Source organism: Podarcis bocagei, assembly GCF_964188305.1.
Source record: "Podarcis bocagei genome assembly, chromosome: 2".
Classification (NCBI taxonomy): Eukaryota; Metazoa; Chordata; class Lepidosauria; order Squamata; family Lacertidae; genus Podarcis; species Podarcis bocagei.
In genome coordinates, this window is record NC_138126.1 from 30,939,600 (window position 1) to 32,035,210 (window position 1,095,611).

General features: G+C 44.4%; 4 protein-coding genes and 5 long non-coding RNA genes across 25 annotated transcripts; 4 read left to right on the forward strand and 5 right to left on the reverse strand.

The window, feature by feature from the left end:
* Positions 1–6,601: 6,601 nt before the first annotated feature.
* LOC308581713 lies at positions 6,602–43,387 on the forward strand. The gene is made up of 3 exons (XR_014005205.1): positions 6,602–6,669; positions 12,455–12,565; positions 43,211–43,387. It is a non-coding gene; the product is annotated as an uncharacterized lncRNA (long non-coding RNA).
* Positions 43,388–70,881: 27,494 nt separating this feature from the next.
* LOC308581775 lies at positions 70,882–73,341 on the forward strand. Its single transcript, XR_014005278.1, has 2 exons — positions 70,882–71,088; positions 72,039–73,341. It is a non-coding gene; the product is annotated as an uncharacterized lncRNA (long non-coding RNA).
* Positions 73,094–556,191, reverse strand: MAGI1 (membrane associated guanylate kinase, WW and PDZ domain containing 1). Of its 13 annotated transcripts, XM_081183948.1 has the most exons (26): positions 555,331–556,191; positions 304,371–304,487; positions 195,572–195,691; positions 181,565–181,771; positions 179,202–179,415; positions 176,720–176,802; positions 172,304–172,339; positions 164,280–164,337; positions 158,026–158,073; positions 156,606–156,706; positions 154,236–154,328; positions 149,776–149,961; positions 147,773–148,393; positions 129,076–129,107; positions 116,055–116,271; positions 107,170–107,247; positions 99,390–99,481; positions 97,229–97,421; positions 94,892–95,185; positions 88,405–88,608; positions 82,789–82,879; positions 82,586–82,646; positions 81,213–81,359; positions 80,390–80,528; positions 77,373–77,461; positions 75,296–75,496 (listed from the first exon to the last, which is right to left on the reverse strand). In XM_081183948.1, exons 1-26 carry the CDS (start codon positions 555,626–555,628, stop codon positions 75,440–75,442), a joined length of 3,876 nt encoding a protein of 1,291 aa, XP_081040074.1. In that variant the 5' UTR covers positions 555,629–556,191; the 3' UTR covers positions 75,296–75,439. The 13 variants fall into 13 exon arrangements, with proteins under 13 accessions (XP_081040077.1, XP_081040076.1, XP_081040079.1 ...); XM_081183951.1 differs by lacking the exon at positions 77,373–77,461 and having other exon boundaries at positions 73,094–75,496; positions 179,202–179,412; positions 555,331–556,188; XM_081183950.1 differs by lacking the exon at positions 77,373–77,461 and having other exon boundaries at positions 73,094–75,496; positions 149,776–149,958; positions 555,331–556,188.
* Positions 127,933–133,796, forward strand: LOC308581724. Its single transcript, XR_014005216.1, has 3 exons — positions 127,933–129,048; positions 130,186–130,272; positions 133,021–133,796. It is a non-coding gene; the product is annotated as an uncharacterized lncRNA (long non-coding RNA).
* On the reverse strand, positions 158,075–160,269 carry LOC308581766. The gene is made up of 2 exons (XR_014005264.1): positions 159,885–160,269; positions 158,075–159,052 (listed from the first exon to the last, which is right to left on the reverse strand). It is a non-coding gene; the product is annotated as an uncharacterized lncRNA (long non-coding RNA).
* Positions 556,192–616,838: 60,647 nt separating the features above from the next.
* LOC308581584 (tigger transposable element-derived protein 1-like) lies at positions 616,839–619,997 on the reverse strand. 3 transcript variants are annotated; one of them, XM_081184213.1, is made up of 3 exons: positions 619,681–619,997; positions 618,876–618,947; positions 616,839–618,708 (listed from the first exon to the last, which is right to left on the reverse strand). In XM_081184213.1, the coding sequence occupies exon 3, from the start codon at positions 618,680–618,682 to the stop codon at positions 616,982–616,984; it is 1,701 nt and encodes a 566-aa protein (XP_081040339.1). In that variant the 5' UTR covers positions 618,683–618,708; positions 618,876–618,947; positions 619,681–619,997; the 3' UTR covers positions 616,839–616,981. The 3 variants fall into 3 exon arrangements, with proteins under 3 accessions (XP_081040339.1, XP_081040338.1, XP_081040337.1); XM_081184212.1 differs by lacking the exon at positions 619,681–619,997 and having other exon boundaries at positions 616,839–618,699; positions 618,876–619,047; XM_081184211.1 differs by lacking the exon at positions 619,681–619,997 and having other exon boundaries at positions 618,876–619,047.
* A 23,916-nt stretch (positions 619,998–643,913) lies between these two features.
* LOC308579923 lies at positions 643,914–650,842 on the reverse strand. Its single transcript, XR_014004639.1, has 3 exons — positions 650,572–650,842; positions 647,888–648,018; positions 643,914–643,967 (listed from the first exon to the last, which is right to left on the reverse strand). It is a non-coding gene; the product is annotated as an uncharacterized lncRNA (long non-coding RNA).
* Positions 650,843–714,914: 64,072 nt separating this feature from the next.
* Positions 714,915–839,785, forward strand: SLC25A26 (solute carrier family 25 member 26). 3 transcript variants are annotated; one of them, XM_081184351.1, is made up of 10 exons: positions 714,915–715,035; positions 720,495–720,651; positions 723,678–723,787; positions 740,990–741,094; positions 742,977–743,024; positions 795,663–795,707; positions 809,284–809,353; positions 820,138–820,202; positions 822,369–822,442; positions 838,919–839,785. In XM_081184351.1, exons 1-10 carry the CDS (start codon positions 715,003–715,005, stop codon positions 839,013–839,015), a joined length of 804 nt encoding a protein of 267 aa, XP_081040477.1. In that variant the 5' UTR covers positions 714,915–715,002; the 3' UTR covers positions 839,016–839,785. The 3 variants fall into 3 exon arrangements, with proteins under 3 accessions (XP_081040477.1, XP_081040478.1, XP_081040479.1); XM_081184352.1 differs by lacking the exon at positions 795,663–795,707; XM_081184353.1 differs by lacking the exon at positions 742,977–743,024.
* Positions 839,786–842,645: 2,860 nt separating this feature from the next.
* On the reverse strand, positions 842,646–969,682 carry LRIG1 (leucine rich repeats and immunoglobulin like domains 1). The gene is made up of 19 exons (XM_081184000.1): positions 968,410–969,682; positions 910,434–910,505; positions 902,328–902,402; positions 879,365–879,502; positions 877,358–877,501; positions 875,674–875,817; positions 874,679–874,822; positions 872,417–872,560; positions 870,069–870,149; positions 862,722–862,793; positions 860,131–860,202; positions 858,436–858,599; positions 854,621–854,938; positions 853,122–853,403; positions 851,921–852,340; positions 850,244–850,369; positions 849,304–849,447; positions 847,599–847,901; positions 842,646–846,248 (listed from the first exon to the last, which is right to left on the reverse strand). Exons 1-19 carry the CDS (start codon positions 968,622–968,624, stop codon positions 846,064–846,066), a joined length of 3,243 nt encoding a protein of 1,080 aa, XP_081040126.1. The 5' UTR covers positions 968,625–969,682; the 3' UTR covers positions 842,646–846,063.
* Between the last annotated feature and the right edge of the window lie 125,929 nt (positions 969,683–1,095,611).

Below are 1,095,611 nucleotides of genomic sequence, written 5' to 3' on the forward strand. Positions count from 1 at the left end.
AGGGGCCTTCTAATGACATCAGTGGGAGTGTTTTAACTTTTATCGTCTGCTTTGCAGGTGAAATATGAGACTAAAAATAATCCCTTATAGGATTCCCCACTTTCATTCCAGCTCTGCTCTCCATTCTGCACAGTTTTCTTCCTTGTGCTAATGAAGTCAGTATTGCTGTACTGTCATGTTCCCCACCTTTGCCAGCAAAGCATTATGATGGATTGGCTCAAAAGGGTTTTAAATGTGATCCTGCCTGCCCAGTAGTTATAACTCGGGGACAGGATCACTTTGGAATAGCTCTCCGTAGCTCAAAAGCTTGTACATTCATACAATAGCAAGAAACTGTCCTAGGGAAAAATGATCTTACCTATTTTGCATATCTGCTCTCAGAAGCCAGCATTGTAACTGTGCAGTGAAACACCAGCCTCTCTAGCTCCAAGGATGGCATTATCTCTTTTTAACCACAAATTGCAATCAACTTCCTCTTGTGATTTCCTTTCAATACCCATTTAGAATGTATATAAACAAGACCAGCAGACAGAATTCTAACTGGAGCCCGCAAACTCCATTCAGATTAACGAAGGGCTGAAGAGTCTCAGACAATTCAGTTTGCCATACATTATCCAGCCAGTACAGAGGCAATGCATTTCAGGAACCGTTGACTCTCGGTCAAAGTGAGATGGCCAGCAGTTAATTAAAATATAACCTAGCTGGCCATAGAAACCCTGTATTAGCTTTTCCAACTGTGTCATTTGACTCGCAGTTGAATGATGACTTAGGGCCAGTTCACATATGGCCACTCTGTTCGTTGCTGTCTCTTTTCTTTCCCTTTTTTGGAAAGCCAATCACACAGGGAGCATGGCAGACAGGTAGTCTGAAATGTGCTGCTGATGATATAATAATAATAATTTATTATTTATACCCTGCCCATCTGGCTGGGTTTCCCCAGCCACACTGGGCGGCTTCCAACAAAACACTAAAATACAATAACCTATTAAACATTAAAAGCTTCCCTAAACAGGGCTGCCTTCAAATGTCTTCTAAAAGTTTGGTAGTTATTTTTCTCTTTGACATCTGGTGGGAGGGCCTTCCACAGGGCGGGCGCCACTACCGAGAAGGCCCTCTGCCTGGTTCCCTGTAATTTTGCTTCTCGCAGCGAGGGAACCGCCAGAAGGCCCTCGGCGCTGGACCTCAGTGTCCGGGCAGAAGGATGGAGGTGGAGACGATGAACAGAGTGAACATTTTGCTGTGCAATTCAACCCACATCAGGAAAGTTTGAGATGCCGTGCCAGAATTGTGACTTCTATTTGTGATTCAGACAACTTGTTCAGCTCATATGTGGTGTGGTCTGTTTCAGAAAATGTGGAAAGTTGTTTCCAGAGTAGTCATTTCATTTGCCCATTACACCCCGAGCCTATTCCAGAAGTATATGTAATATATACATCTCTCTATGGGTGTGGGGGCAAGTTAAAAAAATTCAAGAGTGTATTTTTTGTCACTATGTAATTAACATCTAGCATCCAGCTGGCATAATATTCCCACATTCTCAAATATATGAAAATGAGAAAACTTGTTATTGTAGCTAAAAATGCCTTTTGAGGCATACATTCATTGCCCCACCATCCCCATGTGTGCGCAGGGAGGAAACTGATGCAATTCATAATGGTTTAGCACATTTTACCCATTCCTGTCCCAGTACAAATACCCCTGCATTTCCTGCACATGAATGCTTCCACTTTCGTGTTCCTCCCACCCACCCAAAGTTGTACCATTGGGCTATGCACCCATACAATTATTATTTAGCAATACATTGACTGTGGGGAGATATGACAGCCATCTTCAAATATTTAAAGGGCTGTCATATGGAAGATGGAGCAAGCTTGTTTTTTTCTGCTCTGGAGGGTAGAACCCAAACCAATGGCTTCAAGTTACAAGAAAGGGAGGGGCCTATGCTGTGATAATGAAGTAGATTGTGGCGATCACACACAGGGCCCCCGGACGTTTGACGGTCTATTGACCCTGTGTCGCCACTGCGATTGCTTTTTCCGCTGCCACCACTCTGTATCTCACAGGGACACACGGAGTCCAGTCAGTTGTTAACATAAACAAATAATCAAGTTTATTTTTAAATGCAGGAACAAGCTTATGGTTTTAGTTATTTTTTCTCTTGTCAGTTTCTTATTCTTAGTTCCTAACACCACCAAACTGATTATTCCAACTATCTATCTGACTCCACCTAACAATTCCTCTCACTCTCTCACAATACAACTCTACCAACTCACACGTAAACCTCCCTCTTCCTTCTTCAACTCCCAAACCTCAACCTCAACTCAACTCAACTCAACTGACTTTCAAAACCTCCCACTCTAACTTTTATTCCCCCCTTGTATTCTCACTGGCCAATCACATCACACCTATTTTAACCCTTTCCTTATGACCCATCCTAGGAGGCAAACGCCACATAGATCAACAGAGCTTAACTTGGTTTTGAAGTAACTTCTGTTTAACAATTTGAAAACTTTGCTTCTCAGCAAAGGAGCCTGATGGACAATGATAATGATGTTTTATTTATATGGATCAGGTCAATGTCCCATTGAGCCCAGCATCCTGTTCTCACAGCGGCCAATCAGACATCTGTAGGAAGTTCGCAAGCTGAAGTTTCCAACAAGTTTGTTATCTCAGGTTGCAAGCTATGACTTTGTCCCTGATAGCAAGGACAGTGAGCACTTAGTGGTTGGCAACTTAGCAATTTCTTCTTTTTCTGAAGCTAAAACCAGCATCTTAGGATTGATGGAGCACTTTGGCACCACTGCCCGTTATCCAACCAATGTAGTCTTAACATTTATAACGGACTGGGGTGGAGGGTGGGCGTTAACCAACCCATAAAGTACTTCACTCCTAGTTATAGCTTGAGCTTTAGGATCCTGCATCCTCTGTCATATTGCTGAAGTGGCAAACATTCTTTACTGGCTGTACTTGGATAAGGATGAAATCCATCAATTAGCAGAGATAAGCATGCTATCACACTTATTTGGGCTATTCCTGTAAATCTTTCCTTAATGATCTATCGGGCACTGTAAAAAAACACCACAATTGCATTTTCAATGACCGTTAATTTAAGTGATCAATTCCTTTAAGGAATACTTCAATTGCATACTGTAATACTAAACAAAGACAGCAACCTGCATCATAAGCAAGTGTGTGGCCAAGACTGTGCTGCTGTTGATGTGTTTGTTTGTTGTTGTTGTTTTTAAAAAAGTGGAAGGCTCAGGATTGCCAAGATGCAGGTTCAGACTCACCTTGAAGAAAATCCGCATAGTGACTGCAAAGCCAGTGAATCAAATGATAGCAGGAAGTTCCCTAAAGGGATTGCTGGAAGGTTCTCAGAAATCAAAGCATGGAGCATCACATGGAAATTAAAAGACAATTTCTCGACACAGAAAATTTAGGCCCACTCACTTGTCTTAGATGTTCCAGCCACTTTCAGCTGTTAAAGATTGCTTCAGATATCAGAAGTGAATTGTGAATCTGTTTTTGCCCGTTTCCAGTTTTAAGGGGATGGTGGAGAAGAACTTGAAATAACTCCCTCATGGCTTCCTCTCTTGGATCTTACATAAAAAAATGCAAAGACCCAAACCCCATTCAGACATTCAAAAGCCGTCAAGTAATAAAGAACTATTCTCTTTGGCAATCACTCGTAACTGAGTAAGATTGTCTTCCATAAACATGGTTTGAACAATGAGTCTGTAAGTGACTGTTGAGGCCAATTCTAGAGCCACACGTCCTTCCACAGTGGGGACATTGGTTTCTGGGCGGGGGTTGATCATGATGCGGGTTTACCAAGCGTGCCTTCCTCATAGCACGTTACTCCCTTTCGTCCTGAGTTTGAGGGTCTTCAAAGCCCATGACACCTTTGGTAAAGGCTGTTCTCCAATTGGAGCGTTTGCAGGTCAGTGTTTCCCAGTTGTCGGGACAGTAGGGACACATAACGAACAGGGGACAAGACCTTTCAGGAAGAAGAGGAGCATATGCAAACCACTGCATGAGGCAGTTACAGGGGCAGTTAGGCTGGTGAAGAGGTCCTCACTTTTTCACCTTTCCCTCTGATGAAGCACATAGGGATTTTTCCCTCCCAACCTACCTAAACTGTGAGAAATCTTTATCTGCCACAGTGTTATGAATGTCATGACGGTCACCTTCAGGTCAAGAATTGACAAGTATGACAGCAAGTGAGAAGGAGCAGAGTCTGAAGAGCAAGTTGTGGCTCTTTGTGCTCAGTGGCCAAATACAGCTCCACAGATGAAAGGTCTGGTGCCTTAAACTGGAAATAATATGGGCCATCGAGAAAATATTCCTTTCTCAGAGCGTGGACAAGGCGGGAGAGCCACATGAGGTTCAAAGTTGAGCTTTTTAATCACCAGTGCCTCTCCAGGCAGCAAAGCACCCAAGCTGTGCTTGATCACATGGTTCAGATTTACCATATCTGTTGTTTTGGATTACAGCTCAGCCCTATCCATTACTATCATGTGTTACTTTGGAACATCCTCTAGACAACCCTACTTTGCTTAAAGGCATAAAAATGTCTTTTTCTGACTCATTAGGACTTTTTATCATCATTACTATGATCTTTAAATCATTTTTGCGTGCAGCAAATTTGGAATTAACTTATTGTAGACGAATGACCATTAAGTAAGGGGGAAATTGCCTTACTTCTGTGTGCCTTAGCAACAGTGATTTTGCTCTCCTGTTGCCATAACAACTGCAGCCTGCACATCAAGGTCACCAAACCCACTTTGCTTTCTGCCTGCAGCTACATCTGATGCCTTCCCTCTATGCCTCCTTTTATTGTAGATTTCATGAAGGATGGCTTGTTAGGAAACACACTTTTTCCACCTGGCATGTAAAGCAGACATAGGAAGATGAGGGTTTGCTGAACCATATTTAAGCACCTGATGTCTTGAGTAGCACTGATATGGTTTTAACCGGGAAACGGCCTCAGGGCGGGTGGGGAAGATCCTCAATTCAATATAATTCCTTTTAAAGTAAAGCACAAGCAAATCACATAAATCTAAACAAACAGAGATGGAAATTGAATTTGCAATTTACAACATGAAACATTAAGTGTAGTTTCCCCCTCCAATTAAAACCATTAAATTATTCTCTCTACTGAACATTGGAAACTGTGGAATACTGGCTTAGACCAGTGGTCCATCTATGTGGTATACTGAGTGGAAGTGGCTGTTAAGGGTTTCAGACAAGGTACATTCCTAGCCCTGCCTGGAGATGTTTGGGATGGACTCTGTGACCGTCTTCTGCATGAAAGGCAGATGTATTATCACTGAGCTATGCTCCTTCCCCAAATAAGGGAGGAATCAGTGAACCTTCCCTTGTATTTGGCTGTCTTGTTTCACACATTACAGAACATTTGTTACTCTCTTAGTATAAACTGTTTCCTCTCAAATCACCTCATGTATGGGGGTATCTCATATTTGCATTCATTTTTTTAACCTACCATGGAACCACCCTGGCTTGGCAAGGTTCCATCCAATCCTTTCTCTCAGGTCAATTAGAATCTAGGCTTTTGGAGAGTGCAAATTCCCACTTTGAAAAAAATATTAGGTAGGTCTTTTGGAGAGCCAGTGTGGTGTAGTGGTTAAGAGCGGTAGACTCGTAATCTGGCGAACTGGGTTCGCTTCCCCGCTCCTCCACATGCAGCTGCTGGGTGACCTTGGGCCAGTCACACTTCTCTGAAGTCTCTCAGCCCCACTCACCTCACAGAGTGTTTGTTGTGGGGGAGGAAGGGAAAGGAGAATGTTAGCCACTTTGAGACTCCTTAGGGTCCTGTATACCTGAAGGAGCGTCTCCACCCCCATCGTTCAGCCCGGACACTGAGATCCAGCGCCAAGGGCCTTCTGGCGGTTCCCTCATTGCGAGAAGTGAGGTTACAGGGAACCAGACAGAGGGCCTTCTCGGTAGTGGCGCCCGCCCTGTGGAACGCCTTCCCATCAGATGTCAAAGAGATAAATAATTACCTGACATTCAGAAGACATCTTAAGGCAGCCCTGTTCAGGGAAGTTTTTAATATGTAACACTGTACTGTTTTTAACACTGATTGGAGCCGCCCAGAGTGGCTGGGGAAACTCAGCCAGATGGGTGGGGTATAAATAAATTATTATTATTATTATTATTATTATTATTATTATTATTATTATTATTATTATTGGGTAGTGATAAAGCGGGATATCAAATCCAAACTCTTCTTCTTCTTCTTTTAGCTAGTCCGAAGGATACACAGAACACCCATCAAATGTCACATGGGTGGTGTTTGGGACAAACTGAAAACTAAGAAAATATCTACCGAAAGAGAATATTTAAATTATTAAACTGGGAGCTTTCCCCCGCACCCGCACCCGCCTTCCCATCTTTCCACAATGGTTTGCAACAGCTCATCATGGATGTCAAGGTTTCCACAGAAGGATGAGAGAAGGAAAGTGGGAAATGTATAATGTAAGGGTCTGTATGCAGCCAGCAGGCTCATTTGCATATGGTTCTGTGGAGAGGGAGTTGAGAGGGTGGAATTTTCAACTTGTGTGACAGTTGAAATGACAGTTACAACAGTTTTCCCTAAACTGAGGGCTCAGGCAGTGTGTAAGGGGAGCGTTACCTGAACACCTCAAAGTAACAGATAGGTAGCCGTGTTGGTCTGCCATAGTCAAAATAAAAAAATTCCTTCCAGTAGCACCTTAAAGACCAACTAGGTTAGTTCTTGGTATGAGCTTTCGTGTGCATGCACACTTCTTCAGATACCAAGATATCTGAAGAAGTGTGCATGCACACGAAAGCTCAAGCCAAGAACTAACCTAGTTGGTCTTTAAGGTGCTACTGGAAGGAATTTTTTTACCTCAAAGTAAGAATGAAAACTCAGCCTCGCCTCATCACACTTCCATGCTGAAATTCAGGTTCATCCAATAAAATTGGCTCACAGGACTTTGGGGGACAAACAAAGGAAAGTACTTATTCGCACAACTCATAAATGGTTTGTGGAATTCACATCCACATGATGCAGTGAGAGTCACAAGCTAGAATGGCTTTAAAGCAGGGGTAGGGAGGTTCAATCACTGAGGTCATAGAGAGACACCCACCTGGTGATGCCACATGCCTGCAAGATTTTGTGTGGCAGCTACTTGGAAGATGGTATTCAGTGAGATGGAACCTACTTTATGGAACACACTCCCTTCTGATATATGCGTGTGCCAACAGTTGATTGTTTTTAGCACACGTTTAAATCGCTTTTGTTCAGGCAAGCCTTTGGGAGTGGCGATGCTTCCATTTATTCTGATTTTGTAGGTCCTTCAGTTACTTTATATTTATCTTTATGTTTTACTTTGTATTTTGCATTGTATTCCCAGTGGTGCTGAGATTGTTCCATCAGCACAAGCATTTTTGCTTGTCCGACAGAACGATCTTCTGTCTCCTTCCATGTGTCTTATTGGCGCTTCTCCTGACCCTCTAGAACTGATCTTGGGGGAACATGGGGCCATGCAGAAGGAGAAGAGGGGGCAGCCCCATTGTGCTAAGGGAAATCGTTGCACTGACTTCCACTTGGACAATGACGTAGTTGCTTTTAATAAGATTCAGACCACTTGGAAACCCTTTGCATTAGTGGTCTATAAATTACCATCAATTGTTAAAATATATAATAAATAAATAATTTTCATGTTTTCATAATTTTCATGTTGCTGCAGGCAAACAGTGGGAGCTCTCTATTGACTTCATATCCTACTAGGCACTTTATGAAATCACCAGGGAAGTAGGAAGCTCGGCTTGTTCTGATGCAGCAATGTTCATCTTATGTTCATACACGTAAAAGGTTTTGTCTTGGTTTGGCAGGGTGGGAATTGTTTTGAGTGAGTGACTTAGAGTTTGGTGCCAGTGCTAGAGGTCAGGGCCCACTAGTGCACATCCAGTAATGTTCAAGGCCAGACGCAAAGCTTTTAGTGGCTGCGTTGCAGTTGATAGTTGCTTGAATGCTACAATAGGTTGTAAGCGTGGATGCCAACTCAGGCCAAGGCTACTAAATGTGTTTAAAGTAACAAACCTATCTCTATAAAATTCATAAAATCTCTATAAAAAACAACCTAGGAAACCCTAGCACAAGCGCATGGCAGGAACGTAATGTGGGGTCTACTTAATAATGGAAATTCCAGGGAAAGGGTTCATGTATCTTCCACATCAAATTTTAAATCTATTTCTTTGTTATTCATTGGATACTTTATCTTAGCTTATTTGAATTAGTTTTTCTTCTGGATTTATGAACTTTCTAGAAAGGATATCTGTATATGTTGATGACGAGTTAATAGTATTTTTTAAAAAAATAATGTTGTATCTTAATAGGCTTTTTAGAAGCATTTTTCAAAACAAGACTTGAGGCAGCACAGAGAGCATTTAAAACATGCAGAAATTTAAAAGCAAACCAATGGCCTACAACAATTATCATTTAATTGGCCTACATACAATTATCATAACTTGCTGCAAGACAGACCCAAAAAAGAAAACAACAGAACACCTCTAGTCATCACATACAGCTCCCAAGTTAAAACAGTACAACGCATCATCAGAGATCTACAACCTCTCCTGGACAATGACAGTTCTCTTTCTCAAGCTCTGGGAGGAAGACCTTTCATTGCCTACAGACAGCCACCTAATCTTAAACAACTCCTAACCCACAATAATACTACAACCAGACTTAACATGGACACTGGCACCAGAGCCTGCAATAAACCCAGATGCCAACTTTGCTGCCACATACACCCGGACAACACCATTACTGGCCCCAACAACATCACACATACCATCTCGGGACTATTTAATTGCTCATCGTCTAACATTGTGTATGCCATCAAATGCCAACAGTGTCCTTCAGCTCTCTATATTGGACAAACAGGCAAGACCTTACGCCAAAGAATAAACGGACATAAATCTGACATCAAGAATCACAAAACAGAGAAACCAGTAGGAGAACACTTCAATCTCCCAGGACATTCTATACAAGATCTCAAAGTAGCTGTTTTACTACAAAGGAATTTCAGAAATAGACTGGAAAGAGAAGCTGCTGAATTGCAACTCATTACCAAACTCAAAACTATGGAGAGACCTGGTTTGAACAAAGACATTGGATTCTTATCTCATTATACATGACTAAGCCATTTTTCACCTTCTCACCCCTTGCCTTTTCCTGGAAGACCTATTGCAGTCGTTAAGAGTCGTCAACAGGCTCATCTCAGCTATCTGCCAATCTCCCATTCCCACCACCCTTCTGAGTAATACCCCTCCCCACCTTCTCACAATATAGAAGGATCTGGCAACTTCTGTTTCAGTGTATCTGAAGAAGTGTGCATGCACACGAAAGCTCATACCAAGAACTAACTTAGTTGGTCTTTAAGGTGCTACTGGAAGGAATTTTTTTATTTTAACAATTATCATGTAATACTAAAACCACACACCCCTATAAAAATAACCAGAGTCATCAATAGCAACAGTAACTTACTAACAAAATGCTGATCAAAAAATTGCAGCATTCAGTTGCAATAATTTCTGAAGGACTTGGCTGAGTTCAATATGAAAAATATATGCTATGATAGAACCAAACTCCAACACTTTAAAAAGTCCCCTTGACTTCACTGGGGGAGTTAATTCCATGCTTCAGTTTTTACCAAGGAAATCAATGGGACTGAATATGTGGTGTGTACACAACCAGCACAGTGTCAAGAAGTAGTTCAATGACCAAGTAATCAAACAAAAAATAGCTGAATGGCTAGTTAAACACCTTTTCATATAGTTAGATGGTAATTAGAATTGATTTATGAACAATAGTTCAAACTGCCTAGCCAAACTACTTTTGGTGATGATTGACTACTACAGTTTAATTACTCAGAACAGCAATTACTTTCATTCAGGTGGAAGGGAGCTAATATTTAAATTATTCATAATTTATTATCATACTGAAAACTGTGGTTGAAATCCAGTGTTAGTCATGCTCAGAGAAGATCCAATGAAATCAAGTGACTTAAGTGAGGTCTGCTCTGGGTATATTACCAGATATCACCTTGTATAAGAAGAATACAGGCAAATTTGAAGGTACCAGCAAAGAGTCTTCCATAGAATCACAGAATTGTAGTGTTGGAAGGAACTCCAGGGGTTCATCTAGTCCAGCCCACTTCAATGCAGGAATCTCAACTAGATCATACACAACAGATGACCATCTAACCACTGCCAAAATGCCTCTGATGATGGAGATCCACTGTCTCCCAGGGGAGTCTGGTGAACAGTTCTTATTGCACACCAAGGCACCCGAGCCACAAAGTTCCTAGGAGAACAATAAATCACACTGACATTGAGTATTTTGGTTTATGGGTTCAAATAGGCCACAACTTTGTTGGTTACAGATGTGAGTGGTTTGGCTTAGGCATTGGGGTGAAGCCAGGCTATATCTTGACTCCTGCCCGTCTGCAGAGAGTCCACTTAAGGGTAAACCACCGATGGGGACGCCCTATGACTTACATCAAATAGGGACACCCCAAGGGTCCCCATAGTTCAGGCTTCAGACAGGATTCACACCCCAGATCCCTTTAACAGGATACCCTTACTGAGGAGGGGCAGGCGAAGGCCTCCACTGTTGAACAGCTCTTACCATCGGAAAGTTCTCTCTGGTGTTTAATTGAAATCTCCTATCTGTATCTACTAAGAAATAAGTCCCATCAATACTGGCCCAGTTGTGCCCATTTTCCTCCAAGGATGGGATGAGAAATCTCCTAATTTAGCATAGTGGGGAGTACATTTTCTTCATGCTTATCTTCACAGGGTTACTCTCATTCCCATATCCCGAGATATCATACTGAAGATTGGCCCATTGACTGATTGCCTGCCCTGCTCCGTTTGACAATCAGATAATGTTTCCCTTCCTTTCAGGCTCTAAAAAACAAGTCTTTTTCGTGACATATAAGAACATGATTTGGGTAATAAGAAAGAGCCTTCAAAAGCTTTTTGCACATTCCACTTCAGGGCTTCTTTTATTCTGTAACAAGTTTCCATTCTTCAGACACCACATTACCAGCCTCACTTAAACAATCCCATTCTGCATTAACAATTACCGGGCTCTTTGCCTTCGTTAAGAGGAACAGCTAAAAATGAAGGGCAGCTTTCCTGGCTGCCTCCACATGCTCGGTTCCTCGGTGGCTCATTTTGTTACATGGAGGGGCCTCCTGTCTCTGCAGGTACGGTGATTCATAGCTGCTCCAAGAATCTACTCTGAATGGTCTTCATGACACTGCTCATTCTTATCTGCCCCGGCTTGCTGCCCTATGGACTTCTTCTAACTTGACAACAAAATGACAAGTGAAAGACCATCATTTGAATTCTCACTCAATTTATCAAAGCCCTATTCAGGTATTTGTTTCTGTCCTGTGGTGACAGGCCAGCTAGCACAATCCCCTCAGCAAAACACCAGCAATGTCCGCCAGCTGATGCAGGATTGACACAATCTGAAAGGAGCTACCTCAACATATGTATAGTTTCATTCATGGGATGGACAGGAATCCTGGCTAAGCAGAATGAGGCAATCAGATGCCAGCTAGGAGCGTGGTCAGTGCAAGTGTGTTGGCAGGAATCTTACATACAATATGTTAGCATTCTGTGCCTTTGCAACAACTGTTGGATGTGTTGGGATACAACTCAGCTTGTGCTGTAGGCTAACATATCTGCATGGGAAGAGTAGACACAGAAGAACCTCCAAACCTCCTAGACTATCCCACTTGTGCTGACCTCTTGCTCTTCCTTCAGTGTTAGACTGATACTCTCAGGGTTGCTAGCTTCTTTCCTACGTCCTGCTTCTTCATCCTCACCTTGGGAGAGGAAGCATCTTTGTGTGTTTCTCCTGCTGAGATGAAAGAGCAAGTGTGGCTCTTTGCATCTTAGTTACATAGAACTGGGATCTTTCTTATCAAGTATGTGCTTCCTGCAATAAATAAATATGTCTTTTTTCTTTACTAATCTCATTCTGATGGTAAAGTGTGCTCCTCCAACAGGGATTGGGTGTTCTGTTCTGTTCAGGTTCTGAAAGCACCAATAATAACCTCACACACAAAAAGCAGCACTCTTAAATTCATTTTTTCTACCTTTCAAAGCATATTTCTATACTTTCTCGGAAATGGGGGATGAGGAAAGATAGACAATGCCTTGAGGAAGAAGAGATGCTAAAGAGTGCTTCCAGGGCTCAAGGGGTGAAACTCTTCTCAACAATTAGCCAAACTAGAACGCATCTAATTTGCACAAGCTATTTAGAGTACAGATCTCAGCCTTACTTGGCATGGAAAAGGAAATGTGTTTTTGTGTGTGTACAGAACCTGCAGAGGTGGGCATATATCATTTTGCACAGAAGTTAAAGAAAATGCATTTTCTGGCTCAGTTTTGCAGGTGGGAAAAAGGATGCGCAATTTTCCACAGCCTGATCTTATTTGGTGCTATCGCTTTAAAGAGGTATATCCTGGTAGCATCTCCAGGGCAGCTTGCAGCATCGGTAAGCTTTTGTTTAGACAAGTCTTTATAAACATTCTTCACATAACAATGAAAACGTAAAAGAGGCCCAAATGAATGTGTTGCTGTGACTGGTTTGTGGAACAACCTTGCTAATGTGGCAGCTCGTATAAAATATTTATAACCCACAGAGTACCATCTATTACAGCATGCAGCAGAAGAAGGGGGAAAAAGAGAACAGCAACATCAGCCTAGCATCTGCACACTCACTGGTGTCTGGAGAGAGGGGGATATTTTTAAATCAAACAGGGATCTAATGTATGCGACTGTCGGGTGAATTTCTTCCAGGTGGATGCCAGAGGAAGGGTGTGCTGGCAGGCATGGTTCAAATAAGAGAAGTCTCTCTCTCAAAAAAGTGAGAGGCAGCAGCAACAAAGACAATCCATGCATTTGATGGACTACAACACCCATCATCCCTGACTATTGGCCATCCTGGCTGCGGCTGGTGGGAATTGTAGTCCTCCAGGAGGATGAGCATCAAGCTGTGATGAGATACAGGAGGCAGGTGGAGGAAGATACATATCGGAGGAGGCAGCGATAAAATGAGTATCAGTCCTTGAAACATGAAGCTCTGGCTGAGAAATAGGTAAACAGGATAAATTTCAGTTGACTTATGAGTACACAAGCCATAGGCCAGGGCATAATTCAACCCGCTACGCACATTCTCTGTAATAAAACTACCCGATATTTCAAGCTGCCAGCACACAATACACACAGTCTTCAAAGGAGCATATAATCAAGAGTCAATCATATTCTTAAATAATCATAAAACAGACAGCAACGATCAGATATCCAGCAAGCGAGGTCCGTACACAGAAGCAGCCTTCATCACACAGAGCCACTGTGGGTGCTAGCGATGCTCATCTTTGCCCCATTCAACTGACTGAAGGATAAGGGGGTCAAAAAACAATGTAAGTTGCACAAAGGGATTCAAACCGAGGGAGGTATGATGCTTCAGCCGGTACAAAAGGTCAAACCAGGAGAACCAGTATTCAGAATTGAGTGCAACCAGTGAAAGCAAGCCAACTCATAGGGAGATTAAATGAGAGGAATTGGGGATAGCACAATGTATTAACCGAGGCTCCCTAAACCCTTTAATTTTTCCTGTGTATGTAATGGGTTGGTGTCAGAGCTGCTTGAAGATCCTAGCTCACAGAGGATCACGCTAGCCAGCGATCATTAAGTAAAAGTCTTTATTGAATTACAGTTTCCATTCTCACGCTGCTGCGCGCAAACTCTACGTCTAGTAGCTAGATCGGCGAAGCTCCGTCTGAATCTCCGCCCCTTGTGCACCAACTTAATATCCTAGCCTTGCTCCACCTTTTCCGCCTGACTGTCCTCCTCTGGGTCCCTCTACCCCCCGGGGCTTCTTCCTTCCGGGATTCTTCTGACGCTGACCCGGACCCTCCTGCCTCCTTGCGCCGGGCTTTAGGACCTGGTTCCCTTTCGGGGCTGCTTACTGCGCCGCCTTCCTCTGCATTTGAACTTGGCGCGCGCGCCCAACCTTCCACCTTCCTCTTAACCGTTTCTTCGCTCCCCGATGGAGGTGTGGCCACTCCTGACTCATGCCCTCCCTCCTGTGGTGAGCTGTCAGCGCTTCCCCCCTGGCTCCCTTCCTCTTCCCTGCTTCCTGGCGGTGACGCTGGTCCCGATTTCCAGCTGCTCCCCCCTGAGTCCCTTCTGGCTCTATCTTCCTGGGGTGCCCCCCTTGACTCCCCCCTTGCCCTGGCCACTGGTGCTCCTTTCTGTGAATCCTCTGATTCACTGGAAAGACTAGGAGATCTCGGGTCGTCGTCATCACTCATCTTTTCTTCTGCCTCCTCCCCTTCGCTCTCTGTTTCCTCCCTTGCCCGTGCCTCTGCTCCTAAACCCCTGACATCCATCCCCCCCTCGAAGCCCCCCATTCCCCCCTCCCCTCCTTCCGGTGCTGGAGCTGGGGGCTGCTGTTGCAAAGGGACGAACGTCGGATATCGGTCGCTTCCCGTGGCGGGCCTCCATCTGAAGTCTTCCGGTTCTTCCTCCCTGCTCTCGTCGACGACGGTCACCTCCGCTTCCATCTCTGTGCCGCCGTGCTCGAAACCAGGGTCGTCCCCGAAAATGTCCATGTCCGTCTCTCCCTCACTTCCTCCTGGCGGCGTTGCTCGTCCTGAGCATTCCAGCCACTTTCTGCGGAACTGCTCCTCTGGCCTATCGTCCCACCAATACGAGGGTTCTGAGGCGGATCCCGAGGGTGACCCCTCCGGGGAACGGACGTCTCGTGTCGGTTCCTCGTCCGAGTCGAACCCCCGGAACGTGCTGGTCGAAAGCGTGGGCGTGAAAAGCCAGTCGTCGAAAAAGTCTGCTGGCATAGGTCTATGTGGGAAGAGGGCATGAAACTCGTCTTTGAGCAGAGGTTCGTCTAAGGCGTAGCCCGGCACCCAGCTGTTCGCACTGGCCGGGGTGCCCTCCTTGGCGAGAAAGTATTCTACCCCCTCTTCCCCCCATCTGGAGTCCAAAATCTCCGTGACTTCGTTGATGCGCTCCTTCTGTGCCACTCCCGCGTGCCCTGTTCTGTCTCTGGCCGGACTCGGCGCCGTTCCGGGTTCCTGGAACCTGTGCGGTGCCTTGTAGGGAGTGAGCACCGATCTGTGGAATACCGGATGCATTCTGGAACCCTCCGGAAGTGCCAGTCTGAAAGCTACCGGGTTGACCTGCTCTTCGACTTGGTAGGGCCCCAGTTGCTTGTGCCCTAGTTTCTTCTTGGCCAACGACCTGGCCGGCACTGCGTGGGCTGCTAACCAAACCCAGTCTCCCACGTGTAGCTCTTCTCCAACCCTTCTGTGCTTGTCTGCTTGTACCTTGTATGCGTGCTTGGCCAGCTCCAGGTGGCGCCTCAGCTGATCGTGGACTTCCTGCAGCTCCGACGCGAACGCATCTGCTGTCTGCGGCTCCCCCTCCCCCATTCTTTCCAGTCCCGGGAAGGTTCTGGGGTGCCTCCCGTTGTTGGCGAAGAACGGCGTGACCCCCGTGGACACGTGCTTCGTGTTGTTGTAGGCGAACTCGGCAAGCGGCAGGTAATCCACCCACGTCGCAGGCTGTTGATTTGCATAACATCTCAGGTACTGCTGCATGATGGCATTGACCCGCTCCGCTTGCCCGTTGGTCTGCGGGTGTCTAGCCGACGCCAGGTTGATCTTGACGTTCAGGAAGCCCATCAGCTTCTGCCAGAAATTCGAGATGAACTGCCGCCCCCGGTCGGACAGAATAGACCGTGGCAGACCGTGAACCTTGAACACGTGGTCTATGAACAGTTTGGCGGTTTGCTCCGCCGTGGCCACCTTAGCACACGGAATGAAATGGGCCATCTTGGAAAACAGGTCCACCACCACCAGCACTGCCGTCTTGCCCCTTGAGCTGGGCAGATCCGTGACAAAGTCCAGGGCCACCCTTTCCCAAGGTTCGACCGGAGTTTGCAGCGGTTCCAACAGTCCGGCCGGCGGTTTGTGCACTGGCTTGGCCCTCTGGCAGGTGTCACACCTCGCCACGTAGTCTGCGACCTCCCCTCTCATTCCAGGCCACCAGAAATCCCTGGCTACTAATTCCACCGTCTTCTCCTTGCCAAAGTGCCCGGCCGTGGGCGCGTCGTGCAGCTGCTGCAGCACCTTGGCTCGAAGTTCGTCTCCCGGCACGTAGATGGCCCCTTTACGGATGAGCAATCCATCTCTTAGCTGGAAACCGTCGGCCGCTGCCTTGCCCCTTTGCACCTCTGCCATCTTTGCTTGTGCGAAGGAGTCCCCCTGCAACGCTCGTCGCACCGCCTCTAGGTCCACGGTCGCCGCGGCGCACGCCCACACTGTCGGTGCGAAGATGTGCATGGCGGCCGCTGGTGTTGCGTCCTCCAGATACTGTGGCTTACGGGAGAGAGCGTCTGCCATGATGTTGGTGTCCCCCGGGACATACTCTATTCGGAAGTCGAAGTTCGCAAAGAACTCAGCCCAACGTATCTGCCTCTGGTTCAGGAACTGTGCCGTGCGCCAGTGCTCTAGATTCTTGTGGTCCGTGCAAACCTGCACCGTGTGCTTGGCGCCGATCAGAAAGTGCCTCCACGCCTTGAACGCTGCGTGAATGGCCAGCAACTCCCTGTCCCATATGGTGTAGTTCTGCTCGGACTTGCTGAGCTTCCTGGAGTAAAACGCTCCCGGTCGCCACACCCCCTGCGGGTCTTTTTGCAGCAGGACCGCCCCCACGGCTCTGTCCGAAGCGTCTGTCTCCACCCTCATCGGCTTGCTGGGGTTGACATGAAGCAGCTGCTCTTCCGACGCGAAGAGACGCTTGAGTGCCTGGAAGGACTGCTCCGCCTGCTCTGTCCAAATGAACTTCTTTTTCTTGGAGCTAAGCGTGTCAGTGATGGCCGCCGTCTGCATCGCGAAGCCCTTGATAAACTTGCGATAGAAGTTCGCAAAGCCGACAAACCGTTGGACCTCCTTCCGGTTGCGCGGGCTCTTCCAATCCAACACCGCTCGAACCTTGGCGCTGTCCATGGCGAGCCCCTTGTCAGACAGCTTGTAGCCCAGAAAATCCACCTCCGGCACGTCAAATTGGCACTTCTCCAGCTTGGCGTAGAGCCTATGTTGCTTTAGCCTGCTCAGCACTTCCTTGACGTGTTTGTCATGCTCCTGCTGCGACTCCGAAAAGATCAGGATGTCATCTAAGAAACAGACGCACGTCTTGTAGAGAAGTCCCGCCAACACGTGATGCATAAATGCTTGAAAAACGTGGGAGCCATTTTGCAATCCAAAAGGCATAACTCTATATTCGTAGGTCCCCAGTGGCGTGAACATGGCTGTCTTCCACTCATCACCCTCCCGCATGCGAATGAGGTTGTACGCCCCCCGCAGGTCCAACTTGGTGAATACTCTGCCCTTCCGTACCTTTGCGAGGAGGTCGTCAATTCGGGGCATGGGGAAGTCCGATGGCCTCGTCACACTGTTCAAAATCCTGTAATCCACTACGAGTCTCTTTTGGGGCGTGTCCCGCTTCTTAACAAAGAATACGGGACTGCCCCCCACTGCCCTGGACTCCCGGATGAAGCCGCGCTGCAAATTATGATCAATGAACTCCTTGAGTTCTTGCAGTTCGTCCTCTGACATGGAATACAGTCTCCCTTTAGGCAGCGCCGCCCCCGGCAGCAGGTCAATTTTGCAGTCATATGGTCTGTGAGGGGGTAGCCTGTCTGCCTCCTTCTCGCAGAAAACTTCCAAAAATTCAGCGTACTTGTGGGGAATCGCTTGCAGCGTGCCTAGCAGCAGCTGTGACTCCTCTTCCTCTCCTTCCTGCCTGGGCACGATGCAGTGTTCAGCACAAAAGGAAGAGCCGAAGGTCAGCTGCCTCTGGTACCAAGCCATCGTTGGGCTGTGCTTGTCCAGCCAACTCATGCCCAATACAACGGGCGTGTCAGATAGTTGAGTGACGTTGAAGCTGATGATTTCCCTGTGATTCCCAAGTCGCATCACCATTGGTGGCGTCTGCTTCACCACTTGCCCCCCGAGCAGCTCCCTGCCATCCACCGTTACAACCTGCAGGGGCAGTGTGGCCGGCAGCAACTGCACAGCGTGCCTGTCGACAAAGTCCTGCCCTATAAAGTCCGCATTGCTGCCTGAGTCAATGGTGATTGGCACGTCTATGGTGATTCCAGTGGGCAGCTGGAGAGATGCTGTGAGCCTCACTACTGGTTTGGGCGGGAGGGGGTTCACGGGCTGTAAAATCTCTGGGGACTGCGTCACTAACACGTCTGGCTGGGCCCCAGTGCCTCTTCCTCCAGCCAGACTGCGTCGTTTCCCTGCTGTGGTCCTCCTTGCTGCGTTGCTGCAGTCACCATTGCTGAGGCTGCAGTGAGCTTGTGGGGCCTCTGGGGACACTCTTTTGCCATATGTCCTGGTTCCTCACAGACGTAACACTTCCTGTTCCCTCTAGGAGGCTTCGCTTTCACTGCTGCCGGTGCTAGGGCTCTGGTTGCTGACTGAGCCCTTGCACCTCCAACCTCCATAGGTTCGGCTCCTCCTCCTGGCGGAGGCGTGGATTGCGCCCGCGCTGCTTCTCTGGGAAGGAAGGAGGGGCCCCCGGCTGGTTCGCGCCCTCCACGCCCTTCGTCCTTCCTCCACGGACGGCCTTCCAGCCTCACCCCCACTGCCAGTGCCCTCTGAACGACCTCCTGGGTGGTTCGGGGTCTCTCCCCCCTCGCGATCTCATCTTTAATCGAGTTGTGCAGCCCCTCCCAAAAGAGGTCTCTTACAGGAGCCGAATCTCTGTCCCATTCCAGGGCACTGACCAAGGCGAAAAAGCGGGCATGATACTGCCTGACGCTGGCCCTCCCTTGTCTCAGCCCATGCACCTCCTTCCGTGCAAGATCCACGTCAATACTTGATAAAAAGCACCCATCCATCGCTTTAATAAAGGCATCCGCATTCTGGAGCGCCGGATCCTTATCTCTCCATAAATTACGTAGCCATGCTTTCGCATCCCCATGCAGATGGGACATGATGAACCCCACTCTCTCTTGTTCATCTCTAAAGTCTTTATGCAGCAGTTGCAGTGCGCACAGTACGTCGGCTCTAAAGTTGGGATACTGTTGCAGGTTCCCATCGAAGTGAGAGACCAGCCCGCCTGTCCGTCTCGCCAACCCAATTCCCTCCTGCCGGGGGGTCTGCTTTGTCAGCACGTCTAACCTGACCTGGAGATCCCTGCAGGCGGCAGCTGCCTCCTCCTCTCTCTTCCTGGATGCGAGAACCTCGGCGTTCAGTTGTGCCACTGCTCTTCTGAGGTCCTCTATCTGCTGCTCAGCCGTCATGTCGTCCGCCGTTCGTGAGCTCGCTAGTAGGCACCTGTTTCTCTCCCCTCCTCGAGGCTGTAGATGCCCACAATGGAGAGACGGAGCTTACTGTCAGAGCTGCTTGAAGATCCTAGCTCACAGAGGATCACGCTAGCCAGCGATCATTAAGTAAAAGTCTTTATTGAATTACAGTTTCCATTCTCACGCTGCTGCGCGCAAACTCTACGTCTAGTAGCTAGATCGGCGAAGCTCCGTCTGAATCTCCGCCCCTTGTGCACCAACTTAATATCCTAGCCTTGCTCCACCTTTTCCGCCTGACTGTCCTCCTCTGGGTCCCTCTACCCCCCGGGGCTTCTTCCTTCCGGGATTCTTCTGACGCTGACCCAGACCCTCCTGCCTCCTTGCGCCGGGCTTTAGGACCTGGTTCCCTTTCGGGGCTGCTTACTGCGCCGCCTTCCTCTGCATTTGAACTTGGCGCGCGCGCCCAACCTTCCACCTTCCTCTTAACCGTTTCTTCGCTCCCCGATGGAGGTGTGGCCACTCCTGACTCATGCCCTCCCTCCTGTGGTGAGCTGTCAGCGCTTCCCCCCTGGCTCCCTTCCTCTTCCCTGCTTCCTGGCGGTGACGCTGGTCCCGATTTCCAGCTGCTCCCCCCTGAGTCCCTTCTGGCTCTATCTTCCTGGGGTGCCCCCCTTGACTCCCCCCTTGCCCTGGTCACTGGTGCTCCTTTCTGTGAATCCTCTGATTCACTGGAAAGACTAGGAGATCTCGGGTCGTCGTCATCACTCATCTTTTCTTCTGCCTCCTCCCCTTCGCTCTCTGTTTCCTCCCTTGCCCGTGCCTCTGCTCCTAAACCCCTGACAGTTGGGTTGGGCTTCTAAGGAGACAATGCCACCCCAAAGGGATATTGTATCCCCTAACTTTAAAGCTCATTTCAGGTAATATAATTGTGAGGCGATGGGAAGTTTATGCCTGTCCTTGTTCATGATATTTCTGCACCTCCACAGACATAATAATAATAATAATAATAATAATAATAATAATAATAATAATAATAATAATAAATTTTATTTATATCCCACCCTCCCCAACCAAAGCCGGGCTCAGAGCTGTTAACAGTAAAATAATACAGCATTCTAAAATCAATTCATTATAAAATCAGTTCAAATCAAATTAATGGCAACCATTGGGCTAGAGTTCTGTGAGGATTATCAGAGGGGGTCAGGCTGTGCCTTGGCCAAAGGCCTGGTGGAACAGCTCTGTCTTGCAGGCCCTGCAGAAAGGCGTTAAGTCCCGCAGGGCCCTAGTCTCTTGTGACAGAGCGTTCCACAGCCGAAAAAGCCCTGGCTCTGGTTGAGGCCAGCCTAACCACTCTGTGGCCCGGGACCTCCAAGAAGTTTTTGTTTGAACACTGTAAGGTCCTCTGTGGGACATACCAGGAGAGGCGGTCCTGTAGGTACGAGGGTCCTAGGCCGTATAGGGCTTTAAAGGTTAAAACCAGCAATCTATAGCAAGAGATTTCTAAAATTCTGAATACAATGCAGCAGCAGTTTTAGAAAAAAGAAAAAAGAAATACCTAAAAATAAAGATGAGCCTTATCTGGAAAGGACCGAAACATTAATTGCAATTATTTTGAGAAATACGGTTGTTTCCACAGTGATACTCACAGCTAATGAGGTGGAGATAAATTAAGCCCCGGCCTGACAGATCTTTTACAGGGGGAGGAACATCTGGCATTCAAGAGCTACACCAATCAGGTCTCAGATTAATCTCTGCAAAGCAGCACGTTTCTCCCTTGCTCACTCTCTCGCTCTCCAGTCATGACTGCTGGTTCAGAAAATAGGTTGTTGAGTGAGCCACTGCAGAAATCTTCCTGTCATGAAGAACTCATTAGGTCAGCAATAAAGTGATTTATCAAAGTTTTGGATAGCAGCCACCGGCTTTGCCTGTACAACAGATTCAATTGTGATGCTTAAAAGCAAAAGCTTTACAAATTGCCATTATAATCTCATAAGTATGCCTCCTCCATAGACAGGTTGCTCCTGGCCACTGAAGTGGACCAAGCAATACAATCCTTCTTGACCTCTATTATGCATTGTCACCCATCCAGATGTGATCCATCAAGCTAAGTATTCATATTTCAAATTCTGATGAAAGGGAGATTGTGCTGGGGGAGTTCCTACAAGGCAAGAGATACTGAATAGCATATTATTACCTTCTCTCGAATGAACAGCATTGCTATTTTTTTTTTGTTTTGTCAAAGGCCTGTAAAGTATTGAGGAAAGGAACAGAGAAAGCATACAGGGGAAAGCTCAACCACAGGCAAATATTCATTTCATACACATAGAGAGGCTTGTACACAGAGAATATTTGATTTATCCTTTGCTACAGAAGCACTGCATACAGCTCTGGTGTCCCATATTCTCCCAAGCTGGCAAGAGATCTGTGTACCTTTAACACATATACATGCATGCATACAAAAAACAAATTATGAAGTGAAGCACATAGCGCATCCTAGGGACTTGCACACGCAGCACTTCTTAGGATTGACAAAGGTGAAGTGCTCCGTTCCTTGGAAGGATGGGTGTTTGACTGACCCATTCATGTCCAACATCTCAGGCAGATCCACAGGATTATTTGTTCCTCAAATGTCAGATCCCCACGGGTCCCAAACCTTGAGATCCAGAAGCCCTGCATTTGGTTGGTAGCAATCTGCCATAAAAGGGAGCTACTGATGCCTTATGCCTCTTAAGTTCTCTTCTTGCGCACCTGCAAGGCATCTAGCCAGGAGAAAATACTGCCACCTGCTACATGATGTGGCCTAGGCTGATTGAGCTGTTTCGTCATGACTAGTGGGTTTTCAGGTTTCTACAGAAACTTGCTTTGCTCTTAAATCTGAACAATTCTTACTTCTTTGTTTAAAGGCTTCTTTAGTTAAAAGCACTCTGTGTGCAACTGCCATCTATGCCAATTTACTTCCCCCACCTATTTGGCTGCCTGCTACAGTTCTGCACTGCTGTAGGTTCTGTTTTCTTCATTACACCTTGATAGACACCTCTTGTATCTGAACCTTTAGTCTGATAGGATCAGGGCATTAAGAACTTGCGGGTGCACCAACCTTGGTACCTCATCAATGGAGAAGGTAAAAGATAAAGGGACCCCGGACCATTAGGTCCAGTCATGGCCGACTCTGGGGTTGCGGTGCTCATCTCGCTTTGTTGGCCAAGGGAGCCAGCGTACAGCTTCTGGGTCATGTGGCCAGCATGACTAAGCCGCTTCTGGCAAACCAGAGCAGCGCACGGAAAGGCCGTTTACCTTCCCGCCGGAGCAGTACCTATTTATCTACTTGCACTTTGACATGCTTTCGAACTGCTAGGTTGGCAGGAGCAGGGACTGAGCAACGGGAACTCACCCCGTCGCAGGGATTCGAACCACCGATCTTCTGATCTGCAAGTCCTAGGCTCTGTGGTTTAACCCACAGTGCCAGCCGCGTCCCAAGTGGGTAGCACGTCTCCATTTCATCAATGGAGAAAGTGGAGAGCATTTCCAAAAGCAGGCCAATGCACTTCCAGAGAGTTCCATAGTAGGCACAACCTGGATGACCTTGAAGGACTTTGCCCATGGTCCACCTCACACAGCAGAGTGCCCCTCATGCTTGCCTTTCCTCTGACCCCCAGGTGAGAAGACAGGAGGGTGGAATGAAATGTCAGAGATGAGCCTCCAAACACATAAATGCTCAAGAGAACCTGAAATTAGTTAGAAACCATCTCACCCATCCCAATTGTTTAATGTCAAAGGCTTCAGAGGCATAGATTCAATCAACAATGAAGAGGAAGCCAAGGAGTAAATGAATTAGAAGTCACACCTTGCCTGCCATTTTTCTTCCTGGGGTGAGACATATCATAAAACATTTACAGTTTCTTTGGTGCTAGCAATCAATGTAAAGTGTCATTTGTATACAGCTCACATCTTCCCAAACTAGGGGAAGCCCTGAAAAACCTTCCTAATGTCAAGCAGTAATTGCATTTTTATAACATTAATCACCTTTTATCATTACTTTTCAATTTGTTGAGTCAAATGCCACATTTGCTAGCATTAGGCTTCTGTACTGCCTCTGCATTAATTACACAGACAGATTGAATTTGTTACCACGTTGTTAAGACCCAGCACATAAATAAAAATAAGTGGACTTCCTTTCTCAAGGTTCTAATAATAGGTTAGGCCAAGACTCCGATTAGTACTTGTCACATCATCCAAAGAGTATGATGAAAGCTTCTGGGGCAATGGGGGGAAATGGACTGTGAATTCAGAAATTATTCCTGCCACCTGAGGCAGTTCCTGGTGCACTTGAAAGACAAGGGTGGGGCAGTCATTACTATAGCAGGGCATCTTGCTGCTTTAGCTCTTTGGTTCCAGGCTTCTGGGGTGAAGAGCTTCACTGGTGACTTCTTTGTTAAGAAGACGTTAGAAGGCTGGAACAAGGCGTTCCTGCCTGTCCCTGATGTATGCAGACCTATCACACCCGATGTCTTAATGCTGCTTCTGCCTCAATTCTAGTTCCTTTGTTCTCCTTTCGCAGTTGTTTTCTGCTGTTGCTTTGGTAGCATTTTATGGGCCATTCTGGACTAGGCATGTTGCTGGATGCTATCAGAGTCATATTGTATGGACACTCCATCTTGTTCTGGGTATACAGAACAGCTGCTTCACTGGCCATTGGGATGCAGGGATACCTTTCGGCCCAGACTACTTGTCAGCGGGTGACAAGGCAGGGGTTGCATTGGGAGGGACTGTTGCCCACCTTTCATTGCCTGGAGGCAACCTTGCCTCACCATTTCGTCATCGACTTGGGTGAGACTGATTTCATCCAACAGACTGGAATCAAGATCCTTGCCAACATGTTGAATTCGGACACAGGGTCCAGGTACGTTATTGGTTTCGTTGGTGCTCTTGGAGTGACATGTATGAAAAGTGGTTGACCACCCCACCAGGGTTGATAGGGGCTACTCCCCCCCCCCAAAAAAAAAAGCCTGGTTAAAGGCTTTATTTTCTCTCACGGGGAGTATACATTCCACACGGGACAATCCATTCTGAGCTTCCCCACTTTTACTGGGATGGTGGGTGTCTACTCCTCTGTTATGGGTTGCGGCCTCTTCTTAGAGAGCTCTTTTTGAGCTATTGTTTGTTTTGGGAAGGGGGAAAACACACACAGACAAAACAAGAATTTGCATTATTATACAATCGCTCATTGAATTTCTAAACAAAAGACTTCCAATTCTTTTTTCGCCCTTTCGTTTGCTGTCTTATTTTTTTCTTTTTTATCTTTATGTGTGTACAGTGGTACCTCGGGTTAAGAACTTAATTCATTTTGGAGGTCCGTTCTCAACCTGAAACCTGAGACATCACTTTAGCTAACAGGGCCTCCCGCTGCCGCCGCACAATTTCTGTTCTCATCCTGAAGCAAAGTTCTTAAGCTGAGGTACTATTTCAGGGTTAGCAGGGTCTGTAACCTGAAGCGTCTGTAACCCGAGGTACCACTGTATGTATTTGTATTTTAATTCAATAAAGATGTTTTTGGAAGGAGGTGAACTAGCTGGAACTGTTTGCCTCCTGTGGATGTTAGTTCAGGTGGGAAAAACAAGTTAAGAGCTGGCGGCATAGTCATCTGAGGCAGGGGCGGGGGTTACTGGGCATGGATTTAAACTTGGCATGCACACTGACCCAATGGGGCCACAGTGTGCTTGTCAAGTTCTTATGCCCAAGGTGCTCAGAGCAAGTAGGAGGGATTCCTTCCTATCCTTTTTTCTGAGGCCATTGGCAATGCCAATAAACATGCCCAGGAATATGGAGGGACTTTATCCCTCCAGTAATAGTCTCCCTGCCCAGTCTATGTTTTGACCTGGTTAATCAGGTTACATGTTTTGTAGATTCTCTGAGCTGATATATTTTTAACAAACTATTTTCCAAAGTTGGTGTCCTAAGTCTTCTTTAAGAGTGTGATGGCAATATAAGCATACAATAGAGTTACAGCTATGTGAGAACACACCAGGGAATTTGTAATAATACGAAGAGATAGAACTCTTCATGATCCCAATATTTTCAACTAATTTATAGCATTCTCAGTCTTCTAAAAAAAATAACTATATAATTGTCTAATATTAAATATGAAATGTCTGACAAAGGTTTACTAGGAAAAATTATTATCTGGAATTCATAAGAGATTGCTGAAGTCTAAAAAGCACATGGATCGTAATTTTGAAATAAGATGGGAAAGTGTCTTGGGAACTCAATTATCTGAAGAAAAATGAGAAAATAACTGCTTCAGCTGTGTTTATGTGTGTAAATGTTTAAAGTTTATATTTCATAGAATCATAGAATCATAGAATCATAGAGTTGGAAGAGACCACAAGGGCCATCGAGTCCAACCCCCTGCCAAGCAGGAAACACCATCAGAGCACTCCTGACATATGGTTGTCAAGCCTCTGCTTAAAGACCTCCAAAGAAGGAGAATCCACCACACGCCTTGGCAGCAAATTCCACTGTCGAACAGCTCTTACTGTCAGGAAGTTCTTCCTAATGTTTAGGTGGAATCTTCTTTCTTGTAGTTTGGCTCCATTGCTCCGTGTCCGCTTCTCTGGAGCAGCAGAAAACAACCTTTCTCCCTCCTCTATGTGACATCCTTTTATATATTTGAACATGGCTATCATATCACCCCTTAACCTCCTCTTCTCCAGGCTAAACATGCCCAGCTCCCTTAGCCGTTCCTCATAAGGCATCGTTTCCAGGCCTTTGACCATTTTGGTTGCCCTCCTCTGGACACGTTCCAGTTTGTCAGTGTCCTTCTTGAATTGTGGTGCCCAGAACTGGACACAGTACTCCAGGTGTGGTCTGACCAGAGCAGAATACAGTGGCACTATTACTTCCCTTGATCTAGATGCTATACTCCTATTGATGCAGCCCAGAATTGCATTGGCTTTTTTAGCTGCCGCGTCACACTGTTGGTTCATGTCAAGTTTGTGGTCAACCAAGACTCCTAGATCCTTTTCACATGTACTGCTCTCAAGCCAGGTGTCACCCATCTTGTATTTGTGCCTCTCATTTTTTTTGCCCAAGTGCAATACTTTACATTTCTCCCTGTTAAAATTCATTTTGTTTGTTTTTGCCCAGTTCTCTAATCTGTCAAGGTCGTTTTGAAGTGTGATCCTGTCCTCTGGGGTGTTAGCCACCCCTCCCAGTTTGGTGTCATCTGCAAATTTGATCAGGATGCCCTTGAGTCCATCATCCAAGTCGTTGATAAAGATGTTAAATAAGACCGGGCCCAAGACAGAACCCTGTGGCACCCCACTAGTCACTCTTCTCCAGGATGAAGAGGAACCATTGATGAGCACCCTTTGGGTACGGTCAGTCAGCCAGTTACAAATCCACTGAGTGGTAGCAAAGTCAAGACCGCATTTTACCAGCTTCTTTACAAGAATATCATGGGGCACCTTGTCAAATGCCTTACTGAAATCAAGGTAGGCTATATCCACTGAGTTCCCTTCATCTACCAGGCTTGTAATTCTGTCAAAAAATGAGATCAGGTTAGTCTGACATGACTTATTTTTCAGAAATCCATGCTGACTATTGGTGATCACAGCATTCCTTTCTAGGTGCTCACAGACTGTTTGCTTAATGATCTGCTCCAGAATCTTCCCTGCTATTGATGTCAGACTGACTGGGCAGTAATTATTTGGGTCCTCTCTTTTCCCCTTTTTGAAAATAGGGACAACATTTGCCCTCCTCCAGTCTGCCGGGACTTTGCCTGTTCTCCAGGATTTCTCGAAGATGACTGCCAGTGGTTCTGAGATCACATCTGCCAGTTCTTTTAATACTCTTGGATGCAGTTCATCTGGCCCTGGAGACTTGAATACATCTAAACTAGCCAAATATTCTTGTACTGTCTCCTTAGTTATTCTGGGCTGTGTTTCCTTTGCTGAATCATTTGCTCCAAATTCTTCAGGTCGGGCATTGTTTTCTTTATCGGAGAAGACTGAGGCAAAGAAGGCATTGAGGAGTTCAGCCCTTTCTGTGTCCCCTGTTTGCATTTCACCATCTTCTCCTCTGAGTGACCCCACTGTTTCTTTGTTCTTCCTTTTGCTACGAACATACCCATAAAAGCCTTTTTTGTTGCTTTTAACCTCTCTAGCAAGCCTGAGTTCATTCTGTGCTTTAGCTTTTCTGACTTTGTGTCTACACGTGCTGGCTATTTGTTTGAATTCCTCTTTGGTGGTTTCCCCCCTTTTCCATTTTTTGTACACATCCTTTTTTAATCTTAATTCAGTTAAAAGTTCTTTAGATAGCCACCCTGGCTTCTTTAGGCACCTTCCATGTTTCCGTCTCATTGGTATTGCCTGACGTTGTGCTTTTACTATCTCCCTCTTAACAAACTCCCAGCCATCATGAACTCCCTTTCCTTTTAGTATTGCTGTCCATGGGATCTCACCCAGCACTTCCCTAAGTTTTATGAAGTCGGCTTTCTTATTTCTTATTTCAGAGACATTTCACACCTGAAAGGATAAGAAAAGTTAGGACCAAAAAAAAGAAAAAAGAAAAGAAAATTGTAGGATATATGGCACTGATAAAGCTGATTTCATGCATATTTTCTGGGAGTATCCCAAACTCAAAGTTTATTAGAAAGATATTTTAGTACTATGGGCTGAGCCACTGATTGCTCCACTCACTAACCCTCTTGCTATTCCCTGACATTAATGCCCTGGAGCTCCACACAAAACTCTGCTGTTGTTTAAAACATATTTTTTCTCCCTTTCCCATGTCCTTTCCTTTCTCACTGTACTCAAACCTCTGCTTCTTCCATTCGTCATCTGCCACATGTGAGAAAAATAAAGGATGTGGGTCCCTCAAATATTCTCTAGTACTTTACTCAAACTTCTGCTGTGGTTTAAACCTACAAACCTACAATCTTCCTCTCAGTTGCCTCCATCCCTGCTTCACTCAAACTTCTGTCATCGTTTTAAACTACCACTTTTCCCCTCTCTCAGTGTTTCCCTCCCCCTGCCTTCACACACCCATGGTATGGCCACTGCTCTCGTGCAACCTGCCTACTCTTGTACTCCCCTCCACTACCCTGCCTTTGTGTAATTCTAGGATTGTTATGGGGTGGCGCTGTGGGTTAAACCACAGAGCCTAGGACTTGCAGATCAGAAGGTCGGCGCCCATTGCTTGGTCCCAGCTCCTGCCAACCTAGCATTTTGAAAGCACGTCAAAGTGCAAGTAGATAAATAGGTACCACTCCAGCAGGAAGGTAAACGGTGTTTCTGTGCGCTGCTCAGGTTCGCCAGAAGCGGCTTAGTCATGCTGGCCACATGACCCGGAAGCTGTACGCTGGCTCCCTCAGCCAATAAAGCGAGATGAGTGCCACAACCCCAGAGTCAGTCACAACTGGACCTAATGGTCAGGGGTCACTTTACCTTTACCTTTAGGATTTTTATGAGGTACTACAAATTCTTAAATTGGGGCTGCACAGTGACAGCCTTACATTTTAATGTACATTGAAAGAAATTATGTGCTGTTGTTGTTTTTTAAAAAACACCATGGAAAATTCCAAATACAGTGGGACCTCCAATTGCAAATGGGATCCATTCCAGAGGTCCGGCCGGATCCCAAGGTTTTTGCAACCCGGGGATCACTGTTATACACATGTGCGCAGTGGTAGACCGCTTCGGCGCATACGTGTGTGGCAAAACCCGGTCAAATACTTCCAGGTTTGCCACTTTCGCAACCTGAAGTTTACATAACCCAAAGGTTGCGTAACCCGAGGTGCTATTGTATGCCACAAAGGGGGGGGGGGAATCTAATTATAAGAAATCCTTCATAGATCAAAGTAGCAGCTTCCATTTTCAGGTGTCTTAGTCCAATCCGGTATCTAATACAAGGTTCGCCAATGTGATGACCTCCAGATGTTGTCATGGTCAATAGTCATAGATGATGGGACTTGTAGTCCCAGAAACATCTGGAGAACAGCACGTTGACTAAAAAGAGAGAGAACCTGCTGTCTTTGAAAGGTTCACTGTGTCTAGGAGGACTCTCCTGTGTGAGTGTCTGAGGGCCCTGCTCTTGCCGCTTACCACCTACCTGGCCCGGGGCGGGGCCTGAAGCCTCACAGGGACTGCTGTGCTCTGCTGCCCAGGAGGACTCTCCTGTGTGAGTGTCTGAGGGCCCTGCTCTTGCCGCTTACCATCTACCTGGCCCGGGGCGAGGCCTGAAGCCTCACAGGGACTGCTGTGCTCTGCTGCCCAGGAGGACTCTCCTGTGTGAGTGTCTGGGGGCCCTGCTCCTTCCTGCCACTTACCACCTGGCCCAGGGCAGGTCCTGACGGGCCTCACTAGGACAGTTGCTGTTACTGCTGGAGGGGTGCAGAGTCCTTTTAAAATGTTTTAAAAGTTTTCTTTTGAATTTTTTGTATGTGGGGGGGGGTGGATGTTTATTGGGCCTGGGAATTTGTTTGATTTTATGTTTTTGTAATTTTTACTTTCTTTGCCGCCTCTATTGCATCTGCAGAAAACAGCAGCAGGAGACTTTTTCAGGTGGTTCACAATTTAGCGGAACCACCTACGACATCGGGGCCCAGTACGGGCCACATGATCTCCTGCAATGATTTTGCAAAGTTTTTTGCAGATAAAATCGCCCAGATTCGGGAAGAAGTAGACTCCACCGTGGGAGCAGGGCCAGGGCGGGAGAGTGCTAGAGTTCTGTCTAGTCAAGTTGTGTGGGATCAATTCCAATCTGTTACCTCCAAGGATGTGGACAGGCTGCTTGGACGAGTGAAGCCAACCACCTGCCTCCTGGATCCTTGCCCATCCTGGCTTATAAAAGCTAGCCAGGAAGGACTGGGCGACGGGCTTTGTGGGGTGGTGAATGCTTCCCTCTGTGAGGGAGCCTTCCCAGACCCGCTGAAAGAGGCAGTTATTAAACCGCTTCTTAAAAAACCATCTTTAGATGCGGCCACGATGGCCAATTATCGCCCAGTCTCAAATCTTCCATTCTTGGGCAAGGTGATTCAGCGAGTGGTTGCTGAACAACTCCAGGCACGCCTGGAAGAAGCGGACCATTTGGATCCCTTCCAGTCGGGATTCAGGGCTCATCATGGGACTGAAACTGCCTTGGTCGCACTGGTTGATGATCTCCGGTGAGCTAGGGACAAAGGTGAGAGCTGTTTCCTAGTTCTGCTGGATCTCTCAGCGGTGTTTGATACCATCGACCATAACATCCTTCCGGACCATCTTGAGGGGCTGGGGGCTGGGGGCACTGTCATACAGTGGTTCCGCTCCTTCCTCCTGGGCCGTGTTCAGAAAGTGGGGGGGGATGAGTGTTCAGACCCCTGGGCTCTCACTTGTGGGGTGCCTCAGGGTTCTGTCCTCTCCCCCATGCATTTCAACATTTACATGCAGCCACTGGGAGAGATGATCAGGAGGTTTGGGCTGGGTGTTCATCAGTATGCGGATGATACCCAGCTCTACCTCTCTTTTAAATCAGAACCAGTGAAGGCGGTGAAGGTCCTGTGTGAGTGTCTGGAGGTGGTTGGAGGATGGATGGCGGCTAACAGATTGAGGTTGAATCCTGACAAGACAGAAGTACTGTTTTTGGGGGACAGGAGGAGGGCAGGTGTGGAGGATTCCCTGGTCCTGAATGGGGTAACTGTGCCCCTGAAGGACCAGGTGTGCAGCCTGGGAGTCATTTTGGACTCACAGCTGTCCATGGAGGCACAGGTCAAATCTGTATCCAGGGCAGCTGTTTACCAGCTCCATCTGGTACGTAGGCTGAGACCCTATCTGCCTGTAGACTGTCTCGCCAGAGTGGTGCATGCTCTGGTTACCTCCCGCTTGGAGTACTGCAATGCGCTCTACGTGGGGCTACCCTTGAAGGTGACCCGGAAACTACAACTAATCCAGAATGCGGCAGCTAGACTGGTGACTGGGAGCGGCCGCCGAGACCATATAACACCGGTCTTGAAAGACCTACATTGGCTCCCAGTACGTTTCCGAGCACAATTCAAAGTGTTGGTGCTGACCTTTAAAGCCCTAAACGGCCTCGGTCCAGTATACCTGAAGGAGCGTCTCCTCCCCCATCGTTCTACCCGGACACTGAGGTCCAGCACCGAAGGCCTTCTGGCGGTTCCCTCACTGCGAGAGGCCAAGTTACAGGGAACCAGGCAGAGGGCCTTCTCAGTAGTGGCGCCCTCCCTGTGGAACGCCCTCCCATCAGATGTCAAAGCGATAAACAACTACCTGACATTCAGAAGACATCTGAAAGCAGCCCTGTTCAGGGAAGTTTTTAATATGTGACATTTTAGTGTATTTTTCATCTTTGTTGGAAGCTGCCCAGAGTGGCTGGGGAAACCCAGCCAGATGGGCGGGGTACAAATAATAAATTATTATTATTATTATTATTATTATTATTATTATTATTATTATTATTGCTAAGTTTTCAGTCCCAAAGATGTTTGAAATAGCTCAGTTTGTGCATTAGCATAACATTCCAGGTTTTTTTCTCTTTCATATTACTAATTGTCAGGGATTTAGGAGCAGAGGCAAGGCCAAGGGAGGAAACAGAGAGCGAAGGGGAGGAGGCAGAAGAAAAGATGAGTGATGACGACGACCCGAGATCTCCTACTCTTTCCAGTGAATCAGAGGATTCACAGAAAGGAGCACCAGTGGCCAGGGCAAGGGGGGAGTCTAGGGGTGCACCCCAGGAAGATAGAGCCAGAGGGGACTCAGGGGAGAGCAGTTGGAAATCGGGACCAGCGTCACCGCCAGGGAGCAGGGAAGAAGAAGGGAGCCAGGGGGCAAGCGCTGGCAGCTCACCACAGGAGGGAGGGCATGAGTCAGGAGTGGCCACACCTCCATCGGGGAGCGAAGAAACGGTTAAGAGGAAAGTGGAAGGTTGGGCGCGCGCGCCAAGTTCAAATGCAGAGGAAGGCGGCGCAGTAAGCAGCCCGGAAAGGGAACCAGGTCCTAAAGCCCGGCGCAAGGAGGCAGGAGGGTCCGGGTCAGCGTCAGAAGAATCCAGGAAGGAAGAAACCCCGGGGGGTAGAGGGACCCAGAGGAGGACAGTCAGGCGGAAAAGGTGGAGCAGGGCTAGGATATTAAGTTGGTGCACAAGGGGCGGAGACTCAGACGGAGCTTCGCCGATCTAGCTACTAGACGTAGAGTTGCGCGCAGCAGCGTGAGAATGGAAACTGCAATTCAATAAAGACTTTTACTTAATGATCGCTGGCTAGCGTGATCCTCTGTGAGCTAGGATCTTCAAGCAGCTCTGACAGTAAGCTCCGTCTCCTCTCAATTGTGGGCATCTACCACCTCGAGGAGGGGAGAGAAGCAGGTGCCCACTAGCGAGCTCACGAACGGCAGACGACATGACGGCTGAGCAGCAGATAGAGGAACTCAGAAAAGCAGTGGCACAACTGAATGCCGAGGCTCTCGCATCCAGGAAGAGAGAGGAGGAGGCAGCTGCCGCCTGCAGGGATCTCCAGGTCAGGTTAGATGTGCTGACAAAGCAGACACCCCGGCAGGAGGGAATTGGGTTGGCGAGACGCACAGGCGGGCTGGTCTCTCACTTCGATGGGAACCTGCAACAGTATCCCAACTTTAGAGCAGACGTACTGTGCGCACTGCAACTGCTGCATAAAGACTTTAGAGATGAGCAAGAGAGAGTGGGATTCATCATGTCTCATTTGCATGGGGATGCTAAAGCATGGCTACGCAATTTATGGAGAGATAAGGATCCGGCGCTCCAGAATGCAGATGCCTTTATTAAAGCGATGGATGGGTGTTTTTTATCAAGCATTGACGTGGATCTTGCCCGGAAGGAGGTGCATGGGCTAAGACAAGGGAGGGCCAGCGTCAGGCAGTACCATGCCCGCTTTTTCGCCTTGGTCAGTGCCCTGGAATGGGACAGAGATTCGGCCCCTGTAAGAGACCTCTTTTGGGAGGGGTTGCACAGCTCGATTAAAGATGAGATCGCGAGGGGGGAGAGACCCCGAACCACCCAGGAGGTCGTTCAGAGGGCACTGGCAGTGGGGGTGAGGCTGGAAGAACGCCCGTGGAGCAGGGACGAAGGGCGTGGAGGGCGCGAACCAGCCAGGGGCCCCTCCTTCCTTCCCAGAGAAGCAGCGCGGGCGCAATCCACGCCTCCGCCAGGAGGAGGAGCCGAACCTATGGAGGTTGGAGGTGCAAGGGCTCAGTCAGCAACCAGAGCCCTAGCACCGGCAGCAGTGAAAGCGAAGCCTCCTAGAGGGAACAGGAAGTGTTACGTCTGTGAGGAGCCAGGGCATATGGCGAAAGAGTGTCCCCAGAGGCTCCACAAGCTCACTGCAGCCTCGGCAATGGTGACTGCAGCAACGCAGCAAGGAGGAACACAGCAGGGAAACGAAGCAGTCTGGCTGGAGGAAGAGGCCCTGGGGCCCAGCCAGACGTGTTAGTGCCGCAGTCCCCAGAGATTTTACAGCCCGTGAACCCCCTCCCGCCCAAACCAGTGGTGAGGCTCACCGCATCTCTCCAGCTGCCCAATGGAATCACCATGGACGTGCCCATCACAGTGGACTCGGGCAGCAACGCGGACTTTATAGGGCAGGACTTTGTCGACAAGCACGCTATACAGTTGCTGCCGGCCACACTGCCCCTGCAGGTTGTCACGGTGGATGGCAGGGAGTTGCTAGGGGGGCAAGTGGTGAAGCAGACGCCGCCAATGGCGATGCGACTTGGGAATCACAAAGAAATCATCAGCTTCAATGTCACTCAACTATCGGATACGCCCATTGTATTGGGAATGAGTTGGCTGGACAAGCACAGCCCAACGCTGGCTTGGTACCAGAGGCAGCTGGTCTTCGGCTCTTCCTTTTGTGCTGAACACTGCATCATGCACCGGCAGGAAGGAGAGGAAGAGGAGTCACAGCTGCTGCTAGGCACGCTGCAAGCGATTCCCCACAAGTACGCAGAATTTTTGGAAGTTTTCTGCGAGAAGGAGGCGGACAGGCTACCCCCTCACAGACCATATGACTGCAAAATTGACCTGCTGCCGGGGGCGGCGCTGCCTAAAGGGAAACTGTATTCCATGTCGGAGGACGAGCTGCAGGAACTCAAAGAGTTCATCGATCATAATTTGGAGCGCGGTTTCATCCGAGAGTCCAAGGCAGCGGGGGGCAGTCCTGTATTCTTTGTTAAAAAGCGAGACACGCCCCAAAAAAGACTGGTCGTGGACTATCGCATTTTAAACAGTGTGACCAAGCCGTCGGACTTCCCCATGCCCCGAATCGACGACCTCCTGGCGAAGGTGCGGAAGGGAAAAGTGTTCACCAAATTAGACCTGCGAGGGGCGTACAACCTCATTCGCATGCGGGAGGGGGATGAGTGGAAGACGGCCATGTTCACGCCACTGGGTACCTACGAATACAGAGTTATGCCTTTTGGACTGCAAAATGGCTCCCACGTTTTTCAAGCTTTCATGCATCACGTGTTGGCGGGACTTCTCTACAAGACGTGCGTCTGTTTCTTAGATGACATCCTGATCTTTTCGGAATCGCAGCAGGAGCATGACAGGCACGTCAAGGAAGTGCTGACCAGACTAAAGCAACATAGGCTCTACGCCAAGCTGGAGAAGTGCCAATTCGACGTGACGGAGGTGGATTTTCTGGGCTACAAGTTGTCTGACAAGGGGCTCGCCATGGACAGCGCCAAGGTTCGAGCGGTATTGGACTGGAAGAGCCCACGCAACCGGAAAGAGGTCCAAAGGTTTGTCGGCTTTGCGAACTTCTATCGCAAGTTTATCAAGGGCTTCGCTATGCAGACAGCGGCCATCACAGACACGCTTAGCTCCAAGAAAAAGAAGTTCGTTTGGACGGAGGAGGCGGAGCAGTCCTTTCAGGCACTCAAGCGTCTCTTCGCGTCGGAAGAGCAGCTGCTTCACGTCAACCCCAGCAGGCCGATGAGGGTGGAGACAGACGCCTCGGACAGAGCCGTGGGGGCGGTCCTGCTGCAAAAGGACCAGCAGGGGGTGTGGCGACCGGGAGCGTTTTACTCCAGGAAGCTCAGCAAGTCCGAGCAGAACTACACCATCTGGGACAGGGAGTTGCTGGCCATTCATGCAGCGTTCAAAGCGTGGCGGCACTTCCTGATCGGCGCCAAGCACACGGTGCAGGTTTGCACGGACCACAAGAATCTGGAGCACTGGCGCACGGCACAGTTCCTAAACCAGAGGCAGATACGCTGGGCTGAGTTTTTTGCGAACTTCGACTTCCGCATAGAGTATGTCCCGGGGGACACTAACATCATGGCGGACGCCCTCTCCCGTAAGCCACAGTATCTGGAGGACGCAACGCCAGCGGCAGCCATGCACATCTTCGCACCAACAGTATGGGCGTGCGCCGCGGCCACCGTGGACCTGGAGGCGGTGCGACGAGCGTTGCAGGATGACTCCTTCGCGCAAGCAAAGATGGCAGAGGTGCAAAGGGGCAAGGCTGTGGCCGACGGTTTCCAGCTACGAGATGGATTGCTCATCCGTAAAGGGGCCATCTACGTGCCGGGAGACGACCTTCGTGCCAAGGTGCTGCAGCAGCTGCACGACGCGCCCACGGCCGGGCACTTTGGCAAGGAGAAGACGGTGGAATTAGTAGCCAGGGATTTCTGGTGGCCTGGAATGAGAGGGGAGGTCGCAGACTACGTGGCGAGGTGTGACACCTGCCAGAGGGCCAAACCAGTGCACAGACCGCCGGCCGGACTGTTGGAACCGCTGCAAACTCCGGTCGAACCTTGGGAAAGGGTGGCTCTGGACTTTGTCACAGATCTGCCCAGCTCGAGGGGCAAGACGGCAGTGCTGGTGGTGGTGGACCTGTTTTCCAAGATGGCCCATTTCATTCCGTGTGCTAAGGTGGCCACGGCGGAGCAAACCGCCAAACTGTTCATAGACCACGTGTTCAAGGTTCACGGTCTGCCACGGTCTATTCTGTCCGACCGCGGGCGGCAGTTCATCTCGAATTTCTGGCAGAAGCTGATGGGCTTCCTGAACGTCAAGATCAACCTGGCGTCGGCGAGACACCCGCAGACCAACGGGCAAGCGGAGCGGGTCAATGCCATCATGCAGCAGTACCTGAGATGCTATGCGAATCAACAGCCTGCGACGTGGGTGGATTACCTGCCGCTTGCCGAGTTCGCCTACAACAACACGAAGCACGTGTCCACGGGGGTCACGCCGTTCTTCGCCAACAACGGGAGGCACCCCAGAACCTTCCCGGGACTGGAAAGAATGGGGGAGGGGGAGCCGCAGACGGCAGATGCGTTCGCGTCGGAGCTGCAGGAAGTCCACGATCAGCTGAGGCGCCACCTGGAGCTGGCCAAACACGCATACAAGGTACAAGCGGACAGACACAGAAGGGTTGGCGAAGAGCTCCACGTGGGAGACTGGGTCTGGTTAGCAGCCCACGCAGTGCCGGCCAGGTCGTTGGCCAAGAAGAAACTAGGGCATAAACAACTGGGGCCCTACCAAGTCGAAGAGCAGGTCAACCCGGTAGCTTTCAGACTGGCACTTCCGGAGGGTTCCAGAATGCATCCGGTGTTCCACAGATCGGTGCTCACTCCCTACAAGGCACCGCACAGGTTCCAGGAACCCGGAACGGCGCCGAGTCCGGTCAGAGACAGAACAGGGCACGCGGGAGTGGCACAGAAGGAGCGCATCAACGAAGTCACGGAGATTTTGGACTCCAGATGGGGGGAAGAGGGGGTAGAATACTTTCTCGCCAAGGAGGGCACCCCGGCCAGTGCGAACAGCTGGGTGCCGGGCTACGCCTTGGACGAACCTCTACTCAAAGACGAGTTTCATGCCCTCTTCCCACATAGACCTATGCCAGCAGACTTTTTCGACGACTGGCTTTTCACGCCCACGCTTTCGGCCAGCACTTTCCGGGGGTTCGACTCGGAAGAAGACCCGACACAAGACGTCCGTTCCCCGGAGGAGTCACCCTCGGGATCTGCATCAGAACCCTCGTATTGGTGGGACGATAGACCAGAGGAGCAGTTCCGCAGAAGGTGGCTGGAAGGCCCAGGACGAGCAACGCCGCCAGGAGGAAGTGAGGGAGAAACGGACATGGACGTTTTCGGGGACGACCCTGGTTTCGAGCACGGCGGCACAGAGATGGAAGCGGAGGTGACCGTCGTCGACGAGAGCAGGGAGGAAGACCCGCGAGACTTCAGATGGAGGCCCGCCACGGGAAGCGACCGATATCCGACGTTCGTCCCTTTGCAACAGCAGCCCCCAGCTCCAGCACCGGAAGGAGGGGAGGGGGGAATGGGGGGCTTCGAGGGGGGGATGGATGTCAGGGGTTTAGGAGCAGAGGCACGGGCAAGGGAGGAAACAGAGAGCGAAGGGGAGGAGGCAGAAGAAAAGATGAGTGATGACGACGACCCGAGATCTCCTACTCTTTCCAGTGAATCAGAGGATTCACAGAAAGGAGCACCAGTGGCCAGGGCAAGGGGGGAGTCTAGGGGTGCACCCCAGGAAGATAGAGCCAGAGGGGACTCAGGGGAGAGCAGTTGGAAATCGGGACCAGCGTCACCGCCAGGGAGCAGGGAAGAAGAAGGGAGCCAGGGGGCAAGCGCTGGCAGCTCACCACAGGAGGGAGGGCATGAGTCAGGAGTGGCCACACCTCCATCGGGGAGCGAAGAAACGGTTAAGAGGAAAGTGGAAGGTTGGGCGCGCGCGCCAAGTTCAAATGCAGAGGAAGGCGGCGCAGTAAGCAGCCCGGAAAGGGAACCAGGTCCTAAAGCCCGGCGCAAGGAGGCAGGAGGGTCCGGGTCAGCGTCAGAAGAATCCAGGAAGGAAGAAACCCCGGGGGGTAGAGGGACCCAGAGGAGGACAGTCAGGCGGAAAAGGTGGAGCAGGGCTAGGATATTAAGTTGGTGCACAAGGGGCGGAGACTCAGACGGAGCTTCGCCGATCTAGCTACTAGACGTAGAGTTGCGCGCAGCAGCGTGAGAATGGAAACTGCAATTCAATAAAGACTTTTACTTAATGATCGCTGGCTAGCGTGATCCTCTGTGAGCTAGGATCTTCAAGCAGCTCTGACACTAATGTTGGCAACTGATCCTGTTTACAGTATTTAGCCATCTGTATTCTCCCCACAACTGGCAGTGTTATCAAACATCTATCCTCAGTTTCAGCATAGCAATTCACATATCCTAATAATATAGTTATGGGGTCACTAAAAGGTAATCCATGGGCACAACAGCACACTGAGTCACTCTCCCTTGCACCTCCCAATTCTTTATTTTTTAAAAAATGATTTTTTGTTTGGAGGGGGTGTTGCCCAGTTTTATTTTTGTTTGTATCGTGTTTATTTTGGGGTGCATACAGGAGTTTGGGCTGGGGGGTTCTAAGCATCACCATTTTTTCCTCTGTGAAATGGGTATTTTTTGGTACCCGTGACAGTTCCTTGGCTTTCCCAATGTGGCCCTGGGCCCAGAAAGGCTAGGGATACCTGCTATGCTTAAGGGACATTACAAAAATTTCATATTTTGCAATATTCTCATGCAAAACAAAATATCCTGCTATTTTTGTGCCATCTTACACTCCGGCCAAAAATGTTCCAGGTTTTAGAATTACTGTGTTAACTTGGCTCCAATGTGTTTTAAAATTATAATAAGATTATTTATTTAAGGGAGCCAACTGGGCTCTGTTCTAGGTTGCTCCCTATGCAGAGAAGCACAGGTGACATTCATGACTAGGGCAGGAAAAAAACCAAAGCTTTAGACTCTAAAGCTGAGAGTGTCATTTTTATAGTAGTTTTCAAATGCTCCAGATTCTGATTTCCCCCACTCCCTGTGATTTTATCTCTGTGTCTTTCTGTCTCTCTCTCTCTGCAGCTGCAACATATTTGCAAGGCGTTTTATCCCATATATTACCAAATAGTGTATGAGAGACGGAGCTGCTCAGAATGTGACATGCGGGGGAAGCAAAGGGTGCTGGGCAGTGATATAAAGGGCATCATTGTTACAGGGCTCCAAAATGTAACCAAGTATATTCTGTAAGCTACAGTCCTCCCCTGGACGTCGCAGTCAGGAGCTGCATACATAATTAACATCCCCGAAAGGACAGGGCTGGTTTGCATTTGCAAACCACACATGGATTTCAGCACTGAATAACGTTTCCAGAAAGTGATGCAAAACACAGCACCGCACGAAGCACAAAACAGGGCAAGCAAGGAATTCGGCAGCAGCTGAGGACAAATTATGCAGGCGGCTGGGTGCTCAGCCAAAGGGGCGAGGAAGCGTTATCGACCGGGTATGTAGAGTTTCTGGCCAACGTGGGAATCAAAGTGGTGACAGGGAGCCGAGAAAGGAAGAGGTAATTTAGCACTATTTTCCACCTCTTCCTTCCCTCCATTTCTTGTGGAGAGAAACCAGCCACCCCAGTAGGAAAGAACTCTGCAAAAGACTGACAGGATTGGCAGTTCCCCGGGAAAACTGGGTTTGAACAGGACACGCAAATATTGGTTTGTCCATGGGAAAATAGAAACCTATGGCAGATACAGTTTTGTGCAATTAGGCTGATGGGAATCATAGTCTATACAATGGTACCTCAGGTTACATACGCTTCAGGTTACATACACTTCAGGTTACAGACTCCGCTAACCCAGAAATAGTGATTCAGGTTAAAAACTTTGCTTCAGGATGAGAACAGAAATCGTGCTCCAACAGCGCAGTGGCAGCAGGAGGCCCCATTAGCTAAAGTGGTGCTTCAGGTAAAGAACAGTTTCAGGTTAAGAACGGACCTCTGGAACGAATTAAGTACTTAACCCGAGGTACCACTGTTTTGCTGTCTGGAAAATTTGAAGGGTCCCAGTTTAGGGAAAGCTGACCTGCACCCTTATTGACCCAATGTTTCTCTCAAAAAATATGAGGTACGGCAACAATAAACACTCTATTTCCTATTTCCAGCAGAAAAGCAAACAAAACCCAAAAACCTGTAATATATGAAAAAGCAGTATTGCTTTACGTTCCTATCGGAACCGCCATTTCCATGTGTATTTCCCACTTAGCACATATAGCCACTTCAGCTCATGAGAAAATCCTTTCCTATTTTATTTAAGCGTTCGGGCAAAGCATGCTTCATATCTGTCTTTGGCCCAACATCCTTGGAATGACAGCCGTTGCTCTTGCATCTGACAATGGAATCAAGCAAATGCCAGCCTGTCATAGTTCAATTCACAGTGGACAGATGGTTTATATATGAATAAAATGAAACCCCAAAGAAGGCTGAGTAGACTGTCAAAAGTCCACATGGAGAAGGACGGCTAAAGAGTTTGACATGAACTTGAGGAACCTATCATTAAGTCATGCTTCTCCTATGGACTCATTTAACCCCAATCCAGCAAGGGAGACACATTTGCAAAAACAGGTTTCCATGCGTGCAGCTGATTTGACTGTGCCTGCAGACTGTACTGCAATGGTCACCAAGGCTCCCCTGATCTGACTGGAGGTTTGTTTTTTTTTTCATTTGGATAGGGATATCCATCCTATCCACACCCGCTAGCAGATGTGCATGGCTTGAGTTATCGTGTGGCCTCAGGCAAGCCACATTTCCTCAGGTCACCATCTGTGACATTGACAGCTACTGCCCTGGCAAGGCTGTTGGGAGGAAGAAGACTCTGCAAACGTTTTTTCAAATCGAAATGCTTCGCTTAAGAAATAAAGCAGTCAACTAACAGCCTGGCTACATATTCCAGTGTGCAATGCTGGGAGCAGAGTGGGGACCACTTTCACCCCCAAACAAGGTGGGATCGTCATCAAAATCGAGACCCATCTGACCAAGAGCTGGTTTGTATAAAACAAGGAGGTGGTGTTGGTGCATCTTTGAAATCTTTTCATTTGGCTACTCTCAGTGGTGACACTGACGCATTGAATTGTGCCTCAGGCTCTTCACTTACTTCACATGGTGTTTGCTACCATGTGGGAAGCTAGGCCTCCGCAACAATTGCGGGCCAAATCAATATATGGTTTCCATAGAGGCTGCTGAAATTTGCTTTGATGAGACATCAAAGTGATGTTGAAAGTCATTTTTTAATATCATCAAGTCTAATCAGATAGAGACTCTTCATGCTAGGACGACATCATCCTAGCAAGATTCTCCATGCTGATAGCTATTAGGTTTAACTGAGAGAAAGGTACCTTTCAGACATTTCAGTCATGGAGTTACTTCATGGGATTCCTCTCCCACTCCAAGCCTCCAAGAAAGGTTGAAAGGAAATAGGGTCCCTATTTTAGCTAGAACAACAAGAACCTTGCACTCACTCCTGCTGCTCTGCAACTTAGACTGCATAACACCTTTCTTGGCAGTCCCACCTACCTTGGGGTGTGAATGAAAGGAGCAAAACAATTTGTTTTTGATCCTAGACAGACAGATAGACTTGAGAAAGCAGCTTTGCTTGCTCAGATGGTGATAAACATTGGGCTGTTGTATTGGTTTTATGGCCAGCGCTGTCTTTGATGCAGAGTAACTTGGAGACAATGTACTGAAAGGAATATTTTCTTTCATCTTTTAACATCCAATGGCAATCCCAAGAAGTTAATTGCAATGGGAAAATGTCATGCAAAGGTAAAATGAAATAATGCTTCATGATCCTGAGTAATTTATTTGACCTGCTCAGTTGCCTGCTGTCTCCTGGCAGGTTGTTGCTCCTATGGTAATATGATCTTCAAGCTTGTGGACTTCATCACTCTAGGGAACAAGATGTTAGACTAGATAGACCTTTGCTTTTCCAATCTGAGCTGGAAAGTGTGTGGTAATCTCTGGGGCTGGTGCCACTACAGAGATTTCATCTATTTGTCCTTTCAGTGACCAAACTGCTGGTGCAAGGAAAAATATAGAAAGGGGAATTCCTGGGTGCCAATGTCCAATATAGGCTGTTAGACCTTTAAAATATGCCCTTGTGAGTGCCAAAACTTCCCTCTAGCATAGAAAAAGACCATGCATTTGGTAATTTAAAAATGGTTTACTTACCAACTCTCCAAAGGTCAGATTCATGTGCTTTTCCATACAGCATTCAGAAAAAGCTGCACAGGAAGTAAAGCTTAGTTTAGTTCCAAAGTGGAGAAAATTCCTAAATTACGGGTATAGAAACCCAAGAGTGGCTTGTGAGAGCCATGCAGCTAAGTTGAAGGAATCAGCTTAGCCTCTTCACATGCTGAGTTCATCAGGGAGACTGGAAGAACAAAGGCTTGATAAGCCTAGTTCCTGCTAAGGTGAGCTAAGCGTGGCAGGACAGCTTACTCTGTGGTCTTAACCCATTCATGCATTTAATTTAGTCTTGAGTCAGATCTGCACCCTACATTAAAAGCATTGTTGTACTACTATAACAGTCTTGGCTTCCACCGAAGTATCCTGAAAACTGTAGTTTGATAAGGGTGCTGAGAGTTGTTAGGAGACCCCTATTCCCCTCCCACAGCTACAGGTATCAGAGTGGTTTAACAATCAATCCCATCCCACACACCTAGGTGACCTGCATCTTCCTGGTAAGTGGCATTCAGTCATCAGGCCTGAGGTTCCCTACTGATGATGTAGCTGAACACACACACACACACACACACACCAATTCATGCTGCAAAAGCATACAAATTCTTTTAATTTAGGATCAGCTTTCCAAATATAAATTAACAGCTGTATTCACAGTATGTCATCCAACTAATTCAGCTACTTGAAGAAGCCTGTTAGATCTCTCGGTGCACCGAGCAGCCTCTTCCTCTGATCCATTTTTCCTTTTCTTCTCCTTTTTAAATTTAGGGTGAAACAAGATTGTTCCAAGAGTCCAGCACAGCAGGTAAACTTGCTTTATGTTGCCTGTATGCTTCCCTGCAGCCAAGCGCATTTGCACATCAACAGTATTGCTTTGCAGCAGGGCTACCCAGTGACATTATCTTCAAAAGTACTTCAAGGCCAGTGGAACGCTGCGGGGAGCTCTGCTTTTTAAAAAAAATATATAAAAAAGCGAGAGCAGGAATAAAGGAAACCTCACAAAACTTATTTATGAATTTCCTTGGCAATGTTGATTCTTTTACCAGCCCTAGCAATAGTGATTAGGGCGGGAGTTAGCAGAGATTCAGGACTGCATCAACTCAATTTGCCTGGTCACCTTGCTGCGCATCAGAACATTTCAGCATCCTTGGTGTGCTTTGGGAAATGTTTGACCGCTGCGGAGGGCACTGAAATCTAAGGCTATGATCTGGTTTCTGTCCCTTCTCCTTACACACTGTATTTTTCAGCTGCAGGTTTTCAGCTGTCAAAGAATCTGACATCCCAGTTTTCAGAGCTCCACTGTGAGAGCAGTCTTGGGTGAGCCAGGAGCTGGGAACCAGGGGCTGTGGGGCAGAGCAGTATTCAGGACCCAGGAGTAAGTCAGAACCCAAGGAGAAAGCAGAAGGGAGGCAGGAATTGGAACCAAAAGGACGAAGGGGACAGGAGAAGGAGCAAGTCCGAATTCAGGACTGAAGAACAACCAAGGACATGGAACATGGCGGAGCTCAGGCACTGCCCATACTCCTTTCTGTCTGGAAGGGTGGAGGCAGTCCAGGGCCTGAGGTACTTCACCACAAAGCAGCCACCTGCATTCCATGGGGCAGCTGCACACAGATCCCAGCAGCTCCTACAGTACCATATTGGCCTGAATATAAGCTGCAATCCCACCCCCCCCCACACACACACAATTCCGACAGTGAAAAGTGCGGCTTATATTTGTGACCTTACAAAAATTACCCAGTATGCAGCCAGGAGCGTGGGGCAAACAGCACCTGCCCCACGTGTAGTCGCCCGTCCTCTCCCCCAAGGCCTGGAAGGGAGAAAGCGAGGGAGTGGCTTATATTCGGGTATTGTCTTTCTCTCTCCCCCCCCCCTTGACTTTTAAATGTGCGTCTTATATTTGGGTGAGGCTTATATTCGGGCCAATGCAGTATATTGTTGCAACGGTGACACACCAACCCCCAACCTCTGCCAAATTCCAGGGAGTTCCAGGCGCTCACCCAGGTTTCCAAGATGGGGCAGAGACTTTAGTGACTTTATGTGCATATGTACAACCTGAGTGTAAGTGGAGGGAGTTGCAGATCTTGCAGCATTGTCATCTCAAAAGTGACAATTCCCTGCTTCCCTCATGGAATCAGCCAGCTTGCGTCTAGAACAGCTAGCCATGCTCCCTAGTCTCTGGCTCGCAGTCTCTCCAGCCAGCAGATAAGGTGTTTCTGGCCCTCCAGCCCCTGCATGGAGTTCTAACCTGTCCAGCAGCTCATGGAGGATTCACCTTTCTTCTCCCTTCTTCTTCTCAGCAACTCCTTCCCATCATCTTGGCAACCTCTGTTTTGCCCAGACTCACACACCTTCTTTGATGTTTGGATGCCTGGCCAGTGTTTCATAATGGCCTACACCCAACCAGCATGGCCAGGCTAGTTTGCCTAGTCTACTGCTGCAGCCTGTATTTTCCCTTCAATATAAAAATATAATTCTGACATTCATTATTTTATTGGGTTTAGGGGGTCTCCCTCCCAAACGGCCATAATGTGGGCAACCACCTGAATGTCATGATTCCATGCATGTGTAGCTAAAGAGATAATTTAGAAGAGAACGTTAACTCCTATCCAGAGCGATTCTGAGGAGAACAGCACTGCGGGTGGGTTCAGAATAGAAAAGGGGGCTAGAGAATGGAGCATTCTGTCACAATTGCCAGCCACAGAAAGACCCACACAGCTGGGCATTTCCCCAAAACCATACATAACAGAATGCTCCTTTCGTTGTATCCCACTTGGTTAGACACACACCAAGCAGTCATGCCAGAATATCGGTTTAAGGCTGTTTAACCATCCGGCTTTAAGAGCCTAGAGAAAAGCCTATAAGCAGGCTATTAGATGTTTCAGATAAATAAACAAACAAGTTAGCAGGCTCAATAGGGAATGGAAAGGAGACTAGATGCTAGCCGTGAGGGGTAGACCCCACACATTCTCAAAACACTGCCTTACCAGTGGTTCCATAGACTCTTTTCTTCAGCAAACAAACTTCACAAATCCACCGCTTTTCATGCTTTTTTCTCACTACTTGAACAATCTTTGCATTGTGCTTAAGGATGCATCAGGCAGGAGATGTTTTTAATCATTGGTCTCCCAGACAATATGAACTAGGGGCTTTCATACAGCTGGTGAAGAAGAATTGCCCAGGATTTGGGGATAGGTAGGATGACAAATGAGAACTCTTCTGTTGAGGATCCAGACGACATCTGATGTAATGGGGGGGCTGTTTGCTTATGAGCATGTTGCTGGGTATCAGTAGAATGGCGGGCATAATGGTAGCACAGTATTGTTTCATGCCAGGAGTGGGGACCCCCGCACACAAGATTCAAATCACAAACTCAGCCATGGAGTTTATTGAGTAACCCATAGGGGGAAACTGACTGTCTGAAGGCATATGGGGCAGTGCAAGAGTGGGGGCAGCAGTCCATGCACACCACAGTGAGCTTCTTGAAGGCAATAAATTGTTGTTGTTTAGTCTTTTAGTCGTGCCTGACTCTTTGTGACCCCATGGACCAGAGCACGCCAGGCACTCCTGTCTTCCACTGCCTCCCGCAGTTTGGTCAAACTCATGCTAGTATCTTCGAGAACACTGTCCAACCATCTCGTCCTCTGTCGTCCCCTTCTCCTTGTGCCCTCCATCTTTCCTAACATCAGGGTCTTTTCCAGGGAGTCTTCTCTTCTCATGAGGTGGCCAAAGTATTGGAGCCTCAGCTTCATGATCTGTCCTTCCAGTGAGCACTCAGGGCTGATTTCCTTCAGAATGGAGAGGTTTGATCTTCTTGCAGTCTATGGGACTCTCTTTTTTTTTTTTATAAAATTTTTATTGGTTTTACAACATTTTTAAGAAAAACAAACAAACACAAAAAGTGACAGACATACATGAATAGTTTCAAACATATTTTCATAAACCTCTTTTCTTAAACTTCCCCATACCCCCCCTCTCTGCATCCCAATGTCCATAATTCAACTAGCAACTCCCAGTTGTTACTTTCTAATCTCTGTCATCTTAGTCCTCTTTTATAGTCTAGCCTTGTATCCCTGTACCCTTTTGCTTCTGAAAACCACAACACTTTAGCATTCATTAAGTTTATAGTAGTCCTTAAGATAGCTTTTAAATTTTCTCCATTCTTCTTCCACCGTCTCTTTTCGTTGATCACGGATTCTGCCTGTCATCTCGGCCAGTGTCATATAGTCCATCACTTTCATCTGCCATTCTTCCAAAGTGGGTAAATCTTGTGTCTTCCAATACTTTGCGATGAGTATTCTTGCTGCTGTTGTAGCATACATGAAGAAAGTTCTATCTTTCTTTGTCACCAATTGGCCGACAATGCCCAAGAGGAAGGCCTCTGGTTTTTTAGAAAAGGTACATTTAAGTACCTTTTTCATTTCATTATAAATCATTTCCCAGAAGGCCTTTATCTTCGGGCATGTCCACCAAAGGTGATAGAAAGTACCTTCAGTCTCTTTACACTTCCAACATTTATTGTCGGGCAAATGATAGATTTTCGCCAGTTTGACTGGGGTCATGTACCACCTGTAAACCATTTTCATAATGTTTTCCTTTAAGGCATTACATGCCGTAAATTTAATACCGGTGTTCCATAACCATTCCCAGTCAGCTGACATAATGTTATGTCCAACATCCTGAGCCCACTTAATCATAGCCGATTTAACTGTTTCATCCTGTGTGTTCCATTTCAACAACAAGTTATACATTCTAGATAAATTCTTAGTATCGGGTTCTAACAATTCGGTCTCTAGTTTTGATTTTTCCACCTGGAAACCAATTTTCCTGTCCTGTTTAAAAAATTCCATTATTTGGCGATATTGGAACCAATTTTCTACTTTATGCTTCAATTTCTCCTGACTTTGTAGTTTGAATTTATCTCCATCCTGTTCTAAGATTTCCCAATACTTCGGCCATCCGACCTCCATATTGAGTTTCTTCACTGCTTTAGCCTCCACTGGTGACACCCATCTAGGGGTTTTATTTTCCAATAGATCTTTATATCTTATCCAAACATTAAATAATGCTTTTCTAACAATGTGATTTTTAAAGGCACTGTTAACTTTATCATACCAAAGATATGCATGCCAACCGAAAGCATTATTAAAACCTTCCAGATCCAAGATGTCCGTGTTCTCGAGGAGCATCCATTCTTTCAGCCAGCAGAAAGCTGCTGCCTCATAATACAATTTTAGGTCCGGCAGGGCAAAACCCCCTCTTTCTTTAGCGTCAGTCAATATTTTAAATTTAATTCGGGGCTTTTTGCCCTGCCAGACAAATTTCGAAATGTCTTTGTGCCACCTCTTAAAACATTCCATCTTGTCAAGAATCTGCAAGGTCTGAAACAAAAACAACATTCTAGGCAATACATTCATTTTAATTACTGCAATTCGGCCTAACATTGACAGTTTCAAATTTGACCATATTTCTAGATCTTTTTAAATTTCTGACCAACATTTTTCATAGTTATCCTTATACAAATTCACATTCCTAGATGTTAAATAAACCCCTAGGTATTTCACCTTCTTGACCACAGTCAAACCTGTTTCTTCTTGAAATTTCTCCTTTTCCATATCTGTTAGGTTTTTCCCTAAAACTTTAGTTTTTTGCTTATTCAACTTAAATCCAGCTACCTGGCCAAATTGTTGTATTATTTCTAGGACCTTTTTCGTACTAGTGTTTGGCTCTTGCAAAGTCAATACTAGGTCATCTGCATACGCTCTTAACTTATACTGTTTAGCTCCGACCTGCACACCTTTGACCTGCTGGTCATTTCTTATCATGTTCAGCAACACCTCCAGAACTGAAATAAAAAGTAATGGGGAAATTGGACACCCCTGTCGTGTTCCTTTTTCTATCTTAAGTTCCTCAGTCACGACATTATTTACAATCAGTTTAGCTTTTTGTTCAGAATATATTGCAGCCATACCATTCTCAAAACCCTGACCTACCCCCATCCCATGAAGATTCTTCCTCATAAAACTCCAAGAAATATTATCGAAGGCTTTCTCCGCATCCACAAAGATCAATACTGCTTTAGTGTTTATATTCACCTCTAGCTTTTCCAAAATGTCTATTACATTCCTTACATTATCTGCTAGGTGTCTCTTAGGGAGAAAGCCTGCTTGGTCTCTATGAATCTTCTCCATCAAGACTCTTTTAAATCTTTTTGCCAAAATGTCTGCAAAAATTTTGTAATCCACATTAAGCAGTGATATTGGGCGGTAGTTCTTAAGTTGGGTCTTTTCAGTCTCTGACTTTGGTATGAGTGAAATATATGCCTCTTTCCACGATTCAGGTGCCCTTTTTCCCTCAAGGATCTCATTACAAACTTCTCTTAGTGGTTGAGTCAGCCATTCCTTCAGCGATTTGTAGTATCTGGAAGTCAGTCCATCTGGTCCCGGAGATTTGCCCAATTGCATATTCTGAATGGCAGCCTCTATCTCTTGTTCTGAGATTCTCTGGTTCAAATCCATCCTGCCTTGATGAGAGATGTTTCGTAGTCCATATCTTCCAAGGAATTTATCTATATCTTCCTCACTTTGCGGACCTTGAGTGTAAAGTTTTTTGAAATAACTTAAAAAGCAATCTCCAATCTCATTGGGTCCAGACATGTTCTCTCCATCCACCTCCAGGCCTGCAACTGCATTTAATCTCTGCCTTTTCCTCAGCTGCCACGCCAAAAGTCCGCCACACTTATCCGCCGATTCAAAAGTCCTCTGCTTCATTTGCTTTATCCTCCATTCAATCTCCTGGCCCATCAACTCCACACATTGTGTTCGATACAACTCGATCTCTCTTAAGATGTCCTGAGACTTTGGCCCTGTTCCCAATTTCCTCTCTCCCTCCTTTATCATCTCCAAAATCTTCTCTTTTTTCTCAGTTTGTTTTTTCCTCTTTATTGAATTTTGTTGAATCAGAAATCCTCTCATAACCGCTTTACCTGCATCCCAGATCACTCCCCTCTCCACGTCGGTCCTCAAATTTATTTCAAAATAGTCTTTTAGGGTCTTTTGGGCCTTCGTGAGAATCTCCTTATCTCGAAAGAGGGTGTCATTCATTCTCCATCTAAATTGACCAGTTATTGTGAGTTTCATCTCCATCTTCACGGCGTTATGGTCGGAGCAAGTTTTTGAGCAGATTTCCACTTTCTTAATCTTTGGAGCCAGTCCACTAGTAACCCAGATTTGGTCAATTCTGGTCCAGGTCATCATTGCCTGGGAGAAAAAGGTTCCCTCTCTCTCCAGAGGGTTCCTTGTTCTCCAAATGTCTATCAAGTCCATGTTTTCTGTCATTTCGAAAAAAGTCTTAGGGAGTCTCCCTTCTTTGGTGACTGTTAGTCTTTGTGCCTTGTCCATATTAGTGGAGACCACGCCATTCATGTCTCCCATGATTATCATATTGTAATCCAGATAGTCCGTCAAAACTTCGTGAAGTCTCTTAAAGAAGTCAGATTTGCCTTCATTTGGTGCATAAATTCCAACAACTAGAAATTTTTCTCCTTGTACTTGTATCTCCACAGCCAGATATCTCCCTTGTTCATCTTTAAATATCATTTTTGGAGCCCATTTCTCCTTCACATATATTACCACTCCTCTCTTCTTAACTTTGTCTGATGAAATAAATTCTTGTCCTAGCCTTTTATTTGTGAGTAATCTCCTGTGGGCTCTGGTTATGGGAGTTTCTTGTAAACATATCAAGTCCAGTTGTTCTCTATTCAATATATGAAATACTTGTCTTCTCTTCAAAGGCCCATTGAGCCCATTACAATTCCAGCTAAGGAATTGCAGCGCCATCTTGCTATTTTCTTAAGGCTCCTCCAACAGCTCCAAGTTGTTGCTCTTCTTCTGATGGTGGTGGTTTTTGTCCAAACGAAAGATTCAGGATATCCAGTGCTCTCCTCTGTTCTGCAAGTACGTCCACAGTCCCCTTCTGTAGGTCCTCCTGGTATCTTGCCAAAAATTTGTCTTTATCTTGAATTGTCTTTATTTTCACTTTCTTTGCCTTGTAGTCGAATGACAGTCCTTGTGGGAACTCCCACCTGAAACGGATAGAATTTTTCTTTAGCAAAAGAACCAAGTCCTTGTAGAAGTTTCTTAAATCCAAGATATATTTTGGGATGTCTTTGAAGATCTGTACAGCTGAATTTCCAATTTGCAAGGCCTTTTCAAAGTGTAGTCCTAATATTTTATCTCTTTCCTCCTTGGATCTGAGTGTAATCAAACAGTCTCTCGGTGTCTTTCTATCTTGCTTTTTACCCAGTCTAAAGGCCGTCGTAATTTTAAATTCGTCTTCCTCAAGGTCCCAGCAATCCACAAACTCCCGTGTCAAATATTCCGCAAGGTTGTCTCTTTCATTCTCCGGAATCAGTCTTAATTTTAAATTTCTCTCTTTCCTCTGTAACTCCCACAAGGCCAAAGTTGCATCATGCTCATAGACCTTCTTGGCAAGTGGCTCTAATTTCTCCTGTGTCTCTCCGGCAGTGGCTTTTGCCTCTTCGGCAATTTGGCGCGTGGTGGCGTTCTCCTCCACCAATTTATTTATAGATTCTGTATTCTGGTTTAATCTTGCTGATATTTCTGTTAATTTTTGTGTGTTCTCTGAAGTCTGTTTTGTCAAAGACTCCAGAGTTTGGTTTATCTTGAGCAGGGCCTCTGTCACAGCTTCCATAGAGACGGCTGCTCCTTTGTCTTGTCCTGTTGTTCCTGCTGATCCGGCTGTAGCGCCTGAAATTGAGCCTCTTTTCTTTGCCTGTTGCAGCTGCAGCTGTTGTTGTTGTTGTTGTTGCTTGATCTTGGCTCTTGTAACTATCTCTTCTTGTGGGCCACTCATGTCAAGGTCAATTCCCACGGGATTATTCTCCCTTGGAAAATTCCACTGTCTTAAGCCGTGCCAAGTTTTACTTTATCCTCTAGAGGGAGCAAATCAAAATGGCCATAGAACGGGATTTCCAAATACAAAAACAAAGGAGACAGTCCAAGATGTAAAAAAGAAGGAGATTAACACAGTCAAAGTCAATGTTGCTAAAGACTTATAACTTCAAATTGCCACAGTTGCCCAGTTTATACTGTTTCTTCTTATAATATACAGTGTTCAGGCACTGTGGAAACTTTGTATCAAAGTATCACTTCACAGGAAACAGTCAGTTCAGTGTACTAAAAAGGCAGACCGTTTCATGCTTTCAAATGGGTGAGATAGCAGAGGTTTTTTTTTCCTCCAAATTAAATCATGCAGTTGTTGGTCAGATTCACCTCCCCTCTGCCCTGCTTGCTAGAGGGGAGATCAAAGGTCTGAATGTCCGGTTTGTATGATCAAAGAGCAGGTTTAAACGGATGCAAGTTTAGAGTTCCGTTGCTTTCACTTTCATGCAGTCGGGGGGAGGCAGACTTCCTTTGCTTAAATCACCCCGTTTTTAGCCCAATTTCTAAAATTTAAAGGGTCCCGATTATTTTCCAGCTCTTACTCACGGGAATTCAGTCCAAATTTTCTTTTCAGGAAGGAATCGGCGCTCTCCGCTTATGGCGACGCGGCTTCACTTCGCAGGCTGGGTAGCGACTCTCAGCACCGCGCTCTCTCCCGATGTCGATCCGTAGCCTTTAAAAAGGCTCTTTCACGGTACCGGGGGGGCGCGAAGGTGCCCACCGAGTCTCCTTGCTCTCAGGCTTCAGCGCCTGGGATTTTAGGGGTCCCCCGCTCGCCGTAGCGGGTAAGACCCGAACTTGCGAAGCAGTCCTTCTCCGGAGCTCGGAGGTAGGACCGCCATTAAGCGCTGGCACCGACCGGAAGTCCTCTCTCAAGAGTCTCCTCCAGCACCATAATTCAAAAGCATCAATTCGGTGGCTTAAATAAGTAAATAAAATGTTTTGTTCCCAAAGTGAAGGAAAGAGAAAAGAGGGGTTGCTACTGTATATTCCCATCCAAGTTTCACGCTGACAAACAAAAATGTTTCTTCATCCACCTCCTTTTTTCTTCACCTCCTCCTCAGACTGGAGCTGAGGCGAGGCAATCGATAGGAGAGCAAAGGGGTGTCTCTCAAAGTGAGCTCATGGCAGTTTCAGTTTTGAGCAAACACTTGAATGCTTTCCAGTTTGGCTAAGGTGAATACAGCAGACAGCTTCAGAATGGAATTCTCTTGCTAGACGAACGGAAAGAGGTACCAAACACCTAGGCAAACAAAATACTCTCTCGTCCCCTTGCTACAGGGCCTTCTTAACTTTAGTTTCCACAAAGACAAGCCTGCCTTAATATATTGCCTGCCAGATGATCGGCTGTCTCCCTTGTCCCAGTTCCACCAAGGCATAGCTGGCAGAGCTATAACTCTCCAAAGCTCACCAAGGTAAGCAACAGAAATGCTTGATGCAGGATTTCAATTATAATTCTGAGCAGCGTCAAACATCTCAGACCCGGAACTCAAAAGCCATAAAGAGTTCAAAGGCAGCTTGCGAACTGTGCTCAAACTCACAGCAGAGTTATAATGGAGGAGCTTTCGCACTGTTCAACTTTCCTCTTCATCAACTGTAACGCCACACCAAGATCCCTCTCGGTATCTTTTGCCAGTGGCTCTTTTAAAGTGGATGTTATATTAATAATCCAAGAGCTTTTTCTAAAAAGAGTTAACCTCTCGGGATAAGCTCGGCATCACTGCCAACAGAACATTTCTCATTCAGGTTGCTCTGTCTCGTAAAAGGATGGAGGGGAACCGCAAAATGGAGGAGAGGAAAGGACAAGGGGGGGGGAGGGAGAGGAGATGGTGTCCACAAGGAAGAAGCCAGAGCAGGAGTTTCTGTAATAAAAGGATACCTAGTTAGCTAAAACGGTGTGGGGAGGGCTGTGTAGGAAATCAGGAGGTACAGCAGGAAAGGCTATTAATCCTTCATGTCTTCTCATCACGGTTCCAAAGGGAAACGGTGACCCAAAACAGTGTCATGACAGCCTTCAAGAATGCTGGCAGTGTGTGTTAGTTGCCAGTTCGGAACAACAGGAAGAGAGGTGTTTTACTTGGATGGTTTCTAAATAAATAGTATTCAAATCATGTGACTCCCTTCAGTTAAAAACTCAGAAACTTAGGGAGCATGAAATGAGTTGCTTCAACAATTAAATTGCACGCCCCTTCTCTCCTCTCTGCCCTCCAAATCAAGCGCTAATCAGGTATTCTCTTCCACCGATGATTACACCACATGATAAGCAGAGCAGGGACAAGCCTCTTGGCCCCGTCCTCTCCATTGCATTCCTGTAGCCGATAACATTGCCATCCATGTGTTGATGAGGCAAAGCTGGGCAGCAGAGAGACTCTTCCCTGCACACACACAAAATGATGCTGAGCTGTGGAACAGTGAACTGCAAACAGGTGCAAAAAAGTGAGTATTTTTGGGCAGGAATTTGGGGAAATCTTCAGGCTCTCCCTCCCTAAGTCAACTTTTTACAACAAAGTTGTTGATTTGTATGAAGGCCACAATGAGACTATCAAGCTTTATATTTAAAGTGTGAGGACCAGTGAGATAAAATTCCACCCTACACATTAAGATTCGGTAACTGGAAGGTTTCAACTTTTCTAGCTTTCTCTCATCCAATAATCGGTGTGTGTGTGTCCAGTTGGTTTTCTCATATATTTTTTATTTTTAAAAAAATAATATTTATTAATTTTCAACAATTTAAACACAACACTACAAAAAACCAAAGAAAAAACAATACAACAATACAATACCGTACAAAAAACACTACACAACACTAACACAAACAATTAACAAAACAAAACAAAAACCATTCAAAACACAATCCAATTTCAATATCTTATCTTTCATTCACATGTTTCCATGACCTCCTCACACCTCCCTTTTTGTCTTCCACTTCTATTAATTGTTTCAGCAATTCCTCTCCATCTTCCTCTATTTTCTATCCTATAATTATCTTAACACATTCTAACCTTATTTTCCCCTTTAATACCCTATTAATCTATCTATACCTAATTCCTTATAACATTTCTACTAAAGCCATATAACTTCATTCCAACATTTTTCTAACATTCATTAATTTTACAGCATTTCTGTAAGTAGTCTTTAAACTTTTTCCAATCTTCTTCCACCGATTCTTCTCCCTGGTCTCGGATTCTGCCAGTCATTTCCGCCAATTCCATGTAGTCCATCAACTTCATCTGCCATTCTTCCTGTGTGGGTAAATCTTGTGTCTTCCAGTACTTCGCGATAAGTATTATTGCTGCTGCTGTTGCATACATAAGGTTTTCTCATATTTGCCATCAACTAAAGCAGGCATGTCCAAAGACCGTTTCGGGGGCCTAGTCTGGCCCGCCAGTCGGTTTAATCAGGCCCCTGTGGCAGTTTATTTCCTGGGGTAAAATCCTAAAAAAAAAACACCTCAACAACTTCAATCCTAAAAGAAGCCCAACAACTTCAATCCTTTAAAAAGGGGGGATTTTTTTTTTGTTGACCTAAAAAAAGGTCAACAACAACTTTGGTCGGCCCTTTGGTTGGCCTCCACGGCCCTTCACTTCATTAAATCTGGCCCTCTTTGAAAAAAGTTTGGACACCACTGATTACTAAAGTATGCAGTTGTGCAGAGTGAGGTAAACCTGTGCCAGACATCTTGAAACATGGATTGTGTTCTCTTGTTTGGACTTTACATACACCTACAGTGCTGAGGTTCAAGAAGCTACTGAACCAGTCAGCAAGCTATCCTCTAAAGTGGCTGGGATGCGAAGGAGGACAGTTATCTGGGCTTCTCCATTGCCTCCAGTGGGAATGATTCGCCACCTCTTTTGCAGGCATAACTATATTTGGAAAAGGCCTGGTTCCAATTAAGTTTTGAGTGAAGCAATGCCACACACCCCTTGTGTTGGCATCCGACTTGCCAGCATCAGGGTTCCACCATCAATCCAGATCAAATCCAGTAAGCTGGTGTGTCATTATATTCTGCCAGTGGGATGGGATTTGTTACTCCAAGTTCAAAAGTTTGTTGTTCTAGACAAAGGGCCAAGACAATGGTATTCATAAAACAATATTCAGTGTATATCCCTAACAGAAGCCATGCTGTAAGAGACAGAAGATACTGGCGACACCAACAAGGCAGTGTGATGGGATTTACTAGCAATGCTGCAGACATTAACTCCAAGGAAGAATTGCTCTGTTTGTCATATTGCAGTGGGACTTCTGCAGCTCTCCCATAAAGTCCTGCAAACTCCACCAGCAGCTGCACCAGAGTGCGCATTTGCCAGTAAACATATGGCTGGAGCCAATCTTTATTTGAAGAATGCAAACCTATGGAGCGAGATATTGTTCCACAGCACCTGCAGGGCAGCTGAAAGACATCTAGCCAAGCCCAGATAGATAGATTCAATAGAGAGTGTGGAAGAGTTCGTTTCAACAGCACACAGCACAGCAAGGATGTTCCGAGTGTTCCACCCTGTGAAATATGTTGCCTTTCAAAAAGGATAATAGCTTTTGCAGCCTTATGAAGCATGACAGATGCAGCCTTGCATCTTTTACAGTGCAGAGCTACTAATATACTCTCTTCATTCTATGGCTAAGCTCTGCCTATATATGTACTCAACACATTCCCTTTTCTACTTAAGATTATGTTGCCCCATTGCCATTTGTCTATCAACACATCCCATTTCCTATTGAAGCTCACGTCACTGCTATTGCCATTTGTCTGCGAGATTCTCATAAAAGGCGCATTTCAGTTGCCAATAAAGGACATGAAGAAGTTCAAACACTGGATAGATAAAACAGGCACGAGTTGAACACAAGAAGAGACCACTGTTCTCACAATGGCAAATAGGGGGGCAGACCCTCTAGGGCTGACCTGAAGTTCCCAGGTTGGGCTGCACCCCGCCTCCTGCGCCCAGGTGGCAGGGGGAAGCCTTAAATCTCCAGGTGAACACCATAAGTAAGTAAGTAAGTAAGTAAGTAAGTAAGTAAGTAAGTAAGTAAGTAAAATGTTAAGAAGACTGTGGGAGTAGGGGGCGAGGCAGTATCCTAGTGCATATGGACATAAGTACTCTCCTCAATCAGACCAAAGCCCTATTCCCTTGTTGTGGAAAGCCCTCCCTAATGAGGTGTTCCTCTCTTCATCATTATTGGGCTTCAGGGTGGATTTGAAAACATTATTGTTCACCCAGACACTCGGTGGCCGTAGAATACCCTTCCTGGCAAGCTTAAGATCATTGGATGGATTAATGTTTTAAATTAACTGCAATTTTTGTGTGTGTGCGTGTGTGTGTGTGTGTGTGTGTGTGTGTGTGTGTGTGTGTTGGCTTTCTTTTTCTTATTCAGTTGTGTATCTGTTTAGCACCCTGGGCTCCTTCCTGGGGAAGGATAAGATATAAATTCAACCAATCAATGAAATCCAGAGGTATGCTGTTGCCATTGCAGCCACAACAGCCAGATATGGAGATCTGAGGGCATCTGGGGAAGGGATCTGTCATGCTCTCAGTGGCATCCTTGGAACCATGGCAGGATCCTAAAAGAGTGCTTGTAACAGAGATGATAAATAACCAATTTATTTTGTGACATTTCAAGAAAATAGTTAAGTTAGCCAAGCACACAAATTGAGCCCAGAGGGGTCTGACCACCACAACTAATCACCTCATTTAGTGTTTATTTTCATGAATGTTGCATAGTGGTATTCACAGGAGATTTTCATTGTGAATGAGACCGCTCACATAGTTTCAGTGTTACTTTATTATTTACTACACTCGTACCTCGACTTTCCTCATAAGGAAACCGAGGCAGCATACATAGTTCCCCCTGCCTCCATTTTATCCACACACCAAACTTGTGAGCTAGGTCAGGCTGAGAGATAGTAACTGGGTCACGTGAGCATCATAGACGAACAGAGATTTCAACCCAGGCCTCCCATTTGGGGATTCCCATTTGTGATTCAATTATATACCAGCAAGTCCAGGTTGTGCAATTAAAGTTGATTTGGCACTTCTGCACAACAAACTCATTTTCTCCAAAACTTTAACTCCAGACTTTATGCAATAAGGAAAGTGAGGGGAATAAGCACTTTCTTGACACAACGCATTCTAACCTCCCTGTAAACCAATCATAAAGATTGCTCAGTAAACAGCCAGTGTCATCTAACGTCCCTGGAAACTTGGTGTAAAGAAGTCTTAATAAACATGTTACTTGCAGGTGACCCTAGTCCAGAGGTCAGCAAACTTTTTCAGCAGGGGGCCGGTCCACTGTCTCTCAGACCTTGTGGGGGGCCGGACTATATTTTGAAGAAGAAAAAAGAACTCTATCCCCTCATGCCACTGGCTATGGAGAGTCACATGGCCATGTTGGTGATGCCCCATCAGACATGATGGCATTATGGATGAGTCATCACAGCCAACAGGGTTAAGCAGCAGCGTGGACAAATGAGGAGAAGGACAATGAGGAGAAATTTGACACTGAACAAGCAGCTGCCAGAAGAACAACGAGGTATCAACGAATATCGAAAGAACGCCAATATTTGGCAATGTATTTTTCACTAAGAAATGTAGCTACATCAAATGAGCAACTTTCAAAGTGAATGTAGAAATTAAGGAACATTCTGCAGAGCTCTAACCTTTCCCCAAGATCTAATGCAATATGGAGTGACCCGCTAACTGCAGCACACTAGAGCTGGTGGGGAAACAGGCATTTTATCTTCACGCTAATTAACAGAACATAGCAATCAGCAGTTGTCAAATATAGAGCCCCCACCCCTGTAAAGTTTATCTTAAAAAGAAAAATGCAGAACACAGTAGGCATTTTGAATTTCTGAGGGAATCTGCGACTTCAGAGGGTCTAAAATCAGTTGTTGCCAGGGAAATGAGCTGACAAGAGTCAGATATCACGAACGTTGTCAGGCCTGGCAAACACGACAGGGAAAAAATGGATTAGTAAATCCATATGGATTCCTAAGCTTCCCGGGTGCTGAAGATCCATCTAAAAGAATTAAGAAACAGTATACGCTTAGTGAGGCATCAGATACATCGCATTTCCGAATGTATTTCTGAATATGCATCTTCCTTAATGAGTATTGTGGCATTCGTACGGAGCCCCCGGTTGTCTCACAGACTATTGACCCGTACACCACTAATCCGCTGCCACCAACCAGGTCCTCCCCGGCAAATCACTTAGTCTCAGTCAGGTTCTTAAGTTAACAATGAAGATTGTAGTTTATTGCAAACACAAATAAACTTTAAATGCATTTGAAACGCTGTTACCCTTTACCCTCTTATTTTATTCTGTTTCTAACTCTTCTACCTCCCCTCACACAAGAACCAACTTGCACAAACTGTCTCTCTATTTCCATCTGTCTGCCAACTGCTCTCCCAACTGCCTTTCCCAACCAACCAACTAACTAACCAGCTAACTAAACCTTGGGCTAAACTCTTTTATAAACAGGTAGGCTCTGCCTCTGGCTTTTCAATTGGTCTACCTATTAACTCTTTCTCTCCCCTGTACAGACATTTTCAAAAGAACGGGCAAACGCCACAAGTGTCTTACCAGTTTTCCTTCTGATAGCAGACATTGAGCTATCAAGGCTGTAAATTTGGGTTGCTTGGAGCACGCAAGCAGTCAGTCTTTCAAGCCAACTTCACTGGCTGCAAGTCTGCATCTGGCCACAATTCAAAATGCTGGCAGTTGCATTTGGATGTGTTGCATCCAAGAATTAAGGGTCATCTCCCATATGATCCCACCCAAACTCTGAGCTCAGTGGAAATAGTCCTTTTGTGTGTTCAGTCACTGTATCAGTATACAGTAGATCAAAAGGGAGCAGGTGGCGCTGTGGTCTAAACCACTGAGCCTCTTGGGCTTGCCGATCAGAAGGCCGGCAGTTCAAATCCGTGCAACGGGGTGAGCTCCCATTGCTCTGCCCCTGCCCCTGCCAACCTAGCTGATTGAGCCAGTCCTTATCAGACTTCTATCACCATTAGATTACTTTTTGTTTGTTTGTTTGTTTGTAGACCTTTGCCTCCCATGTACTTTTTTGATCAGTTTCCACTGGTGTGAGTATTTAATTTTGATAACGTTACTTTACCTTGAGTGCTTCATCGTGAAACTGTAAGTTTGGAGAAAAATCTTGAAAGTGAATAAATAATTACCCCAGGTAGTAAGAACATGAAAATTCATTTACAAGGCAGAAAATATTTCAGCTTTCAAAAAAAAAACACCAAAAACCAAAACTACTGCCAAGATACATTGAGCACTTCACGTCCTACAGAATGAGAAGGACTGTCAAATTTGAACACGCACACACTATCCATTCCTTGTGAGTTTCCCCAGCACACTGGACTTTTCTAAATGTGCTTTTCTTTCTCTCATCTCCACCTGCCTGAATCTTAAAATATTTTACTGAGGCACCTCTCTCAGTGTGCCACCACTATCCAAGATCAAGCAGATGGCAAAAAGAAGAGGAATCTTCTATCTCCCCCAAGAAGCCATCCAGGCACCCACTTTTAGGCATTTTAATGAGCTCCCATCTTTAAGTGCTGAAAAGAAGCTGTACTTTAAACACTGAAGTTTTGCCCAATGCTGTTCTAAATTGCTGTTTAATTGAGTTAATCATTTTATTGATTTGTTTAGTATTTTACTGTATAATTATTTTTATGGGATTGATGTTAACTTGCATTGTAAAACTACACAGGGATAAACATTTGTGAAGGGTTGTACATAGATGCCTTTAACAAACAAACAAAATAAATAATTCTCACCTTGGTCTTTCCCTGAGATTAATGCCTACCTATCAGAAACATTGAACCAATAGAATTCCAGCCACAGATCATGCCAAATATCTATGGGTTGTGGAAGGGACAATGATTTTGAGCATTCAGGTAGAAGTTTTCAGGTGAGGGGGGCCTATGTGTTGTAGATGTGACTGTTGCTATAGGATAAACTCCCAGATGACCTTCAGCCAGAGAATATTGGTCACACAGATAGAGCCTGGGAGGTTTGTTCACTGTACTACTCTAGGAGAGACCTAGAGTAGTACGACATTGTCATTGTACAACAACTTCCATCATCGCTGACCACTGGTCCTGCTAGCTAGGGATTATGGGAGTCAAAGTCCAACAACAGCCAGAGACCCAAGCTCAAGAAACAGTGGATGCAGCTTTTCTACTCAATAAATAGTTGTTGCCCACCATATCACCTCTGCAACTGTTTCCTGACCTAAGAAATACTACACTAAGGAATTGTGAGATTATTGTGGATTGCATGTAGCCAACTCGGTTTCCCACACTTAAGCCCTTCATACGTTCCTAGACAGCATCTTAAAAAGCAGAGACATCGCCTTGCCAACAAAGGTCCGTATAGTTAAAGCTATGGTTTTCCCAGTAGTGATGTACGGAAGTGAGAGCTGGACCATGAAGAAGGCTGTTCGCCGAAGAATTGATGCTTTTGAATTATGGTGCTGGAGGAGACTCTTGAGAGTCCCATGGACTGCAAGAAGATCAAACCTCTCAATTCTGAAGGAAATCAGCCCTGAGTGCTCACTGGAAGGACAGATCGTGAAGCTGAGGCTCCAATACTTTGGCCACATCATGAGAAGAGAAGACTCCCTGGAAAAGACCCTGATGTTGGGAAAGATTGAGGGCACAAGGAGAAGGGGACAACAGAGAACGAGATGGTTGTACAGTGTTCTCGAAGCTACCAGCATGAGTTTGACCAAACTGCGGGAGGTAGTGGAAGACAGGAGTGCCTGGTGTGCTCTGGTCCATGGTGTCATGAAGAGTCGGACACAACTAAACGATTAAACAACAACAACAACAACAACGGTCCAGGGCTTCTGCCTGCACATCCAACCAACTTGGCCAGGCTGAATGCAGACGTGCTTTACTCAAAACAAGTTATGCGAGCCCAGCTTCAAATTAAGCTTTGGCAAAACTATGGCTTTCGTTGCCTACATTTTTGACAGTCCATTGCAACTTTAATATGTCTGTATGGTCTCTCAAATATTTGCACACCAAGTAGCTCTTCCTCTATGCTCACATATACAAACAGAGTAATTATTACAGAAGTTTTGCTGAACTTTGTGCAAATGAAAGCAGCTGGTTATCTTTCAGATAAATCCAAAATAGGTTTTGAATCAATGCAACTCCTTGATTCCGCTCCTCTTCCTGATCTTACATGACGCTGGGATTTTGCTCCAAAAGCATTCGAGGCATAACGGACGCTTTGATGAGTGCCGTTTGAAATCCATCAGCATTAAAGTCTGAGGCAAGACTTCTGAGAGGGCTCAGAGAGAATGAACAATTAGAGGCTGCAATAAGGCTGATCGAGACAAAGAATGTGCCAGAGAAAAGGAATTGGCTAGAGGTCGCATATCGAAAATGGACATGAAGAAAGGAGGCTAAACATTACAATGCACTTGTACGAAGGAGATCTGAGGTAACAGGACTAATCAAATTACCCGAAGTGAGCAGCAAAATACAGTAATGTACAAAACCTCATCCATTATTTGAGTAGCAGGAAAGCCAGCTTGAATATTGGGCTCGTGTTTTCTTTTTTTTCATGGTTTCTTCTTATTTGTTTCCTCCTTATATATGCCCTCAATTTACACAGGAGGTGCATTCCAGGGATCGTGCCTAAAGCCAAAATCGCGTAGTCAAAACACACTGGGCTCAATAGCGGGTAGGATTGCCAAAGTATTTTCTCCCAGACACTTGCCCCCTTTCTGCCCCCCCTTTTAAAAAAATAAAATAAATTGCCAAACACATAAAACTGAAGTGTAAGTTGTGGGCTTACTGTATCGCCCTTCTGCCAAGGCACTGAGGGCTGTTTACAATTTTAAAATACAAAAATGAATAAATGAACTAATACATAAAATAAGCCTGGAGGCATATTCTGTCAGAATATGCGCAGTTTGCAGACTTAACATATAGAATAAGAGAACAAGAAGAACATACGTTTAGAGAAGATTGGAAAACGTTCATTGAATATATGGGAAATAATTGTGTACAATAACGTTGGCAGCATTAAGATAAATTCAACAGTGTGAATAAGTTTTGATGGATGCAATAGTGGAATACTGAATGGTATAGTTTTTGTAAAATATGCAGGCATTTATGATATGTAAAATGAACCATGGAAAGAGAAGGGAAGTCATTGATATCTTAAGGATGTAAAAACGAGTATTTTATATTGTAAAACAGAAAATTTAATAAAAAATTATATGCAAAAAATAAAAAAAATAGGCCCTGAGGCGAGGCGACAGCCTGACTGGAATAGGCCCCAGTGCTTCCTTTGCCTGCTTCCCTCACTCTATTCTCCCTTCCCAAAGGACAGATGGTATCTGTTGGCCCTTGTGGGTGGCACGCGGGTGGATAGGTGACATCTTGCCAACTGCCACATATATCATTATTTCTAGGGCGCTCAATGTGCTAGGCATGATGCAAAGCTTAAACAGACAGGCTTCCTGCTGGAACAAACCAATCAAGAGATGGACTGGAAAGAATGGGGAGAGAGGGCACTCTGCCAAATGCTGGGACTGATAGATTAAAAAGAACCACAACTGGACTGGAATAATTTGAAAAGGGAAAAACTGAGACGGCAAAAGGGGGGGGCAGGGAAGAGAAGAAAAAGAAAGGAATGCAAATGTGAAATGAGAGGTGGGTGGCAAAAGGTTTTTTTAACAAGATGGTTCCAGTTTCAGAATAATAGTAGTAATGAAGAGAGTTCAGGCAAGGAGAAAAAAGATGCAAGGATGGAACAAAGATGAGGAGGAGTGAGGCCGTGGAGAGACTTGAAGGTCAGGAGAACCTGAAAAATTAATATGAAATGGAAGAGGAAGTCAGTGGAGGGAGCAGTTGAGAGGAGTAATGTGGTCAAATTGAGAAAGCGAAGAAAGATGAGATCGGCGAAAGAACTGAGCACAGGAATAAAGGGTTTGAGAGGAGAGTCAGGGAGCCCAGTTGGATAGCAGCCATTCTTCGGGCAGGAATAAATAGGGGCTTGGAGAGGAAATTTTGAAACAAAGTGGGGGGGGGGAGTAGAAAGGAAGAGATGGATTGTGGCAATATAATGAAGAAAAATGTGACAGGAAAGGTTCGGGCAAGAAAATAATACTGTCTTCTGGTGACCTAATACCTCATAAAAGAACATAAGGCCTTATACTAAATAAGGGCTTGTCCATACTTTGGCTTGTCCCATGCTGGGAAAGCACAGGTCTGAGGAGTTTCCCACTTGTCTCATGCTTTCTAGGGACGCGGGTGGCGCTGTGGGTTAAACCACAGAGCCTAGAACTTTCCGATCAGAAGGTTGGCAGTTCAAATCCCCACGACGGGGTGAGCTCCCGTTGCTCTGTCCCTGCTCCTGCCAACCTAGCAGTTCGAAAGCACATCAAAGTGCAAGTAGATAAATAGGTACCGCTCCGACGGGAAGGTAAACAGCGTTTCCGTGCGCTGCTCTGGTTCGCCAGAAGCGGCTTAGTCATGCTGGCCACATGACTCGGAAGCTGTACGCCGGCTCCCTTGGCCAATAAAGCGAGATGAGCACTGCAACCCCAGAGTCGGCCACGACTGGACCTAATGGTCAGGGGTCCCTTTACCTTTACCTTACAGGTTCTGAGATGCTCTCAAGCAACAGCATCTCATTCAACTGCTGCTCAGGCTCTGCCTGCTGAATGCTATCCTCTTCCTCTCCCGTTATTTCCCAACTTTTGCCCTCATCTCCTTCTGAGGTCTGTTAAATATACTCGGAGTCGAGTGTGAATTTCATGCTCTTTATTCAGCTCGTAGTAGCAATAAATGAATCTTTCCCCAAAACATGTAGCTCCATATACATTTTTACACAATGGGCCCTGCATGATTGGTTAATTCCGGGCTGCCCCTGTAGGCCAATCACTTCCACCTGGAGCTGGATTGGGTAGCTCCTGGGGACCAATCAGACTGCTGCATTCTGGATCCTATTGTTCTAGGAATCAGTTCAGTACATAACAGTCTCCCCTGTGCCAAACCACTCCTGGAGGTCTATGATATCTGCCCCTTCCTTCTCTCTAGATGATGCCTGGGTTGGCGGTCTCCATCATTCTTCCTCATCTACTCAGTCCCTGACAGGAAACTAGGCTTGTATTTTACATACAAAAGCTCTCTTCATAAGCTAGTACACAGAGCTCAACAGGAAATCCATTTCCCTCACCAATCAGAGCAATTATTCCAACAGATCGCTTTCCATTTCCCTCCCTTCAAACGTAATATTTAGAACGGAATTAAAATTGCACAGCCATTGATCCTGACATTTTTGTTGGTTCCTTGAGTAATTCAGCACCCACATGCCATTTAGGATCTGTGTCTTTGTGGTGTAGGAAGAAAGCACCTTTTATTCTTAAAATGACGTTGGTTTTATGTGAGGCAGCTCCTCTTTTTTAAATGGTGCATTTAAAAACACATTGGATATCACTTTGTCCCCAGGGGGGCCATTCTGGTGTGTGTGGAATACCTTAATAGGCATTTTACAGCTTCTTAACTGTCTCCTGCTGGAAAAATGTGAAGGAATATTGCACCAGGTTAAAAATACTAGAATTAATAGAACTCTTGAGAGCCTGTTGGATCAAACATCCCCTCAGCAATTGCTTAATGGCTTTATACAAATGCTAACGCCACGAACTGCCGAGAATACCTGAAATGTGCAGGTGGTCTCAGCAACACATTTAACATAAAAAAACCCCAACTGTGCATATGGTACAAAATATATTGTAGAATCTCAACCATTTGTAATGCACTTCAAAAACATGGAGTGACAAATGAGCTTTTCACAAGGTATAAGGGGGAAGAGAATGAATATGCGATTTGGCTTTTGAGTCTGGGCCACAATGGATGTCCCACTACATCAGGAATGGGCGGCATTAGCTCACCACAACTCCTCTGCCAGCAATGGGTGTAACTACTGTGGGGACCACAAACAGCACACCCCAGTGTTGCAATGGCAAGGAATATGGCATCCGCTAAGCTCTTCAGAGAGGGACGCAGGTGAAGAGGGACGCGGGTGGCACTGTGGTCTAAACCACAGAGCCTAGGCTTGCCATCAGAAGGTGGCGGTTTGAATCCCCATGACAGGGTGAGCTCCCGTTGCTCGGTCCCTGCTCCTGCCCACCTAGCAGTTCGAAAGCATGTCAAGTGCAAGTAGATAAATAGGTACCGCTCCGGCGAGAAGGTAAACAGCGTTTCCATGCGCTGCTCTGGTTCGCCAGAAGCAGCTTAGTCATGCTGGCCACATGACCCGGAAGCTGTACGCAGGCTCCCTCGGCCAATAAAGCGAGATGAGCGCCACAACCCTAGAGTCGTCCGCTACTGGACCTAACGGTCAGGGGTCCCTTTACCTTTACCTAAGCTCTTCAGATCTTCTTCAATGAGTTACGCAGGCTTCAATCCAACTGCATTCACCTGGGTCAGTTTATCAGTGGCCAGACGTGCCAACTCTAGGGGGCCAAGGTGTTTTCAGCCTCTTCAATATTTGTTGGAAGGTGGCCAGGCCCCCTCTATGTTGAGGAGGTGGAGGAAGAAGAAGAGTTTGGATTTGATATCCCGCTTTATCACTTCCTGAAGGAGTCTTAAAGCGGCTAACATTCTCCTTTCCCTTCCTCTCCCACAACAAACACTCTGTGAGGTGAGTGGGGCTGAGAGACTTCAAAGAAGTGTGACTGGCCCAAGGTCACCCAAGCAGCTGCATGTGGAGGAGCGGAGACACGAACCCAGTTCACCAGATTACGAGTCCACCGCTCTTAACCACTACACCACACAGGCCGAGTGTGAAACCAAGTGTGGCGCAGCTTCAGTGGCTGGCTCCTCCAGAGTGCTCAACCTCCTGGACAACATGACGACAGGCAATGTTGCATGCAGGGAATGTGCACCAGGCCCCCTTAATCTTGAGGACAACTTGTCAGTGGTGGTGAACAAGGCACTCAGAACTGCTCCAGTGCTCTCCAAGCACTCAGGAAGTGCTCCTGCAAAGATTGCCAAAACACCCCAGGACAACGCTATTGGCGTCACAGCAGATTCGGCCACCATCAATGCTGCTGGCAGCAAACTGAGCAGGTGGCTGGCGGAAGGAGCAGGTACAGGAGGAGGAAGGGAATCTAGGTTGGAATACCAGCAATTTATCGCACCAGCACTACATAGTGGCAGCGCTGGCAGAGGAGGTGCGGCAAATATCAAGCCTATTGGGGATCAAGCCCCTGGGACAGGAAAACACTAGTTTGCTTGACATAGTGAAGTGGCTGTGCAGAAAATGTGATGGTTGCGAACTCCGATGGAAGGGGGGATTAGGCAAACTCACAAAGGACAGAACTGCCAATAGCTACACAAAAGCAGAACAGAGCTTCCAAGTGCAGGCAGTGCCATGGAATAATAATAATAATATAATAATAATTTATTATTTATACCCCGCCCATCTGGCTGAGTTTCCCCAGCCACTCTGGGCGGCTCCCAATCAGTGTTAAAAGCAGTCCAGCGTTACATATTAGAGTAATCCTCGTTACTAGAAATCCTAGTTACTAGTCACTCTTGAACTAGTAGGTCATCTGTGTGGGAAGCAAAATACTGGAGTAGATGAATGTAAGTGTGGGGAGGGCCATGTCATACTTCAGATTCAGATAGGCTACAGGATCTCCAAGTAGGGTGGGGGAAGGCCTATTCTGAAAACCCGAAAAGACACAGCCAGTTCACTGTTGCAGATCATCCTTAGCTAGGTGTACCAATGGTCTGACTTGTCATATGGCAGCTCCCTCGGTTCCTTTGGTCTGATCCAGCAGTGAACTTCTTATTCTCTAATGCTTTTTGGGGAAGGAATAAAACACTAATAGGAATGCAGTTCCATGCTGGGTATTGTTGCAATTGCACCTGTTGCGGCAGATTTGACTTTCTTCTTCTTCTTCTTCTTCTTCTTCTTCTTCTTCTTCTTCTTCTTCTTCTTCTTCTTCTTCTTCTTCTTCCACAGCCAGGCTAATCTTCAAGTACCTGGAAGCTGAAATGACTAAACAGCTCGTTAAAAAAAAAAAAAAAGATTAAGCAGGTCCCCCAAGGAAATTGAATGAGTTTCCCACAATGACTTAGTTTGCCTATTGGCACAAAACACGTGGGGCTCCAGTAAAGAGATTCCTGTACAGCAGGTGTAGGGAAGCTTTAATCCTCCGTGTTGCTGATCTACAACTCTTAACGTCCCTGGCCATGGTTGTTAGGGTTGGTGGAAGCTGTAGTTCAGAAACATCTGGTGCACCAAAGGTTCCCCCACCCCTTGCCTTACACTCTTGGTGTTACTTTTTGTCTTTACTTCAAGTATCTAGATTGCTGCAATGTATGACTGATGGGTGTGTTCAACTTGGTAGGACCCAGAGAGTAGAGACGGATAGTGAAGATCTTAAACCACATTTAATCTTTCTTTTATGGTGCACTGGAGTCAATTTAACTAGGGTTTTTCTCACCTCCAAGAATGGAAAAAAATGTGAAGCGGAGACACAAAACTGACTAGGAGGATAATAGTGTTTATCAGAATTTCTTTAAAGAAGAATCCGGTCAGTACACACATTTTATCTTTCCTTTGTGGATTCTGATGACCTATAGAGGATTCAGACTGTGCTTTCTCAGATGACAACAACAGAGCATCTGCTTCCAATTTATCTCCCTTTCTTTTCTTTTCAGTAAGAACCCACAGAGGGATCTTTTCTAGCAAAGGACAGGAGCAACTTCATAAAGCTTTGAATTTTTGCACCAGGAACACACACACACACACACACACAGAGAGAGAGAGAGAGAGAGAGAGAGAGAGAGAGAGAGACTTGATTTCTAATCAACCTAATTGTTGCTTGTAACTCAGACTTAGTATGTTTTAAATAAAGATATATATTTAAGTCTTCTGTTTAGACATTAAGCATTGAAAATTAAATTTAATTATTTAATTTTATTGGGAACATGCCATTTAGGGAGCACTATGCTGCCTCCCCTGTGGCTTATAGACTATTTGCAGATGACTAAGCTTTTCTTCCTTCTGGTATGATATATCTATCAATTCAGATTTTTTGAAAACACTAATTTTGAGAGACCTAGAGAAGATTGAAGATCAAAATAACAACCTTTGATTCAACATAAGTAGAGATGGAAGGACAGTCCTTAAATAATTGGCCAAATAGAATTATATACTGTGTACACTATATACACAGGGCTTAATTTAGGACAGTGGTTCCCAGTTAGCTAAGTACTGTGGACCCCCAGTTTTTCAAAAGCCAAGGAATTGACCCCCTACTTTCAAGACTTTTGAGATCTCTATGGTAGTTTTTGCTATGCAAATGGGGCCACAGACCACCCTGGGTGAGTTATGCAGACCTTGTGGGGTTTGTGGACTACCAATTGGGAACCACCGATTTAGGAAGATAAGTCTGCTTAATAAAGCAGCAAAGATGTTGGTGTTTTTTCCCCTAGAAAGTAATACTACTTCATTTTTTGGCGTTATTATGTTATATGGTTTATAAAGTTCAGCATTTGTTTTGAATCTAGGAAAGGATAAATGTTTGCTTATATTTGATTTCAAGTTCCTTTCTGCAGACGGATTCTATATAGGTTTGCAGCCCATCTGCTATCCCAATTGTCCAGCTCCTGAAATAACTTTTCTTCTTTGAGGGAAACATTGATCCTTGATATGTTTGTTCTTAATATGTCCTTGTTTCTTTGTTGAATTATTGTTTGATCATTATACATTTCATTATGTTTTATGAGAAGAATTTTTAACTGAAGTTCTTGATCGTTTTCATGTATTCTTTTTTAAAAATATTGCTCCCTGAATTAAGATGGTAGCTTGAAATGTTTTTGTGTTTAAGATTTATACCATGGAGTTCAAAAAAATCAGACTCTTGCTTCTGCTGGTTTTGGGGGTTCTGTCTTGTGCTGCTACCCCTTTGGTGTAGTCACTGTTGGCCTGGGTTAGGAAATGAGTACACATCCCACTCCAAATACAAATCTACCAAAAGCCGTGAAGAAGAGTTTGGATTTGATATCCCGCTTTATCACTACCCGAAGGAGTCTCAAAGCGGCTAACATTCTCCTTTCCCTTCCTCCTCCACAACAAACACTCTGTGAGGTGAGTGGGGCTGAGAGACTTCAAAGAAGTGTGACTAGCCCAAGGTCACCCAGCAGCTGCATGTGGAGGAGCAGGGAAGCGAACCCGGTTCACCACATTACGAGCTCATCGCTCTTAACCACTACACCACACTGGTTATAGAGCTTATTGAAAAAAGTGTATCAGTGATGGTGGTCAAGGCTCTACTCACTGGCAAACCAAATATCTTGATATATAATTCTGCATTAGAATATTTGATTCACCTGACTGGGGTACAGCAAGAGCCTTCTGGGCTTCTATTGGTGCAACAGGTAGAGCACCACCAAACGCTTGACTGCCCTGAAGCTTAGGAACTGTACAGTGGTACCTCAGGTTACATATTCTTCAGGTTACAGACTCCGCTTACCCAGAAATAGTGCTTCAGGTTAAGAACTTTGCTTCAGGATGAGAACAGAAATTGTGCTCCGGCGACGCGGCGGCAGCAGGAGGCCCCATTAGCTAAAGTGGTGCTTCAGGTTAAGAACAGTTTCAGGTTAAGTATGGACCTCCAGAACGAATTAAGTACTTACCACTGTAGTTGGCTCTACCCCAGAATAATGAGCCACACTCTCTTTTATTTTTCCATTTATGCACGCTTTGAGTCATGCAAAACTCTTCATTCAGAACTTACCCATTTCTAATGAAGCACTAATCAAGCAAATGAAGCTTCAAGTGGAACTGGCAAATTTTTTGTTCTGGAGGTCACTCCATTCCTCTACCAGCTTTTGAGCTCTTTTCCAACCACAATTAAAGATGCTGGTTGGGAACCTAGGAATTTGCTTATGCCAGGCCAGACATTTTGCCCACCTAGTCCGGTATTGTTTACTTTGACTGGTAGCAGCTCTCCAGAGGCAGAGGTCCACTTGATCTTTCTAACTGAAGATGCATTTCTGAGCACAATTCAAAGTGTTGCTGCTGACCTTTAAAGCCCTAAACGGCCTCGGTCCAGTATACCTGAAGGAGCGTCTCCACCCCCACTGTTCTGCCCGGACACTGAGGTCCAGCGCCGAGGGCCTTCTGGCAGTTCCCTCACTGCAAGAAGTTACAGGGAACCAGGCACAGGGCCTTCTCAGTAGTGGCACCCGCCCTGCGGAACGCCCTCCCTTCAGATGTCAAAGAGAACAACTACCAGACTTTAGAAGACATGTGAAGGCAGCCCTGTTTAGGGAAGCTTTTAATGTTTGATGCATTGCTGTATTTTAATATTTTTGTTGAAAGCAGCCCAGAGTGGCTGGGGAAGCCCAGCCAGATGGGCGGGGTATAAATAATAAATAAATAAATAAATAAATGTTGTTGTTATTATGCCAGGGATTGAACCTGGGGCCTTCTTCATGCAAAGCACTTAGCTCTGGTCCTTCACCATACCATCGCTGCAGTCCCAGACTGTTAAGATGGGAATGAGGAACTTATAGCCCTCCAGATGTCACGGGACTCCAATCTCCCACTGGCCCCAGGGGGCATGGCAAAAGCTCAGGGATGATGGCCCTCACAGATCCAACACCTGGAGGGCATGGATCCCCCGTCTCTAATGTAAGGCCAGAATAATGTAAGGCCATCTCCTTGGTTTTTGGCGCTATCCACCCTGTGTGTTTAGTTGGATATGCCTTTCTGTGTGTCCTTCTGCCAGCTAAGGTGCTTCTGAGGACAAAAAGATTCCAGTGTTTGGCATCACCAAGTTGTGGAATGCCTTATCCCAAGTGCTTTTCTATTTAGGCTAGGCCCCGCTTCTTTGAATTACTCTCACATGTTGTGAAGAATCATTCTTTATTGGAAATGTCATGATTTCAGCATCTTAATGTTGGGCAACAAGTTTATAGGGATCTTAAGAGACGAGTTCACTTAAAACGTTTGGGTGTGAGTAAAGTCCCTGACTGAGGCCTGCACGGCATTCTTCTGAGGTAAACTGAAAGATGTAGAAAAGATCTTTCCTGGGCTTATAGCATGCTTAACATATTTCATAAAAGCAAATTGTGACCCCAGTTGTGCAAAACTTGAGGACTGAAAAAATAGCATCAAGCAATGCTATCAGCCTGCAATATTTTAAATGCACTCATACACAGAGAGTAATTACCTTGACATACCTAGTATTTCAACTTTATTTTATTAACCCCCACTAACAGCAGCTCTGACATATTGGATGAAAACCACTTTTAAATTTTGAATGTTATAAAATTAGAGCTGTGTTGAGAAAGAAGAAGCTACCTCTATGGGAGAATTGGATGACTAGACTGTCTTACAGGGTGCATGTGTCCATCAGGGCTTCATTTATCTTCCTTCCTCCATGTGAAAGAAAAGGAATAATCATTTGGACCTACTCTTAATAACCACCAGCATTTGAATGAGTCTTTGACCTTTTTATCAGTTTAGCTCATAAAATCATAAGAAAACTGTCACACAATTACTGCTTTGTAGCCAACCCAATATATTTAAATGTGTGGTCGAATTCATTATTCCACTCATGCCATGCTTTTTCTCCAAAGGGCCTTAGATGTGGTCCTTCCCCAGGCGGGTTGCACTGCTTAGACCTCTTCGCTCCAGCAATATAACTCCATTGTATACTGGATGGATCCAAGATCAACTGAGACGTTGCCCTGCTGATTAGGGATCCTAGTCAGAAAGTCACTGAAACACAAACCCAAGAAAGGAAAATGCATACAAGAGGAAACCTAGAAAGCTGCCTTTCATTGAGCGAGGCCATTGGTTCATTTAGTTCAGAATTGACTTCTGGCAGGAGTTCTCCAAGTTTTCAGACAGCCCTGGAGCCAGGAATGACCCTGGACACTCTACTGTTGACCTATGGCCCTTACGCTTCTCCACTGGCTATTAAAGCTGTTGTTTGATGTGATTTGGGGACACAACTGCACAATCTGCTGGTCTTCCACTGGTTCAGCCAAGACGCCCACATACAAACCTCTTCGTACCTCCTAAGGGAGTCTTGCATCCTTCTTTCGTCAAGTACTATATAAGGAGAGCAGGGCAACCCTGGGCGAGTCGTACCGCAGACTTTCTTCATCTTACCACTACAGCCATATTGTTTACTTTGTATGGAAATCTTTATTTGATAATAAAAATAGCATTCACAGACTCTTTCCTTCTTAGTAGCTACATCATATACATTGTGTTTTATCCCAAGGAAAGAATTTTATACTGGGTAAAGTCCACATCTACTTATAACTAATGTCATGTATAAACCCGATTAAGTCAAATAAAGCTATGAACAATGTAGTATTTATATATGCATAGTGTTTTATAAAAAAGATTGGCCCACAGACTGCTTTTCATCGACACAGAAGAGAGAGCATTATGACTATAGCACACTGCAAGAAATGAGGACTGAAGAAGAACACAGACCGCACACAAGTGCCTAAGGGTCAAACAGGCAGCCCCCTCCCCCCCAACCATGAGGAAAGATATGATATTCAAACCAACAAAAGCTTCAGTTACTTATACAGTCTCCTGTTTAAAACAGCTTTACATACCTGATTCAGTTTACATTAAAATATATCCTCATGAATCAATTTGTTCCATTTTCCCCCCAGAAATATAAACACTTAGCACATTCCCCACAGCTAAATTTTGTCATAAAGTCTCTTTTATATAAGAAAAAAGGCAACAGTTTTTTTGTTTTGTTTTCAACAGGCTCTATTAATTACAATTTAAACTCTGTACACACAATGATTGGCCATCTCTTTTTTTCCTTTTTCTTTACAGTACCATGGCAACAACAGTGATAGACTTGTAATCCTTACGTGTGTGTGTGTGTGTGTGTGTGTGTGTGTGTGTGTGTAAAAGATGGTGAAACAGTATACATGTACACATCAATGCACTGTAAAAAAAAAAAAGCAGCAGTCTTTAAACCTTTAGTGGTCCAATGGTAATGGCAAACATTTTGGCTCAGCTAGGCAGTAATCCATTAATATCTCATATCCGTACTACAGCAGACCTACCACACAAACTTGCCATTAAAAAAAATAGAACCTTGTATTGGTTTCTCCCCATTCTTTACAGTCCAGAAGTACAGCATATACTTGGTGTTGAAACCCCATAGCCAAACTTTCCAGCCACTGCTTTTAACAGTCCTCGACACATCACATTTCCTTTGCAAATGCACTTCTTTTGTCTCAAGTAAGTGTGGACCAGCAAATCGGAAAAACGAAACAAAACAAAAAACAGAATCCTAGAGAGGCAGCTCCATTTGGCAATAATAGTAATAAAAACATATAGCCTGAACTGAAGGCATTAAAACCCAGTCTGTGAAAGGAGCGTTTGTTCCTCAAAATGCATCTTGACTCAGGAACCAAAACTAATATAAATTTCCCTTCAGAGTAGACAAATGATATTGTCCAGACTCGTTTCATCCGCCCAGTCGAAGAAGACTCACAGTGGTGCTGCCTTTGTGAAATATTCAGTGTCCAGATAGAAAAAAAAAGAAAAAGATGGTTGATCCCATGTGTGACACAATGGCTCCCAGTCCTTGGCCACCTTGCTTCCTTTTAAAGGAGACCCAAAAGTACATATTGTTCATGGAACACACTATAAATTCCTTTTAACATCTTGTGCTGTGTGGATTTGTATAAATATCCTTCATCCTAATAGTAGTCTCTTCAAATAGTTCTTAATTTTAGCAATACGTTCTTTATATGTAAAGGGGGGGACACACCCTTCTACCACAGTAGTTCTCGGTTATTTAATTATAAACCTACTCTTCATAAGAACACTCTTCCTCCAACCCATCCTTTAGGAAATCCTACATAACGTCACTGCAGTGAATCGCAATGAGAGCAAATCAGTGTGGTTGGTCATAAAACCCTTAACCGTTGTTGGATCGCCCTCCAAATAACTAGGAAAGGGACAACAATGAAACAAAAAGTTATCAATGAAAGGTTTTATGCTCATTATGGTTACTGATTATGGAAGAACACAACTTTCATAATCCTTCAAGACTAACATTTGGCGACAATTTTTTTTAATGAATACATTGGAAAATACTTTAATGTTGTCATAAACCAGGCACAAGACTTGCACAAACTCTCATGATTCAGATTTCATTTGCACTGTTGCTGTTGGAGGCATCGGATGTGGGGAACTAAAATGGATTCCCAGTTTGCTACCTTCGCACTCTTGGGAACGCTGAATGCTGGAAAGGCCGCAGTTGTATCTTGAGCTTGCAAAACCCACTAGATACTGAGGTCAGTACTGCATTCCTTATAGGGTCGCCGTCTTTGCTCAGGGGGGTGCCTGTTATTTTTATTAGTGTCGTATTTTAGAGCGCGCTCTTCCTTCTCCCTGAAACCCACTCTATCATCTCTATTCCTTTTGTCAGGAGACCTCTCTCTCCTCCGTTCTGGGGTCCTCTCCCTTCTCCTGTCAGTTGACTTTGCCCTCCTTTCAGGGGGGGAGCTCTCCCTCTTCCTGTCAGGTGACCTTCGTTGATCCATAAGCCTTTCGAGCGACCGCCTCCTTCTGCTTGGTGAGCCATCCCTCCTGCGGGCTGGTGACCTCTCCCTCCGTCTCTCTGGAGAAAAGTCTCTCCTCTTCTCGTGTCTTTCCCTTCTCTCCAAAGTGTTGTCAGCACTCCTGGTCCCTTCCCTCCTCTTCTCGGGAGATTTCCGTTTTTGTCCATTGATCACCACCATCCTCTCCGGTTGCCGGTCTCTCCTGCCTTCTGGGGACCTGTCTTTTTTCCTGCCTGCTATGCTATTGCTGTTTTTAGAAGTTCCATTCCATGTGTGGTGCTCATTAGATTGTCTGCCAAACTCTCGGCTGCCTTTTGGGTCCTTAACATATATCCGCTTGTCTCCATGTTGTGATGATTTGTGAAGATCTGGTGGATAACTGGGCTCCAATGATGAGTGTTGTCGTCTGTCAGATGGCATGTTTTTCACTTCCGATACATTTTGTGAACCTGTGGCTGGACTGTTCCTGTCACTGCTGGGGTCTGAAAAAAAGACAACAAACATGTTTGGTATCGGCACCTTCGTCTTAAGAGTCTGACACCAGTCATTCATTCCTCAGGCTTCATTAGTGACAAAAACAAACAACTGTTAAGCAGTCAGTAGGAGACTAACTGAAGCGTTCGTTAATTTCAGAGAAACCGCCAAGGCTGAGGGCTGGAGATAAGCACTGCCATTTGTCCTGGCTGGGGCCATCTTAGGCCAGATTCTGGTCTCCTCTACATCAGGAGCGGGGGAATTTTAAACTTTCTCAGGTTCAAATGAGAATATGTTTACATAGTATGCCAAGTATACTCCGTCTAGCTGAGTATTACCAACAATGATTGGCAGCTGTTCCCCAGGGTTTTAGACAGAAGTCTTTGTTTGCCCTATACAGTGGTACCTCGGGTTACAGACTCTACTACCTCAGAAGTAGTACCTCGGGTTAAGAACTTTACCTCAGGATGAGAACACAAATCGCGCGGCGGCAGCAGGAGGCCCCATTAGCTGAAGTGGTACCTCAGGTTAAGAACGGTTTCAGGTTAAGAATGCACCTCCGGAACAAAATAAGTTTGTAACCAGAGGTACCACTGTATTTCCTGCTCTGCTTGGAGATGCTGAGTGTTCTGCAAGGTTTTACATGCCAAGGATGCACCTCACAACTGAGTTATGGCCCTTCCCTACCCTAATTCCTTTAGAATTAATAATATTATATCCAATTAATATCTCCATATCCTTTTCCTTTCCTTTTTGCCACCTCCCTGTGTTAAATGTCTGTTAAACAAAAGGAGTGTGTTTATTTATTTTAGGAAAAATTGGGAGGCAGGGAGGAAATGCTCTTCTTGGAAAGCTTAGTGTTTTATTCATATGGTTTTCTTTTAAGTGTACAAACATCTTGTTGAGTGATGTGCCTTGGAGATACAGATTTCAATGGCATAGCGTTTATACTATGACCCTTGCGTTCCTATTCTTGGAAACAGTAGGCATACAGCTTAACTCCAGTTAGTTTCAGTATATCATGGAAGTGTGGTGGGAACAATTTTGGTTTTGCCACAATGACTCAACTTAAACACACACAATGAGAGGCAGCAAGGAGGATGGGGAATGGAGAAGGACAGGATCTCATCTTATTAAAGCAATGGAAAGCTGTTTAGATGTGCAGAATGGAGCTCTTAGGAATATTAAAATCTCCTTTGCAACAAATGTACATGATGCAAGCTCAATGACATTGTAATGGCAATATGAAAAGCAAAGAATTGGTGCTAGAGTGAATTTTAAAATTTGATACATCATTTGCAATGGATGGTTGTGAATTGTTTATTATAAAAATGACAAACTATTGCAGTTAGGTTGCTTTGAGGGGTGTGTGTTATTTATATATACACAGATGTCTTCTATAAGACAATTTTATGGATTTTATATCAAGATACCCAACATGTGCCCAACAGGTGTTTTAGGAAAACTAAAATGACCAAATGCTTTAGAGTCCAAGACTCTTCTTTCTCTCCTCCTGTATATTAAATAAACTTCTGAGATGTGAGCTCTTGTCTTGATCAACCAGCTTAGTTTTGGTTTTGTGCAGGCCATTATTTTGATGCTTTCTAGGTGGAAACCATGTTCAAGTTTCATCTTATCAGCTGGCTTTCAAAAAAATAAAAATATGGAGGACCACGTTCTTCTCTTCTATTGATGCCAACTTATTTTGGTATCTTGTGGTCCGCAGTAGGAGACCGTGTTGCTCAGTGTACTTACAGTAATTCAAGGAACTGCAGGTTGCTCAGAATGAATTGCCGTATATACAGAAGTATAGCAAAGCGGAAAGCAATGTGAGAGAATTAGGCCACAGCACAGAAACACCTAGTATTGATTTTAGCTACAAACCGTAGTTTGATTATGGCCCATAAGGTAGAAGCAAGACTCCCCGAGCTTGTCATTTCTCATACATGCAGCGATATTAGGAGGTATCATCGCTGAGGAAGGAAGAGCCCGGCACCAAGAAAAGTAGGAGAAAGAGAAAGAGAAAAGTAGAATGTTTAGATACCCTATAATAAAGAGGAAAGAAAAAAAAAATCTTCATTTGTTTTTATCTTAGAATAAAGAAAAGTTTATTTTTTTTCCCAAGTCCGGATCACCCAGATATAAGGCTGCAGAGATAGCAGTTGTTAAAGCGACATATTATAATTAAACATTTAAAAAAGGTGATTAGGTAACCCAGACAACTAAAGCATCCATTCTGAGAGAGAGAGAGAGAGAGAGAGAGAGAGAGAGGGAGGAAAAGAGGAAGAGAGAGAGAGAAAGACGGAGGAGAAAGAGACATAATTGGAAAGTGAGACAGAATGTTAGAGGAAAACCAGTTAACATTCAACGACAAAAAGAAGCCCACGAAAGATCACAACGTTAAAAATAAGTACAAAACTCATTACAAAAATATACAGCCTCGTTAGAGAAGCACGTTCCAATCAAGTCAGAAAAATATCGGAACCTAACATATTATTTTTTCGAAGCAACTTGTTAGTGACTGCAGCAAACTGTAGATGCCTTAAGCCCCCCGAATGTTACAAGCACATAGCAGCAGCAGCAGCAGCAGCAGCAAAGCCCCTTGCTCAGAAATGGAATTGGTTACGTGATTAACATTTGTTACGTGCAGCCAAAAGACAAAGAAAATAAAAGAAGCTGCCCCACCCCATGCCCTGGTGTTGGGATTTTCATCCTCGGTGCAACAGACTTTCTTGAAGATGTGAAGCAATATTTTTTCCCCCCAAGGAAAAAAAACAACCCAGGATATATTTACGATGCTTAACATATGATACAATACTTTACAGCCAAAAGAGCATAGGAAAAGACAGAGTAAGAAAGAACATTACACAACTTTAGTCCTGCTGAAAGATGGCTAACAGAGTGGTTTGTACAAGAGAATTGCAAACACAAAAGAGCTTTGATTCATTAAGTACTACAAATGGATTTGAATTTATAGAGTGGAATCGGCCAGGCTATTCGGGCCCAGTGTAATTTTGCGGGCAATTGAGTGCACGGTCTTGAGTGTGTCATAAATAAAAATAGACGATGAGCCTATGTTTGATACATTCGCACTGTTCCTTTTTTAAACAAATAATTAGCAATTGGAGTGTGGGGTGTTTAGTGGAGATATCAACACCAGCCCAGCTTGGGGAAAAGCACTCCAGTGTGTCCGCAAGCAGCCTTACAGCTTCCTCTGACATTCTCTGTGTGTAAGGAAAAAAATCCCATCCCAGCACTTGCGGCATTGCTACTTCACGCCAAAGCAGCACCTGGCTGCCTCTGACAGAACAGTGGAAAGAACTCATTTATGTGTTGCCTTTAGGGAAGAATCTCACAAGTTGTTGTTTTTTAAACCATGTTAACGTCAACATGTTAGCTTGACTTTTTGAGGCGATTGTGTTTCTAGACCTGGCCTTATAAACAGTTTGAGCCTAGATCTACGGGCCTAGATCAGCCTTCCTGGTGCCCTCCATGTCTCCTCCAGGCCAACCATCAGGGATGAAGGAAGTTCTAGTCTATGTCTGGGACGGCACAAGGCTGACGAGGGCTGGCCTAGATTGTAACTCCTCACACCTCAAGTTCAACTTTTCAGGACAAGCTGGATTGAGACCTGGACACACGCTCAACCATTCACAAGATCAGTTCAACTTGGTGCAAATTTACTCTAAAAAGTCCAGCTTGTGACCCTTAAAATGTGGGACGCTCCCATCCACATGTGGCCTTGTGCTAACCAACCAACCCCTCCTCCATTCAGCTTGTGGGGGGGGGGGGAGAAGGACAATAAAGGGAGACTGGTTGGGACCATTGTAATTTCCCACACTGGGATAGAAGGAATATAATTTATTGATATATTATTATCCCGAATATGGGGAAGCATAAAGGACATCTCTGTTCATTTATGTGCTTATAACTCATAACTGGTTGGAAACCTGTTATATAGCTGGGGAAAACCCCACAATCCAGGGCATACCTTCAAATAATTATCTCAAATAAATAAGACAGCGTAACATTATATACAATATTAAGCCACCCAAAACCTCTACCTAGGGAACTCAAATACAGTGGTGGGAAAAGAGGGTCATTTAACATTGACCTTATTTATTTGTTTTTAAACCCTTGGCAAGAAAATTTTATGTGATCTCACCGGACATGACAAAACACTGAGAATGGCAAATTGAATTTGTTCATAGCTTACACAGTTGTGAACGAACAAACATTAAAGAAGGTGACAGGAGAGGGGTCCAAGTGTGTGTGTATATTTATATTTATATTTATATATATATATATTGTATTGCATACTTTTAAAAAATAAATTTATAAATATTTACATAAATATAAGGGGACAGTAAAAGCCCAGACACCATCTTGGAATTCATGCCTACGGTTACAGACAACAGCCAAGGACAAAAGCCAAACAAAGGCTACAGCTTCAGAAGTATAATACAGGATTCCCATTTCTGCATTGATCAGAAGACGAGAGAAACAATTCATCCGCTGAGAAAGAGTTTGGCACAGTTCAAGAAACATTCCTTGTTTGGTCGGACAGGATAGTAGGGTTTTTGTTTTTGTCTCTCTGGGGGTTTTTTTTGCCCTCTCTGATCACCAAAAAAATACTGCTTTGAAGATGATCTTGCCTGTACACTGTGCCCCCACAAAAGTCCATAGTAGCAAGCAAAGGATGAAAATGTGTAGAGAAAATTCAGCACAAGTGAGGCAATTAAGCCACTTGTTGCCAAGGTTGGTAAGACACTGGTGGAAAAAAAGAGAGAAAGAGAGAGGGGTGGGGGACAGAAAAGAATCCCCGCTTCAGATCTTGAGACATATCATTCATGGTGTGATGCCAGGAGGAAGAAAAGGAATGTTTTCATAGTTTGACCCACCATATTCTGGTACAGAGCCATCTCCACGTTTGAGAAACAGGCGAACTTTGCGGCCACCATTTTTAATTAGTTCTATGGCTCGGGCGTGCTTCATGTTTTTTGTGGTTTCTCCATTGATCTCCAGGATTTCATCACCGATCTGTCATAACAAAATAATCCATGATTAAAGAAAAATGCTGGAAGAACATGAATTTGGGCAATGTCCAATGCCCTTGTTCTGTTAGCACAATTATTTATAATGATGATGATGATGATGATTTATTTCTATGTCACCCATCTGACTGGGTTGCCCCAGCCACTCTGGGCAGCTTCCAACAAATCAAAACACCCAACACAGTAAAACATCAAATATTAAAAACTTCCCTATACAGGGCTGTCTTCTAAAGGTCAGATAATTGTTTATTTCCTTAGCACAACTGAATACAACTGCTTGTACAACTGAACTCTTCCCTTCTTTTCCTCCCACATGCGCCCTCCACCCTCCCCAAATCTGCCCCAGAAGGTTGAGGGGGCAGAAACCAAAAGCACTGCTTTCACTGTACATACTAGTACTGCTCAAACATATGATAGTTTTGCAGAGAACTGTATGGCACAGCATTCCTGCATTGTCCATACTATAACGGGCCACACATGAAGCTTATCTCAGGGCCCTAAAAATCACTGTACCGAGAGACCATCCTCTTTCCCCATGCCCACGCCTCCTCCAAACAGAGCAAGAGAAAGAGCAGGGAGCTGGGGGCAGAGATTCTGGTTCTCAACAGACTTTTCTTAGATCTAGTGAAAAGGGGAGCTCATGGAAAATGTTTTCTTTTTACAGACATACCCTCATTTTCCCGCATCTCTCAGCAGGACCGTCCTCCGCTAACCGCAGCACATAGAGATCCATGTTATATTCTCGGCCCCCTCGTAGACTAAAGCCAAACCCTTTGGCTCCTCTTTCAAGCTCAACTGTGTAAAAATCCTGGTCCGGCTAGAAGGGAAGTAATATGAAGCAGTTTGAAACCAATTTGAAAGAGATTACAATTATCATTATTTTTAAGTTAATGCGAAAAGTGCATCAAGTCAGGCTTGTTTTCAGAAGGAATCTATCTGCTCTTAAAGACCCAATTTAGGATCCCAAATTAAGAGCAAACGACAGTGACCTTTCTTTATTAATCTCATTCTGCATACAGAATTGAAGTTAACTACATAGTCATTGCAGTGGTACCTTGGTTTAAGAACAGCTTAGTTTATGAACAACTTGGATTAAGAATGCTGCAAACCCGGAAGCAGGTGCTTTGGTTTGTGAACTTTGCCTTGGAAACAGAACACGTTGAGTGTGTTCCATTTGTAAATTGAGTCCCCTGCTGCTATGGGAAAGCACGGCTTGGTTTAAGAAGGCTTTGGTTTAAGAACGGACTTCCGGAATGGATTAAGTTCGTAAATCAAGGTACCACTGTACTTACAATTGCTAGGAAGTCTCCTATGTGATCCTTAGGCATACTGCGGGTACATCATATATCCTGTTTTCTAATTATTATTGTTTTATATATTGAGGAATACATAGCTAAGAAAGATACAAAAATGTCTTCCTCCTTTATCCTTTCCATATTGTAAACTAGCACTCAACAGGGAACAATTGCAGCAATTTCTATGGCAATTGTCAGCAGAAGAGGTAACAGATATGTGAGGCCATAACAGTCAATGAAACATGCACAAAACCACCTATGGAAGGGATGACAAGGGAGCTACTTCTAGGGATCTCTTACGACGCTGAGTTTTTACCTTCTAAATGTAGGGCTTGGAACACAACTGATCACCATGGTGAAACTGAAGAAATCTTGCAAACCCACCATGAATAGTATCATCATAGAATATTCACCACCCTCCTCATCAATCATGAGTAAGCTTTGTCTGCTACAAACACATCTCTACTACAAATATGGTTGGGGCACCATTAGTGCACTTGAGTACATTAATTGGTGATTTATATTTTTCAGACAAGCTAGACGGAGGAAGGACATAGGGCAGAGATGTGGAAGCAGTGTGGCCTTTTGGATGTTGCTGCTGTACAAGTTTCTCTAACCCCCTAGCTGTGATGGGAGTGGGAGTCGAACAATTTCTAGAAGGCCACTGGTTCCCCAGTCCGCAATAAAGATTTCCTGCAGGCATGCAAGGGACAGCATAAATGACACAAATTGGATACGGATACCTTACCTGTGAGGCTGTGGGTGGTTTGAAATCGAATTGGGACTCTTGCTTTGGTTTTGTGTTGTTCCTGTTCAAATTGATAAGGAATGCGGAGGTGGGGAGTAGAGAGGGAGAGAGAACAGCGTCAGTGTTATGGTTAGGAAGATGCATGAGAAGTAAAAGGGGAAAGAGAAGATCAACACACTTTCAGAAATGAACATTAGGCTGACCTGGTCTCCTGCGGCATTTGTTGAGGAGTATGTGTGGTTGTAATTGTAGCAATTTTTTCTGCATTGGTCAATAAGGTTGCATTGGAGGATTCTGCAAAATAAAACAATGCGCTTTGTAAGGCAGGCTATTTCCGTGATAATGATTCACACACAGCTTTCCCTTGGCCAAAGTAACCCAAAGTCATCAAATACATTTTTAAACAACACGCTGCCCAACAAAGATTTGTACCAGCTCACATAATCTAGTAACAGACAGTGAATTATATAAGTGGTTGCCCCACTGAGTATTTATTTAACACCACACTGGTTAACAGATTGCCTACGAAGCCTTAATATATTAGTAAGGTGGGAGGGGGACTAGTGTATGTATGAAAATAATAGTGGAATTTCCCCTTCTTCCATCATGGCAGTGAACACATAATTGCATACAGCATCAATTTTAGTTGTATGTCTGGGTTTTTATCCTGGTTGTTTAGGGCTTTTTATGCTTTGTGATCCTGTGATCTTTATGCTTTGTGATCCTGATATCTTTAATATTCAGTTTGTCTCACAAGATGTTTTAGACCTCATGGTTGCAAGCACACGAGTGGGGGGGGGGAGGCTGTCATTCTGGCATATCCAAAGACATTTCTTTGTCACTTTTTGACTCACTCTCACCATTTGACTCCCGATTTAAACAGAAACACTGAGCAATATCAGCATGTTTAGCTTTCTGTTGACTTGATGATACAGCTGGTAAAAGGGATTTGTTACACTTCATAATGTTCAAGAGCTGCTTTTCAAAAACAAAAAAAGCTGATTCTATGAAGGGTCGAGACAAACGCTCCCTAATTTCAACATTCACTTTCAAAAGCAGCATTCACATGCACACAGCCAAGTTGTTGAAAAAATACTTTGCTGAACACTCACACTGTTTCGGTATTGTTTGGCAGCCATCACTGCCCTTCTTTTTTTCTTTGCCCTCCCTGTCCTTGCTCCCTTATGGTATATTTTATGGAAGTGTGTATTCAAATAAATAAACTATTAAAAAATAACAGTCCACAGTCACTTAATCCAATTGGCTTTGGTGACCTATGTGATTTTGTCCTTGACATCATCTTGTCTGATGTATTATTATGGTGTCTTTGATAAAACCACACAGGTGACTGTAGCCAAACTGATTAAGTCGTAGTAAAGGCAAGGGATGCCATGAACAATGATAGTAAAGAATGAGAAAATGTGTTTTGTTCTTCCGTTCTAAAGCAGGGGTGCTGTTGGCCAACCCTTCAAGGGCATGGCCAATGTCTTGGCACGTGTGAGTGCTCAACAGACATGCAGCCACACAAAAACACACATAGAGACATGCCTGCCTGTTCTTCCGCTGGTCTTTGGGGGAAGGACTTTCTTTCCCTTAACAGCACTGAGCTAGGAAGAGAACTTGAGAAACAGGAAGGAGAACTAAGACACCAGGAAGGAGAACTAAGACCTCATCGCAATGGTAGCATGCAAGAGAGAGAAGAGGGGCCTTTGAAAGAGGAAGAGGTTCAGCTAGTTTTTACAGAGGCTGGCAGACTATGTCAAGCAGCTTGTTACGGAGTACATGATCTGAAATGCCAGGGTCGTTCTTCACTTCATGACTGCAACATCACTGGCATGCAGGAATAGATGAGAAAATCAGAAATGCAGAATCTTATGGCACCTCAAGCACACTGCTTTTTAATGAGTTTATTAACTAGCTGCCAGTCATCAGCTAAAGAAATCAAGTGAATTATATGATTGACTCAACCAGCCCTTAGTAAACTTGCAGGTATTTTTTATATGTTAGTGATGAAATGTTTTTGCAAGAATTCTTTTTTCGGCTGTTTGGGAGCCAGAAGCCATTTTGTGTTAGGCCACACCCATGGTAGAAATCATTTGGTGGCAGTTGCCCTACAACAGCCAAGCAATTCAGGTCCTCAACAACTGAACTGGTTTGTATGCACACACACAAGGGATTGTCTCCAGTGTTAGTTCTATTCAGAGATGGTTTATTGAAATAATGGGCATGACTAACTTTGGCCCTTTAATTCCACTGGGTCTACTCTGAGTATAACTTAGTTGGATATGAACCAGTTTAATTAAGAGAGCATCTTAGCAGCCCCATGATATGCAATCAATTTCAAAATTGGACTCTCTACAAAAATTGGTCTCTTAAAAATTTTATGAATATTTCAGAATAAGGATAATATTTGCCTCAAACGAAAACAAATCCTTGTTTTCTCTACTGTTTCCAGACTTGAAAACAGAAAGTATATTGAACATGTATATTTGTTACAATACAGGTCTGACTGGCAAAACTCCAGACTGGCAGCTCTGACTATTTTGTTAATGTATAGTAAAATGGTACATTTGCTGAATAGTCTCAGAAAATAGTAAGGGTTGTATCCAGCGACAGTCCTACTCCAGAGTAGATCCATTGAAATCAATAGGCATGACCAAATTGTGGTCTTTAATTTAAAGGGATCTACTTTAAGATCTTAGTTGGCTGCAACCCTAAGTCTGCTGAATTGTTTAAAGAACTGAATCGATCTTTGAGACAACTTATTGACTTCTGGCATAGTGTAATAAAATCATTTGAAATACAGAGGTTAATTTCCCCCGATGTCTTCAGAAGTCTAAGATACAAACTGTCAAATCTCTGATTAATCAAGGTCTCTACAACTTGGAAGGATATTAATAGGGCAGGTGCCAGCAGTTCTGACATAAGGGGTGGACTCCCTTTGGAAGAAACAACAGGGTAAAAATGTAACAAATAAACAATGTATGCTTCTAAATTATCTTTTGTATCATTACACCAAAGGGCAAGTGGACATTTGTGCCTATTCCAGAAAAAAGGTAATTTATTAAGTTCTTTCCTCCTTGCTGCATTGCTAATAATTTGTTTTATTGTTTTACCATTTTGGGATTGTATTTTGGGCTTCTTAATAAGTTTGCAAATCACTCGTGAGGACAGAGTTGTGTATATGGGTATAAATGAAGCAAAGTAAATAAATCCAACGATTATGGAGATATAGTTTATTTGAAATGTTTATACCCTACCTATCAAACTTATAAAGTTCAAATCTCAGAAGCAATCCGAGATTTCAAGTCTGTGAAAATGCTGCCCTTTCAGCAATTGTTCATGGGGGCTTTTGAAAACAGGGGTGACATGTCTGTTTGATGACGCCCCCATCACATAGACAAAGCTAATAGTAACAAAGTCATTTCAGAGAAAACATGGAAGAACTCTAAAAGGCCCTTGCTTCACCCCCCAAATATGATGCCATACATCTAAGAATATATGGCACAGCGCTACTTTCAAGTTCCTCCATGTTATCTGCCTTTTCTTGGAATCCATGACAGGGATAATTGTATTCAAGGGTCTAAATATGTTTCTTAGGGATATACACGGATTTTGAAGCTTATAAAGCAGTCATATAACATAATCTTTCTTTCTTTCTTTCTTTCTTTCTTTCTTTCTTTCTTTCTTTCTTTCTTTCTTAGAATTCCATGGGCAGTTTACAACAAAAGTAGAAGTGTGTTAGTTTAATCACTCTGCAGCACGTAAAAGCAGAGTTGGAGTAAGGTGACCAGACAAATTCTCCTTCCCACCAACACCATCCCGTTGAGATCAAGGGACACCCGAATTACGGTACTTTTCTCTGTAGCATCTATTCTGAAATAAATGAAACACCTTAACTTTTATGGGCCTCTGAGAATCTGGAATATGTAAGCACATTCCAAAATAAGAACGCATCTAACGAAACAGTATCTTAAGATATGATGAAGCAACTTGCTGAATAAATATACTACCCTACTAACTCATGACGATGTAACTTTCTGTCCTGTGCTCTGTCCGTAAGACTACAAATCCTCAATCTGGTTCCATCTTCTGAAGCTAAAAAGCAAGCACTCTCGTGACTACAGAAAAGCTTTTAGAGTGATCTAAAGAGAAGAAACAAAGCTTCTTTTCAACAGGCGCTTATCCCTTTTGCTTCCTAACCTTCCTTTGCAACACATAAAACTTCCGGATTACACATAGCGAAAGGCAGAGAATGAGAGCCAGCTATCCTCGCGCAGCCATCCCTTAAGACAAAAGCAGATTGAAAACATGCAGGATGTACATTAGATTTAGTGATGGTATTTTAAGACTGCAAACAGAAGGGAAAGGGGTGTCAGTGATTCTCCAGAAAGAGCGTGTGTGATTCATGGCTTCTCAATGGAGTAAGGGACCACAAGAATCACATCTAGTGCTTTTCCAGATGATTCTGAGTATGTTGTAGAAAGAGTAGAGTTTATTCCAACCACATTCCTAATGGATTGTAGTCTCAAAGTCAATACAGTGTTGTGCTTCCAGCACAAAGATGTCACACCCCTGTAACAATCCAAGAACTGCTTCAGAATTTACTTATTCTGCTTCTTAAGAGTCAAGTTAACAAAGAATAAAAGAAGTAAGGAGGAGAAATGGTGAGACTTGAGTATATGGATTGTAGTCAGTAGGCAAGTAGATGGAAAGGAAACAGTGGTCATGAATGAAGGTTCACCAAACTGCAAAGGACCAAATTGCACCGGATCAAAAATATAAGCTTCCTCTCTCATGTCTGAGCTGGGTCCTGCTCCATGTACTCCCTATATGTACCTTTTTGCCTTCAGTTGAACTATCAAGCAACCATGAGGACTAAGGAGGGTTTTGGTTTTTTTAAAGTAAAGTTGAGATTTCCAGGGCATGTAATGCCGTACCAGCTTCTGTAGGTTGGCAAAATGCTTTAGAGTTATTACCACAAGTTAACACATCCAAATGGTTGGAACTATTCTTTAGGAGATGCATCTAAAACATGCTCCACAAGTTTCAAATGTCCCCGATTTCTGATAATCACCCCAAACTATTCCTAATGCTTAAATGGCCTTGCTGAGATGGAAGGAAGATCCCCAGTGGTTCATATCTCCAACCATGCACAGGCAATTAGCACTGAGCATGCTTTTGGAGTGGCTATTTGGAACGCATCTGATCGCTTAGTGCCAAAATGCACATCACTGGCACTGTGAAAGCACCAAGATGTCTTGTAGATCCTCTACACCAGGGCTTCCCAAACTTGGGTCGCCAGCTGTTTTTGGACTACAGTTCCCACCATTCCCTGACCACTGTTCCTGTCAGCTAGGGATGATGGGAGTTGTAGTCCAAAAGTAGCTGCAGACCCAAGTTTGGGAAGCCCTGCTCTACACCAATGAGGGAGAAAGAAATGGACAATGAGTGTGAGGGAAAAGGGTGTCCCAGCTAGGAATTAGAACTGTAAAGAGCCCTTCCATTCAACTAGAAAATTTCCATACACTACTCAGCTCCCACACAAAAAAGACACAATGTTGTGGGAGCAAAGTCCACTGCCCCCCCCCCAAAACCCCACCTGCCCATTGCAGCATTTCTATAGAAGGAAAATAAATAAATAACAGTACAGCACAAGTTTCTCTCAGAATATGCCCAGGGCTTTAGAATTGCTCGGACCACAATTTCCTAAGTCAGTGTAGCTCAAAGCAACTCAAAAGCCCATAAAAAGCAATGACCAACTATGATGGGAAGTGGAGAGGGTGGGTAGAGAAAAATTAAGAGAATATATACTTTACCATCCCCTGGGATAATGCGCAGAGTAACCATATTTCCCGCTTCTTTAATTAGGTTGACGATGTCCGAATGTGATTTGTTGGTGATGGAGCATCCATTAACGGCCAGGATCCGGTCCCCCACTTTCAGCTTCCCACAGCGGTCTGCTGGGCTCCCCTCAATAATTCGACCTATTTTGTGAGGCATGGCCACACATGCATTGCCCGCTTTTGTATTGATATTGCGATATTTATATATATATTTCGTGTGTGTGTGCATGTTTTTTGGTTTTTGTTTAACAAATCGTTTACATACGTTGGGAACGTGGTGAAGGGGGAAAGGAGAAAAAGGGTTGAAAAGGGAAAGAGAAGGTTAAGGGTTAATTAATTAATGCATCAAGCAAAAGTTATTAAAGGATAGCTTTGCTGCCAGTGCTCAAAACATTGGCAATTGGCTCTGGGAGTGCAAAGTAAGCCTCACAAAATTGCATTTCCTACATCTTCCTCAGTAATCCCCACTCCCCGCCGCCCCCCCAAAACACAAAAAATTCTCTCCCATTAACATGGTTGAGAATTGCACAGTTTCTTCAGATGAGTTGTGGTCCCCAAAATAAAATCACAGAGGATTTTAGTTGCAAACTTCAAGGTTTGCTGCTGTATGGAAATGCAACTCTATTGTTTTCCTAAGCTTGTAATATCTTATCATCGTCATCTCAGTCAGTGCCTGCTAAAGCTTCTGCCAATGTTTTGTTCTTTCTCCATTTTGAAAGACAATAATTCTATGTCTACCAAGGAATAAGGAAGTTTTGTTTGATTATTTTTTTAAAAAACTCATAGCAATCAGCACTATAAAATGAACACAGCATGGATAAAAGCAGAAGGGAACTGGGTGATGTTTTCCCCTCCTTTCTGAGGTAACTATCTGAGGCAAGGAGCAGAGTCACTACAGAAGGGACAGGAGGACTGGAATATATGGGTCGGCATTCAGCCACAACCTCCCATCAGCGCAAAGGTTTCCACTTGCGCAACGGGACTTTCCCCACCCCCTCTCCTGCGTGCGCACTGCACCCTCCCCAAATCTGCTCCAGAAGGTTGGGGGGAACCCCTAAAACAGATTTAAGGGGCATGCAGGGGAAAGGAGAGGGGAGGAGCACTTCGTTGCAAAAGCAGAAATCTGCGTCAAAGGAATGAGAGACTTAGCGCTATGACGAATTCCACCCACGGCCTTCCAAAGCCACTTGCCTCCAAACCATTTGATAACTCTTCCCCTTTGCGATCTTGGTAAAGAGTGGGTGGGAAATCCCCAAACCTGACCACAACACCTCTCAATTGCAAGCCAAAAATCTAAATGCATTTATTTGTTTTAGGGTCAGCCCCACTGGTTTCCATGGAACTCATTTCCAGGTGTTTGTGCTTAGAATTAGGTGTGGGAACTGTGGCATAACCAGGTGTTGCTGGGTTCCAATTCTACCATCACTGCCAACGGGCCACAAGGACTGGTTGCTGATGGGAGCTGGAAGTCCCATCAGATTTGGAGGATTACAAGTTCCCCACCGCTGGTATTGGAGAGCGCAAGAGAAAACGAGCAAGTGATCTGGGATGAATGTATTTTATTTCCGATCACCACCTAACACATATTGTGAATTGTAACAAACAGGTGAATTCTTGTTTCTTTGTTGCAGCAGAATATGAACACTTTAAGGGTTGAGTGCTGGCTACTTGTTCCCTTTACTCCAGTGATGGCAAACTTGGCCCTCCAGCTGTTTTGGGACTACAATTCCCATCATCCCTGACCGCTGGTCCTGTTAGCTAGGGATGATGGGAGTTGTAGGGCTGGAGGGCCATGTTTGGCCATCACTGCTTTACTAGAACCTTTACTAGAATTTAACCCGAAGGGATCAGCTGTCAGGAAATACTGTGCAGCCATGTGATCAACTTTACAAAATCACTGGGGATGATTCAGCCTAAATCAAGGCATATTCCAAAGGTAGTATTAACTGACCTACCCTGAAATCCACGAACAATAAAGTTTCTCAATTTCCCCCCACTGTTCCATTCATCCTCACAACGCTATTAGGTCATGCTGTTGCATTTCCACCCCTCTTCTCTCTCTATTGTACCTCCATTTTAACTGAAGGTGGAGAAACAGTGAGAAGCTCAGGGTTTCTGGTGGTGCTATGGCTGAAGTGTGATTTGGGCCACTGCCTCCTATTTTCAATATGCTACTCACTGGCACCATGTCGCATTATGAGGGGGTAACAAAAGTTGTAGCAAACGGGAGACTGAAATCTGTTAAAATGGGAGCAATGTGTGACAAGAGGTTTGTTAAAAGTACTTAAAATGTGATATACAGTGTAAAGTTAACAGAAACCTATTTTAGAAATATGCCTTCTAGTATCTTATACCAGAAAGAATACATACAACATTCCAGCAAAACTTTGGAGTTAGCACAAGTGGAGATATAGCAACTGGTGGCAGGCAAGCCCAGTTGTCCAAATGTTTTGGATACAAGCCAATCAAGAAAATAAAATAAATTTGGTGCCTCTTACTATATTGTTAGTATGAAGAAGAATAGCTTTCAGATTTTAACTATTCAATGCACGTTAAATCGCAGTGATATTTTGACAATACTGCAAAAAACAGTGCGTCTTTCAGGCTCGCAGAATTGGCTTCAGAAATTTTGCAACGATTTAACGGTAGGCAAAGCCATCACATGGATTAAGAGTCCAATGCGTAAGCCCAACTCACTCCACAATGCGAGGCTGGCACTGCATTTGGACAACAAATGCAAATATTTTTGTGATATAATTATTCTATAATAACTTAAAAGTAGAAGAGTGGGGGCGGGGGAAGAAGCAGAGAGAGCTGAGCAATATTTTTGGTCATTCTGTTAGTTTCTTTCTTTTTTAAACCAACAGCACTTTATCTTCAGTACAAGGGTGATCACTTTATGAACTACTAATCTAATGGATATATACTTTAATGGGGTCCAGAAGTGGACTTAACTGGCTGCAGGATTCTGGCTTTTTTCCTTGCTTTGATTCAGCCCGGGCCACTGGCTATCTTGACAACACTCATCTTTCAGCAAGACCTAATGTGCTGTACTGTTCTTGCTTCTCATCTCTGGCTTGGAGATCAATTCTGGCACTTGCCTCTATTTCCGCCAATCTACCGTTGGAATTTAATTTCAGAATACCAGCTCTGTTTGAGATTCCCAGATCTGACTTCTTGAGGAGAACTTTCAAGTCAAAATCTGCTGTCTTGACACTGCTTAGCTTTCACAGCACTTCCTTTCCACATTCGTGTGTACTTCTCAAAAGTTGCCCAAGGCAGATATAGAGACTAGCATTTAGTAAGTGGGTGCAGTTGAATCTGAATGTGGTCATATCCATCACACCTACGTAATTTTTTCCAAGTGGCTGGAAATAATATTCATTCATCCAAAGATATGCTTGCACTGCATTTTTATTAGTAGTTTGAAACACATGTTTATGCTGTGCTTTATCAAAAAGATCACAATGAAGGATGAGTTAAAATGGCAACATGAGGAAAAGCCTACTCACTAACAGAAGGCAGTATAACTGATGATAATTGGTCGTTATATAATTTACATTGGTGTGTATCACCCACTCCTGACTTTGTCACATGAGAGTAACTTTTATTGACTAATTCCTTAACACACCCAGACAACTAAATGAATACAATTTTGAAGTAGCTCAACCCATCTCAGCAGACCACCTCTGTGAGATCGGAATAACGATACAAAGAACCCTATGGGTATGAGTCACACACTTTGTAGCTAAGGGCAAGCATCTCATGCAAAATATAGGGGAGAAGTGTTTTCTGGGGAGCAGAAGGGGGGGAGTCAAGTCAAGACATAAATTTGCTTCCACATTGCTCATATTTCTAGCCACGAAAATTTATCTTTTCACAAATGATCACATTCATCATTCTTATTCTGGCTGATCTGGGCAAGCATAGGCTTTGGACCACTCCAATACATTTCACAACGGTTAATTAAGTTTTAGAGTAAAAATAATACATATATATGTGGAATGGTGCTCATGTGCTACACCATCACAAGGAAGGACTGTCTCCTTATGTTAGGCCCCTGCACCTCAGAGTTACTACCAATTTGGTGTGTCTTGACTGGTTCCGTAACTGTACTTGCTTCATCATCTCATCTGCAATGATGGTTTCTTAATAGCCATCACAGATGGTCAGAGAGGCCCTTTCAAAACTGAATGGCTATCCCATGCAATTCCAAATGTGCTTTTCTCTCCTCTGGGGACAGAAGAACTCTTATCTCTCGGAATTTGCAAAGGACCATTTAGCACAAGTGGTTCAGGAACCCCTGTTGTCATAATTAACCGAAATGCATGTTATATGTTGCAGGCAGGATTACTAAACATTGCCGGGTAAGCAATGCAACAAAGCACACCATATTTTAAAGTCTATTATAGTAAGTTTTAGGTTTAGACAAGTTAGAGCTGGATAACAGAAGAAATGAAGCTCTTCCCTAACCCAACATTGAGATTGATTTGAATAGACTCTGCTGTAATATATAGATTCAGGTATAAAAACAGGGGTAGAAAGAAGCTCTCCTATTTCTTTTTATGTCTGGGGGGTTCCTTCCAAGAACCTCCAGTTCCATCCCCGTGCCACATTTAGGATGTATGGGGCAGCTAATTACCATTGATGGATGCTTGAGTTAATTTAGATTATGCTTTCTCTGGTGCCTGGAGAAACAAAACCTGAATGGAAAGGACTTGCTGTGTGTGTGTCACATCTACGGTCCTCAGCTGAATGTTGAAGAGACACGTAAGACACGGCCACAGACAAAGTACGTTGGCGCAAGCATCCCACTTGTTGGCATCATGTTCTAAAACATGCCTTGCCCCCAGGCAAGGGCACCATGCCAGCACAGAACCCACAGGGGATCCAGGCTGCAAGAATACATACAATATACACACATATGCTGGTGTGGGGGTGAAGCACTTCTGAAATGTGATGCTGGCCGCATGGAGTGCTTATAGTAGTAAATGTTAAACTGAGATTCATTGGAACAGCAGGAGCCATTCCTTATCTGGAATGCCTATTGGCTGCCAGAGCTTGGAATAAATGGCATTTCCCAAATTCACAGGGTGGCCATAATGCGAGAGACAGCGGAGATACTGAGAAGGGGCCGTAAAAGTATCACAAACAAAATTTAAGTCTAGCATTACCTTCAGTGATTTCACGGGGCCCACTAAATGTCTGCATGTTTCACTTAATGGGAACTTGGGAGTGCATCCCGAAGATCAGTTAAATTAATATTTTAACAAAATATTTTTTTATGTCTATAAATGTGAAAGGGGCACTTTTTATTTTTTTTAAAAAACCCAGAGTTATTCGCAAGTACATATATAGAATAAAGCACCGTTTGTTCCCAGGGATAGCCATCTGTCAGAGAGGGCACTTGCGTTAAACTCAGGCCTACAGGCTTTGTCGCTGGAGAAGAGTTCAGTGAGTGACAACCTCCTCTACTACTGTCCTTACTCAAGAGTTCAAAATGTCAGTCTGCTTTCCAAAAAACAAAAACAGCCCCTCTCCTCTAATACAGCTTTGAACAAGACCCTGGAGGGAAACAACTCCCAAAGCTTGACTTTCCAATTAAACATATTAATTAAATAGAATAGGGAGTACATTCATGAACTGCAATTACTGTTTAGTAACTGTAATTATTATTCTCACTGTACAGAGGCAAATCAACTCAGGCTCTTTTCACAGTGTTGCCTCAGTGTTGGTCATAAATAAGTTGAGTTTTACTCGTGAGATACAACACCGTAAGAAGAAGAAGAAGAAGAGTTTGGATTTGATATCCCGCCTTTCACTCTCTTTAAGGAGTCTCAAAGCGGCTAACAGTCTCCTTTCCCTTCCTCCCCACAACAAACACTCTGTGAGGTGAGTGGGGCTGAGAGACTTCAGAGAAGTGTGACTGGCCCAAGGTCACCCAGCAGCTGCATGTGGAGGAGCGGAGACGCGAACCCGGTTCACCAGATTACGTGACTACCGCTCTTAACCACTACACCATACTGGCTCTCCATACTCCACACCATACTGAAATGAAGAAGACCTCACCCAGGTAATTAATGGTTATAACGAAAGAGTTGCTGAATTCAGCTGCCTCGATACAGGACAATGCAAGACAAAACTCCCCATCAAAATGGGACCCACTATGCCAGGCTTTCTCAACCTAGGCCCTCTGGATGTTTTGAGACTACAATTCCCATCATCCCTGACCACTGGTCCTGCTAGCTAGGGATCATGGGAGTTGAAGGCCAAAAATATCTGGTGGGCAGAGGTTGAGGAAGCCTGCAGTATGCAATGGGATGCACAAATCAACGGTGTGCCAAGCTAGTTTATGTACCTCGGAAACGTAGAGGCGCTTATGAGCGCAGGTAAAAGAGCCCCAGCCACCAAGGAAACCGATTAAAGAGCCAAAGCAATTCTAAGCACGTTCTGCACTTACCAAACGTCGTTCCAGCTTCTGGCCGGCTAACGGAAGACACGATGACAAAGCCAAAGCCTTCATTCTCTCCGCGGCGTATTTCCACATCGTAGGGCTGCACCACAGTGCTGACCACACCGCTGCCCCCGCCTCCTCCGCTGCCGATTCCGCTGGTGCTGCCGCTGCCGGAACTGACGGTGTTGAGCGAGTTCTGGCTCCCCTGCGGAGTGCGCTTCTCCTCTGTCAGAGAAGCAGGCTGGTTGCTGCTGTGGTGAGATGAGGCTGGGGAGGGGACCTCGTTCTCTGCTTTCGGAACTGTTTAGGAAAGAGGCAATCATCTCTCAACACCAAGAGATAACTGAACGAGTTGCTGAATTTCTAATTATGTGAGGGAAATATCAAGGTCTACATACTACAGTCATACCTGCGCTTACGTATTCCTCCGGTTACGTAAACTTCGGGATGCGTCAGTGACAAACCCAGAAGTATATTTCCGGGTTTTTGCCGCGTGCGCATGCGCCAAAACGGTCTCTCTGGTTGCGAAAACCTTGGGATCCGGCTGGACCTCTGGAACGGATCCCGTCCACAACCAGAGGTACCACTGTATAAGACTATCTGAGGGAGTGTTTTCTTCCATGTATTCCTCCCCAACAACCCCTGAGGCTTCCTTGAAATATGTCCCTTCTTTCTGCTGTTCTGTCAGCTGGGGCTTGGAGCACAGAGCACAGCCTGTTCAGAAGTGACGACCCACCTTATGAAATACTCTTTCTGGGGGGGGCATTCTGCCACCTCTTTCACTCACTGATAGCATGAAGACCTATTTATTCAGGAAAGAAAATATTTAACTGGGGATTTAGTTTTTTTCTGGTGGTGGATTTCATGGTGGATTAACACTGGGTAATCACACTTTTCCTTGGGGACTTTTCATGCCAATTTATTGTTTCTGTTTTGTTTTCACGCATTTTATTTATGGTATTTTACCTTGATTATTATTATTATTTTGTAAAGTCACTTCAAATAATTATGTACAGAAAAGAAACCACCACTAGTACTAAATATGGCCAAATCAGGAAGAAAAGGCACACTATAGCCAAATTGTATGCAAGGTTTTTTTCCTCCATGGAGGCATACTGCGCAGAAATTCGTGAGAAGTATGTTAAAAATCAGAAGGCAAATTTCCTTCATATAGATTTTGCAGGAAATATATGCAGGCATGAGACTGGATGGCTGCTTGTCCCTGCTAATGAATCTTTCCTGCACAAAATCATGCAGTGGTGTTTGTATTCTGCCTTAACTATTTCCATGGCTATCCCTCCATTATTATTTTTATGCAGAGGAAATGTATCAACACTGACTCTGAATATGCTAAAACATAGTTTCCTATAGGTCCAAAGACAAAATTAAGAGAATGCCATTGGGGAAATAATAATAATAATAATAATAATAATAATAATAATAATAATAATAATAATAAAAATTAAAAAAAATTATACACACTGCCCATCTTAATCATCCTCCCAAATCCACACCCACTGGCAATTCCAAGTCCATACTGACACTTCAATTGGGGGCCCAGCATGGATCATGCAATTCAATTGACCTGATGTTTGATATTGAGCTATGCCATTCCTATACTTCTGGGTTAGCACTAGCACACAGTCATATATGCAGGAAACTTGTTGGGAATAACCGGGGGGTAGCTGTTCATGCTAGGGAGGCTTCTCCGAAACATCTGCTGGATACAGATTGCTGGATAAATAGTGGAATCCCACGCATATCTACTCAGAATAAGACCCACTGAGCTCAATGGGACACACATCCAGGCAAATGTGTACATGATTATGGCCTAAATGTAGTTTAGTCAGCTCCAGCAAGGTCCTTTTTTAGGGCAGAACCATCGGCATCCAACATTAGGATTTGGATAACATGGCTAGGTAATAATGTGCTCCCTTGCAGGTAGTACTATAAAATGATTACCACTTTACAGGCCTATCAGTTTCACAATATTTTTTATCCTATAAGAGATTATCCTTTAAAATGGTAAATTGAAACTAAACCCAATGGGGGGAAACCCTTGGAAAGTGGCAACATATCTCTTCTAATCACCAGCAGTCAACTTCTCAGCTTGAAAACATTTCAGCCTATATTTATACCGTGTTCGAAAAGCCTCAAACAAAAACCAGCAAAAAAAACAACCCCGGGGTTAAAAAGCAAAATATAAATAACAGAACGGTGCATTGCTATTTTTTGCTAGAACCTGAAGCTTTTGATCTTTAGAAAGTAGTTCACTTTCATCCAGAGACAGGAGTAAAAAAGAGTAAAAAAATAAAAAACCCTGCGAGTCACATTGCAACCTACCTGTGTAAACCACTTTGCGCCTGACAGTCAGATTGACATGGCCTTGCTTGGCGGCCTGTTGCATAAGCTGAACTACAAGCTGGTGAGATTTCCCGACAACAGGGGTCCCATCCACGCAGATCAATTCGTCCCCAGATCGCAGGCGGCCATCGGCATCTGCAGCACCCAGTGGCACAATGTGACCAATGTAAATCTGCGAGAAGCATGTGCAGGTGCGAGAGAAGAATCGCTGTCAGAATTGCAGAAGAAGTGAAATCTCATCCCACAGCACCAAATCAGGACTGTCCACAGCCAGGGAACCTTATATCCCCTTGTGGGCAACTGTAACCAGGGGATGCACACCAGTACAAAAGGGGGCAGAAGAAGGGGCGTAGGGGACATTCCAGCCATACATAAGTCAGAGGCTGCTTAGACATGCCCAAATGCTCACATCTCTCCACCCAGGCAACCCAGAGGTTTAAGGACACATTCCAGCTGGGAAAAATACTCTGGGAAGTTGTGGGTCCACGGAGTTGGGGTATGACCGGGGAAAGTCCCAAGCAGCAAATAGATAGGCCTGGAGGGTTGCATTTGCCCACCAAGGTAGAGGTTCCTTGCCCTTGGTCTATACCCAAACATCTTCTAGCCAAGTGGACCAATGTAATCCAGGCTGTTACGTGACTACATCTGGGTCATGTCAGATGTGCCCAAAGGGCCGGACCCAGATGGATGACACCAGTGAGGCAACAATGTGGAAGGGATGGCAGAAAAGGCCCAAGGGGTCAGTCAGTGCCATACTTTGGTCAACTACCTTACTTTCCTAAACTTTGAACATGGAAGCAGTACATATTCTCTGAGCTTCCCAACAGGGTCATTATCCCCTTAGCAAAAGTATGTCCTAACTTTACTTATACAGGAGGCATATCTCTGCACTGCCCCCACTCCCGGTACTATGACAGAGGAACCTAGAGGCCTCTACACATGCACACAAGTTGATGATATCAGTTGACCATGTGAAGAAGAAGAAGAATAAGAAGAAGAGTTTGGACTTGATATCCCGCCTTTCACTCCCCTTAAGGAGTCTCAAAGCAGCTAACAATCTCCTTTCCCTTCCTCCCCCACAACAAACACTCTGTCAGGTGAGTGAGGCTGAGAGACTTCAAAGAAGTGTGACTAGCCCAAGGTCACCCAGCAGCTGCATGTGGAGGAGCAGGGAAGCGAACCTGGTTCACCAGATTACGAGTCCACCACTCTTAACCACTACACTATGCTGGCTCTCATGAAGGCTTCTGGCATGCCAGCAAATAGCCCATCATTGTATCATTCTCACAAAGTGAGAATTCCCCCCCCCCTCTTCTGAATGTCTCCACTTCCATGAACTACTGTTCCCATGGTGCAACACAGTTAAGAGAGCCATAGGCATGCAAGGCATCTTACAAATTACCTGTAATGACAGCTACAAATTTTGGGCTGTAGCCAACTAAGTCCAATGCGGAGTAGAACCACTGAAATTAATTATCCAGCCAGAGCAGCTGTTAACTAGGCTAGATGGGGCATTGGCCCAACTTGATAGAAGTCGCTTTCATATTTCCCGATGAACACCCTTCTTCAAAGAATATATGTATTGTATGACTTTGCCCGGGGGAAACGAATTCTAGAATTTTGATCCTGAGATTCATGGAAAGGCTCAGCAGATCATTACTAGCGCAAATCTCTAGACTTCCGTTCCTTTACCCATGATTGTGCCTTTCCTTCTCTATTTAACATGACATTCATTTTCTTGGAGAGTCCTGCTGAATGAGACTGTATTTATTCAGCTCAAGGGACTGGTAATAAGATCAGAAGCCTTGGCTCGAGTGTGACCTAAATCAAAGCAGCCCAAAGTTGCTAACATCTGTTGACGTTCTGGTCAGTAGCTGCTGCAAAACAGCTCGGGGGTCTAAGCCAGTTGATAGCAGAAATAGACCTCTATGTGAACAAAGATCAACACTCTTTGTAACCTTAGCTATTCAGAACATAGCTCAGCACTCTGTTCTGGTTTTGCTTGTTTTTAAAATCAAGTGGCTGAAAGGATGCAGATGAAATATTATTGGACACGTATTCTGGCGAATGCGGCTCTGGAAATTCCGGGGTAAAGAGATAAATAAAGGTAAAACAAGCCTAAAAACGTCAAAATACTTACAGGTTCTCCAGGCTCATTTCCACCAAGAATCCTAAATCCAAATCCAGTCTCTTTTCTCCATAGAAAAATATCCTGCTCTTGATAATCTGGAACTGCAAGAAAATAGGAAGAATTAATGCTTTACCACAGAGCTGACTTGGGGAAAAAAGCACATATACACAATGAAATCCCCTTCTAAGCAGACCATTTTACTTACGCTGAATGGCACCACATTACATAATTCTCAAAATGCATGTGTAGTTATCTATGATGTCCTATTATAAAATGGCTCGGCCTCTGGGGATTTCCCTGGACAGATGGGGGACAGCTGTGAAAGGAAAGACCCAACAACTTGCCTTTGATCTTGGGAGGAACTCTGCATCATACCAAGCTCCACAGGGTTGCACGGGAAATAAATCTTTATGTATGTACTTTTTATTTATATCTTATTTATATCTTATTTATTTATATCTGGCTCAAGGTACCAGATAAAGTCATGTCAAAACAATATTGCATTTGTCTGTACATGTCCATTACATATCCTGCCCCTTGCCTGCACATGCCAGGGATTCCTGGATTCCTGAATACTGTTCACACCAGATGAAGGGGATTCCAGTAACCTCGCTGTCTCTCGGCCCTTGCAGCTGACAAATCAAAGCAATGATCTTGCTTTTGAGGCATTTGCTTTGTGCCATTGCTCCGCTCCTCTTTTCTGGTTTAGAACAGCACCAACCTGAGATTCTAGGTTGGTGGAATAGTTGCTATAATACCCTTCTGATATAATATTCTCACAAACCTGAAGGCACCAGGTTTGTAACTTCCTAGTAGTATATTTAAAAGAAAGACTGAGAGGCGTGGGAACAAAATGCAACCTACTATTTTCTCTGCAAAAGAGAAGTGCAAATATGAGGAGGAGGTTAGAGGATCCACTGGGAAATTAGAATCCTGGGCAAGGAAAGTAAGGTCTGTTAATCTCTCAGATCCATAGTTTTGAAGTCATCTTTTAGTGTTAAACCGGGAATGTGGTTCCTCAATATTTTCTTGCTGCTTTACTGGATATTTCCTTCTTTTGCTTACAGACTTTAATGAGGCCCGCCACCAAGAAATACTGAAGCACCTTTCGGGATTTTGTGATTATGCTAAACAGTTTCAGAACAATCATGTTATTAGGCATAGTTTTCGTTTTAGGTTTGCGACTGGATGCAAATCAGACGTTTGCCTAGCACTCCAGTATTAGAACTCATCTGTTGTTAGTAATAAATCCAGGGTCCTTTTTGGAAATCACGAGCAAATAGACTTTTGTCATTATACAAATGAGGGTCTATAAAAGAGTGTAACTCCATTAGTAACATAAAACAGTTGATTTTCTTTTCATAAGGCCGGAGAGAGGAGAACAAATCCAGAGCTCTGCGCTGCAACGGCTGTTGTAATAATTGACATCTGCGCGACATTATTTCTTATTGTCAGCATTACTGCTATTGAATAATGCTATAAATAGCTGGAACAACTGGGCATAACCCTTGCAAAACCTCTCTTGCGTAAGCCCCAATGAAATTATTAGGAGCTTCTCTCTTCTATACACCTGCATTTGTTTTAAAAAATTACTTGCGTAAAGTTCATGTCTGCCCAATGACCATAACCAGACCTGCTTACATTCAGCAAGCTGGCTTCATTATGTGACCTCAAAAGAGCATGTCCTGGCCATCATATTAATGTCAAAAAGTTGTAGCAGTAGTCCTACACCAGTGATGGTCAAACTTGGCCCTCCAGCTGTTTTGGGACTACAACTCCCATCAACCCTAGCTAACAGGACCAGTGGTCAGGGATGATGGGAATTGTAGTCCCAAAACAGCTGGAGGAGCAAGTTTGGCCACCACTATCCTACACCAAATAGTCACTTGCAAACATACTCCAGGTGAAATACGATTACCCCCCTGGGGGGGGGCACTGAACTGTTCCCTCATAAAATCTTCGGGCACTTTTAGGTGACTGTGCGAGTGCGGTTCTGTGGTTTCCCTTCTCAGCTACCGCTTTGGAACCATTTCTACTCACCCAGCTTTTGCCTTTATCAAGCAATCAGATTTGGTTACATGATAAGAAGGTAAAAAGAGCCATGCTGGACCAGGTCAAAGGCCCAGTGAGCCCAGCATCCTGTTCTTATACCAGATACCCACAGGGAAACCTTTAAGTGGGCCCTGAGTGCAACAGTGCTCTCCCCATTTATTTTGTCCTGAATCTCCCAACAAGGAGTTTCACTGGATGGCGCTGGACTCTAGAGGGGCGGGGAACTCTCCCTAATCACATTCTCCACAGCATACGTAATTTTATGCTGCTCTATCATGCCCCTTTGGGACAGGGTGGCGCTGTGGGTTAAACCACAGAGCCTAGCACTTGCCGATCAGAAGGTCAGCGGTTCGAATCCCTGCGATGGGGTGAGCTTCTGTTGCTCGGTCCCTGCTCCTGCCAACCTAGCAGTTCAAAAGCACGTCAAAGTGCAAGTAGATAAATAGATACCACTCTGGCGGGAAGGTAAAGGGCGTTTATGTGCGCTGCTCTGGTTCGCCAGAAGCGGCTTAGTCATGCTGGCCACATGACCCGATAGCTGTACGCAGGCTCCCTCGGCCATTAAAGTGAGATGAGCGCCGCAACCCCAGAGTTGGCCACAACTGGACCTAATGGTCAGGGGTCCCTTTACCCTTTACCTTTATCATGTCCCTTCTTCCTCGCCTTTTCTAAAGAGTCCCCAGTGCTCCAACCTTTTCTCATAGGGGAGTTGCTTCATCCCTTTAATGGTTTTGCTTACCTTCTCCTGAAACCTTTCCCGTTCTACGGTATCCTTTTTGAGGTGTGGCAACCAGAACATAGAATTCCAAGTGTGGATGCACCACATATTTGTATAATGGCATTACGACATTATTAACAGTTTTATTTTCAACCCCTTTCCTAATGATCCATAGGATGGCATTTGCCTTTTCCAGAGCTGCCACACACTGCATTGCATTAAACTTTTCTTCCTAACATGGTGTGCTTCGATTTTTATCTAATTATGGATGAAAGGAAATATTTATAGAAGAATTTTATGGTATATGGTGGCGCTTTATGATTGTTTTCACAACAGCATGCAGTATTTGCCAATTATTGGCCACAGTTTTCTAGGGTAAGGAATTTACTCTATGGGCCAAACATCCCATTCAAGGTACCACATTAACCACTGAAATATAGAGATAAGCTACTGTAAAAGCCAGTTGCACCGACTTTCCGGAAGGTGTCAACAATTAAATGTAAAATGCACCAAAGCCCTAAGCGTCAAATGCAATTAACAAAGGTGATACATATTTGAACTGGGTTATTAATTATTTTAAAATGCAAAATTAATTTTGCCTACGAACTAACACCAGGGGACAACTTCAAATACATTTACTATTTATTGGGTTGTAGGGGACTGTAGCACTTTGATTAATTTTGGTATGTCTATGTGTAAAACTTTTCCATGATGTATACTTAAAGGTAAAGAAACAACTCTTCAAAAGATCAGATATCCAATTTCCATTAAAACACAAACATAAACACATTCTTTTAATTATTATTTTCAAGACCCCAAAATACATTCAACATAATTTTTGAAAGCCAGAAACATGTGTTAAATATGTGTGATTATAGTAAAATAATGTGAATAAAGCAACTGCTCTGCTTAGTGGAGCTGAAGGAGAAGCTCCCTATCAAAGACAGCATTCAACCCTGAAGGCTGTCCAATCAGAGAAAGCCCAGATAAAGGAGTCCAAAATGTAGAAGTCCATCTAGTCCGGTGATGGCCAAACTTGGCCTTCCAGCTGCTTTGGGACTACAACTCCCATCATCCCTAGCTAACAGGACCAGTGGTCAGGGATGATGGGAATTGTAGTCCCAAAACAGCTGGAGGGCCAAGTTTGGCCATCACTGATCCTAGAGCATGTGCTATGAGACTGTGACAAAGAATTTTCCTAGATCAAGGACAAAGTACAATGGTACTCACTCCTATCCCAAATCTGTGAAATGATGAATCAGAGGAAGTGAAAGACTTCAGGCTCCACTTTAAGACTCCACTTAAAATAATACTTAGGCAAAAAACAATTAAAACATGATTGACTCATCAATTTGTATTATGGTCCACCGGCAGAATGAGCCAGCACTAAGTCGCACCAATTGTGAAACTAAATTTGAAGCTTTCATAATCAAATCTGCACAGGATTATGGTGAGAGGTGGCCTGGTTAATAATAATAACATCAAATAGCTGCATCTATGTTCCCAGCATCGTATCAGTAGAATTTGTGTCAACCATGAATTTCCAGGTGTCTCTTTTGTTTCTCCATGATCAAAGACTCATTCAGAAACTGAAATGATCCTAAATGAAACACCAACCAGAGAGAGATGGCTCAAATGCAGTGTTCCATCTTGTCCCTACATGAAACTGCTGGTAGATTTGAGGATTTGGAAAAAGGAGCCATTGTGATGTTTAAAAGGTTCACCTCTCTCTCTCTCCATCTCTCTCTCCTTTTCATTGGATTTAGCAGAGGCCACTGAAGTGCTGAGCCAGTGCCCAGAATCAGTAATTGTCTGGATGAGGGCCAATAAACTGAAACTCAATCTCAAGGAGATGGAGATCAACCTGTTCTAGATGGGGTTGTACTTCCAATTCCGTGCTCTGCCACATTCATGACATCAAGCAGGTTTTGCTTACTGTTGGATCCACAATCATAGCATTATAATTCCCATCAGCTCTGTGGATGAAAGCTGCCATCGACTGAACACACCTGGCTCATGGAAGCACCAAGGAGCTTCTCGACATTTTCACTTAGAAAGTCAAGTTACTGTACTTTGACTGGGATGTTGGGGGGAAGCTAATGAATTTAAATCAGCTTAAATACAAGTACTGTGGGTTCCATGTATTGTTGATTTTATCACACCAAGCAGGTGCTATGCTGTCAGAACTGAACTCACAGTTTAACCTCCCTAAAAGGGGTCTGGCTGAGATTTCGGAGCTGCTATCCTTTTTCAATGGTTCACGGCAGAGGGTTTATTCAAGTAGGAACACCAAACAAATGCATAAACAAAAAGTATAGAAATGAAACAAGGCAGACATCTGCTAGTTTCTGCAATGTTTTACAGCCATTGATCTGTGTGCACACTTTGTATGCACTCTCATCTTAATTGATCAGTGTTTATTAAGCTAAAATATTTTTAAAACTCCCATGTATTAGTGCACTGAGCCATGGCTTAACAATCTTCTAAATACAATTACAGAATAATAAGGTGATAAATATCACGGAAGACCATAATTGGACTCAGTTAAGCCTTAGTTGCTTGAAGGCTGGTTTGCTGGAAACGGTGACTCTTGCCTTCTTGCGGCAGCGCAGTGAAAACAATGCAAGCTCAATTGCATTAAAATTGGCGAACTCTGACACTAACCTCTGACATGAGGTGGACCGCATCCTAAGTTAATTGGTATTTATCACTGGCTTTAGACAACCAAAGCAAAAGAAACCAGAGATAGATGGCAAAGGTTCTGTCCAGTGACTCACGTCGGAGCCTGGGCCAAACCAGTTGAGAATACACAGCTTGTCTGATAGAGGAAAAAGAGCTTCTGCTGGGCACTCCAGCGTGGAACACTTTTTGTCTCAGCATCTCCTCACACCTTTCCATTTGTCAACTCTACAGTGCTTCCCATCCGCAGCCAAAGCGTTGCCTTCTGTTTCTTGTTCAGATACAAATCTATTGTTTCAGGCTCTGTTCTCTTGAACGACATATATACCACATTATCATCACGATCTTTGTAAGGTTCAAGCTGGAGAGGATGAATTAGATCTCATCTCGAACAATGCTCCTCTGTTTGGGGCTCAAGCTCATCAGAGAGCTATTCTTAAATTGTAAAGGTAGCAGTCTGGTAAACAGGGCAGCTTTTTCATGACGACTACAGTGACAGTTTACACGAACTTTTGTTCATACGGATGTGATTTTATGTAAGGGAGTTGACATTTTCAAGGTTAAGAAGGGTGCTCATGCTGCAGTATTACTGTTCAGGATTTGTATGCTTAGTCACTCACTCCACTTAAAGATTCATTCATCGATCCTTGTGTATTTCATGGAATCTTTCTTTTACGGCTTTGCCTGCACAATTATTGTTTATCCCCCTGCTGTTGTGAATTTTAATTGTTGTACCCTATGGCTAGAACACTTAATGATAAATTTGGTTTGAAACAATCCAATCCAATCGAAAAGCCAGCATGTGTGACCCCGAAGCTATACTTTTCAGCCAGGGCTTTAAATCAATACAGTACAAGGGAACAAGGCAAGGAAGCTTCTAATACCCCCCTTTCTTTCATTAAGGTTGATATAATCCAAAACTGCATTCTGAACAAAATGCTATGTTAAGAGGACAACAGCACTCTGAAACACAAACACACACATGCACAACATACGGCACAACACAAACAAAAGTGGGACAAAATTCTTTTTGAAGACTTTTGCACTGATTGGCCCAATTTAATGGCTGACATTAGGAGTTGATCAGGCTGCCAGCCAACCAAAGCTCATTCCCACTTCTGACCAGCACATATTGTTTCTGCGTGTTTAGGATTGGGCAAACTGGGTGATCCTGAACTCATAGGATTACTGAAGATCAGCCACTGGATGTTGTTGAACAAGACTTGCTCTTGCTATGTATCTTACAAACACGTGACTGGCATTTTTCCTATATTTGAATATAGAGCCTAGCATGCAACATGTGGCAGCGGCAAAAACTAGCCACATAAATTGGAAGACATTTGTGAAGCCTGAACACAGTAAAGGTAAAGGGACCCCTGACCATTAGGTCCAGTCGTGGCCGACTCTAGGGTTTTGGCGCTCATTTCGTTTTATTGGCCAAGGGAGATGGCATACAGTCTGGTGAACCAGAGCAGCACATGGAAACACCGTTTACCTTCCCGCTGGAGTGGTACCTATTTATCTACTTGCACTTTGACGTGCTTTCGAACTGCTAGGTTAGCAGGAGCAGGGACCGAGCAACGGGAACTCACCCCGTCACGGGGATTCGAACTGCCAAACTTCTGATTGGCAAGTCCTAGGCTCAGTGGTTTAACCCACAGCGCCACCCGCATCCCTTTGTTTGCCTATTTACCACAGTATGATTTCTTTTCTACCACCGCAGGGGTTATTTTAATTTATTTTTTTCATCAAATTGTAAATCAGTGTTTGTAGACTGATTAGCACACTCAGAGGCTGCTGTGAATTGTCATAAAATACTTAATTCAAATCTAACTTAATTAAAATTTTGACTGCAGACCCCCCCAAAAAAATTTTTAATGGAAGGGACTTTGCTGTGTGTTTTAGCACAACTACTTCTTAATTCTAACCCCACCTCGCCCCGTGACATAAGTAGCATTTCTAAAACCAGTGGTGGCTTGAGGGCAATCCGTGTTGGCTCATTACTGCCATTCTCTCAAGGGCTTCATTGCAAAAGTAATAGAAAGAGTTTTGAACAGCTGATGAGAAAGAATGATCCCAGATGGATACAGGTAACCCTCCCCTATCCAATTGCTATTCAGGTAAAGCTTACACAACACAACAAGATTCTTCCCTTCTGCTAGATTACCCCATCTTGCTCTTTGGCAATGGAACATTTGAAGAAGGCATATGAAACCGTCAGTGCCCATCATGCTTCACCCTCCAACCCCACCTGACCCGTATGAATTGCCCCCAATCACAGACACTACCACAAGATGGACAACAAGACAGATAGATATAAAGCTCTCGGCTCATTCTTACATTCTCCAAAATTCGTGGAATTGATTTCTCTCTCTCTTTCACCCTTGCTCAGTCCAGTCGCAGGCGAAGGTGACATAGCTGTGAATATTAATTTTAACATTTTGCAAAGCTTAATGGGATTTTGTTTTCTTGTTTGTTCATATCAGTTTAGCGTTGACTGTTAACAGCTCTGATTCAGCTTTCATGCCCTTACTATTACAGAAAAGACTGCAGCTGCTAAGGATTAGAACAGACCTACCTGTCTTGCCAGGTGTATACAATACTGGCCTTATCTAATGTGGGAAATGGTTGAATATGCATCATTGTAAATACATTCAAACTGCGTTTCAGAAAAACTAGGAAATATTTGCCTTTTTTTTAAGTGCATAGACATTTGACAACAGACTTATCTTTTGGATTAGGAAACAAAACCTATACACACAAGAAAATTATACTGAATACTTTTCATTAAGTTGCTGCTTTATTGTGCTACTTTTAAAACTAAAGCTAACCAGTAGCTGCAGGAGGTTGAGTAAAGTCTTGCCTTGTGTCCCTAGAGCATCTGCTTAAACCAAATACATGCGGTAGTTGAAAATCAGATTCTACTATTATTTCATAATGCACATGTGTTCATGCAAGTCTAAGACAATGCATGTATTAAAAGTTAACCAACAATTCCTTATAGCATGAAGGTCTTGTTATTGCCGCGCATACTGGATATTCACATAATGTGGCTTCCCGTTATCAGGATCAAAATACACAAGTGTGACCTACAACACAACATCCAATCCTCATGTTCTATCAGGACCACTCCTATTCAGGGTTCATGTCGGTCAGCCATGCCTTCCTCCACGACACTCCACTATTTCCCTTTCCAAATGGCAGTCAACATTCCTTAGCTGTCATGCACAGAGCTCTTAAGAGTTCCTACCTTAGGTTGTGCTCCCCACCCCAATGAATGAATGAATGAACAGGCTGCTTGTACTTCTGCCATCACTGGGGTTCCCCCAAATATTCCAATATATTTCTGGGTTTTGGCTTCAAATCATGACATCAGCACTCACAACCCGAGTTTGTTATTTGAGGGAGAGATACTTGAGCTCTCACCCTTTAGGCCACCCTAGTGTACCCAAAATAAAACAATGTTTATCAGTACCTCAAAGCTCTTACTGTACCTCAATAGCTAGAATACATATATTTTGGCCCGCCAGTCACAAAGAGCAATTTTAAAGTCTTTACACTTGAACCTATGTTAAGCTTATGCCTGGGAATCATATAGAAATAAGGAACATAAAAGGCCCAAAGACCTCTAGACAACACAACCATGATCCAAAGTTTAGAAATGAACTAGTAAAAAAATAAACGAGCAAGCTCTGCAACAACTCTGCCTCTTGGTCATCAACAGAGGCCTGTTTTTTGGTAAAATGGCCAAAACTAACAAAGATTGTGGGTGTTTAAATGTAGGTGCTTTGTTTCCTAGCCATAAAATGGGTAAACACTCCCCCCTGTTACACAATTACTCCATTTTTAAAGGCTGCCTCATCAGCATTTCCTTAGTTACATGGTGCTCACATTTTCCCCACGCCTATTTAATTGTGGATGAAGGAATAGCTTCACGTGCTGCTTTTTATCTATTGTGTGACTGAAAATAAAATCCAAATATTTTTTTAAAAAAACCTGCAATATTTTAAAAGCTTTAGAAAGCCTCGACCCTGCTCTGCTTTGCTTTTAATTAAAACATGCTTAAGCCCTTCAAAGGGGCTCATTAACACATCTGCAATTCAGATTAATTCATTTTGTCACTGCTGTTTTGACAGATGGCCATGCGTAGGATACAGCAGCTCCGCAAAGCATGCAGGCAGCACAACAACAGATTGTTGCAATCCTCAAGGAAGTTTAAGACTAAAACAATAAATGAGAGAGGAGAATATTCTATTTTTTCCCCAAGATATAGGTCCACTTTTAAAATTCATGACCCTAAATTTGCCTTATTCTCTTGAGAACTCTTAATCTCTGAATAGGTAAAGGATACTTCTTGGAAATGATCAAGCCAAGAATTATGTCACTCATTATCACTTACAGAAATAGCATTTTTAAAGTAGTACGAAGGTATGCAAAAGAACAGGTGGCATGAACTTTAAGGGGAAGAAGGCAAACAGCAGCTTATCATCACAAGCCCACCATTTCTTAGAAGCTGCCATCTTAGTGGACAAGGTTCATGGAAGAAAAAGGTTCTTTGTTTTTTTTAAGGCATGGGCTTTAGTAGAATTTTACAACATTCCAATAGGACTGGCACACATCCAGACTAAGTAGTAATAATTATTCCCATTCCACTGAGGGAAAATTGAGACTGACTGAAGATGACGGACTGTGTGACTAAACTGTGATTTAGATCTTGGCACTGCAAGACTCAGAGATGACCGTGGTCTCTGAGACAAGTCTAAAGCAAGGTAGTTCTTTCTGTCTCCGCCATTAAAGGATTCCCCCACAAGGGAGGAATTCAGCATGACGCTCTTCTGAGCAATCTTTTCCCCTCTCTTCCCTGCCTCCCTTGAGCTGCTCTGGGGTTTCTCCAGACTCTGCTGAGTGACTTTGGGGGAGATGCATGAAGTGTGTGCGTGGAGAAAGGTGTGTGGGGGGGGAAGACCCATGGCACTAGTGGGAGCCCCTAAATTGCCTTTTGCTAGCTTGCCAGGTTAATTGAATACAGGCCAAATAAACCAACTTCATGTCTAGGACATGAAGTAAGATATAGTCCTGTGTGTTCAACTGAGGAAACATCAAAGAGATGAGGCTTCATGGCTCAAGCACTGGAGAAGGTCTTAGAAATGTGAATTAACCAGTGGGACCTGCAACAAAACATTGCAGTGCAAGGGTGCTCATTGTTCAGGATTCTGTCCACTCCTTTGGCCATTTTAATTTATTTTTTCTTTTATTTTGCTCTTGCAGACTTTGGGGTTCCCCCCAAAGCCTACTCACCTGAGTGTGCCTGGTTCCAGGTTGGCTGCAGAAGCAGCAGTGTTCCTAGCCTGGGCATTGGATATAGAGGAAATCGTGCTCCTGCTGTCCTTGGATTATTCCACACCAGAAACTCCTGGAACCTCCAAGGCCCTGAAGCATCCTAAGGACCAATGCCTAATTCCCTCCTAGGTCTCAGTGTCTGGCTTTGTTTAGGTGCAAATATTTACTAGACAGGTTCCACTAAAACTGCCAGCTTCTCTGATAGCTCTTCCAATCTCAGATGTATGTTGATCCCACCTAGAACCTATCCTCCTATTACAGTTAAAGAACCAAGTAGCATTTTAATCCCTGCAGTCATGAATAATGTCCCAGGTTGTCAATTTCACACCAGCAAGACAGTAACGGCACTAAGAGTTTTTTTGGAGAAGGGTGGGTGAGGAAAAGACAGTTGAACCTAAAGTGGGCATGTGGAAAACCACATGATCCAAACTCCTTAAACAACAAACAAACAACTCGGCCCACTTTAGAGCAGTGCTGTTAAACAGGGTCTCTCAAGTGCCTCCTGGGGCTGAATCCTGCACCGCCAGCTGCTTCTGTGGGAGCAGCTCATGTCCATCAGAAGCAGATTGGCTTGTTCTTGCGCAGGAGTACTTCTGCAACCTGCCTGGCGCTTTAAGAAAGAGGGAGCCACTATTTTTATTCCGCAGGATTATGTTATTGCCAGTATCTCCGTCTTAAATAAGGAAAGGACTGTGAGTGAAAGTCACTTCTGGGAAGACTGCCAGGATGGAGGCAGAGGCACATTGCTCCTCACCCTTCGAGGACAGGCTCATTTGCCTTTGCAGAGAAGACAGCATCCTTAATATGATTTATCTCCCAATGCCTTGGTAGATTTCAAACGTCAAATACCAATGCAGATCTCCTGCATGGATAGGTGTAACTCACAAAAAGGCTACAACCAATAAGCCCGTCTTTTAACAAGAAATGCTTCAACTGAATGCTGGCTTAATGACCAAGGCAACAGTGGGGCAGAAACAAGACACCCACACATGATTTCTGCTTGTTAAGAATTTCCCTATCATTAGCTGAAGTCAGGTTGTGCTCAGAATGCCTTTTTTAAAATTCAAAAGTCTGAGAAGTGCTTAAAGGAAAGACAGGTGTGAAATGAACACTGAGCCAAGGCTTTTTTTTTTTATCACCCCCTTTGCAAAAGAAGGCCACTTTGCAGAATTTTCTCCAGCAATTTTTTTTTTTTATGGCAGGGACCATTTAACAACCCTTCCCTGCCACACAAACACAGCAACTTGGAATGAGATTTGACCTGGAGTATCATGGAGGATGTTCCAAATGGTCCAATGTGCAGCAGCAAAGAAAGAAGGAAAAGGAGGTGGAGAGACCGAAAGACAGGGAAGTTGCGCTACCGCAAAGGCAAATGGCGAGCCCCAGCCCTAAAGACTATTGGAGAATTTCTACCCCACTGAGAAATTTGGTAAAATGGCTTGACAAATGTCAAGAGGCCATTTGTGCTCAGCTCTAGAGAAATGACCCTTGCAGTTCAGTGAACGTCTGCAGTCTCTTAAATGCGACGGTGTTTGAAAGATATTTGGAAGACTGCATGGAGGCAGCTGGTGACAGGAAAACTCTCAAAATTCAAATTGGTGTCCTTCTGGATTGTTGTCCAAATCAAAATTAATCACCACCGACAAATAATTATCAACTGGGGAAATTCATCTTAGACACGCAGTGCTTGAATTAATAGTAAAACGTGCATGTCAAGGTTACCATACCCTCTGAAATTTGCCTGAAAATTTGGAATTACTGAACTGGTGTTGACTTATTTAACCTATGGCACTGGTAATTTAATAGTATATGGTGTTGATTTTTGTTTAATCAACTCATTTTTAGAAAATTATGTGTTTGGGATCAAGCTCTTTAAGACAATGGTGAATTAAGGGCTGAATCCAAATTTTCTCAGGAACTCCAGGTCCTAGCTTTGTGGAGCTAGCTGGGAGTGTTTGATCGACTGCCTATTCAGAAGGTTCAAAGACAATGTTCTGAAGGATAACCTTTCCCTGGGTCTTCATATTTTAGGTACTCCTCTTAAGTTAATCTATAAACCCATGGAATGGCCTGGTTGTTCAGAAGGGCCCTAGTACATCCAGCATTCAGTTTCCTATAGCGGCCAGCCAGAAGTCCCATCTTTGATTTCAAACTGGGCTCTTCTTGCACCTTCAGTGAGAATCATACCTCTCCACCTCTCCATTTCTAAGCAAATTATCTGTAAGATACGAAGTTGTGTGGTTTGCAACTGCAGTAGACTAGAAAGGAGCTGGTCCCCAAGCAAACACAGTAAGCTAGCGAAGGACAGTGAAGTGCAAGGTGTCAAGTGGTACAGTGAGAAGCCAACGGAAAAAGGGTATGGGATGCATGCAAAACTTCAGAAATAAGTAGTCACTCAAAGCTTCCAAACTATTTGCACATATAAAATAAAATAATTTGCACATGCAGCAAACCTGTGGAGTGCCTCTGAAATGCATAAAACTTGCCATGTTGGTGGACTGGCTAGGAAGCAGTTGTGTCCTGCAGCACATTCCCAAGTTAATTTTTTTTAAAAGGCAGAACAGGCAGCAGTTAATACTGCTGAGCTAATCCTAATGACTAATTAGATAATTTCTAATTAACTGTTTAGTTGGTACTGAATAGCTGCAGGGGGTCACAGACAATGACAATGTGAGCATCCAGCTGGGGAAGGGGGAAATCCAGAGCAGTGGAAGTAGTAGGACAAGAGCACAAAAACCTTCACAAGTGATGCCGCCATCAAAAATGGCAAAAGGGCAGTTTATTCCCTCCCGTATTATCTTGTAGGGCTTGCATGTGTCCAGATATTTCACTGTTTTGCATTTGCCTGCTGTTAAACAGTAGGCAGCCAATGCACAATTTTCATAATATGCATCCTGAAATTGTTATCTACAGTTCAATATGTCAACCAGAGATACTGTCTGGCCACTACATATTTTTGGCAGTAAAGACTGAAGCATCTAAAGTGGTATTAAGGGGGGGAAAACCCACTTCCTAGACCCTCATTCATTTCCTAAGTAAACCCCCAAACTTATCACCATCCAAAACTTATTCTGCCATAGGCTGGGGAGGCTGCATTACAGAGGCCCTGGCCCCCCAGGAAAGGAAAGCCATTGATCTGCAAATTAAATTGGTAGAACCACAAAGGCGCTGGAGAGCAAACTCTCCCTTCTTTTCGCTGGGTTGTTTTGGCACTGCATCTGAATGCATCGAAATGACGTGCTGATCTATCTCCAAGGTTTTAGTGAGCTCATCCATCCATGCAGGTCTGCAGTTTGAAATGTGGGGCTGCTGAGGACTTTTATGTCCCACTCTGCCAAAGTTGGTCTCTTAAAAGGCTTGGGTAAGAAATCACTTTAGAAGAAGCTACCGTGAGTGCAAGAACCCCCTTTCTTTTTAAAGGTGGCCCTGGAGGAGTCTGCTCCACCTTCTTCAGCCCCAAAGTGGAAATAACTTCTAACGTTAATGGGAGGAACTCCACCGTTTTCAAGAACCGCCCTGCCCCAAACCCCAGCCACTTGCAAAGCATTTGCGCAGTGGTGCGAGTGAAAATACATAGACTGGTCCACAGCGGGAATCTCTTGGCTATTAATATTCCTCCGGACTGTACCTGAACAAGACTTGACGACCTTAAAATGCCCTTTCCTCTATGCTATCCAAACTAGGCCAGGCTTCCCTGTCATCTGCACATACCACATTTTTTGAGAGAGGCGTCCTTGCTGGTGCCTTATCCAGCACTCAGATGTCCCTCATGGAACTTACATAAGGTACTGACCACCCTGACCAAAGTGGCTCTTGGACCACTAGCCTCCATCGCCCTGTGGCTAACTTTCAAAGTGGCATTTCTAGCGGCCATTACATCAGCTCAGAGCGCAGCTGAGTTGGAGGCACTGTGGTGTTAGGAGACCTGTTTTCTTCAGGCAGATAAGGAAGCCCTTTGCCCAGACCTCTTCTACATACCCAAACTCAATTCTGCCTTTCAAAGAGCCCAAGAATTAGTTTTGCTTTTGTCCTAATCCTTCTCACCGTACAAAAAAGGTGTTGCATTAGTAAAGCATGAGAAGGAGATGTGATTTTTTTTTCTTTGCCAACTCTCTCTTTCAATGCAGCTCCCTGCAGCCCGCCCACCCCCCACCTGAATATCCATTTCATAGGGCTGAGGGACTGGAAGGTGGCAGGGGGGACTGAAGGAGGAATCGGGGGGGGGGAACCCTCTCATCTTACATTAGCAGATGCCCCTGCTAGATCAAAAGTAGTCCCACGAACAAAATGGGGGCACGAGATTTTGTGAAAACAATTCCTGAGAGCAGAAGATCGTGTGAGGATGGGTTGTGTATCCAAGCCATGCCCAGAAAAATAAGAAAAGAAATGAATGTTGTGAAGGAAAACAGAAGAAACACAAGATATCATGCTGCTAAAATACATTTTCCAGTATTTTCCCAAAGCCTCTGCTTCCAAGTTCTTCCCTTTTCTTTTTTTAATGACATTTTATGTAACAGATTCAGCTGCTCAGCCACTCAGATGACTCCAAACTATGCAGAAACCCCAAGTCTACAAGGTGAGCAGCGTTTTGTGATGGGAGGTTGCTTGAGAGCTGCTTCACTCTACGGGATGCCACATAACTCTACTAGTGTAACTAATGCTCTACAGATTGCAACTGAAGAGGAAAAGGAGGTTGATTTTCTTTGAAGAAAAGGGGGTTGATTGAAACCCATTTTGTATTCTCGGAGGCAAATCAAAACCCTGCTGAATTATTAGTGTGGTGCATCTATTAATAACCGACAATAAAAGTTGTTTACTGTATCTATTCGACCTCTGCATTGTTGAAATAGCACACAACGATAAAGGCAAGCATGGCTTGGCAGCATGTGGGTCAGCTAGGCAGTGCTGTCATTAATTCAGCAAAATTATTCCTTTGGCCTTAACCTTTATACCTGCAAACAGCGAGACTGAAAACTTTTTAAAGGACTTAATGCAGTGCTTTTATTCCGGGGGGGGGGGGGACACAGGGGTACGCATATCCCTAAACATTTTGTGAATCTAACTTAGGCCTCGCTGAGGGGCAGTATTTCAATACGAGTAGGATAATGAGAGTACCCCTAAAAGTTTTGTTTTTTTTAAAAAAAGCACTGACTCTCTCTCCCACTCTCTGAATGAAGGAATAACTGAATAGGCATTGAAAGGGCATGACATTCCTACAAGTTGCCAAGCCATACTACAATACTGTGAGGCTATATTTCAACTACTTCATGAATTAAGAGCTTAGAAGGATTGGGTCCACAAGTGTCTGCAGCACAAAGCTTGGAAAGCAATTTGTGCAACCTCTTATATTATGCTTGTCTGACATTTCCCCGTTCAGAAATTGATTTCTTTTAAAGAAGTAAACGCTGAAGAACAAGAAAAGATATCAATACTGGCATACTGCGCCGCAAAGTTCATAGATTCATAGGATTGTAGCGCTAGAAGGAGAATCATCGAGTCCAACCCCCTGCAATGCAGGAATATGCAGCTGTCCCACATGGGGATCGAACCTGCAACTGTGGAATTATCAGCACCATGCTCGAACCAACTGAGCCATCCAGGCTGACAGAAGCCAAAGCTCCTTCACCACCATCAAAAAATGATTAATGTCAACCACATGTAAACTGCTGGTCTCTCTGGCTCCTTGGCACTGTATTCACCCACCCCATGCCCATCTTCAGCAATGCTCAGCTTTGCTCACTTTCATCCTATCCAGAAATGAATAGACATATCTATCCCCCCCCCATTCTAGGGGAGGGGAGAGGGAACTCCCCTTAAACCAAGAGTTACAGAATGCAATGATCTAGAGCAGCTGCCAAAATAATGAAGTCTCCTTTGATACTCACGTCGGCTTTCATACATGCTCCTGGACTGGGCCCAGATTTTGAATGGATCTGGCTTCTTCTGCCCAGCGTTGTCTGGTTGCTCCGCAGCTGGTGCTTCGGTGGCAGGGTAGTCGGGAAGCACCTGGGTGCTGCGGACAGGTGAAGCGGTGTGGGTGCTGTGGTGGCTGGAGACGCTGTGCTGAGAGCTGTTTTGGCTGTCTTTCCTTTCAAGTGGTTGCTGTAAGGAAGGAAGCCAGAAAAGAAGGGGGAGGGGGAGGGGGAATCCCAAGAAGGTTAATGGCCTGCAACTGAGCCATTCCCCCACTGCTTTTCCTCTACGTTCAGCATTTCTGCGTGCTCCTGCGTAAATACATAAAGTCCCTCCTTGGGCTTCTACCATTTCCAGTTTGTGCTGAGAGCAGGTGAATTTCCCCAAGGATAGGCAGATGGAGAGACAGGGGGATGCACAAAAAGGGAAAGCCATTCATCACACACACAGAGAGAAAACCATGCAAGCTTTCATATGCCGACACAACACAAATCAAGGTTTCCTTATGCATTAGTATCGCCATATGTTTTCGCCCCCAGTTAAGAACACAATCTAAAATCTAGCAGCGGTGCAGAGCATCAGTCAGAACTGGACAATACCAGATAAATAAAAATGCTTCCTTTGACATGCATGCATGCTCATGCGCATTCAGGATTTCTCATGCATGCAGCACAGCCTTTTGCCTGCCACCAAGGACAGGTTGACCAGGACCTGTGCTGAACCTGAAGAAGTGGACAAACGAAACTCCATTACTAGAAATTAATCTGAAAGATACAGGCCCCCCTTGTTTTCTGTTCTGAACTCAACTTCCTCTAGGGAAACTCTGTTAGACACAAACACACACACACACACACACACAGACACACACCATGCACCCTCCATGTGAAAGCCATGCCCCATACGAATGGACCTGCAGCCAGATCCAAAGAAGGGGGTTGCAAATTCACGCAAGCTGTGATGGAGATGCAAGAAACAAAATGGACCAAGAGCAACATCAGATGAAATTCCCAAACAGATGAAATAACTCTAAACCAAAATTGGGAGTAAAGAAGTTAGGAGAAATTGGGCTGAATACTGTACTTAAAACTGCTGCAAGACTGAAGCATGCCAAAATTCTTTGCAACCTGGGAAATGATCTATAATGAAATGAAAAAGGTACTTAAATGTACTTTCCCTAAAAAACCAGAGGCCTTTCTCTTGGGCATCGTCGGCCAATTGGTGTCAAAGAGGGATAGAATTTTTTTTATGTATGCTACAACAGCAGCAAGAATACTCATCGCAAAGTATTGGAAGACACAAGATCTACCCACTCTGGAAGAATGGCAGATGAAAGTGATGGACTATATGACATTGGCCGAGATGACAGGCAGAATCCGTGACCAAGGAAAAGAGACGGCGGAAGAAGAATGGAGAAAATTCAAAAGTTATCTTAAGGACTATTATAAACTTGATGAATGTTAGAGTGCTGTGGTTTTTAGGAATAAAGGGATACAGCGATATAAGGTCAGAATACAGAGATGACTAAGATGACAGAGGTTGGAAAGGAACAATTGGGAGTTGCTATATGGACATTGGGATGCAGAAAGGGGGGGTATGGGGGAGTCTCAGAAAAGAGGTCTATGAAAAAAGGTTATGAAATTATACGTGTTTGTATGTCTTTTTAAGTGTTTGTTTGTTCTTTAAAATTCTGTAAAACCAATAAAAATTTCATAAAAAAAACAACAAAATTCTTTGCAACCTAAGCTCCAGTAAATGGGCAAGCGGGAAATTTAAATTCCCATGTCTCAATTTCCCTTCACTTCCACCGATTTCTATTAGAACATGAAGCATCAGACAAAAACTTCGTTGTGGGAATAATGTTTGACAACTCTAGATAACTGCAACTTTTGGACAATACATTTTACATAACATTGTCTATCTTCTTTTTAAAGTTAGAAGTGGTTGACCTGTGCCCTTTTCTAAGGTCACAAGACTTTACAATAAGCCAGTACTGGAGCAACGTTATGTCCCCATATTAAAACATTTGCCCCATGCAGGTATTCGAGAAGTATCACATAAATTACAAATAGTAAGTAGAATTCCCCTTTATTTTTTTATTTTAAAAAACCAACCCAGTGGTTTTCAAACTCTTTACTCTGGAAATCTCCGTCTATCGCTGATTTATCTGCCAAGGAACCATTGCAGAGGATTCCAGAACATTTCCCTGAGGTATGCTTAATGCTTAAGTTCACGTGGAGTGCTCAACACTCCTTTCGGACATGGTCACCTTCCAATGGAACACAGCATGCTCAACAACGCTCCCAATCCTTTCCTGCAGCAACTCCTTGTAAGTGGAGAGCAGTAATAAAAGGCAAATTGTCATTCAGGGAAGCCTGCGTGCCTTCACTAATCTTCTTGAGGACACTTAGCTAGGATTTCCAAAGAATTCCCAACAACAGAGCTTGAAAAATACTAAATTAAGCATCTGACTGCTCAAATATTCTTCACGTCCCCTCAAAGCATAAACATAATTTCGTATTAACAGAAGAGGAGGCGCACCCAACAGATAAAACACATGTAAATTACAAAGACTGCAGGCTGGAACCAAGACCTCTTTTACAAGAGATACAAACAAAAAAACAGGGCTTAGGGAAAACAGGCCTCTAATTCTGCAGCCCTATTCGTGGGCTACAATAGGTCTCCTCTCCTTTTCTGGCTGTTCTTTAGGGGAGCATCTGCAAATAGAGCGAAATATTCACCCAGCCCATCTCAGCAGGACATCGGGCAATGTTGGCACATATAATCAGGGCCAGCCCAATACATTTTGGCACTGGAGGTGAACCACAAAATGGTGCCTCTCCTCACCAGGGAAGAAGGGGTGAGTGAAGATCTAGACTGGGAACAAATCAACCTTACCCAATGGTTGAAGTGGGAATCAAAGCTGTCACGGTGGGAAGGGTGAGGGACTCTATTGGAATCACATTGGGAGGGTGAAGACCCTAGGAGACTCCAGAGGACATCCCCCGCCATCTCCTCCCTAGGGGTGGGAGGAAACTAGCAACTGCCCCTATGAATCCTGCCGCCCGAGACAGTCACCTCGCCTTGCCTCATGGGTGGGCCGGCCCTGCTTGTGATAAACCTCCATGCTATTCCCCAACATTTGTTCCAATCTCAGTGGAGCGAGGAAGGGATAAGCCTCCATTCTCTGGGTGCTACCTTCTCAGTAAGAATCACCTTGCTGCAGTGGTAGCTAATTAAGGTGAAAAATGAAGAGATAGCTACACATGTCAGTGGAACATGCAATGTGGCCCTTCCTCCACAGTCTCTGCATGAACTATACTAAATACTAGCAAGCAGGAGCAGAGCTGGGCAGAGAAAGCAAAGTAGCGTTGACTACCGCCACTTCACTAGAAGCTCTTTGTGACCGAAAACGCTGTGTTCTATTTAACAATAGTTTTGAATATAGCTGTTGGTTGGAGGGGCGTGGCAACTCCCGAGAGCAGAAATTGCTTCGGAACGCTTTATTAAGCTTTATTGATGTCTGCTGAAGCTCTTGACCCACCAATGGCATTTCTTTAAAATGATATACTCTCAAGTGACTTGAATTTGAAATTAACTCTCGACTTCAAATGACATTTTGAGCAGCGTGTGTGATATCTCCGATTTCTCCACCCGTGCTTTTCAGGTGCTTTAATGCTGTCGACAATTTATTTCCCCAGCAAATATGGCTAATTCCCACTTGGCTAAGAACAATAATATGGAAGTTTGGGACAAACACTGTGAAAACCACCTTCAGATATAGACAAATGTTCTTTCATCGAAGTACACTAGCATAAGACACTGCAGATACCCTTTTGGGTGTCCACACTCTTGCCACAGGAGTTATAAAGATGGGAACAAACCACCATCTATAATTGCATATGCCAAATTTCAGGACGACCGGATCAGAAAGATGGTTTGAAACGCCCTCGGCCATTTTGAAAGCTGGGTAGCAAAATAGGAAGTAAAAGATTAGCCCAGCCTTGCAGATAAATTGGGGTGGAGGCAGTTGTTCAACCGATCTAGTTACCTGAGCCTTTCTCCCTCATCCTGCTCCCTCTCTTTTGCACCTCCAAAATACAGTGAAGAAACTATTTCTCTCTCTCTCTCTCTCTCTCTCTCTCTCTCTCTCTCTCTCTCTCACACACACACACACACACACACACACACACACACACTGGCAACTTTTAGGACCCAGGTGCTGTTTCTCAAGAGGGCAGCCAAGGGGCAAAACAGCCTCAGTCTACCTTTCCCTCTCTCTCAGTAGCAGCATCACTATAGAGACTGAACAGATAGATGTTCATTCTCCCTCTCGCTTCCCTTTACTGGAGGAAAGTAGGGAGGCAGAGAAGGAAAGAGAGACCAATCTACCTGCCAGCTCAGTTCCACTGGTCCAGATTGACCCCGTGTCTGTCCTTCTCCTTTGCAGAGAGTCTTTCTTCCCTTCAATCAAACAAAACAGAGGTAGTCGAAATTTTAAAAATTAAAAAAATTGTCCAGTAGCACCTTAGAGACCAACTAATTCTTAGTTGGTCTCTAAGGTGCTACTGAACATTTTTTTAAAAAAATTCAACTACATCAGACCAACACGGCTACCTACCTCTAGACCAGTGATAGCCAAACTTGGCCCTCCAGCTGATTTGGGACTACAATTCCCATCATCCCTGACCACTGGTCCTGTTAGCTAGGGATGATGGGAGTTGTAGTCCAGAAACAGCTGGAGGGCCAAGTTTGGCCATCACTGCTCTAGGTGACTTAGGCCAGATGACTTGTGAGCTGGTTGATCCACAGAAGGGCCGAATCACACTAAGGCACCCTTTGCATCATTCTTCCCCCACCGCTGCATCAGCAGAGCTACCATGAGCTCAAAACCTTCCTGGAGCATGCAGCTTACACATCACTTTATCTTTGGGGTGGGAAGGGTGTACCTGCACCACATCAAGCCTCTGAGCGACTCAAGGGTGTACTAAATGATATGGTTTTGATCAAATGAATAAAAAATAAATATTTTTTAAGGCAGTATGAACTAGGGGCTTACATTTTAACACACCATGTGAGGCTTTTCTCCTTTGAGACGCTGCTGAAGTGGTATGGCAGCCACTTCCCCATGGGTTTATTTCATGTGGCTACTTAACACTGAAAGGTCTGCCTCTATGGGTGGGGCCCATTTCATGGGTCCTTCCCACACAGCAGAATCTGGCATTAGAAAGGGTGAAAGGGGACACAGTTTACTTTGCCCATGTGATAGCAAGCTTTTATTTTAGAATGATTTTAGCATGCATTCCAAGTGGGACATGGACACACTCTGGGGGGGCTAGAAACATTTCTCCTATTAGATACTGTCCCTTTTAAAGTCAGCCGTATTAGATGTTAGGCACCCACAATGGACATAGAGAAAAGAGAAGCTGCTTTTAAAGGCTGGAGATCCTTTTTGTGTGTGTGCAGCAGCCTGTTTATACAGTCAAGGCAGAAACTTCATTAAACTGGAAATGGAGAGATACAGAAACACATATTACCAGCTGCATAAATAAATCCATGAAATGTGTTTTTCCTCTCACAAGAGATCATTTCTTTGAAATCTGCAAATCTAGATTTTGTGTCATAAGACTAAGCAACAGAAACCATACTTAAGAGAAATTAAAAATTTAAGATAATGTGGAAATGCCAAACAATTCACTGAATTTTCACATATAAATCTTCAGGGGAACATGGGAAGCTGTGTTCTATTGACTCGGACTACTGGTACATCTATCTCAGTATTATCCACACTGCAAGTGGCTATCCAGGGTTTCAAGCAGAGACCATGGCCAGGCCCAATCGGGGATTACTGGGGATTGAACCAGGGACCTTCTGCATGCAAAGCGGATGCTCCCCTAAGATGCCACAGTGGTTTATCCCACCTCACAAGATGCATCATATGGACAGGAAGGGGCCACTATGGTAAAGGGTGGCACAGGAAACACCTAAGAAATACTAGAGTATTTAAATAAGGTGCTACTAGTCTGCCTTACTTTTACTGATGTAAGGAAGAGTGCAAAGGGTCATTTTATTTTTATACTTGGCTAGGAGAGAGAAGAAATGCCTCCTCATGTCCACACTGGGAAATCCTTTCAGATGTGCCAGATATCCAGTTGTGATCTGTGGACTCTTATTTCACTTCTGCCAGAAAGCACATAATCAAGTGCGGTCTGCAGATAAAATTGACAAGTTGTCTGTCTCCAAGCTTGCTAATCTACTGTCACGCCTAGTCATCTCACTTCATCCAAGACCCTGTTTCTTTCATTTTGTATATTTACGGACCGCATATATACTGTACACACCCACCATGGTTGAGGAGTGGAAGAGAGCCCATAGTTGTGGGAATCCAAGGGAGATGCAAGAAGGGAATTGTGGGTGCCCAAGAGGGCTTTGTCAGCAAAGGATGGACTGCCCAGTATCAGAGATGGGAGAGGGATTTGTTCCCTAAACCCAACAAGGTCCCTAAGAACATCACTTCACTTTCTGCTTTTTAAGTGAGTGGTATCCATTCATGTTTATGGAGACAAGTGAGCAGCAGTTAGCATGCACTCATTAGAGGACCCTAGGTGTCCTGAAGGAGGGCCCACCCTTAACAGTATCAGGTGGGCATAGCAGCAGCAATACCGCCTGTCATATTATTAAGTACTGCAGCCGACTCTGGCCATTTTAGTTCCCCCATATACCTCTGGAGCAACACTATGTCACAAGCTCCAGAGGAGGGGTGTCAGAGAATTAAAAGTGGCAAGTGCAAACCTTTCCTTTGCCAAGTGCTGAGAGGCCTGGTTGGTTTGGCAGCAGACCTCCCTAAGGGTGCTGCCCATTGGCAAATGCCCAATGCTGTGGTTGGCCAACATCGGAGCAGCATGCATCATCCAAGCACGGTAGGGTGCAATGGAAGCTCTAGTCCAGTTGTGAGGTGACCATGCTATGGGAGCCAGGGGAGTGTGGCATGAATTCATCTCTCTCTATGTGTGTATACACACATATATCATGTCTGTATATATCATGTCAACGTGCAAAAGCTATAGACAAATATGGAGGATTGCAAGCAACTAACTTTTACTGAGAGTAGACCCAATGAATGTAATAGATGCCAGTTGATAATGCTCGTTGATGTCAGTGGGTCCATTCTGTGTAGGCTGAGCATTGGCTACAACCCTTCAAACCACTGCATTGGTAGTAAGATGAACTAGATGACCACTGAGGTCCCCTTCAACTCTTATGCTTCTGCATAGTAATGATGTTGGTAACCTTCTGTGTACTTTAGTGTCACCAGAGATTTTGACTGGGATGGGGGGGGGAGAAGTGAATGGAATCAAGATACACTGCAGCCAAATCTCTAATGCTTCTCCTTTCTGTAAGCTGAAACCATGCAGCAGTGCTACCCTACAGGTCTGCAACAAATTATTGGGCTAAAGAAGTTTTTGCCTGATGTTGTGATACATTCCAAACATGCTGCTACCTAGAAAAGCGTAGCAGAGCTGAGCATCTATAGGAGAATGGATGAGGGCTCAGTAGACATATTAGCAAGTGACTACACCGAGATTCAAATGAAGGCCACTTTCAGCATGATAAACATTGTGAGAAAGGAGAAGGGGTGCAGCATATTTTCATAAAGGAAAGCTACCTTCCCCACTCATTGTCTCCCTTACTAGAATTTGGTTGCAAACTGATAATGCAGCAGCCCTCTTTGAACAGCTCTCTTTCCCCCAGATCGTCAGCTGTCTTGGGTATATAGTTCCTGGTGGACTACTCTTGGTTGTTTTTCATTCGCCTACGGACCCTCCTTTCTTCCTGTGTTGCAAAGAACTATCAGCACTGAGATTCCCAGCTGCTGGGGTCTCAGACTGGCAGCCACGATCTTTCTTCTTCCATTCACACATCCATTCATTCATAGGAAGCAAAAGACAGTTGGATCTTTGTGGAATGGGCTGACACCAATATTTTGGATCGTGGCAGCTGGGAATTTAGCTATTGGCACAGGCGGGTATTCCACAACAGCTTGCCAGTCTTAAAACAGGCTCGTGGACCCTCCTGGAGAAAAGGGAAATTTAATATCGTACTTCTTGTTCACTTTTTTGAGGGCCACATTCCCTTGTGGGTAATCTTCCAGGGGCCATTCTGGCTAGACAAAAGACTCCAGGAGGGCACGTAGCAAGTGGGATGGAGTCAGGGGAGGGTCACAGCCTGGGGTGCATCCTAAGGGCCAAAGAGGTGTGGGATTAATGCTTCCCACCGCTGATTGGCTAGAGACAGCCTGCACATGCATGATAAAGGGGAATGATCCTTCCACATGTTGATGTCTCGACAGGCATCTTTTATTTTCTTTAAAAAATCTTGCTACTTAATTTGAAATCACAGGTGCGCAGGGGTAGATAGGACACCTTAGGAGGCAGGTGCTTCTATGAGATTTACTGGAACCGTATTTTCCTGGCAGTGGTATACTTGCTAGGCTGTAAGCCTGCTTCTTAAGGTCTCAAGAAGGCAGCTTCTGCATGTGCCATAGAGGGGCAGATGGGGCTCATAAACCTGGGAAGGCAGCCCATCTAAGAGAAGTAAAACTCTGATCCTAAACCTCCACTGCTTTTCAGGGTATCTTCAGGAGAAGAAAAGACTAAGGAGTAAACCCCACACAAATCTGGAGTGGAGTCCCTAAAATGGTTGTTGGTGCCTTCCAACAACTCTTGCAACCAAACATATAGCTCTGCTTTCCCATCAGCGAGACCAAGAGAAGGGTCATTGCCTGGGCAGTCCAGGACCTCCATCCACACTGCCCAGGCTTGCGCCCCAGGGAGGTCACTTTGGTGCTGCTAATGCAGCAGTTTGACCCCCCCCCCCACCTCTTGAGACAGATGGAGGCCAACAACAATACATACACAGTTTGTGCCCTGGCATCAACCATACCGATACATTACATGCAAATTTGGCCTTCTAGTGATAATCATTACCTGCAAAATATGGCCCAGTTCACATGATGTGCTAAGAGAATCCCTAGCTTAACGGCCCTCCGAACCTCTCTCTCTGGCCCTTGGCCCTCTCCCCAGGCCATAGACCCTCTGCAGCCAGAGCCCTCGCTGGCCCTGTTTCACATTGTACTTGAGTGTTTTTGCCTGGCTCCTTGAACTTTGATAATGGCTATTGCTTGGCTGGATGGAGGAAACAGCGGCGTATTTAAGTGTGTACAGAATCTAGCCTTCTGCACCAAGGCAAAAAAAAATCTGCATTCATTGCTCTGCCCACTTTTGCCTCTGGCCCCGCCCACCACTAGTATGCAGCTCCCAGAAGGTAATGGCTGAAAAATGGTTTTCTACCCCGGGTGGCGCTGTGGGTAAAACCTTAGTGCCTAGGACTTGACGATCGCATGGTCGGTGGTTCGAATCCCCGCGACGGGGTGAGCTCCGGTTGTTCGGTCCCAGCTCCTGCCCACCTGGCAGTTCAAAAGCACTCTTAAGTGCAAGTAGATAAATAGGGACCACTTTAAGCGGGAAGGTAAACGGCGTTTCAGTGTGCTGCGTTGGTGCTGGCTCGCCAGCTGCAGCTTTGTCACGCTAGCCACGTGACCCGGAAGTGTCTTCGGACGGCGCCGGCTCACGGCCTCTAGAGCGAGATGAGCACGCAACCCCAGAGTCGGACACGACTGGCCCGTATGGTCAGGGGTACCTTTACCTTTACCCCAGATGTAGTGAGGCCACACAAACATGCAGGCTCCTGGAGAGGGCTTTGCAGCTGCCCTTGCTAGTCCGTTTTGCTGCCACACTGCGGTGAGCTAAATCAAGGCTTGGCTTGGTGCATCTTCCAACTTAGGACTCTTGGTTAACCAGTAAACTGTGGCATGAACAACTCCTGGCTCCAGCTGATGGCTAGTGAGTAGGGGGTCGTTCATCACAAGTCCTCGCATGGACAACACACGAAATCAAACCTTGGCTTAGCACAGCACAGCAGTCACAAGAACCAGGGCAAAGTGGCGGCGGAAGCTTCTCTGGGAGGCTGCAAGTCCATGCAGTCTCACTAGGTCACGATTTGTCTTAGGATGTTGTGTGAACCAGGCCTATGGCAGATCACTCAGTGGCAGGGGCAGCAAAGGAAGGGTCAAGCTGAACTTTATTTGAATTTAATTCAGAGGAGGAGGACGGAGGGGTGGGGAGAGAAGAGGAAGATCCCCCACCCCTTTGAATGCCGCAAAGGGCGTCTACACATTGCTTATAGCAAAGGAGCTAATCTATTATTGATCAAGAAATAATTAGTGCTTTAAGGGACTCCTGGAGAAAAACCGGAAAGGTGTAAGGCAAAAAGGAGCACGACCACAAGACCACGTAAGAAGCCTCAGGGGACTTCCGAGGGCTGACGCTTGGCATTTGCGTGGTCTGCGTCATCACACTAAGCTGTCAACATGCAGGCTTCTCTGAATAGCAACAGCCAGTGGAAATATTTCATGGCATTTTCAAGAATTGGATTCAGGGAACTCCCACATGGATTGGCACTGGGCGTAACATGTCCACAGAAAACTTGAACCAATTTGCTGCTCACAGCGTTCAGCAACGCCGAAGCTTCATTATTATTTTTCTACCTCTCCCTTAAAAACAAACAATGGATTGCTGAATATAATACTGTGTGTGATTTCATCTCAGTAAGATATAAGTGCCCTGGATTGGTGCGGACCTGCTCATTTTTCTACAGCAGGATACCACTGTCTCTAAGCACTGTATTATTTAGAAAAGAAAGCAGCAACACCCTCAACACAATAGCATTATAACATTAGCTGAACAACAGCCCCTTTAGAAATCTCTTTTTAAACAAGGAAAAACTATGTTGGGGGGGGGGATGTTCCTCCTAGAAGAGGATGGGGTCTGACTGGGGTTTCAAAATATTGTGAAGGAAATGAAGAAGAGGAAGAGGGAAGCAATGTGTCATCCAAGGATTCCATTTTCCTTTACTGACCAAAAAATAATAATATTAAAACAAAAATCCCATACAATCTCCTGAGGTAATCTGAATTCTGTTTGAGGGTGTGCGTGAGAGAGAGAGAAGAGTGTTGGAGGAATGGGAAGAGAAAGGGCTACAGAACGACACCTGTTTGTAAACAGTCTCTTTGTTCACTAGGGGAGGATTATCTCTAAACGGATTTAGGATCCACACACAGGATTTCAAAGCTCCTAATGTTATCACCATTCACTGGAGAGGCCGGTTCACGGCAACTCCAAATGACTGGAGGAGATTTTCTATAAGTTGATTGCAGTTGACTGCTTTTTTTCCTCTCCCGCTTTTCTTTTTCCAAATCAACCTTGTTAATCCATTCATTAGATGCGGCTTAATTAACAGGGGCAGTGAGACAAGGACGACGGGAAGAAGATGGGGAACCGATACCCTTCCCCCAATGTTGGTTGGTTTTTTTTTGTTTGTTTTGCTTGAAAGCTAACAGCTATCTCTCCTCTTCCCAAATACACTTTCTACATGTTTTACACACTGGCTTCTATTTTAACCAAAGGCTAAATTCCTCCCTGACTGTGACACAGAAGTAAACCCCATACGGTTTGACATTTGTGGGATTTGAGGCTGAGCGCGAACGCCGCTCTCCTCCCTTGCCAACGTTAATGCAAACTGACAATAGTAGAGGCCCGGGGTCATGTGACTTTAATCAGCGCGGCCCTAAGCCAGCAGAACCACATTAATTATTTCGGGGCTTTCTTTTCCATGGGCAGAGGGGGTGGGGGGAAAAAAAACTTGTATATCAAGAGGAGGAGGCTTCTGCTCAGCCTTCCTCTTTGGGTTGCTTCTCAGAAAAAGGTGGGGCATCGTAAAAGGTGCAGGAAGAGCCCCAGAGCCGACCGCCAGGGAAGTTTTACAGCATCTTGCATTACCGCAACAATCTCTCCATCTTCGGAAAACTGGTTGGTTACAGCTCCCCGCCCCCCCCCTGCTTTTTCTGCTTCTCCCCCACCACTGCACACTCTTCAAACAAATGGAGAAACTTTCACTCTGCAGCCAGTTAACTCCCTATAATGCTTCTTGATCTGTGTCACTCCCTGGAGTGGCAGAGTCCTCTGTTTTTAATTGTACTTTTCGGACAACAGCCTACAAGCTATTAGCCGGCGTGTCAACCAGGTAACCGTTCCACAGAGAAACAAGATCAGGACGGACAGGGGAATATTGATTCTCTCCCCTTCCCCCCCCCCCACACTCCCGCAGCCCTCCATCTTTCCTTTAAAAAGGCAATGGGCTGGGGGGGGCGGTTTGAGGGGGGGGAACCTACACCTGCAGCATAACGCTGCTCAACCCAGGCAAAGCCAACAAACAACAAAGGATGCCCTACAGAGAGCAGAAGAGACCGTCGGACATGCGAAAGGCTCAGGCAGGGAACTAGGATGATACTCGTAGCGTTACAAAAAGGGTTCTCTTCCCCGCCTCCCTCCTCTGTTGCTGCTGTTAGGAAACAAGCTTCAGGAATTCCCTCTCCCCCAATTATCCACCATATAGTGCATGATAAGGCTCAAAACGAGTGCAGCCCGTTGCTAGCGGATGCCATCTGAAAGGGAGGTGGAGTCTCCACACGCAATTGTGCCAAGAAGGAAACAATGGCATTTTCACGGGCAAGTTAAATGCCTGCGAAGAGCAGTCCACCAGAAGTAAGGCTGAATTCCGTCCAAGCCCACACACCCCTCCGTCTGCCCGTCCCCTCCAGCTCGCTGGACAAATCCTCTCCTGCGCCGCATTCTTCCCCGGCTAACCCCTGCTCAGCACAAGCCATGCAAAAGCGATCAAGTGCAGCGACAGAACCGCAACTTTCAAACGGAATGACAACCACCGGGGTGGGGTTGGAGGGGAAGGAGGGAAAAGAAGGGGAGCCCCACGGACCCACACAGTATATATATTTTTTATTTCGCATTTCCAGAAACGCCCACCCATGCCTCCGACAAGAAAATAATCAAACAGGTATAGTAGCTCTGTAAAAGTGCTTACCGACTTTGGGCTCTTCTTGGGGGCTGGCAGTCCTGGGGAAAAATGGCAACAAGGAGGGGGGGGAGAAAAAAAACAACAAACCATTAGCAGCATATAAATCTTACCTTCCTTAAGGGGGGTGGGGGGGAGAAATCCCTAGATGTATCATCCGAACGTAGCCATCTGCAGAGTTATGTCAGATTTTGCTCTAGCATCAGAGTTGCCAGTCTGTTCATATCGAATCAAAGCACAGCGTTGGAGGTTTGTGGGGGGGGGGGGTGAGTCGGAGTGGGGAGGGGAAAGAGAGAGAGAGAGCGAGCGCTTGGAGAAGGGAGGAGATCTATCTGCATTAGCTATGCTGACTTGTGCTGCAGCAGCCTGGAGGCTGGAGAAAGAAATTCACAGACCTCAGCGGCATGGGAAATTGAACACTTGGACAGAATCTCAAACGCTCCCCTGGATTAAGAGGGACTTAGCTCACAATTAAGCCAAGGATATTACCTTTTGACACGGCCGGCGTGTCAAATTTATCAGACCAATTGGAACGGTAGTGCAGAAACACAAGATTAAGACAGGCAGATAAGAGAGATGATCTGCTTCTACATACTTAAAAAAATAAAATAACGCGAGCCTTTTTTGGGGGTGGGGGCGTATGTATGTTTTCCCCAACACAAGCTTAGGAAAGCAAAAGCAGAAGCAAGAGAACAAAGAAGGGTAAGGTTTATCTCTAAGAAGGGTCAGATATAAATACAGATGCTCCTGGCAAACCCTTTAAGTTTGCTTCCAAGTCCAGTCTACATGATTATAGGCAGCGATCACCATCAACTAGTTAAGAGTGCAGCAGATTCACAATGAATGCAATGTTATTTTTGGATAGGGAGAGGTGAATGGATGGCCAGGGAGCAGAGGCAGGGAGAGATTTTTTTCTTTCTTTCACTCTCCTGGGCATTAATGGTGATGAAAATGCAAATGAGAAAGCATTTAATGCTGAGAGGGAAAGCCTAGAGATTTTACATTTTGGAGACAGACCCGGAACACTGCCGCATATCATTGTTTCTCTGACAGTGGGGAAACTGGATAAAAGGAGTCTCCCAGTCCCTGCCATTGGCATTTTCTTTTCTTTTTTGGTAGCACAATGTCCCATTGGAAATGGAGTTCATGCTTAAGGGAAATGAGTCTTAATAAAGGAAGACAATGTCCCTAAGCAGATGTGAGAAGGTAAGAAACAAATTACTTTAGAAATCAGGGAAACAGGAACTGTGGTGGAGCAAATAGCTAGAAGTGCTGTTTCAACTATGTGTTAAAAACTGCAAAGCAACTCAACAGTGTGAAATCTGCTCCCATTTTTTAAAAAACAACACACATAACATTATGCTCTCTATTCTTTCTATTGCTCCTTTAATGCTTCACGATCCAATGCTATGCAGAGATTGAAGCATGTTGTGTGAATGAAAAATTAATAATAATAATGATGATGATGATGATGATGATGATGATGATGATGTGTGTGAAGAATGGCTTCTGGTGATGTGCAACATGATGTCAGATGTCTACAATAAATTCGTATTGACTTATTGATATATAATAGATCTTTAGGATCAATATGGAGTAGTCAGCTTGTGCTCCTGTATATCAGTGATTTCTAAAACCTTAGAAATCACTGATATACAGGAGCACAAGGCTGGCCCATGATATCAAATATTTACTATATAGGAGCCAAACATGAGAAATGCTGGACTAGAGTGGCCCTTTATACGCTGATGCAGTTGTACTAAAAGCATTGTATTATACTGCAAATGTTCTATGTCTGGTATTAGCCAGTAATTGAGATACTTGTCTATAAATGATCTTCCTTAAATACAAGTGGGCCCCTGACAAAATTTCTTGTTGACATGGTGCACCTTCAAGCTTAACACTGTCTAAACATCACCCAATAAGGGCTTCCTTTTGCCCCACCCTCCTCCAGCTCATATGTTCATTTATTTTATTTTATTTTTACTGGAGTGCACATGCAACAGATGAATCTGTTTGCTGGAGCCACGTCTTACTTAGGAAACCTGTCAAGGGTCCTTTCCACGAAGTAGGCCGCTAGAAGGAAAGCAAAGGTGGTGGCCCACAAAAAGGAGCAAAGCAAAAGCACCATCCCAAAAAGAAAGCAAAGGGTTTGGTTTAAATATACACACTCAGAGGTTCAATTCTTCTGACAAGTCACTAGTGATGGACAGTCTACACACAACAGCTTCAGCTGATGAAAGCTGCAGATGACACTGCTAATAATTGTGAGCATTTGCATATAAATTATGCAAAGCAGCTCACATTCACTGTCTCTTAACAACATCCTTAAAATGGGCTGTTACCCATACTGCAGATGAAATGACTGAGGCTCATACAGAATGGGTTGCCCAAGTCCACCTGGGAAAGTTTGAAGCTGGAGGTAAAATCTGAACCAAATACATAGAGGTCCTGTGTCATACTCTTAGCCACTCCACTCCAACAGGTGCACATAATACACAAACCCTGCAACACACACACACACACACACACACACACACACACACAAATAATAATCTTCACTTCACCTTAGACCTCACAATCCCAGCCAGGGACTGATGGGGAGCCTCCCTCATTATTATTTCCTAGTCAAGGGTATTCTCAGTCCCCGCAAAATTTTCAAGTCCGCTTTCAGAGCGAAATTCTAGGATCGAAAAAAACTTTGGTTTGAGAAAAAGAGTCAAGGTTTTTTGTTTTTTAAATGAAATTTAATTACACACGAGCCCTGTTGAGGAGGAGGGCAGAAAATTTAATTTCATGGATCTGTTATAATAATAAGTCTAAAAATGAGCTGGAAGGAGTATGGATTTGGGCATCGTATATTGTTTTAGCTAGGAAGGCCTCTTGACTTGCTTTAGACAAAAAAAAGCACCTCCAAATTTATCTTATGTTACAAAAGATACAAGTGAACATTTTTTTTAAAAAAAGAAGCATACCACAAAACAGTACTGAGCACATTTGTAGATCTTAATCATGGCAACAAACAGGTCGTTTCCTACATAACAAGTTTCCCTCAACTGGTGTATGTAAAGTTTCAAAGATTCAACTCCTTACTTAGGTGGCAAGCCTATACCCACTTACCGGGGGGAGATAAACTCCAATGAACTAAGGCCCCTGCTCGGGCAGGTCCCTTCATAACACACCTCCATCACCTGCAAACCCTTCACACAGAAAATTTCACAACCTCTCCACACAAAACACATGTGAAGATACTTCTGGCACACTTCAAAAATGGATACAAACTGAGGAACACATCTCTCTCTCTCTCTCTCTCTCTCTCTCTCTCTCTCTCACACACACACACACACACACACACACACACTTCGCCACCCCCACTTTCCCCAGTCGGGAGTCAGCCATCTTTATTTTGGTAACATGCTCCTCATATGGCACTCACTTGCCTTTACTGAAATTATCTGTTTAAATGAGAAATAAAAAAAATCACACTTTTATGAACACACAGTTGATTTTCGCCAAAAAGGAAAGGCAATACTCCCGACAATTTGATATATTTTTTTGAGAAAATCTAAAACAGCAAAAAAGGAAAAATAAAGGTATGGTGTGGTGGGCAAAAAGGGATGGGGAGGGGAGGCCCCCAAAAGGGAAATTTGAAATTAAGGAGAAATGCTTGAAAAGCCATTTCTCAGCTTGATTGATTGATTTAGCTAGCTAGGTTCTCGCATAGACATTCTGGGTCAAAGATTCGATGGTTGGGTCAAATCTAAGCCTTGAAGAAGCTTTCCCAACTAGGCACCCTCCAAAATTTTTGGACTACTACTCCCGCCAGCTCTAGTCAAAATAGCCAGTGGCCAAGAATGATGGGAGTTGTAGTTCAACAATATCAGGAGGGCCCAAGATTGTAGAAGGCTGCCTTTGGCTGTGTTTCCTTTTCTAAGTTTACCTTTCTGTTTCCAGGGTCATCTCAACCTGCTCTGAACCTATGGGGCAGTGTGACACCTAACGCAACTTCTAATGAAAAAGTGTGTGAACTGACTCATTGACCTGCTGCTTGCTTGTGAGAAAGCTTGCAGCTCTACAATGGGGGAACAATCCTTGTCTCCAAGAGTCTGCTCAACTTTAACAGCTGACGTACCAGGAAGCAGAACAGAACAGAATATTGGCACCTGAGCTGCCTTTATCTAAGCCAGCCTTCGCCAGCAGGGTTGGCACTAAGGTCTGCTGCCCTCCGAAACAAAACCATATGCCCACCACACTATCACAAGGAGTTCTAGGAAAGCCAGCATAAGCCACTCACTATCTAAAGAGCTGGACCAGGTTGCAGCAAAATTCAGTGCAAGTTCCACCTCTATAAGTTCCTCCCAGTTGCAGTTTCCCATATGTATAGAATTAGATTATCAGTGAATCTGATTAAAACTGTGAGGTGTCGTGTAAATTATAAATGCTTTCTACATATCATAAATAGTAACGTTCTCAGAACGTTTTCATGCATTGGATAAATCCCAGAAGCAAGCAGGGTGCCTCAAGAGAGATGGGTGGCTTGCTCAAGAAAAAGTGGGCTCTCTATGAGGCGGTGCAAGTCAAAATGGGGAGCACTGCAAGCACTTCGAGGTAAACTGGCAATCCAGACAGGGGGATGCGGGGAAGTTTCAGGCCGGAATCTGCTGAAAGCAGAAGAGTTTGGATTTGATATTCTGCTTTATCACTACCCGAAGGAGTCTCAAAGCAGCTAACATTCTCCTTTCCCTTCCTCCCCAACAACAAACACTCTGTGAGGTGATTGAGGCTGAGAGAGTTCAGAGAAATGTGAGTGGCCCAAGATCACCCAGCAGCTGCATGTGGAGGAGCAGGGAAGCGAACCAGGTTCCCCAGATTACGAGTCTACTGCTCTTAACCACTACACCACACTGGCTCTCGAAGGAATGCCTCTTGACGAATGATAGCATCCGAGTGAAATGATGGGGAGAGGAAGCCACCACTGTTATGGACAGAGGGCAAAGTGGCAGGAATGGTTGTGACTCATAAGTCAAGCTTGTAATCGAAGGGGATGATTGTACCCAGAAAGCTAAACATTTTTAGCTCTTCCCCACAAAAAATATTTAAAAGTATCTAGCACAAAAGGCCACGGGTGGCGCTGTGGGTTAAACCACAGAGCCTAGGACTTGCCAATCAGAAGGTTGGTGGTTCGAATCCCCGCAACGGGGTGAGCTCTCGTTGCTCGGTCCCTGCTCCTGCCGACCTAGCAGTTCTAAAGCACGCAGTACAAGTAGATATATAGGTACCGCTGCAGCGGGAAGGTAAACAGCATTTCCGTGCGCTGCTCTGGTTTGCCAGAAGCGGCTTAGTCATGCTGGCCACATGACCCGGAAGCTGTATGCTGGCTCCCTCGGCCAATAAAGCAAGATGAGCGCTGCAACCTCAGAGTCGGCCACGACTGGACCTAATGGTCAGGGGTCCCTTTACCTTTACCTAGCACAAAAGGTCATGTACCTATATGTCTCACAATTTTCAGGATTCTTACGCAGGGACATCTCTGAAAATTTAAGAACAATTACCCACAAAGCAGGGAGACTGTGTGTGTATGTGTGTATGTACACACGCGCACGCACGCACACGCATACACGAACACCCTAAAACTGAAATGGTTGCCACTGCAGGAAAACCACTGCAGCTATCCTTCTGAAACCTGGCAGAATTCATGCACTCTGAAGAGGTAACCTTGCCTGTAAATTTCATCCCCCAAATAAACACATTATGGAAGTTTTCCCTTCTATCCCCCGCCCCCCAAAAAGCAAGTTAAACTTTAAAGATGCCCAGCACAAAATCCCCTTTTTTCAGTAATTCTGAATGCTTTATTTAGTTTAGAGACATTTAGTATGCCTGTATTATTTCACACACTTCTGTCAAAAGCAGGAGGGGGAGTGACAGCCATTTTTGATATCTCAATCATGAATGGAGGGAGAAAATGAAGGAGAAATTGGGCAGACTATGACATGTCTTGCTCTGAAACTGTTTGCCCAAGCACCAAACCGGGGTATCAATAGACTCCTAATATATTATAAACATGTATGGATTCACCTTTTATAGAATTGTGTTCTCTCTCTCACACACACACATACATACATTTGGTCACTCATTTGGACAGAGTAATCTCAGCAATGAGATATTCCCTAATTATTAATAATAATATGGCATCAAAGAAAAACTTTTGCATTTTTAAAATGAACAAGGGATTTGCTTATGGCACCCGGGTTATTAAATGTTAAAATGTAATAAACATGAATGACTGAAAAAACCTTCCCTCTCAGTGTTTGCCATTAATTCCAGCTGCCCCCCCCCCCAAATGAAAATAGCTGGGGAAAATTGGTGGGAAATATACACAAGCTACTGCTTGGCATTTCAAGGGCCCATGAATCTTGCAAGGGTTTTGCTCTTTGGCAGAGTTTGTTGCAGAACAAGCAGTAATTGACTTCTTACCAAAACAAGCTAACACACACGATTTGTATGAAAAAACACACATATACAACACAGGCGGTTTGCATCCAGACAAACATACCATCACAAGGAACAGCCTGGAGAAGACTTTCTTGTTAATACTTGCCTATAGAGTGGTGCTTTCTAATTTAAAATCAGGGCATATTTACAAGTGTAATTCTAGCTGCCAAGGACTGAGCCAGGAAATAAATGTGCCGCAATCTGCATTGTGTATTCTCAACTGAAGGACAAGGGGCAGCACTACCGGCCAACAAGAAACCACAGCTGAGGATTTCCCTGTGCATTTGGAGATTGGCAGTATTAACGCTGCCTTTCTTTAGCTGACTTCCATAGACACTGCTGTCCTTTATTAGGGTAGCAACGTGATGCCCTTTTGAAAATGCTGTGCTACAACTTCCATCAATCCCAGCAAGGAGGGCCAACGATCACAAATGATGGAAGCTGTTGTCCAGTGACATTAGGAAGGCATTGCACTTGCGCCTCCTCCTTTGTGTACTCTGCTTGAGCACATCCCTTAATCAAACATGCAGAAATGAATATGCAAAAGGTTGTATCTAATCAAGATCTACTCAAAGTAAAAAGGTAAAGGGACCCCTGACCATTAGGTCCAGTCGTGGATGACTCTGGGGTTGTGGCACTCATCTCGCTTTATTGGCCGAGGGAGCCGGCGTACAGCTTCCGGGTCATGTGGCCAGCATGACTAAGCCGCTTCTGGTGAACCAGAGCAGCGCACGGAAACGCCGTTTACCTTCCTGCCGGAGTGGTACCTGTTTATCTACTTGCACCCTGTCGCGGGGATTAGAACCGCCAACCTTCTGATTGACAAGTCCTAGGCTCTGTAGTTTAACCCACATCCATTAACTTCGGGGGGGGGTCTGTTCTGAGTAGAATTAGCATTGGATACAGCCCAAGGTTAACAACTGCATCGCCACCAATACTGAAAGGGGGATAGGTTTCACAAACAAGTATTTTTAAGCTAATGAATGCCACGGATTAGAACTGTCTCTGCTAGGGTAACAAACAGAAACTCCCCGAGAAGATTTCATTAGCGAGCAGCAAGAAGGTAACTTGCTGTAAATGTCATGCAGTGAAAGATGAGACTTAGCCTTTCCCTTGCCATCAGTCATTGTCTTGGGAGAATATAGCCAACTACCCAAGAAAACTTACTTTAGCATTTATATAGTAAGTTGATCATCATCACTAAGTTTGGAGATTCTGGTGTTCCTCCCCATTCTCTGATTTAACAGGGATGCATGGCAAAATGTTCACCCTGGAGGATGTTATAAATGTCCAGCTTGATAATGATTGCATGCATAGTGTGCATTCATCTCTCATCAAGGCTAGCCTGCAACATGACCCGAAGGGGCGTGCTGTAGAAAATGAAAGGGCAGCAGGATCATTACACTCCAGAAAAGCGTAGCATGGCATGGCGAAACTGAACAGGGAAACCTTTTTCACCCTCTTTCGCAACACTAGAACTTGTGGACATTCGATGAAGCTGAATGCTGGAAGATGCAGGGTGGAGAAAATAAAGATTTCTTCACACAGCGCATAAATAAAAAGTATGGTGTTCGCTCCCAAAGTTGGCAGTGATGGCTATGAACTTGAATGGCTTTAAAAGAGGATTGGACCATTTCATGGTGGATAAGACTAGCCATGGCTACTAGCTACCAAGTCAGCCCACTGCGTCCATCTCGCTCAGGATTGTCAACATTGATTGACAGTGGCCCTCCAACACTGGAGGAAGGAGCCTTTCCTATCCCTACCTGGAGATGCTAGGGACTGAACTAGGGCTCGTGTATACAAAGCATGGGGACGTGGGTGGCGCTGTGGGTTGAACCACAGAGCCAAGGACTTGCCGATCAGAAGGTCGGCGGTTCGAATCCCCGCGACAGGGTGAGCTCCTGTTGCTCGGTCCCTGCTCCTGCCAACCTAGCAGTTCGAAAGCACGTCAAAGTGCAAGTAGATAAATAGGTACTGCTCTGGCGGGAAGGTAAATGGTGTTTCCATGTGCTGCTCTGGTTCTCCAGAAACGGCTTAGTCATGCTGGCCACATGACCCGGAAGCTGTACGCCGGCTCCCTCGGCCAATAAAGTGAGATGAGCACCGCAACCCCAGAGTCGGTCATGACTGGACCTAATGATCAGGGGTCCCTTTACCTTTACTATACAAAGCATGAGCTCTATCACTGAGCAATGGTCCTTTTGTAATAGGAGAGAAGCATTAGGAGTAGATAGAGGTGGTTGGAGCACAAAGAAATGGAGACATGAGTGAATCGAAATGGTGCCCTCTACTGGACGGGAAGTCTCACAGCAAATAATTACAAACAGATCCAGCTCCTCACAGAAATAAAAAAAATAAAATAGAGGCTATATTCATTTCAGTTATCATTGTAATACGTTAAAACTTACTTTCTTTGCAAAAGGGAATTCATGCCCAAGACTAATTTAATATTCCTATCAGTTAAAGGAATCCTGTGTATGCACAGGGTTCCTCCCAAAAGAAGGGAATAGAGCATTTAAATGAAACTAATTATCACTGAGATTATCATAAACATCTGAACCAAAACATTTCTCTCATTGTTCAGTGCTCTTAAAGCCGTGTTTGGGAGCAGCTTCTTCTACTTAGCAAATGACACTTTGGGAAAAAGGATAATCACGCACTATTAAGCATTTCGTATGTAATACTTTTACTGTTTCATAATGACTTTGATGTTTTACTATATTACGGGGGAAAACTATCAGCTACAGAGTTTCTTGCTATATTAATAAATTCCCTTTGCACAACATTTGTGCTGCTCTCTGAACGGGGAATTTTTATTGCTTTCTAAAATAGATGGTCAGTCTGGAGTTCCATGAATCATGCTGGCAGCTACCAATATAATAACCTAAAGTAATTAATAATCAAGCTCATTAACCAATGGAACTTAAGACCTTCTTGAATGCCCCCTTTTCCTGATATTAATGCAAAACTAATCAACCCTGAGAGCTCATGGACCTCTGTATTGGCAGATCAAGACTTCAACATGAAAGGCAAACAGAGCTGGGTTGGCGATTCTACAGAAAGTTAGAACACTGGGTACATTCTGAGATAAGGGATGCCTCTCAGCTTCCCTGGGTACCTGAAAAAGGGAGACATTTCTATGTGTTTGTAAAACAGGGGCATCCATCTTACTCTAGACAGACAATAAAAGTGTAAAACAAATCTCTCACCACGTGGCCATGGAGCCAATGTAAGCTCCCTGTGACTCAGGAAATGCACGTCAATATGTTTGACTTCCAAGTGCAAAACAAGGAGCTCTTAATTATTAACACTAATGGTCAATAATGCTCTTTGGTGGAGAAGGCAGGAGGATACTAAACTAACTTTGCATAAAACGTTGCCAGCAGAATTTTAATAAAAGATTAGATGAATAAAGCCCCATTTCAAGGACTTTGTGAAAGTCAAAACGACTCCAGGCTTGGTACAAAATAAAAAGAGGGGGAAAGAAGACAGAAAGTCTGGATGGATTGGGGTTTTTTGGGGGGGGGGGTTGACTGCTTGCACAAGTAAGTCCTTTAGAAATGTGTTTTTTAAATAAAAAAATGTATACATCATAACTTATGAAGCACAGTGTTAGCTTTGTCAAGAGAATGCAGGTCCAGAAGACTGCCCAAAACATACATGAATGCAACTCATTTCTGGTTCTAATTCTACATTCACTTATCCCAAGCCAGAGCTCAGAACTCCTCAAAGTTTGCTTTTTATTTTATTTTTTGCATCTTCAAGTTTTAGAATCAGTGGAACTGAGCTGAAAGAACAATTTCTTGCAAATAATTCTTCATTGAAGGGCTAGTGATTAAATGGAACAGGGAAGTGGCTATCTTTCCACCATGCCGTTCATATTCAACAGGAAAAGACCAAGGTAATCAACATACGAGTTGTGAATCACCATCTACTGACTTCAGCTGTCTCCTTCTCTGTGTGCTTAGAATCATTCTCTTCTCGCACCAGTTGCAAACAGTTAGACCAGGCAGGAATGGGCAGAAACAGAGAAGCCACTCATGCTTGTACCTGGATGCAGGTGTCAGCCCTCTGTCTTGAACCTGGTGCTTCACTAATTCATTGCTGTGCTCAAACCACTGATGGACTGTTGGACTCAAGTAGGATGGAAGCATACTCTTTAATATTTCACGGTGGAGGAGGGACACAGTTGCTTGCACACTTGCTATGGGACACACAGGCTAGCTGCCTCAATGCCTCACCCAGCAACAGGTGAGTATGCCACTTGCTGTACACTATGCAACAGACTGTCCAAAACGGCTTAAAAATCCCAGAGGATGCTTGTTATGAAGCTGTCATATTCTGAGATAGTCCACTGTTCCATCTACTCCAGGGCTGTCTCTTCTGGCTGGTGGTGACTCTACTTTTTCATGCAGAGATCTTTCCCCTGATGCAGGGGGTCATGGTTCCCATGGAGCACTCTGATTCAGACCAGGAGTGGGAGGCATTTGAGTCTACACAGCACAGGCTTTGTGATGATGCCCCCCACCCCCATCCTGTCCCCTTGGATGTTCCCAGATCTACTGACAAGGCAGGAGACTCCCTGCCTTCTTCCCTACCTGTGAAGGATGAGGACGGCTCATGGGCATGACCTGCTCTGATGGGGGGGGGGTCAGAAAGGGATGTGCTTTCTCTCAGGGACTCTGCACCTACAGGCCAAGAATTCCCACAGGGACACAGATTTTCATGCGTAGCTTGGCCATTTGCCACCTCTGCTTACAAGCTTGGTGGGTAGGGCAGGGAAACTTGTTGGAACAACCTCGCAGCTCCTGTGAAGTTGCTAATTGTGAACTCCTGAATCTTGGTCCTTGCTCCTAGACTGGATGTGTAGATATTACTCCTTTGCCTTGTAAGACCATCTAGACTAGATTTTGCTCCTTCCTAGTCATGGAGTTTGCACTAGTAAGGCTGCTATAATAAAAATCAACTTCTTTACCTGTAAGCAAGGGCACCTGATGTTGGTTTTATGCAGGAATCAGGACACCAGGAACTTGGTGTCTTTTACATGCAAAGGACTTGTTCTACCACTATGCTGTGGCCTCTTTCCCCTCAATTAAAGAGACACCAGAAAAACAAAACTACCCCAGAATATATTATCAGCATTCAAAATACACCTCAGCAGCTGCAGTGTGTGAAATCACAGGCTGCACAGCATCTTTGTGTTAATGCACATGCTGTCTTTTTAGTTATTTATTTAATTTAGAATACCTAATTACCGTATTTTCCCATCTATAAGACGCCCCCATGTATAAGACGACTCCGATTTAAGAAAATGGGGGGGAGATCTAGCCGTGTATAAGACACCCCAAATTTTGTACTTTATTTTTTAGGGGGGGCGAACCTAGTCTTATACATGGGAAAATATTGTATATCCCATTTTATATCCCCAATAAGTTCTCAAAGGGGCTTTCAAAAAATTCTCACAATACCCACTTTATAACTTTTACTGATATGCCATAAATAAAACAGAGGCCAAGCTCTGATAAGTGTTGTTTCCTGGAGTTCTCATTCATGTTATTATCACGAGACCACTCCAAAAGGGAAAAAATGAGAAGGGCAAAATAGCGACAGCAGTTTACCAATTAAACTGTATGAGATAAAACTTTGTTTTCAACAGTGGCCAGGCTTCGGACAGCACACAAGGCCCTTATTGGTTGTTTGCCTCCCTCTACCTATGGAATGTACTTATTTCTTGCTTACGAAAAACCTTCCCCAAGCTGCTGCTCTTCAGGTGTTTTGGACATATAACTCCCATCATCCCTGGCCATTGCTTGTTTTGGCTGAGAATGATGGGAGCTGAAGTCCAACAACGTCTGCAGGGGACCAGACTGAGGAGAATGCCTCAGAACATGGAGTTGCAATCCACCTATTATGACTAATGGCTAATAGGTATCCATGCTCCATTAACTTGATTAATTGGGGAGGGGGGGTCTTCCTTAAAAAGGCATCGAAACTAACTACATCTTACGATGCTGAACACAATACATTATGTGTTGTATTAAGTGGGATCGTCTTGCCTGAACTCCATCTGCGGCCGGTCTGTTCAACAGGTAATCCCCAAGAGGGAGGGAGGGAGGGAGGGAGGGAGGGAGGGAGGGAGGGAGGGAGGGAGAGAGAGAAATTTCTCCCACTTTTCACAAAGACACAATATCAGCTTAAAGCTCGGGCACAAAGATGGGCAACCTGTGGCTCCTCAGAGGCTGTGGGACACCAACTCCAATCAGCCCCAACCAGTGCAGCCAAAGGTTAGGATGACAGTAGAGCATGAAACTTTTAATCTCAGGATCACGGGCAAAAGATTCTTGCATTTCAGGGGCTAGATGATCCTGATGGTCCCTTCTGACCCTAAAATCCTATGATCCTATATGGAGGGCCCAATGGTTAGCCTATATTAATGTAAGTGACACAAACAGCAACCGCAAACAAAAGCGAGCCTCCTCATATTTGCATTTTCCTAGCCCTCTGCTGAAAGGGAAAGGACTGTCCTGTAGATGAGGCAGGGAAGAAGAATTAAATGTGACTAGTTAAATTCAAATATCCGGTAATAGCCAAATCCCAAGACGCTGCAGAGCCATTCTCAAGAAGCAGAATGCACCTGCAAGCCATTTATGCCTTCCCCGGACAACGGATGTGCACTAGGGGTCCCGTGACTCACTCTGAGCAACTACTACAGCCATTTCCTTGAATCCTAGGCACATAGCTGTCAACTTTTCCCTTTTCTTGCGAGGAATCCTATTCGGAATAAGGGAATTTCCCTTAAAAAGGGGAAACGTTGACAGCTATGCCTAGGCACCTCCCTGAGCCTACTGGCGTCGTGCGTTTACGGGGATGCTTAATCAATCACTCAGCTGCAACCTTTCCAACCAAACTCAGCTGCGGCCTCAGTATTTCATGCTTCCCAAATTATGCACAGAAGCCCCTTGTGCTGAGTATAGCATGGCAATCTGCTCTCAGCAAGCCAGGATAAAATATGGTTGTCCTCTTAGCTGAGACAATTTAACGTCTGCTCAAGTTACCGGCATGTAAGGAATAGCTGGGAGAATGGAGAATATCATCTCTAGTTAAATCTGCCTTGTTTAATGCACAATATAAGGTTCTGCTGTGCCACCTTGTGTTATATCAAATCACATCTGATCTAAAACACCAGCACAAGGCTAGGGAATGCCTAGCAATAAAACACAGATAATAACTGAATTATTATTATTTTGCAGAAGGGCCCGTTACTGAAATTTAACAGTGTTAGCAAGGACTTTGTTTAAACTAGATGGTATTGTCCACTAAGCACCAAGAACAGGAACAGGGTCTTGTAGCAGCTTAAAGGCTATCAGATTTATTGTAGCATAAGCCTTCATGGACCAGAGCCCACTTTATCAGATGTATTTGATAAAGTGAGCTTTAGCCCATGAAAGATTATGTCACAATAAATCAGATGATCTTTAAGGTGCTACGAAATTCTGGGTATTTTTTTCCCCTGAGGGGGGAGTTCCAATGACTTACACAACTAGCCCTATGGAATTGGCACCAAATACTTGAGGTCTGTTCAAAGAACTTGGTTTTTTGTTGCTGCTGTTGTATAACCCAACAGAAACAGGACTGGCTTTGGCCACCTTTTCCTTACCCTCATTTCAAGGGTCTCTCCCACTTCCTGGTACTTTTAACCAACAAACCGCCAACATAACCAGCCGACAGCTGCATACCCAAATTTTGCACATGTTGCACAACAACAGTGTTATGCAAATGGAAGAGAATTTATTTCCACCATATTCCCTGCGGGCTAAAATTATTTTTCCATCTCAATTATACTAATTGCCTATTTGCTTAATTTTCTACAACAGTCTTCCCAGCTTTCCAAACTTCGTGCCAATTGTGCAAGCTTAGGAAATGGTATGAGATACTGTATCTGCAATTTAAATAATAGAATCATAGAACTGTGGAGTTGTAAGGGACCCTGTGGGTCATCTAGTCTAACCCAGAGCTCTCAAAATTCCTTGGGGGAAGCCATGGCTGTTTATAAAGAAGCACCACAGTGCATTAAAAGTGTGGCAGCAAACTCTTCTCCCAATTGCCTGATTCATACATTATAATCTTGATGCAACGGATACTTCAGAACACATGGCTGCTGATGGTACAAAAGCAGCTAGCTCTATGGTTCAATAAAAGTTCAGTCATACATTTCGACTCCTCGTTTTTGTGGAAACATGACAGCATAGCTGAAACCAAACAAACAAGACAAGAGAATTGCTTTATCCAAAACAGTACCCACATAGTTCTATTTCCAGGCACTTACTGTAACCTATGAATCAAACCTCGCTTTATTTGATGAGTAACTTTGAGACAGCATACGCAACAATATTGTGGGTTATAGGGTTTTATTTTCACACGGTGCTTTATTTTTCCTCTGCATCTCCTTCATTTACCTCCCTCTTCCCGTCCTTTAACCTGACAGGGTCTGTGGGCACAAGCAAGTCTAATATCGCAAGTCACAGCTCCAGATGAAGATGAAGATGCATTGTAGTAAATATTTTACGGGCTGCTCTTTCCCTGGCTATGCGCCTTGCATTTTAACAATCAGGCATAATTGTCAAGAGCAGACGAGCGGCTCGGAGCTGGCTGAGCTTTTCAAATCTATTACTCATCCATTTCTGATATTTTTCTGCCTTAGTAACCACCGCTGACAAAGTCTTTCGACAACTCTGAACACCAGCCTTTTGTGCCACGCAGCAGAGGACGCCTGCCGAAGCCGGCATGAACACAAGCAGCGTGTTAATAAAATAAACGCCTGACATCAAGGCGTCTCCCCGGCACTCTCTTCAGTGGACAGCAGAGGGAGAAGGAGGGAAATGCAACCACAGAATCATCTCCTTCAAGAGAGATGGGGAAAGAGTTCAGTCATAAAGGTGGAGCCACACACACACTTCTCAGAAGCGTAGCAAAATGATGAATACTGATACCCATATCAGGGACCTATGGCTCTAGAAAAGGAACAGGCAACAGTCGGTGGTTGTAAAAAGAAAAGAAGAGGAGAAGAGTTTTGGGGAACTGGGTGCTTCAGAAGGTGAAATATTTCTTATCCCCACAGGAATTAGCCGCATCAGTTAATGCTTCCTTGCCTATACAACTACTAAAAGACTCGTTTCTCTTTGCTACTCTTTGCTTTGATCGCCAGAAGCACAAGTCTAGAAACCACAAAAATCATTTCAAAACTTTGGGCTTGCTCTGTGTGTGCGTATATAATTTTTTACAATACAAATTGTATATGCAATTGCCTATTCTTCTAGTTAGCTCAGGCTTAGTGTGCATGACAGTACTATGCCAAATTATATTCCAGGTGCCAACTCTCCAGCCTGCCCTTTTCCCTGCCTTCATGCAAAGGCAGTAATGCACGCAAAAAAATGAGGCAGACACCATTAGCAGCTCATAAAATCTGTCATAATATCCTCTCCCCATTTTGGAATGGAGTCATCGCAAAGTGACTTCCAGCCCATATTGTCTATTCTCCAACCTTGTGAAAGTGCTCCATACAGTATACATAGGTAAAGGTAAAGGGACCCCTGACCATTAGGTCCAGTCGTGGCTGACTCTGGGGTTGCGGTGCTCATCTCGCTTTATTGGCCGAGGGAGCCGGCATATAGTTTCCGGGTCATGTGGCCAGCATGACTAAGCCGCTTCTGGTGAACCAGAGCACTGCACAGAAATGCCGTTTACCTTCCTGCCGGAGCAGTACCTATTTATCTACTTGCACTTTGACGTGCTTTCGAACTGCTAGGTTGGCAGGAGCTGGGACCGAGCAACGGGACCTCACCCCATCACGGGAATTCGAACTGCCGACCTTCTGATCGGCAAGTCCTAGGCTCTGTGTGGTTTAACCCACAGCGCCACCCGTGTCCCCTATACAGTATACATAGAAGTTACCAAATCATCAAAAACACTAGAAAACTGAGATGGGTCAAGCCATTACTGCTGCTTTGGGGGGGTGTGTGAATTGTCCTGATGTCGAGAACAGATGCATTTATTGTGCCGATGATTTCTAAAATCTCTGAGCTACTCAGAAGGTATGCATTGCGTAAAGAGGGCGTGGGATTGCCTATGATAGAGCACAGGCAGGCAGGAACAGCCCACCTGGTATACACCTGAGTTAAGAAAGCCCTGGAGTTGAAAAAGCCCCAGTAAACATGGCAGCATGTTTCCTGCCCTGTTGCTGGGAGAAAGTGAAACGGTTGGCAGAGATTGAGCTTCATCCACTCACAACGTAGTCCTTTTCTCCCTCTTCGCTCTTCCCTTCAGGGAAGTGGGGAGATAAACCAAGAAGCTGCAGTTAACCACAGCTTCTCAGGATGTGTAAAGTGGAAAAAAATAGGATTAATGGCTTCCGAACAAGCCTAGATTTGGAAGTCCACATTAAGCTCACCTGTAGCTTCCTAGTTTGTTTCCTGCTCATTCCCAGGAAGCAGGTGCAAAAGGACTGCATGTAGGTGAAAGCTGCATGTGTATGTCCTGGCTGTGATTACGTGAATGTAGACAGCTGATGTCGGGCAGGTTATGAGAAGGAAAGAGACACAGCTCGGAGGTGATTAGCCCTCCCTCCTCTCAGAAAAGTACTGAATCACTTTTCCAGCAGGTGGAAAGCATAATTAAGCACTGAGCATCAAAGCAGGGTGCATAAAAATCAATGATTTTTTAAAAAAGAAAAATGATTGTTTTATTTAAATCAGATTTCTTTTATTTAAATCTGATTTTTTTTTAAATTTAAATTGGATTTTTAAAATAAAATGATTTTGGATGAAAAAAAATCTATCTAAAGATAGTTTTCTATTTAAGTTGCATTATAGTCCAAAGGCTATTCATCAAGAAATAAGGATTTAAGTTTTCCATGTGTGCTAAAATGCAGTCTAAGGTTTGTTTGTTTGTTTAAAAAAAATTGTTTAACCACATCAGTTAACAAACATGGATACATATGCTATAATGTTATTGTTTTAGTTAAATGAATTGTTTCAATTGTTACTAAGGAAATGATTATTTTTCTCCTTCCAATAAAGTACAGCAGAAAAGTTGCCCAAATATAAACAGTTAACTTATTAAACCTCACAATAATTTCATAATTATCGGTCTATGTATTTCTAATAGTATAACCAAATCAGTAATTTTTGATATAACTGTAAAAACTACTCTGGAAATTTATTATTCCAGAAATGAAACCTTCATCTGGTTGTAAATATTAAGATTATACCAGCAAGAATGAGTCTTTCTGTAAAAAATAATAATGATTTAAATCAAGTCTTACTGACTAGTGATTTAAATCATGAGTTAAATCGTGATTTTAATCGATTTGATTTGATTTAAATCAAATCCACCTTTCTGGGGATGCAAAAAGTTGAGCATGGCAACTATAGCAAGGTCATAGCAATTCCTTTCCTTTGTTTCTGCAATAAGGTGATTGACTGATACGGGACTAAAATATAAGACAGAAATGAGACCGATAAATTAAAAACAAATAAATAAAAAATCAGTTGACTCATCATTTCAGATTCTCATTAAAACTGGATACCTGCAGTTTCTGATCACACCATCTCATTATACCCAGGATATATAATGAGGAAGTTTAAATGTCAACCATGATTCCCATTTCCATATGCAATTTGCTATGGGAAGATTAATACTATGTGTCATGTTCTTTTTCTAATGCATCGGTACGGATGCATTTAAAATAAAGTAAAAAATCGAAACTGCCAGGCTTCTAAGTATATGATGAAGAATCTCAATATTGAGCTTGCTTAACTATTCCACTTTCAGCGAGAAAACGCTTCTCAGCAATTCTGAGCCATATTGACTCGAGTCTCTTCCATATCTAAAATAAGCTTAGAATACCAGGGACACATCTTTTGTTATATTTCTACAGGGTTTTTCAAAACAATGATCCAAATGAAGAGGCAAATGACTATGTTTCCATCAGTCTCTGGTGGCTGTGTGTATTCAAACATATATGTTTGAAGCCAGGCATCTCCAACCTGGTATCACTCAGAAATCGTCGGACTACAACTCCCATCATCCCTGACCACTGGCAGAGGATGGGAACTGAAGTTCGACAACATCCGGAGAGCACCTGGCTGGGAGAGGCTGCTTTTAAGTCCATGCTGTTCTGTGTGAACGAAAAGAAAATACACAGCACACCTACCTCCTCGCTGTACAAGCAGTGTCACCTCACTTCCTTTCGGGCATTCGATAAGCATATCCACTACTTGGTTGTGAGTTAGATTCTGGACATTCTTCTTACTGACTTCCACTATAAGATCCCCTTCTTTTAGGCCTCGGCACCTTGGGCTGTCAACGATTTGCTTCACTCTCTGTCCCCCGCCCCCGGGACTGTCTGCTATAGTGAAGCCAAAGCCCATGGGCCCTTTGATTATATGTACAGTGATGAGTTCAGGTTGCGTCGCTATAGAAGAAGCCAAAGAGACGGTGTCATTGGGGTAGCCGTGGGATCCGTTCGAGGAAACCTCAGCCGGGCTGCTGGGCCTGGGCTCCTTCATCCCGTTTACTTTCCCCGTTTTGCTGCCGTGACTCGCCGGGGAGTCATAGTTCTCCTGCCCGTTCACAATGATCGGTTCTTTATCCAAGATGGCCACAGAGGTCACTAGGCTCGTGTTGGGATCGTCGGGGTCGAAAGGCAGAGGATAGCCTCGGCAGAGTTCTAGATCCACGCTGGCGCCAATGGGGATCGACTGGAAGATTTTGACAACTTGAGCGTGCGTATGGCCCAGCACACACGTGTCATTCACGCTGACGATAACGTCCCCTAGGGAGCAAGCGGATGAGAAGTCTGTGAATTTACAACGCCCAAGCCTGTTGCATCAGCATATCATGGCATGGGGACTACCTTAGGTTTGCTGAAGTGCATCTCCAGTCATATTTTTTAAACATGCATTTGACCAGCAAACACTCAACACATTTTGCTATGTCACAAGCTGTCTGAAAACCCCCACACTTTTATGGCAAGTTTTTTAAATTTTGTGTCGTGGGTGGTGGCTGTTTTAAGAAACGTTCTGCGCACACCTATTGGGCATGAGGCATCAAGTGCATTTGTCTTTGGATGCCTCAGACTTTTTAATGACTTTTTAACAGCAACTGTGAAGAGGAAAAGCACAGGAAAACCAAAATGGAGTTCTGTACAAACGACAAGCAAGCCAATGTGGTCAAGTGGGCAGAATTTAGAGTCCGGACCTGGGTTTCTCTGAATCCTCGGTTCCCTATCTTTAAAGTAGAAACACCATGAAAAACAAAGGTGAAGGATGAAATATTGACCGTAAGTTTGATTTAAGATGGGAATCCCTAAATATCCCCAGCGCAATGAAACTTTTATAAGAAGACACAGGCATTCGCAGAGGTAGTCGTGCAGACTAACTTACTGAGAAATAACTTCAAAAGGAGGGGAATCTTCTTTTAATTTCTGGAACAAAGTAGCTGGGTTCCAGACGACTACAACGCACTTAACTGCCATTCAGTGTTGCTGATTAGAAACTCTTCAATTACACCCCCCCCCAAATAAAACCCCCCCAAACCCACCTTATAACTGTGATAATCCCCTTGCTCGCCTGGATAGAAAGAAGTGTGTGGAGCTTTTACATGGCTGGAATGTAGCCTCCTGTAAAACGGTATGAGTCAAATCAACCCCAGCCAATAATCAGGGATGGCCAATAATCAGAGCTGTGGTCCATCGACATCTGGAGGATGTCTAGGAGCTACATAAAAGGGGTCATCAAATGCTTGCCAACCCCTTCCAGTAGAGTGCCATGTTTCAAATGGATCCCATCTAGGTACAAAATATTACTTGTCAAGCATACAACACTGTGACAAGCCTGCTTGTTTTGTTGAGCATCAGAAATTCATTGATCAAGTGGCCAAAAAATTATTGCACGCTTCTGAGTGCTTTAAAACACTTATATCAAGGGAGGCTTTATTAGCCTTGTTTTATAGACTGAGGTCACAGCAAACCGATACACCAGGAGCACCCCACCCCACCAATTCTGTGTCTTAACTTGCCATTTGACCTCAGATCTTCACGGTTTAAAAGCTCAAAAACCTCCAGTCTCTGGGCCACACCAGCTGCCCGAACCTACTAATATTACATGAGCGCAAAGCATTTTGGGAGTGTTTTTGAAGCCAGACTGACAACACTACCTGTTTCCATTTTGCCATCCAGTGCTGCAGGCCCATCAAGCACCAAGCTCTTTATCTGAAGAAATTCATCCGGTTCATCCCCGCCAACGACGGTGAAACCAAAACCCCTGCTGCTTTTCCTCAGTTTGGTGTGAATGAACTTCCCTTTCAGTTCAGATGGGTTCCGCGTGAAAAACGGCTTTCCTGCTGTGGAAGTTTCAGAAGTTTATAAACATGCCAAGGAAGGAAAGAAAGAAGAAAAAAGAGACAAGCACGCCTCTCCACTACCCCCTTTTCTTAACCTTTCGCAGCAACACTATGAACTCACATCTGAGGATGAGCAAGCTTCCAAGCTTCAGAGGGCTCCTTTTTTCCCCACGCAGGTGAGAAACTCCCGGGAAGCTCAAAAGATGGGAGTACATTCTCCCCCAAGAAGGAGGCTCAATTAAAATGCATTGCCGTGACCATCTCTCCTCGGCTGGAACTGTTACAGCAATTAATACAGTAACATCCAATCCAAAAGGAAATTAAAGGGCAGCGATACAAGTTAATTCCCACTGTAATGCACATCTTAATTGTAAAAGTGCTTTTCTTTTTAAAGCAAGACAACCTTATTAAGTACAGCCGGTTATTGTCAAAGGCCTGGCCTGCACATCACACTTAGCCAAACTATGGCTTAGTGCAAACTCATGAGTATCCAAGGACAGCTGGCTTGGCGCGCCAAAGTGTTACAATAAGCTCAGAGCTTACAATCTCCAAATGGAGAAATATTTGGCCCTCAGTTCACGTGACTTTAGAAATTGGCTCTTTGACCAGGATGCCAATCAAGATAGAACATCCACTGTAGCTGCCCATAACGCTACTTGGTACCCCCAAATTAAGATCAACCATTCAAGGCCCCACTACCTTGAGACACTGACTTTCCTGCAACTGCGTAGGGCATTTGTTGAACTAAGGTTCCAGCAGATGCCATCAGCATACTTAAGAGGGGTATTCCCCATATGGAACGCAAATGCATTTATAGAGGCAATCAGGTCAAGGATATTATGTGCTACCTGTGGATTTGCCCCCATATACAATGCCAAGAGATTTTTTAAAAAATAATCTATTCTTAACTAATCGCCCCAGGAGGTGACAGTCGAATTTTTAGCTGATAAAAGATCTAGAGATTACACACCTGGCAACCAAATTAGCTCTGGCAGCTAAGAAGCTCATTCCGGATATGCGAATGCTCTCTAATTTTTTTAATTTTATGCTGTAAACTTTTATAGGGTATGTCGTGCGATTTCAGAGCAAACCCTTGCCTTGCCCTTTGCTGTACATTGTAAAGGCTATGCACAATAAATTGACTGACTGACTGATTGATTGGCATCTCCTCTTTGATCCCCTCTGTTCCTTTTGGTTGCCACATTGAACTAAGGAGTGGTGTGTGTGTGTGTGTGTGTGTGTGTGTGTGTGTGTGTGTGTGTGTGATGGTTTATTTTGAGTGACAGTAATTGCTTTGTAACACACAGAATGTCCCTCTATGCACTAGCTGCAAATAAAAAAAAATAAAAAAATAAAAAAAATCAGGTGAAAGGTGTTAGTTAAAATCACTGCAGTTATTGTGGCGATTCAGAGGTTTAATTTAAAATCAAGGTGGATTTGACTTTGCTGGTGCCTCTGGTAACCTCTGAATTACATCATGGATGTTGGCTCACATTATGGACACATAATCTGTATTGTTTTATTGGTACTGTTGCTGTGGGTTTGCCGTTGCCTGTGGCTAGAACAATAAACTGATACCATACTGTCTGGAGCTAAGAGGGCTCGTGGTTAAGCTCTCTTCAAACTAACCATGAGCAATAACCAAGGTTGGCTTTCGGTTACAGGTCACGGTTAAGCAGAGAGCTTAACCATGAACCCAGGCACAGGCTGAGCCAAAGCTTGGCTCAGAATACATTAACAGACATAGCAGGTGTAAGAATATGGCAAGTGTAATGGCTTAGCTCATGCTAGATTGCCCTATACCAAAATAAAAAAATTCCTTCCAGTAGCATGAGCTTTCGTGTGCATGCACACTTCTTCAGATACACAGAACTAACTTAGTTGGTCTTTAAGGTGCTACTGGAAGGAATTTTTTTATTTTGCCCTATACCAAGTCAGAACACAGGCTCATCAGATACAGTATTGTCTGGCAGCTGCTCCTCATGTTCTTGAGCTGAGATATTTCCTGATATTACAGCATGCACTGAAGAGTGAATCTAGGCCCTTATCCATGTGCTCATCCACTGAACTATGGAGTCCTTTCCCCTTTAATTCCAGCCCCACCCATGCCCACAACATCCGTAGGAACCAATTTGCTCACTAGTATTAGAAATAACACCCCCCCCCCATTTCCTTATAGGGCTGCAGCCTCATGGAAGAATCAAGAAAGATGAATGCTTTTGTTCTTTGTGCAGCTGAAACTGAGAGCATCATATCTGATGAAAAGTGAGAAGGGGATACAAGGATGAACTGCTTGGAAACACGCACAGGAGAAATGCATAAGAGGGACCAAGAAACCACAGATAATGTTATGTTGGCATTGTCCCCTCGCAAATAGCCATGACAAATACGTCTTCCCCACAGGACAGCTATGGAATTGAAAGCTGCAGAAGAATTACACACAGCGAAGAAGAATACTTTTCAACACCGCAAGGGTGAATTTGGTATTTACAAAAATAGGTTTTTGCACACACCAGCCAAGGCGACAAGGTGATACATAATATGACTCTCAAGGGTGACTCAGAACACCAAAGCTTTAAGCGGTGCTAATTATTTTTGAGCCTGAATGGATTTTTGAAAGTATAAAATCACCAAGCAAGGAGATGAGTATGCCATGGGGAACCTCTGAAGAAGAGATAAGTTATGTATTTATTCACTTAAATTCATTAGCAATTTTGCCATTTGCATCTTTACATACCAGCAATAAAAATATGTTAATAAAATAATAAGAAGGCAGCAGAGTCGGTACTATTTTTGTGCCTTTTCCAACCTGACTTCATTTTTTCCAAGTGTTTCAGCCTGTGCAGCTTAGGCCCCAGTTCACACAATGGTTCTTTTCAATGAGCTGAACTCAACACGTTTTCCATGGACTGGCACATGCTGAACTTGTTTTCTGAATGGGCTCAACACATGCCGCCATCCTGACTCAACGTGTCCTAAAGAGGCATTGGCAAGTGTGCCGAAGAAGCGTGAGAAAGGCAAGCGCACAGAAGTTCCTTGCGCTTGAGAGCAGCAAGCTACCAGCATCTTCATGCTTCTCATACAATGGATAACTCCACCAGTGTATTTGTTTGGGGGCGGAGGGAAAAGCTTCAGGACAGGAAGTGAGCTAGTCCCAAGCTAGTTTGTGTGCGAGAGAGATTTCTTTGCACAGTCACATGCACTAGCACTTCTTGTTAAGTCACAGCTATTGGGCATGAGAAAGTACTGGTGTGGACCTAGCACTTGTGCGAGGCTTCAGTTCCGGGGGTTGGTGCACAAAGGGAAAATTGTGCAAAGTCAGGAACCCCTGGAAACCACCATGAGCCAGAAGCCTGCTTACTGGCATCCCACGATCTTCCCAGAGCCCAGTAATCAAGCAGGTGTCTTTTTTGCCTGCCTCTGGGATGTTCTCAGAGCCCTCACATCTCCTTCCCAGAGGTTGGTAAGGAAGGCGCAGCCAGGCTTATCGGGCTTTGGGAAGGCAGTGTGAGGGCTCTGGGATGCTGTTGGAGCCCTCCTGATCTCTTCCCGAAGACCAGTAAGCGAGGAAAACCCCACCTATCTAACTGGGTTGCCCCAGTCACCCTGGGCAGCTGTATTGTTTTAATACTTGATTGGGAGCCGCCCAGAGTGGCTGGGGAGACTCAGCCAGATGGGCGGGGTATAAATAATAAATTATTATTACTATTATTTAGCCACACCCCCTCACAAGGTTGTGATCACAGAGCGCTTGAAGGAGCTGGGTATGTTTAGCCTGGAAAAGAAGAGACTGAGAGGAGATATGACAGCCATCTTCAAATATCTTAAAGGCTGTCATATGGAAAAGGGAACAAGCTTGTTTTCTCCTGCTCTGGAGGGTACAACTAGAACCAATGGCTTCAAGTTGCAAATAAGGTGATTCCGACTAAACATTCGGAAAAAAACTTTCTGACAGTAAGAGCTGTTTGGCAGTGGAACAGACTCCCACAAGAGGTGGTGGACTCTCCTTCCTTGGAGGTTTCTAAGCAGAGGTTGGATGGTCATCTGTCATGGATGCTTGAGTTGAGATTCCTGGTAGGGACCACCTTCCAACTCTACGATTCTGTCACTGAGCTAAGAAGACCCTTCCTCTAACTGAAAATCAGGCAAAACCTTTCCCTGAACACTTCACCACACCCCCAAGGAAGCAAATCTTATTTGATCATGACACTCTCTGAATCATTTTTTCATTTTCTTCTTCGTGCGAAAGAGAAATATGTATTACATCAACTTACTTTGTACTGGAGCATCTCGAACTGTCTCCTGGTTGTTGGGAGTGTGGTTTGGAACGGCAGGAGGGGCAAGTGGCGGGTGCTCCGCTGTCCATTCTGAGAAAAGAAAACAGATGTGCATTGGCTTTTACTCTGTTGACCCCAGGGGGAAATCAGCAATCAAGAGGGACTCGACATGCCGACCATGATGGCTCTTCAAGTGCCTAGTCAACTTTATTTGCAACCCTACAGAAGACTTGTCACGATGGGAGTCTCTCAGAGCCTGCCCAACCATGGGAAGTTACGGGGGGAAAGTGATCCATCTCCCTAAACCAGATGTTGATGGAATCTGCCAGGCCCAGCCAGTATGGCCGACGGTCAGGGATGGTGGGAGTTGCAGTCCAACAACATCTGGAATCTGGAATCCTTGCCTAATGTGATCAAGGATGAGAGCGCAAGATTAACCACATGTTGGGAGTGTGGAAAATGAGGGGCAATGCCTGACTAGCGAATGGATATTTGTGGTCACAGAGGAGAGACAGATGCAGTAGTTGGGGTTAACCACCCATGCTTACACTGTAAGGCCACACACACAGCATTTTAGCGCACGTTACAACTCGTTCAACCTCCCATCTGAAATTGCCTTGCCTTTTATTGGGCCTTCGTTTATTTTGAATCTCAGACAAATCTATGGAGGAGAGTGAGCTTTTGTTGTATGTGGCAGATCATGTTTTTATGCTTGTTTTTTTTAAAAAAATGTTCCAGTCTCCTTGGCTCTGTTTTATACTGGCTATGTTGATGACATCGTAATCTTAAACGTTGTAAAATGCCCTGAGTGGTGGGGAAGGGTATACATGTTCAAACAGATGAAATAAACAATAACTGTAAGGAAAGGAGAGGCACTTAGTGCTGCTTGGCTTAGAGACAACTTGCCCATTAACCAGGCAATGCCTGGAACCGAGCTGTCTGCTGCCTTTGCCATTTTTCTGGAGATCAGGGCAGGTGGGGACAGCTTCTCCTTCCCATTGCAGCTCCTCATGATGTGCCTGAGTTCAACTAAGCTGATTATAGTTCAAATTCATCTGTGAACATGTGAGATTATGAAACTATCTCAAACAGAGGTAAACCACTGCTTTATCTAGCCTGGTCCTACCACCTGTGATAGCTGCTCTCCAAGCTCTCTCGCAGAGATGGTTCTTCCTGATATGACTTAAAAAAACAAACGGCACACACCTGGAAATGCCAGTGATTCCCGCCTGCAAGATGTGTGCCACAGGACTCTGTTCATCGCAATCACTGATCTTTCTTTGGCCACCTCTCAGTTGTCCACAGAGGATGGGTTTGTGCAAATACCCACATGGGTTTGCATCCTTTGAATTTGGAACTTTAGATCATGGATACTGAAATCCACACAGGAGAGAATGCCTTGTGTCGCACTTGCATTACTTCTGGAGCAGCTCTGTGCTTTAAAGCAGTTGCACACATCAGTTTCCCCCCTGAAAGTATTCACTGGTTTGTCTATGGTGAACACACAGCAGCAACTTGAGGAACTAGACAAGTTCTTTCTCATCCACAGACACCGAAGGGAGGGCCAGCCATTTTCAACGACAGCTTCCTGCTTGTTCTATTTTCTAATGCCTGCAATTTTGTCATTGGGTGCTGCAATAATGGTCAGCTGCTTGAAGCATTTACGCATTAAAACAAAAAGGGTATCTGAACCGTCAGCGTCTATTCACATATACTCTGTATTCTACTATGCATCCTAACCCAATAAACCAATAGAGTAAAGACACTCTAAATATGCTGGCTCAGTTTGCACAAATGCAAGCAATGCGACGCCAACGTGAATGAACAGACGTGTGGGTTCCCAAAGCGAAGATCGTAGCTATTGCACTCCCCACTGATTCTGCTGTTTGGGGCTTAGCCATGGTTTGGCTTAGCATTATGTCCAAACCCAGGCTCATGGTTTGCCTCTGCAAAACAAACTGTGAGTGGCAAATGTTGGTTACAGCCCGTGGTACGTAGTTCTGGGAACCTGCCATTTCGCTGCCTTTTGCGAAGCTGCCTGTGGACACTCTCAGAATGGTACTCTTGGTAGATAAATCACAACCTGCAGGACTCTGTATGGGGACTCTGCAAAGGCTGCATATATTTCATAATAGAGGCAAATGTAGTTATATTGGGACTGGTTTTTGCAGGCCAGGATTATTAATCAGTTCTGGTGTATTTCTGTCCATGCACTGTTATCTCTCTTCAACTGCGCCTGGCTCTGTATGGAAGGGCAGCTGGGCCTAGCCAGGAATTCAATAATTAAACAATACGAAACCTTAAGGAAGTACATGTGGTGTTTAGCAAATATTTCAACCCTGACAATTTTGCAGAGTAGTTGCCAACCTTCTGGTGGTTGTGGTGGTTGCTGCTGCTGCTGCTCAAGCTGTTTCTTCCGTTTAGCTTCCAGAACTGGGTTTTCATATTGTGTTTTCCGGTTGATGTGGCTAAAAAGAAAGATCGCCGTTAAATAAGGGAATACTTGGCGAAAACAGAAAAGAAAAAGAAAAAGAAACCTTAAGCAAGCTCAAAGACTCCTCTAACAGAAACGTGGCAGGGGGAGGAGAGAAGTCAAATGCAAGACCTGTGGACTTTGTGTCAGAAAGCTGCTCTAAAGGGGTGGGGAAATGTTCACAGCTTCTTATCTGGCATGGCATCTTGAAGAGGTAAGGCTAATTCTTTAAATACTCTAAAGTAGCAGTTTATCTGCGAACAATGATATTAAGGCAGGAGAGTCCATGCAAGACAGTCATCCGATTCTCAGATGTGCAGCCATTGTTGGGTTCAGCAGAGTTTAATACGGCAGCGATATCTCTAAGATATCTGAACAACATGCTATATCATCACAGTACATGCAAGCTACTTATAAATGCTCCGGAATAAACTTTGCAAAAGCAGACTGCAGAGAGGCTTAGCTGAAAGACCACAAACAAGCCACGGACACTATCGCTGCGAGTTAATAACCCTAGCAGAAATCTCCAAAAAAAATCAGCATATGGGGACTCCAAAGTCTGCCACATAAATAAAGGATGGGTGGCCGAAAATTAAAAACACCTGTGAAAAGGTTAGAAGAACAAAGCAACTCTGTTATCAAAAAGTTAAGCCAATAACTTTAAGCCATTAGTAGTCTTGCTACAGCCACTTGGAGATCTCGCTTATAGGTTACTTTAAAAAACAAAACAAAAACAAAACACAGCTCCGTGATTCCAAAGGCAAGAGTTCTTTTGAGCATGTTCATTTTCCCTGGGGTGCTCCATTGTTTTCAACGAACCTGAGCTAGAGTCCGACTGGCACTTCCTGAATTACCACATGGCCGTGCCTGGATAACCCAACGAAAAAGAAACACAATTGGTGTCTGTCTGCCTTTGGCACAGCTCCATTGAAAACAATGGGAAAGTGCGAAAACCTGGGGATCGGCTGGATGCAATCAGATGCAATTTTAGAGCCTGATCTGCTATGATGGTGCAGTGGTGGGTAGAATCAGGCCCTAGACTTTTTGAAGCACCACGATGGAACAGGTTTAAGGCGCTGTGTGAATGGCTGGAGTGGCACCTGTATCACTGCACTTGCCAAGGCTGTGGGGCACCGTGGCAGAGAGGAGACAAGGCTGCCAGCACCTCATCAAGGGCACCCTGGCAGCTTTTGAGCCACTAAGTATAAGAGCAGTGCAGGTTTCCTTATAAGCTAAATGCTGAAAGACAGGCCTCCCCTATTGCTCCCGTGTTTGTGCCTGTGCGTTATTCACATTAATTCTTTGGATACAAACCTTGAGCCCAATGCAAAGTTTACCCTCATGTCCATCTGGACTCCAGTCCTTGTAGCAGTTATAGAATATATAAACAAAAACTATTATCAAACAACAGCATTGCACTCACAGGGTCCAGCTCAGATTTCTTTTGGCTCGGCTCGTAATAGAAGCTCGCAACGTAAAAAAAAAAGCTATTAGGGAGAGGGGCTGCATTTGACAGAGCAACATTAATTTAATGAGTGCAATAAATGTGAAGGAAATAAATGCTTCCTAGGCTTCCTCTCTGTTATGAAGCACCGGGCTTGGGCCGATTCATGAGAGTCTCTGCGTCACTGCAAGCCAGCAGCCCCTTCTTGAGCCTATGTGGGACTCCAGTGCTGTGACCCACAGCTTCCATCCCAGACATTGGTGGGTGAGAGCACGTGAGGTTATTCGTAACTCTGTCATTCTCTCCTGTTTCTCAAGTGGGGCCATGCAGAGCAAGTGGGAAGAATGAGCAGAACTGCTTTCCCTATTGGCACACAGATGGATGGAACTGGAAGGAAAAAGTCCATTCCCTTCCTCCAGCTAAAAAACAAACCTCCCCTGGTAGCTGCACCAGATGAGTAATACAGCCGTTGTTGGCTCTTCTGCAGCTTCTCATGGGAGGCGCAAGTCCAGTTTTGGACTTGCATATTATGAACATATGAGCTGGTGTCAGTGTGAAGGACGATGTTGTTCCTGGTCTTGGAAAGCGCCAGCCTTGTGAAGTATGAAGTACTCCTCCAGAGGATGTACATATTGCTCAAATGCAGATAATGCCTCCTGGGGAAGACCTCGCTAATCTAAGTCTAGCAAGCCCCCATATTGCTATTATGCATGCTTTGGAGCTGGCCTTCAGTGAGTCCTTGTACTCCATTGGGTTGCTGGAAGGGGTTGCAAGGCTCAGGTCTGGGGAACAAATGCAGACCTCCAGGCCACATATCCACCCCCCGCTTCAGGCCACGCTGCTCATCGGCCCTGCTCCATGCCCTCTCTAAGCTGTTTCTCTTGGCTAGAAGGTGTCCTTGAAATATGACGATGCCTCTTGTTTTCTGCATGTGGAGACATGTATGGGTGTTAAAACTGCTGGCATTTGCATGGTTGGGATGCAGCCAACTGCATGCACCTGTTGCTCCAACCCCTTTTGCCTCTGGCCCTGCCCACCCCTGGGGGTTCCCCAAAATGCAAGGTGTTCCTCAAGCTGGAAAAGGCTCCCCATCCCTGGTATATGAGAAGCAGCTGTACAGGCAACAAAGCTGACTAACTGAAAAGTCTTCTTCCCTACCACACACACACAAACACACACATGCAAACAATGTTTAGACGCCTCTCCAAAACCTCAGTGTGAGAAATAATGCCTCACCATCCTATACTGAAAATGGATCTTGGACAACAAATGTGGAAGCCTGCCAGCTGAAGATAATCCAAATCTCACAAATGCAAAACAGTGAGTGAATGGTGATAAAAGTTTTGTCTTAGTTCTTAACCGCACTCGGCACTTCCTCAAAATAGGCTACAAGGACGAAGGCCTTGGAACAGGCAGGAAAAGGCCAGAAAAGTCAGCTGAAGTGTTTATAATGGGTTGAACTACTAGGAAAATGAGATACAAGGGTACATGTGGATGTACATGCATTATGGCGGGGTATGAATGCGTACACAAAATGAGTATTCTCTCCGTGTGCTTAAACTGCCACTAGCATGGAGGTTCTCGGGTTCATGGGTAGCAGTCAGGAGCAATAGGCCTGGTGGCTATATCCGGTCATTTTTTTTAGAAAAAAGACTAAGGCAAAAGTGAAAAAGTACCAGCATGACCTTATCAGACCTATTGCTATCTTCATCATCCACACAACTCTTACATATATGTTGATCCTACTTGCAGGTAGGAATGGCCAGATAAGGAGAAAAAAACCAACTGTGGATTCAAAGGAGGAAATGGCAATGGTCAGGCTTGGAATTGTATTATCCTGAACATGCATTCGTACTATTCATCAAATTTGATATTCTCATTATGCAACATATTTTCCCTATCTAAATAACGTGTGTTGAAAAAAGCTATCCCAGAACAGAAGCAATATAGTGAAGAATCAAATGGTCAGGGTATCAGGGGAGAAGTGAAATTACGGTGCGAAAAGCAGATTTGTGTGAATCCTACCTTTCTAGCTCCAGGAGTTTTCTGGTGAAATGAACGATGGCGGGCCTGCCACTTACACAAGGGCTCCATTGTGGGGGTTTGTGCACAAAGGCACACAACTGTGCACAGTCAGGAACCCCTGCAAGGCTGAGGGGTGCTTACTGGGGTCAGGGTAGGTTGCGGGAAGGTCATGTTGAGACCTGTGACATTCCCAGATTCCAGTAATCAAAGCACGGGGCTTTAGGAAGGATGCACACAGGCTCTGGAACGCTGTCTGGAGCCCTCGTACTGCCTTCCCAAAGCCCAGTAAGTGAGGAAAAGCCACTGGGTGTGTGGGAAAATGAAATTAAATAAATGGAGAGTGGGCTTCTCTCACTCTGCATTCATTCATTTGTCCTCCCACCAACACCACCAGCATAAAGTTGTGATTGTGCTAAGTAAAGCAAACACATGTTGTGGGTTTATCATATATAGATTTCAGCCTGCTGGTTTTTTGGTATGGAAACTGATATGGATGTTCTATGATCTACAGTGGAAGTGTGACTCTGTTGGTTCTCCCAGTGTTTTTTGGTACCATCGACCATGGGCATCCTTCTGAGTGTATGTTAGGGGTTCAGTGCTGAAGTCGCATTGCTGGGAGACAGGCCCAAAGGAGTGGATCTGGTAGATTGTTGCTCTTCTCCTTGGCCAGTGGCTAATGGGGTTCTGCAAGGCTCTGTCTTGCTGGCACAATGCTGTTTAACCTCTAAATGAAGCTGCTGGGAGAGGGCATCTAGGTATCTGAGATGCAGAGCCATCAGTATGCTGATGGCACCCAACTCTCTCTCTCTCTCTCATTGCAAAGTTGCTGCTCATTGGTAGCCATCAAAGACTGGATGGGGTGGAACAGGTTGAAGCATAATGCAGTCACAAAACAGAACTGCTGGCAGTCTGTGTACTGTCTAAAGCAGGTAGAGCATGTTCTGAGTGTGGTTACAGTCCACCAGAAAGATTCCATCAGGTTCGTAGCTTGGGTGTGCTCCTTCACCCAGTGCTGTTAAATGTGCCGGTGGCATCAGTTGCAAAAGGTTCCTTATTCCAGCTTCGACTGATTTGTCAACCAGTCCACCCTGACAAAGTCAGACATACCTCCAATGGCCTTCAGACGATGTGACCACTGTAACACGCTCTGTGTGGGGTTGCCACCGAAAAATGTTTGAAAATGGCTACAAAGCTTGAAACCAGGATGCCGACAAGTGCTAGCCATTTTGATTCTACCATGCCAGTTTTCTAAGATTTGCATTGATTTGTCCAGTCGCAGGCGACTCTGGGGTTGCACGCTCATCTCGCTCTATAGGCCGAGGGAGCCGGCATTTGTCCGCAGACAGCTTCCGGGTCATGTGGCTAGCATGACTACCACTTTCTATCTGTGCTCAATTCAAGGAGCTGGTGTTAACATTTTAAGTACCAAAGGGCTTGGAACTAGAGTAACTTAAGGTCTGCCTTCTCCCATACATTCCTCACTGCATGCTGTGATCATCGCCTAGAGTAGGGGTAGCCAACTCCTGAGGGACTGCAATCTACTTTCAGAATTAAAATCTGACAGTGATCTACCCCTGTTTTTAGGGGTTCAGGTAAAAGTTGTTGACCTTTTTTATGCCCATTTTGTTGGGGTTCTGTTGGGGGTGGACTTTTAAGAGGGAACAGGATTAGTCACTCACTAAAACAGCGCTGTGAAACTCAGCCTTCAGCTACAGATATCAGGAGAAAATCCAGGCAGGAGAGAAGGGCCGGGACTGGGTGCTCTTAGGCAAAGCAAAGAAAAATGAGCCCACGATCGACTGCAACCTCCCGGGGACATACCTGTTGGACATCCCTGGCCTAGAGCCTTTCTCTAGATCCCTTGATCCTGGTAAACAAAGCAGCAGTAAAGATTTCCCAGCTGTGGCCTTCCACCTGTGGAACGCCTTGCCAAGTGAGGTATGTCAGCCCTCATCACTGCATTGTTTTCAGGTGGCTGGGAAAAACTTGGCTCTTTCAAAAGCCCTTTGCATGATTTTTCTGGCATAGTTTCAGTGGCAATTATGAAGCATGGGGTAGCTTGGTTCTTATGTCCATAGAATCATAGAATCATAGAGTTGGAAGAGACCACCCATCTTGGCTAAGAGTCCTGGAAGATCTTGTAAGTCCCCTGCCTTACAAGCCTTTCCCACCTGGAGTGGAAGGGCAGGGCCCTGACTGACTCCAGCTACAAAAACTGAGGCTACTGAACAGACTCTTGGGCTGGGGTATCGTTTCAGGATTTTTGTTGCAGGAGGGGGTGTTGCTGTTATTGCTAATTTTTTGCACTATTAATTTAGATCTCAGTATGATTTATGTGGAAATTGTTCTGTTTGGTTGTGTGCTTTTTGATGTGTTGAATTGTTTAATTCTGTTTGGTTGTGTGCTTTTTGATGTGTTTGTGGCTACTTTTTATGTTGTAAGCCGCCTTGAGAATGGTGTCAATTATAGAAATACAATTAAAACATACGCGTGGTATGTCAATATTTGTTATTTTAATTGGAATTGTAATGTATTTTACTATTGCTTTCTGTTTTGGGTTGTAAGCCACCTTGAACGTTTCTTAGCAAAGTAGGCAGGAATGATGATAATAACAACAACTTCCAGAGGTAAACATGTACATACTTGTGCAATGTTTGTGTAGTTCCTCTTTCCACAGCAGCCCCTCATGCCAGGCTGAAAAACACTCCAAAGATGTCCCTGACTTCCAGAGTAACTTTTCCAGAGGCCCACGGGACTGTTGTGGAAAGGGAAGAACTAACAGGCCCAAGCACATGTGTCCAATGCTACAGACCAGCTCTTTAGATCCCAAACCATTGTTTCTCTTATGCTGCTTTCTCATGCTGCCAGCCAATTTTTCAATGAAGCAGAGGACTTAATATAAATGGATTATTTGTGCACCATGCATTCACACACACACACACACACACACACACACACACACACACAGTGGGTTGGAAGATACTGGAGAGATTTCTTAGTATGGTGTTTAATAGCAAAAAAAGAAAAAGGAAAAAGAAAGAGAAAAGATAAATATTTCCCCTTGATGTCTCCAGCAAAATAAATGTCATGTTTTAATTATACGGTTTGCTAACGTTGGAGTCCAAGGCACCGAGGCCATGAGTTAAAACAACAAACGTACACCATGAAAGGTTAACTCTTCCAACTAAAGAAAACACTGTGAGCTGAGAGATACCAGGGAGCTCATCTATTCATTTGTACATATAATTAAATATGCATTCTTGTGGGGGTTAGCAATGAAACTAAAATGGAATCTGAATTTCTTAAGGGAGAGAGCTGCCGTCTAAATCAAGAGCAAGGCAGAATTGGGGGGGTGGGGGAGAGAAGGAAGTCGTCCTTGTAAAAATGCTGCCCCCCTTTAAGCAACTGCTCACTGCAGGATTCCTTCTGGGTAATGTTTGTTTCCACACATTTGGAATAAAGTCACAGTAGTCATTTTGGCTACACTGCAACGCTAGCAAAAGCAGGAATTAAAGCCCAAAACTGTGACCCAGTTCAGTTAATCAAAGAAGATTCCTGTCATTAAGAATGCCAGTTTGCTGCCATATTCAGATAGTGAATCTGCGAATCCTGTGCCCCTGCTTTTCAGATGCAGGCAATGTTTCTGAACTGGCATTTACTTAGGAACCCAGGACTTAAAACTGAGGTCTGTATTGTCTTCATTTCACAGCAACTCTTTTCAATACTCGTTTTCATTAAACAGCTTGCACCAGACCGCTAATATATCATTCCAAAGCATACAGGAAATGGAGTTTCCCTTCACTGAGGCTGAATTTGTGTTTTCTCCCTTAATTATCACTAGGGGGTGCACAAGAGCAATGCATGAGGTACCCTCCTCTCTCTCTTTCCCTTTTCAAGCATCCATACTACAGAAAGAGCAAAGTATTTGCAGTTTTATGCTGCTAGCTACATATTGGCACATAGAACCACAGCCTGTTAACGATAAATCACTCAAGGTGGCTAAATTTCCAGTGACAAATGCCCAGCTCTAGTGGATTTCCACACAGTGGTTGGATCCTGCTATCTGCAGCGTGTTCATTACGGCGACAAAGTTACTTACTCTACATAGTAGACACCATATACAGGATCTTCAATCTTTTCCCAACCAGTAGGTAGTTCTGGAAACAAATGGATATTACTTATTTAAAGCATTTTACTTTCACTTGCAGATTTATCCTCCCCCGCTGCCCCCAACTATGTTTTCACATAACACTTGCTGATTATCCCAGAGCATGCAACTTTTAAGAATACGCTTTTTAAAACAATCTATTCACTCACTGGACAACACATTCATGGAAATGGCTTCTCAGGACACATTGTGCAGCTTAAAGGGTGAGGCACACACAGTCTCTTTTACCCAAAAAGGTAGTCTGTTGCAGTAAAATGAACCAAGATGCAACTATGTCATTCCTTTAGTGCAAAGGACTCCCACCTGTGCAACAGAACTTCTTGTTTTCTTCTCCTGGTGATCCCTTTCCCCAAATGCACAGGAGGCATGTGGGCTGAATATGTCATTTTGTGCAAGTGGGGTGCCCTGCCACCAGTGGCGTAGCGTGGGTTGTCAGCACCCGGGGCAAGGCAAGTAATTTGCGCCCCCTAACCCGTGGATTTTAGCAGGGGGCAGAGAGCTGCGAGTGCGAGCGCCCCCCCCCCCAGATGTTGCGCCCGGTGCGGCCGCCCCCCCTGCACCCCCCACGCTACACCACTGCCTGCCACTAATAGGAATAACTTTGCTGGATGCAAGCCCAACAGTCCTAAGGTACAGCATCAGCTTTCACAGGTCAATCTCCTGGGAGCTTTCGTGCAGCACTTAGTTCGGTTTCAGAAGTTTTTGTTATGGCTGTCAAAATGCATTTGGATGGACATTTAATGGCAAAAAGGCTTACGGAGCCCAGAAGGTAACAGGGCCCTGAAACAAGGATCAAATGACAACAGGCTCATATTCATTAGCTACGTCTGCAGAGCGAGATTTTTGAAATTCTTTACAATAGAGAGTAACACAGTTATATTGCAAAATAGGGGCAGCGTTCCCAGCAACGTCACATGATCTGGTGTCTTTCAACATGCCCAGCTGATGTCCATGTGAGCACCCCCCCCAAAAAAAAAGGCAAGTCCTCCCGCAGCACCTAGCAAACTGCTAATGTGGCCCAACTTGCAGCAATTTTCTCTTAGCTCTATCTAAGCACTTCACATTTCTATCACAACTGAAAGGGATCAGAATCCCGGTGCTGACAGCATAAATCTCTGTGCACGTGCAGTCATTTTATCATGTTACAAAACCTGTCACAAAATCATTATCCCTTAATCGCACCTTAAAGTAATTTTCAGTTTTACAACTGCGGGCTGGGGGGGGGGGGGACGCAGCAAAAGGAAGATTGCTCAGGAAAAGCTAAGAGCTCCACGCCTGCAGGCTTGCAAAGCTGGAGGCGTAAATACTTCTATAAGCATAATTAGTCAATGAAGAAAAACCATTTGAGCGTACATCGGAGTTTGCTTTTTTAACTTGTCTGTTTTGTTTTCTTTTGCTCTCAATAAGAGAGAATGGCGCGTCAAAAGGGCCACAGGCACCAAAACATGAGATTTGCTCTGAAGAAGCTCTACTTATCAGAAGCAAATTGCTACCTTTTAAAAAAAAGAAGGGGGGAAAAAGCTTAACTTGGGTACAGTGCCTAATAGCTTTAAGGAGGATGGGATGTGCCATCTTTTCCGAAAGGCAGCCATGAACAACCTCAGAAGACACGAATCCATCATTTGTCCTCTGTGGACACAATACAGATGAGGGCAATTGTGTGGGCTGTGTAGTCTGAATGATAAGAGCAATTCTTTCAGCTCACAGGAAACCTTTTCCAATGAATCACTTTTGCTTTCCCCAGTTTATGTGAACATCGCAAGCCAGGACTAAGAGAAGTTTCATTTTGAATAAAGCTCCTGATACTCCACTTGAGAAGGTAGGGGTGGGGAGGGTTACTTGACTGAACACTTCCCATATTGGGGGGGGGGACCCATTGTATATAGCAAAAGTTGGCACATGGGGGGAAAGGTTCAGACTTGCTGGGACTCCTAGGTGTGAACAATGCTCATGGTCATCTTTCAGGCTTCCCAAGGGTATCTGGTTGGCCACTGTGAAAACAGGATGCTGAGCTACTGACCTGATCCTGCAGGCTCATATTTTTACTGTAATATATTTATTTATACCCTGCCTTTCTCCCCGATGGGACTCAAGGCAGCTTACAGACAAAAATAAGAACCACTAAAAATACAATTAAACATTGAAAAAAATCAAAGCTACATACATATATAACATTTATTAAAACTATCCCCAACATGTTAGGTTCTTAAGAGTTAGCTAATGTGGTGCCATCCATAAGTTGCTGGACTTTGGCTGCCATCAGCCCTAAGCAAGCAAGGGTTATGAGAGTTGCAGTCCAATAACACCAGGAAGGCAGTCTTGGATCAGAGCTACATGCCTCAATAAGTCAAGCTTTCACAGGCAGGGAGTTTTTGACGTGAATACAAAACAAGAATTACTGTGTTGGAGCAAGCCAAACATCCATCTAGTCCAGTCTTTCTGAAACTTGGGTCTCTAGCTGTTTTTCCAACTACAATTCCCATCATCCCTGACCACTGGTCCTGCTAGCTAGGGATGATGGGAGTTGTAGTCCAAAAACAGCTGGAGACCCAAGTTTTGGAAACGCTAATCTAGTCCAACATCCTTTTTCTCATCCTCAGCAGGGAATATTAAAACACACACTCCCCACCTGAATTCTGACATAGCACACTCCAAATAGGGTTTTAACCATGGGCTCTTCCTAAACTCATAGGGTGAATTCAAAGAAAGAAAGAGAGAGTAAGGAGACACTCTATGCTCAGCATATCAGTGTCTTTTTCAGAATCAGACCGTTTCACTGAGCTTACCTATAATGGTAAAAAATAACCAGCATGAGAATTATTCTAAGACCACAGCAAGAAGCAATGTTTGTGAAATGAGCATTAGTTTTAACAGCACATCATATATGCATGTCTACTTAGAAGGACGTCCCTATAAGACTTGTTCCCAGGAAGCACATATAGGATTGCAGCCTTGAAAAGGAAAGAAAAAACACCCAAACCCTATTTGGTACCCTGTACAATCAAACGGTTGCGCAACATGAAACAGTTATCCAGTGTGCTATCGACAGGCTCCAGCTACAATGCCATAAGGACACAAATAGCTCCAGACTGAACAGCAATGAAACCCTTATAAACACACATGGGCTAATTACTCAAAATGTATGTTTGCAATGCGGAAACTGGCTGAAAATCAAGAGAAATTATTTAATGAGTTCTGCTCCACATGTTCCTTGTTTGCAAATAAAAAGCAGGTTTCCCTCCAACTTCCCCCACCCACATCTTTTTTTTTTTTTTAAATGCTATCCTTCTGAAGCACCTTTGGATTCCTTGAGATATAAAGAAAAGAAATGAAAGCCAGCGCTGACTGGGGGTAGAGGAGGAGTGGTTTGGAGGTGCATGTGCAAGAAAGGAAACACTTGGCAAAAATGATAAACTGGTCTTTTCTGCAGACCAGAAACAAGGGCTTTCTGGGTACAGCATTAGAAGACAATAAAATTGCCTCTCAGAAGACCCAAATTTTGCTCTGTAATCCTTCACCAAAGAAAATTGAACAAAATATGTTTTTCCCCCTTTTGTTAGAGTCACATGTGAGCTTAAAATCTGGGCTTTAAAAGTGCTTCCAAAGATATTACACCTTTTTTAAAATCAATGTCTAGGTGTCCAGAATACTTCCAAAATGTGGAGGCTGAAATGTCACCGAAGAGAGAAATCAGCTCTGGGTCTCTGTGTGTAGTACCTGTGCCATTTTTTTTTAAAAAATGTACCAAATAAAATGTTATTAAAATTCACCTTGGAGAGATTTGTCCCTGCCTTTTCTTTCCCTTTTTGATCTGAAGCATTTTGACAAACAAGTGCTAAGTTCCAAAAACAAACATCAATATTGAAATTGTAAGCAGTGTTGTTGATAATCCACCACAGAGGTGAAAGGTTGCCACTTAAAACATTACCAAAAAAAAGAAGCTTTCTTTGGGTTTCTTTTTTTCCCCTTTCTGCCTTGAATGATTTGCATTTTAACAGGTGTGCACAGGTTTGCATGCGGCTTCTCTGGAAATTCGCACTTAGGGGGGGGAAAGACGCACACGCAACATTGGGGAAATTGCAAAGCCAATTGGAGAATAAACTTCTCATACGTTGACTGGAGTATTGTTTCAGGGGTTTTATTGGTGGGGTTGCTGCTGTTTCTTTTTTGTATCTTTATTTTGCATCTTATTATGATTTATGTGGAAATTGATCAATTTTGTTGTGTACTTTTTGATGTTTTGTTTACGACTACTTTTCTGTTTGTAGTTATGCAATTTTTGGATGTGGTACGCCGCCTTGAGCGTGGTTTTGGTTTTGGAAAGGTGGCATACAAACAAAACGATTCGTAGAATCACAGAAACATAGTTGGAAGGGTCCCTGAGGATCATCTGGGCATCACCTCCTGGACTAGCTCAATCCTGCAACCTTGGCGTTATCAGCACCACATTCTAACCAACTGAGATTGACTGACTGATATGTTACTTTACTTCTTTCTGCCCATGCGCAAACACACAGAAGGTAGTGACGTTGGCATTTTTGGTTGTCCTCACCCTGAAGAAACTTATGGCTAATTAGTAACATGTGTGACAAGCAGACTGGCCATGATTGTATCAGTGTTGTTGTTTTTTGCAGATGTAAACACTGCCATTTTTAAAAAAAGATGGTCAAGTATGTGGGAAGGGGTGGGCCGAGCCTTGCTTTGTTCACCATGACTTCTAACCGTTAAGGCAGGGGTCAGCAACCTTTTTCAGCCGTGGGCCGGTCCACCGTCCCACAGACCATGTGGGGGGCCGGACTATATTTTTTTGGAGGGGGGGGCAAATGAACAAATTCCTATGCCCCACAAATAACCCAGAGGTGCATTTTAAACAAAAGGACACATTCTACTCATGTAAAAACATGCTGATTCCCGGACCGTCTGCGGGTCGGATTTAGAAGGCGAATGGGTCGCATCCGGCTCCCAGGCCTCAGGTTGGTTTTAATACAGGGGTCAGCAAACTTTTTTAGCAGGCAGCCAGTTCATTGTCCCCCAGACCTTGTGGGGGGTTGGATTATTATTTTTTTTTGGGGGGGGATGAACAAATTCCTATGCCCCACGAATAAATAAAAGGGCACATTCTACTCATGTAAAAACACACTGATTCCTGGACCGTCTGTGGGTTGGATTTAGAAGGCGATTGGGCCGGATCCGGCCCCCGGGCCTTAGTTTCCCTACCCATGTTTTAATATATATGCCGTGTTACAGTATTTACTGCTTGCTGCACAGTACCATGAGATCCCTTTGGGATGTATATTTAGAAATATAACAGATGAGTGAATGATAAAGTAGTACAAGCTCCAAATAGTCAGGGGCGCACAGCTGAGCTGCCAGAGAGCCACGGACCAGATGCAGCTCTCCAACATTTGTCCTAGAGCGTTTGGAAACGTGAACCGTTTCTATCACCTTTCATAGAGTTTAGTGCTTCGGACACCAGGGCGCATGCTGCAAAGCAGGCCTGCTGCTCAGCGTATGGAAGAAGAATTGTTCATGAAGTAGAAGGCTCAATGAATATCAAAAGCAAACAGAACACCCACAAGTGGGAGATGAACAAGTCAAAAGGGCGGGGTGCGCCCGCCAAACCCTGTCAGCAGAAGATCTGCGCGAGGGTTTTTCCACTTGCGCAAGGGGGCTTTCCCTGCCTCTGCTCCCCCTGAAACTGGCTCAGGGTGGGTGGGGTGGGAGAACCCCTCAGAACATAAGGGGGATTGCTCCATCTGGCAAGCGGATATGCTTGATATGCAGATAGGTTTGTGCAGATGGAACATTTGTAAAAGCACAACGTTGCATTGTATCCCAAATCTCTAAAACATGTTCGGTGGAAATCAACTTCTGTTTTACTCAGAGTACATCTGTTTATTGAGTATACACGTTTATTGATTTGAATGCTTCTACTCTGAGGGGGAAAAAAAGAAGTTTGTTGAATACCATCCCATAACCCTAAGTGCCAGAGGCAGCTCCTCTTTTCGGGTACCTGTCCTAAGTGTATCACTATTTTGCTCTACAGTGGTACCTCGGGTTAAGTACTTAATTCTTTCCGGAGGTCCGTTCTTAACCTGAAACTGTTCTTAACCTGAAGCACCACTTTAGCTAATGGGGCCTCCTGCTGCCGCCGCGCTGCCGGAGCATGATTTCTCTTCTCATCCTGAAGCAAAGTTCTTAACCTGAAGCACTATTTCTGGGTTAGCGGAGTCAGTAACCTGAAGCGTATGTAACCTGAGGTACCACTCTATTTATATTTGCCTTGTTAACATTTTGTTAGAGTAAGCTACCAATGCTGTCAGTCTTAAGGGATCAGCTTCCACCTCGGATTCTGAAAAAGTTCATTCTCTAAGTGGGACTGGATGCATTTTATCCTTAGTAAACACACACACACACATACAAATGCATGTGTCTGAATACTAAGGCACTGCACAGTGCACAGCCTGCCATTTCATACACTGCAGCTGCTGAGCTACATTTTGAAAGGGTGATAACATGTTGTAGGACAACCATGTTTCCTAATAGGCTTTAAAGAAAGGCTACACTCGTGGCTGCTGTATCAGTGAAGGACTAACTGTTGTGCAGTAAACGGATGCAGCGTACAACCAAGAGACTTCCGGGAGAGCTGTTTGGACAAACCGCTGGCCAGCTCCATAGTTAGGCAAATCAAGTCTGTGGAGGAGGTGTGTGATGCTGCACTCAGCTCTCTGCTCCTCCCTTCCTTGAGTCGGGAAGCAAACCACACGCCATCTCGAACAAGCTGCAAGCACTGGTTCAGCTGCAGGAGCTACTCAGCCACACCACGGTTTGTTTTCCCCACTCAGAGAACAAAGCGGAGCCTGCTTGGGAAGCGAACACAAGCACACAATTCATTCACAAACAAACCTCCCTAACTATGGTTTGTAGCCATCATTACATCCAAACGCAATCAAGTGTCTAATAGTGGATGGGGGACGAAGCAATAAGATATAATTGCCTGATGGTTTCAGAGATACGATGATGGCATCAGAACCATGCCAGCTGCAGATCTAGTCTAGCTCGTCAGGGTTAGAAAGGGCCATACTCTGGAAATAGAACCAGGCTTGTAATCCAGATTCTGCCTAATTTCTGGAATCGGTTCTGGATTCTTAATCCCCAATGCTAAGAGCAAGCTTGATGAAATATACAGAGTTCTGGCAGTTTCAGGTGCGGTTTAGGCCGTGTGGAAGCACAGATACCCCCCCTCCCAAAAAAGGGGGTACAAGAGAGGGCATAATGCAAAGTTGAGTCATGGCAGAAAGCAATCTGTATGCAAGCACTGGACCCTACACTATTATGGCGGCATTCCAGACTACTGTTGGATTCACAAATCAAGTACCCAACTTCAAATGCGAACTGAATATAAAAGCAATAGTGGTTAGCATTAATGAGAAGCATATACACATGTCCTGTAGCACAGAAACACTTTCAAACAGTGAGTTGTATCCAACCAAGTCATTAAGTGAGTGGAATGACTCCCGTTTCTGCACTGGTGCTTCCATCTCCTTGTACATACACAACCCCAACTGCTCCAGGGTTTTCCCCAACAATACAGAGCAGATTTGGGGCAGAGCGAGGGGGATTGCAGAAACAGAAGAGGGCAGAGAAGTTTACATTATGTGAGCTGAAGTCATTCTGCTTGTCCAATGACTTAGCCGGATTTGACCCAGAGTCATGTAGGGAAAAAAGGGTTGACGGCTCCACAAATCTACTGGACAGCAACAACCCTGCTTGAAAATGACATGCTTAAGCAAAAACAAGCAAACAAACAAAGAAAAGAAAACACCTTTGGTTACGACTATGTTAGATCTTGCTTGAAATTAAAAGAAGAAAAAAGTGATACAAAGAAAAGGATGTTAAAGCAGTTAACGGTGCAGTCCAACCAACGGTGCAAAAATGAGAGATGGATGATTTACCTAGTTCACTGTCCAGTTCCTCCGTGTGTACCCCTTCTTCTCCAAAGGAAGAGCAGTAAGTGAGATAGAAAAAAATTAAAAGAAAAATTCAGACACCAGCACCAAGCAAGAAATTCCTTCCAGTATACAGCAGAACCAACACCAGGTTTTGTACCAACCTAGCCCAAACCCATACGCCACGACACCTTAGTCAGGAGGGACACTGTGGCCACTGTCAATAATACTGAAAATATTATTTTTTTGCATTCCAAAAGGCTAACAACATGGATCTGCTCTCCTCCCACCCCCACCCCCTGGCTCAATGGGGGCTGTCTGGTCTTGTCAGTTTAATTTGCCAAATCTAGAACTTGGGCTTCCCATTCATTTTCGTCTAAGATGACTCTGCCTGCATATCCCTTTTGGAAAGTCCTTGTGACTAGGCAGAGCTCCAGTGCTTAACTCAGAGCCCTCGCACATGCAAGGAATTGGAGCCTCAAAAGGAAAGCTGGTGTACCTTCAACTATTACATTATCTAAATTAAACGACCACTTCATTTGTCCCCAAATAATTAACAACTAAACCCCAGTCCAGTTTAGCTTGTTCTTAAAGAAGAGCAGAACTCCATTAGAATGAATTGAGACTGCTCAGGGCCCATGCTCATAGGTTGGTGAACCCATCCAGCTACCTTTTCAAAGCCAAATAAATGGATAATATTAAGCTGGTTATTCAGGTGTGCTTTGAGAGTTCGATATACGTGTTGATTGCTGCATATTGGACTTTGGTCCTACTCTAGAAACTACATGCCTCAAGTATAAAGTCCTACTTTATACTTTATGGTTGCATTAAGGGACAACCACTTGCAGAGAGCTTCTATTAAATAAAGCGTAATTTAATCATCCATTTACTTATTGCATACCATTTCCATCTGCTAACAATGTTATGAATGACTGGGGATGTCATTTTGTCAAGAAACAAAATTGCAGCCAGCAAATGAAAGATGATAAAACTTGCAAGCAAATGATTGATAAAAGAATAATGGATTCGGTTTAGCACAAGTCAGCCAGAGAATCTCAGAATTTCTCCAAACATGAGATACATCAACGTAAAAAGATTTGTATTTTGTGGTTAGATTAATTCAAAACTGGTAATAGATAGCTGCCATATGGCAGACAGTGAATGCATCCAAAAATTATGTCCAGTTATATATTTTTCTAATGGTTATACCTGTAAAAATGACCTGCATGATTTTTAAACACTTGGCCAAGTTGGAGCGCCCAAATAACATACTTTTTCATATGTTAACAACCCAGAGCAAATTCCTGGCATATCTAGCTCAAAGATCTCAAGGAGTATCACTGGGAAACACCAGTGAGAACCAGGGTCAGTCAGAGGAGACCACAGTGGACTAGCTGAACTACTGCAGGATTCACCAACCTGTTACTCCGCAGATGTTTTGGACTACAATTCTGATCAGCCCCAGTCAGCACAGGTTGCAGTCCAAGACATCAGCATGGCACCAGATTTGAAAAGGCTGACCTACTAGGCCTGATTCAATATAAAGCATAATCACACCTTTATATACTCATATGCGTAAACCATGCAAAGTTACCAGTGTTATTTCACTGAGGTCACATTCCCATACTCAAAGTTGGAAATAATAATAATTTAAAAAAGGATTTCCCTTCATTTGCTCCACAGGACATCCTTCACAATTTAAAAAGAAGAAAATCACGGTGCACATCAAAATAAAGTAATGGTTAAGTATTTTGACATTTATACCCCCTGCCGATGAATGTATTCGTTAGCTACCCCATAGGCTGCAGAAAGTAAATTTGCTGAATAAAGGAGTTGCTGTACAATCACACGTCTACTCATTAAAAATGATAATACAGCGGTACATCGCAAGACGAATGCCTCGCAAGACGAAAAACTCGCTAGACGAAAGGGTTTTTTGTTTTTTGAGCTGCTTCGCAAGACGATTTTCCCTATGGGCTTGCTTCGCAAGACGGAAACGTCTTGCAAGTTTGTTTCCTTTTTCTTAACACCGTTAATACAGTTGCGACTTGACTTCACGGTGTGGTAGCCTTTTTTGAGGTTTTTAAAGACTTTGGTGATTTTTGAAGCTTTTCCAAAACTTTCCCGACACCGTGCTTCGCAAGACGAAAAAAATCGCAAGACGACAAAACTCGCGGAACAAATTAATTTCATCTTGCGAGGCACCACTGTACTGGGATATATTAATTGTGCCTATTTGCTGGAGTTCAGCACCTATTTGTTACCCTAGTTTTGAAATGGGAATGGCCAATTTGTGCAAGAGGACGGGAGACGTCGATGCCGAGGTAAGCCCAACTGAATTCAGCAGGACTTGCTCCGAGGGAAGGGAGCACAGGGCTGCAGCCTTGAGGCTTCTCATAAAAATGTGGTCTGGAGGCTGGGGTTAAAGAAACTACCATATTTTTCACTCTATAAGACGCACCAGACCACAAGACGCACCTAGTTTTTGGAGGAGGAAAACAAGAAAAAAAATATTCTGAATCTCAGAAGCCAGAACAGCAAGAGGGATCGCTACGCAGTGAAAGCAGCAATCCCTCTTGCTGTTCTGGCTTCTGGGATAGCTGCGCAGCCTGCGTTCGCTCCATAAGATGCACACACATTTCCCCTTACTTTTTAGGAGGGAAAAAGTGAGTCCTATAGAGGAAAAAATACAGTACTTAGCGTAGGGCAATGTGGGGAGTGCATTATTTGGAGGGTCACCTCCCATACACAGGCTGGTGTAATACAAATTTCAATATAACGGAAATGCTTCTTAAAAAGCCATTTTGGAAACAAATTCAAAAAAATTGCGATTGCTAGTTTCTGAAGAACAACTGTTAATGCATCGATCAGCTAGGGGCCAGGCTAGATGTGAGAGTAGCAGTATCATTTCATGTTCAGAAGCCTGCTGGAGTTATGTATAAATAGGGCTGAGAGCAGGGCCAGCCCACCCATGAGGCAAGTTGAGGCGACTGCGGTCAATGTTGGCGGTCAATGTTGATCTTTTCCCCTACCTTCCGCTTGTTCCTCATGTGGATCTTCCCTGATATCTTCTTCCCTGGGGACACCATTTTGGGGTCCACCTCAGGTATCAAAATGTCTTAGGCCAGCCCTGGCTGTAAGCGTCTAATTCTAAGCTCCAATGGGACATGAAGTTGGGCCTTCCTCACCTTACCTCTCCCAGATCACTTTTACCCCAGCGCTGCCTTAATACCCGATTCATATGCGGATGGGGAAGTGTATGAATAACTGTGCCTGCCACCATCACCTCTAGTTTGGTCCTGACACATAGCAATTTGACCTAAAAGTTAAGTTGAGGGTGTTTAACCATTTTGTTTCATTTTGTTTTAAAATGAACTTAAGAATCAGGCATGTGTTGCTGCCCCTTTCATTTTCTCTCCTCTCAACTTTCTACCTGTTGTTGTTTTTTAAATTGCTGTTACATGCCCCATTTTCTTCTCCGAAGTTAAATTAAAGTAGCCGGGTTTCTTGAGTTGGAAACTGGCTGGCATACTGAAGGTCTCAAGGGGTGCAAATATCAAATCTGATTTATGATTTCAATAACTGCTGGGAAATAACACTGCAAAATTGGAGTAACGTATATATACACACCTTTTATTTTCACTAAGATAAGCAATAATGACCATTGGATCAAAATGAAGTGATGAAGCTGCAGTATCCCATACACTGTATTATACAGTGTCTTAAGACTAATTGTAGGATTCTATAAGGATGGAATTAAATTGTCTTTTCCTTTTTTTCTTCTTTTTCAGTGGCTTCACCAAGGAGTAATTTTCAAAGCAGGATAATTGTAGCTATGGTTTTAGCTGCTGCTGCTTCTTTTAAAAAAGTAATAATAACTGGCTCAGAAAAGCTGCAAGGTGATTATAGTGGAAAAATCATAGAATCATAGAAGGGACTCAAGGGTCATCTATTCCAACCCCCTGCAATGCAGGATTCTCTGCTAAATCACCCATGACAGATGGCCATCCAACCTCTGCTTAAAAACCTCCAAGGAAAAACAGCAAGCTGAGCTCGCTGAATTGGACAATTGCTGAGGATGCTGAGAATGCCATTGTAGCTAAGTCTGCCTTCAGAGTCTCTATAGAGGCCAGAATTCTATAGCTGAGGGGCTATACAAAAATTATGCCACCTAGAACTTAGGAAGATTCTGCCCTGCATGTTGCCATTTAAAAAATGTTTATGGTACACATAGCACATACCCAGCAAGGGAAATCTGTACCAAGGACATAGTTTAGCACCCCCACCTGCATTATGATACAAATCTGGGCCCCACTGAACCAGCTGTGATTTTGAGAGGAGAATCCGGTTCCACTCATTCCTTTGCAACCTTAAGTTAGGTAAAATGTTCTCCAGATTTCATTTCAGCGCTTACTCTCTTACCGTCATCTTCACATTCTTCTAGAGGCTTTTGCTGTTTGTTCAGGCACCGTGGGTCTAGCCAAGACGTCGTTTTAGTGTTATGGCTGCAAACCGAAAAGGGAAAGGAAAAAAGAAAAAGAGACCTTTGTTAAAAATAAAGTATCAGTGACAGAAAAATAGCATGGCTCAGTTAAGGTGCTAGCATGGCTCAGTTAAGGTACTAGCATGGCTCAGTTGGTAGAGCATGAGACTCTTAATCTCAGGGTTGTGGGTTTGAGCCCCATGTTGCAGGGGGTTGGACTAGATGACCCTGGGGGTCCCTTCCAACTCTACAATTCCATGAAATCCATTTTCATTTAGAACGGAGCATAAGAATTAAACTTTCTAAGACATGGCTTCCAGTCTAGTCTCTGAAAATACAGGGAGAAAAAGGAAACGGTGATATTTGAAGATGCAATGGTGGTGGACCCATTTGGATGGACCTACCCACATAGACTCTGTTCCTGAATGATCTGGGGCAAATCTTTCCTCTTACAGACCACTTGAAAATTGTTGAGGGATGAGTTAGAATTGTAGAGTTGGAAGGGACCAGTTCAACCCACCCCGCCTGCAATGCAGGAATCTTTTGCCCAATGTGGGGCTTGAACCCACAGCCCTGAGATTAAGAGTCTCATGATCTATCCGAGCTCTAAGACGCAGGTCGGATTAAAGAAATGCCTTTTACACTGATAAGGCAGTATTGAAAAGTGCCAGGTCCAGAGCTAGCAATGTGCACATGGTTCTCCTCTGAGCTGGATGGCACTGCATAATAGGCCAGATGTAAACACAGCCCTTCAATGATCCTGCTCCCCCTACCCCAGCGGCATAGCTAGCTGCTCGGCCCCCCCGATTCAGTGCACATGTCCTGCAGCTGGGGGGCGGGGTGAACCAAGGCAGGGCATGTTGTGTGGAGCCTCTCCACAGCCTCCCCCTCAGCTGTAGGGCGGCTGAAGCAGTGGGCAGACGCATGCCCCACACTGCTTGAAAAATTCCTCCCACCGCCTCCCCCTCAGGAAAGACGCGTGGCTCAGGCACCCTGCAGGCCCCACGGTGTGGCACCCAGTGCCCCTCATCTCACCTAGCTACCAGTGGTGTAGGAAGGGGGGTGCGGTGAGTGAAGGAATTATTTTCTCTCTCAAAAAAAAGTGTCGTGAGCTTATTTTTTAACCCCCCCCCCCACATATATTTGCCATTTGTCACCCCCCTCAGTGATAACACTCGGGGCAGCCCGCACCCCCCCTTCCTACGCCACTGCCCTACCTCCACCAATCCGCCTGGTCACCTTTCTGACACATCTAAAGGCGTGGCATTCTAATTCTTGCAGCGAATACATCATTCACCTCCTTTCCTTTCAGTAACCTCGATGGCTCAAACACGGCCCCCGCTGACAAACAGGGAACTACATAGCATTCCGGTTCCAGTATCACTTTAAATAGCATGGCACAGTTCCTTCCGCAAGTCTCAAAGGGGGTTTGCAACACAACCTAACCCTCCTCTGAAATTATGTGGGGGCATGTACCTTTGAAGACTTCACTACTAAACAGCAGACCCGTTCTCAAAGGATGGGCTTCACAATCCCTGCCATAGATTATTGGCGATAGGAAAGCTGGAGTGGAAGGTCGCTGTTTCACACACTACTTTACCCACCCTCGCAATACAGAAGGCAAAAACCGTTTTAATTCTTTTGTCACTCCAGGGCAATTAATCTCTAACTGGTAAACCGGGGCATAGAAGTCCAGAAAGCAAGTCAAATTAACAATAATGGAGTAAAAGGGGTCTGCCAAGGTACAAAACATTTTATGTCCCAAGGGGATAAAGGGATTTTTATACAGTATTTGGATAGCCTTCAGAAGTGAGAAAACAAGATGCTTCTAAGACAAACGGTGGCAGAACTTCACAAGGTTCTGGGCCTTGTGATGAATGAGAAGCCAACTTTTTAGCTTGCCACGCTATGATTTGTCTGATATTGAGGGAAATGATGACTAACTTTTGAGAAGTGCAATGCATTACCCTCTACCGCCAAACTGTTGATGCTTTGACCTCCCAGAGAATTTAACAGGGGCTCACTTAGCTTCTGGTTTGTTTGGCAAAACAGTTTGATTGCTGCAGACAATAGTGTTTCCTAAATAAATTCCTCAACAATTATGCTTTTGTTTTCAGAATAAGCGTGAATGAGTTACGGTTAAACTGAATTTCAATGTGTGGGGGTTAGTAGAATGGCATTCAGTGCAATGCCCTTCTAAGTCGCAAGTGAGGGAAACCTGCAGGCCCCAGGAGAAAGGCAGCCCTTGGCCGTCCTTTGCCTAACTCCTTGCCACTTCCAGCACCACCACCAACCAGTAGAAGAAAGCCCCAAAGGCTGCCCGCACTGTGTCTAGTTCGGCCTCAAAAATGGTGCAAAGGTTCAACCCCTCTCTTGTTTATCTGCAAGTACAAAGAACACACAAGAAAATGATCTCTTTACTCTATAAAGTAGACTTCTCCATTTTCTGTATAGGCCATCTCCCAGTTTTCAGGCAGAGGACCCAAGTTTTCCTCTGCACAAGGAGGTAGGTATTGAGGGAGCTTCTGAGAAGGTTCCGTGGTGGGAACAGTGGTGATACTGCTATTATTCACAGATGGGGGAGCCGAATCTCTTGTGCTGTGTGTATTGTGCTCGTCTTGTTCACCAGAGTCTGCTGCAGAAGGACACACACACACACAGAGAGAATTAGACATAGTGATTATTAGTCAGTAGTACATTACTATTTTCACCCTGCTTGCTTCCATAATTGTTTGAGACACTTCGTAAAAAAAAACATGCAAGCTGGATCCACCAAGCTGGGGCTGTTTCTGAAGTAACCAGTGAGTAACAAAGGCTATTAGATCATTCAGAAATGGAGGCATGTACCGTATATACTCGAGTATAAGCCGACCCAAATATAAGCTGAGGCACCTAATTTTACCACAAAAAAACTGGGAAAACTTACTGACTTGAGAATAAGCAGGTTCACCACACCACAAACCTGGTGGTGGGGGCAGCGGTGGAGGAAGAACAAGCAGCCCAAAAGGGCTGCTTTCAGGCTGCTGGTTCCTTCGCCACCGCCACCAGTGGCAAAGGTGGAGGAGGAGGAAGGAGCAGCCCGAAAGGACCCTCACTCGAGTATAAGCCAAGGGGGGCTTTTTCAGCATAAAAAATGTGCTGAAAAAGTCGGCTTATACTCGAGTATATATGGTAATTACTGTATAGTTTGTAACTATATGCCTGTCTTGTCCTGTTGTTTTCACCCTTGTCTGTTTTATTTATTTTAATCCATATTTCTTACTGGGTTGTTACAAACCATACAGGAACTTTGCAAAGGGGGGGGGGTTTAGAAATGGAAGCATGTCACATTGGAAAGATCAGGTTTTAATACCACGTAGCCCATCTGACTGACTAACACACAGGGCTACTTGACCAACCCACAGATGAGATACACATTTAATTGTTCTACAGCATGGGTAGGCAAACTAAGGCCCAGGGGCCGGATCCAGCCCAATTGCCTTCTAAATCTGGCCCACAGACGGCCCAGGAATCAGCATGTTCTTACATGAGTAGAATGTGTGCTTTTATTTAAAATGTGTCTCTGGGTTATTTGTGGGTCATAGAAATTCGTTCATTTTATTCCCCAAAATACAGTCTGGCCCCCCACAAGGTCTTAGGGACAGTGGACTGGCCCCCTGCTGAAAAGGTTTGCTGACCCCTGTGCTAGAGGAAAGATGGGGGGACACATCAACCGAGGAAGGGACTAGGCTCATTATCATAATGCTAAACAGTGGTTTACTATTACATCCAGATGCAGCCTATGGCAAAGTTGCTTCTTGCAAACAAGCAAAGGTGCAAGTTCCCAAAATGAAGATTGGGGCCACTGCACTCCTCTTCCAGTCTTGCTGCTACTGGACTAGAATAATAGAATCACAGGACTGTAGTGCTGGAAGGGACCCTGAGGGTCATCTAGTCCAACCCCCTGAAATGCAGGAATCTCAACTAAAACATACACGACAGACAGCCCCCCAACTTCTGCTTAAAACTCTTCAAGGAAGGAGAGTCCACCACCTCCATAGGTGTCAAACAGCTCTTACGTGATTGCAGCCGCATAAAATGCCAAATGAAAATTCAAGTCCTATTTAATGTGACCTCAATCAATTAAACATGCATTCTGGTCCAAACCATGTTCACTCAGAAATCCCACTGCTTTCTGCAGTACTTGTTTCCAAAGATGTGTGCTTAGGATCATAAGACCCTGCAGATCTCCTAAATATTTTGCCCTTCATTTAATCAATGGCAGGATATTTTTAATATCTAACTCTCAAAGTAAGGGATCTGAAGTCAGCTGATTCTTGCAACAGGTTTCTCAGCTGATAAAGGAATATACTAGCGGGGATGAGAAAAACACAGTCGTTTCAGCTAGGTGCCAACTTCCAATTGTTATTTTTAGCCTATCTGATAGCTGAAAAGTCAAGAGATCGCACAGGCAACTACCTGAAGTTCTTTTCACATGCTCTGCCAAAAGCTGCGGTTCAAAGCCTTAACTGTCAAGTCAAAGAAATGGGTTCTGCTAAGATCACACTCATTCATATTGTTAACACAGGAAAATTCCTAACAGTAATAACTACAGACTTTTGTTGAGGGGAAGGGAAAAAGTAGCAAACGGTGAGCTGTGCATCCCTCAGATGCTAAAGATTTTGTGCATATGTATGCACAGGAATTTTCTTGAGAAGAACCACCAATTTGCACATCCCAATTCCTTCCCCCACCCCCGCCCACTGGTCGCCTCCTTCTTATACAAAGGCAAGCAAATAAGTTACCTGTAAAGCTACTGTTCATTTCAGGGACATCATCTTCCTCTTCATTCTCCGTATGCACTATGCCAGCATTTTGCATATCATTGTAAGACTTGGTTCGCTTGGGGGTCGACTGCTTGGAGCCGGACTGGAGGTTTTGCAAAGCATCAGTATTATTCACTTTCCCACTGAGGGGTTGGCTGGGAGGCTTGGGTGTTCCATAGTAGTTACCTAGGCAACAGAAAGACATTTGCGTGTTTGTTTGCTTTTGCAGATTTCGTGTCATTAAATATTTCTTCTCTCTTTTCTCTCCCACCACCACCACTCCCCTCCTCAGCTCCACCCGCCATAATCAAAGCCATTTCTCGTTCTTAATTAACAGGAACAAATATTGTTCCCCACCCCCACCCCTTCCTGCCCACCAACTGAAAGAAAAATCATTCAAAAGATGTCGGCTGTTTTACCTTCGTGAAACTTATTCATGTTTGAATTTTAAAACCAAAGAACCAAAGCCTGCCTTTTTGAGGTGCACCAGGCGTACAAGGACTAAAACAAAAGAAGACTGTGGTGAATTGGGGGCGGGGGGGGGCGGGGGGGAGAGGCCTTCATCTCATTACATTTGAATTTCAATTAGTAGCTTTGAAACACACACACACACACAGAGAGACAGAAGCACCCACATAATGCTGTGCCAGATTGAGAGTGAGCCCTGCATGAAATAAATAAAAAACCCTCAGTTCTTAACATCACCCAGAAAAGCAATGGAAGACTAGCATGACCTGCTTTAATAGGCATCCTCAATGGGTAGCAGTTAAACATTTTTTTATTTTTTAAAATAAAGTGCTGTCCCAAAAAAGGGGGAAACTTTGCCAAAAGAAAAGGGGAATGGCAACACGTGGCATCTGCTTTGCCAAGGCAGGCTTTTGGCTTGTCTAGGTCAGGGAGAATAGGGACAAAAGGCATCCGATGCACACATTTTTGGAGGCACACCCACCGGACATGCGTGCTCTACACACACACAATTACTTGGACACTGCAAACAAAACCTACATCAGAGCAGGTTTACAGGGGAGTCAAGCATACAAGGTGCCAATCCTTAAACTTAGACCACCATTGGACCTACAATTTCCACGGGTCCCTGGGAATAGGGATTGAACCACTCTGGGAACTGTAACTCTGTGAGGGTGGGGGGTAGGGGGCCTTAACAAACAACAGGATTATTTGGGGGAAGCCATGACTATTAAAGTGAAGTAAGAATGCTTTCAATGCAGGGTGTGGATGTGGCCTCAGTTCAGGCATCCCCAACCTCCGGCCCTCCAGATGTTTTGGACTACAATTCCCATCATCCCTGACCACTGGTTCTGTTAGCTAGGGATCATGGGAGTTGTAGGCCAAAACATCTGAAGGGCTACAGGTTGGGGGTGCCTGCCTTAGATCCTTCAGGGAACAGGGATGGGCAGAGAGACAAGGCTTTGCAGCCTCCTCCAGAGACATGCCATGTAACACGTGTGTGTCACACGTGTGACGTCATGTACGCACAATGAGGTGTGTGTCGTCCCCCCCAATGTTGGGTGGAACTCTGCGCGTATCCATATGTAAAATCCCAGTTCCATATTGTTTTACTTTCTGACCCTCGTCACAGTCCCCTCCCCCCAACTGCAAAGAATCCTGGGAAATGTAGTTTAACCCTCACAGAGCTATAACTCTCAGCACCTTTAACAAACTGCAGTTCCCAGGATTCTTTGGTGGAGAGGAAAAGAGGTGTGGTTTATATATACAGCATGTACGCAAACCAGAGTTTGCTCACACACTTTGGCCACACACTGTCTTGTTTAAAGCTAACAAGTGTTAACATTGGTGAAGATGTGATACTGTGCCGCAGTTTTCCCCCAAAAGGAAAGAAATGAAACTCATGTGAGACGGCATGAGGTCAGAAGTGGAGTGGGGGTTCAATCTTTTGCAGGATTCCTATCCACCTACGTACAAAATTCAAGTCCAGTTGAAGATGTGAGGGGAATGGGTACAAGCCTGATTTCCCTGTACATACCTTCACTGAACCCTGGACCAAACAGCACAGAGGAGTTAAAGAGTCAGGTTTAAAATGTATTAGAAATATCTACTGTACAAACAGAGGTTCATTGTTTGGAAGAACTATAGTTGTCTCAATAAAACCCTTTAGCAGATCCAAGACGTTGAGAATATCACAGAGCAAGGGAATCTTACTCTGAGTAAGGATTTGTAATATTGCCTGATTTTACTGCTGCCAGCGTTTTAGGTGAACAAGATTTACTGAACAATGTTGCATGGTGTTGCTGTGCTTCAGCTCTGAATTAACCTCTTAGTTGCGTAACTAAGTCAAAATCAAGCTATCAGCTCCGAATTATTTTCATATATAAAAGGAGTCCAGTTTGGGATAGAATGCTTCATTTTGCCACATATGTTGAAAAAGCAGCAGCACAAAGATGGATTGTATCTGGTGCATTCTTTCCTCTTCTTTTCCCATTCCTTTTTCCTTGTGTATCGTGTCCACTAGTTTGTGAGCCTGCAAACAGGGACTGTCTTATGCTTTAATATATTCACAGTGTTCTGAAAATGTTAGGGAGTATTAATAAGGTGTGTGTTTTTAACAACAGCAAACACATTGTTCTTATTACATTTTTCTTCTTTCCTTTCTATAATGAGCTTAGGTGGACATAAAGGACTCCCCCTGTTTACTCTCACAACCACCATGTGAGCTTGGCCAGACTAAGTAAGATATACCGTATTTTGCGCCCCATAAGACGCTCCGGCCCATAAGACGCACCTAGTTTTTTGGGGGGGAAATAAAGAAAAAAAATTTTATTTCCCCCCCAGGTGCGGGGCTGGAAGAACCAGGTTGGGGAACAGTGGGAAGGCACGCTCTGCCTCCCCGCTGTCCCCCGAGCTTGTGGGGCTGGCGATGGGGAGAAGTGCACCAGTCCCGCGATGGCAGGCAGCTCTGTGCCGCCATCCCGAGCGGGGCGGGACTTAGCGCACCGCTCGGGATGGCGGCGTAGACCTGCCTGCGGTCCCGCGACGGCAGGCAGATCTCTGCCGCCATCCCGAGCGGGGCGGGACTTAGCGCACCGCTCGGGATGGCGGCGTAGACCTGCCTGCGGTCCCGCGACGGCAGGCAGATCTCTGCCGCCATCCCGAGCGGGGCGGGACTTAGCGCACCGCTCGGGATGGCGGCGTAGACCTGCCTGCGGTCCCGCGACGGCAGGCAGATCTCTGCCGCCATCCCGAGCGGGGCGGGACTTAGTGCACCGCTCGGGATGGCGGCGTAGACCTGCCTGCGGTCCCGCGACGGCAGGCAGATCTGTGCCGCCATCCCGAGCGGGGCGGGGCGGGACTTAGCGCACCGCTCGGGATGGCGGCGTAGACCTGCCTGCAGTCCCGCGATGGCAGGCAGCTCTGTGCCGCCATCCCGAGCGGGGCGGGACTTAGCGCCCCGCTCGGGATGGCGGCGCAGAGCTGCGCTGGTCCCAGGAGCGCAGCCAGCTCTGCAGGGCCACCGGGAGCGGGGCGGAGCTTTTCCCCCGGCTCCCGGTGGCCGGGCAGAGCTGCGCTGGTCCCAGGAGCGCAGGCAGCTCTGCAGGGCCACCGGGAGCGGGGCGGAGCTTCTCCCCCGGCTCCTGGTGGCCGGGCAGAGCTGCGCTGGTCCCAGGAGCGCAGGCAGCTCTGCAGGGCCACCGGGAGCGGGGCGGAGCTTCTCCCCCAGCTCCCGGTGGCCGGGCAGAGCTGCGCTGGTCCCAGGAGCGCAGGCAGCTCTGCACGGCCACCGGGAGCGGGGCGGAGCTTCTCCCCCGGTTCCCGGTGGCCGGGCAGAGCTGCGCTGGTCCCAGGAGCGCAGGCAGCTGTGCACGGCCACCGGGAGCGGGGCGGAGCTTCTCCCCCGGCTCCCGGTGGCCGGGCAGAGCTGCGCTGGTCCCAGGAGCGCAGGCAGCTCTGCAGGGCCACCGGGAGCGGGGCGGAGCTTCTCCCCAGGCTCCCGGTGGCCGGGCAGAGCTGCGCTGGTCCCGGGATTGCAGGCAGCTCTGCGCAACCCTCGGAGCCGGTCTCCCGAGGGTTGCGCAGAGCTTCCTGAAGCCTGGAGAGCGAGAGGGGTCGGTACGCACCGACCCCCCTCGCTCTCCAGGCTTCAGCGAAAGCCTGCATTCGCCCCATAAGACGCAGGCACATTTCCCCTTCATTTTTGGAGGGGAAAAAGTGCGTCTTATGGGGCGAAAAATACGGTAGTGTTTGAGAGTTATGGCCTAGCAGACATTTGAAGCCAGGTCCCAGGCCAATACTCTCCTCAGTTCCACACCACATTGGCTTTAACATCTTAGAGAAATTCAGAATTCCAGGTTCAGGCCATGGGAGGAAGTTTATTTCCAAGTTTCCGTGGGGTGGAGGTGGTTGGGGCAACAGCCCCAATCTGCTTTTAAAGGACGGCTCCAAATCTCAATCCACCCTGTTCAAATCTCTGTAATGAAGCATAAAGTTTTCATCTCCACAGGAGGAACAGCACCTTTAACTCATCCTTCATTTTGAATCTTGAATGCACATACATGCATTATTGATACAAAGGAAACAACTTATTCTACTAAAAGCCTTAATGGGAATAAGGAAGGTACGGCAGACCCACTTTTTATTAAGAGAAGGTATTTCTGTGCTCTATATAAAGCCAGAAAAAGCAGGGGGTGGGGAGAGGGAGGGAGGGAGGGAGGGAAGGAAGGAAGGAAGGAAGGAAGGAAGGAAGGAAGGAAGGACCGACCAACACTTCATTGATCTTTTCTTTGCTCTGTTTTATAGAGGAGACTGAGGCTGACAAGCCTGTTCGGAAAAAAATCTCCAAGCAGGCTTCTCCTACAATGGCATAATCCCTCTAGTGCTGCTCTCGTTCAGCTCCCATATGTTTCAACAGGACTCTGAAGCCGTGGTTAACAAACGGGTTGGTATCCAAAGCAGTGGGTTTTCCACAGTAGATTTCCTCTCCACTGTACCCTCCACTGCACTCATTGTTCAAATTTCAAAACAAGTTTTCAAAATGGTATGATGCAACGGTAACAAGAGGTTTGGAAGTCTACATCCCGATTCCCATTCCTGGGCTGGGTTGAACAAATGAAATTTAGAATACTCCAACACAAGATTCCTAGCTTACTCCACAAATTCCTACTGCTAGATTTGCAGTCAAACATGTTGTTGTTGCTGCTGCTGCTGTTCAGTTCTGGGTTCCATTTTGGTCACCACTGAAGTTCTGCAACCTGTAACCCCACAGACTTTTTAGGAATGTCAGAATCACATTTTGCATCATAATTCAACATCACGGAAAAATAGACGAGGATCCAACCAGAACGTAAGAGCATAAGCGATATGCTTCCCTTTCAAAAGAGGGAACGAAGTTAACCTGGCTTCAGTCAGCAGCAGTAATTAAAGGTTAAGTTTGGTTTTCTAACAAGGTGGAGACACAAATGTCAAAACAGATGCCAAATGTTTCACTGCTGTGTGTATATGTCACCGACTGCAAGAAGAAATACACAGCAAAGCCTTGATAACCTTCTCGGAGGCAGTCTATTCTGTTTCTTTTTTCTCGATAATCATCTAACTGGTGGAATAGTTATCATGCTTCATCCTCTGTTAAAGGCTATCTCCTTTTCAGGTATTCATCCCTTTTCAGGTATTCATTTTTATAGGAGGGTGGCGGGGAAATAAAATGGAAGCTTATGGGACGGGGGGGGGAGCAATAAATACGCAAAATTAAAATGGCATGGAAATGTAAAAAGGTAAAGGTAAATGGCCCCTGGATGCAAGGACAGGTTAAAACTCGCTAGGGGGCAATTCTATCACTCATAAATGAAACATTCCTATTTTGTTAACTTTGACTATCCGGCAGCTAAAATGCTGAGCTGATCCAGAGGCCTGTTGTATGCGATGAATGTTGATGGGAATGCTATCCTGATTCCAAAGCCTCCTCCATTGTATCCCATTTGTTCTTTTCACCTCCTAATAATGTAAATTGCCTCAGTCAACCACTTAAGAAGCACAAGCACCACCCTATGATTTAGCACAACACACCCACTGCAAATAAGGAGAACAGTCAAAGCAAAGCGCATGTAGAACAAATCAACCTGCCGTCTGGAGACCTACTCATTCAAAGCTAAGAAAAGATCAAGGGGAAGGAAGGGGGAGGAGAGAAAAGGCATTCAAGGAAACACAGCACTACAGTGGTACCTCGGGTTACAAACACTTCAGGTTAAAAACTCCGCTAACCCAGAAGTAGTACCTCGGGTTAAGAACTTTACCTCAGGATGAGAACAGAAATCATGCTCCGGCGGCGTGGCAACAGCAGGAGGCCCCATTAGCTAAAGTGGTGCTTCAGGTTAAGAACAGTTTCAGGTTAAGAACGTACCTCCGGAACAAATTAAGTTCTTAACCCGAGGTACCACTGTACTTGGAGGAGAGAACCTAATAAAAATGCCCAATCAATATCTAATCATTCTCTTGGTTTGCACATGTATTTGCATTTCGCTGTGTATGCAAAAGTGATTTTTTTATTTAAACAAATTTATTAAAATCGTTTGGACGCCACCTTTTATTTCACAGAAATACTAAAGCAGTTTACAGAAATAATACAACAGGCAGCATATAAGAAAACATAACACAAAAACCGTATTAATTAAGCAGAAATATTATTATTGTCATTTATAAGAATAATAAATTACATGTATGGACTCCTGCCCTTCATCTGTAGCTCTCAGAGCAATTCGCAACGTGAAAATACAATATAGAAATAAAACAGTATGACTTGTAGTAGCCAGAAATGCTAAGAACTGATATGGCCAGAAAAAGCTCAGGTAACAACATAAGTTTTTAATTGTTGGCAGAAGCACCTAACAGTTGGAGCCCATTCCGCATCTATCGGATATTAATCTGCCACAGTTAGAATGCCTTTGATACTATTTTTCGTTTTATTTTATTTTATGTACCTGTAGCACCTGACATATAAAATAGATCTAAGTGGTGTGGGATGAGTCTAAAAAGACAAAATATGAAGCCTCAATGGAAATCTATGGAATGCCAATAAATATATACAGGTATCAGTAAGAGAACTTCTAATGTGCCTTCCCAGGCACCTCCTCTCATGATCTTGGCTCTGCCTTAGGACTCAGCCCATGAACCCTGGTTCTCAGCCAGAGCCCAAAGAAACCCACAAGTCACCCCAAAATCTCTCTTGACAAAGAGGGTCCCCTGAACCTTTTGGCCCCATCCTAGTCTCTCATTGTAGGCTGCCCACAGAAATCAATGAGTGGCACTCCGCACACTCAAGTCCCAGGCTACAGAGGGGTGTTTGTTTCATGGCAAATAGGACTCTGTCCACTGATACTTCTTTCTCCAGCCTTTGAACACCTTTTCTCTTCCAGCTGCACATTGTAGCGACTCTACTGGGAAGTCCGCACCCATGATTCATACAGTAATACAGCGGTTCCCAAAGTATGTCAGGGACAAGCTTGCTTGAGACTGAGTTTCTTCAACCAAGAACAACAAAAAACAGACCCACAACATCTTACATCTGACCATTTGCACAGCAGTTTCTAGCCATATTCATCCAGCCAAAGTTCAACTAGATTCAAGCGACAACAGAGGAGATCATAGCATAGGACACACATGGGGGGGGGGGGGTTTCACATGTAACACTAGACCAGGGATTTAATACTGTGTCCAGGATCAGGAATCTGTGAGCTTCCAGGCGTTGCTGAGACTCGCAAGTTCCCTCCAGCCCCAACCAATATAACCCAATGGGCAAGAATGATGGAAGCTGGAGTCCGGAGATGGAAGCTGGAGTCCGGAAACTTCTGGAAGCTGACAGATTCCCCTGTGCTACACTGGACTAAATGGACACCGGACATGTGCCCATCCCTTCTTCAATGCCTGGATAGCAATTCAGAAACATTTGATGAGCAGGTGTGTAGAACCGTTAATACAGGTATCATAGGAGGGACCACAAAATAATGTTATCATTTGTAACCTGCCCATCTAACTGGGTGGCCCCAGGCACTCTGGGTCCAACGTATATAAAAACATAGTAAGTGATGTGGCATCATCACATCAACATTTTCACCGCAAAGGACAATCAGTTAACTGTCGGGGTGGGAAAAACTCCACTCATGTCTTTGGTAACGTTTGGTTCCAGCCAAAGATAATTTGTAAGGTTTTGATGGAGTAGAAAATTGTTTACCATCTGTTAGATTGGTTGCTGTGTTGCAGGACTGTAATTTATCAAAAGTTAGTGAGTGGATTAGGTTTCACAATTTACCCTTTGACGCCATTTACACAGATCCACATTTATTGTTATCCTTTAGGCCCCTTTGGATAAGGCCAAGTTACCTTAGTTCCCCAAATATTATCTCAGGAATCCACAGACCATTAAATTATAGCCCAAATAGCAGTGCTGCAGTGAGCAGCATTCAGCTTTCTAACAACGCAGAATCATAATAGCTCCTTTCTCACGGTGGGTGGAATGAGTGGCCTTCAGTGGACAAAATGAAATCTCAACAATGCATTCATCATAACTTCAACTTTCTGAAATTAAAAGGCCACTGCCAACACTTGTCAAGGACAAATTGCATCGTGTTGGAAATAAGTTGAAAAGTAATAAAGACCAAAGAAATAAAAATCACCAACACCTTTTAAAAGCAGAACTTACACAACACCGATGTTATTTCAAAAAGAAAACTATCAAGAAGACGATGACTTTGGATTTGATATCCCGCTTTATCACTACCCTAGGGAGTCTCAAAGTGGCTAACAGTCTCCTTTCCCTTTCTCCCCCACAACAAACACTCTGTGAGGTGAGTGAGGCTGAGAGACTTCAGAGAAGTGTGACTGGCCCAAGGTCACCCAGCAGCTGCATGTGGAGGAGCGGAGACGTGAACCTGGTTCACCAGATTACGAGTCCACCGCTCTTAACCACTACACCACACTGGCATTTCCTAAAAAAGTTTTAAAAGAGCATAAGCATAAGGAGAAAATAAAATATTCCACTGCAATTAGATCTTGGTGATCTAATGGGGTTAAAGGGCCATTCGGATTACAGTGGTACCTTGGGTTAAGAACTTAATTCGTTCTGGAGGTCCGTTGTTAACCTGAAACTGTTCTTAACCTGAGGTCCCACTTTAGCTAATGGGGCCTCCCGCTGCTGCCTCGCCACCGCCGCACGATTTCTGTTCTCATCCTGAAGCAAAGTTCTTAACCCAAGGTACTATTTCTGGGTTAGCAGAGTCTGTAACCTGAAATGCCTGTAACCTGAAGCGTATGTAACCTGAGGTACGACTCTACTGAGTTGATCTGTTGTATAGAAACATTAGTAAGTACATCTTATGCTATGAATGGAAACTACCGTATTTTTCGCCCTATAGGACACACTTTTCCCCCTCCAAAAATGAAGGGGAAATGTGTGTGCGTCCTATGGGGCGAATGCAGGCTTTCGCTGAAGCCTGGAGAGCGAGAGGGGTCAGTGCGCACCAACCCCTCTCGCTCTCCAGGCTTCAGGAAGCTATCTGCAAGCCTTGGGAGCCCGCGGGAGCCTGCAGCCCGAACCGCGGGGAGCGCAGCGGAGCGCACCCTGGTCTTCGGGCAGATATCCGCAAGGCTTGAGGATAGCAGCCTATTCTGGGGGCTGGGTTTGGGGGAAGCTCGGGTTTCCCCCGCTGCAGCCCCACGCCTGGGGGGGGGGAAAATAATTTTTTGCCCTTTATCCCCCCCCCCAAAAAAAACTAGGTGCGCCCTATGGGCCGGTGCGCCCTATAGGGCGAAAAATACGGTAATTGCTCTGCTCCTGACAAAACTGCTCACCTTCCAAGGAGGGCGGAGTTGGAGGCTGGCCATGAGCACTCTCTGTGTACAGCAGGGGGTGTGGCGATGCCACCCGCCTCATTGGGAGTCCCGGCCGCGTCACGACCCATGGCCAACCAAACTGGATGACCGGGGGACGTGGCTCACCTGATTTAAACATCTGTGTGATCGGGGCTCAGTCTCCTTTTCTCCTCCTGCGTCGGATCTCCCGCCCTCTCGCCATATTTTCGGGCATTCGCCATTTTGGCCTTGCTATGGACTACGGTTGGGTCGCCTGTTGCGGGGGACAGGTAGGAATTTTCCCACTTGGCAAATTGGCTCCAGCCACAAGGTTTTCGCCTGCCTTGTAGCAATCGTCACAACTTTGTAAGGTTTAGCGGTTAGGCATTGGTAAACCTGGTTTATGGGAGGGGAGGTTGTGACCTTCACCTGCCCCTCCTCTTTAAGGGTATTCCGTTAAAGGGATCCGGGGGTGTGGATCCTGTCCGAAGCCCGGGTATAGGCTAGGGCCATGCCATGACCCAATCGGTGATCCTGGGCTGGGGGAGCTCACAGTTGATGTGCATCAACAGAGCTCCCCCTACTGGTGGTTGACCCTTATGAGACTATCTGCATGGTGGGCAGGAGTCGGATATAGTCGGTTCAGTTCCACTGCCTAAGCCAATACTGCTCACATCTGTTACCAATAAAGTCGCGGTCTTAATTATCCCATTAACCCAAAATATTGGTGTCTGTGTGTTTCATTATCTAAGAAATGGGGTGGGGCTTGGGGCCTCGCTATGCAATATATGCCACATCTACAACCACCTAATCTGTTCCATCTTGGTTCTGAGTCCTGGAAGACCTGCTCCTTGGGCCTGTAGGACTTTTTCACCTAGCCTTGGAGGGTGGGGTCCTGATCAATTCAGCTACAAAGGCTCAGTTATTGGGCTGGGGTATTGGTTAGTGGGTGGCGCTGTGGGTTAAACCACAGAGCCTAGGACTTGCCGATCAGAAGGTCAGCGGTTCGATCCCCGCAACGGGGTGAGCTCTCATTGCTCGGTCCCTGCTCCTGCCAACCTAGCAGTTCGAAAGCACGTCAAAGTGCAAGTAGATAAATAGGTGCCGCTCCAGCGGGAAGGTAAACGGCATTTCCGTGCACTGCTCTGGTTCACCAGAAGCGGCTTAGTCATGCTGACCCAAACGCCGGCTCCCTTGGCCTATAGAGCGAGATGAGCGCCAAAACCCCAGAGTCGGTCACGACTGGACCTAATGGTCAGGGATCCCTTTACCTTTACCTTTATTGGGGGTTTTTACGGCGGGGTTGTTGGGGAAGGCTGTTGCTGTTATTGATATTAATTTTTGTATCTTTATTTTAGATCTGATTATGATTTATGTGGAAATTATTCAATTTGATTGTGTATATATAAACAAAGGACCTATCCACATGATGCTTACACAACCCCACTAGGCGATAAAATGAAAGAACAACAGCCCCCCATCTCTGTTCTTCCCTCTCTCCCTCCCCCCTCTCCCCCCCATTGTACTTTTCAACTATTAAACCCCTCAATGGCCCAAGTAGCTGACTGTCTCTCCTGATAGCAGCCTGTCCGTGTCCTAAGATCTGTCAGAGAAAGCTTCTACATGCTATGTTTCAATGAAAGAGCAAGACTTCTTTGTTATGATACCATAACTGTATCATAACAGCTGTATCTCAGTCGTGTAGTCTCTCTGACGGTGGTTTACTGCTTTGCCAGTATTTCCACAGTTGTTATATTTTATAGTTGTATATTTGGCCTTGCTTTGTACACTACCTTGGCATCAAACTGATGAACGAAAGAGCCTAAAAAAAAATCTTTTAAATGGTAAATAAAATAAACAATAAACTATCTCAGAGCTCCTCCATTATTTGCAAAGAATAGGAAAAACTCAAGAGCACACAATCGAACAATCCTATGCATACAACTTCATGTGTAAACATGAAAACTGGAGTGAGTCGGTTTAGGGGTTGTCTGCAAGTATTTGCAAAGTTTCATAAATTTGGAATTCAGGCCTGAATTATTTTATTAATAAAAAAAATAATGAGCATGAGGTTCTGAAACACAATGGAACCCTTGACTAATATTCCTAAGGCAACTGAGTTGTTAATTGCTTCCGAACAGAACTAAATCTTCATTGTTCAAAATGTATGACTTCTTGTTGTTTTAAAAGGCCACCTTATTACATTTTGAACAGACCTCGACAGAAGTAATTAAAGATAACTTCTCCCTCTCCTTGACAAATCTATGCTTCATGCCCGGAGGATGAATCATAGCATCTTAAAATACTCTTAAGTGAAATAAACTTGGATGGGGTGGTACTTTACTGTGATACAAAGAAGCCTTGAGTGACTTGACAAAAATCTATAAATGCATTTCTTGTCCTGCCTCTGGAACATCAGCAGCCAACATGGTAGCTTCTGGATATTGTCGAACCACAATTCCCATCATCCCTGACTGGCTGGGGGGGGTGATGGGAATTCTTGTTCATCAACATCCAGAGGGCATTACACACACAAACACACACATGCTTACTGTTTATTAATATTATTACTCACCATTACAAAATCCTGAAAATAATAAAGATGTCCAACTTGCAGTCAAAAGCCAAGATGCTGAGTAAGCCATTAAAGTTGTAACAATGGTATCAATAGCTATGTTTAGGTAAGTTTTTGATATTTGATGAATGATTGTATTTTAATATTTTGCTGGAGCTGTCCAGAGTGGCTGGGGAAACCCAGCCAGATGGGCAGGGTATGTATGTATGTATGTATGTATGTATGTATGTATAAATAAATAAATAAATAAATAAATAGTAGTAGTAGTAGTAGTATTAGCTTTACAATTCTTCATCCTCACAACAAACTTGAAAAGCAGGTCACTAGTGATTCCCATCACTGCAACTTGTCAACTATAAACTCCTATAGCTGGGTGGGCACAGGACCTGTATATTTTCAATTCTCAGCCAATAATTCAGCATTTTTTACTGCAATTTTTGCATTCTTCTGTAGATTAAAAAGACAAACGTCATTACCTCTCCGAATCTCAGCTAGGAAGCCTCCCTAAGTTTAAGAAGTTAAGTTTATAGTCAGAAAAGCTCAAACACTGGCTTAATTCAGGCTAGCAAAAAGCAATCCCATTCAACTCAACCCAGAAGAAAGCTTCGCTAAATGTTACAGAACTTTCTCCCAGGTAAGTGTGTAAAGGATTGCAGTCTAAAAGGCAGCACTTGTCAAAGCAGCCTGCAGCACCATTAACAAACCAATACATCCAAAGTGGTTAGTGCAGCATCCGCCCAGGCAACCCAAAATAAGTAAATAAATAATGAAAGCAATAGGTCTTCATTAACTTCCAGCAGGCATTTGGATGGGACTGAATGTCAAAGTTGCCAGAGCTCTTATTGATGAACCCACACAGGCATATTTGCAGGATCTCTGTGGGCTGCCTGCCTATACGTGACAAGGCTCAATTCAAAGTGTTAATGCTGGCATGCTTGACTTGAATAACTTGGGGTCTAGGTATTTGAGGGAACACATCCCAACCCTGCAAATTAGCCAATCTAGATCATGAAATGGCGGGAGGTGGGGGGACACTATACTCAATGATGGCTGTGCAGTGACATAAGACAGGGTCTTCTCCATAGTGGCCCTCTGAATGTGGATCTCCCTCTCCTTAGAAGTATGGATGGCCCCTACACTTTTGGGCTTCTTATGCCTAATAAGAAGTGTTTGCTCATGCAGCCCTGAGGGGAATTTGTTGTTGTTGTTGAAAGGTTTAATATTATTCTCATGTTGTACTGCAGCTGTTTGCATAGAAAGATCCCTCTTTTATTGCTGCTTTTTAATAATTTTCCATTGTTGTGAATTGGGTTCTGTTTTGTGTAACGTTTTGGGATCTATCTTTGATGAAGAATGGTAAAAAATACAATACAATACAATACAATACAATACAATACAATACAATACAATCCTCAACACTGCCATGTTAATTCCTACCTTTCAAAACACTGTTTTAAAGCTTTTAAAGGGGGTGGGGTTGAAATGGTGCCATTATAAAAAGCAAGCGGTGGCCCTAAGTTTCCCAAAGAAGTTCCTCAAGCATTTCTAGAAGCTGTCCTTCATCACGGGGATCTCGTTGAGACCACAGTACTACGACATACCTTCATAGGTTCCCACTTCAAGAAGAGTCCCGCTTTTTTCAAGCTCAAGAAACTCCTGCACAGTCAGAAAGTTATAGTCCACACCAGGCACTTCTCCTTCCCGTGGAGGACGTGTTGTGCCTAAGAGGAGACAAAAAAGGGTAACAAAAATGACTTTTCAGGCTTCCTTACCACCATCAGGACAAAACAAGTATCATCGCATCAAGACATTACTGAGAGAAATGGAACCACGATCTTCTGGGGAAAGAGGCCACGTACCAAAGGGAAAAGACAAAGTGAAGTAGCATCATACATGAGTGTCTGCAACAACAACCATCCCACTCCAATCACAGTGCAGAGTCTAGCAGTGCCTTAAAAGATTTGCATTTTTTGCAAAATGGCATAAGCTCGCAGCAGCAGGTGATGCATTTCTTGGAAGCTGGATCTGTTGCCCCTGTGGGTCCTACTGCCTGAGGCAGTTGCTTCACCTTGCCTCATGGGTGGTCCGGCCCTGGCTCTGGACCAGGTGTCTGCAAGATACCTTTTAACTGAATCCATTTCTGGCCTTTGCAGGGAAGCACCATACAAATTCTCACCAATTCCATATCCTCTCCAAGTCAACTTATACTGGGGAACTCGCTTTATTCGATTTCACAAAGCTTTCCTCAACAACCCAGAACTTGCATGAAATATTTATTGGCATCCACCCCCACATTTTCCATCTGTCTTTTTATGACAATTACTAACGTTTTATCATCCTTCTCCGCCTTTGTTTACATTACATCAACACATCTGTCAAAATTGCAGACTAATTTTCTAAGGCATTTGAATAGTTCTACTTGTTTCAAGCAATTGCTCTTAATTTTCTGGGGATGCTGAAATCTGAATGTTGCAGAGGCTCTTTTCTATCAACGTAGGGTGGTCTGCTAAAACACTCTGTAAGAATTATGAATTCAGATGGGCTTAGATATGATGGGCTGGATCTAAAAGAACACGAATGGAAGGGGAGGCTGGAAGATGAGTTGCTTCTCAATGAAAGTGCTTCCTCGTTCCCCCTTATTTTTTTTTTTTAAAACAAATCCTCCCCCTTCCCTCTTGACACCCCAGACCACCCCATTTGGCAGGAACCCCTCATCTTTGGGAGAGTCTTTCTAGGGAGGAAGAAGGGGTGCAAAATTCACCTCCCATGCCTACTCCCTTAAGCCAGTGTTTCTCTGGATCCAACCCATTAAATATAACTAAGGGAAAGCTAAGTGCATCCATCTGCCATTAAATTCAGTGGAAGAGCTACACATATTAGTTTTCTCTACATACAACCAAAATACACACACACCATACATCCTTCAGGGGAGGGGAAATTCACAAACCAAGGCAGAGTATACTTGCACTGTTACTGAGATACAACTGTAGGGCTTTAAAGTTTCCATGTTCTACTTCAGCAATGAGTGCTCAGAGCAAAAACAAGCACATCTGAATCAGATGGAGTTTGTTCTTACAGGCACAAATTAAGTCCATTGCTCATCCAGAATGCTCAGAGAACAAAGAGTTGCCCAGGATGTTGATTTATTCATTCACACTTAGGATGACCCATTGCGTCTCATCTGGCTTTTTACTTGCGCTCTGAAGATAAATGCACCTAGAAGAGCCTTGTAACGTCAAGAAGCTAGTAACTTAAAACATACCAATTTCCACTGTAGCCTAAGATATAGCTTCACTGGCAAGTCCCTCTCATTTTGTGGGATCAACGGGGCTGCAAACGCCCACATTCTGCATTTTTGCGTAGCGCAAGGATTACTCTCGGCTTCACTGCATCTAAGCAAATGTTCCCAACGACAATTCAGAAAGGTAGTAAAGAAAACAAGGGGCAAGGGAATTCCTGCCTCCGCTTTTCTGTAGCGAAATGACAGGCTGCCGGCTGGACACACGCCTGACAGATGGCATTTCAAAGGGTTTTTATGAACCATCTGGGGTGTACACAATGACTACAAACCACACTTACTACCAACTCAGGAGGGTTTTCCTGTTCAATGTTATTTAAGAGGAGACACAGAAAAACAGGCAAACCAAATTCAGTCTCTTTTCCCCTGCAATCTTTAAATCGGCAATAAGTTCACCCTTTTCTCTGCTGAGTTCCTGAACAGGGAAAAACCCAAATTTCACTATTAATTTCTAAAGAACAGTGTCAGAGGCCACGACTCTACCTACTCTGAAAGGTTTTGAGATAAAAACCAGTTGAGCAACTGATTTCACACAAACAGTTTCTTTTTAAGGAGTAGTTTTGTCAAAGAGAAATTCCAGTTTCGAGTTTTCCTTTCAGCAAAAACCGATCTTAATTAATAGGGAATTTAGTAGAGAAATTAAAACATCAGATATTGAAGAAAAGAAAAGCACTTAAAATGCTCAGTGAGGCATTTTGCAAAATTTTGAAACCGTTTGAATGATAAAACTTTGAATAAGAACGTGTTCCCAAGCAAAAGTAACTTCATTAAAAAGCTAACTACTTGAAAGGAATCCAAAATTAGACCACAGTCAGAAAGTTATTCTGAAAAATCAGAGCTCTTGCTCACTGTCTCTCTCTGCTCTTTCTCAGCTATGCTCTTCTTTTGTTGTGCAAGGTTTCCTGTTAGGTTGCTTAATAAAAGTTGACACCCTGAGGCTAAATTAATCAGAAACTTGCTTACTGTAATATTAGAACAACACTTCAAGAAGCCTGCATTCAGTCACCTCAATTACTTTTGCATTATATTAAAACAACTATCTGATATTGCACCACAATTAAAGCATATGAACAGTCTTCAGAAAGCAGTTTAGGGATGTGCATGAACAAATGAGAACAGTTAGAGAATTTATGATGGGGCAGTTGGGACAAGTTAGGTTAGGTTTCCCCAGCCACTCTGGGTGGCTCCCAACAGATTAAAAACTGAATAAAACATCAAACATTAAAAACTTCCCTAAACAGGGCTGCCTTCAGATGTCTTCTAAAAGTCAGATAGTTGTTTATCTCCTTGACATCTGAGGGCTTCTTTAAGAGCTGTTGGTACTGGTCTTGTCCTTCGGTCTTTAACACCCCTGTCTGAAAGATCTCTTTGGTCCGGCCCCCCACAAGGTCTGAGGGACAGTGGGCCGGCCCCCTGCTGAAAGTTTGCTGACCCCTGTACTGGTTTGTCACCTGACATTAATCCAGAGTTTCCCAGCAGAGATTTAACAGGGGACTTCAGTCAGGACCTTCACTCCAAAGAACCGAAAAGGAGGAGGAGAGGAAGGGAACTTGGTCCCAACCCTTGTTTCTGGCTTCATAAACCACATGGACACGAAGCCTCAAAAGATCATCTGAACTGGGCCTGTACTTGTAAAATATTGTAAATGTTCCCAACTCTTTGGGATGAACCCAGTACCTAAAGTCTTCCAGGTAATCTAGGAGTCAGCTTACTTTCACCTGTAAAAACAGGGCTCCTTTGAGAGGAAGTGCAGGATATAAATTTAATAAATGATAACTGTTACTTCCCTGTGCTGCAGTCTGAAGACACTCTGCCAATATGTGTAGAGTTTCTCCTACTGGAAACCTGGAAGCCACAACCCAAAATAAGCCAGGCAAATTTTAAGAAGACCAACTCGGATAGACACATACACATTTCTTGAATCAGTTGGTCTTTCCTGGGGATCAGCCTCTGCCATTATGCCTATAACGTACACATAACTACTTAAAAACTAATTATTAAAGAAAGTGGGTGGGGAGAAGTGAATGGTACTCTATCAAATACATTTTCTTAAGCAGAAGAAAATTAAAGGCATGAGTGTCTTTTACCCAGATGAAAGACAAGGGTCATTTTTTGGGGGGAGGGGAGGTCCTAACAATAACCCTCTGGAAAAAAATTGTGTCCTAGGGTGGTACCACGGTACCCCCAGAAACTCACTTTTGGTGCCCACCAAAGGCCCCTTCCAATCCATTTGTGTGCTTTTAAATATTTTTAATAATACTTTTACCTTTGGCTGTGGTTGGTAGAGTGAATTAATTTGGATGACAGCAATTTAAACTAGTAAGGTTTGCATTCTCAAGCTGTGTAGAACAATGGTAAATGGATGTATTTTGTCTATTATCTCCCAGGAAGCCTTATGCCATAATATGCAGACCTTGAAAAGTATAAAATTAAATTTTTACAGATAGTGTAGTTGGGTGTGTCTCCCTACTGACTTCTTTGAATCAGTGATATAGTTTTACTCATCCAACTTGGAATCATCTGAGAGGGTCCCATTCCATCTCCACTTGGATATTATGTTCTTGTGGTTCTGAAAATCTTCAACAGCTCAGGGGATCCTGTATCATTTAAAGGTCACCCTCTTCAGCCATGTCATCTGATAATTTGGAAAGACTGCCTTACCTCTTTTGCATCTGTCACCTAAATCACAGTTAAATGGTAGGCAAGGGAGAAAGAGAGCTCTGCAGGTCTGCTGACGGCAACACGAAAATGGAACAGACAGAGACAACCTGCTCCATATTTCCAGAAAAGGCAACCTGATTAGTGGCCAGGCACAAGTATGAACTAATTACCTGTGACACATAATCAGAACTATCCCAATAAACTGTGACTAAACCCTGAAAAATGCACCCAGCTCCAACACCTCTACAGAGAACTCTTGACAACACCGACTGTGTTCCTAACAACCCAAAGATGTTGCATTGCTGAGCCAGTTTTTACCCCAAGGGTCAGCAAACTTTTTCAGCAGGGGGCCAGTTCACTGTCCCTCAGACCTTGTGGGGGGCCGGACTATATGGGGGGGATGAACAAATTCCTATGCCCCACAAATAACCCAGAGATGCATTTTAAATAAAAGGACACATTATGCTCATGTAAAAACATGCTGATTTCCAGACCGCCTGCGGGCCAGACTGAGAAGGCGACTGGGCCAGATCCAGCCCCTGGGCCTTAGTTTGCCTACCCACATCCAGGCCCTCTAAGAAGCTTAAACCAAGAGGATTCCTCAAGGAAGTCTTGCTCCATAGATTCGGGTCACATTCTGGGTCAAAGAGTCATGGAAACCCCACCCCACTCCAATATAGTTGGAAAGGGTTTGTGTGTTTCATGCCCACAACAATTTCTCCAGTTTGTAAATGTGCCAAGGACCCCCCAAAAGTTGGCACCCTGTAGTATCTTTCTTTCCTCTATTCCAATTTTCACAAGTGACTGCATCAAAACAGAAGAAGAAGTGGATCCATTCTACAGTGAGGAAGAAAACAGCAGCTCAACTTTGGCAGTGCTAAAGCCATAGCAGAAACAGTGGGAGTGGGTGGTGATTCTGGACTCCAACCCAGACCTCTTCCCCTCACTTTCGATGCATGCAAACTTGTTTATGTGCAGGTGGGAAGAGGAGTCAGCTGCTACCCGCTTCTCTCTACAACCCAGTGTACAAATGAAGAGGAACAGCTGCTGTCTGGAGAAGGGAGACTTCTGTTCCTCCTTGACTCCTGGCAGGGACTGTGAATGACAAAAGAACAACAGCTGTTGTTCCAAGGCAATTCAGGCTCCTAAGGGCATTTGCCCTCCAAGCAATGTCCACCATACATTGTAAACTACTGTCAGTTTGGTCCCTTTGCAAGGAGAACTACTTGATCCTAATTTCCCTAAAAGCTGAGTGAATAGATTGTAGAGCAGGTCTCTAAAGTCAGGCTTGACAAATTAATCGCAACCACACCAGTGCAATAGTTCAGAAGGGGAAGCAAAGGGCAAAAAAGTAAACGTGTGATATTCATTATACAGGATCTGGAGTATTAAAAACAGTTGGGTAACTACCAGTCCACTCATTTTGACTACAGTGGTACCTCGGGTTACATACACTTCAGGTTACATACGCTTCAGGTTACAGACTCTGCTAACCCAGGAATAGTACCTCCGGTTAAGAACTTTGCTTCAGGATGAGAACAGAAATCATGCTCCAGTGGTGCGGCGGCAGCGGGAGGCCCCATTAGCTAAAGTGGTGTTTCAGGTTAAGAACAGTTTCAGGTTAAGAACGGACCTCCGGAACAAATTAAGTACGTAACCAGAGGTACCACTGTATCTGCTTATATATTTATATTTGTAATGTGTCATCACGCAGCAGGTTAAAGCAACACAGTGGAAGCCTGCTTCTCTTTGTATGAGGAATATGCCGATTCCACTTCCTCCAGACCTGACTGGCAGAGCCCACTTTTGTCCCGGGATCTAGCCAAGCAGATCAGAGGAGAAGAAAGACAATATGAAATGGCAATCCCTTTAAAGAGAACCTAGGGAAATCCTGCAATAAAGGCGCAAGCAATGCAGGGAGAAAAGGTGCAAAGCTGATTGGGAAATGGGACAAGCCACTGCTGCACATCCGGATCCAACCTGATAATGACACACAAAAGCCAGCTTGGGGGAAGGATTGGGCAGAATGGGAAAATTAAGAGGAAAGATTACACACACACACACACACCCAGCAAGTGCTCACACCTCTGTAAAGAGTGCCGTTTCATACCCTGAGAATTCTTCATTGAGTACATCATTGCACCTAAAGGAACAGGTCACAGGTCTGAGTGGACAGCACAGGCCCTGCAAGCAAAAGCTTTGATCCTTGGTATCTCCAGGTAGGCCAGGGAAAGTCTCCTGCTTGAAACCCTGCCAATTTCAGTACAGACAGCTGCCAGTTAGGACAGACAACTCTGAGCAACATGGGCAGCTTTCTATTTCCCCATCACACACAGTTCCTAGTACCTGCTACTTCCTTCTGGAACAGCGAACTGGCGGAAACAACTGTATTGTCCCAGTCTATAACAGGAAGCCCAGCCAGATGGGTGGGGTATAAATAACATATTATATATTATTATTATTATTATTATTATTATTATTATTATTATTATTATTATTATTTCATGGCAGCACACAGTCCAACACTGCTCCTCATTGTAGACGAGATACCAATGAATTCTAAAGCCACAAAGCAATCAGAAGTAAGCAATGAATTTCCGTTCTGTCAACACACACGATAATAACAAAATAACAACCCTTCCCAGGGCTATTATACACACGCACACATCTGAAGTAAACCCTTAATTCTGTTACTAGGACAAATAACTGGTGGGCTTGTTACGACGACGATGCATAACAATAATTATAATCTGGTAGAATATTTATGTAATGGACATTCAGAACAATGTTGTAGAACTGCAGAGACAACACAGACCCCAAGAGTTGTCTGTTACAATTCATGCTCCTAAAGGAACATACCCATATCGGGAGTATCCCCAGCAGGTACCTACAAATTATTTCATTGTAGACCCCACAGGGTGGGAAGATGGTGGCAATGGTGTGATCACAACAGTGGGCTGTTAGATTTATATCCCTGGAACTTTGCCTGAAAGCAAGCAAGCAAGCTATAGAATGCCACCAGTTGAATGTACCGATTAGAACAATAAGGTTTCAAGCCAAGAGTCGGGTCGGTGAGCAGTCTTAGATGGTCTACAACTGAGTCGCTTAAAGTAGAACAAAGTGAAGCGGAAAATGAGTTCTACGACAGAAATAGGAAAATCAACGGTATCACTGGAAGGGAGAGAAGTCATGGCTTGGTACTAGATCGCTGATCTAGAAGGAAAGCAAAGATTTTCTGCCTTGGCCCCTGTTACTACCTTTCTGCGTTTAATTACGAGACCCACAATATACCAGCTTTTGCACTGCTGAACTTGTGTAATATTTTGGAGTGTTTCAACCAAATCTACTTTCTTTCGATGTAAACAGATCTCTGGTTTAGCTTTGAGTTTGGTAGTGTTCCTCAAGCTTTCTGAATTCTGCTTCCCATCTAAAAGAGAGTTTCTTCTGAGGATCTCCAACCCAGCCAACAAGCACCTGTTAATGTACAGAGAACCTAGCATGTGGCTATGTCTACAGCCTGCTCCTGTGTGCAAGGTTCGGTAGATTAGTTAGCAATCTCCTGCTGGAGATACAAAGCAGAATCTCTCTCATCCCATCCTACAGAAAAAAAATAATAATTGTGAGAACAAAAGCAGCAACTCTCCTTAAGCTCTCGCCATCCAAAATCACCCCGCAGGTTACAAATCCAGTGTGGATCTGTGAGAGTCTAGTCACTGTCATGTGGGGAAGGAAAGAGATTGCCTGTACCAGAACTTCAATGCTCCCTGGAATGTCACACTATCACCCCACACCAGAACCCTGTATGTGCACCTTGACTGTGAACTGCTCCCCAAATTATGAATGACCGTTGCATGGTGAACAATGCGCACGCTGTAAACAAGGGAGAAAGTTAAGATATTGAAAAGTGTTTGCGTGGTGTCTAGACATTAGACATCCTTTGTAAGTAACAGCAACATCAGTTTCCATTCCAGCATTGTGCAGAATGGATGCACTTAACTGCCAGCAAAATAATATGCCAAATAAATGCTACCTTGTGACAGAAAGCAATTAGAAGTCAAGGGATTACACAATAAGTGCCACAGAGTTAACTCCTTTTAAGCTTTTAGTGGAACAGGGTTCATATAGATTTAATTCATTTTTAAACATGCATTTTAGATCTAGGTTTTCTTTTATTTATTTTTTAAAAAAATACTCTTCCTGGCCTGAGGCTTTTAGGATGAGGTGCGAGATAAATTACTACTCCTCATAATTCCTAACATGTTTTTGCAATCAGTGCCAGCTAACCATACAAGCATTCTAAATGGTCACCTGGGGCAAGACACCAAATATTTCCCTTCAATATTAAGTGGCCAGAAGTGAATGCAGAGCATGATTTAAGGAGTGCATTGCAGGTTTCCCTTCAGATCACACAAAAAGATGCAGGGGCATAGCTTTGACTGAACTGCATGACCCAAGAGTTGAAATGCAGGATTTCCCTTCAACATCACAAAAGATCTTAAGAGTGCAATCTAGACATTTAGGATCACTAAATCAAAGGGGTTGACAACCTTTTTGGGTTCGTCGTGGGCATATATGCAAACTGGATAACACTATTGCGGCTACACACACACACATACACACACACAAACCCAAGCACACACTGCAATCTATTATGTTGGTTACAATAGCATGTTTCTTCCATGCCTATGGTGGTGGTGGTGGTGAGAAAATCCTCTGGGCACCAGTCAAAACATACTATATAATACTATTAATATTAATATGTGTGCCCACAGGCACCCCATTGGTAACCCCTTGCTAAATGTCTTTGGGTGTACCTGTTTAGAGTTCTGATTTCTCAGGCTGGGCTGAGACATTGTGATTATGCCCTGGGGGTCACCCAGTGGTTTCCACGTCTAGTGTCTGACACCTTGTCCAAGACATTACACAAGCTCCTTATTTATAAATTAACCAATAAATCGCAATATATCAAAACCAAATCTTGTGCAACGGAGCAATGCCACAGTGAAAGCAAGCATGTTAGTTAACTCTAGGGCCATAAAGACTTGTTTGGAGATGTAGACTTTCAAGGTTCCTTTATGTAATACGCAAACAATGGATTGATTGGGAAGGAACTACCAAGACCAGGGGTCTGCAACCCGCGGCTCCGGAGCCGCATGTGGCTCTTTTACACCTTTGCTGTGGCTCCGGGGCGGATACTAGCGAGGGGAGGAGGCACATTGTGCGCCCCAACACTCCCCACTGTGGCGGGCGCTGTACTGGCTATGACGTCGCATGGGGGCGGTCCGTGCGTTAGTCATGCACCGTCCCGACGTCACCTTCCCGCCCGCTGTCAGATCGGACATTAAGGTAAGAAACAATATATGCAGTGTTATATTTGTTTTAAATGTCGCAATGATTTTGCGGCTCCCAGTTGTTTTTTCTTCGGAAACGTGTCCAAGTGGCTCTTTTTGTCTTAAAGGTTGCAGACCCCTGACCAAGACAAAGGGCAGGCACAAAGTGATTAGTGGAGGTCACTAACTTTCCAGGAAGACCTGGAGCAGGGGTCAGCAACCTAAGGCCAATAGAGGTCATTTGACCGGCCCACGAGCTGCCCCTGAACTGAGTTGCCCACTCATGCGCTGCGCTAAACCAGAGCAGCGCAGTGTGAGGACTTGCTTCTGCGGCGCTGGAAATCACATCTGCGTATGCACAGATGCTGAAAATTGCATGCGCGCGTGCTCACACATGTGCACGATCCGGCCCACAGAGGGATCTCTGAGGGACGGATCCAGCCCAGGCAAGATAAACCTTGCTGACCCCTGACCTAGAGGATAAAGAGTATTTCAAGATCACCTTTACAATCTACAGAAAAACAGACAAGCAAATGACCAACGTGATTAAAGGGAAATTCAAACTATACTGAATAGTGAGCAGAGCTACAATTCCCAGAGTGGTTTAACAACCAATCACTCTCCCCAAGGAACTCTGGGAACTGTAGCTTGGGGGGGGGGGCGGGACAGAGAGAGAAACAGGGGTCTCCTAACTATTCTCAGCACCCTTAACAAACTACTATTACCCTGATTCTTTGGGGGAAGTCACAACTCTTGAAAGTGGAATTCTACTATTTTAAATGCATAGTGCAGGCGGGCACTGTGTCAGAAGTTGCCTGATCTGTACAAGGATGTCCAACCAGTAGATCGCGATCTACTGGTAGATCCCCAGCTGATCCTGCAATCCTTATCGTGTACAAAAGTTACGGAAAAAGCTCAACAACTCTGTGCAATCCTCCCCCCAAAAAGCTCAACAATTCTGGGCAATCCACCCACCCTACACGCACTCCTCCTCCCTCCAATGACAATGGGTAGATCACTGCCAGTTTTTTTATACTGGGAGTAGATCACAGTCTCTTGGGAGTTGGGACATGCCTGTGTTAGAAGTTGCCCCGTCTGATGAAGTGCAGAGTTGCAGGCAGCAGTCTTCTAAGAGAAGAAGCTTCCAACATTTGATAGCCTCTTCCGATCCAACATAACCACTGAATCTTCTTGGACAGGAAAGGGTATCAAAATCATCCTGTATCAACTGAATCTTGCCAGGTGTTCCTGAACTCTGGCACATTCCTGCATCCTTGGTTATCTTTTGGTCCTGACTCCTGCCCTTGCTCCTTGAAGCTTCCTCCTGGTTTTCCTGACTTGCTCTTCAGTCCTGACTACTGGCTGGGTCCCACAGCTCCTGACACACCCAGACAATGCCCTGACACAAAGCTTTCATATTTTTAAGGTGGGTGGGGTGAATTGTTAATTGAATCACCCCAACAATCTTCAAACTAGAAGCCAGCACTTTGCCTGCTGGCTGTCTATTTGCAAGGGGATTTTGTAACAGAGCGTTCAAAGCTGTGATTCCCCGTCTCTGGTCCAAAACAGCATTGTCCATTTGTCCACTCGTCTCGGTCTACCCCACATGTAGACCGGGACTATTTACTGAAGACTTGACATTCTCGTCGTCTCTGGCATCTCGACACCACAGCATCACATTTACAACCCATATTTATAGGGCTGCCTTTATTCAGTGCGCTCCTATTCCTGAACAACGAACACTAGAGACAACTTCTCTACAGTGCGCTTTCTTCCCACAGTGCAGAAGCTGTGAAATGCTATAAACTTAATGGACTTCCAACTGGGATAACCTCACTGGTTTCTTACAAATCTGTGGCTCCTGTGACATGCCAATTTTCAACAAGACGGACATCTGCTCTCTTCCTTTCCTTTTGGCTCTTATTCATAGGGAAGCCATTGTACATCTTGGCTCGGATAACTTGCAATTTTCTACTTGCGCAAGACTAAAGGAGCTGAAGTTGGATAGGGCAGAAAGAAAAGCAATTACGTAGTTCTCCACATTCAATACTCCAAACTGAATTACAACGACGAGGGAGTTTCACAAGCAACTGCGGCAGCTTGCCAAAGAACTGTTTTTATCAAGATTTTCTTCCTTATGCAGACACTTTCTATTTTAATTATCAATAAGAGACTACCTCTTCACCCATGATTAAGGGCAATTACTTAGATCATTTGTGGGCATTAATAATAATAATAATAATAATAATAATAATAATAATAATAATAATTATATTTATTGAATGTATATACCGCCCTATACCCGGAGGGTAGTTCACAAAAAAGATCACAATATATAAAATCAAAATAAGAACAATAACCCAATAATGCCCCTCAAAAAAGAGCCACATTTTAAAAGGGTACAGGATGTCAATCGGGTCAACCGAAGGCCTGGTCAAAAAGGAACCTTTTTGCCTGGCACCTTCATTTAGGTGAGCCATTTAGATGAACTTCATTTAGATGAACTTCCCTGAGGAGAGCATTCCATAGATGGGGAGCCACTGCAGAGAAGGCCCGTTCTCATGTTGCCACCCTCCGAACCTCTCAAGGAGGAAGAACACGAAGGAAGGCCTCAGAAGATGATCTCAGGGTCCGGCTAGGTTCATATGGAAAGAGGTGGTCCTTGAGGTATTGTGGTCCTGATATTAGGTATTCTAATCTTAGATATTAATAAACATACCACCTTTGCCAGCATTCTCACCTGCATCAGGAAGTATGCCATCATGTCCTCAGTGACTGCCCCACAGTTACAGAACACTCTTCCACTGGATTATTTTCTCTTGGCTTACTAAATCCAGAGTCTGGCCACCTTATGGAAGCATTTCAAGACCTTTGCAGCTGTATTAGATCTTGTTGCTGAGGTTAAGCTGATAGGACTGGAGCTTTACTTAGCGATGCTACACATATCCACGGCTGAGATGGGTTTTATTGTTCAAGCTATATCGTGAGTAATTTTAATATCATTGATATTACTGTTAATTATTGCCACTTGAAAACTGCAGTTTGGGTAAACAGGGAAAGAGATGTGCTAATACTGGACTGATTCGGGGGGGGGGATGAGTCTCCCTGCTCTCCACCAGCAGTGGGAAAGTGAAAGGGCCTTATAATAGAAAGTAAACCTCTAGACAGGGGGGTGGGGAACCTGTGGCCAATCACATGTTGCTGGACTACAACTCCAATCATCCCTGACCAATGGGCACACTGACTGGGGCTGATGGGAGTTGGAGTCCAACAGCATGTGATTGGCCACAGGTTCCCTACCCCTGCTCTAGCACATAGGCATATGGTTGGGCTGGGAGCAAAAGAGGTTTAAGACACGTTTTGCAGGGACTTAAAGAAGTGGCGACGGGAAGAACGAATTACTTTAGCTTACTCTCTTGCCACATCCAGGTTTCACATGGAATGGGGGGGGAAGTATGTATATCTTTCTGCAGTGAGAAGTTAATTTCACCCAAGGTAGAGAGAGGGAGTGCAGATTTCTCTGTAGGTGGCCCCTTTTAAGTGTAAGCACAAACAACCGAGTGTTGTGGAACAGCAGGAAGGTAAGAATTTACTGCTATAATCCACTATTCTTAGGCTTTAACATACCAACACTTTACGTGCAAAATGAATTATTTACAGTCTGGTTCCAGGCTACGCTATTCTTCTACATTTTTAGCTACAAAAAAATAAATAAATATCTCTACAACTATTAAATCACAATAAGGTGTTTTTTTTGGGGGGGGGAGAGAAACCGTACAAGGCATCCTGAGAGGCAAATTAATTCATCAGCTGATAACTCTCTTCATTTGCATCACTTCCTTCTACAGGGAAAAATTATATCATGATACATATAACACATTGTATTTCTGAGGCACTATTTCAATTCATTTTGTGTTATGTGTTACACTTTCTAGATGGATGAGTCACATTAATTATTATTTTTCACTCTGACTGCTAAGCCAAATTAGGCAGCTTTTAGAGGTGAAGGGGAAAACACAATTATTAATGCTTCTAAACATCTGCTAAGGAAAAATTCCATGTAGGCAATGGGGTTGAGGGGGGTGGGGAAGGCAAGGGAGGACCTTTGCTGACACAACCACAAAAAGATTTGGGCCTGGCATCTTTACTAAACAGTTAAACAGTTTCCTATACTGTAGGGACTGAAGTAACAAATATGGTGCCCTCAGTATGTTCTAGAACTACAACTCCCATCATCCCTTACCATTGGCTGTGCTCTGGCTGGGCCTGATGGAAGTTGTAGTCCAATACCTCTAGAAAGTGAAAGGCTGGGAAATGCTGCTCCAGGCTCTCTGTTACCTCTGAATCATGCTCAGCTACAACTTCACACACACACACACACACACACACACACACACACACACACCCCATAATGACACACATTCAAAGCCAACAAACAAATGTATTAGATCGGATAAAGGAGAGCCATGAAGCTTACTGGGTGAACACCAAGATTGCAGGTTGCATCCCCATTTGGGACAGTTGCATATTCTTGAATTGCATGGTATTGGATTTGATTATCCTCAGGGTCCTTTCCAATTCTACGATTCTATTATTCTATGATCATTATCAACAACAGTGGGCCAATACAGGCATACCTCCTTACAAGGATGTGGGTGCAGCTGAAGACAGCCTGGCTGCTTTCAGGGGAAGGAAGCCCCCTGCCACTCCCACTCCCACCCCTTCTGGCCTAATGGACTACAGTATAGTGTAAACATAACTTTTATGTGCACTGGGAAACTAACTAACTAACTAACTAACTAACTAACTAACTGTGTGACTTGCTTTATTCACTTTATTGTGGTGGTCAGGAACGGAACCTAAAATATCTCCGAAGCATGCCTGTTGTGAGACTAACGTGGGAGAGGGAGTACATTTTCCATCGAGCTTCTTAATAAATGGAAAATAAATCTATTGTCTGGAAGATTTCATTAATTTAGCTGGAGGAGCTGCAATAAAGTTCAATACAATAATTGCTAAAGAGCATTTTCAGTTTTGCACATAGAATAGTCAATAGATCAATGCTTCCTGTATGAAAACGTATTTTCAACAAAATCATTGGGGGTTGAAAATCAAGAACTGGCAGGTAAATGTAAAGAATAATAAACATCCTGCAAGACAACACCAATTTCCTCCTGCGAAGTGTTGTGAAAGTAATTTTGTTTTGTTTCATAATTTAAGCAAGAAGCCATTCATTTCTTGCTCTAAGAAATCTAGACTCTTTCATAATAGCTAAATTGAGAGATGGCACACACCTTAGTCTTCCTTCAAAACGTATCTGAAACCTAATACATTACCAGGTCCATAACTTCATTGTTCAACTGGTCATGTCAATACCTCAAACTTGGAGGTTCCCAACTTGAAGCCAAGGATAGCGTCACAGTTACCTTACAGAGGAGTTGTACAATTGCCAAGAATGCATGCAAAGCATTTTTTAAGAAGCAACTTGAGGGTGCATTGCAAGAGACTTGCTGCTCTGTTTCAGTGATTTCCTGAATGATCCACTTGGGGTAGTTGGGTTTGTTTCCCATGCTGATAAAGGAACCAATCTGCTCAACTACAGCTGCAACACGTGGCTAATAAAGTATGGTAAATGTATTATTGTTCGTAGTTAGAATATAATCCAAAATTTACAAATCATAAACATCATTATATAATGTATGTATAAGTCCATAAACAAGAAATAGTCAACGTAATGAATTGCTGTCAGGGAATACCAACAGTGTTTCCAGATTAAGTCAACTGTTTCAAAGATGAATCTTCGTCAGCAAATAATTTCTAATAAATTATCCATTCAAGTAAATGTGATACTTATAGACCAGTGCTCACTAACCAGTGTAGCCAACTGGTAAAGGAACCAAAGCATAGTCCACCCAGAAAATTGCTGGGTAAATGACAAAGTAGTGCCAAACAGCTGCCTGAGCCCCTCTGTTGGTGCAGAATTTGGGTGATTAACATGGCTGCGTCCACATATCATGGATACATCCTAAGCGTAGTTCAGCAGCCACAGATCAGCTCCACCCACACAATGCTGCACACATCACATTTTCCAGTAAATAAGAGACAGTGGAATTTGATAGCTTTGCCTCACTTGTCAAGTGCTGGGCACCACTATAGCTAAAACTGACGTGAGCTACTCTTTTTGCTGTCACAGCTGTAGCACATCTATAGGATCAGAGTGCCAAACTCTCATTAGGAATCCAGCTTAGATGCCTCTGCCAAAGAAAAGTTTGACATAAGACACAGGAGAATTCCGTTTTCCGGAGCCCGGATGCCAGGCGCAATCTGAGTTATTCACATCTCTGAAAATGAACTTGATTCGTAATGCTTGAAAATGTCTTACCCTGTCTGCGAGGATTTAAGAGCAGAACATGGCGTGTATCTTGCCACTGGCTAACTGTGGGAGCTCAAGCCGTCAAGCAGAATGCCCAAGTCACAGAGTACTTAAAGAAGATTTCCGTTTCACTTCAGCCTTACTTAAACATACAGGGCGGCATTCAATTAACCCATCCCACAAGTGCAGGGATTCCCACTTCCGCAAGGCGACTTTCACCCCATCTCTTCCCCCCGGTGTGAGCCCATGCTCTCTCCTAGTCTACTTCAGAGAGTTGGGTGAACCCCTAGAACAGATTTGGATGGTGCTCTTGGGGGGCTGGGGGGAGAGAGAAGGTGAATGTTCCATTACAGAAGCAGAAATCCTTATGTTGACAAAACAATTTAGCGCTATGTTGGATTCCACCCAAACTATTTCCCTTTTCTGTTCTACATGGAATATAGGGCACAAGGCTTGCCCTATTTTACTCAGTACACTTTGCTATAAAGAGTTAGCTCTCCACTCGAAGAAAAATACAGAGAAGCAGGGTTGGAAGAACTCAAAACCAAATGCTGAAAGGATCCAGCCAACCCTCAACATCCCCTTCCCAGATTACCATACAAGACCCAGGCTATGTTATCCAAGCAGAGAGCTTTTGTTTTTGTTTTGCAGAAAGGAAAGTTCAATGCAAATAGCTCAAGGTATCTCACCCAAGTAGGTAAAGGTAAAGGGACCCCTGACCATTAGGTCCAGTCGTGACCGACTCTGGGGTTGCGGAGCTCATCTCGCTTTATTGGCCGAGGGAGCCGGCGTACAGCTTCCGGATCATGTGGCCAGCATGACTAAGCGAACCAGAGCAGCACACGGAAGCGCCATTTACCTTCCCGCCGGAGTGGTACCTATTTATCTACTTGCACTTTGACGTGCTTTCGAACTGCTAGGTTGGCAGAAGCTGGGACCGAGCAACGGGAGCTCACCCCGTCGCAGGGATTTGAACCGCCCACCTTCTGATCGGCAAGTCCTAGGCTCTGTGGTTTAACCCACAGCGTCACTGGTAAGTCAAGTCAAAAACAACAGGGCAGACAAAATGCAAGAGTTAAAAAAACAACAACACCCAGATACCAAGGCCACTTGTCAGTGTTAGTTCACTTTCTGACCCTCAATGTACCAGTCACACCTCCGAGTAAAACCGATTGATGGAATCAACCCAAAGAAAAATTAAATAGGTGTCATCATCCTCTGCTAATGTTTTTCAAACTTTCTACTTGTAGCTTGTCTGTGGACCACTAAGCATCTATCATGGTCACATTCTGAGTGATAAATTCATGTAAGGAACTAGCCAGACCTGTGAGGCTCACCCTTATGACGCACGACCTCAGAGTGCCTTAGACACATCCAGCATTCACCTGAAGGCTGAAGAGATGGGCAAGCTATTTTTAAGGCGAGCTTGTCTGCTATGACTCATCTTAGCCCCAGCTAAGCTCTGAAGGATTCCTGGTTCCCCAAGAACACAGTCTGAAAGCGACTACCAGAAGCACAAATAATCTTTCAGAATGGGGGAAATACTGACTTGTTCCAGCCTTCCTTCCCACAAGCTTCACTTGGTAATAATTTACTTGAATAGTATTACAAGTAAGAGTTTCGGATTCTTGTCAAGACATTTTCTTCTTTTCTTTCCAGTTCAGTGGGAACCAACAAAGCACAGTTGGACAAGCTTTGTTTCTATAAGAGCACAAATGAAAGAGCGGCTGAATTAAATCTGAATATATCAGGCCTTCGTGGCTTTGATCCCTCCTGTTTCTAATTATAGCCAACATCACTGTAAACACCAGAATAAATAATGAAGTAATAGGCCAATGTGTCAAAACTCAAGAGGTATTTATATGCTTTCTATCCTCACAGTCCTTTGTAGGCAAAGTTAACAAGGCCACAGTCTTACATCAGTGTAAACGGAAATACAGGGCAGGGATTGGTGTCCTCGTATAAAGCAGTTTAGCGTTATTTCTATTTAACAGTGACTTGCTTTCCCAACAGTACTGGCAAACAGAAACCATGATAAAACAGCTAATGGACTTCAACATACTGGAGATGGCAGACCACCCCTCCTCCCAGAAATTTTACTAGAAGAAAAATCAAGAGGGGCCTTGTATGGTCCTTCCTTACCACTCACACAGGGATAAAGTGTCTGAGTAGGTTCTTGGTTCCTGCGCTGCTTGAAAATTCAGAAGTTTGGCGGAAGATTAGGACTAAAACAATTACCTACATTAAAAACAACAACCCTCAGTCCAGTCAGTCATGCTCCATAGCGTTCAGTAGGCACAACCAGTGTTTGGAATAGGTAAAGATTACCTTTTTACCTATAATTTGTGTTGATTCTCCATCCTCGTTGAATTACAGACTCCAGCTCCTCCTCCTCTACAGTGAATAACTCCCCACTCCCATATATGCAGCATATCAGAGTTCATTCAAAAATGCTCACTGCTCTTCTGTTTCCCAGGATCACATTGCACCAACAGAGTTCCTGGTCAATCACCTTCTGTCCAAAGCCTTGGCGAAGCAGGAGGAATTTCAGGAAAGCCAACAACCTTTTAGAGATTTTCTGAGCCAATTCTGCAGGCAGCAATTGTGCCCGATCAGTGAGATGATAAATACAAAATGAGAATGAATGGATGAATAGATTGTTCATTTTCATTCTCAGAGGAGGATATGAACCCGTGTTAGCCAATTAGAAGGCTGGGAACCGACGGATTGAATTGAACTTAACTAATATTACTCTTGATTAAATTACTTTTGTTTTTATGGGAGGGGACTAGAAGAAGAGTTAATAAAATCAGCTGAAAATCAATCGGCTGAAAAGCAACACAGCATCAGGCAAGTGGAGTCTGTGTAGTATATTTATGCTGTACATGCACATTCAACACCTTCTCTGGGTATACAATGCCCATGTTTCACACATTCTCCCATTTATTCAAACTGCGCACAAATACACCACATACCACCATCAAGAATGCCAGTGACTAGCAGTTGACTATCAAGCAATCATACCTTAACAACTCAGAAACTTGAGCCGATGGATCAATCAAGCCAACTGAAGTCAAAACTCTTCTCATTCTCAATAGACAGTGTGGTATAATGGTTAGAGCATTGAACTACAAACAAGGAGACCAGGGTTCAAATCCCTTTTCAGCTACAAAGCTCACTGGGTAAACTTGGGACAGTGCCTCTCACCATCTCTCTCTTAGGATTCTTCTAGTGAGGATTAAATGGTTAGTTGGCCATCTGTCATGGATGCTTTAGATGAGATTCCTGCACTGGAGAATGTTGGACCAGATGACACTCCGAGTCCTTTCCAACTCTACAAATTCTGCGATTCTATTAAATTGGGGGTGGGAGGGTGATCGCTACATGTCACTTAATAGTTCCTTGGAAGAAAAGAAAAGGTAGCAATACCAATAGATATGGGTTATTCAAAGGTCTGCGAATTTTGTGGATCTGCACTATTATTAAACTAAGCATGCTTCATTCATAGGAGCCCTGCTGCTGTGTGGAAATAACCAATTTGTTCCACAAACGATTCAGAAATGAAGTGAAGGACACAGAAGGATTTAGTGGGGAACACATCTAGAGGTTTTATGGACCTTTGCATTCGAGAACGGCTGGGGATAATTTTCTCAGCACCACTATATAGCACTGTAAGATTACTGAATGAGATTTAATATGGTTTAATTAAAGCGTTAGAGGGCATCTCAAATGTCACGCGGGCTATGGGACCTAAGAACCTGAATTCAGCATCACATTTATGTAAGTGGGAAGTAGTTTTGATGGGGAAACACTTGTACATCTCCACAGCACATTCCTCACTGAATTGTGACATTAAAAGGTCAATGGCAGCAAAGTCATGGAACTAGGAGGAAACTGCTGATGCAGCTCCACTACTGAAATGAAGTACCCCGGGCTGAGGCAACAGCACTCCTTTCTCTAGGAAAGGTCAGCCGAAACTATAAAACAGAATGGTAAAGCTCAACAAAGAAATGCATGGAGGCTGAAAAGTCCTTTCTGACAGGATTGTAAGGGTACTCATATAACGCTAGCTGGCAGGCATCACCCCAGGAAAGAGCAACCAACATGATCAAGGGTTTGAGGAACTCCACTACGAGGAAAGGTTACGGCATTTGGGGCTTTTTAGCCTAGGAAAAAATGGTAAGGGAGGACATCATAGAGGGGTATAGAACGATGCACAGTGTGGAGAAAGTGAACAGAGAAAAGCTATTTTTCTCCTCACACAAAACTAGAACATGCAGCTGGATGTTCAACGTATTCTTCACACAGGGCATAATTAAACTACGGCAACCAAAGTGTTTAAAAGTGGATTAGACAAATTTCATGGAGGACAGGCGGCCTATACATGATTACGTGCTACTATGGCCTCCACTGTCTCAGGCTGCTGGGAACCGCAAGCAGAGAGAGCGCTGTTGCTCACATGAACATCTGGTTGGCCATTGTGAGAATAGGATGCTAGACTAGATGGGCCTTTGGGCTGATCCAGCCTCTTATGCTCTTTGGGTGACACCCAGCTAAGTTCTACTCAAGAGTAGACCCACTGGAATCAATCAACCTAAGTTTGAATAATTCTATTAACTCTAGTGGGTCTGCTTTGAGGAGGATCCAATCCTTACAATTTCCTACTGGTATCTTGTGGAACCTTTTCCAGAAGATGGCCATGCCTTGGGTGGCTTAAAGGGGTCAAAACATCTTAACAATCAGATAATTCCCCTCCTCCATTTAAGTTGTTGCAGTCTCAAAAGACCCCTGCTCAGGCCTCCATGTACCTCAGTTAAGCCAGGAAGCTACTGCTTTACCAGATGGGTTCTCAAGCTTTCTTGCAAGTGAGTGTGTTTAAAGTTCACAAATCACAGACCTTCCAAGGGTCCCTATTTTCCAAGGACAGTCCCGAATTCACTGAAGCCATCCCAGTTTCTTATTTGATCCTGGAATGTCCCGCTTTTCCTTAGGACATTCCTACTTTCATTGGAGGTTATGGAGTTATGTGACCCCCTGAGCCAAGGAGATAAGTAACTATACAACATTTAGAAGACATCTTCAGCTGCATTGGGAAGGTGGTATTTTTAATGTTTAATGTTTTATTATGTTTTTATATATGTTGGAAGATGCCCAGAGTGGCTGGGGCAACCTATTTTCATTGGAGAAATGTTGGAGGGTATGAAATCATAGAATTGTAGAGTTGGAAGGGACCCTGAGGATTATCTAGTCCAACTCCCTGCAATGCAGGAAGAGTATAGGAATGTTGTGTTGTAAGCAGTTGTGGTTACCAGGACATTGCATCCTTCCCTTCGCATTGACCTCATACTGTACCTCCACAGGGAGTCGGATACAATCCCCTACACTGCACCTCAGCGCCAAGTTTCTGCTGGAAAGGGAACTTGCCAGAACAACAGGAAAACACTGGGTGTGCTCACATTTGCATGCAATTATGCAGTCCAGGCATTATTTGGTTCCCCACCAAGGAAATGCTTTAACCAGAATGGGGACTAACTGCTGTAAAAAGTGTATTACATTTATTTATGACATTTGTCAATGCCAAACAGACTGATGGACTTCCCAGCATTTATACAGCAAGAAAAGAAAATCCAACTCTGTGCAGATACAGATGAAATAATGAAAACACATTCACAGAGAGGAGAAACAAACATTCCTGTTAACATTTCAAGCATGCCACCTAGGAAACTGGCCAAGTGTCTTATCCACAAGGCTAGACTTCATATTTTAAACCAGAAAGTCATTTCTATGCATGTGGTTATGAACCTAGTACAGAGCCTGCAGAGTAAAATCAGAATCTCAAGCAATAAACACTGCTTTAGCTTCTGTTCGAGTAACAAAAATTAAGTACAGAGCTGGTTGCTCATTGCAACTGCATATCTAAACATGTCTCTATCATAGATTTCTGTAAGGGCATTATGATATTGGCTGTTTTCATTCCAATCCCTTTCCTGATAATCCTCTGCATGGAATCCGTTCAGATTCCTCAGTCTATTTGTGACATTGGGATTGTTTGCATTGGTTAAAAGTGGGACCATGAAAAACTATGGGGAAAGTGGGGCATTTCCACTGGTCATCAGTCACAACATCACTACTCAAAGAAGTAAGGTGCACACATATCACTAAGATATGTATCACTAAGCCATACAATGAAATAACTACCCACCCAGTCACTTGGAGAGGTTTCAGAAGGAGGACTTTGGTCTTCTCCATCATCTACTTGTGCTTTCTCTTGGGGGGACTTGAACTGGTTACACCCAGCAAACTATCCACAAATGAATCAAAATTCCACAGTTGCTTCCTTGTCTCTTTGCAAGCATCAACTATGGGAGTCAAAGCAACTTCTTTGATTTGTGAAGCTGTACTTGGAAAATGCTGAAGCCACCTGCCAGGTTGACAAGCAGGAAACAAACATTGTTCCTTTCAGACCACCTTCAACAATGGACAGCTTCAAGAGCCTGCGACTGTCAGATGCCCTATAAGCCCTTGCAGTTCCTCTCCGTTAACAAATGTGACTCACCTGCTGTACCACATGACAGCCAGAGGAAAAGCATTTCTGTCTGCCATTCCTTTATAGCTCAATCATAAAGGCAGAACCATCGTTCCTAAAGGCATCAGGCATAATAACTGGCACACGCAGCTTCATCTATAGAGCTAACTTGCAGCCATGATGTGCCCAGTTGTTGCTTTTTTCTTATTATTAACAGTTTTATGGAACAACACATTATTAAAGAAACAAAGAACGTCTGTATGACACAAATGGATAAAAAAATGTAAATGAAACCTATATTCAGCTCAAGTCTTATTACAAATACTGTGGTGCCCCGCAAGACGAATGCCTCGCAAGACGGAAAACCCGTTCGCAGGACGAATTTCCCTATGGGCTTGCTTCGCAAGACGAGAATGTCTTGCGAGTCTTGAGATTTTTTTTCGCTTCCCCCCCCCCCTTTTTCTAAGCCACTAAGCCGCTAATGGCCTTTTAGCAGCTAAGCCGCTAAGCCGCTAAGCCTTTAATAGCTGCTAAACCGCTAATAGCGCTAATCCGCTAATAGGGTTGCTTCGCAAGACGAAAAAACCGCTAGACAAAGACACTCGCGGAACGGATTAATTTCGTCTTGCGAGGCACCACTGTAAAAGAAACTGGATTTTTGAGGCTTAAACAACTCAACTGGCTATCAAGTCAAAATATGTCTACAAATCAGTTCCAATACTGATCTCACCTTTCAAGTAACTGAAAAACACAACACTAAATGGTAGACAGATATCTGACCACTGTGGCTACGATTATTGCCTTTCTAGCACTGCCGTATGGGTGGGAGGGTGGGGATGGATCCAGAAGAAGAAGAAGAGTTTGGATTTGATATCCCGCCTTTCACTCCCCTTCAGGAGTCTCAAAGCGGCTAACAATCTCCTTTCCCTTCCTCCCCCACAACAAACACTCTGTGAGGTGAGTGGGGCTGAGAGACTTCAAAGAAGTGTGACTGGCCCAAGGTCACCCAGCAGCTGCATGTGGAGGAGCGGAGACGCGAACCCGGTTACCCAGATTATGTGACTACCGCTCTTAACCACTACACCACACTGGCTCTCTGACTAGACTAGATCCAGACTAGACCTTGACAGGGCCTGCTGAATAATGATGTTCCCAAACCTCGTTATTACCCGATTCAGAATAGGAATTTTCCTAGCACATAATGTTGAGATGAAATACAAATTTAATGTTATTCTACCGTTCAGAATGCTAAAGAAGGTTTTGCACAAGAATAGAAAGTGTTAGTGTATTTCTATTTTTGCTTAAGTCTCAAAAACCCATTTGTACTCAAAAACAACTAAGGAAATTTTCTTAAGAATACAGGTCCTCTTTCTTCTTTGGCGATCACTCGAAGCCGAGTAAGATTTTCTTCCATAAACATGGTTTTAACAATGAGTCCATAAGTGACTGTGGAGGCCAATTCTGGACCCACGCGTCCTTCCACAGTGGGGACATTGGTTCCCAGGCGGGAGTTGATCACGCCATAACCGAAGGCCAGGAAGCTCCACAATCCTGGGGGAAAGGAGCTGTATGGTCCCCAAGTCTGCCTGGTTAGGAACTGAAGAAATGCCTATAGCTTTTGCAAATACTTTCTATGCATTATCTGTTACATATGCCCCCCTCAATATTTTCTAGACCTTTTCAGATTACGGTGAGATGGGGAAGAAGAGCAACTCAAAAGTCTTACCACATTAGGGCAACTAGCCTACGGCTCTCCAGAAGTTGTTGGACTCTGGTTCCCATGAGCTCCAGACAACACAGCCAATGACGAAGGATGATGGGAATTACAGACCAACACCAGCAGGAGAGCCCCACAGGTTAGCCATCCCTGCTGTAAATGAAAGTGCAATGGAATGCCATAGGAGAAGCCAGCATTTAGCAGCCAATTAAGAACTGCCAATGAAGAAAATGAACACTACTCTCCAAAGATACACTTTATTGTTGACCCATTCCTGAATGAAATTCGTGCCCTGATAAATTCCCTAAACCTCCCCTAAATTCTGTGGTAGGTTCCACCACCAGAAATTTTTCCAAATCTGGCAGAAACTGTAAAACACACACACTTAATTGTACTGATACTTCTTGTACTGTATCACAAATATCTGAGACAAAACATATTTTCAACACATGAGCAATCAGTTTTCAACAAGCACCACTCAAGCTATTGATCTTGTGATAGTGTCTGCTCAGCAAACAAAACACCTCATTGGTGATTCCACTATTTCTCAAGTACTGTTTCTGCTTCACATTGATGGGCTAGATGACTCCATCCATTATTAAAAGCACTTACACCTTTTTATTTAAGATATCTATGTTTTTTAAAGAATGGTTTGAACAGTCCAGGGTCTTGCTGAAGTCAATGCACATGGTATGTCCATCGTACTGGGGAAAATCCTTATTATTTTTCTGTCTATCATCTTGACACATAACACAGTCAACCTAATTAGCCACAAGAGCATACTTCCAATAACAGCTTCAGTTCCTATCGGTCACATTCTCTATGCAATACTGTAATTATGCAGGTTGTCTGGATTCCCTTATCTGCATGCAAATTATTTCCACATGCTATGCATTTGCTATAATGAAAGCATTACAACATGCGATGTATAATGAATCCGGTCCTTTTATGGCATCCTTGTACAATTAATTTATTAATATGCTGCCTCAAAGCCACCCCCCCCCCTGCCTCTAACAGTCCCAAACAGAAAACACAAGGCAGAATGGCATCCATTCACATACCGTATTTTTCGCACCATAGGACGCACTTTTTCCCTCCTAAAAAGCAAGGGAAAATGTGTGTGCGTCCTATGGAGCGAATGCAGGCTTTCGCTGAAGCCTGGAGAGTGAGAGGGGTCGGTGCGCACCGACTCCTCTCGCTCTCCAGGCTTCAGGAAGCTATCTGCTAGCAGAGGGAGACCCAGCTCTCCCACCGCTAGCGGAGCGCTGCATTAATCCCGAAGCTTGGGGCGTGCGGAGCTCAGCACGCCCCAAGCTTCTGGGTGCCGGCAAGGTCTCCGCTAGCCCTGGGAGAGCCCCGCGACGTCGCGCGGCTCTCCCAGGGCTAGCGGACCACTGCGCTAATCCCGAAGTTTGGGGCGTGCGGAGCTGAGCGCGCCCCAAGCTTCTGGGTGCTGGCAAGGTCTCCGCTAGCCCTGGGAGAGCCCCGCGACATCGCGCGGCTCTCCCAGGGCTAGCGGACCACTGCGCTAATCCCGAAGTTTGGGGCGTGCGGAGCTGAGCGCGCCCCAAGCTTCTGGGTGCCGGCAAGGTCTCCGCTAGCCCTGGGAGAGCCCCGCGACGTCGCGCGGCTCTCCCAGGGCTAGCGGACCACTGCGCTAATCCCGAAGCTTGGGGCGTGCGGAGCTCAGCACGGCCCAAGCTTCTGGGTGCCGGCAAGGTCTCCGCTAGCCCTGGGAGAGCCCCGCGACGTCGCGCGGCTCTCCCAGGGCTAGCGGACCACTGCGCTAATCCCGAAGCTTGGGGCGTGCGGAGCTCAGCACGCCCCAAGCTTCTGGGTGCCGGCAAGGTCTCCGCTAGCCCTGGGAGAGCCCCGCGACGTCGCGCGGCTCTCCCAGGGCTAGCGGACCACTGCGCTAATCCCGAAGTTTGGGGCGTGCGGAGCTGAGCGCGCCCCAAGCTTCTGGGTGCTGGCAAGGTCTCCGCTAGCCCTGGGAGAGCCCCGCGACATCGCGCGGCTCTCCCAGGGCTAGCGGACCACTGCGCTAATCCCGAAGTTTGGGGCGTGCGGAGCTGAGCGCGCCCCAAGCTTCTGGGTGCCGGCAAGGTCTCCGCTAGCCCTGGGAGAGCCCCGCGACGTCGCGCGGCTCTCCCAGGGCTAGCGGACCACTGCGCTAATCCCGAAGCTTGGGGCGTGCGGAGCTCAGCACGCCCCAAGCTTCTGGGTGCCGGCAAGGTCTCCGCTAGCCCTGGGAGAGCCCCGCGACGTCGCGCGGCTCTCCCAGGGCTAGCGGACCACTGCGCTAATCCCGAAGCTTGGGGCGTGCGGAGCTCAGCACGCCCCAAGCTTCTGGGTGCCGGCAAGGTCTCCGCTAGCCCTGGGAGAGCCCCGCGACGTCGCGCGGCTCTCCCAGGGCTAGCGGACCACTGCGCTAATCCCGAAGTTTGGGGCGTGCGGAGCTGAGCGCGCCCCAAGCTTCTGGGTGCTGGCAAGGTCTCCGCTAGCCCTGGGAGAGCCCCGCGACGTCGCACGGCTCTCCCAGGGCTAGCGGACCACTGCGCTAATCCCGAAGCTTGGGGCGTGCGGAGCTCAGCGCGCCCTAAGCTTCTGGGTGCTGGCAAGGTCTCCGCTAGCCCTGGGAGAGCCCCGCGACGTCGCGGGGCTCTCCCAGGGCTAGCGGAGACCTTGCCGGCGCCCAGAAGCTTGGGGCACGCTGAGCTCCGCACGCCCCAAGCTTCGGGATTAGCGCTCCGCTAGCCGTGTCTAGGCTGCGGATAGCAGCCTGCTTCCCGGAGCGTCGGGCGCCCTGAAAGCAGAGCTCCCGGCGCTTTGGGAACACATCCGCAGCATGGGGACCCTTGCAGGAGCTCCCCGCAAGCTTCCCCACGCTGCGGATAGCAGCCTGCCGCCCGGCGGGTGGGGCACCCTGAAGCAGAGCGCCCCTCGCGCCAGGCATACATCCGCAGCGTGGGGAGCCCTGCAGCAGTTCCCCACAAGGCTCCCCAAGCTGCGGATAGCAGCCTGCCGCCCGGCGGGTAGGGCGCCCTGAAGCAGAGCGCCCCGCGCGCTAGGCAGACATCAGCCAGCCCCACAAGCTCGGGGGACAGCAGGGAGGCGCAGCGCCACTATCCCGCTGTTCCTCGACCTGGTTCGGTTTCCCTGACCTGCTTTTGGGGGGGAAATAAAGGGAAAATTTTTTTCCTTTATTTCCCCCCAAAAAAACTAGGCGCGTCCTATGGTCCGGTGCGTCCAATCGTGCGAAAAATACGGTACCTACAAGCTAGTGGTCAGCAACCTTTTTCAGCCATGGGCCGGTCCACCGTCCCTCAGACCATGTGGTAGGCCACACCATATTTTGAAGAAAAAAAATGTGAACAAATTCCTATGCCCCACAAATAACCCAGAGATGCATTTTAAATAAAAGTACACATTCTACTCATGTAAAAACACCAGGCAGGCCCCACAAATAACCCAGAGATGCATTTTAAATAAAAGTACACATTCTACTCATGTAAAAACACGCTGATTCCTGGACTGTCCACGGGCCGGATTGAGTAGGCCTTAGGTTGCCTACCCCTGCTACAAGCCTTTCAGCTTATTTTTCCTTTAAAAAATCATACTGAAAAAGAATACTTCTTATTTTAGGGAAATACCTAAACCATATCTACACACACACACACAAGACCACTTGCTTCCACAGAAGTACTGCACTGAAGTGTCCCGAGGTGAGCAAATATACACCGATAATGCTCTGAAGGCTATGAGATGAAACGGTAATAATCAAATCAGCAGCTGTTTGCTCCTAGCTTTGACATTAATCATCAGCTGCTGCTGCTGACTAACTACTGGGCGCACCGCAGACAAGAGGAAGGAAGCTCAACAACAGGGGAGAAGAGCATCAGATCTGCAATCACATTGCAAAGAAATTTAGAGAGAAAATATATAATATCCGGAGTACCTAAGAGAGTGTTCGCAAAGGTGGGGAAACTGATTATAATCTAAGCATTTAAACTTCTGCTGTCTTTAAGAGATTCCTGCTTTGAATAAGCACACAATTCCACCTCTTCAGATTTCTTAGATACATTTGAGCTCATCCAGCCAGCTAGTCTGGGATGGGAATGCAATATCATGAATCTCGTCTGCTCTCTTTCTCCTCCTCTCCTGGCTGCCCTTGTGTTTCAGCGCTTTAATATCAAGGGAGAGGCATCCTCTGCTCTCCCAAAGCATGCAACAACATTTCACACTGTATCAGCATCATGAGGCTCAGATCTCTGCCTTTGGTCCTCTGTGCCTTTTGAATGTGGTATTCAGAGCTGGCTTCAGAGTGAATTATGCAATTTCCCACAAACCTTATTTGCAGTGATTAGCCTCTGAAAATAAAAATCAATATAGCACTTACTGCTTTTTCCTGTGCTCATTTTACGGATATGTTTCATTATATTCTCATTAATGGTGCTACAGAATTTTTTTAAATTGCTCTTTCTTTGGACAAATATATCAATAAAATTAGAGCTGTACGCGCATTAAGGAGAAATCACTTTCTTATATAAGGACTTAAGTGGCTCACGTGGTCACCCTCTTCAATGACACAGACCACCACTATTAAATTAAAATCTGAAACAATGGAATCAACTTCTGAGAGTAGGCATGTTAAATGTAAAAAAACAAACCTCCAACAAAACCCCAAACCACACATTTTTCTTCTAGATGTATCAATGCTTTATTACAAAACCACAAAGCATCTTGTTTATAATCAAGACTGACAGGGAGATCCCTATACCACTGAACAGACTTCATGCTTATGAACTCGCCACAACAACTTATTAGCCTTGGGCAAGCAAGATTCAGGCATTGTCGCAAATGTAAACACATGTCAGAGCAGCTCTGACATAATTTGTTATTTCCCCACCTTCAAATGGGCACACGTTTGGCCTCTCTCCCCTTTGGGATGGAATGAAGCCACCAACATTGCCAATGTTGCATGGCGACACATACATATTACTGGGACGGGCATGGCCTCACTCTGTTTAAGGTGAGTCCATTAGGTGCCTCCACGCCCCTCTTCTCTCAGTGTGGCTACCCATCTTCCTGCCCTATGGCTGATAATGTGGACTTCACTTGCTCATCCTTTAAGAAGTCTGAGCAGGGATTTTTTTAGCAAGGACTGAACCGGCCATGGGAGTCATCTTTTTCTCTTGCTGCTCACTATCTTTGCCTATCAGGTTGTTCGATATTCTCAATGTTAGGTGGGCCGGGGAACAACACCAGAGAGGTAGCAGTGTGCGTTTGGTGAACATCTCAAGGAAACTGGGATCCTAACCCATCCTACCCCTTGGAGGCAGAGGAAAGGGGCAGGCCTTGCCATGGGCTGACCTCTTCTGTTGACAGCTGCCTGCCATGTGGCCGTGTGAATGTAGGGTTCAGCAGAAGCCAAACTGCAGTGGAATTGAAACAGCGTTAATTGCAAGAAACACAGAGCAGGATAGAAACTCCTGCCTGCTAACATCCCTAACTGGGATTGGTGGTGACCTCCTTTGCCAGGTCTGCGCCCTGAGACAGGGTGCTCCCCCTAGCCTTTTTCATTTACAAATTATCATGGTTTTCTTTTACACTTATCATGGTTTGCTCTGCCTAGTTGCAGATCCTCATTTGCTTTAATAAAGTAACCCCCTTTAAATCCAGTTTTCTGTCATGTCTTCAGTTGGAGGGGGGGACCCCTCAAAGAATTTGGCATTTTCAAATTTTATAAAGCCCCCTGAATTCTTTGACTGCAAGAGAGCATACAAATTAATGTGTTTAGATCCACTGCATCTGTGTACAGGGAGCGCCACCACTTCCAGAACCTCAGTACATCCCAAAGTAGCAATTCATAAAGGATCTTAGAAATTCCGAATCCTCCCTCTTTTTTCGGAGGTGACCAATGGCTATTCTAGATTAAGTAAAGGTAAAGGGACCCCTGACCATTAGGTCCAGTCGTGACCGACTCTGGGGTTGCGGCGCTCATCTCGCCAAGGGAGCCGGCGTGCAGCTTCCGGGTCATGTGGCCAGCATGACTAAGTAGCTTCTGGTGAACCAGAGCAGCACACGGGAACGCCGTTTACCTTCCTGACGTAGTGGTACCTATTTATCTACTTGCACTTTGAAGTGCTTTTGAACTGCTAGGTTGGCAGGAGCAGGGCCCGAGCAACAGGAGCTCACCCCATCGCGGGGATTCGAACCGCTGACCTTCTAATCGGCAAGTCCTAGGCTCTGTGGTTTAACCCACAGCGCCACCCACGTCCCTAGATTACGCATGACTAAACTTTCCACACAGCTAGTTTTTAAGTGCTTAATAGACTATGCACACAGGGCCTGGAAGTGGCTAGTTCACTATAATAAGAAGCTGTCCCTATTCAGTTCCTCATTTATACCCAAGGAATGGAAGGCTGCAGCCCGCCAGTCCTGTCAATCTAGCTCGCCAGACTCACTCTAGGCCACTGTCCTCACCAGCTCTCTCTGCTCTGCACATTTTACATTATTCATCTTGCTATCCATCACCAGTAGCTGCTAGCTGGGTCTTGCATTCATATGGCTGGATTCTGCATTCATTTTGCTCTCTGCAAAGCAGTGGATCAGCCTGCTCTCTCCTTCACACATCTGGCAAAGTGGGCTCTGGTCCTCAAAAGCTCACACCACAATATGTTTGTTAGTTTTTGAAATGCCAGTCTCTAGAGTCAAGAATAGCTTGAGATCCAGGTGGATACAATATCAAATACAGTGGTACCTCGGGTTAAGTACTTAATTCGTTCCGGAGGTCTGTTCTTAACCTGAAACTGTTCTTAACCTGAAGCACCACATTAGCTAATGGGGCCTCCTGCTGCTGCCGTGCCGCCGGAACACGATTTCTGTTCTCATCCTGAAGCAAAATTCTTAACCTGAGGTACTATTTCTGGGTTGGCGGAGTCTGTAACCTGAAGCGTGTGTAACCCGAGGTACCACTGTATAGACTTAAGGAGACCAGATTTCAAAACTTGCTCAGACATAAAGCAGCTAACTCACAGGTTTGGTGAAAGAAAACTAAGGAATGGCAATGTAAGCTGTCCTTATGCTTGGAGGAATGGCAGACGCAAATAACAGGGATATACTATAACAACGGGGCCGAAAGGAATCCCTATGGAGATATAGCATGCATCAGGGTAGCAGGGTTAAAAAGTGGTTTTAGCAATTTCATTGCATTTTGTTGTTCAGCTCTGTTGAGTGAGGGCCAATAAGAGATTCAGTAGGGGACTCGGGGAGTGCTCTCATATTGCCTGTATCTGAAGCCCGCAGCGTTGTCCCTTGATAACATGAGTTGCTGAAACTGTTACGGTGAGGTATCACAGAGGTGACAGCTTCTTGTCAGTAGTTGCCGAGCCAATCAAATACAGCCTAGCTGGGAGGCGACTCAACTTTCAGAGCTGGCTGATTCAGTCACTCTGTACAGCTAAACTGGGGTGGGGCATGTGCTTCAGCCCCAGGAAGCATTTCCCTCATTGGCAACCTTCTGGGATCTGCATACGACAGTTAGTAGGTGGGAAGAGAGACTAAAGTGTGCTTGGCAAATGTGGGCAGAGTAGGCCACATCCCAATGAGAGATGTTTCTCCACATACACACACCACTAGCTCCATCCAGGCAAGCGAGTGGGGGAGCAATGGCCTGATCCACTTCCCCACCCCTAAGTCAGACTAATGGGTACCAGAGACAGGTTTCCCATGCTTTCAAAGGTTGCCCCATACCTATAGAATATGTTCCCCCAGGAGGTACATAAGTGTGCTCCAGAAAGTATGCATGACCCTTCATTTGTGATTTTTAAAGACTCTCTAGACATTTTTATTTTGATCGGCATCATATTAATTTCTAACACCTGCCGCATTTCTCTTTTGTTTTCATGCCACCTTGTAAGTAATTGTCCTAAAATAGCAGGGTATAAACATTTAAATAAATAGATAACTAAATAGATAACTAAATAAATAGACGGTCATTGAAGCAAATAGAGCCCCAAGTGTTTCAGACCTGTCTACAGCTGGGAGCTGGGGGCACTGTTATACAGTGGTTCTGCTCCTTTCTCCTGGGCTGTGTCCAGAAAGTGGTGTTGGGAGATGAGTGTTCAGACCCCTGGGCTCTCACCTGTGGGGTGCCTCAGGGTTCCGTCCTCTCCCCCACGCTTTTTAATATCTATATGAAGCCGCTGGGAGAGATCACCAGGGGATTTGGGTTGGGTGTTCATCAGTAGGCATATGATACCCAGTTCTACCTCTGTTTTAAATCAGAACCAGTGAAGGTCCTGTGTGAGTGCCAGGAGGTGCCTGGAGGATGGATGGCGGCTAACAGATTGAGGTTGAATCCTGACAAGACAGAAGTACTGTTTTGGAGATACGGGGGGCAGGTGGGTGTGTGGGACTCTCTGGTCCTGAATGGGGCAACTGTGCCCCTGAAGGAGCAGGTGCACAGCCTGGGAGTCATTTGGGACTCACAGCTGTCCATGGAGGCGCAGGTCAATTCTGTGTCCAGGGCAGCTGCCTACCAGCTCCATCTGGTACGCAGGCTGAGACCCTACCTGGACCCAGACTGTCTCGCCAGAGTGGTGCATGCTCTAGTTATCTCCTGCTTGGATTACAGCAATGCGCTCTACCTTTGAAGGTAACCAGACTGGTGACTGGGACCGAGACCATATTACACTGGTCCTGAGGACCTTCTGGCAGTTCCCTCACTGCAAGAAGCAAAGTTACAGGGAACCAGGCAGAGGGCCTTCTCGGTAGTGGCACCCACCCTGTGGAACGTCCTTCCATCAGATGTCAAGGAAATAAACAACTATCTGACTTTTAGAAGACATCTGAAGGCAGCCCTGTTTAGGGAAGTTTTTAATGTTTGAAATTTTATTCTGTTTTTATTGTTCTGTTGAAAGCCGCCCAAAGTGGCTGGGGAAACCCAGCTAGATGGGTGAGGTAGAAATAATAAAATTATTATTGTTGTTGTTGTTAATAATAATATTAATATTTCATATCATCTCTAAACTCAGTGCATTCTTTAACATGGCTTTAATATTTGTTCCTCTTTCTTTTTTATAAATAATGTTATAATTTCTATGGCTAAGAATAATCACACTGAAATAACACAAACCAAGTACTCTCCAAAAACACACGTATTTCAGGAAAATACAGTTTTAAGCACAGCTCCAAGCACACCCCTTGAATTAAAAGGATCCTAAGTGTATTCACTAAGCACTGTTTCCTAATTGAGGCTGCTATTCTATACCTGTGCACTTGGAAGTAAGTGCTATTGAAATCACTCTGATCCACCACTCTCCAACATATACTGAAAGCTGAACAATCCAACCTACATCTGATATCTCAATTCACATTTTATTCCTAAATAGTTTTATGTAAAAAATTAAAAAGTTAATACAGATAAGTTTTTATTTATTTATTGTTGAGCTGCATGTACAAAATCTTAATCTTAATGGACTTTGGGGTAACATTCCTCAATACGAATCCAAGCAGAGAAGGTAGATCTAACAATCTCTCTCAATGGGTTATCCCGTTTAAGCTGCACTCTTTTAAAAAGATTTGCATTGAGAAATTCCTTAGTTTACATGCCAATAGTTTACTGCCCTGGAAATCACAACTGACAAAAATAGCTTGCAGCACATTAGATAAAAGTTACCCAGAATTAGATTTAAGTACAATATCAACAGCTATGGGCTGCCGACATTCCAAAGAAAGGGGCAGACTTTTAAATTAGCCACATTTGGGCACAGCTATCCTAGCCATCCAACCGCAACTTATTTCGGTATGAAATGGTTATTAATGACACATTTCGTATGACTGCAGCTCACCTCTCTACAAAATAAGCTTGCGCAAGTTACGTGTGCTACTTACTGCTCTATTTAAGTTCTATCGCTGCCAGGAATTTGTGCTGTTAATGGAAACAACTGGTTGCCCAGTAGGGTTGGCACCGCGGATCAGTTGTGACTTCAGCTCATCCCAGTGTTTGCTTGGCAGAGCTATGCTGAGTTATTTATAGACACTCATTACTTTGCTACTAGTCAAGTCTCGAATCCCATTCATACACTTGGAAGCAAGATCCTCCTAAGTGTGTGTCACAGAATTCCAGTGCAATCTCTCCGGATGTTCTAGGGCAGGATTATTTTGTCTGAGGAAAATAGGCCAGGCGATTTTGTTGCCACTGTTAAACGCTAGAGAGAGTCTCAGCGAAGAGAAAGCAGAGTCCTAAATACACCCCCCATCTCTCTCTTTCTGATGGAGAAAGCAGTTAAGATTGAGCTAAAACTCCTGGTAGCATGACTACAGACAAGAACATACCGTATTTTTCGCTCTATAAGACGCACCAGACCACAAGACGAACCTAGTTTTTGGAGGAGGAAAACAAGAAAAAAAATATTCTGAATCTCAGAAGCCAGAACCGCAAGAGGGATCGCTGTGCAGTGAAAGCAGCAATCCCTCTTGCTGTTCTGGCGTCTGTGATAGCTACGCAGCCTGCATTTGCTCCATAAGACGCACACACATTTCCCCTTACTTTTTAGGAGGGAAAAAGTGAGTCTTACAGAGCAAAAAATACGGTATATTCAAGATGCAACTCCAGGATCTGCTAAAGGGAGGCACACCCGCTCATACACACTTTTTAACTACCCTTGGTGGTCTAAACATTTTCACTATTCTTATCAAACACATTATACAATTTCTGCTTATAGAAGGGGGGGAAAGGGGAAGCGATAACCATTTCCACCACATGAAAGGTGAGCAACCTGTTTGGCTCACAGGGATACATTATAAGGTCACCATTAATTTACATATGTTTACTGGGCATAATTTAAATTTCATAACATTTTAATAAACACAGCAGTTGCCAAAGTACAGCTAGAGGTCATATTCACTTAGACTTTTTTTATTATTCTGAAACTTTGCTCATGAATAAGTTACAATAGGCACAATGTAAGCTGGGGGAAATAAACTTCTTAGAGGGGGAGGGGAGGCTGCATCGGTCAATTAATTCCCCACGTTACGTTTACCAAGAGATTTCTCCCACACACACACACCCGCCCCAATAGTACAGTTTAAAATCTGGGCCCAAATATTTGCATCATTCCCCAGAATGCAGATGTGGCACGAGAGTCAATGGCCATGTTCCAAGTCTCTCTTTTAACATAGCAAGTTCAGCAAAGCAAGTTCAACATACAAGTTGGTCCATCTCAGTTCCAAGGTCCCTTTGAACTCAGTGGCCTGGTTCGAATATAACACTAAGTTATGGTTTATTAAACCAAAGCTTAAGCTTTTCATGTCAACCCAGTACACTGCTTGGTTTATTAACTATGGTTAATAAACTTTTGTTTAGTTAAAGGTCACAACCTTAGGCTGCTGACCCCTGGCCTAGAGTTACATGTGATTCTGGACTGCCCCCTTGACTATGGTTAAGAAATATTTATTGCCCCAACACTACAGAACTGTAAGTGATGAGCAGCTAAAAATTCAAACCCTGCAAGGATCAGCTGTTCTCACTTGTGCTTAACTATCCTGTGATGTAATAAACCAAGGTTTCAGTGACTGTCCCAGGTGCCTCAGCTTTAACCATGTTTTATTAACTATGGTTAACGTTAAGCCATGACTTAGTACTATGTGCTAAAAAGACAAGTGATTCTGTCTCAATCCTATTTTGTTGACACCTAACAGAAGCTTTTAAAAAAATTAAAAACACCACAAATTCAGTATAAAGGTTATTGTCCATAGTTTCTAAATGTAGGGTTGTGGTCAACACAAGTCAGAGTACACCCATACAAATTAATGGCCAAGACTAGCTTTTGTCCAGTAATTTCACTGGGTCTGCTATAAGTAGGGGTCCTTCTCCCTTTTCCTTTACTCTAAGCAGAACTTTGCTGAATACAATTTTAATTTTGCTACCATGATACTATGCTGCTATTACACACACACACACACACACACACTCTCTACAGATTTGTGTAATTGCCTTTTAAAAAGCCATCTAACCTAGCCATCACTTTGTCTCCCATAACTTAATATTATCATTACATATATTTATGGGATTGTTGGATACAGCAGCCCATCCACTGACAACAGAAAAATACTATTGCCCACAAAGAGGAATAAATGCACAAGTCTACAACTTCCCGAGAAAAGTTTAAATAAGAGACCGGCTGACAGTGCAAACCCCAAGAGGTATTGCTTATACTGTAAAATAAATTGTCTTGTGTGATTGCATCAGAAGGTAAGTTTCTGTATCCTGACAAGCCATTCATCACAGCTGCCAAAAGTTGGAGGAAAATAGCTGGGGTTACAAGAAGCTGACCTGAAACCCAGGGTGGCAATAGACCTGAATTTCTAAGCTATCACAAAAAAATGGCCTATACTTTATAGAATATGTGTTTTGCGTGCATGTTATCCCCAACCTATCTCCCATACTACTGTCAGCTATTTCTTCCTTATTAACACTGCGGCTATTGTGAATTACCCCGACCGCAAAGAAGTGTGGAGAAATTAGCAGGCAAGAACTGTGTAAGCTAAGCCACCCAATGCCACTAGTAGAAGGGCTGTTCTTACACAAAGAAAACAGAAAATCAGAGTGAATGCACCAAAAGCCATTCGGGGGAAAAGCACACTACAAATAATTCATTTGGTGTGGGATCTCCCCCACCGACAGACACAATCCAAAATTATGAGGAAGCCATGGCACCTGCAACAAAAACCCATGCTGCTGCTTTTATTAATAAGAGCCTCCAGTTATTTTAATTCCAAAACTCAAAAGCAGTGGGGTGTTGGGGAGGTGGGGGAGGGAAGTACAGAAGGGATGTGCTTGTACTATGCGAACAGAAAGCTGTGAACTGCAGTGCTTGGCTGAATATTTTATGACTGTGATCCACAGGGTATGCAATGTAATTCTGAGAGCTTACACTGCGCTACGTCGCCTGCATCATCAATGCTGTTTGCAGTTGCTTCACGGGAGAACAAAAAATATATTTATATATAAATGAAGAGGGTGAGCTCCGGCAGGAGAGAGCAGTGGAAATCTAGCATCCACTCAAACATAAAGAAGGGTCTTGTCCCTTGGACTTTTAAAATAAACATTACCAAATATTATCTTATATTGATAACATGTTAACGTAGCTGCCTTTATTAAGCTGCTACTTAATTATCTCATGGTACTATTGCACTCGCAAGCAAGGGAATATGGGTTCTGACATTTATCTTGATCTGTCTACAATGTAGGTAGTCGTGTTGGTCTGAGGCAGTCGAAATAAATAAATAAATAAATAAATAATTGTCCAGTGGCACCTTAGAGACCAACTAAGTTTGTTCTGGGTATAAGCTTTCGTGTGCATGCACACTTCTTCAGAATTGTCCACAATGTGTTGGTGCAATATGAACTCGGCCATTTAGTGTGGAAGCACCTGTGCTTCGCAATGCTTTGCCCTTCATCGTACTCTTGTTTAGACAAGCCTACCCTGATGCCTAGGAAGTTGAGGTCATTTGAATCTGTTTTAGTATTTTAACTTTTGTTATGATTTACAGTACGGTTGTGATTTCTCTCTCTCTCTCAATTTGATTGTTTTATCTTTTTGTAAAACCGCTTTGAGGTTTGTTTGTTTTTTTTATAACAATCAAGCAGTACATAAATGTTACGAAATAAAGACAGACATAAATAATATTAAAATGATGTTAATCGTAAACACACAGTGGCCCAGTCTAGATGTCACACCAACAGTCCAGAACTCCACTGTATGTTGCATCAGCCATGTGCCATGCATAGACAGACAACCCGGTTTGACAAACCAGTGTGTGGTATGAGCACTCCCAGTTTCCCTGGTTTGGATGTTATGACAAACGGCTTTGGCCTAAAATAAGAATCCCTGGTTTGTTAAACAGGCATGTAAGGAAAGGAGGGAATGGGGGGGGGACATTGTGTATTCCCAGTCCAACAAACCATAGCTTCCCAGGCCAGGATTGCAACACCTGAATTAGGGAAGTAAATCTCTGGTGCCTCTCAGTGCCAAACAAACCCGCTGCCCTCAGTCAATCATATACCATTAATGATTTTCTTTTCAATATGATTTTTCATTCCTGTATCTGGGCAAAACAACAGTGAAAAGGACCAAATGGTATTAAGAGAAAGGGCACCAAACAATAATAGTTCAGCAGTACAAATGCCTCTTAAGATTGTTATTAAGACAAAAAATTATGATGTGGCGAAAGAGACAGTTCCTCTCTTAAAACCAACAAGTGCGTGCACACAATTCATTTTGAATTAAACCCCAATTTAGACAGTTAAGGTTAGGGAATGTGTGCATGTTTACGGTCTTTAGTAACAGATACACCTTTCCTTTGAGATGAGCAGGGGAAAGCATATATGTGTATAAGGGAGGAGGGGACACTATCTAGCTTTACAGCCACCAAGAGATTTGCTTTGTAAAGGGAAATCATTTTGGTAGTGCAATGTAACAGATGGTATCATAGGTCACATGATGGTTTATGTTTTGGAATTTAACAAGCTATATGGCAGACTGTCACTGGAGACAATTATAGCAGGGATAGTAGAGCATTCTTCAGGAAGGAGTAATGCAATGCAATTCTGAGATGTGGGGGAATTTTGGAAAGCATCTGCAGCCAGTAAGTAAGCGGTTGGGCTACAATTTGGGTCAGAACTTTACAATCTCTCAACTACCCACAGCAGGGGGTGCTTACCCTTTCCGCACCCCCAGCCAATTCACCCTCGGCTAGCTCTCAGGGCAGTGGGCAGAGCACACGCCCTCTCTCCCTCTACTTTCACATACAGGCAGAAACATACACAGCTAAGATCAGCTGAGAAGGAGAAATTACTGTCCACCCTCCATTCATCAAATGGCCAGTCTGATAACTGGGGATGTGGTAATTTGCATCCCCATTAGGGTGCTGGACTTTGCCCACCCCAGCACTGTGCCTTTGAGGAGGGGGAAGGAGACAGAGAGAAATCTAGCAGGGTGGGGAGAGATCAGGCATCTGAACTGGGTGCCGGCCATCCCTGAGCTACAGCTTCCATCATGTGAAAAATTAATGAATGAGAAGTGGTAGCTTAGTTTTACTATGACATAAATAGGAGTTCAACTGGATGGTGAGCGATTTTACTACACCGGCTCTTTTCATGTCTCGATAGGCATAATTAGTTGGAAGCTTTTTTCCCCAAATGCCCTATTTTCTTTAAATGTCAGCATCACGCCACCCCATAAGTGCTTCCAAATTTTATTTTAAATATATGAACCTATGTACTATACATTAGGCTATGTATGCTGTGAGAAGGGGTCCAAATATCTCATCCCTATTCTCCGCCTTCCCCTGGATTCCCTTTTCCTGTTTCCTCTCAAGTTGTCACCGTCATCCCCAAGTCACTATACCTTATTCTAAATAAGCCAAAAAGCAAAAAATGGAAATGATCACATATTCTTCCCCTGCCCCCCACCCCCTGCCTTCCTCTGTTGTTTCCCCAAATCTGTTTTAGATTGTTGGCTCCTTGGGCTATCACTTTTTGTAAAATGTCATGTATACAGATGGTACTAAAAATATAAAACTCCTACTATATGAGAATGATCTTAAAGTTGGTTAGAGAACCTCAGGCCAGATGTGGCCCTCTAGGCCTCTCTAGAAGAGGAGGTTAAGGGGTGATATGATAGCCATGTTCAAATATATAAAAGGATGTCATATAGAGGAGGAAGAAAGGTTGTTTTCTGCTGCTCCAGAGAAGCGGACACGGAGCAATGGATCCAAACTACAAGAAAGAAGATTCCACCTAAACATTAGGAAGAACTTCCTGACAGTAAGAGCTGTTCGACAGTGGAATTTGCTGCCAAGGAGTGTGGTGGAGTCTCCTTCATTGGAGGTCTTTAAGCAGAGGCTTGACAACCATATGTCAGGAGTGCTCTGATGGTGTTTCCTGCTTGGCAGGGGGTTGGACTCGATGGCCCTTGTGGTCTATTCCAATGATTCTATTCTATGATTCTATTCTATGATTCTATGATCTGCACCTCAAGGGACGCGGGTGGCACTGTGGTCTGAACCACTGAGCCTCTTGGGCTTGCTGATCAGAAGGTCGGTGGTTTGAATCCCCACAACAGGGTGAGCTTCTGTTGCTCTGTCCCAGCTCCTGCCAACCTAGAAGTTTGAAAGCACGCCAGTGCAAGTAGATCAATAGGTACCGCTGTGGCGGGAAGGTAAATGGCGTTTCCATGCACTCTGGTTTCCGTCACAGTGTTCTGTTGTGCCAAATGTGGTTTAGTCATGCTGGCCACATGACCTGGAAAACTGTCTGTGGACAAACGCCGGCTCCCTCAGCCTCAAAGCGAGATGAGCGCCGCACCCCATAGTCGCCTGTGACTGGACTTAACCGTCCAGGGGTCCTTTACCTTTAATCTGCACCTCAAACCCCTTCTTGTTTTTCTGAATGGGGGGATACAGAGGTGTATATCAGCACGTGCAGAAAGCAGCCAACTGCACAAAGGGAAAATGTACCACCGTTGTTTCACCCACTCTTGCCTCTACCACCAGCGTGCAGCCCTCAGAAGGTTGACCAAATAGGAACATGGCCCTTGAGCTAAACAAGTTCTCCCATCCTGTCTTAAATAATAATAATAATAATTTATTATTTATACCCTGCCCATCTGGCTGGGTTTCCCCAGCCACTCTGGGCAGCTTCCAACTGAATATTAAAAACAGTACAGCTTCAAACATTAAAAACTTCCCTAAAGAGGGCTGCCTTCAGATGACTTCTAAAAGTAAAATAGTTGTTTATTGCTTTGACATCTGCTGGGAGGGCGTTCCACAGGGCAGGCGCCACTACCGAGAAGGCCCTCTGCCTGGTTCCCTGTAACCTTACTTCTCTCTCATGTGAAAAGTCAGTACTGTATATTCAACACCATGTGCAGGATTCCCTAAAAAATTGCTATTCCGTTATCCCATGATGGGCAACCTACTACGTATTGGTGTCTTTGAGTGTCTTCACTTGAGGCCTGCTGCCCACGTAGGATGAAGATGCACGGAAGTAGCACATTGGCTATAGCAATATTTTCCATTCAGAATCCTCCAGGTTTAAACATTATGGTTCAGTAATGCTTAGAGTTTCTGAGCGTGCTCCAAAATCAGCAACACACAAGTCCTATAGTTCTTCTGCAGAAGAAGCTGATGTGTAAGTAGTTGAGATTTAATAGGGCTGAGCATGTCATATTTTTTCAGTCTTTGGTAATGAAGCACTATAGGGCAAAGGATTGCCCAGTGCAATTCTGCAATCTCAGACTTAAATGCCCACAAATTGTTAAATAAGAGCATGAAACCAAAGCCTAAGTACAATTCCCATTTCTAGTTAATTTATTTCCCCACTTTAGTCTTTATTTTCCCATTTTCTGACCATTATCATGCTAGGCTTCTCAGCAACTCTAGGAACTGCTCTAATTTGTCAATTAAAGGGAAGCAAGAGCAGATGAGTTCTATCTGAAGGAGCAAAGGCTTCATACAGGTAAGGAGTGGAGAACCCTTTCCTTTCCCATCACTTGCCAGGGACCCTGTTATTCCAGCTGGGATCACTCCCAGTTTCTTAAGCAGACATTGGGGGTGGGATGCTTCCAGCTACAAGAAATTAAGCGGCAGCTGAGAATGAGTTTAGAGACCCTGATGCTCTCATGTTGGCCACTCTGGTTTTCTTCTTTAACCAGTGCACATCTGGACTTAAATCTATCACTTTGGTTCAGTTAAACATAACACACACATCCCAGACACGTAGAGCCAAAAGGCAATTATCCCTCCAACTAATAAACAATAAATACCATTCTTGAGCAAGAGTGAACAGATCACCTGGTACTATTTTTCTGAGCGCATAGCTACCATATGCACCACACCATTAGTAATTCATTCAATGCCCTTCAGACATGGCAGTATATGTTTGAGGTCAAAAGAATAGTAATCCTAGCCATTCTCAAGTGTGACACACCATGTTGCCAAGCTATTGTGGCAATATAAATTAAAGAAAACCAAGAATCAAGGACATGCAATTCAAATGAGCATCCGACAGAGGACGAGATGGTTGGACAGTGTTCTTGAAGCTACCAACATGAGTTTGACCAAACTGCGGGAGGCAGTGGAAGACAGGAGTGCCTGGTGTGTTCTGGTCCATGGGGTCACAAAGAGTCGGACACAACGACTAAACAACAACAACAAAACACAACATTTAGCGCAAAACAGTGGAAGAAACGGGATGTGGGATTGAGATATGATGCAAGGTCCCCTGAAGAGAGGTCACCACGAAGCAAAAGCGAGGATCATGAGAAAATGGAACTGTGAGATTCCAGTGCTAACCAAACCCCACATGGTATTGTGGGGCAGGTGGGGCACACAAAACTGACTATAGTACTTTCAGGTTTAGGAAAGATGCAAAATAAATGGGGCATTTTAAGAGGAAGAAGGTGGGAAGACCTATCAAGGAGCTGGTTGTGATTATTCTGTCCATCACTATGACTCCCCTGAGGAGTCCTTTATCACTCTCTGAGAGGCTTGATACAAACACGGGAAAACTGTTTAAGTTTGGGCCAAGTGTAATTACCACAAAGGCAGATGGCTTATGGGGCAGTCTCCACACCTGTCCTCAGCCCAGAGCCAAGCAGAAACAAAGGAGAAGGAAGGGGCCCCCAAGCATCAGTGTGGTAACATCCCTGAGGGCATTGGCTCTTAGTAAATTGTTCTTCCCTTCCCCCCACCCCCTCTTACAAAAACACACATTCACACCACTCCTGTACCAACAGCAAGTACAATGAGAAAGCAGCTTAATGTTCTGCATTTATGGAAGGGAGGAGGGGATGCATTTTTGCCAATGCCTAATTATGTGTATATAGTGGAAGAGAGGCAGCTGGGGAGAGGTTTACCTCTCTCCCACAACATTTAACAGAAGCACATTTGCCATTGCAAAGCACAAGTGCAACTGTAAAGGTATCTTCCAAGGATGTGGAAGCTTCTGATTAAACTGAATGGTTCCAGTGCAGTTGCAAATAGGCACATACTGGCATTATTATTATTATCATCATTGGGACCCTCTTGTTCCCTGAAGCGACGCCAAAGAAGGTTAGAACTCCAACGTGAAAAACATACAAGCAATCAAAAGTTATGTTTCTTTAAAGGCTAACCTCATGCTAACATGTTAGACCAAAGCCAGGTGCGAAACCTAAAAAAAAGTCACTCCCCAGAAATCTCTCACAGTGGTGTCATTTTCCCCCCTTACAAAAACACACAGAACACACCAAAAATCACTTACTATACAATTGCAGCTCTTTGCATTTCACCCATTTGCCTTTGAATGCATTTATTGCAAGCAGGGAACAAAGATTTGACATTCCAGAAATAGAAGCAAAGTATTGGCGATTGCTTAGCATTCAGTGATGAGCCTGTGGCAACAGAATCGTTCACACCCAGAAGGTGGAGGGAGCCAGACTGCTGGGAGTTTTGGCATTCACCACAGATGCAAGTTCAATATCGGATCCTTTTGCTTGCTTCTGCCCAAATACTGTATACCACACATCTCTCTCTCTCTCTCTCTCTCTCTCTCTCTCTCTGTGTGTGTGTGTGTGAGTGAGAGAGAGAGAGAGAGAGAGAGAGAGAGAGAGGTGTGTGACATCTTCAAACACTATGCTGAAATATAAGGAGAAAATTGCACTTCTTTTTTAATCAACTACCAGGCGATTTCGAGCCTGATTTATTAAAGCCACATCAAATACCACACCAGGAAAGACAGAAAAACCGTGGCAGAGTCTGCTGTTAAGAGGAACCTGAGAAATGCAGTGCTCATGAAGCCAAGAGAACAGCTTGTCAATAAATGGGGAGGGCGGAGGAGGAGGAGGAGGAGGGGAGGCAGGTTCACATAATACACTTTTGGCTAAGTTGACAGCCTTTTCCCAGCCTACAGTTTCTGAGCCGCCTTCCGCATCCTTCTGATATTGTGACTCAAAACCTACCCCAGCCTTCTCCCCAGACCACAAGGGTCAGCAGACCTGTTTCTTCAGGCAATAGACGGTTAACTCACAAGGGGGTGCTCTCTCTAGTGAAGCTGAAGGGGGTGGGGAGAGAAAGAGAAGAGGGAGAGGGAAGGAAAGGGACCGCACAATAGCGCGCAACACAAAAGGCCACCCTTCTCACCCTGCCTGCCTCTCCATTTTCCCCAGCTGACACCCAGCTTCATTCAAACAGCATCTTTATTTTTATTTTTTTTAAAAGCAAGCACAATGCAAAGGAAGGAAACTAAATAGCCGCGTACAAGAATCAGGAAAGGGAATGGGGGGAGATCGCTGGGGGAGGGGGTTGTTTCATCTCGCCCCTTCCATGTAAATATTGCTGTCTCCTAATTCTCCCTGGAAAATATTGTGTGTGTGTGTGTGCATCTGTATCATCTGTAAGCCACCAGTAGAATATTGCGATTCCCCCATATTGCATTGGGCGAAGCTGCCTCCGGGAGAGCAGTGAGCATCCTCGCTTCTCTCAGCAAGAGAGGCAACACAGTAGATAATCGCACGAAAAACATGGCTGGCTGGTGCATCGACAGATGCAAACAAGAACTTACCGACTGGGGCTTATTTAGAGCAGCACAGCATTCAAAAGGAAAAGGCAAACATCACCAGCACCCCTCACACCCCACGGCCACTCGAGAGCTGCCTCCCCGCTCATTAAAAGGGCAAAGAGCCTTTCGCATTTTAAATCAAAGTTTTGCTGCCGACAGCCAACTGCAGCCCGCCTGCCTGTTGGAGAAAGGTCTGGCCGATATTGCACGGCTCTCCTTTTGCATCGCAGCCTTCTTCTTCGCCCGTGCCTTCCGCTCACCCGTCACTCAATCGGAAGCAAAGCAGACGAGGAGATTGACAAAAAAAAAAAATCGCGAAGGGAAATGTTGTGGTTTTTTTTACCTGATTCCACGCAACTTCACCGGCGAGAGCGCGAGGCAGAGATTCCGGAGGTAACGCGGAGAGGAAAAGAGAGAAAAAACCCGGCGAGGTTTTCACGTCCCTCCTTTCCCCCTCCTCCTCCCTCCCCGCTTTTCGCAGTCCACCGTCTCATCTACATGCATCTGAGCGAGCGGTCGCCAGCAGCTGCTTCTTTTTCTTAAGCCCACAGGCAGAGAGCCCAGGAGTCCCCCTGCCCAGAGCCCCCGCGCGGTGGTGGGCGCGCACACCCCGAGCGCTGCTGCTGCTGCTGCTGCGAGGCGAGCCTCTCCCGGCCCTGCCGCGTCCCTCTGGCGAGCAGCGCCCGGCTACCTCCACATGGCCTTTGGATAAACGAGGCTCTTCTGGCACAGCAGCCACGGAGCAAATCGCGGCACAGCTGGGAGGTGGAGGGAGAGGAGAAGCTCTGGGCTGTGCTGATAGGTGAAGACAGCCTATTAAACAGGCAGCGGCAGCAGCATCAGGAACTTGTTGTTGTTGTTGTTGTTGTCATTATTATTATTATTTTGACGAGGGGCTGAAATCAGGTTTCCTCTCTCCTGGGAGACTCATCACCTGACTCATTCCAAATACAGTGGTACCTCAGGTACGTTTCAGGTTACAGAGGCTTCAGGTTACAGACTCCGCTAACCCAGAAATAGTGCTTCAGGTTAAGAACTTTGCTTCAGGATGAGAACAGAAATCGTGCTCTGGCGGCACGGCGGCAACAGGAGGCCCCATTAGCTAAAGTGGTGCTTCAGGTTAAGAACAGTTTCAGGTTAAGATTGGACCTCCAGAACAAATTAAGTACTTAGCCTGAGGTACCACTGTACCAGTTCCATCCTCGTTGCCTTGAAATATCTGGCACACAGAGTTGGAAGGGACCCCAAGGTTCATCTAGTCTGACCCCCCCCCCCCGCAATGCAGGAATCTGTGGGCTTGAGGAACATCAGGTTGAAGAGAGGCTGGGAGTGAGAGGCGCACCCTTCCGACCCTATTTCCCAGAGGCCATCTCCTATGCATGTTGGTTTTTGCCTTGCGGTATCTGAAGTTGCGCACATCCGCTGCAGAGCCCGCCAGCTAGCTCTCTTTTCCAACCCTTGGCTCTGTAGCCTCTGTAGGGTCAGGATGTGCCTATGTCAAAATAATAAATTTTGCTGAATATCTTTGAATTGCAGCGCCTATTGTTTAACAAGCACAGCCGCCATCTGTTGAGGGTGCAAAGCACCCTATTATAGCATTCTCATGTGTGTGTTTAAAAAAGGAAAAGGAGGTGATCAGCTTATACCCTTGCCTCAGAAGCCAATGCAAACAGGCTAATAATGGGGAATAAATACACCAGGATAGAAAAGTCCTCATGAAATGGAGGGCTGGGGAGAAGGCAGGGAGATGCAGATTTTGGCTAGGGACCTTGGTCTGAAAGAGTCAGATGCATTACAATGATGCCTTCTGCAAGCTGAGATTATTTGTCTCCATTACTTTATTTAAATTATCCCTACAATGCTTTATATACATCAAAGCAAAAACAAAGTCTCAGACAGGTAAGCCCTCTATTATCTTTTCAGCACCTTCCATTTCCAACAAGTCCTTTAAGTGGAGATTTTGTATACCGTATTTTTCGCCCCATAAGACGCACTTTTTCCCCTCCAAAAATGAAGGGGAAATCGGGGTGCGTCTTATGGGGCGAATGCCTGCAAGCCTCGCGCGCCCGGCAGGAGGTCCGACCGGGTGCGCGAGGCTTGGGGCGGCAGCCTGTCGCCCGAAGCACGGGGAGCCCTCTGGAGGGCTCCCCCTGCTTCGGGCGAGTGTCTGCAAGCCTCGCGCACCCGGCAGGAGGTCCCACCGGGTGCGCGAGGCTTGGGGCGGCAGCGGACTGCTTGCGCGCACCGAGAAGCTTGGGGCCAGCTGAGCTCAGCCCGCCCCAAGCTTCTCGGTGCGCGCAAGCAGTCCGCTGCCGCCCCAAGCCTCCCGCACCCGGCAGGAGGTCCCGCTGGGTGCGCGAGGCTTGGGGCGGCAGCGGACTGCTTGCGCGCACCTAGAAGCTTGGGGCCAGCTGAGCTCAGCCCGCCCCAAGCTTCTCGGTGCGCGCAAGCAGTCCGCTGCCGCCCCAAGCCTTGCGCACCCGGCGGGACCTCCTGCCGGGTGCGGGAGGCTTGGGGCGGCAGCGGACTGCTTGCCGGCATGCAGAAGCTTGGGGCGCGCTGACCTCAGCTTGCCCCAAGCTTCTGGATTAGTGCAGCGCACCTGGGGGGGAAATAAATTTTTTTCCCTTTATTTCCCCCCCTAAAATCTAGGTGCGTCTTATGGGCCGGTGCGTCTTATGGGGCGAAAAATACGGTATGTTGTCAAGTGTGGGGCAAGTGGGCGTGGCTTGGGTAAAAACAGCCTCCTGGGCCAAATTAGGACCCCCGCTGCGCTGGAGGGATCTCACTAGTGCCCTAAACAATCTGAGCAGTGGCAGGCAGCAGGAGTACCACTTGATGATCAAATCTTTGGCCAGGGGTCAGATACCGACCAAAAAGAGAAAGAAAATAAAACGAAGTCTGTCTGAATTTTCTTATGCAAATTTAAAATACTGAAATTGGCTAGTCCCACCACACTGCAAATAGCATTTTGAAACAGACAACTTTGGGTGGATTTGAGTTATATCCACTAACTGGTAGAGAAATACTACAAAGTATCAGCCAGAGCTCAGAATAAAATAACATCAACAACAACGTGAGACTAGAGTTTGTCTTGACAATGGAAGGATACTTAGCCTACAGAAAGGGTGGGAATCATTTGGTCTCCCAGATATTGCTGCACCAGAGTTCCCATCAAGCCATGCTAATGGGCTGATGGGATGTGGAGCCCCAAAACTTGGGAAGGGTCCCACATCCGCAGTACAGGAAAGCTTTCATTTGGCTAAACTCTTAGTTGCTCATTCAACCACGGTTTAGACCAGAGATGATCACTCCTGTGCCTTTATTAAAAGAATGCACACATGTAAACCTTCCGTATCTAAGATCATTGAAGTTGTGGCGAAACTAAACATGATACATTCATGTTCTTCAAGTTCAGGAGTTTATTGTTCTAGTCAAAGGACCAGAGAGACTTGTAGCGATAGGATTAAAAAATATTATTTATAATATTGATCATACATATAAAAGAATTGGGATAACTTCATTGGAGAAAATTCCAGATGGATGGCTAGCTACCATAGAACCACAATGATTTTGTTCTTCAATCACTGTGATTTAATCTTGTAGCCAACTAAGTTCTACTCAGAGTAGAAGCACTGGAATTAACGAACCTACAGCAGTCATGTCAATTCATTTAACTGACCTACTCTGAGTAGGACTAGCATTTGATACAACCCAGTTTTCCATGCTACTTTGTAGACAAGAACCATTCAAGTTGTTGACAGCATTGTACTTCACAGTATGTTATCACCAACATACTATATCACCAACCGCCACCAAGAAAGAAAATCTGTTTCTTTGCTCTCATTCAGATTCACAGCAACAGTACTGCTTAAACAATAATGAATAGTAACTAAATAGCCCTCATTAAAAGCTCTACTAAAAGTTGTCAGTATGTTTGATAACTCCCTTTCAATATGTAATTATTAAATATGCTGCCGAACAGCAGATTGATTTAGATGCTTTTATACTTATGCATTTAAACGTATTCTGATCGCATCTGAAATGTTTTCGCAATGGCCATTATTATTCACATCAGGAATTCTAATTGTAACACTTAAAAAAACAACAACCCCAAAGCATTCTACAGCCTGATGTTAAACAACACACTCTTGAAGTACATCACTATTATTCCTGTTTTATCCATTGGAAATTAAACTAAATTACGGTGTCTTGCTCAAGAATGAATGGCAGAGATACATGTTGAACCTAGGTTAGCACACTAAATTTACTACCATAAGAAGCGGTGGTGGCCATTAGTTCATTCAAGGTATGGTCTGAAAGCACATGATGGAACCACGGTACTGAAGCTGATTTAAAGCACATTTTCCCCACAAAGGATTTGTTGGGGGTGCTGGGAGTTGCAGTTCTGTTGAGGGTTCATTACAGTGCTTTAAATGTGCCATGCAGTGTGCATACAGTCTAAGCAAATCTTGGTCTGGTCAGTTCCTGGATGGGAGAAAATGTGGGAATCATCTATCTATTACCTTCACATTTAGTGACAAGCGGGATACAAAAGTTAAAATGAAAATAACTTAAAAACAGCTTCAGCAGGGGGCTGGTCCACTGTCCCTCAGACCTTGTGGGGGGCTGAACTTTTTTTTGGGGGGGGGGAGATGAACAAATTCCTATGCCCCACAAATAACCCAGAGATGCATTTTAAATAAAAGCACATATTCTACTCATGTAAAAACACGCTGATTCCAGGACCGTCCACTTGGAAGTGAAAATGAAGCAAGCACCAACACCCGAGAAAACCTTAAAAGATTCCTTAGAACCAGGACACCACGGCAAGAGTTTTTCACAGGATGTAGCAATCTGGCCCCTCTAAATTTACTTTCATAGGGGCTTGAGCAATGTCTCATGCAGAAAAGACCCCACACAAATATTCGGCCCTCCTACATCTGCCTCCTTTATCACATCTGTGCATTCACAGATGTCCTTAGTGACTCTCCCACTCCTATGCATTGCAGATGCAACTAAAGTGAGGAAACTGGTGCCCTCCAGATGTTGCTCGTATCATTCCCGGTCATTGCTGCCTGCTGCTGAAAAGCACCTGGGTCAGTTGAGGAGACCGGTGATGTAGCCGAGTCAGAGTGAGAACCCCTTCCAAGTCAGAACTGGGCCCTTGCCAGAGTCTGACCTGGCTCACAACTGACACTAGGCCTGCTTTTTACATTCCTAGGCCTTCTAATCTAAACTCTTTTATCGCTTTAGGGGCATTATGTTTTCTTCTACCTTAGCTTTTTGATCCTCGTCCTTCTAGCCCCTAGTATGTTGTGTGCTTCCTAAATGCTCTTATTGTTCTAGCTGGGCTCTGAGGTCCCTTCCAACTCTATTTGAAGGTTGGGTTATAAATTTCTATAATGCGTACATAACATTTTTAGCTTTGCTTTGCTTTGGATTGCCAAGAATATGCCTTTGATGTGCATACAGCTGTGTGCCATGTTATTGGATGTTTTACATAGCTTTTTTAAACCAGCAACCCATGCCCAAGCCCTAGGACTACCCTTAAGAAGACTTGAACCAGCAGTTTAACTACCTAAAAAAGTGGCTGTTCTGCCCCCCTCTTCCCTTGGGAGATTCCCACTCTTCATAGGAAGAGTGGCAATATTCTCAACTGCAGGAAAACATAAAATACAGATCATCTGCCAGTTTGGAAAGCGCTAGACGGGTGGAATTATGGGGTCTGGAAAGGGTAGTTTGGCTGTGACTGACTCTCTGTGCATATATACAGGAAGAGAAGGACACGCAGCACATAGTTCAAAGGGCTGCAGGGCCCCCAAATATCGTTTGGAACAGGAGCCGATGTCCTCTGCTCCATTATCACAGAATAAACAGCACAGAACAAGATATGCTGGCCTTCTGTTGTGCCCTTCATCAAAAACAAAGAGCCTTAGAGCATCAGTACCCCCTGGAGACTGATTTTTTTAAAAAAAAAAAACAAGTCTCATTTCAACTGCATGCAGATGGTTAACAGTACTTATTCCTATATGGTTTGGATTTTTGCTTTGCTTAGCTGTGGGGCACCTGAGACATCCTGCCAGCACAGAATACTGATAAGTAATCATGGATCCAGGAGGTCTATTACCTGCTGATGCCCTACTTCGCTAGTTGCAACAATGATGACGTGCTTCAAGAAGGAAGCAAACAGCATGGCCCTTGCCTAGTTTCCATATGCATTTTGAATTTGGCAAGGAGGTTTTTACATCGGTCAGCCTGATGAACGCTGGCACAGCTTACTTGACACATTTGGCTAGGGTTTCTGTATAATGCACTGGGTGTGTAAACGTAAAGGTACCCCTGGCCATTAGGTCCAGTCACGGACGATTCTGGGGTTGCGAGCTCATCTCACTCTATAGGCCGAGGGAGCCGGCGTTTGTCCACAGACAGCTTCCGGGTCATGTGGCCAGCATGACTACTAAGCCACTTCTGGCGAACCACAGCAGCGCACGGAAATGCCATTTACCTTCCCGCCAGTGTGGTACCTATTTATCTACTTGGACGGGCTTTTGAACTGCTAGGTAGGCAGGAGCAGGGACCGAACAATGGGTGCTCACTCTATCGTGGGGATTCGAACCGCCGACCTTCTGATTGGCGAGATTCGCACCTAGCCTCAGCCACAGTCTCCTTTACTGCCCTGGGCAAGCTGCTTTCTCTTTAGCCAAAAATAACACACAGGACTGCTGTGAAATGAAAAAGCAACTCTGAACTCTACAGGTGGCCTAACAAACAGGTCTTCTGCTTACTGTTGAATATTTTAAAATAAATTGCAGATAAATTTACAGAATAGATACAGAATACGCAGCCATTACAAATACTGGGAAATAAACGTGTGTGAGAGAGAGAAAGTGTGTGAGAGAGAGCTTTTTGTTTCATAAACTTCCAACTTTATTTTATTTATTTATTTCCCTTCCATCACCATAAAACCATAAGGTCCCAGGATAGACTACATTAAAATGCAATATTTAAAATGTGTGGAAGGCAGATACATGTCTGCAGCAGCAAGCATTTTTGTTTGTTTATTTATTTGTATCCACGGATGCTCCTTGTGTTTTTTGGAACCCTGGAGGGTTCTGAAATGGAGGGGGAACCTCCATGGATCCAAAAGCCTCCCCCACATCACAGGATTTCCATGAGTTGGAAGGTGATTGAATCAAATGGAGTGGGGTGGAGGGAAGAGCCAGGGTGCCTCGTCCCCTCCACCCTTTCACACATTTTATTCCTGACATAAAGTAAAACCTGTATGTAGCTATCCTGTTCAGTAGAGACTGGTGAATTCTGAATCTCTGCTAATGCCATTTATAGAGTGCCATCAATGCACATGATATGTTTCCTAAGTACGGTAACTTAATCACAACACGTAGGCTCCAAGAAGCTTACAAGTGAAATGTTTCTTGCTGGGATGGGGAGAAAATCAAAGGGAGGCATGGGTTAAAGAGGATTATAAACAAATCACAGACCTTAGGTTTAAACAAACTATCCTATGTTGCTGGCATAGATACCGTGAGACTTATTTAGAAACATATCCTAATTTTCTAGCAGTGGTCTATGATCTCTCATTTACAATGTTTTGTGGATATATTTGTATTTCATTTCAGATTATTATTATTATTATTATTATTATTATTATTATTATTTATTAATACCCCGCCCATCTGGCTGGGTTTCCCCAGCCACTCTGGGCAGCTTCCAACGAAGATTAAAAATACATTAAAATGTCATACATTAAAAATTTCCCTGAACCTTCAAATAATAATATATTATCACCACCATCATAATCTTTTTATCTTGATAATTTGTAAGGAGGAATTGACACATTTTAATATCTCCACATGGGTAATACCCCATTATGGGCAGTGCCCTAAACTTTCAGTCACCACTGCCCCACTGTAAGCCTGATTCCATATTGCTAATAGGAGATTCAGCCATTCAGAAACAGCACGCAATGGATTTTTCCTGGCTGTGGCAAGCTAGCAAGTGTGTCCCAAGCCTAGCCTTTCCCTTGGCATGTCAGTTTTCTGCGTACAGTCAGATGTAGGGAGAGCGATCAAACCAACCGTCTCCCCCAGCTGCATTCTTATGTGGTCCAGTCCCTGAAGAATTGCACCATGTGATTCTTTTTTTAGCATTTCAATCAGCTCAGAGACAAGTGAAGGTAAGATAAAGGCAGAGTCCACATTCTCACAGGGCTCAATTAACAATAATAAAGAAACATCTGATTCTAGTCACTGCAGACTACCATAAATTCTTGTCAGATCTTTCAGAAATATGGGCTTCCCAGGAGATGAGCAAGATACCTCACCCATGAAGGGTAATTATATCAGACTCCTTCTGTACAGAAACCATCACACACTTTCTGCCCATCAAGGTCTTTCCTGCAGGTGAAAGTCAGAGCAGGTTGTACCCAATTATATGTGAGGTTCCATTTACCGAGGGATTTTTAGTTCGTTTAACAAAATGAGCAAGGAGGCTTTATTGCACACGTAGTTGGTTATAAATCTTTGTGAATATCAAAACTGAAAAAAGTGTGGAGGGGTTTTTTCCTCTCCTAGCGATAATCATAACTGAGCGGACTTAAGATTAGACGTTTGCCTAATTATGATAATTCAACACACATTCTGGTTTCTCTCTTTTTCGCAACCCCTCAGGAAGTTTTATTAATACTGCTTGCTATGCGTTATTAAAAAGCTCATGACATTTGCAAGCTTTGAGGCAAATGACAACAGTACAGAGACCCTCACCAGCACCTAAGTCTTGTGTGCTCAGGCTTCCCAAACACTTCCCAAACAAGCCATGGTCAACATCTGCTCTGCAAGAGGTTCCCAAATCCCACTTAAAAAGGGATTCTCACTTATTGTGTCAATCGTGGGATGCAGCCAAACCATGGTTTAGTGTATACTATAGGTTCCTAGTGCAAAGTTCATGGCTGAAGTGCTCCTTCTCCTGCTGCTGCTGTGCTATCCAGGACTAAACTATAGTTTGATTTAACATTACAGTGGTACCTTGGTTCTCCTCCGAAAACCCAGAAGTAAGTGTTCTGGTTTTCAAATGTTTTTCAGAAGCCGAACATCTGATGCGGCTGTCGGCTATTGTTTCTGGGGCGCCTGCACCAATCAGAAGCTGCACCTTGGTTTTTGAACATTCTGGAAGTCAAATGGACTTCCGGAACGGATTAAATTTGGTGCTTTTGTTTTTCCTGTTTATTTTGCGTTTTCGTTTTTGAGGCTTTTTCAGTTCATTTGTTTTTGTGACTGTGTGGAACCCAGTTCAGCTACTGATTGTGACTGCAGAAATGGATAAAAGCCCCCCCCCCATCCAAACAATGACTATCATCAGTGCAGGTAAGGGAGGAGGAATCAATTTTAATTTTTATCATCTACAATACTGTCTTATTTATAGCACAGTCCATTGATTATTGATTTCTTTTTATGTATCAATGGTTTTGTTAGATAGTAAAATTCATGTTAAATTGCTGTTTTAGGGGTTGTTTTTAAGAGTCTGGAATGGATTCATCCGTTTCGCATTACTTTCTATGGGAAAGCACACCTTGGTTTTGGAACGGACTTCCGGAACAGATTAAGTCTGAGAACCACTGTACATCCAAACCAAGACTTGTGGCTTGCCTTGGCCCAGACAAAACTGGGGTGAGGAAGACCCAAGACAGGGTATTCCCTCTTATGCTATTCTTGTTGTGACGTGGGGTTTGTGATTTCAGCTCTCTTGACATAATATGCTGGAGACAGTTCTCTAGTAACACTTCTTTATTAAAGCAACAAGACTAAAGACTGGGGAGAGGAAAGCTACATTTATAGGGACAGGGAACTAGCAAGAAAGGATACATTTTGGAGGGAACCATATCAGGCAATCACAGTCCTGCCTTTTGGAGGAAACCAATAAGACAGAGGATCCAAATACAGCAGCTTAAATTAACCAATAGTAGCTGTACCCTTTGAAACCAAAAGGCAGTTACTTTACCCTAATGCAAATACAGACAATAATAATACAGATATAAAATCCTTTGACTCAATACACAACAATTCTAACTCGGCATTGTTCTCAGGGAGATACCAGTGAAGACTTCCTTCTCCATCCCAACACCTGTGCATTCAGATTCCCCCCACTACACCTTAGTACTGTTTTCATCTAATTTTTAATCCTTTGACTAATTGGTCTTACACTGTTTTATTGTACATTCATTGATCTGGCTGTCTTTAAAAAGGATGTAACTAGCTCTGAGAGGCTTTAGCTTGAAGAGCAGTAGATAAGTAACTTAAATAAAATACGTGGAACCAAATTAAAACCAAAAAGTAATACGCACTTCTATATGCTTTAGATGGTTAGCTTTAAAAATAGCCTGTTCTCCTGAACTCCTGAAGTCTATGCTGCTATCTATAACAACTTAGAAGCCTGGTAGACTGGTGCATGTCCAATATAATGACATCAAGCATGAGATACCTTTTGAGGCACAAAAATATATGTAGGCTACTGTAAAATGAGCCATTCATAAAGTGTTACAGTTGTGGATTTTGGTCCAGAGAGAAAAAAGACAGACGGAATGACTCAAAGTGACATAAACGCAGAAGAATTATTCCAAAATTTGCCTCTGCTCCAAGGGGTGGAAAATAGCGCTGTTGCCCAATTAAAGGTAATCAAACCAATTAAATTGCCTAAATTTGCATATGAATAAACAGTAATTCTGAAGGAACAAGTGTACTTTATTTGGCCTGTACTTGATATTTGCTTTGCTGTGTTAATTGCTTTTGCTTTTCTGGCCCTACCTGGGTTTTAGTGTATTGTATGTTGTTTTAGTTAGCGGCTTCTACTTTAATTTTCCAAGCTGCTGTGATATATTTACATAAAGCAATATACATTTTTTTCTTTAATAAAATAAATAAAATATATCCATTATTCTAACCAATTGTTGATTTAGAAAGCTATGCCACCCTTCACATTAAACACTTTCAGAGCAACACACAATGAGATGATAAAAAATAATATATAAAGCCACCACAAAGCAAAATAGCAGAAATGGGAATCAAAGCAAAACTAAAATTCATGTAGAACAGATAAATTCATGATCGGTCCTACTTATAAATTCATGACATTATATTGGGGAGAGTATTTGTCTAATACTGAAATGACACCAAAATTGGTGTGTCATGGCCCATCCCAAATAACAAAGTTATCTTATAGTTTGATATTTAACCCTTTATTGGCAAGAGAAACCCTTACAGCCATTCAAATCAAACCAATGGCAACCATTGGGCCAGAGCTCCGCAAAGATTGCCGAAGGAGGGAGTCAGGCTGTGCCCTGGCCAAAGGCCTGGTGGAACAGCTCTGTCTTGCAGGCCCTGCGGAAAGATGTCAAGTCCTGCAGGGCCCTAGTCTCTTGTGACAGAGCGTTCCACCAGATCGGAGGCACAGCCGAAAAAGCCCTGGCTCTAGTTGAGGCCAGCCTAACCTCTCTGTGGCCTGGGACCTTCAAGATGTTTTTATTTGAAGACTAGGTTTCTCTGTGGGACAGACCAGGAGAGTATGAGGAATTTACATGCCCATACATGTAGGAGCATGTAAGCCCACACAGGTATGTACACATCTACATGCTTATTATCCTTGGACTGCAACTCTGTCCAATTTAAATGTAGCCCCTAGAGCAGCGGTTCTCAACCTGTGGGTCCCCAGATGTTGTTGGACTACAACTCCAATAATCCCTGACCACTGGTCCTGCTAGCTAGGGATGATGGGAGTTGTAGTCCAACAACAGCTGGGAACCCAAGTTTGAGAAACACTGCCTTAGGCCCAGGGCGGCATAGCAGCAGCAGGACTGAAGGAGGAGCACTTATGGCCTCGATATTCACTCTGAGAACTTGCACGTTTGCTCACTAGGGCTAAGCCAAGGTTTGGCTCAGCAGTACATCCAAACGGCCACTGACTGCAAAACATTCCATCCTTTTAAATGTCTTTATGGGAGGAGTGGAGTCATTCCCTCTATTTGTCATATTTTACATATTTTTAATAGCGAATGCCTCCTTTGTTCTAAGTCTCCTCTTCATCCACTACATCATTTACTTTGTGGATAAGTCCTCTAATGCAGACAAATGAAGTTCCCTGTCACTGAAGTTAGAGGATGATTTATGCTAGCATAGCGAAATGAACAATAGCAAGTATAGAATATCAGGAGATGCTGAGCTGTTACCTTCAAGATAGGAGGTTCCCTAATAAGGATGGCATGGCAGGGCTGGAGCTGTACGGCAGAAGAAGAGGAATCCAAATTAAGCAAAAGCCAACCCCACTCCAAGTATTATTTATAGGCGGTCTAAATATAGACCAACTAGGAAGCTAGCTAGCCACATGGATTTTGTGGCAGGTTAACTCTGCTTTGGAATACAACGAATTATATGGACAAAATAGGGCCTTGATTCAGAGTTGCCAATAGGTGATTCTGAGTAGGACATTCATTGTACTTTCCCCCCAGAAAAGGGCCTTGCCTAAAGTCGGTCGCCCCCCCCCCCCACGTACCACAATATAAAATTTTGAAAAGTCTTTTTTTAATGGCGTTCGTTGGATTCAAGATAAGTTATTTTTAGTATTTATATATTGCCGCCTCAAAAACATCAGGGCACTATACAGTAACACAAAAACTTTTAGAATCAATTAAGATGACAGGCGACTCAAGAAAATTTTGAACAACTACTTAGGCCTGTCAGCATTAAAAAAAAAAAAAAAAAAATTCAAGAGACACCTGAAACTAAAAAGCGAGGGTGATTGCCTGCCACATCTCTGCTTGATAAGTGTTCCTAATTATCCCACAGTTATCAAATGGAAACTGTATTTGCAAACACAAAACAGTGAACTATACTGGAATAACCAAAGCAGAAGCTTGTGCAAATCTCAAATTATTACTTCCTTCTGTTTTAGTTTCTCTGTTAATACACACACTCAAATAAAGATACTATCAGAAGACGTTGCCAGGAAGAAGTTTGCCCTCTCCCCAACCCTCCTGGGAACATATTAGGAAATTAATTACCTGCAGAAAAGTTACCATGAAAGAGAATGCCCACGAGACTTTTTGATCCAAGTGACAAAAAATGAAGGTATTCAGGGTATGGACAGGGCATCCGGCCGGTGTTGTGTTCATATTAAACGGTGTACAAACCATTCTACTGCATAGCTTTTATTACAAGGATAGGGCATTCAGAGCTGAGCATTCAACCCAATAACCTACAAATTAGTTGCTTCAGTCTCTCACGCTGGTTTCCACTCACCATACATTTTTCTTCCCGTCCTAAGAGGTTTTTATATAGATGTCAGCAAACTGCGCAGTCATGCGAAGAAAAGGGAGAGAACTCCTTATGTCTCACAACTTGTTTCTAGCCCATTTAATTAGGCAAAGAGTATAAAAAAACACACAGAAAGATGCGTGCTGAGGGCTGAACAATATTTTGGTCAAGTGCCCTTACACAAAAGCTTGATCAGAAGGAAATGAGAACAGGCATACTTTGTTTCCACAGGATCCTACAGAAGGACAGTCTTCCCCTTCCTGATGTCCCTCCAGATGTTTTGTACTACAACTCCCATAATTCCTGATCAGGGGCCATGCTGGGTAGGGCCGATGGGAATTGTAGTGCAAAAGTATCAGGGAGGGCACCGGGTTGGGTGAAGTCTGCTGTACAAGATGCCTCCAAGTTGGGTTTATTGCCACGTGAACTCAAACAACGAGAAGCGGAGCTAACCGTTTTTGTGGCATCATGGGTGCACTGCTGATGGGACGAATTGGGACTCTCCAAAACCTATTTTGGCCATGCAGTAAAAGAAAGCATCCCATAGGACAAGCATGGGAAAGCCCAGCCTTCAGGGCCAAATTCCTGGCTGAAACGTGATCCTGATGACGCCTCTAGCTGTCATGGATGGGGAAATGGTGTGTGCGTTTGAAGGAATCTCTGTTTTTGTGTGGCTGCTATGTTAAGATTACCAGACGTCCCCGTTTCCCGGGGACAGTCCCCGGATTTACAAATCAGTCCCCATACAAAATCAATTGAAGTTCAAAAGCGTCCCTGGATTCACTGAAAAAAATCTGGCAACCTTATGCTATGTCGCCAATGGTACAAAGGTAAGAGTAACATCCATTACACTTTTATCTCTGGACCCACCCATGACTGGCATGCCCAGGGTTGCTCATGAGGGGATGTGAGTTGAAAACATTTCCCCAGCCCCTGAACCTTATATTCTTGAGCCAAAAGACACCCACCACTGAGGTGGAAAATCCATTTCCCAGAGAAGCACATTAAACATTTCTGAATTCCAGTCTATTACAAGGGACCTAATAGTTCTCTTATTCCAGAAACAAAGACCTTTTAAAAAAAAATGTTATCAGGTTTTTCCTACTCCAGTAAATGGGCATCTAAATACTTCTGCCTGTGAGGGTTGCTATAGCAACCACACAACGGGTGCAGCTTCCAGGGACCCCAGGCATCACCTAATGCGGGTTGCTGACCATGCTAAAGCAGCAACACATGTGGGCAGATGTCTGTAGATATTCTGATACTGGAGTGGGAACAGCTATAGAAGCAGCAGCAACCACACTGATAAAGGAATATAGAAAGGGGCTTCAATCACATGGTTGGGCAACTCCTGACTTCTTGGAACTACTTTATTTTTTACTTGATCCCCAAGATGCAGCTGCAAAAGAATGAAAGACACAAGATGCCTCTGAGGAGATTCTGAGCCCAGCAATTTGAGGCGCAAAATCCTTTCATTTAGCCAAGTCCACACCTGATTAGATCTCTTCAATTCAGCAGCCTAAAGCAAGTGGGGAAAATCATTTTGTTGCTGGTGATCGTTCGACAACTGAGAGTCTGAAACTATAGCAAATTGCCCAGAGATCTTCTGCTCCAGAGGGTAGCATTGGACTCAAACCAATGGCTTCAAGTTACAAGAAAGGAGATTCCTATTTAAAAAAAACACAGGAAGAACTTTCTGACAGTAAGAGCTGTCCAACAGTGGAATGGACTCCCCTGGAAGGCTATGGACTCTCCTTCCTTGGAGGTTTTCAAGCAGAGGTTGGATGGTCATCTGTCATGGATGCTTGAGTTGAGATTCCTGCATAACAGGGGGTTGGACAAGATGACCCTTCCAACTCTACAAAATTCTATGCTTCTAAGTTATTTAATATGAAATATAGCATCCATTGTGTGTTTCTTTTTTCTCTTGATGTCAAGAGGACACATACTCAATTCCTGAATACAATTCATAGTAATATTTATGGTGGCAGAAACTAATGAGATTCAGCTCTAATGAGATTCCCCATCCCTTAAAAAAATAGCTTTCCTTCCTTATACTTTATCCTTGTGGACATTAAAAAGCACAATTTTTATTTAGTTGGCACAGATCTGGGGAGAAATCAAGAACAATCCAGGCTGCCCAACTTTATTTGATGTAGGGCCACTTAGTGATGCAGCAGGAGATCCTACATATGTGAAGAAGAAATATCTAACCATTTTCTTTTCAATACAATGGTACCTCGGTTTATGAACTTAATCCGCTCTGGAAGTCTGTTCTTAAACCAAGGCGTGCTTTCCCTAATGAGGCCTCCTGCTGCCGGTGCCCTTCCACCATTCGGATTCTGTTCTTAGACCGAGGTAAAGTTCGCAAACCGGGACACTACTTCCGGTTTTGTGGAGTTCGTATACCGAATAGTTTGTAAACAGGACTGTTCTTAAACCGAGGTACCACTGTATGGAGGTTACATTTTATGATGCCAACAGTTGTATTAGACAACTTTCTACATTAGATTGGCTCTTTGCAATATCACCATGGTCACCACTTTCGCGGTCAGTATTCGCCCAACCTTAAGTAATAGATTCTGGGTTTGCAACTGCATTACAAAGATGTCTGCAAAAGTGACATGAAGGCTGACAACATCAACCCCACCATGAGGGGAGACAGACAATCAGGTTGTGTAACCATAGCAGTGACCAGGAGGAAGAATGACCACTGGGAGGAAGACAGAAAGAAGAAACGCCACGGGGCATCTGCAGCAGCACAACCAGATGCCTTCGTCTTCCCCAGCTGCAACAAAACATGTCTCTCCAGACTCAATCTCTATAGCCACAGCAGGCGCTGCAACCTTCCAACAGTTCGACTTCACCTGCAAGGCACACTCCTCCGTTGTCTCCTGTGACAGACAGTTGCCAACAATAATTTCAAAGCAGTATCAAGAATATAAATTAATAGGCTTTTTAAGGTTCCTAGGTACAGATCAAGTTACAGATCGAGTTATTGCCGACTGAATTTAGCTCTAGTTGCTCCACAGTTACTTTAAGAAAAATCTGATGTATTCAAAACTATACTCCCAAGGCTGAAATATTAAACCTGCTGAAATCAGCCGGAGATCTGCCAAGACTTCACCCACTGATCTCACTGGAAAAATTCTCATTGACTTCACTGGTTGCAAGTGTTTTGTGGAATGTATGTAGCAATCTCACCCTTGCCTTCTAGGTCAAGAGTGAAATGAATAGCAAACTGTAAAAGCGACAGAGAAAAACAGAAGCAGCCAATGGCGGACTCGCATTGTAAGAAACCCAAGATGCATCACTGCGAAGAAGCCCAATCTGAATGTTGGATGAAGCTGTAATAGATCCTTAATAGATACAGTTGTCCTGTGTTATTCAACAAATACATGTGCCCACGTGTGTAGAAACTGCACAGGGATCATAGTAACTACCAGAATAATAACTCTAACTGCACATATTTGAACTGTTAATGCCAAGTTTTTCTTATAGCTGCCTCCCTTCAAACTTAACTGGTTGATATGGCTGAGTTCTTGATTTGCGGAAATCAAGACTTGGGGGGCGGGGGCAAGGCTATTCTGAAACAGTCTCACATGTTGCTAAAGCAAAGACGCTTGGTGTCAGCTTCATAAACTAATGATTTAATAATATCAGGGAACAACTTATTTAATAATGTCAAGGAACATCTAAAATTACTGATCTCATTCTATCAATATTTGGAGTTTGTTCTTCTTGTACAAAAGTTGTGTGCTGAATCTTTTAATGACAGATTTAAGTCATTTATTGAAACACACTTCCTTTTTTGGATTTGGCTGCTGCTGGTTGTTTTGTTCTTAAAGGAAGTCTGGTTTTCACAAGCTTTTATTGAACATCACCATTGTGATAGTCATTATACTTTGTCAGTCTTAGAGGAAAGAATGTCTTTTTTCCCATTCACACCTGAACTCTAAAAATGGTTGCATTAGAGTTTTGTGGATTTAGCTTAACACATGAAAAGGACAGTCTGCCAGGCTATGAGACCATGCAGAAATAGGTTTTATTTATGCATTCTGTTTCTTGTTCTAATAGTGCAAATCTCACAAACTTATTTCGTGGCTCTCAGTGTCTTCCCAATGGAAGCATTTACAATTAGTCACTATGACCTAATCAACTATGACAGGAAAAGCCTCTCTGCAGGTTTGGAAGAACAGCAAATGTCTGTCTTTAACATTTCAATTACCATTCCTCCCTCAGCATTTACCACTTGACAGTGGTAAGGTGTGCCTATTCTGGGACATTTATCCCAACTTCATCCCCCACTAAAAGTGAAGAAGTTATCTGAGTGCATGAGTGAGTATCACCTGAAATTTTAATTCATAATGAATTCTACCAGAAATTTGGAAAACGTTAAGAACACAGAAAACGCTGCACTTCAAAATATAGAAATGACATTATTCCAAGATGTAATTCTGGATTATGTCTAAATCTGGTATCTTGAACCCTTCCTCAGAGCAAGGCATTCCAAGCGAGGTGGCCTGAATTGACATTCTGAGTCAGCATGCCTGAATTGCTGTGCTTTGCTATGATGGCTAGGAATCGGCTTTCTAAATTTACTTTGGTTACTTTTAACTCTGTTTTTTTGGGTGGGCAAAGAATTTATAAACACAGCAGCACTTTCTGAGACCATCCCTCCCAGAATGCCTTGCTTTGAAGAGCGACCCTTTTCCTTATAGGGAGTCATGTGGGCGGTGCTTTCACTCTGGAGATGCCACAGAAGACGGATGGGTGAGTGGCGGCTGGGCAATGCCTAAGAAAGTTGCAACCAATGTACCAGGTGGCCTATACAGTGGTACCTCGGTTTTCGAACATATTTTGTTCCAGAAGACCATTTGAGTTCTGAAACGTTCGAAAACCGAAAACTCAAGAGCCGACAGCTAGGCCTCAGGATCTTGCGCTCAGCAGAAGCAGTGTGGCATGTCCGACTTCCAAGGAGTGTTCAAAAACTGAAGCATTTACTTCCAGGTTTATGGCATGGCGTTTGAAAATCAAAATGTTCATGATTGGAGACATTCGAAAACCGAGGTACCACTGTATATTCATCCTAATAGCCAACTTTTTGTTGCATATTAACACCTCAATCAGGCTTGTACTGACATAGTTTGTACTGGGCACCCGTTAATCTGATATTGTTTTGATGGTGCTGTTTTTAAATTTATGTGATGGTTTTAGGCTTTACAGGACCCTATCCTGCAATCACTTTGTGATGAAGGGCAGGATACAAGTGCTTTTAATTCATTCATTCATTCCACACAGCTGACCACTTTTTCTTCTAACTGCCTGATCAGTTCTCAAGTCAACTTGCCAGGTAGAGTAAGTAATTCTCTGAAATCATCTTGCAGAACTCAACATTTTGCCAAGAGGAAACATAAAAAGAACAAAACCATGCGATTAAATGTGGGATTTATGCACATAAACTGATGTTTTGGTGCAGAGGAGACAAGACTCTATAGCATTGCAAATGGCTTGGAATTCTCCTTTTGGCAAGTTTATTCACTGAGGCAGCTCTCTTCTCAACTGCTCCATTCTACTCATGCTGATGAAAACACACCACCTTCTCAGTGTTAAGAAATGCCAACTCAGAAGGAACCTCAAATGAATTGTTATTGTGTCTCACCAAACTGCAGGAAAAAAATATCTATTCTTATGCCCATCTCACACAGTTTAAATGCTTGAACAGCAAAACACAAAAGACACGGATGAATCCAGCTATATAATAGCATGTACAAGCTCACAACCAAATTCTCCAGAGAGCGATTTCCTACAATAAAATATCCAGGAGATACAATGGACCATTTGAACCATCTGGCGATTCACTGAACACACTCAAAACTATACGTTTGTGGCAGCAAATTGCATTAAATGGATTTTCTTTGTCATCTATGGGCCACTCTCTTTTGCAAAAGTTTGCAGTGCCTTCACCTTGAGGCGGGTGGCGGTGGTGGAGGAGACCAGCATTCAGACTTAATGGCCATTAAAAAAGATGAGGGGAGGAAACAAAGCTGCAGAGAGCTTTCAGGTTAAGAATCTCCAAAGACCCCAAGATAGACAAGTGGCTCTGTCAGGCATCCTTAGTTTTATTCCCTTGATTTCATTGCAGGTTATCATCATTGGTCATTACTAATTACAATAAAATTACTGAATGAGTTAATTCTCCAAAATCTCAACATTTCAACAAAGAGTAGAATCGACTTTCCAAAACTTTATAACTTAATCTGGGTAATTGTTATTTTTCTCCTGCATCTAAGTTGTTTCAACTCTAACCTTGATGTTCCTGATATTTCCGTCTCTTTTTCATTTCAATTCTTTGTCGCTGTCAAGGAAAGATAGCCACAAATCATGTACACGGCCCCATTTGGACATCAGGGTGGCACCGTGACTTCCAATGGTACATTTACGTTGGAAGGAACAAAGGCTCAGGCATCACCCTATGCAAGCTTCATAGCTTGTCGATCTCTTTTGCACCAGCGTAGGAGCAAAGCAGATGTGACCAGGCAGTGTGACTTCTGGGTGGGACCAAAGCTCAGTGACTGAATAGCATACAGAAGATCTCAAGTTCAGTCCCCAGTATTCCCAGTTAGGGCTGGGAGAAATTTCTGTCTGAAATTCTGAAGAGTAGGGGTGGTTGATATATCAATATATCGTCCAAAACCGGTTTGAAGTCCATATCACGATATTGGTTTCATAATTTCTGATCTGGCAATATATTGCGAAACATTGCGTGTGTGTGCTATGCAAAAATCACAATGTGGGTAAAAACTGTGAAGCCAGCCAATACCTCTACATAGCTCCACCCTTATTTCAGACACTGTGATATACCAGTATATTGTGATGTTCAGTGGTGATATATCACAAAGTTGAAAACCAGATCCATCCTTATTTCAGACATTGTGATGTATCAGTACATCACAATGTTTAGCAGGTGATCTATCACAAAGTTGAAAACCAGATATCGCCCAGCTCTACTGTTCACCTCTACACAGTCCCATCCTTATTTCAGACATTGTGATATATTGGTATATTGTGATGTTTAGCTGGTGATATATCACGTTGTTGAAAACTAGAGCCACTGCCTGTGAGTGTAGACCATACTGAGATAGATGGACTATGTTTCTGCGATTTAGCACATGGCTTGTTTTCAGTAAGCCTTTACACGCAGTTTATTGTGACGTGCACTGAGCCACTGTTTGATCTTTCTCCCACCAACATTCCACTTCTTAAAGTTTAACTAGCAGCTCCAGTTTTATCTTCATTTCAGAGCAGGTATAGTTGAAACCTGTGACTACCTAATTTACATCCAAACCAACAAGAGACAGGCCATACCCAGCTACCTCAGTCTGAAGTGCAATATTCAATCTGGCCTGGGGAAATGTTGTTTATTTTTTAACATTTGTCACTTTTTCAGCCATAGCATCAATAGCTGCAGCGTCCACAACAGCTTTGGGGCAGGGGGAGAACAAATTTAGGCAACTAAAATCAAAACATAACAAGCTTTCCCAGCTAGAGATGAAAAGGTCTCTGCTTAGGTGTTTATATTATTCTATGTTGCTTTAAAAAAGGTGTTCTTGTACTGTTTTTAAAATTATTTTAGCTGTTTTAAAGAATATACCTGCAAATCACCTTAGGATATGTATGTGGAAAGTGTTTGCTGTTGTTGTTGTTGTTGTTGTTAACAACAACACATAAATAAAATAAAATAAAATGTAAACAAACACTAAAAAGGCCTGGGGGGAATAAAATGAATTGCTACCTGGTGCCAGGAGAAAGGCAAGTGCTGGGGAATCTGAAAAGCCTCTGGTCAACACCTGTATTGAGAACATAAGGTGAACCTTGCTGGTTTAGTGCCACACCAATCAAATGTCTATGGGAGACCCACACACAGGATATGAGCACTACAACACTCTCATTTGTGTTCCCCAGGAACTGGTATTCAGAGGCATTCCGTCCCCGATACTAGAGGTAGCATACACTTTGTGTGATTCTTAGTCATCAATGGTCGTATCTTCCAGGCATTTTTGGAGTCATTTCTTGAAACAATCATTTCTAAGAGAGTTGCTGCATCTTTCTCTTTATCTGTGGGGCACAGGAATTCGTTCTCCCCCCCCCAAAAAAAATATAGTCCGGCCCCGCACAAGGTTTGAGGGACGGTGGACCGGCCCCCTGCTGAAAAAGTTTGCTGACCCCTGTTATATACCTTTGTTTTACGTGACTGGGAACAGGGTGAGTTCCAGGGTTTGTGGTGCTTGTGGGTAAGGCTGTGTCAATGGGCCTCCTCTCTTGAGCGCCCCCATCTCTTCTTGCCCACCATTATCGCCACTGACTATTCACCACTACATATGGGGCCAAACAGAGGGGGATTTAGGGGTAGCACGGCCAGTTTGGCCGCACTGGGTGTGGAGTCTCAGGGGCACCACAACTATGATTTAGAATGGAGTGCGAGAGCTAGAGAAGCACCAAATTTTGGACTCGCACAGGGCGTCCCCAACGTCTGCCACTGGCCCACACCACGCCATCTCCCAGAAAGGAAGAGAGAGTGCAAGGATAAGGAAAGCAGAGGTTATAGTATCTTCTCTCCATTGTTCTAAGAGCATAGCTGTCAACGTTTCCCTTTTTTAAAGGGAAATTCCCTTATTCCGGATAGGATTCCTCGCAAGAAAAGGGAAAAGTTGACGGCTATGTCTAGGAGAGAACAGGCACGGGCCTTGTCATGTGCCCAATGATGTCACAACTGACCCTAGTCCTGCCTGATTGCTAAAGGGCACAGCCCTTGGTGTTCACATTCTGCATAGTTGCTGCAGAATACACTGTTGTACCTATGGCAAACATGAAAAGGAATGATATACACAACCACTCAAATGCTTTGACTTGCAGAGACACTGGGAATTAAGTTACTTGATATTGATTACTGAGACCACTCTATTTCGGAACTTTGGGGGTGGCACACTGCTGCAGTGCATCAGCTATGATTTGAGGTAGGAATTTTTATTATGTTCTGGAGTCACTGCATCCATCTTTGTGTACCTTTGCCACAGTGGTTCTGCAGTGTGCCACTGTGTAAATTCTTGCAATCTGAAAAAGCCAAAATACTATTGCAGTGCACTGCCTCAGTCCCCCCCCCCCACTTCCTCCTAACAGAGGAATAAGGTTGAGCAGAAAAGGGGATCACAGAACAGTCACTCTAAGTCGGTCCCTCATTATGAAAGCACCCATGGGAATCGTCAGATCAAAGTGTTCCCGTACAAAGAGTTTTTGTCATAATGGGGATATCTGGTTTGGGCCTTAGTGCAGTCAGATACTTTTAAAATTTCGGGAAATTCGTCAACAGGCTGCTGCTTAATAAGGGGAAATCATGCAGCTACTAAAGGAACAGGTCAGCAGGTAATTCAATGGGAGTGAGTTACTTTTAAATATTTTATACTAAAGGAACCCCACTGAGATAATGACATTCTCATTTTCCAACATGCCCTTCAAGTTGATATAACCAATAGTGATTTTTTTAGAGAAGCGAAAAATGGAACTTTATTAATACAAAGACCGTTCCACAAAGGATAATAATGTGATGTTTGCAGCTAGAGAAAGGATTTAAGAGCATCCAAAAAGGTGTCGGGTTCTTAAGATTACACACACTCACACAAACATGTGTGTGTGTGTGTGTGTGTGTGTGTGTGTGTGTGTGTGTAAACTTTTTAAAATATTGGAGTTGGATTATAAAAGGAAACTGGGAGAATGCTTTTATGTTAAATAATGCTCATATCAGCATATTAATTGCAAAGTTGTAACTTAGATGTAGAAAAGGAGAGCATGTTCAATTTTTGTGCCAAGGTGGTGGCGAAGAAAAAATCAAGTACTGTGGCTGTTTGACAGGTGCCCTATCATTTCCAGGAGGGATACAAAAGGTAAGCGATATGCAAACCCCAAACCTGGTTCAGGTGTTCCTTCCTACTGAGTTGTAGATTGTGGAAATTATCACATGTGCATTACTCTGTAGCAAACGTCTGCATTGTCCCAAACTAGGGCAGCCACCAATTAAATAAAACGTATCTGCTTAATCACATGAGAGTCAATTAAATCTGCAGAAGCTTGCATGTGAGAAAACAAATATTTATTTATAAGTGAACCAAGCAAACAGGCTCTGCATATGCAGGCATCCATGGCTCTCTTGGCTAGGTCACAGCCACCATCCCGCTGCCCAATACAATTTATGCCCATTTGACACCACCGCCCCTAATGGCATATAAAGGGCAGAGAATGATCCCCACTGGAACCATTTAAAGAAGGGTTTACTATCTGAAGTGCTTTTTTTTTAGGGGATACTCAAGGATAGGTAGTACCAGCACCTCTTTTTGTTGTTGTTAAAAAGTGTGGCACTTACTGTAACAACTTCATGGTGAGTACCGACACCTATTTTTCTATTTTTTAAAAAAAAGCACTGACTATTTGGGTTTCCTTATGTATCCTACTCAAGAAGATGGATGCTTCTTGATTCACCTTTGTTAGTGAATGAGCCAGTAGCATGTCTTGTTAGAGCTCTTCCTATAAATGGGGATCTTGCCATTATTCATGAGAAAAATCAACACTATAGCGCTTGCTATATATAAAGAGTGGCACTGGAAACCTCAGCAGATACGGAATGTCACTTAGCTGCCTCTACCATTTACCCTAAGCTTCTGGGCCTAATTCAAATTGTGGGCTTTGACTTAAAAAACATATGACATTACAGGCTTCTCTTCCCATCACTTATTTTACCTCCTCTCGCCCTACTTTATTAAGATATTCAAAGGAAGGCCAGTTTGTTCCTGGTGCCTCTAAGAGAAATCTCGCATATGGGAAGGAAAACATCCTTTCTGCTCAGGCATCTCCTTGGAGGAGAGGAGTTGTCTTCCTCTGCTTGTGGGCTTTTGCTTGGTGTGCCCAGCATAAAGGACAGAAACCAAGAGATTGAGATTGGTGGCGGCTACAAATATTACCGTATTTTTCTGTGTATAAGACTAGGTTTTCCACCTAAAATTTGGGGGCATCTTATACACAGGGACCACCTCCCCCATTTTCTTAAATCAGAGTCCCTAAAAATAGGGGTATGGAAGTGAGAGCTGGACCACAAAGAAGGCTGATCGCCGAAGAATTGATGCTTTTGAATTATGGTGCTGGAGGAGACTCTTGAGAGTCCCATGGACTGCAAGAAGATCAAACCTCTCCATTCTTAAGGAAATCAGCCCTGAGTGCTCACTGGAAGGGCAGATCCTGAAGCTGAGGCTCCAATACTTTGGCCACCTCATGAGAAGAGAAGACTCCCTGGAAAAGACCCTGATGTTGGGAAAGATGGAGGGCACAAGGAGAAGGGGACAACAGAGGACGAGATGGTTGGACAGTGTTCTCGAAGCTACTAACATGAGTCTGACCAAACTGCGGGAGGCAGTGGAAGACAGGAGTGCCTGGCGTGCTCTGGTCCATGGGGTCACGAAGAGTCAGACACGACTAAACGACAACAACAAAAATAGGGGGCGTCTTATACATGGGGGGCGTCTTATAGACGGAAAAATATGGTAGTTCACTAACAAGCCAAACCAGAATCTGTGGAACCCTGCCTAGAATTCCTTCTCACAGTATTCCAAATAACAGAGTGTGCATTACTGCTGAACGCTGCATCTCTTCCGGCTTAATTTTGTTGCCTTGTGCCCATGCCAGCCACAATGCATGTTGGACCGGCCACTTTGGTGACCCAAGGGATCTCAAAGAAAGTTCTGTCTGCATATAATTATAGAAAATGAGCAGCTTTTTTTTGGGGGGGTGCTTATTTACAATGGCAATTTTCATGGCCCCAAAATGTAGCTCATTGTAGGATTTGGGGAGAATTTACAGCAACACCCAGATTTCGTCTCTTTACCGTTTTCACTGAACTTCCACTACATATGACAGAGAAGACTAGTTCAGAAAACCACTGGAAAAACATACTAGTCTGGTAGTCTTCCTTAGCACCCTGGGCCTGTCAGCATTTTTCAAAATATATGCATCTAATTGGAGCCTTTGACATTTGCTTCTATCAGTTTTGTTGGCAGAACTAATGGGGTGTGGAAGATGTAGAATAGGAAATCTATTCCTCCTCTGCACCCTCACACTGAAATAGCAAACTGATTGATCCATATTTTTGAAAAGAATCTGCAGCTGATTAGTTAGACAAAATCTAGCAAATGCTCCTCCCCCGTCCCCAAACACTGAGGCAGTGAACTGTGTAAAAGGAACGAGTGCACAAAATCCATCATTTATAAAATATCTGTATTTGATTAGTCAAGACAAAAGGCTAACAGACAGCACAAGAGATTCAGACGTTATCATCTGAACGAACATGGCTTGGAAGAACTATAAGCAAACAGAGCGGGGAGGAAGGCAGAGAAAATTCTTGCCATCAGTGACAATTTCTTACCAAGATCTTCTTAAAAGGCTGGTACGCGTAGCCTTTGAAGACATCAAAGACCACAGAACTAATAAAACTATAAAAACACAAGGAATTATTACAGAGATAAATGGGGGGAAATTCTGATAAAGAGGCTTCCAATCAAATAGCTACTACAAAGTCTAAAGATAAAATGGAATTAAAAGTTCTTTGCCGTGCCACAATAATAATTATTTTTTATTAAAAAAAAAACTTCAGAGCAATTAGAAAGGCAGCACTCAAGCTTCATGTTCCGTTACCCAGGGATCTTTCAATCAGGAACCCGCATTTTCTAATTGGATAGCCAGATGACTCAGGGGTCTCAAGAGGTTTGTGAACTGCTTACTTATGCACAGCTGTGGCTCAATGCTCTTATTCCAGTTTCTCAATAAAAGCTCACTGGCATGCTTATATATTATTAGAATTAAATCAGCATTAAAAACCCAAAATCCTAATCCTGTACAAAATATTAAGAACATTATGGACACTGTCCACAGGCATGCAATCTACAATTTATTGGTAGCTGGTTGTGTTCCAGAGTGCCCCCCCCAACCTCAAAACAAATGTGCCAGTTGCACTGATTAGTATTTCATTTCTACCATTCTGGTAATTTTAGCAGAGCATGAGTTTCCCTACCCTTTTCCCATCCAGACCCACGCATATATACACAATTATAATTCACACAATTTCTCTTGCCTGGCTTGCACCTCCTTCAAAGGTCCCCAACCCAGGGAACAGAATCCAAGAGGAGAAAACTGGTGGCAACTACAAAATTTGAGGTGGTTAACAAGCCCTGCATCAAATTCCCTGACTGACAAGCTTAGCAGGTACAAATTCCAGACAATCCTTGTGTTTTTATCCCTGTTTAACTGTTCTTCTTTTTCTTCTTAAGGTTTATTCCATAACAGCTTAAAAATACAGTGTTGAAACACAAGAAGGGATTGCACAAAGCTCCCAGTCAGTGTGTAACTTGCAGGATAATACCGGTCATAGTTTGTCAAACCTTCCAAAACTGGAGCCAATACTAACAAATTCCCAAAAGATTTCCCAGGAAGCATGTCTGAATGACACACTCTTGTCTTCCAAGGAGGTCAGAAATTAAAACGCAGGAGACACAGTGGAATAATTGTTTGCCTGTTGTGTGTGGCTCATTTTCAATACTTTCCAACAGCCTAATTTTCTCAAGTGTTAAATCCTTGCAAACATGTCTATAGACGGGGGAGTGGGGAAGAGAAGAATTCACCCACTGTTTCCTAAGCCATGTCCACACAATTCTTCTGTTTATGAAAATCCATGGAGGAAACCAATTTGAACCTGTAGGCGCGGGGGGGGGGCTGTTTTGGCATTTGAAAAGGGCAAGGCAAGGGAGGAAGCCAACTGTGACACAACTCAAATCAGTTGCCTTTACAGCCTTTCATAAAGAGGATGCCTTCTGTCTGTTATGAGATAACCAGTAGAATATAAAGGAGCTCACAAGCAGGACCCAAGTCTAGCAGCGCTCTCTCTACTTGTGATTCACAGCAACTGTATTCAGAGACACACTGCCTCAGACAGTGGAGGCAAGTAGCCACAAGATAGCCTTGGTCTCAACGGATTTGTCTAGTCCTCTCTTAAAGTCATCCAAGTTGGTGGCCAACTTGCAGGCAGTCAACTCCACGGTTTAACCGTGCACTGTGTAAAGTACTTTTCTTTTCCTGAACTGAACCTTCCAACATTCAGATGGCCCCGAGTTCTGTTTACTGAGTTACTTGTTTATGAAATTAATTTTAAGGATCCCTGGGCAGCGAGCATTTTGAGAATAGGAGAAACACTTCACCCACTCTACTTACTGCAGCAGACCAAGTCCCTTCTTACTTGTCTTTTTGCTCAGGTTCTATTTGTGGGCTTTTCCATGGGCAACTGGTTGGCCACTGTGAGAATAGGACGGTGGATTGCATGGGTAGGCAAACTAAGGCCCAGGGGCCAGATCCAGCCCAATCGCCTTCTAAATCCGGCCCACAGACAATCCAGGAATCAGTGTGTTTTTACATGAGTAGAATGTGTCCTTTTATTTAAAAGGCATCTCTAGGTTATTTGTGGGGCCCGCCTGGTGTTTTTACATGAGTAGAATGTGTGCTTTTATTTAAAAAGGCATCTCTGGGTAATTTGTGGGGCATAGGAATTCATTCATTTTCTCCCCCAAAATATAGTCTGGCCCCCACAAGGTCTGAGGGACAGTGGACTGGCCCACGGCTGAAAAAGTTTGCTGACCCCTTGGTGATTGAATCCAGCAGGGTTATTCTTATGTTCTCATGCTCTAAACGAAAAAGGCCCAAATGGGGCAAAAGTTTCTCACAGGAGAAATGCTTCAATGCCTCACACAGTTTGGTAGAAAATGTAGAAGTGTTCTAACAAAGCAGCATCAGCTGTTGATTTGCTGATAGTTACTGTCCAACTCCAATGGAGACTAAAGGACATGGGGCATCAAGGTCATACATGAACCTCTGGTACAGAGCGTAATATTCACTTTCAGCCATAAGTGTAGTAGAGCCGTATACAAGAGTGGCACACATCTTGGCAATTTACAATAAAACTGGGGAACACTGAAGACGTCGAACTGGCAATCAATGCAGCTGGCACCAGCTTTTATAGCTTGGATGGGTTCCTGAACACAATCTTTTGGCCTGACATCAACTTATAACGATGCACCATTTTAGAATAATTTATTTGAAAGGTTGAAAACTAATTAAACCGATACACACAACATGAGAACAGCACATTAGACATCTCATAATAATATATCACTCTCTTAGGATGTTAGACAAATAGAAAAATAATTGTGGCAAGTTAACTAGTGGAAAAGCTGAGTCACAGAGCGAAAAGTAGCTTTTGTTTTGCTTAGGAAACACAGAATTAATTGGGACACTGGGAAATCTGCATTTAGTGCATATTGAGGCTTTAATAATAGGTAATGTTATATTTTATAATGCTTGTATTATATTTAATATAGTATTTGATATTTACAAAACTTTAATAAGGTGGTCAGTTTATTATGAAGTGAAGAACACATTGCCAAAAGTTTCCAGTGACGTAAAAGATGAGAGACAAAGGCTTAAGGAACAGCATTATCAAAACAGACATAGAGGAAGAACAGAAATAAATAAGAGCAGGCTGTGAAACTGGAGTTCTAGTTTCAAATGTCACCATAGGTATGGACTCTGCAAATATTTTTTTCAGTCTTGGCTCCCTATTGGAAATAAAGTGATGATAATAATATTGGCATACCTTTCAGGACTCTTGTAAGGATTGCTACATCATCACCATCACTGTTGTGGCTCAGAATCTCAATACAATTTTAGAACCAAATGTTAGGAAGGAGTTGTTTTCTACATTCAGTGAAGATCAGATTTATTTCTTTTTAATCACTTTAGGTTTACTGAACAACAGGTTTAAAAAGAAAAAACTTCAGTTCCATTGCTGAACTCCTCTTGTAGGTATGAAAATGCTGCCTAGAGGGATTGTGAAATCTCCTGTCTAGAAAAAGACGAAAAACCACCTGGGAGGAATAGGTGAGCTTTTTCTGAGAATTTCCTGCTTGGCAGGGGGTTGGACTCGATGGCCATTGATAAGTAGAACATATCTGAACCTATTTTTTATTTGATAATTTACGTTGCTTTTTCTTTTAAGTTTCCCCAGAGAATGAGTTTATTCTTAACATCTCTAGCACACCGTTAAGCATGAGAAAAGCCCGTTATAAAACTCTTCAGCTGCCTCAGGACTTCAACTCTACAACCCCACATTTTTACATGAAATCTCAACTGGAAAACATTTTTTAAAATGGACTGGAATCCCTAAGATTACAGCCTCCATTATGGGCTCACTCTGCATTCTTATGATTAAAAAAAAAAGACAAAACAGGCAATAATAATAATGATAATGATAATTTATTTATTATGTATACACTGCCCATCTGGCTGGGTTTCCCCAGCTACTCTGGGAGGCTTCCAACAAAATATTAAAATACAGTAGTCCATCAAACATTAAAAGCTTCCTTAAACAGGGCTGCCTTCAGATGTCTTCTAAAAGTCTGTCAGGCAAGAAAGGCACTGACACATTTCTCACATCAATCCTCTTACTAACTCTTGCTTGCTATGCCAGGAAAACCATAGTTGCATGGCGAGGGACCAGACCATTCAGGAGCATCAACCTTCCTGGTCAGTCAGGGGTTAAGCAATATGTGATAAACCAATTCTTATTTAAAAATAAAAATTACACCAGACATCTGTAAGCGCTCAGGTTCCTATAAACATATGCAACTAACCAAAAAATATTTGAATAGATATTAATTATATTTAAAAAGATTTTCATAACGGAAACTGCAATTAAGCTACAGGGATCAAGAAGCATCAGCAATTATGCTTTGGATATCTCAAGAGGACTGAAAATTTGCATTCAAAAGGTCTGAATATCAGGCCTTAACACCAGGATGCATCTCCTTTAAGATCTTAAGACTCAACAGCTTTTGAGAGGAATTTTAAACACATACAACTCAGTTTCATCACAAGGATATAAAAATCAAGACATTGTTGGAATATGAGTGTCAGAGCTTGGATGCTTCACTTTCGGGTACATGCAGTTTGGCACTTGTGATATGGTTTATATAAGGGCTTGCTCCATAGTAAGTCTTATTGGGATGGTCATAGAAAGCCCAACTGAGACACAGGACTTTCAGAAGGGTGGAACATGTGATTTACATGCAGAAGAATCCCCAGTTTGACTCCTTGCATCTCCAGCTAAGCAGTAAGGTAGCAGGCGATAGGAAAGACTTCTGCTGGGGAGGCCAGAGGGCCAATGTCAGTCATGGAAGACAACATGGTGTTAGATGGATCCAGAAAGAAAGCAGGTTCATAGGACTTTGCCCAAAGCTCCTGCATTTGGGGCACAATTTTTCTTCTTCCTGTCTCCTTTCGATGAACAATTCATTGCCTGGCAATTCATTGCACCACTGAGCCATTTTATTGTCCACGAATTACCTTTGTCACCGGATTTGTGTCAGGGATAGGCTGGATAATGAGGAGTGCTGGGAGGCCAGCCCAAGGCTGGGTTGCCATATTTCAAAAAATGAAAATCCTGACAGAAAAGTTGTTGCCATATTTCAAAAAATGAAAATCCTGACAGAAAAGTTGTTGCTTATGAGATCCATGGATGTGTATTGATGTATTCTTACAATATTACATACACTGGCATCCAAGAACAGTTTCTCATACCAAGCCAACTTCCTTTGCACAATGTGTTACTCCTCGATGCAGTGAAACCACAAGTGAAATTAGTTTGCGTTCCAACAATCAACTTCAAATGAATGGGACGAATCCTGACATAGTTCCAGCAGTGGTTTTCACGTAGCCGTGAGCCTTCCGCAACCCTATCTTCATTTAGAATAAGCAAGCTTTCTTCATCCATTTTCAAGCAAAAGTCTTTAACATGGTGTTCTGGTTCTATACTGGAACCTGAAAGTGTGAATTAAGGAGGACGACGACAATATAATATATGTGTGGAAAACGGCAGCCTTCTGAAATTCTAATGGATATTAAAAATAGGGTGAGGGTTTGACTCATTCCTGTATGCAAATGACAGCAGCTCAGGATTAGCTGCAGACAGGGAGCGTATGTGGGATTAACAAAGTGAAACCAGCCATCATACCTACTAGAATATTCAAGAGGGGGATCTATGCAGAGGATTTTCAGGAGAAGATTTGAGTGACAAAGAAATGGCACCACATTTCTCAACACATCACATCCAACCGTCTTTGTCAACAGCACAGATTTTTTAAAAAAATTATAATGCATGTTATTTTTGCAGGCATTTGTAGCATAAATTATTTCCCAGGCACAGTGGCAAGGAGTGAATGAAAGGCTGTCAAGGAAGGCACCCGAGTGGATCTTCAAAGTGAGCCACACTGATAGGACTTGGTTTTCTTTCCTTTTTTTTAATGACTAAAATCCAATGTAAGCATTCTTACTGTCAGGCAAGGAGTCAGAACCCTGAGCTAACTAATCAGCTTGCATTGCTGAATTAATCCCTTGTGCTGTTGTGCCCCGGCCCCTTTTTGAGACACTCTGAATGCTATGACAAGCCTGCTTTTACCACAGCATGCTATTTGTATTCACCAGGGTATATGCTCAGTCTGAATTTACAAATCTGGGTATTAATCTAAGTAGCATACACTTTTACGATCAATCAGTGTGTTTGTCTGATTGCAGATATAGTTGATTTGATAGACTCTGGAAAGGCGCGAACACCTGTTTGTTATTTAATGTGGGATGGAGTAGAAGCATCCGCTCCCAGCTTAAAGAATGTTCAGGATATGGTCCTTTCGATTCTGCTGTGAGCACTCTGAAAATAGGTTTCAGGATTCTAAGGTGGCGTTACCACTTCTGAATTATATTATTTTGAGCAATGAGGTTTGTTTAGCACTGTATTTAAATAAAGCTGTAACATTTTATGGGTTCTTTGGGTCATACCCTCTACACAAGGTCCGGTGAAAATAATTTTTAAACTTCCTCAACATATATTTATTCAATGGTAATTAACTTCTGGGGATTATGACTCCATAGCCACCCTTGATGGTGTCTTTTGTTCAGTTTCACCAAATTTATCATTTCTGTTCTTGATCTCCCCAGCTGTACTCCAGCAATAGAGCTTGTGAAATCTCGTCTCTCTTGGAGTTTTTCTTAACAGAGGTTTGTCCCTTCCTTCCCTCTGCAATTAAAGCACTTCTTCCCGCAACACTAATTATGGGAAGCTGATTTGATGTTATGTGGATTAAACTTAGTTTACACCAAGCTGCAAAGAATCACCTTTATCAGGTATGTTAAGAAGCCTTCTGGGATTCTATCAGCTACTGACAGGGAAAAGGACAAGATCTGGAGTCTAAGGAAACTCTTTGTTTAAAAATCTCTCACACTTATTTAATACATACATCAGTATGCAGATGACACCCAGCTCTACCTCTCTTTTAAATCAGAACCAGTGAAGGCGGTGAAGGTCCTGTGTGAGTGCCTGGAGGCGGTTGGAGGATGGATGGCGGCCAACAGATTGAGATTGAATCCTGACACGACAGAAGTACTGTTTTGGGGGGACAGGGGGAGGGCAGGTGTGGGGGACTACCTGGTCCTGAATGGGGTAACTGTGCCCCTGAAGGACCAGGTGCGCAGCCTGGGAGTCATTTTGGACTCACAGCTGTCCATGGAGGCGCAGGTTAATTCTGTGTCCCAAGTGGCTGTCTACCAGCTCCGCCTGGTACGCTGAGATCCTACCTGCCCGCAGACTGTCTCGCCAGAGTAATGCATGCTCTAGTTATCTCCTGCTTGGACTACAGCAATGCGCTCTACGTGGGGCTACCTTTGAAGGTGACTCGGAAACTGCAATTAATCCAGAATGCGGCAGCTAGACTGATGACTGGGAGTGGCCACCGGGACCACATAACACTGGTCCTGAGAGATCTGCATTGGCTCCCAGTACGTTTCCGAGCACAATTCAAAGTGTTGGTGCTGACCTTTAAAGCCCTAGACGGCCTCGGTCCTGTATACCTGAAGGAGTGCCTCCACTCCCATCGTTCAGCCCGGACACTGAGATCCAGCGCCGAGGGCCTTCTGGCGGTTCCCTCATTGCGAGAAGTGAGGTTACAGGGAACCAGGCAGAGGGCCTTCTCGGTAGTGGCGCATGCCCTGTGGAACGCCTTCCCTTCAGATGTGAAGGAAATAAGTAGCTATTTTATCTTTAAAAGACATCTGAAGGCAGACCTATTTAGGGAAGTTTTTAATATTTAATGCTGTATTGTTTTTAACACTCGATTGGGAGCCGCCCAGAGTGGCTGGAGAAACTCAGCCAGATGGGCGGGGTATAAATAAATTATTATTATTATTAATACACAGCTTCACAGTAGATCACCCATGTCCTTCAAACTCGAAAGCCACCAATTGCTTTTCTTTCATTGCCTTTACTTCTAGGAAATGTTGATTTAACTACAGATCTACAGAGCTATGGTGATCAGAAAGGGTGAGGAGAGTTTCCATGGTGAAGGGGGAGTGGGAGTTTTCCATTTTTAAAAAAACAACACCTGCTTTTTGCATTCATAGAAAATGTTTAATGTACACCAGTGGGAGGGGAAATAACTTCATCAGTTGCAGAATAAGCCTAGCTGGCTCAGACCATGTGGTCCAGCCTCCAGTTCTCATAGTGGCCAACCAGATGCCCATGGGAAGCCCAGAAACAGCGCTCTCCCCTCTTGTGATTTCCAGTAACTGGTATTTAAATACAGGTAGTGACCAGGTTAGGGGCATCCAATTGATGTGCAACTGTTGATGTGTGGGTCCCTTTGGACCCAGAATAAGGCGGAACAGGGTAGAGATGGAACGGGATGGGATACTCTTATACATGCTCTGCCGGCATGTGTGGAGACCAGGAAAGGAACCCCCCAAGCGAAACGGTCACCATCTGTACATGTTTAGCACTTTTCAGCATTTCTAGGGGTGTACTGGAGTAGTCCATGCCACCCCAACAGCTTTTCACATACCTGTAACTCTTTCCACATACCCACTGCCCACACAGCCCCATTGGTGGTGAAGTGCCAGCAGGAGAGCTGGCCACGGCTGCACTGGGAAGGCCTCCGACTTTTCCTTCCACCAATGGAGAAGGAGGTCCACAGTACTCAATATGATCCTCAGCTGCTCTCTCCAGTTTAGGGTTGCTCCCCGTGTCGTTCTCTGAATTACCCGTGTCACTCTGGCCATTCAAAGAAACAATGAAAGCACAGAGATAAGCAGCTTCCTATCACCTTGCCAACAAAGGTCCGTACAGTTAAAGCTATGGTCTTCCCAGTAGCGATGTATGCAAGTGAAAGCTGGACCATAAAGAAAGCTGATCGCCAAATAATTGATGCTTTTGAATTATGGTGCTGGAGGAGACTCTTGAGAGTCCCATGGACTGCAAGAAGATCAAACCTCTCCATTCTGAAGGAAATCAGCCCTGAGTGCTCACTGGAAGGACAGATCGTAAAGCTGAGGCTCCAATACTTTGGCCACCTCATGAGAAGAGAAGACTCCCTGGAAAAGACCCTGATGTTGGGAAAGATGGAGGGCACAAGGAGAAGGGGACGACAGAGGACGAGATGGTTGGACAGTGTTCTCGAAGCTACAAACATGAGTTTGACAAAACTGCGGGAGACAGTGGAAGACAGAAGTGCCTGGCGTGCTCTGGTCCATGGGGCCACGAAGAGTCGGGCACGACTAAACGACTAAACAACAACAGCTCTGGAAATCTCTGCCCCTGCCCCCTTGAAAGCTTTCTCACAACTCAAGAATCTTCAGGAAAAGGTGCAGGGTAAATATGTGGTGTAAGCAAGAAACCATTTGTCCAACTTTTGCTTTGCACTCTCATGTGGCCGAGGTCATCCTAGAATTCATCGCTGCACCTGGAATGCTAAGAACAGGGCAGGCACATTCCGATAACACCATGCTGCAAAAACACTAGAATATGTCAGTCAACAGGGGCAGATGACTGTAATATAGTTCATTTTAACTACTGCTCAATTCATGTGGAAAATCACAGCCCACCTCCTGATAGGTATGAGTCAATGGGATCATCTTACAATAGCATACCAGTTTCAAAGTCTTAACTTCAAAATACCTTGCACAATTAAAGGTGCAAATTATAGCCTATTCTTAAAGTTGCCCTCCAGCTTATCATACCCATAATTACCTCCCCTTTACTATTATCTTGTCCTGATCTAAAAGACTGACAAAGAATCCCCTCTTGAGTTAACCATTCATTTGCCAACTTGAGATACCAGAGGCAAGTAGAAGCACATCCACTACAACTGTGGATTTAGCCCAAAGACCAAACATTTCTGTCTGGCTTTTGTCCATAGTGAGGCCATAAAAGGGGTCACAGGTCCAAGCAAATGCTAAATTGCCATCTAGTTTAGTTTGCTTTTATACAACTTATACACGTTTCCTTTAGGACATTTTAATGCTCGCTTTAGTCCCCTCCATCTCAATGCTTGTTTTAAGAACTAGAGTAGAGAGTCCTACTGGGGCAGACCAAAGGTCCAACAGGTCTTCCATCCTTCTTCCCAAAGTAGTCCAGAAGATGTTTCCAAAAAGCCCACAAAGAGGGCTTGACAGCAACGGAGTCCCCCAGTTGCTCACAGCAAGTGATATTCAGTGATATACTGCCTTTGAAAATAGAGCCAGCATATAACTGGAGCTATATAGCCATCTTATAGCCATCATGGATAAGAGCCATGGATACAATGGCTGTATTCCATGAATATATCTAATCCACCTTTTGAGGCCAAACGAGCTACCATCTTAAATGAATAAATGCTCAACACAATTGATAGAGAAGGTCTAGAAATCCAAATAGGTGGATGGATGGACAGCATCCTATAATTTTTTTTGAGGTTGCCATAAAGCAGCTTGTTATATGCCACCCCAGCTTTGCCCGCCATGCCTGCCTTTTTATGACCCACTTCTACTTTAAAAGCAAAGCATTTAAGAAATAGATGTGCAAAGGCAAGGGCTTAATAATCTTGAGAAGCCACTGCCATTGGTGTCAGCATTAAAAATACATCACGCTTGGAAATATTGCCTGCTTGCACACAAGAATGATATTTAAGTAGCTCAGCAGGGTGGTCAATAAGCAGTACTAGTTGATATGAAGTGAGATGTGCAGGATTTGATTACAGAGGATCTCAAGTGGCTTGACCGTAATCAGAGCTAGTCTCACCAAGTCAATATGATCCACAAATCATAACTCATCTCTGAGAAGAAAGGTGTGATCAATCTTCATCCTCACAGGCAAAGCTCACAAGGCAGCGGGGGTGGCGGTGCAGGGACAGAATACCACCCTTGCTGGTAAGTTCAGTGCTGACCAATGAGGAAGCATCAGTGGTCTGCTACGGTCATAACTCTGCATTGTTTTTTCTATGTGAATTCAATTCACATAGAAAACAGACTGCATAGGGTTACCAACAGACATTACCATGCATGGCTATATATTCATTTCCTTTCCCCACTGCACTTAATGCACACAAAAGTCCCGTATGTTTCCTTGATAAATACATGCAATGTTCATAACTGAAAGCAGCATAAGCCCTGTTGAGCATCCAATTACCTATAGGCATCCTCAGTATAGGTACAACCTGTTAAGCAAGCTTTGCAAAGAAGAATTCTGTTTTTAACCGGGGGGGGGGGGGGAGAGAGAGAGAGAGAGAGAGAGAGAGAGAGAGAGAGAGAGAGAGAGAGAGAGAGACTGTGTTGCAGGAACAAAGCTGCCCATTTGCCATTCCGGGTCTTTCCCCAACAGCAGAATGGAACTCAATGCTCATAATATCTCAGAGTCGCAACCGTGCATTTGTGAAAGTGGGAGGAGACATGTCAACACACAGCAATACACACATTTTCCTCCTATAATCACCCATTATAAAACTGGTTAACATACCTATTACTACATAGGGCAAAGAGAAATTGCCCTCCCTCACCCCACCCCCACCCCCCAAAACCCCATCCTGAACGGAACCAGGAGATAATGTTTTATTTAACATGAATATCTTTGTGAGAATTCTAGATCACACAGCGTTCAGTGTGTGAAAACACAAGGCAATTTATTTTTTTAAGTAAAAATAGAAGAACAGCATATATAAAAGACGTGGTTTTAATTCTTCGGCTAACAAGAAACCCTGATCTATGTTAGCAGATCTACTTAGGATCTCCCAAGCAACAACACCAGCCCAGCATTCCTAACTGATATCAGCCTTCCTGGTTCTACTGCTTTTATAGGATTATGCATCGCAAATTAAAGCCTCTGCTGTCCCTTTAAGGAAACATCCAGTCTCTTCCCGCTTCAATAATTTGCTTGCCAGAATCAGGCACCCAAAGCAGGCGATCAGTGTAGCAGCTCACAGCTGTCTCCCTCACAGATCCAAGCTTCTTTCTGTAGGTGCTCCTTGCTGTTTCTCTCTCACACACATTTATCCCTCCCCACAAACCAAAGGCTCCTCATTTCTATATATATACAGACCACACAGGAGACCTAAAAAGGGGGGCTGATATTTGCACCCCTCCCTCCCAGCCAAAGCCCACAAAGATGCCTGAAGAGCAACAGCATTTTCTATTCCAACTGAATTGCTTCACACACACACAAGGAATTCCCTTGCACACCCCACCCTCATCCTTTGGCTACGCTGCAGGGGAAAACACAGCGCAAGGAAATACGTTTTGCACAACACCTGCCGGACCCTATTGAAATGCACGGGGATGTATGGATGGATTCCCTGCCCCGCTCCCTTGCCTCCCCCCCCCCCCCACCGCCAACAACAACCGAGACAGCATTGTTCTTCCAGTGTGCAATCCATTGGGCTGCTGGGCTTCCTTCGCCCTCCTCCCCCTGCAACCCCAAGCCGCTTTTGACATGTCTCCCCCCCCCCGCGCCACCCTTCCCTGGCAGGAGGAGGGGGTGTGCGGAAGCCCCCCCGCTACAGACTGACGACCACATTTCGGAATGCACTTCATTAAAATATAGCTGCCCGATTCCAACCTGCAATGCGGAGGCAAGACAAAGCGAGCGCCACGCTTCCCCTTGCATCTCGCTCAAAAGCCCCATTGTTCAGCAGGCATCTGGTCCTGATCTCAACCTATTCGTGCCCACTGACCCCGCTTTTCACAGCGCAACCCGTTCGCGAATGGGCCTCACGTAAAGCTTGCTTGATGAATTGTGGGGCGGGGGGGGGAGAGAGAGAGAGAAGAGTGGGGGGGGGAGAGAGAAGCAGCACTAGCCATCTGTCCTCCCAAGCTGAACTCAGACAGGGTGGCAGAGGGGCTGTACCTCCTCCCCCCCCCTCCACCTTTTCCAGCTGCCTCTCTTTCTCTCCATCACAACCCAAATTTCCCCATTTCTAGCTTCTGCTCCTATCCCCCTGGAGCTGGAGGAAGAACCTGGGCTTTTGGCTCAATAAAAATACCGCCACCGCCACCACTTGCTGCTTTTAAGCATCTCTTGCTTGGGCATCACACAGAGAGACAGAGAGCATTCCACACCCAGAACATGTACACACAAACACACACACACACAAACCAGCATTCTGACTTGCCTGGTCTTTCGCAATTCAAGCACCGCTACCAGATTAATCCTTCCTTTGTGAGATATTTTCTCCTGTGCATGTAAGGATCCTCAACAGTACTGCGGTAAAAAAGGGGGGATTTATTTTTTAAAAAATAAAAAAGGAAGGAAAGGAAGAAGGCAGGAAGGCAGGGAAAGCAAGACTCAGAAGTGGGAGGGGGTCAGGTGGGGGTGGCCGATGCTTACATGCATCACAGCTTTTGCCACATGACAGAAAAAAAAGAAAAGAGGGTTTTGGAGGAAGGTGGGGCGGGGAGAGAGACAGAATAAGCTGGTGGCGGCAGCTGACAGCACAGAAAAGGGGGAAAGAAGGAGCCTGCCTTTTATATTACTGGTGACATTTCTAACACATGACAACAACTTCCATCTGTGTTTAAAGCCGGGAGTGCGAGGGGAAAAAAGAGCATTACATCACAATTCCTTCTATTCCTTGAGGTGTCGGCACTGTAGGCCAAGGGGGGATTAAAAAGCACCTGTGTGTGTTGAAATGTGAAATACCTAGGGAGGGGTTTTCAGCCCCCCTTCCCCCCCTCTCCGCATCTCCCTTTTAATTTTCTCTCTGCCTTTGTCTGGGAGGACGCCCAGGGAAGTGTTGAAATGGTACTGCCCTCGATTGCAAGGCAACAGAACTAGAGAATGAATATATATGTATGCATGTGTCTGTAGCAAATGCAGCAGTTCGGTTTCTCTCCCCACCCCCTTCCCCAGATTTATTTTTAGGCCAAAACCAGGCATTCTTTTTTCTCTCGGTTTTTTTCTTTCATAGACATTTTGCTCCTCTCTCAAACTCTCATTTCCCAGAAGGACATTTGCTGAAACTTAGGCATGTGCGCGACGTTAAATAATGATGGTGTTGCTGATGATGGAGACAGGTTGCAAGGTTATCTAATTATTGTTGTGATTCATGAAGAGTCAAGCAGGTGTGTGCATCTAGGGTGATCTCCATCCATTACTCTACAATCAGTTCAGTGTTTTTTAATGGAGGAGTGGGGATCAAAATGAGGAGGGAAATCAATCCTAGTTCAAAGGCTGATTAACTGGACTGGCTGAAGGAGCTGGAGAATAACTAGGTGGGTAGCAGCCCTTAGAACTGAGGTGCAGAAATCCAAAAATCAGCATTGCCCTCAGGCTGAAAGGGCAGGCAATTTTCGCCTGCTTTTAGGGCAATACCAAAAATATCACTACAAGAGGGCAGGGGCACTTTTGGACATTACAGTCATACCTCGGGTTAAAGTCGCTTCAGGTTGAGCGTTTTCAGGTTACGCGACCTGGAAGTAACAGAATGTGTTACTTCTGGGTTCCGCCGCTCGCACATGCGCAGACGCTCAAAATGACGTCAAGCGCATGCACAGAAGAGGCGAATCGCGACCCGCACAGGGGTCCCGTTCGCATCCAGAGGTACCACTGTACTAGAAAGTTTTAGCAAAAAAAAAGCACAGGAGCCCTTCCTCTTCCCCCATGTCAAACTATTCATTTGAACTTTCTTGTATCTCTGCAGACCAACAGTCTTGAAATGCTTCGTTCTCCTCTAGAAACAGAGGAGGCGGCGCGCTCAGCAATGGCGGTCCTCTTCAGCTGCTGAAGAGGGGCTCCGCGGAAAAGGGTCGTGCGCTGCGGCACAGCGACGACCCATGAAGAAAAACCACTGGTAGAGTGAGCCAGTGGCCGTGGGATTCGGCGGGCACCAGGAGCGACCTCCGAAACGCAGAAGGGACCCCGTAAGGGGTTTCTGAACGTGGAGGGGGTAGCGGTGCTGTGGATCCATCGCTCTTTCCGCGGAAGTGAAGCCGCGCGGCTGCTGCTGATCAGCGCTGACCTTTCTTCCTTCAACAATCGAACTGAAACAACTTACTCGTGAGTAGGAAATTGGAAGCTTTCTACGAACTAAATTTGGAGAAATTTGGCTGAAAGCGGGAGACGCTAAAAAGGAAGTCAGTCTCCCGGCTCTGTTTAAAGTATTGAGCAAAGCCCCTTTAAAGCTGAAGCGCTGAAAGGAATCTTAAAAGAGTTGGAATTTATCTGCAAATTCGACCTTGATTGATTAAGAGTTAAAGAAAGGACATAACAGTTTTATAAGAGACAAATTTATGTTCCTCTTTCTTTTACCTTGTGGATTACAAATTTTTGAAACCCTGCTCTCGGTCTGACTGGATACAAGTAACATCGGTCTGCAGTAACTGTAGACAAAGTCAGAAGTAACATTGGGCTACTTTGTAAGCGGGAAAAGGAACTGTTGCAAGCACCTTGGTAAAGAACTTTTATTCTCTGCAGTTTAAACTTAAGGAGAGGGGTTCCCCCCCTTGTTTTGGATAATATTTTTTCTTTTGTGTGTAAGGGAACTTTTGGTGGAAATTTCCTATCCTTCTCCCTAACTTTCAGGGAGCTCCCCCTGCTGGATTGTGGATTTAATAGTCTCTGAGAACTGCTACTAGTCTTGGAATTTTCCTGCCTGGATGTTTACTTTTTCTGGAATTAATTTTCCCATGGGATTTACAATTTGACCTTGATACTGGGACAGCTGTGGAATGAGTGGCACAGCAAAAACAAGGGCTGCAGAAAGAAAAAAAGCAAAACAAACTGAACTTTTGCAATTAACTCTGCCTGTGCAGCCACGCAGATCATCTGTCCCAATTGTGACAGGTCTGCAGGAAGGACAAGCTATACAGCCTACTCTTGGAGAGATGGCTGCTGGAGGGATAGACTCTGTCTCTAAAGAAATATTGGAACAGCTGGCAGCACTGAACAAGAAAGCGGATGAACAAGCACTTAGGTTTGATGAACAAGCTGCTAAACTTGACCAGGTAACAGCCTCAATTAACAAATTGACAGACCAAGTTTCTAAAAACTCTCAGGCCATAGATAATATTGAAAAGACTGCAACAGAAAATCGGAAACTAGCACAGGAAGCAAATACAAAAGCAGACGAAAATAAAAAGAGGATAGAGGAATTAAGAGGCGAAGTCAGACCACTGAGTAGACAGGTGACTGAACAACAAGTGTACCTGTCCCTTGCAGAGCTGAAAAATAGGGAAAATAACCTCAGAATTAGAAACATCCCAGAATCAGAAAAGGAGGATTTGATTGGATTTTTGACAATAGAATTATCCAAATTCTGGGGTGTGGCAGAGGAAAAAGACTTTAAAATTGTCACCGCTTTTAGACTAGGAAGAGTGGCTAAGAAGGATAAACCAAGAGATTGCCTGATCATTTTTAGATCTAGGCAAGAAAAAGAAACCATACTCGGCTTGCATTTTAAAAATCCATTGGTGATCCAGGGAAAAAAGGCAGAAATCTTTAGAGATATACCAAAACAACTTCTGGACTTAAGAGCTACATATAAAGACCTAGCAAGCTTACTAAGAAACAACACAATCCCATACAGGTGGGAATTCCCTCAAGGATTATCCTTTACTTTGAAAGGGGTGAGGGTAAGAATCAGAACAGCAGAGGAGCAAGAAAAGTTCCTAAACGACCACGGGGAAGACCTTCGGAAAGGAATAGCAGGTGCCTGGCCACCTCCTCCGCCTGGATTGAATCCGGTTCCACCTCTAGACAAAAACGAAAAAGGAGACACCCCAGCAGGTAAATAATTAGTCCAAGATGTCTCTACAGCTTCTTAGTTGGAACATTAATGGCGCAAATTCTCCCGAAAGAAGGAAAAAGATTTTTCATATTTTGAGAAAAGAACAATTAGACATTATTTGCCTTCAAGAAACACATGTGACTAGGCTCCATAGGAGAGTACTAATTAACAAGAGACTAGGCCAAGAATTTATCTCATCAGATAAAGTAAAAAAAAGAGGAGTAGTGATTTATGCAAAGGAGGTCCTAGCACCAAAATTGATCTTTAAAGATGAACAAGGAAGAATTTTGGCGATTGAAATTCAAGCACAAGGAGAGAAATTTTTGATTGTAGGAATTTATGCACCAAACGATGGGAAATCGGAATTTTATAAGAAGCTACATGAGACAATGTTGGACTATATTGATTATACTAATATCATCCTGATGGGTGACATGAATGGAGTTGTCTCCACATATATGGATAAGTCTCAAAATCAGAACTTGACTAAAGATGGCAGACTCCCAAAGACCTTTTTTGAACTTACAGACAATATGGACTTGATTGACATCTGGAGAACAAAGAACCCTCTAGGTAAAGAGGGAACTTTTTTCTCTGAGGCCCATTTTTCGTGGACAAGAATCGACCAGATTTGGACATCTAGAGGACTGGCACCCAAGATAAAAAAAGTCGAGATCTGCCCTAAAACTTGCTCCGACCACAACGCCTTGAAAATAGATTTAAGACTTACACCAGCTGGATCCTTCAGATGGAGAATGAATGACTATTTGTTTAGAGATCAGGAGATTGTGAAGAAGGCCCAAAAAACGTTGAAAGATTACTTCGAAATAAATTTGAATACTTTGGTGGAAAAGAAAACAATCTGGGACGCAAGTAAAGCTGTGATGAGAGGATTTCTGATACAGCAAAACTCTATCAAGAAAAAACTCTGGAATGGTAAAAAGGATAAGATCTTGGAGAAGATAAGAGATGGCGAGAAAAAGTTGAGACTAAACCCAAAATCAAAAGAAGTCTTAAGAGAAATAAAATTCCATCAAGCACAATATGCAAAATTGATAAATCAAGAAGTTGAATGGAAAATTAAACAAATGAAACAAAGATCATTCGAATCGGCAAATAAATGTGGGAAGCTGCTGGCATGGCAGCTGAAAAAGAGACAAAAGTTGAACTTTGTTACCAATCTAGAGGTTGAGGGAGAATGTATTCAGAAACCAGAAGATATTAGAAAGTGCTTCCAGAGATATTTTAGAAAATTGTTTACTCAAGGACCCCAAGTGGAGACTGAGATAGATAATTTTCTAGGAAGTTATGGCCTCCAAAAATTAACACAAGACAAGCAAACAGCCCTGAATTACAAAATAACACAACAGGAGATTGAAAGTGCCATTCAGAACATGCAATTAGGCAAATCTCCAGGTCCAGATGGGCTTACCTCCAAATACTACAAGACATTGAAGGAATATTTGGTTCAGCCATTAATGGAGGTATGTAACCAAATTATGGAAGGAAAGGGGGCACCCGAATCGTGGAAAGAGGCATTCATCACCTTGATTCCTAAATTAGAATCTGAAAAGACTCAACTCAGGAATTATCGCCCTATCTCACTCCTAAATGTGGATTACAAAATTTTTACTAACATTTTGGCAAACAGATTGAAAAAAGTTTTAAATGAAGTAATTCATAAAGATCAAGCAGGCTTTCTCCCTGGCAGGCATATGTCTGACAACACTAGGAATATCATTGATGTTTTGGAGTTATTACAGACAAATCTGAACACGAAGGCAGTTTTGATATTTATAGATGCCGAGAAAGCCTTTGATAACATATCTTGGAAATTTATGAAGAAAAATTTGGAAGGGATGGGAGTGGGAAGGGCGTTTCAAAATGGTATTGAAGCAATCTATTCAGAGCAAAAAGCTAAACTGATAGTAAACAACGTGGTGACTGAAGAGTTTAAAATTGAAAAAGGGACACGACAGGGGTGCCCCTTATCACCCTTGTTATTTATTTCTGTCCTGGAGGTGTTGCTGAATATGATTAGGAAGGACCAGCGGGTGGAAGGAATACAGGTCGGGGAAAAACAATACAAATTGAAGGCCTTTGCAGATGACCTGGTTTTGACATTACAGGAGCCAGAGGCTAGTACAAAAAGAGCCTTAGAACTAATTTCTGAATTTGGTCGGGTGGCGGGATTTAAGCTGAACAAACAAAAAACCAAGGTTTTGGCTAAAAATCTGACACCTTCAGAAATAGATGGGTTTCAGAAGGAAACAGAATTAAATGTTGTTCCAAAAGTGAAATACCTGGGGGTTAACCTGACTGGGAGAAATTTGAATCTGTTTAAAGATAATTATGTAAAATGTTGGTCGGAAATTAAAAAGGATTTAGAAATATGGTCGAGACTGAGACTTACCTTGTCGGGCAGAATAGCTGCAGTCAAGATGAATGTACTGCCGAGAATGTTGTTCCTGTTTCAAACCCTTCAGATCGTGGACAGAGTGGAATGTTTTGGAAAGTGGCAGAGGGACATTGCGAAGTTTGTCTGGCAGGGCAAAAAGCCCCGAATAAAATTTAAAATATTAACAGATGCAAAGGAAAGAGGGGGGTTTGCCCTGCCGGACCTAAGACTGTACTATGAAGCTGCATCCCTCTGCTGGTTGAAAGATTGGTTCTTGTTAGAAAACACTGATGTCCTAGATCTGGAAGGGCATAGTAACGCTTTTGGATGGCATGCATATCTCTGGTACGACAAGGCAAAGTCTCATAAACTGTTTAAAAACCATATTGTCAGGAAAGCTCTACTCATTGTCTGGACTAAATACAAAGACTTATTCGAAAGTAAGACCCCGAGGTGGTTATCACCGGTGGAGGCTAAGGCTGTAAAATTTCGTAATATGGAGACTGGCTGGTTGAAATATTGTGAGATAATTGAAAGAGATGGTGACACTTGGAGGTTGCAGAGTTTTGAAAAACTGAAAGGAAAGGTGCGAGATTGGTTTCATTATGCCCAAATTTTAGAGATTTTTAAAAAAGACAAAAAAATTGGTTTCCAGGTGGAAAAATCAAAATTAGAGACAGAATTACTTGAACCTAAGACGAAAGTGCTTTCAAGAATGTATAATTTGCTGCTTAAGTGGAACACCCAAGATGAGATAGTTAAATCAGCTATGATAAAATGGGCACAAGACATCGGGTACAACATTATGTCTGAAGACTGGGAAAGGTTATGGACCACCGGTATGAAAGTTACGGCATGTACTGCCTTAAAAGAAAACATTATGAAAATGGTATACAGGTGGTACATGACCCCAGTCAAACTTGCAAAGATATATCATTTGTCTGACAATAAATGTTGGAAATGTAAGGAAGCTGAGGGAACCTTTTTTCACCTCTGGTGGGCGTGCCCGAGGGTGAAGGCCTTCTGGGAAATGATCTATAACGAGTTGAAAAAGGTGTTTAAATACACCTTTCACAAGAAACCAGAGGCCTTCCTCCTGGGCATTGTGGGCCAGAGAGTGTTAAAAAAAGATAGAACTTTCTTTTTATATGCAACTACAGCAGCAAGAATTCTTATAGCTAAACACTGGAAGGCACAGGAGTTACCCACGCTGGAAGAATGGCATTTGCAGCTGATGGACTATATGGAATTAGCTGAAATGACAGGCAGAATCCGAGACATGGGAGAAGACGCCGTGGAAGAGGACTGGAAAAAATTTAAGGACTATTTACAAAAATATTATAAGCTATATGAATGTCGAGAATTTGCTAAATGTTTTGGAAAAACATGCTTCAGTATTGAATTTGGTAAACGTTGAAAATTAAGTTAAGATTTCGAAATGTATAAATTGTGGACTATATAACTAAATGAAAACACAAAAACATATGAAATAAGGTATTAACTTGCTGTTTATTTTTATTGTGAAGAAAACAGGGGATGGGGGACGTGGGGAAGTCTGATCGATCATGAAAATGGATGTGAAAAAGTGAATCTTTTCTTTCTCTTCTTTTATAACTTTTTTTCTTTTTTGTAAAACTGCTTTTGATGTGCTATGGATGATATACCTTTCTTTTACCCTGGAAAAAAGCAATAAAACTTTATTTAAAAAAAAAAATAGAAACATAGGTAAAGGTAAAGGGACTCCTGACTATTAATTAGGTCCAGTCGCGGACGACTCTGGGGTTGCGGTGCTCATCTCGCTTTAATGGCAAGTCCTAGGCTCAGTGGTTTAGACCACAGCGCCACTCGCGTCCCTTCTAGACACACATGCATACTTAATTACTAATTTTGTGCCTAGTTCTTCCAACCACCTTGCTTCCACAAGTCCAGAGATGCTTGCAACTACTTACATGACCCTAATGCTGGCCTGCAGTATTCCCAAGCATACAAGATGGCAACATTTTCCACTGATGCTGCTGGCACCCTAACTACAGTCAGTAGTAGGGAGAAACCAAGCTGGGTGGAGGTGGGGGACACCGCCAATGCCGCCAACATCTATATCAGGCTGGTCAAGGGTTATGCTCAAGACGACTGTTTTGCCTTTCTCCTGAAATTTGCTTACATGTACATCAGCAATAGCTATAATCCTCTCTTTCTTTAAACTTGAGTGTGTGTTTTTCAACCCACCTTTCATAGCACATTGCCCTCAAGGTGGCTTACAAAAGTCTAAAGTGCATGTAAATAGCATTACCACGGCAAAAAGAAGCAGGTAAAGATTTTATTTTTCCAAGTAGAGCATGGTTCAGTGAAATGTGGGCTTGAATAAACAGTGGTTAGCCAACTAACATGCTCCATCCGTGCAAATATTTTCACTTTTACAATAGAACTTCCTCCTCCCCTGCCCTAAGTCCCCCTAAATCTCTTGTAGAGATTTGGGAAGGGCAGTGGGCACTTGTGGGACAAGCTCATACAGAAGCCTGCAGTCAAGACCATCACGTCTTGAATTGCCTATCCCTGGAACATTGCTTTGATTTTCCTGGTTACAGACCATTTGAAGCAAGATCATGTCCTCTTCTGCCAACCATATGGGATCCTCTGTGAGGGTCCTACCTGCTTACCAACATTTCTTAGCATCCCATGAGAATTGGGTGTTGGCTTCTGAACAGCCATTCAGGATCCTTTCATTTATAGTGAAAGTAACCATAGCTAAATGAGTAAATTACGTGATTTGAATGTAGAAGTTTCCATGTTCAATCCCTGACATGCCCTACTAAAAGATCAGGTGACAGGAAAGACACCCTAGTTGCGCGGACCAATTGCTCGACTCAATTTAAGGTAGCTTCATTTATTCATCCGATCTGACCCTTGGGTCCGCCTTTTCTGATGTTTGAGTCACACTTGTCTGTGCCTAGTTGTGGGCTCATTTACTAAGCCTCTTGGGAAATCAAGGCATACTTTGTACCCACATTATTAGCAAAAGTGGTACTGCTGGCATTCATGTGCAGACTTTCTAATCTGGCTCTCCTGGAAACTTCCCAGTTCTCCTGTTTTAAATGCCTCTCCAAGTCTTGGAGAGATGGGCCCACTTTCATGTGACCACTTGCTTGGGATTCCTGACTTCTCTTAATAATATAATAATTTTATTATTATTATTTGTACCCCACCCATCTGACTGGTTTGCCCCAGCCACTCTGGGCGACTTTCACATACAGTCAAACCTCGTTCTGCAGCCGCCTCCACTTGCGTCCGCTTCGGCGAACGTCCACGGCAAACACGGAAGTACTGGAACGGGTTACTTCTGGGTTTGCTGTTCGCGCATGCACAGAAGCGTGTGTGCAGACGTGGCACTTCGATGTGTGTCATTTTCGACTTGCGGACGGGCCTCCGGAATGGATCCCGTCCACAAAACGAGGTTTGACTGTATATGGAAACACTAAACCTTAAAAAGTTTCCCTATACAGCAGTGGCGTAGCGTGGGGGGTGCAGGGGGGGCCGGCCGCACCGGGCGCAACATCTGGGGGTTAGGGTTAGGGGGCGCAAATCCACGGGTTAGGGGGTGCAAATCCACAGGTTAGGGGGCGCAAATTACTTGCCTTGCCCCGGGTGCTGACAACCCACGCTACGCCACTGCTATACAAGGCTGCCTTCAGATGCCTTCTAAAGGTTATATAGTTACTCATCTCCTTGACATCTGATGGGAGGGCATCCCACAATGTGGGTGTTCTTTAGGGTGCCAATCCACCTCCATGTTTGTTGTTCTTGACTTTCAAGCTATAGGCCGGAGAAGACTGTCCAACTCCAAAAGCATATGCAGATTCTCACTGGCCCGAAGTCCTATGAGAGCCAACACATGCTCCTCCTTAGAAGTTGCTCTGCCCTATAGCTTATCAGCCAAGTGTGACATACATGCCCTCCAAAAGGTGCCTGATTGTCTGCAAAATCTACCAGGCCCAGCAAGGAGCCTTACATGTCACACGCAATGGTGCAACAGGAATGAAAGAAACTCTTATCACATAATGCCAGTTCAAGTAGAAAGAGCCTTGAAACAGTTCCAAAAGCTAACACAGGCTCTGGAATGTCTCTGGAAGAGCAGCTAGGGAGAATACTATTTAAGGGCTGCTTCTCACACAAAAAAAGGAGTCATGTCACAGACACTTTAAATGTCCTTTGCATGGCAGCTGTTCCATATGGCAGCTATATTTGGAAAATGCAGCCCTAAGTGCCATTAGTGTGTGGGTTTGGCACATGAATGGTATAGCTAGAAAAGTACTTGTTCAGGAATGGATGTCACCTCATAACAGGACCAGGATTTAGTGACAAATCTCTGACTCTTTCTATATAAATGCAGGGCTACAGAGTCTGGGGCTTAGACTTGGGAGCTGATAAGAGTAGGGAAAATGCAACTCAGCATACTTCAGGGGGACACTGCGATTTTTTAAAAGAACTCTGCTGGGGGAAACCTGCTGTGGAAATAAATTAATAATAATAATAGCAGCAGCAGCATAGACAACTTGGGAGATGCGTAAGCACATGTAAGCAAATTGTCTCCACCTTAGACCTCTACAGTTTCACTTCACCCAGTTAGGTCAAGGACAAAGGTATTCCCAACAGATCTCCAACCAACAAGAAGTTTATGGCAAGCTAGAAACACGAATGTTCTCAGGCAGAAGCTAACTTCTGCAATCAGACCTCTCTTGAGTTTCATCAGCACATATTGGAACCAATTTGCTTAGCATGTGGGAGCACCAAATGGAGAAACAAACTGTGAATTCACATTAGCTGAAAACTCAGCAAGATGTGGAAATCAAACACAGATGGTTCGCTTCAGATTAAAGGGTCAGTATTTCGCCTTCTCGTCTCACTTTACATTCTCCTGGATAATATTTAACAATCACCTTGGGTTCTTTCTCCAGTGAGTGTGGTGAGGACTGGATTTTGACACAAAACCACCAAGGAAAGCGCAGAAGCAAATGAGCTTCCATGCCAAGCAGAAGAACCTGCAGCAGAAAGAAAGCTTCTCTCTGCGAGGATTCACACATGCATATTTATTACTTGATGCTGCGGCATTTGAGCGATGACTTGCATGAGAGATACCAATTGAAGACCAGACAGCACAAATAGCCTTCTTTATTTATGTTTTGCTTGCTTGTTTAAACTTATTCCTCCTTTTACACAAATGTCTCAGCATCACTTACAAAGTAAGAGTACAAAAACGCAGCCCAAAAATATTTTAAACCGTTTCCTAATATGATCCCAAATACAGTATTCTTCATGCAGAATGTTCCTCCACTCAGCTGAGTCACTGACTGGTAAGTGATGGCATATTAAGCAACATATGTGAGTGCTTTCAGAAAAAAATTATTCATTCAGAAGTGGAAACCAGATTCTGGGAACTCTGAGATGGGACCATACAATCTAGCACTAGGGCTGTGCAATAAATCACCATATCATTGAATACCGGTATCAAAATAACATCATCATGATAAGCATTTTGAACAAGGCAATATATTCAGGTGAACAAAAGGTGGAGACTTAATAGCTTCCCAGGAGGGAGCTCAGCTGAACTGATACTTTACAGATACTTAGGAGATAATGGTGTTTCCAGCTTTATTTTCTCTCTCCCTCCTCCCTCCTAATCAAGCTTTCCTCCATATTATAAAGGGTTTTTTTAAAAAAATAAAGGAGACTATCTTTTTGCTTGTTTGCCCTCCCTCCTTCCCTTTGATAAAAAGGAAGAGTTGGTGAGATGGGGGGCGCTCCTGTGGGGCTTAAATGAAGGGGAGAATATTTAGCCAGCTGCCTTATGCTGAAATGGGAGGTTGGGTACTGTGTGAGAATGATGGGGAGGGTGTTTCTCAGTAAGCAGTGAAAGCAAATGTGTGTCTACTCACAAGCAAGCCCTAATGAATTCAATGGGGCTTACTCCCAGGAAAGTAGAAGTAAGTTTAGTTGAACTCAGTGGGGCTTACGCATGCACAGATTCCACTTACATGCACATGCACAGACCTCTGAGTGGGGAAGCAGATGCAACTTGACTAGTAAATCACTTAAACTACTCATAAATTAGTTGAAAATATATTAAATGTAATATATGGAAGTTTATTTCATATTTTTATTAATTCCACTACTTCCTTGCATTTCACGTCGCTCCAGCAGGGAGCCTTATCAAGGCCCTCGGCTACTGCGGGGAAGCAAGGCGCACCCTCTGCCACTGCGAGGAAGTACAGCAGGGCTTGCTGATGTGCTCTAAAAAGGAAAGCAGATCAAGACATTTGGAACCAGCTTGGCTGCAGGAGTTACAAGATGCCATTAAGGACTACATTCCAGATGGACTACATTCCAGTGGAAAGCCTTTCTCACTAATGAGTATAGCCACAAGGTAGCAGAGGTTTAGGATAAGAGTTTCCCTTTTCCTAGAATAGCAACCTTCCCAGGCTTACCAGCCCCATCCACCCCTACCTTCCCTCTACAGCACATGCAGAATCCACCTTCTTGAAGGTTGGACTATTGGTCTAATTCGCTCAATCCACCAGAGCTTGTCTTCGCATGCAGGGCAAGTCCCTAACTCACTGAGGGTTTGAGAGCCTTTAGTGGCTGCAGCATCTACCCTTTGGAATTCCTTTCTCTTGAATAACAGACAAGGTTACCTTTTCCTCTTTCATCAATTCTTTGACGTTGAGATCTTTCGCAGTCTACATCTGCATTGGAATTGTTTTCAATGCGTTTTTATTTTTATTATTATTTTAACAGTTTGCCACCCTGGGCTCCTCTGGGAAGAGGGGAGGGATATAATTTTAATGAACAACTAACTAATGCCACCAACTATGCTGGCATACGGCTGTGTACACACAGCCATTTAAGTCACCATGCATGGCTGCTGAAACAAACCAAACTCCTCTAAAAAGAGTTAATAAGAAATGTAGTTTGCCAACGGCGTTCTTTTCACATTCTCCGAACTCCTGGATTACGGCTGAGCTCATCCTTGTACTGAAGCACTCACCTGGTAGCCATAGGCAACAAGGAACCGCATGCAGGGAAACATTTGGGATTCTATGCAAGAGACTAAGTGGGTTCCTGGAGGAGGAGGGCCAGAATTGGCCTTATCAAGAGGCAAATGATGCAATTTCCTTAAGCAGCAAGGGCAGTGAGAAATTAGTGACCTGGCCCCTCTTAACTAGCTCATCTCATCTGACCAGCCCACTAATCCACCCAGACACCAAGGCTTCCATATGGTTCTTTAGAATCATACCTGGCCCCCTTCTTCAGCCCTGCTCTCACTCTTCCTCTCTCCCTGCCCACCTGTTTACTTGTTAACTATTTTGTTATTGCTAATGTAGCCGCCGCACCTCAGCCTCCCCCCCCCTCCCCAACCCCTTTCTCAGAGTGAAGTTGAGCAGAGCGGAGCAGCTGAGGCACAGTGTTGTCATTGTGTTAGCAGGAGTCAATGGGTAAGTGGGCAGGTTGGAGACAGACAGAGCCGTGGTGGAGTTAAGAAGGGGCAGCAGTGGTGAAGGAAGGAATCACCTATGGCTGCAAAATTTATTGCACTCTATGAATGGAGCACTCTGTCCCTCCTCCATAGGAACCAAACGGGCTGCGAGAGAACATAATCCCTCTCCTCTGCACCCAGTGTAGAAATGCAGTACTAGTCTGCTAGTCCGCAGCAGACTAGTAAATAAATTTGCAGGTGACTTCCTTTTGTCAGCTTATTTACAAGGTTGAGCGAGCTCAATATCTGCGGCATGTGATGCAAAGTAATTTATGCATGTCTCTAGCGGCTGCATTCGGATGCAATGTTAACATGTAATTTAGTTGGAAGACAAGCAGGACTATTGGGCAGCGGCTCCCACACTTCTCCCCCCCCCCATGCACCATATGAATATCGCTGAGGGTCCTGGCAGTCTAGAGGTTTTTCTGCCTCTTGTAGCATTTGTAACGCACTGCACTTGGTTATGTGTGCTTTCCTGTGTTGTGTTTCACTGCGTTACAGTCTGAATTCCACAGAGTTCAATCTGCAATGCGATAAAATGAAAATGTAAGAAACAAATCAGCAATAAACATGCAATATGAATGTGTAAAGCAGACAGGCCATGGACCACATGAACGAAGTCCGCAGGCCACAGTTTGGGACCCCCAACGATAGGAGATCAGAGCTCTGGCGTTCCTGCATCCCTATTGCCAGCCTCACCCTGATTAGAAGGTGCTATTTAAAAGACCACATTCCATTTCCCAGTCTTCTCTTCCAAAGAAGCAGGGTAGACACTGGGGTCCTTGAGAAGCAGTCCTCTGAAGACAGCAATGCTACATTCTCGGACCAGAGGGCCACTAACACCATAAACGTATCTGACAAAGCATTTCTGGGTTGGGGTCTGCCTACCCTTCCCCTTCTCGGCTTCTGAGTCCTCATCCTCATCCCCCCTCACCCTAAATAAGAGGAATCTGACTTCAGGATCATGACAGGTAGTTTAAGAACAAGCCTGGTCTTGCATACAAACCCATCCCCTCTCCTGGTGCAACTGCAAGAAATAGATTGCATCAATTTTCAACTGAGCGTGGTTACTCACTTTGTCTAAGCCAAGAACTGTCATTTGTATTTAGAGGGGGAACAAGACAAGATAATTAAGAACAGTCTGAAGCTGGCTAGTTCCCCTAAACTGCAGTTAGCGCTGACCAGTGCTTTTTTTTTCCCCTGGAGTACTCGAGGGTACGAAGTACCTGCACCTCTTTTGTTGTGGTTGTTAAAAAGTGTGCCACTTACTGTAACAACTTAATGGTGAGTAAAAGGTAAAGGGACTCCTGACCATTAATTAGATCCAGTCGCGGATGACTCTGGGGTTGTGGCGCTCATCTCGCTTTACTGGCCAAGGGAGCTAGTGTACAGCTTCCAGGTCATGTGGCCAGCATGACTAAGCCTCTTCTGGAGAACCAGAGCAGCACACGGAAACGCCGTTTACCTTTCCGCCGGAGTGGTACCTATTTATCTACTTGCACTTCGTGCTTTCGAACTGCTAGGTTGGCAGGAGCAGGGACCGAGCAAAGGGAGCTCACCCCGTCGCGGGGATTCGAACTGCCAACCTTCTGATCGGCAAGCCCTAGGCTCTGTGGTTTAACCCACAGTGCCACCCGTGTCCCTAATGGTGAGTACCGGCACCTATTTTTCGGGCGGGGGGGGGGAGAAGCACTGCTTGGCCTGGTTTTCAACCTCCTTTCTGAGAGCCTATGCGGTCCTGGTAAGCATTAGTTTGTCTTACTGTATCTTGCAAATAAGGCCTTTGTTGGGACTCAGACATAACTGTAACCATGGCTTACCGAACGCAAAAAGCTTCTAGACTTTTCCTTGTGGCTGTGCCAGAGCAGGGGCAGAGGGACATCCAAGCGCGGAGGCTACAGAACAGTTTAGATCTGCATGCAAACCAGGCCAATATCTACCTGATCATTTTACAATATACGTCTCATTTTCAAGATGCATTAGCCCTTCAAGGGCCATTTATTATGCATTCCCACTCTAATAATAATAATTTTCACAATTCTCGTTGAAACAGATGTGTCTCTTCTTCAATCACTAATTAAGTGCATTGCGGGACATTGCAATTCTTAAAAGGCTATCAGAGGAGGAACCCCCCCTCCTCCATTCTTAAACAAATCTGCTCTGGCAACTTCCCAGCAATCTTGACTTCATAACTCAAGGCCGTAATTATTCAAGGAGGACAAGTATTTGATTATGGATATTTCCAGAGTGTTATGACTTAAGCAGAGAGATTTATTTTCACCTTTAACAGAAGCAGAACTGAAAATATTTGCTTTATGTGCTAATTGATTTTTAGCAGCTGGACCTCTCTCTCCCTCTCTCTCTCTTTCACACACACTCGCAATATTCTCTTGAACCAGGGCAACTAATGTTCAGTTCAGCCATAAAACTTAAGGAATCAAGCAACTGAAGTACTTTCTTTCAATCTGGAGCAGCTCGTAAATTCCTAACCATATGACAATGGAGAAAACTTTAATAGCGTGAGAAACTGGGAGGCAGTATTAAACTGTGAGAAACTGGGAGGCAGTATTAAAACAAATGGAGAAAGTACATGAGAAAGCTGACATTCATTAGGCAATATTATAACCTAACACTGGGTTTGGGATGTGGTGTGCAGAAACCACCCTCCCACCCAAATCCTGTTTGGATACATTGACTAAAGTTCAGCTCTAAGTATTCTGATGCGACATCGGGTTCCGATGAGATCAATGGGGCTAACTATGCCAACTAACTAAGTATGGAACTATGGAAATACATTACAGTCGTACCTTGGAAGTCGAATGGAATCCGTTCGACTTCCAAAAGATTTGGAAACCAAGGCGCAGCTTCTGATTGGCTGTAGGAACCCGCGGAACCCACATCGGACGTTCGGGTTCCAAAGAACGTTTGCAAACCGGAACATTCACTTCCGGGTTTGCGGCATTCAGGAGCCAAAACATTTGACTCACAAGGCGTTTGGCTTCCAAGGTACTGCTGTCTAACTAGGCAAATTTATATCCAAGCTAACATAAGCTAAGGGAGAAGATGCAGAAGTAGGTGTTTGTGGAGGGAGAGGTATAAGTTTTTGGAAGGCAAACAGCATGACAACACTGGAAACCAACTGCATAAAAGGGTCCATCACCAGCTGTTGATCTTTGCTAAGCTATCACACTTTCCTTTACTTCTAAACTGCTCCTGAGCTCCATCTCATAAAAAAACTTTCCCCCCAGATGGCTATATGAAGCTTTAACCCAGGGGTCAGCAACCTTTTTCAGCCGCGGGCCGGTCCACCATCCCTCAGACCATGTGGTGGGCTGGACTATATTTTGAAGGAAAAAATGAACAAATTCCTATGCCCCACAAATAATCCAGAGATGCATTTTAAATAAAAGAGCACATTCTACTCATGTAAAACCACACTGATTCCCGGACTGAGAAGGCCGGGTTGAGAAGGCGATTGGGCCGCACCCGGCCCACGGGTCTTAGGTTGCCTACCCCTGCTTTAACCCATTCCATGTTGTGGTTCGAGGACCCGATCCCCGCGCAGTGGAATGAAACACAAGCACACGTGATATAATGTTAATGGGCAAGAAAAGGCCACAGCTTTATTGATTACAGCAAGTGAAAAGGTTGGCTTAGGCATGGGATTACGTCAGCTGACTCCACCCCCTCAGAGAGGGGTGAGTCTGAAACAAGGAGGGTTTATTCACCAGTAGGTGGAGCCTGTTGATGCTCATCCAACTATAGGCTCTCCCCTAATGTCACTGAGGGTCGTGCCATGGCCTCCCGCCAAGCAGGCATCGGACAGAATACATGACCGCCAGATTCCTTTAACGGAATACCCAAAAATTGAAGGCATAGGCGATGGCCACACTAGCCCTTCGACACCACAACACATTATTCCAATGCCTAACCTACCCACCAATACCACGAAAGTTGTGACGATTGCTACAAGGTAGGCGAAAAAACCAAAAAGCCTAATGCCAAATGGAAAAATTCCTACCAGGCCCCCCGGACAACCAGGGTGACCAACCTAAGGTCCATAGCAAGGCCCAAAGAAACTGAAACCCTGCTCTAAGGGAGTGGAGGGTGGGTGACTTGCGACGGGATGACGAAAAGTGAGGGCTGGGAGGCTGGCGCTGCAGCAATTTAGGCTGCTGTACACGCCCCCTTGAAGGCACCTGGTTAGGTGCCTGGCCGTGGGCGTGGGCGCCAGCCAGGTGAGTGGGAGGCAGGGGGCAAACGCCCCCTGCTTGAGGCGGAGTCCGGCTCCCGGCCACAACCACTCCCCTCTCTTGCAGGGAGGAGAGTCTTTCCCATGATGGAACTCCATGATTAGGCTTTGGGAGACAGCTAAAAAAGAAAAAAAAGCTCCCACTCCCTCTTGGTGCTTAGAATTCAATCGAGAGAGCATGCCACTGTTTTCTGCTGATGGAATATTACATTTGAGATGCATATCTTTACTACGTCTGAGATTGTAAAGAGCACTAATAACTCAGCATTAAGCTGCAATTTCTTCCCTCTTGGCCACTGGCTTTCCAGTCTCAATACCTTTTAGGACCACTTGAATACCCACTGCAGATTCCTCACAATGAGGACAAAGCCCTTTGGAAGCCCTTTGCGCGTCGTAATTATGGGAGCAAACTGAAGAGCACTGGGAATTAATAAAGAAACAAAGGCATCTAAAACCATCAGCCATCTTCCCACACTACTTACTGGAACGCTGCTTGGCAAGTGATAAAGAAAAACTTTCGAGATGAACTTCAGGGAAGTGTTCGCTCTGATTTTTGTTGTATACTCTTAATCTCTGGCCACTTTGAAGCCGCTCTTCAGTGATGCTGGTCAGCAGATGGGTTCCCCCTCCCCCAAAACATAACGAAAAATTAAACCTGAAATGGTTTGCTAGGCTGAAAAATATAATGTGGGTGGCTGCTAAAGGCAAAAACAAATAGTTGGGTGAAACCAACAGGATATAAAACTTATAAAGATTATTATTTTCAAAAAAGAAAGAAAGAAGTTCGCATTTTGAACTTATGAACCAGTTTTAGCTCAGTGCAGCAGCACAAATTGATAGAAATGCAGCAAGCATCTTAGGGAAACAGAAGTGAGTCTTTACACAACGAGTGCGGCAAGTTTACAGGGTGCAAAACACGGCCAGCTTTTCTCCCTCATTGGTAATGTGGACAGGCAGGGACCAGTGTGAGCTGAAATACTCCTCTGAGGTAGTAAATGTCTGTACACATTTACATAGAATACAGGTTTATTCCCTCAACAAGAGCTAGGCCTAAGATAACGCTTAAGAACCTTGGGGTTTAAGAACTAAAGCTTGAGAACTTTGTTTCCCTGTTTTGAGTTACGGAATGAAACAACGAGCACGGATAATGTTTTTCGCAACTTTTAGTCTTCAATTCTGTCGCCACCAGAAATACATCCTAGGTCAGGCATAGGCAAACTCTGCCCTCCAGATGTTTTGGGGCTACAATTCCCATCATCCCTGACCACTGGTCCTGTTAGCTAGGGATGATGGGAGTTGTAGTCCCAAAACATCTGGAGGGCCGAGTTTGGGGATGCCTGTCCTAGGGGCTTGGATAGTGTGGTCCTTTCTCTACCACAGGCAGAGAGGAGGATCTCTGGACGGAGCAGGAAGTCTGCTATCCGGGCATCCTCCTTGCAGTTGTACAAGCCTCTGAAGCTGACCCTCCTCTGCAAGAGCTGAAAGAAAACATTTCCATGGGGTGGGGTGGAGCAGGAGAGAATATGCCTCTGGAAAGACTAGGGGGGAGAAGAGGCTAGGCCAGCCTTGGAGCTGGTACCTTGGGGTCACTGGGAGAAGGGAAACTGGGGGTGGGGGGCAGGCCTCCCGCACTTTGGGCAAGGTTTGTCTTCCTTTGATTGTACCTCCCTTTCACTTGTTCTCTTAACTGCATTTATGCACAATGGCACAAATTGTATCTGCTGTTTTTACCCTCAAGATGGTTTCCTCTGTTAATGTGATTTGGGATTTTGGCTTCAGATTGGGAACTGGACTTCTCCCTACATCCATGTTCATATTTAGCTGCTGCATGTTGAACAGGACATACAGCGTCGATACGCGAGGGGTGCTCTCAACTCCAATGCACCATTTTAAGTCTTGGCTTTAACAATATGAGTTGAAGCTCTAATAATCTTTGCTTGGTTGTGTAATCGCGGGGCTTTTATACTACCAACAACATAGATTATAATGGTACCCAGAGTTCATCTGAGCATACAGCCTTCCTATGGGAGCCACCAAGTTGGATTTCACTGCGCATGGCACCACTTGGAAAGCAGATGAATCTATCTGCATAGAATATGCATACTGGAAATGTGAATAGTCTCAAATAAATAATAGGCTCACCACTGCCCTAGTTGCAGTCTGATCCTACAGACACTTCTCCAGTAAGGCTTTTACAGTGGTACCTCAGGTTAAGAGCTTAATTCGTTCTGGAGGTCCATCCTTAATCAGAAACTGTTCTTAACCTGAGGTACCACTTTAGCTAATGGGGCCTCCTGCTGCTGCCACACCGCCGGAGCACGATTTCTGTTCTCATCCTGAAGCAAAGTTCTTAACCCAAGGTACTATTTCTGGGTTAGCGGAGTCTGTAATCTGAAACGTTTGTAACCCGAGGTACCACTGTATCTATATTTATCTATCCCATTGCACACTAAGTTCACTCTCCCACTCCACTGCAGTTTTCTTTACTTCTGTTTTCGACTTTCCACTAGAATCCCTCTGTTTTTAACCTTTTCTATTTCCCCTACCTTTAGATCACCCTAAGTACTACCTCTCACCATTTTCACTCCTTTGGATAATTTCTCACTCATTGTAGCCAAAAATCGAGTACACAAATCTAATAAAACCAATACAATGAAAACCTAGTAGCACCTGCATGAGAGAATCTGTACTAAAAGGGCCTTCTGTTTCGTGCCCTCAGTCAGATTGCAAAATGGCAACAGAGGTGAATCTACAGTGGTACCTTGGGTTACAGACGTTTCAGGTTACAGACGCTTCAGGTTACAGACTCCGCTAACCCAGAAATAGTACCTCGGTTTAAGAACTTTGCCTCAGGATGAGAACAGAAATTGCGCGGCAGCGCGGCGGCAGCGGTAGGCCCCATTAGCAAAAGTGGTGTCTCTGGTTAAGAACAGTTTCAGGTTAAGAACGGACCTCCAGAACGAATTAAGTTCTTAACCCGAGGTACCACTGTATAAGCTCTTCTACACCTTAGCAACAAAACGACACCTCATTTGGGCTTAACTGCAGATAGGCTGGTGTGGTATCGCCTTGTTTCAGAAAGTGCCCGTTTGTCTTTCCTTTGCCATTTTTCACACTTGATTTAAACACAGTAACATATGCTTTTAAGTCATTTCCCCAGATGCGGAGATACAACTCAGCTGCATTTTTTAAAAAAAGAATTAGTTGATTTTGCTGCATTTTTCTTTGTAGGTTCTGGGAGCAGTTTTTAAAGGCTGGAATATATCAAGGTAGGCCGGCTATTAGACTGCTCCTCTACCACAGCTAAAGAAAGCCAAATGATCACTGCAAGAACTGTAAAGCTGCCTGTGGCTGCTCAGTTTTGGCCATGGCTGTTTTTCTTAAGTATGACGGCTCCTTCCTAATTCAGAAAAAGGCAGCGGGGGTTGTTGATCAATGCCGTGAGCTGCTCATTTTGAAAACAGCTATTGTTCCACAAGCATTTCTGTGGTGGTCAGCCAGCCCTTCTCCCCTGCTACACATGCGGTTTTATTGATTTTTGACTTTTGCAATGTAACATGTAACTGCACTACTTAGAGCCGAATTTTGAGGATTTCAAATGACTGGGGGGTGGGGTGGACGTAGAGGAAAGGACCCATTTTAGGCATTTTGGGCCATTAGTCGTCCGTTCAGCAGAGTCCTCTGGTTGCAGCAATAAGGATCAGCAGGCAGTTAAGGCATGCTCAGTTTGAGTGACCTTGTGAGCCTTTAACATGTTTACCACATAATCAGCAGGGAATTCCATTTTCAAAATACAAGACTTCATAATCCATTAGCAACAGAGATTGGCCCAGAGCACTGGATTTTCTGATCACGTGCATCGAGGAATAAAAAAATATTAGTATGCAGCAGCCAGATTAATCTTCAGCCCTGGAAAAATCTCCTCCCTCCCCTTGCCCTCCCCCACTTCACCACTTCCAAGTACCAAACAGCCATACATACAGTAGCTTCATTCAGTTTCAAGCCTGCACATTTTTATCACATCCAAAGCCCATAGGAAAGCTCCTTTGCAGAAAAACCGCCAGGGCGGAGGGGGAGGAGGAGAAGGAGAGAATGCTATTCAGCTAACTGCTCTACAAAGGTAAGTATTGCATAACAACCAACTCCCCCTTCTAGGTTTGTCTGTTGGTTATATAATTGCGAGGCATGAATACAGATGTTCATTTTAAAGCAAGAAGAGAATCGTCTCCCATTCGCAGTGTCACCACTCCCTTTCCTTTCATTAAAAACAGAATTGCAAAATGTATATTAAAAACAACAACATCTCCCTGCTAAACACCCCCTCCCCCCCCCAAATACACACCCGATTCTATAATCAAGGCCTTGGGTGAGATTAAAAAGCAAGCAAAGTAGTTTAGCTCACAGTCAAGTCCAATAAATCAGAGAAAAGATTCAAGTCGAGAGCATTTCAAAACGTAACCTTGGCAACGCAGAAAAATGCTCCAACAGAACTTAGGCTCGTTTTGCTTTATTTGTCGTTTCTGAAACTGGAACTGTAAAGAAGAGGAAGATGATGCAGCAAGAAAGTCGGCGGGAACCAGGTGCAGATCCAGGGGGTTCAAAGGGCACACGGCTCCCTATAGTGAAAGTTCTTCAGACCCTCAAAATCTGACACCAAGTACAGCTGACCACATGAAAGCAATTCAGCATCTTGTTTTTGTAAAAAGATATGTGGCCCATGTTGCCTTTAAAAAGGGGTAAGGAAAGTAACACATTTAGAATACAGTGGTACCTCGGATTACATACACTTCAGGTTACATACGCTTCAGATTACACACTCCGCTAACCCAGAAATAGTGCTTCAGGTTAAGAAATTTGCTTCAGGATAAGAACAGAAATCATGCGCCGGCAGCGCGAGGCCCCATTAGCTAAAGTGGGGCTTCAGGTTAAGAACAGTTTCAGGTTAAGTACGGACCTCCGGAACAAATTAAGTACTTAACCCGAGGTACCACTGTACAATAAAAATACCCAATTCATATAAAAGCCTAAAACATGTAACAAGTTTTTAAAAATTAATTGGGTTGTATGCTACGAAAGTACGGTAATTGCACGAGTGGAGTGTTTCTGTTCATGCAATGGAATTCTGCTCCTTTTTCTGCCTCCCCTCTTTGATGCGCTCCCCAAAATATACCATACTTTCCCGTGTATAAGACGAGGTTTTCTAATTATAAAATAATGTGAAAAATTGAGGGGTGTTTTATACACAGATAGTGCATAGGGTGGACTGGGGATTGGTTGGTGCGGCGAGCAGGAGATTGTCAGTAGTGATTGGGTGGGAGATTGGTGGCTGCGTCAAGGGATGGTGTCAACTGGCTGTCGCTGCGGCAATTGGGCGGGCGATTGGTGGCTGCCGGCGGCGAGCAGATCGATGATTGGTTGCTTTGACGAGGCATGTTAGTGAGCGATTTTCGGCAATCCCTCCCCCAAAAAGCTCAACAACCCTGGGCAATTCCCCCCCCCCCCAAAAAAAGCTGAACAAGTCTGAGCAATCCCCTCCATTTTCTTAATTTGGAGTCCCCCAAAATAGGGGGGGTGTTATACATGGAAAACTACGGTACTCTGGGGGCTCCCTCTGGAGCAGATTTGGTGGGTACAGAGGGTTGTGAGGGGAGGAAAGGGTAAGCAAGTTGCATTGTGGGAACATAGATCATTCTGCTTGTGCAAGTAATATGGCTGCATTCAGGTGTGGGGCTTTATTGTAATAGGGTTTTTTTTTGTTATAACATTCCTTCTACATTGCAGTACCTGTTGCATTATGGAACGGTGCCTTTTAAATCAATATACAGTGGTACATTGGTTTACAAACACCTCGGGTTACAAACGCTTCGGGTTACAAACTCTGCTAACCCGGAAGTGGTACCTCGGGTTACAAACTTTGCCCCAGGAGGAGAATGGAAATCGCGCACCGGCAGCGCAGCGGCAGGCCCTATTAGCGAAAACGCACCTCAGGGTAAGAATGGTTTCGGGTTAAGAACGGACCTCCGGAATGAATTACGTTTGTAACCCAAGGTACCACTGTACTACCACATCACGCTGAATTTTAAAGGCAGGAAAGAACTGTATGCCAGGATACCACCCCAAACTGTGTCACATGAGCGGCAGATCATGAAAACCGTGGGAAAGTTACAACACAAAACTCCTGCATTTTTCTGAGCTGACGAGGTTGCAAATGGATTTGTCTTTTTCTGGAAACAATTAAAACAGAGATGAGCACTAAACCTATGCTAGATTCTGCAACACTTCCAGAAGTGGCTTTTAAGCTGTGTGAAAGATCACATAAAACATGAATGTTAGCAGGTAAGGAAACGTCAGGAAGATGAACTAAAGTTTAACACCAACTCCGTAAAAGCTGGCCTGTCAAGATAAAGGCGATACAACACTTTGCAAAAGAGTCAGGATTAAGTATTGAGAAGCTTCCAATTTGCAGGGCAGTGATCCTGCCTTTATACATTTATTTATTTATTTTGGTTCAAACTGAAGGGCCCTCCAGATATCCAAGTATACTGGGGGAGAAAGTAACCAAATTGTTGGTTTGGGGTGAAAGGCGGCTTTTGAGTCAAAGGCAGCTTTTAGGTCAAAACCAACGTTTTTCATATTGTTAACAGGAACTTATGAAGCTCTCTTCATTGATCCACATTCACCATGGAACATTTGAAGCTGCCAAATATTGGGCCAGGTAATTGTTCAATCTAGCCCACTGTCATCAGTAGCCTTCCGTGGTTTAAAGCAAAGGTCCTTCTCATCACCTGCTACTTGATCTTTTAAACAGGAGATGTCAGGGATTTAATTTGGGACCTCCTATAGGCAAACCATAGGAAGAGTCGGACACGACTAAACGACTATACAACATAGGCAAACCATGTGCTTTAACCACTAGGCTGTTGCTCCCTAATTTCTTAACCTTCTCCATCCAAACACTCTGTGCAACTGGTGACAAAGCAAATCCAGCATTTTCTCAACCACCACCGGAAGCAAGCATCTCCTCCTAGTAAGAAAATTAAACAAAAAAACCCCACTAGGTTTCCACACAGCAGCCCCATTGGCTGTCATCAAAAAGTTAGCACCAAAAGGTTGTTTGTTTGTCTTTAGTTTTATTATACTAAATTCACTAGATGAATTGTTAGCTACTTACAAGGCACAGCGTGGCGATAAAGGTTATCTCTAATAGTCTGTTGCAGCTCGTGATCTGGAGATCCTTTCTGAAACCTCTGGTTTAGATAATGTCTCAGATCTTTGTTCAGACGACTTCCTGAAAGAAAAAGAAAGAAATCACAAATTGAGCAGAGAAGGGATTAACATTGCCAGCTCTAGCTAACATTAGACTTGCAATCTGCAGTTCCTCTGAATTATGGTATGCTGCTTTCATGTGCGTTTTCTGTAAATGGCTAATTACCAAAAATAACTTGCTGCAAACATGATATCTCCCTGGCTTTACAACCCCTCTTCCTTCCTGCTGGTGCTAAAGGGATTATCACCCTCTCTCCTGGCAATAGCACATATTTTTTCTGCACTGAGAGAAAAATGACATAGACAAAATGATGATGGGGGAAAATATTTTAAAAGGGAGAGCATTTCTTCTTCTACACAGCCCAAGGCTTGGGTAAAAAGGAAGGCTGGGCACACAGATTAACATAGCAGAGCTGCCTGGTCTTTAGTTGGGAAATACTCAAATAAACTGAAATTTGCAACCTCCACAGCAACTAGGTTTGGGTAAAGTCTAAACATCCACTGCTGTAACTTAGACAGGCCTCCAGGTTTCAAATCCTAGATGAGTGTTTCCCAAACTTGGGTCTCCAGTTGTCTTTGGACTACAACTCCCATCATCCCAGGCTAGCAGGACCAGTGGTCAGGGATGATATGAACTGTAGTCCAAAAACTGCCTGAGACGCAAGGTTGGGAAACACTGTCCTAGACGATAAGCAGACATTAAGCCAGAGCTCCCCATTTGAGACAAAACTCTGGTGTAAATGAACCAAGAACAAAGCACCAAAACCAGCACACAAATGAATGAGGAAAGAGGAAAGGCAAAGGTGTACACAAAGGTGTGCACTAAACCACTAAGTTCTACTCAGGGAGACCTACTGAAATCAATGACCCTAGTTTAGTCATGTTCATTAATTTCAGTGGGTCTAAACTTAGCTGAATACCACCCATTATGACCAAATCTACCCAGTGGGTTTAAACAGTAACATTTCTAGTGAAAGTTTGAAAGATTACAAGCTGAAGAATTGGCTACGCTTCCTAACAAGTCGTTTCCAACACCAGTCTGCTAAACTAATAGCAGTCCGCACATATTAAGGGTATCTTAACCAAGCAATGGGTTTCTTGATTTAATAGTCCCCAATATCTAAGCTGCAATTGCATCTCAGTTTTTCTGGTGACCAAGAAGGATGTATAGGTTTCTTTTAAGTCAAATATATTAGAAGTGTCATGAGATGTTTGTACAAGTAGGTGAAATATTCAAAGGCGAAATTGTGCAATATCAGCATACACAATTTATGCAGAATATAAATCACATATAGCTTCTTCTTCTATGTTCATAATCATATACATCAATAAATGTACTCATTAGTTATTTTGGTCATAGACCAGCAGGGACTTAATGTGCTGTAGTTAAAAATATGAATTTGAAACACTTAATTAAAAAAAAATCAAGGATCTTCTAAGTTTTTCTATAGGAACAGAACTCCATTAGAGACTTCCAGGACTAATCACTGTTCTGGGATTTGCGAAAGAGACATTTTTATTAGTCCTGTTGAATTCCCACTAATGAGCTCCTAGCAGGGCATGGGATCAGTCAATCCCCCCCCCCAAAAGGGGGGAGGGGCAACAATTAAGCAACACTTCTCTTTGTCACATACTCATCTATTTTTACACTTCCAAGAGTCCCACAAGGGCCCAGCAAATTCATTCTCCAGGCACGCGAAATAATTAAGCTGAAATGAAATTGTTCCACTAATGCAAACTCCCACAGGATTTAAGATACCTTTGCAAATCCCACTGCCACCCCCATTCCAGTTTTACCGTACGTGCTCCAAGAGTTTTCCAGGAAAAATAAGTACATTTGTTTTCCCTTAATTGGAACAGGGTGCCCTTCCACCCCCCACCCCCGTCACAGCCACATGGGAGCTACCTTTCATAGAATTGCAGAGTTTGAAGGGATCATGAGGATTTTCTAGTGCAGGGTTTCCCAGAGTTGGGTCTCCAGCTGTTGTTTTTTTTTTTGGGGGGGGACTACAATTCCCATCACCTTGCCTACAAAGATCCGTATAGTTAAAGCTATGGTTTTCCCCATAGTGATGTATGGAAGTGAGAGCTGGACCATAAAGAAGGCTGATCGCCAAAGAATTGATGCTTTTGAATTCTGGTGCTGGAGGAGACTCTTGAGAGTCCCATGGACTGCAAGAAGATCAAACCTCTCCATTCTGAAGGAAATCAGCCCTGAGTGCTCACTGGAAGGACAGATCCTGAAGCTGAGGCTCCAATACTTTGGCCACCTCATGAGAAGAGAAGACTCCCTGGAAAAGACCCTGATGTTGGGAAAGATGGAGGGCACAAGGAGAAGGGGACGACAGAGGACAAGATGGTTGGACAGTGTTCTCGAAGCTACTAACATGAGTTTGACCAAACTGCGGGAGGCAGTGGAAGACAGGAGTGCCTGGCATGCTCTGGTTCACGGGGTCACGAAGAGTCGGACATGACTAAACGACTAAACAACAATTCCCATCATCCCTAGGTAGCAGGACCAATGGTCAGGGATGATGGAAACTGTAGTCCAAGAACTGTAAGATTGGGAAACCTTGATCTAGTCCAACCCCCTGCAATGCGGGAATCTTTTTGTCCAACGTGGGGCTCAAACCCATGACCCTGACATTAAGAGTCTCATGATCTACCAACTGAGCTATCTGTTGATAAGATCCTTTCCCATTGTGGGTTTTCAGCAAATGATGTAAATATGTGGCTGCGGCACACTGCTTGGGCCTTGAGTGACCATTGTTTAGGAAAGACTCACATGATTCCACCATTCACATACTGCTCCCAGCAGCGCAGGATACCATTACAGAAGTGTGGCTCCTATGTGGCTATGGGCAGAAGACACCTGGGTCTTCTCATAACAGAACAACTTGCCACTGACGCTGCACTGCAACTGTAAATTCCCTGACATGCCTCTCCTCACAAGCAAATAATAATAATAATAATAATTTTTTATTTATACCCCGCCTATCTGGCTGAGTTTCTCCAGCCACTCTGGGTGGCTCCCAATCAAGTGTTAAAAACAGTACAGCGTTAAATATTAAAAACTTCCCTAAAAAGGGCTGCCTTCAGATGTCTTTTAAAGATAAGATAGCTGCTTATTTCCTTCACATCTGAAGGGAGGGCGTTCCACAGGGAAGGGCATCACTACCGAGAAGGCCCTCTGTCTGGTTCCCTGTAACCTCACTTCTCGTAATGAGGGAACCACCAGAAGGCCCTCGGGGCTGGACCTCAGTGTCCGGGCAGAACGATGGGGGTGGAGACGCTCCTTCAGGTATACTGGGCCGAGGCCATTTAGGGCTTTAAAGGTCAACACCAACACTTTGAATTGTGCTCGGAAACGTACTGGGAGCCAATGCAGATCTCTCAGGACCAGTGTTATGTGGTCCCAGCTGCCGCATTCTGGATTAATTGCAGTTTCCGGGTCACCTGCAAAGGTAGCCCCACGTAAAGTGCATTGCAGTAGTCCAAGGGGGAGATAACTAGAGCATGCACCACTCTGGTGAGACAGTCCACGGGCAGGTAGGGTCTCAGCCTGCATACCATATGGAGCTGGTAGACAGCCGCCCTGGACACAGAATTAACCTGCGCATCCATGGACAGCTGTGAGTCCAAAATGACTCCCAGGCTGCGCACCTGGTCCTTCAGGGGCACAGTTACCCCATTCAGGACCAGGGAGTTCCCCACACCCGCCTGCCCCCTGTCCCCTAAAAACAGTACTTCTGTCTTGTCAGGATTCAAGTTCAATCTGTTAGCCGCCATCCATCCTCCAACCGCCTCCAGACACTCACACAGGACCTTCACCGCCTTCACTGGTTCTGAGGGCCATGGGTCTGAGTCCTACATTCGACAAAATATCCCTGCATTGCAGGGAGTTGGACTAGATGGCCCTCATGGTCCCTTCCAGGTCTGCTATTCTATGATTCTACGTTCCAGAACCATAATGAGCTCAGCACAGTGGATGGTCAGATTGCAAGCACTGAAGCCCTAAGCCTATATAGGTTGAGCAGCAGTTTTCCTGTCTGAAGCCCTCCGTTCAATCCTGTCATTGCAATAAACTACTTTCCAGTAGCAGTTTGAATCATCTCCAACTGAAGGTTATGGACAGATTCTACGATTTAATTGGTTTAAAGATTTATATGCCGCCACAATGCCAAATGGCATTCAAGGCTGCAGGACAAAATTCTACTGAAAAATGAAGCTACCCAGAAGCCACAGAATATAAAACACAGTATCATACAAAAATGATAGAGAAGGTTATCTATTTCCAGCCTGCCATGGTCAGACATTCCAGCAAGAGGAGTTGGTTGAGTCCTATCCCACCTCCAAAGAATGAGTTTCTCAGGGTAGCTGAATAGGCAGTTGGCCGATTGGCAGAGCCTGGTGAACTGGAGGAGAAGGGAAAGTCAAGAGAATTGGACTCATTATGATTGTCTGCACTGTCACAAACAGCCCCAGCAGCCACACCAACATGACAGAAGCACTTAAACTCATGCCTAGCTCTGCATCTTAAAGGTAAATGGACCCCTGACCATTAGGTCCAGTCGTGACCGACTCTGGGGTTGTGGCGCTCATCTCGCTTTACTGGCTGAGGGAGCCGGCGTACAGCTTCCAGGTCATGTGACCAGAGCAGCAGAAATGCTGTTTACCTTTCCGCTGGAGCGGTACCTATTTATCTACTTGCACTTTGAAGTGCTTTCGAACTGCTAGGTTGGCAGGAGCAGGGACCAAGCAATGGGAGCTCACCTCGTCGCGGGGATTCGAACCACTGACGTTCTGATCGGCAAGTCCTAGTCTCTGTGGTTTAACCCAGCCTAGCTCTGCATCTTAGAACTTTGCAAATGGATCTTTGAGCAGTACATCTTGTATTCTGAGCTAATGCTGAGACTCTGTGCTGACTTATGGAATAAAGCTTTTGGGTTTCCTGGAGTCAAGAGTCTCAAGTATTGTGCCCGAGGTTACAAGGAACCAGGCAGAGGGCCTTCTTGGTAGTGGCACCTGCCCCGTGGAACACCCTCCCATCAGATGTCAAAGAAATAAACAACTTTGACTTTTAGAAGACACCTGAAGGCAGCCCCATATAGGGAAATGTTTAATGTTTGATGCCTTATTGTGTTTTTAATATTTTTTTGGGAGTTGCCCAGAGTGGCTGCAGCAACCCAGTCAGATGGGAAGCAGATAAATAATAACATTCTTATTCTTATTCATTGAGGGTAATAAATTTGCATGCTAACCTTGTCAAACACTTAAAAAATGATGATGATGATGATGCTTTTAGGTGCAGGTGGACTGAACACCTCTGAGAATGCAAAGCAAAAGATAACTACCAAAAACCCTAATCATCCATTTGGCTTAAACCATTTTATGAAAAGCTATTTCTCCTAACTGCTGATACACTGTACACTTGAGTGCTACATAGTTGCCTTGATGAAGCTAGAAAATAGTATGAATGTAGGGAACTCAAGCTCAAATGCCTCTTCAACTATTAATCTATTTTAATTACCTTGAGCAAGCCACGCTCCCTACCTCACCCAACGGAACTCACAGATTTGTTGCACAATGTAAGCTAATGAAAGAGGATTTTGAGAGAGAGAGAGAGAGAGAGAGAGAGAGAGCGCAATGGAGCACATGGAGAGAGGTAGTCCTGCAGGGGTCAAGCAATTTGTGGCTTTGTAAGTCTAAACCAGCATCTTTATAATTATATCTAGAAGGCTACTGGAAGCTAATACAGAACATCATGCATTGGCGACACTCCAGATGGGATGTTTCTTGAAAGAAAAGTGGAAGATGATGCTAAATCAGAAGGCAGCAAACTTCAAGATTAATCCCATCTGGAATACATTACATCAGTGTTTCTCAAACTTTTTCCAACCATGGCCCCCTTCCGATCTTGTTTCCTTCCTGTGCCCCCCATGGGCGTAGCCAAGAGGGGGCAGTTTCTCCTCCCCCCATAAGTAAAAATACATATCAATACAAATTTGAGGTTCCGTCCTCCCTAACAAAAATTCTGGCTACACCCATGCCCCCCCATCCTACCAGTAGAAAGGTAGCTATTTAAATATTTTATTTGTAAACAGAACATATTTCATTGATATTTTTTATAATTTATACAAAATACAATTACATAAAATGATAGGAACGTAAGGAAATATTGTTGAAGCAGAAAAACACATAGAGAATAATGGAGCTGGAAGGGACCCCAAGGGCGATCTTTCTAGTGCAGGCTTGCTCAACCTCGGTCCTCCAGATGTTTCTGGCCTACAACTCCCATGATCCCTAGCTAGCAGGACCAGTGGTCGGGGATGATGGGAGTTGTAGTCTCAAAACATCTGGAGGGCCGAGGCTGAGGAAGCCTATTCTAGTGCAGCTCACTGGAAGGACAGATTGTGAAGCTGAGACTCCAATACCTTGGCCACCTCATGAGAAGAGAAGACTCCCTGGAAAAGACCCTGATGTTGGGAAAGATGGAGGGCACAAGGAGAAGGGGATGACAGAGGACGAGATGGTTGGACAGTGTTCTTGAAGATACCAGCATGAGTTTGACCAAACTGCGGGAGGCAGTGGAAGACAGGAGTGCCTGGCGTGCTCTGGTCCATGGGGTCACAAAGAGTCGGACATGACTAAACAACAACATTCTAGTACAACCCCCTGCAATGTAGGAATCTCAGCTAAAGCATCCATGACAGATGGCCATCCAACCTCTGCTTAAAAACCTCCAAGGAAGGAGAGTCCAGAACCTCCCGAGGGAGATCCATCTTCCATGTATTATAAAAAATAAACAACACTTATTTGAGCCCAGTTATTTGACACTGAGGGGGAAACCTAAAGATACAGTCCGAAAGGTGCACAAGGAGTTCTGTATATATGGGAGAATTTTAAAAAGCAAATGGTCCTCACTGACATGGTGCAGAAAGATCTTGTCATCCCAAGGAACCCTGGCTGCTTAGATAAAAACACTACATCGCCACTCAAGCTTACCTGGGAGTAAGGCCCACAGAACTGAGTGTGGCTTTCTTTTGAGTATACAGTTATTCACTAGATGCAAGTAAGTAGCACCAGATGACCCTGCAGGATGCTGCAGTGATGTTTGTCTGACACATGCACACAAGTACTTAAGGTTCAGTCCTGGTTCCCAATAACCTTCCATATATAATTTCACAACATTGGTTTGAATTTTAAAGTCCAAAAGAACTCCGGAAGACTATTTCGTTCGGTATTTCCCCATTGCTTTCTCCCAATCCGATGTCCCCAAACGGTACTCTTCCAATGTATACAGTGGTACCTCGGGTTACTTACGCTTCAGGTTACAGACTCCGCTAACCCAGAAATAGTGCTTCAGGTTAAGAACTTTGCTTCAGGATGAGAACAGAAATCATGCTCTGGCGGCGCGGCAGCAGCAGGAGGCCCCATTAGCTAAAGTGGTGCTTTAGGTTCAGAACAGTTTCAGGTTAAGAACAGACCTCCGGAACGAATTAAGTACTTAACCCGAGGTACCACTGTAATTTTAAAACAACCTAATCAAGACATGCTTGTTCATATAAAGACATCCCAACTGAAAACTGCACAACTCCAGAGGAAATGACTTAAACCTGAGGGGGACTCCTCTCTACATGCCATTGCACCTTGGTGCACATCACCACTGTGAGTCCTTATTAGGACTGAATGGGAAACCCTGCAAGAGAACATATAGGAAATGAGGCACTCCGTGAGTTAAGAGGTCGCACAGTAGCGATTTGTACAGCATTCAGGCCACTGCAAACGTTCTGGTGCAGAAAGGAAACTTCATACATGCTGTTCCTGCTTGAGCAAATGGCACCCTTTAGAATTTTATTTGTTGGGTATTGCCAAGAACGGTTTCCCTTGTGAAGTGGAAAGCTTCAGGTGAGCACACACCATTTAATTTGTTTTTTGAAATTTATATCCTGCTCTTCGCCAAAACGATCACAGGGTGGGTCGTTTGCAGCCAATGTAGCCATCAAACACAACCGATACAGCAAAATCAAAACACATATTCCACCATCAGTCAAAAAAAAACCCCATCATACTCAACATATATTGATAACTGCTCGGATGCAGTCACCCTGTTCAGAACAGCAGCATCCAATAATGTTGGGGTTTTCTGGTGCATTAAAAAAAAAAGATTAACACAACATCAAGCATCTAAACTCCTGTTGCTGGCATAACCCTAATCCCAGGAGCAGATAACAAATGGCAACATTTTGTGCTATATTACTGTACTTCGCTCTGCTCCATCCTGGCCTCCCAGCTGTAGACCAAAAGTGATTATAAGTAATGGGGCTATAGAAGCCATTCAATAATTAGAACACTCACTGGCCTTATGCCAGCAGTGACAAAAGAGTGTGATTTATGTAAGTCAGGAATGTTACATCTGCCAGTCTACAGGCTGCAATATCCCTGTGGCTTTCAGGTCAAAGCTTCACACTGCTCAGTGAGATAAGGGGAAGAAAACAAACAAAACAGTATTGAATGGCCTGCTTCTTGTCTGCACAGTTTGTTTCTTTCTTTCTTTTTTATTTTAAAAAATGAAGGGGACTTGGGTGGGAAGGCTCTGTTAGGTGACTGCCGTATCTAAGATCAGGAAGAAATTTCTGTTCAGATCGTGCTGGTTAGTGAGAAGGTTTAGGGAGGTTTTTATGTTTGATGTTTTATTGCGCTTTTAATTCTGTTGGGAACTGCCCAGAGTAGCTGGGGAAACAAAGCCAGATGGTCAGGGTACTAATAATTTATTAATATTATTATTATTATGGCTTGGCTGGCTGGCTTGAATGTTGCATAACAGAATGAACCTGTTACTCTCTTCTCTGAATTGTGTCTCTCTGTCGGGACAGGGAGTGTGATCTGAATCACAGCAGATGCGCCGGGTTTTCTCTGATATGCCTTACACAGCATTATTTTGAATTTATTTTTTTAAAGATGCGTATTCTCCCTTCCTTCGCAGAATTGTTTTAGGACAGGTTACAACACACACAAAATACACCAACACAGAACAAAGTTAAAATATCACGGAAGCGGACAGTTTGCTTATATAAAATGTGGGCGCACACACACCCCTTCCAGCTAGCACAAGCTAGCAAAGCTATTTTGATTCAAGGCAAGCAAAAACAATTTCATACATCATTCATTCTCAAAAAACATGTTGATGACTGCAGTTGGTTTTGTGCTCGTGCTTAAAGAGGTAAAAATAAGGCCAGGAAATGAGGGCTTGAATAACATCATTCCACGTAAGATCTGGAACTTACACAGTTTTCCCAGTTCCTAAACCAAGGTCCAGGAGAATGTCTGGCATGCTAACAGCACACTTCTAATTCCTTGATTTGTGCTGCCAGAGGAAATGTGACTACCTACAGACTGTCGTGTGTGTGTGTGTGTGTGTGTGTGTGTGTGTGTGCAGCAGAGCAAACCATGGATCTGCTGATCTAAAGCTGCAAGGCTTTGGTTAGGGTAGTGGTTCTGCCAATCCCAAACCATATTTAGAATTGCTCTGTAATGGGCACTGCAACATAGTCTTATGCATGCTTACTTAAGAGTTCAGCAGGCTTTGCTCTCAAGTAAGTGTGCACAGAACTGCAACACTGCCATGTGTTATAGACAAATGGAGGGGTGGGGGAGATTCTGTTTTCATAGGATGCAATAAACAAACAGTGCTAGATTTAGGGCTTTATTGGTATGGGTGCTTTTCTTAGACCAACTGCTACTCTGGGCAAGCTGCAAATTGGACCTCTAGCTTAAGCACTGCAAAGGTGGGAGTGAAAAACATAGCAACTGTTTTATAGTGTGTGAATAAATATTTCATTGGGAGAGAACATTGGGAAATTGTGTCCATGGTATGATTATTTTCCACATAGTCATTCTGAGACGTTGGCACCCTATTTGCAACAATTCCAAAATTCAGACGCGGTTTCAGTAACGCAAGATTAAATATACTGCCTTCAGCTGTATTTGAGGGTCAATTTCAAAAAACTCTGCTGGAAAAACGCTTATGTCCATGTGGAGATGGCGGCATTGAGTCAGTGGGTCATGTGCTTCTAGCCTGCACTCTTTATAAAAATTTGAGCAGTGAGGTTATTACCCCTCTACTGCTATCCGTACCAGGTCTCCCAACCATTACTACTGTTTCATATCTTCTAGCAGATCAAGATAATCACGGGACAGCCGAAACTGCAAAACATTTAGCAGGGGCAATTAGAATAAGATCTATAATTTGATTATTGATGTAAACCTCCAGAATGTATTTTGTACAGTTAAGTTTTTTACCTCTATCTTCAGTACATTGTATTTTATTTTATTGCTACAGCTAGTGGCTGATGCAAATAAAGATTCCTCTCTGATTCTTTCACTGGGAGAGAACAGATCAGCTGCAGCTTCTTTGGGAGCCAGAGACACACACACACCACTTCACTGGTGTCTGAAAAAGAGACAAGCATTTGGTTCCAACTCTTTTCACCTCCTCCTTTCCTCTCTTTGAAGAATACTCATCAAACACAAGCTGATGTGGGAAAAGAGAGGAGAGGCATGCCTTCAAAACCTCTCTAGAATTGACACCAAAGAGTAGAGGCGAGCAGAGGTGAGAAAAGGGTGCCCAGGGGATCAAATGCAGGAGGGCATTTATCTGATTGAAATGAAAATATCTAGGACAAGCTTAAGAATCAGAACTGATCCTCAGGCACATCAAACAGGGGAAGCACTTGGGGAAAATCAGCACTGGGTGATGACCAGGGAGAAGTAATGGGCTGCGGGAAAAGGTGATTAAACCAAAACATACTTTGGGGATAATGGAAATTCTGCTACCTGCTTCACGAAACAGCGGAAGCCGCCAGTAAATGTGGAAAGCTGAAATAGCACAGGATACTTCCTTCTGCAATTGCTGCCAGGACACTGAGGGTTTTGACTGGGAAGAACGCAAATTTTGCTACATTTCTTAAAATAGTGGGAATCGCCATTATATGCCTATTCTCCGAAATATCTGAAAAGGTACAGAAGTGAGGTGGAGGTGAATTGCCAGGACACTGAGGAATTGTGAGTGAGTGGCAGATTCTCCCCTACCCCACCCAAAAAAATAACAACCACAATTTCTTTTTGGTGATGTAGAATAATTTCTGAGCTCTTGGCTCCACAGGGTGAATGATAGCCATCAGGCAGCACTATAATGGGCACCCCAAGACTGACACACAGGAAACCATACTGGTTCATTAGAGAAATTTCAGAATCGACAGCCAGGCAACATTAATAGCCAGGAAGCTTTTGAGTTCTCCTGAACTCTGCACCACACACTGAAGGCTTATCCAAGCCCTCTAGCTTCTTGTCATTAAAAACCCCCTGAAACATTCAGTGTGCATAAGCAATCCAAAATCATATACGATGATCAAGATCAACCCACTTTCAATGCCTTTGGATGTGCACACAGTAGAAACAAGAATGACCCATGCACATTTCTGGACTACAAACAAGACAGTGCGTGGTATGAAGAAGCATGACTCACCGATGCTTCCAGTCTGTGCCATTCTCTGGTGGATTAATGTAAACATACAGCTACCTGTAACTCAATATTGTACATTTCTACATTGCAGTGTCACAACTGCACTTTTATTTCAAAATTGCTCTCAACAGCGCTGCACTTTCCCAGATAAGGCAAGCAGCCAAAGGAATAAAAATTGCCAAAAGGTTCCAGTCCTATTCAGCACTGGCCATCAAATATTTAAGCTCAGCACGTAAATCGGTACAGCATCTATTAAGGTTAGCTGAATGGTACCTTGGTATGAGTCCATCAGCCTGATCCCATTCATGCTTCCTTGGCAGCAAATTCTGCACATTTCAGTGTGCCTTGGTAAGCATACATAGAATTCCACTCTTCATATACCCTCCCTGCAATTGCAACCAACCCTTGTGTTTTGCCTCCTTATTTCCACATGTGGTTGCAATTACTTGCCATAGATAGAACCTTAGCTTTGTGGGGGCTTTTGCAGCACCTGCCAAGCAAAGGCCAGTCACTGGGAGCCATATAAGCAAAATGGGTGAATTCACCCTTGAATAACCGTAATAAGAAGTACAAAAATTGCTGCAGTAGTAGATAAGTAGCCGTGTTGGTCTGCCATAGTCAAAATAAAAAAAATTCCTTCCAGTAGCACCTTAAAGACCAACTAAGTTAGTTCTTGGTATGAGCTTTCATGTGCATGCACACTGAAGAAGTGTGCATGCACACGAAAGCTCATACCAAGAACTAACTTAGTTGGTCTTTAAGGTGCTACTGGAAGGAATTTTTTTTATTTTAAAAATTGCTGCAGTCATTGCACATTGACCAGTGGGTTGTGCATTGTGCATAGACCAGCATCCTGCGTGGTCCAAGTCGGAAGATTCTGGATGTCACAAACGGAAAGAGCTACAACATTTGAGCTGTCAGTAGCTCATGCAGGCATAAGGAGCTACTAAACTTGTAGCAGTGCAAGTGGAAGGCACAACTGGGCAGCTGCCAGAGCCCATCTCCACAAGGGATCCACTATCAACCACTGGAGGCTTCTGGCCTGTTCACCTGCAATCTCTGGGCATACAATCTATTCCAAGAGTGGAAGGATAAGAAGATAGCTTCTTTCACTTCCCTTCTGCTTTCCCTCTGGAGGCAATGACTGGGCAAAACGTGAACGGTTGCTGAACCCACTCAGGGAGGGGGCCCACTGAGGGCATCTTGCCCAAGCCTGCTCCCCCCACCCCCCAAAAAAAAAATCTGGAGCTGGCACTGCATGTTCCCTTGGAGTCCAGATTACTCTTTCAGGAAATGTGTTGGCTGTACACAGAGTGGCTTGGGATATTTCCTTATTTGTGTGCCTGAATAGATATTTGGTTTAAATGAATACACAGGCACATATGCAAGTAGATATATACGCAAATAGATATATATCAATATTACTTCTTGAGCACAGGGAGTGTGTGTCCTCCCCCAAAGTTGTTTGACTCATCCAAGCTTCTGTCTTCACTGCCTGACCATCCTCTCCCGCCTGCAACACTGTGCAGCGCTGCTGTTGTGTCATCTCTGGCTCTGTGTGACTGCTACACAACCACCATTTTCACTACCCGAAGGAGTCTCAAAGTGGCTAACATTCTCCTTTCCCTTCCTCCCCCACAACAAACACTCTGTGAGGTGAGTGGGGCTGAGAGACTTCAAAAAGTGTGACTAGCCCAAGGTCACCCAGCAGCTGCATGTGGAGGAGCAGAGACGCGAAGCCGGTTCACCAGATTACGAGTCCACCGCTCTTAACCAGTACACCACACTAAGAGTTAAATGAGAGAAATGGGTGGGCGGTGACACTGCTGGCCTCTTTGCTGCTCATTCCAAGGAAGTGTACTCAACTCATACCAGGAGCAAATTGCAGGGCATTAAATACACAAGCAGGGAGAGAGGATGTCTGCAGAGGTGTAAGGAGCCCTGGCACCTGCTAGCCTAAACATTAGAAACCCGCCCCAAAGAATGAAACATCACCTACTCCAAGTATCTGCAAGATCGGTATTTATAAACATTTAATGCTGGCTCCTGAAAGGGACAGTGGCACTTTGGAACCCAACCATGTTTTGCAACCCTGAGTAATAGGGGATTTACATATTACATAATAGAGTAATAGGGGGAAAAATCATTTTTTTTACAATAATCAGAATCTAGAATGAACAGAGCCTGAGTCCACCTCTCTTCACACTGGATCCCTTTCGCTGTTTCCGTCCCCCAGCCACGTTCCCTGCCATCGCCATCGCAATTTACGTGTCCATTAAAACAGTGCTTTTGTCAGCAGCCCCACAGCCCCAATGCTCCCTCAGAATCATTAGACTTTCCTCCTAAAATAAAGCAATCCCCACCTGTTGTTCAACCAAACCATTTTATATTATTATTTAGGGAAGAAAGCTCTTTCTGGAACGACCAACCTAAAGCAATCTGTGAGCGCAATTCTCACCCAAAGGCACCTGATCTTATTGCAAAATCATACTGGGGGCAAATTCAATCGCCATCTGCCTGATAGCCTCTGTCTACTAAGCGGTCAGCGTGAGGCAGAAGATAGGCCTCTCTCCTCATTTTGGCACTGTGCTGATTCATTTTGTATTCACAGAAGGACATGAACCAGTCCTAGGGCCCGAGTCAGCCCAATACATTTTGCAGCCTGAGGCAGAGCAACAAACCCTGTCCCCACCTAACACCAAGGCCAGGCACATTATTGTGGCACCTGAGGCAGAAAATCTAACAAGAGCCTCTCTCCCTTATTGGCAGAAAAAATCAGAATCATAATAAATTGCTTTATACAGTATTGGAGGGAGGGATTTTTGTGTGTGTATTTACTTACTGATATTATTATAATTTCTGGTTGTTATAATGTGCTTTTTGAATTCTTTTACTAACTGTGCATTTTATACATTGAGAGGCAGTTTGGGCGTAATTGCTTAGAAAGGTAGTACAGTATACAAATAAACAGCTCATTGTTATGAAAACAGATGATGACCCATAACAAATTAAATAACTAAAGTTGCTACCCTTTCGTGACACCAAAATCTGGTTCGAGAGGCTGCTGCCTGACTGTATATAAGGGTGGGGCTGGCCCTATTCAGTCCCCAATATTCCAAATATATTTTCCTCTAGTACATGGTCCTGCAAACCCTACTGGGAGCGCTGACACCCAGTGTTACTACAGTGGTACCTCGGGTTACAGACGCTTCAGGTTACAGACTCCGCTAACCCAGAAATAGTACCTCAGGTTAAGAACTTTGTTTCAGGATGAGAACAGAAATTGCGGCGCAGCGGCAGCAGGAGGCCCTGGTACCTCAGGTTAAGAACAGTTTCAGGTTAAGAACAGACCTCCAGAACGAATTAAGTTCTTAACCCGAGGTACCACTGTACATCATTCGTCCCGTCCCCCCTATTTATTTAACAATTTTAAGATGCAAGAGTGCTTCTAAACAACTATTTTTTGAAGAAAAGTCTGAAGAAAGCAGCAAGGATCACTGAAGGAATCCTAGAATTGTAGAGTTGGAAGGAACCCTAAGGGTCCACCCTCTTAAATGCAGGAATAAGTTGAAGCAATGGCCAAATGGCTTGGTCTAGGACCCACATATCTTAGAAACCACCTTGCCTGTTACGTACCTCTCCATCAATTAAGTTCTTCCACTGGTGCCCTGCTTTGTATTTATTCTCTGCAGGGGACCCTGACAACACCAGGAAACAGCAGGCTTTTTCAGAGACTGCCTCAGGTTCATGGAACAGTCCCTAAGAGGTTTGGCAAAGCTCATTCTGGAGAGACATAAGAAGGGATTCCTTTGGGAAGGCACTTGGAAGCTGATGCAGAGCTTTTAATTTGGCTGTCTTTAGGGGTTTTACAAGATCATCACACACTTTCTTTTTCTAATTATTGTTCTAGGCCGCCACAAGTGCGGGAAATGCGGGATACAAATGTTTTATAAATAAACACACGGACATAAGATTTCTGTGCGTCTTGCCTGCAGCCGTTGACTGGCCTGGCTCAAACCAAAGGGACTGGAAAAGAAGGGGGATAACCAGCAGCTTTTCACATTGCAGATGAGCACAGAAGCACTTAACTCCCTCTTCTGTTGAAGCACATGCAACACACTCAAGCAGTGCTCAGTGAAATTAGCCAAGAGAAATCCGTTAACAAGCCTCTGCAAACAACACAGCCGCCCTTATTCCCACCCTTTGCTCATAACCTTCTCATACAGACCTTGTAGACCCTCCAAATATCCCTATTTTCCAAGGACCTCCCTGATTTAGAGAAGCTGTCCCGGTTTCTGGATTTGATCCCAGAATTTCCTACTTTACCTTAAAGGTAAAGGTAAAGGGACCCCTGACCATTAGGTCCAGTCGTGGACAACTCTGGGGTTGCGGCGCTCATCTCTCTTTATTGGCCGAGGGAGCCGGCGTACAGCTTCCGGGTCATGTGGCCAGCATGCTTCTGGAGAACCAGAGCAGCGCACAGAAACGCCGTTTACCTTCCCGCCAGAGCAGTACCTATTTAGCTACTTGCACTCTGATGTGCTTTCGAACTGCTTGGTTGGCAGGAGCAGGGACCAAGCAACGTCGCGGGGATTTGAACCGCCGACCTTCTGATCAGCAAGTCCTAGGCTCTGTGGTTTAACCCACAGCGCCACCCACATCCCTCCTACTTTACCTTATGATGTCCCTATTTTCATCAGAGAAGTGTTGGAGGGTATGGAGTTATCCGACCCCCGAGCCATCTGAAGGCAATCCTGTATAGGGATTATTATTATTTTTAAATGCTTAATATTTTACTATGTTTTTATATATGTTGGAAGCTGCCCAGAGTGGCTGGGGCAACCCAGTTAAAATGTGTGGGGTATAAATAGTAAAATTATAAATATGGAATGGGACATCCCTATTTTCATCGGAGAAATGTTGGAGGGTATGGCCTTCTGCATGCATTGAACAGACTGCAGTACTAACTACTCTATCTAAACATTTGACTTAATACCCTTCATGGGGCGGGGGGGGGGGGGAATCACTGAAGATGATAGCAGTAATGATGCAGCAATCAAGAAGAAAGGCAGACACCTAGGGGGATAACAGGAATACCAGGAGTGGAGGAAGTGGTTTTAACCACACAGCTTTCTAACCTGTGGCATCACTTTTTCTTTCTTTCTTTTTTACTGCTGCTGCTCTGTGGCCAATAACTAACACTTGTAATGAGCTACCTGGCTGAATTCCAAGGGGAATGGATTGAACATATATTTTAAGGTTTGAGATATTACAATAGTCTGATTTACCATATTTTTTCGTGTATAACACACCCCCATGTTTATATTTGGGGGTGGGCTCCAAATGGAGAAAATGGGGGGGAAGATTGTATCCATGTATAAGACGACCCACAATTTTGAACATAGATTTTAAATAAAAAAACCTAGTCTTATACACTGAAAAGTATGGTAATTTTCTCCCTTGGTTTGCCAATTTTCCCTTTAAAAAAGGAGCTCATTGCATCTTTGATTGCCCAATCCTACACACCTCTCTCCAAAGTATTTCATCTGCTCCCTTTTTACAGTGCGGCCACAACTTATGTGCAATTTTACTTGTGTGTCATCAGAAATAAATAAATAAAGGGGAGCAAAAAGCGAGCAAGGTTCCAGAAAAAAATGACATTGGCACTCCCACCCATCACTGAATCCAATGGCTTTTGACGATACACAATTTTGGCTTTAGGCACAATCTCTGGAACGTAACTCCCATGTACGTTGTCTAGGGCTTACTGTAAGCATACACAGGATTGCAGCTTGAATCTTCTGTAAGATTCAAATAGTTGAAACCTTATACCAACAATCTTCTCTCCCCCTCCCCACAAATTCCTATGCTGTAACATCTCCCTCTTTACCCGCTTCTCAAAAGCAGCCATCTCTTTTATAGTTATACCTGATTTCCAACCAAAATTTTAAAAAAGCAATAATGTTGCGCTTGTACTTTCCCTTTGTTAAAATTATATATATAAGAATCAATAATCCATAATCAATGGCTGTGGCTTAATATTTTATATTCAGGAGTTTCTTAGTATTAAGTTAGCTTTTAGCATGCATCCTGTCAGCTTAGCATTTTTAGCTGAATGGCGGTAATTTCAGGTTCAAAGTTTCCCATCGCAACAAACATAATTAGGCACAGTTATTTTTAGTTATCAGATCACTGTGGCAATGCATTCATAACCAGGTACACACTATTGGGTTCAGTTCTCATTGATTTTATGAAGAGCGAAATGTCACATGTCACATCCATACTTGAGGCGATGTAATTACCAAAGGTAAAAGACATTCAAGGCATATGAACCCATCAAACCTTTGTAAAAGTTAATGTTCCTTTTAAGGCTTTGAATTGCCTTATTTTGTAGAGTTATTCAGTATGAAATAACTGTTGTTACAACACTTCAGAGTTCCTTTCTCCCTGGAAGGTTCTGGTTGATGTTAAGATGTTAAGTTACCATCTTGCTACAGTTTTTCACTGGCAAACTGGAGGGTACCCACTGATGAAGAAGCATTTTCCATTACTGACAATGGGAAGGGCTGGGGTTATTTTTCTGTCAGTGGTTATTCTTTTTTTAGTGTTTATGGATTGTACCAGCACCCTTCACTGCCTTCCACTCTTCCCGCTACGAATGGATTTTGGGAATGATTAATAACAGAGGCTACAGTGAGGCATTTAATCAATCTTCCTTGCCACTTATGCCTTCCTGCACTGCACAATGGTAGCCATAACCCATTAAGTACATCTACATAATTTTTTTTCTAAATTAAACATAGCAGCACAGAGAGAAGAAGTTCCCTAGCTCCTATAGCTCATTCGCCCTCGTGCAGAAGAGTTACCCCATCTCTGCAGAACAGTCAACTACTTAAGGTAAAGGTAAAGGTACCCCTGCCCGTACAGGCCAGTCTTGACAGACTCTAGGGTTGTGCGCTCATCTCACTCTATAGGCCGGGAGCCAGCGCTGTCCGCAGACACTTCCGGGTCACGTGGCCAGCGTGACAACCTGCATCTGGCGAGCCAGCGCAGCACACAGAACGCCGTTTACCTTCCCGCTGGTAAGCGGTCCCTATTTATCTACTTGCACCTAGCGGTGCTTTCGAACTGCTAGGTTGGCAGGCGCTGGGACCGAACGACGGGAGCGCACCCCACTGCGGGGATTCGAACCGCCGACCATGCGATCGGCAAGTCCTAGGCGCTGAGGTTTTACCCACAGCGCCACCCGCGTCCCTAGTCAACTATTTACCCACCATTATTTGTCATATACAGTGGTACCTCAGGTTAAGAACTTTATTCGTTCTGGAGGTCTGTTCTTAACCTGAAACTGTTCTTAACCTGAAGCACCACTTTAGCTAATGGGGTCTCCCGCTGCCGCTGTGCGGCCGCTGCACAATTTCTGTTCTCATCCTGAAGCAAAGTTCTTAACCCAAGGTAATATTTCTGGGTTAGTAGAGTCTGTAACCTGAAGCGTATGTAACCCGAGGTACCACTGTATTTAATACCAACAGCAGAGCAAGTGCTGTGGAATTAGAGAAGTGACAGGGCACCGAATCACAAGGCCTTGGTCAGCGACTGATTTTAATGGCGGATGTCAGGAACCAGTGGCCAGCAAGGTCAGGGATCTGCCAATACCCCTGGATTAACACAGGAATGGAAAATGCCAGGCCTGGGAGCCGAAATGTGAACCTCCAGGATCCTCCCTGGGCTGCAATCCCTCCCCAGCCTTCTCCTCAGGCTACAACAATCACTGGCCCCGTTTTGTACCTTCCTTGAGTGTTTACACTTTGCTAGTATGCATCACTGAAGCCTGCTCATGCTTTTCCTTGCCTGGATGGAGGAGAGAGGGTGTGTGTGTGTGTTGCGACAGGCCTGCTGTACAAAGGTAAAACTAATGTTCATTGCTCCGTCTTTCGCTCCTGGCCCTGCCGCCTCCCCACAAATCAGCCTGCGTTCCCCAGAAAATTGCCTAGAAGGGAATGCACTCCTCAAAGTGAAAAGGGTCCCCTGTTCCCTGATGGGCATGTAACCCACCGCCAACCAGAGATGGTACTGAGGCAAGGGTAAGTCTGCCTCAGGGGCTTTGGGAACATTCTCCTTTTTCTGGCAGCGAGAAAAGGGAACAAACCATGGCTCCCATGATCCTTTGACCCAGCAGGAGTGAAGAGCTACCATTCCAAAATTTGTCCTCACGGCTAAAGCAGGTCGCTGTGGAAGCCTCTGAAGCAGTGTGAGTGGAAGGATGGTTCTGCAGGATGAGAAAAGCTGGCAAGTCTCTTGCCTGAGGGCCCACTTTGAGAAATGAGTGCAACATGGCAGACCAGTATACCAAGTCAGTATACCAAGTTTCTACAATGGCCTGCTAGCCAGCTATGTTGATAAGGTTCCATTTTTCCTCTCACATCAGGCTGAAGGACCTGCGGACTTCAAGTGTAAGGTTTCTATGAAAACCACTACCAAAAGGAGCAAACTGCGAATTCAGTATCACTTGCTACCGTTCAGCGCAGTTACAAAGTCTCATTCTTTCTGAAAAATTCTACCCAATCCTCACGTTCTTGTATTTTTACACAGCTTTCTCTCATAGCCAGTATGGATGCACATTGGGGCCTAGGCATCCTTCTTCCAACTCAACATATCAGCATTCAAATCAAGAAAAGAAGCCTCTGACAGGATTTGGTAGGTAAATCAGAAACACTTAAAACATATAAGGCAAGGAAAGCTTTCCGAGATAAAATACTGTAATGCAAAAAGTTAACGGTGCATTTAAAAATACCTATCTTTCAAATGTTTTCATCTTTAAAAAATAGTTAAAAGGCAGTCACTTACCCTGACCTTCTACAGGTATGATGCATTTTAAATCAAAATATATGAATAATGAATAAGTGGAGGAAACTGTTTGCAGAGAACAGAAACAAATAAGCACACTCCGTTCTCCAAGTGAATATAAAAAACTCGTTCCAGTCAAATGGGGATTATTGCAGAAGCAGCAACAGGAGTTACGGAATGGAGGCACCCAGAGATATTGCAATGAATTTTAATATCCCATCTGTACTCCTGCTGTATTGAGCACTCATTTTGCAGGTTTTGCTTCAATGGAGAGAACAGGAAAAAAATGTTCTTCTCCCCACTATTCCAACCTTTCCTTTTGATTCAAAGCCACAAAATATTCTCTTTGCTTGCTGCACTGAGACCATACCTCAAGGAGTAAAGACCAGAATTTGGTGAAAGAAGAATCACCATAAGGGAAAACAACACTTTCTAGCTGTTTTGCTTCTCTGTTGTACGTCATCATCTGCTAATGCTACTAACCTCCTGTAGGTGCAGCAGCCAAGCATGCTAGTGCACTGCAATGCCTTCAGAGACTGAAGCACACCATGGGACCTCTAAGTTGGTCAAACACAGACACACACAAAAGAGCTTTTTCCTTTGCATCATTTTCTCAGCCTCATTAGGATGCTGAGCAATTTTTTACCTTGCAAGGGAAGTGGCAAGTGCTTGGTATAAATAAAAGTGCAAGTGATCCGAACTACATGCAATGCCATTCTACAAAATCTATGGTGTGGATCAGGGGTGCCAACTTGAATAAAATATTGGGGGGCCCAGGAAAGCCCCAGCCTGTACACACACCATTTGAATGGCAATGCCCATCAACTTTAGAAAGTCCCCAGCCCCCTCAAATATTTTATTGGGGTGTCCGAAGCCCCTGTTGGCCCCCAGGCGCTGGCTCCTAGAGTGCGGATAAATACCACTCACTAGGAATCACAAGTGGGGGGAATTCTGCTGGGCTAAGGTCCTGTTAGCAGGATTCCCTTGGGCATCCAGTTGGGCACTGAGAAAACAGAATACTGGGCCTCTGGTCTCATCCTTTGCTTATGCTTGCACGTTTTAGACCGTCTTGAAGATTATGCTACAGCAGTTTCTTTTTTAAACGCAAATTATTAAAATAGCAAGCATCGTAATGGAGCACACATTTAGAATAGTGTGTGAAATTCTTTTCACCCGCCTTTAAATTGAAGTAGTAGTGCTGAATAAAGAAAGAGAGAGAAATGATCCTATCTATGAATCATCTTCATTATGAAGAAAGCCTCAAATAGCTTGATCTTGTACCTTACAGAATTAGATGACTGAATGAGGACATACCAGAGTTTAAAACAATTATGAGTGAATGTGGAAACTATATCCAATCTTGAAACAAATAACAGCAACACCAAAAAACTTCCACAAAAAATAAGTAGGAAGTGAAGTTAAAGACAAACGCAAGATCTTCACACAACTGTTTATAGAGCCAGTGTCTGTGGATCATACTGGCTTTGAAAACAGTGATGGAAATGCACTTATATAAGATTAACCGCATAGATTAGACTATCATTGCTTATGAGTTATGATAGGCAGAAAATGCTACTGCATTTACAGACACTACATCCTAGACAGATATTGCGAATAAAGAACTGAGGTTACATAAATTTGAAATAAGACAGAAAGCAGGGAGACAACACTTTAAGATGTTTCTCTCTTTCTGTATAATAATCTATGCATACAGAAAACTAGTTTATCAATAGGAGGTCTAGATTTTACCTCAGATATCTAATTTTATGGTGAAAGAGAACTTTCCACCCCTTTGAGCTTGAAACCCTATTTTAAACAGTGTCAGCATGTGATGCTAAACCATGGTTTTGTGCTATGAAATAAGTGGCAGCAAGGTCAAAGAACATGCTGAGTTGGAAATGTAAAGAGAAAGAGGGAGACTTTTATCATATGTGGTGGGAGTGTGACAAAGTAAAAGCATTTTGGGAACTGATCTATAATGAGTTGAAAAAGATTTTTAGATATACCTTCCCCAAGAGGAATTTTTGCTGGGTTTGATGGGAGAAGAAATTGCAAAGATAGATCAAAGACTATTCATGTATGCCACAACGGCGGCAAGAACTTTATTAGCCCAAAGATGGAAATTGCAGGATTTGCCAATGATTAAGGAGTGGCAGACGAAGATGATGGACTATGCAGAACAGGCCAAGCTGACAGGCAGAGTCCAGAATCAAGAAGACCAAAAATTTCAAAGGGACTGGAGTAAATTTATAGGGTATATGATTAATTATTGTAAAAATGTGAAGACACTGGCAGGATTGACCTAAATTATGCAACGAAAAATGATATGCTAAAACCTTCTAGACCAACAGAGACAGAGTTACTTATAAGGATTGAAAGGTCAGAAGGTGAGGATATAAAGTGCGATATAAAGACTTGAAAATAAAAAAACCTGTTGAAGGGATGGAGGTAAGTCACAAGCTCAGCAGAGCAAAGAATTTGTTTGTTTTGTTATTGGTACGTTGAAATATTGTGTTAAAAAAAGAAATCAATAAAAATTATATTAAAAAACAAAAACAAAGAACATGCTGAGTTCATGGACTCCACAGCCCATTCCCAATTCCTACACATAACATGTTTACTTCCAAAGAATGTTGTCTTGCCATGGCATGGCATACGAACCAGGAATCTTGACTTACAATAACTTTAGTTAGGGTTTGCTTAAAAAACCCCCAATAACAACCACTTCACACCATGGCTTATGAAGCTGGTTTTTCTGCTGTAAGACAGGATTCTGACCTGTACAGTGTGGCAATACAACATCCTTGAAAGGGAAACCAATGCCTCAGAAATCCCCTAACTGGCTGCATTTGAGTGGGAAGATTCAAACCCAACATTTTGTTCAGCTTGCCGCCATAGTGTTACACGTGAATGCAGCCAATTAGTGATCCTCTGCCTTTGGGGGGCAGTTTTAATTAATTTATCAGCAGCTCCGAAATGAAAGTATGTGTAGTGAAATTTTAATCTCTGCTTCTCACTCCTTCTATCTCACCTAATTTTTCTTTTGTATGATTTTTAACTGTTGTTTTTCAAGGGTTTTTTAAAAAGAAATAGCAAAGAAATAACCAATAACAGGTTTGATACTCCAAAAGAGTAGCATCCCTAGACCCATACTCCTCCAACGGTACATTTTTGCCAGGCTTTATTTTTTTCAAACTCAGACATGGATTAAGCAGCATTGTTATATATTTTATTTGAGCTTAAAGTAATGTATTATATTTGCATTTGCAACTCAAAGAAATCAGATCAGAGTGGATTTTCTTCCCACATGTGAAAATGTTCAAGATATTAAAACATTCATCATATTTAATGAATGTCTATATATCGAAGTGTGGATCTGCTGACGGTCAAGGCAGAACTCTCAACGTGCTGCTCATAAAAGGTGAATAATTACAAGGTTAAAAAAAGAATTATTCCTACATTAATATTAATAAATGACAGCACTGTTGAGCATTTCTTACCGCATGTCAAGAAAGGAAGGTATCTAGACACAGTCAATTCTATGCAGTTAAATGCTGTGAACTCTATACCAAGAAGCCAAGTATTACAGAAGTAAATAAATGTGTTCAACTATCCTTTAAGAATTTGGCTTACCTAAAAATAAGTGTGCCTTTTAAAAATTTGACTAGAGCAGGTTGTCATTGAAATTTCTTACAGAAACTTTCTGTAAGTAAAAAAAAGGTGTTCAAGGCTTTTCAACATTATATGATCAAAGAAAGAAGACTGGCCCAGCAGCTGTTGATGAAGCTTCAACAGTAAGAGAAGGAAGGAAGGAAGGAAGGAAGGAAGGAAGGAAGGAAGGAAGGAAGGAAGGAAGGGAGTCCACCCACTGTCCAACCAGAATTAAAGGGCACACAACATCCATAGACCAAAAAAAGGCTAAAGATTTTGCTCCACCTACTGGCTTAACTAAAGCATGCCAACCCATCACACAAGAGAGCCAGAGGGCTACAACTTCAACGATTGGGCACCTTCACCACAGTGAATTTCCTGCAGCTGGAGGAAATAGAGCTGAGCCAAACATGTTCTGAGATTCTTCCTCATCCCCTCCCTGGAAAAGGCCACCTCGTCCCGGAGAAATCGGGTCAAGCAACCCCCATCCGATTTCTCTCCCCACGAATCAGGTGGAGCACTTTGAGAGATCACCTGTGCACAACTCTAGGGAGGAAGCAAGTCATCTCAGACTTCTAAATCTTCAATTTACATAGACAAACCACAAACCTGGGTTTGGAGGACACACTGAGCCAAACCATAGCTGTGTTCCAGGCAGCGCATCGCCAGGATAACTTGCATGTTTCACAAAATGAGCCACAGAAGTCAAGCTGATGAAAGTCTCGGCTTCAAACACTAACTCCGAAAGCAAGTTCTCGTTTTGACAAAACCAAACCATTATCAAACTTCGTAAACTGGCAATTCCTGCATGGTGCATGGGCTGTGTCTGTTTTCCACAATATGCTGAGGCAAAGTAAAAAAAGAATATTTTATATATTTTCAGAAGACAGTGCACGGAGGAGAAATACGGGAAGGGTGGGGGGTGAGGTTTGCTTGTTGTTGTTGTTGTTGTTGTTGTTGTTGTTGTTGTTGTTGTTGTTGTTGCTGCTGCTGCTGCTGCTGCTGCTGCTGTTGTTGTCATCTTAAAAGCATAGCAATGTAATCTAGTCCAACTCAATGCAATGCAGGAATCTCAGGTAAAGCATCCATGACAGATGGCCATCCAGCCTCTGCTTAAAAACCTCCAGGGTTTTTAAATGTTCTTTGAGAAATTTAGTGGTGAAGCACCTCACAATTGCAGCACTTCTTGTCTTCGTCCTCTCTTGCTATTCAAGTTAAACAAATAAATAACCCCCTCCCCCTTGATAAAACACACACACACACACACACACACACACACACCACCCAAGTAAATTGGTTCTTTTATTATAGCCCCTCTGGGCCTGACATTTATGGTCGCAAAGTAGTGACATGCAGCAAATGCCACGATTCCTTGTTAATGGGAGATAAAATGGTCTGTAGCACAGACAAATAATTCTGTTTGTGTGTTTAGGCATTCATTGGCCATATACCCTCAGAACAAGGGCAGCACAGAGTCACAGTGGGAAACAGAAGATGGCGATAATGATAAAAGGATAGAGAATGACCTTTGAATGAAGCCCTGCTCTTGTTTTAACAAATCTTTTTAAACAAGTGAGGCTCTCTTAAGCCTTACAATCGAGCTATCCGTTCACCCAAAAGGAAAAGGAAAAGAATAGGGTTTTAAGACATCTGCCGCAATGCTCTTCTAAAACTATTTCACTTGGTCTATGTAATAACATCTACAAAAACATACACAACATACGACAAAAGCAACGGTTCAGAGTTGAGATTATTTCCAGTAAGTTCCAGAAGAAAACATACTGAATAAACAAAACAATCGTGTACATTTGAGAATATTCAGGATGCCTTTTACTTATACAGTGGTACCTCGGTTTATGAACTTAATCCATTCTGGAAGTCCGTTCTTAAACCAAGGCATGGTTTCCCTAATGAGGCCTCCCACCGCTGGTCCCCTTCCACCGTTCAGATTCCGTTCTTAGACCGAGGTAAAGTTCTCAAAGCGGGACACTACTTTCGTTTTTGCGGAGTTCATAAACTAAATCGTTCCTAAACAGGACTGTTCTTAAACCGAGGTTCCACTGTAATTATGAAACTGCACCAACTTCCCCTACATAATTAGAAAAAGGTCAGCACATAATGAAAACTATTAGCTGGAGAAGGGCAAAGAAAATCCAGGGAGAAATGAACCTCCCTCCCCACCTTAAGGCTCCATCCTCAAGTTTTTCCAGTGGGGGGAAAATGGTATTTGGGGCAGAGAAAAGACCAAAAGGATCTTAGGAAATATTTTTCCCTTTAGGAATAAATGAAATGCTTTTTAAGAAAAGGTTTTACTTAATCTGCAGTTTGACGATTTTTCTATAAGAAGAACTATAGCATACTGGAACTAATTTTAACTGTTTTTAACATATGGATTCACCTTAACTGTTTACTATATTAGAGACTTGCAGAAATTCATAAGCCCTAAGGTGGAAAATGAAGCTTTGGAGGAAAGAAGCAATTAACGACTTGTGAAAACCGGAAATATATGTAATGCTTTCTTATGAAAAAGGGGCATCACTTTGTAACTTAGTCTTGTATAAAAGATTGTACTATTGGGCTTATTTATTTATTTATTTATTTATTTTTCTCACCTGCCCCTTTACCATAACATCTGAGGGCAGGTTACAGCAATAAAATACACAATTTTAATTCAAATAAAAGTTCAAAGTATAAAACAAGAAAAGTAAAATAAAAACAGTTCATTCCCATTACACCTCAATCAACCCACTGATTAATTGGCGGGGGGGGGGGGGGTCCTCACACAAATTAAAATACTGGTGCCTCTCTTAGAAATTATGACCAGGCTAAAACCAGATAACACACAAACTCTGTTCCTCTCCGGACAATCCACTCCTAACGTTCCATCTAACTTTACTTCCAGCAACTCTTCTTGAACTTCCAGCTCAATAAAGGTACAGTGGTACCTCTGGTTATGTACTTAATTCATTCTGGAGGTCTGTTGTTAACCTGAAACTGTTCTTAACCTGAAGCACCACTTTAGCTAATGGGGCCTCCTGCTGCTGCTGCCGCACCGCCGGAGCACGATTTCTGTTCTCATCCTGAAGCAAAGTTCTTAACCTGAAGCACTATTTCTGGGTTAGCGGAGTCTGTAACCTGAAGCATATGTAACCTGAGGTACCACTGTATCTTGATGCACCCAGAAGCTTGCTTACCTGATCCCGTATTTGATCTGCTTTGCTTCTCCCCTCGCATTTTACGGTCACATATTGCCTACACACTGCATATTCACAATAATAAATTATAATAAATTACAAAATCATTTTAATTATAAAGTGATTGTATATAAATTATGCAGTGACTAAGAGCCCTATTAAATAATGATAGTGATTAATATGCATTGTGCAGGGCATCTGTGACCTTCAAAAGTAAAGATGAAATGTTTGTACACAACACTTTATTGCAAATTGCAAGTTATAGGATCTGAGTATTTCCTTCCCTGCCACAACGTGAGCTACTTTGGAACTCCCTCCTGTTACATATCAGGCTGGTGGCTTCTCTGTTGCCTTTTTGACATCTGTTCAGGACGTTGCTCTTTCAAGAAGCCTTCATAGAACCACAGAATTGTAGAGCTGGAAGGGACCGCAAGGATCATCTAATCCAACTTCGTGCAATGCAAGAAACAAAGGTAAAGAACCCCTGACCGTCGGGGTTAAAATTCTCCAATGACTCTCTTTGAAGTGGAGATTTTTATCCCAGTTGGCGTTAGCACTAGGACTTGAAATTGTTTTTATATAAGTAATTGTATTAACAATGCTGCTTTATATGGGTAGCACTGAATGTAGCACTAATCCATTCGTTTCATTCGTTTCTCCTTGAGCAATGGAATATCCCCTCCCCGCATGCCTAATCTTAAGGTCCCCCCAATGATCCAGAGCAAATTGGGGGACGGTACAGACACCAGAGGGGTGTAAGGCAGGAGGGGGAAATAACTGAAAATTGCCTACCTCCACCTCCATTTCCTCAAGGCATGCAAATTCAAATCTACATCATTAACCGAAGCTGGTCCCCTAAAAGCTTTTGGTACAGCTGCATCTCTTTACATCAGGGGAGGGAACCTTCCTCACCCCTCGCAGGCCAAGTCTGACAAGTAAGCAGACCCAACCACCTGATGTCACAGTGATGTCAGATGGGGTTTCCACACACAGGGATTTTCAGAAGCCACTTTCAAAGCACTATATATTATGCCATGGTTTAAAATGGACCGTTGATCAGCTGATCAGTACCCTTTTGGGCTGCTGTTAGTAGGAATGTGGGTGGCGCAGTGGGTTAAACCAGAGAGCCTAGGGCTTGCAGATCAGAAGGTCGGCGGTTCGAATCCCCGCAATGGGGTGAGCTCCCGTTGCTCTGTCCCTGCTCCTGCCCACTTAGCAGTTCAAAAGCACATCAAAGTACAAGTAGATAAATAGGTACCGCTCTGGCAGGAAGGTAAACGGCGTTTCCGTGCGCTGCTCTGGTTCGCCAAAAGAGGCTTTGTCATGCTGGCCACATGACCCAGATGCTGTACGCTGGCTCCCTCGGCCAGTAAAGCAAGATGAGCGCCGCAACCCCAGAGTCGTCCACGACTGGACTTAATGGTCAGGGGTCCCTTTACCTCTACTAGTAGGGCAGGTGGGCGTGGTTTGGCCAAAATGCCTCATGGAGCCATATGGTGTGGCCTGCCAGGCCTAAAGAGATTCCCCACCACTGAACCCATGCCATGTGATGACATTGCTTCATGGCAATTGTGTGGTGAAATATATCACCGAGCTGTACTGGCTTGCTCTCTCTCTCTCTCTGGACCTTTCAAGATAATGCAGTTTACTTCAACAGACCAACACGCAAATGATGATGCTCCAGCAGGCATTCCTAATACTGAGTTATAAGGACCCACATCTGAGCACTCCTTCGTCCCCTTTGTCTGAGGGGTAGTGAAGGATGCATTTCTGTTCTGTATATGCCTTCCCCCCTCAGGAGCTTCTGCTGACCTTTGGAAGTGCACAATCCCACGTCTATATGGCAAGTTGCACAGGATAGGATTTCTGGGGATTTAAAAAGCTGATATTAGGGAGTACACAGGGAGCACAGTTTTAAATTGCTTGAGTCAAGAGACAAACGGATACTAGATTAGATCTGAGGAAAACCTGTCTCAGGGGACAGAAGTATACTTTAAAGAAAGGAAAAAAAGAGTGTTCAACGCCATACATCTTGCATTAAGACAGGGGCTCAAGACTGAAAGAGTCAACAGATACCAGAGCAAGACTGGCACGAAACACAATTATGACAAAACCCACACCACAGCAATCCTCATTCTTTATTTAACCAAATTCATAGAACAGAAAACCCGTGCCACTGTCTTGACAATCTCTCGCTCTTCGCAATATCAGGACATAAAATTTTATGTATTTATTTATTGTTAATGGAAGGGAAATCTTGTTGCATATCTGGAGAGCATTTTTTTTTGTTTTTTTTTTTTAGGGGAAGGAAATTGAGACGCACTTCTGTTTATGAAATATGCTAACCGGGAATCTTAAATCCTACAATTTCAAATGACAATTGGGAGTTCATTTCCTTCTTGGCATTGATGAAATGTTGTTATATTATTTACAAACCAAATTTTACACACACACACACACACAGAGAGAGAGAGAGAGAGAGAGAGAGAGAGAAGGATGAAGCAACTAAAGTACTACCTTCAAGATTCTGGAAACCTATTCCCCATTTGTGCTCAACACCTGCTACAGCATTTCAGTCATGCACAGTTATTATTTTGGTTATACCGTATAGTCAAATAGTCAAGAGATCTAGTGCAGGAAAATAATATTTTATTTATTTGGTTTCATTTAGAAATCAATTCCCACAAATCATATCAAAGGGATAATAAAACCATCATCATCACCCAGTTTTTTAAAAAAGAAAAACAGAGGAAGTTGCCTTATTCTGGCCTTTCTCCATATTGTGCACCCTGAGTAGCAGCTGAACCCTTATATTCCCTGTGTGAGAGAGATCCCCATTATTTGGGAGCTAGATATGAGATAGCAGGTGTTCACTTAAGGGCATCCACCAAGCAGGGGCAGAGGAAGGGTGTGTGGTGGGGGCGGGCCACCCCGAGTGCCACCACTGAGGGGGTGACAAAATGCCGGGCGGCACTCACTGTGGGGCCTGGGAGTGACGCAGTGGCTTGGGCACCTGCAGGCTCCGTGCTGCCCCAAACAGTCCGCCCACCACCTCCCCCTCAGCTGTAGGGTGGCTGAGTGGAAGGAGGCAGGCAGACACTGCGGAGGCCCAGCGGAGCATCCTGCCCCAGTTGGCCCCACCCCTGGGCCCAATCGGCTTGCTCTGCCGCTGCCCCTATGTCTGCAGCATAATCAGAGACAGGGCTGTTTGCATGCAATCAGGTTATGCCTGAAACCCATTCACTCTTTACACTGCAAATGCACACACTTTACCAGTGGCTGCACGTAGATTGTAAAAGACACTGTGAACTTCCACCCCAACCCCTATACTGTTTAAAACTGGCTGACGGATTAAAAAAATTCCTATGCAAAAGTGGAAACCTGCTGCATGAACAGAACAGCACCGCGGGATACAACCCATTGCCTTTCTATGCATACTGGGCATGGAAAGAAGGAGAAGAGATGTTATCATCACCAGGTGATGCAGGGAGGTTGTATCAGTTTTCCAACTGAGCTTCAGATAGAATTCAAGTCAGCTCCATGTTCAGAGAAGGAGCGAACAAATTTTTAATAAGAGAATTCTATAAACAGAGGTAATTTCATTTAACACCATCCACCCAACCCCCCGCCTCTGCAAATGCAACACTCAAGGCAAAGTAAAAGGGCACCGCTATACAAACATCTCACCAAATAGTCTGCAAAAGCCCATCAATATTTTAGCACAAGCTCTCGGTGTGTACAGATGCACAGCATTTCCAATATTTGAACACCCAACACAATTCGAGTAAAGCAAACAGGGTTGCGGAACATTCAAAGAGCTCCAAAAGATTAATCTGAAAAGAGTTCCAGACAATTCTGGAGCCACGATACAAAAACGCCTGCCCATGTGAGGAAAACACGAAGTTATCGCAAATAAGCAAAATCATAATGGACTATAAACAACACCTCCCAGTCCATTCCAACCTGATGCTACAAAAATACTCCAGAAAGGAAGCTCACTGGTTTGACAGATAACTTGCAATCAGAAACAGATAGGTAGCCGTGTTGGTCTGCCATAGTCAAAATAAAAAAAAATCCTTCCAGTAGCACCTTAAAGACCAACTAAGTTAGTTCTTGGTATGAGCTTTCGTGTGCATGTGTATCTGAAGAAGTGTGCATGCACACGAAAGCTCATACCAAGAACTAACTTAGTTGGTCTTTAAGGTGCTACTGGAAGGAATTTTTTTATTTTGCAATCAGAAGGTTCAACCTCTGGCATCTATCTCTGTGTAGGGCTCAGAAGACAGCTTGGAGAGCCACTGCCAGTGTAGACAACACTGGGCTAGATCAAGGAAAGGGAAGTGAGCGTCCTATGTTCTCTATCTCTGTGGGTTCCCCTCCTAGCTTCACATCCAAACAATCACTTTGGGGATGGCCACGCCTTTTGAGAAGAGCCCATTCCAGATACTATGGCTTGAACAACAGTGCTTACATTTAAGATCACACCTCTTCATAAGAATGAAAAAGAAATTTAAAAATAACCTGAAATTTAAAAGCCACATTCAAGAGTTAATACAGTGGTACCTCGGGTTAAGTACTTAATTCGTTCCTGAGGTCCGTTCTTAACCTGGAACTGTTCTTAACCTGAAGCACCACCTTAGCTAATGGGGCCTCCTGCTGCCACCACGCCACTGGAGCATGATTTCTGCTCTCATCCTGAAGCAAAGTTCTTAACCTGAGGTACTATTTCTGGGTTGGCAGAGTCTGTAACCTGAAGCGTGTGTAACCTGAAGTGTATGTAACCCGAGGTACCACTGTACATGAATTAAGAAAGGAAAGCTCCAATTTTTGTGTGCTACATAAACTGCATACATAGAGCAGTAGAATGCAATGAAGGCATTCTTGGCTTTCCCCATGACAAAGGCCTATGGCACAAAAGTAAAGGTTAGAAGGCTTAGGGAGGCAGAACCATTTCATGCAAGAAATGGAGCAAACCCCTGCTATGCAGGAATCTCAGCAAAAGCATCCATGACAGATAGCCATCCAACCTCTGCTTAAAAACCTCCAAGGAAGAAGAGGAGTCCACAGCCTCACAAGGGAGTCTGTTCCACTGTCGAACAGCTCTTACTGCCAGAAAGTTCTTCCTGATACTGAGTTGCCATCTCCTTTCTCGTAACTTGAGGCCATTGGTTCGGGTCCTATCCTCTGGAACAGAAGAAAACAAGCTTGTCCCATCTTCCATGTGACAGCTGTTGAGATATTTGAAAATCACCATCGTATCTCCTCCTAGTCTCCTCTTTTCCAGGGTTCAGTCAAGTCAACTAGCTATAAATCCTGAAATCAAAAGATACACTACGTCCACAGCATCCCCCTGATCTACCAAGCTTGTAACGGAAGGAAGGAAGGAAGGAAGGAAGGAAGGAAGGAAGGAAGGAAGGAAGGAAGGAAGGAAGGAAGGAAGGAAGGAGATGGTACTCATGTCTGCCAAATGCACACTTTACATCTTTTGGTGTGAAACCCAAACATGACATGAGAAGAGGTTTACTGAAGCAGCAGCCTGACTGTCAGTCATCCACTATTTTTTAAAAGCACAGAATCAAGAAGTGCCTACATAATCTCCCTCTCACTAAAAACAAAAGAAAGCCCTAGGCAGCAAAGAGACAGGCTTCTGTTGCTAGATTTGCTGCTATTTGTAGGCAGCGAGAGCATGAACAGATTTAGGCTTTTCATGTGAGAAACCCGACCAGCTTCAGGGCAGCCGCACTGACCATAACTGCAGTTGCACCCTGCTCCACTTGAATTTTTTATTTTATTCTGTAATTGAACTGTCAGGCAAGCGCTTGACAGAAAAGTGTCTTGGCACCAGCAAGAGAGGTATTATATCCCAAAATGTATTAAGCATCATTACTTTTAGAATTGAATCTTCTACTGCTTGCCATATTTCTGACTCTAGCTTCTGAAATATACTTCAGCTCTTCTGAAAAAAATGAAGGTTTGCCTGAAATTTCCCCCGGATGCTCTGCATTCTCTGAAAAGTTTCCTCACACAGAACTTTTCCCACTGAGGCGGATTTGCAAAACGCTATGAGAGCAGCCTTTTAACGCAAACAGTGGACTTGATTTGTTCTGAAATTATGTGGAAAGCCCCTGTTTTCAGTGACACATCCTTAAGCAGACCTAATAAGTTGTCTGTTATGTACACCATTTCTGCCACCAATGTGGAAGAGAAAAGAGCCCAACACAAGCACAGAGCTGGACTGTGTAACAGCCAACACACACATCTCTACTGCCAACAAAGCTTAACAAGCCATCAGTGAAAGCCCTGCAGCCGTGCAAAAATAAATGGAATAATTTGGCACAGAGCAGAGGTACTTAATGACTGCTGACTTTAATCATTACTTGGAGATATGGCATGTTCCGTCTGAGATGGCAACTCTAATCATGGTGCCCTCCTCAGGTCGCTGAATGACAGGTCCTATCACCGCTGACCATTGGTCATCCTGGCTGAGCCGATGGGATTTCCTGTCTGACATCACCTCAAGGGGACCACACTGGGTACCCCTAGTCTTCCTATTGAAAACACACAGGTTGTGAGAGTTCAAGGCAGACCTCAAAACAGCAATGGCAACCAGTTGCCAGTGCTGTGAGCACACTTTTTTAAAAAAGAAAAGAAAAAAGAAATGAGGCCAGATGGCAATGAGGAGTCAGAAGAAACATTTCTATCAAACTCATTCAACCAACACCCAAAATGGAGCCCATAGAGACTCTGCTCTTTTACATAGGCAAGAACACTGCTGAAATGAAGAGTCAACATCTCCACATTTTATCCAGGGGAGCATCCCTAAGAAGCGTGACACTCATTTAAGTCTGGCCACACTTAATCTCACTCTCACAGAGTCAACCTTGAGTCCACACATGCAAGCACTGGGGACTTTGAGGTCTTCCTCTTTGACATTCAGTGACAGGATGGCCTCCCTTCAAAACAGGGAACGCAAGCCTTACAATTTAGACCTTAACAAAACACACAGTAGTCATATGCAAGGTGACATTTTAACAATTACTTTTGAAAAGTGTTTTTTTTTAATCAAGTCTCTTACTTTTTAACCACATTAATTATTATTTAGCTTTCTTGCCCATTCTTCATCATAAGGTACCTGGGCAGGTTACAGCAAGGTAAAAGTACAATAATTAAATCAGTTAAATCAATTTACAATCAAAAAGAATAGGGCTAAGAGTCAACACATTTATTCCACACAGTTTTGCATACTAACTGAACATATCTCTACCACCTCTTTTATTCCTACTTTAAAACTCAACACAAACAAGTCTACAGAGCTCATCCAAGCTAAAACATATCAGTCTGCCAAGTGCTCTGCCTTCCCAGCTCTATTCAACTTAGCAGTTTTAATTAAAATGGAATCATATTTCCACTGACACATTTCTGGATATTTGGGAACTGGGCACATTGTCACTCTATATTACCTGGCTCAAGGCATAGCAAAACTGTCCACCTTTATTTCTTTGATCCATCTGCTCATCCCTCTCACCTCCAGACTTGTCTTAATTTCTCGTTGGCTAAGTTTGGCTTGTGAACTAACACATCAATTTATCCCTCTGATAAGCAAGTGCCCTCAACAGTGCGTTTCATGAGTCACAATTAACAAAGGATTCACTCATGTCCAAGATTTAAAAAAAGAAGAAAAGAGGAAAGATTAACAACATGCATTTTCAAGTGCTGTATTTCCTGTCTCCCTCATGGCTGCTGCATAATGAGGACTGCGACGAGCAATTTACTTCCTGTAATTTAAAGTTTGAGCATTAAAACCTTTAAAGTTTGCGTATTAATTCATTCTCGTGTGAAATAATGAACCATTTGAATGCCGATCAGAAAAGCATCCAAGGCACTTCTGAATGGAAATGACACTGAATTAACCAGCGCTGCTAATGAAATATCTAGCCATCTTCAGCAGGGGAACACTGTATTGAAGAAGACAGGGAAATATTTCCAAATTCAAAACCACCTGGGTAAAATGTTTAAGAGGCAGAATCAGATTAGGTATCGTTTGTATACAACCATAGAAACAATATTTGCAGCCCCCAACATCAAACTTCTAGCTTCCTGGGATTCTTCCAGGCCTAAGGGGAACATAATCAACATCCTCTGCAGAAAGTGTTCAATTGTGAGGGACAAGCTCTTCCTGATAAACGTGACAATCTGTAGGAAAAGGTACAGAGCAAAGCCTAAATAGAATGAATGTTTCTTATCAGACACTCATATACATAGATAGCTTAGTTGGTTAGAGCCTGGTGCTGATAATGTTGTAGGTTCAATCCTCGTATGAGACAGCTGCATATTCCTGCATATTTCTGTGTACAATCAAGTTGCATTGGCATGCTAGTATCTTGCCCTGAACTCACAATACACAAGCAAGTAGTGAAAACATCTTCTACTTGGGGTGAAGGAATAACTGCAAAGACTATCTCCATACAGGTTTTGCAGCATATTGAGACAGAAAGAAGATATACATTTTTTTAATGTTATATGTGTACATTCAAAAATCAAAAGGGCTAGAGAAGTCCCCCCCCCCTTATTCATCAGGAACATTGCCTTGATTTTCAGAAACACAGCCATGAAGATAAGCAATCTTTATTCTTTCTAAAATTAATTTCTAGAACAGAGTGTTTTACAATCCCCAACTTCCTGGGACACAATAACTTGGTGGTGCAGGTCATCTTGTGAATGAGGAACTATTGTATTGTTTGAACCCAAGCCTCCCACGTCAAAGTCCAGCATTGTGGTCGCTGTGCTGAAACTGATAGTGATTCATGGTGACAAGGTGGAAACAAGCTCCTAATTCTCTTTCTGCAGTGTTCTTTGTAAATTTGCCGTGCTATTTTGTTCCAGTAAAATTGGGAAAGTATTCCCCCCTCCTTTTGTATACAAATCCACTGAAATATTTTTTTAAAATAATATTTATTACTTTTATAGATTACAAAGAAAGATAAAAAAGTAAGAAGAAAAAACAGCAGAGGGAAAAAAAGAAAAACAAAGAGAAGGAAAAAAACACACAATACAATACAATATATAAACAATACAAAACACAACCTAAACTCAAAACTAAACTCATTAAGCTAAACTAAACAAACCCCACTCCCAAAACAAAAACAATTTGAAAACATACATCATTTCTTTTCCATACTCTACCTTTCATTCCCTTGTTTCCTCGACCTCCTCACACCTCCCTTTTTGTGCTCCACTTCTATTAATTGTTTCAGCAAATCCTTTCCATCTTTCTCCATTTTCTGTGATATTGTAAATAACGTATTATTTTAACCTTATTTTCCATTAAAACTAAATTACTTATATATACTTAACTCCTTATAACATTTCTGTTAAACCCATAAAAAATAAAAAATCATTCCACCATTTTTCTATCACTCATTAGTTTTACCATAAGTCTATAAACATTAAATTTTCCAATCTTCTTCCACCATCTCCTCTCCCAGGTTTCGGATTCTGCCAGTCCTTTCCGTCAATTCCATATAGTCCATCAACCTGGTGATCTAATGTCTGAGGCTCTTAACTCTTTTCCAAGTCCCTTCTGCGGGTCTTCTTCCTTTTCTTTAATGCTAAAGGCCAATCTCGGGGAAATTCCAACCTGTCAATCCTTTCCTTCCTTCTGAACAAATCAGCTGAATTTCCATAGTTAAGACTACAGTCCATAAAGTATTTCCGGGTATATTTCAAAATTCCTCCAATTCCAAAGGCCCCCAAAACTTCAATCTCCTCCAGGCCCGAGTCCATGTCCCAAAAGTCAGTTAACCCCTGCATAGAGGACTCTTTCCAACTTTCCTTCTTTAATCCAAACCGGGATCCATTCCTCGGAGTCTGGCTTTTTCTAAATTCAATCATAGAAGGCCTCAACTTATAGTCTCCAATTTGCTTCTATAAATCCACAGATCTCACTTGTGTTATTTTATGTTCAACAACAGCTGCATTCTCCTTCTCCTTCTCCTCCTTCTCCTCCACCATTTGTCCTGCCAAAATGGGTTCCTGTACCAAGTCCTGAATTATTTCTGTGTTAGTATTTGCTTTTTGACTCAAGTTGGTCACTTTCTGTTCCAAATTATCAACTTTGAGAGTCATATCATCCATCTTCTTGTGAAGCTGTCCCAGTGAACAGCTTATCTTACATAGAACAGTCACAATGGCCTCTCCTATCAACATTTTTAAATAGTCCAAGGTCGCTCTCTGGTTCCCAAGCTCCTTTTCTGCAGCTGGAAATCCCCAGTTACAGTCCTGTTACAGTTTCAAAAGCTCCCTCTAGAGGGAAACAGTTTCCACTTGTATCAGTTCTTTCAAGCACAATTTCAAACATTAAAGATAAAATTTCAGTTACTTTCCCTCTTTTTTTTTTAAACGCAGAAAGGGACAATGGAAACAGTATCTTACTCTTGTTTAGCTAGCTGTCAAATCCGTTCTGTCAAAAGCACTCTCTCCAAACGTCATCTGGCAGCCCGTTCCCAGGTTCAGAGCAGTGGTAATTTGCTTTTTTCACTCTCTCCTGCAGGCTCACTAGATCCAAAATTTTCCCCTCTTCTCCTGCTTCCAAAGGGGGTTTTGTATCTTTAAACCGGTGGAAATTTGATCCTTTGCCAAAAGCTTTCAAAGGCTTTACTTATAACGTCTTTGTTTCAGTCTATTTACAAAAACGGGAGGCGGACTTCCTGTTTATAACCTTCCCGTTTCAATGCCAAATTGAAGTATTTAAGAATCCAATTTTCCGTTTTACTCACAAGTAGTTGTTTAAAGTCCAATTGTCCACAGAAAAAAGTCAGTGCTCTCCGGCAACAGCAATGCGGCTTCACTCCGTGAAAGAAGCAGTCGATTCAAAGCACCGCGCCACTCACCCCATGTCACTCCGGATCCCCAAAACAGGGTTTCCCTGCGAGTAGGGGAGGCGTAAAGGTGCCAGCCGAATCCCACGTCCACAGGCTTCTCCCGCCTGTGGTTTTTGATGGGTCTCCACCTCGCCGTGGCGGTTCAGACCCTGTTTTTCACGGAGTGGGTTCCTCCCGATCGGAGGAAATCCGCCATTGCCAGAGGCGCCAAGCCGGAAGTCCCCAAATCCACTGAAATAAATGGGAAGCAGTATCTCTATCATGGAGAAGCAATGGAGGCAAGAAAGAGGTTGTTTGGGTTTTGATTGTTATAAATCGTGGGTGGCTAACCCATGGTCTTGCAGATGTTGGTCTACAATTCCCATCAGCCCTGGCCATTGGTCATCTTGGCTTAGTTTGATGGGAACTAGAGTCCAACAACATCTGGAGGGCCACAAATAAATCACCCTGTCATAGATACTGAAGAAACCAAGAAAGAAAGGGAGTCAAACACATGAAACCACCATGTTGCAGTCTGTCAGATCATTCCTCCTGGAATGTGTATGCCTTGGGGCCATCTCAGTGATTTGGAATCAAATCAATGGATGACAGGTGGGCAGACACCAATTTATAAGGAACAGGCAGTTGGTCTCTTTATCCCCTTGTTAACGACATATTGATGGAATTCTGGCAACACTGAGGTCATTTCCAACGGATAATCATGCAGAAAAAGACTGCAGCACAAAAAGTGTGTGTTGGGTGCAGCTTGTTGTTACTTTAAGTGGTACACACAGTGCTCAACATTGTTCAATCATGGCCGAGGTAAGAAGGATTTCACTAGAAGTTCAACTTAAAAGGGTAAATTATAGGCCAGGGTCAGGAACTGGGCAGAGGAGGAATGGTGGAGACTGCCTCCTCATCCTGACCCTTCCAGGGAGGAGGAAGAGGAAGACAGTGTAGATTTAGAACAGGGGTTTGCAGGAGGTCACAGCTCAGAGGCAGATGAGAGGAAAAGTTGGGAAATAATGGGAGAGGAGGAGGAGAAGGCAAAACCGGAGCAGCAGCTGGCTGACACTATGTCATTAGAAAGCATTTCAGACCCTCCATCTCCCAGAACCTGGCAAGCCTTAAAATTAGGAGAGCAAAGAGCTCAAAGACAGAGGGCATGTAGCAGTACCCGTAGAGGAGATGATGATGATGATGATGATGATGATGATGATGATGATGATGAATGAGGAAGTGGGAGAGATAGGGGTGGGGGGGGGATATTCACTCAGGACAATGCCATTATCCAAGAGGCTGGGTTCTATAGCCTCTCTCTGTAAATATTGAAATAAAAAAGGACTGTAAGAAACTTTTCCTTGTCTTTATACCTTCCTGGGAAACCAGTCGGGAGCCGCTGACAGCACCCTGACAGCCAGTTAGCTGAAGCTTTGTTCTGGGAAGCTACCAAATATACAGAAGACCAGGTATCGCTGAAGCAGAGCTAGCATTGCTTCGGCAAAGATAAGTTCTGTCTCACTAAGCATTCTTTGAAAGTGTCAACAAGCATATAGATAGAGGCACTGGTGGAGGAAGGGGGTGCGTGGGGTGTGTTCCACCCCGGATGTCATCCCTGAGGAGGGGTTGACATTGCTGCCCCGCCCTCCTGGGACGCTCGCCACGCCGCCCCTGTTGATACCCAACTGTTCAAGGTAGTTAAAGCAAAACGATATTGGGATGAACTCCAAAATGACCTCTCCACACTGGGTGAATGGACAGTAGAATGACAAATTGAAATTCAGTGCAAATAAGTGGGAAGTGATGTACAGTGGTACCTCGGGTTACATATGCTTCAGGTTACATACGCTTCAGGTTACAGACTCCGCTAACCCAGAAATAGTACTCAGGTTAAGAACTTTGCTTCAGGATGAGAACAGAAATCACGCGACGGTGGCATGGCAGCAGTTGGAGGCCCCATTAGCTAAAGTGGTGTCTCAGGTTAAGAACAGTTTCAGGTTAAGAACGGACCTCCGGAAAGAATTAAGTACGTAACCAGAGGTACCACTGTACATTGAGCAAAATAAAAATCTTATTTTTTTAAATACGTGCTCATGAGGTCTGAGAGAATGACCAGGAATAAGACTTAGAGGTTATAGTGGACAGCTCAATGAAGATGTCAGGTCAGTATGCAGCAGCTGTGGAAAAACCTAATGAATGTTAGGGATCATTAGGAAAGGAATTAAAAAATAAACTGCTAGTATCATAAATATGCAACTCTATGGTACAACACATTTGGAATGCAGTGTAAGTTCTGATCATCTTACACCCTAAAGGGTATTGTAGAGCTGGAAAAGGTTCAGAAAAGGGCAACCAGAATTATCAAAGGGATGGAGCAACTCCCCTATGGGGAAAGGCTACATCATTTGGGACATTTTAGTTTAGTGAAAAGGTGTTTAAGAAGGGACATAGTAAGAGTTGTATAAAATCATGCATGTTGTGGAAAAAGTGTACAGGGAAAATGTTTTGCTCCCTCTCTCACAATGCTATAACCCACATTTCCCTTTTAGTTCCCAAGCCCAAAGACTCATTAATCAGTATAAAAAGAGTACAGCAAGCAAGTACAAAATTGGTTTTGTCATTGCTGAGTCATCCAACATCTATGTGTAGGTGCATTTTGGTCTCAGACATGCAAATATTATATAGATAAGCAACCACCCAATAAAAATCACGGGATACCACAAAAGCAGGCACTCGCAAGTGACACCCTGAACATCCAAGCAGCATATCACACGCACCACTGTAATCTTTTGCTAAATATTTAGAAAGTTAAGGGGGGGGGACTTGCACTCAACAGAAAATCTAATATAAGCAATGAAAAGAGTGCAAACATCACAAGCAACTGCCCTCCCTATGACTCGCTGATAAACTAAATCTTAAATTTATTGTTCCTAGAATTTGCTTTTGCTGAATAACCTCTTCAGACTGCAGCAACAAATGATCCTTTGTTTGGAAGCCTTATGAACCACTTCTGTTAAGTATTCGGCTGGTATTTAAGCTATGCTAGCTGGTGTTCTTTTGCTCAGTGCACAGCTTAGAAGAAAAGGCATCTGGAATCAAAAAGAAACAGCTGATTAAGTGCCCTCTGCCAAGCTTCTGTAATGATGTCTGTAGAGCATAATCTTTCCACGAGCCCCACAGTGCTGTCTGGATTGGGTCTGAATTGGCAGGCTCCGACACAGGAGGAGGAAGAAACAGCTGGGACCATCAGTTGGAGCAGGAGGGATCTCCCCTTTCTGCAACGACTTCAGCTGCTTCAGAAGGGGAAGCAGAGAGTCTGGTTCTTCCTCCCCACCCCACCCCACCTTTCCTGCAGTGCACAAAGTCTCCATGGAGGCTGGGGAGGGCTTGGAGCAGCCATATGGGGGGGTTAGAACCGCAGGAGGCAGCGACTGAACAGGGTTCCAAACAAGAGGGTGCAGTCTTGTCACCTAGAAGCAGACACTGCTTTTGCGGATAGGAACAGGCCCACCCACCCCAAAGCAATACATACAGTGGACCCTCCGGATACGAATTAAATTTGTTCCTGGGGTCCGTCCGCAACCCGAAAAGTCCGTAGGCAGAAGCACCGCTTCTGCGCATGCGGCGAAACCCGGAAGTATACACTTCCGGGTTTGCCACATTTGTAAAACGAAAGTTACGTATCCAGAGCGGTAGGTAACTAGAGGGTCCACTATATTTGCAACCCTGTCATTCCCACAAGGCAAGAGATTCTCGCCAATGAGCACTCCACACCTTGTCTTTCAAAGCTTGGTGGGCAGGGCATGGAAACTTGTTTGGACATCTTTGTTGCTTTTGTCCAGTTCTGAGCTTCTTGCCCTGATTGTGGACTCTTGAATCATGACTCCTGAGTCTCATGTCTGTTGCTGATCTTGTACTGTTATTTGCCTGAATAAAATTTTGTGTAAGACATACACACCCAAACTTACATATTTTGGGTGGGAGCCACGACACTTATTATTTTGATGAACAACTTCCCAACACAGTTTAAAAGATGGCCTTCAGATAACACAAGCATGAGTTCCTGGTTGGCATCAAAGCCAGCTCTCTCCATTGCTACCTTCACTATCCCTTGTATGTTCAATATTTGCTCAATAAGCAAGATTCCCCCTCCCGGGGATGTGGGGGAATCAATAAACAAATTACAGTTATGAATCTTAACTCTTAGAAAATGGTGAGAGACTCTTTCATTGTTTCTTCCCCTCCTATTCTTGGCTTCAAGTTAGATCAGCAGGATATTGCTAAATAAAAGCAAATTGTTGCTAAACATAAAACTATAAAACTCTATTAATAAAAAAGGATACTGCTGCTTGATAAATACATAGGCGTGCAGTGATATGGAAAGGGGAAATTACCCTGCTGACAGCAAACACAGCATCTATGGTGAACAAGAAGTATGTTTGATTTATTACTTTTACGCTGCATTTTTGTCCAGGGACACACAAAGTGACTTTAGAACCAGAGTTTCAGAGCTGAAAATGACCTTGGCAGGTCACCCCTTCCAATCCCTGTTCAGTGCAGGAATCACAGCATCCCTGACAGATCTCTGTCCAGCAAAGGAGAGAGCAGTACAAACTTTTCCACTTATTTGGCACACAGTGAAGTAATATAAATAAAACACAACAGCAGAAACACGATAGATAAAACCTAACACAGGTTAAAAGTCAAATACACAAAATGGAAGCAAAAACCTGAACAACAACAACAACAACAACAACAACAACAACAACAACAACATAGGTTTCCCAAATAGAAAAAGATGTCAACAGATGTTTAAATACTTAAAGAGAAGAAACCTAGGAAATCTCAACAGGTTAGAGAGACAGGATGCTGGAACAGATTGGCCAACATCCTGTTCCCCAAAGTGGCCAACTAGCACCTCCAGGAACCCCACAAAATGGGACTTGAAGGCAGTAGTCCTGCTTTAGATGAATAGAAACTTGGCCTGCATTTTAAATTCAGAGAATGCATACAGGCAAATGGCAAAAATACACGTTGGTAGGGTTTTCCTTTATGCATTTAATTCCCTTTTAAATCCATATATGCAAGCTATAGGCTACCACCAAATCTTACAGCAGTGAATCCATAAGTTAATTACGAGATTTATGAAAGAGTCCTTTGTCTTTCCTCCATCTCCTGCCAGTCAGTTACACTGGATGACCTCGAATTCTAGTTTGAGTAGTCCAACACAATTACTTGTATTGCACACAATGCAAATCCAGAATACTAGGTATATTTTGCAGGCCAGATCCTTGGCATCTGATGTTTGTGGGTGGGATTTATTTTGGCAAAGCTGCATTCCAGCATTAATTTACCCTGCTGTGAAAAGCTGCACCTTAAAATACACAAATTCTGCATTGCTAACATGTTCAGGGACATTTGTCTGTCTTCTGGGTGGTCTGAATCTAAACAAAGCTGTCAGACCCTCATTAGGAAACCCTGAAACACAATTATTTTTAATCACTGGCTGGCAGCAGAGAGGCATGGAGCACTTACTTAAGAGCAATTGGATGTGATGGATTCAAAGCAACACAGATGTTTTAAAACTCTTATGTAAGTTCTGGTCCACAACCAGAACTTGTAGGGTGTTCTGGTCCATTTGTAAGGCGTTACGAGACATTTGTTTCCTTTCCAAGTGACCTGTTCATTCATCCTGATTTACTTGCATAAGGCTCACACTGAGGTTAAATTATATCCAGCCTTTACTGAGCATTTGTACCAACTTGTTTGCAGGGCAAATTACAGGGCATAATTATCCTTCTGATTCTGCAGTTCTCCGAATTTTGAAATGCAGTTATCAGCTCAAAAAAAAATGTAGCTAAATATATTAAATGTGCATTTTGTACAAGTAAATACATTTAGAAATGTGTATATTAAGATAACATACCTATTCAAATACCTATTTTTTCTGATAAAATACTACTTTGAATATGGGTTTTAATGGTTTTTCTTTTTTTTAAATCACTAATGTGAAAACAGGACAGAACTGACTTATGAATGAACATATGCAAAGTCAACACAGCCTGGAGATAGACTGATACACATCCATTCCTACCCAGAACTGAAATTGATGATTACCAGGTGGGCCATTCACTTCTATCATATATGTATCTATGATCGAAACGATATATATATGTGTGTGTGTGTGTGTGTGGCTAATGCGGCAGGGAATTCTAGGATGATGAGAAACCTTCCACTTTGGTATGCTGAGTTGTTGGCAGTATTACTTTACTTCTCCCTTTCAAGGGTTCTTTTTAAAGGCTGGAATGATGCTCAGTAAGGAAAGAAGTTAAAAATCCTGTTCTTCTCTTTCACTGTAACAAAATCAATACTGGATGAACTTCAGATCTTCTGTGCTGGATTCTCTGCTGTGCCAAGAATCCCTGAACACCGAATGCAACAGAACAACCTTGCTTCAAAGAGAATATTTTGTCACCTGAGATGCAGCAAGGATCTGCTTCAACCGAAAGCAATTTAGCACCTCAAGTCTATTGCCCAGAAATCCCTGAATGATGAAGGCTTCTTCATCTTCTGTTATCACAGGGTGAGGAAGGAGGAGATTGCCTTGGTTTCTTTTAAACTCATAGTTTTGCAGAGCATACAGCCTACCAATCGTGAATAAAAGAAAAATTTCAATCAGCCAACACAGTCACCCTGTGGTAACCCTATATACCACTACATTAGAAGATAGTGCTATTGTTTATGTGGCCAAAATTGTTACCCTGTCTGCCCCTCCACACATGAGAGGTATCAGCAGAGAGAGAGAGAAGGGGGAGCAGAGATAACTGAATGAATGTTTGGTGTGTGTGTGTCACCATTTTTCTTTCTATTTCTTTTCAATTTTGGCACCCATCTGCCTAGTACTGACATGTGGCCCCAGGAAGTTTCATAGAACCATAGAATTGTAGAGTTGGAGATGATAATCTAGTCCAGTTCCCTGTAATGCAGGAATATGCAGCTGTCCCCTACGGGAATCGAACCACCAACCTTGGCACTATCAGCACCACACCCTAACCAGCTGTGCTATCCAGGCTGATGATGATTTCCCACAAGGGAATTTGCCATTGACCTGCAAAATCCACTGCTGCTCTAGCATGATGAGACGGCATCTGGCCCAAGTTCACCCAATGGGCCACAGAACTGGCCGAGAATTTGCCTCGGGCCTCCATGTTCTTAATAAACAGTTTAACCTCTACACAACACTGGCTCTTGCATTTTTGGAGTGTTCTTCAACCTTGGGTCCCCAGACACTGTTTGACTGCAACTCCCATCAACCTGACTATGGGCCAGGCTGGCTGGGGCTGATGGGAGCTGGGAGTCCAATGATATCTGGAGGGCACAGTGGCCACCCCTGCTCTGGCCTATGTTTCTGAGTTCCCAAGAAAGCAGAATATAGCATCTAACAACATTACAGCCCCAATACTCTTTCAACCGGCACTGGGCAGGGATCTGGCAGAGCTGAGTCTCTTAGAGGGCCTTTGAGGACACGGAAGAATATCGAGAGGACTCCTGAAGAGGGCCTGGCATCCTGATGCCTGCTTAGCCCAGAATGTTTAGTACTAGGGAGAAATTGGGGCTGGCAGATGGCAAGGAGGTGGATGGGGATGTACTATTTTACAACACATAGATGGCTACTTTATGAGATTGCTACTGAAGTGTCAACACTCAGCAAAGCCTATGGGCTGCAGATACTGCTTGCAGACCAAGAAATATCACTAGCAGGTTGCTGGCTGGCTTTGTGATAATATGGTTCGTTGAACACAGGACATACTGTGCACGCAAAAATAACTTTCCCAATTGAGAAAACATTAGGAAATTAAAGGTCTTATATGTAAAGGCCTGATATTCATCAACAGATATTGTACGCTGTCACTACAGAGTCGCCTAGTTTGCAGGGAAAGACAGCATTTGCTTCAGTTCTAGACTGATATCCACTGGACCAAAGACTCATTCGCGTAGAAGTAGGTGGCTGCCTGCTGCACAGGGCAAATGCAACAGGACAGCAGGTTCAGCTTTGCAGCTAGATAACTAAAATTAAGATTGCTTTTCTCATTAGTGAGGCTAGTGTAAAAATTCATTTCTCTCCAAGATTTTCAGTTAACTTTGACTGCACTTTGATCCAAGGTGGTTGCAAGTTTACGAGCTTGTAAGGCAGGCTTGATTCTGTGCGTGTCCAAGCATTGTTGGTCCTGATAAGTAAGCCTTAAAAGATAATAGATGCTGAACAGAGAGAGAACAGATACTGAAACAGTGTCACAGCTGAAAGGGGAAAGATGATGCACACTCCAACCTCAGACAACTTTGTTTTTCCATCTTTTCTGCTACCCTATTTTGCCAGAGAAGGCAAAATATATTCAGAGATGAAAATTATTCCCGTCTGTCTCTGGATTTTCTTATTCTTTTATGAATAACACACACTACCACAGCAATATAAGAAAACATATCCATATGCAATAGCCTTTTCATTCAGTTTGAGGTCTTTGCAAAATAAATTACTTTGCAAGCTAAAAGGTAAAGGTAAATGACCCCAGGATGGTTAAGTCTAGTCAAAGGTGACTATGGGGTGTGGCACTCATCTCGCTTTTCAGACCAAGGGAGCTGGTGTTTGTCCACAAACAGCTTTCTGGGTCATGTGGCCAGCATAACTAAACAGCTTCTGGTGCAACGGGACATCGTGACAGAAGCCAGAGCGCACGGAAACATAGTTTTGCCTTCCCGCTGCAGCGATAGCTATTTATCTACTTGCACTGGTGAAGTGGCCCAGCTGAGATCTTCTGAGAAAGAGTTAGTCCCAGACTGCTCATTGCTACTTCTTGATGAAACCTTGCGGTAACAGATCATTCTGAACCTCTACTTTTAAATTCAAATTTAAAGACTAAAGAAATAAGACCACTGTCTTTGGAGAACACCCAGTGAAAAGCTTTATGTAATGACATACTACTTTAAAGGACAACAGCGGGAGGGTTCACCCATAAAAGATAGAGGGGGAAACTAGTTTGGCGGTGTACACAATTTGACCTTAAGGCACATTCTTCCCCTCAAAGAATTATGAGTGCCGTGGTTTGTTAAGGGTTGCTGGGAACTGTAACTCTGTGAGAGGTAAACTACAGTGCCCAAAATTATTTGAGGGGGGAATGTACTTCAAATGTGCTTTAAAGGCAGGATGTGTACACAGCCTAGGTTTCAGCAAATTAGCCACAATTTGCAGCATTCAGAAAACACAAGTCCGTGGTAATCAAAAACAGAAGTGACAGCCTGCAATCTCTGTCCCTGTATAGTGATAGCCTGGCCATGGGTAATTCATGCTTTGGTAACTTCCAAGATAGATTACTATAATGTGCTCTGCACAGGGTCCCTCTTGAACACTGTCCAGAAATTGGATGTAGTGCAAAATGCTGCAGCAAAAATGCTAGCAGCAGCAGCAGGCCATGAGCATCTTAACCTGATCTTAAAAACAGCTACAGTGGTTGCTAATTGTTTTCTAGGCCCAATTCAAGGTCATAAAACCTCCTAAGTTTTAATCCTATTATTTTCTGCATGCAAAGCACAGAGTCTTCCTAGAGGCTCTCTGGGTACTGATGTTTTGAGGAAGCAAAGTCAATACAAGCCAGTTTGTTAATTGGCAGCTCATCTGCTATGGCATTATTGGAAAAGTAATATTGAGCAATCAATGGCATGCATCTGGGTAACCTTTGTGGGAGGCCCTTGTCATCATTTCAATTACATAACAGCCATTGCAATGCCTTCCCCCCATCAATAGCTTTAAAAATGTCAAACTGGGCACCTAGCATCAATATGGATAGCAAGGATGGAGAAAGCCGGCGCTAGGAGCTATAAATGTGGAGCGCTAAGAATATGCTCCCAACATCCATTGGGAAATGAGAGATAAATGGATGTACATTAAGGGCAAACAAAGTTCATGGTATTTCAATGAACATGTGAAATGGACCAAGTCAATATTTCTGGAGACCAGAGAAAAGACTCACTGTAATCCTAAAAGGGAAGGCACATTAGATATGTCAATATGTATACTATGAATTATATTCCTTGTCATACATGACCAAGAAATATTTCCCAAGTAATGAATTTGGGAGTTAGGGGGCAACATGGTGGGAGATCCAAGGTCCGTTCCACAACCCACTGCCTGCATTTCTCTGGCTTTGGGAAAGAAGGGATGGAGTTGTAAAACCAATATTGTGGTTTGAGAACAAGCCAGAAAATGAATCTTTGTCTGATCCCAGCTTGTTCTCTTTAACCATAGTTAAGGTTAAGCAAACCAAAGGTTTCCAAATATGGATGCCAGTGGACTACTGTAGTTTGCCCACAACTTCCAATATCCCTTTCACATCCACAAAAGACAAGGAGAGGAGGAGGTGTATGCAAGCCTTGTTCTCACTGGAGCTCGTTCACATAACTTGAAACCAGAATTTTCCATTACTTCTGCACCAGCCCGGAAAGAAACGTAGGGAGAGAATGAGTTATTTACACAACTTTTGGGACAAAGAGGAAACCATTTCCTCCTGATATATACACATAACATAAACTTTAGGAGGGACTTTCTGACAGCAAGAGCTGTTCAACAGTGGAACGAAATAACTCGAAAGGCAGTGGACTCTCCTTCATTGCAGGATTTTAAGCAGAGGTTGGGTGGCCATCTGTCAGGGATTCCTTAGCTGTGATGAACCTTGGGATCCCTTCCAACTCTACCACTCTAAGTTCTGCACAGAAGTAATTACTGTGTGATATCCCTATGTTAGGTAAGCCTCAGCTGAAAAATAACTGCCACAGATAAAGGGCAAACACTACAACACGTGAGAGACAGTTTCAGTCACCCCTTAAGTCTGAAGCTGGCCTTATAACTTAACACTTTGACAAAAGCCATATTTTTCCTGCTGTAATAAGTACAGTGGTACCTCGGGTTAAGTACTTAATTCGTTCCGGAGATCTGTTCTTAACCTGAAACTGTTCTTAACCTGAAGCCCCACTTTAGCTAATGGGGCCTCTCACTGCCACCGCGCGATTTCTGTTCTCATCCTGAAGCAAAGTTCTTAACCCGAAGTATTATTTCTGGGTTAGAGAAGTCTGTAATCTGAAGCATATGTAACCCGAGGTACCACTGTATTACTATTAGAGATAGGAGATAAGACCTGGTTTGTAATAATGGCTTTTTAAAAAAAGCATTTCTTAAGCACAGGTCTACTATAGGAAAAGGGGAGAAAAGTATCTGCAACTTGCATGATCAATCAAGTGTGCAAAAGCTTCATTTATGTCTGCAGCAGGTTGTGGGGAGGGAACTTAGCATTTGCTACACCTACACAGAAAGACACGCATGCACAAAAACACCAAGCTTTTATCTTAGCAAATCAAAACCATTTGTATAAAACGCCTAGTTAATAATAGCGTACTGTACAACATTACAGCTGGCAACTGCTGACACCGGCAAGCGAGGTCTCTACCAGAATCTTAACAGCCTTTGATTGACAGCTAGAATTCCTAACCAGGCTCAGGGGAAGAAGGAGAAAAAAGGATGATTTGTAAAAATAGAAAGTCTCGCAATACTGGAAAATGTTTGATTTGCTCTTTCCGGCTTTAAGAGTCAAATCGTCAATGTGTCCAGTGTCACTTCCATCTAGTTTAGAAAGGTGAAGGTCCTTCCTTCCTCTGCTGCAACAGAACCATCCATCTATTAATGAGGAGTGGTGGGGTACAGGTTCCTAAATTTTCGGCTGTGACAACAAGCTGAAAGGTTATAAACAGCTTATCTACTTTGTTCTATACCTCATGTGCTACTGTGAGAATGGTTAACAGAATGGTGCTTGGATGAGTCGTGTGTGTGTGTGTGTGTGTGTGTGTGTGTGTGTGTAAAGGTAACTGAATAAAGGGAGAAAGTGTGTTACACACACATAGCTTATGAAAAAGAGGGTGATGCATGTGATTTCTGATGTAAGTAACCAAACAAGAACTATACTTTATTTTAAGAGAATGGGAAAGGGAGTAAAACGGTATACCAGGGATCACCAGTGTTGCTCCCATAGCTGCAAGGGTGTCCTTGAAGCATCTGAGGCGCCCCACTCACTGCCCCATTGATCATAAGGTGATGAGGATAGTTGCCTCTTGCCCCCTGAAAAGTACATAGAGCAGAAGGAGGAAATTGGATGAGCGATACACTTTTTTCAGCTCTGTGTGCTTTCCAAAGGCCTAGATTAATTGCATGCACCTTCTCTCCTTCTGTCTTGGGGGGAAAGAAGTGATCAGAGGGGGGGCTGTCTATAACCTGTTGAAATATCCATTTCTTTTAAAAAATGGTGACCCTTTGCAGTAGACCATTGTTTGAAAGGATTCTTTGCTTAGGTACTTCAGAACCCCAATAAAGGTCTCCTTTTGATGTTTATCAAAACCTTAAGTTACATTGAAACTGTGATTCCTTTAACTTGACAGCAAAGCAAAGCAAAGCAAATCTGTTACAGATTTGTGAGTCAGACTTCTATTTCCATTAGGTTACTTGTCCCAGTACTGAAGACACATGTAGTTCAGAGCCCTCACGTCTTGGTCACCATTGCTCAGATTGCTGCTATGTCTGACAAAGAAGCAGCATTAGTTTCTGAAAGAACACTAAGGCAGCATATTCCCTGCAGTCATCTGCTCTCATCTTTCGCTAGTGGTAGTAAAGCAAGACTTTACTACAGCTGCAGAAGCCAACAATCATATGCAATGTTCCCAGTTCTGGAGCTCTTAAACTTGCATGGTTATTGACAGCAGGCAGTCACGGTCTCCTTGATAGCATTAACCCAACCTGTTAGCAAATGAAATATAACCGCATTTCCTACAGAACAATTTGAAAAGTTTCACTGAATCCTCACCTTCTTCAGATTTTGGTCCCCAGATGTTGATGGACTATGGACATAAGAAGACAGTGACAGCTGTTCAATAGTGGAACAGTCTCCTTCGGGAGGTTGTGGACTCTCCTTCCTTGGAGGTTTTTACGTGGAGCTTGGATGGCAACCTGTCATGGATGCTTTAGCTGAGATTCCTGCACTGAAGGGGGTTGGACTAGATGGCCCTTGGGTCCCTTCCAACTCTACAATTCTATGATTCTGTGAAGAGCCTGTTGAATTGAATAGCGTCCCATTCTCACGGAGGCCAACCAGATGTACATGGGAAGCCTGCATCCAAGACATGTGTGTAACATCACTCTGCCCATCTGTGGTTCTCAGCATCCAACATTCAGAGGCATATTACCTCTGGCAGTGGAGGCAGAACATAGAGATTGTGGCTAGTATCCATTGATAAGCCTTGTCCTCCCACCTCCCATCATCCTTCACTAGTGGCCTAGCTGCCTGGAGATGATGGGAGCCTTGAATACAGCAAGATCTGGGGACTCAATGATGGGGAACAATGCACTAGACCACATCTCTCCCAACTACGCCTAACCAGTGGTTTTTTTCTGGGGGATGCAGGGGTATGCATACCCCTAAACATTTCATGAATCTAAGTTTGGCCTCATTGCCATATTTCAATATGAGTGGGAAAATGAGAGTACCCCTAAACATTTTAAAGAAAAAAAGCACTGAACCTAACTATTTAAAAACAAAACAAAACATACGCCAAAATGCGGACGTACAAACTAGACACTGCGTAACTGATCAATAGGACACTGACACTCAGCACATCATATCTACGCAAAGGCATATCTGTAATTTGATCAATACCTGGGTCAGACAAGGATTGGGATGGCAGCCAGCTGGCAAAGGGTCAGTTAAAAACACTGACAGGGATAGTACTTGCTGCAAAACGACAGTAAGCAAAACCAAAAGCCATTAACTTTCCATAAAATGAGGGTCTTGCTTTTGCACGTCTACAGTCTCTTTCCCACGCCTGAACAGGGAGCAATCTTTGTTACGCCATTTCTTTTCCACTGATTTAACATTTGACAAAAATATGTTCCTTTAACTTTGGCAAAAGGGCGATACCTTCTAATCTGGAGTAGTGAGGGGAGGAATGAGAGCAGTTAGGGCAATATTCTCCACCGCCACTGAGATGAGAGCAGTGGTTCATGACTTTGGTCATAATGAGGCTCTACAGCACAAGGAAGCAATATTTCACAACATCCTTAACAGACCTTTCCTCCAGCTCAGCAGATATAAGGCTATCCTTGGAATTTTCTCTCTAAATCAGCTGCATATTGACTTCGCTGGTACAGTTAAGAACCAGGACTCATATGTGGAGGTAATGCTCCGCTTTGCGAAGGCAAACCTTGCACCAGACATGCAAAAGTATGTCAAGGAGCATTGCGTCTGCCTTCCCTGACCTTCTGCCTTCTTGGCTAGAAAACAGGTTTCCCCCCTGACCTTTTGTCCTCTCACAATTTGTTTGTTAGACATATCGCTTGGCTGGAGCATGACGGGGGATGCAGACATAATCAACTATCGGGGGGAAACATCTGAGGGAAACATCTGCTGACATGTGTATTTGCTAATGCTGAAAAAGTGCTTAGATGGAAATACGTTAAGTTCAGGGGGGTTTCACTACTGTTTCCAATTGTTGACTTCTGCTAATAAAAGGAGCCTCAGCAGAGCTAGCCAGCAGCTTGCTTGGAGCATGCTTGCCAGCGTGCTTCTGCACAGCTCACCTGCATTCAACCTCCTGTCATCTCTGTTATTCCTACACTCATATAAATATAATACTCTCAATTTATTAATCAAAGCAGGCTGCAGGATTATGAGATCTATCCCTCTAGCACCTTTACAAGTGAACTCCCCACATCAACCTTAACCATGATTAAGAGTTATGTCTGTAATGATCGTAACTATGGTTAATGTTAACTATAGTTTGCATATTAAGCAGGATTAGAAACCAGACCCTGAGGCTGACTGGCAGCTCTGGCTGACAAGCAACTCACACTGACCATAGTTAACTGTTTTCCTGAGGGAAGCAGTACGGCAGTAGTTCTGGGGAAACAGGGCTTCCCACGGTCCTGCACACACCATACAAATGAAAAACCACTGAACCATCTGTACTCAAAAAAGGTAAGGCTATAAAAGTAACTGTCTGCTATCGAGGTAGTCCAAAATCCACTTAGCCCAGTACTCTTGCCCTTGATCATGAGAAGCAGCGCCCAAACAGAATACTATCTCAGTCCTTCAAACCAGGATGCTTTAGCTCAGGGATTGGGTACCTGTGGCCTTCCAGGTATTGTTGGGCTCTAACTCTATCAATCCCAACCAGAATGGGCAATATTCAAGGATGATGGGAGTTGTAGTACAGCAGCATCCAGTGGTTCCCCATCCCTGATTTAGCTGGATTTATTGATGTTGGGTCATTTGCGCATGCCAATGTATCTGCTTGAGCTGCTCTAGTTCTGCAGTAAAACTATAACCAAACAATACTCTTTTTCCCTGAGCAAATTACCAGCTGAAATTTGGTATGCCAATAGTATCTGGAAGCGGCCTAGGAGTAAATTATATTTGCCCAAGGTTTCATTATGCAAAATCAAGCCTATTAAATATAGGCTTACGAAACAGACACATTGAATAGAAATTTTGAACGAGTTTGCAGACAAGTCATTATTACAAACTAATAACAGGCAAAGCTGGACAACATAATCAAACACGTAGCTTCAAAGTTCCGTATCTTCATAAATGACGAAACTCCTTTGATCTTATGGAGAATTGTAAGGCCGGCAATAAATGCCTCTACTTTGTCTTAGGATCAGTACAACCGGGGGGGGGGGATTAATGACATCTGCCTTCCTTCAAATCCATATTTTCACAACAGAAAGTATTTGAAAATAAAATAAGAAGATAGTGAATGTCCTAAATGAATATGAAAGATCAGCTTCAGCAAAGGAAAAAAGATTTTATCGCTTGCTGTTGAGATTATAGGGACCCTGGAAGGAAAAGAAAATTGCAGAGTAATGCTGAGAAGAAAGTCAAGAACCTGGAAAAATATGTATGGGGCTATAACTCCTGAGCTTTCATTATGTTTGATTTCAAGACAAAACTGTTATAAAGTCCTATTCCAATGACAACCCAGAGGAGATATAAATTATTAACACAAATGCTGACAGGTGCTAGAATTGTCAGGAGGAGACATAGGGAGACTTTTCCTGCGTGTGGCAGATTAGTCCAAACATGAAGCCATTCCAGAAAAAGCAACCTGAAGCAGTAGAAAAGCCATATCCAGGAATATGAAAGAATAGGGTGCTGCGTTTTAAATCTGATTGTTTCAGCATCGCTCTGAGAAGAGTTGAAATCTATACAGAACCCACTTAGGTGGTAAAATTGTGGACTGCCGCTGCATTATTAGAGGCATGGTTAGAGTAGGAAAGAGGGGCAAAACTCTAAAAGACAATGTCCATTACATAGCTGTCAACTGTCCCTTATTGGGCGGGAAACTCCCTTATCCCAGCTTCGTGTCCCGATGCTTTCCCTTATTGATGATGTCCCTTAAATTTCCCGGGTTTCAAAGGAAGCAGCTCCTCTCTCTCTCTCCCTCCCTGCCGGCCAGGGAGGAGGGAGGCTCCAACTGTGTTGCTTGGCTACGTTGCAGCCTTTGCTCAGCGCTTCCCAGCAGAGAGGTGACGGTGTTTTTCCTTGCTGCATCCCCTTTGCCGGGTTGCTGCGCTGTGGGAACCACCGCTTGAAGCTTCATTTGGCTGCTGGATGGGCTTTCTACCTTTGGCTCCGAGGGGCTCAGAAGTCGAACATACCTGTGCCAGGAAAATCCCTTATTTTGGCTGCTGATCCCTTATTTTTGAGGCTGCTGGCCCCTTATTTTCAAATCTGTAAGTTGACAGCTATGGTCCATTAAGAAATTAAAAGAGGTTAAACGTGCTTTTACGCTGCTGCAATGAGCAACTGTCTGCTATTATATTGGCAGTTATATTATTTTTTTGTAAATGAGAACCACATGATGGGATGCTGTGCACTATGTGAATTCTAAGTGGTAATGTACAAAAGTGACAATATTTAACTAAAAGAATGGAAAGCGGCTCAAACTGGTGAGGCATTTCGATAGCAATCTTACTAACTGAGCACTGCATTCACTGTATCTCACGACAACCCAACATATATCTTCTTTGATAAACTGGTCCCAGAGGGCCTAAGCCAGGGTGGTCCAATGTGCGGCCCGAAGGCCTTTTTCAGCGGCCCTCAGAAACATTTGATGCCCTCTCCCCAAGCCATTGTGCTGCCTTCCCAAAGCCTGGTAAGCAAGGCACTGGGCTTTGGGAAGGAGACGCAAGGGCTCCCCTACACAACAAGGCAGTGTGAGGCCTGTGGCTTCCATACTGAAGTACTCTTGTGGCCCACTCAGTATGAAAAGTTGGGCCGCCCTGATCTAAGCTGAACAGAAGGGGAAGTTAACAAGTCGCCTCTCCGCGAAATGTAAAGTGGCGCAGTTGTTGTAGGAGCAGCAGGGCTGTACTGAAATTTCCTCCTGCGTTTTTTTCAAACATTCTCCATCAATTTATGATACAAGACATTGCATTTTAAAATTATGAAATAAAGAGGGGGAAATGATGTAATTCACATGGATGAAGTGTGGGATTTTCATTGTACTTGAACTACTTCAAGGCGGCAGCGGTGTGTTTATAAGTGTGCTTTCTTGCCTTGTACAAATGAATAGGAACTGGAGAGCCACTCATTCCCCCATCCCTGATAATTAGAGCCGGGTGATGTATCGATATATCATCCAAAACCAGTTTGGAGTCCATATTGTGATATTGGTTTCATAATTTTGAACCTGGCAATATATCATGAATCCTGATGTGCGCGTGTGCTATGCAAAAAAATGCAATGTGGGAAAAATCACAACGCCTGCCAGTGCTTCTCTTAATTCCTGCAGCCCCTGTTAACTCTGCTGGCTCAGCTCTCCCCTGCCCCCCGCAGGGGGCAGAGAAATCACAAGAACAAAAATCGTGATGCAGGAAAAATCGTGAAACCAGCCAATGCCTCTACATAACTCCATCTTTATTTCAGACATCGGGATATATCGGGATATTGCGATGTTTTAGCTGGTGATGTATCATGATGTTGAAAACCAGATATTGCCCAATGCTACTGTTTGCCTCTATGTGGTTTCAACCTTATTTCAGACACTGGGATATATCACTACTGTATATTGTAATGTTTATATATCACAATGTTGAAAACCAGATATTGTGCAACCCACAGATAATATTATTTGTTGTTGTTGCTGCTGCCGTTGAAAAAATTAATGTTTTACAGTAAACAAATTAAGACATTAGCAGGATTAATGTAAAAACGTGCAGTATTGAATTTATATATGAAATGGAAATAAAATATAAAACAGGTTTAAATTGGGATATGCAGGAAATATAAGGAAACACAGAAAGAGGAAGAAGAAAGTCGACATATGATAAGTAAAGATGATTCTGATTGAAATGTTTATTTGTGATAAATGAAAATTATAAAAAAGAAGCACACCATGAAAAACACAATACAAAACTTGAAAAGAAAAAGGAAATGTAATGTTTTATTGCATTCCCTTACCTTCAAACTCAGAAGCATTTTAATTAAAAAGCATTCTCAGTTCATTTTTATCATCATTTCTCAAGACAATGGCACCAACAGCAGTACTACTGATGACAAAAATTGTTTTGAAAAGCAACCAAGCATGAATTGGCACACATAAGAACCAAACGTGTACATGCTTCTGCACGTAACAATTACAATGAACGAGATAGGCCTTATTTAAAAGATAAATCCCGAAAAGAGTTCAGAAGTGTTGAGATTTTTTATTCTCCAGGGATGGCAGTCCTGATTTTTTAATTAACTCTACTAATCCTCAAGCACGGAGCTTCAACATTTTTAAAAATTTATCTACAAATGGAATGGAATATGGAAACAGTCAATCTAGGTCCAATTTAAAATTGACTAATACTAATCTGTTCTGATAACCACCACCCCACACACAAATAAAGAGGGAGGAGATTAGCCTCAGTGAGTCTATTGCCATGGTTTTCTGACAAGCTTGGTCTGTGACTGAGGCAGAACCAAAAGACTTTAATGGTCTGGAATATCCTTCTAGACTTTGGAATGTCATACCCATCACAATTTGACAGAAAGTGGGTTAAGTGGGGTTTTTTAATAGTTTAAGTTTGAGACATAAACTTGCAGAGTGAGTTTATTTGGAGTGCAAGGAAGGCGACACACTATGCAGGTCAACCCTCTTGTTCTGAGAAACACCCCCCCCCCCAAAAAAAAGTGAAATTGCATAAGATCACGGCATCCAAAATGGCCGCTGCTATCTCGCAAGAAAAAAACAACGGGAAGATTGAGTCCTGGAAGATTGCGTCCTGCATTTTGCCGTCATGGAGGCTATGGCATCCCAGAACCCCGTACAATATTCAGAAGTACAAGAAAAGCATATGTGGTTATTACAGACCAAAGTATAACCAACATGCGCTTCCACTAAACGTTGATGATAGTAAGATTGTCCAAAGTGCTTCATTACTTCATTTTCACAGAACCTGTCAACTGCAACCAAGTTACACTAATATGCTTCCTAAATAAAGCTGTCAAATACCTCTCTTGAACTGGTCGGGATAAAATTGTCTTGGCACTATGCTCCTGCGTCACACACATAAACAATCGAAATCCACACTAGCAACATGGTAGTTGTCTATAGGTGCCTACCGTGAGTAAAAATGAAGCCTGTGAAACTCCAGAACTAGGCAGATATTGCAGGAAGTCGTGGGAAATGGAAACAGTGGATAAGCGCTTTTTTTTTTTTTTTTTTAGCACAAGAAAAGCAAGGTGTCACAGAGGTGAGGTGAAGCAGATCCATTTTGCAGTTGGATATGCATGAAATGTAATTTAACATAATAGAGCAAAGGTTTGGCTATTAAATTAGCTCCACTTTACCCAGGCTTGGTGAACCTTCCAGTGCCGTTTCTGTTCAACCTCCACACTTCCTTGTCAGAAGTAAGACAATTTGACAATTTCTTCCTTAAATGAATGGGTCAAAGATGGCTGCATCAGTGAAGCATACTCAGCCGGTATGACTAGTCAGCAGCTCAAGAGCTGCACAGGGGAGGAGAGTGTGAGGAAGGGGCGGGAGGAAAATTAGATATTTGGGGTTAGAGAGCACTCTGCCATAAGAGCGAAATTGCTGTCATCTCAAACAATCTGCCTCCAAGAGAGAGTTCAAGTATTTATGTAGGGGTGGAGTACAGTTTCTTGAGAGTCCTGAACCACCACAGCATAGTGACGGCAAGGTGATCCCAACCCAACAGATCTATAAGCTCATTTCATATGACAAGCTAACAAATATGCCCCCCACCTATTGTCAAGTAATACAGAGCTACATCTAAAGCGGAGCTAAAATTCAAGGGTGGCAAAAAAAGGAACTTGGTTTGGCCATTGGGGTGTGTGTGTGAAACTTCTTTAATTAAAGATGGGAGGAAACTCACTTCTGGAGCTCCCCCCCCGAACTCCCCACTAGAATAGCATTACAGTGGTATCTCAGTTTAAGAACAGCCCTGTTTCCAAACTATTCAGTATACGAACTCCGCAAAACCAGAAGCAGTGTCCCTGTTTGCGAACTTTACCTCGGTCTATGAATGGAAGCCGAACGGTGGAAGCGCACCGGCGGCGGGAGGCCTCATTAGGGAAAGGGTGCTTCAGTTTAAGAACAGCTTTGGTTTAAGAACGGACTTCCAGAACGGATTAAGTTCGTAAACAGAGGGTAGCCAAATTCTGTGTGATTGCCATAAAACTTAGGGAACAAGCTGTGCTATCATAATGATTAAGGCCTTAAATGATAATTTTAGGTTATATGTTAGTGACTAAGTTTTAATTTATATATTTTTTAACTGTTGCTATATCTGTATTGTCCCTGTTATACCTAATTGCAAATTCAAATGTATCCCTATCGTGTTTTATTACTTCCTTAATATTGTATGTGGGCTGGAACTGGTCAGTGACCGAAATAATAAATTCAGTTCAATACAGTGGTACCTTTGGTTAAGAACTTAATTCATTCTGGAGGTCCATTCTTAACCTGAAACTGTTCTTAACCTGAGGTACCACTTTAGCTAATGGGGCCTCCTGCTGCCGCTGCGCCGCCGCTGCACGATTTCTGTTCTCATCCTGAAGCAAAGTTCTTAACCTGAAGTACTATTTCTGGGTTAGCGGAGTCTGTAACCTGAAGCGCCTGTAACCCGAGGTACCACTGTACTCAGTAAACAAAGGTACCACTGTACTTCTTCATGTAGCTCAGGTGCCCAGCTTTGACACTTGAGACAGAAACAGAGAGAAAGCCGGGGCCCAACCCATCCTTCTGAGGCAAATGTTTTAAACTGTGTTTTTACATTGCTGTAACCTGGCCTGGGACCTTATGTTGAAGGGCAGGTAAGAAGTCCAATTTTAATAAATAATAATAATAATAGAAGAAGCAGAAGCAGCCATGAGTTGAAGGCTGCCAGAGGAAGTTCCAAATGTAGGCATCTACTTCCCTTCTTACCCCCAAATTTCATGCTCACCCCCTTCTGAAATCTCTGCAGCACACACCCAGTTCCAGCAGGTGTCTGAGTGTCCCAAGGGGTCTCAATTAGGACACCCGTCCAATCACATAGCTTCCTCTTGTCTCTTCGAGCAAGGAACAGTCCGGAATGAGCCTGTGCAGAAAGAACCAGGCAAGATTTTCCTGGGCTGGGATCACTGGGTGAATCATCAGGGATTAGGAGCATGGCTTTGCATGCAGAAGACACATAGTTCAGTTCCTGGCATCTCCAATTAAAAATGGCCCGGTAGCTGGTGCTGGGAAAAACCTGTGCCTGCAATCCTGGAGAGCGGATGAAGCTCAAGAGTAGAGAATTTTGATTTAGGGGAATAAATAGCCTGACCTAGGCAACTTCCTAGGCATCCTTCTTCCTTCCACACAAAATGAAGGAAAAAGAAAAGCGATAAATAAAGTTATTTTAAAATTGTGATTCTCAAATTCAAAATAAATGCATGGACAGTCAGTAGATTAGGGGTGGCAATCTTTTTTTAAAAAAATGGGCTGCATTATCTTGGGAATAATCAGTTGGGGCCTGCATTTCAGAGGTAAGTAGGGCCACTCCATCCCCCCCCCCGTACATTGTCTCTTGCTCTCTCCCCTGAAACTGCCTGAGACTGTTAGACTTAACCTTCTAATGAATTAAAAGCGTCCAGATGTACAGCTCCCTAGTCTGCCTGGTATGTACTGCACTACAGAGCGTTTTCAAAATTGCACAGAAAACGGTACTGTAACATCATTGCATGTGATGATTTCCTAAGTGGAGTATCTTGCACGTTGAGAACCCTCCAGGGGATATAGAGAAAATTAAGCAGCTTATTTTTCATTGCACCGGTTTGGTTCAGGAGCATGCCATGCTATCCGCTAGACATCGATTCCACTTGGATGAACCACCACCATAAAGTGTAATCTATAGTTTCCACTTTCCACTAATTCGTGGCATAAATACCAAGTGCAACATAGACAGGCATAGTTTGGCTTCATGTGATGTGAATCAAAGCTGTTGTTTTGAAGTTGTTTCCAAATGCTCAAGAAGAAAAGGATGAGTGTCACAGCTCACTGGATCATCCACACCATGACTTAGATCAGGAATTGGGAAAGTATGCTACGATATTGGGATTCAACATCCTCCCTCACCATTGGTCACATTAGCTGGGGCTGATGGGATTTGGGAATCTAACAACATTCGGGAGGTCAACTTTTGAAGCACTTTAATTCAATGAATGGCCTGCTTCACATCATATGAAGCCAAACCACAGTTTAGTGGGACTGTGCGAACTCCACACATGAGGGCTCGTACTTGCTTTGTTCTTCCTTATTTAATTCTTGCTGCTGCACCACACCATACTAAGCCAAGGTTTAGCTATGAATATAATCTGAACCCAGGTTCGAGGTTAAACTCTCTCCTCGCTAACCACAAATTGTAGCCAATGGTTTTTTTTCTTGGTTACAGCTTGTGGTTAGGGCAAGGAGATATTAACCATGAGCCCCCGGTTCAGACAACTCAGTAAACCAAAGCTTGGCTGAGCTCAGCGCAACCATAAAAAGGACTGGGGAGGAGAAAAGCAGCTGCAATCCCCTCTCTGAGCATTCCCTGAAGTCATAGTTTGGTTTCATGTGACATTTGAACCAGGCAATTATGTACCCTGTTTTCAGGCAATATTTCCTGCTGCATCATGAGCTCAAGGATTCAGGTGTAAAGCTAAGTTGGACTGAAAAATAAGTGTTTTGATATTCTGTTATAACCAGTCTACATTCTTGCCATGGATCTTCCAGAGTTTTCTAATTAAGAATTAGTTCCTAATTAAATACACGGGACGCGGGTGGCGTTGTGGTTAAACTACAGAGCCTAGGACTTGCCGATCGGAAGGTCGGCGGTCCAAATCCCCGCGACGGGGTGAGCTCCTGTTGCTTGGTCCCTGCTCCTGCCAACCTAGCAGTTCGAAAGCACATCAAAGTGCAAGTAGATAAATAGGCGGGAAGGTAAATGGCGTTTCTGTGCGCTGCTCTGGTTTGCCAGAAGCGGCTTAGTCATGCTGGCCACATGACCTGGAAGCTGTACGCCGACTTCCTCGGCCAGTAAAGCGAGATGAGCGCCGCAACCCCAGAGTCCGCCACAACTGGACGTAATGGTCAGGGGTCCCTTTACCTTTAATTAAATACACACACACACATTTAGCTTTTAAAAAAAACACCACCTCAGTCTCTCTTCCAAGCTGGATTAGCTCTGGAGAAAGACAGCGGATCATGGCACACTAAGATAAACAGAATCATTTCTGTATTTTTTTCCCCTCTTCCACTATTGATCCACCACCCTTAAAAGGATTTTCATCATTTCTTTCTTCAAGAGAGATTCTGGGAAGTTTTAAAAAAAGCTGCTTAATGGAGGCTACTCTTTAGGTAGCTGCATGCTTCTTTCAGCTCTGGTTTTAATGAACTATCACCCTCCTCCTTTCCCCACAAGCATCAAAGCTGCAGTGATTACCATGGAAACTAGCTTCAGAATAATAATGTGGGGGGGGGGGGAGAGAGAAGAAGAATCAATGTACTCGTTCGTCCAAAGCAAGCACACTGCCACCCACTGGGTGCTTGGGTAAGAATATCTCCAAGTATAAAATGAAAACACTTCTGGACTGGAAACAATGCATATACGTTTAGGAAATGCTATTACGGTTCTACAATCATTTCACAACCTTTTTTTGGCTTAACATTAAACACATTTGCTCTATCCAAAGGCCCGGATATATCCACTGCCTGCTACCTTCATGTGTGCTTAAGTAGCAGAGTGCTCAGGCAAGAACCCAACGCTTTAATACAGACATCAAACGCACAGCGCTGCAACTCAGACATCAAAACATGGTTAAGGGATTTAAGTATAGTATTTGGACAAGCCACTGTTTGCAATTCAGAATCAGAAACCATATTGCTGTAGACTTGGATAGTACGGTTTCTGCTAACCATGGTGGGGTGACTAAATAGACAAACCTTCGCCAAAGCTGTTTCTCTGCCTCCAGAGGCCAATGGACTTAAATGGGCATATTGACCAAATATACAGTGAAAACAGACAAGTGGGACTAAACCATTGTATGCCTGATTGTCTGGAACCATGACTGGCTCAGTTCACACATAACATTCAGCCAAACTATGGCTTATTGTGAATAAACAAATGTGCACAGCACATTTAGAAGATTACTGCAGCTTTGTTACTCCCCTGCTCCTGCTGCTATCACACAACAGAGAGCTAAGCCTTGGATTGGGCTAAGCACTGCATACAAATCTCAGCTTGTTGTTTGTCTCTCCCAAACCAAACCATGAGCCCAGGTTTGCATGAATGCTAAGCTAAACCATGGTTTGGGCTCCTGGACAGCAAGAATACCAGAGGAGGGGCAAAGAAGAAACAATTATCTGCACCAGCATGTCTGCCTGTTCGCGCTAAACCATTGTTTGGCTTAGTGTTGCAGGTCAACCAGATCATAGATTACATGTGTGGCTCGAAACATGGTTAACATAAACCATGGTTTGTCATGAAGCCTGAATGAAGTGATAGCTCTACACTGCTGGTGTGTTTTTTGTATGGGGCAGAAGAGGTTTGAGCAACAAATACTATACAGTGATTTATTTATTTTTAATGGGAGGTTCTGTCCATTTCAGTAGTTCCCTTTGAAATTATCTCCCTAATGGTTTGATAAAACTTGTGAAAACATGGTGCTGGCATTTGTGTGTGTGTGTGTGTGTGTGTGTGTGTGTGTAGATGAAACTTTTTCACACACACCCCAGCCCTTTAGATTTTAACTCTGTTCCTTGCTAGATATGTTTTTTGCTGCACAATTTCATTTGTTATTATTGCGTTTTCTTAATTTTCTTATTATGTATTTCAATTTTCTTGCAAGCCGCTCTGATATTCCTGCAGCTTGAAGAACCAGGGAAGCAAATCTAAACAGACAATTCAGTCAGGCAGCGCCTTTATTGGGATCAACCAAAATTCATTTATTTAATTTACTGCATTTGTAGCCCACCTTCCTTTCAAGAAGCTCAAGGCAGTGTATCACACCTGCCTCCATTTAATCCTCACAACAATCCCGTGAAGTCAGTAAGGCTGACAGATAGTGATTGCCCAAGGTCACCCAATGAGTTTCATGGCTGAGTTGGCATATGAATCTGGGCCTCCCTGATCCTGGGCCTAGTCCAACATCTAACCACTGCACCAGTGTCCCCTAACCTGTGAGTCACAATCTGGTGAGTTTGTCCCAAAGCCTGTGCCATTTTTGCTTCTTCAAATGTATTGCAGATTGCAATTTCATTTACAGAGACGACTCTTGAAGAAAAACAGCACGCACACACACACACACACACACACACACAGAGAGAGAGAGAGAGAGAGAGAGAGAGAGAGAGAGATAGGCTTGTTCCATTTTCTGTTCCTACTCCAGAAACTTTTCATACTAAAAACATTTCAAAAAGAAAAAACAAGTTTCTGAGATTCCCGCAATGTTGATTTGGCATTTAACAGTTTTTATCTTGTGATTTCCACACAAAAGCTTAGCTATTTTTTCTCCGTGTGGGCTTCTACATTTACACAGCAGGTTTGAGACTGAAACGCGAAAAGCTGACTAGACTTCACTTTAAAAAAAGAAAATTAGGCAGATGACGCAAGAGCATAATTTCGAACTGTTCTGCAATTACAGCTATAGCATTCAAAACATTCTCATACCAGAATTTCCTGCTTTTTAATTAATAAAGCAAAGCACTCAAATTAAACCCCCTAGAGGGGGCCACAGAGGGGAGACTTACTTATATTGATCTTGTGAATGTATCCTGTGGACCATTAAATCACAGGCAATTTCACTTGTCTTCCAGTACAACCTCGGACTAATTAATACAGGGATCCTCCCTTAAATTATTCCAATTGTCTAAATAACTAGCACCACAGGCTGATGAGGTCAACCATTTGCTAGGATCACCAAGACTGAACAAGCATCAACAGCACCCCACCATCTCATTTTGCATGAAGCATTCGGAAATAACAAAGGAGAGCATTCTCCATTTGTATATTCCTCCTCTTTCAGGTTAAAACAGCCAAGATCATGGGTAGGCAAACTAAGGCCCTGGGGCCGGATCCAGCCCAACTGCCTTCTGAATCTGGCTCGCGGACGGTCCAGGAATTAGCGTGTTTTGACATGAGTAGAATGTGTCCTTTTATTTAAAATGCATCTCTGGGTTATTTGTGGGGCCTGCCTGGTGTTTTTACATGAGTAGAGTGTGTGCTTTTATTTAAAATGTATCTCTGAGTTATTTGTGGGGCATAGGAATTCGTTCATTCCCGCCCCGCCCCCAAAATATAGTCCAGCCCTCCACAAGGTCTGAGGGACAGTGGACCAGCCCCCTGCTGAAAAAGCTTGCTGACCCCTGGCCAAGATCAAGCTTCCACATCTTTGGCCGCCATGTTGAATGTGCCACTGCCCTCTGATGAGCCTTCCTCCCATCCTTAAAGAGTTCCTGAGGTGGGCAGGGGGTCACCCAACAGCTTGCTGTGTTGGCAATGCTCTTCAGCCGCACAGTGTCCAAAACAGCATGTTCACCAGACCATTTCAAGCAAAGTGGCAGGTGGCAAGGGGTTTTTGGCTGCTCGGAAGCCCAGATGCCCAGAGCACCTCAGTGGTGATGCAGTCAAAGCAGGAAAGTTCCCAGGCACACAACTGAGATCCAGGCTCTGGCAGCTACAGATGCCAGGCTCTGGCAATCTACAGTGTGGACCTAGACCTAGCTGCTGGAAGTGTTTCTGAGTGTGCGCCCTACGTTCCCTTTCCCTTCTGCTTCGGAGTTCTACCGCTATCCCCCCCCCCCAAAAAAAAGAGGAACCCAGCTCCACGATCTTTGCAATAACCCTGTTAGACAAGTCACACTGCTTTCTAGTTTACAGATGCGGCTGTGATGCACTCTATTGCTCCAAGGACAAGACAATGAGCTATAATTTAAGAAGTCTGAGAGGTAGTGTAGGGCAATAGCTAAGCTTGTCAGACTAAGATAGCTGAAAGTCCCAAGCTGAAATTCAGACACACAGATGTGAAGACTTCGGGAGGGGAGAAAGAAAAAAATCAATTTTCCATTTTGTTTTCTCATACCCCCCCCCCAAAAAAAACAAATAGACGAGAAACCAAAAAATTAGGTTGCTGTTCTTTTTCCATTTTTTCATTCCCCCCACCTTCCAGGCCTTCACAACTCTATTCAGACGTGACACTCACTAAGTGTGCTTGAGGCAATCATCATTTTAAATTACCTCACAGGGTTGTTGTGGGAGCATAATGGCGGGAGCAGGGAGAGAAAATAATATATGCTGCCCCTGAGCTTCCTGGGAAGAAAGATGGATGAAAATGCAATAAATTAATTCCAGCACTGTCCAAGTCCACTGGACTGCAACAGCTGCTTAAACGAGGAAATTAAAAAATCTCCAGGGTGCCTATAAATTTGTAGGGTATTATTATAAACAACGAAGGAGGAAAAACAGGTTATATTACATAAGAACTGACCTTTATTGTAACTGCTGCCATTATGTAGCTATATCAATCCTTGAATAATAATAATAAAAAAAAGATCTTAAAATAGAGCAACATGCCAGTAATCAAAGTCGACAAGAGCAAACAAACTCTACTGCTGGTCTGACTGATCTCTCTGAAAACAGCATACGCCAAACTAAACAACTCACAAGGCTAGAGACTTGCTTTGAGGCTAAGAGAAATCTCTGAAGATTATGCTTAACAAGACCACTGGAAAACAAAAATTACAACCATAATATATTAGACAAAAACCCACGCCACAAAATCTATACAGAACTGAATGCGCAGTATGTGTTAATTTATTCCTGGTCCCTGGTTTAAGAAGGAATGGCTTTCTCCCACATTATTCATTAGTGAACATGCAATGTTATAAAGCACATAGCAAAATTTATGTGTACTTACAATGCATCCCTCGCCAACTATAAATCCCACATTTTACCGCAAGGAGATGTTCCTTGAGCTAATGTTAATTCTAATGTTCACTTTTAAAAAAAGAAATCAGTGCTATGTTCTGTCCCTTTATACTCCTTTTTGGCTGAGATTATTACAAAATATTAAAACGCAGAAAAAAATGATAGAACACTAATCTGCATTTGCCTTGCAGATTTCTTAGATACAGTTGTTACATAGGAAAAAAGGCAAAGAGATAAACTGAAGCTCCAGTGCAGTGCTCACATTCAAACGTCTCATTTCCAATCCTCCAAACCCATCATTTGGAAGAAAGGGAAGCTCCCACATCTGCCTCCCACATTCTACGTTGCCTTAAAGATTTCCAGGTTTCTAAGATTACCTGGCGTGCTCTGGTCCATGGGGTCACGAAGAGTAGGACACGACTAAACAACTGTTGTTGTTGCTGCTGCTGCTGTTTAATTGTTTAGTCGTGTCCGACTCTTTGTGACCCCATGGACCAGAGCACGCCAGGCACTCCTGTCTTCCACTGCCTCCCGCAGTTTGGTCAAACTCATGCTGGTAGCTTCGAGAACACTATCCAACCATCTCGTCCTCTGTCATCCCCTTCTCCTTGTGCCCTCCATCTTTCCCAACATCAGGGTCTTTTCCAGGGAGTCTTCTCTTCTCATGAGGTGGCCAAAGTAATGGAGCCTCAGCTTCAGGATCTGTCCTTCCAGTGAGCACTCAGGGCTGATTTCCTTCAGAATGGATAGGTTTGATCTTCTTGCAGTCCATGGGACTCTCAAGAGTCTCCTCCAGCACCATAATTCAAAAGCATAATTCAAAAGCATAAATTCTTCGGCGATCAGCCTTCTTTATGGTCCAGCTCTCACTTCCATACATCACTACAGGGAAAACCATAGCTTTAACTATACGGACCTTTGTCGGCAAGGTGATGTCCCTGCTTTTTAAGATGCTAAACAACAACGACGACTAAACAACAACAAAGATTACTGTCACTGTCAAAGAACAACCCAAGATTATAGCTATGCTCTATGGTAGTGTAGGAAGGAAGCTGAGGTGAAGTCTTTGCCTCAATCAAGACTTTCAATCATACTGAGGTCATTTAAGTTCATCTTAATTCTCCATATACCATAATGTGGGCCATTGGTGACTAAGACAATGGTTCAAAAAGCTTAAATCCTCAGAAAATGAGGAAGGGGAAGAACAGAAGAAATACATCAGAACATGGACCCAAAGTGCACTCAAATTCAGCACGTATGAATGTCATGCTAGAAAATTCCCAACACTTGTAAATTATCAGTGCATCCCCACCCATTGCCCTCTGGTTAACCCAGAGCCAAACTGGCTTCCACTCTCTAGTTCCCTGCCAAGCACAGTGCTTTTAAAAAGTATTATTGGTTGGCAATGTTGGTAGCATCCAGTTGTTGATTTTAATAATCTGGTTACATTATTAGATTATAATAGGTTCTCCAAGTGTCTGCCAGCCTAATATTGGGCATTAACTGTGCTCGTTCATTAAAGGGGACTCTGTCCATGGAATAAAAGGACAATTTGCAGCTCAGAAAAACTGATTAGAAGCCAAGTAGTTATGTGTCCTATTTCACATTCACCGTAATTTAGTATTATTTACTCTAGGATACAACTGAAGATTATCTCCATTCTAAAACTAATCTTGTTAAGTTTAATTTGACATAGCTATTGGTTTTATGGAGATATTATTGAGATATGAATGTGCTGTTTTATTTGTGTAGTGATTAAATTATATTAATAAGTATCCTAAGGCCCAGTTCAAAGAATAGTGGATATAGAATAATAACTTCAATGAAATCATAGTTGGGCTCATAATTTCCCCCCTTTCAAATTAATAAATTTAGTTCAAAACCTAGTGACAGCTATGTTTATGAATAGGCTAATGGGTTGCCACTTGTCTGCAACAGTTTTGTTCCAGATCAGGGGTCAGCAAACTTTTTCAGCAGGGGGCCGGTCCACCGTCCCTCAGACCTTGTGGGGAGCTGGACTATATTTTTGGGGGTGGGAAATGAACGAATTCCTATGCCCCACAAATAACCCAGAGACGCATTATAAATAAAAGCACACATTCTACTCATGTAAAAACCCGCTGATTCCTGGACCGTCCGTGGGCCGGATTTAGAAGGCGATTGGGCTGGATCCGGCCCCCGGGCCTTAGTTTGCCTACCCATGTTCAAGATCAACACAACTAGAGGAGAATCCCCAGAACTGATCTTCACAAACACAGCATGCGCTTGAGTAGAGGAAGCCAAAGTAATGCTGCACAGATGTTGCTGGCCAAAGGGGTACCATCCAGATGTTCGACTATAACTCCCTCAGACCTAGCTACCATGGCCAGGGATAATGGAAGTTACAGTTCAACAACTATGATGGCTATGCATGCACTAGATTTTAAGAAAATGTAGAATCATAGAGTTGGAAGGGACCCTGAGTATCATCTAGTCCAACCCTCTGCAAGGTAGGAATATGCAGCTATCCCTTATGGGGATCAAACCTGCAACCTTGGCGTTATCAGCACCACACTCTAACTGAGCTACCAACCAGATGTGTGTCCATAAATCTTGTGCAATTAGTAGTCTCCTGTCCCAGCTGGACTGAGAGCTGGTGAGCCACAAACCAAGGAGTCACCCGGCCATTGGCAAGAAGCATCAGAGAACAGGTGCAGTGGCGTAGCGTGGGTTGTCAGCACCCGGGGCAAGGCAAGTAATTTGCACCCCCTAACCCGTGGATTTGCGCCCCCTAACCCGTGGATTTGTGCCCCCTAACCCTAACCCCCAGATGTTGCACCCGGTGCGGCCGGCACCCCTGCACCCCCCACGCTACGCCACTGAACAGTTGGCAGGTTTACAGGACAAATTTGAAGCCTACAGGACTTAGCTGAGTTCAGAGCTGCAGAGCAAGTCTTCAACGGTGTTCTAATCTGACCTGGATATCTGGGTGATGGATGTGGAACCTACCCATAATGAGATTGCTGGAAGCGGGGCCACAGCAGATTAGCAGTGTTATCTGCTTTCTGTGCATGATGTCATAGGCACAATCTCCCCCCCGCCCTGTCCAGTTAAAGGATCCAAGGCAGCAATCCCTGCCCAAAGCTTTAGAGGGCCTAACTGCCAGAGTAGGCAGGTTCACATTGACTGTAACTTTAATACACTTTTGGGGGTGTAATTAGTAGAAATATAGATGCATGTGGTACAACAACTGCACAACATATTTTTAAAAATCTGCCTGTGTGAGCTCCTTTGTAGCAGTTTTGTACTATTGTGCCAATCCTAGCTTGAACCAGAGGTTGCTATTACAGTATATATATATATATATATATATATGCTTTCGTAGATTTTCACGGGTACAGGAATGCAGGTTTTGGTGTTTTCGGGTATCTTCCCGTGTAAGAGTTGGGGTGTCTAGGCGACGTTTCGACGAGGTCTCACTCGTCATCTTCAGGCTGGTGCTTTCGGCTTCTTGTTACTAGAACAGAGCAGGATCTCAGTGTTTGAGTTCCTATAAATACTGTTGAGGGGGTGTGGTGTATAGCCTCCAACGTTCTGGGCAGAGAGGAAGTTCCCAGGTTATTGTGCCTTTTCTTCTTTTGTTCATTAATTACTTGAGGGATATCTTGAGTGATTTCTTGAGTGATATTCTGAGTACCACTTAGGAGGGTCATTAGGTGTGGATTAGTTGCTAAAGCTTTCGTGTCTTGACCTCTTGAGCTTGTGAAGAGTTTTTCTGAGTTTTTCTGAGAAGAGTTTTTCTGAGAAGATGGCTGTACTGCACTTAGTTGTGCTCTGGCTTGGCTTCGTGTATAGGGGCGAGCTGTGGTTTTGTGCCCTGTGCCAGCCAGATCTGTGTAGGGATTGCAGGGGGGTGCAGCATCCGGAGGTGCCACTATGGTTTGGCTACTGGATGGTATCTGTAATTTATCTGTGGAGAGGGTCTGGGTTTCCTCTCTTTACCAACACATGAAAGAAACAGGACACGAAATTAATTTTGCAGATTCCAAATTGCTCTTTAACATGGAACATCACCACAAGAGAATAATCATGGAAGCCATCGAGATAGAGAAACACCCTCACAACATGAACAAGCGTGACGACACGTCCCGCCTGCCAGACATCTGGAAATTAGCCCTCCCCACAAAAACCGACACCAGAACCAGAGGCACACAGAACGCCATCTCCAATCAACCACACCAGACCCAAACCCAGACCCTCTCCACAGATAAATTACAGATACCATCCAGTAGCCAAACCATAGTGGCACCTCCGGATGTCAAGACACGAAAGCTTTAGCAACTAATCCACACCTAATGACCCTCCTAAGTGGTACTCAGAATATCACTCAAGAAATCACTCAAGATATCCCTCAAGTAATTAATGAACAAAAGAAGAAAAGGCACAATAACCTGGGAACTTCCTCTCTGCCCAGAACGTTGGAGGCTATACACCACACCCCCTCAACAGTATTTATAGGAACTCAAACACTGAGATCCTGCTCTGTTCTAGTAACAAGAAGCCGAAAGCACCAGCCTGAAGATGACGAGTGAGACCTCGTCGAAACGTCGCCTAGACACCCCAACTCTTACACGGGAAGATACCCGAAAACACCAAAACCTGCATATATATATATATATATATATACACACACACACACACACACACACACACACACACACACACACACATATATACATATACATATATACAACTGCTCAGTGTTAAAAGAATTCAAACCTCTTCATGGCCTTCTAAATGGACTTCTTGCAGCAAGTTGCAAAGTCTAGGTCTTTACAATATGCCAATAGACAGAAAGATGATAAATACAAAAACTACACTGGGTTGAAGAAGTGATCACTATCATTCTAAATAGACAGCACATCAGACTTTCCCTTTTTTCCTTTTTTGGAAACTTCAGTGAAGCTCAGATGGGTTACACACCATGCAATCCTGTATATGAATATTTAGAAGTCCTTCTGAGTTCAGCAAGAGCATACTGCCAGGCAAGTGGGTGTAAGATTACAGACTTGTAGATTTTGAGAAATTTTGCCATATACAGGAGACAATTTTCCTATAGACTAAGATTTAACTTAGCCTACTGTGAGCATCTTCAAGTAACATTGCTGGCTGATTCTATTATCATTGTAATGGAAACAACTTTCGAATCACTGTCACAAATCCATGTAGCCAAGCTTTCCAAAATCATAACAGACCAAATCTTAAAATAAAACAGTCAAATACTTAACATATGCACACACACACACATTTTATTGCACATATCAATCTCCCACGTTCATGTTCTACCTCCAATATGGCTAAACGTTCGTCCATTATATTTCATATCTCTGCAAAAACATTTCATTCATTAACATGCAGGAAATTCCACACTGCCAAATATTTTCTGAGCATCTGTTCAGATGACAGCTTGTCTGTATCTGCCGATACAGTGGCTAGCAATAAAAAAGAAAAAAGAAAAATTGTATTGACTGATCAAAATTAGTACTAACTGGCTCCAACAGAATAACTGGGCTTTAGCTTTGAATGTCACATTGAAAACGGAGCCCACAGCATAAGGCGATTCACACAAATGGATCCTTTCGTCCAAAGCCAAATTATTGCACAGGAAGGCAATTTGCAGGTTCCCATCACCATATGCTGCTGCCTCCCACATGGCAATTAGGCACAGTGGGAGAAGGTCCCATTAGTGAAGGTGGGACCTTTTTTCTAAGCCTAATTGCCATGGGGCGGGGAGGGGGAATAATGGGAGATAAACAGGCTTAAATGTGGGTGGGTGGGTGGATGTGAATACAGAATGGATGGATGAGACTGAACAGTGGTCTCTGCACTCACTTTTGATTTGGGCTTCACTAGCCCCAGCCATGGTTGGTAAGCTGCCACCCAACCACTTCCCCTTGACTTTAAACAACTTGTCTAACCCTTGAAGTTTAGACTATGGAAGGCCTCCTTGAGATAAAAGTCAGTCGTGTCCCCTTCCTGTTTGCGTTCACTAAGGGAGATGTCAAATACCTACTCTTTTACATTCCATTCCACCTCCTTGTGGGAACATCTGACTCAACAAGAGAGTGGAAGTCTTAAAGAATACCTGAAAATGGTGTCCTGTTTGGCAGGTCATTGCAAGCCCAGTTATGGCTTACTAGACCACAGCAACATGCTAACTCCAAGAGAGGAGTTTGCACTTACTGTGCTCCTCCCCAGGGTCATCTGGGCTCAGGATCATAGTTAATCTCTTTTCTAAACCACAAGGGGCAGGTGTTACTCCCTAACCATGCCAGTGAATACCACGTTCCTCAAGGCAAGTCTTGGGACCACACCCTTCACCTTTAAGGTGGCCTAAGGCTGCCTGGCGTGCTCTGGTCCATGGGGTCATGTAGAGTCGGACACTACTAAATGACTAAACCACAACAACAATAACAAGAAGGCTGCTCATAAAACCTTTATTATCTTATAACTTCCCACACCTACCTGACATAAGAAAGAGCAAAGCTCTGCTTAGTCACCTTACCCCACCCCCACCCCCACCCCACCCAGCGGGAATAACTTCAAGGAGTTCCCTCTGTAGAACTAGCAAAAAGATGTGTATCTGAAGAAGTGTGCATGCACACGAAAGCTCATACCAAGAACTAACTTAGTTGGTCTTTAAGGTGCTACTGGAAGGAATTTTTTTATTTTAGCAAAAAGATGTCATTACTCAAATGGATTTTGACACCTGAGATGAACAGACCCACCTCATTTCAGTAATTTTAAGTTGTTTTAAGCTTTTCAAATATTGTGTTTTAATTGTTGTAACCAGCCCTGGGACCTTGGAGCGAAGGCCAGGTGATGATTATGATTATTCCAGTTGACCTAGTTCAGTTCACTCAGAATACAATGAATTAATACAGGTTTCATAATTCTTTTAAGTTGCACATCCCTGGAGTGGTCCATTTATTATGGATGCTACTAATGGTGCCTTCAAAATATTATGCAGCCATTCTTGTAGTCATGGAGGGAACTACTTTGTAAGGAAGAATTTCCTCAAACAATCACAGTACAGAAATGATTATCCCATGACTGGAGTCTCTAAAATACCAGCCCCTATATATGACAAAGGAAAGTCAAGACTATTGCAGCCCACATACTGTATGTAGCATGGCTTGTTCACAGATTATTATGAGCAAAGGAACAATACAAAAATCCTGCTGTGATTTTTATGAACATCCTAGGAAGAGAGAAGAAGAGCAAGTCAAGAGACCATGGTTTTGCTACAATTTGCTGAGCCTTTCAACTCATTTCAATCCTTCATTTAATCCATGAGTTGGCTGATTCAGATAATCATTTTTATAATGACGAACTACTTCAAAACTCATCCTATGAAAACTGTAGTCACAAGGAGAGGCAGTAGTCCGTCAAAATAGTGCAGCAGTGGGAGTGGGGAAGAATTAAAAGTCATTTGTAACACATAAAGCTACCTGATGTCAGGAGCCAGAGTCAGGAGTAGGTCAGTAATAAAACAAGCCAGTGTCAGTGAAGTTACCTCTTTATTCAAAGAAACCAAAACAGTGATCACACCAGTAATCTTCCCAGTCGGTCTTGCCCCAATGAGGCAGTTGCGAGGATTAAAGGCCCCTGGCTTCCCACCACTCCCTAAAATGCCTCCCCCGGTTCCTTTTTCAGCAGCCTAAGGCCTTGTTGTCTTGTCTCTCTTTGCTCCACCCTCTTCATTCCTCTTCGTGTTCTGAGAGACCAGGAGGGAAGAGAGTTTGGATTTGATATCCTGCTTTATCACTACCCGAAGGAGTCTCAAAGCGGCTAACATTCTCCTTTCCCTTCCTCTCCCACAACAAACACTCTGTGAGGTGAGTGGGGCTGAGAGACTTCAAAGAAGTGTGACTGGCCCAAGGTCACCCAGCAGCTGCATGTGGAGGAGCGGAGACGCGAACTCAGTTCCCCAGATTACGAGTCTACCGCTCTTAACCACTACACCACACTGGCTCTTGTTGCAGCAGGAGGCGCAGACTCCCTGTATTCTTCCGCAGCCTGCCTTGTATCTGTCTGCTGGCCCACCTCCTCTCCTACCTCTGAGTCGGACTGTTCTCTGCCCCAGCCTCTTCTTGCTCACTAAACCTTGTTGCCTCTTCAGCTTCCAACACCTCCTCCTCCCCATCTGCTCCCTATGACCACACATTGTCATCCCACCACCAATCCCCTGGCTCTGAGCCTTCTTCCCTTGGGGGTTCCCCAGCTGTTGCCTCCCATCATTCCTCTGCATCCAGCCAGTCCATGACACCTTAACTTGAGGCAGAGCATTGAGCCATCTAGCTCAGTATTGTCTCCACTAACTGACAGCAGCTCTCTATGGTTTCAGGAAGAGGACATTCCCAGCTCTGCCAGAAGATGTGAGGAACTGAACCTGTTGCCTTACATGCGTAAAGCAAATGCTCTACCACTGAACTATAGCTTCTCCCCAGTCTGTTGCAGCAAAATGGTACAATTCACCTTCCCATGGAGAGCATCAACACAAATGTCTAACTCTCCATGTAGCTACAGTTACCATGCCAGTGTTCACTGTACCACATTCATCTGAAACCAATCAATGTGAAAAGAAATCAGGAACTGAAATTATATCCCAGGGCATTTGATGTATGAACAGGTAAATTAATTTTGATACATCTATTCCCCTCTGATACAAGCGCACACCTGAAGTGAAATTAAGTTGCTAAAAGTTGGTGGTATTCTATTTGTTTCCAAGGACCTGAGAACAGGTAAACTAAATGAGAATAGCTTGAATGATATTCTTAAAGCTGCAAACTTGTGGGACCAGAGTGAAAGCCTCTGAAAAAGGATGTGGCCTAGGACATAAGCAGCAGAAAGGGAGAGTTTTGCTCCTCTGTAGATACCTCTGAGAAGGTATCTGCAGACGTCCCTCACCTGCAGAGCACAGTAATCGGGTGGGTAAGTAAGGGGTGAGATCATCCTTCAGGTATCCTGATCAGAAACTGTATAGGACTTTATACACTAAAACCAGAATTCTGAACTTAGCAGTAACTTTGTCTGACATATTTCAAGTATATCACCACTATTCTTCAAAGCCAATAGTCACTTCATTTCAAATCTCTTCCATGAGAAGTCTTCAAGCACAGAATGTCAGTAAATTAGGTATGGAGAAAGTGAGGCCCTATGATGTTGCTGGACCAAAACTCTCATCATCTTTGACCACTGATGGAATTGGGGGTTAGACAACATCTAGAGGGCCTTAGGAATCCTCATCCCTGTAAGAAACTTTCTGGATTGCTTCTCAAGTAGTATTTATTTTTAAAGAGTCCACAGTATCTTCTATTCTCTTTGTGTTGTATTTTTATATGCGCGTGAGAAGTGGCTGGGAAAGATGGAAGGAGAAGAAGGCATGAATGAGCATGCAATGCGAGCTCTCATGATGTATACTTTGGGTTCCTATCTCAAATTCTTTCCTTCCTTGGAGGTTTTGAAGTTGGATGGCCATGTCATGGATGCTTTATCTGAGATTCCTGCATTGCAGGGGGCTGGACTGGATGACCCTCGGGGTGCCTCCCAACGCTACCATTATATGATTCTATGAGTCTCTCTCTCCTTCATAAACTTTTCGGTCTATCTTTTCTCCTACTGAGTTTCCCCATTTTCCAGCTGGAGACACACAGAAGGGTACTTAAGGGAGAGAACTGTCCTCAGTATGGAAACTCAATAAAATAATAGTAACAATAATTATATATCCACTTATCGATATCTCCTGGGTGGAAAACGTGTCTACCAGACAGTGATGGGGGGGGGACACACAAAATGCTGGACTATACTGCTGCTAAATATGATAGAGCTGTATAACGTGTTCATGGTGTAGAAAAGGTTATCACACTAAAACTTTGGGACACCCAATGAAGCTCAGGAGAGACAAAATAAATTACTTATTCACAGAGTGCTTTGTTAAACTATAGAATTCACTCCCCCAGGAGGGAGTGATGACCACCAAGTGGGATTAGACAAGTTCTGGAGGATAAAGCACTCAACGGCTAATAGGCATAATTCTACCCCCATTGTCAGAGTCGTACCAGTTGCTGGGGATCACAAGTGGCGAGAGAGCTGTTGTACTCAGATCCTGCTTATGGGCTTCTTATCCGGCTGGAGTAGAAGGACCTTTGACCTGATCCAGGAAGATTCTTCCTATGTTTATGTTAAATCATCAGGCACTTATCCACAGAATATAAAAACAGCTAATCTTAACTTCATAACCACTTCCAGTTGAATTAGAAGGCAATTTTTGGCCCGCCACTTTCTATACAATGTGCATTCTTCTTTTAACAGGAAATTGCACTCTTCTTTTCATAGGAAATTGCGCTAACTATTGAAATATTGATATGTCATTGACCTGCTTCCCACTTCCCTTCCCACAAAAATATCTAGCTGAATTCTGCCAGAAGAAACACAGCACGGTCCTGTTCCATCTCTGGCCTGTCAGTCTCCTCACAGTTTATATTTTACCAAACACTCCCTTAAGATATCTGTAATAATGAACAGCTGTTTTGGGTCCTGAGAGGGCGGGGGGAGTACAGCGTAACACATTACAGTCATACCTTGGGTTACAGACGCTTCAGGTTGCGTTTTTCGTGTTATGGAACGCCAAAACCTGGAACTACACGGAACTTCCGTGTTTCAGTGGTCGCACATGTGCAGAAGCGCCAAATCGCAACCCGCACGTGCGCAGGCGTGCAGGTGTGGGTTGCCAATGCTGCAGGTTGCAAATGTGCATCCTGCACGGATCATGTTCGCAACCCGAGCATCCACTGTACAGGGAAATCTACACAACTTTACCAGAAATAGATGAAATGGCACTAAGATGCCATTGCCCTTAGTGATGTCAGAATTTAAGGCACAGCTCTGCCTGCCTACTACTAATCAAGGAGGCAGACCCAGCCAAGGAGTTGTTTGTGTGTGTGTGTGTGTGCGCGCGCGCGCACGTGCATGCGTGTGTGCATGCATGCATGTGTGTGTATGTACCAAGTAATTCTGGGATGCTGTTAGTCATTTTCTCAGTTGGGGCCAGGCTCATGATTCTATACCAACAATCTATCAATGGGACAAGTCAAGAATGGTTTACAAATACTGATTCTGAAATTGAAAGTTCTGCTTGTATGAAACAGTCCTTCCCAAAAGCTGCGTTGGTGGGTAGGAGTGGATTTGCTGGCTCCCTCACAATTCTGCCAATATTTCCGCCCCACTCACTGAATGTGGTTTACTGCGTTAGGTTGCAGATAATAATTGCAGTGCATTCTGCCTGACCTCCTGATTTTAATTAAGTCTCTGAGCAAGACAGATTTTCATTTACCACCTTGAAGACAAGCTCAACTATCTCATAATTAATGGACAGCAATGCCTAACTTTTAATAACCTCCAAGATACGAAATTATTCCCGATGCTTGCTTTGCACCTCGGTCTACCTTGCACCAAGAAGATACACCAAAGTCAGAGCACAGAAGGCACTGCAAAGGGACAAACAAAATTACACTACTGTCATGATTTATACTGGACCAACAGGTCAAAAATCGACATCTCCATAGCTATAATTTTATGTGTTATCAAGAGATGTCCACTGAGGCACTGGGTACTCAACATTTACTTCAGACCATGTCACCCAATAATCACATCCACACCAGTACAAGTGTTTGCCATGTCGAGGAGGATTTTTCTTTTTAAGAAATACTTACAAGTGGGGTCCCTAATTTTGCGAGCTAGAACATTTTTGCATGATTTGGCAGCTTACAAATGAGAGTAAAGAAGAAGCATCTGTCAAGTCCCAAAGGCAGCTTGGCTCAGTGGAATGCAATTTCTTACCTGCAAAAACATAGAGAAGAAACGCACATTTACTTTCTACTCCACAGACATTAATAACACATTTACTATATTAAAACATATGCAAAATCAGCCCTTTCTGCCAAGCTCAGAAAGATGTCTGCATCAACTATTTTATACAGTATTAAAAATCCACACACATCTTCTAATTAAAACGACTTCAGAAGCATTTATATCTAGCCAGGCAGAAACAGGGGGGAAGGGGGAGGGATGCATAATCAATATATTTCTACTGAAGATACATCTCTCCACCGCCACCAGATGTCGGGTCCTTAAATGATTGCTACATTTTTCACACTTCCATTTTTCACATTTTCAGAAAAGGGAATTAGTATGTTTCACCCAAATCACTGATCTGAACCAGAATAAAAATGCATCTTTGGCCAAGCACAATGCCTTGCATAGGAACTTTTTAAACAGCACCACCAGTTCTTAATAAACTTGTTCTCCAATCAAGTGCTGGTGAAACTTCAAAGTGTATCAGAGACTGCCTTCCTGTTTCTAGAGCCCTCCAACCAGCTCTCAGTTGCACTGGCTTGCTCAACACCATCAAAGAAGCTGCACAGGTTGCCATCAAACGTTTCCAGAAAGACTATCACAGGCGGGAGATACAACCAAGTAAAAAAACAAACAAACAAACAAACAAAACACCCTGAAATTGCTGGCTGTCCAACATGGGTATGACTGAAAAGCAAGAGGCATGGTGTGTGTGACAAGCTTGTACCAAAGGCGGTTTAAGGGTTGCGAAACCAGTGCAGCCGCACTGGGTGCCACACTGTAGGGGGTGCAACAACACCACTGTAGAACAGAGTGTGAGAGGCAGGAGGCACTGTATTTTAGGGTCACACAGGGCACTGCTGAAATTTGAGAGCCCAAAGTCCGCCACTGCTTGCGTATTCCATGTGTGTGCAAGCACACAAATTGTGGTGGCTGTACCACTAGTGGCATGTGGCCCTTGGTGGGCTGATCAGCTGTCAACGTGGCCCTCAGGCTGAAAAAGGCGAGTAGCCTCAGCGCCAAGCCCTGTGCACACTGGCTTTTGTATTGTGAAAACACATTACATGTGACCAATAGCTTTTAATGTTTAATAGGTTATTGTATTTAGTGTTTTGTTCGAAGCCGCCCAGAGTGGTTGGGGAAACCCAGCCAGATGGGCGGGGAATGAATGAATGAATGAATGAATGAATTATTATTATTATTATTATTATTATTATTATTATTATTATTATTATTATTATATTTAAACAGAGAAAGCGAGAGATAGTGGAAGAGAGAGAGCACAGTTCCCAAATATATGTCTATCGCCCATACTTTTTACTGCAGGAAACATTCTTGCTGTGCATAGCATGGAGCCACCTTGAATTGTCAAAAATCCTCACGGTGACCTACTTACAAACATAGCACCCTTCCCTCTCTCCTATAGTGCTTCCCATCAAGTCATTTGGAGTACAAACGCAGACAGCTTTATGAGCTTGGAATCATTCCAAGCAATCATCGAGCGGTCATGAGCCAATAACTATGCTGCTAAGCTTGCAATGACATGAGCCGATCTAGTAATTAAGTTCATAAATTTTTATTAATCTTGTAAAGTTCCCATCGTGGCATGTAGCAAACATATTAAGTGACTAATAAATACCACAGACAAGAAGAATCAATAGCCTGCCATTAATGCATTACCAAGAAATGAAACACAAGCCAACAGGATACAGGCAACAGGTTGTGTAGTGCACATGCTGGGGATCTGGGGGGTGGAATTCTGCACTACAAAGAACCCATAATTCTGCTATTTAAAAAGATTCTGCGAATAACCACTTAAATGATGCTTTGTAAAAAAATTAATTAAAGACTTTTAATTATATTGGACAAAGAAGGGTGGGACTAATCAACATTGAGGATCAATGCTCACCAAGAATTGAACTGGTGTATAGGACAGAAGATCAGAATCTGTATATACCTGCTTTGGCCATCAGCAGTTCCCAATTACTGAGGACCCCCTATTTTTCAAAAGCCAAGCCATGGACCCCCTACTTTTGAAAATTTTGATAGTTCTATGGTAGTTAACTCTGCAAAGCATTTTTTTTTTAAAGTGGGGTAGCCCCTAATAATCAAAGGATTTTAGGTATACTAAAAAACAGAATAGGGTTGAGTGATATCTGGTTTTCAATATCGCGATATATCAGCAGCTAGCCATTGTGATATTCTGATATATCATGATGTCACGGAGATCGCATGGGTGGGGGGCGTGCAGATCAAGTGTGGGGATGAGGGAAGGAGCATTGTTAATAGCTGAGATCATCATGCGATATCGGTGAAGCCTTGAAATCGGCTGCCCTGCTCCCCTCGCGTTAGGAGCAATATATTGCTGCATACTGCCAGGTTAAAATCGTTATGGCGGTGCGATTTCAAAACCAATTTTGGCCAATATATTGAAAAGCTGCAGAGGGCTAAAAGAGACCATAAAATTTGTGATATTACCATGCAAAAATGACAAAAAATTAGTTGGGAGGGAGGCAAGGTATGGGGCTATGGACCCGCTGGGAGCATTCTACGGACCCTCAAAGGTCCCCAGACCCCTAATTGGCAACCACTGATCTACATAATCCTCTAATTTCAAAGCATGTATCAGAAACTTTCCTCCTATTTTCAGGTTTCTTTCTTCTTACCCAATACCCTCAGCCGTTATGAGGACCAGAATGTTCCTTCAACGTACAAGGGAACCTGAAGGCGCTGGCTGCACCTCTGTGGGGAGGGAATTCCACAACTTAGGAACAGCCACAGATAATATCCTCTCCCAGACTGCTATCCTCCACACATCTGAGGGTGGTGGAACTACCAAAAGATCTTAACTCGAAAGGGGGTCTGTAGGAAAGGACAAAATAAAAAAATTCCTTCCAGTAGCACCTTAAAGACCAACTAAGTTAGTTCTTGGTATGAGCTTTCGTGTGCATGCACACGAAAGCTCATACCAAGAACTAACTTAGTTGGTCTTTAAGGTGCTACTGGAAGGAATTTTTTTATTTTGACTATGGCAGACCAACACGGCTACCTATCTACTGTAGGAAAGGAGGCAGTCTTTCAGACATCTGGGATCTAAATCGTGCAGGGCTTTAAACACTAATGCAATCGTTTTGATTTGGGCTTGGAAATGAACCTAGTGCAGCTGTTTTAATGCAGGAATTGCATGTGTTCCTAGTGGAACCCTTCCCTAAGCTGTATTTTGGACCAGTTGGAAGTCTCCCCGTCTTCATATTCCTACATCTAGCCTGCATGAGCCGCTTAATTGGATAAGGAAGTAAAATCCTAGTCCTGCTCCCTGCAACTTACTTACAGTGGTACCTCGGGTTACATACGATTCAGGTTACATACGTTTCAGGTTACAGACTCCACTAACCCAGAAATAGTACCTCGGGTTAAGAACTTTGCTTCAGGATGAGAACAGAAATCTTGCTCTGGTGGCACGGCAGCAGCAGGAGGCCCCATTAGCTAAAGTGGTGCTTCAGGTTAAGAACAGTTTCAGGTTAAGAACGGACCTCCAGAATGAATTAAGTATGTAACCAGAGGTACCACTGTACTTACTTACTTACTTACTTGATTGATTATGAAATTTATATACCACTTTATGGTAAAAAACCAAAAACCCACCTCAAAGTGCTCTCCAAAAATACCTTCCTGCTGAGTCCATAATAACATGCTATCAAACAGTCTGCTTTTTCCCTGAACTCCCTTCATTTACTATACCATCCACTACTTGCCCATAGTCTATGTAAATTTGTTCCAAACTGGATGGCTGCACACTGGCAACCCCTTACACAGCCCAGAAGCAGAAAAAGGGCAGCAATATCTCTTTCACTGTAGAATCTGTGAAGCAACCAAGGCTGCTCATAAGTACAAGGAAGTGATGTGCATAATGCCATGATCCTGAAAACCACAAGGGATTTTCACTTGCCTCAGGCACACAGTTGTGGCCATGCATAAACCCAACATTTAGCCATGGGCATGTAACCAATCTCATGTTCTGCTCTGGGGAGGAAAATAAAATGTGCAAAGCAGAGCATATAAATACAGTGGTACCTCTGGTTATGAACTTAATTCGTTCCGGAGGTCCATTCTTAACCTGAAACAGTTCTTAACCTGAGGTACCACTTTAGCTAATGGGGCCTCCTGCTGCCGCCACGCCACCAACGCACAATTTCTGTTCTGATCCTGAGGTAAAGTTCTTAACCCAAGGTACTACTTCCGGGTTAGCAGAGTCTGTAACCTGAAGTGTTTGTAACCTGAGGTGTTTGTAACCCGAGGTACCAGTGTATTGAGAATTACTCCATCAAGAACGTCATGCCAGAGAGATGGTTTGGCTCTTCAAATCCAGGTAAGTCTCTCAGCAATCACCCTCTAACTTCATCAAGGCCCAAGGCATGTTAAATGCTGGAACATTAGCATCTGGCTTTTGTTAACCAAGCTCCCGCCGCCAAAGTCAAGATCGATCAAGCCTTATATACGAGGCACGAGTATTTATGAGATCTGTCTCTGTGCTTTCTAGTGGCTCTTAAAGCAGCAGCTTCTTAATGTTTAATGAGTACTTGCAGCAAACCATCATTAGAACAACATGCTTAAACTGTGACACATGTGGCAATTCCACTCTATTCTCTCCACTGCTTTGACAGTCTATTTGCCCTAACGGGAATTAGTAACTCACTCACTCTCTGTTTTGATGCAGTTTGCCTTACAATCTAAGTAGCCCTCTACCTTACATGTTCCTTGCAAATGTAGTTTTCCCCTTCATGGCACAGGGCTAAAAATATTATCAGTTAATCACAGGTTTTAAAATACCCGGGAAAGTGTTTCAGAAGATGTGAAGAGTATGTAGGCAACTCTTTTTAAAAAGGTTTTTGCAGACAATGGATTTAGCTGCATCACACAATCACAAGGAACCAGCTTCCATAAATATCTTCTAAATATCATTTGAACTTAAGGATTTATTTTAATCCTTTCTACCTGCCTATTTATGGCGTGAAATTACCATATGACTCATTCAAAAGGAGACAGTTCACTGACACACACAAATACCATCGGTTGACAGCGTTCAATCAAGGTAAGATCGCTTGATCGCTTCCCCGCTGAAAAGTGGAATCCTGCCTCTTCTGAAGAGCAAGTCTCATTTTTCATCTTAAAAAAAAATAAATCCATAAAATTTACAACTAGTTCCTAAGCATGTTTATTCAAGAAATAAGTCTGACTAAGTTTTCTGGGGAAGGCCCTACTGAATTCAGCGGGACTTACCTTTTAAGGGTTGAATCCAACAAAATAATTGTGCAAGCGGAACCAATTACATGAGATCAATGGCTCCTCCATCTCCCCCCTGTGCTGTCCCCCCAATCTGCTCCTGGGGGCTCAGTGAACCCTCAGCTGCCATTGCAGAAGTCACATTACACATACAATTATTTATTTGGATGCAATCCTTAGTAAGTATGCAGTGCTAGCATTCTAATTGCTGGTCTGTTAACAATAATAATGTTATTTATATCCAGTTCTTTCACAAGTGTGCTCTGCTTGTAATCCTAACATGCTTAGAACCATCCCCTGTCATGTTCCCACTCTCCCGCAAATGATGAAAGAAGCAGTGAAAACAAGGGCAAGATTTAACTTTTGTGTATTGCATCCAATCAGCTCCATATCGCACACATTTTGGGATATGTCAGAAACGATGTGCTTCAGGAAGCAAGCCAGGAGAGCAGTTCACATGAATTTTGGTCAGAAACAGTTGAGATACCTTATTTACAAGAAAGAGAAAATGAGGGTCATTTCCAAAGGGTGTTAATAATAATTTTAAAAAAGAAATGATGAAACAGGCCATCAAGTACTATGATTTATGCCAGCTTTTTGGGAGAAATCAATATTTAGAGAGACGCACAGTGTTTTATTGCTGCCATTTTTCATTTTACTGTGCTGCTAATATGAACCTTGCAGACTACAGAGAGGTATAAAAACAAGAGCAAGAGCAGTTAAGCAAATAGTGGGGTTCTATTTTAATTTTATTGTTTTGTACTAAAGGAGAATATTTCCTCTTTCAATGTAGGAGACGATTCAGTGATGCTTGACATCAAAAGGAGCTTTGGCAAATTATTAATTTAAACATTTATTTAGCTTTAATGCCCTGACTTATGCCAAATACTACGACTGGGTCTACTCTAAGATCAACACCCAAAATAGAACGAATAACATTTCATAAGAATACCTCTTTCCCCAAATACCAAGAATCAAACCAATGAAAAACAGAAAACAGAACAGAATCCAATTCTTGGTGGGAGTCACAATTTGGGAATTTGACTTCACCATCTGGACTCGCCAAAACCCAAAGACAGTCCTGGAACCTTTATTCACCCCACCCCACCCCACCCCAGCCACTCCTTGCAAATTCCTCCTTGCTTCTCAACTCCACTCTTCTTAATCCCCCTCCTTTGTGGACATCTCTCACACGCAACCTGAGAGGAGGCGGCAGGAAGTAGTCTGTACAACCAGAGTGCAATTCTGACTCTTCTAGATGTTACTCAAGAGCATGGATAGGCAAACCAAGGCCTGGGGGCTGGATTCGGCCCAATCGCCTTCTAAATCCAGCCTGCAGACAGTCCGGGAATCAGCATGCTTTTACATGAGTAGAATGTGTGCTTTATTTAAAATTATTTGTGGGGCATAGGAATTTGTTCATTTTTTTTTCCTTTTCAAAATATAGTCCAGCCCCCCACAAGGTCTGAGGGACCATGGATCAGCCCCCTGCTGAAAAAGTTTGCTGGCCCCTCTCAAGAGCCTGCCTTCCAGATCTGCAGGACAGGCTTTCCCCAAAGCTGACTGCCCTCCTCTCCCCTTGAGGAAAAATGTGAGGGGGGAAGCGACACCTTTAATAAATCAGTAGCTGGCATAGATTTATGGGCTTCTGGCACACAGTGAAGATTTTTTTGTCCTCTCATGCCTTCAGAGACAGTGTTTAGATTCAGTTCAATTTTGTTCAGCTTTTAGTCTTTACTTACAGCAGGACCAAAACTTAATGTAGGGGTTATGTTCCGGTGGTCCATGTACAAAGGCCCCCCAGGAACACGCCCCCACCCCCTTCATGACCATCCCTATTCTACTAAACTCTGGGCAGGTTGTGTGAGGCCTCTGGAAGGCTGGTGGTGGCTCCTGCAAGATCTCCCAAGAAGAAAACCAAGTACATAAAGAGCTTTTTCAGCTCACTGCCTTGCTTACTGGGCTCTGGGAAGGTTGTGGGCCTTCGCATCCTTGGGGATCCTGCCATCTTCCATTCTGTGGACAGGGCCAAGCCCTGTGTCGACATCACTGAGACAGGAATGCAAACTTGCTGGAAATGTTGGCTTGGGAGAGCACACCTTTGTTGGGAATTCTGCCCTGCCATGGGGTACCTACAATTCTCCTGATGCAGCACATGTCGAAGGCATTGAGGCAGGTGCCCATGAGTCGCTTCCAATAGTATTACGATCATGCCACAGTATGCTTACTGTTTAAAGGCATTCACTGCCTTTCTGGACGCAAATCCTCGTAGGCTACCTTACATGTAGAATCAAAATACAATCATGATTGAGTAGTACAGTGGTGCCTCGAAATTAATCCGTTCCGCGAGTCTCTTCGTCTTGCGTTTTTTTCGTCTTGCGAAGCACGGCTATTAGCGGCTTAGCGGCTATTAGCGGCTTAGCGGCTATTAACGGCTTAGCGGCTATTAAGGGCTTAGCGGCTTTAAGAAAAAGGAAACAAACTCGCAAGAACTTGCAAGACGTTTCGTCTTGCGAAGCAAGCTCATAGGGAAATTCGTCTTGCGGAACGACTCAAAAAACGGAAAACTCTTTCATCTAGCAAGTTTTTCGTCTTGCGAGGCATTCGTCTTGCGGGGCACCACTGTAGGGTTTGTGAAATGTGTTAAGTTTCTTAATGTCACAAGCTCTATGTTCCATAAAAATACAGTATAAAAATATAACAATTCACCAAGATCCTTCCATAGGGCAGTTGGTGGTAGATGGCAGGGAAGGAGCAGTTCAGATGGAGCAGGATTTTTGTGTCTCCTTTGCCTGCCTCCGGCGACATGGAGAGCTTCTGCTCCCACCTCCTAGCTTTGTGTACCTTTTGAAGATGAGGGATCAAAGGTCTTTTGGTCCTTGATCAAAGGTAACATCACCACAGTGTTGACTAACATAAGGCCTTAGCAGCTTGTTATTCCCATTTGTAACATAGCTGATGAATAAACTTCGCAGAAGAAGCGAATGCATAATTTCACATTTATAAGTTGCCTTCCAGTCCACTCGAGACACTAAGCCTTCAACAGATTCCTTGGAGGGTGTGTGAAATGCAAATGATTGCTACTGACCTTCATGGGAATGGTTCGTGTGTAGCAATTTTATCGCCACGGAACTGCTTTGGAAATATTCCCCCACAGATAGGTATGTCTCAAAAACATGGGTGAATGAAAGGTCCCTGCAAAATTCTTACAATTGTAAAGGATGATGTGGCAGAGTCCATGTGGAGTCCATATCCACGTTAATGTTTGTGTGTACATCATTCAGCGGTGTGTGGGGTGTTGGCGAAGGGGTTGCACCTCTGGTGGGCAACATGTCCTGTTCCTTCTGGGGTAGTTTGTCCACCTTTGGTCCCTACCCTGCACTCAGCTATCACCTGCGGCTCCCAGAAGCTTTCAGTATGCGACAGGGGCCACACCCCAAGAGCAGCTTCAGTTGGCTGGCTAAACCAGGTGAGGGTAGTCTCAAACCCTCAGTGAGTTAAGAACTTCCCTGCATGTGAAGACTGGCTCTGCTGTATTGAGTGGATGAGACCAAGAGTAAGTCCAGTGGTCAAGGAGGCAGTTTTTGCACGTGCTGCAGATGGAAGTGAGAGACAGATGGGGCTTCTCAACCTGTAAAGAGAGCCCATTTGGGAGAAAGAAAGCTCTGGTCCTAAACCTCTGCTGCCTTGAGAGATATCTTGAGACGAAAAGGCTAAGGAGTAAACCCAGCACAAATCTGGAGTCCCTAAGGTGGTTGGGTGGTGCCTTGTACGCCTCCTTCCAGCAATTCCTGCAGCCAAGCTGCTGCCAAACATCTTGCTCTGCTTTCCTTTGGACCACATGACCAAGGCTGAGAGGCGGATCTTGTCGTCTGGGCAGCCCAGGACCTCCATACACACTGCCCAGGCTTGTGCCCCAGGGAGGTCACTTTGGTGCTGCTAACACAATGGTTTAACTTCACCCCCAGATGCGCACTCCATTGTCTCTTGAGACATACAAACGTCAACAGCAGTGCATCGTTCATCCACAGAAATCCATCGAAAGCACTTCTGCTATACCTGAACCAGTGCTATAATGGTAGCACTACTACTATAAAGCAAACAGCTTCAGAACAGCAGGCACAGCTAAAGGACCAAAACAACTGCCCAGGGGTTTGAAGCCACAGAGGAAAGAGAAAACACACACACACACACACATTCCACCACCTAGATATGGACTGAATATTTGGAGTTAAATACCATTACTGCTGGATCTTCGAGAGCTGCTATTCTCATTTCCTATTTAAAGGTTTATATTTACATTATAAATCATCTTATTGCATTCCCCACAGAGCAATTTTAAGCACTGATCATAGCCTTTAACTAGTTTTGATATGAAATTTAAACACTGAAGAGTGGTAATAGTGCCATTAAAGCCATCTACATTTCTTTTCCAGAAAAAAGTAATAGTATTCTACAGAGCCATGAAAGAGCAAAAATGATTGCCATGTTAACCTGCGGTAATTACATTAATAAAGAGGGAAAGAGCACTGTAGGTATTACAAGGAGAAAAGAAATGCTCACTAAAATAACCTTGTCTAGATAAAACACACATGGCTCCTTTCAATGAATATTACACTGCAAAAACCCTGTTAAAAACTCAATCCAAATTATTTGAAAAAGATTGTGGTTACCATCTAGCCTCATTTACATCTGCACTCACTGTCAAAATTTCAATCCATTCTTCAAAAACAAAAGAATGCAGGGATAATATATATTATACTAGAGGCTTTTATTATATACGGTAAGTGGTATTGAATGTTTAAGATCAAATTCGAATTCTCAGACCTTTATTGGCATATACAAGATTCCAGTAGGGTTCAGTCCAATAAAATCACTCATCAAAACCTGCATCTAACACTTAAGTTAATGTTGTATAACATTCATGAATCCCCACTGCATGTCGCAGAAAAAATAAAATCTTGAAATGAAAGCTAGAGTTCAGCTAAATGATTCTGGAGGCACCTGTTAACCCTACTTACAATGGTTTCCAATGAGTTTTAGAAAGACCTGGCATCAGGTGCATTTACTTGAATAAAATATTGGGGGGTGGGGGCAGATAAGCCACTCCCCCAATACTTGCATGCCCACGGTCCATTTGCCTCCATTGGTCCCGCCCTGCTCAATGTAATGAGCCAAGAAGGGCAAGGGGGCAAACGAAGAGGTAGGAGGCCATGCGCCTCCAATGACCTTGCAAACATCTACATCCCCTCTGAATTGGTGATGCTACGGTTGTGAGCTTGAGACGTCCTACATACAAAACAGATGCCATGTTGCTAAGCCATTGTCACTGCCATGACCAGAGAACGTGTGCCTCTCTCTCTTTGCCTTCAAAGTCCTCAGCATTGGAAGAACATCAGCAAAAACAGAGGACTAGAGATTTTTGCTTGATTAGTTAAAAAAAAATTAATAAAAGCATTCAAGTGGCAAAAGGGCACTTGCATGCTGCATGTTCTTGGCCACTACTGTGTAAGTTCATTAAAGGGCATTCCCTGGATGTTAAATCCTCAACCATTTAATAGCTTTTGCTTAAAAATGAAAAAGCATTAAGAGCAACGTCACCCTAAGTCACTCAGCAAGCCCACTTTGTTTAGAAAGGAAGTTAGCTGTCAGATTTCTACTATAAGCTGTCACCATTGCATGAACAGCCTCAATTACCCAATAATCTTCTGTCACGCAGGGTGGCAACGAGGTGACCGCCTTCACACAAAAGACAACAGCAAAGAGGTGGAGGGGATCACTTTCAATCCACAAGCACTGCTGCGTTTATTAAGCAAAATTTTTGAAATGAACCTTTCCGTAATATCCATTTGCCATCAACGTGCCTTATCTACAGACATGAAACACGCATGACAATCATGTGGCATCATTCAACACAATAAAATTATCCATTTCTGGGGTTTCCAATTTAGGTGTTTGATATACTTGTTTTGAAAAGCCCCTATTGTCTCACTGACAGTCATCACGGTCTGCATTACCACTTAAAATTGTACCAATCTGATGGCTTCACCACATGCAACATGTATAGCCTGTCACTTGACATTCCTAACAGCAGCGGTTCTGGCAAGGAGAAATTCCATTTGATGCATAACAACTTCTTGGTGGCCAGCAGCAACACAACATGCAACATCATAATACCTGTTTCAAGCTGTATATAGAATGGCCCTGTCAGAATGAAAGAAAGAATCCATGCATGGACATAGTCTACACCAGGGGTAGTCAACCTTTTTATACCTACCACCCACTAATGCATTTTTCTTGATGGTGAAATTTCCTTACCGCCCACCAGTGCTCGATGGAAGGAGGATTCAGATTGTGCCATGGAACCCCCTACCGCCCACCTGAAACGCTCACTAGTGGGCTGTAGGGACCAGGTTGACAACCCCTGATCTACACTTTTAAAGAGATTTAGCCATGTGCCTGAAGATGAAAACACAATGAAATGCTAAAAGGTGGACTCTTCGTTCTAACCCATAATACAATGTGACAATACACAGCCCAACAAGACGACAAAAATCCACCAACAGCATACAAATCAATATGGCTAACATGATCCAAAACACCCACCCACCCCACTCACACATGAAAACAAAGACCACCACAGCCAACCACAAATGAATAACCACACCCTAGGCCAACCCCAACCTCTCTCACCACCAAAGGAACACAGCAAAGAATCTGCACAAGCAACGCTGACACCAAACCCTACATATAGTAAGTAAAATAGAAACATCGCCACCCGACCCCACCCCCACCCATCTTCCTCCCCCCTCCACCTTTTCCCCCTTTTCTTCCTAATGTCTCAACAAATGGAACTGATTTGTAAAAATGTTACATGGAAAAAAAATATGAGAGAGAGACGTTGCACACTTTTGTAAATCAACAAAATCTTTAATTTAAAAAAAATACAATGTGATAATATTTTACTCTATAATTACCAATTGCTGCAATAAGCTTGACTCGAGAATTTTATGTGGTGGTATCAGTGTCCAATACGACTGGAGATTATGTGAATTATATGATGGTGGTGCTTTGGCTGAGTGTTGTTATATGTGCATTTCACATATAACACTAAGCCAAAATATGGCTTAACTCTGGGTAGCCTGGAAGCAGGACAACCAGGACAGCACTCACACACTCATGATGAACCATAGTTTGTCTTAGGGATATGTGTGAACATACTGAAATGTGGTGGTAGCTTATAGCGGAGACAGGGATAATGAAGATAATGACGATAATGAAGGCCTGTGTCTTGTGGTCATCTCATCGGGCAGTAAATTTTTAGGCGATCACCCTAATGTTGTTGCTGTTTCTACCAAATTTTGCCATGTGCTTTCAAGGAGGTTAAAATCAACACACATTCATTCAACACCAGGCAACAGAATACCAAGAGCACGTTCATCTGGACTACAGAAGACAAAATACGATTGCGTCAGCCAACTGGATCTTTCCTCATATAACTTCATCGCCTGAGGACCATTTACTCCCACCAGTTTTTTGTTTTTTAAAAAAAGTCTCACACAAATCATGTTGGCTATGGAGCAGATCTTGTAGTAGAACCAAGTTCTTCGCTGAACGGTGGGAGCCTGGCCAACTGAGCTGGAGACAGCTTTGCTAAAAGGCCATGGATCCAAGAACAAAGCACTGAGCAAGCCATGACAGATGGAGCAGAGAGTTCTGGAATGCTGAAACCCATTGACAGGAGTGGGTGGGCGGGTGGATAGCAGAAGCAGGGGATCAAAATATTGCTTTGGCTTGTCACTGTTTTTCCTGAAGCTCAACGGCAAACACCAAAACAGCAAGCTCAGTACCATATGACAGATTTGTGCATTGCTTTTAATGAGTGTCATACGCCCCTCTCAGTTAACAGAAAGCATATGCCTGAGTGACAAGCTAAAAAAACACTAGACTGAGATTCTGCCATTCATTTCTCTGTCTCCAACCTTTTGCTTAAGCATTAATAAATATGGTGCATCAACGCATATAAAGGAGATCACAATATTTAGCACAGAGTACCTTCGTTCAGCTGCACTTTTATAACTCTGCTAAAGCAAAGTACTTCATACTGATGCCAGAAGAACTGCTTCATGAAGCAAACAGAAAGACTTGGATTGTCTTATTAGGCTATCAACCCCCTTCGTATTTTATTTTATTTTATGAACCATTTAAACAATCAGCGCTCTTCCCAGAAAAAAACTGGATCAGTTCCAATAAAATCAGGCCTTTTGCTTTTTCTGAATGTCTAACTTACATTTTCAATTTGACTATGATGACATTACAAGAACCATGGTTTTGTGTAACTGCAACAACAGGCACAAGTCTTAGGCTTCTGTGCATTCAGATATCACAAATGGGTCATCAGCAACAGGTTTATTTAACTTATCAAAGGGTAAATCCAGATTTAATAGGGGGAAATGCCAGGTGGCATGTTTAGGTCACTGACATCATGTTGACACTGGAAAAATTTGCATGCATGAACAACACTCACCTTCCTTGGCCATTGATCACCCTGCCCTATTACTGTGTTACAGAGGTTTATAGAGAAAGGGACAGAAAAACACAATGGCAGCTGCTCCGTTTTACACTTCAGCAACCATTAGTGCAGATATGACCTCCTCCATTATTGATATTGTGCCTACAACCCAACCAGATAGGAACAAAATCAATTCACATTCTCACTTCAAGTCAGTCTCAATTAGATTCAGAGAAGGTTCAGGCCTAGGCAGAAAAGGTCAGATGAGACCAATTTCTTTTTGGTCAGCCAGCTGAAGGTTGATATGGTCTATGCATTAACCATGGAATATTTGTAGCTAAATTCTACGCTTCAGACACCGCTCAGCCTGCCAAATACAGGAATGGTCATTCTCTGCGCGGAACTCAAAGTTAGCAGACCAAACTTTCGAGACATGAAACAGATCTAACTATGGACCCAGTTCAGCTGAAAGTAGACAACAATGGTTTGTTCAGTTGCTACTGGGCTACTGGTGGGGGCTTCCCGCTATGTTGCCCCCGCCCAGGTTCTTTGTACTTCTGCAAAACTGAGGGTTACCTCAAGTCAATTGGTACCACTCTTTTCTGTGCAGCTGTTACCAGTTTAGCTGAATATGGAATAGCGCTTATGAACTGGAATTAGAAAATAGGCTGACAAAATATATATTTAAATCTGGCTATGCGACCATGTAAAACACAAACTGTTTACAAAATACTGCTGGATATGCAAACTCAGTAAAATCAACCAACTTCACCTTACATATGTCAAAAAATTGCATACACTTTAAAAAGGCTAAAAAAGGCTAAAAAGTCCCCATCGCCAACTTCCTCCGATACCACAGAGGTCCACAGTAAAAGATTAGGCTGCATTGTTCAAGTGAGTCACTATGTGGTATTCAAATTTAGCTGAATACGCCCATTATGGAATCCCTCTAATGGGATGTGATTAGAGGTTTCCTGGTGATATTATTATTATTATTATTATTATTATTATTATTATTATTATTATTGACTGCCCTTCATCCAAAAATCACAGAGCATTTACAATATACAAACAAAAAAATACATAACATAGCAACAAACACAATACCCCCCCAAGTTTAAAAGGCCATAGATTGTTGTTGCTTTTTGCCCAGTGCCAAAAGATATGTAATGAAGGCACCAGGCAAGCCTCTTTGGGGAGAGCATTCCACAAATGGAGCCACCGCAGAAAAGGCCCGTTCTCATGTTGCCATCCTTCAGACCTCTTGTGGAGGAGGCACACGAATAAGGGCCTCAGAGGATATTCACAGAGTCTGGGTCAATTCATACAGGGAGAGGCAGTTCTTGAGGTACTGGGGTATGTCTTACTTAGGACCAAAAATGTTAACACAAATCCCAGATTGGCACTTCCAGCTCCCTAAGCAATGTCTAGTTGGGATAGAGCAACCAATGACACCTGAGTATTCATTTTGACACTGGCACAAGTTTGATACACTTTTACATTAAGGAGCAATTTTGAGGATTCATCTGTTGCTGGACATGTTTGTGGCAGAATTAGAAGAGAAAAATAAATGCAAAGATGGCAGCCCTTGTGGGTTACAGCTACAGCTAGGTGCCCACAACAAACTCACCAGGAGAATTGCTTCACTGGAGAGATGCAGCTGCTTCAATACACCACAAGAGGGGGCTTTTAAAAAGCTTAATGCCGAAAATTTATTTTAACGGCAGCTTCTGTTTATGAAACGGTCAGAGAGCAGAGAGAGACATCAACACATAGGATGATTTGTGTCCAAGTACAGTCAGCAGATAGTCTCCTCTAGACATTTTTGATAGATTTATGGCTTCTTTATCAGAAGACTGTCTCTAATCAAATTCAGCATGGGTGAACAAGTTAATACCCTGTTACCAAGGCATCAGTTACTGTAAATAAATATGAAATGTCAAGTCAATTTCTGGTCACACATAATCTTAAGGGTCAAGTTATCTAGGACTTCATCTTCACTAAAGGATACAATGCTGATCTCATTAGCTTTCCAAAGTTAATACACAATGTATTATTTGACTTCATTCATTGCTAGTCTTAAACCACAACTTCTACTCAAATAGATCTATATTAGATAGATTGATACATTTGTTATATAAATAAACAAACCGACAGATAAATAGATAGACAGCAAGAGCATAGTGTTAATGTTTTGTTAAAAGGGGGGGGGGAATCAAAGCAGAAATATATAGAATCCCCACTGGTTTCATCGCATTCACTCCAATTTCACTAGGCAATAGTGTTTCATAACAGTCATAATTTTAAAAACATGTGCCATGTGTAAACTCCACAGTATCTGATACTATCACTCTGGCACATTAGCATATTTACACTGTTCCTGCCATTCAGAAAGCAGGTAACTACCTTGCAGAAGCATCACTGGCAGAAGTTCACTAAGCTACGGGTGTGTGGGTGTAAAATGTATTAATTGCATTTATATCCCACCTGTGAGACTAGGCTGAGAGGGAGGAGACAGTGACTGGACCAAGGTCACCCAGTGAGCTTCATGGCATAGCTGTCAACTTTCCCCTTTTCTTGCGAGGAATCCTATTCAGAATAAGGGAATTTTCTTTTTAAAAAAGGGAAACGTTGACAGCTATGCTTCATGGTCAAGTAGGAATTTAAATCGTGGTCTCCGAAGTCTTAGTCTGACTAAACCACACTGGTCCACTGCAAGTACAGTGGTACCTCAGGTTACATACACTTCAGGTTACAGACTCCGCTAACCCAGGAATAGTGCTTCAGGTTAAGAACTTTGCTTCAGGATGAGAACAGAAATCGTGCTCCAGCGGCGCAGCGGCAGCCGGAGGCCCCATTAGCTAAAGTGGTCTCCAGGTTAAGAACAGTTTCAGGTTAAGTACGGACCTCTGGAACGAATTAAGTACTTAACCCGAGGTACCACTGTATTTCACAAACCTGTGGAGTCTCACCCACTTCTATGAGCAAAAGTGGTCACAGAAATGAAACCACGTTCTGCTACACTTAAAATATCGCTGCGCAACATGAGAGGGTACGAAGTGCTCAGATTCGACAGATAGAGGGAATCAGATTGCCAACTCTTGCAGCAGATCCTTGTCTTTAATTTGCAGGAGGCTTTTAATCGGTATGCCTGCCCTGAACCTGGAGGTTTAACACCAAGGTTTCATGACGGTTCACAAGAATTCTCATTAATGAAAGTAAGGCTACATAGTGACCCAAACAATCCTCATAAAAAATCCCGCAGCGTCTTTGGCCAAGGGCTGACTTCGGGAGACAACTCTGGCCTGGCTCTTTCAAGCCATTTTCTTTCACCCTCCATTACTTTTCCTTTAATCTCTTGTCAAGCGATTTCCGTCCTTTCCTTTCCCAGCTTAATTTACCACAAACTGCTCTGGTGGTCAAGCCGCAGAGTTCAGCTTTACAACGGGCGCTGGCAACCTCTGTGTCTTGCTGGGTTCCTCATGAAAACTAAAGTACTGCAGCCTCAGCCACCTATAAAAGGCTCGCCGGCAATGTTTTTTTTGAATGGCGTTTCCTGTCAGTTCTGAACTGCTGATTACGGAAGAGAATCCCCTATGCAGCCTTGTAGGTGAAGTCCAGAAATACTGAACTGCTCAGAATGTTTGTGGGCATGACAGCCTTGATCACTGTCACACAAAAATGGCTTGAAAAGAAGAGGAAATAAAACAAAACAAAGAATACTTCCAAGAGTCCTCTTGACTTCCCAAAGGTTTTCCTACACAGTCCTGTAAAATCAGCTCTTGCTGCTACGTGAAAACAACTGAGGGATTAATAAAAAGGGTTGCAGCTCATTTGCATGGAGAAAGTCCTAGGTCAGGGGTCAGCAACCTTTTTCACCATCCCTCAGACCATGTGGGGGGGGCAGACTATATTTTTTTGGGGGAAGTGAACGAATTCCTATGCCCCACAAATAACCCAGAGATGCATTTTAAATAAAAGGACACATTCTACTCATGTAAAAACACGCTGTTTCCAGGACTGTCCGCAGGCCGGACTGAGAAGGCGATTGGGCCACACCCGGCCCACGGGCCTTAGGTTGCCTACCCCTGTCCTAGGTTCAACCCCAAGCATCTCCAGCTAGGTTTGGGAATGTCCCCTCCCTGAAACCCTGGACAGCTGCTGCCAGTCAGTGCACACAATACCGAGCCAAATGGACCATTGGTCTAAGTATAAGGCAGCTTCCTGTAAGGAACATATGTCCTTGCATTAAGCAGTCGCTGTCGGCAACACCGCATGCCCCAAAGCACTTATGACCCACTGATGTGTCTCACTTTTGTGTGTGGGGGGGGTGTTGTTAGGCTTGGAGCAGCCTAGGTCACACAAATCCACACAGAAGTTCTATGCAACAGTCTGGTCCACGTCCCCATACACACATGCACACACAAAAAGATTACGCAGACCACAGTGTGCCTGTCTTTGTTTCCAGGTTCAATTTAAAGTGCAGCTTTTGACCTTTAAAGCCCTAAATGGTTTTGGAACACATTACCTGAAGGCCTGACTGCACCTGTACGAACCTGCCCAAGCTGGAGGCCCTACTCACAACTCATTAAAAAAAAGAGGACAGGTACCAGAGACAGGTACCTTTCAGTTGTGGGCCCCATTTTTGTTAAAAAATATATATATATAAATGTATCTCCTCTTCTCCTTGTGCCTTTTGACTTTGTTTCAATCAACTTTTAATTAATTTTTATCAATCAATGTGTCTTGTGTTGTTTTACGGAAGTTAAGATTTCATAATGATACTTTTATTATGTTTCATTACTTTTTCTCTACTTCCCTGAAAGACGAGACAGACATAGACACAGACACAGACACAGACACACACACACACACACACACACACACACACACACACACACACGTATGGTGGGATTCAACTAAAGAGTCCTGTATGTATGGTACCTCAGGTTAAGTACTTAATTCGTTCCAGAGGTACGTTCTTAACCTGAACCTGTTCTTAACCTGAAGCACCACTTTAGCTAATGGGGCCTCCTGCTGCTGCCGCGCTGCCAGAGCACGATTTCTGTTCTCATCCTGAAGCAAAGTTCTTAACCCGAGGTACTACTTCTGGGTTAGTAGAGTCCGTAACCTGAAGCGTATGTAACCCAAGGTTCCACTGTACAGCTCAAGGACCTCCGCGCTTGTGCAATGGGTCTTTCCCATTTCTCCTCCCCTCACCTGATTGGGGGGAATGTCAGGAGAGCACCAGAACAGCACATGGGGAAGAAGAGGGGGGATTGTTCCGCCTGGCAAACCTAAATGCTTGCAATCACCTGAAAGCGAAACTTCATTCCTCCCATAGCCTTTTGTAGCACCAGTGCTCTGCTTTCCCAGAAAGCCTAAAAAGAAACCTCGACAGCTAATCACTTGCAGGTTTTGTCGAGCCTGTAGCTTTTAAGCATTTGGAGTTGAAAGGAAGCTTGCATGCTTGAAAACGCCAGATCTGCTCCCCAACTCAACTGTTACAAACCTTCAGAACAAAACACAATAAATCAGAACCACGTTCTCACCATAATTCACTTCAGCTTCGGTGTTCAGCTTAAACCTGCTCGTACAGTGAAAACTCGACATTCCACCCTTCAAGAATATTTTTCATTAAACTGGTGTTAAACCAAGATGTAGATAAAATCCCTACAAACACTTGGGGTAAAGAGGGGCAAAGCAGTATCTAAATGTACTAGGGTTTGTTTTTTAACTAAGTCAACGCAGCTGTTTGGAGCTGTTTTTGCACAAACATGACAACGAACTGCAAGGAGATCACAGACCACCCCTTTCATGCAAATGAATACAGGGTTTGCAACTCGTTTCTTAAAAGGAAGCCTGCACGGATGCCAGCTGCAGAGGGAGCTGCTAGCTTATATTTGCAAACACAGCAGCAGCCTACTAAAGAGAGGAAGGCAGGAGCAGCTTGGGTATTGAAAAGAGGAATAGAGCCTTCTTTCCTAAGAGAGTATTTATTGTACAGCCACATTTCCTACGCCGATACATGCTTTGCTCAGAATCACGCTGCTTTTTTTTAAATTGAAAAAGAGCAACAAAACAAGAACAAAATAAATGTTTGCAGTATGGCTGTTCATCGTGTTGCATTAAAAGCTCTACTTCGGGGAGGAGCGAGGTGGTTCACACTCCTACCGGCACCTGGAATGTCTTCCCGCTACAGATTCGGCTGCTTGCACACCACCCATTTAAAGCACATGACTTCCCCTCTGCAGTTTCTTAAGGGTGCTGGGAACCGTAGCACTGCTAGTGGCGAACTGCAGTTCCCAGGATACTTTGAGGAATGCCACATGCTTTAAATGTGCTTAAAATGTATGGTCTATACACAGTCCGTGGTCCCTGATCCCTAGTGAGGCAAAATACATGCCATGCTTTGATTGAAGCTCTCGCTGTCTCCTCCTTCTCAAAGGGGCGATTTTGTTTTGTTTTGTTTTGTTTTGTTTTACTTATGGAAGAAGGAGAAGCAGGGTGGGGGAAAGATAAGGGAGGACTGAGTGATCCGTAGCGCCAGGCACTTGAACCAGGTTCGATTCCCTGCTCCTCCACATGCAGCTGCTGGGTGACCTTGGGCCAGTCAAACTTCTCTGAAGTCTCACAGCATCACTCACCTCACAGAGTGTTTGTTGTGGGGGAGGAAGGGAAAGGAGAATGCTAGCCGCTTTGAGACTCCTTCGGGTAGTGATAAAGCGGGATATCAAATCCAAACTCTTCTTCTTATACAGCACTGTTTTCTGAAGGAAACATGAACTCTGTATTATTTAGAATTGGGATCAATTCCTTTTGATCCACTGAACTTTACATAACCTTGCTTTAAGGGCCCAGTCCTGCTTCACCAGACAAAAAAAGGTCCATCTAGTCTGCCAGCATCTTGTTTCTAGCACCAGTCAACCCCTTCAAGCCAGTAACACTACCAGCTGTGGCTACCCAACAGGGCTGTTCCATATTACCACGCTCCTAGGTACTAATAGCAGAGTAATATGTCAGAGTAAGTCCTTATGTAGCCAACACAGCATCACCCATGTTCAAGGGAGTATCAGCAAGCTTGGAGGCAAACTCATGGTTTGCTATGGCTGTCTACTTGACTTTTAAAAATTGTTTTTAATTGTTTTTGTTGCATTCTGCACATGGTCGGCTTCTTTCCTGGAGCAAAAAGCAAGAGCATCATTCCAGGTTCCAGTATCTGAAATACATTACTCTTGATTCTTCATGAAATAGCATATACATTATTATCTTTCCCTTCTCTTTCAGAGCTGAACAGAAAAGGCACGTTGTGGCCCATAGGGAATGCACTATGCTATGTCCATTCAAAGCAGTACAGAGCACTCCTTTTCAGTCCGTCCAACTGGCACCAGATGTGTGAGGGCGTGTGAATGGGTGGATACACAGGCGGATGGAGTCCAAGTAACATTTCTCTCTTTCACAACGGTCCAGGAAGGGCTGCCAAATGCTAACGCAGCTCTGCATTTTACTAAACCAAACAGCAGCAAGCAGGCTGTGCAAAGGAAATCACATTCCCAGGTCAAGTGAAAAAAGCAGCTTTCTTTTTCCTTTTCCTTTTGTTTCGCAGAAGGGGAGAGTCTCCATGAGAAGGAGCTGAAATTCCTTGGATGATAGTGCAACATGAGTAAACCCAGGAAAAAAGAAAAAGAAAGCATGCGTATTCTTTTCTTTTTTAAATAATATTTATTAAGTTTTCAAAGGAAAAAATTGCATAAGTTAAAAAAAATAGACGAAAAGACAACAATAAAAATAAAAAAGAAAGAAAAAGGAAAATACAAAATACAGAAAAATAAATAAAAAACATTTTAAAAAGAAGAAAAAAACACATCAATCTTTCCATATCATATATTCATGTCCTTGCTTCCCTGACCTCCTCACACCTCCCTTTTTTGTATTCCAGTTCAGTTAGTTAATTCAGCAGTTTCTTTCCCTCTTTATTTTTATCTTAATCCTTTAACTTAATATAATATAACTGAGTTCTCACCTGTTATTAATCCATTTTTCATACACCTTTAAAACATTGCTGCTTAAACCACATAACTTCATTCTAACATCATTCTAACATTCATTAATTTTGCAATATTTCTGTAAATAGTCTTTAAATTTCTTCCAATCTTCTCCCACCGACTCTTCTCCCTGGTCTCGGATTCTGCCAGTCATTTCCACCAGTTCCATGTAGTCCATCACCTTCATCTGCCATTCTTCCAGGGTGGGTAGATCTTGCGTCTTCCAATACTTTGCAATAAGTATTCTTGCTGCTGTTGTGGCGTACATAAAGAAAGTTCTGTCCTTCTTTGGCACCATTTGGCCGACCATGCCCAGGAGAAAGGCCTCTGGTTTCTTCAGGAAGGTATATTTAAATACCCTTTTCAGTTCATTATAAATCATCTCCCAGAAAGCCTTAATCCTTGGGCACGTCCACCAAAGGTGAAAGAATGTACCTTCAGTTTCCTTACATTTCCAACATTTATTATCGGGCAAATGGTAGATTTTTGCAAGATTGACTGGTGTCATGTACCACCTGTATATCATTTTCATAATATTCTCTCTTAAGGCATTGCATGCCGTAAACTTCATACCTGTGGTCCATAACTGTTCCCAGTCAGCCATCATTATGTTATGTCCAACATCTTGTGCCCATTTAATCATAGCAGATTTCACCATTTCATCCTGTGTATTCCATTTCAACAGCAAGTTATACATCTTTGACAAAATCTTAGTTTTGGGTTCTAACAGTTCTGTTTCTAATTTTGATTTTTACACCTGGAAGCCAATTTTCTTGTCCAAATTATATGCCTCAATTATCTGATAATAATGAAGCCAGTCTCGCACTTTGTTTTTTAATTTCTCAAAACTCTGCAATTTCAGTCTATCTCCCTCTTGTTCCCAAATTTCCCAATATTTCGGCCATCTGACCTCCATATTAAGCTTTTTCTGAGCTTTCGCTTCCATCGGTGACAGCCACCTTGGGGTTTTGTTTTCCAATAACTCCTTATATCTTATCCAGACATTAACCAATGCTTTCCTTACAATATGGTTTTTGAATGCTTTATGTGCTTTGACCTTGTCGTACCACAAATATGCATGCCATCCAAATACATTATTAAAACCTTCTAAATCCAAAATGTCTGCGTTTTCCAGAAGTAGCCATTCTTTCAACCAGCAAAAAGCTGCTGATTCATAATAAAGTTTAAGGTCTGGCAGGGCAAATCCACCTCTTTCCTTTGCATCTGTTAGTATTTTAAATTTTATTCTAGGTTTCTTGCCCTGCCAGACAAATCTAGAGATATCTCTCTGCCACTTCTTGAAACAGTCCATTTTGTCCAAAATTTGCAATGTTTGAAACAAAAACAGCATTCTAGGCAATACATTCATTTTTATAGCAGCGATACGGCCTAGCAGTGAAAGCTTTAAATTTGACCAAATTTCTAAATCTTTTTTCACTTCAGTCCAACATTTTTCATAATTGTCTTTAAATAGATTCCCATTTTTAGCTGTCATGTTAATCCCCAGGTATTTCACTTTCTTAACCACTGTTAAACCTGTCTCATTCTGAAACCTGTCTTTCTCCATCACAGTTAAATTTTTCTCTAAAACCTTTGTTTTTAACTTATTCAGTTTAAATCCTGCAACCTGACCAAATTCTTGAATCAGTTCCAAAACCCTTTTAGTACTAGATTCTGGATCCTGTAACGTCAATACTAAGTCATCTGCAAAAGCATGCGTATTCTTTTTCAGGTAAATTGAAAACAGCCATAATGAAGCACACAAAGGCACACAAACGCTCTGCTTAAAGTTGTAGCTGACTTTGGAAGGATATTAAACTATGCCAAAACAGCAAACTCGGTTTTTAATCTTCTTGAAGCAACCTTTGTCTAAATAGAGGCGAGGTTTAGTCATTCCACATTCTGCCTGATGAGCAGCCCTGTTTAACCTAGAGACATGCACATTCCTGTACCAACAAAAGTTTATCTGGGCATCAGAAACTATCCCCATAGGTTAGCTAAGTTGGTTAGAGTGTGGTGCTGATAACACCCAAGGTCACAGGTTTGATCTCCATATGGGTGCATATTCCTGAATTGCAGGGATTGGACTAGGGGATCCATGGGGTCCCTTCAAAATCTATGATTCGGTATTTCAGCTGCTGTGAGCAGGCTGTCTCTCACACATTCCTATTATGTCGACATCACTGGCAGATGAAAAATTGCTCCGACAATGACGTTCGCTCGCTAAGATACAAAAATGCATCGTAGCAAAGGAGAAGAAAGCCAGCCAGAAAATAAATCCCTTCCCCTACCACCCAGATTCAGCCCCACACAAAGAATCTCTATGCCTCCCCTTTATCCCTCCAGACCAAAAAGCACAGAAATGATAGGCTTTGGCATTTTACGTTGGTTCCTTAATTACAGCATTTGATGTTATTTGTGGTGCGGTGGCAAATGCCTATGGTGGAGCTATGTGTGCGTCTGCATCCCAGTACAGAGGTATTTTGCACAGCATGACTGCTACGGGAAGCCCTGAATTATACTCTTCCTTTTTACAAGGAAGCTCTCGATTAAGCCACTCTTCGCTTTCTAACTCTTCGGTGAATACGCTTTACTCAAGAACCAAGGTTCCTTGCCGACTTCATTGATTAAAAGTCCTCTACTCGGCATTCATTATTTGCTCCGAACCTTTTTGCAGTGGACTTAGTTGTCAGGGGAAAATAGGTGTATATTATGTAAATATAAGAAGCAAAAGTCCTGCAAGATGCTATAGCATCAGAACTGCTTGAGATGGGACACCATCTTCATCAGAACCACACGGGCAGAAGGCTCTTTAAAACTTAACAGCAGAGTTCCAACTTTCGCTGCAGTGTCAACATGGACTAATACAAGTATCAGGTTTTTTTACCGCGATGGGGTGAGCTCCCATTGCTCGGTCCCTGCTTCTGCCCACCTAGCAGTTCAAAAGCACATCAAAGTGCAAGTAGATAAATAGGTACTGCTCCAGCAGGAAGGTAAACAGTGTTTCCATGCACTGCTCTGGTTCGTCAGAAGCAGCTTAGTCATGCTGGCTACATGACCCGGAAGCTGTACGCCGGCTCCCTCGGCCAGTAAAGCGAGATTACATCAGGGGTGGGGGAAACCCTTTGCAGGCTGAGGACCACATTCCCTTCTGGGGGCCGCAAGCAGGGGGGGGGCAGGGTCAAAGGCAAAGGTGGGCAGGCCAACCAATGTGAATTTCATCTTTGCAAACTAGGCTAATTTCTCTCTACACACAGGTGCACATCCCTCGTATCCTGCATCCAGGCAAGCAAGATTCACTGACAGAATTCAAAGGCTTGAGTTCAAGGGCACATTTTAGCCAGGCAAACCCTCTCAAGCTAGCTGCAAAGCAAGACCAGTAAGGTCTGTGGCCTGGGGGTCCCAAAGGCTGGAGGATTGCATTTGGCCCCCTGGTCTGACGACGGCTATATTTATTTGTCACTTGCTACAAGAATTTTTTTCTCAAAGCGACTTACATTTTTTTAAAAAAAGCATTCAATACCAAATCAAAATACATCGAAATATTAAAATACATTATTAACTAAAAGTGTCGGTGCCTAAAAGCTGATGGTGGTGGCACCTGATGCATCTCTCTGGGGAAAGGATTTCATTGTCAGGAAGGCCCAATCATGCGCTGCCATCCTCTCCACCTCCCTTAGAGTAGACATACAAAGAAAGTCCTTGGATGAAGCAGCACCTAAGGAATTGGGGTCTTTATTGGTCAAAACCTGCACTTGAACTGAGCCTGGGTGGACTATATCATGGACACCTAACAACCCCCTTGTACCAGAAACCCAATGATCACTACAGATATCTGCACACAAGTGTCCACTTGTCTATTCAGTGGACACTCAGGTTGTGAACATGATCTATGAGGGATGCATGTTTGCAACCTGCAGCATTCGCAACCCGCGTCTGTGCGCCTGCGCACGCACGAGTTGCGATTCAGAGCTTCTGCGCATGCGCAAAGCGCAATTTAGCACTTCTGTGCATGCACGACCGCTGAAACCCGCAAGTAACCCGTTTCGGTACTTCTGGGTTTCGGCGGTCCATAACCTAAAAAAACGCAACCTGAAGCATCTATAACCCGAGATATGACTGTACTAGACAAGCCCTACAACAGAGCCATAGGTGCTGCAACTCAGGACGGGTGTTCACACCTGAAAGACTGACATCAGGCTAGCCTTAAACTACAATACGCAGTGAAGGAAGAAGGGGGGGGGGTGAGATCAGCAAGGTCAGAAGAGAAGGTGACAAACCACCACTACAATTCCCAGCTAAAACCACTCCAACAATGTACGAATGACTCTACAGTTTTGGACAACAAAACTTCCTTCTCACCGACCTTAGGTGGGAGAACCTAAAGCAGATACTCACCAGCAACAACAGACCACACAATAGAGACACAAACGCAGGGGACAGAGCCTGCAATAAGCCCAAATGCGCAATCAATCCTCTTGTCTGGCTCAGGCAACATTGCTACAAGACCCGACAGTATCAGTGGCTCAGCAGCGCATTTCTGCACTCTACAGAGGAGAAGCAGGTCGCTCTCTACACAAGAGAATAAACGGATGCAAATCTGACATCAGCAATGGCAACTCTGGTGATGTTAAAGGAGCATTTAGCTGTGCAGCCCACAACCATGTGCATCAAATAGAAACTAGAGACTTTGCTGCCAGAGACAATACACAAGCCTTCAATTCTCTAAAGCCACAAAGCCTTAGAGGGAGTTCCAGAGGGCTTTGTGCCTAGAATAAGTTTTGATTTCTGTTTGATTTAATACAGCTGTTGAAAGAGCAAGCCAAATGGCACTTGGCCCCATCCACTGTCAGCTGCACAGAGGGACGGCCACCTTCGGTGGACAAAGGGGGTATTGTTTGGGTTGCATTTTCGTGCAAGTCGTCTGATCCAATGCAGTACACATTAACGAGTCAGCGCTTTGATTAAGACATGACTTATGCCTGTATGTAACTAAAAATAAATAAATTAAGATGCTAGTTAAAGAACGAAGCCTTAAGAATGACAGAAGATGTCCTACAATCGAAGCTAATGTAGTGCATGAGGCCATTATAATACCACCAGCGGCAAAGGAATAGTACCTTCCATTCTGCTGAATCAGAGGGGGGAAGCTGTGGCCTTCCAGATGTTGTTCAACAACAACTCCCATCCTCCAAGACCATTAGCCAGGCTGACTGGGATGGATAGGAGCTGGAGTCCGTCTGCACCTGGATGGCTGCAGGCCCCCCATCCCTATATGAAGAACTGAAATGCCTTATACCAAAGCAGACCCCTGTCCAACCAGCCCAGTATTACCTGCTCTTACTGACAGTGGGTCTCAACACGGGTCCTTCTCAACCCTACTACACCTGAGGTCCTAGAATTAGAAAAACCATGTACACATGTGCTACCACTGACATACAAGGTTACTTAAAAATCACACTTTGCAATTACTAGGACACCACCAATTATCGTTTTTACTAAAACATCCCCCCCCAAATTAAAACCTGCATGTGGCACTTGCCACTTGTGAACATGTGTTTATATTCCAGGATCCTAAAAGAACACCTAAGGCAGGAGTGGGAAATCTATTGCCCATTCATTTAATCATTGAGCTGCTAGTTCGCCACCCACTTCACTCTGCTCGGCTCCTGAAGTATTAGAGTTGGAGAAACTGGCAGAACAGACCATGCCATTCATAAACCAGTGGCAGAGCGTTCCTTGATGGTGTCTGGGGCAGGGCGCTATGTCTGAGCAACCCCTGCCCACTGGAGCTAAGCAGGACTGCAATGGGATGCCTGCCCAGTTGCATGCTGGGGAGCCCAGCTGGCTGCAATCCTGTACTCAACTGGAAATGAGTCCTACTGAAGCCAAAAGAATGTTTCTGAATATCTGCACAAGTCATTTCTAAATCCCCCCCCCCCCCAAATGAGCAAGTTAATTGAAGCCAATGTAACCCTGTCTGCAGTTAGCAACAGACCCCAGTAAAGATCTTAAGAGCTCTTTGAACTGGAGCTTTCTGTGAACATGTAAGATACAAGTTCTTATGCATGTGTGCATAGACAGACGTGCTAGCAAATCCAGTAACAAAACCTAAATGTGGAGAGCTTATGGTCATTTAATAATAATAATAATAATAATAATAATAATAATAATAATAATAATAATAATTCTATATACTGCCCTTCATTCAAAGACCATAGGACAGTTTACAAAATAAAAATACAAAATGAAAACACAACATACATTTCATATTAAGAACAACACCAAGGTTACAGGTTCAATCCCTGTAAGGGACAGCTGCATATCCCTGTATTGGAGGGTTGGACTAAATGATCCTCAGGATCCCTTCCAACTCTATGATTCTATGAGCTGAAGCTTCTATAATAACAACAACAACAATACCCCCCCCCAAAAAAAAACATTTTAAATGCCATAGATTGTTTAATCAACCCAAGGCCTGGTGTTCACACAGGAGGAGATGAAGGAGATGAAACGCTGGGAAACTCTGTGTGATTAGCTCTCCAGGAATACAATCCTCTAGCTAGGCCATTGTTTTTAAAGGAATTTGCACCGAGACAGCCTACTGCAGAAAATATTATTTTTAGCTCCCGTCATATAAGCTCAGACAATTCCTGCACTGTGCTTGTTTTAGAATTTAATATTAATTCATTCGCGCAAAAGAGAAATAGTCAAGTTAGAAAAGAAAAACGCTACTTCAAATATTTACATTTTTCTATTAGTTTGAGTGAGGATGGTTTCATGGACCACGTCATGCCATTAACAAAAGGAGGACTTAAAAATTCTCTGCTCTGTGTACACACAGTGAAGAAAAGACTTAGCCAAACAGTGCTCCCTGCAGCCATTGTTGAAGGAAGATAGTCCATAATTCCCAGTGGATTATGGGAACGAGACTGGTGCATGGGGAGGGAGACAGGAAAGACTTACCTGGGACACTATGGTATGACTTTGGGGTCAGAAGGCTGAGCAAAAGCTCCCCATAAGGGCAAAGCAGCAGTGATGGTACTGAGAGTGATGATTTAGAACTGAAAGTGATACAGCAGCCTAATTAAATAAGCGTCTCCCATTCCCAAAAAGAACATCAAGTAAATAGCTCCATTCATGCATTATACCTGTGAAAGGGGCACCTTTATTTATTTGTTTATAAAAATATTTATATGCTGCTATATCACAAATATATATCAATAAAAAATAAGATAAATCCATCTAATAAAAGCACAGAAAAAACAAAGTTGAAAAAACCAAAAAGTTTGAAAAACAATTGTTGAAAAGGGTAGCAAAGCCACATTGTTTCTCCAGGCCTGGTTCTAATATCCATGTGCTTAATAGAGACACCTGAGCAGGTTTGTCATATGCAGGTAGACTTCCATGGGAGATGGAGTCCCAACCGCACCACACAGTATTTGAACTCCAGCGGAGGCCTGCGCACATAGGCTTACCTGATTCAGGTGTGTCCTTGCTCAATGTGTGGATGTCAGGGGATGGAGGTGAAGAAGCTGCACTATGTCACGGGCTGGGGGAGGGAGACCAGCAGCATGGATCCATTTCGCTTTTCAGTGTGCGCACCTCCTTCACGCATTGGGAGCAAACATCAGCTTTCAAACATCAGCTTTCAAATACATTTTACTACCTCCCCCTGCAAAGACCTGTAAGATCACTTAGGTATGAATACATTTTACTAGTGCCATTGCACCCTACAGAATTATCGCTAGGCAGTGAGCCCCCCCCCAAAGGGGTGTTTTCTGCCATTGCCCCTGCAATCTGGAAGGCCACCTTCCCTCTGCCATAAGTGAAGCATCATTCATCAGTTGCTCCTGATGGGGCTGAAAACTAGGATTTCAAAACATATTTCAAAATATGACCATTAATTCGACTGCACTTTACAAGCACCACTGTATTGTCATCCACTCTTGTACATTTTTCCTTCCTAATGCTTACAGGTTACTGGTGCCACCTCTCCCTCTTATCAGTGTTGAAAGGGGGGGGAGAGGGAGGGAATTTTCTAATTAATTGCTAATTCTTCTCCAAGGCTGAAAGCAGCAGGGCTGAAGGTCAACGTGGAACAATTCAGAGACCACGTTAAAGCCTCCAACTGTCTGAGGTTTCATCGTTCCCTTCCCTTTCACAGCACAGCATCTCACCACCGCTGATACCTTTGCAGTGCTGACTGCAAAGGACACCTGATACGCTTTTCTACGGGGGAAAGCAACGTTGATGAGAAACACTAAGAGCTCTGCCTGTACATACATGGACCAATCAACAAGGCCTTCTATGCCAAGAAGCAGAGGGAGGGAGCCGCAGCATGAAAATGAAACTTCCATAGGTAAATCGAATATACAGTCGTATCTTGGATCCCAAACGCCTTGGTACTTGGACATTTTGGCTCCCGAACGCCGCAAACCTGGAAGTGAGTGTTCCGGTTTGCAAACGTTCTTTGGAACCCGAACGTCTGACAGGGCTTTCACAGCTTCTGATTGGCTGCAGGAGCTTACTGCAGCCAATCAGAAGCCGCGCTTTGGTTTCCGAACATTCTGGAAGTCGAATGGGTTCCAGAACGGACTTCATCCGACTTCCGAGGTACCACTGTCATTAGAAGGCGGCACAGACAGAAAAGGAAAACTGTGGGAGCAAGTTCCATAGTTGGACTATGCTGAGCGAAGACATGTTTTCTTTTACAGTGGTACCTCGGGTTACATACGCTTCAGGTTACAGACTTCGCTAACCGAGAAATAGTACCTTGGGTTAAGAAACTTTGCTTCAGGATGAGAACAGAAATTGTGCTCCAGCAGCGCGGCGGCAGCAGGAGGCCTCATTAGCTAAAGTGGTGCTTCAGGTTAAGAACAGTTTCAGGTTAAGAACGGACCTCCGGAATGAATTAAGTACTTAACCCGAGGTACCACTGTATATTCCTGAATCTTCCATCATTCAGCTTCACTGTATGTCTATAAGTTCTAGTGTTAGGAGAGAGGAAGAAAAACTTTTCTCTTTACATTCTCCATGTTGTGTATAATTTTATAAACTTCTACCACGCAACCTCTTAAGCACCATTTGTTTAAACTAAGAAATCCCAAACGCTGCTCCATCCCCTTGATCACTTTGGCTGCCCCTTTCTGAAACGCTTCCAAACTTCACAACACCCTTTCTGAGGTCAGAACCGTACACCGTTTCCCAAATGCGGTTCTGCCACAGACTGATTTGACGGCATTATGATATTGGCAGTTTTATTTTTATGCGTAAAAAAAGAAAGCCACGCTTGCTTAAATAGGATTAAAACCATTTTGTTGTTGTTAAAACTCTTCAAAGAATTAAAAGAGAAAACTCAGCATTCTTCTCACAGAGCGTGATGCTCTGCCGCCTAAATTCTATGCGCACCACATTTAAGACTTCGCAACTTCAAAAAAAAAAAGGAGGCTCTGGCATGTTGGGGGAGGAGAATTATTAGAGTTACCAGATGCCAAGGCTTGTGGTAGACAGTAGGGGTTTGTGCTGCTTCCCCACCCTGAAAGCGTATGAGCTGTAGGCTCCCTCCAGAGTTCGAACACAGCAACATCTGGCAAGTCTAGACATACAGGCAGATTGCAGTCATCACAAAAAACAGCACAGAGAAAGCGGACAAGAGCCATTTTGTCAGTTTCTTCCTTCCCAAACGTCGCTAGGTGACGTAGGAGGTTATGAAGACCAATAATGCATCTGGATTCTGTTTTATTTTCCATGTTCTCTCCAATTTGTGGCAGACTGGCTCATTAATAGGTGTGGCAACTGCCACACCCGCACGCCACAAACGCAAGTGAGACATGACCGGAGGCCATTGCAACGCTGAAAGAGGAGACGGCAAGATCTTCCTTCTTCAATTTGCTCTTGCCTGCTGGAGCAAGGGGGTTTGCTTTGCCCCACAGCAAGCAGGAGGATGGCTGGTCTAAGAGAAAGTCTGGTCCAGGAGAAGGAGCGGCTGGGTCATTCTTTGCTACTGCGGTGCTATTAAAAAGGGCAATGCGAGCTCTTAGGGATGGAATTTGGCAACTCTAGTAGGTAGGTCTATGTGTGAGAGATTACGAAGACAAATTCTAGAATATTAAACTGGCTTCCACGGTAGAATTGAACTGCAGGCATTCTGAGAACTGGACTGGTTAGGAGACGGTTTGCATGGTGTCTAGGAGATGAAGGCTAAGCAAAGAACAAAGTGCTAAATAAAGTCACAAGGTGGGAGAAAAGGCAGATCTACTTCACTGCAGAAGCGGGTCAGATGTTGGAATGCTCCCATGTGTGTGTCTGACTAATTCCACGCAAGAAAAAAAACCCACAGCATGCAGGAAGAAGAGCAGGCCACACCAGGATCTTTCTCTGGCTTACATTTTTAAAGATCTATTCTTCTACCTACCTGGTGCAGCTAACAAACTCCACTCCTTGCCTTGTTCTCTATCCCAAAACAACAAACCAACCTATGGTCACGTAAAGCATCCTCATTAAACACACGAGACCTAACCGGCTGTGTTCTTGGATAAATAAGGTATACAGTGGTACCTCGGGTTACATACGCTTCAGGTTAAATACGCTTCAGGTTACAGACTCTGCTAACCCAGAAATAGTACCTCGGGTTAAGAACTTTGCTTCAGGATGAGAACAGAAATCATGCACCAGTGGCAGTGAGAGGCCCCATTAGCTAAAGTAGTACCTCAGGTTAAGAAAAAGTTTCAGGTTAAGAACGGACCTCCGGAACGAATTAAGTACTTAACCCGAGGTACCACTGTACTATTCATTGTATCAAATTGTAAATTTCAACAAAAGTAACTCATAAAGTTCAACAAACTTCTTCTGCTTTGTTCGTCTGTTGAACTTTACGAGTTCAACAAACTTTATGAGTTCTTTTGCCCCCGCTTCATTTGCCAGGGACCCCTTTTGAAAAGGGCCTCAATAGCTTACCTCTCCCAATCCAAAGTTTCACCACATCCTCCAATCAGAATGTTGTCTTAATGGGAATATGTCAGGCTATGGACTTTTTTCTGTTCCTCGGCTAACTTTATTCCGCTACAAAAGCTGCCTCAGACCAAGTCAATTACCTGTCTATCCCAGGACTGTCTACTGCCATTTAGGATTCCCCTGCTCTGCGCTGCCCCGCCCCCCGGCTTTTCACTGGAGATGTAGGAGTTAAAATGTTGCACCTTCTGTTTGGTTAAGTGTATTCTCCACCATCAAGCTATGGTCTCTACCCTTACACATGGCTTCCTACCTGTATGACTGAATGAATTATGCCCTTTCCCAATTACTGCCCCAAACAACAACCACCTCAATCGAAACAACACATTACATGTTTTTAGAAGGCTTATCTCGGCAGCCACAGAAATAAATTCATCGAAGTATCCCCCAATTTCACCTTCCTTAAAAGTTGATAATCACATGCTCGTTAAAAGGGGGGGCCGGAGTTCAACCAGACCGAGTTATGAAAGATACTCATTAACATAATTTTTGTCTTTGGTGACAACAGGCCCATCTGCTGATCTGCAATCAAGAGTAAAACTTGCAGTGCCCGGTTACGTTTCATCTGGAAATTAAAAAGCGGAGCTCACATCCTCATACCACTTTCCCCAATTCCATCAATCCCTTTGGACAGGTAGCTCATTAATGCGGTCCCTTCTTACCACATACTGATTCATCCATAGGTCCATTCCATATTTCATATCCACCACAAAGAGTCCACCAAGGCCGTGGGTCTATGTAACCATGTAGTATGTGCAACATCTGAAAGCTGGTAACCTCATGCTAAGGTCAGCCTTGACTGGACAACAGCTGAGGTGCCTATCCCATTTAAAGCAGCAAGGTGAAACATCTGGAAGAAACCACACTGGCTAACGCTTCTTTATACAGTGGTACCTCGGGTTAAGTACTTAATTCATTCCGGAGGTCCGTACTTAACCTGAAACTGTTCTTAACCTAAAGCACCACTTTAGCTAATGGGGCCTCCCGCTGCCGCTGCACCGCCAGAGCACGATTTCTATTCTCATCCTGAAGCAAAGTTCGTAACCTGAGGTAATATTTCTGGGTTAGCAGAGTCTAACCTGAAGCGTATGTAACCTGAGGTACCACTGTACTTTAAAAAATTTACCCATCACCCTCAGCTGGAATACATATTAAGGAAGCTTTTCTTTTTTTAAAAAAAATCATTTACAGTCAAACCTCATTTTGTGTTCTGCTCTTGTTACGGACTTTCAGCTTATGAACGCGGCAAACCCGGAAGTGTTTACTTCCGGGTTCGCCACCTGCGCCCGTGCAGAAGCTATCCGCGCACTTCACACACGCGCAGAAGCAATCTGCGCACTTTGTGTATGCACAGAAGCGCTCGATCGCGCCACACACATGCGCAGAAGAGACGCTCTAGCTGCAGGCTTTTCGGGGTGTGAATGGCACCCGAAACGGATTAAGTCAACAACTAGAGGTTCCACTGCACAAGCAAATCATTGTCCTCTCATTTGGCATCTAGTACTTGAATTGTTTTAGTCCATTGTATGGTGGACAATTTAAAACCTATGTGTCTGGCCATTTTAGCACCCAGCTAAATCACATTTACAGTCAATATTAACAAAGTGGAACATTCAGACCCCACAACCTCTCCTGTGTGGGTCATATTGATCTCCTTGGTTTTGATCAACTTAATTAAATGATACGATCTGTATGGTACACATATATTGGCAGATTTTTAAAAAGCAATTTAGGACTAAGGTGCTCTATGCATTCTGCCAAAAGAACAATAGGCATTCTGCAGAATCAAAAAGCAGTTGTCACCACCTGACCCTGAATGGCCAGACTAGTATAGGGGACACAGTCTCCCAAACTTTGCTGAAAGGATTCAGAATAACACAGAAAGTGATTTTAAAGGAGATGGGTGGCAGGAGACCCAAGTTGGATTTTTAAATAAAGATATTTTTAAAAAACCCAACCCATAGGGTAGTAGTCAACTAACCTTTACTCAAAGTAGACCCACCGAAATAACTAAGGCCATGTACATGCACAGTTATTCATTCTTCATCCAATGTGCTCCCGCTGCAGGTTTGGAAAGCAGTGTGCCCACAGTGTTGGCCATAATCCGTATCTATCCCGCCTTTTCTTATGAAATACAGTGGTGCCCTGCAAGATGAATGCCTTGCAAGACGGAAAACTCGCTAGACGAAAGAGTTTTCCGTTTTGGAGGTGCTTCGCAAAACGAATTTCCTATGGGCTTGCTTCGCAAGACGACAATGTCTTGTGAGTTCCTGCTGGTTTTTTTCCCTCTCCCCCCCTTTTTCTAAGCCGCTAAGCCGCTTATCAGCTGATCCGATCAGCAGATAAGCCGCTAAAAGCCACTAATAGCGCTAATCCGCTAATCCTTCAATGGGCTTGCTTCGTAAGACGAAAAAACCGCTAGACGAAGAGAATCACAGAACGGATTCTTTTCGTCTTGCGAGGCACCACTGTACTGATGTTTCTCTGGGCAAAGTAGCATCGATGTGAACTGAGAAAAGAATAGCTTGGTTGTATCTTAAGCTGGTGAGGTGCACTCGGACTAAGTTAATATCAACGTGTCTACTCTTGATCAATACCTGCTGCCTTGCAGGACATCTTCGGGAGAAGAAAACCAGCTCAGAATGGTAAGTGACAAACCTGGCGCAAGAGGAAAAGAAATCAAATGGTAGGGAGCATGTGGGAGAGTCTAGAAGCTTTCCAGGGACTTCGGTGCTGGATTTTATTGAGGAAACAGCGAGTGAACTTGGATGATCTCAAACCCTCTATCTAACCAATTTTAAGAGCGTCAGATATGAATGTTCTGAGAGAGCCCCACAACTTGTGATCCTTCCCCAGACAAAACCCTAACGCCATCAAATCATGGCCAAATCTCAACTTCTCTCCTTTAGCAGACTTAAAAGTACAACTTTATGGCTCTATTTCCCCTCCTTATTCATTTCTAGATTCCCTTATCACCACACACTCAGCCCTGCTCCTATCATTAGTTGCTGCATCTGTTCCTCATTTGAAACCCACCACTTTGCTAATGCATGTCTTAGCAAAAGATTACTATATGCCAGTTTAATAGGTGGATGTCCTCCAAGGGCTGCCTTGTCCTCAATAGACACACGTCTGGTAGTCTTTGTTGGAGTCAACAAAGAACAAGATTACCAACGGCTGCGGGAGAAATTGCCAGCTAACATTACCCATGATACACTGGCATGCCATAAAAGCCACATTAATGGATGGAATGATAACAGTTTTGCAATGGCAATGCATTAAGACTTTTTGCACATATAGTTGGATGATATTTGTCTTCTACACACATTGAAAAAAGAGCAGGCCCGAGCGAGTCTTTTTGTAGGGAGTGCCAACGTAGATAAGAAGCAACCACAAGATGGCTAGCTAACTTGTTGCTCAACTGTACCATTGCAGACTGCAATTTGGGATTGGATGCCAGAATACTGCTTACATTAAATGCTCCCTTTCCCATAAAGATAAGGAGGTTCTAGGTCAGCTCCTACATTTACAGATCCAGAGAGGTTCTTTTTTTTGTGGAAGAGAGCATTCACTCACTTAATACACGGCTTGCAGTCTGAATTGATACAGTCCAGCCACCACTAAGGGCTTCTGCTTTTTCTGTGACTCTGTACTTTTCGGCTCTCAAAACAACAGAATTTTGTTGCTTGTGGCACCTAAATGACTAGACCCAGGACACCTTAAGGTAAAGGGACCCCTGACCATTAGATCCAGTCGTGACAGACTCTGGGGTTGTGGCGCTCATCTCACTTTATTGGCCAAGGGAGCCGGTGTACAGCTTCCGGGTCATGTGGCCAGCATGACTAAGCCGCTTCTGGCAAACCAGAGCAGCACACGGAAATGCCGTGTACCTTCCCGCCGGAGCGGTACCTATTTATCTACTTGCACTTTTGTGCTTTCGAACTGCTAGGTTGGCAGGAGCAGGGACCGAGCAACGGGAGCTCACCCCGTCGCAAGGATTCGAACCGCCGATCTTCTGATCGGCAAGTCCTAGGCTCTGTGGTTTAACTCACAGTGCCACCTGCATTAGGAGAGACAAAATGCCAAGGTTCTTCATAGCTCAACCCACCATTACTGTGGAGGGGACAACACTGCACTCACTCTCTTATAACAGTGACATGGGACCAAAGGTGCAGACAAACAGCTGCACATTCACCCTTAAAAACGCCGTAACAGGAACGATACCACTACAACTTAGTGTGGAACGGCCTCTCAGTCATGCTTTTGTAGAACTCGACAAGGAGGAGGATGGGGACAAAACCAGTCTGCCTGCCACTGGCTGTGGTTCGTCCGACTATGACCTCTCTGCCTTCTGCCCTGCCAGCCACCATGGGCACCAGCCACCAGGCATCACAGCATGAAGGAAATCCCTAGAAAACTGAGCTTGTGAACTCTGAATAAATTACAGTGGTGCCTTGCAAGACGAAATTAATTCGTTCCGCAAGTTTTTTCTTCTTGCGAGTTTTTCGCCTTGCGAAGCACGGTTTCCCATAGGAATGCATTGAAAATCAATCAATGCATTCCTATGGAGACCGTCCGGGGACAGAGGGGAAGCGCCACGCTCCTTCCCCTCTGTCCCCGGACCTGTTTTAAAGCAAGGGAAGGGGCGGAGGGGAGAATTGCTTCTCCCCGTTGCCGCCCCTTGGTTCAAAAGGGGTTCGGGGACAGAGGGGAAGGCGCGCGCGGGGCTGGCAACGGGGAGAAGCGATCTTCTCCCCACTGCCCCTTGCTTCAAAAGAGGTCCGGGGTGTGGGGGCAAGCTTCGTTTTGCGAAGCAAGCCCATAGGGAAATTCGTCTTGCGAAGCAACTCGAAAACGAAAAAAACCTTTCGTCTTGCGAGTTTTTCGTCTCGTGAGGCGTTCGTCTTGCGGGGCACCACTGTATTCTAAATCAATATGAATACCTGGTAACTTTCCATATATCAGTCTCTTCTGGATATCAGACATGAGGAGCTGTGGCACAGGGAAGGGGTAGGGTTACAGGGAGGCAAAAGGAGAGATCTACCAGGCAGTACAAATTGAACTTCAAGTCACAGGGGGAGGGCATGTCATGCAGGCATAGTGAAGTTTACTGCAGCGCCATCTTCCAAATGTGTTTGTTTTAAAGAGAAGAGGAAAGCTGAGGACTGTTTAAAAAAACAAATACACCTCTGCTGAGTTTTCACTGTTTTATTGCTTCATCCTGCTGCCCTTAAAAAAAGAAGAAGTTATAATTTGCTTTGGTTGTTTGGAATTATTGGGTTTAATCTGCAGCACTGTTTTTAATTTATGATAAAAAGGAAACGACAACGGGGGCGGGGAACAATTAAATAAATAAATGCATGGAAACTATATACATTTACTGACGCTTCAACTGTACCAGTTCTATTTGCTATATTTTAGCCTCTACCAAATTACAAACCCATAATCGTAACAGTAAAACAGCTCATTACTCGCTGATTTATGGTGCAGGTGCACAAGAAGGAATGTCGCTTACATTTGGAAGAACAGCAAACACAGCCACAAAGGTGACATTTTACGGCTGCGTGCATTTTATAAAAACTTGGAAGTGTGCTCAGGGAATCTGGACTCGGTCAGAACTACACACACACACACACACACACACACACACACATCCCTGCTGTCTCTCACTTTTCACTGACACTAGGTTTAACTTACGAAAGAATTATCCTAACAGACTGAGCTTCAGATCATAAAAGAGTAGTGTTTAAACTTGATTCCTTATTATATTAGTTGGTAGCTAAGGATGACTCTTCAAGCATAGGTATTTTACTGATGCAAACATTTTAAAACAAAATGTTAAAACCACAAAACATTTTAAAACCACAACAGGGTGAGATCCAGGAAGTCTCTGCTTTAAAATCTCACTTCAGTTCTAAACATCGCCCAATGACCTATCTCAGGCATAGGCAAACTCGGCCCTCCAGATGTTCTGGGACTATAATTCCCATCATCCCTGACCACTGTTAGCTAGGGATCATGGGAGCTGTAGTCCCAAAACATCTGGAGGGCCGAGTTTGCCTATGCCTGACCTATCTTGTGGTGGTGTTATGGGTTTACTTAGACCATCTTTCCTCAACCTGGTGATTTGGACCATAACTCCCATCAGTCCAGAGCATCCAGAGGACACCAAGTTGAGGAATGCATGCAAAGCTGTGGAAAAGAAGCCATACAAATGCTTAATAATACTGGTTTGAAAAACAAGGGAAGTTTTTCTAATGATTGGAAGCCAATGGTATTTTAATTTTGAATGAGAGGTATGAGGAGGAGGCATGTAACAGCCTTTTCTGCACGTGTGAGAACGGTAATGAGCAGTCCATTAAAGGGAAATAGAGAGATATAGTATCAACCCATCGCAAATAATTAGCATTGTGAACTGCTTTAGTCAAGTGGAAATCTTACACTATCCTTCCCCACCCTGTTACCCTCCAGATGTTCTGCACTACAATGCCTATCATCCCATACTATTGGCCATGCAGACACGGGATGATGGGAATTGTAGTTCGAAACAAGTGCAGGGCAACAGGCTATGGAAAGACTGTTCTACATACCATCAACCTTCCACTATTTCTCATTCCACCCAAGAGCCGGAAAACTTTTAATGGAAATCTCACTCGCAAAGGTGGATTTTGCACTCCAGCTCAAGCAAGCAAAGTGTCCTCTGCCAACAGACACAAAAACTGACCTTTTGAAAGCCACGAAGCTGTTCATCTGTTGCTATGAACCAGCTCCTCATAAATGCGCAATGCAAAAGCTATTTAGTTATAAGATGGCAAGTTCCCAGAGTTATGCTCCGAAAGTATAATTGGAATGCATGAAAACAATTAACTTTTAACTGCAAAAAAAATTCAATATAGAAGATGCCGTTAACTGGTTGGTTCCAAAGTACTCTATTTCATATTAATTTTTGACAGCCCACATGGGATAGCAGAGGGAACCAGAAAGTTTAAGGTATTTTAAAAGCTTCCCTACTGAAAAGCCCCTCCTAATGCTTTGACACAGCCTCACCATCACCAAAATATGTAGTGTCACCTAGAAACCTCGACAAAGAAACTGCACCTGGAATGTAGGCACAAGACATGTGTGTTGCAGCTTGCACACGTGCAAAAAATTTTCAAAAACGGGCAGCTCCACCAAGCTGCCCTGGGTGGGAATTTCCACATGCATTCAAAATCGCAGCTGTTGTGTTGGTGTTGTAATAAGTTGGGGAGGAAGGTTAATCTATATGGTGCCAGAGTCCCTGCTACTTCTTGGGGCCCCAGATCCTGGGCTGAAATCTAATGGAGCATTCCATTGTTGAACTAGTCAGGCATGTTTCTTTGTGAGTTAATAACCCTAAGGACACTTAGTGTAACAAAAGAGGTTGCTCTGTGCCAGAGGACAAATCGGTGGGCAGCCCTCTCCTCACCTGACTGGTGGTTAGAAGACAAAAGCCAGGGCCAGGGTTTTGTGTGAGAGAGCTGAGAGCAGGGAGAAGGTTGCAGCTGGAGAGACAGTACCATGAAGGACTTCTGCTGGAATCCATGGGGGAAGCAAGACCTTTTGGGGGTGCAAATGCTGTGATCCCCTCCATCTTTGAGTCAGGTTGTATATACATGCAAATAGTGATGTTAAATTCTCGAGAATATTCTCCAAAAGATTATTCTCGATTAATGAGAATATTAGAGAATTTTCATTTAAAATAGGAGAATATTCATCTTAATGCATTGAAAATGATATAATTAGTCAATATACATGCTTATTCATGGGTAAACATGTTCAGATGGCAACCAAAAACTGTACAGATACTTTTATTCAATGGGGCAATGCAGTGAATTCACATTATTTGATTTTTTGTTGCACCAAACTTGAAACTGAAAATTCAACGTGAATGACTCATGTTAATCACATCTCAGAACTGCCAATGGCGAATGACACAATGCCAAGTAATGTAACTGGATTTGTTACTTACACTGGCAATAGGACAGCTTAACTTATTATTTACTAGATTTTTTAAATATGGGTTGTAAAACTGGTTCTTACATTAGAATTTACAGTTTGTGGAGAATAGTCTAGGGAATATTCTCATACACACACACACACACACACACACACACACACACATATACATATGGATAGATAGGTATCTGATACTTTCATAACAAGGCACAAAGTACCTACAGTCGTACCTTGAATTCCGAACGCCTTGCGACTCAAACGTTTTGGCTTCCGAACACCACAAACCCAGAAGTGAGTGTTCTGATTTGCGAACGCTCTCTGGAACCCAAACGTCCGACGCTGTTTCCAATCGCGTGCAGGAAGGTCCTATGGCCAATCGGAAGCCGCACCTTGGTTGTCAAACGTTTTCGGGAGTCAAAAGGACTTCCGCAACGGATTCTGTTCGACAACCAAGGTATGACTGTATTTGGTGGTGAATGCAATAAGGTCAAGACAAAATAATAATAAAGGTACTCTAAGTAGGGTTGCCTCTCTTTCCCTTCACACACTCATGGCCTTAGGCAAATGCGACCCAGCAACAGATTGTTTCGCATAAACAGCTTGCTATTTCTGAAAACATTAGTGCTATTTTAAAACAATGAAAATGCATCTTTACCCAACAGCCTTGTGGCACAATATAATGCAAAAGTGCTATTCTCTGCAGGCAAGTATGTCATATGTATAGCATAAAGGTAAAGGTAAAGGGACCCCTGACCATTAGGTCCAGTTGTAACAGACTCTGGGGCCGCAGTGCTCATCTGGCTTTACTGGCCGAGGGAACCGGCGTACAGCTTCCGGGTCATGTGGCCAGCATGACTAAGCCACTTCTAGCGAGCCAGAACAGCGCACGGAAATGCCGTTTACCTTCCCGCCAGAGCGGTACCTATTTATCTACTTGCACTCTGACGTGCTTTCGAACTGTTAGGTTGGCAGGAGCAGGGACCGAGCAACGGGAGCAAAACAGGGCTGAGGCCAACACTTCACAGGTCTGATACAATAGGTGTTAGTCAATTAAAGAATATTTTGGAAGAAATTTGGAGGTCATTTGAGGTCTCTTTTTTTATTCAAAATTTCAACTGTAACAGAAACTTCTGTTTGTTTCCCATGCAGAGTTGCAGTTTCAAACCTGTGAAGCTTCTGGACCTCCATGGACACACGCACACATCAGTAACAAAGAACAAGTATATAGCTTCAACACGGCACTTTGTCAGAAGGACAGAAGCTAAATCTCCAGCAAGGGGTTGAGGATTTATACCTCTAATTCTAAGTGTTGCTAGCGACAACATTAAATCTGAGGCAGATGTTTGGACACCAGAACAAAAGAGATTAGTAATACTGGTGCGAAACTCTGAGCTGCTCATCTGCAAGAGTCAAACACACTTCAGTGTGCACACCCAAAGACAAAGCATGAGCGTTTGACTTGCCAAAAAACTGCTGCTCTGTTAAATGATACCCAAAACTGAAGACCTAACGTAAAATTGATATAGGCTTTTAAAAGAACGTATTATCTTTCATACCTTGTTTACTTTAGTTAGCATCACTACACACACATTGTCACAAAGCAAAATGCAAGAAAAAAGTGAAATGAACAGAATATATTGGACCATGCAACATATATTTTCTTCAAAATTACTAGAACTAAGCATTACTATTATTATTAGTTTAGAATATAAAATTCACCAGTTGAATGGAAGCTTTTGCCTAACTCAATGACTGAGTGATTTATAAGCTCCGCAACACTTTTGCCTTAATCCATAAAGTGGTGAAATACCTCCATCATACAAAATGGGCTGACACCAATCCAGCCCACTGAGGCTGCCATACTCTTCCTGCTGGAAGACTGCCCTGCAGCTGACTTGCCAAATAGGAGCAAAGGACTAGTGGAAGCCTTGGCAAGCTAAAATTGCCTATCATAAAGCATAACTGTCATGAATTAGGCAGAGACTTTGTTATCAGGAATAAGCATTGCCTGTTTTAATGAGACAGGAGGCATGTAATAAAATTTCATTTAATTTGGCACAAGAGTTACCTATTTTATGGAGACAGCAGATTTGTACTTGTTTCAGGAATGAAACCAACCCCAGTTTAAAAAAAAAAACCCACAACAAACTTGTTTCAACCCCTTGCTGTGAAAAAATGCCAGGTCTGTGCAGGAAAAGAGAAAACAAAGAGGGTATCATATGTATCCAACTAAGTCATACTCAGGGTGGATCCATTAGAATCAATCACTTTAAGTTGTTTGTCCAATGATTTCAGTGCGTCAACTCTAAGACTGACTGCTATCACTCTAAATCAGAACAGCAACAATTCAGCCATTCTGTGGATTTTCCAGAGTAAACTTTTGTCAGAGTAAACACAGTAAGTCTCATGTTGTGACATCTGCCCAATAAGCATGATATGCTGGGTTCATTCAGACTGTGTTAGTGCAGGAGAATGCCAGTGGCTGATCTAAAGGTAAAGGACCCCTGACAGTTAAGTCCAGTCGCAGACGACTCTGGGGTTGCGGCACTCATCTCGCTTTACAGGTCGAGGGAGCCGGCATTTGTACGCAGACAGTTTTTCTGGATCATGTGGCCAGCATAACTAAGCCGCTTCTGGCACAACCAGAGCAGCACACGGAAACACCGTTTACCTTCCCACCAGAATGGTACCTATTTATCTACTTGCACTTTTTAAAGTGTGCTTCGAACTGCAAGGCTGGCAGGAGCTGGGACCGAGCAACGGGAGCTCACTGGGTCATGGGGATTCGAACCGCCGACCTTCTGATTGGCAAGCCCAAGAGGCTCAGTGGTTTAGACCACAGTGCCACCCGTGTCCTGTGGCTGATCTACACAGAACCAAATCCTGTGGTGCTTCATAGCTGAAAACCAGGACATGCCCATGCATAAGTGACATAGCCAAGGTAGAAGAATCAAGTAATCTAGCAATGTAGACTGGTGTCACTGAGTTGCTTCCAAGGATGTTCCTGCAATGACTTCTGCTTGTACAGTGCAATTTCCCCTCCCTCTCCTCCTATCATATACTCCCAATCTTTTCTGGGGATTCTCCCAAGCTTCTGGACCAGACCATTTTTTGGGGGGAGGGAAGGACACGGGGAGTGTGCAGGAATGGGAGGGGAAGTTCCATTGTGCAAACCAAAGTCCTTTGGGGAAACTTTGTTAGATACAACCGAATGTAATCCAAACTCAGAATGTACCACATAGAGAAATGGGGAATTAAAAGCACATGCAAGCAGATGATTCTGGATGACAAAATTGATGAGAATTTATGCAGGCTGCAAACTACGTTGGCTACATGCAAAAGGCACATAGAATCATAGAGTTGGAAGGGACAACTCGGATCATCTAGTCTAACCTCCTGCAATGAAGAAATCTTTCACCCAATGTGAGGCTTGAACCCACAGCCCTGAGATTAAGTCTTATGCTTGAGCTACATTACTTTAAAATCATTTTACAGAAGCATAACACAGATGCACAGCAGCAAGTTTAAACATTTTGTGACTGTTTATTTTTATTTTATTCATTTAGAAAAAATATAAACCGCTTCATCAGGAGAGGAAAAAAAACCTTTTAAGCTGCGTACAAAAATAATAGAATTCTTGTTTTCGTTTTATTCTTGCTCTGCAAACCACAAGAGTACTCCTGTTATTGCTATATAAACGCAGTAAATAGTTTGCTTGGCTAGCCTCTTCCCATTACCATTATGCTGGCAAAAACTCAATCCCAATCGTAGCACTCATGAAGCCAGGTTCTGCTGTTATTTCTGCTGATGTTCTTCTATGCAATTAAGAACCGGCTGAGGATACACCAAATGACTTTCTTCAGCCATTGCTTCTGAGGAGCAAATAAAAGTTTTAAAGCAGGAATGATAGGCTGCAATCCCCAAACCCCCGCCCCCAACAGCCCACCTGAAGGTAGTTTAGCAACCTTGTTCTATTATTAAATTGGAACTCCTGAGCCATCCACTGAACTTCAAAAGAAAACTACCTATCTACACACAGTCAACAACAGTGGAAATTACCAAGGGCTCTGTCCGGAAATTTCCCCTCTGTCCATCACCAATTAAAGTCAACACTTTATTGCACATATGATTGATGTAGCTCGCAGGGTTGCCAAAGCATTTCCCAATGTGGAGATGGTTTCCTTACTGGAATACTCTGAACACTCCTGGCATGTGCCCGCAGGCTAGAGATGAAATAGCACAGGATGCAAGCAGAGGTGGGATCTGTGAAATGGGTCCATGGAGAGGGAAGAATTAAGAAGTGGGCAAGTGTTCTAAGGACAGGGGTGGGAAAACATTTCAACCCAAGGACCTCCTTTCTTCACGAGGAAGCTTCCTGAGGTTCCATGTCAGTGGCAGGCAAGGCAAAAGTGTTTGAAACAATCTTCCGGTCGGTGCCAGCGCTTAATGGCGGTCCTACCTCCGAGCTCCGGAGAAGGACTGCTCCGCAAGTTCGGGTCTTACCCGCTACGGCGAGCGGGGGACCCCTAAAATCTCAGGCGCTGAAGCCTGAGAGCAAGGAGATTCGGTGGGCACCTTTGCGCCCCCCGGTACTGTGAAAGAGCCTTTTTAAAGGCTCCGGAGCGGCATCGGGAGTGAGCGCGGTGCTGAGAGTCGCTACCCAGCCTGCGGAGTGAAGCCGCGTCGCCATAAGCGGAGAGCGCCGATTCCTTCCTGAAAAGAAAATCTGGACTGAATTCCCGTGAGTAAGAGCAGAAAAAGAATTGGGACCCTTTAAAATTTGAAAATTGGGCTGAAAGCGGGGAGGTTAAAATCAAGGAAGTCTGCCTCCCCCCGACTGCATGAAAGCGAAAGCAACGGAACTTTAAACCTGCATCCGTGAAAACTTTGTTTTTATTTAATAAAACCCGACATTTGGACCTTAGATCTCCCCTCTAGCTAGCAGGGCAGAGGGGAGGTGAAAGAGACTTTGGCAACTGCATGATTTATTTAAAAGAAAATTCTCCGCTGCCTCAGTCATTTAAGAGCATGAAACGGTCTGCCTTTTAAGACAATAGGACACTGAACTGACTTTCTCCTGTAAAAGTTCCACTGTGATACAAAGTTTATATACTGTTTGGCTACAGTACATCAGAGTAAGACGAAACAGTATCTATTGGGAAACTGTGGCAATTCGCAGCTATAAACTTCCAGCTATACTTGCTTTAATTGCGTTAATTTCTCTACATCTTTGGATATTCCCCTTTGTCTCTGTATTTGGACATTTTATTTTTTGGCCATTTTGATTTGCTCCCCCTAGAGGGTAAAGTAAAGGTTGGCACGGCTTAAGTCAGTGGAATTTTCCAACGGGGAACAGCTCCCGTGGGAAACGACCTTGACATGAGTGGCTCACAAGAAGAGATAGTCACAAGAGCCAAGACCAAGCAACAACAACAACAACAGCTGCAGCAGCAACAGACAAAGAAAAGAGGCTCAATTTCAGGCGTAACTGCCGGACTTGCAGGAACAACAGGACAAGAAAAAGGGACAGCTGTTTCTATGGAAGCTGTGACAGAAGCTCTGCTTAAAATAAATCAATCTCTGGAGTCTCTGACAAAACAGACTTCAGAAAATACACAAAAATTAACAGAAATATCAGTAAGACTAAACCAGAATACAGAATCTATAAACAAATTGGTAGAGGAAAATTCTACCACACGTAAAATTGCCGAAGAAGCGAAAGCTATTGCTGGAGAGACACAAGAGAATTTAGAGCCGATTGCTAAGAAGGTCCATGAGCATGACGCAACTTTGGCCTTGTGGGAACTACAGAGAAAAGAGAGAAATTTGAAATTAAGATTGATTCCAGAGAACGAAAGAGACAACCTTGTGGAATACTTGACACGGGAGTTTGTGGACTGCTGGGATCTGGAAGAAGACGAATTTAAAATTACAACAGCTTTTAGACTGGGCAAAAAGCAGGACAGAAAGACCCCGAGAGACTGCCTGATTACATTTAGATCTAAGGAGGAAAGAGACAAAATATTAGGGCTACATTTTGAAAAGGCCTTGCAAATTGGAAACTCAGCTGTACAGATCTTCAAAGACATCCCAAAATATATCTTGGATTTAAGAAACTTCTACAAGGAGTTAGCTCTTCTGTTAAAGAAAAACTCCATCCGCTTCAGGTGGGAATTCCCACAAGGACTGTCTTTTGATTACAACGGAAAGAAGGTGAAAATAAAGACAATTCAAGACAAAGACAAATTTTTGGGAAGAAACCAGGAGGACCTGCAGAAGGGGACTGTGGACCCAATTGCAGAACAGAGGAGAGCATTAGACATCCTGAATTTCTCGCTTGGACAAAAACCACCACCATCAGAAGAAGAGCAACAACTTGGAGCTGTTGGAGGAGTGTCAGAAAAATAACAAGATGGCTCTGCAATTCCTTAGCTGGAATTGTAATGGGATCAATGGGCCTTTGAAGAGAAGACAAGTATTTCATATTTTGAACAGAGAACAACTGGACTTGATATGTTTACAAGAAACTCATATAACTAGAGCCCACAGGAGACTACTTATAAATAAAAGACTAGGACAAGAATTTATTTCATCAGACAAAGTTAAGAAAAGAGGAGTTGTGATATATGTGAAAGAGAAATGGGCCCCAAAAATGATGTTTAAAGATGAGCAAGGGAGATACCTGGCAGTGGAGATACAAGTACAAGGAGAAAAACTTTTGGTTGTTGGAATTTATGCACCAAATGAAGGTAAATCTGACTTCTTCAAGAGACTTCATGAAACCCTGACGGACTATTTGGATTACAATATGATAATCATGGGAGATATGAATGGTGTGGTCTCCACTAACATGGACAAGGCACAAAGACTAACAGTTACTAAGGAAGGGAGACTTCCTAGGACCTTTTTTGAAATGACGGAAAGCATGGACTTGATAGACATATGGAGAACAAGGAACCCTCTGGAGAGAGAGGGAACCTTTTTCTCCCAAGCAATGATGACCTGGACCAGAATTGATCAAATTTGGATTACTAGTGGCATGGCTCCAAAGATTAAGAAGGTGGAAATCTGCCCAAAAACTTGCTCCGACCATAACGCTGTGAGAATGGAGATGAAACTTACAACAACTGGTCAATTTAGATGGAGAATGAATGACACCCTCTTTCGAGATAAGGAGATCCTTAAGAAGGCCCAAAAAACTTTAAAAGACTATTTTGAAATAAATTTGAGGGCCGACGTGGAGAAAAGAGTGATCTGGGACGCAAGTAAAGCGGTGATGCGAGGTTTTTTGATTCAACAAAACTCAATAAAGAGGAAAAAACAAAATGAGAAAAAAGAAAAGATATACATGGAATTGATGAACCAAGAGATTGAATGGAAGATAAAGCAAATGAAACAAAAGACATTCGAATCAGCAAATAAATGTGGCAAACTTCTGGCATGGCAACTGAAGAAAAGGCAGAAATTAAATACAGTTACAAGCCTAGAAGTGGATGGAAAAAATATATCTAAACCCAATGAAATTAGAAATTGCTTTTTGAGTTACTTCAAAAAACTTTATTCTCAAGGTCCGCAAAACGAAGAAGATATAGACAAATTCCTTGATAAATATGGATTACAAAAAATCTCTCATCAAAGTAAGATGGATCTGAACCAGAGAATAACAGAACAAGAGATAGAGGCTGCCATTCAGAATATGCAACTGGGCAAATCTCCAGGACCAGATGGACTGACTTCCAGATACTACAAATCGCTGAAGGAATGGTTGATTCAACCACTAAAAGAAGTTTGTAATGAGATCCTTGAGGGAAAAAAGGCACCTGAATCGTGGAAAGAAGCATATATTTCACTCATACCAAAGACAGAGACTGAAAAGACCCAATTGAAGAACTACCGCCCAATATCACTACTTAATGTGGATTACAAAATTTTTGCAGACATTTTGGCAAAAAGATTTAAAAAAGTGTTGATGGAAAAGATTCATAAGAACCAAGCAGGCTTTCTTCCAAAAAGACACCTAGCAGACAACGTAAGGAATATAATAGACATTTTGGAAAAGCTAGAGGTGAATATAAATACTAAAGCAGTACTGATTTTCGTGGACGCGGAGAAAGCCTTTGACAATATTTCTTGGAGCTTTATGATAAAGAATCTTCATGGGATGGGGGTAGGCCAAGGTTTTGAGAATGGTATGGCTGCAATATATTCTGAACAAAAAGCTAAATTGATTGTAAATAATGTAATAACTGAGGAACTTAAAATAGAAAAAGGAACACGACAGGGGTGCCCAATTTCCCCATTACTCTTTATTTCAGTTCTGGAGGTGTTGCTGAATATGATTAGGAATGACCAGCAGGTTAAAGGAGTGCAGGTCGGAGCTAAACAGTATAAGTTAAGAGCATTTGCAGATGACCTAGTATTGACTTTGCAAGAGCCAAACACTAGTACGAAAAGGGTCTTAGAAATAATCCAACTGTTTGGCCAGGTAGCTGGATTTAAGTTGAATAAACAAAAAACCAAAGTTTTAGGAAAAAACTTAACAGAGATGGAAAAAGAGGAATTCCAAGAGGAGACAGGGTTGACGGTGGTCAAGAAGGTTAAATACCTAGGGGTTTATTTGACATCTAAAAATGTGAATTTGTACAAGGACAATTATGAAAAATGTTGGTCAGAGATTAAAAAAGATCTAGAAATATGGTCAAATTTGAAATTGTCAATGTTAGGCCGAATTGCAGTGATTAAAATGAATGTATTGCCTAGAATGCTATTTTTGTTCCAGACCTTGCAGATTCTGGATAAGATGGAATGTTTCAAGAGGTGGCAGAAAGATATTTCGAAATTTGTCTGGCAGGGCAAAAAGCCCAGAATCAAATTTAAAATACTGACAGATGCTAAAGAAAGAGGGGGTTTTGCCCTGCCGGACTTAAAATTGTACTATGAGGCAGCAGCATTTTGCTGGCTGAAAGAATGGATGCTCCTCGAGAACACAGACATTTTAGATCTGGAAGGTTTCAATAACGCTTTTGGTTGGCATGCATATCTATGGTATGACAAAATCAATAGTGCCTTTAAAAATCACATTGTTAGAAAAGCATTGTTCAATGTTTGGATAAGATATAAAGATCTGTTGGAAAACAAAACCCCTAGATGGGTGTCACCAGTGGAGGCCAAGGCAGTGAAGAAACTCAATATGGAGGTCGGATGGCCGAAGTATTGGGAAATTTTGGAACAGGATGGAGATAAGTTCAAATTACAAAGTCATGAGAAATTGAAACATAAAGTACAAAATTGGTTTCAATATCATCAGATAATGGAATTTTTCAAACAGGACAGGAAAATTGGCTTCCAGGTGGAAAAATCAAAACTAGAAACTGAATTGTTAGAACCCAGTACTAAGAATTTATCTAGAATGTATAACTTGTTGCTGAAATGGAATACACAGGACGAAACAGTCAAATCGGCTATGATTAAGTGGGCACAGGATGTTGGTCATAACATTATGTCAGCTGACTGGGAATGGTTATGGAACACCGGTATCAAATTTACGGCATGTAATGCCTTAAAGGAAAACATTATGAAAATGGTTTACAGGTGGTACATGACCTCAGTCAAGCTGGCAAAAATTTATCATTTGCCCGATAACAAATGCTGGAAATGTAATGAGACTGAAGGTACTTTCTACCACCTTTGGTGGACATGCCCGAAAATTAAGGCTTTCTGGGAAATGATCTATAATGAAATGAAAAAGGTACTTAAATGTACTTTTCCTAAAAAACCAGAGGCCTTTCTCCTGGGCATTGTCGGCCAATTGGTGTCAAAGAGGGATAGAACTTTTTTTATGTATGCTACAACAGCAGCAAGAATACTTATCGCGAAGTATTGGAAGACACAAGATCTACCCACTCTGGAAGAATGGCAGATGAAAGTGATGGACTATATGACATTGGCCGAGATGACAGGCAGAATCCACGACCAACGAATAGAGACGGTGGAAGAAGAATGGAGAAAATTTAAAAGTTATCTTAAGGACTATTATAAACTTAATGAATGTTAAAGTGTTGTGGTTCTCAGAAACAAAGGGATACAGTGATACAAGGTCAGAATATGGAGAGGACTAAGATGACAGAGGTTGGAAAGTAACAATTGGGAGTTGCTATAAAATTATGGACATTGGGATGCAGAAAGGGGGGGTATGGGGAAGTCCGAGAAAAGAGGTTTATGAAAATAGGTGATGAAATTATACATGTATGTTTGTCCTTTTAAGTGTTTGTTTGTTTGTTTTCTAAAATTTTGTAAAACCAATAAAAATTTTATATAAAAAAAAAAGTGTTTGAAACAATGGATGTGACTCTCTAACTTGGTGCAGCAGGTCAACCCAAAGTCAGACATTTACAGACACATCTTTCCATCCTCCAAGTTACAGGAAATAATAATTTTTATTGATTTTAACATATAAATTATAAAATGTACCACGAAACTTATCACATATACAATCTTTTTAGACTTCCATCAGCACCTCTGATAATCCACCGTTTTATCCACTTCTTATACATTTCTTAACTTTATATTGCCTTTAAGTCTCTTAACAAATTATCCTTTCCTTTATCTCTTTTTGCAATACTTCCAATAATACTCCTCTCCGAACTTCTTGTAAACCTACAAACGTTGTCTGGTCTTCACAAATACTCATCAGGAAGGACTTTCTGACAGCGAGAGGCTTGTAAAGAGTTGTAAAGACTGCGGAGAGAATAACTGGGTGCACTCTTCCCACCTTGGATCAAATCTATGCTTCCAGGTGTCATAAGAAAACTGCAGAGATAGTGCAGGATAGTGCGCACCCCAGAAACGATCTCTTTCAGCCTTCTGGAAGAAGATACAGTGTTATAAAGACTAGGACTAAGCCTCCTGAGAAACAGTTTCTATCCAAATGCGATTTTGGTTCTAAATGCAGTGTAACTGTCAGGGAACTGGCATCAGTGCCGGAGGGAGAGAGCAAAAGCCAGATGCATTATAGAGAGCCTCCAGGGATCGGGAGAAGTAGCTCCTCTTCCGGGGAAGAGGATAAACGCAGGTCCAGTGGAGAGGAGGCGCAGACGTCGGAAATGGCGAGGCGGTCCCAGGACTCCTTGCCTGGGAGAAGCGAGGAGGGAAGGGGTCCTCCACTGCCCACGCCCTCTCTGCGCAGAAGGCATTCGCACAGAGAGGGATGGCGCAGGCTGGGCGTAAAGGAGCTTCTTTGTTGGAGGAAGTTCAAGAAACGCCCACTCACGGATTCTGCCAGCGATTGAGTCAGCCATGGGCGAGTGGTGCTCCGGACAGATAAAGTTTACTTTCGCAGCCAGCCAGGGAGATATTTGCCTGCTTGCTCACGAGCAAGCCCTTGGAACCGTAACAGTAACCTAGTCTCTGTGGGAGCATATTGTATTTAATTATGGGGTATCAGAGTTTTTAGGGGGTTAACCAGGCTGGGATAGCAGGCGTGTTGGTTTTTGAATGTCTGATGTAGATCTTTTCGATTTTGTTGTTCTGTATGGGACAATGACAATAAAGATTATTGTATCGTATCGAAAGTGGAATGAACTCCCACAAGAGGTGATGGATTCTCCTTTCTTTGACGTTTTTAAGCCGAGGTTGGATGGCCCTCTCTCATGGATGCTTCCATTGAGATTCCTACATTGCAGGGGGTTGGACAAGATGACCCTCGGAGTCCCTTCCAACTCTACAATTTTATGCTTCTATTCCATCTGGCTCAGAACTGTCTGCTGGTCGTGGCTCTCAACAAGCCCTAACTGGAAGTGCTTGTGATTGAACCTGCAGAGCATGTACTCTCCCAATGAGCTGCAGCTCTACAGCCTTGTCTCTGCTCAGTCTAACAGCAAATGATACATCATTAGTATTCTCAGGTTATGTGAGCTCCGTAATCATCGCAAACATTTACTGACCCCAGGGTAGAACCTATTTGTTTAAACATTTACATAGCGTCCCCACAATCTCAAGTGGGCGTCAAGACCTGAATCACTGAGCAAGGAAGCATGACTGAAAACCTACGGGAATAGCGGGATGGGTAGGCAAGGCTGTTAGTCAGCCAGAAAGACAGCCAGGAAATTAAACTGTCAATCATTAAGCATCTTTTAAAAGGGTCAAATCAGACATGAGAAGAATGGCAGTGGCATGCCTGGCGCTCCTATGGGGAGGCAAGGTGAGATGTTACTTAGGCGTGTGGCTGCCATTTTGGGCACCCGCCACACAATTAGCGAAACATCTACTTTGGCTCTTTGCATCCGCCTTTGAAAAGAAGAAAGCACATGAGACTCCTTGGCAGTTTTATAAAGTCTCTTTCACACTTACAGTCAGGATGTGTGCGTCTCTCTTTTTTTTTTTTCATTTGGCAGCTGCCTGCTGCTTTGTGAAACTTTGCTTCAAAATTACAGAAATTCAGATATATGGCAGATGAGACTCTGATTAGCTCTCGAGGCCTTATTATGCTAACGTGTGTTTGTGCATCGGGTTGATTAACTTGAACAGATTAGATCTAATTAGAAACTTTTTTTAAAAAAAAGGCCAACAAACACACACACACCACAGTGCTCTCTCATTCTGACATAAAAGTTTCCTAACAGATCTTCTGCACAGATTTCCCAAGGTTATTTTCAACAACAACAACAGAAAGAAGCCATCTGAGGCTGGTGAGAATTGTAGTCGAAAACATCTGGATTAAGCCAGCTTGGGGAAGGCTGGTCTACAGTACTATTACAATGAAAATTACACTCAGATACCATCTCTTTCATTCAGAACTAGAAACACTCCCCTTCTGCCCCGGGACCACCCATGCATGATAGATAGACTCTTTCATTATGCAGGTAGCCATATTTGTTTTTGGTATCTCCTATCATTTCTAACAACAATTAAACTTTTGGGTGCCCCCATTGGTGTCTCTCACGCTGATGGAAAGCCCTTTGATCTGGCGGAGACTTCTATCATCAGAACAGGGGTGAGAGGCTAATTTTCACTGTTCCAAAGGGTGATTCAACCCCCTGGAGCGATTTATTTGGTAGGGGGGCAGAGCTTCAGAGGAATAGAGAAATCAGTTGAAATTGCCTCTCCCTCTCTTCTGCTGATGGAAGCCTGAGCTAGATCAAAGAGCCTTTTGTCAGCATGAGGAGCACCACTAGACACCACCCTTTCTTGTGAGGAATAAATTGATAACGACTGTGGTAGGGCAATCAAATTTCTGCTCAAGAAATAAATGAGAAAGCCTTTTGCTAGGGCATATAATCCCATTCACACTTCCACTTCTGCAGTGGAACTAATCAAGCCAGGAAGCTTCTAATTAAACTCAGTTTCCTAGTTTTCTGAACCAAAGTCAACTGGCCTGTTCCAACGCTGGCAACCAGTTTGGATGAACTGGAAAACTACAGGTAATCAGAAGCTTGATTGCTCATGCCATAAAGGGAGGAGAGATGGAGCTATCTGTGTGGGCAAGAGGCTCGTTGATATCTTGGCTTGTTAAGCAGAGATATGATCATTCCAACCAGGTCAATAAATGAATTTATCATCATCAGCTTCTTCCTCCCTCCCGTGCCAGTGCATACTCACATGTACACAAATATGTCAAAAGACATTTCCTTTCAATGATTCATTCATGTTGACGCCACACTAGATGAGATGAAGTTGAAAAATCTTAATTAGGAAAGGCGTCACGGCTTGACACTGGTTGTTGTGGAGCTAATCCAGCAGCTGAGCTTTTCAATAGCAGCATTAGACTATCTGGCAGCTTTAAGCACAGCTCAAGCTGTTTAGAGAGAAAAATTCTACTGTATGAACTGTTTCACAAAGTTCATAATAATAAACAACACCTGTCCTTCTAGGTCAGATGCAGTGGACTGGAATAAATAAAACAGACGCCATTAAATGATGAGTATTGCCATTTGGGGGAAATTGTTCACTGCAGTTTTCTGTTAAGGGCTTTGCACGCATGACAAATTAGCTCAGATATTTACAAAAGAGTACCCAGGCATGATGAATAGGGGAGAAAGCAACACATCCTTGTCTTATCCCCTAAGGTAAGATTCTCAAAGAGTGAGACAGAAGCTTCTGCATGATTCCTACTGCCAATACAATTTTCTGACTGGGCCAGGAAAGAATGATCCAACATAGAAACAATGGGAACTTCCACATACTGGGTCAGACTACTCGTTCATCCAGCTCAGTATTGTCTACTCTGAGCTGCTGCTGGACTACAATTCCCATCAGCCACAGCTACCCTGGCCAATAGTCAGGAATTATGGGAGTTGCAGTCCAACAGCATCTGAAAGACACCACATTGGCTACCCATGGTTCTACTCTGGCAGGATCACAGACAGCGAAAATCCTGTAATATCACCTGCTATCTAAATCTTTCAATGAGAGATATCATGGATTGAACCAGGGACTCTCATTATGTTCTGCTCCTCAACTACAGTTTGTCCTCAACTTACAGTGCGATCCTATGCATGCCTACTTAGAAGCCACCTTATATATGAGTTAAGTATATATAAGATTCCAGCCTTATTATTTGCCCTCGACCCAAAACGCACATCTACAAGTCTACCAGCTATTAAGGAGCCAATACCAGAAGAAGTTTCAAAGTAGTTTTCAGGGGCAGCCCCCACACTCAACACATTGAACTGCCAAGTCTGGGCCTGAAGAACTCTGGCAGGGTTTGGCCAGGTAGCTGGATTTAAGTTGAACAAGCTAAAAACCAAAGTTTTAGGGAAAAACCTAACAGATATGGAAAAGGAGAAATTTCAAGAGGAAACAGGTTTGACTGTGGTCAAAAAGGTCAAATATCTAGGGGTTTATCTAACATCCAAGAATCAGAATTTGTATAAGGATAACTATGAGAAATGTTGGTCAGAAATCAAAAAAGACTTAGAAATATGGTCAAATTTGAAACTGTCAATGTTAGGCCGAATTGCAGTAATTAAAATGAATGTATTGCCTAGAATGCTATTTTTGTTTCAGACCTTGCAGATTATTGACAAGATGGAATGTTTTAAGAGGTGGCATAAAGATATTTCGAAATTTGTCTGGCAGGGCAAAAAGCCCCGAATTAAATTTAAAATACTGACAGATGCTAAAGAAAGAGGGGGTTTTGCCCTGCCGGACCTAAAATTGTACTATGAGGCAGCAGCTTTTTGCTGGCTCAAAGAATGGATGCTCCTCGAGAATACAGACATTTTGGATCTGGAAGGTTTTAACAATGCTTTTGGTTGGCATGCATATCTTTGGTATGATAAAGTTAACAGTGCCTTCAAAAATCACATTGTTAGAAAAGCATTGTTTAATGTTTGGATAAGATATAAAGATCTATTGGAAAATAAAACCCCTAGATGGGTGTCACCAGTGGAGGCTAATGCTGTGAAAAAACTCAATATGGAGGTCGGATGGCCGAAGTATTGGGAAATCTTAGAACAGGATGGAGATAAGTTTAAATTACAAAGCCAGGAAAAATTGAAACATAAGGTGGAAAATTGGTTTCAATACCGTCAAATAATGGAATTTTTTAAACAGGACAGGAAAGTCGGCTTCCAGGTGGAAAAATCAAAATTAGAAACCGAATTGCTAGAACCTACCACTAAGAATTTATCTAGAATGTATAACTTGTTGCTGAAGTGGAATACAGAGGAGGAAACAGTCAAATCAGCCATGATTAAGTGGGCACAGGATGTTGGTCATAACATTATGTCAGACGACTGGGAATGGTTATGGAACACCGGTATCAAATTTACGGCATGTAATGCCTTAAAGGAAAACATTATGAAAATGGTATACAGGTGGTACATGACCCCAGTCAAGCTGGCAAAAATTTATCATTTGCCCGATAACAAATGTTGGAAATGCAAAGAGACTGAAGGTACCTTCTACCACCTTTGGTGGACATGCCCGAAGATTAAGGCTTTCTGGGAAATGATTTATAATGAAATGAAAAAGGTACTTAAATGTACTTTTCCTAAAAAACCAGAGGCCTTTCTCTTGGGCATTGTCGGCCAATTGGTGCCAAAGAAGGACAGAGCGTTTTTCATGTACGCTACAACAGCAGCAAGAATACTCATCGCAAAGTATTGGAAGACACAAGATCTACCCACTCTGGAAGAATGGCAGATGAAAGTGATGGACTATATGACATTGGCAGAGATGACAGGCAGAATCCGTGATCAAGGAAAAGAGACAACGGAAGAAGAATGGAGAAAATTCAAAAGATATCTTAAGGACTATTATAAACTTAATGAATGTTAGAGTGTTTTGGTTCTTAGGAACAAAGGGATACAGTGACATAAGGTTAGAATATAGAGATGACTAAGATGATTAAGGTTGGAAAGTAACAATTGGGAGTTGCTATAAAATTATGGATATTGGGATGCAGAAAGGGGGGGTATGGGGAAGTCTTAGAAAAGAGGTTTATGAAAATATGTTATGAAATTATACGTGTATGTTTGTTTTCTTAAGTGTTTGTTTGTTTTTTAAAAATTTCGTAAAACCAATAAAAATTTTATAAAAAAAAAAAGAAGAACTCTGGCAGGAGCACAGGCATGAATGTCACTTCTTCTGATGATAAGGCACATGGAGGAGAATTGGAACTCACTCCTCAGAGAACTCCCAAGCTCTTCCAAACCTTGCCAATCAAACATCTGTTTCTACCCCTAAAGCCCAGTCAAGTTCCATTAGGAAGCATCTAATTGCATACCACTGGCAAGATACAGCCATTTTTTAAAATATAAAACATTAAGCCCATCATACCATAGCTATGGCTAATGTTATCCATTCGCCACATTAAATACACCTCTTCCTGGAAGAAAAAGCTATCTTGCTTCTGTAGAACATGCCAGGCTTTTTATCGCAACTGCAGACAGCAACCCATAACGTTGACGAATGCCTACAATGATCAGTAAAACACTTATCGGCATAGTGGTCCTTAGTGCTTAATTCCTAACATGCTGACGGAGCACCCTGATAAATAAAATTTCTCCCCTTGCACTTCTGAGTTGCAATTATGCGCATATATGAGCGAGCGCTCTTGGTCTTCAGGGCAACATGGGCTGCAGTTCCTTCATGAAGAAGTGGCTGCCCACTGGAAGTTCAAATCACCTCCTTTCCAGGAGGAGTAGCCAGCGGAAGTATGTGGCTGCACTGTCAGAACACCTGATATATAAACAGAGAGTCCTTCATGGTTCATCAAAAATGGATCTTTTTTTACTTGATATGGTATGTTTGTCTCCTATGCTAACTCAACTGAACAGCCTACAAAACACCCTTCTCTACAGAAAAGTATATGGAGAGGTTTTATTGAGAACTAAACGGACCGACCTTTTTCTTCTCATAAGGTAAAAGTAAAAGACCCCTGGAAAGTTAAGTCCAGTCAAAGGCAACTATGGGGTTGCAGCGCTCATCTCACTTTCAGGCCGAAGGAGCCAACATTTGTCCACAGACAACTTTCCGGGTCATGTGACCAGCATGACTAAACCTCTTCTGGCGCAACAGAACACCATGAAGGAAGCCAGAGCGTACGGAAACACCTTTTACCTTCCCGCCACAGCGGTACCTATTTATCTACTTGCACTGGTGTGCTTTTGAACTGCTAGGTTGGCAGAAGCCAGGACAGAGCAACGGGAGCTCACTCTGCCCAAGAGGCTCAGTGGTTTAGACCACAGCGCCACCCGCTTCCCTCGTCTTCTCATATGTGACGACTGAATGTGGCAGTGTATTTTCAGTAGTTCCCTGTTTTTTTCCTACCCCTCCTCTGTATCTGTGTTTCATTTTTCTATTTTCACATTTATTTTTATTCATCATAACCACCACTTTAATTGTATTCTGTATGTGTTTATGCCAATAAACTTTTAATTTTTTAAAAAAGTGAACCCCAAGGCCACATTGCCACAGACCAGGAATGGCCGTGGTGTCTCTTTTCATTCACCCTCATGCAACATGCTAGTTTGCATGTGCACAGCGCACTCAACACAGATTTCCGTGCAGCAGTGTGCATTTAATCTGTAACTACTGTTTTTCTTCTAAAGGAGAAGCACTACAGTGCACAATCCACAAGCAAGCCAGTTGGTTATGTGGCAATCACACATGTGAGCTTTTCGATACATGCATGCATGTGGGAAGATCAGGGGCAGCACATGCGCACAGTAGTGGCCTGTTACCTGTGACACAAAAGTCTTTGAGAGGCAGCCATAACTGGATACTGTCACAGTGGCAATTAAAGCAGGCATTAGAGCGAGTCAGGTTGCCATGCAGTCAATTGTTTGAGCAGGGTACCAAACTGGCTGCCTGCATATGTTATGCAAGTTTATATGCAATCACCATGTCCCCATATTTTATCCAGCTACACAGGATAAAATTAAGTGACAGGCTGGTGGGGAGATTTCCCAATTCCTGGCCCTGTGAAACTTGTCCACATTGTGACAATGGCTAGGGAGATCTTTTATCATGCCCAGTTCTTGTTTTAATTGTACAGGCATCTCCCAATTCATGTGGGGGTTACGTTCCGAGGCACCACGCATTTACGTGAAATCCTGCATATTTGAAACACCATTGGAAAAGCCTGCAAACACCCTCTAAACCTCTGGAAACCCTTTTAAAAACCAGCAGCACTTACCAGATGCCAAACCTTGTCAAATTCCACTGCAGTCGCTCCTTCTTGCTCAAACATCAACTCTCCACTGGCCTCAACAGTCAGTGCAAGGGTTGCTGGGATTGCACTTGCAAAGGCTTGTGGGATTGCTAGGCTGCTGGGTTTGCCAATGATTAACCTGTTTGGTACATAGGCCTCAATGTTTCTTCCCTGTGCCAAGCATTTTTCTTTTAAATCACCTTCTGCAAACAAACGTTTATACGCAGCAGAACACTGTTTAATTGGTGATGAGTCAGCTACATCATCAGCACACCAGAGACAGACAAACTGGAATTTATTCTTTTGAGTTTGCAGACCTTTTTTATGCAAGAGGGAAGGAAGTATTCATATGGGGAGGGGGTGTGCAAAGTGGTGTTTTGCTTCTTTGTGGCAAAACATTTCTATGCTATTGGAAACAATACAAAAAGTTTATTCTCCACCCTCTTATTCTGCAAGTCACCTGAATGTCATTGTATCTACAAGCTTTGCAAAACTGAAAGTGCTTCTTCAGGCTGGACAAATTATGAGGTGTTGGTGGGGGGTTTTTTTAGTATATACTAGAAGAACAAATTAGTTTTCTTGTTCTTCCCATTTCTCATCAATTGTTACAAAGGGCAGACCAGCCAACATTCTGCTTATGTTGCTGAAATTTCCCCTAATTTCTTTATAGGCCTTGGACAATGTTATCCATTAAGTGTGGTGCTCCTTTAAAAAACAACAAGGCCACTGTGAAAAACTTTTCCATGATGGAAGACATATGGGACCCAAGGTGCGGCTTGGGCTAAAATACCCAGTTTTAGAGAACCGAACAGCACACTGTTCACACACAGTGTTTGAAAAAGAAAGCACCCAGGAATTTTAGTTTCTAAAATAAAAGAGATCCCAGTTTTGTATTATGCTCACACAAGGTTATTTTAAAGGGGGATAGGATGGAGAGATGGGGACATTATTTTAATGGATACCTGGCAATCTGTTGACCTTAAAGTCAAGGATTTCCCAGTTTCCATTTAAATAATGTCCACTTCTGATTCTCATTCACATGAATTAGAAGAAGGCATCCTAAAGAACTGGAGGGTAACATCCTATTGATGATCGCAGAAGAATCCAGCAGAGGAATCAATGCAAGAGACAGGGAGGGGATGTTTGCCAGTTCCATCTCCCACTTTAGCGCCCCACCCCCCCAAAAAATCAGCTCCAGAACAGGGTGGACAGTGGTGTGGCAGATTGATGAGGAAGGAAAACCTTACAGATGTCATTGGCAGGGCCTGATGGAAGCAGTTCCTGGCTATGCCGATTCAGAATGCTATTCCTCTCTTCAGTCTGTCCCCGGAGATTGCGGGGCAGGCAACGGGGAGAAGCAATCTTCTCCCCGCCGCCCCTTGCTTTAAACAGGTCCGGGGACAGAGGGGAAGGCGCGTGGCGCTTCCCCTCTGTCCCCGGACGGTCTCCATAGGAACGCATTGATTGATTTTCAATGCATTCCTATGGGAAACCGTGCTTCGCAAGCCGAAAAACTCGCAAGAAGAAAAAACTTGCGGAACGAATTAATTTCGTCTTGCGAGGCACCACTGTAGCTTCAACTTGAGTCTCCCTCATTCATCTTGAGGTTCCAACTCAGGCCAGCAAGAGGTAGTGATAGCCCGTAAGTTGGATGGCGTTAAAATAGGACTGCACAAATTCATCAAGGATAAGGTTATCCATGGCTACTATTATAGTGCCGGGATGGCTATGTTCTTACCTCCACTGTTGGAGACAATATGTCTCCAAACACCAAGTGCTGGGAACCACAAGTGGGGAGAGCAGTGTTGAACTAAAGCCCTGCTTGTGGGCTTTCCCAGGGCATCTGGTTGGCCAACATGAGGACAGTCTTTGGCTAGATCCACCTGAGCTCATCTTATGCCCCATGCTAACCATTACACAACGCTTGACTAAAGAGTACTTATATTTATCAGTTAGCACATAATATAAATTTTCTACATTCCCCTAAAATGAGCTGCCATGCGGAACTGGTCAGCAAACAGCTCACTTATTGATTCTCCATTTCTCTTCTCAATACGTACGGCAAATAAGACACAGTGTCCTTCCCCAGAACTTTCTCCTCCTTGTCCTCATAGCCAAATCCTGGAAGGTGCCAGGAGTGACCTGGCAACCACCTATTTTGCAGCCATGGATAGGATGCAAAATTATACCTCTGTCCACAACGGACATATTTACAGTTGTCAAGGAAATATGGCAAGAGGGAACAGATACAAAAAGCTCTCATACCATTAAATGTAATCACTAAGCTATTAGCTTATTTGAAGAAGAGATGAAAGGATAATGGGCTGGCTTTGTGCAAGTCTCAATTGCATTGAAACACACTATATTTGTTTTTGTTTTAAGAACAAAACCCTTGCTAAATATGGAAATCTTTGCTTTATTTCATCCTGCGCAGGTGGGATTAGCAAGAGATTTGATAGTATTTGTTGTGATTTTTGATTTCCAGCACAACAATCCTTCTACAACCAAGCTGTGCCTATTACTTCTGCCCAAAGAAACAAGCTCTTCAGTTTGGTACAACCTTTTAAGAGGAAATCTATTTACACACTTCAGTTGCACATAAAAGGCAGACCTCTTCTGAACATGAAGCTTCCATTTACCCATCATGGTTGCTTAGAGGGTATTACATTAGTAGAGCAAGCAGGATATGGTTTGTATGGATGGGAGTGGCTTCAAAGCATTAGTAGGATTTGTAGGATGCTACTGGTGCCCTAGAGATCTAACACATACACAGGAGTTCTAACCAACTAATCCTACTTATTTCTTTAAAAAAAAGTAGGAGGAGATCACCGTTCTCTCTCATTCACACATACACAGAGACTTTCACAACTCTAACATTTATTCTGGCCTATTTTGCATGAGAAGAGAAGACTCATGAGAAGAGAAGACTCCCTGGAAAAGACCCTGATGTTGGGAAAGATGGAGGGCACAAGGAGAAGGGGATGACAGAGGACGAGATGGTTGGACAGTGTTCTCGAAGCTACCAGCATGAGTTTGATCAAACTGCGGGAAGCAGTGGAAGACAGAAGTGCCTGGCGTGCTCTGGTCCATGGGGTCACGAAGAGTCGGACACAACTAAACGACTAAACAACAACAACATTTTGCATGAATTATCTTGAATTCTCTTACCACTCACTATCAGTCCACCCACAGATGGACTGTCTATCAAACAATCGTGCCAACGCATAAAAGCATGTTATGGACCTGGTGTTACCAGAAATACTGCACTGCTTGCAGGATCTTGTTTTGCTTCCATTTCTAGTTAAAACAGGAAAAAAGAGATCATATCCCAAGTGCAAATCCCCACCATCACTGCCAATATACACAAACCAATTTGCTACTATGTTCAAAATTTACAACCACAGATCTGGTAAGAAACATAATTTTTAAAAATTAGACAATAATATCTTTCAATGCAAAAAATATATATTTAAAAAGTTCAGGTTCTCATACCACTTTTGCAGATCACCTTCCTAATACACCAGAATGTTGAACTCGATAGCAAACAAAAAATCCACCTCAAGGTTTTGTCCCAATGACTTAAAAAAAAAGGAGGTGAGAGGATTATTAACTATTCCAATCATTCCTTACAGCAGTTATAATGAAGTCTAGCCTTTCTTGGATTTCACTGCAGTCTTGGCAGCCGGCCACTATGCTCAGCCGCCAACAGGAGAGGCGAAACGGCTACCAGTTTTACAGAATGTGGCTAAGGAACAGTGCCAAATGCAAGCGTCCAAAAATCATGAGTCAGCCAGCATATATCATAAACTGATTTCTTTTTAAGTGTGAAATGATATGAAAACATGGGGGGGGGAATTCCCTCCTTTTCATGTGTGTTTCAGCTTTTAAGGCTTTTAACATTAAAAGGAAGACATGGGTGACAGCAAATCTCATTTCACTTGAAGTTACTATTAATTCTTTACTCCTTTCTAATGTCCTCAGTGGGACTCTGGCTCTTTCCAAGCACTGACAATTAGCTGATCCTTGATTCTTACAGAGAGCCCTGCTCTATGCTTTGACGCCTCAAAAGTCAGCAAATAGTCAGGGCTCAAAAGCAACTTGCAAAGGATTTCACAGGCTGATCCGCAGCCCCTGCAAACCCTTTTGGGGGGCCAGCTGCAACTTTTATTGCCCCACACCTGATTGCACATAGTGCATCAGGTATAGGGCAGCTGGGCTTGCATGGGGCTCAATGGCCTGGCAGGCCACATGGGGAGGCCTGGTTGGCCCATCCATCTCTGTGCTACAGTAATAGAAGAAGTACTCCACCTAGCTCAGTAACCCACCTAACCCACCTTGGGTTACATATGCTTCAGGTTACATACGCTTCAGGTTACATACTCCGCTAACCCAGAAATAGTACCTCGGGTTAAGAACTTTGCTTCAGGATGAGAACAGAAATCGTGCTCCAGCGGCACGGCAGCAGCGGGAGGCCCCATTAGCTAAAGTGGTGCTTCAGGTTAAGAACAGACCTCCAGAACGAATTAAGTTCTTAACCCGAGGTACCACTGTACGGTCAACTGCTCTCCAGGGTTTCTTCCTTATCCGTACCTGGAGGTGCCAGGGATTAAATCTGGGATATCATCCATACAAAACACAGGCTTTACCGCTGAGCTATGACTCTTCCCCTACCAGACTACTTGAAGAGTTTTTGCCCATCTCCTTACTCCAGTCTGAATAGATGAGGAGCTAGCTAGCAGAGTTTTACTAATTTGTTCACTCCATTTATGTACAGTGGTACCTCAGGTTAAGAACTTAATTTGTTCTGAAGGTCCGTTCTTAACTTGAAACTGTTCTTAACCTGAAGCACCACTTTAGCTAATGGGGCCTCCTGCTGCCACTGTGCAATTTCTGTTCTCATCCTGAAGCAAAGTTCTTAACCTGAAGTACTATTTCTGGGTTAGCGGAGTCTGTAACCTGAAAGGTCTGTAAACCGAGGTACCACTGTATTGCCTTTCTGCCCAAGAAATCCAAGTGGTTTGCATTTTATAATGATGTTTGTGAATCTCTGAGAAAACAATAGGAAAAGGGGAATAGGAAATGCAGATAACGGGCGCACACAGCAAAACTACAGGTGTCACATGACAGCAAGGAGTTGTCACTGCAGAAAATTGTTCAGAGTGGAGAATCTAAATGGAAGTTTGTTGTCGTTTAGTTGTGTCCGACTCTTTGTGACCCCATGGACCAGAGCACGCCAGGCACTCCTGTCTTCCACTGCCTCCTGCAGTTTGGTATGGAAGTTGGCCACAGCCAAATTGGTGGAAGGGTCCTCTTTGGCCCTTCTTCATATGAAGCCAATAACTAAAATCAACACACACTAGGGGGGGGATTCAATGTCACACCACGACAAAAGTTCTGTCTGTGCAAGCTTTTCAGCCTGCTAGATGGAATGATACCCCATCTCCCAACCCATAATTTCTGTAGTTCTGCCGCTACCTATCAGTTTATGAAACAGCAAGGCTCTTAATACCTGTGAAAAAAGACTCACATCTGGTTAGAGATCAATGTCGGGACAAAATGATAAAATTGCCAGCTTCTGATTTCTAACCAGCCAACTCCACCCCCCACCCCATCCCAAAAAAGGGTCATCATACTGATTTGGTTGCAGCCATGCCCCACTTCTTGTTCCTGCCCCATCCAAAAGGTAAACTTGGAACAAAACATAGTGAGCAGATTTCTAGGGGGTTGAAGGAGAACATATAACCCACTTGCTTTTTGCAGTCGGAAAATCACAGAAAGTAAGATGAAATCAAGGTAAGAAGTTGGTGGATCAAGTCAAAGTTCCCTCTGGTCCAGCATCATGTTCTCATCCTGGCCAACCAGGCGCCCATGGGAAGCTTGCAACTAGCAGGACCTGAGCACAACAGCCCCCTCCCCACTTGCACTGCAGCCAACTATCTCATTGTCTTTAGCACCACCTTATCCATGAAACCTGTCTCTCCTTTTTAATTTTAATGGTGAATATTCTTTATGAACTTAAATGTTGTGTTCCTTATATAAGCATGCACAATAAATCATTAGTGGCATTTTCCCCTGCCGAGTTAACTTCTCAGGTGTTTTTTTTGACACATAAAACTGGAACATGATAGTGATCTGCTAATGTACTAATTAATAAAAACTCCTCTCAATCATCAATTATGAACCCCCACGGACTTTTTTTTTGTTAAGCATTATTCACGCTGGCATTCCCTCATTGGCATCCAGTTTTCAGACTGTTGAACGAACTTGGTTTTAACCCTCCTCTCTTCACTACCCACGATGTTTGTTTTCAAGTATTGGTTTTTTAAGTAATTTAAATATTTTGTACTACCTTTCATATAGCATCCCAAAGCTGTGCACAACTGGTGGGGGAGAGAATCAATTGAATAAAATAAATATTGACACAACAGGGAAATCTACAAAGAATAAAATACCTTGGTGTCAAGGCTTCAGGGAATCCGATCCCTCCCACGGTGGCAGCCAAGGAGGAGAAAAACAAGAAGAGTCCTTTATTCAATATTCACAGAGAGAGAACGTAGAAATGCTGTTTCTCTTAGATAACACTGGTCAACAACAAATTTGTTGTCTGCGTTTTTTCAGCTGATTTAGGATGAATCTGATGCACTGAATCCAAAAATCACATTGGTTTTGCTCAATCAGGTCAAGTTTTTGAGCTATGGCCACATGTCATGTTTTTTACGTTTTTGTTCACATGTACGCTTGTGTGGAGCATTTTAGAAGAAGTTGATGGGGTTAAATGCCATGTCAAATAATTGTTTTGATTGGAAATGATTATTTTAATGACAAGAAGTATTCAGGTCCGATAGTTCTGGGTGATTATGTCGAAAAGGGATCAGTTTGAAGTCATAAAACCTCAAAATCTTCCATAAATTGGTGCGGCAAAGCATAAAGTTGGGGGATCAAAACTAAGTTAATCCTTATCTTCAATCAGCACGTCGTCCTGTAGCTCATTGTGATGAAATTCCAGTGCCTATCTTCAGAGAACTTCCTGACATAAGTGACGAAGATGCCTCCAGTGTTGAAGGACACTAAGAAGAAGAAGTGGTTCTTGAAGATGATGCTCCACATCCATTTTCCCAGAAGGAGTTGAATGATCTAGTTCGCGACCTCAGCTTGTCAAAGGACTCTGCCGAACTGTTGGCATCCAGATTGAAGGAAAAAAACCTTCTTTCTGACAGTGCTCGCATCAGCTTCTTCCGCAACAGGCATCAAGAGTACCTCCATTTTTTCTCGGAAGAGAAGGACTTGGTGTACTGTGCAGATATTGCGCAGCTTCTGCTCAAGCTTGGAGTGCCACAGTAGGAACCCAAAGATTGGAGACTGTTCATTGACAGCAGCAAGCAATCACTGAAATGTGTTCTGCTACACAACGGCAACCAGTTTGCCTCTATACCCCTGGCTCACTCGACTACACTAAGGAGAACTATGAAGCGGTGAAGTATGCGCTGGAGAAAATTGGTTATGATCAGCATAAGTGGTTTATTTGTGTTGACCTGAAGATGGTGAACTTTTTGTTGGGACAACAGTCTGGCTTCACCAAGTACCCATGTTTTCTGTGCATGTGGGATAGTAGGGACCGTGCTCAGCATTACACGAAGAAGGACAGGTCTGTGCGGGAGGAATTGGTGCCTTGCAAAAAAAGGACCGTCATCAACGACCCTCTGGTGGACAGAGACAGAATACTCTTCCCACCGCTGCACATCAAGCTCGGCTTAATCAAGCAGTTCACCAAGGCTCTGGACAAGGATGGTGACTGCTTCACTTACTTGTGCCAGGCTTTTCCAGGATTGACCATGAAAGCTGAAAGCTGGCATCTTTGATGGTCCTCAGATCATCCGTCAGCTCATCAGAGATCCAGAATTCGGAAACTCAATGAATGAAGTGGAACTGGAAGCGTGGAAGGCATTTGTTCTGGTAGTGAAGAACTTTCTTGGCAACAATAAGGCCAGAAACTACGCAGAACTTGTCGACAACATGCTGACTGCTTTCAGAAACCTGGGCTGCAACATGAGCGTCAAGATGCACTACCTATTTTCACATATGGACCGGTTTCCTGAGAACCTGGGTTCAATGAGTGATGAGCAGGGGGAGAGATTCCATCAGGACATGAAAAAGATGGAGACCAGGTATCAGGGTCGCTGGGACGCAGTCATGATGGCTGACTACTGTTGGACTCTGAAGAGAGACCTCCCTGCCACTGAGCATTCCAGGAGTTCCAAGAAACGGAAGTTCAAGCCCTGAAGTTTGAAAAATGGTGACGCAACATGCAATTTACGTATACTTACCTTTATCAATGCCCACCATTCAGTTTACAGTAAACCTGACCTGATGGAGAGAAACGGATGCCATTTCCTGATTCAGCAGTGTAAAAATACCCTAAATCAGTTGTAGAAATCTAGACAACATTCAAAAAGTAAAAAATTGTTGCCCAGTGTAATGCTATGTCCTACGGAGGACCTTATGGTCTAGAGGTCCTGGGCCACAGGGAGGTTAGGCTGGCCTCAACCAGAGCCAGGGTTTTTTCGGCCGTGGCCCCGATCTGGTGGAACGCTCTGTCCCAAGAGACTAGGGCCTTGCGGGACTTGACATCTTTCCGCAGGGCCTGCAAGACAGAGCTGTTCCACCAGGCCTTTGGCCAAGGCACAGTCTGACCCCCTCTCTCCTTCTGTAATCCTCATAGAACTCTAGCCCAATGGTTGCCATTAATTTGACTCTGAATTGATTTTAGAATGAATTGATTTTAGAACGTATTTCAATTAACTGATTGTGATTTTATGTAAACTGTGTTATTTTTACTGTTAGCCGCTCTGAGCCCGGCTTCGGCTGGGGAGGGCGGGATATAAATAAAAATTATTATTATTATTATTACTACTACTACTATTGCTCCAAGTCCCACCCCCACCCCCGTCTCTTCTGTTCTACATCATCCCTGCGCCAGCTAATCTGTGTTTTCTGCCTCTGAGCTTTCTGTTCTGCTACTCTCAAAGCACGCCGTGTCCTGGGAGGAGGGGGGGTTCAGGAATGCTGTCTAAAGACACTGAGTCTGTCGGCTGTCTCTCCCCCGGTGCTTCTTCTTCCTGCTCCTGATCTTCACCCGATATTTCCCAGCTTCTCCCCTCTGCGGCCTATGAGCTATGACCTTCTGCAAACCACTGTTCTAAATCTATACTGTCTCCCTCTTCTCCGGGAAGTACAGGGGGAGGGGGCAGACTCCACCATTCCTCCTCCAATGTCCAGTCCCTGAGAGTTGGCAATCCTGAGCAAATTAATATGCCACCTCCAGAAATAAAAACCAGCAATCACCTGGCAGAAGGTGCTGAAACACCATAGTATCAACATCTCTGAATTCCAGGAGTGGTAATTCCACAGAGAGGGTGCCACCGCGGAGAAGCCCCTCTTACTGCCCCACAGTTGTCTCTTGAAGCAGTGAATCATATGAGACGCCAATCCAACCAAAGCCCAAGGGAGGTTGGGCAATCATAGGATTGGTATCCAATGCTGCTGTTCCACTTCCACAGCATATTTCCACTTGTGCAATGGAACTCCCCCCTGCAGCCCCTTGAATATCCTCAAAATCTGCTCCACAGCATTGGGGGCTCCTCCAGAGCAGACTTTGGAGGCACACAAGGAGAAGAGAGGAGAGGAAGAGGAAACCCCACTGCAAAGGCAGAACTCCACTTGTGCTGCACTGTACACTTAAAAATAAGCTAAGTTGGGTACTGTATTTTTTGCTCTATAAGACTCACCTTTTCCCTCCTTAAGGAGCGAATGCAGGCTGCGCAGCTATCCCAGAAGCCAGAACAGCAAGAGGGAATGCTGCTTTCACTGCGCAGCGATCCCTCTTGCTGTTCTGGCTTCTGAGATTCAGAATATTTTTTTTCTTGTCTTCCTCCTCCAAAAACTAGGTGCGTCTTGTGGTCTGGTGCGTCTTATAGAGGGAAAAATACGGTATTTTTTAAATAGAGGTTGGATGGCCATCTGTCATGGATGCTTTAGTTGAGATTCCTGCATTGCAGGGGGTTGGGCTAGATGACCACAGGGACCGCTTCCGACTCTATGATTCTGTAAGTACTGAGGTAAGACCGTAAAGGCTCTGAAACCAATCTCTTGTTGCAATTCCTGCTTTTGCCGATCCTGGTCCTGGAAGTTCTTTGTTTTTCCTCCTGGACAGCTAGCACAGCAAGACAAAAAGAGTGCTGGGACTGGCAAGGTCCTCAAAAAGTAGAATAATCTTGTTTAACAAAAGAAGGGAGGGAAACCCACTCAGCTTTCAGACCAGGCAGAAGACTCCAGCCTGCACATACCTTAGACACATTAACCACGATCTCCGTCACAGGCACATTCTATTATATCTCCTTTCATGCCTCTGCCCCCTTGCCTGGCGCCACTTCCATCAGTATGGATAACTTGCGGTTATTAGGAGGCATTAGGAGCGCGGGAAGAGGAGAGGCACTGGAGACATCCAGCGGGAGGGTTTGGGGAAACCCGTCAAGAGGGAGTGGAGTGGTATTAAGAAGGACTTTGAAGAACGAACATCTCCGACTCAGAACCGCCCCCAGGTTGCACTGTTAATGGCTGTAAAATATGCACATAAACAGCTGAAAACCAGGGGATTCAGATGTCGGCAGACACCCATGATTTAATGCAAATAAAAAGCTTATGGTGTCTTAATTCTCCGGCAGAAGGGGAGAAAAATAAATCTGCCTGCATCAATGATCTCAGATGCTTCTGACATCTCACACAGGATATTATCATCCCTGCAGACTGATATTAAAAAGAAACAAAGTTCTCCTCAGTAAGATTCCCAAAGAAAGCCCAAGTGTTAAGTGTAATGAATGCCAGAGATAGCAAGAACTCAGGCTTTCCTCACCGATGGTCAGGCAGCCTCACTCTAGCGCTGCTTATGTACACAGGTTTTATGAGACCAACGGATTCAGCACAGGCCAGACAGCTCCAAGCCATCAGGTAACTCTAGAAGATGATCGCTCATACTGAGTAGGACAAAACAGGAGCAATGCAGGACAGCTAGAAAGAGTGATGCAGGACAGCTAGAAAGAGTGACCACTGTGGGCACCCACATATTAATACCAATGTCCTTTGAAAACAGCCTAGTCTAAGCTTCCTTAACCTAGTACCCCTCAAGTGTTACTTGACTACAACTCCATAGCTGTCAACCGTCCCTTATTTGGCAGGAAAGTCCCTTATCCCAGCGCTGTGCCGGCCAGGGAGGAGGGAGGCTCCAACTGTGTTGCTTGGCTGCGTTGCTCACACAATAAGGAGTATAAGAACGACTGCAGGGTGGAGCTTGCATGCCTTGTGCCACTCAAATCGGTCGCATTGCCTGGGGACTCGCTTTGCTCAGCACTTCCCAGCAGAGAGGTGACGGTGGTTTTCCTTGCTGCATCCCCTTTGCTAGGTTGCTGCGCTGTGGGAACCACCGCTTGAGGCTTTGTTTGCCTGCTGGCTGGGCTTTCTGCCTTTGGCTCGGAGGGGCTCAGAAATGGAACATGCCTGTGCTCGCAAAATTCCTTATTTTGGCTGCTGATCCCTTATTTTCAAATCTGTAAGTTGACAGCTATGCAACTCCCATCAGCCCAAACCAGCAGGGGCAGGAGTCAGAGCTGATGGGAGATGTAGTCCAGCAACATCTAAACAGCAGCAAACTGGGATTGGATGGAATGAAGATTTAGGGTCTCACAAAAAGAGCCTTCAGGTAAGCTATCAGTATTCACTTCCAGCATTGGCCATCCAGATACTTCTGGGAAGCTTACAACCCAAGCAGCTTGTCATCAGTTCCAGCATCTGCTTTCCTGCTTGCAAACATGGAGGCTCCAGTTAACTACCATGGTCAGCAAGCAAATTTTCAAAGCAGCCATTATCACAGATATTAGAGCAAGCAGCAAACTCTAATTAATATCACTCACCATTCCTGCCAGAGACTCCTTCAGGAGACAGATTGGCTCTAAATGAAGTGCAGAAGAAGCTGACAACATAGGAAACGGAGCTATGATTCAGGAACTGGCAACAGAGCTAAGAAAGTTGCGTAAAACAGGAAACATCGAAGGCCTTGATTCGACCCTACTCTTGTGATTGATCTCAGGAATGTTAGCACTAACTGTTTTGGATGAGACTGTTTTGTGGATATATAGCCTCTATTGGCAGTGGGTGTTATGAACACTGTGAAACCTAAGCAAACACGCGTAGGCATAGATGCATGATTCACTGTAATCTTTATCCTCGTGTACTTTTTCAGAGTACTATACTACAGCTCCAGACTCCACAAAAGCATGAACTTAGCCCGCCCCAAAGGGCTTACACGATAAGAGCGGAGATCTAGATTTCTTGCTCACAATGCAAGCTAAGGTCTGTACGCTTAAAATGATGGTCACGAGCATAGTTGAAAGGAACAGGAAAGCTTATGCCAAAACCAGCTGAACTGGACTGAAACATCTAGGCAGAGCCCCTGAATCACTAGCAGCAAAGAGGGAGCTGCTTTCTTACAGCAACTGCAGCCTTTAAGACGCATCTGAAGTGGTATTAAATACAAAGGAATAAATTATGGCTTTCCTGGAGAGCTGATGAACTATAACGGCAATATAGGATGCTTGCTTTACTTCCAACTTGTTTGTTCGCTACATAACATTTTGAAACCACTTTTTAAATTCAAGTTAAAAAACAACAACAACAAGAAAACCAAACTGTTATATCAATCAATCAATCAATCAATGGCATTTGCAACTCACCCTCATCACACAGTCCCAGGACCGATAGACGTACATCAATGCAACAATAAATACAACATCTCTAAAATCCCACACATACCATATTGGCCTGAATATAAGCTGTACCTTTAAAATTGGAGGGGGGGGGAGAGAGAGAAATTAAAAAATACCCGAATATAAGCCGCTCCATTCCTTGCTGCTCCTGGCTGCATACTTGGGGGGGGGGGAGCCTGGCTGTGTTGCCAGTGGCCTTTCCCACTCCTTACTCTCTCCCTTCCTGGCCTTGAGGGAGAGGACAGGGGACTAGGCTGGGGCGGGCACCGCTGTGCCGCGCTCCTGACGCTGTTTGCCCTGCACTCCTGACTGCGTACCGTAAGGTCGCGAATATAAGCCACACTTTTAACTTTTCACAGTCGGAATTTGGGGGGAAAGTGATGCTTATATCCAGGCCAATATGGTATATAAAACATGAATATCCTCAGCAAATTTAGTAATTAGCTGTCATGGACAGGTTGGTCACGGAAGAATGGTGGAGTGAACCAACTAGGGAAGAAGGCTAACTACCTGGGGATTGGTGGTAGAACGATGAGTGATCACAGGGAGAAGACCAGGAAGAGGAGGCATTGGAAGCTGAAAACGTAGCAGGGCATAGTGAGCTGGGACAGTTTGGGGCAGAAAGAAGTTCAGAATCTGAGGCAAAAGCCAGCGAGTGGGAGAAGGGAGGCCAAGAGACAGAGATGAGTCTGGATGGTGAAGAGTCATGGGTGTCTCCTCTCCTGTTGTGACAAGCTCCCGTTTCCCAGAACCAGAAGAGGGCTGAAATGAGCAGAGCAGCGACAGGCTGCACACAGAGACTAGTTTCTGTACGCTCACACATTCCTTTATCCAGGCGAGAAAGAAGCATTACAAGAGTTGAAGGACACATTTCAGCCCGGCAAAAGCACTCAAAAGGATGCAAAGCAAAGCAGGTGAGGGATGTGGTTTGGGGGAAATCCTGGGATCCAGGTAGAGAAGTCTAGAGTATTGGTCCCCAAGCCTGAGGCTTCTCATCCCTTGCCTAGAATTAAACAAGTGAAGAATGTGAATTTATTCAGGGTTGTTGTTTTTAAAGTAAGAATCATTACAATCTAAATACAACTTTTAAAAGCTCAATCCTGGGGCCATAGCAGCAGATCTTCTCTGTTATCCTCCTTATAAATGTGCCAGGGAGATTCATTTACAATCACAAAAGAGGAGAATTCAAATATAACAGGCTATTAAAAAGTAAAAGCCCTTAAGTTCTCTCCTGAAGGGCATGACTGGCTAGAGATTATTCCCTTCCTCACTCATGAGATTTAAAATCCCAGAGGTCTTCACTTAATGCTGCCGTAAAAGGTACCGTTGTTTAACACTAAGAGTGTGTCCTTTGCACACCTATAATATGTCAGCATTTCGTAGGATACAGGGCTTCTCCCCCCTCCTTTTTGTTGAACTCGTTTGATAATTCATTAATTGTTGCCGATTAAAAGTATGAACCACTGCAACTACTCCCATACAACCCACAGACAACATGTTGCACACCCCAGATCCACCCTACTAAAGAGGAGCCCTCTACCTGCAGCCTGAAAAAGTACATCGCAGAATTCTGCAACTCTACCCTGTGAAACCCTGGGACGCGGGTGGTGCTGTGGGTTAAACCACAGAGCCTAGGGCTTGCTGATCAGAAGGTTGGTGGTTCAAATCCCCACAACGGGGTGAGCTCCCGTTGCTCGGTCCCTGCTCCTGCCAACCTAGCAGTTCGAAAGCACGTCAAAGTGCAAGTAGATAAATAGGTACCACTCCAGCGGGAAGGTAAATGGCGTTTCCGTGCACTGCTCTCATTCGCCAGAAGCGGCTTAGTCATGCTGGCCACATAACCCAGAAAAACTGTCTGCAAACAAATGCCGGCTCCCTCGGCCAGTAAAGCGAGATGAGCGCCGCAATCTCAGAGTCGTCTGTGACTGGACCTAACGGTCAGGGATTCCTTGACCTTTACCCTGTGAAATGAGTACATCAGCTCTAGGTTTCTTGAAGGCCACCACTATCTAAACAGCCATGCAGATAGTTGCACAAGGCCTCTGGGATTTCTCGGATGAAACACTCCCAATGTGTTCTTATCCCTACACATGGCAAGCTGCTTTTGAAGCCAAAGGAGCTTTCAAAAGCAGTGGGTGATATGCCACAGTGGGCTTCTGCTGATCTGTGCTCCTTTGTTATTGAATCAGCCATGGAATTAACAAAGAAGAGGGGGGACAGAAATCTTGTATGACTTTGTTTTGGTGACTATTAATGTCACCACAGTCCTAGAGGAACACGTGGAACAGGCGAAGATGGGGAGTTTATGATGCCATAGATGAGTCTTCCTCATGACATGCATTTGGTAATTTAGCACTAGGAAAGATTCGGGGGCGGGGAGTTAAGTCAGTAATAAAGAGCACTTGGGTAAGATTAATGGTTTTTCACCACAAAATTCCCCTTATGAATGCTTAATCTAAATTTTATGCAGTTTTAGAGTGCCAAGTCTGCAGCTTAGAACCAAAATCAAAAAGGAATAAATTAGCTCCTTAATATCTCATCAAGATTACTGCCAAATTACCCTCACAATTAATGTTAAATCATATTTACCATGCTACTTGCATTTTTATATACGCATAACATTGTTTTGCCCTCCCCTTTACTCCAGGATGGGGAAAAGGGGGAGGGGGTGCAGCTCTATAGTAGAACATCTGCTTTGCATTCAAATGATCGTGGTTCAAACCCCAGCATCTGACTCTGTAGAAGACAGCTTTCTTACTCAGTATAAGCTTATGAGGTAAATGAGCAGGCAGCTTACAGTGATTTGGTAATTTTCTAGTTACAAATATGAAAAATGAGCAGGTTTTGGGGTCAGGGGGAGCACAAAAATAAGCAGCGAATTGTAGAGCCCGCAAAACAGTATCACCCTATAATATCCGGGAACTACATTTGGAACTACTTTTAATAAATAAAAATATGCATTGCCTTCCCCTAGCCTCTAGAGCTTTTGACAGATAGGTAGCAAAATCTAATAGTAGTGATTATTTCCTCCAGCAATAACAAGCACACAGAGCTTAAAGATGGGTATTGTATGTCAAACTACGGCAGCATCCATTTCAAATTATTTCACTCATCAAATGTACATGCACCCCCAGGAAAATCTGCATTACATTTAAATAAATGTGTTCTGGTTTGGATGGGATGATGCCCTCAACATTTAGGAGCTTAGTATACTGACCCTTCAGCAGAATTTGCCAAGAAATGCCAATTCTCTTTCCGGAATCCACAGGGGTTAGAAACTTGCGGAAGGAACTATCATCTGTATGAAATGCACCCATGTATGGATGAATACCCAGAAGGCTCCAAGGTTTTGGCATAGCCCAAGAGACCTGGTGAACGCAGTGCTCAAGTCAAAAGCCCATTACCCAATGCTATGTTGTTGCTGGGCTTCTCACTTCCACGGTCCAGCTATGCGTCTTAAGTACCGTATTTTTTGCTCTATAAGACTCACTTTATCCCTCCTAAAAAGTAAGGGGAAATGTGTGTGCGTCTTATGGAGCGAATGCAGGCTGCGCAGCTATCACAGAAGCCAGAACAGCAAGAGGGATTGCTGCTTTCACTGCGCAGCGATCCCTCTTGCTGTTCTGGCTTCTGAGATTCAGAATATTTTTTTTCTTGTTTTCCTCCTCCAAAAACTAGGTGCGTCTTGTGGTCTGGTGCGTCTTATAGAGCGAAAAATACGGTACCAGATCGGAGATTTGAAGATCCCCTGAAATACGTGAGAATCAAATACATGGGATTAAGCACACCTGATATTTCTCAATCCTATCAAAAAATAAAATTAAAATGCCCTTGTCATATGTATCATTAGTGGAGTCAAGATCACTTTTTAAAAAACAAAACAGAACGCCATCATCCTGTAATTCAGTGGTGTTTCCCATCAGCATCCCCCAGCACAAGCATTTCAGTCATAATACACTTAAAAGGACGTAAATCACAAGTTCAGTGGACACTTCGAAACATTCCCTAAATGGAACGTCGAGTGCATGAATGAATAATGGGTCAGATAAAACTGGTTCATCTATTACAATGTACACGCTGCAGGAGAGACAGAGAGAACACAGGAGTAGATCTATAATACCACTGTGTACTCATTTTATGTACATAATACATTTGCCTTCTGCCTGTCCTCGCAAGAGCTCTTCTGCACCCTGGTTTCCATTTTATCCTTACAACACAACACTCCTGCGAGGTAGGTCATGCTGAAAGACAGTGCCGTTCTGTACTGCAGTGGCAACTGCAGTACAATGTGCGGCAGCTCATTGTGATGTACAGTAATAACCAATCCAACCCCCCAGGAGAAGAATAAGTAAACCTGTAACTCAGGATAATGCTTCATGCATCTGATGAAGTGGACTTTTAGTCCATGAAAACTTCTAGTCTATGAAAACTTAAGCAATTGCCTTCTGGAGGTTCCCTCGCTATGAGAAGCCATGTTACAGGGAACCAGGCAGAGGGCCTTCTCAGTAGTGGCACCCGCCCTGTGGAACGCCCTCCCACCAGATGTCAAAGAGAAAAACAACTACCAGACTTTTAGAAGACATCTGAAGGCAACCCTGTTTAGGGAAGCTTTTAATGTTTAATAGGCTATTGTATTTTAATATTCTGTTGGAAGCCTCCCAGAGTGGCTGGGGAAACCCAGCCAGATGGGTGGAGTATAAATTTATTATTATTATTATTATTATTATTATTATTATTATTATTATTATTTTATTTTATTTTATTTTAGTATTATTATGATGGTGATGATAAATTTGTTAGTGTTTAAAGAACTGCAAGACTCATTTCTGCACAACTGCTGCAACCAGTACAAAGTAAACGCTTATCCTGTATCCTAATAGTCGGTAAATGTCCCCCAACCTGATGAAAAGAAAGACTTCAACAGACACAGGTTTTTTTGGCCACCCCATCCCAGATCTTCTGATGAGCTGCACAGGCAAGAGCAGCTAAAAAATATACCCAATGAAACATCACCTACTCCTCAGATCTCAGTGGGCACCAACCACACACACTTGCAGGAATATCAGTGCAACCACAAAGGCTTGAAACTTGAAATGAAGATTGTCTAGATGTCCAGTTCTGCATCCACTGTCAAATCTTGGCTTCGCAAGGTAATTAGTTTGGAGGGAAGCAAACTATTGATTCCAGTTGGGATGCAACACTAAGGCAAGACTTGTAGTTTGTAGCTCCTGCTAGGGGGCTAAATTCACAGCAAACCATCACCTGTGTGTGTGAACAAAACCTATAGGGCTTGAGGAGCTAAAAATTGGTCTGGTTCAAGGGAACTTCCTACACAGTTAATTTAGTATCCATTGCTGCTTACAGCTTATCACACAGCATTTGCTTTTGGCAACCATGTATCTGTCTGCAGAAGGATGCACACCAAAAAGAAATTGCCACCACAAAAAGTAATTGGAAAAGTCTCAGCCAGTTAGCAATTGTCACATCATATTGAACCAGTTTGGAAAGGAATGGAATGTATCATTTCCCAACATTCTTCTGCAAGCTTGATGTGAATAGGTCAGACACACATATAAGCAAAGAGATATCGGAGGGATGGGGCAGTGAAGAGGAGAGCGCTGAAACCTTAGGGAAAGGGTTAAAAAGAAAAATTGGGAGGGGGAGAAGCATTTAGCACCATTGCTAAAGTTACATACATTCCAAAATAACTTGTTGTCTAACACCACCTGTTTAATAATTAAAAAGGCACATTACCAAACTGGTGACTCTCAAATATTTACCAAGCAGATAGTAATAATGATATAATGATAATGATAACGATAACGATAATGATAATTGTAACGATGATAATGATTTTATTATTTATACCCTGCCTATCTGGTTGGGTTCCCCCAGCTACTCTGGGCGACTCCTAGCAGAATAGTAAAAACACGATAAAACCTCAGACATTAACAACTTCCCTAAACAGGGCTGCCTTCAGGTGTCTTCTAAAAGTCAGATAGTTGTTTATTTCCTTGACATTTGAAGGGAGGGTGTTTCACAGGGAGGGCGCCACTACCGAGAAGGCCCTCTGCCTGGTTCCCTGTAACTTCACTCCTTGCAGTGAGGTAACTGCCAGAAGACGCTCGAAGGAGGACCTCAGTGTCCGGGCTGACTGATGGGGGTGGAGACGCTCCTTCAGGTATACTGGGCCAAAGCCATTTAGAGCTTTAAAGGTCAGCACCTACACCTTGAATTGTGCTCAGAAATACATCGGGAGCCGATGAAGATCCTTTAGGATCGGTGTTATATGGTCCCAGGGGCCACTCCTGGTCACCAGTCTAGCTGCTACTTTCTGGATTAGTCATAGTTTCCGAGTCACCCAAATACTTTGGCTTATATCCAAAGCTGCAGTTCCACTCATGCAACAGTCTTCCTTCCCACTTGGCCCAATGAAACTTCCCCTTCTTCAGTTGGTGAGAGTGTTGTGCTGATGATGCCAAGGTTGCAGATCTGATCCCCATAAGGAACAGCTGCATATTTCTGCATTGCAGGGGGTTGGACTAGATGATCTGCAGGGTCCCACCCAATTCTACAATTTATGATTCTATTCTATGATGCCTCTGCAGCCCCCAAATCAGCTCCAGGGGGTCAGAGGACCGTCCAGAGCACACTTTGGGGATGTGTGGGGCAAGGAGAAGAGGGTAGAATGTTGCACAAGCAGAGTTCTGCTCTTGCAGTGTTGGATACAACCCATTGGCTTGCATGCATCTACCAGAGTTTGAGGTCTCTGCTTTACAGTGGTAGCCGGCAAGTAGTAGCCAAAGATCAGAATGCCTTCCAGAGTGGCATTCCATGGACACACAAGAGCACACACACACACACACACAGTCCTAGTTACTCACACCTTACTAGCAAACTGAATCTCATTACTTTCCTAGCATGAACTACATGTTACTATTTTTCCCAAATTGCAAAAACTTGGGAGCACAAAGCTTAAAAGTTAATTGCATTCAAACCACAAATATATGCTTGCCGATTTGTAGGAAAAGTCACATTTCGTGCATCCTTTGGCAAATACCTACTTTGGCAAATACACCACATTTCACAGTATCACAGTACAGTAGTAGTATTCCACCTTGCTGGCTACTGGATCATAAACCAGCTGTCGTTTAGTTTACAACTCCCACCATAGTTTTCAGCTCTCATATGCTGAAGCACATGGAATGCACAGATACTTCAGAGAGAGCTTCAGATCTGTAAAAATGCAGCCAATTCAGAGAAGAACAATAAAATAAACGTGTGCTTTGGGAAGAGAGAAACCTCACAGGAAAGCTGCCTGGTACCACGTCAGATCTGCTTCAGTGTTATCTACACAGTCTTTGCCAGCCTAATCTGGAGATGCTCAGGACTGAACCTTTGTCCTCTAGCATTCCCACAAAGCTATGATCCTCTGCCTTGCCGTAATTCACCAAGGAGCTTGTCTTGCACACACATACGCAGAGCCACCATGGAAACATATTCTAAAATGCCGAATGAGAGGAATGTTAGCACTGAAGAACAATCCTCCTGTCTTGTATGTGATATCGCACTCCAAGTTAACACCGCTGCGTGTGATTTTGGACCCCTTTGCTGTTAGATGTACCTTCTGTCCAAGGGTGCCAGGAAACAGTTTTAATTAGAAGGCTGACAACTTCCGGAGGAATACGCTAAAGTAACTGGCCTCTCAGCTACTTCGAAAGGATTGAACCAAGACTAATAATCTAAAACTGTGGTTCCCAAAGTGGGCACTGACCACCCTGGAGGGTGAGAGCTGGGGGTGAAAATGGCTATCGAACTTTCAAAAGCTGGCATCACTGATTCAAGGTAGGTAGCCGTGTTGGTCTAACGCAGACGAAATAAATTTTAAAAGTTTAAAATTGTCCAGTAGCACCGTAGAGACCAGCTGAGTTTGTTCTGGGTGTAAGCTTCCGTGCGCATGCACACTTCTTCAGATACACATGTATCTATCTGAAGAAGTGTGCATGAACACGAAGGCTTATACCCAGAACAAACTTAGTTGGTCTCTAAGGTGCTACTGGACAATGGTTCAAGTTCATCAGTTTTAACTGGATTTTAATAAATGTGCAATTAATTGTTACCACTTTGAATTTTATTGTATTATCTTTTATAGTGTGCTGTGCAAACCGCTATTCTGAATAATTATTTTTACAGGGTAGGGCGGGGGGCAGGGCAGGGGGGGATGAGTTTTTGGAAGTAAGGGGGCAGTGGCCCAAAAAAGTTTGGGAACTACTGATCTAAAACACAGGCATCAGTTTCCCTGTCTCTTGGTCCTTCCCTCTTGCACTTCAAATCTGTTAAAATATCTGGGCAGCTTTCTTTTTGCTGCTATGTAGACTGTGCTTATGCTGCACCGTAAAGGAACAAAAAACTTCATTTTGATTTCTCTCCCCTCTCCCCCATGAGCTGAAGCTTCTCTAACAAATGCATTCCAATCCTACTTTGCTGGTAAACAATGAAAACCTAAAATTCAACCAACACTTTACAGAAGACTTTCTCAAAACCCCACAAGCTATATAAACACCCAAAAGGTAAAATCTAGGATCACAGGCTAGCCTTGGTTGGAAATTATTTTAGTTAAGTTTGGATATGCCAAGCAAACTGACAGTGAATATTTGAAACATCACCAAGCCCAAAGGCAATTTAACAACAACAACAACAAAAAGGTGGGGAGGACAAAAGGGTTTCCAGCTCCATATAATTCCTGTCCTATTTTCCCACAAAGTACCATATTACTTTAAAAAGAAAAAGGCATGGGAACATAAACTGCACAACAACAACAAAAGAAAAAGCTACTCAGTTCCGAAAGCAACGTTAAACCTAGTTTCCCTAAAGAGCAAAATGCACACCAGACCTCCACAAAATATGGCCTTCCAACACGATGAGCCCAGGCTTCCAAACTTTTTTCCAAAAGGTAAAAATAATGTGCACTTGTTAAAAAAGAAGCTGCTCCGTAACTACCATTGTACTGCCATCCTACAAGTTGCACAAACGCACCGTGCACACTTAAAACCCATACAGCACAAAGCTTTGTAAGTGACCCTGAAGTATAGAAATTGAGCTGTGTAAGTAATCTTTTAACACCCAAATGCCCAGCATCTTAACGATCGTGGGATTTAACATGCTCTATGCTGTCAGTCAGCGCTCAATTTACATGTTTAACAGGGAAGAAAGAAAGAAAGAAAGAAAGAAAGAAAGAAAGAAAGAAAGAAAGAAAGAAAGAAAGCTTGTAGCTACCATAACTATGCCTAGGAGGTAAAACCCTCAACTTTGCATGCTAACGAAAATCTTTAATAAAAATACATTTTAAAAAAAACTTTGTGTGGTAACAGGATTTAGCTTAAAGAAGGGCACGTTCCCCCTCTAAGAGAAATAACCTGGGCTAGCAGCTTTTATTTTTTGACAGAAAACAGGTGTGAGTGAGGCACGCTGCCTGTGTGCGTGTGTGGGTGTGTTTGTTGTAAAACAAGAATTAAAAGTGCACGGCTTCTTTGAACGAAAACATTCAGTCAGAGTATTCCTGACATAATAGAATCATAGAATCATAGAGTTGGAAGAGACCACAAGGGCCATCGAGTCCAACCCCCTGCCAAGCAGGAAACACCATCAGAGCACTCCTGACATAATAGAAATATCCTGGCATGCTCTGAAGCCCATCTGCCTCACTGAAGAGGCTACCACCTGAGCACCAGCTCCTGGAGAACTTACCTGGAAAAATACACCCCAAATAAATACACACTGATATATATATATATGGGGAGAGAGAGAGAGCATACAAGATGGCTTCCTGACAAAAGAAGTCAGCGCAAGACAAAAGAAGTCAAACAATAAGCAACAGAATTTGTGAACAGAACACAAGATCTGTTTATAAAGAGGACGTTGTATTTCCGCAAAAGGATTCATTTTGGAGATGCCTGTGATAATATAATAATAGGAGCTTCTTACCTGTTTCTTCTTCACCCTTAGGATCTAAAGTCAAAGCCTGCTGAAGTTACTTTACAAAAAAACCAAAAATGGTGTGTTCCCCTTCTTTCCTTTCTGACTCCTTAAGGAGATTTTGAGCATGCCTAGAGCTGCCTTGCAACCCGGTTACTCAAAAGGAGGGGAGTTTTAGTGATGCACAACAAGCAAAAAGGGTGTGTGCACTTGTCTACGTGCATGCAGCAGACTTCCTGGCAAACCCAGAAACACACATGCCACCACAAAGCACGAATCAAAAGACACGTGGTGATTAATGTTAAAAGAACAGTCTGCTGGGACTCCATCGCGTTTTACTGGTATTCCACACTTGTCCATTCCTGCCCAATTTTCAGAATTCTTGAAGAGTAGCAGTGATTTGATATAGTTCCACTGGAATTTCAAGTTGAACAAGGAAGAGTTGTCTGGGGAGGCGGTGCTTTTCTCTCACACATAAAAAAGGAAAGTGCAGTGATTCATGTAGAGTCATGCACTTAGATGGGGAAGAGTGGACTTTTCCCCTTCAAAACGGTCTCCGTTTGAATTGCTTATACTGAAGTTTTCATTTTGTTCTAATTTGTTCTTTTAATACTCAGGCACTCCCTAGCAACAAACTTCTCTGGAAGGTTTGAGGAATGAATATTATATAAAACCAATAGTCATTTGTATCGTTTTCCTCTTTCACCTCATGGAAAATAAATCAGACACACAAGAGACGGAGAAACACTTGGTTTTATTTGCATATTTCATTTCATTCATGCTATTTCCCTTAATTTACGAATCATTTCCTGTGAAAGATCTCCAAGAGATTTAACAATAAAAATATCAGCAACAGACAATTTCCTATATTCATTTATAGTGTGCGTGTGTGTGTGTGTCTCCAATAAAGATGCAGAGAGCGAATGCACATTGCATTATAATATGCATTCAGTTTTGAATGCTGGCACCTTTTTGGGGGGTGCTGCACACACAACCTCATCCAAATGTTGTCCCTGCCCAACAGTATTTGTCAATCTAAAGCTGAAACGGTTATAATCCATTATTATTATTATTTTTAAATGGGATATTATAAACAAGAATAATGTTACACAAGCAAATATACCAATTTTCTCATGCCATTTGTATATCCTGTCGTTCAGTCCCAGCTCCTGCCTACCTAGCAGTTCAAAAGCACCCTTAAGTGCAAGTAGATAAATAGGTACCGCTTTATAGCGGGAAGGTAAACGGCATTTCCGTGTGCGGCAGTCATGCTGGCTCGCCAGTTGCAGCTTCGTCACGCTGGCCACATGACCCGGAAGTGTCTTCGGACGGCGCCAGCTCCCGGCCTCTTGAGCGAGATGAGCGCGCAACCCTAGAGTCGGTCACGACTGGCCCGTACGGGCAGGGGTACCTTTACCTTTATTACACGGTGGACATTGTTTTATTTCATCAGACATTTTCAGCCTGCACACTTCCTGAAAGTCTTCTGCTGACTTGCTGCTGCTGGATTTATATTATTTTAGACTTTTAGTCGCTGTCACTGCTGTAAAGCCAGTTTGACTGTAGTCAATACAGAAAGGCAAGGAAGGACATTTTGGTATCAATATAATAAATAAATCCTGCCAAGGAGGATGGACTCTGAGCCTTGTCGAGAAAAAAGGAAAAAGGACAGCAAGGATGTTCTGCCTGACAAGTCACGAAAATTAACTGGGCAGAGGTGTGACAACGGTGGCAATGTTCTGCCAGCCATCAAAATTCTGATTTGTGTCAATAGCACAGGCTCGTGTCCTGTATTATATACGGCAAGAAATAATTCTGCTCTATTCTACATCATAATACAGTTTGAAGCTGGCAACATGTCCTCATGTCAACTCTCAACCCCCCCCTCCCTCTGCCACCGGCGCCCAAATCTCATTAAGATGTTCCTTTGCACCGTTGCTCTTCAACCACAGAAGACGTCTAATAGTCTCCCTGCCAATCTGGTGAAGGCTTAATGCCTGGCGACAGGCAGGCATGGATGCCTACATCCAGAGGAAAGCAAACTGAAGCCGATCTCGTTCTAAATGATCCGACAGCTCCCTGATTCAAGATTATGTAATTTGGCTGCCAGGCACAATAAGTATTACCTATTTCCTTTGCAGGAAACACAGGCTGTTACGCCGGCAGGCTCAACGGATCCAGGATCAAAGTCACCATATTTTCCCGCTCTCTCTCTCTCTCTTTCTGCATTTTGTTCCTGTCCTCACTTCCCCCATGAGGCTCCCATCAAGTTGCATTTATATGTATGAAATGCCACTCCACACAGACACCTTCAACCAGTGGCCAGAAGCAAGCATCCAGACAGATTATTGTTCCTTACAGCCAGGCTGACATCAGTGGGTTACAGAAGGTGATCAGTGTGGAAACTCAGGACTGCTATCTGCATGGTCACAGACCTTGTTGTTGGGGGTGACCTCTAGATGGGGTGAGCCAACCAATTTCCTGTCTTGCAGCTACACGGAATTGCAGAGAGACGACAAGTGGGAGCCCTGAGTTAGTCACAGGAATGCCCTCCAGATGTTGCAGGGCTATCACTCCTATTTGCCCTATTCATGGGCCATGCTGGCTGAGGCTGATGGGGTCTTGAAGCCAACAATATCTGATTATGCAAATTCAAGTGAGAAGACTTTTTGCCGGCTAAAGCAGAAGCACAGCCAACTTCCAGCTCCTTTTCCTTTTCTGAAACACAGTTCTCTGTGTCACTAAAAAAAGTTTGCTTCTTTTTTTGCACTGTATAGTCCAGGCATAAGCAAACTCGGCCCTCCAGATGTTTTGGGACTACAACTCCTACCATCCCTAGCTAACAGTGGTCAGGGATGATGGGAATTGTAGTCCCAAAACATCTGGAGGGTTGAGTTTTCCTATGCCTGGTATAGTCAGTGCAAAAAATATGCAAACTTTTGAATTACACATACAGCTTTGCTTTAAATAATCAAATTTCAAGGGGAAGGAAGCTGCAAGCTACATGGCAAGTATATGTACCGTAGTTAATTGAACAGTTGTTAAGCAGTGCATGTTCTCTGGGGAGAAAGCAGTTTCCAGGCAAACAACCCCAAGCACTGCTCCAAACACAGCTTTCATTGCTCAACAAAGCTTTTTTGTAGGTCTTGCTTGTGATATATCTTTCTGTTTACAACTTGAAGTGTATAACATGCTACCTGTCTTCAGGACTGAAAGTTGAATATTTATCATTGTCATTGCCCTTGATAAAAAGTAAGGCATCATATCCAAGCCCAGCTCAGCTTTAAACGTCAACATAGCAGGAAAGGACACTTATATAAAAGAAATTGACCATGCTGAGTATCGAGCCAGGTTCCCAATCTGCCGTTAGAGCTCAACATCATCTCCTCCACCTCCCTTCCAGACCAATCAGCAATGCTCAAAAGACATGAATTCAACTCCTCTTCACACAGCAAAATCCTGAAAACTCATAGCAATGATGGCAGCTCCGTTTCTTGCATCTGGTGGATTGGAAGCCCTCTTTCAACCTCCAGCAGCAACCTCCAACAAAAACGGGAAAACAGAGCTCTGGTTGGTTATTTTGTTGCAATGCCTGGGGTCTGGTCCCCAGTGTATGTGTATGCATGCTCATTCATACACAAACATGCATGGATTCCTCGCATATCCCACTCTGCTAATCAACCTCTTGCTCTATGTGGGAGTTATCTCTCCACTGCTCGTAAAAAGCATTAATGCCTTTTGTCACTACTGGAAGAAAACAACGTTTCTCCATTTCCATGACTGTGCTATGCAAATCCAAAATATGGTACCAACTACAAATTCAGCATCTAAAACATCTTAACTTTTCTTTTTTTTAAAAAAAGGGGCTGGGTTAGAATGCATATTCCTAAGAAGACCAGGGATCACTAAAAAATAAAAGACTTCCAGCAGAACTGTTATATAGAGTGTGGTCTTTCCCAGTGATTAATGGAATTTCAGAAATTTCAGAAACGTGAAAATTTCCCCACATCATGGCAACCACAGGCTTCAGCTGCTATTGGCACCAAATTTAGCTTACCTTCGCACAGAAATTACGGTTCCCTGGTAGCATGTATACAAACATAAAAATTGGTCAATGTTGCTGAAGCGCTGCCTTACAATTTTCATTTACAGGCATCCATAGAAGGTTTACGAAGAATATTCTGCTTGAAGTCGATATACGTATGTGCACATGGATTACACCAGCCAATATCAGTATAGCCAGATGAAACAAACAAGGGGGCTTTCTGTCTCACTCTCTTCTCTGGACACTGCAAATCAGATAATGAAGTATTGACTATACTGATCTAAGGACAAGACTAATTAAGAGAAAATGTCCAGGGGCAAGGGAAAAAAACCTCAAGGGGAATTTTGCGGTAGGATTTAATTTCCCACCCCCACCCCTACTCTGTCTCTCTCCCTCCTTTCATTCCTTCACAGTTCTGTCTTCAAAGCTAGTCTGTTTCATCTTCCTAGGGGTAGTTAACAATTCTGGCCTACACTCACTTCTGTAGACAAGTCACCAAGAAGGACTAATTAGATTTTTAAACTAGCAGTTCCTAGGTTAAATACAGATCACAGCGTAAATTCATCATGAAAAGATCAGATTTTCCATATACAAAGTGTTGTGTGTGTGTGTGTGTGTGGTTTTGTAGTTACTCCCACTGCAGTTTATTCACTTCTGTTTCTGTTAACTGATCTACATTGTGCAAGAACTACAAAACTACAAAACTAAACTATTATTGTTATTACTTATTGAAATTATATACCACCCTATACCCGGGGTTCTCAGGGCGGTTCACAGAATAAAATCAAGATATAAAACGACAAAATACCTAATAAAAACAAAAACAGCAACCAAATACGCCCCCCCCATTTTTTTTAAAGGGCATAGGATGTCAATCAAATCAACCAAAAGCCTGGTTAAGAAGGAACGTTTTTGACTGGCCTGGCGCCTAAAGGTGTGCAATGAAGGTGCCAGGCGACCTTCCCTGGAGAGAGTATTCCACAGATGGGGAGCCAATGCAGAGAAGGCTCGTTCTCGTGTTGCCATCCTCCGAACCTCTTGAGGGGGCACACGAAGGAGGGCCCAGGGTCCAGGTAGGTTCATATGGAAAGAGGTGGTCCTTGAGGTATTGTGGCATAGCTGTCAACCGTCCCTTATTTGGCGGGAAAGTCCCTTATCCCAGCGCTGTGTCCCGCTGCTGTCCTTTATTGATGATGTCCCTTAAATTTCCCGGGTTTCAGAGGAAGCAGCTCTTCTCCCTCCCTCCCTGCCGTCCAAGGAGGAGGGAGGCTCCAACTGTGTTGCTTGGCTGCGTTGCTCACCCAATAAGGAGTCTAAGAACGACTGCAGGGTGGAGCTTGCATGCCTTGTGCCGATCAAATCCGCCTCATTGCCTGGGGACTCGCCTTTGCTCAGAGCTTCCCAGCGGAGAGGTGACGGTGGTTTTCCTTGCTGCATCCCCTTTGCTGGGTTGCTGCGCTGTGGGAACCACCGCTTGAGGCTTCGTTTGGCTGCTGGCTGGGCTTTCTGCCTTTGGCTCAGAGGGGCTCAGAAGTTGAACATACCTGTGTTCGGAAAATTCCTTTTTTGGGCTGCTGATCCCTTATTTTCGAGGCTGCTGGTCCCTTATTTTCAAATCTGTAAGTTGACAGCTATGTATTGTGGTCCTGATCCCAATACAAACTACAAACAAATGCAACTGCATTTTGAATACTGTGCAGAGTAAGAGGTAGAATGACAGAGTCTATAAAATTATGCATGACACTGAGATGGTGGATAAGGAAAAGGTTTTCCTCCTTCTCTCCAGGATTCCAAGGAAGCTGAATGTTGAAAGATTCAGGAAAGGTAAAAGAAAGCAGCTATTCCACGCAGCACACAGTTAAACTTTGGGAGGCAGTGATGGCCACCAACTTGGAGGGCTTTAAAAGAGGATTAGACAAATTCATGGGGGAGAAGGCTATCTATGGCTACTAGCCACAATGGCTACGCTCAGTCTCCACAGACAGAGGGAATAATGTTTCTGAGAACCAGTTGGTGAACACTGCAGGAGCAGAGAGCGTGCTCTTCTGCTCAGGTCCTGATTCCAACATCCGTGTTTCAAAAAAGGGTCCCCATTCAAATGGTAGGCTGGTAGAGATGCCTTCAGAATTAAAGTTTCTGGGAAAGCTGACAAGATCAGTCACTATAAAACCTCAGTCCTAACTGTGTTTACGCAAATCCCACAAATCTGAATGACACGGTAGCTGCGTACATACCATACATTTAAAGCACACTATCCTGGGAACTGTGGCTTGTTGAAGGTGTTGGAAGAAGAACTGTAGCTCTGTGAGGGATAAAGCACAGTTGCCAGGATTATTTGGAGGAAATGACGTGCTTTAAATATAGGGTGTTTACGCAGTTCCGTGCAAACATGTGTGGAAGCGCAGCCAAATAAATAGCTTGTTTTGATACCCGGTAGAATGAGGCAGTCAAGTCCCAAGATGGCAGAACAGACAGCCAACATTCAAACATCAAGTGTGAAATATCATTTATAAACAAAACAAAAAACAAAATAAAAGATTCCCCTATGCAAAAAAGAAGAAAAGAAAGAAAAGAAAATACATCTCTCCTTCAAATGGAAACCGAGCATAGCAGAGAAGGCTCAAACCTAGTCCTGTACCTATCATAATTCAGTGGTAGAGAGGACAATACTGACCTAAATGGACCAATGGGCTGACACGGCATAAGACAGCTTCTTATTTGCCTTGCATACAGAAGGTCTCAAATTTGAACCCCAGCATCTTCAATAAGGACTGCCTGGAAACCCTAGAAAGCTGCTGCTGACCACTAAAGACAATACATGGACCAGTGTGTCTGATCCTGTCCATGGCAGCTTCCTCTGTTCCAACTAATTCTCTGCTTGTGAAGAATTGAGTTTGTTTGGACAGCGAGTCTTCAAAAATGGCACCCCATCCACCACCTCAGGGCTCCAGCTCATTCTGCAGCTTCTAGACCTCCGGCCTATGTCTTTTTGCTGCAAACAGACTAATTAGTCAATTAGCAGTGCAAGTAAGTCTACTGCTGTTGCAAATGTTCATTTTATCTAGCTTTTCACATACAGTGGTACCTCGGATTACAGACGCTTCAGGTTACATACGCTTCAGGTTACAGACTCCGCTAACCCAGAAATAGTACCTCGGGTTAAGAACTTTGCTTCAGGATGAGAACAGAAATCATGCTCTGGCAGCGCAGCAGCAGCAGGAGGCTCCATTAGCTAAAGTGGTGCTTCAGGTTAAGAACAGTTTCAGGTTAAGAACGGACCTCCAGAACGAATTAATTACTTAACTTGAGGTACCACTGTACACAGAAACTCAACATAAAAGACTAGTTTCATAGTTCTGGGATGAGTTCCAATTAAAGTGGGGGGGGGGGAGAAACCCCACCATGTTTATACCCTTGGCCTCACCACCATGGCTTCCTCCTCTGCAACTAAGGCAAAAGTCACCCCGCCCCATGGCAGCAGGATTATCTCCCCCCTCTCGGTACATTTTTTAAAAAATTAAGCCAGGGCAAACACAGAAAGTAGACAGGGAGAATGTCTGTGTAAAGTGGAACTGTAGTATCAGCAGCAGAAGGCACAAAGCCAATCATACCATCCTGCAGAAAGCAACAAGAGCTTTTGGCGCCATGATATATCTGTGATAACTACCTCTGAATGTATTTCAGCCCCAGAGATTGATGATACAATCCAGGGCAGAGGATAAAACAACATTAGAAAAGTATAACCTCTTGACCGCATACTTGTGTGGCTGTCTCCTTTGAGTAGGAACAAAACACTCATCCCCCTACTATTGATGAGTGGCTCATAATAATCATCTGTGTATGGCACATTAGCAAATTTACTGTGATTTGCTGAAGTCAGAGAAGGAAGGCAGCAGGACAACACATTTCCAGAGAAACTGACTTGTATTCCAGACTAAAATATGTGTCGGACCTTACATTATTAGAAGAGATCTAACCATACCTTTTCCATTCCTTTTTCTATGTTAGTAGTTATAATTTCTTATTTTTATTCTCAACTGTTACGATACGCCTTATACAACTTAAAAAAAAAAAAATTGCCGTGACGGTAGAATTATTGCATTACATAAGCTGTTGTTGTATGAATTACCATGTTATTTATGCTAATGAAACTTACTGTATAAGAAGAAAGGAAAGTCACCTGAACTATTCATGTCATTCATTTGCTGAAGCAATGTGTTTTGACCTGGCTGCTCAAAGGAGGCAGGCAGGGAGCTGTGGTGATTCCTAGGGAACAACTAATTTCGAAGCCTGGGTGCCACTACCCCAAAGGCCTCCTCTTGCAAATTCATATATGCCCCCGTTCAGACAATGGTGGAACGGGGATTGGGACCTCATCTGTGGATCTCCACATGCTGTGGGTCCACACGAAAGGAGGAAGCACCTGGAACCAAACTGCTTTAAGCATGAAAAGCTTTTTCTGCTGTTATCACCTTCTTGCACTGCAAGATTCCCGTTCTCACCTGTCAACACGTTGAGAAAAATCAGGCTTTGCAAAGGGGTTGGGGGGGGCGAGGATTTAAAAGCACGGTTATCTCCTTCCCCAGCATCTCCTCAAACATCTTAAGGAGGGCTCATTATCTTAAAAGTCTGGGAAAGCAGTGTTTTGAATACCCAGCACAGCACAAAGAGAAGGAGGAGAAATGATATACATGCTAAGGGGAACAAGCTGGAACAGAATAACTTAGCAGAAAAAAAATGAGACAGCCCTGCAGCTACATAAGAGGATTATGTACAAAATCATCATAGGGGGTCCCTTTCTTTATTGCTGGTTTGAATAGTCAAGCCAGAATATATTAACTTGCGCAAAGTGTGCCTAGAGAAATCAGAGCTCACCTGTCCAACAAATTAGGAAGTAGAGACGCCATCAAAATATAGCTACAGGAAAACCTTTAAGCCCGCCATTATATTTCATTGTGACTGGAAGTTTACAGCCAAGCAGGTTCTGTCACATGCAGCGAACCCTCTCTATATGCTAATGTTCTGTTTATTTATTTATTTATTTTCAGGTCCAGAGCCATTTAGCGAAACTCAGATCAATCATGTGCTTTGCAGCGCTGCTGACACGCTGCTATATTTTATCCAGACCATCTCCAAATTAATGTTCGCTTTTCAGACCCGTGTTATGCCAAGCCCTTTGGCAACGCAGGTAAGCTCTCATCTGTCCCATGGATACATTTTTTCCCATACCACTAGGGGGTGCAGACAGAACTCTGTTGGAAAGAAATAGTTATGAGGTTAATAAATAATGCTTATAGTTGAATGAGCAATGAAACTAGCCAGCCAGCCGGCGGGGCTGACCAGCCATCAATTCAGATTTCCCAGGAACACAAAATGCTGCTTAAAACTCAGAAGGCACCTATATATTCTGTCATGTGTGTTGGTATTGGTTGCTTAAAAGTTTAGGAACACAGGAAGCCGTCGCATGCTGAGTCAGACTACTGCTCCATCTAGCACAGTCCAGTGTTTTTCTCAAACTTGGTTCCCTGACTGTTGTTGGACTACAACTCCCATCACCACTAGTGGTCAGGGATGGTGGGAGTTGTAGTCTAGCTGGAGACCCAAGTTTAAGAAACACTTGATATACTCCAACTGGCAGCAGTTTAAACATCAAGTTGGTAAATATTATTAAACATCAAGTTGGTACATACAGTTTTTATACACAGATTCTATCAATAATGTTAACTCAACATGAACTCTCATTTTGCATAACCTGCACCTAAACTAAATTAAACTCTGCAGGATGGTGGCTGCAACAGAGTTCTGTCAGCAGTTTGTAGTTAGGTACCTGGCAGCATCAGCTTTGAGATAGCTTGGAAAAGGAACAGTGTTACTGGGAGATGACAAAGGCATACTGGCGTGTGAGAGCCAGTGTGGTGTAGTGGTTAGGAGCGGTGGTCTATCAGCTAGTCACACTTCTCTGAAGTCTCAGCCCCACTCACCTCACAGAGTGTTTGTTGTGGGGGAGGAAGGGAAAGGAGATTGTTAGCCACTTTGAGACTCCTTAAGGGGAGTGAAAGGCAGGATATCAAGTCCAAACTCCTCCTCCTCCTCTTCTTCTTCTTCTTCTTCTTCTTCTTCTTCTGAGGAACCGATGCCTTACAGATTCCAAATGCCTCTGTGCATGACTGCTCTGCCGTGCTCAATGTGCGCATTTGTAAATAAACAGATATCACGGAAGTGCCGCAAGTCTCTGGCACACGCTCATCCAGAAGGAAACTAAATCCTTTAGCCCTGCCTCTGGAGTTTGTCACTGCATGTAACAGTATATGATCTTAGAAGAGAGCACGTGCATATCTGCACATAAATATTCATACAAAGCAAAGGGGAGAAAACAGTACAGGTGCATCCTGTATAAAGGGGGGGGGGACTTCCCTCCCTTGCACTGTAGCCATATTGTTGGAAATCAGAATCCTGGAGCAGTTGCAGTCTCAGCACCGTAGCTTAGGCAATTCATGGGACCATTTTCTACGACCTTGTGGTGGGTTCAAATGTCCTGCTGTTCCTGAAGAACTGTATGACCCCCAATGAAAGCAGAAGTAGTTCAGGATGGGTGGGCGTTGGCTGCCTACAGCCTTGGCTTAAATTGAAGCAAACTGAGCTGATTTCAAAAGGAGGTAAGAAAATAGCTATCTTTACCTGCTGGAACATATGTCTGTCTGTGAGCAGCACCTGTATCCCCCCCAAACCCCCCCCAAACCTGTCCACACAGTCTGGTGTCAAGGGAGAGGTAGAGCAGCCATGTGTTCTGCTTTACAGAAGAGAACCTCGGAAGTCAAAGTCTTTCCCACTATAGTGAAACGTACTGCATTTCTATTTTAACTTACTGTACTTGTTTACAAATTTCCATATGTGAAATGTTTTCATATGCACATTTTCTGCAAAACTCTGCCCTCTTCTCTGGCATAAGTGACCACCATGTTGTGAGAGGCTTAAAAACCTGTGTTTGTACGCCAGTGCAGATACATCACTGGGCAACAGATCATCGCACGGATTATATGTTGTGGGGTCAGTGCATAGTTGAGAAGCATTTGTGTGTGCCACAAGGGCTGGTGGGTGCTTTTCATACAGCATCTGATATAGATAGGCTCCGTAAAAACTGGAGTAAATGGCAAGGCACCACTTTAAACACGTTCCTGCTGCACATTACCAGCAATGACGGCCACGAAAGAACTCCGTTGTGATGGTGATGACAATATGCATTGTGAACTACCAAGTTACAGCTGCTTCAGTGGCACTGAGTGGCCTTATAAAAAAATACCTTAATAGGCACTCAAAGAGGTGCAACACTTCTAAGGCCAGAGGGCACAGCAAAAGTGGCAAGAGAAATTTCATCCAGTGTCATTAGGCCCATTATTACTGGCACTCGAAACTTGTATCTAGAACCAAGAACCTATTCAAGGTCCCTCAACCAGCAGAAGATCATGTTGTTGTTTAGTCATGTCTGACTCTTCGTGACCCCATGGACCAGAGCACGCCAGGCACTCCTGTCTTCCACTGCCTCCCGCAGCTTGATCAAACTCATGTTTGTAGCTTCGAGAACACTGTCCAACCATCTCGTCCTCTGTCGTCACCTTCTCCTTGTGCCCTCAACATCAGGGTCCCCAACGTCAAGTTCTTTCCCAGGGAATCTTCTCTTCTCATGAGGTGGCCAAAGTACTGGAGCCTCAGCTTTAGGATCATAGCAACCTCCAAAGGACATTCCCCCTTCCCGGAATGCCAAGATTAAGATCAACCAATAATATCTGGTAAGTAGAATGTATAGCAGTCAAAGTTCAGTTATATCTTGCGGTTCGGGTACAATGTCTGCACTGCTCACAACTACCTGAAGAATAGTAAGGAGGGGAACAAGGGAGAAGCCACACCAAATATCCTCTTAAGTATGTTTCCAAATTCATTTTGCATTTTTATAAGAACAAGGTAACTTGCGCGCTGTATTCCCGTCTGAATTTCAAGCTGGATATTTTTAATTGAGATAAAAACTCATCTGTTTTCCATGGTTACGGTTCCAGGAATAAAAGTATTTACACCTTTGGAAGGCTGAAACGATAAATTAAAGCTTGAATTCACAAAGGAGGGCATAAATTCTTAACTATTACAAGCATGAATGATGCCAGGGTTATCTTCAGTATTAATTGAATTTAGGTGCTCACTTCTGTTCAGTTTGGCCAGCTTTAAAATAAATGACAAAGTCTTTTCATGTGCACGCTAGACAAGGCTCTCAGGAGTTGCTCTTTTTTACCATTGCCGATTTATCCCTCTCTCTGTCTGTTTGTCTCTCTGTCTTTTTGTGTGTGTTTGTATAAGAACAAGCAAGCATTCAACCATGTAGCATGACCTTCTCTGAAATGCTGCAGGAATCATAATTTTGCAAACACACTGGTCCCAGACTCTTTTCTCCCCACTTAGAAGTTACAGCAGCACCAGAGCCATCTACTACAAACAACTTGTCACTAGCCATCAGGTTATCTGGGGCTCAAAGAGTAGGCCAGTGAAGAGAACACTCACTGCAGAAACTGTTGGGATAATCAGGTCAATTATCTACTGAAACATCTGCAGAGTGAGCAGCGTTTCTTCGTCGGTCTTAAGAGAGTGGACTTTACTTGTTGCAATCAGACACAGAGAGATGCTTGTAAGCAAGGAAATAATAAAATTGTTTATTGTAGGAAACACATAACTTGTATAGAAAAATTTCTAGTTGCAACCTAACCTAACTAGTTCACCTGTCGCGGGGATTCGAACCGCCGACCTTCTGATCGGCAAGCCCTAGGCTCTGTGGTTTAACTCACAGCGCCACCCGCGTCCCAATGAGCCGTCCACGACTGGACCTAATAGCCAGGGGTCCCTTTACCTTTGCCTAACTGGTCTAGAGAAAAAACAAGGCAGACGTGTTTGCTCCTTTGTTCCTCAGAGGAGAGTTAAAGATGACCTCTCATCTTGAGGTCTGATAGAGCAGTGTGAGGAAGAGGAAGCAGCACAAAGCCTAAAATGTATCTGTCTGAACAAGAAGATAGAGCAGGAAGCTGATAGGTTTAAGGTACAGCACAGGGATCATGTGGGAATGTGGATGTCTCTCACTCTGTCTGTAATATGGCTACATGTTTGCAGATCCATGTGCAGGGATGCATGTATCTGTGCAGAGCAGAATTATGTGCTGTAAGAAAAACTTAACCCTACATTTCCTCCAACCATTCTCCATCAATTAATGAGAAAGTAAATGAGAAGGATTTTATTTTTAAAAAGTTGTTGTTGTTACAAATAGAGCTATAATCTGCTGAATGGTAAGGAACCAAGCATGCAAAAAAAAAAAAAAAACCAGAATGCAAAACAACAACAACACAGAAACCATCAGCATAATTGTAAAACAAATTATTATTTACTCTGGAAATTATTATGTCTTCTCCCATTTTCCACAGTGTCAAGCAGAAATAGAAAAAGCTGAGAAAAAGCAGGGAGGAGGAACAAGTCTAAATGAACATTCATGAAACCGAATCAGTCTCTTTTTTCTAAGCTATCGCTATCAGATTCACTCTCTTCATATTTGTCATCATATTTATCATGGAGCTCTAGAAACAGAAGGTTTGCCTAGATTGCAATAAGCTTCAAGCCTTTCACACGTCAATTTCTTTCTTCATAGAATTGCAGAGTTGGAAGGGACCCTGACGGTCATGTAGTCCAACCCCCTGCAATGCAGGAAACGCAACACAAGGTCCTCCATCCAGTTCGAAACCATACCCCACACTGCTCAGCTTTGCAAATGTGCTAGCAGTTTTTATTTGGAATGAAGTATTCCCGAACACATACAAGTTTATTTCGCCTGCAGAAGATACAGGAATCCGAAAAAGGCTTTGGGGGAAATTGGGGGGGGGGGGAAATGTCGTCCCCCCTGAATTTTTTCAGGGTCCCCCCCTTCACATCTTTAGGCATGTGGACCTTAGAAGGCTGTTTGGGAGGGAACATGGCCCTTAGCACGATTCAGCCTCCCCCACCCGTGCCACAAGATGTTTGTTCAACAATGCAACGAAGCCTACAACTTTATTCTTAGTGCTTGTGGAGCATAATATTAGATCATGGTACAAAGAGGGCACAAAAGAGGATTTCGATTATCTTTCTCTTTCATATACAATTCTCAGCACATTGCTGAAGGTGAAGACAGATATTTGCAGCAGAGTGGCTTCAAGGGGAAGATATTTCCAGAGCCACAAGTTTCACTGAGAATCACCGGGAAACTTCATAGCGGTTTCCCTTCAGAAAACAGCTCTGAAGGCACGTGTCTCTAAGAGCAAGCATGCCTAAGCCTTTAATTGTGCCAAACAAGGCTTTGAGAACTGTCAAGTGCAGTACAGCGAGCTTTATTGTCCTTTTAAATAAGACAACAACCAGCCGTGAACATTTGAACTTTTAAAACACTGCATGGCGGTTTTAATAAACTATGCAGAATTTTTGTACGCTCTAATCTCTCCCTTAAAACTGCAATAAATATTTTAGTTGCAGCCATATTAACTTCATCATGTTGCCGTCTCAAGCCGTTGCATTTATGAAGTAACAGGAGACCACAGCCAGTTTTTAAAACCCAGCATGCAATAAAGTGTGACAAAATGAAATGCTTTACTTAAAAAACACCATCGTTTTCAGACACTTTGTACCATATTTATACTCGTTCCTCCTTCCACAGACCTGGGTTTTTAAAAACTATGCAGTCTGGGCAAGTAGTCAGTACAGCTAAAACAGAGTTAGCATAGGCTCTTTTTGGACCCAAAATCTCCCAATTGCCCTGCTGCCCAACATGCATCACATGTCATTTAACAGCCATGTGGCTGGCTCCCCTCAGTGACAGCTCACACATGGCTGACACTGAAAGATTCATGCCAGCTTGAGCTACAAGGTGATGGAACGATGAACAGTGAGGAGGAGAAAAGTCATCTTCCCCCAGCCATATAACTTGAACATAACCAGAGACCATACGGTGAGTCAGATCATTGGTCCATCTAGTTCAGTATCGTCTACACTGATTGGCAGCAGCTCTCCAGGGCTGCAGACAGGGTTCTGTCCCGCCCCTGCCTGATGATTGAGACTGGGAACTTCTGTAGGCAAAGGAGATGCTCTACACCAGAGCTATGGACCTTCTTCCCCACCTTCCACAATGTAGGAAAGCTGCTTACTGTTATTTGCTGAGACGAAGGGGCTTGAGTAATTTGGAGAAGCTATGAGCTATGCCGTGCAGGGCCACCCAAGATGGACAGGTCATAGTGGAGAGTTTTGCCCAAACGTGAACCACCTGGAGCAGGAACCGGCAGGCCACTCCAGTATCCCTGCCAAGAAAACTCCATGGAATTGATGATTTTGAATTATGGTGCTGGAGGAGACTCTTGAGAGTCCCATGGACTGCAAGAAGATCAAACCGGTCCATTCTTAAGGAAATCAGCCCTGAGTGCTCATTAGAAGGACAGATCGTGAAGCTGAGGCTCCAATACTTTGGCCACCTCATGAGAAGAGAAGCCTCCCTGGAAAAGACCCTGATGTTGGGAAAGATGGAGGGCACAAGGAGAAGGGGACTACAGAGGACGAGATGGTTGGACAGTGTTGTCGAAGCTACCAGCATGAGTTTGACCAAACTGCGGGAGGCAGTGGAAGACAGGGGTGCCTGGCGTGCTCTGGTCCATGGGGTCACGAAGAGTCGAACATGACTAAATGACTAAGCAACAACAAAGGACATTCTGATCACTCCTGGAAAAAAAGCATTTCCCAGTAGTTGGGAATCTGTTGCCCAACCACATCCACCTTCGCTCCCGACCCCTGGCCATGCTGGCTAGAGCTACAACCCGATATCCTTCCCCAAACCTGCAAATGGTGACTATGTGCACATTTATTTTTCCAGAGAATGTACCTCACTGTCAGACCCAGTCAGGGAAAGGACTCAGGAACCAAACAAAACTGGTTTTATGGACACAGGGCCTGAGCACATGCCCTACTGAGGATTTCTGTTGCTCTAAGCACCAACAGACACAAGCATCATGTCTTCTGCCCCAACTTGGCTTGAGAATCAGAAGGCAAGATTATGCTGCGGTTTAACATTTTATGAGAACAAGCTTTCATTCAAGTGCAATTTTCACATGAACTGCTATGCATATATTAATTTTCATTATTAGTGGCTTTTGGGGGAGGGAGCATTTCCTAATGCAGGCCTAATGGAGAATTGCTTTATAGCACACCAGGTTCCAGGAATTTGCCAAGTCTTAAAACATGCTGGGATTAACAGCCCCGAGGGGTGGGGGAGAGGGAGAAGGTAAGTGTGTTAGATCGATTCCCACACGACAAATACAACCTTTGACTTCCATGAGTAACTGTAGCAGTATTTCATACTTTAACCTTGATGGGCGCCCAGTCACATGAGCACCTATTTTCTGCTTGCCATATTTACAGCGCACCTACTAATGTAGCGATAAAGATCCATTACTGTTTAACCAGACTTTGACCGAGGCGTTTTTGTTAAGCAGACACTCTACCGTTTCAGAAACAGAATGACATAGCACAAACAGCATGTTTTCCCATTGTGAAGCAAGACTAAGACCAACACATTCCTGTACTGAGCTCACGGCCAATTTCTCAAGCATTCTCTGTGTGTCTCCTTGGCACATCTGAGAGTTGCTGGGAGTGGTGTGGGAAAGAGAGCCACAACTAACAACAGACATTTCCACAACCACTGTCCATCATGAACATAAATAATGAGGTCAACCATTTGGGGATTTCTTTAAAAATGTTAACACTGAAGTACCAACAATTCTGGACTTGGTTCACAGAGACTCAACAGTGTTTGGAGTCCTTTCGTTTTTAATCAGTCCGGAGGTGCCAGAAGTTTCAAGGAACATGAGCCCATCACAGGGATGGAAGAATGTCCAAGTGCTTAGATGATCCAGTCACCTGGGCTTTCCCAGTCCTAGGCTACAGGAAAAACCCAGGCGAGCCTGATGGCAAACTAACCCCAAATTCTCAGACTCCCATCTGTTTCCTTTTATTATTACGATCCACTAAAATGTCGGAAAGTAACGAGCCAGTTTCCAATTATTCAAGCTGGAAGATAAGCAAAACAACAAGAAAGGCTGAAAGGTTACTGACAGGGGATGAGCAGTAATCTCCTAGGACTACCTTTTTGAAAGGGCCATCCAAGGAGGAGGGGAACCACTGCCATGAGGTGTCTCTGTAGCAGGGGGCCTAACGGGGACAACCTGTGCAAAAGGACAGCATGGTTCACGATATCAAAAAGCTGCTGAGAAGTGCAGGAACATAAACCTGTTTGTACGTCCCTTCTGTCTTTTTCTACATGAAGGTCATCGGACAAGGCAACCAAGGTTGCTTCTGCCCCCCAAACAAGGTCTGAAATCCAGCTGAAATGGCTCGAGTCAGTTTCACCCAGAAGCGGCTGGAGTTACCTGACCTCCAACATGGCCCACAGAGCACTGAACTGATTTTAATACAAATTTAGCATGAATTTGCCAAGAGAGACAGAGAAAGAGAGAGAGAAACGTATGTACATGTATAATCACAAACGGAGAAAACTTTGTCAGTATTTGATCATCTAATCCAGTGATTATTGTATTTAATAAAGTGAGAACTGCTGTTCTCAAAAGCCTTCCCTCTGCATGAGAAAGAGGGTATCAAGCTGTCACTGTCATATCATGTGTCTAGGAAGTCAAAGCTGCTTGCCGCAGAAGAAAGCAGAATAACAATAACAAACTACAATAACAACAGCAACACATTTATATGGTGCCCATCTGACTGGGTTGCCCCAGCCATTCTGCGTGGCTTCCAACAAATTATAAAACCACAGTAAAACATCTAACATTTAAAACTTCCCTATACAGGGTTTCCTTCAGATGTCTTCTAAAAGACAGATAGATGTTTATTTCCTTGACATCTGACATGAGGGCGTTCCACATGGGTGGGTGTGATTACCAAGAATGCCCTCTGTCTGATTTCCTGTAACCTCACTTTCTCACAATGAGGGCACTTCCAGAACCTGCCTTGCATAACTGAACCTTCTAAAGGAGGTGAGACGACCAGCTCCATCCTCAGAAGCTGGCATCAAGAGTAGGCCCAGGCAGACAGGCAGGCAGAGACCCCGGCAAGATCTCCACTGACAAAAGAGCCTTGGGCCTGCTCCTCTTCTTCTATTTGTTTGTCAGCTTCTCACTCTGTTGCAGACACCAGTGGTGGCAAGAAGGAAGAGTAGATGTTCCTGCCTGCTTGCTCACTGGCATTCAGCCTGGCAAGCAAGCAGGTGTTAGCACTGATGTGAAAAGAACAGGAGGAGGAGCTGGTGATAAGGGCAGTGAGGAGATGGACTTAATGATGGAGGAGGCAGGTGTCTTGCCTAAAGGCCCTGTAAAACCTGGAACTAACGCTGCCCAACTCTGATGGTAGCTAGACAAGCAGTGAAAATACTATTACATGTGGTGGAAGTTTTTGACTTTGTTATCTTTTTTATTATTTGATGTTGTTTGGGTTTGGGTTTTTTTTTAATTCATTTGTGTCAGGAATGTGGAACTTGTAGACCTCCAGATGTTGCTGGACGTCAACTCCATCATCCACTGCCAGCATGACCAGTGACCAGGAATGATGCAAATGGGAATCCAACAACGTGCTCAGCAAAGTAATCCACAGGTTCTCCATCCCTGCTTTGTGTAAAAAGCTTTAAGGGTTCTTGCAAGGGCCATAAAACAGTACAGAAATTGTTTTATACATAAATAAACCTTCATCATAGGATAGCCGAGGAGGAGAATTGTTACCTATGCAAGAGGCATTAGAAAATGTTGTTTTAATGAAATACATCCTAAAACACTTTCAAAGTGCTATAAAATTGTTATTGTTAATGGGTAATGAATTGGCCTCGAGGAGGGCAACTCACAGTGACTAGTTGCACACCCAAAGAAAGTTTATTCAGAGTATGAAACATTTTTGCAAAAACGGCCAGTCATTTGGAAGGCTGCCAAGATCCCAGCTATGCTCCAATGCAACAAAAACGAGTGGAGGATCCTAGTCTGATCTTGTCTATCCATTCAAACTGCCTATTAGAATTGAGGTGACAACAGCATGAAATGCAAGTGTCTTCAAAACAAAATTATAATCTGGGGGGGGGGGGGGCAGAGACAGATACCCCTCTGCAGCCTGAAAAACTGGTTACAAAAACATAGGCAAGTTCTTCCAGAACATGAGCAGGCAACATTCTGTCTGATACGACACATTGACTATGAAAGGAAAATATAATCACATTAAGGGAAGATTTTAGCTCACTTGTTCCCAAGCGTGGCGATTCTCTGAGCGTTGCATTTCAATGGTATCTGACTGCAATAAGTAGAGGCTGTTATATGCTTTCTTTCAAAATTCTCTTGCTCTCCTCATTGCTGGGACCCTGTCTGCTAAAGATGGGATTTGCTGAACCCGTAGGCTAGGCAAAACTTTCATGTCTAGGCTGGATTCAGCTGGATGAGTCATCTCTTTCCTTGGACACTGCCTAGAAAAGCAGCTGTTTCCTAAGCTGGCAACACTACATAGGAGGCTCTGCAGGTTTTGGGGAGGGGAGGGGGAAAGGTCACTTCTGGGGAACTGTGGCAATGTCCTGTCAGCCAAAGAAAACACTCATTACTCTGCTGTATGAATCAGCAAAGCCAAGTTGCCAGGAGCTCTAGGTCTCCAAAGCCTATGCTGCTTGTAACTGGCTCCTGAGCACATCTTGTACATGCCGCTTCTCTGCACCGTTTTTGTTTGCTTTGCATGTAGCATAGGCAAAGGCATCCCAGCACTTAATTCTATTGCTACACAAAAGTAAGTTTTGATTATTTTAACAGGACCGATAGCCTATTTAATGAAGTTCACGGGTGGCGCCAGACCCAGAACGTGCTTATAAAAAAGGGACGCCATGTGCAGAGAGACTGGTATGGCTTTTTAAGGACAACAGGGCTCTTAAGGTACAAGTATCGTAAAAGGGGAATTCTCAGTAGCCTTCTAGCCAGCCGCTTCACAGACCTATTCCATACTTTTCTTCCAGGCTTGTGGGCAGAGAGATGCATAGAAAACAAATAAGTAAATGATTTCACGATACTTTCTCCAATTTTCCCATTCGGTAGTAATACCCTTCTGGGTGACATCATGAGTGCAGTGTTCCTTCTTCCTTAAACAAACAGCAATCTTCTGTGCTAGTAAGTGGTTGCTAGTCTCACACATTCATCCCCAAAGGACAATGAAAGCAACAGCAGGCAGTGCCCTCAACAATGGCCAGGAAGCAGTTCACGCAACACACAAAATGAAAATGCAGCAGCGTTCAATTCATGCCTGGGCACAGAAGGGGGGCGCCTCTGGAATCGTACAACTGTTAATAAGTCAATTTACTCTTTAGTAAGTAAGCTGGAAGAAGTCAAAATCTATATTCTGGTTGGATTCAGCGTTGAGTAGTTCCCATGAGAAGCAATTAGATTTGAAATGCAATGGAAACTTGAAAACAGAGCTTGTTAAATTAAGTCTGTCTTGTACCCATTGGTTTTGCTTTCCCTTAATCCAATATCCCGAAGATGCCAACGAGTGAATTACGAACTAAAAGAACAAAAGCTCTGATTAGCATTCCCAAGCTCTGTAGGAACACAGAAGAGATTAACACATTTGATTCCCCACTGTATATCCACCAAAAATATATATGCTTTGATGAGCCACTGGGATACAGGCAGCAAAATCCTTGCAGGATACCCGCAGCAAAGTCTGGACTCTGAGTTTCCAATATGTAAAATGGGAATATCAGCCTGCCAAAGAGAATCTTGGGTATAAATTGAGTCCTGTCAGTGAAAATGGCCAATGGCAACGGAGGACCTGCGGTCTCAAATTCAGCAGCACCCTGTGTGATGCCCAAATTCGGCAACCTCTGCCTCTCACACTCCATTCTAAATTGTAGTTGAAGCACCCCCTAGGACGGCTCTGCAACCAGTGTGACCGAACAGGTCACTCTCCCCTGAATCCGCCTCTGGCAATGGGAAGGCCTCTGATAATGAAGGCAGTGCATATCCATCAGGCTTAGTAACTGTTGATAGCCTTCGCCTTCGTGAATCCTTCTAATCCTCTTTTCAAAGCCATCCAATTGGTGGCCATTATTGCCTCCAGCAGGAGTGAGTTCTATAGTTCAACTATGTGCTGCAAGAATCTTCCAACATTTGGCTTCATTGGATGTCCATGAGTTCTGGTGTTATGAGGGAGAAAATATTTTCTCTATCCACTTTCTTCACACATGCTTTAGTACCTCAGACTTTCTCTTTCTGTCCCCACACTGACCACTTGAAAACTGGCAGGTCACTTGAGGATTTTTCGGCCCATTGTAACAATTGTAACTCGCCGTGCTAGGCACTGTGTGATTTTTATTTGCATTTTAGTGCTTCTTTTATTTATTATATTGTATTTCAGTACTATGTTGTTCAGTACTATATTGCTAGACACTGTGAGACTTTTAGTTGCATTTTAGTGCTTTTTTTTGTTTATTATATTGCATTTCAGTGTGTACTGCAATTTGAACTCCATAGAATTCAGTGTACAGTGGTACCTCGCAAGACGAATGCCTCGCAAGACGAAAAACGCGCAAGACGAAAGAGTTTTTCATTTTTTGAGTTGCTTCGCAAGACGAATTTCCCTATGGGCTTGCTTCGCAAGACGAAAACGTCTTGTGAGTTTGTTTCCTTTTTCTTAAAACCATTAATACTGTTAAAACCGTGCTTCGCAAGACGAAAAAATCGCAAGACGAAAAAACTCACAGAACGAATTAATTTCGTCTTGCGAGGCACCACTGTAACATGAAATGATCCATAATGCAATATAAGAAGCAATAAAGTTAAAATTAAAAATCAGTATGAATGTTTAATGCACTGAGCCTGCCATTCATAGCCAATGGTCCCGCTGTTCTACAGGCACACACTACAGACCAACCTGAATGAACCTCACAGACCACTTGCAGTCCATGGTAAAAAGTAAAGGTAAAGGACCACGGGATATCCAGTCCAAGGCAACTATGGGGTGCGGCACTCATGTAAACACTGTTTACCTTCCTGTCACAGCGGTACCTATTTATCTACTTGCACTGGTATGCTTTCAAACTGCTAGGTTGGAAGAAACTGGGACAGAGCAACGCGAGCTCCCCCCATCGCACAGATTCAAACTGCTGACCTTCCAGCTGGGAAGCCTAAGAGGCTCAGTGGTTTAGACCACAGCGTCGCCCACATCCCTTTGCAGTCCATGGACCAGTGTTTGGGAACTCCAAAAGAATATTTGGAAGCTTTGCCTTTATCTCCATGATCCGTAACATTTCCATGCAATGCAAACTGCAGTCATTTTAGAAGGTAAAAAAGAAAAAGAAAAATTCAAGGCTTTTTTGCTTTCCAATCCATCATCTCCAGTATGTCACCTCATTTGCTTTCCCTGAACATGTTCAAGGCATTCAAATACCAAGCATTCGGGCTATTCAAATGCCCACTTCCTCGATGGGAAAGTAACTTGGCCGGGAAAGTAATTGCATGATACACCCTTACCCTGTTTCTGCCTGCAGAAGATAGCCTGTGCTGTAGGGAGGGGAGAAATTTAATTACAATGCAACTGCATGTGGATAACCTGATTTACAGAAATAAAATTATGACTAAAATGGGTTTCACTGAAAACAGCTAAGACCATGAAGATCAACTGGGAATATGCCAGGGAATTAAAAAAGCGGGGATTTCTACTGACTCACTTCTACGGGTCTTGCTGTAGCCAACGGTTTCAATCAAAACTGCTTTGTGAAATTCACATTTAGTCAACAGCATCTGCTACAAACATACATGTAAAGGGCTGCCAGCACATTTTGCTCATCAGACTGCCATTTAGCTTCGACCAAGATCCCTGAATCATAGAATTGGAAGGGACCGTGAGGACCAACCCCCTGCAATGCAAGAATCTCCACTAAAGCATCCATAACAGGTGGCCATCCAACCTCTGCTTAAAACCTCCAAGGAAGGTGTAGTGGAACCACCACTTAATACCACCAATTAATAATGCGGCGGATCCACTCCCTATTAAATACAGTACACCCACCTCAAGGTACACCAATTACACGAATTCCTACAATTTACCACAGATTATCTAGTGGGGGACTTGTGTGAGGGGAAACTTAATGATTTAGAGTCTCAGGCAAGAGTTGATTAAACAAACTAGAAAAGTTTTATTAAACGAAACAGGTTTATGAAACAAAGTGGGTCAGGAAAAGCGTTCTTTCAGGTAGAAGTTAACTTGTTTGCTTTAACTCTAAGATGTCTCAGGCTCAAACACAACACAATTGGCACAGCTCTTCTTAAAGTTCAGTTACTAAAAATCAGGTGGTGGATGTTAAGGTTTTTAGGATAGATGGCAAAATGCTCAACTCAGCTTCTGTTACTTAGATATTACAGTTAAATATTTTCAACACCATACAGTTTCCTTCACAGATTATTACTGTGGTTCATGAGCGAGGGGCACTTCTCCTCAGGTACCCACTCTCTTAAGAATCCCACCTCTGAGATTTTCTAAATGGTATAACAGACCCAGAGGATCCCCTCACCCCTTGTTACTGGGTTGGGAGTCTTCTCTACCTAGAAGAACTCTCCCCTCCTGGCTGTTATTCTGTGAACTGCCCTGAGACCCCCGGGTATAGGGTGGTACATAAATTCTAACAACAACAACACTGAGACCCAGGTAGCCTGAATTCCCACAGGATCTACCTCTCCCAGTTCAGACTCAGCCCTCCCAGGACACTCCTGTCTGTATACCTTTCCCAGACCCTCAACCCGGTCTCCCTATCCAAGCTGTGAGGCTCTGTCCTCTCACTATGGATAGTCTCTTCAATGTGTATGTTTCACTTCACTCAGAACCAGTTCTCCTTATCTCACTCCCTATCTCCCAACCTGAAACCTGTCTAGCATCTCAAATGAAATCCTATCCCTCTTCTCAAATCCAGCACTATATCTCATCTTAAACCCAGCCCTATCTAACTCTCTCCCTCAGAAACTGCTCCTTTTATTTCCCCCCCACCCCCCAAAAAGTGCTGTACCCCACTGCTCTGTGGTCAGCTGACTCTGTAGCCAACCAGACTCTAGTCTGGCTCTGCTGTCCGTCACAGAAGGAGAGTCCACCACCTCCCAAGGGTGGCCTTATAATCTACCACACCCCAAACAACACACCCTATATTTAGTTTACACAGTCCAGCCCATTATCAGAACCAAATTACAGCCTGGCACTAGAAAACACAGGAAAACACCAACTCACAGTGAAACCGAGGCATGGATTTAATAGCTATGAATTGTACGTCTCACAAAGGTGTGGAGCTGGTGGTGCCACAGAGAGGTCAACATTCTTGTGTTTATATAACACAATAAATACACACTGAGACGCCTTAGATGCAACGGGGCTATGATCAGGTAAACTGCTTCACTACAACAGTTGTCGTTATGCCTATGGAAAGGACAGATTTCTTTTACAGCCTCTTCTGCCACAGTGGTGTTTCTAGAGGAGAAGGCTAGCTGATGAGATGAACAATGACCCATCAACTATGGAGCACTGGACCTGCCAAATACTCATGGGAGGAAACAAGCAGAACTTGAGTGCAACAGGACTCTCTCCACCTGTGATTTGCGCCAACTTGCATTCAAGACCGGCTCTGAGAAAGGAACCCAAATATCTTCCTCTTTACTGCTGCATATGTGTGAAGCTAAGCTAACAAGCATTTGCTTTAAAAAAAATTTAAAAAACAAAGAATTAAAATCCACATAAACCTCTCACCGCAGGTTGATTGTGGTCACCATTTAAAAGTCTGAAGTGTCCTTCAAATTAAGAACTAATTTGGCCAAATGGCCTGATTGGCTTTTAAAATCATTCCCAGGCGAGGCCTGGTCAATTACATTTTGGAGACAGTGAGCCCAGGTGTGCTTACAAGGCTGACCAGAGAGGCATGTTTATAAAGGAAATGCTGTTGCATATTAACAACGGTGGCCTTGGGAGCTTTGAGCTCAATACCAGCAGTCTTCCTGTCTCTAAGGGGGGTGGCCTTGTGTTGTTTTATCCTTTTCCAGGAGACCACCTCATTTGGAGGCTATGACTCAATTCCTGTTTTCGAAACAGCCACACCAACATTGCAGGGACACGCTTGCCCTTCTTTCATATATGGTTTCCCTATATGAAGACAACAGGAAAAGCAGGAAGCAGCACACACTGTGGAACAAAAGCTGAACAAAAGATTCTGCTAGGAAACTAAAACTGGCCAAGCGAAGCCCGCTTGTCGGTTTGCCTGTAGCTGGGTAGCTCCACTGAAGGCTATGTTTCTGAGAAGAATTTGGTACATTCATTCAGGACCCTGTTATGTGGTACAAGTTCAAAACCCAAACTCAGGCCTTGCCCTATTTTCAAGGGAATCTGGGAAAATGCAACCAAGCCCATGGTGTAATATATCATACCCTGCAAGTGCCCTGGAAAATCCTGAACATCTTGTTTTTTTCCTGTGAGAGAATGGCGGCCATTTTGGTCACCATGATCTCATGCGATTTTGCACCAAGATCTCGCCCCCCCAAAAAAACCTTTTTGCACAGCACCCCGAAACACGTGTTTTGGGGTGCCGCAAGAGCACAGCCCTGAAAACAGAACATCTTTGGGGCTCCGTGATCTTGTGGGAGTTCAGACAGGAGGACGCATATCTCAGTTTTGGGACTGAACATGTTGGAGGGTATGTAATATCTGAAACGAGGTTGAATAGATTGATTGTGAAACATGTGCCTGACACAGCGCCACCTTATACGAAGTCAGACCTGGGTTCACCTAGCTCAGTCTTGTTTACATTGATTGGCAGCAGCTTTCTGGGGTTTCAAACAAGCTTCTTTCACAGGCCTACCTGGAGAAGCCGTGGGTTCAAACTGCAACTGTCTGCATGCAAAGCACGCACTCAATCATTGAATAAAGGCTACATCATAAATACATAGGTGTGTATCCAATGCAAGGCTAAGCAACCATCTCATCTGTGCAAGGATTTCCACTTGCACAACTGTAATTCCTTCCTCCGTGCACCCTGCACCTTCTCCAAAATTTGCTCCAGAGGACTGGGGAAAATCCCGGCACAGATTTGCTGAAGAACAGAGAAAGGAGGGGAGGAAAGTCCCGTTGCACAAGCAAAAATCCATGTGCTAATGGAAGAGTTGCAATGGATACACCTCATATTTATCAGCTTACATTTTAAACACCTGCTTGCCTCATGCAACTTTTTTCAAGTGGGAAACAAAAGCTGTTGCACACATTTTAAAAAAAAACCCTAAGTTCAAACACCAAGTTCCACATTCAGGTCAGGAGATGCTCAAACAATGTACTTTCCCGAAGACTGCAGAACACTGATACTTGCAAATGCTGGAGTACTACCAAGTAGCAACATGGCACTTTGTTTTTTGGACTTATATCCCGCCTTCAAAAATAAAATCTCCCCCAAGTTATCAAGGAAAAAGAAGAACAATATCCAACAGTTAAAAGCACATCACCCCGTAAACAAAATATGTAAGACGTAGCACAAACAACCTAGCATTAAAAAGTCATGTGGAGAAGAAATATATTAAATCAGGTAGGGAAAGAGGCTCGGTACATTTCCCTGGGGAACCAAATGACATAACTACAGTGCCACTGCTGAGAAAGCCCTGTCTTCTTAACCTGCAATCTGATTTTGCTAATGACAGACCAGGCATGCCTTCTCACGCCAACTGCAAGGTATGGATAGGATCGTGTAGGTTCACTTCCTATTAATATAAGAACCAACTATTGAAGAATTGGTGCCTGAGTTTGTTTTTCTCCTCTTCCCTTCCTGTCACTTTTCCCTTGTGTGTCTTGTTTATTTGCTTTCGCAATGGTACGCCTATGGGCAAGAATCTGTCTTGCTTTGACTGATTGTGTGTAAGCCATTCTGAGAGGCATTTGGGCTGAAGAGGGGGTGCAAACGCTATAAAATAAACAAAGTGAAAATGATGTAGGCCGACATGGAAGAACACACGTTTTATTTATTTTTCAACTGACTGCATTTATGAACCGCTTCCCATAAAATATCTCAAAGCAATTTTGCAGTGAAAACTGCAACAGCAGAATAACGAAACGCAACTCCATCTATACAAACAATTAAAACCAACAACAGCAAAAAACCGTTTCAAAGACAACACATATGCAGATGTGAACTGTTTAAATAAATATGCAAGCGAGTGTGCACATGTGTTTGCAAAAAAAATGAAGACAGGAAAAAGGATTTTGTCATTATGGGAACTATTAAGACACGCAGAGGTTTGAGATCATACTCATATGCTGCTTCAGTCAGATTTCAAATCAGTGATTTTAAAAAACCCACCTTCAGTATGAAGTTCACAAGAGCAGAGGGAACACTTAAAAGTTCGCTCAATCTCAGACTCCATCCATCCCTAACGCCCTCTATAGAATTAACAGGCCCCACTTGAATGCTGTTTCTGTAACCATTCTTCCCACTTCTGTAATAAACCGCATGGCTCAAGCACCCTATCCCCATCTATCGACTCTGCACTACACCCCACCTGGGTGCCTCCAATTACTGCCGGCAGCATATAGTGACTCTTAAAAGATCCAAACATGTGTTCCTCATGTTCACATGGGATGAAGGGTAACAGGAATTGTTATATCTCAAGAGCTCTTGGGAATTTTAAAAATAAAAAACCTTGTAAAAACTGTGTCTTAATTCAGAATATCAAAAAATAAAAACACAGAGAGGAATACAGAGTTCCCACTAGAATGCACAGCTGTACACATGTTCCAGCAGGCCTGCACAGATGCTGAACTCTTGTTGGCAAGCAAGCAAACAGGTTTTACAACCTCATACACTGCTAGCTTGGGAGCGGGGGTTTCCCCGTATAGGAAATGATCAGTTTAAGCCCAGCTGCTATCATTTGCACTTCTTGTTTTCCTTATTTTAGCTACCAGCTTGGAATTTCAGGATCTAACAGTGAAAAACAAGGGTAGGGAGATGAGACAGACAAATTAAAATCAGAGGTTAGCCAACCTGGTTCTCTCCATATGCCGTCGGACTACAATTCCCATCATCCACATTCATCATAAACAGTGGTCAGCAATGGTTATTTTTATTTATTTACAAAAGGTGTTTCTATACCGTCACATCATAATATACATTAAACGGCTGTACATCATACAATGTAAAAGAAAATACAGGAGATCAAGTCTGGCAACCGACTAACAAAACAGCTGCAAATGCTTCTCAGCACAAAAAGTCTTCAAGAAATTCAAAAGCATGGATGCCTGCCGAATCCCTGCTGGAACAGCGTTCCATAGTATGAGAGCGGTGACTGGAAAGCAAGAAAAACAAAAAAAGGCACAAAGTTTCTTTCTGGAGGTTGACTAAATGAAATTTATTCATTAAGGAAATGCAGTCTCATTGCCACCCGTTCAGAACTCAAGCTCCATGCTGTCTTGAAAGCCAGAGTCCCACATAATGATGTTAAAAGTTTGTTAAATAACATACAGATTTTGCAAGGGAGGGAAGAGGTAAGGGGGAAATGCCCTAAAGCTGGACCAATAGCTGATCAGGGCGTTGAAGGCTGAAAACATTTCACTTTGACTACAATGTTCTAGCACCAAAGAGTTGCTCAGTTACAGATAAACTTGGCTTAACCTGATATCATTGACTGGGTACACTGCATAAATATAATGGAACAGCAAATTATTTCCAGGAAGGGAAGAATGGTTTCATTGTTGGGGTATGTTTGGTTTTGAGCCATTTAAAAATTCACACTTCCTCATTTGCATTAATGTATGCAAAAGGATGCACTGTTAATGATTTTTGCATATGCACAAATAAAGTTCCAGTCGTGCATGCACAAAATCGCTCCGTGAACCAGAAAGCCAAAAGGAGGAGGAGGGGTGGAGAGAAGATAGGGGAAGAGAAGTAAGAGAAAGTTGAAGCATGTTTTTAGATGTTTTCCATGCTTTAAAAGTTCTAAAATGCTTTAAAAGTTTTCCATGCTTTAAAAGTTCTAAAAGATTTTGAATTATTTTGAATTTTTTTGTTTTTAATAGTTTCATTTTGCCACTTTGGTGTCTGCTGCCCTAGTATCCTTTGGCAGGATAGACATTTTAGTAATATTGTGTTGTATGTCCTTTTCTCACGGATTTAATTTTCTTGTTCATTTTTATTTCACAGATTGTGCATGCTGCATTTGTGCATTTTCTTGATTTTTGCAAAGTGCCTAGGGCAGGGGTGTCAAACTCAAATTCATCGGGGGCCGCACCAGCAGTTTGGTCACCCTCAAAGGGGGTTGTATCGGCCTAAAATATTTGAGCAGGCTGAGACCCCTGAAGTTGATGGGCTTTTACCGTATTTTTCGCTCTATTGGACGCACCGGACCACAGGACGCACCTAGTTTTTACAGGGGAAAATCAAGGAAAAAAATATTATCCCTCCCCCCCAGCCCCAAAGAGCAACGGACAGGCTGCGTGCAGCCTGTCTGCTTCTCCCAGAGCTTCTCGGGGCTGCGGGGGAAGCCCGGGTTCCCCCACCAGCCCCAAAGAGCAAAGAAGCCAAGACAGCGCACGGGATCCATAGCCGCGCAACCTCTCCAGCCAGGAGCTAAACCTCTCCAGCGCGGCTAAAAAAGAAGACGACAAGGCAGTGAGCGCGATCCATCCCACTCACTGCCCTGGCTTCCTCTTTAGCCTTGCGCAGCATCTTTAGTCTTGCGCAACGGGATGGATTGCGCCCGCTGTCCACCGGGGCTGGACTAGATGACTCCTGGGGTTCCCTTCCAACCCTGCAATTCTATGACCTCGGAAGGTGTTTGGGGTCTCCACCACTGGAGGCTTTTAAGCAGCGGTTGGGGGACCATCTGTCTGGCGTTCTTTAGCTGTGATTCCTACATTGTGAGGGGGCTGGGCTAGATGACCCTCGGGTGGCCCTCCCAACTCTATACAGTCCTACAGTTCTGCAGCAGGAGATCCACAGCCACTTAGAATCATAGAATCATAGAGTTGGAATAGACCACAAGGGCCATCAAGTCCAACCCCCTGCCAAGTAGGAAACACCATCAGAGCACTTCACACAATGCCCACACCATCAGAGCACTTCACACAATGCCCACCATCAGACCACTTCACACAATGCCCACTCCCAATTTTCATCTGAGAGACATGTGGCTTCAGTGTCTAGGCAGGTACCCCCCTACCTGCCACACTTCCCCCACCCCACTTAAGCTAAGGGAATTCCTGCCCAGAGAAGCTCCCAGGTGAGGCAAGGGTTAAGATCTACCTCTGGTAGATCTCTTGCGGCTGGAGAGGCACGCAAGGCTAAAGAGGAAGCCAGGGCAGTGGGATGGATCGCGCTCGCTGCCCTGGCTTCCTCTTTAGCCTTGCGAAGCCTCCCCCCCCCCCCGGAGAAGCGCGCAAGTCTAAAGAGGAAGCCAGGGCAGCGAACGGGATGGATCGCGTTCCCTGCCCTGGCTTCCTCTTTAGCCTTGCGAAGCCTCCTCCTCTCCCCCCCCCCAGGCGCACAAGGCTAAAGAGGAAGCCAAGGCAGCGAACGGGATGGATCGCGCTCGCTGCCCTGGCTTCCTCTTTAGCCTTGGGAAGCCTCCTCCCCCTCTCCCCCCCCCCCGCTGGAGAGGCGCGCAAGTCTAAAGAGGAAGCCAGCGCAGCGAACGGGATGGATCGCGCTCGCTGCCCTGGCTTCCTCTTTAGCCTTGCGAAGCCTCCTCCTCCCCCCCCCCCAGGCGCGCAAGGCTAAAGAGGAAGCCAAGGCAGCGAACGGGATGGATCGCGCTCGCTGCCCTGGCTTCCTCTTTAGCCTTGCGAAGCCTCCCCCCCCCCTGCCAGAGACGCGGCAGCCCGTGGGACGAGGCAGGCGGCCTGCGGGGTCGCGCCGGTGGGGGACCTCCGGAGGCGGCCTCTCTGCTCACCACCTCCTTTGTGCTGAAAGGCAACGCGGCGCACAACCAGGCGATGGTGCACTGGACGGGCGAGAACGGCGGCTACGCGGGCCACATGACGAGGTCTGGCGGGCCAGATTCGGCCCGCGGGCCTTGTGTTTGACACCCGTGGCCTAGGGGATTCTGGCCAATGGGCAGTCAAGAAGCGGTGTAATCATACAAAAATAAAGGTTCGTGGATACATGCACAATGGATTTTTATTTTGGCATGCTTTCATCCAGGTGTTTGTAAAGTCTACTGCTTAGTCCCAAAACATGGTCATTACAAAACATCTTAATGGGCTTGCTTGTGGTGCAGATGCTCAATATATAATCTGAACTAGTAAAGGTAAAGGTACCCCTGCCCGTACGGGCCAGTCTTGACAGACTCTAGGGTTGTGCGCTCATCTCACTCTATAGGCCGGGAGCCAGCGCTGTCTGCAGACACTTCCGGGTCACGTGGCCAGCGTGACAAGCTGCATCTGGCGAGCCAGCGCAGCACACGGAACGCCGTTTACCTTCCCGCTGGTAAGCGGTCCCTATTTATCTACTTGCAACCCGGGGGTGCTTTCGAACTGCTAGGTTGGCAGGCGCTGGGACCGAACGATGGGAGCGCACCCCGCCGCGGGGATTCGAACCGCCAACCATGCGATCGGCAAGTCCTAGGCGCTGAGGTTTTACCCACAGCGCCACCCGCGTCTGAACAACTAGAAGCTACTAAAGCATCAGTTCTGGTTTTATTAGGAATCCCATTTGGGAATCAAGCAGGAGGCACACAGGTAGGAAAAGAAAGGGCTCTTCTCTATTCTGGTAGCAAATATTTTTTTTAAAAAAAAGCTGGTTGCTTTCACAAAGCAAAGTGTTGTGGCACAGAAGGATGCATTGGGAAGAGACATGGAAGAGACACACACATCCCTTTCCCCCCTGGGTTCTCTTGATTTTAATCCTTGCACTCATTCTTGGCAGCAATGCCTCTGCTTGGCAAGTTCCAAGATCCCAAAGTTGTCTCAGAAGAAATAAGATCCCGTCTGTCGAGGCAGCAGACCTGCTGTACATATCAAAAGAAGGGCAACTCCCAAGGCTGGGAGGTTTCTAGGCGGCCACACACTCTGGCGCACACACTGTTTACATGCTGTTGCCAAGGCTGAGAGGTTTCGCAACACTTATTTTTAAAGCAGCTCAGAGGGAGCGCTCCCCCAGCACAGGTGAAACTAGTCAAACCGGTCCAAATCCAAGGGATCAGGTGCACTGCGCTACAAGAGCAGCACTGGGAAAGGAGGCTGTTTTCTCTCCTTTTTAAAGTGCCACACACACCAGATACAAATGGCTACGGTAATCGAAATCCGTGAGGCCCAGTGAAAGACAGAGAGGAGAGCCGGGACTTGGAGCCTGAACAAGAATGTCCTGACAACAAATGACAAGAAGCCTTTTTCCAGCTTTGCAACCTCAGCTTGGGGACTGAGCCAGGGGGACCTCTTGGTCCAGGAGAATGGATGGAGAACAGCTCCACATCTCCATCATCCAGGCAGTCCACACAACAGAGTTCTAGCTTACTCCAGGGTTCCCCAAGACATTTTCTGTGGACTTCAAAGATCAACTTGAATGACATGAACAAAAGTGTCCTCTCAGCTTCCTGGACCATAATTCAACTTCCCACTGCACCACCAGTGTGTCACTGGTCTCATCCATAAAACAGGCATTGGCGATTGTCGTGTTGCAATGCCCTCTATGTGGGGCTTCCCTTAAGGCTGAGCCTTGAGCTGGAGCTCGTAAGGAATGTCACAGCAAGGTTGCCTTCAGTGAAAGGGCTGCCAACACGCTACCGAGCCAAATATAAGACATTTCAATTGGCACGTAAAATGCCCTGAACAACTTGGATCCAGTTTACCTCTGGGAACATCCTTCAAGGGACACAGGCTCTATGTATAAAGGGCCCCTGAATGTGTGTTGCTTGTGGGCAAAAAGTCACCCTTCCACAGGTTCAATCAACGCCAAAACAAGGCTAATGCCAAAAATCAAGGATATCAGTCCCACAGCCCCACCAAAGCCCAAGGCTCTTCATTAAAAAAAGAATCCGACAGACCCCTGCAATGAGACAGGAGGAACAAAGACTTTGTTTTTCAAAAGGGCACCGAAGACGTAGCTCTATCCAGAGAAGGTTATTGTTTGAAGAGAACTCTGGTGTTACTGTTTCTGGCCATAAGGATATCAAGAAGGATAAACTACCGCAAACTCGACAATGCAATGTTTGAATTCGTTCTGTATTTCACATCCTTGACAGACTTACAGGAAACAGTGATTCAGATCAAAAATAGAATGATACAGATCTGACATGTCAGGGTTTGTAGAGAGGGGGAGAGAAACCTGTCATGTTCCAAAGTAGGACAGTCCTTTTGTTCCGCAACAATGTAAAAAAGTCTGGCATTTTCAAAAATTGTAATAATAACATGATGGAAGGCAAATTCTACCAGTGCCTTCACCATAATGGGCTATGGCTTGACACCTATGAGGTTAGGAGAATAACAACAAATGTGTTACAGTCAAATGGTCAATATCCATCTAAAGCCCAGGTGGAACTGAATAAAAATCTAAAAGTTAAACATTTAATTATGAAGACAGAAACATATTGTCAAGCATAGACAAAAGCAGGCAACACAGAGACAATGCCAACGATTAATGCTAAGTGACATGCAATGATACTTTTGTCCTGAACTTTGCATTCATTTGACTCTTCGGTAGCATTATCCAAATATTCATATATATTAAAAAGGTCAAAAGTGACTCTTTGGATTTTGCCCAATTTAAACAACCTGCAGGAAATTGCTCCAACAGAGGAGCAAAAAAACCAACAGCCCTCAACTATGCTTTCATTGGCAGAGCACAACTATCATTAAAAGTTGACGCTTTGTGTTTCTAACGCTCCTGTTGTCTCGTTAAGGAGTTTGCATGATGGAGAAGTGAAGTTTTCACATTAGAACCAACTCACAGATCGAACATGTGCACTACATCAATTACTCAGTGGCTGGAGGCTTATTAGGACAAATGGAAGCTTAATTAAGTACCTGCTTTAGCAGTGCTATTGTTGTCTTACCTCTCAATGATTTAGATCACTCAACTTCCTTAAACTGCTTGTATTTCAGTTAAAATCAAGTTAAATATTCGAACTGAGAGCAGCTTTAAAAAGTGGAAGGGAGAGGAACATGAGTGCAACTTAAGGCAGGCTAGCCAAGGGCAGTTAAAAGCTATTTCATAGCAAACCAATAGCTTTTCAAGTCAAAGGGGAGAAGAGAGAGAGGGAGAGAGAGCTAATCATTCCTCATTTAAAATGCTCACATTCATCCCCTATCCACCCCACAGTGGTTATTTGTTTCTTCTCCCCTAAACTTCACTGATCCTATAGGAGATGGGTGATAAAACTCAACTTGCTGGTATTGAATTAGGAGCTGCTAATCTGTTCAAAAGGGACACGGGTGGCGCTGTGGGTTAAACCACAGAGCCTAGGACTTGCCAATCAGAAGGTCGGCAGTTCGAATCCCCGCAACGGGGTGAGCTCCTGTTGCTGGGTCCCTGCTCCTGCCCACCTAGCAGTTCGAAAGCACGTCAAAGTGCAAGTAGATAAATAGGTACTGCTCTGGTGGGAAGGTAAACGGCGTTTCCGTGTGCTGCTCTGGTTCACCAGAAGCGGCTTAGTCATGCTGGCCACATGACCCGGAAGCTGTACGCCGGCTCCCTCGGCCAATAAAGGGAGATGAGCGCCACAACCCCAGAGTCGGCCACGACTGGACCTAATGGTCAGGGGTCCCTTTACCTTTACCTTTTAATCTGTTCAAATGTCACCTTCCACAGAAGCTCTGCAGGAGTTTTGTTGTACTGCAAGGCATGGGGTGAGGGAGCTGGCATCCCTACAAAACTGAGAACGAGCAGAGTTTGATGCTGTGCAACATCCAGTTACATAGCTTTTGTTCAGGTGTCCCAGGGGATGACAGGGTGGGAAGATGGCATTCTCTCCCTCTACAACAGGGATAGTAAACCTGTGGCATCTCGAGATGCTGTTGGGCAACAAGTCCCTTCATCCCTGACCACTGGGCCATGTTGGCTGGCACTGAGGGCATTCATCACACACACACACGCACCACACACACACGCCATCATCTAGAGGGCCACAGGTTCACAATCCCACCCTACAACTTGGAAGCACTATCACCTCTTGGGAAGAAGCTAACTTTTTGAGTCCACTTTGCTAACTGGAGGAAAGGTTCTCTGGTTGCCCTGCCAGAGGAGTTGGCAAATAATACATTGGCAGTGCTCACCACAAGCGAGATGCAGGACTTTGGTAGAAGAATGAGTGGTCTTTGGCAGCTATAGTTGCCCTTGCCTCTACAGCCACCACCAAGTCCAGACAGCAGCTGTAGCCCTGGATTCATTTTAATAATCACATCTCTTAAGGTTCTGGGCAATCGTATTGCATTTTGTAACATGAAAAGTATTTTTCATCTCAGTTCCCACCAGGCCATGAAACATATGCATCCTTGTGCACTAGTGCGGGCCTTGCTTGCACAAAAATGAATTCAAGGGCAAAACTATTCTTTTTTAAAAAATGGGAGGAAGGGGAAAGAATAGTATTTTTAAAAATAGTATTTTATTTTATTTTTTAAAAAAGTGGGGGAAATCACCCTCCAGCCTCTCTCGGGAATCACTGCTTATTTATTCCCGGCACAGACTTACTTCTGGAGAGTTTTCCATAGCTCTTTTTCCCTAATGTAAATTTGCAAGAAACCCCTGTACCTTAAATCATACAAATCCATTTTATGGCTGGCTTCCAAGAACACCAAAGATCAGAGCAAGAGCTCTACAAAAGAAAGCAAAATTTGTTATGTTTCTCTGCGCTTTTTTTTTGCGCTCTTGACTGGCTGTCAAAATGATTGCAAGTGAAGTCTGGAATGATTAGCGTCACTGGAATCTCAGGGCACAAAAGCTATTTGTATTCCCCTACTTATCTAGTAATAAAAGCTCAAGCTCATTTTCCCCCCATTTGTCTCTGTTTCCCCAACTGTGGCTTTTGTTTTTTCCTTAATTGAGAAAGGAAAAAGCACCCAAATGCACAGGCAGGATACAATCAAGATCCCTATAATTTCAAAGGCGATTTTCTCAACATGCCTTCCCCGCAAACAAATCCCTAGCAGCAATTCAAAATGCAAAACTGTGCTGGGGGAAGGAAGAGGCAGAAAGAGCAAAGCAGAACTCAACGTTGAACGTCTTTTTCTTTTCCCTTCAAAAGCTGAACCACAAATCTGATCAAAAAGAGAGTACTTCTGGCCTCAGGTTTTCAAACACAAGGAAGCTCAGAATTAACTCGAAATTAACTCTGAAGCTCCAGTTACCCAAGGCCCCTCTATCCTTTAACATTTCAGCCATAAGACCACCCAATGTCTGGAAACCTTTTGCACAAAGTCTAAGCACAGCAGGGTATGTTAACAATCACTCAAGACAGGATATGTGGCTGAAATTAAATATACAGAATACATACGCCAAGTGTGCCACACTCTGCATACTTTCCTTAGAACTGAGATTTGCATTAACCTTGGCGGAATGTACCACTTGCTCAGGTTTCCCGTTAAAAAAAAGAGTGGCACTTCCAAAAATTCTGCTTGGAAAACGAAAGAAAGGAGAGCACCCACACGCTATAGAAGTTTGCTTTCTAGCTGCCCACAGAACTGAGTGCTGCACCTCCACAACCAAAGCCATTGTACCTGTGAAATTCTGTCATAGCCTTCAGTTTGATTTCCACACACTGTTAATTCCAACCAATTCACACATCCCAACCTAAAATGGAGTATAATGATCAACCAATGAAGTGTTTTAACAGAATGAGTCACGACTGCACTACCAGCTTCTACTTATTCTGATACCCCAGTCCCAAGGTGGGAGCCCTGGGTTCAAGTTCCCATGCGGAAAGTGTTGCTCTGAGGGTAAAAAGGGTACAGACCATGGCCTGAGTCCAAAGATCACCTAAACCAGGGGAAGCCAATGTTGTTGAACTACAACCCCCATCAGCCACAGTCAGTATCACCCATGATCAGGGACAGTGGAAGTCTAACAACATATTGCAGGTTCCACAATCGCCTACCTCTATCGTAGACCACAGTTTCCCAACACACAACTGTGGTTTGTTCCTAGGGTAGAAGCATTTCACTCTCTCACACATACAAAAAAAGGAGGAGAGGGTCAGTTTGTGAACCTCAGGGCTTGCCAAACTCCTCCCTAGTCACCTAAGACAGAAAGAGGGAACCTCTGGATCACCAAATGTTATTGGATGACAACTCCCATGATACCTGGCCCATCCATGCTGCCTGGGGCTAATGGGAGATGCAGGCCAACCACATCTGGAGGGTATCACATTGACTACCCATGCTGGCTAGTCCAGGAACATCTGGGAGAGCCACCCCCATCCCTGAACTAAGGCATGTCTTAGGTGATGGCCTCAACTGGGCCTAACTCTGTGTTAGGAGTCACTACATTGGTCATAAGCCAGCTGAACCCGGGCTGAGCGGGTGTGTAAGAGACAGAAAGTCAACCTGTTCTTCCTTCTCACTGATTCTTTCTTCATGCTTTATTTACTACTTCTGCAAGTTAGTTTGAGCCAGTTAGTATGAGCAAGTGTCTCCACATGTAAAGCCTATATACTTAGAATGGCTTTGTTTGCCATGAGTAATTAACTTACAGTTTTCCTCTATCCCTTCAACCAGAAGTCTTACCAGATTATTGGTTTTTTCTCCCCTGCACGCTGCTGCAAATATATTTACCAAACTCTTACAACAGGTTGTCTCAAGCTCTTTAGGAAAAGGGTGGGATTAAAATGTAATAAAATTAAGGAAATACACGCGCGCGCACACACACACACACACACCAAAAAAATGTTCGCAACAGCAGACTTGCATATGTAACTGCAATACTGGATGTAGGAAGTCCATGTCAGAACCAGTGCCATGTGAAATACGAGGGAGACCTGGGCTTTAAATCCTGGCTCAGCCACTGTGCTCACCAGGCAACGCTATAATTGCAATAATAAGAGGGGAGTAAGAACACCCAGGAATAAGGTTCCAAGTTCCATGAACTCATGAACTCAGTTAGTTCCATGTGGTTAGAGCGTATTGCTGACAACGCCAGGGTTGTTGGTTCGAACCTCATACGGGCAACCTACAGAGTCCTGCATCGCAGGGGGTTGAACTAGATCACTCTAGGGATCCCTTCCAACTCTGCAATTCTATGAATCAAGAGTAGATTACAGCTCCCACTGCTATATTTCCAATACAGTGGTACCTCTAGTTACGTACTTAATTCGTTCTGGAGGTCCGTTCTTAACCTGAAACTGTTCTTAACCTGAAGCACCACTTTAGCTAATGTGGCTTTCCGCTGCTGCTGCGCCGCCACTGTGCAATTTCTGTTCTCATCCTGAGGCAAAGTTCTTAACCCCAGGTACTATTTCTGGGTTAGCGGGTCTGTAACCTGAAGCGTATGTAACCTGAAGTGTATGTAACCCGAGGTACCACTGTAGAGTCCAGCTGAACGCTTCCAAAGAAGAGAAGAAAATGCACACACAAAGATTGTTTGTCCTTACATAGAAAGACAAGAAGTATATTGCTACTGAACATCGCCACTTCATCATCATTGTAATATAAATGTGGTGAGGATCAAGTATGCCATTTTTAAATAAATGTATTAGCAAATACCATAAAACAGCTGGTATGGTGCCAACAATAGCTCTACAATCTGAATAAGTTATATATATAAGTTTTCTACTGCAATGACCTTCTCAGGCACCAAAGAACAATCAGATCACAAGAAGCTTGGTTTTCACTGAGGATCTACTTTAAACAAAAATTCCCTACACGAAGATGCAGTTGCAATTCACAGGCCATTTACAACTCTTCCACAAAAGGGCCTGTCACATTTATGAAAAAGGTAGTTGACATCATTGCAAGCTATTAAGAAAACCCATTCACTACTTGGGTTCTTCTCTCAAATCATTCTTTTAACTATTCTTAAGCCCCTTGTGCCACATTATAATTTTATTCTGCCAACCTTGAACAGGCTACAAAAGTGGAAGAGAGAACAAGAAAATGAGAAGCTTATTATGCGCAGAATACAGACTCTAAGCACACTCATTTGGGAATTACGTTCTCATGAAATCAGCAGGATTCACTTCTAAGTAAATATGTTTTAGGACTGAGGTAAGAAATCATTTACAAATAAATTATACTGCGGTGAGTTCACACCTTCATTTTCATTGGGCTGTTTCATCAAAAGGAACCATGGAAATCCATAAGATTAAGAAGGATTGCTTTCCTTGCAGAGTCTCCAAGGACATTTGGATGTTCACCTACTCTAATCCAGGGCAAACACACACACACACACGGTTGGCTAAAATTATCTAATAAACTCCTGGCTGGGTTCATAACTACAACATGCAGACAAAAACCATCCATGAACTGCAAAATTGTTAACAGCAACCAAAGGCACTGAAACCCATGCCAGCCACAATCATCATTTAGCTAACTTCCAGCAGGTCACCACAGACTGAACCTGTGCATTCCCTGAACTCTAATCAAGACTAGTTTGCGGTCTTTGACTAATTGCTCTCAAATATGTGGTTGCATTTGGGTATCAAAACAGACCCAGGCCAAACTCTGAGCACGGGGGTTAGCGTATGATCAAAGGTCAAAAAAGGCTAAATAAATGTATGGCTGCCCCACGGCCAAAGTGTTGCATGAACATCCCCTGCCTCCTGGCAAATTGTAAATACAGTTGTACCTCGGAAGTCGAACAGAATCCGTTCCGGAAGTCCGTTCGACTTCTAAGCTCCTACAGCCAATCGGAAGCCACGGAAGCCCTGTCGGACATTCGGCTTCTGAAAGAACGTTCAAAAACTGGAACAATCACTTTGGGAGCCGGAACGTTAGACTCCCCAGGTGTTCAGGAACCACGGTACGACTGTACTGGCCTAGTTTGCACATTGTGCTAAGAGCAGCTAATGCTTAGTGCAAATGCATAACCCTCCAGGAGAGGAGTTTGTGGCCATTTCTCCCCTCCCCTAGTCTTTCTGGTGCTGCAATGAACTAAGACACAAGCCATAACACGGAACCAACCTTGGTCACAGCTCATGGTTAATTTAGAGAGAGCTAAACCATGAGTTCAACAAGGTGTGGAAGACAAGCTAAGGCAAACAGTGCAGCGGCAGAGCAACTGGGAAGGAGCAAAGTGGTCATGATCTCCTCTCTGAGAGCCCGCATGTTGGAGTTAAGGCAGGATTGGCCTTAGCATAATGTGCAAACCAGTCCAAATATCTTCTTCAGCCACAGAGTCGTTTTAAGGCCAATAGAACACTAATGGCCCAAATGCAAGGCTGTCTATATCATCATATTAAAATAGGCAAGCTTTTCTTTGGCCATCCAGGATTCCTAATCTCAAATGATAACAAGACTGAACCTGCCACCAGAACCTGAGAGTAAATTGAACTGAACACAGTGGGATTTAGATGCATAAGATTTCGCTGCAAAATTTTAAAATCCTCTCAGATTTTGGCAGTGAAAAGAGGAAAAGGTACATGGCAGGAAATACTAGGAAATGCCACATTTTCCTTTGCTGCGACATTATAGCAATCAACCAGAGTGAATGCCGGGAACTTAGACCATCTGTATTCTAGGTATTGTCAAACCGGAGGTTACTTCAGCTCAGTTTCCATGAATAACTGTGGCCATTGGTGATAAATGCTTGGAATCATGTATGTGAACTGATTAATATATGCACCGCGAAACATTCTGCAGAAGGCAGAAATACACGGACGTTTGTTTTACCATCATTTGCAGAATTACCTCCAGGATCGGGGCAGCATGCCTCCAAATACTAGCCACTGGGAAACTAAAGCAGGAGAGTGCTATTATATTCATGCCTTGCTTGTGGTCCTTCCATAAACTTCTTAATGGCCACTACGGGAAAACAGGACTGATCCAGCAGTGCTCTTATGTTCTCAGTTTATGCTATGTGGCGGATCATTGGAACAAATCAAATTGGTCCTTGGTTGCCTTAATTTGAACTTTTATATATATACAGTGGTGCCCCGCAAGACGAATGCCTCGCAAGACGGAAAACTCGCTAGACGAAAGAGTTTTCCGTTTTGGAGGTGCTTCGCAAGACGAATTTCCTATGGGCTTGCTTCGCAAGACGACAATGTCTTGCGAGTTCCTGCTGGTTTTTTTCCCTCCCCCCCCCCTTTTTCTAAGCCGCTAAGCCGCTTATCAGCTGATCCGATCAGCAGATAAGCCGCTAAAAGCCGCTAATAGCGCTAATCCGCTAATCCTTCAATGGGCTTACTTCGCAAGACGAAAAAACCGCTAGACGAAGAGAATCACAGAACGGATTCTTTTCATCTTGCGAGGCACCACTGTATATAAAAACATATTTGCATCCCAAAGGATGGTAGCAGGCTTGAAATACACACGCTAGACTCTTGACATTTCTTTATTGATGCAAATAAGTGTAGCCTGACATTTCCAGAAGTGCTATTATACTATAATCTTGGCAAAATTAGCAACACACACACACACACACACACACACACACACACACACACACGGAGCAGTTTCACAAAAAGCAGCAGTCAATCAGCTATGGGGTACAAGATTAGAAAGCTCCTTTCCTAATCACTGACTCTTGCTCTTTCCCCCAACCCCTTTTGACTGTTTGCTCTCTCTATTCACAGGAGAGGACAGTATTCTCTGCTGCCACCCTGTCACTAAGCAACCTCCCTTGGTCAAAGTGGCATGTTTCCCAAAGCCTTGTCAAGTTACTGTTGTTTCTATCTATGTGCCCATCTTCAGGGACACAGAGACCTTATCCTGGCCCATATCTTAAAGTCGCTCACCTTCAAAAGCCTTTTTCTACTTATACTTGCATGAACAGATCCATGCAAGTATAAGTAGACCTGCAAATGCAAACGTCCTGGCTGGTTCACAAACACATAAATGACACTTGATTCTCCGCTAAACATGTGAACTGCCCCCACTTGAAACCATTGCATTCAAGAGAATATGCACATCCAACTTGTGGTGCCTGCTCTCCCAACAGCTTAACTAACCCAGGGAAGTTGTTACAGTGGTACCTCGGGTTACATACACTTCAGGTTACAGACTCCACTAACCCAGAAATAGTACCTCGGGTTAAGAACTTTGCTTCAGGATGAGAACAGAAATCGTGCTCCGGCGGCACGGCAGCAGCGGGAGGCCCCATTAGCTAAAGTTAAGAACAGTTAAGGTTAAGAACGGACCTCCGGAACGAATTAAGTACTTAACCCGAGGTACCACTGTACTTCCATCAAATGCATGTGTGAACTGGAGGTAGGGTGTTCCTTTTTTCTACTCCCCATCCAGTCGTTTCCAATCCCCCCAGCAAAGAAAACAGTGTTTTGCTATAGATAATTCTATATCTACATGGTGTGCCGAATCAAATGGTAACTATTTGATTGCACTTTCTGACCCACAATGTCTGTATAAGTGAATACAGGCACTTATTAAAAGTTAAGGGCGACTTGCATCATCTTTTCCAACCATTCTCTTGTTTCTTCACCCATCCATCAGTTTCGATCCCCATGAATGTTGGTGCCAGCACAGCCATTTGTCAAACAGATTGAAGTCAAACCAGAAAGAGACTTTGTTTGCTATAACAAAAAAAAGCGATCCAACTGTCAGCTTCACAGGATATAGTGTGTGAACTCTTCCTTCTCCTTTTCCTGACAGGGTGGCATACCCAGAGGGCGAGTTTTGTCCTGAGTCAGAGATCAGCAGCAGAAGGATCAACCTGGTGTACCTGTTTCCAGGACACAAGCCAGGCACAAATGAGAGAAGAGAAATATTGTGGGGCCCAGCTTGAGTGGCACTCATGTGTTTATGACCAAGAATGAGAATACACACCGAACAAGGCACTGCTCAGGCTGTGCCTTGATTGTGCTCCCTTGGCATACAGTCCCCATTCCTAACTTACCGTGCAACTTTCATCCATCCTGACTGGTCATGGAAAGTGGCATGCCTTCAACTTTAACAGACAGAACTTTGTACTAACATTCCATGACATCACAGCAGCCGAGCCTTAAGATGGGTGCTCAGTCTCCGGACAAAATCCAGTTTATAGTCTGTTTCATGGAACAGGCTTTTTAGACACTTAATAAAACCCATTGCTCATGGAATTAAATAGCATTTCTTGTCCTGTTGTGGAGTGCTTTATTTACATAAAGACAGTTAGCATTTCCATTACAGTGGTATCTCGGGTTAAGTACTTAATTCATTCCGGAGGTCCGTTCTTAACCTGAAACTGTTCTTAACCTGAAGCACCACTTTAGCTAATGGGGCCTCCAGCTGCAGCTGCGCCGGAGCACGATTTCTGTTCTCATCCTGAAGAAAAGTTATTAACCTGAGGTACTGTTTCTGGGTTAGCGGAGTCTGTAACCTGAAGCATATGTAACCTGAAGCGTATGTAACCTGAGGTACCACTGTACAAACGTGTGCTACAGCATTCCTTTTTACATAGTGCATTTCTTCCTCTTACAACCACCTTTTTGCCCAATTTCAGCAGCTGCCTTGTCCCTAAACCTTGCCGTGCACAGGAGATTGTAGAACGATTTTCTGGACCCACTGCAATCAGGTGGCAAATCAGCAAGGCAGCTTTGCACTTGAGTTGTCACCATCTTGAGAAAAGTAAACCAGCATCATTCCAACCGTAAGCCATAGCATACCTGGAACTGTGGCAGGTACACTTGGAAAACTCTACCCAGCTCTAATCACTGCACCTCAACAAGGGTGCCGTAGAGATAGAAAAGCTGCCCCCCCCCCAAAAAAAGCAACCAAAGCGATCAGGGATCTGGAGCAACTTCCCTACAAGAAAAGGTTACACTTGGAGCCTTTTTTAAGTTCAGGGGGGAAAAGAAAGCAAAGGGGGATATGGTTAGGATATAGGGGAATGCATGGTGTTGAGAAAATATAGGGGGAAGATATTACTCAATCTTTCATAATGCTGAAATCATGGGCCAATCAAAGCAGCTGAATGGTGAGAGATTTGGGACAGACAATATGAAGTACTTCCCGACAGAGCAGTTAGTTAAGCTACGGAATCTGCTACAAGATACAGCAATAACCATCGATTGACGATATATATATATTTAAAGGGGGCTTAGACAAATTCATGGGGTACATTCTTAATCGTGATGCGACCCCCTAGGATCAGAGAAAGAATTCCTATGACCCTCACGTTCTGTTTGTGGGATTCCCAAAGACTTCTGGTTTTGCAGAGGAAGAAACAGGGTACTAGATTGGCCTCTGATCTGATCCAGTAAAGCTTATACAGGAGAGGTTTAGGATTTTCCTTACCACCAGCAGAACTGGTTTCATTCTGACAGCATGAAAACAGAATGCCACAAGAGCAAATGCACCCAAACCCCCAAACTCTGTCCTCACACGACTGTGTTGTTCTTTGGAAGTCCTTCATGACTATTTGGCTATTAAAACCATCTTCACATTACTTTAAAACTGCTGCGCAGAGTGTCCGCTCCCTCTCCCAAAACCATGCATTTTAAACCCATTTGCACGTTTTTAATTACACCTATATTAATTTCCCTGGCAATTTAAAGCTAACTTTTAGATTAGCAGTTCACACCATTCCCTCTTGCGGAATAAAACTTGGAAGCATGCACACTTTTTTCATGATGGATGGTTTTAATTAGACTGCATTCTCTTTGAAGTGCAGGGATCACCTAGAAGAATTCAGATCCTTCTGGGGTGTTTTTTCACCTTCCTGCGTATGCCTTGCAGGAGACTGTAGCGCTAGAATTTTTCAAGACTAGGCAGAGTCGCCAAAAGGAGGAAGAGGAGGAGGTTAGAGAAAGGGGTCCTGTATTTTCATCCACATGGACACCAGATGATGGTTTTAGGAACACCTGCAGAGTGACACACTTAAGGGTTCTTGGATTCTGCAACTAGCAGTCACCTGGCCAGTTGACACATTTGCCAAACACAATTGGGGAGGGTGCCAGAAAGCAGAATCAGGGTACTTAAGGACCAACTCAACCACATCTCCATGTCATCCAGGCACCAAATACATCACAAAGGCGGTGAGGGGGGAAAGGAGCTCAATCATTAAGAACAAAAGTGATACAGCAGATAAAATCACCAACAGAATTTACAGTCATGTAACTGAAATAAGGGACGCGGGTGGCGCTGTGGGTAAAACCTCAGCGCCTAGGACTTGCTGATCGTCAGGTCGGTGGTTCGAATCCCCACGGCGGGGTGCGCTCCCGTTGCTCGGTCCCAGCGCCTGCCAACCTAGCAGTTCGAAAGCACCCTCGGGTGCAAGTAGATAAATAGGGACCGCTTACTAGCGGGAAGGTAAACGGCGTTTCCGTGTGCTGCGCTGGCTCGCCAGATGCAGCTTGTCACGCTGGCCACGTGACCCGGAAGTGTCTTCGGACAGCCCTGGCCCCCGGCCTCTTAAGCGAGATGGGCGTGCAACCCCAGAGTCGGACACGACTGGCCCGAATGGGCAGGGGTACCTTTACCTTTACCTTAACTGAAATAAAAATATTTCCAATGTTCGGTGTATAAACCTTATTTTTCCATTCCACCACCACCACCACCAATATAAATATCCTGTGATTTGGGCTGCATATGACAACTCACTATATGTTTATTTAAATGAAACTATTAATGGAAGACCCTCCACGCTACTCTCTAGACCAGAGCTTTCCAAACTATGTGTCGTGACACGTGTGTTGGCTGCAGCGTGTAGGTGCGTCATGCAAATGCTCCCCGTGTTCCTCCAGAGGTTGGAAAGGGGGTTAGTTTAACCTCCGGTTTGTTAAGTAAAACTGAATTACTGTGTCACGAAATGATGCATGTCTAAAAAGTGTGTCACCATGGAAAGCTCTGCTCTAGGCCAGTCTTCAGCAACCCGGTGTCCTACGGATGTCCTGGACTACAACTCCCATCAGCCACTGTCAGCGCATCCTGGCTGCAATTGGTGGGAGCTGTAATTCAAAAATCTGGAAGGCACCAGACTGGTAGTCAGCCTTCAGATATGGGTAAAAGGTTGGAGAAGGAGGAATTGACACATGTTCAGATGAAAGCACACAGGCTTGTTTGTGCCTTTGGGAGATGCATACAATCAGAGCTCCTGATCATATGGAGGAACCGATCCACATCCAGTTAAAAAAAAGACCTTTCCCCCAATGCATGGAGATCTGGTAGGAACCACAAGGGCCAACATGTGCAGCCCCATTCTCCGGTTTCTGAAGGAGGACAGCACATGCGTGGAAAGAGACATGATAAACTGCCTTGCAGGAAGCAAGAGTGATGTCACCTCTGCCTTCGAGTCCTCATCCAGCACAGATCACCGTCTTTCCGCCAAATAAAGTTCCTCTTGCCTCACCGCAAAACACTTTGCTTATACTAAACAAATATCGCATATCCTCCACTGTAGACAAAACAAAAGCATTCCGCTTTTACAAATAAGAAAAAGGAGTGTTTTGTTTGGCCAAACCACAAATCAATAATCTGCTGGTGGGTGGATTCTCTCTTTCCCTTCAGGAGCAACTGGCTATTATCTCTATGGGTCTTGTGGCATTTTTTATTTTCACAGAGAGAGAGAGAGAGAGAGCGCTTTTCTTTGGCTGTTCTCATTACTCGCAGCAGCTCTGCACATTTCCTCTAAAGCAACGTAACCCGGCAACCCAGGAGAGGCTGCGATTAACTTTTTTTGACAGCAGGGACAGCGAAGCAAGGCAAGCCAACCCCTTCCCTGAAGACAGTTAAATCTCCATCGGATTGTCTTTATTGCACAGATTCTCAAAGCACCGGAAAGGGCTCCAAACGAAAACTACCGAGCCCCAGGAACAGATTCAGATCATAGAAGCCAATCACAAGCCATTTGGGAAGCTACTTTGAGAGATTCCTCCAGAAAAGTCCCCCAAAACCAAGTACAGTACTTACACACATTGAACTTGTGCACATTCAGCGTTACACACTTAGCAAAAATATTGTCAAAAAAATGAAAAAAGGGGGTGGAAAGGGGGCAGGCGACCAGAGGGGGGGACTTTGGCAATCCCACCCTCCATTGCACCCAGTGTGCCTAAATGATACGTGATTTGGCCTTTAGGTGCTATCCCCAGAACATAACCCCCACATAAGTCATGGGTCTTCCATACCCCAATCAAGAAGCAATGCAGCCCCAATGGACTTCATATGTTGTTGTTGTTGTTTAGTCGTTTAGTCGTATCCAACTCTTCGTGACCCCATGGACCAGAGCACGCCAGGCACTCCTGTCTTCCACTGTCTCCCGCAGTTTAGTCAAACTCATGCTGGTAGCTTCGAGAACACTGTCCAACCATCTCGTCCTCTGCCGTCCCCTTCTTCTTGTGCCCTCCATCTTTCCCAACATCAGGGTCTTTTCCAGGGAGTCTTCTCTTCTCATGAGGTGGCCAAAGTATTGGACCCTCAGCTTCAGGATCTGTCCTTCCAGTGAGCACTCAGGGCTGATTTCCTTCAGAATTGATAGGTCTGAGCTTCTTGCAGTCCATGGGACTCTCAAGAGTCTCCTCCAGCACCATAATTCAAAAGCATTAATTCTTTGGCGATCAGCCTTCTTTATGGTCCAGCTTTCACTTCCATACATCACTACTGGGAAAACCATAGCTTTTACTATACGCACCTTTGTCGGCAAGGTGAGGTCTCTGCTTTTTAAGATGCTGTCTAGGTTTGTCATCTTCATATAACAGGAGTCTATATTCCTGAGATGGGAAAGCCGTGACCTCCTGGATGTGGCTAGACTACAACTCTCAGCATCCCGGACAATTGGTCATACCAGCTGGGGCTGATGAGAGTTGGAATCCAATGACACCTGAAGAGCCACGAGCTCCCCATCCCTGCTATGTTATCTCAATAAAACCAGTCCGCGTCCCTCATCGTGCATCAGCAACATACAAGGAAACCAGATCCAGCACAGCTGTACTTTTGTCGCCACGCAACGCTCTTCTCGCTCAGCAGAGTCCTGAAATTTACAAGAAGCTTCTCCCAGAGGAATGCCAAGAGATGATTGCCAGCACACCTGAGATACAGTGCAAAGCTGGAAACCTAATTTTAGGTTGTGCAAGTGGCTGCAAGAGGCATTTTGAGATAAGAGATACCCTGAAAAGAATCTCGTCTTCCACTTCAGAGGTTCAGGCACAAACTATCACATTGCTTGCAACATATCAAGTAGTGTGCTAGGATAAGAAGGAACTCAGCCCAAACACTTCAGTAACGCAGGTTATATCCCATAAGCTGCTTTACATCCCTTAACCAGCAGGGGTGAGCATGGTTATAAGGTGGCCCAGGAAGCCCCTCGCTATGAGTTTTTTGTACTGTGCTCCAGACTTCGTGTCCCTTTCCCTCCCCTGTTTTCTTTCACCTTTTTTTAAAAAAAGAAAACTTGTCTGCAGAGCAGCCAAGCACACTTCAAAGGTACTCTGCTGGTGAGACACTGGCACCATGCATTCTTAATTTATCCAGAGGCATCTGTATAAAAATGAGCATATGCAAATTTTATGCAAATAGATGCCATAAGCTTTTGCCCCAAGTCCTTTAAAGTACCTAGCAACACCTCTGCCAGTAAAGATGCTTTTAAAGTCCTGGATGAAGGTTGAATACGGGAGGACAAAAATACAGCTACATGGGCATCAGCGTCTTTCCACTCATCCTCCCTCTTCAAATCTCCTCCGCCTAAAATCACAGCTTTGCATGATGGATTCTCAAGGTGGTTTGATGCTGTAATTTGCTATCCTGCATGTAGCTCCAGCTCTTTGGAACTCTGGAACTCCCTGCCTATTGATGTTAGTATTTGCTGTGCTCTTTTTGTTTACGCAAGCACATCCAGAATTCTGACGGTTTTTAGTTTATTGTTGGTTTCAATTGTTTGTTTGTTTTTAACGTTTTAAATAGTTGCATATAACTTTTTTATACTGATAATCTTATCGTTTAATTCTTTTTGTAAATGGCTTTGAGGTTTTATTACAATGGAGCAGCATATACATTTTATGAAATAAACAATGGAACGAACGAATAAATTGGGCAGTCTCTCCCTCTCTTTCTCTCTGATTCAGCACTTGCTTAGCAAATTCCCACCCCATCCCTGGTTCAAATGGGCCAGATTCGTGACCGCTGAATCCAGCAGAAGCCTACCCCATCTTTACTAAGAACCTGGTTGAAAAACCCATTGAATTTTGCAAGCATCACACTAGCAGAAGCTGCTGAGAGAGAGAGGAACAACAACAACAAAAAGAACAACAATGGAATAAATTCCAGAGAAACCTGACACACAGTTGAACTATTCCATTTTGGCTGGTGCATCTAAATATTTTAACAGGAGGGGAACGTCTTCATCACCATTTGTGTTTCTCCCTTCCCCTACATGAGAAGCTGTTGTGCCTGAATGAGACGCAGCGCAACGGAGTAACAAGGCACTATTGTACTCCAGCAAAAGGAGCCAGCTGGGCAGAAGAACAAACAAGAAGGGGAAAAAACTCCAACAACCCCTCTGAGTTCAATAGCAAATGGGAAAACTGACGCCTTTATACAGCCATGTTTTTCTATTTGGGAAACAATCCTTTAGGAATGGGTTATCAGCAGCTAATGACTGGTTTGTTACTTACAAGGCTTCAGATGAAGCGCGGGGTGGTTTAAGGTCTGTCACGCTGCGGTAATAAGCAAATAGAAGGGGATTACGATCATTACAAACTAATCATGCGAGTATTATATATATTTTAATTAGCATCTGCCGCTGCACAGTTCGAGCAGTTACGAGTTCTCTGCCATCTCATGCCTGCCCCTTGCTGCTATCGAGAGACTGAGCAGAGTGCAAGACTGGCACCCTTGAAGAGAAAAGGCACTGAGAAAATTGGAAAAGTTTGGGTCCTGTAAGCATTTTATCACATTGCCCATGATAAGCCTTCATCGAAGGCATTTGTGTTTTTCCTTTAAAGCCCTTAATGGTCCAAGACACATATAGCTGAGGCAACCCCACTTCCTTTATTAGCCTTCCATTAATCTAAAAGCTACAAACAGGGATCTGTACCAGTTTGGGGACATCCTTTTCCAACCTCCAGATATTTTCAGTCGCAAGTCCCTTCCAATGCAGCTAGAAGTTGATTTTTATCACTCTCTACTTGTTGCAGTGCAAATATGTGCTAAACCACATCAAAGCGTGAAAGGCAAGGCATATACATATAGATATGCACAGATATAGATATATTTAAACCACCAGGATTCTTGAAGTAACCTTTAACTTTAATACTAAATCATACACTGCAATCTCAGAGTGGGACACCCTTTCCAAAACAAAAGATTCTCTCTTTTGCCACATCTATTACTTTTCCAAACTACGAAAGTGGGTTTTTAAAAATCCCTCCAATGCTAGATGTAAACAGTTTAGCTTTTGTTTAGCTTGCAGAGCTATGAAGGCTTACATTACAGCAGAGGTCTTTAAGGCGTATTTGCTGCATGAATCAGAACAAAAAAGGCTGTCTTGTGAGTTATCTAGTCTCTATGCTATCAAACCCAAGACCTGAAGGTACCATAAGAAATTTACATGGGCTTTTAGTAGCTGCATCCCATTAAACAAACTTTACAGAGAGAGTGTGTGATTGTGTGCTAGGGTTTATCTACACTTCCCTTTCCTCTGCCATTTCCAGGCCCGCGCTTTAAAGCTCCAAGTCTGAGCATTCATATGTGGAGCTTCAAAATGCTGACCTGTGTGTCTGGAAAGAGCAGGGCAAAAGGTAATTGAGGATAATCCCTTAGACTTGGGGCTCTGGCACACTTACCTTTGGTCTGCACTTTCTAGGTGCAGATTCAGGTTTTCCAGGTCTGTGTCAGAGCGGCATGCTTGTTTGTTTGGCCCAACACTTTCCCTGGGAAAACCTGTGTTTTATCATAGAATCTGAGCAAACGGCAAACCCGATTGGTGTTCACTCTAATTCAGCAGTAAAACGTGGGTTTTCCTAGGAGAAGCACTGGGACACCTAGAAACACAGCACAAAAACAAATGCCGATGAGCCCTAAGACTGCAGCCCCACAACGTGAGTCAAACAAGGCTCAATGGAATTTTGCGTTGCACTCAGAGGAAGCAAGAGGGAGCATTGCAAGGCAGAGGAGATTCCCATGCTGCTCCAGTAAGCCCAGCAAAGTGCCATGCACAGTACTCATGTCAAATGGATAATGGGGGGGAAACAGGCTCTTTGGAGACCTATGGAACTCCTCCTCATATGACTTGTTTCACTGCATTTTAAATGCAGCAGCATGTTGTTCCACTAAACAGTGGATGCCTTACATAAAAGTATTCACTACTTTTGCCCAGTTGGTTTTGTCCAAGGATTCTCCATTATAAATCAGCCGATCAGTGTTGACCCTGGTTGCCTGCCAAAAAGTTACTCTGTGTAGCCTCAGTTTATCCATATTTGGCAGAAGATTATTCATCATCAAGAGAGAACAGTCTTGTTTGAAGCACTAAGTACATATCTCAAATACATTACATGCAGCACTTCCTTCCTTATGGACAAGATCATGGCAGGAACTCTGCAGTATAGCTGCCGTTGCCTCTTCTCTCCCCGCACCCACTCTGCCCGCGTGACGTGACACCGTCCTGCTCTGCCCACCTCTGCAAACCAAAGTAGAGGAATGACAGGAACTCGAAACTGCATTACTAACAGTTTCAGGGAGAGGAACGAGGAAACGAAGCAAACAAAAAGTCCTGTGTGCTTCCTCTGTGCTACCATTTCCAAATCCACTTAAGTAGAAAATGCCTTTGATGCCGCCAACACTCCTAATTCCTGCTTCCTAAAACATACCATGTCAGAAGGTTATGTCTTTCCGAAGAGTCACATCTAGGAGGCGTACAGAGAAGACTCCTAGACTTTGTGTTTCATCTGGGATGCTGTTGTGCCACTGATGGCACTTCACAGGTCAGCCTAAAGCAGTGGTGGCCAAACTTGGCCCTCCAGCTGTTTTGGGACTACAGTTCTCATCATCCCTGACCACTGGTCCTGTTAGCTACAGATGGTGGGAGTTGTAGTCCAAAAACAGCTGGAGGGCCAAGTTTGGCCACCACTGGCCTAAAGAGATCCTGGGGTAAAACTTTGGTCAGCCCTCATGGCCATTCACTTCATCAAATATGGCCCTCTTTGAAAAAAGTTTGGACACCACTGCTATATGCCGTTGTCAGAAAATGGTCATCCATCATGGATGTCAAAACCTGATCAGTTGAGTACTTCAGCACATAGCAAGGGCCTTGTTTGGTCAAAATCATCTTAGGTATATTCCACTACAGAATTTGTGGCCATCAGGACCCTGTTGCTATGAACGCTTTCAAAAACCATGTAACTGTAATAACCCGAAAGATTGCAGACGATATTTAATAGAACATAAAATGGCTGCTGTAATTTACTTTCAAGGAAACTAATTATTTAAAGGGTTTCTACCTCAACAACAGTTAGGCAATTTCACATCTCACCCAGTCCAAAAGCTCAATTCTAAGCCTTTCAATGAGTGGTATTAACAGATATGAAGCATTTATACAGTGGTACCTCTGGTTGTGAACAGGATCCGTTCCGGAGGCCCGTTCACAACATGAAAAGAGCGCAACCTGAAGCGCTGTATCTGCGCAGGTGCGCAGCGCGATTTAGCGCTTCTGCACATGCGTGAGCGGCGAAACCCGGAAGTAACCCCTTCCGGTACATCTGGGTCGCTGCGGGACGTAACCTGAAAGAACGTAACATGAAGCAAACGTAACGCAAGGTATGACTGTATAGCACCGAGCACTCAAATCACCACACATACATTATCTCAGTAACCTCAAGGGTAATAGATGGAAATACAGATGGAAAGCCAAGGTTCAGAGAACAGTAGTTTGCCCAAGAAGGGGTGGGAAATGCATGGCCCTACAAATGCTGGTGTCGCAACTTCATCAGCCCAACCAGCCTAATCAATGGCCCAGATGGGACTTGTAGCCCAGCAACATCTATCTGGAGGGCCTCAAGTAAAGGACCAAGGGTGTGTTCTCCATAGGGAAGGGGGAGGCAATTTCCAATTTCCTAGAGAGGTGGGCGTCAAGTTTTTAGTGGGTTTATTGGGTGGGGTGAAACTAATGAGTCCCAACAATGGAAGCCCTATGCAAGGACTTTCACTTGCTTCCCCAAAAAGGAATGGCGGGGGGGGGGGAGTGGGATAAACCCCAGGACAGCATGCAAGGGAATTGTGCCATCCGGCAAGTCAAAATGCCTGCCCTGGTGGAACAATGACCTTATCACAACGCTGAATTTCTCCCAGTTTTTATTCTCTTGCTATCTGTGTGGCACCTATACTAAATAAATAAAACCTAATGGATTTCTAATGGGACTATGCCAGAATAAAAGTTCTAATTGTCTTCACACTCCAACTTCTGTATGTTAACTGGCCTACTTAAGATTCTGCTTCTTACTCTTGGAACCTAAACCTGGTAATTAAGTTAGCTGGACACGGTACCTGGAAGTTATTTAGCACTCTGGAACTGTTCATCTACCAATAATCGTTAAGTGCTTTAATGAGATCCACAGTCAACTGCAGTATTGACAGTGACCATTTAGCTGCTCATTCTCCACCACACCTCAGCTCCCCCAAGGCACACCTGGGCCTGCTTCACAGCAGCATGGACAATACTCAGAACTGAACCTGTGCAGAAGATGCTTCGCTTAAGGAGTTGTGTGCCTGCACCCAAAGTCCTGTGTCATGCTGTGTTTTCCCCTTCTACAAATGACAAATGACAAAATGTCATTGGCATTTTGCAGGCCCAGCTAATCAAAACAAAGGGAGAGAAATGACTATGACAACCAGGAACACACCAGATTCTTCTGCTACATGGCCCATGGGTGCCATAATGACCTTGGTGTTTCTTAATGGGCCCCACAGAGCCTCCGAGTACTCCCTCCCCCCTTGGACAAGAGGTGGTGAGAAGGGTCACCTTGAAAAGTACATAGAGCTGAAAAATGAAATCAGAAGAGTGACTCTCTTCCCACTTCCTCTTTCATCTCTATGTGTTTTTCAAGGCTCTGATTTATTCTACTGAATCTGCCTTCTAACGAGATTCCTTAGTAAAACGAAGTGAATGTGCACACACTGTCTGTCTGTCTGGGGTGCTGATCCAGGGGATGGCAGGTGGGGGGAGATAAGTGACCAGAGGGGATTATGCTTATGGCAGTCAACCAAAAATCCAAATGTGCCCATGGGCTTAAAAAGGGTTGACAACCGCTGTTCTACAGGAAGAAGAAAGGTGTGCAGTGCAGCATTGTTTGGCTTAGCGGATATAAGATGCAGCAAAATTTGCTCTCCCATTGCTGTGTTCAAGCAGAATGCATGACTGTGGCTCAGGAACATTCGAAGCAAACCACTTGTGTTATAAAAATAAATATGTTATTTAAAAACCAACATTTTATTGTTGCACAAGCTGCTGGGACAAAGTGTTAATTGCCATCTCAGAATACTCAGTCACTTGAACAAGTCTCCGTAGTAATTTGGCAGCTTCTGGGGGGTTAAGAAAGTGGACATGTTTATAGCACTTGCAGCATCACTTATCATTTTGAGAGTACCTTGAAACTGGAGTCCAGCTCACCGTAAATAATTCTTCACTGTTTAATTAGCTTTTACACAGTTTTGAACTGGCAAGACTGTTAGTAGATCCCATAATGTGGCCTTTTGGTACCATCTTCCCTAACTGCAAGAGTTCATGTTCCAGAGCAATTTCAGGCTTCTAGTCCCAAGGGGTTGTGCAGCTGTGGGCTCCCAGATGTCATTGGACCCCAACTCCCATCAACCCCAGCCAGCATGGTGAATAGTCAAGGATCATGGAAATTGTAGTCAAGCAACAATCCCAAGGGGTTGTGCAGCTGTGGGCTCCCAGATGTTGTTGGACCCCAACTCCCATCAACCCCAGCCAGCATGGTGAATAGTCAAGGATCATGGGAATTGTAGTCAAGCAACACATGGAGAACCACTGGTTCCTACCCTACCCCTGTTGTAGACACTTGCATTTGTGAGAAGTATGCAAGAGTCTCTCTGCAGGAATTTCCTAATGCATGGAAAGGAATTTTGAGTTCATTCCAGCCACAACCTCATTTTGAGCCAGAACTACAGCCACTCCTTTTGACTCCTCTTAGATTCCATCCTGCCCTGTGTGTCCTACACAATCTCATGGTCTATTATCACTCTTTTCCAGTCTCTGTCTGCATGCAGAATGTCCCAGGTTCAATCCCTGGAATTCCAGGCAGGCCTGGGAAGAGACCACCATCCCACCCTGAGACCCTGGAAAGCTACTGCCAGTCAGAGAAGACACTACTGAGATAAAGGGACCAAGGGTTTGACTGGGTATACAGTAGCTTCTTATGTACCTGTTCTATTAGATTGCCAGTGTGGTATAGTGGTTAGTATGTCAAGACCAGGACCTGATAGACCAGGGTTCTAATCCTCACTCAGCCATGAAGCTCATTGGGTGACCTCGGGACAGTCGCCATCTAACCTACCCTACTTGACAGGGTTGTTGTCAGGACAAAACTGGGTGTGTCCCCTATGTCACTGGAGCAAAGGTAGACTCAAAGTGCAAGAATAACACATAACATCAAAACAGTTCAACCTTCTTTTAAGCAACTTATCAAAATCCATTTATTTTATAGATAGACAGACAGACAGACAGATGTTTAACTGCTCTAGTCACCTTTCCTGCTTTTCTGGCTTCCCCTCTTAACTACTGTACACGCTTTCAGCAAGGACATTGCCATTTCCATGCCAAACAAGGATTCAGCACGATGCTAAAACAGGACAAGAAGGTGGGATCATCCATGGAGATGGCACTAGATAGGGGCAAGATTACAGAAAATGTGCTGAGCATAGAAATAACGGGGAGGAGTCGTGCGCGAGATATTTGCTGAAGTTGTAAAATGTAAGCCCCTCAGACCGCAAACCCTTTAATGCTGTTTGATTTAGGGAAGGGGTGGGCAGAGATTTTGGCAGCAGGGCTCACTTCAAATTGCCAAGACTTGGTCCTGGGTTAAGTAAGTGCGTATAAACTGATGCTATGAGAAAAGCAGGCTAAGTAAAGTATTCTTTCTAAGAGAGACACATAACTTTTAATAGCAGCTTTGAATTTAAATCAGAAAAGAAAAACACATTTCTCTCTCTACCTGAAAGCCCACTTCGGGAAAAGATTTATGCAACACCGCATAAAAGTGTGCGCAGCAGAAGCGATGGGCTTTTCTGCCTTCTACTTTGCCACCGCCGCCAAGTCAACTCTCTAGAGCAGCATTTCCCAACCTTGGGCCTCCAGCTGTTTTTGGACTACAACTCCCATAATCCTCAGCTAGCAAGACCAGTGGTCAGGGATGATGGGAATTGTAGTTCGAAAACAGCTGGAGGCCCAAGGTTGGGAAACGCTGCTCTAGAGGCCTTCTAGAAAGGTGACACCACAAGTTGTTTTAGGGAGAGCTAGAAACTGCAGTTTCGAGAATGGTTTAGTGGCCACCAAAGGGGTTATGTGCTTTTCAGGTTATCTGCTCACCAAGACGGATTCTGAGATTTTCCTAAACCAAGGCACATTCCCAAAAATGAGAGAAACGTAATATTTTGTACCAGATGAAACTAGCCTGTTTGCCGCATAGAGCAATATGACAAGCCCTTTGCTGGGTTCCTATTTTACTGGTGGAGGGTGGGGAGGTTGAGAGGCCAAGTTCACAGGTCTGCTCTTGAATACATTCAATACTAAATTGCTAAGTGTACTTGAAAGGCGTTGTCACCTTTCAATATATCGCAAATACGTAGAGATTTGTGTTCCCAGGAAAATATCTGGGATATATGAAGCTGTCAGTTCATCGGTCCTTTTCAGTGCTGCCTACACTGACTGGAAGCAGCAATCCGGGACTTCAGAAACGGATGTCTCCTAGCACTGTTCTGAAGATGCTGAGAACTGAACCTGGGTGCTGCTGAATGCAAAGAAGATGCTCTACCACTGAACGAAGGCCCTTCACCAAAGGAAGGGTATCAATGCCCCTTGCCCTCCTCCTCACGACCACCACCTAAAGAGAGAAATCTCCAATTAGCCATATTTCCTATTATTTTTAAAATTGGGAATCTATGGTTACCAATCTGAGAGCAAACCAAGATGTTAAAAGAACTTTATGCTATGGTTTAAGATACTGGCTTGTTCCAAGCCTAATAGCAGTACTTTCCCAATTCAAGCGCAAGAAGAAATTATGGTTAACTTGAGACTTCTGGGGACAACTAGAGTTTGCCAAGAGGAGAGCCAAGGGTGGTTTGGGAGGCACAAGGCTCAATCATATTTCTGCTTATTAAGCCATTAGTAGTAGTAATACTACTACAGGAATGCGGGTGGCGCTGTGGGTAAAACCTCAGTGTCTAGGACTTTCCGATCGTATGGTTGGCGGTTCGAATCACCGCGGCAGGGTGAGCTCCCAGCTCCTGCCCACCTAGCAGTTCGAAAGCACCCCTAAGTGCAAGTAGATAAATAGGTACTGCTCTGGTGGGAAGGTAAACGGCGTTTCCGTGCGCTGCTGTGGTTCGCCAAAAGCAGCTTAGTCATGCTGGCCACATGACCCGGAAGCTGTACACCGGCTCCCTCGGCCAATAAAGCGAGATGAGCGCCGCAACCCCAGAGTCGGCCACGACTGGACCTAATGGTCAGGGGTCCCTTTACCTTTACCCTTAGTAGTAGTAGTAGTAGTATACCACCCTTCATCTGCCGATCTCAAGGCGGGTCACAACATATACCAGGGTGACTGATTCCTAGCACAGCTAACGTGTGTTCTGGGATCCCAGCCCGATCCTGCGTTTCCTCTGAAACAAGTTCCCTTCAGTTCAGTGCTGCTTACTCCCAAGTAATATAATATATTGAATAGTGGATCCCCTGAATGAGGTCAATGTATACATGCTGATATTTCCATACACACCTCTCAAGTTTTGAGCTACACCCTGAAGATATGAGATGCCTCTTCACTAGTGTAAAAAAGAAAAAATAACACAAAATATTAAATGTAAACCCTAGTCAAGGCAGGCAAGAGGCTTTTAAAAAGCAGTAACTCATTTTGTTCTGTGCAAAAAGCTCAGAAGCTTGTAAAACCGCGGTAGTAAACTTTAAAAGATGTACTGTTTTCACGGGGTTGCTGCTGGAGCATTTCCATTATCAGATGCGAGTAATGGAACTTTTACAGTTCACTAACACACTTGTACTTACAGACATCTTGTTCATGAGCAAAGAAACGTGTAACAAAAAGGTAAAAATCCACATCCATCATAAATTTTATATGCACTTTTCAGTTCAGAAGGACAGCCTGAAGTGGCCCCAAATAAAGGCTGTTTGTTATTCTGAAGGAGTCAGGTACATGTCAATTTTAACCTTCGAACACAGTCTTCCTAAATCAATTGGAAATTCCCTCTTAGTCACCAAAACTAAAACACTCTCAAATATTTATGTAGCTTATCGTTAACAGCAAAGAGCAGAATTAAAATCGGCTGTACGGGGCATACTAATAGCCCAGATGGTTTAACTAATTAAGACAAACTGATGGGATGGCAGCATCGGAACCCAATGTCCTCCCATGAAAACCAGTTTGGGCACATCTTAACAATCCTGATAAGAGCTTGCTCCCCATCCATGTGCCAAAGTTGTTCGACCACCATTATCCCCATCAGAGATCAATTCTCAGAGTTCCCCAAGAAGATGGATTGTTAAGCTACTCTGTGAATTGTAGGAACTGGGGTTTCCTAACAAATCTCAGTGCCCATTAACAAACCATAGCTCCCAGAATTCTTTGGGGGAAGCCGTCAGATCATAGTGCTTTAAATGTATGGTGGGAATGTGGCGTCAGATTATTCATCGACATCATGTGGTAGGAATCCAACGGAACTAAGTTTTGTTCTAAATGTCCTGGGCCTCCAAGTCAGCCTCATGGCATCCTGGAAGAGCTGGTGTAGCAGAAAGAGCCAGTCGGGTGAGACTCATGTCCCTGGTCCCGTAACCTCCCACTCAGCCATGAAGCTCAATGGTTGACCTTGAGCCAGGCACCATCTCTCACCCAAATGTGCCTCAGGGTCATTCCATATCAAATGATCCAATTTTTTACCTCATGTCATCCAATTTTCTTAATATTTTGTATACTTGCTGAATGATCAAAACTAAGTGTGTTTTGTGTGTGTGTGTGTGTGTGTCCCATTTTTTAGTTATGAGGGTTTGAAATTAAAAAAGAAGACAATTTTGGCCTTGCCAGACTACACAAAAACCTTAAAAGCTCAGCCCAGAATTGAGGTATTTCAAAACTAAAAACACTGATCTCTGCAGAACCTCATGGGCTTTAATATGATGTGTTACATGATGGACTTAATTTAAATTTTAAAGTTACAAAATTTAAAATAAAAAAGTGATTTAAAAAAATCAACATGATTAAAAATTCCAAAAAATGTATTGATTATTTAATATTTCTAAGTGCTACCTGCAAAATTTCATCTTGGGATCTCAATGGGATCACACACACACACACACACACATATCTCTCTCTCTCTCTCTCTCTCTCTCTCTGTGTGTGTGTGTGTGTGTATGTATACACACACACACACACACACACACACACACACACACTTATATAGTACATACATGTCTGCCTTATTGGGTTCTATTTAGGATAAATCGGTCTTCTTAGAGTAAAATATAACAGAATAAACAAGACTTCAAACTATAATATCAGTTACATCAGGCATTTCTTTAGAAAGTTATTCAATTAAAAGGTATCTGAAAAGCTAGTCAGGGTTCTCTTTAAAAAATGTGTTCCAGTGCATAGTGATAGCTTGCTGTTGCATGATAGTATCGAACTCAGTAAGTGGCTACAGCAAGTCCCTTTTCTCTCTGAATCAGTCCCACCCACCCACCCTTTTTGCAATATGGAGCCAGCGTGGTGCAGTGGCTAGAGAGCTAGACTAAGACCTGGGGGACCAAGGTTCAAGTCCCCACTCAGTCACGATGCTCAACCAGCATTGTTGTGAGGATAAAATGCAGAGGTACCTATTGTTATGTACGCTATTGCTTTCAGGAAAGGAGGTATATAAATGGGTAAGCATAATGTTAAAAGGACTGGGCTGTTTGTAGGTATTACTGCGGGCAAAACCACCTTTCCAAATGTCCAAACCCTCCAGAAAAAGTCCAAATATTATAACAGAAAATCAATTCATTCTCTGAAATGGATGATGGGATCTGCAGTCCAATTAACATCTGGAGGAAGAGCCATGGCTCAGTTGCAGAGCATCTGCCTTGCATGTCATTGGTCCCAGGTTAGGATCCATGGCATCTCCAGGTGTGGCTGGAAGACACCCTACCTGAAATCCAGGGAGCTGCTGCCAGTCAGTGTAGTCAATATGGCGCTAGATGGACTAATGGTCTGACTCACCATAAGGCAGCTTCCTATCTGGAGGGCTGCAGGGTCCCCCATACCTGCACTGGCTTTGGTATTGAATACAGCTTGCTGCCATCAAAATCCCTATTTGCACAATTCAGTGCCTTCAGCCGAGTGAAGGAAAAATTCAAACCATATGCATAGCACTGTGCGCCTTCAGAATCAGAGCAAAAGCAATTTTATTAGTTTTCTTTTTCTTTTCTTTTTAAAGCAAGCATTAATGACATTTCCCCTCAGGAGCAGAGCATAATAGTTATTTGGCCTGGGAATGTGATTAGAACGTTATAAAAAGAAGAAGTAGAAAAGAAAAGAAAACACTACTATAAAAACACACGCATCTCCAAATCTGTCTGTCCTACGACGAAGAATAAAGATCAGCTTAGGTCATACATTACGGAGAATTAAGAGCCAGAAAAGAGAGTGACACAGAAATATTGGAGGAGAAGAAAGCAATTTCCAAGCTGTTACGTAAAGAGGAAAGAGGTTTCATAATTGCCGGCTTCGGAGTATTCAATTTTAATAGCCAGAGATAAACAACCAGCCCAAAGACGGGGCTTTATATTCATTAAATAAATAAATATTATATACAACGTCCAATTCTACTTGGCTTAAGAGAATTTGCGAAAGGATTAGACAGGCTGATAGACAAAGAGGCATTCTCAATTATGTACAAGAATACATTGCAGACCGGGGGGGGCGGGCAGGAACCAGGCACTTCTTGAGGAAAGAATAATGTTCTTAACATTTGAGGCAGTAATGAAATATTTACCCCAAGGCCTCGCAACTCCTAGCAATCTCACGCGCTGGGAGGACCATGATGACTTAACTCGGCCACTACCATTTTGCATCAACCGCTGTAGGAAAAAGCCATTGAGGCCGAGTCAACTTTGAGCAGAGGTGTTGTACTTATTCTGGGGTGCCGGCCACCCAAAAAAAAAAAAAAAAAAAAGTTCTGTCGGCAGACAAGCTGATTTGTGCACGTGGATGAATCGAATGCAGAGCTATAAGGAGTGTAACCCCCTTTGGCAGCCATGTTTGGATGTCGCCCCATAAATCTACAGCAGGTGTGCAGACACTTTTTTTTTGTTTGAAGGCCTCATTGCCTCAGGGGACATGTGCTAGTGGAGCGCAGGATGAGGAGCAAAAGGGGCAGAGCAAAAGGAGGCCACATCCAAGTCACACAGAAGTCAGAGGTTCCTACACACCTCACCTAGGGCAGCACAAAGCATGATCACATCACACGCACATGAGAAAGGCATGGAGCAGTCTGGCTGTTCCCTGGGGAGAGTCCTGAGGACCATATCAAGAGGGCTGGAGAGTCACAACTGGGGTCTCAGGCCTGAGGCTCCCCACCGCAACTTCGAGCACATTAGGGAGCAATGTAGGCAAGTTCCTTCTCTCTGTGAAGAAGAACTGGGAAATGTGGACATTAGGGAAGAATTCAAGCACCCAATAGCATAAGCAGCGCCCTACCAGAGCTGGTCAAAGGCCCATGCAGGCCATCGTCACAGCGGCTAACCAGATACCTATGGAAACACCACAAGGAGGACCTGAGAGCATCAGCAAGTCTCCCGAAGAGAATTATTATTACACTGAAGAGCAACACGTCTGGTGCGTTCTGGAGGTAAAAGACAGTTCAAAACTGCACACTAAAAGCACACGTATGTTGACTGCCTGCATAAATGTAAGCAAAGCCTACATACCGACTGCCCACGGAGAAACGAAGCTGACAAGAAAGTGGGTGGTGGAGGGAAAAGAGAAATGGGTAAAAATAGACATGCCAAGCTACAACATGCCTCCAAGTTATAGCAAAGGCATCTGGAATGTCCTCAGATCCCCTTGGCTCTGCCTACCACCGTGTGCCTGTTTATGTGGAGACATTTCCTCAAGCGCAGCAACAGGGCAAGACCCAGTTCCTGCCAGCTTAGGCCACGTGGGGCACTGAGCCTCACGGGCTTGTCTACTGCCTGAGTAGTTGTTTTTAAAAGGGTTATTATTGCAAAAACACTGTTTTCCACTTGCATTCAGCAGAGCGAACTCCCAAGTATGACCCCACAATAAAAAAGGTCAGTGTTCAGAACACCAACCCCAAATCCTCCAGCACAACGGGTCTGATCCAGACTTAGCTGTGCTTAGAGAAGACCTGCAAAAATCCATGAGGCTTAACTGCAAATCTTCCCCCTTCCTCCACAGGCCTAGTACATATATGCGTGGGGGCAAGTGTCTGTGCAACTCACTGTTTGAAGTAATTCCTGTACTACAAAAAGAAAAAAGGGGTCAAAAGCTGGTGTTATAGCACTTACTACTATGAAGCAAACATTGGGGTCCAGACTGACTCCAGGCACCCTTTTAAAACACCATTTTTGGGGAACTGTATATAGAGGGCCAGGGCCAGATGGTACCTCAGGTTAAGAACTTAATTCGTTCCGGAGGTCCGTTCTTAACCTGAAACTGTTCTTAACCTGAAGCACCACTTTAGCTAATGGGGCTTCCCGCTGCTGCCGCGCCACCGGAGCACGATTTCTGCTCTCATCCTGAAGCAGTTCTTAACCTGAGGTACTATTTGTGGGTCAGCGGAGTCTGTAACCTGAAGCGTATGTAACCCGAGGTACCACTGTACTGCCCCCCCAGCTTTTCTTTAGTTTGATTGATTGATTGATTGATTGATTGCATTTCTGTCCCAGCTTTTTCTCTGAGGAGCTCAAAGTGACAGCATACATGGTTCTCCCTGCTCCTCATTTAATCCCTGCAACTGCCATGTGAGGTAAGTTAGCCTGAGAGACAGTGACTAGGCCCAAGGCTGCCCAGAGTGCTTCATGGCTATGCAGGGATTTGAACCCTGGTCTCCCACACATCATAGCTCAGTAGAAAAGCACCTGCTTTGTATGCAGAAAGTCCCTGGTTTGATCAACCGTGTCTCCAGGTAGGGCTGGGAAAGCCGCAAGCGAGCGACGTGGTCGGGAAGCCACTATAAACCCAATGGAAGACATTTGCGGTTGTCTGATATGCAAAGCACACCTTTATTCCTTCAGCCTTTTTCTGCATGCAAGTTTGCCTCGCTGCTTTCAGTGGGAAGACAATGAATCCTTAAAGACACCATTGCTTCCTCTATTAACAGGCACAGTGTGCGACAGTTTTGGCCAACCTGATGCCCTCTAGATGTTTTGGACTACGATTGCCATCAGTCCCAGCCAGCCAGACTGCAGCTGAAGGCCAAAACATCTGGAGGGCACCAGGTTGGCACAGGCTGCTGAACAGTACAATGGTACCTCGGGTTAAGAACTTAATTCGTTCCGGAGGTCCGTTCTTAACCTGAAACTGTTCTTAACCTGAGGTACCACTTTAGCTAATGGGGCCTCCCGCTGCCGCCGCGCCACCGCTATTCTCATCCTGAAGCAAAGTTCTTAACCCGAGGTACTATTTCTGGGTTAGTGGAGTCTGTAACCTAAAGCGTCTGTAACCTGAAGCATCTGTAACCCGAGGTACCACTGTATATCCACTGGACTACTCTCTTCCCCACCGCCTCCTTTTTAAAAGCATTTAAAAAGCTTTCGTGCTGCATTTTTTAAAAATGAACCTGTAAAACCCTGAATCCCTGCAACGCGAGCTGCACTCAGCCAAAAGAGAAAAGGAGTTGGCTTCTCTCGCACTGACCCAGCGGAACATTAATTGAAGCGAACATGAACAGCTATATGTGTGAATGTTCGACACAGTCATGTAGAAACCACAAACCTTAGGCCTGAGCCATGGTAAGTCAAGTGCACAAATGCCTTCCACATGCCCCCAAAGGGGGTGGGGGGTGGGCAGAGAAAGAGGAGCTAAGCTTTAAAAGGAAAAAAAAAACCCCAACATGGAAACCGCTCTGAGCAATTTGTCATTTTAGAATGAAACGGCGAGGCAAAGGAGAGAGACTTTAAGCAAGTTCAACGGCTCAAATTGTGGCTACCTATCAGGTTTGTTTATAGTTCTCAACTACAAGGCTTTCACATGTTGTTTAAAGTTTAATATAGGCAATTTGGAGGAAGCGGAATGCAAGGAGAGAAAGGAAGAGGCCCCCCAAAAAATCATCTTAAAAGCTGCATTCCAAGACTAGAGAGTCAAGGAATTGGCAGCAGTATAAAAGCAATTGTGGGGGAGAGGGACAGAATAGCCCAGAGAACCAGCTTATGCACAAGGAGGCAAACTACTGCCTAAGAAGCCAACAACTTATTGGGGAAGCAAGAGGAGGCCATGGGAAACACAGCTGTCACGCGGATTGTCAACAAAGGTTCACCTGTTCATGCATAAGTGCTCTGTACAAATGTCCATACATCCAACGGCAGGGCCACTGATTTATCTCCACAGCCCTTTGGGGAATTTTTTATTTTAACCTTCTTTTCAGATTGTCCATTCCATACTTCTGTTTCTGTAATGTGTTTTCCTTTTAATTCATTGTGGTTGTTTGGGTTTTAATTAGAATTTTGTACACCGCCTTGATACTTTTTTTTATCTTTCTGACAGTAAGAGCTGTTCGACAGTGGAACACTCTGGAGGTTGTGGCCTCTCCTTCTTTGGAGGTTTTTAAGCAAAAGTTGGATGGCCATCTGTCATGGAAGTTTTAGTTGAGATTCCAGCATTGAAGAGGGCTGGACTAGATGGCCCTTGGTGTCCCTTCCAATTCTATTATTCTATGAAAATAGAAATAAAGAAAAAATCTCTTCGGCAGAGGTGCTGCTGCACTCAGGCCCTTCTTATGGGTTTTACATAGGTATCTGAACAATTGTATCTGTTCAAGTCAACAAACAGCAGCAGCATCAATATGAGATGGGCAACACTGAATTTATCCACCAAGTCCACCTTCTTCCAAGGTCTGTGTATTTTGGACTTATTCAAGGATGCACTCTGTGAGGTAGGGCCCACTGCATAGTCCAAGAAGAGGCAATAAGCTGAGAGTGTTGCAATATAAATACTCCGGCATGCGGTGGCAGGGAGTTTGGGCACGTTGCAAGGACTTCATCCCTCCAGAGGCAGAAGTGACTTTGCACTCTGACTAGCAAGTGGCTTCAGAAATTTGGCTTCTGGTCTCCACAGCCACAGTCAACAGCAGGTGCAAGCAATAGCCCAGCTGCTAGGATGGCTTACAAACCTCCCAGCAGTGATTTCAGCCAGGAATAGATGAGCTCACCCAATAACAATGTCAACCAATAGGTATTAAAGCACATTTCTGGTTCAAGCATTGAAACACAGCAATAACTCAACTCTTACAGATGCCTGGTTTTATAGACTTGGTTCCAATTAGATCTAACAGCAGCAAATTATCTCATCAATCTTCATTCGAAAAGAGAAAAGAATGCTTCTTTATCTTAATCTGCTTTCCTGACCAGAGCTACATCTCTATGTTCCCAAATGAGACCTATGCTCAGGATGAACCAGCCTGGCTCTTCTTACTTGTTGAGGGTGGCTGCAAAGGAGGCACAAGGGCCACCAGCACCATTTATCGGTTAACATACCACAAGAGCTGCAATTAAGCATAAACTGCAGTTCTGCCCAACATGCAAGTCAGGCTCCTTCACAGTGATGCATCTTGTGAGAATGCACACACATCCAGCCTTCACCATTAAGCAGCTTTGGTTTTGCTCTATTACAGCTTTATATTGTTTGTGACGAATCATTTAGTGTCATGAGTTGCATTCATTATCTCCTCCATAAGAAGATCCCTGCTGGATCTGATCAAAGCTCCATCTAGTCCAACAGCTGGTTCTTACAGTGGCCACCCAGCTGCAGATGGGAAGCCCACGATCAGGACATTAGCACAAGAGCACAATCTCCCCACTTATGCCCCCAAGCAACCAGGATTCAGATGCAACACATCTCTGACCCTGAATGCAACATATAGCCATAATGACTAGTAGCCACCAATGGCTTTATCCACCATGAGCTACCTAATCCGAGGATCCCCAGTTAGATAGCACTCTACAGGCTCCTGTCAGAAAAGATGGCATTTGCACAAGTTCTCTCTGCCCTGATTTGTAAGAAACGTCATTCATAATTTAATAATTGAAAATAAATAAACGGTTTTTGATTTAAAAAAATTAAACACTATGCTAAACTCTTTTCTAAGAACGTGTCCAGCACAAAGAACTGAATGAAGCAAGCACACAATTTGTTTTTTCATTTTAACAGCCAGTTGTGCAGGATGCAGTTAATATTAACTTTTGTGAACTTGAAAGTTCAGGGTCTTATTGAACATTGTGTGCTCTGATACACAGAAGTCTTGTGCTTGCTGTAGAACGGCTGGTTTGCCTTTCTAGACAGAAAGTTGATTGCCAGCTTTCTATTCCATTCTCAGAAGGATGTTTGAAAAGTGGAGATAATCATCTGGAAACACAACCAAATATGGTGGGGAGTGAGGATTAACACCACGCAAATACCAAACAGTATCACTGCAGCATAATGCTGTTTTAGAAGTGGAAAAAAATGACTACTGTCTATATTATCCCTAAGAACAGCTAAATTATATACCAGATTATCTCAGAAGAATTTGCACATAACAAACAACAAGCCGTGCTTCCGCTGGTATCATGGAAAAAGCAACTTGTTGATCTCACTACCAAGACAGCTGAGGATTGTATCCAGCATTAGCCCTATGCAGAGTAGGCCCACTGAAAATAATGCACATGACTAACTTGGTTCCATTCATAGCAGTGGTGCTACTCCAGGTATAACTTGGTTGGATACAACCCTCAGTCCTTTGCACATAACACAGAGATGGAAGGGATGGGTATGAAGACAAGTCAGAAATGCACATGACTTGTAGAGTTCCCATTTCTGCCACAGACTTTCACATTGAGCGCAAAACTACACGTTTGCAAGACCTTCCCCCAGGCATACATCTGTCGTTCCTCCCTGCACTGCAAGGAGCAGGGCTTTCTTAGTAGTGGCATCTTGCTCCCTAGAATCTTGACAGTCTCTCAACCTGCCTTTGGAAGACAGTTTGGTACAGTAGCCCTTCCCGGAGCACTGCTAAAACTGGCTCACTTTTCTCCCTGCCTCTGTTTCAATGACTAGATTGTTATTTATTATACAACATTGTTGGTTTTTAATTTGCATTAAAGCCTGAAATTTCAATGTAAGCCACCTTGAGGGCCTCTTTGTGGGTGGAAAGGTGTGGTAAAAAGTGATTAAGAACAAATACAGATAACAATTTGATTGTGGCGAGCTTCTATAGTTATGCATTTTTTTAATTTAAAAAAAACCTCTTTGAAGGATGATCATGGTTTTTTTACCCCACCTTGTTATGAGAAAAGTGGTTCGCTTAAAATACTGGCCACAAGAATAAAAACGACAAGCTCATCTTTAAAACGACAATTAGTAGAGCAATAAGCAGCAGGTTAAAAAGAAAAACACAGAGATAAGACAGAAGAATGAAAATTGTGTTGGAACAGTATCTGGGTTCTTTCTAAAAGAGACACGGGATGGAGAAACAGATTTCATTATTGAGTGTATGGATTAGTGCACCAATGACCCAAAACACGTTTGTGCTACCTGGGCATTGCAAGCAGAATATGCATCAGGGCAGAGGGACAGAATAGGTTTGCCAAATCCCCTTTGCTGAAAATAAGCATTAAGTTTGCCTCCCATTACCAGTACGCAAAGCTCAGCGGCCCAGCAAAATTTTTGCTACTTATGCTTTTGTCTCTAGCACTCGCTCAGAGCATGTCCCCCAGCTTCTTATACAGAGCAGCAAACATTTCAGGAATGACAGTTGTTCAGAACTGCTAAATATTTGTGAGCTCTAAAAATTCCTCTACTTAAACCTCCAGCCTCTCTCCAGCCCAGCCTCCCAAGGTCTCACATACCACAATATTTGCCTGGATATCAGCTCGCAAAACCCAGGCTGAGACTGGCTGAACCACCCTCCATTTATACTTTTGTCATTGCTCCGGCCAATCACAAAGCTTTTATTCTGTAACCGAAAAGGGATCAATGTGCCTTTCGGAGCTATGAAACAGGAAGAAGTTCCAAGAGTTTGGGTTACACGCACACATGCCCCCCAAATTGCTTCACAACTGTTGAATCGATATCTTTTCCCACCACTCTCCATTCCTTCCTGAAGGCAACCCTCTCAAAATCCAATTGCAGAAGGGCTGTATAGCAAACATTAGCGATATCTATTTGTTTGCATCCACAGGTTGCATTAAAGGCTGGATTGCTTGACTTGGACCAGAGAGACCCGGGTTCCGATGCCTTAAAGCTATAGCACCTACCAGCTTGGGATACATTGCTCCCAAACTCTCTGGAAGAAGAGCAAGATCTGAAGCAATGCAGAAAACTAAACAATACTGTGCAGGAGAGAAAGCAAGCAACACCTTAAGCGACCTTAGCTGGAATCCTGCTTAAATTGACAATAATGCATTTATTATAATGTACAAGCAATGGTTGAGAAATGAGTTGCTCGAATAGAGTTTCCATCATCCACTGCCACTGGCCCCACTGGCTAGAGCTGATAGGAGTTGGAGTCCAACAACATATGCAAAGTCACAGGTCTGAGATCCCCAGAGATAAACCCTAGGCTTGCTGGTCAGCTTTAAGGAAAACACTGGATCTCAGATTCAGGTTCTTATGTAAGAAGATAGAGTGCCTAGGATTTATTGGAGCTATTATTAGGATCAGCGCAATTAGCAGTGCCGAGCATTTGTGAAAGTGCCTCATACTGTATACAAACATGGATTAGAAACCGCTCCCAAGCATCCAGTGCAAAAAAAAGGTGGCAGCTCTCCATCTTTAACTGCAGGCAGAAGAGGATGGTTGAAGTTTGCTGGGGCAATGGTCAATCTGCATTAACTGGTCTAGAGCACATGCAAGAAAAAGAGAAAGAAAGCCAGTGACGAAGATGGTACAAGCCATATTCCAACTTGCTTTCTAGGGAGGGGAATGGAAGCTGGGCTTATACATGCAGCAGAGCTGTACGGTGCAGCATTAGTGTTAGAAAGTGAGATATGAAAGCTAGGAGCTAAATAGCAACTTAAACCTAGGTTATGGGCGCAACAACAGAATGTCTAGGCGCACTTTTTTTAAAACAAGAACACAAAGCTGAAAATGAATGAACTGCTGCCAAAATATTATGTTCATTTTTCACGTGCTCTAGTCCTTCCCCTGACCACCCACCCTAATATTCTTAAGAGGGTCTCTTCTCCAGTCTTCAGAGAGCGGCTGGAAGTGGGGAGGCAGAAAAAGGTCCTTCTTTCCTTCTGCTGTGCAGTTTTAATATGAAATCTTAGGTGCAGTACTGCACCCAGAGCCCAGAAACTGCTCCCGCTAATGAAATCCCCTGTTGCAAAACGCACCTAGAACACTGGGAGTTTCGAACACTGGACTGTATTATTGCAGGTGAGAAAGTACCATTTCTTCAGGTTTCATGGAAGAAGAAGAAGAAGAAGAAGAAGAAGAAGAAGAAGAAGAAGAAGAAGAGGAGGAGGAGTTTGGATTTGATATCCTGATTTATCACTACCCTAAGGAGCCTCAAAGCGGCTAACAATCTCCTTTTCCCTTCCTCCCCCACAACAAACACTCTGAGAGGTGAGTGAGGCTGAGAGACTTCAGAGAAGTGTGACTGGCCCAAGGTCACCCAGCAGCTGCATGTGGAGGAACGGGGAAGCGAACCCGGTTCACCAGATTACGAGTCCACAGCTCTTTACTGCACCACAATGGAATCATGGAATTGTAGCGTTAGAAGGGGCCACAAAGGTCATGTGATCCAACCCCCTACTGTGCAGGAATATTTTGCCCAACGTGAGGCTCGAACCCAAGACCACCATGTTTTTTAAGCCAGTCCCTGCAGGCAGAAACCTAGCATAGCAAGCGAAAGCATATTTTCAAACTGCCTTCCTAAACTGCTAGTTTCCACCGTCAACCCCTAACATACAAGAGAATTCAGAAATTGTATTCCCCCCCCCACACTTTTATTCATGCCTCAACCTCTACATTCAGTTACCTGTGCAGATCCAGCTTGCAATATGCAATAGCTTAGCATTTGGTAAGCAGGAAGGGAGGAAAACCTAACTATACAACATAAAGTGTTTGCATCCTACTAAGTAGCACATAACTCCAGTGCTGGCAGCATATTTGCTAAACCAGCCAAGTATGTTAGGAGCGATCAGCCTCCTTTCCCAAAGTAAAAATAGCAAAACAACAGCATTTGGTAGCCTTTGTTCTGCCATCTCTTTAGAATTAGCCTTGCAGACAACCAAATGTTATTCTGTCCAGCTGCGGAGCCACCAGTTCAAATTATGAGGGCGTTCTATGCATCTTTCCAGGGTTCAAGGAAGCTGCGGTGAGGTTGAGCAGACCCCCAAACGCCAAACACAATTTACCCTCACGCTTGCAAAGAAGCCAGGCGTCCGTCTTTCCATTAGAGAAAGGGTGGAGAACTTGGCGCCCTCCAGATGTTGCTGGGATCCAACTCCATCAAAACCCAGCCAGCGGTTAGGAATGATGGGCCCAGCGATGCTAGCAGGTCACCACTTCCTCACCTCTGCACTGAAACTGCCAAAAAAACACACACAAAATTGGCCAGTGTCACAGAGAGACAGGAAATGACCTGAGCCAACCCTTGAAGGCTTTTCCACCCGCTTCCATCTGGCCACTGTGTGAACAGCTTGGTTCCAGGCTACTTGCCTCCAAGCTTCAATTCCTGGTGAAACTGCACCAGGCTGTAGCATCAGAGCCAGCCAAGGGGACTGGAAAAAGACACAGCATAGTAACTGAGAGCAAGGGGGTTGCTCACCTTGCAAAGCAGAACAGGGAATAACATGGCCATCTCAATGTGGAAAGCCATTATTAATGATCCAGCGTCCACTGCGAAACATTGCATGACAAATACAACATTCACGGCTTCCTCTCGCACGCCTCTCATTTTATACTGCCCTCTCACCAACTCAAGGGCGACGTACGCGATACCCACCACCACCGCTTGATCTTCACAACCAGCCTACGAGGTAGGTCGCTAAATAGCTGAGCAGGGGTTTTAGGCACTGTAACGCAATGGCTAATCTGGAGGAACGCCTAGCAATCTGCAAATGGTGTTTTAGTGGTTGGAATTGTATTGCCCTAAGTTCAGGTTGCTTTCCAACTGCAGTAGAGGATTTGTGCAGCCTCCAGGATTTGGAAACACTAAAATGCCAGTCAGCTCAATTGGTCAGAGCATGGTGCCAATAATGCCAAGGTGGCTGGTTCGATCCCCATATAGTCCCACCTGCATATTGTTGCACTGCAGGTGGTTGGACTAGATGACCCTTGGGGACCCCTTCTCTATGACTCTGTGATTATTCAGTCTCCAAGCTGAAATAGATAGGATCTAGAAATAACCCTGGAGCAGGAGCACTATTCAAGTTACTGAAGCACTGCTCACTGCCCCTTTATTGCCATGTTGCATTCCCAAGAAATGTAAATCTGCAATCATACTGAATCACAGAATCACAGAATTGGAGAGATGGAAGGGACCCTGAGGGTCATCCAGTCCAACCCCCTGCAATGCAAGAATCTCAACTAAAGCATCCATGGCAGGTGGCCATTCCAACTTTTGCTTAAAAACGTCCAAGGAAGGAGAATCCACCACCTCCCAAGAGAGACGGTTCCAATGTCGAACAGCTCTTACTTCAGAGCAGCAATACTTAACATTTCTAGCTTTCAAGCTGTCAATATCACTTTGGTGCAATCCTTATAACGAGGCTGTAATGCTAATTTTATTATCCCCATATTGCAGATTGGTGTGTGCGCGCAAGGAAAAGTGATTTGCCTGAGGCCACCTTGTAAGTTTCATGGCACAGGTGAGATTCGAGCAAAGTACTTCCTGATTAGTAGCACAACCTCTCTCTGCCACTGTGCAGAGAGTACACCAAGTAAACACTGAGTCAGAATTCAGTTTTCTACCTGCAGGATCCAGCCTTCCTTGACGTACATGCACAATTCACTCGCACCTAACAATGAAATCTGTCTCTCTCTCTTTCATTCCCTGCATTTAACATAACCACCCGTCATCGACTACCTGAATTCTACCAAACAAGAATTGCCGCCACAAGAGACCGTCCTCTGTCTCAGCAGCAAACTTCACAGAGAGCTCTATCCCCAGATCAAAGCGCCACAGTTCTCTTTTTATGCGCCGCCACAAGCTTATGCAGCAAAGATAACAAGCGTACGCACCATTCCCCATTTCACGGGCAGCTCGGCTATTGCAAAGTCATCCGTTTCAATTAAATTAAGCTCATCCTGCTCTGAAATGTCTTCTGCTTAGAAGCTGGGTGCCAAGCACAGCCGCCTTGTAAAGTCCGGCAAGCGTCTTCGCTCACAAAGTTGAGAGCAAGGAGAGGAGACACTTCCCTTCAAGAGCAATCACTTGCTTTGCCAGTCTTAAATGTTTGGCAGCCAGGAGGCTTGTATCTATTTGGCTTAGTGCTTCTAAGAAGCCAGCTCCTTCAGCCATGGAGACTGCTAATCTAAGCAGGCCTTTCTTGAGAGTAAGCCCTATGGAGCACAGTTGGAGTTAGTTCCCCGCTAACAATTGTACTGCAGTAATCTAATCCAATGGGACGCGGGCAGCACTGTGGTCTAAACCACTGAGCCTCTTGGGCTTGCCAATCAGAAGGTCGGCGGTTCGAATCCCCGCGATGGGAGTGAGCTCCCGTTGCTCTGTCCCAGCTCCTGCCAACCTAGCAGTTCAAAAGCACGCCCAAAAGTGCAGGTAAATAAATAGGTACCGCTCTGGAGGGAAGGTAAACAGCGTTTCATTGCGCTGCTCTGGTTTCTGTGTTGTGTTGCGTCAGAAGCGGCTCAGTCATGCTGGTCACATGACGCAGAAAAACTGTCTGCAGACAAACGCTGGCTCCCTCGGCTTGTAAAGCAAGATGAGCACCGCAACCCCAGAGACGTCTGCGACTGGACTTATCTGTCAGGGGTCCTTTACATATTCTTTTTAAAAAAAATCTCTAATCCAGAACATTGTCTGTGTGTGAGAGAGCCAGGGCAGCCCAATAAATTTTGGCACCTGAGGCGAACCACAAAATGGCACTCCCTCCTCACCAGGGAAGAGGGGATGAGTGAAGATCTACATCAGGAGCAAGGGGGGCAGGAACTAATATCTACATTGGGCTCTGCTACCTGAGGTAGTCGCCTAATGGGTGGGCCGGCCCTGCTGTCAACTGATCTTGAACTCATGCACTCAAGGCTGCAATACTAAGCACATCTGCTTGGAACCAAGGCAACATTCAATACATACACTTAAAGTGCTACAACACCACTTTAAGCAGTCACAGCTTCCCCCAAAGAATTCTGGGAGTTGTAGTTTGTTAAGCGTGCTGAGAGTTGTCTCTGTTCTACTCACAAAGAGGGACTGATTGTAAAACCACTCTGGGAAGGGGAGTTAGAGGTCTCCTAATACCGGTAATTCTCAGCACAAACTACAGTTCCCAATATTCTTTGGGTGAAGCCATGACTGTTTAAAGTGGTATAACCTTAAATGTATGGTTGCCCAATGAACAAAAAGAGACTTATCTCCAAGCAAACATGCTTAAGGATAAGGAAGCAAATGTCACAATTTTAAAGTGTATTTACCCCCATGTACCTCAGTTTGGATCCCAAGAGCTGGAGAGAGAAAAAATAGGCAGAATCCAAGGCAAGGGAAGCTGGAATTGCCCATGCTCTCTGAGAGCAACTCCCCACATGCATCCCAGCGGGTACATTACACACTGCGTGAAATGAGGCCCATGCACTTCTTGGCTTCAAAATCGAGTGCAGCCTATTTTAGTATATCTATGTCCCAAAGTTGCTTAGAACTTGGACAAAATGCAATGAATGAATTAAAGAGCCTCACACTTGAAGAAAACTGGCCTAGCTGGAGCAGAAGCCTAGCCTTTGCCTGCCTCTCTCCTCTTCATGGAATCGTTCCTGGTGACAGATGAGGTTCCTACACACTTTTTCCTGCCCTTCCCCATGGACCTTAAGGTCTCGTCCTATGAGGAAGGTCAGGGTAAGAGAAAGTGTTTGGGGTCCAGGGTCACCCATACCCAGTTTTCACAAGATGCTAAACAACGGTTTAACTTTATGAGGCTGAACTGCAGTAACCTTCTCTCCTCTCCCTCTCTGGCATGGCCACGAGACAGAGATCAGAAGTTTCTGCTTCCGTTTTAGCTTAACCACAGTTTAAAGCTCCCTCCAAAACCTAAACTCTGGCTAATTAAGTACGGTTAATGAAAATAAGCCAGCTTCGTAGATTGAAGTTGGCTTGTGTCCACTAATCATAGCTGAGATCACAGTTTGCTTGTATTCAGACATCATGACAAGCTGTGGTTAGTTTAAAGTGGAAGATGAAGCCTCCAAACTCATCCTCACAGCTGGGCTGGGGAGAACAGAGAGAGAACGCATAGTTAGTGTGCAAGCTCAAGGCTCACTGCAATGTGTCCTTGAAATGCTAAACCACAGTTTAGCATTACATGCAAACAAAGCCATAGCATAGTCTTAAGTTTCAGTGCATCTCATTTCAAAGATCCTTGTTTGAACTCCAGGTATAAAACCAGTCTCTTATTACTGGTGCCCCCCTGCCCCCAGCAAGAATAAAACACTCTTAAGCCTACAATCTTACAAGGAAGACTTATCAACGTAGTTATGATCAGCATGCAAGCTGAACAATAATACCATGGACAGACTTATTTTGCATGCTCAACCCTTCCATTTCAGTTTGTATTATATGTTATTTAAGAGGGTTTGCTGGATGGCTATTGCCCATCAATGTACCTTGCCTCTTCTATGAGTACCAGTTCTTGAGGGAAACATGCATAAGGCCAATGTTTGCAAGCCAAGAAGTTTGTACTATAATTTGCATAAAACGAACCAGTCACTGAATGTGTCCCTTCTGGTCACGAAATTTTGATCTTGCAGAATATATTTCTAGTAGTAGCTAAGAACTGCAATGCAAAGCTATTCTGAAGAATATATGACAAACCACATTAGGCAGTCCTATGTGACTGGGACAAAGAAGTATTGACAAACGCATTTTGCTAATACTAGATTAGCCCCAGAACTAATTAAGTCACTCAATTGCATTAAGGAAATAAACTCTGAGAAAAAGCTGCGAGAAGCCCAACCAGAAGATGCCAGAATCCAGATGCTATAGTTGAATAATGCATATTTTAAGAAGCATTTGCTAAAACCATGAAAAGAAGGGGGCAAGGAAGACAGAGACCCTAATTCAGGAGCAGCGAATGTGTTATTCAGAAGATGTTGGTGGGAACTGTGGTCCAACAACATCTGTAAGGTACCGGACTGCTGTGCAGCTATCCAGGATGCAAAGGGGATGTTTGGCAGGCTTCTAAAGCAAAGTGCTGTTGAGATCAAAATGGCAGCTAGAGTGGTAACTTATAAACCAACAAGTTAGCTCAGCCGGTGGAGCATGAGACACTTACCATAATTTCAGGGTTGTGGGTTTGAGCCCCAAGTTGAGCAAAAGGATTCCTAGAAGACCCTTCCAACTCTGCAATCAAACCCCTGTTCAAATCTTTGCCTGTACAGTGGTACCTCGGGTTAAGTACTTAATTTGTTCTGGAGGTCTGTTCTTAACCTGAAACTGTTCTTAACCTGAAGCACCACTTTAGCTAATGGGGCCTCCTGCTGCCGCCGCACCGTCGGAGCACGATTTCTGTTCTCATCCTGAAGCAAAGTTCTTAACCCGAGGTAATATTTCTGGGTTAGTGGAGTCTGTAACCTGAAGCGTATGTAACCCGAAGTACCACTGTAATATGAAGTCACTAGGTAAGCCTTAGCCACCTAGAGGTGCCAGCTTCAACTAATTCGTCCTCATCCTGGCCCTCCAAGAACTGCGCTACTCCACCCAACCCAGCAGGGTCAGACAAACACAACTGGGTATGATCAGCAATTTTAGTGACAACATTTAGTGACAACATCTCCGCACAGCTTCATGTAGATGTTAAACAAGATGGGGGACAGAACAGAATCCTGCAGGAGACCCCATAGGCTAAGAGCCAAGGATCTAAGAAAAACTCCTGCATCACTACTTTCTGGCCGTGGCCCTGCATGTAGGAGTGGAACAACGGTTAAGGTGGTGCCCTGCCTTGCTAACTACTAATGTTCCATAAGATGGTACCACTGTAAAATAGCTTCCTGGCTACACTTTGGACAGGCCCCTGACAAAAGCCACAGAGGTGTGACTTTGCCTTCACCAGCACCAGCCTGTACCACAGGGGTAAAGAACCTGTACCCTCCAGATGTTGCTGGACTGACCACTATAACGCTGGCCACGCTGCCTGGGGATGATGGGAGCTGGAGTCTGGATGGCCACAGGTTCCCGACTCCTCCGGTACCACTTTATGGGACGAGGCAGGAGGGATAGAACAGACTGGTGTTCTCATCAAACAGAAAAACCGTGGCCGTTCTCTGCTTGACTCACCCCGTTTCGCTTCCTCGCAAAATGCACTCAGTCCATATTTTTATCCAACGGTGGAGTTTAAATGCAGGTTGTCAAATAGTTGCTTGAAAGTTAAGAGGAGCTTCTGAGAAGAGGAGGCAGCAGAAGAATTGCTTTTTGGCCCTTTTTTTGCCACCAACCCAACAGGCCTCCTAAATAATAGATGGGCACCCTTTACTCCTAAAATGAAGCAGAAGATGTATAAATAATGAGAATAAAGTCTTTAGCGCTGAGAGGTTACTAGCTCTTAAATACTTAAAAGGACTTGCATTCTTAAAACAGCTCCATCCCAAGACACTTATTTTTGCTTTCCCTGTATGATCTCTCTGCTGCCCCTGTCGGATTTGGGAGCTCAGAGAGACGTTTGGATACATGACCATTTTAAGCTGAAAAAGCAGCAGGCAAATGTGGCCTCCTCTTCTCTTTCTAAAAACAAAACAAGACCTTACAACTGAACATATATAGCTGTATCTTTAGGACAGTATTAAATAATGATGTATTCACATATTTGTACACCAATTTAATTCACATTTCTACCTTTGTGTTATTCCGAGGTCTTAGGACAGGTGGGGGGGGGGGAGTCATCCTCTCCCTTTTTATAGCTGCACAAACACTGCAGTATAGTTGCGTTGTTCAAGGTGACACGAGGCTGTCCTCAGACCCAAGACTTGAGGACTCCACAGTCAAAAAACAGGACGCGAATTCCAGCTAATTATTTATTCCCTTGGTTATTTCATAGAATCAGAGAATGGTAAGAGTTAGAAGGGTTTTATTTAATGGAATATAAAGATGCATAAATGGGGTGTGCATGAAGGTACGTCTATAATTTTAAACACACGCAATGCAGCAAAATGTGAGCCAGTAAAGTGGTTAACGGTGGGTGAGTGAGGAAAGCGGGGAACCTGGGTTCAAATCTCCACCCAGCTGTGAAGCCCTCCTCGCAGGACTGTTAGGAGGATAAAATGGGTGCAGGGAGAGAGAGGGAGAGAATTGTGTATGCTGCCTTGGATGAAAGGAGGAGATATAAATGTACGAAAACAAAATGGGCCAGTGGTGTCTACCACATCACTGTGGATGCATGTCTAAACATAGAGGATATAATCTGGTAGAAGTGTTCCAAAGTGAATTTCAAGACTTTACAGAGATTTGAACCACACTCAGCACTATACACACTGCCACGGGCATTTGGAAAGGTTGAGGGCACAAGGAGATGGGAAAAACAGATGATGAGACAGTTGGACAGTGTTCTCGAAACTACTAACATGAGTTTGACCAAATCACGGGAGACAGTGGAAGACAGGAGTGCCTGGAGTGCTCTGGTCCATGGGGCCACAAAGAGTCGGACACAACTAAACAACAACAAATTATGCTTCATTTCCCCAGGCTGAATTTTGCAGGCTGACTTATAATACCCACACCTCAACCCTTCTGTTTGGGCACTGCAGCCTACAAATGAAGAACATCCCAGGACAACGATGTGGTGGTGGGACTACAATGAGTGGTCACAGGAAGAGAGGGGAGGGTGGGAGGTGGTGTCGGAAGCTGAAGAAGAGGACTTAGTGAGCAGGGGGAGTCTGTGGCAGAGAGAAGTCTAGAACCAGAGGCAGAAGCTGAAGCAGAAGCGGGAGGGAGGCCAAGAGGCAGAGATGAGTCAGGGTGGTGAAGAGTCACAGGGGTCCCACCCACCCACCCCCCACTCCTGCTGCAACAAGTTCCCCTTCCCACTGTTTCACATAACCAGGAGAGGAATGAAAAGGGCAGGAGAGGTTGGCCGCATGCAGACACAGTCTCCGATTGCTTGGGGGATGTCCTGGAGAGGAGGGGACTTATGACGGCTGTGAGAAGGCAGGGACTTTCAGTCTTGGTAACTGATTTTCACTGAATGAGCTGCTGTGCTCATTAGGCCCGATCCTCAACCAAGTCTGTGGAGATTGTGTTTTTGCTAATAAATAGCTAGCTCCAACTTTGAACTGTGTGATTACTGACTGACCTGCTCCTGTGACACTCTCCCAATGGATCTCTGTGTGGTTGAGTGCTGTAAGGCCTGTCTCCTTCCAGTCAAGAAAGGTATCTTCTGTGAGGTCACAGAAGTATCAACTTGTTTACAATATATCCTTTTCAGATGCATAAGCAGTGGGGGAAGAAGGTGTCTCCAATTTTAATTAAAGGGAGGGGGGGAGAGAACTGTGTACTGGCAGCTTGTGAAACTAGCTAGAAAGACTGAATTCTAAATTCAGGCTCTTGTTCTTTGGGAGACCGAAAACACATTTAAATTTCAAGTTTGTAAACAGCTTTAAACACACAAACACACACACACACCACACAACCACCAAGAGTAGTTAAATTATTTAATACCCTACATGGCAATAATTTTCAAACATCGGTTGCAATTAACACTGTAATTTGAAGGATAATTGCACTATGATCTGGCAGCCCCTAAAAATGAAAGTCTGCAGTATTATTTAATAACCTTATTGTGGAAAGCATAATCCAATTTTATCCCATTAAAGGATCATATTAATTCTTGAAAAATTGTAAACAAAAGCAACTGAAGCCAACACCAAAGAACACAAGGCAAAAAAAAAGTGTTAACTTGATCTTTGTAACAGCGAATGGCAAGAACCGTGCACATCAGTTCGCTGCTAAAGAGGATCCCTTTTTACATTCCATACCCTGGTAAATGCTTACAGGGAGCGTTCTCTCTGAGATTTTCAGCACCCAGTACACAGATGTCTTGTGTTAAATTTCACACCATGTGCAAGGGTATGCCAGCACTGAGCTCAATGGGTGCGTCACACAAGCATTCAACAATTAAACGGCTGCCGTTAACACAATGCATAGGTCTTTGGAACAAAATGTGTCATCTTTAATCAATGCTGCCTTTCCCATGGAAAGCATGGTTGGCAATTGCATTGTTATAAATCTGTACTTGCTGCAGAATAGCAGTTGCCAACTGGCAAGTTATGAACCATGAACAAGTGAAAAAGGGAACCATATGCAAGTGGACTACCAACTTTTCAGAGCACCACCACAGGTCAAGAGCAGAAACTGGAGGTTTCCTTGGAAAGAAACTAGGGAGACTCTACTCTAGAGCAGGCTGTCATACATTACACTCAAAAGGTTGTCTTCTGAAAAGTATACAGGGGTCAGCAAACTTTTTCAGCAGGGGGCTGGTCCACTGTCCCTCAGACCTTGTGGGGGGCCAGACTATATATTGGGGGGGATGAATGAATTCCTATGCCCCACAAATAATCCAGAGATGCATTTTAAATAAAAGCACACAGTCTACTCATGTAAAAACACGCTGATTCCCAGACCATCCGCGGACCCGATTTAGAAGGCTAAATCCAGCCTGTGGACGGTCCAGAAATCAGTGTGTTTTTACATGAGTAGAATGTGTGCTTTTATTTAAAATGCATCTCTGGGTTATTTGTGGGGCATAGGAATTCATTCTTTTTCCCCCTTCAAAATATAGCCCGGCCCTCCACAAGGTCTGACGGACAGTTGACCGGCCCCCTGCTTAAAAAGTTTGCTGGTATACACTAAGATTTGAACATACAGCTTTGTACAAGAGCTGGATAGTCCGAAATAAGAATCTACCTGGATTCGGCCATCCAGCACCTGCCTCTCATTCAAAGATGCTCTAATCTCTGCAGCTTCCACCGCTGCTCTTTGAGCACGTGCTTCCATAAAATTGCTGTTTTTTCCCCTTATTGTGTGCCATATGGTACTATATAATGGGAACTTATACAACAGGTGGCACAGTGATCCTGCAAGACACAATTAACGCAATAAACAATCTTGAAAAAGAAAATCGGCTCAACAGCAGCAAGGTAAAATTCACAGGAGGAAAAAAATGAAATTTTAAACTACACACTACAATATTGATCTAAACCTTCTTCCTAACTGGTCAAAAGAAAGAAAGAAAAACATAATTCATAAACTACTGATTGTCAGTTGTTCAGAGCATTCTGGCATAATTATAAAAAAGCCATGTACATCTGTTTTAATCTGCAAGTTTTGTAGTTTGAACACTAGATAATGTAACTAATCACTGCAGTAATATAAACCAGGGAGACATGCCTTTTTAAAAGGAACTTCAGCCAAGAACTTGCAAGCCAGAGCATCTTCCCAAATCCTGTATGTGTCATGTTTACATATACAAATGTCAGTAAGAAGAGACACATCAAAATCCTCAACAGCGAGAAACTTTTTAAATGTTTTTTTTCCTATAAAAAGGGGGGGGGGAGGCGGGGAGGTTAACCTGTTATGCATTTACCCAGCACAGGAATTTGGAAATCAAAACACAAAGAACTATTGCAACTATTTCTTACACTTTGGCTGCAGATGGTTAGAATATGCATATGGCCAGAGGTTTTGAGTTATCTGTTAACAAAAGTTGGCAGTTTGCTTCCCTGCATACATGAAGCTGCTGAAGGGATACAAAACTTTCACTGAAGCACTGATCATTATGACCCACCCTTCCTTCCTTAACCCAGTGTTTCCCAACCACTGTTCCGCGGCACACTAGTGTGCCGTGAGATGTTGCCTGGTGTGCCGCGAGATGTTGCCTGGAGGGAGGCGGGCGAGTCGGGCGGCGAGAGGCGGGGCGGCGGCGGCGAGGAGAGGCCGCCCAGCGCGGGGCTCTCGCCGTCTGCCTGCCTGGCTGCCTGCGAGCTCGGCGGGCAGCGCCTCCATCTGCAGCGCCCGCCTCGCGGCTCTCATTCCCTGCCCCTGCCAAAGCTCACCCAGCCAAGCCGCGCTCTCCTTCCTGCCTCGCTTTGCTGCCTCCTCCCCCCCCACCCCCAAAGCTTGGAGGTTCCCCGGCAAGGGGGAGGGGAAAAAATTGAAACTTACACTTTCGTGCGTCCCTCCCGGCGTGACGCTGCGCGCTGACGTCACGGGGCTGTAATGGTGGTGTGCCTCGAGATTTTCTTCATCAAACAAGTGTGCCTTTGCCCAAAAAAGGTTGGGAAACACTGCCTTAACCAACCCCTCCAATATATATATATATATATATTTCTTTTTCTTTCTTTTTTGGCAGTGTGTTGGAGGGGCACAAGAGGAGAAATTCAGACTATTGAAGACATCACATCCCTCCCAGACACCCTCAGGGGAAGCATGTCAGAATAAGTGCTCAGGGCAAATAACTTTTAAAGAGCCTGTTTCATTCGCATTGGTAAATGTAATTGAGCCTAACATTCCACAGCTGGCCTGGGTAATTAATGCCAGCCCTTGCACAGAAATCTACCATTACATCCTTCTGCTTTCACATACATCTCAGGGTCAAATTAATGTTGTCAAAGCAGCACATGTGACAGCAAGCAGAAAATAGGACCACTGTCTTGCTTCGCCGGCATGCTGGGTTTCATTTCTTTTGTTTCCTTAAAAAAAAAATTTAAATCAACCAAAAATAATCTAAATATATCACTGAAGTAAACTGATCTTCATGGGCTGTAACTTTAGAAGGATTGATTCATGCAGCGAATTAGAAAATGCAAGAGCAATTTCTGTTGTAAGAAAAAGAAAAATGAATCATAGAATCATAGAATCATAGAGTTGGAAGAGACCACAAGGGCCATCGAGTCCAACCCCCTGCCAAGCAGGAAACACCATCAGAGCACTCCTGACATATGGTTGTCAAGCCTCTGCTTAAAGACCTCCAAAGTAGGAGACTCCACCACACTCCTCGGCAGCAAATTCCACTGTCGAACAGCTCTTACTGTCAGGAAGTTCTTCCTAATGTTTAGGTGGAATCTTCTTTCTTGTAGTTTGGATCCATTGCTCCGTGTCCGCTTCTCTGGAGCAGCAGAAAACCACCTTTCTCCCTCCTCTATGTGACATCCTTTTATATATTTGTACATGGCTATCATATCACCCCTTAACCTCCTCTTCTCCAGGCTAAACATGCCCAGCTCCCTTAACCGTTCCTCATAAGGCATCGTTTCCAGGCCTTTGACCATTTTGGTTGCCCTCCTCTGGACACGTTCCAGTTTGTCAGTGTCCTTCTTGAACTGTGGTGCCCAGAACTGGACACAGTACTCCAGGTGAGGTCTGACCAGAGCAGAATACAGTGGCACTATTACTTCCCTTGATCTAGATGCTATACTCCTATTGATGCAGCCCAGAATTGCATTGGCTTTTTTAGCTGCCGCGTCACACTGTTGGCTCATGTCAAGTTTGTGGTCAACCAAGACTCCTAGATCCTTTTCACATGTACTGCTCTCAAGCCAGGTGTCCCCCATCTTGTATTTGTGCCTCTCATTTTTTTTGCCCAAGTGCAATACTTTACATTTCTCCCTGTTAAAATTCATCTTGTTTGTTTTGGCCCAGTTTTCTAATCTGTTAAGGTCGTTTTGAAGTGTGATCCTGTCCTCTGGGGTGTTAGCCACCCCTCCCAGTTTGGTGTCATCTGCAAATTTGATCAGGATGCCCTTGAGTCCATCATCCAAGTCGTTGATAAAGATGTTGAATAAGACCGGGCCCAAGACAGAACCTTGTGGCACCCCACTAGTCACTCTTCTCCAGGATGAAGAGGAACCATTGATGAGCACCCTTTGGGTTCGGTCAGTCAGCCAGTTACAAATCCACTGAGTGGTAGCATAGTCAAGACCGCATTTTACCAGCTTCTTTACAATAATATCATGGGGCACCTTGTCAAATGCCTTACTGAAATCAAGGTAGGCTATATCCACTGAGTTCCCTTCATCTACCAGGCTTGTAATTCTGTCAAAAAACGAGATCAGGTTAGTCTGACATGACTTATTTTTCAGAAATCCATGCTGACTATTGGTGATCACAGCATTCCTTTCTAGGTGCTCACAGACTGTTTTCTTAAAATGGGGAGGGATTAAAAATCCATCCTGTCTGAAAACATGGAGTGTGGACAACACTGAGCTAAATGGGACCAGGGATCCAATTTGGGATAAGGCAGCATCCTATGTACCTAGACATTCCATTTTTAAGTGTCAGGCAGTTCATACTTTAATTTCATAATCTCTGTAGCCAACGGCCTACAACTCAAAACAGACACAAAGCCATGCAAGGAAATGCAAGTTTTAATCACATTGTCAGGCTTTGGCATTTTTTACCCACATGCAAGGAAACACCGGTTTTATTTCGTCTCCTGTCAGTTTCACCACAGGGTTTTTGTAGGTTTCAACCTCTACGTTGCAAAAGCAAGGAGGATACCTACTGGCATCCGAAGCGTTCCATCAATTTGGAAACCTATTCTTACGGGGAAGCACATTTGGAGTTGGGGCCAAGGATGGGCTTGGCACTAGGCCTTCAAAAGTGGAAACAGGCATTTATTTCAGGGGCAACTCAATGTTACTTAACAAGCATAACAGGATCCTGCTTGAGGGAACGAGTGGCATTATGTTTAATGACAAACAAGAGTTTGAATGCTGTGCAGTGGGGATCTCCAAGCAACTAGAAGGCAATCCAACACTGCTTTTACAAGACTGGCCAACCAAAGACATCTTGTTGCCTGAGACCAGTGACAAGATAGCACCTTCCTTTCCATTCTACATACAAAAGCTGACACGCAATAGAGCCTTACTCATCACTGACAATGAGACAACATCTTCCAGTGTACCCCAGGGCAACAGACTAGCTTAGAAGTCTCTTGGGCACAAGAGCTCTACTGGCTCAAGCCAACGGCCCACCTAGACCAGCATTCTGTTCTCAAAGTGGTCAACCTATGGGAAGCCTGCAAACAGCACTCTTCCCGCTAGTTCACATCCTAAACTTTGCTGCTGCACCTGTGTGGGAAGGAGTCCCCTGAAAACTCTGCCCAACGGTAGGGCCGGTCCTTTTACAAAATAAGGGGGGGAGACAGACATCCAAACTTATTTTCTGTACCCGCCCCAAAGTTATTTTGTGGGAACCCAGGCAATCTGGAAGGGTCTGCTAAGTATTAGTTCGTGCCCATCAAAACATGAATCAAGATTTAAGAGTTCACAATTTTTGCTAAGAATATTTCCAGTGTGACTTGCAGTCTCTGTGTATTAAGAAGAGGCAGAAGCAGAATGGAAGACAGGATCACTGCTCAGCAGCATGAACAAACTCTTCCTGCTTCTATATCTGGCCAGCAAGTTCCGCAAGTTTTCCTGTAAGACCTGTTTGACCAGCAGATTGGAAGAGAAGAAATGTGTCTGTACAGTATGATGCCTCTCAGAGACTAATTCCTGCCTCCAAGCCCTAGGCTAAATAAAACTTTGCCATGAGACGCATCAATAAGTGTTCTAGCAGAACCACTGCTTATCACATCTGGTGCATCTCTCATTTAAGCATGGGAGACATCTACGTTAATATCTCTGAGCAAGAAGATACCTGGATGCCCTTTGGTACGCCTTACGATTAAATGCAAAGAATACAGAGTGGCTATGCAATGTTGAATGTTCTCTGTTAAAGCTGTTCTGTTTCCCTTATGTTTTTGTTGAAAATAATCCATGAACTAGTAAGTTTTATTTTATTTATTATTTATTATGCTGGGGGGGTTTTGCGATATACAAGCAACGTGAGAAGACTTGGTCTATTGATTTGTGTCATTTATGATGATGATGATCCTTATTTATTAAACACCATAAAAAGTTATTTTTAAAAAAGAATACAAAGAAAAATTGTTACTATTATTCTAATGTGTGGCCTGAAGTTTAGCACAGATAATATGCTTTAAATGTCTCCACAGCAAAAATGTATTTGGGAAAATTTATCAATAAAGCAGGCTCAATAGGAGTAAAGAAGTAAATTTTGAAATAAAAATAATTACATTTTGTAGAAAATCTAGCAGCAGCTATAATTTACCGCCCTACATTATAATTCCACAGTCCTATGTTATAATTCTACCAACTGTGACAGGCACTAACTACTGTAATCCAACTGCTGTTGGATGTCCCATGGGTAGTTTACACCCCATAGCACAAGTACACGTAACTACGTTTATCAGCTTTATCTACAAGTCATAACTTAAAGGTGCAAACAGGACTGAGATTTGCAGTTAAGTTCAATCAGCCGAACTTCTGAAAGCATTCAGAACTGACTGTCCAAGATCATGGTGCCAACTTGCATTGCACCTGTTGAAAGGAACCGTGGTCTAAAGGTTGCCAGGCTCCATCCAACAGCTTCTGAAAATCCACTCTGGATTTGTGTAGGGTTAACTCCTTAGCCCTTTCCCTAAAGCATATTTAGGATAACGTAAAGGCAGGTTGCCCGGCAGCTTTACTCATGTTCACAACAGCAAAACACAGGGAGAAAAGGGAAGCAAGCAGGGCTGCAAGACTCCACCAACAGCCTCCGAGGAGGAATGAGAAAGCAGCTTTCTTGGCATCTTTCATTTTGCAGTTGAGAGTAGAAGAACTGCCCTGCTGGATCAGCCTGAAAGGTTCTCCCCCTGCCTTCCCCTGCTTTAGACAGGTGTCTGTGAAGCACCATAAACAGGTGAAAGCTCTTACAGGTTTACTGCCTCTGGGAACTGAGGTTCCACTTAGCTATCCCAGCTAATAGCTGTTAACTAATCAGCTGGCACGATGGTGGTAGGCTGTGAACAAAAATTCCACTTGATAATTCAGGAGTTTGTTGGTGTCCAGGACACTTGCAGAAGTCAAGAGCTTTTCAGCCAATCCCCAGGCAATGGCCTCTAAGCCACAGAGAGGGGTGGACACCCACATTGCTCTGGGTAGGGTATGGTGGCTTGGCTTGCTTAATCACAGGGACAAAAGAGGAATAAGCACTATCCCTGGCTATGACCCCTAAAAACTTGGTGGATGCCAACCAGAACAGGCCAGAAGTGAATGTCAAGCGTCTCTGCATAGGCTATGAGGGATCCAGAAGCGTCCTGTTGCTAGGGAAGTCTGAAGGAAGAAATGTTTGGGATTTCAGCAAAGCAGAAAATAAACCATTCCTGGCAGGCAAGGGGGGGAGAAGGGGGGGAGAGAGAGAAATAATCCATTTCCCATGCAGAAATCCATGCCAATCTTTTGACATAAAGCAAGGGAGGCAGCTGGCAATCACATGCCTACACTTAAGAAACACACAGGCAAGGAGTCATCTTCCAGCAAAGCAGCCGAATGTTCCAATTCGGAGGGAGGAGTCGGTCTCTCCGGAAATTCCTCTAGGTCCAGTCAAGTGAAATATTTGTTTGGCTCCCTAATAGAGTTTGCCACCAGACCCAGGGACTCACTACTTGACAAACTGCAGAAGCCCTTCCCGGAACCATCTGTGGCCAGGGGCGCTGGTGCAGTTCTTAAAAAGAACATCTCCAATTGAACGAGAACTGCAGGCGAAAGGAGCCAGCACAAGCCGTAAAACTTAGAGCCGAGTCCCCAAGGGAGATGTGTGGAGGGTGGCAGCGGAGAAGAATGCAGTTTGGTTTACCCAGGAGAATCAGAGCATCATTCCCAAATAATTACTGCCTTGGCATCAAAACAAAGCAAAGATGTTCCCCTCAGTGTCTCTCTCTCCTAGGGTGACTCCGTTATTTTCAAACTGGCAGAGGGAGGGAGAGAGGGCGAGGAGAGAGAGAAAAGGCAGACTTGATTTGTGGCTGCATTTTTCAAAAAAATAAAACAGCAGCAGTAAAAAGCTCCCTGAAGGTGGCTTTGCCCATCGCAACTTTTGCAGTCAAAGACTGCAAAGAAGCCAACTCATTCATCCATATGGGCAACAGAATGATCACACACACACACAAATACAGTGGTATCTCGGGTTACAGACGCTTCCTTCAGGTTACAGACTCCGCTAACCCAGAAATAGTACCTCGGGTTAAGAACTTTACCTCAGGATGAGAACAGAAATTGTGCGGTGGCAGCGGGAAGCCCCATTAGCTAAAGTGGTACCTCAGGTTAAGAACAGTTTCAGGTTAAGAACGGACTTCCGGAACGAAGTAAGTACTTAACCCGAGGTACCACTGTAATCTTTTTTTTGGTAAGGGGGGCAGGACAAAAACACTTGAAGAGCACATTATTTTGGGAGACTTAAAAAAAACCAAAAAACACTTTGTGGTTCTCCAGCCTTTCTTTTTTTAAAACATATTAAGAGTTCCCTATTACTTATCTTTCTGTGTGTGATCTTTTAGGAGAGTAATAAAACTCTACTTAGACCCGATAAGCATCTGAGGCGCACTCACACCCTGCATTACCCAGCAATTTCCTTCCCATAGAAACCAAGCCCTCCCCTTTTCTAAACACACCAGCTACCACCCTCATTCGCTTCCCAAGGACCAGCCAAGTAGCTGACCTGGGAGGAAGCACACCTCCCACGCCACTCAATGCAACACAAGAGCTTGTTGGGTTTGTCCACTCCCAAGGCAACTTTTATAGCTCAAACAGCGTCCAACAAGTGGAAACCAAGCCTCGTCCAGGAATGGGACTGAGCAGCAGCAGCATCTTCTTCCTGTGATGGAAGGCATGGACTTATTCCTAGCACAGAACAAAAAAAGGAGGAAAGGAACCAATGGAGTTCCTCTTTCTGAAGGCTTGGCACGCTCTTTATAGGGCCACCTCGTATCTCAGGAACTAGGATTGGAATCTACCGTTCCAAACAGAAAAAGTCCCAGTCTTCCTTTGAAGCAAGAGCAAACTTTAGCTAGTTTTTTTTTAAAATACTGCTTTTACAGGTCTGAGATCCCAAGATGTATTCAGTTTTCTGCCTGGCATTTTTAAGGGATGTGTGTTGCCATCAGGGTTTTAAGAAGCAAACCCGACCTCACCCTACGGATGGGGCAGATTAGAAATTTTGAACCCTCTAATTTGGGGGTGGATCATAGCTCAGTGGTAGAGTTTCTGCCTTGCACACAGAAGATCCCAAGTTAGATCCCCGGCGTCTCCAGAGAGGCTGACAACAAAGCTTGTCTGAAACCTTGGAGAGTCATTGGGTCATCAGTAGAGAAGATTGCTGAGTGGGATGGACCAATGATATGCCTCAGTATAAGGCAGGTTCCTACACCTTCCTATCACTCCCTCCAGCACCAGTCAGTTCCAAGGCTCTAGAATGCAACAGAATTTACCCAACCCTGATGGGTGAACTAAATCAGGACTTTCACACCTGTAAAAAAAATAATAATAATCACTTGAAACAGAGCATGATGAAGTTCACATCGGGCAGATGTGACCTTGACCCTGACCTAGCAGAGAGCCATTTTACGAAAATAAATAAGTGAAATCTTGAGCAGGGTTCAGTCCTGCTTCCATTGCTAGGGGTCCCCAAATCCCATAGGTCACCTTAAGAATTCCCAGCACATATTTCTGTCCTGGCTAAAGCAAGGCACCTCTCTAGACCCACGTCTCAAAAGCACCTTTCCCTTCATAGAACCGTAGAACTGGAAGGGACCCACAGGGTCATCTAGTCCAACCCCCTGCAATGAAGGAATTTTTGGCCCAACGCAGAGCTCGAACCCACAACCCTGAGATTTTGAGAGCCTCTACTGCCTGAGCTACGCCAGCTCCATCAACCCATCACACATCCCTTCGAGACGGGTCAAGCCCGAGGTCCCCAAAGTGTGAAGACCACCGTAGTGCGTCGTCTCTGACTTTTTAACAAAAACCAGGCACACGGACTCCACACCGAGACCAGAAGCCAGTCCGAGAAAGAGCGCAGCTTCTCCTGCGCCACGAGCCCCGTTCCCTTGTCCGCAGACTCGGTGCACTGCGGAGGAGAAAGAGAGGCTCCCCCCCCCTTCCCCAAAAAACCGCCTCCAGGACCAGCGGGAGCCTCGCCGTCGTTGCTCCGTCTCAGGAGGCGGCTGAAGTTCGTTCGCAGCCCCGCAAACTTCCCCCGAAGTCACCGGCAGCACCCCAAGAAAGCCGGCAGTCGAGGAGACAGATCTCCAAGCGTCCTCCTCGCACCAAACCAAGAAAAAAGTGGAGGAATTCAAGTCCTGCAGCGGCGAGGCGCCCCTCGCCTCCGCGCCAAAGTCCCGCAAGCGCAATCCCCGCGTCGTCTTCGCCCCCCAACCCCGCACCATGCAAACCAACCAGCCTCTTCCCCCCCCCCGGCCCGCAATTTCCTTTCCTTTTACCTTGTCTGACGGCTTTGAAAAGGACGGGGTCCTTGCAGCTGCGGATAACTCCCAGCACGTCGTAGCGGGGCAAGCCCGACACCCGGATGCCCTGCACCTCCAACAAGAGCTCCCCTTCGCCCAGTTTCCCGTCGCCTCCGCCGCCGTCCTCCTCGGCCGTCGCCCCGACGTAAGGAAACTCTCCATATTCCGCTCCCCCCAGGATGGTGACCCCCAGCTGGCCCTGAGCCCCGCGGCTCACCGCGCACTGGTGCACCTTGGTCGTCCAGTGGTTCTTCTTCTGGATCACTTTCGACATGGCGCTGCTCGCCGAGTCCGAAACAACCACCACCAGCAGCAGCAGAAAGAGGGAGAAAGGCGAGGCAGGCAGGCAGGCGCGCTGGGGCCGTCGAGCCAGCCTTCCCCGGGCGCTGCCGGCAACTTTCAAGCCATCACCGAGCAAACTTCGCGCAGGTCCTGCCCGAAGCGGCGGCGGCGGCGGCAACAGCAGCGGCGGCAGCAGCGAGCGCCTCCTCCGACGGCGCCGCTGCCATCGAGCCGGCCCTGGTCCCTCAGCAAGAGTCCGGCGCGCGTCCCCCTCGTCCTGCCGCTTTCCTCTTTCTCCTTTCCTTCTTGCTCGGCAAGCCTCCTTCCCTGCGCAGTTTCCCCTCCGTGCGGCTCCGGGTCCCACCTGGGAACGTGGAGGAAGCAAACCAACCACCAGGTCCTCGTCCCCTTTCCTCCGGGCCACTTTCCCCGCGACTTCTTTTTCCCTCAGTTTCGCCTCCGAGCGAGCGCGGCTCCTTTAAGCGCGGGCGAAGGCGCCGCTTGTTTTGTTACATTTCACTCGGGTCGCTTCTTAGCAAGACCAAAGCAGAGCGAGAGAGCGAGCGAGCGAGCAGCGATAGGCACCGCCAGCGCAGGCGCCCGGCGCAAGCTCCTCCCTCTCCTCCTCCCTGGCCGCCTCCCCTTGGAGAAAGCGCGCCTCTCTCCCCGGCATGTGAGCGCGCACAGGAGCGCCGGCGGGGAGTGAAGCCGTTGCCCTTAAGGCTGAATTGCCCATAAGCAGCAGCCCAGACCAGAATCTAGGCTGGCCAGATGTTTCTTATTTGTCCCCTTTGTTTTCCGAGGCTGGCCCAGACGAGCGGCATAAAGGTCGGCGCTTGATTCCCAGAGTTGCAGCACATGTGTACTTTTTAAAAAAGTGAATGCCTATCTATCTATACACCCTTTCTGTTGCTTTATTGAGCCGGAAGGTGCACCACCTGAGACGAAATGTTAAGGCTGCACTTACCTCGAGAGTTAAGCTCGCTCATTAAAAAAAAAACGGGGTTGCTTCGAAAACCAGCAGACAATTGTGCTGCGATGATGCTAACGCTTTATTGACCATTGGATTCAGTTGGACCTACTTCTGAGTAAGCACGGTCAGGATTGTGCTGTTACTTAGCTACACCGTAATTAAGGGAGTTTAGTAAGAAGTACATGGAAGCATACATCCTAAGGAGTTGCTTTAAAAAAAGAGCGCACAGTGAGATTTTCATTGTTTTGACTTAGAGGAAATTTGTTAATTAGTGAATTTTTTTTACCTACCTTCTCTGTCTCGGGATATTAACATCTCGAAAGATGTAACCAAATTCTAGGGATGCCGTATTTCAAAAAGTAAATTTCCTGACCCTCAAATTGCTGAGCTTTTTATTTTTTTATTTTTAGAACAAACCCAAATTGTTGAACTTCTTTGGGTAAATCTAACCCCAAAATAGTGATTTTAAGTTTTTTGAGCTGTTCCTGCTGCTTTTTCCATCGTGTTGCCATACATCCTGGACATTTCGCCAGTTTGGTGAAACCCCACCCCCCACATGCTAGTTTTATACCCGAAAACCAGGAATTTCCCTGCCTACCAAATGCAGCAAAATTATATGTAATTAAATACTAGTTGTGATGTAGCATTAAACAATTATGGAAGCAATTTTCTTCCTGTTTGAGGGTGAAATTCTGATTAATTTGAATTCACAGAATTTGCAGCCCACGATCCAACTTCCAGAAATATTGGTGCACATCTACATTCACATAAACTGGGACAGCAACTACCACTTGTTGGGGGTGGGGAGAAGAGCTTCGGTTGAGCCACACATTATTGGTGATTGGTGCTACATGCATAGTCCCGAGCCAGGAATTGCACCAGTGTCATGAACAAACCTCGTAGACAAAGAAGGCAGTTCATGAGGGAAAGTCTTATTTCACATGAACATGATCATGTATTATTTATGAAAGCTTATACTGTAAAGCATACTTTTTTATTTTAAGAACAGCTCAACTGAACATCAGAAAATGAAAATAAAAAGTGGGGGGAGAAAAGGTTTCCTATATCACTATATTTATAATGCTACATATAATTATCTAATGTATAGATATTATTATTATCCAAATACATATATAAATAAAAATACTTGAAGAAACGTGTGTGTCAACTTTACCTATTTTGGCAACGACAGAGCAGTGGGGAGTAATTGTCGCTGCTGCGTTTATTCTCGGCACCCCCTGTTGCGTCTTGCAAGCATGAAATTCATCATTAGCACCCTGAGAATCTCATGGTGTGTGTACTGCAGACACACACTAAGCCAGTTTCTTATCCACTGCAACAGCAGGGATAAACACGGACACCTCTAGATAGTACCTTTTGAATACTGAGGCTATAAATGAGCTAATCAGGACTTCCAGATTGTTTGTGGGACCACAGCTGGTGCAGAAGGTCCCAAGTTCAGGACCAGCACCAGATTTTGGACCTTGAGAAGACTGCTTTGATATTCCCCTTATGGAGCAGTCCTCCCCCCCCCCCCCACCACCACCACCACAGCACCAGATGCCCCATGGGTGTACATTAGTGGGCAACTGGCAGCTGCAGCAGCAGTGCTGCCAGGGAGCCCAAGTGGCGATGGCTGCGGGAAGGAAAGGAAAGCTTTTTGTCCCAGTGGAGCCTGTGGTCAAGCTGAATTTAGCCCACCACTACCATGACACACACACACCCACACACACCCGGGAGGAATTAGTTCACACACACAAACCAAGCAGGATAGAACTCCCCACCATCTGCTGATGTGTGGGAAATATAAATTGTGCTTTTTCTAGCAGTAGGATCCAGCCACACCCTTTCCTGCACAGTACCCAAACACCACAAATGATGTCTGGTGTGATTCAGGGTGGCATGGGTTGGGGTCAAATGAGGAGGCCTGGCGGGCAAGCGGTGTTGAGTGTGTAAAAAGCAGTTCCCTATGTCCTTAAAAACACTTCTCCCTGCATGGCTCAGGGCAGCTTAAAGGTAAAGGTACCCCTGACCTTTAGGTCCAGTCGCGGACAACTCTGGGGTTGTGCACTCATCTCACTCTATAGGCAGAGGAAGCCGGCATATGTCCACAGACAGCTTCCGGGTCATGTGGCCAGCATGACTAAGGTGCTTCTGGTGAAACCAGAGCAGCGCACAGAAACACCGTTTACTGTCCCGCCGGAGCGGTACCTATTTATCTACTTGCACTTGACGTGCTTTTGAACTGCTAGGTGGGCAGGAGCAGGGACCGAGCAACGGGAGCTCACCCCGTCGCAGGGATTCGAACCACTGACTTTCTGATCGGCAAGCCCTATATATATATATATATATATACACACACACACACACACACACACACACACACACATATATATATATATATATATATATATATATATATATATATATTTGCTTTCGTAGATTTTCACGGGTACAGGAATGCAGGTTTTGGTGTCTTCGGGTGTCTTCCCGTGTAAGAGTTGGGGTGTCTAGGCGACGTTTCGACGAGGTCTCACTCGTCATCTTCAGGCTGGTGCTTTCGGCTTCTTGTTACTGGAACAGAGCCACTGTTCCAGTAACAAGAAGCCGAAAGCACCAGCCTGAAGATGACGAGTGAGACCTCGTCGAAACGTCGCCTAGACACCCCAACTCTTACACGGGAAGACACCCGAAGACACCAAAACCTATATATATATATATATATATATATAAAATCAGTTTTCACAGAAACCAATATCAAGTTATCTGGGGGTGGGGGGTAGGGTGGAAGTTGAGGCATTGGTGCTCTATGCAGTTCCATTTTCTCTCCTCAAGCCTATCGGAGCAAATTATATTGTAAGTGGGGGGGGGGGGAACGTTCTAAAGGTGCCATGTGATCATTCTGGCAGCTGGCTACAATTACTATATGATTCCAAGCTTTTCTAAAGTTTCATTGCAGGAATTGGAGAGGACAGTTGCTTTTAAAATCCTGGGATCTCTGGAGTTTTGCAAAAAAAAAAAAAAAAAATGAAATGAAATACATACAATCCACTTTCCTGACTTTGATACTGCAGCCTGCCCCCAGTCCCTCTCTCTTTCTCTATCTCTCTCTTTCTCCCATTTTCAGAAGCACTTGAGGTTCAAAAACAGCCAGGGAACAACCCCTGTTAAACACACACACACACACACACACACCCCATCACAACCGTTGGCTTTTGTCCACATCCCGCCCAGCTTCTTCCCTGTTAAAGCTGTATTTGAGCTGTAATTGGCACAGATCCGCCTGTTCATTATTTATTGATTTATTGTTTGGAGGCCAAGTGGTGGTTAATAAGATTACGAAATGATGGCCCCCTGAGACAAGGTTTAACAAATGGTTCTTTAACAAAAATCTGCGTAGTAGCCACTGATCTCCCCCCCACCCCCGGCATCAAATCTGGCTTGGGGCATGTGTACACCTATATGTGTGCGCGCATATATATATATGCACATGTAAAACTAGACTGCACAGCAAAACATTCAGAGACTTGATGATAGCATGAGCCAAACTCCTCTTAAAATTTAAGAATGTGCAGACATGAATTAGGATGGGGCAGAAGAAACCCAAAGTTCTATGTCCCAGGCCAAAGGACCACAAGAGTACAAATCACCCCTTAGAATGGCTTTGAGAAAAGCTATAGCTAAATGGCAGAGCACTTCTGCAAAGGGCCCCTGTTCAACTCCTGGCATCTCTTCTAGGGTAGTCAAGTGAAGAAAAAAGCTCATGCAATAATTTGCATAGAAGATAACGTTTCAAGTGGGCTGCATCCAGACAACACTTTCTTCCGCCTTCCTGACATTTCCTTACCTGTTAATTTCTACATTTTATCTTTCATATGATGTAAAGGAGCACTCATTGACATGTTTCCGGGAGGGTGAGCGTACAGAATCCATTTGCAGCTCAATGTAGGGGGGGAAATGCGGTTCAACCAGGGGGAAATGCAGCCCTTTCGTGTTGTAATTTCACATGGCGGAATTTGGGGCGGCATCCCAGCATACGATTCTCTCCTGCCATTTAAAATTTAGCATGACATGGCAGTATATTAATCCGGAACACAACAAGTAAGGTAAAGGGACCCCTGACCATTAGGTCCAGTCGTGGCCGACTCTGGGGTTGCAGCGCTCATCTCGCTTTATTGGCCAAGGGAGCCAGCGTACATGTGGCCAGCATGACTAAGCCGCTTCTGGCGAACTAGAGCAGCGCACAGAAACGCCGTTTACCTTCCCGCTGGAGCGGTACCTGTGGTTTAACCCACAGCGCCACCCGCGTCCCTCAAAACACAAGTACTGTAGAGTAAAAGGAACATTGAGGAATTGGGACGGAAGCACTAGCATTATAATCATGAAAAGTAACACAATAAACCCCTCATATGAATACAGCCTAAGTGTAGATTCTCAGGCCCTGTTCCCTCCGCCCCCCCCCCAAAGTTTGGTCATCTTATACTGGGCCAGGAGATAATTGGTTGGGAATGAAATTCAGATTCAAGCAGAAGAGGGAGAGGCAAATAGCTGAGAGAGGCTAAGGTCATCACCTCACTCATCTGGCAAGAAGACTGATATAAATATGGCTTTGTGGTCATCTGATCATTATGTTGTGGTGGTTGTTCAGTTTAGGCTGCAGCTGGCGTAGGATGCGGCTGCTAGGTCACTGAGTGGGCAACCTGAAGTGACCTTCTCTCACTGGTCCCGAAAGCTCTGCCCTGGCTGCCTGCACATTACCAAGCCCAATTTAACACCAGAATACAAAGCAAAATGGCTAGGGACTGAAGTAACTAACAGGCCCTCCAACGCCTTGACGGCAAAAACCACAACGCCATCTTCTTGTTTTCTCTCGTGAGAGAATGGCAGTCATTTTGGGCGTCGCAATCTCGTGCAATTTTGCACCACGCTTCTTCTCGGGGAGGAATCACAGCATGAAACCGTGCGAGATCGTGTAACCCGCCCCAGGACCTTAGTTAAGGTGAAGGACGGGGGGCAATGACAACGAAACAGATCCTCAGCCCTTTGGATCATAACTCATACATCTGAACTGCCAATCCAGTTGCAATTGTAAAGCAGAAGGACTGCCTGGTTATGAATATGCAAACAACATGATCTCAGGTTCAATCTGCCCACCTCACACAGTGGCTTCAAATGGCATACTTCACCGTCAATTCTCAGTGTGTAAAGATGGGGAAGTTAGTCAGAAATACAGCAAGAGCGGGGATAACAAAGAAGATAAGCATTTTGAGAATGCTCTAAATCTGGAAGCAGAAAGAACCCTGATGTCTCACAGGGCAAATCCTTGTTTATTTCTCTCCCAGCTTAAGCTTCTCCTGCTCTCCACCCCCACCCCACCCCCCTTTACGGGGTTTTGTTTTGCTTTGTGCTTTGTTTTAATCCTTAATTACAAAGCCTCCCTGCTGCCCTGGTTTGATCTGAACACCGGGAGACAGTGACCTCTCCCTCCTCTAGGCACATGCTGTATGGCAGCTGCTGTGTGGCCTCAGTGGATCTCTGCTCCATCCCAGAACTGCCATAGGCTGCGTACATACCACACATTTAAAGCATGTGACTTCCCTCAAAGAATCCTGGGAATTGTAGTTTGCTGAGGCTGCCGGGAACCACAATTCTGTGAGAGAGTACACTGTGGTTGCCAGGATTCTTCAAGGGGAGCAGGGTGCTTCAAAGGTGAACAGTACAGCGAACCTGTAAAGGTAAAGGGGCCCCTGACTGTTAGGTCCTGTTGCAAACAACTCTGGGGTTGCGCGCTCATCTTGCTTTATTGGCTGAGGGAGCCGGCGTACAGCTTCCGGGTCATGTGGCCAGCATGACTAAGCCGCTTCTGGCGAACCAAAGCAGCGCACGGAAACGCAGCTTACCTTCCCACCGGAACGGTACCTATTTATCTACTTGCACTTTGATGTGCTTTCAAACTGCTAGGTTGGCAGGAGAAGGGACTGAGCAACGGGAGCTCACCCTGTTGCGGGGATTCGACCCACCGACCTTCTGATCAGCAAGCCCTAGGCCTGTGGAAATCTGCAAACCTAGCCAACTCCCTTTGTCAGGGAACACGAAGCAATAAACAAGCAGGAGTGACAGGAGCGTGGTTTGGTGGGGAGAGAGAGAGAGAGATAGAGTCTGTTCCTGCAACAGGTGATCCAAATTAGAAGGAAAAGAGCTAAGCAACAGGCTGGAGGAGGAGAAGCAAAGTGAGCTGGGCTGCTTTTCCTGCTTGGAGAACAGCCCTTTCATTTATCAGTTCCTGCGATTTGCTTTGTGACAGCCTCCGCTGGGTCCGCAAAGCTCGTTTGGGCTGCATGTGAATGTCACATGCCCTGCCTTGCGTGCTGGAAAGAGCTGCTGCTGCCTCGCAAGAAAGCAGCCAGGGGAGACACTCGAAATTGGGATACTCCTGCCAAGTCACAGCGGGAAAGGCTGGGCTATCTCCAGTGTGTTTTCTTCCCCATCAAGCAAATCCCTGACAAATGGGGGGAACACAGAATCATAGAAGTGCAGACTTGGAAGGGATCCCGAGGGTCATCTAGTCTGACCCCCTTCAATGCAGGAATCTCAACTAAAGCATCCAGGACAGATGGCCATTCAACCTCTGCTTTAATAAGAAAAGAGCACACCACTTTCCAAGGGAGTCCATTCTGCTGTCAAACAGCTCAGGGCTGAGGTCTGTGTGGTAAAGGAGAGGGTGACTCTGAGAATGTGCAGAGTGCACTTCTATGGCCACTGAGTAACCATATCCAGATCCACCCATCTAGCATTAGATGTCGGTGTTTCTAGGTCAAGTGGTGTGACTTCTTTGAAGCCCTTCTGGGTTACATATTAAGCGTTCATTAGGAGCATTGCTAATTTGCAGTGGAATAAACAAACCATAAAGTTGACCCATATTTCACAGGCCCATTCTTTGTCTGCTTTAGTAAATCTAATCCTCTGTTGTTGTTGTTGTTGTTGTTGTTGTTATCCTCCACTAGTAGCTACTGATTATTACACCACAACAAAATGTTGCAGTGTGAAGTGCTTCTGTTCAGCCTTTTGCCCACTCTGTCCCATACCCATTCCCCTGTTTTATTCCTCCCCTCCTCCCACAGTCAGTGAGCATTCCAGCTAGCATTGGCCTGTCTTGAGGTTTGCTTGTTTTTCCCAGAACTCTAAAAAAGAAAGCAGTTCTAGTTCAAGTTCATTATGTCCGAAAGGGAACTAATTGCAGTTCCCATTCGGACATTTACAAAACAAATTTGTTTCCTTGGTTTCCAGGGAAGTTGCCAATGACACCTACCAAGGGTATTTTTCTTCAGGCCCCCTTGAAACTTTGATATCCCTCCCTTGTCTCCTCCTTACCCCCAATATCCAGGAGCCACAAAGAGTATGGAAGAATTGCTGGCAGCTCCCTTCCACTGACAGCTACGGGAAAAGTAGTAAAGCTGGTCCTCTTTGTGCAATATAAATTAATCATTAGCATTAGGTCAGCGGTTCAAATCCACTCAACAGTGGTGAGCTCCTATTGCTCTGTCCCAGCTCCTGCCAACCTATCAGTTCGAAAGCACACCAGTGCAAGTAGATAAATAGGTACCGCTGCAGAGGGGAGGTAAACAGGGTTTCTGTGTGCTCTGGCTTCCGTCACAGTGTTCCGTTGTGCCAGAAGTGGTTTAGTCATGCTGGCCACATGACCTGGAAAGCTGTCTGTGGACAAAAGCCTGAAGCAAGATGAGTCGCCTTTGACTGGATTTAACCGCCCAGGGGTCTTTTCCCTTTACCTACATATGCCAAACAAGGATACGGTTTGAGGCATTCAAGAGTCAAGCAAGTACATTCAGAGTAGGTAGGCTACAGTAGGCTTTCAGCTGCGTGGTGTGGAAGCAATAATCTCACAGGCCATTTCCACTGCTAACCATCGCTGCACTAATAGGACTTTCTTCTCGCAAAGGGGCAACAGGGTTCTTTGCAAACATTAATTAATGAAGCTCCAGAACACATAGGGGGATAGTGAAATGGAATCATTAAGGCCACAAGAAGCACTTCTCTTCTCAAGAGGAACTGCTGAGGTTTTTGTTTTTATTTTTTTTAAAAGAATTCTGTCAGCCTTGCACCTTGTAATGGGGGGGTCCACCATGGAATGAAAATTAATTTTTGTGCACATTCAGAATTTGGCAGAATTTCAAGAGTTGGCGTTGACGTTTTGCTTTTAAAATGTGTCCTTTTCACCTGGATAGCTGCTGTAATACCCAGTTCTGCCCCAAAGGGTTGCTGGAAAGTGATGGGGCTCCAACCCAACACTTCAAACATGGTTGTATGCGCTTGGTTGTTTTCTATATATAGGGGCAAAGGCATACAGTTTATGCATACTTAAATTAAACTCCATCAATCTGACCTAGAACCTGTGCTCAAAGACAGCAATGCTATCCTATTCATGCTGAATTTGTTCCATATTATACCCTTTCTCTTGCATCAGCTGTTTTATGCTATAGTTTCATGAAACTGTGTTTTTAAAAATGTTGTCCCTGAGTGGTGCATCTGGACTAGAGAAGGATGGTGGTATCTAAATGCCTGGGGAAAAAATAAAAAACCTCTAATTTCTTCTTCTTATTTCATTTTGCAGGGTCTGGTTCGTTATCTCAGGATTCAAGTCCTCTGCAGCTTGTCATATTGCATCATATTTACTTTAAGGCAAGATGGATGGGTACAATTGGCCAAATTCAAGAATAGCATCAATGTATGAAAAGCGTGCTGAGACTATGGAGGACTATGAAGGACAAAACTGAAATGAAATGGAGGGAGAGAGAAAAAATGTGTCCGTCTAGGTGCACTTTAATCAGAGGTGCAAACCTTATACAGTGGTACCTCAGGTTACATACACTTCAGGTTACAGACGCTTCAGGTTACAGACTCCGCTAACCCAGAAATATTACCTCGGGTTAAGAACTTTGCTTCAGGATGAGAACAGAAATCGTGCTCCAGCGGCGCGGCAGCAGCAGGAGGCCCCATTAGCTAAAGTGGTGCTTCAGGTTAAGAACAGTTTCAGGTTAAGTACAGACCTCTGGAACAAATTAAGTACTTAACCTGAGGTACCACTGTACTTTTCTCCCTGGGAGAAGTTGTAGCATTGTCTTCTTCTGTAATTAAGTCTGGTCATGTTTGAAACAGTGAAATACAGTATAAAGCTGAAGATCAATCTCATCATCATGTTGAGATACTCCAGGGTGTGTTTTATGGCTCCATTAATACACCGCTTGGGTGGCGGAAGTCAACCATGGTATGAATTAATGGTTCCATAAAATATGATCCGTAAGTTATTCCTTTTGACTTAAATAACACACAAACTGACAGTACGTCGGGCAGTTAATTTCAAATGCTACACAGCAAAATGACTTTCAGAAACCGCTCCATTGAAATCCAGTGCGATGGAGCCATGGATTCAAAGACTACCCCTTGGGTGAATCCATTGTGTGAATTGCTACCCCTCCGTCTCAGCTTCGCATCTGCAAAATGGAAAGGATAATGAACACTGTAGGTAGGGTTGGGAAGGTGAGCTGGACAAAATAATTATAGAGGAAGCTTACCATAGCAGGTGTTAAAGCTATGGTTTTCCCAGTAGTGATGTATGGAAGTGAGAGCTGGACCATAAAGAAGGCTGATTGCCGAAGAATTGATGCTTTTGAATTATGGTGCTGGAGGGGACTCATGAGAGTCCCATGGACTGCAAGAAACCTATCCATTCTTAAGGAAATCAGCCCGGAGTGCTCATTGGAAGGACAGATCGTGAAGCTGAGGCTCACAATACTTGGGCCACCTCATGAGAAGAGAAGACTCCCTGGAAAAGACCCTGATGTTGGGAAAGATGGAGGGCACAAGGAGAAGGGGACGGCAGAGGACAAGATGGTTGGACAGTGTTGTTGAAGCTACCAGCATGAGTTTGACCAAACTGCGGGAGGCAGTGGAAGACAGGAGTGCCTGGCGTGCTCTGGTCCATGGGGTCACAAAGAGTCAGACACGAATAAATGACTAAACAACAACAACAACAACAACAACCATAGCAGGTCATGGAAATACATGGGAAAGTTTGTGACAGATTTGGTCTCTGTCGCCTCTGTCTAGACCCCTTCCCACAGACAAGTCTATGTGGTATGGTGTTCACAGTGTCAGTGTAGGATCTGGGTTCAAATCCCTGCACCAATAATCTCTCTGTGTGGTAGTGGGGCTGAAACAAGCAGTTGCAGCATTTCGAGATAAGAGCTGTCAGGCCTGGGCCAGATAAGCTCAGACTTTGCAGCCCTGAGAAATGCACACATTTCACTGGTTGACCAATTTCTCCCACAGGATTAGCACGAGTATATTCCATTGGGTAGAACACTGGCTCAGTCCACTGTCAACTTGGAAATGTGGAGAAGCTACTGTGGCGTGGCGGTTAGAGTGTTGGACCAAGAGCTATGAGGCCAGGGTTCAAATCTCCCCTCAGCTGTGAGGCTCGCTGGCTGACCTTTGTCTCTCAGCCTAACCTTCCTCACATGTTTGTCATGAGGATAAAAGAAAGTAGGGAGACCCAAGAACGTCATTTTGAGGAAAGGAAATAAAAGGGGGGGGATATAAATGGATTAATAACACAAATAGCAACTTTCCCATTTCTCTGTTGTTGCACACACACTCCCCCCACCCACCCAGTATCCTTGCCTTACAGTGGTACCTCTGGTTACATACTTAATTCGTTCCGGAGCTCCGTTCTTAACCTGAAACTGTTCTTAACCTGAAACACCACTTTAGCTAATGGGGCCTCCTGCTGCCGCTGCGCGATTTCTGTTCTTATCCTGAAGCAAAGTTCTTAACCCGAGGTACTATTCCTGGGTTAGCGGAGTATGTAACCTGAAGCGTATGTAACCTGAAGCGTATATAACCTGAGGTGCCACTGTAATGCCATCTAGGCTGCTTTTGAGAGCAGGTCTGTACCTGCACTGATCTTGCTACTGCCTCAGAACTAAGGGCCCATCAAAGGAAAACTAGCCACTGAAATATCAATCCTGTGAAACTCTCCCAAAATGAATTAGATCTGAAAGGGTTCAGCAGCCAGAAGATGATCTATCTGCTTCATCTTCACGTATCCTGACCTCCTATAATTCATTAGTCTATACATTGGCTTCAACATCACACTCGCTTTCTTCTGTGCAAGTCGAGCCAGACAAGTTGACATTCCCGTAGGGTAATAAATGCTTTTCTGAATGGATTTTCTTTTTCAAAGGAAGGATGCCCAGTACAAGGAAGGCCTGGAACGAAATTCCCAAATGATCCAGAAAGCGTTGCAGTGACTGCAAATGGCAGCAAGTATTATGGCTGGAGGTACACTTGGGCCTGTGGAAGCATTTTTAATGGGATGGCATGCTCTCCATTTCTGCCAGTCCATCCTCAGCGTCCAACAACATCCACTTCTATAGTAGTGCTCCAGATGTCCTCTTTTTCGGCTCAAGATTTTTCAGCCCACTTCCAAGTGTTACTTTGGAAACAGCCAGGAAGGTGGACCAATTCATGGGTGAGAAGATGGTCGCCTCTAAGGACTGTAGTAGCTCAGTGGCAGAGCTTCTGCCTTGCATGCAGAAGGTCCCAGGTTCAATCCCTGACATCGGCAGGTAGGCGAGGAGAGAACCCTGCCTGAAATCCTGAAGAGCTGCTGCCAGTCAGTGGGGGCAATATTAATGGTCTGGCTCAATATAATGCACCTTCCTATGTTCCTAACCAATGGTCTACTAAGGCATTCTATGCATTGTATCTCTGCGACTGTTTTGGCTGTTCCCAATTAATGTGTTATTATAATTGCCAGCAGTGATTACTTGATCGTTTGCTGATATTTCCTTGCTGCAATGGGTTATTGAATTGATGTTAATGAATCGAAATTGTTTGCTGAACATTTAAGTTACGGCGTCGGATTCTAATTGTCCTAGGATGCGATTTTGCTTGTACGTTTTGTGTGGGTCGAAAGGTAGTCTATGCGCAGTTGAAACAAAATACAGTGGTGCCTCGGGTTAAGAACTTAATTCATTCTGGAGGTCCGTTCTTAACCTGAAACTATTCTTAACCTGAGGTACCACTTTAGCTAATGGGGCCTCCTGCCGCCGCTGTGCGATTTCTGTTCTCATCCTGAAGCAAAGTTCTTAACCCGAGGTACTATTTCTGGGTTAGCGGAGTCTTTAACCTGAAGCGTCTGTAACCTGAAGTGTCTGTAACCTGAGGTACCACTGTATTTGACAAAGAAGCGCTGTCACCTGACCAAAATAAAGTGGTACCTCGGGTTACAAACGATTCGTGTTACAAACACTTGAGGTAACAAACTCCGCTAACCTGGAAGTAGTACTTCGAGTTGAGAACTTTGCCCCAGGATGAGAATGGAAATCGTGCGGCGGCAGCGGGAGGCCCCATTAGCGAAAGCACGCCTCAGGTTAAGAATGGACCTCCGGAATGAATTAAGTTCGTAACCCAAGGTACCACTATATAGGGAGGCACTTCAGGGAGGTTGCTGAGTAGTGAGAGCTTGCAGTTTGCTTCCCAGGTTCCAGAAGGGAAGTAACTGTAATTAAAAACAGACCTGGATCAAATTAAGCAAGGGCACTGTTTAATGAGTAATTGTGATATATGTGTGTATTTTAATAGCAGAACATTTCTATATCCAATAATGACTAATATAACAGTACAGATCCATAGAAATTGACTCAAACAAATCCCGCTATTCTCATTGGAACTTACTTGCAGCATGAAAATATTTTCATAATAACAAACATAGGAAAAGTAGTCATAAACAATAAATAAAACCCATCAGAAAGTACACTACCAAACTGAATAATTTCTGCATAAATCATAATAAGATCTAAAAAGAAATATATAAAAAGCAATACCAATAACAGCAATAACAACATCTGCCCTGCAACAACAACAACAACAATCCAAACAACATTCCAGCACAAGAGTCTGTTCATCAACCTTAGTTTTTGTAGCTGGAGTCAGTCAGGGTCCTCCCCTCCCAGGCCAGGTGGAAAAAGTCCTGCAAGGCAGGAAGCAGGTCTTCCAGGGCTCACAGTCAAGATGGAATCCATTGTTGAAATGCCCTGGCAACTCAGGGCAGATTGACTATGGCCTTTACCACTTGAAAATGCTTATGGGAGGCACAAATTTGGTTCTTCGTCAATTTGGTTCTACAGTACACCCCGTAGAGAACACCAGTGATAAGGAGACAGGTAGAGTAACATGCTAACTTTCCACTAACAAGGGAGAGAGATGCATATTAACACCCCCGCACTGCGAAGTCCGGAAGGGGCCATGTACATTTTCTGAATAGTTTGATGAGTGCTACGTTTTTAACCACCCAGCAGCACCAGCCTCTCTGATTATATTTGTTTTGTAAACAGCATGGTGGTACTGCTGCTGCACGCTGCTTTCTCACTTTAGAAATCTCTGGGTAATGAATCAAACTTGCAGGTAGCTTCATTATTCAGAATATGTTAACAACAAGCAATTGTTGAGATAGTTCTTTGGTCTACGTGTGTGTGTGTGTGTATGTATGCATCAGTCATTTTGCTTTTTGCTTTGTTGACTGATTGCTGGAGGAAGGAATATTTGTTTTTCTTAACTACGTTTGTATTCTGCTGTTATTAAGAGATGCGTCATTGGCTGGGATGGCTTCTAGGTGACTGAGTTGCTGTTATTTGCCAGGAGGGGGAAGGAGAGGGGCAAAGGGACAAGGAGGGTGGTGGCCCTCTCGCCCTCATTGCCGGACAAAGAACTCAGACTCCCAGCTCGGTTTCTGCCAAAGACTTTAATGCGTAAATCAGATTGGTTGCAAGGTGCAGCGGGTTTGGAATAGAGGCACAATTCTTGGCTGACATCTGACAGCTCAGCCCTAACAAGTCCTCACATGCCCCAAGGCTCAGACCCTGCTCCTATCACTTTCAGTCAGAGTGTAACCCAACAATAATGACGACCGAAAGCTTTCTTTTTTACTGCACCCATCTTCTCAGTTAGGATGAGGAGCAGTTGAGCATGATCTTGATAAGGACATCAGAAGATCCCTACTGGATCAGGCCCGCCTAGTCCCGCATCCTGCTCTCTCAGCCAGCAACCAGGTCCCAATGGAAAGCCCACAAGCAAGACAAGAGCATTCTCCCCACTTGGGATTCCCAGTTGCTTTTGCTTCAGCACAACCAAGCGCCTAAGTCCAGGGAAGTGGCCTGGGGACAGTCTGGAGGGCCAAATACCTGGAGGTCCGCATTTGGATTTCCCACCAGGCACAGACACAGGGGGGGGGGCATATGGGCCACTTGGCCCGGGCCTCCAATTCCAAAGGGGGCCTCGGTCAGCATATTTATCTATATTTTCCATTTTGTCTTTATAGGCAGATACGGTTCAAGCCTTGAAATAAAATTATTTGTCAGCATAACTTTTGTGAAAATTATTCACAGTGGTCCCTCAGGTTAAGTACTTAATTCGTTCTGGAGGTCTGTTCTTAACCCGAAACTGTTCTTAACCTGAACCGCCACTTTAGCTAATGGGGCCTCCTGCTGCTGCTGCGCCGCCAGAGCACGATTTCTGTTCTCATCCTGAAGAAAAATGTTGGAATCTCCTCTGCGACCGAGCTACTCCTCCGGTCGAGCCTTCGGAATCTCCTCCGACGATGATTAACAACCTGAGCCTTTGATAAGGCTCCAGGCACGTTCCCCATTCAGCAGAGTATCAAAGCAGCAGAAGAGACGAGAAGTTTGAGCTACATTGCTAGGTTTTATTTCTAACTATGCAGATAGAAAAGAAATATACATGCTCTCTCTGCGTGAAAGCAGAGAGCAACTGAAACACAAAGGAAGAAGAAGAAGAAGAGTTTGGATTTGATATCTCACCTTTCACTCCCTTTAAGGAGTCTCAAAGCGGCTAACATTCTCCTTTCCCTTCCTCCCCCACAACAAACACTCTGTGAGGTGAGTGGGGCTGAGAGACTTCAAAGAAGTGTGACTAGCCCAAGGTCACCCAGCAGCTGCATGTGGAGGAGCAGAGACATGAACCCGGTTCCCCAGATTACAAGACTACCGCTCTTAACCACTACACCACACTGGCGTAGGAACAGGAAACCAGTAACATTACATCCGTCTCCTGTCTTCCGTGAGACTTCCAATAGCCTGGAATCTCTGGAATGCAAAACAGAGTCTTGTGACTCCAAGCACTGCACAGTGGCGTAAACAGAAACCAACACAACGTTCTTAACCCGAGGTACTATTTCTGGGTTAGCGGAGTCTGTAACCTGAAGTGTCTGTAACCTGAAGCATATGTAACCCGAGGTACCACTGAATATACCTACTTATTTAGAAGACTTCAATTATCCCCAGGGTAAAAAAAAGGGGGGTACATTATCTACCTGGCCCGGGCCTCTACAAGACCCTGTTTCCCACCCCAATCTAAAGCAAATATTCATGGCCATTGATAACACTGATATGTCTGACACATGCATAGAATTTTTACCTGGCCTATGAGCTCCCCTCTTCTAGCGTGTGACAGTATAAATCAGCGAGCGAAAGCACAGAAGATTTCCTTTATTTTGTTGATGTTGTTAGAAGAGCAATAACTATCTCTCTTCCCAATTCTGAAGTTTAGTTCACATCACATTAAACTTCCAATTATCAAGTCTAGCTCTTTGGTGATGCCAGAATTGAAAGTCTTTTACGAGGCAGATTGTGAGTGTGTTTGGTCATTAAATATCCCCTGGGGGTGCTTGCAGCACCCTCGGCTCAACTTCTCGGGCGCCTCTTGCGCGTGCATTCTTCCTGAGTGACAGCAGTTCTTTCATAATGTATTTTCATTCCTGCTACTTTATAGGAAACATTGCTATGCTGAAGCAAAACCAAGTGCTGCGCTCTGTCTTCCTGGGGTTTGTTTATGCCTTACGTTTTATGAGATATTGGCCTCAGAGTTTGTTCCGTCCTTTTGGGATTTTTTTTTTAATAAAATATTTTCATAAACAAGAATTAACTCCATAGGGGAAGCATGCAGTAAGAGCCACTAAATAATCAGAGGCTTTGTCTAGACCTCGGGTGTCACTGTGTTGTAAACAAACAAACAAACAAACAAACAAATAAATAATAGGTAGCTTCCAAAATATTAAAACAGCTGCATATATGGCGTAAAGGGACGCGGGTGGCGCTGTGGGTTAAACCACAGAGCCTAGGACTTGCCGATCAGAAGGTCGGCGGTTCGAATCCCCGCAACGGGGTGAGCTCCCATTGCTCGGTCCCTGCTCCTGCCAACCTGGCAGTTCAAAAGCACGTCAAAGTGCAAGTAGATAAATAGGTACTGCTCTGGTGGGAAGGTAAACAGCGTTTCTGTGTGCTGCTCTGGTTCACTAGAAGCGGCTTAGTCATGCTGGCCACATGACCCGGAAGCTGAACGCCGGCTCCCTCAGCCAATAAAGCGAGATGAGCGCCACAACCCCAAAGGGACCCCTGACCATTAGGTCCATCGTGACCGACTCTGGGGTTGCGGCGCTCATTTCGCTTTACTGGCTGAGGGAGCCGGCGTACAGCTTCTGGGTCATGTGGCCAGCATGACTAAGCCACTTCTAGTGAACCAGAGCAGCACACAGAAACGCCGTTTACCTTCCCACCAGAGCGGTACCTATTTATCTACCGTATTTTTCGCCCCATAAGACGCACTTTTCCCCCTCCAAAAATGAAGGGGAAATCGGGGTGCGTCTTATGGGGCGAATGCCTGCAAGCCTCGCGCGCCCGGCAGGAGGTCCCACCGGGTGCACGAGGCTTGGGGCGGCAGCCTGTCGCCCGAAGCACGGGGAGCCCTCGGGAGGGCTCCCCCTGCTTCGGGCGAGTGTCTGCAAGCCTCGCGCACCCGGCAGGAGGTCCCACCGGGTGCGCAAGGCTTGGGGCGGCAGCCTGTCGCCCGAAGCACAGGGAGCCCTCGGGAGGGCTCCCCCTGCTTCGGGCGAGTGTCTGCAAGCCTTGCGCACCCGGCAGGAGGTCCCACCGGGTGCGCGAGGCTTGGGGCGGCAGCGGACTGCTTGCGCGCACCTAGAAGCTTGGGGCGCGCTGAGCTCAGCACACCCCAAGCTCCTGGTGTAGCGCAGCGCTCCGCTAGCCCTGGGAGAGCCCCGCGGCTCTCCCAGGGTGTTAAATAGTGGGTTGACATAGCAGCCGGCACAGCGATTTCTTCAAGTAGCTCTTTATTAAGATAAGCTGGAATAGAACTGACTGCGAACAGCTCAGCCGGCCTGTATTTATAGGCAGCCGGCTGTCAACATTGTAACCACAACAGCTCAGAGTTCCCGCCTAAACTAACTGCCGCGGACCTGAGTGAAAACTATCTACAGACCTGAGTGAAAACTATATACAGTATCCCCCTGTTGGCCCAGGGTGAAACTACACTACATAACACCCCTCCCCACCGAGATAAGGCGTTAGTTACAATCGTAATGGTTTCCTTATATACAGCACTACGCGTAATGGTTCAATTAGGCACAAAAGCATATCGGTTACATTTCCCATACTTAGACCAACAGTGATACCTGTCCAACAACGTAGTCCTTTAAATGAGTTGGGCGCTTGGAAACTCTGCCAGACCGCCGGGGACTGGTAGCCAAGTCCGGAGGGCCACACAGTTCTCGCTGAGGCTGTGGTTCGACCCTAGGTGGCGTTGGAACCAACTCCCCTGGATCCGCTGCTGTGGGTGGAGCCTCCGCAAGTGGAGTGGTCTGAGTCTGTTCTGAGACGGCTTGGTTCGGCTCCACGCTGGCAGTTTGCGAGGGAGGTGTAGGTGGGGCCTCGCCATCTGTACGTGTCTCTTCTGGAGCCATGATGAGCTGAGAGTTCATGTTGTCTGGTTGCGAAGGGCTGGAACTCCGATGCAAAAGGCCCTTGTGGCCACCCCCTCCACACCCAGTTGAGCACCCGGCTGATGGTGCGATCCTGGGCAGACGCGGAGGCCACAGTGGCAGCCGATACAGGCGCTGCCGGAAGATCCTCAATCAGAAGGAGCGATGAAGCTGGAGCCGGGTCTTCCACAAATGCTGGAAGAGGGCAACGGCTGAGGGCGTCGGCATGGCCCATCGATTTCCCCGGGCGATGGATGAGCCGGTAGTGGTAGGCAGCCAGGAAAACAGTCCATCGCAGCATGCGTGGTGAGAGGACCGGTGGAGTTGGACGATCACCGGCGAGGAGGCCCAGGAGTGGCTTGTGGTCAGTGATGAGGTCAAAAGTCCTGCCATAGAGGTATTCGTGGAACCTCTTCACTCCAGCCACAAGTGCCAATGCCTCCTTGTCGAGCTGGCTGTAATTCCGTTCCGTCGGAGATAGTGTCCTGGAAAAGTAGGCGAGCGGTGCTTCTCTTCCATCTGGGAAACGGTGACTAAGGACAGCACCGATGCCAAAAGGTGAGGCGTCGCAGGCAAGGACCAGCGGCCTGGATTCACTGTACTGTACCAGCACACTGTCTGAAGAAAGGAGAGCCTTGACCGCGTTGAAGGCCGCCGTCTCTCGATGACCCCAGGCCCAAGGCGTCTTAGTGCTAAGGAGTCGGTGAAGAGGCTCAGCCACAGTGGCTTTGTGGGGCAGGAACATGTTATAAAAGTTCAGCAGCCCCAGGAATGCCTGCAACTCCGTTTTGCCCTTTGGGGTGGGGGCCTGCTGGATAGCGCGGATCTTGGATGTGGTTGGATGAAGGCCGGAGGCATCGATAAGATAGCCCAGGAACTCTACCTGTGGAACGGCAATCAGGCACTTCTCCCTCTTTACCTTGAGCCCGGCCTCCTGGAACCTGGTCAGCACGGCACGGAGGCGCTCGAACAGCTGCTGGTGTGATTCTGCAGACACCAAGACGTCATCAAAATATGGTACCACGCCCGGAAGCCCTTGCAGGAGACGCTCCATAAGGCTTTGGAAGATGCCAGGAGCCACACTCACCCCGAACTGCAACCGGCGGCAACGGAATGCCCCCCGGTGGGTGACGATCGTCTGGGCTTCAGCAGTGGCATCATCGACTGGCAGTTGTTGATAGGCTTGGGCAAGGTCCAGCTTAGCGAAGACCTTACCCTCACCCAGGGAATGCAGCAGGTGTTGGACAACAGGAACCGGATAAGCGTGCTGCTGAAGTGCCTTGTTGATTGTGCACTTGTAGTCAGCGCAGATTCTCACCGACCCATCTGGCTTGACAGGCGTGACGATGGGGGTTTCCCACTTTGCGTGGTCAACGGGCTCCAAAACTCCTTGGGCGATCAGTTTGTCCAGTTGTTCGTCCACCTTAGCCTTGAGAGCAAAGGGAACCCGGCGTGGCTTAAGCTTGATGGGGGCGACTTGTGGATCAAGGCTAAAGGAGATGGGCGTACCAGTATATTGTTCCAAGGTGACGTCAAAAACCTCGGCAAAGTCTTTGACCAGACCCTCAGTCTCTGCGTTAGAGATGCAGTTGATGCCGGTGACTTCCAGGCCGAGGGCATCAAACCAGTCTAGCCCTAGGAGGCTTGGCCGCTGACCTTCGACCACCACCAACCGGAGCAGGCCCGAAAAATCCTTGAAGGCGATCCGGAACCGGCCAACGCCTACCACGGGAATGTCGTTTCCCTGGTAGTCTCTCAGGTGTACGCGGTGAGAGTCGAGTTGCCTTTTGGATACTCTGGGTACCAGTCTTTTGATGGTGCTCCATGACACGACGGACAGGGCAGACCCGGTGTCGATCTCCATGTCACATGGAGCTCCTTCAATGAGCACCGTGACGTTCAGCTTGCGTCGCGTAGACGAGTCGGTTTGGCCAATCGTGGTTCCAGACGGGCAGCGGCAGTTGGTGAGAGCGAAACAACTTTCCTTGGCAGACTGGAGTGAAGACTTGAACTTGCGAGTCGATAAAGGGGGGGGTGTCAGACGGAGCCGATCGGCAGACCTTAGCGATGTGGCCCCTTCTGGAACACCTCCTACAGATGGCGTCTCTGAATCGACACTTGGCACGGGAATGGTCGCCTCCGCAGCCAGCACATTCCGGTTGGCCCTTGGACTTCTGTTGGAGCTTCCTGCGCTCCCGCTTTGTCTGGTGCACGTCATCGTCTTCACTGGAGGATGCCTCATCACTGCTGGCCTCTTCATGATGTACCGGAACTGGCCCCCTAGCAAGACGCGGGCTGCTGGACTTGCGGATCTCCTGGGCGGAGCGTTCAGCAGCTTCTGAGGCCACAGCCTCCTCAATGGCTTTCTGTAGCGTGAGGTCTGGCTTGGCTAGGAGACGCCGTTGCAGATGGATGTCCCGGACCCCGCAGACGATTCGATCCATCAGGGCATCGTCTAAGTCTCGGAACTCACAGTGCATTGCAGCCTGTCGCAGGGCGGTGGCGTAGTTGTTGATTGACTCCCCCTCTGCCTGGTTCCGGTGGTAGAACGCATGGCGGGCAGCAATCTTGGACGGCTTTGGTGCGTAGTGGTTGCGGAGCTTCTCTTGGATCGTGTCCCATGGTGTTGCCTGGACTGCTTCAGGCGCAACCAATGCTCGGGCCGTCTCAAACACCTCAGGCCCACAGAGGCTGAGGAATAGGCCCTGCTTCCGATCCACTGATACTGCTGTCAGCTCGTTGGCTTGGAGGTAGCAGTCGAACCGAGCGAGGTAGGAGTCCCATGACTCAGAGGCTGGCACAAACGGCGGTAGAGGCACAAATGAAGCCATGATTCCGATGCCGGCGTGAAGGGCGATGGATGGAACATAGTGCTCTAGCCAGAACAGACAGCTCTGAATTGGTTCTGCCCAGTGATTTCGCTCAGTGATTTCGCTCAGTGATTTCGCTCTGTGACTTAGCTCAGTTCAGAGGCTGGCCGCATCTGGCTGTGCTCTGATGTCCATCCAATCCCATCCTCGTCGCCAGTATTAAGTAGTGGGTTGACATAGCAGCCGGCACAGCGATTTCTTCAAGTAGCTCTTTTATTAAGATAAGCTGGAATAGAACTGACTGCGAACAGCTCAGCCGGCCTGTATTTATAGGCAGCCGGCTGTCAACATTGTAACCACAACAGCTCAGAGTTCCCGCCTAAACTAACTGCCGCGGACCTGAGTGAAAACTATCTACAGACCTGAGTGAAAACTATATACAGTATCCCCCTGTTGGCCCAGGGTGAAACTACACTACATAACAGTTTCCCTGGTAGTCTCTCAGGTGTACGCGGTGAGAGTCGAGTTGCCTTTTCGATACTCTGGGTACCAGTCTTTTGATGGTGCTCCATGACACGACGGACAGGGCAGACCCGGTGTCGATCTCCATGTCACATGGAGCTCCTTCAATGAGTACCGTGACGTTCAGCTTGCGTCGCGTAGACGAGTCGGTTTGGCCAATCGTGGTTCCAGACGGGCAGCGGCAGTTGGTGAGAGCGAAACAACTTTCCTTGGCAGACTGGAGTGAAGACTTGAACTTGCGAGTCGATGAAGGGGGGGTGTCAGACGGAGCCGATCGGCAGACCTTAGCGATGTGGCCCCTTCTGGAACACCTCCTACAGATGGCGTCTCTGAATCGACACTTGGCACGGGAATGGTCGCCTCCGCAGCCAGCACATTCCGGTTGGCCCTTGGACTTCTGTTGGAGCTTCCTGCGCTCCCGCTTTGTCTGGTGCACGTCATCGTCTTCACTGGAGGATGCCTCATCACTGCTGGCCTCTTCATGATGTACCGGAACTGGCCCCCTAGCAAGACGCGGGCTGCTGGACTTGCGGATCTCCTGGGCGGAGCGTTCAGCAGCTTCTGAGGCCACAGCCTCCTCAATGGCTTTCTGTAGCGTGAGGTCTGGCTTGGCTAGGAGACGCCGTTGCAGATGGATGTCCCGGACCCCGCAGACGATTCGATCCATCAGGGCATCGTCTAAGTCTCGGAACTCACAGTGCATTGCAGCCTGTCGCAGGGCGGTGGCGTAGTTGTTGATTGACTCCCCCTCTGCCTGGTTCCGGTGGTAGAACGCATGGCGGGCAGCAATCTTGGACGGCTTTGGTGCGTAGTAGTTGCGGAGCTTCTCTTGGATCGTGTCCCATGGTGTTGCCTGGACTGCTTCAGGCGCAACCAATGCTCGGGCCGTCTCAAACACCTCAGGCCCACAGAGGCTGAGGAATAGGCCCCGCTTCCGATCCACTGATACTGCTGTCAGCTCGTTGGCTTGGAGGTAGCAGTCGAACCGAGCGAGGTAGGAGTCCCATGACTCAGAGGCTGGCGCAAACGGCGGTAGAGGCACAAATGAAGCCATGATTCCGATGCCGGCGTGAAGGGCGATGGATGGAACACAGTGCTCTAGCCAGAACAGTCAGCTCTGAATTGGTTCTGCCCAGTGATTTCGCTCAGTGATTTCGCTCTGTGATTTCGCTCTGTGATTCAGCTCAGTTCAGAGGCTGGCCGCATCTGGCTGTGCTCTGATGTCCATCCAATCCCATCCTCGTCGCCAGTGTTAAATAGTGGGTTGACATAGCAGCCGGCACAGCGATTTCTTCAAGTAGCTCTTTATTAAGATAAGCTGGAATAGAACTATATACAGTATCCCCCTGTTGGCCCAGGGTGAAACTACACTACATAACACAGGGCTAGCGGACTGCTTGCCGGCACGCAGAAGCTTGGGGCGCGCTGAGCTCAGCACGCCCCAAGCTCCTGGTGTAGCGCAGCGATCCGCTAGCCCTGGGAGAGCCCCGCGGCTCTCCCAAGGCTAGCGGACTGCTTGCGCGCACCTAGAAGCTTGGGGCGCGCTGCCGGGTGCGCGAGGCTTGGGGCGGCAGCGGACTGCTTGCGCGCACCTAGAAGCTTGGGGCGCGCTGAGCTCAGCTCGCCCCAAGCTTCTGGATTAGCGCAGGGGTCCGCTAGCCCTGGGAGAGGCGCCCGGCTCTCCCACGCTAGCGGAGACCTTGCCGGCACGCAGAAGCTTGGGGCGCGCCGAGCTCCGCACGCCCCAAGCTCCTGGTGTAGCGCAGCGCACCTGGGGGGGAAATAAATTTTTTCCCCTTTATTTCCCCCCCAAAAATCTAGGTGCGTCTTATGGGCCGGTGCGTCTTATGGGGCGAAAAATACGGTATTTGCACTGGCGTGCTTTCGAACTGCTAGATGGGCAGAAGCTGGGACCGAACAACGGGAGCTCACCCCGTTGCGGGGATTCAAACTGCCGACCTTCTGATTGGCAAGCCCTAGGCAGGTACTGTCACTTTTTTCTTTCTTTTTGGCATCTGCTTAAAACATTTCTGTTTAGGCAAGAATGTCCAGACATGAAAAGTTATTTATTCATTTATTTATACATACCCTGCCCATCTGGCTGGGTTTCCCCAGCCACTCTAGGCAGCTGCTAACAGAATATTAAAAACACAATAAAACATCGAACATTAAAAATTTCCCGAAACATGTGCTTTATCTCTGTTGAGCTATTGTTTATTTTAATGGTCTTTTGAATGTTTTTAACTAGTTTTTGTTGATAATTTTAATCTTTTATTTTATGTTGCTGTAAACTGCTTAGTGGTTTTTCAGTAGCTGCGCCCCACCCCCCAAAATACCAAGTTGTATATAATTTTTGTTAAATAAAAGGAAGTGGAAAAGCCATGGTAAATTCAGGAAATCTTATCAGGGCTGAGCTCCCTTTAGGACAGCGATGGGGAATCTTGTGCCTGGGGCCTGACTGTGGCCCCTGAACCTCTTTGTCTGGCCCTTGGGAATCTGTCTAGGCCGCTCCTCCTGCAGCTATGCCACATTCCTCACAAGCCCTGCTTTCTAACCTCTTTCTGCCGAGCTGGAATGTTTCTTTGAACTCTAATAAAGACTCTTTCTTTCCTGAATGCAGCCTCCTGCAGAAACCTGCCTCCTATACAAAGGTGAAACTTGCAGTCATTGTTCTGCCCGCTTTGGCCTCACCCGCCACCAGTACGATATGCCTTGCAGAGGACTGTGCAGAAGGGAGTGATGCCCTCCAACTGAGAAAGATGCCCTAACCGTGCTCTAGGTGGAGAGAGAAGGTCCTGGAAACATCTGGATGCATTTATCACTGATTTGTTTTTGCAACTATATACCTGGCTGTTCTGCTCCCCAAAGCTCCTTATACAATAAATAATCTATTGCTGTACGAATGTACAGGTTGAGAAGGACATTGGGGCACATGCAAGCAAACAAAGGAGGAGAAACACCTGACGGGGTGGGAGTCGAACTTAGCAATTGTTGTTATTTAGTCGTGTCCGACTCTTTGTGATCCTGTGGACCAGAGCACGCCAGGCACTCCTGGCTTCCACTGCCTCCTGCAGATTGGTCAAACTCATGTTAGTAGCTTTGAGAACACTGTCCAACCATCTCGTCCTCTGTCATCCCCTTCTCCTTGTGCCCTCAATCTTTCCCAACATCAGGGTCTTTTCCAGGGAGTCTTCTCTTCTCATGAGGTGGCCGAAATATTGGAGCCTCAGCTTCACGACCTGTCCTTCCAGTGAGCACTCAGGGCTGATTTCCTTCAGAATGGAGAGGTTTGATCTTCTTACAGTCCATGGGACTCTCAAGAGTCTCCAGCACCATAATTCAAAAGCATCAATTCTTTGGTGATCAGCCTTCTTTATGGTCCAGCTCTCACTTCCATACATCACTACAGGGAAAACCATAGCTTTAACTATACGGACCTTTGTCGGCAAGGTGATGTCTCTGCTTTTTAAGATGCTGGATCTTAGCAATACTGGCCATCAAACTTTGCTCTCTTCTTTCCTGGATGCACTCTGCACACTCAGACTCAACTGCCTGCATTTCGGCAGGAGGATGCAACTTTCATTCTATATACTTGGAATAGCAAAGGTCCCACCCACCCTCATCTTCCTCAGATCATATGAAACCTTGGAAGACAGAGCCGCTATAATGGAAACAGCATGGCTGTAATAACGTACAGTGTAATAAAAGCGAGTGTCTGTTTTGCCGCAACTGCCAATGGCGTAGCGTGGGTTGTCAGCACCCGGGGCAAGGCAAGTAATTTGCGCCCCCTAACCCGTGGAGCCAGGTAGGGCAGAGAGCTGCGAGTGCAAGCGTGCGCCCCCCCCAGATGTTGCGCCCAGTGCGGCCGGCACCCCCTGCACCCCCCACGCTACGCCACTGGCAACTGCACATGTTGGGAAACTGCTGCTGCGTGTCGCAACTTCACAACATATGTAGTTGCGGCTGAACGGAGAGACGTCCTTCGCACACCGGTTATTTACTTATAATGATTTCTTGAAACCCACTCAATCAGGGGAGGTTGTATGAAGTCACACTTAGCTCAGTTGTGTCTACAACTGAAACCCAGCCAGATGGGTGGGGTAATAATAATAATAATTTGTTATTTATACCCCACCCATCTGGCTGGGCTATTATTAATATTATTATTATTACAATTACACTAACTGGCAGTGGCTACTGTCCAGGGTGTTCAGACAATAGTATTTCTTCACCCTACCTAGTGAGGCTGCAGATGGAACCTCAAACCTTTAGCTTTCAAACCTTGTGTTTTATCGTTGAGCTGTGCCGTTATCCCAAATGTTCAAGAGAAAAGGTACAGTGTGACACCCAGCATTGCACAAACGGGCTTCCACCTGCAGCAGGACTTCCTCCTCCAATTCCTTGTGTATGTGCAATTCCCCATCCCTACCCGAAATCTGTTTTTGGTCTTGCATTCCTCTAGATCGGTGGGGGGGACAGAGTCGGGGAAACCCCACTGTGCAAATCTGTTGCATTCACAGACAGACACAACTGGATGCCACCCTGTAATATTTTCGGTGCTTTCCATTTTTGTAAATGATGGAGAAGCAAGGCAAAGGTTTGCCTGTACCATTTGTCTCCATCACGAATTACTCCTTATAAATGCAGTTTTGAAGAGTGCTTGGAATGGGGATTTCTCTGATTACAGTATCGACTGGGATATCAGTATCTCGCGAAATAGCTGGGAGCAAGAGTCATTGCCGAAACCAGTGCTTTCAAGAAAATGTACTCTTGCCTAGCCCATGGTGGAAGCTGAAAATGCTCCCCCATTGTCTGATAGGATTATAACTTCATGGCTTGGTTTCCATAACTACAGCTGATCAATTTGCAGCTTATTGCATTGGGGTTTCACTCTCTTCATTGCCTTTCTGATAGCTCTATTTTCACCTGTCAGGCTCTTAAAGCGAGCAAGTTGGGATTTTTTGAGAGGGTAGAAAGAGGAGGAGGAGGAGGAGCTCTCTTCTTCCACCTAAACGGTTACTGAGCTGGACTTCTGCAGGCCTCCTCCCGATGACCTCTCTATCCAGCAGCCATACGGATTTGGTTGCACAAAGCTTTAAAGCAGTGTTTCCCAACCGGTGTTCCGCGGCACACTACTGTGCCGTGAGACATCGGCTGGTGTGCCGTGGGAGGGAGGCGGGCGAGAGGCGGCGGCGGCGAGGATCCGGCGGGGGTGGGGGGAGCGGGGGCCGTCGCGCGCAACCGAACTCACTTGGCGCGCTGCCGGCTTGTCCTCCTTCAACCCGCGTCGGGCCAGGCCTGCTCACGTCCCCGGATCCCCTAGCAGCAGCCGCACGCTCTCCAAAAGCGCAACGCTGCGCGCAACCGCTCGGCCAGCTGGTGCTCTGCGACTCCGCCCTTTCCCCTCCCAGCGCCGGAGGGTTCGCGCGACCGCAGCTGTTCCCTTTCGCAGCGCGCGGGAAACAATTCCAGGCCGATTGCCTTGTGCCGAAAAGCACCGCCTCTCCTTCCAGCTGAGGCCCGGGCCGCCGGCTCCCCGAATGACGTCACGGGGGCGGGGCTTTAATGGTGGTGTGCCGCGAGATTTTTTTCCGGTAAACAGGTGTGCCGTTGCCCAAAAACGTTTGGGAAACACTGCTTTAAAGCACATTCAAAACACGTTGCCCCCAAAGAATGCTGGGAACTGTAGTTTCTTGAGAGTGCTGGGGATTGCCGCTCTGTGAGGGGCAAACTACAGTGCCTAGCATTATTGGGTGTGTGGTTTAAAGGAATGGGGTGTGTGCCTGCCTGCCCTCTCCTGCCTTTCCTGCACAGCTTGCCGCCCCTGTTTGTAGACCACCAGAATCTTGTCTTGACGTGGAAGTCTTTTTAAGGAAGGGGAAGCTTGCAGTCCATATTTGGGTGAAAAATGGAGAGGGCACAGAGGAACTCGTTCTTCGCCCTGGGGAGAGGTCAAGAGGTGGAGAGAAGATAAGGAAGAGCATCTGCTCTGCGGGGGAAAATTAATAGATCTGAAGCCTCATCTGTACTATACATTTATAGCAGTATCATACCGCTTAAAAAGGTCATGGCTTCTCCCAAAGAATCCTGGGAGCTGCCATTTGTTAAGGGGGCTGAGAGTTCTTAGGAGACCCCTGTTCCCCTCACAGGGCTATAATTCCCAGAATTCACTGGGAGGAAGGATTGTTAGATCACTTTGGGAATGGTTAGAAACATTCTCATTCAAGTGGAATTGGAAGGTGTACAATGCAGACGTAGCCGCAGTTGGTTTCCATGCCGCCTTATGCTTGGACATCACTGTATACCTGTTCTCACCATTCACACAGAGACCTCTGCACTGTATAAATCTGATCTGTCGATCATCCATCTTTCTATTTCTCCCATTACTGTGCTTCCTGTGTTGGCGCAAGGGTGAGGGATGTAGGCAGATATGGGAAGATGCAGATAGGCCATTTTCTTGCACCAGCTGTCTTGAGGGGGTGGGCGGGGAGCAGCTGTCTTGAGCTGCAGCACACCAACACAACTGGTTGTGTCAGAAAGTATTATCCGATCCATTTGAGATCCCATCCAATTTGGTTAATGTAATTTAACTGTATGCAACAAAATTCCGAGGAGCTCTTTAGCACACATGTACACGCACACCATCTCTGCTTCTGCTAGGGGGAAAAAAATCACATCTGTGAATCACCAACATTTCTACAACAATGTGATAAGGCAGTTGGGGGGCTGGGGACTCATGAAAACTGTTGCCTTTCCTCTTGTATCTCTCCTGCTGAAAGTTGCCCATAGCACTCATCAGCAGGAACAGTGAATAAGCAGCTGATGTCCCTCCTCTGCAGAGCCCCAAACCTTCTCTGTACATATCTTGAGTACGTTTCCATCCGCTGTGCAGCCAGTAACTAACACATTTCTTTGCAAACCTCCTGGGGAATATAGCTTGACTGTGAAAAGTGCACTATAGAACCGAATTATTCCCCCCCCCCCCGTTTGTGTACATAATTCTCAGTGCATCTGGACAGGGATCTGCCCTTCAGCCTACAAAATATTGCATCTGATTTTCATTTGGTGCCTGCAGTTCCTTCCTGAGATAAAGCTTTTAATACTGCTTTGAGTGTTATGCGGAAGGAATGGTACGGCGGGCTGTTTATTTCATCAGGCTGCGCTGCTTTAGCTGTTGACTGGTCAACCTTCAGTTTTGTTCTAATGGACTCTGCTCTTGGAAGAGATTCATATCGTCTTGCCATCCTGCATGGGGGGGGAGGGAACCCTCTCAGAGAAAGAGCTGGCATAAAATGTGCGCTGCTCCTATCACCCAAACACAGTTTTGTAATTTGGGCTGGAGCTGGGTTTAGTTTGCAGTAACTGGAAACTTGGGGAGGGGAGGAAGGCAGGGTCTGCCTTTGACATGGGGCCAAATCTTTCTTTGGTGAAAATGGGAGCCTTGCCTTCGATTTCACTGGTCTTGGGCTGATCTACGCCAGTGAGCAGCTTTGGCCTTCTGTGCCTCGAGTGACAACGCAGTACAAATTAGTTACACACAACATATGGATCGCAATCTGTGCTTCCTTGCTCCCCTTCATGCTGTCAAATGAAGTCAGAGGCAGGCGATGGACACTTTAAGCTACTTATTTCCTTAGCAAAGAATGAGAGAGTCATCTCAGCAAGGGCATCACATTCCTGCCTGCTGCAAAAACCACCCCTCTTTATCCAGGGCAAGATTACATATAAGGGGTGAGGAACCCTTGGCTTTCCAGATGTTACTGGACTCCAACTCCCATAACCCCCAGCCAGCATGGCTGGTGTGCAGAGACAATGGGGTTATTTGGAGGATCACAGGCACCGCCCAGCTATTAATCCCCTGATCTTGCCATGATGTCAGGGGAAGCACACAGCCAACGCAAGCAGGGTTTGCGCCCTGTGCCGATTTGTTGATTGACGGTGGCTGGAAGCCTTGCTTCCATTAGGAGTCATCTCCACACAAGAGTTCCAGTTGAGAGTTCCTGTGTAAAAACAACCCCATCAGAGCTTGCATTTGGCACCATTAAAAAAAAAAAATCGAATATAAGCCCCAATTGCCAATGAACAGTTGGGACCACACTTTTAAGGCTGTGTGTGCACTCCCATTTACTCTGTATCCGACGTGCTCCCATTGCTGGTTTGGGAAGCAGGGTGCACATGACATTAGCCACAATTCAGATCTATCCTATTTTTTCATATGAAATACAAGTGTGTGTGTGTGTGTGTGTGTGTGTGTGTGTGTGTGTCCCCGTCCCACTTACACAGGGTTACGTTCCTGGCCTCTACGCATGTACGTGAAATCACGTCCAGTTGGGAAGCCGCTGTTGAGAGAGATTTTTCTCAGTAGATCCTGTCTTTCCCACCAGCCTTCCCCGGGTGCGATGCACCTTTGCATGCCTCCAGTGACCAAAAAAGTTGAGCTGGGGGGTCAGTGGGTCGGTGGCTGGGTAGCTCCCAGTGCCCCTGCACCACTGCAGGACCTGTTAGTCTTGGAAGCTGCTGGGGTTGGCTTCTTTTTTTATCCCAACCCCCCAAGAAAGAACGTTGCTGCCTGCTTGTTGGGTGGCAAGGGAGAGGGCAATGGTGATTGGAGGGCAGAGGGACTCTTGGATCCTGCTCAAGCGGACAAGCAAATGATAGGCAAGTGGACAGAGGGGCTGCACACACCCTGCTGGCCAGGAAGAAGAAAGCACAGGAGGGTGAATGGGGGCAACGAGAGAATCAGAGTGACAGTGCAAGCTGCCCCCCCCCACTCCAGCTCTCTCCCACTCTTGGTTTTGGCACCATTTCCCACTTCAAATCCTTTATTTATTTCACAGCGATGTGCATAAACATGGCCGTAGAATGCGTGTCAGTGGGGGTGTATGCCTGCACTACGCTTGATGTGTTCCTACCTCCCCAAAACAGCTTCAGTCTGTGTGTAGTCAGTAATGTGAACGCAGCCTGAGGTACCTGATGTTCCTTTGCAGCCATACCTGCCCCACACCTGATGGGCAGGGCTTTGGGGAAATGGCCTGCGGGGCTGAGGTCTCTCACCATAGTTCGAAGGAAACCCAACCTATGCGCTAACACCCCTCGTTGCTTGGAGACTGGGTTGTGGGGTGCGCCATTTTCCCGGTAAAGCTATAGGTTCTCACAGATGCCAAAGGGATGCATCTGGCTGGGCAACACCAGGAGAACTCTAATTAATTCCACATTCAAATTTATTTTGGGGTAAGAGCTAATGCATTTTAAAATCACAACCGAGCAGGATAAAGGAAACATTTCAGGATTCATGAACAGGAGTCCTACATTCCCCTCCAGTTCCGTCCTCACCTTCAAAAGGAATATTGTCAGACAGACTCCCTGAAGCATATCAGAGGCATTGCATCCAGATGGAGCCCATGCTTGTACGAGAGACGACTTTACCTTGATGTGGAAACTATCAGTTAATAAAGGAGGGAATTAAAGGCATTCAGGACATTTTTTTCCCCCAGATGAAAAATGCATGCCGTAAACCCATGGGCTTGAATGAAGCCCGATACCCATGTTTGATTAATTGACGGAGAATGTCTAGGATGAGAAAAATCTGTAACTCATATTTATAGTAGAATAACACATTTTGTGCCCATGTATTTAAAAAACTGGCATAAGAAAACTGCTGATGTTTATTAAGCTTATTGGTTGCTTCTCACAAGTGTCTCAATTTGACTTACATTAAAAAACAAACAAACACCACTTTATGGGGACCTAGGGTTCTGACAGCGGGTTGCATCCTGTGCCAATTCTACTCAGAGTAGACCCACTGAAATTAATGAACCACAGCCATTCATTTCAATGGGTCTACTCTGAGTAAGATACAGCCCTATATATGGCAACATGGGAAAGGACTTCCTTGGTTTCTCCAACAGGCTGATCAGGTGATTTGGGCATCTTCCTGTAGGAAGTTAAGGACACATACAGTGGTACCTCAGTTTACGAACTTAATTCGTTCTGGTCTGGAAGTCTGTTCTTAAACCAAAGCCGTTCTTAAACCGAGGAGTGCTTTCCCTAATGAGGCCTCCTGCTGTCAGTGCCCTTCCACCGTTCGGATTCCATTCGTAGACCGAGGTAAAGTTCGCTTAACTGGAACACTACTTCCAGTTTTGCGGAGTTCTTATACCAAATAGTTCGTAAACAGGGATGTTCTTAAACCATGGTACCACTGAACTCTGGTTCACATTCAATGTTCTACATGCAATGACAGAGAGCACACAAATAGGTCACCACATAGTATAAACTTACAGCCAAGCCCAACTGCGGTCTACTCAGAAATAAATCCTAGTGAATGTAACAGGCTTTACTCCCAGGTAAGCAGGGTTACGCATGCAGCCTTCATGTCAGTTATCTGACCCCTGAGCTGTCTGAAGGCAGCTGTGTGTAAAGGGAAGTTTTTAAAATGTGCAGTGTTTCATTATGTTTTCATATACGTTGGAAGCCGCCCAGAATGGCTGGAGCAACCCAGTCAGATGGGTGGGGCATAAACAGTAAAACTATCATCATCATCATCGTCATCATCATGGAACAGGAGATTCCTATTTTCATCAGACATGTCAGGTCCATTTGGAGAACTGGCTTTCAGTTCTTCTACAAGATGCTGATGGAGGCGGACAGTTGCTTAAACAAAGGATGTTGTTGCCAGACCAGAATACTGGATGCCAAGCTGGGGAGGGAGCCTTTTCCGAATGAACGCCGGGCCAGCAGTTCTGGAGCCATTCCAGAAAGAATCAGAGGCCTCTGGCATAGCAAAGGTTTCACCCCTAGTGCTGGTGTGTGTGTGTGTGTGTGTGTGTGTGTGTGTGTGTGTGTGTGTGTGTGTGTCTCAGGCATACAGGGTGGGATCCTAACATGGCCCGAGGATCTTGCTTACATGGCAAGAAATCTCCAACCCAGACAGGGGTCAGAGCTATGTGAACATACCCTAATTCAGCATAGCTCCTAGCAGCTCTTGCTAACTAGATGAAGCTAACGTGCTGAGAATTATACACAAACAAAACTTGTTGTGCCTAAAGTCTCACGGACCGGGGGGGCGGGGGGGAGCCTTAGCACTACAATTTAAAATATTGAAAGACGAGAAACAAAAAGCCAACATAGTTTTATAATACAGTGGTACCTCTGGATGCAAACGGGATCCGTTCCGGAGCCCCGTTCGCATCCTGAAGCGAACACAACCCACATCTGCACGTGCGTGGGTTGCGATTCGCCACTTCTGCACATGCACATGAGTGGCGAAACCCGGAAGCAATTCATTGCATTACATCTGGGTCGCCGTGGAGCACAACCCGAAAATGCTCAACCTGAAGCAACTTCAACCTGAGGTATGACTGTATTGCCCTGGCCCTATAATGTATATAGCACAGAAAGGCCTCAGCAGGGCCAAGGCATTTTGGCACCTGAGGTGAACCACAAAATGCTCCCCCTGCCAGGGAAGAAAGGGTGAGTGAAGATCCACATCAGGAATAAGGAAGGAATAGAGACCTACGTTAGGAACAAGGGTGGGAGAAGACTATTCACTGAGAGGCCACTGTAAGAGGCAGATCCAACCTCCAAGGAGCTGTTGCTGCCATCTTGGAAGCAGCAGCGGGTGATGCATTCCTTGGAGGCTGGAAGTGCTGTGGATCCTGCCATCTGAGGCCATTGCCTCACCTTGCCTGATGGGTGGGCTGGGGGTGGGTCCACTGTATTAAAAGGAACCTCTCTTCCCAAATGCTTTCTGAATTGAAGTAAGGCCAGAGATAGTCCCTTGCTCATTCATGTAAGCACAAACTAGTTCCGAGGCCTTTTCTTTTGGGGCATCTTCTCTGCAGCACTCCATGTTCTGGAAAAGTGTGACTCCTCTCTCCCTTGGAAGCTCTTCCCATCACTGGTGTCATGGTCCGGTCTACGGGTGATCGGAGTCCCGTCTGAGGACGTCAGGACCGGGGGCAAGATGGCAGGGTGGGAGCAGGAACGAGAGTCCAGAAGCCAGGGGTCAGGAAGCAAGGAGTCACGAAGTCAAGGGTCCGAGGGCCAAGAAGCAAGGAGTCAAAAGCAGGAAAGCAGGAAATAAGTTGCTGTGGCAAAGCGCCGAAAGGAAATGCTGACCTTATATCCCTTCCCGGCTCTTGCCACCAGCTGCAGTGAGTTACCAAGCGGCCTCACCTGTGTGGCTGCACCTTGCCTCTCCAGAACAAACTTAGGAAGGCCCCAGTCCTGCAAAGCCCTACTGGTCACAGGGCCTGGCTCCTGCACGCACTCCTGACAACTGGTGACCTTCTTTCCCTTATTAGAAGGTTTTGTTTGTTTGAGATGGGGGCAGCAAAGATACACCCATCTGCTCACTTGTTTACTTTTAGCTGTCCTCACAAGGTTTTCTCAGGGCAGTGACTCATCCTCACTGGTAGGTAAGCATTTTGTTGGCAAAAGCCAGGCATTCCTCCACCCCATCCATTGCAACTGTAGCCCAAATACTTTACTTTGCAGGATCAAAGCCCAGATGCACCGTGCAGAAGAAGTTGCTGCCACATCCACAGAGTGCTACTGCAGTCCCTAACTCACAGGAAAAGCCTTGCCATCCCTGAGGATCACTACCCTTAGCTCTGCTATTCTTGTCGTTGCAGCATCTGTCCTTATCCACATCCCGTCTCCCAGAGGCCAATCGCTTCCATGTCCTTCATACACCTTTGTCTCTCGGTGCCTGCAAGTTCTGATTGCCATAGTATCTGTCACCCTGACACATAAGTGATTAGCAGTTTACTGATTGCTGCTTTGATTGAGGCAAATTGAGAAAGACTTTCGCTAACATCACTTATGCCTTTGAAAGGCTTATTGCTTTGAAGTTTGTAAAATTAAGACTGTCGGCACACACATACACACACAGCAAAATTTAACAGCTGACGGATTTCTCTCAACACTTTGCACAAAGTTTTGTCACTTGGTTTTCACTCTTATACCCCTTTCTAAAGCCACTATGTGGTTGAATCCTAGGGGTCCCCAAAGCGTTGTACCTTGTTTGAGATTGTAGGACATAAGCAATAGCAAAACAATTGTTTTCCTGGGATCGATTACACCCGCTATTCAAAGTTATCTTTCAAACTTCTCTCTCTCTCTCTCTCTCTCCCTCCCTCTCTCTCTCTCTCTCTCTCTCTCTCTCTCTCTCTCTCTCTCTCTCTCAGCATTCCTCCTACACTTTAGAAATGTACATACACTCTAAATAAAAATAAAAACAGCAGCTCCAGACTATGTAAATGAAGGGTAAATTTTGGAAAACGCAACTGACCATCTCAATTTTTGTTTATTAGTTTTAGTTTAGTTTAGTTACCAAAAAAATTATCCTGGGACACTTCACAAATAAAAATGTAACATAAAATTCAGTTGCCTAATTAAAATACTATGAAGCCACAATAAAAGCAAAAAAAGGATGCTACTGTTTATTTATGTGCACTATATAGAAACAACTGTAAATATGAGAGGATGCTGTTTTTAACTTTCTAAGTCCCACGGCACTCAGCTGGACTTACTTCTGGGTAGATATGTACAGGATTGCATTGCACTGTTAATTAATTCATTTGTAGTATTTATGTCCTTCCCTTCACCTGTTTACAAAATAGTAGGCTGCGTTTAGTTGATATGCCCACACAAGACTCAGGCGGATCATTACATTCAGTGTATCAGGTACCCACAAACTGCCCAGCACCTGTGAGTACGGTAGCTCCCACCTGTCTTTTATCAGGTTGCCACCTCACTGGCAGCAGGATAAATGCTTCCCTCCGTGGTCATTGGAGACAACGGAGGCCTGCTTATACCTCTGAACATGTTCAGTATCGATAGACGGTATGAAGCATGCAGAGAAACATCAGCCAGAGTAAAGCATGCATGTAAGCACACTGCTGTGTCATTAAAGGCATATTAAATACTCAACAGAACAACACAGATTGCAAAACTACAATGTTGGAAGCAGCTGAACATGTGGAAGTTTGCTATATTTTCATTCATTCATTTTATTTACAGTGGTACCTCGTGTTAAGTACTTAATTCGTTCCGGAGGTCCGTTCTTAACCTGAAACTGTTCTTAACCTGAAGCACCACTTTAGCTAATGGGGCTTCCTGCTTCCGCTGCGCTGCTGCTGCACGATTTCTGTTCTCATCCTGAAGCAAAGTTCTTAACCCAAGGTACTATTTCTGGTTTAGCGGAGTCTGTAACCTGAAACGTATGTAACCTGAAGTGTATGTAACCCAAGGTACCACTGTATTTATTAAATTTCTACAACACCCTTCATCTGAGGATCACAGGGCGGTTTGCAAAGTAAAAACACCAAGCATTCAATTTATAAAATACTTACATATTGCAATTTCATTTTAAAAAATACAAAAGTTTACCACAATGATATATGCACAAAACTTATTCTATATGGCACAAAACTTACCCCCCCCCCTTTTTTTTAAAAAAAAGCAAACAAGCAAATCACCACGTATTGCAGAATATGATTCCCACCCCCACCCCCGAAATATTTCAATAAGCCTGGCGGCAAAGAAAATTTTTCAGCAAACGTTTAAGGTGAATATAGAAAACGGCAACTGAATCTCTATCAGAGGAGCGTTCCGTATTAGCACCTTGCCCTCTCTTCCAAGGAGGTCATAGCAATAATTTAGCCTCACAGCTATTCTGTGCACCAATGCCCTGCAATGAACTTTTGAGTCTGAATTTACCCACATCACAAATCGAAGCTCGGAGGCCACTGTGCTATGCTGGCTGCACACTTTTCCACGGCAGTGCTGCTCCAGAGCTGGAAGGCTATTCTGCAAAAGAATGGGAGGGGGTTTACATCTACATTAGCTATATAAGGGGAAAGCATTAGAGTTAAGGCTATAGGGTATATTCTTTATTTGGCTTCTCTATGTGTGTGGATAAGTAAAACATTTGTTTCCTAGGCTTTGCAGATTGGGAGTCGAGCATGATATAACAAGACAGGCAATAGATTATTCACAATAGCTTATTCGGCCGGGTGTGTTACCCTGATTTTCATAAAGATTTACATACCCAGCAGCACTGGGGATTTCTCATTTCAGTACTGCAGTTCCAAAGGAGTGGAAGAAGGCAAACACTCCTGATGCACTACTTCCTCTGTCCCTCTTTTTCAAAAAATAAATAAATACCCAGTTGAAGTTAGAATTGCAGCCAGCATAGTATTCCTTCTCCCCTCCCTCCTTTTCTGTTGTTGAATGAAGATTAAGAATTTTGGAGATGATGTGCAACAGCGCCACCTGCTGATACCTGGCAAAACAAGGCATGTGTTTTTAGTGATGTGCCCTGCCACCTTATTCTTTTCAAAATGGGGTTTTGATTGGATGGGGGAGGAAAGCGCATGTGATTTGTACTTCCTGTTTGAAAAGGAACTGACACGGGGTGCGAGCTCAAAACCTGTCTCCCCCTGCTGTGTTCATTTATTGTAATGCTATGCACCCTACAACATTTTGGGTCCCAAAACAGGGGTGTGCATTTTCACGCCCGTGCTCCAGTGTGAGTCATGTGACCCGCTCGAGTTCACAGAGCCCAAAAAGAAGCGCTTTCTTCAGGGCCATGCTTGCAAGATCACAGCATCCAAAATGGCCGCTGTGCCCTTGCATGAGAAAAATGGGGTGACCTGTTTTTTCCTGGGACACTTGCGGGGTATGTGCTATTTAAAGTGCATGCAAAGAGTAGGAACACCTTTGCACAGCTGCTCACTCTGGACCCAGATAATGTGTGAAGCCTCTCTGGTTTTGGCTGGACTTTTACAACCGGCGCTTAAGCCAGATTCTGCATTTTCCATGTTGGTAAAACAAATGGCTTGTTTACCTTCCCTCTGATCCAACTGGGCGGATGTACCTGAGATGTACATGTCAGAAAAATCAGCTGTGGGCAGGAAATAATCATTCCAGTCATGTCAACTGAAGAACAGCTGATTGACAGAGTTGCAGATTTCCTGGCTGCGGCCACACAGGCAAAGCGTAGCTGCTGCACATGCACACAGGTAGTTTCATAAGGATTGCAAACCACTCTGCTGGCTCAGACTATGCGCTCCCTGGGCTGTCAGGTGAGCCAGCGGAGGACCTGTGTGTGTAGTGCCTATTTGTGCAGACTGTTCCTCATCTAGTGAAGACAGCTGCTTCCCTGCACACCTGCCTCCTAGCTAGACGAAAGCACTGGCTAGAACTTAACTTTGATTTAAGGTAAGGGCTCCTGTGATTTCTGCTGCAGTAATGAAATTCGCAAGTGACGCAGTCTAGACTAAAAGGCATTCAGCATCTTTTAGCCTTAGGCTGTGCTAGATTTTTTTTTTTTTTTAAGAAAGCTTAATATACCTTGATTATTAGCATGACTCATCAGCACAACAGGATATGGAACCAAAGTTCTTGATCCATTGAGGACAGTTTGCATGCAGCTAACAAACCACCTATGCACCAGTTCATCCCATGGGATGAATCGTCTGCATAATCTGTATAAATTATTGCTCATTTCATTGGTAAGCACTGCAGGTAAAACACCGGTCTCCTTTCTCAGCTGCATCGGCAATCCTCTAACGAGGAATTACAGCTAGCTTTAGCCTTGCAGAACCTGATGCCTGCCTGTGTGTTCAGAGAAGAGCTAACATTTCCATTTGTAAATGAAGCCCGCAGTTTGTTAGTTTAGAAGCTGAAACAGTAGACGTGCTTTTTTTAAAAAAGGGGAACAAATAATAGCTCCAGGTTTCTACTGAATTTTTAAAGCAAAGCTCCCCAGAGAGAAAGGCAAGCGTTGCTTCTTAAAGATTAAGGGAGTTTGCAAGGGTCCTTCCAGGGCTGGATTGAGACGAGCTGACCAGCACTGCTTCTCTTGCAGTTGAAACTACAGGAGATGCTGCTGCCTGGGGCTGCGACCACATCCGTACCATCAAAGCACTATGACACCACTTTAAACAGCCGTGGCTCCCCGCAAAGAATCCTGGGAACTATCATTTGTTAAGGGTGCTGAGAGTTGTTATAAGGCCCCTTTTTGCCTCACAGAGCCACAATTCCCAGAGTTCTCTGTGAAGAGGGATTGATATATGAGGAGCATAAGTTGGGAGGACTCACAGCGCTGCCAGCCTAGCAGATCCTGTTCCTCCATTTGGTTTCTAGGTGGGTACCCAAGGCCTTAGCTCCGGATCCAAGCCTCTGGGTCTCCTAACTCCAACACAAAGCCATGGCCCTTGCTCTAAGCTACCTTTTACGCTCCTCAATTACATCACATCCAGTCAGTGAGGAGGCCTGCCTTCTGGAAGCATCTCCAGCTGTTCTCTTTAGTGGCTTGGCCATTCAAATCAGTCTCTTCCTCTACAGAATCCAATCTTACTGGTATAAAACCACAGGCTGTTTGGCCAGGGGAGGGGGACGTCCCCAAAGATGACATCTAGACTAACCCCCCCCCATCCACAACCTGTAGAAAGTACCCATCTCATTGGGTTGGTAACTTCCTGTTTCATATTGATAAGCTATTCTTCTGTATCCCCTGGTGTGGCAGAGAGCTGGCCAATAAAGACATTTAATGTAGCTGGCATTGGGCACAGTTGCAACCATCCTACACAGTAAAGGTCCCCACATGGAGAGACAAAAATCAGCATACAGTCCATTGAGGACTGAGCATACCCAGTGGGCACAGAATGCTGACTGATTGCAGAGCCCATTGAGTACTGAGCATGCTCAGTGGGCTCAGAATGCTGACTGATTACAGAGCCCACTGAGGACTGAGCATGCTCGGTGGACACAGAATACTGACTGATTGCAGAGCCCACTGAGGACTGAGCATGCTCAGTGGGCACAGAATGCTGACTGTGTGTATGTGGAATAGAGAGGCTGAAACACTGAACAGAAACGATTCATATTTTGCTGGAGGGCCCCCACTTGAATAATGCCATAGCTGAAACTGCACTTCACAGGGGAATGGTTAATGTATCTCAAATGGGCACTTCAAATACACACAGTGATTAAACCTAAAGCACACACAAACACAGCCATCCATCTACATAAATGATGCCACACTATCCTCCGAGCAATGGGATTTGTGGACTGTGTTTCTGCTTTATCCAAAATTATACTCGGGGAAGATGCCCCTGTCATGCTCTTGGCAAATCATGTTCTAAAACCACCTTCCTCATGCAAGCACTGTCTCAATTTGCTGTAAGTTTGTATTCTGACCCAATGTCATAGGAACTCAGCCTTGTGGAATCGAAGATGATTGAAAGTATACTCCCGGGGTCCTTTTTGAACGGTATGTATGCAGAGGTCTGGTTAATACGAAAGAGAAGGTATCAAACTACATGACTCCCAAGCCACTGGTGAAATCAATACCCATACATGGTCGAGAGAGGGAAAGGGCCATAATGAATTCAATCTGACACACGCTCTAATTACTGTTATGAGTTTGGGGTGGGGGTGGGGTTAGAGTGAATGCCTGGATTCCTTTCTAATTCCTGGAATAGCCAAGCTAGCCTCTTGGTGACAGGGAACAAAGGAAGAGGCACTGTGTGAGATGAGAAATGGGTGGGGTCCCCGTCCCCACCGAGCTGAGGGCAGTGAGTGGAGTAATGTGAGTGAGGCGGGGGGCAGAAAGCTGGGGACTGTGGGAGACACAGCGGTGTTTGATTTCTGTTTGAATCCAAGGCTTGCGGGTATGGCGGAAGCGAGAGCCCTCTTGGTGTGTTAATGCTGCGAACCCCTCCACCACAGGCTCAGGCTGTATATGTGTGTAAATAAACCATATATCCTAAAGACACCGCAGTCTCCGCTGTACCTCACTGTGAAGGAAACACGAACCCCAGGTAAGCGCCTGGAACGCCCTGGAATCTTGCGCCGCTTGGAGATTGGGCTGGCGTGAAAGATTACGTTCTCTTTTATTAGGAAAGTAACTTGCCAGCGCCTGTGCCTTCTAAGGTGTGGAAAGTTCCTAGGGAATGTTTTGGGAAATTGTGCACGAGATAAAACGCACACATACCCTGCACACAACCAGTAAAAAAAGAGGCATTGATAAAGAGAGGCATTGGCTGCTGATTTAGGGTTTGGGCTGTGATGTGCTAACTGTCCTTGCTAAAGCCTTTCAAGAGACCACGCCTAGGGCCGTCCTCTTTAAGACAGATAAGAGCAAGATAACACGAAAGGGCATGGCATGATAAAGATGTCACAATGACGGGCTAGAGAGCAGGAAATGCGCGTTGTTTTGAGTTTGCTGGGGGCAGGAGTTAGGGTGATACTCTTCTAATTCTTGGATCCGGAAAGGATTTGATTGCTGAATCAGCCCGGTAAGGGGCATAAAAGCTCCCTAAGTATGGGCCATTAAGGAAACAAAGAAAATGGCTCTGTGCTAGAGAACTAATGGATGGGACTCCCCTTCCTCACCTGGCTGTTGATGAGAAGGACAAAGCCCAGAGAGTTGTGGGTGAGGGCTAGAAGCAGGCTGGGCAGCTGAGAGACAGAGTCATGCCTGATTTCTGCTGGAATCCAAGGTTGTGGCTATGGGAGAAGCAAGACGTTCTTGGGGTGTTAATGCTGTGAGCCCCTCCACCTTAGATTCAGGGTGTATATATGTGCAAATAAACCAGATATCCTAAAGATACCACAGTCTCTGCTGTCCCTCAGTCCAAGGAAACCGAACTCTGGGTTAAGGGCCTGGAGCTCCTGGAATCTCACACCACTCAAAACATTTTTGTTTGGGGGGTGGGACGTTCAACAACATACATACATATATATATATATTAGGATGCTAAAGCAACCCAGGGTATAAGAGACATCATATCATGTTAAATACACTGGAAGGGAAGTAGTAATGTCACAAAAGTTCATTATTGCCTGCTCCAAAATGCAAATTGTCAGACAAGTTCCATCCCCTGAAGTTTTCTCTAGCTGGGATTGTAATCTTAGGTCATATGCACCCCCCCCCTTGGCAGCTCAAGCACAAGATATACACAATTTAAAACATAAAGTAAACCTCAAAAAATTTAAAACCTCAGAAATTTGGAATAAAAACACCAGAAAACACCAGAGAAGCATTCCTGATGCAAAGGCCTCTTAAAACAAAATGGTTGTAGGAAGGGCACCTGAAACTCAGCAGGAACAGTGCCTGACTGACCTTGTGGGAAGGAGTTCCACAGAGTTGGGCCTACAAGAGTCGTTCTTCTGGTCCACGGGGGACCTGTCATAGTGTGCCACTACTGTGATCAACTGGGGGACGTAGAGGGTAAGGCATTGCCGTTCACTTTGCTCTTTGAATTACTTTTCTATTTTTAAAAAAGCCCCTCTCTCTCCACTTGGCCAGCTCCCCCCCCCCCTTATTTCCCATTGCCTATTGCCTCATTTGGCTCTCAGTATCAACAGTGCCTTGGGAGCTCCAAGGGCAAGCCGTAGTGACCCTGCCACGTCCCTTGCTCAGAATTAGCCCGTGATGTATAGCATAGCATTTCTATTAGTGTCTTAGCAGTCTTACTCAGCTGGGAGATGTGTCGTTTCCCAAGGCTGTCTGGCTTGGGCTCTGCAAACTGAAATGTCACATTCGAGGAGAGCATAAAGCAATAATCCCTCACAGAAATTGCTCATTACCACCCATTCTCTTTAAGTAATCCATTTGCGAGCAGGCAGATGATAAGGGGCTATTGCTATCATTACCTCTGCTAATGTAAGATAGTAACGGAGTGTTCCCCCCCTCCAAGTGCGGATGTCTGTAATGAGCTGCAGAGTCCAGCCCTCCCCGATTCCTTTCCTGTACCATAGTATGTGTGTGAGTCCTGTTGTGCAGTTTGTGGGAGAACCGCTGTCACCCCCCCAAAAAAAACCACCCTGTTCTTGAATATAGTCATGGAAGAGAGAAAAAGCAATACATTTCTGGGGTTCTTTTAAAAAATACAGTACTGCATTAAAACAACAACAACAACATATAGCTATATCTGCACAGTACAAAGAATAATTTTGATCATGCTTGCAAGCAAAGGAATTTGTGCATTTGCCATGTATATCTAAGACTTGTATAGATCCCCAAAGGACTGCTGAAGTTCTCTCTCTCTCCTTTTAATATTTTATTTTATTTCAAGATTCAAAGTAATACTTTGGCACTCAGCAGTTATAATGCTTTTCTACGATATGAATGTCTTCCTGCTGCTAAAGTTCTCTGTGTCTGAAAACGGAACTGCTCTCAATGGTGCAGAACAGGACTAGGACACCCATGTTCTGCCCAAAGGCCACATTCCCTCATGAGCAACCATGAAGGGCCATGTGCCTTGATGGGCAGAGCCAGAGGAAAAAGTGGGCAGGGCAACAGATCAAATAGGAGGCTGCATGCCAGCAATGCAAAAGCCTTTTTTACATTTGTACAAATACACATATCCCTACCTACGTCTATCCAGGCAAGGAAGAGGAATGAACATAACCGAAGGACAGATTCCAGACAGGCAAAAGCACTTGAGGGGAGAGAACAGAGGAGGTCTGGTGTGGTGTGTGGCCTTGAGAGACAGGACCACTTCAAAGGCTTGATAGAGAGGTCTAGAGGGATGCCATTATGTCTGAGGTTTTCCACCCCTAATGTAGAAAAAAGGGAAGTGGGAAGTCTGGTTTCAACAGCAGACTATTCCCACCCACCCTCTAGGGCTCTGTGCAGTTTCTCTGTTCTGACACTTGGAGAAAACTAGGTTCCAACACTGCAAAGGACCATGGCTTGATGAAAAGCATCCAATGTGAGGGGCTGCAGAAACATCAGCACCAAGGATGGAGAGAGTCCAACCACCATCTCACGTGCAATTATTTTGCTGTTAAAACTGGACTCCAGAACCTCCTCCTTTCTATTAGAGCCAGTGTGGTGTAGTGGTTAAGAGCGGCAGACTCGTAATCTGGTGAACCGGGTTCGCATCTCCGCTCCTCCACATGCAGCTGCTGGGTGACCTTGGGCTAGTCACACTTCTCTGAAGTCTCTCAGCCTCACTCACCTCACAGAGTGTTTTTAGTGGGGGAGAAAGGGAAAAGGAGATTGTTAGCCGCCTTAAGGTAGTGATAAAGCAGGATATCAAATCCAAACTCTTCTTCTAACTGAGGCGGTTCTAAGTTTAAGCAGGTGGCTCACTCGCCACCACATCTATTCTGGGCAACTGTTAGCCAATACACTGTCCTCCAGATTGTTGGGTCTACAGTTCCCATTAACCCCAGCCAGCATCAGAAGTGTTGAGAGTTGTAGCCCTGCACATATGGAGAACACCACATTCGCTGTATCCAGATAAACAAGCAGACAGGGCTCCTACGGCTTTAGCCGATGTGGAAAACAGTGAGTTCTAGCAGGTACAGCTACACAATGATTAAAGTTGCAGGTTCTGTCGTTTGCATTTGGTCAGTCTACATCCACTCCTGATGCCAAAACTGGACAAGAAGTTGCGTAAGGCAACATGTGTGGTGCCAAATCTCTTTAGAGGTGGCGACGGAGGAGTGATGTTTGCTGCCAAGGTACCAACGCACATGCATCTGAAATCCTATCTTGATAGTCTTTCCTTCCCCCAGCCCCACTCTCCTTTCTCTTGTAGCCTTTTATATATATATATACATACACTATTGACTGTCAACCTTGCTGCAGCTAAGCATCAAGTGTGGCTCTACAAGAATAAAAAGATAAGCTGGTAACAGTAACAAGGTTTGCGCAGATGTGGGCAGCATACGAAACAAACTGCTGTAAAAGTAATCAATAGGAAGGAAAGGGGCTTGCGAACAACATCAACACAGGCTTGATAATACCACTTGATTTATGAGTCCAGTTTTAACATCACCCACACACCAATCTGGTTTTTTTTTGCAGCAAGGCAAAGTGGAAATAAATAACACCTTTCTAACTTGGGAACTTTTAATTCACTTTTAATTTAAGATGAGGCACGATCCACCAGCAGATGACTCAGCTCAGCAATGGGGAACCTATTGCTTTCCTGGTTTTTGTTGGACTACAACTCCCATCAGCCTCAGCCACCATGACCAGTGGTCAGGGATGATGGGAGGTGAAGCCCACCAGCATTTCCCCAACCCTGCTTAGAAAGTGACAGGGTGATTTGTCACAGAGGCACTCTATGGTCTCAGCTATGTGGACTCAGCTGTCCAACAGTATATGAAGCAGGCATTGGTACCACAACTTGGGTCCACAGCAGGTCCTAGATGAGCTTCAGTGATGTCAAAGAAGGATTCAGATTGAAGTGGCCAATGAAAGAAAGAAATAGCCAGACCTGCAAGGAAACCTCTTAGCTACAATAAAGAGGTTTTTCTGTGTGATCCAGGACTAGCCCATTCACTAGTTGTCAGACCGAGCATGCACACCGACCTAAATAACAAGGGGACTGTGCTATGGCTCACAGTGGTGATATGTGCAGTAGGAAAGGTCCAAGTCCTGTCCAGGAATGCAACTACCATTACTAGCAGGGTATGGCGTTGGATGTACCACGTGGGATCTGCAACAAAATGTTGCAAGGTGGAGTACTCCCCTTCAGGATTTCAGTCAGTCATGCATTTATTTATTTTTAATAGGATTTCCCATTCCTTCCCCCTTTCTGGACCACTCCCCCATTTCCTTCTTGTATTTATTGCACTTCTGCAAACCTTGGAGTTCCTTCAAGTCTGCTGATATGTCCCTCTTTGAGTTTGGATGGAGCTGTTTTGATCAACATTCAGAGAATGAATAGTATAAAGGATAAATCACTTGGAGAAGGCAAATCAGTCCTAGTGATGATGATGATGATGATGATTAATTTATTTATTTGTACCTCACCCATCTGACTGGGTTGCCAGCATGGAGCTCCAGTGAATAATTAGTGAAATACAGTGGTACCTCAGGTTACATACGCTTCAGGTTACACACGCTTCAGGTTACAGACTCTGCTAACCCAGAAATATTACCTCAGGTTAAGAACTTTGCTTCAGGACGAGAACAGAAATCACATGGCAGTGGCGCTGCAGCAGCGGGAGGCCCCATTAGCTAAAATAGTGCTTCAGGTTAAGAACAGTTTCAGGTTAAGAATGGACCTCTGGAACGAATTAAGTACGTAACCAGAGGTACCACTGTAGTTTCTCTGTGGTTTTCCAAAGTGTAAGAATCAGGTGAGATTTAACATGTTTACTGCCAAGATCCTAAGGCATGATGCTGAAATAATTTCTCAGCAGTTGTTATTTTAATCATTTCCCAACTTAAGAAGTTCTCTTCCTTCCTGTATCAGTATTTGTCAGAGACAGCTTTAATAAGATGAATGCCCTTGACTGGTCTACTTTGCATTCATTGGAATATGTGGTACCGAATCAATTTATTTATTAGAAAACCAATTTGCAACATGTAACACTTTTCCTCTTCAACCTCTCATTGGTTGTTCAAAAGCTGTTGGGTGTGTGTAGAGTGCCTCTTTAGTCCACCAACATCTATTTCAGTCAAAATCCTTCCTTTGAAAACAAAACACTTTCCCCTTCTCTTTCCTGTTGTTTTCCCTCTACTATTCCTTCTGCTCCGGCTGTTGTGTATTCCTGCCCTTACAGCAGTTCTTTGTGGCAGAATATTTTATGCCAGCAGTACTGAGTTCAGCCACTTTTACAGCAGCTGATTGCATAACAGACATGCAGCTTTCAGGCTGTAGCAGTTGCTTGCTGCAGCATCATCTAAGGCAAGGATAGGGAACCCTGTGGACTCCCCAACTACCATCCTTCTTGACTACTGGCCCTCCTGTCTGGGGATGATGGGAGCCAGAATCTAAAAACACCTGTAGGTTCATAGGTTCCCCATCCCTGATCTAAGAAGCAGCTTAGGTGCATTTCTTGTTCTGTTGCACCTAAGTTTGCTTCAGATTTTCCAGGCAGTTGTATATACAGTAAAGTGGTACCTCAGGTTACATTTGCTTCAGGTTACATACACTTCAGGTTACATACACTTCAGGTTACAGGCTCCGCTAACCCAGAAATAGTGCTTCGGGTTAATAACTTTGCTTCAGGATGAGAACAGAAATCGTGCTCCGGCTGCGCGGCAGCAGCAGGAGGCCCCATTAGCTAAAGTGGTGCTTCAGGCTAAGAACAGTTTCAGGCTAAGAACGGACCTCCGGAACAAATTAAGTACTTAACCCAAGGTACCACTGTACTAGTTGAACCCTGGAGTTCCATGGATTGTTGCAAGCTTCCCATAATAAAATATAGAACCACCACTCCAATTTTCTTAACTCCCAGGCTTAGCACCAGGACCAGCCCTACCATTAGGCAGAGTGAAGCAGCAGCCTCATTTGGCGGATGCTGAGTATGGGGAGCAAAATGTTGGAGAAGTGTGGTGAGTTTTGTTGCAGGACAGAGCTGTGTTTTCCAAGCAACCTGCCGAAGCTAGCCTCCTGCTCCTAGCAGTGGCTGGGGAGGCCCAGCCAGATGGGCGGGGTACAAATAATAAATTATTATTATTATTATTATAGTTACAGTGACGGATGCTGCTGCTCCATTACCAGCACGGAAGAGATTGTCACCTGCCATTCCTGCTGGCTTCTGTGCATGTCAAGGGAGACCACTAGGTCTGTCCTTTGCCTCAGGCAGCAAAACATCTTGGGCAGGCCCTTCTCACTACATATATTTATCATAGCTAGCATTCTAACAGAGCTTCAGAGATCATCTTCACCAAGGCCTCCCTCTTTCTCCACAGCATGACAGGAGCTGGGTCTGGCCTTGAAACTAGGACACTATCTCACCTCATCCCAATCAGTGCAATGCTCGAGTTGAAGTGATTCTGCTGATCTGAAACGACACAACTTCTTGCTTGCTTTTGGGCACATGTGGCTCTGCTCCTTCTCTTTAATCTGTTTTGAGCTCTACCAGGCAAACTGTTTTGTTTATGCTTGCAGAGGCTTGGACAATGGGCCAATGGCTTTAACTAGGTAGGGTCACATGGCTTTCTAAGGCCCACGACACCCCATTACCCATGCGTAAGATCTCCAAGTAAATTAGTCCACATAGCACAGAAGCAAAATACTGCACATACCCTTATTCCACATTATTTTAAAAACAAATCCTAACTCACCTCTAGACTATCAGGGATTCAAGTGCATACTAGAAATTTAGGCTTGCACAATTAAGGTGGATTAAATTTCTCTGTCACAATACTGCAAAAAAAAATCTGTTTGAAAAGTCTTGTGGTTAGGAAAGTGGAAATGTACTGGAAAATGTGGGGTGAATAAATGATGATTAAGAAGATGTATGAATACTGCGCAAGCAAATCAGGATGAATGTGTGTTGCTGCATAAGCACTCTGCAAATAACTCAGAATGAAGGCTCAATAAAAACTGACCATGGTCTAACCTCGGTGCATGCTTTGTGTGAGCAAATCAGAATCAATGCTCAATAAAGAGGTTGTCTGGAAAAACCCCTTTGGATACAAATGTTGCCGTTGCTCTCAGTTCTACAGAACACTGAAAACGCCTTCAGTGGCTGTGCCTTCATTGCTACTTTATAAAAGTCACCATTCGCAAACAACGATTCAAATATTCATAATACAGTGGTACCTCGGGTTACATACGCTTCAGGTTACACACCCCGCTAACCCAGAAATAGTGCTTCAGGTTAAGAACTTTGCTTCAGGATAAGAACAGAAATCGGGCTCTGGCAGCACAGCAGCAGCAGGAGGCCCCATTAGCTAAAGTGGTGCTTCAGGTTAAGAACAGTTTCAGGTTAAGAATGGACCTCTGGAATGAATTAAGTACTTAACCCGAGGTACCACTGTACGTGTTTGCATTGCATCTTGACCGAGCACAACAATTTTCAACAACTTTAAAATCAGTAGCTGCCCTGGAGAAAATAAGCCAACAAGTGACTTAAAATAAGACACTGGGAAATGGCTGTAACCCTGAAACAGATATGAACAAAATTCCCATAGTATTCTGCAACATGCTTTTAAAATGTACCAATGTTTTAAACAAAACAAAACATGACACTGTTGACACATAATAAATATGAATAGTAATACCAAATGCTGGAAGCATACTGTCAGGAAACTGACATCAGAGCAACAGGCGAAGGAGAGGCTCTCTGATTCTGCAGGGGGAGGAACAAGCACTAGGGGGAGACGCAGCTTGATGGAGGGGGAAGGAAATCAGCGTAACACCAAGGAGCCAGGAGAGCAAATGGGAGAAGAGGTGGAAGTCCTTGGAAGTCAGTGAGGAGAGCCCTGGTCCTCCACTACCCACGCCCTCCTTGCGCAGGAGACTCCTGCGCAATGAGAGGCGGAGACGATTGGGAGTCAAACAACTCTTATGCTGGCAATGGTTTAAGAAACGCCCACAGACAGACTCTGCGAGCGACTGAGGCAGCCATGCTGAGATGGGCTGTGCAGTCAGGACGGTTTAACCCAGGCAGCCAAGCTCCAAAATGGGACATTTTACGCACGAGTAGCTCCAAACCACTACACATACTAACTCGAGTGTCTGCTTATTGACCTGCTGGCAAGACTTAGGTAGGAGCCATTGCCATTGTCTGTACAGTGGTACCTCGGGTTAAGTACTTAATTCGTTCCAGAGGTCTGTTCTTAACCTGAAACGGTTCTTAACCCGAAGCACCACTTTAGCTAATGGGGCCTCCTGCTGCTGCTGCGCCGCCGAAGCACGATTTCTGTTCTCATCCTGAAGCAAAGTTCTTAACCTGAAGCACTATTTCTGGGTTAGTGGGGTGTGTAACCTGAAGCGTATGTAACCTGAAGCGTATGTAACCCGAGGTACCACTGTATAAGAGAGAAAGGGTGAGTTCATGATGAGTTCCGACACCTCTTTTTCTAGAAAATTAGCACTTACTGTATCCATGTTAATACGAAATACATTGCTATATTTCCTTTTTTTAAAAAGAAGGCTTAAAATATGTTTGTGTGTTACAATGTGTCTGTCATAATACAATATGAGTACCCAGCCTCACCTGCTATAATGTAGACTCAGCCAGTTCACCACAACAGAAGAATTACACTTGAAATAATTTTCTTTTAATAGCTTTGTTTGAAAAAACACAACAAGTGTGTCTCTTCATTGCCACTCCTGCTAGCCTGGAAGCAACCAGAGTGAGGCTGTACAAGGAACCTCATGCCGTCATAAATAAACAATGACCAACGGGACCATTACCTTAGATGGCTTAAGTACGTATTTTACATGGTTCACTAGGATGCGCCTTCCGCACTGCCAAAAAGAGATATTTAAAGCCTTAGCAGCATTACAGAGCCATTAATTTACCCACTTGATTTATCATTCCGTGCAAGGCATGTGACCGCCAGGTCAGAGCTAATTACTACACGCAGGGGCGGACGCAGTAACTTGGCTCAATTGCATATCTATTAAAAAGCCACAGAAGGCTTGTGGCAAACAGGATAGCTCTAGTTCAGAACATGGAAAGGATATTTGTCCAGAGTTGGCTAGCCAGGTCAGTCAATGCTTAAGGTAAAGGTAAAGGACCCCCTGACAGTTAAGTCCAGGCCCGAACGACTCTGGGGTTGCGGTGCTCAACTCGCTTTACTGGCCGAGGGAGCCGACGTTTGTCTGCAGACAGTTTTTCCGGGTCATGTGGCCAGCATGACTAAGCCGCTTCTGGCAAAACCAGAGCAGCGCACAGGAATGCTGTTTACCTTCCCGCCAGAGCGGTACCTATTTATCTACTTGCACTTTGCACTTTCGAACTGCTAGGTTGGCAGGAGCAGGGACCGAACAACGGGAGCTCACCCCATCGCGGGGATTCGAACCGCCCACCTTCTGATCAGCAAGCCCTAGGCTCAGTGGTTTAGACCACAGCACCACCTGCGTCCCTTATCACGGGCTTATTCACACATGCATGCCTGTCGTTTGATGGTTGCAAAAAGCACGTGACTGTAGGAAAATGGTTGTTTGTACCTACATGACAAGATGGATGCCAGGATGGAAATTTACTATAGTTTGACCTTTTGATACTGCAGGCTGTGTTAGGCATGATGAGCGTGTGATCGCCTCATGCAAGGAAGGTGATTGGTTCTTATTGTATGGCTTGATAATGGGGTGATCCCCATATATGGTGTTTGTCTTGCATAATTCTTGATACACTGTTGTACTGTTCTTAATAAAAATGTTGGGCTGCAGCTCCAGAGAGGCCTTTTTTCTCTCTCTCTCCTGAAGCTGTTAGACCCTTTACAAAAAAGCATCCTGGTGTGAGACTGATTTATTTTGTGACGAGCAGGCCCTCGTCAATACTGCCCTCGTCATTTGGTGCCCCGTGTGACTACCCTTGGACTCTACGTTGTTCCTCATCGTTCAGCGCTCGCCACGCGTCTTTCATCCGCTTCGGATCCCGGTGAGCGCTCCCTTTCCTTTGGACTTCGACTGATTTCGGACTTCGCGTCGCTGCGGCCTTCTCAGTGTCCACCACGCCCGGCCAGGGCTTCAGGTACCACTCATCCTCTCCTAGGATCCCGGTGGGTGCTCCCTTTTTTCGCTCCTTTTCATCCTTTGTGGATCCCTGTGATTTTTTTTTCACTACTCTTGCTATCATGGGGCAGTCTCTTTCAGCGCCACAAAAGAAGTTTTTTGATGAACTTAAATTTCTCCTGGCCAATAACAACCTTGTTGTCCTGGATGCTGATCTTAAGGCACTTATACAAGCTCTGGACACTCATTGCCCCTGGTATCCTCAGGATGGCACTTTGGATTTAAAAGACTGGGAAAAAATAGGACATTTTTTCCACAACCATTCTCAAATTGATGTAAAAATTTTGCATGCCTGGTGTAAAGTCTACAAAGCTATGTCGAGTTTAACTCCTGCAAATATCCTCCTGGCTGCCACATCGCCTGTTCCACCTCTCTTCCTGGCTCCTCCTTCGTCTTTGTCTCCCACGTTGGCTCCTTCCCCTTCGGCTCCTCCTGTCCCACCGCTACCTCCACCACCTTCTTCGCTTTCTGCACAGCCCTCTACCACTCCTTTTCAAGAATCTCTCCGTGCCGCTGCTCCACTGCTGCCTTTTGATTCTGCCACCCCAAATCTTTTTCCTGTGATTGTTCCTGGCGCCCCGGGGGGAGGCCCAGCCCGGCACGAGCAGTTTGATTTGAGATTCATAAAAGAACTTTACTCTTCTGTTCGGGACAATGGCCTACATTCTCCATACACTCTTGGATTGTTTGGCACTCTGTTTCAACAGAATCTGATACCAGAAGATATTAAATTGTTGGCACGTACTGTTATGCAACCTCATCAAATGATTTTGTTTGTACAAGCCTGGCACTGGGCTTGCCAACGTCGCGTCGACGGCATTCGTAATTATCTCAACAATGCTGCTCAGGCCGCCCATCAAGCTGCGATTGCTGCTGCCGGCGCTGCCGCTGCTCCCCTAGCTCCAGTTATGTTAACTCATTCAGATGTTCTCAATGGCTTAACTGGCGAAGGCAATTTTCTTACCATTGCCCAGCAGCTAGCCCTTGATCCCATGTATTGGGAAGCCACTACTGCTGCTGCTCAGGAGGCCCTGTCCGCCGTGCCTGATGAAAAGACCGAGCGTGATGGTCGTTGGGGCAGCGTCCGACAAGGCCCTGCAGAGCCCTATGGACAATTTGTCGATCGCTTGTATAACACCCTCAAGCGGCAAGTTCAGGACGTGGCAGCCCAAGAAGTGATCGTCCGCCAGCTCGCGTTTGATAATGCAAATGAGGACTGTAAGCAAGCGCTGCGCCCTTTGATGACAACGCCAAATATTGCCATTGCGGACATGCTTAAAGCCTGCCAATCAGTGGGCACTGAAACACACAAGGCTCGTCTTTTAGCCGCTGCTCTATCCTCTACAGTATCCCAGAATCCTGCCAAGGACAAAACTTGTTTTGGTTGCGGAAAAATGGGACATTTTCGTGCGCAATGCAGATCCACCACGCAGCAACGTCGCCCTAGCACAAAGTGCCCTATTTGTACGAAAGGCTTTCACTGGGCTGACCAGTGCCGTTCCGCCGTGCCTCAACAAAGTCAACATCAACAAAACCAGCAGACAGGAATTGGATAAAGAGTCACTTGGACCTGCCCACCTCCACTCTGTCTCCACGGTTTTCTGCCTTAACAACCGTGAACAACCATCTCCGCAGATGTATGGTGGACAGGATCCCTTCTCTTTCCATGGCACAGTTACATTTAATGCGTTGTTTTGCTGTTATGGGAAAACCCCATACTTTGAAAACTGACTGTTTCTGAAATACCTAATATTGTACATCAAGTATTGTTTACCTTAAATCATCTGTTGTACCCTCATGGAAAGAACTTTACGCCTGCTGAACTTCATTTCAGGAAAGAAGAAGTACTGCAGCGCCCTTTAGTGTCTTACAGGTTGCTTCCAGATCCACAGTGGAAGGGTCCAACTTCCTTGATTTCCTGGGGTCGCGGATTCGCTGCCATTGACGTGGACGGAGAAACACGATGGGTTCCAGCTCGGTGCGTTCGACCTTGGCGCTCTTCTGTTGCCTCGTCCTCGCCCAAGGAGACACCAACGCCTTGAAACCGTATTTTACACTGTCTGCCGGTGATGACCTCCCGCCTGACCTCGGTCCGCGTCGCAGCTGGAGACGTCACCATATTGATGCGCCCTGGACAGAGTCACCTTCCGCAGCTGTTCCAGTGTTTCCTGGCACGTTGAAAGGTCATCTTCGTCCCTACCGCATTGGCCCCCCTTCCCCCTGGGAAGCTACCATGACTACCAATCACCCCTCTGTGGACACTGTGAAGCGCCGCTTTCATCGTGCTGCTCTTTTGCAGAAGACCCAGAGACCTGAACTTTATCATCAGATTTGGACCAACAATACGTATGTTAGGGACATAAATCATTTTGCTTCTATACTTAATCTTTCCGAATGTTGGGTGTGTATGCATATTCCTCCTCAATCAAAAAGATCTGGCATATTATTGCATGGTATTCCAGTAAATGCTTCATATAAGATTAATAATAATATGAAAGATAATCGTACTAGTTCACCCCCTGTGTTTTTGTCGCTTGTAGAAATAGCATCTTATTGTTTTCTTTTCAACCATAATAGTAATAAGTTTTTAGGTCATTATCCATATTGCAATTGGACCTATGAGTATGTTAATGGATCTTCTTGTTTTCTTAATGTTACCACTATGAGTGGTAGGCCAAAAGTTTTAGTTAATAATGTCACGACCAACATGACTTATGAACAACAGGCTATGTGTAGAGATTTTTATGTTTGGTTTGATTGGATGAAGAAAAGCAGCAAATCTACATGTTTGCTTCAATCTGATTTATGGTTATTTTGTGGTACTAGAGCCTACAAAGAAATCCCCTTTGCCTTTTCTGGAACGTGCACTTTAGGAATAGTCATACCCTTGGTCTATAAATTGGACAACCTCCCAGCGGTTCGTTTGCGTAACAAAAGGGAAGTGCGATCATCTATCTCTCGATATACAGGGACAGCCATCTCCAGATCTCTCCTGCCCTCTTTAGGTGCAGGCATGAATTACCGTGATTTGCACAAATTGGCTAATTGGACTGAAGCCTTGTTTAATTCTACTATCTTGGCTTTAAAATTAATAAACAAAGAAATGTCAGAAATAAGAGAAGTTGCTTTACAAACTTTTTATGCTTTAGATGTAATCCTTGCTTCCAAAGGTGGAGTTTGTGCTTTAATTCATTCCCATTGTTGTATGTATGTATCTGATCAATCGGCCAATATTTCTGCTACTATTGATTATATGGAACAAATGATAGCCCATAATCCTTTAAATCCACCTGAAGGTTTTGATCCATGGGAATGGTTGTCTTCCTGGTTGCCTAATAGAGTATGGTTAAGAAAAATTTTACTAATTGTAATTTTGCTTGTTGCAGGATTCATTGTGTTGTGCTGCTGCATTCAATGCCTACCCTCTTTGTTTGCTCAATGTAGTACATGGTGGTATCGTCCAAGACCTACCACTGGAGTCACAAGAGGAATTTATATTGCAAGATATCAGCGTTTAGGAAATGAAACAAATGATTCTGATTAGGTTTTGTTAAATTTTATTTTTTACTTTTCATAAAACAAATAAGAAAAGAGGGCATGTAGGAAAATGGTTGTTTGTACCTACATGACAAGATGGATGCCAGGATGGAAATTTACTATAGTTTGACCTTTTGATACTGCAGGCTGTGTTAGGCATGATGAGCGTGTGATCGCCTCATGCAAGGAAGGTGATTGGTTCTTATTGTATGGCTTGATAATGGGGTGATCCCCATATATGGTGTTTGTCTTGCATAATTCTTGATACACTGTTGTACTGTTCTTAATAAAAATGTTGGGCTGCAGCTCCAGAGAGGCCTTTTTTCTCTCTCTCTCCTGAAGCTGTTAGACCCTTTACAAAAAAGCATCCTGGTGTGAGACTGATTTATTTTGTGACGAGCAGGCCCTCGTCAATACTGCCCTCGTCACGTGACGATGACTGAGGCATGAACAAAAGGGCCCTCCCAAAAATGCTGCATTAAAACCTTCAAACTGTCTCAATCACAATGCCTTCGAGTGCATTCAGTTCACACATGCTGCTGTCAATCATCAAATGTAAAGGGCTCTAATGACCAAAGTGAAAGAATGTATGATCCAAGCCAAAGCCTCAAAATATTTATTTGTAAAAACAAAAAAAACACCTCTAGTTGAAATGATAATGCAGCCAGCCATTTGTGTTATTGTGTGTGTGTTCGATAATGGCACATTAAACACTCAGTATTTAATAGTCAGACAAGGGTTTGCATAATGTGCATACCAGGTATGGACATTGATGACTGCATTGGTCTGTGTATATGTTTGTGTATGTATACTGTATATACTCTCTCTCTCTCTCTGTTTGTGTGTGTGTGTGTGTGCGTGGCTATAACTTGAGTTCAGTCAAGCCTAATAAAACACCATTGTGAAAATCAATAATAATTAAAGGACTGCTTACCTGACAGGGTTGATAGATCAAGAGTAAATTTAATGTTCTTTTCATTCCCTTGGACCCCTTCCCTCTGCCAGTGGCTATATATATGGCCTATCATTTCATTTGTGATCAAACTTGATTTAGGTTATTTCTTAGCTTTCTATACTAGTGGTAAAAAATACCCTCCCTCTCTAGCTATTGTATAACTCTAGAACATTTTGCCAGCGGTATGTTCATTGGTTTCCTAGATGCTTCCTACTGGCATATTTGTGGCCTACACATGCTACCCAGATGTGCAATCGCTTCACTTGAGCTTGCTCACAGAGATTTCATTTAAAATACATAGGCATTGAAAAATGCCAAATTAGTATATTGTATTATTATATTATAAAGTCATGAATTGTCAAAATTTTGCACAAATCCAAGCACAAATGCTGACAATCAAGTGGATTTCAGGAGTGTCTGAAAAGAGACACATCCCCCCCACCAATGGGCACACAACAGTGATCATTGCATTTACCTGATGGTCAGCACCCTCTTCAGATAATCACACAATTTGCTTTCGATTGCAATATTCACAAGTGCATGCTGATAGTCATTGACAATGTAACTCTAACCCTGTTGACTCAGAAGTCCTGCTGAATTAATAGGGGTTTACTCCAAGGTAAGTGGGATTAGGACTGCAGCCTAAATGTTATATGTTCACTGTGGTACAGAGATAGTCATTCATCTGAATAGCCTGCTCTTCCTCCAGGTGTCCGAGAGCAACTAAAATCCTGCAATGCAGGTGAAGCTAAGAGGGACTTGTCTGCAATCATAAAGTGAGCTTTCTGGATGAATGAGGGAGCTAAACCTGGATTTCCTACTCTGAAGTCTGACACCATAGCCATATATCACTGGCTGTCTTGTATTCAATACAAGAATGCTGTCTCAACACACGATCCTGCCATTAACATCTAATTCAGAAGACAAAGAACCCCATTTTGAAATTATACTGTCTTATATCTAGTAAGAGCAATTGCCAATTAGCTTCTGAGCACAATTCAGGCTACTGGTTTGAATGTCTAAAGCCCTTAAAAGATAAGAAAAAGTCTCTCTCTCTCTCTCTCTCTCTCTCTCTCTCTCTCTCTCTCTCTCTCTCTCTCTCTCTGCATGTGTGCACAAATATAAACAAGGATCCTCCCTTTAACTAAAACTCAATCGCTTTCAAGTTCACCTACATAAAGTGAATATGACAATGACAGCATCTTCAGCACCTCCCACGCCTTAGCCATAAATTCATAGCAGATTCTGGTTTATAGAATTCAGTGATCAGTATCAGAATACTTAGGATTCCCTTTTGCTGTCCTTAATTACTGAGCAAGAAAACCTGGGCACACTTCAGAGAGCGCCAGAAGGCTCCTTCTGCACGTTGCTGGCATCCATCTGTCTCGAGAGACAATGGAGTGCACCTCTGCGGGTGAAGTCAAACTGCTGCGTTCGCAGCACCAAAGTGACCTCCCTGGGGTACAAATCTTGGCAGTGTTTATGGAGGTCCTGGGCTGCCCAGATGACAAGACTCACTTCTCAGCCTTGTTGATGTGGTCCAAAGGGAAGCAGAGCAATACGTTCATTACCAGCTTGGCTGCGGAAGGAGGCGTACAAGGCACCATCCAACCATCTTAGGGTAGGGTTACCAGACGTCCCCACTTCCCGGGACAGTTCCTGGATTTGCGAATAAATCCCCAGACAAATTCCATCCCTGGAATGTCCCTGGATTTCATCTAATGTCCCCGGGGAAATGCAGCAGCAGCAGTCTCAGCAGCCCGGAGCAGTTGGCTCTGGCTGGCTTCAGGATCTGCTCGGAAGTCCCCATATTTTGGTGGCACAGGGGCTCTAAGATGCAGCTTCCGGGCTGCCTCCACCTTCCCTGACCCCAGCAACTAAGCTGTGAAGGGAGGCTTCATGCTGCCTATCGGAGCAGCCTCCCAACTCCTACTTTGGGGCAAGCAGGAGCGGGGTGGGGATCTTGCAGAGCAGTTAAGCAATGGGAAGCCTCCCTTCCCAGCTGAGGGATCCACGCCCCCTCCTACTTGCATGCAAGTAGGAATGGGAATGGGGCTGCTCCAATAGGAAGGAGGGCATCACACTGCCTGAGAGATCCCTGCCCCCTCCTGCTTGCACGCAAGTAGGAGTTGGGATGGGGCTGCTCTGAAAGGCAATGTGAAGCCTCACTTCCCAGCTGAGGGATCCCCGCCCCCTCCTGCTTGCACACAAGTAGGAATGGGATTGGGGCTGCTCCAATGGGAAGGGAGGCATCGCGCTGCCTGAGCCTCGCTGCCACCACCGCTCTCAACCCTCCTTCTCCCCTTCCATGCCTGACCTACCGCACACTGCTTCACCACCACCACCACCACTGAAGAACCAACAACTCAGGGGCTGCCCAGACTCATGGAGAAAGCCTCAAAGGAAGGGGAAACGTTGTGGTTAATGTCAAGGCAGCCGCCGCCCCTCTGCCAACACCATCGCTGCAGCATCAATGTCCCAAACATGTAGTAATTAATTAATTAAAGTGTCCCCGGATTCATTGGGGAAAAAAATCTGGTAACCTTATCTTAGGGACTCTACTCCACACGAAGCATGCCTGCAAGTGTGGAGGGACATCCCCGTAGGATCTCAAAACCCAGGCAGTTCATATGAGAGAATACGGTCTTTCAGATAGTCTGGACCTAAGCCGTATTGTGTTTGATTGTGCAGCAAACGATTTTATTAAGAAAACATATGCACCACGCTTCAGACAGCAGTCCCTCGGAGCATCTTAACATGCACTTTGAAACGAGGAAGTGACAACAAAACAGTAGCCAGTCCCATACAAACAGGAGCAGCAGAAAGCAATAAAAAGCCAGATTTAAATAATGCTGGAAACACCCTGGACTAAAAACTAAAGAGTCTGTGTATATAAAATATCTTTAACCCGTGCCAAAAAGGCATGGGCTAAGTGCCAGGCCCGCCTTCTTGGCTCCTGCATCTCCAAATGAAAAGGCCCAATCACAGATGTCACTTCCACACATGCGAAAAGGCCCGAAGAGGGTCTCCATGGAAGGTTTTGCCAGCCAGCCAGGCTCTTGTGAGAGGAAGCAGGCCTCAAGGACCTTGTTTCGGATCCATTCAAAGCTTCAATAGCAGGGGTGGGGAACCTGTCCCATCCTGAGGGCCAGAAGCGAAAGCAGGTGGAACAAAGAATGCTAATTTTACCTTTGTACAGCAGGCTTCTTTCATTCTTCACACACCCCTCTTCATCCAGGCAGGCAAGAAGCATTATCAGAGCTCAAGGGCACCTTCCAGTCAGGCAAATAACTCTCAAATTGGGTACAAAGTGAGGCCAATGAGGGTTTACCCTGGGGAGAAGGAGTGTGGGCTGGGCCTAGAGAGGGAAGGAGGGGTCTCCCTGGGCCTGAGATCCCGCATCCTTGGTTGAAACCAGCATCTTGTATTGAGCCCAGTAGCAAATCAGGCACCAGGCGGTGAAGTTTGCTTAAGGCTGGCAAGATGTGGTCCACAGACCCAATCGTAGTTCACGTTCTGTACTTTATACACCAGGCGTAGACAATCTGAGGCCTGTGGGCCGGATGCGGTCCAATCACCTTCTCAATCCAGCCCGCAGACGGTCCGGGAATCAGCGTGTTTTTACATGAGTAGAATGTGTCCTTTTATTTAAAATGCATCCCAGAGTTATTTGTGGGGCCTGCCTGGTGTTTTTACATGAGTAGAATGTGTGCTTTTTTGTAAAATGCATCTCTGGGTTATTTGTGGGCATGGGAATTCGTTCATTTACCCCCCCCCCCCAAAAAAAATATAGTCTGGCCCACCACATGGTCTGAGGGATGGCAGACCAGTCCACGGCTGAAAAAGGTTGCTGACCCCTGAGCTACACTTTCAGAGCAGTTATAAAGGGCAGCCCCATGTACAATGTTCTTAGCAGAAATCCAGATGCAATTTCACCAGAGCACGACTTACGGTGGCCAGGCTATCTTGGTCAAGGAAAAGCTGCCGCTGGTACATCCAGCTAAAATTTTTTTGGGTGCTACTGAGGTCAAGGGCAGTGCTGCAACCCCAGATCGTGAATCTGATCCTTCAGGCCACAGGATCCAAAAGTGCAATTCCTGCTCAGATTGCGCCCACCCAGTCAACGCCTTATCTTTAAAATGTTAGAAGCTGTGCTGGTTTCCTAAAGGAGGGGAACGACAGAAAGAAATTAGAAAAATTAATGCTGTTACCACCTTCGTTGATGCAGATGAACGTGAGCGGTAACGGGGTGACATTTTGCTGTTGAAGAGACAAAGCCCAGCTCTTTCAGTTATTAATTGAGCACATCTGGCAACATGTTTTGAAGTGTTCAAGCAAATTTCGGCAGATGCTTGAGAAAAGCCATGGATAACTTTGTCTTCCTGTCCAGTGGAAACACGCTTTGGTGTCGGATGCATCAGGTCTGCTCTGTGTGTTCTCTTATTTTGCTATTTTACCCCTTTTCTAGAGAGGGAAGTGGAAATATGGGTTACGGTTGCTTTTGATGGAAACCAGAACACTTTTTCCCCCTTACGAAAGCATGTTGCTGGGATGTGGCCTCTATAATAAAAGGATAATGTTTCACTGAAACAGGGGTTGGATGGTTTCATGCTGTCTGTGTGCTCCTCCTGTCTCTCGTGGATTCTCACTCTGTCCCACTCCCCCAGCATGGTCCAAGACACACATAAAGACAAATTCACAACTTAACTTTTGTTCTGTTTTAGTGTGAAGATGCAGGGATCGGTCCATTGAAAGTGTTCAATAGGCAGCAATTAATGCTTTCTCAATCTGGACTAATGCACTAAAATATTCATGTGGGAGATTGTTTTTTTCTGCAATACCAAGAGCCCTATTATAAAGATTAATAAGGGGGAAAGCTGCAATTACAGAAAAAATGTGCATTTTTATGTTCAAACAGATACAGATACAGTGGTGCCCCGCAAGACGAAATTAATTCGTTCCGCAAGTTTTGTCGTCTAGCGAATTTTTCGTCTTGCGAATCACGAAATCCCATAGGAATGCATTGAAAATCAATTAATGCGTTCCTATGGTCAAAAAAAGTCCAAACAAAGCCAAATTTGGTACAACAACAGTTTATTAACTGCTCTTTAAAGTCACACATACTGTAAAGAGCAGTTCAAAAATTGAAGGGAAAATAAATTAACTTTATAAACATGACAGAAAAACATTTAAAAATCAACAAAGTGTACAGTACATTTTCTAAGACTCTGGGGGACCACTCGAAGAAGGCTCCTCTTCCACTCTTTGCTTCTTGGTCAAGAACCTGTCCATAGTCTGCTGCTTCATCCGCCTTTTCAGCAGCTCCCTGAAAGGCGACATGACCCTCGTATCATAAAAGTTCCCAACGTCATGTGCCACGTGCTTCTCAGGGTGGTGTTGCTCTGCAAAAGTCTGCACCTCCTTCCACTTCAGGCAAATGTCCCTCAGTTTTTCGGAGGACAGCCGTTCCTCAGTTGCTTCCTCCTCTTCCAGTAAGGCCTGCTCCTGCGCAGCCTCTGCCTGCAGTTCGACCAGCTCCACGGTGGTCAGCTCGTCGTCGTGCTCCTCCACCAGCTCGCAGACGTCCTCCTCCGTGACCTCCAGGCCCATGGTCCTCCCCAAGGCAACAATGTCCTGCACCACTGTTGACTCTGGTGCATCAGAGTCATTTGGTGCCACACAGTCCGGCCACAGGCTGCGCCAAGCGCAATTCAAATTTCTCTGGCTGATCCCTTTCCAGGCCGTGGTGACCATCTTCAAGCAGGTGACGATGTCGAAGTGGTCCTTCCAGAATTCCTGCAGGGTGATGGTGGTGCAGTCAGTCACCTCGAAGCATCGCCTGAAAAGCTCCTTGGTGTAGAGTTTTTTGAAATTGGCGATGACCTGCTGATCCATCGGCTGGAGCAGTGGCGTGGTGTTAGGCGGCAGGAACATGATGTTGATGAAGCTGAACTCCTCCAACAAGTCCACCTCAAGGCCTTTAGGATGGGCAGGAGCATTGTCCATCAGAAGCAAAGCCTTCAGTGGCAGGTCGTTGTCCAGCAGGTACTGCTTGACAGCAGGGCCAAAAGCAAGATTGACCCAGTCCACAAACAGCACACGTGTGACCCAAGCCTTGCTGTTGGATCGCCACATGACACTCAGCCGCTCCTTGTCGATCTTGTGTCTCTTGAAGGCCCGTGGGTTCTCCGAGTGGTACACCAGCAGGGGCTTGATCTTCAGGTCGCCGCTTGCGTTGGCACAGAAGAGCAGGGTCAGACGGTCCTTCATGGGCTTGTGGCCAGGCAACTTGGACTCCTCCTGAGTGATGAAAGTCCTTTTGGGCATCCTCTTCCAAAACAGCCCGGTCTCGTCGCAGTTGAAGACCTGCTGTGGAACGTAGCCCTCCGTCTTCACAACCTCCAGGAACTCCGCTGCAAAGTCTTCAGCCGCAGGAACATCAGAACTGGCAGCCTCTCCATGCCTGACCACGCTGTGGATGCCAGATCTTGTCTTGAACCGTTCAAACCAACCTCTGCTAGCCTTGAAGACTTCTGGCTCGGCTGAGGTTCCTGGCTGTTCCCGGATGAGGTCAGCGTGCAAGGCCTTGGCCTTCTCACAAATGACGGCCTCAGACACTGTGTCCCCTGCACGCTGCTTCTCTTCTATCCAGATGAGCAGCAACTTCTCGACCTCCTCCAGAACAGCTGGGCGGTTCTTCACGATCCTGGTGACTCCCTTGGCTGCATCAGTCACCAGGATCTTCTCCCTCATCTTCAGGATGGTCCCGATGGTTGATGGATTCCTCCCATACTCCCTGGCGATGTCCGTCACACGCATTCCGCCGTCGTGCTTCCGGATGATGTCCTTCTTCATTTCCAGCGTCACCTTCTCCTTCTTCCTCTCGCCGGCCACCGCAGCAGCAGTCTTCTTGGGTCCCATGGCAGCACAGCTCTTACCTTCGTAAACTCAGAAAAAGAAAAAAAAATAAGTAATGTGCTTCAAATCCAAAAAATACAAAAGCACCCAGCCACCCACCACACAGAAATTAAAACCCAGAACCAAGGCCTTGAATCCCAAGCACCCCAATCCAAAATCCAAAACCCCCCAAAAAAGTTTTAAAAGTTCAACTTACCAAATGGATGCAAGAGAAGTTCTGGAAAAGCTTCAACAATCAATCACCGAAGTCTTCAGAAACCTCAAATGGCTGCAAAATAAGTTTTGGAAAAGCTTCAAAAATCACCAATGTCTTCAAAAACCTCAACTGCTCCCACAGACACCCACCCACCCACAATACAGAAATTGCAAACCCCTCCCCAACTGCTCCCCCAGCCCCTCCCCAACTGCTGCAAACCCCTCCCCAACTGTTCCCCCACCCAGACAAAAAAAAATTTCAAAAAATAAAAACATGGCCCAATGCTCCCCAACTGTTCCTCCAGCCAGCCAGCACTCAGAAATTCAAACTCAGAAAAAAAATTTGAAAAAAACAACCTTGTCCAATGGTCACAGAAAATCATAAAAATTCCCAAAAAAGGCCCACTAGCCCCCAGATTCCTGCAGAAACCTCCCCAACTGTTCCTCCAGCCAGCCAGCACTCAGAAATTCAAACTCAGAAATTTTTTTTTAAAAAAACAACCTTGTCCAATGGTCACAGAAAATCATAAAAATTCCCAAAAAAGGCCCACTAGCCCCCAGATTCCTGCAGAAACCTCCCCAACTGTTCCCCCAGCCAGCCAGCACTCAGAAATTCAAACTCAGAAAAAAAATTGAAAAAAAAACAACCTTGTCCAATGGTCACAGAAAATCATAAAAATTCCCAAAAAAGGCCCACAAGCTCCCAGATTATCGCAACCCCCCCCCACAACACCAAGTCCTTGAATCCCAAACACCCCAACCCAAAATCCAAAACCCCCCAAAAAAGTTTTAAAAGTTTAACTTACCAAATGGATGCAAGAGAAGTTCTGGAAAAGTTTTGGAAAAGCTTCAAAAGTGAGCAAAGTCTGAGAAAAGGCTACCAAACCACGTGCTAACAGTTGCTCCTCGAAGTCAAGTCGCAACTGCAGCTGTTCAAGCTAAGCACCCTTGGTTTTAACGGTTTTTAGACAAAGGAAACAAAGTCGCGAGACGTTTTCGTTTTGCGAAGCAAGCCCATAGGGAAATTCGTCTTGCGAGGCAAATCGAAAACGGAAAAACCTTTCGTCTAGCGAGTTTTTTGTCTTGCGAGGCATTCGTCTTGCGAGGTACCACTGTAGATAGCTATAGATAGATGGGTACCTAATATGGTGCCATCGAGATGTTATGGACTACAACCTTGATAGACAATTCATAACAATAGCCAATACAGTGGTACCTTGGTACTCAAACAACTTGGAACCTAAACACTGCAAACCCGGAAGTGTCGAAAGCTACACGTGTTCTGTTTTGAGTGCCACAGTTCTGTTTTGTGTGTTACGCTGACTGTGTAAAACCCAGTTCAGCTACTGATTGTGCGACTGCAGTACATTGTTTATTGCTTTCATTTTATGGATCAATGGTCTCAGATAGTAAAATTCATGTTAATTTGCTGTTTTAGGGGTTGTTTTTAAAAGTCTGGAATAGAGGAATCCATTTTGCATTACTTTCTTTGGGAAAGCACGACTTGGTTTTGGAATGCTTTGGTTTTGGAACAGACTTCTGGAACGGATTAAGTTTGAGAACCAAGGTACCACTGTACATGTACAAACAGTTTCACAACAGCAATACCAAAGGTGTGATTTATTCTGTGTCCCTGCTATGAGATGACTATAAAGATGTGTGTTTGAGGAATAAAGAAGCTGCATTAAGAGTCAAAGAACGCGAGCTTCTGTGGTCCAGGATTTTTTTAGTGTGCATTTAGAGCAACCCTTGGGTTTAGGATTAATATCATTATGGTCTAGAGTGTTTTAAGTATCAATCCCGCTTCCCGGAGTACTCAGGGAAATGTAGCCTGGGGTGGGGAATAGGTGTCTCTTAACAACTCTCTGCACCCTTAACAAACTACAGCTCCCAGGATTCTTTGGGAGAAGCCATGACTGTTTAGAATGTGTATGGTGCAGATGTGGCCTCTGTCAATAAATATAGATTTATTGAATAACATCTGTACACTGGTTGTACCTGTAAATTTCGCATAATAGGACAAATAGCAAGGGGGTGGGGAAGATGATTTTCGTAAGAAAAGGGCACAGTTGAAAAGGGATATGCTTCTCCTACTGGTGCAGCATTTAAACTGCTAGCACATTTGCAAAGCTAAGGAGGGTCTGCTATGGTTTCAAATTGGATGGGGGACCACATGTTGAGATTCCTGAATTGCAGGGGGTTGGACTAAGTGACCCTCAGGGTCTCTTCCAACTCTATGATTCTAGACTTATTGTCCCAATTCAAATTGCTCCTTGCTCCACCATGGTTACTAAAATCTGAAGAGATGAGTGAGTCTCTTGTCCCATCCAGTTAAGTCTTGAGAACAGAGCTAGTGATAGAGGATGTATCTTCCACCTTCAAAAGTGATCTGCCACATCTTTAGCAAGATGCCACCACTTTCCCTGCAAGTAGGGAGGTCAGAGAATTATGATGAAAATGGAAACAGGCGCAGAAATTTCCAGTGTTTTCTTATCCATTCAATGTCTGGAAGGGAAATCCAACATGTGAATATGATTGGTGTTCTCTGTTGTTGTTGCTTTCAGCTTAGCTTGCAAACCATGCATAAGTGATTATTCCCCCCAACTCCATTTGCATTGCCTTCCTTGAGTTGGGTGGGATAATGTAATTAATAATGTAAGTTGGGAAAGTTTGCCTTAGCGGACAGTGACGTCAATAATGTTGTTGTTGTTGTTTTGCAGAAGACACACTGTAGAGGAATGGAAACGATGCTGCTTTCAACCAGTACAGAACAGAACAGAACAGAACAGAAAACAGTGGCTCCTTATGCCACCTGTGAGTTCCTGTTTTGCCCTTGCGTAAGTAAGTGAAAGGCTAGCTGGTAATTCTCCAAGGGTCAACCTTGTCCCAGAGGCATCCAGTTGCTAACTCTTCCTCTAGAAGCTCTGACCTGTGGAGATTTGATCCACAGGTACCTTCAGGGTGATGAGGAAGATGGGACCAACAACAGGATTCAGCCCACAGAAACCCTCATTTTCAGTACTGAGGGACCTGACACAATTTTTGCACTGACTCTTAGTAACTTGATCTGCAGTGTGACAGCAGTACATCTGCAACTTTTCTCTAAAAAAAATAAATCCTTTATGTTGTTGTTGGGTTTTTTTTTAAAAAAGTGTAAATTGTAATGTAGTTTCCCCTAAAGGTCTGCAACTTATGGTTTTGATTGAAGTGAAGAAAATGATTTACTCTCAACATTTGATTTGTATTATATATGTCAATGCCCCCTAGGTGGGAAGGAGTGGGCACTCAGGGCTTGCTAATAGATTCCAGAACCTTTTTCTTGACAGTCACCAGTTCAAATTAAACCTGAGCTGTTGCTCTTAGGACTACTTCAGCTGCTGCATTTTTCTCTTACGTTCTTTGTGTAGAAAACAACCACTGGCTTGTATGAAATACAGTTTCTTTGCAAAGAAACACGTGCCACATTTCTTATTTGTTAACTTTAAGCACTTTAGGTCCTTTCAAGGCAGCAGACGACAGCAAATTGTTGGTATTTGTATTTCCAACCCACGCTTCAGTGGGAAGGTTCACAAACAATTCATTAAAATGCAACATATCACATAAAAACCTGATTGTCAGGGGTTCAGGAGCAGAGGCAAGAGCAAGGGAGGAAACAGAGAGCGAGGGGGAGGAGGCAGAAGAAAAGATGAGTGATGACGACGACCCGAGATCTCCGAGTCTTTCCAGTGAATCAGAAGATTCACAGAAAGGAGCACCAGTGGCCAGGGCAAGGGGGGAGTCTAGGGGGGCACCCCAGGAAGATAGAGCCAGAGGGGACTCAGAGGAGAGCAGTTGGAAATCGGGACCAGCGTCACCGCCAGAGAGCAGGGAAGAGGAAGGGAGCCAGGGATCAAGCACTGGCAGCTCACAACAGGGGGGAGGGCATGAGTCAGGAGTGGCCACACCTCCATCGGGGAGCGAAGAAACGGTCAGACGGAAAGTGGAAGGTTGGGCGTGCGCGCCAAGTTCAAATGCACAGGAAAGTGACGCAGTAGGCAGCCCTGAAAGAGAGCCAGGTCCTAAAGCCCGGCGCAAGGAGACAGGAGGGTCCGGGGGGTCGGCGTCAGAAGAATCCAGGAAGGAAGAGACCCCGGGGGGCAGAGGGACCCAGAGGAGAACAGTCAGGCGGAAAAGGTGGAGCAGGGCTAGGATATTAAGTTGGTGCACAAGGGGCGGAGACTCAGACGGAGCTTCGCCGATCTAGCCATTAGACGTAGAGTTGCACGCAGCAGCTTGAGAATGGAAACTGTAACTCAATAAAGACTTTTACTTAATGATCGCTGGCTAGCGTGATCCTCTGTGAGCTAGGATCTGGAAGCAGCTCTGACAGTAAGCTCCGTCTCTTAATTGTGGGCATCTACAGCCTCGAGGAGAGGAGAGAAGCAGGTGCCTACTAGCGAGCTCACGAACGGCAGACGACATGACGGCTGAGCAGCAGATAGCGGAACTCAGAGAAGCAGTGACACAACTGAATGCCGAGGCTCTCGCATCCAGGAAGAGAGAGGAGGAGGCAGCTGCCGCCTGCAGGGATCTCCAGGTCAGGTTGGACATGCTTACGAAGCAAGGGCAACTGACACCCAAACAGGAGGGAATTGGGTTGGCGAGACGAACAGGCGGGCTGGTCTCTCACTTCGATGGGAACCTGCAACAGTACCCCAACTTTAGAGCAGATGTAATGTGCGCACTGGAACTGCTGAAAAAAGACTTTAGAGATGAGCAAGAGAAAGTGGGATTCATCATGTCCCATTTGCATGGGGAAGCTAAAGCATGGCTGCGCAATTTGTGGAGGGATAAGGATCCGGCGCTCCAAAATGCGGATGCCTTTATTAAAGCGATGGATGGGTGCTTTTTATCAAGCATTGACGTGGATCTTGCTCGGCAGCAGATACATGGACTGAAACAAGGGAGGGCCAGCGTAAGGCAGTACCATGCCCGCTTTTTCGCTTTGGTCAGTGCCCTGGAATGGGACAGGGATTCGGCTCCTGTAAGAGACCTGTTTTGGGAGGGATTGCACGGCTCTGTTAAAGATGAAATTGCGAGGGGGGAGAGACCCCGGACCACGCAGGAGATCGTTCAGAGGGCGCTAGCGGTGGGGGTGCGGCTGGAAGAACGTCCGTGGAGCAGGGACGAAGGGCGTGGAGGGCGCGAACCAGCCAGGGGCCCCTCCTTCCTTCCCAGAGAAGCAGCGCGTGGAGGAGGGACGGAACCTATGGAGGTTGGAAGTGCAAGGGCTCAGTCAGCAGCCAGAGCCCTAGCACCGACAACAGTGAAAGCGAAGCCTCCTAGAGGGAACAGGAAGTGTTACATCTGCGAGGATCCAGGGCATATGGCGAAAGAGTGTCCCCGGAGGCTCCACAAGCACACTGCAGCCTCAGCAATGGTAACTGCAGCAACGCAGCAAGGACAACCACAGCAGGGAAACGACGATGTCTGGCTGGAGGAAGAGGCACTGGGGCCCAGCCAGACGTGTCAGTGAAGAAGTCCCCGGAGATTTCACAGCCCATGGACCCCCTCCCGCCCAAACCAGTAGTGAGGCTCACCGCATCGCTCCAGCTGCCCAATGGAATCACCATGGATGTGCCGCTCACCATTGACTCGGGAAGCAATGCGGACTTTATAGGGCAGGACTTTGTCGACCGGCACGCTGTACAGTTGCTGCCTGCCACGCTGCCCCTGCAGGTTGTCACGGTGGATGGCAGGGAGCTGCTAGGGGGGCAAGTGGTGAAGCAGACGCCACCAATGGTGATGCGACTTGGGAATCACAGGGAAATCATCAGCTTCAACGTCACTCAACTATCGGACACGCCCATTGTATTGGGCATGAGTTGGCTGGACAAGCACAGCCCGACGCTGGCTTGGTACCAGAGGCAGCTGACCTTCGGCTCTTCCTTTTGTGCTGAACACTGCATTGTGCCCCGGCAGGAAGGAGAGGAAGAGGAGTCACAGCTGCTGCTAGGCACGCTGCAAGCGATTCCCCACAAGTACGCAGGATTTTTGGAGGTTTTCTGCGAGAAGGAGGCAGACAGGCTACCCCCCCACAGACCATATGACTGCAAAATTGACCTGCTGCCGGGGGCGGCGCTGCCTAAAGGGAAGCTGTATTCCATGTCTGAGGACGAACTGCAGGAACTCAAAGAGTTCATAGATCATAATTTGGAGCGCGGTTTCATCCGGGAGTCCAAGGCAGCGGGGGGCAGTCCTGTATTCTTTGTTAAGAAGCGGGACACGCCCCAAAAAAGACTTGTAGTGGACTATCGCATCTTAAACAGTGTGACCAAGCCATCGGACTTCCCCATGCCCCGAATCGACGACCTCCTCGCAAAGGTACGGAAGGGCAGCGTGTTCACCAAGTTAGACCTGCGAGGGGCGTACAACCTCATTCGCATGCGGGAAGGAGATGAGTGGAAGACAGCCATGTTCACGCCACTGGGCACCTACGAATATAGAGTTATGCCTTTTGGATTGCAAAATGGCTCCCACGTTTTTCAAGCGTTCATGCATCACGTGTTGGCGGGGCTCCTCTACAAGACGTGCGTCTGTTTCTTAGATGACATCCTGATCTTTTCGGAATCGCAGCAGGAGCATGACAGACACGTCAAAGAAGTGCTAAGCAGGCTACAGCAGCATAAGCTCTACGCCAAGCTGGAGAAGTGCCAATTCGACGTGACGGAGGTGGATTTTCTGGGCTACAAGTTGTCTGACAAGGGGCTCGCCATGGACAGCGCCAAGGTTCAAGCGGTGTTGGACTGGAAAAGCCCACGCAACCGGAAGGAGGTCCAATGGTTTGTCGGCTTCGCGAATTTCTATCGCAAGTTTATCAAAGGCTTCGCTATGCAGACAGCGGCCATCACGGACACGCTTAGCTCCAAGAAAAAGAAGTTCATCTGGACAGAGCAGGCGGAGCAGTCCTTTCAGGCACTCAAGCGTCTCTTCGCGTCGGAAGAGCAGCTGCTGCATGTCGACCCCAGCAGGCCGATGAGGGTCGAGACAGACGCCTCAGACAGAGCCGTGGGAGCAGTCCTGCTGCAGAAAGACCCGCAGGGGGTTTGGCGGCCGGGAGCGTTTTACTCCAGGAAGCTCAGCAAGTCCGAACAGAACTACACCATCTGGGACAGGGAGTTGCTGGCCATTCATGCAGCATTCAAAGCGTGGAGGCACTTCCTGATCGGCGCCAAGCACACGGTGCAGGTCTGCACGGACCACAAGAATCTGGAGCACTGGCGCACGGCACAGTTCCTGAACCAGAGGCAGATACGTTGGGCTGAGTTCTTTGCGAACTTCGACTTCCGGATAGAGTATGTCCCGGGGGACACCAACATCATGGCGGACGCTCTCTCCCGTAAGCCACAATATCTGGAGGACGCCACGCCAGCGGCCGCCATGCACATCTTCGCACCAACAGTGTGGGCGTGCGCTGCGGCAACAGTGGACCTGGAGGCGGTGCGACGAGCGTTGCAGGATGACTCCTTCGCGCAAGCAAAGATGGCAGAGGTGCAAAGGGGTACGGCAGCGACCGACGGGTTCCAGCTGAGAGATGGATTGCTCATCCGTAAAGGGGCCATCTACGTGCCGGGAGACGAACTTCGCGCCAAGGTACTGCAGCAGCTGCACGACGCGCCCACTGCCGGGCACTTTGGCAAGGAGAAGACGGTGGAATTAGTCGCCAGGGACTTCTGGTGGCCCGGAATGAGAGGGGAGGTCGCGGACTACGTGGCGAGGTGTGACACCTGCCAGAGGGCCAAACCGGTGCACAGACCGCCGGCCGGACTGTTGGAACCGCTGCAAACTCCGGTCGAACCATGGGAGAGAGTGGCCCTGGACTTTGTCACGGATCTGCCCAGCTCGAGGGGCAAGACGGCCGTGCTGGTGGTGGTGGACTTGTTCTCCAAGATGGCACATTTCATTCCGTGTGCCAAGGTGGCCACGGCGGAGCAAACCGCCAAACTGTTCATAGACCACGTGTTCAAGGTTCACGGTCTGCCACGGTCTATTCTGTCCGACCGGGGGCGGCAGTTCATCTCGAATTTCTGGCAGAAGCTGATGGGCTTCCTGAACGTCAAGATCAACCTGGCGTCGGCGAGACACCCGCAGACCAACGGGCAAGCGGAGCGGGTCAATGCCATCATGCAGCAGTACCTGAGATGTTATGCGAATCAACAGCCTGCGACGTGGGTGGATTACCTGCCGCTCGCCGAGTTCGCCTACAACAACACGAAGCACGTGTCCACGGGGGTCACGCCGTTCTTCGCCAACAACGGGAGGCACCCCAGGACCTTCCCGGGACTGGAAAGGATGGGGGAGGGGGAGCCGCAGACAGCAGATGCGTTCGCGTCGGAGTTGCAGGAGGTCCACGATCAGCTGCGGCGGCACCTGGAGCTGGCCAAACATGCATACAAGGTGCAAGCAGACAAACACAGAAGGGTTGGCGAAGAGATCCATCTGGGAGACTATGTCTGGTTAGCAGCCCACGCAGTGCCAGCCAGGTCGTTGGCCAAGAAGAAACTAGGGCATAAGCAACTGGGGCCCTACCAAGTCGAAGAGCAGGTCAGCCCGGTGGCTTTCAGGCTGGCGCTTCCGGAGGGTTCCAGAATGCATCCGGTGTTCCACAGATCGGTGCTCACTCCCTATAAGGCACCGCACAGGTTTCAGGAACCCGGAACGGCACCGAGTCCGCTCAGAGAAAGAACCGGGCACGCGGGAGTGGCACAGGAGGAACGCATCAACGAAGTCACGGAGATTTTGGACTCCAGATGGGGGGAAGAGGGGGTAGAATACCTTCTCGCCAAGGAGGGCACCCCGGCCAGTGCGAACAGCTGGGTGCCGGGCTACGCCTTGGACGAACCTCTGCTCAAAGACGAGTTTCATGCCCTCTTCCCACATAGACCAATGCCAGCAGACTTTTTCGACGACTGGCTTTTCACGCCCACGCTTTCTGCCAGCACGTTCCGGGGGTTCGACTCGGACGAGGACCCGATACGAGACGCCCGTTCCCCGGAGGGGTCACCCTCGGGATCTGCCTCAGAACCCTCGTATTGGTGGGACGATAGACCAGAGGAGCAGTGGCGCAGGAAGTGGCAGGAAGGTCCAGGACGAGCAACGCCGCCAGGAGGAAGTGAGGGAGAGACGGACATGGACGTTTTCGGGGACGACCCTGGTTTCGAGCACGGCGGCACAGAGATGGAAGCGGAGGTGACCGTCGTCGACGAGAGCAGGGAGGAAGAACCGGGAGACTTCAGATGGAGGCCCGCCACGGGAAGCGAACTGTATCCGACGTTCGTCCCTCTGACACAGCAGCACCCAGCTCCCGCACCGGAAGGAGGGGAGGGGGGAACGGGGGGCTTCGAGGGGGGGATGGATGTCAGGGGTTCAGGAGCAGAGGCAAGAGCAAGGGAGGAAACAGAGAGCGAGGGGGAGGAGGCAGAAGAAAAGATGAGTGATGACGACGACCCGAGATCTCCGAGTCTTTCCAGTGAATCAGAAGATTCACAGAAAGGAGCACCAGTGGCCAGGGCAAGGGGGGAGTCTAGGGGGGCACCCCAGGAAGATAGAGCCAGAGGGGACTCAGAGGAGAGCAGTTGGAAATCGGGACCAGCGTCACCGCCAGAGAGCAGGGAAGAGGAAGGGAGCCAGGGATCAAGCACTGGCAGCTCACAACAGGGGGGAGGGCATGAGTCAGGAGTGGCCACACCTCCATCGGGGAGCGAAGAAACGGTCAGACGGAAAGTGGAAGGTTGGGCGCGCGCGCCAAGTTCAAATGCACAGGAAAGTGACGCAGTAGGCAGCCCTGAAAGAGAGCCAGGTCCTAAAGCCCGGCGCAAGGAGACAGGAGGGTCCGGGGGGTCGGCGTCAGAAGAATCCAGGAAGGAAGAGACCCCGGGGGGCAGAGGGACCCAGAGGAGAACAGTCAGGCGGAAAAGGTGGAGCAGGGCTAGGATATTAAGTTGGTGCACAAGGGGCAGAGACTCAGACGGAGCTTCGCCGATCTAGCCATTAGACGTAGAGTTGCACGCAGCAGCTTGAGAATGGAAACTGTAACTCAATAAAGACTTTTACTTAATGATCGCTGGCTAGCATGATCCTCTGTGAGCTAGGATCTGGAAGCAGCTCTGACACTGATGAACATCATAAACCTAAAACAACAAATCAAGAAGGAACAAGCAACCATCTCCATAAGCTGGAAAGGCAAACTAGGTCTTAACTTGATATCTGAAACCAATAATGTAGGGATACCTGCGTCTCCAGTGGGAGGGTGTTCCACAGCCAAGGTGCCATGACCGATAAGCCCCTGCTGTCGCACAGGAAATTACAGCTGTGGATGGAGCTACAAACAGAGCCTCTCCTCTCACACATGCTGGCAGGTAATGGGTGTGGCGCTCCTTCAGCTACTTGGATATCAAGCTGTAGAAGGCTTTATAGACCAAAGTGAGCATCTGAAATTGTGGCTGGTGGAATCAGGCAGTAATTGCAGAGCCTTAAGGGCCAATGAAACAGGATCCCACTTGGTGGAATCAGTAAATAAACTAGTTGCTGCATTCTATATCAGCTTAGCTTCTGGAAAGTCTTCAGCGGCAGATCTATGTAAAGCGCACTGCAGTAGTTTAACCAAGAGGTTACCTGAGTACATGGTAAATAAATGGCAAAACAGAACAAGAAAGCATTATTAACACTTTTAAATGCTTGCAAAATTCACAGACAACCAACCACATTTAAAAATAAAGAACTGCCAGCAAAAAACAAACCACAACAGTGAAGCAGTAAATCAGCTGTGTAGCCAATAAAATCTTATGAATTAAAAATACACTTGGCACCAATAACTCTTCAAAGCCTCTTTGAAAACCAAAGGTGCTTCCCAATGTGGGTAATTTCACAACTTTCAGTCAAGTATAATAGCATCCCTTCTTTCACATAAGTCCAACCCCTAAGATGCACAACAGCCCATTTGTACCTGGGGAAATGGCACAGCTGGTCCAAAGATAGATTTTCTGATCTCTGAGAAGAAAGAAAAGGGGAATGGAACAAGCAAAAAAAAAGGGAGCAGCATATTTTAATCATGACATCATGCAGAAGCCCCATAAGAAGTGTGTGAACAAAGTTTGGTTATTCCACAGTATATGTCCAGTGTGGAAAGAGGACAATATGGAAGAGGCTAATTGGGGAGTTCCACAAATTATGGGCCACTGCTAAGAAGGCCCTGTTTCTAGTGCCTTGCAATCTTCAAAGTAGGCCAGCAAGGAGGACCTGTGTGCTGGGATACTGCCAGGGAGATAAAGTCTATCATGGCCCCAAGCCGTCTGCCGGACGATCCATCGACCTCTGTTAGGCACGCAGTATCAGCAATTAGCGACACGAGTTTCTAGAAAATAGCTTGCCACATTCCAGAGCTCATGCACACTCCATCAGCAGATAATTCACAGCAGAGGTCGCACTCAGGAGAGCATTATTTACAAGTTTATTCAGCGTTGGTCAGAACAAAGAAAAACATGACTGCCTGCATCAGTGTCTCCAGACACAGAGAGAAAACGAAAGCAATAGGAAACATAAACATCCTGTGAACAGGAAATGTGCAGACTCTGTGACTCACAAAGCCTGCTCCCTTTTAAGGTGGAACGGAAATATCCTGACATCCTCCCCCTTTCCGTGTAACCTGTAGTACCTGTGGTTCAACCCAATTGCAACCTTTGTACGTAAACCTTAAGTTGTTCTCTGTTAACAACCTTAGACAACAGATCAGCAGGAATTTCATTTCCTGCCATGTAGGACACCTGAATGAGTCCTTTCTGAATACACTCTCTTGCATGATGTAGCTTAATCTGCAAGTACTTGGTTCTTTGCTTGCAACTCTCCGAGTTCAGCAAAGCCAAACACAATCTATTGTCTTGATACACTTGTATAGGACATTTCACAGAAACTCTGATGCCCTTAAACAGTTGCATCAACCATTCAAAATCCATGAGTGAAAATGACAGAGCATTGAGTTCTGCTTCACAGGAACTTAGGCTCACTGTCGTCTGCTTTTTGCACAACCAGTCGAACAGGCAATGGTTGTACATGTAGCACACTCCAGAATTGCTTGTACCATCCGTGGTGTCACTTCCAAAACTTGCATCTGCAAAGATTTCAAGACCTCCAGTCCTCTGACTGGTGAACCTCAGCCTGTAGTGCATAGTCCCTTTCAAATAGCGGGCTTCAGAGCTTTCCAATCCTGAACAGTAGGATTGTTGGCATGTCTGCTAAGCAGGTTAGCGCTTACAGCTATGTCAGGTCTTGAGCATCTAGCAATGAAATTCAACTTGCCTAGAATGCATCTGTACAGCGTTGTGTTAGAAAACGCTTCAGCAGTACTGTCTACCTGGTAACCTGTCACCATCGGTGTGTCTGCTGGGTTTGCATCAGCCAAATTCAACCTGGTTAATACACCAGCAATTTTCTGTGTTTGGTGTACCAGAAAATTACCTGCTTGGTCCCTCTCCACCTGCAGAGAAAGATAGTTGGATACCTCACCAAGATCCTTCATGTCAAAGTGCTCCTTCAGCTGAGCTAGGGTGCTTTGGTAGAAAGACTGATTCTTCCAAAACATCAGAAGATCATCAACAAAACATAAACAATACAGTTTGTTTTGCCCCTCCTCCTTGACAAACACACATGGATCAGCTTTGCCCTGGTGAAAACCTAGAGAAAGCAATGTCTCAGTGAGTTTTGTGTTCCAACACCTGGCACTCTGCTTGAGATCATATAAGGAATTCCGCAGTTTACAGACCATTCCCTTCTGTATCTGCATTCCATCAGGTGGAAGCATAAACAGCTCCTCCCCCAAAATCCCGTACAAAAAAGCTGTATTAATGACATGATGGGAAACTGTGATGCTGAACTCAAGGCACAGTTGATATATTCAGTACAAGATGGATGCATACACAAATATGTATCAAAGCTGGGAAATGTTAATGTAAGAAGCTATCTATGACTGGGTTTTCAGATGCATACTCTACCTGTAATGAATGGGTTTATATTCTCTGTGGAGAAAAGAATCCATGCAGTGGATGACAGCATAGGGCTTAAGCACTACAGATGAAATCAGTGGGGCCTAATGTGGTTAGAAGTGCTGGGCCCCATATTGTCCTATGTTTTGATGTCTGCAAGCTCTGCAAAGATTCAGTCTGTGGATCCTGAGCTCTATTAACAAGCAACGTTGCATCTCAGCATTTAAGGGTAGCCATCTTTCTGCATTTCTCTGTAACAAGAAACAGAAGGTTTCACCGTTCCCTGTAGTGCTTCCTCCCTGTAGAATATGTGTTCAAATATTAGTCTAGGGAGCAATATGGAATTCCAATCACTGTGTGCGCCAGGATAGATGTGCTGCAAATTCTCAAGTTAGCTCCCCACAGATCTTCGGTGAACGGCTGAAATGGTGCCACTTTGACAGGAAGGAGTGGCTGCCCGGCCTCCTCGTTTGCCTACAAGAGCTCGACTGCAAGTCGTTCAGTTACTAAGAGAGTACAAATGTGTTAACTGCACCCGCCTTATGATTTGTGTATGTTGGCGTTTAGCTACATTGCCACAGGGACGTTATGTGATAGTGCATGGGAGGAGAGGCACGAGGGCAGACCAGCCCTGTCCTAAGATGTGGCTTATTCTATTGGAGAGAGAACAAATAAAAAAATTTAGCCGAGAACCTTTGAGTTGTAAAGCATTCCTGGAATTCTAGGGGAGTAAAACTTTTGCAGATGTTCCTTCTGTTTAATGTCCCACTCTGCTTCTTTGTCATGCCTTTTAAAAGAAGGGGGAATGGAAGCAAATGCAGCATTGCGGCTGATCATACCAGCACCTGAGAGGTGGGCTGTCTGGTTTTTGCTCTTTTTGTCATTAGAAGAGCTCTGCTGGATCACACCGAGGTCTCATCCAGAGATCATTTAGTTCAGCCAGTTGCCGCAAGTCAAGCTGTAGTTACAGGGAGACCTATACTAGCAAGGAAAGTCTGTTCGGCTCTTGAGAACCATCCACACACAGCTGTTGTCATCCTAACAATGCAAAGAAACTCAGCTGAGGATGTGATCTGCTGTCTGGAATGCAAGGGCCCGGTCAGGATTCATCTGCTTCAATTCCAAAACAAGGAACACCTCTTAGTATTCGGCCTCAGTCCAGTATACCTGAAGGAGCGTCTCTACCCCCATTGTTCTGCCCGGACACTGAGGTCCAGCCCCCAAGAGCCTTCTGGCTGTTCCCTTGCTGTGAGAAGCCAAGTTACAGGGAACTAGGCAGAGGGCCTTCTCGGTAGTGGCACCTGCCCTGTGGAACACCCTCCCACCAGATGTCAAAGAGAAAAACAACTACCAGACTTTTAGAAGACATCTGAATGTTTAATAGTTTATTGTATTTTAATATTCTGTTGGAAGCCGCCCAGAGTGGCTGGGGAAACCCAGCAGATGGGTGGAATATAAATAATTTATTATTATTATTATTATTATTATTATTATTATTATTATTATTATTATTATTATTATTATTATTATAGTTCCCACAACAGCTGAGAAGGAACACGTTGCAGCTCGCAAGCCTCTCTTTTCCACCTGGCAGCGGTGATCCTGAAGCAGGTTGTTTCCTTTCAGTGCTATGAATCGGGATCCAAAACCTATTTTGTCCTCGGTGTAAAAAACTAACCCAAGCGCTAGGAGTTTAGCAGAAATACAGTGCAGCTCCTCTCTAGCATGACTTTTGAAATGCATCTAAGCAGATGTTGGAGATTGCATATGAGTGTGGTTTTACTGTATGGTTTGCAGTTAAGTGTAATATCACTGATGAAGGGAATGAAACAGACGACATCTTCAGCCCTTTCTGCTGCCATTACACCTTTAATTCTACAGTCCATCCTAACCTGCTAACCTGTGATCCTGGTTGGAATAGGTCTCCCTGTAACCACAGCTTGAATTGCGGCAGCTGGCTGAACGAAATGATCTCTATCATTCTGCAATTGTTATCCCATCCCTTGAAAAGCTTTGCTCCCTGATTTCCATTGATCAAACCCTCTCTTTAAAAAAGAAAGCCTAGGAGCTGGCCAGTTGGCAGAGCTACAATGCAAGTTCCATCTATGTTTACAGATGTGCTAACTCTGAAGGAGACATATTGCAAGGGCTCCGATACTGAAAGATAACAGCCAGTAATAAAGATGATTGGAAAAGCATTGCCGATAAATATCCCGAACTCCAGGATCCTTTTATTATGCAGACTCTGAAAATTCAACATCAAAAGGGAAAAGAATACTGTTGCTGTTGCTCTTCCAACATCCAGTCATCAACTGATGACCAGATCCAGACCTTGCATGGGCTCCTCAGTCTTTAATGCATAGAAATGAAATTACACCTGGCTTTGGCTAGTTCTTAGGATTATGCATTATTTCTGTGACAGGGGAAAGGGGCACCTGGAGCAGAAGATCCTGCACAACCTTTAAAGATAAGAGCCTTTCCATGTACACCTAAATTGCGCTTAAATTTCACACTGGTTATTTGACAACTCTTTCCCTGTGATGCGTTTTCAAAAGAGAGAGAGGAAAGGATAGGATTACCTCCCAGCTGTAATTCTGGAGTGTTTGCAAAAGAAGGCCAGAACCTCCGCAAACACTTTTTTAGCCCCTTTGAACCAGAACATAAGAAGAGCCTTTCTGAATCAGATCAAAGTCCTGTCAGCTCCTGCATCCTCTTCTCATCGCGACCAACCAGATGCCGTTCTGAAGCTTGCAGGCAGGATATTAGTGCAATAACACTCTTCCTACTTGCGATTAGCTGCAGCGGCAATTTGCGTGCTGCTTCCAAAATTGGAACCAAACCACTTTCTCGTTTGAAGAGAGAGGATTCCCTTGTTGGAGTTTAATAGGGTTACAAGGCCAGAAGAATGGCTCTGTTTCCACCACCACCTGATATCGGCTCTCTTACCCAGTTGCCCCAAATTTATAGCCCTGGCTAGTGTTCCACAGCTGCTGCTGCTGCTGCTGCTGCTGCCACCAATTAGATCAGGATGTCCTCCTTTGAAAATACATGGAGGAATAGCCTAGCAACTAGGCAGCACTCAGTTCCAGAGAGTAGAAATCTGAAAGAGGGATTTTGGACAGTTTATCTGCCGGGAATGAGGAATTTTGCTAAGGGAGTGGACAATGGTTGGGGATTGCGGGGGAGGGAGGATGTGGGATTTTTGCTAGCAGAACGAGCTGTACTCTCTACTGTTACACAAGTGTTTTGCAAAAGCCTATTTAGTAATGGAAGAAGTGCTATGATGAGCAAAGGAGCAAGCCAGAATGAAAAGTTGATATGTTTCAGATGAGGAACTTTTTTGAGGGGTACTCGGAAAAGTAGACTCTCAAAGCCTTTATGCTACATTGTTCTGACACGTACTGGTTGAAAATGGCTTTTTAAGGCAAGGGTGGGCAAACACCTGCCTTCCAGGACTACTGAGGTCCACCAACCAGAACTGGGGCAGAGTAAGTGGGAAGAAGGCAAGCTAAGAATTCAATGGTAGAGTGCACCTGATGACATGCTTTGCCCATAAATCTGCAGTTAGTGCCAGAACCAAGCTGACAAAGGAGGCAAAGCAGGTTAAAATGAAAGGCAAGACCAACAGATCAGGGGCAAGATTGTCCTTCTCAGACAATACATAGAGTTTTGGAAATACATACAGTTCTCGGAGGATGTAAGGGACATTTACTTTAGGTCATGTGCCACATGATCGTAGAATTATAGAAAATGGCATGCCTCCCTGTGGCGATCACACAGGGTCCCTGGACATCTATTGATCCCTGTGCCACCACTGTGCTTGCTTCCCCGCTGCCACCAACCCGTTACTCTCGGGTACACACTGAGTCCAGACAGTTGTTAAAATTAAACCAAATAAACAAGTTTATTTTATAAGTATTAACAAGTTTATGGTTTCTCAGATAATATTCTTGTCAGTTTCTTAACCTTAGTTTCTTTACCGGCCTATACCTTCCTAATACCTTCTGACTTATTATCTCAACTGTTTGACTGACTCCTCTTAACAGATTCCCTCACTCTCTCACATCAGGCTAGCCCAACCCACAGACTTATCCTCTCTCTCTTCTCTAACTCCAGACTAACTTCTCAACCCCCCTAACTCTAACTCCTCCCCTTGGGCTCCCATTGGTTAGTCATTTTACAATTAGTTAACCCTTTCCTTATGAACCCAGTATGATGTCACACACCTAAGAGGGCAAACGCCACACTCCCTCCCCCCCAAACGCATGGTAGCAACAGATAATCCGCACAGGGCACAGGAGTGTGGTTTTGCCCTCTGATGAAACAAAATGTGCTCAAATGCTTCTGGTTTGAGTTAAAACCTCCCCCCTCCTCATTGCAGTGCCAGCCCACCCATGAGGCAAGGTGAGGTGACCACCCTGGGAAGCAGGATCCACAGGGGCAGAAATTTCGATCTCCAAGGAATGCATTGCCCGCTGCCGAATCTGCTGCTGCCTCATTCATTCATTTTACATTTACATGCCACCCTTACGTTAGAAGGATCTCACGTTCTGTACGTGGTTCTCCTTCTCCCCATTTGTTCCCCACAAGAGCCCTGTGGAATAGGTTAGGCTGAGAGATGGTGACTGGCCCAAGGTCACCCAGTGATTTGATTGGGGATTCGAACACTGCTCCCTCAGGTCCTAGTCCAGCGCTCTAGCCATTACACCATGCTGGCCTTGGCTGCCCTCCACCAATGTTACCTCTACAGAGGCCTCTTAGCAAATAGGAGCTGCTGCTGGTCTCCTCCCACCCTAGTTACCAATGTACCGTATTTTTCGCCCTATAGGACGCACTTTTCCCCCTCCAAAAATGAAGGGGAAATGTGTGTGCGTCCTATGGGGTGAATGCAGGCTTTCACTGAAGCCTGGAGAGCGAGAGGGGTCGGTGCGCACCGACCCCTCTCGCTCTCCAGGCTTCAGGAAGCTATCCCCCCAGCCCGGCAAGCTCCAGGAGTGATGGCGAAGCTGCGCAACCTCGCCTTCACTCCCGGACCCCCAGCCCCGAGGCTAAAAACGAAGCCAGGACAGCGAGCGGGATCCATCCCGCTCGCTGTCTTGGCTTCTTTGCTCTTTGGGGCTAGGGGGGGATAATTTTTTCCCCTTTATTCCCCCCCAAAAAAAGTGCGCCCTATGGGCCGGTGTGCCCTATAGGGCGAAAAATACGGTAGATCTTTATTCCCGCTGTAGATCTTTGCTCACTCCTTCTTATCTGGTCAGGGGAGAAGAGACCATTTTGTGGTTTGCCTCAGGTGCCAAAATGCCTTTGGCTGCCCCTGCCCCACTGCCATCCCTCCAAATGGTCCTACCCAGTGGAAAATATATTTGGAATCTTTGTTAAAAATTGACTATGTCCACCTTATAAAAATATATTCAATGCTCCCCCCCCCCCGCCCTGAGTTTCTCTGTGAGGCAACTGTGTTATTGTGAACATTAGAAAAGCATAAAAGACATAAAGCAAACCAGAAGCCCAACTCCCATCAGCGCCAGCCAACTTAACAAATGAGGAAGATGTGGTTGGAGTCTAACAACATCTGCAGTGCCACAGATTAATGACCCTGGATTTAAAGCAGGGTTTCCCAAATTTGGGTCTCCAGCTGATTTTGGACTCCAGGTCCCATCATCCCTGACAACTGGTCCTGCTAGCTAGGAATGATGGGAGTTGTAGTCCAAAGACAGCTGGAGACCCAAGTTTGGGAAAACTCTGATTTAAAGGTTAGACTGAATCTCAAGGAAATGTTATCTGATAGTATGGATAGAAATTGGGAGTCAAAGGCCAGCGTGGCTGTTTAGTTGTATGACTTTGTTTTCTGCAGATATGGATAAAGAATAAACTGCCTTGCTGTCCTTTACCGGTGATTGTCCTTGTTTTGCTGGTACACGAAATATTGGAATTTAAAGCGACCATGTGGGCATAATGAATCAAAACTGCATTCAAGTGCTATTGATTTAAATAAAACGACATATAAATCTTCATTTGGAGCCCATTTGCAGAAAATAACTACAGACTCCTCAAAGTCGTAAAATGAAACCAGTTGCAAATATGAAAAAAAATAAAATCCTTTCCTGCACTTGGCCTCACCCAGAGACTACAAAACGATGTAACAAACTGATACGTGACTTTGTCTTGCCAAAAAAGCAAAAGAGCTTCTGTACTTGCTAAAATTCCATCTTCTACTTGGCTATTAAAGGTGCCCTGTCCTTTTCTTTCCTTTTTTCTGTTTTGCATCTGGACTCCTACTGATAAATAGGAGAAGAATTAGAATAACATCACCAATACATGGATTTTTATAGCTTAACACAAGCAGAAGATTGTCCCTGCCTTGAAGCCCATATAGTTTACATGGGTAACCTGGGACTCAGCTATACAGCTACAAATAAAATGTTTTAAGTGTGTTGTAAAGTGCAATATACAAATGTGAAACTAGATGGCGATGGTGAGCTACGGCAAATTCAATATATTTTTCAAAACGGTTTTTTTTTTAAAATTTCACAGTGTTTTTTTATGTGTGTAGATTCCACCCAGGTATCAAAGAAGGTACTAAATTTAAAATTACGGACCACCCAGTATATGGTCTGAAGGTTTATGAGGCTATCATCTTGCTGAAGCTAAGCTGGCCTGCATCTGGTTTGTGAGTATAGGAATATAAGGTTAGAAATCTGATGGTGATGATAAATGTTGTCATGGTGGGATTCATATGCAACAAGATAAAATAAAAAAATTAAATAAATAGATTTTCATATGTAAGAAACCAGTAAAACAACTGTCTCATATCAGCCATTGGTACCTATTGATAACAAGTTTTCAACATAAACAGGAAAAAGATTTCAGGGGGGAAATCTCCCTGGAAGCAAATTAATAGCTCAATAGTGATTTCTCCCAGCAAAGCAAGTATATGAAAGCAGCCATAATCTAGTGAAAACACAAAAAATTACATTGGTGATCAGGGATAAACAAGTATTGGGTGATTATATCTCTCTGTTACAATTGCTTTTAATACAACTATTTTATGCTATTATCAACTGTATATTCTTTCTCTGTGTCTCTCCCATCCCTTTGTTTTAAAATGTTCTGTGTTTTAAAAACATATTTTTAGCTTACTGTTGATTTTACTGATCTTTGAATGTTTCTAAATACCTGTTATTAACTGTCTTTTATTGATAATTTTAATGTGTCTGGGTTTTTTGTTTTTTTTTTGTAAACTGCTTAGAGGTTTTAGTATAATCAAGCAGTATATAATTTTTGTTAAATAATTAATTAAACAAGATGTGTTGTGAAGCTCAATGAGCCCATGAAAGTTTTGGAGTCTTGGTAGGGTGGTAGAAAACTGGCAAGTAAAATAATCTCAGCAGCGACAGCCCTACCGTTAGGCAAAGTTGGGCGATCGCCTCAGGTGGCAATGCTTAGGTCCTCCTAAGCCCTCTGACCATTCCCCTCTGTTGGAGGGTAGAGCTGTATATTCAACATGGCATGTCTTTGTCCCCATAAACAAGGCTACTGCCTCAAGTATGATGGAGGACACAACATCACTGCAAGTACTGAGTTGAGATGCAGGTGCCAGTTCAGTCAACATCTGGATGTGGATAGCGAAAGGCTGCCATTTTGGGCTTCACCTCAAGAAACAAGATATCTAAGTTATAATAGTATTAGTAATAATTTATTATTTAGACCCTGCCCATCTGGCTGGGTTGCCCCAGCCACTCTGGGCAGCTAAACAGTTGAGCCTTGTTATTATTATTTACCATATTTTTCGCTCTATAACACGCACCAGACCATAACACGCACGTAGTTTTTAGAGGAGGAAAACAAGAAAAAAAATATTCTAAATGAAACAGTGGATGTATGATTTTTGTGGTTCATGCTGTGGCCACAGACATGTGATCTGACAGTGAGTTTGGAGTAGCCCAATGCAAAAATCCTGAGGATCCATGTGGATCCATGCTTTGTAACCACGTTTTTGCACCATTGTGGCCCCAGGCCACAGTGGGTGCGTGGTTTTTTTGGTGCAGGCTGTAGCCATGGACATGTAATGTGATCTGATGGTGAATTTGGGGTGACCCAATGCAAAAATCCTGAGGATCCATGCTTTGTAACCACGTTTTTGCACCATTGCAGCCCCAGGCAACAGTGGGTGCGTGATTTTTTTGGTACAGACTGTAGCCATGGACATGTAATGTGATCTGATGGTGAATTTGGGGTGACCCAATGCAAAAATCCTGAGGATCCATGTGGATCCATGCTTTGTCACCACGTTTTAAATGGGGAGGGAAGGAAAAACACAGAAGGGACAAGGAGCACAAGAGGGGTGTGCGGAGAAGCAGCTGGCTAAGAATGCAGGGGAGGGGTTTAACGGGGTGGGGGGGAGGAAAGGAAAGCAAAAGTCCCCCCCAAGCCAGCCCTCTCTCTCTCTCCCCCACCTGCATGTTTTTCGGCTGCCTGCGAGTCCCTAGAGCACGGAGAGGAGGAGGTGGTGGGCTGGAGCCTGCACGCAGTGTGACTAGGAAAGAATTAGAAGGAAGGACTCGATCCTTTCCTTAACCCTCTGCTTGCCAGGAGGGCAGGGGATTCCCTGCTCTTTGTTGAGTTTGAGCAAACGCAGCAACAGAAGTGGGTGGGCAGTAAGACCCTGAGGCAGAATGCAGGAAAGCAGCAGCTTCTGCCTTCCCTCCGCCCGCCCACCCAATCTTATTTTTGCCTGAGTTTTGCCTATTTTTGCCCCTGCACTCCGGCGAGTCAGCTCCAGGGACCACACATTCGCTCAATAACACGCACAGACATTTCCCCTTACTTTTTAGGAGAAAAAATCTGTGTGTTATAGAGCGAAATTTACGGTACGTATTTGAACACAATTACTACCCGATCTAGAAAACCACAGAGATAGATGTTTTGGTATTAGCTACGCTGCATAATCTTGTTTCATAGCGATTTCAGGAAGCTCTTAAGTTAGCCTCACACCCCACAAGATGACAAATCTGCTTGTTTTTATAAATAGGCTTCCTTAAATGTGAGCCTAAAGAATAGCTCTGGAACATTTTAGGCCAGCCAAAGTTGGCATTCTTCTTTATTATTGTTATTAAGTGCTCCGAGAAGAAGGGAACATTCTGATAAATATTCACAAAGTGAGCCAGATCAATGCATCTTTAGAATGTAGCTGTTTACAAAAAGATGTGGTCATGTGACTCCTGATGTTTGAAACCTGCTATAACTCGATAGATTAATGCCAGCAATATATCATGGGCTGCCGGGATTAGAGAGATGAATATGAATATTTTTATAGCTTCTGGTACAGAACGTACCAGAAGTTCCCCCCACTGTCCCCTCCCTTCTGTGTCTTTGCTCTCATAGTTCACTCAGCTTTTTATTGCATCCAAAGTTCAACTATAAGTTAAACACATAACTTTTCATTTGGCTTGTAGTTCCAGCAAGGAGAAACCCCACATAAGAGATCCAGAAGCACTCAAACTAACAGAATGTGCACCTTGTTTCCATTTGGGGTTTCTTTGACTTCCCTTTTCATTCCCTGGACCTTGTTGCTCATTCAGCAGCTAAATCATCATCTCACTGGTATATGAAGTCTGGGTATAAAAACCAGCCTCATAACTTCACCCTTGCACTTTTGGATAAACTTATTTCCTGTTTTGCAGGCAGTACCCTGATTCTTCTGTGAATTACATCTGAATTGCACCCAAAGAATTCAAGAGAGATATATAACACAGGAACGGCTCAAGCCATTTTGCCGCTTGAGATTCAGGACAAAATGGTGTATTCCCCATTCTGTGCACAAAAACCTGGTACAGTGGTACCTCGGGTTACATACGCTTCAGGTTACAGATGCTTCAGGTTACAGACTCCACTAACGCAGAAATAGTACCTCGGGTTAAGAACTTTGCTTCAGGATGAGAACAGAAATCATGAGGCTGCGGCGCAGCGGCAGTGGGAGGCCCCATTAGCTAAAGTGGTGCTTCAGGTTAAGAACAGTTTCAGGTTAAGAACAGATCTCCGGAACAAATTAACTTCTTAACCCGAGGTACTACTGTAGTTGAATCGTACTTCAGCACTCGTGATGGACTAGAGTTCTCCACCACACCCCAGAGCAGCAAGGTAGCTTGGGGGCTACAGGGCACACATATCTAGCCACTGTCCTCCCCTCAAAATTTGCTGCCTGAGGCAGCTGCCTCACTCTGCCTCATGGAAGGGCCAACCCTGGATATACAACTCCTCCCCTTCCACCCAGTTAGGTAGGTTAAGCCCAAGCTCGCTCCGTGAACCTACCGGGGATGTGAACCTTGGTCTCCTCAGCCTGTGACTAACACTCTGCTGCACTGTGCCATACTGGTCTAGCTGAATGATTCCAAGTACATCTACAAATGCCTACATGAAACTACTAGAGGGTTCCCCCCCCCCCCGAATCAAAGCATGTTGCAATTAATATTCTGATGACACCCGCTTCTATCCTTCCATCAAGTTCTGGGGAGGTGGCAGAGCTCTTGTTGTGTCTGCAGGCAATGATGAGCTAACAAGCTGAGATCTAATCCTTATAAGAGAGAGATCCTTTTGTCAGCAGCAAAGTGGATACAGGATTGCAGGCTGTCTGGGAGGGGATTGCCCTCCCCTTGATAATCAGATCTACAGCTCGGGAATGCTTCTAGACCCAGCATTATTTCTGGATGATCAGACATTGACTGTGGCCCAGAGTGCTTTTTGGTAGCTTTGGCAGAGAGCCAGCTGAGGCCTTTTCTGGAGATGGCAAATCAGGCCACTATCATGTTCAGGTTAAACTATTGGGTAGGATTCAACTAATGAGTCCCGTCAGTGGAAACCCTGGGCAAGGACTTCCACTTGCACAGCAAGGCTTCCCTCCTCTCCTCCCACTGCACTCCAGCCCCAAATAAAGATGGGGAGGGGTTGGGAGTACCCCCAGAACAGTGCATGAGGGATGAGGAGGGGTCATTCCAACTGGCTTGCAATGGAGCAACCTGAAGTTTGCAACGTTGAATTCCTCCCATTGTTATCAACTAGGGTTGATTGCATTTGACGAGTTTGGAAAATGCAGATACTGTACAATTCTGCTGCATGCTGTAGTTCATTATTATTCCATCTCCACTGCTTCTTAATGGGAAGGGAATTTTTGCTTCCTCCTGTGACTCTCATATCGATTGGAGAACCTGCATCACATATTTGAACTGGAAGAAATGCTCCCGTTTGTGCCAGTGGAGACTTTTCTGCATTGCTAAAGTTTGCATATCCTCAAAAAAGGGTGTTTTTTCCAACTAAACATTGATTAGGAAGAACTTTTGGATGGTCCAAGTTGTTTGACAGTGGAGCAGAACCCCTCAGAAGGTGATGGACTTTAGTTCATTGCGATCTTTTGTGGGATATTGTAGCAATGGGTTTGCTGCAGACAACCTCTGACAGGGTCATTTCCAAATCTGTTTCCTTTCCTCCCTCTCTTTCCACATTGCCTAATGTAGATTGTAAAAGCTTAACGGGATGCTGCCTATATAAAATTCTAAGAAGACAGGTATACTGATGGCTCTGTATAAAATATAAACAACCATCACCCTTTTTCTGCAAGTCAATTCTCTGCTCCTTATTCCTCACACCCACCCCGTTTAGTCAGTTTTTTTTCCGGTTTGCAGGAGGCTTATTAAGGTTCTGTGTACAACTGCCTTCTTAAATGGGTAATTGATCCTTTGATAAATGGTTACCGATTCTTAACTAGTCAATTATTTGTTTAAAGGCATGATTTATTGCTACACTCAGAACCTTCTGCGGATGACTTTATAGTGCTGAGTGAATATCTATTCACATTTCCGCCCCAAACCCAAGCTGGCATGTTTTCAAATGCTTGATACAATTCATATGGAAACTCGAGGCTTCCCATGTATCTGCCACAGAGACAGCAAAGCGTGGTTTCACTGGCAAGTCTCGGTTAAGTCTTATGAGGAGCGAAGGGGACAGATGTGCAGCTCCCTAAGCCGACCGTTGGTGGAAACAATCTCTCTGGACCCACTGCAAAACACAGAATGCGCACCAGCCTGCGTGTAAGAAAGGAAGAGGCAGGGGAAATCAGTTCGTGTCTGTTTGTTCCCTATGGAACTTGTGAGGTTGAGAGAATGAAAGGGCTTGCAAATACCAAGTGCTGTTCAGTGACAGATGCACTCCATGCAAATCAAACTCTTTAGCAGGCTATAATATTATTAGTGCTATTTTATATATTCAGCGCTGCTGCTCCAGGTTCCAGTACTGCTACTTCGCCTGTGCTTTGGGGAAAGCACAAAAGTGGAATGTAAAGGGCATTTGTAAGGGGGGTGGGGGAAGCAGTGTATAAGCATATGAAAGAAAATAAAAATAAATCTGGGGAGGTAACATAATCTTGCACCAGCTAGGAACATTATGGGATGGGTTTCTCATTCTATATGGTGGTGACTGGGGAGAGAGCTGTGGCACAAACCAACAACTGTGGCAAAGGTTTCTTGGCAGTGGACAGGATCAAGCTGTAAGATCGCAAGAGGCAAGGCTCAAGGTGTGCAATGAGGCTCTTGTCTTCCCCCAAGCCCTTGCCAAGAAATTATCTCTTGCACCCATTTCCTACTCAGTTGCATCAGTTTCAATAGGCTGTTGACTACTGCCATTTCCCCTGAACCCCACTCTCCTCTGTTGTATCGTCTCCATTCCTGGCTGCATCCCCACCCCCACCCCATTTTGCAGGGGTTGGGGGCACAGACAACATGCTGTGCATACAGGAATTTCCAGGGGCAAACCCTAGTGTTAACAGGCTCAGGTAGCAGACGACAGGATTGACTTTTGCCAGCAGCTGCCAGTTGGAGGGGGCAGCAGTGGGCTAGGTCAGGGGCGCTCAACTTGTTGCCTTCTAAATCAGGAGTTCCCAAAGTATGTTCTGTTGACCACTGATGGTTGTGAGCTTCGTTCAGGAAGTCTGCAGCAGCGGCTCTATCTTATTTACTTATTTCATTCATTTATTTTTATTCTCTTCTTTGCTTCTTATATATCTAATTATATTTTATTGCATTGAAACCAAGGTCTGCTTGATCCAAATTTCTTGGCAGTAGTCCTAGGAGCCAGGACATGCTAGATCACCTGTTGGAGGTCAGCCAGTGGTGGACTGCAGTCTTCCTAGGTTTGTTAGCTGATAGCAGGGTGGGCTGGAATGACTGGGACTTCTCTAGTGCTCCTTGATGTGCAGAAGCCAACCGTTGAAACCATGGGTAGGCAAACTAAGGCCTGGGGGCTGGATCTGGCCCAATTGCCTTCTAAATCTGGCCCACAGAGAGTCCGGGAATCAGCGTGCTTTTACATGAGTAGAATGTGTCCTTTTATTTAAAATGCATCTCTGTGTTATTCGTTCATTCCCCCCCCCGTACAGTCCAGCCCCCCCACAAGGTCTGAGGGACAGTGGACCAGCCCCCTGCTGAAAACGTTTGCTGACCCCTGGTTGAAACTTTTCAGTGAATAGAAGCTGTAGTGCGGCCTGCATGACAATCAGTTGCTCAAGGCATAGCTTTAGGGGTGATAGTCATCTCTGTTTTACTCACAGTAGGGCCCTTTAAATTAATGAGCATGATGCAGTTAGGTCCCTTAATTTCAGTGGGTCTTTTCTGAGTAAAACCTAGTTGAATACCACCCCATATAATTTTATTAAAAATAGCACAGCACATTACAGTTGCTAAACAACCGGCAGAAAAATTATTAAGTCAGAACCTTCCCAACTTTTCATGTTGGTGACGTACTTTTGAGACATGCATCATTTCATGAGATAGTAATTCAGTTTTAATAGCAAACCAGAGGTTAAACTAACCCCTTTCCAGCCCTGGAAGGAGCGTGGGGAGCATTTGCGCGACACACCTACACACTGCAGCTGACACACTAATGTGTCATGACACAGTTTGGAAAGCTCTGCCAAGATACACAGTTTGGAAAGCTCTGCCAAGACCCTCAGTGATTTTCTAGTGGTCCAGGGCAGGGTGAAATTAGGGAGCCACTGCTGTTGGATTCCATCCCACATTGCCATGTCCCAAGATCAGAGATGATGGGAAATGTAGTACAACTACCTGTGGAAGGCACACGTTGACAGTCCGTGGGGCAAGGTAGACCTGACTTTGTAGAAGGCAATATTGTATGCTCGTATGCTTGCGATACTTAACCCTCTGTTCTTTGTAAAAAGCGACACAGCAGTGAAAGAGTTGTCAAATGGAAGGTGCCTGTCGATATGGTAATACAAGCAAACTTCACGCTACTGTTTTAACAATTGCACTGTGTGGTTTCTGACAAGGATTTCCATGAATTTTCGGATGCCTTAAGCTTTTCTGTCTTTTACTTTCCTTTTTCTTTGCTGATAAAAACACGATTACTCTTGAGACCCCATGTTATCAGTTTTATCTTGTGCACTTATAAAAAACCTGGGAGAGGTTTCCTAGGATCTATATTTCTTTTTCACAGTTCCTATAATAGAGTTGGTAAAGCAGTGGCATGTTGAAATAGATATCTAAAGTTCAGAGGGGAGATAAAAGCTACAGTGACAGGGAAAAGTTCTGAATGTGCTAAGGGATTTATGTATAGGGCTCGCCTCCCCCCCAGATGTGAATGAGGGATACCACACGTGGAAGTGGCTAGTGGGCTTCAGGTTCAGAGGTACCCTGGGAATTCTGAAATGCTTTTGATGTCTCCATCTAGCTAATGTGCACATCACCCCCATCACCCCTAAAACAGTAAAGGCAGCCCTTTCAGGAAAACCACTAAAATTTGGCAGTATTCAGCCCCTCAGAAGGTGGTATCGTGCCTGCAAATTTCATCTCATTTAGCCATTTTTAAAAGTTATATATGGCTCCTATAAATAAAGAAAGACAACTCTAAATGTGCCTAGCACAAAAATTCCTGGATCTATTTATCTGGAATTTGGTCAGCTTTATCCACTCAGATTGGGATAATATACTAGCACATTCAAACCAATTTTGTGGTGGTGGGGTAAAGGTAAAGGTAAAGGGACCCCTGACCATTAGGACCAGTCGTGGGGTTGCGGCGCTCATCTCGCTTTATTCGCCAAGGGAGCCGGCGTACAGCCTCCGGGTCCTGTGGCCAGCATGACTAAGCCGCTTCTGGCAAACCAGAGCAGCGCATGGAAACGCCGTTTACCTTCCTGCCGGAGTGGTACCTATTTATCTACTTGCACTTTGAAGTGCTTTCGAACTGCTAGGTTGGCAGGAGCAGGGACCGAGCAACGGGCGCTCACCCCATCACGGGGATTCGAACCGCCAACCTTCCAATCGGCAAGTCCTAGGCTCTGTGGTTTAACCCACAGCGCCACCCGTGTCATGGTGGTGGGGAAACCATGTTCAAATGCACAAAGCTTCAGTTTTCCCAGATAGGACTTGGATGCAAGCTGAATCAGGCAGCTTCCAAATTGGTCCAAACACAAATTGGGCTGTATTCTCAAGCAGCAAACCAGGATCTGAACTGCATCTTGTGGTTGGTGTACTGGACATAGCCTGATGTGTGATTATTAACTGCTGAAAAAACTTTCAGTGGCAATTTCTGGATGTGCAGTAGCATGAAACCACCTAATAGCTACTGGTTTAAAATCTAAGGGTGGGATTGATGGATATTATTTCATGCATTCTTTCGTCTCCCACAGTACACGTGTGATGCCACCACCTTTGGTGTTTCAAAATCCAACCTCAGGCACCATCTTTTGTGTGAAGCCTTTGGCTAGCCTTCCGCCCCCAGTTTCCTTGCCCCACTGTAGCAAAACCTAAGGCTGTGCAACTGGAACAACTGCATCATCATCTTCATCATCATACCCCACCCACCTGCGATATCACTTCCCCTGCTTATGCCTGCCTCCACTTACCTCCCTTTCCTCAGAGTAGGCTGGTCCATTGGGGGGAATGGGGCAATGCTCCACCAGCTTCAGCCACCTGTCACCTGCCTGCCTTCTTACCTGCAACCAGTGATGGAGTGGCTGTGCCTTTCTTTGACTCTGGCTGCACCTTCTTTCTGTCCTATTGGCTCCAATGGGCACCAACAACCACTGCCTCTGTTTACTCTATGTTGAATTTTGGATTGTAGCCTCTATTGGGGGGGCAGGATTACCCATTTGCACTCTGTAAAGAACCATGCACAGTAAACCAACAAGCAACCTAATGTGTCCCACAACATCCTATGGGTTTTTTCCTTTGTTTTGTTTTGTTTTTGGTAGTTTGGGCCTTAACAGGTAGATGTTATCCATTTAGAGATCGGAGTCAATTCTGGTTTTAGTACGGAGGCGCTACAAAGTTTTGGACCACCTGGAGCAAGAAGCTTATGCTCACACGCACCTGCCACGTGACTAGCTCAGAGACTAACTTTATTAATGCAACCAACTTCCTCATCTCACTGTTATTAAAGGTCATTTCCCCTGAAATTTATAGTGGCGGGGAGCGCAGCAAGCTATATTCTGAGAGTAACGTGATTTCCTCATTACCATTTATAATGCCACCAGCAGGAAGGAGACTCATACATTTCCCAAAGTTGTCACAAATGTGGATGGAGGAATGGACATAGCTCAGAGAGTCTCTTGAAAGGGAGATGACAGATCTTGGAAAGATGCTCTCCTGTGAGCTTCGTGCTTTGCACTCCTGCAGGTTGGAGCTGGGAGAATGGATGAAGAAGAGGTACTGGCACAAAAAGGAAAGAGCTTGCTGGAAACATCTCTGCTCCCATTCATTCTCCTCAAAACCCTGCCCTGCACATTTCAAGTATGTGCTAAATATCCAGACATGGACAGAATTTGCTATTTGTCACCCAACTTTTGGCAGATTTTTATGCCATCTAACTGCCGTTTAAATTAATGCCACTTCATGTGAATGGTATTTCAGTACTTGATGAACTGTCAATATGCACTAATTCCTGGGGATCATTCCACATGGAAAGAGCCCTGCAAAGGTCTGTCTGGTCCGCCATCTTGTTTTTAACACTGGAAAACCGGATAGCTTACAGCAGGAGTGGAGAACCAGTGGCCCTCTGGACTACATCTCCCATCATCCCTGACCAATGGCTGTGCTGGCTGGGGCTGATGGGAGTTGGGGTCCAACAGTATCTAGAGGGGCCAGAAGTTCCTCACCCCTGTCTCACAATCCAGGCACAAAGATACCATATTTTTCCTAGGTATAAGACGCCCCCATGCATAAGACGGCCCCTATTTTGGGGGACTCCAAATTAAGAAAACACCCCTCAGCACTACCCGTGTATAAGACTAGCCCCAATTTTAAACCTAATTTTTTGGTTTAAAAAAAAAAGCTAGTCTTATACACGGAAAAATATGGTAAGTAGCCTTCCCACATCGTTTGTCCCCAGACTTCCGGAGCTGGAGGAACGTAGCTGTTAGCATGTTAGACTGGGAGCTGGGAGGCCAGGGTTCAAATCCTGACTCATCCATGAAGTGACCTTACACAAGGTGCTATCTTCTCACAGCAGTGCTGGCTCTAGGGGAATCTTCTGGGCTCCCAGAACTACAACTCTCACCATCCCATTGGCCATGCTTGCTGGGGCTGATGGGAGCTGTCATTCAGCAACATCTTGTGGGCACACTTGGTGTGGAGTCCCTAAGATGGTTGCATGGCGTCTTGTATGCCTCTTTCCATCTACTCCTGAAGCCAAGCTGGGGCCAAACGTATTGCTCTTCTTTCCTTTGAACCAGATCAACAAGAGCAAGAGTCTTGCCTTCTGGGCAGCCCAGGACCTCCAAACACACTCCCAAGACTTGCGCCCTGGGGAGGTCACTTCGCTACTGCAGACCCATCGGGTTGACTTCACTCCATTGTCTCTCAAGACAGACAGATGCCAACAATTATATATGTTCAACATCACCTTGGAAAATGACCTTTCACCAGACACAATGGTTATAGGTACAATGAAAATAACGTGAAGTACCCTTGAACAGCTGGGCTACTTCTTAGGGCCACATAAGGACAACTGCTGGTCAACCTGTTCTGATCAGACCCAGCCAGCATGCACAGTGGTTGGGGAGAATGAGAGTTGCAGCAACATCTAGCGATGTTGCTAGATGTTCCCTGTTCTTGCTATATTTCAGAGATAGGGAGCCTCTGGCCCTCCATAGGTTGTTCGACTACAAACTCCCCTCATCCTTGTCTATTGATGGGAGCTGGACTCCAGCAATATTCAGAGGACCACGGATTTCCCATCACTACTCTGCGTCATATTAAACCTCTTTAGTTCTAATACCACCCGTGGACTGGCTTAATGGCGTGCTATTTTCTGCTCTAGCAATCTTGGCCGCCAAAGTGAGTGAGAGCAGACAGTGAGAACAAAGATCTATAAGGCCCCCGCCAAGTTTTTAGTGATAATTCAATCTGATAGCAAACGCGGGGATGAAAACTAAAGATGGAACACAAAAAAATTGAATTCCTTTTTATTTTAATAGCAAGACTGGAACATGGCATATTTTATCTTTCCTCATGACAAAGATTAGCATGAGAATGGCAACACGCTAGGATAGCATCTTATTTCAGGCCCGAGGCTGTAATTTCAAGTCCCTCTTGGCAGTTGGCAGGCAAGCCGTCTGCAAGGAGGGGTATTTAAAATTCATGGCCTCTGCTCCCAGCATTTATAGCATCTTGAGATCACCTTGACGAAACTTTAGACCTGCAGTGCTATGCAGTATCTCTTTGAAACTAATTCCACGTAGCTTGTTTTGATGTGTACTACCAGCTGTCGTGTCCTCTGCCGCCCCTACCAAATACTTTGCTGGGCATGTACCTGTTGCCATGACCCAGGTGCATGCCATGGGGAGAAGAAGGCCAAACCCAGAGCCCAGCTCCGTGCTCTCCATTTCCCACCCGGCATCACAGTGGTGGGGAAAGGATGCCCGCACAGCCCAGCCCGGCCTAGTGTGCGAACGCTTGTGCACTGGGTGGGACATGTCATGTGACATCACATGATGTGTCAAGTGATGCACACATCCCCAATGTGGGGGGCAAGTTGAAGTCCCCTGCTTGAAGGAAGGACTTCTCCTCAGAGCCTGCACTCTCGACTGGCACCTGCCACTAATTTCACTTGAAGGAAGGACTCCTTCCTCAGGGAGAAGCCTGGGCCTACAATCTTGACTGAAACCTGGCAGGAGCTGGCAGGAGGGTGAACTGTCGGTGGCTGTGGGGACAGTGTCCTGTGATGATGGCAGGAGCAGGCAGTTAGAGGCAGTTGGGGGCCATCTGCCACGCTTTCCAATTTGCCACCTGAACCACATGGCTCATCGTGGCTCGTGATAGGGCTGGCCCTGGTTTGGAGCCAAAAGAGACTTGAGTAGCAGAAGCTTTGGAGGCAACAGTGACGAAAGGAGGCATGGCAGAACTATTTTGTATTCAACTGGTAGGACTTGATATCTGACATGAGAATGCTCTGTGTTCTCTTGAGCCTCTGCCCATGAGGCTTAGGGAGAATTTAGAGCCTCAGTAAAGGAACATTATCATCTTCTTTTATGAAATATGAGATTTCACACACAGCTCCAAGGTAGGTTTCCTCTGTGTGCAGCTTGGGCTCTGCCCATATGTGTTTCATGCTCTGACAGCCACAAGGCTGGATTTATTGCATTCAATGTCTTGCTTCCCATTCGCCTGCAGCTTCTTCAGACTGGAGCAGAACCACTGCTTGCTGATCCAGGCAATGGTGGTTGTACTGTATTACATTCACTCTGTATCCTTTACACAGGCTGCTTCTAGAGTGGCATCCTGAACACAACATAGTACTCACTGGGTTCTTAACTCCTGAACAATATCAGTCCTTGCTGTAATCATGACTGACCCTTGAAATATTGGCCTAGTGGATCACCGCTGCTTGTAATTGGAATACCCTGCCATCACACCTGCAGCTGCAGGCACCCAGGTTCTGCTGCTGCAGGCGTCAGTGCAGAGCTTGCTAGTTATATGTCTCTGGGCTGATTGAAACGGCAATTTGAAATGTCATCACTTGGGCTGCTAGTCTCTAACCTGGGATTAAGATCCATTCAACTCAATGGAACTTGCTTCTGAGCAGAAACTCATGGGATCGTGCTGTTAATGCCTTGCGGTTTGCATGGCTGGCGTGCTTCCACTGAAGAGCATCACATCTGAGGTGACATACAATTATGCAAAAGTTCTATTCAGAGCATTTTGATCTGAGGTGCTGCACAAATGTGTTTCATGCACGCAGGTCATCAATTTGATGTCGCAACTGTCAAATAATTAACTTGCATAAGTGAAAAGTTCCCTCCTGCCTCTCTTCGGCTGTCGATATTTCTTTTGCAGTGTTACAGGAAAAACAGAAAGAAGCACAGAGCCCCTTCCTGATTTTGGGTTTTCTGATGCTGTTCATACAAGAAAACAGTGGTTATTGCCTGTTTTGCTTTTTTGTTTTTGTTTTGGAAAACAAAACCCCCACAAAAAATAAAAATAAAAAAATATTCTGAAAACATCCACAACTCTTTTTAGAAGAACCACTGCTGGCCTCCCTCAGCACAGTGTATGTGTTTATTTTCTCCATCTTCCCCCACTTCCTTTAAAAATTATTTTTAATATGACATATTGTGTTATTCTTACATGTGATGCCCCAAGGGCAAAAATCTCATTGATTTTAATGCTTCTGGACTGCACCCTTCTATTACCGGGGATGCTGTTTCATTTTCTTTTTCACTTGGCTGTCAACTCTGGGTGGGATATATTTGTCACAATGCTGCACCATTCTGAGTTTGAAGTAGCAAGTTCCTTTACCAGTCTTCAAGTCCAAAAATAAAAACCATGCATCAGGTTGGATCTAAGTTCAGTTAGAAAAAATGTCCAAAACACCTAAACATTGTTTGGCATGTTAAAACAAAGGGCATTTCTGTAAATGCCCATAATTCAGTCTGTTTCTGATGTTCAGGCACTTTGTGCCAAGGCTTATGTATCTGAAACTGACACCTCCCACACCCAACTAAGTAGGTATCAACAAGCTTGGGGGAATTCTAAGGTTTGCAGAAGTATAAGGAAATCCCCAGAAAAGAAAGCCCCTAAAACAACTCAGCAAGGACTGAGCATACTCAGCAGTCACAGAATGCTGACAGGAGGTTTTGTTTTTTTAGGGGGTGCCGGTGGGTGTGAGGAACAGGATGGAACTGAGCATCTGGGGCTCTGAACAGCAGCTCCCCATGCTGCAACATGTTGTTACAGGACAAATAGCACAATCCTATGCACAGCGCCATGCGGGTGGTGCTGTGGGACGCGGGTGGCGCTGTGGTCTATGCCACAGAGCCTAGGGCTTGCCGATCAGAAGGTCGGCGGTTCAAATCCCTGCGATGGGGTGAGCTCCCGTTGTTTGATCCCAGCTCCTGCCCAACTAGCAGTTCAAAAGCACGTCAAAATGCAAGTAGATAAATAGGTACCACTCCGGCGGGGAAGTAAACGGCGTTTCTGTGTGCTGCTCTGGTTCACCAGAAGCGGCTTAGTCATGCTGGCCACATGACCTGGAAGCTGTCCGCGGATAAACGCTGGCTACCTCGGCCTATAGAGCGAGATGAGCGCCACAACCCCAGAGTCGTCTGCGACTGGACCTAATGGTCAGGGGTACCTTTACCTTTATGCACGTTTACTCAGAAATATGCCCCATTAGACCCCCAACAGCAGCTGGAGAGGAGGAACAGCTTGCCATCTCCCTGCTCTGCTTCTGCTGCTGCTCTCCCTGAAAACACAGGAGATGTTGGACCATCTCTGGAGGAACAGCAGCTGGCCTTGATGCCACACTTCTGGGTGAGGAGATGGAAGAAAGCAAAAAAACAACAACCCCTGAATGATGTTGAGGCTAGGGAATGGGGTGTCCATGCTGAATTTTTGTTTTTTATCTCCTAGTTTATGAAAATATTGTTTGATTATTGTTAGTGTGCTGCCAATGTTTTCTGCCGCTGTTATGGGACAGGGGGAACTGGTGGGGTTTTGTGGGGGGGGATGTTAAATGGAATATTAATGTGTTATATGCCTGCCCCCTTTTCTATGGTATAATGTATTTATGCCTATTGTGTTCCAACGCAAGCTGTTTGAAGACCCTTTGGGTGGCAAGCAACTAATAAGTTCAATAATAAATGAGTGGTGCTCATTGCTGTTTTCTAGCGGATAAACATGCTTTGAGCTGGAGCCATGGTGCCCCATACAACGTTGTGCTCCAATAGAGAAGGTCCTGGTCAGAAATGGATGAGCACTTGGGGGTGCTTTCGTCAGGGCAAAGGATCTTACTTCCCAACCCCCCTGCTGCCCCAACAGCTCTAAAGGCTTTTTTCTTGATGTTGCTATTTATGAACACTGATACAGGTGAAAGTCTATTGTGCTCTGTGTCTCTGTCGGAGTCAACAGAGTTATTAATACAGTTCAGTAACACATTTATCTTCCAGCTTTATGGAACAAGAGATGAAGTTGACTCGGAGCTGGCACTGACAGGCTGCACTGAAGTATTTACTACCCTCTCCTTTCCTGCTGAGATGAAAAAAAATAATGGCAGAAGCTCAAGTTCCTTTGGAAAGGATGCTTCCCCCCCCCCCACACACATACCTTGCAGCACAGCAGGGCTCAGTAGTCCCATATTCTGCTGTATTAAATGTACCCACAGCAAACACCACCGGCCCAATTCAGTTATTTAAATCCCTTAGACCAGAATTCGTCAACCTGGTGCCCTCCACCTATTGTTGGACTCCTACTTCCATCAGCCCTAGCCACATTGGCCAAGGTCAGGATGATGGAACATGTAGCCCCAAATATCTGGAGGGCACCAGGTTGGGGAAGGCTGACTTGGATTGGCAAGGAGGATGGTTGCTGTAACCCTGGAGTGCTGTTCATTGCTAGTTATAGTTTTCGAAAGGGAGAAAAGGGGAGGCCACATGGGGGAACAAGGGCAGACACCACAAGAGCAAGGTTGTCAGAGACAATCCCATACCCTCCAACACGTCGAGGCAAAAGAAACCGGGATGCTGCCTTCTGGGGCTCCCACACAAGTCAGGTAATCTGTGTCAGATTTCAGCCCCCAAAGACACTCTTTTTGTGGGGCTTCTGCCAAAAATGCAACATGCCCACAAGCAAAAGGTAAAAGGTAAGGTAAAGGACCCTGGACAGTCAAGTCCAGTCAAAGGCGACTATGGGGTTGTGGCGCTCATCTCTCTTTCAGGCTGAGGGAGCCAGCATTTGTCCACAGACAGCTTTCCAGGTCATGTGGCCAGCATGACTAAACTGCTTCTGGCGCAACGAAACACCATGACGGAAACCAGAGCGCACAGAAATGCCATTTACCTTCCTGCCTATTTATCTACTTGCACTGGTGTGCTTTCGAACTGCTAGGTTGGCAGGAGCTGGAACAGAGCAACGGGAGCTCACCCCATCGCAGGGATTCAAACTGCCAACCTTCTGATTGGCAAGCCCAAGGGGCTCAGTGGTTTAGACCACAGTGCCACAAGTAAACTGAGCGGGAACCAAGGATGGTGAGTTGGGGTCCTTCAAACCTGGGTCTAGCGCTGCCTAGGTGAGTGGCGTCCTCAGTTGCATTATGCACATGCAACTGTCCATGGATGGATTCCTCACTTGCAGTTTTGCTGAATGTGTAGCCTTCAGGTTGTGGGCACAGCCCTGTTTTCTACCAACTCACGTACTTGTGTACTTACGGCGGGCGACGCTGTAATGAAAGTTCTTGACTGCAGCCTAAATATTTGGCTTGTTTTTCCAGACTTCTTTTGTGTCAAAGCCTATCTGAATGAGCAACTTGGAAAGCAGGGGAGACAGAAACAGGTGGAGGAATAAAAAAGGGGGGCTTACTTTTACTGCTTTCATTTTTTTTTTTTTTTGTCATAAATCAGCTTACAAATTCTAGCACGGCAAAGCTCACGCACACTATCGGAAAAGTAAATAAAAGAGCCATTTTCCTTCTGCGTATTTATAGCCCTAATAAATTGCTCCCAGAGGAGCTGGCTATAGCGTAACTGCACTTTAAGAAATAGATGCAGGACTGAGTGCCATCAAACAAATGGCTTTGTTATTAAGAAGCCCCCCCCCCCAATGTTACTATCAATGGGTCCGCAATGGTCTATAGACTCCGTGGAATATAATTTCGAAAGCTTGAAATTAGGGAAGCACGGATTCCATGCCCCACACCCACCCTCTGTTTTTGTATGCTTGCAATAAAGCATTGAAACGAGCAGTTCTATACAATCAGCCCCACCCAGTAATTTTTGCATAAATAAAAATAAGAAAACACTTAAAATGATTCCTAATGCCAGCACTGCTGCTAAGAACAACCTTTGCTGATTATTCTCTCCCACCGGCAGTCGGCATGCAGGGTGCTCCGCAATACAATTAGGGCTCTGCAGTTGCAGATGCTGTACACCAGAGGGGAAAACAATGCCAAGATCACTAACTTTTTCCCAAAAGAAGTGATGTGCTTTTAAGATAGGGGTGTTGGGGAACCTTTTTCAGCCAAGAGGCTGCATCTGCTAGTGGGCCAATAATTGTGGGGAAGGCTATGCCAGCAGAGCATACAGTAGTATAGGACAGACAAGCCACATAGGGGTCAGAAAGTTCTAAAGGTAAAAAGGTAAAGGACCCCTGGATGGTTAAGTCCAGTCAAAGGAGACTATGGGGTTGTGGAGCTCATCTCGCTTTCAGGCCGAGGGAGTTGACATTTGTCCACAGACAGTTTTCCAGGTATGTGGCCAGCATGACTAAACCGCTTCTGGCGCAACGGGACACCATGACGAAAACCAGAGAGCATGGAAGTGCTGTTTACCTTCCCACCACAGCGGTACCTATTTATCTACTTGCACTGGCATGCTTTCGAGCTTCTAGGTTGGCAGGAGCTGGGACAGAGCAACGGGAGCTCACCCTGTCGTGGGGGATTCAAACCGACGACCTTCTGATCGGCAAGCCCAAGAGGCTCAGTGGTTTAGACCACAGCGCCACCCGCATCCCTTGAACCCATGATATAAGAATGTAAGAAGAGCCTTCTGGATTAGACCAAGGGCCCATCTGGTCCAGCATCCTGCTTGCACAGTGGCCAACCAAATGCCTTTGGGATCCCAGCAATCAGGATTTGAGGACAAGAGCACTGTCTCCTCCTGTAGCTTCCTGTAACTGGTATTCATAGGAGAGCCCCCCCCCACCCCTGAAGTTCCCTGCTGAGCATAATTCAAAGTGTTGGTGCTGACCTTTAAAGCCCTAAACGGCCTCGGTCCTATATACCTGAAGGAGCTTCTCCACCCCAATCGTCCAGCCTGGACACTGAGGTCCAGTGCCGAGGGCCTTCTGGTGGTTCCCTCACTGCAAGATGTGAGGTTACAGGGAACCAGGCAGAGGGCCTTCTCGGTAGTGGTGCCTGCCCTGTGGAAATAACTATCTGACGTTTAGAAGATATCTGAAGCAGCCCTGTTTAGGGAAGCTTTTAATGCTTGATGTTTTATTGTGTTTTTAATAATGTTTTGTGAGCCACCCAGAGTGGATGGGGAAACCCAGCCAGATGGGTGGGGTATAAATAAATTATTATTATTATTATTATTATTATTATTATTATTAATCAGAGCTGACATACAAACAGACACATGCCACTTCTCCTGGCAGGCGTGACAGCCTGACATAGACTCAGCCCAACTTGCCATCCCCTGGGGTTCTGTGACATCATGGGAACCGTACAGGATATCCTTAATGTCTCCATCTGTCAGATGAGAAATGGAGAGCCTTTCCAGGCAATCAGTTTATAGCAACAAATGCGCAGTCGTCTTCCCTCAAGGGAGTACTTCAGTTTCAGGATATTGCATTTTCTCAGCACTCGAACCAACCGTGCGCTGTTGCCGGGAAAATGTAGGTCCACTGCTCTTTGGGAGGACAAGTGTATGAAGTAACATCGCCCGTGACATCGCTGATGGGAGACCTGAAAGCTTATAAATGGGTGCTTAAATCCGGGACAAGTCACCTGGAGGCTAAAGTGTGAAACAGCTCCTCCTTGGTTCCTCCTTGGTCAGCATCCAGACTTTTGTTCAAAGCACTTAGTTGGACCTGCTCCCAAGAAGTAATGGACAAGGGCTTTTGTTAGTTTAATGGCTTTGGATGCCTTTATTGTTGCTTTAATACGCTGGGTTTGCTGGGGATTTTTTTTATTGTTGTTGCATTTTCAAAAAGTGATGTCGGAAGGCTTCTTTGGCGGTATTATATTGTAAAATGAAACAGAAGGAGGAGGAGGTCCTTTCCAGATTTTTGCCTTGAGATTAATTAGGGCTAAAACAGAGCACGTGTTGATCACGCAGTCTTGAGGTTCATCCATTCTGCTGCTTGTCCCATGATTTCTAGGCAAAGGTCTGAGAGGTTTTGCTTTCCCCCCGCTGCTTTCCCTGGGAAAACCTGCTGTTTACCACTGAATCAGAACAAACGCCAATTGGGTTTTCTGCAGAAAATCCTATTGAGCCCATGCAATAAAACACAGACCAGATAGTCATTGTGCATTCCATGTTCCTGGCATGAGCACAGAATCCACGAGACAACATAGACTCATAGTATGTAGGGTTGCCATAAGTCCAGAATTTCCCAGACATGTCCAGGATTCAAACGGAATTTCAAAAAATCTGCAAAATGTCCAGTTTTTTTGCCAACCAAACCAGGAAATGTGTGTTTGAGTATATCAAATTCCCCCCAAAAAGCTCAGCAACTGATTTTTACTTCTTAAAATATGGCAACCCTACTATGTCCCGATGGTTGCTCCGAGAAACTAAAACACTCAGTTGTGCCAGTTGTTTGATAACTAATTAAACTCTGAATTTTCTTTCACAGTCAAGGCTTGAGGGAGGGGGAGAAGCTGACCCAGAATCAGGTTTTGGCTAGGCCCATTTAAGCCAGGCACTAAAACCTCACACCTAAATTTACCCACATTTTTGTATTATTATTTTTTAAAAAAACAGCCCCTGTGATTTACTGTAAATTGCAGAGCATGGCTGGTTTCCCATTAGGTTCTGAAACATCTTATTAAAGAAGAAAAAGACAAAGTGAGGCCAGCCATAGCCTAGGGCTGGTTTTATTCCCCATCTCTTGCAAACCTGGACACTGCTGGAATAACAAAGGCAGCCAAATACAAGTACTGTAAATAAGATTTCTGGGGAAAGGGGTGGTGCTTGGAGACCATTGGATCATCTGTCTCCCATGCCTGCCCCCTCCCCTCCCCATTTCCCCCCTCGTGCAGGTGAATTCAGCAGATTTACAGCTTTAATTAGGAGGTTTTAGGAGAAGCAACCCTTCTGTAAATATGGTTGCTGGGTCTATGGAGTTTGGGGTGTGAAAGTATGCAGTGATGCATGTAAGTATATCTTCAGTTTGCTTTTATCTCCTCCCAGCCCTTCATTAAGTTGACTTTGCATGGAGGCACTTGTTTCCCACCTACCACAAGTGACAACAACAAAAGGGAATAATTCCCAATCTGTCTTTTGCTGCATTATCTAATAAAGCAGCAGAGATTAGCTTCCTTGCAGTGTGCCTACCTTAATTAAGCATGCTGTGCTTTTTCCTGGCAGTAAAGCTTAACATATCTGATCGGTGTAAAGAAATTGTAATTTGTATCACTAGCTAGTCTTCCTAATTTTTCTGTATCGCATTAAGTGGGATGGGGAACCATACTGATTCACAGCAGTGGGATAACTGCTCGGGACTAGGATGCAGGGTGCCAGTGTTTCAAAACAAGCTTCTGAAAGGAAGGGATAAAGTTAAGTCCATTGTTTTCAGGATGGAGATGTTGGTTCAAGAGATGCCCCCCCCCCCCGAAAGCAGGACAGGCAAGTCTGACATAAGTCTTTGCAAAACACTAAAATGAGAGGTGGTGACAGACATTTACAACTGAGGCGCAGTTAGGGTTGCCATACATCCAGAATTTCCTGGACATAGCAGGAATACTGCAGTCAGAAGCAGTATCTGGGCGGAAATGGCAAAAATGTCTGGAGACCCAGGTTGCATGTTGTCTGCAACCCATGATGGCAGTGTTTGGCGACATTAGCTGAACAATCCAGAGTGCCATATAGGACTTTTGTGAGCATCAAGTCTGTGGGATGGGTTTTAACAGGTAGGAGAGGATATATTATTTGCAATTTTTACCTCCGGGTGCCCACATGTGTGTTGAACAGAGTTTTAATATCCCATCCTTGGCAGCAAAAATTAAAGCTATAAAACCTTGTTTTCAGCAAATCCAGCTATGAAACAGTCTGGCTTCTCCCTTCTGCCCCTGCTTAACAAAGAATCAGACAACAACTTGTAAAGTCGGCTTAAAAATAAGATTCACGTTATCACTGGTTCACAGCAATGGCAGCAGTAAACTGGACTCAATGTTATAAGAAGAAGAAACATTTAGTCCAATTTACTTGGTGTGGTGATGTCACAATTTTCAGTCTTTTCCATTGGCTGCCAATGGCTGCAAGGAAACAGAGAACAGTATCGGCTTGACTTATCACACATAAGGTAAGTTCTGCTAGTCATTATGGAGGACTAGACATGACGTGGCCTTTTTCTGTGGACAGCTGTGTGTTTACATCACATCTGGCTTGGCCTTCACCAAATAACTGGTGCTTAACATCTAGGTATTGTACCTCTCTGACTGCTGCCTCTTAACATGTCCACCACTCCTATACTAGAAAGGGATGTTGTTTAACCTCTGATTTGCCCATGGGTATCCCATTTGGAGATGGCCTGCCCAACCATGCACACCTGAGTGGTTTGTGGCTCAGTCACATAAGAGGATGCAAATTTTCATCGCTGGAGCCAGGACTTGCTGAAGCTAAGACCTTGGATGTGACTTCCTGGGCCACTTCCAGGTTGTCACTGTTTTGCAGGTATGATTATATGCCAGCAAATTTAGGTTGCACAATTAAGGTGAATTTTTAATGGTGACACATGTGCAAACAAATCAGAATAAATGCCCAATAAACAGCCCACAGAGTATAACCTCTGTGCAAATAGATCAGGATAGATGCTCAATATAAAGCTTGTCTGGAACATAGTTTTGTGCTAATGTTTAGATTTAGGATTTTTGATGTTGTAATAAAGAAAAGAGTGTCTTTGTGTCTAAGCAGAATATATTTTCATCACCTCTGAATAACTGCAGCCCATGATACATAGCTGGGATTGAGAACCATGGGCTTCTGGGTAAACCCTGCATGCAAATTATAGTTATTCACCCTGGAATATCTGCATTTTTAAAAATAAAAATTTTTCCCTTGAGTTTATGCTGAGTCAAATTCACACCTGGCCTAATGGGAGATCAGTACAATTGTTTTCTTACACGGACAGTGAACATGGGTCCTAAGAGATCGCAAACTATACTGCTACATTTGCATATGGCACAAGCATAGATGGATAGCAAAGCGTACCGAGGCAGGAATGTTATCCAAAACCATCTCCCTCACTTTGTAATCTGTCGCTATTCTGAGTTATGTTCCAAACAAACACACACGCTGTGATATATATGTGAACCTTCTTCACCCTTCTCCAGAGAGCAGGCACAAAACACAGTAAAAATGCTGTATTCTTTTCCAAGACTAAAATACTAGCTGGAAGAAATATTGCACTAACAGGAGTTTGCCATTGCTGAGCCAATACCTGTTGCTAAGCGATACATCTTGCAGCAGAGTTAAAGTTAGATATTCTAAAACAGATTTTGCAGAGAGAAATGTAAGTTATGGCAACTTACTCTATGGAAATGATTTACCTATACGCCGATTCCATTCCTCATGGCCTTTGCAGTTGCAACCAATGGCAATCATTTCTAATTATACAGAGTTAATCTTAGGTTAAGCGAGCTGCAAAAATTATCAACTTTCCGCTTCCCTACAACTCCAGCATCTATCCTGTTGTTTCTTGGCAGACCAATTCTGTGCTACAAAGATGTCTGCAAATGAGACATGAAGGCTAGCAACATCAACCCCATAGAATCATAGAATCATAGAGTTGGAAGAGACCACAAGGGCCATCGAGTCCAACCCCCTGCCAAGCAGGAAACACCATCAGAGCACTCCTGACATATGGTTGTCAAGCCTCTGCTTAAAGACCTCCAAAGTAGGAGACTCCACCACACTCCTTGGCAGCAAATTCCACTGTCAAACAGCTCTTACTGTCAGGAAGTTCTTCCTAATGTTTAGGTGGAATCTTCTTTCTTGTAGTTTGGATCCATTGCTCCGTGTCCGCTTCTCTGGAGCAGCAGAAAACAACCTTTCTCCCTCCTCTATGTGACATCCTTTTATATATTTGAACATGGCTATCATATCACCCCTTAACCTCCTCTTCTCCAGGCTAAACATGCCCAGCTCCCTTAGCCGTTCCTCATAAGGCATCGTTTCCAGGCCTTTGACCATTTTGGTTGCCCTCCTCTGGACACGTTCCAGTTTGTCAGTGTCCTTCTTGAATTGTGGTGCCCAGAACTGGACACAGTACTCCATGTGAGGTCTGACCAGAGCAGAATACAGTGGCACTATTACTTCCCTTGATCTAGATGCTATACTCCTATTGATGCAGCCCAGAATTGCATTGGCTTTTTTAGCCAATGCAATTGGCTTTTTTTTGCATTGGCTCCCCCCCCCCCCCATGTTGGAATATTTTGCAGACAACAGCAGTGCCTGGAGACAGACAGGTCATGTATCCACAGTGGCCAGAGGAGGAATGACTGCCGGGAGGAGCCCAGAGAGAAGGATCGCCACGGTCCATCTGCAGCAGCACAACCGGATGCCTTCATCTGCCCACCTGCAACAAAACATGTCTCTCCCACATTGGTCTCTGCAGCTACTGCAGGCACTGCAAGCTTCTCCCAAACAAAACATGTCTCTCCCACATTGGTCTCTGCAGCTACTGCAGGCACTGCAAGCTTCTAACAGTTTAACTTCACCCCCAAAGGTGCACTCCTCCATGGTCTCCTGAGACAGACGGATTCTAACTGCAACTGCATTATGATGTACGGTATTTCTCCGCAAACCAGCTTCAACCCAAATTGGGGAAAACGACAGCCTAGCTGCGTTTCAGGGCGGTAATGTGTACACAGCTATAGCTTTAACTCTGAATCAGCTTTGTGGAAGCAAATCAGGATTAATGCTCAGTAAATGGGTCACCAGGGGGAGCTTTGTGATTTGCACGTGAAAGGGGCTTAGGGACAATTGCTGTCTCTTTTGTTGCTCTTAGCTCTGTGGCAAAGGTAGTCATTCAACTGGTAAAGCCTTCCCCTTACAAGCATGAAGCACCCCAACGGCAGGAATAGCTTTGTTGTTAAATATATACTGTTCTTGCAGCCAGGAAAAGGAACAAAATTTGCACCTGGCGGGGAAGTGGAAGCCTAACTATTTATGCCTAGCACCTTGGTTAGAGTATTATCTCTCTACAGTTTTAGGCAGGTGCAATAGGTACACTTGAACTGAACTGTATGTTACCACTATCCAAGGCAATTCTTAAGATGTATATGTAAAAGCGACTATGGGTTTGTGACGCTCATCTCGCTTTTCAGGCTGAGGGAGCTGGCATTTGTCCACAGGCAGCTTCCCGGGTCATGTGGCCAGCATAACTAAGCCGCTTCTGGTGCAACGGAACACCGTGACAGAAACCAGAGTGCACGGAAACGCCATTTACCTTCCTGCCACAGTGGTACCTATTTATCTACTTGCACTGGCATGCTTTCAAACTACTAGGTTGGCAGGAGCTGGGACAGAGCAATGGGAGCTCACTCCCTCACGGGGATTCAGACTGCCAACCTTCCCATCATCAAGCCCAAGAGGCTCAGTGGTTTAGACCGCAGCGACACCTGCGTCCCTTTGTATATGTAAGCACACATGTGTGCATGTGACTGAGAGAGAATGTACATGCTCGTGTATGTAAGTGTGGGAGGCCTCCACAGGTATGTGAGTTGTTGTGTGCATTACAGATAGGTTGTGCTTCACAGTTTAATTAGAAAAGTACTCTTCCAAAGCTAAAAAAAGTTCAAGATCTTTCTTTTAGAAACAGTGAGGCCGTATATTATAGGTCTGTTCAGGGCTATAGTCCAGCATTATCGTTCAGCTAGGATTCCACAACAAGTCTAGCAGTGTACTCTGCAGATAATATTATACAGTTCTATCTTTCTAGTTGGCGGCTTATAGTAGTAATCTTGAACGACATAAATGTTGGCTTCAGCTACAGATCTCTCATTAGCAGGCAGTTGATGTGTCCATACGAGCAGCTGCTCTGCAGAGAAATTAAAAGAGAGAATAAAAATATTTTTTCTTCAGTCATGATCATGTTCGCTTTGCTGGTAAATAGTAATATTGTCTCCTTGCTCCACCCCACAAAAAAAGGAGTTTTATCAGCTGGGATGTGTATGGAATTCTTCCAATCCAGTTTCCCTGCTAGGATGAATGGATAGATAGACAGATGATAGATGTCACAGACCAATAAAACTGAGGCACACAGGATAATTAACATAATACGGAAATAAGATTCACAAGGGAGCCACAGGAAAATTTACTTTACCATCTGCTTCCTAATTTGTACTGGGGGTAGGGAAAAAAATTAGGTACCTGTTCAGTAACTTAATAAGAATCATCACTTAAACAGATACCAGAATTTCAGTGGGTCTTCCGGGGAGAATTCTTAATAAAAGAACCATCAGCCTTTCTCCCGGCTTCTTATACCAATTACAAGATTAAAAAACGTGGCCCACAGAATCTATTTTCCCAATTCAACAGTGACAAAGGCGGAATCTTATTAAACCAGCTAGTTAATGAGTCAGAAGGCAGAACGAATGAGCATAAATGCTGTCCTGTATTTGTAAATAGTTAATGTCTGCAAACATGAAGCTCTGGAAATTCCATAATCTGGAGTATAGTGGACAAGCTGCAATTCTCAGCTTTGTGAATCTAAGTTTGGCCTCATTGAGGGGCAGTGTTAAGTTGTGGGTGAACATATCAGACGACACAGCGATTCGTCAGACAGCTCTTGTTTATTCACAGGCCAGAACTAAACTGAACTGAAGGGTTCAGCCAGCCTGCTTATATAGAGCTCCACTACAACACAACAGTAACAACTTTCTGTAACTATCCAATCACTGAACATCACTTTCAATTCCTTATTTGCATATGTGAACCTGAGTGAAAACTATCTACAGTATTCCCCTGCTGACCCAGGGTGAGAACTTCAGTACATAACAGGCAGTATTTCAGTATGAGTAGGAAAATGAGAGTACCCCTAAACATCTTTTTAAGGGGAGGGAAGCACTGGTTAAGCCTAACTTCTGGGAGGTGGGTGGAGGCTGCGTGGAGCCGCTATATGTTGCCCTCTGCTTGTGTGGCTGCCAGCTGCTGACCAACCTCTGCTTTCCCTTCAGGTACTTAAGGGCACACCTGCCAGAGGCAGCATCTCTGTGATGTGCAAAATCAGCCCTTAGCAAATGCACATTGCATGGAAGAGCATGGGAGTCTCTAGTTGAGCCAGTCTGCTGGGTGTGGAAGAATGCTAAAGGACAGGCAGCCACCTGAGAAGATGGCGACTGAGAAAGAGGGCAGATCTTTTGCCTGACACCCATAGGAGCCAACTCCTAGGAGCTGAGCTCCCTTCGCCCCCCTAGTAAAATATTTGAGGGGGCCAGCCTCCCCCAAAGTAGTTGTGTGTCCTCACCTGCCTCCTTCTCCAGTATTGTTCCTGTTAGTGGACTCCTACATGGGCTGTTAAGAGCGTCAGGAGATGCAAAGTCCCAGAATTGTGTTCCTGGCATTTGGCTTACAGCTCAGGACCAGGTTACTTGAGATACTGCATTATCCCCTATACTCCCACTGTGGCCTGGGGGAGAGATTTTCTCTTGCAAGTTCCAAATATCTCAGAAGCTTGCTGCACAGTAACTCTGAGCAGAACTTTTAGTGTGGCTGCCCCTGCTCTGTGGAAGAGCATTCCTGTTGAGATATCACAAGAGCCCATGATCAGCACTTTCCAGAAACAACTGAAGACGTGTTTTGTGCCCATGGGCTTTCCCAACTGGATGAATGGGTCCTTCAAAAAATTTTAAGCGCTTTAAATTACATTATGTGTAAATCGCCTTGAGACAATGGTTTAGAAGGTGATGATAAATTGATGATGATGATATTTATAATAGAATTAAGAACCTGTAATACAAGAATGCTTGTACGGACCCAATGACTGATTCTGTCGGTCAGTGGCTTATATGGATCCGGCTCCTGGTCTTAGAAGGTTATAAGGATGGTGCTTGTAGATTTCCTTATTTCTCCAGAACTTCCTCCCTGTGATTCAAACACTATTTGCCACCATGCTACTACATCACAGTTTAGTGGCACAGACTATCGAAAAATGGTTTGTTTGCATTCATTAGTCTCTGGCTAATTTGATTCCTGCTGGCACCATGTATTCAGTCTTAAGAGCCAAGCACAGTGTTAAGAAATCTCGTCTCCTGAATGGGCCTTCAACACTTTTCCCCAAGATACTTCGTTTATCAGTGCCTGACTTGCAGAAAGCCATTCTGATTCATCTACAGCTTATTTTTGGCTAAAGGATGGGTTATTCGTCTTTTCTTCCTTGGTCTCCATATATACATATACATATATATATATATATATATATATATATATATATATATATATATTGCCAGATTTGATGCCAGATCTTTAATTAAGATTTGATCTATGTACAGATTGTCTCTCCCCCCTGGCCTGCCCCCAACACATTCTTCAAATCTATTTTAAATGGAACAACTCCCAGTATTTCATTTCTCTCTCCCTTTCTCCCCGCCACCAAACAAATCCCTGGTTTCTTCCTTGATTTATTTGGGCCTCTTTCCTTTTCGACATTAAACCTACCCGATGAGAGGGAAATGACTGCAGGAGAGAGGGCCTGATCCTGATCCTGCACACCATTTGGAACTGCAGCCCTTCCTGCTGTCGTTCTACTGAGCTTATTCATATGAAATGGTTGGCTTGGATTAAACATCCGAATACCTGCTCTTCAGGGAAGTTAATGTTGGCTCTAGGCTCACACAAAAAATATCTGGAACCCTTGATTAAGCAGCACCACACTTGCTTGCCCTTTACTTACAGAATGACCAAATTGTAGAACTGGAAGAGATCCGAGGTTCATCTAGACCAACCCCCTGAAATGCGAGAATCACAGTTGGCCATCCAACCGCTGCTTAAAAACCTCAAACAAAAGAGAGTCCACCATTTCCTGAGGAAGTTTGTTCCGCAGTTGAACAGCTCTTACTGTCAGAAAGTTATTCCTGATGTTTAGTCAGAATCTCCTTACTTGTCACTTGAATATGGTTGACAACCATATGTCAGGAATGCTCTGATGGTGTTTCCTGCTTGGCAGGGGGTTGGACTCGATGGCCCTTGTGGTCTCTTCCAACTCTATGATTCTATGAATCCATTGGCCGAGGTCCTACCTTTTGGAGCAGCAGACGTCAAGCTTGCTCCATCTTCCATGAGACAGCCCTTGCATTGCTTTCATAGAATCGCAGAATTGTAGAGTTGGAATGGGCACCGAGGGCCATCTAGTCCAACCCCTTGTGATGCAGGAAACTCAACTAAAGCATCCATGACAGGTGGCCATCCAACCTCTGCCTAAAAACCTCCAATTAAGGAGAGACCACCACCTTCCAAGGGAGTCTGTTCCACTGTCAAACAGCTCTTAGCCTCAGAAAGTTCTTCCTGATGTTTAGTTGGACACCATTTTCTTGTAACTTGAATCCATTGGTTCAATTCCTACTCTCAGGAGAAAACAAGCTTGCTCTTGCGGTCCATAGACCCAAAACCTTTAGGTGTTTGAAGACAGCTATCATATATCCACTCCTCTTCTTATTTAGGCTGAACATACCCAACTCCCTCAACCATTTCTCATCAGGCTTGGTTTCCAGATGTTTGATCATCATGGTCACCCTCCTCTGCACATTTTCCTCATCATCCTCTTAGTGCTGTGGTGACTGAAGAAACTAGTTTTGCTGACTTCACCCCTTCTGCCCTTCCAGGGAGTTATCGCAGACACAGGAACATTTCCCAAGAACAGGTATTTCACCCCGTAAGAACCAAAGGCTATTTGGAATGGAATGGAATCTTTTCCTTTCTCTTCCGATGCCAGAAGCAAACTAACATGCCTCGCTTCATTTTATTTTTATGGTGGAGGTTTCCTCTGATTTACAATCGCAGCCTCGGCTCTTAATGTGAGGTGACCTGTGAAATGACTCAATAAATTATGTGTTCTGGAAGGTTCAGCCCAATCTTATCGCTGGGGAAGGGGAAGAAGGCGTGAGGTTTGGGGAAGCCAACAGTTTTAATGCCCCAATCAACAAAAAGCTGAAACACTTGCAACATGTAGTCTGATAGTGAACATCTTAAAGTAGACTTTGCCAACCAGCTGTTTTGGACTGTAATTCCCATCAGCTCCAGCCAGCACATGCTGCCAGGGGCTGATGGCAGTTGTAGTCCGAAACATCTGGAGGACACCAGCTTGGGAAAGGCTGGGATAGGCAATGGAGGATCTGTGTTGTTGTGAAGATGCCAGAGTTGTTGCTGTTATGCTAGTGCAGTATCGCTTTGTACAGAGTTGGCAATGGCTGAGCTAAACCAAAAGAGAAGATGTCAGGAAACCCAGGGCAGTATGGAAGACTTTATCTGTCTAACAGTGACTAACATTTCTGGAAGAAGAAGAAGAAGAAGAAGAAGAAGAAGAAGAGGAAGAAGAAGAAAGGCTGGTGAGGAAATTGATGGGTTCTCATTGGGATAATTGCCTCCAGCTTTGCAGGCTACAGTAGGAGTAGGCTAAGTTATTGCTAATCTTGAGCTTTAGTTCTTTGTGAAGAATGAAAGTCAACAATGAAGCACAGCGTTTAGTCAATAGCCGTAAATAAAAATTATTTCCTTCTTAACCAAAACAGAAAACGAGGAACTCTGCCAGGACAACAACCTTTATTTTATCCTCTTCAGAAGGTCACCAGAATGTTTCAGGTTGTGGTGGTGATCAATTGAAGTGGGAGAAAATAGAAGCTAAGTTTCTCTCAGGTGCTCCCAAGGCACTCAGTACTGACAAAAAAATTTGGCACTTTCCAAAGGACCTTAAGCAATGCAATAAATACAACCTGTTTTATCCAAGTAACCTAGGGGGGTACCAAATGCTCAGATAATTAGAGTTCTAGCTGAAAGAAGTGATATTTATACGTTAACTTGGCATGGAAAGATGCGGGGAAATACGCGACACTCTTCTTTGACTGCTTCCACACTCGTGCCAAGCCCAATGTCTCTGCCGATTGAGGAACATTGCACCTTGTTGGGCTGTATATATAGCTACAAAATTAACATTTGCTTTTGGAAGGCCTGGGTTTCCATTTCGGATCTAACACAGACTCCCTGTACTGGGTTTTCTTTCAGCTTTGGTTCTCCCATCTGTATAGGGAGATGATGCAGGAGTGGTGGCAATATAATGCAGGAGGAGTATGCATTTAAAAACTGAGATTGAAGCTAATCATCTAGGACAGGAGAAGCCAACATGGTGCCCTCCAGGTGTCTTGGACTACCGCTCTGGTCAGCCCTAGTCAGCATAGCCAATGATCAGGGATGATGAGAGTTGCTTTTGCCCACTCGCTTTTGCTCCGCTGACCTTTGGAGGATGCCCAAATTTGAATCCAGTGCTTGAGCTGAAATAAGAGCCCCTACTCCGGCAGTAGAAGACAGCAGATGCACTGTTTGATCCATCATTAGACACAGTGAGGACTAATTTTAAAAACCACAAACAGATGAAATGAGCAACACAGTGTTTGATGTTTGATGATTGGCAGGTGGGTGGGGTCCACCAGGCAGGAGTGGCAGGGCTGAACTGAGGGACATGGAAGGCCAGATTATGTTTGTGGGCTGAAGGTTCCTCACCGCTGCCCTAAACAGACCTTGGTACTCAAACAACTTGGAACCCAAACACTGCAAACCCAGAAGTAAGTGTTCCGGTTTGTGAACTTTTTTCGGAAGCCAAACATGCTCCGTTTTAAGTGTTATGCTTCTGATTTGAGTACTACACTTCTGTTTTTTGGTTTTTTTTAATAAGATATTTATTAAGATTCTCAAGAAATTACAAAATAGAAAAAACAAAAGAAAAATACAAAAAAGAAAAATACAAAAAAATAGTTAAAAAACAATTCGATCATCACATATTTTTCATTTACTTATTTCCCAGACTTCCTCACACCTTCCTTCTCTGTATTCCAATTCAAATTATTATTTCAGCAAATCCCTCTCCTCTTTCAAATCCTTTCCATAATTCATAATATTCTGTCATCACATTACCTTAATCTATTTTCATAAAACTGAAATCTTAATTTTTACCAACTTCTCCTACCATAACATTCTTACCTAATTCTTTAAACATTTGTTTTGAGTGTTCCACTGAGGTCTGCCTGTTTCTGTCTTTTTGTTTTTGCAGCTCTTTTTGTTTTGTTCTTACGACTGTGTGGAACCCAGTTCAGCTACTGATTGATTGATTGATTGTGTGACTACAGTACATTGTTTATTGCTTTCATTTTGTGGATCAATGGTCTCGTTACATAGTAAAATCCATGTTAAATTGCTGCTTTAGGGGTTGTTTTTAAAAGTCTGGAACGGATTAATCCATTTTGCATTACTTTCTATGGGAAAGCGTGCTTTGGTTTTGGAATGCTTTGGTTTTGGAACGGTCTTCTGGAACAGATTAAGTTTGAGAACCAAGGTACCACAGAACAGAACAGAAATATATTAAAAACACACACATACAGTCAAGTCTTACCATTGATTAATATTGGAAAGAAAAATTCAAATGACTTTGGATGTTTCCATAGGTAACAATAAACACATTTTGCAGTCTAGAATTGATCAGCTAAGAGTGTTGGATAGAAAGCTGATGATAACGACAATAACAAACAATAGCATACTGTGGCCATGTGCCATTCTGGTATCCTGCTTTAAAGAAGACAATGTCTTTGAAGGCATTGTCTGTCTGAAGGACTATGCAGTCCAAGTCTGCTTCAAAGATAAAGAAGGTGAAACAGGGTCCCTGGCATTGCCTGCCAACACCTGGAGAGCAGACTGAGCAGGTACACAGGTTACCTGTTGCAATCTTCCACACCAGGTGACACATATTCTTTTTCAATTTGAAGTATAGTGATTATTTCTACATTTGCAGCTATGCCTATAAATTAACATATGCAAATTTATTCTGTGTCCTTTTTTTTTGGTGACATAATTAATGAAGTGGCTCTCCTGAGTAATTATGATGATGCAGATTTAAAGTGTTCAAAGCGCTTCACAAACAATGTCTCAGTTATCTAATCTAATTTTTATTTTATTTTTTTTTAAAAAATTACCTTTTCAGTTGAAATAACTAGAAACTGGGGGAAAAAATCATGGTAAGCATCATTGGTGAAAACAGCCTCAAAGAAACATCCTGATCCACTCAAAGCAGGCCCAGTGTGAATGATCTGAACATACGGCACTTCTTCAAAGCCAAGTGTCAGTTCCTTAACATTCCTTAACATTTGCCATATCTGTTTCTAAGAGAAGGCAGACATTTTGCTAGGCACAGCTGAGTGAGATCCCTGCCCTGTACTGAGAGCACTGAATTAAACCTTTCACTTTGGTTGCCAAGGCAAACTCTAAAAGATCCTGCAACATTTTCTGGCAAGCAGATAAAAGAACTCCAGTGGCATCGCCAAAACGTCCACCCTTTCATGGATACGGTTTATAACTATTGTGACTACATGAACTTTTGCTGCGACTATAGCAGCTAGTTGGAGTTGGGGACGAGCGAATCTGACTGTTTCGGTTTCTCTCCTCTCTCCTCTGTCACACCTTCCATTCATCCCGCTTCCTCATCAATCTGCGGTTCATTTATTTATTTTAAAGACTGCATGGAAAGCCATATGCATTTTCCTATGCATAATACAGTGATGCCTCAGGTTAAGAACTTAATTCGTTCTGGAGGTCCGTTCTTAACCTGAAACTGTTCTTAACCTGAGGTACCACTTTAGCTAATGAAGCGTATGTAATCCGAGGTACCACTGTACACATTTTGAAAAGCCATTTCCCCTAACAGAGTGCATTTTTGTACGTTCTAAAGGAGATAACAGATCAGTTTTTACTAATGCATTTTAGTGCAAGTTTCCTAATATAGGCTATGCACTCGGTGTGTTGGGGTGGAAAACTGCATAGCAAAATTCAGATAAGTGCTAATTTTGAAGGAAGAGCTGTGTTTCAATCCATGTACAGTGGTACCTCGGTTCACGAACTGAATCCATTCAGGAAGTCCGTTCTTAAACTGAAACCTTTCTTAAACTGAAGCGCTCCTTCCCTAAGGAGGCCTCCCACCACCGGTGCCCTTCCACAGTTCGGATTCCGTTCTTAGACCGAGGTAAAGTTCTGAAACCAAGACACGATTTCCAGTTTTGCGGAGTTTGTAAACCAAATCGTTCTTAAACCGGACTGTTCTTAAACTGAGGTACCACTGTATTGAATCATAGAATCATAAAGTTGAAGGGGACCCTGAGGTTCAACCCCCTGCAATACAGGGATTTGCAGCTGTCCCTTACGCGGATCAAACCTGCAACCTTGGGAGTTATCAGCACCATCTGAGCTGCCCTTCAATATTTTGGTGCAGGAAGTGTGAATCTTCTCTGTATCATTTCAGTTTTAGTATAAGCACTACTGAATCAGTGTGAATTAGGTAGATTTGCAAATTTTAGTGTGAAGCCAACAAATTCCTCTCCCCTCCCTGGTTGTGGTTGGTGAATAGAGGCAATACCACCAAAGTATGTTGGGCTGCATGATTTAGTTGCCACCCACTTAACTTTTTTTTTAAAAAAATATGATACCCTTGCTAGAATTGCCTTCATGTAAGGAAGCCTTTTCAGAGTTTGAAAAATTAGATATGCAGCAGTTATCTGTGTACTACATATTTCATTCTAAGCCGCTCTTGTCATCTTGATCAACAGATATCTTACAAGCACCAAAGATTTCTGATAATAAACTATGAATTTTAACCAGGAGATAGGGGCAAAATTCAACATTAATCATACTCAGATTAGACCCCTTGAAATAAATAGACTTGCAACTAATTTAGGCATGTTAATTTCAATAGTTTACTCTGAGTAGAACTTCTGGCTACAACCCTATTGTTTTTATGTGGCAGAAATAATACCAGTCAGAAAAGATAGCTCTAATATTGCTGCAGCATGTGAACCTTGGCAACAGGAGGCAAAGTCAGTTCATTCTTTTGAAGCAGCTTAATTGATGGTTTTCCCTATATCCTACTTGTAGTATTGTTCCTGGGTATTTCCATGTTTTGTATGGTAAATGGGTATGGTGTGTTGCATTTTCTCTTGTAAAGTTTGTTGCTTTTTACACCACACATGTAAAAGACATTGCCTTAGGAATCTTACGGCAAACTTCCTTGTTGAAGTGAATACTTTAACTATTAGGAAAGCCTTCCTCCTCTGCATTCCTCCTCAGTAAGGATCATACACTCACTGAGAAAGAAGAAAGAGGGGTTTGGACCTCACAAATCAGCCAGGCACGTGTTTTTAATTACCTCTCTCTGTGCAGGCTCCAGTTTGTAGAATGAACTGGTTGGACGCTGTTAATGGGGAATGGACTTCTCTGTTGTTGCTGAAAGTACTTTTACAGAGTTTGGTTTGCAAAGTTCCCAAATGCCAATACTTTTAAGCAAAACAAAACTATCGCCCGTGTGAACAATATGCCCAGTGGTTCCAGAAGCCAGCAGTCCGTCTCTTTCCTAGCCGAAGTGTTTTATGCTCTTACACAGGGAGGGGGTGTGGATAAGGAATAAGCACATAAATTGCCCCTGGAAGCAATTTCTTCCATGGCTATCTTTATCTGTCTTATCTATTCCTAAAGGGACAGAATATATAGATTCTAATCAGGCCTGCCTGTTCGTGTCAGGCATTTCAACAAGGCCGGAGGGGGAAAGAGAGACTCGGCCTCCTCGCATCCAGAACTTTGCCTTTGTGTACAGAACATTCCCTAAAGGGAAACCTCCTTCACTTCCTCAGATCAGAGCGGGGAATATTGATATGCATGGTCGGACTCTGTGGGTCTGCATTTTGAAAACGGACCACTGGCGAGAGAAAGAGAGACAGAGAGATGTATGGCCCAATTTTCACACAACCAAGTGTTTCCTGCTGTGTTGTTTTAAAACTGCAGATGTGTGACTGTCTAAACAGATAGCCTTTTAAGGGTTATGCCAATAATCTGTAGATGGAGTTGATTCGCCCGCAAAGTCCCCAAGGATTGGAGAAGAATCAAACTATTTCAAATATGAATTTCTGAGGCCAGTTTCCTAAACAGGCATGTGGAGAGGGGTGATCCAGCAGTAGGGGCAAATGTGAAGTCCCTCACCGAAAGTTCCCGAGATAGCTTTGCAGTAATAGGATAACAGGACAGTCCCGCCTTTGGTTCTGTGACTGTTAAGAGAACAGGAAACAGAGAGGAGGAATAAATGGACACTTCTCCCAAAGGAGGGAATAAAAAAGGAGGGTCTCCCCCAAAAACATTTTTTAAACATTCATAAATGATCCCTTGTGGCCCAGATTCGTTCCTTTTAACCCTCTCACAGGGACAGGGCAGCCCGGCCTGTTTCGCCCCCTGAGGCAAAACGAGAATTGCTGCCTACTTCTGCACCCCACTTCTGAAGCCATGATGTCCCGGCTCTTGTGGAACTCAGGAAAAGCTAGGGTGCTCCTCAAAGTGTTACTTCTCAGCTTTTTCACCCCAAGTGGGCAGAGGAAACAAGTGGCCATGAACAAGAACACAAGAACACCCCAGCTCTTGCTGAACTTGGTGATGTGTTTCTGCTCTGATTCTTTGCCCCGGGTGTGTGTGGAGAGATGAGTACAGATTCGTGCCACTGTATTCTGTGCCACTGTATTCTGCTGTGCCACTGTATTCTGCTCTGGTCAGACCTCACCTGGAGTACTGTGTCCAGTTCTGGGCACCACAGTTCAAGAAGGACACTGACAAACTGGAACGTGTCCAGAGGAGGGCAACCAAAATGGTCAAAGGTCTGGAAACGATGCCTTATGAGGAACGGCTAAGGGAGCTGGGCATGTTTAGCCTGGAGAAGAGGAGGTTAAGGGGTGATATGATAGCCATGTTCAAATATAGAAAAGGATGTCACATAGAGGAGGGAGAAAGGTTGTTTTCTGCTGCTCCAGAGAAGCGGACACGGAGCAATGGATCCAAACTACAAGAAAGAAGATTCCACCTAAACATTAGGAAGAACTTCCTGACAGTAAGAGCTGTTTGACAGTGGAATTTGCTGCCAAGGAGTGTGGTGGAGTCTCCTACTTTGGAGGTCTTTAAGCAGAGGCTTGACAACCATATGTCAGGAGTGCTCTGATGGTGTTTCCTGCTTGGCAGGCGGTTGGACTCGATGGCCCTTCTGGGCTGTGTTTCCTCTGCTGAATCATTTGCTCCAAATTCTTCAGGTCGGGCATTGTTTTCTTTATCGAAGAAGATGAGGCAAAGAAGGCATTGAGGAGTTCAGCCCTTTCTGTGTCCCCTGTTTGCATTTCACCATCTTCTCCTCTGAGTGACCCCACTGTTTCTTTGTTCTTCCTTTTGCTACGGACATACCCATAAAAGCCTTTTTTGTTGCTTTTAACCTCTCTAGCAAGCCTGAGTTCATTCTGTGCTTTAGCTTTTCTGACTTTGTGTCTACACGTGCTGGCTATTTGTTTGAATTCCTCTTTGGTGGTTTCCCCCCTTTTCCATTTTTTGTACACATCCTTTTTAAATCTTAACTCAGTTAAAAGTTCTTTAGATAGCCACCCTGGCTTCTTTAGGCACCTTCCATGTTTCCGTCTCATTGGTATTGCCTGAAGTTGTGCTTTTACTATCTCCCTCTTAACAAACTCCTTTCCTTTTAGTATTACTGTCCATGGGATCTCACCCAGCACTTCCCTAAGTTTTATGAAGTTGGCTTTCTTAAAGTCAAGAAATTGAGTCTTAGTATGCTTGGCTGCTCCTTTCCGCTGTATAGTAAACTTCAGAAGAGCATGATCACTCGCGCCTAATGATCCTTCCACTTCTACCCCACTAACCAGGTCATCAACATTGGTTAGGACCAGATCTAAAATGGCTGTTCCTCTTGTTGCTTCTCCCACTTTCTGGACAATGAAGTTGTCTGCAAGGCCAGTGAGGAATCTGTTTGACCTTATGCTCTTGGCTGAGTTTGACATCCAACAAATATCCGGGTAATTGAAGTCCCTCATTACTACTATCTCCCTTCCTTTTGCATGCTTGGCCATCTGTTCCAGGAAGGCATCATCTATGTCCTCCGTTTGGCTTGGGGAACTATAGTAAACTCCCACAATGAGGTCTATGTTATTCTTCTCTCCCTTAATTTTGACCCAAATGCTCTCACTTTGGCTTTGAGGTTCTAAATCTTGGATCTCTTCACAGGTATACACATCCCTGACATATAATGTCACTCCTCCTCCTTTCTTGTCTGGTCTGTTTCTCTGAAATAGATGGTATCCCTCCATTATTACATTCCAATCGTGGGACTTATCCCACCAGGTTTCAGTGATGCCTATTATGTCATATTTAGTTTGCTGTACCAAGAGCTCAAGCTCATCTTGTTTATTTCCCATGCTTTGCGCATTAGTGTACAGACATTGAAGTCCATTAATCATTCCCCCGTGTCTCTTATTTAAGGATTTTTTCCTCCCACCACTAGGTCTGCATGCTGTTTGCTCCATTTGGTCTATGACATTTGTGTGTTTTTTTGTTTTTTTTAATAAATATTTTATTAAGTTTCCACAATAGACAAGCATACATAGACAAAGAAAATCACAAAAAATACAATACAAAAAATTACAAACATTAAACACATCAAGAAAAAAGAAAAAAGATAAAAACACATATAATAACAAAAAAAAAACACAAAAATTCCCTCTTTCTTAATTAGCTTATTTTCCCGACTTCCTCACAGCTCCCGTTCTTGTATCCCTTTTTAAAAAATTAATTCAGCAAATTCATATCCTATTTAATTTATCTGTTATTGGTCCAATCTTACATTTTACTTTGTTGCTAAAGCCCCTGTGGTTCATTTCAATGTCCTTAACATTCATAAATTTTACAGTATTTCTGCAAATAAATTTTAAATTTCTTCCAATCTTCCTCCACCGTCTCCTCTCCCTGGTCTCGGATTCTGCCAGTCATTTCCGCCATCTCCATGTAGTCCATTAGTTGCATCTGCTAATCTTCCAAGGTGAGTAGATCTTGTGTCTTCCAATGCTTTGCGATGAGAATTCTTGCTGCTGCTGTAGCATACATAAAAAAAGTTCTATCCTTCTTTAACACCGATTGGTCTACTATGCCCAGGAGGAAGGCCTCTGGTTTCTTCGGGAAAGTATATTTAAATACCTTTTTCAGTTCATTATATATCATTTCCCAGAAGGCCTTGATCCTTGGGCACGTCCACCAAAGGTGAAAGAATGTACCTTCAATCTCTTTGCATTTCCAACATTTGTTATCGGGCAAATGATATATTTTTGCAAGCTTGACTGGGGTCATGCACCACCTATACATCATTTTCATTATATTTTCTCTTAAGGCATTACATGCCGTAAACTTAATCCCGGTGGTCCACAACTTCTCCCAGTCAGCAAACATGATATTATGACCTATGTCTTGTGCCCATTTTATCATTGCCGATTTTACTGTTTCTTCCTCAGTATTCCATTTCAACAGCAGGTTATACATTCTCAAAAGTATCTTTACATTGGGTTCTAGCAGTTCTGTTTCCAACTTTGATTTTTCCACCTGGAAACCATTTTTTTTAATCCAAGTTATAAACCTCTCTTATCTGAAAATAATGTAGCCAGTCCCGCACCTTCTCCTTAAGCTTGTCATAACTCTGCAATTTCAGTTTGTCACCCTCCTGTTCATTTGGTCTATGACATTTGGATGATCATCTTCATCAATTGATAGACTCCTACCTTCAGGAGCACTGTCTCCCTCAGTAGTGCCATGGTTGGAAGACCCCCAAGTGTCTGTACAGAGTCTGATCTAAGTGTCTGTACAGAGGCAGGTAGTCTCTGTTACTTACTTAGGACTAGCAGAAAACTGCACAATGAGTCATAACAGGGCTTTCTCCCTTCTAACACCATTGGCTCTGGCGGTTAGGAGAGCCCCAATAACAGTATATAGGGGGAAGGAGACGTGAGGGTGTTCCATATGACTATATTAGAGCCAATCAGACGTCAGAGGCTTCTATACTCCCTGCTTCTTCTTCCTTTATAATCACTTCATCTTCCATCCACCCATCCAAGCAAGCAAGAGGCATTATTGTCATTCATTATCACATTCCAGTGGCGTATGCATCAAGGACTATTGATTGATACCTGGCACAATCGTGTGTGGTCAATTGCATTAGCTGAGAAACTCACTTGTCAGATTAGAGCAGCTAAGATATGTAACACTTTCTATGCAGTCTGGCACCTTTGTACAAAGGGAGAACCCCAGTCACACAGCAATCACTGGAGAGATTTGTTGGAATAGTAAACAATGGGTGATCGATCACATATCTTATGCATGCCATTCTTGGGCATAAGACAAAACACGTGTTGGACTTTCATTCTAATTCTTGTTACAAAGGTTGGATTTGCACTCATGCAAGCTTCAATTAAAAACAACAACACAACATTCCAGCCAGGCAAGAGCACTTGAGGAGACACAGACCAAGACTGTGTTAAAGATATGAGTTTAATGTTAATATATAAATGCAACAAAGTAAAGGTGGAAGTTTCCATTCAGTTTAAGTGATGACTCATCCCTGAACCCTGAGCTGCAATCTGTCAGCAGAATATGAAACCTGAGAACTCAGCATCCGAGTCCAAGCTGAGCGATGTGGATATAAGCAACTTGCTTGTATAGGATCTCTCTCTGGGACCAGAGAGAGGAAAGTTATTGAACTTCATAAAGGACTTAAAAGACGAGAGGGTCGCATTGCTTTCTGTTTAAAAGCTATGTGTTACTTTGTATTCTGCAATGTTTATTTTTAACTATCGTATTTTAAGACCATTCTGCAGTAAAGCTTTGGAACTCATTCTTGTGGTAGAGAGCAAATTCATTTCTACTTGGCACAAGAACCGGATCAGGGGTTATGTTTGCAGCAATTCTCCCAGTGTGGAGAGGGGTATAGCCTGGAGAGAATCAAAATGGCCACTTAGGGAGATCTGGAGGGACATATCTGGCCCCTTGGCCTCAAATTCCTGCTCCTGGTTTAAGGCAAGCCTTGATGATTAATGCAAATACCCCTCTTGTTGGTTTACCATTTCCTCTCTTGGCTCTATTTGGCTGGTTTCAAATAAACAAGTCAAGCTGGTTCTTGAGACCTTAGCCAGCAAACATTTAGGTTGCTGCGAAAAGGAAGGAAGAGCCCAAGTCTGTTTGTTCACACAATGCAACCAAGGGCACCTCCTGCTATATAATCTCTTAAAGTGTTTGGCAGTGTTTACAGATGGATGATTAGACATTAATTAGCGCATAGATGGGGAATCAGATGGGCTGCCTGTTCCCAGTTCTCTATCCTGGTGTCATTCTGTGACCTTGGGGCAGCCATTTTACCTCCCTGGGCCTGCTTTCGCCCACCCACACCCACCCACCCACCCACCGGTCCACTGGCTGGTGTTTTCCATTCTAATTTTATCTATCTTATCAAGCAAACTTAATTAACTGGAAAGGAATATAAAAATGGTGCAGTGGGATTATAGGAAAAATATTATTTCCCATCTGCTTAGTGCTGGGTCCTGGTGGTTTCTTGAAAAGACCTGAAATTAGAGGCTAGCAAATGGGTCTAGGTGATAGATCAAATATTCTGAAGCATAGCTACGACCCTTGGCCAGCCGGCCAGCCTGCCTTTCCTTCTTGTTCATCTATCAAGCAGGGAGAAAGAAGGATTTTAACTGTCCACACCACACAATCATTTCCCACAATGTATGCAGGCAACCTCCCTTTCAGGCACGACTGATATGTGCACGATTGCGCACATGCGCCAAACCCTGAAGCAACCCAGAAACGTCATAAAAGACGTTACTAAAAGGGCGTGACGGGGGCAGAACATAGTGTTGAAATTTCATGTGATTTCACGCATGCAAGCAATGGCCCTGAAGTCAGTGCATGGAGTTTGTGGATTTCACTAGGAAACCCCCCCATACTTTTCCTCCTGTAATTTGAGCATTGTTTCTTTCTGCAACACACATTTATTTGTTTGTTGATCTGTAACAATTATTTCCCAGCTTTTCCTCTTCTTATTTTCGCAACGCCACTGTGAGGGCAAGAGATAGTGACTCGAGGTCACTTGATGAGCTTCATAGTTGAGTTAGGATTTAAATGTGGACCTTGCAGGACCCCAGTCCAACATTCTAAACCACTGCAGTGTTTCAGGCCAGCGAAACCAGAGATGGTTGCTCTGAAGTAGCCACTCTTAACATAAACCTTTATTGGCCACAGGCTGCTTTCTTGAGCCCATGTGGAACCAGGGAGCTTTGAAACTACAAAGAGACATGTCAGCTTGTGATCCTGAATTTCTCTCCGACGTTCTGCTTTTATTTTGGGTGGTTTCATCTAGGTGGCCGATTAGTACAGACAGCAACAAATCTCTTGACAGCAACAAATCTCTTCCTCTTTTGTTGTCTGCCATGTGGTTCTTCTCCCCTTATCGAGTTGCACCAGGGGAATATTTCTTTAAAAAGGAGAAGAAAAAGAGATTTTGGCTGACTCACTGTGGGTGAATTATGTCTTTGGCCATAATGATTATAGTATGACTCAGCTGCTTACAGGCACATCAGGTGAGAGGACAATGTTAAATAGCTCCTGCTTTTGACTTGAGCATCATCTGCTGGCTTGTAATTGAATTAGTGCCATCAGCTAGATACAGTATTGAAATATCTGCAGTCTGTGAGGTTGTGCCAGGCTACCTTCTCCACTAGAATAAGGAGGGAGGGAGAATGCACAGTTAGGTTCACTCTGTATGTTTTTGCTATCGTTTGCAATGTTCTCTTTGTTTTAGCACCAAAAGATACCAACAAGACATACTAGCACTTGGAATATCAAATAAAGTCAGTGTGGTGTATCAGATGAAGGCCTGGGAAACCAGGGTTCAAATCTCCAGTCATCCCTGGAGCTCACAGGGTGACCTTAGCCTGCTCACTGTCTCTCAGGGTTAACCTACTTCACAGGGTTGTTGTGGGGCTAAAATAGGAAGGGGGAGAACTGAACACCACTGTGCTCTAGGGAGAAGATGGAATACCATTGCAAATCATTATAATATAAAGGGAACTGAATGGTGGAAGGTTTGGGACAAAAGGAAGTGTCTTTTCACACAGCACTCAGTCAAACTCTGGAATATGCTGCCGTAAGTTGTCGTGATGGCCAACAACTTAGAGACACACACGTAAACCTCCTAGCATGTTAGTGAAGGGGCTTTTTTGAAAGTCCAAGGTCTGTACCAAAACTTCCAAGCAAACCGGAAGTAGCAGTAAATGTGAAAAGGACCCAGGGGTTTTGCAGGACCACAAGCTTAACATGAGTCAACAGTGTGATGCAACAGCAAAAAAAGCTATTGCTATTCTAGGCTGCATCAACAGAAGTATAGTGTTCAGCTCAAGGGAAGTAATAGTGCCAGCCTATTCTGGCTTGGTCAGACCACACTTGGAATACTGTGTCCAATTCTGGGCACTGCAATTTAAGAAGGATGTTGACAAGCCGGAACGTGTGCAGAGGAGGGCAAGCAAGATGATCAAGGGTCTGGAAACTAAGCCTTACAAGGAGCACTTGAAGGAGCTGGGTATGTTTAGCCTGGAAAAGAGGAGACTGTGAGGAGATAGGATAGCCATCTTCAAATATCTTAAGGGCTGTCTCATGGAAGAGGGAGCATGCTTGTTTTCTCCTGCTCTGGAGAGTAGGACTCTAGGCAATGGCTTCAAAATACAAGAAAGACGATTCCGAATAAACATTCAGAAAAACTTTCTGACAGTAAGAGCTGTTTGGCAGTGGAACAGACTCCCACGGGAGGTTCTGGACTCTCCTTCCTTGGAGGTTTTTAAGCAGAGGTTGGGTGGACATCTGTCATGGATGCTTTAGCTGAGATTCTGGCATTGCAGGGGGTTGGACTAGATGACCCTCAGGATCCCTTCCAACTCTATGATTCCCTGAAACTGGTTCACTTTCAGATTGCTGTAGTGTTAGTAGCCTACTGCCATTTCTCAACTAGGACTCAGCACTTGAAGGGTGTGTTCTAGTTAAGGAGATTATTATTAAATCTTATTTGTATATTTTAAGCATCTTTCATGCATTGCTCCTGGTTCTTAAGAGGAAGCACATTGCACAGCCTGGGCAGCCTATGGTTGCCATGGCAACCAGCTGCGAGCTTCTTGCATCGCTTAAAGGAGAAGTAGAGAATGGCATTTAAGGTCTTTTACAGGGATAAACCCTTTACAGCAGAGGCTCAGAGCAGCGCTGCGGACTTACTGCACCCGGTGTAGTAGATCTGAGCGCTATCTTCTCATACTCTATTAGAGGAAAAAGTGATTTAGAGCCCTGCGTTGGTCAGTTTTCAGAAAAGGTGATAAACTAGCTGCCTCCGGTGGTCCTGGGAAGCCGCTGCCGAAGACTAGCATGCAATTGGTTTGGGTTTTAAAAATAGATGTTAACATTGCAGTTGCCCTGCTGTGCCTCTGGGACGAGGCTGCTAGTGGCAGACAGTGGGACAGATTAAACAGCTGCCTATGGCTACGCTGACCAAAACAAATGCCATTTCTAAAGGGAAAATGCTGCCATCTCTTTCCCTAAGGATAAACAGTAATTCTAGTGCAAATGGCAGACCATACCTTTCCTCGTGCAACGATTTGTGGGCCCTGCAGCACTGTGAGAACGGCTTCAGGCATCAAGTTGCATTGTAAAGTTTAACAGGTATATCTTGGACCCAAACCAGGAAACTTTGTCTCTGTGTGCTGCTTCACTGTGTGATAAGTCACTGAACTGAAGTTGAACCCACACCACACAAAGCAGTATCATGTGATTTCAAACAGTCAAGGCTTTGCCCAAAGAATCCTGGGAGCTGTAGCTTGTTAAGGGTGCCAAGATTTGCTAGGAGATTCCCAGAGCTACAATTCCCAGAGTTTTCTGGGATGTAAAGCAAAGCTGGGAATAAACTAGTCTGGACCACTCTTGAAAACTGTAGGGGAATAGGGAAAATTGGGAGGGGAATAGATCCTTGCTGTCTGATGTTTCATCCTTCCACTCCTCTTATATCTATGAAGAAGAAGAAGAAGAAGAAGAGAAGAGTTTGGATTTGATATCCTGCTTTATCACTACCCGAGGGAGTCTCAAAGTGGCTAACATTCTCCTTTCCCTTCCTCCTCCACAACAAACACTCTGTGAGGTGAGTGGGACTGAGAGACTTCAGAGAAGTGTGACTGGCCCAAGGTCACCCAGCAGCTGCGTGTGGAGGAGTGGGGAAGCGAACCCGGTTCCCCAGATTACGAGACTACCGCTCTTAACCACTACACCAATACACCACACTGGCACTCACTACACCACACTGGCTCTCTCACACCAGGCTTTCCCCCAACTCTCCGTGTATTTTCTTGCCTTTTTGAGCATTATGTGGAATTGACTTGGACACACGAAGTGGCGTTTGGAGAATACGCAGTAAAAGGTGTACTAATTGTATCCATCCATTGTCACTAGGAGCATTAATGCAAAAGTAGTCATAACATTCCTTATTTAAAAAAATAATAATTTATAACTATGGTTATACTCTTCAAGTGCTAGTGAAATTAATATCAGTATTGATATATTTTTCTCCACTGTCATTAAAAAAAAACCTATTAAGAATTATTTAAGTAATATACCACTTAATGCAAGACAACAACAACATTCTAAGTGGTTTACAAGTATAAAAAACCAATTATGCTAGCCTTAAAATATAAACATCCATAATTAAAATAATAAAACAGTTCCATTAAAAACAGGACAGTTATTAAAAGAGGAGACTCAGGTCATTATTACACACTGAGGGGAGTAGTGGAAATAAGCACCACAAGAGATAAGGCTATAGTATTTAATTCTCCCTGGGTAATTTTGTTCCCAAATACCTCATTCCAGACCTTTGCATTGCTGCCCTCGACACTTAAGCATCATGACGACACAAAAATGTTAAATGTTAATAATGAAATAGCCTAACCCAGTCCTTAACCCTTGACCTTCCCAATCCTCCAGCACGTCCTGTTTGTTTGTTTATAAATAAATATGGTACAAGTCTATTTGCAAATCTATTTATTTAAATGATTTCATTCATCCCTTCAAGGCAGCACACAGATGCATTGATTTACTAGGAAATATCCCAAGTGAACAAATTTGCAGACAACAGCCTATGCCCCCAACAATATCGGACTCTTTCTACACGCCTGTTATCTGCAGCAGACCACAGAAACAAGAATTGTCAGATAACTTTAAAAAAGAAGCAAACTAAAATAAGTATGGTGATATGACTAACAGGAAAATAAAATGTGAGCATGTTGCTATCTTGCTGATAGATGCTCGCAGCTGGGAAGCTAAAGCCATCAGGAACTATGAGAAAGGTAGGCACAAATGTCAGCTTAGAAACATAAATCCCCCTGGGCTTCTAATGTCTACAATCATTCTTCCTTGGGACAGGATGATTATCCAGGTGCAACTCGGAAATATTGGGCTATACAGACAAAGCTCAAACTGGGATATCTGTATAGATATAGATATATCTGTAGCACCTTAGAATTTCATGCTTTATTCAAATGCCCCCTCCCTCATTTAATCAACATGTGAAGGGGAGAGCAAAGCTGAGCACTCTCACTCCATCTCACCCTCACCCTCATCCGGTACAATGTATGGAGGTTACACCAACATACGCCCCCAACATGACGTGGTCCAAATCCGGGACACTGTCATCCAGGTCCGAAATTTCGCATGAGCCACTGTTGGTCTCATCTGCTCAACCCACCCAAGCCCATCTTTGCATGCAGGGGAAGTCCCTAACTCAATGATGGTTCGAGACCCATTGGCGACCCTCACCTAGGTTAGCCGGCCAGTCGAAGCCAATTCCTGGTATGTGGTTGCTGTTGCATGCCAACAGGTGAGAGATGATGATGATGATGATGAGTTTGGGTTTGATATCCCGTTTTATCACTACCCAAAGGAGTCTCAAAGTGGCTAACAATCTCCTTTCCCTTCCTCCCCCACAACAAACACTCTGTGAGGTGAGTGGGGCTGAGAGACTTCAGAGAAGTGTGACTGGCCCAAGGTCACCCAGCAGCTACATGTGGAGAAGCGGAGACGCAAACCCGGTTCCCCAGATTACGAGTCCACCGCTCTTAACCACTACACCACACTTGCATCTCCATGCTGGAGATGAGTGCAGGGTGGGGAGCAAAGGTGCACAAACTACCCCAGAAGTCACATGACCTGGGGAGAAAATGGCTGCTCCCCCCCTTTTTAAATGGAAATGAATATAAAACCACTCATTTCATTGATTCAAAGTGAATTAAATAATAATGCAAAAAAGCAAGGTTTTTTTTTGCACCAGTCATCAGCCTGTAGCCTCCACAACTTGTATTGAATGAGTCTCACTGTATATTGTGGCAAAGTCGCTTTTCCCTTCAACCTTCCAAAGTCTCAGTCCTTCTGACAGCAACTTGACTTTGATTTGCCCTGATGCTTTTCATTAAGACTCAGAGGGTATTCAGGGCATAGCTCTGTCATTCACACACGGAGCCTATAGGACGTTGCCTTTAATGCTTCCCGGTCTCTTCTCTCGCCACCCTGTAACCTTATTCTACATCATTATTATTTACTCAGCGTCAGAATCCTCAGACTCTTGAAGATGCATACAAGTGTTTTCATTATTTGAAAAGATTGCTTTATCTTTTCTGTATATAATTGCCCCACAGCAATCCATTTATGCTGATTCCAGGCATTGCTGGGATCTCAAGGGGTTAGCAGCTACCATGAAGGAAATAATGATCTCTAAGGCGGTAAAAATAGCACACTGAATGTTCAAAGCACATCACATACAGTCTTCTTTAGAATGCCCCCTCGAGATGGGTCAATATTACCATCCCGGTCCTGAGATCTTAGAGAATATACCATGTACAGGGCCAGCCCTACCATCTGGCAGCGTGAGATGGCCACCTCAGGTGGCGGATGCGGAGGGGTCCAGAGAGAACAGAGCTCAGTATGCCATGCAATGTTCCTTGCACCCCCTAAACTAGCCTGCCACCTTCAGGTGCCATGGAAGATGATGCTCCGTCAGCATTGTTCAGGTAAAATTCAAGTGCTAGTCCATATGGAATGGGAGGGAGTGCCATCTTGTCCTTTGCCTCAGGCAGCAAGACATCTTGGTCTTGCCCTGATCAGTCAGGAAGCAAGACAAGAACTGTCATTGTCGCTCTCCAACAGAAACCTCTTGATACAACTAAGTCCAGCCCAACCTAGTGAATAAACCATATGATGACATGGTCAACATATCTGTTGTGTTATTAAAGGCCCCATTTGCACTGTACATTTAAAACAGTATCATACCACTCTAACCAGTCATGGCTTCCTTCAAAGAATCCTGGGAACTGTAGTTTGTTAAGGGTGCACTACTCCTGACCCATATTCCCCTCACACAGCTACAGTTTCTAGAGTGGTGTAACAGTCCATTCCTCTTCCCAAAGAACTCCGTAAAGTATAGCTCTGTGCGGGCAGTAGGGGATCTCCTAACAACTGCCGGCACCCTTAACAAACTACCCTTTCTATGAGAGGAGAAGCCATGACTGTTTAAAGTGGAATGACATGGCTTTAAATGTTTAGTGCAGATGGGAAGTGAAGAAACAGCAACTAAATAAATATGTGCTGCTGAAACATCTAGCATGATACCTCTTCCATGATAACAATCCCTTCAGCCCATGTGCTCTTTCCCTCTAGGCCCAGTCAGCAGCAACACCCAGAGGGAGAGGAAAATCAAGGTTGCTGCTCCTTCTCTTTGCTGTTCACAAATCTGGCTGCAGCTGGTGAACAGGAAGAAGTAGCAAAAAGCAGCAGAGGCTCTTGGGATTGGCTGATACATAGGTCTTGGCAAGCACTCATGCTACCAACCTGTTAGTTGAATAGGATCCAAAATGCAGCAGTCTGATTGGTCCTAGAACAATAGGATTCAGAATGCCGCAGTCTGATTGGTCCTAGAACAATAGGATTCAGAATGCAGCAGTATGATTGGTCCTAGAACAATAGGACCCAGAATGCAGCAGTCTGTTTCGTCCACAGGGGCCACCCAATCCAGCTCCAGGTTGAAGTGAATTCGCAACCTGATTGGCCTACAGGACAATCCCAGAATTAGCCAATCACGTGGGGCCCATTGTGTAAATAATGTATATAAAGCAGACATTCTGGGGGAACTTCCATTCCTCCTCACCACTATGAGCTGAATAAAGAGCATGAAATCCGCTCTCAACTCCGAGTATATTTCACAACCCATGATGGCAGCTCTGTATCAGTCAAAATTAACAATGATACACAAAAAGTGTAGAATAATGTCACTATGTGCTATGAAGGCCACTTATCACCCTTCATCAAAACTTCTTCCAACATGTTGACTTTCAGAAGTGCTGAGGCTGAAAAACTAATCATCATCATCATCATCATCATCATCATCATCATCATTGATTCAGGTAGGTAGCCGTGTTGGTCTGACACAGTCAAAATAAATACTTTTTTTTTTTAAAAAAATGTCCAGTAGCAACTTAGAGACCAACTAAGTTTGTTCTGGGTATAAGCTTTTGTGTGCATGCTCACTTCTTCTGTTAATGATTGCAATTAGTCCTACAGGAAAAAGCAAGGGATAGTATGCAGATGATCATGATCAACAGGTTTGCCATGCCCATTGAGTCAATCACCCATCTCCTACTACTCTTCTGAGTAGTTTTTCAAGGTGGTTTTTCAGATGCTGCATGTCTAAAATGATTTGGCCCATGAAAGACCTTAGGGTGTGGAAATGCCATCTTGATAATGTTGCTTGGTGGGGCTGTGAAGACTGGAATTGAGAATAGCCAAAAATGTGCACATTTGCAAGGGAAGTTCAGGAAACACAGGATTATGAAGATCCATCTTGTCCAGCCTTTGCATTTTGGGTGCGTGTGTTTGTGTGTGTGTGTGGGGGGGGAATGTATGGATTTAGCCTCTATGATAAACTGATTTAACAAAACTGTGTGTTGCCGCAGGTAACTCAGAATGAAGCATGAGCTGCATCTAGTGGCAAAGGAAGGTAAAGCCTCAGCTGATTGTTTCTTGCAGAGAACTCCTTTCCCAGAACTGGAGAACGATGACATCAAAGAACTGAATTAAGTTTCTTGGGCCACAGGACTAACTCCAGCCTGAATTATGACCATGTTGAACTATGTTTTCGTGTTGAAAGGAGATGAAAGTTAAGCTCACTAGTTTGCAACAGAGATTTTGAAAGAATTATTTGGAACATATGACATATGAAAATGTATGCAGATTTGCTTAGCCAGTTGATTACAGTTCCATAGCTATCAACTTACAGATTTGAAAATAAGGGACAAGCAGCCTCGAAAATAAGGGATCAGCAGCCAAAATAAGGGATTTTCCAGGCACAGGTATGTTTAGCTTCTGAGCCCCTCCGAGCCAAAGGCAGAAAGCCCAGCCAGCAGCCAAACAAAGCCTCATCAATAAGGGACAGCAGCGGGACATGGTGCTGGGATAAGGGACTGTCCCGCCAAATAAGGGACGCTTGACAGGTATGTATAGTTCCCAGTATTTATAAAGTTAGGCTTCTCAAACCAGGCATTTTTTTTTTAAAAAAAAAATACTACTACTATTCCCAGTAAGTTATTTCTAGGGCAATGGTCGCCAACCCTTTTAGGTCCCCAGAGGTACATTTGAAATTTTGAGAAAGTACCAAGGAGTAAGCCCCATTAAACACAAAGAGACTTACTTCTGAGTATACATGTATACTGTAAGGTAACTATATAGTAAATTCTTAATGAGTGAGTGCATAGCAGGAGACACACTTAAACCTTTCTTGTCTTTTGTGGACATGTGAGATTTTTTGCCACCACTAAAGGAGAGAGGTAGACTCCCATTTCCTGGTGTCCAAACAATCCATTTATCAATCACAGCTCTGACTTCACTCATTGGCTAAAAACATTTGACGGGTGGGAGCAGAGCAGCCAGGCTGGCTTATTCAATAAGAAATCTCTTAAAATAGTGCCTGTATATTTTGTGGCACAACCTCCTTTTAGGAGGTCTAGAGATTTATTTATTTTCAAAGTGAAAGTTCAGAGCCTGGGGCCACCATTCAGTGTATCAGTGAAGACCTTTGTGGGTGCCATGGTGCCCGTGGGCTCCAGGTTTGAGATAGAAATGCACTGAATGCCAGTTGTTTGAAACAGGTTTGCCACAGGCACCTGGTTGGCCACTGTGAGATCTAGTTGGACCATTGGCCTGATCCAGAAGGGTCATAGAATCATAGAATCATAGAGTTGGAAGAGACCACAAGGGCCATCAAGTCCAACCCCCTGCCAAGCAGGAAACATAAGGGTCTTATGTTCTTAAGATAATTTTTTCTTACACGGTCAATGCAAGACTTTCAAGCATTTACAGTGGTACCTCAGGTTACATACGCTTCATGTTACATACGCTTCAGGTTACAGAGTCTGCTAACCCAGAAATATTACCTCAGGTTAAGAACTTTGCTTCAGGATGAGAACAGAAATTGTGCTCCGGCAGCGCAGTGGCAGTAGGAGGTCCCATTAGCTAAAGTGGTGCTTCAGGTTAAGAACAGTTTCAGGTTAAGAACAGACCTCAGGAACAAATTACCGTATTTTTCGCTCTATAACACGCACCCAACCATAACACGCACGTAGTTTTTAGAGGAGGAAAATCCGTAGGCATGCCACCCGTAGGTATTCCCTCCATAACACACACAGACTTCCCCTTACTTTCTAGGAGGAAAAAAGTGAGTGTTATGGTGCAAAAAATACGATAAGTACTTAACCCGAGATACCACTGTATAATATGCTGAACCTGAGCCCTCCACAGAACACTCCCCACCCTATATTAGTTAGGGGCAATCCCATTATATCTTCGCACAAAACTCTCTGAGATAAGTTGGGCTGGAAAAGGAATGGCTGCCCAAACTGAGCTACATGGCTGACCTGGGATTCTCAAATCGGCATTTCCACAGATACAATTAGGACCCAAACAGAAGCAAACAAAATAACGGAACAGAGATGCTGTATGGCGCTTATGTGTCATCCTTCAGCAACTGTACCTGTGCCAAGTCTCCCTTACCAATTCTTTCAACCCTTTTTGTGCTTAGCATCATTTTTTTCCAGACCCAGGACCCACCTTTATCCTAAACATGCATTTGGAGACTGAATTTTTAATCCCTGCTGTAGTGTGTCCATGTACATCCTTCCTGAATATCAGTGGGTCTTGTTTTTACAATGGAGAGTACGGATTTTGAAACTGTAGAGGTGCAGTACCACACCAATCTAGAAGGCTTGGCCACAGGCAAGTATTGCTAATAGAAACAGGCAATAGAAAGCATCAGGGAGAACAGGCAGAGATAAGGAAAAGGAAAACAGATAAAATACTTCTAACTGTTCAACTCGTTCTATTTTGAGACACTGGTTCTAACGTTTGAGAGCTACTGAGCTAGGTGATCACATCATGATAAAGGACTGTCAGTACTTCCAAGAATGGGCAACAGTGGACCACTTTCCATAGGCACATCCCCTCACTGCCTCCCCTGCACCTGCCTGGATCCTAAACACTGGTGTGTGTTTTTTAGTAATTTAGAAAGAGTCAATGCTAGAAGAATTCAGGTGGGCAGAAAGTCAAAGGGATAATATGCTGCTTCCTTTGAAGCTACGTTCTACTTGACAAGTTGTTTTTTTAAAAAAGGCTTCTCCAACTTTAGCTCCTCATAGGATTAAATATTGTAAACTTGTCATGATTATCCTTCAAAAGATACAGATGGGCAATTAAACTAAGTGAAGAGTAAATGTTCTGGTAATAGATGATTGCTGGGGTTTGACCAACTGCTCTCACCAGTGGTGTAGCGTGGGGGGTGGGGGGCAAAAAGGCAGTTGTTAGGGGTGCAAAATCTCAACACCTATTGCTGCCTCAATGCAGCTGTTTGCTTCCGTCACAGGCTCCGTGAAAAACGGCTTCTCCATGCGAACCAGTAAGTGACTTCTCCATATAATGGAACAACTCTTATTTTCTAATCTCTGCAGCTGCGATCTCCTGAGTGACACAGATGCCATTAGGCAGTTGAATGCACATGCATACTTCATCCTTTCCCCTCTGCCACGCCACACAGCCCTGGGCACTGGCAACCCATGCTATGACACTGCCTCTCAGAAGTCCTTGGGCAAGCGGCAGTCCCTGAGAGAAAAGGAGAGGGAATATTGGTTTTCAGTCCACACGCCCTAGGCCAATGGGGCTGCGCAGGAGAGGCTGCACTGCTCTCCAGCCTTCTGACCATTCCAGATCAGTGCTGCTTACCAGGAAGGGAAGGGACAAGGCAGCAGCCTCAGGGAGCAACAGATTGGCTCTACCACAGTGCCCACTCGGTGCCAAGTTCCTGCTCTCTTGCTGCTTCCCTCTTGGTAAGCAGTAGTAACGTGGCACATTTGGAAGGCAGGACAGCAGGTAGCCCCATTTGCCACTGTTGTGTGGGGGGGGGGGAGCAGAAGAAAAATTACTTTCTATTGCTAGATCTACGGCTAGATCTCTTGAGTAATTTGCAATAGATCAGAAAGGCTTCTGCCTCCCTTTTTAAAAAACAAGCAAACAATACCAAAACCAAAAAGAGCTTTGCCTTGCTTCAAACTGAGGCTGCTGAGATGAAGGAAGCTTGAAGGGCAGGAGTGGACTTTCATATGAGACTCAGTTCTGGGGCTGAGTATGTGGCTCAGAGACACCTTGTTTCTTAACGGCAAGAGGATGTTGCTCTCCACTTGCGAGAAACTATTCTGCACCTGACTGGTGCATCTCGGGGTTCTAGTAAAAGAAATAAGAAGACATAAATCCTGCAAACCTGAAATTCTGCCCACTCCCAGTATAGGGCATATTGACATTGTGTTTGCAGTTGTAGAGTCTTAGGTTTAACGTTCATCAAAAAAAGGACTTCTCCACACAGCCCTTTTTCTAACTAACTTTTTGCCAGCCCTTTAAGAAGGAAAATCTGTAGCCTGGCACTAAAACGCTAGATGGCAGACTCAGACCAGCCAAGTCAAACGGGGGTTTATTAAGCAAGAGTTCTGAGTTTTCCCTTTGCTAACCAAAGTGGTTACTAGGAAGAGGTAGCAACCTTCCTGTCCTGTGTACACCTGACAAATAAATACTTGTGTTGCCCTTCATCATCACTTAATTACCATAATTTATTATTTGCCCTTCACTCATTGAAAAAAAGTGAGGGTGTACAGAACTTGCTACATGGAGATTAGCGAAGAAGGATAATAAAATCTGATGACACACTAGAAGCTAAGGAAGCTGTGCTTCCTTAGGATTCCTTCCTTCCTTCCTTCCTTCCTTCCTTCCTTCCTTCCTTCCTTCCTTCCTTCCTTTCTTTCTTTCTTTCTTTGCATGCAGTCCAGCAACAGATTTGTCACAACAACCAAAATGTCACAAAATAGTGAGCAAGCTTTCAAATTCTCCAAAACCAGACTGGATGTTAAATAAAATTTGGGGAAAGTGGAAGAGATAAAACTTGACTTGGAAGTTATGGCCACAGTGGGTTGTATCCAGCATTAGTCGTACTCAGAGTAAACCCATTGAAATTAATGGACATGACTACCTTAGATCTATTAATCCCATTGGGGCTACACCACATAAAACTTGGGATACAAGCCCATATCTGCATTTGGTCACCTTTATACAGGCTTGCCTAGGGGAAAATCCCATTGAAGTAAATGGGGAGTGGATCTGAGCAGATATGTGTAGGACTGCATGCTAGTCACAATTAAATCTGCCATCTTCTCCATCTTAAAACCATGGCAAACTTTGTGGCTACACCACCAAGCTGCTTTTTTACTCTCTCTCCATGCTCCTATTTTGCTAAATATCTGACCTGATGAAGAATTTCGGAGAACCTGAAAGCTTGGTCGCTATTTTGGTTGGTCCTAAAGCTGTTGCCCCAATTTCAGGTTTTAAAACACAGAGTGTTACTCTAGTCCTTTTGATCCAATTCTAAGCTCAGTGAAATTCCATTGTTTGCTCAGAGAACTGTGGGATCAATGGGACGCTCAGGTGTTCAGCAATTCTCCCCTTACACATCCACATTCAGTACACAGAGCACTGTAACATAGGAAACTGTCTTATACCAAGTCAGATCATTGGTTCACTTAGCTCAGTATTGTCAGCAGCTCTTTGGGATTTCAGCCAAGAGTCTTACCTAGCCCTGCCTGGAAACACCGCATAGGAGAGACCAACATTATGATCTGCGTGTGCCATTTGCTTTGGTGCCAGTATGTACAAGCCTAGGCCATTGGGCAATGCATGTAAGTTGGAGGCAAGGTTGAGGTGGCTAGGTTTGCTGTTGCAGTCAGACCCCCCCCCCATACACATATAGTGCGTGGTCCACTCTGCCCCTGATGTCACCGCACCATAGAATCTCTAGGTACCTACCTGCACATGCAGATTGCAGCTGCTTGGTATCCTCATAGACCACGGTGTCATAATTAGTTATCTTCTTTAATGCTTTTGGATGTAGGATGCGAAGGAGGCAGAAAATCTTAATGTGAATTTTAAGGGCTTCTTTTAAGTGAGCAAATAAATAGATCTTTAACTTGAAAACGAGCCATTTGCATTCCGCAGAGTGAGCGGCGATATAATACAGGGCGAAATCAGGAACACATTAGCGGTAACTTGGCCATTTCACAGTTTCAACAAATAGCAAGCTATTATTGATTCCTATACATAAGCGGCGAAAAAAAGAATTACAAAACTTTTCAGGAGACTGAAAAGCCAATATCGACCGGCCCGCAATGACATTTAGGAGAGTGATGCTTAGCTGATGAAAATAAATAGCAGTAAAATAGCTTCTCACTTGTAATTTTTATCTAATATTGTATGAGCTCGGCAGGCCTTTGCAAGTGTCATCTTGTGCATCATTGCTGACTGGGAAAATGAGCAGAATGAGCAAAGGATGGGCTCTGGGGATATCGCACCTGAGCTACCGTAGCTACGAAGAAAGCTATCAGCTTGATGTATGATTTTGTTCTATCAAGCTCTGATTAAAATATAAAAAGCATTGGGGTGGCTGCATACGGTTGCTTCCCACCCACCTCCCACCTCCATACATGTACAGATACAAACCTCCACTAGCTAACCTGAGCTGGAGTGAGGAACCATGACTGCGGACAGGTGCTTTGATAAACAAGGTTCTTCCTTCCTGCTTGAGGAACCCTGCTGGATCAGGCCAAAGGCCCATCTAGTCCTGTGCGTTGTTCGCACAGTGGCCAACTAGCCTGCAGAGCCTGCAAGCAGGATCTGAGGGCTCCTCTATGCTTGCGAATCCCAACCACTGGCATACAGAGTCATCTTGCCTCCAACGTTGGTGGTAGAACATGTGGCTAGCAGACACCAATAACCTGATCCTCCACGGCTTTGCTGAATCTTCTCTTAAAGCCATCCTGGTTGCTGGCCATCATTGTGGGAGTGAATTCCATAGTTTTGACTACATGCTGTGTATGTTCTGAATCTTCCAACGTTCAGCTTCATTGGGTGGCCCTGGGTTCTGTCTACTTTCCTCTATCCGTCTTCTTCCCACTGTACATTTTATTAGACACCTCTATTGTGTCCCTACATGGCATTTGCCAGTCTCCTGCCTTCTGTCTGTGTGTTCACATTGAATGAACAGTGTTAAGTTGTGGGCAAACATATCAGACGACACAGTGATTCTTCAACAGCTCTTGTTTATTCACAGGCCATAACAGAACAGAACTGAGGAGCTCAGTCAGCCTGCTTATATAGAGCAGCCTGCTTATATATAGAACAACGTAACTGTTGCAACTTTCTAAAACTATCCAATCACTGAACGTCACTTTCGATCCTTCATTTGCATAACTATCTACAGTATCCCCATGCTGGCCCAGGGTGAGAACTTCAGTACATAACAAACAGGACAGCTACCCATCTGTCATGGATGCTTTAGTTGAGATTCCTGCATTGCAGAGGCTTGGACTAGATGACCCTCCTTCCAACTGTACAGTTCTAGGATTCTACAATTCTATGAAAGAGGCCCAAGGCTCACTAGGGAGTCCACTCCCACTGTTTGAGAAACACTGTTCTGATATAAATTGCATCTGCTGAATTGGGGTGGGAGAGCACCCAGAAGTTATCCCTCACCTGGCTCTGCTCATTTAGCTTCGATGTGTCAAATTAATTTCGCCCACGGGGGTAATAAAACATCATGGCCGTATATTTTTGTAAACACCATCTGATTTAGAGAGCTGCGATTTCTCTTAACAATCAAAACTTGAATAGGGCGCAGGTTGGTTTGAAGAAGCAACTGAGCAACACAATTTACGAAGCAACTGAGGCGTGTAATTGAGTTTGTCAGGGTAATTGTATTTTGGGAAAGAGAGCATCTTTTATTTTTTTTAATTGCCAGAGAGTCTTGTATTTAGGGTGCTGATTAATTCTATTAGAGGAATTAATTAGACAGAGAGGGGAGTTGTGTGTTATAGATTACATCTAAATCATTGTAAGCACTGTATCTAACTTCACATTGCTAATTCTATGTACAGGGAGGGGGAAAACACGCAAAGCTGCTGTGGGTGGTTTGCACTCATTAATTAAGAGGGCTCTGCTTCCAAAACAAATAAGCTTTAGCTTCCAGACCAGTTCAAACTGCTGATGTTAACCTATAAAACTGAAATGTTGGGGGACTGGATTACCTTGAGAGACATCTTTGACTATGTGACTCTACCTGCACATGAAGATCTGCTTCAGAGGCCCTGCTTACGATCCCAAGGTCATTGTGAGAGGCAGGACCTTCTCAGTTGCAGCCACACAATTTTAGAACTCCCTTTCTGGTTGATTTATGCTTGATCCCTTTGGTGCAGGTTTTTAACAGGGTCCAGAAAACCTTCACAGCTGCCATTTTCTTAAGAGTGCTACTGACTCGAGCGATTCAACCTCTTCCTCTGGCCCATGTCAGGGACTGGGCTAAAGAGGAATGGAGGAGATCCCCCCCACCTGCAATTTCCAGAGAAGAGGGAGACAGTATAGATTTACAACAGTGGTTTGCAGAAGGTCATGACTCTGAGACAGAAGAGGAACAAAGCTGGGGGATAATGGGGCGAGAGGAGAGGAGAGCAGCAGAGCTGGAGCAGCTCGTGGGCACTGAAAGTAGGAGAACAGAAAACTCAGAGGCAGAAATCACAGATCAGCCAACACAGGAATGACGTGTAATAGGAGAGACAGAGGGAGTGGGGCTTTACTCAGAACAACACCGTTACTGAAAGAGAGGCACCTTTTCTAAGCCACTCTCTGTGAATATTGAATAAAAGACTTGGTAAGAACTCTTCTTGTTTATCTGATTCTTGGTTGCCCATCGTGGGAGGGATTGGATTCCCTGAAGCCTGGCAGCCCAAGAGGCCATTTTGGCTAAGCTACACTCACCTACCCTATGCCTGATACCATACAGGGCATCAGGTGTGGACCAGGTAATGACTTGGCTCACCCAAAAGGGGCTTTGCTGATGCCACCATGCGCACCTTAACCATCAGCCAGCCTGTCACACCTGGCCCATGGAAGAGATAGCCATCTGCCTGCCATCCAAATTCCACACCCCACTCTTGATATAATGTGCTTAAGGTGCCTTGAAGCTATCCAAGGATGTTGCTTTGACACCAAGTGGGTTTACTATAAACCCTGGTTATCATTTCCATAATCCCAGGTAGAACTCAAGTACTGTTTCACTACCAACACCAAGTATTGCAGAGGGGGTGGTTTTGGCAATGGAAAACCCTGCATTTATTTCTTCTGTTGTGGGTTCTTAAAAGAAACAAGTATTTTTTTTAAAAAAAATATTATTATTTTTTCAAGAATTTAAACACTACAAAAAAAAGAACCATACAATATAATACAAAACAATACAATACAAAAACACTACATAACACTAACACATTAAAATAACAAAACAAAACAAAACAAAAACATCAAACAATTTCAATATCTTATCTTTCATTCACTTATTTCAACGACCTCCTCACACCTCCCTTTTTGTATTCCACTTCTGTTAATTGTTTCAGCAATTCCTTTCCATCTTCCTCTGTTTTCTATCCTATAATTATCTTAACACATTCTAACCTTATTTTTTCCTTTAATACTCTATTAATCTATTTATACTTAATTCCTTATAACAATTCTACTAAAGCCATATAACTTTATTCCAACCTTTTTCTAACATTCATTAATTTTACAGTATTTCTGTAAATAGTCTTTAAACTTTTTCCAGTCTTCTTCCACCGACTCTTCTCCCTGGTCTCGGATTCTGCCAGTCATTCCCACCAGTTCCATATAGTCCATCAACTTCATCTGCCATTCTTCCTGGGTGGGTAAATCTTGTGTCTTCCAATACTTCGCGATGAGTATTCTTGCTGCTGATGTTGCATACATAAAAAAGTTCTATCCTTCTTTGGCACCAATTGGCTGACCATGCCCAGGGGAAAGGCCTCTGGCTTCTTCAAGAAGGTATATTTGAATACCTTTTTCATTTCATTATAAATCATCTCCCAGAATGTCTTAATCCTTGGGCATGTCCACCAAAGGTGAAAGAGTGTACCTTCAGTCTTGAAAGAAACAAGTAGATGCTAGATGTTGATCTGATCCAGCAGAACTCTTTATGGTATTCATTTCCTCAGTTCTACCTAAATTTATCAATAAGGAGGACTGGACCAAGAAAGGAAATAGGGATTTCAGAAGCTAGAGGAAGGAATTTCTAGCCACCCAAATCCGAGTCTTACATTTGATTTTCTGCCACTCAAGTGCAGTGGGGTGATGATTAATCCCAGAAGCCCAAATAGATGCAGATAGGAGTACCACCCACATTTCCTTTGTGTATCTTTAGCTTAGAATGATATTTCAGCTGTCCAAATAATCTCTCCAAACTCTTGTTTTTAATGGGGGGGATGGCAGCAAGAGTATTATTTCAAGCAAATTGCTAGTTCTGCACATCGGCACTGCCATTTCCTGTGAAGTAATGCTTGAGAGTTCAGGGTTAAGGATAATTGCCTTACAAGCTGAGTTTCATTACGATAGGGCGGATATTTCATTACTGAGTATTGCAAGTGAGTCCTGCAACCAAATGTTGCAGCGTGGACATCCATGAACCACAGCAACTCCTCACTGCTATCCATATAGTCTGTACTGATGCTACACTGAGCATCTGGATGGGCACAGTGGAGTCCGATCAATTCTTCCCAGGTTCACCCACCCAGGCAGAGAGAGAAATTCCCTATTCACCAGGTGTTGCTAATACATGCCAGATCAGGATCAAGTCATGGATGAGCAAGGACATTAAGCATTAAACATTAATTTGGCATTAAAGCAACAGAATATGCAGGCTGATGGACACATGGCTGGCTGACTTAGAACAATGTGGTGGTTTTTTAAAGCTCCTGTTTCCAAAAACTTCTCCTTTACCTGTGATGTGTTGATGACATCTTTACTACCTGGATTTATGGATAGGAGGCAGTTGTGCAGTTGTGCCAGGATTTCACCCGGCCGTCATCCCGTCTAGGCACTACTGCACAACTACAGTGGTAACTTGGGTTACAGACGTTTCAGGTTACAGACTCCACTAACCCAAAAATAGTACCTTGGGTTAAGAACTTAGCTTCAGGATGAGAACAGAAATCGTGTAGCGGCGGTGCAGCAGCAGCAGGAGGACCCATTAGCTAAAGTGGTACCTCAGGTTAAGAACAGTTTCAGGTTAAGAACGGACCTCCAGAACGAATTCTCATCCTGTTCTCATCCTGAAGCAAAGTTCTTAACCTGAAGCTATTTCTGGGTTAGCAGAGTCTGGAGTCTGTAACCTGAAGCGTATGTAACCTGAAGCGTATGTAACCTGAAGCGTATGTAACCTGAGGTACCACTGTACAGCCAAGCACTATGAATTGGCCTCCACAGTCACTTACAGACTCACTGTTAAGACCGTGTTCATGTAAGACAATCTTACTCAGCTGTGAGTTATTGCCAAAGAAGAAGAAGACGATATAGCCACTTCTGTTCACTTCTGTTCAGACTCAGACAGAGGTGCACAGCTGAAAAAGGTATTCTTCAGACTATAGTACCCATCCGGTTGAAGTAAAAACAGATCAACAAAGCCATATTATCATTCAGGAACAATCTACTGCAGGACAGCCCTAGAGGAGCAAATGGCAGAGCATCACTTGCTGTAGTTTACAGCTCCCAGTTGAAACCACTCAAAAGTATCACCAATGATGTGTCGTGAATTCCTCGCGGCGCTTTTAGCAGAAACGCTCAGAGTCCCAGGTTTCTTTTCAGTGCAGTCTTTTTAATGTGAGCTATATACAGGTATTTACAAAAACAGTCCATACAGAGTACCTGCACCTTAAGGCAAACGAATACTCTCCACCACAGCACCACCACACCACAGCACAACCACTACAGCACAACCACCACAGTTACTGTTGAACAGGCTTTCCTTTTTAAAACAGGTGATAGCCAATCACATTAATCACACTCCTGCTGAGTCACTCTGACCCAGCACTTCACAGAGTATTGCATCATCCTGTTGAAGCCTGCAGACTTACTCAGTATCCTGCGAATCCCAACATGATCTACAGCCCCTCTTGCACAATGAGATTTCTGTGGCAGTCCTGCTCTTGCTTACAGACAGCCCTCCCCTACCTAAAACAGCTACTCAACAACAACAACAACAACAGGCCACACAACAAATATACAGGAACCAGACTCTGTGGCAGACCCTGATGCCAACTCTGTCCCCATGTCTGCTCTGGCAACACTATTACAGCACTCAACAATGTGACCCACGCCATCAGGAATTCTTTCCCCTGCTTTTCTTCCAATGTGACATATGCCCTCACCTGCCAACAATGCCTTCCTGCTCTCTGCGCAGAAGAAGCAAGCAATGTCCTATGCAAAAGAATAAATGGACCCCGCTCTGATGTCCGAAATGACAATACTGAAAAACCAGTAAGAGAATATTTCAAAATCCTAGGACTTTGTAACTGACTTTGATGGATTGCCAGGGCTTGCTGGTCCTTGCTGGCTTCTGGACCTTTAAATACCCCCTGATCTGCACTAGCAGGCACCAAGAAGACTCCTGAGGAGAACACATTTGGACATTGCCTGTGTGAGAAGGAAGGTGGGTCACTCTCCACCATCTGGCCCACAGAAGAAAGAACCCCACTGCTGTGCCCTATGCGGAAGGGAGGGAGAGGAGACTGAGAGGGGTATAGAGACAGGGCACAGGCTAAATAAGGTGCCTCTACAAAGATTGGGGAAGGGTGGTTCTTGCCTCCCTGTTGGATGATTCAGGCTCTCCCCCCTGAGCTTCATCGGGCAGGGCCAGAGAAAGGCTTGTCTAACCCCCACTGCTCCCTGACAAAGCACAGGAGCCCTGGATTTAAGTTTGCCAGGGGCACTGAGGCAGAAGACCCCTGCCCTCTTTGGGGAACAGCCTTTGGGGAACCCTCAGGCAGCTCTGGGAGGAACCCAGCCAGTTGGGACTTGCTCCTGAAGAGGCCAAAGATGTAGACACCATGGACACAACACTGGGGAGAAGAGGTCTACAAGAGCTTGGAGCTGGGAGGAATTTGGACAACATTTCCAGAATTAAGCCTGATATACAGCTGACCAGATGCAAGCTGGCTGTTTCTTGTGATCCCTTTGCCAGGCGCGGTTCACAGAAGGCATGGAGAATGCACTCTTTGATGTGATCCTTCCCCGGTTGGCTGGGGGTATGACATGCTGACCTTAAGGTGGCTATCCCTGAGCAAAGGAACATCAAAGGGAAACCGCAATGTGAAACCCACTGAATTGCAATACATCAAGAGGTTCAGCGCTTCGATTTGTGGACTGGGCTGGCAGAATGGATATTCATCACACAACACGTGTGGTACCAGTGCCTGGATGTCTGTGATATGAATGACCACTGTTAAAAACATAAACATCATTGCTTGTACTTTCCTGCATTTCCTTCCTTCTGGCATTGTTGTTCACAACATAGAGAGATACATCAAAACCCCGTATTTGCAGGCTTGCAGCTCAGGACAACACTTCATATATCTGATGAAATGGACTCCAATCCACAAAAGCTTATGCCATAATAAATTTATTGTGCCTTCTTTAAGGGCCTGCAAGGCTCTTTATTGGTTTTGCTGCAAGAGACTAACACGACTACCCCTCTGGCAGGCAGAAACAAAAGGAATGATAATAATCACCTAAGGAAGACATTCATTCTAGATGCATTTCAACTTCATAATTAATTAATTAACTAACTAATTAGACCCCACACATCTGTCTTGGTTTCCCCAGCCACTCTGGGCGGCTCCCAACAGAATATTAAAAACATGATAAAACATCAAACATTAAAAACTTCCCTAAACAGGGTTGCCTTCAGAAGTCAGATAGTTGTTTATTTCCTTGACATCTGATGGGAGGACATTCCACAGGGTGGGCGCCACTACCAAGAAGGCCCTGTAGCTTCACTTCTCTCAGTGAGGGAACTGCCAGAAGGCCCTCGGCGCTGGACCTCAGTGTCCAGGCTGAACGATGGGTGTAGAGATGCTCCTTCAGGTATACTGGGCCAAGACCATTTAGGACTTTAAAGGTCAGCACCAACACTTTGAATTGTGCTTGGAAATGAACTGGGAGCCAACATAGGTCTTTCAGGACCAGTGTTATATGGTCTCGGTGACTATGTTCAGCCATTATGGTTGTGCTATGGATGATGTTGCCTACTCATAGCCGGTCTGTGAGCAGATTCCCATAGAAGAGGAGATGAATCTTATATCACTTCACTTTTTAAGAGATGAGTAAACCTCCCCACTCACTTTTTGCTGGCATATAAGGGTCACTCACATAGAAACAAATGCACCTATATGTAATACAGTTCTCTTGGACTATAAACAGAAAGCTCTAATCTTAAAAATAAAATAAAAATCTAATCGTGAAAATCCTCCAATTCATTGTATGTTAGATAAGTAATAGTGTCATTTATCCACGCTGAATTAAAAATAACAGGCAGGTACCCTTAACCTCAAACAGCAACAACAAAAAATGTTTGTGGATCAATTGCATAGATTTTTAACAGAGCACAACTAAGTGCTGTATGCTTTTGGGATTGCAACTTTAGCCTTAGATTGTCCTGGGCATCCAATAAAGTACTGGAATCCAAAGCAAACTGGGATAATAATAACTTGCACCATTCAAGTCTTTCTATAATTACTAAAAAATTGACATCTTCATTAATCATTTTTTCTTAATGAATTCAGAAACAGGTGTTTCTACTGTTAAGCACTCTGAGGAGCCATTAGCTCTCTGGCTGGCTGTTCCCCCCCATCTGTTTGGATTATATCTATAGCAATTAGCATTTCAGCCAAATCACTCTCATCTTCTCCCTTCCTTTCACTGCCTAGAAAATTTAATAACTCCCAGATTTCTTTGCAAGGAGATTTTGTAAACAGCTGTGATTCTTTTGATATGTAGCAAGTGGCACAACTAGAACGATGTGCATTCTGTATAGCTCTAGGATTGGCACGAAAGTGTAGTTTTCAATTATTTATAGCAAAAACGGTGCATCGTGAGAACCTAACTTTTTAAATTTATTATTTTTTTAATAAAATATTTATTAAGGTTTTTTAAAATAATACAGTAAAAAATAAAAAAGAAAAAGAAAAATACAAAATAAAGACAGTTAAAGAAAAAAGACACATATTTTCTATCACTTATTTTCCTTTAACTTATTTCCCAGACCTCCTCATACCTCCTTTGTATTCCACTTCAAATTATTGGTTCAGCAAATCCTTACCATTAAATTTTAACCCATTTATAACCCTTTTTTCATATTCTCTTAAAGCATTACAGCTGGAAACCCCTTAATTACTATCCAACATCATTCTATCCTTCATTAATTTTACAATATTTCTGTAGATAGTCTTTAAATTTCTTCCAATCTTCTTCCACTAACTTTTTAAATTTAAAACAACGACCAAGTTCCTACCTCTTGCTTCTTCACAGAATGGCCAGAAATTGTGTGAGCAGCACCTGACAAAACTCAAGTTCTATTTAACACTTCAGGGCATGTGTTGCTGTTTTCATTTGCAAAGTGCTTCACAGTGGGTTTGCTTTCACAGAGAAAGTGAAGCTGGTTAGCTTTTAAAACAGAGGACAGAAGCTGAGAAAGAGTGTCATGTTCAATACAGGGTAATTTGCTCATGCCAGAATTGAAACCTGAACACAAAACTGCAAGAATCAAGTCCAGCTCTTTGCCCAGTGGGTTTGCTAAAGTATTGAGACCTAGAGGAGAATTCCAAAGAAATTCTAGAGGCCAGATGTTAAGACTTTAGTGTCCACTTCTGTTATGTACTGAAGTTCTCACCCTGGGCCAGCAGGGGGATACTGTAGATAGTTATGCAAATGAAGGATCGAAAGTGACGTTCAGTGATTGGATAGTTTGTATGCAAATGAAGGATTGAAAGTGACGTTCAGTGATTGGATAGTTTTAGAAAGTTGCTACAGTTACGTTGTTCTGGAGCTCTATATAAGCAGGCTGGCTGAGCTCCTCAGTTCAGTTCAGTTCAGTCTCTGAATAAACAAGAGCTGTTTGAAGAATCGCTATGTCGTCTGATATGTTTGCCCACAACTTAACAACTTCAATTGACAACAACTACTGCCTGCCTGTTGTTCCTGCAACATACCTCCTGCTTCTAATTTCCCTGTTGCAAATCCACTGTTGCATTTCCCAAACTGAGCTATGCATTTCATCACTGCAGAATCATGCGGAAGAGAGAGTGACGTCCTATAGGTTGTATCCAACACTGCAGCTGCGTTGGCACGACAGGCTTCTGTGGGTTCAGTGGAGCTTCATCTTCTGCCCCTCCAACACCCCCACATGCCCTCAAAATAATCTCTGGAGGGTTGGGGGATCCTCTGGAGTAGAAGTCCCAGTGCCTGAGTGGAAACAAACCATGGAATCCCTTTTGCATAGCTGTCAACGTTTCCCCCTTTTTAAGGGAAATTCCCTTATTTTGAATAGGATTCCTCGCAAGAAAAGGGAAAAGTTGACAGCTATGCCCTTTTGGTGTGCAAATGTTTGCTTTGGCATTTGTACCACATACAAAATGGATCAGGGTCTTGCAGCAAGTAGCCATGGTGCAGCAAAATTGGATGCTCCTGCCACACAATACATGTCAAAATGTTTATTCGGCTTTACGCCCATCATAAAGCACAACACACAAAACAAATCAAATAAAACAGCGGTCTCGTACAAGCCACAAGTAATATAACACAATTCACAGCTCACAAGGACAATACATGTGTTAGCCTGGGTTCCTCTAGACTCCGACTCCCATCAGTCCCAGCCAGCATGACTGGGATAATGGCTGTTGAAGTCCAGCAACATTTGGAGGGCCACAGGTTCCTCACTCCCACTGTAAGCTGTTGCGGTACTCTTGGTTGGTATTGCTCCACAGACAAACAAGGCTGCTCCCTGGAAATCTGCTATGCAGGCAAGCTATTACAAGTCACGTTCCACAAGAGCTTGATTCCAGCATAGCTCATTAGGATGAATGGAAATCTTCTTTGTGTGTGCATAAGAATCAAGAGCAATGATGAAAGGTCACCTCCTCAACAGAAATTGCTGCTTAGCTTGTGTACACATTTGCTCTCAGCGCCAGCAGTGATGGCAGGCTTCATTCACTTTAATGAAGTATGTTTATGAATGAACCTTTTATGCCTTAGCCAAATCAAATATGAAGCGCGGGGTGGAGGAGATCCTTGAGCTGAGCGAATGAGTCATAGCCAAATTTCAATGTCTGTCATCCTCAGCTGAAAAGGCTGAGATAAATGATGAAAAACTGGGCCAAGAAGAGGATACATTTCCATTTTTGTTCTGCAGAGAACAGCTTGTTATCGTGTTGCAGGGCCGGTCCTCCCATTGGGCAGACTGAAGTGGCTGCCTCAGGCAGCCAGTCCCAGTAGCATGTAAGGGTAGCAAATGGCTAGCTAGTTATTTACTATATTATTGTTATATTTAACTGCCAGGAAGAGGGAGAGACATTTGTGGAATTTTTCTGCCTGAATAATTTGGCTGGCCTTGGGTGCAGAAATGGAACTAGGTTATCTTCGCACCCATGGTAAACAACATGAAATGTTGCCATAAGCCAACCCCTGTATTTTATGGTGTTAAAAAACAAACAAACAGACTAACAACAGTTGCAATGAAATGGCAAACAGCAAGCATGTATCATTTAAACATTTAAATATATACTGCAGACCAAGAAAGAGCCAAGAAGATGCCTGTATGGTTAATAAGTGGCAAGAGGGCAGCTTCTTTTAAAAACTGAACTTTTCTTCAAATAAGGAGAGCAAAAAGGAACCCAAACTTTGACAAAAGAGATGCAAGCAGTTAATAAGAAAGGCACCTTGCACTTCTACCTGGCTTCTGAAACATCTGCCCAGCTGCTGTCAGCTTACCTTTGCACATCATTTGTTGTTGTTGTTGTTGTTGCAACAACAATAACTGTGTTTCACCACCAGCTCCAATAACATTCAGCATCACCCGCTATACAGTGGTACCTCGGGTTACATACTGTCAGAGCTGCTTGAAGATCCTAGCTCACAGAGGATCACGCTAGCCAGCGATCATTAAGTAAAAGTCTTTATTGAATTACAGTTTCCATTCTCACGCTGCTGCGCGCAAACTCTACGTCTAGTAGCTAGATCGGCGAAGCTCCGTCTGAGTCTCCGCCCCGTGAGCACCAACTTAATATCCTAGCCTTGCTCCACCTTTTCCGCCTGACTGTCCTCCTCTGGGTCCCTCTACCCCCCGGGGCCTCCTCCTTCCGGGATTCTTCTGACGCTGACCCGGACCCTCCTGCCTCCTTGCGCCGGGCTTTAGGACCTGGTTCCCTTTCGGGGCTGCTTACTGCGCCGCCTTCCTCTGCATTTGAACTTGGCGCGCGCGCCCAACCTTCCACCTTCCTCTTAACCGTTTCTTCGCTCCCCGATGGAGGTGTGGCCACTCCTGACTCATGCCCTCCCTCCTGTGGTGAGCTGCCAGCGCTTCCCCCCTGGCTCCCTTCCTCTTCCCTGCTTCCTGGCGGTGACGCTGGTCCCGATCTCCAGCTGCTCCCCCCTGAGTCCCTTCTGGCTCTATCTTCCTGGGGTGCCCCCCTTGCCCTGGCCACTGGTGCTCCTTTCTGTGAATCCTCTGATTCACTGGAAAGACTAGGAGATCTCGGGTCGTCGTCATCACTCATCTTTTCTTCTGCCTCCTCCCCTTCGCTCTCTGTTTCCTCCCTTGCCCGTGCCTCTGCTCCTAAACCCCTGACATCCATCCCCCCCTCGAAGCCCCCCATTCCCCCCTCCCCTCCTTCCGGTGCTGGAGCTGGGGGCTGCTGTTGCAAAGGGACGAACGTCGGATATCGGTCGCTTCCCGTGGCGGGCCTCCATCTGAAGTCTTCCGGTTCTTCCTCCCTGCTCTCGTCGACGACGGTCACCTCCGCTTCCATCTCTGTGCCGCCGTGCTCGAAACCAGGGTCGTCCCCGAAAATGTCCATGTCCGTCTCTCCCTCACTTCCTCCTGGCGGCGTTGCTCGTCCTGAGCATTCCAGCCACTTTCTGCGGAACTGCTCCTCTGGCCTATCGTCCCACCAATACGAGGGTTCTGAGGCGGATCCCGAGGGTGACCCCTCCGGGGAACGGACGTCTCGTGTCGGTTCCTCGTCCGAGCCGAACCCCCGGAACGTGCTGGCCGAAAGCGTGGGCGTGAAAAGCCAGTCGTCGAAAAAGTCTGCTGGCATAGGTCTATGTGGGAAGAGGGCATGAAACTCGTCTTTGAGCAGAGGTTCGTCTAAGGCGTAGCCCGGCACCCAGCTGTTCGCACTGGCCGGGGTGCCCTCCTTGGCGAGAAAGTATTCTACCCCCTCTTCCCCCCATCTGGAGTCCAAAATCTCCGTGACTTCGTTGATGCGCTCCTTCTGTGCCACTCCCGCGTGCCCTGTTCTGTCTCTGGCCGGACTCGGCGCCGTTCCGGGTTCCTGGAACCTGTGCGGTGCCTTGTAGGGAGTGAGCACCGATCTGTGGAATACCGGATGCATCCTGGAACCCTCCGGAAGTGCCAGTCTGAAAGCTACCGGGTTGACCTGCTCTTCGACTTGGTAGGGCCCCAGTTGCTTATGCCCTAGTTTCTTCTTGGCCAACGACCTGGCCGGCACTGCGTGGGCTGCTAACCAAACCCAGTCTCCCACGTGGAGCTCTTCTCCAACCCTTCGGTGCTTGTCTGCTTGTACCTTGTATGCGTGCTTGGCCAGCTCCAGGTGGCGCCTCAGCTGATCGTGGACTTCCTGCAGCTCCGACGCGAACGCATCTGCTGTCTGCGGCTCCCCCTCCCCCATTCTTTCCAGTCCCGGGAAGGTTCTGGGGTGCCTCCCGTTGTTGGCGAAGAACGGCGTGACCCCCGTGGACACGTGCTTCGTGTTGTTGTAGGCGAACTCGGCAAGCGGCAGGTAATCCACCCACGTCGCAGGCTGTTGATTTGCATAACATCTCAGGTACTGCTGCATGATGGCATTGACCCGCTCCGCTTGCCCGTTGGTCTGCGGGTGTCTCGCCGACGCCAGGTTGATCCTGACGTTCAGGAAGCCCATCAGCTTCTGCCAGAAATTCGAGATGAACTGCCGCCCCCGGTCGGACAGAATAGACCGTGGCAGACCGTGAACCTTGAACACGTGGTCTATGAACAGTTTGGCGGTTTGCTCCGCCGTGGCCACCTTAGCACACGGAATGAAATGGGCCATCTTGGAAAACAGGTCCACCACCACCAGCACTGCCGTCTTGCCCCTTGAGCTGGGCAGATCCGTGACAAAGTCCAGGGCCACCCTTTCCCAAGGTTCGACCGGAGTTTGCAGCGGTTCCAACAGTCCGGCCGGCGGTTTGTGCACTGGTTTGGCCCTCTGGCAGGTGTCACACCTCGCCACGTAGTCTGCGACCTCCCCTCTCATTCCAGGCCACCAGAAATCCCTGGCTACTAATTCCACCGTCTTCTCCTTGCCAAAGTGCCCGGCCGTGGGCGCGTCGTGCAGCTGCTGCAGCACCTTGGCTCGAAGTTCGTCTCCCGGCACGTAGATGGCCCCTTTACGGATGAGCAATCCATCTCTTAGCTGGAAACCGTCGGCCGCTGCCTTGCCCCTTTGCACCTCTGCCATCTTTGCTCGTGCGAAGGAGTCCCCCTGCAACGCTCGTCGCACCGCCTCTAGGTCCACGGTCGCCGCGGCGCACGCCCACACTGTCGGTGCGAAGATGTGCATGGCGGCCGCTGGTGTTGCGTCCTCCAGATACTGTGGCTTACGGGAGAGAGCGTCTGCCATGATGTTGGTGTCCCCCGGGACATACTCTATTCGGAAGTCGAAGTTCGCAAAGAACTCAGCCCAACGTATCTGCCTCTGATTCAGGAACTGTGCCGTGCGCCAGTGCTCTAGATTCTTGTGGTCCGTGCAAACCTGCACCGTGTGCTTGGCGCCGATCAGAAAGTGCCTCCACGCCTTGAACGCTGCGTGAATGGCCAGCAACTCCCTGTCCCATATGGTGTAGTTCTGCTCGGACTTGCTGAGCTTCCTGGAGTAAAACGCTCCCGGTCGCCACACCCCCTGCGGGTCTTTCTGCAGCAGGACCGCCCCCACGGCTCTGTCCGAAGCGTCTGTCTCCACCCTCATCGGCTTGCTGGGGTTGACATGAAGCAGCTGCTCTTCCGACGCGAAGAGACGCTTGAGTGCCTGAAAGGACTGCTCCGCCTGCTCTGTCCAAATGAACTTCTTTTTCTTGGAGCTAAGCGTGTCAGTGATGGCCGCCGTCTGCATCGCGAAGCCCTTGATAAACTTGCGATAGAAGTTCGCAAAGCCGACAAACCGTTGGACCTCCTTCCGGTTGCGCGGGCTCTTCCAATCCAACACCGCTCGAACCTTGGCGCTGTCCATGGCGAGCCCCTTGTCAGACAGCTTGTAGCCCAGAAAATCCACCTCCGGCACGTCAAATTGGCACTTCTCCAGCTTGGCGTAGAGCCTATGTTGCTTTAGCCTGCTCAGCACTTCCTTGACGTGTTTGTCATGCTCCTGCTGCGACTCCGAAAAGATCAGGATGTCATCTAAGAAACAGACGCACGTCTTGTAGAGAAGTCCCGCCAACACGTGATGCATAAATGCTTGAAAAACGTGGGAGCCATTTTGCAATCCAAAAGGCATAACTCTATATTCGTAGGTCCCCAGTGGCGTGAACATGGCTGTCTTCCACTCATCACCCTCCCGCATGCGAATGAGGTTGTACGCCCCCCGCAGGTCCAACTTGGTGAACACTCTGCCCTTCCGTACCTTTGCGAGGAGGTCGTCAATTCGGGGCATGGGGAAGTCCGATGGCCTAGTCACACTGTTCAAAATCCTGTAATCCACTACGAGTCTCTTTTGGGGCGTGTCCCGCTTCTTAACAAAGAATACGGGACTGCCCCCCACTGCCTTGGACTCCCGGATGAAGCCGCGCTGCAAATTATGATCAATGAACTCCTTGAGTTCTTGCAGTTCGTCCTCTGACATGGAATACAGTCTCCCTTTAGGCAGCGCCGCCCCCGGCAGCAGGTCAATTTTGCAGTCATATGGTCTGTGAGGGGGTAGCCTGTCTGCCTCCTTCTCGCAGAAAACTTCCAAAAATTCAGCGTACTTGTGGGGAATCGCTTGCAGCGTGCCTAGCAGCAGCTGTGACTCCTCTTCCTCTCCTTCCTGCCTGGGCACGATGCAGTGTTCAGCACAAAAGGAAGAGCCGAAGGTCAGCTGCCTCTGGTACCAAGCCATCGTTGGGCTGTGCTTGTCCAGCCAACTCATGCCCAATACAACGGGCGTGTCAGATAGTTGAGTGACGTTGAAGCTGATGATTTCTCTGTGATTCCCAAGTCGCATCACCATTGGTGGTGTCTGCTTCACCACTTGCCCCCCGAGCAGCTCCCTGCCATCCACCGTGACAACCTGCAGGGGCAGCGTGGCCGGCAGCAACTGCACAGCGTGCCTGTCGACAAAGTCCTGCCCTATAAAGTCTGCATTGCTGCCTGAGTCAATGGTGATTGGCACGTCTATGGTGATTCCATTGGGCAGCTGGAGAGATGCTGTGAGCCTCACTACTGGTTTGGGCGGGAGGGGGTTCACGGGCTGTAAAATCTCTGGGGACTGCGTCACTAACACGTCTGGCTGGGCCCCAGTGCCTCTTCCTCCAGCCAGACTGCGTCGTTTCCCTGCTGTGGTCCTCCTTGCTGCGTTGCTGCAGTCACCATTGCTGAGGCTGCAGTGAGCTTGTGGGGCCTCTGGGGACACTCTTTTGCCATATGCCCTGGTTCCTCACAGACGTAACACTTCCTGTTCCCTCTAGGAGGCTTCGCTTTCACTGCTGCCGGTGCTAGGGCTCTGGTTGCTGACTGAGCCCTTGCACCTCCAACCTCCATGGGTTCGGCTCCTCCTCCTGGCGGAGGCGTGGATTGCGCCCGCGCTGCTTCTCTGGGAAGGAAGGAGGGGCCCCCGGCTGGTTCGCGCCCTCCACGCCCTTCGTCCTTGCTCCACGGACGTCCTTCCAGCCTCACCCCCACTGCCAGTGCCCTCTGAACGACCTCCTGGGTGGTTCGGGGTCTCTCCCCCCTCGCGATCTCATCTTTAATCGAGTTGTGCAGCCCCTCCCAAAAGAGGTCTCTTACAGGAGCCGAATCTCTGTCCCATTCCAGGGCACTGACCAAGGCGAAAAAGCGGGCATGATACTGCCTGACGCTGGCCCTCCCTTGTCTCAGCCCATGCACCTCCTTCCGTGCAAGATCCACGTCAATACTTGATAAAAAGCACCCATCCATCGCTTTAATAAAGGCATCCGCATTCTGGAGCGCCGGATCCTTATCTCTCCATAAATTGCGTAGCCATGCTTTCGCATCCCCATGCAGATGGGACATGATGAACCCCACTCTCTCTTGTTCATCCCTAAAGTCTTTATGCAGCAGTTGCAGTGCGCACAGTACGTCGGCTCTAAAGTTGGGATACTGTTGCAGGTTCCCATCGAAGTGAGAGACCAGCCCGCCTGTCCGTCTCGCCAACCCAATTCCCTCCTGCCGGGGTGTCTGCTTTGTCAGCACGTCTAACCTGACCTGGAGATCCCTGCAGGCGGCAGCTGCCTCCTCCTCTCTCTTCCTGGATGCGAGAACCTCGGCGTTCAGTTGTGCCACTGCTTTTCTGAGGTCCTCTATCTGCTGCTCAGCCGTCATGTCGTCTGCCGTTCGTGAGCTCGCTAGTAGGCACCTGTTTCTCTCCCCTCCTCGAGGCTGTAGATGCCCACAATGGAGAGACGGAGCTTACTGTCAGAGCTGCTTGAAGATCCTAGCTCACAGAGGATCACGCTAGCCAGCGATCATTAAGTAAAAGTCTTTATTGAATTACAGTTTCCATTCTCACGCTGCTGCGCGCAAACTCTACGTCTAGTAGCTAGATCGGCGAAGCTCCGTCTGAGTCTCCGCCCCGTGAGCACCAACTTAATATCCTAGCCTTGCTCCACCTTTTCCGCCTGACTGTCCTCCTCTGGGTCCCTCTACCCCCCGGGGCCTCCTCCTTCCGGGATTCTTCTGACGCTGACCCGGACCCTCCTGCCTCCTTGCGCCGGGCTTTAGGACCTGGTTCCCTTTCGGGGCTGCTTACTGCGCCGCCTTCCTCTGCATTTGAACTTGGCGCGCGCGCCCAACCTTCCACCTTCCTCTTAACCGTTTCTTCGCTCCCCGATGGAGGTGTGGCCACTCCTGACTCATGCCCTCCCTCCTGTGGTGAGCTGCCAGCGCTTCCCCCCTGGCTCCCTTCCTCTTCCCTGCTTCCTGGCGGTGACGCTGGTCCCGATCTCCAGCTGCTCCCCCCTGAGTCCCTTCTGGCTCTATCTTCCTGGGGTGCCCCCCTTGCCCTGGCCACTGGTGCTCCTTTCTGTGAATCCTCTGATTCACTGGAAAGACTAGGAGATCTCGGGTCGTCGTCATCACTCATCTTTTCTTCTGCCTCCTCCCCTTCGCTCTCTGTTTCCTCCCTTGCCCGTGCCTCTGCTCCTAAACCCCTGACACATACGCTTCAGGTTACATACGCTTCAGGTTACAGACTCCGCTAACCCAGAAATATTACCTCAGGTTAAGAACTTTGCTTCAGGATGAGAACAGAAATCGTGCTCCGGCGACGCGGCAGCAGCAGGAGGCCCCATTAGCTAAAGTGGTGCTTCAGGTTAAGAACAGTTTCAGGTTAAGAATGGACCTCTGGAATGAATTAAGTACTTAACCCGAGGTACCACTGTATCACTGAAAATAAAAATTATTTATTTTAATAATGTGTACACACACACAACATTAATCATGATTTGCGTTCCCACTTGGAGCAAGGGCCCCACTCACCCTATCGCAGTTCTGATCCTGCATGGGTGCTGTGCACGATGCCTAGGATGGCAGAGGAGATGGGGACAGGATCTCAGTTACTGTTCCTGGCTCCCACTCCCTCAATTTTGAGCTGATAGCTTTCAGATGGTCCTTAAAACATAAACCCGGAATTGCCATGATTTAAATCGAGTCATTGGGAAGGGAAAGATCAGGAGTAGGTGCAGATCTCTTTGCACCGTTTCACAAAAAGCAGAAAGGTGGTCATTTAGGTTACAACTATATTTCCCAAGGGGACGTGGGTGGTGCTGTGGGTTAAACCACAGAGCCTAGGACTTGCTGATCAGAAGGTCGGCGGTTCGAATCCCTGTGACGGGGTGAGCTCCTGTTGCTCGGTCCCTGCTCCTGCCAACCTAGCAGTTTGAAAGCATGTCAAATTGCAAGTAGATAAATAGGTATCGCTCCAGCGGGAAGGTAAATGGCATTTCCGTGCACTGCTCTGGTTCACCAGAAGCGGCTTAGTCATGCTGGCCACATAACCCGGAAGCTGTAAGCCAGCTCCCTTGCCCAATAAAGTGAGATGAGCGCTGCAACCCCAGAGTCGGCCACGACTGGACCTAATGGTCAGGGTCCCTTTACCTTTACCTATATTTCCCAAGGGTTTTTTTCAGCAGTCAGTCAGCCCCAATTGCTGGTGTTTCTTGATCAGGAAGAGAGGAGAGGTAAAGGTTCATTTCCGAAATTGTCATGAGTCACACAACAAACCAGAAAAATGAGTCAGCTACAGTCATGGTTAGGGAAGAAAGACTATTCACCTCAAAATGATAACAAAAAGTTAGTCTTAAAATGAAGAGAAAATTGCAGTAACTTGAAAGAGTCCACTTAATATTTTTGAAAATCCTTTGTGGTAAAAAAATTAATCATATTGATTGGTCTGTATCTGGAAAACTACACAGAGCAGTTTTGCACTGAAGTTTTTTTTGTTAAAGGTGGTTATGTCAATGTGATGGACAAGAGCATTGGGGTGGTGGTGGTGGGGGGGGGGTAAGGAAGCATCACTCAGAGACAGAGAATGTGTTTTGCATGCACAAGATTTCAGCTTCAGTCTCAGAATCTTAAATCGGCAGGTTCAGGTAGCAGGTCATGGGGAAAGACCTCTGCCTGTGACCCTATAGCAGCTGCCAGTCAAAACAGACAATATTGGGCTCCAGGGACACATATCTGGGCCTGGTATTATAAGGCAGCTTCACATATTTCTTTCTAAAAACCCTGAGTATGTCTCAGTTCTAAACATCAAATGAATTCTACACAGAATTAAATGCAAAGCCCTTAGCTTTAATTTTTTACAGTGTGGTAAGTGAGGCTATGAAGTTATAATGCCTCATTTCTCTGCATGGTATCTGTAACTGAACACAATCTTTGCAACTTGTGAAGAGGAGCAATGAAAACCTTTGCTTAAATAGCTAAACAGCACACATTCCAAGTCCCCCTTTTAAATGCTATTGTTAATCTGCTTTATTTAGACTACCTGTGAATAGTTTTCATCAAGATTATTACTGCAAGAAGGGAAGCCAGGTTGGAATTAACTATTATGCTTAATAAACTTTAGAATTCTGCTTCTTCTGTGGCATTATTAGCTGAAAGATTTCCCTAAAATGCAGTTCAGTTTGCCCTTTAATCCATCCAGTCCTTTAAGCTGTTAACTTTCCCTCATACTGTAATTTAATAGGGTGGGTGGGAGCCGCTTCATTATCTATCAATTATCCTTTATAACGTGCTCTCTTTTAAAGGGCGTGTAACATTGCTTAATAGCACACATACACGCACTACTAAATACTGTATGCCATAACACAATAAAGATAAAACATCACCCACACACACGACCAACAGGTATTTCTCGTCTACAGTCCAAAATGGATTATAGGCATCCTTCTGTTATTTAATTTTTTTTTATTAAATATTTCTTAGTTTACAAAAATACGTGCATTGTCTCTTTTTTCCAAGTTGCGTTTTCTACAGATCAGTTTCCTTTGTAGTGAGACATTAGCACTACATGCCGTATTAGAACGGTCAAGCGACAGAGGAAGGTGCCAAGGGCACAGAAAAGAGGGCAACTGCTTCACCGCGGCTTCGCTTTCCGACGCCGCGCACGCGCCTGCTGCAAGCGCTCGGCCGTGTGAACTCTTCGTTAGCAGAAGCTGATTGGGCAAGCGCTGGTCATGTGACAGGCCAGGGGGTGGGGCGGAAGGTTTCAATATGGCTGCGCCCATGTGCAACGAGTATCGGGTGTGTTTACAGCGTGCGGCTGACGTTTTGTGCGCACATGGATCGAGGGGATTTCTTGGTCTCCCTGACGGTGAGAGAAGGAAACGCAAGCAGCGTTGCCGGATTCAATTAAGGAAAGGGTGGGGCGGCGGGGGTGGGCATGAACGACCCGGTGGTGAGATTTTGTTCAGCCTAAAGGCATTTACAGAATTGACCCCCCTAAACTGGAATAAAAAAAATAAAAAAATTGTCCGGTAGCACCTTAGAGACCAACTTAGTTTGTTCTGGGTATAAGCTTTCGTGTGCATGCACTCTTCTTCAGATACCTAAACTGGGATCCTAAACTGCGTTCAAGGTTTTGTGCGTACAAACTGTCCTGTCAGTCTGTTTGGCAGAGATCTTGTTTTGCTTTGCTAACTATCCTCAATGTAGTAGATAGGTAGCCGTGTTGGTCTGCCATAGTCAAAATAAAAAAAATTCCTTCCAGTAGCACCTTAAAGACCAACTAAGTTAGTTGGTCTTTAAGGTGCTACTGGAAGGAATTTTTTTTATTTATCCTCAATGTGTCTAGCTTGGCTTGTTTGTGTGGGCTTCCTGAAGAATCTTAAACGTTCTGGGAGCCTCCAGGTTTGTTCTCCATCTTGTGGTAGGTGATCAGAACGGCAGAGTGGTGGTAGAAGTCGGGCTTACTCCTAAGTAAGCATGGTTAGGATCGGAGCCTGTGTTTGTGTGTGTGTGCGCATTGAGGAAAGGAATTCAAATTATGTAGTTATGGCTGATTACAGATATGTGATGAGAAGCTAGAAGGATGTTGGTTGTCAAGTGATGGTTAAAAAAACCCACTTACAGTGCCATCCTATCTATGCCTGTGTACTCAAAAGTAACCCCCACTGAGTTCAGTAAGACTCTGGAAAACTGGAAATTTAAGATTGCAGGATTTGCAGCCTTAACTCTGTAGGTTGTCAGAGCAGTGTATATGGGAAACTAGTATGTATGGCTCAGTGTGAGGTAGAGAGCATTACAGTGTAGTTCTAACAATGTCTTCTCAGAAGTAAGTCCTATCAAATTCAGTTGGGTTTACTCACAGGTAATTGGGATTAGGGTTGCATCTGTAAACCATAAACATAGGTTGGATAGAACCCTGCTTTGAGCAATTCTCAAGTTTTCCACTACAGATTGTTCTCCTTTTTTAAGAATACCAATCTCTACAGAATAAAATTGCAGAAGTGTGTAAGGATATGAATAAGGGATGATTTCTGGGTATGAATATGCATACCTGACTTTTTTCTTGGCAGTTATCTTGTTTGAGGAGAACATATATAAAATATTAATTTTTTAATTTGCGATTCATGGCACTATACTGAGTAGCTCTTGGAGGTCTAGAAAGATTTAACAATCCAATCCTTAGCATATTTTTTGGAAGAAGTTCAATACAATTTATTTTCTTACAGTTGCAGGCTTCATGCAAATTTGGGGAGGATTTGCAGGCCCCCAAGCAACATTTTATCAGCCCCATTACAGACTAGTAGCTTTATATCCATTGTAACACATCCTGCATTTATTTGTGTAATAACATGGAATTGGATAAGTAAATAACATGACCAAAACAACAACAACAAAAAACCCAAACCCAAACAAACCCCATACTGTACTATAGGCCTAATCTATAATTTAGCCTAACTTTTCTCCCCCACACAGTAAAGGACTTGCGTGGCCTCTTCCTTGCTGAGCATTTTGGACTATCAGGTTCCTGTTTAATTCTACTGATTTTCATTCTCTTTCCTTGTACAATTGGCATTTGGTGGCTTTTAGTTATAACCAACCGCCAGCTTGGGAGCATGCCTTGTAAATCTATGTTTTTTATCCAGTTTTAGAAAAACAAATGTATTGTAAAATAAAATTAACAAAAATTAGAAACATTGAACATATTATGTTGCCAATTTGGCATAACATTGTATCACCTCAACGAAAATAGCAAGTTTAAAAGCTCTTTGCCTTGTGTGTGCGATTTCAGCCAGCCACCAAGCATGTAAAGCTGAAATTGTGCAAGTTAAATGCGCACAAGAAGTGAGTCAGCTGTATAACAACTAGTTAAAGTAATAATTGACCATCGCTATTTCTCAGTTCTCCATTTGTAAGTTGAGAATATGTTCTTATGAAGCTACATTATACTATTTAGCAACAAGGTCAACTTATAGTCACACCCTATCAGATGCTGGCCTTTTATTGTTTTCTCTGACTGTCAAGGTTTTGGCAAAGCTGTTTCCCTTAAGTTCCTTTTAAAATGATGGAGATTGAACCTGACAGCATGCAGCAGATCATTCACTGTGCTACGGGCTCTCCTCAAACATTTTTGAAGTTTAACAGGTCCAGGCTCCTCACCATCACAGCCCTGAAGCAGACCCAAACTAGAAACTCTACACACAAAGGTGACAGAACACATTCGCCTTGAGCTGCAAAGGCAATTGCATGCAAATATTTCTATTTATCAGCTTTCAAGCTGCAGATGTAGCATTGCAAAGGGGGTGACTAAATCCCCTTGTTGTGATAAAAACAAAACAAAAAACCATTACGGTTTTCCACAGATGGAACAAACAGCTAGATATTTGTGCTCTCCTGCAGATGCTCCATTAGCCACTTCATGAATTTAAATTATGTTTAAGATACAGAAGTTTGAAATCCAAAGAAGCAATTAGTAACTTTTGATTCATGCTTTTTGCCAGGTGGCTAGATTAAAATCGGATCAATTTTGTTTTCTCCCTTTTTAATCACTTGTTACAGATAAGAATTGTGATGGAGAAGAAGCTAGAAGGATATAACTTGCAGGGGGCTGCAAAATCAATGCATGCAAAATAGCCAAGCTGATTAGAAGAGTAATTAACTTATTGATTAAAACTTTAACTGTAGCCAGTGAGTCCCTCTTGAATGGTATGGAAAAGAATATCGGAAGTGGGGGTGGCTTCCCTGGGCCTCTGCTATCAAGATATTCAGCAGTACTTTGTGAGCTGAAATTAATTACTGTTTGATTTATTTTCAAAGAAAATGAACATTTGATGTATCTTTGGGCCTTGGTTTGGAAGAACATGCTGCTGATGTGTGTGTATGTATGTGTTTTAAGACAACACCATTTAATTTTGCAATGTGGTAAGGAAGTCTTGCAGGTATGTTATCAACATTTTAGTAGCTTATTGAAATCCTTATTAGCCCACCTAATACACATTACACTTTGAAGATGGCTTGGGAACTGCAGCTGGTACAGAATGCAGCAGTTAAAATGCTTGTGGGTGGCAGGTGATCCTATCACACCAATTCCTTACTATTTATATTGGCTTCCTGATCATTTCTAAGCCCAATTTAAAGTGCTGGTTTTGGCCTTCAAGGGCACAAGCGATTGAGGGTGAACCTGTGGCCCTCCAGATATTGCCTGTCACCCCTGACCATTGGTCAAGTTGGCTGTCACTGATGGGACTTGTAGTTCAGCAACACCTGGAGGGCCACAAGTTCATCTTCCTTCCTAAATGGTTTGGACCGGGTTATCTGAAGGACTCTCTGCACCTGTATAAACCTGCCAGAACTTTAAGATTTGCACCAAAGGCCTTGCTCTTTCTCGCCCACCAGTGAAAGCTGTTAGACTGGAGGGAACCAAGAACAGGGCCTTTTCACTTGTGACCCTGTACCATTAACATTCCCTTCCTAGAGAAATGCCAAAGGCCTTAAAGTCATTTTTATTCCAGCCTGTGTCTGTCTGAATTTTGTGTGCTGTTCTTTTAAACCATGTTATTGCTGCTGCTTACAAATTAAGGGGTTGGTGGAGTATTTTATTGCTGCGATGGTTGTAGCGATGTTTTGTTTTTAACTTTGTGAAAACCACCTTGTGAGGACAGTGTGCCCTAAAGAGTGGCTTAAAAATCTTCTAAATAAATAAATAGCTTCTTGGTATATTTTGTTTGGCCAGTTGGTAATGTAGTCTTGTCTGACCTGCCTGTGTCTTTGCAGATTTGAAATAATTTGAATCGGTTAAAAATAGCTGCATGAGAGAGATACTATACACAGGGCCTGTGTTGGTCCTATTTACAATTTGGTGCTTAGTATAATGCTATCAATTCATAAACATTAGCTATCTGTTCATGTCCCTTTGTTGCTGTTCCTGCATACTTGTATTCCACAGCAATTTCTTATGCTAACGGCATATCCTTTCAACTACAAGAAAGAAGATTCCACCTAAACATTAGGAAGAACTTCCTAACAGTAAGAGCTGTTCGACAGTGGAATTTGCTGCCAAGGAGTGTGGTGGAGTCTCCTACTTTGGAGGCCTTTAAGCAGAGGCTTGACAACCATATGTCAGGAGTGCTCTGATGGTGTTTCCTGCTTGGCAGGGGGTTGGACTCGATGGCCCTTGTGGTCTATTCCAACTCTATGATTCTATTATTCTATAATATGTGCATATCATCAAATTTGCAGATGACACCAACCTGGGAGGGGTAACTAATGCCACGGAAGACAGAATCGGGATTCAAAATGACCATAACAGATTGGAGAACTGGGTCTTCACTAACAAAATGAATTTCAATAGGGGCAAATGTTAGGCAGGAATAACCAACTGTACAAATATAAAATGTGGGGCACCTGGCTTACTAGTAGTACATGTGAAAAGGATCTAGGGGTTTTTAGGGGACCACAAGTTTAATATGAGTCAACAGTGTGATGCAGTAGCAAAAAAGGCTAATGCTATTGTAGGCTGCATCAACAGAAGTATAGTGTCCAGATCAAAGGAAGTAATACTCTATTCTGCCTTGGTCCGACCACACCTGAAATACTGTGCCCTGTTCTGGGCATCACAATTTAAGAAGGATGTTGACAAGCTGGAATGCGTGCAAGAGGAGGGCAACCAAGATGATCAAGGGTCTGGATACAATTTTAATCTGTCTTTGAAAATGTTGTTCAGCAGTACTAGTGGGTGACTAGTACTCTTAAAAAAAAATCAAAACCCCTACTCGCCCTTGTGGAAAGAAAGTTATGGGGCAAAATGTACAGGTACTGTCAAAGAGATTTCTGTGAAATGAAAGTGAGTGGGGTGTGGCCACCTTTTCTATTTTTCCTGGTAGTGATGAATGTTCCCTGCCGCTATTAGATACAAGTTCCCCCTTTCCTCTGTGTGTATGTGTGAGCAATATTGTGTGAACTCCAGAATCAGGACCACCAAGGATAAGGTTATTGGGGGTGGTTCTCCTGATTTTGTTTTATGCTATGCTCCAGGTTCTGAAGCTATGGCTTAGAGTTGGCTTAATATCCTGTTTTGCTTGCAGACTGTTAAAGCAGCGTTTCCAGGTTTGCCCTTAAATGGAAGCTAGGGGTAAAACCTGAAACCTGGTTTGTTCAGCTGCTTGAACAAAGGGAGGAGCAAAGCAGCAGAAATGAGGCTCTGTGCGCCATTGCACGACGTGTACATTTTCTGGTTTACTAAACTGAGAAATTAATCATGTGAACCTGCCAGTATTCTGTCTCTCTCCACCTCAGTTAACATGAAAAAAATTCTTTTCTGTTTTGAAGGCTGGTGGCCTAGCTGGAGTGTGTGTGGACCTGATATTGTTCCCCTTGGATACAGTCAAGACAAGACTGCAGAGTCCTCAAGGATTTAAGAAAGCTGGTGGCTTCCGTGGTATCTATGCTGGTGTTCCTTCCACTGCTGTAGGGTCCTTTCCAAATGGTAAGGAGGCCGTTTATATGCTCTGTATTTGTGATCAATGCTGCTGCCTCTTAACTAACCGCTCTTTGGTTTAAGGCCTGAACTTTGCTAGTACTTCTGAAAAAATGCTTGAAGGCATCAAGATGGTGTGAAAATGAGGGCTCTTATCTTTTGGATACTATTATCCTTCTCTTTCGTGAGAGAAATCAGACCAGATAAAATTTTGGATTTATCTAGAACATGTGGTTCTCCAATTCCCCCCCCCCTCCAGACCACTTGGAAATTACTGAGCGTCTTGGCAGACCACTCAATTATTATTTTCCTCCACTGTGGGAATTGTAAGGTTCTGTGCTAGATGCTGGATGGTTTTCAGTTGTACATTTTGCTCCTTTTATTTCTTATACTTGTGTTTTATTGTATTGCATTTTGAATTCCCTATAATTCTATGGGATTCAGATGGTAAGCCTTCTTCACAGACATGCCACAGACCACCTGAATGAAACTTACGGGCTGCTGGTGGTCTGCAGCCCACAGTTTGGGAACCCCGGATCTAGAAGTCATGGTTATAATAATCATAGGTAACACGTTTACAAGTGATGAAATGGATGTAATCCTTGCAACAACCCAGAGGCAAGTCCGTATAATTGTCTCCATATTGCAGGGGAGGGTGTAGATGGGGACTGAGGCTTAAAGAGTGGATTCTTAAGACCGCCTTGTAAGTTCATGGCCTAGTGGAGATTCAGACAGGGCACACCCTCATTGTAGCTCAGTCCCTTAACTGCTGTGGGCCGGATTCAACTAACTGGTTCTCCTCCCCTGCATGCCCCGCCCCCCCCCAGAGCCTGGGTTTGGAGAACAACCAGAACAGCACAGGGAGAGGAGAGTTTGCTTCGTCAGTGCAAGCCTTTCTGCCCACACTGACAGAGCAGTCTCCTCTGTTGCTTTGTTGAATTCTTCCCTCTGTTTCACATTTAGCCCAGTATTGTCTACTCTGTGCATAGCTGTCAACTTACAGATTTGAAAATAAGGGACCAGCAGCCTCGAAAATAAGGGATCAGCAGCCAAAAGAAGGGATTTTGCTATTGTAAAGAGTTACATACATTGGTAGGATTGACAGATGCTGTCAATCCGGCATGAGGTGGTTGCGGCGCCGCAGCAGCCGCTGAAGCGCCACCCTTCTGCGTCCCTCCCCATCCCCTCCTCTTCCTCCTCCCTCAGGCCACCTCCTCAGCTGCCGCCACTGCTGCCACCTCCGGGCTCGCGGGCGGCATGGGCGAGAGTCTCACTCCCTCCCTCCCCCCTCTCAGGCGGGGAAGGGCCGATGAAACTCCTCGCGCCAGGACGACGGCGCCATCACGCTCTCTTTCTCGCAGCGGACCTCGAGCCGCTGCTTCCCTCCCAAGCCGGGCGAGCATGAAACCTGGGAAATTTAAGGGACATCATCAGTAAGGGACAGCAGTGGGACACGGCGCTGGGATAAGGGAGTTTCCTGCCAAATAAGGGACAGTTGACAGCTATGACTCTGTGGTTTTGCTTTTTAAAACCATAATTTTGCTATGTTCAAATGCTGGGAGTCCGCATTGCAGTTACAAATTTGCTGTTGCTGCTTCCCCAGCGCATATCACTAGAACATGGCTTAGTGTTACATTTGAATAGGCTTGCTATAAATGTTGAATGAACTTAAAGAAGCAGGGTCAAGCAATACCCTTACTCTTTCTGAGCACTTTCAGCTTGACTTCTGCTGGTGGATGTTATTGAAAGTTTACGGAAGCATCCTCGGGCACCTTCAAACCTTCCCAGCCCTTCATAAGATGATATGAAAATTTTCTCTTCTCCATCGTCTCTGCTCTTATCTCCTTTTGGAGATGATAAGCATCTTTTGATTAGCAACAGAGGGCGACAGACGGAGGAGCCCTGTCACACAATTAAAAACTCTTCCTCTTGGCAAAGTTCACTCCTTTTGTTCTGTACCGTTTGCATTTTTACAGCACAATCCTGTGCACATTGACTCAAAAGTTCAGTTCAGTTGAGCTCAGTCGGACTTACGCACAGGTTATTGTGTAATTGGATTACAGTGTTACATTCTGAAATGCTTTCTGTTTATTGGGATGCAGGAAGACTTAGGTACAGTGGTACCTCGTGTTAAGTACTTAATTTGTTCCGGAGGTCCATTCTTAACCTGAAACTGTTCTTAACCTGAAGCTCCACTTTAGCTAATGGGGCCTCCTGCTGCCGCTGTGCCGCCGGAGCCCGATTTCTGTTCTCATCCTGAAGCAAAGTTCTTAACCTGAAGCACTATTTCTGGCTTAGCGGAGTCTGTAACCTGAAGCGTATGTAACCTGAAGCATATGTAACCCGATGTACTACTGTATTTTAAACGGCCTTTGATTGGACAGAAGGCAAATTTTTAGACCCCTTTTCCGTGCAAAATACTGTATTCACATGAATCTAATGCGCACCTTTTCTGGCCAAATTACGTTGTGAAAATTAAGGTGCGCATTGGATTTGATGTTGCATTAGACTCGAGTAAATACGCTACTGCTGTGGTTTCAACATCTAACTTTACTTTTATGCCACCGTTTTTGTATTTTGCATTTGTGGCTTTTAAAGGAAAAGGGAATATTTACAATACAAGGTGACTAGAGTTGGTGTTTCTGAACACCTGGAAGTCTGACTTGAATGTTGAATTGCTCATTCATGTACAGTCTGCAGTCTAATTCCCCACCTTTCTTTTAAAACTTCATTGAGTTTGCAGTGTTTGGGTTCCAAGTTGTTTGAGTACCAAGGCGTTTGAGAACCAAGGTACCACTGTAGGTTTTTTCCTAGCACTGCTAGAAGGCCACTGCCTTCTCCCTGCTTCTGGAGATTTTCATTCTGAATGATGTGTGGTGGGGCAGGGATTTTGTCTGGACACTTGCCTTGGGCGAGATGCTAGGAGATCTTCACCTTATAGCACCTGAAGTGTAGTCGACATTGCACCCATCGTTTCATGTGCTATCGGAGGGGACCCCTGTGTAGCTTAATGGACACTCTGTCTTCTCTTTCAGCTGCCGCCTTTTTTGCCACCTACGAGTTTACAAAAGCCACGCTCCGCAAAGATGCCTCTCCATATTTATCTCCTCTCACGCACATGCTGGCCGCTTCCTTGGGAGAAGTAGTAAGTAGAAGTTTGAATCTGTTTTTCAAAAGAGGGGGATGGGGGAGAGTGGGCAGATGTACGCCTGAATGAGGGGGTCATTTTGCAAGGGATTTCTGCCACCATCGGCTGCCTAGTGTAAGCTTTGGAAGGTCAACAAACCCATTGGTAGCGTTGATCTATATCCAGAGGGACAAGATGCCTAAGTATCACGAGGTCTAAAGCAGGGCAGGTTCGGTATCTGGAGTGTTTATATCCTGCCAGTTAACTGAAGATCTTGAGGCAGCTTTAAAATATATTTAAAATGCAATAAAATGCACAAGAGTTACTATGCTGGGGGGGGGGGAATTCTATGTACCCTACTTTTTCGTGTATAAGACTAGGTTTTTTTCTTTAAAAATCATGCTAAAAATGGTGGTCGTCTTATACATGGGTAGGTCATAGGGTGGACGTTTGATTGGTTGCTGCCATGGCTGTTAGCGGCTATTGTGCGTGTTATTGGTTGCTGCGTCAATGGGTGGTGTTGATTGGCTGGTGATTGGGCGGGCGATTGGCAGCTTCTGCCGGTGAGGGGACAGACGAGAGGCAGATTTTGCAATGCGTGCGAGTGAGCGATTTTCGTCAACCTGCCCTAAGAAAAGCTGAACAACTCTGTGGATCCCTTCGCAAAAAAAGCTGAACAACTCTGTGCCATCTCCCCCCATTTTCCTAAATTTGAGTCCCCCCAAATAGGGGGTGTCTTATACAGTGGTACCTTGGGTTACAGACGCTTCAGGTTACAGACTCCGCTGACCCAGAAATAGTACCTCAGGTTAAGAACTTTGCTTCAGGATGAGAACAGAAATTGTGCAGCAGCAGGAGGCCCCAAAGTGGTGTCTCAGGTTAAGAACAGTTTCAGGTTAAGAACGGACCTCCGGAACGAATTAAGTACTTAACCCGAGGTACCACTGTACAACAGAAAAGTGTGGTATGTTTTGCCCTGGTTCTCTGCTGGCCTGAAAGTTTAAGCAATTGGTTTGTGTTGAAGTCCTCCTGGGCCAGGACTTTGTCATGCTGCTGCTGCTGTCTTTCACAGCCTCTGGCGGTAGATGCAGGAGACACTTGTGGCCTGCCCTCCAGGGAAACATGGCAGCCATGCATCCGTTGCTTTCCACTGAGCCCTTCAGAAAGAGTTGCAGTGCCTTGGATGGACCATGTTATTTCTAGCAGGGTGTGGGGGGGGGGAGGAAGGAGTTTGCAGCTTCAGTGATACCTCAGGTTACATACGCTTCTACTGGGGCTTCAGGTTATAGACTCCGCTAACCCAGAAATAGTACCTCAGGTTAGGAACTTTGCTTCAGGATGAGAACAGAAATTGTGCGGTGCCAGTGGCACGGTGGCATGGGAGGCCCCATTAGCTAAAGTGGTACCTCAGGTTAAGAACAGTTTCAGGTTAAGAATGGACCTCCAGAACGAATTACCGTATTTTTCGCTCTATAACACGCACCCGACCATAACACGCATGTAGTTTTTAGAGGAGGAAAATCCGTAGGCATGCCACCTGTAGGCATTCCCTCTATAACACGCACAGACATTTCCCCTTACTTTTTAGGAGGAAAAAAGTGAGTGTTATGGGGCAAAAAATACGGTAAGTTCTTAACCTGAGGTACCACTGTACTGTGCTATTTGAGGCTTCAGGATCCCATTACTTGTTAAGGGAAGCATATTCTATAGAGACCTCCCTTAAAACAGTTACGTTTTAGGGCGACGGTCTCCCTGTTAAAGCAGGACTCTGTAGAAGCCTTCTAAAATGCATATGTTTGTGTGGGGGGGTTTTAACACATCCTTCCTCCTTTCTTCTTCTTTTTGATAAGAAGCCAGGCTGCAAAATATTTGAATTTGGAGTTTGGTTCAGTTTCCTCAGAGGTGAGGCAAATGAGGGGGAGAATCATTCCCCTCCTCCCCACTCCCTATCGATTCTTACTTGATTGATCCCTCCCCCCTTTTGGCGTGTCCCAAATTGCACACAAAATGGTGAAAGTTGTAATTATAGTTTTATTGATTAGTCATTAGGTTTTTAATCAAGCCGTAACCACTGGGAAAGGCTATTATTTCGACATTCCTCCAAATGTCTTAATTGCTTGGTTGCAACCAGCGGCTTGTCTGTCGCTCTGCAAGGAATGAGTCAAAAGCTCCAGTAGTAGTAGTAGTAGTAGTAGTAGTAGTAGTAGTAGTAATAATAATAATAATAATAATAATAATAATAATAATAATAATAAATTTATTTATACCCCGCCAATCTGGCTGGGTTTCCCCAGCCACTCTGGGCGGCTCCCAATCGAACATGAAAAACACAATACAGCATTAAACATTAAAAACTTCCCTAAACAGGGCTGTTGTGTGCCAGAATCATGAAGACACCTCTCTTAGCATGTTCTGGCCAGCTGGGCTATTGCCAAATTGCTGCCCTTCTCTAGAATGCAGGGCTGATTAGGAAATTATTGTGTCTGTCGTTTCTTTTGGATTCCTAGGCACCTTTGGGAGAATTGATTTTCTATCCTGTGGCAAACAGGGGCGTGCCCCTGCAGGAGAGCCGCCTTTGCAAAATTGGTCATTGCCGCTACCTCCGTTATCTCCCCGGCTTTGAAGCTGGAGGCGCTTCAGAGCCATGGGATTTCATGTGAGTAGGGAAGCAACGCTCCCAAATCCTGTTGGTTACCACCAGCTGGACTCAGCCCTGTCTTTTCCTTTACAAGTGCAGAGTGTGGACCTGTGCTGGTTAGGTAGATGCACTGAGAGACAACTCCAGATCTATGCAGGGCATCAGCTTTTGGCTCCTGATTCTAAGTGTGTTTCTTGAGGGTTCTGACAAAAGAATGGAGAACTAGTGGGTTGCATGCAGAATAACACAAGCGGTAGATTCTAACTGGAGTAATAGAATCATAGAATTGTAGAGATGGAAGGGACATTCTAGCCCAACCCCCTGCAATGCAGGGATTTTTTGGAGAGGGTTAGGGGAATATTTGGGGTAGTAGTAGTAGTAATAATAATAATAATAATAATAATAATAATAATAATAATTTACTATTTATACCCCACCGATCTGGCTGGGCCTCCCCAGCCACTCTGGGCGGCCTCCAACAAAATATTAAAATACAATAGTCCTTCAGATATTAAAAGCTTCCCTAAACAGGGCTGCCTTCAGATGTCTCCTAAAAGTCTGGTAGTTGTTTTTCCCTTTGACATCTGGTGGGAGGGTGTTCCACAGGGCGGGTGCTACTACCGAGAAGGCCCTCTGCCTGGTTCCCTGTAACTTTGCTTCTCGCAGTGAGGGAACCGCCAGAAGGCCCTCAGCACTGGACCTCAGGGTCCATCTTGATGTCATTAAGAATCAAGATGGCTTCAGAATTGCTCCCCTGTACAGACATGTGGTTTATACACTTATGTATGTGTGTTTATCTCGTGCACTTATGAACATTTATTCTATATTTGAGACCTAAAAATTCTTATAAGAATGGCACCAATCTTCCCGGAAGCGTACAACTTCACAGGAGGGAGCGGGTGGCGCTGTGGTCCAAACCACTGAGCTTCTTTGGCTTGCTGATCAGAAGGCCGGCAGTTCGAATCCATGTAGCAGAGTGACCTCCCATTGCTCTGTCCCTGCTCCTGCCAACCTAGCAGTTCGAAAGCCTGCCTGCACAAGTAGATAAATAGGTACCGCTGTGGCGGGAAGGTAAACAGCGTTTCTGTGCGCTCTGGCACTCACCATGGTGCCCCTTTGCGCCAGAAGCCACATGACCCAGAAAGCTGTCTGTGGACAAATACCGGCTCCCTCGGCCTGAAGCGAGATGAGCGCCGCACCCCATAGTCGCCTTTGACTGGACTTAACCATCCAGGGGTCTTTACCTTTACAACTTCAGAATGCTGACTGAGCATTTTTGTGTTCAAATGTTCACCATCACAAACATTTCTGACATATAGAAAGCTGTTGTGTCAGTGCAAAGAGTTATAGGCAAGACTGCTCCATTTCATGCTAGCTTTCCACATTGCAATCGGGTCTCTCTGTCATATAGGGACAGGCATCTGGTCTGAATCAGATCTCAAAAGTGTGGGCAGGTTGGAAGCACCCCTGCTCTGTAAAGCTTGAGCAATATGGCCAGACTGCGTATCTTGGCTGGATCTCCTGTATTTGCAAATAATCTCCAAAGTGGGCACTGTACCTTGAGTGAATTGCACATGAACACATGCTCCGTAAATGCGTTTTGTGTACAGGGATTAAGCTGCCATGTCGTAAAGTCATTGAAGCACTTGGCTGCAAAATCGTGATGTTCTGCAAGTTGCAGAACCTAGGCCTCGGCAGGAGTTGTCTCTTGAATGAATCATGCTAGCTTCTGAAATATTCATGAAGTACTTGAGACTCTTTGTGTTCATGCAAAAGCTGGATGTTCTGCCAGGGCTCCTCAACAGCATCGCATTTGGCCCCCCAAAAAGGGGGGGAGGGAGGGGCTGCAGAGAAAATGTGTTTTCCTGCCATTAGGACCTGGTGGAGAATACAGAGAAGAAGGGCAGTTATAGTGGAAGGAAGCTCAAATTAAGGCTGCAGCTGGAAATTGACTGTAAATAAAGATGAATAGAGGCAGAGAGCTGCAGATGCCGCCAGCAGATTAATCACACAATTAAAGGCTGAAACCAGCAAATTAGAATCTGTCAGATACATAACCAGCCAGCCAAGGAATTTCTCCAATGCCTACCTTTTTACACTATCATGTATTTCTTTCCTGGGGTGTATACTCCTCCACCCCACCCTGGCTGCTCCAGTACTTGGATCTCCGACCTGTTGGCAAACTCTTGTTGTTTATGAACATTTTTTTAAAAAAATAAATAAAAATGCATACTTTTTGTGGACTGGTGAACAGGATGGTACTGCCTTTGTGAACCCGTCACAAGGGAAGCCCCACACAGAGCACATTGCGGTAGTCCAAGCATAAGATTACCTGCACCACTTGGGCCTCCATGGAATAAAATGGTTCCGATGTCATGCAGTTTATGCTTCCCCAATAACAAAATGCAATATTTGCCTCAAAGCTGGCATGGCAACAGCAGCATGCACAATGACCTGTCCGTCAAGATTACCCGAGTTATCCAAGTGTGCAGCCCTGAACAGCTCAGCTTGGCCCTCATCTAAAGGGCTGTTCCCCTGTGGGCTCGCCCACCCGCTAAGAGGTTGATTGGAAAACGCACTTGTCACTCCAGAGACACACTCTCACTCTGTATCAGAGGGTCCCCCACAAAGCCAGGGTTCCCCAACATCTTTTATAAGACTATTGGGTAGTCAGCTCTGATGAAGCCCAGTCTCCTCCTTCACAATCTTATGGCGGACCTGCCATAAGATCCACTGTCCTGTAATATCACATATGAGCTTTAACTGCTGATGAAGCCCAGGACGGCGAAACAAGGCCAATATTCTGGAAATCCTTGTCTTAGACTCTGTGAAAGGATTCTGTGGAACTTTAATAACCTTTCGTGTGGATTGTTTGGACCTTATGAACAGACAGGTGGAATTACAAGGATGGACCTTATGCATGAACTGACTAGAGAATGATCCGATCCACTGGGTCTTCTGCTTTGTTCGTTTGTTGAAATTTATGAGTTACTTCTGTTGAAATTTATGATTTGATACAATGAATAGTATACCTTATTTATCTAAGAACACAGCCGGTTATGTCTCATGTGGAAAAACATCCCAGCAGTGTCTTTCCTTGAGGGAAAACCTTTGATACCCATTATCCAAATAACCAGCATTAGTTTTCCCTAAAGCGCAAAAGCGTTTTGCAATCCCTATCCGAATTGCTTCAAGCCATGTTATTACTGCCCGCCATCTTAAAAGATGCAGAGCTTAGAAGCAGTCGGCACGTGAAGCTGAGTGGCTAAGCTTTAAATTTGGCTGGAGAGTTTCTTGGTCCGAGCTTGGCAATCTGTCCAGCCCATCTTTTCCTCATCTCTTCCCCCTGCGGATAACTTCAGAACGTTTTATTCCTCCATACTTCTGATTCTGCCGCAGGAGCTGTGGAAGTATATGAAAGGGAAGCTAGGTCATATTTTTTTTAGGATGTCAGAAGCGAAAGAATTAGACCTTTGGTGACGCTGGCAGCCATCTGTCTGCAGGCTGTGTCTGCTGCCTCCCTCGGAGGCCGAGGGTGTGGGTTCACGCTGTGACAGGAGCGCAGATATATCTTTGTCTCTGTCATGAGGCGGCGGCTGTAATGCGGATGGTCTTTTGAATCATTCTTTCTGATCACATCCCAACCTGCCTGCCTCTGATTAGGTGATGAGCCGATGAGATAAAAAAGGAGTGATGGATGATATCAGCCTGTGATAACAAGTTCACATAAAACAAGTTAAAATGATAAAAATTCCGGAGTTTGAAGGAGGAAAAAAGGTGCTTTTGAGGCATACTTACTTTGAAAGGTTCTTGGAGTTTTCTGCCGTTGCGTATGTTGAAGTTTTTAATAAGAGTGAAAGGATTAGATTTCCTGCCTCCTCTAGCCCCTGGCAAAATTGGTAACGTTATATTATAGTGTGTATGTGTGTGTGTGTGTGTGTGTGTGTGTGTGTGTGTGAGAGAGAGAGAGAGAGAGAGAGAGAGAGAGAGAGAGAGAGAGAAGGGGGTGGGGGTGGGAGAGGGTCCTTATTTGCTGAGGTGCCTCTAGGTTGAGCTGAATTTATTAAGTTAGCTCGTTTATCTGTAGGCCGCTTTTCTGGACAAAGCCTCTTCTGGGAGATGCATATCTGCGCTTGAAAATGACATCCCTGTCTGTACCTGCTCTTTCTTTCTTTCCTGATTATATGCAGCAAAAGCACAGCAAGGGCTGTGACTGCGATGGCAATTGTACTCCACCTGGTTGCCGCAGTCTGAAGCCAGGCCTGCGCCTGCAGCTGAATGAAGGGCTGGAATGGGTTTTCTATCGCTTTTGAAAACAGGTTGGGGGGTGTTACTCCTGCAAGCAGGAAAAACAGCACAGTAGGCTAGCAATTTTTCTCTTGCAAGCAATTGTGTGTGTGTGTGTGATTCTAATACATCATCTTCAGCCCGTGGTCCAGCCTCATCTCCATTTGGCATCCCAGACCAATGCAAATGTTTTGACATCAGGGTCAAAGATGTTAACGGGCAGTGTGCGGGGCAGGGAACCAAACTTGTTATCCATAAGCAAACTCGGAATGGTCTTCCTGTCACAAAAATTTACCGATAACTTTGCAATTTGGTCTGCTACCTCTTTCTCACAAGCTGTGTGCACCAAGTGACCTATTATCCAAATGTTGTTTGTCCTCCTTCACCTCTTCCTGGTTTTATTCGGCTTCAGCTATTTTTGTTCCCCCATGTGTGCCCTTTGTAGCACTGTGGATGGTTTGGAAGAACAATGGGAACTCAGAATTCCACCGTTTTCACCTGTGCTCTCTTTGCTTCCGCCTTTCGTCCCTCTTGGTGCATGACTCCCCATTCGCTAACCAGCCCTGTAGCTTTCAGCTTCTGTTCTTACAGAGCATTGACTTTGCCTTCGCTGAACAAGACTGTGTCACCAGGTCAGTGTTTTCAACAACTTCCACTCTAGCCACTAGGACGGCAACTGGTAACGGGATACACTAAGGCTTGATGCTTCGCTGGGCCAGAGGTTGCTTGTGTGGCTTTGGGGCAAGGCGCAAAAGAGGGGAGAAAGATGGAGAGAATATGTACATTTCATTTTACCCTGTGCATGAGGCTTATAGCAGCTCTTCCTATTATCATACTATCCCTGCAGAACGAATACGCTAAAGGCTACGGGAGAGACAGCTGGCATAGGAAAAATGGCAGACAAGAGATAATTGCCTATAATGAGACTTTAGCTGCTTTAACTGCTAGTGTGCTAGCCAGGGTTAGAAACTCAGATATATAAGCTAATTGCCAAATGGCACCTTAAACCTTGGTTACGGATGCCACAACGGAATGTCTAGGCACTTTTTTTAACACTGAAATAATAATAATAATAATAATAATAATAATAATAATAATAATAATAATAATAATAATTATACCACTTTATATTTTAAAGGGAAAAAGTCTCAAAGCACTTTGCAACACATTAAAACATCAAATAAAACTTTAAAAAATGTCGTTGTAACATGAACAAGTTGATCCTGGGACAGAATATTGCAGGGTGGGATGCTTCTGCTCATAGCTGCAGCCTTGCACATTTCAGGATGCTCCCTTCCACCCCCTCTTGGTCCGTCCCCCCCGTCAACGTCCTGTCACCACAGGACATGCTCAGTCCCCACGGAGCTTCTTGTGCTGGTGGTTTTGGATTCTAAATTCTGCCTCCTGATATCTGTGTGTTCCCTTGACCATTTCAGCTACATAAGGATCTGTACTCATAGAAAGGCTGCGCTTCCACCCTTGAAACTCTGGACATTTCAGCTGGTACAGAACACTGCAGCTGGACAGCCTGCTGCTAACACAGCGCTTAAAAGCTTGCACTGACTGCCCACCTGTGTGTTTCCAGGCCATGTTCAAAGTCCTTGCATTAATTTCTGAGGCCTTTAACAACGTGGCCCCAGGATATCGCAAGGGCCATCTGATCTCTTATATATCAGCTTGATCACTGAGATACTTGGGAGAGTTGCTGGCGGTAGTCCCCTGTGGCTCAGGCTCATGGCTACTAGATACTGTGCATTTAGTGTAGCTGGTCGAAGCCTATGGAACTCCCTCCCACCTGAGCTTCAGGCACAAAACCAAGACTTTCTTATTCCAGCAGGCATTTTAAGAAAGTGTTTTGTTTTATGATGAAGTTCTATTCCCTTTTCTGTGGGTAAAGGGACCCCTGACCGTTAGGTCCAGTTGTGGCCGACTCTGGGGTTGCAGCGCTTATCTCGCTTTTTTGGCCGAAGGAGCCGGCGTACAGCTGCTGGGTCATGTGGCCAGCATGACTAAGCCGCTTCTGGTGAACCAGAGCAGCGCACGGAAATGCCGTTTACCTTCCCACAGGAGCGGTACTTATTTATCTACTTGCACTTTGACGTGCTTTCGAATTGCTAGGTTGGCAGGAGCAGGGACAGAGCAACCTGAGCTCACCCGTCGCCAACCTTCTGATCGGCAAGTCCTAGGCTCAGTGGTTTAACCCACAGCGCCACCCATGTCCATTTTCTGTGGGTAGTTAGGCTGCATATAACATCTTAAAAATAAAATAAAATAAAATAGATAAGGAGTTCTTTGTTTGTACATGCAATACATATCCTCCTTGCCTACCCTGCACCACCAGATGAATTCCTAAATCTTTATTTGCCTTCACTGGAAGCTGCAATTATACTTTACAGGCATTTGTATAGCACACATTTTAAGTGTTTGGAACAGTTCCCATATCTGTAATCCTTACAACAGCCCTGTAAAGTAGGCCAGTGTTTCTTTTCCTCATGTTGCATAAAGGCGAGTGATATTGAGGAATGTTTATATCATTACAATGCAAATCACAACTGATCTAGAGCCACAAACTGCTGAAGTGTGTATTTACTGGAGTCTGTTTTTTAAAACAAACCAAAGATATGTTCTGATATTACTGAATTCTGTAACCTGTTTTAAACGGATTGCAGTGCAGTCTTGAGCACTAGATGGCAGCATTGGTACACTTATTGGATCCTGTATATTTAAAGCATATCCCCATTTCAGGAAAAGGATGAGTCCTAATTAACAATTTCTGACACCTGAACAAATGTTTCGTCTCCGAAAAGCAAATATGCTTTCCTTTTCTAGCTTGTTACTTTCCTCCAGATAGTATTTGAAATTAGTTGGTACTTCTACGTCCTGCAGGAATGCATACGTGCGTGTTCAGTAGATTCAAGAACAGCAAAAGAAAAAGGGGAAACTTTTCTCATCATTGAATTCATAATTGATAAGTGTTGGAAGATGTGGCGATAGCTACGTGGTTAGATCAAATTAGAGACCGTAACTCTTATCAGCTGCTGTTGGCTGCAGTGATGAAATAGAACGATCAATTTCAGAGACAGTAATAGCAGCTTGGTTTCTGTTTAGTGCGATTTAAAAAAATAAAATAAATTATTTTTTTATAAAAAAACCCCCCTCCAAACTGGTTTAATGCAAATTACAAAGCAAATACAGTTCATTCTCCTTGTTTCTGGTTGGAACGGGCTGCAGTTGAGTGGGGTGGGGGCTTATGACAACTCTGCAATGTTGTTCACACTGAATACTGCAAGTGAGTGTTGGGAGCTAGAGTCAGGGGCAGGCAGCAATAAAACACCCAGTGTCAGTGAAGTTAACTCTTCATTCAAAGAAACCAAACCAGCAGAGGCCAAGTGGTCACAGCAACTGTTCCCAGTAGGTCTTGCCCCAGTGAGGCAGTAGCGAGGACTGAAGGTCCCTGCCTTCCCACTGTTCCCTAAGTCTTCTCTTCTCCTGGGTCCTTCCCCACCAACATGAGACTCCTTCATTTTGTCTCTCTTTGCTCTGCCCTCTTCATTCCTCTTTGTGTTCTGGGAGACCAGGGAGAGGTGAGCTGGGGTGGATCTAGACACAGGGTAAAAACGCTATAAATAAGAAATTAAATCGTTACAACAGAAGGCGGGGGGGGAGCCTATGTAAAAATCCATATAAATTCATTTTTGCTCTCTGGCACCATCTGGTGATGCATGTTTATAACACGTTCAAAACCTATTATTATTATGACAGTGTAGCTGAGTCCCTCACAGTCAGAGGGGAGACTCCCTGGCTTCTTCAGCAGCCTGCCTCCTCTCTTCTCCAGCCTCCACTTCTGCCTCTAGTTCTGGACTGCTCTCTGCCCCAGCCTCTTCCTGCTCACTAAACCCTGATGCCTCTTCAGCTTCTGACACCACCTCCTCCTAGTCTGCTCCCTCTTCTCCCTCTGACCACTCACTGCTGTTCCACCACCAATCCCCTGGCTCTGAGCCATCTTCCCTTGAGGGTTGCCCAGCTGTTGCCTCCCCACTATTCCTCTGTGCCCAGCCAGTCCATGACAGTGGGTCACAGTAACCCTGAAGTGTGATTCATCAGCATTAGACTCACATTGCCCCTTGGTGGGGATGGGATGAGCAAACCAACTCTGCATTATCATCCATTACTTTTAACGCTATTTATCTGAGTAGGCTAAGAAAATAGTAAACAACAGCCCAACAGTTGTTCACTGTTATACCAATGTTGCAGGTTGGGAGGTTCTGCTTTGAAAAAGTAGATAACAACAGCCCTGCAGTGAAGTTCGTTTACCATTCCCAACTATTTATTTTATTTTATTTTATTTATTGAATTTATTTACTGCCCTATGGGACGCAGGTGGCGTTGTGGTATAAACCACTGAGCCTAGAGCTTGTCGATCAGAAGGTCAATGGTTCGAATCCCCGCAACGGGGTGAGCTCCCGTTGCTCGGTCGCAGCTCCTGCCAACCTAGCAGTTCGAAAGCACGTCAAAGTGCAGGTAGATAAATAGGTACCGCTCCGGCGGGAAGGTAAATGGCGTTTCCGTGTGCTGCTCTGGTTTCACCAGAAGTGGCTTAGTCATGCTGGCCACATGACCTGGAAAAACTGTCTGCGGACAAACGTCGGCTCCCACAGCCAGTAAAGCGAGATGAGCGCTGCAACCCCAGAGTCGTCCACGACTGGACTTAACTGTCAGGGGTCCTTTATGTTTACCTTTTTACCACCCTATACCCAGAGGTCTCAGGGCAGTTCACAGAACAAAATCAAAATATAAAGCCACAGAAAATATAATCAGAATAAAAACAACAGCCCAATAAGACTCCCCCCGAACCCCACATTTTAAAAGGGCATTTCAATCAGATTAACCAAAGGCCTGGTTTAAAAGGAACGTTTTTGCCTGGTGCTTAAAGGCATATAATGAAGGTGCCAGGCAAACTTTCCTGGGTGAGAGCATTCCACAGACATTGAGCCATTGCAAAAAAGGCCCATTCTCATGTTGCCACCCTCTGGAACTCTTGAGGAGGAGGCACGGCAAGAAGGGCCTCAGAAGGGCCCCAATATGGAAAGAGCCGGTCCTTGAGGTATTGCAATCTTGAGCCGTTTAAGGCCTTAGAGGTCAAAACCAGCACTTTGAATTGGGCCCGGAAACAAATTGGTAGCCAGTCGTACCAGGATCGATGTAATATGCTGAGACTGTCTTCCCTCATTCTGGCCGCTGAATTCTGTACTAGCTGATGTTTCCGAACCGTCTTCAGAGGCAGCCCTACGTATAACGCATTGCAGTAATCTAACCTTCAGGTTACCTTTCAGGTTGCAGCAAAAGTCGTTCTAGTTCAATTGTGCCCCCAGACCCCCTTCCAGGAGGGCAAATCAGTTTCATGAAGAAACCTCATGCTCCCTTGAAACAAGATGCAAGTTACAGCAGGGAGTCCTTGTTTGATGTCAAATTTTCTTTTTCCCCAACCCTCTCAGCTGCAGGCTCAGCTCTCTCTCTCTCTCTCTCTCTCTCTCTCTCTCTCTCTCTCTCTCTCTCTCTCTCTCACACACACACACACACACACACACTCACACACACACGATATTTTGTTGCAGGGCCCTGCTTGTTTTTTTGAGTACAGTGGTACCTCAGGTTAAGAACTTAATTCGTTTTGGAGGTCCGTTCTTAACCTGAAACTGTTCTTAACTTGAGGTACCACTTTAGCTAATGGGGCCTCCCGCTGCCGCCGCACGATTTCTGTTCTCATCCTGAAGCAAAGTTCTTAACCCAAGGTACTATTTCTGGGTTAGCGGCATCTGTAACCTGAAGCATCTGTAACCCGAAGCGTCTGTAACCCGAGGTACCACTGTACTAATTGCTGGGTGTAGGCAGAAGGGGAAGAAAGAAGAGGAGAGTTGTACTCTTCAAGCCTTGCAGGGGGCTTCCCAGAAGCTTCAGGCTGGCCAGTCTGACAGGATGCTAGGCTAAATGACTTGGATCCAGAGATTCCTGGGAGATTCCAGAGATTCCAACTTCACCCATGAGGCAATCAGGATGCTGGTTTAGTTTAAATGGTTTAGTTTAAAGCCAATGCAATTGCTGAAGAGTGCTTTCAAGTTAAATCTGAATGGGGCCTGTATATGTGTGTGTGTGTGAGAGAGAGAGAGAGAGGGGGGGGGAGAGAGGGAGAGAGAGAGCTGGGGTCAGGGGGAAGAGAGAAGCAGAGAATCAGGGTCACTCATGATGTAAAATGAACAAGCTATAGGACAAGCCTGCTCTGCTGAAAGAAAAGAGAAACTACATTTGTTGCTGTACTACTAGGTTTGGAACTTCAGCTGAAAAGCCTTTATTACTTTTTATCCCTGTTTTTAAAAAAGCCTGCACACTTTTCTGCCCCGTGAGGGCAAGATGTACACGTTTACGGTGGAGCCAAGCAGCTATAAATGGCACACAGGTGCTTGACAGAAAGCAGAAAGAAACAATAATTTGTTCCGTGCATGGCGAAAAGCACAGCGAGGGTCTGTCTTTGCTTTAGCGGAAAATGGCTTCCCAGAACCCTTTTCGGTGACTGAATTCATTTTTCCGTGACTGGAGATCAATGGCCTCCGTCTGCAAAGAATGGTTGAGAAAACAATTTGTATCATACAGATTGCTGATTTCCACACCCCCTTTTAATTGTGGAAGTTTTCACGTGCGAGATTAGCGGGAGAGGAATGAGTTAGGCCCCCTTTTTATCATTTTGCCCTGTGTCTTGAAAGCAAATAGGAGACCTTTTCTTTTTCATACTTCAAACTTGCGAGGAGGAAGCAAGCCAAAGCCTGCTTCTCTCTGTCGGCTGTCTCTGAGAAGCGCTTGCAAGAAGAACGCAGCAAGTCCAAAGTTCAGATGTAAAGTGAAAATGTCACCTTTCCGCCTAGGATGGAACAACAACCCCCCTTGTCTTTCTGCACAAGAGTGCCATATAGAACCAACCTGACAACAGAATGACATTAACTTTCATACCACTACAATGTGTTGCGCTCTTTTTCTCTTTCGCTCTCTCTCTCTTTTTGTTCCTGTGCAGTGAAATAATTCCCTTGTAGCTCAAATTCAAATCTAAAAGACATCAAAGTATAATATGAAACAAAATGGAAGGCACCGCAAGTGTCTGAGAGAAAATAGAGAGAGACACATTACTTTGTAGCTTCCCCTCTCATGCCAAGATTGCAGCGCCACAGAAGTCAGGAAGCCACAGTAGGTGCCTTGAATCCCCTTGGTAGGTTAGATTGTTTTTCATCTGTAGTATTTCTAAAGTCTTCCCCCCCTCTAGTATTAAGGAATACCATTAAAAAGAACCACACCACAACTTAAATATAAGGACATGGTGTGTTATGAAGCATGAAGTTCTATAAATATTTATGCCAAACTACAAAAAACCATTGACGGTTCTTATTTTCTCAGTCATATTGGGGTCATTTTGTTGTTTTTGACCACTGGGATTGAAGAGCGCACACGGCTTTGTACCTTTTTTTAGAATGACATTTGGGTATCCGCGCATCTCTCTCTGGCTCTTGATGAATTGATTTCATTTCACAGGTAACTTTGAAAAAGCTTGGACTCAGAAGTCAGATCCTACACCTCGTTGGCCACCAACTTGGTGTAAGCTGCTTAGACGTTGTTTCTAAAACTTTTGATGCTGCAACGATCCCATGCGAAATGGGAACTAGTCCTAGTGGGACATGAACATGAGTTCAGTTTTGAGCAGGAAATAGAGTTGAGTTTTGGTTCCAGCCCTATGGTAACTTTTTGTGTGTGGAATGCTTTCCCAGGTAGGCTTACCTGTCGACTTCATTAAATAAATTCAGGCGCCAGGCACAAACATTCCTCTACAGCCAGGCCTTTGGCTGATGAAACAGTCTATGGCCTTGAACTAATGTATGCTGTTGTGCAAACTAAAAAAAAAAGAAAAACACTTTTTAAAAAAACAACAAAACAAAACACAAATGTATCTGAAACATCTCAGTCAAGGGGGGGGGGGGATCCATAGTGATTGCCCAAAGGTGGAAAAAAGAATCAGCTCCAAACAAAGAGAACTGGCAGCAAAAACTACTTGAATATGCAGAAATGATGAAACTTACTGGAGGATTAAGAAATCAAGAAGTGAGAATTTTTAATCAAGAGTGGGGATCATTTATTCAATATTTAAAGAACTATTGTAAACAGCTTAAAACTTTAGCAGGACTGATATAAACACGTGCAGATGGCGATGTTGAAATTCTAAGTGTAAGAGATTAATTATAATTAGTTTTTAATGTTGGAAATGTAGAAAAAAAGAAGAGATAACTTATGTAACAGCAGAAAGGGAGGGAGGGAAGTCAATGTCAATGTCAAATGTGTAAAAGAATATCTGATATCTTCTGTAAAATGTGTGTGTGTGTGTGTGTGTGTGTGAGAGAGAGAGAGAGAGAGAGAGAGAGAGAGAGAGAGAGAGAGATGAATCAGTTGGATCTGGGTTGTTTGGGTCTGTCTGATCTATTGGAAGATAGTTACTGGCATAAGAAACTACCTTATGCCAAGTCATACAATTGTTCCATGTAGCTCGGTATTGCTTACACCAGGGTTTCCCCAGCTTGAGTCTCCAGCTGTTTTTGGACTACAGTTCCCATCACCCCTGACCACTGGTCCCACTAGCTAGGGATGATGGGGATTGTGGTCCAAAATCAGCTGGAGACCCAAGTTTGGGAAGCCCTGACGGGCAACCACCTTGAGATGGTGGGAATTAATTGGGGCCAATTAATTAATTGGGGCCTTCTGCACACCAGGCAGATGCTGTACCATTGAGCTTTGGCCCTCCCCTTCTTAGTGAAAGCCCTTATTAGAAAAAGCCCTGATATTGGTCTTGTAACTGGCTTTGTACTGATCAGTATCGCAGCATGGTCCTTAGGTCTTACAGTCTCTGTTGCCACTCTAGCATCACAGGGGCTATGGCACCCCCCCCCCAAAGGCTTTCAGTGGTGCTCTTTCTGGGCTGCTGCCCCAGAGCCTGAGCTTTCATTAAAAAAAGAAAACAAGTCTCTAGCCCTCCTAGAAAGAAAGCTATGGGGCGAAATGTGTAGGTAGCTTCTAAGCGATATATGTGGATTGAGAATGATTGTGGTGTGACCACCTTGTATATTTTCCTCCAGTACTGCATGCTATTAGACAGCAAATGCATTGTGTGTGCGCACGCGCAAAATTGCATTATTGTGTGATCTCTACAACAGGATCAGCCAGATACAGCTGACACGCCTCATGGTAAGCATGAGGTGGTTCGGGGATGGCTGTGTCTACCATTTTGTGTTATATACTGTACTGCCCTTGGCGGGCATTTTGTGTTGTGCTGTTCCCCTTATAGCATCAGTTTTGTGACTGTCACCGCTGGCACTCTCTCTGAATTCAAAATGGGACATGGGAATAGGCACCATTACAGGCCTCTGAGTAAAAATACTTTGGATTGGGCAGCATGTTTGCAAGGCAGGACAGGATTGAAGGGAGAGGACCTTATTAAACAAAATTAATTCCAGGTTTTCCTGGAATAGTATTTGTTTAACAGGGAGTTTAGCTGTTTTGCTTATGAGGATCCAGCTCAAAACTTTCAGCTTCGAAACTCCTCCTGCGATACTAACCCACAATAGGAGTCATGGTAAATTGCCTTCCAAGCAATTGTGCAATATTAGGAACAAATTTAGGGACAATATTAGGAACAAATTGAGCAAGATGCAGGCAAATTTAGCCCCTTGGTAATATTGTCTTGGTTGGTAAAAGGGTTTATTTACAGCCGGAGGAATAATTCAGTACAGATTAATTCTGTGTGATATATACTCTGCATTGATGAATTGCAGGATATATTTGAGATGAGGGTGTCCTCATACCATCACACATTTTGAGCCTATAAATTTGATTAAAGTTGCTCTCTGTCGGTCACTAGATGGCATTGCCTGCCTGTGTTCTCAGAAAATGGAAGTGTGTCCATGTTGAGCTGTCAGAGCTTCCCAAGTATTTGCTAATATTAGAAGGCTGCATACTTGCTGCCTGCCTGCCTTTCTCTTTTAACAAAACCAATTAATTCTTTTCTCCAAATCCAGCATATTGGCTTTTTGGATGGATAGAATGCTTGGCAGAAAGACACAAAATGCTTCTTGAGGCTGTTTGGAAAGACATAAATCATACCTTGTTTTTCCTTTTTTAACAAGAAAGGGTCTCTGGTTAACAAAACGGCATCTAGAAGCAGGGTGAACTCTCTCGATTTCTTACTCAAGTTTATGTTGCTTTTGCAGGTCGCTTGTCTAATACGGGTTCCCTCTGAAGTTGTGAAACAGAGAGCACAAGTTTCTCCTTCTTCCAGCACCTTACGGATCCTTACCAATACTGTATGCGAAGAGGTATGAACTGAAGCAATAATATATTATTCCTGTGCTTACCCCTGCCTCCACTTCTATCTCCTTATACTGTGGTTTCCCATGTGTCAAAATTGAGCTTTGTAAGCTCCTCAAGGCAGGGACCTGGCCTCTGCAGTGGATAAATAAACCAAAAAGCAGCTTTTAGTTAAGGAGAGCTGCTAATTCCTTGAGAACGGAAAGATGTTACTGTATGCTCCAGAACGTTAATGATTCCCAAAGTCCTTCTGAACCAGATATTCAAACTCCCTGTTGGTCTCTTACCAAGGAGTCTGCAGAAACCCCAGGGATCATATTGCCATTTTGTTAAAAGTAGCCCCCGTTCAAAAGTGTAAAATGGCGAGTTGAGAAAGTAGTTGTTCTGGGTTGGGGTGTGCAGATTGGGAGGTTTGCATTGTTGCAGTTTAGCTACGCACTTTTTGAAGAAGTGCCTTGTTTTGTGAGTTCTGAATATTCCAACCTTCAACTTCATTGAATGGCCCAGAGCAGGCATAGGCAAACTCAGCCCTCCAGATGTTTTGGGACTACAACTCCCATCATTCCTAGCTAACAGGACCAGTGGTCAGGGATGATGGGAGTTGTAGTCCCAAAACATCTGGAGGGCCGAGTTTGCTGATGCCTGACCCAGAGTGTCTTCTAAGAGGAGTTTTTTGGGTGTGTGTTTGTCATGGGCAAGGATTTAGCTTGTTTAACTGAATTTTGGATGAAACTGGAGGATGACCAGACAGATCAGCAAGAAGCCTCAAAAGACCAGCAAATAAGCCAAAGCAGGTCATGTGAAGAAGTATGGATAGGCCTGTGATGTGTCCAGAGCAATGAAGCAGCTTGACTTGGCTCTCCTCGTCTTCTGTCTTGACATATCCACCTTGGTGTGGATGTGTTCCTAGGATCTCCCTTGGCCAGTTCTGCAGGAGGCTGGATTGACAACGACATGGAAGTAAGAAGTCATACTGACAGGAAGCTGGTGTTGTAAGAACACCAGTGGACCAGATCTGTGCAATGCACACAAAGTATTCTGGCACTCTTCTGAGAGCCTTTTTTTCTTCAGAGTGGGTCTGGAATTATTGTGTACGATGCCTGATGTGGACGACCAAGTGGAGATCACATACTTGTTGCCTGGCACAGATAAGTTTGCGACCTTAATGTTGCAGGATTTGTTGTTGCAGACCAGAAACTGAGAAGAAGTTCATCAAAGATAATATGGCGGGCTGCAAAGTTTGATCGGCAATGTAATATAGTAACTTATTTGTGTTGGCCTCTGTTTTAATATATCTATGCATAAATTGGTTTTTTAATGGTATAGCGTGGTATAGCATTCTGTATAGCGTGTATAGGACATGTATTTCTTTTTGGTGGTGGTTTAAATGACCATGATGGTTGGAACAACAAATAAAATTGATTGCTCTTCAGAGTGGGTATGACCCAAAGCTGTTAAATATTAAGGGTTATTCATTAAATGTTTGGCTGTCCACCAGCCTCAAAGACTCCCTTCCTCTGTTCCTGTGCATTTGGAATACCTGATGGCTCTAGATACCAGCTATGCATGGCAAGAATGTGTTGACATATTTCTATGCCTTCCCATTCTTCTAACTTAAGAATGCAATATATTATCTTTTTGATGCACCACTGCGACTGATTATTTTTTAGTAGCCGTTAAGCAAGTTTTGAAAGTGGGGATAAAGCCCTCCCATGTTGGTAAAGCTAGGGAGACAACCTATAGTGTGTTTATAATCAATATTGTCAATTTGCTGGAAGCCTGAGCATTACGCTTAGTAAAGCTGTAATACCTGCCATGTAATCATCCGTAAATTGCAGTCTTTGCTAACATAATTCCCGATCGCTGAAGTTTTCTCTTGTTTATTCGCAGGGTATTCTGGGACTCTACCGAGGTTATAAAAGCACAGTATTAAGAGAGGTAACACGCTTCCCCCCTCCCCTTTTAAAATGATCTATGTCTTTTGGATTTCCTTCAGTGATTTCTTTTTCTCCAGATGTGTTATGGTAGTAATACAACTGAAATGGAAACGATGACATTTTGTAAGCAGTTCTCACTCGTGCTTCCCTTTACCTGGCCCTCTCGGACAATGCCTCCTTTAAACTTCCATCTCATAGGGAGAAAGAGCCAGTTCAGATTTAAATGGAGAGCCTGTGCTGGATCAGGCCCATGGCCCATTTGGTCCAGCATCCTACTCTCACAGTGGCCAGCTAGATGCCTGTGGGAAGCTTGCAAGGAGGACATTTGAGTGCAGCGCACTCTCCCCACCTTGTGATTCCCAGAAACTGGGATTCAGAGGAATGTCGCTTCCAGCAGCCGAGGGAGAATGTAACCATCTACCATGGATAGCCTATTCCTCCATTGTGCCGTGAGCCCCTTTAGTACTATTAAAAACAACAATACGAACATCGGCTCCCATCTTCGTTAGGGACTGTGGTAATCTCCAGGACGATCTACTGCATTTTCCTTTTATCTGGGCTCCTTGTTACTTTGGAAGCTGCCGCATTGTTCCAGGGCAAACTCTGTTGATGTCGTGTCAGGCACTCGCTGGCGATGCTTCGTAACGTCGTAGGTGAAGAAGAAACAAAACACACAGGCCCGTGGGAGCATGCGAGAACAGCGTGCTTCTAAGAAGTTGGCTTGGCATCTGGGACAAATTTTAAAACCTTACATAGCAATAACCTCCTGGATCAGTCCAAGGGCTCATCCAGTCCGCGAGATCTGTAAGCAGGAACCGAACACAAGAACATCTTCCTGTGGCTTCCAACTATTGATATTCAGAATTATTTTTTCCCCTCCAGCCATGGACGCAGAGTCTAGCCATTGTGGCTAGTAGCAATTGGTAGCCCTCTGCCCCTTGAATTTGTCTAATCCCCTTTGAAAGCCACCTGGGTGGCTTCTGTGGGAGTGAGCGCCATAATTTAACTACGCACCGCGTGAAGATTCAGGCAGCAGGTTGGCAATCTGGAAGAAGAGAAGGAGCATGCCATCAGTATAATAGAATTATAGAGTTGGAAGGGACTATGAGGCTGATCTAGTCCAACCCCTTGCAGCGCCAGTGTGGTGTAGTGGTTAAGAGCGGTGGACTCGTAATCTGGTGAACCGGGTTCGCTTCCTCGCTCCTCCACATGCAGCTGCTGGGTGACCTTGGGCTAGTCACACTTCTCTGAAGTCTCTCAGCCTCACTCACCTCACAGAGTGTTTGTTGTGGGGGAGGAAGGGAAAGGAGAATGTTAGCCGCTTTGAGACTCCTTCGGGTAGTGATAAAGCGAGATATCAAATCCAAACTCTTCTTCTTCTTCTTCTTCTTTTTGTCCAATGTGGGACTCATACCCATGATCCCGGGATTAAGAGTTTCACGCTCTAACAATTGAGCTACGCTTCCCCTAATCTCAAAAGTTGTTTCTTCCCTATCCCTTCTTTTTCTCCCTCCATTTTGTTTTGAAGAATGGGGCCTTAATACTGCATTAATGAAAAATAAAATGGAATAACAACAACTTGAGCAAGCTCCCGATTCTTCAACCAGCACACAGTTTATACTGTTGTCTGAAGTGCCAGTTTGCTAGCATTCCTTCCAAAGTTTATTTATTCCTTTAAAGCAAGGGTAGGCAACATGGTGCCCACCAGAAATTGCTGGGCTACAACCTACCCCTTCCCTGAGCCCAATGGTCACATTGACTGGGGATTATGGGAATTGTAGTCCAACAACATTTGGGAGGGCTCCACAGGGGCTACCCCTGCTTTAAATGCTTTCTTCTGTGCACATACAGACCACCTCAGGTTTCAAACAAAACAACAGGAGCTCCATGTCCTGTGTAAATACTATCACATAACAATAAGAAATCCCACAGTTAGTCTAGCTCTAGGTAGTGGGGAATGGTGATGAGGATTTCTTTGTTCTCGTACCTCTCTGTGTGCCGGAGGGGGGGAGGGGAAGAGTTATTTGTTTGAAGAGGTGACACCTGCTTTTCTCAAACGTAACCCCCACTATATCTTCATCCTGTACTTATTTTCTGCCTCACTAAGCACATGTTACTTGTTGCGATTTCATCTGGTTTCAGGCAAGGAAAAGAAAAAGGGCAACAAGGCTTTTTGATTTCTCTGAGGGGTTCTGAATAAATGAATAAAATGCAACTGCCAAAGAATACTGATTTATTATTATTATTATTATTTGGCATACTAACTGATAGATAAAACGCACGGCTGCTACTGGATGTTATTCTCTCTCTCAAAAAAAATATGTTTTTTGATATGTGTCAGGTTGGTAATTAATTTCTGGTTGGGTCTCTTAGCACAGTTACGTATGTGACCCTGCCAAGAAAAACTCTTGGGGGCTCAAAATGGCAACACTTTGTTGGGGCCCTTTCCATTATGTAAATTCACAAAAGGTCCTTCAGAGCCATTTTCAGTCGAAATATTGCTCCCCTCACCCCACAGCTTGAACATCTACCTTAATAGAATGAATAACAAATTATGGTTGAATGAGATTCACCTTCACTTCAGATTGAAACAAATTGTGAATGACCAGCTTCTCTTAAATTTAACTCCAGTTTTGTGTGTCAAAATGGCACTCTTTTACCAGGGAAGGAAAACAGTTGTGTGCACACAATTATACACACACACACACACACACACACACACACACACGTTGCCCAGGGATTTTTGCACTGGATGGGAGACATGCTGTGAACTGTTAGATACTTCACTGTTCTTTTTGTGCACTAGTTTCATAACTAGATGTGGCAGGAACCACACACTTCTCCTCTTTTTCCTGTCCCTGTTTATCTGAGGAGAAACAAAATCCAGCATGATGTCACTGCAGCCCAGCCAATGGCAGCCAGTGAAGTGTCGTGGAGGCGGAGACCTTGCCACAAGGTTGACCTTGAGCTACGTGGTGCAATTTTGTTGGTGTTACCAAAACCGGGAGAGGGAACGTGGTGATGCTGTCTTTGGCAGCACATATACAGCTCCCATTGCATGTAATTCAATTTATTTATCTATTTTTATGTCTCTGAGCCTGCCGATAACATTTTCTCCAGGTTTCTGTAGCAGCAAGATTAAAACCTGGAAGATGACAAGGTGAGAAATTTACACCTAAGCGTCCTAAAATATGGTCTTTTGGCCGCTGCTTAACCAATCCTATGCAAATGTAGCAGTGCAGAAATGAAGTTTAGTTAATGGAGATCGGGAAGAATGGGTGCTTTATGATGGTGCTGTAGGCATTGGGAACCCAACTGCATACAACAGAAGTGAAGGATTTTGACACAGCTTTGCCTGAATTTGCAGGACTGCGAAAGCAAATCGATGTGTGGGGTAGATCTTGTGCAAAGTGTGAGCATACTGATAAAGCCAATTGTACAGGGAATTCTGCATTCATGATCTTGCAGTTTGGTGATGACATCTATAGCTCCTCTGCTGAAAGTTTATCCTGGTAAGCTGAGCCAGGCTTTTCCATTTCTGGAGAATTCATTTTATTAACTATGACCAAGGAGAACATCTGTTAAAATTCCATTACATTTAGTTCATGGGAAAAAGGGGGCGGTAAAGGAGGGAAGCCCTCTCCGATCCTAAATTCTCCTTAGACTTTTCTTTTTTCCTCTGAAGCTAACATTCTTTTAACAGATGTCTGAAATGGACATTATAATGAATGAAAACTTAGCATTGAAACTAGCCCTTTACGCAACTGCAGCTTTCACCGTGGTTTAGGTGTAATGATTTATTCTGCATAGTAATAATGCAATTAACGCTAACACATCTTGCATTATTTAAATTGCTTTCTTCATTGCTGCGAATCTGCAATAAGCCTTCTCAGGATCCCTCAACGTGACTTAGAAGATTTAATTTTTTTTCAGAAATGCAGTGAAAAGACTAAAATGTATTGCGGGCTTACTGAGCTGTTTTCCCACCCCCACCTCATACCAGGTCTAACTTTGCCCCTGGGTCAAATGCTCCACATGCCCCCACCCACTCACTGTCCCCTTGGTCACGAAATGGTGAGGGTGGTTACTGTCTGTACCCCCCCCCCCCGGAAGTATGTAAAGCTGCAGAAGTTGGAAGAGTGATTCTTTCCCCCATTTCCTCTTTCAACTCTCTGTGCTTTTCCAAGCTCATATTCATTCAATTGGTTCTGACTGGGTTGTTTGGAAAACCAAAGTATGTGTGTCAACATGCACTTTCTCTTTCTGTGTCCCGGGGGGTTGGGTGGGGGCGTGTGATCTGGTAAGGTGGGAGGGAAGGAACCAAAAGGCGGTGTCCACAGCACTTGCATCAAAGTCGAAATGCACCCACAGGCCTAAAAATGTTGGTGACCTTAGCACAACACGTTAATCCGGAAGGTTTTTTTGTTAATTGGAATTTAAGTATGACCGAGAAGGGAAGACACCAGACAAAAACAATCCGCTTTCCTTTGGGTCTGTGGTTCTGGAGCAGGCATAGGCAAACTCGGCCCTCTGGATGTTTTGGGACTACAACTCCCATCATCCCTAGCTAACAGGACCAGTGGTCAAGGGTGATGGGAATTGTAGTCCCAAAACATCTTGGGGGGGGGCCTGAGTTTGCCTATGCCTGTTCCGGAGTGACAGAAGAGCAGGTACAATCCTTGGAAGAAAAATCTTTTCCTAAAGTGATGTGAGCTATGATAGCTGGCTTTGATTTTTATTCATCTGCTACTCAAGGGCCGAACCAAATAGGAAACACTGGAGGATTATTACAACTTAATATCTTTCAGATGCAGTGTTTGCAACTGCTGTGATCAACACGTGCGGTGGAATTCTATAGTAAGCATACGCAGATGGGCCATGAAACGAGAACTGGGCTCATGTTGCACTTTAAATATGCCTCTCCATATTGAACAGGTTACCTGTATCAGGACTTTCTCTGCAACTGCTGGGCCCCTAAACTTGTCCCCCTACACAACCAAAGAAAGAAACGGCAACATAGGTTTGCTGGGCCGCCACTCCATTCAATCTTTTGGCTGTTTTGTATGAGTTGCATGTGTGCAAAGACCCGAAGGCAAACAGTGCAGTGCCACTTTGGCTTTGGGCTCATTTTGTGGAATCGTAGAATTGTAGAGCTGGAAGGGAGCACTAGGGTCATCTAGTCCAACCCCAACTTGGGGCTCAAACCCACAACGCTAGGATTCAGAGTCACATGCTCTATTTCATACATAACATTAGCTTCAAACATGAAAACTTTGGAAAAGCAGCTTTTAATACAGTGGTGCTTTGGGTTACAGATGCTTCAGGTTACAGTCTCCGCTGACCCAGAAATAGTACCTTTGGTTAAGAACTTTGCTTCAGGATGAGAACAGAAATTGTGTGGTGGCAGTGGGAAGCCCCATTAGCTAATGTGGTACCTCAGGTTAAGAACAGTTTCAGGTTAAGAACGGACCTCCAGAACGAATTAAGTTCTTAACCCGAGGTATCACTGTATAGTATGGTAGATTTCGTCACTGCAAATTTAGCCCCTCATAGGGTTACAAGTGCCTATAAGAACATGACTGACCTGAAAAAACACTGGAACCACCGAAACTTGATTTCCGTTTTTCAAAAGGCTAACATGATGTTGATGTCACCCATGAATTGTGCCACAATTTAAATAACTGCATGAAATGGGGAGGACGGTTTGTGGCCTTTGGATGTTGTTGGACTACAGTTCCCATCAGTCCCAGCCAGCATAGCATGTGGTCAGGGCTGACAGGAGTTGTAGTCCAACCACAGATTCTCTACCTCTGGTGCAAAACATTTTCCCTCCTGTGCCGAGAGGCAAAGTTTTCGTTTTCAGTAAGATCAGCCGTGTGACACCATCTTTTTTATGTTCACAAGGAGTTCTTAGTACATGGGATTTAAAAAGGAATTTTCTTTCATGGAGCAATGTTTGCTCTTGATTTAAGTTGGTGGAAAGCTTCCCATTTTCTTCCTTCCGTTCAGATTTAAGTTATCTCTGCAGGCATACTCACTTGCTCCATGCACCAAGGATCGGGACCTTAGACTCTTTGTCAAGCAACCAACATTTTTTTGGGTTTCCAAGGAATTTAGACGGCTATCACAACACTGAGAGAGGAATGTGGAGGTGATGGGTGGATTGAAGAGGCAGATTTGGAATCTAAATACTCTGTCAGAAGCTTCCCTTAAATAGGTATTGTTGTGTCTCAACTGGGACACAAACTGCTCCCTCCCTCCTCCTCCTCCCTGTGTGAATTGACTTCCTTTCCAGGTTAGAAATAACTACAGTGGTGCCCCGCAAGACGAATGCCTCGCAAGACGGAAAACCCGCTAGAGGAAAGGGTTTTCCGTTTTTGAGCTGCTTCGCAAGACGATTTTCCCTATGGGCTTGCTTTGCAAGACGAAAACGTCTTGCAAGTGTTCCGATTTTTCCCCGCTCCCCCCTTTTTTCTAAGCCGCTAATAGCCTTTTAGCCGCTAATCCGCTAATCCTTTAATAGCCGCTAAACCGCTAATAGCCCTAATCCGCTAAGCCGCTAATAGGGTTGCTTCGCAAGACGAAAAAACCGCTAGACGAAGAGACTCACGGAACGGATTAATTTCGTCTTGCGAGGCACCACTGTATTTAATATAATGATGTCTGAACAGCTGTGACTGCAGTTTTGCTTCTAAACCAGAGCCTGAAGAAAGATTCATCTGGGTTTCAGTCTCTAGTTTAGAAGCAATCTAGAAGAACCTTTGGCTACACTGGAACAGCTGTTGCCATTATCGCTGACCAGGAAAAGGAAAAGGTATGACCCCAATAGAGTCTACTACTCCTCGTTCCTAGCTCTGTTTAATGAGATATTTCAACTGGAGATTTGGGAACCATTTGATGAGCTAAGTACAGTGGTACCTCTACTTACGGCCGCAATCCGTTCCGGGGTGCCGTTCGCACCCTGAAAAGTCCATAAGTAGAGCGCCGCTTGTGGCCGCTTGTACGCGTGACGTGAGAGATCGCTCCTGCACATGCACGAAGCAGCGAACCCGGAAGTAAACACTTCTGAGTTTGCCGCGTTCATAACCTGAAAAAATGCAACATGAAGCAAATGCAACTCGAGGTATGACTGTATGTGCTCTTCCATATATTGATGCCTCCTTTGTAAAATGCCCACTGCCTCGACTTTTAAGCCAAGCCGTGAATTCTGTATTCAATCTGTAGTGTGCCTAAATAATTTGCTTGGACTAGTTCTTTTTGAAGGTGGAGGTTTATTCAACGTAGAAAATTTAGCTCTGTTTGCTAAAGGCAACAATTTTGTATTTTTAATTGTAAAGCCAATTTGAAGGCTTTTCAGTCATGGGGTCTCATTGCACTAAAAACAACAAGAAGAAAACGAAGTAGGGTTGAGTGACAATTCCTTAACAATACTCTAGAGGGTGCCTGATGTCTGCATTGTTTGGAGGTGTTTAAACCACACGAGGTCTTTATCTTTACATTGGAGAAACCTGTTCAAGCTACTTTATCCTTTGCTTTACTTTTCGTAGAAGAGAACTCCATATTAAACCCAAGCCACTCACTGTGATTTGCTTGACTGAGGGCTTTAGAAATAAAGAAACCAAGCAAGATGTGGATTACTATGTTTTATCAGCTTGGTTCTCAAACAGCTGAATTTTCATGGGAAGCGGGTAAAAGAGTCTTCCAAATCTTTAGTTCTTGCCTCACTTTTGAAATACCATTTAGATAGTAATCCCAAATCAGATGATCTAAAAAAAACAAAACAAATTGGGATGCTTCAGAAACAAAAGGTTTGTCATAGCCTTTGGTGGCTATGAATTTGATAGCGAGGGCCACCTTTAGTCTGCTGAAAAATGATTTTATCTTAAGTCTGTTTTTTAAAAAAAAGCTCAATAGCTGTTTTGTCCGGATTTTCACTGTTTGAAATATGGCAACCATAAAACCTTGTGAGCTTCGCCCCCTCCCGTAAAGTGGATTTTCAGTTGTCTCCAGCTGTAGTTGAAGCTGTAGAGCAATTGAGGTTGTCTTTCGGAATAATCACTAAAAAAAAATTCAATGAGCAGCAATTCCCTTGAAACTGGTCACCCCGCCCCCATCCCCGGTGCAACCTTGGGTAGGTTTTGTGAACATTATGAAGCCAATTAATTGCTAAATACTGATAAAAAAAAAATCTTTTAGGTGACTTTTTAAAAGTATGTTTTGAAAGTGGTGGTGTTTCAGAAGCTGCTAATTTGTGTGAAACCAATTGCATATGTTACTCAAGTAGTCTGGCCAGTTCTCCTCAAAAGTAATCTTAACACCTGCCTATTTTCAACTGAAAATTAATTTCAAGCACCCTTAACCCCCCCCCCCAAATTTACACTTGCCAGTCATCTTTAAAGGATATTTAAGGCTGGTATATGGGGACCCATAGTTGAAAAAGGCTGATCTAGACAGAATAGCCTCATCTAGCTGGTGCATTAATCTGTGGAGATAGTTAAAGACTACAAGTGACGACTCATGAGAGACTTACTAAGTCCACAGAAGTTACCATGCCCACTGAGGACAAGGGGAAGCCCCCTCCCCTGTGACCAGCATGGAAATGCCTGCTTCTTGCGTCTTAGCAGGCCACTAAAAACAAACAGTTTTTATATTACACAGAAAGATGGAAGTGTATGAAGCAATCTCCCAGTCTTCTACCAGCCTGCAGGTTTTCCACCATGGTTATAGAAAGTCTTTCCTTCCTTGTGGCTTGCATGAAACTGAAGTGGGCTAGTAGAGAAGGGATAAGGCGGCCTAATCTTTCCTCAACCGGTGTGCTTGCTTGTCTGCAAGGAATTCTTAGTCACCTATAGCTACCAAGTGAGCTGTTAAATACAAGATTGGCTACCTGCCGGGGATATTGGAAAGCTTCAATAGATCAACTGTTTTAGACAGTCACTTCATAATGTTCCAAAATTTCCTCACTCCTTTGTGCTTGCTAGCATAACTCTATAGGATTTGACCAAGCAATGAAAGTAATTGGATTCTAGGGCACTTTCAGACACGAAAGTAGACTGTCTAAAACAGTTCAGCACCAAGGGCCTTCTGGCGGTTCCCTCACTGCGAGAAGTGAAGTTACAGGGAACCAGGCAGAGGGCCTTCTCGGTAGTGGCACCCGCCCTGTGGAAGCCCTCCCATCAGATGTCAAGGAAATAAACAACTACCAGACTTTTAGAAGACATCTGAAGGTAACCCTGTTTAGGCAAGTTTTTAATGTTTGATGTTATATTGTATTTTTAATATTTTGTTGGAAGCAGCCCAGAGTGGCTGGGAAAACCCAGTCAGTTAGGTGGGGTTTAAATAAATTATTATTATTATTATTATTATTATTATTATTATTATTATTATTATTATTTCATTAACATTAATTACACCCCCATTTCAACGTATCTTATTTCAATGTATCTCTGCTTGAATAATAGTAGTATGGTTTCAAGTATCATTGTTGAGTACAAGGTCTAAATCTGTACTGTGAGAGCGGCTGGACCTTCCTTAACTGCAATGTTATTGCTTAAAGAGATTGATTTAAAATTTGCATTCTGCGAAAGGCAATGTCTTCTACAAGAATTAATGGGAAGAGTACTGTTAATGTTGCATAACCTGCACAAAAATGACTTCATTCTGGCACTCCATCAGTATAATTATATGTGTTTTTGTATGTTTGTATATGCGATAATATCCTTGCACGTGTACTATTCCCAAATCCCCCTCACAGATGACTACACCTTTTCCTGCCTTTCCCCCCCTTTCCCCTTCATCCCCTTCTTACCAAGAAAGGATCACAGCCATCAAAATTGGCAAGCGTTAAGCATGATAATTAGTTCAATACACTGACCAATTCTCTGAATTACAAGTTCAAAGGAACATGTGGACATGGATGAAATCAGATTTTGGCATTTCTCACTCTGATTGTTCCAGGACACTTGGAGCTTCTTTCATCTGTAAATAACTGATGGGTTTTAATGCCTGGCTCAAAATACTTCAAACACGTTTTGCAAAGTTTTGTTTTTAGTCTTAGAGCTAATTTTATGTCACAGCTTTGAACCATATTAATGAAATTATTCATGTTTTTGTGATTTCAAGGAGTGCTTGTGGATATTTTATTTTTTATTTTAATTAAGAAGCTTTTTACTCTTGGATTAGTATGCAAGGCATATGTCTTTGTACTGTGTTATATGTTTCCCCCAATTCGTTAGTTTAAAAGGCCAGATGGTAAATTCAAAATATTATTTCTTAATCTTTATTTCCACCCACCCCCTTCTCCAAGGAGCTCATGCTTCCTTCTTTCTTCCTACAGTGAGGTGGGTAAGACTTGAGATAGAGTCACCCAGTGAGCTTCATGGTTGAAAAAGGATGTGATCCCAGTTTTCCTCAGTCATAATCCCTATTCTCATCTTCTAAGCATGTTTGCTGGATGCAGAGAATGCATGAGAACATAATAATAGCCTGTTGGGCCAAGCCAATGGTCCATCTATCCCAGCATCCTGTTCTCACAGTGGCCAACCGGGTGCTGGTAGGGGGTCCGGTAGTTGTTGTCTTTGACATCTGGTGGGAGGGCGTTCCACAGGGCGGGTGCCACTACCGAGAAGGCCCTCCACCTGGTTCCCTGTAACTTGGCTTCTCGCAGTGAGGGAACCGCTAGAAGGCCCTCAGTGCTGGACCTCAATGTCCGGGTAGAACGATGGGGATGGAGACGCTCCTTCAGATATACTGGACCAAGGCAGTTTGGGGGTTTAAAGGTCAGCACCAACACTTTGAATTGTGCTTGGAAACATACTGGGAGCCAATGTAGGTCTTTCAAGTCTTAACACCATACTGGCTCTTGCTTTCTTGAATCTTCTTTAAGTGTTACCTCATGAAAGTTGTGCTCTTCATTTAATGGTGGATTTGGGCTGAAAATTTGAAAAGGATTAAGCCCCTCCTGATGGCAGAAAATTGAGTGGGTCACTGATCTTTAAGGGTTTTCTCTGTGCTGCTGCGATGTGCACACTCGAGTAAGAAGGTTCCCCAAAGTTTTAAGGCGATACTGTGTTTTTGTAAAGGCAGGGTAACTTGAGTAGGAAGAATAATGGCTTGCTTCGAAAGTGATAGCCTGTTGGTTGGGAGAACCAATTCTCGGACTTCAGTTTGTTTCAGCTGCTCTGGTTGATTTCAGTGGGACTTGGAGCATTTTGTGGATTGGGGTTAAGAATTTTACAACACTAGTGTATGCCAGTGTATTTCTCAAATGTGTGTCCCAAACGATTTTGTGGGCTACAACTCCCATCATGCCTAGCTAGCAGCACCAGTGGTCAGGGATGATGGGAGTTGTAGCCCAACAACAGCTGGGGACCCAAGTTTGAGAAACACTGCACTAGTGGTTAAAACTTGTTTGGATCTTTCTTTCTTTCTTGGCTGATCCTAAACGGCCCTAATTTTTGCTTCCCTGGTCACAGGTGGTGAACATGGAGGGAAGATTTCTCTAAGTGTTGGAGCGTTATTAACAGCGACATTCAGGGACCTGTTTTTTGTTTTGTTTCCCTTGCACCCCAGAAATTTCCAGTATTTTAATTTGGGTGATTTTGGCCAAAAATTTACGCCCCCCCACAAGCATTACAAGATCTACAATGAGTTATAACTGACGTGCTGTTTTTCTGCTGCTAACTTCCAGTGGCTGGATCTCCTCTCTGTTCTGTCTTTGTTCTTACTGTTATTCCCAGCAGTATACCATCTGAGGTAATCATATTACAGCGTGTCAGCTGCAATTATAACTCCCCATATTTACATCTCTAGTCTCATCTGTGTTTACATCTATGCTTAGCTAGGCAGGGCACTGCACAAGTGGTGTGTTGCATGTGTCCTGAGCGTAGAAAAAAGTACCATACTAGGTATAATGTCCCCTTCTAGAATCTACACATGTATGGAGATAAGTTCTGATAATGCCCTTATCTGCTTTGCGGGTAGGATGAATACTGTTGTTCATATTTGGTCATACTTAGGCTGTACTCAGCCTGCAACTTATACTTAACCTGTGTTTAAAGCCATTTGTTTTACGTCACCTTGAGTACAGATATATTGTAGAAAGGTGACAAATTAATTAATGTTTAAAGTAATCGTGCCTGGGAGCTGGCTTCAGTAAGGCTCCCAATAATTTGCCCAAGCAATTTTTGAAACCGTTAACCTTTTATTGGTTCCCTCACAATTCCTTCGAAAATGAGAAAGCTGCTGTTTGATTTTGATTTGTTGAAGGAATAAGTTCTTTAACAAGTTTTGGACAGAGTTCAGAACAAATTGCTTCGCTGACCCTGCTCCAGAACAAAGTTTCAGTAATATGCTTAGAACTTGCTTCGGTTCATTCTCTCTCTTTCTTTTAATGGCAAAGTACCACAATTACCACAATGCATTGTCTACAAAGTAATAGCCAGGTGGGCAGCTAGGGGAAAAACTGTGCAAGTAGAGGGAACATTCTGGAGTGACGTCATCCTGTTAGAATTCTTTTCAGTGTTGGAACAAATTCATCTCACACCTGCTATGCTTGGCAGTCAACTTCATTTCCATCTCACTGTGGAGTGGTGGGGGTGGGGGAAGGGGACAGAATTTAGAAAATACCTTTAGAGTGGTGCCTGTATATTTTGTGTGTGTGAACGAACACACACACACACACACACACACAGCACATGGTATGCAAGGAAAGAGTGAAAAGAGAAAGAAGACTGAAAGAAATAAGATTCTGCCTTCAAAATAAAATGGAAAGACTGAAAGTCAAGGATTTAAGTAGTGGTGGGGCTTAGATATTCTCCTCCAGCCCCTAACCTCTTCTACAGACTGACTTTTTCCATGTGCGTAAGCAGGCAAGGCCTGCAAGCTACTGGGTTTGAGTTTTGAGGGTTCCTCTCCAGGTGTTTCTCATGGATTGTCTCAGTTTTATTCCAGGAATGAGTAAGAGATTAATTTCTCTCTCTCTCCCATCCCCGCTTCCAATTTTTTGTGTCTCTCCCTCTCAGCTGTCATTTCCCTCAGCCATCATTTGTCACAGTTCTCACCTCCACTGAGAATTCTCCTCCAGAAATTGGGTAGAAACATCCTTAATTCATGTAACTGAAAACTAATTACTAATGTAACTACAAGGCTGTTGCAAATTGGTGGTCTTTATTTGAACCAGGAATATGGTTTGGGGGTTTGTGTGTGAGAGACATTTATTTTTGAAAAGGAGTGGTAGCAGAAGGAAAAGTATGGTAGGCGGTTGGATGAGGTGGGCATAAAAGAGGGACAGAGAATCCCGTTAGATAGTGAAAGCTGAACACTGGAAAAGTTTGTCGCTTATAAGGTCTAGGAAATTGCTTTGATAAAGAGAATAAGCACATGAAATCATTTCCTTTGCAGATTCACTGGAATTCTTCCATGATGTAAGGTTTATGTAAAACAGCCCCAGGTGGTACAAGAGAGGTACAGCCATGGACTTTGGATAGCTGAAATCAGTGGTTGCACTTCTGGTTTTAACACAATGTGTTGTTGTTGTTTAAATGATATTTATTAGAAGTTTAAAGATTACAGAAAAAAGAGAAGAGGAAGAACCTCCTGACAGTAAGAGCTGTTCGACAGTGGAATTTGCTGCCAAGGAGTGTGGTGGAGTCTCCTACTTTGGAGGTATTTAAGCAGAGGCTTGACAACCATATGTCAGGAGTGCTCTGATGGTGTTTCCTGCTTGGCAGGGGGTTGGACTCGATGGCCCTTGTGGTCTATTCCAACTCTATGATTCTATGATTCTATGAAAACAGTAAGAAATTTAACAGAACATACATTACAATAGATAAAAAGAGAGACATAAAAAACAATACAACAATACAGCAAAAAAACCAAAAACACTAAAACACATCCAATATTCCATATCTTTACCTTTCATTTACTTGTTTCATCGACCTCCTCACACCTCCCTTTTTTGTATTCTAGTTCAATTCACTATTTCAGCAGATTCTTTCCATCTTTCTCAATTTTTGTTCTATAATTTATCTTAACGGTCTAACCTTAATTTTTTTCATTTTAGCCCATTATCAATCAGCTTTTACTTAATTCTTTATTACATTTCTGCTAAAACCATATAGCTTCATTCCAGCATCCTTCTAACATTCATTGATTTTGCAATGTTTTTGTAAATATACTTTAAATTTTTTCCAATCTTCTTCCACCAACTCTTCTCCCTGGTCTCGTATTCTGTTATTTTTATGTTTCACTTGTCAGTGTCTGGAACAAATAGCTAAAAGGGAACCATTCCCCCCTCCCCCTGTAATCTTCTATTTCTTTAAGACATGTTTTGTTGCGTGGAAAGAGAAACACCATGTGGAATGTGTTCCTTAACAACTAACAAGGCATTTCCCTTTTCTCTTTAATATAAAAATGATTTGAAATGTGATTTTTATATGAGGAATTGTTACAGGAAAGTCTCATCAGATAGGTGGATGGCAGGTAAATCCCAAGGCTGTGCGAAGCTGAATTTGCTGCTGCTGTGTTTACATTTAGTTGAAGGGGGTCATTTTTTAAAAATCCATCTTGTCAGTCAGTCAAATCTTTTTGCTTAAAACCACTGGCCATCACAAAAATAAAGAAATTCAAGCCATTTTGAGGTACACTTTGGCATAACTGATCCCTAGCACGCCAGACCCAATGTTGTCCAATGAAATTTTATCTAAATTTTGTCCATTGGGCTGCTAATGCAAACAGAAACCTTATACTGTATGTAGTGTTATAACTAACATAACCAGGAAAGAATTCCAGGGGAATGTCATAATATGGTGCTGTTTCCCTGTAAAAGTCGATAGTAGAAACTAGCCATAAGAGGCCTTGCTCCAGTTCCTGAAAGTTTTGCAAGTTGACAGACTCAGTGCCAGCATCTACGTTCTGCTTCTCTAAGGATTGAAAAATGTGCAAGCTTGTTAATTTGGTCATTGGGGTCTTTATTTTCTTTGCGTACAGCTTTTGGGCTTCAGCTAGGACCACTTTGCCTTTGCCTAGTGAAGGGTCATTTGCTTTACAAGTCTTTGATGCTTGCTATATCAGCTGTTTTCCTCCCAGCATTTATGGTACAGCTGTGTAGAGGCTCTTTTCATCCATCCATGCTGATAATTCATTTGAACTTAGGCATCCAAGAATTTAACCATTCACTTCCTGCAATTGGGGAAAAAGCGGTAGGATGGGTTTTGTGGATTAGAATTGTTCTCCACTAAGAAGTCCCAACATTGAGACTGAACATATAAAAATCACGTTCGCAGATTGTGGGTTGTATCATACTTAGAGTAGACCCATCAGAATTAATAATGACTAATTCAACTCCATGGATTTCTGTGAGTCTATACTGAGTACAACTTACTTGGGTGAAACCCCACATTGTTTCTTCAGATAGTTATTACAGTACAAATCAGTGATTGAAGTAGTCTATAGAATCAAGGTTTTTGGTGTTGTGAACAAATGGTTTCATGGCACAGAGAAGGAATTTGTAAAAAGGAAAAGAAAAAAAGGGGGGTTATGGCTGCCCCAGCTATTGCCAAAATTGCAATCTCACATTGAAAGCAGCCAAAGAGCTGGTGCTGATTATTCATGCAGATTGTCACTGATTAGTTTCTAATTTCCTACTTCATTACAATAAAAAAGAGATGATTAATATCAATTACAATAGCAGTTTCTCCTAATAACCTTACATCATCAACTTTGATTCAAGTTAAATAAAAGAACTTCGGGGGGGGGGGGAGAGCAAATGCGAAGAAACAAACAAACAAAAATCAAATGAATAACTTACGCGTTGCTTTTAAATGACACCTAATACTGCATTAGCACATACGGCATCTTGTACTTGCATGTTCTAATAAATTATGAAAGTATTTTCCATACTGTTACCAATGTTGTTAAATTTTAATCATAGATATGATGCCTTAGACCCATGATAGTCAATTCAACAGGTGTATTTTACGAATTACACCTGATAGAAGCCAGTTGCAAATTAGTTTTTATGAAAGTAGCACATCTTTAAAGATGATGCACCTTACAACTGGAAATGACTCGTGATATTCCTTAAACTGATCATTATTCTCTCCCCCCCCCCAACTCGTTTCCTTTTTTGGATTGCTTGCACTTAGCAACCTGCTTTTTCATTTTCAGAGTACTTCACATAAACTGTTTTAAACACATGCATCTACTTGTTCACCATAGATAGCACACAGATTTCTTGAGAAGTGCAGTGGCTTGTATCACCTAGCAGAATTCTGGTTGCTTGATTATATTATGTGGATGACACAAGGCAGACTCTAGAAGGGCTGTGTGCTATAAGGAGTTAGGTTTTAATGCATTTCCCCCTGACAAAATGTCTGGATTTTTATTATATCACAGGCAAAATGAACATAAAAAGATCCAACTGGATCACGCCAACAGCCCATCTAGTACATGAAGGGCCAGGCCTCCCAATGTTATATCCAAGTGTTGTTGTTGTTGTTTAGTTGTTTAGTCGCGTCCGACTCTTCGTGACCCCATGGACCAGAGCACGCCAGGCACTCCTGTCTTCCACTGCTTCCCGCAGTTTGGTCAAACTCATGCTGGTAGCTTCGAGAACACTGTCCAACCATCTCGTCCTCTGTCGTCCCCTTCTCCTTGTGCCCTCCATCTTTCCCAACATCAGGGTCTTTTCCAGGGAGTCTTCTCTTCTCATGAGGTGGCCAAAGTATTGGAGCCTCAGCTTCACGATCTGTCCTTCCAGTGAGCACTCAGGGCTGATTTTCTTAAGAATAGATATGTTTGATCTTCTTGCAGTCCATGGGACTCTCAAGAGTCTCCTCCAACACCATAATTCAAAAGCATCAATTCTTTGGCGATCAGCCTTCTCTATGGTCCAGCCATATATATCCATATATATATCCAAGTGTAGCACTTGATTTTTTCCCCCCTTTGGGAATGAATGGCAGCCATTTAGTGATGGCACAAGAAAAGAAAAATCACATGCAGAAGGAGCAAAGCATATTTCTAGAAAAATGATAGTATATGTTAATGACATAGTCCAGCAATGGAGGGGCAAGTGGGAGGGCAAGCACCTTGTGTTTTAAAGGGGGCACTTGTCCCCCGCCCCCCCTCTGGTGCTGCCCACACAGCCATTCACTTACATTGAAAGAAGTGACACTTGTGCACTCGGGATCATTATTGTGATGGGTGTGAAACTACTCCCTCACCCCTGATGGCCCAGCAGTTAAGAATTAAACCTACTCCCATCTAGGAAATCCGACCAATTCTTTGCGTAGCCCCATCCTTGGTTCTGTTTCTTGGTTGCTGTAGTGCAGTGCGTTTACAAAGCATTTCTGAGAACTCTGGGATTGCACACTGTGAAGCTGGGCAATAGTGGACAACCTTCCCCAAAAGACAGCTCATCCACAGTTACTAACGTGTGAGCTGCAGAGCGCTCACTTTCACATAAGGCACCACAAACATGACTGAGTTGACACCCTAGAACATGCCCCAGAATTATTTTCAAGACTGAAAGGGCTCATCAACAGAATAATCCTTATAAGCTGCGCTTGCTTGGGCATGAAGGAGCTCACATGAAGCTTTAGGTTCCGGCATTCGCCTTTATACTGCCAGGAGAAAGACTCCTGAAGAGCTGAATTTCAGTTTGTATGATTTCTGGCTTGTTACTTAGAAACCAGAAAGTGTGTTGTTAAACACACTGTTCAGTTTCTAAATAAGCTAACTCCAAACCCAGGTTCATGAAGCTGGCTTGTGAAACAAACCAGAATTTGGTTTTAAACAGCAAACCCTGGTTCGTCTGTAGTGGCAAGCAAGGTTTTGTGGAAACTGAAGCTAAAGAAGTCCTCATCCTGGCTCCATCAGTGTGTGTGTCAGGAGGGTGTTGCAGGAGCCAAAGACTTGTAGCCTCTCCTTCCTGCTCAGGCGCATAGCACTAAACTGTGGTTTAACATTGCGTGCAAACTGGCTCTTCCACCACAGACTAATATGACTCCTTCTTTCCCTGGATCTTCTTGTTTTTCTTAGAAAATTTCCCTTCTTAAAATCTAGTGTCATGCAAATAGTGTTCCTTTTAATTACAAACGAGCCAGTTCATTCTCACTAACATTTTGTAAATATTAGTCAGATTTTGTCCTCATTAAGTATCAACAATGACGGTATCACTCTCTTGCAAAATAACCAATACTTTGATGGCCAAAAACAACAATCTGAGTATAAGCAATATGACATATGTTTGTTGGGCCTCATGAATGTGAGCACTTCAGGAGCCAGAGAGGCAGGAGCAGCCAAGTATATTCAGTTTTGATTTTCAGGCAAATATATGTTGCCTTGCATGTTGTGCTACCTCTTCTCCCTTTGCATTAAAGAATTAAGGGTACAGTAGAGATTGTATACACAACCTTATGGTATTTAGTTCTCTGCTTGCAATGTTACTCAGATTTTTGTTTTTGTTTCAAGAGGAGATGTATCGTCAGAATCTCATTTCTTGTAATTTGAATCCTTTGGTTTTGGTCCTACCTCTGGAGGAGCAGAAAACAAGCTTGTTCCATCTTCCATGTGACAGCCCTTAAGGTATTTGAAGGTGGCTATCATATCTCCTCTCAGTCTCCTCTTTTCCAGGCTAAACATGCCCATCTCCTTCAACTGTTCCTTATAAGGCTTGGTTTCCAGACCCTTGGTCATCTTGGTTGCCCTCCTCTGCACATGTTTGTCGTGCCCAGAACTGGACACTGGACACTAGTTGTCGTCTGATCAAGGCAGAATAGAGCGGTACTATTCCTTCCCTTGATCTGCATAGTCTACTTCTGTTGCTGCAGCCTAGAATAGCATTAGCTCTTTCTCCCCCCCCCCTTTTTTTTTGCTGCTGCTGCATCACACTGTTGACTGATGTTCAGCTTGTGGTCTACTAAGACCCCTAGATCCTTTTCACATGTACTGCTGCCAAGCCAAGTGTGCCCCGTCTTATATTTATGCACCTGGTTGTTCCAGCCTTCACGTAGAACCTTACATTCATATGTATATTAGCTGGGCTATTAAGAGACAGTCCATTTTCCTCCCATATATGCGGAATCATTCGGCTGCTTCCTTCTAGTAAGTTGAGCATCTGAGGAAAGTGACTGCAGAGTTTCCTACCCTCCTGTAAGGGGACGAGTCTCTTGCAGCAGAGCAGTTGGCTGAGACCTACCAGCTTGCGCCCATCTGTTGGCAACCATTGTTTGATGTACACACTGCTTTTAGATACAGAAGGTTGTCATGTGTATGGAACATGTATTCCACTGGAGGAAACGAGCATTGCCATTCACTGGTTTCAGTTTTCTTTATACTATCTCTCAAGGATATGTTTTAAAGTAAATTCAAGCTCTCCGTCTGAATCTGTTGGCCACCTGATAACATGTTGTGTGTACATACACACACACACACACGAAGCAGTTTCTCCTAAGGGAGGGAGAAGATGGGTAAAACTAGCATGCTGTCGGCTTTTAAAAAGTGTTCAGTAGGTTGAGGTGTAGTTTCAGTAATTTGGAAACGGATCTTTTATTTCATATTAATTTTATGACTGATATGTGATCTGTGTTCATAGTAGACACAATGGTTATACAAAATATGTCACTGATGGATTCGTTTGGCTGAGGCCGTTTCAAAGGTGTTCATACTCAGTCTTAAAATTGCTTCCCTTCGACATCCTTTCCTGCTGATGAGTTTGTGTCTGTCTCTCTGTGTGTGTCATTCATGTGGGTGGGATTGGTTCCGGTTTCACCTACTTGATTGGAATCCTTGAAGTAACCTCAATGGACATTTGACTGCGTATACAGTCAAAATGCGCATACAATCAGTCCAGGTATGTTCCTAAAATATTCAGTCTATAATAGTGTGCTGTAGGAGATGTAGTTCTCTAAACACTGCTCAGTTTGGTTTTGATAAAAGGAGAAAGACGGCAAATATTAATTCATCAATTCCTTATCTTGCTGCTGTGATTGCATGTGATTTATATCAACTACAGAAGATTTTGCAAAAACTTTGCTCTTATTTCAGTCATCCACATGCTTAAATTTTGACTGACCAGTTTGGATTGATCTCGGCATAACTAATCTAATATGTATGCAGTCTATAGGCCAAGACGAATACCTTCCTTCCACAATCTACTGGACACAGGCAAGCTTTCCCTCTAAACTGTACAACCATGATTTTTTTGTTTCCCCCCAATCTTCAATCCATACTGCATCTGGTAGGGAAAATTCCACCGTCAGTTTATTATGTCTTGCGTTCTCTGTATATGTCTGTCTGTTGCTGTCTCTTGACTCTCTTTCATTGCAGTTTGGGAGTTCCAACTCCTGTCCCTTTCATATCTGAATCATAGAGTTGGAAGAGACCACAAGGGCCATCGAGTCCAACCCCCTGCCAAGCAGGAAACACCATCAGAGCACTCCTGACATATGGTTGTCAAGCCTCTGCTTAAAGACCTCCAAAGGAGGAGACTCCACCACACTCCTTGGCAGCAAATTCCACTGTCGAACAGCTCTTACTGTCAGGAAGTTCTTCCTAATGTTTAGGTGGAATCTTCTTTCTTGTAGTTTGGATCCATTGCTCCGTGTCCGCTTCTCTGGAGCAGCAGAAAACAACCTTTCTCCCTCCTCTATGTGACATCCTTTTATATATTTGAACATGGCTATCATATCACCCCTTAACCTCCTCTTCTCCAGGCTAAACATGCCCAGCTCCCTTAGCCGTTCCTCATAAGGCATCGTTTCCAGGCCTTTGACCATTTTGGTTGCCCTCCTCTGGACACGTTCCAGTTTGTCAGTGTCATTCTTGAACTGTGGTGCCCAGAACTGGACACAGTATTCCAGGTGAGGTCTGACCAGAGCAGAATACAGTGGCACTATTACTTCCCTTGATCTAGATGCTATACACCTATTGATGCAGCCCAGAATTGCATTGGCTTTTTTAGCTGCCGCGTCATACTATTGCCTCATGTCAAGTTTGTGGTCAACCAAGACTCCTAGATCCTTTTCACATGTACTGCTCTCAAGCCAGGTGTCCCCCATCTTGTATTTGTGCCTCTCATTTTTTTTGCCCAAGTGCAATACTTTACATTTCTCCCTGTTAAAATTCATCTTGTTTGTTTTTGCCCAGTTCTCTAATCTGTCAAGGTCGTTTTGAAGTGTGATCCTGTCCTCTGGGGTGTTAGCCACCCCTCCCAGTTTGGTGTCATCTGCAAATTTGATCAGGATGCCCTTGAGTCCATCATCCAAGTCGTTGATAAAGATGTTGAATAAGACCGGGCCCAAGACAGAACCCTGTGGCACCCCACTAGTCACGCTTCTCCAGGATGAAGAGGAACCATTGATGAGCACCCTTTGGGTTCGGTCAGTCAGCCAGTTACAAATCCACCGAGTGGTAGCATAGTCAAGACCGCATTTTACCAGCTTCTTTACAAGAATATCATGGGGCACCTTGTCAAAGGCCTTGCTGAAATCAAGGTAGGCTACATCCACTGCGTTCCCTTCATCTACCAGGCTTGTAATCTGTATGGTAGCTAGAGAAAGTTATGACAGGCACAGCTTCATCCATTACAATGCTACTGTTGTGTAGGAAGCCACACCTCCTGGCACCATTCAGTTGGGTCCTGGGCCTTTCTTAAGGCTGGGCCAAGGTCAGGATTCAAGTACTGTCTGCGTATTTGCTGGGGAGCTTCAGTGTCATGTACGAATCTTGCATTCATAAAAGCCAAATTTAACAATTTTGTGTCATTGCTTAGCTCTTTGCCCCCTGCCACAAACTAAATTTACATTTCTTTGTCCAACTGGGTTTTGGGGAGATGTTTTGAAATGTTTGGGGATTTTGATAAATAACATTTTTTTGTGGGGGGGGGGTCCTGGGAAAAGGTATTTGAACTCATAGAGAAGTACAGAGTTGTGAAAATGTGATTGTAGGGAGATGCAGACTGAGGGATTATGTAAGGTTTCTTCGTTTGCTCTAGCAGCCCAAAGAAAACTTGAGTAAAATGGAGTCTTGTGTTTCAGCTTGGTGTCTGTTTGCCCCTCCGAAATAAATTTTGCTGACCATTGGGTTTAGCAAATAAATTTGATTAACTGGACTCTAGTCAGTGTAATTCTCATGGTAATTCTTTTTTAAAAAGTTAACGTTATTTGGACTTCACATAACTTTACAATCCATAACAAATTGACATTGTGAGTTAAGACCAATCAATATGGTGAAAATTTGTTTTCATTTTTTTAAAGCACAAAGCGCATTGCAAACAAATGAATAAAAATTATTTTATCAAACAGCTAAGAGATGCCTATTTTAAAACACGCTGTACTATGCACTTTTAATTACAGCTAAAATTTGACCTTTGCCTTTTCCATTACTGCTACTATCTGACATTGCGTGATGTATTTCCTTTGCTCCTATTTTTGCATGTAATCAGATAAAAAGGTAAAGGACCCCTGACAGTTAAGTCCAGTCGCAAACGACTCTGGGGTTGTGGTGCTCATCTCGCTTTACTGGCCAAGGGAGTCGATGTTCATCTGCAGACAGTTTTTCCAGGTCAAGTGGCCAGCATGACTAAGCCACTTCTGGCAAAATCAGAGCAGCGCACAGAAACGCCATTTACCTTCCCGCCAGAGACGTACCTATTTATCTACTTGCACTTTGACATGCTTTCGAACTGCTAGGTTGGGAGGAGCTGGGACCGAGCAACGGGAGCTCACCCCGTCGTGGGGATTCGAACCACTGACCTTCTGATTGGCAAGCCCAAGAGGCGCAGTGGTTTAGACCACAGTGCCACCCGTGTCCCTGTAATTAGATATCACTGCCTAAATTGTGGGGCATAGACCTGTTACTCCCAGTTCACCATTTATAGCACATGTGGGCAACCTGAAGCCCTGATACCACATGTGCCCCCCAATCCTTATTTTGTGCTTCTGACATCTCCTAAAGCAACCTTCTGTTGGTTTTCTCCATATTTTTCCTGTGCTTTTAAAAGTTTTTCTCTTCCACACTTTCTATGTAGTTTCAGGATAATTAGTCCAGTGTTGTATTTAATAAAAATAATGCTTGTATGACCTGAGGACACTCCTTCCCGAGCTATCAAAGAAGAAATTAGTAGGCTTCTGCTGAGCTTGTATATAAAACATATTACATTTAGAAAGAAATTAACTTTCACTTGCTCTCCAGAACAGTAGCTCTATTGGGTCTAATAATAATAATAATAATAATAATAATAATAATAATAATAATAATAATAATAAAAAATAATAATAATACAGCTCTATATGCTTGTTTAAAAGTAATCCCATCAAACCCAGTGGAACATTGCCCTGCATAAACCTGAGTTGGATTGTGAATTCTTACTTGGGATAGCCACTGTGAATATTGAACCAGAGTTGTGTTAATTCCGGATTAGTTAATCCATATTGCTCATCATTGACATATGGCCCTCAGGATATAGTCTCAAAGGGAATATGGCCCTTAAAGCCCACCCCTTTTTTACAGGGTAAAGATAAGTGATCTGCACAACTGCTAGAGGTTCTCTGTACTAATCTGTTGGTGAATGCTGACTAGTTTTAATAAAAAGCATTTTGTTTGAACCTTCCGTGAGAGAGAATTTAGGTGTGTCCATCTTGGGGTCTAATTCAAATACATCCATGTGCTAAATCACCAAATGGAGAGAATTTGCTTCTTGGCATGTACAAACTATCCCACCAAGCATCGCCAGGATTTCCATTGAGTTGTCTAAGGTCTGAGCCACATGGCTAAAGCCCAGCTCTAAATTTACTGGGCCAGTGGCTCCGATCACGAGGTGGAAGAGGAGATGGTGGCACTTGCTCCTCCTTGATGTTATCACCCAATGTGTGCTGCATGCTTCAGGCAGAGACTCCTACGCAGAGCAGACTAATCTATGCCATTCTTCCCTACATGAGAAATGTGTGACGCAACGCATGTGATAGCAACCAAATTTCCTGTGGCTTGGCCTTAAGTCTGTTTAATCTGGCTGTTTTTGAGCTGCGTGAATGTATCTCTTTTCAAAGTGTTTGCTAGCTTCGTTTGCTTGTGCAGCTGATTCATTTTGAACCCCAGTTAAGTTTCCAGTAAGGTAAAGCAAATATATTATAAGGTACAGGGCAAGTAGAGAAAAAATAATTTCAGTGTGCCAAAAGAAATATGTCTGTTCTTCCTTCCAGTTCAGTTGGTTATTTCCCCAACCATTTAACCGCTTAGGACTGGGGGCGGGGGGGGGGGACATTAACTTTTACAGTTTCTATTTGTCAGGTGGCAAATTAAAATCTTTACCAGACAGGCGTTCACCAACTGTTGAAAAGCTGGGAGGATTACGCCTGTTTGCTTTTGTCTCTCCATGTCTCTAAATAATTGATCTTAAAGTGGTGAGGGGGACATATCTCCTTTCATCCACTTCCAACCCTGTAAAAATGTGGTCAAAGAGATATGTAAAAGGGAAGAATTTTGTTTGCCGATGATTACTCAGTGGTGTGCCGTGAGCTAAAATCCCAGCAATCTAAGACCAAATGTTCTGTACTCAGAATCTCTTTTACAAAGACGATGCGATCTGGCGAATTGCACAAGGTGAACTCTTGTGGTTCCAAGAGTGTTAGAGCAGGGAGAGCTCAGTAATGGCAGAGAAACGTGGTGAAGCCTGAGGTCACCTGTAAGCCAATCGCTAATAATAATAATAATAATAATAATAATAATAATAATAATAATAATTTATTATTTATACCCTGCCACTCTGGGGAGCTTCCAACAAAATATTAAAATACAATAGTGCGTCAAACATTAAAAGCTTCCCTAAACAGGGCTGCCTTCAGATGTCTTCTAAAAGTCTGGTAACAATCCGTTGCCAGCTTTTATATTTTTATATACCAGAGGCCCATCTAGTTCAGATGCCCGTGGGAAGCCCACCTACAGAATATGAACCCAACAGCACTTTCCCTTCCTGCAATACACAGTGACTGGTAGTCAGAGCTTCTGACACGGAAGGTAGCTGTAGGTAGTCTTATCCTCCATGAATTTGTCTAATCCTCTTTTTGGCCAAGTGGATAGCCAACACATCAGGATTTATTTTTTTTAATGACCCCCCCTTCACTTCTCACTTCCTTCTGTGGCCCCCTAACCCCTCCCCCATTTACGCATTTTCCACCTGTTGTCCCCTTGGAATATCTTGGGGGTGCCATATGGCCCCCAGTTGGGAAACACTGGTTTCTACTGTAACTGGAATGCATCTTGGTGGAGTCCTCAAGAACTTTGAGATCATAATATGTACTTCAGTTAACTAGGAGTGTGGGAATTTACATTGTTGACATACTGCAGTTCAGATAAACAAATTCATGAACTTTTTTTTTAATTATTTCCAGGAAAGGTATGAGGCTAAGGTTTATTCAAATCTAGAGTCTTGTCTGTCAAAGCAGATTCCATAGTATATTATACTGAATTCCTAAAATAACTGAAAAGTGGTATAAATGAGAATCGGGCAGCTGAAATATAATAGGAAAGACCGGCATCTCTTTCTCTATGTACAGGGAACTGTAAGAGGGCTGCCCCCACAGGTCATAAGTTTGGCAGTTCACTGATGGGGGAGGCTAATTTTAGATCCATCTCGTCAGTAGAATATAACTGTTTTAAAAATGCTCCAACTGTTGTGTTACAGAGTTCTTATAATGAAACAGTTGGGGGGGATTTGCTTTTGTTTAATGCCTCCTCTTGTTGGTCCTCTGCTTCAGAAGTGACATTTATTACCCCCTCATGTTGCACTGTCTTCACTGATGGACCAGCCAGGAACATATCCAAAGCTCTCATGCGGTGACTTAGGATTGGCCATTTGGGAAACTTGTGTAGTTATGACACCTTGTGTGTGTTCTTGTGTCTTTCCTATCTAGGCAATATAGATTTATATTAGTTGCCAGGTGGTCCACGTTATACTGGACATAGGCCGAAGTTACTCCCAGGTAGGGTTAAACGTACCCTTAATAACTGAATTAGAAGGTGCCTTATGTGAACACACCTGCTGCTTCTCAGTACAGTAGCCAGTTGCCTTAATGCTACTTTCCTTGAGTTTTGTCCATGTCTATTTCCTGTAATAGAAGCAGAAATACAACGGAAAGCTGCAAGATCTCAGTTCGGTGATTTATTTGCATAGCAATACACACACATATATAATCAAATTTATTCCTTTTATAATGCTTTATGATGCTTTTCTGATGAGTTTTTCCTCTCCCTTTCCCACCACATACGTAGCATCCTTTCTGTAGCTCCTTGTGGTTCAAGCAACAGCTTGTCCGAGTTTTCATTTGCTGTAAGCTCCCTTTTATTCCTCCCCGTTTCACGGGGCTGCATATTTGTTTCCCACAGTTTTCTGCATGTTTGTCTGAAATGAACCATGAAATGATTCAGTGCCGGCATGTGTTTTCAATAACCAGGGAATGTGGGCATATGGAAGGGAGAAGAATGTTCGGTTTGATGTTCAAAGCGCATAACATGGGGTTAAAATTCTCCGTGGATTTTTCAGTGCCACTCTTGGCTAGGGATAGTTAATTATTTTAAGGTTATGTAATGTCTTGCATGAACAATCTGTAACTTTCAGTAAGCATTAGATGAGTTGAAAATCAGGGTCATGAACTGGCAATTCTTTATTTTTATTTTTAAAATAAAACTAAACAAGTTCATAAGGTTGACAAGAGAGAGAAAGAGAAGACCACTTTTCAGACACTCTGTGTGGGTTGCTGTGATGTTCCAGCTACAAACCCACACATGAAAGCAGCCTTCTCTCTACAGCTAATCCTTCTGAGAATTCTCATATTCTTTCAAATGTCCTGGGGATATGTTGTCTATGCATAAAGCTGAATTAGGAAATTGACTGCAGGTGGAAGATAACATTTTTGACACCTACTGCAAATCAGAAATATAATACCCATCTAAATCAGAAGGTGGTCATTGAGACCCTCAAGATTAGACTATCATAAGAATATAATACGAGCCTGCAGGATCAGGCCAGTGGCCCGTATAGCCCACCCTTCTTACATCCTCAGCCAGGAAATGCATCTCAAAATATGGAAAAGTGCAACTACCGAAGGATAGCTGTGTAATAATAATAATACTAAGAAGAAGAATTGTACTCCGCTCATCTGACTGGGTTGCCCCAGCCACTCTGGGCGGTTTCCAACAAATATAAAAGCATAACAAAACATCAAACATCAAAAACTTCTCTATGCAGGGCTGCCTTCAGATGTCTTCTAAAAGTTGTATACAGTCATAACTTGGAAGTCTAAAGGAATCCATTCCAGAAGTCCGTTAGACTTCCAAAACGTTCGGAAACAAAAGCGCGGCTTCTGATTGGCTGCAGGAAGCTTCTGCAGCCAATCGGAAGCCATGGAAGCCCCATCAGACGTTCGGCTTCCAAAAATAGTTTGCAAACCAGAACAGTCACTTCCGGGTTTGCAGCGTTCGGGAGCCAAAACATTCAAGAACCAAGCTGTTCAAAAACCAAGATACGTCTGTAGTTATTTATATCCTTGACATCTGATGGGAGGGAGTTCCACAGGGTAGGTGCCACTACTTAGAAGACCCTCTATCATTTATTAATCCAGGAAGGGTCGGGTAAGAAACTTAGGTTGGTTCCCCTAAAAACGTGCACTGAACAAAATCTTTGAGCATCCTTGATAACGAATAATAATTTAATGCTGCTTCTTGTGCTCTTTGCTTAGAGAGGATGAGTTGCTCCTGTCCTCTCTTGTCACAAGCTGGCTCCATAAATGGAGAAATCTCGAGCCGTTTTATTTAGTTTCACAATGGCTAAAGCAGCTGCTGCCTTATAAATATATTTGTTTTAAAATTTCACTTAATGTTTATAGTCACTTCGGGAGACATATAGTAACTAAAACGTATAGCCTGCGTTTAGCTCGTGTGTGTGTGTGTGCGCTTAAATTGTTTGGAAGGCATTGAAGCACATGTGGCTTTTTTCAGGTGGAGATATTGAGGGGAAATGAGAAACTGGGGTCACTGTATGAAGTCTGGGGAGGTGGTATTGATTCAGCTGTTTGTTCGTTTCGTTCTATCCAATGAGATGATTTGATAGTTGGATTCCTGGCAAGAGTGGACAGCAAGCAGGAGTTTTACGCAATGGCAGACCATGCAAGATCAAATGCTGGTTGAGGTAGCAGCAGTAGTCCTGTACCATAGAATTGTATCCAACAAAGTTCTAGTTAGAGTTGTTGTTTGTTTAGTCATTTAGTCGTGTCCGGCTTTTCGTAACCCCCTGGACCAGAGCACGCCAGGCACTCCTGTCTTCCACTGCCTCCCACAGTTTGGTCAAACTCACGTTAGTAGCTTCGAGAACACTGTCCAACCATCTCGTCCTCTGTCGTCCCCTTCTCCTTGTGCCCTCAATCTTTCCCAGCATCAGGGTCTTTTCCAGGGAGTCAGAGTATACCCATTTAACTTAATGAACCTAAGTTAGTCTTGTTTGTTAACTTTGGTGGATCTACTCTGCTTAGGCTTAGCATTGCAGGCAACCCACAATCATCAGTAGAAGCGGAGCTGCAAGCTGAGAGGACAGTTAGTGCTCAAGTGACACATGTCGGTAGGAGAGGAGTCACAGAACTGCCTAGGTATAATAGTGTTTTGCTTCCACTGGGTAGCTTTTAGAAAATTCTTCCTGGGTGCCACCTTGATGGCAGGGTGAGTTGTGGGAGTAAAGAGGGTGAAATCTAATCATGCATGAGCAGACTTCCAGTTCTACAGCAGGACTTCTTCCCTGCATCTCTACCTTCCTGCAGATCTCTGCACTTCTCCAATATGCTCTAGAGTCGTGGTTCCCAACGTGGGGCACATGCCCCACCGGGGGGGGGGGGCAATTCGAGAATGAGTCATTAACAGTTAATGGCCTTTTAGGCTTCCTCCATGTGAATAGGAATTCACTTTTTGAATAATAAGAATTACTGTATTTTTCGCTCCATAAGACGCACCTTTTCCCTCCTAAAAAGTAAGGGGAAATGTGTGTGCGTCTTATGGAGTGAATGCAGGCTGCGCGGCTAAGTCAGAAGCTAGAACAGCGAGAGGGATCACTGCGCAGTGCTCCCTCTCGCTATTCTAGCTTCTGGCTTAGCCGTGCGAAGCCTCTTCAGGGCAGGGAGAGCCTTCATCCTGCTGCCCTGAAGAGGCTTCATGCGGCTATCCCAGAAGCCAGAACAGCTGTGCTGTGCAGCGATCCCTCTTGCTGTTCTGGCTTCTGGGATTCAGAATATTCTTTTTCTTGTTTTCCTCCTCCAAAAACTAGGTGCGTCTTATAGTCTGGTGTGTCTTATGGTGTGAAAAATACGGTATATGTCTCAGGGGGCAGGCATCAGAATTTTAGAGATGCTTAGGTGGGACATGGCCAAAAAAAAGGTTGGGAACCACTGCTCTCGAGAGTCCCCCCTCCACCTTTTGTGTGGGTGTAGGTCTGTGGGAGCAGAGGAAATAAAAGTCCAATTGGAGAAGCAGAAGCGTGTTCCGCTAGGACAACTGGATATCACTCAGAGGAACTGGAATCTGGGGACAAGTGGTGAAATATCTCAGACTCATCGTTCAATTTATTTCAGTTCACGGAATCTGATCATTTTCATTTCGTAATTAAATGGTTTGGAAGCTTACATATTTTCAGTAGAAGTTTTAACTTGTTAATTGGTTCTTCTGCAAATTGTAGTCTAGGGACCTGTTCCCATGAAGGGCTGTGCGGAATGAATGTCTTATTTGCCTCTTCTTATTCAGGTGGAAAAATGAGGAAGGCCTCTGTTTTTGGATTCACTTTTGTTTCTGTGAATGCTGCTGAGAACATGAACTGGGAATTAATCTTCATTACCTGCAACTTGCTTGCGTCATTCGTTTGAATATAATATGACCCACTGGGTTTGAGTTCTTTTTCCTGAAGGAAAAGAGTTTTTGGATTATTCTATGTGTTTTGCCTGAGCTTTTAGGAATCTAATTGCCTATCATTAGATAATTACAGGGAAAAACAAAAACTACAGGTGTCACAGCTTCAGCAGCTTAAAATCTTAAAATTTTCATTCAAGTAGCTGTCGTAAGGGTTGAATTCTAGTGGAAGGTAATGAATTGCCCAATAAAATACACCCTCTGACAGCAGGGTGGTAGTTGGGAATTCATTTGCAGCCCCTGTTCAATTGGGAGCTCCTAAAAACCGCAATTATCTTGACGGAGCTGTGAATCTCCATGCAGGTGCTTAAATGATTTATACATAATAGGCTTCCTGTTGTTGTTGTTTTTGCTTACTTGCGTGGCTGCAGCTGCAGTTTAGTAGGACAAAGTGTCGAGAACTTACAGAAAACAGAATTCTGGGTCCGATTCCTTTAAGACGTTATAGCTATTCTACATGTAAATACTTTTTGGAATGGATAACTTTGGATTGTTTCGCTTCAATTTGAACCACTATATGTAGACAGGGGCCGCAATACTGGAATAACAATTCTCTAAACCTTAAGCAGCATATGAGGGCAAGGAGATCACTGCACAGATTTCAGGACAACATCATATAAAATCTTAATAACCTATTTTAGAATGGAAAACTGTGTTTGTTCTAAACTACCAGTTGTACCATTGAAAACAGCTTTTCGTGGCGAAATGACAATGTTCTGCTTTTGAAAGCTGCCTTTGAGAATAATAATGATGTGGGAATAATGAAAAAGTTTACCTTTCTGTTGTAAAGTGCATAAAAACAATGTACTGATTTCCCCTCTTGAGTTTTGCTGGCTGTATTTTCTTTCTTTCTTTCTTTCTTTCTTTCTTTCTTTCTTTCTTTCTTTCTTTCTTTCTTTCTTTCTTTCTATTGTAAGGCTAATTTATAGGAAAGGTTTTTTAAAAAAATGAGCAGAGTTAAGTAGTTGAGCCAATGCTAACAGCTGGTATTATTTTGAGAGGAGCTGTTGTTAACAAAATAGTCCTGTTGAGGTAATTGATTTAAGGGAGTGAAGAAGCTTCACAAGGACCAATATGAATGAGTATTGACTATTGTGAGATGCAGTACGAGCGTAAAGAATAAAAGCTTCTTCATATTTAATTTGCCAAATATATATACATACCTGTACTAAGGGTACTTAGGATTGCAGCCTAAGACAAATATATGTATATGGCAAAGTGTGTACAGTGGTACCTCGGTTTAAGTAAAGCCCTGGTTACGAACTATTCGGTTTACGAACTCCGCAAAACCGGAAGTAGTGTCCCGGTTAGTGAACTTTACCTCGGTCTAAGAATGGAATCTGAACAGTGGAAGGGCCCTGGCAGTGGGAGGCCTCATTAGGGAAAGCGCACCTCGGTTTAAGAACGGTTTCGGTTTAAGAACGGACTTCCGGAATTGATCAAGTTCGTAAACCGAGGTACCACTGTATACAGATTAGACGGAGTTTCAATAAAGTGTTTTAACTTTTTCTTTTAAAGTTTACTACTGGAATGTTGCAGGGGTGGGAACCTGTGGCTGTCCAGATATTGTTGGACAACTCCCATCACAGCCAGAATAGCCAGTGGTCAAGAACGATGGAAGCTTTGGTATAGGGTGCAATCAAGTTACACACATATACCGTATTTTTTGCTCTATAAGACTCACTTTTTCCCTCCTAAAAAGTAAGGGGAAATGTGCATGCGTCTTATGGGGCGAATGCAGGCTGCGCAGCTATCCCAGAAGCCAGAACAGCAAGAGGGATTGTTGTTTTCACTGTGCAGTGATCCCTCTTGCTGTTCTGGCTTCTGAGATTCAGAATATTTTTTTTCTTGTTTTCCTCCTCCAAAAACTAGGTGCGTCTTGTGGTCTGGTGCGTCTTATAGAGCGAAAAATACGGTAATCACAAGGAGGCTATTTTATAAAACGTGTCATCTATAGAGATAGTTAGCTAGTTTGGTCTGAAAGCTGGAAGTGTTTGAGAGTTCCTCTGTTGTCTTTCCCAATAATTCAGCATGACAGAGCAGACTTGTTTTGTTGGGCTCTATAATGCTAAAAATACAAGAACGTTACTCCTAGCTGAGGAAACCTTACATTGTTAGGAGGCAAAACACTAACTGTTTTTGTGTTATTTTATTAGAGGTTACTCGTTTTGTTGGTGTAAACCACTCTTAGCAAGGCAGATGCATTTTAAGGGCAGGATATGCATTTTTGAATGAAATTTATTTCATTTCATCTATTTGTTTATGACTGCTTATGACTGGAGATCTCAAATTGGTCTACTGTATGCAAAATACAAATACATAAATACAGTAAGCCTGCAGCTTACATGCATTTAACTTGTGCACATTCAGCTTTACACGGCTGACAAAAGCAATGTAACTAGTTAAAAAGGGGGTGTCATTCGGGGGGGGGGGAGACTTTGGCAATCGCAATTGCAACTGCACCCAGTCCAAAATTTTAACTTAGGTGCGATCCCCAGAACATAACCCCTGTGTAAGTTTACTGTACTGTATACAGTGTGCAGAATTTCAGATTACTTTCATTAAGAAAAATCTGAATACATAAATGCATGATACCTATATTCAGAATAACCATATTGGTATAACTAAGGCTGGAGAAAATTGCTAGGCAATTTGGAATGAATAAATGAATGAATGACCTGACTACCTCTTGGCTATTTCACACTTAACACATTTAACTTCCGCAAACTTCTGCCATGGCAAAAAAACTGACAAACATACAAATAATATTTTACAGGACAAATAATTCGTATAGCCTAGGAGTGGAGAGTCTGTCGTCTTCCATATGTTGCCAGACACTGGCTCCTATCAGCTGCATCAGCCAATGGTGAAGGGTGATGGGAGTTGTAGTCTAATATCATACGGAAGGCAACTAGTTCCCTGTCCCTGCCATAAAGAGCCAGTTGGAAAATCCAGGCCAAGGAAGCTAGACAGTTTTACAGTCCCAGAACAAAATGTATGGGAGCTACCACCAGCTGCTACATGAAGCTTGAAAAACACTGGTATACTCTGTCAGGGCCGGCCCAAGACATTTTGGCCCCTGAGATGAACCACAAAATGGCTCCTGTGCCCCCCCCCCGCTAAGTAAGAAGGGGCGAGTGAAGATCTGCATCAGGAAGAAGGGGGAAATAAAGATCTGTATTGGGAAGAAGGGTAGGAAGAGACCAGCACCACCACCTCTTTACCAAGAGGCCATGTAGAAGCAGCATTGGGAAGTGGGCTGCCAAGGAGGCAATGATCCGGCCTCCAAGGAGAGCACCACAGCAATTGCTGTCACCACAGCAGCAGCAGTGGTCAATGCATTCCTTGCTGCCCCCTGGATCCTGCCACCTGAGGCAGTTGCCTCATGGGTGTGCCAGCCCTGTGCTCTGTTGTTTAATATTATTGAAGGATCATACAATACAGCTCAGGGCCCAAGTACAATGGCATGCTACCTGTGCTCTAGCTGGAAAATGCTTCAGCTTTCGCACTTGGCCAAAATGTACCTTTTTGGGGTTATTCCACAGAAGCCTTTCCCCAAGTCTGCCGGAGCCAGTCCCTTGACGATGCTTTTCCTGAGCAGTGTCAGGACCGGCCGTCTTGACTGGAGAGTAATTTATGATGGTCCTCTCATAATATTGCTTTTCAAGGTCAGCACTTGCTGAAGTGGCCTACGAAGAGATGACCATTTAAAATATTTCATTTGATGCTGTCATTATGGAAACTCTGTGCTTTAGTTTATGGGAACTGACAAACTGCAGACAATTTATGGCGGCCAAGACGTGTTTGTGGCTCCTGCTTATCCTTAACAAGCCCAGGTTTGGATAGCGGTGTATAAAAATCTCAGCATAAACGCAAAGGCTGTTTGCTGCTATTAAGCCCCACTGAAGCTTATTTTTACTGGATTATAGAATTTTTAGAAGCACTGTGGAAACACGTTGCCCAAAACATAGGAGGCAAAATTAAACACCCTTGGAATGCAGCTGGGAGCCTGAAGATGTCCATATACTCACTGCTTGCCCTGGTTTCCTTGAGATGTGGTTGCCCTTTCGTAGGCACTCATTTCATCTCCAGACCATTTTTAACAGTACACATTGCAGAAATGACTAAATGTTATGACATGCCCTGGAATAACTTCAGTTCAGCTTGTATAAATTCTACATGTGCGGTGCTTTTGGAGCTTGGCAGGTGGAATGTTATTGTGATTTTATTTAGCTGTCCTGACATAGTAAAGGCTTTTGCCATTTATCTTATGGCACTATGTGTTCCAGAGCAAGCAAGTAAAAAGTTTTTTTCTTTTTAAGATCAGTCTTTTTCTTTTTTCTTTTTAAAGCAATTGCACGGGGAGGCTTCGAAGTGTCTGGACAAGCAGAATGAATGCTCCTTGTGTAGTCCAATGTGGCCTTTTCAAAGTGTGAACTGGACCTTTCAAGGGAGGCATGAATGGGTTGTTGGGGGAGTTAGTTATGAGCTTCAGGCAGCAGAAAAGGCTAATGCAGCAGTCCCGGTGTGATTTAATGGATCGAATGTCGGACTAGGACTGGAAGGATCTCGATTCAAACGTCCCCTTGGGTCACTTACAATCTCTCAGTCTCACACACAGGGCTGTCGTGAGGATAAAATGAACAAAGGCAAAAGCATCTCAGCTGCTTTGAAGGTTGGTTATGAATGAATGTATTGCACCTCATTCCCTTTGTTGGTTATCAGTGCCATGGTCTCCAGAAACAAATACAGTGGTACCTCGGGTTACAAACACCTCGGGTTACAAACACTTCGGGTTACAGACTCCGCTAACCCGGAAGTAGTACCTCGGGTTAAGAACTTTACCTCAGGATGAGAACAGAAATCTCGTGGTGGCGCAGCGGCAGCGGGAGGCCCCATTAGCTAAAGTGGTACCTCATGTTAAGAATGGTTTCAGGTTAAGAACGGACCTCCGGAACGAATTAAGTTCGTAACCAGAGGTACTACTGTAACATCCTCTCCCCACCCACAAGGATTTCCTACTACTACTACTACTTCCGGGTTAGCGGAGTCTGTAACCCGAAGTGTTTGTAACCAGAGGTGTTTGTAACCCGAGGTACCACTGTGTTTTGTGTGTCATTTGCTAAAGGATCAGAAATTGAGATTTCTTTTGGAAGGGGGGCGGCAGGAGGAGAAGCAAGGACTTGTGTTGAACCCTGGCTACTTACAAGGTTGTAGCATTGTAGCAGGAGCAACTTAGATTAGACTTTTGGATCTGCCTCCCAACTCTATGATTATGTGTTTTGTGTGGTTGGGGGTCCATTCTCCTGTCCTCTTGTTTCTCTCCTCATATGTACTCATATCCTGCTCTTAAACAGGTTGAAGAGTGGTCACACATTTGATCAGGTTCATAACTGTTTGGCTTTGATATATCTCCAACCTGTTTAAGAGCAGAACATGAGTATAATAAAACAATATTTAAAAACACCAGGAAGATCCGAACTACAGATTGTAGAATAAGAATGGGGGAGGAAGAGAGTTTTCCTACTCTACAACTTTTATACGCCTGGTGAAAACTTTTCTGTTCCCCCAAGCCTTTGGAGGCAGTTAAGAGTACATACCTCAACAATGCTCATTTTTAATTTCCTTTTGCTTTTAACTTGTTTTTAACTTCTTCTTATTTTACTGTCTGGTTTCATGTTTTGATATTGTTGCAAACCGTTGCAATAGGGGCATATAATTATTCTAAGAAATAAATAAACAAGAAGGTATTCTCAGCATTTGGGAATTGCTCTCGGAGTGATATATGCATTACTTGGCAGTGCTCGCACAGTGCAGACCGGAGATGTGAAAGTTAAGCCAATGACACTGGAATGCGTGTTGTTTTCACTGCTTGAAAAAACTTCTGCGATAAACTTCTCTGCCACATGATGGAGATGACGGTGCAAGATAAAATGAGCATGATTTCTCTAGCTAAAAAAAAAAAGTCTCAGAGAAGGAATGAATCGGGATTTACTCTATCCACTATTGTGCAGGGCTCACGTGTAGTCATTTGCCTTTCTCCTCAGTTTTCTTTTTAGCGCATATTTCAGTTACATCAGCGCAGACAAGAAAAGACAGCAATAAACGATCAGAATCAGTGCAGCCTCTTGGGATACTTTGCTCCTGCCTTCGGAATCATTCTAAAACTGAAATTGTGTTCCTTTGAAATTTTTATTTTACTGGCCACACAAAACAGGGGAGGTGTCAGCAGACTTGGGGTGACCCTGAAGTTTGAAGAAGTTGTTTAGAAGAAAACACTAAGGGGGAGGCACTCCCCAAAAATGCTCAGCGGGGACTGAGCATGCTCAGTGATCATGGAATGCTGACAAGTTTAGGGTGGGGGAGAGAATGGAGTGGTATGACTATAGCCCTGAACTGAAGCACTGCACATAGTGTTTTGTGGCAGGATCCCTTCCATTTGTATTGTTACATTTTTAGGTTTTAGGTTGGCATCTGTCTGTTTTAGGAGACAATGGAAGAATGTGCCTTAGGCGGTGCAGTCAAACATTTGAAGAGTTAAGAGCTGTAAAGACCATTAATGAAATATACAGTGGTACATCAGGTTACATACGCTTCAGGTTACATACGCTTCAGGTTACAGACTCCGCTAACCCAGAAATATTCCCTCGGGTCAAGAACTTTGCTTCAGGATGAGAACAGAAATCGTGCTCCGGCGGCAAAGCGGCAGCGGGAGGCCCCATTAGCTAAAGTGGTGCTTCAGGTTAAGAACAGTTTCAGGTTAAGAACGGACCTCCAGAACGAATTAAGTACTTAACCTGAAGTACCACTGTATAACAGAATAAGGACATGGATGGATTTTTATTTTAGTCTGTTAAAATCTGGGGTGCTTTTCTGTGTAGAGTTTGGCGTGCCAAGACCACTGATTTCATTTTAAGTTCCTTTCACTAAGGTGTGCCCAAGTCTCCATAGGGTTGGACTGCTGGTGTTGCCTGTCGCAGTTGTACTAAGTGAGCATGACCTTGTCAAAGCAAAGCTCTTTCCCAAGCCCATCGCTTCAGTGGATGAGCTAAGCACATGCTTAAAACGCTTCTGCTGAAATCAGAATGACTTCCCATATCTAATCAAATCCAAAATCTCCACTCAAGTGTTGGACATGGCCAAATGGAACAATAGATTGCGATCCTCAAAATGCTCATTTTGAGAAGGTGCTTTTAATGTAAAGCTTTTTGGGTGGAAACGTTTTGGTTGTGAGAAATAATGGGTTTCATCTTCAAATGCTAAGGTCCTTGCCCTCTTCTCTTACATCTGTGCTTCAGAAGTCTCTCTTTCCCCACCCCCTATGCTGTGTTCGATGCTCAAAGGGCTGGCTGTTACAAGGTTTTGGTTTTTTTCCTCTGCTGTGAACAAAGTTTTGTCCTTCATGGTCCTAAACTCAATGCATGTGCATGACTTAAAGGCATTACCTACCAATAAATAGGAGATTAGCTGCGGCTTGTATATTTCCTGATCCCTCCACATTTTTTCAGATGGCTCATTGTTATCCTGTTTCCTTTAACGATGGGACACTCTAATGAGTTTGCCATCTGACATACATCTGCTTCCTGTTAAACAATACCTTCATTCTTCCAGAGCTGCTAAACTCATCTGTTATCCTATGAGATTTGTATCTTTGCCTTGAAAACAGCAAGTACAAGTGGATTGCTGTATATTCAGTTTCTCGGTTGGGCTCTTTTCCCTCTCTGCATATTGTCACACTGTTGTAAGTGACCATGGGAACATGCTGAAAATGCGTAATCATGTAGAAGGTTACAGCTTATTTACATCTTTTGGAGGCGTGTCCCTGATAACATTTCATAGGCTGCTTCGTGAAATCAGGGGCGCATTGTACTGACTCCACAACGATCCAAAACTTTACAAATGTGATTTGTGACTAGAAATCTGCCAATATTTTGGACTGCAACTGAAAGCTTCAAAATTACCATGTTAGGCTGCATCACAAATCTAGTTGCCTGTGTTTTATGTACCTAAGAAAAAAATCTTAATACTTAGATTTAAGAAAATCATGAAATTGTAAAGCTTCATAGTTTCTTTCCCTCCTTTCTCTAACACTAAAGGTAAAGGTAAAGGTACCCCTGCCCGAACGGGCCAGTCTTGCCAGACTCTAGGGTTGCGCGCCCATCTCGCTTAAGAGGCCGGGGGCCAGCGCTGTCCGAAGACACTTCCGGGTCACGTGGCCAGCGTGACGAAGCTGCTCTGGCGAGCCAGAGCCGCACACGGAAACACCGTTTACCTTCCCGCTTTGTAAGCGGTCCCTATTTATCTACTTGCACCCGGGGGTGCTTTCGAACTGCTAGGTTGGCAGGCGCTGGGACCGAACGACGGGAGCGCACCCCGCCGCAGGGATTCGAACCGCCGACCTTTCGATCGGCAAGCCCTAGGCGCTGAGGCTTTTACCCACAGCGCCACCTGCGTCCCCTTTTAAGAAAAATTCTAGCCCCAAAGGGGGGAAATTGTGATACGAATGTTATGGTTTTAGACATATAGTAATGTTCATAACTGCACATACATAGATCAGTACAGGAAGGCAAACCTGGAACCATTTTGATTCCTAAAACTGACCAAATCCTTTCTCTGCAAGGTTAAAAATGGAAAAGCCTCCCCATTGTCTCTTCCTTTAATCTGTGTTTGAATAAGGTGTGACCCTGTGACCTGGCCCAGGAAATAAGTATTTTAGCATTACAAAAGAATGGCCAGGCTCCCCAGAAAATCCAATCAAGGAACCTGCTAGACAGGAGATAAACAAGGAGAAGAGAAAAACAACATTTAAATTTCTGTGATGTAGGTGGGATGTATCTGAGGGGTGGTCTTAGGTTACACCCCTTCTGTGATGTATGCATAATGTTTCTGGGGGTGGTCCTGATCTAGAGAAGGGGAATTTCAAAAGTCTTTATAAGGCCTTGCAGGCCATTGTTCTGGGTCCTCTTCCTCTCCTGCGTGTGAGGGGGGTACCCTGTTGCAACAGATCAATAAAGATCAAGCTTACTAGCTGCTTTGCTTCTCAATATTCTCTGGTTGGCCTCTGTTATTTTCTCCTACCAATAGGGAACCTATGTAAGGACTCTATATGGGCTCTTGGATACCCCATAAGGGAAAAGGGCATATTTTTATTTACAACAGAAATCTCTAACACTAGGGGATGTCAAAGAGAAACTGTAGCTTGATCTAGAATTCCTTCAACATCTGTGCTGTATCTCTGTCACCATCATTTGTAGATTTATTTTAACTACATTTTTCTTCTTTTTTGGAAACTTATTTCAAAACTGCTGAATAAGGTTTGGAAGGTTGTATTTTAATTTTATCTTAGTACTATGCCAAAGGTTGTCCGTCCCCCTCCTGTGAAACAGACTTCCATCTTTCTGCTTCATTCTCTGGGCACTTGAGAATCTCTTCAGAATTTTGGCGGGTACCCACTTTGGGTTCTACCTTTTGCATGGGTCAAGGCTGTGTGTGTTTTCTTTTTCCCACAAGTAAATATTTTCCCAGCACTCTTGAAGCCTCCTAGGCTGTGTACACTTCCTGACTTAATTCCTCCCATCTCATGGTGTCTTTCCCCTGGGCTTTAATCAAAGTGCAGACACCTGGGAAGGCTGCAGAGTGAAGACCGCTGGTGAGATTATTTGTAGAATGAAAGAAAAGACAGCCAGAAACATTCCTTGGCAAGCTGGAAAGTAAGGAATACACATCAAAACCCCTGCACGTCACTCATGAAAATTTCACATCAATTTTCTCCTTTGATTTTTCATGCAACTTATTTTCTCTTGTTGGATAATGGTTGGGGGGGGGGGGGAATCAAAGGATATATTTTTGGCGCAGCACTTATATTTATTGTCTGAGCTCTGTCTCTGTCAGAAACCAGAGCCAGACTAAACCATAGATGACCAGTCAACAGCAAGGGCAGTACAAGTAACATAGGAAGTAGAGATTTGTGTCACACTTGGATGTGGCGCATGGTTAGATCTAGTCTTGTGCCTTGTTGCTGCTTATGTCCTTGCACATTAGGCTGAAGATAAAACCACGCTGCATATGTTCTGTAGAATGTTCTCCCCTTGGAAGTCTTGCTGACCCCATCTTAAAGTCACCTGCTTAACACCTGGCTTTTTAGGGGTGCTTTGAGGGAAGCTGACCACCATTAGCATTGTTCTCCTGCTATGCTTTGCGGGTAAGCCCCTTTCTGCTTACATCACATTATAGATTTCAACTACATTATTGGTTGCTATAAAATCCTCCAATTCAAATTATCTGAATAAAAGTAGAATATTTTCAATTTTTTTCATGTAAATAAGTGAAATAAAGTGTCTTCATCTCATTCAGTGACCTTGGTTACGTTTTCACTTTCTATTATTCTTTTGAATAGTTCAATGAAACTGTTGTGCTGGGGTTTCCCGTTGAAATTTCAGCCCAAATGATCTTGACTAGTGACTTTGGGCTGCTTACTGGGAGGTATGTATACAGTGATGTTTTGATATCTAGCATCTTATTTATTTCTGTGATCTCACTAAAGAGTTCCTTCAGCCTATCTTTTGTTCTTTTTTTAAATTAACTTTTTAATCCTATTATGGGTGAAGAGGTGTACTTGGAGGACAAAATATACACTGCCTCATATTTACTGGGACATGATAATTGAAATGAGATGTTGCTCTATACAGAAAAAAAAAGTTGTGGAAAAATGTTATGTGGCACAAAAGGGACAGGTGAACAGGAGCAAACAAACAAACAAACAAAATACCATCTTGGTGTTTTTAAAATCACCACAAATGTGAATAGTACATCTGGTTGGTGAGGTTTCTGTGTCCTAGGGCATTCAATGGAATTGAACTGAAACCTTTGATTCTCCCCCATCCCCTCCAAAATATTTCTGAGAGTCAAAGCATTTCCAGATGGAGGGCATTTAGAGTGTCAGGTATGCTAATTGAGCATGTCTGAAACCCACAAACCAAATAGGGGTTGTGCTGATCTCTCCCAACTTGAAGGCCAGAAGATATATGCTGTTGGCAGAGAAGGGGTGGGGAGTGATGGTGGCATGGGGTTGTGTATGAGATCCAGTCGCACAAGGATGTGGGCTGAAAGCCTATGGCAGATTATGTCTGACAGACTAGACCAACCTTCCGCAACCAGCCACCCTCTAGGCATTTCAGACTACAACTCCCATCAGCCCTAACCATTGATGGGCTGCTGGGAGTTGTATCCTACAACATCTGGAGGCCACCAGATTGTGGAAAGCTGAACTAAACTGTAGGCTTAATACAAGGTTCTGGCAATAGGAATGCAGGAAATTGACTTCTACTTCGTCCCACCATTGGCCCATCTAGCTCACTGTTGTTTACCCTGAGTGGCAGTAGCTCTCCAGGGTTTTGGACAGGCATCTCTCACAGTCCTACCTGGAGATGCCGGGGTTGAAGCTTGGATCTTCTGTAGGCAAAGTGGATGCTCCACCTCTGAGATATGGCCCATTCCTTAAATATAATTTCTTGGGAGACAAGAAATTGAGGAAAGGTGGGATTATGGTGAAGCTCACGGGGACTGTGATCCAGTTAGCTGAAGAGCAAAGGTCTATATCCTGAAAGAGTTCATCAACGTTTAAGAATGGAGTGGCTTCTTCCTATACACTGCAACCTTGCAATATGAATGAGGGCCACGAGGCAATTGGGAAGGGTGTGGCAAGTGGCTTGACTTGTATCTACTCGTCGGAAATCATTGGCCACCTCTTCGTCTTCAGGTTTCTTGTTCTGTTCCTAGATGGTTGAACAGCCTTGCGCTTTGAATTGTTTTCCAGCCTTTGTGATGATGACGTTATGGAGTCTTTGCACAAGCAAGATCTGAATGCCTTAATGAATAACCTTGCAATTTCTTGGAATGCTTAAATACAGTTACATCTGTACTTACACGAAGGTCAAGTTCTTCAGGAAGCCAGCAGGGTGTCTTGCCCTGTTCTGTACATGAAGCAGATAATTCAAGATTCAAAACGTATACTACTCTCTTCACTCCTAACCAGAGATCAACTGCACTGTGGGTTGGTTTGCTGCAGGCCACTCAAGGACTTGTTGATCTGCCCTTCTGCATTCCAAAAGTTGGGAGCTGTTGGTGCTGTACTAGATAATCTGGTTTAGTCCATATACCGGAAAGTGCAATATAGGTTCTGCCTGTGCCATGCTGCTTCTCTGTTGCTTTTTTGATGTGCAAAGCCTGTTTCCCATGCTCCAACCTTGGTGCAAGAAGCTGGAATGAGAATCCAGAGGGAAACCAGGTGTATCATGTTCATGCTCATTGTTATCCCCTGACATGGTGGAACCAGAGAGCTGTGGCAAAACTGAAGAGGCTACTGGCTGTGATTGAGCTTTGCAGGCCATCAGCTGGGGAAGAAGAGGACAGGCTATAAAAATACCTGACTCTTACACACTTTACTTAATTGCTGGCAAAAATGTCCTTGTGCAGCTCTCTTAGAAGAACTAATTTAAGAAATGGCTTAGTGCATTTTGTGATACTTTAAAAAAAATTCTCTGGGTCTTGGCAATCACCCTCTGTTCCTTTTTTCCCAATTCTTCCCTTTTATTTCTTCTTTTCTTGATGTCCTCTGGGCAAAGTGGGGAGGGGGAAACGCTTCTTGACCATATGGGGGCAGGCAGCCCCTCTGCCTGCCTCTCACCCATTGCTTTAATTGAGACCATTTGTTTGTTTTAATTTAACCATGTGTTAACTGCTAGGATGAGGTATTCAGGATCTCCACAGAAAAACAAAGCTACACCTGTTGGACTAAACAAAGGCCTTCAGTACTACGAGGTGAGCTAGTTCTCTCCTGAGGCTGTTTATACAGATCTCCTCTTCCAGTATTTATTTTAGAGTTTTGCAAAGGGAGATAATTTGGAGGGCAAAGCTGTCCTGCTTCAGAAACAGACAGAACCTGAATAAACAAATGCTTGCTGCAGATTAGTAGGAACATCTGTAGTTTTTAGATTGTTTTGAGAGCACATACCATTTCCCCCTCTCTTTTTTGTGCTCTTGTTTGTCCACCCCACCCCCCTTACTCAATTTTTTTATGAAGGGTAACAAAGGATGGGGGAAGAAGGTGCAGCTGCGCTGGGCATGACATGCCACTGTTTTAACTTTAAGTTTTAAAGCCTCAGCAGAAGAGTAGTTTGATTGTATCTTAGAAGAGAATAAAGCCACATGCAGATTCCAGCCATGGACATCTGTTTCCTCTTGATGTGGAAGAATTCTAGCATTTCGGAGGCTATTTTGGATCTCAATGAGTATGCCTTTCTCCTGCTTTTGCTACTCTTCGACATGCTTTGCCTGCTACCTTCCTTCCAAGCCCTGCTCTGCAGTCCATCAAGCCCGTTGTTAGGCCATGTTGTTTATCCACCCGTTTTGTAAGTTAGGTTTCCAAATTGTCTCCCAGCTTCTTTTCTCACTTGTGTAAACTGACTGCAGCGGCATCTTTTCATACTTGAGCGTCCCTGGAGCTTTTCTTCTGAGTTCGCAAACTTTACTGTCAAATGGTATAGACAGTTGAGGCTCCTTACAGTATTGTACTGTTAAGTCAACATGCCGTGTAAAGCACAGAAAACTCACATAGCTAGAATGAATAAATATTCAATTCCCATCTCCTAGGTGTTGATAAGAATGCATCAGAGAGTTTCTGCAGTTCCATTCCTTCCCATAAGTGCAATAAACTTTCCCATGCAAACATTGAGATCTGGATTAATTTGGGATTGAGGCAATATATAGGTCCTAGTTTGGGGACCATTGGTGTTTCTTTGACCTGGTAAGAAGTCAGTGAAAGGCACCTCTGAGGCTTGTGGGTTATAGTTCCGCTGAACTATAAATTGTTTGGCATAAATGATCACTCATAAGTAGATCAATAAATAGACTTTTCATAACCAATCTAGAGTCAGGGATGAGTAGTGAAGTAGCCAAGTTTGCTGACAATACTAAATAGTTCAGGGTTGTTTAAAAGAGAGAGATTGTGAGCAGGTCCAAAGGGTCATCTCCAAACTGAGTGAATTGATGGTAAACTGGCAAATGCAATTCAGTGTAAAGACGTGTAAAGTGATGCATATTGTTGGGGCATACTCATGTGGTCTGAACTAGGGGTGACTGGCCAGGAAGCAGACCTTGGGGTCATAGTTGATGGTTCGATAAAGATGCTGAACCAGTGTTGCGACTGGTGCAAAAAAGGCAAATTCCATGCTAGGGATCATTGGGAAAGAATCTGAAAATAAAACAGCTGATTTCATAACGCTCTTATACAAATCTGTGGCACAACTACATTTGGAATACTCTGTATATTTCTGGTTGCTCCACCTCAAAAAGGATATCGATCTTGATGAAATTCCCCCACCCCCTTTTCTGGTTATTTTAAAGTTGTGAAAATAAACATGACACTTGAACTGATTTGTTTAGCATCATGTCTGGTTTGGTTCTAAGTAGGTATATATTATATGTGTAGGAGGAGAAAACTTTTACAAAGTGAGAACAAAAGGACAAGCAGTGCAAGAGACTGTGTCACGTTCCTGTGCAAAGCATAAATGAGTACAAAATCCAACCAAAAGAATACAAGATCCGATCAGAATGAGTAGTGAGACCTGTTCCCATGTAGAAACTAGTGGAGATAAATTTTCATAGCAAGATGAGTAGCATAAACAAACATCTAAGGACCCATGTGGTTTTTCCTCTATTAAAATAATACAGCTACCTCTCTGGAATTTGTCACAAAGGGAAGACTGTTTGGTGTGTGTGTGTGTGTGTGTGTGTGTGTGTGTTCTTTTTCAGGACTGGAAATCATGAAACCCTACTATTAGGCTCAGAGAAAGGCAGATATTGTTGGCCCAGCCAAATTGCTGTAGCCGGAGAGCATGTTCAATAGTCAAGTGCTAATTTGGTGACACAAATTTGGTACGCTTCAGAAATAGATGCTGTTTCTCTTGAAGCAGGGACAGTTGGGGAGTATAGGAATATAATCTTAAACAACATATACCATGTGCTACCATATATAAAACAAGACTGAGTTAATTCTCAACAACAAAAGCAATAAAACTGGCAGCATTTGCTGCCACGAGTGGGATGAATCTATTTCTTATTATCAGTATTACAGAGTTAAAGTATATGTAGCTAAGAGAAAATTGACAATGTTAATCTGTAAAACATTCTAGGATAATTGATGTCCGTCTGGAAGTAATTCTAGTGTTAGTCAACTCTGCTGAATAATCAGTAAAGCTATATAACATCAAGCCAGACAGGCAGAGAGAGCTGGTATTCTGGTGTCTGTTTTCTGTGAACATTGTAGGAGAGTTGATGGAGCCAGCCAGCATTTTGCTGGCAGAAAGTTATCCACATGTGCGGAACACATTTTCACTGTTGTTTTAACATATTTCAGGTGTAAATATCAATGCTTGGCAGGGCGTGATGATCTTCTGTTTCGGTGATTTCTCTAGGAAAATAATCACAAAATGCAATCAGTTCACAAACCACCCCAAGACATTTTAATCACCCTAATTGTGGTGGAGCTGTAAAAGGCTTGCGGTGAATCCAATCAATTTTTGTCACTCTTCGAATGACCTCGTAAAGAAAGCGGTCTTTGTATCTGTGACTCCGTGTTTGGGCCTCCACTTTTTTCTCTTTCAAAGATGGTGTCAAAGTGTAGTTAAATAATAATGAAAAAAGATTTGGAAAATGCAACATTTTCTTAAAATGTTTGTGTGAGATTGCAGTTTGTGAAATGCATCTAGATTCTTATTTTAGTTTATTCTTCCTGCATGTGAAACTTTTCGAACACTTAGGGAAAGCACTGTATGCATATTAACAATTAATTTCTATATTAATGACCCAGATGTCTGTGAGCACACAAATGTGAGTGGGTCTACTTCTCCTCCCCTCCCCCCTCAATTGCACTTGGAATCACCAGGTGACGACCTATCAAAAGTCTGAGGTGGATGGGAAGGTCATGTTGGTGGGTAAAGAACCTGCTGCTTTTAGCTTGGGAAGACTGACCCTCTGCTCAGCACCACAGCTCTCAATCTGGATTTCTGGGTCATTGTGGCTTCAGAAGCCACTCCTCTCTGTTTTGCTTGTTGGAGAATTCCAAACTCACATGGTAAGCTAAGCCCATGGTACAGAATTCAATCAGTTCTAGATAGTCATTGTGAGAAGTGGATGCTGGACTAGATAGGCCTTTGGTCTGATCCGACAGGGTTAAGTTCTTAACATTCTCACTGTTGGATAGATAGCTTGCGAGCAGTGCTTTGTCTCTCTCTAGAAAAATAGATGTGGTTACAGTAAGTGCCACACTTTTTAACAACAACGAAAAGAGGTGCTGGTACTATGTACCCTTGAGTTTCCCATGAAAAAAAAAACCTGTTCAACTTCCATGGCAACAGACTTCATCTTCATCTTGAAACTAGCATTTCCCTGTTGTCTGGGAAGCTCAGTGTGAGATTCACGGTTTATTTAAGGAATTGTGGTTTATTGGGGTTAGTAGGGAATCCCTCCTGTCTTGTCCTCCATTTTGAACACTGATGAGCTTGCTATTTGGTGACGTTTATTGTCTGCATCAGGAAGCATTTACTTCAAGGGCCATGTTTTTGTGTGTGTGTTTGTTCTTTTGTTGCTGGGGAAAATGAAAGGGGAAAAGAGAGAATTACACAGTTGTGTGCTTTGGTGAGGCTAGGGTAGAGTGGCCAAAGACATGAGAGAGAGGGAGAGAGAGAGAGAGAGAGAGAGAGATTAAAAATGTTAATATTTGTGTCAAGTTAAGCCATAATTCACATCAAGAATAGTAGAATGGGTTACAATTCATTGGTAGAGCATCTATTCTGCATGCAAAAGGCCTCTGGTTCATTTATAAGCATCTTCAGACTGGGAATGTATCATCTGAAACCACAGAGAACTGTTGCCTACCATTGTAGACAATACTGAGCTAAATGGACCATTGACCTTGTTCTGTATGAATCAGCTTCCTTGTGTGAGTGTGTGATTTATATAAACATATTGTATCTTTTTGCTCTGGGGCTAGTTTAAGGATCTATCCTTGGCTTGGATGTCATTTGCCTTAGTCCTCTGAAATCCAGCCTGCATTCATTGCCCATACATTTTCAAGCCTGGGTTGTAAGCCCACATGGCTAGAATGTGAAATATTTAAAAATATTTGTAAGCCAAAAATCTCAGGATGTTGAATTTTTCATTTTGGATGGCGTAATGTTGGAATTGGGCTTGACCTCATTCTGGTTCCATGCAAGGGCAAAACTGCTTGTTCTTCTACCCTAGCCTGGGCACCCCCTATATATAAAATATAATATTGCATTTGCTTTTTCAGGCCCACTTAATTCTTGTTTAGGGGGAAGGCATCCTTTTGCAAGTCTCTATCTCCTCATAAATATATTACGCCTTTTGCTGTAAAGTGAACAGGGCTTTGGCACCTGAAATTGGGGGCAGGAAGAAAGTTAATCTCAGCGCTTGAGTTTCATGGCCCTGATAAATAAGAACCATGTTTGACCTTTACTGCGGGTCTTTGAGATGCCACAAGGGAAATTCTTCCTTGTTTGCGATGACAAACTTCCTATGAGATTTCAGTTTGTCAGCTCAATGTACAGCAGTGACATTGATTTCTTCTCACTGCCACTTCCTGCCTGACTAGATAACAAATTTCCCGTGGCAGGTGTCTGTCAGGCTAAGTTTTGCCTGGCAGAGGAGTGGTGTAGATTCATTTATTAATCATTAGCTGCAACATGATGAACCAGACAATAATCTTTAACTCTTGTGGTGTTGAAAAACATGGAGGGGGATGTAGAGTGATAGAGACCTTACCGCCTACATGGTAGGAATTTATTGAGGGAAATTATAAGTATAGACCAGGGGTCAGCAAGCTTTTTCAGCAGTGGGCCGGTCCACTGTCCCTCAGACCTTGTGGGGGGCTGGACTATATTTTGAAAAAAAATATGAACGAATTCGTATGCCCCAGAAATAACCCAGAGATGCATTTTAAATAAAAACACACATTCTACTCATGTAAAAACACCAGGCAGGCCCCACAAATAACCCAGAGATGCATTTTAAATAAAAGGGCACATTCTACTCATGTAAAAACATGCTGATTCCTGGAAAGTCCACGGGCCAGATTTAGAAGGCGATTGGGCCGAATCCGGCCCCCGGGCCTTAGTTTGCCTACCCATGGTATAGACGAAATACAAGTTGCTAGTGCTTTTTCAGAACTGGCTTGCATCTCCGTATACCGTATTTTTCGCCCTATAGGACGCACTTTTCCTCTCCAAAAATGAAGGGGAAATGTGTGTGCGTCCTATGAGGCGGATGCAGGCTTTCGCTGAAGCCTGGAGAGCGAGAGGGGTCGGTGCGCACCGACCCCTCTCGCTCTCCAGGCTTCAGGAAGCTATCCCCCCAGCCCGGCAAGCTCCCAGAGCGATGCCAAAGCTGCGCACAGCTTCGCCATCGCTCTGGGACCCGTTCTGGGGGCTGGGATTGGGGGAAGCTCCGGCTTTCCCCGCCCGCAGCCTCGCAAGCTCCGAGAGCGATGGCGAAGGTGCGCTCACCTTCGCCAGCGCTCTCCGACCTGCTCTGGGGGCGGGGGGCGGGGGAAGCTCAGGCTTCCCCCGCCCCAGCCCCGCGCCTGGGGGGAAAAATAAATTTTTCCCCTTTATTTCCCCCCCCCAAATCTAGGTGCGTCCTATGGGCCGGTGCATCCTATCGGGCGAAAAATACGGTACTCTATAAAAGTGTGCTTTCTCCTATTTTAGTGGGCAGGTTTCTCTAGAGAACTGCAGATTATGAAAATCAGAGAAAGGCAAATTACCCCTTCCAACTTCATCTCTGTGATCCAGAAAAGGGTTATAGTCCAGACCTTCATAAGATGGTGTGATGGTTCAAACATGGGAGTGTTGAAATATGCAGTCTGGGAAAGCTTCATGGCTGACTCAGTTCTTAACAAGAAGCATAGGGAGGTTAAATCTGCACTCTGTAAGCTTGTACCCAGCAGGAGATATTCCCTCAGGCTGCTGCAGATGAGAAGATGGGAAGCCACTTAACTCCTCCTCTCCCTCTATTGCTCCTATTCCAGGTGGATATTTTTGAACCACCATGCAGCTTGCAGAATTGGTGCCCGAGTCTGCTTCTTTTCATCCTCCCTCCTCATCCCACTTTCCTTGGCCTTTTAGATTATAATAGGTCTGCTGGCCGGAGGAGCTGCCATGTTTTGTTTACTGATGTCATGGCAGCTCCAACAACCTTTTCAGCTTGAAAAATGGGGTGAAAAATAAGTAACTGCAAAATCCCACTGCAATTGCTCTCTTATAGTTTCTAAAGTAGCTCCAGAAGAAGGGGCAGCTAACACAGTTGGGTAGCTACAGGGACTGGAGTAGTTTTCTGAGGTGAACTGGTGTGAAGTGTGCTGCAGCACAAATTGCAAGATCAAGGACGGATCCCCTGAGGTGCTACTGTGGAGAAGACAGGGATGTGTACAAGGGGAAAGGCGTGAAGGCTACCGTCTTACCTCAAAGACTGAGGACAAGTTATTGAGTGTTGAGCCCAACTTTGCCTGGGAACTGGCATTTGTATGGGAGGGAAAGGAATCAAAGCAGTGTTGCCTCACCAGTAGGCATGGAGTGCATCTCTCTGGCCACTAAGTGAGTGCCTGGAGGCGGTTAGAGGTTGGATGGCGGCTAACAGATTGGGGTTGAATCCTGACAAGACAGAAGTACTGTTTTTGGGGGACAGGAGGCGGGCAGGTGTGGAGGATTCCCTGGTCCTGAATGGGGTAACTGTGCCCCTGAAGGACCAGGTGCGCAGCCTGGGAGTCATTTTGGACTCACAGCTGTCCATGGAGGCACAGGTCAAATCTGTATCCAGGGCAGCTGTTTACCAGCTCCATCTGGTACGCAGGCTGAGACCCTATCTGCCTGCGGACTGCCTCGCCAGAGTGGTGCATGCTCTGGTTATCTTCCCGCTTGGATTACTGCAATGCGCTCTACGTGGGGCTACCTTTGAAGGTGACCCGGAAACTACAACTAATCCAGAACGCGGCGGCTAGACTGGTGACTGGGAGCGGCCGCAGAGACCACATAACACCGGTCTTGAAAGACCTACATTGGCTCCCAGTACGTTTCCGAGCACAATTCAAAGTGTTGGTGCTGACCTTTAAAGCTCTAAACGGCCTTGGTCCAGTATATCTGAAGGAGAGTCTCCACCCCCATCGTTCTACCCGGACATTGAGGTCCAGCACCGAGGGCCTTCTGGCAGTTCCCTCACTGCGAGAAGCCAAGTTACAGGGAACCAGGTGGAGGGCCTTCTCGGTAGTGGCGCCTTCCCTGTGGAACACCCTCCCACCAGATGTCAAAGAGAACAACAACTACCAGGCTTTTAGAAGACATCTGAAGGCAGCCCTGTTTCGGGAAGCTTTTAATGTTTGATGTATTATAGTATTTTAATATTCTTTTGGAAGCCGCCCAGAGTGGCTGGGGAAGCCCAGCCAGATGGGCGGGGTATAAATAATAAATTATTATTATTATTATTATTATTATTATTATTATTATTATTATTATTACTAAAGGGTGTTCTTACTCTGGTAGCTGGATCAATCACTACACCCCTTTCTCCCAAGAATTTCACTGAGTGACCTTACTCAGGACACTGCCTGGCTATATTGCAAAGGTTTTGGTAGGAAACAACAAGCTTTCAGAACTAGAAATGTTATGTTCATTCTCTGAACTGCAGTTGAGAAACCTCAATACCACATGTACCACAATGTCACTAGAGGCATGAGATTCATTTGTTGCAGAAAGGCCTGTTTCCTCACCTACGGTAGTTAAGACAGAGAGTCATAGCCATGAAAAATAAGAGCTAGTATCACAACAAACTCCCATTTTATTATGCTGGCTTACCATTTTTGGAAGTTGAAATTGAGACACATGCAGATGGTGATGTGGACAGATAGCCAGATGCAAGTGGGTTTTTTGAGTGAATATATTAGATTAATGTTAAGCGGTTACATCTGTTTCTTTGCTGTTTTGTTAAAAATGTATGTATTGGGTTAGTCATCTTCATAAAAAAAAGAAAGAAAGCGTAAACAATGCATGCCAGGCCTCTTGAGTGCATTTTAGAATAACGCTAAATTAAATGTCACAATGAATGGCTGGCTCTCAGCTTCACTCTTCCTTGTTGTAAGTCTGTATAGATTTAATAGGACAGCTACAATCTATGATGTAAACTTGTATGAGCTGAAGCCTGTCATGTTGACAGTCATAGTATAATAATGTTTTACATTTAAAGTTTCTAGCGCCTTTGTAGAAACCAGTTTTTGGAAAAACACATTATGGACATGATAAAATAACGCACATGATAAAATAACAATGGCTGCAGTCCAGCGCACAGTTAGGCAATGCTTAAACCTTGTTGAATTCAGAGGGACAGAGACAAAAGTACCTTTATGTTGATGGTGTCCCATAGAAGCAGCAAACAAGGATATGCCTGTAAGGATTAATAATAAGATAGGACAGAGAAAGTTTCACTAAAGTTTGTGGGATTATTTCATACTGTTTTGTGAAGGGACAATTTAATGGCAAGAAGCTAATATCTTTATCCGTAGCTTCTTAATCTTCCAGCAGAAAATAAAGGTTTACTAAATGTGCAGTAAACCAGATATCTCATCACAGCCTCACTGGCCCAGAGTGATTTCACGCAATCTCTGTTCCACACCACAAAGTGGTGGTCTTGGATTTTATGAATGGATTTCATGCGCATTTAGCTGCCCTTTGCTCATGCACAGAGGGAATTCTTTTTGGAGACTGGCTGTTGGGCCATGGGTTGCGGAGCTGCAAGGAGTGATGAGCAACCAAGCATTTGTTGTGTCTGCTCGCAGAACTGAGTGTCTATCTAAAAGAGGCTATAGAAAGTCATCATGTGGTGGTAGTCATTGGAACCTTCCCAAGGCTTCTACCACTGTCAGTCAAGCCCTTTAATATTTGGACGAGGAATGGAAAATTTTCACCTCAACCATTTATATTTTTGAAACCAGAGGTTGAAAAGAGGGGCAGACAAGTATTTGGGTGCCTAGCCATGGCTGAGTGATGGAAACGTTAGATGGCTAACCTCCAGAGTTGCATTTTCAAGTGCTGACAACTTTGGTTCCCAAGTTATTAATAACTTTCGGGACTGACTCTATTTCCAGTGGTCAGTATTGAGGTGAGCCAGATATCATAAATATAGTTTCCCTTATAGAGTGTCTTTAAGTCTTCGGTTTAACCTAAGCCTTTGTGACTGCGGAGCTCTAAAGCTGAGCTGGCAGTTCTTTGGCTAGCTAGATTTCTGTGCATAGCTTCTAAACCATCCTCTGTATGGCTTTGCCAGATGTTGAGTCAAACTTTCAAACTCACCATACTAAGATGGTGCCAGTTATTACTCTTAGAGCCCACCCTCATTACAATACGTTAACCTCTCGGCAGGGAATGTGCTAAACAGAGTCAAAGGTTCTGTAGCAAAACCAGCCATCTAACAAGGCGTGTGCATAATTTAATCCTCCAGGATTTATAAATTTAATAAGCTACAGTTCAACAAGTGAACAGTAACTTCCCAATTTAGAAAGCCGACTAACATGCCAGCATAATTTTTGCTTATATGACAGGTGTTTTTTCCCCCCTTTTCTCTCCATTTCCAGATTCCTTTCTCCCTTGTACAATTTCCTCTGTGGGAGTCCTTAAAGGTAAGTCTCTCATACAAAGGTTTTGAAAGTGAAAAATATAAATGTGAATGTTGCCATTTTTAAAAATAGGTAAAATAAATGCAATGCAAAATTCAGTTGGGGACAAATCAATGGCCGAATGGTGATTAAGACCAAGAAAGACTAACCCTGAAAAACGAGTACAGGAACAAGGGGAGGTGGTGAATGTGAGATCAATGTAACCTATGAGTATGCTGCACGTAAATTTTGGCTAGATATCTCAGGGGAAAACTAAAACCTGCTTGTGAGGTTTGGTGGATGGACACAGTCTCATCATACGCCACTTTATTTTCTTTCCAAGTGTCACTGTTCTAACACACTGGGCTGTACCCATGACAGAATTGCATTGCTGACACCATACTGCACTACTGTTTCTCATAGTTTCTTGTGAAGTTTGGGTGAAATAAAAGAAACTAGCGCCACCATCCTGTGCTGCCTACTCAGAGGTTCAGTTCTCATTGAGTTCAGTGGGACATACTCCCAGTCAAGGCTGTGTAGTGGGGTGGCTAACCTTTGGCCTTCCCGATGAGATGTTGCTGGACAGAAAAGATAATGGCAGTGGCAGCTCTGAGAGAAAACTTCCATTATCTCTGATCATTGAGGGAATCTGACTAGCACTGATGGAACTTGGAGTTCATCAACACCAGGAAGGTGGCAGGTTAGCTGCAGGCTGTATAGGATTGGAGCCAAATTCTTTGTGGCAGCTTCAGAATGCGCACCCTGTAAGTGCTTGAAACAACCTAGAATGTTTGAAGCTAAATTAAATTGCCAATATTTCTCTACTCGTACTCCTTCAGCCCTTATTCCTCCCCTCCTTCCTGGATGTAACTCCTGCCCACGGTCTTAAGTGTAAGCTAAATGATCAGTGCTGTATATTCTGGGCTTAATGTGTTATATCATTTGGGTTTTAACCAAAGGGAAAGGAATTGGTTGCAAATCCTGCCCGCCTAGCCTGTAGTAATACACGTCATCAATTATTATCTGTGGTCCCGGAGAGATTTTTTTTGTTTAGGGTGGTTTTATAAGCCAGTTCCTCTTTTAAATGAGGCATTGCGCTATCTTCTGAGGCATAGTTAACTTAAATTGTACTGGTGGTTTTGGAGTTGAAGCCACTGGCCCACTTGGAACTTGACGGAGACCACAAAATAATTTTACATAAACCACCAAACTGCTGTCAGATGCTAGTAAATTTCATCCACTACCAGGCTTTTGCTCAAGGGACATGAAAAGAAACGTGAAATATATTTTCTGTTCGAAGTTACCCTGCTGGAAGAAGCCCAAAACTGTAGCTTCACATAACTCAAAAAGAATAGTGTTTCTAATCATGCTTGCTTTATTCTTGATTGAATATTCAGTATGGATGGATTATAAAAAAATTCTCACAGTAATCTAGTGCAGGAGTCCCAGTCCAGTGCCCACACATGCCATGCCATGGTGCCCATTAAGGCCTTCATTATTGCCCCAGGGCAAGGGCCCCAGCTTTATTTTTTATTTTTTAAAAAAGAAGCCTATAGTCCTTCTAGAAATAAAGTTATGAGGCATAATATGCATGAACTCCTTTAAGCCATTTCTGTGAAATGAGCCAGCCTGGCTGCTTTTGCCTGTCAGTGTTTTAGCTTATGAGTGAAGCTACAGATGCGATTGATAAGTGAATTGTTTGCACACCAGAGTTCTAAACTGCTGCTGTTTTCTTTTGCTCTTTAATACACTTTTCCTGCTATGGCCTTATTTCCAAGGCAGAAATTCAACATGTTAAGCCTTTTCTTGTATGGAAAAACAGTTATGGGAAAAGTTTCACCATGACTGTACCCTCCTTATTGTGTTATGCCACCCCCCATGGCAGCCATTTTGTGACTGGCACCCTGAAAATTCAAAATGAATCCCCCCCGATCCAAAAAGGTTTGCAATCCCTGATCTAATGGGACATGGTGGCAGAAACTTTAGGAAATACAGCATTATTCTAAGCTCTAATATTATTTGATAAAGAATGCCTTTGTAAGTGAAAGAGTAAATTTGAGATGTTTTGAAAAATAAAGAGAATGTCTCTTTTTGACATTTGATAACTGGAATTTTCATTCAAAAACACCTTTGCGAATTTTGTTTTGGCTTAAAAGGGATTGTAACTTCCTGAATTATGAATGCTTTGGGTATAATATTGACAGAAAGCCATAAAGAAACTCAAAACATTTAAATAATTTTATTTATTTTAAATATTAATATGTCAAACAATAGCCATGTTCTCACTGCTTACAATACAGATTGATTAAAAATACATCAATCCACAATGCATGTAACAACAACAACAACAACAACAACAACAACAACAACAACAACAACAACACCAGTCAGAATTAATGGATTTTAAAGTCCTGAGAAAATAAAAAAGGTATTTGCCTTGAGCTGAAATTATATCAAGGGTAGTTTCCAGGCATGCTTCTCTGGAGAGGACATTCAGTAGCCCCATTGAAAAGGTCCTTTCCCCCAGCAACCATCCACCACACCTCATCTGGGTGCATGTGGAGGCAAGCAATCATTCAAGAATCCTAGCTCCAAACACGAATAGCTTTGAGCAGGCTTCCTCAACCTCGGCCCTCCATATGTTTTCGGGCTACAACTCCCATGATCCCTAGCTAGCAGGACCAGTGGGCAGGGATGATGGTAACTGCAGTCTCAAAACATCTGGAGGGCCAAGGTTGAGGAAGCCTGGCTTTGAGTGTCACAATCAGCACTTTGAATTGGACCAGGAAACAGAATGGGAGCCAGTGAAACTGGCAAAGCACTGTTAAAGGATAAAAGAGCTCCTGAAACTGTGGACTTCTGAAGGACTGCAACTCATCCTCCTGGCTGAACTCACCTGGACAGATGAATCATAACAGTACTTCTGTCTTCTCTATATTGAGTTTCAGTTTATCCACCCTCATTCAGTCCACTACCATGCCCAAGCATTGCTTCAGCATCCCAGCTACCTCATCTGTGTTCAGTAAAAAAATAAGAAATAAGCACCATTCAGGAATTCTGCATTAAGTTTGAGTGTAAATGTACAGGAGAGTGTGTGGACAAGCTCAGTAGCTTCATCTCAGTTGCTCTTCCAGTTACCCTCCAGTCTGAAGCGGGAGTTATTCATGGAGGCTCCCCACACATTTTGAAATACCACTGAAGATGCTTTGGTAAATAGGGTGTAGAGGAAAGTTGTCTCAGAGCAGGAGTTTGCACTGCCAGGCATGTGGGACCCTTTTCACATGTTTTGTCCCTGCATTCTTCTAACTTGTGAATAGTCAGGCCTACAAATTATGCAGCCCACACAAAAGCTGATGGATTGATGGTTTTCTATTTATGTTTTGCAAAGAGGTGCATCTTCGACCTGTTTCCCTCCTCACATCATGAAAAACATAGAAGTTTAAAAGGCTAGGCCAGGCATCCCCGTACCCAGCCCTCCAGATGTTTTGGGACTACAATTCCCATCATCCCTGACCACTGGTCTTGTAAGCTAGGGATGTTGGGAGTTGTAGTTCCAAAACATCTGGAAGGCCGAGATTGGGGGTGCCTGGGCTAGGCCAATGCCTTGAGTGGCAGTATCCCAATCTCATCTTTGGAGGTCCTTCTCTTTTGGCTAGGCAAAGAAAGGAGACCAGGCCCCTAGTATTTATCTCAGAAATCCAGGGATTTTGTACTTGCAATACGGTCGTACCTTGGATCCCAAATGCCTTGGTACTTGGATGTTTTGGCTCCCTAACACTGCAAACCCGGAAGTGAGTGTTCTGGTTTGCAAACGTTCTTTGGAACCTGAACGTCCAATGGGGCTTCTGCGGCTTCCGATTGGCTGCAGTAGGAAGCCAATCAGAAGCCGCGCTTTGGTTTCTGAATGTTTTGGAAGTCGAATGGACTTCCGGAACAGATTCTGTTCGACTTCCAAGGTATGACTGTAACAGTGTGGTTGATTTTTCACATCCTCAATTCCTTGTGGGCTTCACAAGGCCTACAGTGGCTTAAGCACCCACAGTCTGTGGTAGCTCACCAGACCAGGCCTTAGCTTCAAAACCCCGAGATTTCCAGTTTAGAGTGATGTGCACCTACTTGGGAACTGCTGAATCTATTACTAAGAAACATATCAGGTCTTATGAAACCAATTGGCTTGTTTATGAGGTGCTTTTTGGCAAAGGTGTCTGTCATCCGGGCATCTGGGAATCGTCTCAACCTTTAGGATAACTTCACTTGCCTTATTTGGAGTCTGCCGTGATACCATAGTGTTGTGGCAGCTTTCCCTTAAGTTGTGTACTGTAGAACTAGCCCAACACAGTAATTGCTAAACAGGGTATAATTTTGTTCTGGACAATGGAGATGACAGCATTAAGGGGAGGAGGGAAAGAGCTACCGTGTGCTTTCCAAGAAAAACCCCAACCACATTTAAAAACAGGAGTGTGATGTAGTGATTCTCAGAATACAAGGCTGCTTTAGGATACATTCAAGATGCTCTGGAGGTGAAATGTATTGTAAACATAGGGCATGAAGTACACTGGTGGAATTCAGCTCACAAAGTAAATAGGCAATTGGGGTTTCGGAGAGAGTGTAATCTAAACAGTTTATTGCCAGTAAAATTCAGATAACTTGAGTAATAATTCCTGAGCCGGTGTCTGGAGGCAGTTTTGGGGTGGAGGAGGACAAACAAGCTGAAGCTTCATTCAAATGAGACAGAGGTGCTATGTGTCAATTGCTCCAGTATTTAGCTGGATCTGGATGGGGTTGCTCTCCCTCCGGAAGACCAAATTCATAGAAATTCAAGAGATTACAGTAGCTAGGTGTGCATTTTATCACCGTAAGCTGATATACTTGGTGCAGCCCTCTCTGGATATATTAGTTCATGCCTCCATTACTCATATTCTGGTTACATCCAGGCTAGGCTACTGCAATGTATTCTGTGTGGGGCAGCCTTTCTTTCATGAAACACCTTTTCCTTTTCTTGCAAAACCAGCACTTCCCATTATTATTCCCCACCCCATCATTTTGCTTATCCATGGAGACCAATGCCACTGTAACTTCATTTTAGTACAGGTTTCTCTGTCGTTCTTAGCAACTTTCAAATCCAAGCTGAAGCCAAGTAAGAAACTCCATATTTCTGGGCACCCCCTTTGTAAAACCCTTTCCCATTTAACCATATACCTATGTTGTAATTCATTAAATTTATGGGTCAAGCAATTGGTCCGATTTAGAGAAAACATTTCTACTTCATTTCTATGCTTTTAATTTAGAGTAAATGTTGGGTTTTTACTATATTGTTCTCTGTCCTCTGTTTAGATCTTATGCTTAAATTGTGTGCTAAATTGAAATGATTCTATTGTGCTTTTACTGCTTTTTTATTGTACTTTATTGTCTATTTTTCAATGCTGATAAATGTCTTAACTGATGTTTATTATCATCTCTGAAAGGATGGCTTGGGATAACCTTTTTATTTTGCAAGACAGTTTATAAATCTGTAAAATGAATAATAAAATAATCTTTTGCGAGATGTTGATCTAATGGCTGCATGGACCTATGAAGAGGCTTAATATTTCACAAATTATTTTAGCTTGCAGGTGTTAACACTGAAGCCCTGGCTGTTACTATAGTCCATTTGGGCAAGAAGATCTGTAGAGTGGGCTTCTGAGCTGCAAAATTACTGCTGCCAGGGAAGATGAATTTTCAAGTGTTTCAGACACTTGACTTAAAAAAAAAAGAAGATATTTCTAGATATCATGGTCAATAATTGGGCAAGGACTAGATTTTAATATGGACCATTTATATGAACCATTTTAGATATAGGACGGATAGGTGCTGTAACTTAACAGAATGTAAAAGTGGGCCACAAACATTTTCAGGTAGGCAGTTCCATCTCTACACCATTACAGTCATATCTTGGATCCTGAATGCCTTGATACGCAGACATTTTGGCTCCCAAATGCCGCCAACTTGGCTTCCTGCAGCCAATCAGAAGCCGCCCTTTGGTTTCCGAATGTTTTGGAAGTTGAACGGACTTCTGGAATGGATTCCATTCGACTTGCAGCGTTGAATTCAGTGGCATGTACTTTGGAATAAACATGCATTTGATTAGGATGTACAGCAGTTCTTGATATGCAGCCCAAATAGGTTCAGCTGCAGCTTGGAGCCTCTTTTTTGCTTTCTTCTTCCCCCTCAGTGGTTTGAGCATATTCAGTCTGGTGCTTAGAAATGGATTCGGCGTGTTTTGCTGTCCTAACCTAATTAGGTATTCTAAAGTTTAGAGGAGAGTGAAATGTTGAGAGTCTAAGCAAAACCATTCTCAGATGCTCCTGTGTCACAAGCAAATTCCTCTAAAACGGTATTGCACCCATTAGTATTTTTATTCTGTTGTTAGTTTTAATTTATTAATTGTTTTTTCAAATCTTAGCATATCCAATACACACACACACCGTTTTTAAATACGTTATTGGCTGTATATGTAGCTATCCGTTTTAAAAAGCCTTAAAATAGTTTTTACTGGGTGGGCAAGCGAAGTTTGTCCCACATTCCTTCCTTCTCTCCCCCCCCCCTCCATTTCCCTTTTCACAGCTCCCCCTCCCCCCAAGGTAGCTTTTCATTTCTCTTCTTACTGTTCCTAGTGGCATTTAAGCCCAGGGTAGATGAAACCCAGACAGGGCCTTAAACCCATTTCCTTGCAAGCTGTGCAGTAAGCGTTCTACCATTCCCTTCTCCTTCTTGGTGTAACGACTCTGCTTCTTTGGGGGATTAAGCACTAATCGTTCGGTTACACTAACGTGTCTGCCATTTGCTGAGGTGCCCCTTCACGGAAACCAGATTTCTAGTGCAGCCTTTCGAGGCAGGTGACGTCACTTCCAGCCAATGGGGAGTGTGCATTCCATTTGCCGAATGGTTGCCCCACCCCCACCCCAGGAAAAAAAGAACAATATAGCCACAGCTGCTCAGCAAACAAACCTTACTTCATCAGTGTCACAATAACTGTTATTCACAGTGGCTTTAGAATACTGTCAAAGACATTCTTGCGCACCATCTGTAAGCTGATGTGCACTTGGAACAGTGAAAGGAAAGGAATTGCTTTGCTGGCTGAGTTAAAACACCCTTTGAAAATGCTCAAGAGTTTGGAAACAGGCTCCCAGAGGCTGGATGCACATGAAGTTTATTCGCTGGTTTGAGCCCTGTTTTCAGAATGGGAAGTGATCCGGTTTCTAGAAAGTTTGTGCATGCCTCGTTCCAAATATGTCCTGAATTCATTCTAGGCTCCAAAGCCTGTTGCTCTCCCTAGAGTGCTTCTTTCCTTAGAACACTAGTTTGGACAGGACTGCAAGGCAGGCAGATTAGTTCTTTCCTCCTCCTGAGCAGGAATTCTCCATGAAGAGTATTGTTTTTCTCTTTGCAAAAGTATCCAAAAGAAAACAGTTTCCACACTGCGAAAGGGGGCAGGGAGGTGAATGCAATAGCTTCTCAGTATCCAGGATGGTAGGCAGACGCTTGGAGGAGATCTCGTGGGGGAATCCAGCCCAGCCCTTTGCATTCGCAGGGCTAACCTACTTCAACAATCCCTGGTAGATCACCCAGTGCTAGCTGAAATTGAAAGCCCGGCGCAACCCTTTGATATGTTCATAAATAGGGAAGAGAGGGCCTCTGAGCATGTGCAGAATTTGAGATTGGGGAGGGGCTACTCACTGCCAGTGCTCACTGGAAGGACAGATCGTGAAGCTGAGGCTCCAATACTTTGGCCACCTCATGAGAAGAGAAGACTCCCTGGAAAAGACCCTGATGTTGGGAAAGATGGAGGGCACAAGGAGAAGGGGACGACAGAGGACGAGATAGTTGGATAGTGTTCTCGAAGCTACCAACATGAGTTTGACCAAACTGCGGGAGGCAATGGAAGACAGGAGTGCCTGGTGTGCTCTGGTCCATGGGGTTACGAAGAGTCGGACACGACTAAACGACTAAACAACAACAACTCAGTGCCAGTAGACACAGCTCACTGCCAACTCTCTATTGGGAATTCTGCCGTCGAGCATGTGGGTGGCAAAGTGTATGTAAACAAGGCTATGGTGAGAGAAGAGTTAGTATTTGGAGGGCAGGTCACCCAAAAGAACCTAGGTTGCTGTAGTTGCTATCTAAGATAGCTAACATAGTGATCTAGGCCTCCATTGTGTTCAAGTAAACTCATTTCATTTGTTGTTGGCATCCATCTGTCTTGATAGACAATGGAGGAGTTCCCCTTGGGGTGAAGTCAAACTCCCTCCCACCCCCAGATGTTTCAGATGTTTTCTAAAAGTTGTGTAGTTCTTTATCTCCCTGACGCATTGCACAGGGAGGGTGCCACTGCTGAGAAGGCCCTCTGCCTGGTTCCCTGTAACTTCATTTCTCACAGTGAGGGAATTGCCAGAAGACCCTTGGAAGTGTCCGGGCTGAATGATGAAGATGAACTTATATGAAGGTCTCACTTTGGTATTTCTTTAAAAAAATAACAACAAGCAAACACAACTTAGCATACAAGTGACCTAGGAAGCTAAGGAGGGCCTGGGTTGTATGAGTTTCCATGTGTTTCAGCCAGAAGATTTATTTCCAATTTGTTATTCATAAGGGAAGAGCGCAAGATTGGGATGGGTCCTTTGAAGTGGAAAACAAAGTCTTCTATTCAGTCTTGGGTCTAATAGAATGCACATGACACAGGCTTGGCATCACAGCCTGTTTTAAAAGTGCAGCGCTTGTCATCTTTGCTTTCCAGTACTGGGAATGCTGGTGGGAATGGGTATTGCCCTGAAAGAAAAACACGGCTAATTATTTCCTGCTGTCTTTAATAGCGCATGCCTGGAGCAATCAGACAGGGAATCATTAGAGAGAAACAAGATGACCAAAGGCTTGTGTACTCACACTGATACCTTGTCAGTGCAGTTACAGTTTCAGAGTTAATTGGACCCAAAGAAAGGAAACTTCCGTAATGAGATGCACTGCCAATTCCCTTATCCTCTAAATGCTTTTGTGTTCCCTGGGTTTATTCAGGATGCCAAAGTAATAGTACTGTTGCACAACTGTGTAGGTCCTCATATAGAAGGTCATTATTGCTCTACAGTTGATCAGATTATACATTTTACTTGCATGTGCATCTTGTTGGACTCCGCATCTTTCCTATTATTGATGTGTTGCTGAGGCTGAGAGATTGGAACCGCCCAAGAATGGCACCCGCTAACTGATTGGGGTCTTGAACCCAAATCTCTCAATGCCATGACACATATTTTTATATCACCAGTTCAATATAGTAGACATTAGCTGTTTTCACTCTTCGCATTCTGCTAGTTATATTAACCTTTGTCAGGAATGTATTTAAGACAAAGCAACATCTCTTATTAGAAGGGGTGTGCTTGTCCTATTGTTTGGTAGAGTGAAGCAGCCACAGAGTTTGGGATACAGTGGTGCCTCGCAAGACGAAATTAATTCGTTCCGCAAGCTTTTTCTTCTTGCGAGTTTTTCGTCTTGCGATGCACGGTTTCCCATAGGAATGCATTGAAAATCAATTAATGCGTTCCTATGGAAACCGCCTTCAGACCAGGTCCGGGGACTGTCTGTCCCCCGACCTCTTCTGAAGGCTGGGGGGGGGACAAGGGCTTTTCTTCCCACCCCCAGCATTTTAAAAAACCCCGGGACAGCGGAGGACTTCTCCGCTGTCCGGGGCGATCTTAAAATGCTGGCGGGCGGCATTTTAAAATCGCCCGGGACAGCGGAGGACTTCTCCGCTGTCCGGGGCGATGTAAAAGCCCCTGGGAAAGCAGGCAGGGGGGACAAGGACTTTTTCCCCCCGCCCGCCTTCAGAAGAGGTCCTGGACCTCTTCTGAAGGCGGGCGGGGGGCGAAAGTCTTTGCTCCCCCCCCCCGCCTGCCTTCAAAAGCCGTCCGCGATAGCGGGAAGCTCTTCCCTGCTATCCCGGACTGCTTTTAAAATGCTGGCGGTGGGGAGCAAAGCCTTTCGACCCCCGCCGGCCTTCCTGGACCTCTTCTGAAGGCCGGAGGGGGGGAAAGGCTTTGCTCCCCACCACCAGCATTTAAAAGAGGTCCCCGGAGATTTCCCTATGGGCTTTTGTCTTGCGAAGCAAGCCCATAGGGAAATTCGTCTTGCGAAGCGCCTCCGAAACAGAAAACCCTTTCGTCTTGCGGGTTTTCCGTCTTGCGAGGCATTCGTCTTGCGGGGTACCACTGTACTATGAATTGGCATCTGGTTGACCTCTGTATGAAATAAGGATGCTGAGCTAGACAAATCTGGCCTGGTCTGATCCAACAGACTCTTACTGTGTCCTAATTGTTTTTTATTATATAGTTTTTTATTATATTTTAATCATCAGGAAGGGTGCTGCCTGGATTTTCAATCACCGAAATGTCTTGGGCAGGCATCCCCAAACTCGGCCCTCCAGATGCTTTGGGACTACAACTCCCATCATCCCTAGCTAACAGGGATGATGGGAATTGTAGTCCCAAAACATCTGGAGGGCCGAGTTTGGGGATGCCTGGTCTTGGGCCACATTTGGGCCAAGATACGTATGTGGCCAGAGCTTCTTAGGAATGCCATCCTATCACAAACCACTAGCAGTAAGAAGGGGAGAATTGCAGTAGCTGAGAGTTCTCTTATCCGGCAGGAATTACTTCATTAATGGCTTTAGTTTTCAGAACTGCAGCATGCTTATTCCCACCAGCAGAGTTAGAAAATGAGACTTCCATATATTATCATGTTATTGTCGTGATAAAGATGGGAGAACATCTCACGGGGACCTCCGCTTTCTACTTGCAGAATAGGATTATATGTGAAAGCAGTGCTTTAACGTGCAATTTTTTTTGTAACTTTCAGAAGCCGAAAATAGTGCAAACTGGGAAAAAATAGATATTTTTCTCCTGCATTTCTCCCCAAGCAAAGCATCTAAGCATCTGTGTTCTACCTCCACTATTGGAGACAGTGCAGTGGTACCTTGATTCTTGAACGCTTTGGTACTCAAACAACTTGGAACCCAAACACTGCAAACCCGGAAGTAAGTGTTCCGGTTTGCGAACTTTTTTTGGAAGCTAAGCATGCTCCGTTTTGAGTGTTATGCTTCTAATTTGACTGCCACACTTCCATTTTGAGTGTTACGCTGAGGTCTGTCTGTTTTTGCTATTCATTTTCCAATTTTGTTTTTGCAGCTCTTTTTGTTTTGTTTTTGTGACTGTGTGGAACCCAATTCAGCTACTGATTGATTGATTGATTGTGTGACCGCAGTACATGGTTTGTTGCTTTCATTTTATGGATCAGTAGTCTCATTTTATAGTAAAATTCATGTTAAATTGCTGTTTTCGGGGTTGTTTTTAAAAGTCTGGAACGGATTAATCTGTTTTGCATTATTTTCTATGGAAAAGCGTGCCTTGGTTTTGGAACGCTTTGGTTTTGGAACCGACTTCCGGAATGGATTAAGTCTGAGAACCAAGGTACCACTGTATGCCTCTGAATGCCAGTTAGTGGGAGGCGCAAGTGGGGGAAATGCTGTTGTACTCAGGTCCTACTTGTGGCTTACCCTTGAGTGTTGGAATAGTTGGGTGAATGACTTGATCCAGCAGGCTGTGCTTATATCCTCATCTTACGGGAAAACACAGCAACATGGTAAAAACAAGCAAAATAATAATATGCACCGTATTGAAAAAATCATCCAGATCTAACCAATAAATAAAATATGGAGCATTGAACATAAGCAGGAACCTTTTCTTTTTTTAGAGAGAGAGATAATCTCAAAAATGGTTGGCAATTGAAATATTTTACTTTGGGTTTTCGTAGACTTAGCCGGATGGGATGCAGCTATTATTCTATAATCTTCTCCTTCCTGTTACTCGATGCATTCATTTCCTCTCTTTCGCACATTTCACTTTGGGCCTCCCTATGAAAAGGAGGGATAGGATGGAACTTATTAGGTCATCCACGTCCAGTCTTCCAGTGTAGGATTATTCCCTGTGGTATGTTCCCAAGTGCTGTCTGCTATGGTCTATTTTTAAATGATCCAGAAAACAGGGTTTTCCCTGCTTCCCTGGGGAAGACCACACCACAATTAAGTTGGCCTTGCTGCGAGTGGATTTTATTATTTCCTCTTGGCCAACTTGAATTCTCCTTTGGCCTTCATCCCCTGGACTGCTCCGAGTTTGGCTGTAGGGTAGAGTAGTCCATTATTAATGGCTCTTGTTTTTCTCCATTTAGACTTGTTGCAAGTAGTTGCCATACACCTTAGTCATGGGTAGCCTAGTGCTTGCAGTTTAGCACAGGGAACTTGGAGCCCAACTCCAGACAGAGGCATGCTTCCATCCATGAGTGTTTGTGCTTTTTTCTCTAGCTATGGAGCAAGCTCTACTTCAGCAAGCCTTTGCTTTTCCAACTAACACATTACAGTGGTACCTCGGGTTAAGTACTTAATTCGTTCCGGAGGTCCGTACTTAACCTGAAACTGTTCTTAACCTGAAGCACCACTTTAGCTAATAGGGCCTCCTGCTGCTGCTGCTGCGCAGCAGGAGCACAATTTCTGTTCTCATCCTGAAGCAAAGTTCTTAACCTTAAGCACTATTTCTGGGTTAGCGGAGTCTGTAACCTGAAGCGTCTGTAACCTGAAGCGTATGTAACCCGAGGTACCACTGTACTTGATTAAAGATTTTGCACCCTTTCCCTTTAAAACAATTTAAAAATTAACCATTGTTCTTCATGATTGCCACAAGGGCCAGACAATCATTTCTATGCGGAGCCGTCCGGGGGCGTGGGGAGCAGGGGGAAGTTGTTTCACAGTTGTTACAAGGGGCAGCCCATTGATACTCTGCACAGCCGGCAATCAGATTAGAAGTTTCTGTCTAAAATGGGGTGGGGGTGGGGTAGGGGTAGAGTATAGATCCACTTCTCAAAGAAATGTACATCTCTGGGTTCAAAACGTAGCTGCAAGCTCAAAGGGTTGCCTCGGTCATACTTCCACATCTGTAAAATGGGAGTTTTATGACCTACATCATAGTCAATAAGGCCACTCTTGTTAGTGGTACCTGTGTTGTTCACCTTGGTTTCAAGACTGGGCAATTTAGCAGTGGGTGACAAAATGCTGTTGCTGCTGCCCCTCTCAGCAGCTTGAGGAGACTGTGTCTGGGTATGAAGTAACACAACGGGAAGCCATTTGGAAATGTTTTTTGTTTTTGGCAAGTACATATGGATTGGAACTCACTCCTGATATTTTTCCAGGGTTCTTTTTGCATTGCTTTATCTTCCCAAGAGGAAGAAAGATTCAGGCTGTATCTGTAAAATTGCATTGCTCCAGGCTGAAATGAATATGTACTTAACTCTCTGCAAACATGCCTTCGCTCTTGCTGTTCCATTTATCTTTCCCAGACCATCTACTTTTTTTGAGCACATAAGGTCCTTCAGTTTGTGTATGTGTATGTGACTTATCACATAATTGAAAATGCCACAAACAGCTCTTTAAAACTCCTGTTTCCACCCCCCCCCCCAAGGAAGAGGAAGACCCGGCAGATATACTAATTTTTAATAACTTTCTCCTCTCCTATCTCTTTAAACACAGGATCTCTGGTCATGGAAGCAAGGACACGTGGTCGATTCTTGGCAGTCTGCAGTCTGTGGAGCTTTTGCAGGTGCAAAGGATTATATGTTATCCTGGGAAATGCTAAAGAAGAAAGGAAGGGAGGAGGGAAAATGTGCAAATCTATTAAGGCGAGCAGCACAGCAGCATTCTTTTATAATTCCAGTTTGTTTAGAGCAAAGAAAATGGATCTTGCTGTGCGTGGAAGAGGGGGAAAGAAAGGGAAGCACAAAAAAGGTGAGGTTAGGGAACCCAGGAAAGGGTGTCTGTTTGAAAGACAGCCAATTTGTTTTTAACAAATTTCTGTTATTGAACAAACAGTCCCTGTCAGTCAAGCTCTGGGATTATCCAGAGGTTGAGTTGTAAAACCCTCGGCGCGAAGAGACTGCGTTTGGGTGCGGGTTTGTGCAGCTGTCTGCCCTGAGCTCCTCTTGAGGGTTTTCAATAAGGGCCCATGATTCACTGTTCATGTGACAGCTCTGACAGCACTCTAGATTAAGTAGAGTCAGGAGAACAGAATGTCTAAATGCAGCAGCCTGCAGGCGGAAACTTTCCACGGAGGAGAACCGGAGGCTGAAACATCTGGGCAGTCTCCGGACACTATCCCTGGAATGAAGAGTGGCAGGACGTGCTCTTGGACGATTTATTGCAAAACAAGCTGGAAGTTAATTGAATTCTTAAAGAGCCACCTTGCCTTATTCTAACAGCCTGCTTTAAAATAACTTCCTTTAAGATGTCACAAGTGGCTCATCCCACACATCTGACAAGGAGCAGGGAGGGGGAACTTAATGGTCTGATAGAAATCTCAGGTTAGTGGCTGCTAAGGGTGGAGTGGCAAAAATCTTCTTTCCAGAGTGTGTACAGTGCGAGGGTCCAAAGTGGTCATGGTGAATGGCAAATTGTGAATAGGCACTTTTGGATTGACCCAAAGTAAAGTAGACACCATTAAATACATATACATATATAAAGATTGGCCCATTTATGATAAATTAAAAAATAAAAGGTTGTCTTTTTCCAAGGTATGCAGTGGAACCATGGAAATAGCCATTTAAATGAGTTGGTAACCTACTCATACAGTTTAGGACAACATGTGGCAGCCTATTTTAGAAAATCCCTCGTCTGTCTATCCGTTCCCCATGATATTACAGTAAAAGGTAAAGGTACGCTTGACTGTTAGGTCCAGTCGCAGACGACTCTGGAGTTGCGTGCTCGTCTGCGTTTGTCCGCAGACAGTTTCCGGGTCATGTGGCCATGTGGCCAGCATGACTAAGCCGCTTCTGGCGAACCAGAGCAGCGCATGGAAACGCCATTTACCCTCCCGCCGCAGTGGTACCTATTTATCTACTTGCACTTTTGGTGTGCTTTTGAACTGCTAGGTGGGCAGGAGCAGGGACCGAGCAACGGGAGCTCACCCCATCGCGGGGATTCGAACCGCCGACCTTCCGATCGGCAAGTCCTAGGATCTGTGGTTTAGACCACAGCGCCACTTGCGTCCCCTTGGTATTACAGTATTTCATTCCAAATCCTTATTGTTGCTGCTTCTGTATACTCAGACCGCATTCCTGTGGTGCTCTCCTTTAATGTGGATATAAGTTTTATTGAAATTAGAAGGCCTTCTTTCCTTATTAACATGTTTAGAATACAGTGTCTGTCCTTTGTTTCCTGCAGTCAAGTCGTCCCTTTATTCCACTTCTTGAACCCTGCTGCTTATCTAGCATGCCTGCTGCTTATCTAGCATGCCTGCTGCTTATCTAGCATGTCATGTCATGTACTGGGAGCCGCCCAGAGTGGCTGGGGAAACTCAGCCAGATGGGCGGGGTATAAATAAATTATTATTATTATTATTATTATTATTATTATTATTATTATTATTATTATTATTATTTTATTATTATCATCATCATCATCATCATCATCATCATCATCATCATGGTGTCTTGCATCCAGGAATGCTAGGCCCCACTTTCTGCTTCGAACCATTGCCACCATCATCTGCTTCATTTCCAATTTCTTCAGTGCGTTCAGGTTACCTACTACGTGTGACACATCTATTTGGGCAGTTCTACTTGTTGTTGGTAGCTACATGCCCTTTGTAGCTATTGCCACTTCGATTCCCTTCTTCCCACTTTATAATTATTGGGACTGCCCCTGAAAACAGCCACCTTTGTACTTGTAATGGTAAAGGACCCCTGACAGTTAAGTCCAGTCGTGAACGCCTTTGGGGTTGTGGCGCTCATCTTGCTTTACTGGCCGAGGGAGCCAACGTTTGTCCGCAGTTTTTCTGGGTCATGTGGCCAGCATGACTAAGCTGCTTTTGGTGAAACCAGAGCAGAGCATGGAAACGCTGTTTACCTTCCCGTCGGAACGCTACCTATTTATCTATTTGCACTGCATGCTTTCGAACTGCTAGGTTGGCAGGAGCAGGGACCGAGCAATGGGAGCTCATCCTGTCACGGGGATTTGAATCGCCGACCTTCCGGTCGGCAAGCCCTAGGCTCAGTGGTTTAGACCATAGCACCACCCGCGCCCCTTTGTACTTGTTTATAGTCATATTAATATCAGTTCACTTGGTTCGGCTGGTGTGTTTTTTTTTGGGGGGGGGTGTCTTTGTATTGTGTTGTTTCCACTGGAGCAACTCCACTAGTGTTTGGAGGCATTTGAAAGTAGCTGATCTGAGAAACAGTTCTCAACATTTGTGTGTGTTTGTGTGGATGACATTTTTTGAGATTTCCTCCACAACCTCAAAAACTAGAGTAAATATGTCTTGGGTCTGAGTTGCTTGGATGACCAGATGATATATTCAGACACTATATACTGAATTGCGCTTGGAATCATTAGCAGTAGTATTCATGTGCTTTCTTGTGTGGCATATAATTGCCTTGAAAGAACCATCTTCTGTAAATAGACACTGGTGTAGGGTCATAGCTCAGCATGATATGAGGAGTGATGGCCTAGGGGTATTCTGGGCCCCTTCTATGAATTTTCAGCTTTCATTGAAAGAAAAAGGTATTTAGTTCTGTTCCTTGGAAAGATATAAGGAAAATTCTACAGGTAATGTTTTACCTTTTTGCTTTCCACATCCTGACAAGCACTAGGCATTTCACATTTGTTAAATAACATCAAATGTCACCAATATTTCAGACAATAAATTTATGTTAAATGTAACCTCAAGCCTCAGCTTTCATTCTGATTTTGTTTCAAGGCTCTACCATTATTTTCTGGTCTCAGAAGTGGGGAAAGGAACATTTTTGGCTGTCATTTTGCATTACGCCTGCCATTTTGAAACCAGACCACATGCTGAATATTCTGTAGCACTTTCCCAAGCCTATAGGATCAGCAAACAGTTTCAGTATGATTTTTGTTTATAGTCTCCTTGCAAACCTGTGGATGATTGGATACCGTTCTGACCATTTTCCACTGACGCCACACTCCCCCAATATGCTTTCTCACTATAAATATCTGGCTAAGGACCTTTGAGATTTTGTAAGGGCTTCTCGGTACGTCTTGTGGAAAGTGCTGTGTTATGTGCATGAAGTTGTGTAGATGTTACTTTCTTAAAGGTTAGCTGGGAGGCAGGCATCACCTGTGCTCTCTGCCAGAATGCTGTGGCCCCAGCAGCTGTCCATGGATTCCAGGTGCTGGATCTGGCCATAGCCTGCCTGGTTGGCACGTAAATCAGGGCCTGTTTGGTGTGGGGTTGGCTTCTTTTAATGCCAAATGAGATGTGCTGGTGATGGGAACTCAAGCATCTCCCATGTTATCTTCTCATGCCCCCACAAATTCAGGCACTGTCCTAGCTGCAAATCCAGAACCAGACCAATCTGAAGCCTGAAATGGTGGGGGTGTGAGGGATCGCTTTAAGGTGGGAGAATGGAGAGGCAGTGCTCTGTTCCTCTCTTGATGCAAAAGCAGACCCCTTTCTTTATGTGACTCTCCTGCCCACGTCTAGCTTTGCCATACTCTAAATCTAGAATTTGTACCCATAGGCCCAGAGACAGTGCTCTCTTGACTTCCAGTGCAAGGACTGTTGCATTAATGTAAGAGTGAGAATTATGGTCATGCAAAATGAAATCCGGCGCAACAGTTGCATTGGCAGAAGTTAGGTGTGCAACGGGACATAGCAATCTGATGCACAATGAGCCACAAGAACGACAGCAGCTTCCTGCTCCTTCTTTTTCACAGGCCATTGAGCTAGTGCGTCTAGTACAATGTTGAGGGGACTTCAGCATTTGAGTTCCTCCCTAACAGACTTGCTATGTCCCCCTCAGGATTAACTTGACCTGTTGGTTTCCTACTGCTGGGAGCATGGTATGACCTGGGTGGAAAGTCCTTTCTGGATTTGAAATGCTGCCTTTCCAAATTACTTCCTGAAGCAGTTGGAATGTATATTAATGGTTGCTTAGCAACAAGCCAGATTCCCCACCTATCTCCACTTTCATGTCCAGACTGTCCCAATCTTTTAATATGTTTTGGAAGATGGGGGGCGGGGGTGGGACCTCCTTTGTTTTGTTTTGTTTTGTTTTGTTTTGTTTTGTTTTGTTTGTTAGGTTAGATCCTTGTTGATCCCCCTTTCCCCTCTGACACATCCAGCTCCTTCAGACGCAACATGTCTATATCATTTGTGGAGAGGAAAAGTGCATACACCCGCACGCCAGTATAAAACCATACGTAAACATTATGGTTTATAAGCATAAAGTAAGTCAAACCATTGCGTGAGAGTTATTTACATTTATCACCATGTTGCAGGTCTCTTGGAAGGAAAATAAAAGTTTATAAGCCCAAGCCGCTAGCCAATCCTTAATCACGGCTATGTTGCCAATACCACAAAGGCTGTATTCAGACACTATAACTGTCTGAGACTCCCTAGCTGCTCATGTTCTTTGCGTTACCACAAAATTTACTTAAAGCCTTTTAGAGGTCAGAGGAGAGAAAAAACATTAAACACGATAAACACAGCCTTCTGTTTTGAACTGTTGTGTTAACCAAGAAAAAATACTGGATCCTTCCCCCGCCCCCTAATCGTAATGTTGTCTACTTGGCAGAGGGAAAACAAACATTAGTGTTAAGTTAAATGGCCAACACTATATTTTTGTTTAAATGCTTGCAAAATTGCAGTGGTGGTTGAAGTAAACTTTCTTCGATGCTTTACAGTGCAGTGCTAACTGTGTCTACTCAGTGTGTCCCATTGAAGTGTGTCCCATTGAATTTAATGGGGCTTGCTCCCAGGTGAGTGGGGTTTCGATAGCAGCCTCAGCTGTTTGCAATGTATTTCCTGGGGCCAGCTGATTATCTTTGCTCACGGGTCTAGGAATACAGCACATCTTCTCTAAAGCCATAAACTAAAAGACCTCAAATGTTGTAACTTTCTCTCTTCCCTGCTCTGCTTGTGAATGGTCAGCAGCAACTCACAGCTGCTGGTGAGAGACCTTTGTCTTATACAGTAAGGGAATTGTTTTGTTTACTTGCTGAAGGAAGTCAGGATACTTTGAAATACTGTTTTCCCAGAGGGTTTTGTTTTGGTACTCTGTCCTTAGCATTAGGCAGCTCAACAGGTGGGGGTGATTGATCCAGTCCATCTTGGCATATCTTACAGTGCACAAGATCTATGGCGTTACCTTGATGCATTCGGAGAAATTACCGTGTTAAAACCTGTTGTCTTCCCTGCTTCGTGCTGTCATCTGCCTTTATTAATCACGGGCATCTTTGTCGAGGCAGAAATGTATCGGAAGTGAAGACTGCGAACAGTACAATGCTAGCGAAGGCTTTTTTGTGCAATAAACCTGGACAGCTGCCTTGGTTTCCCTTTCTGATCTAATTAGCTCTGACAAGTTTACAGTGGTGCGTTTTGAGAGTCTCCTTGCCCATACAAGGTATAAAGGCAATGATGAAATCTTCTTTTAGAACTGACTCTTTACAGATGCCCAAGACGGTTCTTCCAAACCTAAATTGGTTAAATCGTTGCAGATGAAATGCCCCATCCTGAGATTTCTTCCTTCTATTATGAGTTGAATCTTCCTTTTATAGACTAGCCATATCTGCTGACTAACTGATTGCATGTCCTAAGGATGCCATGCAGCTCTTCTTATGGAATGTGAGCTTTCAGTCTGATCCACAGCCAAGTGCAGGTGGATATATTGCTCTGCTCTCGTTCTAGGAATCTCAAGAGTGGGGTGTCTCAAAGTGTGGGGTGTATCTCCTTTCAAGCTGCACTGTGGCGTGGTGTCAGGTGTCCTGACAGAGTCTGCTCAGGAAGACAGACAGGTTACGCATCAGATTTAGGAGGGGGGACACCCTCCTTACCTAGAATTGTTGTTTGTTGGTTTTCTCCCCCCACCATATGTTTTTATTACAGTATTTTTCACGAGTAACAAAAGTACATACATTCACTTTGAGACATTATTGTTATCGGCAATATGGGGTTGAGGCGGAAAGAGAAGTGTGGAGAGTAAGGGGAGGAAATAGTAAAAAGGGGTGGGGAGACAGTAATCTTTCATTGTTTTACATTATATATGAGTGGATCTTTTGTGTCAGCAACACGCGAGTAGCAGTGTTAGAAAATGAGATATGAAAGCTAGGAGCTAAATGGCACCTTAAACCTAGGTTACGGGCGCAACGATGGAATGTCTAGGTGGGCTTTTTCAATAAGAAGAATACAAAGCTGAAAATGAATGAACTAAAACATTATGTTCATTTTTCACGTGCTCTAGTCCTTCCCCTGCCCACCCTCCTAATATTCTTAAGACAGTCTTTTCTCCAGTCTTCAGAAAGTGCCTGGAAGCGGGGAGGCAGGAAAAGGTCCTCCTTTGCTTCCACTCTGCAGTTTAAATCTGAAATCTTAGGCACAGTTCTGCACCCAGAGCTCAGAAACTGCTCGCGCTAATGAAATTCCCTGTCGCAAAATGCATCTAGAAAAAATGGGAGTTTTAAACACTGGTGGGTCGGTATTTTATTTTTGCTGGTGAAGTGAGAGACCAGAGGGCCCAGGGCATGGATGGTTGTAGTTAATTGGTTGCAGTGTGATTTGTGTGTTGATTCCAGATGGGTGGAATTTCATTCAGATTATGGCAATCTGTTAATAATTAAGTATATGATACCTTGACATTAGCTGATAATTTTTCAATATGTTTGTTCTTCTGGTTTGTTGATCTACCAAAGGCTCTCTTCGTTTCTGTGCTCATTGGTGTCCTTTTGAGCTCACCTTTTGTTGCCATCTTGCCTCCGGTCACGTAGGGATCTTATGAAAACTCTGAAGTGCCCATCCACCCCTTTCACTGCAGAATCTAGAATTAGATTCCTGTGGAACACCCTCCCATCAGATGTCAAAGTGATAAATAACTACCTGACATTTAGAAGACATCTTAAGGCAGCCCTGTTCAGGGAAGTTTTTAATCTGCAATATTTTACTGTATTTTTGGTTTCTATGGAAGCCGCCCAGAGTGGCTGGGGAAACCCAGCCAGATGGGCGGGGTACAAATAAATTATTATTATTATTATTATAGTGCATCCTCTCCGATGTGCAGATGTCATTACTCAGTATCCACAGTCCCTCAGGGGTGGAATCTGCTGTGCCAAGAGCCGTGGTGGTGCAGGCTGCGCAGCACAGCAAAACAATTGGGTCACACCAGTGCATAGTTATAGCAACACTTGGTGGTCACACTGCTGCCATGTTCTGAAGTCAAAGCAAGGAGCAAAACAAAATACGCTGTCGTTTGACAATGCCACTTCCTCTGAAGTCATACCTTGAGTGCAGTTGGAGGGAAATGCTGGTATCTCTCTTCCCCATCCGCTAGCTAGCTAAATTACAATACTTGCATATGTGATTCCTCCAGTTTCTGTTTATAACATAAAGACTGGGAGCAGTACCCAACTAAGTAACTGTCCACTGGCCCTACACCACCCCCAAATCTGCACAGTGCGGGTTAGGGGAAGCCCCAGAACATCTTTAGGGGACATTCAGCTAAGCGGAGAGCAGATAATGTTTTGTTGTGCAAGGAGAAATTCTTGCACTGGCAGATTGTTCCCCTTAGCAGTACTTTGAATACAACCCCAGGAACTGGTGATTGTGGACTTCTTGTCAGTTCCCTGATCCTCTGATACACGTAAACTGGATTATCCGCAGCGTCATGGAAACCCAGGGTCTGAGCTCAGTTGACCATGTTCCATGCATGTTGGCTACATGAGCTGCATTTCGTTGCTCCGTACAGTTTGTTTTACCTGTTTGAAGGTGGAAACTTGAGTCTATGAAGCTTGCAAGACCAGGAACCCTTCCAGGTTTGCTCAAAGCCTAGTTCGGGTTGAAAAATGCTTTTCAATCACTTCCAGATTTAAATATCTGTCTCCTGCCTACACTTTGGAAAAGAACAAGCTTTCTATATTCCATAAAACTGGGAGGAAAAGACAACTATTTATAGCTACTTCCCAAGACAATGCTCTGGGCTGGACCTTTTGGAACATGTACTCTGACCTTGGCTCTGAATTTTCTGCACACTCCTTAGAAAGGATCTCGCTTTTTTAACCGCTCACTGCTTTTCTCCTCTATCCTTTTGTTCATTACCTCTCGCCCGTTTAATAGCTTGCGCTTTGGTACCGCACTGCTTGGGTGACACAGCCAAGAATTCATCCCCTTGGTTCTGAACATCCTGGCATGCACTACGTTACCTTTGGTTTGGGAGAGGTGGTGCTATTGCTGTGGGAGAAACAACCCGCTTCTCTCGGCACTGTGTTGTTTCTTGCAGCCAGAAGCGTGATCTGTGTTCCTGGCATCATGCTACATGTTTTTTATGGGAAGGGCTCAGGACCGCAATACCTCAAGGGCCTCCTCTTTCCATATGAACTTACTCAGACCCTGGGATCATCTTCTGTGGCCCTTCTTCTTCTGTCTCCTCCATGAGTGGTCCAGAGGGTAGCAACACAAGAACAGGCCTTTTCTGTGGTGGCTCCCTGTTTGTGGAATGCTCTCCCCAGGGAGGTTCATCTGGAACCTTCATTATACATCTTTAGGCACAAGGCAAAAATGTTTCTAAGATGGGCTTGATGTAATGTGTTCTCTGCCTCTCCACAGCTTCTGGGGTTAGCCTAGCTGTATGGGTGGCTGCAGTGGTTAAATCTCTGGTTGCCACAGGCTCTTCTCCTTTCCTAGAAGTTTATGCCTCCTGTTTATGCTCTCCTGTGCCCCACCCAGAGGGGACCTGCCTCACTGCTGTTTTTCTTTCAACACATCCAGTTGTGTCAGGAGCAAAGCAGCAGTAAATCACACTGAACACATTGGAGTTAACCCTTTTTTAGCAAAAACAGAATCTGCACAGAAGTGCCAGGCCTAATGAGCACAGCAACTCATCTCCGGCAAGTCTTGACCCCATGAAGAAGTTACTGAGACTGAAGGTCCATGCCTCACCACTAAGTCCCCTGCTCTCCAGGGGTTTTCCTAAGCAATCTGAGACTGTGCCTGCATGAAGCTAACTTCTCCACACTCTTCATGCCCCTGCTGGTTCTGGGATGGGGAGCTTGTGGCAGCAGGAGAGGGAGACACCTGTGCCTCTTCACCAGCCAGACTCATCTCTGCCTCTTGGCCTCCCTCCTCTCCTGCTTCTGCTTCTGCCTCTGAATCTCTGCCCTACTCCTTCTCACTAGGCCCTGTTTACCCCTTCAGCTTCTGACACCTCCTCCTCCCAGGCTTCTGTCTCTTCTTCCTATGGCCCCTCATTGTTGTCCCACCACCAATTCCCAGGCCCTGAGTCTTCTTCCCTTGGGGGTTCCCCAGCTGGTTCCTCCCACCATTGCTCTGCGTCCAACCAGTCTTTGGCAGATTGCTTTACCCATATGTTTGAGCTGAGTTCTAACAAAACACTGCTAGGACAGTCTTCCGATCCCTATAACTGTTGAGTGCTATCTACACCGGTCAATGATGTGGTACCTTGTCCCCGGCTCATTGTAGAAAGGTTTCTGCTATTTCCTGCTCCTTACTTGGCTGCTCTAATGATAGCCTCAGTCCATGAATGTACACATTTGGATGTCCGTAAATGGAGGAAGCATCAGCTGATTAGGGAGAGACAGAGTCGGGGTTGTGAACTTCTAGTTGGTACCTTGTGCCCTCTAAACCTGGGGCCATAGCTCAATGGTAGAGCACATGGTTTGCATGCAGAAAGTCCCAGATTCAATCACTGGAATCTGCAGATCAGGTAGCAGGTGATGGAACAGCTTCTCCCCTGCCAGAAACCCTGGAGAGATACTGCCAGTCAGAGTAGACAACACTGGGTTAGATGGACAGATTAGTAGAAAGCAGCATCTGCTGGGTTGTGGCCAACCAAGAGTAGATCCTCTGAAATTAATAGATCTAAGTTAATCATTCCCATTCATTCCAATGATTCTGCTCTGAGTAGGATTAACAGGGGATTCAGCCATATGTTTTCAAGTGACAGCTCTAGAGTCCTGTCCCTGGGAGTACTGGGCAAAAATAAATTGAAATCAGAAATCAGCTTGAAGGAGTGCACTGTTTTCACATGGTAACACTGATGTCATGGATGCTTTAGCATTGCAGGGGGTTGGACTAGATGATCCCCGGGGTCCCTCCCAATGCTACAATTCTACGATTCTTTGTCGGCTCCAAAGAAAGGAGTCTGAACAAAAGGTTTTAAAAATAAATGTGTTGCAAATGATCCCACAATCCAACAAGACTGTGGCTTCAGACAACCTATGCCCAGATTCTGAAGTGAGAAACAAGCTGTAAGCATTAATAATGAAGTGGTTTTGGCAGAAGCTGTGGGAACTATGGGGCTGTGTAGCATGCATATTTAACAAACAAAGTCTTGCTTGTGTTTGGCATTTTTATATGCTCAGGTGGATTTGCAGCTGCAGTCACCACCCCTATGGATGTAGCCAAGACAAGAATTATGCTGGCAAAGGTAAGAGCTCGGAGAACAGTGCGAGGCTGATTGACAGGTTTGCAGGTTAATAGCACTGGGGGGTTTGCGTAGTAGCAACAAAATCAAACCCAGCACCTTCTAAGGGTTTCTTTTCTTCCATTTTAAGTTTGGGGTCTCTGTCTCTCCAACTCTGGTGCCCCTTTTTCTGGCTTTCCCTGCCACCTCTCGTTTCTTTTCCCACTCAGCTGCTGCTGCTGCTCCCCAAAGGGCTTCCCCAGTTGGTGCTTATTAACTGATCTATTAATTTAGATTTATAGGCTTGGCTCGTTCCTGTAACTCGGGGCTGGCAACTGCTTCCCCTAATCCCATTTATCCTTGAGTCAATACACCGAGGTGGACCAGTGTTATTCCTGTTTTTCAAGTGAGAAGCAGAGACTGAGTGATGGTGGCTTGCCCAAAGCTGTGCTGCATTAGGCTGGGATTCAAGCCCAGATCTCTCCCAGGTCCTATCATGCCACTCTGCCCATCTGAGCCTGACACCTCTTTTTTCTAGACTGAATTGAGAAAAATAGCCTTAGCACTGTGCTCCCACAGCACTTCATTCTAAGCACCAGGATCTTGCACTTCAACAAAAGAGAGACGAAGTGGACATGTGCATTATTTGCCAGTGTGGTGTAGTGGTTAAGAGCGGTAGTCCCGTAATCTGGTGAGCCGGGTTCGCTTCCCCACTCCTCCACATGCAGCTGCTGGGTGACCTTGGGCCAGTCACACTTCTCTGAAGTCTCTCAGCCCCACTCACCTCACAGAGTATTTGTTGTGGGGAAGGAGATTGTTAGCCGCTTTGAGACTCCTTCGGGTAGTGATAAAGCGGGGTATCAAATCCAAACTCCAATAATAATAATAATAATAAATGACTTCATCTGAAACCAGTGTGACATGCTGGTAAGAGTGTTGGTCTAGGACTGAGGAGACCTGGGTTCAAATAAGCACTCAGCTATGACACTCAAAGACCAGTCTGCATCTACTGACCTACCTCACAGGGTAAAATGGGGGGTGGGAGGTGGGGAGAACCTGTCACGCTGAGGAAGGGAAAACTTAAACATGTTGCAGAGTTCCCCCAAAATAGACCAGAGGCGATTGTACTTCATCCAGCAGAGCTTTACTGCTATTGAAGGCAAATGAGCATAATGGTCACAAATCCAATACATATAGGATTGGCACAGTCCATAAAAAAATCCAGTTGCAGCACTTACAATAAAACTTACAATACTTATAAGACGAAACCTTCACACTACGTACGGAACAGAACAGAACACCAGAACAAAGAGACAGTAAGCTCAGGCTCCTTTTGGCCTTACTATTATAGTTAGCATGACCTTGACAGAAAGATAACAGAATAATGATAATAATAATAATAATAATAATAATAATAATAATAATAATAATAATAATAATAATAATAATAATAATAATAATTTATTATTTGTACCCCGCCCATCTGGCTGGGCCTCCCCAGCCACTCTGGGCGGCTTCCATAAAAACCAAAAATACAGTAAAATATCACACGTTAAAAACTTCCCTGAACAGGGCTGCCTTAAGATGTCTTCTGAATGTCAGGTAGAACCAGTTTAAATCAGCTGTACTCAGCTTCTCAGAAGGAATAACCCAAACAAGAACCTTCTGCCTGTTTCTTTCACATAGAAAGAAACCTTCCAGAACACTCCTGAATTAAGCAGAACAGGAAAGATCTCTACACATCAGATCAATACTTACTGTACTACAAACTGCAAACTGACAGAACCATGTACAGCACCTAGAGTTTTTTGGAGGGAAGGTGTGACACATAAATGAAAATAAATAAACAAGCCAGCTTGGGAGCAGACCTTTGTCTTGGAAGAAGTACCTTGGCTTGCAACTCTTAGATTCAGTCCTTCATGGATGTGTGGTGGTGTGGAGAAGATGCCCACCCGCCAAATGCAGTTGAAGTGGAATGACATAAAAAGGAAACCAGCAGTCATTCCATATCTATGGAGCACAGTGGTAGTTCATGCGCCTTGCATGCACAACTTATCAATTTAAAGGGCTGCAAAAGACCTTTGCCTGAGACTTTGGAGTAGAGGTAGACAGTAGTGTGCAAGACATCCCAGTGGTCTAACCTGATATGAGGCAGCTTCAAATGTTTATCTGTGTGCTTCTTCTATACAGACCGGCTCCAGAACCGCAAGTGGAAATGTGCTGTCGGCTCTGCATCAAGTATGGAGGACCCAAGGGATTTCTGGGTAAGGATGGACTGGACACAGGGGAAATGTCTCAGCATTGTAGCATTTGAAAATGCTGCCTGGGAAGAAGGTGGGTTTCACTTGTAACACTGGGGGCCTTTATATTTTGCTGCAGAAAGGCACCCCCCCTCTGTTTAATGTTTTCATCTGTGCTGCTTGGTGACAGATAAGTTGTAAGAGGAATGAGTGAAACTTAAATTAGTACTTTTCAAGCCAGGTGTGCAGCAGGCACAGCACTAGAGCAAAATGTGGGCAAACAAGAAAGATTCAGCTGTTTTTATTGTTCAACAACGTACACAAAGTAGTAATAATAATAAAGAATACTTGACGAGAAGTAGGGGAGGAAGGAAGACCCAACAGATCGACAGAACAAATATTATGTGGCTAGTATTTGTTTTGAAGAGGGTTACTTGAAAAATAAATAAATCAGTGTTTTGCAGTGGCCCAAAGGGTTTCCATGGAGTTGTGATCAGCAAAGCGGGGTATGGGTTCAAATTCTAGCTTGGATTAGTGAGTTTATATTTAATAGGTTTAGTATAATAGCATACTACAGCGGCTCCATAATCTTTGCTTGTCATTTGCACCCTGTTTGTATATTTATATGTATTATGGTTTACTTGTAGGTTTAGTAGTTCAGGGGGTTAAAAGGAGAAGACCCCGAATAGCCTTTCTTTCCAGCTGCCTCCTTTCTTTCAATCAGTAATCGCCCTCTGCTTTGCAAAACTTACCGAGTAATAACAGTCTTTTCTTTCTATCCTCTCTGCCAGAGAATAAGTAATGGGGTTGATATTAGGCTTCACTCTAAAAACAAATAGAAAGCTGGGAAAAAAGGAGGAAATGCTAATAATCATTCTGGAACAGGCCTGCTTGCAAGCTTCTGTGGAGGCAAAGGTTTGTTGAATTAGAAGAACCTCAGAGATTATCAATTAGACTCCTCTGGACGGAGCCACGTTGCTCTTACAAACATTTCATTTAAAAAGAAGTCTAAGTTAGGGCCAAACTTCGATATAACATTAATTGCATCATCATCATCGTCGTCATTATTATTTATTGAATTTATATACCTGGAGGTCTCAGGGCAGTTCACATAAAAAGATCACAGTATATAAAATAAAAATAAAATCAATAACCCAATAATACCCCCCCAAAGCCACATTTTAAAAGGGTATGGGATGTTGATCAGGTTATAAAGGCCTGGTTATAAAGGAACATTTTTGCCTGGCGCCTAAAGGTGTATAATGAAGGCGCCAGGTGAACTTCCCTGGGGAGAGCATTCCACAGATGGGGAGCCACTGCAGAGAAGGCCTGTTCTCGTGTTGCCACCCTCCGGACCTCTCGAGAAGGAGGCACAGGAAGAAGGGCTTCAGAAGATGATCTCAGGGTCCGGGTAGGTTCATATGGAAAGAGGTGGTCCTTGAGGTATTGTGGTCCTGAGCCATTCACTCATTCATGCAATTAATGAGTGCACACTTTGTTGTTATGTCAACATGAGCTTTGGGGTCGGCTGAGCAACCTTAGGACCATGGATGGTGGGTCACATCCTCCCATGGTCCTAAGAAAAACCACACCTCTGCAAGATTCTACACTTTGGCAGGAATAACCAGTTGCAGAAATATAATATGAGGGACACTGGCTTGCTTGCAGTAGATGTGAAAAGGATCTAGTGGTCTTAGGGGACCACAAGCTTAACATGAGTCAATGGTGGGATGCAGCATTAAAAAAAAGGACTAATGCTATTCTAGGCTTCACCAACAGACATGTAATGTCCTTCAGGGACGTTTGGAAGTTGCTGGCATTGTCGAGGTGCAGCAGGCCACAGACCAGCCACCTGAGCAAAGATGCTGCATCCATAAATGCCTGGGACGTTGCTCCCTCTGAATTATATTCACTGCAAAATGCCATCCAAGGAAACCACCTGACTTCATGGCTCTCTAGACTGGCTGTAGCACAGTAAATAAGAAAGATTCTAAGAACAGGCACACACAGTTGCAGCTGAAAATTAAATTTCATTGAAAATTAAATTTCATTAATTCTGTTGAAAGGCCCTAGACCTACAATCACCCTCCTCTCTCTCCCTCTCTCTCTCTCTCTCTCTCTCTCTCTCTCTCTCTATAGATATATGTCTTCAGAATTTTTCTAGCTGGGGGGGGGGAATATAGCTCTGATTAATCTCTAGGCAGGGAGAAGTAGCAAGCTGGGGCAGCCTCAAGAAAAGTCTTGGAAAGGGTGGGAAATAGGAAAGACCAGTTCTGCCAGGCCTGCTGCCAATTATAAATCTATTAATCAGAACAGTAAAAGTGTCAGGCTCTGTGCCTGTCTGAAACCAAGAATGACAAATGCCTTATCTTGCGGATTGACACCTTATTAAAACCAGAAGGGCGCATTGGGCTTCCTGTTGGCACCTCCACTGTGGGCCAGCAAATTAACATCCCGTCCTGTCAGGGGAGAGAGAAAGAGAACTAACAGCAGCAGATAGGTGTCTTGGCAGTGATATAATAGGAGATTATAACAGGAGATCAGAGGGGCGTAAAGCAGACATACGCTTGCGCTGGTTTTCTTCTTCCAGATGAGAGGCTGCTCCCCTGTTTTGTGCACACTGGCACTTCTTTGCATCATGTTCCAGGCTGTCTGCATTCTGCAGAGTCAAAAATCCAATGTGGCCTTTTGGTATCTGAAGAGTCTCCTCTTCCAGTTTTAGAGCACTCATGGTTTTGGATATCGGATTCAGAATGTATGGGTAGTATTTAGTTGTGAGGTTGCAACTTAGAGACAGGCTTCAAATTACATGTCCCTCAAAGCCTCTTTAAAAAACAACAACCATGGAACACCATTTGCTGTGTTGCTCAGTTGTTGGAAACTAGAACTGACTAGTGGACAATGGAGTTCTCTATGGTGTTGTGGACTTCGTTCACTTTAGCTGGCAGATGTAGGAGTTCCCCAGGGTTGGAGGCAGAATACTGGTTGAGAGGGATAGTTAAGCAAATAAAAAAAGGAAATGGTTGATGGAGTCCAGTGTTGTAGGCCGCAATCGGTAGGTGCATTCTTACAGTGAGAGCCAGTGTGGTGTAGTGGTTAAGAGCGGTGGACTCGTAATCTGGTGAACCGGGTTCGCTTCCCTGCTCCTCCACATGCAGCTGCTGGGTGACCTTGGGCCAGTCACACTTCTCTGAAGTCTCTCAGCCTCACTCACCTCACAGAGTATTTGTTGTGGGGAAGGAGAATGTTAGCCGCTTTGAGACTCCTTAGGGTAGTGATAAAGTGGGATATCAAGTCCAAACTCTTCTTCTTTTCCTTCTTCTTACAAAACTGCATGCCCATCCACACAGTGGTCTACACGTGCTTGGAAGTTTCTTAAACTGCTTTCTCAACTCAGCAGGGCATTCAAAGAGACTTGCTCTTGGGAAATGCTGTTGGATAGATAGCCCCACAAAGACTCCCGTGGATCACATCTATAGTGTCAGCATCTGGCACTGAGATGCATCTTTTGACGCTTCCGTTTTGAGACTGGGGTACCCACCCAAACCAAGGAAGTGTGACTCAAGCATTTCTCTAGTGAGAGCATTGCCATGAAAGTACTGGGAGACAAGCATGAGAATGATTTTTAACCTATGATATGACAACCTGGGTGGGTGGATAAAGATCTGTCAACACATTTTAGTGTCTGAGGGAGCAACACCCAAGCACCCAAACGCTGAGACTTTTAGACGTGATTTCAGTAGGCCTTCTTTCTCAAGTGAGCTTCCTTTTGGGTGGTAGCCTTAATAGATTTTCAAGTCTGCCTCGGAATGAGGAGTGGGAAGTGGTCTCACAGAAAGCAATTTGCAAATGACAGTGGTCTGCTGCATCTCATATCAACAAGCACAAAAACCTGCCATTAGGAAAATCTAGACGTGGCCTTAGTGTTAGGTTTGGGGCAGAAATTTGTCAGGTTTGTATTTTTTGTGTGAACCTGCATAATTTTCATTTCCCAAAACAATGCAGAAACCAAAAGACAGTGACCTTGCGAAATTCAAATTTTGTGACCCAGTTCTCCAACTAAAATGTGTGCCAAAAAAAAAAAAAAGATTGCATAGGTAAATGAAAATAAAATTCAAAGCTTATATTATAATAGAGGATCTTACTTGCAAAAATGAATGCATGAATGCATATATTAAGAAAAATTGGCACAAAAATATGTACTCACTTTCATGTGGAAAGAAAACTTCACAAATTGATGTAAAAAATGAGTTTAGGGTTTGAAAAGTGAGTACCTGAGGGAGATTGAAAATGACCGATTTGTCCATCTCTGCTTAGAATTCAGGTGCCACCCCTCTTAAAGTTATCCCTGTATGGAAGATGGTCATGGTTAACCGATGACGGAATGAAACCAGGGTCTTTCTTTGTGATTTTGAGATTCAGTGAGGCATGCGGGTGGTTTAGTGTGTGGATAATGAAGTAATAATGTGCCATTCTTTTGTCAATGACATCATCTTTCACAAGGAGTAGGTGCCTGTTCAAGAAGATGGTCTTTCCCAATTAAACTGCCTCAGCCTCCAAGGAAGATGACAGCATTTCTACAGGGAACAATGGTGCTCTACCACAATATCTGCCCATGGAATGCTCTGTCGGTACTTGCCTTGTTACAAATTACTTGGCTTTAAAGCTGTAATTATGGTAATAGACCGAATTGCTGTCTAGTGAAACCATAAAACATTTCCATCTGCCTGCCGCAGCCCCGAAGCAAAGATCATTACCACAGACAAGTGCAAGTGCAGGAAGGAGGTGAACTGAGCTCTGCATCTGACTTAGCAGTGGAGGAAAGAGAAAACTCACCAATACCTATTCGTGAGTTGGCACCAGGTATCCAAAGACCCACAGAATTTATCAAGGGGCTTTGGTCTTTACAGACAAGTCTCATTGCTCGCTAAAACCTTTGTTGTAGGAAGAATTCTAATCCAATGGGGATGTGTAATTTTCCTTGCTGAAAGGCTGTTGGAATAATTTAATCAGGTTAGAAAATCCAGGCTGATTATTATTATTATTTTTATTGAAGCGGGGAGAGCTGCGGTAACATTTGGCCTAAGTCTAGTGAGCATTTTCTGCTAGGATTATGAGAACCTGGTTTCTTTAAAGGAGCGTATTGAAAGCGTACAGTTGGGAAGAGGTAAATATTACATATGTAATGGAGCAGTGAATGGCCTGTGCATAGGATTACTGGAGCAGCCTTGAGACATAAAAAAACCTATCCCCATAGAGGATTATATCCTCTTTCAGAAGTGCTGAAATCCAGACCTTCCCATCACCATTTTCCCCGAGTTGAATTTGCCTTCAATGAGCAGAAAACCTGAGGCCAATGGGCAGTTGATTGGGAGATGGAGGACTTAAACATGACCATCTTTCTTCCTGTTGGTGGAACAGCCTCACACTACAGAATTTGCTGCAGGAACTCAAGTCGCGAGATTTGGGGTGCACCCAAAGCTGTCTGTACACAAACTGAACAGACTTCTGCTGCTGCAACAGAGCTTCTTTCCCCCTGCCCCCTGCAGCCCTCCTTGACTCTTAAAATCTGCTTGGGGGGGGGGTGTCCAGTGTAGATTTGTGGAGGGTGCCGGACTGCAGTAGAGAAGAAGAAGAATTTGGATTTGATATCCCACGTTTCACTCCCCTTAAGGAGTCTCAAAGCGGCTAACATTCTCCTTTCCCTTCCTCCCCCACAACAAACACTCTGTGAGGTGAGTGAGGCTGAGAGACTTCAGAGAAGTGTGACTAGCCCAAGGTCACCCAGCAGCTGCATGTGGAGGAGCAGAGGCGCGAACCCGGTTCACCAGATTACGAGTCCACCGCTCTTAACCACTACACCACACTGGAGTAGGAGAGGAGAGGAATGTTGGTTTTTCCTTGTGCAACATTGTTTTTTTGTCTTGGTAAACTGGGTATTTGTTTTTTAAAAAACTACATAACCATACATAGAGGGTTTGTGGTGATGGGAGGATTGTTGCAAGAGTTTTGGGATGTATCAAAGTAATCCCAAATCCTCCTGTGATCCCAGGGCACAACAGAACAGTATAGCAAACACAAGAACATGCGAGGAGCTTTGCTAAGTTAGACAATTGACCCATCAAGTCCAGCATGCTGCTTCTCACAGTGGCCAACCAAATCCCACTGGAAAGCTCTCACGCAGGCCATGAAGGCAACATCCCTTTTCCATTGTTGCCACCTAGCAGCTAGTAATTCTAGGTGTGCTGCCTCTGAAACTGCTTGTTCCCTGGAGCAGCTATGACTCATATCTATTGACAGTTCTATCCTCCATGAATTTGCCTAATCCCCCTGTAAAGCCGTCTAAGCCAGCAGCCCCCACTGTTATCTTGTGGGAACAAAGTCTCTGCCTCCCTTGTTTGATGTGTATGGAAACACTTCCTTTTGTCTGCGTTGTATCTCCTGTCCATCAGTGTCCCCGGATTACCTGAACTTCCTTATCCAGGGGACCAGAAAAAAGCTCCCATCTCCATCCACTTTCTCCACACCAGAACCCAAGTAGCATAGGGCAGACTTGAGTGGGCTAGGACAGATTTCAAATCCTCACAAAACCACGAAGCTTGTTTAGGGCATCTTTGAACCACACACACTCTCTCTCAGCTTCACCCACCTCACAGAGTTGAAAAGAAGAAGAAGGAGGAGGAGGAGGAGGAGAGTTTGGATTTGATATCCCACTTTATCACTCCCCTTAAGGAGTCTCAAAGTGGCTAACATTCTCCTTTCCCTTCCTCTCCCACAATAAACACTCTGTGAGGTGAGTGGGGCTGAGAGACTTTAGAGAAGTGTGACTGGCCCAAGGTCACCCAGCAGCTGCATGTGGAGGAGCAGAGACGCGAACCCGGTTCCCCAGATTACGAGTCCACCGCTCTTAACCACTACACCACACTGGCTCTCTCCAAGGGCCTTATGTATGCATCATGGCCTCTTCTTCCTCCCCTCTTCCTTCCAGCCCCCTCTATCCTGCACTGAAACACCTTGAATCCAGCAGCCTTTTCTGATGGGAAGAGGTCTCCAGCCTGCTGCTCTCTTCCAGGGTTGCTTCCCGATTAGTTTATTGCAGAATCAGTGCTACGCTAGGAAAGAAATCTACGCAATGTCATCGTTATAATAGTATTGTCATCATACTATTCTAATTTACTTTTATTGCTACTTATAAGTAATAGCAATATTTGTATAAATGCTAGTCTTAATTATTTGTTGACATTTAATCCACATTTCCTCTTCGCTCTGCAATATCGTTTCTGAAATGGATTTCAACGTTTAACCTGTGCGGTCAAAGTGAGGTCAAGGATGGCTGATTTCTTTTTAAGGCGCTGGGAAAGCAGGTCTTGCACCTCCTACATTTCCTTACAACATATGTAAAGGAATGAATGCCACTGACCATGTACAGAGTGTACAAATATTATTATTATTATTATTATTATTATTATTATTATTATTATTATTTAGTGTCATTGTGTCCTTGCTGAACAGCACTTGGCACCCACAGAAAGACAGATTGTCTTTGTTGGTGAGAGAGAAAGTTGAATCCCCAGCACCTCTCATGTAGAAACTTAGTCACTCTGCATAATCAGTTATTGAATTCATGCATTTTTCGGAGAATGCATCAACACACCCATCCTCCGCATTTAAATTCGACACATACAGCAAAGCTTTTAAAAGACAGGAAGCACCTGCTGCTTATTGCCCAGCAGGTTTTGAACAGATACTCATTCAATCTCTCATAAACCAGAATGGAAAGAATTAATTATTTCAGCCAAAGAGGACTTTTCATTTGAGCCAGGATCCACCACTGGAGCTTAACGTGAGAATCTATTTTTAGTGCCGCCAGCTCATTCCAGGAAATATATTGCTGATCATATAAAGGATTGCCTTACGTCACTCCGTGGGTCACAACCAGCCAACATGTGCTTGGAATTAGGGAGAACCTCTTCCGTATGTCAAAGGGGTAGGGTGTGAGCCAGTGTTATATAGCCTGACAGATCCCCGCACTTTTTTTTACATTTTTGGTGTTCTCGTTGGCAAATTGTTAATTCACAGGAAAGCTGGACCCAAATGAACTGGTCTAGAAGCAAACAGCCCCATTGTGTGGGAGTGACAAATCGCTTCTTGACTGCCAGGTTGAATTTCTCCATCTCTCTTCCCCAAGATTAGGAAAGGACTGTAGCCTCCCAGTCCACAATGCTGCCACCTGCCCTTTGAACGAAACCTTTACTAATGGCAGAGCTGTACCTTTTAAATACCTCACTAGCCTTTGTATCAGTTTCCAGACTGGTAGCTGCGTTAGTTTTGTGCACCACCACCAACAGAGCCCCGTGGCACCTTAAAGACTGACAGATTTATTATGGCATAAACCTTCATGGATTGGGGCACTTCAGCAGACGCAGATTCTTGGGTGGCAGATATATCTGGAGGGCGTAAAGGGGGCGGAGAGAGATGCGAAAGTTGGGGGTAAAATAGCAATGAAATGCAAGAAGTCAAGTCTGTTACTATTTACCTGTTTGAAGTATTTACAATATGCCCGAAGAATGCAGGTCAAAAATGTGCACAGTCCCAATGAGAAAGTAAACAACAACAAATAGAAATTTCAGTTACTGTCAGGGGTTTAGGAGCAGAGGCACGGGCAAGGGAGGAGACGGAGAGCGAAGGGGAGGAGGCAGAAGAAAAGATGAGTGATGACGACGACCCGAGATCTCCCAGTCTTTCCAGTGAATCAGAGGATTCACAGAAAGGAGCACCAGTGGCCAGGGCAAGGGGGGAGTCTAGGGGGGCACCCCAGGAAGATAGAGCCAGAGGGGACTCAGGGGGGAGCAGCTGGAAATCGGGACCAGCGTCACCGCCAGGAAGCAGGGAAGAGAAAGGGAGCCAGGGGGGAAGCGCTGGCAGCTCACCACAGGAGGGAGGGCATGAGTCAGGAGTGGCCACGCCTCCATCGGGGAGCGAAGAAACGGTTAAGAGGAAAGTGGAAGGTTGGGCGCGCGCGCCAAGTTCAAATGCAGAGGAAGGCGGCGCAGTAAGCAGCCCCGAAAGGGAACCAGGTCCTAAAGCCCGGCGTAAGGAGGCAGGAGGGTCCGGGTCAGCGTCAGAAGAATCCCGGAAGGAAGAAGCCCCGGGGGGTAGAGGGACCCAGAGGAGGACAGTCAGGCGGAAAAGGTGGAGCAAGGCTAGGATATTAAGTTGGTGCACACGGGGCGGAGACTCAGACGGAGCTTCGCCGATCTAGCTACTAGACGTAGAGTTTGCGCGCAGCAGCGTGAGAATGGAAACTGTAATTCAATAAAGACTTTTACTTAATGATCGCTGGCTAGCGTGATCCTCTGTGAGCTAGGATCTTCAAGCAGCTCTGACAGTAAGCTCCGTCTCGTCATTGTGGGCATCTACAGCCTCGAGGAGGGGAGAGAAACAGGTGCCTACTAGCGAGCTCACGAACGGCAGACGACATGACGGCTGAGCAGCAGATAGAGGACCTCAGAAAAGCAGTGGCACAACTGAACGCCGAGGTTCTCGCATCCAGGAAGAGAGAGGAGGAGGCAGCTGCCGCCTGCAGGGATCTCCAGGTCAGGTTAGACGTGCTGACAAAGCAGACACCCCGGCAGGAGGGAATTGGGTTGGCGAGACGGACAGGCGGGCTAGTCTCTCACTTCGATGGGAACCTGCAACAGTATCCCAACTTTAGAGCCGACGTACTGTGCGCACTGCAACTGCTGCATAAAGACTTTAGAGATGAACAAGAGAGAGTGGGGTTCATCATGTCCCATCTGCATGGGGATGCGAAAGCATGGCTACGCAATTTATGGAGAGATAAGGATCCGGCGCTCCAGAATGCGGATGCCTTTATTAAAGCGATGGATGGGTGCTTTTTATCAAGTATTGACGTGGATCTTGCACGGAAGGAGGTGCATGGGCTGAGACAAGGGAGGGCCAGCGTCAGGCAGTATCATGCCCGCTTTTTCGCCTTGGTCAGTGCCCTGGAATGGGACAGAGATTCGGCTCCGGTAAGAGACCTCTTTTGGGAGGGGCTGCACAACTCGATTAAAGATGAGATCGCGAGGGGGGAGAGACCCCGAACCACCCAGGAGGTCGTTCAGAGGGCACTGGCAGTGGGGGTGAGGCTGGAAGGACGTCCGTGGAGCAGGGAAGAAGGGCGTGGAGGGCGCGAACCAGCCGGGGGCCCCTCCTTCCTTCCCAGAGAAGCAGCGCGGGCGCAATCCACGCCTCCGCCAGGAGGAGGAGCCGAACCTATGGAGGTTGGAGGTGCAAGGGCTCAGTCAGCAACCAGAGCCCTAGCACCGGCAGCAGTGAAAGCGAAGCCTCCTAGAGGGAACAGGAAGTGTTACGTCTGTGAGGAACCAGGGCATATGGCAAAAGAGTGTCCCCAGAGGCCCCACAAGCTCACTGCAGCCTCGGCAATGGTGACTGCAGCAACGCAGCAAGCAGGACCACAGCAGGGAAACGACGCAGTCTGGCTGGAGGAAGAGGCACTGGGGCCCAGCCAGACGTGTTAGTGACGCAGTCCCCAGAGATTTTACAGCCCGTGAACCCCCTCCCGCCCAAACCAGTAGTGAGGCTCACAGCATCTCTCCAGCTGCCCAATGGAATCACCATAGACGTGCCAATCACCATCGACTCAGGCAGCAATGCGGACTTTATAGGACAGGACTTTGTCGACAGGCACGCGGTGCAGTTGCTGCTGGCCACACTGCCCCTGCAGGTTGTCACGGTGGATGGCAGGGAGCTGCTCGGGGGGCAAGTGGTGAAGCAGACGCCACCAATGGTGATGCGACTTGGGAATCACAGAGAAATCATCAGCTTCAACGTCACTCAACTATCTGACACGCCCGTTGTATTGGGCATGAGTTGGCTGGACAAGCACAGCCCAACGATGGCTTGGTACCAGAGGCAGCTGACCTTCGGCTCTTCCTTTTGTGCTGAACACTGCATAGTGCCCAGGCAGGAAGGAGAGGAAGAGGAGTCACAGCTGCTGCTAGGCACGCTGCAAGCGATTCCCCACAAGTACGCTGAATTTTTGGAAGTTTTCTGCGAGAAGGAGGCAGACAGGCTACCCCCTCACAGACCATATGACTGCAAAATTGACCTGCTGCCGGGGGCGGCGCTGCCTAAAGGGAAACTGTATTCCATGTCAGAGGACGAACTGCAAGAACTCAAGGAGTTCATTGATCATAATTTGCAGCGCGGCTTCATCCGGGAGTCCAAGGCAGTGGGGGGCAGTCCCGTATTCTTTGTTAAGAAGCGGGACACGCCCCAAAAGAGACTCGTAGTGGATTACAGGATTTTGAACAGTGTGACTAGGCCATCGGACTTCCCCATGCCCCGAATTGACGACCTCCTCGCGAAGGTACGGAAGGGCAGAGTGTTCACCAAGTTGGACCTGCGGGGGGCGTACAACCTCATTCGCATGCGGGAGGGTGATGAGTGGAAGACAGCCATGTTCACGCCCCTGGGGACCTACGAATATAGAGTTATGCCTTTTGGATTGCAAAATGGCTCCCACGTTTTTCAAGCATTTATGCATCACGTGTTGGCGGGACTGCTCTACAAGACGTGCGTCTGTTTCTTAGATGACATCCTGATCTTTTCGGAGTCGCAGCAGGAGCATGACAAGCACGTCAAGGAAGTGCTGAGCAGGCTAAAGCAACATAGGCTCTACGCCAAGCTGGAGAAGTGCCAATTTGACGTGACGGAGGTGGATTTTCTGGGCTACAAGCTGTCTGACAAGGGGCTCGCCATGGACAGCGCCAAGGTTCGAGCGGTGTTGGATTGGAAGAGCCCGCGCAACCGGAAGGAGGTCCAACGGTTTGTCGGCTTTGCGAACTTCTATCGCAAGTTTATCAAGGGCTTCGCGATGCAGACGGCGGCCATCACTGACACGCTTAGCTCCAAGAAAAAGAAGTTCATTTGGACAGAGCAGGCGGAGCAGTCCTTTCAGGCACTCAAGCGTCTCTTCGCGTCGGAAGAGCAGCTGCTTCATGTCAACCCCAGCAAGCCGATGAGGGTGGAGACAGACGCTTCGGACAGAGCCGTGGGGGCGGTCCTGCTGCAGAAAGACCCGCAGGGGGTGTGGCGACCGGGAGCGTTTTACTCCAGGAAGCTCAGCAAGTCCGAGCAGAACTCCACCATATGGGACAGGGAGTTGCTGGCAATTCATGCAGCGTTCAAGGCGTGGAGGCACTTTCTGATCGGCGCCAAGCACACGGTGCAGGTTTGCACGGACCACAAGAATCTAGAGCACTGGCGCACGGCACAGTTCCTGAACCAGAGGCAGATACGTTGGGCTGAGTTCTTTGCGAACTTCGACTTCCGAATAGAGTATGTCCCGGGGGACACCAACATCATGGCAGACGCTCTCTCCCGTAAGCCACAGTATCTGGAGGACGCAACACCAGCGGCCGCCATGCACATCTTCGCACCGACAGTGTGGGCGTGCGCCGCGGCGACCGTGGACCTAGAGGCGGTACGGCGAGCGTTGCATGGGGACTCCTTCGCACAAGCAAAGATGGCAGAGGTGCAAAGGGGCAAGGCAGCGGCCGACGGTTTCCAGCTAAGAGATGGATTGCTCATCCGTAAAGGGGCCATCTACGTGCCGGGAGACGAACTTCGAGCCAAGGTGCTGCAGCAGCTGCACGACGCGCCCACGGCCGGGCACTTTGGCAAGGAGAAGACGGTGGAATTAGTAGCCAGGGATTTCTGGTGGCCTGGAATGAGAGGGGAGGTCGCAGACTACGTGGCGAGGTGTGACACCTGCCAGAGGGCCAAACCAGTGCACAAACCGCCGGCCGGACTGTTGGAGCCGCTGCAAACTCCGGTAGAACCTTGGGAAAGGGTGGCCCTGGACTTTGTCACGGATCTGCCCAGCTCAAGGGGCAAGACGGCAGTGCTGGTGGTGGTGGACCTGTTTTCCAAGATGGCGCATTTCATTCCGTGTGCTAAGGTGGCCACGGCGGAGCAAACCGCCAAACTGTTCATAGACCACGTGTTCAAGGTTCACGGTCTGCCACGGTCTATTCTGTCCGACCGCGGGCGGCAGTTCATCTCGAACTTCTGGCAGAAGCTGATGGGCTTCCTGAACGTCAAGATCAACCTGGCGTCGGCGAGACACCCGCAGACCAACGGGCAAGCGGAGCGGGTCAATGCCATCATGCAGCAGTACCTGAGATGTTATGCAAATCAACAGCCTGCGACGTGGGTGGATTACCTGCCGCTTGCAGAGTTCGCCTACAACAACACGAAGCACGTATCCACGGGGGTCACGCCGTTCTTCGCCAACAACGGGAGGCACCCCAGAACCTTCCCGGGACTGGAAAGAATGGGGGAGGGGGAGCCGCAGACAGCAGATGCGTTCGCGTCGGAGCTGCAGGAAGTCCACGATCAGCTGAGGCGCCACCTGGAGCTGGCCAAGCACGCATACAAGGTACAAGCAGACAAGCACAGAAGGGTTGGAGAAGAGCTCCACGTGGGAGACTGGGTTTGGTTAGCGGCCCACGCAGTGCCGGCCAGGTCGTTGGCCAAGAAGAAACTAGGGCATAAACAACTGGGGCCCTACCAAGTCGAAGAGCAGGTCAACCCGGTAGCTTTCAGACTGGCACTTCCGGAGGGTTCCAGAATGCATCCGGTATTCCACAGATCGGTGCTCACTCCCTACAAGGCACCGCACAGGTTCCAGGAACCCGGAACGGCGCCGAGTCCGGCCAGAGACAGAACAGGACACGCGGGAGCGGCACAGAAGGAACGCATCAACGAAGTCACGGAGATTTTGGACTCCAGATGGGGGGAAGAGGGGGTAGAATACTTTCGCGCCAAGGAGGGCACCCCGGCCAGTGCGAACAGCTGGGTGCCGGGATACGCCTTAGACGAACCTCTGCTCAAAGACGAGTTTCATGCCCTCTTCCCACATAGACCTATGCCAGCAGACTTTTTCGACGACTGGCTTTTCACACCCACGCTTTCGGCCAGCACGTTCCGGGGGTTCGACTCGGACGAGGAACCAACGCGAGACGTCCGTTCCCCGGAGGGGTCACCCTCGGGATCTGTCTCAGAACCCTCGTATTGGTGGGACGATAGGCCAGAGGAGCAGTTCCGCAGAAAGTGGCTGGACTGCTCAGGACGAGCAACGCCGCCAGGAGGAAGTGAGGGAGAGACGGACATGGACATTTTCGGGGACGACCCTGGTTTCGAGCACGGCGGCACAGAGATGGAAGCGGAGGTGACCGTCGTCGACGAGAGCAGGGAGGAAGTCCCGGAAGAGTTCAGATGGAGGCCCGCCACGGGAAGCGACCGATATCCGACGTTCGTCCCTTTGCAACAGCAGCCCCCAGCTCCAGCACCGGAAGGAGGGGAGGGGGGACTGGGGGGCTTCGAGGGGGGGATGGATGTCAGGGGTTTAGGAGCAGAGGCACGGGCAAGGGAGGAGACGGAGAGCGAAGGGGAGGAGGCAGAAGAAAAGATGAGTGATGACGACGACCCGAGATCTCCCAGTCTTTCCAGTGAATCAGAGGATTCACAGAAAGGAGCACCAGTGGCCAGGGCAAGGGGGGAGTCTAGGGGGGCACCCCAGGAAGATAGAGCCAGAGGGGACTCAGGGGGGAGCAGCTGGAAATCGGGACCAGCGTCACCGCCAGGAAGCAGGGAAGAGAAAGGGAGCCAGGGGGGAAGCGCTGGCAGCTCACCACAGGAGGGAGGGCATGAGTCAGGAGTGGCCACGCCTCCATCGGGGAGCGAAGAAACGGTTAAGAGGAAAGTGGAAGGTTGGGCGCGCGCGCCAAGTTCAAATGCAGAGGAAGGCGGCGCAGTAAGCAGCCCCGAAAGGGAACCAGGTCCTAAAGCCCGGCGTAAGGAGGCAGGAGGGTCCGGGTCAGCGTCAGAAGAATCCCGGAAGGAAGAAGCCCCGGGGGGTAGAGGGACCCAGAGGAGGACAGTCAGGCGGAAAAGGTGGAGCAAGGCTAGGATATTAAGTTGGTGCACACGGGGCGGAGACTCAGACGGAGCTTCGCCGATCTAGCTACTAGACGTAGAGTTTGCGCGCAGCAGCGTGAGAATGGAAACTGTAATTCAATAAAGACTTTTACTTAATGATCGCTGGCTAGCGTGATCCTCTGTGAGCTAGGATCTTCAAGCAGCTCTGACAGTTACGTATAAAACCACCGGTAGTGACCAAAATAAAATACAATAAAATAATTAATTATGCATTAGTTGTGGTTTTAGGTGGCAAATATGGTTCGCTAGAGGGACGCGGGTGGCGCTGTGGGTAAAACCTCAGTGCCTAGGACTTGCTGATCGTAAGGTCAGCGGTTCGAATCCCCGCAACGGGGTGAGCTCCCGTCGTTCGGTCCCAGCTCCTGCCAACCTAGCAGTTTGAAAGCACCCCTAAGTGCAAGTGGATAAATAGGGACCGCTTTATAGCGGGAAGGTAAACGGCGTTTCCGTGTGCAGCGCTGGTGCTGGCTCGCCAGATGCAGCTTCGTCAAGCTGGCCATGTGACCCGCAAGTGTCTTCGGACAGCGCCAGCTCCTGGCCTCTTGAGCGAGATGAGCGCGCAACCCTAGAGTCGGTCATGACTGGCCTGTACGGGGAGGGGTACCTTTATCTTTACCTATGGTTCGCCAGAAGCGGCTTAGTCATGCTGGCCACATGACCTGGAAACTGTGCACCGGCCCCCCGAGTGAGATGAGTGCCGCAACCCCAGAGTCGGTCACGACTGGACCTAATGGTCAGGGGTCCCTTTACCTTTACCTATTGGTGACTTGGGGTACCCTTTCTCTTTCCCTTCTAGATTTGTTCAGTAGCAGATTGTTCCCAGATCTGGCCTTCCTTCACTGCTTTCCTACTTTGTCGAGTTGGGTACCGTAGTCTGAGAAATGCCTGATGGAAATCCTTAATTTGTAAAGCTACAGACAACAAATCAGTGCCAGATTTACGTATAAGCTAAACAAGCTGTATCTTAGGCCCCCACTCTCTTGGGGGGCCCCCAAAAAAATTAAAGGAAAAAAAACACCTGGATGTACATTTTCAAAATATAAGATAAAAAACAAATAAAATAAAGCCTACATACAGCAACAGTGTTTTGTGTTGTGTAGGCTCCTATGATGTAAGTAATGGGCCCCACCTGCTAGCCTGCTCCCTGAAATATCACTGGTTTGCTCATTTCTATATATAGGGTGCCTACATTCTGCATGGACTGGTTGCAGGGCAACATGTGCAAATGGCTTTAGATACCTATTAGGTCCATAAATTACCATGTAGCATATATTCAGCACAAAAACCAGTGACAATTTATTGCCGACAAAGGACAGCTGGACATAGAAAGGGCCCCATTACCTTCAGGAGCTTAGGGCCTCATCAAATCTAAATCCAGCCCTGCAACAGATCCAAATGTATGTGGTTGTAGGCATCTTGATAAGAGACTTAAAATAATCTTTGCTTCTCCCTTTCTCTCTCTCTTTTCAGGTTGTTTGCAGGCGTTGTCCCTCGAATATCTGCCATCAGTCTTGGAGGCTTTATCTTCCTGGGGATGTATGACAAGATACGACGTTTGCTCTTGTGAACTGGCTCTGGGACTCAAAAAGGAACAGCTGAGGAGCTGCTCCCTCCCCCCTTCTCCTAAGGAAAAATATGCACATTGGTGAAGTTATTCATTTGCCTTCCCACAAGTTTATCTCCCCGCAGGCCCTGGGTCCTGCCTCCTGTGGCTCAGCAGCTGTTCAACAGCCTGGACTCTATTCTCACTATTATTTAAAAAAAGAAAGAAAGAAAAGAAAACCCTTAATTCCGTTTCCCTAGTATAAAATGTCCCTGTATGGAAACCCCTGTTCGAGTGGTGAGCTCATTGGAAGGAGCATGCCAAGAAAGGCAACTTTGGGGGGCAAACGACTCGTTTTATGGGCTCCAGCCTTGTGCCTGAAAGGCATTATTATTAGAACTCATTTAGGGAAAATGATGTGCAAATGAGAAGAACATGGCCTGCACGGCATGGAAGGAATAAAAGGAGCACTCGTTTGTTTTGTGAGACCAGCATCACAGCATTTAAGTTACCTCAGGCCTGCCATGCTCCAGAGGACAGAAGAAAAGAGGACAGGCGCAGGGATTTCTTTCCTTAAGAGAGTGTGTGTGTGTGTGTGTGTGTGTGTGTGTGTGTGTGTGGTTTGAACCCCATTTGGAAAGTTTAGACCACTGTTCCTACCTGCAGGTGCATAGCAAGCATTCTTGCTTGGATAAGCAAGGCTGCCTTTTTTAATTAGACTCAGATTTCTCCAGTAAAAGTACAATGTTGTATTATTTTACTGTCTAACAAGGTTGCCTATGAAAATGAAACAATGCTCTTGGTTTTTCTACCCGCCTCCCACCTCACGAGCAGCACAGTCTTGCAGAACGTGAAGAAGGGGAGGGGGGTGACAAACAAAAAGGGGGGGCGATGGGTAAGGGTGCCGTTTACAGCCCCTTTTATTTGAGGAATAGTGCAGCAAGCCAAGCAAGAATTGGTGGGCATGTCCTGGAGGGAGTGATGGGTTGCAGTCTGTGCCTCCAGTCCTCAGGGTAACATAGTGAGTTGAGCTTCTGATTTTTGTACGCTGCTTGGTAACCACCTGTAAGCGCAGCTTGCGAAGCTGCTTACAAAAGAAAGCTGGGTGCAAAGTTTGCTACTTGCACGTCTCCGATGCCGTCCCTGAGAGATGCTGTCCGCTTTGCAGCTTAAGGCTACGCTCGGATGTAAATACACTGGGCGGGATTCACCCAATGAACCCTGCCAAACAGACGGCACGTGCAAAAGACTTCCAACTGCGCAAAGGAGCTTTCTCCCCTCTGTGCTGGGTGTCCGTGTGTCAGGCGAACTGCATGCTGGGGGATCGTGCCCAGGGCCGGATTTAGGTTTGATGAGGCCCTAAGCTACTGAAGGTATATGTCCAGCTGTCCTTTGTCAACAACAAATGGTCGCAGTTTTTTCTGTTGAATATATGCTACATGGTAATTTATGGACCTAATAGGTATCTAAAGCCATTTGCACATGTTGCCCTGCAACCAGTCCATGCAGAATGTAGGCACCCTATATATAGAAATGAGCAAACCAGTGATATTTCAGGGAGCAGGCTAGCAGGCGGGGCCCATTACTTACATCATGGGAGCCTACACAACACAAAACACTGTTGCTGTATGTAGGTTTTATTTTATTTGTTTTTCATCTTTTTTTCCCTTTAATTTTTTTGGGGGGGACCCTCAAGAGAGTGGGGCCCTAAGCTATAGTTTGCTTAGCTTATACGTAAATCCAGCACTATCGTACCACTTGGCAATTGAAATGTTTGCTTGGGCAGAACATTCGTCACAGTGTCTCATTGAATTCTAGCCATTTACGGAAAAGCAAACAGAAATAACACAGATTAAAGGGCTAAATGTTCATCAGGTCTTTAAAGTTTAATATTTAAACAGCCTTGGCAGTGAATTGAAAGAAGCCATTGAAGAATAATTTTTGTCACCTGCCCTTATCACAAAGCAATGATCTAGATAACGTTTGTGTCATGTTCTACCCAGGCAGGAGATAATCCAAAGTTCCAGAGTTCCTGGGAAACACACCATTCCCCCACATAATATAGATGCTTAAGTTGGAGATATAACTACTAATTAAGTTTTCTTGTAGACACAATGTTGTGCCAATAATCTTGCTCAGCAAAGCAGGATCAGATTTTCAGATGGAACGTTCAAGAACTGCTTTGTTGGCTCGGAGTAAAAGCTTGTCTATTCCAGCATTCCAACAGCCCTCTCTCTCTGTCTCCTGGAAAACATCCTATTTTGTTCTCATCGTCTGATGCTTGGATTTACGCTGCCTCTCAAACATACAAGGTTCTAGTCAGCTCTCATGGGCAATAGCCAGAGAACTCTTCTTCAGTGCCATGTAATTTTTAGAACCCTGTGACTTAAGCCATCTTGTCAACCTCCCCCCCCCCCCTTTGAATTATGTCCATTACAAATATGTTAAGTGAGCTTGTGTTGGATTTCAGTGACATCTACTGAGGGTTCAAGCATGCCTGGATACCAAAATACGAAAGAAGAGAGAAGTCCAGAGTTCCTTTTTGTCCAATTTGCTTCATGCCCATTTGAAGCCATGGCTGCTAGTTATTTTCCATCAAGCATTTCCTGACCTGTTCCCAGTTGGGTATGTGCTTTGTATGTCCTTTGTATCAACACAAGCCTTCTCTTGCCTTGCCACTAATGCTTGAAATGTGTTGCGTGTGCCTGCAAATTGTCCTTTTGCTCACAGTTCATATTTTTACAGACCTTCATCTTGAGACATCCCCTCATTCTATAGCAGTTCTTCTGCAAAACAAAACAAAGCCAATAATTTAGCAGTTTCTTTTGAAAGTATTCCCATATATTGCGAGGGTGTTAGAACAATGTTTCTGATTGCTCTTCATAGCAAGTGAACTTTCAGCCCGGTTTAAGAGGTAACATGTCATGGTTTGGGAGCAAAAGTAGGCTTTGTAGGGAGGCTTAGAATAAGTGTTGGATCTTTCATGGAAGAGGGTGAAGGGGAGCTCCAAGCTGGGAGCGAACTGGTGAAGAAGATACAGTGGAACCTTGGTTGTTGAACATAATTTGTTCCAGAAGACAGTTCAACTTCTGAAACGACAACCGAGGCACAATTGGCAGTCGGCAATGTCAATGGAGAAAATGGAGAAATGATCCTTGGAAGCCATTCGACTTCTGAGGCACGTTCAAAAACAGAAGCATTCACTTCCGGGTTTTTGGCGTTCGGCTTCCGAATCGTTCAGCTTCCAAGACGCTCGAAAATTCAGATTCCATTTCATATGGTGAGAAAGACTGAGAGAAAGCTGAGTAGGGCGTGCCATATAACACTATTGATGGTGGCAAAATGGCACACTGCCAAATTCCCCAGTCGCTTTTGCCCATAAGATTGGCCCATGGTGACAGAGAGAGGTGTTAGCAAAACCACCTAAAAACTTTACTTATCAATGATAATGAAAGTAAAACCCTCTACCTATTTGCTCTTAAGTAAGTTCCACTTTGGCTCAGTGGGACTTATTCTCTAGTTAATTGTGTTTAGGATGGACTGCATATTAAAAAGGAGTTTTGCAAATTCCACTCACATAGCAATGTGGCATTTTCTCTTAACCCCATTCACCCACCCAACAATAATCACAGACCCTAATCAAAACAGAAACCATTGATATTATAAATGGGCGTTTATTAAAGTCACTTCAATGCCATTTGTTAGGACACTTCCAATATTTTTACAATGTACTTTGTCAATGTACAACATTGTACCAAAATTTTCTAATAAATAAATAACTTTGTACACAAAAGTAATACTTCCTCTTTCACAATGCCTCGCAGAAGCAGCAGATTCACATATTTAGTGGAAGTAACAATATTATTTAAACAGTTAACAGTATGCAAAAATACAATATTTTTCAAAATGTCAGCGTGGCAAGTGTGCTTTGCATTTCCGATGATGATACCTCCCCCACCCTTGCATCTCTCTATCAACTTAGCCTTTGTGAGTCTACCTCTTCTTAGAAAACATATAACATATTCCCTTTCTGTACCACCAAGAGGGAAAATGCAGTCTGATCCCCACCTCAATTGGCTACTCGTCTCCTTTTTTAAATTCACTGACTAGCTGCAAGTTGGCACTTCACATAATTAGCCACCTACCAGAAAGTGCAAGTGACTCTACCATCAGGAAGTGATAGAGACAGGTAGCTGGCTAAGTTATGCATTGCTTCAAAACGGTCAGCTTCAGCTAAAAACGCAGATGGCAAAACTCGTCTCGAGTCTTTTGTTTTTGTTACCTTTCTCCTTACACTCCTGGGTTTTGAGGGGCCTTGCTTGACAAACCCATCATGGGCTGCTGGGTGGGAAGTAGGAACTCTCTCATTGGAGGTGCAAAATAGCCAGATGTTTGCAGGCGCTACCCAGGCTTTAAGAGAGCACTCTGTGTGTGTCACTGGCTTTTCCATTTCGTGGAAAGCCCACAATACACACAAACCTATATATAGTAAAATACCCACCGGAGCCAGGCCACAAACATCTAGTTGCTTCCTCTGGAGCTGCAATAGAAGAGGGTAACCTAAGTAGAATGAAGCAACGTTAACACAGGGGTGAGGAGCAACTTGCATTTTAATCTGGCCTTGCAACGCCGCCTTCAATGATATTTGTTGTTGAAAGATGCTGGTGAAAGAAAATAACGCAATGCCTTCTTTAGAACTGGGAACAATCTGAGCAAGGGAACACCAGAACCAATCCAAAGACACTATGTTTAGAGCTAGCTGAAGCCCACACTTGTCTCCTGCCCCGTAGGCAGAATTGGGCCCAGAATCCTTACGTAAGCGCCTACAATAATCTAAATGTTCTTGCTTCCCACGTTTGCTCCTCTGAAACTGGCCTTCAAGTCATGGCTACGAATAATAAAAAAGATAAAACACAAAATGTCATTCTGCCCCTCTCCGTCTTAAGTCACAAACGAAATGTAACTTTATATTAGCAGAGCCTGAACTACAGAACTTGGGGGTAGAGAGGAGAAATTTTATTCACCCATGTGAATAGGCATCAGGAGAAGCAGCAGCACTTCTACAGACAAAAAGAACGCTCTCTATATTTAAGTTTTGAGTAGAACTTTTTCCTGTGTGTTCACATTTTTTTCCTATGTTTACTTTTTAATAGTGCTTTAGGTAAATGACAGCTCTCAAAGCAGTGTTACTTTAAAAATGAAAGCAGTAGCCTAGTGTGGTTGCATCCTTTAAAAAAAATTTAAAAATGCCCTGGAGGACCTAAAAAAAGACGATTCAAAATTCAGAGAAGTTTCTTTAAAAGCAAAAAGAGCAACTAGCTAAAAAATCTGGAGTCAAAGCCAGAATCCAGAAAAAGAAAACCGGGTCTTTTGTGTGCAAACGGATTCTTCTGTGTGTCAGATTACTGCGTAAGAAAGCAACCAGGCCTTTTGAAATATCCATAGACCGTGCTAAAATGGCAGAAGGAAAAAAAATTGTAGCTTTCAGAGCAAAATATGGTCTGCCAATCAATCCTCTTCTTTTTTATGCTTGTTTTAATGATGTTCCACTAGTGCAGGCATAGGCAAACTCGGCCTTCCAGATGTTTTGGGACTACAGTTCCCATCATCCCTGACCACTGGTCCTGTTAGCTAGGGATGATGGGAGTTGTAGTCCCAAAACATTTGGAGGGCAGAGTTTGCTTATGCCTGCGCTAGTGCAATGAACAGTTCGCATTTAGATAGGTACACGAACGTTGCAATCCTGCAGAGGGGAAGGGCTGTAGCTTGGCGGCAGAGGATCTGCTTGGCTTATAAGAAGGTCCCACGTTCCATCCCTGGCATCTTCAGGTAGGGCTGGGAGTGACCCTTTTCTGAAGTGCTGGAAAGCCACTCCCAGTCAGTGTAAACAGGACTGAGCTAGGTCTGCCTCAAGTAGGAGGCAGCTGCTTACATTCCTCCAAGGCTGCGTGCATGCTAACATTTGTTTGAAGTCAATGGGATGTGTGTGTCTGTATCCCAGCATTTGCAACAGGAGCTAGGATGTAGAAAGAACTTGCAGCCCTCTTCTCCCTTCACAAGCCCGATTGCGTGGCATGGGAACCGTGCCAAAGTACATCTGTTTAATAATGGTACCCACACTCTTGTCTTCCTTCCCTTTGTTTCAAGGAACATAGTCTTCTTCAAATGTTCCTGGAGCACTTTTGCACCACCTCTGCCTAAGCAATGCTAAAGCAACAGAGCTCAGTTTAAAACATCCGAGGCAACAATCCTGCACGCTTACCTGGGAGCAAGCCCCACTGAACTTGGTAGGGCTCACTTCTGAGTAGACGACAGGATTGTGCTGTAAGTGCAATATTTCTAAGGGGATATTTGAAATAGCAAACCAATTCAGCACTTGCTATTAAAGGTGGGGGGGAAAGAGATTTCACAAACAAGGTCTTGTTCCAGTAAGAAAAAAATGTATGAGTCTGTTCTTTTTTCACCTAAGGCACCAGAATGATTGGGGGATTAAAAAAAACCAACACAAAACAGAACACAGAAACCTAACAGCAACCTTCTAAGTGAGAAAAACCTTGTACGTTGTCATTGTATAAGTTCACTCAGTTCCATCATGCACCAAGGAATAAAATAACCTCTGTTAAAAGATATAATATAATATATATATATTTATATATTTAGATAGATTTTTATATATGAAAACTCTTATGTACAATTTTGTTATCAAATACTTTTCACTTTACACAAGAACCTTTTGCATTTCTGTGCTTTATAATGCAAGCCAGCGTGTGAGCCACGGATATTTCCAGGAAAGTTCTGACACTATGTACAAGCGGGTGTTGCGTTGATAAGACTTCGTTCCCCCACGCAAGCTTGCTTCTTATACCTCATCTTGTTTCCCGTCTTTCTTTTTTTCCCTATTCTTTGAGGAGCTATCAGTTCAGAACATGAGGTAGAAGTAGCCTAGATAATTTCGTGCAAAGAAAGAAATTCTGTAGGTATATATATATATATATATATAGATATATATATATATAGGATGCTCCGTTTTAATTTGCACATAGCAGTTTTCCCTCAGTCTGTTGCAATCTTTTCAGTGGCTCAATTCGTGAAGGGAGTCGCGTGACCTTGGTAAGTGTCCGTTGGAGAGAAGCGCCTGTTTGGCTTCGCTCTCTGATAGCGATAGTTCAGCAGTTCCTTTCAGATGCCTCAGTGAGCCTTCAGAAGGCAGTAGAAAGCCACAAGGCTCCAAAGATTTCGCTAAAGGCTGTGAAGAACCTGTAAAAATAAAAAATAAAAATCCACTGTTAGCTCTCTCTCACACGTTCAGTACACGCACCTGCACATTTAGACCTAAACCAAACTTAATTAAAAAGTAATTTTAGTTACAAATGCCCGTAAATCTCTATTTTAGACTTTTTGCCTCCATGATTATTTGCATTTGTTGGGAGCAGAGATTCAGCTTCATCTCTTGGCTTTCATGTGATGCAGGATGGTTTGCCAATTTAGAACACACCCCACAGTTCCCTGCAAGTGTTTCCAGGAAGTGAGCTCCGTTCCAGATTGGATGCACACAAACACTGGTCACTAGACTCACCAAGGCCACCATCAGGTCAGAATGCACCCCAGGTTCTTTGGTGACGTTGCAGGGATGCAGCCATTGTCTTCTTATTTTAGGCACTTCTCTCCCGTGCCTCCCAACCAGCAACGTTCTGGATGCTCCTCCACCGCGCAAGATTCCAAGCGTTCTGGATGCTCCTCCACCCCGCAAGATTCCAAGCGACAAGACCAGAGTGTCCTGGTTATGTGTCATGCTATATTTCCACAAAAGGTCCTGTGGAAATATATTTGGGGCTGCTTGCCTGCCGGCCTGTGTGACTCCAGAACCCATGTTCTGGAACGCGACTCTTAATGGGATTGTTTGCAAGAGCAATATGGGCGTATAAGAATCAGGGCTAAAGAACCATGCCTGGCTTAGGAGCAAATATACCGTATTTTTCGCTCTATAAGACACACTTTTTCCCTCCTAAAAATAAGGGGAAATGTGTGTGCATCTTATGGAGCGAATGCAGGCTGCGCAGCTATCCCAGAAGCCAGAACAGAAAGGGGGATCGTTGCTTTCGCTGCGCAGCGATCCCTGTTGCTGTTCTGGCTTCTGGGATTCAGAATATATTTTTTTTCTTGTTTTCCTGCTCCAAAAACTAGGTGCATCTTATGGTCTGGTGTGTCCTATAGAGTGAAAAATACGATACATTACATCCATTTTCCAAAACCTTAACAGGCAGGTGCAATTTACTAGAGGAGGGATAGAGAACCTGTGGGCTTTCCAGATGTTGCTGGACACCAGCTTCCATCAATTCTGATTACTGGCCATGCTGACTAGGGCTGGAGTTCAACAACATCTGGAGGGCCACAGGTGTTCCTATCCCTTTACTGGAGCACTTAGAAAAGTATCAATAGAATGGTAAAATTGGAAGAGACAATGAGGGTCATCTGGCCCAACCCCATGCAATGGAGGAATCTTTCTTCCCAACGTGGGCTTGAACCCACGACCCTGAGATGCCAAGAGTCTCATGCTCTACTGGCTGTAGTAGGAGGCATGTCAAAGAGATTAAAACACGCACGCACCTTTGCTGTCCGGCTGAGGCGGTGTGCCTGGGCTAGCAGCTGGCATCCTGTCGTGATTACTGGGGTAGATGGTACTGCTGCCATCTGATTTTCTGCTGCTTGCGCTCCCGTTGCACTTTAGAGGACCTTGACGGTTAGCAGCAGGTATGCCGTCCTGCCTGCTGGACTCTTTGCTTTTGGAAGCATTTGGAGGCACAGTCTCTGTAGGCAGAGGGCCGTAATCTGGATCCTTGGGGTAAATGGTGACGCTCATGCTGTCAGTGCTCCCACTGCAATCAGTACACACAACTGGCAAGCTGTAGCCTGGAGGGAGAAAAGGCAGGTTATTATTCTTTTAAAGCAACCATGACTTAGAATTTGGTGGCAGTGATGCTTCAGACAGAATAGGCAATGGTAGCTTCAATGACTGACTTGTCTTATTATATGCCCTTTTGTTCCTCACCATAGCTAGGATTAGGCATATGCTGTCATTCTGAAAGCTGAGCATTTTAGGATGCTGGATTATTTTAAACAAAAAGCAAGCCACTGTCCCTCATGATGGTAAATGCTATGAAGCTACTGCTCTAGTGAAATATCAGAAGCTGGGGGAGTTATTGAGTAAAATTCGCACAGGTCAAACACGGGATGACAATACTCTGGACAGTTTCTTGCCTCTCCTTTTGAATTACAAATAAGCCACGTATTGCACTTAATTTTCAAAATGGTGCACGTCACAGAACCCAGATTTTTGTGAAGTAGGATTTGGGTGGCCTTAATGCTAATGCATCATCTCCATCACAGCATAAGAAAGGAAATAAATAGATGCTGATTCAGGAACTTGGTTCTCTGATGGTCAGATAAAAAACAGCAGAGGAAGGGCATGATGTGAAGCAGGAAAACACCAGTCCTCCACCTGCCTGCTGCTTTTCAACTGCAACTCTTGCTGATTCCCCCCCCCTCAAGGGGGAATTAAATATATGTGTTTAGAAGGGAAGGGACTGCAAGAGGGGAAATTGGTACACAGGACAAGTCTTAAGCACCTTGCCTCCTACCCACAACTTCTCTGCCCATTTCTGCCATTTTGCTGCTCTTTGTCAATATATAATGCATCTTTGCCAATATATAATGCATGTTTACATTTTTATTTGTTTGCAGTTCAACTGTGACCAATTAATTGGGTAGACAATCACGGGCCGATACAACCTTGTGTGCTGTTGTGGACAGCAAACTTGAGAATTACACTTAAAGAGTTCAGCACAGCCCAAAAGCTGATTATCCTTGCTAAGGAGAAGTGAGTCAATAAAAGGTATTATTGAGCCATTCTGGATTACAGCCTTTACAGAGATTCTCTCATGCCACTATCACTGAGAGGGGCAGGGCCCACAAATAGGCATGAGGAATAATCTTATATAGCTCCTTACTCATTTTGGTGAGTAACTGCCTAAACAATTCATGCTCTATAGATTCTACCCAGCTTTCAGACAAAATAATAATAATATGATCCTTTCACAGCTGTTAAGACAACTGCTACTTATGAATGAAGGTGGCACGAAAATCTAGTTGGAAACCAGGAAAAGTGGGGTTTTAAACGAAGTGTGTATATAACTGTTTCAATATAAAATAAAAAAATTCTCTCAATGTCTAAGAAAAGGCTGCTTTGATGTGCTCGTGGTCTTTATTAAAGTGAATTTTCCAAAATGCTTTCGCAGATTAATAGGTTCCATACCTGTCTTATCTGCAACGAGTGCCCTGTCAGCTATATCATCTCCTTTCCAAACTTCTTTACTGTATCCTAAGCAGAGCTTTGGCTGTCGGTAAACGGGGTGAGAATCAACTTCTGTATCTTGCGCTACATCGGTCTGGCAAACCCCTGCAACAAAATGACAAAGTGACCAGATGTACAAATGTCTGCAGATAAGAAAGATAAATACATCAGCTGTCCGAATCGATGGAAAGGGAAAACCAGAGGTCCACAAAACCGGAAAGGTCAGTTTGGTGTTGAAACATCTCCATGCACACACACAGTGAAAGCTAGTGTAGCCGGGAACATCTGCTCAGGAAGTCATGGTTTAGTCATCTTTTATCTGTAAGCTGAATTATATGTTTATAAAAATTATAGGAGCTCTTTGATGTCTATACTATTACTAATGAAGCTTGTCTTATGTGCTCCAACAGTTCTTCATGCAGAAGAGTAGCAGTTTTGAGAAAGGTTTTAAGCCTAGCTCTGCCCTTGATATGTAGCTAGTTTTCTATGTGCAGGAATATTTGCTGTAAGAGAACACCCAACAATTCACCCCCCAACCTTCAGTCTGAAATGGGACAGTCCAGGAAGGACTGGACCATGTAATTTCAGTGAATGCGCAGATAGTCCCTTAAGACTATAATTCTATACCCGTTTGCCTGAGATTAAATTCAATTAAACTCAGTGGGCTAAGTGGACAGACATATTATCATAGGGGTGACAAACTTTTTGCCCTCAAAAAGTGGTTAGACTGCAGCTCCCATCAGCCTCAGTCAGCATGTCCAATGGTCAGGAATGATGGAAGCCATAATCCAGCAAATAATTATGGGGCCTTGATGTATATAGGACCTTGATGTATAGGATTGCGTTATTAAGAGAAGCAAAAGGAGTACAGTGTTGCCAGACAGCAGAGTTCCTCCCATACCATTGCTCTGTATGTGTCCATTGGGCTGTTGGCCATTTTCCACCCTGGCCACTGCTTCTTGCCGTTCTGAAAGTGTCCCTTGGGAGGACAGATAGCTTGGCACATCAGGAGGCACAATGGTTTCATCTGGAAATACAGGGAAAGGAGACAAAAGCGAAGGGCTGGCGTTAGAGCACAAGATTGGTGTTGAAACTAGAGAAAAGACTAGATCTGGACACTGTGCACTTGGTTACACTCCATCTTAGAACCAGGCTATTCAGGAGCCATCTGATCAAGTTTGGGAGACTACATAGGAGGACTTCTTTTGCTCTTTGAATGAAAATTTGCCCTTGGTCCTCTTTAGAGTTTTAGTATCTGCAGAGAACAGTATTCTGGAAACATATCTGGTACCTGGTGCTCCTTCAAATCACTTTTCTGCTCCTGTTAAATCTTCCAGCTGTTCTCTGACAGAACAGATTCTAACATTTCATCACAGGGAACATCTCCAAGCTCCTCAGCCCAATTTTTTTTTAGTCAGCAATATCAACACAAGTTATGTATATGAAACTTGTTCTGTTTTCAGGCATCCCATAGACATCTGACTAGCCATTGCTGGGAAAAGGATGCTGGTCTGGCGATGCCTTTGGTCTGATTCAGTAAGAGTCTCATGTTCTTAAGTCACTGAGATATTCCCACTACTTTAGTTCAAAAGAGGGCATGCAGTTAGCTTTACCTGCTGGCTCAATCATGGCCCACAAAAGCAGCTGACGGGCACTCAGCGAATATGTCAGAGAACAAGATGTGTCTCCCTTCAAAACCTAGCAGGCCTTCTTATGCGGGGATCGTGTTTCAAGAGCTGGAGCCAAAAAGTTTTATTACAGATCATGCAGCCAGCAACTTATTTCTGCTGATTTTATTCTACAGTGTACCAACACGGTTCTAAAATATGTGTCGTGTGTCATCGTTTCTCAAGTGGTTCCTGGATGGTGCAGCCTTCACTTATGAGAAGCACCTCCCTTTCGGTTGACAGGCATGGCCTCCAGGAAGAGCTCCCAGAAGGGCCCTGCCCGGCTAGCTGACAGCAACTTTCTGGCAGTGCTTGTATCTGAGTTGTTGCAACACTGCTTTTGAGTTTTCGGTTGAGCAGCTTGTTTCCTTGGTACTATTTCAGGCAGGAACTTGACCGCAGCTGCAGTTGTGCCCCAACTCCAAAAAGCTGGAGGATAAGAACTTTTTTATGTTTTATCGTTTGCGTTTGCTTTTTTGCATTTAGGATGCTAATTTTTGTTGGGTGTGCCACCCAGAAACCCAACAGGACTAAGGGAAGTCTGTGCGTGTTTTAATAAATAAATAAACTGGGTGTTCTGGAGGAGAGACAGACACCCAAGAACATTTAGGGAAATGCTGGGCGTTTAGCCAAACGACAGGTAAAAAAGTAAAAAAAAATAAATGCTGGCTACGTTCTGGGTTTGCAAAATTCCTGGGCAGTAAGAAGAGGCGTGAGAACCAGGACCCTGCCTGTAAACCATGCAAACGGTGAACAATTCCACCTGGGATACCTGGAAGCACTCTTTGTATCTGCAGTAAAGTAAGCCAGCTATGAATGCTGGTTACACGACGGGGGGGGGGGGTGCTTCAAAAACTAGCCCCTTTTGATATGTTTCTGGTTACCCCCCCCAAAAAAGACTCTGGGCCTACCTGTGTTTGTGACACTGTATTCTTCGCTTTTCTTCCTGGTTTGATAGATGATGCACACCCAAACCAGAGACGTCAACACAATGCTGCAGACCACAGCAATGATGATGATCCCAACGGTGGTGCCGTCTTTTCGGCAGCCGAGCAAGGGCAGCACGCTCACTTGGCTGTGCGCCCGTTCGGTCCCAACAGTGTTCGATATCTCACAGGTGTATTTCCCGGCATCTTCCATCACAACGTTCCGGACGATAAGCAGCTGTTTGCCTGGGGTAAAGTGATGCCTTTCAGTGACCAGCAGAGACTGATCGCCCTTCAGCCATGTAATGCGGGGAGGTGGACTTCCTGTCGCTTTGCACTGCAGGACCACAGTTTCGCCCACAGATACAACACGATCTTCCAGTGGGTGAACCAAGCTCGGAGTCTCTGTAAGGATCCAGAGAGAGAGATGTCAAGCCTACGGGAAATTCATGCTACGGGCTAAGCCTCTTGACTTCAACAGCACAGTTATGAAACGAAGGCTTTGGACGACACAGTGTTTCTTTAAGAAACCTGAACTCGCTCAGTTCTGGGCTGCCTTTCTGCCTTTCCTTGCAACAAATAGTAACGGCTGAGGTATACCTCTCAATATACTCTCCATGGTAAGGAAAGAGTTTCCACTTTTCCCCAATAAATATTCAGCTACAGGTGTATGTGTGCACATCTAAATGTATGCAAACATGACAGATTCAAAAAGACTGCAATAATAGTGCCACAACTCTCTTCTCACCACGCCCCAAAAGAAAAGCAAGGCACAATACTATAAATCAGCCAGGCTACAAGCCTAACAACAGGGAACTGGCAGTGATATAGCAGCAGAAACGCCCGAGACTTCTGGTATTGTAACTTTCGGGCTTCTAGTGTATTGATACATGTCTCCAAGGTTCTATATTGCAAGGAAACCAAACTTGTTTTCTGATAAATACCGTCCAAAACCCCCAGGCTCCAGCCTACAAATTCTTATAACCCTTTGTTATCACCCTCTGCCCATCCCAAACAGAGTTAACTTGGGTCCTCTCTGCTGTCGCTATCTACGCCCATCCATTATTGACAATGGTGTCTTAAAGCACCACAACTTTGAACTTTCTAAAGGGACATCAGTATAAAATTAATGCATCTGCAATGAATGGCCCAGACTTCCCCTCCCAAAGGAAGCAAATTTCCTTACCTAGCACAGTCAGGGTAGCATTTGCTGACACAGAACCAGCAGAATTCTGAGCAGTGCAGCTGTACATCCCCATATCCTCTATCTTCACGTCCGTGATGAAGAAGACATCATCGTCAGGCATGACGTGCATCCGGCGCTCGCGAGCTGCAGGGAAGTCAGTGCCTCCATCTTTCTGCCAAGCAATCTGTGGGGTCGGGTGGCCTTCGGCAGCGCATTCCAACCGGGCTGTTGTCCCTGTCCGGGCTGCAATGTCATGGGGAGTTTTGAGGAACGATGGCAACACTGTGAGGGACAAGGAGAATTGAGAGTAGCAAAGATTCTTGAAGAACAACAGCCATCATGCTTCCAATGTTAGAATTTAAAATCTATCCAGTGTCGTCATTGGCACCTTTCTGTCTGAAGAGACAATGGAGTGCGTCTCCGGGAATGGAGTCAAACCACCGCGTTAGCAGTGCCAAAGAGACCTTCCTGGGACGCAAGCAGTGTGTATGGTGGTCCTAGGCTGCCCAGATGCCCAAACCACCCTCTCAACGTCGCTGGTGTAATCCAAAGGAAAGCAGAGCAATAGGTTTGGCACCAGCTTGGCTGCAGGAGTTGCCGGAAGGAGGCGTAAAAAGCGGCTCTTGGGGCCTCCACTCTGGATTTGTGTAGGGTTTGCCTTTTCTTTTCCCCAAAATATCCTGTAAGGCAGTGGAGGTTTAGGATCAGCGTTTTCCTTCTAGATTGGCTACCTTCCCAGGATGACAAGCCCTGCCTACCCCTCTCTAGCATGTGCAGAAACCACCACCTTGACGGCGGCACCCACTATCGGTCTCATCTGCACAATCTGCCGGAGCCTGTCTTTGCATGCAGGGGAAGTCCCTAACTCACTGAGGGTTTGGGACCCATCGGCTACCCTCACTTGGTTTAGCTGGCCAGTCAAAACTGCTCCTGAGATGTGGCTGCTGTTGCATGCGGACAACTTCTAGGAGTCACGGGTGAGAGCTGAGTGCAGGGTGGGGACCAAAGGTGAACAAACTACCTTCAAAAGGTAATACTATCATGCATCAGGGAAGGGTGCAAACTGTGGTTTATAGAAGCATCCTGATGCAATTTGAGTCATTGCTTTTCTTCAGGGCCTTAGTTTTTTAAACACAGGCTGACCTGCCCTTTGGGCATGTGTGCTCTCCCTCTTTTGGTCACCGTGTGTTAAAATTAATCTCCAAAATTTTAGATGGTTATGTAATTTTAGCCCTAGCTATGAAACTCCTGCCAACATAGCAGTTTGAAAGCACGTCAAAATGCAAGTAGATAAATAGGCACCACTCCGGCGGGAAGGTAAACGGCGTTTCCATGCGCTGCTCTGCTTCGCTAGAAGCGGCTTAGTCATGCTGGCCACATGACCCAGAAGCTGTACGCCGGCTCCCTCGGCCAATAAAGCGAGATGAGCGCCGCAACCCCAGAATCAGCCACAACTGGACCTAACGGTCAGGGGTCCCTTTACCTTATGAAATTCTTACCATTCACTGTGAGCTGAGCTTTGTGAGAATAGGTAGAACCAAAATGATTGGTGATGATGCACTGGTAGCACCCCTTGTGGTTGAAAGAGACATGACGCAGATGCAGAATGGTGGTGAACCACACCACACCATCTCTGGTCCGGACATGGGCAAAGTTCTCCATCTCGGCATGGTGCAGAATTTCGTTGTCCTTCTTCCAGGCAAAGGTCATGGGGGAACTACTGCTGCTGACTGCCGAACACGTGAAGCGGATGCTCTTGCCCAGAACAGCCATTGTAGTTTCCGGCTCAACGATAATTTTGGGCTTGGGGAAATCCTCTGAGAAAAGAAAACAGAATGCCAAAGCATTTTCGGTTTAGAAAGATGCCGTGGCCACGGGGCATTCAAATCTCAACACCTTCCCAAGGCGTTAAGTTTTCCTATGTGGAAGAGCGCTAAGAAAAGTGGCTGTTCATCCAATTCCTGGCCGTGCAATTCAAATGCAGCAAAATGCTCAATACCTACACATAATACGAGCCTGGGCAGTTGCATATTGAGTGTTTTCCCATTGTAGTTTCATTTTACCGTAATTATAAACTGAACAATTCTCGGGTTTACAGAAACGTGTGATTGCCTGTTTGCAAAAATGAAGCAATAGGTAGCACCCAAAATACCAGAAGGAATACCAAAGCAAATCTTCCGAATTTAGGGCTGGTGCATGGAATAACCTGGCGTGAGCTAGATATAATACCAAATGGGAGACATATGGCAAAAAGGATTGCCATCAATCCTCTGGGTGAAAGGAGAAACCAGTGCTTTCTACTGACTTACAACTGAACCATCTGGCCAATTTATTTTAGGAAGGGGGCGGGGAAATTCCAAGGTATGCAGATATATATATATATATATATATATATATATATATATATACACGTATGCACGCGCCACCTTATTTCCATCTTGCGTCAGCTGGTCCCTGAGAGATGCCCTCCAAGTGCTGCTACCACAGGCTGACAATGTTAATTTGTTAAGAGTTACAGCAACTGTTGCAATTAATGTCACCAGTGACAAGTGCTGACAGGCAGGATAGCATCCTGGCACAAAGACGTCGAAGGAACGGCAGATGTAGCTGGTTGTCACCCTTCCAAGGCAAAGAGGCTTCTGCTCTTGAGGCCTGACATTGAGGGCTATTTGGTTTAGCTGAGTTCCAAGCAGCTTAATTTATTAGTCACACAAAAGGCATCTCTGATTTCAATGTTGAACGTTTTCCCCCCACCCAAAAAAAACACAGCCATTACCAATGGAATGGAGAAACTCAATGGGCAGATTAAATCTGAATGGGATTCAGTGGCGAAGAAAGGAAGAGGTTTGGAATGCCAACGTATTACATTATTAAAGGCAGCCTGAGAGCGGTTCCGAAAGATGGAGAAAGCACATGGTACAGTTTTCCCCTTCCCAAACAGTAGGAGTGTAGACTCCAGCACCTTTCCAAATGTTGTTGGAGTACCATCAACTCTAGCTAAAATAGCCAGCACTCAAGTATGATGGGTGTTGCAGTTCAATATTGATAGGAAAGGCTAGTTTCCTCACTACAGCTGCATTATTTCAGATCACATTTGTGTGTGTGTGTGTGTGTGTGTGTGTGTGTGGAGGAAGGGACAATCCCCCAAAAGGCTGGCATGTCAGAGGGAAAGGCTTTGATCTAGCCTTCTCCATGACATAATCGATCACACGGTATTTTTGTGCGTCTGAGTTGGCCCTGTGGGAACGATACAAAAGAAAATAAGATTACAGAGCTCACAATGACGTCAGCGTCCAAATACCTGAATAGGTGTGATAAAGGAAGGTGATTTTAAGATTCACCAACACCAGTGGAAGAAAAGCAACAAGCGACTCATGTGAGGGGAGGCAGAAAACTGACATAGGACGTGTTCTCTTTCTTGTTGCCTTCACTCCTAACTGTTAAGAACAGCTGAACAATGGAAGAGACTACTCAGATAATTTGTGGAATCTCCATCCCAGGATTCAATATTTTTTTTTAAGGCATTGATGGATGAAGACCCACTGAAATGGTTTGACTTGGGGGTCAAGGGAGGCAGGGAAGCCTTCTACTGAAGAAGGAGTAGATTGCGTTACTCTCAAAATCCCTCTCTACTTCGTAATTGAATTAACATCAGTTTGGCAAGTCAGGGCCCGATCAGCTATGACATGTAGTAAATGCCACACGCAGACAGGCAAACGGTCAGTACAGTTCAATATAGTAACACTGACTGCAACAGAAGCCTCAGGTGGAGTAGAGAAAAATCCTGCCTGCCCATTCACCCTCTGGCATGTGGTCCCAGCTTCTAAGGCTCTCTAAACACTATTTCCGAATTTATCTTCTCCTTCTCTCTCCCAGCTCCCACCAGTTGGAGCAATCCTGGCAGTTGCTGCTGAGCCAGGCATTATGCCAGAACTACGTACATCTGGGTTTGCCAGGGCTGAGAGCATAAGGCTGCCTGTATTGCTGAGAAGTGGAGTTCTGTATTAACCCACATTCTCCAACCTGGTTCCCTTCAAATGTTTTCAACTACAACTGCCAGCCCAACCTAGCACAGCCATGCTGTTCTTAGTCCAAAACACACAGAGGACACCAGCTTGGGAAAGGCTGTGACAGGCCCTTTGCTCTTGAGTTTGGGAAGCATAACCATAACCTCTCATTTACGTTCTTATTCATGGCTTGGTTTCTTAATCCAAGTGCTGCTGCTTTCATCAACAGAGAGTGACCTTAACTTCATGCAGTAAACAAGGTGCGGCCACAGCCATTGGTTGCTATGGGTGGGTAAAACTGTAGCATTATCTGAGCTGCTGCCTATGGATTTCCTAATCAGCTTTTAATACACGCACAGCTGGAGGATGAGATCATCCGAGCAGATGAGATGTTCCTGTGTTCTGAGCAGGTGTCTGTATATTTGCGCCTATCTGATTGGAGAGTACAATATGGACATACTCCAACAGGGATGATGAATGGGGCTTTCAACGAAAGTGGAGAGATCGTCCTGAAGCTGCTATTCTCAAAGCTAGCAATGCCCGACAAATCATGACAGCTTGAATTCTACATCAATAAACAAGCTGAACAGAGGGGGAAAGTTTCGGGGAGAACCCACGACCCGTTCAGTTTAAGAGGAAGAAAGTATGAACAACTGCGACTTTGGCTGTGGCTCTACGCTTTTAAACTATTTCATTTTAAAAGACAAAAAAAGAAGCACGTGTGTATTCAGCTGTTCTCTATTTGCCACGCTGGTTTGCAATCTTTCCCTGAAGCAGCAGCAGCAGCAGCAGCAATGAAAAGGCTCAGAGAAGGACTATTCAGGAGAAAAGTGTTAACACGACGTCAGCTAGCTTGAGTGAACATTCCTCCTACAGACACACTGAAGGTCTACTTGTGCTGTTGAAAGGTAGTGCAAAATAATAATTCCTAAAGCTGAAGAGACAAGATGAAAATCCTATGCCCAGGCAATCACTGTCCCATGAAAACAAGATTGAAATGGAGGAGACACTCGGGAATGTCTAAAGTTCTCTTTACTACTTCTACCAAAAACTTCCCCATGTCTTATTAATGCCCCCCCCCCCGCCTTTGGGAATCGCTGCTCCAAATACATGCTGCCACACACTGCCAATTTAAGTGCAGTTCTGATATAAAACCAGCTCTGGCCAGTGAAGAATTTAAATCCTATGTATGCTCCACTCCACTGCATACAGAAGAACAAGCTGGCCACAAAATATACAAACATTCCTGCGTCAGGGCTTGCCCTCCAAAGCAACCTCAAGATTACCAAGCTACGGCCAAGACTTACCACACACAAAACTTTCTGCAGCCACATCGAAAATGCTTCTGCCCTTTAATGACTCTGGATGGGCGCAGGTAGCTTCCACAAAAGGCTGCAGTTCCCTGTTGGTTAACCACTGCGGCAACCACTTCAGCTGACAATCACACAGGAAGCTCTCGCTGTTTATGCGGCTAGAGGGAAGCAAACAAAATGCAAAGGGGGGGGGGAATCTCTTGTGAATCTTGAAAGGGAATTTTAATGCAAACGGCAACCCAGATACTGACAAACGAAAAAATAATGGCTGCTAATAGGGCAGCCTTCCTGCCTTATATATACAGTGGTACCTCGAGTTACAAATGCTTCAGGTTACAAACTCCACTAACCTAGGAGAGTTACCTCATGTTGAGAACTTTGCCCCAGGATGAGAACAGAAATCGTGTGCCGGAGGTGCAGCGGCAGCAAGAGGCCTCATTAGTGAAAGCACGCCTCTAGTTAAGAACAGTTTCAGGTTAAGAACGGACCTCCGGAACAAATTAAGTTTGTAACTAGAGGTACCACTGTACACTGATCCCAAAGGAATCCGCGGTGGTGGTGCCGAGCGGCGGGGCAGCGCGTGCAAAAGGGAGGAGCGCGAGACAGCGGAGGAGGAGGAGGCCGGCATGTCCGGGCAGCAGCAGCAACAACAGCAGCAGCAACTCCCGCCGCCGCCCCCTCCTCCGCCCGCTATCGCCGCCACCACCACAACAGCCGCCGCCGCCTCAGCTGCCGCCGTCCCCCAGTCCCTCGCTCTGCTGCCTCCTCCCCCCCCACCCCCAAAGCTTGGAGGTTCCCCGGCAAGGGGGAGGCAAAAAAATTAAAAACTTTCACTTTCGTGCGTCCCTCCCAGCGTGACGCTGCGCGCTGACGTCACGGGGCTGTAATGGTGGTGTGCCGCGAGATTTTTTCCATTAAACAGGTGTGCCGTTGCCCAAAAAAGGTTGGGAAACACTGCTCTAAACTATGTTTTAAGTGAAATGGCATCTAATGGGAAAGTTCTTAGTTGGTACAATTCATAAGATCTTGGACAGGTGTATGCGTGTCTACACACACGCACACATGTTCACCTGGAAAGTGAGCTAATAAATTTAGATCCTGGACAACTAATATTGCTTGAACATATGGTAGAGCATAAAGCAGCGTATTAACATTGGAGGGGGGGGGGAGCCGGTTTGGAGATTATCATGAGACAGGATGTTTGGCAATGTACTAAACAAGATCCCACTGATGCAGCTCAAGAGTTAGATCTGCTAATGTAATTTTCCCATCCCTGAGAATAAGTGGGCACATGGATCAAATTTGAAACCTGCTTATCACTGAAATGTCAGCATGCCCGAAATGTAGTTATAAAAGGAGAGACTGGTTTGCCACCAGAAATTAAGTAAGTCACTGACTGCTCTGTAAGGCTTGGGAAAAGGAGCCTAGATTTCCTGAACGGAGATGGATAAGGGCACAGATGCAGCCCAATGAAAGGACTGCTGAGAAGATCCTGTTTCACTTGTTGCTGAATGTGAAACGAGTCTCTGACATCTGCTCTAGTGTAAAAATAGCTTGTGGGGGTGGCAAGTGGAAAGCAGCAATAGTGGGAGCGTAGCTGGGGAGGGGGAGAGCAGCCGCGGGGGGGGGGGGGGGGAGAGGCCGCAACAGTGGGCCAAAGATTACAGGAAAAATCTTAACATTACTTACAGCTCCTTCAGGTTCTTCAACTTAGCAAATGCATCCTCCTGAACAGAACGTATTGCATTATTTCCAAGATTCCTGCAGAAAATAAAGCATTAAAAGAAACCAATACATATAAGTGTTAACAGGTTTTTTTTTCCATGTCAGTTTAGTTCCTATCAAATGGTTTATAGGTCTGCGCTCCTTCATAATATTGCTACTCCTACTAATCAGAAGCTGTGTATAAATCAGGCAAGTGAACTAGTATATGTAAACAATGATTTATCATGATAGGAATGGGGGGCTCTGAGCTTTGGACTCTCCCACCCCCACCGCTACCCCTCCTGCCTGGCCATGCTGAGATCTGAGGTTTTTGCTTCTGTTTACGATTAAGCGCAGTTTAGCATTACATCTAAACCATGGTTTGCTGAAATGAGTGAACCTCGTGATACATGACACAAAGATTAACCACAGTTTGTTGGGTTCAGACGTAATGTTAAACTGTGCTTAAAAAAAAAAGAAAAAGCAAACGTTTCCAATATCCATCTTATGGCTTTACCAGAAAAAGTGGGAGTGTGCAATGTTTGACTGTGGCTCGTTCAAATCAGTGGCTTAGTGGCTATGTCTGTGAATATTACTAACTACAACTTTCCACGGCACCTAAACCCAACAAACTGTGGTAAGTTTTAACTTTGGAAACAAAACTACTTCAAGCCATAGCATATGAAGCAGGCTCACTTTCACTAAAAATAGTTAAATGTTTGGGGACTGGACATAATGCTATACAGTCATACCTTGGAAGTCGAACGCCTTGAGAGACGAACATTTTGGCTCCCGAACGCCGCAAACCCAGAAGTGATTGTTCCAGTTTGTGAACATTCTTTGGAACCCAAACGTCTGCAGCAACTTCCGACTGGCTGCAGGAGCTTCCTGCAGCCTATCAGAAGCCGCGCCTTGGTTCCTGGCAGACTTCTGGAATGGATGCCATTCGACTTCTGAGGGACGACTGTATACTAATTGCTATAATTAGTGTGGCAGTTTAGATCTGCCCATGGAGTGTGTGAACCAAAGACCAGTTTGTCCTTAACTGAACTAATCACAACGTTAATGACTTCTTGTGGATAGTCGTTTTAAATGTGTGCAATTGTGTTGTTCCTGAATCGGAAGTGTTCATTAAAACAGCTGGCATCTGTAAGATGTCTTTAAGATTTTATCTGACCAACGGTTGAAAAGCTACATTTAAGATAAGAAGCTTATGTGGCCATCTAAAACTCTCCTTATTTGAAGAAGATCCCCGATGAATCTAACTCCTGACGAGATGTGGGGATAGGAAAAGGAAGAGCTACTTCCACCACATCCCCCCTCCCACCAAAAAAATCCAGCATCAGCTCAAAGAAACAGAGTGCTTGCCATTTTCAGTAAGAAAACCAGCTCTGCTGATGCCCGATTAAAGAAACCTTCATTACACCATGACCTTTAGCGGCTGACTATTATGGTTATGCTGGGTTCTTCTCACTGTATGGTTTATACCTGCTTTGAATAAACACTGCGAAGGGAACTGATGTTTTAAATGTTACTAATGTGATGAGTTGCAGCCAAAAGATTCCGTGCAGAAATGAAACTGTCTTCCACTTTCCTCTCCCTGCAAAGAGAGGAACCTCGGGATCTGGCCAGACCTCCGGAACGGATCCCATTCGCAACCGGAGGTACCACTGTACTTGCATTAAATAATAAGTATATTTTTTATTTGTTTGTTTAAAAAAAATCTGCTGCCCAATTAACTGGGAATAGTTTGGCTTTTTTAGGTCAAACAACTTATTGCAAATTTGTCATGTTCCCAATGCCAGTAAAGGGAGTGGAAGGGAAGACAGAAATATGGGGAGGGGGCTGAACTTTTGAAACGTTTCAAGCCTACAATATGGCAGTGTAAGGATCCATAATGCAGACATGGAGGCAATGCAGATGAACGTGCCACTCAGTCAATGTTACCAGCCGATACTGCTTGCGATATTGAGAGTTCATTTCAAACAGAGAGAGGTTATCCGTCAAAGCAAAAGCAACACACATGTGCACCATTTCCTTGCTGCTGGTTGCCTTACAGCTTGCTTGGCTTCACTAGCAAAATAAACGGAGAGGGACTCCTGTGGAACTTGTTCCCTCTTGCATTTTAAACACAGAGACCCAGGTGGAGAGGAAGAACGGAGCGAAGGATACTACCCCAGGATATTAGCAAAGGCAAAACAGAGTGTGAGAGCAAAGGGAATAATAACAGGTCACATTTCCCAGTAGGTTAGAATTTTTGCTGTGCCTCTTGTCTTAATAAATAAGATATACTCCGTTGTGCATTATTTTTTTTAAAAAATAAAATAATAGCATGCAAATTGGCCATGTGTTCTATAACTTTCTTCCTGGCAGGGAGAAGAAGAAAAAAGAGTCAACGTTGGAGCTGACTTATAATGAGAAGGAAGCAGCTGGCTCTCACAAACGGACTGGCTTCTCAGCTTACAAAGATGCTATTAAATTGCTCGCAGGCCTCTCCAGCAGCCACTTCTGGCAGGCTTCCCTTCTTCCACCCAGCCACTTCTCTTCAAAACTGCAAAGCATTGTGGGTTACTCACAGGTGTTCCAGGGCCTCCAAGCCTGAGAATGCCTCCTTGGCCACAGACTTGATCTTGTTTCCAAACAGAGTTCTGCAGTTTCAAAACACCCAGCGTCAGATAAGAAGTTTGGGGAGGTGGGGGGGGAGAGAGAGAGAGAGAGAGAGAGAGGAGAAAAAAGGAAAGAAAATGAAAAGACCCCAATTAGCGTGGCTCTATCTGATGAAACATCCCCATGTAAGGCACTGGAAATACGATCTGTGCAGATTAAGGAAGCCGGAGTATGCGTACTCTCCCCCCCCCCCTTCCCTGAAATTAAATACTTTTATCTTTATTAGAACTTAATAGTGATGATAGCTTTACACGGGGCACGCTGTGCTGAATTAAGAAACGCAGGTTCGTTCGGGTTGCCGGGGAAAGGGGAGTCAGAATATGAGTTGACCTTCAGTTATCAGAAAGAACACGGTTTAAACGAGACACTGGATTCGCCTCATTTCACTCCTGATCTTTTCGCAGCTGGTAATAAATGGCTCGCAATAGAGACCCAAATAATCCTGTGACTTCCTTGCCACACATCAGGTGGGCAGGGATGGGGAGAAGTCCTGATAGGCTTCTGAAGAAACAGCTAAAACCATCACAGTGGATTTAGGTGATGCTCCAAGGGACAAGGTATCTTTGTCCTGCACACATCCCCCTCATCCCTCTAGAGACTATTTATTATGCACCTAAAACAAACTAGGCACTTTAGAGCATTAAAAGATATAAGGTGTCTTAGAGCAATGCCCTCTGCCTAATAAAGCACTTTATTGTAGAGTTTTTTTTATTTATTTAACAAAATGTACTACACCTTTTAATTGTCAGTAAAATCTCTAAGCAGTTGATAAAAGAGCTCCTTTTATGCTTCCCATCTGATGGTAAATAACTGACCCTAACCATTCCACATGTTTCTCCCCCCCCCCCCCCGCCGTGAAGAATTGCATGGAGTAATTAGCTTTTTTAATTAAAGAGGGGACAATTTGTGTGGCAGCTGAATATGGATTTCTGTGACCACACGACACACAATGTGCTTTTAGGTAGATCATTTCTCCCCTGCTTTATCCCCATTAATTTGTTTCCAAACGAATGCACTTGAGTCTGTGACTGAGCCAGGGTGGGAGCCTGCACTTTTATAATATATAGAAAACTCATTTTACTACCTGAGTCCAGGCCAAAGAGCCATGATGACCAAAAGGCTTGGTATTGCTAGCTTCTGCCATTCAAAAACGTTGAGTCATTATATCCCCAAATCCATGTGACTTGGCAAGCCACAGTCCCACTGCGACATATCATGTGGGTTTAGTTTTTAGCCTTCTAACTTTCTGCAATATGCTGCTGCCACATCCTCAACCATCCTCCGCAGCATGAGAGCTAGCAAGTCTGCTTTAAAAGTAAAAGCTATTCAAGTTACATTAAGTTCCAAGAGGTAACGTTTGCTGCTTGGTTCCACCCTCCTCGTACACACAGAAATGCAGTATGGAGGCATTAGACCTGGCCTGGTCATGAAATCAAATCTGGATTCCCACAATCTGGTAAACGCTTTAGGGACTTTCTTATGTTGCTTGGTGTCTTAATAGCTGGGACTAAACTGGCACAGAGGTATCCTGTTATTTATATCTGATTTCTAGTGTTTTCCTTGGGTTGTTTTTTTAATGTAATGTAGCCTCATCCTGATTCCTGATGACAGAAGAGATTAAAATTCTACAATAAATCAACTCAGGAGTATTATATGATGAGTCCTGGAATGCTTATTGCATTTCAATTTTCACTAAGAGTATCCCGGTAACTCTCTACCCTGAATAAAGATGTGATGAAGCATGACAGCATGCCCAAGAATATGGAAGACTATGGGAGTCAGGAAGACACCCCACCTTGTGAATCTATGACTGGAGCAATGTATAGATTCTGGGATAGGAATTCACCTGTGAGTAAACGGAGAAAATCAAAGCTGTCTTCTTTAGATATGCTGCTCTATCTTGCTAGATTTCTCACACAGTATTCTTAGTTGCTCATATTCAGAACCTATATGGTTTCTGGCATTACTTTATCAAGGCCAGTATCTAGAAGTGGTGAGCAAACAGGCGGGAAAGGTTATGCAGCTCTCTTATTTCGGAACAAAACTGCACATCTGGCAATGTCCTAAAAACTGGAGGCAACAGGCTGAATGCAAACCGAGGGTGAAATTCAATGTTGTGCAGACTGTTCCACTGGGCAAGCAGAAATGTTTGTGCCAATGGTGCAATCTTCCATCTCCTCTCCCTGTGTGTTCCATGCCCTCCTTAAACCCGTTCTGGGGTTCCTCCAACCCTCCAGAATAGATTTAGGTGGCATGGGGGAAGAGACACGAGTAGACCTCATTCCGTGGATGCAACCACTTAGCTGAATTCCACCCCATGTGCCTAGCTTGGAACAGATGTGAGAGAAAGTTACCCTACTAAAGATCTTCCAGTCTGTAAAACCAAGACCCCACTGTTGGAACTGATTCCGGAAATAAAACATTGGGCAGGGTCACCTCATAGCAATTCAGTTTCCATAAGCAAACTGCACGTGGACAGACAGCTCTACCTGGGCAAACTAAACATGTGGTGCTACTTGCAAATGGCCTGTCATTTCCAGAGCTGGGAACAGCCCATGTAATTATCTTTGTAGTTTATGTAAGCAACCCGCACATGTGGCCACTTCCACATAGAACACACCCTGCAACTTTCAGATATGCCTTTTCTAGCACATTGCTTCTCAGCCACACCTAGCCAAAGCTAGTGGATCAGACGAGGAGTTGGCAAACAGTACGTAGGAAACGGCAACTTGGCTGCATGAACTAACTATCCCACGTACGCCAACCCAAGCCTTGTCAATGCTTCAGCTCCTGTGCTTCTTCTCAGTTTAGTCCTTAAAAGCAGCATTTGGGTAAAAAGCTCATACGTCTGTTCTCCAAGACAGGTATGTATGCTATACGTAACCCAGTACTGCATTCTCACAAAACTGTGTCTCAAGAGGGCAAATAATAATTCCAAAAAATAAATAGAACTGGAATACAAAAAAGGGAGGTGTGAGGAGGTCAGGGAAGTAAGGAAATGAAATGTAAGGTACGGAAAGATTGATGTGGTTTTTTTTTAATGTTTATTATCTTTTTCTGTATTTTGTATTTTTGTATTTCTTTCTTTTCTCTTTTTGTTTATGTAATCTTTTCTTTGAAACTTTAATAAATATCATATAAAAAAATAATAATTCCAATATATATATATATATGATGACCAGACGAGAGGAGCTAATTGCGGCTTGAACTTTTGAGGGGCTTGGCAAAGATGTTTGGGAACCCCTCCCCCCCTCTAAACAGTTTAGGGTTAGCCTGTGCTCTTCCTGATCCATTGTTGAGATGTGATGGAGTTAGGTCATGTCCTCACTTCAGATCATAAGAAACGGATTTAGTTGCCATGGTTTCCCTCAACGGAGCACTGGGAACTGCAGAGGTGTGAGAAAGCCAAATTTCTGACAAGAGTATTCTGAGCACTTTTCCCTGATTATTTCCAGGAGTTCCGTAACAGGCAGCTCTATCATTGGGGACTGAAAAGGGAACCAACGCCCCTTTTCAAGTCATTATGGTAGCCTGAATAATTAGACTGCCTTCTGTCTCTTTTTGTAATATATGGACCAATCGTCTGACATTGTATAAAGCAGCTTCCTAGTTGGACAAGTCCTTCCACGTAGCTGACCTATTTTCTGCCAGCCCTGGATTTCAAGCTTTAATTCCGGTTGCATGTTGGCTGCTTGCTAGCTGCTGCTGCTGCTTCCCATCCCTGCTCCAAAAAAAGTAAACACAATAGCTATCTCATGGGAAAGAAGGAAACTAGTCCACATAGCCGACTATGTGGAAGCACCCTGTTGCCTGGCTGCAGTCCAAACAGAAACGTGGTAGTCCAAAGCATTATGTGACTCGACTCGGACTCCCCTTCTTCGCTCTTAAGCCTGAACTTTATGAAAGGCTTTCTCTGAACTTGGCTGAGACCCTACTGCACAGCCCTGTGTGGCCTAGCTGAGAGGATAGACTGCATCCTCAGCTCAATACCAGATAAATTAAGCTGGTTTTAGTTCCTCAGTGATGGTCGAGCCTGCCTCTTTATTGAGGTCATTGTCCAAGGAACAGTAGCCGATTAACAGGGACAGAGCCTTCTCAGTGGTGGCACCCAAGCTGTAGAACAGCTTCCTGAGAGACATTCACTTGGCATCATATAGTTTGGCTCCCAAGTAAAAAAATCTCTTATCTGGAGGACTTTTTAATGACAGGTAATTGAAGGTTCTTCTGCTCTCCTTCAGAGGTTTCGATCGTTTGAATTTTAGTTCTTTCACTGTGTTCCGTAGCATTATATATATATTTTTTAATGAAAAAACAAGATTTGCATTTCTTATGCTCCTTTTGGCCTGCTTTCCACTTGCCTTCTATTAAGAAGAGAGGTGGGTATTTTGAATACAAAGTCTCAATAATCAGTAGGGGTGAGCAGAATTGCCGTTCACCCTTCTTCCAAGGCACTGTTGTAATGCAAGGCCCGCTCCCCCCCCCCCCAGTGTGAAGGGCCTCATCCATAATGCAGGGAAGTCTAGCGAATTGGCCTGCCCCTTTCTCCCCGTTTAACACCTCCGATATGCTGAACAAGGCACTGCAGGGCTCGTTGAGAAACCCTTTCAGAAGCTTATCCACAACAGATCAAAAGGGGAGCAGCTTTTAAAGCAATCTCCAAAGTGCTGAGGTAATTATTAATTCATTCGAAGGTTTCCTCCTAAGTGGGTGCCCACACCCCACCCCACGCCTCCCCCTTATGCTAATCCATTTGGTCGACAGTCTAAACACAGGACCCTGCCTGACGGAAAAATAATGCTTATCATATATCCAAGTTAACCTTTGATGACTTTTTAATGAATAGCTGCAAATAACCCACCAATAATCTAACAATTACGGTCTAAAATAAGTCGTGAGCCAAAGAGTGAGTGCGTGTGTGTGCTTCTTAAACTATACCACTTCACACCACGGACTCCTCTGAGCTTATCAGCTGCTGACAATTCACCGAAATCTTAAAATACTGCACTTACACCAAAATGGAGGGGGCGGGAAGAAGTGGGGTATTAATATGATTTTGCTGGCATGGCTACAGATTAGGCTATGGCTATGCATTTTCCCAGAGAAGGAGAAAACGCCAGAGTCCGTTTATGGAGTTGGCAAAATCTGGGTTCTGTGCCCTTTTGTGGTTGCTTGGCAACTGTTTTAAAGGGTTCCAACAACTTCCAATTTGAAGTGAGGGAAGAAAGTCACACACACACACCTTTCAGCAATGGCAATACTTATTTCTAACCAAGTGTGCCAAGCTGAAGACTGTTCCAATAGGGTCTACACACTCTGAAATAGGAAGCTGGGAGCCAACCACCTCAGGCCCAGCTGCTAGGTTGCCTCTGCAAGCCTCCCTTGCTTGTATGCAGGATGTGTGGCTTTTGAGAGGTCAATACTTAGCTTATCTGATCCCTTCTGTTTTCTAATCCCAACCAAGTCCTCTCGGTTCAGTGCCTGATCTTGGGTGAAACTCAACCTGTCCAGCCTCTTGTGACAGGCCCATCCTGTAACCATTTCAGGAGCTACTTCCTGACACGTGGTTCCTACCTACACATGAGGCCCTGTAAAATGGGACCATCGTTTTGGAGTCTCCATGTTGCCCTGGGGCTTTGCTGCTTTAAGAAGCACCTGAGCCTTACTCTGTTACTGCAGTACAATTCAAGAATCTTCCTATAAACTGACCCATTGCCTGCCTACTCCTTAGCTGGAAGAATGGGTTAAACAGTGGGAGTGATCCCTCTTCTTGAACTCTTTACCATCCTTATGTTACATGGCGGGGATGGGGGAGAAAGTTGTTGTTTTTGTTTGTTACTATGGCATGGTTTTGTTTTTGTGGTATATTGTAAGCCGCCCTGTGAGCCTCAGATGAAGGGAGGCATATAAATTTAATAAAAAATAATTAACAATAATAATCTCAACACAAAGGAGAGGCTTGTGGCTTGTCCTGGATTCGGAATTGCAACATGAAAAAAAAAGAGAAAAATATTCATCCACTACCGTGTTGAGATTTCCACTGGCAAGCATGGGTGGAGTTGATACTGAATTTCACCATATTCTATGCTTTGCTGTGGTGAAATGGGCAGGGCAGTCATCAACACAGAGGTATTTGGGTTTTTTTAATCCCACCTACAGTGGCGCTGTGGGTTAAAGCCTAGGACTTGCCGATCAGAAGGTGGGCGGTTCGAATCCCCAAGACGGGGTGAGTTCCCGTTGCTCGGTCCCTGCTCCTGCCAACCTAGCAGTTCGAAAGCACGTCAAAGTGCAAGTAGATAAATAGGTACCGCTCCGGCGGGAAGGTAAACAGCATTTCCGTGCACTGCTCTGGTTCACCAGAAGCGGCTTAGTCATGCTGGCCACATGACCCGGAAGCTGTACGCCGGCTCCCTCGGCCAATAAAGCGAGATGAGCGCTGCAACCCCAGAGTCGGCCACGACTGGACCAAATAGTCAGGGATCCCTTTACCTTTACCCTAAAGCTAAAAGGAGGGAAATGCTTTGCACTGGAGCTGGTGTAAAGTCAATGAGGGCATGGCCATAGAAGGGAGGAGCACAATTGTATCATGTCCTAAACCTCTTCAATCTATACTGCGTACTGCAGAGGATGCAACATAAGTATGCATCTCCCATGTGCTGCCATGTTTCACTTACTACACTCATTTCAACTACACCCATTTCAACGGTACAGGGCAGCTATACAGCCTGAAGTGATCCACCAGCATATCCGGAACTTCTGCCAAACCCTATAGCCTCTTTACTAATGGATCTCAAGTGTAGTGTTGTGCCTACAGTCCACAACCCAAGTACATTTCTGATAAAATCAGCACTGAACACCAAAAACAGAATTTCTACAAAGTCTACAGCATTCTCAGGTTTGTTAGCACATTGGCAGATGCTGAACAGCAGGAAATTAGAAATTCGATAAGAGTATAAAAAGATATTGGGTTTTGTAACTAATTTACAGTTCAAGGTTGATATGAATAAAAGAACCGCATGCAATTCTAAGAATCCCAAAATCATTCAGAGAAACGAAACCATGACTAAGACATATGCTGCACAATGAAAACATTTAACGAGCACCCAGGAACTACGTGCAACATGATCTTCAACAGATTCTTCCCCTTCTGCCTTTCCATTGCTAAAAGATATGCTATGCTGTGTTTAGCGCAAGAAGAAAAAAGGACTGTACAAAAACCACCCTTTACAAAAAACAAAAAAACATCTTAAGACACTCACAGCATGCTTAAGTTTTTCAGCCCTGTAAAGGCCCCGCTGATGTCTTCTATTGTGCCTGAAATCTCGTTATGGTCCAGATCCCTGGAGGGAAGACAACAAAAGAAAACCCGCAATCAATTTCGCAGTTTGTGAGCAAAATGTTAAAAGAGCCTAAGGGTAACCTTTAGGAAGAGTTTACCAAAGGGCTCTTCTTTTGTCCCCAAGGCATTAAGGCTTTTATCAGGACGGCCCAGTACTTGCAGTAAAAGAAAAAAAAATAACCTTAACTGAATAGGTCTAGCCTCTTCCATACTGTTTTATTTAATAATAATTTTTAAAATCCCAAGTGAAGCTGCTTCTTGCTGTCTCTCTATGCCTCAAATAGATTTTGGTTTCTCTCCTTCTGGTGCCCAAGTTGGGTTGTTGTTGTTTTTTTCCTTTTTTCTTTTTTTGCTGTCAGAGCAACAAAGGACTGGGGCTTTATTCCAAATCAGACAAAAATCAGGAAGAGAACAATCAAAGCCACAATCACTGTGCCAGAACTGGCACGGAGATTGCATCCCAAGCATAAGGGTGTTTCCTGGGTGTGTCGACACAGATGTGGCTATTGGAAGGAATTCTGTGCAGATAGAAGCCAAAAGAATAAATAAATGATGTAATCAACACACCTGGCTAGCGTATAAACAGTGGTGAAACAGTGAGAGGGAAAGAAGCAGTGCCTAAGCAAGCAAATATGGCAACGTCTTTAAAAAAAGTTCACTCAGTGAGAGACCAGGTTACATCAGCAGAATTAGCAGCAAACCTTTATTTCTTTGAGCCACACTATCTTTGGTTTTACACATGCCACAAAGGCAGTTTTACTCCAATCAAGGGTCCTCCCTATTCCCCCTGCTTCTCTTTTTGCAAATTTATCTTTGGAGGAGTGGGAAAAGGCGCACTCTCGTAATGTCATATTAGCTAATGACATTTTGGGAACCTTGCACATGATGAGTGAGATTTCTGCAGCAAACTTTTTTAGTTAGTTGGTTGGTTGGTTGACCTCTACATTGAATTTTCTATAAAAGGACAGAGAGAGAAAAGGCATAGCTTGTTGCTATGCTGGTTCTTCCAAAGGAACCTGAAATGTCTTTTAATGCCAAGGGATGAAAAGTTTGGGGGGGGGGGCGCATACTTTCACACACAAAGTATAGGGATTCAGTATTCCGGCCCAGTTTTCCTTGCATTCAACTTTGCTTTCTCCCAGCCCCTGTTGCCAATTTCCTATTCTTTCTGGCTGGCTGGCCCTGAATGCACACTGCCTTGTTAATCATTCTGCTGTGAGGTCCCTGGGCCTGACCTCTATTTGAATAGCTTCGCATTTCAGCAGTTTCACACCCACCAAAGGCTTGTCAACAATAGGCTGTAATTAAAGCATGCCCGGCTCTTTTTCACCAGGTGCAGGACCCAATGGGCCTTCTTCTTGATTCAATTAGAACTTTGCTCTCCCACCCTCACTTTCTCTCTGGGCAGTGGACACAAAAGGCGACCCACGAATTAGCTGCAATCCAAAACAGCTTTTTTTTTTTTGCTTTGGGAAAGTCTTTCGTCCTTTTCGGTGCCAGCTGCCTAGGAGAAGGGCCTTTCTGAAAGCATGCATGGGACCGAAAAGTGGTTCTCGGAAAAGGCAAAGGAACATAAAAGCGCTTCCTCCCTCTGCTCGATAAAAGGAATAAATGGCTGCACAGCGCGGTAGCTAAGGAGAGAAGTTCTTGCTTCCTTTCAAATAAGCCAGCGCCGCAACAAAGCTTAGAATATAATAATAATAATAGCAACAACGAGCGTTGTTCATTTGTCTCAAATAAAATGTGTGTGTTTCCTTTTGGGGGAAAAAAAGAAAATTAATCCCATAGACGCTGGCCACAGCGCAAAACCATGCCGGAAAACTGGCACTAAGGATTTCATGACACTGGGGATTAATAATTATGCGTGCATAATCACAAGGCATTAAAAGCCAAGATAAATTGTGGGAAAGAAGCAGCCACAGCATCGCTAGCTCCTATATATTCCAGCTGAGAATGAAGTATTCCATCAAAGACAGTAGTAGTGTAACAGGGTTTTGTTTTGGGGTTTTTTTAGTCACACTAAGCATGGGAAACTGGAAAGGGGACCCTTGCTCTCAGGCAGGAAAGCTGTACCAGAGACAAGTAATCTCCCATGCTACACCAAGCGGACTTCAGATCAATGGCAATCCTCACTATTTATGCTATGGCTTTGTGTCTTATTGAAACAGAAAAGAAGAAAAAGGACGCAAGCAAATATGAGAAGCAGTCCCTTTTGTTGCCCCAGGGGCCAATCTAACGGGACAGAAAAGGTAAAACTGAAACACGTACAAAAGTCGCAAGCTTTTGAGTCCTTTGAACGCTCCCTCGGCAATGTGACTGATGTAGTTGTGGCTCAGCTGAAGTATCTGCAGGCCCCCCAGGTCTGCCAAGCTCCCCTCATCCAGCCTGGTTAGGTTGTTAAACGACAAGGAGCTGAAAACAAGAAGCAGAATATCAGTGTAAGTTCTCATTTGTTTCTTTCCCATAGGCTCCACTCTGCTTCGCAGCATCCATGTTCCAACAAGAATGGTTATGTAAATCATATCATCAACACTGCGGGGGGGAAAGGTCCAAACTACCTCAAATAAGCAAAGTGTATCGCAATAGGGTCTTCCTTGGGAGTGGCCCCACAAGTACAGAAATCAATCCGTTCTGGAGTTAAGCAGGCTCTCTTGTAGCCTCAAAGAGCTACATTTTCACTTAGGCCTTGGATGTATAATATAAGCTAGGGTCCAGTTACAGATAGGTAGCCGTGTTGGTCTGCCATAGTCAAAATAAAAAAATTCCTTCCAGTAGCACCTTAAAGACCAACTAAGTTAGTTCTTGGTATGAGCTTTCGTGTGCAAGCACACTTCTTCAGATACACAGAATGGGCTTGTGTATCTGAAGAAGTGTGCTTGCACACGAAAGCTCATACCAAGAACTAACTTAGTTGGTCTTTAAGGTGCTACTGGAAGGAATTTTTTTATTATAAGCTAGGGTCATACACTAGTGCTGCAAACAATGAGACCAACTGGGTTTTACTGCTAGCCTTAAGGCTTTCCTTAAGCAGGAGGGGACCTTTACATTTTGAGAGCAACATCTTATTTCTACAAAGCAACGTAAGAAACATTTTATTTTCATGAGCACGCTGTTATTTCAGAGTGTATTATTATTATTAATTTTGCCTACTTCTAGATCTCTGCATTTTTCTTAAAGATTTGCCCCTCACCACCACTGGCATGAAAAAGAAGAAAAGGCGTCTTGGGTGTGCATGAAAGTTAACAGCATATGCCAAAGCCTAAGTCAAAACAGACACATTTTTAAGTACTCAGAGTGTCATTCCTTGGCAAATAAGCTGTCTGTCTTTTGTAAGCATGAGCAAAGGCAGCAGTGGTGCAATGAAGAACACTGGAAGAAATTCAGGAGAGATTAATGGCTTTCAAGAAGGCATGGGACAACATACATTTGGTTCCTAAAGAGGCTGGAGTGTTGAATTATGAAGAAATGGCAGCCAGTCAAAATTATTTCTTCACCTGCGATGAAAGAATGTTTCAAAGGGTGGGCAGGGGAAGGGAGAAAAAGAAATCCAATGCCAGCAGGTAATGCTAAACTTGATTTTTTTTTGGGGGGGACCCTTTCCTTTGATATTCTGCATAGGTGTTTCCTGTCAGAACTGGCAGAGGCATGTTTCTTTCCTGACGTCATCTGCAGATAGCCAAGAGCAAACTTCAGAATATCACTTCAGAATATCCATCATTATAGCTGTAGCCAACTGGAAAGATGCATGTGCCTAGCACACATTCTAACACTGCTTTCTCCACTCTTTCTGCATATTTGAAATGCAGCAAGAGCAAGCAATTGCCAGAGCAGTGGACAAGGCAGCAGGTTCCTAAGCCAGGGGAAGATTTATTTAAAATATTTATATACTGCCTTTTAATCCAAAATTTCAAGGCAGTTAAAAAAAATATAGGAGAAGCAAAACCATTTTTTAAAAAAATCAGCAGCCAATGAAAATTAAAAGACAGAGAGTTTAAAATACTTAAGGTGGTTTTTGTCTGGCAACTCAAGGACAGCAAAATTGGAGTCGGGCATACCACCTTGTAGAACGCATGTCACACCATAAATACATTTTCCTTTGCTGAAACAGCTATCATTTCTGATGAAGAGAATATATGGAGAAAGGCATCCATTGATGATCTTCGAGTGCAAGCAAGATGGCATGGGAGGAGGCAGCCCTTCACCTTCTTGGGTCCCAAACCATTTGGCAACAGCCCTTTGAACTAGGCCCAGAAATGAACAGGCAGCCAGTGAACTTCTTTCAAAACTGGTGGGGCATGATGTGATGTGCGTGAGCAAGTGCCAGTCAAAACTATGGCTGCTGCCCGCATTCTGCACTAACTGAAGTTTCAGAAATGTTTCCACAGGCAGCCCTACACATACAGCACACTGCAGGAATCCAAACAGGACATTATGAGAGCATGGATAAAACGTGCCAGGCACTGGGTGCATTTGCCCGTTAATAGCTACTTTCACTGCCGCCCGTTAGCAACTTCAGGAGAGACAACTCACAGTTCGCTCAGCTTCTGGCAGAAGCGCCATCCAGCCGGGTTGATATGGGAAATCAAGTTGTTACGGAGATGGAAATGCTGGAGGGACCCAAGTCCATACAGGGAGCCGCTGTTCACCTCTGTGAGGGCGTTGTACTCCAGATTCCTGGAAGCACGGCCAGTTTAAACATATTACACACCAGTTCACATCTCACATGCATGTACTTAAAGAAGCAAAAAACAACCCATGTACAAAACGCCACATTTTTTTCTTAATTCCCACCTCCACTCCACCAGCCCACAATACCTCTTAAGACCAAGAACATGCCACCTTGGTCTTCCCCAAAGCCAGCTGCCAGCTTTAGCGTGTCATTATTTTGGTTTGGTCCCAGAGGTACAGTAATCTCCCATTAATGCCCTCCTTTCTAGGCTAATAGCTCAATCTCAGGCAGGTGCATTCAGAAGTAAGTTTCACTGTGTTCAATGGGCATGCATACATAAGCTTGTGGCTTTAGAGTAAAAGTCACAGAATCATAGAATCTTACAAGTTGGGACCCAAGGGTCCTCTAGTCCAACTCCCTGCAACACGGAATCTCAGCTAAAGCATCCAAGACAGATAGCCATTCAACCACTGCTTAAAAACCTCCAAGGAAGGAGAGTCCACCACCTCTTGTGGGAGTCTGTTCCACTGCCAAACAGCTCTTGCTGTCAGAAAGTCCTTCCGCATGTTTAGTCAGAATCTCCTTTCTTGCAACTTGAAGCCACTGGTTCAAGTCCTGCCCTCCAGAGCAGGAGAAAACAAGTATGCTCCCTGTGCCATGCGACAGCCCTTAAGATATTTGAAGATGGCTATCCTATCTTTGTAGACAAGAGGTGCACTTTGGCTATCAAGTCAAAGTGCATCTCTACAAAAGCCTTAGTACACCAATGCTATTGTAAGTTGCACGCCAGAATTGCCCACCAGGCATCTGCAGCACATGCCTGGAACTTATGAGTAATAACCATCTTTTAACTTACAGAACTTGCATTTTGGCCAGACCCCAGAAAGCACCATCGGTCAGCTTGCTTATGTTGTTTCGCTGGAGCTTCAGAACTTCTAATCTGTCCAGTCCTTGAAACGTCAGGCCATCTATCAGACGAATGCGATTCCGGTTCAGCTCCCTAAAATTGCCAACAGCACAGAAGGGTGTTAAAAGACCATTGTTTTCCAGTGGGTTGAAGCATTGTATCCAAGTGCAAGGTATACACAGCCCTTTGGTGAACAGAAGAAACTTCTGGGTCCAACCCTATCGAGACCAAGACCACTCTCAACATTACTTTGAGCTTTTGTATTAAGAGTCTCTGGACAGCTACAGAAATAATTTAATTGAGGTTGCCCAGAGAACAATATTTAATGTGCAACTATGAATGTAGCAGAAGAGGCTACTGAAGGGGCACTGCTGATGAGGTGGCCTTCTGAGCAGTGAGCATTGCTGCTGGTTCTTGAAAAAGGGATGGGAAGTAGGGAGCAATGTGGTGGCAGAAAAGTCAGGCAGGCTCCATCCCCAAGCCCTCTCCTTCGCAGGAACCAGCAGTAACGTTCACCTGTGTTCAGAAGGCAGGTGAGCAACGCTGCCCCACCTGTGCTGCCCTACGGATCACTACTCCTACATACAGTAGCCCCTCCATAGCTGCACAGCATTAGAAGCTGTGAATGCCCTAAAAATATTCAAAGAAGGTTATCACAGAGGAAAACTGAACTCCAAACCCGTTTTCTGCACAGGATTTGCAGTGAGGGAAACAGGAATCTTCTATGAATCCACTGTTTGAACAGGTGACCGGTTACTTTCACCGGAGGGAAGTGCCTGACCGAAATCCTACTTGTTAGCTTGTGTAAAATTTAAGAGAGATTCACAAGTTATTTTGTCTCTGCATATAAAAATCTCCATTGTGTTTTTTTAATGTCAATTGAAATCATATACTAAATGGTGCGCGATCCAGCCTTTGAGTCGGGTTCCAAGCGTTTAGAAAGCAGCAAGCGAATGTTGAAGCCAAAGGTCAATTATCTGCGCACAAAGCACCTTCGCAGATGCAGATGTGTATTTGTGATCAAATGCAGCCCACACTACGCTCTGACTGCCCAAACAACAACGTGTGTGCTAACTCATCAAAAGCACCATTTTGCCCATCTAAATGTCAACCACACACTTTAACAGCCTTCCCTTGTTGTAGTTTTATTACCAAATAAAAGACCCATGTGTGGTCTTGAAAACAGGGTTTCGAGAAAGCCCTCTGACCTAATTCGCTTTCACTGCCCTCTTGTGAAACAAAGGGAGTAACAAAAAGGAACGAGAAAAATAAATGCACCGGCTGGATTGACAAGTGCAGTTCTAAGTTCTAAGTAATTAATGCTGCTATTATTATTATTATTATTATTATTATTATTATTATTATTATTATTAGTTTCAGATTACTCTCCCAACAGGGCTTTTTCTCTCTTTCTTTTTTAAAAAAGAAGTCAAGGCCATGCAGAACCACCAGGAATAAAACCCAACCTATTCCTAATTTGCTTTATTAGGTGTCACCATAGGGCCATTAAAATATAGTTTATCCAACATTTTATGGACGTGAAGGAGGATTGCATTTGGTGAGCATGTCCTCAGGGAACGTTTGTCTCCATAAAGTTTGGTTGCCCATAATTAAACTGCACATTTCTACTCACAGTTGTGTTAGCTTGGGCAGCTTGAATGCTTTAGCAGGAAGCTGGGTGATCCTGTTTTTACTCAGGCGAAGCGTTAGAAGGGATCGTGACAGGCTATCAAAAGCCTTGGTCTCCAGGATGCTGATTCTGTTGCTCCCCAGGTGCCTGTAATAATTCATCACAGAACATTTAAACGGCTGTGTCAGAGGTATTGGCTGTTCACTCTTTATCTGAGTGGCTGGTGACATTAGACACATCGTGTGTTTTTTATTATTTTAAAAAATCCAATGTCCCCCCCCCAGACAAGACAAGCCAATTTTTCCATTAGCACAATTTAGACAGCTGATGATAAGAGATCCCCAGAGGGACCTCAGCACCTTCAACCTCCCAGAGGAATCAGTAGCTGACACATCCCATGTCAGAAGTGAAGGGGTACAGAGCAAACATATACTATAGCCTAGCAGGAAGAGTGCAATTATTGGAATTTAGCATCTATCTTCAGTTTGACTTAAATACTGGCTCATACTACATAGCTTCTATTCTTGGATGCGTTTTTGTTTTTTGTTTTAACAGAACCCAAAGTCCATCAAACAGAGCCAAGTGCAAAATGAGGGCTTGCAGGATGGCAAAGCAAGATGCAAAAGGCTGACTCAGGAGGAATAGTCAATTACCTGTATAAACACTGACAATTGTGAGCCAGTGTTGGAGAACAGCCTTTACCAAAGGTGTCATGGACTTTGAAGATGCTCAAACTCAGGACAAAAGGGAGAAACGTGCTAAGAGGAAGGCACATTTGGCAAACCCTCATCGTTATCAACTCCCACCCGGAAACCTATGTCCCCACTGTGGAAGGACGTGTGGATCCAGAACTGGCCTTCACTTCACTGTTAAGACCATGTTCATGGAAGACAATCTTACTCAGCTATGAGTGATCGCCAAAGAAGAAGTAACCCATCAACTGGGATAATTAGGATACACAAGTATAAATCTCCATCCAATTTGCTGCACACCAGGTGATTAAAATAGCCTAGCCTGTATGTGTGTAAGGAGGTGTGGGGAGAGAAGAGCCTTTTGTTGTTGCTATTGCTGAACAACTGACAATCAGAATCCCTAGGAATTCATCCAGTAATCTAGCCAGTGGTATTTCAATCTATGTTCTGTCCACCCCTACTCAATTTCAATAATGCATAGTGAAAAGTGAAAGACACAGTATTCTTAGCACTCAAGTTTCATTTCACAGCATTAAACGTTGTAGCTCTTGAGGGTCACATAACGCAATGTTTACAAAAATATGTCTTTACCAGTACAAATTTTTGCCTCTGAGCTTCTGCTGCAGACCATTTTGTAGAAAATAAAAATCAGAAAACCGCCGCACATCAACGTTCAGTATAGTTCAGCTGTGACATAATCCAAGCCAGAAGTCACAATTTGTCTTTCTCCTTTCTTTATAAAAACAGACATTTACAACCGTGTACAACCCTGCAGCACGAACATTTTCATAATATGTGATGCAGTAAAAAGAGAGCAGAGAAGTTTTGATTAAAAATCCCATACAAATAATTGGCACTTGGCCTCTCTCTTAGTGGTGCACAATCAAGCTTCTGTGGCTCATTCTCTTCTCCAACTCCTGCTCTCCACTGCCCCCCCAAACCCTGTTCTCTTTGCTACAGCAAGTGGGAATAAGAGAATGCAGCAGCCTAGGAACCAAAGACCCCTGCCTTGGATTACTGCTGTGTTCAGCTTTCTTGCTCCATCATATGTCTGTTTAAAACTGTCAGAAGAGAGCAAGCGAAAGGAACAACAAGGAGTTTTTTTTCAACCCACATCATACGTAATGTGATCACTTAAAGAACTGAGATAATATGCGCACACACACAAAAGGACAAGCAACACACAACTGATTTATAATCCATCCCTGTAATCCAATTTTAAAAGAAATAGGTTTTAAAAGTCAGCCTTTGGTGTATAAACAGATACTTTCCCATAAAATGTTTAAATAAAGTGGGGGTGGGGGTGGGGAGAACTTACAGGTCCTTTATACGAAGCCCCACTGGAAAACAGCCACTTCGGATTTCCGTGATGTTATTCGAGCTCAGATCTAACGTTCCCAGGGCAATATAGGGCTCCAGTTGGCTCGCTTCAATGCTGGAGATCTTGTTGCGATTCCTGCAATACAGAAAGAAGGAGAATCTGACATAATCCACTTTTCCCTCCCTTGTGCATCTAATAAACAAGTCTCCCCTAACTTGTTTGGCTCCAGGATGGCATGCAGTCCATTTTATGGAGACAATTAGATTAGATTTTTATTATTATTATTACTATTTGTAAAGGTATGAGAATACCTTTTATTAGACAGGTATATGCTGGCATAGACAAGCTTTCAAGTTACACAGCGCAGCTCACCAGGCAGAATAGGAGGAAGACTTCAAAGCTATTCGTTTAGATGTAATACAAGAACAAGGCCATATGAGAGGCCTCCTACCTACAAGCTGGGTCAAACGGAGCAAAGTTATGTAAATTCTTTTCAGTCACTTCCGCTATATAAAACTATGCATTGCCCAGCTGGAATGACACAAGGCAGGTGTGTGTGTATAAACCTACTGGAATTTTGCAACATATAAGCCAATGGTCCATCCTCATCAGTGTGTGGTTACCTGCATTTGACGGAAGCACCAGAGTTAGTCTAAACTGACTCTCTGTGTTGATCGGAGACCAGAAGCCAGGAATGTGTAGTGTGAGGAAACAGTACCGATACAAGGGGGCAGGGGTCCACAGAAGAATCTTATTTTGTCACCAATGTCGGATAAGCCACTTTCATCAACCTGATTTGGCCACACTATAGGCATCTAGGACCATTTAAGTAAAATCAACCAACCATACTCGAGCGCCATTTCTGTCATAAGCACACAAAGCAGACCCATAGGCAGTTGGGACCCATTGCAGTGCCACCCTCTGTCCTAGGTGGACCTCAACAGCTTCCCCTACTCCCACCAAGCTCAACAACTGACCTAGTTATGGTCTAACTTGGCTGGAGAAAATTATACTAAATGTGAGGTGGTTTTTTGTGGTTATTGTTTAGAGGAGATGGAGCTGTTAATTAAAAGAGCTCCACCACCATTTGCAGAGTGGGGTAAGGAAATCAGCCAAGACTACAACCATGCTAGTTTGGGTGTAGCCCAAACTACATTGATTTCTATCTTGTCACTCGTCCACCTACTTGCCATTTAGAGCCTATTCAAGTTGCACCATCGGTTGTCATCGTAGGGGAGAGCAGGTAGGGTGACAGTCAAGATTGCACCTTGCAGCAAACAAACACCCAGCCTTCCTAGCCTCTGCAACACCATACCTTTCCCAAAAACTGTCGTACCTTTGAAGTCCATTCGACTTCCAAAATGTTCGGAAACCAAAACACAGCTTCTGATTGGCTGTAGGAAGCTCCTGCAGCCAATTGGAAGCCCCATCGGATGTTCGAGTTCCAAAGAATGTTCGCAAACCAGAACAGCCATTTCCGGGTTTGCAGTGTTTGGGAGCCAAAACGTTCAATTTCCAAGGCGTTCGGGATCCAAGGTACGAGCATAATAATGTGCTGGGACTTTTTAGCATTCGCTACATGAAACTCTGATTACTCCACATGGACAAGCATTCCACTGAAGTCCTCCAGTATATGCTATTCACAATTCACATCTCTACAGATGAAGCATACTGACCTTGAACGCTTTGTGCAAGAGGCACATATATCCTGTTGCCCTTCAAAATGTGCAACCTGGTCTTACATGTGTTAACCTGATAGTAAGCCCCGCAGAGTTCAATGCGACTCAGTCTCAGCTAAGAGAGCCTTGGTGAGTCTTGCACTTTCTTGGGACACAGATGACATGCAGACACCACCCTCCAAACCTCCTTATATCAATGTACTTATTTCTTAATAAGGTGTTACATTATTGTTCACAATTTGAAGCACATGTCATAGTAAAACAAAAGGTAAGAAATGTGCCCATGCGCTAGAGGTGGAGTGAGAAATGACAGAGCAAAACAGGTGGGGCTACTTCAAAAGGATCATGGCTTTTCTAGGAATACTGGAGTATCCCTTAAGAGAAGCTAAGGTTACACCTTAATCCCAGTGGGTAGGCCGGTGCTAAACGTCTTCATGGTTTTTTATTGATAAATCTTTTTGGCAGCCTTTTCCACAAGTACAAGTGGGAGGGGGAAGACTTTCCTTCCGCAGGGTGAAGGCTATTTTTGGTTTGCCATGAGGAGAATGGGGAGGCAGGGGGAAATTGCACGGTTGGCCTTCATCTAGTATCAGCTTTCAGCATTGGCCCGGCTTTGTTAATTTAGGGAGTTGGGGGTGGAAGGAAGCCTTAATACAGCAAAAACCCCATTAAAGCACCACCTGCTATAAGCATCAAAACCAAAAGGAAGCTTCAAACGAGAGGGGAGCTCTGCACCTCCCTTTTCGTTCTATTAATATTCAGATATGTACATGCGGAAGGAGAACAATTAAACCACCTAGAAATGCCTTCTACCAGAGGACATGCAAGGTCTCGTGATATAAAGGGCTGCCAGACCATGACTGGAGATCTAGATCAAAAAGAGGTCACATGGGATGAATCAAGCACTGTTGCTAGGAATGGGCCTTCTGGCTTTCGGTCTCTTAAGCAGTCGCTTGCTTAGTCACAGCCAGTTTCAACTTCTACATTCTATAAAAACCATCCAGATCAGCCTTGCTTCAAGAGGTAGCCATCCCAGCAACATGCCAACTGAGATAAAAGAAGGGTGCAAGAAAGAATTCAGGATTTATGACCACACTGGGAGAGGTTTTTTGTTCACGGTGTTGCTATTTTACTTTTATGGTTTGGTGCGTTAAAAATGCCCTAACGATGCTCTGCTTATGTTTCATAAATGTAATGGATGTAAGTAAGAGACGCTATCCCGAAACCTAAGCCCACCTTGAAAAATGGGCAGGTAGGGGGAAATAGGTGAGGGAAAGGTAGAGATGGGAAGTTGTGCTACAAAATGTTTGGAAGAAACTATTAATAATTGGAAGGAGGAGGGGAAGCAGCAGCAGCAGACTCTAAGCCCAGCTGAGACTGGTTCCAACACACCAGTCTGTGCATAATTCCAACCTAAGTAATGTTCAAACTTGCATCTACCACTCTATCTTAACTGATCAGCATGCAGAGAGGCATATTCATGATCAGCTAAGGAAACACATGACAGCTCCCAAACCATTTCAGTCCATTTGATGTCAGATGTGTATGGTACTACAGATGGATATCAAGGGAATCAAAGTCAGCTCCTCAGCCTCTATAGGCTCTGGGTGATGAAACATCAAACAGGGACCATCATCTGAGGGAAAGCTTTTCAACAAAGCCCGTTCAAGTTTTGAAAGCAGAAGCGTCACCGAGGTGCACACTCTCTTTTTCTTCTGCATGGTCTCCAATCCATACCTGAGGGTGGTCACACATGAGGCACTCTAGATGGATCAATATGGGAGCTGCAATTCAGCAACATCTGGAGACCACCGCGTTGGCTATCCCCTAGTTTAAGGACACAGATCTGTGTACTCTACCAGCTGCAATAGTGGGTCAATGTAATATATATGCTTCCCACTAATCTGCATTAAGAAAAAAACACCTACGAGCAATGTTCCTTGCTCCACACTAAAAGCCTCTGCTGACCCTTTAAGAGTGTAACACTTCGAAAAGGAAACTGCAGTCTCTTTAAGTATGTTCTTCAGGCAGGAAGTGAGTATCCGTAAAAGTAGCCCCCACTTTGTGCTCCGAGGCCACCGAATCACTAGTTCCCAAGAGAAAGCTTGGCAGATTCTCAAGCCCCATTGCAGAGAGGCTGTTTGTTCAGGTGGAACTCACATACATAACAAGAGCAGGCCAGGGGCTGGATATGCACTCCTGACATGCTTGGGTCAGCCGCTGTACGCTGCACACACCAGTCTCTTAATTAGCTGCAGCACTGGCCCTGGAGCGAGATGGGCGATATGCTTGCTTTGTAACAAAAGGGAGAGAAGCAGGCCAGCTCCTACCCTAATCTCCTGTCCATAAGGAACCATTCCTCTCCATAAGACGGGAAAAGAACAGTCCGTAAATACGGCCTACACAGCAGTACAAATACGACCAGGGTTGATGCTAAGGGGTGAGGCTTAAACCAACTGAGCTCTGGCAGAAAAGATTTCCCACCCACCTCATTGTTTAGCACTGTCTCATAACCAGGGGCAGGGGACATTTTTTCACCCCAAGGCCCACGTTTCCTTCCAGGTAAACACATGGTGGCTACATGCCAGTGTTTGGGCCGGCTCAGAGGCAAAAGTGGGTGCAGCTCATCCAATCCACAGATGACACCAAACTGGGAAGGGTAGATAATGTCACAGAAGACAGAACCAAGATTCAAGGTGACCTTAATGGTCTGGAGACCTGGGCCCAAACTCACAAAATGAATTTTGATAGAGACAAATGTAAGGTTCTGTACTTAGGCAGGGAGAACCAGATGCACAAATATAAGATTTTTTTGAGGGGGGGAGCACCTGGCTTACTAGCAGTACATAAGAAAAGGATCCAGGGTTCTCAGAGAATCACAAGCTTAACATGAATCAACAATGTGATGCACTGTGTACATTTTTGCCTCTGTACCGTAGGTTAGGATATACACACACTCTCACACGTATTCCTCTCTATCCTATCCCCAAGCAGCCAGCAGGCATCATCAGAGTCCTAGGGTTGTGGCTTTACTGTGGCATGGTGGGCTCTAATCCACAAAAGCACATGCATTGTTTTTTATGGTGCCACAAGTCTTTGCTACGGAGTGATGCCAGAATAGCTTGTGGAGGACTGCAGAACACTGTTTGCTTACGTGAGTATCACCTTCGTGCTACAACTTCACCGCCAACCACCTGCATTTTGCAGCACAGGAAAAATCAATAAGTTTTGCATAAGTGGGAATTCCAACCATCAATGCTAGGCAGAGCGAAAGTCCACAGCAGGAACAAGGGAGTGGGTGGCGACAGGACACCAACAGGCACTAACAGGAGGTGGAAAATTAGGTCAATGAACTGATAGCATGGGACATTTCATACTTCTGTTTACTTCCTGGCACCTGGCACAACAGGATCCTCCTGCAAGTTAGAAGAAATGAGCCACAACAAACTTCCTGCAAGCCTGTTAGAAGGCTGAGCTGGCTCAATGGACAAGCCAGTTTATTCGGATCAAAATGAGAAGACAAACCAAGATTCAGGTAAACCGAAAGCAAATCCTTTGTCTGGAAGTAAATCCCTCCAGCTTGGGCACATAGCAATAAACCCAGGTTTAGGGCCAGGTGTGAATATGGCTACTGATTTCTCTGGCATAGCTCTTCTGCAGTGAACCTTTGTTATTCCTATTTTAGAATTCAGGAACCGAGGCAAACCTTGAGTTTGCAAACTGAGCATGGGTCCCCTGTTGATGAAAATGGATTTGAGCCATCAACCACGATCTTCCGTTTGGCCCACAGGTCAACAATTGATGGGGTTCAACAAGGCAAAGCTGGCAAAAGACGCCACACCAAAATCCTATCTCCTAGTCAGGCTACCTTCCCCGGGTGCCTGTCAGCAACTACACAGCATTGACAGCGCCCAATTAAGCATGATGAGTTTCCAGCGTTTCCTCTCTTGACTTTGACAAGAGTAAACAAAAGCTCGTTTCTATTTCTAGGTTGCTGTATCTCAGGCAGCCTCCATTAGGGGGACTCCTGGCTATTTAGTAAGTGTGTGAGCCCATGCACGCACACATAAGCTCATTGATTACCTCATTCCTGGGTTACATCACTTTAGCCTTCGCACCACAAGCCAAACAAGCTACACAGGAAGCCTCAGGTGTCCATCTCATGGGCCGGCAGCCCAAATGTTTTTCCAGAGTCCATGTGTGGCAAGCCACCACACAGGAGCCTACACATTGACTCCGTTCACATCCCCACCTGCCTTGCCAACCTCATCTGACCAACATGAAATTCACACTCTGTTTGAACAGCTGCTCAGAACCATGATTTTAAAAAGTAAAACAAAAATCCTACTATGATTTGTGCCAAGCATCCCTAGGCCTTGGTGACTAGAGGTTAGAGCAGGGCATCAGACTGGGCATCTTCTTCTCCCCTGCCCTCTTGGTTCAATGTGTAGATTCAGGGCCCTGACTCCAGGCAACCCCCCAGGGCCGTCTCCCTAAACTACAGTTATACCATTAGATGCCACCAAACTTAGGTTTACACATTTTTATATCAAAGCATAATAGCTGGTAGTCTCAGACTCTATAGAAGGCATGGCCAGACTTGGCCCTCCAGATGTTTTGGGACTACAATTCCCAACATCCCTGACCACTGGTCCTGTTAGCTAGGGATGGTGGGAGTTGTCGTTCCAAAACATCTGGAGGGCCAAGTTTGGCCATGCCTGCCCTATAGAATCATAGAATTGTAGAGGATCATCTGGTCCAACCCCCTGCAATGCAGGAATCTTTTTGCCCCCTGCAGGGCTCAAACCCATGACCTTAAGATCAAGAGTCTCATGCTATACCAACTGAGCTACAGAAGGCAGGCTGGTATTGATCAAGGGCAAAGTCAAACTATGGAACTTGCTCCACTAGGAGGCAGAGAAAGCCACCCACTTGGATGGCTTTAAAGGAGGATTAGACAAATTCATGGAGGTAAAGGCTATTGATGGCTACTAGCCATGATGGCTGTGCTCCACCTCCACAGCTGGAGGCAGCAATGCTTCTGAATACCAGTTGCAGGAATCCACGGGAGAAGAGTGTTCTCTTGTGCCTATGCTCTCCTTCTTGCCTTCCCAGAGGCATTTGATTGGCCACTGTAAGAACAGGATGCTGGACTAGATGGGCTATTGGCCGGATCCACCAGGCTATTCTTATGTTCTTTGCCTAGAGAAAATCCCACTAGACCCCTCTCCCTGTAGTTTATGAGCATTGCACCAAATGCATGTCTGAAAGCCAATATGCAGTGCCAATGAACAAAAAATCCAGTTGAATGAATGGCCAACTATGCTCTTCTACCCATTAATATCACCTTAAGGATGTAAAGTCCTATGCCCATTTACCTGGGAGGAAGCACCATTGAACTTCATAGGTCTTACTTCTGCGAAAGCACGGACAAGGTTGCACCCTTAACTCAAATAATTACCATTTTTGCTTGGCCATACTTGAAATGGCACCACGAAACCTGAGGCAGGAAAAGGCTTGATTCGAAAGGTATTATTCTCAGTGCTGAAGAATTTATCAGCTCCATTGCTTCTGAAGGGTTTAGAACAACCAGAAATCTCCAAGGTAAAGCCTAGCAAGCTTCAAGTCAGTGACACTGGCCTGATTTTTTCAGAGAAGAATAGCCAGATAGCTTTCAGTTGTGAACAAAAACTGTATCTCTCATCATAAACCTGTGGCGTTTGGGGGGGAAACATTTTTTAAAACCTGTTTGGTCCAATAAAAATATAGTTATTCTAACAAATATCCACGTTCTTCTTTATAGCTAGAATGTCATGTGGTTTTCAGTGTTTGTTGTTTTAAATAATTAAAACTCTCTCTCTCTCTCTCTCTCTTTTGCTTTATGGGGAGCAGTTTTCTAAGCCTTTAGCAATCTGTCCCGCGGCTGCCGTTAACGCAGATTAAAGTGTGTGTAGAGATAGGGCAGAGCCTTAGTCTACCAACAAGCAGAAGAGAGATGTATCTACCACAAAATTACAAAACCTGTTGCAATTTCAAAGCAAATTGTGATGCCTCTCTTGCACTCATAATTACTTTGCTCGTTGTGGGTGAAGCCGCTTTCATTGTGCTTTTTATCGAGGAGCTGATACAGGTCCACTTGGGACCCAAGAGGGCAGAAAGTGCTTTCTGAAGGGACTACTTGTAATATATTTCTCTGACATGATGAACCATGATATGCTTAAGGTGCAGATCCCAAGCTAAGTGCGGACAGCTATGGGGTTAATTCAAAAATTGGAAAATCTTAGCTGACCGCGCATGTGAACACTCATTCACTCTCTTTCACCTCCCAAAGATGTACTGTTAGAAGGCAGTTAATGGACATACCCTGCTCTGGCCAGCAGATACACGGGGCGCGGGGGAGAAACAAGGAGGAAGAGGGATGGGAAGTATCTGGTACGCTTACATTAGGTCTTCTCCACTAAGGCTGCAAACCCACTCCAACATACCTCAGATAAAAATAGTGTCGTCCCCCCACGCCGCTGCCTCCAAGGCAGAGGCCAAATTAAGCAAGCCAGAGCCAAGACGTTCTTAGGGGCATTCAAGTGACCCGGATCTCGTTTTCATACAAACAGGAAGTGCTGCTTATTGGATGGGGGAGGAGGGAGAGGGAGGCATGGAGCTAAGAAATGTGTTAGAAACGCATGGATCTGAACTCCCAGCAGTACGTTGAAACGCTGTACTGAAGGGAAATCGGGATCTCCATGTCACCGTGAGAAGCCGTGATGGATAAAGGGTTTTGGCGACGGTCCTGGGATTTTTCAGGGCAGTTGGACAGTACGAGGCTGCAATCCTGAACATTTGCACTGCAATTCTCGAGGTTTTTTTAGCTAAGGCACCAGCCTCTCCAGTGGCGCTTACTCCTTAGTAAACATGTCCAGGCATGCATCTTTAATGGGGCAGATCCAGCACACATTTTCCTTTCTCGGTGATCACCGTTGAGCTTCTTTTTGAGCAGCTGCTTGTAGGCTTTCCTGCTGAAATCAGATAGACAGGGTGGGGCTTCGAAAGGGCAGCCCTTCACAGGCAAAAGGAATCTCTGTGTAAGCAACTCATAACCTCCAGGGATTTAATCAAGTGTCTCAACTGCTCAATCACCATTTCTCTAGACAAAACTAGATTTCATGTAAAAAAAAAAAAGGGGGGGGGAGACACTGATCAAAAGAAAAAAGTAAAACAAAAACAAAACTCTGTTCCCCACAGGCCCCACCCTGACTCTAGCTACATTCAGCTGAAGATACGGAATTTGGGGTTTATCACAGTTCAGAACTGAAAAACAAAGTTTTTGGGGAGGCTGCTTCTGCTTTTGGATCCTAGAAGAGGCACTGTTGTATGAGCTTGAGACAAAACGCTTAGACAACTTTTACACACCAGTTCCCCCCTCCCCAACCCCTTAATATATCATATAAGAGGGAGCCAAATTCGGTACATGTCACTGTGCTGGAATCTCAAGCTCTTTCCAAAGTAGGAACTCTGCAAGCTCTAGGAACAATTATGCACTACTCAGTCTAGCAGGATATTGGCTCTTCTTTCTTGGATTGCTGTGGATAGAGGCTCTCATTACATAATCAGGCATGCAGACTCATATCCAGAGCCTACTTTGGGACTGGGGGCAGGGAGGGTGAAACTCTACACAGACAAAATCCAGCGTGAATGTTTGCAGGGCTTTCTTGCTTGGCCAGACAGAATATGGCTACGTTAAAAGAACAGGCATTTTTGAAGCCGGAAGTGAAATCTATGGGGTATGCTAGATAGAAAGCTAGCTAGATTTCTATGCTAGGAATCTATGGGGTATGCTAGATATTCTAATCTCAGGCAAACTGCTTCTTTTTTTTTTCTATAATCACCACACAATTTAATGTGCTTGGAAGGTACAGTTAGACTCAAGAGACTGAATGGATAACAATGAAAGCAAAACGTTTCTAGCTTATTTCTGACACACCACCAGATCAGACGTAATACGCTGAGTTATTAGGAACTGGGCAGCAGAAGCCTAGTTCCAAAGACAATGGAGCACGGCTGTTCCATTACGCTTGGAAATGGAGAGGCCTAGACGAAATACTGCACCAGATGTCCAACTTGATTTTGCAAGAAAGGTGTTGCCAAACTAGCGCAAGTTCAGAGAGCAGGAAACATGGTTAAGAAGAGATGGGTATTCTGCTGCAGAAGAGAAGTCTGCGGCACCATATGCACCTATTTAGGAGAGCAAGTGTAGAACAGAGATTTTCTACCTCAATGAGAACAGTGTAGAACAGAGATTTTCTACCTCAGTGAGAAGGCCTCTACTAAGCTAAGATGTAGAGCAGCCTTCCCCACCCTGGTGCCATGCAGATGTTTTAAGACCGTAGGTCTCCAACTCGCAGATCACGAGGCTATCACAGCTGTTGCTGTCATGCTGGACTCCAGCTGAGGCTGACCAAAGGAGGACTACATGCGGTGTCTGGGCGAGAGCAAATTCTTCCAATGAGACACTTGTTTTATCAATTTCCATGAGTGCTGCAAAGTGGCAGGAGAAAGGAAAGAAGCTTTTTCTATAAGGAAACATTTCTACATCACACTCAGTCCACATCCTGGAATAGGGATGGGTCACGGGGTAGTTCCTTGCTGGTTTCCATTTTGTTATGCTAATGTTATGCTACATATATTGTTCTGCGAATTACCATTCTAGGATTGATAATGTGTCTTATTGGCACTATTAAGTATAAACCAAAAACTAATATGTGAAAGTGGGTCCTGTGATGCTGGTTGGGAGAGTCATGAGTTGGGTCTCGGGTCTGCTAACAGTTGAAGACCACTGTTTTAGACTACAACTCCCATCATCCCTGATCATTGGGTCATACTGACTATGGCTGATAGGATTTGCAGTCCAAACACAACTGAAAGGTGTGAAGTTGGGAATGGCTAGTGACTTTGCCACTATTTCTATGGCAGATATAGTGATTAACCTCGGATGCAAGTCACCCAAAACAAGGGTGCCAGGTAGAGTCTCCTATCTTGGTTTAGAGATAAATCAATCAAAGGATACCTTTTTCTTTTTAATTGCTAATCCTCTTTGAAGGAAGAGGAAGGGAACTGCATGGCCATCTTTAAAAATATTAACTTTCAAAGATTTTGCCTAGTCTCCTGAATACTGTTCTGACTACCAAGGATACGAATGCAGGTAAGAATAGGCTGGGGGGGGGGGGAGAGAGATTTACCTCCATGTTTGCAGCTTTGTTAATACTATCTCAATCACTTTAGGCTTCTGTTAACACTTTCAGGACATACAAGATAAAACGTGGCTAGCTGATCAGCTATAGCATGGAGCCTGCTCACAGGCTGTTGAAAGGCCTTATCAATGAGAGTGTTGTCAGAAAAACTGCAAGACAGCATAGCAAGTGAATAGGCCATCTTTGCTGAGTTTCCTACAGCCCTGCTGAGTGCATTCAAACTTGGGGGGCACACATTCCTTTTGGAGCAGAACAGTCCCATTACCATAGAAAATGACCCACGAGTTAAATGACCCACGAGTAACATTCCTTTATAAAACTAACATCCTTCCAACGCCTGTGCAAAAACAGGCTCCAGAAATCTTTTAAGCGAGTTTAGAACTGGGGGAAAACAATCACTAACCATACAGTAAAGATCTATGTAACAGAAGGTCCCCAACTTGGTACTTCTGCAAAAGCTTCAGAAAGCATGAACCAGCAGCCCAACCAGCAGAAATCTCTCTGGAACAGCTACACAAAATTACTTCTTTAGCTGTTGCCGTTCCGAAAAGGAAATGTGTTAATTGCTATAAGGCTATATATATGGGGAATGGGGGGAGAGAGGAGATGAGGAGGCTAGCGTTTATTCATCATGACCACACAGAATACTTTCCACATACACTCAAGCAAACAGTCGTACTCTTTCACAAAACCGTTGTAATGTAAGACATGGGTTTGCAATAAATGGACGGCATAACTGTGGCTGACTCTTAAAAATAATAAAAAAGGTTCTGCTGCTGCTTCTATGTACTTTTGACTTTTTAAAATCTTACATACTAACAGAGTAGTCATTCTCCTGATGCTTAACCTTATGCAGCCAAAACGGCACTGTCCGCTCAGAGGAGCGAGGTATCAGCCAGATTGGCAGAACTCCAAAATTTGCAGAAGTACAAAATGTTGGGGGGGGGGACCTTAAGTGTATATTAGGCAGGTGAGAGAGAGAGAAACAGCCCAGGGAACATTGAGCATACAGACCCCTCCAAGTGTCCCTATTTTCCAGGGACGTCCCTGATTTAGAGATGCCGTCCCAGTTTCTGATTCGATCCTGGAATGTCCCGCTTTCCTTAGGATGTCACTATTTTCACTGGGAAAATGTTGGAGGGTATGGAGTTATCCAACCCCCGAGCCGTCTGGAGGCAATCCTGTACAGGGAAGTTTTTTTGGGTTTTTTTAATGTATGTTTTTTATGTATGTTGGTAGCTGCCCAGAGTGGGGTATAAACAGTAAAATTATCGTTATGGCATGGGACATCCCTATTTTCATCAGAGAAATGTTGGAGGGTATGTTTATAGTCACTGGACAAAAACTGCTGACTGCTGGAAGCAGTGTGTGTGTGTGTTTTCCAGGGAGGGGTGCAAAGAAGGAAAAGGAATGGCGTATCCTGGAAAGGGGCATGGGTGGGTGCTGCACCTTGACAGAAGCACTCTACAATGCAATGCTTTGCTGCAATTCCCACTTGTTTATTCACTACTTGCCAGCCCTTCCACACCTTAAATATTTTGTACCTTCGATGTGGAGTCAGGGCGAAATGTTTTATTTTATTTTCCTAGTGTATAATTCAACATTAAATGGGCTTGACATGCACAACATGTTTTCTTTCAGCCACTTGCACTCTATCAGTACATATCTCTCACCAATAGCATTATGCACTTGTTTCAGCGGTGGGTGGGGAAGGTGGCCTGGGGGGAAAAACAAAAAATGAAAGATCCTATGTACGGGCATGAGCTTATCACTTCTCTCCTTCACATTCACAGCCTGCACTTCCAACTTTTTCTGACGTTGCAAAACTTCACGTTTCACAGATCACAACATGATATTTACATCACATTGAGCTAAACGCCAAGCCACACTTGCTTTCCCACAATCCAACTTATACTGGGTAATATTGTTCTTGTTTTCAGCAACATCACCATTATGGGACCAGGGCCTTAATTACAAGTAATTTTAAAAAAGAAAGAAAGAAAGAGAAGGAAAGAAAAAAAAACCCCACCTCCACAGCTTTAAAATAAAATCAGAACAGGGGGATGGATGGGGGTGAAAAAGTCTATTATAATTCAAAATACATGCACCTCTACAACAGTTAAATACTCAAGTTTCTTACCGAACAATTTGCTTTAGACTTCTCCAAAGAACGAGGCAGTATTAAATAATGAAACAAACAAAATACCCAGTTTAGAAATGACAGCAGGTCAAAATGGTTTCAAAGATTTAAACGAAACAAGTAAACTGGAGACCACATCAAACGGCAGCTTTGTTTTCTTTTATAAGTGGGGCCCTATAGATGGGCTACTGACAAGAAAGTTAAATACAGGGGACCAAGAGTTGAGGCAAGAGATAGTTCGGCTTTCTTCACAGGGTGTGTGGTGTGTGTGAAGTGACCTTTTGATTGTCCCTATGAGCAGGGCAAGATGATTTATGCACTAGCAAAACGGGTAGCCATTTTAAGGGTTGGCAATGTGTGGAGGACAGGCCTCTATATTGAAAGACAGACCCCCATCAGGATTTCTGAAAGGGGTGTGTGGCTACCCAGGGGCAGTGCGTTCTCCCAACCAGAAAGATGTGCTTTGCTTTTTCCAATATTATAAGTTAACTGCAGCCATTCAAGTTACGTAGGACGAAAAGGAGGGCCCAAGACCACCACGGCCGAAGTTTGGAGCCTAGATCTGTGTGCCCCGATGGCATTCCTGGGTCACACTCAAGTGGGCCAGAGTGTTGAGAACTGGGACGTTGACAAAGGCAGGTAAACACTGTTCCAAGAATGACGCTATTCCATTTTCACTGTGTAAACAAACCTCTCTCTGCTTTCTATATACTTTGATGTAGATGCACGACGCAGCTTGGCTGCAGACAGGAAGGAACAAGTCCCATAAGAATTCTTTATCAATACAGAGCACCTGAAGGTGTTTTTTTATTAAAATATTGGCCGTAGAAAATCAAGGACTGTGCGCCTTGAAATTATTATCATTATTACTATTATTTCGCCCAGAGCAATCTGAAATAACATGGAGCTGCGAGAGAATTCTCACCTCCAGTATGCTAAGCGACAACACACCTTTGTTATAAAATTCAACAGCTATTTACATTTGAAATCCACCCAGACTATGAGCGAGCTACAGAGGAATTCTCTTTGCAAGCGCTTTGTCCTAGCTGATATTTATATTAGATTAGACAATCTCCTGGCAGGTAGAAAGATTGCTCTGTGTCACTACAAGCCAAGCATGAGGCTGCTTTGCAATCAGATATTACGAGTTGCAAACCACCCCAGTATCAATCCTTCACTTGGCACAGATATTTCCACACGCAAAAAAAAAAAGCCCTAAAACCAAATTGTGCAAGGAAACAATTTGCAGGGAAAGAACAAAGTATGCCACCAAAGGTGGGATACAAATGCAACACACAAACACAAACTGCTTATTGGGTTTTAAAATCCAAGGAATTTTAGGGACCTTTCAGTTTTAAGATTCTAATTTTATAGCCTCAGGGAATTAAATTTATACGCTGCTTTTTCACTCTATGGAGGCTACCAAATGCAATATTCTTCACAGAACATAGGAAAGTGCCTTATACCAAGACCATTGGTCCATCTAGTTCAGTATTGTCAACATTGACTGGCAGCCGCTTTCTGGAGTTTCAGACAGTACTTAATTTGGTGGGACGAATGTGCATCCCACATGAGCTTACCTAACCACTACATTTCCCTGCCACCATCTATAATTAGGTAAGTAATGACTTAAGAGGAAGAACTTTTCAGTTGTGGCACTCTGCTTATGGAATACCCTCTCCATGGAAGCTGGCCTGGCGGCAACTGTGATATCATCCCAAATCCTGGCAAACAGATTTTCATTTGCCCAGTTCTTTAACAGGTAATATCAATTTTATCTGCTTGGCTCAAGTTTCATGCTGGATTTTTATACTGCTGTCATTCTGCTTCCCCCCAATGATTTAGCTTGGGCATTGTGAACCTTGGGCCCTCTGGATGTTGCCGAACTACAACTTCCATCTCCCTTGGCCTTTGGCCATGCTTGCTGGGGCTGATGGGAGTTGTAGTTTGGCAGTATCTGGAGGGCCCAAGGTTCCCCACACCTGGCTTGATTTTTTTAAAAAAATAGATAGACAAGTGGGTTAGTCAGGAAAGAACAAATACATTCTTGGTGGTTTCTCTGAGAGGAAGAGCTCCTGCTTCTGGGAATATTCCAAAACCTTGGAAAAATCTGGATGCATTACAAGTCATGGGGTGGGGTTCATCTGTTCATGGATTTCAATTATCTATTGTATTATGTAGCATACAGGGTAATAGACTGCCCAGAGCTGTTGGAATTAGGCAGGCTCAACATCTAAATCCATGTTTCCCAGTCCTGGGTCTCCAGCTGTTTTTGGACTACAGTCCCTCATCATCCCTGACCACTCGTCCTTCTAGCTAAGGATGATGGGATTTGTAGTCCAAAAACAGCTGGAGGCTCAAGTTTGGGAAACACAAGACTAAATAAATAAAGCACTGCCAGCATACCATTGGCTGGTGAGTAATAATGATGATTTGTGATGTCACCGTTGGCATAGAAACTATGTGCCCACAGAAGTGAAAATGCTATCAGGTCAGTATTAAGAGCATGGGCATCTGAGAGAGCAGGCAAACATCTCGTGTCCGGCTGGGTCATCAAACCTGCTCAACTCAAAAGAGCAACTCTGTACAGCCCTGGGTAAGGTTGTCTAGTGAGCTGCTGCAAATATGTCTCACAGCTCCACTGGAACAACGGCTGCTCCTGAGAGCTCATCCCAATCCAACAGGGCTGTACCAGAACAAGCCATGGGTGGTTCTGTTGCAAGTGACAACATGAACCAGACGGACGACCAACCGATGGATCAACTGTCACTGTCCGTCACAAAGCTGTCCTTACGCACGGCTAAAGACGACGCCTCTGAGACAGCAACCGACGACTTACCAGACAAACAAAACGGTTCGGGCGACTCCTTCTCGGAAGGCCAAACATCAACTTCGCCAGCGAACGGCGAACAGTTAACCGACTCCGAAGTAATCGTGGGCAACCAGAATGCGGATGACAGCCCGGTGAACAAGGAGCTGCAGGCTATTCTCCAGTGGATGGTGGCTTCTCATCTCAATGTGCCCAACCTGACCTTCATTAATGAAAACGACAATGAACTTGCTAAGCTCCCGCTGCTGGCTGAGAAAGCCGGGAAGAAGGCGTACACGGTGGGAGACATTCTCCAAGAGGTAAAGAAGTACTTTGTGCAACAGCAAATGGAGCCCACGGTGGGAAGTGCACCATCATGCGGACTTCTGGACTGGCTGCTTGCGAATTTGTAATAGGTCAAGCCTCCCTGCGCCCCCTTGTCTTCCTGTTGCCTTAACCAAGCCCAGGTGCCCAAACCATGCTTTCACATGAGCAGCGGATTACATACTCCGAGCGCCATTGGAAAGCCACAATGCACTGAACTGAACTTGTCGCTACAATGGTAGCCGGGCAAGATCATCAATTAAAAACCAAAAAAAAAAGCTAAAAAGCGAGATGTGGAGCCAGGCTATTTTATTGAAACTTTCAGACACCACTTGATATGTAACAGGCTGAATTACCACACCCGACAGCTGCAACAGAGAGGAGCTGATTTATTTGATGGTAGAGCTAGTGTGCTGTAAACTAGCGATGGGAGGGCTCCACTCAAAAATATGTATTTAAGTGTTCTTGGGAAATGCGAGGGTGGGGGGGGGGTGTCTCAAGTTTATCCAAGGTTTTCCAAGAAAGCTAAAACAAACACCTCAACCTTCTTCCCAAGTACTTCCAAAGAAAGGAAAATGGGTGTCGGGGTGGAGAGATATTTACGATTTGATGGTGTGTGTGAAACAGTGACAGGGAGACAGGACATGTTTTTCTAGCTTCTCTTCAACAGGAAAAGATGCTCTTGGCCATGCTCAAGACCATCATTTCATGACAGGGAGCATGGGGTCTTTAGTTTCTTAGGCATCCCAAACTGAATAGGGAAGCAGAAAAAGCTGCACATTCCATGTTCCTTGTAATTTACTAATCACACTTGTGGTTAAAACAACAAATTTATCCATGGGTGGGTTGCAAAGTTCTCTCCTGGAGAAATAGCCATTCATTTATTTTTTGCCAAAAGGAAGAGGGGTTCAATAAGCTCTCCTGTTGAAAGAAACGGGATGACTGTGGACTGGATGGATCAAGCCTACAATAAAGTAAATGTTCACAGTCAGTTGTACACCAGGTTCGATCTGCCTAGATTCCCCCCTGGACTTTTGCTTTCTTAACTAGACAAGACAAGTTGTTTAGGTTAGCCTTCAGTGTACCACACCTAAGCATCTGTGCTACGCATGAAACCTTAGAGATCACCCATTAAACCTGCCGTTTAAAATCATTCATAGGCTCCCTCTCCCCCCCAAGATCCTTCTAAATAAAAAGTGGAGTTGGCAGATTTCAACCTTTTTCTCTAGGCTAATCAAACTGGATTCCTTCCATCTTCCTTCCTAGGATTTGGACTTAGGCTTTCACCCCTAGGTCAGAAATCAGGGATGATTGGAGTTGTAGTCCACAACATCTAGAGCGCACCATGTTTGCTACCTCTGCCCTGGATCTTTCCCCACATGGGCTCTCCCATGATACTGATACTTGCATAGAGAGCTTGGAAGCTCTGTTTAAAAGGTCTTTGTATACAAGAAAGCTTCACACCCATGTATTTTGAAATACCAATGGCAGAACAGATTGTTTACCTCCCTTTATTACTTCTCTGGTTAAACTGCAGCTTAATGTGGAAGCACCTCTACCAGGCATAGGCAACCTTTGGCCCTCCACATGTTTTGGCCTACAACGCCCAAGATCCCTAGCTAACAGAACCAGTGGTCAGGGATGATGAGAATTGTAGTCCAAAACATCTGGAGGGCCGAAGGTTGCCTATGCCTGACCTCTACACTAACAAGTCTGCAAAGATGACTAATGTTTTACAAGAGAAAGCTATGCTCTGTTTGGCAGCTGTGCAGCCCTATTGATCTCACTCTGACACTGAACACTTTGCAGAGCACCGCTGTGTTCTTTACGAATTAGCTAATCCTGTTTTCCACTCCTTTGGTCAAAAACAAAACAAACTTGGAAACGCTCTTAACTCTGCTTGTGACTTCTTCCTATCCAGTGCTTTCTCTTAGCAGGATCATAATGCTGGAGGAGCTCAAGAATGTAGGATTACAAGTGGCAAGCTGTTGGGTGTATTGGGTGATAAAATGCCTTTGTATTTGATGACTGCAGTAAAAAAAAAAATGTCTAGCTAGATTCTCCATTCTAACCCTACTAGAAAAGCAATGAACACCAATGTTAAACTTATCCATGTTTCTCTGGCGACTGCTGTTGAGGGTGAAAAGGAGATGTGGGGAAGGGCGAAGAAGTCACCATTGGCTACGGCTCCCCAGTATGTGGCTCCTACCTAGTGGAAAGCAGGTCTTCAGAGTGTTTAGCATTACATATATGCATAGCAAACACATCTGCCGTGCGAAACATCAGTCAGTCTCCCAATAGGTGAAACAATAAGATAGGTAAGAGATTGTGGGTTGTGTTAAAAAATAATAATCTTCTGCTACCTGGTTTTTGGGGACTTGGGTGTGGTAGGGTGGAAACTAGCAGTAATTCAATGAACATAGCAAGTTCTCACCTTCGTTTTCCTCCCGACTGGGAAAAATGGGCAGGCAGCTAGCATTCAACTCCAGAGACATACAATAAAAAACATCACTACTATTGTCATTGTTGTTATCATCATCATCATGGAAACCTAAGCCATATCAAGGAATTGAGAGTCTGCACCTTTTAAAAGTAACTATCAGCTGGAAGAGTCCCATGGACTGCAAGAAGATCAAACCTATCCATTCTTAAGGAAATCAGCCCTGAGTGCTCAATGGAAGGACAGATCCTGAAGCTGACGCTCCAATACTTTGGCCACCTCATGAGAAGAGAAGAGTCCCTGGAAAAGACCCTGATGTTGGGAAAGATTGAAAGATTGGTTCTTACACTCCTGAGATACCTAAAAAATGGTGACTACTTTGCATCATCTTTACATCTGATAGCCACACAAAAGATTCAAAACAGTTTCATTTAACTCGTCGGATCACAGTCTGAGCATCTCTGGGCCATTCTTCATTTTACAAGGCTCTAGGCCACATATAGATAACTGAGCACCCACAGACCAGATACTCCCCATCCAGACCAGCCTGCAGCTTTTCCTCCTAGCATTTCAATTAGGCTTCCAAAAATGCTATTGAAGTCAATAGGGTGATTTTTAAGCCAACTGGCCGAGGCTTGATATCATGGAGTAATACAACTGGGGAAGAAAGACACATTTTGCTTCACAACTGCCGCACACCAACGCCAAAAACACCATCACCACCCCTCATTTAGGTTTGGGGAAAGGACCTACTGGTGCCAATAGGAGGGGTTCCCCCCTCAAGCCCAAATCCCACCCCTTTCAATTATACACACAGCATTTAGACTTACGAAAGACCCCTCCTGTGGACTCTAAAAAGAGGTTTTTAAAAAACCAAGCAGAAAGCCTTAATTGCACCAGCGAGGAGAATGTGTGAGCGTGCATAATTGTGTACAAGTCCCCATGTGTGAGCACCTGTGCATGTCAAGTGTGTGCCTGTGTGTATTAAGAGCATGTGACTGTGTGTGTCTGACTCCAGCCCCTCCTGCAATGCAGACTCCACCAGGGAAATGTGGTACTCTCTATCCCACATCCAGGGTGCAGTGAAAGGTTTCCCAGTCCTTCTCTAGGCCTTATTTTGGTTTCTGAGTCTGGAAGCTAGATTCTGGTGCTCAGCGTTCCACCGTCACTGCCAACAGTATTGGAAATGCAGGGTCCACCGGGACCCTTAATAAAAGACCTAGGGAGTTAAAAACACTAGAAGATGGAACAATAAACGTAGCAGAGGGAATTCCACAGCTACACATTCTCTGAAAACAGCTGTAAATAACTCCCACATGTTCTCTTCTGTGGACTATGGTTAAATAAAATTGCTGCGAGAGAAGAATGAGAAAAATGCTCCTGCCTGTGTAACTTTAGAATTAGTACAGATGGCTATCAGAATCTGGTTCCTACACTTTGAGTTTCCTGGGGTAGAACAGTGACTGTGTAGCATTAACAGTTGTTAGCATCCAAATGTCTTCACAGGCCTGACTTTGGTTAACTCAGATACAAATTGTTTTCTTCTGTTCCATGAAAACCCTCCCCAACTGTTTGCTGGTGTCGGAGATGAACCGCTTTGGCAATGTTTTCAAAGCAGAAAGGGAGAAATATAAAAATCTGCTCCCCAGTGAATAATTAAACTTTATGCTGAGTCTCAAAACATTGCCGCACAGATGCATGTGGGATGCCTGGCTGTAGTAGCAACACCTGACTTTCAGCAGCAAATTGAACATGAGAAGTTGCTATATACAAGACAAGTTGCAGGATCATCAAAATCAGGCCAGAAAATACAACAGGCCAAAAAACCCCCAATCTTTTATCTAAGGAAGCGGTATGGGCAGTGGTGGTGGTGGTGAGAGTTTAGCTGGAATTGTGCAGGGCTTTAATTTGTTTATATTTCACACCCAAGTCTGGAAAATAGTCTCAAAACTTGCAAGGAACACATGCAATGGTTGAGTACTAATCAGAAAAGCAAAGGGTTGACAGGTTGTGCCTTGCATGGGCTGGGAACCAAATCAGTCCCAATGAGCACCTGAACAGCAAATTTAAACCATAATGTAGATTGGGGGGGGGGGTTTCCTAAACTGTGGTCTGTACACTATCCATGGTCTGCGGCATGTCTGGATTTGTGGCTGAAGACAACACCTCCATCACATTAAATATTCACATTGATTTTTTAAAAAATTGTATTTGTCTTGCTTCTTTTATTCCTTACGTGGCATCTTACCGTATTACAATTTGAATTCTATAGAATTACAACAGCTACATCGGGGCGGTAAACCCATCAAGTGGTCCGCCAAGACCCTCAGCAATTTCCAAGTAGTTTGTGAAGTTTGGGAACCACTGATGTAGATAATAAATCACTGCCACTGAAGAATAAAAGGTGGTTTAAGCATTCACTCTGGTGACAGCAAAACTTTAAACTCTGCAAAAAAATGGAGAAATAAAGCCGGAGACATCTGAGCCTTCGTCTAGTTTGCCCTTCAGCGGTGGCATATTGGGGTGGGAGGTGGGGGGAGCAGCAAAATACGCTCAAAATAATGGACCCTTAAGTATCTAGATTTGACTTTGTTTTCTTTGAAATATGAACTATTTGGGGGAGGGAGGGGGAGGAAGACATGATCACAGCTGCCAATTTTGACCTGAAAGATGGAACTCTGCAGCTTTCCATATTTTAGCACAGTCTTAATGGAAAAGTAGGAATGCAGCCAATTTGTCTTGCTCTCTTATGTACTCCATGTAATTTGTGGGGGATTAAACAAATATATCAAGGTCACTTCACATCAGTCAGAAGCGCACAATATTTCACAGGCTGTAGGAAGCCTTAAGCTAGGACAGCCCAGCACTGGAAATATCTAACTAGGACTAAAGTTGACAGCAGTGGCTAGATGTGAGGGTGCTAAGCAATGATGCTGACAAACTGCACCCTTGTGCAACTATCTTATTAAGAGCCTCCTCCCCCTTTTAATAACAGTGTTCACTTTCATGCCTACCGATTGATTTCATGTTGTCTTGCAGGAGTTATCTCAGCACTATAAACAAATGCGCTAGCCCACAAGCAATACAACAACAGTTAAACCCAGGCTTCCTCAACCTCGGCCCTCCAGATCTTTTTGGCCTACAACTCCCATGATCCCTAGCTTGCAGGACCAGTGGTCAGGGATGATGGGAATTGTAGTCTCAAAAACATTTGGAGGGAGCCTGGTTAAACCTAACGGTGGAACCATGGCATCACAAAGTAAAAATGAGAAAAAGTGGCACCTAATCAATGCAGCAACATCACTTGATCATCTCTTGGGAGGGGTGTGTGGCTGTGAACAGGCCTATGCCTCAGTCATGTGACACACAACAGTGGGGAACATGCCCAAGTCTAGGTCTTAGTTCCATACCATGCTGAGTGTACAGTCTGGGCTCGATGGACACCATGTATACTGCACGTTCCACTCCAATATCATATTCTCTCCCAAGACCTTGCATGCCTCCTTTGAGGAACTGAATAACAACAGCCACTGACCAAGTATGAAAATGACTGGGCTCAACTGCAACCTTCAATCAATATGCAAATGGAAGCAACATCGACTTTATATTTCTGAAGCTTGTTGTCCTGCTTAACTATGAATTTGGGCACCCTGAAGATATCGTAACCCAAATTCTTCACGACGGTTCCCGAGAAAAAGGGGCAAGCTTTCATCTGTGTTTCTCTAACGTGGACACCATTTTGACTCAAGATGGTGGGTGTAGCCTTTCAAGACTGCACTGATGGTAACCACCCATTTCAAAACCGCACAAGTTCTTTGGGTTTCTTGGAATTCCTGAGCAACGTCAGGTACAATAAAATCTGGAAGTGCACAATGAAGGGGAGGAATACGATTAGGGTGGCAGAAGCAATGAATCTATGGAAATGTGTTTTATTGAGGTCCAAAGCTGATACTGCATATCTTTCTTCAGTCACATATAGATGAGGGAAATGTCAGAGCTCTCCCTTTAGATCAGGGATGGGGAACAGATAGCCCTCCTATATTCTGTTTAACTCCAGCTCCCATTGGCCCTACCCATCATGTCCATAGTTAGGGGTTATAGGGGTTGGTCCAACCCATTAAGCATGGATGATGGGAGTCAAAGTTCAGCAACATCTGGAGGGCCACACCTGTCCGACAGCATTTTTAAGAGGCATGAACATAGGGATGAGAAATCTACATTGAATCCCGAGTGTTCTAGAAAGCTCCAGCTTTCTACACACACACCCTGCACAGATTCCTGAAAGAAAGAATATATCAACAGGCATGCTAAACTGAGACTTACAGGTACAGAGAAGTTATGTGGGCTGAAGCTGCTCCCAGGGATGGGATGGCTGTCAGTTCATTGTTATTCAGATGCCTGGAAGAAACAAAGAACAATAATTTTAAAACAAAAAAGCAAAATGGCACCTATGCCAGCCCGTGAGAAAAACAAATTACAAAATCTCATTAGACCAACACATTTATTATTATTATTTATTAAAATTGCATACCGCCCTTCATCTGAAGATCCCAGAGTGGTTCGCATCATAAAAATACAAAATACAAACACAACATACGTAATAAAACAGGCAGCCCTGTTTAGGGAAGCTTTTAATATTTGGTGTATTATTGTATTTTAATATTTTGCTGGAAGCTGCCCAGAGTGGCTGGGGAAATCCAGCCAGATGGGTGGGGTATAAATAAATAAATAAATAAATATATTATTATTATTATTATTATTATTATTATTATTATTATTATTATTACTACTGCAAAACAAACCAATAACCTTCTTCCCACATACACATTTAAAAGGTCATATAATGTTTAATCTACCCAAGGCCTGGTTGAAGAGAAAGGTTTTTGCCTGGCACCTAAATATATGCAACGAAGGCGCCAGACAAGCCTCCCTAGGGAGAGCACTCCAGAAACGGGAAGCCACCACAGAAAAGGCCCATTCTCATGTTGCCACCCTCCAAGACCTCTCGTGGAGGTGGCAACCAAGATGTCATAAAATAACGCACAAGCTTTTGAGTACACAGAAATCAGTGCATGTTTACATAACGAGCTGGGAGTCTTCTAGATCGGGTCCGTGGCCTATCTATAGTCCAGTATCCAGTGTTTTCAGGGGCCGACCAGATGCACAGAAAGGTGGAGCTGAGCACAGCAGCCCTCTCCACTGGTATCCAGAAACATTACTGCTCCTGACCATGAAGGCAGAACACAGCCTTGCCCTCCAATCCTCTTCTAAAGTCATCCGAGTTGGTAGAAATCACTGCCTCTTGTGGGAGCAAATTCCACACGCTCCATGAAGAAGTATTGTCTTTTATCTCTCCCAGAGGTGGTCATCCAACAGTGCAACCAAGGCCAATTATGCGCTATCTGAAGAAGTACTTTTAGATGTCCTGAATTTTCTAACATGCAGCTTCACAGGATGCCCACGAGTTCTGAAGTTGTGTGAAAGAAGGGGGGGGGGGACTTCTCTCTCTCCACATTCTGCACAACATGCCTAATTTTATACACCTCTACCAAATCTCACCTTACTCACCTTCTCTCTAAACAAAAAAAGCCCCAAGTGCTCTAACATTTCCTCACAGGGGAGTTGTTTACCCTCTAGTCTGGATGAAGGGATTCAGAGAACCGTTTGCACACTATTATACACTATTGGTCGTAACTGCCCTGAGGCGAATTTAAAAACAAGCAGCTCTGAAACGAGGTGTGCCCATTTGGCGAGCCTCGGATAGTCGTTTTGCTGTAAGGATGAAGCTCGATTTCGGCTGTCACCATCAACAACAACAACAACCTGCATTACCTTGAAGCCTTGATTATTTGCAGAAAACTATTCGTTCGGCGCTTCCTGTATCTTTGCGACTTTCCAGCCAAGTCTCTGCCAAGAACACTTGTAACAGAAACCCAGCTGCACATTCCATGCCTACTTCAGTTATTGCTAAGACATATTTATGGAACGGCAGCACATGCCAGGTCCCCATCAAGGGTGGCCAAACTGCAGATCACGAGACACATTCGGCTCCCGGAGATTTCAGAGCGCAGCTCCTGTTGCCGTATTATGCATGCAACCTTTCCTGTTTTTCAAAGGAGGGGAGAACTGTAACCCCCATATGGCATCTTACTCATGAACTTAATCGAAGTGGGAGTTACACACAGCCAAGAATGTGTTTGAGTAGTAGTCACAAACTCTGTGGTACCTGACAGAAAATTCGGGCGGAGGGGCTGGGAAGGGGGCTGTATGACTAACTATTGGTGTACAGTGGTACCTCGGGTTACGAATACAGTAGTACCTCGGGTTACATACGCTTCAGGTTACAGACTCCGCTAACCCAGAAATATTACCTCGGGTTAAGAACTTTGCTTCAGGATGAGAACAGAAATCATGTGGCAGCGGCAGCGGGAGGCCCCATTAGGTCTGGAATGAATTAAGTTCTTAACCCGAGGTACCACTGTACCTTGGGTTACAAACATTTTGGGTTTCAGACTCCACTAACCCGGAAGTAGTACCCTAGGTTAAGAACTTTACCTCAGGATGAGAACAGAAATCGCACGGCGGCAGCAGGAGGCCCTATTAACTAAAGTGGTACCTCAGGTTAAGAACGGTTTCAGGTTAAGAATGCACCTCCGGAACGAATTAAGTTCTTAACCAGAGATACCACTGTACCTTGGAAGGCAAAAGAGATAAGAGAACCATGCAGTCTAGCAATCTTCTCTGCATGGCCTTTCCACACATGGAGGAGTTCTTGTGCCCCACTTCGAGTGTTATCCCATAAGCAGGGTTGCGTGCCGAACCAGCCCGGCCACTTGGCAGAATGAAAGCAACCTGCTTTGGGAGGCACCATGAGGAGGGCAGACAGATGAAATCTGGAACTGGTGTCAGAATGGGAAGGGAGGGTTATGCCTGATCGCAGAAAGCAAAGTGTCTTGGGCCCACGCTGGCTGTGTACAGTCAGTGTTGCTCTGCCTGTATCCCGTAAACATGCAATTTGAGATACTGACTTGAGCAACTTGAGAGACAGAGTCTTCATGTTTAAAGTGCTCAACTATGATGCAAGCAGGCCCCTCCCTTTAAAAGCCCCCTTGGTTTCAACAGGAGAGGTTGAAGCACAAGCTCAACAAAAATCCACAGGGCTTAATCCTGCACATATGTGAGCCAAAGCCAGTCAATTTGAAGGTTGCACTCCAAAGCTCGTTTTTTCCTGGGAGGAAGCCCCATTGAACTAGCAGCACATATTTCTGAGTAAACATGCACAGGATTCCAGTGCAAATCCTGCTTATTTCAAAGGGAAATGGGAATGTAAAGCGATCGTGACTTTTTAAACGCTTCATTTCGGCTGTTACTCATTGCTTCAGTTGCAAGAGACGTGGGCTTCAAAGTATACAGGGCAATAACTGGTGAAATCTTAGGAACCCAGGAGAGGGAACCAGTGTGGTGAGCCGCTGTGGTGCAGTGGTTAAGCATTTTGGGCTAGAACCTGGGAGACAGACCAGAGTTCTAATCCCCACTCAGCTATGAAGCTCTCTGGGTGACCTTGGGCCAGTCCCTCACTCTCAGCCCAACCTACCTCACAAGGTGGTTGTGAGGATGAAATTGGGGAGAAGAACCATGAAAGCCACTTGGAACTCCTTGGGTGAAAGGTGGAATATACGCGTAATAAAATAAACAAACAAACCAGAGTTTTCCCTTACAGCCAAGGGTGTCCACCACATATTTTGCACTATAGGTCCCGTCGCCCCCTGAATACGCTGGCTGGTGATTAGGGGAGTTATGAGTCTAGAACATCTGGAGGACAACAGGTTGGGGGGGCAGCTTGCTCCAATTGGCAGCAGCACTCTGGGATCTCAGGGAGAAGAAATGACCTGGGACCTTCTGGATGCAAGACACATGCCCTTGTACATGTGCTGCAGCCCATTTTCTAAAACAAACTACAGTCGTAACCTTGGAAGTTGAACAGTATCTGTTCTGGAAGTCCGTTCAACTTCCAAAACATTCGGAAACCAAAGCGCGGCTTCTGATTGGCTGCAGGAAGCTGCTGCAGCCAATCAGAAGCCGCGGAATGTCCCCATCAGATGTTTGGCTTCCAAAAAAAGTTTGGGAACCAGAACACTCACTTCTGGGTTTTGATCGTTCGAGAGCCGAAAAGTACGAGTAGCAAGGCGTTTGACAGCCGAGGTACAAGTGTAATATGTTTGAAATATGCTTATTCGCCATTGGAATCTATTTGTCTCAATCAGGAATTCTTTTTGTACAGGCCTCCACATTCAAAAGCAAATTTTCATGCAAAGCTGTAGCTCCTTGTCTTTAGGTAAAAGGCTGAAATAAGCTATATATTTAAAAAATCCTGTTAAGAAAATAAACTTCTGGAAATGATTTGAAGACATTTGCATTCAAACAAAGGCAAACTAGGATTATGTAAGGGGTGTGTGTGGAATGACTGAATGAATATGCAAGTCTTTTCTAAAGGTGTGTGTGTGCAGAATTTGTTAAGACAGAAGCTTCATAACTTGTCATTCCATTGCTGCGCTACCAGACAGAAGAGAACATCCGTCTCAGTAGCATAGGATTTAAATTCTGTCAGTGAGTGGAGTGAAAGCTGATCTGGGTCACATAGCATGCTCTGTTCTTGGTTTAAAAACCCCTTGTTTGTGTGTCGAATTAGTCAATTAATTACCATAATAACAGTTGCTTGTCTGGCAGACTGAAAATTGCCTAAATTTCCTGGCCTTCACCCTCCGACCAGCAATTAAGGAGAGCAGCAGTGGGGGAATTAAGAGGAAATATTTTGACTTTCTGCCTCAGAACATGTTAGAGCTTCTAATTCTAACAAGGAAATGCATATTTGGTTCTCATTTATTTACCCTTTAGGTTTTCAGATCCACATAGCTTAAAAGTTGTTTGTTTGGATTTATGGCTCATGATATCCTAAAAGCTCTAGGGAGATAAGTCTGAAGAAAGAGAGAATGAAGGCCTCATGTAAACAAATTTCAAGTCTCTTTCCCCCTAATCTCTTTAAGACAAGCCTGTCCAGATCCTTAGAAAGTTGAGGCAATTTAAATCTGTTTTAGTATTTTAACTATCATACTGTTGTGATTTTTTTCTTGATTTTTTTTATCTTTATGTAAACCGCTTTGAGGGTTTTTTAAACAATCAAGCAGTGTGTAAATTTTATGAAATAAACAAAAGAAACAAATAACTCCCTCAGAAGCTTGATGCTTAAAAAGCACTACATTAATTTAATGGAATAAACAAATAAATAGATCCTTCAGAAACTTAGCACTCAAAAATCCTGCTTGGGATATCAAAATGGGCTTGTGCTAATGCGAACCAATTCTTCTGAGTCAAGGAAACTGCCCCAAGAACCGCCACAGGTTTGGAAACCCTGGGAATAGTGCACAGTGTCCCGAACCATGTAGCTAATTTTCAGTAACTGCTCAAATAATGTTCTAAAGACATCGTTGCTTCAATCCAGCTCTCCCTTGCAGGTGTATGCATTATACATTCTGCGCATGAAACATAATTAAACTATGGAATTCAATCCGACAGGAGTCAGTAATGGCCAGCGACTCGGATGGCTTTTAAATAAAGAGGATAAAACAATTCTACTGAGGAGGCAGTTATCGATGGCTATGTTCTACCTCCGCTGCCAGAGGTAGTAGGACTCTTAATACAGGTTACTAGGAATCACAAATGGGAAGAAAGTGATGTTGCACTAAGGCTCTGCTTGCGGGCTTTCCACAAGCATGTCCTTTGCCACTGAGAGACCAGTGTGGCTAACTAGATGGCCCAGCGGCCTGATGCAGCTCCTCAGGCCATACAGACGTCCTTGTCTGTGAAAAGGAGCAACTGTGCACTAAGGGATGAGCACACACACACAAAATCAAAATACAGTGGTACCTCGGGTTAAGTACTTAATTCGTTCCGGAGGTCCGTTCCTAACCTGAAACTATTCTTAAGCTGAAGCACCACTTTAGCTAATGGGGCCTCCTGCTGCTGCCGTGCCACTGGAGCACAATTTCTGTTCTCATCCTGAAGCAAAGTTCTTAACCTGAAGCAATATTTCTGGGTTAGCGGAGTCTGTAACCTGAAGCATATGTAACCTGAAGCACATGTAACCCGAGGTACCACTGTATATGGGGAACCTTGTTTGTGGAGGAGCTCCATGTGAGTACCGCAGCACATATGGCGCTTCTGACTGGTACAAACGGCTGCATTCGTGGAGGCTACAGAAGTGGAGAGGATTTTAGTTGCATCTGACAAACAGGAGACTGGTGGTGCAGGTCTGCAGTTTTGTCAGAACTTGGCAATCTCCCATATATCCTAGAGCTTGGGCCACGAAAACAAACGGTTTCAAGACCTCGGTTGTTATTTTACATTGTTCCAACAAGACGTTTTGCTGTAACGTGCGTTGGGTAAGTGGCTTTGGCATCTGGTCTCCAATGTCCCTCAAAAAAAACCCCCAAACACACGTTCGCAAGCAAGCAAAGGTGACCACTAGGTGTCTGGTTGGAAGCTGTCTTCTCTAGCCCCTTTGATCGTGCTCCTCTGTGCGGTAAAGAAGGGGAGGTGGGAGTGCCACTCAGTATAAAATATTTACAGCCCAGTTGCCAGGCTAATGTCATGCTGAAATGGATCCTGCTCAAAAATAGCACAGTTCTCTTGAGGATTCGCTGAAAGGCACTTAGATTTATTTATTTATTTTTACTCTCTCTCTTTTTTTGTAAAAAGAGAAATGTTTGGGAAAGAAGCTTTACTCAATTTGCTACTCATTTCTTTTAAAAATTGATAGCAGAAAATCAAATCTCTCTCTCTCTCTCTCTATATATATATATATGAACAAGCATGTTTTTTTTCTCATCTATGAAACAGAACACTGTGCTTCCTTACGCTAGAACCCCATATTACCGCCATATAGGGGTACTATGGCAAAGACAATTACCTCCACGTTCAGATGACACACCCACCCGGGTCCTGTAATGCTCAGGATGGCTTCCTATGCTGCACATCAATGGCTGTCAAAACTTGGCTTGCGCCCCTCCAGAAGCTGTTGGGACTTCCAACTCCCATCTGCCTCACCCGGAAAGGCCAGTGGTCTGGAATGATGGGAGCTGTAGCCCATCAACATCTGCAGGGATGCAGGTTCCCCATCCCCGCGTAAGTGATCCTAAAGGTGACAGGGGAGAGACAGCAAGAGCTCAACATGCGGGTGCTGAATTTAAGTGTCCTCCCTGGGTCATGCGCAATGTGTCTATGGTGGTTTGGCAGCACCTCTCCAAAGTTTCAGGTGGGAGGTTTTTAAGCAGAGGTTTGGATGGCCATCTGTCATAGATGCTTCAGTTGGGTTTCCAGAGCTGCAGGGAGCAGTACTTGATAACCGCCAGGGTCCCTTCCAACTCTACAATCCTACGATTCTATGACATTCTCAGACCTACTTGGGGCTGTAAGGGATTGAACCTGAAACTTTCTGCATGCAAGGCAGTTGCTCTACCACTGAGCTACAGTGGTACCTCAGGTTACAGACACTTCAGGTTACAGACGCTTTAGGTTACAGACTCCGCTAACCCAGAAATAGTACCTCGGGTTAAGAACTTTGCTTCAGGTTAAGAACGGACCTCCAGAACGAATTAAGTTCTTAACCCAAGGTACCACTGTACAGCCCTTTCTTACATAAACCTAATGCCTTTTTCACAGCCTTCCACCTGAATATAAGCTACAGTAAGAGACATGGACCAAGATCCGGTATGGGAATAAACTTTTACAAGCAAACTTAACATTTCTCTTTTCTTTCCTGGCTTCCACTACCACAAACTGGTGCCAAAGCAATCTTTCCACCACGCTACTAAACCCCAAATCTCCACCTTGTCTCGCAGACAAGCAAACAGAAGGTGGGAGGAGAACGAGTTAATAATTCTGTAGTACAGTACACTACACCTTTGTTTCCCCGAGAGATTCGGGGGGGGGGGGGAGGTTAGCATCAGATGTCCCAGCTGAGCCCATTCCGCCTTGCCAGATGAAAGTGTATCCACACAGCCAGGTGTGGTTACCTGAACTACTCTGGCTAATTCCAACTTATGAAATGCACAGGCAGAGTGGGGTAGAGACAAAAGGAGGCAGACAAAACATCAATGATTTCCAATAAATGTATTGCGGTTTAATTGAGATGTTGTGTTCCGCTAATTGACTGCTTAATTAAAAAAGAAAAAGCATACAGGTACAGTATGAAAGAAAAACAATGGCTCAGATTTAATCTGCTGATGCAAGCTAGCAATACAATGAAAGCATGTCACGGGAAAGTATACATTTTGCTGCTGCCATCCCAGCCGGAATCGAAGTGAAGGCGGCACGGGGAGGGGGTGGGGGGGAGAAGCCAAGATTAAAGTCCTTTCTGAAGGAAATACTTACACTTCCCGTAGGTTTGGCAGGTTAGAGAAATCAGAAGGATCAATCTCCGTCAACTTGTTGTGGCTCAGGTTTCTGTTAAAAATAAAGAGACAGTCGAATCAGCATACCTGGCAGTCACTTCACTCAGCAAAAATGTGGCAATTTTAATTATTAAGGGCTTGCACAGCAAGATTAGTTAGCAGTGTTTTATATATGGGGATTTACCTGTGAGTGCACACAGGAGGAAAATGCACTCTGCTCACCAGATTGGTCCTTCTACATAACAGGTGGAGAAGCAGGCTCCGTTATTTGAAACCAGTTCAATACCCAGCCACCTAAAGCTAAGCCTAATATTTAAAAAGTCTTTACAGCTCTCTCCAAAAAGGTGCTCAAGTCTTTACCAAAGGGAGCATGATCATGCAACTGTGAATCTGCCAAGAACATAATGACATATGTGGCAGCTTCCTATGTTCCTAAGAGTCCTGCCTAGATCAGATAAAATTGTCCTTCTAGTCCAGCAACTTACTACCAAAAGTAGGCATCCTAAAGCTTTTAGGAGGCTCAAGCAGGTCTTTGCCTCTCACACTGGTAACTGGTATTGAAAGGCTGACTTCCTCTGAATGAAATTCCATTTAGCTACCATGGCAGATAGCCCTTGATAGACGTATGTGTGGACTGGTTACCTATTGCCCTGTATGACAATGGGGTCAACCCAGAGCAAGACCTTCGAGGAAGATCTTAAAATTCAGCCTTTAGTGAAGGACTTTGTCAAAAGCTTTCAACAAGTCCACAAATACGTCTACCAGATCACCCCTTCTATGGAGAAGAACTCCAAAAGGTTGGAGAGGCAGGGATTCCCTTTGCAAAAGCCATGTGGATTCTTTCCCAGCGTGATGTTTCTTCTATGTACTTCAAAATTCTTGTTTTAATAATGCTTTCCATCATTTACCCAGGACAGACATCAGACAAAACAGGCTCGCAGTTTCCAGGCTCTCTGCAAATCCCTTTTTTAAAAAATTGGTGTTACATTGGCAACTTTCCAGTGCTCCATCAAGGAGACCAATTTTTGTGATGGCCGCATATTTTTGTTAGAACATCAGCTATTTCCCATCTGCGTTCCTTAAGAATTGTTGACCTGGTTATAAGTCCATTTAACTTCAGGTCATCATCTCCAGCGGGGAGGGGGGAGTCGGCCAGACATCCATCCAACTTCTACCACAATGAAGACCAAAGACAAAAGTGTAAACTACATGATTTCACTGTCAGAGCATAGCATGCAGGAGATACTGAAAGAGTGTCACCATCTACCTTAAAGACAGCAGGCATACAGGAAAAGATTCTCATTAGTATGCTGGAACCAACCAGAATTTTGCTTGCTATCTATCTATCTATCTATCTATCTATCTATCTATCTATCTATCATCTATCTATATTAAAAGCTGCACAATCATGACATGACTGAGACAAAGATTGAGCCACTCTTAATTTCAACACTATAATGAATTTCAACTGTAACGGGCTTGGGCACAGGTGAAGGGTTCTAATGTTAGCTCTAAAAAACCACCGTGCATGCAGGTCTGTCTATGAACCAATGCAATCCTATGTCTGTAATTACTTAGACGTGAATCCCTCTGTGTCCAGTGCTGCTTACTCAAATATAAGTGTTTAATACAAGCATTTGACTCAAAGGATAGCCAACGTGGTTCCCTTCCAGATGATCTTGGACTCCATCTCCCATCTCCCAGCCAGCATGGCAAATAGTGAAAGATGATGGGAGTTGTAGTCCAACAGCATCTGGAAGCCACCACACGAACTACTCCTGCAACTTCCTGTGCCGCCTACTAGAATTCATACCCAAGGTTAATTCCCCCCCTACCTCAACTAACTTGGTCAGCCATAACAAAAGCTAGAGGTTAGATTTCCAAAGGAAAGGCTTTTAATTCCACCAGGGAAAGAGTGGTGGCTATCCCCTGGCAACCTCTCGTGTGTGTACTTTCAAGTCAGTCCCTTTTCTCCACCTTCTACATCCTTTTCGTCTGGCCAGTGACAGCATAACTTCAGATTTTCTGTTAAGTGTGACATTCTGAGCCAGTCTTATTCCCCCTAGTATGAAACAATAAATCCTTGTAGACTAGGGCAGCAGGAAAAAAAGAGAGCAGCAAGGATGATTGAAAGCAAGGTTAAGGGATAAGCAACTAGCTTCAGAATTAGATATCTTCAGAACTGATAAACGCAAGTTATTTTGCAAAATGTTGATCCACCAGAATGAAATGTTAAGTAGACTGCAGCGTAATCTTGCATTATGCCTTCTGGTTACAACTCCCAACTTCACCCTGCATTTCTGCCTTAACAAGTGGAGGAAACAAACGTGCATATCTTGCGTTATTTAAAAAATATATAACATCCCAGGTGCCAAACAGTGGGCGCTGTTGTTGTTGTTTTAAATCACATCGCAATGGAAATCCATTACACCAGCATTAATGCCAGAAGCTGGCTCAAAGCAGGGGATTTACGCATGTCATTTCCCCTCCATCCCATCCATACTTCTTGTAAAGGACTAGGTTTCCTCTCCAGGCTGGAAGCAGGCAGCACTATTATGGCCCGCTGGATCAGGCCAAAGGCCCCTCTATCCCAGCATTCTGTTCTCACAGTGGCCAACCAGAGGCATATGGGAAGACCACCAGAAGGACTTGAGCGCAACAGCACTCAACTGGTTTACAAAGCCATAGTGCCTCTGACAGTGGAGGTAAAACACAGACACCGTGGCTAGCAGAATTCAGAGAATATTTAAACAAAATATACCCAATTTTTAATGCTCTCCAAGGTGCTTTGAAACCTAAATCAATACATCCCAAGAAATGAGAGTGAACAAAAAAACGCAATTTATCCAGATTACGATGACAAAGAATGCCTTCCTCAAATGCATATGCACACACCACAAAGTCAAGTCTGAGCTCGTCAGAGAGACAAAGAGGGAAATGGGCAGGTAAGGGAGCATATCAGCCCTGGAGTCAATAATTCTCCCCAAAAGAATGCACAACATGAGCAAAGAGTGAGACACACTTGTGTAAGTAATAGCAGATGTTCCGAGAGTTGCAATTTCATTCATATGTCTCACAGATCTGAATGACTTCATTAAGCTCCAAGGTTCTAAAAGAAACAGAAATGTTTGTTTGTTCCCATAAAAAAGGTGGAGGGGCTTCTTTATTCATTTGCCTACTTATATATTACTAAAATTAGATGTCCTGATCTCAGTTAGAATAACATAGGGGGAATAACAATCCTAAAGCAAAGCAGTAAGAAACATCAAATTAAGCCTCCCAGACCCAGGTTCTAGTCTGTAAAATGGGAATCAAATAGTGGCATGACTGAAAAGGATTCTTGGAAGAAAAAGACTGACATATCTTTCTGCAGAATTTCTACCTAAAATTATGCCAATAACAAAAGAGCTAATTCTATATGCCCTGTATTCCTATGAGTAATTACAGTATGAGATGAATTTATCTTTTATTTTTCATTTGAAGACAACCAGGAAGTCAATACAGCATGCAGACACACACAAATCTCAAATCTTGTATATCTTGTACAAAATGCATGGATCCATAAAGTCATAGTTCTATTGGATTTATTTTTTGACTCAACAAGTTGAAGGTTTCATCAGATTAGCTCACAGACATGTACCCGTCATTGCTAATTCAGCACACTTTATCCAAAACGTTTTGGCACCTTTTGCTAACAGGAGAGAGACAGCAAAAGGGGAGGGGGGAAAGTCTAGGAATGTCTGCTAATGCCAAACGCAGCTTTCATTAAACACTTTGTCAGCCTTTGTCCTAACACAACTTTTCACCGTTTCACACACAAAAGGAACCAAAGGGCCCTTGAACAATCAAAATCTCGCAATAGAAATTCCTCTGGCTAATCTGTCGAAAGATAGCTGCCTAGTCTGCAGCTTTACTGAATAGGCACCCCACCCAACCCCAAAAAACAATCTCTTGCAGATGCTTTAAGCATGGCAAAACAGAGCACTGTGCACACATGGCTGGATCTGAATGGAACAAGGGAGGGGAAGTCACTGAGTTGCTTATGAAGGGACAAGTGCATAGTGGAAAGCCAACAAGAACCCCTTCTTGGAAAAGCTTTTTTCAAAACAGACTGTGGCTGAACGTCAAACCTATTAAACCCGTTCACAGATTCTGAGAGGCCAGATATGAATTCCCTTTCCCACTCCCTACTGCAGGGTAAAATCAGAAAAGGGGAAGCTGTAGGGAAAGAGAGCATGCCTTTTGTCAAAAAATAAAAATGTGTAGCATACAGTAGTCAAACAAGCTACCCTCGAAAAGTTTCCTAAAAATGATTCTATGTGCAGAATTTAAGACAGATCTGCTCATGGGGAGAAGTTACCTAATTTGCCCAAATCTGAATTGTTGGAAATCGCAAGGTAACAAGAAAAGAATTGGTGCTCAATACATTTTAGACCCTAACATTGGTTAGAAGTTACATCATGTAATCAGGTACATGAAATAGCCAGGCTGGTGAAAGTTCGCCTTAGAAAATAAACTTGCTGCTTATCCTCTTCTCCCAATATCCTGCAATGCACTTTCCTGCGGTTTCCTGCATTTATACTAGCCAGCTCAGTGCTTAAACGCTAATCCCACAATAAACAGTTGCACACTGATTACAAGGGGGGAAAGGACTCAGTGCAAAACTGCGAGTCTCCTTTTTTGTATTAAACATGTAACTATGGATCCAAGCATAAAAGAGGGCATAGTGAGATGGCATTGGCTGCCCCACCCCTCGGTAGCTGCACATTGAGTACAAAAGAAAGAATAAAAAACTGATCAGCATCTGATCCAACCCAGAATAGGTCCTGTCATTCTTAAACTGGTTTAGGAATTTTGGGACTGGAGAACAATAAATTCTATGGATAAAATGACTTCCTCCAGTCTAGTCCAGTGGAATGAATCCACAACTGGAGCTTCTGAAAGCCTGTGTTGAAGTAGAGTTAATGCTTCACTTTTTACTAACAAAATATCCCTGAATATGTGGATGGCAAGCAAGAAAGAAGTTTCAATTCCATCCATTGTCCTGTTTCATATAGTCCTTTTCCAGTATCCTAAAGGATCTCTATTCCCCCCACCCTGTCCGTATCTGATTCATTTTCTCTTCCACTTATCAGAGGATTAAAAAAGTGAGTGTTTGGGACTGTATTCTTCAAACAGCACATAGTTCAGCTATGGAACTTACTGCCACAAGACGGGAACCAAAGATGGTCACCAAAACGTAGATTAGATTTAGGGCAGATCCACACCTTACATTTAAAGCACATTCCAATGTAGCTTGCCCCACCACCCCCAAGCCACAATTCCTAGGATGCCTTAAGAAACTAGTTCCCTGGCTTCTTTGGGGGAAGATGTATTTTAAACGTGTTTTGAGTGTACTTTAAGTGTATGGTGCCGATCGGCCCAAATTCCTGGAGGATAAGGCCTCAATGACTACTTGTCACAATAGCTAAAAGGCTGCTGGACTAAATTGACCTTAGGTCTGATCTGGCAGGACTTGGATAGAGGAAGCTGTCTTATACACAGTTAGACCATTGGTCCATCTAGCTCCATGGATCCATCTTGTCAACACTGACTGACAACAGGTCTTCAGGATTTCAGAAGGGGGTCTCTTTCCAGCCCTACCTACTTAGAGATGCTAGGGAGGCGGGTGATGCTGTGGTCTAAACCACTGAGCCTCTTGGACTTGCTGATCAGAAGGTTGGCGGTTCGAATCCTCACGAGGGGGTGAGCTCCCATTGCTCTGTCCCAGCTCCTGCCAACCTAGCAGTTTGAAATCACGCCAGTGCAAGTAGATAGATAGGTACCACTGTGGCGGGAATGTAAATGTCTATCTGTGTGCTCTGGTTTCCATTGTGCCTGAAGCAGTTTAGTCCTGCTGGCCCATGACCCAGGAAGCTGTCTGTAGGCAAATGCCGGCTCCCTCGACCTGAAAGCGAGATGAGCGCCGCAACCCCATAGTTGCCTTTGACTGGATTTAACTGTCCAGGGGTCCTTTACCTTCTACCTTCACCTGCTAGGGATTGAACCTGGGACCTTCTGTATACCACAAGCACGTACTCTTCCACTGAGCACAGCTTACTCACTCGGTTGCTACCTTGATGATCTGTCACTAGGGCTCAGACACTCTATCTGTCAGGGTTCATGAACATTGTATGTGTTTGTGTATAGGTAGGCAGAATTTTGTATAGGAGCAAGTGAGGAACAAATGAAACCCACTGAAGTACAGGTGCATCTTTAGAGCAAAATGCCTTACGATTCTGCACTCCAAGGGGACAAAGCAAGACCAAAGAGAGAGGCTTACAAGCAAACCTAAGAAAAAGTAGGCATGGGATTATACTACCAGAGACCTTCCATCTCCTGTTTTGCTCACAATATAACAGCCCAAAACATAGGCTGCCATTAACTGCGAGCTACAAAAGACATCTCATCAGGACGCCACGCTCCTCTGCTTCAGAAACCAGAGCAGAGTCAAAGACTCCATTGTGCGGCAAACAGAGGCATACATTTGCCCGTTCTTAATTGCAGCAAATAAAGTGAAAAATTGCTAGTTCTGTTAATCGGCATTGCCTAAAGAAAATGATTTCTATTCACCCAGTGATGACTGGCAAACAGGATGAGGGACTTGAGAGGGGGCGGGGTTGGGGTTATCAGCAAAGCTAATAAAGGAAAGCCAATTCAGAAACCTCCCTGCTGCTATGCCCATTCAGTTTGCAAAGCACACAGCAACCTGAATCTGTTGCAGCTCTGCTCCAAAAGGTAAAGCACAATGCTGATAATATCTGTCAGAAGGATGCTTTCCACCATGAAGCTCTACATAAAAAGAAATTTGCCGGATTACCCGCTATTGCATCATAAATAGTGACACAGTTCAGGAGGGAAAATAGGGAGGGGAGAGGAGCTGGACCATTTCGGTTTTAATTGTGCAGAAGCTGCAATGTTAACTACCCCCAAAGCTAACAGACAGGACGTCTGAGCCTTATGTTAAAAACAAACCAAGATATCCAAACCAACAACCAACCCCACAAGAGCAAAACGAAGCCACCTACTTTGCAAATAAATTTATTGCACAAAGCATAGTTTAATCGTTACAACACTGGCAAGTCGGAATAAAGCTATTGTCTTGAGTTAGAACTGTGGCCCCAGCCAAACTTTTCTCCAATCACAGAGTATGGACTTCTGTGAAAGTGAAACCGCAAAGCAATCAATCATTATTACCCTTTTCGAGAGCAGGCACTGTACTTACTAGGAGTGTTTATACATCTTTCTGGGAGCGACTCTCTCTCTCTTTCTGGTCTTAGTTAGCTATTAATACAGAAAGGTCTCGCCTGAGCCTCCCTCCCCTCCGCAGAAAAAAAAAGAGTGGAATGAAAAAAACCTCACAAAATAAGATCGATTAAAATTCACAACACCTATGGGGAGGGGTTGCATTTGTAAACATGATTCGTGAAAACAGCTCGCAGAAGTTTTACAACTATAAATATGCTTTCTCGTTGTGTTCTCAGCTTGACTGGCAGCTGTGATAATCTTCAGAGGCCCTTCGTTCTAGCTGTTCTCATCTCTGCAAGCAAGGCAACTAGTGACAAGGTTGCTTCAGTGGTGGCTATGGAACTATGGAACTCCCTCCCACTGAAGTTCTTCCTATTACCAACAGCATCAGACAAAGGCTGCCAAGTTCACCATGACTTGTTGCAGAGGATTTATGACTCGGGCTGTAGTTTTTAGGTACTTAGTTTGTGTTAGCATTGCTGTTAGCAACTGGCACTGCTTTGATTTGTGTTTCCAATACAGATTGCATCGGTTTAAGGTGGGAGTCCCTGAAATTAGTAACACCTGCACCTTTAATATGGTGCTTTTTTATTCCAACTGAAAATACCTTATAATTCATCCTTTTCTGAGGCATCCAGGTAAGAGCTTATGTACACTTTGCTAGAGAAGTGGCTAACCTTTTTGGCTCCAAGGACTGCGTTGCCTTGAATCAAATCCTCTGGGAGCCGCATGCCAAAGCTTCTGCCAAGGACAGGATATCAGATAAAGTCCCATATATTACCAAGGAAGTGACTGACTTTTTTATATAAAAAAATGTTATGCACTTAAGAGCTCAGCTGATTGCCAGCATTAACTAAACTGGAAATGCAGCACTTTTTGTTGCTTTTCTTCCTTATTATTTGTGGTCTATTATTTCAACCTGAACAGATCTTATGGCCGTAATAAAAGACGGGCTGACTGTGATTGACTTGCTCTTTGTCGCTGCGTTCTCATGGCTTCATCCTTTTGCTTTGACTTCTCTCAGATTGTTAGCCTGTCACTTTGCAGCAGAAACGCTTTAAATCAATAAGTACCGCTTGATGACTTGACTTTGTTTGTTTATGTGTGCCAGTGCAGGCAATTTCTCATTTGGAGCGTGTCACTCTTTCTATTTATTTAAGACTTCCTACCCCAATTTCTTTACCCAAAGAAGGCACCCAGAGCAGCTTACGAAGATTAGCAGGAAGACAGTCTCGGCCTACACTCTAAAAGACACAAACACGGGAGGAAAAAAACAAAGAAGAAGAAGGGGGGAAAGAAAGCTCAGGGATAAGTTCTTAAAGCGGCCGTTCTTATAATGACCGGCTAGGGTAGAAACAGATCAGATACTGTAATGGAAGGGCAGCCACTAAGCAACAGGTTCAGAGATGGCCAAAGGCAGCTGATCTCTCAACCAAGGAAACAGAATAGGCCTGATTTTCATCTCTCCCTCTATTCTGCAACCTAATCCAGGCTTTGTTGTGGTGTATGATGTTGAAATTTAAAAGGTTTTATTAGGACATCTGCGGGCCTGCAGCAATGTTGTCCAATGCTTCACGGTGAGCCATAAACCACAGCTTACCACCAGGCATTGGCAAACTCAGCCCTCCAGGTGTTTTGGGACTACAACTCCCATCTGTTGGGATACTCCCAGGGAGACAAAGTCCATCATGGCTCCACGTCGCCTCCGGACGTCTATCGATCTCCCGTAGACACGCAGTATCAGCAATTAGCGACACGAGCTCCAGAAATAGCTTGCCACATTCCAGAGCTGATGCACGCTCTTTTCAGCAGATAATGCACAGCAAAAGATGCACGCAGGAGAGCATTATTTAAGTTTATTCAGCGTTGGTCAGAACAAAGAAAACATGACTGCCTGCTTCAGTGTTCAGGCACCAAGAGAGAGAAACAAAAGCAACAGAAAACATAAACTTCCTGTGAACAGGAAATGCGCAGACTCTGTGACTCACAAAGCCTGCTCCCTTTTAAGGTGGAACGGAAATATCCTAACATAGCAAACAGGACCAGTGGTCAGGGATGATGGGAGCTGTAGTCCCAAAACATCTGGAGGGCCAAGTTTGCCTATGCCTGGCTTACCACGGACAAGGCACTGTGCTACTTGCATGCTGCCAAATCACTCTCCATTCCCTATTCCCTCTCTGGAGTCAGAAGCAATAACAACAAGCCTGGGCTTGCTGTGGGATGTGAACCAGCACTGATGGTTTGTTTTCCCCCAAAACAAACCATGAGCGGTAAACTGAGGACAAACCATGGCATACTGGTTGTGGCTTGTTTTGTCAGAATCAAGCCATCAGGTTCACAAGCCATGGTAAGCCCAGGCTCTTGGATTTGTTGCTCTTGCTTCCAAAGGCATGGACATAGTGGTCGTTGAGTAGTGAGGAGAAATCAGACAAAAAGTACCTGCAGCAGATATGACAAGATTTAAAACCCTACTTTGCTCCTTCTCATGGTGCTCCACACCATGAAGGCCTCATCACTTACCTAACCATCTGAGTATTTCGACCCCACTTGAGAACGCCAGGAGAAGTTCCAAGGGTGGCCAATAACAGATAAAGCCAATAATTAAAAACATAAACTAAATGTTAGCAACTAATGCAGACCAATGCAGAAGAAGTAACTTTAAACATCACAGGCAGGGTGCATAATGCCTGTATCAGTGAAAGCTAGCTTAAGTTAACACCAAAGATAGCACTACGCTAGTGCATTCTTCAGTACCAATTCAGACAGTCCTGAACCCCAGTATAGTCTTGGGCCTCATTTGCACTATTCATTTAAAGCAGCATCATTCCCCTGTAAACTGTCATGGATTCCCACAAAGAATCCTGGGAAGTGTGGTTTGTTAAAGGCGCCGAGAATCCTACTCCCCTCACAGAACTTCGATTCCCAGAAGTTGCTGAGAAGGAGGATTAACCATTAGACCACTCTGGAACTGTAGCTCTATGAGAGGGGAGTAGGGGCCTCTTAAGCATGGGTAGGCAAACTAAGGCCTGGGGGCCAGATCCAGCCCAATCGCCTTCTAAATCCGGCCCGCAGATGGTCCAGGAATTAGCGTGTTTTTACATGAATAGAATGTGTGCTTTTATTTAAAATGCATCTGTGTTATTTGTGGGGCATAGGAATTCGTTCATTATTATTTTTTTCAAAATAGTCTGGCCCCCCACAAGGTCTGAGGGACAGTGGACTGGCCCCCTGCTGAAAAAGTTTGCTGAACCCTGCTCTTAAGAAATCTCAGCACCCTTAATAAACAGCACTACCCAGAGTTCTTCTTTGGCGGGAAGCCAAGACGGTATAAAGGGGTATGGTACCGCTTTAAATGTATAGTGCAGTCTGTAAACTCTCTCCTTCCCACCCCCATCCAGGCATGCCACAAACCATTAGTCCCTGTTGCATTTGTGGTACAGATTGGCTACTCGTGATTTATGCTGAAAACCACATACCATAATAAACGGCACATGGGGAGGTACAAGGTTTTAATCCCAGTCTTAAAAAAGAAGACATCATGACACAGTCTTGTTTTTCTTCTGGTTTTCCCCCCCATTCCCTCTCCTTAAAAGTATGCGCGCTCTCTCTCTCTCTCTCTCTCTCTCTCTCTCTCTCTCTCTTTGCAATTATGAACAGGACTTTGATGACCAAACATGTTTGTTGTGATTTTCTCTGATTAAGAAACGAAACCCTAATATTGGCAGTCTTAAATGGAGGTGTACAGCTTCTACAACCGTATACAGTGGTGCCCCGCAAGACGAATGCCTCGCAAGACGAAAAACTCGCTAGACGAAAGGGTTTTGCGTTTTTTGAGCTGCTTCGCAAGACGAATTTCCCTATGGGCTTGCTTTGCAAGACGAAAAACGAAAACGTCTTGCAAGTTTGTTTCCTTTTTCTTAACACCGTTAATACAGTTGTGACTTGACTTCAAGGAGCAACTCATAGAACACAGTGTGGTAGCCTTTTTTTGAGGTTTTTGAAGACTTTGGTGATTTTTGAAGCTTTTCCAAAACTTCTTTTGCAGCCATTTGGTAAGTTAAACTTTTTGGGGGGTTTTTGGATTTTGGGTTGGGGTGTTTGGAATTCAAGGACTTGGTGTTGGGGAGGGGTTTGCAAGAATCTGGAAGCTTGTGTTTTTTTTCTGCATTTTTATGATTTTCTGTGACCATTGGGCCACTCTGCTTTTTAAAAAAAAAATTCTGGATTTGAATTTCTGTGTGGTGGGTGGCTGGGGGAACAGTTGAGGAGGGGGTTCTTCAGCAAGAAGCAAAGAGTGGAAGAGGAACCTTCTTCAAGTTGTCCCCCAGAGTCTTAGAAAATGTACTGTACACTTTGTTGATTTTTTAATGTTTTTCTGTCATGTTTAGAAACTTAATTTATTGTTCCTTCAATTTTTGAAATGCTCTTTACAGTATGTGTGACTTTAAAGAGCACTTAATAAACTCTTGTTGTACCACATTTGGCTTTGTTTGGACTTTTTTTGACCATAGGAACGCATTAATTGAATTTCAATGCATTCCTATGGGATTTCATGCTTCGCAAGACGAAAAATTCGCTAGACGAAAAAACTCACGGAACAAATTAATTTCGTCTTGCGAGGCACCACTGTACCTTGTCTCCTTTTCAGAAATCGATGCCCAATAATGTAGTCACAGTTGTGGTGGGTTTTTATTACTAATAAAGCACCAGGCAATTTAAAGAATCCTGAAAATTGGCAATTGTAAGGAACCTTACTAATTTTCATCCCCCCCGATGGTCCCCCAGAAAGCCTTGAATTAAAAAACCCCGCTAGAAGTAGAAAGCTCCATGAAGAGATAGTTACACTAGAAAAAGAATTTTCTCAATATGTATACTAATACATTTTGAGCTTTCTGTTCTTTACCTTCCAAAGGTACTATCAATGTGACTTTCCCCCCAGTTGCTGTTTTTCCAAAGGGGATTAATATATTTCCATTTACTCATTTATCCTTAGGGGGCTTTTCGTCATATATCTTATGTTTATGAGCCTATCTGAAATATAATGAACAACGTCTGCATTAATCAACTTCATTCTTTGCATTATGGGAGTTAGGTAACAGATTAAGTGCAACACTGTGATAGGCAGACAAACAGACAAAAAGACAGACAGACAGATATATCAACTTATGTTGGCACAACAAGTACTGTATGCCCTTTCCTGGACATGGATAGCTTTTCTGCCACAACTCATGCATTAGTAACCTCATAACTGGACTACGGTAACACAATGTAGGTAGGGCTTCCCTCGTGACTGGTCCAGAAGGCTGAGACCAGGTTGCTGAGTGGAGAACCCGGACACACAAACGTTACTCTCAAGCTGAGGGAACTACACTGGCTGCCAATTATCTACTAGGCCACGTTCAAGGTCTTGTTATTGACATACAGAGCCCTGAGCAACTTGAGACCAAGGGATCTGAAAGGCACCTCCCCATATTCAGACCTGCTCAACCACTTATGGACGATCCGGGGGGGGGGGGAGTCTGTTGGTGGTTTTATGCCCTACAAACTATTGTAGGACAGTGACCTAGAAGTAGGAGTTTTCTATGGTCTCCCTCGCAGTTGGAAACACCCTCTCCTCCCCAATTCATGAAACTTTTATCTGTTTTAGATGCCACCTGAAAACGTATATATTTTGCTGAACCCTAAAGTTGGTTTTCAATACCTCTGTTGCTGCATTTTATTATTTTATATGCTGGTATAAAACCAGGATACCTGGTTATGTTATGTTTCATTTTATTTATATATATATATATATATATATATATATATATATATATATATATATATAAAACATAGTACTTAACAGCCAACAGTCTATAGATTTCTTTTAGAAAATAAATACACTCAGAAGAACTGCAGCAAACATTCTGAAAACCAGTTCCCCTGAATAAAATAACCATCCCACATACCCTTTGATCACTGTTGTTCAGACCAATCATTTTGTTGAATTATCACTTCCCACTCCTTTTAAAAAAGAGCAGCAATGCCACCGTACACAAAACCAGCATAAGTTAGCTGCATAAGCTACTGGAAAAAACCATGAGATGAGCTTGCACACTCATCTCTGTAGCTATATCTCATGTAACACAATGAAAAACTTGCCATCTTGAAAGGCAGGTTTTCCTGAATCACAATCTTTCACTTTTATTACCAGCTATTTAACATTTCATTTTAGCCCAAACTAATTTGTAGAGAATTTTGTGCCTTTGCTTCCTTCAAAGTACTGTGTTTTTTAAAAAAAAAATCCTGGCAGCACATCAGCATAAGATAAATCAAGTTAAAACAGGATCCATTTAGCAGAATCAGAAGTTGAATACTGGCTTGGAAACCTAAAAAGGAATGCAAGGGCTTCCCCCCTCTTCCCCATCCCTTTCTATATTGAGTCATCCATTTATTTTAAAAATGTCAAACCTGATATATAGCAATATAGATATACCTTGAGGGATCTCGACACCTGTGTGTGGGTGTATATATCACAAGCATAAATTAGTTAACAGATCGTTTGTCATTGCAGCTGTTCTCTGATATCTGATCAGGACTGGGAAGTTTAAAATAAGTATTAAAAAATCAGCAGGATGTTAGACCCCAGATTTCATGGGAGATAGTCAGAGCAGCACAAAATTTTAATACCGTGTGGGAAGATAATATAGGAATTCTAGTCTGGATCTGTTTTTAGGAGTCCCTTGGAACACACGTCTCATTTTCGACACAGGTGAGATATACTTGTACAACGAGATGTGAAGCTAGACATGAGAAATTGGGTGGGTGGGAAGGAAATGCACATGGTGGTTTCTCAACTAACCACGTAGGTTGTATCCAACGTGGCTCATGCTTGGAGAAGACCCACTGAAATTAACAGACATGACTAGTACAATTTCAGTGGGCCTCCTCTAAGCAGAACTTAGCTGCATACAACCTTTAGTCTCCAGAATGACAAAGGGTGCTCACATCAGTTCAAAACCACACGATGCAGCTATGCCTACAGTCCCCTTTGGCACACCATGTTTTGAACATGGGAAGCACTGCAGCTCAATGGTCAACCACACAGAAGGTCCCAGATTCGAACCCTGGCATCTCGATGGCCCTTGTGGTCTCTTCCAACTCTATGATTCTATGATTCTATGATTCTATGACAGTGTTTCCCAACCGGTGTTCCGCGGCACACTAGTGTGCCGTGAGACACCGGCTGGTGTGCCGTGGGAGGGAGGCGGGCGAGAGGCGGCGGCGGCGAGGATCCGCGTCGAGCCGGGGGCGGCTCCGCGGTGGTGGTGCCGAGCGGCGGGGCAGCGCGCGCAAAAGGGAGGAGCGCGAGACAGCGGAGGAGGAGGAGGCCGGCATGTCCGGGCAGCAGCAGCAACAGCAGCAGCAGCAACTCCCGGCGACGGCTCCTCCTCCGCCCGCTATCGCAGCCGCCGCCGCCTCAGCTGCCGCCGCCGCCTCAGCTGCCCTCGCTCTGCTGCCTCCTCCCACCCCGGCAAGGGGGAGGGAAAAAACGTTCACTTTTGTGCGTCCCTCCCGGCGTGACGCTGCGCGCTGACGTCACGGGGCGGGGCTTTAATGGTGGTGTGCCGCGAGATTTTTTTCCAGTAAGCAGGTGTGCCGTTGCCCAAAAACGTTTGGGAAACACTGTTCTATGACTGGGAAAGACTCCTGCCTGAAACCCTGGCGTGCAGATAACACTGGGCTAGATGGACCATTACCTAAGTTCCCAAATGAACAGGATCTCAAATGGTCCAGATTGCAATGCAGACGGAACAGCTAGCTTATGGGGCTGCCCAACCTTGTTCTCATGAAAGAAATCCGTGCTGCTCAAAAACTTGCCCACATTTTCAGGCAGCTGGGAAACCACAATGGCAAATTCAGATCTTTTATTTGAGAGCAACTAGCAGCCAGTGCTATAACGATACGCTTTCCAGAGGCCTCTTTAAAAAAAATTATTGGGCCTCCTTTTCAAGTTCCTTCATTCATATGAAGCCAATAGGGAGCTCTTTTGATCAAGCATGAAAACTGTCTTGTATGTCTCTCGAGCTGCAAAAACTGATCTACGCATAACACAGAATGAGATGGAGGACTCTGGAGGCAGATCTGTAAACTTACATTATTTCGTATTTCAACTAGAGTGACATATTTTTGAAAGCTCTGTCATCTCCAAGCATCCACGGGTTCACCTGCCAATAACCCCGCTACACCTTGGTGAGCAGGACAACCAGCAACCATACAGACCCTTAACCTGCAGGTCTTATTTCCCCTGCATTTTTCAAGCAGCTAAGAAGCAGTAGGTTTTCCTTTTAAGCAGTGGGAGACTTCTGCCTTTACTTACCTTCTCCATATCCTGCACAGGGGAAGGGTTCGGTGGCAATCATAATGGGTTGTATGCAGTGCTTTTTCCCCTAAAAAATGTTTAGGGGTACTCTCGCTTTGACGCAAGAAAATCACTATTTTATAGTTCAGATCGGGGACAGTAAATGGACAAAAGTGCAAAGATTCACAAAATGTTTAGGGGTATGCGTACCCCTACGCCCGCCCAGAAAAAAGCACTGGTTGTATGTATCCAATGAAGTTCTTTTAGCGCAAGGCCATCTGCCTGTGCAACAGGACTTCCTCACCTTGCAACTCCCCCACCCCCAAATAAATCTGTTCGGGGGGGGGGGCCACTTCTGTCTGGATTTGGATTTGGAGGAGAGAGAGAGGAGAGGACTGAGAGCCAGTGTGGTGTAGTGGTTAAGAGCGGTAGTCACGTAATCTGGGTAACCGGGTTCGCGTCTCCGCTCCTCCACATGCAGCTGCTGGGTGACCTTGGGCCAGTCACACTTCTTTGAAGTCTCTCAGCCCCACTCACCTCACAGAGTGTTTGTTGTGGGGGAGGAAGGGAAAGGAGATTGTTAGCCGCTTTGAGACTCCTGAAGGGGAGTGAAAGGCGGGATATCAAATCCAAACTCTTCTTCTTCTTCTTCTTTTGTGCAAGCAGGAGTCCTTGCACTAACAGAATGACCTCATCAGTTACAATCCAATGTCTGGCTACCAACACAAGGAGGTTTCTTATGATGACCTATATTGACATTTCATTTCCAGCTTGCTACGTATGTCAAATCTATGAAAAATAAAACCTACAAGTTTTTACTTTGTTTCTAGCTTTTTTACCTTCTCTTTAGGAGCTTTTGCCTTGCAAGGTCTCTGAAACTGATGTGTTTTTTCCAGCAGTTTGTAAAGAAACAAGTCCTTCGAAAGGACACTTAAGCTGAGACGCATTGGGCTAATTTAACAATAAACATTCATCCTTTCCAGCATGTTTCAGATATATTTAAATAAAACAGAGAAATGCATTACTAGCAACTTTAGACGTTTTAATTTAAAAAAACAAAAAACCTATCCAAGTATATGGCTCAATTTAACAGTCCTCTGGAGAACTGCTATTGCGACACAGGGAACACTTACTTAACGTCACAGTCTTTTCAAATTAATATCCAGAAGGAAAACACAAGCGCCTTGGCGACAAAAGTGATGTAACCAACTCATTAAGCAAATACGCACACAATGGTAACTTGGCACCCAAACATTACATGCAAAACAACTTCACATGTCAGGTGCCATAAACACCACAGCCTAGCAGGCGTTTAACAGCAATCTATGAGAGACGGGTGATCCCATTTATTAATACAGTGGTACCTCGGGTTAAGTACTTAATTCGTTCCGGAGGTCCGTACTTAACCTGAAACTGTTCTTAACCTGAAGCACCACTTTAGCTAATGGGGGCTCCTGCTGCCGCCGCGCCACCAGAGCACAATTTCTTTTCTCATCCTGAAGCAAAGTTCTTAACCTGAAGCACTATTTCTGGGTTAGCGGAGTCTGTAACCTGAAGCGTATGTAACCTGAAGCGTATGTAACCTGAGGTACCACTGTACACCATTTTGTTGACATGATGTGGGAATCACAGCTTTACCACCTCCTTTGGAAAATGGACACTCATTTAACTCTTAATGCCTTCCTGATTTCAGTACACACAACACAGCCTTCTGCCTCATCCTTAGACTCTAAAAGATGACGTCTTCTCAACAAGAGTATGACAGCGCCATTCCAGCCACCCTCCTTCACCTCCCACCCAGTGTTAGAAACTCAGATATATAAGATAGGCACCAAATGGCTCCTTTAGCCTAGGTTATAGTCACCACAGGGGACGCGGGTGCTGCTGTGGTCTAAACCACTGAGCCTCTTGGGCTTGCCAATCAGAAGGTCGGCGGTTCGAATCCCCACAACAGGGTGAGCTCCCATTGCTCGGTCCCAGCTCCTGTCAACCTAGCAGTTTGAAAGCATGCTCAAAAGTGCAAGTAGATAAATAGGTACCACTCGGGCGGGAAGGTAAATGGCGTTTCCATGCTCCGCTCTGGTTTCGGTGTTCCATTGCGCCAGAAGCGGCTTAGTCATGCTGGCCACATGACCTGGAAAAACTGTCTGCGGACAAATGCCGGCTCCCTCGGCCTGTAAAGAGAGATGAGCGCCGCAACCCCAGAGTCGCCTGCGACTGGACTTAACTGTCAGGGGTCCTTTACCTTTTTACCTTTATAGTCACCAAAACATAATGTCTACTTGTCATTTTGGGGTAAGGTAGCTCTAAAGTCCTTTTTTTCAAACGATGGACTGACTGTGATTGATTCTCAGTTAAAAATCTGGCTGGTTCAGAGGACAACCTTGAGCTAGGTTAAGAGCTTTGAGAACTTAAAAGAAGAAAAGATTAAGGTAGGTAGCCGTGTTGGTCTGACACAGTCGAAATAAAAAAATTAAAAAACTGTCCAGTAGCACCTTATAGACCAACTAAGTTTGTTCTGGGTATAAGCTTTCGTGTGCATGCACACTTCTTCTGATATCTGATCCAGGGACATATATACTGGCCTATTTTTCTTCTTCTTTTTGCTCCTGCTCAAGCTGCACAGAAAAAGCAATTTGGTTCCAGAAATTCATTCTGATTGTGCAGATAAAACATAACTGAATTCTGCAGGATGGGGTATTAGTGTGTGAAAACAGTCCAGATCCAAAGATCCGCCGATGGTGGAGATGGCAGGTGCCATCCTGGAACCCAGGCATCTTCACTTGGTCGCAAGTGGTCGAAAGCCAGGTGCAAAATGCGCCCGGCTAATTTCGAACACTTCTCCCACCGCGCTCGCACCCAAACCCCAATCCTCTAAGAGGCTGGTGGACTAATGTGTGAATGTAGCTCCTGTGAGAAGCAGAGACAAATGGCAGTTCAGACACTTCCCTCCGCTTTCCATGGTAGAAGAAAGGGCAAAAGCTTGCCATTCCAGCATGCAAAGATTGTCACTGCTGGGCCCCAACTGAAAAGTGTCCAGGTTCCAGCGTTTAAATGCTTTCAAAATATGAACTTTTGAGAGGTGACTCATTTCAAAGCTCACCCTTGACATTTCTAGGTGAGCCATCTGTTTGAGCGCTACTCACAGTCAGAAGGAGAAAAGCGGAAAGCAGCAAGAAACTCACGCATTTATATATAGGGAGAAGCCTCCTCCAATGTGGGGACTTTGTGCTCCCAAGAGCTTTTGCAGTGTTTGTTTTCTGCAGCACATGGTTTGGAAATGACCGATTTAATCAGTATATGCAATGTGTGGCAAATCAATTGCAAGCTGGAAATGAAATGTCAATATAGGTCCCTATGATGCTCCTGCTGTTGTGAACTGTTTTTTACACTTTTTTAACAGTCTTCAAATTAAAAAGGTGGTTTCTCACGGCGACGCACACTGACATTTCATTTCCAGCTTGTTTTTTGTGTCAAATCTAAAGCGCATCTTGCACTGCACATCTGTGCCACAGCAAGCAGGAAAAGCGAACTGACCCTACCATTCAACTCTAGCTGGCCAGGCTGCTAACCAAAAACTTTAAATGCGCACCAACTGCAAGCAAGCCCATTTACTCTACATTTGCAAGCCCGTTTACTCGACAAGCCCTTGCAAGGGTATTTAAGCCTCACTCCCCGACACCAACATTACAGCAAGGGGGGGGGGACTTTTGAAATCAAAACTAAGGGTGCGTTTCAAGAAGCCAGCAAACCTCTGGGATGATGCTGAGAACGCTTCACGGTACAAGAGCATTTTGCAGTCGTTCTCCAGGCTTGCAGAAGGCAGCCCACGAGGTGGGAAGGGCAGGTGCCATTGGTCCTGCTGAGGATGTTTATTAATATATACCCACCCCCATCCTCACCAGAGCAACCAGCCCAGCACCAAGGGCATGCAGCAGTTCCTGGCTATTTGGAACGAAAGCTACAGGCCCATTTCCTAGCAAATCCCACAAACCCAAAGCAACACCTCCAGCTCCTGCAAAGCAACTGCAGTGAATTATCTCAGCCCAGTTGCCCGTATCTCAACTGTCGGGCATTCAGGAATCTATCAGCGTCCCCCGCTTGACCGCCTCCTCCCCACACTCCCTGGGCCTCGCTTCTTGCCTCCGTGAAGCTCAGACAGACAGCAGGCCCTTCACACCTCCCTACTGTAAAGCTGTCCAGAGCAATTACCCTACTTCAGCGCAGATAGGCCTGAGAACACACAGCAGTCTAATTTATAGCCGGTGCAGCCACAACAGGAACAGCAGGCTGGCCCCGGGGGCAGAGGTGGTAGGGAGGGGGGACATGAAAGCTGCCGGGGAAGTGTGGCAATGGGGAGAAGACACAAGAGGCCTGCACAGCCTTGCTTGCGGAGCTGAAAGAGAGCAAGGCGTGCAAAGGAAGGTCCTCCTCTGACTGTCGATTTCTCCCCAACGCTCCCAGCCCCACGGTTACTCTGGCATGTTCCCAAGCACGGCGTAGTGACTTTAGGGTGTCGCCACAGCACCAATTCCCAACAGTCTTGGGGCACCGTAAAGACCAACGGGCACATTACAAAATGAAAGCTTTTCGTCAACCACCATCCACTTCCCTCAGACTTCCCTCTGACAAAGTGGGCTCGATTCCAGGAAAACTTGCACCACAACAAAATCCGTCAAGTCTTTAAAGGCGCCTCAAGGATCTTTGCCGTTATTGCTGCAAGAGACTATCGTGACTAGCCCTCCTCCGGAGATTTTTAGCAACCGTGCCAAGTTGAGCAGGGAGGAAATGGATTCCTCGCCTAACACCCCCACCTCTAGGCCACTTCACACATTAAAGATGCACACCTGGGTTGTTTAAGTGTCATCCTGTGTGACGTGTAGGTACACTCCTCAGGGAGTGTATCCCTGCTGTGTGTATACTTGGGCACAAACCCAGGTTTGGCTTAACGTGTGAATTGGACCAGAGTTTTCAACAGTTTCTCAACTTCAGTGCAGGATCTTCACCTATGTGGAGTCAAAGATCAGAATTCTGCCATTCTGAAGGCTAATTTCTGCAAGTTTACTGCACCTCAGAATATATGGTGCAAATGAAGCAATTCCTTCATAATTTGAAGGATTATATAGTCATCTGTAGGCAGGTGTTACTTTCCATTTAAAGACAGAAGTAGTTAGGGAAGAACAGGTTGGACTCACAGGAAGCTGGAAAGGGCGAAAGAGCAGGTACTTGTACATTCGTACCTCAGTTTAAGAACAGTACGGTTTAAGAACGATTTGGTTTACAAACTCTGCAAAACCAGAAATAGTGTCTTGGTTTGAGAACTTTTCCTCGGTCTAAGAACAGAATCCAAACAGTGGAAGGGCACCAGAAATGGGAGAAAGCATGCCTTGGTTTAAGAACGGTTTCAGTTTAAGAACGGACTTCCAGAATGGATTAAGTTCATAAACCAAGGTGCCACTGTATAATGTAGCAGAGGAAGGTTTGCAGAACAAACTTGCAAACCTCTCTCTCTAATCAGCAGAGCAGGAATGGGGAACTCAGGAGTTTGAAAAACCATTCCCAGCATTCTCCAGCCAGCATGGCCAATGGCCAATGATGATGGAAATCGCAGTTCAAAACATCAGGAAGGCCACAGGTTTCCCATCCCTGCATTAAAATCTCTTTTCTAAAATCCCATTGCATTTGACATATTAAGAAAGCATACATTTCACAGAGAGTGTGGGCTCTTAGGAATCCTGCGGACAAATTGGCTTCCATACCGAAAGCCAAACTGATTGTGCGATAGCACAACCCACACAGTAGAAAATTAAGGTTTGACGGACACTGGCAATCTTTCAATCTACACCTCTTGTAGACTCAACAATTGATTCATCAATTTAAAGAATTTTCATGCCACTCTTGAGCGAAAGAAAGGCTCCCAGGTTGGTGGCTTATGGATCACTATAAGATAGGCAGGCATAGAATCTATAAAAGACACAGCACAAAAGGAAGAGTGGACTGAGACGGAGGAGGATATATGCAAACTCAAGTGCAAGATCTTCCAATGACTATCTGGGGAAGAAAAACTGAGGAAGAGGAGAAGTAAGAAGCTGCTGGGTTCTCAGCGGTACTGATGGAAGTGGCTCTGCGTCCCTTCTCTTATGCCTTCTGCTGCAGCCTAATATAATGGCGGATGCCAGGTAACAACAAATGGGACAGGTTCAGCTGACAGTTCTTCAACACTGTCAAGTTAAGACTGGTTGTTCAGTGAGCATCCTAACAGAAAAATAATCGCAACTCAAAAATTGCCTCATTTCTAATATTTATTTGCACTGGCCGTTTTTAATGCTAAGCCACAGTAGACGGATTCAGATGCTATGTGAATTCAGACACCGTTTTGAAAGTCACTGAATTCTCAGATCTGCAATCACATCTCTCATACCACAAAAGAAAATGCCAAATAGCTCCTGAAAGGCTATCGGACATGGACACCCTTATCCACAACTCCAGAGCACAGAGATTTTTCAAGACTCTGAAACAGGAAATCTCTATGGGAGGGTGAGAAAGGAATCAACCTGAGCCTTTTGAAGTCCAAGAATAATTCCCTCCACTTTTTTGGGGGGGGGGAGGACACCAACACCACCATTTCTTCATGGCAGCTTAAGAAGAATATTTGTTAAAAAGTATGTGTTACCCAGTGAGAAATCGAAGTTCCCATATTTAGGAGAGAAGTTATGTCCATATTGGGTAACAGACACCGCAGCTCTATTACATAAACGGATTTATATTAAGCCATTTTGTAGATATTCCAGGCTGATTCTGGTCTACCTGATATTTCCAGACAAGCCTCTGAAGACAGAAAAGAATCCTGTCTGCATATTACAGCTGCACAGTAAAAATACTTCAAGGTGATCCAAACCAGATGTACCATTTATGTACCAGGTAGAGAGGCCTGTACACGATTTTTTGGGTTATATATATGCGCAATACTATGGCCTCCTAGGCCCGATGCGGCAATGAGAGGATTTGCACCCAGGTTTAGATTTCAGGTAAACAATAAATTGCCACTGGGTCTCAACAGAACTGTCTACTGGCACAGTTGGATGTGCTCAGCTTTGGCTCCCTAGAGCAGAAGCTGAGGCATCAAAGACATCCACTTGTGCAATAAACTCCTTTCACCAAGATCACTTCACACTTTGCAGAGTGCAAAGTTCGCCACACTGATATTGTTGGCTCTCCCACTTGCTGGCTCCTGGCAACCACCGCCTCTGCTTGGCTGTTCATTAATGCGCAATCCGTACATTAAAGGCTTTGCTCTGTGGTTCTAGACAGGGCGATGTGTGTGAGTGTTTTAATGGGTTATCCCCACTGGTGGTGTTTCTGTGTGAAACAAAGAACACTTTTTCTGGCTTTATTGCGAGAAGCAATCTCATAAAAACCACGGGCACCAGCACATACCATTTAAACCAGCAAACTCGCAAAGATTTCACACAGAATTTCAGTCTCCAACCTCCACCCTGACAAAAGATTTTACCGCACAGTCTGCAGCGATGTGCCATGTCCCATGCTGCTCTTGCCCACTTTGACAGGAGATTTAAATTTCTTTAAAACCATTCACACCCATGCAATGCCGTGACATTTGTTACACTACCTATTGGGAACAGGGTCCACAGATGAAAGCAGAAAAGGCAGCAGATCTCTTGTTCAGTTCAGTCTCACGAGCAGGAAAATTATGAAACAACTCGTCCACCAGTCCAAAAAACTCCAAAGAACCACAGGCATACTGAGGCTATTTTCCACTTGAAAAGTGATCCGTATTCCATTACACCTTGAGAACAGCAAGTGGTGTTTTTCAAAGGTTGGTACTGATAACCAAAGAGCCATAAATTTTTCAGCAATAAAACAGGAGTTCCACAAGGACACATTATGGCCTACTGAAGTTGAGTAAGGCTATAGCAGCGTTTTCTCAATCCCCACGAAGAACCTGCTGTAGTTTGTGGGGTGGAGACCAACTGGCATACCTGAAACGTCAAACTATACATAGCTTCTCAAGTCTTGGCAGGAAAACGGGAATTTACACCACAGCACTTTTAAAGAAATATATTGTAAAGGGGGGGGATAATAAAGGGAGCTTTTGACTCATTTGAACCACTTACGCTTTGCATGTTCAGAGCATTCTACATACGTACATTCATATACAGCGTTTCAGTAGCTGCGTAAGATGGAGTAGTCCTATATTACAGAATGGGAGCAGAGGTGGATTTAGGGGAGCATGACTGGTTCGTCCACACTGGGTACCAAGCCAGAGTGTACTGCAGGGAGCGCTGCAACAATGACAAATGATGGAAGGGGAGAGGCGAAGAGGCGCCAAATTTTGGTGTCGCACGGGGCACCACTGAAATTTTGAAGCTCAAAGTCCACCACTGAGGGGAGACCAATAAGGCAGCCATTTTAGCTAAGGCAAAGGCCAGAGTTCACCGCACAAGTGTTCTCACAGAATGCGCATCTTGAAAGTTGCCCTGCTATGAGTTTAGTTAGCGGGAGGCTTCATTACAAACTCAGTCTGAAGCAGACTGTACAATTATTATCATTTTTAAGCCTCATCATGTTATTCTCACTCTGCTGAAAGCAACCATCACTCTCCATCCTGAGCACTTCCTTTCGAATCTCCAAGGAGGCAAGCAAGCAAGGGAGGGGAAACAGCGAAGACCAGGGACTCAGCTAGACTGGTAAAGGAAAAGCGATTTATACGCTTTGCATATGCGATATAACATTGTGCCACCAGATGGCGATGTGGAGTCCTGTTTTTTCTCTACCTGTTTTCCCTGTTCAAATTTACAACGCTTTAAGAACTGAAACGCTTTTTTGATGTGTCTAGATCCAGCCCTAGACTCTATTTCAGCATTGGCTGGATCCATTTCCACTGTTTAAATTTTTGTTTCCAAAAATTGGACCGGCTCCAAACCATAAGCCCCTTTGTCTTGGCTTTCTAAGGATTAGCCCACCTTTCCTTTTCTATGCTATCAAGAGGTTGATTGAGATGCTAGCCTTCTGTGGATGACTGAAATAAGCTCTCTGAGGTAACACTTTTGCCCTGATACCCATGTCAGTGAATATCCCACACAATCTCAGGACTCTTTCCGCGGTCAAACTGTTCCTTAAAGCTATTGTTGGCAGCCATCTATCTTGAAAGACACAGGAGTCTTTCGCTTGCCTGGGCTGAGTGTATGGAGGTCCTGGGCTGCCCAGACAACAAGACCCCCCTCTTGGCCCAAAGGAAAGCAGAGCAATACGTTTGGCACCAGCTTGGTTGAGGGAGTTTCCAGAAGGAGGTGTACAAGACGTGATCCAAGACCCCGCTCTGGATTTATGTAGGGTTGAGACTCCTTAAAGCTACAGTTTAATGGAAATAACCTTCCCCGTAATATGCAATGTCAAAGAGGGTTTTGCAAGGGTGAGTGTGCACCCATGAAATCGCCCAAATCCATACCTGACCACGTGTTTCCATCTCACACACAACCCCCACCTGATTCTCTGCTTTCTGACCCAATGAATGCCTTGGGGCATTTGTGTTACGGAGAGTCCTTGAAGCTCCCATTCTTTTGCCCCGAACCGACTAAACACAGCACTTTGTGGGGCTCTCTTGCCATCCTAGTCTCTGCTTTCAAAAAACAGAACAAAAAAGTGTCTGCTTCCTTTCCACTTCACTTTTCATCTTTTGGGGTCTTGGTGATGACCTTCCCAGCACAAACACATTATGAACCTTTTCCATCTCTCTGGGATAAAAACAACACCACGATCTGTTCAACATCTGGCGATGTGAATGGAGAGATTACATTAGATCAGCTAGCCAAACATGCACGTGCAGCGCAGGGTCGGGGGGGGGGAACAGTGCTTAAACCCCCCAAAAGTATGCTTTATATTTATAAATGATTTAGTGGATTTAGCTCCTAACATGGACAATGGGCCCACTCTTTGCTCCAAACAATCAAGAGACAAACTACGCCCCACATGGCTCTGCAGCAGCAAAAGTGAGAAAGGACAGAAGGTAAGAGAGAAAGTGGAGACACTAAATGGCTCTGGGGCCAGATCTAATTTGCACTTTAGTTACATAGAATCATAGAATCATGGAAGAGACCACAAGGGCCATCGAGTCCAACCCCCTGCCAAGCAGGAAACACCATCAGAGCACTCCTGACATATGGTTGTCAAGCCTCTGCTTAAAGACCTCCAAAGTAGGAGACTCCACCACACTCCTTGGCAGCAAATTCCACTGTCAAACAGCTCTTACTGTCAGGAAGTTCTTCCTAATGTTTAGGTGGAATCTTCTTTCTTGTAGTTTGGATCCATTGCTTCGTGTCCGCTTCTCTGGAGCAGCAGAAAACAACCTTTCTCCCTCCTCTATATGACATCCTTTTATATATTTGAACATGGCTATCATATCACCCCTTAACCTCCTCTTCTCCAGGCTAAACATGCCCAGCTCCCTTAGCCGTTCCTCATAAGGCATCGTTTCCAGGCCTTTGACCATTTTGGTTGCCCTCCTCTGGACACGTTCCAGTTTGTCAGTGTCCTTCTTGAACTGTGGTGCCCAGAACTGGACACAGTACTCCAGGTGAGGTCTGACCAGAGCAGAATACAGTGGCACTATTACTTCCCTTGATCTAGATGCTATACTCCTATTGATGCAGCCCAGAATTGCATTGGCTTTTTTAGCTGTCGCGTCACACTGCTGGCATGAGGGCCACCACACTGGAACACTTCATCTATGGTAGGATTATTGTGAAAGCGCCGTCTCAAACGAAGCCCACGTCACAGCATGGAGAATCAAATACATGGAAATAAGACTCATTAGATCCAAAACAAGGTGAGGCGGGAATCTAATCTATGCTAGAACAGTTTCAAAACTATCCTAGCACTAGAACTCGTGGACCTCCAATGAAGCTGAACTGTGGAAGGTTCAGGACAGAAGAAAGGACTTCTCCATGCAGCACATGGTTAAGGAACTCACTTCCGCAGGAGCCAGTGATGTCCACCAGTCTGGATGGTTTTAGAAGAGGGCTGGACAAATTCATGGAGGATGAAGTTATCAATGGCTCGTAGCCATTATGGAAATGTTCTGCCTCCACAGTCAGAGGGAGCAATGCTTCAGAGTATCAGTTGCCGGAAACCGCAGGAGGAGAGAGTGCTTGGGTCCTGTTTTGAGAGTTTCCCACAGTCACTGGGGCGCCCCACTGTGAGAACCAGATGCTGGACTAGATGGGCCATTGGCCTGATCCAGTAGGCTCTTCTTACGATCCAAAACAAAACCCAGAATCCGTACATGAAGAATCAAGTATGTGGATACAGAAATAGTTAGATTCCAAACAATTAAAGTGGGAGGGTCTTGTTTAACAAGCTTGTTTGTGTTAGCTTGAATCTACATACAGAAGTTCATTCATCGGTACCCTGTGGTTCAGATGGAGGCTATCACACGGGTTAAGAAGTCTTTAAGCAGATCTTGGATCCTTGCACTAAGCTAAGTTCAGTATATGTAACTCACATTCTGCTTAACACTGGACCATTAAAAGTGTGCAGGTCACAAAACTGCAGCAGATATTGCATACTCGACAATTAGTAGCAAATGGGTGAATAAAAGCACAGAGCCAAGGCAATAAGAAAATTATCTCTGGCATTTATATTTGAGGGCCCATTATTTGAAGATGAAGCTATCAACCAAAGTACCATTTTAGTTAATTTTTGTAAGTCATCTTCGTCTTCAATTGCCACAAACCCCAGCCAGCATGCCCAATGGTCGGGGACTTTAGAAGCTGGGGCTTAACGGCAGTAGCATCCAGACAACCGCTGGTACCCCATCCCTGACTTACCAGTAGATGTTCTTAATATCACAAATGTATCCTGCAGACTAAAATGACAAAAGCAACCCAGGAAACCCATAACCTAAGACCCTCAGTGTTCTCAGCACAATTTATCTCAACAGCTTCAGATGTTTCGCTACCATATGCACAAAATATGTGAATATGCCCAAAACTTTAACGTACGTGTGTGTGTGTGTGTGTGTGTGTGTGTGTGTGTGTGTGTGTCTTTAACGGGACTTTTTAAAATATGAGATTCCTAACTCTACAAATGGTTACCAGATGCAAAGGAATTTGTAAGTGATTCATCTATCATGCTGATGAGTGCATAGACAATGAAATCTGGGTGCAGGCAATTTCAGAAAGTATCTCTCCTTTTTGAGGAGGGGGATGTGGGATGGGTGGGAAGAAAGGAAAGGAAAAGCCAGGCTGATTGGCTCAGCTGAACAAACGTTTGTTTTCAATTATATTTCAGATTCCTTTAACAATAACTGTGTGGCGTCTGGCACCAACTCATCACAGCTTTTGAAGTGGTTCTCGGCTTTTAACAGAAAGGGAAGGGAAGAGGCGGAGGGGAGTCAATCAGCAATTTCAGCTTTTTAAGCTTCAACTTTTCCCACAAAACAAACATTAAGAACAGAAGGCAAACTTCCTAGCGAAAGATGTACATATACAAAAAAAAAAACACGAGAGCGGGAGAATGGGAATTATTTGTTTTGTGAGGAGTATATAAGCTAGGTGCAGATCACAGGAACAGGCTGCTCATTCTAAAAAAAAAGGGGGGGTCTGCTGTAATATATAGACCAAAAAGCGGACCCTAAACTTCAGTCTCTGCAGATATGTCCTACAAAGGGTACAGAGGACTTATCTATCGTATCACCATTCAAAATTATTCTCAGATCATCAGAAGTAAGAAGGGAACTCAAGCTGACCCCCTCCCCCCCACACTATTCACCTGTGCTGAAGAACAACATTTATTTATTTAATCAACTTATTTCCACCCCACCTTTGAGGGCAAGTTCTTACAAGGCATCTTATGACTGAACAAGCAGAATAAAGGTATCAGATTAAAAACATGCATTGAGGAGATCAGCAGTAAGAACCTAAGGAGATCCTTGCTGGACCACACCAAAGGCCTACCTCAGATGGCTAACTCACAGCTTGCATACGTCAAACCCACAAAATAAAATAAATTTGCCACACCTATTTTTAGATGAAGCCCCCCCCCTCCCCCGGAGGTAGAGGAGGTCCTCAGTCTGAAAAGTTAGCCACCCCTAACCTATCTAATGTAATAAAACAAGGCCAGCATCCCAAATAGTGCTATGGATTTACACTTGCATGTCAGAAGTTTTCCCTCATCGCCCTGGGCCCCCTAAATCTGATGGGGTTCCTCCAATCCTCCAGAGCAGATTTGGGGAGAGCACATGTGGGGGAAGTGAGTAGTCCCATTATAAAAGTGTTGATCCTTGTGCTAACAGGATATTTAAGTAACACTACAGTGTTATAAAGGGGGGGGCGGCTGTGGGTTAAACCACAGAGCCTAGGACTTGCCTCAGAACTTCGGTGGTTCGAATCCCCGCGACAGGGTGAGCTCCCATTGCTTGGTCCCTGCTCCTGCCAACCTAGCAGTTCAAAAGCACGTCAAAGTGCAAGTAGAGTGGCGGGAAGGTAAACGGTGTTTCCGTGTGCTGCTCTGGTTCGCCAGAAGCGGCTTAGTCATGCTGGCCACATGATCCGGAAGCTGTACGCCGGCTCCCTCGGCCAATAAAGCGAGATGAGCCCCACAACCCCAGAGTCGGCCACGACAAGACCTAATGGTCAGGGGTCCCTTTACCTTACTTTACAGTGTTATAAATAAATCTTGCATGTATTAGCCTTTACCATATTCCAGGAATTAGCTAAAACAACAAGAACAGCAGCAGCAGCAGCAGCAGCCCTAAAGGCACTGACTCATTATAACATACAGAAACTATAGGGCCGAAATGAAATACGAATTTAGGGTGGCTAGGATGAAAGATTCAGCATTCCGAACACTAGCTCATGAACTTAACCCACCCTAATCAGTTTCGGAAGTTTGCAAAAACCTCAAATCTAGCCAGAGTGTTTCTCAGAGGAAGAAAATTTTCCCCAGCAAATGCAAACTGTCTCCTTGAGAAGGAATGCTTGCACCATGGGCAAAAGAAAACCCAACCATTTCTCTGAAATAGCTTCAAAGTAAAGTTCTACATTTAAAAATATAAGGGAAAAATCAATATGTAGAAATGAGGATTATTTTCTGTTTAGCAAGAAGACTTCACAAGCAGCTGAAACTCAAATATCACCCAAAAATCACATTTTTCCAGCTGGGTTCCTCTACAACGCCAAGAAAACCTTGTGTGCCTAGCAAGGCTGGTGGGCTTGGCAAGAATATTTCTATGGAGAGGTGATATTGAAATGGATGGACACCCCCCCAATTTCCATGTTCATGGCTCAAGTTTTTCAACCAATTCCTCCAAGGACAGCTTTACATTTGCTAGTGTTCTTTCTTCTGCTTCAGTGCTCCTTAACCCAACATGAAGATCAGCTTTCTTTGATGTGCTCAGGATCACTGTCTCTGTACCGCATCAGCCCACAGTAATGATCACCCCATGGTCCTGTGGGCCCACAGTAAATAAACACACTGCCCTACCACAGAAGAGACGTCAGGGGGAAGATGCTTTAATGCAGTGTTTCCCAACCTTTTTTGGGCAAAGGCACACTTGTTTGATGAAAAAAAATCTCGAGGCACACCACCATTACAGCCCCGTGACGTCAGCGCGCAGCGTCACGCCGGGAGGGACGCACGAAAGTGTAAGTTTCAATTTTTTCCCCTCCCCCTTGCCGGGGAACCTCCAAGCTTTGGGGGTGGGGGGGAGGAGGCAGCAAAGCGAGGCAGGAAGGAGAGCGCGGCTTGGCTGGGTGAGCTTTGGCAGGGGCAGGGAATGAGAGCCGCGAGGCGGGCGCTGCGGACGGAGGCGCTGCCCGCCGAGCTCGCAGGCAGCCAGGCAGGCAGACGGCGAGAGCCCCGCGCTGGGCGGCCTCTCCTCGCCGCCGCCGCCCCGCCTCTCGCCGCCCGACTCGCCCGCCTCCCTCCAGGCAACATCTCGCGGCACACCAGGCAACATCTCGCGGCACACTAGTGTGCCGCGGAACAGTGGTTGGGAAACACTGCTTTAATGAAATCACCTGTGGTAAAGGGGGTATTTACATTACAGTGGTGGAAATGGGGATCATACAACCTAATATGATTTTTACAAAAATAAAATAAGTGAAAGGGTAGATATCTGAAAGACTGCCTTCTTCTTTGCAGACCATTTCTGTTGTGAAGAGCAGCAGAGGGGCCATTTTAGTAGAGGCCTGGGAGACAGTATTCCATGTAGCAGTCCCAAAGTTGTGGGGTACATGACACCTTCAATATACAGCTTTCAGCAAATGCTGAAAATGCACTTCCTTCCCCTAACCACTGACATCCAAGATGTATGTTTTCAGGACCCAGTCTAATTGTGATTGCAATTTTTTAAAAATAAATAATAATAAAATTATTATTACTACAGTGGTGCCTCGCAAGACAAAAAGAATTCGTTCCGCGAGTCTTTTCGTCTTGCGATGTTTTTCGTCTTGCGAAGCACGGTCCGTCACAACTGCGCCTCTTCAAGCGGCTTTCAAAAAAAAGCGCAAGATGTTTTTGTCTTGCGAAGCAAGCCCATAGGGAAATTCGTCTAGCGAAGCAACGCAAAACTGAAAAACCCTTTCGTCTAGCGAGTTTTTCGTCTTGCGAGGCATTCGTCTTGCGGGGCACCACTGTATTACTACTACTACTATTACTACTATGCTTTTATATGGGCTGTAAGCTGCCCAGAGTGGCTGGGTAAAAATAATAAAATAATAAAATTATTATTATCATCATCACTATAATTATTATTATTATGTCATCCTTCATCCATACATCTCAGGGTGGTTCACAACATAAAATTACAATATAAAATACACAATAAAAATAAGAACAAAAAAACCCAACATTGTTTTTAATGTTGCGTTTTAAATTGTCGTGAACTGTCCTGGGACTTTAGGGTGAAAGGAGGGTAATAAATCAAAATAACGCCAACAGTTAGATGAAACTGTGGCAGATTGCAGCAGAGGAAGGGTTAACAGAGCATGTGGCCTCTAGGCTCTCCTCCTTAAAGAGGAAGGCATCTTTTTAAATCTTTTTGAAAGTTCATAATAAAACCCTTTGCATTAACAGAGCGGGAGTTTCTCATCACCGTTCGAGAGGCACTATCAAAGAGATGCCGATGAAACTCATATAGCTGTTTTCCACACAGCCTTTAAAATGCAACCGGTAGGCGTTTGAGGTGGGGTGAGCTGCTGGGAAAATGCAGGGTGGTATACAACTAAGCTTTACACCAAGCAGATCCATGAAATTAACTGTCTGGGTATTACCCTCTATTTTCCCACAAGGGATGCTAAAGAAACTCATACCTATAGAACAACCAAGCAGCAGCTGCACATTTAATGTGCAGTAAGTAAAACAATTCTCCAAAAAGGATGCAATATAGACTAGATTGCCCAGTGCTAGACCTTGGTTTAAAAAAGGGGGGGGGGATCCTTCAGTTTATATACACCTCAGGTACAGTCATTGTGAGTGTGGCAATGTGATTGAAAGGATCCCTTCAACAGTTGATACTGAGGTTTAATCTGAACCCTGGAATCTGCTTTCAACCCAAGAACATACAATATGAAACACTGATCCAGGAGAAGCGCCTCTCACCATAACACAGATGCTTTGGGCCTGAGTCCATGCTGGCTTTACAGGGACTCCTTGGCGTACATGCACATTGTGTGCGCATGCACATAAAACACAAGAAGCTGACAGAGTTCGTTCACCTTGACTTGAAACATCTAAATCCAGCCTGCAGCTCTGTGTAGGAAGAGGAAGTGCAGTTCCGTACATGATGTGACTTTTAAGAGGAGGCAAAATTACCCAGTAGTAAAAGTTTAAAAGGGAGGGATTTTTTTTCTATTCTTGGTTTTGGAGTTGTTCTCTATAGACAAGAGATCTAACCAGCAAATGTGCTGCTGTGCTGCTCTTCCAAAACAAACACATTACATGATGGGGGTAAGTCATGTTCCTGCGTTACAGCTGACATGCTCCAGTAGCCACAAAGCCACCCAAACAAGTGGAGGCAAAGGAATCCTGCCCTGGAAGTCTGGAAAAATAAACAAATCCCACACAAGACGAGGGAGGGAAATGTTCAGAGGAAATCTGGGACACAGCAGACCATAACATTCACCAAGCAGCATTTCAGAGCACATTTCAAACCTGTTTTGGAAAAGAAGGGGGGAACCCAATTCCACAAATGACACATCACATGATGAGACCCAACCCCACCCTTCGCCTGCCCAATTTCCCCTCTGGGAAAACAAGCTACAAGGAAACTGCTACTCTGAGAACTCACACCAGTGCTACAGTATTCTTTCACAGCCCAATCCTAAGCATACCTACTTCATAGCATCATTTTTAGGATGGCGCCTGCGTATCTTTGAACCACAAACTTGCATAGGAGAAAGCAGAGTTCCAGAAGCATGGAAGCCTTCTTTCATGTGCTGAAAAAAATGGATGCAAAATGTGTAGGGGGGCTGGGTACCCTGGCCCTAACCCCAATATTACCACATGCTCCACCCCAGATCAAGAGGAACCAACTCTGATCCCTGTTCACAAGTCTTCTTCTGATGGCTTGAGTCGTTCAACCTTCCTCTACTTCCATTTCTGAATAAAAACCAATGACATGACACCTTTAGGGCCAAACAAGGCATGAAATTAAACGGGTGATTGCATTTCATATGCAGATGTGGTTTTTTAAAATGAAAACAGCATCTGGGATGTATGGGCATAAGAGAGAGAATAATAGGTGAGATCTTTCTACCCCTGTTGCAGTTCTGAGGAAAATCCCTCACCTGCACCTTCTAAGGCAAAAACCAGGAAATCCCCAATTAGCATTCCATTTCAGCCTCTGCTGCAATCCAGATAATAACAACATACATGCGCTCAGCAGACACCATTCCCATTTTTAAATGCCTTGCCTCTCCAAGTGCAGACGTTGACACTTGTGTGTCGTTTGGCCCTTAATCTCTCAATGACTACAGGGCGTTCCGGTGGCGCAAAAGGCAGTTTCGATACTCTGGGTTGCACATTCAATCCCCTTCCCTGAAACAACTGCTAAATGCTCAAGGAATCTTCCACATTAGGACTTTGTAGGATGTTGAACTTGCCTCTAAGTACTGCTTCCTTAACCAGTTAGACTCCACCTCCTTTTTCTGCTTTCCTTGGTCCTTCCCCCCCCCCCCCAAGCTGTGGAGCTGGGACAGAAGGCAAGGAAGGTAAGCAAGCAAGCTTTACCAGAGCAGTCCTACTGAAATTGATGAGCCTAATTTAGCCATTCATTTCAAAAATCAAGGCTCAAACATTTGTTTATTGGGGAGGGAAACGCTCACATTTATTTTTTAAAAATTCATAAACCACTTGCTTTAAACCAATTCTCCACAGGTGGTATACACGTTCCATTTTATAAAATGTGACTTGACTACACAAACCGATTAAAACAAATTTACGTTTCTAAAAAATCCCCAGGATTGCAAAGATATTATTCACCAGACCGTGCAGACTGCTGCACGCTATATTAAATAAATTGTAATGGGACAACGCAAGTCATGAAAACAATGAAGACGGATGTTTCTGAAGTGGCAAGAGGTCAGAAGGATCCAGGAAGCCATAGAGGAAACCGCAGGAAAAATTATTAGACCAAGCAACTTCCACACTGCACTTCCATGAATTCAGAGGCAGAAGGGGACATGTACCAACTTTCCCTGTAGTAAAATATATGTGTCTCTTTGGCCAATTACCATTCCACCTTTACACAGCCCAGTGGCAGTGCTTTCTTTGCATTTTGACAAGCTGAAGTGTTTTAATCAAGCACAGGGCCAGTTCCTAGAGCACTGGCAATATATTCTTTAGCAAGATCTATGCATTGGTGGCAAGGAAGGGGGAAGAGTAGGAATAGTGCCCTCAAATCCACCTTAGGATCATGTATCCCACACTAAGCCTGGAACTCCTTCTAAACAACCAGGCGGGACAGCCGAAACAAATGGCTTATTAAAAACCCACACAAAATGCATATTGCTAAACCAATGAAGTCATCTATTGAGAACCGTTCAGAAAAGATAAACACCAATGCAGCTGGTTGAAGTCTTTCCGGCATCTTCTCCTGTCGGCCTTGCAAAAAAGGGGGGAAGGAAAAGCAGCCAGCATGTTCAAAAGCTTCACATGGGCAACACACAAAAGCTTCCCTGCTCAACACCAACACTTCTTGCTTAGCTAGAAGTCGCCAGCTCCCTGAACTTTTCCACAATGCCAGCAAAACGTCAAGCACATTGGAGAAGTCCCGTAGTCTAATTAGGGTAGATTCTGCTTACACTCTAGAAATGGAACCCAAGTTCCTTCACACGTTACTCATGTGTAGGGGTAGGCCCAGGCGGAAGGGCTAGCTCCACCCCCAACATCCATGATCAATGCAGACACGGGGGCCGGGGGGTAAGCTTAGACACATGGTGCTAAGGATGGACTCACCAGCATGACCCAGCTCCCTGGTCGTTGCGTGATGTCTCTCTATGCAAGTAATGTTTTGCATGCAGAAGGTCAAAGGTTCATGCCAGACTGAGAAGTACCCATTTTCCTTTTGGTGACATGCTTATACCAAACTTTTGGCTAGAGGAAATACAGTGGTGCCTCGCAAGACGAAAATAATCCGTTCCGCAAGTCTCTTCGTCTAGCGGTTTTTTCGTCTTGCGAAGCAACCCTATTAGCGGATTATCGCTATTAGCGGTTTAGCAGCTATTAAAGGCTTAGCGGCTTAGCGGCTAAAAGGCTATTAGCGGCTTAGCGGCTTAGAAAAAGGGTGGAGCGGAAAAAATCGCAAGACTTGCAAGACGTTTTCGTCTTGCGAAGCAAGCTCATAGGGAAATTCGTCTTGCGAAGCGCATCGAAAAACGGAAAACTCTTTCGTCTAGCGGGCTTTTCGTCTTGCGAGGCATTCGTCTTGCGGGGCACCACTGTACCTGATTTTAGGCATGGCAGCCTCAATCAGAGCTTTCCACACTTTTAACATTGGTGACACACTTTTTATAGACATGCAGCATTTCGCAGCACAGTAATTCAGTTTTACTAGCAAACCAGAGGTTAAACTAACCCCTTTCCAGCCCCGGAAGGAGCGCAGGGAGCATTCGTGCAACACACCTACACACTGCAGCTGACACACTAATGTGTCGCGACACACAGTTTGGAAAGCTCTGTTCTATAGAAACACTGGAGAGCAGCTGCAAGTCAGTATAACCCATATTGAGTCAGATGGACCAATGGTGTGAGTACAGTCCACTTTCCTGTGTCAGCCATGTGCCAGGGAGCCTATACTGGAATACTATTACAGATGGTTCCTGGCCTCGCCTCTTGCGGTGTTGGAACCTTGGTCTGCATCTGTTACTAGAGCCACTTCCTCATGTCACAGAGACAAATTTCCATTACCTCCTTAGCTCCCAAGGGCTGGGTACAGCTAGACTGTTCCTTCTCTCCAAGAGATATAGCAGAGCTCTGATTTTTAACATGGCTCATTTTGCACCAGAATGGCCAATGCAGACCAACAATGATACCAATCAGCAAAAGATGACAAATGTGTATATTGCAAAGGCTGCACCAGAACAAGGCTGTCAATGATCTTATGTTGGGGTACAGAAACTGTAGCCCCCTCCCAAGTGCTGCTGGACTACAACTCCCACAATCTCTGACCATTGGCCATGGTGGTTGGGACTGATGGGAGCTGGTGGGCTACATGTTCCCCAGATGGGAGTCGATGGGCAACATTTCCCAGAACTAAGCCCCCCTCCACCCCCAATACTAATTGCCCCTTGGGGAAAACAACCAGCACTGTTGTGTCAAACAAACACCCACACATACGCATCTGCATGTATTCAAGAATGAAGTATTTCCTCGCTTTCATTCATGTTGGCCCTTATTTTTCCTCGAGGAAAACTGAACCAAGTTTCCCCTAACTGCTTCCCACAACAGGTAGCGAACCGAACCATTTGTGATCCTGCATAGCTCCCTCCTTCCCCCTGTGGCGCTAAGGTATGGGGGTCATGGGTTCAAGTGGCTTGAGGAATGTTCTGGCTTCAATTGAATCTCAGTGGTCCTCTGAAGAACAGCGACATTAGCCAATGGCCAGGAGGTAATTTCCACCCCCTCTCCCCATCCAGGTGGCTGGAGGAACAGAAAAACTGTGCTGATTTAATCAGCCTGACTGAAGTAAATGAAGTCTTAGAAGCGATGCCTCATCGCCAGCAGTTAAAAAAAGGAAAGCCGGCCTACGCGAACATCTGCACATTTCACTTCTGACAGACATCCAGGGATGCTGAACTGGACTCAATGGTTCATTTGCCTAGAACTTTTTGTATATGTTCTAGCCGGTTCTTCTACGACAGCACTGCAAACAAAATTTAGTGCTCCGGGGGGAAGTTTGGGATGCTATACAAGACCAGCCATGGTATAGATAGAATGTTTCTAAACTACAGCTTCTAAAAGAATAGAATTGCGTTTCTTATTTATTGCTGTCCCAAGGCATAACTCAGAGGGGATCTGTGATCCAAATAAGAAACAAAACACAAACTAACCCCTTTCCCTCAAAAAAACAACAACTTTAAATCCACTTGCTTATTTTTAAACTATATTTTCTGGTATCGGTAGAGAACATCCTTTTATTATTTCAAGATTGGCTAGATATGAGTATCACGAACATATGACAGGCTACCAAAAAAAAAAAAAAAAGAGTGTTTGGAAAAGTTTCAAAGATTATTATACATGTTTTGTTTACACTTTCAGAAACATAACAACTCCTCAGGTATGGCCAGAACAAAATGAAATATGAATACCCATTGAGTCACAACCAATTACTTTTAAGGACTAAATATCCTCCTGTGATAGCTGCTATCGACATTGCTTGGGGCAGTGTTTGAGTTGAGACCTGCTATCTTGCATAACTCTAAGAGAATAACAAAAAAGAAAGACCGATAAACATGACCCAAATTACTTGCGGAAACACTGATCAAAGCACTGTGCTCTGGAGCATAACTGCAAAACCATCACCACAAGAAATGACTGGACCACAGGAAAGCAGTAGTGTGGGATGGCATCAAAGATTGTGGTGTTTCTTTTAAGCACACAAACACATACACACAAACTTAACATTGGACTTCCATAAAGCCGTGTTATACCTCGCTACACAGACATACAGAAGTCAGGGAACACTTATTTAAAAGAGCAATTTTGTCACTTCCAACGTCACTTCGTGGGAAGAGAAAAACTGAAGTTTGAGAATGCTCATATCCTCTAACTATTATCACAGTGTACAAGGGGGAGAACAGAATTCAGGCATGCTAACGGAGTACACAGATGTGACCACTGGCAATGTTAGAAACTCAGATATATAAGCTAGGTGCCAAATGGCATCTTGAACGTAGGTTACAGTTGTCACGATAGAATATCTATTTGCCAAGGAGTTAAACTAGTTGACCCTCGGGGTCCCTTCCAATTCTACAATTCTATGATCTCAACTACATTGCTCGACTGTAGCTTGCTCTTACAACAATTTGCTTGTCCTAGTATGCAAGGGGAAGAAATACACACGCTGGAAATGGAAATGGTATTAGCTATGAACTAATTTTAGGGATGCAGGTAGTGCTGTGGGTTAAACCACAGAGCCTAGGACTTGCCGATCAGATGGTCGGCGGTTCGAATCCCCGTGACGGGGTGAGCTCCCGTTGCTCGGTCCCTGCTCCTGCCAACCTAGCAGTTCGAAAGCACGCCAAAGTGCACGTAGAGAAATAGATACTGCTCTGGCAGAAAGGTAAACGGCGTTTCCGTGTGCTGCTCTGGTTCGCCAGAAGCGGCTTAGTCATGCTGGCCACATGACACAGAAGCTGTACACCAGCTCCTGCGGCCAGTAAAGCGAGATGAGCGCCGCAACCCCAGAGTCGGCCACGACTGGACCTAATGGTCATGGGTCCCTTTTTTAAAGCAGAGGTTTTTAAACTGTGGTCGCCAATCTGGTACCCAGAGATCTCCACGTAGTTGCAACTGGACCCGTACCAGTAACAAAACATGCCTGGTGCCCAGCTAATTTCTAACACTGACCATCGGAACAAATTTTGACTGCAGATTTGAACCCAACGTGCGGTAAAATCTTGCTCATCATCTGTCACAATGATAGAAGCCCCCTGTATGAATAAGGGGACATGGGGTCCCAAACAAGTTCAGCTGTCTGGGAGGAAGGGCAGGATATGAATTTAATAAATAAAACAATTTTTAAGACCATAGAGAAGAGGCAGGAACCTATGCCTAGCCTAGAGAACACTTGAATTCAGCACTTTATGCAGCAGATGAAGTACATTGTTTGTTTGTTTGTTTGTTTGTTTGTTTGTTTCTTTGCTCGCTCGTTTAGTGGGGTCAGCTACGGCCCAACTGTTTTGTTTAAGCAAGGATAGCTAGCACACCCCAAAGCTCATTGGAACAGAATGGTTTAAATATGTACACAACAGACTCAGCCTCAGCGAAACTATATAGAAGGACTGTAGAAAGTCTACTGCACTCAAGCATCCCTAGCGGATTCTGTCATTTATTCACCACCAAGGCAGTCAGGCCATTGGAAAGTGAACCTGTGCAAGACACGCCAGCTTCCACTGGCTTAGGCTGTCTGGACAGTGTGCTTAATTCTACCCCAAAGCCAATATTCTTTCATTTTCCCTTTGCCGGCCAATGAAACCAGCCTCTCCTACACATCCACGCACAGGGAGGGTGAAGCAGCCGTGTTTGGACAACTGGAAGACATTAAAGGGGTTGTATTTCACAGAGCCTCCAACCGGGCTGGTTTCTTATGATATCCGTTTTATACCCGCAGATAGTATTTGCAGGCTCACAGTCCGCTATACCTTCCACAGTCTCGTCTCTTAAGCTGAGAGGGGGGGGGGCGGCAAATCTGACTCTCCTTGCAACTGCTACCCTTGAATGTTAAAAGAGGGGGAAGAGGTTCCTCATCTGTAATAACAGGCAGAATTTTAGCAGCACCGACACAATCTGATGAAGAGGAAATGAGATGCGAGGGGCTAGCGTGTGTGTTTTTTAAGCCCCGATTAAACAACAACAACACTCTGGCTCTGTGATTTGGCACACCCAAACACCTATGCACACAGATTGGTTTTCTAGCTTTTTCACTGCTACTAAAAAGGTACAGCAATTTCATTGCTCTCATTTATCCTCAAACCTCTGTAACATGGGTAGCCAACAGTGAGTTTATGGTTAAAACTGTAATTTGAACCCAGTCCCAGTCCTCTCCTCAGTCAAGGTGCAATATGCTAGACACTGGTTTCAATATGCACTGCTTTCATAGCTCAACAGAATGCTCATGGTTGCCACTGCAACCATGAATCTTGCTCAGTTTTCAATACTACATCTTGCGTTGGAGTAAATTGCTTGGGGCACAAACTGTTCTTCTCTTTGCTTGTACGAGGTGGTGACCAGTTTGAAGGACATGGCCACAAACAGGCATTAAATATATTTTTTTACCATTGTTCAGCAGAACAACGTAAGATCCATTAGCAATTAATGACGGGCCACTTTCTTCCCATCACTGAACCGTAGGTTTCGTTTAGTACACCATGGGCCAGCAAAGAAGCTTGATTTGCATTTTATCTGAAGTGGCTCATTCAAAAATAGACCCGTTCCGTTTAAAGTTCAGTGTTTTATCACAACAGAGAACAACTCCTCCGTTTTACAACGGCTGGCGACAAGTTTCACTACCCTCCTCTAATTCCTAGATTACACCAACAACTTTACTTTTGGCCCCATTTCCTGCAAGAGGACCTCTTACCTATGCAATATGTAAGGCTAGCTAGATATGGCGAAGCCAACTCATTGTAGACCACAACTCTCATCAGCCTCAGCCAGCATGGTCAGAGGTTATAGGAATTGAAGTTGAAGACTTCCTGGTGGCACCACGATGGCTACCCACTCCACCCAAAAAAGTTCACTGATAAAACCAAGATAAGCTACAAAGGTTTTTAGCAGTATTCAGATCCTGCACAAATCCAACCTCCGCACTGAGATGGCATGGGCAGAGATTGCAAGCCTGACCACAACAGGCCCATAAGACAAATGCTGTTTTGTTTTTCTTATTTCTCCATAGAGCAGCATTTCCCAACCAGGTTCCCCCAATATATTTTGGACTACAACCCCCATTTTCCCCAACCACTGAGTATACTGGCTTGGGATGATGGGAATTGAAGTCCAAAGTATCTGGGGGGGTCACCAGGTTGGGGGAAAACTGCCTTAGAATAGGGACGGCTAAATAATAATAATAATAATAATAATAATAATAATAATAATAATAATAATAATAAATTATTTGTACTCCACCCATCTGGCTGGGTTTCCCCAGCCACTCTGGGTGGCTTCCATCAAAGATTAAAAATACATTAAAATGTCACACATTAAAAACTTCCCTGAACAGGTGCTAACCCACAGCCCTACAAATGTTTATACCTTCTACCCCCCATCAACCCCAGTCAGCAGAGTCAATGGTCAGGAATGATGGGAGTTGTAGTCCAGCAACATCTGACGGATCGAAGGTTCCGCAGTGATGACCCAACTAGGCCCTCCAGCTGTTTTGGGACTACAACTCCCATCATCCCTGACCACTGGTCCTGTTAGCTAGGGATGATGGGAGTTGTAGTCCAACAACAGCTGAAGGGCCAAGTTTGGTCACCACTGTGCTAGAGGGCCTGTGCAGGTGCTGGCTGGCGACATGCCAATTCCAGACAGGATTTAGGTGACCAAGATTTTCACATGGCGATAGCAATTACTATATTAGCTTTTACAATTTGAGCAAACAGTGCTAGTTTGTCAATGAGTAAACATTTATCCCTTGCCTCTGGCACCACCACCCCCAAGTTCTGTTCGCCCTCTGTCAAATTTAGACCTCAAATCACTTGGGGGCAAGAACCCACCCTCTCTTCCTCTCTCACGTTACTCTGTAAGCAACATCAAAGAGATAAACTCATGATGATGGAGATTGCTAAAAATAAATGAGAGCAGTGCTAGTAACTGAGATATGAAAGCTAGGAGCTAAATGGCACCTTAAACCTAGGTTGTGGGCGCAACAACGAAATGTCTAGGCGTGCATTTCTATAACAAGAATACAAAGCTGAAAATGAATGAACTGCAGCTAAAATATTATGCTCATTTTTCACATGGTCTAGTCCATGGGTAGGCAAACTAAGGCCCGGGGGCCGAATCCAGCCCAATTGCCTTCTAAATCCGGCCCGCGGACAGTCCGGGAATCAGCGTGTTTTTACATGAGTAGAATGTGTCCTTTTATTTAAAATGCATCTCTGGGTTATTTGTGGGGCTTGCCTGGTGTTTTTACATGAGTAGAATGTGTACTTTTATTTAAAATGTATCTCCAGATTATTTGTGGGGCATATGAATTTGTTCATCCCCCCAATAAAAAAAATTAGTCCAGCCCCCCACAAGGTCTGAGGGACAGTGGACCGGCCCCCTGCTGAAAAAGTTTGCTGACCCCTGGTCTAGTCCTTCCCCTGTCCACCCCCTGAATATTCTTAAGAGGGTCTCTTCTCCAGTCTTCAGAGAGTAGCCAGAAGTGGGGAGGCAGAAAAATGTCCCCCTTTCCTTCTACTGTGCAGTTTTAATCTGAAATCTTAGGCGCAGTACTGCACCCAGAGGTCAGAAACTGCTCACACTAATGAAATTCCCTGTCGCAAAATGCGCCTAGAATTTCGACCACTGAATGAGAGGTCTTGGACCTTTCAGTCGCAGACCTTAAATACAACATTTTCACAGGGACTGCAACACTGGCAGGAGTTGCACATAATCTCAATCTATGGTGAAGTATCAATCCATGGCGGAGCACTGTGCATGGAAGGCTATTTCTATTAAACAGAAGGTATCGGTTGCACACTGCTGTTAGAAACAGGCAATGCTTTCACCTCTCACTGGTGGTTTCCAACAACACTGTACAAATGACCTATTTGGGTTTGTTTGTTTGTTTGTTTGTTTGTTTTTGCTGATTCATGGTTACAATGAATTTGGTTTTGTTTCGTTCGATACAGCCTACACACTGTACGTATAAAGGTACACCTGCCCATACGGGCCAGTCTTGACAGACTCTAGGGTTGTGCGCTCATCTCACTCTGGGAGCCAGCGCTGTCCGCAGACACTTCTGGGTCACGTGGCCAGCGTGACGAAGCTGCTCTGGCAAGCCAGCCGCACACGGAAACGCCGTTTACCTTCCCGCTAGTAAGCGGTCCCTATTTATCTACTTGCACCCGGGGGTGCTTTCAAACTGCTAGGTTGACAGGCACTGGGACCGAGCAACGGGAGCTCACCCCGCCGCGGGGATTTGAACCGCCGACCATGCGACTGGCAAGCCCTAGGCACTGAGGTTTAACCCACAGCGCCACCCGCGTCCCATACTGAACGTATACTGAATGGTAATACAGTATACTGAACGTATAATACTGAACGTATACTGAATGGTAATACAGTCCCATACTGAACGTATACTGAATGGTAATACAGTTCCAGCCCACGGTCATGTCACAAAAGGAAAGCGGAACTGGGGAGGAAGAGAAAAGCAAGCACCGCAGCAGCTCCTTCGGTTTGCAGACTGGGTACTTTTAATATTTCCAAGGCCTAAGAAGAGCTCTGCTGGGCTAGTCCAAAAGCCCACCTAGTCCAGCCTGATGTTCTCATAGTGGCCAACCAGATGCCTATGGGAGGCCCACAAGGAGCGCATAATGGCCACAACAGCGCTAGTACCTCACTTGTGATCCCCAGGAACTGGTACTGAGAAGCATACTGACTCCAGTCCTGGAGGGAACAGGGTTGTATAGGACTTTTCCCTCTTCCGCTGCACACTTCCCACATGCCTTCAGAACTTAACTCTGGGAGGCCAATTGGGAAGAGGCGTAGAAGAGAAGAGAAGCCAAAGTAGCATTACACGAGTCAAATTCCAACCAGCCAACACAATTTAGACCAAAGCTTTCAAAATTGTGCGTCACGACACGTCAAGTGTGTCAGCTGCAGTGTGTAGGTGTGTCGCACGAACAGTCCCTGCACTCTTCCCGGGGCTTGAAAGGGTTTAGTTTAACACCTGGCTTGCTGGTGAAACTGAATTACCGTGTTGCGAAACGATGTATGTCTATAAAAAGTGTACCACCAACGTGAAAAGTTTGGAAAGCTCTGATTTAGGCCGTCATGCCTAAAATCAGGTATTTCTTCTAGCCAAAAGTATGGCATAAGGACATTCAACTGGGATGACAGCTAGTGTGGCGTAGTGGTTTGAGCACTGAACTAAGACTTGCAAGACCAGGGTTCGAATCTCCACTCAGCCATGACACTCACTGGGTGACCCTGGTCCAGCAGTGTCTCTCAACAAGGTGGTTATGGGGATAAAATGGGGAGAAGAGAATCACCCATAGTGCCTTGAGCCACTGGGGAGGAGCCCCCTGGGATACATAGAACTTTTTTTAATAAAAAAGATGTATTTAGGAATACTAACCACATGTTGAACCTAACTAATCTGCAAGAACTGCGTGTACAAGAAATACTGTGGATTGTGTCAGAAGTGCAAAGAGGATTCATATCTCAGCTGCCTACAGAGAAGGTTGAAACAAAATAAAAAATTCCTTCCAGTAGCACCTTAGAGACCAACTAAGTTTGTTATTGGTATAAGCTTTTGTGTGCATGCACACTTCTTCAGAGAAGGTTGTTTTTCCTACCCCTGCAAATGTTCCCTACTGCCCCTCCCCCAACACTCTCTCTACCCCCTCCCCAAGCCCATTCATTCAAACTTTCCCCCCTTTGTAAGTGGTTCTGACTATTAACACAATTCTATTGAAAGGTGGCTCCCATTGTATGCCAGCCCTTGCGCTTCAAATTGCTGTCACCATGGGGAGGGAAAGCCAAGCAGGGCAATTAAAGACCGCAAACAGCTTCTCAAGAGGGAGGGAGGGAGGGGCCTGAAGCCCTTCAGAGAGCACCAACAAGAAGTTATCAGGCAGCACCACAAACTAAGACAACAAAATTGAAACAGCAAAATTGCTGATCATCTACAGAGAAGAGAATCAGCATCCTAACAAGGGGAAACTTTTGAAAATCATCTCCCCCCCCCCATGGACAGGGAAGGCAAAGCAAACCATGCCAAAAAAAAACAAAAAACAAACCTGTGAATGGTGCTGAAGGGATAAGACAGAGCACTCATGCACTCCAATGACAAGCCAGCCAGCAAATCAAAACAAAAGGTGCAGTTGAAAAATGTGTATCACTGCTGATGGAGCGCATATACACCGATAAAAGAAATGGCTTTTGGCCTCAGCGCTAAGAAAGCTGAATTTACAAAAGCGTGATTTAAATACAAAGTGAAGGAGGCACATGTACAATTGGACTTTGCCCAGAATGAACACATCCAATAACCCAAATGGCATGCCTTTGCACATTTTGAATGGAAATACACTCTGTTTTCAAGAAATGTTCCAGGGTGTTCTGGAAAACTCCATTTATTAAGCCTCCTCAGATGGCTTTGGTAGTTCCCTCCCACACTAACAATCCCAGGATGATGATGATGATGATGATGATAATAATAATAATAATAATAATAATAATAATAATAATAATATAATCCCACCTTTCCCCCCAGAACTATGACTCAAGGTGGCTTGCAACAATTGAAACAAACACTGATAAAACTCAAAAAGGTAGTAGTTAGAAAGCAATGACAGGAAGTGTCACAGGTTATCACCACAACACTTGGGGAAACTACTGGTTGTGTGTGTGTGTTGTGGACTACATTACTGGGGAAGCTAAGATAAAGGGCATAATATGGGACAACTCCTGAATGGCAAACAGGTTTTGAGGAGGGGGGAAAGGCTCTCACACAGAAAACTAAAATAAAGACTTAAAAGTGCCATGGGAGGAATTCAATGCTGTGTGAGTGGACATCTGCTCACACAATGGGACTTTACTTTCCTCTCATCTCCCCCTGCAGCCCCCCCCCCATGTGCCCTGCAAATTGGCTCCAGAGACACCCAACACACCAGGAGAAGATTTTGAAGGCACACAGAGGAGCAGGATAGGGGCAAAGGAAAGCAGAAGTCGGCTCACAGACAATGTCGAATACAACCTTACGACTTGAAATTTGCATTTATACAAATTTTCACAAGCACATAAATGTGGGTGCAACACTATACCTAGTAAGGTATCGTTTGGCTACCATGAAAGGAATACCGCTGAGTATGTTTTACTTATCAGCATTCTCATTCAAATAATAGTGACATGTATACCTATTATTATGTATGCTATTGAGCCACAGCTGCACACTTAAGCTGTAATCAAAACCAGACACCCTAGGAACAAGTTTAACTCACACAAGTTACTGATGTATTCTTGTTTAATTAAACCCAGTGTCTGAAAGATCTGAAGTGTGCCATTCTCAGTTTTCACTGCAATCTCTCAGAAAATTGAGGATTTGCAGAAATTCTAGTGTTCTCAGCACTTTGTGTCGCCTTCTTGGGGGGGGGGGGACCCTCCCATTTTTAAAACTTCACTGCCAGGAGATTAAAGGAAGATTAGTAGCAATTTGTAGCTGAAGATCAGAAGCAGGAGACCACTGCTGTGCGTTATGTGTCCTGCTGGTGGACTCCCCATAGGCATCTATGAGACCAGGATGCTCTGGACTAAATGGGCCTTTGGGTTGAACACAACAGTAATGTCTTCTACTCCCTGGTGGTTACACCCAGTATTCATGCCTTCCCTCTAAAATCTGAGGCCACGGGGGTATTCAAAGCTCTCTGAATGCAACCAAGGAAAAACAAAAAGGGTTGTGTCTAAACAACTTCTGTGAGCAGTGCTCTGCTGATTCCCCCCAACCTTCTACAGCAGATTGGGGGGGCACTGCAGGTGATTCCTGGTGGGAGGAAGTCCCACCCAATAATTTGGTTGGTTGCAACTCCAAGTCAGCTTCACCCGTAGTCCGCTCTCTAGCTCTCTCTCTTCCATGGCTCCAGAGGCGAAATTAAGGCCCCCAACTTTGAGGAAGAAAGAATCCTGTGAAAATCAGAAGCTGCCCCACTGAACTAAGAGCAGCATCCGTCCAGTTACATCAGGCATAGGCAAACTCAACCCTCCAGCTGTTTTGGGACTACAACTCCCATCATCCCTGACCACTGGTCCTGTTAGCTAGGGATGATGGGAGTTGTAGTCTCAAAATATCTAGAGGGCAGAGTTTGCCTACGCCTGAGTTACACCATCATCTGAGGGCCTTCTCTGAGAGATCTGGAGGGTGGCAACCAGAGAACAGGCCTTTTCTGTAGTGGCTCCCCACTTATGGATGCTCTCCCCAGGGAGGCTCACCTGGTACCTTCATTACATATCTTAAGGCACCAGGCAAAAACATTCCTCTATAATCAGGCAGTAACATTCTAGGGCAGGGGTCAGCAACCTTTTTCAGTTATGGGCCGGTCCACCGCCCTCAGACCATGTGGTGGGCCGGACTATATTGGGGGGGGGGGGTGAATGAACGAATTCCTATGCCCCACAAATAACCCAGACATGCATTTTAAATAAAAGCACACATTCTACTCATGTAAAAACACGCTGATTCCTGGACTGTCCGTGGGCCAGATTTAGAAGGCGATTGGGCCGGATCTGGCCCCCGGGCCTTAGGTTGCCTACCCCGTTCTACGGCCTTTGAAATGTGTTTGTAGGAGGGGGGTTATTAGTTGATGTTTGCTTTATTAACTATTTTGTGTTCTCGTTTTGTATTCTTATGTTGTGAACCACCCTGGAATCTTCGGGTGATGGGAGGTATACAAATTTAATAAATAAAATAATAAATAAACAATGGGCAAGCCGATAGCTCACTCACACAACAAGCCCACCACACGAATTCAGACATGTTCGCCTCTGATTGTGTGAATGGCTCCCATATGAACAACAAACACAGTTCCCCCATGCTGGGGGCAGGGGAGTCTGAAAGGTCCTGAAGAGCTTAATACCTCAGGCGGGGCGGAGGTGTGTAAATTCAATCTTAAGAACATGTCCTGAGGAAGCAAATCTCTTTGAACACAGTGGGGCTCTGCCCCTGAGTAAACATGTTTAGGGCCAGACTGCAAAGCCTTTCAATTGAGAAGAGGCAAGAATCCCTGTGAGTCGCAAAACACTACAAATTACGAAGAATATACGGCCGAGGCATTCTAATAGGAGCAGAGCCAGATATGGAACAACGGACAATAGGGGCGGCAGGTTCAGAGAGCCTGCTGAAGGGAGTTAGCTGATCAATGCTAAAATTAAAGAGGCGGGAAATGTTTTCGGTGGGAAGCAGGGATGAAAGTACAGAGGAGAACAGAAATCCTTATGCTCTCCCTCAGTCCTGCTGAGCTATGCAACAAGCTGGCCTTTGGAGATTACAGCTCATTCTCAGTTCCATTCCATTTGTTCAGCGATACTGAATAGGATTTAGGGGTATGAAGCCATAATGGCCAAGCTTGAGTGAGCTGCCTACACACACACACACACACACACACACACACACACACACACACACACTTCTTTACTAGGGTCAACTTTGGCATTTTGTTTTCCCTCAAGTCCACCCCCCCCCCCCCGCAACCAAAATGAGAGACATTTTCCAATTTAGGGCTTGTAAAAGTATTTCATCAGGGGCACAAAGCAGACTGTCTAAGCACCTCCTGGCAGCACCAGTTATCCTGAGCTTGGCTAATTACTAAGTTCTTTAAAATGTTTTTGGAAGGCTCCTCCATCTCCAAGAATACATGTCATGTCTTAATCAAGAGAAACCGCTAACAGAGTGTAATCCACAGAAGTCCACGCCATAATAATAAAATGTTCGCTTTTTTAAAGGCGCCCAAGACTCTGTTTCCGCTGCAAGAGACAAAGCATGCCCCCCCCCGAAAAACACTAACTGTTCAGCAAGTGTCACTTGAAATGTTTATTCCAAAAACACACACACAAACAAAAACTGGAGAGCTGGAATCAAAGAGTCATGAATTAGGCCAGGGGCTTCCAAAACTGTGGTCTGTGGATATGTGTCTATGTGATGTGTCTGTGGATTTGTGGTTGAAGATGGGAAGCAGCAACCCCAAGGCATCGACACTTCATGCTGACTGTCTTTTTTATTGCTTTGTTTGCTGATTTTATCTGAAGCTGCTACAATTTGATTTCATAGTGCAACACAATTAAATTCAACACTGAAGAAAAAATGAAGCAATAAAAATACAATTAAAAATCATATTGCATTTAGCGCAACACATTACGTTTGCTAAAACAGGCAGAAAAGAAAAATCATTAAGTGGTCTGCCAAGACCCTCATAAATTTTCAAGTGGTCTATGGGGGCAAAAGTTTGGGGATCACTGATTTAGGCTGAGCATTTAATGATATGCTTTGTTGTTGACTGCTCTGTTCATTTCAATGAGTACTTCTATTTTATGTGTTCATATAAACCAACAAAAACCTCAACCCAAACTATCAAGTGGTTTACTAGCAATGTATTTAGGTCAGCAGATCAACAGTTATATTTTTAAGGCAAAAATACATTAACTGCTTTCTATATTCCATGCTTATCCTGACCTCCCCTCAAGGCATAGGCAAACTTCAGATGTTTTGGGATCATCCCTAGCTAACAGGACCAGAGGTCAGGGATGATGGGAGTTGTAGTTCCAAAACATCTGCAGGGCCGAGTTTCTCTATGCCTGCTATACATAGTCCTCTGCTTGCAACTATTTTATCTTCACAACATCCCTGTAAGGTAGGGCGTGACTGAGCGAACAGAACATTCTCGCCCAAGATCTCATTTAAATATTTGTATACTGCTTTTCCATAGGGCTAAATTCAACGTGTGTTATATTCCTGGTAGATCCACTGAAATTAGTGTACTTATTTATTTCAGTCAGCCTACTCTGAATAAGTGGGGGGTGGGGGGATAATGACATCACCAGAAAGCAGAAATGTGGAATCTATAGTCCTGATTTGCAGGACAACCCCCTGCCCTGACTCTTGGCTGTTTTCAAAACAGTTTAAACGGGTCACCCAGTGAGTTTCTCAGCTGAATAAGAATTTGAACCCAAGTCTCCTTAGTGTTAACACATTCACTACACTAAAAAACACACCACTTTAATCTGCAAAGAGCTTTTAAACAGTCCATAAACACCTTTCATGCACTCACACCAATTCTGAAGAGATTACAGTATACAGTTGGAAAATGACTTAATGCATATAGTTAGACATCTCATATCTCGTTTTCTGACTTCAACAGGATAGGGATATTTTGTCTGTTTTAAGCTGACCGCTGAGCAACACTCAGGAATGTAACATTTATTACCTGCATTCAGTTAACACGGAGGTGTAATGTCTCTGGACACATGAATGAGTGTGTATACACACACGTCTCGCACAAACATCAGCAGCTACAAGGATCACATCATTTCATCCATACTGCTTTAAATTTTCACAAGGGATCATTTTTTTCAACAGGACTTAGGGGTCTGTTATACATTGCCACAATCTGATATCTCCAACAGAGATTAGGTAGAAGCCAATTTAATCGAGGTGGGAGGTTTGCAAGGAACAGGTAGAAAGGAGAAGCAATTTGGGCTGATAGCCTCAGTTTTCTTTGCTCCTGCTCTAGATGACAATTTAGGAGGGAAATAAGAGCATGGCAGCCTGAAAATTATCAAGCATATAGAAGAATAAGCCTTGCTAAAGAAGAATCAACATGGCCTCAGCAAAAGTTAAGTCTTGTCTCACTAATCTTGCAGTGCTTAGATGTGTCAACAAGTATGTGGAAACGATGATCCAGAAGACTTTACCTGAACTTTCAAAAAGCTTTTGCCTGAGCAAATAAAAAAAAAAGAGGTCAAGTCCTCTTACGAATCACTAACAGGTTAAAGAACAGGAAACCGGAGGTAGGAATACATGATCAGTTCTCTTAACAGAGGGAAGAAAGGCATGGGGTTCTCCAAGCAACTGTATTAGGACCAGTGCTTGTTAACTTATCCATAAATGATATGGAGTTTGGGGCGAGTCACGTTTGCCAATGAAACCCAATTATTTAGGATGATAAAAGAAAAAGGAACTGCAATGGGCTCCAAAACTGGAGAAATGGGCATTAAAATGGCAAATGCAGTACAATGCCAGTATACAGCAATGCACATTGTTTCTAAGGACACATATATACACTGATGGGATCTGAGCTTTATGGCAACTGACCAGGAAAATATATCGGAGTCATGGTAGAAAACCTCAACCCAGTGAATGGAAGTTGTGAAAAAAGTTATCATGGTAAAGATCATTTGGAAAGGATCTGATATAAAGCTCCCAGCACCTAAATGCCTTGAATATATTCATCTATGGTACAACCACACTTTGAATACAGCACTGCATGTGGTTCCGGTCTCCACCTCTCAAAACAGGATGCTGTAGAGCTGGGAAAAGGCAACCATTATTCTGGTAGGGCTGGAGCAACTCCTTTCTGAGGAAAGGTGTTCAGCGACTTTTAGTTTGGAGGGGCAGGTGAACAGGGTTGGGGAGAAGTACGTACAAAATAATGTATGTGTGGAGAAAGTGGACCGTTTTCCTCCCTCTCCCAATAATACTAACAAGAACATGGATAGAGTGGTTTTTTTATTAGTTAAAAACTGGAGTCATTCAGCAAATGTGAATGGTGGGAGATTCAGGAAGCAGTTCTTTTGCAAGGAACCTGAGTTAAAACGTAAGGAATTTGCTACCACAAGCCAACTCCAAAAAGCAGAAAAGACAAATTCATGGTGGCTGCGATATCATGCTGCACTTGACCTGAATACCTGTTGCTGAGGAGCAGCAACAGGAGACAAATTCTGCCCTCAGCTCCTGCTTGCAGTCTTCCTCAGAGGCTCCTAGCTGGCCACTATGAGGAATGAGAACACAGGACTGGAAGGCTGGCGCTCGTCTTATGTTTTAATCCTAGGCGCACATAATCAGAAGTGTTGTTGTGAGGCCCATGAGGTGCAACCGGACTACCAACGGACCAGCTTCGAAATCTTTTCCACTGAGTCTCTCTCTTCCCTTCCTCCATTTTGGGGAAGAAGTTAAACTCTCACAGCAATTCTATCAACCTTAAGTGAGCAAGAGAAAGGGAAAGGGTTTTATGGCTTTAATTTTTTTAAAAAGAGTGTGTGTGTGTGTCCGGGGGGGGGGGGGCTGCCAGGCCTGTAATTCCCATTTTGACGTTCTCCACACTTTGCACCTGGCATCTGTTGGCAACAAGCGTTCGGTTTCCTATACTCTTGTAGACATTTTTTTTTAACCGCGGATAATGTTCTCAAGTAAATCACACTTCAGACGTTTTATATCTTTTGTTGCCTATCTGAGCTTCAAAGCCAGGCACCAAGAAATTGTGGGCAGGCAAAAGGAGGTGGGGAGCCTCAGATTGCATGCTAGGTTTAAGATCTTCCACTACCTTGCAACACACACACACACACACACACACACACACACACACACACACACGAGCTGTGGACTCTCCTCCCCAACCACACACAATGATACTCGGTTTTTCAAAACCACATGGGAGTTTGAGTGCAAAGCAAATTACACAGAGAGCAGTTAAGAGTTCAAATAAATAATCTTATATAACCACTGTCACACACCGCACTGAAAGGAGGACACAGTTCAGTCTCATGTGCAGAGTTCCAGTTCCCTGTAGGCTCTTTTAAACAAAATACATTTCCCTGCACATGCTAGTGCCAGAGGTTATTGCATTATATTTCACGCCCCACAAGGCAAATCAATATGTATAATATGCACACACACACACACACACACACACACACAATCCTTAAACTCTCTAGGAGGTCTTGGCAACACCACAACAACCAAGCAAGTTCATAAGATATGATACTAACACTGAAACCGTTTGCTACTATTTACAAAACATAAAAACGTCCAAGTTAATTCTGTAGCTGTCACGAGCCTGCCGTGAGACTATTTGTTTAAAGTATTACTAGCAGCCTTTCAGGGATGGGGATGTTTTCTTGTATACATTTTAACTGCATTTATAGGAAATTTTATAGTGCTGATACACATCTCAAGCTGTTGCTATCTGCCCTGAGCTGAAGGGCAGGGTGGGTTAGAAATTCAGTAAATAAACAAAGCCAATCTTCCATTCACAAAGCGTGGACTTTCAAACAGTGAAACGTTGTGCTTGTTTACTCAGAAGTAATTCCCATCAAGTTTAATAGTGCTTGTTCCCTAGTGGTAGATGTGCTTAGGACTGCACAGGAGGGTTTAGGCTCTCAAGAACGGCCCTCCTTGAAAAGTTAAGAAGCACGGCCAAAAAAAGAAAGGGTGAGGGAAGATGCCCCTCTCCCAATTGTGCCAGGAGATTTTAAAGAAACTTACAGTTTTGATTCCCCATCCAAATATTGTCCCAAAGACCTAAACACACACACACACACCCAACTTACAAAAGGAGTGAAAGCACTGAAGAAGGGGAACTCTGGCCTGGTTGCTTAAAAGTTTCTCTGTATTTTGAAGCAGGGGAGGGGGCAGAAAGGAGATCAGGATCGACAGGTCCTTAGATCTACAGGTCCAACTGTAGAGTTGGAAGGGACCCCAAGGATCATCCTGTCCACCCCCCTGCAACACAGGAATATGCAGTTGTCTCCCATACAGTCACACCTTGGGTTACAGACGCTTCGGGTTGTGCGATTTCGGCTTGCGCACCGCGCTGAACCTGGAAGTACCGGAACGGGTTACTTCCGAGTTTCGGCGCTTGCACATGCGCCGAAGCGCTAAATCGTGCTTTACACATGAGTGGCGAATCGCAACCCACGCATGCGCCGAAGCGGCGCTGTGGGTTGTGAACGCTGCAAGTTGCGAACATGCTTCCCGCATGGATCACGTTCGCAACCCGAGCATCCACTGTACAGGGATCGAATCAAACCTGCAACCATGGCATTAACTGCCCCACACTCTAATCAGCAGAGATCTGCAAGGGTTCCAGACTCACAAGTGTTGAGCAACAGCACACAGCAAAATGACTTTTTCCGTACCTAAAATTAGGATGCTGAAAACAAGAAAGCAAAGCAGGAACGGATCGTTGTGTAGAAGGAACATGCAATAAGCTCAGTTCTGGTAGCAGTATTGGAAACTAGTTCCTAGGCTCTAAAGTATGCTCAGAAAGGACCCATGTTTCTCCTAACAGTCTATAAGTGGTCTCTTGCAAGTGTGAACGGTGATAAGGATATGTTGCGATCTGCCACAACAAGAGGGAAAATAAAGCTCTAACGAAAATCTATTTGAGAGAAGGTAATGTCATGGCAAAATCCATCTCAGGGATGCGATACCCCTGGCAGTGACTAGCTTTTAAAACAACTGAAATTGTTCAACTTGAGTTGGAAACAAAACAGACGAAAGATACTTTTTCCTTCTTCTTCTGGTCTTAACTTCTCCTCAAGAGAAGTGAGAGATCATATTTATCTTCTCTCGGCCGAGGTGCTGATGAAATTTCATAGAGAAAAAGAGAATTCAAACATATTGACTGATTTTTAAGGGTAGCTATTGTAGTGCCTCCTCTCCCCCACCTTCTTGCTGTGTATTCTGGGCTCCCATTCATCCCCGTTCAGTGTGCCAAAGATCAGGAAAGAGGTATAGATCAAAACGTCTGAAGAGCACCATGTTGGATACCCCAGTTTAGTGTTTCACAGGCAATTCAGTTTTAGTCTTAGTCTTTTAGTCTTAGAAATCACAACACTTCATAATTCAATTTTTTTTAAAGCTCTTGTTACCTGATCTCATGGCACTACTTTCTAAAATGGCCAAGACCCAAAATTTACTAATTTCTAGTGAAGATTTCTAGCAACAAAACTAGCATTAGTACAGCCCCATATCAATAGTTTTAGAATAAATCACATACAACTATTCTAAGGAAACAACATTCTGCAATTTTCTTTTTTTTAAGACTAAGGATTTTCATGATTTAGAGTTCACTTTTGTCAAAACGCATGGAATGGACTCTAGAAAGTTCATTGAATGCTTCATGCATTCAACAAAGAGCACTCTAGCCCACAAAAGCATAAACCTCAATCAGTAAGTTGGTCTTGTCTTCAAGATGCTACAGGACTCTTGACTGGTATTGCTACAACAGCTTGCACAGATATACAGAAGAGTAAACAGAAGAGTTATAAATTGTTCTTGATACTTAGTATGGCAACTACAGTACAGTCCCTAACTGTGATCCATATAAGAGCTATTATGAACATGGTATGAATACTGAAAGAAACAAAATCTAAGGAGCTTCACCCTTCATGTGGTACAATAATTATTACCACTGTAAAGCTTAATCAAATGAACATTCAGTATTCAACATTGGTGGTGATATCATCACCAGTGCTGCAATTACTGTTAAAATTAAGCTGGCATGTATGACAAGCAAGAGAAGTGTCATCGAGATGTCCTCTTATGGTAGCATATGAGCTGCCCTAAACCGAACAGCTTCTTAACTCTGTGCGTGCATGGACAGAGAAAGAAAACAGTGCAGGTTTCCAGATGTGAAATCCTTCCAAAAAAACAAGTATGGCGGATTATAGGAATTAGGGTAAAGTAATGATCAGCTAGTAATCACATTTGTGCTTCACACACTCAAAAGATCAACAACTTGCAGCTCTGCAGCAGCAAAGTTTAAACATATGATATACTCCAGAGTTTCACACGTCTGTAAAGCACGGTTGTAAATAACTTAAGATAGCGATATAATTATGGTGGCGGTAAATAAATTGTACTCCAGAGGCTGACAGCTAAATTATAATGACATCAATCTGAATTAAACATTCACACTGACACAGCACTAAGCAGACCACAATTGAATGTTTATCTTCCCTATCTCAGAGGGAGAATTTAACCTACATTACAACCTATGAAACACAGAATTCTAGTCAAGGCTTTGAATTGAAGATAGGGGTGTTAGTACCTCAGCTACCACTCTCTTTTCTGATACAAACAGAACCTATTAGCATTTTCAGGTCTCTTTCAGCATAAAACCCCTAATGGCACAATATTGCCCATCTTTAATTCCAGTCCTCCATATGTACAATGGCAGACGCTTTGTAATATTTGGGTACACGATACGTATACACAGATGTTTAGGTTGCTGCACAATGTGGTGGCCAATAAAATGAACTTATCCAAATTCTCATCCAGAGGCTACCTATATGTTTCATTCCAGATTTAAACATACCCTATTCCATAAAGCTAACGCTGACATTTCTCGTACAATGTGTGTTAACTACTCTAACATATTTAAGTAGAGTACCATACTTGACTTGTGTCTACTTTTAACTCAAGTTGCTCTTTGCTTAAAAAAAAACCCTTTAACCTGCAACACGCAGCAGCGACTGGAACATGGGAAGAATGAGTTTTCCTGATACCATCTTAAAAACAGCAACAGTAATAATTTTCATCTAAGAAACCAATATAGCTATACGTTTTATGAATAACACCTATATACAGGTAACCTTTTGCTACACTCCCACTTTCTGACTGGATAAAGTGTGACGCTATTATTAGGTTTCAAACCACAGGTTGTAATCTTAAACACATTTAGTTTCAAGTAAAACTCCCTTTGCTGGAGTCAAAGGGAAATAATCCCAAATGTGAAGATTTATCAGGATCTGAACGCAAGTGCTATTGAAACTCACAAAGAGTCAGGCACCAACCACAGGCTTGTTTATCCATATTTTAATACCTTAACCTCAAATTGGCCACATGGGCCCCAATTCTGAAGAAAACACGATTCAATCACTTAATAACTAATAAGAGGAGAGTCTTGTGAAACTGTTCTAACAGATAACAAGGGCCTAGTGTGCAGCAACCAGGGGCGAGTGGCCTACATCTGCTAACCATTTTGACTTTTTTTTCCTCCAAAAGTTGATCGTGTTAAGTTTTCCCCACTTTGGGGTGCAGCTATTAATTCCTTAGAAACACAAGGAAGTGGGTCGAACAAGTAGTAAGATTATTCTTTGTCCTGAAGAGGCAAACAGCAACCTTTTATTCACAGCCCCTCCAACTTTCACCACTGAATTAGAGGTGAAACATGAGATATGTAATCTCACACAGAGCTGGAAGAAAGGGGGGGGGGAGAGTTTTCAAGAACTAGTTCTAAATGTCTGCAGGAAAACATAGGCAATTTTTAAATTAACCCCCCCCCCCCCATATCTCAGATATTGAGATCATACACATACACCCAATACACCACAGCAGCTATTTACATAGTGGTGATAGACACCATCATAGTTCTTGAGGATCTGTTTTACTCTTATAACACCCTTGGCAAGCCTTAACTACCTGATCTTGTGGATAATAAAGACTCTTAACAGTAAAATCCTATCAATGTTTACTTGAAAGGGCCTTACTTGCTACCGTGTGTGTGTGTGTGTGTGTGTGTGTGTTTAAGAATGAAACCTTAGAGTCCCAATTCTTTAGGTCTCCAAAGTCCCACATAGGTGTTTGAATCATCTAAGAAGGGGACTATTAAATCAAACTCTTTTATATTCCATGGCAAGAGTAAAAGTTCTTTTTTTTTAAAGAGTTCTGAAAATCTTCAGCCTGTCATCCACTTTTATGTTCAGCTCCACTACTGATCTGATTCTTAAGGGCTAGCACCCGTGCCACACTACAGACATTTCTAAGCCTAAATGAAATTGAGTCTTATAGGGACTTCTACACAGTAAACACAACCCTTCTTCCCCACACCTTTGCAACACACAGTGAGAACACTGCCAACATCTTCAGTGACAACAATAGTTTTAAAAACTGCAAGTTTGCAGGCTGGTGTCCCAAAAAGTTGATCTGGTTAATTAAGAAGGACCTGGAGGTCCCGCAGCCTGGATGGCAAAGTTTCACACACAAAAACACAACCCCCCCCCAAAAAAAACCCCTTTAAATGATCAGAATTTGAAGCTTTCCCTTTAAAAGGCCGAACATCTCATTCTGCAGAACATCCCTAACTACAAGGGGAATGAGCAGCCTCTATTCCCACCGGGATCTTTCCACAAGGATATGAGAACTCTCTACCCCCAAAGGGATCTCCCAGGAGTTAGTTGCTCGGCAACCGGTTACAATTAGATCTCTCAATAAAGGGAAGACGGAATATTACATTAATCACAGACTGCAGTGAAGAAAAGGGTTAGGAACTGGCCCTCAGCGAAGACTATGAAGGAGGTTGGGAGGTTTGACTGGTAAAGAAATAAAAGGCACAAGAAAGCAGTATACTCCATTCAGAACTTTTGACTTCGCAGGCGGGAGACTTACAAATATACTGCCCAGGTAGGCAGCACCTCGGGAACCTCTTCCAACCCCCGGTTGCTGCAGTCCACACGATCACCGCTACACGTGCAGTTCACGTCGCAGGCCTGCCGCTCCGAACAGCAGCCGAACCCCACCAATGTTTGGGAAAGGATGAAGAAGGTCCAAAAGGCATCTGAAAAGAGCAGGGACCCCCACTTTCCCCATCCCGGCAGCGCCATTTTGTATCCTGGATGGAGGGGGGGTAGGAATAAGAGGCCAGAAGCGCAGAGTTGGTGGTATCCCACCAACTAAAAAATAATAATAAAGTACTAAAGACAGAAAGGAAAAGTCAAGGAAGTGCCAACAACTCGTCACTCTCGTTCAGCCCAGATCTCTTTTGCACCAAGTCTCTAGGCCTCCAGCGACATTTACTAGTCAGACCATGGCAGCTCCAAGTGAGGCTGCAGCTGCAGCTGCAACTCCTGAAGTTTCTCCGGGGGCCGGTCTGGAGTTCGCTCGTCGGGGGGCCAGCAGCCCAGAACCGGCTCATCCAGAGAGCTGAATTTCAGTGCCACTAAGAGAGAGGGAAAGGAAGCGAGGCAGGATGGAGCCTCCCGAACTCTTGGCACCAGCGCCAAACTTTAAAAGTCTTCCTCTTCCTTCTCAGCGATCGCCACTCGCGCAATAAATAAGGGTCCGGATCCTGCTGCTGGAAAAGGCAGGGGTGGCGCGCGGGGAGGGAAGAACAGAGTCCTGCGCCCCGTCCCACAGGCGGGCGCCTTGTTGCTGCTGCTGTTGCAAAGAAAGAGGCTCGGCGTCCCCCAGAAAAGTCCCTCCGCCTCCTTCTCCTTTCCCCCCGCTGCAGATTCCGCCTCGCCTCCGCTTCCCGGGAAGTGTCTCAGAGCTGCAAGGGGCGAGCCGGCGAGGAGGGCTGCATCGCCTGCTGCTCGAGCGGGGCCGATTCCTTGCTCTCCCCTCTTCCTTCTCCCGCGGATCAGACACCTTTTCCCAGGAACCGGGATGGATGGGTGGGAGGGAAGCGGTGCTTTATCTCCGCCTCCGCAACTTTCTCCTCTTGGGCTTTTTCCCTGGCCGCCCCCTCCTCTTCCTCCTCCCCCCTCCCGACACCTCCCACTCCCGCCTACCCTGAGCCAGCAGCCCTTAGCACCCACACGGAGCGCTGCCAGCCGCGATCCTCTCGGGGCGCCTTCGCAGCCTGCCAACCACCATCTCTCCCTCTCTTTCTCGCCTTCCCTTCCACTTTCCAGCGCCCCCTCCCCGCACCGCACCGCAAGCGTCGCTTCCCCGACTCAAACCCACGTTGGGCACATTGCAACACGTTCCATCCCCCCCTCCTCCTCTTCCAAGCCGCCCGCCTCTCGCTCCGCATTGGCTGCCCCGCGTTCCACGGCGCGCCCGCTCGCTTCTCGATTGGACAGGAGGCCCTCCCCTCTCCGCCCCACCACCCGCGCGCCGCCTTTCGGATACACAACGTTCCATTGAGGTTGGCAGGCCGTCAATCAGAAGCGAGCAGGTCCCGCCTCCCTTTCCCACCCAAGGTGTGAAAGCGGGAGGCTCCCGCTTCGGCAGCAGCCGCGCGCGTCTTAAAGGGGAAGAGCGCGCGAGAGAGAGAGCTGGAAAGAGTCGCTCCTTTTCTTCGCGCTTTCGCCTGCTGCTGCTGCTGCCCGAGGATCTCCCTTCCTGGCCCTTCAGTGGGAAGAGCCGGGCTGCTAGTAGGAGGACCGCGCTTCCCCCCTGCCCCACAATTCTAAGCTTGTGGGGCAGCGGTGCTAAGAGCTCAGCAAAGGCTGTGGGGCGGCGCGCGCTCTGGGGCTGCTTTGGAGCGAGCCGCGTGTTGCTCAGCAGAAGCGCGCAAGGGGAGGAGGGTTGCGCGGCAGCGGAGTGCAGTTGGCCAAGGGGCTGGGATCATAAATGTCAACCTTCCCTTTTTTTGCGGGAAATTCCCTTATTCCAGCGCCGTTTCCCGCTGCTATCCCGGATTGTTAGATATCCCGTAGACTGTCCCCGGGACAGGTGAGGCTGCTGATCCCTTATTTTCAAATCTGAAAATTGACAGCTATGGCTGGGATCCCTTCCTAGCCTTGCCTAACCCGCTCCCCGCTGCTGATTCCCCATTCCAGGGATGCCAACCTAAATAAAATATTGGTTGGGAGGGGGACGACAGGTAAGCCCTGTCCCGCATATTCGATCAAAGGACGCGATCAAATGGTTTGTGTTTTAATTTTGAAGGGCAGGATCATACAGGGGGGTAGGTTTGCATAAGATATTCAGGGGTTGCAGGTAAGCCCCGCCCTGCATACTAGATCACACGACGTGGTGCAAGCACACTACTGTACTTCAATGGCAGTGCCCATTAACTTTGGGGGGCCCGACCCCCTTAAAAGTTTTGAAGACCCCTTAGCCCCTAGAAGTTGGCTCCTATGCCACACTCTTTCATTGTGCGCCTCCGAAGGTAGTAAGGGCTAGAGGGGGTGAGGGCCGAGGGAAAAATCAGTAGCGTATCTACACTTTTCTTCTTCTTCTTCGGCATATTGCAACTAATGGTCCATTGCTCTTTCTTGTCACCCAGAATCTGAAGCATCCTCGCTGTGCCTAACAAGTGGGCCGGCCCTGTTTTGTAGATGGAGTCAGTAAGAGCACCACCCTCCTTGGCCAGCAGGTAGTGGGTCCCTCCATAGCCAGACCTAGATGACCTAGGTACCTATGGCAGCAGGCCCAATCTAAACGCCCTAACTGGTGGGACTTAGGCCAGGGGCTTGATGAGCAGATATTGATGGATGGCTGGGTAGATGGGCAGTCGTTACTATACGCTATAGAGATGACATTCTCAACACTCCATCACAGGTCAGTCACAACAAGAATGAGTTGTAGTCATTGAGGTGTGGGTTATCCCTATGTGGCATTTAAAGAGAAGACAACACCCCTTGTGTTTTCCAATATGTGTTGGGCTCTGTGCCTGAGAATATTCATGCAATGGATGCAAACAATGGGCATCAGATCAGCCTTAAGCACCATCTGAAGGAAAGAAAGCTTCCTTTTCATTTCCCACTGCACATCTGATCCTGACAAGCACTTATGTGCAGGCTGCAACCTTTTGCCCACAGAGAATCCCAATGAAATTACAATTAGGTTATACAATATATTCACTTCTCAGATCAGGCTCCACATATTATTGGCTTTTGGGCTAGCCCCGTTCGCAGTTATTTATCTGTGTTTTTAATATATGGGCAAATGCCTGGCTTTTTAGTTCAAAGGCTGAAAGTTCCAGGTTGGGTTAGGATGGCCACCTAGAGTGACCAGAATGTGGAGCCTCCACAGCCACCTGTGAAGAAGATATTCAACAGGCATGCAGCTTTTCCTGGCACAAAGGTGTTTTGATTTGAAGGGCTGCCCCTGTTGAATTTCAGCATGGAGATCCCAGCACAAGGTTCTTTTCTACTAATGGTGCTGGTGATATTATTTTTCCCCAGAAATGCTTTTAATTGCTTGTTCTTAGCAGTTTTTATTGATAATTTTAACAACAACAACAACAGTTTGATTATTTGGACGCGGGTGGCCCTGTGGGTTAAACCACTGAGCCTAGAACTTGCCGATCAGAAGGTCGGCGGTTCAAATCCCCGTGACAGGGTGAGCTCCCGTTGCTCGGTCCCAGCTCCTGCCAACCTAGCAGTTCGAAAGCACGTCAAAGTGCAAGTAGATAAATAGGTACCGCTCCGGCGGAAAGGTAAACAGCGTTTCTGTGCGCTGCTCTGGTTCGCCAGAAGCGGCTTAGTCCTGCTGGCCACATGACCAGCTCCCTGTACGCCAGCTCCCTCGGCCAGTAAAGCGAGATGAGCACCGCAACCCCAGAGTCGGTCACAACTGGACCTAATGGTCAGGGGTCCCTTTGCCTATGCTGCCCATCTGACATTTAAATCAGCTGGTATATACATTTTGTTAATTAAAAAAAAATGTAGAGAGGGCATTTCTGCCTGTTCCGAAATGCAGCAGAAGTATTATCTTGGATTGTGCTCATGCACACTGAGTCTTGAATGTGTGCATAGTAAAAGTAATGTCTCCCGTGTAAAGTGACAGAGCTTCCTTGCTCAGTGGACACCTGCCAGATTCATGGTATCCAAAATCTTTATCAAGACATCAGTGGTATTCAAGCAGCCTGCCTGCATTCAGGGCAGAAGTCATACATAGGATGTGTAGCAAAAATGAGTAGAATTCTCCTACTCATTCATACTTAACATTTACTTGTGTATAAAAAAAAATACTGTAAAAAACAAAAAACGTTTACTTGGGTCACACTGTCCTAGCAGCCATTGTCTTCATTCTGGCAACCAAGCTTAGGCACACATGTTTGGCTGATGAGTCCCAGCCATCATCTGAAAACCACTGATGTCAAACACTGCTTCTGTCTTTTAAAACTTATTTTAACTTTTAAAAATTGCAAACCCATATGTCAAATTTCCTAATGGCTCCATTCAGTGAAATAATAACACTCTTATGATTTTGGCTCTGAAACCATCTTCAGTGGTTAGTTTGCCATGAACTGGGTGGAGCCCAGAGTATTTTTGTTTTAAAAAAATTAGTGTTGTACTGAAAAAAGTCAGGGTGGCAAAAGGGTCTTGGGTCTTGGCAAGGGACCCAGTCAAATATTAAGTAATGTCTACTCTTCATACCCACTTAGGGAAGTGTGGCTACTCTGACAACATTAACTCCCATTATTTTTAGCATAGAAATGAGGACGCTGATAATTTGGAGGGGTTTGTAGGAGGCTAAATGACAATTAGCAGCCAAGGAGCATAGAGTTGGAAACACATGCATTTCTAACTTAAAATGTGTCGATTTAAGCAAGTAAGCTGGTGCTCAGATACTGGATATGTGCAAAGTCAGGTGATTCTTTTTCCATCTCAAGACCTTGGCAAACAGTCAAGCAATCTGTCTTTGGTGCTAGTGTTTTACCTACGGGCCACACACACAGTGGAGGATGCTTCCAAGCCAAAACCAACAGCGAGTTTTCTGGGATTTTTGCCTTTTGCGCCGTGTGAAAGGCACTGCACCACCTGCGCTCCTAACCCGTCAGCGTCAAGACCATTTAATTGGCTGCCTCGTCCTCCCTGATGGTTTGGCCTCTGCTGCTTTGGCTTGTCCCCCCACTCTGCATTTCTCTCAGGGGGCTTGGCTGGCAGGTTCTGGCCTGTGTATACTCAGGGTCTCACATTGACCGTATTATTTGGGATCAGGAAGGAGGTGTTTTTCCCCCCTTTTTCGCCCTCGGAATATATTGGCTGTCACACGTGGCTTTTTCCAGAAAAAGCCAGGGAGGTCCAGTGGAAAGAGCATTAGATTTTGATTCAAGCTGCAATGTGGGTATTGGTTCTGTGGGTAGCTTTTGTACAAGGCTTTTCCACAGAAGAAGAAGAAGAAGAAGAAGAGGGGGTGTCATAATGCCATCTGCTTTGCACAAGGTTTAGTCCTCAGCATCTCCTGGCAGGGCTGGGAATTATTCTGTCTGAAACCCTGGAGACAATACTGAGATAGATAAACCCTTTGGCCCTATCATTAGTTAGTGAAGAAGAAGAAGAGTTTGGATTTGATATCCTACTTTATCACTACCCAAAGGAGTCTCAAAGCGGCTAACAATCTCCTTTCCCTTCCTCCCCCACAACAAACACTCTGTGAGGTGAGTGGGGCTGAGAGACTTCAAAGAAGTGTGACTGGCCCAAGGTCACCCAGCAGCTGCATGTGGAGGAGCGGAGACACGAGCCCGGTTCCCCAGATTACGAGACTACTGCTCTTAACCACTACACCACACTGGCTCTAAGCCAGCCTTCTGGCCTCAGGTACTCAGGAAAACACTGTCCTGTTGTCAGAATGGAAGTAAGATGCAACAGCCAGGCCTGCCAGCTTCCATAAATGGAAAGGAAGAGGCACCATCCTGTCCTGTGTCTCAGGAAGCAAAATCTTGGGCTTATTATTTCCTAATAATGAAACATCTCATTGGGGGGTTTTCTGGTTCTCGGTACCACAATTTAAGAAGAATATTGACAAGCTAGAACATGTGCAGAGGAGAGTAAGATGATTGGGGTCTGGAAACCAAGCCTTATGAGGAACGGTTGAGGGAGCTGGGTATGTTTAGCCTGGAAAAGAGGAGAATGAGAAGAGATATGATAGCCATCTCAGGCTGTCACGTGGAGGATGGAGCAAGCTGGTTTTCTCCTGTTCCAGGGGGTAGGACCTGAACCTATGGACCCAGCCGATTCAAGAATTCTGACTAAACAGCAGGAAGAACTTTCTGGACGTAAGAGTTGTTTGACAGTGGAACGGACTCCCTCAGGAGGTAGAGGACTCTCCTTCCTTGGAGGTTTTTAAGCAGAGGTTGGATGGCCATCTGCCATGGATGCTTTAGTTGAGATTCCTGCATTGCATTGAGTTGGACCAGATGAACCCCAGGGTCCCTTCCAACTGTGCAGTTCTATAATTCTATAAAAGATTGCAAAATGAGGTACCACTCAACACATGAACCAATTAAGTAGAAATATTAGAATTGTGTTCCTCCCCCCAATCTCTCATAGTTCAGGCATACTTTCCCTCCAAATTAAAAGCAAAGGCACTCTTAATTTTACACCCCAAATGTTTATTCATTCTCAAATAACAGCCCCCGTGTTTCTGTGTAAGGGTTCATGTACACCACAGATGAAGTTCCTTTGGCCCTTCAGATGTTTCTGAACTACAATTTCCATAATTCCTGATGCCCCAACATCACCTTCAGAGTATTCTCCCTCCAGCTGGGCAACAAAGGATTGTTTCTTTAGCCTAGTCTGAGAAGATTGCTCAGGTTGTAGATTTTCCTCTTTTTATCCCTGAATGTCTGGATTCTGTTCCCATGACACATGACAAAAGAGAGAGAGAGAGAGAGAGAGAGAGAGAGAGAGAGAGAGAGAGAGAGATGCTTATTGCATCAATGCATTGCATTGGCAGACTTACCCAGAAACCACTTAAAACAAATTACTTGGATTTTAGCTGCTTTAGTGCCACGGAAATCAATGGAATGAAGTTGGCACACGTCCAAGGACTTTGGCATGCCAAATGTAATTCCTATAAAGATGTCTAAATCTGAAAACTTCATTTCTGCGCTGTCAATGCTCCACATCACACCCAAATGCTATAACAGCACTGGGGGTGGGGTGGGGGGGGTGGACGACGACGACAAGGAAGCTTTACAGCTTTCTAAAAGCATATATGTCTCCGAAAACTAATGTTTCCTGATTTCTTAAGCGAATTTTAACTTTGTGTTATGGATCTGAACTTTAGAAACAAGCTTTCATTTCATTTCAAGTCCAATCAGCTTTAAATGAAATATGATGTACAAAATATTGAGCTTCCTTTTAGTTTTAGAAGATGGTGGTTCTTTTCATTCAAAAAGGGCTTAATGCCTGCCAGCCTCACCCAATCATTTGTCTCTCAGGACGTTTTTAAAATGTTGTAAAATCATCAAATAAAATAGCCTTTTAGAGCTATGATCCCATTGCATCTTCTGTTTAAGACTCTTCCTTGGCTCCACACTATATCAAGATCAGCCAATTGTTCCTCGCATTTAAGCTCCTCCATCTCATACCCTAACCATTAGGCACCGTAATTTTAAAGCACACCCACCACACATTTAAAGCACGTGGCTTCTCCCCACAAAAAAATCCTGGGAGATGTTGTTTATTTCCACCACAAAACTACAATTCCAAGCACCCTTAACAAACTACATTTCCCAGAAAGCAGGTGGCGAGGTCTTAGGCTGAGAGTGTCTGGAATACAGTCACCTAGTATAGTTCATGGCGAGTGGGAATTGGGGGTTTTCCAAGAATCAAATTAGCACGATTCCTCATTGTATTTCTATTTTACTATGGTATGTGTTTCTAAACTTAACACCTGTAGATATTAATTTGCATGTGCAACTTTTAAGAAATCGGTGCCTTGGCTTTTTGTTGATGCATTTCTCTCTCTCTCTCTTTTCACATATTCTCCCGCTTTTTTTCTTTTAGTGATGCATGAGTAGCCACAACACCCAGAGGCTTTTGATAGGCTTGGGCTCCGTTCAGAAAACACAGCCACGAAAGATAATTGCAGGCCACATGCAGAATCTGTCGGGCGATAATTAACATGCTACCGTTATACTAATTGCTGCACTTGGACCTCTGTGTGTTTTAATTGGAGAGCAATTTGCCAACGGAGAATTAAACTGTAATTCATATTTTATGTGTCTGACTTAGATAGGCAGTGCATCCCATCAGTAATGAGTGAGGCGTCTCAACGCTAAATATATTTTAAATAATGATTGGCACATACTTTGAGCTTCAATAATTGGCAGGTCAAAAGTTTATAATTTACTATTACTGTAGAATTGGATCTACAAGAATAAGAAGTAAAAGAAGCGATGGTAAAATGGGCCCAAGACATCGGCCATACAATCTACTTGGACCAGTGGGAAAAACTTTGGCAAATAGACATTAGGTTCACTGCTTGTTACAAAATAAAAGAGAATTTTAAGAAAATGTTTTTCAAGTGGTACCTAACACCATCTAAGCTAGCCAAAATTTGCAAACAGAAGTCTAACCTATGCTGGAAATGTGGCAAAGAAGAAGGAACATTATTTCATGCCTGGTGGACCTGTGAAAAATCTAAGGTATACTGGGGTATGATTCACGAAGAACTTTTTAAAGTGTCTGTACAAAAGAAACCAGAGGCATATCTATTAGGCCTGTTGGGGAAAGACATACCTCAGAATAAGAAAGGAATCTTCCTATATGCCACAGCAGCCGCCAGGATTATATTTGCCAGCAAATGGAAGAGCGAGATAATACCTACAAAAGCTGACTGGCTATACAAAATAAGTGAATTTATGAAAATGGCAAAGCTAACTGCATATCTAAGAATGCAGTCAAACCAAAAACTTAGACAAAAATGGCAATGTTTTGAAGAATATATGGATAAACACTGTTCCAAAAAAAGCATGCTGATATGCTTAGCTTAAAGGAGTAAAGTGTAATAGAACCTATTAATAAATCACATTATAAAGAGAACAAAATGCAACAAACCACAAGATTGCAATGTTTGGTATTAAATTTAAAACATACGGAAGTCAAGGTGGGGTAGAAGGAAGTCATGGTGATGGGGTGGGTATGATTCTTGTTTGTGTAAATAGCAGTTTATTTTTTGTTATGTCTGGGTTTCTATGTTTTTATTTTACTTTTTTCGCTTTTTGTATTTATAAAATTCAATAAAAAAATTAAAAATAATTAAATAATAATTGACATGTCCCTGTAGATTGAAGCACTTCAGGGCAGGGCAGTGGGGGCAGCCTGTCTCTGAGCAGAATTTGTGGGGAGGAGTGGCATGAAGGTAAACAAACCCGGAATGCAAAAGGAAGGGAGGCCATCATTGACACATCATTTGAAGCACTCGTGCAAGGAGGCTAGTCTCAAGACTACAAATGGTTTGTTAGATGTGAGTGAGGAAACTTCAGAGGGCCTCAGAATAGTATGAGAGAAAGACAAAGGATATGCAATATACTACTACTACTACTATTACTAGTACTACTACTACTACTAATTTATTTATACCTTGCCCATCTGGCTGGGCTTCCCCAGCCACTCTGTGCGGCTTTCAACAAAATATTAAAATACAGTAATGCATCAAACATTAAAAGCTTCCCTAAACAGGGCTGCCTTCAGATGTCTTCTAAAAGTCTGGTAGTTGTTGTTCTCTTTGACATCTGGTGGGAGGGCGTTCCACTTCCAAGAAGGGCCTCTACCTGGTTCGCTGTAACTTGGCTTCTCGCAGTGAGGGAACTGCCAGAAGGCCCTCGGCGCTGGACCTCAGTGTCCAGGTAGAATGATGGGGGTGGAGACGTTACTTTAGATATACTGGACCGAGGCCGTTTAGGGCTTTAAAGTTCAGCACCAACACTTTGAATTGTGCTCGGAAATGTACACAATTCCCTAAGAACCATGGTGAGCAAGTAGGCAACCCCGTCCCTCAAATGGCTCAGCCCTCATTGGGGAAAATGCAATTAAAACAGAACATAGATGGCATATTATGCCTGTTAAAGAGCCACACACTAAAGCGCCAGACTGCCTTTTTCACCTTCATCTCGTACCATTGTTGGTATGAGTGTTCAGAAAAGGGAACTTACCTCCCTCTATGGTGGCAATCTCCACCAACAAACACCTTTTGATTTGAGATGCTTTTTGCCAGGAATGTTTTGCTCAGCTTCTATGTTTGCTGGTATGTACTAATGCTGGGGTCCTCTCAATGTGACTCCTGTGGGAACTTCTGACACCCACTTGGTGCCTTCCCACCCCCTCTGTGCTTCTCAATTTAATTTCCTATATTTAAACTGAGGATTTTGGGGAGCTGTTCTCTGGCTTTTTCTGTTTCTCTCTATAAGTTTTAAGCTATTTTTCTAGCTACCACCCCACTCTGTGGTTGTTGGACTCCAACCTCGGCATCATGCCAATGGACAGGGACGATGGGGGCTGTAGTCTGGCAACAACTAGTGAGTGCCACATTGGCTAACCCTGCAGTTTATGATGGTCTCTCCAATTACATGAAAAAAACCAATTTGGTGCAATGGCTAGAAAGCAGCACTGGGACCAGGGAGACTTGGGATAAAAAACTACAATGGTACCTCGGTTTAAGAACAGTCCTGTTTACAAACGATTTGGTTTATGAACTCTGCAAAACCCGGTTTGCGAACTCTACCTCAGTCTAGGAACGGAATCCGAACGGTGGAAGGGCACTGGTAGTGGGAGGCCTCATTAGGGAAAGCGCACCTCGGTTTAAGAACGGTTTTGGTTTAAGAACAGACTTCCGGAACAGATTAAGTTCATAAACTGAGGGACCGCTGTACACAACTTTTAGAAGACATCTGAAGGCAGCCCTGTATTGGGAAGTTTTTAATGTTTTACATTTTATTATGTTTTTATACGTGCTGGAAGCTGCCCAGAATGGCTGGGGATACCCAGCCAGATGGGCGGAGTATAAATAAAATAATAATAATAATAATAATAATAATAATAATAATAATAATAATAATAATAATAATTACTATTATTATTTTGAAATCCTTGCTCAACTAGCCCTGAGTTAACTGCCTTGAGTTATCCAGAACAAGACACAAGCAGAGAGCACAATTACCTCTTCCATGGACACTTAACCTGCAGATGTACTGTATCCTGCAGCTACAGATGTTCAAGCAAGTCAAAGTGAAGCATGTTCCGACCTGCCAGAATAACTGAAGAGGAATCTCCAGCCATTTCAAGGCAGTAAATATGGCCTGCCACAACATAACATTGCCCTTCTTCCATCCAAGAAATGATTGGGAGCTAGTAAGCAGTTTGTGTTGCACCGGTGCAGAAGTATACACTTGTTAAATTTGATGTCTGCTTTTTTTTCTTTTCAAGGGTTGCGGTCTCTTTGCTTACCTTGCAGAGAAAACCGCCACAAAGCTCCAAAGAGAGATCCATATTTTGCTAGTTAATTTCAGATTTGTTACTTGTAGGTTTGTATCTCATTTTTCGCCCCGTGGCTAGCGGAAAAGGTACTAGTTGGTGGTAAAACGTTAGTCACTCCAGCCGCTAGGTGTTTTATGAAGACATCGTTTGCACAGCTCAAGTATAATTATACTTCAAGGTTTATAGTTAGTGTCAGTTTAATTGCTTTCACCTCTGGGCTGGGATGGAAGCTCTGAACATCCTAGCTCATGAGGAATGCATTAGACACAGTCATGAATGACAGGTCAAACGTGAAAGACGGAATTTAGAACTGATTTAGAGCACCTGCTACCTGCGGAATTAAGGGTGCTTTCTCCCAGTAAAAAAGGTGAAATTCTCCCAAGGAGAAGGACAGAATTGAGCAGGCTTCGGAGGCAGAGCGAGACCATTCATCCTTATACTGTTCCTCAGAGGAAGCATTTGAGTGTTTGTGAAAATACTTTCTCTAGACTTATCTCGGAGAAAGTTCAGGATATCTTGCTGTAAAAATGGAATTAAGTTCAGAATGGAAAAAATGAAGTATATTTCACAGAATGCAGGCTTAACTTGTGGGGCAAAGGCTGCTAACTTTGGGAGGTTTTTTTAAACAAGCTTTTTTTAAAGGATTAGAGACATACATGCAGAGTCGGTCTGCTGAAGTCCACAATAGGTATATGGAGCATCCATTTTCAGGAGCAAAATATCTCTGAACATCCAAGACTGATGTCTTGAAAAATGGCACAGTTTTATCAGGTGAACTCGCCCTCAGACAATGTTCCTGAACCTTTTGCAACCAACAAGCAACAATATAAAATGTATGAAAAACAAAATAACAACAACGTAGAAAGGGAAACACCAAAACATCAGAGGTCTGCAAAAAGTCATATGACTGTTGACATCTGACAGGAGGGTGCTCCACCGGGCAGGCACCACTACCAAGAAGGCCTTCTTTCTGGTTCCCTACAACTTCACTTCTTGCAGTGAGGGAAATGCCAGAAGGCCCTCGGAGCTGGACCTCAGGCTGAATGTTGGAGGTGAAGATGCTCCTTCAGGTAGACAAGATTACAAGAATCAAGGAGGGAGTAAGCTCAGTTTTTACACTGATTCTGCTACATACCACTTTACTTACCTTTAGACCCCATTGGATTGGGGAGAATAAGTGAATAACATTAAATACCCAGATCTCATAGCAGGGCAGGGATGGGGATCATGTAGACCTATCGATGTTGGGGTGCCAACTCCCACCAGCCCCAGCTAACATGACCAATGGTCACATTTTGGGGTGAATGGGTAGACAGCAATGTATGGAGGGCCAAAGTTTCCCTATCTTCACAGTAGGGCAATGTTATATGGAGCCTTTTTTGCCACAATCTAAATTCCAGTCCTCACCGAAATGCCTGATTGAGATTCGTGGAAAATATTAGTGGCACGGAGCAAAGGAAGATTGCTCTCCCCATCGCGCATCATATTTTGTGATTGCTCTGTGCCAAATCGAAAGTGAATTGCCTCCAACAGAACAAGAGGCAAATATAAATAACTGGCTGATACAGTCCTCTAGCGTCGAGCTTCATCAGTAGTGCATTAAGTGAATCTATTGGGCTGGTGCTTTGCTTCTTAAGCAGAGTCTTAAGACTCTATTGATTGAGTCTTGTGTTAAAAATTAATTTAGCTGTTTAATTACTCGGTGCCATGCCTAATCCAGAGAGGTTCAAGACACCTGCAGTGGAGTCCTATTAAATCCCACTAATGCAAATCATGGCCGAGGGCAACAGCAGCCTGTAGGCTCAAAATGTACCTTATGCTCTGAGTAGGGGTTGGAGTAGCACTGGTTCATGATTCTGTTCTTTGTAAGCTACGCTACTCTTTCGGAAGGCAGTGTGGTTAGAATGTTGGGCTTGGAGAAGCAGGGCTCAGATCCCCACGCAGCCATGAAACTCACAGGTGACCTTGGGCCAGTCACCATCTCTCAGCCTAACCTACCTTACAAGGCTGTTGTGATGATAAAATGAGGAAGGGGAAGAACCATGTACGCTACCCTAAGCTCCTTAGAGGAATGATGGAATATAAAGCTTATAATAAATGCATAAAATAAATGCACACCAAGCCGGGAAACTGGACTATCAGGAACAGCCCTCAAAATCATAACCTGAATGTTATATGTTCTTTAAACGAAGTACCCTCCCAGCCTTTGTCCAGATTGCATCCTTGCATTATATTCGGGTTCAGAGTGGTTCTGCTGCCCGCTTTCTTGAGACATGCAGCTGCAGGCGTGCCGAGTTGTGCCCAAAATTGGGGGGGGGGCTTTGTGTTTTCACAATGTCATGCATGACGCCTCCCCCCAGTCTGGCCAGGCTGACGTGGTCTGCCTTCCCCACCCTCCCACTGCCAGCTGCCTTACCTTGTGAAAGGGATGTGTGGGGCGAAGATACTTCACCCTGCTTCGTCCTTAGCTATCCTCAAAAGGACATGGCAGGGCCAAGCATCTTCATCCTGGCACGTCCTTTTGAGGATCACTGCAGAATTTTGGGGGGGGCAGGCCCTTTCTTGAAAATATTGAGGGATCCCTGGCCCCTCAGCACCCTCCTAGATGGCTCTCCTGTGCAGCTGGGTGTTACGTGAGACACAGCCTTTTCTGCTCACGGAGCACATCCTCACCCACACTGTTATGTACTGAGTTGAATAGGATCCAAATTGCAGCAGTCTGATTGGTCCTAGAACAATAGGATCCAGAATGCAGCAGTCTGATTGGTCCGCAGGAGCCACCCAATCCAACTCCAGGTGGAAGTGAATCCGCAACCTGATTGGCCTATTCCTCCTGGAATTAGCCAATCATGTGGGGCCCATTGTGTAAATAATGTATATAAAGCAGACATTTCGGAGGAACTTCCATTCCTCCTCACTACTACGAGCTGAATAAAGAGCATGAAATCCACACTCGACTCTGAGTATATTTCACCAACTCACCAAGCAGTTAGTCTTCTAGTGAAGCTTTTTTAAGAAGAAAAATATTTTTGATGAGACAGGGTTAAAAAAAACACCCTGAAATGCAAACGCGTGCGCACACACATATAGCTTAAGTATTTGCATGCACTGTAACTTTATTTCCTCCTCCCTCGCCTTCTGAGTTGCTGCCCGTCCTGTTTCCTTTGTGGGGAAAACACAAGAGTCAACTGCTTCTTCCCACACACTGCACCTGGGCTGTTCGGCTCCCTGGTGTGGAGGAATGGATGGACGTGAGAGCCTTGGAACAACCGATTCCCCATCCAGTTACTTGCAGCATCAAACCACCAGCTGCTAAGCCCATGTTCTCCCCTCCACCTGCATGGAAAATGTAACTCGAGTGTTCCTGTCATCCTTCACATCCACACCAAAGAGCTGCAGCTGCGATTGGATACAGAATCATGGCATAAGGGCTAGTGGTGGCATAGTAGCTTTTAATTGCCACTGTCGAACAGCCCAATCCAAGTGGAGGAAGGGAACGCTTTGCCCAAGCCCCAAGAGCTAGGGGTGCAAACTGGGACCAGCCCTATCTTTAGGCAGAATGAGCTGGTCACCTCGGGCGGCAGATGCCGAAGAACAGCACCAGCACTAGCTCCCTTTGGCCCTCTAGCTGTAGCCTTCTGGTCTGCAGCAGACTTTGGGCTCTAAAATTTCAGTGGTACCCTGTGTGACACTAAAATTTGGTGCCCCTGCCTCTCACGCTCCATTCTACATCATTGTTACAGCACCCCTTGTGGCGCCAGCAACCTGTGGGTGGGTGCCTAAGGTGCTGCCAAGTGGGGTCCACTGAGGGCAACTTGTCCAGGGCTTCCCACCCCCAAAAAACAAAGAAACTGGAGTGAGGTTGGAGTGATGCAAACCGTCACCTACTGCGGTGAAAACTCTAAAAGAAAAAGCTCTGTGTTCAAGAAGCCTCTTTGTCTAGCAACAGAATATTTCCACAACTCTGTCTTATTTCTGGTGCAATTAATAGGCTTAAAGCACGTGATTTTATTTTATTTTTTAAGTGGCGACGTTAAGCCTGTTCCCTTTTGCACTGCAGCCAAAGTGCCAAACAATTTCTGGGAACATTTTTGAAAGCCTTGCCAAGTATTAAGGAGTGTGCTGCTGCTTCCTGATTGAAACAGGTATGTGGGCCTGTTTTAAGTGTTGGCTTGGATTATATTTCTGTAGATCAAAGCTTCCCTTCTGACGGCTTCAGCGCATAAACTGCCATGGTGTGATATCTCCTGTAGTCATACTGACCAACTAAGGGGGGAGGGATTAATGCTATATTCTTCTTTCTTCTTAGGGATTTTCAACTGTGTTATCAGACTGGATTTTGGGTGCTCTATGCAAGCTATTCAAGTGATGTGCTCATAACCTCTCTGATGATAATGGGGGCATCCTATTCCATAATAATAATAATTTTATTATTTATACCCCGCCAATCTGACTGGGTTGCCCTGCCACTCTGGGCGACTTCCAACATATGTAAAAGCATAATAAAACATTAAACATTTTTTAAAAACTTCCCTATACAGGGCTGCCTTCAGATGTCTTCTAAAGGTTGTATAGTTATTTATTATCTCCCTGGCTCGGGGGACGCAGAACTCCATACCCTCCAACATTTATTTGATGAAAATAGGGATAGCCTAAGGGAAAACAGGACATTCTGGGATCAGATCAGAAACTGGGGTGGCTTCTGTAAATTCGGGACTGTCCCTGAAAAATAAGGACACTTGGAAAATAAGGTCCACTCCCTAAGGCTCTGAGCCTTTTTAAAAAAATCAGGAAATTAGGAACAATATTATTATTTAAATTTATTACACACCCTTTACCCTAAGGCAGTGTTTCCCAACCACTGTTCCGCGGCACACTAGTGTGCCGCGAGATGTTGCCTGGTGTGCCGCGAGATGTTGCCTGGAGGGAGGCGGGCGAGTCGGGCGGCGAGAGGCGGGGCGGCGGCGGCGAGGAGAGGCCGCCCAGCGCGGGGCTCTCGCCGTCTGCCTGCCTGGCTGCCTGCGAGCTCGGCGGGCAGCGCCTCCGTCCGCAGCGCCCGCCTCGCGGCTCTCATTCCCTGCCCCTGCCAAAGCTCACCCAGCCAAGCCACGCTCTCCTTCCTGCCTCGCTTTGCTGCCTCCTCCCCCCCCCACCCCCAAAGCTTGGAGGTTCCCCGGCAAGGGGGAGGGAAAAAAATTGAAACTTACACTTTCGTGCGTCCCTCCCGGCGTGACGCTGCGCGCTGACGTCACGGGGCTGTAATGGTGGTGTGCCTCGAGATTTTTTTCATCAAACAAGTGTGCCTTTGCCCAAAAAAGGTTGGGAAACACTGCCCTAAGGTCCCAGGGAGGGTGGCAACCATTTAAAATACAGCATTAAAAACAATTTATAAACTTACACAATTAAAATTTACAACCCCTCCCCTCAAATAGGGTGGGTCTGTTAGGATATTTCCATTCCACCTTAAAAGGGAGCAGGCTTTGTGAGTCACAGAGTCTGCGCATTTCCTGTTCACAGGAAGTTTATGTTTTCTGTTGCTTTCGTTTCTCTCTCTTGGTGCCTGAAACACTGAAGCAGGCAGTCATGTTTTTCTCTGTTCTGACTAACGCAGAATAAACTTATAAACAATGCTCTCCTGCATGCATCTTTCGCTGTGCATTATCTGCTGAAAAGAGCGTGCATCAGCTCTGGAATGTGGCAAGCTATTTCTGGAGCTCGTGTCGCTAATTGCTGATACTGCGTGTCTACGGGAGATCGATGGACGTCCGGAGGCAATGTGGGGCCATGATGGACTTTGTCTCCCTGGCAGTATCCCTACAGGGTCCCCCTGAAGCTGAATTGCAGAAGAGGGGGGTCATCTGCACCATGCTTAAACATTTAGCATGAAATATCAGCAGAAACCTCTCTGGGGTTGCTAATATTGCTAAGACTCTGTGAGGGGGATTTGCTGGGGGTCTCTTAACAACTCTCAGCACCCTTAACAAACCACAGCTCATGTGCTGGGTGGTAGGGGAGCCATGACTGTTTAAAGTGGTATGTTGTGAATGTGGCCTAACATAGGTTCATTAATTTCAATGAGTCTACTCTGAGTAGAAGTTTAGTTGGCTACAACCCGCAGAGTTTTCACAGATAACTTTTCTTTCTTTTCTTTTTTTTTAAGGAGTAAAAAGGCTCTAGTTGAAAGGATGACTTTCAACATGGGGAAAAAAATCAAACTCACAAAAATCCAGGTTTGTCATTAGTCTAAGGCCCAAGGGCAGGAGACGTTGTTTAATTTGCTTCTTCCAGGTCCTTAAAACCATTTCCCCCCCTAGGAAATCTTGAGAGTGCTGGTTATTTTCTTGGTAGGGTTCCCCCCCCACCTCAAATAAAAAAGGGATAAAACAAACAGCAGTTGAAATAAATGAGCACACCAGTTATGCGTCTGAAAAAGTTCAGACCCCTAAAGCTATTGATTTCATAGTCTGAGACAGGTGAGTTCAAGCAGCTGGGAAAGCGGCAATCCCATTTGGATGGAATCCCAGCTTTTCATTTTTCTTCTGCTTTAGCTGCTGTTCCCCAGGTGTGGGAGACTCAATGCCTTTGCCAAATCCCGTCAAACTTGTAGCTTGGGATTCCAAGGGAAAGGAAACAGAAGACCATCTGTATATTACGTGTCTTTTCCTGTTAAGAATCCAAAAGCTTTTGTCTGTCTGTCTATCTGTCTATCTATCTATCTATCTATCTATCTATCTATCTATCTATCTATCTATTCCAACAATTTATAGACCGCTTTTCACTGTGAGTGGTCACAAAGCACTTTCCAGATCAATCAAACAGGTCATCAGTCAAATAACAAAAGTGTTTTAACCAAACACAAACCACATATAAAAGTCCATAAATAGATATCGTCCTCAATGATTAGGCTATTTCAGAACTGGGAAAACCTCATGCTACAATGAATCATGTCCTTCCTGCAGCCAGTGGTTGACGCAGAATGTAACTTCAGAGCAGGGATGAGGAACCTTTCATTCCCCAGATGTTGTTGGTAAACAACTGCCTGGAGCACAACCAGTGATCATGGATGATGGGAGTTGTGCTGCAACAACATCTGGAGGGCCACTGGTTACTCACCACTGCTTTAGGGTAGCCCTACCCCAATCTGATACCCTACAGATGTTTTGGACTGCTACAGCTCCCATCAGCCCCAGCCAGGAGTCTATCACAGTGAGGAGATGGATGTCACTGGGGCCAGCCCTATCAAGCTGGAAGGGGCACCAAAAGTGGGGCAAAGAGGAGTCCTTTGATCACACACATTGATCTGTAGTTGTCGTGTGAAGGACTGGAGGCTGCCACAACACGGTGCACTGTCCAGTGAGCCAGTTCACAGGGCTGGAGGGTATTTGGCTAATGGGACATGAGGCTATTCCTCCTTCATAGCTCTGGAGATGACATTGAACAAGTGCAGCATCAAGGAGCTGTAACACCTGCGGGTTCGGCAGGACTGTTTACCTCCCTGCTACCACTTCGTCCAGCTCAGAATTGGATCCCCTGTGAACCCCTAGTCGAAACTGCAGTGGTTCCTCATATGGCACATATTTCTGCATTGTGTGTATTATATTTCCATATAATATTGTGTATATGTCCCTCATGCTAAGAATTCTCACTCTGAATAAGCTGCCCTCCCCTTCCTTCAAATGCCTCATTAAAATCCCTTGATTTTTATTTTGGTTCTTTATTCTTTCTTTTTTTAAGATTAGTTTGGCTTTTATTGTATTCTGTGTTGAAACATTTCAATATAAATATTTAAAAAATCTCTTCTATGAGACTTTAAGGTTCTGGTCAGACTAATAATAATAATAATAATAATAATGCGTTATTACTTATTATTTATTATTTGATTTATACTAATAATGTATGTGTGTTTTTCTGTTTTAAACATTTGCACCACTTAAGTGGTTTCTGCTGTGATGTGGTCAATACATTTGTTTATTATTGTTCTTATGATTCTTATTAATGACTATTGTTTAATACATGAATGAATGAACTTTATTACGGTCACAGACCAGGATAAAATAAAACCCATATAAATAAAATAGCAGTTAGGATTATTATTTTTTAACCGATAATTGTTAGAGCAAATAAGGACAAAGAAACAAGCATAGGAAAGAACATCTGAATAAAATACAAGATAATGGATGGATAAAAACTGATAATTAAAACAGATAAGAACTAAAAACAAATAAAAACACACAGTTAAAACAACTGTAAGAGCATAAGAACTAAAAGACTCACAGTTAAAACAACTATAAGAGGCTGCATAGTAGAAGCCTCTGAAATAGAGGACACTCACAACATTAGAAACTGATGTGCAAATATGGTTAAAACAGACAAATAAAACAACGTACAACAATAAATTTAGAAACAATGTACAACAATAAACTATCCCAGGAAGTTGACTCATTGTTTAATACATTAATATCCCACCCTTTCTCCAAGGCAGCAAACATGGTTCTCGCCAACCCCTTTTATCCTCTTAGCAAGGCTGTGACACATGTCAGACTAAGGGAGAAGGGCTGTACTAAGGTCAACCGACTAGCTTTTGGCTGAGTGAAGATCTGAACTCAGGTCCCTCAACTTCTCATCTGGCATCCCAACAATTGCCCCACACCCATATACAGTGCTATCACAAGAGGATTGGATGGCTGACGAAAAAAAGATGCCAGCGACTGCTGTAAATAAATGGGGGGGGGGGATGCATAAGGGAAATGACTGCTGGGGAGATACAAAGAGAGTCAATAGGTCTTGTAGTCGCATGCATAGTTCCAACAGGAAATGGATAGATTGGTTTCCACAAAACGTACCATCTGCAAGCAGATTCTTACCCCTTGAGTTCTTTCCCAGGTGTGGGTCAAACATTGACCCATCCTGCAAACCGGGATGTCTGAAGGCATGCTTGAAGTCTTTCCCCTGCATTGATTGGCTTCCACTTACCAGTGTGTGTGTGTGTGTTTTTAAGCATCTGGTTCCTATTTGACCTAACAGATGCGTTTCCACTCCCAAAGCATGTCCTGTGCATTCTTTCCTTAAATGAACGCTAACAAGGACAGTGCACTTTTAAGGGGTCTAGCCTCTTTAAATTAGGAAAAATGAATAATAAGGGAAGAAAAGATTGGCATTTGCGTATTTAGATGTCTGGCATGTCCAATCCTCTAAACACTAAAACACCACCCAGTTAAAAAGCCCATTCAAAAGAAAAAGGTCTATACTTACAAAACCATACAACCATATGTCAGGAGTGCTCTGATGGTGTTTCCTGCTTGGCAGGGGGTTGGACTCAATGGCCCTTGTGGTCTATTCCAACTCTATGATTCTATGAAAACAGGGTCAAGCTGATCCATGAGGTGCAAAGTATCCTCCAAGCACAGTTGCTCTCCAAACTTGGCACATGGATGAAATAAAGGAGCGTGCCCTTTTGAGATACCTGATGCCTGTAAGCCAAGATATGGCCCTTATTTCAGAAAGTCCTAATGCCATTCATGTTCATAGATGATGAAGGTACATCAGCCTTGTTCAGACCATCCTCCGTTCAGACAATGAAACCATGGAGGAGTCAGAATCCTCCTTGGGGATGGGAGAGAAATTAGATCTTGTTGCATTTTAATGCGAAGCTGCCTAATTCACACACCCCAAACCAATACATGGAAAAAAACAGCTGCAGGGTGCAGGCTCTGCTTTCTTTTTGCATGATTCCCATTGGTATTTCCTGAGCTGTGATTTCATCAGCTGGAGAATGAGTGGCTGCCTGAAGATGTCTATAATAGACAGGCATCTTCATTTTGATGAAATGGCTAAGACATTGAGCTACAAAGGAGGGTCCTTGGTTTAGGAAATATAGGATCAATGGATGCTGCCTCATACTGAGCCAGATCACTGGTTCCTCTAACTCAGTATTGTCTACACAGGCTGGCAGTGGCTCTCTAGGATTTCAGGTAGCTGAAATTTCTCAGCCATAGCTGGAGATGCCAGGGATTGGATCTGGGACCTGCCACATGTGCTCTACCACTGAGCTACGTCCCTTCCTTGAGATGATCGAATCTCACATCTGCCAGGTACTCAATGAAAAACCTTAGGCAAGCCGCATAGTCTCAAGACTCAAACTCATCCACCCCAATTGCAGTAAGTGGGATTATACTGCTGATTTCCCTACAGGGTGGGAGTAAAGTTTACCATTTGATAATGCATGCAAAGGGCTTTGAACACTTGGAGCAGTGTAAATTTGGATGTGAGGATTATATTTCTGCTCTGAACACTTTCCTTGGACATCTTGGTCCAGTCTGGCCAATGAAAACTGTGATGTTATCCTGACAGTACAGTCTGTAAGGTCCCTGCAAGAACAACACAGAAAATGAACCAAACAGGCACGTGACTGTACCTAAGAATGAACATAATTACAGTACTTACCTGGCTTCTGGCATGGGGTGGTGGTGGTGGCTTTTGTTGTTGTTTATTTTTGAATTTCTTGTTATATTTAATTTCTGTCTTGTGACCTTATACAATAAGTACACCACTGAAAAACCAATAGGACATTATTATTTTTTAAAAAACAAAAACTATGCTTTTTTACAGGGCTCTGCTGCTCAAAACAATACTTTCAGTTACGGTATTCCTGAAATCCTATCAGTAGCCAATACAGATTCTAGAGGACTGGTATAATAGGCTCTTGATGGGCTGTCAGTCACGAAGTGGCATTTCTCATTCATTCAGTGGTAGTTGTGCAAACAAGCTTACAAAGGCTCCCAAGGAAAAAGCCTTGAGGTTTCCACAGGTGAGAGACAGGAAGAGAAATGGACACACCATGCAGCTTGCTTTCACAACGCAATGCAGGGTATCCTGGAGCCGCACATGAATTGTTAGCCTGGGTCAATTTTTTGTTTCGCCATCAACTACCAGTGCAAGTTACAATCTTGTAGCTGCTGTTGCCATCTGCTTAAACTGGGAAGCAGAGTGACATCATGGGCTGTGTGTGTGTGTTTTAAATGTAGAGAAATGAAGTAAAAGTTGTGAGATATTTTCACATTATTGTCAATCCTAACATAGCACAACTACCTACACGACTCCGAAATATCCCTGACAATCTCACGCATTTGAATGGTTAGGTAACAGGGGCAATTAATCATCTTCACTTCTTAACATGTCCCACACAAACCCTTACCAAGGAGAGCTCCTTTTAGAGACCAAGCAGTGGAATGCAAACAAAACTTCAAAGGCAGCCGGCCTCCTGTAACTTAGCAGAAGAACAAAGTTTTGTCATAGGCTAGATCTTCCCCACTGTGTTACAATGGAGGCATCTGAAAGCAGCGCCTGTGGATGAACTTACAAAAAGTGGCGGAACGGCTCCTTGGAAATGAGATGTCAATGCACAACAGGCCTTAGATACTCTTGACTATTGTGCTGAGGCAGCTTACTCCAAACAACCTGTTTTTTTTAAAAAAGAAATTTTCCAACCAGGGCTCCCCCCCGCCCCCAGCCAGAGCTCACCAGAACTCAGTGAGTTCCAGCTGGGGGGAAAAAGCCATGCAACTCACAAGGTGTTCTTGGGCCAGTTGCTAAAGCTCACTTCAACAGGCTGAGAATCCTACCCTGTTTCCAAAGCAGCCCTGAAAACATAGAGGTTGCATCTTGAAGATCAGCACTGTACTTTAAAATTATCTGAAGCCACGGGAGATGCTGTGGCGGCCTTCTGCAGCATATTCTTTCTCAAGCCCCGTTGTCCACCCCCTCCCTCAACTTTGGCCTAGAGCTAAGCAGCACTAAGGGAGCAGGGTGGACAACAGGATGGAGTGGGAAGGAATGAACAAGGGGGAGGACCCACAGGCAACTCGTCTTCCAATACACCCGGGGGGGGGGGTTAAAGGTACAGTGGTACCTCAGGTTAAGTACTTAATTCGTTCCGGAGGTCTGTACTTAACCTGAAACTGTTCTTAACCTGAAGCACCACTTTAGCTAATGGGGCCTCCTGCTGCTGCCGTGCCACCAGAGCACGATTTCCGTTCTCATCCTGAAGCAAAGTTCTTAACTTGAGGTAATATTTCTGCATTAGCGGAGTCTGTAACCTGAAGCGTATGTAACCTGAAGTGTATGTAACCCGAGGTACCACTGTACAGTGTTGCAGACTTGACAGACATGGTGGTTGTGGGATGTGTAGAAATGGCTGCTTATCAGAAGAGACAGGCCAGCGGAGGTGTCAAACGGGGTGGCGTTTGGACCAATAAGCCCCCCAAGAAAAACCAAACAAAAACAACTCTCCCAACAAGTGCAGCTAGTTGAGGGAACCAGCTGTGTTTTCCTAGTTCATTATGCTGGAGTTTTAAACGTTCTTGCTCGGTTTGCCAACTGTTCTTTCTGAAGCGGGCCAGTTGCTTTCCAAGGTCCTTGAAGTGGTTTCCCCAGCTTTTTGATGACAATGCCTCATTATTGCCTGAGAAGCTAGATCCTGGGTTTCTATGCAAAAGATCCTGGCCTCCTCCTCCTCCCAGCACATGCAAAGTCACTGCAGAAACTAGAACCAGATTTCTGAAAAGAAATGAGAGGGGGGGAAGGGGGGGTGAGTGGAGGAGGCAAAACAAAACAGGCCCTTTAAAGCTTGCAGTTCTCAAGTGTGAAAACGTGAGGAGAGGCTGTTCAAGAAGCATTGCTTCACCCTCTTCCCCACATTGTGATTCATTTGCTCCAATCCATCACTGATTTATCATGCTCATCTGCTGAGGGCCTTCAAAGACGACTGCGCATCTGCTGCAGCCATTCAGCCAGTGAGAAATAAAAGGGGAGGATGGACCAAGAAGAATGTGTCGCCAGTTCCATTAATGCCAGTTAATCTACGTGGAAAAAAAGGGGGGGAGGGCAGAGCGAGAGAGAAGCTTGGCTAATAAGCACCAGAAAAAAGCGGCAACTCTCTGTTGGAATAAGCGGGGTTTGAGGGACTTTTGTGAGGGAGCGCATTTGGGAAGAAGCAAAGGCCAGCTTATTCAAGGAGTCGCTCTCAAATGCCACCTCGGGGCAAGAGCTGTGCATTTATTCCAACAATTTATATGCCATTTAACACTGTAGACTCTCAGCGGCGTACAATAAAGATAAAATTAACACTAATCAGGAAAAATAAAGCTTACATCAAGGCCCGCTGAAATGGAACATGAAGAAGTCTTCAACAGTGTCTTATGTATGTAACAAGTGTTTGGACAAGTGGCAGCTGCAGAATTTCTTCCTTGATATTTACCACACGTTACTATGATGAGGAAACATAGGGCATTTTCTAAAGGCACCAGGAAGGATTTCTTAGCTGTGTATTATTATTATTATTATTATTATTATTATTATTATTATTATTATTATTATTATTATACCCCGCCCTCCCCGGCCAGGACCAGGCTCAGGGCAGCTAACATCAAAGTATGATACATTAAAAACATAAATCAAACATTCGATTAAAATACAGCTTAAAATCAAATTTGGAGCAGAATAAAATCATATGGCAACCCATGGATTATAACTATAGGGGATGGGAACATTGAGTGCTCACCAGGCGCCCAACTGTATGTAGCAAGCATTGGGGGAAGATGTACCTGTAGAATTTTAGCCTGGATATTTTATATCCCCCCCACCCCCCACAATGCCTCTCACCCTGTTTTGTGTCATTTGTGTGCCTATACATAGCCATTTTCTAACTAGAAGCCCTAGAACCCTTCTACCACCTGGATTGCTCATTTTAATGGTGGGTTGCGATTCAGCCAACTTACTCTTATTCACCCAGGGTCATAACTAGCCAACCAGTCAGTCAGTCAGTCAGTCAGTCAGTCAATAAATAAATAAATAAATAAATCTCTCTCACACACCTCCTTCCCTCTGTCTTTTTCTGTCCCTCACACTGCCATACTCCAGCTATCATTTTCCAGCTAACTGTCCTCTGCCATGTCACTCCCTCTCATAACAGTCAGCGTTCCACTCAGTCCTTCCACTTATCCTTCTCTCACGACAGGTTTCTACTGAGCATGTGCATGTAACACTCTTAGGAAATCCCCTTGACTAACATCGCCCACAAAAACACCTTTAAAAAAATTAGGCACATGTTACACAACTTGTGGGTCATAGCGCACATACTAGATGTTCCCCTTGACCTAACACAACCACCTGCTTCTCAAAAAATCACAGGGCAATTTGAAAAATCTCCTCCCCGCCCAAATCACCTCAGCAAAAATCTGTGGGAGGAAAACGAGTGCTCTCTTTCAAATGGCTGAAGTCTCTCATCAAAAGTTAAACCCATTCAAAATAAGGTATCTTCTTTTTTAAAAAGAAGATATTTATTGAAATTTTCAAAATGTTACAAAAAATAAAAAATAAAATAGAGACAGAAGAAAGTACAAAATAAAAATAGTTGACAAAGTAGAAAAAACAAACAAACCCCTTCCCACCATATAAGTAAAGATTCAAAATAAAAAAGTGACAGGAAAAAAAGAAAAATACAAAAATACATCACAAACCGTTAAAAACATTTAAAAACAAATTCATTATTTTCAGATCCTTAACTGTCATTGCGTTCTTTCTTAGACCTCCTCCTCCTCCCTTTCTTTGTATCCTAGTTATTAATTATCCCAGCAAATCCTTTCCATGATTCATAATATTCTGTCATTGCATTACCCTAAACTGTTTTAATCTTATCTTTCTATAATAAAATAAACCTTAAAACTTAAAACTTAAATCTTATCCTTACCAACTTCTCTTAACCATAAAATTCTTTCATAATTCTTTAAACATCTTTGCTAAAGCCAAGTAATTTCATTCCAACATTTTTCTAACATTCATCAATTTTATAAAACAGTTCTAATGGTAGAGAAAAGAGATACAAACAGATCCAATCTTCATCCAACGTCCCTTCCTCCTAGTTCCGGGTTTTGTCAGTCCTTATTATCCCGTCAATCTAGCCCATTAACCTGGCAACCTTATATCCAAGGCCCTCAAGTCTCTTCCATGTCCCTTCCGCGGCTCTTCTTCATATTTGTAACTGTATTTTTCCTTGTCTCCTACTCGTGGTAACTCCAGCTTGACAATGTTTTTAACCCTTCTCAACAGATCAGCCCCTTTTCCATGTTCGAGACTGAATTCCATGTAGTATTTAAAAGCATGTTTCAAAGACCCTCCAAAATTAAGAGCCCCCACAGTCCCAAACATCTCACGGCCCATTGCCATATTTGAAAAGTCCAAACATCCCAGCATGGGGGGGGGCAATCCAGCCCCCCATTTCCAAGCCAAGCCAAACTTTTCCTTTCCAAATATGGCTTTTTCCAAGTTCATTTGTCAAATCCGAAAAATCATATTCCTGTTGGGCCTGTTCTGTCAAGACACACTCCTGATTTAATTCCTGAGTGGGCTCCACATATTTTCCACTGTCTGTTCAAAATTTCCCACTGCCTGTTCAAAATTTCTAGTCGAAGTTGCCATCCAATTCACCTTCTCATGTAATTGTTCCAGTAGGGCATTTGTTTTATAGAAAGCACACAACAAAGCTTCTGAATACATTGTCCTGCAAGGTCAGATGCCTATTCCCACGGTTGTAATCTGTAACAGCTGCCGGCTCCCTGGAGTTAGTTAGTTTCACAGACTCCCTCTAGGGGGAAAACTTCTATTTGTTCTTGCAACAAAGTTTCCCTTTTTAAGATACTTTGTCCATATATATTCCTTTAAAATGCGAAAGGGAACAGTGGAATCCCTATGTTTCTCTTCTTTTAGCTATCTGTCAAAAACACTTGTCTTTGAACTTCAAACGTCAGTCCTGACACCCCGCTCCAGGATCAGGACGGAGGAAAGTTACTTTACTTTAAAGTCACTTTAAACAGTCCAAAAAGATCCCCCCCTTCTCCTGCTGTCGAAGGGGGGTTCCACAATCTTAAATGGTGAAATCCAATCTTTTAAAAATGATTTTCTGAGCTCTAGTTTAAATTGTCTTTGCTTTATTCTGTTTACAAAAGAACGGAAGGCTGACTTCCTGTTTAGACCTTCCCGTTCCGTACCAAATTAGAATAGGTTTTAAAATCCAATTCTTTCCTGCTAGCTAGTCCTTATTTGATGTCCAATTGTTCAGAATCTAAGTACTCACGGGTGCTTATTTTAAAGTCCAAATCGTCCCAGGAAAAAGGCAGCGCTCTCCGGCAACGGCTATGTGGCTTTGCTCCACGGAAATAGCAGTTGACTCACAGCACCGCGCCACTTCCCCCTCTTCACTTCGGAGCCCGTTAATGGGTTCCTTAGTGGGTTGGGGGGGGTGCTAAAGGTGCCCGCCGAGTCCCATGGTCACAGGCTCAAAATAAGGTATCTCCAATCCTTTCCACCCCACATGTGGCATGGGGCCAGTGGCGTAGCGTGGGGGGTGCAGGGGGGGCCGGCCGCACCGGGCGCAACATCTGGGGGTTAGGGTTAGGGGGCGTAAATCCACGGGTTAGGGGGCGCAAATCCACGGGTTAGGGGGCACAAATCCATGGGTTAGGGGGCGCAAATCCACGGGTTAGGGGGCACAAATTACTTGCCTTGCCCCTGGTGCTGACAACCCACGCTACGCCACTGCATGGGGCTGCTCTCAGACATACCTCCTACACGGTCAAGTTCCAAATCAGTCATTAGGATCCATTTCTAACTGCAATATGTAGAACCTATTCCCTGATTTCTTATTAAAATGGCAAACTTACTCTTAACATAGGACTGCAACTGTGACCATGTAGTCTAGTTAAATAGAACAAGGAAGGTTCCGGAATCACCCGAGCTGTCAGCCCTGAGATCCTCCACCTTCGCTGCCACTTCCTCCTGACAAGTGCATCCCTTCCACCACCAGGATGGCACTGTGTCTACCCACTCCTGTGTGCCACTGCTGCAAACCAGTATCACTTTGCCCCAGTTTATTATCTATTTCTTCCCATAAGACTGTCACATTTTCCAGGACTTGCTGCTCCTCTTTCTAATAATCTGAATGCTTTCCTCTCTAAGCGCATTGAGATTTATTGTACAGTGGTACCTCGGGTTACATACGCTTCAGGTTACATATGCTTCAGGTTACAGACTCCGCTAACCCAGAAATAGTGCTTCAGGTTAAGAACTTTGCTTCAGGATGAGAACAGAAATTGTGCTCCAGCGGCGCAGCGGCAGCAGGAGGCCCCATTAGCTAAAGTGGTGCTTCAGGTTAAGAACAGTTTCAGGTTAAGTACAGACCACCGGAACGAATTAAGTACTTAACCTGAGGTTCCACTATATGCTTATAACACCCTTCCCCCCACCCCCATGGTTTTATATTTTTCTAAATGTACAACAAACGCGGGTGGAGTAAGCCACGTTATCAGAACTTTTCATTTTCTTTCTCCTAAATTTGGACGTGCTGCTTAAGTCCACGGATTGTTGTTAAATCTATTGCGTTTGTTCTCTCCCCTCTCTCTTTCTTTCTTTTTAACTAGGAGTTAGGACATCAAAGGATGCACATGACTTCTGACTGGGCGTCTTAAGTTTATGATTTTGTTGGCTTTTGATACCCCAGAGTGCTTTGCACTTTTTGCCTGCGTGCTGTTACCCTTATGTCTGGCAAACCTTGCCTCTCCACATCCTTGCATGGGAGGCAGATGGCGACTGCAACGGTCGCTGCAAAAAGATCTGTGAGAGTTTCGAAGGCTGAATCGTCTGATGGGAGTTGAAAGGTGTAAAGGACAGGATGCAGTTGCTTCACAACACAGATCTGAAACAAATCCTAGAACTGGACCAGCCTGTTCAGTTGGCTGGAACCGCAAGGATAATATTTTGGCCGTAGATCAAGAGCAAAAAGATATTAATGGGTGTTAAATGTTCCCAGGCTAAAGATGCCTACCCAGAATGCCTACAATTCACCCAGTGAGCTTCATGGTTTGAGCCCTGGCCTCTCAGGTCCTAGTCCAACACTTTAACCACTACACCACACTCTCATGTTGAGGCTATTCCAGTAACACAGGATTTTGATACAACCATGGTGACTTCAGGCCACTGCGAGAGTGCATCATCTCCAGGAAGAACATTATGGCATCCATTGGTCAGAGAAGGAGCTACAGGGAGTTGCTTTTTCCCGGCCTGCAAGAAAAGAATCCTCTGTTCCAATTGCCACCTGTTCTAGAACGGCAGAACCAAAGGGGAGTACATACACTGGACTCTGAAGCCAGCCAGGGTAGCAAGGATGACTAGGAGGCTACACCCATTGCCCTCCAGGAAGAACATCATGGCAAGGGAAAGACCAACTTGGCTCTATCCATTCACCAGTGAAGGAGCAACTGCTCCAGTGTTTGCTTCCTTCTTCCCTTCTGAATCGTGTCTATTAGATTGTGAGCACATAGGCAGGACCTGTCTTTTAATACATGTACTGAACTTGGCAATTGTTAGGTGCTTTCTGAAAGGAGGAGAAGGAGGAGGGCCTTTTTGCAACAAATGACTTTGACAAGAAGAAACACTTCTCTAGAAAGGCACTGATGGAGTCGAAGAGATGCTCCAGGAGGAGGAGGAGGAGTTATTTTTCTAGAAAAGAGGTGCCGGAACTCACCATGAACACCTCCCTTGTTTTCTTATAATGGCAATGGCGCCCACCTGAGAGGTGCCAGAACTGAGTTCCAATGAGTTCTGGCTGGGGAAAAAGCCATGATGATGATGATGATGATAGGGGCACCCCAAACAAGTAGCTGCCTGTCTGTTTTCTTTGAGTGCTAAATAATAAATATATCTTTGCAGTCTTCATAGAACAAGCAAATGAAGGACTTCCTGTTTTGAGTAATTATTTGTGTTCACCCTTGACTCCTAATTTTCAAGTATGATTCATGTAAATCAGGGTGGGAGGGTGTACTACAATAGTCTACTGCAGGCACCCCCAAACTTGGCCCTTCACTCTTTTGAGACTACAACTCCCATCATCCCTAGCTAACAGGACCAGTGGTCAGGGATGATGGGAATTGTAGTCCCAAAACAGCTGGAGGGCCGAGTTGGGGGGATGCCTGGTCTACTGCTTAATGTGAAGTCTGGGGTGATACAACAAAGACTGGTAAAACTGTATTCTAAAAAGCAGATTAAAATTCAGTGCTGTAATAACGGGATCCAATCTAATATATCAAGGAACTCCTGGGCAAAAAGATGCATCTCAAGCAACTGATGTATGATACCTCATGTACGGCAAAGGGATGGGCATCCCATAGTGCAAGGACAATGGCGGAAAATGCCTGCCTTGAGTTATCTGCCCCATCTACTGGATGTGAGCGACATCTGAAAACAAGAAAATCAAATGACTTCATATCCTAAAATAAGGCTCTGTTCAGATGAAGCTCAGTTCTTGCAAAACGAACCTGCAGTTGGATCCCCTTGCTTGGAATCATCTCCCAACTTTTAAACACTGAAATCTTGAATAAATGGAGCCTGCATAATACAATCTTTGTTTGAAATTCAGTTGTAAGCTGACGGTGAGCCGAGACTTTTAATAACAAACACCAAGTGTTTTGACATTTTTACCTTTTCCAAGTATTTATGTAAATATTTTGTTTAAGGACTGCAGCATACGGTTAACACAGAACAGTCCACTTTTGAAAAATATGGTACTTTTTTTTTCTTGCTTTGGGAGATATTGTTTAATGAAAAGGTTAATTGTGTTTTACAAGGTCGTATGGCTGAAATGGATAAATAAAAGACCTGCCTGCTAGATTCTGTTTTGGAATGAGGTGAGGCAGAAAATTCCATGCCCCTGCCAAACGCTGTCTCTTGCAGGCATGAATTTACTAGCGATTCTGCCTTCCTTTCTAGGGTGCCAAAACCAAGAACATTTCAATATTTTTTATTTAAAAAAAGTTACCAGAAATAGTTTTGCGTTAGTGGCTTTTAGAGAGACCTATTCGCAACAAATGACTTTGACAAGAAGAAACGCTTCTCTAGAAAGGCACTGTTGGAGTTGAAGAGATGCTGAAGGGTACCAAGATCATAGGGACGTGTGTGGCGCTGTGGGTTAAACCACAGAGCCTACTACTTGCCGATCAGAAGGTCGGCGGTTCGAATCCCCATGATGGGGTGAGCGCCTGTTGCTTGGTTTCAGCTCCTGCCAACCTAGCAGTTCGAAAGCACATCAAAGTGCAAGTAGATAAATAGGTACCGCTCCGGCGGGTAGGTAAACGGCGTTTCCGTGCGCTGCTCTGGTTCGCCAGAAGTGGCTTGGTCATGCTGGCCACACGACCCGAAAGCTGTACGCCGGCTCCCTCGGCCAATAAAGCGAAATGTGCGCCGCAACCCCAGAGTCGGCCATGACTGGACCTAATGGTCAGGGGTCCCTTTACCTTTACTACCAAGATCATGCCCTCACCAGATCATGTCTTCACTCACGTTGGTGTGGATTTAGAGAAGAAGATAAGGCAATAAGTGGGAAGGAGAGGGACAAAGAACAAAAGAAGAGCCTGCTAGATCAAGCCAATGGCCCATATAGTCCAGCTTTCCTGGAGATGCTACTTTAACGTGACACATAGGAGTAGACCTTGGCTTTTCCAACCTGGTTTTAGGAGGCTATTCAGATGCTGTAAAGAACCTGAAGCACAACTTAGATAATGTCTAATTTTCCCATTCTGGCTTTTACCACGATGTTGCATGTGAGAACCACACACACCGAGTCATTTGAGATTCGTTGTGGAGATATACCACGCAAACCAGCATTGTTCCTTAACTGACCAAACTAGAGGTGGGGGTTCTTTCTGGCTGCGACTCACCCCAGCCTCAACAAAAGCACATCACCTGATGCAAAGTGACACTGCTCATCAAACAGGCTGACATCAAACACAGGTTAATTTTATTTATTTACTTATTTAATAAATATATATATTTCCAGAGAGGGGAAAATCCTCACAAGGCATGAAACCGAAATAAAATATGGAATAGCTCTTACATGCACATATCATTTAAAGCTCTGAAACAACTGGAGTAGTTAATATTAAAATAGCAAGCACATTTTTTTTAAAAAAAGAGCAATTAGCCCAATTAAACATAGTGTAATCAAACAATCACCACAAATTTCTACAACCCAGTTAAAACCTTTCTGTGAAAGCAGATACATTTTCAAGGCGTGCTTAAAAATATGTAGGGATGGGATGTTCTACAATTACGTTCATAATATGTTGTGACCTGCTCAAAGATTTATTATTTATTTTCATTCATTCATTTATTTAATTTGTATACCACTCTGTATACCAGTAGATCTCATGGCGGTTCACAACATAAAATCACACTATGAAAAACACTGAATACATAATAAAAAAACAAAGACAATCAAACAATCCCCCCTTCTACAACACATTTTAAAAGGGTCTGGGATGTTGATCAGGTCAACCAAAGGCCTGGTTGAAGAGGAACGTTTTCCCTTGGCACCTAAAGGTGTACAGTGGTACCTCAGGTTAAGTACTTCATTCGTTCCGGAGGTCTGTTCTTAACCTGAAACTGTTCTTAACCTGAAGCACCAATTTAGCTAATGGGGCTTCCTGCTGCCGCCGCGCTGCCGGAGCACAATTTCTGTTCTCATCCTGAAGGAAAGTTCTTAACCCGAGGTAATATTTCTGGGTTAGGGGAGTCTGTAACCTGAAGCGAATGTAACCCGAGGTACCACTGTATAATGAAGGCGCCAGGCGAACCTCCCTGAGGAGAGCATTCCATTGATGGGGAGCCACTGCAGAGAAGGCCCGTTCTCATGTTGCCACCCTCCAGACCTCTCATGGAGGAAGCACACCAAGAAGGGCCTCAGAGGATGATCTCAGGGTCCGGCTAGGTTCATATGGAGAGAGATGTTCCTTGGAGTATTGTGTTTCTGGGCAGATTAAGAACATAAGAAGATCCAGCTGGGTCTGGCCACTGGTCTATCTAGTTGAGCACCCTGTTCTCACAGAGGCAAAGAAATGGGAAGCTTGCAAGCAGGACATGAGGACAACATGATATTCTCCACCTGCAATTTCTAGAAACTGGTATTCAATGATGTACCAATGATGAAGGCAGAACACAACAAATCAGGGCCAGTAGCTACTGACATCCTTCTCCTCCATGGATTTGTCTAATCCTCTTTAAAAGCCATCCAAGGTAGAATCTACACACATATAAAAAACATTCTGAAAATGCTTTTTTTTTTTTTAAAAAAAAAAGCTTTTTAAAAAATACATTGAATTTTCCATAAGGCTCACCATCGCCATCTAGTGTCACATTGTATATTGCACTTAAAACACACTTAAAACATTTCATTTGCAGCTGTGTAGCTGAGTCCCAAGTTGATGGCCGTCACTGCTTTTCATAGGAGCAAATTCCACACCCTTAACTATGAGCTGTGTGAAGAAGTATTTTCTTTTGTCCCAAATCTTCCAATATTCAGATTCATTAGATCAGTCCCTTAGTTCTAGTATTACGGAAAACGAGATTGGGTAGAATATAAGCACACACAGAGAGAAAGAAATCTTTTTATATAATTCAGTTGGTGCTCAGTTCGGTCTTCTTTTTCATAGATCAGACAAACTGGAATCAAGTTAACTTATAAATAGCTCATTTTCGTCATTTAGAATAAGGGAAAGGCTAACCTAATAGCCACCATTTAATTAATAAATTAAGGAACTGGCACAAATAGCACTGAAAACTCCCTACGTTAGCAAGGGAATGAACAGATATTAGGGTTTTTGTTCTAATGCTCTTAAAACGCAGGTGTTGTCAGAACAAGGCTTTGGGGCAGAATTCTGGGGCTCTGCCCAGCAGAAGAAACAGAAGGGGCTCCAGCATTGCAGGGCGAGCTTTCAACAAGTTGAAGTATGTGAAATAAAAAACACCAACATCTGCAGAGCTTCTATCAATCCCTGCTATAGGACCATTAAATCTAGGGTCTAAAAATACCTAAGCGCCCCATTCCCCTAAACAAAATCAAATTACCTGAAAACTGCATTAAAAGGTTTAAGAGGAAAACTCAGTTCTCAAAATCAAACCAAAGTCCAAGTGTGGGAAGAGAATTTGCACTGAATGGAGTCTACAGATGGTGGGCAGTGGGGGTAGGTTGGAGAGAAAAATGTGAATCTAAGCTTTTACATACCATATTCTTCCTAGCTTTCCTCATGCTACAGCAGACCATAACCTTAACCCTAACCCTCACCAGCCCTCATTTTGCCAAAAGAATAGGCCAATTGTCTCGACTTCCCTTCTGCGTGTCTTTGATTTTTGTTCACCAGAGTAGAAAAATAGGAGCACAAATTTCATTTACTGGCTCAGGACCCAGTTACTTGAGACAACTGCCATATCTCTTACATAGCCAGCAGGTCACTGCATTCTGCAGCAGGGTTTCTCCTTAAAGCACCTCAAATATCGGAAGCTTGTGCCACACAAACAGCAACTTGGAGCAGAGCTTTCAGTGCAGCTGCCCCTGTTCAGTGGAATAGCACCCCAACTGAGATACAACAGACACAGAGTATGAGAATGTTCCAAAAATTATTGACGGCATCGTTGTTTTAGCAAATGTTTCCAGCCAGATTTTGTTTCTGTTTTTTGTTCTTTTAAAAAACCTGCCTTCAGTAGTTGTGTTTGTACTGCTTTTTTTTTTTAACCTATTTTTAGCTGGATTAATGCCATGTTTGTGAATCCTCTTGAGGTACATGGAAAAAGTGGCTCACAAATTAATAAATAATAGCAAGACCTAATTTGCTTTCAATTAAATAATGCATTTCTTTTTTTAAACAACACCAACAACCCCCGAATTACTAGAACAGTAGTAAAATCACAACAATGCAGAAAACTAAATGGCAATTGTAAAATTAAACAGTTTTTTTTTAAAGCAATGGAAAAGGAAACTGCTCACAAGTAGGCTAACATCCATGATGGCTACCATGTCCCTCCACTGTCAGAGGCAGCAATGCTTCTGGATACCAGTTGCTGGAAACCACAGGAAGGGAGAATCCTGCTTGCGAGTTTCCCTCAGGCATCCCACAGGATGCCAGACTAGAAGGGCCATTGGCCTGATCCAGCAATCTCCTCTTATGTTCTTAGGCCAGATCCCAAATAACTAGTTTGAAGAAATCCAGAATGCAGCAGCTAGACTGGTGACTGGGGTTGGCCACCGAGACCACATTGAAAGACCTACATTGGCTCCCAGTACGTTTCTGAGCAACTCAAAGTGTTGATGCTGACATTTAAAGCCCTAAACGGCCTCAGCCCAGTATACCTGAAGGAGTGTCTCCACCCCCATCGTTCAACCCGGATACTGAGGTCCAGCGCCGAGCGCCTTCTGGCGGTTCCCTCACTGCAAGAAGTGAGGTTACAGGGAACCAGGCAGAGGGTCTTCTCGGTAGTGGCGCCTGCCCTGTGGAATGCCCTCCCATCAGATGTCAAAGAAATTAACAGCTATTTGACGTTTAGAAGACATCTGAAAGCAGCCCTGTTTAGGGAAGTTTTTAATGACTGATGTTTAAATGTATTTTTAATCTTTTGTTGGAAGCCGATCAGAGTGGCTGGGGAAACCCAGCCAGATGGGCAGGGTAATAATAATAATAATAATAATAATAATAATAATAATAATAATAATAATAATAATTATTATTATTTCCATAGGATTTTGGCGAACCCCATGCCTGCCAAGGAAATAATAGGAGCGAGGAGAAACCTGGCTCCTCCTACGCACATGCAAAGCTTGCAAGCCAGCAGCCCAATTTGCCATCTAAAATGGCTGACTCACAAGTAGATCTGCCTGATGAAAGAGCTCTAACTTGCCATACTCCCTCCTCCTCCTTCTCACAGCCAAGTAAGATAGTCTTCCATAAACACAGTTTTAACACTGAGTCCGTAAGTGACCAATTCTGGATCCACACATCCTTCCACAGTGGAAACATTGGTTTCCAGGCAGGAGTTGATTACGGTGCGGATTTGCCAAGCGTGCCTTCCTCTTAGCATGTTTCTCCTTGCCATTCCATGTATTCTCCAGCCCAGTGCTCGCCCCTCCGAAAAATAGGTGCTGGTACCCACCATGAGAAGGGACGCAGGTGGCACTGTGGGTTAAACCACAGAGCCTAGGACTTGCCGATTAGAAGGTTGACGGTTTGAATCCCCGCGATGGGGTGAGCTCCCGTTGCTTGGTCCCTGCCAACCTAGCAGTTTGAAAGCACGTCAAAGTGCAAGTAGATAAATAGGTACCACTCTGACGGGAAGGTAAACGGTGTTTCCATGCGCTGCTCTGGTTCACCAGAAGCGGCTTAGTCATGCTGGCCACATGACCCAGAAGCTGTACGCCGGCTCCCTCAGCCAGTAAAGCGAGATGAGCACCACAACCCCAGAGTCGGCCACAACTGGACCTAATGGTCAGGAGTCCCTTTACCCACCATGAAGTTGTTACAGTATTTGTCACACTTTTTAACAACAACAACCAAAAAAGAGGTACGGTACGGCATACCCTCGAGTACCCCCAGAAAAAAGTACTGCTTCAGCCCTAGTCTGCCATTCCAAGTGGCATTGTTACTTATGCATGGAAATGTGGACCTAGAGAGTTAGATCCTCTTTCACAGCCTTCTTAATTTCAAGGTGAAATTAATTTCAAGGTGCCCATACTTTCAAGGCGAAATGAATGCTGGCTGGGGCTGGTGGGTGCTGGCATTCAACAACATATTGAGGGTCACAGCCCTCCACTCAATCTAGCATATCTACTTGCAATGTACTTCAGCCAGACTGCACCTATCTTCAGATCTTTGAGCAGAATCGTGTGAGAAATTCAGTGTCTGCTTTCAACAACAGCTACAAAACTGAATGGGAATCCCTGCCATGACCACAGCTTTTTCAAACACTTCCCCCCTCCCTTATTAGACCACTTGGAAACACTAATTATAAATACTGAAGTGGTTCTCATATAAGCCTCTTATTTAAACCATTATTTTTTCCCTCTGCTGTTTTTTAAAATAAATAAATAATGGAAGACAGGATGCCAATCTGCTAAGTTTAAAGGGGTATGTGTGTGTGTTAAAAGTCCAGCAATTTTGCAATAATGGATAAAGGCTTGCAGCTGAATTTACAAAGGCAGGTCATCCAGATGAAATAATTAAGATTCTGGGAGATTTTCTCCCTTGGGAGGTATGTGGGGAATGACTCCTGAAACTAACTGGTATCATTACAATTAATTGTGAAATGTTTTTTATAGGCAGAGTTCAAAGACATGTAATGATTAAAGTGTGTGTGTGATGGGGGGAGTAATACTTCTGAGTGATAAGACCTCACAAATATTTTAAAATGTTTAAGAATTCTTTTTATTATTATTTTATTTATGATTTTCAATTTTATACATTTCAATAATTTTACAATCATTTTAACATTTTCAAAACTTGATTTCCTTCCCCATCTTTCTGCCGTTCCTTATTTTAAATATTTATTTTAAATATTTTCTGCATATCCAAATTAACTTAATTTGCTCATTTATTCATCTACTTTAAATATACACTCGTATAAAACTGCAGGTTATTACAATAATCCTGCCAATGTTCTTATCTGTTTACAGTTCATTTGTAAATATTCAATAAAGCATTTCCATTCTTTTATAAGAAGTTTGCTATCTTGATTTCTTATTTTTCCAGTAAATTTCACCATTTCTGCATTTTCCATATGTTTTTGTAACCATTCTTTTTTTTTTCTGGGACTTCTTCTTCTTTCCATTTTTGGGCAAGAAACATTCTTGCAAGTAACATTCTTGCCACTGTAGTTGCATACATGAATACATTTATATATAGTTTGGTTAGTTCTGAACTACCAAACTGTCTAAGGATTCTTTTAATCCTATTTGCTTCCATAAAGTAATAGCAGTCAATAGCCATTCTCCTCCATGAATTTGTCTAATCCTCTTTTAGACAAATTTGGTGGCCATTACCGCCTCCTATGCGACCGAGTTCCATAGTATCACTATGTACTAGTGTTTTCTTTTTTCTGTCCTGGAGTTCCCAATGTTCTGCTTCAAATATCTGTATATGTTTTAAATCTATGGATGCTCCTGAAAGAAGAGTGGCAGATGAAGATGATGGACTTTGCAGAACTTGCGAAATCCAAAACCAGCACGATCAAGTATTCCAAAAGGATTGGAGTAAATTTATATAATATCTGAAAGATTATAGTAAGCAATTAACATCACTAGCAGGGTTGTCTGAAGACTTGTAATGAGAAACTTTCAATCTTTTTATATTTATTTAAATTTTGAGACAGTCTGTGATGAGTTTAATTAGAATTGGAAAACATATAAATTGCAATGGTATAAAGGTTAATTTCGAAAGTCATGAGGCGGGAGGGAAGTAAGTTGATAGGCTCTAAAGAGCCAGGGCGGTATAGTGGATAATGATGATGTGAATGTACAATGTACAATGAAAAATAAATAAAAATTATATGTATATATTAAAAATCTATAGACGCTCCTAAGGCTGCTAAAAACACCCACACCCACCCACAGTAGCATTTAAAACACACGCACAAATTTAAAGCAATAATAAAAACAAAGAAGCTGCAATGATTCAGCTAAAAGGCTCCAAACAGAAGGAATGTGTTGGAGGTGCATTTATTTATAAAGGAGGGCAATGAGTTGTTTTGTGTGCTGGTGGCATTTTTTTTTATTAGTTGCGGCAGAAGCAAAACATTGTTGCAGGCTCTCTGTTCTGTCACTGCGACTGCCATGCAAGATTCCTCACTGGCAAAAAACCAGCCCTGGACTCAACTCCAGGCCCAGCTGGTCACTTGCAAGGGTCCTGAGAAGGTCAGATGCTCTACACAGCTGTGTGATTTCGTGGAAAGCAATGGTGAGTGTCAACATTCTGAGAGTGGCTCCTTTGCCAAAATGAACTCATTTCTGGCGGAGGACAATATTCCATCTTACATAAAACGTGGGTTGCTACGCAAGCTGCCAGAAGGCAAGGGAAGGTGACGTGAACTCCAGAACCTCACCTTGGACCTTAGTAATGGAGCAAGCCAAGTTCTTTTCAATACCTGGCAGGAAGAGAGAAGCGCTTAGGCCATTCAAGAATATTGGAGCACCTGAGAAAAGCCAGAAAGGTTATTTGGTTGTCAGCAGTATAAACTGATGATAAAGAACATCGGTTACGTGTGGAGATAAGGATTCTGACAATGGCGTTCCCCTATGCGTGCTTCATATGTTAATTGTTGGAGGGGTATGGAAAGGAAGCACAGTAACATTCACAGGTGGGAATGCAATAATATGAGTTATTTGTCCAAACCGCATCTGCATTGTGGTTAGAAGGAAACTGTTCCTTGAAAGCAGTACAGTGGTACCTCGGGTTAAGTACTTAATTCGTTCCGGAGGTCCGTTCTTAACCTGAAACTGTTCTTAACCTGAAGCACCACTTTAGCTAATGGGGGCTCCTCCTGCTGCCACACTGCCAGAGCACCATTTCTGTTCTCATCCTGAAGCAAAGTTCTTAACCTGAAGCACTATTTCTGGGTTAGCAGAGTCTGTAACCTGAAGTGTATGTAACCTGAAGTACCACTGTACCAAAAAAAGAAATTCTCAACCTAACCAGCTGCAGTTGCACCATGGGCCACTTTCGGCCCATCACAAAGCCATCTTCCTCATCTCAAGGCAACCTGCCAATCAACTGACATAGCCAGTCACATCATCTGATGGAAGGTACCTTCTTCTTTAAGCAATAGGACTAAGGAGCCTGTACAAAACAACCCATCATAGAATCATAGAGTTGGGATTTTCAGCTATGCAATGGTACTCCCCCCTCCCTTGAGGTTCTCCCAACCTTCTGGGGCAGATTTGAAGAGGGCATGGGATGCACATGGAGGAAAGTTCCACTGTGTGAGTGAAATTCCTTAAGATGATGGAATGAGTTGGTTGGATACTGCCCAAGAACGATAGCAGGGACAGGGAACATGCAGCCCTCCAGATGTCTTTGCACTAAAATTACTTTCATCCCTGACCATTGGCCATTCTCGTTTGGGGCCGAGTCCAATAACATCTGGAGGCCCGCAGGTTCCCCATCCCCGGAGTATAGTTTGTAAGCTTTTAGATAATGCACACATCTGTCTGGCAGGCATCGTCTTAGAAAATGAATTTGTGTGCAAGAGAGGAGAGTATGGTTATTTTAAGAAGGTGCTTGCTCTCTCCAGTTCTTAAAAGTACTTGTATTTATACAAACACACACAAATGATTGGGACACTTTTTTCAGTCAATTAGTCAATTATACATTGCAGCCCGAGTATTTAGATTGTGAAGTTCAAACAATGTAGTTGCCAGTTATAATATACCACTTTTGTTTTACATCTAGCAATAGAGTTTTGTATATATATGTAGAAAAGCCGCTGTGTGTGAATTATTGGTTCCTTAGGGGAAAGTTATTTTCTCTCCCCTCTGTATTTAGGAGCAGGGCACTGAATGAAGAACATGAAATGTGGAAGAGAAATATATAATATGATGAATACCTATAATAATGTACTTAGGGTGGAATTCAACATAGCACTAAGTGGGGCATGGGCAGGAGGGGATAAATCCCAGTCACAAAATGAGACTTTCTCCCCCTCTCCTCACTTGTGTGTCCTCCGCATGCCCCTAAATTTGTTCTGGGTTTCCCCCCAACCCTCCAGAGTAGATTTAGGGGACACGGAAGGGGGCATCTAGGGGGAGAAGAGGGGGGAAAGTCCTGTTGCATGAGGGGACCCCAATCTGTGCACACAACAGCTTATATGAATCCAACCCATAAGAAAAATAAATGACCCCATGGCATGTGATATTTTGTGATATTTTTAGTTGAGGGCACTTTATCTGCTGTGTAAAAAGCAGATTTTCTTCTTTTAAACAATTAATTTTGCCCCAGATTCTGATTATTCTATCAAGCCCCAATCCACACATAACACGTACATTGGCTGATTCCTCATCTGTCAACGATTGACAGATGAATATGCAAACGAATCTCACTACAAAGCATTGGGTGAGATCCAACAATGTTGTCCTCAGAGTAGACCCATGGAAATGAAGGAACAAGTTACTTAAGTCTATCAACTTCATTGGGTTCCACTCTGACTTACATCAGTTACAATCCACTGCCAGTGAGAGAAATTGTGTGTTATGGAAGCCCTGCCTGTATAGTTTCATCTGTTATGACTCAAACAAAGCTATCATGCGATGACGGGGTTAAAATGATAAGCATGTATGTGCAAATGTGACCATAGTTAATTTCCCATTGTTTTTGCTTTGGGGAGAGTTTGGGCACCTTTTGTGAAGGAGGGAGGGTAGTAGGAACTCTAAAATAGATTTTGAGCTAGTGGCTTAGATTGCCATATAAATAATGAAAAGATTTGAAGGTCTAAGTATTTCCAGATGTTGGAGCAGGTAATGGCTTTGAAACCCATGTTAAATAAGTGCTGGGTTTTTGACCTGCTGGAAAAATGTACTCTGGTGTGACACAAATGACACTGCTTTCAAAAATTATCCTATATTATCCTAGTCCTGGTGAGGGTAACAACCTGAGGGCAGGCAACTTGATTAGCTTCCTGCCTGGATGGCGAGTACATCCCAGCTATTGTCTGTGATTTATGCCTGGAGTCCCTGGGCGTAATCATGCATACTTTGCAGTAGGTTGGGGGGACTCCCTGCACCCAGCAAGGTATGAACTGAAGGAGAAAACAAAGTTCTTCCCAGATTCCGCATCGCTAAGTGGTACCTTGCTCTGACAAAGCACCATGATTCTCAAAGCAGGAATCTGTCACAAGCTCATCTTTCTCTCTGCCATTGAGATATGGGGAGGTGAAGAAGAGAAGAGTTTGGATTTGATATCCTGCTTTATCACTACCCGAAGGAGTCTCAAAGCGGCTAACATTCTCCTTTCCCTTCCTCCCCCACAACAAACAGTGTGTGAGGTGAGTGGGGCTGAGAGACTTCAAAGAAGTGTGACTGGCCCAAGGTCACCCAGCAGCTGCATAAGGAGGAGCGGAGACGCGAACCTCGTTCTTAACCACTACACCACACTGGCTCTCACAGGTGAAGAGGTGCAGAGCCTTCAGAACAACAGACTGAACCCTTTTAGTTAGCATTTCCAGCCTGTGCCATTTTAACAGCCTGTTGATCTCCCTCATGTTGCAATTACTGCTAAAACATTTTTTAGCCTACCTTTAAAAAACAAAAAGTTACTAAAGGAATGGTGCAATAGATTTTTTTGTTTGTTATTTCTTAAAGGGGAATTGTTCCTTCCTCAACTACATTGCTATATCACAGCTACCTACTGTGGATAGGACGTAACAGACAGGACACACACACAAGCTCTCTATATATCCCTGAATTAGGAAAAATTCAGCTGCAATTCTCCACGTTGCTTGAAATGGAAAAGCAAAGATTGGGAGACATTACGACCTGCCAACCTTGAAGCAGTTCAGGCTTTCAAGCAAGGGTCATTGCAAGTCCTACACCATGGGTAGGCAAACTAAGGCCCCAGGGCCTGATCCGGCCCAATCGCCTTCTAAATCCTCCCCACAGACGGTCCGGGAATCAGTGTGTTTTTACATGAGTAGATGTGTCCTTTTATTTAAAATGCATCTCTGGGTTATTTGTGGGACATAGGAATTTGTTCATCCCCCCCCCCCAAAGATAGTCTGGCCCCCTACAAGGTCTAAGGGACAGTGGACCGGCCCCCTGCTGAAAAAGTTTGCTGACCCATGCCCTACACCTACCAAAGACCCTTTTATCAGAGAAAATAGGGATCAAACCTGCAGAGCCGTAGGGGGCCAGCCAGGGTTTTTTTGCCCTGGGTGAAGCGTCCATTGAGGCTCCCAGTCTGCATGTGTACAGAAATGTCCATGGGGTGTCTGTTCCATACTGGGTCTTTGACCCAGGTGAAACAAAGCCTGGTTTCACCCCTGAAACCTGGCACCTTTTGTATACAAAGTAGGTGATGTACCACTTAACTCCCCAGCAACCAACTTCTATAAGCCCAGATGAGTCCTTGGTGGGGTCAGTTCTGCAAACTGCATGGCAAAATCCATTGCCAGAGTTGTTGTTGTTTAGTCGTGTCCGACTCTTCGTGACCCCATGGACCAGAGCCCGCCAGGCACTCCTGTCTTCCACTGCCTCCCACAGTTTGGTCAAACTCATGCTGGTAGCTTCGAGAACACTGTCCAACCATCTCATCCTCTGTCATCCCCTTCTCCTTGTGCCCTCAATCTTTCCCAACACCAGGGTCTTTTCCAGGGAGTCTTCTCTTCTCATGAGGTGGCCAAAGTATTGGAGCCTCAGCTTCACGATCTGTCCTTCCAGTGAGCATTCAGGGCTGATTTCCTTCAGAATGGAGAGGTTTGATCTTCTTGCAGTCCACGGAACTCTCAAGAGTCTCCTCCAGCACCATAATTCAAAAGCATCAATTCTTCGGCTATCAGCCTTCTTTATGGTCCAGCTTTCACTTCCATACATTACTACTGGGAAAGAGTTGCCAGAGTACTCTAATGCAAATGTGAAATGTCTTTGCACGGTGGGTAAAATAATAATAATAATAATAATAATAATAATAATAATAATAATAATAATAATAATAATAATAATTCAGTGCATCTTTAAAAAGGTTGGTTGGATTGTTCTCAGGGTACCCTTGTCTGCCACGAAGAAAAGCAAAAAGTTGTGAGTGGGTAGTCTGGTGTTCAGAGGCTCTTCCACAAGTACAAAATAATGCATGATGTGATGGATCGTCTGAAAATCAACTCTGAAAACTCAACTCCCCCATCTCACTTCTGTAATCCTTGGCCCGAGAAACAGTTTCGAACTCTTCAGCAGTTGCATTCTTCTCTCCAGCATGTGAGACCATCCCATATGACATATGTGCTATTTGCGGCGACTGTTTGTCCAAATGAGGTGGTTCGAAGTAAAAAGGCCAACAGATCTGTCTTTTGTAACACTGTGAGCAGCTTGTTAAAATTAGTCACCCAAACTGCAGGACATCTGTGCTGTTGGGTTTCCAAAAGCACTATCAGTACTGCAGATGAAAGCAACTCCACCACCACCCAAAATATTCTATTTCCCAGATGGGAAAAGCTGCAAAAAGGCAAGCCTTTGATTTTGGGGCTGAATAAACTGCAGTCTTTCCTTCTCCCTCCCAACGCCTTTTCTTTTCCTTCTCCTGCTTTGGTGGACAATAAGTTCTCGCTTTAGTTTTGAATCTCACGCCAGTTATGTGGAGCACTTCTGTTCTCTTAAAATTTACAAGCAAATCACCGACACACTATCCAGAGCAGCAGAAGAGATCTTCCTGTGATATGATATAATAAACATTTCCTTGAGTGATATCCAAGGCCTAGAATGGACAATAATCCCTGCAAATGTCTCTTATTGTGATAGGTAGTAATATAACACCTGTTTATCCTGTCCAATAGGCGTGTCTGTCTCAGTAGATATCCATGCATAGATGTAAACATCTGAATAGGATGGTTGTGTGTGTAAAATCCAACATGCGTAGGATTGGAAATCAGAACTGAACTGTGCAGTTTACTATATGGGCCTACATAAGCAGGATTCTATAATAATGATGTTTATTATTATTATTATTATTATTATTATTATTATTATTATTATTATTATTTTATTTATACCCCACCCATCTGGCTGGGTTTCCCCAGCCACTCTGGGAGGCTCCTAACAGAACACCAATAACGATAATAAAAAAGCAACTACATCAAACATTAAAAACTTCCCTTCTAAAAGTTGGATAGTTGTTTATTTCCTTGACATCTGACGGGAGGGCATTCCACAGGGTGGGTGCCACTACCGAGAAGGCCCTCTGCCTGGTTCCCTGTAACCTCACTTCCCGCAGTGAGAGAACTGCCAGAAGGCCCTTGGAGCTGGACCTCAGTGTCCGGGCTGAACGATGGGGGTGGAGATGCTCCTCCAGGTATCCTGGGCCGAAGCCATTTAGGGCTTTAAAGCATCCATCCTAGTCAAACAATAAACCCATCTCTGGATTCTGGTTGTAGGCTAGGTGACTTGGCAGAGGATTTGTAGGAAGACAGCAAGGCCCAGAGGATGGGAGAAAAGGTAGGTAGCCCTCAGTCAAATCCACAAATTCCAACACACACACTTCAATTCAATCCAAATTATGCCACCCCAGTCTTCAAAAAAGCAGCAGCTGAAAGCTAAGAGGCCATCACAACAGACAAAGAGGCCAGGACCCCTCTGGTTTCTTTGTCATTTGAGCACTGTCTCTAGAAGCTGTTGTTTACTGCCTGTCTTAAAAATGATTGACTTTGGTCCTGGACATATACTCCCTTGTGTGCCAGACACTGGTTTCTTTAACCATGCTATCCAAACGAGAGAAGGAGTATGAAAGGGATAAATGGTAGCCAAGTGGCTTAATAGAGCTGATCTGGTATAGTGGCTAGAGTGTTAGGATAGGATCCTGGGAGACAAAGGTTCAAATCCCCGCTCAGCCATGAAGCTCACTGAGTGCCACCTTGGGCCTCTCAGCCTAACCTACCTCACAGGGTAGTTGTGGAGACCCATGTGTGCCACCTCAAGCACCTAGGCAATAAATAATAAACAAAAGAAACAATAAATAGCATTTTTGAGCTGTGAGCCAAAATCTGTGCTTTGTATCGTAGCCCAATCACACACTCATGTGGGCTCTACAAACAAAAAACGGGTCTATTAATCACTTTGATCCTGGGACTGTTCTGTAGCTGAAAACATGGCTGAAATGTCAGATGTGGATCGCTTCAGCTCAAAATCACTACCTAGACATGTATCTCATTTGGGGAGTGTGTGTCCTAGTGCACTCTAGCCTTCAGAAAATACCAGTGGGAGACATAGCCATGAGCTGGGAATCTCAACTACCTGCTCAGAACTTGCTTTTTGGCTTCCCAAGGGCTTCCCTGGTTGACCACTGTAAGGACATAATGCTGGAGTAGATGGGCTCTTCTGTGACTGATATTTTCAAAGGCAAACACAGACATTCTAATGTCCTTGTTTCTACACAGGAATACAGCCAGAATACAGTGGTGCCTCACAAGACGAAAAGAATCCGTTCTGTGATTCTCTTCGTCTAGCGGTTTTTTTGTCTTGCGAAGCAAGCCCATTGAAGGATTAGCGGATTAGTGCTATTAGCGGCTTTTAGCGGCTTATCTGCTGATCGGATCAGCTGATAAGCGGCTTAGCGGCTTAGAAAAAGGGGGGGGAGAGGAAAAAACCCCGCAGGAACTCGCAAGACATTTTCGTCTTGTGAAGCAAGCCCATAGGAAATTCGTTTTGCGAAGCACCTCCAAAACGGAAAACTCTTTCGTCTAGCGAGTTTTCCGTCTTGCAAGGCATTCGTCTTGCGGGGCACCACTGTACTTCCTTTCCTTCACTCCAAAGTGTCCTCTTATCCTCCTAGCAAATCACTGTAAGGCCTAGGGCAAATTATTCAGAATTTTTTCCCCTGGAATTTTTTTTTTCTATGATGAAGGAATTGACTCGCCATAATCACTACAGGAGGAAGCCTTGGGTTTATAGAGATCCGCCAGCTAACCGACCTCACGGGGTAAACAAATAGCAACTGTAAAAGCAGTTGTAAAAGAATACACATGTCGACAAGAGAGGCCAAACTGCATTGGCCAAAAACATAGAGAGAAGACAAAGCCCCAACTCCAAGTATCTCCTTGAGAGCCAGCGTGGTGTAGTGGTTAAGGGTGGTGGACTTGTAATCTGGTGAACCGGGTTCGATTCCCCGCTCCTCCACATGTAGCTGGTCACAATTCTCTGAAGTCTCTCAACCTCGCTCACCTCACAGGGGGTTTGTTGTGGGGGAGGAAGGGAAAGAAGATGGTTAGCCGCTTTGAGACTCCTTAGGGTAGTGATAAAGCAGGATATCAAATCCAAACTCTTCTTCTTCTTCTTCCTTCCCCTCACCACTTTTAGGAACCAATTGCTGTGTGTCATAAAAGCAGAGCACTTAAAAACCATCTGCATATTGCAGATGTGTCACTCAGTATAAACACAGCAAGGGCTTTGTATTTATTGCATGTAAAGAAGGATGGAGATTGGGAATTAAGTGAATATGCCACGTATTGCTCTGTTTGGATGGCATCTGTGCTAGGAACTGCCCTGTCCACCACTCAGAGCACCACTAGGGAGGGTTGTTTGATGGAGGGTCCTACATTCCTCAAGATAGTAAGATATGAACAGGGAACCTTTGTGCTCAGGGACATCCCCCTGTCTGCTCACCCATGCAGTCCAGTCTTGGCCCTCGTGGAGCAAAGGTCCCTGAATACCACGCTTTCTTTTTGGAATTTGGACCTAAATGTGAAAATTCTCTACCACACAATAAAAGTGGCATTCCTTTGCCCTTTAGCACATCAGTCTTCCCTCGTGAATAGGGACCCGAGTTCTTTGGCTTTTCCCATATGGAACAATTGATCCCTTCAGTTAATTTGCTAAGAGTAATCAGTTATTTCTGCTGGCTATAAATTTTAAACTCCGCCAACCTCACCCCCCCCCCGCTTTAAAAAGAAAAAAGCAGGAGGAAGGGAAGAAAGCAAAGCAATAAAAGTGGGACAGCAATAAAGCACGCAGCTGTCAGAGCGGGACGGCTGGTGTAGTTTAGCACCGCAGGGGGAGAGAAAGAAAGAAAGGAGAAGAACGAGCTCCAAAGCCATTTTCACCTGTCGGTTTCCCAGGCCCTGGGGTTCAGCTCTGAGAAGAAGGGACTTCTCAGTTGATTCTTCCGCTGCCGTGAGGGTCATTGGGTGTAGCCTGTCCATTTTGTCCTGAGAAACCTTTGGGGTGTTAATGCAGCAGGATATACACTGAAGGAATGCCAGTAAATCAATGGCGTAAACTACACACACACACACACACACACACACACACACACACACACACACCTAGTTCAGGCAAAATACAGTTTCTTATCTCCTTGGTAGCAGCAAGTCAGCCGAATAGTATTAGGCTGGCCATTTGTCCTTCTTTGTAGAGGACAGTCGTAAGAACATACAAACATGAGAAGAGTTTGTTGGATAAAGCCAATGACCGGTCCAGTCCAATGTCCTTTTCTCACAGTGACTGAACAGTTGTTGTTGTTGTTGTTGTTGTTGTTGTTGTTGTTGTTGTTGTTGTTGTTGTTATACCGCCCTATATCCAGAGGTCTCTAGATGGTTCACAGAAGAGATCAACCTTAAAAACATATCTATAGCTATATCTACATCTAATCAAAATGAAAACAACCACCCAATAACACCCCCCCCCCAGTGCTGCTCTTTCAATCCAGATCGAGGCATCCCTCTGTGGCTACTTTATGAACAAGAAGGGGAGATCCAATCAGGATTCCTTGCATCGCATCCTCCCTGGCTATGCTATTATGAGCTTTTTCTGTGGAAGGAACTGTTTGTTTAGGCTGACATCCCCGCTTTTGGGGGCAGTTTTAGAATCTGCTCGAACATACATTGACCCTTATTTTTTTTTTTAAATGGTAAACGGAACAGAACGTATTAACACGTCCGTAACTTGATGCGCATATCCAGATGGCAAATTCGTACCCACGGGCAGGATTTGAGCACAGGAGACTTCTCCCCCACCTGTGCTTTCCAAGAACTGGCATTCAGGGGCGTTGTTGCCTCCCATCGTGGAGGCAGAAAACAATCATCATGGCTAGTAGCCATGGACCGCCCTCTCTCTGCAGTCCTCTGTTTGAAGGAGTTCTGGTCCAAGTCCAGTTTAAAGGTACAGTGGTACCCCGCAAGACGAACGCCTCGCGAGACGAAAACCCGCAAAACGAAAGGTTTTTTCGTTTTCGAGTTGCCTCGCAAGACGAATTTCCCTATGGGCTTGCTTCGCAAAACGAAGCTTGCCCCGGGGACAGCGGGTCTTCTCTTCTGAAGCAAGGGGCTGGGGGGAGATAGCGATCTCCCTGCAGCCCCTTGCTGCAAAAGACGTCCGGGGGCAGCGGGAAGCGAAGCGCTTCTTCCCCGCTTCCCCCGGACGTCTTTTGCAGCAAGGGGCTGCGGGGAGATCGCTTCTCCCGGTGCTCCGAAGCCGGGCGGGGGGCAGGGGACACCTCCCGTCGCCGCGGGGACACCTTTTGAAGGCAGGCGGGGGGGGCAAAGACTTTCGCCCCCCCGCCCGCCTTCAGAAGAGGTCCAGGACCTCTTCTGAAGGCTGGCGGGGGGCAAAAGTCTTTGTCCCCCCTGCCTGCCTTCCCAGGGGTTTTTAAATCGCCCCGGACAGCGGAGAAGTCCTCCGCTGTCCGGGGCGATTTTAAAATGCCGCCCGCCAGCATTTTAAGATCGCCCGGACAGCGGAGAAGTCCTCCGCTGTCCCGGGGTTTTTTAAAATGCTGGGGGTGGGAAGAAAAGCCCTTGTCCCCCCCCCCAGCCTTCAGAAGAGGTCCGGGGACAGACTGTCCCCGGACCTGGTCTGAAGGCGGTTTCCCTAGGAACGCATTAATTGATTTTCAATGCATTCCTATGGGAAACCGTGCATCGCAAGACGAAAAAACCGCAAGACGAAGAGATTTGCGGAACGAATTAATTTCGTCTTGCGAGGCACCACTGTAATGGGCAATAAGAGGGGTCCTTGCAGTTGCCCATCCACAAATGGGCAGCCGGCTGAGCAGGCCCCAGGGCATGCAGAAGGTTCCATTCCAGAGATCCCCAGGTAGGGAATGCACCTTGCCTGAAACCCTGGACAGCTGCTGCCAGTCTGTGCAGTACTGAGCCAGATGGACAAATGGTCTGATGCAGTATAAGGCAGCTTCCTATGTTCCGCACATATAGTAGCGACTTGCAGGGTAGTGCCAGGGTCCAGTGAATTGTTTCCATGGCTTCTCAACTCTGAATGTTGCTGTCCCTTGCTGAGAGGGAGAGGGGTTGAGGTGCAGGGAGCTCAGCATGTGTGTGTGTGTGTGTGTGTGTGTGTGTGTGTGTGTTGGCACATGCAAATTTTATGAAAATCGGTGTTCTCTGTGGTGGACTTGTAAAGAAGTAAAGGCTTTTTGGGAAACGGTATATAATGAGTTAAAGAAAATGTTTTAAAATACTTTTTGTTAAAAAAACCAGAAGCCTTTTTATTGGGTATACAGTGGTACCTCGGGTTACAGATGCTTCAGGTTACAGATGCTTCAGGATACAGTTTCCGCAAACCCAGAAATATTACCTTGGGTTAAGAACTTTGCTTCAGGATGAGAACAGAAATTGTGTGGCGGTGGCGAGGCAGCAGCGGGAGGCCCCATTAGCTAAAGTGGTACCTCAGGTTAAGAACAGTTTCAGGTTAAGAACGGACCTCCAGAACGAATTAAGTTCTTAACCAGAAGTACCACTGTAGTGGGTAAAGAGATACCAAGGGAAGATAAAAGACTGTTTATGTATGCAACAACCGTGGCAAGAATTATTTTAGCCCAAAAATGGAAAGAGCAAGAAGTACCGACGAAAGAAAAGTGGCAGATGAAGATGGTGGACTCTGCAGAACTGGCGAAGCTGACAGGAAAAATCTGAAACCAGCATGATCAAGTATTCCAAAAGGATTGGAGTAAATTTATACGATATCTGAAAGATTATGGTAAACAATTAACACCACTAGCTGGGTTGTCTGATGACTTGTAATGAGAAATTTCCAGTCTTTCTATATTTATTTAAATTTTGAGCCATTCTGTAATGAGTTTAATTAGAATTGGAAAACGTATAAATTGCAATAGTATAAAGGTTAATTTCGAAAGTCGTGAGGCGGGAGGGAAGGAAGTTGATAGGCTCTAAAGAGCCATGGCGGTATAGTGGATGATGATGATGTGAATGTATAACATTAAATGGAAAAACAATTAAAAATATATAAGAAAAAAAGAAAGAAAGAAGAAAATCGGTGTTCTCTTTACTCCTCTTTTCTGCAGATATATATCTTCTGTTTTGGCAATGTGTATGCGTCCACCCTAGCTGCTTCTGGGAACCAGGGTTCAGATTATTTGAGAACATTTCAGAGTCTTGACTATTTGATTCTGACACTGCGGGTGGGGGTGGGCGAAGAGAGAGTCACCCCTTTGTTTTCTGTCGTCCGGGTTGGCGGGAGTGGGAGAAAGAGTATGAGGAGAAGTGGGAAAAAGTGCAGCGGTTTGAATAATGGGTGAAATAGCAGTGGGTTCTTTTACCCCCTGGGATAAAAGCAGCATGACGGATCTTTTCACAGCCATAGTCCAAAACATGGATTCCTCAAGTCTCAGCACCGCCCGTCTGGAGTCAGTAGCACAAGGAGGCAACAAAAAGCAAATATTGAATGTTAGATTTCAATTGAACAGCAAACAACGGGCCCTTTTTCTCTTTAACAAACATTTCAGGAGACTAAAATAAAGTGAAAACTGGAATGTCATGGTTACCCTGCTGCTGTTTACCTTTGCACATTTTTTCCTCTATGAAAACCTCTCGCTTTGCTGTTATATCTAATGACATTAAAAAAAACAACAACCCTTAAAATTTCTATAGCCTCCTGCACTTTGGAACTCCCCGCCTATTGAGACCAAGCAGGCGTCTTCACTGTACTCTTTACGACACCTGCTAGAAACATTCCTGATTAGATAAGCCTACCCAGATGCTTAGAAAGTTTTAATTTTAATCTGTTTCCGTATTTTAATTTCTGTATGTTTTAAAGCATGGTTGCACATTTTTCTTAATTTTGTTGTTTTATCTGTTTGTAAACCACATTGGTGTGTGTGGGTGTGTGTTGCTGTTGGTTTTTTTTAACAATCAAGCAGTGTATAAATTTTATGGAATAAATAAATAAATAAATAATAGCAACGATTTCTAAATTTGCATCTATTAATATATTTCATGGAAACCTTCTGCATTCTCTTCAGTCCTTTTTGGGGTGTGTATGATCAATTCCCTCTCTCCTTGAGAGCCAGTGTGATGTAGTGGTTAAGAGCGGTAGATTCGTAATCTGGTGAACCGGGTTCGTGTCTCCGCTTCTCTGCATGCAGCTGCTGGGTGACCTTGGGCTAGTCACACTTCTTTGAAGTCTCTCAGCCCCACTCACCTCACAGAGTGTTTGTTGTGGGGGAGGAAGGGAAAGGAGAATGTTAGCCGCTTTGAGACTCCTTAAAGGGAGTGAAAGGAGGGATATCAAATCCAAACTCTTCTTCTTCCTCTTCCTATCCCCCCCACCCCCCCGGGCATAAGTGACCACCCAATACAATCTATGCAAAAATCTGTAATATTATGGACTGTTTGAGCATCATGCAAGACTGAGGTGGAGGTGCAAGTGATTTTGCATCTGCCTTGGCAATGTCACACAGAGGTATCCTGTCTGCAGAATGCTCTTTCCGTACTCAGATCCAGGCCTGCTGGGGTGAAGCCAAAGCCAAACCATACACAAATAGTACCGAACTCCTGAGTCACACCTCGAAATCCCCCTGCCAGCTCTTTCTCTCTGTTCATGTGAATGCAGGCTAACATAGAGTAGCAACAGCCAGCCAGCACAGGTGCAGCTAGCAGGAAAATGTACTATAATATTTGAGCATTTGCAAGTCGACACACTCATCTCACACACTTCCAAGCACTATTCAGAGCAATTCTGTATTTTACTTTACAACTGTGAAAGAAAAGGGGTGGGGGAGCCCAGTCCTTTTGTTTCTTCCATAGTTTTTGAAGTTAATTGCTGCAAACAGGGATTTCACTAATCTCAGGGAAAGGGCTGGGCCGCTTTCGAGAGGAAAAACCTTGATAAAAATTATTTCGGCTTACAAAGGAACTTTTATCAACTTCTGTTTCCTCCGGTGCTGCTGATATCTGACAAGGTGGGTGGGGATCTGGAACATGAAAGGCTTATCAAAAGGAAAGACAACTTAGGTTTGGGGTTGAATCCAAAGCACACTGAGCTTAATATAAAGACGCCCATTCATTTCGAGCAGCTTTATGTTACGCAAAATGGCTCCCACTTCCCAAGGGCAAATTGGAGTAGGGCATTGTTTTAGCTTTTTCCTTATGCCACGTTCCACCTTGTACTGTTGTACGCGTAGTCGGATAAGTTGAGCTTGTATCGAAACTAAACTTGAAAGCGTTCTAGCACAACTTGCCTTACACGACTCAGGACCGCAAAACCTCAAGGACTGCCTCTCCCCATATAAACTGACCTGGACTCTGTGTTCATCTTCTGAGGCCCTTCTTTGTGTGCCTCCTCCTTGAGAGGTCCAGAAGGTGGCAACACAAGAACAGCCCTTTTCTGTAATGGCTCCCCATTTGTGGAATGCTCTCCGCAGGGAGGTTCGCCTTCATTACATTTCTTTAGGTGACAGGTGAAAATGTTCCTCTTCAAACATTAATATGTTTGTGGAAGAGGGAGGGGTTATTGTTTTGTTGTTTCTGTTTCAGCTATTTATTTGTGCTTTTATCTCATGTTTTGTGAACTGTCCTTAGATCTTTTGATGAGGGGTGGTATATAAATCTAAATAAATAAAATCAAATAAAATCTGAAGGCATTCTAGAATCTAGCTTAGCAACAAACACAAAGGTGTTCCAGAACACAGCCCAGCATAACTCCAAGGCATTGTAAAATGGTTTAATCATGAGCCTCAATTACAGTAAAGATAACGAGTGGGGGAAGAGAAAGAATTATCCCCCCACTAATATCTCAAGGACCAAAAGTTCAAGGCATGAACAAAAGCTGCTGGAGGAATTTTATTTTGTTGTTCTCCCCCCCACCCCGCCCCACCCTCAAGCAGCTGATTTCAATGGAAAAATCTGGCTGCCAGTTCAGATTTTAACATATGCTGTTTGCCTGACAGGACTCAATTCATTCAATATGATCAGCTCTTCTCTTTAAAGGAGAGGAAAGGAGGTGTCAGGGCTCTGTGGCAGATCACCTGCTTTTCACACAGAAGATCCCAGATTTGATTTTGGGCAACTCCAGTTAACCGCACACCAGGAGCGTGGCTCAGTCTCCGGAGAGATCAAGGACTGTCTGTGTGCTTGTGGTGGTGCATGCACTTGTGGCAATAGCGGTCAGTGCAAAAACTGCAAAACATTCTGCAAATGCAAGCCGCGCAGAGTTGCTGTTCCTGTGGTCTGGTGAGCTGCAGCAGCAAGTGTGTCCAGGACTGTTATCTGCCGAGGTCTCCCTTCCACCAAATGCAGCAGCTGCTGCTAGTGAACCTCCTTTGGCTCTCTGAGTGCTGATCTGTATATTTGATTGCCAGCAAAAAGTGTAACTTAACTGAGCATTGATGTATTTGCCTGTATGTGTTCCTGTAGCTTTTAGATGTGCAAAGACTCTGGGTGGAAAGTAACAAAAGCTATGTGGAAAATAATAAAAACTGTATGTATGTAAGTAAAATCAAACAAACAAACAAACAAACAAACAAACAAACAAACAAACAAACAACACACCTCTGCCAGTGACCCTGGAGAGCTGTTACCAATCAGAACAGGCAATAAGTTCAGGCAATTCCTCCCTGTGGAACACCCTCCCTTCAGATGTCAGGGAAATCAACAACTATCTGACTTTTAGAAGACATCTGAAGGCAGCCCTGTTTAGGGAAGTTTTTAGTGTTTGATGTTTTATTGGGTTTTTACTATGCAGAAAGCCAGCCAGATGGGCGGGGTATAAATAATAAAATTATTGCTTTTATTATTTTTATTATACTGACCTAGATTGAGAAAGGGTCTCCTGATCAGGCAACTTCTTAGGTTTCCCAAAGTCTTTTGAGATGGCTGCTGAATTATGTGAAAGATTGTGTAGAAAGCAGTGATATAGAAATGGTCATTAATTTACTTCTCGCTCTGAACATTTCTGTAACTTTCAGGGAGGGGGAAATATTGTTAGTCAGTCATCTCTTATTGCGGGGGATCCCCCCTCCCCTAAATGTGGGACATTGGTATCATGATGAAACTAGCTTAATGCATAAATGGAAGAGGAAATGATGTTTACAGGGTGGGGCAGGAAATAGAATGATAAAATTCAGGGTAGTGTTTGCCCTTACTCTCTTTCCCCATTAACCTGAAAAGAATTCTGGTTAGTTAGTTATGTGGAATGCTATCCAACTGACACTATCTGGAACTGGCGGAAATGACTGGCAGAATTCGAGACCAGAGAGAAGAGTCGGTGGGAGAAGATTGGAAAAAATTTAAAGTATACTTACAGAAACATTGTAAAATTAATGAGTGTTAGAAGGATGCGGAGATGAATTAACATGGTTTTAGTAGAAATGCAACAAAGAATTAAGCAAAAGTTGATTGATATTGGGTTAAATTGAAAAAATTTAAGGTTAGATCGTTAAAACTATAGAGTCAAAATTGAGAAAGATGGGAAGAACTTGCTGAAATAGTGAATTGAACTAGAATACACAAAAAGGGAGGTGTGAGGAGGTCGATGAAATAAGTTAAGGAAAGGCAAAGACATGGAATATTGGATGTCTTTTTTAGCTTCTTTTTTGTCTGGTGTTTTTTTTGCTGTATTATTGTATGGTTTTTATATGTTTTATGTGTTTTGTTACTGTTTTTTTCTACTTTATTGTTATTTCCTTTTTTCTTCTGTAACTTTTAAATTTTTAATAAATATCATTTAAAAAAAAGGAACAGAAGGATATAGGAACAGTCTGCTGGATCACCTAGTGCAGCATCTTATTCTCGTAGCGGCCAACCAGATGCGACAGCTGTTTCCATTGGCTGGCATTCAGAAGCATTATTGCCTCTGACCATGGAGGAGAACGTAACCATCAGACTTGGCCGCCATTGCTTACTAATGGTTAGGTGGAAATTCAACCATACAAGGGCAAGCCATGTGACACCCATGGCTGGTAGCTAGTTTGACTCTCAAAAGCCCAGCTATTTCCAGTTTGATGGAAGCAGATTGGGGGCTTGAAGAGACCACGTATCTCTGCATCATTCCCACCCCATCATTCTTGTCTCATCTTCAAGCTGTTGCGGTTGGTGCAGGGGTGCCATGATCTAAGTAAGCCCTACTTCATGCTGCTGCCATGAGATAACAAACTGAAATGATGGACTGCGATAGTAGTGATAAACAGTTTGTCTGCGAATTTACGCAATGAGTAATGCAATCTATAACCATCTCACCGTGTGGGCTGATTCAGTTTAATTCCATTGCGTGGGTCATTTTGGATGACTTTGCAAATGTGTATATTATATATGTACACACACAGAGAGAACTTACACCACGTGCAGCGTTAGAAAAAGCAAAAAGCTTACACATTCCAGTTGTTAAATGATGCAACATCCAGGTGGATATTTAATGGGCCATAGCAAATCTTGAATGACACGGCAGGCTCCATAAATAATTCCTTCAAACAGATAGAACAGAGCCCTTTTTATGAAGAGCTTTCTTCATGTGGCAGCCATATTTCTGCGTAGTATTTTTAGCGCTTCCCAAAGACGCGCACATGTGACTGGCTTACCGGGTTTGATTAATAAAACAAAGAGACTTAATCCAGACCACAGCAGCTCTGAACATTACACAGAGTGGCTTGTCTTAAAAAAACACATCACACAAGTCTGGCAGGATCAGACCAAAAGCGCTACCTAAAACAGCTTTCTCTTTATAACAGTGCCCAACCAGATGTCCTTCTGCAAGCTCAAATGCAGAGCATGCCATTCCCCTCTTGTTTGTCCTCAGTACCTGGCGTTTCTAAGATAAATTATTTCTCTACATGGGTGTTCCAGTTATTTATTTTCCCCTTTGTTTATCACAACCATTAACACAGTGGTTTCCAAGCCACGTGATGGAACAGAGCCTCAAAAGTGGGGCATAGTGGGGAGGAGGTTGGCAGTAGGCTCAGGACTGGCCAAAGAAGATTCCAACTAAACATCAGAAAAAACTTTCTGGTAGTAAAAGCTGTTGGACAGTGGAACGGTCTCCCTTGGAAAGGCTGTGGACTCTCCTTCCTTGGAGGTTTATAAGCAGAGGCTGGATGGTCATCTGTCATGGATGCTTGGGTTGAGATTCCTGCGTTGCAAGGGGTCGGGATCCTTTACAATTCTTTGGTTCTAAAAGGAAAGATAGCTTTCAAAGGCTCCTTTTCTGTGTCCAGACTAAGATGGAGGTGCCCTCTCTTGGAACAAGAGAAAATGTCTGCTCAGCAGCTGCACCCAAACTGTAAAATACCTTGACCTGTGGTGGCCATTTGCCTCCTTTCCCATGCCATCTTCTGCCTTAGGTGAAGACTGTTCCAGCAAGTTTTTGTTTGCCTGGCAGACAATTTTTTTATAGGGTTAACTCTATATCTGCTGAGCTCCACTCCAATATTATTATTATTAACTGACAAATTTACAGATATTTGGTAGATTGATAGCTATTAGCTATGATACGGTCCCCCCCCCCTTAGTTTAATTTTGATTTTATCTTTTGCGTTTCTTTTGTGACCTCACTGAGCATTGCTTAAGCATATACATCACACAAAACATATAAGGGTGAAGTCCAAAGGTGTCTGTCTGCCAGTGAGTAGGACGCAAGCAATGTAATGAGCTCTCCATCATCCCTTACAGATCCTCATATACCCTCAGTATTGGCTCTAGGGCTTTGGGGAAGCGAATTTGGGGAAGGCTTGGAGTTGGCAGGAGCTTGAAGAGGAAGCTTGAAGAGGAAGCCCCATCACATGGCATTGGAAGTTGCCCCAACTCTTGCACTATTGCGCAGAACAGGTAATTTGTTCAGGTGCCGCTTTTATGGCCGGGTGAGAAACAGCCTCTTCTCCACAACTGTTTGAAAGCCCCCTTTCCTGCTTTGTACCCAAAGCAGGCTTTGGGAAACACCCAAGCCCTAAATGCCTTTGAAAGGCACAGGGCTGGCTGCCAAATGATGATGTGCTTAGGATCCGGGTATCATTTAACTATCACACAAAATGCCTTTGTGCGCTTATCCCACTTCTTTGCTTTCCGGCTATGAAGGCATTGCAAAACTGTACACGCAAAAAGTCCATCACCTCAATCCCCAACATCTCTTCTTAAAGGCCTTTGTTGAAAGACTTTCCTGCAAAGGCTTCTGGAGAGAGGTGGGGGGGGGGAACCCTGAGTGTACAATATATTGACATGTTGGCTCTCTTTCATGTTGTCGTTGGCACTCGGCGAGAAAGCTGTAGGAAGCATGGCTTTCCTTTATGAAAGCGCTGTTGACTTTCCCCTTCCAAATTGTGTTTACCTATTGACTAATACTGTAATCTAGTTCCTTGCTATAGTCCTTTTACTCACTGAATTGGCCGGTTGAATCCTTTCGTGCAAAAGTCCTTATCAAAACACTGTCGTCTTATAAAATGGTGCAGGATTATCCAACACAGGGCTCAGTCAATGTTAGATCAAGGGTTCTTAACCTTTGTTAGCTTTCCTGGGCCACAGGGGCGCCAGATTCAAGGGGCCAAGCCCAGACGTGAGTTCCTTCTCCTCCTTCTCCTGCCATGGAGGCGGAGGAGGGTCAAAGTAGCTTCCTGCCGGTGACGTTGCCAAGACGAGGCGTAGGAGAAGCTGGCAGCCATTGAAACCATGTGGCTGCCATGTTTGGCTCCGTTCCCAGCTCCTCCCGACATCCTGACATCATGTGTGTGACACTGGGATGTCCTGATGTCATGCGGGCAACGTTGCCCCTCCCCAATCGCCATCGCAAGCTGGCACATCTGCCAGGCCAAATCCATGTGACCCTCATGAGGTTTTAAACATTTTTTTATTGGAACGTTTCTGGGTCACCTTTCATGTGCAATAACAAGGCGGTTTATGAAAAAAGAACAGAAGTACAGTGGTAACTCGGGTCACAGACACTTCAGGTTACAGACGCTTCAGGTTACAGACTCTACTAACCGAGAAATAGTACCTCGGGTTAAGAACTTTGCTTCAGGATGAGAACAGAAATTGCGCAGCAGTGGCACGGCGGCAGTGAGAGGCCCCATTAGCTAAAGTGGTACCTCAGGTTAAGAACAGTTTCAGGCTAAGAACGGACCTCCAGAACGAATTAAGTTCTTAACTTGAAGTACCACTGTACATTGTAATGGCAAATTCAGAATAAAATGGCTGCTGATAGGTCAAATCTGGAGAAACTCTGCCCTTCCAGATGTTGCTGAACTACAGCTTCCATCATCCCTGGCCATTGGCTATGCTTGCTAGGATGGAGGGAGTTGTAGTCCAACAATATCTTGGAGGGGAAAAGGTTCTGCAGACTTGTGCTAGGTCAGCAGCAAATATGCTGCAAAGAAGCCAACTGGTATTGTGTGTCATGGCTTTCCTCCCAACTGATGCTGCAAATGATTTCTATATGGGAACTCATAGCCACTGCTATTATGATGCTGGTATTTGATTGGGGGAAGCCAGACTCCTTCATAGGCACCTATGCAAGATTTCTTCCCAGTGCAAGGGCCAGCTTCCAAGGAGGAATTTCATGCCTGCTCTGTTCCCATTAATTATCTGTTCTCCCGGTGACACTATTTGCATTTTTTAGAAAAATCTAAATCTGTTTGGAGCTGTTAAGAGGCACCCCTATTCCCCTCACTGAGCTACGATTCTCAGAATTGGTGTGGAGGGGTGGACTGTTAGGCCACTTCAGGAATTTCAACAATAGAATTGTAGAGCAAAAAGGGAGCACAAGGGTCATCTAGCCCAACCCCCTGCAATGCAGGAATCTTTCTGCCCAATGTGGAGCTCGAACCCATTACCCATGATCCTGAGATTAAGTGTCTCACACTCTACTGACTGAGCTGTACCTCTGAGGGGGAAATAAAGGCCTCCTTTTAAACACAGGGTCCCTTACCTTAATTTTGAAGAGGCACAATATCTGGATAACTGTACCATATATGCTTTCTGAATATCAGAATCAGTTTTCGGGTTCTGGTTTTGGTGAGACGCTCTCTATGCATCCTTGCACAAAGCTGGTACAACGAAGAGGGCAGATTTGGTGGAAGGCAGTGGTTCTCAACCTGTGGGTCCCCAGAGGTTGTTGGACTACAACTTCCATCATCCCTGAGCTCTGGCCTTGCTAGCTAGGGATGATGGGAGTTGTAGTCCAACAATCTCTGGTGACCCACAGGTTGAGAAAGGCTGGTGGAAGGTAAAGAACCAAGCCTCTGAATTGCCTGTTGTTGTAAAGCACTTTGGGCGAATGCACTGAGCTGCGGTTGAATAAATCACGCGCAAATTATGCTGGAAGTGGTGCAAACAGGTGCTAATGGGGACTTAGCAGCTGTCACTCAGGCAGTGCAGTGTGGAGAAGAACCAAGAGGAGTCATAATTGGAGTGAACTTTCCACTACATCTTTGGACCGCAGGAGTGAGAATGAGATCATGCTCTATGGCTCCCCTAAAACTGTTAATCCTCCCAACCTCCCAGGATGCTTAATCTCGCCTACATATTACTCCTGCCGTCCCCACTGATGTCAACCAAGCCAAAGCTTGACTCACCCCACGGCTGACCTAGCTGTTCTTCGTTACAAGCGTGCAGCGAGAGGCATGCGTCGGATACTGAAAGCTACATTTCCTAGAAACTCAAATCCGAGGCGAAATGCTCACAGCAGAACCGCAGCGTGACACCCCTACTATGTGCAGCTGCATGACCTAATGCAGAATTTATTACAAATCTTTCTGTGCTCTCATGAAAGTATGACCTCCCTTCTAACCTTCTGGGACAGCTTTTCCCAACCTGGTGCCCTCTATGTAATTTTGGGCTACAGGAAGCTGGAGCTGATGGGAGTTGTAGTTGGGAATCTATTGAGGGCACCAGGTTGGGGAAAGCTGGTTTGGGGCTAGGGTCTCTGAGCAGGGGTCAGCCAGGGCTTCTGAGTAATACTTGGAAGCAGGGCATGGAGATAACACACCTCCCCTATGATTCGTTCCCTGCTCCTGATTTTTAGAGGTCGAATTAACGTATGGGAGCTGCAACTAGAAAATTGCAGTGCAGAGCGGTCTTGTTCGGTGTTTCAGCAAGCCAGCCATGCCCTCCTGAAGGACGCGCCATTCCATGCCCCACTCCCAATGGCCAGCCAGCATTCTGCAGCCACTGAGCATGCCCAGTCCTGTTTTGGACTGGAATTGTTTGGGAGGTTTCCTAAATACTTGCATGGTACTTCTATGCTCTATGGCTCCCCTAAAACTGTTAATCCTCCCAACCTCCCAGGATGCTTAATCTCGCCTACATATTACTCCTGCCGTCCCCATAGAGAGCCAGTGTGGTGTAGTGGCTAAGATCAGTAGTCTCGTAATCTGGTGAACCGGGTTCACGTCTCCGCTCCTCCACATGCAGCTGCTGGGTGACCTTGGGCCAGTCACACTTCTCTGAAGTCTCTCAGCCCCACTCACCTCACAGAGTATTTGTTGTGGGGAAGGAGATTGTTAGCCGCTTTGAGACTCCTTCGGGTAGTGATAAAGTAGGGTATCAAATCCAGACTCCTCCTCCTCCTCCACCTCCTCCTCCTCCTCCTCTTCTTCTTCTTCTTCCTCTTCTTCTTCTTCTTCTTCTTCTTCTTCTTCTTCTTCTTCTTCTTCTTCTTCTCTTAGAATTCCCTCAAGTCTATTGATTAGAACATAAGACAAGGCTGCTGGATCAAGGAAAATGACTCATCTAGTCCAGCATCTTGTTTTCACAGTGGTCAACCAGAGGACTATGGGAAGCCTGCAATCAGGACCTGAGCACAACAGCACTCTCCAAACTTGTGATTCCCATAAGGTTGCCATGTGCCAGAATGTCCACGAAAATCGCCAGAATGTCCACAAAAATCTGGGCGACGGCAGCCCATGTCAGCAGCGTTGTTTTTGCAGATGATCCATAAAAATAGCTCAACAACTTGGACAAAACTAAAAATATTGCCTCTGATTGTAGCGGCAAGTGCAGCTATGATGGCCAGTAGCCCAATCCTCCATGAATTTCACTCATCCTCTCTTAAAACCATCCAGTTTGTTGGACATACCTACCTTCTTAGGATGATGATGACACACCTGAACACCAGAAAGAGAAGGAATGATTATATGTAATCTCTCTTTGGGATTCAAACCCCTTTTGCTTTATTTTTTATTTCATTTAACAGGATTTATATACCCCTTAATCATCAAAACCTCTAAGCAGATTTTACATAACATGTGACACATGCACGTTCAATTCATTCGGATCTCTGTGAAAGCGGTGTGAGCTCTTTCAAGTGCGCAAGCTCATCTTAGGCTTTCTGAAAGAATGAAAGAAGAGTAAGCAGCTGTTTGTGGGACCGTACTTTTCACACGTAGGCGATACTCTTATTGACACAGGTGTGCCTGCCCTGCCTGTATTGGCACAGGGCTGCACCAGATCTCTAGTTACTTTCTCTCTCTCTCTCTCTCTCTCTTTTACCACCAACTGTGCAGAGCTACTAGCTTAATGGTTCTGGCACAGTAGAGATTCAGATGCACTTCATAAAATCCCCCAGCCGTGCTTGGGCATCTGGATAAAGAAATACAAAACGTCTGAGAAAAACGGACATGGAGAAAAAACCCAATGGGGGAAAATGATAATCTCGCATGACAGTCTCCGACTGATTTTATTTTAAACAACTGCACAATTATTTTTAAAAGCAATTTGCATCCTCTTCTCATACGGGGCTCACAGTGGTCTATCATTTGGGGGGAACTGGTCAGATGTACACCTGCTTAGCTTCAGCCATCATCAGCTGCTCCAGGACTATTTTATAGGCCCTGACAACTCTCTCTCTCTCTCTCTCTCTCTCTCTCTCTCTCTCTCTCTCTCTCTCTCTGTGTGTGTGTGTGTGTTGTTAAATAAACCAATCAATGTTATTTCATGCTTGCCAGAACAAAATGAAATCTAAAGACAATCCAGCCATTTATGACCATATGGTTTCAAACTGGAGAGCACGGTTTAAGGCTCTCTTGCAAAAATCAGTGGGAATTAAAAGTGCTTAACCTCGGGAGGACTGTGCACAAATATAATTTTTTAACAACGACCTGTTGGTTGACATCTGTCTGTCTCAGGAGACAATGGAGGAAACTGCTGGAGAATTATAGCGCCTTATGTGGCTGCAGAGATCAATATGGGAGAGCCAAGCACCCACTGAAACAGGCGTCATTATTAATCAGCCTTACCCTCTGAGTGTAGGCTAGGCTACGGTATGGTGATTTAAATAAATAAAATCCTACATAATCTTATGCTTCCATATGAACTAACATGGATTTCTGCTTCTCAGCGATTGGGCTGCACCAGATTGTTTTTTTTAAAAAAATAAGCTGGTTAATTAACCGAACCTCAGTTTGGGAGTCACCTTTGATTCTTATAGCCATGACCCTTCTGATCTCTGTTCTTTCAGTCCTCCATCTGAGAAAAGAATTGGTGCCACCAGTTTTTCCACATCACCCAACCACCATGAATGCCTTAAAGCAGGGGTGCCCTAACTTTTTTCAAAGAGGGCCAGATGTGATGAAGTGAACATGCGTGAGGGCCGACCAAAGTTTTTTTTTACAATTCTACCCCAAAGTTGCCAAGCTTTTTTTAGGATTTTACCCCAGGACATATACTACCTTGGGGGCTGAATTAAATCGACTGGCAGGCAGGATTAGGCCCCCGGAACGGATTTTGGACATCCCTGCCTTACAGTCATGTTCAAGGAAAGCAGGTCCAGGATGAGGTTTAAGGTTCTTCCTTATTGCAAAGTTAGCAGGGTGCTTTATTACTGAATTTGCAAAAACCCACCCTCCTTCTGTTCACTAATCCAGAATGAAAATACCAGGGAGAATGTGCTGTGACCCTGTGACACCAATAGTGCTTTTGCATTGCAGTGACTGGCTGGGAACAAGGAGTGCTCCAGTTCCTGTCCATATGGCTGCCTTTGACCTCTCTCCAGTACTGAACCCGATGACTCCTAAAGGAAACAGAAATCATGCTTTCTCAAGTCAACTCACCCTAATGCTTTCCATCCCCCAGATGTGGCTGACATCTGTGGTGGCAGCGCTGGCATCAAACTGAAAAAGAAGACGCAAGTCTTCTTCAGAAGCTGCCAGCTTCAAACCTTTTTATAAAAATAACGACAGCAGGATGCCTCTGCTGTACAAGGCAGAGGTGGGGTTCAGCTGACTAAACCTAATAGACAATTCCTGCATTATACTCAAGTATTCAGCTGGGAAACGACATTCCTTTTGGTTTAAATTCAGCCCCAGGATATCGTATTTTGATTGATGGCTTCCCCCGCAACTGTCGGTAACACGGGTGCAGGGACCCCCAGCGCCATTAACAGCTGGGACGAAAGGTCCACCCAGTCACAAGGCAAGGGGGTGGCTCTACTCCAAGATGGGAAAATCTGGGGTGAAATGTCAAGGCAGAGAGAATGCCGGACAAATGCTTCTGTCATTTGTAGCAGCAAAGGAGAGGAGTGCTTCCAAAAGGCAGCATGTGCATTTCACTTCTGTTTCCTTAAAGTGGTAGCATCGCCTTGCCTTGCCATGCAAGTGGAGCCAAGGGAACAGGAAGCTGATCATTGGAAGCTGCTTCATTGGGGTAGTGCCCCACTAACAGTGCCTCACCCCATGTCTGATTCTTATATACCATCAGTTCATTATTATTATTATTATTGATGGAGTGCCATATTCCCTGTTGGCTTCTTCCTCCTAAGTCTCAGCGTTGCGTCTCTGAAGGGAGGAGGATGGGGACAAAACTGGAATTGGTTGGCTTTGGCTCCAGTTGGAAGGGACCCCAAGGATCATCTAGTCCAACCCCCCTGCAATGCAGGAATATATAGCTGTCCCATATGGGGATTGAACCTGCAACCTTGGTATAATCAGCACCATGTTCTAACCAACTGAGCTATCCAGTAGTACACTAACTGTTGGTCACCCTGCTTTCCTCCCTAACCAGTCCCAATGGGTACCAGGCACAACTGAAACTGGGGACGGGGTTGGCTTTCCTCTTGAACCCCAAGCAGCACAAAGCCAGCCCCGAAGGAACAGGACATTTGCCTCTCTTTTGTAACCCATTCAAGTGGTAGCAATGGGATTTGGTCCTTGTCGTTTAGTGGTGTCCGACTCTTCGTGACCCCCTGGACCAGAGCACGCCAGGCACTCCTGTCTTCCACTGCCTCCCGCAGTTTGGTCAAACTCATGCTGGTAGCTTCAAGAACACTGTCCAATCATCTCGTCCTCTGTCGTCCCCTTCTCCTTGTGCCCTCCATCTTTCCCAACATCAGGGTCTTTTCCAGGGAGTCTTCTCTTCTCATGAGGTGGCCAAAGTATTGGAGCCTCAGCTTCAGGATCTGTCCTTCCAGTGAGCGCTCAGGGCTGATTTCCTTCAGAATGGAGAGGTTTGATCTTCTTGCAGTCCATGGGACTCTCAAGAGTCTCCTTCAGCACCATAATTCAAAAGCATCAATTCTTCAACAGTGTGACGCGGCAGCTAAAAAAGCCAATGCAATTCTGGGCCTCATCAATAGGAGTATAGCATCTAGATCAAGGGAAGTAATAGTGCCACTGTATTCTGCTCTGGTCAGACCTCACCTGGAGTACTGTGTCCAGTTCTGGGCACCACGGTTCAAGAAGGACACTGACAAACTGGAACGTGTCCAGAGGAGGGCAACCAAAATGGTCAAAGGCCTGGAAACGATGCCTTATGAGGAACGGCTAAGGGAGCTGGACATGTTTAGCCTGGAGAAGAGGAGGTTAAGGGGTGATATGATAGCCATGTTCAAATATATAAAAGGATGTCATATAGAGGAGGGAGAAAGGTTGTTTTCTGCTGCTCCAGAGAAGCGGACATGGAGCAATGGATCCAAACTACAAGAAAGAAGATTCCACCTAAACATTAGGAAGAACTTCCTGACAGTAAGAGCTGTTCGACAGTGGAATTTGCTGCCAAGGAGTGTGGTGGAGTCTCCTACTTTGGAGGTCTTTAAGCAGAGGCTTGACAACCATATGTCAGGAGTGCTCTGATGGTGTTTCCTGCTTGGCAGGGGGTTGGACTCGATGGCCCTTGTGGTCTATTCCAACTCTATGATTCTATGATTCAAGAACCAATTTGGTCCTTGGTTCAAAGCTAATCCCTGATTCCGTTACCAAAAAGCCCAAACTGCTACATGGAGAAAACCACATTGGTGAAGGCCGCTCTTAACTTCTACTCCTTAACTCTTGGGAGTTAGGGCAAAACTAAACATGGCTTTAATTGCATAGCCTAGAGCGCATGCAAGTCCTTCCTTCCTTCCTTCCTTCCTTCCTTCCTTCCTTCCTTCCTTCCTTCCTTCCTTCCTTCCTTCCCAGATGGAGCCCCTGCCCCATACCCCAATTTGCAGTAGGCTAGCAGCACACAGGGGAAGGAGGTTTAACCCTTGCTTTCCCAGCTATGAGCAAATTTGCACCCACCCCAACACTGCAATTAGCCTTAGCAAGGGAAATTCCCACTAGCACCAATAAGAACTATTGGACTGTACTATCCATTGCTAGTCCTACTCAGAGTAGACCTATTAAAATTAATGGTCACAACTAACTCAGGTTCGTTTTTTTCAATGTGCCTACTTTGAGCAGAGTTGACTTGGATGCAATCCTTCCCCTTAAGGGTAATTGTATCATGGGAGCAATCATTCAGTCCAGGTGTGCTGCTATTATTGAAGAAAAAGAAGAAGAAAAACACTGGTATGCTTTCTAGTTGCACATTTAGCATAATGCGTAATGCACCTGTAGTGCATTGCTCTGAGGACAGAAGGTTGGAGTACCCATCTAGTGTCCCACCTGATTGACAGTTATGTATACATTCTTCAAAACAGACTTTCAGATTATCAAAGTTCAGACCATTTGCAAATGTCTTGGACATAGGCAGGTTCACTTTGGGGGGAAAAACCACTGGAAAGCCTTTAAAACAAAACACCCTACCACATAAGATCTGGTTCAAATCAGTTTAACTAGCATGAAGCACAAGACCACACAGAACGTCCAGCCATCAGAGAGGGAAATTCTGCTTTGCAGATAGGCCTTGGCTACTGCTTGGCAAATGCAATTTAAAGAAACACACGCAGCCCCCGTCATTATTTGAGGGCAAGGGCACTGGCACATTCTAAATTGCTACATAAATAAAAAAGGGCTATTACCTCCCTATTCTTTTCAGAAAGAGACACTTAACTATACATAGAGCACCAGCGACCAGAGAACCATTGTTTTGTTGATATATACAAACTCACTGTCTCTAAGGAGTAGACAGGCTCTACACAAAGATTATTTGGTTACGTTAAGTTACTAGGCTACTATAAAACTCAACTGGAAGTTTAATCAACAACATTTCCCCCCCTCAAAGCTAAGCTGTACTGCTTTAATTCATAGCACCTCTATTTCAGTCTTCATATGTTCCTTAACAATGCCCATTGTTAGGACAGATTGGAGGAGGCAGGAGGATGGGTCGCTTGACACAGGAAAGGTTGGACAGATTTTACATGTACCACAATGTTTTCTCCATAGGAGTGAATGGAAACATGGACGTCCTTTTACTGCCCTGCACTTTTGTTCTCTCAGGCTTTTGGGTGCTGATATTGCTGCTATTCTGGAAAGCATTTTGAGATGTTGTTTTGCTCAGTGCTATTGTTGCTCCGCCCACTTTTGTCTTTAGCCCCGCCCACCACTGATACGTAACCCTGCTGCCCTGACGGGAAGGAAGGATGTAGTGTTACAGCTTCCTGCCAAGGCAGACAAAGGAAGTGATCTCACAGAGTCCTCTCTAGCAAATTTTACGGGACAGCTCTGTGAGCCTCAGCTCCTTCACGTGCCCATCTGGTGAAGCATGAATTATTGGTTTGACTGCAATGATGTCCCACACTGTGATATCTCTTTTTTAAAAAAATACAGGGCAACAGATCCCCTTGGTTGCTGAAGAAAGGCTGTATGAAAAAAGGGTTTTCTTTCATACATATGGTCAACGTGAACAATGAATGTGTGCAAGAGTTGCATTTGCTTCTTGAGCTGAGCCATATTTTCTGTGAATCCAAATTTCAAAACTCTGCAGGAAAAAACAGAAACTAAAAAAGCCCAGTGTTCCAGTTTGGATGCCCGGTTGACCAATGTGGGCATCACCTTAACTCCAATGTAGCCCGTCTGATTCCATTGAGTTTTGTGGCTCTGCAGCCTGATCCCTGAAGTGTGAGAGTGGCAACCACGGCAATTAATCACAGCCTTCATGGTTTAAGCTTTGTGTTTGCAGATGGACAACGGAATGGGCCCCTGCATGACTGCCACACAAGCGGCCAAATGGGATTGGGTTGCTCTGTTTGCTCTCCTGTGTTTTAACTTTCATTCCTGGCTCCATATGGCTGAAATGCCTCAAGGCTAGAAAAATACGAAAATCTGTTTGTTTCGAATACTTGACGTGGCTTTTCAAGGCAAGACTCCCAGCCCAGGTGCGATTCCCTTTCCACACACACACACCCGTTTGTTTACCATTCAAACACAGGTCAGAAAACATTCTGACGGCTGACACATTCTTCATATAATACAAATAGTCTTTCTCTCTGGCCCTTTGGCGATTTTGGAGTTGTTCAGTATTTATTTCCTTTAAAGAAAAAAAGAACCCCAACCACACCAAACAAATAGAAGGGGAAGAAAAAAACCTTAGCTGGGGGACGGTGTTGGGGGAAAGAATGGCACAAAAAAGCAGAAATGAGTGATAGCTTGTGTGAAGTGCCACATACATTCCTGACGTTCTGTCAAGTGTTTGGAGCTGCCAGACGTGATATATGTGGTTCACCTGTCAGCTTTTGATGGAAAATCAAATCTGTCACGCCGAGGTGTTTCGGCTGCGCAGGAGACCTTTCGCCTTTTCTTTCCCCTTGGGTTTCCTGCTGAGCATCCCAGGCCTTTGAAATATTTCCTGCTAAGGATCCCCTCGAGTCCTGTTTGCAGTTCAGCATTTTAACACCTGTGCTTGACAATGCAGCCAAGGAAACCCCTAATGTGCTTTCTTCTCTCCCCCTCCCCCACTGAAACATGATCTCTGCAACCTATGCAATTAACAATCACTGTGTTACCGATGGTTTACTCACTTCAAGTAGATCTGGGTCCATTCACAGGAGACAAAATGTCTACATGGAAGAAGCACCTTGGTAGGAAACACCATGCAGCTCGCACGATTGCCACACGTGATGACCGCACAGTGAGGCCATTGAATGTGTTCCTATGGGGCTGACATGCTGCGGCCAATGGTCAGTTTCCTAGCATCTGAGGATGCAACAAAAAAACACACACACATCATTGTGCCCAAGTGTTTGTACATGCCCAATGGGATGGCTGGGTAAAAGAAGAGACCACATAAGGAGAGGAGTGTCCCCTCCTAAAGTTAAGACATGTGCAAGTACTAATGCAATTCCACTGAATGTTGAAAACTTTCTAAGTTTACCATGGCTTTTGCTGGCTGTTGATGCCAGCTGTGGTGGGACATTAAGAATACCTTTGCTGTTTATATTGGATTTCCATTATGTTTTATGATAGTAGGAAGTTGCCTTATACAGAGTCAACATTGGTCTACCTGGCTGTGAATTGCCCCGAGATCTATGGATGAAGGTCGGTATGCAAATATAATAGATAAATAAAAATAAAAAAGTGTTTTATGGCTTTAGCTGGCTGTTGATGCCAGCTGTGGTGAGAATACTTTTCCTGTTTATATTTGATTTCCTTTATGTTTTATGATAGTAGGAAGTTGCCTTATACAGAGTCAGAACATTGGTCTACCTGGCTGTGAATTGCCCCAAGATCTATAAATGAAGGTCGGTACGCAAATTTAATAAATAAACAAAATAAAGTGTTTTAATTTGCAAATGTCCTTTGGAAAGCTCCCTCTGTTTCAAAAGCAGTTTGCTATGTCACATGGAGAGCTGATGTCCAGATAAACATGAAACCTAAAGACTTCTTTGCTGCACAGAACCAATTGCATAGTCCTCCAGAAGTTGTCACACACATTCTATCTCCACGAGCTGATTCACAAGCGACACACACAATATTTCTTATGTGGAAGTGCCTGGATCTTTGCTGAAGACAAGCAGAGCTTGAATTAGTAATTTCTGGTTCTAATTTGATGCTGATTGATCATGAAACTCTATATAAGCCATGTGGCAAAAAGGCCTACCGTCTTGTGCTGTTTGCAATTTCCAGCCGTCGTTTTGAACTATTTGTGTAAGTACACCAGTTCTGTACTTAAGGGACAGCCCAAGGTAGGCATTCGTCTTGGGTATCTTGTTAGTGCTTTAGTCAATCAACATAAATCTCGGTGAAAGGATAGAAATGGCTCCTGTGTGTCCAAGCAGCATAGTGGAGGCTCACTCAGACCTATAGAAAGCAAAGAGATACTTTGGGCTTTTTTTTTGCTCCAACCTATTCCATGTGTTTGCTCAATACAGGATACAATGGGACACATCCAAAGTGTGTTTTTATTCGTCAGGCTGGCTAATAGGAATAATGGAATACTTTGGCAAGAGCAGGGCTGGTTTAGTTCACTCATTCAGTTTTTACGTTGTTCCACTGCATTGCTCCTCGAAGGATTTCCAATAAGATGCAGCAATAAAATCAAAGATAATAATAAAACTACGTCGCAAAACATTGCCAAGGCAAGGATGAAAACCAGATTAAAGATTCTAAATTCAGCCAAAGGATCTCTGGGGCAAGATCTTTATTATTATTTTTTAACTTGATTCCATCTGCTTTCAAAAACCCAATCAGGAAAATGCCTGATGAATGACATGGATTTGGTTAGCTGAAGTGGCTCAAGGTCAGGGGTGGAGAAGCTCTGGCCTATGGGCCAATCTGGGCCAATCTGGGTTTGACCCACAAGGCCATATCCCCTAAACCACACCCACTTGGTAATCAATCATTCGATGTCACTGGAGGTAGAATTCAATCCTGCTTGGTATAGGCTTGCCATCATGTTCCCTACAGGAAATATACTAGTGAAGCAGACTCCTGCAGAAAGCAGGATTGAACCTTCCGCTCATCTCCTGGTGAGCAGAGCATTCAATCAAAAAATGAATCATGAATAAAATAAAATATGGATTCAGAAACAGAAATATCTGCTGATATCCAGCACACACTGATAAAGGACAGAAATGACAGCAAGCCTATATGTTATAATATCAGACTAGTTCTCTGAGGGATCCTTGGATCCCATTGAACCGACTCCTTTGGGATGCCAGCCGGCAACATAAATAAATAACTTAAAAATAAAACCACCTACTCCCATAGTCCCATTGATTCCCGTGAGAGCAGAGCGCTCAGGGAAGTCGGCAAAATCAGCACCATAATTTGTAGTTCAGCTCAAGCTGTAATTGTGATCCAGTGCCTGGCATATGGAAGGCATTAGTAGCTTGTGCTTTTTTCTTGTGTTTTTAATAAAGATCCATGGTTATGCGATAATTTATCCCGACTGGGCTGCCATGCTGAGACAGGTAGTGTAAACGTATATAAGCAAAAGGGAGTCTTTTTAAAATTTAAAAGGAAGCAACACACCTGACTATGAATATACCAGTAGGTATATTCTGTATGCATTTGTCTCTCTTCTGCTTCCTCCTCCCCAACTCCACCCCCGCCCCATTCCAGCTGGATTAAAAAAAATTGTACTTGCTTCTGTTATTGTTGATATTGGATCTATCTGGCAAAGGACCTGAAGTCTTCCCAAGCCGATGCTGTTTTCCTTTCAAAGAGAAAAGCAGACTATGATAAACAATAATTTTCATTGTAATCTTGTTCCTGGGAAATGTCTGGAGCCTTTTATGATGGCTGCCATCTAAGAAATCTGATGAATATTTAGAAGATTAAATGCTTAAAGGTATAACTACGAAGGTAAAACGGAAAAAAACCAAGTTAAGGGTTGAAGTATGAACTGATCGGCCACATAAATCAGGCTGTGGATTTCACAAACAAACAGGCCCCATGTTGCATGAAAGACTTGTGTCACACACAATTTCCACCCTGATTTCATTGCGTCTTAGCTCTAGAGAGGTACTTATTTTGGTTTCTAAGAGGTCAGGCTGAAGGTAAGAACTCGAGGGTGATTTAGAATGCCTCTGCAAAAACTGAAGCTTTCTTTCCTGTCATTAGGACTCTGTGATCTCTTTCCACGTCTCTATGCAGGCTCTAGTCTAGAGATGCTTCTGCTAAAATAAACTGTAGTACTTCTTCACACAGTTACGCTATGGGGTTTGTTGCCCCAAGATGTGATGGTGGCCACCAATTCAGAGAGCTTTAAAGGGGGTTTATTAGATAAATCCATGGAAGAAAACCAGTTTCTGAGGAACAGAGTGGCCATGTGTCTTATTTTACAGAAGGCAGTCCTCAATTTGAAGGAGTCCTCTATTTGAGGGCTGCCCAGTCCAAGCCTGGTTTAAAGATAAAGGAGAAATCGCCCACCAACAGTCAGCAGCGTCTATGCTAACTTAGCCACTTATGGTGAGATGTACTACAGTTCTGTTTTAACTCTTTCTGAGTTTCCATCTATAGATATAAATTAACATATTTAAATTTTATGCAAATTACCACCCCATTTTGTCCTCTTCTTTTTAGGTCCTCCCAACCCTCATTTTTGGCATTGCGTAACTGGCTAGGCTGCTGAAGAACAATGGCGGAAGAGGGTTTACCACCCTCCTGTCCTGCTAGTGGACTTTTCATGGATGTTAGGCTATCTACTATGCAATACCGTACTCTCGCCACTTGTGACTACCAGCAGCTGGTATTTGCACAGCCATCATGGCTTGTAGCCACAGATAGACTTATCCTCCATAGATGTAAGGTAAAGGTACCCCTGCCCGTACGGGCCAGTCTTGCCAGACTCTAGGGTTGTGCGCCCATCTCACTCAAGAGGCCGGGGGCCAGCGCTGTCCGAAGACACTTCCGGGTCACGCGGCCAGCGTGACATCGCTGCTCTGGCGAACCAGAGCCGCACACGGAAACGCCGTTTACCTTCCCGCTTGTAAGCGGTCCCTATTTATCTACTTGCACCCGGGGGTGCTTTCGAACTGCTAGGTTGGCAGGCGCTGGGACCGAACGACGGGAGCGCACCCCGCCGCAGGGATTCGAACCGCCGACCTTTCGATCGGCAAGCCCTAGGCGCTGAGGCTTTTACCACAGCGCCTTTCATATTTCCAATTTTCTTGAACAGATGTACCCAAGCCTCTTTTCAAGCTATCCAGTTGGAGACCATCACTGTCTCTTGGGAGAGCAAATTCAATAGTTTAACTGTGTGTCGTATTTCCTTTAGTCTCTCCTGAATCTTTCAACATCCACCCAGTTTTTACATATAAACACCTTCCTGCCCTCTCACTCCTAACATTGCCCTCTGCACTGTGTTGCTCCCAAACAAAACAAACATCTCAAGAATGGAATTCAGATAGTGGTTTGGGGTTTTTTTTCCACCCAAGTGCGAGGCCTTTTGCATCAGCGTTCCCAAATATTACTGGTGTGCATTCAGTGCAAATACCAATAGATAATGTTTAGCTCCAGTACAGTCTTGCCGCTGGAGAGTGCTCTGTAGGGAAGTCCTTGAGGGAAGCAGCTGCAAAACAGATGGAAACTGGTGAGGTCGAACCATCCTGCCCTTGGATGCAATTCAGATCCCAGCACAAAGAGCGTTCTTTTCCTTTTCAACATAACCGTGCTACTTGGAGAATATACATATATGGCATATGTAGCAACACGATCTTTGCATCTGTATACACTTTTTGGATACGGATATGATCACAACTGAGAAAGGTGAGATGAGTTGTTAGCTGGGTGCATATCAAAAAGGCACCTGTGTTACCTTTTAAAGAATTTAAAATTTAAGAATATCTTATCCTCATTCTCTCTATTTCCAGTGTTCAAGTGGGCAGTGCTGTTAACCTATGCAGTTTAATCAGTCTAACCTAACAGACACCAGTCACAAAAAGCGAGGAGATACTGCAGGCTTGGGGAACCCAAGTTTTCAGAAGTACCAAAAAAACCCCCACACCCCTTCATGAAATCTTAAAGGGAAGAGATAGTTGGTTTCTCCCTGTCATCTTGGTTTGGGTTGGACAGGAGCGTCATGTAAGAAAGCACAAACTCACCTTGCCTGCCTCCCGCCAAGTCCTTTCCCTAAAAAAGTAGAAAATAAGCCACACAGGATTAAGTTGGAGGTGGTGCTGGTGTAACTGTGTTTTTAAAGGCTGTGAGGCAGAAACCGAATAGGTGCAGTCCTGTCTATCATAAAAAAAGCTGCCCCTGTTGAATTTTTGCCCGTTTTGCAGCCCTTAATGCAGCCAAAGCTCTATACCACTGAGAAGAAGGTTAGGCCTTGATAAATAAATAAAAAAGAATGTGACAGAACCTCTCACAAAACCATTGATAGTGGCTTGATTTGACTTTAGGCTTGGTAAGCCAATCTAATTCCAAAAAAGGTGGTCCAGGTTATGCCTATTTCTAGAAGAGTTTTCTCATGCCACAATGCTGTAATGACTTCTAAACTGAGAACTTGATTAACGTTCACAACAAAATGTTTGGCAATCTACAGAATCATACAATTGTAGAGTTGGAAGGTACCCCAAGAGTCAGTGGCATAGCGTGGGGGGTGCAGGGGGGGCGGCCGCACCGGGCGCAACATCTGGGGGTTAGGGTTAGGGGGCGCAAATCCACGGGTTAGGGGGCGCAAATTACTTGCCTTGCCCCGGGTGCTGACAACCCACGCTACGCCACTGCCAAGAGTTATCTATTCCAACCCCCTGCAATGCAGGAATCTCAGGTAAAGTATCCAAGACAGATGGCCATCCAACCTATGCTTAGAAACCTCCAAGGAAGGAGAGTCCACAATCTCCTGAGGGAAACCGTTCCAATGTGGAATAGTTCTTCCTGTCAGAAAATTCTTCCTGATGTTCAGTCAGAATCTTCTTTTGTGCAACTTGCTGTTTCCTGCAATTTTGGCTTCCCCATCTATTTTCTGATTAGAAATCTGGACATTTATTTCTTTTTTTAATGATGAAAATATTAAATGATTTATATATTTTATGCAACAACTTTTTCTTTTCTTTTTACCACTGTGGAAGAGGAAAACAAATCTTAAGAGGAGCACCATTCAACAGAGTTAAAGTTGGACCAACGTTAAGATCTGCTCTGAATTATTAATTTGTTTTCAGTTTCTGAAGGTTAAAAGAGGCGGTGATGGGGAACGAAAATGAACATCAGTCTGATTAAAAATTTAGCTACTATTTGAAGTCAAAATTAATCTCTGAGGCCCCATTCCTAGGGTTTGCTGTGCCAACAAAATAAGTGTTTAGATTGGGGTGCTCTTGTTGGTTATTTTGCAGATTAGTTGCGCAGCAGAAGGCGTGCTGGGGAAACCAAACATTCAAGAAATGCAAAAGTAACTTTTGCTAGGTTTTAATAACAAAAACAAAAACTCCTTTTACACTAAATGGCAATATATCAATAAGCATAACCCATTCACCAGGGTACTGAGAGAGCTACATGCTACTCTTTATATACTATACCCAACAGCTTAATTAATATAACTTAACAGCACCTGCTATACTGCTTCACAGCTGTAAAACTAAGTCATGTTATTTGCTCTGACCCTTAAAGACATACACATCTTGTGAAACAATAATGAAACCTAAAATTTAAAGAAATCATTCAACAGCTCTAACCACTGCAGGAGCGCAACAGCACACAAGCTATGCTATTCCATCGGTACTACAAGCAGAAGTAGTGGCACAAATTTTCAAGCTCAGGGCATTGTAAAAAGCACATGAATTTAGCCACTGATGGGGGCATTGATTTATTGTTCTTGAACCTTGGTGTCCATGCAGTTACACAGCAATGGATTTGTACATTAATGATCTTTTCTGCCTTAGAAAGAATTTGGCAGGTCGGGGAGGGGGGGGAGTGGGTGTCAGCTGTCCCTGGAGCAGAAATATCTCGTCTCTGTGATTTGATATATTGCGATGGACCCCAAAGTACTTTCACATGCAGGTTGGTGGGAATCGCAGGCACACAAAAAAACACATGATTTACCTCACTTAATACAGCTAGCACTTCTGTTAGTAATAATGATAAATTCTTCCATGACCCAATGAGTCTTTCCCAATATCCCCTGGAAGTTTTGTTACACTCTAACGTGAACCACCTTCACTTTAAAGTAGCACAGAAGTTGCTCAGTAGAACCCACAGGAATCTCTATTGTTGATTTAAATGGAAGCCAGCTTGGGACCTATGGCCTTCTTCTATGTGTAACCAGCCAAAATATCATTTAATGATGTTTAAAGGACTGAAGGACTTCACCTAAATGGGGTTTAAGCTTGAGATCAGCCAAACCTATTGTTGTTTAATCTTGGATTGAAATATTTAACAGAGGAGCTTGTATGCAGAATACGAGAAGGATCATCTTCTAATAAAATTATATAAAGAAGGAGTGCTGAATTGGTGTCTGGAATCTCTTATGGGCTGGTGTCCTCAAGATCAAACTCCATGAAGATGGAGGCTCCTTGTGAATGTTCAACAAGCTAGCTCTCAGCTTATTTCTGGATGGGGTTGCTGTCCCTAAAGGATTAGGTCCACACTTTGGGAATGTTATTAGATTAAGCTTTGCCTTTGTACAAGAGGCTCAACTGCAATCTCTCCTGACAGAGACAGTTTGGCCATGACTATCCATGCTTTGGTAATCACCGGTTTAAGCTACTGCAATGTTTTGTATGTGGGGCGCCTGCCTTTGAAGATGTTTGAGAAACTGCAATTAGTTCAAAACAGAGGTGTGCAGTGCAATTAGTTTTTTTCATTTCATAATTGGATCTTTTTTTAAAAAAACCCCACACAATTTGATTGATTATGTAACCATTAAAAATATGTGTATTTCATTATTCATTCATTTAACTTCCATCCATTTATTTACTTACTTGTTTTGTGGCTCTTGTTTCTTTTGCCTTTTTTAGTTTTGGAGCTAATGGTGGAGGCAAGCTGCTATTTTATTTGCCCAGATGCCCTCGATGTTGCATTATTATGGAGCCATCTGAGGGGAAAGAGTGCTCCTATACAGAAAAGGTGGCTCCTACTCTGGAATCTTGCAATGAAAAGCAGCACCACAGAACTCTATTAATAAACTAATTAATGAAATGAGTACATGCACATTAGTTTATTGAAGTTCATGACAGGATCAAAGAGACAGACCTATGTCCCTATATTACAATGGGGTGGGGATGCAGAAATAATTTCAAACAATGATCTAAGAATGAACAGAATTTAGCACGCAATCTACTGAGAAGCCGGTTGCAGTGAATGGGAGCAGCCTGAGAACCCAGTAGTAGGTAATCTTGAAAAATAATTTTGACGCTAGGTAAAAACATACCCAAGGCTTTTGTTGGACTACGGTGGTGTTGTTTGCTGTTAGTTCTGCTGCCAAAGCTTTTTTCTGCTGTTACTGGCAGTTGCTTTGTGGATTTTTATGAATTTCATGTGTTTTTGTTATAATGTAATGTTTTCCTACCTGTGCTTATGTTCTTAAATATTTTGTCAGTCACCTGGGAGACCTTTTTTTGTGCAACAACACGCAACATTAATACTGCTACTGCTGCTGATAGTATTATTGGGCTGATATCATCCATTTATCCATTTCAGTAGGCATGCATGGGCAAGAGAACTTCCTTGGAGATTATGTCTTCCATTTTTTAATATTCATAGGAATGTAGGAACTTTTATGCATTAGTCCATCCAGTTCTGCATTTCCTAACTTGGCACCCTTGAGATGGTTTTGATGACAACTGCTGGCCAGGGATGATGGGAGTTGTAGTCAAAAACATCTCTAGCGCATGTCCGATGGAGAACCTACAAAGGACTCTGTAAGGGCTCTTGTGTACCCCATAAGGGAACAAGACCAGATTTTGTTTACAGCAGGCACCAGATCTAGCTTAGTATTATCCACACTGGCTGATGGCAGCTTTCCAGGGGTTCAGACAAGGATCGCTCCCAGCCCTACATTGAAATGCCAGGGACTGAATCTGGGACTTTTTATGTACCAGCTTGTGCTCTTCCATCAATTTTATTGATATGCCTACTTTAACAACTTGTTATAAGCCCATTTCATCTGCAAGAGCAGAAATAAAATATTCAGGTTGTTGAAAAAAGTAGGGAATTCCCCCCCCCTTTCCTCATATTTATATTTTAAAATGCATGCCACATTGTGTTTTATAAAAATTCCAAAGGGTATAGAGAAATGATTCAGAAATACCTTAACAATAAAAGGTGGACATACCTAGAGAGTTGTATCCAATGTTAGCTAGGGTTGCCATATTTCAAAAAGGGAAATTCCGGACTTATGGCAACCCTATGTTAGTCATACTCAGAGTAGATCCATTTAATTAATTGACTTGGCTAACCTAGGTGCATTAATTTCTCTGGGTCTACTGTGAGTAAAACTTAGTTGGATATAACAAAAATAATTTTTTAAACAATAATACAGTATCTGCTATAGCTGTCAGTATGTGCCAGTTTATTGGTAAGGTCCCAGGACTGCTTGGGCAAGCATAATACAGGCAGCACATGCTTTTATTTATAATGTTTAGGGGCATGAATGACAAGCTATAGAAAACCTGCTTGGGACAAACTGGAGATATTCCTATCAGAGTTGATTTGCGGGGCAGGAACCAAGGTTTCCATTTGAAAAAGCCTTTATCTTACTACAATATTGACATTAGGGTAGTATTTTCCTTTGATTAGGATGCAGCGTCAGAAGGAGCTGATACCGACAAAAAGAGATAAATTATATCTTTTAAAAAGAAGCCGTCAAAGATTGCGCATTTAAAGAGATTCAGGTTTGTTTCTGAAAAAAAGGGGGGGGGGACAAAAGTCTGACATTTGAATTTCCAGTCAAAGCAGAGCAACAGATGTAAATTGGCCAAAGTACCAAACACACCCTGCTGAAAGTCACATTCACTGACTTTGCTGACATTTTTTGCCTTTGAATTTGTGAGGGAATGGGGATATTATGGGGTGGGGTGGAGCAGACCGCTTATTCCTTGAACATGGCACATAATTTGAACTCTGACACTATGGTTGTGGGCCAAAGTACCATAGGAAAGGAGAGTCAAGGCCTTGGAGCTGCCCATCAACATTTAGCGGCTGGCCAGCAGGTACACACAGGTTACCTGGTCACAGTCTTCTCCACAAAGGTGAGATAAATTGTGCTTCTTCTCAAATTACAGTAATTGTTTCTAAATTTGCACCTATGCATAATCTGTTTGCATGTTTACATTTCATGCAGACCTGTTGCATCTTCTTCAGTCCTCTGTTCTGGTGATGCATTTCCTTTGGGGGGGCAACACGTGAAGTTCGATCATTGAGATCTTCTGGAGGAGTGCCATTAGTGGTTAGTGCCCCAGTGTTTCAGAAGCTCAAATGGGCTCACCTAGAAGTCAGGGATTTTGTGTTCCTGGCCCCATGTTGTGGAATATTCCTCCAGTGGAGATTGAGCGTGCTTGACTGCTTTATTATTGCTGACAAGCCTATCCTGTTGTTTATTTCCCTTTTTAAAATATGAACCAGTCACTCTTGTGAGTATTTTGTATTGTTCCACGACGTTTTGTGTTGTTCACCACCTTAATATTTGATGTCAGTGGGCAGCAGGTAAATACTTGTACAGTGGTACCTCAGGTTACATACGCTTCAAGTTACAGACTCCGCTAACCAAGAAATAGTATCTCGGGTTAAGAACTTTGCTTGAGGGTGAGAATAGAAATCGTGCTCCGGCCGCGCGGCAGGCCCCATTAGCTAAAGAGGTGCTTCAGGTTAAGAACAGTTTCAGGTTAAGAACGGACCTCCGGAACAAATTAAGTACTTAACCCGAGGTACCACTGTATATATAAATTAGTGACCACCCTAAGAAGATGCCATGAATGAACACCAAGAAAATGTGTTGCATACAAAAAGCAGCTTCCCCCACCACCTGCCAAACAATGAACAGACACTTTCTATAAGAAAGGAAATCCCTATCCTGGGAAAACACACAGTTCTTGCTTGTTTGATGACTTTACTGTTGTGCGTATTCTGTTTCAACAGGAAGACATTTAATCAGGGACTGATATCAAGCAAGCAAGAAATCAGTTATTTCTAGAAAAAGAAAGGCGTGAGGGAAGATTAGACTGTTTTCGCTTTGGGGACAAAGGAACTCATACGACACATGTGGGATGTTTCACCGATAGTTTTGAATCTTATGCCTATCTTATTAATGAGGTCCATATTTACTTGCATTCGTTATCACTTCTTTCCCATTCCATAGCTAACAGATATTGTCTAAGACACTTCAAAGTTATCCAGACCTCAAAAACACTAAAAAAAGAAAAAGAAAGGACTTTTGCTCAGTTATTTGGGAGTGGGGAAAGAGAGAAGGAGAGGGTTTTTAAAAAGAACACATATTTTCCTAATGTCAAGGCACATGTATATGATTATTTCAGAAATTTCCTCTTCTCCTTCTCCTTCTCCTTCTCCTTCTTCTTCTTCTTCTTCTTCTTCTTCTTCTTCTTCTTCTTCTTCTTCACCACCCTGAGATCTTGTGATGGAGAGCGATATGTAAATCTAATAAATAAATAAAATAAATAAAACTAATTATTAACTTTTGTACTGCCTTTCATCCAAGAATCACTAGGCAGTTTAGAGTATAATCATTTGATCTGAATTTTGAGAGCCTCTTTGGAGTTTTAGAAGGAAAAATTAATGTTTCTTAAAATAAATATAGTAAATATTCCAGAAGCCTATACTTATAAATAAATAAATTCTACTACCGGAAAACCAAAATAAAATTATTCAGTTCAACCCAAATGCACAGATTTCATGTTCTTCAGACTGATTGTACATTTTGCTGACTTATATTAATATGTTCAGTTATTCATTCGTTCATATAAAATGAGTGGGCAACCTTTTTCTCTCTCACATTCCTTTGTGGGGTTGATCTGTCGAGAGGAGCATCCATGCTGGAAGTGTATGGGGACAGAACCAAAAGTGGGTGGGTACCCATTTCCTCTCATTTTCTGCCACCTGCTTCTCTTTCTCTCCCTTTCTGATAACAGTTCTGCCCACCCCAATCTCCCCCTCTTCGTCCCTCCCCATCAGGTTGCTGGGAATGGGAGAGTTTGCCCTTTCCATGCGGCTTTTATAAATAAGTCCAAAACCACATGAAAATAGACTGGAGGCTGTAGACTGCCTACCTCTGATATAAAACAGTGTTGAGGGATTTATTATTATTTTCTGACAATCAAATGGTATATAAATTTTATATACCGTATCTATGACCCCATGAGGGTGCAAAGCAGAATTGTGGCACCAGGCTGCTCGGTCTACATTCATCAATTTATTAATTTCATAAAATTTATGCACTGCTTGATTGTAAAAACAAACAAACAAACAAACCCAAAAACCTCAAAGCAGTTCACTAAGGAGTCCCTGACAGAAAAGTGCTTCTGTCTGCCCTGCCCGAGATATAAGTAAGATCTTTTGAAATTCCATATATCTAAATTCAGGTAGGTAGCTGTGTTGGTCTGACGCAGTCAAAATAAATTAAAAAATTGTCCAGTAGCACCTTAGAGACCAACTAAGTTTGTTCTGGGTATAAGCTTTTAAGTGTGCATGCACACGGAAGCTTATACCCAGAACAAACTTAGTTGGTCTCTAAGGTGCTACTGGACAATTTTTTAATTTTTTAATTTATTTCCATATATCTAAGTGAGTTTTCTGATGTTCAGCTCTTAAAGCATATGCAGGTTGCATATCTCGTACTTATGTAGATTTCAGGATCAGGGCCTCTGTGTGTCAGGGTGCTCCTGTCTGGTTGCCCAAGAAATTATAAAGACAAGGAAAAGTTTCTTACAGTCCTTTTTTCAGTCTTTACAGAGAGAGGCTATAGAACCCAGCCTCTTGGATAATGGCATTGTCCCCAGTGAATCTCCACCCCGCCATCTCTCCCACTTCCTCATTCATCACCACCTCCTCTACAGGTGCCATCTCCTCTAAGTGCCCTCTGTCTTTGAGCTCTTTGCTCTCCTACTTTTAAGGCTCCCCAGGTTCTGGGAGATGGAGGGTCTGGAATGCTTTCCAGTGATAACATGTCAGCCAGCTGCTCTGGCTCTGCCTCTTCCTCCTCTCCCATTATTTCCCAACTTTCCCCCTGATCTGCCTCTGAGCTGTGACCTCCCACAAACCCCTGTTGTAAATCTCTACTGTCTTCCTCTTCCTCCACCCTGGAAGGGTCAGGATGGGGAAGCAGTCTCCACCACTCCTCCTTTACACTGTGTGCAAAAGGGTGGTGCTCATAGGGAGATTTTTGGTGCTAGATCACCATACAAATAGAGCTGAAGGCTATGGGAACCAAGCAAAAAGAGGCACTGAATCACACCCACACCATACATTTGAAGCACTGTTATTTTGGCTTCCCCCAAAAAATCTTGGGGAGCAAAATTTGTTAAGGGTGCTGAAAGTTGTTAAGAGACCCCTATTCCTGTTGTTGTTGTTTAGTCGTTTAGTCGTGTCTGACTCTTCGTGACCCCATGGACCAGAGCACACCAGGCACTCTCTCTTCCCCTGCCTCCTGCAGTTTGGTCAAACTCATGCTGGTAGCTTCGAGAACACTGTCCAACCATCTCGTCCTCTGTCGTCCCCTTCTCCTTGTGCCCTCCATCTTTCCCAACATCAGGGTCTTTTCCAGGGAGTCTTATCTTCTCATGAAGTGGCCAAAGTTTTGGAGCCTCAGCTTCACGATCTGTCCTTCCAGTGAGCACTCAGGGCTGATTTCCTTAAGAATGGATACGTTTGACCTTCTTGCAGTCCATGGGACTCTCAAGAGTCTCCTCCAGCACCATAATTCAAAAGCATCAATTCTTCGGTGATCAGCCTTCTTTATGGTCCAGCTCTCACTTCCATATATCACTACTGGGAAAACCATAGCTTTAACTATATGGACCTTTGTCGACAAGGTGATGTCTCTGCTTTACCAGAGTTCCCTGGGAAAGAGGGATTGACTGTTAAAGCAGTCTGGAAATCGTAGATTTGTGAGAACAGTGGTCTCCTGGCAACACTTAGCACCCTTTAACAAACTGCACTTCTTGGGGCTCTTTGGGGGAATCCATAACTGTTCAAGAAGCGTTAATGGTGCTTCAAAGGCAAGGAGCGTCTCTCAATATCTCAATAACGCCCTCTGCCATTTCCACACGCAAATCGACACCTGAGCAGTTGCAACAATGGAGTTTGGGGCTGGACAATTGGTCTCAGTAGTGTAACAATGTGCTCTCAACTCTTATCAGTATAGAGTTCTAACCAACATTGACTTGGGATCTTGGTCATCGGGTAATGGAATAATGTCATGAATCCCACCTTTTTTTACAGTAGCAGAGGGGATTTATACATATGTCATCCTGAATGATTTACTGAAACATGCTAAGCACATCCAGTATATGATCTGGCTAGCGTGTGTGTGTGTGTGTGTGTGTGTGTGTGTGTGTGTATCACACTGAAAAAACATAATGCGTCAAGGTGAATCCCAGCTTTCATTTGCAGAAATTCTTGGGAATTTTCCTATTCACACTCTTAAAAATGAAACATCTGCTCCTCAGGATATTTATATCTAAAGGTTGGCAGGACAGGGAAGAACTTTCATACTTCTGGCCTGGAATAAATTAGTTGTTGGGGGGGGGAAAGGGCTCAGTTTTCTTCTCGTTTTAGCAACTTTTCCACAATAAAGGTGGAATACATAAACATGACAGCCATCATAAAGTGAAAGCCTCTTTTTTTTTTTGATGGGGTAGATGCTGGCAATCTTTTCTATCTCTCTGAGGGGCTACAGAACAAGCTGGCTTACTCTGAGAAAGCTTTGATCTATTTAATCTCGAACCGCTTCACAGAGAGTGGGAAAACCTTATTGGTCCTAAATATTACTCTGGGCTTTATAAAGGAAAGCCTGCAACACACTTCACATTTAATGATGTGAAATGGTTACATCCTCTCGTTCCAAAATTCACCTCATGGGTAGAATTACCCATAAAAGTCCATGCCGTTCATTACCTCCTCAGTGTCCTGGGTTTATAAGTTGGTTTTGGAATGTGGTCTCATGGATCGGCCTGTCTTGTAGTTCAAAGCCTTTCTGTAGCTTTAACTTGGCTTGGCTACTTACACTGAATGCTTGCTTAATGGGCATCAATGTTACGAGAACCTGGAATATAATTCACACTCCTCTGCCAGTGTTGGGGCTAAAACTGGTGTGGCAAGGAGGAAAGCCCTTTAAAAAAACATTATTTTTCCTCAGAAAGTACTGTTGGGATTCAATGAACACTAGAGACAATGACAGTTTGGAGGGGACAACTGTTCATCAAGGTGATGGCTTTGGTGATTCTTTATCATGCATTTACCTCAGCTGAGATGAGGAAAAACTTTTCTCCAGAGTTAAAAAAACTGGCAGGAAGAAATGTCCCCTAAAATTATATTTCGGTGGCATTGGACCCCCACACACCTTGCAAATATATATCCTTTAAGCTCACCATTATGTTGGCAAGCCTGTGGAGAACGAGGTTCCTATTTTCATTTTGGTGGGAGTGTACCATGGTCCATGCCTTTTGGGGAAAAGTTTTTAATCTGACCTCCAAAATCACTAAACAATCTATTCCTCCTAATTTGGCACTTGCCTTATTATCATTAGATTTGACCCCAAATTCTACCCTTCAATCTAAAAAATTAATTTCCTTCTTGTTCACAGCAGTTAGACTAGTTATTGCCTAATGATGGAGGGAAACTTCTTAAATACCAATACAGTGGTACCTCAGGTTACAGACGCTTCAGGTTACATACGCTTCAGGTTACAGACTCCGCTAACCCAGAAATAGTACCTCGGGTTAAGAACTTTACTTCAGGATGAAAACAGAAATCGTGCTCCGGCGGCATGGCGGCAGCAGGAGGCCCCATTAGCTAAAGTGGTGCTTCACGTTAAGAACAGTTTCAGGTTAAGAATGGACCTCCGGAATGAATTAAGTACTTAACCCGAGGTACCACTGTAGAGGCTTGGGTTGATAACATCTGGAGCATTGCTCTATCAGATCACCTCACATACCATCGGTGACTAATCAAAGGCTTCTCCAAAAAAGATACCTTTGACACAATCTGTTCTCCCCTTTTCTCTTTTATTGAAGAACAGGATGTTTTAATGCCACCACCATCACAGAGGGGATATATTGATTGAAAATGTATTGTATTGTAACTTTTTAATACATATTTTTTATATAAAAAAATATGGCAGGAAGGAACATATTGCTACACACCAGCCCTATCTCCTTTGGAAGTGAGGCACAGCGGAGACTGTGGTATATTTATAATATATGGTTTATTTACACATATATACAACCTGGGCCTACATTGGAGGGGTTCACAGCATTAGCACTCCAAGAGGGTCTCTTCCTTCCCCCATAGACGCAACAGGCTTGGGTCTCAGAACAGAGAAATCAGCCATGTTCTCTGTCTCTTCGTTACAGCCTGTCAGTCAGACCACAAGATGCTCTTCGCCGTCCTCCTTCTTCCTTGTCGCCACTAATCCAGCGAAGCTATTCCTCTCCAGCCTACGTCATCCAAACAGAAATCCTAAACCCTTTTTGTCTCTGCTCACTAACACACATCTGGAAGAGGGGCTCCATCCCCCTTGTTCTCTGTAACTGAATGTCCTGATGGCTCATCTTTTGTTAGGTTAACGACTTGGCTATCATCATGAGGTGATTACCTCATAAGAAAGCTGGCCCTTGTTATTTTCACCTTGAATCCCATGGGATCTGTGAGTTCAGTGTTTACAGTTTAACTCCCCGAACCTTGATTAAATTCTGACACTTACTAAATCTAGAAATTATGGGTGCCTTGCGCCCACAAACTGTGGCACCCAAAGCTTATAACAATGTGAACAATCCTTTAGTGCAAGTTACAGTTGGAAGACTCTTGGTATCAGAAGGCTTTTGACAACTTATCATTGCTAGATGGTTGATTATAACAACGATTAAAGACTCTTTCCTTAGGTGATTGTAATTCTTTTGCAGGCTAAGGATTCAGGGGACAGCTCTCTGGAAATTTATGGGCCGTTGCTCATCTGCTCATGAGAAGTCACGTTCCTTTTGAGAACATATTTTTCCTGCTGTCCATTCCTTTGTCTTATACAGCACAGATGTTGATGCCTTGAATTGTTAGCTGGCTGCTGACTGACAAGGCCACGAGGGAAAGGCAGGAGGTGAGCAGCTGCAATAATGAAAGTGGTGTGGCATGAGGTAATATCTTCCTGCCTGAAATGTGTCCTGTTTTCTTTTTCCCAAGGAAATTCTTGGGTTTTGTGGACGTGGCTTTTGAGTGGTCTTTGTTTGTACTCTGACTGGGTTTTGAAAAGGACTCCTCTTGTAGGGAATCTTCTTGTTGATGTCAATTAACTTACATGTCAATATTTTAAAATTTAAAAAATGGTCTATGTGGGGTTTGTACGAGTCATTTCCTGTCTTTTTCTTGACAACCCCCCCCCCTTTTATGTGTGTGTATTTTGCATGACTCAAACATTTACCACATTGTGTTGTTCCTTTATCGTTTTTGCACTTGAAATCCTGAGACTTGACCCATGGGTTTAAAAAATAATAACATTGTGTTATTTTATTTTATTTTATTTTATTTTATTTTAGTTTAGTTTAGTTTAGTTGTTTTGTTTTGTTTAGTTTACACCTCTAACCTATCTTGATTCTGAGGGATATGGCAAGAACCATGCAACATTGAACAAACAAGGTTCCATCTCCCCACCCTAGGCCCCAGACAGGCTTTAAGAATGGCCTTCAGAATTTGAATAAACTTCAGTTAAGGAAGTTACAGTTAATCCTTTCCCTCAAATACTTCCTCTAAAGCCTCAAGGGTGCATTTGCACAGGGGCTTATTCTCCACTGGGGCTGCCCACTTGGAACCTTGAACAGGAGCTGGAAATGCATGCGAAATCCACCCAGTTCACATTGTATACACTTTCTGAGCCAGTACAGAAAATGCAGCTGGCCTTCAAAATTTGTACTTCTAATTTTGTAATGTCGTTCTCCCTACCCCCCAGCAAAAGTGCATACACAGAAGCAAATATTTGAGAACTGTGTGCACAAACATGCATACTAAAAAAAAATGCTTCATATTATGGAAAATTGCTTGTGGAAATGTTGTGGTAGGAAAAAATACATACTAAAATGAATGTGTAAAAAGAAATTCACAAGCACGTGAATTTTCATGCAGTTTTTTTAATAAAAAAACCCCCACAACAACCACAAACTGATGAGAAAATGGAGCGAAATGAACCTGAGATTGGAAAAATAAGGAACCCAAACTGATGCATTTATCTATGCCTAAGAGGCACACGCCACACTGCAACAATTATGTGGCAGACTCCATTTGTAATGAAACAACAACATTGGTTGCTTTCAGTTGGCAAGTAATGTTTTTTTTGGGGGGGCGTAGTCCCAATTTTGTGCCTGTCTGATTCACAGTAGCAATTCGGGACTTACTCTGCAATGAAACCTTCAGCTTCCATTTTTAAAATGGAGCTAACATTGCCCCCTCCCCCTTAAGCTATTTTACAGCCACAGTGTTTATATGAGAGTGTGAGGGAGATAAATGACAAAACAGAGATGTGTGTTAAATGTCATTGAGCTGAAGAGCAAGGCATGTCAAGCGAGCCTGCTATGGAACTGCGATACTCAGGACGAAGCAGCACTTAAAGCATAAACTTTGTGGTGCATTCCCTCCCCCCCCAAAAAACAAAACAAACACTTACAGTAGGGACGGAATCCAAGACTCGCTGGAGTTGATGGGGTCAGACTCAGGGACAGAAACACATTGACCACCGTGCAGCTGACAGCATTATGGAAACGGAAAGGACATAGCTAAAGGGAAACAAAAGGACAAGCCATAAAATCAGGAGGAAAATCTCCCTTCTGCTGTTTTGCAAACAGTCTTTTTCTTTTTTCTTTTTTTTCCACTGTGCGCCGAGTTAAAAGTTCGTACAGCGAGTAGCGCTGGCATTAAATCCAGCTATGCATGGCGACCCTTTTTGCTATTTGTTTCTTTTAAAAGAAGCAGAAGATTTGGGACAGACCAAAGAAAGTACTTCGCCATAGTTAAACTACAGAATTTGCTCCCACAATATGTAGCGATGGCCGCCATCTTGGACGGCTATAGACAAATTCATGGAGAGTAATTTACTGCTACTGGTGGCTGCTAAACCCTGGTGGGGTTCTACCCTCACCGTTGGAGGTAGTGCGCTTCTGTGAACTAGTTGAAGTGTAAGATGACAAGGATTTTACAACTGCAAGGCCGGCCCTTCTGTTAGGCAAAGTGGAGTGGCTACCTCAGGCAGCTGATTTTGAGCACCATAAAAGGGAAGCAAATGGTTTGTTACTTTTTTTAAAAAAATAAAGCATTATATTTTTATAGGAGGGGTGGTGGAGAGATGCTTGTAATATCTTCCTCTTCAGGTGTCAACACAACAAGGCTGGCCTTGGCTCCCATTACAGATGGGCAAATTGGTCCATTTTGGCTTCTCATTTTTCCAGTCTAGAGTTCTCTGCATTTCTACACTTTCTTAGGGAGACCCTCACAAGAATGTGACAACATTTTAGTACACATTTCTCCTAATATACACATTTTTGTATGCCATTTTGACTTCATTTCCGCAAGCAACTTCCACTAATACAATGTAATTTTATGTAATGTCTGCACCTGTGGTAGAATGGTTTTTCGATGTTTTAATTCTTTTATCACTTGCTTCTCTGCTGTCCTGTGCTACTTTGGGAGGACGGGGAAGGATATGCATTTTAATAATAATGCATATTATTTTCAGTGTCATATGCATTTTAATGCACACTTTCTTCTACTATACTGCTTATAATTTTCAAATTATCAGATGGTATCTAAATGGTTTTAAACAAACAAACAAACAAACAATTTTTTGCCTATATCTGTTGGCTGGAGGACTGCATTAAAAATCCAGAGATGTGGAAATTTTGAAAGACTGCTGCATTTTGGAAAGCTTGAATTAGGTAGTTCTGCACTAAAATGTGAACCAAACCGAATTTCTTCCCAATCCCTAGTAGCATGTGGAAAGGATGAGCATGCAGGACACTATTCCATACACTGCTGCTGGCCATGCTACCCTCTGCCATCTCCTGGAAACCACCAGAAAAGTGGAAATGGTCAGGGGTGAAGCTGTTGCAGGGATGAACTGCTGCTACCCAGTCCTTCCTTCCTTCCTTCCTTCCTTCCTTCCTTCCTTCCTTCCTTCCTTCCTTCCTTCCTTCCTTCCTTTCTCTTTCCTTTCCTTTCCTTTCCTTTCCTTTCCTTTCCTTTCCTGCATGCCCCCAAAGGTTCTGGGAGCCTCCACCTGTCCTCCTGGCCTGATCTAGTAGACTACTGTGACCTCAAAGTAAAAATTATATGTTGTTGTTGTTTAGTCATTTAGTGGTGTCCGACTCTTCGTGACCCCATGGACCAGAGCACACCAGGCACTCCTGTCTTCCACTGCCTCCCGCAGTTTGGTCAAAATCATGCTGGTAGCTTCAAGAACACTGTCCAACCATCTCGTCCTCTGTCATCCCCTTCTCCTTGTGCCCTCCATCTTTCCCAACATCAGGGTCTTTTCCAGGGAGTCTTCTCTTCTCATGAGGTGGCCCAAGTATTGGAGCCTCAGCTTCATGATCTGTCCTTCCAGTGAGCACTCAAGGCTGATTTCCTGAAGAATGGATACGTTTGATCTTCCTGCAGTCCATGGGACTCTCAAGAGTCTCCTCCAGCACCATAATTCAAAAGCATCAATTCTTCGGCGATCAGCCTTCTTTATGGTATATAGTCTGTTGTAATAAATGGCAGCTTGTTTGATTGTCATATATAGAACGGGGCTCTAATACAGAATTTGGTGGGTGCTGTCAAATCTGTGCATGTTATCTATCTGCCCATTTGTAAAAACAGAACCTTTTTACAACCCATCTAAACCAAGTGAAATGTTATGCAAGCATAAAGCTCTTTTGGAATCTGTGGGTATTAAATATGTCTGGCTAGGTATGGGAGTCAGACTATATGGGCCTCAGAAACCAACTAAGTGGCAGCAAAGCGCCCTGTAGCATTTGGTAGGGGTGGACCTGCAGGATTTTCTGAAATACGCACTGTGCCCAGCTAACAGGGCAGCAAACCAGCATTGATTTTGTTCCTCTTCTGCAAAGCCCTCTGTTGAGAGATGGATAAAGGCTTCTTTTCTTCCCAGTTGCATTACATCTGAAATCCCAGTCTGGCCTTTGGTAACAGGATATTAGTAGCTTCGTTGCCTCTGAAATGGAGGAATGCCGCTGCTGTTAATCCCATGTATGGTGATCAGTTGCAGTGCAGGTGTCTGATTTTCATTAAAATTGCAAATTGGACTGAATGCTTGATCTGATAACAAAGACATCATTGAAACCATGTGTCTTCCTTCAGAAACAGTGCAGGGGGGGGTAAAACAAAGGGCCCTCCAGTGTGCGTCCCCTTGTGCGTGTACACAGTGGAGAACGCGCCTTAATACTTTGGTCATGGGTGAATAAATAGCTTCTAAGGAATGCAAGGCCCAGACAAGCTCACTGCTGCTTTGGAAACAGTCTTTTGAGAGGAATAAGAGCTATGCTACATTTCCAGTTACTTGGTCAGGGAAGAGTGGAGTGAAAAGAGGAGCACATTCTCCGGTGAAATCCCATTCAACAAAGGATGCATTCAGCTACATGCTTGTGTTCGCCATGGGCAAAGCCGGACATGACGTGACAGATGTGTGCGTTAAACAGGATCTTCTGCTTCCCCCCCTTTTTTTTACAAAAAGATTTAAAAGCAAATATGGGGGTGCCAATTTGTATTGGGACCGCAGTGCCTGCAAAGGGAAAGTTTTCCTCTTGCAGCGTATTCCTGATTTAACTCACTGCTTTCTGAAACTGCTATTTGTAGGGTGGCTAGGAAAACGCTTCTAAAAAAAGCAGGTCTGCATTATCCAAAAAGAAAACAGAAGAGGACACCAATTTGCATAAAATTTGCATATTTCTAGATGGAAATTTAGAAATAATTAGTATAATTTAAATAGAAATAATACATCTCACAGTCGTGGAGGAGACTCCAAGTCTGCTCGCCAGCTGCTGCTAACTGTTGATAGGCAACTTCAAAGCTCAGCCTTTTCTGCCTCTGTCTTTAAACCAGACTTGGACTCTTAACTTCAGGGTCATGGGTTCGAGGTCCACGTTGGGCAGAAGATTCCTGCATTGCAGGGGGTTGGACTAGATGCCCTTCGCAGTCCCTTCCAACTCTACAATTCTATGGCTCCATATATTGTTTAGTCCTGTGATTCAAATCTCTAAGCTGCATGGGAGGTCATTTGTTTATATAAAAAAAATTGTATTCAACTATTTCATAACAGGTACCAAAGTGATTTACAACAACTATACATATATACAATAAAAAACATGTCAATATTTAAAATCAGAAGTCACCAACTATTATAGAAAGGTGTTTTCTCAACTACCTGCATAAGGTTGGCAACATAGAAAAGTTTCCAGCAGACATTTAAAGGTTAAAAACAGGAGGTGCCTGCTGAATCTCTATTGGCAGAGTATTCCACAGGACTGGGCCAATGGCATTACAGGCTCGGTTTGTCAGATGAGCCTCACCAATTTGGGGGATCTCAGTGATCAAGCTGATCAGGCAGTCCCTGAGGTACTTAAGCTGTTGAGAGCTTTGTAAATTACAGTAATACAAAGGCATTGAATCTGCCTCGGTAATAGATGTGGAGCCAGGGGATTCATTCCACGCCACTCCACGTTTCTTAGAATTACACAGGTAATGCCAATGGTTGCATCTACATTGCTGTTTTCTGTTTCTACATAGTATCAAATTGGCCTCAGAAGCTGACATATACCCTGATCTGTCCAATATGCAGGGCTCAGAATGGCCCAGGATGTGGAATGTTTGAAAGGATTCTGACTCTCTAGCTCCAAACACAGTAATCATGATTAGGCACAGTAACTAGTGAATCCACAAATGTGAGCATATACGTACATTCGGTTTTTACCTTCACATTGAGTACTCCAATTTCCTGCACTAAAACTGAAGTCGCTGTTTAGAAATATCAACCTGGCTCTAAAAAGTTTAGTAAAATTAAAGAAGTAGGTTGGCAGCTGGGAGCTTCTGTAGCACAAAAATGAAGAAGAAAAAAGAGCGAGAGAAAGCCTGAAGGTGAAACCCGAATTCAGTGTGGATCTGGCATGTATCACCAGTGAAGACCATGGACATCTTGCGGAAATAATTCACAAAAGATTTCAGTGGAAGTTCCTTCGAAATAAATGTGGCTTAATAGCTTGCATACCATTTGAGAAATAGGAACAACAGATCACCAAACCAAAAACAAGGAGATAGAAGAAATGATATGTTCCCCAGCTCATCTGGACTTTGGATTGCACTTCGTATGAGTGGTAGGAGTTACATATTCTTTAGTTTCTTTCTCACTGAGGGAATTAAGTAAAATAATAGGAACAGTGGTTTTCCAGCTCTGTTTCTGTTCAGTAGGGGAATCACTCCACCTTGTCTGGAGGCCTGTGGCGCCTTGCTTTCTGTCTGAATTAAAAAGGTGACTAGATACGGCCAGGTACTGTAACTTGTGTGCCAGCAAAGGTTTTGAAGAGTTGCTATATTTTGACCAGGAAAAAAGGAGCAGATTGTTGTGTTCTATTAATTATGAGTTTGTGCTTAAGAAGTTTGTCCTGAGCAGGACCCGCTAGTTGAGGACATGGGAAGAGGGGAAGGAAAGAGGCAGAAGAAACATGTCAGCCGGATGTTATGAATAAAGCTCTTCTTAAGTATTATTAGGGACGCGGGTGGCGCTGTGGGTAAAAGCCTCAGCGCCTAGGGCTTGCCGATCGAAAGGTCGGCGGTTCGAATCCCCGCGGCGGGGTGCGCTCCCGCTGCTCGGTCCCAGCGCCTGCCAACCTAGCAGTTCGAAAGCACCCCCAGGTGCAAGTAGATAAATAGGTACCGCTTACCAGCTGGAAGGTAAACGGCGTTCCGTGTGCTGCGCTGGCTCGCCAGATGCAGCTTTGTCACGCTGGCCACGTGACCCGGAAGTGTCTCCGGACAGCGCTGGCCCCCGGCCTATAGATGTGAGATGGGCGCACAAACCCCAGAGTCTGTCAAGACTGGCCCGTTCGGGCAGGGGTACCTTTACCTTTACCTTTAAGTATTATTAGAACCTATAGACAAAGGGGTAAATATAACAGGTGCAATGCTGAGTATGTGTTAACCATGGTTAAGAGACACTGGATGTGGACCTTATTCACTCATCTCTAACAATGATTTAGTGCAGTGACCACCAACCCTTTTGGGGGCCAGTGGGCATATTTGAAATTCTCTGAATATGCTGTGGGCTCCAGTCACAAAATGGTTTCCCTGAAGGCATGGCATAACACAAAATGGCTAAGTGATCTTTATTAAGTTTATGGACTCCCTCCCCCCTTAAATAGTCCCGGGGAGTTTAAAGATGGGGCTTGAAGCTTCCCCCCCCCCTCTAAAATTTCCTGCATCAGTCAAAATATTTCTGTCTCTTGAACCTATAACATAAAGACGTCAGTGGAACCTTTTAAAAAAATGATATTTAAGAAATCATGCAACAGATGCTTTCTCCATAGGGTTCAAGCACAGAATGTTAAGCATGAATGCTGTTATCTATGTACAGTGGTACCTCAGGTTACATACGCTTCAGGTTACATATGCTTCAGGTTACAGACTCCGCTAACCCAGAAATAGTGCTTCAGGTTAAGAACTTTGCTTCAGGATGAGAACAGAAATCGTGCTCCAGCGGCGCAGTGGCAGCGGGAGGCCCCATTAGCTAAAGTGGTGCTTCAGGTTAAGAACAGTTTCAGGTTAAGAACAGACCTCCGGAATGAATTAAGTACTTAACCCAAGGTACCACTGTACAAATGAACTTGTTTTTCAAGGTACTTGGGTTCCCCAAGGATAGATCCTAGATATCTCCTCTGGTGGGGAGATAAGCACTTGATTGCCATGCCTGGAAAAACTTCTCCTGAACCTGAAAGCAAATAAATGAGCCAGGAGGAAGTTGGGAGATGCTGGATTCTAAAGGAAGGGTGCACAACAAATGCATATCTTTGAGGGTTGCGTTCACATATTTCAAAAAGCTGTATTACCACTGTAATCACATAAAATATTTTAAAACTTCTCTTTTTAACCCATTCTCAGAAGTGGGTCAACTGCTGCTCTCCGGAGCTTTGTGACCCTCCTGCTCTTCCTTTCTACTTGTTCCCCTGCCTGCTCTGAGCATGCCAACAACGGCAAAGCAAAGAGGGACTCCTCTACTTCCACCGTGTTCCCCCCCTCCCCTCTTTGGGTGGTTCTGTGGACTAGGCTGAGAGGGCAGGGGAATTAAGTGGACAGTGGTGCCTTGGAGTAGAGGACGGGGAGCAAAGATAGGGGGGAGTTCATAGAAGGCACCTTGCCCAAATGTCCCACTCCAAAACAAACTGGATCCAGCATCTGGACGAGAACATCTGACACCATTGTTAAGGCATCTGCACTGGCTGTTGACTAACTGAGCCAGGTTCAAGGTCTCTATACTACTTAGTCCAGGGTACTGCAGGGATTGCCCAAATATCCCAGCTCGATCACTGAGATCATCTGCAGGAGCATCGTTGGTCGTCCCTGGAGTTCATAGAATCACAGCATTTAGAAAAAGAGCCTTGGCCCAGTCCTCTGGAATGCCCTGCCAATGGGGCTCCTTCTTTGCCAACTATTAAATGCCTGCTGAGAACTTTTAGGCCCGCCCTACAAATGGTGAACATTTCCACAAATGTGGGGTGTATAGGAAGGTGTCAGCTTCCTTGCAGGCCTACTTGGATGATGAGTGCACTTACGTGATCCTTACTGAAGGTTTTTAAGCCAGAACTTATATTAGACAATCCCTGTTAACAGGATTGGCTTGGTTCAATTTCCAAAATGCCCACCTTTATTAGAACCAGAGGTCTGAAATAATTCACATGTCTTCTTTTTCATGAGACCCTTTGTGTGATTGCAACTGCCTCTTCATTTCACCTGTCCCTGGTGTGGGAGTAAATTGCTGTTGTGATAGAGCAAAGTGTGTTTGTGTGTGTGTGTGTGTAGGGGAAGTTGCAGATGGGAGGCATGAGGGAAGCAGGTTCTGATCAGCTGTTGTGATGGACTAGCAAAATTTCACGCATGACTGCTCTAAGAAGCCAAAACACACACACACACACACACACACACACACACACACACGATAAACTGGATTTGGTGAGAGATTGCATGTGACACTAGCCATAGAATTGAGGAATATAACTGCATAACACCATGAAGGGCAGTGGTGGTGAGAGAATCTAGCACAGCTGCTCACTGTTAATGGGCAAGCCAATAGGAACAACTTTCTTTCTGCTACCAACTAGAAGGAACGTACAGTTTTAAGTTCCGTCTTTCCTTCTGAGCAATCAGACCAATGTTCTGTTCCTTCCCAAACATTCTGAACCCTGTTCACCTGCTGAACAACCTCAGAAGCCACTGACAAATAAACACTTAACCATTCCCCCCACTCCCTAAGTAATGCCTCCTGATTTATGGCTGGTGTTTATTAAATCTAATCTAAATGAAACCTGCCAGGATCATTCTATCTGCACTGTGCTTTGCTCCCCCCCCCCATTATAACCGTACACAGCATGGAAATCTGATTTAGAACAAGATTACAGAGGCATAATCTCATTAACAATGACAAGCCCCACTGGTCCTTTCTCCTCCTTCTGTAGCCATTGCTCCTCCAGCTCCTTGGGAGTTGTGGAAAAATCATGGCTGTGATGATGAATTGAGAATTGCAGTGAAGCTTCAGCTCTGGTGTGACCTTCCGCAGGCCTGTTTTGGGGAAGGTATCCTGTGGACTTTGTGCAAGTGGGAAAGCTTCAGCAGAGTGATTCAAGTTAAGTTGCTCAAAGGGCTCCATTTTGAAAAATGAATGTGGGAAAGGAACCAGGAAAAAATGACCAGTAACGCATGTCACTGAAAAATTGGAATGGCCACGTGCAGATAAGAAGAATACAGTGGTACCTCAGGTTACATACGCTTCGGGTTACAGACTCTGCTAACCCAGAAATAGTGCTTCAGGTTAAGAAATTTGCTTCAGGATGAGAACAGAAATCGTGCTCTGGCGGCAAGGCAGCAGCAGGAGGCCCCATTAGCTAAAGTGGTGCTTCAGGTTAAGAACAGTTTCAGGTTAAGTACGGACCTCTGGAACGAATTAAGTACTTAACCTGAGGTACCACTGTACATCTTGCAAAGTTCCTGGATTCTTTCAGAAACCTTTATGCCTCATTCTTGTATGCAGTGCTTTTTTTATTAAAAAAAAGTTTAGGGGTACTTTCCTATTGACTCAAGAAAATCACCATTTTATAGTTCAAATTGGGAAAAATAAATACAGTTAATGAACAAAAGCAGAAAGATTCACAAAATGTTTAGGGGTATGTGTCCCCCCAGAAAAAAGCACTGCTTGTATGATTAGCTATTCTGGCAGTTTCCATTAAACAAGGAGCTCTATTGGACTATTCAGCTAACCATGCTGCTCTGGTAACATGAAGCAGCTCTCTCTGTGTATATACAGTACCTGTAACCCTCCTGATGTTACTGGACTACAGCTCTCATCGTTGTTGGCCATTGGCCATGGTGGCTGGGGCTGATGGGAGTTGGAGTCCAATAACACCCTGATGTACAAACTCCTGCTTATCCCACCTTTGCTACAGTAGTGGCCTCACATTAAAATCTAGTCACCCACCTAGCTTTCCCCTCTCAGCTTAGGATACAAGCGTAGATGAACTAGTTACTGGCAGTAGGCTTTGGACACTGAAGGTCCATGTGAGCATAGTGTTCAGCCATTGGGTCAGGTTATTTAATCGGTTGTTATTTAATCACCATTGATGAACACGGCACTTTACAAAGAAACAGCTGTGACAGATTTCTACCCCACAGAGGGGCAAATCTGCCCATTTCCTTTTTTCTACTCTGGAGTTCAATTCTCCATGTGTTCCATATCAGCTAGCAATTCAAACAAACGATTCCTTGTGGGAATTGGCATTTTAGTGTGAATTTCCCCTATTGCTCACATAATTCTATGCAATTTTGCCTAATGCAGACACTTTTTCAAAGCAATTTTCTCTTGTGCCATGTATTTTTCCACAATATATGCATTTTCTCTTGGGTCATGCATTGTTTTCCACAATATACGCATTTTATGCACCCATTATCCTAGTATATGCAAAAACATTGTGCACATTACTTGGTCGGAGAACTGCATTGAAAATATCAAATAAGTGCCATTTTGAAGGATAGCTGTGTTTCAGTTCACGTATTGTTTCAGGGAGTACTGATTAGGTAGGTTTGGGTGTAATAAATGAGAGAGTGAATTGAATCTATCCCACATCCCTACTCTACCCCAAGGAATCAGTGGGGTGGGGGTGGAGAATGGAGTCATGGATAGGCAGAAAAAAAATATGTGGTTATCTTACGTACTTTTGCATAGTTACAGTAAGTCATAGGGACTAGGAAGATAATCCAAAGGCTCATTGTGTGATATGCTGGGCTCTGATTTAACTGCTTCATGTATTGGGATAGTCAGAGGCAACCTTGTTGTGTTCCCATCAGCTGAAGCCCATGGATTCCATCTGCCTTACTTGCTGGGGAAAGCGCCCCCATACACTGTCCTCAGGAAGCACGTCAAGTGGCAATCTGGACCAAATAGACAACTGGCAGCTATGTGATGACTTCATCAATGCAGAAATCAGAATTGGAAGAATCTTTATTTGCATCAGCCACTACCCATAGCAATAACAGAAAACGAACTGAAGATGGATGTAATAACTTAACTACACGGAATACATTTTGGAGGTTTACATCAGGAATCAAATAATAGATCTTATTCTAATTGCCCCCACTATTTTTTCTTATTTTTCTTGCAGTTTTTGCTGTCACCTGGTTATCTTGATCTGCTAGAAGGACACAGTAGCAATGGTTGAGAGACCTGGTATGGATAGTAGTAGAAGGGTAATAACCTCACTCCTCAAATCTTTATAAAGAATGCAAGTTAGAAACACATGAGCCACTGACTCAATACTGCCATCTCCACATGGACACAAATGCTCTTTCCAGCGGAATTTTTTGAAATTGACCCTTAAGTACAGCTGAAGGCAGTATATTTAATCTTGCCTAAGTGAAAGCACGTCTGTAATTTTGAACTGTTAAATTTTGCAAATAGGGTGCCAATGTGTCAAAATGACTAGGTGGTAAATAATCATACCATGGACAAAATTTCCTTATCGTGGCCAAGTTATTCTGTTACTTGATACCATATAGGTGCTGTCTAATTAAATTACTGTATTTTTCCATGGATAAGATGCCCCCATGTATAACATGCCCCCTATTTTGGGGGACTCCAAATTAAGAAAACGCCCCTCAGCACTACCCGTGTATAAGATGAGCTCCAATTTTAAACCTATTTTTTTGGTTTAAAAAACCTAGTCTTCTACACGCAAAAATATGGTATTTCCTTTACTGAAGCCCAACATCACTGGAAACTTTCCAATACATGCATTCAGTGTGAAGCCTTGGTTGCTCAATGTGTCCCCGGAGTGTGATAATCTCATCACAGCAGATTTGGGGGTTATCTGCAACACCAAACACATGCTTGGTTTTGTGGCCACAGATCTTTAAAAGTTGTCTGAAGCCACTTTGAAAGTGTTCCATTTAGAACATGTCAATATGATGCAGATGTACTGGGCACTTTGATCAAAAGAGGGGCCCGTAACGCCTGCAAAAAACATGCTATAAAGTCCAGGATGAAGTCCAGCTCCTCACAAACTTTCCTACGGCAGTGTAAGAGCAAGGGTGTCTCCATACGTACGCTGCAGAAGTTTCTGCAAAAATGAGAAAGGCATCAATTGTAAGTTGCATGCTGGTTTATGGATATGCGAATTGCAAACAATACTCCTGGGTAAGTTATCTAAAAGTTAGCTAAACACTCTGGTGCCACCTACTGGACGAAAAAAATCAATGTTTTCCAGACTTTGCAGCATTTACAGGCATTCATTTGAGCAGGACGTAATGGACACACTGCAGAATAAGAAGATTGCAGAGCCAATCAGACACTCCCGCTGATGCGTTTGCACCACGCCAACTAACAGTTTCTTTTGTGTGTGTATGTGTGTAAAGCTAGCTCTAAATGCCTTGGTCTTCGGAGGACATCTGAACTCTTCATTCTAAAAGCAGCTCCTTGACAGGCTGGGTATGAATTGTTCTGGTCATTTGGGTCACTGAGCCCCACACTGAATCTAGATAGGGAATGTCGGAACTTAAGATGTCTGCTGCTTCCTCCTGTTATTTCCCAATCTACGAATGTTCTCAAAGATATCAAACATCTAGAATTGTCCCTTCCAAAGTAATCTGTGTCTGAAAAGATTGCGCTGAGCACCCCCAGCACCTGAGAAAGAAGGAGCAAAACACAACGTACGCAGTGAGACTATTCCTTGCTTTATCAGTGATTTGATAAGTCTTAGGCAAAGAGAGGGAGACTATTGTGTGTTCTCAAATGCTCGCACATGTTTAATTTTAAGGTTGCACTTCAGTTTTGTCCAAGGTTATCTTGGATAACACAGGTGTAAAGAAGGGCCATTTCAGTCTTTCCTCAGATATGCAGAAAGAGAGAGAAAAAACTCCAGATATGAGATATTTTAACTTAGTTGACAGGTTGATAGAACAGAACTTAAATCTACCAATCTCTTGCAGAATGATGAATCACCACGCCAAATAATACATGCGATTTGTAAGCACCAACATGGGAGGGGACGCGGATGGCGCTGTGGGTTAAACCACAGAGCCTAGGGCTTGCCGATCAGAAGGTCGGCGGTTCGAATCCCTGTTGCTCGGCCCCTGCTCCTGCCAACCTAGCAGTTCAAAAGCACGTCAAAGTGCAAGTAGATAAATAGGTACCGCTCCAGCGGGAAGGTAAACAGCGTTACTGTGCGCTGCTCTGGTTCACCTGAAGTGGCTTAGTCATGCTGGCCACATGACCCGGAAGCTGTACGCCGGCTCCCTCGGCCAATAAAGCGAGATGAGCGCCGCAACCCCAGAGTCGGCCACGACTGGACCTAATGGTCAGGGGTCCCTTTACCTTACACGGGAGGGGAGGGAAGCGTTCTCCCTTGTGCTTCAGGTTTTTGTTTATTTATTTGTTCGCAGGTTAAATTTATATCCCACCTTCCCACAGCTGGCAGCAAGAATACAAATAAAACACAACAAAAGAGGAACACAAGACAGAGCAAAACAAACACAGATGTAAAAACAAGGTAAGGAAAGCATTGATAAAAACCATCAAATTAGCATCAATTATTACAACACCTGTCTGTGATCTTAGGGGCCAAAGGCCTTCTAAATAAATATTGGCACATTTGCCTGTCTGTGAAAGGTTCATCGTAAAGGCCTACATCTGTGGCCAGCTCACAACTCATGCTGTCAGTGGCCCTCTACCTCTGAATCCCAGTTGTTGAGAATTGTGGGTGGGGGGAGTGAAGTTGTGCTCAAGCCGTGCTTGCAGGCTTTCCATCAACATCTGATTGGCCACTGTGAGAACACAATGCTACATGGGACTTTGGCTTGATCACTCAGTAGAGCTCTTCTCCTTCCTTTCTTACTGATTCCACACATAACAGCTCTCAGGGGTTCCTCAGGGAGACAAAATTCTTTGAAAGGCTGGTTATTTACCAGTAAGTCCCCTGCGTTGTAACCACAGTATTGTGTGTGCTATCTCAGTTTAATGGGACAATGTTGAGGCAGGACTGATTTGCCCAGGGCCGCCCTGTGTCAACCATGTGGAAGCCCCAGAACGTGTCCCAGCCTCCTCTGTACTGCACAAGCCTTATGCACGGGAAAGGCGCAACTCCCTTTGCCTGAAAAAAGGGAAAGAATGACTGTTTGGCGAGTGTTGATAACATTGGCTCCTGCTATGAGTTTTTTTTTTTTAAAAAAAGAACCACAGCAAATATTCTTGCAGCATCCTGACCTTAACATTGAATCTACCCAAGAACATGATTTTAAACACGGAGAACCTTGGCTTCTCTCTGCCCCAGAACTGAATCATGAAATGGCAGTCAACATTTACTCCCTTTCTTGGTTTAAGCAGGAGTGAGGGCATGATGTATTAAGCTCCTTCTGCAGACAACCATGCTCAGTGTGTGGATTTCAGAGGAAGCAGATGCGATGTTGAAGGGAGGCAAAGCTATTGTGCAGCGCCACTTCTGCTTCAACTCAGAAATGGCCTACATGCAAGTAATGCAGAAACAGGACTCCTGTTTCTGATTAGGCAAGGGATTACAAAACTGCTACCAAGCATCAGGCCTCCGGCAAGGCTTTCGGTGTAGCTGTTATGTACTGAAGTTCTCACCCTGGGCCAGCAGGGGGATACTGTAGATAGTTTTCACTCAGGTCCACATCAGTTATTTTAGGCGGGAAACCCTAGGTTGTTGTTGCTACAATGTTGACAGCCGGCTGCCTATAAAAGCAGGCCGGCTGAGCTGTTTGCTGTTCAGTTCTGTTCCAGCTTACAAAATAAAGAGCTGCTTTGGAGAAATCGCTGTGTCGTCTGCCATGTCTACCCACTATTCAACAGTAGCCCCACACATATTTCTACAAAAGAATTGGGTGCTATCAGAGACCGCTGTGAGAGGTGTCTTTAACTAGCTATGGAGGAGTCATAGCTTAGGGATCTGAAAATCCATATCTCTATCTGTGATTTTTAAACATTGAGATCTGAGTTGCTCTGTGTTCCTTGATTCAATCTGTGTTTCAGTTGCCTAAGTGTTCTGTCTAAAACAAAGCTCTGAGTTCTCATTCACTATACAGTGGTACCTCGGTTTAAGAACAGTCCGGTTTACGAACGATTTGGTTTATAAACACCTCAAAACCGGAAGTAGTGTCTTGGTTTGAGAACTTTACCTCGGTCTAATAACGGAATCTGAATGGTGGGAGGACACCGGCGGCGGGAGGCCTCATTAGGGAAAGTGTGCCTCGGTTTAAGAACGGTTTGGGTTTAAGAACGGACTTCTGGAACGGATTAAGTTCATGAACCGAGGTACCACTGTAATGGGGAATCTAAAAAATGGCTATAACTCTCCCTCCTTTTGGCCAAAGTCAATGACATTTTACAGGCACAGGAACTCTTTCAGGCACTTACCCAGGATTCATCTTTCCTTTTGGAATGAGGCACAGCGGAGACTGCTGAGTCCTTATGATATATGGTTTATTTACTCATATAGACAGCCTGAGCCTATGATGGAGGGGTTCACAGTATTAACAACCTAAAGGGGTCTTGCTTCTCCCATATCCGCAGCCTATGGAATCAAAAAGAAATCAAACACCGTGTTCTGACTCTCACTCCAGTTTGCTGCTTTTCTTCTAGGTCACATCGCTTCTAACTCTAAACTCTGGCTTTGTCTTTCTAACTATCTGCAAGCTGGGGGAGAGGACCCACACATCTGGCATCTCACACAGAGCTCTTTTCCTTTGTTCCTGTTAATGGCCCATCACTCAGGCCATCACCTCAACACAGGAAGCTAGCCTGAATTATATTTTAACACTTGCTGGATCCAAGAGCTAGAAGGATCTCACATATAGCCTACTTCTCCCCACCCGCAACCTCATAACAGTGCATTACGGTTAGGACCCATTGCCTCAGAATGGATGCTTTGTTGTTGTTGTTTAGTCATTTAGTCATGCCTGACTCTTCGTGTCCCCATGGACCAGAAGTCACTTCTGTCTTCCACTGCCTCCCGCAGTTTGGTCAAACTCATGCTGGTAGCTTCGGGAACTTTATCCAACCATCTCTTCCTCTGTCGTCCCCTTCTCCTTGTGCCCTCCATCTTTCTCAACATCAGGGTCTTTTCCAGGGTCTTCTCTTCTCATGAGGTGGCCAAAGTATTGGAGCCTCAGTTCAGGATCTGTCCTTCCAGTGAGCACTCAGGGCTGATTTCCTTAAGAATGGATAGGTTTGATCTTCTTGCAGTCCATGGGACTCTCAAGAGTCTCCTCCAGCACCATAATTCGAAAGCATCAATTATTCGGTGATCAGCCTTCTTTATGGTCCAGCTCTCACTTCCATACATCACTACTGGGAAAACCATAGCTTTAACTATACGGAAACATGCTTAGATCACCTTAAATATGCAGCAACCAATTCTTCTGCCTGCAAATAATCATGTGAATACTCCTTAGATTATTGACATAAAGGGGGGAAATGTTTGCCTTTATACCGATCTATCTGGAAAAGGGGATTGTCTGAAATTTGATTGATTGATTAATAGATAGATAGATAAACTATTGTTATGACACTGTATTCACATCCCCAAAAAGAATATTCTGCTCTTTCCTAGCTTCAGATAAAAGACAGATCTGTCAAACAACACTCTTCCAATTAAGTAAATGAGTCAGGAAAGTGAATGACTCTTGGGTGCTAGCAAGAGGCACAAGGCAACTGGTGCCAGTTTGATATGTGCATGCCCACTTCTGTCTCCATTTGGTGTCTATAACTCCACAGCTGTTTGTACTCTCAGGGCAAGACGACAACCCAAGTCCAGAGGTTGCTGTGGCTTCCAGAAAGATGACAGTTTTAAACAATTTGTTCCTAATTGAAAAAGGTCACATGAGGCAAGCTTTACAGAAGTTTACATAACAAAAGCACAATTCTGTTCAATAAAATGATTAATTTCTGTCATTACACATCAAACAAAAAGCACTTACAAAACATTATTGTCTCTGCTCACATTGCGTGGCAAGAGGGCTTCCCGAGTTTCAATTTTCAGTCACTGCCTCTTTTGACAGAGACTTAATTCTCTGGCATGAATTCAGGCTCAGGAATTTGTGAATGAGAAGCGAGTAGGCTGGCTTCTAAAGCGGGAGATATGTTGCACAAGCATTGCGGCAGGAAAAAGACAACAGCTCTTTAGAAGGCTGGGAGGGCTTTCGGGAGGACCAAGGCTGCAGAGAGAAAAATGCCCCAGGCGGACAAAGAGGCTATTGTCTGCCCTTTCATGAGATAACAGGCCATTGTGAAAATGATGGATTGCAGTTCTCGGGCTCTGTGGCCATACCCAGAATAGTAGGTTGTGAATGCATTTGCAGGATTGCCCAGGCTGTGGTGGGATAAACCATCTCAGTCTAAAATGGGTCTTGTCTCCACGTGAACAGCATGGCTGTGGCTGGCCCAGTGGCATGGACACATCTTGGCTTCTTCTGCTGCAGGCGAAGAAGCACTTAGTATGGACTACGTATCTGGAAAACCAGATAATGATCTGCTGTCATGCATAAATCAGGAAGGCAACCCGGCATGCTGATCTTCAGCCAAGTGTGCTAGCAGAGTTAGATGTGTTGAATGGCACATCCAGACCCGGCCCAGCCTTCTCGTTGCTAAATGTGGAAAAGCTAAGTTCCTAACCCCATTGAATAGCCCCTTCTTGCCAGAAACGCCTGCATCTTCCCCCTTTCCCCATTGCTCTTCCCCTGGAATGTCTTCTCTTCTGGGGCTAACAGAGCAGGGACGTTTGCACACAAACCAAGCTATAGAAAGGGTGAGTTGCAATAAGTACTTTGAAAAAATAAATGTGGGATTATAAAATTTTAAAAAAAATGTCCAGTAGCACCTTAGAGACCAACTAAGTTTGTACTTGGTATAAGCTTTCATGTCCATGCACACTTCAGATACACTGAAACAGAAGTTACCAGACCCTTATATATAGTGGGAGGGTGGGATGGAGTTTTTCTCAGGAGGGTAGTAGGAGACTTAACGACTGCAATTAGTCCTACAGGAAAAAGCAAAGGATAGTATGCAGATGATTAGCATATGTAATGAGACAGGAATCCAATATCTCTATTCAGACCAGGTCTCTCCATAGTTTTCAGTTTAGTGATAAGCAACTTCTCTTTCAAGTCTCTTTCTAAAATTCTTTTGTATTAAGACAGGTGCTTTGAGATCCTGTATTGAATATCCTGGGAGATTGAAGTGTTCTCCTACTGGCTTCTCTGTCTTGTGATTCCTGATGTCAGATTTATGTCCATTTATCCTTTGGCATAGGGTTTGGCCTGTTTGTCCAATATAGAGAGTTGAAGGGCACTGCTGGCATTTGATGGCATGCACAATGTTAGAAGATGAGCAATTAAATAGGTATGTTTGATGTTGTTGGGTCCAGTGATGGTGTTGTCTGGGTGTATGTGGCAGCAAAGTTGGCATCTGTGTTTATTGCGGGCTCTGGTACCAGTGTCACTGGGCAAATACATACATACATATATATATATATGAATCTAAATGTGTGAACCACAGAGTTGGAAGAGAACTCTTCAAACCCTCTGATCAAAGATAGTTTGATCTGCCTTGCTGTTAGGGAGCTTCTCCCAAAGCTAAGTGAAAAGCTGCTTCCCTGAAATGTCCACCCATTTTTTTCTAGTCTTACCCTCTGGAGCAACAGAGAACAAGCCTGTTCCATCTTCTGCATGATGGCCCTTCAGCTATCTGAAGGGCAGCTCTCATGCCTCCTCTTAATCTTAATGTAATATTTAAAATGTGACTTCCAAGGTGCAGCCTAAAATTCAAGACATGTCAGGGTCTCCGCCCTGTGATTTCTCAGCTCATAGATTTCGCAGAATTGCAGAGTTGGAAGGGACCCAATGGGGGCATCTAGTCCAACCCCTGCAACGCAGGATCACAGCTCATGTTTCAGTGCACTGTTTCTCTGGCTGCTTTCTTCTCCCTTTCCTCTCCCAACTGTCCCCTTGGCACTTTTCTTTTGAGAATTCTACCTGCAGTTCTCTTCCCTGGACTGTGGCACCTTTGGCTTCAGTGATGGCAGAAGGTGCATTTGGATGAAGGTGGCCGATGGTTGATTAGAGAGTAGAAAGCAGATTGAGGAGCAGGCCTATCATGAGCATCTATCGATCTATCATCTACGTTTCCACCCAGCACAGATGGACAGATAGATCATTTGTGTTGCAGTTATGAAACCCTAAAAAAACACTAATGTTCCATTCTGCTCCAGAATCCTCAGGCTGTTTACAGTATCTCTCTTCTTAATGGCTTGGCTGGGAAGCCGTCAAAACAAGTCATTAAACTGTTGGATTTAATGCCATTGCAGGGGTTGTATTTGAAAGCCACATCATGGTTAAAGAGAGAGAGTGAGATTGTATACAAGTGTATTGTGATAAGAAAAACACTCAAGTGCGCCACATTATCAAAATGGGCAACACAATACATTTCGACTCATTAAAATGAAGTAGGTGTGCATTGCCTTTGAAGTTCCTGAAGAGCAACTATTCTCGATAAGAGAGGCTCATTAAACTTTCGGGAAGCTGTTTGCGAACACAGGGTACTAATCTACAGACGATAAGGAGTGTAACCTTTCACTAAGGGCCTTTAAAAAACACACACACAACCCACCTTGTCTCAAGCTTTCTCCTGTATTTCATCAAAGGCTTGATGAGGTGGGGGGACAGCCTCTGTCTAATCTGTTAAAGAGACCAATCTAATCTGTCATTATTAAACACTTTTATGGAGGAAAATGCTTGCAACCCTATCCATCTCGCTATCTCAGAACATGGAAGCAGACAGAAAAAAATCTCCCCCGAAATGGCTAACAGTAAGCAATCTGTTTTCCTAACTACACAGTTTAGCTTGTGGTGCAAGAGGACGCAAGTAGAATAAATACAATTAATACCGCTCCGATTTCTTGCTGGAGGTGTGGAAGTTGTCAAGGAAATGTTGACGTGAATATTGTGTGGGGAGAATGGAGCTGAATGATAATGTGGCCAGCCTTCCTTGCCTTTGTAACTTTCAAAGTCAGTCTTTGGAATGTGGCTGTTCCTCACCAGGTGTAGCAGCTGGAGTTGCATGCTGAATGTGTAGTTGACATTGGGTGCCATGGGAATCCTAGACCGAAGAAGCTCCCCTGGCTCCCAGTGGTGAGCAACTGGGCTTATTTTTTTAGGGGGCCCCATTGCAGCTCCACCAGCTGGAGCAGTTGGCAAACTGTGCTTGTGAAAGACTTCCATCTGTCCCTAGGCATCTTTCTAAGGCCATATCTGCCTAATATCAGTTTTATACTGTTTTGCTGTCATGGATTCTTCCCCCAAAGAATCTTGAGAAACTGCAATTTGAAGAGGCACTGTGAGTTCTGTTAAAGATCATTCCTTTCCCTTACCTGCCCAGACAAGGATCCTTACTGGGCTCCCAGGGAAAAAGAGAATGACTATTAGATCATTGTAAGCCTGTAGGGTAGACATCCAACAGGGACATTTCTTCAGCATGAGAAAGGGCAAGTGTCCAGGTTTAGGGACAGAGTCATGTAACAGATGTGTGCTTTATACTGGAGGAGTAGCAATTGGCTGGGGTCCTCCTGTTATTTATGAAGCAGCCTATGGTTGTCATTAGTGTAAGCGTACTATACAAATTAATACACGCAACATTCAATAAAGCTGTCCATACATTGCAACCTGGGGACTGCATAAGCATTCTGCTAAACTCAAAAGGGCAAAAAGGTAGGTCATATGGAATTGAGATAGCGCCGTTTCAGATAATGAAGGTGAAAATAAACACCAGGGATTGTGCTGCACATTACAATGGAATAAAGGTGCCGGAATGCTTATTTATTCATTTCGGGTCGCGGGGAGGAACCCTGTTTAATACCATTCCAAATAACCTTAACCTGAAATGAATTAACATACAGATTGTGGTTAGGTTACATATATATCATGTCCTATCAGCACCCCCAGTGGATGGAAGGACTTTAAGAAAATGAGGCTTAAAGAAAGTTTTGTGGGCTCCCCTCTTCCCAAAGCATTCCCACATAAATTCCAAATGAGACCATATTTTCTGAATGCAGTAATTTCACTGCCGTTTCAACCAACCAATTAATTTTAGAAATAGAGGTATTTAGCCTTAGGGAATTCTTATCAGTGCTGCTATATTTATTAACTGTTCAACTGACATCCTGAGGGGATTTGTGGAGTGGGGGAAGCAGCGGTTCTCCTAAGATTATTACAAGGCACTGTTTTTATTTTATTTTTATTTATTAAAAGCGGAGCGAAAATTGCGCAGGATATGAAAGATTTTACTAATCTGCAGTCAGTTGACTAACCGCTGTTTATATTCTGGGGAAATCACACCCAGGGCCTTTTTATGCTTGCGTTACCGTGTGTTATCTATGGCAAGGACTCTACATCTTGTTTTTGAAAAGGGAAATGTTTGAATTGTATTATCATGCCTCCTTGGGAGGCTGTTACCATGAAAAGTGCAGCAAAGAAACGTAAACCAAAGCAGGAATCATTATTATTATCACTATTACGTTTAAGCCACCCATCATCAGAACCAGGGCAGGTTACAACAATATAGAAACAGTATATATCTATCTATCATCTATCATCTATCTATCGATCTATCGATCTATCTCGGTTGGTTAGAACATGATAACACCAAGGTTGCAGGTTCGATCCCTGTATGAGACAGTTGCTGGGGGTTGGACTAGATCAGGCACCCCCAAACTCAGCCCTCCAGATGATTTGGGACTACAATTCCCATCATCCCTGACCACTGGTCCTGTTAGCTAGGGATGATGGGAGTTGTAGTCCCAAAACATCTGGAGGGCCGAGTTTGGGGGTGTCTGGACTAGATGATCCTCAGGATCCCTTCCAACTCTATGATTCTATTATTTCTAGGATACACACATACACACACCTATACCTAAGGTCAAACACCAGGGTAAGGAGGTGCACCTTCAACACACAACAGAAACTGAAAACGCCAGACACACCTCTGTGGGTAGGGAACTCCACAACTCAGGGGGCTACCACAGAAAATGACCTCTGCAGGGCCACTGTGACCCACAGCCCCCAAACCCCAGACTTTACCTTCTCTCCCCTTTGTGCTTTCCAGGGCAGGGCTCTGAATCACGTGGAAACAGCTCCTTGCATATGGGCAAGATCCACACATGGAAATCAGGGAGAGACAACATTATTATTGCTCCCTTGTTCCATATCTATTGAGACTACCTGGTGAGAACACCAGCTGGAAAAGGTTTAGAGCAGAGGTGGCGAACCACCAGCATGCAGTGCATAACTTTGGAACTCATTGCTGCAGCAAATTGTGATGGCAACTAGCATAACCACTTTTTATTTTTTAAAAAATGGATATGTATAAGACTTTAGACTGCCTGGTCAATTTCCCCTGACCTACAGACTCCCTTGGGGAAGAATATCACTTACATAGTGATATATCTATTCACTGTGTAAGTGATATATCTATTCCCCAAGGGAATAGATACTTCCCACCCACAAACCTGTGTCCCCACTGTGGAAGGACATGTGGATCCAGAATTGGCCTCCACTTATAAATACACTGTTAAGATTGTGTTCATGGGAAACAATCTTACACAGCCACAAGTGATCACCAAAGAAGAAGAAGAAATATCACTTATGCAGAGGTGTTCTCTCTATTAACTAAGGACAGAACTTCTACCTTCTATTCCAGTGCATTATAAACTTCTTCCCTATAGGCATATAATACACCTGCGGATATCCTGAAAGACATGACTTTGGTGTCACTGGAGACAAAGCGCTGGACCAGACAGACCTTTGGTCTAATCCGGTACGGTGGCAATTCTTATGCTTCACTCAAACTTGAACGCAGGAACATAGGGAGATCTCATACCATTGATCCCTCTATTGTCTACACTGACTGGCAGTAGCTGTTTTACATTTCAAGCAGGGGCCATTCCCAGCCCTACCTGAAGATGCTGTGGATTGAACCCAGGACTCTGTGCGTGCAAAGCAAGTACTGTATCACTAAGCCCTTCCTCAGCTCCCTTCACTTGCACTTCTCCAAGCCCAGGACTCTATTAACTATATAAAGTACAACCATGCTGTCTGTTTAGAACAGGGGTGGGGGACCATTTTTCAGCCTGAGAGCGAGACAGAGGAGTGGCCCAGCATCCATGGACTAGTTTTGATAAGCGGGCATCGGATGTGGGGTCAGTGAGCATGGGTTTGGGGGAAATGGCCTTGTTGCTAGCCCTAATCATGCCTGTAGCTGGAGGTTCGCCACCTCTGGTTTAGATCACACTTACATATGCACATGTGTGTGTACATGTGGCACTTACTGATACAGCAACAAGAGCACAACTCGACCTTTATAAATATTCCTTTCGTAATGTGAGAGCATTGCCCTCTAGTGTTTAGTTGGAGCTGTAACAGGCCTGTTGAGTTTAAACTCTCCAGAAAAGGTGACTAGGATAATAATTGTCTGTTTCCTTAGTTCCTTTCCAAATTGCCAGCATCACACGCACAGACACACCCTACCAGACACTGTCCTACCAGCTTCCCATGCATTCATATGAAATTAGAGCAATCCCAGCTGCCCTTTCAGGTTCCGCTGTGAAATTGCAATCGCTTTCTCCCATCTAGCTACCACTGCACACAAGCACTTGTGTGTGTTGATGAAACAGAACAAAAAACAATATCAAGGCAATGTTGTGCATTGGTAGTCTGGAGAGAGAGGAAAAAAGAGGGAGGAGAAAGAGGAGAGAGAGAGAGAAGTATGTGACTAGAAGAAAGGTACCAAAAGCTGCAAAACACACACCAATTCCAGAATTAATTTCAGAAACTTCCCACGCTGGAGGCGTCCTGATCCATGCTGATATCCACCACCAAGGAAAGCAAGGTAGGCCCAGGGTTCTGCAACAGATACAAAGGCCAGGCCCTTGGACAAGAACTGAGGTGCTGATTCAGGACCACAGTCAGCAACCAAGTAGGTGAGGCAGAAAAGCAAGTTGTCATCTCAAGTAGATCTTGGGAGTAACTTGGAATAAGGTTTATCCTCCGGGCTCGGAGGTCAAAGCAAAAGACCCACCTGCTGAGTGCTGTGCCTGGCTATTTAAAGGGCTGGTGCCCGCCCTGCCCCAGCTGTTGGCTTCTTCTAGGCAGCATAGTTTTAGGTTTCATGGGCTTGTTTGGCAAAACCTCCTCCAGCCTTTTTCTGATCTACGTGTTGGAGTCTGGTTGCAGAAACTCTTAGGGGTGACAGCTGATGCACATGGGAAGCATCGAGGAGTAGAGCCATCTCTTCCTTCTCAAGCCTACTGTTGTAGAAGGACCCTTCACAGGTTGGGGGCATGGCAGAAGCCAACCTGTGAAGTAATAACCAAACAGAATGGGACAGGGGTGACAAATATGCTGCCTTAGTGCTTGAGTCCACTGTGGTGTAGTGGTTAAAATGTTGGATTAGGGCTGGGGGGGACCTGAGTTCAAATCCCCCCACAGCAACAAAGCTCACTTCGGTCAGCCACTTTCTGTATCTGCGAGCTTAAAATGCTGAGAAGAACTATGGACACTTCTCCAAATTCCTTAGAGGAAGGGCAATATTTATACAGTGGCACCTTGGGTTACATACGCTTCAGCTTACATACTAACCCAGAAATAGTACCTCGGGTTAAGAACTTTGCTTCAGGATGAGAACAGAAATTGGGTTCCGGTGGTGAGGCGGCAGCAGGAGGCCCCATTAGCTAAAGTGGTGCTTCAGGTTAAGAACAGTTTCAGGTTAAGAACAGACCTCTGGAACGAATTAAGTACTTAACCCGAGGTACCACTGTATTTGTGTATGTAATGAAGGGGTGTATGGGCTGTTAGGACCTCTGGTGGGGGGCACATTTTGCTTCTTCTGGGGTAGCTTGCCTGCCTTTGGTCCTTACTCTGCACCCACCTGTGGCTGCTAGAAGCTGTCAGCATGAGACAGTGGTCACACCCCAGGAAATGCCTTTGATTGGCTAAACCAGGTGAGCGTATCCAATAGGTCTCAATCCCTCAGGACTTCCCCTGCATGTGAAGACAGGCTCTAGAGGATTAAGCAGACGAGACCAATAGTGGGTCCAATGGTCAAGAAGGCAGTTTTTGCACGTGCTGTAGAGGGAAGTGTGGGGCAGGTGGGGCTCCTCAACTTGAGAAGGTAGCTTATCTAGAAGAAGAAAAATTCTGACCCTAAATCTTCCCTGCCTTGCAGGATATCTTTGGGAGAAGAAAAGGCTCACAAATCCTAAGTGGAGTCCCCAAGATGGCTGGATGGCATTTGGTATGTCTCCTTCCTGCAACTCCTGGCACAAGGAGAAGGGGACGACAGAGGACGAGATGGTTGGACAGTGTTCTCGAAGCCACCTACATGAGTTTGACAAATTATATGTTGTTGTTGTTTAGTCATTTAGTGGTGTCCGACCCTTCGTGACCCCATGGACCAGAGCACGCCAGGCACTCCTCTCTTCCACTGCATCCCGCAGTTTGGTCAAACTCATGCTGGTAGCTTCGAGAACACTGTCCAACCATCTCGTCCTCTGTCATCCCCTTCTCCTTGTGCCCTCCATCTTTCCCAACATCAGGGTCTTTTCCAGGGAGTCTTCTCTTCTCATGAGGTGGCCAAAGTATTGGAGTCTCAGCTTCATGATTTGTCCTTCCAGTGAGCACTCAGGGCTGATTTCCTGAAGAATGGATACGTTTGATCTTCTTGCAGTCCATGGGACTCTCAAGAGTCTCCTCCAGCACCATAATTCAAAAGCATCAATTTTTCGGCGATCAGCCTTCTTTATGGTCCAGCTCTCACTTCCATACATCACTACTGGGAAAGCCATAGCTTTAACTATATGGACCTTTGTTGGCAAGGTGATGTCTCTGCTTTTTAAGATGCTGTCTAGGTTTGCCATTGCTTTTCTCCCAAGAAGCAGGCCTCTTTTAATTTCGCGACTCTCCAGAGGTTTTGCTTCTTCCCTGGTGGTGCCCTTCATTGTCTCTTGAGACAGGCGGAGGCCAACAATATGTAATGAGATAATGGTATGGCACAGTGCCAATGGGGGAGGGAAACTGTTCTTGTGGGAAAGAAATAACAAATGAATGATTCGTTCTGCAAGGAAACCTGGAATCATATTGTTCCAAGGGAACAACATTTTTCCAGCAGTGTCTTACTTAGTCGTCTTAATGGATGCTGGCATTGTGAGCACCGGAGGCAGGGCCTTGCCGCTGCTATTATCTTAACATCTGGACACTTGATTTGCCCTGCAGTCTAGATTTACAAAGGGCTGCATCCAAATTGGCATCAGGCCCTGATCTGTTTTGTGACTTTCAATTGCCATTGTTCAGGTTGGTTGGGATCTGTGGCTGAAATAAAATGGAATCAAATATCTGCGGCAGCTAATCACATTCAATTCAATTGTATGACGGCAGCTTAGAAAAGGAATGTGTGCCCGAAGCAATAAGATATTGAAACAGATGAACAAACCTATTGTAGGCAAACCATAAATGGCCTGCAAAATAGTAGCCTGCAATGTTTACCCATTTTCCTCTATTTGATCTTGGCAATTGTGTCTCCTGATTTGCCTGCTTTTCAGGGGCAGGCAGCGTGACTGAACTGAATAAATTTATTGCAAGTGTCAGAATAAAGTTGGGGTTCTGTAAAATAAAGCTTCAACTGCAAAACGGCAATTGCCTCTTAACTGAAGGGTTGGTGTTTCTGGGAAATGGATAACAATGAGGTACAAAGCTGCCAACAGACAACAACCTCAGAACTGTCTGCTCCAAGTTTTTGGCCTGTTCAGGTATTCACTAGTCACCTACAATATTTAGGCCACAAAGTGCCACAAAGGAAACCATGTGTGTGTGTGCAGGGCATAGCTCAGTGGCAGAGCACCTGCCTCGCACCCAAAAAGTCCCAGGTTTGATCCCTAGTGTCTCCAGGTAGGGCTGGCAAATGCTCCTGCCTAAATTCCTGGAAAACCATGACTGGGCAGTCTGTAGACAATACTAAGCAGGATGGACCAATAATTTGACTCAGTATAAGGCAGTTTTCTTTGATTATATGTGCACGCAAGTGTGTGTGCATGCCTGGCTGCATGCCCAAAATTCTATATTTTGGCAGTGGTTACTGATGTTCAGACCTAGACCCCGTTCCCAGAACTATCCTATTTTGTATTTCATCACACTGTACTCCACAATATCATCAACCTTTTTACCAACACAAGTTGGCATTTCGTTGTTTGTTTGTTAAATGTGTGCCTCTCCCTCTAGTTGAAAAAACCCAACAAATCTTGGGTGAAGGTACAAACTGGACGTACAACTGTATCTTTTTATATTTGAATTCACACAAACCACAGTCCAGGTTGACCTTCTGTATTAAGAGGCTTCTGTAGCGTGGAGCTAGGAGTGAACGTCTGACAGCCAAAGCTGAGCACTGAGCAGATGGAGAAGGAGATCAGGCAAATAGCAGCTCTGAACCAAGGTTTGCCTGTTCTATGACTGGAAGCTCAAACCATGGTGTAGGATGCTTTATTTGGTTAGCACAAACCATGGTTTTACATTATACCTGAACCGAACCATTACTTGACTCTCTGCCTTGGGGAAGAAACCACCCTCTTGTTCTGAAGCACTGGATATGCTTTGCTTAGACCTGCTCCCTCCCTCCCTCCCTGAACGATTATCAATTTCTCGCCTCAGCGTAAAGAAGGTCAGGTGTGAGCGAATAATAGTCTTTGAATTCAGCCTTGCTACAGGCACCATGCAGAAATGATTTATTGTCTCCTATGCCCCTTAAAAAGGATGTCTGACAATTGATAATGTAATGGAACAGTAATTAAGCATAAAGGAGGCTACTAAACAATTGATTGCCACTGTCAGGAAAGCATGATTAAATTAGATGCTTGGAGAGCTGAATCTGCCCACCTACAAATTAATGATTAGTAATTAAAGTTACAGGCCATGGCCGGTCTCCTGCTGGTACTTCAGTTAGGAAACAAACACAGGGAGTTGCTTAGGCTGATTGTTTTCCATAGCATGTCTGTGCCCAATTTTTGCTGGCCAGTACTGGGGTGACCAAGTGCTTTGAGGATTTGGCTCTGCAAAAACTGTCCGTGCTCCCAGCTCAGCAATTTTTCATAAAACCACCATATAAGCAACTCTGAGCAACCTAGGAGAAGGATGCATAGCAGTACAATAAAGTACATTGAGATAATCTTCTGGGGCCCTTCTTCGTGTGCCTCCTCCTCGAGAGGTCTGGAGCGTCGCAACACAAGAACGGGCCTTCTCTGCAGTGGCTCCCCGTCTGTGGAATGCTCTCCCCAGGGAAGATGGCCTGGCATCTTCATTATACACCTTTAGGCCCCAGGCAAAAATGTTCCCTTTTAATCAGGCCTTTGGTTGATTTGATTGACATCCTATCAGGGCCGTCTTTAGCATATGCACCACCAGGATGCAAATTTAGTTTAGCCACCCTGGGAGGGGGAAGCCAAACTTTTTTTTAGGGAGAGCGAACTCAAAGGTTTTTTTTGGGGGGGGGGTGGGAATCGCTCACCTGTAACGACAACACAGCAGAAAAAACTGCTTTTGTTTCCTGACTCGTTGGGAATATTTGATGCTACGGAGTTGCTGTTTTCATTTTGATTATGTATTTTGTGATTTTATATTCTGGTTTTATTCTGTGAACCACCCTGAGACCTGAGGGGAATAGGGTGGTATATAAATAATTACAGTTCTCCCCCCCCCCAAATAAATGTTATGGGGTACTCTCATTTGACTCAAGAAAATCACCATTTTATAGTTCAAATTGGGAAAAATAAATACAGTAAATGGACAAATGGACAAAGATTAACAAAATGTTTAGGGGTATGTGTCCCCCTGCATCCCCCAGAAAAAGGCACTGAATAATAATAAAATAATAATAGTAAATAGTCATGAATTTGCCATCTTTAAAGAAAGTACGAAGTTGTGAAGGAAGTTGCATATAGACTGTACCAACCCAGGATGACTCTGTGATTTGATTGTGGTTTTTCCTCCACCTGGTTGCATAAGGATGCTGTCAGCGGTGGCCGATGTTCATTGGCACTGTTAGGGCAGAAGGCCAGGGAGACGGCCAGCAAGCGATGACATTGCCTGTCAGATTCTTCCTCCTTAGAGATAGTGTTGCCCTTCTAGCACTCAGCAGGGAGGAGGATGGGGACAAAACTTGAATTAGTTGGCTCCATCTATCATTGGCTCTGACTCCACCTGTTGTTGGGTCTCCCTGCCTTCCTCCCTGCCACTCCCAATAGGCATCAGCCATCACAGTTTATTGAGCATTCATTCTGATTTTTTTGTTGGGAAGTTAGGCAATGTTTTATTAAGCATAATTTCCAGTGCATTTTCCTTGCCCTTTGCTTATCACAGAATTCTCCTTGTGTGTGTATATTTTTATTGTGTACAGTGGTGCCCGCAAGACGAATGCCTCGCAAGACGGAAAACTCGCTAGACGAAAGAGTTTTCCGTTTTGGAGGTGCTTCGCAAAACGAATCTCCTATGGGCTTGCTTCGCAAGACGAAAATGTCTTGCGAGTTCCTGCAGGTTTTTTTCCCTTCCCCCCTTTTTCTAAGCCGCTAAGCCACTTATCAGCTGATCCGATCAGCAGATAAGCCGCTAAAAGCCGCTAATAGCGCTAATCCGCTAATCTGTCAATGGGCTTGCTTTGCAAGACGGAAAAACCGCTAGACGAAGAGAATCACAGAACGGATTCTTTTCGTCTTGCGAGGCACCACTGTATTTTGTGTTTTCATTTTTTACTTTTATGTTGTGAACCGCCTTGTGATCTTCAGATGAAGGGTGGTATACAAATTTAATAAATTAAAAAAATATAATAAATTACCATATTTTTCGCTCTATAACACGCACCAGACCATAACACACACGTAGTTTTTAGAGGAGGAAAACAAGAAAAAAAATATTCTAAACGAAATAGTGGATATATGATTTTTGTGGTTCATGCTGTGGCCACAGACATGTGATTTGACAGTTAGTTTGGAGTAGCCCAATGCAAAAATCCTGAGGATCCATGTGGATCCATGCTTTGTAAGCACGGAGGAGGGAAGGAAGGGGAACCATGGATCCTCTGCTCACGACTGCAGCAGATCCCCCCTGCCACCCGCAGGCATTCGCTCCATAACACGCACAGACATTTCCCCTTACTTTCTAGGAGGAAAAAAGTGAGTGTTATGGTGCAAAAAATACGGTAATTGATTCTGAATAGTTTGAAGGAGTGTGTTCTTTCCCCCCCTGTCCTGGACCTGTGTGTCTTAGAGGAGTTAAATCATTCAAAGATGACAGAGAGAATCTGTGATTTAAGTTCGACCTAAGAAATGTCAGGATTCTAATCATTAATGAGCAAAGGAATGCAATTAAGGGATGAATTATGTACCCAAGTGATATATTAAGTTTGATGACAATCAATTGGGGAGGGTCATATATTGGAATGGCTGAGAATTATGTTAATATTGGATTAAAGATCTAATGAGGAAATTAAAACAAGAATGGCTGTTGAAGAGCAACTATTTCAGATTTGTCTGGTTAAGAAAAATAACAAATTAATGGAAGCCTGACCTAGATTCATAAGATGTTATGTATGGCTGAAATTTCTGTATGGATAGACATGAAAGAGGCAATAAAAATGGACTTGAGGCAGATGAAATGTGTATGTTTTTTAGTTTGGGGCATGTGCTCTCAATTGGTAAAATTAGGTAACAATTTTGGATCAAGTGCAGGCTGATTATATATATTTTCATGGGTTTGTGGGAAGGATCCCCTAAAATTCCTGGATGCCAGATGTTAGATTTAAAATGCAGGCTAAACCAGGAAATCGCCTGTGGGGGGAGAGGGCCATCAAGGTGTAATTATGGGGCAGTGACCAGCCATTGACCCTCTGCCCCAGCTCTGGTTAAATAGCAGAGCTAGGAGGAGGAAAATTACAGGAGGCATGATTCAGCAACAGGAAAGCGTTCTTTTAAAAGTGAGGCTTGGGATAGTGGGGGATAAGTGGGGGCGAGCAGACAGATGGGGAAGGGTGGCTTGGGTTCTTGAGAAGAAGACAGGAAGTGGGAAGAACTCTATGCGGCACTTGCTAGAGGAGGCTGCACCAATAAGCCAGGGGCCATAACTGGCTTCTGCTTTGGACATGAGCTGGCGAAAGCTGTGAGAGAAGCAACAATGCTCTTGGGATGTAATGTTCTGCATCCCTCTCCACTGAAGCCTTCCAGGTGTAAATATGTGTAAAATAAACCATATTTCTTAGACACTAGTATCCACTGTGCCTAGATAGATAGATCAACAGACAGACAGACAGATAGACAGACTGGTACATAAGAGGTATGTGCAATTTTTTTGGACATCTAATGAGATCTGGAAAGCAAGGGAAGGCAAGGTTGACTGAGTAGTTCTGATGGATCGGCTCAGTCCATTTGGCTCAGTCATGGTAGTCCTGGATTACTGTTTACCTCATTAAACAAACAGGTGGGCATATTGCAGATTCCTGAATATGTGCTTTGGAATTGCTATGTGGAAAACATGTGAGAAGGCATGTGGTCCCATGAATAGGATTCCAATATGAGCTCAACTCTCAACGCTCAACTCTTTTGTACTGGCTGAAGGAGATAAAAGACTGACTATACCATTGGGTAACACTTAAGTAGTTACAAATTGTGACATAAGTAGCTACCTCGGATATTAGGAGTCGTGCTGTTGCTACAGCAAATGTGAGACTTCACATTGGTCTGCCAAGGAGCTGCCAGACTAAGTTCAAGGTGCAAGCTTTGGTGTATAAAGGCCCTGTGCTTGGTATTAGGATACATGAAATTTCCTATCCCCCCTTATATACCTATTCGGCCACTGTGCTCTATAGGTGAGGGCCTCCTGTGGAAGCCATCTTATCAGAATGTCCTTTCCACACAACGTAAGAATTGGGCCTTTCGTATTGCGGCACCTGCCCTTTGGAATTTCTTTCCCTTTAATATTTAGACAGGTGCCACCTCCATTGTCTTTTGGGCACATACCAAAAACCTTCCTTTTTCAACAAGACTTTAAAGTTACCATCTTTCCCAATCTGCATCAGTACTGGAATTGTTGTTCAGATGTCATTTAGATGTTTTAAAGATGTTTTTATTGCTTTATCACTTTTTTGGCTGCTCTGCTCTCCTTTAGAAGGGCAAGGTATCAAATAAAGAAAAAAAGGAGGAAGTAAGTAAATCTCCTTTCTCCAGTGGCACTTTAGAGACAATCTTCCTTTTACATTACATCCATTTCCAATGGGCTATGAATGTGTTGTGAAGAACCCACAGAGAGAACAAGCAGTGATTACTGCTCAATTCCCCACTTTTATGTATTTCTCTAATGGAAGCCCGTGAACACAAGGGCACCATTCTCAACCGAACATTATTTTGTACTCACAGCATAAGATGTCCTGTCAGAAACAACGAATCAAAGAGGCAATGCCTTAATCAGCAGATGGATTTTGAAGACACAACAATAGATGTTTCTAAAGGTTGATATGCACACACCCAACAAGAAAGTGGGTGTGGGTGGGAATGTATTTTATGATGATGCTCCAAGAAATATGAATCGCATCAAAAATTAGAAGCCACAATAGTTGTCTTTTGAGTAGATCCAAAACATGCCGTAGTGATTAAATGGCAGTGTGACTTTTCGGGCCAAATTTATTTAAACCCAATCAGTGTGGGAAGTCAGCAACAAAACGTAATAGCCATGGATTTATGAAAGATGCTAGTTCAATTTAAATCCTCAAAGGCGAGCTGTCTGACAGAATTATTTGCTGTTTTCATTGTAGCAAATGTTTCCCAAATAATTTGGCTGGCAGGGGTTCATGTGAAGATCACCCACTTCAAGCACCCCAACCCGTTTTGCACAGTGAAACCAGTACAGACAGCTCTTTGCTAGCAAACATACAAAGAACGTCTTTCTAAACATGTGGTTGACTCTTAATTTCCCCCAGTCCTCTGGCAGATCAACATGTTCATTGGAAACACTGACACAGCCCTGAGCGTTTAAATGTTTAAAGCTGCCGCAGGATCCTTGGTTGCTTTTTCCTGTGACAGACCAACATGGCTACCCCTTCAGCATTCACAAGATGGTAAGTGCCGGCGTTGTCGTTTGTCAGGGTGTCACAGGAGCCCTCCCCGGCATACGTTCAGAGCAGACAGTGCCGTAATTACCCCCATACTTTCTCTAAACTAGCATCTGGCACAGGCCACTTTCACTGACAAAATACAGGATTGGACAGGATCACGGAGACATTGGTCTGACCCCTCCAGATCTGGTCAATGTGAGCAGCTGGAACAGAGCAGCCCAACAGCTTTAAGAGAGACCCATGCCCGACAGAAGCCTACTCAATGTGCTATAAATACATTTACCATCTCCCAGGAGCTTGACGCGAGCCATTTGTCAGCGGAAAAGTCACATGGGCTTCCTGTTGTCGCACTTCATCCTCCCCCCTTTTGTCAAAGCGATAATTCCTTCTTGTTTGAGACTGTAGCTCGGCATTCACCAGGTGTAGGGTATTTCTGCAATAAACATTGGTACTGACAGCTGCTGCGCCAGGTTTCTAATTTCCAGCCAAGCTGGCTTGGGGTATAAGATGCCAGATGAAATTAAGCATCTTTTTCTGATGATGAGGCTCTGCATCACCATCGCAATGCCCCCTCCGCAATGACCTATCTCAGGAAGGGTAATATTGGAAGCTGCTTTCGCTCCAAGGAATTAGCACGAGAAAAGAGCAAGCCAACACATCTATTGACTGGCGAGGACGTGTTGGCTTGATTGGTAGAAGTGCGATGCAACATCGCTGTCAAAAAGCAGCGTAGCCCGTGATTAAAGAGTGGCCGCAAGAGGATTAACCATATGTGATTTATTTAATAGAGAAGCCACTGTTGTTTTCTAGGGGACACAGTTAGATCTATCCCTGACTACTTCTGACATAATTTCAATTTACTACATCCGTCCACTTTCCATCCCTGTTAGAAGGAACAGCAACAATAATAATTACGTACAAAATTTGTATTTCATCATTCCTGTGAGGATCTCGGGATGGCATACATAGGATTGCTCCATTCCATTTTCACAACTATCCTGCCTTGTAGCTTAAACTTGAGAGGTGGGGCCTGGCTCAAGTGAGCTTCATGAAGAGCAAGGATTTGATCCCTCTTTGATTCACTGTTCACTATACCAGACTGGCTTTCCAGAAGGATCTGTTGGACGTTGTGGGATTAGGTCTGGTAAATCACATGATCTGGGTATCTGCTAGCCACATTTTTTTTTACTTATACAGCTGTCCTTACAATAGTTTACTCATACAGTTGTACCTCGGGTTACATACGCTTCAGGTTACAGACTCCGCTAACCCAGAAATAGTACCTTGGGTTAAGAACTTTACTTCAGGATGAGAATGGAAATCGTACTCTGGTGGCGCGGCGGCAGCGGGAGGCCCCATTAGCTAAAGTGGTGCTTCAGGTTAAGAACAGTTTCAGGTTAAGAACGGACCTCCAGAACGAATTAAGTACTTAACCCGAGGTACCACTGTACATCCACACAGAAATGCTATGGAGTACAGTCTAAATCTAAATCTTTTCCTCATATGGAAGTTGCTCCAGCGCCTTGATCATTTTATTTGCCTTTCTCTCCATAGTTTCTAGTTCCACAATATCATTTTTGAGAGGCATCCACCAGAAATATACACAGTACTCCAAGTATGGCTGCACTATAGATCTGCATGAGGGCACTGCAGTATTATCGGGACATAAAAATGCCTGTCTTGGCTGGATCCTGCAATCACTGTTCACCTTAGAGCCTTTCCTCTGAGCATGAGACAACCCAACCCCATTTCCTGCATTGTTCTTCTCTGGAATAGACATCCCCCCCCCAATCAGCTTTTCTGCCATATTTGGAGCACAAGAGGGCACCCTCTCACCTTCGCTATCTTTCTATCATTGAAAACCCAAACACGAGCACATTGTTTAAGGAATATTGCTTCCCGTTTTGAACCAAATATCACTGACGTGGATTTTGCATTAGATCATGCTTGAATTTCCAGTGCCTTGGGCTTAAGCTACTGCACATGTGGCCGAGTTATGTGAACATCTGGATATTTATGAGATTGGCAGGCAGTCTATTCTACTATTAACACCTGCATAATATATTCAGTTCTGGAGCTTTGGTAAAATGTTTATGCTTGACACAATTGCCACTAACCCCTAATGCTTCTGACATTGAAGGCTGCAGATGGTGTCCTCTAACACTCGCCAGGCTGAAACCTGCTCCCTAGAACTCCATTTATCTGCGGAGACAAAACGCTTGCTGTTTGCCCTACATTTTGCTTGATGTCACGTTCCGAATCACTTCGTTTTGTTAGCCTGCGTGTCATTGTTTGAAAGGAACTTGGAATAAATCCAAGCAGTTTTTATGCCACCCAATTTCCTGCTCCTGGTATTTTAGCTTTTTTATTATTTAAAAAAAGGGCCAAATTCTTATGGTCACAGGACTTAGCAAACAATAGTGAATGACTGGTTTGTGTACAGCCTCTAGTACACCACAAGCCTTAAAACCTGAGTTGCTAGGCTTCTGGGGATTAAGATACTTGTGTGTGAAGCATTCATTGGTCAGGGACTGTAGCAACGCAATGTGTTTCAGCTTTGTCCTCGAGTACGTCTGACTGAGTTGGCTTGTACCTTGCAAAGGCACAATTTCAGTTACATATCTTAAAAGCAAACGTTTCCTGTTACGAAGATTGTCCCTCTCCAGGTTGAGCTGCTCTGACATCATGGAATGTGTGTATGTGCCCTTCTTGGGTCTGACAAGGCTCCATTTCACAACTTTCTTGCATTTTGGCAAGGAAACCAGCAACCTAAGCAGGTTTGCCCCCTTCACAACTGGCATTAGGGGCATGGATTTTGTACTCTTCTATTTGTGCCCGAGTATCAACAGTATCTCAATACGTTTTGACAAGGGCCCTGTGGTGGTTTTCTGCAGATTGCAGACCAGATAATTTGGTGCACTGGCAACCAATTCCAATTCCAACCCCACTCCTCCCCCCTCCCCAAATCTCTTCTATGGAACCTTTGGCTTGGAGATGGTCGGGCAAAACAGGTGACTGAACAACAGTTCCAGGGCACGAGAAATGCCCTTCCCCAAAGAAATCTCAACAGCTTGAAAATGAGCCTCAGAAACATGGCTTTCATCTGCCAGGCTATTTAAAAAGAGCCAACCTCATCCTTCCTTTAACTTCCCTTGTCATTGTCTGGCATAAACTGCAAATCTCTGGATGCAAATCTCCCTGTCAAAGGTACAGGCAGACACCTGATCAAAGGTCATCCTCTCTTTTGTGTTTCTATTTGATACTGACATTTCTATTTCATTTTTTAAGTGCCATGGTCAGTTAGAGGAACTGCATTTTGATGGAGAATTACTGGTGTGCTTCATGTCTTCTCCAGGAAGGGGTGTGTGTGTGTGTGTGTGTGTGTGTGTGTGTGTGTGTTTCTACTCATCTTCTCCCATCTCCCTGCCTCTTTTCATATCTTATGGGTGTTTTAAATTGAATGTGTTTTCATTTTTAATGGAGTAGTTAAATTAGCTTTGAAAGTGCAGCAGCCCAGTGCTTCTGAAGATTGCCTGCTTATTAACTGAAGCTCGGTTTACTACGAGACGATACCCTGGGAACTGATAAAATAATTATCATTATTTTATTTGTGGCTTCATTTCATTCTTAACTCTTAGGCAGCTTGCGGGATGTGAAAGGGCCAGAGGGACAGGATATTCAGCAAAACGGGATAGGGGCGTGCAGGGGGAAGGTTGGAATACAATGCGCTGCTAAGTGAGGGTTCTGTCGATGACAGGATTTTTTCTTGCACAATGGAAACTTCCTCTTGCACAAAGGGGAGAGATGAAACATTAAAGCAGGGATGGAGGGCTTTTGGCCCCTACTGGGGATGATGGGAGTTGTACCTCCAGGTATAGGACGGTATATAAATTCAATTAAAAATAACCACCACCACTCTGGAGAGCTCAAGGCCTCCCACTCTAACATTAAATTGTGGGGTGTCATGTTTGACAACCTGAGAGGACACTTTTCATTGTGAGTGATGAGTGATACATACTAGCCTTATTCAGGTTATTGCCAGAGGGAAGAAGCAACACAAGTGCAATGAGGTTCTGTGTGTATAAAGTCACAGGACGTTTGTGTTGAAAATGAAGGGGAGCCTTCTCAGTGGTGGGGGGGAGGGGCTTCCATGGATGCAAACAGCTCTCCTCTTGTCCTCTGTTGGGTAGTTGTGGGTGAGGTGCTAGGTCATTCTTGATGTTGCCATATATCTATGTTTTTATTCCAACCTTTAATGACATTAATAAGAAAAACAAATGTTTGGTGTGGCTAGGACAGGCCTACGGAATGCACCAGGTTTTCATCTGCCCCACACCTGATGCATAGCTGTCAACTTTTCCCTTTTCTTGCGAGGAATCCTATTCGGAATAAGGGGATTTCCCTTAAAAAAAGGGGAAAGTTGACAGCTATGACCTGATGTCAGGGGTGGCGTGTCCCGTTTCGCCACTTGAGACGAAATGGGAAAAAGCTGCCACCACACCTCTCGCGCCACACCTCTTTCCTTGTGAGATCTCACTGAAGTCTCGTGGGATCTCATGTGCTCCCTGAGTTCTCACAAGATTTTTGTGAGATCTGAGAGCTCACTGGAAACTGGTGTCGCTTCTCTGCTGGCAGCAGGGTGGACAGAAGAGGAAAGGCAGGTGTCACTTCGTGGGCTTCTGCCGCTGGAGGCGGGTTCCTCACCCTCATCCATGGGCCGGGATGGCCTGATGTTATACGGTACATCAGGTGCAAGGCAGCTGGTCGTGGCTTGGCCAAAATGACCTACTAGGTCAAACTGAGAGGCCTGGTAGGCATAAATGTTCTCATGGGCTAAAGGTTCCACACCTCTGTATCAATTAAGTACAGTGGTGCCCCGCAAGACGAATGCCTCGCAAGACGGAAAACTCGCTAGACGAAAGAGTTTTCCGTTTTGGAGGTGCTTCGCAAAACGAATTTCCTATGGGCTTGCTTCGCAAGACGACAATGTCTTGCGAGTTCCTGCTGGGTTTTCCCCCTCCCCCCTTTTTCTAAGTCGCTAATCCGTTAAGCCGCTTATCAGCTGATCCGATCAGCAGATAAGCCGCTAAAAGCCGCTAATAGCGCTAATCCGCTAATCCGTCAATGGGCTTGCTTCGCAAGACGAAAAAACCACTAGACGAAGAGAATCACAGAACGGATTCTTTTCGTCTTGCGAGGCACCACTGTATACTGAGCTCCTGGTGGGCCCTAATACATGACCACTGGTCTGTGATCAGCTTCATGGATGATTTCAACAAAACTGACCTTCCAAGTGTGACAGGAAAGCACGTCTGGGAAGAAAAGGATAGATCGACTTCTGGGTTGGCGCCATCGCCGAATGGTGGACTCCCTCCGAGTTCCGGAGGGAGTCTGCTCGGCAGGGGCTGGGTCCTACCGCGCCGGCGACGCTGGGACCCTTAAAAACCACGGGCACGGAGCCCGTGGATATGGGTGACTCGGCTGGCACCGTTAGCGCCCTCCCGACTCGTGAAGGAGCCTTTTTAAAGGCTACGGAACGGGTGCCAGGGAGTGGCGTGGTGCTGTGAGTCCTCTGCTTTCCCTGCCGAGCGAAGCCGCATGCCATTCGACGGAGAGCGCTGACTTCTTCTATTGAAAATTCAGACTATAAACAACAACCCGTGAGTAATTTGGAAACTGGGTTTAAAAGGAGAAAAAAAGAATTTTTTTTCGGATTCGGCACGAGCGGGGGAGATCCAAAAAGGAAGTCAGTCCCCCCCCTATTGTAAACATTCTAAAACAAGGATTGGGTAACCAAGGTCGAGAGAGAAGTGTATTTCTGTTTAAAAAATTTTAATTCCACGATGGGAAATTATAAGAACTGTGCTGGAGGAGAAGAGTGGAGGGTGAGAATGAAAATGTAACCCCCCCCCCAGGGAACCGGGGCGATTTGTGAGAGAGCCTGGTGGAGACAGACGGAGACTTTGACAGCTGTCAAAGTAGCTGTCAAAGTTGGAGAATATAAAGAGGACTTTGCTATGAGGACTTTGCTGGTTAATTTTGCTACAATTTGCTACAATTTGGATATAAACTGTTGAAAATAAGGAATAACAATTTGACTTTTGGATCAGAGGAAACAAAGTTACTACAATCCCCCTAGAGGGGTTTCGGGACATTACAAGAACGATCGTAAGTGGAAAAATACTCTTGGAATCGTACAGACTTGTTATCTCCTGGGAAAGCTGCAAAACTGAAACAGTATTTCGTCTACAGAGGTGTTTATATTAAAGGAGACAATAGAATTTTCTATTGAAGAAAGGAAGGGACTGGACGTAAGTTTTTGTTCCTGAACAACAACAACCTCTGTAGAGGTACCAAATTTCTGAATTAGAACGTTTTAGCAGCGGAACAGGACAAGAAATCTGAGAAAGTGAGAAAAAAGAACAAAGGACTGATTACGACTTGGAAAGAACAAGGGGGGAGCTATAAAGACCAAGGAAACTAAAGGCCCTCTGGAGGCCTCTTTCAAGTTAAACATCATTAAAAAAAAACCAAAAAAAAAAAAAAACCCGGCAAGGTGGAACTGGGGAAAAAATTGGCCATGGATTTGAGATCTCCAGGCTGACAATAGACAGACTGATGGATATGGGGAATTCAAACCGGGGAAGGGGGGGGGAGATTTGGAATCCAAAGGCTGTGCAACTATTTTTTGAATCTTTTTATATCCTTTATTTTTTATATCTTTTTATATCTTCTTGTATACCACTTTATTTTGATTGGACG

Excerpts from the sequence above, each read along its gene's own strand:
- MAGI1 (XM_081183945.1), bottom strand. The coding sequence starts at position 555,628 with ATGTCGAAAGTGATCCAGAAGAAGAACCACTGGACGACCAAGGTGCAC. Across the intron at positions 116,272-129,075 it reads CCAAGAAGAGCCCAAAGTCG|CAACCACTTGAAAGGAAAGA; the intron begins GTAAGCACTTTT and ends CCTTCCTTACAG. Across the intron at positions 75,497-80,389 it reads TGGCTCTGTACCAGAATATG|ACCCCAGCAGTGACAGGAAC; the intron begins GTGGGTCAAACT and ends TCTTTTTTTCAG.
- LOC308581584 (XM_081184213.1), bottom strand. The coding sequence starts at position 618,682 with ATGGGACCCAAGAAGACTGCTGCTGCGGTGGCCGGCGAGAGGAAGAAG.
- SLC25A26 (XM_081184351.1), top strand. The coding sequence starts at position 715,003 with ATGGATCGAGGGGATTTCTTGGTCTCCCTGACG. Across the intron at positions 723,788-740,989 it reads CCGCTTCCTTGGGAGAAGTA|GTCGCTTGTCTAATACGGGT; the intron begins GTAAGTAGAAGT and ends TTGCTTTTGCAG. Across the intron at positions 822,443-838,918 it reads AGGACCCAAGGGATTTCTGG|GTTGTTTGCAGGCGTTGTCC; the intron begins GTAAGGATGGAC and ends CTCTCTTTTCAG.
- LRIG1 (XM_081184000.1), bottom strand. The coding sequence starts at position 968,624 with ATGGCGCTGCCGGGATGGGGAAAGTGGGGGTCCCTGCTCTTTTCAGAT. Across the intron at positions 877,502-879,364 it reads GGGCTTCGTATAAAGGACCT|GCACCTGGGGAGCAACAGAA; the intron begins GTAAGTTCTCCC and ends GAATTATTACAG. Across the intron at positions 858,600-860,130 it reads TTGAAGAACCTGAAGGAGCT|CCGCATAAACAGCGAGAGCT; the intron begins GTAAGTAATGTT and ends GCTTCCCTCTAG.